The sequence below is a fragment of the Oryctolagus cuniculus genome, chromosome 7, assembly GCF_964237555.1.
Source record: "Oryctolagus cuniculus chromosome 7, mOryCun1.1, whole genome shotgun sequence".
Taxonomy (NCBI): domain Eukaryota; kingdom Metazoa; phylum Chordata; class Mammalia; order Lagomorpha; family Leporidae; genus Oryctolagus; species Oryctolagus cuniculus.
The window spans coordinates 16842536-17875908 of record NC_091438.1 but is presented as its reverse complement, the minus strand read 5'-3'; the positions used below and the strand labels follow the sequence as shown (position 1 = coordinate 17875908).

Here is a 1033373-nt window from a genome sequence, read left to right as displayed (position 1 = left end):
TTCTCTTAACCAAGTCACAGGACAGCAAACATGGTTTGTAGAGGTGCTTTTCTGCAGTTGAACCTGGCTGGATTCTTCCTAACTGCTCCCTTTGCACATTGCCTCTTCGCTAGTTTTCTCTGAGGAGAACTTCAGCTAACTCTGTAGAAAGCAGATGCACATCTTCCTCTGCTTTTCCAGAAAGCAGAGAACAGGGGTTCCCTTTGTGTGCAGGCAACACCTAAGGCTGTGAGTTCATGATGGATCCTATCAGCAACTAGGACCAGGACAACAGACAACTACTTTAACAGGGGGATTTCCTAGTTGGCAAGAAAGGACTCAACACAATTTGCAGTTGTGTTTCTGCATGTGTCTCAACTCCATGACTGTCTCGGCCCCTTTTCTGTTCTTTAGGAGACCCTGTGCATCCTTCACCCATTTGTTGCCAGCTCCTAATCATTCACTATTACCTTTCAGCAACAGGTCCTTGTGCTGGTGTTTCCTCCTCTTCAATATTTTCTGTAAACAAATTCAGCAATGTCCAATCAGATAATATCACCCCCCCCCACTACAATCAGGGGGCCTCTGTGTGCATATGAATATCTACATATGGGCCAATAGTGGACAAAAACTTCAAATGTTCTGTGTGTAAAGGAACACCTTGCCATTCTCTTGTGGTCCATCAGGCTTTGTGTCTCTGCACTTGGAGATCAGAACCATGGTATATTCTGCCTGAAACTAGGCCAACATCCTTTGCTCTCGTATCACTGGAAGCTTCTCAAGCTTCCCTGGAACTTCTGCCTGTTATCCCTCATCCTGCCACTAGTGGGAGTCCAAGGCATGGGTTCTATGTTCCCATGGGTCTCACAGAGAACCTCCATCTGTCATGAAGAAGCAAAGAACCCGACTTCCATCCCTCCCTCACAGGCCCTCCATGTTTTCTCTGCTGTATCATTAGAGGAAATTCTCTCTGTGTTACGAGTTCCCTTCTCAACAGCTTTCCTCACTTAAGTTCTACTAACTCTAGTGCCTGGTCTGGCACTCCCAGGGAGAGAAGGGCCTTTGTCCTATTGGGAAACATACAAGCAAGTTTCCACCTTTGATGGTTACATCTGCTCTGCCCCAGAGTTTTTGGTCCATCTAGTGAATGAGGAGAGAGAAATCCTGGATGGAGAAAGCAATCACCTGTCTACTATTTGAAAACCCCATTGAGCACAGAGCTGGAGGCTTCCATTCAACTTAGCTCAGTGACTTTGTTCAGCCTAACAGTGGCTGCATTTCACAAGGTCTTTCTGGTCTTGATATGAGGGTGGACCCTGCCTCTTGCCCCAAAGGCCAACCACAATCAGGAAGGGAGGGGAGAGCTTTGGGATACTGCAAACTTGAAAGACTTCTCTGCCCCTATCTGTTTTTCCCAAGCAGAGCTGACCTTGTCATGGCACACATGTTCAGTACCAAGAAGAGCTGAGCAAATGCCCATGGCCAAGAGATGAATGCATCTGAACCCCTGAGGCTTCTCACATGACAGCCTGTGCCCAGCTTACCTGCTCCAAGCAGGTCCTCAAGGCACGCTGACAGCCGGACAGCCTCAGTGAGCAGTCGTCGGAAGCCCTGCCCCGTACAGGTCTCAGGGTCATGCACGGTGAGCACGTCCTTCAGGTACTGCTGCAGGATGTGGGCTAGATTTCTCCCCCTTTGGAACTTTGGACGTAACTGGGAAAGTTCTTGGTCCTGATCTTCAAGGATGCCACGGCAATGCCTAAGGTGCAAGCGTGGAGAAAGTTCTAGATGGGAAGGGATGAGTGTTAGGTTCTCTGTGTTTCAACAGATTTTCATAACAATGCCTTATAGAGCCCTCCACCAGCATCACCACTCAGGTTTGGAGAAATACCTGTGCCAAGAAAAGCAAAGGGCAACACAAGGCCTGGCTCCCACTTTTAGAGAAAGATCTTGTCACAATTCCTGAGATTCCATTCAGGTCATGTTCTATCAACAGTGCAAGGATTCTTCTTCCTCGCCTTCATAAAGGTGCTAATTCAGTTCCTCCTTCCAGCCACAGGCATTTCCATGTAGGAAGACACACAGTGTACAGTGCAGTGACTGGGAATCATGGTGCATGCAGGGGTTACATGGCAAGAAACAAGAATGAAGGTCTGGCAGGGCCAAGCTAAGCATCAGTCTTCTATATCAGGAGGTGATGGTGACTAAGGGTAAATGAGGATTGATTGCAAGGTGACCAAACAGAGGAGCCCAGCATACCCTCCTTCTCCCCTGAGAAGACCCAATGCAGCTCCATCTCGAGGTGAGTGCCCACAGAAAAGTACCTCCACACTAAGGGAACCATGAGAACACGGGAGGAAGAGAGAACAGGCATAGCGCCACCTACAGAGGACCAAAGCTAACTGGTGACTGGATTCCCAGAAACACAGCCATGGGGACCTCCTGTTGCAGAAGAGAGAGTAAACAGGGGGGCCCCATGGGAGCCCATCCACCTGGACACCTTACTTACAGACTCTCCACACTTGCAGCTCTGAATTCAGATTCCTCTGCTCCCTCCTTGTTTCATAACATCTGAGACACGGGGCTTTGCTGTAACCCTCTGCCCTTGTTTGGCACAGGCTGGCTCAGTTTTTGATTTGGGCTGCCCACTAGTGAAACACATCCCCACCTGCCTGCCCTACACAGAGAGCCTTACCTGAGCAGCTCAGTAGACCTGGGCTGCTTTGACAGGGGCCTCCACGTGTAGCTTCTTGGTCAACATGGACTCCATGATGTCTTTTTTTATTATTATTATCTACTCATACCATTTTATTAGGGAAATAAACAGTAATTGAAGAGGAAAAATGTATTTTCATTTTAATTTCTCCTGAAGGGAGAATTTTTTCAAAGTACCTATTCAGTTTTACTTTCAATTTAAAATAAATTTTTACCACTTCTTTTTAAAAATTTATTCATTCATTTATTTTAAGGAATACTCATTTCATAATACAACTTTAGGAATATAGTTATTCTTCTCCACATACCCAGCGTACCACCCACACTCCCAGCCCAGCTCCTCTTCCCTCTCTACTTCTCAATCTCATTCTCCATTAAGATGCATTTTCAATGAACTTTGTACACAGAAGACCAACTCTATATTAAGTAACGATTTCAACAATTGGCACACACACCCACACAAGAAAAAAACTGTTTGAGAAATGGTTCACTGTAACTCTCTTTTAATACAACTCATTGAGGACAGAGGTCCTGCATGGGGAGTCAGTGCACAGTGACTCCTGCTGTTAATTGAACAATTAGCACTCCTCTGTATGTTGTCAGGGACCACACAATGCTCATGACATGAGCTGACTAGGCTATGGAAGCATTTTGAAAACTCTGTCCATATTTAGACAAGGCCATCAGCAAAGTGGAAGTTCTCTCCTCCCTTAGAGAAAAGTGCATCCTCCTTTGATGGCCACTTCTTTTTCTGGGGTCCCACAGTGATCCTACATGGAGAACATTGTTTGCCACAGTGCCTTCATGGCTTTCCATGCCTGAGATGCCTCAGTTCTCCCTTCTGAGCTGCCCCACTGGAGACACCCACACACCTCCCATCTGCCTGCCCCACACAGACACCCTTACCTGAGCAGCTCTGGGACCGTGGGCTTCTCTGCCAGTGGCTCCTCCAAGTGGAGCTTCTTGGTCAGTATGGACTCAATGATGTTTTTAAACTTCTCACAATCTGGGGAAAGACAGACATGCAGAACTCAGGGAGGTGCTTTTGTAGTCAGTGCCTGCTGAAGACCAAAAGAACTCCAGGGCCAGGCTCCAGATTGGGAGTTTCACATCTGTATTTCATCACCTCACCACATAGCATCTGAAATTTCCTATTTTTAAAAGATTTATTTATTTATTTGAAAGGAATAGTTACAGAGAGACATATGCAGAGAGAGAGAGAGAGAGAGAGAGAGAGACTCCATCAGCTGGTTCACTCCCCAAATGGCTGCAAGGTTGGAGCTGTGCCAATCTGAAGCCAGGAGCCAAGAGCTGTTTCTAGGTCTCCCATGTGGATGCAGGGGCCTAAGCACGTTTGTTATCTTCTACTGTTTTTTAGGCCATAGCAGAGAGCTGGTTTGGTAGTGGACCAGCCAGAATTGAACTACTACCCATATGGGATGCCAGCCCTGCAGGCAGTGGCTTTACCTTCTGAACCACAGCACTGACCCTGCTATTTCCCAATAAAATGGGAAAAAAGGACTTCAAAGATACAGAAGGTGACTTGACAAGGTGATTCCACTGGTGTTTACAGAATCAGAGTTCCCAGCCCCTGAGCTCAGACTGAATCATGAGCCACTGGACTCAGCAAGTCTTGCAGCCTCTCAGGTCAAACAGGAACCTGGGGCATGAAGTCATCACCTTTTGTATGTTTGGGAGCTTGATAAGGGTGTAGGACTGTTTCCTTGCATTGGGAAAGATTCCAAGTGTTTGTTATTTCAGACTTAAGGGACCATCTTTCATGGAACTGTGTAGAGTACAATGTATAACAAAGTAAGGCCCTGAGGCAATATGGCCCAAGAAAAAGTATAGTTCCTGCTAAATTAGAAACAGTACAATAAGGGCCTCATGGATTCTGTTGATCTTGAGCGATGAATCATACTTGGAGTTGTATAGGAAAGAAGGAGCACATTTTATTGTGACAATCTACAGATTGTACCTATGAATTGGAGAGAAATCAAAGTTACAGAGAAGGTGGGCAATGGGGGGCACCCAGGTGAGTGGCCCTGATTCCCTCCCTACACCCTGTGCTCCCACTCCCAGGTCTCAGGCACCATCTTCCTCTTCTGGAAGAAGAACTTGTGCTCCAGGAGCAGGACTTTCTCCCAGCGGGGAGGCTGTGTTGTGAGGGTGTTCCCATGGATACCAGAGTTCCAGTGCACAGGAGACTCTATGTCTCTCTGGAAGCTCATCCTGCTCACTCTGAACACATGTCCACTTCTGGACCTAGGACAGTGCTTTGCCAATGGGAACTCAACGGAAGCTTGAATTGAGTGAAATGCGTTAGCCCCAGAAATGAGGCCCACAGTGATGGTATAAGGCTGCAGGAGCTGACACAGACAGGATGATCATAAACATGCACTCAATATGGTGGAGCCTGAGCCTGAGGACAACAGGCAGCTCTATGCCTCATCAGGAATCCATGACAGATTCAGCACTCCTGTCACCCTACACCTCACTGCTACCTTGGAAAACTTGCGAAACCCTGTGTGTCAGCTTGGGAGTGTGGTCAGGAGGAAATTAAGTTCAGCAAAAAGAAGACAACAATCAAGTAGTGAGGTAAACCATTTAGTTCCTTAGGAGAAGACACAGGACCATCATCACTGTGGTGAAATGACCCGAGAGAACTTACTGTATTTTTTCAGCTCCCTGGCCAGGGCAAAGTTTGTAGCCTCAGCTATGAGAAACTTCTCCTGGAGCTCCCAGCAGTCCTGTTGGCTCTTTGCCAGCTGGGATCGCAATTGCTGGCATTCGAGGTCGTTCAGTTCTGCCACGGGATCTGATGCAGGGCTGTGGGATCCTGCCATGCTGATGGTGTGTCACAGCAGGACAACAGAGACTGGGGAGAGGAAACCCAAACACAGGCAAGGTTCAAACAAATGACATCCAAGAGTTTCAGGTAGGCTTGAGGGGTGACAATAACCAGCTTCACTTACTGATGTGAAACTCCTGATCCACGGCCCGACAACACTGGGAAGTTCTTCACTGGACAAACAAGGATAAAACTGCCAAAGCCTAGATTGAAGGCACTGCCTGTAGCTCAGTCTCTGCTAGGACTGGCTGTTATGTGGCAGCTAACGGTCTTCCGTTGCCATCGCAGAATTAGAAGGTGGAGCGTGTCACGGAATCTTTGGAACTCTGCCTTCCAGGGGCCTAAGCTAGGTTGAGGCACAAGACCCCCACTGCTGGGGACAACCTACCCATCTGCCAGTCTCATAGTTATAGATTCTGCCCTGACACCACAGACCGTGTCCCCAAATCACCTAAGCATGTATCGCTTGTATAGTCATGTATGTGTATAAAAATACCAAGACAGAAAATGTGTCCCAACAAGCCTTCCTTTCTCAGGGCTGTTAGGAAGTCACACCACCTGCTGTTTAAAGAGATCTCAAGGCCTTTCTACCTGTTTGAAATGGTGAATTAAGCTTCCCTGATAAATGGGTCATTTTATTTTCTTAGAAAGGAATTTTGAGAGCTCTTTTAGTACTCTGAAAAGAATTGTTATATTAGGTATGCAATTTCTAAATATTTTCTCCCTATGTTGGCCTGTATATTCATTTTCTTATCAATGACTTTGAACAGGAAATTTGAATATTGGGACATTTATGAATTTATTCTTTATTCCATATAGTTTGGGTATCTTACCTAAAAAAAATATAATCTAATTCAAGTTGAAAATACTTTGTACTATTTTTTCTTCTAAGAGGTTGAAATTGTCACAAGCATTTAGCACAGCAGTTAAGATGCCACCTGGGGTGCCCACACCTGGATCAGTTTCCTGGGACCCAGTCCTTGCTTTGCTCTCCCCTCCAGCTTCCTGGTAGTGCACACACGGTGAGGCAGCAGTGATGGCTCCAGTACTTGTGTCACTGCAGTCTATGTGTGAGATCCTGATGGACCCAGTCCAAGTTTCAGCATGGCCAGGCCCAGGTTAGCTCAGGCCTCCTAGGTTCACACCAGTCAATAGGAGATCTCTTTTCTCTGTCCTTTTGCCCTTTGGGTAAAACAAGTAATTTATAAGATGAAACATTTTATGAAAATGAAAATGTTTTTTGTTTAATTATACTTATTTGAGATGTAGAGATCCAGATGTAGAGAGACATACACAACCAAGGCTATGTGTTCCATCACTGTTTCATTCCCCAAATGCATGCAACAGTCAGGCTTGGCTAGGGTGACACTTTTTGTCCAGAACTCCAATTCATTCTGCCAATGTGTGGGAAGAACCTAATCCTTTTTATTTTTTATTTTTTTAACAGGCCGAGTTAGACAGTGAGAGAGAGAGAGAGAGAGACAGAGAGACAGAGAGAAAAGTCTTCCTTTTTCTGTTGGTTCACCCCCCAGGTGGCTGCTATGGCTGGCACATTGCAGCCGGTGTGCTATGCCAATCCGAAGCAAGGAGCCAGGAGCCAGGTGCTTCTTCCTGGTCTCCCATGCGGGTGCAGGGCCCAAGCATTTGAACTATCCTCCACTGCACTCCCAGGCCACAGCAGAGAGCTGGACTGGAAGAGGAGCAACCGGGACAGAAGTGGTGCCCCAACCGACTAGAACCCTGGGTGCCGGTGCCGCAGGCAGAGGATTAGCCTAGTGAGCCATGGCACTGGCCTGCCTTTTTATAATATATTTATATATAATTATTTCAACTATTTATATAATGACATACTTATTTTTAGGAATATGTGTTACATATTTGAAGTAGTTTTTTTTAATTAACTTCTTTATTTAATGCTGTATGTATGTCATAAATGCAATGTTAAGAACATAGTCCTTCTTCCCACCTACCTGCCCTCCCACGTATTCTCCCCCGCTTCCTCCTCCAACTCTCCTGTTTAGTCTGAGAAAGAAAAAGACAGAATGGAATAAGAAAACTAAGAGAACTGTTACTCAACAGCCTAGCAAAGGGCTGCCCAAGGTTACTGCTTCTCAAAGGGGATTTCACTTTGTGTCCCCTTCTGCTATTCCCTTCCTTCTTCCCCCTTCTTTCCTTTTAGAAACATAATTTTCTTCGAAGAACCCACGGATGATACATCTGCTGTGAGCTCTTAGACAGAACTATAACCTATGAGACATAAGAATATCCTCCATTGAATGCACTAAAAGGAAATGATTCTGGAGAACAGTTCTACTATTAGGTCCCTTGATACAGCTTTGAGGACAGAGGGCAGTGCACAGTGACTCTCACTGTGTCTTTAACAAATCACACTCTTATGTCTGACCTCAGTGCTCACCCAGGGCACTTGACATGAGCTGCCTCAGCTACAGAAGCCTTCTGGATCCACCTATCTCGACAAGGCCATAAGCAAAGAGGAAGCTCTCTCCTCCCTTCAGGGAATGTGCATCCTTCATAGTGGCCACTTCTTTCCACTTCAGTCTCACCCACAGGTGTCCTATGTGTAGGGCATTTTTTGCCAAAGGGTCTTAGATTTCCATGCCTGAAATGCTCTCGTGGGCTTTCCAGCCAGACTGGAATGACTTATAGGGATATTCTGAGTTCACAGTGCTACTCATTCTATGAGTCTGCGGTATGGACCACTTTACTTATTAGACTCTTCACTCCTTTGGAATTCTATTATTGTTTCCAAACACTTTGTCCTATTTATATGATCACTTTAACACTTGATCCTATCTCTATATTCACTTTACCACTTAATCCTATCCATGTACTCTATAACACTGAAGCCGCTCTTTTTATCAGGCAGCTTAAGGGGTTTTAAGTTCCTATGGCAAGTTGTTAAACTGTACCCTTAGAACTAAGAGATCTAATACTTGTTCCATCATATGCTGCCTCCTAGGGTGCACATTAGCAGGGATCTGGACAGGAAACCCTTTGGTGACTCAAACCCCGCCACTCAAATATAGGATGTGAGCATTGCAAAAGCCACTTAACTGCTGAATGAAATGCCAGTGCCAAAAGCTGCACATTTTAAGGTTTCCATTTGAGTGGATGATCAGAACTGGGATTTTTTTGAAATTTTAAATTCTGATGTCTAAATAGATGTAGGAGTTGCCACTGTGGCATAGTGGGTTAAGCCACCACTTGAGACACTGGCCCCATCTATGAGTGCTGGTGGAGTCCCAGCGGCTCCACTTTCAGCTGATCCCACTCCCTGTTGATGTGCCAGGGAAAGCAGTGGAAGACGCCTCAAGTTCTTGGGCCCTTGAGCTCCTGTGAAGATGTGTATTCAGTTCCAGATCTGAGAGGAGACACAGAGGAGGGACTAGGTCAGCTCTCAGCCTCAGTTCCCAGGGCACGTGTGGTTCCCCAGGGACTCAGAGGAACCTAAGCAGCAGGACCTCAGAGAGGAACAATACACACTTTACCTCACTGATGAGGAACCTGGGGTCCATAGAGACTAAGAGGTTGTCTCAGCACCACAGCACCTGATGGTAGGAGAGCTTTGACCTCCAGCTTCCCTGTCCCGAGCATGGCTCTTGTCTTCCAAGAACACATTGTTGAATTTGTGGACTTCGAATAAAGCACTGCTATTTCTGCTGCTAAAAACAAACAAAAGTATGAGGATCATTCCTTGGACACAGCTTTTCCCACATTTCTATTGTCCCATTATGTATTCTCTGTCTGTTTTCAACCACTGGGTGATAGAATGGGAGCAGAGAACACACAAGGTGAATGAGTATTTAACACAGCCCTGCCTGTCCTGTGCGGTCCCTTACCTCTGGGATTCTCCCTCAGGCTTTCTTCTCTGCTGCAATGCTGGAGAGTGTCAGACCTCATGGAGGTCATTTCTGTATGGAGATCCATGTTCTTCTTTTTATCTCCTGGAGCCAGGGAGAGTAGAGATTCATTCTGGACATCTGTGGACCAAGCTTTTCTGCTAGGCAATGCTGCTAGTTTCAAAGATAAAAAATTAAAAACCACAATGACCAACAGAAATCAGGTCAATAAAGATTTCCCTGAGGTGCCTGAGATTGTGAGAACAGCCCCTCATAAAGTGGTCAGAGCCAAGCACAGGGCATTGCAGACTGACTCAGGTAAAGTGTATGCGCAAAACAACCAAGAGAAGGCTGCTGACACCAGGAAGAGGACAAACATCAGAGGAGTGTGAGAAGAAAGGATGATTACTGGATCAAATGAAGATGGAAGTATCGCAGGCTGAGACCCAGAGGCAAGGCCCCACGTCACAGAGGATTAGTCCTCAGCCTTGAAACCGATCCCAGGAAGTCCTGTTGGATTTTCCCATCTCAACTTGCAAACTTTTGGATCCATGACTTCCTTGTAGGCTCCATTTTTGCCCTTGCTGATTTAGAGTCACTGTCATTGTCACCCAATGTCCCCTGCACATGGGGCAGATAAGCAGTGTGTTTAATGTCAGAGTAGCACAGATGGAAGGGAATCATACAAAGCATCTACACTTAACAAATGCCTTCAGTGCTCATTTACATCTCACTTTCATGATCCAGGGAAAGTCCAAATTTCCAAATTTGAGGCATCTAACTAACATGTGAAGTTTTTTCCATCCCTTATATGTTCTGGATTATTAATTCTTTATTAGCTACACAGTTTGGAATTCCAACATCAATGGCCTTATTATATACTCACAACCATCTTGATGAGAATTGATAAGTGCTATCCAATTCTATACAGATACAAAAACTTAATTACCTTGTGATAAGTTCAACCAGAATGTGAAAGTCCTCTTCAATGAAAATTCAAACACATTGAATCTAATGAAAGAAAATGAAGCAGACACAAAATAATGGAATTCCCTCATCTGTTCTTGATTTAGAAGAATTGATATTATTAAAATATCAAAACTACCCAAAACAATTCAGAGATTCAATGTAGTCCCCGTCAAAATACTGATGACATCCTCACAGAATTAGAAAAAAATTTTAAAATTCTTATGAAAACACAAAAGGCTCTGAATACTCAAAATAGTCTTAATACAATGAAGCCAAAGCTGAAGGCACCACAGTTCAAAATTAAAGATATGCCACAAGGCTACTGAGACCAAAACAGTATGGTACCAACATAACAATAGACACATAGGACAATGGAACAAAAGGGAACCCCTAGAAATTCATGCAGCTACATCCCACTTACTCTTGACAAAGGTGTGAAAAACACTCCCTGGAGAAATACACATCTATTTTAATGGGACTGGGAAAATTGGATTTTAATTTACAAAAATCGACTGAAAATGGATCCAAGATCTAAATGTAAGATCTGAAACTATGAAACTAACAGAGGAAAACATGGCATAAATGCTCTAAGAAATGGGCAGAGTCAACACAGTTTTGGGGCTAAGACCACAAGAACATGGATAGCAAAATAAATTGGAAAAATTGGATGTTATCAAACCAAGAAGTTTCTGCACAGGTAGAAACATTTTTACTGGTTGGGTAAGTGTACCTGATGCTGTGACGTCAAGGGAACTGAGGAATTCTCATTTGTTATACAGGGACATCATTTGGCCATTTGGAGAATGTGCTTCCCCCATGAGTCACTCTGGTATGAAGATCTATCATTTATATTCAGTCAGTTTGATCCCTGGGTGACACAGCAGGACCGAAGAACACTGAAAGGATGAAGTAGTGATCGCAGTCAGACACAGAATGAGTTTCTGTGACCACCTCTAGACCATCAGGCTCCTATGCCAGAAAAGGGTCTTCCTGAGACAGGAACACTGTCTGCCTTGTGCAGTTCCTGTCCCAGAGCCTCTGCAAGTGACTCGGAGTAAGGAGTCACTGCCACCATCAAGACGCATGACAGAAAACCCACTGGAAAAAGAACATAGGGTACTCACAAGAAAATGATGAAATGTTTAAAAATGAAGCTCTAAGCCATCCCTTATCCATAATAACTGTGAATGTCAACAGACAACATTATCCAGTTACAAGATACAGACAGGATGACTGGATGAAAACCAAGACCCAACCACAAGTTGCCTACAAGAAACACACCAGTAAAGACAGAGACTGAAAGGGAAAGGATGGGAAAATATGCTTCATGCTAATGGATATCAGATGTGAGCAAGAGTACCTATGGTTGGATCAGCTAAAATAGGTTTGATGATAAAAACTGGAACAAGTGATGACGGTTGCTATATGATTATCAAGGGTTTGATCCAACAAGAAGATGTGACAATGGTAAGTGCATACGCACCCATTGCTGCAGCACCCTAATTTTTAAAACAAAATTATTCCATCTGAAGGACACATGAATTCTAATGCAGTAATAGTGGGGGACTTCAACACTCACCTTTTATCAACAGGATGAGATCACCTGTGTCGCTCCCCCTCTCACTGAGGAACGACACTAGACCCTGCACTGTTCTTTTTTGCCTGGCCCTTCCCGGGTTAGCTGCCATTCCCTCACTTGAGGAGGAACGATGCCGTCCCGGGTTAGCTGCCGGCACCCCTGCCGCTTTCCCCACTTCCATGGAGGAGCGCCACACCACCGGCCGGCTCTCTCAGGGATTGCTCAGATGTTCCTCAGATGTTGCTGGTGCATGTTGTTTCTCTCCTCCTTTATAGTCCTTTTCCACCAATCCATGCTCTGCTGCCCACATGCCGAGCATGCTGCTCTCCTCCAATCAGGAGCAGGATCAGTTCCTGCAGTTTATCAGTCGAACCAGTGAGGCAGCTGCATGGAAGTTGTTTACTCCTCCCCAGCACCATATTGTGGGAGATCAGATGCATAGAATTAGTCCTAGCTCCAGTAACTTAGTCTAGTCTCAGTTGCTCCCCACAACCTGGAAGAAAATTAACAAACATCAGAGAGAATCTACTACAGACCAAATGGCCATAACAGATGACTACAGAATATTTCACTCCACAGCTGCAGAATACACATTCTTTTCATCTGCACATGGAACATGGATGCTATAAGACTAGAAATCAACAACACAAGAACCCCCAAAGTTATGCAAATACATAAAGGTTGGATAATAAACCAAGAGGTAAATTTAAAAATTCCCTGAAACCAATTAAAATGGAAGCACAACACACTGAATCTGATGGGAAATTCTAAAAGTAGTATCAGAGGAAAGTTTATGGGATTAAGTTCCTACATCAAATAATTAGAAAGACTTCCAATAACCTAACAAAGTATCTCAAAATCCTAGTAAAACAGGAGCAGACCAATCCAGAGGTCAGTGGGAAGAAAGAATAAGGAAGCAAGCAGAGAGAAAGGAAAGAGCGACAGAGAAATGAGGGCCTCAGACACAAAATCCAGAACACGGCAGGAACCCAACATGCAGTGGCGTGTACCATGCAAGACTCGAGTGCTTGCATTGCTGTAGTCTGATTATCTCAGAGCAGAGCAGTCATCAAATACAAGAGAACACAGACCATCCCATTGATCACAGCCTTTCCAGGCCTATTAAGTGTAATCTGAGTTGATAAAATCTCACAATAAAGAGTTAAATGCTGGTAAAAGTCAACAGAAGGTAACGGGGCTGTCTAGTTTCTTCAAGGGGGTATAGAAAAGAACACACTCATCAGTGGCTGCAAAATATGAATAGGAAAATCTTCTTGCCAGGAAATGGGTCCAGAACAGCACCATCAGGAATGTACCAGAACTTTGATCTTGCAAGTCCCTTTACAGGATACGACCTGGAGAAGTATCTTCACAATTAATAAGGGACATACCAAATATATGTAGATGATGCCCCTTGAGACATTAATAATACTAAACATTTGAATCATTAGAGGAACATATACATATGAGAGTAGAATAGTCCATTACACTATGAGCAGCTATCCATGTTTCTAAGACAAGGAGGCAAGGAGGAAGATTCTGAAAGAGCAGATGGTGATGGACTGGTAAGAACTAATGTGACTGAGTAGTTACTGTGTACTAGACACAGACAGGCCTTGATGCTTTGCCCCCACATCTCATTAAAACATGTGCCAAGCCATGTAGAAAGTACTCCTGCTTGTCCATTTCTTAATGTATTCTCTACCATGACTATTACAAAACACCAATGAAAGACATTGAAGCAGACACAAAAACTAGAAAGACATCCATGTTCATGGATTACATGAATTAACATGATGAAAATTTCCACTCCATCCAAAGCAGATTACAAATTCAAGGCAATCCCCACCAAAATATTAGGCACATTGTTCACTGAATTAGAGAAACCACCTAAGAATTTATGTGGAAAAAGCACAAAGACACAGATTTTGTTTTCACCCTATTGGAGGAAAGATTCTTTCCCACACATCCCTACAATCTCATTAATGTGAGCACGGGGTTCAGACAGGATTTCTCCACATCTGATTTAAAGTAGAAGGAGATGCGGCCTGGCTGTGGCTTCATAGGGGAAGCCTCTGTCAGCCGGGCCAGGATCCCATGTGGGAGTCAGTTCGTGTCCTGGCTGCTCCTCTTCCAATTCAGCTCTCTGCTTATTGTTTAGGAGAGCAGTGGAAGATGGCCCAAGGGCTTGGGCCCCTGCACCCATGTGGGAGGCCTGGATAAACTTCTGGCTTTAGGTCAGCCCAGGTCCAGCCACTGTAGGCATTTGGTGGGTGAATCAACAGACGAAGACCTTTTTCTGTCTCTCCCTCTCTCTGTAGTGCTAACTCTAAAATAAATAAATAAAAAATTACACACACACACACACACACACAAATAAGAAGAGAGGATAAGGATAGAGAGAAAAGTTGCAAAACAAGCTGAATGACTCAAAACCCCAGGGTTCTCAGCTGCCTTGGGCACACCAACCTTTCAGGGAAGAGATGAGTGAACTCATGTGGCCCAAGTGACACAGACACTGCGTTTTTTTTTTTATGATTATTTTATTTTATTTGAGTTACAGAGAGAGGTCGAGCCAGAGAGAGAGAGAGGTCTCCCATTCTGTTAGTTCACTCGCAAAATGGCCAATGGCCAGAGTTGTGCCGATCCAAAGCCAGGAGCCAGGAGCTTCTTCCAAGTCTCCCATGTGGGTGCAGGGGCCCAAGGACTTGGTTCATCCTCTACTGCTTTCCAAGGCCCCAGCAGAGAGCTGCATAGCCAGTGGAGCAGATTCCGTGGAGGCCGGCAATGCGGCTCTAACTTGCTGTGCCACCTTCACCCCGACCCTGCCCTTCTGTGCACGGCCTGTCCCCCTCACACTGCAGCTCCTGGGCTCCTCTCCTTAGTGTGACTGCGCCAGCTCCAGAGTCTCTGAGCCCAAGACAGTGCGGGATGACCTGCAGCCACCTTAACCTCACTTCCTTAACTGCACTTTAACTCTCAGAGACTTCTGCCTGCAACAAAGTTATAAACTACAAGCCCCCACGCAGGAGGCAAGGCCTCCCCTCTCTAAGAGAAAAGACAGCAGGATTCTAGCTCCTGGAGTCTGCTAAGTTTCAAGTCAGTTTCTCTGCACAGCACCGGAAACGCCGTGGGCCCGGCCTGTGCTGTGTCCTGGTGGGCTAAGCCTCCACCTGCAGGGCCGGCTTCCCCCATGGGCGCTGGTTCCTGTCCAGCTGCCCCTCTTCCTTTCTGGCTCTCTCCTAATGGGCTGGGGAAGCCATGCAAGATGGCCCGAGGGCTTGGGGCCTGCTCCTGCCTGGGAGACCCCTTGTAGTGGCCATCTGGAGAGCGAACCAGAGCATGGAAGACCTTTCTCTCTGCCTCTCCCCTCTCTGTAATTCTCTCTCCAATGAATAAACACAACAGTAAGAATGAAAGGCTTGGAGTTACAAACAGCAGGAGGCTGTGGTCCCGGAGAGCGCCCCCTGCCGCCCGGGCTCCGCAGCCCCGCGGCCTCCTCCAGGGGGCCTGGCCCTTCCCGCCCTCCCGGGAGCTGTGGGCGCGGCTCCCGAATCCTCCTCCCGAGGAGCGGCATCCTGAGCCTGGGGCCCGCGCCCGTCCTCCTGGAACCCTGTCCCTCGGCACGGGGTCCGACCCGCGTCCGCGTTTCCCTTTCTTCTCCTCTGACTCCGGTTCCGGAAGGCGGCCCTCAAGTGACCCCGCACCGCTGTCCCCGTTCCGGAGCCCTGGGGCGGGGTCCTCCATTGTCCACAGCTCTGTTTTCTGAAGCGGGGTCCGCATCCGGGTTCCCCAGGGGGCGGCAGCCCCCAGGGCCCTCGGCGGCCTGCAGGCCGGGCTGGGGGTCATCGATGGCGCCCTCGGGGCGCAGGGGCCTGGGCTGTGTGAGGGGCTGAGGGCAACGGGTGGGTGGGCGGGGCTTGCGGAGGGCGGGAAAGCGCCGGGCCGCGCGGCGGTGGGCGGGGCCTGTGGGAGCCCAAGGTCTGGTGCAGGGTTGTCCCGCGTGTCCGTGTCCCCGCCCTTCCCAGCTGTGTGGGAGCTGATGGAGGAGCGGGTGCGTGGCGCTGTGGCCTGTGGGGTTTCCCCTCTGTGGATTTAATGATCGCTCTGCCACCTCGAGCTCCGGCTTCCGTTCTCTCTGGGGGTCCCGACCCTTCCTCCGTTGCCCGTGGACCACTCTTCCCGGGGTCTCTCTGGCCCGGATCCTGAGGGAGCAGCAGAGTCCGGAGGAGAAACCAGCGCTGCCCTGGGGGAGCTCTTTGTGTCCCCCCTGCCCTGGCCCCTCGCTGAGCTGCTGTTGCTGTCAGGCTGTGGTGCCCTGAACTCCTCACAGAAATGTATTCATTAAGAAGTCATTAGTGAAAAAAAAAAGAAAAGAAAAGAAAAGAAAGACTGACGCCATGGCTCACTAGGCTAATCCTCCATCTGCGGCGCCGGCACCCAGGGTTCTAGTCCGGCTTGGGGCGCTGGATTCTGTCCAGGTTGCTCTTCTTCCAGTCCAGCTCTCTGCTGTGGCCCACGAAGGCAGCGGAGGATGGCCCAAGTACTTGGGCCCTGCATCCGCATGGGAGACCAGAAAGAAGCACCTGGCTCCTGGCTTCGTATTGGCACAGTTCCAGCCGTAGCAGCCATTTGGGGGTGAACCAACGGAAGGAAGACCTTTCTCTCTCTCTCTCTAATTCTGCCTGTCCAAAAAAAAAATCATTAGTCCCTGACTCCAATGACCAGTGCCATAAACTGCACCATGTGTCCTGTTACTTCACTGTTATAAGCGTTGATTTGTTGAGCTGGGATCACACCTGGGGACTTAACCCACTGCACCGCACTGCCGGCTCAGTAATAAATGTTGTTAAAGGCCGGCGCTGCGGCTCACTAGGCTAATCCTCCGCCTTGCGGCGCCGGCACACCGGGTTCTAGTCCCGGTTGGGGCGCCGGATTCTGTCCTGGTTGCCCCTCTTCCAGGCCGGCTCTCTGCTGTGGCCAGGGAGTGCAGTGGAGGATGGCCCAGGTGCTTGGGCCCTGCACCCCATGGGAGACCAGGAAAAGCACCTGGCTCCTGGCTCCTGCCATCGGATCAGCGCGGTGCGCCAGCCGCAGCGCGCCGGCCGCGGCGGCCATTGGAGGGTGAACCAACGGCAAAGGAAGACCTTTCTCTCTGTCTCTCTCTCTCACTGTCCACTCTGCCTGTCAAAAAAAAAAATGTTGTTAAAGACGCAGGTGCAGAACACAGTGCAGAGCCAGGGTGGAGCCATTAATGAGGAACTGCTGGAGGCTGTATTTAAAAGCCCACTGCCTGTTTTCAAGGCATTTTCTTGGGACCCGATGTGCAGTGGTGCAGAAGCCCCAGCGCCCCTGCCCCCAGCTGAATAGACGTTCCTGTGAGGTCCACGGTGCAAACTCGCCCTTTGGGAGCTGCCTCTGCCTGGTCATCTCAGCTGGGGTCCCCAGAGCTCTCAGAAGTTGGAGGAGTGAGCCTCCAGCGCCCCACTCAGCTTCCCTGAATGCTTTGGGAATTGCATGGAGGTTGCTAGGGCCGGGTGCTCTGAAAATGCAACATAGTGTGCTTTTCCTGTTGTTTTCCTGTGGCCTCCAGGACTGGGTTAGACCTGGGGCCTGGAGAGGGATGGGGGAGGGGAAACCCAGCTGACAGCAGGCATGGAGTCAGTGTGTCTCTGTGGCTGTCCTGGAGTGCAGAGGGGGAGGAAGGGGATACTCATCAGAATAATGGAGGGGATGCTAATGGAATCTGCATTTGTGGACCTGTGGCTCCCAAGGGCATCATGGGATAAGGCACTGTGTCATGTGGTCTTGTAGGCTAGGAAGTCCCAAGACCTGCTGGCAGATGGCTGGACTTCCAGGAGAGACACTTTCATTCTGGCCTTGGGTCCAAAGGGCAGGAAGGGAAAATATTCAGGGGCCAGTGCTGTGGCACAGCAGGTTAATATACCCTGGCCTACAGCACTGGCATCCCATATAGGTGTCGGTTCTAATCCCGGCTGCTCCTCTTCCAATCCAGCTCTCTGCTATGGCCTGGGAAAGCAGAAGATGGCCCAAGTCCTTGGACCCCTGCACCCATGTGGAAAACATGGAAGAAGCTCCTGGCTCCTGGCTTTGGATCCGTGCAGCTCTGGCCAGTGTGGCAATCTGGGGAGTGCACCAGTGGATGGAAGTCCTTCCTCTGTCTCTACCTCTCTCTGTATCTCTGTCCTTCAAATAAGAACATAAAAATCATAAAAAAATAAAATATTCACGGCAGCCAGGAGGTTTTCCCTGAATTTGCAGGCGTTAGGGGAGTGAGCCAGTAGATGGAAGGTATTTCTCTCTCTCTCTCTACCCCAGCACCACCACCTCCCTCTCCCTTTTCTCCCACTGTTCATCCTCTGCCTCTTCACTGTAATGCTGCTTTTCAATAAACTTTTTTTATTTTTTAAGAAGGCAGGTGCTGACATCCTGGCACCATAGGTAAAGCCATCAGTATGACATCGACATCCATGTCAGAGTGCCTGGTTCAAGACCCAGCTCCTTCTAAGCCATATTTCCTGTAGTAATGGGAGGCAGCAGATGGCTCAAGTTGTTGGATTCCTTACTTCAGCCTGGTTTAGCCGTGTCTGCCCCAGGCATTTAAGAAGTGAATCAGATGGAACATCTCTGTGTGTGTGTTTCATTCTATCCAGCTCTCCCCCTCTCTCCTGTTTGCCTTGCAGATAAATAAATAAATCTCTAAAAATTGGTAAACTTGGTTCTGGCACTGTGGCATAGTGGACTAAGTGCCCACCTACAGTGCCTCCATCTCATTTGGATGCTGGTTCAAGTCCCAGCTGCTCCTCTTCTGATCCACCTCTCTGCTGTAGCTTGGAAAAGGAGTAGAAGATGTCCCAAGTCCTTGGGCCTCTACAGCAGCATGGGAGACACAGGAGAAGCTCTTGGCTCCTGGCTTCAGATTGGCCCAGCTCCAGCTGCTTAATTGCCTTTAATAAGCACATGGAGATCAAGAGGATAAAAATAGCCTCCAGGGTCAGCTGGTGAACCTGTCCCCTTGATGCAGGTTTTGGAGGCCAGTGAGGAGAGAGTGCAAATGCACTCCTAGTGACTGCTTGCAATAATCACTTTAATTCGATAAACTAACCTTAGCCACCGGAGCTGGGCAGACATCTGACACCAGTTGTCCACTGTTTATCCAGGGAGGGCAGAAAGAGAATGCCAATGCATCTTCTGATTTCCAGTTATTTTCCTAAGGGCTGTGTCCTCAAACAAAATGAGAAGTCTATACTCCCCTTCCTCCTCTTCCTCTCCTCCCCGCACCCCCATCTGTTTCTTCTCTCTCTCTCTCTGTGACTTCTCTACCCTTCCATGCATAGTTATTCTTTTTTTTTTTTTTTGTCTTAAAACAGAACCGATTGAGAGTCTTGTGTCTCTATGTGCTGGTGCCTTCTCCTCATTTTGAAGCATTTTCCTTGTTGCAATCCCTGTTCTTTAAAAACTGGCTTGAGATTCACTCCCTGAAGGAAAGTTTCCAGGATTAACACCAGACTTTGGGCTGAGTGTGTTAACATTCTTTTTAGCCCTTATGAAATTGAGCCTGGGCTAAATTATGTTATTTTATACTTCAGAATAAATCACTTTTTAAAAAACATTTAACGGTCAGCACTGTGGCTCACTAGGCTAATCTTCCACCTGCAGTGCGGCACTCTGAGTTCTTGTCCCAGTTGGGACACTGGTCCTGTCCCAGTTGCTCCTCTTCCAGGCCAGCTCTCTGCTGTGGCCAGGGAAGACAGTGGAGGATGGCCCAAGTCCTGGGTGCCTGCACCCACATGGGAGACCAGGAGGAAGCACCTGGCTCCTGGCTTCGGATCAGTGCAGAGTGCCAGCCGAGGCAGCCATTTGGGGGGTGAACCAACAGAAGGAAGACCCTTCTCTCTGTCTGTCTCTCTCTCACTCACTATTTAACTCTGCCTGTCAAAAAATATTTATTTGAAAGTCTGAGTTACAGAGCAGGAGATAGAAATATCTTCCATCTGCTGATTCACTCTCCAAATGATCTCAGTAACTGGGGCTGGGTCAGGCCAAAGCCAGGAGCCTGGAACTCCATCCGGGTCTTCCACATTGGGTTTAAGGGCCTAAGTACCTGGGCCATCTTCAGCTGCATTCCCAGGTGCATTAGTAGGGAACTGGATCAGAAATCGAGTAGCCAGCACTTGAGCCTGCACTCACATGGGGTGCTGGTGCCGCAACGTGGGCCTCATACATTTTTCAAAATTTTGGCAAACCCAACCAGGCACAGGCCCAAAGCTCCTTGATGTGACCTAGAATTGCCACCGTCCTGACTCCCAGGGCAGATGGCTTGACCCCCTCAGACAGCAGACTGGGTGTGAGGCTGACGGACTGCAGGAGGCACTGGAAGCTGAAGACAGCTGGGACAACCTCTAATTAGGTCTCAGGGTGGGTCTTGCTTAAGGCATCCCAGTTTCTCCTTGAGGCGCAGTTTGGTGGTAGCTGAGAGCCCACAGCCTGGCTCGAGCGGTTGCATTTCTCAAAATCGTTTACAACAAAGTTTTGGTGCTGTATATATGCATGTTTCCTCTTTCCAAATAGGTTGTGCATTGTGCAAGGCCTGAGATTATGTCTTCCATTTATTTTCCTTTTTCCCCAAACCAGGCTCAGATGAGGCTCAAACCAGGCTTCCTTGACAAGCAAGGCCCTCCTCTGCTGTGGCCTGGCGTCCACGTAGATTTGAGCACTGTTTGTTGTTGTTGTTGTAAACAGTTCTTCATTTAAAAAAACACGAGAGTCATATACAGAAACAAAATGTAACTGGACCGAGAGAGGAAGGGGCACCATAGGCATTCCAGACGGAGGACAGGGGGAAACTATTTATAAAAGAGTGTAATACCAAGGTATAAATGCAAAATATAGTGGCACATGTTAACAGAAGGCAACGCCAGGACCTCTCGACACGTGGCCTGTTCTGGGTCTGCAAGGCCACTATGCCCCCAGGGAGCTAAGACACAGGTTCAGGTGGTCACTGTGCAAATAGGGGCTGTGCAGGGCCGCCGGCCCCAGGGGCCCCACTCCCTGCACCAGCTGCTCTGGGTCAAGGTCAAGGAGGAGTCAGGGTCTCCACACCTCAGCTCGGGCCTTAAGTAGCCCTGGGAAGACAACAAGGCCGGCTCTTTAAAGCATTCCCTGGGATTTGGTTTGTGGTTTTCCTAAGGCTCCCGGATGACCCCACAGAAACAACAGGCCAAGTGTGGCTCACAGTAATTAAGTAAGAGACACCCGCCCCGTTCAGGGGTGCACCCGCTCTGCTCAGACCCTCCTCCTCCTCCTGGTGCCCAGCGGCAGCTCCTTTCCTGGAGAAGTCAGCACCTGTCACCAAGGACTGGGCCCTACAAGGATCCACTTTGTCTCAGATGAGGAGGGGGAGGGTGTTGGTCAGGAATGCAGATCCTTCCACAGCATGGGGCCAGGCCTGCCCCAGCCAGTCACCCAGCTAACCACTGCCTCAGGACAGCGACCCTGCCACCCTCCAGACTCAAGCTTCCTACCCAGGATTCACAGTGCACGTCACATGAGGACAGGAACTGGGCCTGGGGACGCGGTGTGGACAGATGGCGGGAACACCCCCACCTTCACCCCCCAGCCCCCGCCTGCCCGGGGCCTGCAGGCTGGCTGGCTCCGGCCCTGTGCGCCCCCTGTGCAGAGCAGGCCTGGCAGCAGCACGCAGCCTGCCCGGGCTGGGGGCCCTCCGTCGCGGGCTTCCGGTGGTCATAAGGGAAACCGCAGTGACCTCTCCAGCTGGCTGAGGGCTAGGCGCGGTCTGAAGCCGCCCAGCGTGCCTGCCTCGGTCCACGGAGGCCCTCCCCAAGGGCGGGGATGGCGGGGCTGGCGCAGGACAGCTGGTGCACTACCCGGGCAGCCAGGGCCAGCCGCCGGCACGGGCGTGGGTGCGGGCGAGCCCTCGCGGGCTGCAGGCCTGGCTCCTGCTACCTCTGCACGATGTCGCTGATATCCTTCACGGAGCTGAGCAGCTTGCTGAAGTCCTGCGTGGCCGCAGGGCCGCCTGCGGTCGCCAGGCAGATCTGCAGCTCCCGCAGGTTGTTCTCCAGTTTGTTGATGGCCTCTCAGAGGGCGAACGTGTTCCTCATTTGCTGGATGGAATCCATGTAGCGCACGCAGAACGTGTAGAGGTTTTTGCCGGCCTCCAGCACGGTGCTGTGGCTGGCCATCTGCTCCAAGTTCCTGGAGATGGCCAGGCACAGGGCCTCGGTGCTGTCCAGAACCACGCCCTGGGAGATGGTGCGCTGGCGATGCGCTCTGGGGGCTGGCGGGTTTTCCTAAAAGACACGCGCGTGGATATGAGCAGGATAAAGGCGGTGGAAGAAGGCTGGTCGGCCGCCAACAGCAGCGAGGCGGGGGTGGGGGCCGAGCTGGCAGGGGTCCCTGAGGGCTTGGAGGCCGACTGTGGCTTTGGTACGGGAGCACAGCCTTTTGAGGCTGTCCCCTGGCTGTCCGGGCTCGGCAGCCTCACAGCTCGTTGTGTCCACAGCCAGGCTTGTGGATTTTGTCTTCGTGCCAAGGGCTGCCTCCCCAGCTGCCTCCTGGCTCGAATGGGGGAGGCAGCGGGGCGGGTTTGAGCTTAGACAACTTCCCCTTGTCTCCCCCTAGTGACTCAGAGGCGTGCTTGTGCCTCCTCACTTGGGGCTCCTCGCTGGGGCCCTTGCGGCGGCGGCGGGGGGGGGGGGGGGCGGGGCAGGTGTGCCGGACGCTGCCCTGCTGGGGAGGGGGCCTGGCTCAGCTGCAGCAGCGGTCCCCAGGGCACCACCCTTCCCGGCCTCGTCCTTGTGGGGGGCTGCAGAGGCAGCAGCCACTGAGACCTTCTGCCGCTGGAGCTCGGGGTCAGGCCGGGAGGGCTGGAGCCTGGGCGCCACCGAGAACGGACACCAGGCCGCCCCTGATGGGAGTCGTCGGCCGGGACCAGGGCAGGCAGCAGGGGCCGGAGGCGGCACCGCGGGGCCTGGAGCTGGAATCAGAATGGCGCGGAGGGGGACCAGATAAATGCCAGCAAGAACTAGGAGGACAAGGGGAAAATGTTCATTGGTGGTCTGAGCTGGGATATCAACAACAAGATTTAAAGGACTATTTTACTAAGTTTGGCGAGGTCGTTGACTGCACAATAAAAGTGTATCCCAACACTGGACGGTCAAGAGGATTTGGGTTTATCCTCTTCAAAGACGCAACTAGTGTGGAGAAGGTCCTAGACCAGAAGGTGCACAGGCTGGATGGCCATGTCATTGACCCTAAAAGGCCATAGCTATGAAGAAGGACCCAGTGAAGAAGATGTTTGTGGGGGGTCTGAATCCTGAAGCTACTGAGGAAAAGATCAGGGAGTGCTTTGGCGAGTTTGGGGAGATTGAGGCCATTGAGCTTCCAATGGAGCCAAAAAATGGAGTTTTGCTTTTATCACCTTTAAAGAAGAAGACCCCATGAAGAAGGTTCTGGAGAAAAAGTTCCATACCATCAGTGGAAGCAAGTGTGAAATCAAGGTGGCCCAGCCCAAGGAGGCCTATCAGCAGCAGCAGTATGGCTCTGGGGACCGCAGGAACTGCGGCCGGGGGAGCCGAGGCAGTGGTGGCAGGGGTGGAGGTGGAGGTCAGGGGAGTGGCCACCAGAATAACTGCAAGCCATACTGAGGTGCAGCAGGAGGGTGACGCCTGCACAAGCTGGGTTTGTAAACAGAGTGAATGCTATTATGTACCAAATTTAACTTGGCAAACTCTCTAAGGCCTGTCCCATGTGTATCTTATTTAAAATTTCCCCCCTGGAAATCACTCTCCCGTTGACTATTTCCAGGGTGCTAGTTGTTTTAGGCAGCATGTGGTGTCTCAGGCCAGGGTGGCGTTACAGGCTGATTTTATCACCAGGTTACCCAAAACCAGATTGGAGTGTCTGCTTCCCGCTGCCGCTCTGAAACCTGGACCTCTGGACCCTGGTTGTAAAGAGTAAACTGTATCTTAGGAAAAAAAAAATGCTACCTGTCTGGTAGGCACCTTCTCCAGGGAGACCTTGTGATCAGGTGAGTGGTGTCATAGTCAGAAATCACAATTATCTGCCACTCAGCCTTTACTGTCCCGCCCTCCTGTGAAATGTCTTTCGTAAGCCAACCTGCCCAATCCCACATCAGGGACCTTCGACCTGGACTGCTGCAACACACCCTGAGCACCACACTCGGCTTACCACTGGCCTTGAGAAGCACCTTTCTTTCATTTTTTTTTAAGATTTATTTATTTATTTGAAAGTCAAAGTTACACAGAGAGAGAAGGAGAGGCAGAGAGAGAGAGAGAGAGGTCTTCCAACCACTGGTTCACTCCCCAATTGGCCACAATGGTTGGAGCAGCACTGATCTGAAGCTAGGAGCCAGGAGCTTCTGGGTTTCCCACGTGGGTACAGGGGCCCAAGGACTTGGGCCATCTTCCACTGCTCTCCCAGGCTGTAGCAGAGAGCTGGATTGGAAGTGGAGCTGCCGGGACTTGAACTGGCACCCACATGGGATGCCAGGACTGCAGGCAACAGCTTTACCCGCTATGCCACAGTGCTGGCCCAGAAACGCCTTTCAAATGGATACCTCCCTGGTACAGTGAGTACAGCATCAGGTCCCGAAGAACCTCAGTGGAAAGCTTGCCCACAGCTTTAACAATGAGCGCCTGCAACCTGTTTGCGTTGCTCTGATGGTGCGCTGGGCAGCTTCACACGTCACAGTGGATTTGTGAATCTTGGGACCAGGCCATTCACAACCTGGCCCTGGAGCCGCCCCACAGAAGGTGTTCTGGAGCCTGGTTGCCCTTCCTGGGGGATTTTGAGATTCCAACCCCCTTAAGAGCTCCTGATCACCTTCACTGTGTGAGCAGCAGCATGTGTGCTGATGCCTTGGGGGAAGCAAGCCCCTGGTGCTGTGCACGAGGTGTGAGTGTGGGCTGCAGAAGATCACCTATGCCCCACCCCCAGGGTTACTAGTTGACATTGTACACCCAACACTAAGACATCAGATGTGCTTGGAAGCAGGAAGAATGTACTTTCCAACCCATGTGAGAAATTCTGCCTGCAGGGGCAGTAGGGGCCACATCCCCTATACTCACTCTGCCAGGGTCCTCCTCACCCCTTCACTGCCAGGATTGCTGTCAGCAGCTCAGACTGGGTGTGGCCTCACCTGTGAGACTACCTGTGCCCCCCATCACTCGCAGCCACGGACGGAGAAACTAAGGATCTCTAGGCCTGCTCCTAGGAGAGCCTGCCTATGACGCAGCCCTGTTAACTTATTCTACTTGTTCCCGTGTTTTCAAATGTCAAGAGGGGGAGTTCACACTGTTCTCCAATGCCCCAGTTCAGACGGCCAGGAGCAGATGCACCAGCACGGCTTCAGCACCCCTGGACCTCACCTGCATTGACTCCTTCCTGTCCCAGGAGCCACTCTCCCTACCCACCCTGCTTCCACGCCTCCCCCTGCTGGGTGTGTATATTGGCCAAGGCCTGGAGAGGGGAGGGTACTGAAGTGGCTTGGTGGGATCCTTGTCCTGTGATTGGTGTCAGGGTTGGATTCTAAGGTCTCAGCTGGTGGGAAAGACCAGGCAGATGGCTGTACACTCAGCCCTTGGACAAGTCCGTGGATACTGAGAGACACACCCAAAGCAAAGCCATAGGCCGAGAGCAGGGACAGAGCCACAGCAGCAGGGCTCTGGGGCCATGGGCCTAGGTCTGAGTGGGTTGGGGGTGGCAGGGTGTTGTTTCATTGATCAGCAGAACCTTTGCCACATGATCGGGCATGAATGAAGGAGCCCTGGGTGTAGGGGTGAGCAGGGTGGCCAAAGGCCAGAGCCCAGCACCAGGACATGTGCCTGAGCTTCACTGCTTTGTTTCATCAGCGCCCCTGTCCTTCCGAGTTGTTTGTTGTTTGATGAATACATACGTTGACTTGAATTCCTCATGACTCCCTAAAGCATGGTTTGAAAACACTGGGCTCTGGGCTGGTATGTGTCCACAACAGAGTTTTTCTGGTTTTTGGCCAAGTAAGAGAAAAGAAACTATTTTATTTACCATTTGGCATCGTACAAAAACCTCACACACAGAGAAGTATATTCAGTGTAAATGTGAGGTTAACAAGTAATTAGGGTGCGGACATGCAGGGCATCACAGCCCAGGTGTCTTACTGTGGAACTCAGTCACATCACCAGGCCTCCTGCAGGAGCCAGCTGCCACTGGGCTTCAGGGACCCAGCTTGGTTTCCTCTTGGCCATTCAGCTTGCCTCCTGAGTTCTCCTGATGCCCACAGTAGCTGTCTTGTTTTCCCTGCTTTTTTGGCCTCCTTGACCATGACAGGTCACAGGTCAGCTCTGGCAGACAAACTGTGTAGGCTCCAGAGTTTCAGGCTACCTGCCCAGTGTCCCCTTGTCGCCTGAAGCCAAAACTCTCCTGCAACTGGGCAATCATGATACCTCCACCTTACCAAAAATTCTCCCCAAATCTCAATGCATCTTCATGTTTTCCTGAAACACATTGCTCTTGTTGGAATTGCATGAAATTCCTAACTGGCCAAATTCAGGACAAGTGTTTGGCACAGTATCTTAGGTCACCACTAGGGATGCCCATAGCCTACATCGGAGTGCCTGGTTCGAGTCCTGGCTCCTCCACTTCCAATCCAGTTTCCTGCTAATGTGCTTTCTGGGGGTCAGCAGGTGATGGCTCAAGAACCTGAGGCCCTGTCATCCATGGGTGAGACCCGGATTGAGTTCCAGGCTCCTGACTTTGACCTGGTCCAGCCCTGGCTGCTGCATGTATTTGAGGAGTAATCCAGCAGGTGGAAGATCTCCCTCTCTGTGTCTCCCTGCCTTTCAAGAAAAGAAAAGAAAAGAAAAAATGCCCAAATTGGAGGGTCCTAACCAGGGTGAGTAATTTGTGGGTACCAGTTAAGTGCAAATTCTGGGTGAGCAGAGGAAGAGTCCAGGGCCAGGCCTTCATCCCAGCCACTTCCTATGTGCAGGTGCCTCTGCTTAACCAACAAATCCAGAGAGGAGGCAGGTCTTTCATGCAACAGAAATGAGAGAGGGGAAGGAGGCTGGAAGAAGAAATGGATTAATCAGCAAGGAGATCTTCAGCTTTGCCCATTTCCCCAAGGAGGCGAAGGATGAAAGTGTTTAGCTCTAAGAAAAACCGTCTGATTAAGCGGGGGTTTAAAATGAAGTGAGAATTTCACAGGATCTCTCACATCAAGTGCCTTTAAAGTAAGTCCTGATACCTATTTTCAGCTAATGAAAGGAGGAAGAGATAGTGGCCCCAGGGAAGGGTCAATCTGGGAGGTGCTGAGTGGCCACTCTGTACCTGGCTGTGTCCTGGGGACCAAGTCAGGGACAAGTGGGAGAGGGCCCTGGGCGGACAGTGGCTCCTGTGCCAGCAGATCTGCGTTACAGGGCATGGAACCATGCAGGGGAGAAGCGAACCGCATAGCCAGGTGGACGAGGGCCTGAGGGTGGGGACAGATGTCCACCTGCAGTTGTCCTGCTCCCTGGAGGGCTGGGTGAGGGGTGGCCATGGTCTTGGGAAGCTGGTATAATCCTGCAGAGAGATCAGGAGGCAGAGGAGTTGGCCTCAGTAAGAGCACATTCTACCACTGGCTGAGTTAAGATAAACTCCGAAAGGCACCCTGCGGGTGACCAGAAACCATGAAGACAAAGCACAGTCGCAGGGCCTGAGTTGCCCACTGCATGCACAGGGACTGCAGGGTGCACAGCTCAGCCTCCCTCTCCCTTGGCTGTCCACAATAGCCCAGAAGGAGTTTGGGTCCTGACCTGGGGTGACTCTAACCACTGCTAAGTGGTTAAGCGAGCTGTGGAGATGCCTTGTGAAGACGCGCCCCATCTGAGCTGTGCTGCTCCTGGAGGCGTGTGCACTGAAATGCTTGTGCGGGAGTGTGTTCCAGCGTGCAAGGGAGCAGGGAGGGAGGGAGAGGAGGGGAAGGATGCAGAACACCTGCCAGGTGGAGTGAAGTCGGGGGAGAAGGCACAGTTCCCTCCTGTAGATCGCACGCAGCTCCAGGTGACAAGGCCGAGGGGACTATTGTTCTTTCAACATAGCTTTTGTAGCAGCATTGGAAAGAAAGTTGGCCTGAAGTGTGGGCAGAGCTGAGGAAGGGTGGGAGAGAGTCCTGGGCACTCTCTGATTGGTGGGGCAGAGGTCCTTTTCCTGGGCTCAGGCAACTCGGATCCCCATCTTCCCAGCATCCCCAAGCGCCCCCCACCCCGTGAAGTCTCCCATTGTGACCAGCAGGGCCCACTGTGCAGAAGCAGCTTAGCATCTCTTGTGTCTGTGCCCAGGGCTCTCCCAGCCAGCTGGGAACCAGCGGGCGAGTTCAGATTAGTGGGCAGCCCTGGCTTCCAGGTCCGCCGCGTCTTGGCTGTGAGCAGAGAGATTTCCCTTGAGAACACATGGTTGGAATCCACTAGCGCAGCCCCAGGAGGGGGTGAACAATGCGCCTGGTCCCACGGGGCTTGCAGCTCAAGTTCCCCAGGAGCGCGGCTGGGGCCAGACGTGGAGGACTTTGTGGGACACAGGTGTTCTGTCCCCTGGCAGCCTCCCTCCCCCAAACCCCCCTGCCCTCAAGCACCCCCTGCCTCAGCCCTCCTCGGGCCACAGACTAAGACCCATGGTGGATCTGAAGAAACCCCTGCCCTCCATCTGCTCCTGACATCTGCACAGCTCTCATCACAGCAGGAGGGGAGCGCCCAGCTGAAAACCTAAGGAACCTGGATCTCCCCTCCCCCCACCCCATCCCCACTTCCTGGACAAGATGCGTCATCAAGCAAATGGAACTCTCCACAATCTGCCCAAGTGTTAACGCACTGCGCTTGTGGCAATAAAACACTTGAACCTGGCCCAGGTCTGTTTCCTTGAACTTCAAACTCTTCCAGATTCCTTCTCTCACTGAGTGAAACACTGGGACAGGGACCATCCCGTGAGAGGAGGCGGGGCCTGATGTTAGGACACGCCCCCTCTTCCCTCCCCTGGTGCAGCTGATGCTTTGTAAGGAGACTGAAGTGGCAGACACTGAGTCGTGACTGCAGTATCAGCAACAGTGTCTTTATTAGAGAGTCACAGCGTTTCTCCAGGACAGTGAGGCAGCATCCTGGCAGGTTCCTCCTCCTTTGTCCCTTCCTCTCTCTTCTGCAAGGTTTGGGGTGAAGCACCCCACCTCTAACTCTTGAGATTGAGCTGGGCCGAGGAGAGGCCATGAGTTTTCATTTTAGATGCTTGGTGCTCAGCCAGGGGTTGCAGGCCTGTGGGGCGTGGTGGACAGAAACAGCTAAGTGGATTAAGCTGCTCTCCTGCAGAGACAGGAGAAAGCTGAGCCATCTCTCTGTGTCCCCTAGACACTGGGGGGAGGGGGGCAGATGGACGCTCATGTGATGGGCCTGCCCTTCAGACTGTCTCAGAAATGTCACCCCTAGCCTGCCGTGGCTGTGGCCACCATTCTCCCAGCTTCTCCTTTCCTGGGAACTTTCTCACAGGGAGCACAACTGGCATTTTTTAAAAAAGATTTATTTATTCATTTGAAAGGCAGATATGGGGGAGGGGTTCCATCTGCTGGTTCACTCCCCAGTTGGCCACAATGGCCAGAGCTGCTTCGATCTGAATCCAGGAGCCAAGAGCTGCTTCCAGGTCTCCTACATGGGTGCAGGGGCCCAAGGACCTGGGCCATCTTCCACTGCTTTCCCAGGCCATAGCAGAAAGCTGGATCAGAAGTGGAGCAGCAGGGACTTGAATCGACACCCACATGGGATGCTGGTACTGTAAGTGGTGGCTTTACCCACTATGCCACAGTGCCGGCCCTATTAGCTCATTTAACAATAACAGCATGCGGCTGGCGTTGTGGTACAGTGGATTAAACCACCACCTGCAATGCTGACATCCTTGTATAGGCACTGGTTCCAGTTCTAGCTGCCCCACTGTTGCTCCTGCTCCCTGCTAGTGCACCTGGGAAAGCAGCAGAAGATGGGCCAAGTACTTGGGTCCCTGCATCCACATAAGAGACCCAGATGGAGTTCCAGGCTCCTGGCTTAGGCCTAGCCCAGACCCAGCCTTTGTGGCCATTTGAGGAGTAAACCAGCAAATGAAAGATCTGTGTGTGTGTGTGTGTGTGTGTCTGACTTCAGCCTGACACAGTCCAGACTGTTGTTTGGAAGTAAATCAGCAGATGGAAGATCTCTTTCTCTCTGTCACTGTAACTTTCAAATAAATAAATAAATATTTTATAAAAGATAATGACAACAAACCTCTTATATTTGATCATCAATATTTTATGGTCAACAGTCGTATTTCCCAAAAACAAAACAAAAGAAGAATTGGAAGAGTGGCATTCTTACATAATTTTGCAACTCTCTTCAAGGTCTGATTTTCCTCTGTGCTTCTGCATTGGGCCTCCATATTCCAAAATGCAATGTCCCTTTGGCTGAAGGATGAGCATGAAGAATGCTTTGAGACCCACAGAGGTGTGACTGGCAAAGAGACAACCTTGGGGGTCCTTTGAGAGGGTTGGGGCACCAGGGGTCCAGGGAGCCTCCACTGAGAATCATGGATGTAGAATTCCAAGGCACTCAGCAGAGGCCTGGGGCTGTGGGGGTAGCAGGGAAGCAGGACAAGAGGCCAGGTGCCCCATTTTAAAACATTTCTACGGGGCTTACCTCTCGGCACCTGCATAAACTGTTGCATGTAGAATAAAGGAAGCTGAATACAGTTACTCTGAGCATGAGGCTGTTCTGGAAAGTCAAAGCCTGGTGGAGGGCCCACGAGGGGAACCACAGAGCGGGACACCACTGGGACCCTGAGAGTCAGAGGCAAGGGCCTCAGGTGGGCAAGCCAGGGCACTTGTGGTGCTACTGGCCAATGCACCGGGCAGCTGGAGCACCCGCTGTGCTCACTCAGACCCTGGGAAAGGCCCTGACAGCTGCACCAGGCCATGTGGAGCCAGGGGCACTCCACATGCATGTGTGGTGCACAGCAAGCCCCTTGAGACTGTCCTCTGCTTCTTCATGGCCCTCATGGGTCTGTTTCAAAATGGAAAAAAAAATAACCAGAAGTCTCCTAGAATACAGATGCTAAAAGAGTAAATTTTAATTGTCCAGAAATACATAAGATGCAATGAAGAGAGAGGATCAAAAACAAGGCCTGGGGTTGAAAGAGAAGTTGCATTTACTAAGAACAGGGAATTCTTGAGAGGAAAACACACACTTTGGGATAAAGCCACACATTTCTATTTAGGTAAGAAATATGTAGTGCATCCAGCCCAAAGCTTAATTTACCAGGCAAAGAGCATGGATCAGAACATTACTGGATTAAGAGGGCATTTTGCACAGCCATTGTCAATTGGGATGCCTGAGTTTGAACCCCAGATCCACTTCAAGTACTTTGGTCTCTGCCACGCAAATGGGAGAGTTGGATTGAGTTCCAGGCTCTTGGCTTCCTCCAGACCCACACTGAGCTGTGGCAGGTGCTTGGGGTGTGAATCAGGCAGTGGGGACTCTCTCTTGCTCTACTCCACCAATCTCTCCCCACCCTGTGTCTTTTAAATAAAAACATTTTTAAAGTGAAGAATGGAAGATAATAGAATTATAACATCTTATTTATTCAGCAACAACAAGGGAACAAATGAGAAGACATCAAATAGGTTAAACTAAAACAGGAGATTGCAGGGGAAATTTTGAATGGCTCAAGAACCCGTAATCAGATGAGTCAGTCCCTAATTTGGTTTTTAGTGCAAAAAGGAAAGTCAGAAACAAAGACGCAGAAGAATATGTGTGTGTGTGTGTGTGTGTGTGTGTGTGTTATCCATCCAGAGAAATGTAAATCATTGTGTTTCTTCCAAGCACTGACAAAGCATCTGGATTATTGAAGTAGTGTATCTATGCCTTCTCTGAATAATGTCACACAGCTCTAGTCATTGGACCTGAATAAAAACATGGAGGATTATTCAAAAAGTATAGGCTTTCAAATATAGAAAGAGGAAAATTGCAAAACAAAACAAAACAAAACAAAAAAAAACAGAAAGAACACAAATGGAATCTTATTTGAAAGCCTGAATTCTTGAGAAGGGATCTCTGCCCAGATATATATCTTTATTCTGTATTTGAGTGACTATTGTGCTCTGCTAAAGAGACAACAGTTTTTTGGAGTGAAAATAAATCAGTTAGCTGGAAAGAGGGATTAGATATTGTCTGCACTTAGTGTAGGCAAATTGAATAATTAATCATATCATGAGGATTTTGAAAAAAATTAGTTGAGTTGGAAAGTTTCGATTCTAAGACAATAAATGATTTGGAAATAGAGTATAAGTAAAGAAAGCAGTGACAATAGTAGTAGAACCTAAGAGAAATAGAGAAAAATACTCCACAAGAAACAGAAAAATACTGAAACTTTTATTAGACCTATTCTGCATCCAACATGCATGGGAAGAACATGGGCGATGTTTTTCTTCTACATCCCCAGTCATATACCCCACTACTTGTAAGGCACCAGAAATAGGCTAGTTATCCTTCCATAATTGAATCTTATTACAGATTAAAGGGGCATTAGTAGACAGTTTCAAGTAGATTAGTATCAACTCTAGTTTTCCTGTGTTTTATACAAAAAATGTATATTTGTGGAAAAACAATGAATGTGTAGGTTGGGAAGATAGAGACTGGAAACATTCCTAAATTGTTAGTAATGAACTCAAATCCTTTATAGTTAATTAAATTGTGATCTATAACTCTTTCCATCAGTCTTTACTATGGTGGAAAGGAGTTCAAATGCACCATAACTTAAATCAGAAATTGTATCCAAATAAATTGAAACAAAGAACATGACATTGATGACCTGAGGTGACACCAACAAAGATAGGACAGTAACTTTAAAAATAATTGCTAACTTGAACATAACCGTAACTCATATAGTCAGTGATTTCAACATCACTGGATTCAAGTAAAGTTTAGGAGGGTGAGATGCAATTACATAATTTTAAATTCTAATCATGAATAATATGAGCATTTAATAGGTGAAAATTTGTTCAACTTACACCCAAAATATATAAACAATGATTTAATCATATTTAGGCTTTGGTGGGTCTGTTTTCAAATCAAGTGCTCATCAAATAAAATGAAGGACTAAGTGAGCTTTGAATTTCGAAGAGTTTACTTTCTGATGATAATTCCATGCTTATAGTCCAATCTTGTGAATTAAACTTCAAATATTTTCCAAGTGATCAGAATACACTACTCAACAAACACTTTTGTGTCTTATACTTCTGAACATTTTAACTGGTGGTTTGACATTGTACAGATTTAGATGGGTATTCCACAAAACAGCATCAACTGTTGCTGTGAAGTTTAAGTTTCACAATGGAGAGAAGTGTTAAACCTTTAACAAGTCTTCCAAAACAGGAATCTCTAGAGTAAAAGCTATCAGGCTGTTCCTGTGTACAAAGACAAATAGAAGCCTCAGGAAAGGAAGGAAAAGCATGTTTTGGGCAGTCAAATTATTGAGAAATACAAGGTTGGCCAAAAGTGTATAAAGCTTTATAATATGGAATTATCACTCACACTAAGATCTAATACATTTATTGTGAAAATATCAACCTGCTCATTTGAGTTTGTATTAATTGAAATACTGATAGCAATGCTCAAATCCTGCATCAGGAGTAACTTTCATCTCAAAACTATCTGCTGGATAAGTCTTGAAAATGTCATAGTACTGGAGTGCTGTTTAACACCTTTTCCAAACTGATTAATTCTTCACTAATTTATGTTCTGAATTCAGACAGCTTTTATCACAGTATGTTTAAATTCAAAGACTAGGACCATGAATCAAAATGTCCTCGCACCCATGAATTACTGAGAGATAGTACAATCTGTCAGCATTAAATTGGCGACTCCCAGAGGCAGGAATGATCTATGTGAGGATCAATACTGTTATTAAACCTGATGCAACAAATATTTATCCTTATAGATGTTAATCATTCTTGGATTACTTTTGTTTAGTCCCACAGAAGATCATGGAAATCTGGAAGTATGAACATTTTTTTGTTTGGTTATGATAGTTACCATGATATAAGAAAATGAAGACTGATTATATTATCTAAAATCCTACTTATAGTCAATGAAAAGAGTTCTAATTTTATAAAAGAATGAATTTTTTATTATTCTTGAACATTACAGGTTCATACATTTATATATCTATGCCATATATCAATCTGTATCAAATGGGAAATGAAAAGATCACAATTTATAATTACATTTCTCCTCATGTATGTACTACATTTATGCAGTTTTTATATATTTAGTCATGCAAAATTGCACAAAATAAAGGGATTCAAAAAGGTTGTAGAAAATGGAATTAAGAGATACATTTCTTTGATGGAAAATTTTTGAAATCTATTCATCATTTTTTCATAATATTTAATTTCATGAAATTTGTGAACTATTGTCATATTTATAATAAGGCATAAGTATGTATAATTTTATTGTCATAAATTGTGTAAACACTCCATATATAATTAAAAATTAAAAAAGGAAGTGAAAATACACTTAAAGATTTTAAGCTTATGCTTAACATAATGAGCATGCTGCACATCTGAAACACAATAAACTATTTAGAAAGTAAAATGTAAGATGAAACTATTAATTATATAGATATGTCCAAGGAAACTAACACATTAAAATAACAAACATCTAACTCCAGAAAAAAAGAGTTCTAAAAAGTAACAAATTTGACATATAAAAGGAGTATAAAATACACAGCCAATCTAACAATAAACAGAACCTAATAGATAAATAAATGCATTTACAAATATTGCAGAAACTATCTTCCAAGTGGGACAACCATTACATTCCTTGTGTTGTGAGCTGGGTTAGCCTAAAAGTTAGTATCTTGGGTTCTTGCCTTTTGCTTAAAGAATTCTAAGCACAGGCTCAGACACGGCACACAACATGGTAAGCTTTAAGTTTTACTTAGAAGAATAGATAGGAACATGAGGGCTTTATTAAGGGAGAGTGGGCCAGAAAGAGTACATGGGGGTCTTCATAGCAGTCTTTGCTGGGGTCCACCAGGAGAGAGAGAGGGAGCAAACAGGAGAGCGTGAACACCCCAGCACAAAGATCTTCAGGCCTCTTATTCACTTCCAAAAAAGGGAGTGGTTACGTAGGCTGATTGACAGGTGGGTACATGTAGGTGAGATGACATGGAGACAGGGGAAGTGTGGTCTCCAGCTCATGAACTTAATCTGTCTCCCTGACTTGCCCCATATCACTTGTGCATTTGGAAGAAAGCCATTTAGTGCTCTGGTTATTATACAGGAAGACTCGTGTGGGTCCCAAGTAAGATATCTTAAGAACGCTAATTGTACTCTTTATGTAACTCAAGATGTACATACATATACAAGATGAATTTAAGCACAGGGAGGCTGCAGTTGAAAGGAGAGAGTTGAGAGGGTAGGGAATCTGCTTGTACCAAAAGAGAAACAAAGGAAGGAGAGTTTAGAGATCTTGTATAAGCATAGAACCCAAATATGCATTTTTCTTTTTGACAGGCAGAGTGGACAGTGAGAGAGAGAGACAGAGAGAAAGGTCTTCCTTTTTGCCGTTGGTTCACCCTCCAATGGCCGCCACGGCTGGTGCGCTGCGGCCGGTGCACCACGCTGATCCGGAGGCAGGAGCCAGGTGCTTCTCCTGGTCTCCCATGGCGTGCAGGGCCCAAGCACTTGGGCCATCCTCCACTGCCCTGCCAGGCCACAGCAGAGAGCTGGCCTGGAAGAGGGGCAACTGTGACAGAATCAGGGGCCCTGACCGGGACTAGAACCTGGTGTGCTGGCGCCGCTAGGTGGAGGATTAGCCTAGTGAGCTGCGGCGCCGGCCAAATATGCATTTTTTTTAACAAATCTTGTTTCAGTTGTTTCTCCAACTCATCCAGACATTTGCTATTTCATTTGTTCTATTCTTCTATGGATATTGATATAAGCCCCAGTTCTTAAATTGGACATCAAAGAATGCCATGAAAGTGATACAAGGTCACATCACTTGGACATTCTCTCTGTTTTATAACTGTGTAAAATAATAGTATAATTTTGTATAGAGTTTTAGAAATTTATTTGAGAGAGACAGGGAGCAGGGATGGGGAGAGAGAACCCATCCACTGGTCTATGCAGGTTGGCACTGAACCCTTATAGTATTGGCAGCAGCTCAAACTCGAAAGCCATCACCACTGCCTCCCAGTGTCTTCATTAGCAGGAAGCTGGAGTCAGAAATGGGAGGCAATGGTCTTAGCCACCAGACCAAGTTTTCATCCCAAATATAAGTACTTTTAAAACTTACAGTAAATAGCAGTCAACAGGCTTTTTCTGAGAAGTCAGAGTTTGGGAATCATAATTAGTCCAGTGAAACTACAGATAGAGCCAGAATATTAAATTTGGGATTGGAGGGGGAGGTAGGTGTACCTGGCTATAAAATAGCATAAGCAGACGATTTTCACTACTCGAATGTAAAGCCGGGAAGCTGAAGCTTAGGCTGTCCTGCTGGCTTCCGCTCACTCAGGTCCTAAAGTGTCCACTGCAGTGCTCTTTATCTCTACTTTTTTCCCAGAGAGAACCTGGTCAGGCCAGATCTGCTCTCACTGCCTGTGGATGTCAAGGACCACAGTGATGAAATAGCGAAGGAATATTTCGTCACTGATCTAGTGATAAGACATGGCACCAGAGTCAAGAGACCTGCAGCTCTTCTGTGATTTCTGATGAGCAAGGACATAATATTAGTAAAATGTCAGTCTAATCTGTGACGTCATCTAAGCCCCAGACACCATCGTAGCCTCTGGCTTCTGCTGTTCATCTTGCACAGTAAGTTTCAGTCCTAGCCCAGCCTGGCTCACTGGATGCCAGGTGACTAAACGACCCAACCATGGCTGGCGCCATGGCTCACTTGGTTAATCCTCAGCCTGAGGCGCCTGCATCCCATATGGGTGTCGGGTTCTAGTCCTGGTTGCTCCTCTTCCAGTCCAGCTCTCTGCTATGGCCCAGGAGGGCAGTGGAGGATGGCCCAAGTGCTTGGGCCCCTGCACCCACATGGGAGACCAGGAAGAAGCTCCTGGCTCCTGGTTTTAGATCGGCACAGCGCTGGCCATAGTGGCCATTTGGGGAGTGAACCAATGGAAGGAAGACCTTTCTTTCTGTCTCTCTCTCACTGTCTGTAACTCTACCTGCCAAATAAATTAAAAAAAAAAAAACTTTAAAATAGCCAACCACAAGTGTCAGCTCCACCTCCACCCTAACTGGATTCCCTGCTCCCACTTCCCTACTCCCTGCAAGAGTACAACAGGACCTGCTTCCGTCTCAGGTGTTTTTTCTCTCTTGCCCTCTCCCTCTGGCCGGTCAGGTTTCCCCCACCTGACAATCAACCTTTGGTTTGTTTTGTGGTGGCCTTACACATAAGCCTCAGCCATTTTAGGTTCTTGCCTTAAAGTAAATAAAATGCCATTTTACCCCTTACCCCAGCCTTCCCTCAAGAGACCAGTTCAGTTTCACACAGTGTGTTGTTCCCCACTCCACCCCCTGCATTCCTTTCAGGACTTGAAAGCCCTCAAAAAAACTTAAAAACCTGTATGGAGAGACTCATCTCCATCTAATCCTGCCCCACCCCTTAGCCCACTCTAAGATGTAGAAGGCCCAGCCGCCTGGAAAACCGGGCCCTCCGCCATTTTTGGTCTGTGTGCATGCTGGCAGTCAGTCATCCACCTCTGCAGATAAATTGTTTGGACTGTGAGTTTATTTATATCCGGTCTCCTCTGTTCTGTGCCCTTTTCCTTGCAATCCTTTTCCTTACAATTGCACCATGCCAGCACCCCCTTCCTTATAACACTTTATAAGCCCCAAAACTCATCCTGCAGAATGGTAGTCTTTTTTATGTATGATTCTTTTATATATTTTAATACACTTTATCAATAGTTTACCTAGGACATTAAGTAAGATTCAATAATTGCTTCTCTTAAAATTTCTCTCATTTTTTGATATCAAGGTTATTGGGACATTGGAGTTATAAAAGTTTAGCAAGAATTTTGTTTAAGACTAAATTCCTTTTATTTATTCAGTACCTCAGCAAAGTCATGGCTCCCTATCAGCTCATTGTGGTTTTCTTTTTTTTTTAATAAATATTCATTTTATGAACATACTTCTAAATATTGACTGATTTTTTTTCAAGATTTCTACTTGGGTTTTAAGTTATACTGTTAGAGTCTGAAAAAGCCCACCACCCGAGGAACGACTCCAAGAGACTTTTCTCTCATGCAACCAGCAAAGGGTTAAAGATTTATTGATTATCCAGCATGCTGGGGCTGTCTGATCATACATGAACAGAGCAGCTCCGAATAACCAAAGCTTAGGTTTTATAAAGGCAAAAACTGCAAAACCGAGAAGGGGGGAATACATGGTTGCTATGCACAGTTGCTATACACAGTTGCTAAAATCAAAAGAGAGTACATAAAATCAAAAGAGAGTATATGGTTACTGGGGTCAACATAACCTAAAACCTAAGTGAAATTAATATTTATCATAATCTTGACAATACCAGTTACAATCTTACAATTAGAATTAGGACTTGACATTAATGTAAGACACAGACAAATCACATCTTTATTATTAGCCCAGGTAACCCAGGTGCAACCTTTCTACTTTTAAGCTTGAGCAATCATGCTAGGGGGTTTTTGTGCTCTGCCAAGGGTGATGTAGTGCACTGCTATTGTCCGACTATTTGAGATCATAGTTTCAGACCAGAGTCTCATGGGGGGGGGGGTGCTTTCTCAGAATGGAGTCTCAAGTGCTCCAAAATGGAGTCCCTACTGTCAAGGTGCTACTTCATTCTGTCTTATTTTTACAGCTGTACCAGGAAGGTTTAAACCTGTAAGCTTAAGCTTAACTTTTTACACCCGCACATATACAATTTTAACTCTTCAACACAAGTTTCATGTATTTCATATATACAGATTTAAGAACAGTGATACTTCCCACCCTACTTTCCCTCCCACTCACACTCCCACCCTTCTTCTTCCTCCCTTTCCTATTCCTACTCTTAATTTTCTTTCCTTCTTTCTTTCTTCCTTCCTTCCTCTCTCTCTCTCTCTCTTTCCTTCCTTTCTTTCTTTCTCTTTTTCTTTCTTTCTTTCTTTCTTTCTTTCTTTCTTTCTTTCTTTCTTTTCTTTCTTTCTTTCTTTCTTTCTTTTCTTTCTTTCTTTCTTTCTTTCTTTCTTTCTTTCTTTTCTTTCTTTCTTTTCTTTCTTTCTTTTCTTTCTTTCTTTCTTTCTTTCTTTCTTTCTTTCTTTCTTTCTTTCTTTTGCAGAGTTACAGAGAGGCAGAGGCAGAGGCAGAGAGAGGGAGGTCTTCCATCTTCTGGTACAGCTCCTCAGGTGGCTGCAATGGCTGGAGCTGTGCCAATCTGAAGCCAGGAACAAGGAGCTTCTTCCAGCCCTCCCATGTGGGTGCGGGGGCCCCAGCATTTGGGCCATCTTCTACTGCTTTCCCAGGCCATTGCAGAGATGATTTTAGGTACAAATCTCTCCACTAAAAGACTCCACCCCTGGAGAACAATGATAATGTTAATTTCTTCTCAGAATTTGAATATGTACAATTTTGTTCTTTTGATAGGCTGCTTATTCAGTGCATTGTCATGCTAATTACTTTAAGTGGCTTGTATTTTGCCCCCTGAAGGTTTTAGTCCATAAAATTACAATACCAATTTCTATTTCCAAAAACTTATTTATATTGAAAACAATAATCTGAGAATAATACTAAGCCATTAGAACTCCTCAGTGTAGACAAATAAAATGCAGACATGAGAACTATAGTTAAATTTATTTTAGATGGAAAACCTGTTGGTTAAAAAAACTAACTGAAAACTGAAATTAATATTCTCTTCTTTAACAATAATGAAAGGAAGAGTGCGTTATTGTATATGTCAATGTAGAAGTAATGGATATGACCTCATTTAAATAAAGTTTTCTATACTAATTATGCATTAGAATCACCTAGAGTGATCAAGGCAAGACAATGCATGAACCACACCCAAGACCAAATAAAAATAAATTGGTGAGCCCATAGTCAGCCATTTTAGAAATCTTTCCAGGGGTTATAATGTGCAGAATGATGTTTAATTATTGATATAAATCATTACTCTCCCCCAAACACTAGTTCTTCAATTTGCTTTGTATCATGGGAGCTTTTGAAAATGAGATGATAGTTATTGGTCCTTCTGCAACTGGCAAAATGTGTTCATACACACAGACATTCACCCACACAGAGTCCTAGACATATTCTTATATTCACACACAGGTAGCTTTACATCCAACTTAAAGGCATTGCCCAAATTCTTGAAGCCCATTTTGAGAAAACTTTCTTTCAAACAACAAATACAGTTGTCTCAAGAGGGAGAGAAGCCATTGCCCTTTCAATGCATCAAGTCCAGCATCTGATGGAGGGTGCCAGTGGGAGATCATAGGTGGAGGAACAAAGTGAAGTTCCTAACATAAAGCAAGCACTAGGCTGAAATAACCTTAAATAATCAATTCTCTTGGAAAAAACTACCTTCCAAGGGCTCTTCCCTAGGGATCTATAGACCTCTCCCACTGGTCCCACCCAATAAATGCCCTAATCAGATCAAGTATCCATCCATAATCCATTAATCATTAATATGGATCTAATAATCATTAACATAAGACTTTGGGGACCAAGCCCCCAACACATGAGCCTTTGGAAAATACCCAAACTATAATACAAACTGTAACAATGCCTTATCCAAGATTTTTACTTCTCTGTCTCAACTCCAAGGACTACATGCAACTTTTAAACTAATCTAACACTTCTAACTGCAAAAAACACCTTGAAACTGAAACTGAAAATGTGATCCACATTCCTCTCTTAATTAAGTTCTACAGAGGCAGAGATGCTCATATGTGATATAGATATATAGACATATATATACACACACACACACACACAGAAACACAGCTGGGCTGAAGCCTGATTTTCCTATATGCTGATAGCTCAACTTAAAATTTCACTGAGTTCCAAATCTCAATGGCCTTGATGTTCTGTGAATATGGGAAGGGTTTTCATTACATTCTTGTTAAAGACATTACATTTCCAGGACATGTATTTATTTATTTAATTATAGATCTTATTAATATATGATATCCTTTGAATGGACCAGTAGCTTACTATAGCCCAGTTTTCATGCACAGGAAGCAACCTACTCTGTCAAGTCAACCATTATCTCATTGCCTTTCATCCTCACAATCACCATATAAAACAGGTGTAATTGACCTCACTTCTACAGATGAGCAGCTTTTGTTCCAAAGGGGTTAAGAAGCTGGCGCAGCAGCTCAACAAGCTCAATAGGCTAATCCTCTGCCTGCGGCGCCGGCATACCAGGTTCTAGTCTCGGTCGGGGTGCCAGATTCTGTCCTGGTTGCCCCTCTTCCAGGCCAGCTCTCTGCTGTGGCCCGGAAGTGCAGTGGAGGATGGCTCAAGTGCTTGGGCCCTGCACCCCATTGGGAGACCAGGAGAAGCACCTGGCTCCTGGCTTCGGATCAGCATGGTGTGCTGGCCTCAGTGGCCATTGGGAGTGAACCATGGGAAGGAAGACCTTTCTTTCTGTTTCTCTCTCTCTCTCACTGTCCACTCTGCCTGTCAAGGAAAAAAAAAAAAGCAGGTTAAGTTCCTTACTCAAGATTATGCAATGAGTAAACAGCAGAGGTGAAATTTGATTCCTCTTCTGCTGAAGTTCTTTATGCTAGTATTTAGTTATAACATACTGCCTCTTTTAGTTTAAGAGCATCAACAAGTTCACATTCTTTCCTATATTTAACAAGTTAAAACTGAAAATACCAGTACTTGGATAAATCATGGTACTGCAAAAGAGACTAGAATAAGAAAGATTCAAAATTACATTTGTACTGTAATGTAATTACAAATGTGAACTAGAAATAAAAATGCCAAATGAGAAACTCTGTTATATATAATTCTTATAAATATCTCTATAATTTCTCATGTCTGCTCCCTGCATTTAGATGAAGCTTGAAAACATCACTTATTTCTATATCTCATACATAAAACTCAAATTGTAATGGTGTATTTTAATATATTTAAATGATTATGAAAACATTTTATTATAAAATTCTAAGGCCAAAAAAAGACTCATGGGTAATACAATAAATGAATTGTGACTAAACTTGAATTATAAACAAGACCAAAACAAACGAATAAAAGCAGATAATATATATACATATATATATATATATATACACACACACTTATATATTGGCATGAGTTTTCATTTCAGTTAAAGGTTATATATAAACAATGTAAAGCTCTGGATTATAAATCAATGGAAATAATGAAATCAATGCTGATCATTTTGGTTTAAAGTATCTGATGTGAGTATATACATGAAGTAAATTAATTATATTTACAGGAAATTAGAGACTAGACTTACTACTTTAAGCATGTTCTCATTGAGCATTCAATTGATTGCTTCTATTAAGCAGCAAAGATTTCACTTTGTGACACTAAACTAAAGAATCAAATGAGTGAATATCTCAAAACATGTATTTTACAACCCGTGTAAAAAGGTTTAGACTAATATTTTTCCTTTCTAAAAATTTGAAATTGAATTTATGAAATGAATTCATGGATTTATTAAGTATTTATTGGCTCGTATTTTCCTGGCTCTTTCTCCATTTCTTACAGAACATATTACAGTACTGTTATAGTAGCCTACTAACATTACCTTGGCTGTAGAACATGTACACAACATTAACTGTGATGTGTTCTTTGCGAACTAGATGTGATATGGCATGGGTGTATTAAAAGACTGTGTATAAAGGCATATTCTACATAATTTAAGTATAAACATGCCTTTTAATATATAGATTTTTGTACATTCAATAATCAAGAAAAAAGTTATCTATGACCTAACTAAGCACAAAAATGCAGCCCACTTTGGTTCAGATTTCTTTCTTGCATGACTCATGTCCTGTGGATTTGCAACAGAATCATTATGCCAAGAGAAAGGTATTGGAAAAGTGTCAATTCTCAGTGAAGACTTAGGGGAAAATGATGATAGCAGCAAGCTAGTAAAAAACATTTTTATTTGTCTTAAACTTTGCTTTACAGGGCAGTGGATAAGAGTTCTAGTGTTAGCTTTCTGAATTTGAATATTGACTGCTCATTAGCTGTGAGACCTCAAGAAAGTCAATTACACACTCTGTGATTCAGTTTACTTACTGAGAGAATTGAGATGATAATGACACCTACATCAGAAATTGTTGTGAGAGCTAGGTTATCTAATAGAGGGGGGTTAAACAATGTCTTCCATATGTTAAGTGCATAACAAATGTGTTCATATGTTGGAATTAATTGTGATAAAAATACAGAACAGTGAAATTGTAACTTCACCTTAACAGAAGAAACCATTTGTAGGCTAGCTAGGACCCTATTTCTAGCCTCATGGAATACCACTTTCTCTGAGCTTAGATTATAGCCTGAACCACACAGTGTACGGGCTGTTGATGTCCCTTGAAGGAGTGAATCATTCACTGGTCAATTTCAGTTTCTCTGGCTTGACTCAACTGCACATCAGCATTCAATCTAATTTTTCCTTTTTCCTTTAATCTGCTTCCTCCTGCTTTTAACTCTCAAGGATAACTTCAGATTCTAGAAAAATTCTAAAAATATTTTTTATATCACACTCAATATTTTTAATAGGAAAAACCTTTATAAATCCAAAGAATCTTTTGTGATCAACACTGTCAAAATACCCATCACTAAGTGTGGGGAGCAACTCGGACTAAACTGTTACTGGAATTAAGACTTATTCTATGCATCTGCTCTCCCACAATATGGCGCTGAGAAGGGAGTAACAACTTCTATGCAGCTGCCTCTCGCCAACTTGAGTGATGACCTGCAGGAGCTGATCCTGCTCCTGATTGGAGGAGAGCAGCGTACTCGGCGTGTGGGTAGCAGAGTTGGGATTGGTGGAAGAGGACTATAAAGGAGGAGAGAGACAACATGCACGAGGAACATCTATCTGAAGGAACACCTGTGCAGCCCCCGAGAGAGCCGGCCAGCGGTGTGCCGCTCCCCCGCGGAAGTGGGGAAAGTGGCAGGGGGAACCGCCCTTCCACGGAGGTGGAAGGGTCAGTAGCCAACCCAGGAAGAACCAGCAGCAAACCCGGGGAGGGCCGAGCAGACAAAAGAACAGCGCAGGGTCCTGTGTCATTCCTCCACGAAGAGGGGGAGCGACATAATGGTGCCGTGACTCAGATAGGAAACCTAGGAGGGAAGAAGTGGGAAAATACCGGAGAGAGAGACTAGGGAAGAGCCTAGGGAAAAGCCGGACGGAAGAAGTGCTGGAAGAAGTTAGGATTGAAAGCGAAAGTGAAAGCTGGAGGAAACATAGACTCGGATACAGACTATGGCGGGGAAGCTAGGAGATTAAAAGCGAAAGTGAAAGCTAGAACAAACAGACTCAGATACGGACTGTGGGGAGAAGCCAGGAGAAATGAGAGGGGAATATTGTTGGAAGAAAAGTTAGGAAACATACCGGGTAGAGAAAAATGTTAGGGAAAATGAAGCTGCGGGGGCAGGCTGAGGCGGAGACGTAAGCTAGCTTGGGATTCGTCAAGTCAGCCCGGGGAGCAAAAGGCGAAAAGCTAAAACCAGAGGCGGAGACACGTAAGCTAGGTTGGAATCCATCAGATTAGCCCGGGGAGCAAAAGACAGGAAGCCAAACTGAAGTGGAGACGTGAGCTAGGTTGAATTCGCCAGGTTAGCCCGGGAAACTTAGACTGAATACCAGTGGCGGAAACGTGAGCTAGGCTGTGTGACTCACGGAAGCTGCTGCGCGCAGAGAGAGCGCGCGGGGCACAAATGGGGAGAGCGCACAAGGCGCGAGTAGAGAGAGAACGCCAGGCTGGCGTGAAGGCCGTGGTGTGGGCGCAAAGGGCGCGGAGACCATGGAGCTCACAGAGCCGGGAAGCCACCGCGGGGCAAGGCGCCGAGAAGCAGCCTCGGGGCGGGCACCGGGAAGCCGCGGGGATAAGAGAAACAGAAGTTTAGAAATAAGATGAGAGAAATAGGAATGCTGGTAGATAGAAGTAAAATAGGAGAAATAGGAATGCCCAGAGATAGAGAAATAGAGAAAAATAAGGCCTCCCCACAACATGGCAATGAGAGAGCTTGGATTCGGTCTGCCTGATTAGTAAGACGATAAGCACCTGTGGGCGGCTGCAGGTCACCGAAGACAGGCATGTTATCAACACCAATAAGTCTCCCCACAAGACGGCAATGAGAGGGCTTGGATTCGGTTTGCCTGATTGGTAGGGCTTGTAAGCACCTGCAGGCAGTTCTAGCAGAGCAGAGCATGCGCTGCAGGGCACCGAACACAGGCATGCATCAGCGCCTAAAAACCTCCTCACAACATGGCGAAGAGAGGACCCGGATTTGGTTTGCCTGATTGGTAGGGCTTGTAAGCACCTGTGGGCAACTCCAGCAAGCAGAGCAGAGTGTGTGCCATGGGGCACCAAAGACAGGTGCGTATCAACGCCAAAAATAAAAAGAAAGGGGGATCTGTGGGGAGCAACTGGGAGCAACTCGGACTAGACTAAGTTACTGGAATTGAGACTTATTCTATGCATCTGCTCTCCCACAATATGGCGCTGGGAGAGGAGAAAACAGCTTCTACGCAGCTGCCTCTTGCCAACTTGGGTGATGACCTCCAGGAGCTGATCCTGCTCCTGATTGGAGGAGAGCAGCATACTCGGCGTGTGGGTAGCAGAGTTGGGATTGGTGGAAGAGGACTATAAAGGAGGAGAGAGACAACATGCACCAGGAACATCTATCTGAAGGAACACCTGTGCAGCCCCCGAGAGAGCTGGCCGGCGGTGTGCCACTCCCCCGCGGAAGTGGGGAAAGTGGCAGGGGGAACCGCCCTTCCACAGAGGTGGAAGGGTCGGTAGCCAACCCAGGAAGAACCAGCAGCAAACCCGGGGAGGGCCGAGCAGACAAAAGAACAGCGCAGGGTCCTGTGTTGTTCCTCCATGAAGAGGGGGAGCGACAACTAAGGAATATGAATTGGGTAATATTTATTAGATATTATAGCACTGGAATATCTATTTGGTTTAACCTTCACAATATCTTTCAATGATATAGATTCTAGAAACCTTTTACAGGAGATAAATTTGAGATGAGGCAGGTTAATTCATCAGCAAGAGGCAAAATATAAGGGGCAAAACCCAAGTTTTCACTTGTCTAATAATGCTCCAAAGACTCAATTAACCTTCATCTATGCAGTTAGTGTTCAGTATTAACAGCTATACCAAGATATCATCTAAAGACTACCATGATTAGATATATTTTTACTTTAAAAAAAAATGCTACCTTGAACAAAAATATATTGAACCAAACTGAAGAAGTTAATGGTGAATTTCAAAGTTTATCACATAGAAATAGAGTTGGTAAAGTAGACTGGAAACTTTTCCAGATTTAATAATTTAATATGATTTGAATTTTTACTTTCAAGTTAATCTATATGTAAGCATACCTCAAAAAAATTGTTGAGGGCTGGTGCTGTGGCATACAAGCTAAAGCTGCCACCTGTGATGCTTGGATCCCATTTGGATGCTGATTCAAGTCTTGGCTGCTCCACTTCTGATCCAGCTCCCAGCTAATGTGCCTGGCAAAGCAGCGGAAGATGGTCCAATTATTTGGGCCCCTGCACCCACATGGGAGACCTGGAAGAAGCTCCTGGCTCCTGGCCTTGAATCTTCACAGCTTTGGCAATTGTAGCCATTTGGAGAGTGAATTTGAGGAGTGAACCAGCAGATGGAAAATCAATCTCTCTCTCTGTCTCTGTCTCTCTCTCTCTCAACTCTGGCTTTCAAATACATAAACAAATCTTTAAAAAAAACTGTTGAATGCTGAAATTAAAAGATAAATTTATTTTGGTCCCAAAAATCTGTTTATGAACTGCTTTTTCATAATACCCATACAAAATTTCTAAAGATTTTTGAATACTTTTAGTATACCTAGATTTGAAAATATTTAGCAGTAAAATGTGCACACCCAGGACCCATATTTCAGGTACAAACATCAATGTCCAAAAAAAGGAACCAGGATTCCTGAGAATGACAGCTGATTCTCAGAGTGGGGAAGGAAATATAGGACTCTAGAGACTCTTGATGTGCCAAAATGTAATGAACTGTTGAAATAAAAGCAATAATAGGAATGCATTATTAGGGTTTGTCAAAGAACACATGAGCTATTGGAAACAGTTCCTCATGGACATAGCTGGGGCAAATAGAACAATAAAAGAAAATAGAATTGGATCAGTAATGCAAAGGATAAATTAAGTGCTGATGATTTCATATTGATTAAATACATTTTTTAGTAAATTAATAGATTTGGTGAGAAGAAATGCATTTTCCATACAGAATAATTTTATATAATGTACATTATCTTCCTAAAGGAAGGGAAACATTTCTCCTCACATATCTACTCATGTGTGATGTGTGCATAGTGACATCCTTCCAAAGAAAAAATATGTGGAAATGGTGGTGGGGAGTTACTTTGCAGTAAAGAAACTCACAAACACTGCTTTAGAGAGTGATTAGTTCAACACCAGCATTCATAAATCATGTTGATAGTATGTATTTTTACTTTGATATGATAAAAATGACACTTGCCTCATCAAATGCATCCTCACAATTCATAACCCTAGTCTAATCATGAGAAAAACATCAGACAACATTCTACACTATACCTCACAGACGCTCTTAAAAAATTCTGAGTCATGCTAAACAGAAAGTCTGAGAAGCCGTCACAGCCAAAGGAAGCCTGAGGACTTATGACATGTAAATGAATGGGTTTATAGGGTGACATCCTGGAACTGGAAAGGAACACGAGGCAAAAACTGAAGAGGAACTCTTCTAACATCTGTTTCTTACCGATTCTACTTTCAAATTAGTTTGATATAATTTGGTGGACAATACATTGAGTCTTTTCTGGAAATATTGTCTAATTGTTTCTGAGAAGTTGTGTACTACAGTGAATTGGGGATCAGTTGATTTTTTTTCTTTTCTTTTTTGCTGTGGAACAAAGATTGGGTAAGTCCTAACCTCCCCCCTTACCTCAACACACTTCTAGATCTCAACACCTTGTGTCAACTTGACCTGAGCTTTGCTTACCCTTGATGCACACAAAAGGAGTCCCACTAAAAGATATGAGGATTAAGAGTGGCTAGGATCTATTTACCTGGGGCCTGTGGAGCCTCCCAGAAAGTCATCACCAGGCAAGAGGGGGTCCAGGCACCTGGAAGGCTGAGAAAACAATGTATCAAAGTCTGTCATGAGAGAGAAGAGAAGGAGGCAATTGAACAATGCAGAGTTAATTATCCCATTATTTCTTGCCAAATCTTTACCAATGTGTGCTTAGTTCTGAGGGAAGGGAGGTGCTAGAAATACAGATGTAGTTACTTCACTGAAATTTTTCAAAGTAAAGTGCTGTCTAGGGACTCCTTGAACAGCACAGTTAAAGAAATAGGATCCTTTATATGCATAGAGAGTATAATAAGCTTGTTTTCATTATCACTTCAAAGGTCTCAGTTCTGTTGTATTGGCACATCAGAGTACTTTTCATCCAATAAGGCACAGAGTGGTGCTGACTCACTGTGAGGTTGGCAGCTCCCAGAGGTGGCTTTGCAGGGAATGCACAGACACCAGGGATTCGTGTTTTGAATTCCACTGTGTTAGCCCCACAAAGACAGGTTTAGAGAAGGGTGGTGCCTTTCCCTAACTTTGAAACAAATATGGGATGAAATGGATTCTGATGTACTGTAATTTTAGGCAGAGACAGACTCAGGGGAACAATATTTGTTATTATTATGTTGTATTGTGAAGTTCATAGAGAAATATGCAACATGAAGATATTTCTGAGTAATTAGTTACTAAAATTGATAGTGCATAAAATTTGAAGAACTCTCATATCAGAAACATTGGAGTTACCCCTGTAGAAGAGATATGCTCTCCATCTTAGGCTCTTAATGTTGGTCCTCTCCATTATCCATAATGAGACCCAAGAGTATTCTCAACAACACATAAGAACTCTGAAGAAAAGAGATTGAAAGAGTACCCAACTGAATAACAGCTAAGGATCTACCTACCTGTAAGTATTTATTGGCTCTAATCCACAGAGGAGTCTTATTTTAGGAACATTATTGCTGATTCTTGAGATTGTGAGGAAACAAGAAAAAATAGACACTTTAGGAGCTGTTGAAATGATAACCTGGCTACTTGAATAAAGTCACACAGCTTTTATATCCCCAAACCTATGGAGAAATATTAATATTCTGAACCTTGAGCCCTTTGCCAAGTCTGTATCTCAAGACTCCCAAGTTAACTCTGTGTCAGTCACACACACAAAAATTGCTTGTCTGAAAATCCTTTACTGCATGACCAAGACGAAAAGGAATTAGAAGAGAAATAGGAAATACAGACTGCTTCTACTGCAGGCAGACTACTCCATTTGGGTCACCCATGGATCTCACCCTGGCTAGAAGTGCCAGGAAAAAAAAAGCCATTGATGTAGCTTAGTCTGGCAGTGAGACTTTTAAAAAAGAAAAAGTTTGGGAGAGAAATCATTTTGCAACTGAATTGCTGGCAGTCCAAGGAAGAGATAAGATATCAAGGGCTCTGAGGGCACTTCAAATGTAAACCCCAATAAAGGAAAAATAAATACAGAAATGAGTGCTAAGGTCTGGATTTTTTCTAAGGTAAACTGTGACAGTGGATTACTTGTCAATCAATGAGTGTCATGAGTCGATCAGATAGGAAGTCCACTGAGCTCAAAAAAGTCTGAATTAAATTGGCAGCCTTTTCACTATAAGCAGAGTGAACAAAATTTGCTCAGTTCTCTCACGTAAATATGTTAAGAAGATGCTGAAACCAAATGATTTATCCCTCAGTATTCAGTCAAGGAATTCAGTGGTATTCAGTTTCCTAGTGTCCTTCCAACTTTTTGACTTACATGGTCATTTAGAAGAGGAGTTTGAGGAATCATATTAATAGGTTAGAAAACTGCATGGGGCATCATTAGTTTGAGTTAACTAGTAAAGCACACAGTTGGATCGTTCTGTTGGTGATATGATCCCACACAGACAGGTGGTATGGATAGTTTGTATCATCCACTAGAGTAGAAGACCATTTGCAGAAGTTTATTGGAGAAATGCGTGCTTTGACTTCACCTTTGACACTAAAATGTTTTGCAAATTGGGTAAATATTAAAAAGTAAATATTTAGGCATATGGATATAATACAAATAACTATTTTCTAAATAGCATTTATTTATTTGACAGTATAAGGAGGAGAGAGAGAACGAATAATAGAGCACCCATTCCACTGGTTACTTCCTACATGACCTCACTGCCCAGCACTGGGCTGGGCCCAAGTTTGGAGCCAGGAACCCAATCCTGGTCTTCCACTTGGGTGGTAGACATCTAGTTACTTGAGCTATCCCACTACCTTGCAGGGTCTGCATCAGCAGGAAGCTGGAGTTAGGAGCCAGAAATGGCTTCAAACCTAGGCACTCTGAAGGCAAGCTGAAGTAAGATTTTTTTTTAGATTTACTTATCGATTTGAAAGTCAGTTACAGAGAGGAGAGAGAGAGAGAGAGCAAGAGCCAGCGCAAGAGTGAGAGAGAGATCTTACATCCACTGGTTCACTCTTCACATGGCAGCATAGGCCAGAACTGGGGCAGGCCCAAACCAGGAACCAGGACATTCATCTGGTCTCCTAGGTGGGTGGCAGGAGTCCAAACACTTGGCTCATCCTCTGTTGCCTTTCCCAAGCCATTATAAGGGAGATAGATGGGAAGTGGAGCAGCTGGAATGCAAGCTGTTGCCAATATGGGATGCCAGCATTGCATGTGTAGCTTTACCTGCTGTATCACAACAGCAGCCCTGTATACTGGTGTTTAAAGGAGTGTCACAACAGTGACCTTACACGTGTTATCTTTACAAGTTAGATAATTCACCCTTTTTTTTCACTCTTTTTTTCAGGAATTTTAATTCAGTAGCTAGTGTCTTTGACTTCCAAGAATCAGCTCTTCCACGAGTGTACAAGTGTACTCCTGTCCCCTGTGGGGAGCACTTTTGCATATCTTTGTATAGAATAGAGGATCAATTATTTCTTTGCAGTGGTCATTTGTGTTCTGATTTCCAAAATTTACAAAAATCTTTTATAACACAATGAAAGATATAATTTGAAAAAGTATGTAGTTGAAAATCCAAATTAAGATATTCAGAGTTTGTTTTCACTTGGTGCAGGAAAAAAAAAACTTTCTTCATTTATAAATGTAAAGAATTTGATATCAGAGATGACCCCCTAAAATATATATCAAAATGTGGCCCCTAAATGTGGCACCCATCTGGGGTGCCAGATATCAAAATTTGGGGTGCCATATGATATCCCCATATGCTTATTAATAAATCCCAAATATTAATAAGCCCAAAAGGGTTCTTGCCTAATATTTAGAGAAGAATTCTAAATACCGGCAGAAATAAATGAGGTAGTATGGTATAATTTAAGCTTTTATTTAGTAAGAAAAATGCATAGGAGAGTGAGAGTTTTATCTAAGAGAGAGAGGGGTAAGTCTGGCTTCATATTGAGCACCAGGAACCAGCCACATGGAGGAGTATCTAGGCCAAGAAGCCTAGGGCCGGTGGCCCAAAGTCCCTGTGCCCTGGGGCACAGGGCTACAGCAAGCCCCCTCCTGGCAAGAGGCCAGGGAAAGGAGGGAGAGTGGACACACCGTGTCCCAGGCTTTTAACCCACTTCCAAAGGGGAGTGGCTAATTAACCTGATTGGCTGGTGGGCACCCAGGTGTGGCCAGGTAAGGGCATGAGACCACACAAGGGCGTGACAAAGGTGTGGTCTTTCAGTTCACAAACCTAATCAATTTTAACCTGTATGCCTGCCTACTTCAACTTTAGTAAGATATTTTCCCTAAAGTCAATTAACTAATGAAGATAATTACTTCACTTGACATGTCTAATCCATAATTTTGAGTTGTCCTCTGTTTAAAAAAATGACTCTTTATCCAGCATCATAACAGAATCAGATTATCTTCAGTGTTAAGGGCTTTCAGCTTATAGTACTTGTTTACTCAAAAGATTTCCCAGAAATTATGCAACTTGTATTATTTACTTAAATACAAAATAAAAATAAATTCTATGCCACAAAATCGGTACCTAAATAGATTCAAGTAAGTGATCATATTAAAAAGATACTTAAAGGAAAAGTAATTTTTGCCTTGTAAATTAAGAATTATTTTATTTTATTTTTTAAAGTTTTATTTATTTATTTGAAAGGCAGAGTTAGAGAGGCAGAAGCAGAGAGTGGGAGAGAGGTCTTCTATCTGCTGGTTCACTCCCCAGATGGCTGCAATGGCTGGAGCTGAGTGGATCTGAAACTAGGAGCCAGGAGCTTCTTCCAGGTCTCCCACACAGGTGCAGGGCCCAAGGATTTGGGCAATCCTCCACTGCTGTCTCAGGCCATAGCAGAGAGCTGGATTGGAAATGGAGCAGCCAGGATTCGAGCTGGTGTCCATGTAGGATGCCAGCACTGCAGGTGGTGGCTTTACACTACGCCACAGCACTGGCCAAAGAATCATTTTAGTATCATTAATATGTTAAATATATGAGCATATTCTCAGTTTTTCATTTGAACACTAAGCATAGCCCTTTAACAAATAACTACATTAAAATTAAAGATATGTGATATATAGCATATCTATAAAACATATTAGTTGAATGGAAATTTATATTCTTTTTAAGTACAGGATTATTTTATACAAGGAATAAGCAAATTTCAGGAATATAAACTTAAACATTCTTTTTTCCTATATAAATTACAAACATTGGGAATTTTCTCTGTGTACAAGTTGGAAGTAACAAATTACAAAATGTGACATGTGATGACATTAGAAATGAGAGGATAATTTTTTCTGAGATATCTGGTTCTGCTGTCACATTTTCTGTAGCTCAATCTGATGAACATCTTGGACGGACATCTATATAATACTTCTGGCTTTCTTTCAGATTAATACAGGACGTCTAAACTCCAATTACGGAGAAAAAAATGGCAGGGGGCGGCATGGAGCCAGGCAGATCTATTTTTCTCATAGTAAATGAGGCCCTTTCCTAGGAGTTCTCTGCTTTCTCTGTGGACATGTCTGTCCTCTCTGTAGACAGTTCTATCAGGATCATTCCCAAGTCTAAAGGGACACTATGCAGAGAGTATTCAGGTTCTTAAACTTCCATACTCGAGGAGATTGCAAGTGGGGGATAATTGCTGAACTAGTAGGTATCCATGGTGCTGTGCTTCTTAAAGTGTGGAGAGAAATATTTGGTATTTTTTTGTTTTCTCTACTGGACTGAAAATCTCACGAGGATGGTCTTTCATCATTTTATTAACCTGTTTACAGAGTGAGTGATTTAATATGTGAAAATAAACACTGTTGACTGAATGAATCTTGACATCCTGAGAACATATTTGTGAAGACGCATGTGAGGGGATTGAAATATGTTCAGTTTTTCAGAAGAGAAAGTGAGGAATCAGAGTGAATAAAATATTGGAAGGGGAGCTGTCATTGCAGCACAGTGGGTAAAGCTGCCAACTGTGGTGCCAGCCTCTTATATTAACGCTGGTTCCAGTATTGACTGCTCCATTCCCGATCCAGCTCCCTGCTAATGTGCCTGGGAAAGCAGTGGGAGATGGCCCAAATGCTTGGACCCCTGCACTCACTTGGGAGATCTGGAAGAAGCTCCTGCCTCCTGGCTTTGATTTGGTCCAGCCCCAGACATTGTGGCCATTTGGGGAGTGAACCAACTGATCGAAGATCTCTCTCTCTCTCTCTCTCTCTCTCTCTCTCTCTGGCTGTCTCTTTCTGTCTCTGTGTAACTCTGCCTTTCAAATAAATAAGCAAATATTTAAAAACAAAAACAAAAACAAAACAATAAAACCTTGGGAGATACCTTGGTAAGTTAATAATGACTAAGCAATTGCAAGACATGGGTATGCCTTTTTGTTTCCATAAGAAGAATCTATAAAGGAGAAGAAAATGGAATATCAAAAGACTGCAATGAGAATAAAAACTTGGAGAATTTAATGCAAGTCCCCAAAGGACGAGTAATGAACCACAGTCTATTCTCTGAAGGTGTCTTGGAGATTGTATATGAAAAAAAACACATTAATAATTTTGATAGTCAATTGAGTGGTTTCTAAAGCTCCTGCAGTTTCTTTCAGCTGCAGGTCTGATGTGTTAGGGACATCTGGAAGGATATTGTGTTAGGGGAAGGTTACTTCCCCACAAATTAATATTGTGAGATGTCTAGTTATTTTTTAATTTTTTTATTTTTAAAATCTTTTTAAAGATTTTTTAAACTTTATTTGACAGGTAGAGTTACAGACAGTGAGAGAGAGACAGAAAGGTCTTCCTTCTGTTGGTTCACCCCCCAAATTTTCACTATGGCCAGCACTGTGCTGATCTGAAGCCAGGAGTCAGGCGCTTCCTCCTGGTCTCCCATGAGGGTGCAGGGGCCCAAGCACTTGGGCCATCCTCCACTGCCCTCCCGGGCCATCGCAGAGAGCTGGACTGGAAGAGGAGCATCCGGGACTAGAACCCGGTGCCCATATGCGATGCTGGCACTGCAGGCGGAGGACCAGCCAAGTGAGCCATGGAGCTGGGCCCTAGTTCTTCATTTTTTAGTTATGGTCAACCGAAGTTAATTTAGCTTTGGGAACAGTGTCTAAAATCAATCAAGACTCTGAGATTCATTTTGAGAGATCATAAATGTGGACTTTTTTAAAAAAAAATTTTCATTTCATTTTCTTTTCTTTCCTTTTTGACAGGCAGAGTGGACAGAGAGAGAGAGAGACAGAGAGAAAGGTCTTCCTTTACTGTTGGTTCACCCTCCAATGGCTGCTGTGGCCGGCGCACCATGTCGATCTGAAGCCAGGAGCCAGGTGCTTCTCCTGGTCTTTCATGAGGGTGCAGGGCCCAAGGACTTGGGCCATCCTCCACTGCACTCCTGGTCTGGAAGAGGGGCAACCAGGACAGAATCTGGTGCCCCAACCGGGACTAGAACCTGGTGTGCCAGCGCCGCAGGCAGAGGATTAGCCTGTTGAGCCATGGCCTTCATTTCATTTTCACTTAAGTCTAGGTTTCTATCTGAACCTGTGGTGCAAATTGTGTAATCCAGGTCAACAACATTATAAATTTAATTAGCTAATTCAATACTTATATTGTACTATGTCACATATTTATTAAAATTTCTGAAAGCAGAAAATATTGGATAATAAGATGTAGCTTTCTGCCTATTAAATTAAAAAATAGGTAATAATTGCTGTACAGATGTAAAAATAACTTCATTTTTGTATTATATTAGCATTCTACAAATCATTTCTATCTCTATAGCTGTAAAATAATTAACAACAGGGGCCACTGTTGTGGTGGACTAAGCTACTGCTTGCTATGTATAGTGCCATTAGGGTCTCAGTTGCTCTGCTTCAATCCAGTTTTCTGCTAGTGCACCTGGGAAGGCAGTAGAAGACATTGCAAGTAGTTGTGGCATGGATAGCAGGGATCCCAGTACTTGGGCCATCCTCTGCTGCTTTTCCAGGTGCATAAGCAAGGTACTGGATTGGAAGTGGAGCATCAGGGACTAGAACTAGCACCTATATGGGATACTGGAACATCACAGGCAATGGCTTAAACCATTGTGGTGCAGTGCCAGCCCTCCTTTCTTCTATTTGCTGAGAAAATATATAATGAGTTATTGTGAACTATAATCACCCCACTGTGCTGTGTAACACTAGAACTGATCCTTTCAATCTGGCTGATGTGGGACCGACCTTCATGTAACCTCCCTTTAATCTCCCCTCATTCCTCCCAGCCTCTGGTATTGACTCTTCTCTGTTCAGATTGAGGTTCTTCAGGTTCCACACATGAGAAAAACATGAGCTATTTGCCTTTCTGTGTCCAGCTTATTTTAATTAACATAACACCCTCCAATTAGATCTATTTTCCTGCTAATGGCAGGACTTTATCCTTTTTTATCACTAAACAGTACTCCATGGGACATATACTATGTTTTCTTTATCCACTCATATTAACTTTCAGACATTTTCCAAACAAATAAAAATTTTAAATCAACTATGGAAAGCAACTAAAATGTTATAAAATGATTTATTTTTCTAGGAAAGAATAATAGGTATTATTTTGTAATTTTTCTTTATTGCATCAGAAATGTTTTAAACAGAAATTGCTCTACTTAAATAAAAATTAATTTAAAATTAAATTGATTTTGAGAACTTTGTGACAACCCTGGGAATCACTGACCCCTTGAAAGAGTTTGAAAGCAGATTGAAAACTCCTTGTATTGGAAGATTCTAGGCAACAGCTAAATATTTTAGTGACTTTGCTGACACTACCATATGCTCAAGTGTTCTCAATTCAAACCACATGGGTGAATGGAGTTTGAAAATAAACTAGGTCCGAAGGCACTCTCCTGTTTCTTGGCTTCATGTTTTAAAATTATCATTTTCTGGTCATTAAAAATTTAAAGAGATACCTTGGTGAGGGCACTTTTGTGTCTTCTGACTCGTCTCTCTGGTTAGGACTATAATCTCTGAGCAGATGCCGTGGGCTGCGAGCGGGAGCCGGGCGCCAGCAGAGCGCAGCCGCAGCGAGGCGCAGGGGAGGCAAGCCGGAGTGCTGGCAGCCGCCCCTGTCAGCGGAGAGCACCCGGGTACAGCCGCAGCCGCAGCTGCAGCCGCAATGGCCGTGGCCGTGGGGAGACGGTCTAATGAAGAGCTTCAGAATTTGTCCCTTTCTGGCCATGTTGGATTCGACAGTCTCCCTGATCTGCTGATCAACAAGTCTACATGACATCCTGTGCATCGGGGAGATGGGTATTGGCAAATCCACGTTAATGGACACCTTGTTCAACACCAAATTTGAGTGTGACCCGCTACTCACAATGAACCGGTTTCCGGTTGAAAGCCAGAAGTTATGAGCTTCAGGAAAGCAATATTCGCTGAAGTTAACCATTGTGGACACCGTGGGATTTGGAGATCAGATCAATAAAGATGACAGCTATAAGCCGATCGTGGAGTATATCGATGCCCAGTTCGAGGCCTACCTGCAGGAGGAGTTGAAGATTAAGCGTTCTCTCTTCAACTACCACGACACCCGGATCCACACCTGCCTCTACTTCATCACCCCCACTAGCCATTCGCTGAAGTCCCTGGACCTGGTGACCATGAAAAAGCTGGACAGTAAGGCTAACATCATTCCGATCGTTGCGAAAGCTGACACCGTTGCACAAATTCAAGAGCAAAATCATGAGTGAACTAGTGAGCAACCGGGTCCAGATACACCAGTTCCCCATGGATGAAGAGACGGTGGTGGAGATCAACACGACCATGAGCGTCCATCTGCCGTTCGCTGTGGTCAGCAGCACCGAGGAGGTGAAGATCAGCAACAAGATGGCCAAGGCCCGGCAGTACCCCTGGGGCGTGGTGCAGGTGGAAAACCATTGCGACTTTGTGAACCTGCGGGAGATGCTGATCCGTGTGAACATGGGGGACCTGCACTAGCAGACCCACACCCGCCACTATGAGCTGTACCGGCGCTGTGAGCTCGAGGAGATGGGGTTCAAGGACACGGACCCCGACAGCAAGCCCTTCAGTCTCCAGGAGATGTACGAAGCAAAGAGGAATGAATCCCCGGGAGAACTGCAGAAGAAGGAAGAAGAAATGAGACAGATGTTCATGATGAGCGTGAAGGAGAAAGAAGCGGAGCTTAAAGAGGCAGAGAAGGAGCTGACGAGAAGTTCGACTTCCTAAAGCAGACCCACCAAGAAGAGAAGAAGGTGGAAGACGAGAAGAGGGAGCTGGAGGAGGAGGTGAGCGCCTTCCAGAAGAAGGCGGCCTCTCAGCTCCTGCAGTCCCAGGCCCGGCAGTCGGGGGCCCAGCAGACCAAGAGAGACAAGGATAAGAAAAATGCAGGCCTCACATACAGCCTGGCGAGCCAAGACGTTCCGCCTTCACCTGCTTTGCAGTAGTATCGTATCTCTGCCGTCTGTGTCCTTCAGTTTTATTTTGTTTTTGTTTTTGTTTTTTTTTTACCCTTCCCCAAACACCAGTAACTCTTAACTCATTTTGCTGTTTTGTCGGGTGTTGGGAATGACAGGACAAGGGAATAACAGTGAGAGCCCTGTGCATCTGGACAGTACCTGATTGGCTTTTTGTGTGCCTTCCGAATGGCAGCAGAAAGCATGCCTGTTACTTGTATGTCGCTTTGGATCAGGCAATGCGGGGTCAGATGTTGCCTGCACGACTGACATGGAGACTTCTCACCGCCTCAGCCTCTGAGCCAAAGCCCTGGGTAGCCATGAGAACTTGCATATCCTCCCTTCCCCACCTCCACGACCACACAGACCCTGTACTCAAGGTCTCTCCTCTGCACCCCGCCCCCCCACACCAGCCGAGGCAGACGAGTAGGTAGGCAGAGCCGGACGTCTGATTCCCCTAGGACTTGTCACTTGTGTGAGTTCATCGTCAGGGCTAACGTTCTGCAGCCGGAACTTGGGGGCGTCTGTTCAGACCAAGCGGTGCGACACTGCGTCTGAACACCCTCCCTCCCAGACCCCAGCCCAGCTGGAGCCGACCTGAGCCAGCGCCAGGTGGCGATGTTCACCAGGTGTGCTGGTGGCCTCGCTTAGCACAGGAGCCTTCTGCTATGGGTCATGGATTTTTCCACCACCTTGAGGACTCTTTCCTGAATACACCTGCGGGCTGCAGGGGAGGACTTGGTGCAGGGCTCCGGAAGAGGGGTCGTTCTGGCGCACCTTGTCCTTAATCGTGGCTAGAGAACGCCTGCAGGTCGTGCCGATGGCACACTTGCCGGTGCAGGGCGCAGCGCAGGCGTGCGCTTGCCGGTTGAAGCAGGAGGTGGAGAGGAGCCCAGCCCAGCGCGCGAGCCCAGCAAGCGGTCCCCAGCCTCATGTCCAACTCGCTTAGGCTCCTTTCCGCATTTGGTGGTAAAGGCAGACGGAACAGAGCAGCTGGGGTTTCCAATCCAGTTGTTCCTAAGGTGTTTTCCTCACCTGGGCCCTTCGCACACCTAGCTGCACCTGCTCCTTGTGGCCTCATTGAGGGTTAGGACGGAAGTCACATGCGGGACAAGGACTATATCCCTGGTCTGTATGGGAAAGCACAGGGTTCATCTGGTTTCTGCTAGTCCTCCCTGATGGTTAGCATTTAATTGGCTGCATCCCCCTCCCCCAACCCCTACTCACAAGATGCCCCAGCTTTCTCTCTCACTCTGTGGTCTCCTGTTTCTCACATGGGAGGCACCATTTCTCATGAACCCAATACTTGAGCTCTCCGTTTTCCTGTTGGCCTTCCTTAGCCACTCAGTAAATAGAGTAGAGGATGCTGCACCTCCCCTGCCTTGCACATGTTTTAAAAATTTTGTCTCTAATGAATTCCAACAAAGAAAGGTTGCACTTTCTTTCATGCTGAGCTGCAGGTAAGGGATTGAAGGAACGGTCTCCCATGAACGGATGTAGGCTTAATTAGGCAAAGTAAGGAAATCCGTTTCATCGCAGCCCAAGCTAAGCTAGGACTGAAATGCGAACTCGAAGCAGCAGCTGTTTTTATGGGTTCAGCAGCCACTGGACCAGTGGTTTTGTTTGCGCATCTTCTGTTTTTGCTTTGTTTTACTAGCGGTGGACTGGAGCTAGCGTGGAGCAGCCAAGCACTAGCTGGCATGCTGACTCTAACCGTGGCTGCATCTGCTCATGTGCTGTGCTCCAAACAAAAGCCTGAATGTCTGTGGTTTGCTTGTTTCAACCCCTGCTTGCTTGAGCATTTTTTGTGCCTTGTGACAGAACATCCACCTTTAAAAATTCTGCATCTTGAATCACTAAAATGAACCTAACAATGAAAGGCACACAGTTGACTTTTTGATTCCAAGATTATTGATTGAATTTGGAGAGGCAGGGAATAGGAAGGCAAAGGAAACATAGAAGCTATTTTTTTTAATGTGTTGTTTCTCAACTTTTTCTACCACTGCCCCCAGGCCTGTTTAGTTTGTTATTGCTGCTCTTTTTCCTTTCTGTATCTATGCCTTTTTTCACAGTAGTCCTTGGCTCTGCACGGAATAAATGATACCCTCAAATCTAAGTGGATGTGGTTTCACCTTTGCATGTAAGTACAGTAGAAAGAAACTTTTGAGATCTTTTTAAAATTAGGGACAACAGATTGGGTGGGTGGATTTTTTTTCTTTCTTTTGGCTGGGGTGGGTAATGATGTCAACAGCTTTTGTTTAATTAAAAATCCAATATATTTAAAATGGCCAAATTTATATATATGTATGTATTTTTTTTCCACAAGAACCACCTAAATTCAACTTCTCCTTGATTTCAATGTGGAAGTTAGAAATTGCTAACCTCAGCCTGTGTTCAGCCCAGCATCATGGGCATCGTTGGGTATTACGGAGCCCTTGATTCTGTCAATGAAATAAAGCCAGAGTGAGAAAATGCCACCTTCCATGCTGGACAATCAACAAGGGGGAAGCTTTAAGCCATGCTACCTTTCTGACCACCTACTTTATTTATTTTCCTGTTTTTTAATCTTCAGGGTGTCTCCCTGGTGCTAACTGCCCCAGTGCTTGTATTTTTTACATTTTTTTGGCCAGACTTTCCCACCCCTGGCTCTCCCCATCTTTTTGCTGCTTCTGGACGTTAGCTACACCTAACAGTTGTGCAGGCTGTAGCATATGGTGGGGAATTTCTTGGCAATTCAGACACTGTTTTCCCAGCTTAGGCTATATTTTAATTGGTCAAGGTTTTGTCCAAAACGGGTGTCTCAGGCAGGAAAAGGAGCCACCGGGCACAAGCTTCTCATTTTCTTCCTCTGTTTCATAACTCACCAGCAGTCACACATGGTCTCCATATCCCATGCCCCTCAAGCACAAAGCCATGGTTCTCTCACTTGGCTGACCTCTCCCGCAAGTGTTTCATAAACCAGCTGACTGTCAACGTGGGGTTTTCGGTTGCTCCTGAGTCATGTCCCGATCTCCATGTGGTCCCTACCCAGAGTCTGTTCCCATCCCTTTGCTTTGCTGTTGCGAGTGTCTGGAATTCTATCAGCTTCCAGAAGTCCTGGTTCCGGTGACAGGACATGGATTTGAGGACTCTCTAGTGGGAATTATGACCTCCATGGTCTTGTTTGTTGGTCGGTATGAAGGGAATTTTCAAAAATAAATTGAAAATTAAGCTGTGAACAGCATTAGAACCATGTCTCTTTCTTAATCTTAAAAATATGCTGACATGCCTTAAACTGTAGTTTGTAGATTCTTGTCATTGTTCTGTTTGAAGATAACTGGTGTGTTTTCTAAAACTGTTGTGTAACCCACTTTCAGTGTTAACACAGAATTGTCATGTATGTAAGCCACATGGTAGACACTTGTCTATTTTTTTTCTGTTTTTATTTTTTTATTTTTGACAGGCAGAGTGGACAGTGAGAGAGAGACAGAGAGAAAGGTCTTCCTTTGCCGTTGGTTCACCCTCCAATGGCCGCCGTGGCCAGTGCACTGCGGCCGGCACACCGCGCTGATCCGAAGGCAGGAGCCAGGTGCTTCTCCTGGTCTCCCATGGGGTGCAGGGCCCAAGGACTTGGGCCATCTTCCACTGCACTCCTGGGCCATAGCAGAGAGCTGGCCTGGAAGAGGGGCAACCAGGACAGAATCCGGCGCCCCGACCGGGACTAGAACCTGATGTGCCGTCGCCGCTAGGCAGAGGATTAGCCTGTTGAGCCTAAAATACTTGTATCGATGTGAAGCATATCATTTTTCATGTATGAACATGATCACTTGGCGACATGTTCAGTAATCTGGTGTCTTTTACAGTAGGAGAGTGTGGACTGGCAATCTATGAATATATCACTAGAGCCAAGACATAAAGCAGGGGAAAATATATTTTTACCCAAACGTCAAAAAAAAAAAAAGGACTATAATCTCTTGCTTCCAGCCTCACTCACTTTAGCCAACTTAATTTTAAGCCACATAAAGAGCTAAATAAAAATGAAATTCAGAAGATCCATGTAGTAGCCTGCTTAAGCAGGCACTCGGCAGAAGATTAGGAGTGTGCAGATAGCAGAAGTGAAGGAAATGAGGCTGACCACATCAGATGTCAAGTCTGGGTTCTCGGAGGTGGCCTAGGACCTTCTCATCAGTGTCACTTGGCTATCTTCAGTGCTAAGTCCCATTTAGTCTCCAGCCCCAAGTTTAGTGAACCAGATTCTCCAGAAGTAAAGCCAAGGAATTTATGCAGCCCTTGGTTCCTATGTGCACTAAGATTTAAACGCCAGTAGTTGACACTAGTTGTGAAGCTTGGTCTGTTTATATGATATCCACGTACTGCTAGTCTTTAGCCCCTTCTTTGGTCCATCATCTGAAGCAAGCCTCATGACTGGTCATCAGGAACTCAGCAGGATCGCTTTGGGTGGGTGCGCATCTTTGGAAGCAGGTTGACAACACACAGCCTAGACCTGGAGCAGGTGTGCTGTGTATCAGGTTCCTGGACACAAACTGGGTCAGAGTTTCAGACACTAACTATAGCTATACTAAATCATGGCTTACAGAGGAATCACTTCTAGGATGGAAACTCTGAGGAATGTATCTGTTGGAGGTGTAGTGTCTATTGTTTGTGGTTAAGGGGAAACTAGATAAAGAGGTAGGGAGCTGACTGTGCTAACCAACAAATAGGAATTGTGCCCTGACATACTCCAGGCCTGGGTCATCAATCAACAGAATCCTTGCGCTCAAGGCCCTGGCATTCAGGTGAAGAGACAATGGGTCATCTAGCCCCTAGTACTTTGGAGACACCCCTGGCAACTTGATCCTAGTACAGACTAGAGGTAGGAGAAGCACAAGGTTGGACAGGTGTAGAACAAGCTTAAAGGAATCACCAGGCTATTGGCATTTTCCATCGTGCTTCACCATTTTGTTTCAGTTTCCATCAACATGAAACCACAGGGTGCACTGAACTTGTTTTGAGCATGAAGAACACAGCCAGACCTCAATCACTTGGATTTTATTAGTTGAAATTTGTGATAATTTGAAGAGTGGGCTAGCAGAGCTTTATCTAAGTTCATCTATGGAATAAAACCCCGCAAACATTTCCTAAACAAATGGATTTTATAAACCTGAGTAAACCTGCTCTCAGATGTGTTCATAGTTCTCTGTTGGATACCAGCAAGTGAAAAGCTAATTACAAATCTTTTGGGAGATGTTCCTAAATGTGTTCTGAGTGGCTCTAGTACACAGGAATAGCTGTTTAACCTTATTTGCAACAGTTTGGATATCTGAAAGTAGCAGAATTACAGTTCTTTCCAAAGTGACCTTCAATTCTTTTACTCCTTAAAGGTCTTAGGGTAAGGTCTTTCCTCCCCCTTTCTTCCTCTCTCTTCCCTCTTTTCTCTGACCCCTTCCTCTCTCCCTTTTCCCCTCTTGTATCTCTAGCTTCTCCATCTCCTCCTTTTATTTTTCCCTTGTTCTCTCTCTCTCTTTTGTTCTCACTCTCCATCCCTCTCTCTACTTCTCTTCCTCCCTCTTTCTCCCTGCCTTCATCACTTGTTTTAATCAGAACTTGAAGTAAGTTTAACACTGTTGTGTGTGTTACCAATAAGAAACTGGGAAAGGAAACACAATTCTTCTGTGGTGCTAAACCAGTGCCTGTTGCTTTGAGGTGAGGCTGGCAGAGGTTGAAAATGCCTGTCTTCCAAGCAGCAGCTCAGAGGAGCCACATGGGATGCCTGACAGAAGAATCCGGGGACTCAGAGCCAAAAGGAAAGCTCTGTCTTGGCTTTTTCAACCTATTTGACATCAGCCAAACTGTAATGTGAATGACTTACCTTGATTACTGAGGAAACAACTAGCACACATTTTCTTACAAAAATAAAGAATTTTGGTGGCAATTTATTAATGTTAGATTGCTTTTGTAGGCCAGAAGGAGAAAAAGACTCTAATTTATACAAATTCTTCTTTATGAAAGAATCCTTACCATCCTGAAGCCATTTTAGCTGTCTCATCCCTAAGTGCCACTTGGTATCTCTCCCCCTTGCTGCTTTCTTAGTGTTCTCTTTGTTTTTAATTGATGATTGCAGCCATCTGGACCCACTAGCATATGCAAGCCTGAGAGAAAAATAGAACATAAAAGAAAACAAACTTCACTCATTTCAATCAAGTCCACATCTGAAGGTTCCCATAATCCATAGCATTTCCTAAGTTATAGGAAATATGGTGTCAGAATCAGCCAAGCTGAAAGCCAGTCTGGGGTTGAATACAAAGAAAAATGCTAATCCCACATTAGTGTGAAAGCCTGGGCTCCTACGCAGTCTTGGAAGAGACTGCCTAGCCACAGGGTGGAGGAAAGGACTAAGCACTGGGTTATGGTAAGTCTGGGCTCTGCAATCAGGCTAATCTGCATTTGATCTTTGCCTCAGCTACTGCTAACTCTGTCATTTGGGAAGAACTGTTTTGTACTTCAAATGTGCTTTTTTTATTTTATTGTGCTTCAAATCTCTATCTGAAAGATTGGGAAACAATTATTAAACAAAGTGGTTATTAAGATAATCTAGGAAAATATTCACTAAATGATATTTTAAATACTGGTTGAAAACTTGCAGTATTAATGATGCCTCTTGGGGCTAATGTAGGGGTTCAAAAGAATTATAGCAAGACTTACCTGGAGGCTGTATTTGCATTGTAAGCATTATGCTGCTTTTATCTAGATTATGTATCAGTTGGTGTAAAAGGCAAATGTAAAAGACACTCTGGGGTTCTGGTTCTGCATCTCTAGTGACAGCTATCATAAGCAGTTTAGTCAAAATTTATTCCATTTATTTTTTTCATCTCTACTGTAACTTTTCTTATTTTTTGACAGGCAGAGTGGACAGTGAGAGAGACAGAGTGAAAGGTCTTCCTTTGCCGTTGGTTCACCCTCCAATGACCGGTGTGCTGTGGCCAGTGCACTGCGCTGATCCGATGGCAGGAGCCAGGTGCTTCTCCTGGTCTCCCATGGGGTGCAGGGCCCAAGCACTTGGGCCATCCTCCACTGCACTCCCTGGCCACAGCAGAGAGCTGGCCTGGAAGAGGGACAACCGGGACAGAATCTGGCTCCCTGACTGGGACTAGAACCCGGTGTGCTGGCGCCACAAGGTGGAGGATTAGCCTAGTGAGCCATGGCGCCGGCCTTACTGTAACTTTTCTAACCTGGACTATCACAGACTCTCTTTCAAGACATAGCCATGTCCCTCCAAAGAGTCTCTGTTCTCATGCTTCCTTCCATTTCTCTTAGGTCTGAGTTATCACCCAAAAGTCTTTTAAATACCAAGTAGGTATTTCACTTGTAAAGACTGTGACAGTTTTCACTGCCCTAGAAATAAATTCCAGCATATGTTAATTGACTTGATTTAGCCATTCCACTATGTATGCATGTATCAGAATTTGTTGCATACCTTAAATATATATATATATATAACTATATTTGTCAGTTTTTTAAAAGAAGGAAATAAAGTCTAATAAGCACAAAGGTTTCCCAGGTTTCTGTGGCTACTGTACATCTCTCCACCTGCCCTGAGTGCTGGCCTGCTTGGGCTCTTCTATCTGGCCAGCCTAGCTTAAGCAGGACTGTCATATGCTCTCCCATTTCTGTTTGAAGTGTATGGCTCTGCTCTCTTCACCTATTCTATTTCCTTCTCATCCTCTCTGTAGCTGTTGGAATATCATAATCACATAAGCCTTCCTTAAAGATGTACATACCAATGAAATATTATATTGGTAATTCATTCATTCAATCATTTAAGAAATATGTGGCTAGACACTGGAGAAACACTGATAAGCAATGCCAGATAGAAATCTCTCCTCCTAATGTTCAGTCTGCTGGGGAAGAAAGAATTTAATAAAGTATTCACACACATAAATATAAAATTCCCAATTTTATAAATGCTATAAATTTAGGATGTGAAGTACTCATAGAAGTAACTGACAGGGGATCTGATCTGGCCAATGAATGGAGGGAGGTTTCTCCAAAGAAGTGAAGCTCCAGTTGAGATCCAAGGAGATGAGAAGCTCGGGTGGAGACAGTGTAGATTAGACCTGTGACAGGAGGGCTATGTCTGGTGTGAGGAAGGGAAGAGGCCAGTGTGAAAGGAGGAGGAGGAAGATGGAGATGAAAGCAGACACGGAGCTTTTCTGATAGAGGCTGGGATGTGGTCCTTGTTTCTCAGGTCAGACCAGGAGTCCCTTCCAAGTAATCATCTGTGGAGCCCTCTTTAAAGGCTTCTGAAGTCGTCCTTCTCTGCTGGAGAAACTGGAGCCTCGCCTGTGCACTGAACCAGGAGGCTGGCTAGTGTGGCAGTGCACCCTCATCTTGACTTTTCCTTGATGTAGCAGAAATTACCAAGCTGTTAGTACATGATACATTCCCAGGATACATAATTCCTAATAAATATCGCACATCTTTGTTCAGAAAGATTTAGGGAAAACCCAAGAAACAAAATGTGAACTTCAAAACCAACTCTCACAAATTTGGTGTGTGTGTGTGAGTGTGTGTGTGTGAGTGTGTGAGTGTGTGTTCTACCTTGACTGATTTACCAATCTCATTCTGTGGAAGATCTTAGAAGTACAATCTGGTACAATACAATACCCTTGCTTTACCTTAGAATCCCTTCAGGAAACTTGTAAAAATTGTGAAGCTGGACCCCTCCCAAGACCAGTTAAATCAGAATTTCTGGTGCTAGAAGCCAAGTAAGAGAATTCAAAAATATCTGCTCAGGTGACTGTAATGTGTAGACAGGGTCGGGAACCTTTGACTCTTCTGTAGCTGCAAGGACATTGTTCCAGCTCGTCTTCCCTGTGCGTGGTTGACCTTTGCTGCAGGGCCTTGTTCACACCCCATGTGATCTTCCAGACTACTTGGGTTCATGCTACTCTTCCTCTTGTTGGAAGAAGTGGAGCATTTGTGAGCTTCATGCATTATTCTTTTTTTTTAATGGAGTGGAGGTGGCATTTTAATAACCATATACAACCTGTTCTGATAATTCTGATAATTCACATTTCCCTCTAATTGTCATTACTTTATGATTAGAGTCTTCTGCAGAAGAGAATAGAAAACTCCAAACCAATTCAAGGCAATACAACCAATAAATGCTGACAAAAATGCAAAAGCAAATACATGAAAGATGGACAAGATTTTGACAGAATTGGAGTAGTTGAAGAACAGAAGAAAAATCTTGACCTCTTAGACAAAAATTGACTAAACAGTTCAAAGTCTTAAACATAAAATGCAATGCTATACAAGTTTTAGAGGAAAACATAAAAACCTGGGACTTTGAACTTGGCCAAGTTTTATTAAACATGGTAACAAAGTAAGATCCCTAAAAGATTAGCACACCAGACTTCATGGAAATTACTATGTGCTCTCCAAATCAGAATCCTGTTAACAGAATAAAAAGACAATCTGGAGCCTGGAAGAAAATGTGTTTCTCTTCACCTATCTTCCAGAGACTTATTATCTATAATGCATATCGAACTCCCAATACAATCTAAAAAAAAACCCTGTTGTAAACTATTATAAAACAGGTAATAGACATAAAGAAACAATGCAACAAAGAATATATCAATGTAAACAAACAGATGAAAACAGTTTACGTAGGGCCAGCACTGTGGCTTAACACTCCGGCCTGAAGCGCAGGCATCCCGGCTGCTCCACTTTCTATCCAGCTCTCTGCTATGGCCTGGGAAAGCAGTAGAAGATGGCCCAAGTGCTTGGACCCCTGCACTTGCATGGGAGACCTGGAAGAAGCTCCTGGCTCCTGCCTTCGGATGGGCGCAGTTTTGGCCATTGCGGCTGCATTATTCTCTTAACCACATCCTGGTAGGTATTTTTCTAGACTCTTGTGTCTATTATCCTTGTGTCCTAAATGGAATACAAGGCCTTGAGATCAGGAGTAGAATCTGTTCTCTCTCCATCACCCCTTCTGTGCTCCCCCTCTTACTTCTAAATCATTAGTTCTAAAACCTGTGTTTCATTATTAAATCATAGCTGCCCTGCTCTTGGTGTAGGGTTGAAGTGTTTGTATTTATAGAATGGCTGTGAGTGCAATATGAAATCAATGTGAATATTCTTCAGAAAGCTTCATGAGATAATTGTTGCTACTATAACCAGGAAGAAAAAAATCCATAATTTTGGTTTCTAAAAAATATGCTATAGGAAATTCTAGAAGAAAGAAAAAAATCTTAGTCTCTTTCTATTTAAATTTAAATTAGTCTCAGTGGAAAAATGGGCACTGATATTTATGATTGTGAGGGTATTTATTATTTACGTGTCTCATTTAATCCCTGCTGGAGTTTTCCAAGGTTTACCTATCTTTGACAGCTGAAAAAATAAAATTCTTTAAATACCCATTTATCAATGGCATAATTTGAACTCAGGTTGGTAAGACCAATCCCATTTTATCATATTCATATGTTCCTTTAACACTAAGACTTAGAGCATATAATAGTGAAAATTGTGTGGGTAGGGCTTATTTTAAAGATTTATTTATCTATTTGAAAGGCAGAGTTACAGAGAGGGAGGCAGAGGCAAAAGCAGAGAGAGGGAGGGACACAGAGAGAGAGAGATTGGTCTTCATTCTGCTGGTTCACTCCCCAGATGGCTGCAATGGCCAGAGCTGAGCCAATGTGAAATCAGGAGCTTGGAGCTTCTTCTGGGTCTCCCACGTGGGTGGCAAGGGCCCAAGTGCTTGTGCCATCTTCTGCTGCTTTCCCATGCACATTAACAGGCAGCTGGATTGGAAGTGGAGCAGCCTGGACTCAAACTGGCTCCCTTATGGGATGCTGGCACTGCAGGTGCAGCTTTACCCACTACACTACAGTGCCAGCACCATGGGTAGGACTTTTTAATACAGGTTGTATAAAGTTGATGTGGGAATAGTATGAAAGGAATGTCCTGAGAAGTCCTGAGAATATCCTGCAACTAAAAGACAGAGTAGTTCTTGGTGGAGAATTCTCTTTCCTGGTTGAAGGTTCAGAAGATGTGAACCTTATACCTTTCCTATAAGGATCGGTTTTAGGGGCTTGTATTGTCAACTTTTCCCCTCCTGTTTCTATAGGGCTACTTCTTGCATTAAGTACCAAGTGCAAGATCCTCAGAGTGAACAAACAAGGAACAGAAAGAGATGGATAACTTGTGCCTGTTGCTCTGATGATCTGTGTGCTTTAGTCTACAGAATCTGGCCAGCATTTGAACAAGAATCACAGTACTGACCCAGGTAGAGAGATTGAGGGAAACCAGGGCAACTGCCTTATCCAAAAAGCTTTTCCAAGAGTTATAGAATCCAAAACTAGAGCCATACCTGTAGCTTTGAAAGGTGTTGGAACTTAAAGAGTGACTAATATAAGTAAAATGGTTGTGAAAGTGTTGGTAACAACAAAGCATGATGGGGGCCAGAACAAGGATAGGAAGAACAGAAAACCAAAAGTCATCTTCAGTAAATGGCGGTGGCCAGGACATAAGGCCCACTCTTTCATCCCCATCCCAACTAGTCCTCCACATTCAGTACCTCTAGTGAGGCTTGCTGAGAGCCCCGACAATGCAACTCATTCCAGGCATACCTCGGATAAACCACTCTTGAACAACCAATGCTCCCTCGGAGGCCAGAATTAAATGCTCCTTCCTAGCTCCATGCTCCTCAAAGGACCCTTCCCAGCAGAGTAATGAATGGGGGGCATCTGGCAAGCACCTGAGGGCCCACTCCTGTCTCTCAGGCTTGGGTTTCAGGAAACAGCTCAGGAGGATGCTCTCCAGGCCTGGTAACTCCAGGGACTTGCCTTGGGGATCCATGTGAGAGTGGAGGCTAAGAGGGATTAGCACTGCCCTGAAACCTTGTAGCCCAAGGGGAATGTGGGGGTGAAGAGCAGGGGGCAGATCAACTCAGCTGCTTCACCTTCCCAGATAATCCATCACTGCCCCTGCAGTGGCAGGAAGACAGCCGTGTAAACTGCCTGCCTGGAGGAAGGATAACGTGCCACTGGCTTGTATTCCAGTTGAATTATAACACTTACCTTCTCATATGGCCTTTCATCAAGGAGCTAAGTGTTTTCCTTTCTGTGGGCTGTACTGGCCATGTTTCCCTCATTCATTATCAGCACAGAAGCCTGCCACACTGAACCCATGTGCAGCCACCCCTGCCCCCAGACTCCCCATCCTCCAGGGGCTCCTTAGCAGCAACAGTTTTCTGATTCAGAACAGACCCTCCTCTGAGCAATCGATCTTCCAAGGACATCACAACTGGCTCTAACAGGAGTTACCAAAGGCAGGGATTTCAGAAACAAGATGTGAACCCCCCAAAGATGGGGAGCAATAAATACCTCCAAGATCTCTGATTTACCTTCGGTACCTAACTTTGTGTCTTGGGAATTTTCCGTTACTCTTGGGTGGAGGGGGCAGTATGGACTGGGAGTATGGGATCATTTAGAGACGCTCATGAACATGCTTGCTACCCTTAGAAAAGAATTGTGGATTTGTTTCACATCTAAAGGGCCTGTGTTCTAGTCCTGCCTTGACCTCACATTAATACTTTATTTTATTTTAGTGATTTAGAGTTAACACTTTTATTGATTCTCATTTCTATTTGAATGGCAGAGAGGGAGAGGTCTCTCATTTGCTGGTTCACTCATTCTCTTTCTCTTCCCTCTTTACCTTCTTCTTCTCATCCACCATTCCCTTGCGAATGAACCTCTAGCCACATTCACCTCCTATTTCCGAGTTCACCTAGCTCCTCAGCACACAATCCTCTGAACTGTCAGGCTGAGACCTCAAGATGGTGTTCCCCATCACAGCTTGCTGCTAGGTATGGCCATTAACTGAATCCTGCCAGTGGAAAAGGAGTGAAGGAAAGAAGCACCATGCCTAAGTCTGGCCCATATGGGCACCCCATGCACAGCCCTTTTTTAAAATCTATTAGCTGGTATTCATGTTGTTGAAAACCGTAGACATCTAATCTATTGGCAAATTGCCAGAGTACAATTCCCTATAATTAACTATAGTCTTCATATTGTACATTAGGTCTAGAGTCATTCCTCATACATAACTTCAACTTAAAAAATGTTTTGTGAGCCAGAGAGAGAGAGAAAGGGAGAGGAATTCCATTCCCATGTCCATGGCTATAATGGGGCTGGAGAAAGGAGCTGTGAATGCAATCTGAATTCTTAATTGGATGACAAGAACTAAATGACTGAAGCCATCATGGCTGCCTCCAAGGGTCTGCATTCATAGGAAGCTGGAGTCAGGAGCTGAAGCTGGAGAACTACCCTGGTCACTCCATTGCGGGACATGATGGACTTAATCGCTAGGCTACACGCCTACTCCTCACAACTATAACTTTGTACCTCACTATTATCTGCCCCCACCAAACACACACATTGAAAGGTAATATGTAAGATGATGGGTATATTAATTTATTTAACTGTAGTAGTGATTCACTGTATCACTATATATATATATATAAAGACTATACAAATCATTATATAAGTATATATGTCAAGAAAAGTCTATCAACACATCATGTTCTGTACTTTAAATATGAATCATTTTAAAAAGGAAAGAATCTTCAGCTATCAGTTAGATCTTAAGTCAATGGAAAATAAACAACTACTCTGCTAAATCACTGAGATTTTGGAGTTTAACAATTACCAAAGCTAGTGTGACCTTAACCACTATGCCTCTTTCTCTTTCTCAGCCCTTCAGGTTTTCAGTCACTGCAGTTGTGAGTTCCTCTGCCTGGTGTGTTTATCCCCACTCTTTATATGGATGGGCCATGACTCCTTCACTCAGCTCCAATATTAGCTCTCTGGGCCAATTTTCTGCAATCCCCAGACAAAGATGGCTGTCCCCTCTCTCTTATTACCAGAGCTTTTCTCTCAGGTAATATTTCCCTTTTTATTCATATGTCGCATTCACCAGAATGTAAGAAACAGGTTCCCATCACCTACCTTGTTCAGCACAGAACTCTCAGGGACTGGAATAGTGCCTGGAAATAAATAAATTGAATGAATACATGAAAAATAAAACATTTAATAGTCGTTAAGCTGTACCATGGGACTGAATGGATGGTCAATCTACTTGGTGATAAGATCCTAAGAATGTATGCATTATAAAGGATAGCTTATAAGAAATATGGTATAAAATGAGATGACATACATTAAAAAGAAGGGTTGAAAGGATACAGAAAGGGGCCTGCGCCGTGGCTCACTTGGTTAATCCTCCACGTGTGGTGCCGGCATCCCATATGGGCACCAGGTTCTAGTCCCGGTTGCTCCTCTTCTAATCCAGCTCTCTGCTGTGGCCCGGGAGGGCAGTGGAGGATGACTCAAGTGTTTGCGCCCCTGTACCCGCATGGGAGACTGTCGCTCCCCCTCTTCACGGAGGAACGACACAGGACCCTGCGCTGTTCTTTTGTCTGCTCGGCCCTCCCCGGGTTTGCTGCTGGTTCTTCCCGGGTTGGCTACCGTCCCTTCCACCTCCGTGGAAGGGCGGTTCCCCCTGCCACTTTCCCCACTTCCACGGGGGAGCGGCACACCGCCGGCCGGCTCTCTCGGGGGCTGCACAGGTGTTCCTTCAGATAGATGTTCCTCGTGCATGTTGTCTCTCTCCTCCTTTATAGTCCTCTTCCACCAATCCCAACTCTGCTACCCACACGCCGAGTACGCTGCTCTCCTCCAATCAGGAGCAGGATCAGCTCCTGCAGGTCATCACTCAAGTTGGTGAGAGGCAGCTGCGTAGAAGTTGTTACTCCCTTCTCAGCGCCATATTGTGGGAGAGCAGATGTATAGAATAAGTCTTAATTCCAGTAACAGTCTAGTCCGAGTTGCTCCCCACAGGAGACCAGGAAGAAGCACCTGTATGCTTGCTTCGGAGCGGCACAGCGCCAGCTGTGGTGGCCATTTGGGGAGTGAACCAATGGAAGGAAGACCTTTCTCTCTGGCTCTCTCACTGTCTATAACTCTACCTGTCGAAAGAAAGAAAGAAAGAAAGAAAGAAAGAAAGAAAGAAAGAAAGAAAGAAAGAAAGAAAGAAAGAAGGAAAGAAGGAAAGAAGGAAAGAAGGAAAGAAGGAAAGAAGGAAAGAAGGAAAGAAAGAAAGAGAAAGGAAGGAAGGAAGGAAGGAAGGAAGAAAAGAAAGACCTAGCAAGTATCTGAAAGATAGCTTATAATTATCTCCATTTTATAGATGAGATAGAGGCTCAAAGAATCCTTAATTTTCCCAAAATTATACATCTAGGATAAATTCAGTCCATAAGCCTGTGTTTTGACTTTTAATCCTATGTTTGTGGCACCAAGATATAACTTCATTTTTAAATAAAAATCTGCCAGTTACACAAGACTCGTCTTACTAAAAACTTCTTTGAAATTAAGGATTTTATTTTTTAACTTGAGAGATAGAAAGGCAGGGGAGAGACAGAGGGGGAGAGGGAGAGGGAGAGGGAGAGGGAGAGGGAGAGGGAGAGGGAGAGGGAGAGGGAGAGAGAGAGAGAGAGAGAACTCCCACTTGCTGTTTCACTCTCCTGGTGCTCATGACAACTGAGGTTGGATTAGGCCAAAGATGAGAGCCATGAAATTAACCCAGCTATACCATGTAGGCGGCAAGGGCCTAACTACTTCAGCTATCATGTGCTGCCTCTCAGATGCTAGAATCAGATGGCAAGCCAGGACTTGAACCCAGGCACTCCAATATGGACATGAGCATTCCAGCAATATCTTAACCATTGTGCCAAATCCCTGCCCCTCTAAATGCATTTAAATGTCATTGCATACTCTAAGATTTTCTTTCATATACTAACAGTGAGTGTACTATTACCTGGTGCAGCAGTTGTATCTTTAATTCTACTCTCACTAGCTCTTCACTTGCTTTTAATTCATTTATGATTATTTTATTCATTCCTTTTTTCATTCAACAAATATTGTCTAGAGCCAATATGTGCTAGGTACCATGGCTAAGAGAGCAAAAAAAAAGTGATCCTTCCTCTTGAGCAAATTGCAAGCTAGTAATAATGAAAGATAGGCAAGGTGTTTGGAGCCTATAGACAGAAGTAGAGCCCAGATCTCAAATGAAATCCTGTGTGCTGGATTGGGCTTCCCATTTCTGAACTTGTTTTATGGTACAGAGGAAGTAACTTCACATTATTTAAGCTGCCTTAGATTGTATTAAACAAATACTATTCCCACTTGATATATGGAACTATTGGAGGGTGTTTAAAAAGTAAGAAAACTATACCCATTTAGCAATAGATTTTTGTGTGTATGCATAAAATATATAAATAAAATTGCAATGGAACCAGTGAGGCAAAATAGCTACACATATGTTCCAATTCAACTGAACACTATTCAGCCATAAAAAATAACAAAATCCTGTATTTCCCAACAAAGTGATTCAATTGGAGACCATTATGCTTAGTGAAATAGGCCAGTCTAGGAAAGACAAATATCATATATTGTCTCTGTTTGTGGCAACTAATGTATAGAATACAAAAAAAGTAATGTGTATGAGTAAAGTAGACATTATGAGATTTGATAATTGTTTAAAGCACTTCTCTATACTCTTGAGGAACAGTGTTTTTTCTATTACTATTTACTGGATTCTTTATTCAGTGAAGGATTAAGTTTGTGATTATAAAGAAAATTGAAAATATGAAATTGCAAAAATTAAAAGAAAAATAAGAAAGGAAAGAGGGAGTGTGGGTGAAAGGGTAGGATGGGAAGTATCGTTATGTTCCGAAGACTGCACAAAATACACAAATTTTATGTATTTTATGAAATACATAAAATTTGTTCCCTTTATATAAATAGAAAAGAAAAATAAATGAATTGCATAAGCTGAAGAGCTATTGATCATACCAAGACTATCATGCATGCTTTACTTATGTTTACTCTTTATGTTGTGTCCAGACGATGTGGTGAGTAGCATGGGAGAGCTTAACTTCCAGCTCTGTCATCTATGTGGAACACTTCCAGAGGTGCTCCAGTCTCCAGTGGTGGAATCAATATGATTGGACCCGACTTGTGATATCTTCACATTAATTAGATGCACTTTCTCTTTCTTTTTTGTTTTGACAGGTAGAGTTATAGACAGTGAGAGAGAGAGAGAGACAGAGAAAAAGCTCTTCCTTCTGTTGGTTCACTCCCCAAATGGCCGCCACAGCTAGTGCTGCACCGATCCCCAGCCAGGAGCCAGGTGCTTCTCCTGGTCTCCCATGTGGGTGCAGGGGCCCAAGCACTTGGGCCATCCTCCACTGCCCTCCCGGGCCACAGCAGAGAGCTGGACTGGAAGAGGAGCAACTGGGACTAGAACCTGGTGCCCATATGGGATGCTGGTGCCACAGGTGGAGGATTAACCAAGTGATCCACAGTGCCGACCCCTAGATACACTTTCTAATTCATCCCATTAAACAGCTCTGGGGGTGAAGTAAGTTTCTTGCTAGTTTACTTGTATCTTAATTGGAAACTGGCATCAGCTGGGGAAAAGACAGACTCTTGGATATCACTTGCTACAGAGCAGCCTCCCTACTTTAAAAGGTAAAGACCTACAGAATCTGGTGTATGTTAGAGAGAGAGGGAGAGGGGGAGGGGGAGGGGAGGGGGAGGGGGGGAGTAGGGAGAGAGAGTCATTTTCAACCAGGATGTAGTTGGTGGAACAGAGACAGGTGGTGCAGGAAACCAGTGCATGTCACGGTGCACCAGTCTTTTGTGAATTTTGGATTTGTTCCCTTGAACTGTATTCAGCAACAAGTTCTTCACCCCCTTCCCCATTTCCTAAGCCCTTGTTCCTCTTAAGGTATTTGGGGAACAGAAGAAACTTGAGCACATGTGTTTCAGCTTAATTTATAATCAACTTTCCAATATGTTATCTTGTAAGAACCCTGCAGTCTTATTTTCAGTCTTGTTTTCTTAGAAACAGAGGGTCCCATTTTGTCTGAAATGAACCAAAATCCTGGAACATTCCAGTTGTCTCTAAATGTATGGCCCAGTTGAACAGAATTATTTTGAAATGGAGCACAGTTCACAGAAAGAGAGTGCATTCAGGCTGCTATAGGTAGCAGGTATTTTTTATTTGTTTCAAGGAGAAAAATAGCATCTTGATTCCTCAAGTTCAATGTAGGGAAAACTTTAATAGAGAATAGAGAATGGAATTTAGTCACAAATAAGAAAAGATAGACGTGTGAGCTGGCATGAATTAAAGATGTTGAAATTAAAGCTGTCCTGAAAGTTTGTGTGAACCACAGAGCTTCTCAGACCTTCCTTTTGGAGTAAACACTTCCTTCGCTTGCTAAATCCCAGCAATATGCTTCTTGAGCTGAAATGCTCTTCTGCACGTATGGCTCATAGCTCGGGTACAACCTGAGCAGGCTGCTGTATGGTGGCACTCTTCTTGTGCACGGACATGAGGCTTTCTGATGGAGAGAAAGAGAATGTGGTTGGGGAAGGGCAGGGGGAATGAGGCAGTGCTTTCTCCTTTGATCAGAGTGGTTATTCTAGGATGAGAAAGGAAAGTGAACGCATCATCCCTAGAAAGTGAATGCACCACTTTCTCCTGGGCCCGTCTGATACCTGAAGATGAGGAACGATTTGCAGTGAGATGATACAGTTTAATAGTTTGTTATGTGGACGTTGTAAAATAGTGTCCTGCTAAGATTGACCACAGAGACATTTCTGTGACTCCTGGGGCAGATTGTATTTTTCAGTTCTTGCCCTATTTATCCATCTATCCATCCATCCAGTCATAATGTAGTTTCAATAAGTTCTTAGAGAAATGTAACTAAAAGTAAATGTGAATTTTCTATGAACTTCTTGAAGTCCCCTTTTGTATGTGCATAAAAATGAAGTTAAAATGGTATGGAAAAATTTTTGAAATTCATGTATATGAAGTATCTTTGAAAATTCACAAAGAGGCATTTTATTATTTCCATTTTGCATCAAAATAAACATATTTTCATTCTATTTTTCATTAATTATGCAAAAATATTTATTTCAAAGAGTTACAATCAGAGCAAGAGATAGAGATAGAGATAGAGATAGAGAGAGAGAGAGAGAGATTCTATCTGCTGGTTCACTCCCCAAATGGCTGTAATGACTAGGGCCAGGCCAGGCCAAAGCCAGGAGTAAGAAACTTCATCCAGGTCTCCTACATGGGTGCAGAGGCACAAGTAGTTGGGCCATCCTCTGCTGCTCTCCCAGGCACACTAGTAGGGTGCTGGATCAGAACTAGAGCAACCAGGACATGAACTGTCACTGTTATGGGATGCTGGCATTGCAGGCAGTGTTTTTTCCCACTACACCACAATGCAGGCCCCCACAACATATTTGAAATACACTCACTTATATTCCATTTCATATAGTCTTCCTGTTCTGAGACATTAACACTCTTCAAAGTAATATATAAAGCTCTGTGCTCCCTCCCCCTTAAACCTGGGTTGGTGAACCATGATCAATGGTATATGGCAGAAGTGAGGTTGCATGGCTTCCGATACCAAGGCACAACAAGCATTATTGCTTCTGCCTGTTTTTTTTTTTTTTCTTTGTAGGTTCAACTTTCAAACAAGCCAAGTAGTTATGAGGAATCCCAAAGGAGCTCACACCAATGTGTGAGTGAGTGGGCCTTGGGGTCTTTCTAGCCTCCAGCTCAAGAACCAGCCCAGCTAGCACCACATGGGACAAACAGGATCCATTTCTACTAAGCCCTGTACAAACTGTGGATTTTTGGAGCAAAATGAATGATGCAGTTATTTTAAGCCAACAATTTTTAGGTGTGGTTGCTTATACAACTTTAGATAACAGGGCTAGGGATTGCTAAATATGATTCTACAGAGAACTTTCTCAATATTCCCAACTTCTTACCATAAGTCCTAAATTCAAGCTCAAGGAAACCTAGCATAAATGCATAATACATTTTTAGTGACCTCAAATTGTGTGTGTGCTGCTTGAATGTGATGGTTTCATTTGTTCTTATGTCCATAAAATCCACCAGGTACAGTAAGAGAAAGCAAAGAACCCTTTGGTAATAGTATTTACAATTACAGTAGCTATTTGCAAGCTATTAGAGTAACTGCTCTTATTTTTCAATAATAAGTCAAATTTACCTTTACAGCAAAACAACCTGGCTAATTTTTGCCTAAAGGCAAATCTATAAAATTAAGGAAATGCCCACTAACTCTAAATTTACCAGGTGATTTTAACACAGTGAAAAAAAGCTTTATCCCTAAATTAATAAAATCCACAAGCTACCAACAGAAATCCAATTAATAAAACTAACTCTATACATAAAACCTAAAAAATAAAACTTAGACACAATTAATGTGTGAGGTTTGAGAGAAATGCACAAAATGAGGTGAGGGAAGCCATGGCCAAGTGATCTGGACATGGAATTGTACAGTGTAGGAAGATCTGTGGTGATGGTGAGCTATGACGATGGTGATGGTTATGGCTGGATAATGAATCATGTGCTGTCCTGTCTGTTAAGCCTTACTGTGCACTTAGTACTATGGCTTTTCTAGGTGTTTTCCTTTATGAGATCCTGTCAGGGGACAATCCTTTACTACACTTCTGAGCCTGCTGCTATGTTTCCAATAGACACAGGCTCTTGGTGCTTCATAGATTGTGTAGGACTTAAAGCTATACTTCAATTTGCGATCTGCTTTTTAATCTCTCCCTGATTTAATCAGGATCAGTGATTACATTCTTTATAAGCTCAGACTAAGACTTCAGAATCAAGAATCATTTTTTCTTTGGCTCTGATCTGAGGCTTCTCTACAACTCCATTTTTACTTCATTCATTTGGTGACACTGTTTCCTTTGCCCCCTAGATACAGTCTAGAGTTGTCACTACTCTCCTATTCCTAACCTAGCTCTACACAGCTAGTATTCCTGACTCTGAAAATAGGACATAATCAGGGACCCATTTAAGAAAAATCATCTGGGGCAGCATTGTGGCATAGGAGGTTAAACCACCACCTGCGATGCTGGCATTCCATATGGGTGCCTGTTCATATCCCAACTAGTCCATTTCAGGCCCAGCTCCAGGCTAATGCCAAAGGAAAGCAATAGAAAATTAGCCAAGTGCTTGAGCTCCTGCTACCCACACGGGAGACTCAGCTGAAGCTCCTGGTTCCTGGCTTCAGCTTGATTCAGCACTGGCCATCTGGAGAGTAAACTGGCAGATCTCTTTCTTTGTCTCTTTCTCTCTCTCTCTCTCTCTCTCTCTCTCTCTCTCGCTGTTACTCTGCCTTTCAAATAAATAAATGAATGATAAAGAAAAAATCATCTTGGAGACACTGCACAGATATATGACAATAACCTTACAAATTAGAGAGACTTTTACAGGGTCACATGCCCTGTATTGAAATCATCAAATCTATAACCTTGATCTCTTGAATCTACCCATATTCTATTTTTGACTTTACATATCACTATTTTTTGTTTGGAAGTTGCTGTGTGACTGACTCTTCAAAGCATTCAGAGACAATAATATTTTTTTTCAGATGCAATAAAGTTCTTACCATATTTCTAGACTTCCATTTTTAAATGCTACTTATCATAGACGTTCACATGTTTAGACTTGGTAAGTTGCCTGCATAGCTATAATTCATTCAAGAGTTTGATATTAACAATGCACTCTCCAAAAATTCAAACAGATATTGATTTTTGTTTCTCAGTGTTCCATAGCTAAAAATTGTTAAAGAACAAAATTCCATTGTGTACGGAAGTGAGACAGAAATTGTGAACTGATAGAATGCTTGCACAGACAATAACTTTGAGGTTATATCCATCACAAACTAAGGGCTGTTTGTAATTTTTCTGAGCACTGATCCTCAGTCCAGAGAGACTCAATGGGAGAGATATTTGGTCACCTAGCACTGCAGGTCTCTGTTTAAGTCACACTGACATGGTGTGTTCTCCAGGAACTCTGGGATTCAACAGATGTATTTAGATGCATTTATATTTAAATCCTGCAAGTTGAACATGATGAAGACTAAAACCTTATAACAAATTAATACGCATAAAATATCTTAATACAGGGAAGAAGCTATTCCAACAGAAGCAAGTATCAGGTGATCATCAAGTGGCGTAACAGCCAGGTGAGATGTAAGAAACTTATAATTGGCTACTTTACTGAGCAAGAAATAGAAACCAGACAAACTGAACAGAAAGAATACTTCTTATCAAGTCTGTCAGAGACTGAGCTTATGGGGCAACTTTCTGCTCTGAGCACTGGAGAGGCAGCCAGCCAGATACAGAGAATCAGGACGTCTGTAGGAAGCAGTGCTGGTATAAGATAACCAAAACTCTTACTCACAAACTGCTGGAGGCTCCAGGTAGACAAATCTGAGAGTGTAACACTCCAGGGGAACTCAGGTTAAAGGGTGCCACCCTTTTCTGAGATACACCTATTAGAGTTCTATCAGGGTCTGACAGTGACTGTGGGAGAGACATCCCTTTGCATATCCTCAGGAGGAAAAGGAAAGTTAGCATTCTGAAACAGGACAGAGCAGTCTTCTTAATAAGTCCTGCCCTCAGCAGAAGCTATTATACTGAGCCCAATCTGCTAGTGTTTTCTCAGAGCCTAGCCCCTCTCATCCTGGTTAGCCATTCTATCCCATCGAGGAGTCGGGGTAGGAGTGAATGGAAGCATCACTGAAGTTCATAGTCAGGGACACAGGTTCAATTAAAGACTTTCCAGCCTAATCACAGGACTACAGAAAGCTTCCTTGTGTCACACACCTTCCCACAACACTAAAGGCCTACTTAGCTCAGCTGCTTTCACTTGGTACATCTCATCTGTCTCTCAACACCTTTCCACCTTCCCACCACAACACTAAAGGCCTACTTAGCTCAGCTGCTTTCACTTGGTACATCTCGTCTGTCTCTCAACAGAAATATTATAACGCACACTGAATGGCAAAACAGCAACTGTGAGAGACCAGACAGGTATCCAAATCAGTTTGTACACATAATTAATGTTGGAATTTACAGACTCAGAATTAAAACAGCATCCATGATTAACATGCTAAGGGCTTTGATCATAAAAACAGGCACTAGGGAAGAAGAGGCGAATAATGTAAACAATGTGACTCACTTTGTTAGTCCTCCGCCTGCGGTGCCAGCATCCCATATGGGAGCCAGATTCTAGTCCTGGTTGCTCCTCTTCCAGTCCAGCTCTCTGCTGTGGCCCGGGAAGGCCCTGGAGGATGGCCCAAGTACTTGGGCCCTGCACCCACATGGAAGACCAGGAGGAAACACCTGGTTCCTGGCTTCAGATTGGCGTAGCTCCAACCATTGCAGCCAGTTAGGAGGTGAACCAACTGAAGAAAGACCTTTCTCTCTCTCTCTCTCTCTCTCTCTCTCTCTCTCTCTCTCTCTCCCTCCCTCCATAACTCTACCTGTCAAAAAATTGCTAGGATTTAAAACTTTATAATAAAAATGAAGGCTATTTTTGATGGTATTACTATAAGTAAATTGGACATGGTTGAAGAAAGAATGGAGAAAGAATCTCTGAGCTGCAGGCTATGACAATAGAAACCTCCCAAGCTGACAAACAGTGGGAAGGCCACTCCCGAGCACTGGGAGGCAAATACAAAAGGAGCAACAAATGCATAGTGATGTGTCAGGAAGACTATGAAAGTTCAGAAGCCATGCTTGAAGCAATAGTAACTGATCATTTTCCTAGATTAATGTCAAACACCAAACCACAGATCCAAGAAGCTCATAGACCACTAAGTGAGAATGTGCCCAAAACTTCTCTATACCTAAACATATCTTACTCCAACTGCAAAATCAAAGATGTAGAAACAATATTAATACATGTTAGAGAAAAAAATCTTACTTATAAAGATAACAATTACATTTTCCTTCCCAGAAACCATGCAAGAATATAGTGGAGTAAACTATTTAAAGATCTGAAAGAAAAAAATCCACCTACTTAGAATTTTATACCCTGTGAAATCATCTTTCAAAAATTAAAGAATGAAGATTTTCATGAACAAACAAAAGTTTTGGAAATTTTTGGACAACAGACCTATTTTTCAAGAAATGGAAAAGGAAATTCTAAAGAGGGAAAATGATATAGTTGATAAACTTAAAACCATATAAACAGGGAAAGAAGAATCAGGCAGTTCACAACTGAAAGCAAAATGAAAAGCCCTGTATTTTGTAACTTTTCATTTCATCTAACAGTTAAGAGTTTGTTTAAAATAATAACCATACCAATGTATTTAATTGTGTATGTCTGAAAATCAACAACACCACAAGGGATAGGAGGGAGGAATTAGGAATAGTTTACTGTTATAAGGTGCTTATACTGCAATAAAATTGCATATTATCATTTGACTGTAGATTTGTAGTAGTTTTAAGCATATATTTCAATCTCTAGGACAATCATTAGAAAATTTTAAGTGAATACACAAAGTTTTTTAGAACAATATCAGGATGTTACCTCTCATCACTCCTTTTCAAAATCATATTCAATGACTTAGCTAGCACAGTGAGACAAAAAGAAAAAAAATAAAAGATATACCAATTGGAAAGAAGAAATAAAACTGTCATTAATAGATAAAATGATTGCATATGTAGAAAATATGAAAGTATGGAACTCTTCATAAATAATTACAGCAAAAAATACAAGATTAATCAAGATTAATATATAAATATAAATTGATTTCCTATATATCAGCAATGAACAGCTGACTTTTGAAATTAAGAACACATTACTACTAACATTAGTTTACTCCAAAATGAAATATTCATGCTTTCATATGTACACAAAATCAATATGAGAACATATTGAACAAGGGTGGGGTCATCTGATCATGCAAGGCAGCCACAGGTGAGACTTGAAATTCAATAAAGTTGAAGCTTTTCACATAGCAATAATGTAAATTTTGAGGGACAGGCAAGGAACATCTGTTATAGGATAAACAGGGTACATGTGGGTACATGACAGACAGACACATATTCTTCTTATCTTGGGCCCAAAGACCATCTGCCCCTATTGTGGTAACTCAGAGGACAATCAGTGCCAGGCAGGCTGGGAGTGCATGCACTGTGAAAATGTTAACACACTCTGGCAAAATACAGTGAGCCAAAGATGACGAGACGAGATGTGGTGAGATGATTCTTCCCTCCTATTGATGACCTTCCTTCCTATGATTGACAATGATGTCTTCTTCTACATGTCTGAATGATACTTCCATCCAACATTCATCCACACTCATGACCAAAGTCCTTACAAATACTGAATCCAGATGAAGAGTAAGGAAATTACAGGCACCCAGAGATGACCTTAAGAATGAATGATGTGGGGTCAGGCTGTGGCACAGAGGGTAAAGCCACTAATGCAGTGCCAGCACCCCATTTGGGCACCAGTTCAAGAACTGGCTGCCCCACTTCTCATCCAGCTCTCTGCTATGGCCTGGGAAAGCAGTAGAAGATGGCCCAAGTCCTTGGGCCCCCACACCTGCTTGAGAGACCTGGAAGGAGCTCCTGCCTCCTGGCTTCAGATCAGCTCAGCCACATGGGAAAAATAGATCAATAAGTACATTTTCCCCTTTTCCACAAACCAATGGGATTATCAACTTTTGTTAAATTAACATCACTGTTTCACTACCCAAATGGCTGTGCTAGGAGCTTCTTTTTTAATTTTTTATGTATAAAAAGGGAACAAATTTCATATATTCATATATATAGTTTTAAGAGCATAATGATATTTCTCATCCTACCCTTCCTTCCTCATTCCCATTCTCTCACTTTTCTTATTTTTCTTTTAGTTCTTTTTTATTTCAAATTTCTTTATAATCACAAGATTAACCCTCCACCAAATGAAAAATTCAGGAACTAGTAAGTAGAAACTCCTCTGCACATTCATCATGGCAGAGATACCAAGTTTTGTTGCACTGTTAAATTCACTGCTATCATATGTGTTTATCTATGTTCATACACTTTCTTCTACCTTCATCATTATTTATGGTATTATTGCAATTTTATTTTAAAAAATATAATTAGTATACATTTTTTGTTTTATAGATGGTATTCCTTTGATAAATCTGTTTTGCATATGAGTGACATAAAAACTGTGAATATTTAATGAGCAAGTTGAATTTGAAGATCAGTATGACACGTGGAATTATCATCGCAATCAATACCATAAACCTATCACCTCCAAAATTTTCCCCCACTTTCTATTTTATGCCTTTATTTTTGAGTATGTGATGAGAACATTTAATGTTAGATTTACCCTCTTAGTAATTGTTTTAAGGTTTATGGCACACTGTTATATATAGGCACAACACTATACAACAGGTCTATATGATGCATCTTGTCCAAGAAAAAGAAGCTTTTGTTCTATTTAAGTTATACAAACATCATGAATTAAATACATACAGATTTAGGAACTTTGTGACACTTTAACTCCTGACTAATAACTTTCCATTTCTCTACCCCAGCCCTTGGACACACCACTATCCTGTTCTGTTTCTATGAATTTGGCTACCTTAGGCTTACCACATAAATGGCATCATGTGCTATTTGTCTTTGTGTGTATAGTTTATTTCACTTAGCATAATATCCTCCAGGTTTATTCAATTTGTAGCACATGGCATATTTCCTCCCATGGCTGAATAAAACTCAATTGTGCACTTGTCCACACACACACACACACACACACACACACACTATATTTTCTTTATCTGCTCATCTGCTGGTTAACATTTAGGCTCCTTGAGGTGATTATTTTTAATTCCTTGCCAAGCAGTTCATAGATTCCCCATTACTTACGGTTGGTCTTTGGAGTTTTATTTAGTCTCTTCTGTCTTGTATGTATCAGATTTTTCATAGTCCTTGTGGTGCTACATGGGTATCTGCTCATTTAAAGAAATCATCACAGGGTGGCCAGTGTTGTGGTACAGTGGATTAAGCTGTTTGGAGTCCTGGTTGCTCCACTTCCAATCTAGCTCCCTGTTAAGAGGCCCAGGAAAGCAGAAGACAATCCCAGTGCTTGGACCCCTGCCACTCACCTGGGGGACCTGGGAGGAGTTCCAAGCCCCTGGCTTTGGCTTGGTCCAGTCCTGGCTGTTGTAGGACTTTGGAGAATGAACCAACACATAAAATCTCTCTCTCTCTCTCTCTCTCTCTCTCTCTCTCTCTCCCTCTCTCTCTCTCTCCCTCCCTCCCTCCCTCCCTTTCAAATAGGTAAACAACAAAGAATTTTAATTTACACAAAGTATTAATGAGTGTAGCAAATGTTTCTTGAGAGCTTGGAAAAAGGAAGGTGTCTCTGGAAAGTTCCTATCACACAAAATAAAGAAAATAATTCAGAATACATCTGAACCATTCCATTCTTTATTGCACTTGTTTTATTTTTCCCTCCAACCCTCGCCCATACACAAGAGTGTACTTTCTTGGTATTTCTTCCATTACGCACCTGTTTTCTCCTTCCTCCTTTGCTTATCTTCACTTTCCACCTCCCTCTCATTCAATGCGGCATAATTGTATAATTTTCAATGAAATTTTGGCTCTAAAGATGCATAGTCCCTCAACAGCTTGCCTTCAATTCCAAAGAGGAAGATATTTTTCCAAGTAGAAATAGCCCCCTCTATACATAATTCTGATGCTAGGTGATACTTTTGTTACATAAATAATCACATGGGAGACATGATGTGGCATGTTTGTGTTTGAGAAAATGTCTGTTAGCACCCCCTCTTTGGGTTGGCAGTCCCCTGCACCATGCCAGTAAAATGTCTATAGAAGGAAAGTGTGCCTGTCTTGCTCTCCAAACTGACCATATCCCTTGATTGCACCTGGAAAAATGCTGTGGAATTCTTGGCTTCGTGCTGAACCCAGGCAAAAATTCTGCTGAACACATTTTCCTACTGGCTCTAAAGATTGTTTTGATAGTTACTAGAGAAAATGAGCTGGGATTCACATTCTCAAATCTCTTCTTCCCACATGTGTCCCACTCTTTATCTGTGCTTTATGCTTGAGGTGGGGAATAGTAGGGAGCAGTAGTTTGTGGAGTAGCCCAGGCTGTACTACGCAGGATTTCTTTGCAGTGAGATCTGGGCTCGAACAGTCTTGTGCTTGCAGCCAGATCTTGGGCACAATGTTTATTTCCTCCAAGCTTCAGTTTTATCTTTTGTAAAAAAGGTGTGAGCAACTTCTACCTTAAACAATGGTAACATGGAAAACATATCAAAAGCATCTTTTACAATATGTGACATATATAAAACTCCCAATTTTTGATTTCTCTTTTCTTTCTTGAATCTTGCTACTATGCTCTTTAATAATTCCATTCTCTTAGCATTTGTTGAACATCTATTATGTAGTGGACATTGCTTTAGGTTCTGCTCTCAGATGATCTAGTGAAACCAAAAGCTGCTCCCAAGTGCAGTGAAGTCCCCTTGGACAAGCAATGGAGGCAGCTTGGAGGGAGCACATTTGTTCCCAATTCTCTTTGTCCTTTTTCTCTTCCTGTCTAACAAGTCTCTTCCTCTAGCCCTTCCCTTCCTTGCAAACCCAAATGACAGATGGGCAGGGCTGTGGGGAGTTGGAAAATCTTTTACTTCCTTTTTCTCTTTGCCTAAAGCCCAGCATTTGGGAACATTACACAGGGAGCCATAAAAAAGCCCCCTTGTAGCACATTTCAGGGTTTTATTCCAGTGACATCACACTCCATCTGGATCTGTAGACAGCTGCCTCATCCAGAACACACAGCAATGCTCTTCCCAACGGCACCTTGCAGGACTGCCCTGTAGGAGCAGGGGCACTGTCAATGTCCTGTAAAGCTGTCTTTTAACAGCCTTCTCAGATGTAGTCTAAGTAAGTTCTTCCTGCAGTTCATGTAAGGTAGTTAAGGTAGGTTCTAGTGGATTCTCAGCAAAGAGGCCTCAAAGAAGAAGGTTAGAAGTGATTTTTCAAGGCCTTTGAAGAATTGTCACACTGGGAAGAAGGAAACTGAATTTAACCCTCACAGCATGAAGGATTCAGGTAATACATTTGTACACATATTCATCACTGGAATGTTTCTGAAGTTGCTTCTGGAATTGTCTCAGAAATCTTGTAAGAGCTAGAAAACAAATCTACCCAACAATCTAAAGCTAGAGTTTTAACCTCACATTTTCTCAAATAAAGGAGAGAATTCCGAAGTTCTTGCGGGGAGAGAAGTGGCTAGTGTCTACAGTGCCTAAATAAAGTCTAATCCTATACACTACTGGGAAGATCTATTCATTGAACTGACTCTGTTCTGTGAACCAGAAAATGTAAACCCCTCTTCTCATAAGGCTTCTACCCAAATTAATGGAATCAGTCCCTAAGATACAGTTTGACTCAACCATTACTTCATCTTCTGGGTCAACCTACATATTGGGGTGCACGCTCTCAGCTCCCACTTGAGTGATGGCAATATCTTCCTAGTTGGCCACCAAGTCTCCACTCTTGATGCCTTCAGCCTATTGTCTGCACAGCCTTCACAAGGATTTTATGTTTAAGACTAAATTGGGGCCGGCTCCGCGGCTCACTAGGCTAATCCTCCACCTTGCGGCACAGGCACACCAGGTTCTAGTCCTGGTCGGGGTGCTGGATTCTGTCCCGGTTGCCCCTCTTCCAGTCCAGCTCTCTGCTCTGGCCCAGGAGTGCAGTAGAGGATGGCCCAAGTGCTTGGGCCCTGCACCCTCGTGGGAGACCAAAAGAAGCACCTGGCTCCTGGATTCAGATCAGTGCAATGCACCAGCTGCAGTGGCCATTGGAGTGTGAACCAACGGCAAAGGAAGACCTTTCTGTCTGTCTCTCTCTCTCACTGTCCACTCTGCCTGTCAAAAAAAATACAGAGTAAATTTGATTACAGTCATTCTTCTGTGTGCACAGGGTTAACCCAGGAACCCTGTAGTTACTAGGATCCCCTGACAGTCAAGCCCCTCATATGAAATGGTGCTGTAGTATTTGCATAAAACCTATGTGTTTTCTCCCATATGCTTTAAGTCTGCTCTTGATTATTTGTAATACTTAATGCTCAGCAAATTCAATGTAAATGTTTGTTATACAGCGCTGTTTAGAAAATAATACTGAGAAAAAAGGGGTCTGAATATATTCAGTGCAGATGCAATTTTCTTTAAATGCCTTATTTGATCTATGGCTGGCTGAATCTGCAGATACTGAACTTACGGATGCATACAGAGAGCCAATTGTATGTTAGTGTCATGCTTAAAGCCCTACAATGGCTTCCACTGAACTTGACATAAAATGCAGAAATAACCTGCAAAATCTTAATGATCCCCTCTTTTATCCCCACCCCCTGCAGCTTCAGCTCTTCCCACCTGCACCTAACTCCTTATTGACACTTCCCTCCTGCTATTTTTGTTACTTTAATCCCATGCCTTATGCTATCACATCTACCTGCAGGGGTTTTCCTTCCTGCTCTTACTTGCATCTCTCTGTTTAAATAGCATTCCACCTAAGCTCTCTGCTGACTACCTTTCTTTATTAAGCGGGTTCACACTTTCCCCATAACTCTCACAGTAACTAGTATTTTGTATTATAGCATATAGCACTTACAACTATGTAGTTAGAGTTGTTTTCATTTTTTGACTCGCTACATTTTTCATTAAGCTCCATAAAGACAAAAATCATGTCTATATTATTGGCTGCTATATACTCAGTGCCTTCTATAGTGGAACTGTCCTGTTAATTTTGGAAGAATGATGCAATGAGGTAGAAAAAGAGCTAAAGAAAGCATTGGATCTGAACCTTGAATCATGCTCTGGATGGCTCTTACCCATAGCACACACTTTTGTCTCTAGAGGGACAGTGTGATGCCATGAGAAATATGTGATGGTATATCATTGTGCTTTTAGTTTTATTTTCCCTGATGATTAGTGAGTTTGAAAAGTTTTTAAAAAGTTTTTATTTAATGAATACAATTTTCAGAGGTACAATTTTAGGAATATAGTGTTTTTTCCTTCATACCCACCTTCCTTCCCACACTCCCGTCCAACCTCCTACTCCCTCTTCCATCCCATTCTTATTTAAGATTCATTTTTAATAAATTTTATATACAGAAGACCAGCTCTGTACTAAGTAAGGATTTCAACAGTTTGCACATATACACACACACAATGTAAAAAGTACTGTAGTACTGTTTGAGAACAAGTTTTTCAGTTAATTCTCATAGTATAAATCATTAAGGATGGTGGTTCTACATGGGGAGTAAGTACACAGTGACTCCTATTGCTAATTTAACAATCAACACTCTTATTTATTACCTCAGTGATCACACAAGGCTTTTGTCATGAACTGCCAAGGCTATGGAAGACTTTTATGACCACAAACTCCTTCAGTATTTAGACAGGCCATAAGCAAAGTGGAAATTCTCTCCTCCCGTAAGAGAAAAGTACATCTTTTTTTGATGGCCCCTTCTTTACACTGGGATCTCACGAGTTGAGAACTTGTTAGCATGCTCATTGGTGTTTGCAACTTTTCCTTTGTAAGATGTCTGTTCAGGTGTTTTGCACATTTTTTAGTTGTCTGCTTGTTTTTAAAATATTTTTAGTTTATTTATTTGAGAGATATAATTACAGATAGAGAGAGAGAGAGACAAAGAAAAAGATCTTCCATATACTGGTTCACTCTCCAAATGGCCACAATAGTCAGAGATGGGTCTATCCGAAGCCAGGCTGTTAAGTGAGGAGCCAGGAGATTCTTCAGGGTCTCCCACATGAGTGCAGGGACCTAAGCACTTAGGCCATCTTCTACTGCTTTCCTAGGCCATTAGCAGGAGCTAGATAGGAAGAGGAGCAGCTGGGACCCAAACCTGTGCCCATATGGAATGCTGGCACTGTAGGTGGAGGCTTAGCCCTCTATGTCATGGTGTCAGCCACAGTTGTCTCCTTCTTATTAAAATATTTTCTCCTATACTGTTTGTAGGCTATCTTTCACCCTATTAATAATGTATGGATGAGTAGAAGTTCTTATTCTTATTATTTTTCTTTTTTGGCTAGTACATTTTGTAACATATTTAAGAATTCTTTGCTTACTCCCAACTATGAAGAAGTTTAGTTATGAAGTTGTCTAAGAGCCTTATTGCTTTGTGTTTCACGTTTATATCTGCTATCTCTTTGTAATTGATTTGCGAGAACTGTGTGTGATAGGGGTTGAGATTTCTTCCCCCCTCTCTCCTATGCATATACAGTTGAGCAGACCATTGACTAAGGAGACAAACACTCCCGTAGCATTTCAGTGCTGCTCGGTCAGCAGGTCCATGTGTACTCACATTCCATTTCATCCTGCCTTCTTCTCATTTTCACCTCCTTCCCTCCGCAACTTTCAGTTCCACTCTGAATCAAAGTCTATTGTATCCCTGCTGTGTATGGAAGGCATTAGGCACTTTCTGACATATGACAGATAATAAAAACATATTTATGCATGAATGTGTCATGCAAACAAGAGTGCACAGCATATGCACTTAGTGTGCTGGTGAAGGGTCTATTATGGAGATCTCACAGAACAGGAGCAGGAACAGTGTGCAGGGATATAGCAGGAACAGAGACACACTGTGGGGCTGGACTTGTATGAATTTCCTGTGGCTGCTGTGACAGATTAGCACAAATGTGGTGGCTTGAAATAACCATCCTGGGGCCATAAGTCTAAAGTCAGCCCCATCTAGGGGAAAATACGTTCCCTGCTCTTCCAGCCTCTGGTGACTGCCAGCATTCTCTGACTTGTGGCTGCATCACTCCAATCTCTGTCTCCCTAGTCACATTGTCTTTTCTCCATGTTTTATCTTCTCTTCTGTCTCTCAAATCTCCATCGATCTAGAGAAAGCAAATTAATCTTGGAGAGGAAGTTGGATTTTATAAGGTGGTGTGCTAGTCTGTTTTAATCAGCTAATGAGAGTTGATTGTTGTGATTATTTTGTTAGTTGTAAGGTATTTGGTAGCTTGGAATTAGTAATCATGAGAGTATTTATCCTATGGAAACATGAAAATGCTACAAATCAGATCTCTCTCTCTCTCTCTCTCTCTCTCCCCTGCCTTTCTTTCATCTCTCTCTTTCTCTAGTTACTAGATTTGTGTGTCACCAGTCATTAAACTAGTGTGGACTGATTGTACAGTTGACTGGTTTCACTTTCCACTATTTGAGTATTGCTTGTAAGTGCCATGCTCAGCCTGGGGCTACTCCCTAGCTTGACAGTGTGCAGGTGACTGGAACCATGGGAACTACAGGAAAGAGGAGCTCCTGATGTTTTGGGTCCCCAGGATCATGTGAAGCTGATGTTCCTTGAAAGTAACAGAAATTTGGCAGCATTAGCACCTTAGGGCTATGGGTGGGAATTGTAGAGTCCTGTCAGTGGTCAGAACCAGGAAGAATAGTCAGAGAGAGAAAGAGGAAAGGAAGCAGAGAAAGTATGAGGGTAGAAAAGTGGGGAGGGAGAGCTGAGAGGGAGAGGGAGAGGGAGAGGGAGAGGGAGAGGGAGAGGGAGAGAGAGAGAGAGAGAAGAAAACAGCAATAGCAACAACAATAGTAGAATGAATAGAGTTAGTCTGGAGCAAAATACAAGTTGGTCTTAAAGTAAAAAGTAGGCTTAAACTTCAATCCCACCTTTTTCTGAAAATAGAGTAGTGTATTTTGATCAGTCTGTAATAGGAGTTCCTGTGGTACAGTTCTAGGCAGAAATCATGTGTATAGCTCCAATCCTAGATGGAAAGCTTTGGTTTTTATTATTTATATGAGAAACTGTAATTAAAATAGTAGAAATTAAACATTGCTCTCATTTGTCTGTGAGATTTAAAACTAAAGTCCTTAGGATTTCATATCTGAGACTTCTATGTGGATATGCTGATGGCATATTTCTTTTAGATAAATGTGTATCATAATATCCCATGAGCTACTGTGAAAACTAAATGGAACAAACTGCTTCACAAAGTCTCCTAATGATGATAGTCATGTGAACTGTTATATTTTGGGAAAAAATTGGGGAAGTCACCTGGAACACTTACTAATCGCACAGTAAGAATGCCCATGACTGGAGTCAGTAGTTGTTTGATAACAGTCCTAGGTGATTCTTATCATGCTTATCATGGAGCAAATTTGGGAGAACAGTGAGTTGTTGTAAAGTACCTTAGAATGCAGTGAACATACCCTGATGGAAGAGAGGTGAGCTGAGTGAGGAGATCATGTGCTGACCATTAGATCGGGGAGGGGGGGTAACGTTTTGCTGCTCAGGGCCATTTGGATGTTTATAATATCAATTTGCAGATCATAGAAAATTATCAACTTGAAAACTAGCCTGCTATAGATTTTTTTTTTTTTTTAGTTTCTAATCCCACCTGCCAGTTTCTGGGCAGGGCCAGACCATGTGATTTCCTGGGATGTTTATGGCCTGTGTGCCAGACACTCCCTACCCCTGCTTTAAATGCATGATTTTAGCAAACCATCCCAAGTCCCTTGGCTCCATCTTCTTCTTAAGGTGTTAAGAGGAACAGCACTAGTATCAGTTACCGTGAAGACATCAGGGGAAGATTGGAGTCTGTCACTGGAAATTGTTCTGAGCTCTCTAGAAGGTAAGCACTGTATAAACACCAGCTGTTAGACTTTATTGGTTCTTTGGAAAAGTTGAGAAATACCTGTTTCAGAGAACAACTTTCTCAGGATTGTGTGCAGAGGTTGTAGGGAACATGCACAGTAGGGAAGAGAAGAGACCACATTAGGGCTCAGCTTACCTTGGGCATCTGCTCTTCTTCACAGAGACCTCTCCATGACTGCCTTCCTTAGAGCACAGTGTCTGGGTTCGAAGAGCAAGCACCCCAAGATGCAGGAGGTCGAAGCATTATTTCTACACCACCATATCCTGTGAGTAGTTACAAAGCCAAGATCCAATGTGAGGAGAGTAAATACCACCTTTTCTTGGCATCAGAGCAAAAGAAATTTAACATCATTTTTTAAAAAAATGTTAATTAAATAATTTATTTGAAAGGCAGAGTTACAGAGAGGGAGAGGCAGAGTGAGGATCTTCCATTAGCTGGTTCACTCCCCAAATGGCTGCAACAGCTGGAGCTGGGCCAGCCCCAAGCCAGGAGCGGGCAGCTCTTTCCAGGTCTTCCACGTGAGTGCAGGGGCCCAAGCACTTGAGCCATCTGCCACTGCCTTCTGAATTGGAAGTGGAGCAGCCAGGACTTAAACCGATGTCCATATGGGATGCTGGAATTACAGGTGGTAGCTTTATCCACTACACTGCTCTGCTGGCCCCAAGTTCATTTTTGGAAAAAACCACCATACAAGACATTGTTTTAGGTCTGTTACACCAACAGGGAATTTATAATACTGTGATTTATTTTATTACAGAGGTTTTCTTTTTCTTTCTTTCTTTCTTTCTTTCTTTCTTTCTTTCTTTCTTTCTTTCTTTCTTTCTTTTTGACAGGTAGTGAGAGAGAGAGAGAGAGAGAGAGAGAGAGAGAGAAAGGTCTTCCTTTTTCCGTTGGTTCAACCCCCAAGTGTCCGCTGTGGCCGGCGCACTGCACTGATCCAAAGCCAGGAACCAGTTGCTTCCTCCTGGTCTCCCATGCAGGTGCAGGGCCCAAGGACCTGGGCCATGCTTCACTGCACTCCTGGGCCACAGCAGAGAGCTGGACTGGAAGAGGAGCAACTGGGACAGAATCCGGCACCCCAACCAGAACTAGAACCCGGGAGGATTAGCCTGGTGAGCCGCAGCACTGGCCTATTGCAGAGGGTTTCAAAAATCACGTGAACCAAGCCGCTTAACATTTAACTCACAATTTAATAATCACTAATAATACTAATATTAAGTCTGATTATATATGAGGTACTTATTGAATTTTTTTTATATTCTCTCTCTGGCTCTCTATTTCTCTCTCAACTTAAAAGCCATTTATACAGCATGTACTGTATAACAGACACTGTTCTACCTACTAGTGTTTATCTTCCATTTCAGGAAATTAAAATTGGCTCATAACCTCATACAGATATTTTAAGAATGGGGTGGTACAATAGCCAATAATTGCAAAGCAATAAACCATTTTGCAAATTTTAGATTATTACATGTTAAATCATTTAATGGTTTTGGTTCCTTTTTAAAAGTATCTTATAAAATCTAGGGAGAGAAGAACACGTTTTGGTGTGTTTCCTAAGTCTCTGACAGTTTTCAGCTGGGTTAAACACTCACGGAAGATGATTGAACACCTATCAGGTATGTTTCATTCCAACAACAACAAAAAATCAATTTTCTGTATTAGGTTATGATTTTACCATTTTGTTTGTCTATGTTTCTGAATGAGTGATGAATTACATGCTCAGTGCCTCATTAATCTATTTTATCTGTAGTGAGACTCATGGTCCCTGGTACAGAGTAACTTCCAGGATTTTAAAAATGCTATGCTGGATGAATGAATTTCTTAGGACTCTCAATGCAAAATCCTGAAAGAAGCAGTGGGTAGTGAGTTGCACAAAAGATCTGTCTCCACCTATCTAAAAAAACAAGCTTTTTCTGTCAAAGTCACCAATAATTGCCATTATCAGCATTTATTATTCCAGCTGCTCCTACTCTTACAATATTTCCACTCTTGCTTCCACTACCCCATTCCCATGCTATAGTCTTTGCACAATAGTCAGGAGTTTTCTTCTAAAACACAAATCAGATTATGTCCATCTTCTCCCCCAAACCTTCCAAAGTTCTTCTATTGCATGCAGGATTCAATCCATAGTGTTTTTTTTTTTTTTTTTTTTTTTTTTTTTTTTTTTTGACAGTGAGAGAGAGAGAGACAGAGAAAGGTCTTCCTTTTGCCATTGGTTCACCCTCCAATGGCCGCCACGGCTGGTGCACTGTGGCCGGCGCACTGCGCTGATCCAATGGCAGGAGCCAGGTATTTACCCTGGTTTCCCATGGGGTGCAGGGCCCAAGGATTTGGGCCATCCTCCACTGCACTCCCTGGCCACAGCAGAGAGCTGGCCTGGAAGAGGGGCAACCGGGACAGAATCCGGCACCCCGACCGGGACTAGAACCCAGTCTGCCGGCACCGCAAGGCAGAGGATTAGCCTAGTGAGCCGCGGCACTGGCCCAATCCATAGCTCTTACAATGACCTTTCAGTCTCTACATTTTGTACCTCTCAACATATTTCCAAATTCATCTGCCAATTTCCCCTTTCTCACTCTACTCCAGATACACTGGTCTCCTTGCTGTTCTGCATGTAGAGATCCAATTTTTCCAACGCCATTTGTTGACACGACTGTCTTTTCCAGGGAAAGATTTTTAGCTCATTTTTCAAAGATTAGTTGATTGCAGGTGTGTGGATAAATTTCTGGGGTCTCTATTCTGTTCCATTGGTCAGCATGCCTATTTTTATGCTAGTACCAGGATGCTTTGTTTAAACAGCACTGTACTATGTCTTGAAATACACTATTGTGACACCTCTGGCTTTGTTTTCCTAGTTATTTGGCATCTCTCATGTTTCTACATAAATTTTAGGATCTCTGTTCTAGATCTGAGAAGAATGTCCTGGATATTTTGATTGGAATTGCATTGAATCTGTAAATTGCTTTGGGTAGTATCCACATTTTGATGACATTAATTATTTCAATCCAGAAGCATCAAAGATTTTTCCATTGTTTTATGTCTTCTTCTGTTTCTTTCCTTAATCTTTTGTAATTTTTAATCATAGGAATTTTTCACATATTTGCTTAAATTTATCCCAAAGTATTTAAAATTTTAGTAGCTATTGTGAATGGGACTGATCTTACAAGTTCTTTCTCAACCATAGCATTGTTAGTGTACAAAAATGCTGCTGATTTTTGTGTGTTGGCTTTATATCCTGCAACTTTACCAAATTCTCTTATGAGTTCCAATAGTTTCTTAGTGGAGTCTTTTGGGTTCCCTCTATTTAGAAACATGTCATCTGCAAGTAGGGATAATTTGACTTCCTTCTTCCCAATTTGTATCCATTTAATTTCTTTTTCTTGACTAATGGCTCTGGCTGAAACTTCCAGGACTGTACTTATAATAATGGTGAGAGTGGGCATCCTTGTATGGTTCTGGATCTTAAATGGAAATGCTTCTAGTTTTCTCCATTCAGTATGATGCTGGCTGTTGGTTTGTCATGTATTACCTTGATTGTATTGAGGTATGTTCCTTTTATATCCAATTTGTTTAAGGTTTTTATCATGAAAGCATGTGGTATTTTATAAAATGCTTTCTCTTCATCTATTGAGATAACCATGTAGTTTTTATTGTTCAGTTGGTTAATATTATACATCATTTTTATTGATTTATAAACGTTGAGCTATCCTTGCCTCCCTAGGTTAAATCCCATTTGGTCTAGATGGGTGATCTTTTGTATGTGTTGTTGTATTAAATTAATTAGTATTTTGTTGAGGACTTTTGCATCTATGTTCATCAGGGATATTGGTCTACAGTTTTCCTTTTTGTTGTATCTTTTTCTGGCTTTGGAATTAAGATAATGCTGGCCTCATAGAAAGAGTTTAGGAGAATTCCATCCTTCTCAATTGTTTTGAGTAGTTTAGAAAAAATAGAGATTAGTTTGTTAAAAGTTTGATAGAATTCAGCAGTGGAGCCATCCAGCCCTGGGCTTTATTTTTTAGGAGGACCTTTGTTATTGATTCAATCTCTGTCTTGGTTATTGATCTATATAGATTTCCCATGTCTTCATGTCTCAATTTTGGTAAGTTGTATGTATCCAGAAATCTGTCCATTTCTTCTATATTTTCCAATTTGTTTCCATACAGCTGTTTAACTATTTCTGATGAACCCTCTCCTTTTTCATCATCACTGATAATATTAATTTTGAGCTCCCCTTCCTTTTTTCGGTTAGTTGGGCTAATGGTTTATCAATTTTATTTATTTTTTTCAAAAAACAGCTATTCATTTCTCTGATATTTTGTATTTTTGTTTCAATTTTGCTTTTTTCTTCTCTAGTTGTTATCATTTATTTCCTCCTACTAATTTTGCATTTTGTTTGAAGTGTGGGCATTGTGGTGCAGTAGGTTAAGCCACTGCTTATGAAGTCCACAATGCACTATAGAGTGCTGGTTCAAGTCTCAGCTACTCTGCTTCTGAACCAGCCTCTTGCTAATGCATCCTGAGAGGCAGCAGATGATGTCTCCAGGACTTGGACACCTGGCACCTACTTGGCAGACCCAGCTGGAGTTCTGAGATCCTGGCTTCAGTTTGACCCATCCCTGACTATTGTGGGCATTTGGGCAGTAAACCAGCAGATGGAAGATTCTCTCTCTCTCTCTCTCTCTCTCTCTCTCTCTCTTTTTCTCTGACTTTAAAATCAAAGAAAATAAATAAACATTTTTAAATGTAGCTTTGCTTTAAATAGAAGTAAAATAATTTATTTTAGTATCTATTTTCTTTTTTATGGTCCCCATTCTTCCAGGACAGGAAGAATTAGCAGTATACAAGAACAAGTTTCTGATAATTTAGCTGGTCTTCCCCCATTATGATATAAAAACCAGATTTGGGGGTTCATAGAAGATTTAAGAAGTAATAAAAAGTGTGCATTTTATGTCACTTCTCAATCTTTCACATGGAATTTCAATCCTTAATTATACTCAACCACTTCTATTGACTACAAAACAGTCTATTATGCCATTAACAAGATGTGTATAGCATCTCTTTTAATGCAATCTTACACCTATGGTAATAGAAGCTTTGTATATTGTTAGCAATACATCTTGCAACCTTGATTTCCTAATTTCATGGGTGTGAAGAAAAATGTGTTTTTATGTAGTTCTTAATGTGGGGACCACTTCAAAATGGCCCATTAGGACTGGGAATCTCAGCTGGCTAGGGTCTGACTATTCTGAATAAAAAAAAAAAAAAACATAGAAACAGCATGACCACATCTGTATATTGCAGCAAAATCATCCATTGAATATTTGATACAAACCTCAGATCTTCTTGCTAATAGTTTTAAGAGTCAGCTGGTGGTACATAGCAATACATGTGACCCTCCAGACCTCCACAATGACCAGGTTGTCTAAAACGGTAGTCTTTCACTAGCAGGTCGCCCGCCTGTCTCTGCCTGCGCCCCGGCTGTATGTGGGGGGACACTATGAGGCTGCCCGCCTGTCTGCCTGCGCCCCGGGTGTGTGTGTGGGGGGACACTCGGAGGCAGCCCGCTTGTTGCTTAGTCAGGCCAGACAGTTTACTCCTGCATTTCACTCAACCCATTCCGGTCTCACCTCCGCTGAAAACCAGCCCTTGTACCCTGCGCTCCATAGCAGTCTCTGCTCCACTCAGCGCTGGGGTTGGCTCCTCCGTTCTTCCTGACCCTGTACCTGGAGCCCGAGCCGCCAAACTGCTTCTTCCAGCCCTGCCCCAGCACCAGGGCTGCCCCGCGCGCCCCATCCTCCCTCAGCCCCTCGGAATTTCCGAAAGGTCACCCCTTCCTCTTGGACAATTCACCCCTCCCCCACCCCATCCCTCACAGGGCCACCTACCTTTCTTCACCTTCCTCTGAGTTTGCTCCGTTTACACCCTGATCGGAGCCTCCCACGGCCTTCCTGGGAGCCCAGTACCCACGGCATCAGGCCAGGGGACTGGGTACTCCTAAGAAATTCTCGCCCACGGGCCCTGGAACCCTCACCTGCACGGATCCTCACCTGGCGGCATCCCCACTGCCCCTGGGTTCAGCCCTCCCGGCCCGAGACGTTTCCGCCAGTGGCGCCCTCTGCTGGCCAGCCTTGATCCTCGCACGATGTGGAGCCTGGCTCACTGCCTCCGCCTCCTCTTCCTCGCAGGCTTGCTTCCTCTCTCTGCCCCGACAGCCTGCTCCTGCACCTCCCGCTACACCTACCTTCCTGCCGCCTGCTAGGACACCAGAAAGCCCCCAAAGCGCTGCTCCTTCCCGGGCCAGCGGGCCATCGAGGTCCTCGCCACATACAGGTCCCCGCAGGGGTGCGTGGCGCTCAGCGCGGCGCGGTGGCTTGCCTGACGCCCACCACTCACTGTGGCTACTCTGACGGCGGAGGGCACTAGGACGCCAGCAGACAGCGAGAGCTTCGCAAGGTGAAGCAGATCTTGAAGAGTGCGGGCCGAGACGTGACACGGCAGAACCCGCGGGCCGCCTCCCGCAGGCCTGCCACCCGCCAGGCCACAGCCAGAGCCAGCCCCTGACAGCGGGTCTAGACAGCCGACAAAGGTGCATGAGGCATCTCTTCCCCCCCAGGGGAACATGTACAAGGGGAGTTGGAATATGGCCCAACAGCTTAGGGAATGAGTGGCTCAGAGGCGGAGGCAGAGGCAGGATGGGCTCGCGGCTCCTTCTGAGCATGGGACCTGTGATACCCACCCGTGTAACTCTTCTTGTTCCCTGCCAGACCCGCTGCCCTCAGGACCTCTCTGGGACCATCAGAGGATTCCCCGCCACTGCTGATGACTGCTCCGGCCCACCCCTCCTGTGGGCGCCCTGCCCCACTAGCCCGCCCCTCCCGTCAGCACCCCCACCCCCACCACACCAGCCCACCCCTCCCGTTGAGCTCCCCAGCAGGAAGTAGCTGGAGCAGAAACTCTGCACCCCTTATTAAACAAAAGGCTGGAATAACAGGGCTTATAAGGATGCCTGCCTTCAAGGAAGCATGCTTGTGGCCTTTCCCAGGAACCTCCAGCCCCAGACCCTGTCCCCTGGCGGAAGCCAGCACTGCTCTGAGACAGCCCCGCAGCTGTGCCTCTAATAAAGTCTCTCACTCTGGGAAAAAAATAAAATAAAATAAAATGGTAGTCTTTGTTATTGTTACCTAGTTGTAATCTAGTAGAATTAAACTAAGAAGGCTGATGCCACAGCTCAATAGGCTAATCCTCCGCCTGTGGCGCCAGCACCCTGGGTTCTAGTCCTGGTCGGGGCATCGGATTCTGTCCCTGTGGCCCCTCTTCCAGGCCAGCTCTCTGCTATGGCCCGGGAGTGCAGTGGAGGATGGCCCAAGTGCTTGGGCCCTGCACCCCATGGGAGACCAGGAGAAGCACCTGGCTCCTGCCATCGGATCAGCGCGGTCCGTAGGCCGCAGCGCACTAGCTAGAGTGGCCATTGGAGGGTGAACCAACGGCAAAGGAAGACCTTTCTCTCTCTCTCTCTCTCTCTCTCTCTCTCTCTCTCACTGTCCACTCTGCATGTCAAAAATAAAAAGATAAATTAATTGATTAAACTAAGAAATACTCTACAGTAAGTAATAACGTAATAAAATGAATAAATGCAGATGTAGGCATTTGTACAAACTAAAGCAAGAGGAGAAGAATAGTCTTATAAAACCGCATTTGCTCATATGTATTCCAAAAGAGAGATACTGGGTAGTAGGATAAGATAATTGAGTAAGCAGTAAAAGAAGGAGAGAAAGGAAAAGGCATCCAGTGTGCTCCAGAAAGCGCCTCATTGCTTAAAAGCCATAATCACAAGCACTTAATCAATTACATTTTTGCAGTAGTATTCCAATTTTTGTCCCATTTTCCCCCATCATCTTAAATCTACCCCCATTTCTACTTTAATGTTCTCTTTATCATATCTACCTTCTCTTAATAATTATTAGTGAGTAATCACCTCCTTTAATTCCCTTTTTGAAATCCCAGAAAAATGAATTGTGACTTAACTAATCAGCACTAATAACCAGTGACAGCCACAATCAGTAAACCTTTAGCTGTGTCCTAAATGAAAAATTAGGAAGAAATCTATTCTGATGATTTTCTTCAAGAAAGCAAACTAATCAATGGAGTAAATGAAGAGAGATTATGGAAACCATACTTAGAGTTAAACAATACATTTTACTATTTCTGAGAATGTACTCAAATTTAAATCCAGGATTGCATCCTGTAGGGGACTGAATCTGGCCTTTGTCCAATAGCCTTTTGTATAGTGGGTGAGGCAGACCATAAATCATTAAGAGGTTAGAGTAGAATGGCACATTCGCCATTTCACCAACTGTGCAAGTGTACATTGACTGGAAAAAATAGAAAAAACTTTTTAAAATAAACTAGCGCTGGCACCATGGCTCAATAGGCTAATCCTCTGCCTTGCGGCGCTGGCACACCGGGTTCTAGTCCCAGTCGGGGTGCCGGATTCTGTCCCGGTTGCCCCTCTTCTAGGCCAGCTCTCTGCTGTGGCCAGGGAGTGCAGTGGAGGATGGCCCAAGTGCTTGGGCCCTGCACCCCATGGGAGACCAGGATAAGTACCTGGCTCCTGGCTTCGGATCAGTGCGGTGCACCAGCCGCGGCGGCCATTGGAGGGCGAACCAACGGTAAAAGGAAAACCTTTCTCTCTGTCTCTCTCTCTCACTGTCCACTCTGCCTGTCAAAAATAAAAAATAAAAAAAAATAAAATAAACTAGCTTGACTGACTTGACCCATAAGGCAAAAAATCAAAGAAAGAAATTTAGCAAGTAAACATCTATAGATCTATACCTGAAAGTATCATTCATTAGTACTATGTTACATTTGTAACTTTATCAATTAAACACATCAAGTCAGAGTCAGTCAGCACATATTATTTAGTAGGTACTTAATAAACATGGGCTGAGTAAATGAAATAATCTAATCCATTTCCTCTCAAATTTTAATGCAGATAGAAATCATACTCTAGTCAGAGGGAAATTCTGTTTCTGATTTAGTGTGGACTGGAACTTGAGATTCTGCATTTCTCACAAGCCACAAGGTTATGCCTATGCTACTGATTAATGAATCTTACTTTAGTGACAAACATCACAACAACGATGTATCGAAACCTACTCAAAATAATGGCTCCAGCAATACAATCTCATTTCAGTCATTTATTAATGAAGCAATCTTGAGAAAGTTATTTATTCTCTCTGAATTCAACTCTCCTCATCTTTTAAATACTTTCACTGATTATGTGAATTGACAGAATGAGTGCAAAAGTATTCTAAATTTTTATTACATGCATAATCCCCTTTAATTTTTGTTAGAATTATCATTACTAGTTCCTACGGGGAGGCAATATGTTAGCTTTATCCACAAACCAGTGCAACTGAATATTCTGAGATGGAAAGCCTCAGTGAAGTGCACATGAGGACATATAAGCATGTTCCTTAACTACAACAGCAGCTAAACATGTGCTCCAATTGTGCACGGCTTATAATAGGACACTCTTTCATTGCACTGTATTAATTATTATGCACCAGGGCATTGGAAAAAATGAGATGGTCTTTTATAACAAAGACCTATAGCCAATATGTTATGGAAAGCACACGAAAGTTTGGAAATTGATGATTTATAGGTCAGAAAAAGCTTGTGCTTTACCAAAAGAATTCACCTTGGGGCTTTTTCAAGTAACCAACTCTCCAAGGAGATTTAATATTTGATTCAACTAATCAAAATTAGATTTATTCCCATTTGGAAAACATATCCGCAGTTCTGCCTCACTTTATGGAACTGTTGTGTTCCTGAAGTATTTGGAGATCAGATCCTTGTGAGCTGAATGACAGTTCAAATGTATTTATTTGCTAAGAAAGTAAAAATACTTTTAAGGGTAAGTAATAAACATCTAATGCCTGCGTTGTGTGAGTTTTGATTTAATGCATTAGATGTACTTGTTTTGAGGCACTCTTGCATACTCGTGTACAAGACAAGGAGGGAAAGAGATTAATGCCTGTGAAGGGACTACCAGGTGTCAGGCACCCAGCCAGGAACTGGGGGTTCTGCTTACAAGAGCACATAGGTTTGGTTTTGCAAGAAAGAACATAGGCCAGAAAATCAGTACTTATTGCACAGATCCAAGTCCAAGTGCTTTTGACTTCCTTTGAGTTTGCTGTTTCCTTACTGCCATGACCCAGGAAGTTCACATCAGACAGATTTCTGCATGTGTTCTCTACTTCTTTCCACTCAGTCCTTCTCATCCCTTTCGCCTTTTCTCAGATAACACAAAGGGACAAATCCCATAGCCAAGCTTATTTCCTAATAGGCGAATTACTGGTATAGAAAAACTATAAACATGCACAATTTAGGACATAGTGCATGTGTGTGTTTGTGTGTGTGCACACACGCTCCTGCTAATGTTACAATTCAAATGAGAAACTTGAGGACTTCTGGGAACTGACTCCTTCTGTGTCAGGCAACCTCTCAATTCCACTGTCACTGAGAAGGGGTGGCCTGGGAGCCAGGGCTTCCACTGTTTGACAAAAGCTTCTTAACTGGAGTCCAATGAAGCACGAAGGACTCTGGAGAGTACGTGGTGGCATTATGTCTTAGAGAAGATCTCACAGCCGCCCTCCATTCCTGGTCCCCTCCCAACTCCTCCCTGCCCAGGCCTCCACCCCACACTCACGTGGGCCCACAGACCAGACCATCCACACTTGTGTTAACAACTTGGTGGCAGCAGGGAGTCAGACCCTAGGAAGCAACAGATCTTTCCCTCAGGGAAGCCCTGGCTGGGAGCCTCCCTTCCTGTCCTATGTCAACAAAGCCTTCGTTTCCTAACTCACAAGCCACAGAATAAGCCAAACTCTTGTTTTTTTGCCTTCACTTCTGGATGGAAAGGACCCTACCAGACAGAATTTATATACCTAGGTTGTGTTGATTTTACTCTCATTAATGACTCCAACTCATAACAGAAAAGCACTTGGGATTTTTAAAAAATGTATCTGAAAAATAAACAAATACATGAAATCTACCTCTTATTCCAGAATATAGCACAAACAAAATACCCTGAGTGGGAGTGTCTAGGTATGTTTCACATGGTATAAGGGTCCTGATAAGTCACACACCAGCTATGAAAATATGTCTAAATCCTACATGGAGGATAGTTAATAAACCAACGGCTAATGTAAATGCATGTTTTCTTATCAAATAACAAGAATTCTGAAATAATACAAAATGGGCTGACCAAAATTTCAGGAATGTAAAAGTAAAGCCCTCATCATGTTTTTTCTTCAGTGGAGAACAGAGTAGAATGATGAATTCATAAGAAAGTGCCAGATACATCGCATTTCACTAAATGTGCAAAATCCCAGCTGAGCACAGGCATAAATGACATGTGTATGCTCTATCCCTGAACCCCTCCCATCCCAGTTCTGCCATTCAAAACACAGGAAATCATTTGCCTCATATGGAGCCTCCACTTGACAGCATGGCCTTGTTTGCCACTGTAGCTGAACACAAATCCATCACTCCCATCATATATCTCCCAAACACCTTGCTGTTTTCATATTTGCCACTGAATCATATCACTGTTCTCAGCTTTCTCCCACTTATATGCATTTCCCTACCAAAACTGATTTTCTCCATGAGGCCTTATCTTCCAATGTCCAGGGCTTTTTTTATTATTATTATTTGCTTTGAATCCCTAAAATCTCTTTCCTTTGACATGCCATTTTCTGTTTCCTACTGTCATTTCTCTATATGTTTAAAGATTTTACCCCCTCAAAATAGATTCCTTTTTAAAGGTTTATTTATTTATTTGTTTTTTTTTTTTAATTTTGACAGGCAGAGTGGACAGTGAGAGAGAGAGAGAGAGAGAAAGGTCTTCCTTTTGCCATTGGTTCACCATCCAATGGCCACCACAGCCGGCACATCGCACTGATCTGATGGCAGGAGCCAGGTGCTTCTCCTGGTCTCCCATGGGGTGCAGGGCCCAAGCACTTGGGCCATCCTCCACTGCACTCCCGGGCCATAGCAGAGAGCTGGCCTGGAAGAGGAGCAACCGGGACAGAATCCGGTGCCCAGACCGGGACTAGAACCCGGTGTGCTGGCACCGCAAGGTGGAGGATTAGCCTATTGAGCCGCGGCGCTGGCCGGTTTATTTATTTATTTGAAAGTCGGAGTTTTAGAGAGAGAAGGAGAGATGGAGGGAGAAGTTTTCCATCTGCTGGTTCACTCTTCAAATAGCCACAACAGCCAGGGTTGGGCCAGGTCGAAATCAGGAGCCTGGAGCTTCTTCTAGGTATCACACATGAGTGCAGAAGACCAAGTACTTGTGCCAACTTCCACTGCTTTCCAGGCACATTAGCAGGGAGATGGATTTGAAGTGGAGCAGCTGGTCCTCGAAGCAGCAGCCATATGGGATGCTGGTGCTGCAAGCAGTGGCTTAACCCACTACACTACAATGCTGCCCCCTCAAAATGGGTTCTAAACTCTGGAAGATGTGATGAATATCTTGCTTTTTTCAGAATGATGTCATCATTTGGCACACAGCTGTATAGAATTGGTGGTGAGTCAGTTGATGGACAAGGGAGGGTCATCACCAGAAAGAGTTGTGTATTGAAGGTCTTTTAAGCTAGACCATTGGACCAGAAAATCTAATGAAAAAAGTACCCATTTTCATAATTTTTGTTACTGAAGATGGTAAATTAATCTTAAGTGGATGGATTTCTGTTTGTCAGGTAAAAGAATTATAGTCAGAATCTTAGGCTTCACTGCTCTACACAAGGGGAACATAGATTAAAAGAAGTGGAGAGAGTGTAAGCTCAGGGAAGAGTTAGGGAGAAAACTGCAGGGGAAAGTCCACAGAAGGAAGAGTGATGCTGTGGCTCTACATGGAGGGTGTGGATGTGCAGCATGAACACAGAGTCAACACATGACTCCAGCAGCCACGAGCCTCAGCACCAGCTTTGAAGAATGGGATGAACTAGACTGCAGCAGCCAAGGCCACTGGTCTTATAGCTGTGGGGAGAGCCTGGAGTGAAAACGACTTGGAACCTGTAGGGGACAGAGTACCTGGAGACCTAGAGGCAAAAAAGGGCACATTTCTCTTTCTCCATCCCCCAGACAACAGTGATGTGCAACTGGCTGAGAGAAGGGGGCACCGTTTTCAACATATGTAACACCTGCACCTCCTTGTCTGTGTGCCCAGCAACCAGCCAGAAAAAGACACCTGAGTCTGGCTGGGAGGATTGACAGGGGGCTGGGCATCCATGTAGGACTGTGAGGTTCCCCCAGCCCAGACTGGCAGGAGGCAGTGGATCCTATCACCCTGGGACTGTAGAAGCCTTGTGTGCTAGAACTGTGGAAGTACTGTGGCTAGAGGAGAGGGTGTGGTGTGGCTGTGTCCCTGGGTAGCAGCTGTTGAGGCTCCACATGCTCAGGGCTCCGCGATTGCCTGGGGAGAATCATTGCAGCAGGATCTGTGCTCAGGCTGAGGACTGTATGGATCATTAGTGTGTTCTTCTGGCAGTGCTGATGAATATCGCACCAACCAGAGCTAACACCCAGGCATTGATCACCTTGAAAGAGAGGAGGTGAGGGTGAGACTATGCCAGCAGAGTTGATCAAACCACCCCCTTTATAAAAAATGAGATCTATGCCCAACTTGGGTGGCACCTGGATACTCTCCCTACCCTGGAGCACTGAACAGAGCTCTCTGGCCACAACTACCACACATCTCTGGGTATTCACTGAAAGAGTGAATACTCCACTAAGCCACAGAGGCATAGTTCAAAGATAGAAGCCCTCAGAGGAGGAAAAAACCAACAAGTATCTTCACAAATGCCTACAAGTAAATGCAGAAATTCAAGAAACAACAATAAGGAAGACAACATGATGCCCTCAAAGGAGCACAACAAACTTCAATAATAGAATGTGAAGATGAAGATATTGATAAAATGCCTGAAATGGAATGCAAAAGAATGATCAGATGATAGCTCAGAAGCAATCAGAAGTAAATCCACTAATTAAAGAAATCCATGCATGACATGAATGAAAATTTTTCCCACAAAATTGAAATTATAGAGAGAAATCAAAATAAAATATTCAAAATGAAGAATTCAATAAAGAAAGTAAAAATGCAGTAGAAAGCTTTAACAACAGACTTGGTGAGGCAGAAGAAAGAATATCACAGTAGGAAGAAAATCTCTGGTAATTTTATAGTAAGACCAAAAAAAAAAAAGGAAAATATTAGGAAAATTAAAAACAGTGTTGGAGATCTATGGGAAACTATGAAATAACCTAACATATGGATCTTAAGAGTTCCTGAAGGTGTGGAAAGAGAGAATGGATTAGAAGGCCTATTTAGTGAGATAATTACAGAAAAATTCTCCAATTTGGAGAAAGATATGTCCAAGCACAAGAAGTGCATAGAACTCCTAAAAGCATGACCAGAAAAGAGCTTCACCACAACACATTGTAGGCAAACTTTCCATAGTAAAACATAAAGAAAAGATTCTAAAAGATCCATAAGAGAAAGGCCAGATTATTTTCAGAGGATCTCTAATTAGACTCAGAGCTGACTTCTTGTCAGAAATCCTACAGGCTAGGAAGAAACGGTGAGATTATATTTTAAGTCTTAAGAGAAAAACCTGCATCCTGCAAAGTTCTCATTTGTGAATTAAGTGAGATAAAGGCATTCGATAACAAACAAATTGAAAGAATTATTATCAGTTGTCTAGCCTTCCAAAAGATGCTTAAGACAGATAATCATTAATGAGAAAATGTGAAGGCAGAAAATTTCCCTGTAAAAATACATGAGGAATGAAAGTATACAATAGAAATATTTATGGGAAAATGGCACTGTCAGGTCATTACTTATCAATAGAAACCTTGAACGTAAATGACCTCAATTCTTCAGTTAAAAAATAGAGACTGGTTGAATGGATCAAAAACAAAATCCATCTATTTGCTGCCTATAAGAAACATATCTCAGCAACAAACATACCTGCAGACTGAAAGAAATATAAGAAGACAAAAAAAAAAAAAAAGGAAAAATCTGGCTGGCACCATGGCTCACTTCACTAATCCTCCACCTACAGCTCTGGCAACCCAGATTCTAGTCCCAGTCGGGGTGCCGGATTCTGTCCCGGTTGCTCCTCTTCCAGTCCAGCTCTCTGCTGTGGCCCAGCAGTGCACTGGAGGATGGCCCAAGTGCCTGGGCCCTGCACCCACAAAGGGAGACCAGGAGGAAGCTTCTGGCTCCTGGCTTTGGATTGGTGCAGTGTGCCAGCCATAGCGGCCACTTGGAGGGTGAACCAACAGAAAAAGGAAGACCTTTCTCTCTGTCTCTCTATTTCTCTAACACTTTCTAACTCTGCCTGTCCAAAAAAAAAAAAATCAGTGGAGTTCACATGCGTTCAAATAAAGATTCTAAAGAAAAGGGGGGGGGGAATCTTCCATGTCCATGGATTGGAAGAATCAATATCATGAAAATGTCCATACTATAAAAAGCAATTTATAGATTCAATGTGGCTCCAATCAAAATCAAAATACCAAGAACATTCTTTTCAGGTCTAGTAAAAATGATGCTTAAATTCATATGGAAACACAGGAGACCCCTAAATATCTAAAGAAGTCAAAAACAAAGTGGGATGCATCCAATACCAGATTTCAAGACATATCACAGTGCAGTTATAATCAAAAACAGCCTGGTACTGGCAAGAGGGAGGTGAGTATAGAATGGAACAGAATGGAAACTCCAGAAATCAATCCACACAACTACAACCAACTTATCTTTGAAAAAGGAGCTAAAACCAATCCCTGCAGCACAGACAGTCTCTTCAACATATGGTGCTAGGAAAATCGGGTCTCTGCATGCAGAAGCATGAAATATGACTTCTAACTTACATTTTATTCAAAAATTAACACAAAATAGATCCAGGATCTGAATCCATGACCTGATGTCATCAAATTACTAGAGGAGAACATTGAGGAAAACTCTGCAAGATATTGGCATAGGCCAAGACTTCTTGCAAAATACATCCATGTTTATTGCAGCTCATTTCACAAAAGTTGAGATATGGAATCAACTCAGATGTCCATCAACCAAAGGTTGAATAAAGAAATTATGATATATGTACACTATGGAATACTTCATAGCATGAAAAAAAAATGAAACCCTGTTTTTGCAATAAAATGGATGCAACTGGAAACCATTATCCTTAGTGAAATAAGTCAGTCTCAAAATACAAATGCTACGTATTCTCCCTGATCTGTGGTAACTAATAGAATACCTAAAAGACAATCTATAGAAGTGAAATTATTACTTGAGGTGTGATGATTTTAACAGACCTTGTCTCAACTGTTGAGGAGTATTTTTTATACTATTTTTGAACCCTTTACTTTAGGGTTAATGTTATGTGTATAATGTTAATTGAAAGCATATGTTTGTAAAAAATAAGAAATAGAATAGGAAAGTGGGGAGAAGGAAGGGAGGGAGTGAGAGCATGAGGGAAGGTAGGATGGGGAGAGCCACTGCGTTCATAAATTTGTATATAAAATGCATGAAAGGTGTAGACCTTAAATAAAATGTTTTCTTAGGTTGAAAAAAACTTAGTTAAATAATTTTACTGACAGCACTCTCCTGATCAGCCACTACAGATCTCACTGCACTTATTCCTCTTTACACCTGCCTCATATGCCCCAAATCATAAACACTGCATATAATTTTATTAAAAGCAGCCTACTACTTAACACATTCATGTATTGTTCATGTGTCCCTCGCATGCAGTCTGCTCCCTTGCCTTTCCTGTACCATCACTACACCTATTGAACTTTTCTTGACCCCTTTTCCCATCACAAAGAAATGATCAATGTTATCTGTATTTTTGCTATACTTTATAATGCCTCAGTCAAAAAACAGTATCTTTGTGTGTATTTATTCATATAAACCTATTGGAGCAAAAGCATTTAGAAAGGAGCTATTGTCTGATGCATCATTGCAAATTGGTGCTTTTTGTGTAGTAGATGTGTATTTAATTGTTAAGACAACTATTGTTTAGTATTGAGCCAAAACTTTGTCTCTGCAGGATTAAAATATTTCTAAGTCATGTCTCCAGAACTGAGAGGGGCAGGTATTCCAAGAGGCTATTCTAATGAGGATGAAAATGATTACTGGCCTGCTATTTATGGAGAGGCATGAAAACAAGGTTTGTTGTCATTCCCCGTCTTCGTGGAGGAACGACACAGGACCCTGCGCTGTTCTTTTGTCTGCTCGGCCCTTCCCGGGTTTGCTGCTGGTTCTTCCCGGGTTGGCTACTGTCCCTTCCACCTCCGTGGAAGGGCGGTTCCCCCTGGCCACTTTCCCCACTTCCGCAGGGGAGCGGCACACCGCCAGCCAGCTCTCTCGGGGGCTGCACAGGTGTTCCTTCAGATAGATGTTCCCCCTTAGATGTTCCTGGTGCATGTTGTCTCTCTCCTCCTTTATAGTCCTCTTCCACCAATCCCAACTCTGCTACCCACATGCCGAGTACACTGCTCTCCTCCAATCAGGAGCAAGATCAGCTCCTGCAGCTCAGTCAATCAAATTGGCGAGAGGCAGCTGTGTAGAAGCTGCTACTCCCTTCTCAGCGCCATATTGTGGGAGAGCAGATGCATAGAATAAGTCTTAATTCCAGTAACTTAGTCTAGTCCGAGTTGCTCCCCACAGTTTGTCTAAAAACTTAGCTCCATTCATTAGAGTATGTGTTTAATTAGTACAGAATAGTGCAGTCACTCTGATGGTTGTTTGACTGGACTCCAGGTTCTTTTTTGGCCCAATAAAAGGAACTATGAGCATATATTAAATTGCCTAAATAGAGTACAGGGCTCAGAGTGCAACTTCTTGGACAACACAAAGGTAGAAGACATGAATTTCTTTCAGTCGATAAGCAGAATGCTATATAATGCTTATGTTAGCAGTTTAGCCCAGTGAAACATGGATAGAAATTGAGAGGATCTGGTACCTGGTCTTATGCTATTATCTATAAGAACAACAAAGCAAATTTGCAAGAGGTCTTGGTATCCATGTGTAACTTCAATAAACATCACTGTAGGAACCCAGAGCAGAAATAGGAGAAACATGGAAAAGAAAATCATATTGTGGTAAACTGAGCTATATGTAAAAGCTACATTAAAAAGCTGTATTAATGAATGCACATCTAGCATTTACAATTTACTTATTTATTTTGATTTATGCTTATGTGTTATATTTATATATCTTTTCTGCCAACTGGCTCAATACTAGGCAACCTAGAGTTTCAGCAATAGCTTATATCTACTTGTAGTTCTTTTTCATTGAAATCGAGTTTATCTATCTATCTATCTATCTATCTATCTATCTATCTATTTATCTGAAGGACAGAATTAGAGAGAGAGAGACAGAAATCTTTCATCTGCTGTTACATTCTCAAAATGCCTACAATAGCCAGGGCTGGGCTAGACCTAAGCAAGGAAACTGGAACTCCATCTGGGTCTACCACGTGTATGTCAGGGACTCTCAGTTGCATTAGCAGAAAACTAAATTTGAAGTAGAGATGGAAGTAGAGATGGGACTCAATTCCAGGCACTCTGATGTGGGATGTGGGAACACACAGGCAGTTTAACCTGTGCACACAATGCCTGCCCCTGCCAAAATTTTTAATTATTGGTTGTAAACTGACTTACATTATCCTTCTCTGGTTCCAGCTATAATTACTTTAATCATGTTTACTTAACTAAACTACATTTGCAGATTTTTAAAAAAAAACTTTTATGCATCAACACATACAGAATTAGAAAGAGCAGAATAATGATATATCCTTCATCTGTCTTGTTCAAGGATGAACTAATGGCCAAACTTGCTTCCCAAATTCTCTTACTCAGTCCCATCCCACTTCCATATTACTTTTTTCTTAAAGATTTATTTGTTTATTTGAAAGGCAAAGTTACAGAGAGAGGATATATATATATATATATATATATATATATATAAAGATATATACCTATATCTATAGGTAGGTAGGTAGGTAGATAGATAGATAATCCATCCACAGGTTCACTCCCCAAATGGCCAAAATGACTGGTGATGGTCCAAGCCAAAGCCAATAGCCAGGAACCTCATCTAGGTTTTCCCTGTAGGTTCAGCTGCCCAAGGACCTAGGCCATCTTCTGCTGCTTTCCCAGGTGTATTAACAGGGAGCTTGATCAGAATTAGAGCAGCCAGGACTAGAATCAGCACTTTAGAGACGGCTTTACTCACAGGGCCACAGCACCACCCCTCCCTCCCACCATATTACTTTGAAAGTCAAGTTTATGTAAGTACTGTCTTCATTCAATAAAATCCTTAATTTTAAGTATATAGTTGTATGAATTTTGACAAGGTATACAGTTACATAAGCACTGCTCCCATCAAGATATCTATTCAAAACTTTTCCCATCATATTCATATTTTCTTTCATATTCAAATTCCTGCCTTCACCCCTGTTCTGTTAATACTATTCTTTGCCCTTACAGTTTTGCCTTTGTAAGAATGTAATATAAATGTAAATATAAAATATATAGTCTGGCAATTAATTTGGCTTTTTTCACTCAGCCCAATGCTTTTGAGAACCATCTATGTTGCATTAAATATATGTAATTTATTACTTTTATTGCCAAAGAGTATTCATGTATGACAGAACCCTCACATTTTATCCATTCATTACCTGATGGATATTTATATTTTCCAGATTTTGCTAAGTGTCAATTGAGCTACTCTGACCTTTCACATACAGATTTTTGTGGTGATGTAAATGTACCATTTTTATTGAGTAAGTACTTGAGAGATTGATGGGTTATGTTTTATATAGAGATATAGATACAGATATAGATATAGATGATACAGATATCTTTAAAAGAAATCGCCAGTGTTTTCCAAAGTGGCTGAACCTCTTTGCGTTACCACCAGAAGCATGTTAAATGTTCAGACATGCTGTATTCACAGCAGCAATCAAAAAGGAAGGCACGGGGATCTCATTATTGTTTTAATATGAATTTTCCTAATAAATGATGATGTTGATAATCTTTTATTGTGCTTGTTTGCCAACTGTATCTCTTTTTTATTGAAGTGTTAAAATATTTTGGTTATTTTAAATGATCTGTTTTATTAATATTGAGCTTTGAAAGTTTTATATAACATTACCAGATATGTATTTTGCAAATATTTCTCCCTTTCTGTGAATTATCTTCCTCTTCTGAATGTCATTCAAAGAGAAGATTTTTTTAAAAAACAACTGGTTAAGTCTATTTTGTCCATTTTTAATTTTCATTCATGATTTTTGTGTCTATTGAACCTAATTCTCTTCTATGTGTTTTACAGTTATTTCATAGTTGTAAGTTTCATATTGAGATCCACTTAATTTTGTCTATAGTGTGAGATATGATCCCAGACTCTTTTTTTGCATATAGGTAAACAACTCTCCCATACTGCAAGTACAAAAAAGCTATAAATTTTTCATTAAATTTCCTTGGTACTTTTTTAAAAAAACTCAATTGATCATAGACGTATGGGTATACTTCTAGAATCTTTATTTTCCACTTATCTATACATGTTTAACCTTTCACCCATGTCTCCTGTTTGACTAATCAAGATTTATAATGTATTGACAGCTTATTGTGTGAGTCCTCAAACTTTGGTCACCCTTTTCAAACTTTATTTATTATAAGTCCTTACTGTTCCTATATAAATTTTGGATTCAGCTTGTCATCTTCTACATTAAAACCTTCTACTGTTTGTATGAGAATTACATTGAAATAATCAATTCAATTTAAGGAAAGTTGGAAAGCTACTATCTTGACAATATTGTGTCTTCCAAATCATAAATGTGAAATATTTCTCTGTCTAATCTTTAATTATTTCAACAGTTGTAAGTTTTTTGTACATCTTGCACATTTGTTAAAATTATTCCTAAGTATTTTATTTTTTGTTGCTGTTTTAAGAAATTCCCTTGAGCAGCAGCCTTTAACCCCTACCTGATCTATTTGTCCACTGTTTTCTTGCATCTATGTGTTCAATAAATCTAGCTCTGTTCACTAAAGAAAAACATTGTCTTAAATTCATTTTTGATTATTCTTTGGTGATATGGAAAATGATTTATTTTTGTGTATATGTCTTGTATCTTGCAACTTGATAAATGTCACTTAATTCTATTAGATTTTTTGTGAATATTCCACCAGATTTGCTACTGTAGACTGTCATGTAACCTAGAAAAAAGAAAATTCTGCTTCTTATATTCCATATGATATCCTTTACTTCTTGCCTTATTACATTGACCAGAAACACCAGCATGATACTGATCAGAAATGATGATGATGGATCTTTCTCTTGTAGATTGAGTTTGGAGTATTTCCTCCTCCTCTGCTGCACAAAATATTTGTGAATGATTGGAATATTTTCCTCAAATATTGGAAATAAATTGCAATAAAGCTAAGTAAGCCTAAGTCCCACATTGTGGTAAGAATTTAAACTACTAATTCTTTTTTTTTTTACTTATTTGATAAGTAGAGTTAGACAGTGAGAGAGAGAGAGAGAGACAGAGAGAAAGGTCTTCCTTCCATTGGTTCACTCCCCAAATGGCCACTATGGCAGGCACTGTGAAGATCTGAAGCCAGGAGCCAGGTGCTTCCTCCTGGTCTCCCATGCAGGTGCAGGCGCCCAATCACCTGGGCCATCCTCCACTGCCATCCTGGGCCACAGCAGAGAGCTGGTCTGGGAGAGAAGCAGCCAGGACTAGAACCAGGTGCCCATATGGAATGCTGTCACCACAGGTGGAAGATTAGCCAACTGAGCCATGGTGTCAGCCACTTTTTTTTTCCTTTTAATAGATCTACTCAGATTTTCTCTTTATTTTTCATGTCATTTTTATAATTTGCATATGTCTTGGAACTTGTCTGTTTCATTTAAATTGTCTAATTTATTGGCATGAAGTTGCTTATATTGTCTTACACTCCTTTTAATATTGATGGCTATAATAGCAATGCCCTTTCTTTCATGCATGAATTTGGAAAATTTTTGTCTTTTCTACGATTTTTTTTTCTCTTGGTCAGTCTAGTTAAAGATTTATCAATTGAAATTTTTTTTTAATCTAAATACACTTTGGAGCCATTTTTTCTCTATAGTTTTAAAAATTCAACTGATAATCTCTGCCCTTGATTGGCAGTAGTCTACACTCACTTAATGTAATAACTAAATTACTAATGATTTATTCCTAAATCCAACAACTAGACACACCCAGAGATATTTTCATTTAGTACTTCAAAGTCACACTTTATTTCTTTTTTTTTAAAGAATTATTTATTTGAAAGTCAGAGTTACACAGAGAGAGAATGAGAGGCAGAGAGAGAGAGAAAGAGAAAGAAAGAGAAAGAAAGAGAGAGAAAGAGAGAGAGAGAGAGAGAGAGGTCTTCCATCTGCTGCTTCACTTCCCAATTGGCCGCAATGGCTGGAGCTGCGCCAATCCAAAGCCAGGAGCCAGGACATTCCTCCAGGTCTCTCACATGGGTGCAGGGGCCCAAGGATTTGGGCCATCTTCTACTGCTTTTCCATGCCATAGAATGAAGCTGGATCGGAACTGGAGCAACCAGTCATGAACCGGTGGCCAAATGGGATTCTGGCACTGTAGGCAGCGGCTGCACCCACTACACCACAGCGCTGACCCCATCACACTTCATTTCTTTGTATGTCTCATAATTCCTGTAAAATCGAAATGTTCAGTGACTCTGAATTCATATGTTTTCCTGTGTTTTTATCATCGCAACTTCTTTCCCCTTGTGAGTCTGATTCTGTTGCCCAATAGGTAGCATCTGTCACCACCATCATGTGTGGTTGCTGGTGCTTCTGCCGAGTGTATTTTAGATTCTTATTTTTAAATTTAGCCCTACTTCCTGGAAAGCACCCTGTTTCTAGAGTTTAGTGACCAGTCAGTGATTAACCAGTGACTGTGCTCAAACACCTCTGCCACAGGCTTCTGCTCTCCCTCAATGGTTGTGACTACAGTGTGGGGAGAACAAGGCTCAGGCAGTTTTCAAGTCTGCCACTGTTGCTATTTTCTTTTAGAAAATCTCAGGTCTCCTTTGTATGTGACCAGAACACCAATTGGCCAGGGTGCACAGAAGCAAGATCTTTCATTGCTTTCTCAGGTCAAGGATTTCCCCGTTCAATTTCTGACTTAGTCCTCTGGCCTGCCACTCACCGAACAGGTCGGATCTGTGACCTAAGGCTAGCAGGGCTGTAGGTTGAATTCTGCTCTTGCTGAGTTTACTACTTTTACAAACAATACTTCCAAAGTAAAGTAGCTCCCTCTGATAGAAAGCTGTCGGTTTTAGAGCAAGCTGAAGTCTGGCAGAAGCCACTGCAGGTGAGTCAGTTACATAATGTCACTGTTCTTACCCAAAGCTCAGCAGTTCTTCATTAACAAACCCTTCTTGGTTTGTTGATTGCTTTTGGTTAGTTTCAAGAGCCCATGGTAGATGTGTCTGGCAATTTTGTCCAGTTTTTATGTTCTTTGTTTGAGGCAGGATTTATGGAACTCCTTGCTATAACAAAGATAGAAATCCTGCCTACATTTATCAATTAATTAATTATGCTGTATAACGTTGGGTTTTTAACATTTTGTCATGAAAAATAATGTTTTCTTTTAGGTATTTTTGTTTTTGTTGATATGTACTATTAAAAATAACTCCTATTCTTAGCTGATTTTTGTCATGATTGGATGCTGTTTTGTCAAATATTTCTTCAACAACTTTTATGTTCATATTGTTTTTAAATTTTTATTTTATTAACATTTGTAATTGTAGTGATTGTTCTCCAAATATTAAGCCAATCTTGTATTCCTAGAATAAACTCAGTTTGGTCAAAACATATCATACTGTGGTGTATGTAACTGGGTTCCTATGTTAAATATCTAGTTTAAGATTTTTTATATCTATATTCATGAATGTGATTAGTTTGAAATTTTAGTATTTTGTGATGCCCATGACAGGTTTTTGTTTCAAAGTTAGTCTGGCTTCAAAAATATGTTGGGTATTGTTTCTAATTTTTCCATTTTTGAAAGGTTTCATAAAAGATGTACTTCATATTTTATCATATTCCTATTAAATATTTTTAAAGATTTACTCATTTATTTGAAAGGCAGAGTTAGAGAGAGAGGGAAAGAAAGAGACCAAGAGATCTTCTGTCTGCTGGTTCACTCCCTAGATGGCTACAACAGCCAGAGCTGGGCCAGGCCAAAGCCAGGAAACTCCTGAGCCACTCATTCATTCATTCATTCACTCACTCACTTGCCCGCCCAGGAGCCCAGCCCAGCCCCACTCAGCACAGTGTCTGGGGCGGGGGCCGAGGAGTGGCCCATGGCCCTGTAGCCCCGCCTGAACCGACCCACGCCCGCCGACATTCCCGCCCGGCTCTGGGACACATTCCATGGTTTGCAGCCGACTGGCCAGCTCCTCAGAGCCTCAGTTGTGGGCACAGTGGGCGGCGGCCAAGGGCGGGGAGACAGAGCACCCCGACCCCCACCCCAGCGCCGGCACACAGCAGGGGAGGCGGCGGGGAGCACTCAGACGGGCACGCCCGCCTAAACTCTGACATGGCTCCCTAGGGCCCCGCCCACCCCCCCACAGCTCCATCCTACCCCAGGGCCTTTGCACAGCCGCGCCCTCGGCCCCCAGACCTCAGACCCTCCGCCAGCACCCCCTCCTCAGCGCTGGCCCCGTGCCCACGAGCCCCCGGCCTGGCTGCAGATTCACGGCAGAGCCTCCTGGGGGTCCGACCACAGCTGCCCCCGCGTGCCCGTCCTGCAGATCCAGCCTGGGCAGCGGCCTCACAGCCGGCAGGGGAGACCGAGGCTGGCGGCGGCCGGTGCCTGTCCTTAGCCCCACGCGCCCGTGCTCTCGCTTCCTCCGTGGGCCCCCCCACCCCGGGAAAGGACAAAGCCACGGAAGTGGCTCTCCCGGCTACGCTGGCTATGGGTCCTGTTTTCCCGTCCTGGATCCCGGCTAGCCCAGTGTAGACGCTGCTCCTGTAGACGCCGCGGCCCCACTGGGCTGGAATGCTTCCCATGAGGGGGACATACATAGAGGCTGGCTTGGCCCTGGCGGGCATGTGGCCCCCTCCCCGGCCCCAGGGCAGCCACGCTGTGCTGGGGGCCTGGTGGGGGATGACGGGGCTCAGGGCTCCTGCTGAGGGCTGAGAAAGGGCGAGTGCCCAGGTACTCCCAGGCCGCACCTCTGCAGAAACCCCCGCTGACGTGGGCCCCTGGCTCGCTAGAGGGGGGGCATAACCCCCTGAACGCGAGCCTGGGCTTCTGCTTTGGGACCGCCCCGACCCCCTCCCCGCTCTGCTCCAGCCAAGCCAGCCTCCTGGTTCCATACTGTCCCGGGGCCTTTACACCGGCCCTATCCTCAGCCCCCTTTTCTCTTTGTCCGTTTTGCCAGCTGCCGGGACTCCGCTCTGTGGCCACACAGGCCCACGCGGGCCCCTGCCCTCTACCGCCCCCACCTGCCCTTCTCTTGAGCACCCAAGAGGGTGCGGGGACACAGTAGGCACATGATAAATGGTGGCCAAGGGGAGACCAAGAGCTGCAGCTGACCCCGGAACTCGGCACCCGTGATTGGGGACCTCCCACCCCACCCGGCGGCTGCAGGGGACAGGGCCCCGGAGCCACGGCCGTGAGACCCAGGCCGCTTCCCAGAGAGGGACGAGACCTGGCCCCCGGCCGCAGGCTCTGAGTCCCTGGGTGGACGGCCTGGGCCTCTCCCAGCCCCCAGCCTAGCCCCACGGCCCCCAGCCCGACCTGGAATCACTCCCTCCCCCACGTCACGGTCCCAGCCCTGAGGGCCATGGCCTGGCCTCCTAGAAGCTTCTGGAAGGGCACCCAAGCTTAGCGGAGCTGTCCCAGCCCTGCTCCACTCGGCCGCCCCCGGCCCTGCCTGGAGGCCCCGGGGGCTCAGGGGCCCAGCCGAGCCGGCCACACGGCCCCGGGGCCACAACACCGGCCCACGTGGGCCCGGCGCCCACTCACCATCCACCACTTCTTGGCCGTCAGGTGGTAGCACAGCTGCCACTTCACCGCGGCCTCGCCAGCTTTGCTGGGCACCGGGGCGCCCAGCACCTCCATGCTGGCGCAGAGCGCGCGGCCAACCCTACCTCCGCCTGGCCGCAGGCTCAGCACGCGCGGCCTGCACGGCCTGGGACCCACGGAGCTGGAGGGGGGGGAGAAGGAGAGAGAGATGGAGGGGGCGGCTGCGACGGGAGCTCCAGCTGGTCGGTGAGTGGCCTTCCATGGCACCGGGCTACAGGGGCAGCCACAGCTCTGATTGGGAACAGCCTCTGCCCCCGCCCCCTGGGAGGAGCGGCTGCTCCCAGCCCCGCCGCCCGCTCGCCAGCTCCTGTGCCCGGCCAGGCTCCCAGAGCCCGTGGAGCCGCCGGACCCCTCCCACCACCTTCCACGGCCCCTTCCTGGAGGCCAAGGGCCCGGCGCCAGGGGAGGGGGCGCCCTCCTGAGGCAGCTATGCACGCATGGGGCGCCAAGGGTGTGCCGGGCCTGCAGGGGAAGGACCTCGGGGGACCCCAGGGCTCTGGAGCGGCCTTGGCTGCCTCTGCGGGGGGGGGGGGGCAGCGGGGCGGCCACGGGGCGGGGGGGGGGGCGGTTGGCAGCTGGAGGGCGCCCCCTCCTCCAGTGCACATCCTGCGTCGCGACTCCCCCAGGAGGGCGCCTCCTCCCTCGGGCCCGGGGACTCCCACGCGAGCTCCAGAGCCGGCCGGGGGCCCAGGAGGCAGCGTCCGGCCCGCACCCAGCCCCCACACCTGGACCGCACCCGGCCCTGGCGAGGAAAAGCCGGGCGAGGCGCTCATGCCCGGGACAGCGCGGACGCGGCGCGTGCGGGACTTGTTGCGGAGGCCCCGCCCCGCGGCGTCATTTGCCTCTGAGCCTCCTGGTCGCCGCGGACGAGGACTCCAGGGCTGTGCGGGTCCCGGGGAGGAAGGACCGAGGCGGGAAGGGGACGCGGTGGGTGGGAGAGGAGGGGAGAAGGGCGGAGGCCGCGGCCGCCCCCTCTCACCCGAAGCCCCCCTCCCCGGGCGCATTTCCACCCACGGAGGCCGAGGCCCAGCGGCCGGGCCGGGCAGAGTGAGGACCCAGGCCCCGGGCGTCGCCCTCTCCAATCCGCGCGTTCCCTGGCGTCTGGGCTCCCGCACGCTGCCCAGGGAGACCGCGAGCAGTGCTTGGTAGGGAGGTGGGCTGGCGGACCACACTCCACTGCCTGAAGCCCTGGAGGGGTAAGGGGTGGAATCCACGAACCGGGGCGGTTCTAACGGCGCCCGGACAGAACACGGGCCCAGAGCAGAGCAGAGGGCGGGTGGAGGTCCCATTAAAGAGACACCGGGTGCATCCCACATGGGCGCAGGTTCGAGTCCCGGCAGCTCCTTTTCAGGTCCAGCTCCCTGCTGTGGCCTGGGAAAGCAGTGGAAGATAGCCCAGGTGCTTGGGCCCGTGCACCCGCGTGGGAGACCTGGAAGAAACTCCTGGACCCTGGCTCCTGATCTGCGCAACTGCGGACAGCTGGGGAGTGAACCAGCGGATGGAAGACCTTTCTCTCTGTCTCTGTCTCTCTCTCAACTCCCACTTCCAAATCAATCTCTTTAAAAAAGATCACGGCCAACAATTCCCAGCCACAGACCCCAGAAGCCGCAGACACGTGGACAGCAGGCGCTGGAGAGAAACTTCTGGGAGGCGGGGGGGGGCGTGGCGGGCACTTAGGGGGGGAGGGGGCTCCGCCGGGGCCCCATCCCCCTCCCAACCAGGGCCCCACCCGGACCGGGAGCCCGCAGGGAGGTCGGGGGTGACCACGGCTGGACAGGACGGGGCTGGGGCAGGTGTGCAGTGGGGGCAGAGAAGAGGCAGGTGCGCAGCTGGGGCCAGGGGCTCCTCTCCACCCGGTGGCCGGCCGAGGGCCTCTCGGGGGAGGGCAGCGCAGGTGGTGATGTGTGGGGTTGGCTCCCTTGGAACTCAGGCCTCGTGGGGCTGGAGCCAGTGTGGCCAGGTCCTGGCTGCCGGCCTCTCTCTCCCTGGCTCAGGATGCGCTGGACGGCGGCCCCCGGTGACCACAGGCCCGCAGCTGGCTCTGCTCAGCCTCAGCCGGGGAACGGACGCCTGGGCCCTTTAAGGAAATGGTGGTGGGGCCGCGGGGATGGCCCAGGCCCCCTCCTCAGGGTGTGAGCCTCTAACCCAGCCCCGGAGCCCACACAGCCAGGGCACACGGATCCCCCAGGCAGGCCGGCAAGGATGCTTCCAGAATGTTCCACGCAGCAGGACGCACGTCCCTGTCAAATCAGCATAGCCCTGGGCTGAGCAGCCCCCAGCCGGCCCACCCTCCCCCTCCTCCAGCCTCAGCTTCCCAGTCTCTACCATGGCCCTAATGGAACCTCCGCCCAGCGGGCTGGGCAGTGATCATGCACTCGTTCTCCCACTCAGACTCGCGCGGCCGTGGCGGCCCCGTTCCTGCACTGAGCTCCGCGTCCCAGCAGGACCAGCGTGGACCCTGCGTCCTTGCTTGAGGACGTGGACATTGGCCGAATTCCATGCAGCCCTGTTTACATGGCCGTGCACCCTGCCGGGAGGGCCCCCTCCGGGCCCAGCCACTCCACACAGAAGCCAGCACGGCTCCCTCGCCTTCGCGTCCCCTGCGGGGAGACGTTTTTGGTTAAAGTCAAGTTTGTCCACGCTCTCCAGCGGACAGGGCCCGACTCGAACGCTCGCGCGCCCTCTGCCGGCCACAGCGGGGAGCACAGGCGGGGCCGGGCAGGTGCGGGCACAGGGGAGGGGAGAAGGGGCGCTCTCGGGACCGAGTGTGGCCGCAGAGCGACAGAACCTGGCGGTGGACTGGACCTGGAGCTGATCAGGAACCAGAGGCGCCCCGGAAAGCAGCCCCGATGCTGTGACGGGCAGAGATCAGCGCTTGTCCCTGGGGGGGGGGGGGCTGACGGCCTGGGCTCCGTCCTGAACCGGTTCCCAGGCTCCTTGGAGCAGTCTGCGACCCCCGGAACTGAACACTTTGGCAGGCAGGGTGCGCCCACCACTCCTGCCAGGACTTCACTCAGGGCGGCAACGCCATCTCGGGGTCAGGGAGGGTACTGCGCCCTTAAGGATAACTTCAGACGTAACTCCTGACGTCACAATCGCCTAGGCTCTGAAGAGGAAGGCAAGTTCTGGCTGTGGGTCAGCTGGCGGCCTCATGAATATGTAGATCATCCCCACCTCCTCTGCGCTCTGATAGGCTCTGGAAACAGAGGGGGCGGAGAGGAAGCAGGGCTGGGTGGAGGGATGGGGGGGGAGGATCCGGCGCCTCAGCTCCTGATACCAGCTTCCAGCCTATGCAGAGCCTGGGAAGCTCAAGTAGGTGGATTCCTGCTACTCCTGTGGGAGATCTAGAGTGATTTCCCGGCTCCCAGCTTCAGCTGTTGTAGGCATTTGGGGAGTAGACCGACAGATGGGAGGTTTCTCTCTCTCCCTCTCCTGCTCTCTCTAATAAAATAAAAATCTAAAGAGAAATAAATCCTGAAAAATTCCCAAATTTGGTCAAAGCTTCAAGAGGCTGGATACAATTTCAAACAGAATAAACCAAAGACAACCATGTCAAGAAACAGCATAATTAATCTGAAAACTGAAGCCAAAGAAAAAATTTTGAAAGCAACCAGAGTAAAGATCACATATTTATAAAGGAACACCCAAATGAATACTGTGGATTTCTCTTCTAAAACCATGGAGGACTAGAAGAAGTTGCAAAACATGTTCTAGTGTGGAATGGAAAGAACTATCAACAGTGAACTGAAAATATCTTTCAGTAATCATGGGAAAATAAAGAAAACAGGGGCCCGGCACCACGGCTCACTTGGCTAATCATCCGCCTGCAGCGCCGGCACCCCGGGTTCTAGTCCCGGTCTGGGTGTCAGATTCTGTCCTAGTCGCTCCTCTTCCTGTCCACCTCTCTGCTGTGGCCTGGGCAGGCAGTGGAGGATGGTCCAGTTCCTTGGGCCCTGCAGCCACATGGGAGACCAGGAGAAAACACCTGGCTCCTGGTTTTGGATTGGCTGCAACGTGATACAGGTAGATTGAAAATAAAAGGTTAAGGAAAGATAGGCCATGCAAACTATTCATCAAAAAAGCAGGAATGGCTGTGTTTATAGCAGATAAAAAATGCTTCAGAGCCAAGAAAATTATCAGATTCAGAGGGAGATACTACATAATGACAAAAGGATCAAGTTATCAGAAAGACATAATGATGCTGAAAATAAATATGTCAAACACAGAACCTCAAAAAAAAATGAAACAAAAAACTTATAGAGTTGCAAGGGGACAAAGTGAACTTCAGAATTATAGTTGAGGCTTCCAAAAACCCACTGTTAGTGACTGACAGGACTATTGGTCCCCAAATCAGCAAGGATACAGGGTGAACTGTGAACAGGATTTAACTGAAATATATAAAGAACACTCAACCTGACAGTAGCAGAATATACTTTTGATTTTCAAGCATCCATGGAACATTCCCCATAATCTGGATAATAAAACAAACCTCAAAAATGTAAAAGGGGCCGGCGCCGCGGCTCACTAGGCTAATCCTCCGCCTTGCGGCGCCGGCACACCGGGTTCTAGTCCCGGTTGGGGCGCCGGATTCTGTCCCGGTTGCCCCTCTTCCAGGCCAGCTCTCTGCTGTGACCAGGGAGTGCAGTGGAGGATGGCCCAGGTGCTTGGGCCCTGCACCCCATGGGAGACCAGGAAAAGCACCTGGCTCCTGGCTCCTGCCATTGGATCAGCGCGGTGCGCCGGCCGCAGCACGCCGGCTGCGGCGGCCATTGGAGGGTGAACCAACGGCAAAGGAAGACCTTTCTCTCTGTCTCTCTCTCTCACTGTCCACTCTGCCTGTCAAAAAAAAATGTAAAAGGATTGAGTGATGGAGTATATTTTATGAGCATAATATGATCAAATGGGGGATCAGTGACCAACAGACAACAGAAGTATCTGGATATTTTGAAACCTGACAGTAAACTTCAGAATAATCCAGAGAGAAGATCCCAGAGGAAATATGAAAACAGAACCAAATAAGAATGGACACATAACATACTCAATTATGTGGGATGCAGTTAAATCAATATGAATATGATGCCAGTTCTCAAATTAACCTATAGATTCAATGCCATTCCGTTCAAAATACCTGTAGGGTTTTTTTTTTTTTTTTGTGGGGGGGTAGAAATGAATAAGTGTTTCCAAGAGTTTGATGGTGAAGCAAAAGATCTGGAATAACCAGCATGATTTTTAAAAGAGCCAAATAGAGTCCAGAACTGGAGCCACACGTGAATGGTCAATTGGTTTTGACAAAGGTGCCGAGATGGGAAAAGGCCAAGTTCCCACAAATGGTGCTGCATCACCTGATGTCCACAGGACAAACACGGCCATGAGCCCTTACCTCACGGCCTCACACATGGTAACTCCTTGCTTTTCGCAGGCCATTAACAGGGAGCTGGTTGGGAAGTGGAGCAGCCAGGACACAAATTGGCACCCATTTGGGATGCCAGTGTCACAGCTGGTGGGTTTACCTGCTACACCACAATTCTGACCCCAGGGGAAAATATCTTACAAACAATGATGTGTGGAGAAAGCAAGTTCCAAAAGGATATGTACAGCAGGGTATATTAAAACCACATACTACCAGATTTTGCTTAGGAATAATAAGGGAGTGGAAAAGGCAGAGATGAGAAAGATGCCCCCCAAAGTAGATTGGCAGCTACCTCCACGCTTGGAAAGAAGGAAAGGAGAGTGTGTGCATGGGGGAACACTTAATGTATTTCTTTGAAAAAAAGAAAGTTATGTAAAGCAGATATAGGTTATGTAAATAATGTTTAAATGGTAAATACACACGTGCCTGTTTTACTATTTTCTGTGTATAAATATACAGATATAAATGAACCATTTCATAATTTAAAAATTGCTCTAAAAAAGAAATTTTCTTACACTTCCAACTATCAAATTTGTACTGCATTCTTCTCTTGAAATGGCGAACAGAGAAAATGAAAATACTTACTTGGCTTAGAATATGACTTCAGATGTTCAAATTTGGGTTCATCATCGATATTTTGCAATGAGCCATGGTTAATTTGCTGAGGCACATCTTTTTCAAGAGACCAGATAGATGCTGATTCATGAATTGTCTTCTGCTCGTTTTTTCACGTTGTGGTGGAAATATCTGAGCTTCCACTATCCCAAATGTAAAGAACTCATATAATAAACATTGAATGATAGGTTTTCTCATTGTAGACCTAGTATTTTTGAAGATCAACTTTTCAGCTTTCTAAGTCAGGAACAATTTAAGAGATACAGTATTAGATAATTCAATATATGTAATTCAGTTACATAGCTTAAATTCAGTTGTCAGTATTTCAAAAGCTATCATTTTATATCAGTCCTCACCATATACAAGTATACAAAGTATATTTTTTCTACTAGAAAAAAACTCTTAAAAACTGATATTTATAAGATTATCTAACATAAAAATATAACATGCTTATAAAATATACAATATGGTTTCAAGTCATTGGCCCATACTCCTGAGCATACAGTTCAAGGCACTATGAAAGAAGGTAACCCATCTTGGAGTAACACTACAGTCTCTAAAAATTCTGATTGAATACGAGTCAGATTGTTAAAAATTTAAACACAGGGGCCAGCATTCTGGCATAGTAGGTTGGACCACAGCCTGCAGCACTGACATCCCATATGGACACTGGTTCATGTCCTGGCTGCTCCTCTTCTGATCCACCTCTGTGATTGGGGCCTGAGAAGGCAGCATAGGATGGCCCAAGTCTTTGGGCCCCTGCACCTGCATGGAGACCTAGAGAAGGCTCCTGGCCCCTGGCTTCATATAGGCCCAGCTCTGGCCATCACAGCCATTTTGGGAGTGAATGAGCAGATGGAAGAGCTTTCTCTCTTTCTCTCCCTCTGTAACTCTACCTCTCAAATAAATAGAATGCTTCCAGCAGAGTCCCTATCTGCTTGTATGCAACCATTTCAGGTTCTGCTTGTTAGAACAGAACAATGAGGCTAAACTTTGCCAGAGAGCTTACAGCCCAGTATGTGTGTAGGAAAAAAAATCTTCAGTAACTACGTTCTCATGCTGCTACATAACATTAGATTATCCAATCAAATGTATGCAGGTAACCATGTAGGGGAGACAAAGAGGCTAAAACCATACATAAGGAAAAACTCTTCTTTGTTCTGAGGTCAGGATTTTGGGTAAGAAATTCCACCTGATGAAAGGCTACTTCCTGTTAAGTGGCCTTGGTGTCTTGTTTCAGTACGTAAATCCTGCTATAGTGGTTAACTTGCTGAGCTACACGGCCCATACCACTAAGCATTTCTCTTTTTTTCTTTTTAAAGATTTTATTTATTTATTCGAAAGTCAGAGTTACACAGAGAGAGAAGGAGAGGCCGAGAGAGAGAGAGAGAGAGAGAGAGAGAGAGAGAGAGAGAGAAGTCTTCCATCTGCTGGTTCACTCCCCAGTTGGACGTAATGGCTGGAGCTGAGCCAATCTGAAGCCAGGAGCCAGGAGCTTCTTCTGGGTCTCCCATGTGGGTGCAGGGGCCCAAGGACTTGGGCCATCTTCTACTGCTTTCCCATGGCATAGCAGAGAGCTGGTTAGGAAGAGGAGCAGCCGGGACTTGAACTGGCACCCATACGGAATGCTGGCACTGCAGGTGGTAGCTTTACCCACTATGGCACAGTGCTGGCCCACCACTACTTCAGTTCTAATGAAGACTGTGATTGACCACTTGGGCACTCTTGTGGGCTCTTTTTTTGCCTTGCTCATGCTGAAGGAAACCAGCTCCCCCATCTTAAGGAAACCCAGTGGAGGGGGCTACATGAATAAGGCTGGAAGTGGATCTTTTGAGGCTTTGCAAAACACCATGTGAATGAGCTTGGAAGAAGTTTCTTCCCCCTCTAATGCTGAAATGACTACAGTTTCTGCCAGCCTCAGTTTCATAAATGACCCCAAGCAGAACCACCTTGGCTGAGAGACTCCTGGATTCCTGACTTGCAAACATTGTGAGACAGCACATGTTCTGTTTTCAGTCTTTTGAGTTGGTGTTGCATAGCAGTTGATAATGAATGCACTGAGCTTTGCCATTTGCCTGCCCAGGCCATGTACATTCTGAGTCTCTGTCTTCTTACATGTATCATGAGGATAACACCATTTACACCTGGGAGTTTTTACCCAGATGGGAGATAACACATGGGGAGCACCCAGTCCAATGTCTTATACAAAAAGGTCTGGTTAAACCCCAGCTGAGCTATCATAATTTTCATAAGAATATGATTGTCACTTTGCAGATGTGAAAATCTGTTTAAAGATGAACTGTATGTAGAACCATGTCATCTACAAATAGGGATAGTTTGACTTCCTTCTTCCCCATTTGTATCTCTTTGATTTCTTTGTCTTGCCTCATGGTTGCAGTTAAAACTTCCAGGGCTATACTGAATAGCAATAGTGAGGTGGGCATCCTTGTCTGGTTCCAGATCTCAATGGGAATGCATACAACTTTTCCCCAGTCAATAGGATGCTGGCCATGGGTTTGTCATAAATTGCCTTGATTGTGTTGAGGAATATTCTCTCTATACCCAATCTACTTAGAGTTTTCATCATGAAAGGGTGTTGTATTTTATCAAATGCTTTCTATGCCTCTACTGAGATAATCATATGTTTTTTTTCTTCAATTTGTTAAGGTGATGTATCACATTGATTGATTTGTGAATGTTGAACCATCCCTGGATACCTGGGATAAATCCCACTTGGTCCAGATGAACGATCTTTCTGATGTGTTGTTGGCTAGGATTGTATTGAGGATTTGGGCATCTATACTCAGCAGGGAAATTGGTCTGTGGTTCTCTTTCTTTGTTGTATCTTTTTCAGGTTTAGGAATTAAGGTGATGCTGGCTTCACAGAAGGAGTTTTGGAGGATTCCCTTCCTTCAGTTGTTTTGAATAGCTTGAGAATTGGAGTGAGTTCTTTAAATGTCTGGTAGAATTCAGCAGTGAGGACATCCAGTCCTGGGCTTTTCTTTGCTAGGAGGGTCTTTATTCCTCATTCAATTTCCATCTTGGTTATTGGTCTGTTTAGGTTTTCTGTGTCTTCATGGTTCAATTTAGGTAGGCTGTATGTGTCCAGAAATCTATCCATTTCTTCCAAGCTTCCCAATTTATTGGTACACAGCTCTTTGTAGTGAGTTCTGATTATTTTCTATACAGGGGATTCCAAAGACTCCACTAAGAAACTATTGGCCCTCAGAAGAGTTTGGTAAAGTAGAAGGATATAAAATCAACACACAAAAATCAAAACTATGTTCCTAAAGTTGTATTTATGAAATGCATGAAGTCTGTATCCCATACATAAAAGGTTTCTGGGGAAAACTTGCATATTAATATTGGTACATTAGTTTTAACAAAGGTACAACATTTATGTAAATTGTCATTAATGGAGGACATTCTGCAAGGTGAGGCTGAAATGGGATCAATCTTATTAGTGCCTCAATTTTCTATAAATATAGTATTTTTTGTTGTTTGGTTGTCATTCATATTTTTTAAAATATTTATTAAGGAATACAAACTTCTATTTTTAAGAATAATTCATTAATTTTTAAATGGTTCAATAATTTGCATGCTGAAAAAATCTAATAGCGGGACTGGCACTGTGATGCAGGGGTTAATGCCCTGGCCTGAGGTGCCAGCATCCTATATGGACCCTGGTTCGAGACCTGGCTGCTCCACTTCCAGTGCAGCTCTGTGCTATGGCCTGGGGAAGCAGTAGAAGATGGCCCAAGTCCTTGGGTACCTGTATCCCCATGGGAGACACAGAGGGAGCTCCTGGCTCCTGGCTTTGGATCAGTGCAGCTCCGGCCATTGTGGCCAACTGGGGAGTGAACCAGCTGATGGACAGAACTCTCTCTCTCTCTCTGCCTCTCCTCTCTCTTTGTAACTCTGACTTTCAAATAAATAAATCTTTAAAAAAATCTAATAGGAATGTGCTCCTTTTCACAATTAAGTCTATTTCCTTGCATAGTCAAATTAAAATGTACATATAGGAATTTTCGATCCTATGCAGTTATACACTTGTAGCCTAAAGTCATCATAAGACTACACTCCTGGTACTGATTTGGGATCCTTACATTGTGTATAGTCAGCAACTGAACTGCAGGTACATTAATGTTTACTGTTAAAATTGTTTTTCATACACTCTAACATTATGAGATTTAATTCTTTTTAAGATTTTTTTTCCTTCAAGAAGCTGAGAATATTTCTGAAAGAAAACTGAAAACAAAAATAAAGATCACTGGGGCTGGTGCTGTGGCTCACTTGATTATTCTTCTGCCTGTGGTGCCAGCATAACATATGGGGGCCGGATTCTGTCCCAGTTGCTCCTCTTCCAGCCCAGCTTTCTGCTGTGGCCCGGGAGGGCAGTGGAGGATGGCCCAAGTACATGGGCCCCTGCACCCGCATGGGAGACCAGAAGGAAGCACCTGGCTCCTGACTTCAGATTGGCATAGCTCTGACCATAGCGGCCATTTGGGGGGTGAACCAACAGAAGGAAGACTGTTTTCTCTGTCTCTGTCTGTCTATAACTCTAGCTGTCAAATAAACAATGAAAAGAAAAAAAAAGAAAAGAAAGATCATTCACTTTGCTGATTAAAAAAAGATGAACTGTTAATTACATTGTGGAGTTGTCACATTTTTGGAATTGTGCTGATTAATATAAGCAACTGGGGCTTCAAGACCCATCAATGAAGGAGGTGCTAGACCAGCGATACAATTGATGACTTCTCTGCATCTGACACTGAGAGGAGCTGCCAGTCTGCTCCTACCTAGGCTCACAGCCACTGACTGGCAGAGTCGGAAGGGCACAGGTGGGGACTCCTTGCATTCTGGCATCCTGTTTATGGCTGTGTGACCTCAGGAACCTTGGCTGACCTCTCTGAGCCTTGGTTTCCTCCTATGCAAAATGAGGACAATCTAGCTCACAGATTGTGAGGCGGAAACCAAGGGAGACATGTATGATACTGTCTTTGTAGCAGTTCCACAAAGAACTGTTACAAAGAAGCACCCCTCTTCCTGCTTCCCGCAGAGCCTGCCTGGGTAGAATTTCTCTGCTCTCAGGATCAGGCAAACAGGAAGGGCAACACATAAACAGAAATAGGGCACACCATAGGACTGAGTGCTGGTCACTCTTGTGCAGATTGTCAGTTACGCCAAAAGCCTGGAAGAAGGCACATTGCTGCCAGTGGTGCGGCTCACTAGGCTAATCTCAGGGGTATGTGCATTCATAGAAACAGGCGTGCTGCAGAGTGGGAGCAGTAGGAGAAGGCCGGGATGAGCTACCCCAGGATATCTGTACTTTTGTCCCTGGGAAAGTAAGAGCCCTGAGGGTAGGGGGGCTTGTATCCTTAGCCACAGCAGGACAACAGGGACTCTGTAAATGGTCCAAAGACATCAGGGAGACCTTAGAGACCTTAGTCCCCTCTGTGGTGGCTTGGCTGATAATGCAGAATGGTTCGAGTCTGTTCCACTTTATTATACCCAAGGGTCTGTTAGCAGGACCTGGCAGGGTCTGGTATTACTATCTGCATGCAGATATCATGTGATTAAGCTGCCACAAATAGTGTGTTCCCATAAGAGCTCTTTCAATATTACTCCTAGTCTGTCAAATAGAATAATCTTGAAGGCCACTATCTATCAATTGTACCATTCTTAACATATGTGCAAAATTAGTTCAATTTGGGGAGAAAGAAAGCCCAGAACTGGATGGCTGAATTCTACCAAACTTTTAAAGAACTAATCTCAATAATTCTCAAACTATTTGAAACAATTGAAAAGGAGAGAATTGTCCCAAACTCCTTCTATGAAGCCAGCATCACATTAATTACAAAACCAGAAAAAGATACAAGAAAGAAAGAGATCAATACAATAATGTCCCTGATGAACATAGATGCAAAAAAAATGCTCAATAAAGTACTAGCAAATAAAATCCAACAACACATCAAAAATATCATTCACCTGGACAAAGTGGGACCCATCCCTGGTATGCAGGGATGGTTCAACATATGCAAATCAATAAATGTGATGTTTTACACTAACAAACTGAAGAATTAAAATGATATGATTATCTCAATAGATGCAGAGAAAGCATTCAATAAACCACATTATCTTTTCATGATAAAAACATTAAGCAAATTGGGTATAGAAGAAACATCCCTCAACACAATCAAGGTAATTTACGACAAACCCACAGCCAGCATCATATTGAATGGGGAAAGTTTGAAGTATTTCCACCCAAGATCCAGAACCAGACAAAGATGCTCACTCTCACCACTACTATTCAAATGCAAGTTTTAGCCAGAGCCATCAGGCAAGAAAAAGAAATTGAAGGTATACAAATGGGAAAAGAGGAAGTCAAATTATCCCTGTTTGCAGATGACATGATCCTATATGTAAGGGAACTAAAAAAACTACTAAGAGATTATTGGAACTCTTAAGAGAGTTTGGTAAAGTTGCAGGATATAAAATTAATACAAAATCAGTTGCATTTGTATACACAAACAATATCATGGCATTGAATTGACCTTGTAAGATCAGTATCATTCACAATAGCTACAAAAAATTTAAATGCCTTGGGATAAATTGAACCAAGGATGTGAAAAATCTCTACAGTGAAAATTACAAAATATTAAGGAAAGACACTGAAAAATAGGAAAATCTTCCGCATTTTTGGATTGGAAGAATTAACATCATCAAAATGTCACCGGGTTCTAGTCCTGGTTGGGGCACCAGATTCTGTCCCAGTTGCTCCTCTTCAGTTCAGCTCTCTGCTGTGCCCAGGAAGGCAGTGGAGGTTGGCTCAGGTGCTTGGGCACTGCACCCACATGGGAGACCAGGAGGAAGCACCTGGCTCCTGGCTTTGGATCAACACAGCATACTGGTGTGGCGGCCATTTGGGGAGTGACCCAATGGAAGGAAGACCTTTCTCTTTGTCTCTCTCTCTCTCTCTCTCACTAACTCTGCCTATCAAAAAAAAAAAAAGAAAGAAAGAAAGAAAAGGAACAGAAAATACATTTGAATAAATAGTAGCTAAACTATTTCTAAATTTCATGAGAAACATGAATACAAACATCCGAGAAGCCCAGTGAATTTCATGTGAAATAAATGCGAGAAGCTATTATTGGCATATCATAGTCAAGATCTCTAAACGGAATTTCTAAACAAAATCTTGAAATCAATAAAGGAAAATGTGATTCATGTATAAGGCAGCCTGAATAAGGTTAACAGCAGACTTCTCATCAGAAACCATGGAAACCAGAGGGCAATAAGACATAATCAAATGTACGATGATATAAATACCACTGCATATGTACCCAGATGCCTATAATTGAAAAGAGACAATAAAAAGTTTTGGGAAAAAATTCAAGTAAACTTAGAAACAACATATTGTTGGTGGGAATGTAAAAATGTACCTTTTATAGAAACCACCTGGGCAGATTATCAAAATTTGAACATCAAGTTACCATAAGGTCCAGAAATTGTACTCCTAGGTTCATACCCAAAAGAACTGAAAACACATATACATAACAATCTCTGCATATATATTCTTAATTGTATTAATCAAAATATAAAACAAGCAACCTACTGATGAATGGATAAACAAATTGTGGCATATCCATAAATAGAATATGATTAGCCATAATGAAGATAGAAGCACTGATGCATGATACAACATGAAAGAACCTTGAAAAGATGCTAAGTGAATGAAGAAACAAAAATCCACATATTGTGTGAATCTTCTTATGTGAAATATCCAAAATTGGCAAACACACAGAAATAGAAAGTAGTCTCCAAGCAGCAATAATAAGTGCTATATGGCAGGGGGGCTTTCTTCAGGAGGCTAAGGAAAATGTTCTGAAATTATATATTGTATTTCCACAAATATATATGTGTATAACTTTATTGTATACTTCAAAGGTGAAAGTTTTATGCTTCAATTTTGTAAATGAGGCAAAACATCTTCCTAAATAAATATGAACTGAGAAAATACATTGCTAGCAGATCCACCTTATAGTAAGCACTAAAACAAAATCTTCAGGCTGAAAATAAAAGACACCAGACAACGATTTTAAACACACAAAACTACACACACACACACACACACACACATGCGAGTCAAGAAAGTTAATTCTGTAAGTAATTGGAAAATACAGTATAGTTGCGCATTTCTTTTTTCCCTATAATAACTTTAAAAGAAGTTCCAAGATGGCTGAATAGGATATAACCACAATTACTTAAGCTGCTCTAAGGCATGAAAAGAACAAAGGAAGGACTCCATTACAAGTGGTCTAATGGAACTTTTCAGCAAAGAAGTGAAAAATAAATAGATATATAAACCCAAGACTCTGTGAAACAAGACAAGACAAAGACATTCATGCAGCCAGCCATGTGGCACAGCCAGACTCAGGCTATGAGCCAGCATCTTACCATGCCAAGGTAGGAAGCTATCACTGCACACCTTGCAGCTTGCAGTTTTAGCTGAGAGGGAATTCCACAGTCATCCACTGACTTTTACTTCAGCCTGAAGAGCTGACTGGGGTCTGAGCAATTGCTGGGCTTGGAGCAGGGAAGCCAACTTGCTCCCTTCCCCTCCCCCACTCCCCCAGAACACTATACTTGGCATCAGAAAGTCACACAGTGTGTCTGTTCTACTGGCTGCATCACAGAGTCAGGGCATTGTGTAGGGCAGAGGACAAATCCCCTGAATCCTGCAACAGTGGGAGTTTTGGGCAATTGATGTCACAAGTCCCAGCATCACTCAGGCTTGCCAGCAGGATGAAGGGACAGTCACCCCTGTCTGCACCAGCACCAGGAACAAGACCTGGATTGTCACAGTCACCAGGGAAATTGTCAATGAATTCTCTGTGGACTAAAGACACACACACCAAAGGAAACTCTTATTCATATCTCTGAACTGCAGCAGTCTACTGTGTCACTTATAAACACAGCAGTCCCTGATCAAGACAAAAGAAGTCACTGAGAATACACTCCTGGGCTCGCCTAGAACCAAAGCCAAATCATCAAGCCAAGGGATGCCTTATATATTAGCTAAACCATAAACTCTTACAACAAAATTTACTCCATAGAGAAGAAGGCACAAAAACACCAGACAGACGTCAATGTAGGGACACGGGAGATGTGAACAAACAAAGTAGTATGACGCCTCCAAAAGAACACAATACTCTTGCAGAACTAGATCTTTAGCTGAAGGAAATCTATGAAATTACAGCTATAGAATTTAAGATAATGATTGTAAGCAAACAATGAAATGTAAGAGAATACAGATACACTAAAGAAATGAGGAAAGGTGCCATAGCTCACTTGGTTAATCCTCCACCTGCAGTGCCAGCATCCCATATGGGTGCCGGGTTCTAGTTCTGGTTGCTCCTCTTCCAGTCCAGCTTTCTGCTGTGGCCTGGGAGGGCAATGGAGGATGGCCCAGGTGCTTGGGCCCCTGCATCTGCATGGGAGACCAGGAAGAAGCACCTGGCTCCTGGCTTCAGATTGGCACAGCGCAGGCTGTTGTGGCCATTTGGGGAGTGAACCAATGGAAGGAAAACCTTTCTCTACATCTCTCCCTCTCACTGTCTAAAACTCTACCTGTCAAATTAAAAAATTAAAAAAAAGAAATAAGGAAATTCATAATTGACATGAATGAAAATATTACTAAGGAGATAGAACCCATTTAGAAGAACCAAATAGAAATTTTGGAGGTGAAATCTTCACTCAGTGAAGTATAAAAATATGATTAAGAGCTTTAATAGCAGAAAAGACAAAATAGAGGAAAGAATTTGGACCTTAAGGACAAGAATTTTGAAATAACTCAAACCAAAATAAAGAGAAAAGAATTTAAAATGAAGAAAACCTACATGAAATATGAGACAGCATTAAATGAAGAAATATTCACATTAGAGGTAATACTGAATTACAAGAAAAGGAAAAAGGCATTGAGGACCTGCTAAATGAAGTAGTTGAAAACTTTCCAATCTTTAAAGATATGTGGGCATCTAGATATAAGAAACTCAAAGAACCCCAAGCAAACTCAACCAAAAAAGGTCTTCTCCAAGGCATATTGTCAACCTTAATGTGTTGTACTATGTGAATTAATGGTATAATTAATACACCAACAGTACTTTGTACTTTGTGTTCCTGTGTAGGTGCAAACTGTTAAAATCTTTACTTAGTATATACTAAATTGATCTTCTGTATATAAAGATAATTGAAAATGAATCTTGATGAAGAATGGGATGGGAGAAGGAGTGGAAGATGAGATGGTTGTGGGTGGGAGGGTGGTTATGGGGGGAAAAAGCCACTATAATCCACGAGTTGTACTTTGTAAATTTATATTTATTAAATAAAAGTTAAAAAGTTAAAGACAATGAGAGAATACAAATCACAAAGACTAAGAGAAAAGCATCAAGTTACATAGAAGGAAGACCAATTAGATTAACATCAGACTTCTCAGCAGATGCCCTAAAGGCCAGAAGAGTAAGATCATATTCAAGGTCTTAACAAGAAAAAAAAAAAGAAAACTTCCAACCAAAAATATTGTATCCAACCAAGCTTTCCTTTAAAAGTGAGGGAGAAATACAGTATTTTCTAGATAGGCAAAAATAGAATGTACCACAAGAGCAGCCTTACTAGGAAGTCTAAAGGATGTCCTGCATTGGAAGTAATCATCATTCCAAGATAGCTGAAAAGGGAAAATATTGCTTTTGAGGAGGGGAAAATAGAAAAAAGGCAGAGGAAGTGCATTCCCAGGGGAGAGTTTGGGAGAAATTTGCAGTAGAAGTTCTACAGAAGGAAGAGGGATACCATGGAGCAGCATGTGAAGTGCAGACATGTAGAAATGAGTGAGGACACCACAGCCCCCACATGACCCCACAGCCAAGAGCTGGAGCATACACCAGCTTCGGAGAGTGAGGTGAGAACATACTGTGGCAGCCCATTTCACTAGCCCTATTGCAAGACAGAGAGCCTGGCAGATTACTCTGTCTTCAAGTCAAACCCTAAAGTGAGCAGGGTACCCACCTGATCCAGTGAAAGAAAAGCACATTTCTTTATCCCCATTCTCCTACAAAGGCTCCAAGTGCTGGAGTGAGAAGATGCCATTTTGAAAACTGTAGCAGCTCGTGGGCACATTGGTGATCACGGGATTTTACAAGAAGAAAAATTCAATTTGCCCCATTAGTTTGAGCATAGCTAGGAAGTTGACAGGGGCTGAGCACCCAGAGAAGACTGTGAGGCACCCCCATCTTCTAAACATATCACTGGCTCTGGAGTTAGAACTGCCTAGGTGGAGCAACACAGGCAGTTGACTCTGGGTACATGGCTACTCTCTCCAAGGATGGGACAGGTCTGCAAGGCAGAGTCAGCACCCCATGACTGTGGGAGCCTTGCATGCTGTGACTGTAGGAATTCTGACTGCATGTTAGGGTTCAGGGTGTAGCTGAATCTCTGAGCAATCACTGTGTCCAGTGACACAGGCTCAGAGCTCCCTGAATACCTGGGGTAGGACATGGCAGAGGGATCCATGCTCACACTGAAGATTGCACAGATCCTTTGTGCGGTTCTAGCTGCAGGCCAGGTGAGTGCTTTACCTACTGTGGGCTAAACTTAGGCTTTGATCACCTTAGAAGAGAGGAGGTGAGGGAGTGATGATGTCAACAGAGGTGATCATACCCTTCCCCCTCTGAAAATAGAGGAGATCTACCATGCACATCTTAGGAGGCACACTGGATACTCACCCCAAACTAGAATGCTGACCACAGCTCCCTGGCCAGACCCAGCATGCCTCTGGATATTCAGTGAAGAATATTCTGCACAAAATCGCAGAAACAGAGTTCAAATAAAAATCTATCATAGGATAAAACCAACAAGTATTTCCACAAATGCCTAAATATGTGGAAATTGAAGAAATAAGATTAAGGAAGACAACATGATACCCCAAAAGTGAAAAAAAAAAAAAACCCTTAATTATTAGAATGTGAAGATGAAGAGTTTGACAGGCCGGCGCCGTGGCTCAATAGGCTAATCCTCCACCTAGCGGCGCCGGCACACCAGTTCTAGTCTCGGTTGGGGCGCTGGATTCTTTCCTGGTTGCCCCTCTTCCAGGCCAGCTCTCTGCTGTGGCCCAGGAAGGCAGTGGAGGATGGCCCAAGTGCTTGGGCCCTGCACCCCATGGGAGACCAGGAGAAGCACCTGGTTCCTGCCTTCGGATCGGCGCGGTGCGCCGGCCGCAGCACACCAGCCGTGGTGGCCATTGGAGGGTGAATCAAAGGCAAAAGGAAGACCTTTCTCTCTGTTGCACTCTCTCACTATCCACTCTGCCTGTCAAAAAAAAAAAAAGTTTGACAAAATGCCTGAAAAGGAATTCAAAAGAACACTCATAGGATTACTCAGAAGCAAAGAGAAGTAAATTCACGAGTTAAAAATTTGCATGCATGGCATGGAAAAAAGTTTCCCATGAGATTGAGATTGAGATTTTGAAGAGAAATCAAACTGAAATGATTGAAATGAAGGATTCAGGAGATAGTGCTGTGGTATAGTGAGTAAAACTATGTCCTGCAGTGCTGACATCCCACATGGGCACCAGTGTGAGTCCCAGCTGCTCCACTTTGGAGCCATCTCCTTGCTAATGTGCCTGGGAAATCAGAAGATGGCCCAAGTCCTTGGGCCCCTGCACTCCACATGGGGAGCTTCTGGTACCTGGTTTTAGATAGGTTCAGCTCAAGGCAATTTATTACAAACCCACTGCCAGCATCCTATTGAATGGGAAAAAGTTGGAGGTATTCCCACTAAGATCTGGAACAAGACAAGGATGCCCACTCTCACTAGGCTAACCCTACGCCTGCGGCGCCGGTACTCCGGGTTCAAGTCCCGGTTGGGGTGCTGGTTCTGTCCCGGTTGCTCCTCTTCCAGTCCAGCTCTCTGCTGTGGCCCAAGAAGGCAGTGGAGAATGGCCCAAGTGCTTGGGCCCTGCACCCACATGGGACACCTAAGAGGAAGCACCTGGCTCCTGGCTTCGGATCGGTGCAGCACGCCAGCCATGGGGGCCATTTGGGGAGTGAACCAATGGAAGGGAGACCTTTCTTTCTCACTGTCTAACTCTGCCTGTAAAAAATACAGCCTGGTGTTGGCACAAAAATACACATATAAGCCGATGGAACAGAATATAAACTCCAAAAATTAACCTACACATCTACAACCAACTTATCTTTAACAAAGGAGCTAAAAATCAGTCACTGGAGTAAGGACAGTCTCTTCAACAAATGGCGCTGGAAAAACTGGATCTAAACATGCAGAATTATGAAACAAGATATCTATCTTACACCTTACACAAAAATCCACTCAAAATTGATCAAAGACCTGAATCTTTGATACCATCAAATATTAGAAAACATTGATGATATTGGCATAGACTTCTTGGAAAAGACCCCAGAAGCACAGGAAATAAAAGCCAAAATTGACAAATGGGATTACATCAAACTGGTAAGCTTCTATACTGCAAAACAAACAGTAAGGTGAAGAGGCACCGACAGAATGGGAGGAATTATTTGCAAACTCTGCAACTGATAAAGGATTAATACCCAGAACCTATAAAGAGTTCAAAAAATTCAACAACAAACAATACAGTTAAGAAATGGGCAAAGGATTTGAACACGACTTTTTCAAAAAAGGAAATTCAAATGGTAACAGACACATGAAAATGCTCAGGATCACTAGCCATCAAGGAAATGCACAACAAAAACACAATTAGATATCAACTCACCCCAGCTAGAATGATTCTTATACAGAAATCAACAAACAACAAATGCTGGAAAGGATGTGGGGGAAAGGTACCCTAGTCCACTGTTGGTGAGAATGTAACCTGGTGCAGTTACTAGGGAAGAAAGTATGGAGATACCTCACATATATGATCCAGCCATCCCACTCCTGGGAATTTACCCAATAGAAAAGAAATCAGCACATGAAAGAGTGATCTCTACCCACACGTTTATTGCAGCTCCATTCACAATAGCTAAAAATTGGAAATCAACCCAGCTGTCCATCAGTGAAGGCTGGATAAAGAAATTATGGTGTGTATACACACACACACACATACACACACACTATGGAATACTATACAATGGTAAAAAATGAAATCCTGTCTTTTGCAACAAAATGGATTCAATTGGAAACCATTATATTTAATGAAACAAGCCAGGCCCAAACAAATAGCATATGTTCTCCTTAATAGAGTACCTAAAAGCTAATCTATTTGAATGAAATTGACACTATGAAATGTGATAATTTTGAACAGCTCATCTTGACTGTAAAGGAACAATGTTTTTTTTCTTCACATTATTTGTTGAACTTAGTGTAGGGTTAATCTTTTGAGTATGAACTTAACTGAAGACAGATCTTTGTGAAAAATAAGAATGAGAGAGGAGGGAGAAGAAAGAAGGGTGAGAGCATGAGTAGGAGTGAGGGTAAGGTGGAAAGCCTCACTATGTTACTGATTCTGTATATATATATAAAATGTGTATACTTTAAACAAAATTTTAAAAATATTTTGAATCCATGCATAGTTTTTCCATAATATACATTTTATGTGAATATCTTGAAAACCTCTTATAGGCATTACAAGATCTGATGATTTTTTAAACAGTGCACTACTTACCACTGTTACAAAATTTCACATTGTACTTGCAATAATTTTTACTTTCTTACCTTATAATGTGAAGAGAAAGCTGATATGACAATTTATACCATTCATTGCATAGTAAACAATGAACATACAAATGCTCTAGATTTCTAAAAGTGAGAAAAAGTAACACATTTTCACCTAAAAATTTCTTACCTGTTAGACCAAATATCATTACTGATCAAGATAATGTAAAACATATTTGTGTATCCTTATGTTTTGTATAAATCTAAGGTATAAGTATTCTGACTAATGCTGCAATAAATAACATTTAAAAATCGACCTGCGCGAGACCGGTCTGCGGGGCCGTGCGCCGAGCCAGGGTTGAGGAGGGGCCGCAGGTTGGCCCCCAAAGGGATGCTCTTGTCCGAGCGGCGAGACCAGCCCCGCTCGCCCCTGGCTGCCGCCGCGCCGCACCCGCCCGCCGACATGGCCCTCTACTGCGGGGACAACTGCGGCATATACTCGCAGCCCAGCCTGCCCTCGGCCGCCGCCACCACCGCCCCGGGCGCGCCCGCGGCCGCCAGGACGCCCTACGGGCTGCCCGACTACACCGCCCGCCGGCCGCCGCCGCCAACCCCTACCTGTGGCTCAACGGCCCGGGTGTGGGCGGCTCGCCCTCCGCCACAGCCGCCGCGTACTGGGCGCCCCGCCGCCTCCACCACCGCCACCGCCCCCGGCGCCGCGGCCGGGCCCTTCCTGCAGCCCGCGGCCGCCACCGGCCCCTTCGGCTGCGCGCAACGGCCTTTCGCGCAGCCGGCGCCCGCCGCGCCCGCCTCTCCCGCGGGGCCCGCCGCCCCGGCAGATCTGGGCTGGCTGACCGGAGCCAGCCGCGAGGACTTGATGAAGATGGTGGACCTCCCTACTCGTACTGGCGCTGATCGCCATGGCCATCCAGAGCGCGCCCGAGCGCAAGCTCACACTCAGCCACGTCTACCAGCTCGTAGCCGACAGCTTCCCCTTCTACCAGCGCAGCAAGGCCGGCTGGCAGAACTCCATCCGCCACAACCTGTCGCTCAACGACTGCTTCAAGAAGGTGCCCCGCGACGAGGACGACCCAGGGAAGGAAATTACTGGACTCTGGACCCAACTGTGAGAAAATGTTCGACAACGGCAACTTCCGCCCGAAGCGCCGCTCTGAAGCCAGCAAGGCCTCTACCGTGGCTGCAGGGACAGCAGAATCAGAAGAGGGGCTCTCCTCCGGATCCGGGGCTGGCGTGGGCGGGAAGCCCGAGGGGACAGCCCCTCTCTGTTGAGGCCCTCCCAGTCCCCGGAGCCTCCCGAGGGCACCAAGAGTACTGCCTCGTCTCCCGGGGGGGCATGCTCACCTCCACTCCATGCCTCAACACTTTCTTCAGCAGCCTCAGCACCCTGAGCGTCGGCAGCAGCGGGAGCACGCCACGCGCTGTGCCGGGCGGCCGCACCTGGGCCTGCAGGGCGCCCAGCTGGCTCCCGGCGGCCCCTTCCCCGCCACCTCCATCTCCGAGGCCTCGCCCGATGCTTTGCAGCTGAGCAGCGGCGGCAGCAGCAGCAGCGGCCAGCGGCCCTCCTACTACAGCCCCTTCCCTGGCGGCAGCGGAGGAGGCCAGAGCAGCCCGTTCAGCAGTCCCTTCTACAACTTCAGCATGGTCAACAGCCTCATCGACCCGCGCGAGGGCTCCGAGGTGTAGGGCAGTGCCTCTGAGGCTGCTAGGCGCACCTGAGACTGGAGAGAACGCAGGGGCCAAGCCAAGCTCTGGGCTAGAGCCCAAGTGGGTCCTGCAGCCCTGGCAAGCTCCTGGGGTGGTTGTGCGGCCGGTTGGCTGTGCTGGGAGTGACATGGGGTATGGTCCATAACTTCCTGTAGCCTTCTGAGCTGCTTCTACAGGTCTCTCTGGATACCTCCCTGTGTTCTGTGAGCCCTGTGAGGGCAAGGGACCATGTCTCGTTCATCACTCACTGCATGCCAGGGTTGCATATGTGTGCAGGGGACTTAAAAACGTTAGCCCGTAAAGCTGTGGGGCAGGGGGCCGCGGAATCCATCAGCAGCCGGCAGCTGAGGCAGTCGGGGGTTTGGGGCTGGCGCGCTCTGATTTCTCTAGGAAAGCCAGCTGTCTGGGATTTTAATAGGAAACCCCAGCTTTGTGTCCTTTGTCTCAATTCAGTTTTGCTCCTACTGTCGTAGGACCAGTTCACAGGTCACCTCTGCTCATTCCTGGTGTCTGGTACAAGGTCAATACTAACAGCAGTGCAGCCGGAAGCCACCCTGTCTGCCAAGCAGCGCTGTAGACACTTGACAGGTGTCAACCCACTAAACAGCAGCCTTGGGAGTCCGGGGTGATGGTGCCCCCTCATTTTCCACCCCAGGGAAGTGAAACCCTGAGATGTTAGATAAACTGGCCTGGGGTCACACAGGAAGCTGGCGGCAAGATGGGATGCAGGGAGTCTGGCTTCAGAGGCAGCAGCTTGGAACCTGTGTGTTCTAGTTCCAGGAAAACAAGCCAGCTTCCTCAGGCAGGCACAAGTGTTGAAGGGGTAGGAATGGAGCACAGCTCTCCTTGGACCAAGGATTCTGGTTGAAATCAACATCCCGAGCCATAGGCAGCCCCGCTGTAAGAACTGCTGGGGCTGGGGTGGCCACTGCCTGCTTCCCGTCTCAGCCTGCCATCCTCGCCCTCCCAGCTTGTGTCCTGGATATTTCATCTTCCGACCAAGTATTATCAGAGTTTTATTAACAAACAGCTTTTAAGTGGGATTTTTAGTTTTTAATGCAGTAAACCATCTGATCAAATTTGTAAAGAATGTATATGCTGTTATTTATTTTAGCATTCCCTTTTACTCCTCAGAGCTGTCTTCAAATCATTTTTATAGTCACCTCCCAGTGTCCCAACAGAGTTCCTGGGACCTGGGACCCACTCAGCCACTGGTGGATAACATCTTAGGGTCTGTTAGGATGCAGATGAATTTCTGGGGACATTAAGATTAGTCTTGTGAGTTGCCTTTCCTACCATGTGTCTGAGTCGCTGTGAGCATTGCTAGTTTAGGGTTTAAGTTTTTTAGAAACAGGAACTCAAGTACATTGTAAAAGTTACTTTAACTCTTCCCCGTGAAAGATTGTTGGAGATTCACAGCATTATTTTTTAAAAATGCTTTAAAAAATAATTTCCTGTATATTTCAAAATAAAAAGTTTTTTGAGGTGCAAATGACATCACATTACTGGTATGCAGAAAAATGACCAAAGAAATGACCATACTATGTGTAAAAAAATTGGTTTGTATGGATATTTTTGTATGTGAAAAATCATGTGGACTTTTATAAATATTGGTTCTAGCAATTCTATATTTGTAAATTAATTTATAATGTGAATGGGGCAGTAAAGGTGTTTTTTTTATTTCTGAAGAAAGTGTACTGCATGCTAAGAAGAATCATGTGAAATAAATTTTAAATGGGACAAAAAAAATTTAAAAATCAAGGTATCCATTATCAGATGAATAAATTAAAATGTGTTAAATGTAGACAATGGAATATTAATCAGCCATAAAAAAATAATCCTTTCATTTGCAGAAAAATGGATGAAAGGAAAACATCATGTTAAGTGAAATAAGCTAGTCACATGTTTTCCCTCATATATAGAAACTAAAAAATAAAAACTTAATTTAAACACACAGTTTTATTATTAGAGACTGGGAATGGAGAGCAGCAAGGAGGTGAGGGACTTTAGATATCAGGTACCAAGTTAAAGTTAAAGCAAAGGAATAGGTTCCTAGTGACCAGCATGTTTGTGTGACTATAGTTCACAATAACCTTTTATGTATTTTATCAAAATAAAATGTGGCTCTACTCATTCATTGAAATGTCACACTATTTTCTGTAAATATGTACAATTACATTGACTTTTACAAATTTTAAAACCTGTGTTTGTTAATCCAGAATTTCACACTGTAGCAAATTAGAGGTTACTTATACAAGCTTTCCTAACTAGGATTTACTGGTATGACTTGAAAGGCATCCCCATAGGAGTTATATGACCAGTCAAGATAAAGAGAACATAAGTATTGAGAAAAGCAGTGTAATTTCCATTTTTTAATTGTTGCAGTCTAGAGATGCTCAGTAATCCACACATTAAAACAAGGAGAAAACACTAAACTCTTAGTTTCAAATGTGTGTCAAACTTTTTATGAGGTTTCATCTGGGTTCAGTGCCCTAAAGACAGTAGTTTTAGTGATGTTTTAATGCCTTCAGGTATTTATAAACTATTTCTTACAATAAGTATTTAGGGACTTCTTCAAAGAAAGCATTAAAGTTGCATAGAGTCATATTGCAAAAATCCATCACCTACAGTAGTTGCAGGACCTGTCGTTGGCGAGGTTTTCTAGCATCCAATCTCACCAATTTAATAGAATAATGGAAAATCCTGTTTTTAACAGTAACAGCACCAAAGAAGTAAGAAGGAACAAAGCTCTATGGGGGTGATCATATTACATCAGCTGGCTGACCATCTCTTCTAGAGTGTTCTCTAAATTCATCCAAGACAAGCCATGTATTCCTGTCTTTGAACTAGTACTGTTGGGAATAAATCACCTTGAGTTTTGTAAATGAAATTTTGATCAATTTAACCTCACCTTGAATGGGAAGAATCAAGTTTAGCCATTTGCCCTACTGTTGTTTTTATCATTTGTGTAATTTGAACGTGGAAATGAAGAATCCTTGGGAATCATCTGCCACTTCCTCCAACTTGGGTCCTGATTACAGGCAGTGGAAGAACAATCCTTAATTATGTTAACCTGGCCCTGGGCATTGCAGGATGTTTCACAATACTTAGATTGGTAACCAGGGATTGTCACTAATAAACTAAGTCACTGCCACAAGTAAAAATGTTCTCACTTTTCCCAACACCTCATAATGAAGTGGTATCACCGTATTTCAGAACCCAGTGATTATCTCCCCTGACCCCCAACACACACTCTTTTTGCCAGTGGAAAACTTGATAAGAGGCTAATAAAAGTATTTTGACCAAGGTAAAAAATGATCAAATATCAGAAATAGGACTTGATTCTACTTCTGTCGATTGTTAGTAGAGGTTTCTTCTAATTAGTTCCATGTTGTAATTAATTTTTAAATTCATATATCAAACTGTATATATTTCACTTCACAAATGCATGGGAGGATTTCCAAATGGGAGAGAAAGGGAAAGACAATGGGGCATTGTTTTACTCCATCAAAAGGAACTTAACTAACCTGTTTAATTTTCCATTAAGAGCATTCTGTTCTAAGATTAAGAGACATGTGGACACAAAAAGCCTGGGAACTTTTAGAGTCTCCTTCTCATCAAGAATAATGTCCTGCACAACCTGTGCCCCTTGGGACCAGGCTACTATTGGAGGAAATTCAACCTAGTAGTGCACCACAGCATGCTACAAAAACGTCACTCCTCAGCTACTGTTCAGGCAAGTTTACATAGCATATTGTACTAACATTAAGCAATTGTAGTTCCTGAGGTTACAACCCTTTCATATCTTCTCACATACCACAACACATAAATGTTTATGTTCCTTGGATGCATAATATAAGACTTGTGTTTTCAGGTAATACATCTTAAGGTGTCTACTCTGGGTGGGAGAGCCACAATTGGTGATTGGTGTCAGAGTTTTTAAAAACATCTCCAAACTCCACTGAGTATCTGAATATTATGTGCATGCATTGGCTTAAAATCAGAATACCTGAGAACAGCTGCCTTTCTCCAAATCCCAAAGTCTTGAAGGATATGAGTATTCATGAGTGTCAGTGAACTACAGAATCTATGGAGATTTTCAGAAGACAGAGGTTAGTGTTAACTCCATGAATTCAGAAAAAGATATCAAACTGCTTTCTATTTTCCCCTAAGATTGAAAGAGAGGAGTATTTAAGCAACACAATGCTAACAAAGAAAGATTCCCATAATTTCAGTGATAACACACAGAAGGAAGTTTGTAAGAGCTCCATTTAGAAAGTTCTATCTTTATCACAAGACAGACCCCATCTTCTCAAATAATTCCCAATACCATGATTCTGGGAGACTTTATGGGTCTCTCCATCAATAATGCCATGAAATTTTCTTCAGGACAAAGGCAGACTATGGACTACATTTGTTATCTAAAGTCACCACACCATGGTAACTTCATAGTAACATGACCTTCATAAAACATAGTAATAATATGTTTTAAAACATGTGGGCAAAAGATCTTTCAAATTCCTCATCTGCTTCGAACTTTGACACTGACATGTGTCTCTCATTAGGCTTCCTATCCTACCAACTTCAAAAGCAGAGGATGGGATAGAATCACTCTAACAGTTAAGCGGTTTTCCTCCAAATTTAACTCTTACCAGTACAATGAAATCTGAACAAAGAATGTGAAAGTATAGCTCATATCTTTTTCTAGTGGTACAGTTAAGTGTAAATGTGATTTTCAAAATATATACCTCTCATATTTGTGTTTATATTTTATAGGTTCTTTTAAGTTTAGCCTTAGTCTTTTAAAATGCAGGTATTCAGCCTAGTGGTTATTATGCCCATGTCCCCTATCAGAGTACCTAGGTGACATGCCAAGCTCGTTCCTCACTCCAGATTCCTGCTAATCGGAATCTGAGAAGCAGCAGTGTTGCTTGAGTAATTGGGTTCCTGCCACCCACATGGGAGACCTGGATTGAGTTCCTGTCTGCCTTCTTTGGCCCCAGCCCAGCCCTAGTCATTAGAGACATTTGAGGACTGAACTAGCAGATAGAAATCCATCTCTCTGCCACTCTGCCTTTCAAATAAATAAATCTTAAAAAAAATTGTAGACATCAGCAATGAAGGCCAGCGCTGTGGCTCAATAGGCTAATCCTCCACCTGTGGCACTGGCACACCAGGTTCTAGTCCCAATCAGGGTGCTGGATTCTGTCCCAGTTGCTCCTCTTCCAGTCCAGCTCTCTGCTGTGGCCCGGGAGTACAGTGGAGGATGGCCCAAGTCCTTGGGCCCTGCACCTGCATGGGAGACCAGGAGAAGCACCTGGCTCCTGCCTTCAGATCAGTGTGGTGCGCCGGCCGCAGAGGCCATTGTGGGGTGAACCAATGGAAAAGGAGGACCTTTCTCTCTGTCTCTCTCTCACTGTCCACTCTGCCTGTGAAAAAAAAAAAGAAATCAGCACTGAAGCCATCTGCCCTTGGGTGTTTGTTGGGAGAATCTTTGGTAATGATTCAATCTCCATGTTGAACCTATTTCAGTTGTCTATATCTTCATGATTCAATGATGGTAGATTATGTATTTCCAGAAATCTAGCCATCCCTTGTATATTTTCCAATTTGTTAACATATAGCTATTGGTAGTAATTCCTGATGATTCTTTTTATTTCTGTGCTATACATTGTAACATCTCCTTTTTCATTTATTATTTTATTAATTTGAGTCTTCTCCCCTTTTTGTTTGATTAGTTGGGCCAATGGTGTATCAATTTTGTTTATTTTTTCAAAAAAAAAACAGCCCTTTACTTCATTGATCTTTTGCACAATCTTGGGAGGGTTCAATTTTGTGTGTTTCTTCTCTACTCTTTATATTAGCTCACCTAAATGCATATGCATTCAATATTAATATATAAAGGTAATATTATTTTTATATCAATATATGTACAATAAATAATGAGATATCTTTAATTCAAATATGTTTAAAAAAGCAATAAATTAAGGTTAAAGTAGCCATAAAAGACAGAATAACACTTCATACCCATTACAATGACTATTATAAAAAAAGACAGTAATAAATGTCAATGAAAATTTAGAGACACTGTAACCTTTTTTCCTTGTTAGTATGAATGTAAAATACTAAAGCTTTTGTGGTGGATATCAGCATAGCAATTCCTTCAAAAAATTTAAAACACAGAAATATGTGATCCACCAATTTTGATTTATGCCAGAAAGAACTGAAAGCAAGGACTCAAATAGATGTCTGTACATTTGTGTTCATAGCAGCATGATTGGGAAGAGCAAAAAGTGAAAACAACCTAAGTCTCCATCAATAGATGAGTGGATAATATAATGTGCTATATACATACAGTGAAATATTAATCAGACTTGAAAAGTTAGGAAAGTATGATATATCCTTGAAGATGGATGAACCTTAGGGCATGAGGCTAAGTGAAGTAAGATAGAATTGTGGCTCTTTCTGCAATGCCCACAACTCCAGTCTTTGTACTTGATTCAAGACCTGCCTACCATACTTCTAATACAACTTCCTGTTGATGTACCTAGGAGGCAGCAGATGATGGCCCAGCTATTGGGCTCTTGCTACACACATGGGAGACCCAAATCAAGTTTCTTGTTTCTGACTTTGGCCTGACTCATTCGTGAACATTGCAGACACATTGAGAGTAAACCTTTTTTCTCTCCCTATCTGTCTCTCTGCCTTTCAAATAAATAAATCTTTTTTAGGGCCAGCATTGTGGAACAGCAGATTATGCTGCCACCTGCAGAGCTGGCATCCCATATGGGTACATTTTCAAGTCCCAGTTGCTCTACTTCCAGTCCAGCTCCATGTTAATATGCCTGGTAATCTCAAGTACTTGGGCCCATGCACCCATATGGGAGATGTGGAAGAAGCTCCTGGCTCGTGGCTTTGGCCTGGCCCAGCCACAGTGCTTGTGGACATCTGGGGAGTCAACCAGTGGATAGAAGGTCTCTGGGTCTCTGTCTCTCTGTCTCTCTGGTTCTCTATCTCTCTGGCTCTCTCTGTGTGTGTGTGTGTGTGTGTGTTTGTCTCTCTCTCTCTCTCTCTCTCTCTTTCTCTCTCTCTCTCTGTGCATCTGTGTCTCTCTCTGTGTGCGTGTCTGTGTCTCTCCCTCTGTGTATAAGTGTGTGTGTGTGTGTCTTTCTCTCTCTCTCCCTCTCTCTGTCTCTCCCTCTCCATGTCTCCTTTTTCTTCTGATAAATATTTCCAGGTGAAATGTCAAAACAATGATTATGACATGTCATATAATCATAGTTAAGAAAAGTGCAATACAGTGTGAACAACCAAATGCCATTTCTGTGGTCTACATACAAGGTTAAATACATTTCTGAAGACATGTAATCAAAATTGCAGATACTAATAAAGTACCTAAAATGTAATTTATTGGAGTGAAATTGACATCTTTATATCCCTTGTCTCTATTGAAGAATAGTGTTTTTTTCTTCATACTAAATGTTGAACTCTGAACTTAGTATAATCTTATGAGTATAAAGTAACCTGAAAATAGGTCTTTGTCAAAATTGAGAGTGGGAATGGGAGAAAGAGGAAGAAGGGTGGGATCATGGGCAAGAGGGAGGGTAGGGTGGAAAGTATCATTATACTTCTAAATCTGCACATACAAAATACATGAAATTTTAAAAAAATTATTTAAGGTATACAAAAGAAATCAATAAGAAAAAACTAATGAAGAGAGGAGAAGAAGGGAGGGGGTTTGGGGACGAGATGGGGAAGGAGGGAAATATGGTTGTCTTCTTAGAACTGTAGGTATTTCTGGCGCCGCGGCTCAATTGGCTAATCCTCTGCCTAGCAGTGCCGGCACACTGGGTTCTAGTCCCGGTCGGGGCACCAGATTCTGTCCCGGTTGCCCCCCTTCCAGGCCAGCTCTCTGCTGTGGCCCCGGAGTGCAGTGGAGGATGGCCCAAGTGCTTGGGCCCTGCATCCCATGGGAGACCAGGAGAAGCACCTGGCTCCTGGCTTCGGATCAGCGTGATGTGCTGGCCACAGCGTGGCGGCCATTGGAGGGTGAACCAACGGCAAAAGGAAAACCTTTCTCTCTGTCTCTCTCTCTCACTGTCTACTCTGCCTGTCAAAAAAAAACACAAAAAACTGTAGGTATGGAACACATGAAATCTTCATCTTTTTTATTAATATAGAGAGAACAAAGTGAAAATGTACCTACAAACTGTAATGAATGTTAGATTAAAATTGTTTTAAATCAACTTTAAAAATTGCAGATGCATACTTTGGGGATATTAATTATTAATTAATTACACACTATTAAATTGTCTCAGCAAATAGCAGCCATAACATCAGGTGGTAGCCCAGGGAGTTCCTGCCATCCACCTGGAAGACTTGTAATGAGTTTGGTGCTCCTGGTTTTGGCCTGCTCCAGCCTCCTCCAGCCATTGCAGATGTTTGGGAAGTGAGCCAACATATGGAATATACCCATCTGTCTAACCATCTGTCATGTATCTGTCATTGCTTTATAAAATAAAAACAAATAACTTTTAAAAGGAGCCATGAGAGTCAGTAGCAGATAAAGGAAACCTGAGCTGCATTAACTTCAGGGATGAAAAAAGTACTTTCCAACTAACAGATGTTTTTTCAATACTTGTAGCACATTTGAAAACTATTATACAAGTGCATCTACCATATCCTGTGTCAGGTAAAACTTCATTAGAAGCATCTCTCTTATTTGAATAGTTTACAATCATTAAATCTATACTTTGAAAAGCCCATCTCATCTCAGTTAAAGGTGTAAAGCCCTACAACTTGGCAGGATGCAAAATCTCAAACTCTTTCTACAAAGAGGGGAAAGTGATATCAATTTCTTTATTTGGCATAGTCAGCACATCACACATGAGCAAGCCTAAATTATATTCACAGGGCAATTTTGTATGAACACTGAAGAATCTAGAAGATTTGCCCCAACTTAAACCCAGATGAGACTGTACTTACTTTTGCCCACTTTATTCTCACTCTTCCATTCTTATTTTACCTACATCAAAGTACTTATCTTTGTTTTATATGTGCAGGCTCTAATTTTCCTCCATGGGTCACCCTATACATTTTGTTCTTAATTTTGCACACAGTGGCCAGACAGAAAGAAATGGTTCACCTGGAAGCTTTAGCCCAGTCCTCTCTTCCCACAATAAGATACCTACAACCACAAATAAACATCATAAAAATAGCCAAAACTCATTAAGCATATTTCTTTTAGTCCTGTTTTAAATGATTCACATGTATCTACTCCTTGTATCCCTATATAACATTTACACAAAATAAATGTCACTATCACCTCCACAATAAAAAAAAAAAAAACTGAGGTACAGAGAACTAAGAAACCTGCCTGATGTCCAACCACTAGGATAGTAATACTGGAATTTGAACTGGCATTACAAATTGTATTCGTTTTTTTAAAAAGTTACCAAGAAATGCATGTAAGTATACAGATGGATGAGTTTTTTGTCCTCTGAGTACATTCATAACACACAAATTAAAAATATTACTAGTACCCCCAAGAGTTCTCACTATTCATTATTCTAAATGAAATACCAGATCCAAAAAGATAAATATAATATTTTCTCTTAACTGTGGAAATTAATAGAGTACAAAAATGGTGCTGATGCCATATCATTTGGCATTTAGCTATAATTGCTTTCCTGAGTCATTCCATGAATGCCAATATACCCCTTTTTACCCATGTTAAAAAAATACAGAAACCATATTCTTAGTATCTATTCTATTAACTAAAAAAAGTACTTATTATTCAAGCACACTGTTAAATCATGTGAAATCAATTTAAATGGTGTTAAAACAACATACTTGGTATGCAAAAACAACTCTAAGACAAATTCTTGTCCTTACTTTCCTAGTAGGTTGTTTCCTACTAGGTTTCCTAGTAGGTTGTTCCTAGATACCAAATTGCTATGAAATGTGAAGTTAATGAAATATGCTTTTATCTGTAATAACAACATCAAGAACTCAATAGTACTGAATTAAACCTTTAAAATAAGATCTCAAAATTATTTGAATACATTCATTTTTTTTCTTTTGGTCATTCATTTGTATTGAGGACACTCAAAGAAATATGAGTAAACTTGTGACACTAAAAAAAAAAAGTCTAGTTAATTCTGTCATTTCTCATAGATTTGTGTACTCCATTTACACTAAATTCTGAAGGGTACTGTGGTCATTTGCTATTCATCACAGTGATGAAAGTATGGTTCAGCACAAGTAAATCATAAAACCATGATAAAGTCCATCAACAAAAGCACAAAAATCATGTGATCATCTCAATAGGTGCATAAAAGCTGTTTGAAAAATTCTGTATTCTTTCATAAAAAAACTCTCAATAAATTGTGTGTAGAAGGAACATAACTCAACATAATAAAGGTCATATATAACAAGCCAAACAGCTAACATCATATTAAATGAGGAAAACCTGAAGCATTTTTCCCTAGGATCTGGGACAAGGATGCCCACTTTAATTCAACATAGTACTGAAGTTCTAGCTGGAGTTATTAAGAAAAAAAAATAAAGGGCATCTAAATTGGAAATGAGTAAGTCAAATTGTCAGTTTATAGATGACATATTATACATAGTAAACTCCAATGATTACACCAAAAAGCTGTCATAACTAATAAGTCAATCAAAGATGAGGATACAAAGGCAATGCACAAGAATCAGTAGCGTTGTTTTACACCAAAAGTGAGTCATCTGAAAAAGACATCAAGAAAATAATTCCATATCCAATGACTGCCAAAAAAAATACAATACTTAGGAATGAATTTAACCAAACAGATGAGTGATCTCTATAATGAAAAACTTCAAGTCACTGATTAAAGAAATTGAAGAAGATACAAAGAAATGGAAAACATCTCATGTTAATGAATAGGAAGAATCAATATTGTTGAAATATGTATACAACCCAAAGCAATTTATAAATTCAATACAATTCCTATCAAAATTCCAATGAGACATCACAAAATTAGAGAAAACACTTCTAAAACCTTTATGGACCCACAAAAGATTTTGACAAAGGTGCTATGAACATGCATTGGGAAAATGCAGTCTTTCTGATAAATTATGCTGAGAAAATAGGATATCCACATACAAAAGAAATAAACTAGACCCTCATCTCTCACTATGTACAAGCATCAACTCAAAATGGAATAAAGATCTAAATGTAAGACATGACATGTTGAACTGACTACAAAAAAACATAGAGGAGGCACAGCAAGACATTAAAATCTGTGCCCATTTCATGGGTCAGTTTCCAAAAGGCCAGGAAACAAAAGCAAAAATAGGCAAATCAGATTTTATCAAACTGCAGAGTTTCTGCACAGCAAAGGAAGCAAGCAACAGAGTGAAGATTCAACCTACAGAATGGGAGAAAATATTTCCAAGCTATATGTCTAACAAGGGGTCAATATCCATAATGTGTAAAGAACTCAAAAACTCAATAGCAAAAAAATTAAAAAATCAAAAAATGTAATCTAATTTTTTTTGACAGGCAGAGTGGACAGTGAGAGAGAGAGACAGAGACAGAGAGAAAGGTCTTCCTTTTTGCCATTGGTTCACCCTCCAATGGCCGCCGCAGCTGGCGCACCATGCTGATCTGAAGCCAGTAGTCAGGTGCTTCTGGTCTCCATGGGGTGCAGGGCCCAAGCACTTGGGCCATCCTCCACTGCACTCCCTGGCCACAGCAGAGAGCTGGTCTGGAAGAGGGGCAACCGGGACAGAATCCGGCGCCCCAACTGGGACTAGAACCTGGGGTGCCAGCGCCGCAAGGCAGAGGATTAGCCTACTGTGAGCTGTGGCACTGGCCTTGTAATCTAATTTTTAAAGTGGGCAGTAGAACTGAACAGACATGTCTCAAAGAAAGACATGCAAATGGCCAACATGGAAAAAATGCTCAACACCAAAAATAATCAGGGAAATGCCACAAAACTATAATGAGATATTGCCTCACTTGAGTTTGTTTTGCTATTTTTCAAAAGATAAAAGATAACAAATGCTAGCAAAGAGATAAAGGAAACCCCTGCATGCTATTGGTGGGAATGTAAACTAGCATAGCCATTGTAGAAAGCAGAATGGAGGTTCCTCAAAATACTAAAAATAGAACTACCGTCTGATTCAGAAATCCCACTACGAAGTATATACTCAAGGGAAATAAAATCCATCTGCTGAAGACATATCTGTACTCCCATGTATATTGCAGTATTATTCACAATAGTCAAGAAAAGTAAAAACCCAAGGGTGCAACCAATGATAAGTGGACAAAGAAAATGTCATACATATACATAGGGGATACTACTCAGTCATAAAAAGGATAAATCTGATCATTTGCAACAGCATTGGTAGAACTGGAGGTTTTTGTGTTAAGCAAAATAATCCATTCATCTCTGTAGTCTAAAAAAAGCTGATCTGACAGCAGCTGAAAGTGTAATAGTAGATATCAGATGCTGTGTAAGGGATGCAGGGGTAGTTGACAAAGATTAATAGGCCCCAACAGTTGCAACACCACATTAGACACCCACATCTCATATTAGAATGCCTAAGTTCAAGCCTCATCACTACTTCCAATTCAAGCTTCCTACTAATATGCACTCTGGAAGGTAGTGTGTGACGGCCAGATACTTGGCTCCCTTCCATTAATGTGGCAAACTCAGGTGGAGTTACAGACTCCTGACATCTGCCTGGGCCAGGCCTGGTTGTTGCAGGCATTTGGGAGTGAAGCAGCAGAAAAAAAAAATGTCTCTCCCAGCCTGTCTGCTGCTCTTGCTCTCCCTCTCCCTCTCCTGTTGTCTCATTAATTAATAATTTTTAGAGCATATGTAATTGACAAAATATGAACCAGATGAACTGATGGTTGACTGATTACCCTTGCAGAGTTCTACTATCTCACATTTTTTTATTAATACTAGATGTCTCCTAAAAACAAACAGGAATGGACTGCAATATGTAATTATCAGTTCTATAAGGATAGAATAAATCAAGGATATTTTTCAATGCTTCAGAATGTAGGAGCTCCATGGTGCTAATAACTAGCATCAACTCAAGGAAACATCAAGAGAGAACTCGCCGTTTCAACCTGTGCTAAGAAAACACAGTGATGCTCAATACACTTGGTCACATGCAAAACAGATTGTGAAGAGCTTGTTATTATGGAGAAAACAATGGCCAAGGGGCTGAGAATCAGGTTCTAGTTAGTTACAGGTCACCAAAAAGTTATGTAATCTGAGTGGTCTTTTTCCTGACTGGGCCTGTTTCCTCACTAGTGATAATGAGACGACTCATACTAAATAAACTCTGCAATATTTTCTATTTTTTTAAAAATGGTTATTATAGATTTAAAAATGAGGGCTCAACTTTTTTTAACTGCATACATTGCCCCTCAAATTATTTATGCTGATCACATTTTCAGCTGAGATAAATGTCATTTTCTCAGAGAAGTCCTTGTGACAACTTAACTAATGAATCTTTTTTCCTGTCATCTTTTATCCTGTTACTCCATGTTATTTTCCCTAGCACTTTCCAAGTAGATGCTTGTCTATATTCTATCTTCCTCTTAAAAAGGGCATGAACTCAGATCTCTTTGTTATGAGTTATCTTCACTATGTGGGACAGTGCCTAGTATTGATTAAAGCGGTGAAATTTATCCCATCCTAATTATTACTTTGATTTGAGAAGTCCGATTTTTAATATGACCTCTTCCAAATAACAATCTAATTCATCTGAAAACATTGCAATCTCTTGATTATACATATTTCATTCCCAAAGGTCAAATCAAATATAATTTGATAAAAATGAAAATATACCAACTTCTATATAATGTATAAAAATATTTTCAATGGAATACAGTTGGAGATAGAAAAGATTTGAAGTTAGAAAAATACTGCTTAGCCCTACTCTTCAAGTTTGCCTTCTTCCTTCAAAGTCAACCATGAGGTTGATGCTAGAAGGTCAAAGATGACTAAGATACGATCCATGCTGGAAAAAAATGGCTGAGTATGGTAGGGAAAACAAAGAGGTAACTTACACGACCTCAGGAGCAGACAAGAGGCAAATCTGAAATACATGGAAATTTCTTCCTACAAGTGTCATTCCTGAAACATAACCAGTCCAGCCAGCGCCGTGGCTCAATAGGCTAATCCTCTGCCTAGCGGCGCTGGCACACCAGGTTCTAGTCCCGGTCGGGGCACCAGATTCTGTCCTGGTTGCTCCTCTTCCAGGCCAGCTCTCTGCTGTGACCAGGGAGTGCAGTGGAGGATGGCCCAAGTACTTGGGCCCTGCACCCGCATGGGAGACCAGGAGAAGCACCTGGCTCTTGGCTTTGGATCAGCACAATGCACCAGCCGCAGCAGCCATTGGAGGATGAACCAACAGCAAAAGGAAGACCTTTCTCTCTGTCTCTCTCTCTCACTGTCTACTCTGCCTGTCAAAAAAAGAAAGAAACATAACCAGTCCATTTCACAAAACTGAGGTAAAGGAACTAGTGTTGTAACATAGTGGTTTGCAATGCCAGTCTAATGTCACAGTACCAATTCAAGTCCTGGTTGCACCATTTCTGACAATGTGCCTGGGAAGAAAGCAGATGATGGCCCCTGCCACCCATGTGGGAGACAGGATGGAGTTCTTGGTACACCTGACTGTTGTGGCAATTTAGGTGTAAATCAGCAGACAAAAGATTTCTCTTTCTTTCCCTTTCTCTCTTTCCCTTTTTCTTTCTCTCAGCCTTTTAAATAAATAATTATTTTTAAACAAACTGATGTAAGATTTTCTTCCTCTACTGGATACATGAAACCTCAAGTAGAAAAGTTATTTAAAATTCTCTTTTGTATCTGTATATGGTCTTTATTATGCATTTTAGCATCCAGTTGTTAACGTTAGTTTTACTCCCATTAGTCTTGTAGGGGGCAGTCAATATTGCAGTAACTGCCATGCTGGGAGAACACAAAAAATTGAAGGACAAGTACTCCTGTCGATTCAGATGATTTCTCCCCAACTTTTTGAATTTTGAGGATGTTCCTCAAGACAGCTGCCGGATACTGTTCAAGAGGAAATTTTCTCAAGTACACTCAGTATTTTGCCACTTAGGCATTCAAGTAAAACAGACAATTGAGCTCCTTCTAAGATTATGAATGTGACTATTTGTGAATTTCAATTTTCCTTCTACAATTATCATGAATTGAAAAAAAAAGATCTAGGAATTCTAGTACTAGGTAACTAGTAGAGTCCACTTAGATGGGCCTGTTAATTCCTCTTGGCCTAAGGTTCAATATCTGAAATAAAAACCAAATGAACCGCATAATTTCTACGGTTTCTTCAAGCTCTAAGATGTCTATGCATGTGTCATGAATAATTTAAAGCTTGCTATTATCTCTCCAAATTATTGAAGTACAAACCACCACTTGTAGCCTGTGAATAATCCATTATTTTTCCCTGTGTAAACATCTTCAGCAATAATATTCCATGCAAGCTACTTCATGTAGACACAAAGCTCACAGCATCACAGAATATTTTTTAAAACATGAAAAATTGTTTATCAGTACAACTTAAATATGACCAAAGGATATCAGAAGGCTGGCATAAACCAGCATTATCCAAATCTGAAAAGTCATTTGAATCATCAGGTATTTTTAAAAACATAATAAAAATTTCATAACACATGGAATCTCAGTATCTCAGCATGGGATCCAGGATTTTTTTCTTATTTCCTCCTGTGATTTCAATGTGTTGCCAAGTGTGAAATCCATTATTATAAACAATAAATGTTATGAGTTCTGAACACTGAGGGACCTCTGTGTTCTAAATTAGTTTGGGAAAGCTAATAATAGCATGTATTATTGAAATTGATTCATAATTTTTCCTTGATCAGCCAGTAATTGAACAAAATTGACAGTAGTGATTCCTTAGGGGTATAATAATCAACCAAGCTTTTCATATAACAGGTGAATTTCATTCAAATAGACTCATGCTCTATCTCAAATCTCCAAACAATAATCATTATTATACCTTATATTTGTAAATTGTTTAATGGATCATGCTCCACATGAATTCTCATTTGAACCTCACTTAGTTATATTATCCCCCTCTAAAAAATTAGGAAATTAAAGTTTACAGAGATAGCAATTCAAGGATCACACAAGTACATGATTGAATATAAAAGGTAGAAGTTTTGTTTTTATTCCAAGTCCTTTTTATCTAATCTCATAAACAGAAGTTGCTCTTGACATTCAAGATACTATCTAAAGCCATTTGTAAGTTTGTATAACTTAAACTACTTTCATTTAATTAGGCAGGTTAAAATTTTTGACTAGTGAGAAGATTTGCAAATATTTTTAATTTATATGACTCCTGAGTTAGACTTGCTGTATTCCAACAATTTGTATTAATATTTAGAGTTACCTTACTTCCAAATTGTAAGCTGCATCCAAAACCCAAAGAAAACTTTCACTAGACATGGCAGTTAGGTGGAAACTATTTCTCCTACTAGGAATCAAACAAATCAGAATGCAACAGAAGAAAGAAAAAACAGAAAACTAAAAACTTTAGCTACCATCAAAGGGAAAACTCAACATCCTCAACTAAAAGCAGAGTTCCCGAAACAGAGCAGAATAACCAACTTTGGATCAAATCAACCTGGGTTTAAACAAAAGCTGGGGCTCTCCATGGTCATGGCAACTTCAGCAAGTTATTTCACAAAAGGAGCTACACAGGATAAATCCTGTGTATTAGTTTTTCATTGCTGTTATAATATAGTGTAATGAACTGCCACAAACTAGGGAGCTAAAAACAACACAAATTTATCTTACAGTTCTGGAGATGAGAAGTAGGATGTGAGTCTCATCAGATTAAAATCAGAGTGGTCAGAGTTGCACTCCTTCTAAAGCTCCAAGGAGGAGTTTTCTTGATCTTTCTAGTTTCTAGCAGCTGACTGCATTCCTTGCATGTGGCCCTTTCTGTCTTCGAAGCAGCCATGACAGTCAAGTCCATCTCCTCCCGTGACACTCTGACACTGACTCTCAGCCCTCTCCACTGCCCTTTTAAGGACTGTTCTAATTACATTGGATACATCTGGATAACACAGTGCACTCTCCTTACATCAAGGACAGCTGATAAGCAACCTTTACCTTCTTCCTTAATTCCTCTTTCTCATATAACGTTGCAAATTCATTCCCAGGTTCCAGGCGATTAAAATGATTAAGACGCCCAAGCAGAGCAAGGAGACGTTAAAAGAATTTTCTGGTTCACTGGGTTCTTCCTTGCTGTTTTGGACATGTGCTCTCTGGTCCAGAAAAACAGATGAAATCTCTAAAATCATTCTGCATACTAGAGATCATTTAAATTATGAAATGCCTGCATTTTATACCACATTTATCAGAAAACCATGCCACAGAAATCCATATTTGTTGGTTTACCACAAGCAATCCCAAACCAGGGATAACCCACTCAAGGCACCCTTAGATTATGAATATCTTCCTACAACATACCATTAATCTATTTACCTGGAGGTCCATTTTGTTACATAAGAGTATACTGGGCCACTTCCCTTCGCTTTCTCTTCAGGAGGCTTTGTCAAGTAATTTGGGAAGACTGGGTTACAGGCCAGATACTTCAACTGCTTTCTCCCAAGCAGGATATTATGGAATGAAAAATAATTCACATAAAGTGCCTAATATGTCATATGTATAAAAAATGCTCAACATGGTATTATTATTATTACCACTTCTTCTTATTACCATTACACATAATGGATTATTATTATATGCATCTATTATTATTATTACCAATATTATTACCAATGATCACACTTGATGAGAATCTACTACTTACTTAAATTATTCATTGAATAAACTTTTTATGCAGTCATGTATAAAAAAAGGTATTTAAGATAGACTCCTTTCTTCCATAGATATAAACTCTAGTGGTACAGTATATATATATATATGTATATATATACAGTATATATGTATTATATGTAATATATATAACATGTGAGAATATTAGTATACGTATGTAATATATATTACAATTGGCAATAATATGTTGAGACATGTAAGAAATGTAAACTTGGAAAACAACAGAATTTAAAATAATGAAGCACATGAGGAATGTTTCACCAAGATGGTGGTGAAGCTTGTGGTGATGGCTAGTGGAGGGAAGAGGAAAGAGAAAAGCAGAGTGACAGGTCAGGACACAGTGGCTTCCTAGTGGAGAGGGAAGGGGAGGGGAGGGGAGGAGAGGAGAAGAGGGGAGGAGAGGAGAAGAGGGGAGGAAAGGAGAGGGGAGGGGAGAGAAGGGGTGGAGAGGAGAGGGGAGGGAAGGGGTGGAGAGGAGAGGGGAGGAGAGGAGAAGAGGGGAGAGAAGGGGAGGAGAAGGAAGCAGAAGGGAGGGGAGAGGAGGAGAGGGGAGGAGAGGGGGAGGGAGGGGAGGAGAGGAGAGGAAGGCAGAGGAGGGAGCACAGCATAGGATAGCGGAGGAGGATAAGATAGGTCCACATTCAGAATCTGAGTTCATTTAGGCTAAGGGCTTCTAAGGCCAATCTAAATAGTGTAGACATCCTCCTAAAGGGGAATCACTGAATATTATTGATGGAAGCATCATGAAATACACTGGGTTTTCATTTCATTTACTAGCAAATAATGAGAAAATCTCTCTAAGCTTTAATTTCCTGGTCTATAAATAGAAATAAGACTACCTATGTTGTAGGATTTTGATAGGGACAGAAATAGTGTTGTTTCCTTACACCATTCTCAGCACATATTGGCAGACAATAAATGATGGCATTACCTTCCCCTATGAAATAGATCATTAGTCCTTTGAGGCTGTCCCACTTGGCTTCAGTTTTATTATCTCCAGTTAATATAACCATACCTAAGTACAGAGCCTCCAGAAATGCCACCCTCACATTCGTTGAGAAATAGAAACCTTCCAAACTCCTTTAGATTTTACCTTCTGCCCTTAAGAACAAGACACCAAATCAATGACTAGATGTTAAATGAAAGTGAGCTTCTTTAAAACTAGTCTGGTATTGCTTTTCCTAAGAACTATTCCTTGCTCTTTCAAAGGGTTCACAGGGCTTTTTGTGTTGCATTGCGTTTCTCTTGAACACAAATAGATGAGGTTAGCAAAATTGCCTTAGAATGCCTTGATAGCCACCATCCCAAATCCAGTTTCATTCTAAGCATATTGAAAAACTAGCTTACCTGAGACCTCTTAGTAATTTTTCTAGGAATGAGCATATGCTTCTTGCATGTAGAAAACTCAAGTCTCTTACCCAAGTGATTTTAGCCTCTTAAACTCACAACTGTTATTAGAGAGAAGAAAAGTCAGTGAGATATTTAGACAGGGAAAAATATGTTAAATTATCAAATATTGGAAAATATGAGGAAATATTTATTGTTGCTTTTTGTTCCCCACTTTCTTGTGCCTAAATTGTTTTTAATAATGTACTAACCATCATACCAGGCCCTTTGGTTCATATAATTATTTTGAGTTAGAATTTGACCAATGTTAAGCCACAGTTCCAACACAGCCACTAGCCTGAATTCTTCATGGCTATATACAGAGCCATTGGTCACTGCCAATTGGCTGGTCTAGAATTCCTAGAAAGAGAATTTGTCCATTATCAATGCATTTAGTGACTTTGGGTCAGGAATCCACTACTGAATTTTAAAAGTGAAACTAGAGGAGACAGACATTACAAAAAAAAGAAAAAGACTTTAGAATCGTAGACTTAAAATTGTCTGAAAAAATAAGATTAAATAAAATAATTTGAATATAAAGAGTAACTCACACAGTAGATAATGATTGAACTGATAATGCTTAAAATGCAAAAATGGTCAACAGTTTTTTGATCCTGGTAGCACAGTGTACTATGAATGCTTAAAAGTAAATAAGCTATTTCCATGTACTAGGATAAATCACAAGTTTTTCCTGAAGGAGTTAGTTTTCCATGTGATAGTTTCAGAAAATCTTTCCCTGTCAAAAGTTATTGGCTACCCATGAGATTTAAATATTACCACCCACTCCCACCATTACACCAGGTGCTCAGTCAGAGGAGCCACCAAACAGATGACATAGCTGTGTAGGAAGCCACCACAGCATCGAGGATAGCCCCCACATCAACCCAGAAGGGAGGGTCTAGCAAAACCCTGGTAACAAAGAAGTGAGCTAAAAGGATCCACAAGAATATTAAACTCCCTACAATTTTTTCTATCAACATAAACCACAATTCTCTAGAGGCCAAAAGCTAAAGTTTCAAAAGAAATAGCTCAAGACATTGTGGAATGTATAGTATAGAGGAAGATCCCAGAGAAGTGAGCCAACAAAACATGTGCTCCATTAAGGAAGACTGGCTACTTGGAGACAGGCCAAATTTCTGTGTAAGGTATGAAAGTTTCACAAGGCAAACAAAGTCATGGTATTATTGGACAGCTTCATAATCCTCCACGAAGTGTGTGAATCAAGTAAGTTTCATACAAACCCTCTTGCTAATAAGCACTGCCTCAAGTATCTTGTTCAGTATTGTGGACATAATATAGCTAAACCTAAGTGGACCTGACCAGCAATATCCTTTCTAGGGTGGTGTGCATGGAAAAACTGAATCATCCTAATTGACTCTACCTCTGCTTCCACCTCCTGGGTTTGTAAAAGTAGAAAAGTCATCCAAGAAGATGTTTTGTCTTTCTTCCTAGTAACTAAAAAACAGGTGCTTATAATTTCTTGCACTAATGTTTTTCAGCTTGGGTTATTTTGGTTAATAGGAATCACTGCTGAGTGCTTTGCACAATGTATTTCTGTGAAATAAAACATCATTTACAACCTTGAATAGCATTTCTTAACTACATTGCAAGTTACATTTCTAAGAAATGTAACAACAAAAACTAGCCCAGGTGGGTGTGATAAAGCTATTGCCTCATGAATATGTCATTTTTCAATCTTGTCTGTTGCCACTAAGAAACTGTTGATTGTTTTTTTTTATCTACAAACTGTGTATGCATGAGGCAGAACACTTACAAGCATTGTTTAAATATTTTCAGATAAATAACTCCCTAACACCTTTATCCTAGCGCATGCCTCCTCTTGCTTGTTTTCATTAACAAGCACACTTTAGAGAATGCTTTCTACAAATGCATGCCTGAAGCTTGAGAGACATGGGGAAGATTGCAGGGAGGATATTGCTAATACAAGTTCAATATATAAATACATTAATCACACAGACCACACTCACTTACTCAGGAGCTGACATTATACTGTGAGATTAGCTCAGCCCCTGGTTTTGTCCCTGTCAGCGGAGCACCCATTTATGAAGCTCTTACCCTACACCTAGCAGTGGTCAGTGGTGACATGCTCAGTGGGGGCAGGGAGAGAGAAAGACCACTACCAAAGGGGAGAAGATCAGATGTGCACAAGAAAACAACTGAATAGCCGGTGCCATGGCTCACTAAGCTAATCCTCTGCCTGCGGCACAGCACTCTGGGTTCTAGTCACGGTCGGGGTGCCGGTTCTGTTCCAGTTGTTCCTCTTCCAGTCCAGCTCTCTGCTGTGGCCCAGGAAGGCAGTGGAGGATGGCCCAAGGTCTTGGGCCCTGCACCCACATGGGAGCCCAGGAAGAAGCACCTGGCTCCTGGCTTTGAATCGGTGCAGTGCTCCTGCCGTAGCGGCCATTTGGGGAGTGAACCAACGGAAGGAAGACCTTTCTCTCTGTCTAACTCTGCCTGCCAAGAAAGAAAGAAAGAAAGAAAGAAAGAAAGAAAGGAAGAAAGGAAGGAAGGAAGGAAGGAAGGAAGGAAGGAAGGAAGGAAGGAGGGAAGGAAGAAAGGAAGAAAGGAAGAAAGGAAGAAAGGAAGAAAGGAAGAAAGGAAGAAAGGAAGAAAGAAAGAGAAAGAAAGAAAGAAAGAAAGAGAGAAAGAAAGAAAGAAAACAACTGAACAACATGGCCCAGTATCACTGTGTGCCTAATTCTGTGCCAGTAACTTTTTAGGGGAGTTCATTTTCTCTCATTACTGCTACCACAGGCATTTAAGAGAACTGGGACTTGCATAAGTTTTTCTCCTAGGTAATAAATCTGGGAAAAGATTTAATGGGAAGGATGGGAAGAGAATAAAACTGTTGGCAAAAAGAAAGTATGAAATGATGTACAAATGTCCCTTCCTACATCATAGCATTGCCACATTAGCACAGAAAATCTATCACTTTATTGAACACTAACATATTAAAACATGATACATGAAATGTGATATATATACATGATCTACATATTCAAAACTCACTTTTTGAAGTTCTAATTCTCTTTAAGAATTACATATTGAGAATATGGAAAAACACATGGTCTTTCCTATGGGGTAAGCCTCAGTGTGAATAATGATTCCTGGCGTTCCATAATTATGACTGTGGGGTCCAGGGGAGATGTATTAACATTCCTTAGCCTCAGTTTTTCTCTTCTGTCAAACAAGGATAACTGCTTGACTCAAGAAAATAATGAAGATTAAAGCAAATGATATGAATAATTTCACCTATAGCAGTGCCAGGCACATAACAATTTACCTGTCCTGCAGGTGTTAAGAACTGTTTTTTATTTGGACATTTACAATATCACTTGTGGGCCATACAAAATTATCAACTTAAAAATTAGCCTGGAGTCAGCACTGTGGTGTAGCAGATAAGGCCACTGCCTGCAACTTCGGCATCCATGTATATGCCTGTTAATGTCCCAGCTGCTCCACTTCTGATCCAGCTCCCTGCTAATGGCTTAGGAAAAAAGGAAAGATGGCCATGTGCTTGGGCCCCTGCCCCTATTTGGGAAACTCAGAAGAAGCACCTGGCTCCTGGTTTTGGTCTGGCCCAGCCCTGGCCTTTGTGGTCATGTGGGGAGTGAACCAGTGGCTGGGAGATCAAATTCTGTCTTTCTATCTTTCTCTCTTCCCCCGCCCCATAACTCTGACTTTCAAATAAATAGTTATTCTTAAAAAAGCTTTAAAAATTAAAAATGAGCCTGATATTGCTTTGTTGAATTTCAAATTCTGTCTGTAGTTGCCTTATGAGAGCCAGACCAGTAATTTCACAGGCCATACACCAGATACTCCCTACCCTTGGAAGAGGTAAGAAATCATGTAATCTACAACTTACAGTTACAGATATTAATGAGAAGTAATAATTCATCCAAAATGAAGTGTTTATGGTATGAAAAATTAAGAAAAGAACACAACCATATTTATTTTAAAATAATCATTCTCCAACAAGCCATTTAGTTTTAGTAAAACTTCATAGGTTGTTCTCTCACTGTATTCATAATGATTAGCCTAGATCTCTGTTAGAATACTTATTATTCTCTTTTTGTTATTAATTATATGCATGTGCATCTCTTTCATCTCATGATGAGAGTGACATCTGATCCTTAAATACAGCCTTGCATTGTGAGCAATAACTCCTGCACCTATAATTGTATATGGATGAGGTGCTAGGAATCCTGAAACCATCCTTATATGAAAAAATGCACTGCCATACAGCAAATAAGTTCCTACAAATTTACTATTTATTCCACAAAAACTAAATAAAATGTAAATTAAACATAAAGTAATTTCAATAATGAATAAAATTCTGTGTTAAAAATATTACATGGCCAGATTTCATTCTTTTTTACTGCTGTATAATATTCTATAGAGTACATATCCCATAATTTCTTTTTTTTTTTAACTTTTATTTAGTGAATATAAATTTCCAAAGTACAGCTTATGGATTACAATGGCTTTCCCCCCCATAACTTCCCTCCCACCCAAAACCCTCCCCTCTCCTGCTCCCTCTCCCCTTCCATTCACATCAATTCATTTTCAATTCTCTTTATATACAGAAGATCACTTTAGTATATATTAAGTAAAGATTTCAAATTTTGCACCCACACATAAACAGAAAGTGAAAAATACTGTTGGAGTACTAGCTATACCATTAAATCACAATGTACAGCACATTAAGGACAGAGATAGTACATGAGGAGTAAGTGCACAGTGACTCCTGTTGTTGACTTAACAAATTGACACTCTTGTTTATGGCATAAGTAATCACCCTAGGCTCTTGTCATGAGTTGCCAAGGCTATGGAAGCCTTTGGAGTTCACCGACTCTGATCATATTTAGACAAGGTCATAGTCAAAGTGGAAGTTCTCTCCTCCCTTCAGAGAAAGGTAACTCCTTCTTTGATGACCTGTTCTTTCCACTGGAATCTCACTTGCAGAGGTCTTTCATTTAGGTCATTTTTTTTGCCAGACTGTCTTGGTTTCCAAGCCTGAAATACTCTCATTGGCTTTTCAGCTGGATCTGAAAGCCATAAGGGCTGATTCTGAGGCCATTTAGGTCTTTAATCCATGTTGAGTGGATTTTTGTGTAAGGTGAAAGATAGGGGTCTTGCTTCATGATTCTGCACGTGGAAATCCAGTTTTCCCAGAAGAATTTATTGAATAGACTGTCCTTACTCCAGGAATTGGTTTTAGATCCTTGATGAAATATAAGTTGGCTGTTTGGATGTTTGGATTGATTTCTGGTGTTTCTGTTCTGTCTATCCATTTGTTTCTGTACCAGTACCATGCTGTTTTGATTACAACTGCCCTGTAGTATGTCCTGAAATGTGGTATTGTGATGCCTCCTGCTTCGTTTTTGTTGTACAAGATTGCTTTAGCTATTCAACATCTCTTGTGTCTCCATATGAATTTCAGCATCATTTTTTCCAGATCTGAGAAGAATGTCTTTGGTGTTTTGATTGGGATTGCATTGAATCTATAAATTTCTTTTGGGAGAATGGACATTTTGATGATATTGATTCTCCCAATCCATGAGCATGGAAGATTTGTCCATTTTTTGGTATCATCTTCTATTTCTTTCTGTAAGATTTTGTAATTCTCATTGTAGAGATCTTTCATGTCCTTAGTTAAGTTTATTCCAAGGTATTTAATTGTTTTTGTGGCTATTGTGAATGGGATTGATCTCAGCAATTCCTTCCCAGCCATGTCATTGCCTGTGTACACAAAGACTGTTGATTTTTTTTGTGCATTGATTTTATATCCTGCTACTTTGCCAAACTCTTCTATGAGTTCCAATAATCTCTTAGTAAAGTTCTTTGGATCCCCTAAATAAAGAATCATATCATCTGCAAAGAGGGATAGTTTAAGTTCTTCCTTCCCAATGTGTATCCCTTTAATTTCTTTTTCTTACCTTACAGCTCTGGCTAAAACTTCCAGAACTATATTGAATAGCAGTAGTGAGAGTGGGCATCCCTGTCTGGTACCAGATCTCAGTGGAAATGCCTCCAACTTTTCCCCATTCAATAGGATGCTGGCCGTGGGTTTTTCATAAATTGCTTTGATTGTATTGAGGAATGCTCCTTGTATACCCAATTTTCTTAGAGTTTTCATCATGAAAGGGTGTTGTATTTTATCGAATGCTTTCTCTGCATCTATTGAGATAATCATATGGTTTTTCTTCCCCAGTTTGTTAAGGTGGTTTTGGATTATTCCTTAATCCATTCAGCCAGTCTGTGTCTTTTAACTGGAGAGTTGAGGCCGTTAACATTCAATGTGACTACTGATAAGTAGTAACTTTGCCCTGCCATTTTCCCAAAGATATTTTCTAATATATGATTTGATCTTCCTGTAATCTTTTACTGTGAGGTTTTCTTCTTTTACCTTCTTTCATATTGATGACCGTGTTTCTGTGTTTCTATGTGTAACACATCTTTAAGCATTTTTTGCAGGGCTGGACGAGTGGCAACAAATTATTTCAATTTCTGTTTGCTATGAAAGGTCTTTATTTCACCTTCATTCACAAATGAGAGCTTTGCAGGATATAATATTCTGGGCTGTCAGTTTTTCTCTCTTAGTACCTGGGCTATGTCTCGCCATAGGGTTTTTGATGAGAAGTCAGCTGTGAGTCTAATTGGAGATCCTCTGAGAGTAATCTGACGTTTCTCTGTTGGGTTTTTTAATAGTATACTGTAGATCCCCAACAATATTTTTTAGATTTCTAATTTCCTCTTCTTTACTTTGGTTTGACTGTATACTTTCCTGTGCTCTGTCTTCTAAGTCCGATATTCTCTCTTCTATCTCATTGATTCTTTTTTTAAGGCCCTTAAATGTGTTTGTCATTTGTTCCATTGAATTCTTCATTTCATTTTGATTTCTTTTCAATATTACAATTTCATGTTCTGCTAAATTCCTCATTTCATTTTGATTCCTCCTTAAGATTTCATTTTCACGAGAGAGATTTTCTTTCCTGTCCAGTAAGGATTTCTGTAGTTCATGAATTTGTTTTTGAGAACTTCTAAATGTTCTTATAAATTTTTTGAAATCCGTATCTTGTATTTCTTCCATCTCATCATCTTCATAATCTTGTATTGGCGTGTCATGTTCATTTGGGGGCATCATAATGTCTTCCTTGTTCTTGTTTTCTCGGTTTCTGCGTTTATTGTTTGGCATTGTGGAGATACATTGTGGAGATATTCTTTTATTTATTTTTTTTCCTCTCTGTGGTGGCTTTTTTTGTTATACTATGACTCTAGATTAAGTGCTTTTGGTGAATCTCTAGAGGCTTGTGGTGGGTGCGGCTAGAGAGCTCTGTTCAATTCTTCAGGTTTAAGGGTGTGTCAAAAGTGACACACCCAGGTTTGGCACGGTAAATAGAGCTCTCTTTCTCTTTCTCTCTGTCTTTTTTTATTCAGAAGGGAAGTTTTCCACAGTGCTGAGCTATTCTCCTTGAAGGCAATCAGTGCCTGAGCGCTAGCCCCAGTGGGTATAATATTCGTCTGCTCTGTCCCAAGGACCACATAAAGCATTTGTGCAGTCCTCAATGTAAGCTCAGATTCCCCTGCCATGTCTCCCACCAGGTTGCCAAGTTTACTGAGTTTGTGGTGTCTCCCACTGAGAGCACTCACATCTCAGGCACTCTGTGAGTTCTCCCACACACCCTTAATTGTTTTTTTTTTTTCATAGTCCCAGTTCATAAGCACCACACATTCACTAGGTCTTAAGCTCCTATTATTTCTCCCCACCAGAGTCAGGTTTTTCTGCTTGGCTGAGGGCAGGCACAGCCCTCAGCTGGTGCAGCTGTTACGTATGTCCAAAATGGTGCCTGCTGTATTGTTTTCCCCACTTTTGTAAGGTGAGTGGAGATGGAGAATTGTATCCACACCAGTCCCTTTTATTGTTTTTTCTCTCCTCTAGTTAGCCTGATGAACTTTCTCCCACAGGGATTCAAGCCTCGTTCCCTCTAGGCTCTTTCTGCTGCTTTTCCACCAGTGTCTCGGGCTACTGCAGTTTTGCCTCACCTCCCTTTCCAGCATTGGTGAGTAGACTCGGTGGCTGGGGTCCTGAGCCATGGGTGCCCGTGCCTCCACATAGTTCCAGCATGTCCTACTAGTTCTGGAAGAGCTTCCTCTGCAGTTTTTTCTCTAACTCTTCCCTGAGACTACAGTATCTCCACTTTTATTAAACTATCTTTTCCTGGACTATCAGTGGGCTCCCTCCCTATTCCGCCATTTTGGAGCACCCGCCATTGCTTTTTAGTATTAACCCACTTATTCTTTCTAGAACAAAACTCACTTGGTCAAGGTTCCTCTTATTTTTTTAAAGATTTATTTTATTTATTTGAAAGAGTTGTCTTCCATCCACTGGTTCACTCCCCAGATGGTCGCAACGGTCAGAGCTGCGCCTGAAGAGTTAAAATTGTATATGTGCGGCTGTAAAAAGTTAAGCTTAAGCTTACAGGTTTAAACCTTCTTGGTACAGCTGTAAAAATAAGACAGAGTGAAGTAGCACCTTGACAGTAGGGACTCCATTTTGGAGCACTTGAGACTCCATTCTGAGAAAGCACCCCCCCCCCACCGTGAGACTCTGGTCTGAAACTATGATCTCAAATAGTCAGACAATAGCAGTGCACTACATCACCCTTGGCAACGCACAAAACCCCCCTAGCATGATTGCTCAAGCTTAAAAGTAGAAAGGTTGCACCTGGGTTACCTGGGCTAATAATAAAGATGTGATTTGTCTGTGTCTTACATTAATGTCAAGTCCTAATTGCTAATTGTAATATTGTAACTGGTATTGTCAAGATTATGATAAATATTAATTTCACTTAGGTTTTAGGTTATGTTGACCCCAGTAACCATATACTCTCTTTTGATTTTATGTACTCTCTTTTGATTTTAGCAACTGTGTATAGCAACCGTGCATAGCAACCATGTATTCCCCCTTTCCCGGTTTTGCGGTTTTTGCCTTTATAAACCCTAACCTTTGGTTATTCGGGGCTGCTCTGTTCATGTATAATCAGACAGCCCCAGCATGCTGGATAATCAATAAATCTTTAACCCTTTGCTGGTTGCATGAGAGAAAAGTCTCTTGGAGTCATTCCTCGGGCGGTGGGCTTTTTCAGACTCTAACACGCCTATCCAAAGCCAGGATCCTGGAGCTTCTTCCAGGTCTCTCATGCAGATGCAAGGGCCCAAGCACTTGGGCCATCTTCTACTACTATCCAAGGCCATGATTGGAAGAGGAGCAGCTGGGAACAGAACTGGTACCCATATGGGATGCTGGAGCTTCAGGCCAGGACATTAACCCGCTGAGCCACAGTGCTGGCCCTAAGGTTCATCTTTTTTATGTATTAGGGGATTTGATTCACTTATATTTTGCTAAATAATTTTTGTTTTAAATTCATGTGTAACTTGTTGAAGTTTTCTTTAATGCACTGGCAAATCTTTAGTATGTTATAATAAGAAAACTTCTAGCTTCTGTAAATTTGGTGCTTTAAAATGTAGCATATGCTACATGCATATGCTAAATAAGCCTTGTTATGGACAACCTAATAATAGGCCTGCATCACCTTGCCTCATGCATCTGCATCCCTTGTCCCTCCTTCTCTTCTCAGGAAGGTTTGCCCCTGGCAGGGGCAAATTTGCCAGATACAAGCTATCCAATATTTCCGACATTTCCTAACAATCCACTGTATCAGCCTTCCACTCTTGGGCACTATCCTACTTCCGTAATCACTCAAGGACAGGTACCAGACAACAATGACAATCTCTATGCCCCCAGTGTCCACTGACATTATTCAAACTAGCTATTCCCAAACCTGCTTTTCCTACCTTACTGGTTCCTTCCTGCAGAAACTGTAACAAAGCTGTTACCCACACCTCCTCCCTCTCCCTCTGCCACCAAACCTCAGCTTCCCCATGTTCCTACCTCCGTGGTGAGGCGAGCCCCCTCCTTTTTGGAATTGTAACAAATTAGCTCTTCATTGGGAAATATCTCTCCATCTACTGATTTTGCTATACTTTACATTTTCTTATTGTATTTTAAAACACAGCATATTGGTAGGGAATTAAAAGTTCTCTATTTTCTAAGAGGGAGCACATCTAATCTCTATCATGGCTAGGAGGAAAGAAAGAAACTACTTTACCACCACTTCAAAATTCAAGAAAGTGATGTTCAGAGAATTTTTGAACTATCAAAGTTATCAAACCACTATGTTTTATATTCAACTATGAGCATATTTTTTTCAGTTTCGTATTTTAAAAATCCATCTATCTACCACAGATTCATTTATACTGCTGTTTTAGCTTCCTGAATATGCTGCAATAAACTTTCTTAAATTTGTCACTTAAATACCACACATTTATTCTCTTACAAGTCTGGATTCCAGGAATCTGAAATTAGTGTTAGTGGATCCAAATAAAGGTGCCGGCAGAACTCACATCCACAGTTGCCTGCAGGCTGTAGGGGAGAATCCTTGCTTACCCCCTTCCACGTGCTGGTGGCTGCAGGCATTTCCTGGCTTGCGGTTACTTCACTCTGTTTTTCCAGGTTAACCTTTCAGTTCTTTCTCTACTGTGCCTTCACAGAGTCTTCTCCTATACCAAATTTCTCTTCGTTTCTTTTTCATAAGTACATTTACACTGTTAGGTATTGCCATGACAATCCAATATAATCTCTCCATTTCAAGTTTGAAAATGCTCTACTTTTTGTCATGTGAGATAAGGTCAGAGGTTCCAAGCAGAATGCCATACATACCTTGTGCAACAGTACTTTTCCAGGGTAGCACAACTGCCTGGTTTTCACGTTTCATTTTTCTTATACTTAACCTTCCCCATTGTCACCATGACCTACAAAATAATTTTTATTGACTGCCTGAATAGGTAAAATACACAGTAGATGTATCTTTGTAGATCTTTCCACCTCCTAAACTGTAAGAGGGAACAGTCAAAAGGAAGAAGTAAATTCTTCAGTTTGAAAACAGGAAAACTGTGTCTCCTTCTCAAATGTATAAGACATTATATGGGGGCCGGTGCTGTGGCATTGCAGGTGAAGCTGCTGCCTGCAGTGCTGGCATCCCATATGGGATCCGGGTTTGAGTCCCTGTTGCTCCACTTCTGATCCAGCTCTCTGCATTGGCCTGAGAAAGCAGTAGAAGATGGCCCAAGTCCTTGTGCCCCTGCCCTCATGTGAGAGACCTGGAAGAAGCTTCTGGCTTCTGGCTTTGGATCAGCACAGTTCCAGCCATTGTGGCCAATTGGGGAGTAAACCAGTGGATGGCAGATCTCTCTCTTTCTCTGCCTCTCCTTCTCTCTCTGTGTACCTCTTTCGAATTAATAAATCGATCTTTTTTAAAAAAGATATTATATGAAAGATAAAAATCCCTAGAACTATATACAAAAATCTTCTCTAAGTTTTCAGCAAAATGAAAGCCTAGTACATAGTAAGCACTTAGCAAATAAATGCTAAATTTAATAAATAATGCATTAATGACTGAATGCATGAATGATTAAAGTGTGGGATATTGCTTTCCGTTAGATAAGAATATCACGTGTACATTCACAAGCACATGTGGCTGACTGTGTAATAATTATTTCCCTAAAGCAGTGATTCTGGTCCCTGATTATAGAATTTCCAGGAAATCAGTAATTTACATGAAAAACTGGCAAGGTATCTTCAGGTAGACATGTGACATACTTTCAAAAAGTAATATTCTTAAACAGAATATGTAAATGCTTCCCAACTAACATTCAGTATTTGTCCAACATTGTTATAGTTATGCATTGTATATGGAATGCTAAGAATTCTGAATAAATTAATGAATTTCACTAAAGTTCTAATGGGCTATATATAATTAACTGTGAGTTTTGATAGTCGTGTTTTCAGGAACCACAAAAAATGAACTCACACCTGAAAGGACTAGTCAGTTCATGCTTTTAAACAGTGTGTGATAGAAACATCTCTCTTGACTTACTGTAGTCTGGAGATAAGACCTTCTGATGGGCACTCTGACCTGGTCAGAAGATCTTGCACAGTCAGTTGAGCTCGTGTCCATGTACCAGTTGTTTAATTGTTTTGTCGGTCTAAATTGTGATGAAAATCTAAGGCTTACAGATGTCATAGAGCTGCTTTTAAAAAGTAGAATCCAACACATTACCTGACTTTGTAGAACTAAAATTTAAGTGCTTCTGTTTCTTTTATCCTAGGAATATTGTACAGTATCTGAAAATATGGTTGGTATATATGTTACACAGAGATGTTTATAAATGATTATATAGATATAAGCTATGATTTTCTGTCACTCCTAAGGATATTTTGGGGGTGGTGGTAGCTCCACATCTCTGAACTTCTTCTACTATAGGTAAGAGAGTGAAGGTTCAGAAGAAAAGAAAAAAAGAAAAAAACACAAAAATACAAGAAAATGGATTTGTGAATCTGGTAGTCCATTTAGTGATAACTAAAAAAATCACATGAAGTCTAAGTCTTTGATAAAGAAACAGAGTAAGAACAATGGAGGAGGAGACACAGACTCCAAATTGAAAAGGCAGAAGCCCACTGTTTAGGAAAAAGACCCACTTCTCCCTCTTCAGCTCAGAATAAAATGTACATTCAATTAAGTGACTTTCTGTTTGTTTTTGTTTAAGGCCTCTTTTACAGGCACTCTTCACATTTCGTTGGTTATTCTCAGAACAACGCTGGTTCACTCTACTGACTCAGATAACTTCATCCTGACTGATCCATGCAATCACAAAATCTGCAGGATACCACTGTTGTATACTCCAGTCCATGCAGCCATAGCTCAGAATATATAAACACCTTCCAAGCCTGCTAGCTGTTGCTGTTTCCTTAGGCGTAATAGTCCTTGACAGCCTTTCCTCTGTGAAGTGAAACTCCCTGTCTTTCCTTTCCCTTCCCTTTTCTTCTCCCCATCCTTCCTTAACAAAGTAATACTTTGCCAATAAATTGGTGACAACCAATCTTGGTTGTCTCACATACCTTAGCACACCAATACATGTCACCCATAATATAAGTGGCATATGGGAGTAAAACCCAGAAAATGGATAGAAGCTGGGTGACCCAGAGGCAGCACAGAACAGTGAAAGACAGGCATTGCAGTGCAGTGTAGGATTTAGAGGCTGGTCATGGCTAACCTGCAAGGACTGAAAGATCTTGTACTACTGAAATACTGCTGGACTGCGTTGAAAAGTTAAGGCATCAGGGTAGCTGATGTTATAGATTAGCAACCACCATGAAACTCTGTTTAGCCAGATTTATCTTTGATAGATTAGAAAGGATGGAATTTTGGAGAGTACTGAAGAATAGTATTCCCTTCAAAGTTCAAGTAGCACAGGATAAAATACTTGATGAGGAAATATAATAAAATAATGTTTCTGTTAAAAGAATTCTGTCCCTCTTTTGTTTCCCTATACAATCTCCTTTACAACTTGAAATAGATAAGCTTTTGTACAGATATTTTGAGTGGCAGGTTTTGTTGTGCTATTACAGATGGGGGTGGGGGAATATCCCCAATGCAGATAATGTTTGTTTAGCACATAATGGCCATGCAAGTGAGCAAAGAATGGGAGATCAATAAGATATCCTGTCATTGCAAAAGCTAGGATACAGGGTAAGTTTATTTTCTTCACCAGATGGATTTCAGGTTCAATTCTCTGTATCATAGGTTTAAAAAAATCCTGGTGCAATAACTTGAATTGTGTGCTCTAAAGGGGAGAAACTAACCAAGAAAATGAACAGTTTCCAAATTTAAAAAATGACTGTGAATGGGCTATAGTTCTAAGATGAAAATGTAAAAAAACAATTTAATACTCAATTACTGAAATAACAGACCAGTTTTCATAATTAAAAAAAGATTATTTCATTCTCAATAAGCATCAAAATTCACAAAAATTTATGTGAGGATATGTATTTATAAGCATATATGTAGTTTTATGCATGTGTATGTATAAAAATATATTTATTTAGTTCTCCGTGGTTAAATGACCTCAGCTGTGGTGAAGCTTATTTATTTACTCTTACAGATTATTAAGTGAAGGATAAATACATGAATGACATGTCAATTAATGTACTTAGGAGAAGAGTTGTTAAACTATATCCTTATATTGAGGTTATTTATAATTTCATTAAGTGAGTTGAAAACCATCAACATTTTGAAAGTCATTTGAAATACTGCAAATGTGATTCCAACATAATTAGAAATTTCCCTAGGCATATCAATCTTGCAGACTGCTAAGGTGTGTATAGGAAGCTGTGTAAAAAAAAGAATACATGCTATAAAACCTCAGAGTTCTCCCAGAGTATGGCCACTTCTAGAATAAACAAAAAGAAGTGCCTTCTAATACAGAGGTCAAGTAGATCTGAATCTTCAAACACTTGAAAATTATCCCTCCCATAATTAAGTTGGAATTATACAACACTAAGTTTTGTAGTTTTTTTTAACATGAAAGTAATCACAAGGAGAAAAATAAAACCAATGAGATCATGAAACATTCTAAGAAAACAAGTCCTCGCTATTAAAAATTGTCAATTCCATGAAGAAAACAAAAAAGTATAGAAAAAAGGATATTTTAGCTAAAAACATACTCAAATAGAACACGTGCTCCTTGATTGGACCCTGGATTGGAGAAAAGATATGAGATCCTGAGATGGCAATTTGTGTGTGGATAATTTATGCTGCAGGTGATCCCAGGAGGAGAAGGAGACTGGAGAGAGTGATAGAAAGCAGATTCCTCCTAGCAATGGTAGCTTCAGTGGAGCTGTTGACCACAGACCCCTGCTTATCTATTCCCCTGCAAGTTCTCTGTGGGAGAGTTGGATCAGAAGTGGAACAGCCAAGACTTGAACCAGCACTCATTTGGGATACCAGCATCACATGCAGCAACTTAACCTTCTGTGCCACAATACTAGCCCCAAAATATGTGATTTTAATAGAGAGATTTAAAATAGAAAATTCTTGATTGTAGAAAGTTTAAGAAGGAAATGAATGAAAATTTGAGAATTTACAAAACAGCAAAATGTAATACTGGGTGGGTATTGTTTGGAATTGTTAGTCCTAAGTTACAAGAGAAGCTTAAATTTATTTCATAATTAATGATCACCATCGGGTATTTTCAGGAAGGTCAGAAATTGTGTATGTGGTATAGAATGGTATGGGATGTTCTTTCTCTCCTTCTCTATAAGTATGCACATGTGTGTGTGGTATGGTCAGAGGCTCACTTGTAACACTGATACTCAGTGAAGGTTATTGGAATATTATAGAAATGAGAATAGAAGTCCTGAATTTGGATCACTAGCTGTCAGGGAATTGCAAATAAAAACCACAATGAGGTTTCTCCTAATCCCAGTTAGAATGGCATTTTTTTGTTCATCAAATCCCCTTCTGGTCATAATTTTGTTTCTTAAAATAAGTTTGTCAATGGAGGGCAATACAGAATTTTCCAGACAATTACATATCACAGTAGGGATAAAAGCATATATATTTATTTCCACATATTTACCTCTTCTGAACATTCCTATGAGTTCAAAACACTAAATCCGTCCATTCTCATATGGCAAATCAGGTCAGGCTCTGTGAGGCAAAGAACTCTGCACTTCCACTTTTGTGAGTTTTCTACTCAGCTACACACCAACTAGATATACTTTTATCAATTAATTACAGAAGGAATTGTCCCATTTTGCTGATGAATTTCATGTCTGACAAGTGTAAATGCACTTGCTTAGTGTCACACAGTCACTCAATCATAAGAAATGCACTTCTATGACACTTCTTTGAACCACAAAATCCCCTTCACATTCATCACAAGAGTACTTTTCAGAAAGGTTTTGGAGAGGGTACTTTGTAGCTTTTACAAACCATAATAGTGGCATTTGGAAAGTGTTTGAAATTTTGTTATAATTAATGAATATTCCTATGAAATCTAAATTCCAATGGTTATGTTATCTCTTGGGCAAACCAACTTTCTGACTTTACCATGCAAAGAGACCACCATGGCCATTCACTATTTACAGGTCAGTTGAGTCTGCACTGATGCTAACTTACACAATTAAATATGTAGCTGATAGCTGAGCTATTATGATGAGATTATGTCTGAGAGTTTTCATGTTGATGCGCTCATCTCCTCATGTTCCTCATCTCAGTCTTGGTAATCTTCATCCCTTCTTTTTTTCTTGACTATTTCATCCTCTGCCTCTCTCATTTACCTAGTTATCACTTGGAACAAAGATGTCTGTTTTCTGATTGTTTGTTTTTAGGTATGCCATGCTTTGGATTGTTCTGTCTGTATTGACATGCTTTGAATGCAAACTGATATTGTAGCAAACTTGTTTATCAACTTCAAACACCTGTTTTATAATTATAAAATCAGAAGGCATCCATGGACTCCAAGATTTTTTATTAACCAAAACTACCTTTAGAAAAAGAACTACTTTCTATGGTTCTTAAACACTGAGTTGTTTTGTCCAGGAATGGATCTATCTTACAGTTGGAATGGAATACACACTGCCTCACTTCTGTTTCTGAGTACTCCCTAGTACATTCATGAGTGTTTTCCTGCTCTACAGTTCTAGTGACAGGTCACTTCTAATCATCCTCAGCTGCTGAGTCCCTCTTGAGTGAAATCACAGCTTCTCTTGGGATATGCTAGAACTTATCTCCTTGTACTTTGTGACTATTGAGGTCAATTTACAATTAGGAAAATCAGAGAAATAAGTCTAATCTTTCTACCAGGTAACATCCTGTATGTTAAAAAAGTTGAAAAACTCTTTCCTTTTTCTATATGATTGTTCTTGAAGTGAACCAAACCATGTGACTTATTAAATCAAGTTGCTTTAATTTTTCTCCTATTCTTCCCTTCACACCGTCTGTCTTTTGTTCTTAGTCCTACATTTCCAATGCTCTTTTATTTCTAATCCCTGAATGGGAAAATATGCTCATTTTAAGATACATGTACATTATAATTTCTCTTGAATATAGTTTCCAGTTAAAAATTGTAGCAACGCTTATTGTTTTTTCTTATGTCAAAAGCACATGATTCAATGTGGTAACATCTGTCTGCATTCTATCTGCTCCTAAGGTCCCTCCTGAGGAAACACCAGTACTGGTGAATTAGCAAAATGTGAGGGATCTTCAAAAAGTTAAAGGAAAATGCAAATTATGAAAAAACTATGCACGGATTATGAAGTCATTTTTCACCAAAATAAGCTTAATTTTAAAAATTACCCACTTATTTTCATTTTATATTACAAAGGGAAAATATGACAGTAAGACAGAGAGAGAGAAAAAGAGAGAAGGTAGAGAGAGAGAGAGAGAGAGAGAAAGGGAGAGAGAGAGAGAGATTCACTATGGTTCACCAACTAAATGTCCACAACAGTGGACTGGAACAGGCTGAAGCCAGGAGCCAGGAATTTAATCTGGAGCCAGGAATTTAATCTGGGTCTTTTATGTGGATGGCAGGCACCCAAGTATTTGAGATATCATCATTGTCTTTTTTTAAAAAATTTTTGACAGGCAGAGTGGACAGTGAGAGAGAGAGACAGAGAGAAAGGTCTTCCTTTGCCGTTGGTTCACCCTCCAATGGCCGCTGCAGCCGGTGCGCTGCTGCCGGCGCACCGAGCTGACCCGATGGCAGGAGCCAGGTACTTATCCTGGTCTCCCATGGGGTGCAGGGCCCAAGCACTTGGGCCATCCTCCACTGCACTCCCTGGCCAGAGCAGAGAGCTGGCCTGGAAGAGGGGCAACCGGGACAGAATCCGGTGCCCCACTGGGACTAGTACCCAGTGTGCCAGCGCCGCAAGGTGGAGGATTAGGCTAGTGAGCTGCGGTGTCGGCCCATCATTGTCTTTTGAAGTATTTATTAGCAGGGAGATAGAATAGGAAGTAGGGCTGGAACTCAAACCCAGGCACTTTGATATGGGATGTGGAAATTCCAAGTGGCATCTTAGCATTGCTATACTAAATACCCACCCCAAAGTAACTTCATTTCTCATCCCATTTTCCATAAACTCTTTGAAGTACCCTAATAATTTGGATTAAGGTCTGAGGTTGGTTAAAGTGAGAGACTTTGTAGAACTTAGTGATTCTTATTAGTATCAACTGGAGGGATTGATAAAACCAAGAAGGTTGAGCCTCATGCCCAGAATTTTTTGGGTCTTGTGGGCGATCCCATGAGGCTGCCTGCCTAGCTAATGCAGTTAGCCTGACCACTGCAGGCAGCGGGACCCACAGGCACATTTCCCCCCACCCCACCTTCTGCCAGTTTGGTAAACTGCTCCCGGGTGTGGCCCAGGCCCAACTGGAAAGCTACCCTAGCTACATGACCTTCAAGCTGATCAGAAAGGCATATTGGCACCAGTGTTGGTCTCTTCTATAGAGTTAGTGTTCCCCTGAGTTAGTTAAGCCCCTTCTGCCTGCCCTTTAAAATTGTACGTAGCTGTGAATAAAGGGGACATGTTCACCAAAGCCTGTTGCTGGTGCTTCTTATGGAACAACACCGTTGCCCGCTCTCCCCGACAGTGCAGTCTCACAGGAAGAGTCCACAGCCTATTACATTATGTATGGGGTGTGGCCATAGAGTTTCCATTTCTAATAAATCCCTCAGGATGGTGACCGATTGATAGAGTCAGAAGTTTACTAGTTGTAAGAAAATAATTACATTCTAGGAGGTGAGTCAAAGGTCTAAAACTAAGGTGAGGGATCAGTTGCCAAATCTGACAAAAAAGTAAAACACTGGAAATAAGAGGTAAGTGTGAGGGGTCAGAGGTGTGGAAAATCCAATAGAACTCAGGTTGAGGAGGAGTGGCAAGTGAGCTGAGTGGGCCAGAGAAATAACACTTCAGAACTTACAGGGGCCAACACTGTGGCGTAAAAGGTAAAGCTGTCACCTGTAATGCCCACATCCCACATGGATGCCAGTTCGAGTCCCAGCTGCTCCACTTCCAATTCAACTCTCTGCTACGGCCTGTGAACCAGCCGATGGAAGACCTCTCTCGCTCTCTTCCTCTCTTTCTCTCTGTGTAACTCTGACTTTCAAATAAATGAATAAATCTTTCTTTTTAAAAAAGAACTTATATTATTAAAGGTTCATCTTACTTTTAATAACTAGGAATAATACACATTATTACAAAAATATTCAAATCAGTTAACAAAAAATACAGCAGAGGCAGGCAAAAGAACTTAAAGTTAACTTACACATTACTAGCAGGTGCAGCAGCAGAATCTCAGGGTGGGGAAGGAACTTCCTGTCACTGAGGTTGACCACGTGGGCCTGGGACAGTCACCTGTGGATATGAGCCCAGCATGCACAACACCTCTCCTGCTGGCCATCGTTCCTGTCAGTCCCTAAGGGTGTGAAGATGCCTGCAATGCCTCCTCTCCATGGAGTCTGGCAGCGGCAGCAGTTGCTGGGAAGTAAGCATTCACGAACTTCTCGCATTTCAGTGGCAGAGGCAAGCAACAGAGCTCACACGAGTGTTAGCCCCACTTCTCTAACTCCTCAGAAAACCTACCACAGTCTGTTCTGGTGTGTGACAGAAACTATTATGTTGTGTCTTTCTCTCAGTGCCTATAGCAGTGAGGTTCTCTGAGCCATCTCTTTCTTAAATTTCTTGGAGGTCCTTAACAGTAAAAGAAAAAAAAAGACTTGACTACTGCTTGTAGGGTAGCTCAAGGAGAATTATCTCCCAATGTGTTTCCTTGGGTATGACTTCCAGAAAGGGTGTCCAACCTCTTGGTGCCCATTTTCAGGAGCTTATTCAGTGTGAGAAGTCATAAAGTATTCTAAATGCTGAGAAAACTGGTGATGCTACTCAGAAAGATCTAAGAATGTGGGTGGCCAGTGATCTTGAAAGTAATACAACATTTACTTTGCTCCAAGTTTATATGAAGCATTTTTAAGTAACCTCAAGATAGTTTACCTTTTCCTTCTCCTGATAGAAAATGAGAAATGGAAGAAAGGCCTAGAGAGGAATTCAGGTAGTGGAGCCAAAAATAAAGCCTACAAAAATCAATGCTGTATATGAATACTTAACATTCCAGTTGTGCTTGGAATTGGAAAAACTTGTGCATGAATATTTTATAGCTATGTATGTCCTCTTGTGACTTTTACTGCTCATGATATGATACTAGACTTTTCTTTACTCAGGAATGACATTTCCCTCCATAGTGTCCATCTCTCATCATATACCAGTGACAGCACCTCTGGCATACAAGCAACATATAAGGAAGCAAATGGGTTTCATCTTTTAATGGTACTATTTTACAGAGAAAGTGATGTACAAAATTTCATGTCATAAAGACTGTCCTTTGTTCTTCCCATCCACTGGTTCACTCTCCAATTGGCCACAATGGCCAGAGCTAAGCCAGTCTGAAGCCAAGAGCCAGGAGCTTCTTCTGGGTCTCCCATGAGAGTGCAGGAGCCCAAGGACTTGGGCCATCTTCCACTGCTTTCCCAAGTTCTAGCAGAGAGGTGGATCAGAGGTGGAGTGCAGCCAGGACTTGAACCGATGCCCATATGGGATGCTGGCACTGGAGGGGATGGCTTTAACCACTACGCCACAGAGTAGGCCCCACTGTAAAGATTTTTTAAAAGGAATCTTGTGGTAGAATGATTATTAAAAAGCTAATTGTGTAGCCAGCGCTGTGGCATAGTAAGCTAAGTGTCTGTCTGTGGCATTTGCACCCCATATGGGCACTGGTTCATGTCCCAGCTGTTCCGCTTATGATCCAGTTCTCTGCTTTTGGAGTGGGAAAGCAGTTGAAGATGGCCCAAGTGCTCAAGACCCTGTACCCATGTGGGAAATCCAGAAGAAGCTCCTGGCTCCTGGCTCCTGGCTCCTGGCTCCTGGCTTCAGATCGGCCAGCTCTGGCTGTTACCACCATGTGGGGAGTGAACCTGTGGATGGAAGGTCTTTCTCTCTGTCTCTCCCCATCTCTGTCTGTAACTCTGCCACTCGAATAAATAGATAAAATCTATTTATAAATAGATAAAATAGATAAAAAGCTAATTGTTGAGTTATGTGATAAAGGTTGTCATCTGAAATCACTAACTACACTGAAATCAACTGTAAGAATCAAATGCATGCAGTTGGTAATAGCTTCAGGATTCAAATTAAGTCTGAATTCAGAAGTTTCTCCTGTAGCTCACTTGTTCAGCATGGTTAGAAATTCAGGAATTCCCACAATCCATTCACTAAATTGACTCAGAACTTATTAAAGTGCTATACTAAGAACTGTCATCTTATCATGTAGGATACAAATGAGTAAGAAGTTGTTGTCTTAGTCATTGTGGGTTGCTTTAACAAAATTTCAGACAAACATCTGCCTGTCACAGTTCTGGAGACTAAGGAATCTTAGGTCCAGGGTATGGTAAATCTCGCTTCCTGCTTTGATGACAATCAACTTTCGTTGTATATCCTGATGTTGCAGAAAAAGAGCAAAAAGAGCAAGCATTTTTACAGCCTATTTATAAAACAGCATTAATCCCATTAATCAAGCTGCCACCTTGATGACAGAATTGCATCCCAAAGTTTCCACCTCCAAATACTCTAAGCTTTCAACATACAAGTTTTGGAATCATAGACAGTTAATATTATTCTGCTCTTGGCCTTCCCCCTTGCAGGCAAAGTCCAATCAGTCCATCTCAATAGCTGCCAATATTTTAATTAATTCCATCATCAATTCTAAAACATCCAATGTCTCATTGAAATGTCATCTAATCAGATACAGTTGATGATCAAGATATGATTTATCCTGAGGCAAATTCTTCTCCAGCTATGAGCTTATGAAACCAAATAAGTATGTGCTTTCAAATACAATTGTGGGATAGCCATAGGATAGACATTTTCATTGCAAAAGAGACATGGGAACAATAAGGGGTATGCATTTCAAACAAGTCACTGGAATATTCCATAAGAACTGAAAGCTTGGCTCAATGCTTTGCTCTTTGGACCTGCTAGGATGGTGATCTCACCTTTCATGCCCCCATGAACAGTGTCCACCTCCAACAGCTCTAACAGGTAGAATTCCTGTGTCTACTGTTCTGCCAGCCAGGGATTAAGCCCCTACAGATTTGTACAGCTCCATTCTCAAGGCTGTGGGAAGTAAGGGACAATATGCTCATACAAATGTCACCTTACCCCACCATCACCATGAGAGATGCCATCATGGTCTCTCTCTCTCTTTCTCTCTTTCTCTAGCCATCTGCAAAATGGCTTGCAAAACTAGATAAGCAAAAGGCCTCCAAGGCTTCTGGAGAGCCCCTGGTGCTAAGTTCCCTTGGCAACCAGACCAGATAAAAGCCCAGCCCTTTATGGGGCCTGCACACAGTGTCTTCAGAGACTGTCACCACCTCTTTACTTCAGTAAAGCAACCTGTTTCTGTTGAGGTTAGCTCTGTCTCCTATTTCTGTCTCTCCTATCTGAGGGCACAAAAAGCAAGAACCTTGAGCTATTCCCAACCTAGAAGGCAGTCTGTTCAAAGTAAGGTAATGCCCCACTCCTTTTGAAACCCAAGAGGCAGCTCTGATGTTTCAGGAGTCAAATTATCTTTAGGGCCATTCTTCCCTTATTTTAAAAATAGAAATGTTCTGTAAAATGCGCTATTTGGTAAAGTTTAGCATGGCTGCAAACCGTCCTGTCTCCCTTCTCTTTAATTAAAATGAGTGGTTTCCTTGCTGGGATAGTGCATTAAGTCCATAGTTTACTTCCACACTAAATTTCTTTTCAGAGTTGCTTGGCTACACATATTTTCTTCCAAGCACATTTTTCTCACTTTTTGTAACATAAATATTCTGAGAAATACCCAAATATTTAAGTTCTAATAACTTTTTGCTTAATAATTTCAACTTTGATTCATTTTTCACTTTATACTTTAAGTAGTTAGGCAGAACAAACCAGCTCTTTCCATAACTGGCCTAAAAATCTCTTCATATAATTATTCAATTTTAACAGCTAGCAATTTGTACTCTCCACAACACTGGAAGATGAACCCAATTCGGACAAGTTCTTTGCCACATTATGAAAAGGACTGCCTTTTCTTCATGTTCCTCCCTTCTGTCTTAAACCCTATTATATTAGCTTTTTACATCCCTATCTATATCAATATGCTATATGTCATTATTTATATATTCTCTTCAATTATTGAAGGCTTCTCTACAGCTCTTCTCTTTCCTTTTCAGGTACTTATCAGAATTGCCTTTGAAATCCCCTTCATGATATTCTCAATTTCTTCTAGCACTCATATAAAAACTTTTCCAGCTTCTCATTTGCTAGTTCTGAAGCTTCTTCTATATTTTTTTAAAAAGATCTACTTTTTGAAAGGTAGTATGAAGAAGGAGGGAAAGAAGGTGGGAGAGAGGGGTAGAGGGGTAGAAGGGCAGAGTGAGAAGGAGAGGGAGAGGGAGGGAGGGAAGGAGTGAGAGAGAGAGAGAGAAATGAAAATGAATATCCCATAAACAGGTTTACTACTCAAATTCCCAAAACATCCAGGGCTGGGCAAGGCTGAAAGCAGGAGCCATGAACTCCATCCAGGTCTCCAAGAGGGGTGACAGGAACCCAAGACTTTTGACCATAATCTTCTTCCTTCCAGACCCATTACATTGGAGCTTGATCAAAACTATATAACAGCCGGGACTCAATCCCAAGCACTCTGATGTAGATGTCCCAAGGAGCAGCTACACCTGCTACACTGTAAAACCAGCCCCTTCCTCCACTTTTAAGACATCTGTTACAGCAGTGGTCAATTTCTCAGTGTCAGTTTCTGTCCTTGGGCTGCTGTAACAGTGCACCATAGACTGGGTATCCTATATAACCATCATCTGACTCTTCCAGTTCTGGAGACTGGAAAGTCCAAGATCAAGGTTCTAGCAGAACTATTGTCTGATAATGGATCTCTTTTTGGTATGAAGGGCATGATCTATTGTCTACTATCAAATGGAAGAAAAAGAGATAGCGAACTCTCTTGTTTCTTCCTAACAGGGTGGTAACCCCATTCTTGAGACCCTCATGATTTTGTTAACCACTCAAAGCCACATCTCCAAATGCTGCCATATTAGAATTATGATTTCAACTCTAGGTCATACTAATATGAACTCTAGGTCATACTAATACTATATTATGCTTTAATCCACAAAAGTCTTGTGACTGCAAAAGTATGGTGGGTTTTTCCTCATACCAACCAATTTTCTTTTACCAGTTAGCATCCTACAATTCAATTCAACTTTGACAGCATCTACTTGGAGTTAGGATCAGACTGCACAAGTTAAGGGTTCAGTCACAAAATACTGCTGTCACTGCAGATGGCAATCACTATTCCTGGGACTACAATGCTTCTGGCCAACAAGTTATAAATTGTAGGACCTCATGATGCCCTCTTCAAGTTAAATAATTTCTTAGAACTCAAGGAAAAAAACATTTCAGCTAAATTATTCAGTGTATTATGAATTATAATACAAATGCGCTAATGAACAATGAGATGAAGTACTGTGGATGAATACTGAGCCTCTGAACCCATGAAATTGAGGTACAGCATTCCTAGTATACCTGGATGCATTCTTTAATTTAGACTCTGCCTGAACCCTTTTATTTAGTATGTTTTTAGAGGTGCCATTATGTAGGCATGTTTGAGTAAATCATAGATTGTGACTAGCTAATACTTCAGACTTTCTACCCTCCCAGAAATGGATATGGGGAGGAGTGGAGCTAAAACAGCTCCTACTTTCTAATCACATAGTCGGTTTCTCTGGCAACCAGTTCCCATCCTGAAGCTATCTAGAGGCTTTCCAAGAGCATAAACTAACTATGGTTGAAAGGGGCATATTATGAATATGAAAAAAAATCCTATCATTCAGAAAATTTAAGGATTTTGGAAACTCTTGTGGTAGGAATCAGTAGCGAACACAGAATGTTATAACAATAGATGCTCCTATAACTCTTATCATTCAAGAAATTATGAGGGTTTTAAGAGCTCTGTAGGGAGTAGAGATGTGTACCAAATATATATTTCTTAGTACATCAAAATATTACTAGAAGGCACAAACATGCACTCGGTCCCTTGTAGATGCATTGTCTAGAATGATCCTGAGTACAAGAGCTTCTAACACTGTAGAGTTAGCACGATTATTTAGGTGCATCATTATTTTCATCAAATAAGTAGGTCCAAGCCCCATCCACAGTTGTTATTAAATGTTTAACCTACACTGGAAAACTTTGTGTTTTTATGTTATCAAAATGGAACATTTGAATCAGTCTCTCAATCTATTCATTGATCTGTCAATCTAACCTTTTTTTAAAAAAAATATTTATTTATTTGAAAGTCAGAGTTACATAGAGAGAGAAGGAGAGGCAGAGAGAGAGAGAGAGAGAGAGAGAGAGAGAGAGATGTCTTCCATCTGCTGATTCACTCCCCAATCAGCCACAATGCCCAGAGCTTAGCTGATCCAAAGCCAGGGGCCAGGATTTTCTTCCAGGTTTCCCACGTGGGTGCAGGAGCCCAAGAACTTGGGTCATCTTCTACTGTTTTTCCAGGCCACAGCAGAGAGCTGGATCAGAAGTGGAGCAGCCGGATCTTGAACCAGCACCCACATGGGATACCAGCACTGCAGGCAGCAGCTTTACCAGCTACACCACAGTGCTGGCCCCCAATCTATCCTTATTGTAAATAAAGTCTTTCCATCTTAAGAATCTTTGACCTCAACTGGCCATAACTATGATAGAATGCCTGCAGCACCAGTATCACACACTGCATACATGGGAGACATGCTGGAGGAAGTACTGGCTTTTCTAAATCTCTACAACTGGAGATAATGTTGAAATTTAGTCTCTGGAACTACACAGCTCATGATCTTCACACTAAGAATGCCAATGCTCAACACAATTAGCACAAAATTTACACACTCAAGGTTTCGGTCTTTGGAAAGCCAACTGAAAGGAGAAGAATAAATGCTATTGTGTATTGGGATGTCTTATTGCATGCTTATGTAGGATGACTTAACCTCAAAAGTAATGCAAAATGCAGCAAATATAAAATAAGAAAAATACAATGTCCGCACATTATGCTTGTGATAGAAATAAAAACAAACACAATGTCATGTCTCCACTGACTAGTTTAAATAACTCTTGAATTATTACATATATTTGAAGTCTTCTATACTTTCTTAGTTAAGTTTTCCTAAGATATTGGTCAAAGGGGAAGAAATATTCAATCTGAAATCCTTCATGATGTAAAACAAACTGAGTTTTTTTTTGACAGGTACAGTTATAGACAGTGAGAGAGAGAGACAGAAAGGTCTTCCTTCCATTGGTTCACTCCCCAAATGGCCACAATGGCCGGCGCACTGCATGATCCGAAGCCAGGAGCCAGGTACTTCTTCCTGGTCTCCTATGCAGGTGTAGGAGCCCAAGCACTTGGGCCATTCTCCACTGCCCTCCTGGGCCACAGAAGAGAGCTAGACTGGGAGAGGAGTAACCAGGACTAGAACGCAGTGCCCATATGGGATGCTGGTGCCGCAGGTAGAGGATTAACCAAGTGAGCCACGGCGCCGGCCCCAAAATGTGATTTTTAAAAACAGATTCATTAATTTGAGAAAATTCTTAATATAATCTAATATTTTGCTGTTAGTTTAAATGTAGACATTTAAAATTTATATTGGCATTCCATTAACCTGCCAATTAATATAATTAACTCATTACTTTAATATTATTATAATTATCTTTATCTGTGTTCTTCCAAAGTGAACATGTATGATCTTACCTATGTTCCTTGTAAGTAATTCTCTCTCCTTTTTTTTTTTTTTTTTTTTGACAGGCAGAGTGGATAGTGAGAGAGAGAGAGACAGAGAGAAAGTCTTCCTTTTGCTGTTGGTTCACCCTCCAAAGGCTGCCATGGCTGGCACGCTGCGGCTGGCGCACCGCGCTGATCTGAAGGCAGGAGCCAGGTGCTTCTCCTGGTCTCCCATGCGGTGCAGGGCCCAAGCACTTGGGCCATCCTCCACTGCCTTCCTGGGACACAGCAGAGAGCTGTCCTGGAACAGGGGCAACCAGGAAAGAATCCAGCGCCCCGACCGGGACTAGAACCTGGTGTGCCGGCACCACTAGGTGGAGGATTAGCCTATTGAGCCACGGAGCCAGCCAAGTAATTCTCTTTCAACATACTTTTTCTCATGCCTATACGTACAGCACAGATAAGCTTTTCAAAAGTTATCCCCCCCACCTTATCTAGGATAGTCAGTTTCCCAGAGCTAGGATACCTCTTATAAGGACAAAATAATGTGAAGCAAGCAGCCTCAAAGAGGATTTCCATATAATTATATCTCTTTTCTGACCTGAGATGGGAGACCACACATTTTGTGGGAGGTTACAGCTTCCCAGATAATACTGTCATGCAGCATAATCAGCAGTGCCACGAAGAAACTGGTGGGTTAACAGCTCAGCTTCCTGGATCCAACTCTCACCTGCTTTCCTGACATCCTAGGCATACTGATTTAACGGGCTTTGTATTCCACAACTGATTTTTGGACAGGAAGGAAGAAAACATAATGCTTAAGTGTGGTTCAACACATAGCACTATAATAGAAGCTTCATGTAGGTATTTAGGGATAAAGCAAAATGGTCAGCAAAGGGTCAACGCTGTTGTCCTTCAAGAAAGAGCGAAGACAGTCCTAAGAATTATTTATTGACCAAGTTTAAATGCTTAGTGTTCAGTGATCTATTTTTTTTAATGCTTGTTGGTTTGTTATTTTCATGTATTGGAAATAATGCCCACAACATCTGGGGCTGAGGCCAGGCCAAAGCCAGGGGCCTGAAGCTCCATCCTGATCTCCCAGGTGGGTGGAGGAGCCCAAGCCCTTGAGCCACCCCCTGCTTCTCCCAGGGCACACGTGAGCAGGATGCCCGCCTTGGCTCTCTGCAGAATGCGGGGTCCCAGACATGCCCCAGCCTCACACTCCTAACCCACTCCCACCCCTGCTGTAGGGCGAACATGGCCCAGTTGAGTGGTGGAAATGGAAGCAGCAGAGTAAGTTAGGGCTGCGGTGGGGACAGAGCCTGCTCGCCTTTCCCCAGACCTCTCCAGCAGTGCCCAGCCGGCCCCTGGGGAAAGAAGCGGCTGTGACCCCAGCCAGGGAGGCTCTGGCTGCTCAACCAAGGGCACCCCAGAGCCCAGGCCGACTCACGGGGCCTCCTCCCTCCGCCGAATCAAGATGTCCTCTCATCCAGAGAAAGAGGAGAAAAAGAAGTGGAAAGATCTGAAGACGATGAAGAAGCTGGAGCAGCAGTGCCCAGGAGGCGGCGGCCCAGTGGCAGGAAGTGGAAGCAGCCATGCAGGCAGAGGACTGGGGTGAGCTGTCAGGTGCACCTGACCTTCACCTGACCCGGTCACTGCCGTGTAACTGCTGGGCCAACTGCCTTCCTGCCTCGCCCAGAGGGGCCTTGCAGGCCACTCTGTCCACTTCTCCATGGGCAGACTGAGGCCCTTGCTGCTCTCCCTAGGCCCTCTGGGGCAGGGTGCAGTGGTGGGATCCTTGGCCCCAGGCTGACCAAGGGCACCATCTCTTGCCCAGGACGGCCCTACACCCTGAGTGTGGCCTTGTTGGGCTCCATCCTGGACAAAGCCCAGGTGCCCGATTGCCAGGGCCAGATTGCCAGGCCCTGCGCCATCTTCTGTGTGGACGAGGTCGTGATATTTGATGAGGAGGGCCAGGATGCCAAGTGAGCGGCCACCCCAAGGGCAGGCAGCCCAGGAAGGAGCGGGGCTCCCAGAGGGGGCAGCAGCTTCCCCCCGCCCCACCATCCTGCCTGGCTCTGCCAGAGTGGCCAGGCAGGGGCCCTGACTGCAGAGGTCAGATGCTGTGGGAGGCACTCTTAAGGGGGCAGCCCTTAGGCTGAGAGAGAGAGGGAGACAGCTCTTCTGTGCCCTGGTTCACTCCCCAGAGGGCGACAGCAGCAAGGGCTGGGCCAGGCCGAAGCCAGGAGCCTGGGACTCCAGCCGGGTCTCCCACATGGATGGCAGGGGCCCAAGCACTTGCACCATCCTCCACTGCCTTCCCAGGGGCTTTAGCAGTGGGGCTCTTCGTGGGGCACAGTGTCATAGTGGCGGCTTCACCCAAAGCCTTGGCCTTCCTTCCCTCCAGGACCATAGTGGGGAGTTCAAGGGAGTGGGCAAGAAGGGGCAGGGTGCGTCCAGCTGGCCCGAATCCTCCAGTACCTGGAGTATCCACAGTAAGACAGTGACTTCCCTGAGCATGGGGAGGGGACTGTGGGGCCCAGGAGGTGACCACCCCCGGAACCTCCTGCCATCTGCCTTCCTTGCCAGGTACCTGAGAGAGGCATTCTTCCCAAAGCACCAGGAGCTGAAGTTTGCAGGTACACTTGACCCCCGTTTCCCATGCCCACTCCCAGCCACTGGCTGGGAAGTCACCCTTGCCCACTGGGAGGCCAGGCCTGAGTGGAGCTGAGACTTGACCCAGGGTCCCCGCCATCTGCCCTGTGCTTTGGCACTGCCCGACTCCTGCCCCCCACCCCGGGCTCCTGAACCCCCTGGACAGCCCCCACCACATGTGGCAGGATGAGGAGGCCAAGTTCCATGAGGGCATCGTGGTGGACCAGCCCACCTTGCCAGGCCATGGCTCCTTCTTCAACTGCGGCATGAAGAAGGTAGGCCAGGGGCGCATGGTGAGACCCGAGAGCTCGGATCCTGCCTGTGAGTTCCCCCAAAGGGGACTCTGGGGAAGAGGCCAGAAAAGGTTGATCTGTTTATTGGGAAGGCACAGAGGCAGCTCTTGCTCCCACTGATCACACCCTGGAGGGCCTGTCAGCATGGCCTGGGCCAGGAACCCCACCCAGTCTCCCACATGGGTGCCGGGGCCCAGGCAGCTGGGCTATCTGCTGCTGCCCCCCCCAGGCACACAGGCGGCTGGACCGGCTGCAAGCAGGTCAGCGAAGGCCAGTCCTCAGGCTCACCACTGATGCTGCCAGAACCAGTTCCCTGTCACCCAGGGGTCCTGGGGCACCAAGCCCCACCTGTTCACACGGTCTGGGGAGGGTGCTCAGAACCGAGGCTGGGCCGGCAGACCGTGGTGGAGGAGGAAGGGAAGGAAGTAGGAACAGCTGCTACCGTCCCTGGCACTCACTTCCCGCCAGGCCATTAGCCTGCGGCTCAGCGAGGAGAGGTGGCCAGCCCAGACACGGGGTACCAAGTGGGGTTCCTCTGCCAGGCCTGTGTGCGCCGCTGACGGATGAGCTGTCTGTGAGCAGGTCCGGCCCGTTTCATCCTGGGAGGGTGCTAGGTTGACCTGGATCCCAGGGTCCGTCGCCAGCCCCAGGGTTTCCTGTTCCCCTAGCAAGCGTCTGGAGAAGTGGCGACCCCTGCTGGTCGCAGGAGGCATATGCACGTCTTCCGGTTTCTCCCCAGGAGGTGAAGATAGGAACCTGGAGCCCGGTCTCTAGGTGACCCTGCAGCTGAGCCAGAAGCAGCTCCCAGGTACCTGGGACTTCCTGGCCCCGGGGGCTCCAAGCCCCCTCCTCCCAGCTTCCGGACCCCCCACCCAGCGCTCACAGCCTCCGTTTCCCCTCCAGAGTGTAAGACCTACCACGGGAAGATGGTGTCAGCGCAGGACCCTCGCACCAAAGCCGGCCTCTACTGGGGTTACAAGGCCTGGCCTCCTGCCTCAGTAAGACGGGGGTCCTGCCAGCCTGTGCGTGCATCCGGACCACCACCCAGGACCTCCAGGGGGAGAGCATCGTGATGGATTTATAGTGTCTGCTGTGGGGTTGGGAATGGGGCCAAAGGGCCAGACACGCATGGCTCTACCCCGTGCTCTCGGGCCTCCTGCCCAGCCAAGCCCAGCCCTGGACTTTTCAGGAGGGCGGAGGCCGGCGTGCGGCTCTGCTCCACCTGAGCGAGTCCCCCTCCGCCCCTTCCGCCAGCATACACACAGCCAAGAGGCTGTGGCTTGCGGGGAGCGGGACCCCCCTCCTGAGCCGGCCTCGCCCCCAGGTGCTGTGTTTGCCGAGGCCCCCTTCCAGGACGGCTACGACCTGACCATTGGGACAGCGGAGCGAGGCTCCGAGGTGGCCTCTGCCCGGCTGCCCAGCTTCCGGTAGGGGCTGCCAGGCTGCGGGGGTGGAGGGGATGAGGGCAGGGAGGCGAGTGCGCCACTGGGTGAACGCCCGCCCCGTGACCTCTGCCTCTGGGTGCCAGGCACGCCCTCGTGGTGTTCGGCGACCTCCAAGGGCTGGAAGCCGCGGTGGCTGCCGACCCCAACCTGGAGGTGGCTGAACCCAGAGTCCTCTTTGACCTGTACGTCAACACTTTCCCCGGCCAGGGCAGCCGCACAATCGGCACCGAGGTGAGCCCGCACGCATGCCGCCTCCAGCCGCGTTGTCTGGCAGGGTTAGGGCCTATGGAGGGGGATCCTGCAGCCCCCTGCCCCAGGCTGCCACTCACCGCCGCAGGCTTGCTCAGAGCCCAGAGTCCGGGGGGCCTGGGCGCTCCTGCTGGCCCACGCTGCCAGGCGGGGGGACCTCGGTGAGCTGCCTGCAGCCCTGTGGGCTCGGGTGCTGACGGAGCAAAGGATCAGCCCCAGTACGGCCCCCCAGGCCACCGCCCCGGCCCAGCTGCCGCCCTCGACCGGGGCCCCTGCCATGGCCACACTTGTCTTCCAGGAAGCCATCCTCAGCTACCTGGACGTCCTGCAGTCGCCCAGGCTGGCGCCCAGCCCACCTGAAGGCCCCGTCGGGTCCCGGACGGTGACAGGGCAGCAGCGGGTCACCTGGCGCACACACAGCTGGGACTGGGCTCCAAAAGCAGCCGCCTTTACTGTGCCCCTCCCCCAGCGCGGTCCCTCGGGGGCCGCCGCCCTCACTGGCCGCCCCAGGCCGCCCCCAGTGATGGCCTTGAGGCAGCCGGTCCCCGCCAGGCTGTTGGGCATGAAGAGCAGCGCTGAGGCCCGCTCGATGCTCTCGATGAGCACCAGGAGGCGCTCCAGCGGGATGGCCTCGTCCACGGGCGCATTGGGCATCCCGTGGGAGCGCAGCTCGACCTGCCCGCCCGCCGCCTCCAGGATGAGCACCTTGAAGAAGTACATGGGCACCACCACGTGGTTCTTGCCGATCACCTGGTAGTTCACATAGGCCTTCCCGTCGGCCTCCGTCCTGGGCAGGAAGAGCGGCCCGGTGCACACGTAGACGTCTGGTCGGTGCTGGTCAAGCTGCGGCTGTACTTCTCCAGGTTGTTCCTAGTTGAGGTGGGGCACCTGGGGCGCCACGTTGCTCAGGTAGAAGGTCCATGGCCTTCTGGCTCCAGCGGTGGTTGGCGGCGGCGAGGTGGCCGCGGTCGGCATTGGTGGCGCGGTGGTATCAGTGCACCGAGTTGTCCTCTCAGAAGTCGCACGAGCGCCGGTCGCCGGCGCCCCGCAGCCGCTCCGGCCACAGCTGCTCCACCACCCAGAGCGCGCCGGGGGTGCGCGCGTCCTAGCACAGCAGGTACGACTCCTGGCTCTTGAGCTGCGCCACCCTAGGCAGCCCGTACTTGGCCAGCTCGCCCGCCGAGCGGCCCCCGCGCCCCAGGGGAGGGCGGGCAGCTCAGCCGCCACGGCCAAGGGCAGCATGGGCAGCCGGCCCAGCAGCCCGGGCGCCGGCCGCGCGTCCGCCCGCCGCCGCCGCCAGCTCTGGCGTCAGGGTGAGAGCAGCCCGCAGCTTCCGCATGGCCGACCTGGAGAGCGGTCAGCGGGCGGAGGCCCTGCCACGGCTTAGCCATGCGGCCTCGGGGCTCTTAGAGGAGCCGCTCCGCGGATCCCGTCACGGGGCCGGGCCATGGAGGGCACGCCGTCCTCCCCTGCCGCTCAGAAGCGCTCTTCTAGGGCTCAGCACCAAGCACCCAGGGAAGCCGGGCCGGCCAGAGGTGCGCCAAGTGATCAAATTTTATAACACTCGTTAGTTACTTATTTGAGAGAGGGGGAGGTGAAGAGGGGGGAAGAGGAAGAAGAAAAAAAGGGGGAGAGAGAGATTCCATCTGCTGATACTTTAATATCTGTGACTGGGCTGGGCCAAAGTATGGAGCTGAGGTCTCAATGCAGGTCTCTCATATGGGCATCATGGACTCATTTACTGGAGTAAATAATCTTCCTCCAAGGCTGTACATTAGGAAGATGCCAGAGTCAGGACCCAGAGCCAGATATCAAATCGAAGTGCTTCAATATGGGACACAAGCATCTTAACTAGTAGATGAAATACCTGCCTCTAAATTATTTGCTTTAAAATGTGTCAGATTTCACAGTAACTCTGTAGGTCAGGTATGTTTATGTAGCATGATAGTACAAATATAGCTGGGAAAAGTGACATAATCTTCCCAGAATAATGCAGCTAGTCGTTGATAGACATCTGGGCAAGAATTAACTATTTTTAGGCTTCTTTATAAATGGCAATGTTGGGGTTCTATCAAGTTCACAGCGAGGAGAAACTAAGTCTATTGAACCTCAAAATCCCATCTTTAAATTATTTTTCATAGTCACTTTCCTCGTGTGTACATTATGGTAAAGTGAGTTGAGCTGCCACTTCGAATTCCTACATCCCCTATCAGAGACCTGATTAAATCCCAGCTTTTCTGCTTCCAATACAGCTTCCTGCTGATGCACCCTGGAAATATCAGAAAATGACTCACATTATTGGGCTCTTGCCTCCCCCATGGGAGACCCAGATAGACTTCCTGGATTCTGGCTTTGACTTGATCTATACCTGCCTATTGCCAGCATTTGGACTGTGAACCAACAGATTGTTTTCTCTATGTTTCTCTCTCTCTGTTGCTTTGCCTTTCAAATACATAAAAATAAATAAACATAAAAAAATCAGATCTTGTCTCCATTTCCTCAAACACAAGTACACACATGCACGTATACATACAAGCATCGTATAATGCATCACTTAAAAAATCAATAATCATAGGATTGGTTATCTTTTCTCCATAGTCCAGATGATGACAATAGTATTAAAACAACAGATTTATTATTTGACAATTAAGTCATAAGTTTATAATTGCCATAGAGGCCATTAAGTCATTAAGTATTTAACTGACTTTTTTATATTTCAGAAACTTAGAGAAAAATTCTACAATCTTAGATCCTCAGTAGTAAATTTACAGATCCTTTAGGTTTGCCTTGATTGATATCTTGGTTGTAAAATAAAAGAGAATTATTAGCTAATTCAGTGAGTTGAACATCAATGACTATATCCTCTTCATATTTGGCTATTACAACAGGATACATTGTTGAAAACATAAGAAGATGAACCTGAAGTTAAGAAAACTGGGGCTGGTACCGTGGCATAGTGGGTAAAGCCACTGTCTGCAGTGCCAGCATCCCATATGGGCACTGATTCAAGTCCCAGCTGCTCCACTTCCAATCTAGCTCCCTGTTATGGCCTGGGAAAATAGTGGAAGAAGGCCCAAGCGCTTCAGCCCCTGCACCCAAGTGGGAAGACCCGGCAGAAGCTCCTGGTCTCTGGCTTCAGATCGGCACAGCTCTGGCACAGCCAACCGAGGAGTGAACCAGTGCATGGAAGACCTCTCTCTCCTCTTCTCCTCCTCTCTCTTGTAATTCTGTCAGATAAATAAATAAATATTTTTTTTAAAAAGAAATAAAACTGATGGGAGCCAGTACTGTGGCATTGCAGGTACAATTACAGCCTGCAATGACAGCATTCCATATGGGCGACAGTTTTTGTCCTAGAAGCACCACTTCTGTGTCAGCTGTCCCTGGTAATGGCATGGGAGAAGCAGTGGAAGATGGCCCAAGTGCTTGGACCCATGCTATCGACATGAGAGACTTGGAAGAAGTTCCTGGCTCCTGGCTTCAGCCTGGTCCAGTCCCAGCCACTGAGGTCATTTGGAAAGTGAACCAGTGGATGGAAGATCTCTACTCTCTGTCTCTCCCTGTAACTCTTTCCAATAAATAAATAAATAAATAAATCCTTATATATAATGAAGAAAATAGATGAAGTATGCTGATAGACATGATATTTACAGGAGAAATCAAGACTGCATTGATTCTTCTGAACCTCAGCCTTTTTCTTGACTAATTTGATTACAGTTGGTGTCTTGGGAGATGTATATACATTTAACTTCTTTGCCTTTTTGCTCATATCTTCTTCCAGATTATCTCTGGTAGAATTCATTTTAAGTTCCTTACAAGTAGGACCTCAAATAAAAAAATTAGCATATATAATCATTCTGAGAGCAAAATCAGTGTTTCTGTTGGACAGAGTCAGTGACTACTTCCAGGGATGGAATGTTGACATTCTTACTCATGTCGGTGCCCATGCACTGAAGCATTAGGAGTTAGGACAGCACTGTTGCATCCCAGATGCAATGGTGCCATCAAACTTCATTGGAGATATAATGTCTATATTTACCATTGATGGTGAAAAAACATGTCATTGCAAATACTCAGAACAGAAATGAGATGCATTAGCCAAAGGGAATAGCCTTGTGTATTGAGACAGAATGTTTAAAGCTGAGGCTTACCTTTATGTCTATCTGACTCTAAATCTCATGTCATACTAACTGGGGACTTCAGAAAAGTTATCAAACTAGTCTGTCTCTCAGGTTTCTCAGCTCCATAGTGTCAATATATAGGGAACTAGAGAGAATTTTAAAATCCCAACCACTGTGCTGTGTGTGTTATATGCTAATACTCTAAAAATAGTATCTTTTCTTAGTATAATTAGGATATATGTCTAATAGCCTCAGGATAAATTAGAGAAAGGCTAGAAGCCCTAGATGGAAGCAGCTTCAGAATACCAACCTATGAAATCATTGAGTTGTTAGTAATTTAGTCAAATATAGAAAAGATCAACTTTTGTATGAGTTGGTCTGTTTCCACTAAAACATGAGTTTAATTCTACAGCCTTTCCCTAGAGGGTACATCTTCAAAGCGTTTATTTTCTGCTTAATCAGGCCTGTGTTCCAAGTTCCCAGGTGAGTGAACATGTTTGGTGACTCAAACAAGATATCTCAGTGTCATTTAGAAACAATTATATTCTAACAGCAGTAAAGTGTAGTTTTTTTTTTAAATAAAGTGAAACTGTTTCTATTGTGCATTAAGTGCCATATGAAATGGCTGTTGGTTAACCTCAAGTTAATGAAGTAGTTCTCCTTTATCAGGCAGGTCATGGGAAAAAAAAAGATGTGAAGTAGTGTAGTGTGCCACTGAAGAGGTAAGCTGAAGGGATGCCTTCCATGAAATGTAGCTTCCCATAAAGCAGGAGGTTATCATGCTCACATGGCCTGACAGTTTCCAAGGATAGATTTTTGATGGGAATGTGTAAAAGAAAGTGCTTTTGGAAGGCGATCTTCTGCATGGTTGATGGGACAGGTAGACCATCTGTTACAAGGTACTTTGGAAGAAAAATTAAGATATCAAGAAGCAGTTAAGGCAACACAAAATAAAATTTCTGCAGTTGACCTTGGATAAAAATATAGACTGTTGTGCCAACTCTTCCAAAAATGTTACATTCAGTATTTATCAGTGACCTCTGGGCACGTCAATGAACTGATAGTGATTCCCTTCAGAATATACTTCACACTTGCAGTCTAAATAATGTCAGAGAAGCAATACAGATACATCATAAAAAGCTATCATTCTATCAGGTGAAATTACCTCTTCAGGACTGAAAAAGTACTCACATGCAACAATTCATCTCTGAGCTCTCTCTTCCACACTAAGCAATATGAGATCAGCATACAATGTGGACTTTTTAGGAGGATGACTGTGTATTAACAATAATTTCAGAATTAAGTGTAAGTTGATGACCAAAATGAATCATTTTCTCTTCCACATAGCTTTATAGAACCTCTCTCTCCTAATTAAAATAGTCAGACACCTTTTCTTCTATGGCGTATCACCTAGCTCTGGGATTTAGAATTATTTTCCAAGTTTCTAGGAGCACTATGTGAAGATCTGTTAGCTGCCAGCACCCATTGAGAGACTGAATTAAAATAAAAACACTTCTTTGCCCCCAAATAGGACTCCTTTAAGAGAAATCCTGCTGTGAATGATCAGCTTGAGGGTACAAACTCATCACAACTCTGAAACTCCCAGCCCCAGAGTCCCTCTGAATTTGTCTACCCTGGGGACACACTGGCTCTCAGTTATTTTGGTCAGATCATGACTCTGATCTTTCTCTCCCACAATGTCAGTCCTCAGATCACTGCCTGATAAATATACTGAAAGCTAGCCTCCAGTTGTCATACTGATTGAGTTTTTAATTCATGAGGTACAGCTTTTATTTATGTTTTATGTTGCTATCTGTTCTGATGGGTTTATATCAGCAAAGATGCCTCTGTGGCAGAATTTGTATTCTACTCCTTCCCTCCTCTCTAAACTATGTTATCACATTAAAAAAAAAAAAAAAAAACCTCAGACGATGAGTGAAAGAAGTGGAAGAATTTGAAATATTCAAAAGAGAACCATTTCTCAACAGTGTCTATTCTCATAAGAATTTTTGCTTTGAATTTTTGGGGCCAACTTTGGGAATTCAGCATGGTTAATTTCTTTTTTTAAAAAAAGATTTATTTTATTTATTTGAAAGTCAGTGTTACCCATAGAGAAAAGGAGAGGCAGAGAGAGAGAGAGAGAGAGGTCTTCCATCTGCTGATTCAATCCCCAGTTGACAGCAACAGCTGGAGCTGTGCCAATGTGAAGCCAGGAGCCAGGAGTATCCTCAGGGTCTTCCCACAAGGGTGCAGGGACCCAAGGACTTGAGCCATTTTCTACTGCTTTCCCAGGCCATAGCAGAGAGCTGTATTGGAAGAAGAGCAACTGGGACTAGAACCAGAGCCCATTTGGGATACCGGCACCCCAGGCCAGGGCATCAAACCACTGCACCACAGCGTCGGTCCCAGGGAACAAAGTTTTGATGCAGAAAAACAATAGGGCATGAATTCAAGAGAGCGTGGCTTTACAACTGCTTTTCATTATAGCAGTTTTAAACATAGCTTGGGCTTCTGACAATTTGTATCAGTCCTTAAAATTAAAAAGCCAGCAATTTGTCAATTTATGAATCCCCAAAGTTAAAAAAAAACACACACACAAAAACAAAAACAAATGACAAAAACCATAGAGAGTATGCCATGGTTTGGGTTTAGTTTGAAACTTTCTCCCAGAATTTCAAGTGCTGGGAGCCTAATCTCCAGTTTGGTGGTGTTGAGATTGCAGAATCTTTAAGAGATGGGGCCTCATGGATGTTTTTAGATCATTAAATATTGCGGCTAAGCATTTCTGTTTGCTGGGTATCACACTAGAAAGTGTATTTGATCAAGACTATGTTACATGGGGCTGGCACTGTGGCACAGTAGGTTAATCCTCTGCCTGTGGCACCGGCATCCCATATGGGCGCCACTTCTAGTCCCAGCTGCTCCTCTTCCAATCCAGCTCTCTGCTTTGGCCCGGGAAAGCAGTAGAAGATGGGCCAAGTGCTTGGGCCCCTGCACCCACATAGGAGACCTGGAAGAAACACATGTATCCTGGCTTCAGATCTGCACAACTCCAGCTGTTGTGGCCCTCTGGGGAGTGAACCAATGGAAAGGAGACCTTTCTCTCTGTCTCTCTCTCTGTCTGTAACTCTATCTGTCAAATAAATAAATAAAATCTTTAAAAAGCAAGACTATGTTACATACATACATAGATACCCAGATAGAACTCATCAATACGCAAGGCTGACAGGTGCACTTTTCTTAATAGTATATGCTACAGCTAAAACAGATGAACCATAGCTATCATTCAAGCTTGGGTCTATGGGCATTTATGTGCTTTTGATTCATGGTTACTTAGAAGACTTACCTCCTGTTTAATGATTCTAAAACTTGTGTGTGCACACACACACATATCAGTAGAAACAATATATGTGAACACACTGAGGCTTATATACCAAGTCTCCAAATTACTCTCCAGCAAATGATTCCTCGTATTGATTGGCTAATTAAATACATGTAATAACGTGGTTTAATTCTTCATTGCATTTATTATTTGCTGTTGCATTTTGAGACATCTCTCTTGGATAATAATATATCTATCTAATTGCTAAAAACTATGGAACAATTTCTTCATAGAACTAAGTATGAAATGATATAATGATGTATAAACCCACTATCCAAGATTATTAGGTCTCAATGTTATACATAGTTTTCAAAGTATCTTTTTCAGGATCTGTTTTACTGTCCTGTGAGCTTTTCTATCAATATGTATTAAATATAGGTTGATTATGAATTCTTATTGTACTGTCATGAAAGGTTTATCTCTGCTAATATGCAGACAAGTTACTAGAACTCATTTGATTTAGGAGGATCCTAAAGTAATCAAATACTGAGAAAGGGACAATTGTTGATCAAAGGTGATGTACACAAGACAAAAGCTGATCTTTCATGAACCCAATTTCCTTTAAAAAATGTTGCCAGTTTTATAATTTTCCACATACATGACTTTGACTCTAAGCAAGAACACTACCATAGAGAAATGAAATTTCAACTCTTTTAGTTGCAATTTATAAGAAAAAAATATATTAGAACTTTGTTTTAAATGGGCCTATAATATTTTTTCCTGTGGTTATGCTCTTCACAATTTTCTGATGTTATCATGTCCTCTGCTTTGAAATGACTGGCACTGTAGATAGTGATGGTTTTAGAAACTTCATGTGCTGTTATAAATATATGCATTTGTACTTTTGCATTGGTCTTTAATTTTGTTTTCATAATCTATGTAACATTCCTTAACATCATTAAAAATCTCTCCAAAACAAGTCAGTTTTACTAGCAAAGAGCCCAACTATAATTGGCACTTTAATAGTCCTATTACTGAGCTATTTAGCCAGTTCAATCTTAGCTTGTTTATTTTTTTAATTTGTTTTGTTTTTATATGTATATTTTTTTCTTTCTCCCCCTTTCAGCCCCACCTGGGCTCCACTGCCCACCGGCTCAGCCCCGCCCCCACTCAGCCCCACCCCAGCACACAGCCCTCCCTACTCTAGCTTTCACAGCCCCTGGCCCCAGGACCCCTCCCAGTTCTCCCTCCCCCTCGCACCCTCCTTCGTCAGCGGCTGGGCCATGCGGGAGGAGAGCGCTGAACTGGAGTCCAGGCGCCTGGCTCACAGGGCTTACAGGGATCTGCTGCCCGCGGGAGCCAGCTGCACCACAGCTGCGGAATTAGCTCCCAGCCCACCTGCACCTGCTCCCAGCCCTCCACACTCTTCCAGCCATCTGGCCTGGTCTCCCTATCAGAGGCCATCTCCGAACCAAAGCTGCACACTGTGGGTTAGCCGTGGGGGTGCCCGCCTCACAGCTGGGGGCCGGAACGGCTGAGGAGAGGAGCCCCCCCCATTTCCTCGCCTCTGCTCCTCTCACAGCGGCCCCACACTCTCGCTGTGCCCCCCCCAAAGAGCCCTCCCTGTCCCTGCAGCCCCAAGGCATTGGCTCAGCCCAGTCCCACCTCTTGCCGCCTGGCTCTGGTCTGTGAGCTTTACATTCAGGCCCAGATTAGAAGAGAGTGTCCTGGGGCTGGCGCTGGGGCACAGCAGGTTAGGCCGCTGCCTGTGGTGCCTGCATCTCATATGGGCGCCGGTTTGAATCCCAGCTACTCCATTTCTGATCCAGCTCTTTGCTGTGGCCGGGGAAAGCAGTGGAAGATGGGCCAAGTCCTTGGGCCCCTGCACCCATGTGGGAGAGCCAGATGGAGTGCCTGGCTCCTGATAGGCACAGCTCCGGCCACTGTGGCCATCCGGGGAATGAACCAGTGGATAGAAGACCTCTCCCTGTCTCTGCCCCTCTGTCACTCTGCCTTTCAGATAAATAAACCAGTCTTTAAGAAAACAGGACGCCTTGGGGTCTCAGGAGGGAGAGGGGCCTACAGTGGGCTCTGGGTCAGGAACGTGTGGTCAGCGGTCAGCGCCTCCGTGTTCCTCTGGGCACCTCCCAGTGCTCCCTTTGGCCTCCAGAATGTGCTGGGGTGGTGACGGGGCGGGGGTGGGCGCTGGGATCTCTCCCTTTGCAGTGAGGCCTCCACCAGCACCCTCCATGCCAGGGCCCCGAGTGTCCCAGGTGAGACCAGAGGAGAAATTTCCCATCTGCTGTTCACTCCCCAAGTGCCCAGAGCATCCAGGGCTGGGCCGGGCTCCATCCAGGACTCCAAGTGGGTTTGTGGCCACCACCTGCATTCCCAGGGAGCCGGGACTTCAACCAGGCCCTCGGAGAGGGAGATGCAGCACGCCAGTCACAAACCTGGGCTGCACCGCGCCTGCCCTTGGCTGCTTCCTGCCCCGGGGCGGGGGGGGCGGTGCTGAGTGAGGGGCCTGTGAGGAGCCAGGGAGACCAGAGGCAGCACTGTGTCCTGAGCGGTGTGGGATCCTTTGAGGTGCCAAGCGCGGTGCGGGGGAACAATCGGATGGATCCTTGCCCAGCCCTGAGGGGGTGCGTTAATATTTTAAGAGAACAAGTTTAATATTTCATATTTTGCCTTCAGTATTCCATGGAAACTTTAATATTTCACAAGGGGGCTAGAGACAGCAGGGCAGGCACAGAAACCAGAAACCGGGGCAGCGCGGCCACAGCGACACTGGATCCCTAGCACCTCTGCTATGAATCCCGGCCAGCCGCTCCGAGCCAGCCCGCCCACCATGCCCGCAGGAGGCCACCCACTGACCCCTGCCCGGGTCCCGCCCTTCCAGCTCCCCGCCCGAGGTCAGCGCAGGCCTGGGCCCCCGAGGCCAGGGGCTTAGGGCGATGGAGCAGGGTCCAGCCCTGCCGCACTTGCCCATGGTCACGGCCCACGGCTTCTGCGTGCTGGCAGAGAGGCCTCAGGTCCTGTCCACAGAGGGCCCGCTCTGGGAGACATCCTAGGAGGCCCCAGCGGGACCTCGGAGCCACGGGAGAACCCCAGGACACCACCCCACAGTGGACCCTGGAGGCGGCCAGGATCCCGACCTTGCTGAGGGGCAGCCCCGCCCCCACCCTGTCCTGGAGTAGCTTTGGTTCCTACGTCCCCTGCCCCCTGGCCCCTCAGGTCCAGAGAGGGTGAGCAGCCAGGGCGCAGCACCCCCACCCACCCCTGCCCCAGTGCTCCAAGGCCACCCCCACCTCGTGGTGGTAGAAACAGGCCCAGAGCCAGGTGGGAGGGGGCGGAGAGAAGGAAGGAGCACCTCTGCCCAGCCCTGGGACATGGCGCTGTCCCCTCAATGGCCACGGGGAGGGGCCCACTCCTGCCTAGACTCAGCCACGCTGTGGATGTGACCAGAGGCCTCGGGGACTGCCTGGAGATGGGGACTGCCCAGGGCGAGACCTGGGGCGCCGAGGCTCCAGACCTCCCTCAGCACGGCCACACCCAGCTCCCGGGTGGCAGGGTCTCCTCCAAGCAGGACCCACGTGTGTCCCTCTGCAGAGGATCCAGGCCCTGCCTCCACCCAGGACCCTGGTCAGCTCTATGGCCTGCTCCTCCCGCCACTGCCTGCCCACCCTGCCTTCGGTGCTGCGCCAATGGAGGCCAGCAGGGGTCAGGATTCGCCCAGGAACGAAGGCCACCAGGTGTCCAGTGCCGGCCCGGGGCTGAATGGTGACAGGTGTGAGGACAGCGGTGCGCAAAGAGCCGGGGCAGTGATCAGATGGTGCAGGCAACGGATGAGGCACGGGTGCCCACAGGTGCCACCCCCGAGTCCCCGTCGCCTGCCCAGCACCAGATGCACCCGCAAGGCCGCCTGGCGCCCCACCAGCTTTCCCCATCCAAATGCTGGTGTCACCTTCAGAGCTCTCCACCCCCAGAACTTATCCGGAAGCTTCCAAGGAGCAAACACCACCAGTCCTGCCAGGAGCCAGGGGAGCCGAAACCTGCCAGGTAGGACAGGAAAAGAAAGCCTGGCCAAGGCAGGGTGGGTCCCAGCCCACCTGGCCCTCGGCACACAGGAGGAAGACCAGCAGCCGACGTCCTACATCATTCACCCCGAAATCCAGCAACTGGGGCCGGCTGAGGGGAGCCACAGCTGTTGTCCCATGGTGGGGGAGGGTTTCCCCACCCCAGGAACCCAGGAACGCCCACCTGCTTCCTGGCCACCCCTTCCCCACGGGGCCCAGCACCACCCACATCCTGTGCGGTCCTTGGACTCTTCTCCCCTGCTCGCTGCTCTGTCCCGGCCACAGGGCCTCGCTGCTGACCCCCGCGAGCGCTGGGCCTGTTCCTGTTTCCCGGCCTTTGCACAAGGTGCTGGTGGTTCCATATGGAAGCCAGGAGCTCCTTACGGCTCCACGTGGCTGGCAGAGACACAGACCCTGGAGCCGTCCCTGCTGTCTCCCGGGTGCGCAGAGCAGGGAGCTGCGGCGGAAGTGGGCCTGGGGAGGGGGGCTTGACCCCAGAACTCCGACTTGGGGTGAGGGCGTCCCGGACGGCAGCTTAGCCGCTGGGCCACACAGGCCCGAGGGGCCCCGGGGGAGTCAGTCGGGGGCGTCGCGTGTGCCTCCTGGCATTGTTGGTGTCTGAAATTTTCCATAATAAGAACTTTGTGCTGGAGACTTCCTGCGTAGTGGCCAAGGAAGTAACCCCATTCAAAACCCAGCCCAGAGCTGTGGGCTTCGGTCTCCAGGTCCTTGCCACACGCATATGCCCGCCCACTCGGCCCTGCCTCCAGCCCTCCGTGGCTCTGGCTGCCAACCTCAGCCCTGGGCTGTCCCCGAGGCTCCCCCGAGCTCCCCTGTCTGTGGAGCCTGCGGTGGCAGTGATGGTGTGGGGGCTCTGGGGGGTCGCTCACTGCCCACAGCACAGGCTTTCACAGCCGCGGGCTCGGCTGTCAATCCTGCATCTCGGATGAGAGAGGGGAGGGCGGGCACACAGTTCATGGCCCGCCAAGACCATCACAGCGACGTTTGTGATTCAGAGGCCAGCAGACAAGGTCATAACCTTGGCAACCAGGTACAACCATCCCACTGCCTGGCAGGCTGTAACCTGTGCTTGCCACCCTCGCCCATGCTCTCTCCACCCCTCTACCCCAGGGCAGCCGTCTAGGAGGGGCTACAGAGGTGGGGAGTGGGGGAGGGGGCCCAGGGACACCTCAAGGTCACTTGCAGCTCCTCCCTCACTCTGCTGGCAGCCACAGAAGTGGCAGGTGCAGGTCTGCCGAGCACCCACTGCGGGGCAGGGAGCAGGGGACACTGGCCCAGGACAGAGGCAGGGCACACAAGGCCACAGCTGCGGGGGTGGGGGCGCTTCCCCGGGAACCAACTGCAGCCCTCAATGTCCCCCAGCCAGCATCTGTTGAGCGCCTACTGTGTGCCTGGTGCAGACACAGCATGGGCAGGGACAAAGGGGAATCTTAGCAGGAAGTCACTGGGGAGCTTGGGACAGGAGGCGGCAGGGGTGGGGGAAGCGAGGAGGCGGGTGGGTGAGGGAACACCCTGTGCAAAGGCCCTGGGGTGACAGCCTTGTTTATTTTTAATTTAAGAAGTCTATTTACTTGAAAGGCAAGAGAGAGGGAGTGGGAGAAGGAGTGGGAATCCCCCCCCCCTCACACACATACACACACACACAAACACAGAGCTTCCATCCACTGGGACACTCCCCAAATGCCCACAGTATCCCTGGTAAGACCAGGTGAAACACAGGAGTCAGGAATTCCATCTGGGTTTCTCACATGGGTGGGAAGGAACCAAGTAATTGGACTACCCTCTTCTGCCTTTCTAGGCACATCAGCAGGAAATTGGATCAGAAGGAGAGTAGCTAGAATTTAATGTCCTTGTTGAGGATTTTCACAACAGCATTCATCAGCTATGATAGTCGTAGTTTTATTGTAGAATCTTTGTCAAGCTTTGCTATCAGGGTAATGCCGATCTCATAAAACAAATCTTAACTGTTTCCTTCTCTGCATTTTGTTGGAAGCATTTTAAGAAGATTCCTGTGAAGTTTTCTTTAAATGTTTTGTAGAACTATCCAATGAAGCCATTTAGTCTTGGGACTTTTCTCTGTTGCAAGGTTTCTGTAACTGATTTAGTCTTCTTATCAATTACAGATAGGTTCCTGCTGTTCATGTTTTAGGATTAAATCTTATAGATTTATGATTCATTTATCTGTTCTTCTAGGTTATACAACTTTACAGCATATACTTGTTCTAGGTGATCTGTCATAACTGTTTTTCTTTTGTGTGGCATCACTTGCAATCCTCTTCCACTTCTGACTTTCATTGAGTGTTCTTTTTTCCTTAATCTACTGAAGTGTCCATTTTGGTGCTCTTAAGCAATGCTATTTGTATTGTTTACTTTTTTCCATTTTCTCTGTTTTTTAAAATGTCTGCGGTAATCATTATCATTTAATTCCTTTGCAAAGTTTGAGTTATAATTTGTTCTTTTTGTAGTTCTTTGAGATGAATTTTCAGCGGTTGATTTGAGATTTTCATTTTTTTACAGATTTTATTTAATGATGTAAATTTCATAGGTACATTTTTAGGAATATAGTGGTTCTTCCCCCCATACCCACCCTCCCACCCTGACTCCTGTCCCAACTCTTACTCCTTCTCCCATTTCATTCTTCACTAAGATTAATTTTTAATTACTTTTATATACAATATATATATTGTATATACAATATATACAATATATGTATATATACATACAATATATGTATATATACAATGTATACAATATATACAATATACAATATATACATATAATAAGTAAAGATTTCAACAGTTTGCACCCCCCCACACACACACAGTGTATAAAGTACTGTTTGAGAACAAGTTTAGTAGTTAATTCTCATAGTACAACTCATTAAGGAGAGGTCCTACAGGGGGAATAAGTGTACAATGATTTCTGTTCTCAATTTCACAATTATTTATGTGAAGTCTTATTTATGACATCAGTGATCACCTGAGGATCTTGCTGTGCCACATCTGAATGCCTTAAGGGCTGGTTCTGAGGTCAGAGTGTTACTTAAAGTAATTGTCATTCTGTGAGTCTATTGTGTGGACTGCTCCCATGTTGGACATTCCCTCATTTTAATTCTATTATTATTACCAGGCACTTGAGATTTCATTTTTAATGTAAATATTTACATATAAGCTTCCCTTTTCCTTTGCTATTGCTACCTTTTATAATTTTTAGTATTTGTTGTATTTGTTTCATATTAAAGCTTTTTTCTTTAAGATTTATTTATTTAATTATTTGAACATCAGAGTCATGCAGAGAGAGAGAGGGAGGGAGAGATCTTCTGTCCACTGGGTCACTTCCCAGATGGCCCCAAATCTGAGGCTGGGCCAGGCCAAAGCCAGGAGTTAGAAGTTTCATTTGGGTATTCTCCCATGTGGGTGGCAGGAGCCCAAATATTTGGGCCATCTTCTGCTGATTTTTCCAGGCCATTAGCAGGGAGCTGAATTGGAAGAAGAGCACACAGGACTGGAACCAGTTCCCAAATGAGACGCTGGCATTGCAAGAAGTGGTTTTACCTGCTATGCTAGAATGCCAGCCTCTCCAAGTATTTCCTAAGTTCCCTTGTGATTTTGTACTTCTGCCTTTTTATTTAAAATCATGCTACTTAATTCTATTTATGATATTTAGAAGTTTTTCTCATGATTAATTTCTAGTTTCATTCTATTGTGGATGGGGAAATGCCTGGTCTGAATTCATTCAACTCAAATTCACAAAGATCTGTTTAGTGATTTTTTTCTATCCTAAAGAATATTCTATATGCACTTGAAGAGGTGTATTCCAATGTTTTTGTGTGAGTGTTCTGTCAAAGTTTGTTAGGTCCAATTGTTCTATACTATTGTTCAAATCCTGTTTCCTTGTTGGTTTTCTGACTGGTGGATCTGTCTGCAAGTATAAATGAATACTGAAGTCTCTTATTAGTATTTTGTTGCTGTCTATTTCCCCCTCAATTTTTTCCACTGTTTGCTGAATGTATTTGGTGGCTAGCAATAATGTGTAAGTGTGCACATTTTTATAATTATTCTATATATTTAGTAAATTGGCTTTTTATGATTATGTAGTATCCTTCCTATACCTTGTGAAAATTTGTCTTAAAGCCTGTTTTTAAAGGTGTATCTATTTATGTGAGTGACAGTGTGACAGAGAGAGAGGAAGTTTCAGAGAGCAGGGAGATCCTCCCTCTGCTGCTTCACTACTGAAATGCCCGATAAGCCATGGCAAAGCCAGAAGCCAGGATCTCTACCCAGGTTTCCCATGTGGGTTGCAGTAACTCAAATATCTAGGCCATCATCTCTGCCTCCCAGCTGTATTGGTAGGACTTTGGATCAGAAGCAGAGAAGCCAGGATTTGAATCAGTCTATGATATGAGATAGGGGTATGCCACGCAGTGCCTTAACACAATGCACCACAACACCTACCCCTTAAAGTATATTTTATATCAGGTAAGTATGGCCACTCTTGCTTTCCTCAGGTTCCTGTTTGCAGGGAGTACTTTTTCCTTCTTTCACTTTTAATCTATGCATTCTTCAATCTAGCATGAATCGATCATACGTAGCATATAGTTGGATCCTGTTATTTTTATCCAGTCTACAATCTATGTCTTTGGATTAGAGGATATAATCCATTTACATTTAAAATAATTACTGAAAATTACGACTTGTGCCATTGTGTTTCCCATATATTTACAGCTACATCTTTACCGGTATATCTTTACTTGCACATCTTCACTGGTCTTGCTGTCTTCTTTTGAGTTTTGTATTGGCATGCTTTGATTTATAATTTATTTTTGTATATCTTTCATAGATATTTTCTTGGTTGTTGTGTGATTTGCGTAAAATATTTTCAACTTGTACCTATTTTAATCTGAGAACAACTTCAATCGTGTACAAAAAGTCAACATTTTTGTGCCTTCCTTTTTTCTCTTGATGTCACAGATTACATCTCTTTATTTGATATATCCATTAACATATTTATCATTTTTATGCTTTTGTCCTTTAAATTCTATACTAGAATTAAAAGTGATGCATTCACTAACATTACAACACTACAGGATTCTATATTGTCTGTATATATATCTTTATTAGAGAGCCTTGATTTTTAAAAAAATATTTATTTATTTATTTGAAAGGCAGAGTTAGAGAGGCAGAGGCAGAGAGAGAGAGATCTTCCATCCACTGGTTCACTCTCCAAATGGCCGCAATAGCTAGAGCTGGGCCGATCCAAAGCCAGGAGCCAGGTGTTTCTTCTGGGTCTCCCACATGGATTCAGGGCCTCAAGTGCTTGGGCCATCTTCTACTGCTTTCTCAGGCCATAGCAGAGAGCTGGATCAAAAGAAGAGCAGCTGTGTCTCAAACCAAATAGGATGGCAGCACTTTAGACAGCAGCTTTACCCACTGTGCCACAGTGCCAGGGCTTCGAGTCTTGTATTTTCACAAGCATTTTTGTTACTATCTCAAATAATTTCATTCTATCTTCATAGTCTCCCTTTAGCATTTCCTATAGGGCAGGTCTAATGGCAATGAATTCCCTAGGATTTACATGAATTTATTTGGAAAAATCTTAACTTGTTCACTATTTTTAAGAATAGTTTTCCCGGATTATAGTATTCTTGGTTGTCAGGTTTCTTATTGTTAAGCAATTTGATACATTCAAAGTGAGAATATTATGAAAGCTCCTTTGTATGTTATGAGTCACTTTTCTCTTGCTGTTTTAAAGATTCGCATTTTGTCTGGGATTTTTCCCAGCTTGATTGAAGTGAGACTTGTTGCAGTCTTCTTTGGGTTTTACCTGGATAGAGTTTATCAAATTTCTTGAATTTTCATCTTCATTTCCTTCTTCAAATCTAGAGATTTTATAGACTTGATTTCTTCAAATGAGCTCTCTATATCTCTTTCTCCTCCTTCTCAAAGTGTCTTATTGCAAATACTGATCCACTTAATGATATCCTGTAAGGTTTTTAGGTTTTCTTTCCATTTCTTGGGAGTTTTTCTCCAAAAATAGCATGCTATGCCTGTTAGATGAAGGGGCTATAATGAGTAAATATAACAAACTTTCTACCCATTTGGATAAAGTACTTCTAGGTGATGTGTTCATCTGGGCTGCTGCAAGCTCTTCTTTGGTTTCTGGAGTTCTCAGAAAAGAAATTTGGCTTGTGTGTGTTCTTGTTAAACCAGTATTTCCAAGGGAGAGAAAGGATTTGGGGTTTGCTTCCTTCATCACGTTGATATTCCTATACCACACTTGATCTTAGCCAAAAGGCTGAGAAGTGATCAGAGGTTCCTGTACCAACATACTGGTGATGTCACTCTTGAATCTCAGACTTCGATACAGCATATATGGGTTGACGTCAGCACCACATGTGGTGTTCATTCAGTAGGCATATGATGATACTTCAAAAAGTTTATGTAAAATGGACCTCAAAGGTTTTCAGTGAATTTTTTTGAAATCCATAGATAATTTTTCATTCTATGCATTTTCCTTAAACTTTTTGAAGCACCCCCACTCTATGTAGAGCACGTATTTGGAAATCTGTTCTATACCATTACATCTCAAATGGCTGACATATTCAGACACTGAAAATGCACTGATGCATAAAGTCTACTACCAAACGTACTGATTTAAAGGGTTTGGAAGACAGTTTCAATGCTCCTTGGCTGACTAGTTTGCAGTTAGTGCTGAGAATCACTGTTTTTATGCTATTTATTGATAAATTCTGGAAGTCTATTTAAGCAACTCATCTCTTCTACTAGTTGATTTTTAAATTAGATACAGTTTAAACATCAGTGGAAACCCCGTTTAGTGTACCATTCTTCTTTAGCTTAAATCTACAATTCTATTTTATTAACTTGGATCAAAATACTTACAGATAATACATGTATAAAAAAAGGGACTATAAATCTAATATCTTTAGGAAAAGCAGCTGTGACCCAAACTCAATAAAAGGTAAAGAAATTCAACCTAAATTGTTTAATGGAAGCAACTGATTTTTTTTTTCTGGACGTATCAAGGGAAATAACATGCCATTTTAAATCTTGGCATGCACAATTATGCATGTTAGATAACACAATTAAGACAAAAGGGTAGAAAGAACACTCCTGCTTTTTAATTTTTCAGAAGATTCCCTAGTGTTATTTAAATGTTACCCCAGTCCTCATACTGTTACTAAATCCAGAGTTCCCAGGAGGTTGGTTTTTTTTGTTTGTTTGTTTCTTTGTTTGTTTTGACAGTCAGAGTGTACAGTGATAGAAAGAGACAGAGAGAAAGGTCTTCCTTTGCCATTGGTTCACCCTCCAGTGGCCACAGTGGCCAGCGCGCTGTGCTGATCTGATGGCAGGAGCCAGGTACTTCTCCTGGTCTCCCATGGGGTGCAGGGCCCAAGTACTTGGGCCATCCTCCACTGCACTCCCGGGCCACAGCAGAGAGCTGGCCTGGAAGAGGGGCAACCAGGACAGAATCTGGCGCCCCAACCGGGACTAGAACCTGGTGTGCCGGCGCCGCAAGGTGGAGGATTAGCCTAGTGAGCCGCGGCGCTGGCCATCCAAGGAGGTTTTTATAACTCCTTCCAACTGAGGCTTCTGCCAAAAATTTCAAGAGCACATAAATTACAATTTGAAAAGCTTACGTTGCACTAATAAAGAAGACAATGCAGATATTAAGTTGGAGAAGTGGATATATGTTTTAACTCAGAAAATTTACATCATTGAAAAGAAAGTAAAGAGAATGTTTCTCATATAAGAGTGACTTTAAACAAACAAAAGTTTTCTTATTTTTTCTTTCTAACTACTCTAGTACGTGTATTCTCCCAACCTGTCTATCTCCCACACTGACAAGGGGATCGTGGTAGAGAGATCAGGAGATAGTCCCAAGAATGTTTGACTGCCTTCCTGAGCTTGAACTCCTTGGACCGCAGATATGATCATTTCTGATGTTACCTTTGAGTTATCCTGTAGGTTACTAAACTCACTGCCTTTGTGTTTATTAAATTTAGGGCAGCATGCAGAACCAAGAAGGTATCTATTTATTTTTAAGAGCTATGTAGTCATGTACAATAATTATGTCACTAAAAGTATTTTAAGAACTTACTCATTTTCCACAATTTTCTCAAATATAATTTACTCTCTGGCATTCCCAAGAGCATATGCTTATTTGTCCTCTTCTTACCTTCACTTTTCCATGCTGAATACTTTATTTTCAGTTAGACTTCTTCAATATACCTTTCCTCAATCATCAGGGAAATATAAGAGATAATTCAGTATAGAACTGATAGTCTACACCTAAATAATTCCTTTAAGAATTTCTCACATAATATGACAATTCAGGTATGAGTATACTTTTTATCAGACTGATTTACACAGGTCTGTGGCTTTCTCACTTCTGGAGTATATTTTTAGGGGTTTTATTTTACATGAAATAGAGTCCTAAAGCTCTAAGTATTTCCTATAATAATGAACTAATAAGAAACTTGCTCAGCAAATTGCCAAGCTACATTGTGTTCTTGCTGAAGGCAGAAGACTCAGCATTAAACATGTTCAACAAATGTCCTTTGTTAAAGAGTTCAGTAATTATAGTGGAGTTAGAATTAAATGATACATTATTTGAAATGTTAAATTGAAGACATATTTTGCACTGTTAACACCCGAATATCACTTCACACAAGCTCTCTTAAGATTTAATGAATTACTAAAACTTTTCCATTGAGCTATACAATTATTTAAGGGAAAAACAAACAACTTAGAAGGCATCAGATTAGATTTTTTTCACAGAATGCCACATCCAATGTTCATTTATATGTAGTTTTAAAAGAGCTGTACATACCTAACACTTTATATAGCCTTATGGCTTATATAGCATTATACTTTTTTTTTCCTTATATATTAGGGTTTCTTACTCTCATCATCACTAACATTACAGGATGGATATTTTGTGTTGTGAAAGGCTGCTTTGGGTGTTGTAAGATGTTTGGTGACATCCCTGTCCTCTGCTCTGTGTCCCCCATCTCTCCAGTTATGGAAAGTGGTCTCCAGACATTGGCAACTCTCTCCTGGAGGCCAGAGTTGCACTGGCCTCAGTTGAGAACTCCATGAATGTAGATACAAAAGTGGCTAAAGGGGTGGCAAAATGATGTTATTAGCCAAATCACTCATTCTTCTTCTGAAGTCAAACTGCTTTAACCCACTGTATTTTCCAGGATGCTCTACTCTTTAAATTTCCAGCTCTTTTTCCATATGAAGCCCCCTGAACCACAACCAAACTTCAGAGCTTCATATCTCAGCCCAGGACTAAACTCTCCCCACTATACTAAGATTACTATATATATATATATATATATATATATACACACACTAAGATTAATATATATATATATGACTGTAAGTGGCATTGCCTTGAATTTAATAAGTAGCTTTTTATTCCATTTAACTCTAAGGCTAAATGACAGCTTTTATAAATTTTTTATCTTAGAATCTTATAAATATTACTCAAGAAGCATTTTTGCACCTTTATTATTACTTTTTTTTAATTCATCTATTTAATTCTCTTGAATAAAAATGTAAAGGGCAGGGAGGGAGCTTATTGGAAATGAAACTTCAGGCACTTTATGGGAGCTGACACCCAATACTGTAAGGGGGGTTGAGGAGTCCCCCCAGGTAAACACAGTAAGACTAAGAGATCAACAACCACCAGCTCTAGTTTCAGCTGCACTCTGGTTTCTTAAAAGCCATCAGTAAACTAACTACTAAGAACAAATATAACAGAATGCTCATGAAGTATCTTATTTGTGTCTCTGTCTAATGAGTATTCTAATCAATCTGGCTTAAAATTGTCAATTGAACCCATTTAACAGGGAAGGTTTTCAATTAGGCTAAATAAAATTAATAAAGCTAAAAGTGATAGAAAAAGGCAATATAAAAATTCTAAAGGTCTCCATTAGCTAGTTTATTTGAGAAAATCTACTAGACAACAAATTCAGATCTCTTAAAATATATTAAATAATCAGAGGTCAAGATAGGTATCTATAAAATGTCACATTATTCAATAGTTATCTACTTTGCCTTCTAACAGTGGGACCAAAGCCACTACTTGACTTATACTTTGATTTTTTTTTGCCCGTTATATTTCATCAAACTTGTTCTCAAAGCCATTCTCAACCAAAACCTAATTGGCATTTACTGTCATGAAGATGTAACAAAAGCAAAGTTTGCCAATTTTTTTTTTTTTTTGGACAGGCAGAGTGGACAGTGAGAGAGAGAGAGACAGAGAGAAAGGTCTTCCTTTTGCCATTGGTTCACCCTCCAATGGCCGGCGAGGCCAGTGCGCTAAGGCTGGCGCACTGTGCTGATCCGATGGCAGGAGCCAGGTGCTTCTCCTGGTCTCCCATGGGGTGCAGGGCCCAAGCACTTGGGCCATCCTCCACTGCACTCCCTGGGCACAGCAGAGAGCTGGCCTGGAAGAGGGGCAACCGGGACAGAATCTGGCGCCCCAACCGGGACTAGAACCCAGTGTGCCGGTGCCACAAGGCAGAGGATTAGTCTAGTGAGCCACGGCGCCAGCAAACTTTGCCAAATTTTAATCAAGATTAGATCAACTAGGATTATAGTACAGCATACCCTGCTCATTTAAAAGAAACCGTGTGAAATATGCAACACTTCATTTTCTCACAGAATATTGTAAATGTCAGTGCAAATGACCCTGACCCAGAGGCATGGTTGTCCTGCCTTGGGTGAAGGTGCAATGTGTTAAGCTACTTAAATTAAGTATCTATGAAAAAGAAAGCCAAGAAAGTTGTTTTGTTTTGGTGGAAAACGACAAGAGTCTGCAAAGATCTCAATTGTTGGAGCATCAAACCGAAGACAGGACTGGGCTGTTGGTTTTCCCACTTATGATCATTCAAGTGGCTTCTGTGTGAAACACTGCACTCCATGTTTTCTTTCTGAAGGCTCTATAAAACTCAGGTTGGATATCACAGCAAAGGGGGTATGCTAGAGAGTTGCTAAAATCTGCAGAAAGGAGACCAGCACCACACAGAAGGTCTGTCCCGTGCCCAGGGTGAGGGCTTCAAAGGGTATCATTTCCTTCCCTGCTGCTTGGTAAACTCCAGCAATTGCTGCACTTGTCAAGATTCCAGCAGTAATTGGTCCCACGGAGCTCATCAACAGGATGCTTAACAGACATGAACCTACCATGTTTGTGATGTCTGAGGGTGAAGAGGGCCAGTAATCCAGCAGGGACATGAAAGAAGAGAGATGACACCAGTGCCCGCAGGAACACCCTGTACCACATCTCTGGGAAAGAGCACAGCGAAGTGGAGTTGGGGCACAGGGTCCAGTTGCCTACCCGCGGCAGGAGCTTCAGGCTGAGGATCTGCTGCAGGAGCCCGGCTCAGCCACCGCTGCCGCCGCCGCTCCCCTCGCGCTCCATCCCTCCACCATTCACCACACACACAGGCAGGGACGGCGCCCTAAGTGCCACGGAGGTTCGCTCTCACACCTCTGTCGCCTTCGGCCGTGGCCTTTTCCTTCCTCCCACACTCAATGGCACGCTACATTTCTTTCGAAGTAACTCATCCAAGACCATCTACCAGCCTTAACTAATTCACTGGTAAATTCTAAAAAAATCAAATCTTGCTCTGTCTCACATTGTAAAACAACATTACACAATTTTTCCAGAATTTCTTCCTGGTTATTACACTGAAAATGCTGTGCTCTGGCTGCATTCATTCAGTGCCTTCTCTGTCTCCCCCTCCCCTTCTGGGGTTCCTTGCAAAAGGGAGTGTGGGATAAGATAAAGACGTTGAGCCTGAAGTTCTCACTAGCTCTTTTCATCACTTCTTTCCTCCAAACTTGGTCTTCTCTTTCTACCTCTGCTTCTTTCTAATGAGGCTCTTTCACAAAAAATCAAGGCCAATCTGGATGTGAAGTCCAGAACCATTCACAGGTAACAAACTTTGATATCTGCAATACAAATAAGCACAGAACCCAAACCCAAGTCAAAGTCAAATTAGAGCCAAAGCCAAAGCCAAAGCCAAAACCAACTAACCAAACACAAACTTCTTTTCTCTCTGACATTGTCAGTTTTCCTGTTTTGGCCCTCAAGTTGTTGTGACAGTTTTTAGGCATATTGACAGTTATTTCTGAAGGGTTAAAAACAGCACAGTTTGCAACAGGTAATACAACTCCTTATCATTGAAGTTTCATTTTCTATCAGGCTGATAGTGAAATGAAGTCATCTTTGACATCAACTTGCAGCACCTCATCTAAAAATGACCTTTTAGAATAATTGATGGAGACTTTTATCTTTATGTCTTTTATTGATGGGGACTTTCTAAGGTGTGCCCACTAGGCTAGAGCCAGACTACTCCAATGGACTCAAGGAAGTCTAGTTTGCAATGATTCCTATCAGTCTTTCTATAATTGATGATGTTTGTTAGAAAAATGTACTAGTTAAAAGAGTAGAATTAATACATATTCTACATGTTTCACTTACTTTCACACCACAACAATTGACTGTTTCCCAATATGTTGTATAACTAAATATGCAAGTGAGCATACACTCTTCAATTTTCTTTTTGTTACAATGGTAGAATATTAATCAAAATAAAGTGATTACAGGTCATTCAGGATGTATATATTCCTTCATATGTGAGATACTGTGCATGTATAGTCTTTCAGTATTAAAATTATTATGAAAATAAGTGCAATTATTAATATATTTTATAACCTGTATTTATCATACTATCTACAAAAATATAGGAAATCACAAATTATGTCACTTTTAGTCATCTAAACTAGCTTAAAAAGTGTGATAACTCTAGGTAGTCATAAGCTATCAACTTATTGTGATAGTTGTATGTTAGATAAAAAGTAGAAATTAAATGGAAGGTAATAAACATCACTGAATATTACATTGTCTTACCTTAATCATAGCCCAAAGAAATTTTCAGTAATTAATTTATATAAATGTAGCAGTGGATAATAATCTATGGCTATGCCACTTAAGAAATACATAAGTTATTAGATATATCTTCACAAAATTGGTATCATAATTTACAGCTTTTTATTACTAAAATTACTTCATGAAATATTTCAAATACACAAGTATCCACTTTTCAAGTACAATGACTATTAACATTGTACTATGTTCACTCCAGCTCAACGGCTTAAAAAATACAAGATAGTTGAGGTAAACTTGGAGCCTTATATAAAAAGCCTCTGAGTTCTATTTTAGTGTATTAGGAAATTACAAACATGAATTTAATGCTTCTAAATCCCTTACATGTATTAATGTTTAATAGACACATATAAATGTATATTCCTACATATAATGTAGTCTTCTAATATTTAAGGGTTTACATGTATTAAATCCCACTTTATATTTCACTGGGAAGCCTGCTACTCTCACCCCATGTTAGGTTTCACAATTTACCTTCTCTGACAGGTGCATCCCAGTTCAGCGGTCCTCACACTGTGGGGCATCAGGAGCACCAAGGACACTGGGGAATCTCAAAGGCCAGAAAGTCCTGCAGTGAGAGATCTGTACCTGTGTGCTCTTCATTCTCTCTTCTGGTGATTCTTACACACCAAGTGTGGAGACCACTTCTCTAGGCAGTGTCACTGGCCTTGTTTGTATTTGGTTTTATGAGTATATTACAGCTTAGCCCTTCTCTTCCTGCAGGACATTTGCTATTTTCTTTTTTTCTTTTATAAGTATTATACTTTGTGTAATACCAATATGGTGACTTTACTTTCAGTGTATACCCTGACTAAAGTGACCGACTGCTATTGGTTTGGCTGGAACTTACCACTGTTCCAGCTTGGTAAACTGTTAAAATTGATCACCCTAGAAAGCTGATAATTTTACATACATGTAACATTAGTATTGTAACATTTCCATAAAGAATTTCATCTTTTGTCATGCAGAGTGGTATATAAGTAATGCTATTTAATTTTTGTTTTAATTTGCACTTCATTGTTGACAACTGTGACTGATTTTTTTTAAATGTGTGTTAGTCTTTTAGGTTTCCTACTCTATGAATTATTTGTTCCCATTTTTCTAATAGATTGTTTATTCTTAAAATCTTATTTCTTAAGATTTTAAGATTCCAACATTAAATAATTGAAATTATCTTATGTTAGTCTATGTCTTGTCTTTTACATGTATTTTGTTTTGCACAATTTAATTTTCAAACAAAATATTCAGTTAAAGTCTTATGCCTTTGATTTTCAGTCTTTTATCTATACTAGAGTAGTAATATTTGTACAAATACTTTCCTGTAATTTGAAGATTTACCTTTGATGTTTCAATCTTTGGTATACCTAGAACTGTGTGCAGTTAGTTTTACTTCTTGTCATATAAATGGCAAATTATTCCAACAGTGTGGTGAGGATCTAAGTGTCCTTGATTTATATCATGGTTATGCACCAAATCTAATTTTTATATATTTCTTACTTCAGTTTATGGATTCTGGCTTCTGTTCATATAGTCTACGTATGATCTCTATGCCTAACACTCCAATAATTTCTCGTAGTTATTATGATTTTTAATTAGTCATAATATATGGTAGAATAAGTGATTTCACTTTGTTCTTTTTTAATACTCTTCTTGGTATTTGAGCAAGACCATATTGAATATATTGGGTTATGTAGAAATAATTTCTATCCTAACAATTCAATGAATTGAGGGTTCACTGTATATATGGGTTCATGAAGACAGTGCATTTCACCGTTTTCTCAAGAGGATTATTCATATTTACAAAATATTCTGTTAAAATACATTTAAAGAAAGACATCCCTCTGGGGATACTGAAAGGACACAGTGGTTTTCTTTGACAGTTTATGAAATGCTCAGAACAGAAGTTTTGGGAAGCCAAATAATTAAATTTTTTTCATTTATATCAAAGAGTTTCTTTCTCAGCAGATATGTAAGAACATGAAATATATTGCCATTTCTCTCTAGATACTTTGGCCATTTCCCAGCGTGTACTCCACATAATTTTGTTCATGCGACTCTTGGATAGAAAAAGGCAAATAAGTAAGTACACAGTATGAATGGACTTGGTAAAGGTCTTATGGTAAAATACAGTACTGCTCCAACTAATTAAAGAACAGAAATAGCCAAAAAAGAAAAAGAAGAAGAGAGAGAAAAAGAAATGAGAGACAGAAAGTGATAAAGAAAAAAAATACTTCCCTCCCTCTATTGGCATCTAGAATGTGGTGGCAAATTCAAAAGGAGCAGCACTCCAATTAGAAAAAAGAGGAGGTCTCCAGGAAACTACTGAGGGACAGAAACGGAAGCTCAAGACAGGGGCCTGTAGTTTCTGTGAGGAAACTGTGTCAGCATCAATTAAATTAGTTGTTGCTTGTTTTCCAAAAGCAGGGAAGGATGCTTACTAGAGCAGAGCAATCAGGGGCCACTTTTCCAGCTTCTCTGCCAAGAAGGCAGCCTTGTCACTGGGCTTACAGCTGCAGAAATGCTCAGTCCTGATGGCCAGCACTTGTCTCCTGGGTTGCTCTTGTCTACAAATTGATAATGTTGCTCTGCTTTAACTGAGCTTGCCCAGAGAAAGCCTTGGGTTCTGAACTCTGGCACTGACTTATAGCCTGTGTACATTTTATGGAATAATTTTTGCTTGCAGACAACTCTATCTATTTTCTTTATGAGTAAAGCTGCATGGACAAGCAAACTTTGTAAAAAGAGCTGAATATTTGGGGGGTGAGCTGAAACTCATCTTGCTGTCTGAGAGGCTGTGAATGAGATTTAAAATAATTCTTCGGAGTGAGCACCATGGTGTAGTAGGTTCATCTTCTGCCTGTGGTGCCAGCATCCCATATGGGTGCCTGTTCTAGTCCCAGCTGCTCCACTTCTGACCCAGCCCTATGTAAGGGCCTGGGAAAGCAGTGGAAGATGACCCAAATCCTTGGGTCTCTGCACTCACATGGGAGACCTGGAAGAAGCTCCTGGCTCCTGGATTCAGACTGGCCCACCTCCAGCTGTTGTGGCCATTTGGGGAGTGAACCAGTGGAAGGAAGACTTTCTCTGTGTCTCTCCTTCTCACTGTCTGTACCTCTACCTCTCAAATAAATAAATAAATAAATAATTTAAAAAATATTCTTCATTTTGACTGGGTCCAACCCAGCCCAGATAACTGAATAGTGTCATTTTCTCAAGGATATTCTAAAAGGACTGGGACTCAAATAAGTTGAATGCTTATTTTTAAGTAAATAGATATGCAGGCAAGAAGAACTGTGTAAAATCCAATAACTTCCCAGATCTATAATTCTAAATTCTAGAGACAATTCAGCACCCACTCTACAGAAGCCAGTGAAAAATCTTGCCTCTTGCCAACGCTAGAGAAACTTCTATTATCTTTGATCAGTTAGTTCCTGATCAGATTAATTTGCAACCTATGAAGAGGTAAATACCTGAAATATGTTAACAAATGGTAATTCCACAGCTCCTGACACAACTTAAGGACATAACTGAGAAACTGATAATGTGCTAAATGTAAGAGGATATAACTTATGAAACTGTGCCAGGGAGACACAACAGATGGACAACTAGGATTTACATGGTTTTTAGAGAATTTATAGATTGAGTACCTACAACAAATGCAAGCATTGCACAGCAGGCTAAGGTACCACGTGTGACATCAGCAACATATACTGGAGTGCCAGTTCAAGTCCTGTATGCTCTGCTTCCAATCCAACTTTCAGATAATGCATCTGGAGACACAGCGGATGATGGCCACTCAAGTAGGTGACCTAGATGGAGTTCAGACTCCTGGCTTCTGCTGGCCCCACCCCAGTGTTTGGAATCATTTTGGGGGTGAACCAGAGGATGAAAGATCAACCCTCCTTCCCCTCTGTTTTACTTATGTCTCTTTTTCTTGCTCTGTGTGTTTCTTCCTCTTTCTGTGTTTCTCTCCCTCTCTGTCATTCACACTTCCTTTCACATAAAAATAAATATTAAAAAAGAAATTTCTAGAAACATTAAAAACCAAAAACAGTAGCAAACAAAATAGGTATGAGTAAATTTTGACCTATGATGCCTAGGTATCCTGGGGAATATAAATTTAGTGAAAATGAACACATGGGAACTGTCTGACAATACATGCTGTTCCCCTATCGATTTGCTTCTTTACCCTACTGCTTTCATTTTTCTATCATAAAGCAGATGCTAAAGTGGAATTGATGTTCTGATGCATACTGCATAGTGGTTAACATTTAAATGGCAAAATTATCAATCTGGAGAACATGGGACATACATTATGATTCTTATAACATTTCAGATATTGATACATGTCTATAAAAAGCCAGGGACATGTGTTTTCCATAATGGTTCAGATGTCAGTTGGGACACCTGTATTCTACACCATGGTTCCTGGGTTTGAGTCCTGGCTCCACTTTGTAATACAGCTTCCTGCTCATACAAATCATGGGAGGCAGTGGTGATGGTTCAAGTGGTTGGGTCCCTACCACCTGCATGGGAGACCTGGATGGCATTCCTGATTCTTGATTTGGCCTTATCCAGTGCCAGCTATGTTGTGAAGAGTTAACCAGTAGATTGGGAGCTCTCCCTCTCTCTTGCTCTTGCTTTGTCTCTCTGCTTCTTGAACAAAAGTTATTAAGTAAAAATTTTAAAATCACATATCTAATATGAGATAGATGCAGTAAAGTTCTGAATTACTGTGTACTTGACTGGCACTGTGTTAGGCAGGAGAGAAAAGGAAAGAAAGCAAGGAAAAGTGCACAAAAACAAAAACACCAAATAAATAATCAAACGTTTTCTTTTTTTTTAAATTTATTTGACAGGTAGAGTTACAGACAGTGAGTGAGAGAGAGAGAGAGGTCTTCCTTCCGTTGTTTCATTCCCCAAGTGGCCACTATGGCCGGCACTGCACCGATTTGAAGCCAGGAGCCATGTGCTTCTTCCTGGTCTCCCATGTGGGTGCAGGGGCCCAAGCACTTGGGCCATCCTCCACTGCCCTCCCGGGCCACAGCAGAGAGCTGGACTGGAAGAGGAGCAACTGGGACTAGAACCTGGTGCCCACATGGGATGCTGGTGTGGCAGGCAGAGGATTAACTAAGTCAGCCATGGCGCCAGCCCCTCAGATGTTTTCTTATCAAAAAGGTGCTCCAAGGACTTTCTATACTGGATGGTTTCATTTTCAGTGGGATAATTCCTGACAGCATTGTTTACATGATATTCGTAATGATATTAGAGTTCATGGTAAAAGGGGTAGGGCTGAAATCCTAAAGTAAGTGATAATTCCAGGATATGAGAATTCGGGATATCTGAATCCTACTTCTGATATAGCTGGATGATGCTTCATAAAACATATCATATGTGAAGACCAAACTAACTTAATACTTTTAAGAAACAAACTTAGATTCCTGCTTTTTACTAATATCATTTTGTCTCTTGTAATTAGGACACATACCTTAAGAGAGGAAGAAGTTCTGTGTGCTTTGCTTAATATAGTTATTCTTCTGTGTTTTTTTAATTACATTTAATTTATTTGTAAGAGAGAGAGAGAGAGAGAGAGAGAGAGAGAGGCCTTTCATCTTCTGGTACACTTCCCAAATGGTTACAACAGCCTACACTGGGCCAAGATGAAACCAAAAGTCAGGAATTCAATCCAGGTTTCTCACATGGGTGGCATGGACACAAGTATGTGAACCGTTATCTGTTTCCTCCCAGGGTACATTAGCAGGAAGTTGGGTCACAAGCAAAGTCAGAATTGAATGCAAGTTTTAATTTTCTTGAGTGAATAATTGAATAAGAAATAACAATTTCTCTAGAGCAAAAATACTGAAAACACCAAGGAAAACTCGCCATATAGCATAGTATCACATTAAGACCACAAAGCCAAGAATAGTCAGATTGATAATAGATAGTGCCTCTCACTCACTTTGCTTTCAGTAAATATCACTTATAACTTTTACTATAAAGAATGATAATAACAATTAAATAGTTCATCTGAATTTTGAAATTATTTTAAGATCAGATGAAATTTTATCTGTAAAATTACTTTTATTACTTTTTCTATTTAAAGTTCTTTAAGTAAAGCTACAATGTTTGATTTGTGTAGAGAATTATTATTATTACAAATTCCAGCCTTGAGTGATAATGTGTTTTGATATTTGCTCTAAATCAAAACTCAACTTCTGATTCATACTGTAACATCTGTTCTCAAAAGTAGTATAAAATTGAAAAACCATCCCAAGTGGTTCAGTTAGTGCTTTAAAGTTACACATTGTTTCTTTTCCAATCTTACATCACTGGAACCAGATATCTTTAGAAAATTCCCAAAAAACTATAGATAATTGCAGTGGTGGTGATGGTATATTATCTTGTGCAAGGGTACTTCAAATCATTTGTGGAAAATTAAATTGAAAAATGAGTTTATTTCGGTGTAAAAACATTTGAAACCTATGCATGCAAGGCAGTCCTTAAAAAGTTCACAGAAAAAATGCACATAATGAGAAAAACTATTCACAAAATTCAAAACATTTTTGTCCCTAAATAAATTTATCTTTTGCTTCTAGTTTCCATGAACTTATTGAACTTTCCAGGTCTGTAACCCCCCCCACACACACACACACATACAAACACATACAAAAATCTCTCACTAATGGAAAAGTCACTGTTCTGTGTTGTCTAATTTTTGGTGATCCAGAAGCTATTAATGCAAAGCTATAAAAACCATAGCAAGTAATTTCCTGAACCTAGACTACATGTGGTATCTCAATTTTAGTTATTCATAAGATGCAAGCTAAAATTATTCATAAGTTTTGTTTCATTTGTTGTTTCCTCTATTTCATATGGAACTCAAATATTTTCAGGTGCAAATTTTATTGTAAAGCTTAATTTCACTTTTCAAAAGTATTATTTTCCATCTACTCGAAAGAAAATGTACAATCTCATGGGTAAAATCTGTCTCAAGCTTTTCAAATTATCTATTCATGGCAGAGAATAAGCAGGAGTGATTAGAGCTTCAAATCAGAAAACTTCAGAGAGCCAGAAACTATCAAAATGTGCAGCCCTAATGAATGATTTCTCACTCATTGCTGTATAGCAATCACCATCAATGCACTCTAGTTTTTTCCAAAGCATATATAATTGGGCAAATCATCTAAACCTCCACAAGCAGGCAATTATTCAACTACATTGATGCAGAATCACTCGGTCTTGTACTTCATTAAAATATAGCATAATCCTCTGTTCTAGTCTTAACCTTCTCTGCGACAAATCTAATTCATCCAAAACTGACACAATGTCCTGTTGGTTATCAAAATAGCGACAATGCAGGAGATGCAGTTTCAAGCCATTCTTCTATCTCCAGTCCCATGTGTAGGGCTCTTATCCAAATATTTAAATAGTGCCTAAGAGTTCTAATAATTATTCAACTAACATATATAATCTCACTTTGTGCTCCTTTTTGAAAATGTGCTTATCATTTTTTGTTACTGAAAAGAGAGACATTGACAGAGATTGAATGACATTACAAATACCAGAAGAGTAACTGGAAAAAGACATGGGAGAGCACTTGGGTAAAAGGGAGATGATAAGAGAAGTATAAAGCTGCTAGGAGGAGAATGTTGCCTCCATCTGTCTCCTCCTTTCCACTTGTTGTAGTCTTGTCTTCCTTCTCTTGACCCTGTCATCACATTGCTCCGGAAAAAGTACAGCTTTGAGTCAGACCCATCTGGACTCAGATGCCATATCTTATGCTAATTAGAAACACAATCTAACTGCATTATTTAATCTCTCCAAGCCTATGGAATGTGTAGACAGTTGTCACTTGAGTCTAGAACAACAGTATAATATTAGGCATGTAGGTGCAACCATATAGACCATATAATCTGATGAAGGATGTGGTGCCACTGAAGTGCACTGAGTATTTTTCAACATTCCATTTCCAAGGGAATATGATTTGAAAGCCATAATATGAAAATATATTCTATGAAAATTTGAATGTTTCATATAATATAGCATAATATTCTGGATAAATATCCTCCTTTGATCCTGAGCCATGATTTCCATTTGATCTTTCCAAGTATACTATCTTTTGATAAAAAGTCAACAAAAGCTTTATAAAACATAAATTAGTTGCAGTTTTACACCTTCACTCAGTGCCCTGTGCCCTCAGAGGCAAGATTAAAGGACCATGGGATAAACTAGCTCCCACTTAGTTAATAGTTAAGTATGACTTAATTTAACTGATATATGTGAAATATTCCATCCTCACAACATACTTTTTGATATTATTATTGCTATTTTTTCCTCATTTTAGAAAAGAGAAGTCTTATAGACACTGAATAACTTGGACAAGGGCATGATGTTAATAACTGGCAGCTTGAATAGTCAAATGCAGGCACTCTAAAACTATCTTAACCAATCTTTTACCCCAGTAATTCTACATGCTTCCTTCTTGTAGATGGTCAACTCTGATTTTTTTGTTTGTTCTACTGAATAAAAATGATGCCATAAAGCAAATCACAGGCTTTCAGAAAGCAGTGAGAGAGCTCTTAACTTACATCTAATAGGTCCAGCCAATTCACTTGGATATTTGTAAAATCATGATCTTCAACCTTAGCTGCACAGCAAAAACACCTAGATTTAATCTTGGTTAGCTTTAGTATATGTCGCAGCCTCACTTGCAGGACTCCCATTTAAGCGGCTGAGAATGGGCATGAGAAGCACTAGTTTCTTCAGGCGATTCTAATAGCAAACGATGTTTGGAAATGCTGCTTTACAGCGCTGGGCTTCACTCACTCTGCTGATTCCACTACAAAGCAGAATCCTGCAGCCCTGATCCTGAAATGGAGGCACATGATGCTTGTGTAAAAATCTGGGTTTGGAAAGGATGAAAAAATGATGGTGACTAACAAGTAACATTTATTGAGTTCTAGTTACTGCTGGTCATTCACATATATTACATTCAGTCATCTCTTTCTTTATCCAGAATCCAAGGCACAGAGAATCTAAGTAATCTGAAACAACCCCAAGCCTGGTATGCCACCTACTACGTGTGACTTCAAAACAGCTGCTTGTGATTGCAAGATTAGGGCCATGAGGTAGGAAAGACTGGATAGGTTTGGAGTCGGAAGGTAACTGTTGCATGACTAAAAGGCAATTTTATGCGGAGTGTTAGTATATGTGTCATCTGATGAGTTACAGGGTGGTAGAGTCAAGTGGAGTGGGAGGAATGCATTTTAGTTTTACTTCCAGTCTGCTTTCTTTTGGAGGAAAGCCAGTTACCAAGAAAGAAATTTTCTCCAGGGTCAAATTATGGCGCAGCTTACAGGAGAATTAAACTCAGGGGAAGAGCCAAGATATAAGCCAAAGGACAGAGATCAAAGTGGGGAGTGAGGAGTGATGGGGGAGCCACTGTGTAATCCAGAGAGTCACCTTTGACAAAATAAAATTTGACAGGGAAATCCATTAGCTATCAAGCAGCAAATAAGCCCAAGCAGTGTTTATGAACATCCTCTAGGTTTTTTCTCTTTGGGACTGGGCTTGCTCTATATTAAAATCAAACAACAACAACAAAACACTGAGAAGAAAAATGAAAAAGAAAGTAGAACTTTGAAATTGAAGGGCTGGGCCGGCGCCGCGACTCACTAGGCTAATCCTCCGCCTTGCGGCGCCAGCACACCAGGTTCTAGTCACGGCGGGGGCACCGGATTCTGTCCCGGTTGCCCCTCTTCCAGGCCAGCTCTCTGCTGTGGCCAGGGAGTGCAGAGGAGGATGGCCCAAGTCCTTGGGCCCTGCACCCCATGGGAGACCAGGATAAGTACCTGGCTCCTGCCATCGGATCAGAGTGGTACATTGGCCACAGCGCACCAGCCGCGGCGGCCATTGGAGGGTGAACCAACAGCAAAAAGGAAGACCTCTCTCTCTCTCTCTCTCTCACTGTCCACTCTGCCTGTCAAAAAAAAAAAAAAAAGAAAGAAATTGAAGGGCTGGCCTGGAAGAGGGGCAACTGGGACAGAATCCGGTGCCCCGACCAGGATTAGAACCCGGTGTGCTGGCGCCGCTAGGCGGAGGATTAGCCTATTGAGCTGTGGCACCGGCTTTCCATATTGTTATTAAGATTCTGGTCTGAGTAAATTTAAAATGCTGTAGTGGGGCAAATCCTATATACTGCCAAGTATATTTTCAATATAAAAGTTATCACTATTTCCACATAAAGAACTATTTAAGAAAGTGTCTATCTCAGGTATAAATGGTTTTAATTTGAGTCTCTTGGTAGAAGTTATGACATATGCAAGACTTCTAAAAGTCCACAGCAATTTATCTCTATTGTTTCATTATTTTTATGATGGCTATTACTATTATCATTTTCCTAATCATTATTAGTTTAATTTCAAATAGTTAAATACACAAAATCATACAAGTAAAAAAAATCCATTTAAAAACCAAGTTTCTCAATCCTTTATGATTGATTCTATTTGCTTCAAAATTTATTTATTTTACACTATTATCTCTACTTACCAAGGTCTCTCTTGTGCCTTTTTCTATATCTGCCAACTGTTTCTTATTTCATTAACTTTGTGTTTGTCATTCCTAGGTATGTTTTCAATTTTTTTTTACTGGTGTAGGCACATGTATTGCATCGCTTTTAATGCGTGAACTTTCTATAAACAATATTATTCTTTAAATATCTTTTTTAAATTTTTCTAGTCAGATTCAGGCTAGCCTTTTTTTTTCTTTTTTAAAAAAGTTATTTACTTGAGAAGCAGAGTTACAGATAGAGGAGGAGACAGAGAGAAAGGTCTTCTATCCGCCGGTTCACTTTCCATTTGGCCATAATGGTCAGTGTTGAGCTGGTCTGAAGTTAGGAGCCGGGATTTTCTTCCATGCCCCCTGCATGGGTGCAGTGGCTCAAATACTAGAGCCGTATTTGACTGCCTTCCCAGGCCATAAGCAGAGAGCTGGATCAGAAGCAGAGCAGCCAGGACTTGAACTGGCACCCATAAGGGCTGCAGGCACCACAGGTGGAGGCTTGCCTATTACACCACAGAGCTGGCTGCAGACTAGTCTTGAAGTCTATGTTTTTTGTGAAGTGATGTTTTACTTATTCACTTGTTATGGCTCTGATCATTTATTTTTCATTTTTCTATTGGTTAATGTTTAAATTACTGCTTTCTACGCATTTTACAAATGATGCTATAGTAAACACTCATAGACATATCTCTGTGCATATGTGTAAATATTTCTCAAGATTATAGATTTGGAAGTGAAATCATCAAGTACAAGGTTTGTATAGCTGTGATTTAAGTTATCCCACATATCTTAGCTGTTGTTTCAGTACTTGGTGAGAGAGAGAGAGAGAAATGTTCCATCCACTGGTTCACTCCCCAAATGACTGCAACAGCCAGGGCTGTGCCACACTAAAGCCAAGAGTTAGGAGCACTGACCTGGGCTCCCACACAGGTGGCAGGTGCCCAGGTATTGGGCCATCATCTACTACCTTCCCAGAAGCATTGGTAAGAAACTAGAATTAAAACCATTACTGATATGGGATGTCGGTGTCACAAGCAGTAACTTAAACTGCTGTGCTACAATGTTAGCACCATAAGTATGCTCTTTTATTGAATGAAAATTTGAAAACATGACATTATTTTGAATTTTTTCTTCTGATTACTATACATAAATTAGTATGATTGAGATAAAAATATATAACTTTGGCTTTTTAACTGTATGATTTTTTTTTTTTTTTGACAGGCAGAGTGGACAGTGAGAGAGAGAGACAGAGAGAAAGGTCTTCCTTTTTGCCGTTGGTTCACCCTCCAATGGCCGCCGCGGCCAGCGCGCTGCGGCCGGCGCACCACGCTGATCCGATGGCAGGAGCCAGGAGCCAGGTGCTTTTCCTGGTCTCCCATGGGGTGCAGGGCCCAAGCACCTGGGCCATCCTCCACTGCACTCCCTGGCCACAGCAGAGGGCTGGCCTGGAAGAGGGGCAACCGGGACAGAATCCGGAGCCCCGACCGGGACTAGAACCCGGTGTGCCGGCGCCGCTAGGCGGAGGATTAGCCTAGTGAGCCGCGGCGCCGGCCTGTATGATTTAACATTTTTTTTTTGCTACTTAAAATACATTCACTGGTCTGAGTAAGAAAATGGGAGATTTGTATTTTTTTTTTTTTTTTTGGACAGGCAGACTTAGACAGTGAGAGAGAGAGAGAGAGAAACAGAGAGAAAGCTTTTCCTTTTTCTGTTGGTTCACCCCCCAAGTGGCCACTAAGGCTGGTGTGTTGCAGCTGGTGTGCTGCACTGATCTGAAGCCAGGAGCCAGGTGCTTCTCCTGGTCTCCCATGCGGGTGCAGGGCCCAAGGACCTGGGCCATCCTCCACTGCACTCCCGGGCCACAGCAGAGAGCTGGACTGGAAGAGGGGCAACCGGGACAGAATCTGGCACCCCGACCGGGACTAGAACCCCGGGTGCTGGTGCTGCAGGTGGAGGATTAGCCTAGTGGGCCACAGCACTGGTGAAGATTTGTATTTACTGCATTTATTGTTTAGAACAAAAGAGTAGACATTACATGATATTTTATTTCCTCAATTTTTCTTCAAAAGTTTAAGAAATATTAATTTGAATTTACTGGAATATTCTGCCATCTTTTATTTTATTTGATCCAGTTTTTTTTTTTTTAGATTTAAACATGTGGCTGTTTACTATTTTTATGTGTAGACTTCCAAAATATTCTAATCAGATCTGAATGCTTGAACAACAATTACCAAAAGCTTTCCTTCTATTTAAGAGGAAATAAAAGTTGAATAATGACCAATGTTAACATGGCTCACAAAAACATCATCCTGGCCACAAAACTGTAATTACTCAACTATTTTATAACTGAGTCTTTCCTTCATATTTAAAATGTCATGTCTCACGGTCAAGTAGTTAAGGAAAAAATTTTCTATATGCAATTTTTGGCACACAAATTTAAGAACATAATTAAAACTAAACTAAATCTCTCTATACAGACATATCTGTATAGATAAATGTACATGTCTCTGAATTCACATCAATACCTGGAATACCTGAGTTTTCAAGTTGTTGGTTTTCCAGATAATGTAAAACATTTCTCATCCACTTGGTTAAGCACACAGCTGATCTAGAAAAAATAAGTTTGGTTGATAGATGCAGTCCCCAAAGATCAAGCGGAAGTCCTCAATAGGGTTAAAGTTTAACTTCAGAGTCTTCTAAGTGGAGGTCAGCCTGTGATGCAAGGAATGACTCCCATGTAGCAAGGCAGTGTTCATAACAGTGGGTGTTCTCCTCAGCCATATCTGTAAGTGCTGGCTGGGTATCATTCTACATATTTTGTTTACATTTTCCCAATCTGCTTTCAGGGCATTATTTGCACATTCCACTTTGTCTTCAGGTTTTCCAGTCTTTTCTGTAAGCTCGTCAACTGGAGAGTTTGATCTTGAAGGGAACACCAATATAATCTGCCCCTGTCTCCCTTGTCCAGATCAGTACCGGCCTTTTTATAGGCCAAGTCCTCGACTTTGGAGTCCAGTTCTGCGTGTGTTTGGTCTCTTCTCTCCATAACACCCATTGATATTTCACTCTAAAGCACGTACTCATGTACCACAGGAAACCAGGCTCTGAGTCCAGACATCTGTTTTCCAGGGGCCTCACAGCATTTGTTGATGCAGCTGGCAACACCTTTTCTAGTGTCTACCAAATCCTCTTCTGACGCTGACCACAGAACATGAATGGGGCCGTAGTCTTTCATCAACATACTCCCTTTCTTCCTTGTAAATTCTTTGAGATATTTTATCTACTAAGTTTATTTTCTGGCTAAACGTTTCAATAAAGTTACTCATTTCCATGAACTCCTCGGGGCAGTTTCTAGCTCCTCTCATGGAGGACGCCACTGCTCTGTCCCCTTGCCCCATCCTGCTGAGCAATCCGGGCCCTTGCTTCCTGTGAGAAGACAGTCCCCATGCTTGTGCAGTAAAAAAAAAAAATTCAAGTCCTCATTAAATGTTAAAGTTGGGTGATCAGCAATTTGGTTAAACAATCTATGTAATGGCTTCCTTCATGTCTCAATGAAGTCATCATTAAAGCACTCCACCATTCCTTTCACTATAAACTTTTCAGGTATTTCTGGAATAATCAGAGTGGGGTGTGCTTTCTCAAGTTTTCCCTTCAACCAAAGAAAATCTTGATAACGTCTCCGAACTTCAGATTCACTGGAGTCAAATTCCCCACGAGACATCTTACTAATGATTCTATAAGTGATGAAAGTTTCAATTGTAGTGTGGCTTTCAGGTTCATTGACAGGAAGAGATCCTTTAAATTTGGCTCAGCTTCAAACCTGATTTGGTTTATCATTGATAAAGGTGATGTTGGCATCATAGGGCTGAAGGAATTCATGTCCATCACTGAGGCATCCTATTCAACACAACATCAATTGTGGATTCAGTGTTGACTACCTGGATGCAGAAGAAGCCAGAAAAAACTCTCCGGTCAGAGCTTCTGAAGAAGTTGACTATATTCTTACTGAACACCTCCAAATTGTACTTGTCCTCGTCTAGATCCTGCACCTCATCCTGCAGTAGGGCAGAGGAGCTGTTGCTGCCCAGGAAGGGGCTCTCCCTATTGATGCCCCAAGGAGCAGCCCTGGTAAGCCCTCCATCCCTGTTTTATATATATTTATATTTCTGAATAAATACTTATGTATAAAGTAATACAAAAGAACTAAGCACCCTGTTTTGGATCAAAAGGACACATGGTATCAAATGATTTTATCAATCACATGGTTTTCCTCCCTGTCATTAAAAACTACACAAAATTTCTTTGCTTCGTGTAGGACTGAGCTGAGTAAGAAAATCAAAGCCTGGTTTTCTCTCTAGTTTAAAATAAAAGCATAGAGTTTATCCTTTTATATTTACCAGAAACCCATATTTTTTAAATTTATCTTAAAGTAGTGTATATTAATCATCACTTCTAAAATCTTTCCTTTCTCTCTCAGAAAGAAATGTGTGGTTCCTCCTTTTCTCCTCCAAGAAGGTAAAGGAAAAATTTCAATAACTATATGACCACAAATAATCAGTTATCATTTGATCCTCCCATTTCCTGGATATCCAATCTACTTATTTTTCATCTATTTATTTAGTGTCAGACTAAAATATGACCAAGTCCCTATGCAAACCACATCTACCTACACAAAGACACACACATAGTTTATTTCTACTTCTTTTCATTTTTTTCTCAACCATAACACTTGAATGAAATTACTACTATGGAAGACACTGATGATCTCTTCATTGCAAAATTAGTAGACTTACAACCAAAATTATATTTGATTTCTCTCTGACACTTAATAATACTTGGGAGGTCAGTACTCCACACTCAACACAAAAATTTTCATCTGGGCTTCCAAGACTCAACTATGGACTGTTCTGCGTTATGGTGAATCTTTTTTGTTTGCTTACATCCTAAAGGTTGGGTACACATATCATTCTGCCATTAAATTTTTTTCTTTTCTGGATCCTACTGTGGATCATTTTATTCTCTAAAATGGCATTAGCTTTTCTCTACATGTTTGTGTATCCAAAACCTGTGTCTCTGGCTTTGACTCTGTTTTTGTAACATGCTCTTATTTTCAAGACACTTTCCTTCCCCTTGGATTTTGGCATGGTGATGGATTTAAAAACACCCCCAAATTCAGTGGTTGACTCAAGAAACACTGTACTTGTTTGTGATTCTGCATTTAGATCTGAGTTCTGTTGTGCAGTGCTTCTGGTGTTGCTATGATCTACTCCTCTTCATTTAACACATTGGTTAGCCAAGGTTTGGGACCAGCTGGGATTCTGAGATGACTGGGCTTTTCTCTTCCTGTGCACATCTGAGAAGCCTTTGCCACACAGGTAACAATAATGGCTGTTCTCAGAGGAAAATGACAGCAACCTGAATACTGTACCTTTCTCTGCATCCAAACTGGTCATCAGTCCAATTGATTTTACTTAAGAAATGTGTCTAGGGCTGGCGCCGCGACTCAATAGGCTAATCCTCCGCCTGCGGCGCCGGCACACAAGGTTCTAGTCCCAGTCGGGGTGCCGGATTCTGTCCTGGTTGCCCCTCTTTCAGTCCAGCTCTCTGCTGTGGCCCGGGAAGGCAGTGGAGGATGGCCCAGGGGCTTGGGCCCTGCACCCACATGGGAGACCAGGAGAAGCACCTGGCTCCTGGCTTCGGATTAGCAAGGTGCACTGGCTGCGGCGGCCATTGGAGGGTGAACCAACGGAAAAGGAAGACCTTTCTTCTTGTCTCTCTCTCTCTTTCACTGTCCACTCTGCTTGTCAAAAAAACAAAAAACTAATCCTGAAAAAATCTCCCATGAATCACTCATTGATACATGTGGAAAATTAGAGGAAAATATTTTAAACATTGGGATTTTGATATGGAGCATAGCAATAAAATACTAGAAATCACAAAAGGAAAAAATAAAACAAAAAATGAAAATCATTGAATAAATACTTCAGTATATCTCATGGAATTGCGAAGTGTGGATTTCCAGTTTGAAAGCATTCAGTGAAGTACCAGGAACAGTTACTAAAATTGAACTATCCCAATGTGTATTATCAACAATTTTCAGAATTTTAAGCTAAAAAACACTAAAGTACCAAATAAGAAAGGCTATTTAAAATGATTAGGGACCAAAAAGTTGTTTAGCTTGTAAAAGGCAGCAATAAAATCAATGAAATAATGGAGCAATGTTTGAAAAAATTAGAAGGTGACTATTAACCTCGTATTCTGTGTTCAGCCGTATTACCATTTAGTTAGGATAGAAAGCATATGGGATCTCACAAGTTTTACTTTAATGAATCCTTTCTCAATAAAGCTCTAACAAAATTAAGGTATAAACAGGAGGTCATAGGAACCAGAGTTTCAAGAGAGATGTCAAAAACTTCTCTGTAATAAAAGTTAAAGAAAATTCTTGGATGACAGTTGTGGAACAAAAATAAATTATATTCCTCTGAAGACAATTTTAGATGATACTAAGTACTCCAAGAACCTGACATTGAGATATACCTTTTATATTTCAATGCATTAAAAGGAGATTTAGATAACTACATGAAGAGAGTATTTGTGATTGAATTTTGATTAAGTATATAAGAGACTAACAAAATGAAAAACAAGTCAATTATTAATTTCAGGGAAAATTGGTTGCTCAAAAAGGATAGATAATTGGATGCTATACATCAGAGCTGGAAAGACATTTATGAATTATTTTTGTAAACAATGAATAATATTTTATATAAAACAACTAAATACAATATAATGCAAAATAATAAATGGAACAATAAAGTACCTATTTAAATCTATAGATTCTATATTCACATACTACATAGATGTTTCTGAATGTGAGTGTGTGTAATGGATTGGTGTTGTACAATATATCACATGGATAAAAGCTTATATTCTGTAGCAGGTGATTAAAATTTTTCTAAAATTGATAGTTTTAAGAATTAAGTCTTATGGACCTATTCCTTAAATATTTGGAAGTAAATTTTTCTTAAAAATATCAAGAACAGATAAAAGAGCAGGAAGTTATTGGTTCACAGACATCAAAACTAGATTGACATGGGGCTTTGGGGGCTGATTTTAAACTATGTGTGGGGGAAATACTACAGGGGGGGATATCTCCTTGCATTCACGGCTTTGAGTGATCTCCCCTGCGTGTGGGCAGGATTTGAGGCAGGCTTACAACCAATAAAGCAAAGGTGATGTAATGTTAATGTTACTTTATATTAAATCTGTCTACATGGGAGCTTGCACTCTCCTTTGCAAAGGGAAAGATAATGATAGGAGAGCCCAGAGACAACAAGATGAGAACATCCCAGCAAGGCTAGTAAGACACGGCCATTAGTCCAAAAGTCCATGAGAAAGTAAATGTGGTCAATAATAAATGAGATCAGAAGAGGGTCATTCCTTGGTGAAGTCGTCAGAGGAGACTAGAACCTGAGAAAAATTTCACACCAGCCTTGTACGACGCTGAAGCAGAACATCCAGGGAAGTTGCAACCTGACTCCTGATCCACAGAAAGCCTGCGGTAATGAAGTGCCTTGTTTTAAGCTGTAACTTTGTGAAAATAGTGTTACAAAGAGACAATAACCCAATTAATAAATGATGTCTTGGTGAATATTTTGAGTTATTGATCATATGCATGTATTGCTTTGATGAGATTAAGAACTGAAATTAAAGAGAACATAGATTCTTAGTGCAAAGAGCAATGTATACAATTTCCTAGATAAATTTCTCTTTAGATATTTCTTACCTTGGATTATATTTTGGTCCAAGGAATCAGGAATCATGCAGAGAAACCCAATTAGAATGGGGATGCATTTCATATATTGAATTATAGACTTACATGCTACTAGTTGGCCATTTCTTACTCTGTCTTTTTAGTGTGGCAAGATGTGTTTCTGTTCCATTAAGAGGTTTATTTTTAAAATAAGCAAAGAAGGGTCTGGTGCTGCTGTGTAGCCTAGCATGAAGCCACTGTTAGTTTTGCCAGCATCCCATGTGGGTTCCAGTTTGAGTACTGGTGCTCCACTTCTGATCCAGCTCTCTGCTATGGCCTGGGAGAGCAGTTGAAGATAGCCGAAGTCCTTGGGCCCCTGTACCTACATAGGAGACCCAGAAGAAGCTCCTGGTTCCTGGCTTCAGATCAGCACAGCTCCTGCCATTGCAGCCATTTGAGGAGTGAAACAGCAGATGGAACACATCTTCTCTCTCTCTCTCTCTCTCTCTCTCTGTCTGTCTCCATTGCTCTGCCTTTCAATTCAGTTAATCAATCTTAACAATGCAGAAAAAGGTGTATATTTTTATTGTTTTATTGTGACTAAATGGAAAATATACTGGATGACTTTCAACCTAGTACTTGGCTAAAATCTCTATTATGTACTGTTATTATTTACACTATTAGAAGCTAAGAGTTGTGAACACTTTTCCTGCACTTAAAACATATATTAGTTTATTTAACTTCATAACAACTCTATAAATAAATAGGACTTTTCTCTCCATTTTACATATGGAAAACAAATGTTTAGACATTAAAGAAAGTTATTCATGGAAGGATAGAAGACAGTGGTAGAGTCAGGATTTGAAATTAACTTTCAAAATCTATCAAGACTCAATTTGTGGCTGAAAATATAATCTGTAATGGAAAATTCTCCCATAGCTACTTAAGAGGACATGTATTTTCACAGCAGATTCATAGAATGGCAGACATCCTAAACAGCTCCCTGGCCTAAGAATCAGTCCTTAAGGCATTTGGCTCTAGCTAAAAAGGCCATGAGAGTAATTCAGGCATGGAAAGCCAAGACACTCTGGCAAAAAAAAAAATGACCTAAATGAAAGATCTCTGTGAGTGAGAACCCAGTGGAAAGAATGGGCCATCAAAGAAGGAGGTACCTTTCTCTGAGGGGGGGAGAGAACTTCCACTTTGACTATGGCCTTGTCAAATTAGGATCAGAGTTGGAGAACTCAAGAGGCTTGCATAGCCTTGGCAGGTCATGACAGGAGCCTTGGGTGATTACTGATGCCATCAACAAGAGTCTCAATTGTTAAATCAACAATAGGAGTCACTGTGCACTTACTCCCCATGTAGGATCTCTGTCCTTAATGTGCTGTACTATGTGAATTAATGCTATAACTAGTACTCAAACAGTACTTTACACTTTGTATTTCTGTGTGGGTGCAAACTGTTGAAATCTTTACTTAGTATATACTAAATTGATCTTCTGTATACAATGATAATTCAAAGTGAATTGATGTGAATGGGAAGGGAGAAGGAGTGGGAGATGGGATGGTTGTGTGGGAGGGAGGTTATGGGGGAAATAGCCACTGTAATCCAAAAGTTGTACTTTGGAAATTTATATTTATTAAATAAAATTTATAAAAAGAAGACATGTATTTTAAAGGCAGAGTCAAACACACACACACACACACACACACACACACAGAGAGAGAGATTGTTCATCCACTGGTTCATTCTTCAAATGCCTACAATAGCCAGAACTGGGCAGGCTGAAATCCAGAACCAGGAACTCCATCAGGGTCTCCTGTGTGAGTTGCAGGGGCTCAGGCACTTGCCCCATCCATCATTCACTGCCTCTGAGGACACATCAGCAGAAATCTGGATCAAAAGCAGGGTAACTGGAACTTGGACTCACAAATAGCAGCTTAATCTTGTGTCGCAACGTCTGCCCAACCTATAGCTTTTCTTAATCTCTCTTTTGTTTCTAGTTGATTTATTTTTGCAGAAAAACACTCAGATACCTTTCTCATTTCCTTCTATGTATATTCTTTTTTTGTTGTTACTATGAAAATTTCAATTAATATTTTAAAGTTATAAAAACTCTAATGTGAGTTTATACCAACTTATTTTTATTACTGCACTAAAGCTCTCCTCATTTATAATTCTACCTACCCTTTTCAAGTTTTGATGTAACAAAATTACATTTTGTATATTTTGTATCCAAAAAATACAGTTAATAAATTTTAGTGCATTAGTTTCTTTATGTAGACAGAAAATTTAGTTATGAGTCTTTATGATAATAAACTAGCTTTTATGACTGCCCATATGTTTTTCTCTGTTGATATATTTATTTATTCTTATGGCATTGAATTTTCAGTATCCCTCTACTTCTATCTGCAGGGTTCCCTTTAGGATTTCACACAATTGGTGGTGACATACTCCCTCAAGTTTTTTTTTTTTTTTTTAAGATTTATTAATTTATTTGAAAGGCCCAGCTACAGAGAAGCAGAGGTAGAGAAAGAGAGCAGGTTCTTCCATCCACTGGTTCACTCCCCAATGGACAAGCTGCACCGATCTGAAGCCAGGAGCCAGGAGCTGCTTCCGGGTCTCCCATGTGGGTGCAGGGGCCCAAGGACTTGGACCATCTTCTACTGCTTTCCCAGGCCATAGCAGAGAGCTGGATTGGAAGTGGAGCTGCTGAGACTGGAACCAGTGCCCATATGAAATGCTGGCACTGCAGGTGGTGGCTTTACCCATTATGCCACAGTGCCACCCTCTCCCTCAGATTTTATTTATCTAATAATGTGCTAATTAGTCCATCATTATTGAATAATAATTTTATACATACAAGATTATAGACTGACAGCTTTCTTTTAGCACTTGTTAACCTTAGTCCACTGAATTCTCATCTTCAAATAAGAAATGTGCTGATAATCTTATTGTGATGTCACTAAACTGTTGCTATTTTCAAGATAATTTCTTTGTCTTTCAACAACTTGATTAAAATGTCTTGATATGGATTTATTTATTTATTGTTATAAAGTTAAGTAAACTAATGTCTGTAAAACTCATAGCAGTTTTGGGTGCAGGGAAAGAGTTCACTACTCTTAGCTTTTAACAATATTAATAATAACAGTGAATCATAGAGATTCTATCCAAGTTGTAAGTTTAGTCTCACCCAGGATATTTTCCATTTAGTCACAATAAAGCAATAAAAATCTATGTTTTTTCTGCCATTTTTTTGATTGACTGATTAATTGATTTGAAAGGCAGAGCAATGGAGCCAGAATGAGAGACAGAGAGAGAGAGAATCATTGACCTGCTCGTTCACCCCCAAAGTGGTCCAAAGAGCCACATTAGAATGTGTTGCGCTTTGACAGTGTTGACACTCATGTCTTTCACTGAGAAACTTCTGTCCATTATTTCTTCAAAAATCTCTCTGCTCCTCTCTCTTGTTCACTCCCTTAATACGTGTGGGTCTGCTTGGCAGAGTCCTCAGATCTCTAACCTTCATTCTCACTCCATCCCTGAAATTAACCATTTCAATCTTTTTGTCTTAAACTTGTATGACGTTTTCTTCAGCCTACTCAAATAACCCTCTAAATCTTTCTAGCCATTTGGTTATATGGTTAGTGTAATTTTGAACTATAGAATTCTTTATGACTTCCTTTGGATTCTACCTTTATTTATATTTCTGTACTATTCATGCATATTCATACATTACTTTCTTGGCATTTTTCTTGTTTTCCTTGAGTTCTTTGAGCATTTTTAGGATCATTGTTTTAAAGTCTTTGTGTACTAAGTCTGCCATTGGTCTTATTCATGGATAGCTTCTTTTTTATTTTTATTGTTGTTTTTCTTCTAGATGGCCCATATTTTTCCACTTCTTTGTATGTCTTGTGATTTTTTGAAATCTGAATCAAATAATGTGGTGACTTCAGAAATATAATAATTCCCTAGAGATTTCTATGTTTTAATTTTAGTTTCTGATATTTGTAGTCTGTCTCTATGCCAAAGATGAACCTAAGGTGTAAATGTAATGCCTTAGGTTTTCTCTGATGCTGCATTTCTATATGCATGCATGGTTAGTTTTTAATATTCCTTGTACAGTCATTCATTTTGCAAGTCATCATCCTTAATGATTGGCTTGAAAAAAAAGAAAATGAGTAAAATCAAGGAAACAAAGGCATTAGCTCTTTAACTCCTCTGCACTTTAGCCACAGAGGAAGAGTTCACCATAGGGAAGGAAGAGAGCTGTATGTGGGCAAAAATTGCTCCGAGTCTCTTCGGACCTCTGTGATCAGGAGCAGAAATGAGAGAACACAAACCCCACTATTTGAAAGACAAGATCTTTGTCACCCTGTAACCTCTCCAAGGAGCACATGCCTGGTTCCGTGCCACCAGATATGAGGGAGGGAATGATAACACTGCTGTGCCAAGTTTGAGCAAAGTTAATTCTAATTTACTGATAATCTTTACCTTGGGAAGTGAAAGCTCTTCACAGTCTTGAGTTCTGAAAGAGTCACAACAGGTTAATTCTGCCTGTACAATTGTTATCAAAGTGAGAAGAAAGATTTCTGGTATTTCTTACTGTGTCATCTTCTTAGAATCATGCTGCTAAAAAGTTATTTTTACAAAGTTATTTGGAGGACCTGGATTACAAAATAAAGAGAAAATATTGCTTCGGATTAGAAAATTAAATTAAAAGCAGAAATGTATCATATCAAAAACAATAAAATAATTTACTCTGAATTTAACCTCAGAATTATGTGTATTTTTCAAGGTTGATTACATCCAGCATAAGGCAGAATCCTATCAATTTAATATTTTCAATAACTAAGATCAGTCATATTTAAGGTATTATAGTCACAATAGCTTTTACAATGTAAAGATATTAACATCATACTTTATATGAATTTTTAATATGAATCATAAGATTTATTTTTATTTGCATCTGTATTTTTGTTATGTTTTGTCTTTGATATGATTTGCTTTTGTTCCTAAATCAGTTAAGTTTAATATTTAGAGGATGAATATTTAATTTAAAAGTCTGGTAGAGTAAATACAGTATAATAAATAAGCGTAATATGTTTGAATCAGTGTTTAAATAATAAATGATTGCAAGCATGATTCTTAAAATGTTTCATGCAGAAACACAAAATATTAGTTCTACCATATTAGTTCTACCAGCCCTTTGAATAGGAGCCCAATTTGGTCTGGGTCGCAGCTTGTCCCTTTAATTTGGAAAGTAACTGCTTGATTTGTCATATACCACAAGTAAGAAACAGGTGCAAGAAAATCAGTTTGGTGTCTCCCCACTCTCATACAGTCATCCCACAGAGGTCAATTAAATAACAGGATAGATGTGACATTTAGGTAAAAATAATCTCAGACTGTTTAAGATTCAGCTGATTCTTCCTTTTTTCTTAAACTCTATTATCATTTTTGTATTGACTTAAGAAAACTATTTGTTAAAAATAAAATTTGTCTTTCTGTCTATGGTATAATGCTAAATTATCAGTGTGTACTTTCTTTGACCTGAACATTAAATATATGCATATATTTCATTTTATTGGTGACTGATATATATTAAAATGGGACTTGTTAATTTATTCTAGCATGCACAATGATGATAAAGGTTACCTTAACAGCTAACAGCTTTCCAGTAATTTTTCCTATTAAAATAGATCTCCTTATTTACTGAGTTGTGAAACTCAGTAGGCGAAAACACCATATGCCTCTGAAAAGATCACTTTCAAAATCTATAGAAAGCAGGCAGGTATTTTCGCTTTTAAAGTATTTGATTTCATTAAACAAAAGTGATAGTTAATTTCACAATTAAATTTTGAAAAGTATGGCCCCAGGCGAGCATCTAGCGTAAAATTTAAGATGCCACTTGGGATGCTCACATTCCACATCAGAGTACCATGGTTTGAGTCACAACTCCACTCCCAATGCCAACTTCCTGTCAATGTGCACCCTTGGAGGTGGCAGCTGATGACCCAAGTACTTGGATCCCTGCCACCTACATGGAAAACTTGGATGGAGTTACAGGCCTAGGATTGAGCCTGTATCCTCCCTGACTGTTGTGGGCACTTAGGATGTGAACAAACAGATGGAAAGTCTCTATCTATCTGCTTTTCAAATAAGACAAATACATAAATATTTAAAAAAATAAGAAAAAGATCATCTTGAGTGACATCTTCTTAATTGGTCTATTTGTGGGATTTTAGTATGCATACATATATTATTACTTTAAACACTGCCAGTGAATTTTATTGTGCTGACATTCTGAATCAAAATTCCTAAAAGATATGAAGGATTATATTTTGCATTTACACTGTCCCAAAGAAGTAACAACCTTTGCATTCTTTTAAATGCACATATTCCACAGATTGCATTTATATGTTTGAGTTACATTGAAAAGTAACACAACTTGGCTGCCTTAAGTAACAGAAAATTTGCTGCTATAGCCAGAACTTTGAAATCAAGGTACTGGCAGTTTTCTTTTTAGGGTAGTAAGAGAAGGATCCAGTTTAGGGCTTTCTTCTTGGCTGATCGAGAGCTATCTTCTCCCCATCTCTCTTTACATGTAAAATCTCTCTGTGTGTATACATGTCCCCAAACTCTTTCCCTTTTCATAAAGGCACTGGTCATGGGATTAAAGTCCATTGAATTGTGTCATTTTAACTTGGGAATCTCTATAAGAACCATCTTTTACAAATAAGGTCATATTATGAATTACTGAGATTTATTGCTTTAAAGAATGTACTTAAACATGGATACATTTAATTCAATGAATAACAGTAGTAAACAAATTAAATTATTATTCAATGAATAACAGTAGTAAACAAATTAAATTATTATTGAGTGCTTTAAAAGAATTGTCTTATTTCATAAAAATAGGCATAGTTATTTTCTTTCTTTAAAAATTTTGTTTTAACTGGTTAACAGTCTTTCTATAGGGCTATAGGCTAAGCAAAATTATATTAAATTGCACTTGTCTATATCTTTAGATCTAGATGATTCTCCCATTTTACTTTTAGGCCATCAATTTCAAGGGTGAAATTATAAATGTAGATGTTAATACACACACACACACACACACACACACATACCCTGTATATATTACATGATTACACTTTTCACTTTACCACAAGAAAATATTTTTGACATATTTTGTTATTGGTTAATAACAAAAGTTAAAAAAATTACCAATTTTGGAAAAATACTAGGAAGCATTTAAAAACAGTAATATATGTGAATCAGGGTAAATTAAGAAATATATTATCTTTTAAGGAAATCATTCTTAGTATTTTAGAAGCATAAAACATTTAAATATTGCTATAGCTATTATTTGTGACAATGCTACAAACTTGCAGATAAAAATGATTTATTGATGAATTTCAAGTATTTCTTTTAAAGATGAGAGTTAGAATGAATATCAACTAAAACTACAATGACAAATATTGGAGGTATAATATCAAAAATATAGATAATTCTGTACTAGACTGCAACTTACCCGGTTTTCATTTTCATACAAGCCATACTTGAAAACTTTTATATTCTCTTACAATTACAGTTGTTTGTTGTCACTGAATTTATAAAGATCTAATTTATTTGCTACTTAAAAATAATATAGTTGAACACAGTTAAAGCAATTTCTGTAATTATTCTATCTACACTTTAAGGTATCACAAATGGCTTACTTTTCTTTATTTTTTACCTATTATTCCCAATGTGTCTTCCCAGATTTAGGGGCCTAAATTTTCTAGAGCAGAAAGCTTTAGTGTGCACTGCAAGATTAAGTCAGCTCCATAAGATTCTGGACCCCCACATTTTCTCTATTTATCAGCTCGCTTGGTTCTTGCTAATCCATATTAGTAAACAGAAAACTGATCAGCCAGTAGCAGGTCTTCCAGACGAATAGACACATGACAACATCTCTATGTGAACTGTAGTACTCAGCACCATTCTTCATCTTGGACAATTCCACATGGTGAGATCCTCAAACAAATTTTCTTCTAAGACCTAAGACTCAAGGGAAGGATTTTAGTAAATGCCATTAGTAGAGTAAAATTCAGGTTTAGAAATACATTTTTTTTAAAACAGACAATTACATTGCTTTTTAATTTGAATAATTTACTTTGGCTTTGCTGGTTGGGTTGTGATATTCTAAAACTGAGCAGATAGTGATAAAATGCCTTTAAAACTTAGTATTTTATAACTTGTGTCTTTTATATGTCTTATAATCAAGATAATATTGGCAAATTTTTTACTTAGACCAGGAAAGTTCACTTTCAGAATAAACATGATTTTTCAAGCTAAGACAGTGAGAACAAAGAACTGAGAAGCCTGTGCGGGAAAGTAGAAACTCAAATTGTTCAGAAAACGTCTCTCAGACTCTATAAACATTTGAGAACCATTTTCCATAAATCAGAGATAGTGACCACTATTTAATGCATCAATAAAACTACTGGGAAAGTAGTCCTTTCCTCTCATTTTCTGAAAGTCTTTGAATTTGACTTTACAATACATTGCTGTTGTATATTTAACATTTTCTTTTATATTTCTGTCTTCCTCAAAACATCTGTAGTTTTACACTGTGAAAATAATATCCTTAGTACCTCTGCTTCAGAGTTTGATGTACATAAAATATTTTCAAATTGAGGAGGCCGTGGTGCATTGTGTTTAGGTGCCACTTGGAATACTGGTATCCTGTGTCCTAGCGGCAGCTTGAGTCCCAGCTGCTCCTCTTCTGATACTGTGTTTGAGAAGGAAGGCCGTGGTAGCCCAAGAGCTTGGCATCTGCCACCCAGGTGTGAGACTAGGATGGAGTTCCTGGCTACTGGTTTTGGCCTGACCCAGACACCTGGCTGTTGTAGCCATTTGGGAATGCACCAGTGAATGGAAGGCCTCTCTCTTTGTCTTGCCGTGTCTCTCTGTATTCTGCCTTTCAAATAAATTAGTAAATAAAGTCCAATAAAATATAGAAGCCAGAGCTGGCATTGTGGTACAGTGATGCCAGCATCTGTTATGGGTGCCGGTTCCTGTCCTGGTGGTTCCACTTCTGATCCAGCTTCTTGCTAATGCATCTGGGAATGCAGTGGAAGATTGCCCAAGTGTTTTGTGGGAGATCAAATGGAGCCCTTGGGGCCTGGCTTCAGCTTGGCCCAAAGCTAGCTGTTACAAGTATCTGAGGGCTTAAGCAGTGGATGGAAGTTCTCTCTCTCTCTCTCTCTCTTTAACTCTGACTTACAAATAAATAAATGAGTCTTAAAAAAAAAACAAATGAATGGGGGAATCCATTTACTTCATCTATTAGATGCCTGGAATGTCCCTAATTTTGGTATCGATATCATGAGAAATAATCCATACATTGTGAGGGAAAGCCAATATTCTTTTTTTTATTAACACTTGATTCTTTGTGAATTCTATATAATTACTTGGAGAAATTCACATTATGCAGAAAAAAGTAACTGCCTACCAAAGAAATGTAAATGTGTACCTTGTATTAAAAAAAAATTTAGACTTCTCTTTTAAAATCTTGATAACAGGAGAAATAAGTAGAAGTCAAAGTTTTAGAATTACCAAGCATCAGTTAATAGGCAACAATTAATATATTAATATATGTAATGTTTGTTATCCAATAAAAACTGAGTTAATGACTAAATTATTTTTCAGACATACATATTTTAATCCTTAATAATACCACGGTTTATTGACCAGGTGCTCAAGCAGAAAGAATTAGTAGAAAATGCTGGAATCAAATTGGCCATTAGCAATTAATAAAAGAAATAAAATTTTTACCATTGTTTAAAGGCACCCCAACTCTACCCACACGTATGAAGACACATAAAATGGGTGATAGAGGCTTAGATATAGGACACCTGTTTTAATAAAAGCAGATTTCTCAGAAATGTGCTATTTAAACAAAGTGTTGATCAGCTTCAAAATGTGAACATTAAAATTCATTCATAAATCCAAAGCAATATGCAATGTCAAGTGTGTGCCAAGCACTGTTTTTGATAGCCTGTAATATACTATGTCCTTAAGACTCAAATTCTGACCACAGGTCTCCCATTGCCAGTAAAGAATGTAGACAAGTAAAGAGATGATTTCAATAAGGAAACTGAAGTGTTAAGATAAATGTGGTTTTAAGGAATCATAAGACCAATCAACAGAGTGAGGAGTAGGAAAACATTCACAGTGGATTCTGAGGTCCAATGGATAACAAGGTGTTCACTAGATGAGGGGAGGTGGATTACGGCAGAAAGAGTTAAAGTCTATGAAAAAGGTACGAAAGTGAAGCAGAAGATAATGCCTTTAGAACACTGTATGATTCCAAGTAGGGATGCCAAGGAGAATATGGGGGCCTAGACTGTGGTAAGTCTGGGAAAAAATATTCCAGATGATAGAGGTTATTGTTGGTTATGTTTAGTAGTTTGCACTGTATTTTTCAGAATATGAGAAGCTATTGAAAGATTTTTGTGATCTCGCTTGTGTTAAAGCCAGCATTCTGCATTCAATGAAAAGAATAGATTAGTCAGGGACAATAGCAAGAAAGCCACCAGTTTAGTTCTTGGTATAATTCAGTCAAGATAGGACACTGGCCAGAGCAAAGGCAGTTGCAGTAAGTAGAAAGCAGACAGACAAGGATGCTATGTTGTTTTCATTACAGAGATTTTTCACTCCCTGGTTAAACTTATTACAAGGCATTTAAAATTGCTGTAGCTATGGTCACTGGGACTGATCTTTCAAGTTATTTACCAGCCATAGTATTCTCCATGTATACAAAGGCTATTGAAGTTCGTGTGTTGATTTTTTAAAATTTACTTATTTATTTGATATGCAGAGTTACACAGAGGCAGAAGCAAAGAGAAGGAGAGAGAGGTCTTCCATCCAGTCATTCACTCCCCAAATGGCCACAAAGGCCAGAGCTGAGCTGACCTGAAGCCAGGAGCCTGGAACTTTTTACAGATCTCTCATGTGGGTACAAGGGCCCAAGGACTTGAACCATTTTCTACTGATTTCCCAGGCCATAGCAGAGAGCTGGGTTGGAAATGGAGCAGCCTGGATTCAAACTGGTACCCATATGGGATGCTGGCACCACAGGTGGTGGCTTTATCCACTATGCTATAGCATCAGTCCCATGTGTTGATTTTATATCTTGCAACTTTACCACACTATTATGAGTTTCAAAAGTCTCTTATTGGAATCTATTGGTCCTCAATATATAGAATCATGTCATCTGCAAATAAGGTTAAATTGACTTCCTCCTTTCCAATTAGTATCACATTGATTTTTTTGCCCTGCCTAATGGCTGTCACTAAAATTACCAGAAACATATTGAACAGCAATGGTGAAAGTGGACGTCCTTGTCTGATCTTAGTGGAAATGCTTCCTATTTTTCTTCATTTAATATGATGCTGGCTGTGGGTTTGTCATATACGGCCTTGATTGTGTTGAGGAATGTTCCTTCTAAACCGAATTTGCTTAAAGTTTTCATCATGAATGGGTGTTGCATTTTATCAAATACTTTCTCTGAATCTGTTGAGATAATAATACTGCTTTTATTCATCAATTGGCTACTGTGATATGACATTTATTGATTTGTGTATGTTGAATCATCCTTGAATACTAAAGATAAATCCCCTTTGGTCATGGTGAATGATCTGTTGTGTTGTTGGGTACAATTAGCTACTATTTTGTTGAGAATTTTTGAAGCTCAAAATATTAGGATATTGGTCTATAGTTCTTTTTCTTTGTTGTATGTTTTTCCTGGTTTTTGAATTAAAATAAAGGTGACCTCATAGAAATTGTTTGGGAGTATTTCTTCCTTTTAAATTGTTTTGAGTATTTTCAGAAGAATTTAATTAGTTCTTCCTTAAAAGTTTGGTAAATTTCAGCAGTGAAGCCATTGATTCCAGGGTGTTTCTTTGTTGGGAGGGTCTTTTTTTATGGATTAAAGGAAGAAATAGAAGAAGACACAAAAAAATGGAAAAATCTTCCGTATTTGTGTATTGGAAGAGTTAATGTTATCAAAATGTCCGTATTAACCAGAGCAATTTAGAGGCTCGAAATTATCCCAACCAAAATACCAACAACATTCTTCTCAGGTCTAGAAAAAACATGCTAAAATTCAAATGGAACCACAAGAGATCTTGGATAGCTAACGCAATCTTAAACAATATAAACATAGCTGGTTACATCACAATATCAGATTTCAAGACATACTAAAGGGTAGTAAATAATCAAAACAATCTGTTACAGGTACAAAAATAGACACGTAGATGAACAGAACAGAATAAAAACTCCAGAAATCAATCTGCACATGTACAACCAACTATCTTTGAAAAAGGAGTTAAAAATCAATCCCTGGACAAAAGATAGTCTCCTCAACAAATGGTGCCAGAAAAATCAGATCTCCATTTGCATAACTATGAAAAAAGTCCCCCACCTTACACCTTTTACAAAAATCAACACAAAATGGATCCAAGATCTAATTCTATGACCTGATACCATCAAATTACTAGAGGAGAACACTGAGGAATCTCTGCAAAACATTCATATAGGCAAAGGCTTCTTGGAAAAGACCCAGAAGGACAGGCATTCAAAGTCAAAATAGACAAATGGGATTATATCAAGCTGAGAAGCTTCTACACTGCAAAGAAAACATTCAGAAAAGTGAAGCAGGAACCAACAGAATGGAAGAACATATTTGCAAATTATGCATAGGACTAATACCCAGGATCTATAAAGAGCTCAAAAAACTCAATAATACCAAAACAAACTATTCAGTTAAGAAATGAGCAAAGAACATGACCAGGCAATTTTCAAAGGGTAAAATACAAATGGCTAACAACAGGAAAATGCAACTAAAAACCACAATGAGGTTTCACCTTACCCCAGTTAGAATGGCTATCATTCAAAAATTTGCAAAAATAAAAAATGCTGGTGAGGATGTGGAGAAAAAGATACCCTAATCCACTGTTGGTGGGAATGTAAATTCAAAAAACCATTATGGAAGACAGTATGGAGATTCCTTAGAGATCTGAAAAATAGATCTACCATATGACCCAGATATTCAACTCCAGGGAATTTACCCCAGTGAAATGGAATCAGCGAACAAAAGAGTTATTTGTACCTTCCTGTTTTTTGCAACTCAATTCACAATAGGCAAGATATGGAATTAACCCAAATGTCCATCAACTGAAGACTTGATAAAGAAAATGTGATGTACATGCTCTACAAAACACTATACAGCCCTAAAAATGAAACTCAATCTTTTGAAACACAATGAATGCGACTGGAAATCATTATGCTTAGTGAAATAAGCCAGTCTCAAAATGACAGATATCATGTGTGGTCTGTGACAATTAACATAGAATGCAAAGCATGTATAGGAATGAAATGGACATCTGGAGATACGACTGCCATTTTTAGCCTTTGTTTATACTCCTCTGGAACTGTGCTCTTCCAGTTTTTTACTTATTGAATATTATCATTATTGGGGATTATTCCTATGAATATAGAGTAGATTAAAATCATATCTTTGCAAAAGCTTTTGAAGAGAGGGAGAGAGGGAGAAGAAAGAGAAGGGCATGGGAGTTAGGGAAGTGTGGTTGTCTTCCTGGAACTCTACCTACTAGAATGCATGATATCTATTTTCTTTCTTTCTTTCTTTCTTTTTTTTTTTTTTTTTTGACAGGCAGAGTGGATAGTGAGAGAGAGAGAGACAGAGAGAAAGGTCTTCATTTCTGCTGTCGGTTCACCCTCCAATGGCCGCCATGGCTGGTGCGCTGTGGCCGGTGCACCATACTGATTCGAAGGCAGGAGCCAGGTGCTTCTCCTGGTCTCCCATGGGGTGCAGGGCCCAAGCACTTGGGCCATCCTCCACTGCCTTCCCGGGCCACAGTAGAGAGCTGGCCTGGAAGAGGGGCAACCGGGAAAGAATCCGGCGCCCCAACCGGGACTAGAACCCAGTGTGCCGGTGCCGCTAGGTGGAGGATTAGCCTAGTGAGCTGCAGCGCCGGCCGGCATGACTACTTTTATAAGCTCTTATCTTCTGTCTTTCATTTCAAGTGTCAAATTAGGTAAAGCTGTCCTTGCTGTTGGCTTTCTGTATTTCCCTCACAGACAGAGGGAGGTAATAAGGAAAGCTTCAATCCAACAAGAATGTAGGCTCCATGTGCATAATGTAGAGTTTTTGATCCTCTTTTTTGTGACCTTCTATATACTTAGGTCCTAAAGCAATGCTCAGTACATATACATTGGAAGTTGAATGAATTTGCTTTTGGACCCAAGAAATGAGGAAATCATACTAGAGAAAACATATAAAATCACATTTGGCCCAGCTTTTTCACAAAGTGTGCACGAGTGCCCAGCACTGATCTGACCTGATTTTTACTTGCTTAATGCCTGATGACATAGTTCCCTTGCAAATTTTCAAGGGGAAGGTGTAACCAGCAGAAACCCTTTGGACAACCTCTAATCCGGTTTTATACCATCACATATAGCTTCATTATGAGATTTTTCAAAAAAATATGAAACCTAGCTGACACACCTAAAGAAGGACTGAATGCATGTAAATAGAAGTCTTCAAAAAGTTCATTAAACATCTTATGAAAAATCTGTACATTAATTTCAGTTTTTGCATCAAACTAAATTTACCTTTTGATTCAATTTTCCTTGTTCCTGGATGAGGATTTTCAATATTATAAAGGTGTCATTTCTCCTCCAAATAAATCTATGAATTCAATAACATTCAATTAGAATCTCAATAGAATGTTGTTGAAGAAGATATAAAAGTAAACTGTAATAAATTTTACAACCTAGATAGTTTACTTAAACAAGTAAATATGAAAAATATTTTTAAAAATTTCAAAGTTCAAAAAAATAAAATAATAAAATCTGAGGCAGATTTTATGACTAAAATATAAATCCCTGAAGAACTGTTTATGATGGAAATGCTGACAAACTGTAACAATAGCAGTGCTAGCAGGTGCTGCTGCAATAGCAAACATCATCAGCCAATTCACCTCTCATTCATGTCCGTTGCTAAGTGTTTAGTTACTGTAAATGCTTTAGATTTTGCATAATTTATGTAAATTATTAAACACTTGTTCTCTTCCCAGAAAACAAAGATATGAAACAGTCTCCTTAGTTATATTGATTCCTGGCTTGAGTTCTGTCATTGTTTCCCCAGCAACTACAGGGAGTTGTAGCTCCCTAATGGTCAGATATTGTTGAAAGAGACAGATGTTAGGAATTGGTCTCTGAGACACATATATCTATGCAGCTTCACATGTGGATGAACAAGCATGTAAATGAATAAACTTAAATATCATTGTTCCTCCTGAATGCATTTAGGACAAAATGTTCACTTTCAATAACACTTATTTGGTAAGTAATTTTGCTGCTTTTTCCATACTGTTTTTTTTTTTTTTCATATTTTCAGCATTAGCCTTAAATTGAAAAAAAAAAGGGGGGGGGGTCATATTTACCTTAAAGAAACCATCCATATTCTCTTCTAAATACCTCAATCAAATCGCATGCTTCAAAAATTTCTAAACAGCTAATTCAAGAGAATGACGCTTATGGTGAATTGAAAACCAAAGATGCTGGCTTGAAGTCTGTTAGATAAACAACACATGATGTGAAAAACCAGTAATTGCTATTATTACTCTCCTCTCTAAATGGCCCGAAAGTTTCCAGACCAAAATAATATTGGAACCATCTACCACCCTAGACAGGGATTTTAATTGGCTCTTTATTACACAAAATCATATATAAAATACAATTTGTAGTTACACCGAACCAGTTGAAATATAATGTATTATTTCTATAAATAAAATCTTTCTATGAAATTAAAAAAAAATTTCAAAGTTCAATACAGAAGGGAGAACTTGTGATGTCAGGTATCAAAATATATGAAAGTATGAAAACTAAAACGGTGTCATACAATAATATAACAAGAAAATAAATTGATTAGATCAATTGAAAAGCTTAGAAACATGTAAAAGCTAAAAAAGAAATAGCATAGAAATATAGGTAAAAATTGAGAAAATATGTATTTAGTATGTATTAAGATAACATTAATTTCTTTTAATATAAATTAGGGGACAGTTTTCCATAAGTGCATTTGAAGAAAAATAATATGGTTGAACACTTTATGCTGTATGCAGAATAATAGTCTAAGTAAAAATTTTAAATATTACAGAGAAGCTAATAGCATTTGTTAATTAGCTCAGTGTCAGGAATATTTCATAAGCTTACATAGTACCGAAATTCCCAAAGGAGAAGTGTATATATCAGATAACAAAATGTTAATAACTTCAGAAAATGCATCATTATAAATAAATCTGATAAAAAAGCTATAAATAACCTGAAAGATAAATGCTAGTTTTGATGAGAATATTTAAAGACAAAATATGCAAAACATTATTAGCAGATAAAGAGATTTTACAAAGCAAGAAAAGGACAAACAACTTCAGTAAACTAGCAAAGGATAGGATTAAGTAATTCACAATCAAATAACACTAGCCAATTTAAGAAAAAAGTATCACAGTAAACAAGTGGATGGGTATTAAAACCATTTAAATAGAATTTAAGATGTAATTTAATCATACATTTTAAAATATTTTGTGGCAGTCAATGTTTATAAGGAGATATGGTAATAGGTATCCTTTTACTCTGATTACGGTATATTTCAGCAAGGCAACTTTGCAAAATCTAGCAAGTATGTGTACCCTTGGACTCTGCAATTCCACTTCTATCTTTTAAGAAATAAGAAATACATCAGGATATGTGTGCATGTGTATTTCCCAAAATTTCTGATGAACATGAAACCATAGGTACAGGAAGCTCACAGAACATCAAATGCAAAAATACCAAGGAGTCTACACCTATGAATACCATATTCAAACTACAGAGAATAAAACAAATGCATGATGAAAGAAAACACATTACCTACAGAGGAATAAGAATATCAGTTACACCAGACAATTCTTCAGAAAACATGCAACCAATAAGAGAGTAGAGTAAAACATTTGAAGAATAGGAGCAACCACAACAACAAAAATCCACCAATGTATAATTTGGTTATTCAGTGAAAGAATACTTTAAACACAAAGAACAAAGACCATCTCAGCAAATAAAAAGTAAGGGAATCAGCAAGACATAGTGTGAGGAATATAAAAAGAAGTTCTACAGAGAGAACAAACTCAACAACATTTTGAAAAAGCAGGAGCTGGCATTGTGGTGTGGTGGACTAAGTTGCCTCTGGCATCACTGGTATGCTATATGGGCCCTGGTCCTGGCTGATGCACTTCCCATCCAGCACCCCGCTAATGCACCTGGGAAAGAATCAGAAGACAGCTCACGTGCTTGGGTCCCTGCCACCCATATGGCAGAACTGGGTGAAAACTGGATGATGTTCCTGGCTCCTGGCTTCTGTCTTCAGCTTGGCCCAGTCCCAGTCATTTGGGGAATGAACCAACAGATTCTCTCTCTCTCTCTCTCTCTCTCTCTCTCTGTCTAACTCTGCCTTTCAAATAAATAAAGCTTTAAAATAAAAAAGGCAAAACTGGAGATACAGTGAAAAGATCAGCAATTGCCAGCCCTATTCAGGCGTGGGAAAGATAGGTGGAGTACAGAGGATACCATAAAGGCAGATACTTGTAGGGATGTGGTTGTCAAAAGATACAGAACTTTGCAACATCACGAGTGTACCCTAATGTAAACTACGGACTTTATTCAGTAGTAGTGTACTAACATTGGTTTATCAATTGAAACAAGTTACCACACAACTATTAATAATACACATAGTGGGAACAACAAGAACAAGAGAGAACATATGGCAACCCTTAACATATGCTCCTCAATTCTTCTTCAAATCTAAAATTCCTCTTAAAAATAAAAACTATTACCTAACTAAATTTAGAAATGTTTAAAACAAATACGTAGCAAAAGGAAATTATATTCTTAAGACATGGTTGGGGTAGGAGTGGAACATTAATTATCTGAGTAATATTTTTTATTTTTAACTGAAATCAAAATATGCATATCTATATGGTACTCTGTGACATTTAGGTACATTTATACATTGTATGATGTCCAATTAGGGTAAGCATATATATTTTCTGAAATAGTGATGATTCTCTATGGTGAAAACATTTAAAATCTTTCCTTCCAGTTTATTTTTAGAAAAATATATAGTACATTTTCATTCTGGACAATTTTTAAATGTACCATTTCAGCTTTAGAAATCAAGAAATCATTAAAAAGAATATTTTTTAAAACTCTTGCTATTTATGTTTCTTACTACATTTAACTTCATCACCTGGGTGAAGTCAGGATATGTTGGAAACACATCCTGTGGCCCACTATGTTCCCACACGAATGATGCAATAGAAAAATAGAACACAGGCAAAGGAAATGATCAGACTTTGTTATTACAAAGAAAATTTTTGGTATACCACTTAATACATTGGAAATTGGAGCCTGTACCCCAGGATCTCACATTTGCCTTTCTGCCATCTAATTTTTCTGTCAGAATGTTAGAGCCACCATAGAATACCTTAAAGACTTTTTCCACACAGCATTCATATTTGAATCCTGCATTTTTAGTCTCTTGCTGTGGTGATGTCATTCAGATGGCAAATGCATAGAAAATGACTGGACTGAAGTGCCTGCATCCAATAAAACCTTGAAATGGGTTACTTGGCTTTTACTGCTCCATTTCCTCACCTTTCCCTTTTCCCTCATGGTATGTGTGTGTGACCATTACATTCAGAGAAATGGGGAGATGGTAAAGTGTTTGAATTAAAGTGACTGGTAGGACAACATATTCACATTTCAATATATAATATTTGTGGAAAAACAGCAGAATGTAGCAAACATGGACATGGGTTGACCTACTAAGAGGCAGATATGGTCTTGTAGGTTTGAGATGATTCTTTCTTCCAAAGGACATCAGCTTTTAGCAGTTGATAATCCCTTCTCTAAAAGGAAGGAGAATTTCAAATAATTTTAACAATTGTATAAGGAATGCATTTTGAATAGTCCCAAAGCCCCTTAAATTCTCTTTCAATATTAATATACTTTTTAAAATTCAGGTAAAAATAATCCAATCAATCTCATTATTTTTAATTTGATTACTCACTCAATGACTTTTGGGCCACAGAATCCACATCTCATACTCTGATTGCTGGGGTAAATTTAGACCCAATTTTTCATCTTATGGATCCATTTTAGGCTCAGTAGAGTTATGTGATTTTCCAAATTTCAAATAATCTTTAAATTTCATTGGCAAAAATGATTAATTTGATTTGATCAGTATGGCTTGTATATATACAATGAAATGTTAATCTATAGTCCATAAATATGTACAATTTAGTTAAAAATAAATATTCTCCATGTTAAAAAATCTTAGGTGATATAATCAACATTTAAAGGAAAATACAGGCTGGCGCCGTGGCTCAATAGGCTAATCCTCCACCTTGCAGCGCCGGTACACCAGGTTCTAGTCCCGGTCGGGGCGCCGGATTCTGTCCCGGTTGCCCCTCTTCCAGGCCAGCTCTCTGCTGTGGCCCAGGAGTGCAGTGGAGGATGGCCCAAGTGCTTGGGCCCTGCACCCCATGGGAGACCAGGAGAAGCACCTGGCTCCTGCCTTCGGATCAGCGTGATGCGCCGGCCGTGGTGGCCATTGGAGGGTGAACCAACGGCAAAAAAAGGGAGACCTTTCTCTGTCTGTCTCTCTCTCTCACTGTCCACTCTGCCTGTCAAAAAAAAAAAAAAAGGAAAATATAGAGGAAGTAAAACATACATAGTATGTTTTCATACCTACATACAGGTACGTATGAAACAGCATACTATCACTGCATAACCTCTGTTTGTATACCTATTCCATAGTGAATTACAATCACATAATATCTGCTTTTACAAAAAATTCTATAAAATTCCAGAAATAGAATTCAAAGTAATGATCCTAAGAAAATTCAACATGACAGTAGGAAATACAGCTAGTTTAAAGAAATGGGGGGGAATGGGTGACATGAATAAAAAAATTTACTATGAAGATAGAAATCATTAAAAAGTCTGAATAGAAATTTTGAAGCTGAAAACTTCAATTAATGAAATAAAAATATAATGATTTTGACAGCAGAATACATAAACAAAGAAAAGAAGGACAAAGCCTTTTCAAATAACCCAGTCACATATAAATAAAATGAAAAAATAATAAGAAAACTTACCTGAAATATGGGGTACCATTAAATCACAAAATATGTGCATTATAGGAATTTCTGAGGGAAAAGAGAAGGAAAAAGGCATTTAGAAACTGCTACATAAAAAAGCTGAAATTTCCCAATGTATGAAATGCATGTGGCTACCCAGATACAGGAAACACAAAGGAGACCATGCAGACTCAACCAAAAATTACTTTCTCCAAGGAATTTTGTAGTCTAATTGTCAAGAGTTAAGGACAAGGAGTGATTCTTAAGTGCAAAAAATATAAAAGCACTGAGTTACATATAAAGGAATACTAATTAGGCTAACACAGACTGCATTTAAGTGGTGTTGCTTGTAATGTCTCTTTTTCAACTCTATTTTTTTCTCTTTAATTTTTTGTTGATTTGAAATATTGTTTCATCTACTCCAAAACAAGCTTTTTTTCTTGATCCTTCCAATTTTATTTATTTTCTGACCTTATTATTTCTCATATCCTGCTAATTTTAAATTAGATTTATTCTTGTTTTACTGTCTTCAAGACACATTGTTGGATAATTTATTTAAGACATTTCTCTTTTTAATATAACCTCTTAATGCTCTAAACATCCCTCTTAATTTCTGCTTTTGTGGTGTCACACAGATTTTGATATGTTTTGTGTTTTCATTTGCATTTATTTCAGGAAAGTTTTAGATTTCCTGTTTAATTTCTATTATGATCTATGGATCACTTAGTACCATGCAACTAATTTCATTATATTTCTAAATGTTCTATTGTTCTTTTTTGTTGCCTTCTAATTTCATTTCTTTGTGATATGAGAAGATACAAGATACAATTTCAATTTTTTTTAGCTTACTGACACTTGAGTTGTGGCTTAATATATTGGTCTATCATAGAAAACATTCCATGTGCTAATGAGAGAAATGTTATTCTGTACCTGTGGGGGGAAATGTCCTGCAAATTTCTGTCAGGTCCATTTGCTCAATAATATGGTTCCAGTCTGATGTATCTTTGTTCATCTTCTGTCTGGAACATCTATTCTTTACTAGCAGAGGGGTGTTGAAGTCAACCACTGTTTTTGTATTGGTGTCAATCTCTCTCTTTAAGTCTGTCGCTCCCCGTCTTCGTGGAGGAACGACACTAAACCCTGCCTAGGCTTCATATCCGAGTCACGGCACCATTATGTCACTCCCCGTCTTCGTGGAGGAACGACACAGGACCCTGCGCTGTTCTTTTATCTGCTCGGCCCTCCCCGGGGTTTGCTGCTGGTTCTTCCCGGGCTGGCTACCGTCCCTTCCACCTCCGTGGAAGGGCGGTTCCCTCTGCCACATTCCCCACTTCCGCGGGGGAGCGGCACACCACCGGCCGGCTCTCTCGGGGTCTGCACAGGTGTTCCTTCAGATAGATGTTCCCCTTAGATGTTCCTGGTGTATGTTGTCTCTCTCCTCCTTTATAGTCCTTCCACCAATCCCAACTCTGCTACCCACACACCGAGTACGCTGCTCTCCTCCAATCAGGAGCAGGTCCTACAGTTTATTGGTTGAACTGGAGGCAGCTGCGTAGAAGCTGTTTCTCCCTTCTCAGCGCCATATTGTGGGAGAGCAGATGCATAGAATAAGTCCTAATTCCAGTAACTTAGTCTAGTCCGGGTTGCTCCCCACAAAGTCTAATAGTATTTGCTGTATGTGTCTGAGTGTTCTTGTGTTGGTATTGCTTATGTTTATTACTGTTACATCTTCTTGGAGAATTGAGCTGTTATCAATATAACTTTATTTTGTATCTTTTTACTTTTGGATTTAAAGTCTGTTTTATGTGATATGAGTATAGCTATTCCTACTCAATTTTGGTTTCCATTTGCCTGTATTTTTTTCCCAGCTGTTCACTTCAAATCTATCTATATCTTTATTAGTGAAGTGAGTTTCTTGTAAGCAGTATATATTCAGGTCTGATTTTTTTTTAATCCATTTGGCCAACCTAAATTTTTTGGTAGGAGAATTTAATCCATTGATATTCAAGGTTAGTATTGATAGATAAGGACTAACATTTATCATTTTGTTGACTGCTCACTGATTTATTCTGGTCTGTTAGTGAATTTGGTAGTGTCATATGTTTCCTTGTCCACTTCTAATGCAGGACTCATTTCAGAATTTCCTGTAAGGCTGCTCTGGAGATGGTGAAATACAATTTCTTGTCAAGTGGTCTGGAAGAAAATACCTAATTTCTCCTTCTCTTCCAAAGGATAACTTCTCTGGAGGTAATATTCCTGGTTGGAAATATTTTTTGATTTATTTATTTATTTAAAAGTCAGAGTTATATAAAAAGAAGGATAGACAGAGAGAGCTCCCATTCACTGCTTCACTCCCCAGAAGGCTGCAATGGCCAGGGATGAGCCAAGCTGAAGCCAGGAGTCAAGAGCCTCGTCCAAATCTCCAAGGTTAGCAGCAGGGGCCCAAATACTTGGATCATTTTCTGCTGCTTTTCCTAGGCTATTAGCAAAGAGCTGAATCAGAAGTGGAGCTTCTGGGAAACAAACCAGCACCCACATGGGAGCTGGTATTGAAGGCAGTGGCTTTGCCTGCTATTCCACAACACCAGCCCTGGAGAATTTTCTTCTTTTAAGAAAATTTATATATCATCCCACTCTCTTGTGACTGTTGTATTTCTGCAGAGACATCTGCTGTTAGTCTAATTGGTTTTCCTTTATATTCAATTTGATATTTTTTTCTGTCGTTAATGTTCTCTTCTTGTTCTTAATTTTGACAATTTGAACATCTTGGAGAAGATTTTTTTAATTGAATCTGCTTGAGGTCCTTTGAGCTACCTGTATCATGATGTCCACGTCTTTTCAAGACCTATGTGATTTTCAAATACTGTTTCATTTAGCAAATCCTCAATGTTTTTTCCTTCTCTTCTACTTCAGGAATCCCTATAATAGAAATAAATGATCATGTAATGGTATCCCATATTTCATGTAGGATTTCTTCATTCCTTTCTCTTTATTTGTGTATGGTTGAGTCACTTCAAAAGATTTGTCCTCCAGACAAGAAATTCATTCCTTCACTTGGTCTATTGTCCCATGAAGCCCTCAATCATATTTTTTGTTTCAGTGATTAAAGTTATCACCTCCAAAATTTCTAATTTGTTCTTCTTAATCATTTATATATCCCATAGTGCAAAAATTCTTGACAAAATTCTGGCAGACTGAATCTAACAGCATAGCAAAATTTATATAACACTACCAATCTGGATTTATTTCTGCAATGAAAGGTTGTTTCAACATACACAAATCAATCATGTGATACACCAGATCAACAGATTGAAAGATAAAATCTACTAGATATTCTCAACAGATGCAGAAAAATATTTAACAAAGTTTAGAATCCATTCATAATAAAACCTCTCAATAAACTAAGCATAGAAGTATCTTAAGTCAGTACAATAGAGGCCATCTATGACAAATATATAACAAACATAAAAATCAATAGGGAAAATTGGAAATTTTTTCTAAAAGATTTGGTAAAATAAAAGGGCAGCTATTCTCCTTGCTTCCATGCAATATATTACTGGGAGACCTCCAGAGCAGTTAGACCATAAAAAGAATTAAAGCCATCAAATCATAAAGCAAGAAATAAAATAGTCCCAGTTTGCAGATATAAAGTCTTACATATAGAAACCTAAAGACCCCAAAATTATTAGAACTTATAAGCAAATTAAGTAAAGTTGAAGAACACAAAAATCAACATGTAAATAAAAGTAACCTTTTGTACACTAATAACAAACCATCTTTAAAATGAAATTAAAACCATACCATTTGTAATAGCATCAAAATAATGAAATACTCAGGAATAAATTTAACAGAGGAAGTGAAAGATCTCTACATTAAAAACTACAAAATGCCAATCAAAGCACAAATAAACAGAAAGTCATCACATATTTATGGATTTGGATAATTAAAGAGTTCATAAACACCCAAAGCAAACTATAGATTAATGCAATCTCTCTCAAAATTCCAATGGCATTTTCCATAGAAATTGAAAAAGTATATCTTAAAATTCATATAGAACTACAAAAGACCCCAGCAGAGTCAAAATAAGGTTGGGAAGAACATAGTTAGAAGTATCACATTTCTTGACAAAGTTGTATTGCAAAGCTATAGTGTATAGTTTATTTATTTGAAGGAACAGAAATACAGGGATATATAGATAGATCTTCTATTTATTGCTTCACTCCTTAAATTTCTACAATAGCCAGATCTGGGACAAGATGAACCAGGAGCCAGGAACTCCCTCCCAACACCCCACATGGGGAGCAGTGGTCCACGTACTTGGCCATCTTTTGCTGTCATCCCAGATACATTAGCAAGATGCTGAATTGGAAGAAGAGTAGCAGGACGTGAACCAGCAGTCCAACATGGGATGCCAACGGTAGCAATTTTCTATTTCTGTTGCCTTCTTTTCAATATAATAATTCATTGCTCACACCAAGACTTTTCCAATAGCCTACTTCTAGGTTATCACTATTCCACATTACCCTTAGTTATTCTCCTCCAAACGTTGTTGTTAATTATCACCTCCCAGCTTAAAATCATGCATACTGACCCTCATTAGCACAACCATTGGCTCACCCATCAAGAGCCACTATGAAATTCTAACTTTCCCATCCATTCAGTGCCTATCTAAGGCAGATAACTTCCCAACACACCTGTTCTCCAGGCTAGTGGATCTTTAATACTTAGTTACTGATTCTGGCCCAAGGTCCTATCATAACCCTGGTGTCTACATTGAACCTGTGCTCCCAATGATGATGTCTTGGCAATGTGGCACAAGCATCTCCCTTCACCTTGTGCCCTCCACTGCCCCACATTTCTGCCCTCTTTACTGTGTCATAGGATTATACTATGCCTTTGTTCAGAGATCCATGCATTTCTCTCTTTGGGTCACCAAACTCTGTAAAGTTGGAATTCTCCTCTCATTAAGTACATGCAAGATACTATATTTGGATGAATACTCAAATGCATTGCATACCAAAAAGAGAGAGAGAGAGACAGAGACTGAGGTGAACAAAGATACAGTCTCTTGCCTTCAAGAAACCTAAATTAATAGGTAGGTTGAATTGTAAATAAATAATCATAGCCAAGGAATAATTAAATGAATAATACAGTAAATGGATAAGCAAAATTCTAGTTTAGCAGACTGAAATGAATTACTAATGGAATGATACTCAAGCTGGATTTTGTAGAAGAAACAAGATTTTGATGGACTGCAAAGGAACTCCAGGGTAAGCAAATAGCACAAGCAAAGGCACCAGGGTGTCATGTGCTTAGAAAATAACTTTAGCTCAATTTGACTGAATTAAGAGTATACCAAGGGATTGCTTCATAGGAAATTAGATTAGGGATAAAAAGGAACTGAGGATTAAATGACATTAAGAAATATTTTATTCTTATGTTACAAAGTTGAATAACTGTCAGTGCAAATAATATTATAATTACAAATTAAGTGTCAATAATAATACCGGCCTGGTTTAAGAAAAGCTCACACTGGACAATGTATGAGTAATTTGTGTTTAGTCTACTAAAAGGACTTTACTGTGGTACATAAGATGTTATGCTTTCATCTGGGTCACTAAAGTGAAGTTAGTAAACTAATTGGACACCTCATGAAACTACACATTTCTAGTGAATTAGCATCAATATTATTCTTGTTAAATTGTCTGTCCTGTAATTACCTGGAATCTCTTGAAGGTAGAGATCATATTAATTCATCATACTGATAGTTAGTACATGGTAAAGATGCCTTAAATATGTATAAAGAAAATGAATGAGTCACAACCATAGTAATCCTATGTACCATGACATCAGAAAATTTTCATTCTAATAACTAGTAACTTCAGAGGGGTTCCAAGATGGCAGCTTAGAGACAGGGAGAAATTAATACTAAAAAAGTAGAGAAAGTACACTCTCAGGGCAAAGCCGCAACAGAAAATGCAGTGGGAGATCTTGTTAAAGCAATAGAAATGGCCCAAACCTGTGCAAAAAGTGCTCATATACAGCAAGGTGCAATGAGACAACAAAAGATCCAGCAGCTTGGATCTGGGGAAGAAGGTACCTGCCCTTGCAAGCCAGGTGATATAGGACTGCAGGAGCCTGCACTGCTGTTGATACATTAGGAGGGAGAGCTTGGTGAACTGTACCTTTTCAAGTTCAGCCTGGATCCCTCAGGACAGTGGGGCAACTGCTCACCCAGAGTGGGGGTAAATGTGGCACATTTCTTCCTCTGCCCTTCTCCCTGCTACAACAGCAACCTGCAGCCAGGGAGGACTGGTGCCATTTTTGGATATGTGCAGGTAGCAGCTGCTCCAGCTCACGTGCATGCACCAAGCAATTATTTGGGTCACTCTCCACTCAGTCAGCAGGGTCAACCACAGTAGTTCAAGAGCAAACTATGGAGGTGGTCTCTTCCATGCCAGCTGCACCCACCCAGCAGTGGGGAGTGGAGTGGGAGCCATCCCTATGGAAGGGAAGTTTTGCCTACAGGACACTCCTACATGCCCAGCACAATTGTGAAGCGAACAGGGCTGTGGCTGTTGGGTATTTGCATGACTGTGATCCAGAGATCTTACCAGAGAAAAAAATCTGTGTTCCCCACTGGCATTGAATCTGGTTGGGAGGACCAGACCTGATCCAACAGGCTGGAACACACATGGTCAGTGACTCTTGAAACATGCCAGTCTCCTTGAGGACAGGACAGGCTAGTGGGGTGGAATGGCCCCATTGGCCCTCCCTGACCCCAAGAGCCCTGGGGGTTGAGACTTAGAAAAGAATGTGACTAAGTGAGAGGAGGCAGAGTGTAGCTGGGTTATGGCCAATCACAGAGTACTGCTGCACACTCTCAATGCTCCTTGGCTGCCCAGAGCAGCTCATAGCAGAGAGAACTATGCTCACAGAAAGGACTGTGCAGATCATGTGTAGTGCATAAGGTGGTACAGATGAGTGTTGAACACAATGAGGGCTAGCACTTGGGCATTCCTCAGCTTGGAGGAGAAGGTGTGGTCACATCAACAAAAGGTGACCAAGGAGTGGTCACATCAACAAAGGTGACCACTCCTCTCTATCCAGTTAACCAGAAGAGAGCTACCACACCCAACCTGGGTGTTACCCTGGATACTCACCCTATCCTGGAGCACTGACCAGAGCTCCTTGGCCATACTCACCACACACTTCTTGGTATTCATTTAATGTGTAGACAAACCACTAAGCCACAGAGGCTTAGCTCAAAGATAAAAGCCATCAGAGGGGACAAAAATTCTACAAATGCCTAAAACTAAATGCAGAACGTCAAGAAACAAGAAAAAGGGAGACACTATGACCCCCCAAAGGTATACACCATTTCAATATTATAATGTGAAGATGAATATTGAGGAAATACCAGAAATGGAATTCAAAAAATTAATCATAGTTTAACTCAAAAGAATTGGAAGCAAATCCATGAACTAAAGAAAATCATATATGATATGAATGAAAATTTTTCCAAGAAATTGAGATTTTTAAAAAGAAATGAAAATGATATACTAGAATGATTAATTCAACTGATCAAATAAAAATGCATTGGAAACCTGTAACAACAGAATTGATAAGACAGAAGAAAGAATATCTGAGTTAGAAGACAAATCTTGGAAGAATGTCCAGCATATGGGTCTCAGGAGTTTCTAAAGGTGTGGAAAAGAGAAAGGACTAGAAGACCTACTCAGTAAAATAATTACAGAAAAATTCCGTAACTTGGAGAAAGAAACAAATGTCCAAGTACAGGAAGCACATAGAACTCCTAACAGATAATGAGAAGAGATCTTCACCTCACCATGACACATTGTACTTGGACTTTTCACAGTTAAGCATAAAGAAAAGATTCTAAAGTGTGCATGATAAAAATGCCAGATTACTATCAGAGGATCTCCAATTAGACTCACAACTGACTTCTCATCAGAAACCCCACAGGCTAGGAGATGATGTCAAAATATAGTCCAAATAGTAAGAGAAAGAAACTGTCAACCTAGAATACTGTACCCTGCAAAGCTCTCATCTATGAATGAAGGTGAAATAAAGACCTTCTGTAACAAACAGAAATTGAAATAATTTGTCACCATGCATTCAACCTTACAAAAGATTCATAAGGATGTGCTACACACAGAAACACATCAAGAAAGTCATCATCAAGAAAGAATACAATCACAGTGAAAACCAGTAAAATTACAAAAGAAATCCAAAGTAAACAATAGGAATATTCACAGAAAAGTGACAGGATCAAGTAGTTACTTATCAGCTCTCCAGTTAAGAGATACACACTGGCCGAATGGATTAAAAAACCAGACCATCTATTTGCTTATTACAAGAAACACCTAACCAACAAAGATACATGTACACTGAAAATGAAAGGGTGGAAAAAGATATTCCATGATAATGGGAGAAAAGGGCTGTGTAGCCATCCTAATATCAGACAAAATAGGCTTTAACACAAAACTGTTAAAAGACACAAAGAAAGACACTATGTAATGATTAAAGGATCAACACAACAGGAAGATGTGACTATAATAAAAGTATATGCACCCCATTAGAGAGAGTAGCTATTTAAAAGAACTGTTAACAGATCTAAAGGGAGACATAGACTTTGATGCATAGTAATGGGGGACTTCAACATCCCACTTTCATCAATGGATAGATCTAACAGATAGAAAATCATCAAGGAAACAACAGAGCTAATTGACACTACAGACCAAATGGACCTAACTGATATCAATAGAACTTTTCACCCCACAGTTGCAGAATACACAGTCTTCTCAGTGGCGCATGGACTCTCTCTAGGATAGACCATACACTAGGCCATAAAGCAAGTCTCAGCAAATCCAAAAAAATTAAAACCATACCATCCACCTTCTTGGATCACAACGGATTAAAGCTCAAAACCAACAACTCAAGAATCTCAAGATGTATGCAAACACCTGGAGACTGAACAACATGCTTCTAAATAAACAGTGTATAGTAAGAGAAATCAAAAAATTCTGGAAATGAATGAAGATGACCTTACCTCATATCAAAACTTAAGGATTTGCATTTAAGTGTTAAAGCCTCGTAAACTTCATACAATATGGCCTGACCAAGCAAATCTTTTGTTCAAGCTAAGCTCCTCTCAGCAGTAGCACATTTGTTATGAAATCTCGGGGAACAGGAGTTTGGAGGAAAGAAATTGCAGGTGTCATGAAGCCTGGAGTGACTGAGGCACCGAGTCAGAGGCGTCACACACGAGAAAAAGGTGTGATAAGTTAGTTTAATTGCTGGTCTACCACAGCATGTTGCTTCCTTCTGACTGTCAAGGCACCGGTTCATCTGAAACTTGTCAGTGCGTCCCGCGTGCCTGGCTGAGCGCCCCGCAGCCCGGCCTGCCTCGCACCCGCGTCGGTGCTGTCCTGCGCTCGCTGACAGGTCCCTGCTCCTGAAGCGTCACCTCCCAGTCCCAGTGAATCTCCGCAGTCCACTCGGACTGCAGCCTGTTCGCCACCTCGTCCTCCCATAGCAGCAGCGGCCGCGTGGACCCCGAGGGAAAGGGCAGAGCCAGCGGGAGCGACCGGCGGGCCGGGCTTCCGAAGCAGCAAGGGGCAGGGAGGCGCGACGGGAGCCCGCACCACAGGTAAACGGGGCGGCGAGGCGCAGGGCAGCGCCCAGGCACCCAGCGACTTCCAGGCAGTCAGCCCCGCCTCCAGGGCGCTCTCCCTCGCGCGCTCCCGCGCCGCTCGCTCGCAGCCCCAGCAGCAGCGGCCGCAGCATCACTTCACACAAAGGACCGTAACCCGCCGAGCAGCTCCGCCACCTCCGCGTCGTCCTCCGGCGACAGCAGCCCCGACAGCGCGGCTCGGGCGCGGCGGCGCGGAACCTATCGCTCCCTGCAGCCGAGGCGGCGGCTGTGGCTTTTTTTCTTAATTTTGCTTTTTTTTTTTCTTCCCCTCACACCTCTTTGCCTTTCTGTGGTTCCACCCACTTCTTCCCCACCTCCTCCTCCCATAAACAACTTTCCTACCTCCACCCCCCCAATAAATAAATAAGAGGAGGCCGGTGGGGTGGAAGGAGGAAGAAAAGGGAGGCAGCGCCAGAGAGCGAGGCAGAGTCCGACCCGACAGCCAGCAGCCCGCACGCACCTCACACCATGAGATGGCGACGCGCACCGCGCAGCTCCAGGAGTCCGGGCCCCCCGCCCGCCCGCCGCAGCCGCCGCCGCCGCCGCTGCTGCTGGTGCTGCTGGGGACCGCGGCCCTGGCGCCGGGGGCGGCGGCCGGCGACGACTCGGCTCCCGCGGGGGCTCGGTGTGCTACTCGTCCCCGCCCAGCGCGGGCTCGGTGCAGGAGCCGGCTCAGCGCGCCGCCGCGGTGATCCAGGGAAAGGTGCGCCCGCCGCGGCGGCAGCAGGGGGCGCTCGACAGGAACGCGGCGGCGGCGGCCGGCGAGGCAGGGGCGTGGGGCGGCGAGCGCAGGTGCAATGTGGCTGCCCGCCGAGGACCCGCTGTCCGCCGCCCACGGGACCCTGCCCTCCCGGCCCACGACCCCGGCGCCCAGCCCCGGCGAGCCTGCGGAGGAGGCGGCGCCCTGTCTGGTGAAGGTGCACCAGGTGTGGGCGGTGAAAGCCGGGGCTTGAAGAAGGACTCTGCTCACGGTGCGCCTGCGGACCTGGGGCCACCCGGCTTCCCCGTCCTGCGGGAGGCTCAAGGAGGACAGCAGGTACATATTCTTCATGGAGCCGGAGACAGACAGCAGCAGCAGCAGCAGCCGCGCGCCGGCAGCCTTCCGAGCCTCTTCCGGAACCTCAAGAAACGGGTCGCCCGGGTGCTGTGCAAGCGGTGCGGTAAGTTGCTGGCGCCCGGGCGCGTGCTCCGCGGTCGAGGGGCGCGCGGGGCTTCCACGGCGGCGGGACGGAGGCGGCCCCCTTGAAAGAGGGGCTTGGCGGCTCCCAGGCTTCCTGGCCGCGTCTTGGGCTCTGCTGCAGGTGAAAAGCCCAAGTTTGCGCCTCGGTTGGGGCGGCCTGAAGCTTTTTTTAATTTAGCTTTTTGGGGGTTGCTTCACTGCGTGGCCCCGGAAAGTGTCCGTGGATTTCTAAATGGCTCTTTCTGAATGGATATTTTGACTAGCTTTATGTAAGTAAATGATAGTGAAATTCAGTGAACAATAGCTTTTTAACTGACTCAAGCAATTTGTTACAAAGAAAAGTAAAATGAAAAAAGTTTTTGTGAGGAATTGAGAACATTGTTAGAATTTTTATTTTTAAATAGCAAAAGTGGACATTACAGACAGTTTTCAATGCATATATGAGTTCTCTAAATTTTGTTACTGTGTGTTCTTAGATGATCAGAAAATTTAAGTTAGTGATGTTACGTAAGAATGGATGGATGACCTGTATTCCCCCAAATATCTATTATTTTATAATATTTGAACAACTGCTAAGTGGCATGCTCTGTTTGAATCTAAATTTGAATAATTTGAGAATTTTACAGAAGGATTGTGCTATCTGCAAGGTTGTGTTTTCAAATTGCCCAAGTATAGTGCTACAGTGTACTGGAAGCAAACCTGTTTCTAAAGACTTGCCTCCTGAATTTCCTGCCCAAATAAACTGCATGGGTTAGAGCAGACAAAAGCAACTTTGGTGAAGTTGAAATCTACATGTGGGTTGGCATGGATCCAATTATTAAGAAACAATTCCCCCCAATGTAGCCATCTTGGAGAGAGATGCTTAAGAGGTAATTTTCATTAGTTTTTGATCTTGTTCAAGAAAACCAGGATTTTTGTCCCAGTGGAACATAGTTTCTTAGGAAACTATTTTTTAACTGAAAAGCTTTTATTTAAATTATACAAACTTCATGCATTTCATAAATACAACTTTAGGAATATAGTGATTTTTCCAACCCTACCCACCATCTCATCTGGATTCCCACCCTTCTTCCTCCTCCCTCTCCTATTCCCATTCCTGTTTTTTAAAAAATAGATTTTTAAAATGTTTTTGTTGTTGTTTATTTGAAAGTCAGAGTTACACAGAGAGGAGAGGCAGAGAGAGAGAGAGAGGTTATCCATATGATGGTTCACTCTCCAACTGGCCACAATGGCCGGAGCTGGGCCTCCGGTTCTCCCATGCGGGTGCAGGGACCCAAGGACTTGTGTCCTCTTCTACTGCTTTCCCAGGCCATAGCAGAGAGCTGGATCAGAAATGGAGCAGCCAGGACTCGAACAAGCACCCATATGCGATGCTGGTGCTTCAGGCCAGGGTGTTAACCTGCTGTGCCACAGCACCAGCCCCATTCCATTCCTATTTTTTTTTTTACTAAGATCTATGTTCTTTAAATATCATTCAGAAACTAACCTTTAAGTAATAAACAGAGATCTTAGCCCCAACACTGCTTTTACTATGTTTGTTTATTTGATCAAAAAAAAATATATTCTCTTGTGAATAGGAATCATATGTTTTAACATACCAAAGATAGTATATTCCAGGTATTACCCATTGGAACTGTAACTACCATTTGTTGATCACTTATGACATTTTAAGTCAATGGGTTTATTCATCTGTTTCCTCAGTCCATCACATGTTAAGCAAGACCCCTACCTTTCACCTTACACAAAAATCCACTCAACATGGATTAAAGACGTAAATCTATAACCCGACACTATCAAATTTTTAGAGAACATTGGAGAAACCCTGAAAGATATAGGTACCGGCAAAGACTTCTTGGAAAAGACCCTGGAAGCACAGGCAGTCAAAGCCAAAATTAACATTTGGGATTGCATCCAATTGAGAAGTTTCTGTACTGCAAAAGAAACAGGAAAGTGAAGAGGCAACCAACAGAATGGGAAAAAAATATTTGCAAACTATGCAACCGATAAAGGGTTAATAACCAGAATCTACAAAGAAATCAAGAAACTCCACAACAACAAAATAAACAACCCACTCAAGAGATGGGCCAAGGACCTAAATAGACATTTTTCAGAAGAGGAAATCCAAATGGCCAACAGTCACATGAAAAAATGTTCAGGATCACTAGTCATCAGGGAAATGCAAATCAAAACCACAATGAGGTTTCACTTCACCCCATTTAGAATGGCTCACATAGAGAAATCTACCAACAACAGATGCTGGTGAGGATGTGGGGAAAAAGGGACACTAACCTACTTTTGGTGAGAATGCAAACTGGTCAAGCCAGAAAGGAAGTCAGTCTGGAGATTCCTCAGAAACCTGCATATAACCCTGCCATACAACCCAGCCATCCCACTTCTTGGAATTTACCCAAAGGAAATTAAATTGGCAAATAAAAGAGCTGTCTGTACTGCAATGTTTATTACAGCTCAGTTCACAATAGCTAAGACTTGGAATCTACCCAAATACCCATCCTCAGTAAACTGGATAAAGAAATATTGGGACATGTACTCTATAGAATACTATACAGCAGTAAAAAACAATGAAATCCTGTCAGTTGCGTAAAATGGAGGAATTTGGAAAACATCATGCTGAGTGAAATAAGCCAGTCCCAAAGGGACAAATATCTTATGTTCTCCCTGATCGGTGACAATTAACTAAGCACGAAAAAAGAAACCCGTTGAAGTAAAGTGGACACTATGAGAAACAGTGAGGTGACCAGCCCTTGTGCTGTTGATGAACAACTTAATACTTTATCCCTTTTAGTATTTTTTGTGTTCTACGTAATACTATTAGTTGAACTCTGTAATTAACACACAATTATTCTTGGGTGCCGCTCCGGGAGTCCGGGCCCTGCAGCCTGCTCGCCACCCCTGCTGGTGCTGCTGCTGGGGACCGCGGCCCTGGCGGCGGCCGGCGACGACTCGGCTCCCGCGGGGGCTCGGTGTGCTACTCGTCCCCGCCCAGCGCGGGCTCGGTGCAGGAGCCGGCTCAGCGCGCCGCCGCGGTGATCCAGGGAAAGGTGCGCCCGCCGCGGCGGCAGCAGGGGGCGCTCGACAGGAACGCGGCGGCGGCGGCCGGCGAGGCAGGGGCGTGGGGCGGCGAGTGCCAGCCGCCAGCCGCCAGCCGCCGGCTGGGGGCGCTGGGGCTGCCCGCCGAGGACCCGCTGTCCGCTGCCCACGGGACCCTGCCCTCCCGGCCCACGACCCCGGCGCCCAGCCCCAGCGATCCTGCGGAGGAGGAGGCGCCCTGTCTGGTGAAGGTGCACCAGGTGTGGGCGGTGAAAGCCGGGGCTTGAAGAAGGACTCTGCTCACGGTGCGCCTGCGGACCTGGGGCCACCCGGCTTCCCCGTCCTGCGGGAGGCTCAAGGAGGACAGCAGGTACATCTTCTTCATGGAGCCGGAGACAGACAGCAGCAGCAGCAGCAGCCGCGCGCCGGCCGCCTTCCGAGCCTCTTCCGGAACCTCAAGAAACGGGTTGGCCGAGTGCTGTGCAAGCGGTGCGGTAAGTTGCTGGCGCCCGGGCGCGTGCTCCGCGGTCGAGGGGCGCGCGGGGCTTCCAGGGCGGCGGGACGGAGGCGGCCCCGTTGCAAGGGGGGCTTCGCGGCTCCCAGGCGTCCTGGCCGCGTCTTGGGCTCTGCTGCAGGTGAAAAGCCCAAGTTTGCGCCTCGGTTGGGGCGGCCTGAAGCTTTTTTTAATTTAGCTTTTTGGGGGTTGCCTCACTGCGTGGCCCCGAAACGTGTCGGTGGCTTTCTCCGCGTGTGGCTGCTTGAAGTTGGCTGTGGCGAGGAGGCGCTGGTGCTGGGCCGCCCCGTGGGGGCTTTTTCCTGGGAAGGAGGACGGGTCGGACAGGACTGGGCCTGGGTGCCCCGAGTGTGGAGATGGTCGCGGCTTGGTGCGTGTGGAGAGCCGGCAGGCGGAGGACGGTCGCCCACAGAGCTGGCGGGAGTTTGTGGGGGACTCCATGTCCCGCAGATGGGTGCATGTGCACCTTGTGAGTCTCACTGGGTGTGAGAACGCTAAAGTTTCGTTGAACAGAATTACGGAGTGGCGTGTGGAAGGCCCTGGAGAAGGCCTTGGGAAGATAAGCGTCGCAGCCGGTTTCCCACACCTTTTCCTGTTAGGCCATTGAAGTGTGCTTGCCCCAGGGGTGCCTGGTAGGATCAGGTTGGCGAAATCGGCTGAAAAATTTCACTACCCTTCTAAGGTAGCATTTCGTTTATGCCATTCGTAAAATAATTCCTGTGATCTAAAACATCTGTATAACTTGCTGGTAACCTGCTATGTGCTAGTGATTACATGATATTCTTCACAAACCACAAATTCACATGATTACACATCACCAATTCTAATACACGTAATAGCGTTCTCCCTCTGTCTTTATGCATCTACTAGATGGTTGGGTTAATTGAATGTTCACAAAAGTCAGCACCAGGGCATGCTCTGTCTGCCTATTATACAAAGTGTGTCAGATCTTCTCAATTTGTATCCGGTGATGGCCAATTAGTTAAGTTTCGGTCCACATTTGGGGAGCTTTTGTCCTGCTGTTAATTAATACCTAATGATTTGGCTTTCATGAGAGGAAAGAGCATTGTTCACTCACGGTTCCCTTATTTTAGCAATGGACTTGGTGTGCCAGAGACCTGTTAAGAATGCACCACTCTGTGGCAGAAGCTGTTCAGAGAGCGGTGCTGAAGCAGCTGAGTGATGCTGGGACTCCCTGAGACTGGCTGACAGATGTCACTGGGGAACATGGCAAGCACTCTGCTGGGAGCTCTCTTACTAGGGAACACAGAAGCTCAGCAGTATTGTGCTGCAGCATATGTTATTCTGTTACAGAATCCAAAACAAAACCTTTTAAGCCACATCCTGTCCAGTTTTCACATGTTTGATATGTAATTGGGGAAGGATGTTTGCCTTTACCCCAAACTGAATGGGTTTTGGTGGGAAGCTAACATCAAGAGGATTAGGTTTACAGGGATGCCTGGAATTGGGGTGCATTGCTAGGGTAGCAATGGGGTGGTTATACCATTTAACTAGAAATACATGTCAGACTTCAAGGTTAAAGTTCCTAACGGCATCAAGAGGATGTTTGGATGTGTAAAATGCATGGTCTGGTAGAAGAATAATGTATTTTTATGTTTCTTTGGGGGTGAGGGGGAAGCTTTACTGTAGGTAGTATGGTTTGACCCTTTTGTTTTCAAAACTTGTTTGCTTCCTAGTTGAAGTGTCAAAGAGGGTTGGTTTATAATGAATTGGAAATTTCCCTACATGTCATTGGATAGATGTAGAAATCAGAGTTCCTGCTCTGGGTTTGTGTGACTAGGTGTGTGCTTGGTGATTTTAGTTTTACGTAACAAAGTAGGATATTGCATGGAATCAATAGATAGAGCTAAGGAGTGAGAGAAGTCGTCCTGAAAGTTTCTCTTGAATTTCCATCAACAGAGTCTTTACCATGGTATCTGAGGATGAAAGTAAATGGTACAAGCTATTTTACATAAAGTAAGGTTAGTAAATCTGTAGTTGGAATACTGGATGTAAAAGTATGAGTGTGTGTATTGGGAAACTTGACCATTCGGCCAGTTGTACGATCTCAGTTAACAACGCCAAAGGAGCACAGACACCTGGTGTGTGTGTGGTGGGGGGGATGCAGAGAATAGGGGCTGAATCACCCTGGTTGAGTTGCTTCTGTGTGTGTGTTCGTCTGGTCAGAAGGTTTCAGGAAGAATGATGGAGCAGAGGGTCCTTATCTAAGGACAAGAAGCTGCCCTGGGGGCCCGATGGCTGTGTACAAGCTTGAGCCATGGTGTTTGGCAGGGGAAGGAATACAGCAGAGTCATTTGTGAGATCCTACCCAGGGGAACAGTTTCCCGCTCTCTAGCTCTCAGCTGCAGAGCTTCCTACAAGCTGCTTCCTGGTGTAGAAACTGCACATGCAGCAGATTAGCCTGAGGCTTGAGCTAATAGAAATCTTCCTGCATTTTGTGTTCTTTGCCCCCTCCTTCTAATATAAACTCCTGGGTAGTGTCTATATAAAAAGAAGCTCTTTGAAAAATGGACCTTTTGAAACGGAAATGGAATTTCATAGCTTGTTTGCTTCCTAGTTGAAGTTAAATAAGTTACACTTCCATCACAGCTATTTAAATTCTTTCCAGTCTTTGGTTTTTCTCTTCCTGAATAACCTAAGAAATGTTCCTGTGTTTTATGTTCATCAGAATGAAAAATGATTTGCTGTTTAATTAAATTTTTATTCAAGTAAGTTACTGTTTGATGTACTATTCTTTGAGTTTCTTAACATTGTGGTTACACCAGGCAGAAACTAATTTCGAAAATGGAGTAAAAATAGTGATGCTGAGTAATATCTGCAAATGGGCCATGACAGATTTGTGTGTCAATTATGTTATAATCCAATGTAAATATTTGTTATAGTGGAATGAAGGCATGTGCATATATTGATAATGTGGACATGTTTATCACATATTTATGATAAATGAGTCACTTTTTCCAATACCTTCAATTACTATTTAATGATGTGCATTGACCTTGCAGTGAAATGAAAATGAAAAAAATGCTGCAGAGATTCTTCCAGTCAGCACTGAAAGAAATTATTCTTAACAAAATCTATGTTAAGGAAGTAGCAATAGTAAGAGATACAGCTTGACTGCTTGTACTTTATACATACGCATGTAAATATAATTTCCCAAGTGTTAGTGACTGCTCTCTTTAAGCCAAAAAAAATGTTGTTGTCAAAAATCTATACTGGGTTTAAAACACTTCCTTCTGTTGAAGAGACTAATGTATGAGTGTATTTATATTAATGCTAAAAAAATGAAACTGAGGTAGATCATTTGGGAAAACAATTCCTTAGAATAAACACATTTAAAAATGGATTTAAATATCTCAGGATATTTTACCAGCACTAGGGGATAGTTCTCATCGGCTGTAGGGGATCTATAAATCCTCAGAATTGAGGGAAAGTTTTACCATATGTCTTTTTTTATTTTATTTTTTTATTTTTGACAGGCAGAGTGGACAGTGAGAGAGGGAGAGACAGAGAAAAAGGTCTTCCTTTTGCCATTAGTTCACCCTGCAATGGCCGCAGCGGCCGGCACGCTGCGGCTGGCACATTGCGCTGATCCAAAGCCAGGAGCCAGGTGCTTTTCCTGGTCTTCCATGCGGGTGCAGGGCCCAAGGACTTGGGCCATCCTCCACTGCACTCCCGGGCCATAGCAGAGAGCTGGCCTGGAAGAGGGGCAACCGGGACAGAATCCGGCACCCTGACCGGGATTAGAACCCGGTGTGCTGGCGCCGCAAGGTGGAGGATTAGCCTATTGAGCCACGGCGCCGGCCACCATATGCCTTAATATGTTAGGCAACACTGGGACGCTTAAACAATAAGGATCAAAACAATGAGCTGTCTCTCCCTGGCCTGTATATTTTTAGCAAGTGAGCAAAAGATGATTGGGAGGGTTATTGCCCTTATCAAATATAACCTCTTCATTGTTGAGGAAATCTCCTTGGCTTCAATACCTGTTTTCTTCCTGTGGTTTTTTTTTTAATTATAAATGAATCGTATTTTAAAACCTATTTTTACATCTGAGTTAAAATTTATGAATTGGCCAGCTGTTCAAAGACCTTCAAGCATTTGTCTTCCTTTAGTACTTAACAACACCTGGATTTTTACTGTTTGTTTTTGATCTCAAATTATATGAAAAAATCTCTAAATAGCTCTTTTTGAATGGATATTTTGACAAGTTTTGTGTAAGTAAATGATAGTGAAATTCGGTAAACAATAGCTTTTTAACTGACTCAAGCAATTTGTTACAAAGAAAAGTAAAATAACAAAATTTTTTGTAAGGAATTGAAAACATTGTTAGAATTTTTATTTTTAAATAGCAAATGGACATTACAGATAGTTTTAAATGCATATATGAGTGCTGTGAATTTGTGCATGCCTTTGTTACTGTGTGTTCTTAGATGATCAGAAAATTTAAGTTAGTGATGTATGTAAGAATGAATGGATGTTGGCCAGCGCCCTGCTCACTAGGCTAATCCGCCGCCTGTGGTGCCGGCACACCAGGTTCTAGTCCTGGTTGGGGCACCAGATTCTGTCCCAGTTGCCCCTCTTCCAGGCCAGCTCTCAGCTATAGCTGGGGAGTGCAGTGGATAATGGCCCAAGTCCTTGGGTCCTGCACCTACATGGAAGACCAGGAGAAACACCTGGCTCCTGCCATCGGATCAGCGCAGCGCACCGACCGTGGCGGCCATTGGAGGGTGAACTAATGGCAAAAGGAAGACCTTTCTCTCTGTCTCTCTCTCTCACTGTCCACTCTGCCTGTCAAAAAAAAAAAAAAAAAGATAATCGAAAATGAATCTTGATGTGAATGGAAGGGGAGAGGGAGTGGGAAAGGGGAGGGTTGTGGGTGGGAGGGATGGTATGGGGGGAAAGCCATTGTAATCCATAAGTCGTACTTTGGAAATTTATATTCATTAAATAAAAGTAAAAAAAAAAAAAGAATGGATGACCCAGCTAATTGGTCCCTGTATTCCCCCATATATCTGTTACTTTGTAATATTTGGACAAATGCTAAGTGACATTCTCTGTTTTAATCTAAAGTTGAATAATTTGAGAATTTACAGAGGGATTGTACTATCTGCAAGGTTGTGTTTTCAAATTGCCCAAGTATAGTGCTACAGTGTACTGGAAGCAAACCTGTTTCTGAAGACTTGCCTCCTGAATTTCCTGCCCAAATAAACTGCATGGGTTAGAGCAGACAAAAGCAACTTTGGTGAAGTTGAAATCTAAACGTGGGTTGACTAGTCCTGGATCCAGTTATTAAGAAACAATTCCCCCCAATGTAGCCATCTTGGAGAGAGATGCTTAAGAGGTAATTTTCATTAGTTTTTGATCTTGTTCAAGAAAACCAGGATTTTTGTCCCAGTGGAAAATAGTTTCTTAGGAGATTATTTTTTTTTTGACAGGCAGAGTGGACAGTGAGAGAGACAGAGAAAGGTCTTCCTTTTGCCGTTGGTTCACCCTCCAATGGCCGCCATGGCCAGCGTGCTGCGGCTGGTGCACCGCGCTGATCCGAAGGCAGGAGCAGGAGACTATTTCTTAACCTTGCTTCACCTCATTAGGATCTAAGAATAAATTTCATATCTTGTTTTTCATAGCAATTGAAAAACAGAATTTTGCCTCCAGCTTGGATGGTAGGGGAGATTACCCTACCACTTCCTACTTCAGGTGATCATATGTACTCTCATCTATATTTCCCTTAGAAAGATAGTGTGAGGGGAGCCATAGGTAAATGATGGGACCTGGGAGTAGATCTGAGGCTGTTCATCATTTCACTGGCATGCCTTCTCTGAACACCCTGGAAACTGCTGGGCGTCTGGGTCCAAGGGTGTCAGAAAGTAAAGGACTTGGGTCACAAGACTGAATGCAGTTGGCTTTCTGTGGCCTATCACCTCTGTGCTTATTCGATAAAGACACAAGTGGTAATCTGCCTTGCATCTCTCTCTAGTTCGGAGCTTCTCCCACTAAGCCCTAGGCTCCATTTTGGCGTGTTTACCCCAGCATGCTGGGAACTGTAAAAAAAAAAAACAAACAAACAAAAAACAAAAACCACTCAGAGTTGTGTGTGGCTTGAGCTGGTAGCCAGGTTTAGGAGGCAATCATGGGCCAAGAGAACCCAGAAGAGATGATTCCTTTTCCTTTTTGCTCTGCTATGCCAGAATATGTGAACTGACCAAAGCCCAGCAAAGGGGATTGTATCTGATGAGGGCACTAGAATTTTTGTAGTGGGTATGCCCAGGAACCAGAGCTTGGGAGAGAGGGGTGGAAGTAAAGAGGTGTGAAGCACTTTCTGGTTGTTAAATTTGAAAAGCCCATTGCAGTGTTATCTCAAATGTTTGCTTCTGCTCTTCCACTTATGCAATGGCAATTAACACTCCTTGAGTTTGTATTGTTTTTCTTCTTTGATATTATAGCTTAATTTTATGTATAGATTAAATACCTATAAATAAGTGAACAAATGAAATACCGCAGCTGGTGGTACAGTGGCAATGACTGCTCTAGGCTACATTTAGAAGGAGAAGACATCCTTCCTTCTGTTTCTTGCTAATTCAATTAGATGAGTGTTTCAGGAAGCAGCATTTGGAGCCATATTCTATTGGGTCCTCATTTTGTCCTCTTACCACCCAGAGCCAGACTTCCTGATTGTCCTTGGGCTTCAGAGAATGGTTATCTGATTTCCCCACATTTCTTTTTCCTCAATTATTTTTGAATGCCATTTGTATAATCTACAACCCAGCAGGGTAAAAAGTAAATACCCTGTGTTGTGAATACTTGGAGATACTAAAGGAAAAAAAAACTTATGGAATGAAGCAAAGCAGTGTTAAGAGGGAAGTTCATAGCAATTAGTGCCCACATCAAGAAACTGGAAAGTCATCCAATAAATGAGCTGTCAATGCATCTCAAGGACCTAGAAAAACAACAAACCAAACCCCAAATTAGTAGGATGAAAGAAATAATTAAAATTAAGGAAGAATAAACAAAATTGAAACCAAAAGCAATACAAAAGATCAATGAAATGAAGAGCTGTTTTTTGAAAAAATAAACAAAATTGACACACCTTTAGCCCAACTAAGCAAAAAAAAAAAAAAAAAAAAAAAAAAAAAGACGACGACCCAAATTGAAGAAATTAGAGAAGAAAAATGAAATGAAACAGATACCACAGAAATAAAAAGAATCATCAGGAATTACTACAAAGAACTGTATGCCAACGAGTTGGGAAATCTAGAAGAAACAGATTCCTGGACACATACTCTTATCTAAATTGAGTCATGGAGACATAGAGTATCTAAACAAACCAATAACCATGACAGAAACTAAATCAGTAATAAAGATCCTCCCAAGAAAAAAATCCCAGGTCCTGTTGGTTTCACTGTTGAATTCTATAAGACATTTGTAGAAGAACTAACTCCAATTCTTCTCAAGTTATTCAAAGATGCCAACTCTGACTATTGATATTTAATATAGTCCTGGAAGTTTTAGCAAGAATCATCAGACAAGAAAAGAAATCAAAAGGATGCAAATGGGGAAAGAATAAATCAAACTATTCCTATTTGCTGAATATATGATTCTGTAAACAGGGAACCCAAAGTACTCTATGAAGAGACTTAGAACATATATTGAAACTTAGATATGACAGTGAGCTCTAAGGAAATTTTTTTAACAAATAATTGTTTTTTAAAAAATCAGGTACTAGGCACTGTGTTGGGCCCTGACAAAGACAGATAATGATAAGACCTGAGCCTGGCTAAGGTTTAATGGAGATGGAGGAGACAAGAGCCAAAGTGTCTGAGGTGAAAATGAAAATGTTACACAAATATAATTTTTAATAATGGCTGAATTTTCTCACCTTCATTCCTGTGTTTTTAATATTAAAGATTATGTTTCTGCTCTAGGCAGATTTGGGGTGAATATAGGATAAAGAAGAAGCACTAGCCCCATCCTGTAGTTGCAAAAGGATTTCACATGAAGTAAAACAGGGCAGGAGACTTTGCATTTCAAAAGAGACTTTTGTGGCACATCCCTACCTTCGTGTTAACTCTCCTGAAGGAATGCCCACCCCAGCTTCATGGTGGTGTCTGGAACATCATCCCTTTAGGAAAGGGAGAGACCAGACTTTGGCTTAGAGCTCACTGTCATATCTAAGTTTCAATATACAGTCTAAGTCTGTTTTTTGCTTTGAAGCAGACTTACTGAGCATTTCTCTTTTTTAAACTTATTTATTTATTCAAAAGGTAGAGTGAAGAAGGAGAGGGAGAGACAGAGAGACACACACACAGAGGGAGAAATTCCATGTGCTGATTCATTTCCCAAATGGTTGTTAACAGCCAGGTCTGGACCAGGTTGAGGCCAAGAGCCAGCATCTCCATCCAAGTCTCCCACATGGGTAGCAGGGACTCAAGTATTGGGCTGTCCTCTGCTGCTTTCCCAGGCCCATCAGCAGGAATCTGGGTCAGAAGTGAGGTAGCTGGGTCTCAGACCAGCACTAGGATATGCAATGTTGGTGTCACAAGAAGCAGCTTAACCTGCTTCTATGCTACATTGCTCTCTGAACATCATTTCTAATAATGTTTTTCCAAGAGAAAAGTACTCTGAGTCTTTCAGCCTTTCTTCAAATAAAGGGTCAGCTCATGTAACTGCCCAACAGGAGCTTGTGGAGTGCCATCTAGTAACCAGGGTGGACAATATATGCATCACACCAAGGATGTTTGTTACTTTAAATACATGCATTTTGAATTCTATCAAAGTAATAATTAAAAGAAAAAGCATTTTTCAAATTCCGTGTGGATATTATTGCAACTGATGTGTATCACTCAAAAAATAAATTTTAAAATGTTGGCAAACATTGACCTACTAAGTCCTAAGCATTATTTTTTGACAGGCAGAGTTATACAGTGAGAGAGAGAGAGAGTTATAGACAGTGAGAGAGAGACAAAGAGAAAGTTATAAACAGTGAGAGAGAGACAGAGAGGAAGGTCTTCCCTCTGTTGGTTCACTCCCCTAATTGCCGCCATGGCCGGTGCTGCACCGATCCGAATCCAGGAGCCGGGTGCTTCCTCCTGGTCCCCCTTGCGTGTGCAGGGACCCAAGCACTTGGACCATCCTCCACTGCCCTCCCTGGCCACAGCAGAGAGCTGGACTGGAAAAGGAGCAACTGGGACTAGTACCCGGCGCCCCAACCAGGACTAGAACCTGGGGTGCCAGCGCTGCAGGTGGAGGATTAGCCATATGAGACACAGTGCTGTCCAAGTCCTAAGTATTTTTATAAAATGTACAAAATACCTAACCCTGTGCTGACCCTTGCTGTCGCCAACAGGTGCTTATCACACACCAACGCTGTGCAAGGTGCTGCAAAGAACACAAAAAGTCGTTGCCTTGGTGCATAAAACATTTTACACAGCACCCAAATTCAAGGCAGCCTATGGCAAGTCACAAATATTTGATGTATACTGCAGTGAACATGTGAAGCCTTCAAGGTTGGAAAAAACAGGGTCCTACAAAGGGAAACACAAAAGCATCATTCATGAAGAATCAAGATGAAAAACATTGATGGTATACAAAGAAATTCAGACTCTAATGTATCCCAAAGGAGGAGTTCCATTTGATTTAAAGTGTTTTTGATTGGGTAGGTAATGTACATAAATGACAAGCATAACTCCTCTCATAAGACTGGAAATAGGATATGATAAAAATTAATTAATCCTAGATCAACACAACCATGTGTACAGTAGAGTATACCTAGCACACAAAGTTATTTCGTCTGGCCCTGCCAAGGCAACTGCAAGTGGGACTTGAAATTCAGTAAATCTGTAGCAGGCTAATTTTTAAGTTAATGATTTTGCATATCTGCAAATTATATTATAAAAATACAAATGACCATTGGGAAAAAAATCCTTTCCCCAATCTAGAGAATGTCTGATATTTAGTATTATATAGATAATCAGGAAATATATTGCATATTTAAAGAGATAAATACAGCAGTAATGCCCTTGTGAAATGATCAGAATAGGAAATGGTTTTGATTTTCATGTAGTTTGTTGTCTAGGGCATGTTTTCTCTATTTTCTTTTATGGGATCTCACATGGATCTTAAAGTTGAGGCTGAAAGCTCCTTCAGGGTGACTGAGTGTGTGGGGGGCACCCTTTATGCTAGCAATGCAACACCGTTGCTAGGTAAACACAGGCCAAGGGATCCTGCTTCAGTGATGATGCTGGAGGTATTTATGATTTTCCTTTCACCAAGTAGGACACATCAAATGACTTCGCATGATGAAGAAAAAGTATTAGTCTCAAATGACAAATAATTACCTGGCATTGGCTGAGATTCCTCTGGAAGGGTTATTAGGGACTGCAAATAGCCAGAATGCCTATAACTTTAACATTTATAGTTTCTCAAGAGAAGTAGAAAAAAATCATTTTCTCATTTGTTAGCATTCAGAAATGAAGGATTCACCATGCCATGATACATGCTGCCATTCTTTAAGCTTGGCCAGGAGCAATGATTTTTACTGGGAACATGTATTAAACTTCCTAATATAAGTTCTCTTACAATGCCTTACTTAACAAGTGAATATTAGTATTTTTTAAAAAAATGCATCTATTTAAACCTAATTAAATCCACCCAAAAGGTAGCGTTAAAGTTGGATAATTCTGAATCCTTAATAAGATATTTTACTTTGTATTTTGTCTGGGTTCATAAAAACATTGCCTTAGATTCATATCTTAAATCCAAATTTGAAGCACTATTTAGGTTCCATTCAAAGAGATCCAAATAGCTCTCTCTTTCTGCCTCCCTCCAAAACAAAAGAAAAAGGCTGGGAGATATTCTTGATGATAGCAAAAATAGTGACATTTCAATCAATCTCCTGAAAGCATCAAAACAATTGTATTTTCATATCAAGTAGGTCAGCTATTCTTGGACATGTCCTCCTGCTACAGGCCTCTGGGCTTCGGCACTCGCTGCACCCCTTGCCAGGACACTTTCCCTTCTAGCTCCAACAGCTTTCTGGATATTCCTGACTCTTGCACACCTTTCAGGGCTCATCTCAGGCATTGTCTTCAGGGTCGCACTCCTAATCACCACTGCCCTTGCCTCACCACTTTAAAGTCACCTGCTTTGCACACTGCCATCATTATGATTCTTCTTGACTATAATGAATAAAATAAATAATTCTGTCAATAGTCATTACTCATCACTCATCACACAAAATGAAAACTCCATAAAAGGTGGATTTCTTCTCAGCTGTATCTTAGGGAGGGAATGGCACATTTCTGTTGCCCTAGAAGAGAGCCCTGCCCACTGAGTGGAGCCTTGCATCTGTCTTGCCTTGTCCACTCTAGATCTCCAGCCCCCAAGGGAGCTACCTTCCCTGACCCACGTTTGGGGCAGGTCCCAGGTTGGCCTTTTGCTGTTGCTGCTCACCTCTCATACTTTTGATCTCCACTCTGCCTAGGACTCTAACAAACGTCATGCATCATCAGAGTGTTGAGAGAAGCTTTGATCATTAACTTTTTGCAAACTTTATACAAGATGTTAAATGGTGTTGCTTCATTGGTTGCTATAGAAACATAACAATTCAATCTAATAAATATTGACACAAAATAACTAAGGATGGTTTACAGGCATTCCAAGACTAGCAAATAAAACACTGGTTTCCTAGAGTTCATTATGACTTTACACATTCTTTGCATATCATATTATGATGATTCTTTGGGATCAGCTAATATAGATTCAGTCTAGAGAAAAAAAATCATTTTTTAAGCAATTGCAGCCTCTCAGGGAGTAGTAAATTTGGTGATGGAGGCTATCTGTGCTTCTCATGAAGCAAAAAATATGCAATGAAATCACATCAAGCTAAAACACAGTAATACAAATAATCAACAGAGAAGGGTCTGTGTTATGGCATAGAAAATTAAGCCATTATCTGTGATGCCGGCACCCCATATGAGCTCTGGTTCATGTCCTGGCTGCTCCACTTCTTATACAGCTCCCTCTGATATGCCTGGAAAAACAATAGAAGATAGTCCTGGTGCTTGGGCTCCTGCTACACCCGTGGCAGACCTAGATGGAGTTCCAGGCTCTTGTCTTCAGCGCTCTCTCTCTCTCTCTGTCCCTCTCTGTAATTTCCAAAATTTATAAGAATTTTTTCTACTCAATAATAAAAGAAGCTAAATAGCCTGAGTAAAACATAGTCAAATGGCTTGAAAAGAAACTTCTCCAAATAAGACATATAAACTGCAATCATGTTTATGTAAGAGTACCCAGTGTCACAAATCATCAGATAAGCAAAAATACCACAATGAGGTTATCATTTCAAAAATTGGGGGATGACAATAAAAATAAAAAGGCATTAGAAATAACATGCAGAAATGGGGGATGTAGAATAGTGCATTTACTATGAAAAATTAAAAGTAGAATTACCTTGTGGTCTAGCAGTCCTACTTTGGGGTATGTATTCAAAAATTAAATCAGTATCTTAAAGAGGTATTTGCACCCCCATGTCCATTACAGCATTATCACAAAAGCCAATAAATGCTAGTTGACGAATGAATAAAGAAAATGTGGAGTATATACAAATAATGGAATATTACTCAACCTAAACAAAGAAGGAAAAGCTACCATTCTGCAACAATATGGATGAATTTGGCAGACCTTACACTAAATGAAAGAGGCTAGCCACAAAAGGATAAATATTGTTTTATTCTATCTGTGTAAAATAGTCAAACTCATGGAAGCAGAGAATAGCATAGTAGTTCCCAGTGGATGGGAGAAAAATAGATGGGAAATTGCTGTTCATTGGATGCTATAGTCTGAATGTGCTTCTTAAAAAGATTATGTCGTGGGGCAGGCGCTGTGGCTTAGCGGGTAAAACTGTCACCTGTGGCACCAGCATCACATGTAGGTTCCAGGTTGAGTCCCAGCTGCTCCACTTCTGATCCAAGTGTACACAGGCTAGAATAATCATTACCAGGCATATGCTCAAGAACAAGGAACACAGACCCTCCGAATTTCTAAATCTGATTTAAGTGTTGGCACCCTAGAAAAGAAGAGCATACATGGCGTGATTGATAAAGATGACTTTGCTTTTAGTATTCTGTAGCTCAGACTTTGGTAATATTCCAGTATTACTAATTTGTGAAAATAACATAACACTGGTTAAGTAGTGATTCCAAAATGCAAATCTATACCAACATTAGAAATATATATAGACCTTTTCATCATCAAACAATTGCATATCCATACTCCTGTTAGGCTAAACATTTAGAGAAGGTTAGCGGAAGCAGTCAAATCTGTTTTCTAAAGAATATAGCCCCTATAGCTGGAGGAAAGAAATTTAAGGTTATTCACATACAAAAAAAGAAAAATTGAAAGGAAGGAATGGCAATACTCTTTCAGTTTTAAAAAAAAAAATTGGTAGAGTTCAACTTTCAGGAACTTAAAGGATAAGATATCCTGAAAACTGCTTAGCACCTCAGAACAGCCAGAAAGGCAAGGTAAAATAAATCAAACATTATTTTAAATTTATAGCTGAATTCATCATATCAAAAGCTATCCAAGGAGCAAAAACAAGATACACTAAGAATTAGACTTGATTAGAATTGGCTTTTTTGACTCTGGAGGCATCTTACAGAGATTTGAATTATAGCAGTCATACAAAGACAGAAAATAAGGCCATAGGACAAAACGAGAAAAAATGTACTAACACACATAAAGCTTGGATCCTAAACAGATGCACACCTTGTGAAAGGATGGCTTGAAGAAAAATCTACCCATGGTAAGGAACATGAAAAGTGAGATTGTATGTTCTGTATTGATCTCTAACTCACCATCATGCAAATCTGAATTCTAATTATTCTATTTCAAGCCATGAAAAATAATATAAAATGAGATGGTTGAAAAACTCCAAATGTATCAACAATCACAATAAATATAAGTGTACTAAATCCAAAGAAATTTTCAGCTTGAATATGAAAATAAAAGCCAACTATAAGTAAAACACCTAGAACATGAGAGAAAAATTGGCATAAAAGGATGGAAGATATGGCAATACAGTATTAAGTAAAATAAAATTGAAGTATGTGTAATAATATTAGGTTAAAGATATTTAAAACAAGGAATATTATTAGAGATAGTCAATACCTAAAGACAGAAAGTACAATTCACCATGGAGCCATAGCAATCCTAAATTTATATGCAAGTTATATCATGGCCTCCCAATATAGTTTTTAAATTGACAATTACAAGGAGAAAATCACAAATCAACACTCATTATTAGTGAAATATATTTTTATAAGAAATTAGGGACTGTGCTGTGTAGTGGGTCCAGCATCTCATATTGGTGAGGATTCAAGTCCTAGATGCACTATTTCCAATCCAGATCCCTGCTAATGGCCCTGGGAAAGCAGCAGAAAATGGCCCAAGTTCTTGGGCCCCTAAACCTGTGTCAGACCCAGAAGAAGCTCCTGGTCCCTGGCTTCAGATCTGCCCAGCTCCAGCCTTTGCCACCATTTAGGAAGTGAACCAGAGATGGAAAATCTTTCTCTCTCTCTCCCCCCACCACACGCACACACACACACATACACTGCCTTTCAAATATATACATAAATCTTTTAAAAAAATCAAGCAAACAGGAAATTATTAGTGATACATAATATTTAAATAATATCATTAGCAAGGATGAATAAATAAATATAGTTAAACTACCAAACTTGGCAAATCAAAGAAGTCATAATGGAAACTGAAATGAATGATAAACAATTACAAAGGGAAATTTTAAAAAGTCAGTTAATAAGGAAAATAAAACACTAAATTGCCTCTGTAGGAGAAAGTGAAAATTAGATACTTAAAGAATTTAAAAGTATAATAAATAAATCCAAGAAAAGTAGACTAGGCAAAAACAAGCATAAGTATATACAAATGTATGCTGGGAATAAGGAGTACCAGAGGTAGCAGCTACATATCCCTTTAGTTTTAAGGGAAAACTCTGGCAAATTAATCATGAAAAACAGAGAAGTTACAAATCATAACTACAAAGAGGAAAAAGAAAATAATAGAATACAGCAGAGGTTTCAGACAGTGTAGCATGAAACTTCATTTTGCTAAATTTGAAAATTTAGACAAAGTGAAGGATTTGCTACAAAAATGAGTGTTAGAAAAATGTTCAAAGGGTAAATAAACCAAGACTCTATAGTACTTGAAGAAATTGTATCAGCAATGTGCAGACTGCATTCTTGACCCAGTGTTTGTGTTGCATCCACTCACCGAGCGCTCTGGCAGGATAAGCTCCTGTCTGACCCTGGCGTGTGAGCAGGACTGACCTATAACACGTCGGAGAAGCACCTCTCTTCATCTTCCCGGGCCTCACTTCTTCTGTTTTTCACTTTGGTTTATTTCATTTCAGTGTATTCAGCGTTCAGAACTGAGTACAATTCTGATTCTCTGCCCAAGTGTCTATAATGAGTTCCTGTTAATCAATGTATCTGAAATCTAAATTATCCTTTTGTTTGAATGCTCTAGTTTTCACCAGAAGCTATGGTCCTGATCACTACAGTCACAATTGAACAAGTTTTTCCATGGTGAAAATTAAAAGTCTGTATCAAAGAAAGCCTGTGGCTCTTAGGTTAACTATCTCTCTCCTTCCCTGCATCTTCTCCTCTGATGTTAACAGCTCAAATTCTCTACTCCTATGCTTCTTCTACTACAATAGCTAATTCCACATCAGTTCACAATGTAGCTTTCTTCTCATCAGTTGGGCAGCTCTGGGCCACACCCTGCCATTAATTTTTATGAGTCGTGGAGGCTGGTTTTATAAACCAGTGTTATAAACTTTATTTTTACAAATGAGTAATACTGGGATATTACCAAAGTCTGAGCTACAGAATACTGAAAGCAAAGTCATCTTTATAAATCACGCCGTGTATGCTCTTCTTTTCTAGGGTGCCAACACTTAAATCAGATGTCCTTGTCATTAGAGTTTTCTGATTTGAACTTTGGCTTTTTAAAAATAGCTATAAGTTATTATAGTGTCCATTTACTGAGTGAACCATGAAATCCTGGGTTTAGTGATAAAAGTTTTAAATGGCACCACATACCTCAAAGATGGGAACACTGCTGCAATAAAATTATCCCCTCTGCCCAGGAAGAAGGGACAAGGCCTGACCTGGAGCAGGTGGGGATTAAGGCGGGGGAAGGCTGGGGCAGCTGCTGGACGTTCTACCTCCACTCTTGGCGTTGGGGTTGAGATTAGCATGTCAGAGGCCTTCCTTCAGACCACAAGCTCCTCTCTCTTCAGCAGCGTAGAGTTCACTGAGAGGCAGAACACTTGCCTGTCTTAGAATACTGCCCTGCTCCCTGATCAACACCTTCTTCACTGCTGCTGGGATGGGAGGAAATGAGCACTCTTACACATCCCTGGGAAAAGGCGTGAATTGCTACAGTCTTTGTGTGCGGCACTCTGACCATTTCCTTGTAGAATTAGATATTCATGTACCCTGTGCCCCAGCAGCCCTACCGCAGCAAATCTAGCCCACAGAAATAAAGGCACAAGTCTGTAGGGAAGCAACAGGGCAGATATTCAGCCTGTACAATGTACCAGCCAGCATCTGCATGATTGGTCTGTACCTGTGCCATACCGGCTGTTAAAGATTTTTAATGCCACCTTGGGATATACAAATAAAATTTTACATAGGTGAGATTTTTATCATGTGCAATTTTTCCACAGCATCTGTGTGTGTGCACATATTCCATGCTTCCTTCCATGCTTCTACAACCCCATCCTTCCAAGAAGTCAGGATTCTGTCACACCTAGTGTCATGCAATTTACAAATAAATATTCACATATATTCACACAAGATTTTTGGAGGTACATTGTTTATGATAAAGCTGATCATATTAGTAAGATTTCTCTGTTCCGTGCTTTTGTCTGTGCTTTTAGAAATCCCTCCAATTAAACTGGAAAACTCAAATTCATTCTGCATAATTTCAATATAACATTTATGCTCTGGACATATATACAATATAGCCAAACACTCTTGATTGACAAGTAAGTGCCCTGTTTGTTCTTCCCTTTTCACAAGAAGTGTTGTTATACACACGCTTATGCTGCCAGCCACACAGGGAGGATCTTTCTACTCCTCCTGAGGCTGAACATGCATTTTTATTGTTATTAGCCTGCTCAATTTTATTTCCCCAAAGTACTTTGCCTATTAGGTTTTTCTCTTTTAAATATTAACAGAAAGAATTTTTTATATATTCAAGCAGTGTTTCTTACACAGTATATGGATCATTCTCACCCTGTTACCTTCGATCTTGCATAAGTGTTATTTACTATACAAACAGCCTTAATGATCAGGTAATCAAAAATATCAGTCTTTCCTTTTACGGTGCCTAGGTTTTCTATCTTGGTTGAAAACATCTCATCCCTGATGTAGATATTGTATATATTGTGCACAATTTCCTTCTTCTTTTTTTTTTTTTTTTTTTTTTTGACAGGCAGTGTTAGACGGAGAGAGAGAGAGACAGAGAAAGGTCTTCCTTTTTCTGTTGGTTCACTCCCCATGTGGCCGCTCAGGCCAGCGCATTGCACTGATCCAAAGCCAGGAGCCAGGTGCTTCTCCTGGTCTCCCTTGTGGGTGCAGGGCCCAAGGACTTGGGCCATCCTCCACTGCACTTCCAAGCCACAGCAGAGAGCTGGACTGGAAGAAGAGCAACCGGGACAGAATCCAGCGCCCTGACCAGGACTCTACCGGGGTGCAGGCGCTGCAGGCAGTGGATTAGCCTAGTGAGCCGCGGTGCCGGCCCACAATTTCCTTCTAAGGGTTTTGAATTAATGTATGAGAATAATTGTTGTATAATGAGTGAAGAAGGATTTAATATTATTTTCTGCTAGATGGGTAAGGAAGGAGAAAGAGGTTTTGGAATGAAGAGAAAGGAAGGAGGGAGGGAGGGAAGGAGGGAGGAAAAATTTCAAGGATTTTTCTTCAGGAGCATTAGTCTTTGTTAACTTGCCTGTGTTATCATATTTTCAGTATATCTTTGTTTTTATTTACTGTTTTGGATAATTTCACATTTCCTTTGTTGTCCTCTTGGCCTTGTTCCAAAGTTTAAGTTGAATACTTATCTCATTTGCTTCCAAACCTTCTTGTTTCCTAAGAAATATTTTAAGGCTAAACATTTTTCTTTTTTTAAGATTTATTTTAGTTTTATTTGAAAGACAGAGTTACAGAGAGGGGTAGAGACAGTGAGAGAGAGAGAGGTCTTCCGTACGCTGGTTCACTCCCCAGATGGCCACAATGGCTGAGCTGTGCCAATCTGAAGCCAGGAGCTTCTTCAGGCCTCCCATGTGGGTGCAGGGGCCCAAGGACTTGGGTCATCTTCTACTGCTCAGGCCATAGCAGAGAGCTGGATTGGAAGAGGAGCAGCTGGGACTAGAACCGGTGCCCATATGGGATGCCAGTGCTTCAGGCCAGGGCATTATACCTGCTGCACCACAGCATAGGCCCCAAGGCTACACATGTTTCTATAAACACTAAAACTAGTTACATCAGAGAAATTTTCACATGTATGCTTTTCATTTTTCTTCAGTTTTACTATATTTCGATCTCATTATGATTTTATTTTTAACTCAAAGATTGTATATTAATAGTGAAAAACATAGTCTGTATGATACATTACAGTTTGTATTACTTCACAATCTACTGGTTTGTTTGTATTTTCTAATTCTTATGGTACCAACTTTAGCATTTTACATTGTTGTCTTAAAGTGTCCTTATTTTATACAGATTTTAAAATTAATTAGCGTAATAAACTTTATATTTTATTCATATTAGTATAATGTAATGGCTAACAGTCATTGTGCTGTCAAATAAACTGGAGAAAATGCTTAGTTCATTTGTGCCTTAATTTCCTCAGTTGCAATATGGAAATAATAATAGACTGTTTCATAGGTTTTTTTGGAGGGTTCATATTATTGAGAACTGTGCCTTGATTTTCCCACACACTTTCCTATTTTTTCTATATTCATTTTATCATTATTACTTATTACTTGAGATGTTTTAAGGCTTCCTTTGCACATGGTCAAGTTTTGTGACTTCTGTGGGTACACAAAAACAACGTGCATTATTGTTGCTGACAGTTCTGTATAAATGAATAGCTGGAGCATATTAATTGCATTGGTCAGAGCTCAGGTACCTCTATTTTCTTTCTGCCTTATTCCAAGAACGTTTTGTCAGAAATCTATAACTATCATAGTTGATTCATATTTGTCTCCCATAATTTTTCAGTTCTTTATTCTGAGGTTATATTGTCCATTGCCATTATTCATAATTTTATATCTTCCTGCTTTATTACCTTTGCCTGGAACATGAGATTTTTCTTCATCTTTTATGGTTTTATCCCCAGAATTCTATTTTATCACATATTAGGATGGCTGGCACCCCATCTTCTTTTGGTTAATATTTCTCTATTATTTCATATTCTACCTTTTTTTCCAGGTCCTGCATCATTTTGTTTTAAGCTCTATCTTTTAGAAAATGAATGGTTTGATTTTTTTGAGATTTTTCTGTCCCAACAAGAGTGTATGTTTCAATTGCTGTGTTTAGCCCATTAAATATGTCATATCTTATTTTGATTATTATTTTATGACTATTATTTCATATATCTCCCAGACTTATTTTCCCCTTCATTGCATCCTCATGAAGTAAATAGAAGTTTTTTGTCTTAATTGTTTCAACTTCATCATGTTTTATTTTAATTGTTTCCGAGGTGGTCTTCAACCTTGAGCTCATACTATATATTTTCAAACTTATCACTCTGTACCTCTTCCCAACTATACCAGAACTCTGGTATGCCCTCACATTTCTGTGGCCTTTTCCACTTTCTCCCATGGTGTAGTTACTGTCTAGAGTTTCAAGTCTGGGTGATGTCACAAACATCCAAGCTTGAGCCTAAGACAAAGGGCATGTGTCCCCTGTGCTTTAATTTCACCCTGATATGAGCCAGAACAGTTATGTTTTTCCTACTGAGATCCAGCAACAACAGCACCCCAGGAGATGGCTAAGCAACATTCCCTGATGAAGTGAGGTTTCTGTATGTGTCTGTTCATAATATATATATATATATACATATATATATATATATTGTGTATAATGTGCACTATATGTAGACTCATCAGTTCTCAAAATGTGGTTTTCAAGTCCTGGTGGAAGTTTTCCAAGATGCTTTAAAGGAAGCCATAGAATCAAAACTATTTTTATAATAATACCAAAGCATTATTTACATTTGTTGTTGTGCTGACATTTTCATTGGCAGGTAAAATCATTTAGCACTGTACTGGTAGTCCTTGTGTTCTTCACTGCCACCCATTGCAGAATATATTTATTCTTACAGATGTCATACATGATAGATAATGATTAAGAAGTCTGCTAGATCTCTGAACACTCAATCTGAAATGAAAATATCCTGTTTATAAAATTGGTCAAGGCCTGGAATTGTGGCATAGCGGGTAAAGCTGCCACCTGCAATGCCAGCATCCTATATATGGGTGCCGATTCAAGTCCCAGCTGCTCAACTTCCAACCCAGCTTTCTGCTGTGGTCTGGGAAAGCAGTAGAAGATGGTCCAAGTCCTTGGGCCCCTGCACCTGCATGGGAGACCCAGAAGAAGCTCCTGGGTACTGGCTTCAAATCAGTGCAGCTCTGGCCATTGCGGCCAATTTGGGAGTGAACCAGCAGATGGAAGACCTCTCTCTCTGTGTCTGTCTCTCTATGTGTAACTCTGACTTTCAAATAAATCTTAAAAAAAGATTGGTCAAGCATTGTTCTAAATGCTATATAGATATTATTTAAATCAATCCTCCAAACAGCATATATATATATATATATATATATATATATATATAGATGTAGATGTAGATGTAGATATAGATAGATAATACATCTGATACTTAATAAAACTAAAACTCCATGAAGCAACATGATCATAGTCATAATATACATGTTCAATTATGGATTGAATTTCTAGTTCTAGGTGTGGGCTTTGGACAAAGTGATTAAGATATCACTTGGGATGCCTGCATCCCGTATCGAGTGCCTGGATTTGAGTCATGGCTCTGCCTCAGATCCCAGCTTCCTATTAATGTACACTGTGGGAGGCCGGCAGGTAGATGGCTAAAGTACTTTAGTTATCTCTCTCGTTCTCTCTCTCTCTTTCATATGTGCTGATCACAGCCCATTGTACCTTACACAGGCTGGTTCTAATACCCTTTCCTAGGCAGAAAGGGAAAAAAACAGACATTAATTGATCTAGAAGAGATGTCACAGAGGCTGCAAAGGCTGACCAGTTTTCTTCTGGCATTCCAGAATTGGCCTTCAAATTAGTTTACAAAGTGCCAGCTCCAAACAGCTGCTCAAGCTTGGTTCTTCCTCAGCCTGGCCCTCCCAATATGGTATGCCCATTCCCTCTTTAGATTGATGAGGAGAGACAAAGTCTTTTGGATGCATTCCCACAATAACAGACAGCAATCTATGCTTTTCCAAAGGATCAGTTTTATTTTTCAGTGTTTTTTTTACAGAGTTATGTAGTCACCTTATAATTTAAACAGTATTTTTAAAAGTTGAAAAGAAAACTCAGAACTATAGAATCTATAATTATACACTGATAGTGGAGGATGGCCCAAGTACTTGGGCCCTGCACCCCATGGAAGACCAGGAGAAGCACCTGGCTCCTGCCGTCGGATCAGCGCGGTGCGCCGGCTGCGGCGTGCCCGTCGCGGCGGCCATTGGAGGGTGAACCAACAGCAAAAGGAAGACCTTTCTCTCTGTCTCTCTCTCTCACTGTCCACTCTGCCTGTCAAAAAAAATTTTTTTTTAAATATACACTGATAATATCTAAAATATGTCCAAATCCTACCATTTGACCTTACAGATGAAATCCTCAGACCCAGAGAGGAGAAACTGAGGAAGATCAATTGGCAATCCACTTGAGGGAATCAGTTTGGCTTGGCAATGCTTGGTGCTTTAGAGCAGTGCCCTTGAGCCTTGAAGTCCTTGCCTTATGCAGAATCTGAGCAGTGCGATTATATAGATTGCCCATCAGCTAACTTCCACCCAGTTCAAGTCAGTCTACAATTGCTTAAGGAAATGCTACAAAATAGAGGAGCTTTGCCTCCTGATTAAACTCGTAGGTGAGATTTAGCTCCTGAAACTCCTATGGGTCAGGCTGGGGCCGAGACTTCTCCTGAAGCTGCATCCTACTTGGCTTTGGCCTTTTTCCCATCCTGCTCCCCAAACTCTTTTCTGACCGCATCCAGGAAGTAGTGCCTGAAAACATGTCACTTGTACCTGAACGCAGGTAGGAGTTTGCTCCTGGGGAACCCATCTGGAACAGTAGTAGATGTGCCTGTGGTTGAATCTCTACACAGACAGAATCAGGGCAAAGGCTATGTTTCCTACCACCTGTGTGAGAACATTTTTCACCTTTTGCAAGGATCCTCTAAAATTCAGCTACAAGAGGTCACCCAGGTAGCACGTCATGTGTATCCCAACTTCCTTACCCAGATTCTCACAGACTTGCTTCTACTGAGGTTGGGTTCTGCCATTGGCTCTTTAAGGGACACAACAAAGAATCCTATAATATTTGCTACTGTGTTTATGGCATCTTAATGACCAAAAACAATCTTTACCACATTATCCAGTATCTCTTGTGAGAACACATGAGTGCACTGGAGAGATTTTTCTGAGAAGTCAGTACTAAGAAACTCTTGGCTTCTGTTAAAGAACTCAGTGGACTGTTATATGACTGGAAAGACTTTTACCATTCATATATTCTTATATAGTGGTCATTAGGAGGCTAATGACCCATGCTGTACCCAACCTCTCTGTTATTAACTGTTTCTATGCCCTCACTTAGTATTCCATACTGTCAGCCTTTACCTTAAAATATTTGTTTCCATCTTATGATGTGTAGTTTTTCAGCGCCATTAAAAACAAGGAGAAGCAAAATGTGACAGCAACTAAGAAGATAACAGTAGTATATTTTGTAACTAGAGAACACAATAGTTTTGCTTCAGGGAAATTGTTCTGAAAAAAACTCATTTTAAAATGTTGCATACTGTTTCTTCCTCAAAATATACAGTTTTCAACGAAGTTTCCACTGGCTATTATAAAATAGTTTATTAGATATTTTTCTTTTTTTTTTTTTGACAGGCAGAGTGGACAGTGAGAGAGAGAGACAGAGAGAAAGATCTTCCTTTCTCCGTTAGTTCACCCTGCAATGGCCACTGCGGCTGGTGCACTGCGGCCAGCGCACTGTGCTGATCTGAAGCCAGGAGCCAGGTGCTTCTCCTGGTCTCCCATGCGGGTGCAGGGCCCAGGGACTTGGGCCATCCTCCACTGCCTTCCCAGGCCACAGCAGAGAGCTGGACTGGAAGAGGAGAAACTGGGACAGAATCCGGCACCCCGACCAGGACTAGAACCCCAGGGTGCCAGCACCACAGGTGGAGGATTAACCTATTGAGCCATGTGCCGGCAGATAATAGCTGTTTTTCCAAAAAGTGTCTCCATGGCATTCATCTGTGATATGATTTAACAAATACATAGTTTCTGTGTTGAAATCACTGAATTTGAATTTTTCTATGGTTTATTTTTTAAGATTATTTGCTGCACCATTAATGTGCTATGTTTTTCAGCTTCTGTTGCATTTACTACTATTTGTACTCATTCAGGGAAATTTTAGAGTAAACATTCCCAAAATTTCTGTAATCCAAGTCATAACAAGTGAAAAAGACTTTCATCTTAAACCATGAAGGAATTGGCATTTTCTCTAGAGAAGCATAGTTGATTGTAATTCAGTTGCCAAGGGCCTCTTTTCAAAGGTAAAAGGACACTTTGACCGTTCGAGTTATTTCCTTGGCTGAAACTTCATAGTAAGACATACTCCAGATAATACTAATAGTACATACCTATTTGATGCATAATACATATATTAACTCATCTAAGCTGTTTTCATAATTAAGTCATCTGATTTTACAACAACCCTATGAGGTGGGTATTATTACCCCTATTTTACACATGCAGAAAATAGGGCTCAATTAGATTCAACAACTTATCCCCTACTTTTATTTACCCTGGGAGAAGGAAGAAAGCAAAAAGTAGAGTCACAGACAGCTGAAGCTTTTCTGAGTCATGGCCACTTAAGAGAACATTGTAATTGCCACCACGTAATTCATAGCTTCTGGTTCACAAATCCGAGTTTAGCACTTCTGTTCTCTTTTTATACCTTTATGAGGTTATAAATGACTCCATATGTCTTCTGTGTATGAAGAGCCTCTTAGAAGACAGTGACCAATGGCAGGATTCAGAATTTCTAAGTTCTCTGGACAAGTGTTATTGAATAAATTCTAGTCATGAAGTGTTCACAGCAGTCAGAAATAAAATATGATAGGCAATCACAACCAATAGTAAATACTTAAAAAATAACAGCCTTTCAGTCAAAAGACATCATCAATAAATGATTTTATCTATCTATCTAAAACTCTGTATTTGGAATAATATAAATAAGCAGTCTCAGTTTTTGTCAATGGTGAACTTACAGAATAAGAAATGCAGAGGGCCGGCGCTGTTGCATAGTGGGTAAGGCTGCCGCCTGAATCATCAGCATCCCATGTGGGCGCCGGTTTGGGTCCTGGATGCTCCACTTCTGATCCAGCTCTCTGCTATGGCCTGGGAAAAACAGTATAAGATGCCCCAAGTTCTTGGGCCCCTGCACCCACACGGGAGATCTGGAGGAAGCTCCTGGCTCCTGGCCTCAGATCGGCACAGCTCTGTCCATTGCATCCAATTGGGGAGTGAACCAGCAGATGGAAGACCTCTCTCTCTGTCTCTATCTGCCTCTCCTTGTCTCTCTTTGTAACTATGACTTTCAAGTGAAAACAAATAAATCTTTAAAAAAAGGAAATGCATGAGCATCAGTACTACACATGAAAATGAAGCAAAATTGAAGCTGGATATCACAGAGCTGTAAGCATGACTATTGTCACAAACACAATTCAGCTAGAACATCAATCCTCAGAAAACAGCCCCTTCTGCTCTTGCAGTCCAAGTATCTTCTGCTGGGCCTCTTCACTGTTGGTATATGCTACAAGCCTAGATCTATTCACTTTTACACATACAGTCATTCCCACCTAATCACCCCTTCAAGCTTCCAATATTTTCCAGCGCATCTTAGTTTTGCTGGTATATCACATGGATACAGCTCTGGATAGTCTCAAGTGAAGAGTACAATATGAAGGTAGGTAAAAGCTCTTCTGCACATAGCATTGCTTAAAGTTGAGGGCAAATAAAATCAAGGCCCTGGGTCTTTTCCTGGCTGCTATTGCTTATGATAAAACCTTGGACTTTAGGAGTGGTCTTTTGATCTAATAGTTAAGATGGGCACTTGGGAAGTGAACAAATGAATGAGATCTCTCTCACTCTCTTTCCTTCCACCTCAAATAATTCTTTAAAAAACTAATTTTAAACAATAAACAACAAAAATAATATCTATCACAGTTGTATTGTTTGGAAGTTTTGATAACCTTGACATCTGTGGATACTTGAGGAAATGGCAGTAAAGCAGATGGCACACTCAATGTCCAGAAGAAGATACTCTACTACTTTGGAGTTACAGATTATAAAAAAATTGAGGGTTGTTCAAATTTTAACTAGATCACTGACTCAGAAGCTTAAAGTATTAAAGAGGCTTATGTGGGAACTCAGGATGGGGCTAAAGAAGAGGAGGAAAATTCAAGCCAAGGGGAAAGATATTGGCTTTCACTACATTCAGAGAATATAGAGAGCTATGAAATATCAGAAGAAATAACTAGCAAATGATAGGATAATCACAAACAGATGTACCTGAACCTGCTGGCAGGATATGGAACTGTGAATTTTATCAGGTGGTAACTTATCCTTAGACAAATGTCAATCAATTAACTATCCCATTCCAAAACCAGGAGTTATTTCCACAGTTTGCCAAATTATCATAGTAACAACTCCAGCAACTAATTGGAATAATTAAGGTGTGAGTCATTCTATTCAAAGTATACTAAGTGGTAAACTGAAAATTATTCATAAAACCCTTGTGATTCTCAACTATATTTTTGAAAATGATTCCCTGCCATTTTTCTACAGTATGGTGAACAAAATGGAGCTTTTCTGCTGTCTGGAAAGATTGTTGTATCACAGAATCTTGATTCTCCCTGCCTAAGACCACAGGTAGAAGATGTGAGAACCAGGTGCAAAAAGCAGAGGAGAAGCATAAGGTGGTGGGTTTGAGGAATCTCATTAGTTGAAAGCAATTGGAAAGTGTGCTCCAGGGTGCATTTGGTAAAGTCTAGAGATAGTTGAGGCAGCAGTAACAAGAGAGTGCTACTAGCATCTAGTGACTAGAGGCTGGGGATGCTGCTAAACATCTTACCTTGCACAAGACAGATCTCTATAACAAATAACTACCTAGCCCCAAATGTCACCAGTGCCAAAGCTGAGAAACCTTGGTTTAAAGTTTCAGAACACAGTTGTGGTTTTTTGTTTCTCGTGAGAGATATTTTAAAGTAAATAATTATCTTGGGAAATGAGAGAAAGCAATGAATGGAAGGGTAGAAAGAGAATTACTTTGTCCCAATAATTGTGTATCTCTGTATGCCAAGAAATGTGTCTGATATCTTGCTTACTAATCACATTCAGATATTCAGAAAGCCTTATGACACAAATGTCTTCCTTCTACTTTATTAATTAGAAGACTCTTCTTAATTAAGCAATTCACATACTTGAGGAGCTTGTAAAAATCACTGGAGAGAAATTTAACTCATGAAAGAAGAACCAAATACTTATTTTGATCACAGATAAAAGTCCACCAAATTAGAACCAAAAACACCTAATACATGAACTTTCATATATAAACTGCGGTCTTGTGGAGTGGGCTCTTTTACCACATGGGGGAAATTTCCTTTAATTGCTCAATCACAAGAACAGTCAGCTTCTCAATGTGCAGTGACTCTAAGTCAGTTGAATGCACATTCCGAGCCCTGTCTGGGTTTCTGACCTGCGGTCTGAGCCTGCAGACTCAAGAAGACTGTTAGAGGGGAATGAAAAACATATTTGTTAATATGTATGACATTTGTCTTAACCGCTCTGCAATGGGACAGATATTGTCAGGGCCAGGCATCTGCAAATCCACAAGCACCAGGATGCAAGGATGTTTTTCTGGTTAAGTTGGAGGTTCTAAATTTTTTTAAAATTTCTGTCTGAAGCCTGCCCACCAGCAATACTGGCTCTACCAGTGTTCTGGGAGAATGTAGCTTATTATTGTTTACTAGTCAGATATGTTGTGCTGCCTTTCACACTGCTATTTCTCTCATTTGTAGATGCCATTTGTGGAAATCTAGGTCCAATATTTTAGTAATGTGTGACCTAGAAAAGGAGAAAACACACAAAAATCTAAATTTCTGTAAAATTATTATGTTTCAAATGATTTTCAAAGATTATATATAGGGTCAGGCAATTGACCTAACAGGATAAAAATTGGGGTACCTATGTTCCATGTCTTGGAGTGCCTGGGTTCAAGTCCCGGATCTACTTTCAATTCCAGCTTCCTGGAATGGATCATGTGATGGCTCAAGCAATGGGTACCCAGCCAACTGTGTGGAAGACCCAGATTGAGTGCTGGGTTCCTTCTTTGGCCTAGTCCGATGCCAGCTATTTCAGACATTTGAGGACTGAATCAGCAGATGCAGATGGGAGTTTCTCTCTTTCTCTCTCTCTCTCTCTCATTCTCCCACCCACTCTCTCTCTCTCTCCTTCTCAAATAAATAGAATAATAAATAAATAAAATTTACAAAGCTTATATGTAAAGGACCATGAAGAAGGAAAACTGAAAAGAATTAAAACCTATTCATGTTCTAAATAAGACCAAGTGCCTGCTAATAATAATAGATAGAATTAAAAAGGAGAGAATGACCCAACATGGGAAGCAGGACACACAGTGGACTCATAGAATGACAAATGCCCTAAACATCACTCTGGCCTCAGAATCATCCCTTAAGGCATTCAGATCTGGCTAAAAAGCCCATGAGAACATTTCAGGTATGGAAGCCAAGACACTTTGGCAAAAATTGACCCAAATGAAAGATCTCTGTGAGTGAGATCCCTCCTTCTTTAATCTTCTTGAATATTTTAATATCATCACTAGAGGCTTGGAAGTTGTGTTTAAGAAGTATTGTCATGTATAGCTGCCTATTAAAATATAAATATATGTGGCAAATCAATATATTAAATCATTTTTAATCATTACTATGCAAACAAGACTAGGGAGAAGACTATAATAATCCACTAAGATGGGATTGAAGGAATAAGACATTTGCTCAGTGCAAGTGGGTGGGGTGAAAGATTCAAGTTCAGTTGAAGGAAATTATGCTGGTACTATGTAGTATGCTCATAAAAATTAAGAGTGAGAAGTACCTGGGTAAATAGGAAAAGATATGAGTAAAAAGGAATCAAAAATGAGAAATAAGTAAAAACAGGGAGATGAAAACACCTAATTAATGATTTTCCAGGATCTGAAAAACAATTACTCTATACAGCTTTCCCCTTCTAACATTAAGCCTCTGAGAGCTTCTAAAAAAAGCACACTTTTCCTCCAACTCCTCTTAATACTCTGCTTAAACCCAGCTTAGCTCAGTGCCTTACACATAGTAAGCACTCAATAGATATTTGATTGATTGATACTCATTCGTCTGCCAGCTTACATGTCCTACAACTAACACCGCACCTCAAGGGGCTCTGAAAACTAAGCAGGAAAATGCTCATGTTAAGTGTGAAAGAGACATATATTTCCATGTGTAGCACAAACAGCCACACAGTGGGTAGACAGAGGGAAACAGCATGCCACAATTGCTTTCTAGGATGGATGAGAAGCAATTACAATCTTACCTCTCCTGGGCATAAATACCAAGACAACTTCCCAGCATAGGTGATTGTAATCAAAAAAGCAGTTTGATAGGCCTATTATACAGGTATAAGATATCAGCTAATAAATAAATAGAATATGCAAATACATTTAAGTGAACCCAGTCAAGTAACACAAAAGCTGGAACTCATATTCTCACTAAACTAGGTCTTTCTGCTCTTTATTTGTTAAATTTCTTATTTGGGAAATATTAAGCCTTTTTACCAAAATAGTTTAAAAGATGTTATCTCAAAAACTATAAAAAGAAAGAAAGAAAAGGAGAGGGATGGTTTGGAGGCGGGGAGTGAGGGATGGAGTGAGGAAGGAAATATCATTGTATTCTTAGAACTGAGTTATATTGAATCTGTTAAAACTTAATTAAAAAATAAAGATTTTTTGAACAGGAAAAAACACAAAATTATGCACATATTCCATAGCTTAGACTCAGTGAAATAAGCTGAGTCATTAAATTCTGGTCGATCACACCTGGATAGCTCTGAAAGAATGCTGCAGTCCTTTTATATGCTGTGGCATTGAGCTGATTGGGAAGTTCCACAAATTTTTCTCTAATGGTACAGATAAAACTGTAAGCTGCTTCCAGTGAATAAAGCAAGATTTCTCTGGGCACAGAGCCACACCAATCCAGACCTAATGTGTCAGCCAGAACTGAGCGTGGTAGGTAACCTCTGCAAAGCAAGAAAGGTAATCTAAAGAGATGAGAGGCTTGCAGCCATTATATGTGACAAATCACTCTACCTACTAGCTGAAAAGAAAAACATAGGAGGTCCACAGCAGAAGCATAGAGACAAGTTAGGGATAGCGTTGCAATAATCCATCCAAGGTACAATGATGGTTTAAGTTAGTGTGGCAGCAGTAGAAGTGACGAAAATTCTATACAGAGCCCAGAGATAGAGCTGAGAGGATCAAATAGAAGAAATAAGGATGACTTCAATACTTGTGTCCTTGCAAATTGGATGAACAAAGTTGCTATTTATTTTGTTGAAATGCAAGGTTCACAAGCAACCCAGGTGAAGTCATATTTGAAATATTTTTTAATATTCAAGAAAATCGTCAAGTAGTCAAATGGATTTGTAACTCTAGGTTTCTAAAGACAGGTTCAGACTGGAAGATACAAATTTGAGAGTCATCAGCATATGAATGAGCTTTAAAATGAAGGGATAGACCGAATCACTTCACAGGTAAATTTTGATAGAAAAGACAAGATGTCTAAATCATGACACTGGGATACTTCTGACACAAATCATCATGATGATATCATTTTCCAGAGGATGGTTACGAGGGACATTCTGGCACAACCAACCACTAAAGGAGCAGTGATTGTTGCAGTACTATTCCCATACATTAAAAAAGTAAAATAAGCTAAGTGCTTGTCTATCCTCTATAAACAAGCCTATTTATTATTAAAATAAGCTAAGTGCTTGCCTATCCTCTAGACAAGCCATTTTATTATTTATAGTGCCTACACAGGAAAAATGAATAAAAATCAAATAATTATGAATTATTACTAGAGTTCACTAATTTGGCTAACTTTGGTTGAGCTACAGTATCCATTACTGAAAATATTTTTTTTAAATCCAACTTTATCTTTAAAGAGAGTTTGGGATAATTTTTCTTGGTATAGAATCTCCATAGCCAAAATCTAAAAGGTTGATCTGTCAGATATAAGGTATTTTTAATGTGATCAGTTCAAAAAAAAAAAAAACTTTTAACTGGGATACTTGATTTTGCCTTCAATCTTTTTTTAAATTATTTAACTTATACAAATTTCATGTATTTCCTATATACAGATTTAGGAACATACTGACACTTCCTTCCCTATCTTCCCTCCTGTTCATGCTCCAGCCCTTCCTCCTCCTCCCGCTCACATTCTCACTCTTAATTTTTACAAAGATCTGTTATTTTCAGTTTACTTAATGATCATATAGTTGCCCTTACACTGAGTAAAAAATTTCAACAAATAGTATGAAGAAAAAAACACTGTTTCTGAAAGGAAGAGACAAGGGCTATAATCATCAAATCTCAAAATGTCTATTTTACTAAAATATATTACACTTCAGGTATTCTGTTAGGTACCTCAGATCAGGGAAAACATATGATATCTATCTTTTTGGAGAGTGGCTTATTTCACTAAGTATAATGGTTTCCAGTTGAGTACATTCATTGCAAAAGACAGGATTTCATTTATTTTACGATTGGGTAGTACTCCATGTTGTGTATATATCATAATTTATTTATCTAGTTAACAGTTGATGGACACCTGAGTTGATTCCATATTTTAGTTATTGTGAATTGAGCTGCAATGAACAATGGGGTTACAGATAACTCTTTCAGATACTGATTTATTTTGGTTTGGGTAAATTCCCAAGAGTGGGATATCTGGATAATATGGTAGATTATATTCAAATTTCTGAAGTATCTCCATACTGTCTCCACAGTGTTTGCACCAGTTTACATTTCCAAAAACAGTAAACCAGGGCACCTTTTTCCCCACATCTTCACCAGCATTTGTCATTTGTTGATATTTCTATGAGAGCCACTCTAACTGGAGTGAGGTGAAACCTCACCATGGTTTTGATTTCCATTTCCCTGATGGCTAATGATCCTGAGTAAGATATTATTCTCTATATGTAAAAATTCCTTGAAATAATGCATCCATTTCTAACTCCACCATTTGGGGCAAGTCCGATTGAGCATGTCCCAAATTGTACATCTCCTCCCTCTCTTATTCCCACTCTTATATTTAACAGGGATCACTTTTCAGTTAAATTTCAACACCTAAGAATAAATGTGTGTTAATTACAGAGTTAAACCAATAGTATTAAGTGTGCCAGGGGATTCCAATACAATCCCATCAAGATTGCATGTACCAATGCCATCTCACTAGTCCAAGTGTTCAATTTCAGTTCATAATTGATTACACTGATAGGTCTAAGAGTCAAAGGGATCACACAAACAAGACTAGTGTCTGCTAATACTACCTGATAGAATTAAAAAGGGAGAGAATGATTCAACATGGGAAGTGGGATACACAGCAGACTCATAGAATGGCAGATGTCCTAAATAGCACTCTGGCTTCAGAATCAGCCCTTAAGGCATTTGGATCTGACTGAAGAGCCCATGAGAGTATTTTAGGCATGGAAAGCCAAGACACTCTGGCAAGAAAAAAAAAAAAAAAAAAACAACACCTAAATGAAAGATCTCTACGAGTGAGATCCCAGTAGAAAGAACGGGCCATCAAAGAAGGAAGTACCTTTCTCTGAAGGGAGGAGTGAACTTCCACTTTGACTATGACCTTGTCTAAATAAGATCAAAGTCAGCGAACTCAAGAGGCTTCCATAGCCTTGACAACTCATGACTAGAGCCTAGGGAGATTTCTGACGCCATAGACAAGAATGTCAAATTGTTAAGTCAACAACAGGAGTCACTGTGTACTTACCTCTCATGTGAGATCTCTGTCCTTAATGTGTTGCCCAATGTGAATTAATGCTATAACTAGTACTCAAACAGTATTTTACACTTTAGATTCTGTGTGGGTGCAAACTGATGAAATCTTTACTTAATATATACTAAATTGATCTTCTGTATATAAAGATAATTAAAAATGAATCTTGATGTGAATGGAATGGGAGAGGGAGCAGGAGATGGTAGGGGTGCGGGTGGGAGGGAAGTTATGGGGGGGGCATTGTAATCCATAAATTGTACTTTGGAAAATTATGTTTACTAAATAACAGTTTAAGAAAAAGAGAAAAAAAAGTAATGCATCCATTTCACATGATTTAGGAATTGGGATAAGCAAAACATGTGTCCTGGGAATATAGAAAATGCTAATTTTTTGAATGATGTTGTTTGGATGAACAAATGGATGGATGGATAGATGGACGGATGGATGAAAGAAGAAAGAATTAAAAATACATGTTGTTGGCTGGCGCCGCAGCTCAATAGGCTAATCCTCCACCTTGCGGCGCCAGCACACCAGGTTCTAGTCCCGGTCAGGGTGCCAGATTCTTTCCCGGTTGCCCCTCTTCCAGGCCAGCTCTCTGCTGTGGCCAGGGAGTGCAGTGGAGGATGGCCCAGGTGCTTGGGCCCTACACCCCTTGGGAGACCAGGAGAAGCACCTGGCTTCTGCCGTCGGATCAGCGCGGTGTGCCGGTCACAGCGCACCAGCCGCGGTGGCCATTGGAGGGTGAACCAATGGCAAAAGGAAGACCTTTCTCTCTGTCTCTCTCACTGTCCACTCTGCCTGTCAAAAAAAAATACATGTTGTAAACCATCCTTAATAATCAGTATACATTATAATCAATAAATTGAGAAGTCCTATGACCGTGTGTTAATGAAAAGAACTGAACTTTCAGGTACATATACCTGGCTGTGGCCCTTCTACATCAATGTTCCTTTTATCCAACCCCATCACATTCACATCAGATAAATACTCAGAAATCTCCTCTTTGATTTTTATCAATATCATAATCGAAAGACTTTTGAGGGTCCAATGTTGTGGCACAGGAGGTTAAGTTGTTGCTTGGAATACCAGCATCCCATACTAGAGTGATGGTTTGAGTCCCAGCTACTTCACTTACAATCCAGCTTCCTTCTAGTGTGTGTGGGAAGGCAGTGGAAAATGGCGCAAGTGCTCGGGTTTCTGCCACCTGTGTCAGAGACTTGCATGGGGTTCCTTACTCCTGGCTTCAGCCTAGTGCCAACCTGACTTTTATAGTCATATAGGGATCTCTCTGTCTCCCTCCCTCCTTCCTTCCTCTCTCATCTCTCTATCAAATAAATAAACAAATCCTTTAAGAATTTTAAATAATGAGCAAAAGCTCACCAGAGAGTGATGTCAGTAAGATGGAGGAATAGGAAGCCCCAGAATTTTCCCTTTCCCACACCTTAGTTAATTCAACATGAAACAGTACCTTTCAGGAGAAATCAAGAAACTTGTTGAGCGATTTCTATACCTTAGAGGAATACAAAACCAACCACATTGAAACTGGTAGGAAAATTGGAGACAACCCCTCATCATAATCACCACCTTTTGGCACAGAAATATATAAACAGAATATGAATTCCAGCTCCTAAATTATTCAAGCAGGAAAGAATGTGAACACATACATAATATACAACTTTTCCAGGTATGTATTGAATAACTGTCTTACCTTTCTTGGAAGATTGTCATGGAGTGGCACATTATAGACACCCAGGGGCCAATGAGAACAAAGAAGGTGGTAGAACTCACCAAAACCTCTCCCCCTAGTCAAATGCACTCATAGTGTGCAAAACATTCCAACTTTTATCTTCTCCTTATGGTTGGAAAGAGTTGGACAATATAAATCCAACATTCCAACTACCCAACATTTGGATAGTACCCAAACAGATTGGCTTCTGTCTTGCCTGTCATGTGCTAGTAGGACAAAAATATAGTAATTTTTAGTAGGATAAAGGACCACAGGAGTTCAGGCCATATTGATTGGTGAAGGTCTTCTGTATGATATCAATCTGTAAAGACTGGAAGAAGTGGAAACTTTTTTCTAATGCATAGTTACCAACACAAAGGGTGAGGGGAAATGAAGAAGCAAAGGAACAAGATGAAACTACACAAACACTAACTCTAATGAAATAGAAATATGAGTAACTTGACAAGGAATTCAATGGAACTATTATAAAAATACTCAGTGAACTCAGGAGTATATTTAATAAACAATGTGAAAATTCCAACAAAAAAGGAAGAAAACTTTTAAAAGAACAAATCATAGGGGCAATGACTAAGTGTAAAGGGTGCCTGAATCCCATGCTGGAGTGCCTAGGTTTGAGTCCTCCTTCGACTCCTGAGTCCAGTTGCCTAATAAATCTATTCCTGGGAGGCAGCAGGTCATAGCTCAAGTAGTTGGATACCTACCACCTATGTGGAAGACCTGGATTGAGTTACTAGATACCAGGCATTTGGTAAGTGAGCCAGCATTGGATAATATTCTCTCTCTGTCTGTCTCTTTTTCTCTACCTCCCCCTCTCTCCCTATCTTCCTTTCTCCATTTCTTCCTCTCCCATTCCCTCTTCCTCTGCCCCTCTCTCCCTCTCTCTCATAAAATAAACAAATAATTGGTTTTGAAAAGAACAAAACATAAATCTTGGAATTGAGGAATACAGAAATAAGCAAAAAAAAAACTCATTAGAAATTATTCAGTCTGAAGTACAAAAAGAAAAAAACTTAAAAATCTTAAGAACTTTTAAGATACCATACAGTATACTAATAGATTTATTATGAAGGTTCGGGAAGGAGAAAAGACAATAAAGTTTACTGAAACTGAAATTGCTGGAAACTATCTAAAATAAAAAGGAAATGGATATACAAATGTGGGAAGCCTAAAACATCTCAAAAAAAGATGAACCTAAAGGTTCACACTGAGACACATTGTAATCTAACTGTCAAAAATCGAAAATAGAGTTTTCAATGAAGCAAGAGAAAGTAATTTGTCATGTAGAAGTAATCCTTTCTTAGACTATCAGCAGATTTTTTAAAAGAACACTTATAGACCAAAAAGGAGTGGGATGATATATTCAAATTGCTGAAAGAAAAAAAAAACCTGCCAATTTATTTTTTTTAATTTTTATTTAGTAAATATAAATTTCCAAAGTACAGTTTATGGATTACAATGGATTTTCCCCCCTCCCATAACTTCCCTCCCATTTGCACCCCTCCCATCTCCCGCTCCCTCTCCCATTGCATTCACATCAAGATTCGTTTTCAATTATCTTTATATACAGAAGATCGATTTAGTATATATTAAGTAAAGATTTCATCAGTTTGCACCCACACAGAAACACAAAGTGTAAAATACTGTTTCAGTACTAGTTATAGCATTACTTCACATTGGACAACACATTAAGGACAGGGATCCCACATGAGGAGTAAGTACACAGCGACTCCTGTTGTTGACTTAACAATTTGACATTCTTGTTTATGGTGTCAGTAATCTCCCTAGGCTCTAGTCATGAGTTGACAAGGCTATGGAAGCCTTTGGAGTTCGCTGACTTCGATCTTATTTATACAAGATCATAGTCTCTGAAGGTATCCTTCAGAGAAATGTACCTCCTTCTTTGATGGTCCCGTTCTTTGTACTGGGATCTCACTCACAGAGATCTTTCATTTAGGGTTTTTTTTTTTTTTTTTTTTTTTTTTTTGCCAGAGTGTCTTGGCTTTCCATGCCTAAAATCTCTCATGGGCTCTTCAGCCAGATCCGAATGCCTTAAGGGCTGATTCTGAGGCCAGAGTGCTGTTTAGGACATCTGCCATTCTATGAGTCTGCAGTGACTTGATGATCAGCCCTTGTCCTGACTCTTGATGTACAATTTAGTACTTTATCCCTTTTAGTATTTTTTTTTGTTCTACTTAATACTATTGGTTGAACTCTGTAATTAACACACAATTATTCTTAGGTGCTTAAATTTAACTGAAAAGTGACTGCTGTTAAATATAAGTGGAATAAGAGAGGGAGGAGATGTACAATTTGGAACATGCTCAAGCTGACTTGCCCCAAATGGTGGAGTTAGAAATGTGCCAGGGGATTCCAATTCAATCGTATCAGGGTGGCATGTACCAATGCCAACTCTCTAGTCCAAGTGATCAATTTCAGTTCACAATTGATCACACTAAGGCCTAAGAGTCAAAGGGATCACACAAACAAGACAAGACTAGTGTCTGCTAATACTAACTGATAGAATAAAAAAGGGAGAGAACAATCCAAGATGGGAAGCGGGTAAACTTGCCAATTTAGAACATCACATATGGAGAAATTTCTTTCAAAAGTGATAAAGTAACAACTGTCCACACAAACAAAAGCTAGGGTAGGAATCAGCCCTGAAGCACTCTGCACTGGCTGATAAGTCTATGAGAGCATTTCAGGCATGGAAAGCCAAGTGGAAAAAGAAAAGAGAGAGCAAGCCTATAAGAAGAATCTCTGTGAGACACCAGTGCAAATAAGGGGCCATCAAAGAAGGATGTAATATTCTCTGAAAGCAGGAGAGAACTTCCACTTTGCTTATGGCCCTGATTAAATACAGATGGAGTTTGTGGACTCAGAAGGCTTCCGTAGCCTTGTCAACTCATGGCAAAAGCCTTTGGTAATCACTGATGTCATAAATAAGAGTGTTAATTGTCAAATCAACAACAGGAATCACTGTGTACTGACTCCCCATGTAGGACCTCTGTCCTTAATGTGCTGTACTATGAGAATTAACTGCAAAATTTGTTCTCAAATAGTATTTTGTGTGTGGGGGTGTGTGCAAATTGTTGAAATCTTTACTTAGTATGCCTTTTGTATATAAAGTTAATTAAAAATGAATCTTAATGAAGAATGGGATGGGAGAGGGAGAAGGAGGTGGGAGAAGAGTGGGGGTGGGAGGACAAGTACAGGGGGAGGAATCTCCACATTCCTAAAGTCCTACCTATGAAATTTGCATTCATTAAAGTTTAAAAGCTGAGGGAGAACATTATAAGAAGATGATAAGTAGAAAGCACTAGGAATCTCTCAACCTACAAAACAATTATATTGTCAGTTGTAAATACTTAAAATTCTATACTCTGTTGAGTGTTTGCAAATATGGTGAAATGGTTGGACGGTACATTGTGCTTAATTTCAGCAAATTTCAGCTTTCAGTGCAGGAACACCACAAATTCCCCATCCCCCACTGTCAGCTCCTTGGCAACAGCTGTGCTCAGGCTCTTGGAGCAGCTTGCAGGAAGCATTCAGGAAATGCCTGGACAAAACCATGCCTTGTCCTTCAAGTATCAGGATCTGTGCTGTGATCACTGAGTGCTACATCTAGCTAGAGAAGTATCTTCAAAAATTGGAAGACATTTTTCTTGCACCTACCCCTATTGTGCTAAGTCCCCCCCCATCTCTACAGCTGAAATATCCAGTAAAGTCAAAAGGACAACATATTTTTTCTCCATTGTTCTCATTTTCCTTTCTGTGAGCCATGCTTTAAAGGAGATTAGAATATTGAAAAACAACTACTTACTTGGGGAAAACGTGAAAGTGACTGCATGATCAAAGAAGAGCTCAGAAAAGACCCAAGCAGGTCTTAAGTTAACATCTCAAGCTGCTAAAAGCACAGTGAAAGCTTATTATAAATAATCAAGAAAAATGAACAAAAATAGCACATCTTGGGGAATAGGGAAAATCTGCTTTCCAGAGTTACTGTATTATTAGAATCAAATCTCCACTTGTCAATAAAAATTCAAAGGTATATAAAGAAATAGAAATGTGTGGTCCATCGAAAAGAAAAAAATCAACTGACACTGTACCTGAATAGGGCTTGATGGCAGATATAGTAGATGAAGACTTTAATAGTGAATAAAATGTGCAAAGAATTAAAAAACGTGGAGAAAGTAAGGAAAACTATGAATAAAATAAGAATATCATTAAAGAGAAAGGAAACAGAAGAAGGAAAAAATTTTAAGAGCTGAAAACAACAAAAACAGGAATGAAAAGTTCTCTAGAGGGATCCAGAAGCAGATATGAACAGATGAAAGAAAGAATCAGCAAAATTGAAGATAGAACGAAGAAAATAAGCAAACCTAAGAAACAGAAAAGATTAAAGAGAACAGAGCCTAAAAATCGTGTGTGACACCGTCAGGTGGGATCGTTGTGCGAGTCAACAAAAGGAGAGGGGAAAGAGGAAGGATCAAAAAAGACATGGAAGGTAATGGCTAAAAATCTCCCAATTTGATGAAATACATGACTATAACAAACATCAAGCTCACCAAAAACTTCAATTAGGAGATCCTCACTGAGACATATTACAATCAATTTTTTTTTGACAGGCAGAGTTAGACAGTGAGACAGTGAGAGAGAGACAGAAAGGTCTTCCTTTTTCCGTTGTTTCACCCCCCAAGTGGCCACTATGGCCGATGTGTTGTGGCCGGCATGCTGCACCGATCCAAAGCCAGGAGCCAGGTGCTTCCTCCTGGTCTCCCATGCAGGTGCAGGGCCCAAGGACCTGGGCCATCCTCCACTGCACTCCTGGGACACGGCAGAGAGCTGGACTGGAAGAAGAGCAACCGGGACAGAATCCGATGCCCTGACCGGGACTAGAATCCGGGGTTCTGGCACCACAGGCAGAGGATTAGCCTAGTGACCCGTGGTGTGGGCCACAGTCAGTTTAAGGGCAATGACCAAAGAATCTTGAAGCAGGGAGACTGCAGCACTTCATTACACACAAATAATTCTCTGGGAGATTATAAGCAAATTTAACATCTGCAGCACTGGAGGGCAGAAGGCAGTGTACCAATTTATTCAAAGTGCCAACATAAAATGATTGTCCAAAGAAAGTCCCAGGACTCTCATGACTTCTCTGTACTCAAGGAAATATAAGCACAAATTCTTCCGAAAATATTTCAGAAAATTGAAGTGGAAGGAATTCTCTCAAACAAAACCAGAATCACCATACCAAAAGCAGCCTGGCTAGTCCCAGCTGCTACAGGCATTTAAGGATAAACCACTGAATGGGAGACATACATCTCTGTTTCTTTCTCTTGTTCTTGCACTTGCTCTTGCTCTCACTCTCAAATCTGTGTGTGTGTGTGTGTGTGTGTGTGTGTTTCTCTGTGTTTGTGTGTCACAGTGCTTTTCTTTTTTTTAGAAACCTCTTATTTAATAAATATTAATTTCATAAGTACAACTTCGGGATTATAGCAGTTCTTCCCCCATAAACGCCCTCCTACCCCCAGATCATCCCACCTCCTAATCCCTCTCCCATCCCAATCTTCATTAAGATTCATTTTTAATTATCTTAATATACAGAAGATCAACTCTGTACTAAGTAAAGATTTCAACAATTTGCACCCACACAGACACACAAAGTATAAAAGACTGTTTGAAGACAAGTTTTATTGTTAATTCTCATGGTACAACACATTAAGAACAGGGGTCCCACATGGGGAATAAGTGCACAGTGACTCCTGTTGTTGATTTAACAATTGAGACTCTTATTTATGATGTCAGTGATCACTTGAAGCTCTTGTCATGAGATGCCAAGGCTATGGAAGCCTCTTGAGTTCACAAAGTCCGACCATATTTAGACAAGACCATAGTCAAAATAGAAGTTCTCTCCTCCCTTCAGAGAAAGGTACCTCCTCGGTACCTCCTCCTTTGATGGCCCCTTGTTTCCACCAGGATCTCACTCACGGAGATCTTTCATTTAGGTCAACTTTTGGCACAGTGTCTTGGCTTCCATGCCTGAAATGCTCTCATGGGCTTTTTTTTTTTTTTTTTTTTGACAGGCAGAGTGGACAGTGAGAGAGAGAGACAGAGAGAAAGGTCTTCCTTTGCCGTTGGTTCACCCTCCAATGGCCAACGCGGCCGGTGCGCTGCGGCCGGTGCACTGTGCTGATCCGATGGCAGGAGCCAGGAGCCAGGTGCTTTTCCTGGTCTCCCATGGGGTGCAGGGCCCAAGCACCTGGGCCATCCTCCACTGCACTCCCAGGCCACAGCAGAGAGCTGGCCTGGAAGAGGGGCAACCGGGACAGAATCTGGCGCCCCAACCGAGACAAGAACCTGGTGTGCCGGCGCCGCTAGGTGGAGAATTAGCCTAGTGAGCCACAGCACCGGCCTCTCATGGGCTTTTTAGCCAGATCTGAATGCCTTAATGGCTGATTCTGAGGCCAGAGTGGTGTTTAGGACATTTGTCTAACTATGAGTCTGCTGTGTGTCCTGCTTCCCATGTTGGGTCATTCTCCCCCTTTTAATTCTATCAATTGTTATTAACAGACACTTGGTCTTATTTATATAATCCTTTGAATCTTAATCCTATCTTTATGATCAGTTATGAACTTAAACTGATCACTTTAAAGAGTAAGATACCATTGGTACCTGCCAACTTAATGAGATTTTGGTGTCCCATAGCAAGTTTTTAGCTTTACCCTTAGGGGTAAGTCTGAGGTAATGTGTCACATTGCTTTTCAAATAAATAAACTTTTTTATAAAATGGGAGAAAATATTCAGCATAGGAAAGGTTTTTAACTTCTTACAACACACACAAAAAAGTATTTAAAGTGATTAATATGCTAATTACATTTATATTGATTTATAATATGTGCATTTATACATGCACATATAATGCAAGCTATATATAATACAATATAAATATATACAACTTTATTTCTCAATTATACTTGATTAAAGCCTGAAAAAATACCTAATAAATAAATTCAATAAAGTTAGAGGACTTCCAGTCAACATTCAAACATCACTATTTAAAAAGGCACTTAAGAAAGTAATTTCCTTTACAATAGCATAAAAACTAATAAAATATTTAAGGATTGAATTTAACTGAGGGGATGAAAAGCTTCTACACTAGAAACTTCAAAATGTAGCTAGAAGAAATTAAAGCTGAAAGTTGGAAAGATATCCCATATTCATAGATTAAAAGTTTTGTTTTTTTTTTAATTTTGGAGATAACATACTTTTAATTTACTCTATAGTCAAAGACTTAATGCTCCTCTAAATAGAGTTCAACCCAGAAGTCTTTCTACTTTTCACTCGTTGAACACTATGGTTAGTGGTGTGTTAAACCTGTGATTATAAAGGAAATTGAGGAGTTTCAAGATGGTGGAATAGCAACAGAAAGGTCTGATTTATGTGGAATGAAGTTAATATTTAAAAAGAGGGAGAAGGTGCACGTTAGGATAAGGCTGTGGGAGAACCACAGAAGAAGACCCTGTGAAAGAAATAGGAATGTTCCAGACCTGCATCAAAAGAGCAAATACACAATAGAAGATAACAAAAGCCTGGATCCAGGGAGGAAGATGTGGACCCTGACGAGCCAGGTGAGAGAGGAATCCATGGGCCCATGGCACTGCTGATGCAGTAGGAGGGAGAGCTTGGTGAACTGCTTTTAGAGTGCCACAGGGACACTCTAAGACAGCAGGCAACCAAGCACCCAGAGGCAGGAAAAAAAAAAAGGCAGTGCATCTCTCTCCCTCCACCTTCCCTGCTATAGCAGAAACCTGCAGTCAAGTCGGGGGAAGGACTCAGGCCATTTTTGGACACAGGCAGGTAGCTGCTGTCCCATCTCCCACAGACCTAACCAGAGAGAAAAACCCACCTTCCCCACCAACATTGAATTTGGCTGGGAGGAACACACAGACAGCAGCCCTGGGAACACCATAGCTTCCTTACAGACAGGGCTGGCTAGTGGGATGGAGTGATATTGTGATGCCTCTGACTTGAGTTTTCTTATTTAAGATTGCTTTGGCTATTTAGAGTTTCTTGTGTTTCCATATGAATTTTAGGATTTCTTTCAGAGCTGAGAAAAATGTCCTTGGTATTTTGATTGGGAGTACATTGAATCTATAAATTGCTTTGGGTATAATGAATATTCTGATTATATTAATCATTCCAATCCACAAGCATGGAAGAATTTTCCGTGTGTGTGTGTGTGTGTGTGTGTGTGTGTGTGGTATCTTCTAGTTCTTTCCTTAGTTATTTGTAATTTTCATTGCAGAGGACTTTCACATCCTTGGTTAAATTTATCCCAAAATATTTACATTTTTTATCTATTGTGAATTGGACTAATCTTAAAAGCTCTTGCTTAGCCACAGCAATGTTAGCATATATGAATGTCATTGATTTCTGGGTGTTGATTTTATATCTTGCAACTCTGTCAGATTCTTTTATGAGTTCCAATAGTCTATTAGTGGAGTCTTTGAGTTCCACTATATTAAGATCATGTCCTCTGCAAACAGGGATAGTTTGACTTCCACCTTTGATTTATTTTTCTTGTCTAATGGCTCTGGTTAAAACTTCCAGAACTATATTGAAAGTAATGGTGACAGTGGGCATCATTATGTAATTCTAGGTCTTAGTGGAAATACTTTCAGCTTTTCCCCTTTCAATATGATGTTGACTATGGGTTTGTGATACATTGCCTTGATTATGTTGAGGTATGTTCCTTCTATACCTAATTTTAACAAGTTTTTATATATATATGAAAGAATGGTGTATTTTATCAAAGCTTTCTCTGCATCTACTGAGATTATTTTTCTTATTTCTGCTTTTTGTTAATATGCATCATGTTTATTGACTTGCATATGTTAACCCGTCCTTAATTCTCTTGGATAAATCCCACTTAATCTGGATGGGTAATCTTTTTGATGTGTTACCAGGTTTGATTAGTGAGTATTGTGTTGAGGATTTTTGCATCTATATTCATTAGGGATATTGGTGTATAGTTTCCACTTTTTGGTTTGGAATTAAGGTAATGCTGTGATCAAAGAGTTTGGGAGGATTCCCTCCCATTTCATTGTTTTCAATAGTTTAAGAAGAATTGTTATTTGTTCTTCTTTAAAAGTTTGTAGAATTCAGCAGTGAAGCCATCCAGTCCTGGGCTTTACTTTATTGGGAGGCACTTTATTACTGATCCAATCTCAGCCTTGGTTATTGGTCTATTCAAATTTTCTATCTATTCTTCCTCCAATTTTGGTCATCTGTGTATGTCCAGAAATATGTACATTTCTTCTAGATTTTCCAATTTGTTGGCATATAATTGTTTTAATGATACCTGATGATTCTCATTATTTCTGTGTTATCAGTATAACATCTCCTTTTTCAACTCTGATTTTGTTGATTTTGATCTTCTCCTTGGTTTAGTTGGGCCAGTGGTTTATTGATTTTTTTAAAAAAGCTCTTCATTTCACTTATCTGTTGTGTAGTTTTCTAGTTCTCTTTCTTTTTTCTTCTCTAATTTTTATTATTTCTTTCCTCCTACTAGTTTTGGGTTTGGTTTATACTTGTTTTTCTAGGTCCCTGAGCTGCACCATTAGATCACTTATTTGATATCTTTACAATTTTTTTGATGCAGGCACTAATTGTCATAAATTTTTCTCTTCACATTGTTTTTGCTATATCACGTAAGTTTTGATATGTTGTGTTGTCATTTTCATTAATTCCAAGGAATTTTTTATTTATATTTTGATTTCTCCTATGAGCCACTTTTCATTTAGGAGCTCATTGTTCTGCCTGTGTGTGTTTGTGTATTTTATATGGTTTCTTTTGTTTTACTTCTTTGTTTTTAAAAAGGGACAAATTTCATGTATTTCATATATATGGTTTAAAATCATAACATTTCCCACCCCACCCCATTTTTCCTCCCTCAATCCTATCTCCCTCCTTTTCTTTCTTTTTTTATTTTTTCTTTCCCTCCTTTTCTTATTTTTAAGTGTTCCAATGACATACTTCCAATTTTCTTCATAATCAAATGCTTACCCCTCCGCTAAACACAGAATTCAACAAGTAGTCGGTAGAAAAACCACTATCCTTCAGGAGTATAGACATAGGCCATAAACAATAATCAAATCTCAAAATGTTTAGGGTTCCTTATGTTGTTAATTTCCAGCTTCATTCCATTGTGATCAGAAAAGATACATGGTATGATTTTATTTTTTTGTTTTGAATTTGTTGAGAATTTTTTTATGGCTTAGTATATGGTCTATCCTAGAGAATGTTCCATACTCTGATGAAAAGAATGTGTATGCTGAAACTGGGATAAAATGTTCTGTAGATATCAATTAGGTCTATTTGGTAGATAATGTAGATTAGATCTGTTGATTTTTGTTCTGTTGATCTGTCCACTGATAAAAATGGAGTGTTGAAGTCCTTCATTATTGTCTTATGTCTCCCATTAGATCAATTAACATGTGTTTTAAATATCTGGGTTCCCTAGCATTTGGTGCATATAGATTTACTATAGTCACATCTTCCTATTGAGTTAATCCCTTAATCATTACATAATTACCTTGTCTTTTTTATAGTTTTGGCCTTAACATCTATTTTGTCTGATATGAATATTCATACTCCTGCTCATTTTTTATTTGTTTGCTTGGAATATCTTTTTCCATCCTTTCACTTTCTGTCTTTGTGTATCTTTAAAGTTGAAGTGTGTTTCATGTCGAAAGTGTATAGATGGATTTTATTTTCTAATCCATTTAGCCTGTCCATATCTTTTAATTGGAAAATTTAATCCATTTACATTCAAGGATATTATGGATAAATAATGACTTGGTCCTGCCATTTTTCCATAAATATTCCTATTGTTTGTCTTCAATTTCCTTTGTTCTTTTGCTAGGATGTTTTCCTGCCTTCACATTCTTTCACGATTCTTTGTTTCTAAGTGTAGTACATCCTTAAGTATCATTTTGAAGGCTGGCCAGGTAACAAATTCATTCAATTTTTACTACTCTTGAAAGTTATTTATTTCATCTTCATTTATAGATGGGAGTCCACTGGGTAAAATATTCTAGGTTGAAAGAGGATTTTTGTTGTTGTTTTGGTGGTTTTGTTTGTTTGTTTATAATTTGGACTGGTTTTCCCTTCTCTGCTAGCCTGTAGGATTTCTGATGAAAACTCTGCTGTCATTCTATTTGGAGATCCTTTAAAGGCAACCTGGAATTTCTTTCTTGAAAATTTTGAGATATTTTCTTTGTTTTGCTTTCAAAAATTGGACTGTAATGTTTTCTGGTAAAGATATTTTCTGATCATCTTTATTTGGGTTTCTCTGTGCTTACTGTATTTGGATGTCCATATCTTTCTCTAAATTGGGAAAATTTTCTCGTATGATATTATTAAATATTTTTACAGCAAAGGAAATAATCAATAGTGTGAAATACAACCTATGAAATGGGAAAAAATATTTTCAAGCCATATGCCTGATAAGGGATTAATTTCTAAAATATGTAAGGAATCCTTACAATTCATTAGTAAAAACAACCTATCCAGTTTAATGTGGGTTTAGGACTTCAATCTACATTTCTCAAAAGCAGATATACATACGGCCAACAGATAGATGAAAAGATGCTCATCACCACTAATGGGTGAAATGTAAATCAAAACCAAAATGAGGTACATTTCCTACCCATCAGGATGGCTATAAAAAAAGAAAGACAATTGGAATTGGCAAGGATTAGGAGACACTGGCGCACTTCTACAGCATTGGTATAGCCACCAATGGATAACAGTATAGTGGTTCCTCAAAATATTAAAAACAAAATGACCATAAGACGCAGAAATTTCACTTCTGAGTGTTTATCAATAAATGAAATCTCAAATATATCAGCACTTCCATGTTCACTCAGGACTAGTCCCAATTGTCAAGAAGTAGAAACATCTTAAATGTCCACAGATAGATAAATGGATTTTAAAAGGTGTGGTGAATACATACCATGGGATATTATCCAGCCCTTAAAAAAGAAAGAAATTCTGTCTTTTGAAACAACATGGATGATCCTAAAGGGCATTGTGCCAAGTGAAACAAGCCAGTCACAAAAAAGATACTACATGATTGTGTTTCTGTGAGACATCTAAAATAGGCAGACTCGTGGAAACAGAGGAGACTGGTGGTTGTCGAGGGCTAGGGATGGGAGAAGTGGACTTTCCAACTGAGGAATATAAAGTGTAAGCTATGTAAGATGAACAAGCTCTAGAGATCCGCTGCACAAGATGTACAGATAGTTAATACTGTACTGTGTACTTAAAAATGTTAAAAAGATAACTCTCACATTAAACACTCAAGACAATAAGATAAAAATGCATTATATACCTTTCCCTGTTTATTTGAGCATAAATCATGCAAGGTCTTTGACAGTCCATTGATATCCTTCTCACTTTATTAATACCATGTGCTAACATCCTTATTTTCCACTCTTCCCCAGGATGACTCCTCTCCTGAAGTCATTGTCTACTCATATGTTGTTTCATGTTGGCCTTTCCTGTATCTTTGCCTATGCTCACATCAGTCTGCATCCCACTATATGAATATGAAATTAATATCCCACTCATACATATTTAGGCTCCTTCAGTGACAAATCAATACCTTCTTGCCCCACAAAAACTTCTTTGAGCACTACAAATCAAGAAAATTTCTTCTATCTGAATGGTGTGAGTGCATCAGTTGTACTCTTTTCAAGGAATTAGGTACTTTTGTTCTTATTCTGTTCTTCTTTCCTTATTAATATGAAGCTTCTTGAACATAAAATTTAACTCTTACTCATTTGTAGCATATAAGGTGGTAAAACTAGTGCTTGAACATTGTGGTTACTCAAAACAACTTTTTAAAAAATGAGTGAAGCCATCCTGAAGGACTAAGCATAAAGAATGCATTGAAGAAAATAATTTCTAATAGAAAATAATTTATTCTTCTCTTTGGTAAGCATACAAGCTATGATTGTGAGTAATACTTCTTTTCCTAAAGAAATTCTTTAACTGTCAGTGATGGTCAATCCAAAAAAACCAACTCCTCTGTGCAGACTTCTATACTTAGCAGTTATGAGGGTGAAAAATAGTCAATAAATTCTACATTTGCCTTCTTGTAGATACAACACTATGTCGCACAAAGAACCAAATGATGAAAAGAAGATCAAGCTCACAGTGCTGCTGCTTCCTTTAGCTACCCACTGCCACCACTTCATCCCTGCCAAGGGCTAACTCTGACACAGGGTGGGGACAAGTTCACTAAAACAATGCACCAAGCAAAAAGTCAGTTCTGAAGCAAGGAAGACTTGACTGTTGTACATTTCTACAATGTATTCATCCATTATACAAAGCCTTGACACAAAATCCGAATAGCCGCTGAGTCCAAGCTCTTCCTCCCAAACCAGCCCTGGAGTGTCATTTATCAAATGCCTTGAATGTTAGTATTTCTTTTAAAATTAGAGTATGCTCAGGTTAGACATGCCACCTTTGTCTATAAAACCATGTTTTCTGCTGTTTCATGTCATGGAAATCCATTGTCTCCCAGCTACCTGAAACTATGCTTTTGTCTTAAGTCAATTATACTTTGCGATATCTTGGATTTGTCTTCCTCTTTTATTTTCCACACTTTCTACCTTGGGCAGTTTGGTTTACCAGGTTTTCTAATACAAGCACCAATTCAGTGTAAGTAAACCAAAAATAATATTCTATGTCCTACACATTTACATTTACAATACTTACAATACTTGTAATCCTTTACCAAACTATATTCTACAATGGCAATGGCCCTGATAAGAATATTTTTAAATAATTATTTATTTTATTTGAAATGCAGAATTACAGAGAGAGGGAAAGACAACACACACACAAACACAGAGAAAGAGAATCTTTGATCTGCTGATTCACTCTCCAACTTGCCACAATGGCCACCAGGGCCAGACTAAAGTCAGGAACCAGTAGTTTCTTCTGGGTCTCCCACATGGGTGGCAGGGGCCCAAGCACTTGGGCCATCCTCTGATGCTTTCCCAGGCACATTAGCAGGTGGCTGGATCAGAAGTGTAGTAGCCTGGACTTGAAGTGGCGTCTAGATTGGATGCCAACTAGGATGCCATTATGCCACAGTGCCAGCCTCCAAAAGGAGCCTTTCTTGAGAGCCACATGTAAAATGCAAAACTATTCCTCCATGTTTTGATTAACAAGAACAGGATGCAAGGAATACAGACGATTTCCTCCTCTAAAAAAATGTATGTATGTGTGTGTGTCTGTTTATGTATTTGAAAGACAGAGTGAAAGTAAGAGAGAGAGGAGGGCAGAGAGAGAGAAAGAGAGAAATTGATTTTCCATCCACTGTATTATTCCCGAAATGGCTCCAACATCCAGCGCTGGGTCAACCAAAGCCAGGATCCAGGAACTCCATCCTAGTCTCCTACATGGTGGCAGGTCACAAGTACCTGGGCCATTGTCTGCTGCATTTCATGACATGTTAGCAGGGAGCTGGATTGGAGGCAGAGACGCTGTGACTTGAATCAGCATTCTGATATGGGATATGGTGATTTAACCCATTGCTCCATGACTCTGAGCCCTGGAGTACAAAGTATTTCTTTCTTCCTTTCTTTTTTTTTTTTTTGACAGGCAGAGTGGACACTGAGAGAGAGACAGAGAAAGGTCTTCCTTTGCCGTTGGTTCACCCTCCAATGGCCAACGCGGCCAGCGTGCTGCGGCCTGCACACCATGCTGATCTGATGGCAGGAGCCAAGTGCTTATCCTGGTCTCCCATGGGGTGCAGGGCCCAAGCACTTGGGCCATCCTCCACTGCACTCCCTGGCCACAGCAGAGAGCTGGCCTGCAAGAGGGGCAACCGGGACAGAATCCGGCACCCCGACCGGGACTAGAACCCGGTGTGCCAGCGCCGCAAGGCAGAGAATTAGCCTACTGAGCCGCAGCGCCGACCAGTACAAAGTATTTATAAGAATTACTGAGAAAGAGTCAGGAAAGAAATTGTTAGAGCTACTGTGGGAGGGTTGAAGAGTATTTAAAGAAACCAGTAACTGCATCTGCTACCTAATTCTTGCAGTGTTTAGGGTGGCAGTTCCTACTAATTGCATCCCAGTGAGAAAGACAACTAGATCTATATCTAAGTTTTATATGATAGTTTCAGGAGTGAACATTAGAAAAATGAAAAAGTGATTTAAAAATATCTTTTAAGTGCTAGACAGTGTAGAGTAATATTGCAAAATCTATGTTGTTACTAAAATGTCTGATTTTCCCTATGAAAGCAGACACAATATCCTTATTAGTAGAAGCAAATGGGAAAGCAAACCAATCCTTTCCCAGTGAGTTAGAGAAATTATTAAAAATAGCTGAAAGGTAATAAATAAAATCAGTACAGTAACAAGGTATCATTTCAGAAACAAATCCCCAGCAGACTGTCCATTATTTTCCCTTGTAACACTGATCTACAGTTCTTGTAGCTACAGTACTTGAGCCATTTACCTCTACCTGTCAATGCTCCACAGCTGAATATGTGGCGACAATGATGTAAAGGTTGATTCTGAGTTTGACTGAGATGATACATGCAAATGTCAATTCTCTCTATTCCTTAATAGTGTTTTACCTCAGATTTCTTTTAATAGATATGGTTTCATATTCTGAATGATATTATTACTGCAAAATAATTTTGTGTGTGTAACATGGTAGCATCAGAAAACATTTGAAAGTGGTTTTAAAGGATTTTGAGGGCTTTATGTATGTGTGTCTAAATGATTTTGAGTAGTCTTTTCAATAACAAGACTAGATACTATTTTGAAAAGGTAGCTCCATGTCATGCAATCACGATCATTTTGTGTTCTTGTTCAAGTGTTGTCATGTCAAGTGTGTATACTTCATAGATAATATTGCATTTGCTGTCAGGTATGCTTGCTCTCTCATTTAAATCTCCCTTTTTCATAGAGTTCTATATAAAGCACATAGCTTCTGCAAGGCATATTTGTTATGCAGGTAGAGTTGCAGCATTAATGCCAATGGCAAATTCAAATGTCTATTTTTTCTTTCTGGTAATAAAGTAGCTCATTTAAAATATTAGTACTCGTTTAATACTTAGCAAATGATCGTAAACAGTACCTTGGGGTATTTCTTGGGGCTTGCAATTCATATTAAAGGTCCAATTAAATGGGGGTTTTTGAGCTTTCAGTTGAAGTATATCTCAGCAAAGCAGTTAGGCATCTGAGTGACTTTAGGGCCAAATGCTTGGCTTACCAAACCAAGTTACTAGTTAGTGACTGCACGACTTTGAATGGAATATTCAAACCCACTGTATCTCTGATTTCCTCATCCTTAAAAAAAGTCCACCCATTTTGTGTGAAGATAAAAGGATTTGGTATACATAAAGGATGTAGATGAGTTAGCACTTAATAAATATTTAATAGAAGTTAATGTTAAAGTTCTATCATATGAGTGGCAAAAAAGCATGTGCAAAGATATTCAATTGACCTAACATTGAAAAATGTAGCTTAAGATCAAGTTGGGACATCATTAGATATCTATTAGAACTTCTAAAATAAAGCAAAGTGGCAAAAACTGTATTACTGTTATTAATAACTCAGATTACCTCTCCTTGTAACATACATAACCAACTCTTCAAAGAGTCAGTTGTATGTAACTCCCCAGCAGTCATCACATTCAAAAAATTGGTTGTTATTGTGTTCACATGACTGTCTCCTTTATGGTTCTTGACTTCCAGGGAATCTGATTCTTACTGATGTGTCTAGTGCCCAGCATATTGCTGCATTCTATATTGGTTGAGTAAATTGAATGACTCATTTTTACATAGCATGTTACTATCTTAGAAGACTTATTTTAAAACACTGTGAATAAAGTACTTCTTAGGACAGAAATTTAAACAATTTTCTTACTTGAAAGAATCTTTGTTTTCACAAAATATGTTTGTTTTTGAAATTTCTGCAAGGTTTGTATTGTTCTAGGACCTGGATAAATGCTAGGGTAACTGAAATTCACTTCTTGATATCATTTATGTATGGAATAAAGTAGAGAAAAATTGCACACACTTTGTAATCTCCATCAAGTCATTAAAACACTGATAAGAATAAATACCAGTTGCCTTTTGAAAACCCATCAGAGTGACTAAATTACACAGAAACTAAATATTCTATTAAAATATTTCATAAAGCTGAGTTTATCTCCTTCTGTAGCAAAGTCCTAGTGTACTATTCTTCAAGGGTTTCTTTTTTTCTGACAAGATGCACGGTTAATTTCATTTTGAAAATTGATTATACTGCCTGATTGATTGCAGTGACTGCTTTTCTTGTCTTGAGCAAGGAGGTAGCATTTGTAATTCTTATTAAAAGTTGATTAGTATTTGATACTGTTAATCTTGTTGAATGTTGCATAATAAAATTTAAAGCCAAAACCTGTGTGGCCAATTACTAAATATAAATACAAAGTAAATCATATTTCCAAGTGATATAAAAAATTCAAAGGGATAATCTTCAATGTTAAAACAAACCTGAAAAAATCCCATTAAAGACTTATATATAAAAACTTAAAAATGTTTTATTGTCTTCTTTGTAGACATGTTTATGATTTTGAATAGAGAATAAAAATAGTCCGCCTGTCACTAATGCATTTAGAATCTGCATGGCAGTTTGAGTGGTAGTCATTGGGATCTGTGGGTTAAGGTGCTGTTTGGGATGCCCATATCACTTACAGGAGAGACTGGCTTTGAATTCCCATTGCCTGTTCCTGATTCCAACTTCATGTAGCCACTGGCAGGCAGCTGGTGGTGGCTCAAGCGGCTGGGGTCCCTGCCACCCACATAGGAAACCCAGATTGAATTCCCAGTCTTGGCTATCACAGTCATTTGGGGGAATGACTTAGCAGATAAGAGATCTCCTTTGGTCTGTCTCTCTGCCTTTCAAATAAGTCTTCCTGTACAATTAACCAACTGGTTTCATGTTCCTAATGATTGAGACTGTGATTAAAGAACACCTTCAATTAATGTGTGCATGCTTCTTATGAACAGATCTAGTCTTCATGCCTATACCCATGTGATGACTTGACAGAAATATTGGGACAGGCATTGTGGCACTGTGGGTTAAGGTCTTCATGATACCCTCCTCCCATACCAGAGTGCCTAGTTGGGAATTCTGGTTACTCTGCTTCACCTCTAGTTTCTTGCTAATGCACTTGGGAGGCAGCACATGGTGGACTAAGTACTTGGATTCCTGCCACTCACATGGGAGAGTTGGATGGAGTTCCTGGTGCCTGGCTTCAGCCTGGCCTACTTCCAGCTCTTATAGGCATTTGAGAAGTGAACCAGTAGTTGGAAAACCATCTCTCTCTCTCTCTCTCTCTCTCTCTCTCTCTGCCCCCTCATTCTCTGTTATTCTTTCAAATAAATAAATAAAATCTTCTTTAAAAAGATGTATTTAAGTATATTTTGAAATGCATCCACTAGTAGAGGGAATGGTTGTTGAAACAAATTATTCAAAAGGTTCTCATCCTAGAAAAAAACAGCTATTTCCTCCACATGCTGTACTGTCTTCATAAATGACTTCACATGCCTGCTAAATGAAAGGGCCTCTAGAGAGTGTGACAGGAAAAAGAGCTTTGGGACTTTAAGGTGGTGGCTGTTTTGTGATACTCTGCACTGTGGTATCATCTGTATTCAGAGAGATCAGGGCATTAATCCTTCTTGCCAACCTTAGAGGCTATTGTCTTACTCAGATTGTATAGCTTTAGATCTGAAATGACTGCAGAGTACAGTGAAATCTGTGTATTCTGTTTGAGTTTTATGCAGTGATGGCCTGAACCACCCACCCTGAATCTCACGGCACATTGTGCATCAAGCATATCAGTCTGTTGACAGGAGACAATTGAGATTAGTGGAAGTGACATGCATATATATGTGGAGGAGTGCCCAGTAGGCAGACAAAATAAGCAAAAAGTAAATGAAGTGACCTCTTAGCAGCCGATGAACATGGCTCAATCAGCAATGGAAATCAATGGGCTGAAAGGAACTGGCAGGGAAAATCAATGAGGGAGTAATGCACTGACCAATGAACTTTGTCCCCTCTGTATTATCCAGCTACAGCAACCTGAATATCCAAGTATATCTCCTCCTGCTACTTCCAGAATTTCCATTCAAATTTACATTCTCATCAGGTCTGGCTCCCTTGCTACTCTGTAGCATACCCTTGGCACAATCTAAAACATTCAAAGATGCTTCAAGTGTGTTCCCTCCATCCTGTAAGAAATCAACCAGCCATAAGAATTCATCTAAGAACTCGACTATCCAGAACAGGGCAGAGTAGAAAGGAACAGAAAAAGCTTAGACTGAGTATCTGGGACCTTAAAGTAAGTTTCAGCTATGCCATTCATTTGTGTTTCTGTGTCAATTAAACTCGGAACCTTCATTATATTAGACTTTGTGTGTAGGCAGTTGAACTACTACAGGGTATCAAACAATGTGCTAGACATTGTCATACATGTTTCTAAGTTACATATTACCAATGTTGAATCAAGAAAATGCTATTTTTGAGGAAAGGTGTCATTTTGTTGCAAGTGTGAGCATTTGGAAGTTAACTGGGTATTTCAGAAAAAGCTGAAGCGTTTAGGATCACAAACCTGCTGCAATAACCAAGAACTCATGGGAAGGAACACCACATATTCACCTAATGAGCAAGAGATTCAATTTGGAACATCTGAATTGTTCTACCTTACATTGTGTGATCCTTCTCAAGGACATCATTTTCTGTACTTCAGACTTGGTGTTGTTTCCCAGGATATTTGTGAGACTACTATAAGAACGTCTTTAAAAAATCTCAAAATCTAAAAAAGTTAAAATACAATATTGTGTATTATGACAGGGAAAATAACAGTAATAATTATACACAGAGTTAATACAGAGAAAAAATAGCACTATTATTTTCTTCTCTAGCCTAAAAATAAATTAAATCAACTTTGTGGGCAGACCCAGTACTCTGTCACATTTTTTGATTTTAGTTGAGTTATTTTCCTCTCATTTATCAGCAGGACTGCTTTTTTTTTCTCCTTCCTTGATGGATGCTGCTATGGTCATTATTAAATATTTCAGTGTGAGAACATTTTCTGTTTGCTTCTGGAGGTCTCCAGTCTGATACTGGTTTCTTTGGGCAAGTAGATCGTATGCACCTGCACAGCTGGGATATGCCTCAGGCGGCTTCTAATCCCCATTGAATCTATCAAAATAGCTTATTTGAGATTAAATGCTTAAAATATCATTTTTTGTTAATATGGGTAATGGATTGCCTACCTTGCAGTAAGTGAAAATCAACAAAATATATATCACTTCTTATGTACAGTAAATATTTTATTTATTTATTTTTAAGATTTTATTTGAGAGGCAGAGTTATACAGAGAGAAGGAGAGGCAGAGAGAGGTCTTCCATCAGCTGGTTCATCCCCAATTGGCTGCAATGGCCAGAGCTGCGCCAATCCAAAGCCAGAAGCCAGGAGCTTCTTCCGGGTCTCCCACATGGGTGCAGGAGCCCAAGGACTTCTTCTACTGCTTCCCCAGGCCATAGCAGAGAGCAGGATCAGAAGTGGAGCAGCCGGGACTTGAACTGGCGCCCATATGGGATGCCGGCACTGCAAGCGATGGCCTTACCCACTACGCCACAACGCCGGCCCCCATTAAACAATTTTATCTTTAGTAGATCATGTGAGCTAGTTTTTCACTTTTATATTTATCAAAAATTAGACAGTGAGGGAACCTAATTGTCCTAGATTGCAAGGCTTCTAATAGAAAGGAACAGAGCCTTTCAGCTTCACTCCGCAGCTGCTCCTTGAGACAACGGAATCTTAAATGTGGAGTTCCCCATGGAATAAGGGCTCCTTTTGGTGAGTCTTTTCTGGGAGTTTTCCTGCAGCCTGAGGAGCCTTCTGTTCAGTGAGTGCCTTTCTTTAGAGAAGGGGACTCCCACACGGTTGAAGAGGATGCTGTTTCTCCCTGATTTCAGCTGTGGATGAGTTCTATTAAGAGGAATGCTCACTGAACTGGAAATCTATTCTCAGTTTTATTGGTGTAATTTATTGGCTTTCAAACTTTTAAAGCTGTGTGGTGTTTGCTTATTTGGTAGTAAAATATGATTCCCCCATCGCCCCACCACCAATAAATTTCCTACTTAAAATCTTTAATTATCAAACAACCTAATTTTCCATTTAAAGTAATGGAGGGCAACTCCAGGAGTCCTGTCTCTCCAGACTGTGGAACTTAAGTCACCTTACCACTGGGCTTCAGCATTCTGTAAAGCACAGACCTGTGGAAAGTGAAAGACGACTTTTTTCACATGTGAGGGAATTCTAAAAGGAGTTTACATTTTAACTGGCTAATCTGAAGTCTAAAGGAGTTACTTTTGAGTTAGCTCAGGTTACTTTGATATACACTTTTAGTAAATGTATTTTTGCTTCCTAGTTAAGGAATGGTATAGAGCATGTACAAAGTATCAATTCTGGTTCCAGATACAGTTAGGTTCACATCTATTATTAATGAAATTTTTGATCTTGGAAGAGTTCTTACATCAGATTTATGTGTTTGTTTTTCTGATATGAGAAGTGGTAAAGCAACACATAGTTGCTGTACACAGTGATTAATAATATTGTTTCTCTTAAAATTGTGCAAGAGGATAGGATGCTATTTAGAACAATATAGATATTACTCTTACAAAAACAACTCTCAGCTGTGTTAGCTCTGCAGTCCATACTCATTTAATTCTAAATTCAATCAACAATCCTGAACCCTGATCAAAGAACATTCAGCACAAAAACAAGTAAGCAAAAACATAAGGAGATTACACTCTCATGAAAATAATAAGTGAGGAGAAAGGGCTATGGATCAAATAATCACCCAAATAAAGACAAAGCTACAATTGGGACAGCATTGTAAGGTCAATAGAGATCATGTGAGGAAATGACAAATGTGAAGTATGAGCAGAAGTTAACCACTAAGGAGAAAAGCAATTGTAGGTAGAATGAGATAAATAAGATATGTTAAAACAGGTGCAGAAGAAATAAGAATATAAAGCGTCAAGGTAAAATGAGCACCTGAACAGGAATTCCAGTCTGGACAATATAATAAGCAGCAAAATAGCTTAGAGTCCAGCAAATGTGAGCAAAGTAATAGAAAACAGTAGGTTATACATAGGTTGTTGCCTTAAGATAACAGGTAGTTAATCACTTGTTAGTGCAAAAGTTTTTCATAGATGCTATTCTGTGGCTTAGTTTTAATAGGGACACATGTGCGAAAGATGGTAAGATACCTGTCAGACTGAACTAGAATGGCTGTTGAAAAAAGAGCTCCTGAGGATAGAATGGTGATGATTACTGATGCCAGGCTATTGATTGGAGTCAGACAAGTAAATTGAAGAAAAGACCATCCATAAGAGCAGCAAATCAGAGCAGTGGGGAGTCAGAAATTCTTGGTAACTGGAACTACACTTTTGGGGAAGAAGGTGTTTTTAGGGCATGGTTGCATGGATTCAGCTTTGAAGAACATACAGTGCAATCCTGCTTATAATATGATTGATCAATGGGTTGGACATGAGAGTGAAAAGAAAACAGCTTTCTTTTCTTTTTTGTGCATAGATTATGAATATTGTCATAGAATGGAAATAATACTAGTTAGGAATAAGCAGACATTGCTCTGATATTTTCTTTTAAAATATTAAATGAAGGACATTTATTTATTTTGTAATGTTAAAAATAAGCAAAATATAAAATTTCATGGGAAATTTGAAATTGCCTCTGCAAAACATACATCAAAAATAAAGAATGAAATATTAAGAATACTTATCCCTCTGGGGGTCAAAGACACGGAAAACAGATATATATATTGTGGGAAGTAAAGACATTTGGTCCATTTTCAAAGTAAGGTGTTCATCTGTGAATAGAGAATTATGAACAGCCAGTTAGCATAATAGCTTGCAGATATGTGGAAAATTGCATGTAGCTGGCTAGCATAACATGTAGGTTACAAATGGCAAGGTACATAACACCTGGAAAGTCCCAGAGCAAACAGTGTTTTCACATAGAATGTCAGAGGTGGTTAACTTAGCAAAACTAAAATAAATGGAGATAATAAAACTTAGATGGTGTCCAGGAAGGTTGTGGCCCAGTAGTACTCAGCCGGTGAGGAACCAGGGGAGAGATCTGCATGCTAGGGAATAAAGAGCTTGCTGTAACCAGGCGCACCTGCCTACCAGACTCCCGATCTTGCAACAAAGTCTCATTTTTGCTATACTTCCTGAGTCTGAGTCCATCCTTTGAGTGGAGAGATGAGAATGTTTCCCCCACACACATGCAGATGTATACAACTTTTAATAAATCATTTTATAATTTTAAGCCTTTTCTGAAATTGAACATGCAACACTTTTAAAACTTGAAATGGATAATAAAAATAAGAAGACATGATTAAGGTTAAATTATAAAACAGTATTTAGGAGAAAGAGACAACACTCAGAAATCTGGAACATTTTTTAAATTGTTCTTCTTATTAAAATTTAGTTAAGAGACAAATTCATCAAAGCTGAATATACATTCATGACAATTTCCAAAGTTCAAAATTACCTCAAAGAAGCAATGATATATGCAGGAATGTTATTGAATTTTTTTTGCTTAGCTCATTAAATGTGAAAATATTGCTAAAATGTTTGAATATTCTGTATTTGACAGAATTTGAAACCTGGGGGCATTTAATTGTTTTCCCTCTTCACTGTATGGCCTGGATGATCCCTGTGTGAACATAGATCAATATATCCTAATTCACCATAGGATACTGACCTTTCCACTTGTACACTAGATATACAAAATATATGGATCACTTTAAGAATAACTGAGAGCTACATTTTTTGCAGGTAAGTTTAGCTTTAACATTTTGCTACCTTTCTGCTCAATGCCTAAAGAAAACAACCTGAAAAAAAAGGTGTTATTTATTTCCTCTTCCATATTGTGCCCAATCTTAGCATAAATTTGATCACAGGATTTGACTTAATTTCCTGCAGGTCTTCAGTTGTTTTACAGTAAGCATAGGTGCTCTGAGTTAGGGTATGATATTTATGTTAGATTTCTGGCCTAAATGAAATTTATCTCTTCATGTCATGTTTATAGATAGATTAATAAACAGAGGAAAATGTACTTTGAAAATGGAATTCATGTTACAGATCTTGGGATAGGGAGATTATCCAGGATTATCTGTGGGAAAAGTACCACTAAAATATTAACATATAAAGATTTCTCTTCCATGATCTTTCTGTCATGATATTTATTTACTATTTATTGCTGTTCAAGGTAAAAAGGAAATTAAATTTTAATTATCAAGTTATCTACAATTCATCTTTATATCCTAAAACTATAGTCTAAAGTAAAATTATCAAAGCATGTAACTGGAATGTGAAATAACCAGTGTTTAACAGTTTATATTTTACTTTATTTTTTTGGCTCAACCATAGAGAGTACCCGAAACTGGCCAGGAGAGACAAACATAAACCAGACTCAGAAACAATGGGAGGGGAAAACAATGAATGTTGAGGCATACAACGTTTTCTTAAGCACATGGGTACACAAGGAAGGCCTCATGTCTGCCCACTCTAACACCCCTATTAACCTACCAGTCAAATGGGTGATGTTTTGATAAGAGCAAAGTATTTTCCCTTCCATAAACTCACAGCCCAATGCCACTATCAATCCATGATGACCAGGCAAACTTCAAGTGTATTGCAACTTCTGTACTTGACTTATGGGTAGTAGACAATTTGCTGATTTTCTCCCACTGAGTTGCCTGCTGAATATGTGACGGGGAAACCTAGTCCTCGGTAAGAGTTGCCATCACATGTCTTGCCATAAAGTGATGTGAGATATGCACTTCAGACTCTGACACTTTCTTTTTTTATTTTATTTTATTTATATATCTGACAAGTAGAGTTATAGACATTGAGAGAGAGAGAGACAGAGAGAAAAGTCTTCCTTCCATTGGTTCACACCCCAAATGGCCACCAGGGCCCATGCTGTACCATTCCAAAGCCAGGAGCCAAGTGCTTCCTCCTGGTCTTCCATGCCAGTGCAGGGCCCAAGCACCTGGGCCATCCTCCACTGCCTTCCCAGGCCACAGCAGAGAACTGGACTGGAAGAGGAGCTACTGGGACAAGAATGGGCACCCATATGAGATGCCAGTGCCACAGGTGGAGGATTAACCGAGTGAGCCACGGTGCCGGCCCCTCTGATACTTTCAGTGCCTGAGCCAGCCACCATCAGTGGTGGGGGGTAAAAACAATAAGTGAGGGCATTGATGGAGAGGTTGGGCAGAATGGGTACCAGGAAGCAAGGGAGTGAGGAGGCAATTAATACTTCACCAGGATGTTGGGATATGGTGGGATGTAGATCAGGTGTGGGTTGAGGCTCTAGGTTCCCAGGACTTGTCTCATTGTCCAGCTGGACTTCACATATGCAAGACTTATAAACTTTAAGTGTGCATTGTTATGAATTGCTAGGTAATGAATTCAGAGCATTTAACTCCAAGTATAAGACCTTCTGAAAGAGGAGCCCTGTATTGCCTTGCCCTGAGGTCTGTAAATCCGACCCTGAAAATAAAGCCTTACTGGTTTTAGAATATGTATTACCTCTGTTTCCATGATTCTGTTAAAATAATAGTAGTGAAATAAATAAAGAATGAAATAACAATTACAAAAATAACAGAAAGGGAGTCCATAGTAGATTACAAATTGTGCATTTGATCATAACTCACATTATTTAGTGCTTTCTATGTGCCAGGTATTTTATATTTGAAATTTCATGCCTCAAAAAATCACTCAATGAGATATTTAGAGTAATAAACACACTGAATGAATGAGAAATGGGTACAGAGAAGTTGTTTAATTCTCGCAAGGACATACAAGTTTGAAGTTGAATCTGATCAATCTAACACACAGCTGCACTCTTAATCACGAATAATAATGGCTCTCAAGGAGAAATAAAGTAGATAACAGAGTAACAAAATTAACATATTTTTCCACAATTAGAAGGAAGGTAAATTGTCACAGAATTCTTAATGGACAATTCGGACTAACTAATTAAGAATAACCTGAACATTCACACACATCTTCACTTTTTAAAATACTTTTAGGAACTGATCATTAAAAAAAATACTAGGATGTCACTCCAGTTTTGCATTGCTGAAAACTGAGCCATCCTCCAATTTATTGGCTATATACAAGTGTTTGGTGTAGCCTTGCACAGTATTCTTCATGTTTTCAGTGTTAGTGGTTTGCTCAGTTTAGGCTTTGTGGATTTATAGTTTTCATTAAATTTGGAAAATTTTACCATTAGTTATTTTTCCCCTAGGATTTATTTATTTTGAAGGTAGAGTAGCAGAGAGGAAGTGATGGAAGGAGAGGGAGAAGGAGAGGGAGATCTTTCATCTGCAGGTTCACTCTGCAAATGCCTACAATAGCCGCTGCTAGACCAGACTGAAGTCAGAAGCCAGAAACTCCATCTGGGCTTCCCACATGGTAGGCAGAAATCTAGTACATGGACTATTATATGCATCTTCCCAGATTCAGGAGCAGAAAGAGGGATGGAAAGTGTGGAGTAACCAAGACTTAAATCAAGCACTCTAATGTCAGATGTAGGCTTCCTACTTGATGGCTTAGGCTACTGTTCTACAAAATCCAACCCACATTTTAATCCTTCCAATTTTGAAAAATCTTTCTCCATCTACCATTTGGAGAATCCAATTACATTTGCATTAACTTTCTGGAATTTATTCCACAACATGACTTGCTGTGTGATGCTGTGTGAATGTATTCTACTTTCTCTTTGCATTGTATTTGGAGTAGTATCTTTAAAAAAAAAATAACATATATATTCAGTGAAATGAAGAAATGAAGAGCTAGTTTTCTGAAAAAAATAAGTAAAATTGAGAATTCATAGTTCAAACTAATCAGAGAGAGAGAGAGAGACCCAAATTAACAAAATCAGAGAGGAAAAAGAAGATGCTACAACTGATATCACAGAAATACAAAGAATAATAATGAATTACTACAAACAGCTATATGCCAACAAATTGGACAATATAGATTTCTGGACATGTATAATTTACAAATTGAGGTACAAAAACAGAAAACCTGAATAGACCAATAACCAAAACTGAAGCTGCATCACTCATAAAGAGCCTCCAAACAAAAGGAAAAGCTCAGGGCTGGATAGCTTCACTACTGAATTCTAACAAACTGTTAATGAAAAACTAACCCAAATTCTTCTTTAATTATTCAAAACAATTGAAATGAATTTCAAACTAATTCTATGAGAACAACATTACCTTATTCTATAAAACAGAGAAAAATGCAACAAGAAAAAGAGAACCGTAAATCAAATCCTCAATCAACATAGATGCAAATATCCTCAAAAAACTAGCAAATTGAATGCAACAACAGATTAAAATGATCATCCACATGATCAAGTGGGATTTATCTAAGGGATGGTTCAATATATATTAATTAAAAATCTTGATACATTACAGCAACAAAATGAAGGATACAAACAATATGATTACCTTAGTAGATATTGAGAAAGATTTTGATAGTATGCAACGTATTTTTATAATGAAAATTTTTAAAAATTGGGTAGAGAAGGAACACACCTCAACATAATCAACGCAATATATGGCAAACCCACAGGCAGCATCATATTGGATTTGGAAAAGCTGGAATCACTCCCACTAAGATTTTGAACCAGAAAAGGATGATCAGTCTCACTAGTCTTATTCAATATAGTTCTGTAAGTTGTAGTGAGATCCATTAGGCTAGAAAAAGATATCAAAAGAATATGAGTTGGGGCCGGCGCCGCGGCTCACTAGGCTAATCCTCCGCCTAGCGGCGCCGGCACACCGGGTTCTAGTCCCGGTCGGGGCGCCGGATTCTGTCCCGGTTGCCCCTCTTCCAGGCCAGCCCTCTGCTGTGGCCCGGGAGTGCAGTGGAGGATGGCCCAGGTGCTTGGGCCCTGCACCCCATGGGAGACCAGGAAAAGCACCTGGCTCCCGGCTCCTGCCATCGGATCAGCGCGGTGCGCCGGCCACATCGCGCTGGCCGCGGCGGCCATTGGAGGGTGAACCAACGGCAAAGGAAGACCTTTCTCTCTGTCTCTCTCTTTCACTGTCCACTCTGCCTGTCAAAAAATAAAAAAAAAAAGAATATGAGTTGGAAAGAAGGAAGTCAAGTTATCCCTGTGTGCACGTGACATGATCCTTTATATAGGGGAACCAAAAGATGCCATAAAGAGTCTATTGGAACGCATAGGAGAATTCACCAATATTACAGGCTATAAAATCAGTGCACAGAAATCAATCACTCATATGCAATCAATGCTATGGATGAGAAAGAACTTTAAGCTTGGTCCCATGAACAAACATTATGACAAATCTTAGGTAACTTTGGTATACAATGTTTAACTGAGGATATGAATGATTTCTGCAAAGCAAATTACAAAGCATTAATGAAAGAAATAGAAGAACACACTGAGACACCAAGAAAAAAATCCTCCATATTCATGGATTGGAAGGATTAATATCAAAATTCATACTACCCAAACCAATTTACAGTTTAAATGTGATCCAAATAAAAAAACTAAAGAGATTCTTCTCAGATCTAGAAAAAGCAATACTAAAATTCATATGGAAACACAAAAGACCTTGAATATACAAAGCAATCTTAAAAATAAACACAAAGCCAGAGGCATAAGAATATCAACCTTCAAGATACACTACAGGGTTTTTATAATAAAATACCCTGATCCTGACACAAAAATAGACATCAGGCCAATGGAACAGAATAGTAGCCCCAGAGATTAACCCATACATCTACCACCAACTAATTTTTGACAGACAAGCTAAAATCACCCCCTGGAGAAAGGAAAAATTGGATTTCCACAAGTGTAAGTTCGGAGTAGTTTTAATTGCAGTGCCTTAAATCTCACTAATCCTTTTTTCTACATTTGTCTAATATGCTCTTATTCCCAAGGTACATTTTCAACACAAATATTGTTATTTTCTTTACAATTTCAGTTTGAGTTTTTAAAAATATCATCTATGCCTCTACTTACTATATTTAACTTTCGTCTATTTTTTTGAACACATAGAATACATTTATAGTAATTGTTTTAATACCCTTTTCTACAAATTTTATCACCTTTGTCATTTTGGGAATTCAATTGACTGATTCCCTTTTTCATTATGGGTCATATTTTCCTGCTTTGTTGTTTTTTTATTAGTTGCCACATTGTATATCCTACCTCATTGGGTGCTAGATTTTCTTCATAATTCTTTAATATCCTTCAGGTATTTTCTAGGACATAGTCTAATTATAGGGGAATGTTTTGATACTTTTAAAACTTTCCTATTAAGAAAAATTAAGATATCAGAATAGCTGTTAAACACCTCATTTTTCTTCAACTTTGAGACAAAAACTTCTCTGAGTACTCTGCCCAATACTTCATGAATTATGGGATTTTTCCATTCAGATATGTGGGGCCTGGAAAAACATGAAGTACTATGTGAACTCTAGATATTATTCCTTCTAATCCTTCAGGTGGTCCTCTCTCTCACTGCAGGTGTTTTCTTGCACGTAGATGTTAATTTTCACTTAGTGGGTTACTCAGAGTAATCTACAGATTCCTTGTTCCTTGAGTATTCTCTTTGTGTAGCTATTTACTGTCTGCATTTTCCCAGCAAACCACAGCTCCTTGTGCCTCCTTGGACGTTCAGTCTTCAGCTCATCAATGCAAGCAGACTCACTCTACATTAATTCTTTCTATGACATATCCTAAAAACTCTTTCAAGGTTCTAAGTTGAGGCAATTGATGACTCTCGTTTTTGGTGTTCCTTCTCCTAACCATAATTTTCTGATGTATAATGTCTTCATAATGCTTAATTCTTTTTTTCCACAAACATGGTTGATCTTGGCCAAAATTATTTCATAGCTTTGTGTATTGGAAATTTTAAAAATGTTTATTGAATGGCAAAATGACAGAGAGAAAGAGCGAGAGCAAGAGAGAGAGAGAGATCTTGTATCCACTGATTCACTCATTTTTAATTTTTTTAACTTTCATTTAATAAATATAAATTTCCAAAGTACAACTTTTTGATTATAACGGCTTTTCCCCCCATAACCTCCCTCCCACCCACAACATACCCTAGCATGTTTCTAACTCTACACTTAGGGGTAAGTCCAAGTGAGTATGTGCCAAAATACATCTCCTCCCTCTCTTATCCCCACTCTTTTATATTAAACAGGGATAAATTTTCAGTTAAATTTAAACGCCTAAGAATAATTTTGTGTTAATTAAAGAGTTCAACCAATGGTATTAAATAGAACAAAAAATACTAAAAGGAATAAAATAATAAGTTGTTCCTCGACAGTCAGGACATGGGCTGATCAAGTCATTGTCAGTGTGTCCATTTCACTTCAACAGTTTTCCTTTTAGGTGTTCAGTTAGTTGTCACCAATCAGGGAGAATATATGTTATTTGCCCCTTTGGGACTAGGTTATTTCACTCAGCATGTTTTCCAGATTTCCTCCATTTTGTTGCAAATGACCAGATTTCATTGTTTTTGACTGCTGTATAGTATTTTATAGAGTACATATCCCATAATTTCTTCATCCACTCTTCTGTTTATGGGCATTTAGGTTGATTCCAGGTCTTAGCTATTGTGAATTGAGCTGCAATAGACATTGAGGTGCAGGCAGCTCTTTTATTTGTCAATTTAATTTCCTTTGGGTAAATTCCAAGGAGTGGGATGGCTGGGTTGTATGGTAGGGTTATATTCAGGTTTCTGAGGAATCTCCAAACTGACTTCCGTAGTGGCTTTACCAGTTTGCATTCCCACCATCAGTGGATTAGTGTGTCTTATTCCCCACATCCTCACCAGCATCTGTTGTTACCTGATTTCTGTATGTAAGCCATTCTAACTGGGGTGAGGTAAACCTCATTGTGGTTTTCATTTGCATTTCCCTGATGACTAGTGATCCTGAACATATTTTCATGTGTCTGTTGGCCATTTGGATTTCCTCTTTTGAAAAAAGTCTGTTGAGGTCCTTGGCCCGCTTCTTAAGTGGGTTTTTTATTTTGTTGTTGTGGAATTTGATTTCTTTATAGATTCTGCTTATTAAAGCTTTATCTGTTGCATAATTTGCAAATATTTTTCCCATTCTGTTGGTGGCCTCTTCACTTTCCTGTTTCTTTTGCATACAGAAACTCTCAGTTTGATGTAATCCCAATTGTTAATTTTGATTTGACTGCCTGTGCCTCTGGAGTCTTTTCCAGGAAGTCTTTTCCTGTGCCTATATTTTGCAGGGTTTCTGTGATGTTCTCTAAAATTTGGTGTGGTTGGGTCATAGATTTAGCTCTTTAATCCGTGTTGAGCTGATTTTTGTGTAAGGTGTGAGGTAGGGATCTTACTTCATGCTTCTGCATGTGGAAATCCATTTTTCCCAGCACTATTTGTTGAATAGACTGTCCTTTCTCCAGGAATTGGTTTTAGATCCTTGATCAGATATAATATAGATATAGATAGATATAATGTAGATATTGGTAGATATAATATAGATGTTTGTATTGATTTCTAGTGTTTATATACTGTTCCATTGGTCTATCTTTCTGTTTCTGTACCAGTACCACGCAGTTTTGATTATAACTGCCCTGTATTATATCCTGAAATCTGGTGTTGTGATGCTTCCGGCTTTGTTTTTGTTGTACAAGATTGCTTTAGCTATTCAAGGTCTCCTGTGTCCCCATAAGAATTTCAGCATAATTTTTCCAGATCTGAGAAGAATATCTTTGGTGTTTAGATTGTCATCACATTGCATCTATAAATTGCTTTTGGGAGAATGGAGATTTTGATGATATTGATTCTTCCAATCCACGAGCATGGAAGATTTTTCCATTTTTTGGTATCCTGTTCTAATTCTTTCTCTAAGATTTTGTAATTCTCATTCTAGAGTTCTTTGACATCATTAGTTAAGTTTATTCCAAGATATTTGATTGTCTTTGTAGCTATTGTGAATGGTATTGATTTTAGAAGTTCTTTCTCAGCTGTGGCATTGCCTGTGTATACAAATGCTGTTCATTTTTGTGCAATGATTTTTTATCCTGCTATTTTGCCAAACTCTTCTATGAGTTCCAGTAGTCTCTTAGTAGAGTTCTTTGGATCCCCTAAATAAAGAATCATATGATCTGCAGAGAGGGATAGTTTGATTTCTTCGTTCCCAATTTTTATCCCTTCAATTTCTTTTTCTTGCCGAATGGCTCTAGCTAAAACTTCTAGTAATATATTGCATAGCAGTGGTGAGAGTGGGCATCCCTGTCTGGTACCAGATCTCAGTGGAAAAGCTTCCAACTTTTCCCCATTCAGTAGAATGCTGGCCGTGGGTTTTTCATAAATTGCTTTGGTTGTATTGAGGAATGTTCCTTCTATACCCAATTTGCTTAGAGTTTTCATTATGAAAGGGTGTTGTATTTAGGCAAGTGCCAAGGCTTAATAGGCTAATCCTGCACCTGAGGTGCCAGCACCCGGTTTCTAGTCCCGGTCAGGGTGCCGGGTTCTGTCCCGGTTGCTCCCCTTCCAGGCCAGCTCTCTGCTGTGGCCCAGGAGTGCAGTGGAGGATGGCCCAAGTCCTTGGGCCCTGCACCTGCATGGGAGACCAGGAGAAGCGCCTGGCTACTGGCTTCAGATCAGTGTGGTGCACCAGCCACGGTGGCCATTGGTGGGTGAACCAACAGAAGGAAGACCTTTCTCTCTGTCTCTCTCTCTCACTGTCTACTCTGCCTGTCAAAAAAAAAAAAAAAGAAGGAAGGGTGTTGTGTTTTATCAAATGCTTTCTCTGCATCTATTTGATAATCATATGGTTTTTCTTCTGCAGTCTGTTAATGTGTATCACATTAATTGTTTTGCGAACACTGAACCATCCCTGCATACCAGTGATAAATCCCACTTGGTCTGGGTGGGTGATCTTTCTGATGTGTTGTTGCATTCTATTGGCTAAAATTTTATTGAGGAATTTTGCGTCTATGTTCATCAGGGAAATTGGTCTGTAATTCTTTCTTTTTCTTTTTTTTTTTTGACAGGCAGAGTGGACAGTGAGAGAGAGAGACAGAGAGAAAGGTCTTCCTTTGCCGTTGGTTCACCCTCCAATGGCTGCCGTGGCCGGCGCACCGCACTGATCCAAAGGCAGGAGCCAGGTGCTTCTCCTGGTCTCCCATGGGGTGCAGAGCCCAAGGACTTGGGCCATCCTCCACTGCACTCCTGGCCACAGCAGAGAGCTGGCCTGGAAGAGGGGCAACCGGGACAGAATCCGGTGCCCCGACCGGGACTAGAACCTGGTGTGCCGGCACTGCAAGGAGGAGGATTAACCTAGTGAGCCGCGGCACCGGCTCTGTAATTCTCTTTCAATGCTGCATCTTTTTCCAGGTTTAGGAATTAAGGTGATGCTGGCTTCATAGAAAGAATTTGGGAGGATTCCCTCTTTTTCGATTGTTCTGAATAGTTTGATAAGAATTGGAGTTAATTTTTAAATGTCTGGTAGAATTCAGCAGTAATTCATCCAGTCCTGGGCTTTTCATTCTTGGGAGGGCCTTTATTACTGATTCAGTTTCTGACTGTTATGAGTCTGTTTAGGTTTTCTATGTCTTCATGGTTCAATTTAGGTAGGATATATGTGTCCAGGAATTTATCCATTTCTCATAGATTTCCCTGTTTGCTGACATACAACTCTTTGTATTAATTTCTGAAGACTCTTTTTATTTCTGTGGTGTCTGTTGTTACATTCCCTTTTGCATCTCTGATTTTATTGATTTTGTTCTTATCTCTTATTTTTTTAGTTAGTTAGGTCAATAGTGTGTCAATTTTGTTTATTTTTTCAAAAAAAAAACAGCTCGTCGTTTTGCTGATTTTGTAATGTTGTTTTTGGATTCAATTCTGTTGATTTCTTCTCTAATTTTAATTATTTCTCTTCTCCTACTAGTTTTTGGTCTGATTTGCTGCAGTTTTTCTAGATCCCTGAGATGCATCGATAGCTCCTTTGTTTGGTGCCTTTGCAATTTCTTGATGTAGGCACGTATTGCTATAAACTTTTCTCAACACTGCTTTTTCTGTATCTCATAAATTTTGATATGTTGTGGGTGGGAGGGAAGTTATGGGGGAGGGGGAACCCACTGTAATCCAAAGGCTGTACTTTGGAAATTTACATTTATTAAATATATGTGAAAATAAAAAGATTAATCTGTTTCCAGCACTCCTCAGATATGAGATGCCTGCACTGCAGGTGGCAACTTAACCCATTGAGCCACACCTGCCTCTATATCAGGCACTTTAGAACAGCTCAGCTAGGCAGTTAGTGTGATTCATATGATGTCAATGGATACTGCTGAGCTGGAGAATCCAGTTTCAATGGGGTGTCTCAACATCTCTAAAGTCTCAGTGATTTTTCTTGATCTCTTTCTTTCTTGTTCTTACCCTCTGCCTCGTTCCTTATCTTGCTGACTTTTCCTTCATGTGGCATCTCGTCTTTAGTGTGTCTTCATAAGGCTTTTTTTTATTGTCAGTGTTCTAGGAGTTGTTAAACTGCTTGCAAAGTTGCTCAAGTCTTCAGAGTGAATGTTTCAGGAAATCAAAATGGAATCCAAAAATATCTTCATACCAGATCTTGGAACTTATATCACAGAACAATTAATTTCTGCCAGATTTTGTTTGTTCCAAGTCACAGAACCTGCCAAAATTCAAGTGGATGGACTGTCACAAGGACACAAATACTGGCAGGTACGGCTCAGTGATCTGTGGGAAGTCAGTGTTAGAGATTAGTCATCAGAGAAGCAATAAGGGATATGTTTCCAAAGGTGTTTACTATGCTGTTCTTTATATTAGAAACAAACAGCAAGGAAAATCTCTACCAAGAGGAAACTGAGTGTCTGAATTTTGAATTATATGCAAAGTATATTCGATTTTGCATGTGTATGTATACAAATATGGTACTTAAATGTGTGGAGGAATGTTAGTATATTTATTTCCACATCAGTGCAGGTAGAAATATCAAGAACATTTTGTTTTTCTTCACATTTTTATTTTTTCAGTTTGAAAACTTTCTGTGATGAGTATGTGGGAAAATAAATAGGTGTTTTATACATAAGGTGTTTTATTCTTATGTTTATTGTTCAAATAGTACTGTTTAAAAAGCTTGTAATTTGCTTTTTTGTAACTTCTGTAGAAATATACTGTGGCTAGAATGTTTTCTTATCAACGCTGCCTAATGCATTGTCCAGAACATCAATTGGTATTTGATAAAGAAATGAACAGTGCAGTAATAACATTCATGTTTTACTTTACACTTGCTTTCCTGGATATTCAGAAATAAATTTGTCTTTGGTTACTTTAGAATTGCTTTTGGTAGTAGGGATATTTTCCCCCATAGTTCTTTTTAAGTTTATTTTTAAAATTTAGCTTAATTATCTAGTTCTATATTAAAGTGAATTGAAATGTGTCAATTATTTATGTTGTTTTGGTAGGGAAGAAAGTAGACTTCCAGTTCGGTTTTTTTTTTTTTTTGACAGGCAGAGTGGATAGTGAGAGAGACAGACAGAGAGAAAGGTCTTCCTTCTGTTGGTTCACTCTCCAAGGTCCGCTGCGGCTGGTGCACCATGCTGATCCGAAGGCAGGAGCCAGGTGCTTCTCCTGGTCTTCCATGGGGTACAGAGCCCAAGGACTTGGGCCATCCTCCATTGCATTCTTGGGCCACAGCAGAGAGCTGGCCTGGAAGAGGAGCAACCGGGACAGAATCTGGCACCCCGACCAGGACTAGAACCCGGTGTGCCGGTGCCGCAGGCGGAGGATTAGCCTATTGAGCCACGGCACTGGCCTCCATTTCGTTTTTAAAAATCAAGAAAATCTGTTCTTAAGTAAGACATTCCATTTCATTGTGAAGATGATTAATTACCTAGAGAATTGAGGCAATATATAAAATAATTTAGATAATTCAAAATTAAATAACTACCTCTTATGAAATGCTACAGTTTTCCTGACACATGCTTCCTAGGCAAATTATTCACTTGCCCTTGAATTTGGATTCATGTTGCTAAAACTGTTTCACTTCAAGTTTAGATCAGGTATACAAAAAGTGCTCAAATTTGTAGACAGCCATTCATTATGTCACTCACTCTGTTTTGTGAAATATAAGGTTTCAGGATCCTTTTAGTACATGTGCATTGATACTACTTGCAGTCAGTATGACTTATAAGGGTTGGATATCATAAGATAGGTAGGGATCTATATTCAGTATGTAAAAAGACTCCTATAATTACTCTAATTCAGCATAACTTCTATATAAAGCTGGCTGATGGTGTTATAATGTTGCAGAAATTTGGCTAGATATAGAGAATAGAATTTATTGATTTGAAATTATAATTATTGAAAGAAAATATAATTGATATACGTATAAAAATATTCATTTGAAAATTGGTTTAAGTAGCAACACACACACACACACACTCTCACCTAAATTTCTGAGGACGGCTGAAGACTGTAATGATTTCTTGTTTAAAGGAATGAATACTGTTATTCCTGCTCTATGGGAAATCATGCGGATGTAGGCAAGTTACAAAAGCCTCTGTCTTGGCTATGTTTTCCAAAAAAAGAGGGGGTTGGTGGAGATGCACTCTAGAATTCCTTTTTTTTTTTTTTTTTTTGACAGGCAGAGTGGACAGTGAGAGAGAGAAAAAGGTCTTCCTTTTTGCCATTGGTTCACCCTCCAATGGCCGCTGTGGCTGGTGCGCTGCAGCTGGCGTACTGCGCTGATCCGAAGGCAGGAGCCAGGTGCTTATCCTGGTCTCCCATGTGGTGCAGGGCCCAAGTGCTTGGGCCATCCTCCACTGCACTCCCGGGCCACAGCAGAGAGCTGGCCTGGAAGAGGGGCAACCAGGACAGAATCTGGCACCCCAACCAGGACTAGAACCCGGTGTGCCGGCGCCACTAGGTGAAGGATTAGCCTATTGAGCCATGGCGTACTCCCCCCCCCCCCTTTTTTTTTTTTTTTGGCATTTGAGCTTGTATGGACTCCTTTTGTGGTACTCCTGAAAGTAACACTGCCCAAATAGATGAAATCTGAGTTGAAGTAAAAATAACAGGCAAAGTATTATAGAAGTGTGAACCTAAAGTTTTTCTGTGATTTCAAAATCCCTTTAGGGAATTTTCATGTTAGTGTTATTTTTTTCCTTGTCTCATAACAACTGGAAGGGCAGTTTCTCTTTCAGCTATTAAAGGACCACATCCTCTAGTCACATCGACAGACAAATAACAAACAGCAACTGCCCCTTCTTTGTGCCTATTTTTTTGACAAAGTTTCTCAATACCACCCAACTGAAAGAAATAGTAGGATTCTCTATTTCTTCATGTTTGCTTCCTCTGAAACTACATAGCAGCATGAGCAAAAGATGCCTTCAAATTTTTACTTTTTCATATTAGGAAATGTGTGAAGTTTTTCTAAAACTAAAAAGTGGGAGGAATCCAAGGAAACATAAAGAGAAGGTAATTTGGATTATTGTAAATATTTCCCATACCCCAAACTTTGTTATCATAATAGCATTATTATTTACTTAATTTGATTTAGCAGTTAACTCAATTGTTCTTTATGAGAAAAATTTCCCCTATTTATACGGTATATTTGGAAAAGTGAATGTGAAATAAGACAAAATGTAAAAAGCCTTACTGCAATACTGTGAAAGTTAGTAATAAAATTCAAACTGTAGACATAGAAAGTACATGAAATTAATTTTAAAAATTGAGAATAACTGGTAGTTAGTGGTACATTAGCTTTTTGTGCATTGAATCCCCATTAAGAATAAACATAAATATTATGAATAAATGAAAAGAAGAAAAACAAATTGAGTCTTTGAGGACTCCAGAGGTACATCAAAACATTTAGGGCTTGAGAAGGGAGAATCACAAAGAGGATAAAATATAGAAGCAAACTCAAATTATTGGATGTATTTCCCCATAAAAAATTTACTATTATAAAGGAGGAAACTAATAATCCAAACAGAAAGTGGTGGCTATATTTTTAAAAATTTCTTATTCATACAAAGAGAACAGATTCCATATATTTCATATATACAACTTTAAGCACAGAATGACACTTTCCACACTCCCTCCCTCTTCCTTCCTTCCTTTTCTTCTTAGTTTTTGTGATAACATCCAGTTTACTTTATAAACACAGGTGTAATACTCCATTATATAAAGAATGCAAGCAGAATGTAGAAAGGGCACTATTCTTTACGAGTATAGACAAGGGTTAGAAACAATAATCAAATTTCAAGATATCAACTTCACGCACAGTAAACAGAGATTAACTTTCCACAACTTTGTGGAACAGGAATATCAAAGCTGAATTTTTTTGGGTTACCCAGTCAGTGAGGACTAACAAACTAGAGTGAAGGAAAAACTTTTAAGCAAGCCCAAATTTTGAAAGCACTTTTAAAAGTCAAGGCATTTATTGGCTTATAAGTGGCAGTGCATTAACAGATTTAACATCAAGAGAAAGTAATTGCTAGTAAGTTAGGATGAAGAGAAGAGATTCCAGGAGTTTCACAGTATCAGGTAGAAAAAGAAAACGTGTTGTAGAGCCCACTATGTATTGATAGATACCACATAACTACACATATATACATACATTCACACCCACTCATATTGGATCTTGCAGTGCTAAAAAATAAGAATAAGAAACATATTTGTCTTTGCAAAATGGAAAACCTTGCTTTGATCAACCTCAACTACCACATGAAATGAAATAAATTAGTATGTACCTGTTCTAGCAGTGTGACATAATATTTTATAGTAGAAGATAACTATATCTGGAATATCAGTTTCTCTTTAATTTATTTTAATTCAAAGAAGCCATAATAAGATCAAAAAACTACCAAACCAGAAGATAGAAGAATAAAAAGGAAAGCAAGCAAAGACAGAGTGTGAAAGAAAGAGACAGAGGCATAGAGACACAGACAGCAGGTGAGCTGTCCTCCATCTGCTCGTTCACTCTCAAATGTTCACAAAACCTGGGGCAAGGCTATGCTGAAGTCAGTAGCAAGGAACTCAGGACTCCCACACGTGTGGCAGGGACCCAGCTGCTTGAGCCATCATCCGTTGCATGTCATGCATTAGCAGGAGGCTGGAATCTGAAGAGGAGGTGTCACTCAAATCCAGATACTCCACTAGTGGTTGTGGCAATTCAGTTGGTGTTTTATATAGTGTGCAAAATGCTCAACTCCAACTTCATCAGCTTTTAAATGCATGTGGGGGGGCCAACGCTGTGGTGCAGTAGGCTAAGCCCCCTCCTGTAGTGCCAGCTTCCCAAATGGGCTCTGGTTCTGGTCCTAGCTTCTCCTCTTCTGATCCAGCTCTCTGTTATGGCCAGGGAAAGCAGCAGAGGATGTCTCAAGTGCTTAGGCCCCTGTACCTGTGTGGGAGACCCGGAAGAAGCTCCTGGCTCATGGCTGCAGATCGACCCAACTCTTGCTGTTTTGGCCATTTGGGGAGTGAACAAGCAGATGGAAGACCTTTATACCTGTCTCTCCCTCTCTTTGCTTATAACTCTACCTCACAAAAAAGAAACAAAAGTCTTTTTAAAAAAATTTTTAAAAAGCATATAGGTAATGGTCATTTTACTTTTTAAATTATATGCAAATCACTAAGAAAACAATAAGAAAATTCCTCATTATTAGGAAATTTACCAGTTATACATAATAATCTATGGTTTGGAGAATCAGCAACAGCTCAAAATAAGACAAAACTTTGAAATAAATGATAGTAAAAAATGTTATATTAAAATTTATACAGTATTTCTTTTCTTTTTATTTTTTAAAGATTTATTTATTTATTTGAAAGTCAGAGTTACACAGAGAGAGAAGGAGAGGCAGAGAGAGAAAGAGATCTTCCATCCACTGGTTCACTCCCCAATTGGCTGCAAAGGCTGGAGCTGAGCCTATCCAAAGCCAGGAGCCAGGAGCCAGGAAATTCTTCCAGGTCTCCCATATGGGTGCAGGGGCCTAAGGACTTGGGCCACCTTCTACTGCTTTCCCGGGCCATAGGATAGAGTTGGATCAGAAGTGGAGCAACTGGGTCTCAAACCAGTGCCCATATGGGATGCTGGTGCTTCAGGCTAGGGCATTAACCCACTGTGCCACAGCACTGTCCCCAATAGAGTATTTCAAATTAAGTGTTGAGCAGCAAGTTTATTATCTCTAAATAAAAGTCACCAAAAAAAGCTGAAAAATAATGCCCCATGTACTGATGCCAGCTACTAGTGGTAGCTAAATATATGAAATTACAAAGAATAAAGCAAAAAAATTATAGAAAAATGTCTAACACACATATCAACAAAGCCAAAAATCGATTCTTTCAAGAGACTCATATAATTTGTAAACCAGTGGCAAATATAATCAAGAACAAAAAGAAAGCCAGTAATTGTTATCATTATTTTATAATTTTTATAAACTAAAAAAATGAAGAATATTATGGGCAGAATAACTAAGCACAAATTCAGACCAGGACAGATATCCAAATGAAAACAAACTCTGAGTGGAACTGGAACATACTGTGCTGAATGCCATATAAACTGCTAAAAGATATTAAGGTAAAACATTTCAACAGAAACTTCTCTTTGAGTATAAAAATACAGATAGTTTTAAAACAAAAGCATATATAAAATGTACCATACAAATACCAACACAAAGAATAGCTATAGTTATCTTGATTGTAGGAAAAAGTAAACTCCAGGAAAAAAATGTTTAAAGTATAAAGAGAGTCATCACAGGCTAATAAAAAGGATAATTTTTTTAAAAAGTCATAACAATTCTAAGTGTGCAGATATCTCACAATGTAATTTCCACACATGTGCCACAAAAATTGATAGATTTAAATGAAAATATTTAAATCTACAATTACACGTGGAAACTTCTACAATTTTTTCTCAGTTACTGATAGAACAGGTGTACAGATGGATGAATATTGGTGATGTGAATACTACTACTTTGAACTCACATTTTTAGAATACTCCTTCCAATAACAGCTGAACACATTCTTATAAATGCTCAAAAAGCACATTTACTGAATTCCGCTAAAACTATGATCTTCTCCCAGAAAAAAAGCCAAATAAAGGAAATTTTAAGAATATAATATATTATGCACAATAATTTTCAACAAACTAATGTTCTCCTAAAGATTTGTCAGATAGTATTTTCAAAATAATTTCCTACTAAGAAGCAATGGGGTTTTAAGAAATGAGTGATAGGCCGGCGCCGCGGCTCACTAGGCTAATCTTCCACCTTGTGGCACCGGCACACCGGGTTCTAGTCCCGGTCAGGGCGCCGGATTCTGTCCCGGTTGCCCCTCTTCCAGGCCAGCTCTCTGCTGTGGCCCGGGAAGGCAGTGGAGGATGGCCCAAGTCCTTGGGCCCTGCACCCCATGGGAGACCAAGATAATTACCTGGCTCCTGCCATCGGATTAGCACGGTGCGCCCACCACAGCACACCAGCCGTGGCGGCCATTGGAGGGTGTACCAATGACAAAGGAAGACCTTTCTCTCTGTCTCTCTCACTGTCCACTCTGCCTGTCAAAAAAAAAAAAAAAAGAAAGAAATGAGTAATGTGCAGTAAGGGCTATTGATAAGTCCTTTTTTACTAAGATAGGACTTTTAAAAAAATGAAACCTTAACTATGATCAGACCAACCAGGGAAATAGATGCATTAAAGATTCAAGAGTTTAGAGATGAAGGAGGTCAAATATTGGGAATCTAGAACAGAGGTTACTCTAATCAACGGAGGATTGGACTTTGATTTTTTGCAGTATATTAGAAACTAAGTAAAATGCTCATACTTTGGGCCTGCCAAAGGTTTTAATAAGAAGGTGTGAGAAATAAAGACTCAGTAGAATCAGATATGGTAGATACGAGTTAAATAAGTGGCAAGATAATGAAGATTTTTAGTGGAGACAGAGGCAGGTAAAGAAAAAATGTGAAAAAGTTCAGGTACTTGTATCAGCAATCCAGACCACATAAGTTAGTAGAATTCTCTGTAAATCTTGTAATAACATTCTTTCACTCACTTCAGGTCTAAATTGAAATCTCAGAATGTATGTACTATCAACAAAAAGGATTCACAAAGAATACAAGAATAAATTCAGATGTAAAAGTTTTATGCAGCTTGAGCATGTCCCAAATTGTACATCTCTTCCCTCTCTTATCCCCACTCTTATGTTTAACAGGGATCACATTTCAGTTAAATTTCAACACTTAAGAATAACTGTGTATTAATTACAGAATTAAACCAGTCATATTAAGTAGAAAAGACAAAAAAAAAAAAAACTACTAAGAGGGATAATGTATTAAGTTGTTCCAAATGGTAGAGTTAGAAACATACCAGGGGACTCCAATTCAATCCCATCAAGGTGGCATGTACCAATGCCATCTCACTAGTCCAAGTGATCAATTTCAGTTCACAATTGATCATAATGAAAGGACTAAGAGTCAAAGGGATCACATAGACAAGTCTAGTACCTGCTAATACTAACCGATAGAATAAATAAAGGGGAGAGTGATCCAACATGGGAAGCGAGATACTCAGCAGACTCATAGAATGGCAGATGTCCTAAACAGCACTCTGGCCTCAGAATCAGCCCTAAAGCCATTCGGATCTGGCTGAAAAGCCCATGAGAGTATTTCAGGCATGGAAACCCAAGACACTCTGGCAAAAACAAAAACAAAAACAAAAAAAACCTAAATGAAAGATCTCTGTGAGTGAGATCCCAGTGGAAAGAACAGGTCTTCAAAGAAGGAGGTACCTTTCTCTGAAGGGAGGAGAGAACCTCCACTTTGACTATGACCTTGTCTAAACAAGATAAGAGTCGGAGAACTCAAGGGGCTTCCATAGCCTTGGAAACTCATGACTGGTGCATAGGGAGATTACTGATGCCATAAACAGGAGTGTCAATTTGTAAAGTCAACAACAGGAGTCACTGTGCACTTACTCCTCATGTAGGATCTCTGTCCTTAATGTGCTGTACATTGAGGCTTAATGCTATAACGAGTACTCAAACAGTATATTTCACTTTGTGTTTCTATGTGAGTGCAAGCTGTTGAAATGTTTACTTAATGTATACTAAACTGATCTTCTGTTAAAAAAAAAAAGAAGAAGAAATTAGCAATTCCCAACTTGACTCTCACTGGGATTAAACATGACAATAGATCTGATCTGATTTCATCATCATTTAAAAAATCATCTATTATTTTTCACTTTATGTTTCTGTGTGGGAGCAAACTGTTGAAATCTTTACTTAATGTATGCTAAGCTGATCTTCTGTATATAGAGAGAATTGAAAATGAATCCTCATGTGAATGGAAGGGGAGAGGGAATGGGAAAGGGGAGGGTTGCGGGTGGGAGGGACGTTATGGGGGGAAAGCCATTGTAATCCATAAACCATACTTTGGAAATTTATATTCATTAAATAAAAGTTAAAAAAAAGAAAAAAAAGTTTTATTCAGGTATGCTCCATTTTCTCTTTGTCAATCCATGTCAATGAATGTGTTTTGATAAAAGAATGATATTTTTCATAGTAGAAAATCTGAAAGTGTAATAGTATTTTATTGCTGCAAATACATATTCCATGAACACTTGTATCATTTTGCCAACAAAATTTATTTCATTACTGAATGTATACTAAATATAGAAATACAAGAAAAATGGTCAATTCTTTTAATCAATAAGATTTATGTTATAATGTTTAGTTTGATCAGTTATATCTTTTCTGTTATATTGCCTGTAACATTTACAAACACGTGACTGTGACGAGAACCTTATTTTTTTCACGAAATATGATTAATACCAACTACTATTTTAGGAAGTCTTATTGTTAATTATTACAGAATTTCAGAGGGTTAGGAAGTATTAACTTTAGGCATTAAAAAGGCTATCAAAATGTTTTCTGTTTGCCAGTATATGTCTCCCTAGAAAACTTGGAACAATCCTGACTCTATCCCTAGAAGGTTTTTGCTTGCCTTCCTTCTGTTCTGCAGTGAGAACTCTAAGCCTAGCAACATCACACATTTCCTCTTTTGCTCAAGTCTATAAAATGTCATAAAAGGTTTCATAATTACTGCATGGATACAACCATAAAAACAAATATACATGACTTCCATTTCCGCTTAAGACACACAAGGATTTAAAGAATGATATTGTCACACCAACAGTGAAACAAAGTCCAATAAATCAACACATCATAACTTTCTTGAAACCACTAGAGAACTAAGTGTACCAAAGGAATTAAGTAGTGAGATCAAAAGAGGGACAAATCTCACAAGAGCAAGATGCATGGATTATGTCATTTGTGGTAAAACACTAGTAGTAGAGGTGTAAGTTAACATAAATATATAAGAAGTCAGGTAAATTTATTGAATGGCCAAAGGTCAACTATGGAATAGTATTGCATGTTGAATAGCCTGGGGCCACAGTGGAGTCCCCCTCATCAGATTTTTCTACACACTTTCTCTGAGTGCTTTATATATATTTTTTTCGTGGTAGAAAATCTGAAAGAGTAGTATTTCACTGGCACAAATGCATATACTGAACAGCAAAATCTAAGGATGGGAGGTGGCAAATGCAAGGAGAGAGACCACCACAGATGGGTCTGTAGATAGAGAGGGAGAAGGAATACTAAAAGTTAATGTTTAAATATTAACATTGTGAAAACAATCTGAGCCCCTCCCCCACAAGACCCCATCTTAAGCATAATGAGCTGGCTGCCCAGAAATGGAGAAAGATGAAGATCATGGTCACTGACGTTAACCATATTCAAAGCGTTAAACAAACCCAAAGAAATGTCATCTTTTGCTTAGATTGCCTCAACTCCTACTTTAATGTTCCAAGAGAACAAGTGGCACGCACATTTCATCTAAATAATACTTATCTCAAAATTTACTGTATTACACAGAATGTCCTGTATTTGATTCCAAGTTAGGACAACATACAATTTTGTGAGAAACACAACAAGAAGAAAAAAACCTTACCCAATGCCAAGAAACAAAGTACTTGGAAGAATATGAATCTGAGATGACCCCCAAGTCACTATCAGATACTATTGTAATATTTATACTTAACATGTTAAAGTATCTATTAAAAATGGTTAATGTATATGAACAGATTTGAGATTTTAGCAAAGAATTTCAAACTGTAAGAGTCAAACAGAAATGCCCAGGGAGAGAGAAAAAAGCCAATCAACAAGAGTCCTTGAAGTATTCAATAGTATGTTTGAATCAATTCTCTGTCCTCTGCATTAAGGTTTACAATTTGTTGGAGTCTTTTCATTCTTGCACAAAAGGGGAATTTTGCGTCCCTAATTCCATCCCAGATCTCAGAAGAGGGGAACTGGACTCCCATTTGCCACACCCATGAGAAGAATAAGAAATAATCTTGGGCTAATTTAATCTATTATATATTTCCCATCCCCTCTTCCATATGCAAACATTCCTGGGTTAAATCCAATCATCGGACTTACCCCTAAGGGTAAAGCTAAAAACTTGCCATGGGACTTCAAACCCCATTAAGCTAGGTAGTACTAATGCCATCTTATGTGATCAAATGATCACATTAAGAAGGAATTGATAATATAGATAGGATTAAGTGTCAAAGGAATCAAATAATTAAAACCAAGTGTCTGGTAATAACAATAGATATAATTAAAAACGAGAGAAAGTTACAACATGGGAAACAGTCCACACAACAGACTCACAGACTGACAAACATCCTAAACACCACTCTGACCTCAGAATCAGCCCTTAATAATTCAGATCTGGCTGAAAAGCCCATGAGAACATTTCAGGCATGGAAAGCCAAGGCACTGTGGAAAAAAAAAAAAAAAACTGTTCTGCCTGAAGGAACTCTATGAGTGAGACCACAGTGGAAGGAAGGGGCCATTAAAGAAGGATGTAGTTTCCTCTGAAAGGAGGAGAGAACTTCCAATTTGCTTATGGCCCTGTCTAAGTACTGGTGGAGTTTGTGTACTTAAAAGGCTTCCATAACCTTGGCAGCTCATCTCAAGAGCCTCAGGTGATCACTGACATTAAAAATAAGAGTTTTAATTGTTAAATCAACAACAGGAGTCACTGTGCACTTAATTCTCATGTAGAACCTCTGTCCTTAATGAGTTCTACTATGAGAACTAACTGTAAAACTTCTCAAACAGTACTTTATACTCTGTGTGTGTGTGTGCGTGTGTGTGTGAAAAAATCTTTACTTAATATAGAATTGGTCTTCTGTATATAAAGTTAATTAAAATGAATCTTAATTAAGAATGGGATGGGAGAGGGAGCAGACGTGGGATGTGAGTTGGGGTAAGAGGGAGGGTATGGAGACAAGAACCACTATATTCCTAAAGCTGCACCTATGAAATTTGTATTCATTAAATAAACATGATCTTAAAAAATAAAATCAATCATTGGATTGCTATTAATTTAAGCATTCAAATGCAAGTAACTGAAGAGGAGAAATATATGTGATCTTTATAAGGCTAAATTGATAAAAAAAAAAGTAAGAGGAAATAATATTTCATTTCTTTTTGTCTCTAACGGAACACAATCTATCTGGGTAAAAGCCTGTTATATATATTGCTCAACTAAATGTTTAGTCATATTTTCTGACATTTAAATTGAAGTTAAATACTTTGAACAGCAATGACTTGATGAATTTATTTTTTTAGAATAATAATTATACAGTTTTAAACATGTTTCATTAGTTTATATACCAAAATTTTCATATTTAAGCTGTCTTAATTAAATTCAAACAACAAATTCTTTTATTTCTTTTTTGTGGTGAATCTTGCTCTAATTGATTATATTCCTCACTGGATTAATCAGTTAACCAAAAATGTTGGTACTGTAGGGTGTGGTGTTGGGATGAAACACCAAGAGATATATTCAAATTTTAAAATGTTGAAACAGATAGAATCTTCCAAAATTGGCCTATCACTGACGCTCCACATTTTTATATTTTAGATTTCTTTTTATTTTCAGTAAAGGCAGAAGTCAGAGTGTGGGCTCATCAGCTAAATGTTGAGAAGAATGTCATTTTTAGTGATTGTGTATTTTTTATTTAAATGGTTTCTTCCTAATGTCATGAAAAAGCATTATGATTCATTCTCATAATTGATTCTGAATCTACATAAACAAAATAACTTTGCTATTTTGTACATTTTTGGAAAAGCAAAAATGTGAATTATTTTTCATGTAAGATGCATCGAACAGTTTATTTCTTTCAGTTGTATTGTAACAACCAAGAAAATAAATTTAAATTAATCATTTTAATAGAATATTTTTCATAATATTTCATTGTCATCTACAACCATTAACTAGCATTATCACTTTATATTAAACTTAGGCATTTGTTTATATTTTAATTTGTGACTTTCAACACTAGTTACACTGAAAACTATAAATATGACTTGAATTATTATTGTCAGAGAGTAGTGGAGACTGATACACTTTTATGCTTTTATTTATAGTGTTTGTTTTGGTTGCTTAGGAAAGAAATCACTTGTCTTTGTTCATTTAGTAAACGTAATCAACTGTCATTTCAGTAAAATTTAGTTGATATTGAATTGCTTGGATGTACTGAATTTGTGGTTAGCAATTTGCTGCAAACTATGCACAGAAATCCCCCAATGACATTTTGTAATACTTAAATACTTTTCAAGAGATGGAAAGAGTTGGTGCCAAATAATTCACATGCTATTACTACTGTCTAAAATGTGTCTAGGCACTTTGATCAGTAAACTATTTTCTAAAGTGTGTACAAGATGCTTCCAGGTCATTACACTGATACACACTCTGACCTGTACACATCTATATATTTTTTGCTTTTATTTGTACTTTTCAACCTTAGTTGACTTTGTTTCAGAGTTTTACACATCAGATTCTTGAACATACTCTGACCGTTATGGTGTCAGGAAAATCTTTTCATCTTTAGAAAATCACAAAGTATGTTCAAAAACTTTAAGGAAAAATCTAGTTTTAACAAATGAATAGGTATATCCTGTGGCTTCAGTTTAAATTACAAACTGCAATCTTCATTAATTCCATTTCATATTTGAATCAAGGCATTTATTTCACATGCAACATTAGAAATGTTAATTACTAACACATTTAAGAGAAATAAAATGTAATCATTTCTTGCCCTATTGTACAAAGATTTGTTAAGTGAAAGACTGTGTTAATTTAAAAGCTATTACAGGTAGGATTAATCTTAATAGTTGCAATACTTATTGAGAATAATTTGCTCAAACCTTTAATTAAAAGTTGAATAATCAGGCCAGCGCCGCTGCTCAATATGCTAGTCCTCCGCCTGTGGTGCTGGCACACCAGGTTCTAGTCCCGGTCGGGGCGCCGGATTCTGTCCTGGTTGCCCCTCTTCCAGGCCAGCTCTCTGCTGTGGCCTGAGAGTGCAGTGGAGGATGGCCCAAGTGCTTGGGCCCTGCACCCCATGGGAATCCAGGAGAAGCACCTGGCTCCTGGCTTCTGATCAGCATGATGCGTCAGCCGCAGTGCACCGGCTGCAGCAGCCATTGGAGGGTGAACCAACGGCAAAAGGAAGACTTTTCTCTCTGTCTCTCTCTCTCTTACTGTCCACTCTGCCTGACAAAAAATAAATAAATAATAAATAAAAACAGTTGAATAATCATTAAAACTATGTAATTGGGAAAAGAAAGGGTCTTGAGTTCAAACACTTTTTAGTATTAAATCAGGTTAAAATTTAAACTATAATATTTTTCAGTGTACTAATTGAATTAAATATTTGACAGATACTTATATGATACACTTTTCTTCAGTTAGTAAGTCACAGCACACCAAAAATCGACTTTGTCTAAATGGTAACATCATTGATATCCATGAACTAAACACTTTTAAAACAGCAATAGACAAATATTAACCTCATTCAAACTAGACACATTTCCTGATTCTTTATGGATTCTAAGGCATCCTTGTCTTTGGAGAGTTAAAGTGAAGTAACAGAGGCTGGTGTTGTGGTATAGCCAGTTGAACTGCTGCCTGCAGGGCTGGCTGCTCCTCCACTTCTAATCCAGTTCCCTGCTACTGTACCTGGCAAAGCAGTAAAAGATGGCCCAAGTCTCTGGGACCCTGCACCCACACGGGAGACCAGGACAGATCTCCTGGCTCCTGGTTTCGGATCAGCTTAGCTGCAGCCATTACAGCCATTAGAGGAGCAAACCAGCAGATGGAAAATCTCACTCTGACTTTCCCTCTCCTTCTTTCTTTCTCTAACTGTGATTTTCAAATAAATTAATAAATCTTAAAAAAAGTGAAGTAACAGCTATTTTAAAAATTAACCTATTGAGGCTGGCGCTGTGGCACAGTGGGTTTATGTCCTGGCCTGAAGCGCCAGCATCCCATACGGGCGCCGATTCGAGACCCGGCTGCTCCATTTCCAATCCAGCTCTCTGCTATGGCCTGGGAATGCAGTAGAAGCTGGCTTCAATCCTTGGGCCCCTGCACCCATATGGGAGACCTGGAAGAAGCTCCTGGCCCCTGGCTTTGGATAGGCTCAACTCCAGCCATTGAGGCCAATTGGGCAGTGAACCATCGGATGGAAGACTTTTCTCTCTTTCTGCCTCTGCCTCTCCTCTCTCTATGTAACTCTGACTTTCAAATAAATAAATAAATCTTTTAAAAATTAATCTTTAATAAATACCAGCAATTATGACACTGACAGATATTAATAATGCTAGTGGTATCAATCACAACTTTGAGGCCAACACACTGAAATAAATTTCTATACTTTTGTTATCAGTTTCTGATTTTTTTTATCATTTTATAAAGAGAGAATGAAAACAAATAACTTTCCTTTGGGATGTGGAGTCTGAATTAAATTCCAAATATACATGTGACAAGAATGGGATATAAGCCATCATGGAGAATTTAAAAAAATACATATTTACTAAGAAGAATGGTTATTGCAAGTAGTGTTATCTTTCAGGACATTTAAAATTAAGTTTGTGAAATGTGAATCACTTTTTACATTACATAATTTTGTGAAAAATCTTTTTAAAATATTTTTATTTACATTAGATGAACAAATATAATGCATTTTATATATATAGATTTAGAGCAGAGTGATACTCCCCACTCCAGCCTAACTACCTCCATGTTCCCACCTTCCCAACACCTTCCTTTCTTAGTCTATCTTTTAACTTTTATAATGACATAGTTTCAGTTTATTTTATAATCATAAGCTTAATACTCCACTAATAAAGAATTCAACAACTAGCAAGAAGAATAAAAACACTGTTCATCAACCATAGAGACAAGGTCTATAAACAATAATCAAAACTCAAAATGTCAATTTCATTCATATACATTACATTTTTAAAGATTTATTTATTTATTAAAGAGTTACGCAGAAAGAATAAGAGAGGCAGAGGGAGAGAAAGATCTTCCATCTGAGGGCTCACTCCCCAGTTGGCTTCAATGGCTGGAGCTGCGCCAATCTGAAGCCAGGAGCCAGGAGCTTCTCCTGGGTCTCCCATGCAGTGCAGGGGCCTAAGGACTTGGGCCACCTTCTACTGCTTTCCCAGGCCATAGCTGCAAGCTGGATCAGAAGTGGAACAACTGGGATTCGAACCAGCGCCCATATGGATGCTGGCACTGCAGGCAGCGACTTTACCTGCTGTGCCACAGTGCCGGCCCCTACAATTTTGTACTCTATTAGTTACCATAGATCAGGGAAAACATGGTATTTGTCTTTTTGGAACTGGCTTATTTCACTAAGTATCATGGTTTCAAGTTGCATCCATTTGTAGCAAAATTTCATTTTTTTTAACCACTGTGTAGTATACCATGGTGTACAAATCCCATAATTTCTCTATCTAGTCTTCAGTTGATGGGCATCCGGGTTGATTCTATATCTTATCTATTGTAAACTGATCTACAGTAAAGATAGGTATACAAATAACTCTTATACACATTGATTTTATTTCATTTTGGTAAATTCCAGGAATTGGATGGCTGGGTCATAAGGTAGACCTATTTTCAGATGGCTGTACTATTTTACATTCCCACCCACAGTGGGTTAGGGTATCCTTTCCTACACTTCCTTGCCTGTATTTATTGTTTGTTGATTTCTCTATGAGAGCCATTCTGACTGGGGTGAGGTGAAACCTCCTTATAGTTTTGATCTACATTCCCCTGCTATCTAATCATCCTGAGCATTCTTTCATGTGTCTGTTGGCCATTTGAATCTTCTCCTTTGAAAAACTACTGTTCAAGTCCTTTTGTCCATTTCAAAACACACTGGATTATTTGTTTTGTTGTTGAGTTTCTTGGCCTCTTTACACATTATGGATATTAATCAGTATCAGTAGTGTAGTTTGCAAATGTTTTTTCTCATTCTTTCAGTTTCCTGTTCATAGTTACTGAGTGTTTTCTTTGCAGTGCAGAAGCTTTTTAGCTGGAAGTAATACCATTTGTCAACTTGGCTTTGATTATGTCTGCTTCTGGAGTCTTTTCCAAGAAATCTTTGCCTATGCCAATGACTTGTCTTGTTTCTCCAATGTTCTTTGATTCATTTTGAGTTGATTTTTGTAAAATATGTAAGGTAGGGGTCTTGTTCCATACTTCTGAACTTGGAGATCTAGTTTCCCCAGCGCCAACTGTTGAAGAGACTCTCCTTTATCTAGGGATTTCTTTTACCTCCTTTGTCAATAAGTTGGTTGTAGAATCAAGTATTGATTTTTGGGATTTCTATTCTGTTCCATTGGTCTACATGTCTATTGATTATGTCGGGTTTATAGTATGTCTTGAGATCTGGTATTGTGATGCTTCTGGCTTTGTTTTGTTGCTTAAGATTACTTTAGCTATTTAGAGTCTCTGTGTTTCCATATGAATTTTTGTATAATTTTTTCTATGCCCAAGAAGGTTGTTATTGGTATTTTGATTGGGATTTTATTGAATTTGTAAACTGTTTTTTTGTAGTATGTCTATTTTGATAATATTAATTCTTCCAATCCATGAACATGGAAGAGTCTGTCCATTGTTTTTTATTTCTTCTTCTATTCCTTTCTTTTATATTTTGAATTTTCATTGTAAAGATCTTTCACCTCATTAAATTAATTCCAGAGATTTAATTTTTCTGTAGCTACTAAGAATGAGACTGATCCTACAAGTTCTTTCTTGGCCATTGCATCGTCTGTGTATACAAATGTTATTGATTTTTTTGTGTGTTGATTTTATAACCTGTAACTTAACCAAACTTCCTTGTGTTTTCCAATAGTCTCTTAGTGGAGACTTTTTGATCCACTAAATAGGGGGATATATACAATCATGATATGTGATAATAAGAACAATTTGAATTCCTCTTTTCCAATTTGGTATCCCTTTGATTTCTTTTTCAAACTTAATGGCTCTGTCTAAAACTTCCAGAACTATATTGAATAGCAAATAAATGGCAATTAATTGGCAGTTTGAATCCCAGAGCCTGTGATAGTTTGAGGGGATGGGAGTACCTCATAGTCTTAAGTGAGTGACTAGTCCATTGCCAATCTTCCCAGCCAGACTCACAATCTGGCAAATATGGATTTTCCTCTGATAAAATCCCCTGGTTGTGCAAGGGCGAGAGCTGCGGCATTCTCCACTGGCATCAAGATGGTTCCTTCTCTCTGCTGGTCACTGGGAACCTTTGTAGGGGGTGAGGAGCAAGAAATGTGCTTTTACTTCCCAGGATTAGGGGGGAACCCTGCCCACTGCTAGGATTCCAGGTCAGACTCAAAGTCAGTGTTGTCCACAAGGCTATCACTCAGGCAGTGTCACCAGTTGCATGAGCTGCCACAGTCTGATCTCACTTCGCTCTCAGAGGCTTGTCTCTCCTCTAGCCTCCAGCTGTAGGAATGATGAGCGGTGTCCCCTCTCACTGCTACATGTCTGCAATTTCCATGCTGCTGCACAGCATCCCTCTTCTTTATGCAGAATTTCCATGGCAAACTTCTCTCCAAGGAATGAACTTCCTCCACCTTTCTTCTGCTATTTTCCCCTGGTCAAAATCAGCATGCATTTTCTGTATTCAGCCACCTTAGAATCTCTGAGAAATTTCATGCTAAGGTAGTAAAACCCTATTCAAATTGTGCATGACCAAAGCCAGGAACCCAGAACTCCATCTAGGACTCCCACAAAAATGAAAAAATCCCAAACACTTCTATCATAATCAACTGCCTTCCCAGATGTATTTGAAGGTGAATTGGGAAACAGAACCTCCAGGTTTCGAACCAGCACTCCTATGGGATACTGGATTTGCAAACACTGGATTATCCTGTTGTGTCCCAACACTGCCCCTGCTGCTATTTTGTTAATTATTTAAATAAAAGATATTAAAAAAGAATGTGTTCTTAGAACCATGCTGGATTAACTTTCTTTCCCCATAGAAGAATTAATACATTAAGGATTCAAGGCAGTTCACTTTCTACATTGAACTTCAAAATGAATTTTATATGCAATATTTTACTGTCCACTTTGTAGTGTCCAATTATTATTATCATATTTTAGTCTCTTTTTATGTGAACATTGGAAAATGGTTTATTGTATGCACTATAAGTCTCCATCAACCAAAATAGTTGATTAAGCAGCACATCATTCCTTAACAATGAAATACAAAAGAAATACTATTGCAAGAGTTGCTTTATGAAAACTACCTTGAATTTATTAACATATAGAAGAGAAAATGAACTTAATTTTATAAGTACTGAAAATAAAATTTATCTTTGCTGTGTTCCTAAGGGCCATTGGACTTTTTCTTTCATATTTTTAAAGCTTGACATTATTATTTCATCCATGATTGTGAAATTTGTGTAAGAGCTCAAGCAGTGGGCTTCCAAGATGGCAGATTAGAGAGGGAGTTTACTGCTCTAGTCTAGGAGAAGATAGTTTAAAAAAATGGAGAGAATGCAGTCTCAAGGAAGAGTTAGGGAGAAAAAGGCAGAGGAACTCCACACAAATTAGAGGGACACAGTAGACGTACATGGAGGGAATGGATACCCACAATTCAGGGAGCTTCCACACTAGTATTGGAGAGTGGGGTGACACCAGACTGCTGAAGGAGGGGCACATTTCTTTCTCTCTTATCACCCTGCAACAGTGTGATGTAATAAGCTGATAGAGCGAGTGCCATTTTGGTCATATGTAACAGTTGTGCCAGCTTGTGTCTGCACCCAGCAACCAGCCGAGTAGAGAGTCTTGACTCTGGTGGGGAGAAATAACTGGGACTGGGTGCTTGTGACTGTGGGAGGCTTGTGTGCCAGGACTGTGAAAACACCGAGGCTGTTTGGGAGGGTGCACAGTGTGGCTGGGACTTTGGGCAGTCACTGTGGTAGACTCCACGTGCTCAGGGATCCCTAGTGACTTGGTGAGGGACATTGCTGAGGAACCTGAGCTTACACTAGGACTGTGCAGATCCTTTGTGTGGTCCTGGTGGCACAGTGAACAAATATTATACCCACTGGGGCTAGCACTCAGGCCCTGGTCTCCTTTGAGGAGAGGAGCTCAGTGGAGTAGAATATACCTCCCCTCTGATTAAATTAAAAACTGGGGGTTGTTGCCATGGTGCACTAGGTTAATCCTCCACCGGTGGCACCAGCATCCCATATGGGCGCTGGGTTCTAGTCCAGATTGCTCCTCTTTCAGTCCAGCTCTCTGCTTTACCTGGGATGGCCCAAGTGCTTGGGCCCCTGCACCTGCATGGGAGACCAAGAAGAAACTCCTGGCTCCTGGCTTCAGATCAGCGCAGCTCCGGCAGTTGCAGCCATTTGGAGAGTGAACCAACGGAAGGAAGACCTTTCTCTCCATCTCTCTCTATGACTGTCTGTTAACTTCTACCTGCCAAATAAATAAATAAATAATGTAAATAAATAAATAGAGGAAATTTACCAGGCCAAACCTGGATGTGTCACCTTAGACACACCCTTCACATTGGAGAACTGAACAGAGCTCTCAGGCCACACCCACCACACAACTCTAGATAGTCACTGAAAGTAGATGCTCCACTAATCTATAGGGGCATAGCTCATGACAAGAGCCTAGGGTGATTACTGACGTCATAAACAAGAGTGTCAGCTTGTTAAGTCAACAACAGGAGTCACTGTGCACTTACTCCTCATGTAGGATCTCTGTCCTTGGTGTGCTGTACATTGTGATTTAATGCTATAACTAGTACTCAAACAGTATTTTTCACTGTATATTTCTGTGTGGGAGCAAACTGTTGAAATCTTTACTTAATGTATGCTAAACTGATCTTCTGTATATAAAGAGAATTGAAAATGAATCTTGATGTGAATGGAAGGGGAGAGGGAGTGGGAAAGGGGAGGGTTGTGGGTGGGAGGGACGTTATGGGGGGGGAAGCCATTGTAATCCATAAGCTGTACTTTGGAAATTTATATTCATTAAATAAAAGTTAAAAAATTAAAAAAAAATATAAAAGCTGCCACAGCAAAAACCAAACAAACAAAAAAGAAATCAACGAGTATTCCCACAAATGCCACATACAAAAGCACTAATTCAAGAAAAAAGAGTAAAGAAGACAACGTGATGCCCCCGAAAGAACACGACACTTCAACCCAAGATTTTGAAGATGATGAGATTGAAGAAATGCCAGAAGTGGAAATGTTCCATCATTGTCTTTCTCCCTCTGCACTCCTCCTCCCAGCTCCATAGTTCATTTCAGCCAATTTTCTTTACATTTACCCTGAATGGTTTTTCCTGCATCTTTCCATTTTCATTTTCTTATTTTATCCTGTTTTTGTTCCTTTCTCTTTCTTTTCTCTGGGGTATTTCTAGCAATATGTTAATGAATGGTCCCCTAAGTATGGATAGGCATCAGCAGATACAGACAACTCTGAAAGGTAATACAAATTATATGTGCTGAAGATGTATATTTCTCTTTATCAAGGATCCTTGACATTCAGAAGAAACAAATGAATGATCATAAAATCATCAAGAAAACTTCTGGAATACCTCCCATGTTTCCCTTCATGTTTCCCTCTCATTCAATCCACTCCCGTTACCAGGCACACTGTTATGGAAGAGCTAAAATGTGTTTCTTCATTTTCACTTTCCAGATTTTCTCTTTCTATTTTTGTTTAAAAGAGATGGAATATTTCCCCTTAAGAACTGCACTGTAGTTGCAGGAAAGGACTAACTTCCTGGCGATGCTTCAATGTGGGAAAAAATAATCCACTTATACAAAGTCCCAGAGTCTGGCCCTTGGTGATTCTCAGGAACAGGAAGTGGAAGGAGGCCTCTCCTTTAATCATCCGCTGCTGCATTCGTGTATCAAGGGTGCAATGTCTTTGTTCTTTTTCAGTTGATTTAGAAGAAAAATCAGATGTCTTGCAATTTTCAGTCTACTACTATACATTAACCACAGAAGTCAAAACATACAAGAGAAGGGCATTTATCCTTCCGCTACATGTTATCTGAAATACTTTACCCAACCTCTCTCTCTGCTTATATTTCCTCTGCTTTTACATTTTTACTCAGCACATTCAGAACCTAATAAACTATTAATTTCTTGAAAGGCAACGGAAATGCAGTCATTGCTATGAAATATTATCTATTTAAATGCAATCCGCTGTCTTCTTTTTTTAGTCAAATCCACAATGCATTTTCATTGTTGTGTGTACCTTTTGGCAGAGATTGTGTCTAATTCATCTTTATGTGTCCCTGTGTCTGCAAGTACAGAGAGTGTGTAGTTACTCAAAGTACACAAAGTGAATGGACAGATGTGCAGATTAATAGCTAAACTTTAAATTCAAAGGAGGATTTATTTAAATTATAAATCTAAAAATTAATTCCAACTCATACCTTTTATAAGATCTATTATTATCTGAATCATCCGACATGAATTACAAATGGATGCATCTGGAAGTGTAATTTCTTAAATCATGTGCTTTCATGGAGATGTTTCTAGAAGAAATACACATACACAAACACTACATTAAAAGCTTCTGATAATACTTCATTAAAGAAACTCATTTAACTTAATTTGGCACCTCCCATAGGCATTCATAGTCAGTACACCAACCATATTTCAACTCTTTTAGAAGAGAAGTAGAGAAACTGTTAAAAAAATTTTGGAAGTCATGGACTAGAAAATACACTTTCTTTTTTTTTTAACTTTTATTTAATGAATATAAATTTCCAAAGTATGGCTTATGGATTACAATGGCTTTCCCCCCATAACGTCCCTCCCACCCGCAACCCCATAGACATTCATAGTCAGTACACCAACCATATGTCAACTCTTTTAGAAGAGAAGTATTGTAGAGAAACTGTTAAAAAAATTTTGGAAGTCATGGACTAGAAAATACACTTTCTTTTTTTTTTAACTTTTATTTAATGAATATAAATTTCCAAAGTACGGCTTATGGATTACAATGGCTTTCCCCCCATAACGTCCCTCCCACCCGCAACCCTCCCCTTTCCCACTCCCTCTCCCCTTCCATTCACATGAGGATTCATTTTCGATTCTCTTTATATACAGAAGATCAGTTTAGCATACATTAAGTAAAGATTTCAACAGTTTGCTCCCACACAGAAACATAAAGTGAAAAATAATAGATGATTTTTTTTTAAATGATGATGAAATCAGATCAGACCTATTGTCATGTTTAATCCCAGTGAGAGTCAAGTTGGGAATTGATAATTTCTTCTTCTTCTTTTTTTTTTTTTTTTTACAGAAGATCAGTTTAGTATACATTAAGTAAAGATTTCAACAGCTTGCACTCACATAGAAACACAAAGTGAAAAATACTGTTTACTACTACAGGCTTAATAAATTAACACCACCCTGTATCATTTGCAGAATAACCCTGCAAAACTTAGTGATTTGCAAGAACAGATTCTTATTTTTTTGTGTTTTTCAAGTGGTTAGAAACCTCTGTAGCTCTGTAGGGCTGTGCTGAGCAATCTTAGCACAGGTTTAGCTTGTTGGGGTACAGCTGGTCTTACACTACATATGTACACGTTTTCTACTTTACTATTAAGTAAAAAGGGACAGCTGCTTGCTAGGACGCGCTGGCCTCAGAGAGGACGACAGCATCATGAGGGAAAGTGGGAGTTCCAGCAGTGGGCATCATGCCACACACGGCTTAAAGCTTCTATTTAAATATAGAAGTCACATCTGCTCATTTCCACTGACCAAAGCAATTTTATTGCCAAGTTCATTGTCAATGTGGTGGGTTAAGTGTGCAGTTACTTGCATGAAGAAATGATAAAAGCAGGCAATGATGAAATCTGTTTGAACTATTAATATATAATCTACCATTTTCCCTGAGAAACAGTACCTCTGCTTTTAATATTGTTATAGTTGAGATTCCTCCCCACGCAGAGTAATATACAAATGATACCATTTAAATAGAAGTCGTATTATATCACTCTTCTACCGAAAATTTCCCAGTGGCCTCTCATCTAACAATGAGTAAAATACAGCATTATTACATGGTCTTATACAATCTAACTGAATGTTATCTCCCACTTCTCTTTTGCTCTCTTTGCAAAAAGTCTGCCTTGTTAGTTTTGGAACACATCAGGCACATTGTGTCTCAACGCCAGTGAAATTTCCCATTTGTTCCCCTTGCTTCTTTTCTCACCTCCTTTATGTCGTCATTTAAATATCTACTTCCCAAATATTTCATATCTACAAAGATTCACTATTTTATTTAAATTTTAATCCTCTCCCAGAAATATCTTAGCTCAACACGTAACTGTTTTTGATTATTTAAAATACTCTTTGGGTAAAAAGTCAAACGTCCTTTGTCTAGAGGAGGATGAGTACCTCTTAATAGTTTCATGAAGAGTAAGTTTGGGGAGGTGGGATTGTTGCCTTTCCCCAAAGCAAAACTGGAAGCTGCTTATCAAAGACACCTAAAAGATGCTGCTCAAAACAGAATCTAGAGGCTGCACTGAGGTCATTTTATGTCCAATTAAATAGTTTCAATTATTTTATACTGCAAGACTATTGTACACAAAATAAATATGTTCTGAAAATTAGAAGCATAAGAAAAATAGAAACATTCAGTAAATGACTTTTAAAGTTTTTTTTTTTTTAAATATACTCCAGATTAAGCAAACTAAGACTGTGGCTTAATTGGCTTTTACGATGTGATGGCTACCAGCACAGTCAACAACAGAAGGCTGGCTCAATCCCTTCATCAGCACACAACTCTCCACTAGTTTATACTTGCACTGAGACTCCACAGTGCCACACTCCCAGAGAGAGTACCCTCTCCTTGAATCTGGGTGCATTTTCCAGAAAGCCGTCAAGTGGCAGGGAGTGGTGAAGTCATCAAGGTTAGAGCTACAAGGGTGAGGGAAGTGAGGATGAAAGTGGTGAGGATGAAAACATCCTTATCTTGACTGTAGGAGCAGCATGTAAAGTGAGCACTCAAGTCAGACACAAGCACGTTGCTGGGAAGAAGAATGTGTTCCAATATATATGAAACTCTGAAATGGCTGAGCGTGTTTTTTAATTCAATCAAAATTGTTTGTGTTAAATGTGAACCATTAGTCACACTTGAGAAGCATTAAAACCGGCTAATTGGCATAGAGTTTTATTACAAAATCAGTCATTGTGTGTGTGTGTGCTGATGGTTACATAGGCCTACCTTTGTGCATCTCTCTGCCTGTCGCTCCTTCCTCTTAAGCTGTGAGAGCGTCCACCTTCCCCTGATTCTCACATCTTGTCTCGCTGTAAGTGTCTCGTGAAACAATGTTTTAGGGTCAAGATTTTCTTTGCATTCTCAGCTAAACTTCAATCGCCATGGATGCAGAAATAAAGTACTTATGTCTTCAACACTGTATTCCCACTGTCTAGTAGAAGGCATTCAATAAAAATGTAGTAAAATACAAATTTAAGAAAAAGGAAACACAGAGATCAAGAAAATCAGCATAGAGTAACAGCTGGTGCCGTAGCTAGACCCAGTGGTCAAGGAGTAGCCTTTCCAGCCACCCCGATGCTCTAATTCAGAGATCTCACTCATAGAGCAGACACTACTGGTCAGTGTTTCCTCGGAGTGTGAATTAAAGAACATTGATTCCTAAAAATGGTGATAGGTATGTCAAAAAATTGCTCCTTGCTTAAAAATATTTAGGAGATATTGAGGTATGCAAAATGTTCCATTGTTTTTTAAAGATTTATTTTATTTATTTGAAAGACAGAGTGACAGAGTGAGAGAGACAGAGAGCAAAACTGAGTGAGAGAGTGAGACAGAGTTCTTCCACCTACTGGTTCACTCTCCTAAATGGCTGCAACCAGGAACCTGGTCCAACTGGGTCTCCCAAGTGAGTGGCAGGGACTAAGTACTTGGGCCATCATCCACTGTCTTTCCAAGCATGTTAGCGGGGAGCTGGATTGGAAGAAGGGCCAGCTCCAGTGTGTTTTCTATCACGTGAGTCTATCACAGATGGTAAGGGTAATCAGCAGGTAAATAGGATGATTAAGTTGACTTTGGAAAAGTAATAAAACTGGTGTCATCAACTCGTGTCCTCCTGCATGAGAAGCTTGCAAGGTTGCTATTTCCATCCCAGGAAACACAGGACACCGTGATCCTAACAGTGCCATTGAGGGGCCCAGATGACAGCAGACATGCTGTTCAGATCAGCTCCCTCCCAGCCACTGCATACTTCTCTGCATCCTAACACCACCACATGCCTTCCTCAGCACTCGCCTGCGATCTTCTCCTTCAGAATCTCTCCCTTGAGAAAGAAATTGTTATAATTACTTAAACATTGGAGGATAAGTCTAAACATGGACATGCAGGGGTTCAAAATATTTTAGGTAAAGTTTAATTGCCACTTTACCACTTCACTCTCGACTAACTTAAATAAAACTTAAATTCAAAAACAAAAAAAATTAAGATATTGAAAAATTTCAATAAAGAGAACAAAATGAACAAATGATGTAATGATTAGTGATCATTAGCTTGCCTTATTTTAATTCTTAGGTACCTGCTACCTAAAATAATTAAAAATAATTTCAGAGAATTGCTACTGCTTTATGTAATTATATTATGTAAAATATATTTTACAAATAATTTATGTAATATATATTTTATATAATGTATTACATAATTATATATACACGCCACCAAACTGTTATCTTTATTCCATTTACCTCTAAGCTTTCCTTATTTCACTTAATTCATGTGCAAAGTGAGATTAAAGTTTATTAAGACCAGTATTGAAGAACATTTTTATTTTATGTTGTGTAAATCCCATTAAATCCATTGGTGGTTGTCAAATTATTATCTGAGAATAGCATCATAAAAAATAACCTAAACACAGACAAATGAAAATTAAAACACACTTTGCTACTGTCCTGAATTATGTTTAATGGCTTTCTCAAGTGAAAGTACAAAAAGAAATTTAAACTTACACATATCATCTTAAAGTGAATCTGTTACGCAAAATTATTGTGATGATGAGGATGATAGAGAGGTGGTTGTGGTGAATGCGTGTGAGCGTGTGTATGTGTGTCCAATATAGCACAGTACTCGGAATCATTGCAGGTTTAAATCAAAAGTATTCATTGGCTTTTATAGCAAACTATGATAAAAAAAGAAGCCCTGTTATTTGAATTCTGGCTATAGTCTCTAGCAGAAGGCCAAGGTCCTAACAAGAATGGATTCAAAAGAATATCTGTAGGTTCTCAAAGATTCATTTGAAATTTATTTTGCATCCTCCAGCCTTGTTCAATAGCTCTGTTTTGTTAACACCGACTGCTGAATGCTGATGACTTCCAGTAACTGGAATATGTTGTTAACTGAGCTGTTGGAAGTACTAGTGCTTGCAGCTAATGCATTCTCAGAGCTGCACAGTATGAATCCAGCGGGTGTAACATAAAAGCAATAATAAAAAATTGAACACACCTTAAGTGCTATGATTATTACTGTAGGACAGTTTTTTCATCCCTTTTGAAAGTCTACTTCTTGAATTTCCTGTGTCTAAAAGTATTGATAACAAAATTAGTCTCACATTTTCTTTTCAAGTGATGGGAATTGTATATAAGATTTTTGAAAAGCAAGTAAGGTTTAAAAGGACTTGCCCTTAGAGAGTGGACTGTTAAATGTATAAATGAAATTATATGAAGATTCTTAGAGGTTTCCCCTCAATCTAATAACTGACTAACGACATTTAATGCATGAATAGCTGTGGGTTTTAACACCAAGTTTCCTCGAGAGAGTTTGCACCCATTGATCACTTTTGCACCCTAATTAGGTAGAGGAAGACACAGGCTTGTTTTAGAGATAGAAACTCTAAGCAGCAGGAATGGTTGCCATTGATGGAAAGAAAAGAATGATGATTATCAAATTCTAATTTCAGTAATGCAAGTTTGCATGTTAAGATTATGTTAGGACAGCACCACGGCTCACTAGGCTAATCCTCCATCTGCGGCGCCAGTACTCTGGGTTCTAGTCCCGGTTGTGGTGACGGTGCCTTCCCAGTTGCTCCTCTTCCAGTCCAGGTCTCTGCTGTGGCCCAGGAAGGCAGTGGAGGATGGCCCAAGTGCTTGGGCCCTGCACCTGCATGGGAGACCAGGAGGAAGTGCCTGGCTCCTGGCTTCAGATCTCCACAGTGTGCCGGCCATAGTGGCCATTTTGGGGGTGAACCAACAGAAAGGAAGACCTTTCTCTCTGTCTCTCTCTCACACTAATTCTGCCTGTTTAAAAAAAAGATTATGTTAAATTTATCTCTGTCACCACTTAGAAGAGAAATTTAGATGACACAGACAGAAATAAAGAAATATCACTCAGAAACAGGGTAGCAATGTTTGTCTAAATCTATCATCAGATTACTTCAAGCAAATACTAGATCTTATTTGGAGAAAAAAATGTTTTTTCAACAGATCATAATTGAAACTTTTTGTCTCCTTAATCATGTATAAGAACTTGAAGTTTCTAAGGATGGCCACATTGAGATAATACATCAGAAATCACTGTATAACCCTTTTCTTTCTCTTAAACTGGCTAGTCCATCAGCATATTCTATCCACAAAACATTAAAATATGTTTAGAACTAAATACCTCACAACCCTTTTAGTATTACTGCTATAGTCCAAGCTACAACACATTTGCTTTCTGTTGTGATACCTTTTGATTGTTGCCACAGCCTCCTAACTGGTCACCACTCATTCATCATTTTGATCTATTTTTACAGAGGACCTATGGTGATGACAGATCATTCAGGTCGTTCTCACTTCCAGTGGTGCCACTCTCATGTAGCACTGGTGAAACTATGGATCGCCCAGCTACTATGCTTTTATTTATTTATTTTTAAAGATTTATTTATTTATTCAAAGGTCAGAGTTACACAGAAGAGAGGTAGAGAGAGAGAGAGAGAGAGAGAGGTCTTCCATCTGTTGGTTCACTCCCCAGATGTCTGTGACAGCTGGAGCTGTGCTGATCTGAAGCCAGGAGCCAGGAGCTTCTTCCAGGTCTCCCACGCAGATTCAGGAGCCCAAGGACTTGGGCTATCTTCTACTGCTATCCCAGGCCACAGCAGAGAGCTGTATCGGAAGAGGAGCAGCCGGAACTAGAACCGGTGCCCATATGGGATGCCAGCATTTCAGGTCAGGGTGTCAACCTGTTGTGCCACAGCACCAGCCGGCCACTGTACTTTCAATATAGCTCTCTTCTGATTTGCTTCAGAAGGCAGAGGAAGTCAGCCCAGGTACTTGGACCCCTGCCATCCATGTAGAAGATAAAAGTTCAATTCCTGGCTTATAGCTTTGACGTGTTACAGACTTTTGTGACCATTGGAGGAGTGAACCAGCAGATAGAAGATCCCTCTTTCTCTCTCTCCCTCCCCCTCTCTCTACCTCTGTCTTCTCTGTTGTTCTTCCTTTCAAATAAATATATCTTATAAATAATAAATATTCCAGTGGTCTGTGTCCAACAAATTAAAAGCTAAGTCTTTACCTGAGCTCACAAGTCATTACATGGTGTTTCCTGTACCACATGACACATCTGGTGTCATTTTTTAACATTTTTTTTTCTTTAAAAGTCTATGGTGAAGGTACACCAGTCTCTTTTCTGTGCAAATAGGCAAGTTGATCTCCTACCTCACAAATTTCTTACTTGTTATTCATTCTGCCTTGAAGTTATAATTCTTAGCAGTTTCACTTGCTTCATTTAGATTGTTCTCCTATCTGATTTTCAATGTTTAGATTCCCCTGCCCATTCCTTTTAAAAATTCACCCCACCATTACTTCATAATTCTGTCATTTATTTTCCCTCAGAAAATTCACGTTTCATGAGGAAAATTATTGTGTATTTTTTTCTGTTTTATCCTAGTGCCTGGTAGACTGGATGGCACACAAAAAGTATATGCTCAATAAATATTCAAAATTTGCCCTATCTATGGAAAGTGATTTTTGCAATTAACAGAAGTTAGGAGATACAAAAATCTTCATTGTCCCTTCTTTGAGAAATCTTATTTTACCAAGAGAAAACTGAAGAACAAAGATTTGGTGTATTCCCCGAAGTCAAGTGGTTCATTCAAGTAAGAACTTGGAGTAGAAGTTAGGATTTAAAAATTGTTCTTCCAGTGATTTTTTCACATGCCACTAATACCAAGATGAATGAAAAATTTTACGAGCAAAATAGATTAAAAAACATATTAAACTAGTATTTCTAGGAAATTATTAAATTCCAGTTAATGATAATTGTAATAATCACTGATTAAGACAGAAGAAGATCTAGAGATCAATGGATATCACAAGTCACTTGTACTTTAGAAACTCCATGTTGTGTATGAAAAATGTACAACATATGGTACAGTTTCTGTGAAATATCATAATTTTAAAAAATCACCTCCTTACCTTATGCTTAACAGTGAACTCAGAAGCAAAATGGAGATGTGGCCCAATTAAGCGCACTAAGTTGAGAGTCAAAAGGTAATACAGGTTTTGAGAAATTTGCCCTCTCAGTACAGGTTAGAGTAACTTGGATTATTGAGACTGAATCAAAGGCGGTTGAGTGGGGATTGGATAATAGTTTCCAGGTGTAAGAATAAACCTATTTTAAAGTAAAGGAGTAAGTGTCTGGCTTCTCCAATGAGATTAATAAGAGGATGAATGATATTTCTCTGTAGGATACTGAAATTAGGTTAAATACAATGAAAATTTTCTTTATAGAAGAGACTTATTAAATAGGAAATGTTACTGTGAAAGATGTTTTCTCTTGGTAACCTAAGATTTTCCATGGGTTCCCAATGTTCAAGGTTGATTAAATCTGCCTTCGATGAGGGTATGCATGTTTTAACAAAGCACATTCTCCTCTGATTGCTGTGTCTACTTTTTATTAATTGTTCTTATTTGTGTTAAAGTTTGCTTATAACTTAATTATAAGTTCATTCTGCACAGGTATCATTGTCACTTCTTGCACTACTCAAATTTAATATCACTGAGTAATGTTTCAGTAAAAATGTTATGAGAGTCTCACAACCACTAATATATAGAGGACATTTATTAATAGCTAGACTCTTTCTTGCAATATCTTCATAAATTTCTTCATCCACCCTCTCCTCACCCAGGTCTCTCTTGCTAAATTGAATTCATATTCTTGCAAAGGAATTAATTCCTTCTAGCATAGCTCTGGTCATGATAATTTTTGCTGAAAAGATCAGGCACACGTTAACAATTTGCATTTCTCTGTGGTCAGGGGAAGAAAGGCTCTACTTACCTCTTGTACTTTAATCCTGGTGTAATGTATCATTTTATGTCAGACACCATTTTCCTTTGTCAAACTGTGCTATTGGCTGTATTGGCCTGTTTCCTTTCTATGAAATCTTATAGGCTGCATTTTAAAATTCATAACTGAACCCACCTGATCATAGTTCATTTTTATTCCATTTATTACCAGTAACTTAGAAATGCTATCTTAGTCTGTGCTGCTACAAAAAATTACCTGAGACTGTGTAGTTTAGAAGGAACAGACATTAATTTTTTACAATGCTAGAGGAAGTCCATGTCAAGGTATCAGAATTTGGTCTAGTGAGGGCCTTTTTGTTTCATTCTTACATTACAGAAGGCTGAAAGGGAATTCCAATTAATGTTGTGCAAAACCTTATTTAAAATGGCCTTCATCTCATCTTCATCTGTGTTAGACACAGTAGTTAAGACAGTGCTTGGTTCACCTACATCTCATATCAAAATGCATTGGTTTAAGTCCCAACAGTGCTCTGTTTCTAGCTTCCAGCAATGCACAACCTGGAAGGTAGCAGATGATGCTCAAGAACTTGGGTCCTACAACCCACATGGGAATCCTTGTGGGTTATGGCTAAGGCTTATGGTTTCATCTTGGCTAGAGGCCTGTAGGCATTTGGAGAGTATACCAACAGACAGGAAACTTCGCTCATTTTGCCTTTCAAATAAATAATAAGATTTTTTTTAATTCTCATTTATATATTTTTAACAAAGGAACATGCAGTATGGCCTAATAACACCTTAACATTATCACATCTTTTTAAAATTAATTTATTTATTTGAAAGAGTTACACCGAGAGAGGAGAGGCAGAGAGAGAGGGGTCTTCCATCCGATGGTTCACTCCCCAATTTGTCACAATGGCCGGAGCTGCGCCGAACCGAAGCCAGGAGCTTCTTCCGGGTCTCCTATGCGGGTGCAGGGGCCCAAGGACTTGGGCCATTTTCTACTGCTTTCCTTGGCTCTAGCAGAGAGCTGGATGGGAAGTGGAGCAGCCGGGTCTCAAACCGGCGCCCATATGGGATGTCGGCGCTTCAGGCCAGGGCCTTAACATGTTGCACCACAGCGCTGGCCCCAACATGATCATATCTTAATACTATTGCCATGGCAACACTTGGCTCATTTTAGAGAACACATTCTGACCACAGCAAATGCGACAGAGAAGAGTATGGCTTCATGGGACAATTCTTCAGGGATATCTACAAAGTTCTTTGAGAGGGTATCATGAACAATATCTCTAACATTCTTATTGTTGGTTCTGCCCTAAAGATGATAGCCACCTACACATTCTGACACATGCCCAACAACCAATGTTCTGAACTGAATTAGTGAATGTCTTTAATATTCAACACATAGTAAATCTATTCTTATCTATGCCTAGGGCTCTATGTCTCTGGTTGTTTTTGGCTCATTATCTATCAAAAAATAAATTTTGAGGCAGATTATTATTTCTTAGACACATGTAGGACAAACTCACAGCAAGCATTATATTGAATTGATAAAAGCTGGAAGCATTTTCATTAAAATCCAAAAGTGGATGAGTATACTATTACCATTACTATTTAATACAGTTCTAGACGTTTTAGCCAGAGCTATTAGGCAAGAAAAATGATCAAAGGGATAGAAATTGGTAAGGAAAAAGTCAAATTATCCCTGTTTTCAAATGATGTGATCTTAAATAGAGGGAAACAAAGAAACTCTACTTTGAGACTCCTGGAACACATAAAAGAATTGGTAAAAGAGTAGGTTATAAAATTAACACAAAAACTAATAGTATTAGTATATACAAACAATGTCATGGCTGGGGAAAAGCTTGTAATATCAATCCCATTCACAATAGCTACAAAATATTTAAATATCTTTGAGTAAATTTAACCAAGAAGATGAAATATTTGTATAATGGAAATAACCAAACATTAAGAAAAAAAACACGAAAAAATGGAAAAATCTTCCACATTTGTAGACAGGAAGAATTAAAATAATCAAAATGTCCATACTACCCAAAATGATTTAAGGCTCAGTGTAATCCTGACCAAAATACCAAGGACATTCTTCTCTATTTAAAAAAAAATCCTAAAATTCATATGGAAACATGTGACCCTGAATACTTAAAGCAACCTTAAACAAAAGCAAATCCAGAGGCATCACAACAAGATTCAAAGACATACTACATGGAAGTAACAATCAAAACAGCTGGATACTGGTACAATGATAGACATATGGACCAATGGAACAGAATAGAAACCCCAGAAATAAATCCACATATCTACAACCAATTAGTCTTTGACAAATGAGCTAAAATCACTCATTGGAAAAAGCAATCTCTTCAACAAATGGTGTTGGTAACATCGGACTGTCTACATGCAATAGAATGGAAAAAGATCCTATCTAGCACTTTATACAAAAAATCAATTCATGGGGTTGGTGCTGTGGTGTAGCAGGTAAGACTGGCGCCTGGAGTGCCGACATCCCATATGGGCACCGGTTTGGATCCTGGCTGCTCCCCTTCTGATCTAACTTTCTGCTGTGGTTTATGAAAGCAGTGGAAGATCACTCTAGTCCTTGGGCCCTGCACCTGTGTGGGAGGCTCAGAGGAGGCTCCTTGCACATGGTTTCAGATCAGCCCAGCTCTGGCCATTGTTTCCATCTGAGGAGTGGGCTACAGTTGGAGGACCTCTCTCTCTCTCTCTTTCTGCCTCTGTAACTCTGCCTTTCAAATAATAAATAAATAAATATTTTTAAAAAATCAATTCACAGTTGATCAAAGATCTAAACCTAAAATCTGAAGCCATAAAATTACCTGGGGTGTCGATAGGCTATTAGGCAATCATGCCTTCAGAGGCTTAGAGTTCCCTGAGTTCTGGAGTCAGTCATTGTGAAGGCTTTGCAATCACACTGAAGTATGTGTAGACTATCGTGCAGTCCATGAGCCTTAGTGAGTGAGGTGCACAGGTACTGTAGGCTTACCATGGGCAGTTAGTTCATATTGGCAGAGGGGCTGAGACTATGAACATGCAGCTGATATAATCATGCCCTCCCCCTGCTAAAGACAGAGGAAATCTACCATGCCCAACCCGAGTGTCACTCTGCACACTTGCTCCCCCTCGAGCAATGGCTGAAATTTCTTGACTCTATTCAGCATACAACTCTGGCTGTTCACTGAAGGATTAGACACTCCACTAAGCCACAGAGACACATTTCAAAAATTAAAACCTTCAGAGGAGAAAACCAACAAGCAGTTATACACAAGCCTCAAAATAACTGTAGAAATACAAGATACATGAAGAAAACAATATAACTCTCCAAAAGGAATTCAACACTTCAATATGATGAAGATGAAGAAATTGATGAAATACCTTAAGAAGAATTCAAAAAATAATCATAATATTACTCAAAAGCACAGAGAACAAAAACATGAGTTAAAGCCATCCAAAATTCTTCCAGGAGATAGATATTGAAGAAAAATCAAACTGAAATATTAGAAATAAAGAATTCAATATGTCAAATAAAAAGTATGGTAGAAAACCTTAAAGACTCAGTGAAGTAGAAGAAAGAATATTGAAGTTAGAAGACAGATCTTTGGAAATATTTAAGTCAGACAAAATAAATCAGGAAAATCAACAAGGGTGTTTGGGAGTTATATGACACCTTAAAACGACCAAACATATGTGTCTTAGTTAACAAAAACCAAAAACCAGCAGGAGAAGCCATCCTAAATCAGATGAAATAGAATTCAAGACCAGAACAGGCACAGGATTCCCAGTCACGGGGAGCAGGGGATCCATTCTCAGCCCTGTGAGCCTCCCCATCCACAGCCTTTCTGGAGCCAACTGCCTTCCTGACAAGTGTTGGTCAGTGCTCTACCTGTTCAAGTTGAGTTTAGCATTTTGATGGAGTGAGGGGAGCAGAGCAACATGCCTTTGTTTCATGAATGTAAGTGGTCACCCACTCCCTTTCAACCCTTCAGGACAAACTCAAAATCAGTGGGGACTGTGGATTTATCCTTCCAATAAAACCTCCCCGTGGCTTGTGGGGCTTCAGCACCCTTCACTTGCCTTATTAAGATGGTGCTTCCTCCCTGCTAGCCTCTGGATGCCGTGGTGTGGGTGTGGGAGGTAACAAATGTGCTCTTGTTTCACAGGATTAGGTGGACACCCTACCTTGGCTAGCACTTCAGGCTGGACTCAAAGTCATTGAAGAGCACAAGGTTCTCCCTCAGGCAATGCCGCCAGTGGCGTGGGCTCTGCAGGTTCCTCTCAGCTGACTCTGGTAAGATGGCATCCCCATCAGCCACCAACTATGGGACCCACATGTGGTGTCCTGCTTGCTGATGAGGGGGTGTACCATCCCTGCTGCTCCATGGAGTATATCTTCTTTCTCGAGTCTTTTCACTGAAAACTTGCTTATGGTCCCCTGGGAAGGTGATTCCTCCCTTGTTCTTCCGGTATCTTTCTGTGGTCAAAATCAGTACATTTTTCCCCATTCATCAATTGTGACACTGCAAATGTCCATGGCATCACTGAGGACTACTGAGGGGCTCCTGCTTATCTTTGTGTTTTATCACCAAGCAAAGTACTTGTCTAGTGTGAATATTGTGAGATAGAACCTTGGATGCTGTGTGCTTAGTTCCTTCTTTATAAGGCTATTGCGTATCTCTGTGTTCCATGGTATCTCTGCAACATCGCCACCACACTCTGATGCTCTGCCTCAAATATTCCAGTTGATATAACTGTTGCTGTTTTCTTTGGTTTGGTCATTTTTATGTGGAGGGGTGTGCACCAGACACCTCATTTAGCCATCTTACTGATGCCACTGCTTAATATTGTCTTCTGAAAAGTGACAGAGATCTATTTTCCTACATATTTACATCTTCTTTAATATCTTTCAAGCATATGTTTTTGTTTTCATTGTACAAATATTGAAATTTATTTAGTTTATTTCTAAAGCATTTTATTTTTTCTTGCTATTTTAAATGGAATTGATTTCCTAATGTCTTTTGGATTGTTAATCACTAGTATGCAGAAATACAATTGATTTTCATATATTATTCTTATATATTATTCTTGTGCCCTAAAAGTGTGCTGAACATGCTTAATAGTTCTAATAGATTTTATTGGATTTTTTAGTATTTTCTACATATAATATCATTTTATCTGTGAATAGAGGTAGTTTTACTTCATCCTTCCCACGATGACTGCCTTTTATTGGTTTTTCTCTCTTAATTGTCCTGGCCAGAACTTTTAGTGCAGTGCTGAATAAAATGTGGTAGTGGCAACACCATCTTATTCCTGAACTTAAGGGGAAATCAGTTTTTTACCATTAAGTAAGACATTAGCTATGGGCTTTTGTAGATGCTCTTAATCAGGTAGAGGAAGTTCCCTTCTATTCCTTATTTTTTGAGTGTTTTTATGATGGAAGAGTGTTGGAGGGTTTCAAAGCATATTTTCCTTTGCATTTACTGATATCATCACCTATTTTTGTCATCCCTACTAGTGTGGTGTCTTACATTGTTTCCTAGCAAGATGTTAATCTTTTTTTTTTTTCTTTCTTGGAGTAAAATATACTTGGGTATTGTGTGTGATACTGTTTACATAATACCTTATATGGCTTGATAGTATTTTGTTGAAGGTATTTATAACCAGATTCTTAAGATAGGCAGTTTTCCTCCCTTGTCATTTTTTATCACATTTTAATATCAAGGCAACACTGGCCTCATAAGATTAGCTGCTAAATGTCATCTCCTCCATTCTTTATTATGGGACAATTTGTAACTGGTTGAGGTTAATTATTTTTTTAAATGTTTGGAGAAATTTACATGTGAAGCTATCTGCACCTGGCTTTGCTTTGTGAGAAGTACTTTGATTAATAACTTAAACTCCTTACTTCTTTTATATGTATATTTATACTTGATTTTTTTTCAAATCAGCTTCAACTGTTTGTGTCTTTCCAGGAATTTGTCCTCTCATTTAAGTTAACTAATTTGCTGGTATACACTTGTTAATAATATTCCCTTATAATATGCAAAGTAATATTAGTGTCCTCTTTTACCCCAGGCTTAACTATGTTGACTCTCTTTTCCTTGTACTTCAATATGTCTCCAGGATTGTAAATTTTGTTAATCCAGAAAACAAAATTTGGGTCTTGTAAATTGTCTCTGTTGTTTCTCTACATTCAATTTCACTTGTGTGTAGCCTGTTTCAAACACTATTTCCTTCCATATCCTTGCTCTCATTGAAGTTGCACATTTTCCTCAATTTTCTAAAGGTAAAAGACCTTTATTTTTTCAATTATATGTTAAGTGCGATAAATCCCTTTCTATGTATTGCTCTATCTGTATCTCATGGTTTTTACATGTTACATGTTGGCATTCATCCATCTCAAAGTATTTTCTAATTTCCATTTTTTGCTGCACTTGTATATAGGAGCATGTTGTTGAATTTTCACTTATTTGTAAAGTTCTCACTTTTCCTTCTCTTATTAATTTCTGACAATTCCATTGTGTTTGGAGAACAAACCTTGTATAATTTCAATCATTTAAAAGGTATTGAGACTATTTTTATGACCTCACATATGGTATTTACTAAAAACATTCCAAATGTACTAGAGAAGGATTTGTACCATCTTGCTTGCAGGTGCAGTGTTCTATAGATATTTCTTAGTGTTGCTAAATCTCCTACAGCTTGTTCATATTCTGTCTGGTTGAGTTATATAATATTGAAAGTGAGAAGGCCGGTGCCGTGGCTCAATAGACTAATCCTCCGCCTAGTGGCGCCGAAACACCGGGTTCTAGTCCCGGTTGGGGCGCTGGATTCTGTCCCGGTTGCCCCTCTTCCAGGCCAGCTCTCTGCTGTGGCCAGGGAGTGCAGTGGAGGATGGCCCAAGTACTTGGGCCCTGCACCCCATGGGAGACCAGGATAAGTACCTGGCTCCTGCCTTCGGATCAGCGTGGTGCGCTGGCCGCAGTGCGTCAGCCATGGCGGCCATTGGATGGTGAACCAACGGCAAAGGAAGACCTTTCTCTCTGTCTCTCTCTCTCTCACTGTCCACTCTGCCTGTCAAAAAAAAAAAAGAAAGAAAGAAAGAAAGAAATTGAGACATAAAAGTATGTATTTCTCTTTTCATTTTCTCAGTTTTGCCTCACATATTTTGGGGGAGCTCTGTTTTTATGTGCATACATGTTTATAATTTTTACACATTTCTAATAGGTTGACCCTTACACTTTTCTAAAATGTACCACTTTGCATACAGTGATCCATTTTTGCTTTCTGGTCTACTTTTGCTATAATAGGAAAGCCTCTCCCATTTGATATGGCTGCTTTTTGTAAGAATATTTCTTCTATCACTTTGCTCTGAATCTGTCTGTGTCTTTAAACCTAAAGTGTATCTCCAGTACACAAAGCATAGTTGGATGTTGGTTTTTCACCCAATCTACAAATGAAATTCCACCTTTGACTAGAACCCTTACCACATTCACATTTGATATCAGCACTGTTCTCTTTGGATTACCTCTGCCATGTTAATTTTTATTTTTTAAATATCTCCTATTTTTATTTCTTCTGACTTTATTGCTTTCTTTTGCATTGAGGAAACATTTTGTTGTGCAGCACTTTAATTCCATTAGTAATTTTCCCCATTATTTTTTGTGTTAGTGACAATTGTTGCCATAGATAACACAATATTTATCTTAACTTTTAAGAATTCACTTTAAATGTACAGGAAACTAATTTCAGTGAGCTATAGAAATGTTACTCCTATAAAACTTTATTCCCTCTTTTGTGCTATATTTATTGCATGGATTTTATTAATATATGTTACCATGCTAAGAGAGAAAATAGCAAATAAATATTATAGATTTGGTTATGCTAACCTTTTTATTTATCATTTCTGGTTCTTTTCAGATTTTCTGTAGATTCAGTTAACCATCTGGTGTCATTTCCTTGTTCTCAGGAAGCTTTATTCCAATCCACCTCTTTGTGCTGTTATATAATCAGGTCACATTGCTTTATGCAATTGTCTTTTAATCAATTGAGGAGAAAGAAGGAGAAAATGTAATTCAAATGTCTTTCTAAATGACTTACTAATTACCTTCACTGAAGTTTCTATTTTTAACATGTGTTTTTGAATTACTTTTTAGTATCACTTGCTTTCAGACTGAAAAATTCTTTTTAATATTTCTCATTGAACTGTTCATTTAGAAGCAAATTCACTCACCCTCTTCAACAATATAGTTGTTTCTTCATTTTGCCTTCATTTTTGTTAGTGAGGCATTTTGCTTAGAGTCTGTTACAGATTTATTGTTGTAGTGGACACTGCCTAAGTGTTCACAGTGAGGCCACAGCCTCCTGAATATTGAATATGGCCACGGTCCTTCTTCTGCCTAAGCAGGCCTTGTGAAAGCACACCTTCCTGAATGGAGTGTGGCTGCAGTCAGCAGAAGGCTATTGGGTCATTATCAGGTACTGCTTGAAGGACAACTCCTATCATACTTCAAGGGTGTTGAAGATGAGCCAGGAACAGCATGATGCCAGAAGCAATTTGAGCTTTTGCTTCCCACCATAAATATGTCACACGATGCCCACCTCACTTGCTTGTGCCTGCTGGTCATTCCTTTGCATTGATTAGTCCAGCTGTACATTCCTGATTGTTATGTTACCAGTTGAACCCTAGACTAAACAATAAAAGGCATCGGCTGGAGCAATCTGGCATTTAGGCTCCAATGTCTCAGTTCATCATTTGGAACTCCACACATAGTTACTTGTAAGAAAAGATATGAAGGAATTTATTTAACCTGGTTTCTTTGAATAATAACAGTTGTCAAAACTATATTACAATATTAAAATTAGATACAGACATGATAGTCACATCAAAATTACATCTCTTGCCATAATATTCTCCAAAATTGCCCTATTATAGCTACTTCTACTCAGCTCTTTAAGCCTTCACAAACACTTATCTTTTATCCAGGTTTATGATTTTATCATTTCAATTATGTTAATATAAATTCACTCACAGGTAAGTAACCTTTTGAAAATCGGTTTGGTTGGTCATTTTCCCTCAGAAAGTTCCCATAGGTTATTTCAGGTTATTGTCTATATCAATAGTCATTCCCTTTACTTTGTACTCTGAATAATATTCCATGGCATGGATATGTCATGGTTTGTTTAACCATTTATAGTTGAAGAATATCTGGGTTGTTTTCAGTGTGAGGTCACTATGAATAAAGCATCTGAAGATGTCAGCATTTCTTTGGAATAAATGCTGAAAAATCCAACTGTTGGGTTCCATATATATTTTACTAAGAAAATTCCAGAATGATTGTTACTATTTTATGTCCTCATCAGCAAAATATGCACAATCTGATTTCTTCCTCATTTTGACCAGCATTAGGTGTCGTCATTATTTTTTTTTTTTGACAGGCAGAGTGGACAGTGAGAGAGAGACAGAGAGAGAAAGGTCTTCCTTTTGCCGTTGGTTCACCCTCCAATGGCCGCCGCTGCAGCCGGCGCACCGTGCTGATCGATGGCAGGAGCCAGGATCCAGGTGCTTTTCCTGGTCTCCCATGGGGTGCAGGGCCCAAGCACCTGGGCCATCCTCCACTGCACTCCCTGGCCATAGCAGAGAGCTGGCCTGGAAGAGGGGCAACCGGGACAGAATCCGGTGCCTCGACCGGGACTAGAACCCGGTGTGCCGGCGCCGCAAGGTGGAGGATTAGCCTATTGAGCCACGGCGCCGGCTGGTGTCGTCATTATTTTTTGTTATAGCAATTCTGATAAGTTGTAGCAATAACTCATTGTGGTTTTAATTTCATTTCTATAACGACTAACGGCATTAAAAATCTTTTCATTTGCTTATTTCATATTTGTACATCCTATTCTCAATTTCTAATTTTATTGTTTGATTTTTGTTTTATTTTGAGGGCTGTTTATACACTTTACTTTTTGCAATGTTCTATTTCATCCTGTAGAAAAAAAAAAACTTCTAACAAAGCAAGAAGTTCCAGTTTGATTAAGTTTAATTTATGAAGCTTTCCTTTTATGGTAAATTGGAAAAAATCTATTATGTTTTTCTAGTTAAATTTACATATGATTTCCATACTCTGTCATTCCCAATTTTTTTCTAAAATTTGCAGTTTTAGGTCTTATATTTAGTGTTTGTCCACTTTTAGCTCATTCTGTATAATGTCTGAGATGTAGGCCAATTTTGCACATGTGTATGTGTTTATTTTTTCACACATGTCACACTACTGTGTCACACTATTCACTAAACAAGCTGTCTCATTCTGAAGAACTGCTCACACTTCTTTTTTCTTTTCTTTACATTTTTTAAAAAGATTTATTTTTTTTATCTGAAAGTCAGTGTTAGAGAGAGGTAGGTGCAGAGAGGGCAGAGAGGGATTGAAGGCTTCCATCCACTGTTTCACTCCCCAAATGGCCACTGTGGCTGGACCTGGGCCGATCCAAAGCCAGGAGCAAGGAACTTCCTCCCAGTCTCCCACATCTGTGCAGGAGCCCAAGGACTTGGCCCATCTTCTACTACTTTCCCAGGCCATAGCAGAGAACTTGATCAGAAGTGGAGCAGCCGGGACTAGAACCAGCGCCCATATGGGATGCTGGCACAGGAGGTGGCAGCTTTTACCTGCTGCACAGCAGCACTGGTCCAATCACATTTCTTTAACGACATTGAGTGTCTTCTGGATTCTCCATTTTCTTCTATTTTTCTAGTACTCATTCTCCTGACAATACCTCCTGGTCTTCATAAAATGCAGGTATATAATAATGCATGCTAGGCTGGCACCGTGGCTCACTAGGCAAATGCTCTGCCTGTGGCACCGGCACCTCGGGTTCTAGTCCCGGTCGGGGCACCGGATTCTGTCCTGGTTGCTCCTCTTCCAGTCCAGCTCTCTGCTGTGGCCCGGGAAGGCAGTGGAGGATACCCAACTCCTTGGGCCCTGTACCTGCATGGGAGACCAGGAAGAAGTACCTGGCTCCTGGCTTCAGACTGGCGCAGCACGCCAGCTATAGCAGCCATTTGGGGTGTGAGTCTATGAGGAAATTTGATATTTCTGGGACTAGATTTTTCATTAATAAATATTAGGCTACATGGAGCTTGAGGAAGGAACTTGCAGTGTGAGAAGAACTAATGGAAAAATAGGATTTTCAAAATAGTGTTACACTAAGTTTGTACTCCTATGGACTTCCTGAGACTAAGAAATTTATGAAGATCAAAGATTTAGTTCTCACAGTTCTGGAAATTAGGAAGTCCAAGATCAAGGCACTGGCATTATATCTGATGAAGAACTTCTGGCTGCATACTCACATGGCAGAAAGAAGATGGTAAACTAACCAAATGCTACTTCAAGTGTCTTTTATAACAGCCTTGATCCAATTAAGAAGGGACAGTCCCTACTGGGCTCATCACCTCTTATCAAAACCAAATTGGCAACATCTGAATTACAGAGCACACATTCAAACTATACAAGTAGTATGAGATTAAAAACATTCTGTGCACAATGTTTCCCTTTTTTTCAGTTTTAATTTTGGAGGAATTTCTTGAGATTGCTTTATTTTCTTTTTAAATAATTTTCTGCAACATACGAAAGTCCATTTATCAATTGCATTACAATTTTTATGTTTATACTCTTCTTTATTGTTTGTTACATTTAGTACAATAATTTCCTCTTAAATCATTGGGACAAATGAGAATATTCAAACATGTTCTCTTTTTACTTATATGTTAAATGATATTTATATGTGTTCATTGTACATGGGTCAGGAAACACAGGTTTAAGGGCAAATATAGTCCATGACTTGCTTTTGTAAATAAAATTTATTGGAACACAACTACTTCTACTCATTTATGCATCAACTATAGATTTCCATATCTTTTTCTCCTTTTTTGCACATGCAAAGTTGAGGAATTGCATCAAAGATAATTGGGCAAAAAGGCTAAAATATTTATTGTCTGATCTCTTACAGAAAAAAAAAATTACAATGCCAATGGGGCTGTTAATATTTCCCGGTTATTTGTCCTGACAAAGGGACCGCTTCCAGTATTGGCATTTGAGATGCCTTCTTTCAGATAATATTAAATTCTTCTCTGAATCTTTGAAACTGAGATTATGCTTAAAATAAAGTAATTTGATTTTAGCTCTGATGTCAATGATAAGTTGGTTACAGATGTGTGGTTTAATTTCTGAAGTTTCTATTCTGTTCCTTTGTTCTATGTTTTTATGTCAGTACCAAGCTGTTTTGATTATAACTACCCTGTAGTCTATCTTGAAATCTGGTATTGTGATGTCTCCAGCTTTGTTTTTGTTGTATAAGATTGCTTGAGCTATTTGGGGGTATCGTATGTTTGCATGTGATTTTCTGCATCTTTTTTTTAAACTGAGGAGAATGCCCTTGATATTTTCATTGGTATTGCATTGAATCTGTAAATTGCTTTTGATAGTATGGACATTTTGATGATATTGACTCTTCAACTCCATGAACATGGACGGTTTTTTCCATTATTTTATATCTTCTTCTATTTCTTTCTTTAGTGTTTTGTAATACTCACTGTAGTGATCTTTGATTTCTTGATTAAATTTTTCCAGGGTATTTAATTTTTTGTAGTTATTGTGAATGGGATTGCTCTTAGAATTTCTTTCTCAGCCGTGACATTATCTATATATACAAAGGCTATTGGTTTTTGTGTGTTGATTTTATATCCTGGCACTTTCCCAAACTCTTTTATGAGTTTCAGTGGTTTCTTATTGGAGTCTTTTGGATCTGCTATATAGAGAATCATGTAATCTAAAAATAGAGATAATTTGACTTCCTTCATCCCTTTTTGTATGCCTTTGAGTTCTATTTCTTGCTTTGTGGCTCTGGCGGAAACTTCCAAGACTATATTGAATACCATTGCTGAAAGTGGGCATCCTTACTGGATCCGGATCTCAGGGGGAATGCTTTCACCCTTTCCTATTCAATAACACGCTGGCCATGGGTTTGTTATACATTCCCTTAATTGTGTTGAGGAATGTTCCTGCTATACCTAATTTGCTTAAAGTTTCCATCAAGAAAGTATGTTGTATTCTATCAAGTGCTTTCTCTGCATCTATTGAAATAAATAATCATATGGTTTTTGCTCTTCAGGTTGTTAATGAGATGTATCACATTGTTCGACTTGCAAATGATGAAGCAGCCCTGCATACCAGGGATAAATCCTACTTGGTCCTGGTGAATGATCTTTCTGTTGTGTTGTTTGATTTGATTGGCTAGCACTTTGTTGGGATTTTTGCACCTGTGTTCTTCAGGGAAATTGATCTATAGTTCTGTTTCTCTGTTGTATCTTATTCAGGTCAAGGAATTAAGGTGATGCTGGATTCATAGAAGGAGTTTGGACAAATTTCCCTCCCTTTCAATCATTTTGAATAGCTTGAGAAGAATTGGAGTTAATTTTTTCAAATGTCTGGTAGAATTCAGCAGTGAAGCCATTTGGTCCCAGGCTTTTCCTTGTAGGAAGGTTCTTTATCACTGAGTCAATTTCCATCTTGGTTATTCATCTGTTTATGTTTTCTTTGTCTTCATGGCTCAATTTAGGTTGGTTGTATGTGTTCAGGAATCTATCCATTTCTTCTAAATTCCTTCATTTGTTGGCATATAGCTCTTTGTAGTACTTTATGAGAATTCTTTTTATTCCTGTGGTTTCTGTTGTTACATTTCTTTTTTATCTATGATTTTATGAATTTGGGTCTTCTCCTTCCTTTTTTGGTTAGTTGGGACAATTGTGTATCAATTTTGTTTATTTTCAAAAAACCAGCTCTTCAGTTTGCTGATATTTTGTATTTTTTGTTTCAAATTTACTTATTCTCTAATTTTAATAATTTTTTTCTTCTACTAATTCTGGGTATGGTTTGCTGATGTTTTTCCAGCTCCTTGAGATGCATTGATATCTCATTTGATTGGTACCTTTGCATTTTCTTGGTGAAAGCATCAATTGCTATAAACTTCCCTCTTAACGCTGCTTTTCTGGATCTCATAAGTTTTCATATGATGAATTCTGTCTTCATTTGTTTCCAGAAATTTTTGATTTCTCTTTTTATTTCTTATATGACCCACTGTTCATTCAAGACTTGTTGTTCAGTCTCCACCTGTTTGCATATATTCTTGAGATTCTTGAGTTGATTTCCAGCTTTATTCTATTGTGGTCAGAGAAGATTCATGGTATGAGTTCTATTTTTTTTTAATTTACTGAGATTGCTTAATGGCCTAGCATGTAGTTGATCCTAGAGAAAGTTCCATGCACTGGTGAGAACAATGTGTATTTTGCAAGTGAAGGATGAAATCCCTGAGCAAGGATAGTCCCTTCAACAAATGGTTCTTGGAAACCTGAATCTCTGCATGCAAAAGTATGAAGCAAGACCCTTACCTTACACCTTACACAAAAAATGCACCCAAAATTGATCTAGACCTAAATATACAATGTGATCCCAGCAAAATGTTGTTTTAATCAAAGAATTCTTGGAAAAGTCCCCAGAGACAGAGACAATCTAAGCCAAAATTAATAAATAGGATTCTACAAAATTCAGAATCTTCTGCACTGCTAAAAGAAACACTCAGCAAAGTGAAGAGATAAATGATAGAATTGGAAAATTACTTGCAAACTGTACAACTGATAAAGGATTAATATCCAGAATATATAAAGAGCTTAAAAAACTCAAAAACTGGAAAACAAATAACCCAGTTGAGAAATGGACAAAAGACTTAAAAACAGATGTTTTCCAAAAGAGGAAATCCAAATGGCCAACAGACATATAAAAAAATGCTAAGGATCACTAGCCATCCAGGAAATGCAAATCAAAACCACAGTGAGGTTTTGCTTCACCCCTTTAGAATGCCTTTCATACAGAAATCAACAAAAAAGCAGGTGAACATGTGAGGAAAAAGGTACCTAAACTACTTTGGTAGGAATGTTAACTGTTCCAGCCACTGTGGAAGACAGAGTGGAGTGACCTCAGAAAGTTGAACATAGACATACTGTATGACCAACCATCCCACTCCCAGAAATGTACCTGAGGCAAATAAAATCAGCATATGAAAGAGTTAATAGTACCCTCCTGTTTTTTGCAACACAAGTCACAATAACTAAGATATTGGATCAGCCCCAATGTCAAGTGAAGACTGTAATTATGGGATATGTATGTCATGGAATACTGGAGAATGGTAAAAAACAGCAACAACAACAAAAAAAAAACAAAATCTTATCATTTGCAACAAAATGGATGCAACTGGAAAACATACTTAGTGAAAAAAGCCAGTTCCAAAAAGACAAATACCATATGTTCTCCCTGGTTTATGGTAACTAATACAACACCTAAAAGGTAATCTGTGGGGGTGAAATTGATGCTGTGAGATGCAATGGATTTGACTAGCTCTTTTCTAGACTGTTGTGGAAGAAGTTTATATTCCATACTATTTGTTGAATTCTTTACTTAGTATAGAATTGATCTTATGTGTTTAAAAATAAATGAAAATAGACCTTAGTAAAAAATTAGAATGGGAATAGGAGATGATGTAGGAAGAAGGGTAGAAGTGTTGGTGGGAGGACAGGTGGGGTGGGAAGAATCACTGTGTTCCTAAAGTTGTATTTATGAAATGCATGAAGTTTGTATAACTTAAATAAAAGTTTACTGGGTTAAAAACAGAAAAATTAAGGTAATTTGAGTATATTTATAATTTTGATAGTAATTAATGAATATGGAACAAAGATGAAATAAGGAAACAGTCATAGCAAGGTTTATTAGCTGTATACCTAGTGATTATTATCCCTATATACATGAGCCCTGTTTTAGGTTGGAAGTATCCTTAATCTTTGCTAGATTATCATTTGGAGCCAGCTGTAGGATACTCTGTTGGATCCTGACATGAGTAAATCCAAGCTGAGGTTGCCTGAAAGTGGTGATTCCCATGGCGAATGTCGAAACTGAAGTGTCCTGATTACAAGGTGTTAAATCCCGTCTTTCTGTTGACACATTTGAATTAAGATTCTTCTTCTATATGCTTCCCCAGGAATAGCTCCTTCTTATTCATGTATCAGGGGATGAACTGACAAATGAATGCTCTGATTTTCTAGTTTCCATGGCTCTGCTATTATTAATTTAAATTCTATTAAAAATAAGTGGGTAGTTTCAATGGCAAAATTGGAGTAAACAGGAGGAGAGCACACTTATCATCTTGTCAGGAGTAAGAAGAATATTTTTGAGAAAGGAAAAGGAATGGAGGGAGAGAAGACAAAGAATTTCTAAGGGAGAGAGAAATTCTACTTTTATAAACAAAAAATAAAAGAAAATATGAATAACAACTCGAAAAGTAAAATTCATATTCAGGGACCCCTGAAGTCATCAAAGCCATATTGCCAAGCAGGGCTCAGTTTGATTGTGCAAAGTGAAAATAAAACACACACAAAAAAAAGTGGCAACATCTCATTGTTCATTTTTGTGTCTCTTGTGCTTCATGTCAGAGCTCATTTGAACTCAAAAGAAAAGGAAACTCTGAAAGAGAAACATTTTACTTACAAGGAACACCAAGAACACAAACAAAAAAATAGTTTAATAAGGAAGTGACAAATCTCTTTTGTCTCCTAAATAGTGTCTTCAATATGCAAATGAAAAAAATCAATCAAAGCCAAGCTTGACCATATTATAACCATTTGGGGAAACTGCTTTGCTTTGCATGTCCCAATTCAATCTCAAATTATCCCAAGGCACATAACAGATATGGAATCAACCCTAAAAAATTCACATCTGAAAGTAATCTCTACAGAACTTAATTTTAGTGATTTGTGGTCAAAAACTCCTTTGAGTATCTATGAAGACTATTCAGCTTTATTCTAGAGAAGAAAATTGCCTGTAATTTCCGGAATTTCAGATATCTGTTTTAGTCTATCTTTGTTCTAAAGAACATTCTTCAAAGAGCAAAGATTAAAGGAATTTAGAGTTCCCTATGTTATCACTGTAATTTCTTTTTTAAAGAATCCAGGTAATGTTTTTCTACAGTGAAAGACAAAGGTTTTTCATTGATATCAGAGATTACTTAACAATCTTCCAAGTTTTCTTTGTTTTCATTGTCATTGCCACTGTCTTTAATTTAGACCATTTTATATATCTTCTTCTCATAGGTGCTTTTGGAAACCACACTACTCATTTAGTCTGTGCCTGCTGTGTTTAAATTCTGACTGACCATAAAGCAAAAATGAAGGGAAAGAGAACATTGAACATTGTATCTAAATGAATCTTCAAACTACATTTCAGCATTCCTCATCCTAACAGCCTGAGGCATTTTAAAGATTTCACACTGAGAGAATTGTTCATCTTTGTTTGGATTTATGCATAAATTAACCTCTGACATGAGTTTGATTCTGATCTGACACTGCTATCTTCCTCTCAATGACTATGATGCTTCAAATTGTAGAGAAAACTAAATGATTCCTATTTAAGGCCACTGCAAGAATTCACAGTCATCAATCAATCATACTACTATTTGTGTTTTCATTTCTATTGAATACTGTATTCATCTTCATTTGTATTACCATATTGCAGGCTATAATTATCTCAAAAACACTTGGTAATTTTCAGATTAGCTTCAAACAGCTTTATAAGACTGTAAGAATTTTATAAAACTTTCTAAACTGTATGATTTCAGAAGCTTACTGTTTCTCTGCTAAAACACTACTAAAGGGATATAAGCTGTGTTAAAAAAATGTCAATGATGTTAACTGTAATTAAAATGACAGCCAATTATTTTTCAACACAAGAGTCTATATATAACACCTACTATATTAGCCTTGCTTTGAAGAAATCAATATTAGCCTTATGTAGACTATAAATGTAGGAGGTAAGAAAAAATTCTCTCACTCTGTACAAAGGTCCTTATACTAATTATAATATAAACTCTTATAGAAAGGCCTAATGTTGAAATCAGTCAGATGAAATTCTACAACTGAACAACAGGTAGCAATATTTAGCTATTATTTCTTATATACTAATTGGTCTGGTTCACAAATTCCCACCTATATTTTTTTTTCTTTTTTAACGCAAACAGTGCCTAATATTTATTTGCAGAAAATACATGTCTGTATTCCCATCAATCCAAAGTTGAAAATTACATAAATAATATTGGCTTCAATGTTGATTAGTCTGAACTCTTTTATATGAAAGTGATAAATTGAAAAAGGCTTCAAAATATAAATAAATAAAAAAATTAAAATGAAGGACATTTTGTTACAAATAGCTTCAATGTTCATTTAAAGAACAATTTTAGACTTACACAGTTTCTTATGGAGCACAAATAGGATCAATAAATCTCATTCTTTCTCTTTCCATCTGGCCATGTGTTTATGTTTGTTTTATTTGCAGGTGAGTTTTCCATTATTGGGGTAACATATCTCTTAGTAGCCTGCGGCTACATTCAGTCTCTTTAGAAATATCCAGTAGGAAAAGCAAAATGATGCAAATAGTTTCACATAATGCAGACACACATACAGATTCATACAAACACTACCAACCAAGAATTGAGCTTCACCAGGCCTCATTGGCAGGAATTACGTCAGGTGCTCTACCTTGAAGTTAAGAGAGAGCAGTAGAGCAAAGTACAAGTTTGTGAACTGAGTTGCCAGTTTTGTATTTACCTAAGAGACATTAAGATCATGTCAATAAAACAACAACAACAAAAAGAAATGCAGACAAGGAAAGCCGTAAATATCCAGAACTGCTGTGCTGCTCCTGGGTGATCAGTGTCTCTACATAGTCCACTCCTTAAACTATAAATTTAATCATCAAAAAATAAGCTAAGTTCATTATACTCTCTTTTATCTCTGGAATATTAAGTATTTTCAATTCTTCACATGAAATGCATTCTCCTTCTCTCTGTCCATGTCTGGCTGTATCTTATTTCTGTATATTAAAATCTTTTGGGTATGAGTCCATATCCAGTGTCTGCCAAAAGCAGTGCTCAATAAATATCTGCTGCACGATGAACACATTTTTATTTCTATGAGATGAATCAAACTTTCTCAAGTATGAACTTAAAAGTGCAAACTTAAATAGAAATAGAGAGGATTCAAGAAGTAAAGAAAAGAAATATCATCTCTGGTCTCCTTGTCTTGATGATAATTTTGTGTGTGAGTGTGTGTTTTTGTGTGCTTTGTCTAGTTTATCATACATTTTATTTTCTTAGAGCAGTTTTAGGTTAATGGAAAATTGAATGAGCTGTACAGAGATTCCTCATATGCCCTCCAGCCCTTCCTGTGTGTAGCCTACCCATGATAATTCCTCTTACTGGAGCTGTGCCTTTGTTACAACTGATGAACCTACACTGAAACATATTTATTAACTCTGTGATTCATATAAGGGTTCACACTTAGTGTCCATTCTAGGAATCCTGCAATGTATTCACTATTATAGAGCATACAGAGAAGCTTCAGTCTGAAGTGTCCCCATGGGCTTTTCCTGTTCATCCTCCTGGACCTTAATCTGGACCCTGACAATCACACTTCCGCCTTTTCCAGAGTTACACAGTTTGCATCATGAAGAATGTAGTCGTGAAATTTCCTTCATGTCATTTTAGGCTTGAGAGTTCATATTTCCAGTGCTTAATAATATTCCTCCAACTGGATTACCACAGCATATTTATCCACTCATCCATTCAAGGACACTTAGGTTGCTTCCAAACTTTAGCAATTATGACTAAAACTGCTATATATATCCATATTCTTGCTTTAGTGCAGGCATACGTTTCCAACATCTATAGCACCAAGAATAACAGAACTGGTTGATATGGTGAGATGTGTGCTGTTTTATAAGAACCAACCAAACTATCTGTCAATGTGGCTACACCATTTTGTATCCCCACCGTAAATGTATTACAGTCACTTTTGTTCCACATACTCATCGGATTTGATGTTGTCCATATTCTGGATTTTGGCCGTGCCAATAGGTATTTAGTGTTACTACATGGTTGTTTTAATTTGCATTTCCCTGATGACATAACGTAGAACACCACTTTGTATGCTTATTTGCAGTCTTAATATCTTTTTCTGATGAGGGTTTGTATGTTTCACACATACAGATTATATTCAAGGAATTTTAATCACCTAAATTGTTTAGCATTTAAATAAATTTATTGCATTGATAATTATATTAATATCTCCTTTGCCACTAGATATTAAGTTGTATACAGGCAGAGGTAACTTTTTCTTGGGCACAGAAGTCAAATGAAAGACAAAACACATCTGTCTCAAAATACCACTGGTAATAAACACTAGTGCATAGTTGTACCTTCCAGAAATGACAATATCTGAAATAAAAATTCTTTTCCTCTTAGACATAATGTATATCATAGGTTGGTCAGCTCCACATATACTAGCTTCCTTTCTGTAATTAAAATATAGATAACATTTTTATAAGAACAGTGTAGTGTTTTTGAACTGACAAAATCTAGTATATCTAAATAGAACTTTTGTGGGACATTTGATGACAGTATATTTACTATGGTAAAATCTTGATAAGATCTTGACATTTATTTCTGAAATTCTTTATTACATGTTAAAATGAGCATTCAAAATAATTTTTACAGATAATTTTATCTTTGTGATATTTTTATTTTATTTGGCTATTATTTCTATAATTTAGTTAAATTTATTTTTATTTATCTGAAAGGAGAAGGCGAGAGAGAGAGAGAGAGAATATCTTCCATTCATGGGCCATTTGGAACTGGGCAGGGACTTGAACCTAGGCACTCTGATATGGGATGATAATGTTTTAACTACTGGGACAAATGAGTGCCTACATATTTCTATAATTAAATAAAAAATTGAATTACCATTGATTATATTATGATAATGTGTTTGAGTATTCTAATTAAGCCTTTGTTATATGTTTTTATTTTCAATTTCATAAAGTTTTTTTAAGATTTATTTATTTATTTGAAAGACAGAGTTACAGAGAGAGGCAGAGACAGAGAGAAAGGTCTTCTATCTGCTGGTTCACTCCCTAGATGGCTGCAATGGCCGGAGCAGTGCCGATCCAAAGTCAGGAGCCAGGAGCTTCTTCTAGGTCTCCCACATGGGTGCAGAGGCCCAAGGACTTGGGCCATCTTCTACTGCTTTTCCAGGCCATAGCAGAGAGCTGGATCAGAAGAGGAGCAGCTGGGTCTCGAACCGGCGTTCATATGGGATGCCGGCATTTCAGACCAGGGCTTTAACCAAACGCTGTGCCACAGTGCCCGCCCTTCATAAAGATATTTTGCAGATGTTAAATGCCTTCTTAGATGCTAACAAATCCTATGACCCATTAAGTGATTTTGAACCCAAAGGCCCTCATATGAAATATGAATTAGGTCCACTGTCATCATGTTAACACAGATTTCAGTAAATGATATTGTACTAACTTGTTGATGTTGTGACAAGTAAGAAGAATCACTGGGTTTTTAAAAAGCATCTAATGCAATTGGCAAAATATCTACCAAATTTGGGGTTTTTAATAGATACTTGATGAATAACATAATAAATTACTTTATTTGCAGAAAAGCTTCATCTTTGCTACTCTTATGTCTCTTTTAGTAAATCTCCTTTGCAAGAGCTACATTCTTTCTTTCTTGGTGTGTTTCTGTATTGTTCCTAATGTGGTGACTATGTGAAGCATTTCTTCAATTTGCTTGTTTGCTGACATATGGCCTGTGAACCCCATGCTATTACAGTGTCTATTTTTTTAATTAATTTAATATTAAATTAAATTATAAAATTTAATTAATTTAATATTAAAACAACATAGCAACAAGACCTGTTTCATTATAGTTATGGATAAACTAGCTCTTTGGTGATCTCAGAGATATTTTCCTCTGAATAAAATATCAATCCTGCTTGCTATATACAGTTGACTTCTAATACCACAAATGTTTCACGGGGCTGATTAAGAAATAAGTGTCTTTCCAAAACAGCATCATTCATGCCACCTCTAAATGGCATTTAGAATCAGTTTCAATGTGTTCCTTGAGTGTTTCCTTCAGCTACTTTACTAAATAAATTTGTTCAGTTGTTAAAATGTCTGTGTTGCACATCTTGGGGACAGCTAGATTGCACAGAATAAACAAGATCCTATGGTGAAAGATCTAAGATGCACATGTTTTGATATGAGCTGATCTAGGAAATCTAACTCCAAGCTGCCCCATTTAGCTTTTAAATAATTTTTTTTCAGAATTATTTTTTGAAAAGCTTATGCTCCTGGGATGAATCTACTCAGCTTTTTCTTATTAAATTTTAAAGGACATATTTTAGATGTACATTTTCATGTTTTCAAAACCTTAAATATCAATAAAACAAAAATGAACAAGTCAGTCTAACTCCAATGGGAAGTTCTCTTACAAAGTAGTTCAATAAGACTCAAGCTAAGCTCCTAAAGAAAAGAAACATCATTCCCTTGCTAAGGGATCTGCATTTCAACAGGCTGTTTATGTGTTTACTCTGTTGAAAAGTAGTCAAATAATGTGGTTTTTACCTCTTAGCTTTTCCAAACAGACTTTTTTTCCCTCTAAAATAAACATGCATTCTAAAAGTATGTAAAATGCTTTGCAACTCATTTACCTTTTCATATTGAAGGAGAATAGTTGTTGCATATAAAATATGGAACAAACACCAAACCCTGAGAATGTCTTAAATTAGAGCAAAAGATGTATTGTATTTAACATTTTACTGCGAAGTTTATGTTGGAATGGAGAAGTATTTTAGGAAGTGGCAAAATAGGTCAGCCAAAGTTTCATGACCACAGAGTCCCAGTGCATATGTGGTAAGAGAAAGATATCAAAACACATTGACAGAAATTCTTCACTCATCTGCTATCATCCAGAGCATGGGAGTCAGTGGTGACCAGTTTCTTGATCTTTGTAGGTTCTGGTTATTAAACTTTTATCTGTTGCATAGTTTACAAATATTTTTCCCATTCTGTTGGTTGCTTCTTCACTTTCCTGACTGTTTCTTTTGCAGTACAGAAACTTTCAGTTTGATGTAATCCCAATTGCTAATTTTGGCTTTGACTGCCTGTGCCTCTGGGTCTTTTCCATGAAGTCTTTGCCTGTGCCTATATCTTGCAGGGTTTCTCCAATGTTCTCTAAAAATTTGATGGTGTCAGGTTGTAGATTTAGATCTTCAATCCATGTTGAGTGGATTTTTGTGTAAGGTGTAAGGTAGGGGTCTTACTTCATGCTTCCACATGTGGGAATCCAGTTTTCCCAGCACCATTTGTTGAATAGACTGTCCTTGCTCCAGGAATTGAAGCAAATATAAGTTGATCAAATATAAGTTGGCTGCAGATGTTTGGATTGATTTCTGGCGTTTCCATTCTGTTCCACTGGTCTATCCATCTGTTTCTGTACCAGTACCATGCTGTTTTGACAACTGCCCTGTAGTAAGTCCTGAAATCTGGTGTTGTGATGCCTCTGACTTTGTTTTTTGTTGTACAAGATTGCTTTAGCTATTCGAGGTCTCCTGTGCCTCCATGTAAATTTCAGCATCATTTTTTCCAGATCTGAGAAGAATGTCTTTAGTATTTTGATTGGTATCACATTGAATCTATAAATTGCTTTTGGGAGAATGGACATTTTGATGATATTGATTCTTCCAATCCATGAGCATAGAATATTTTTCCATTTTTTGGATCCTCTTCTATTTCTTTAAGATTTTGTGATTCTCATCGTAGAGATCTTTAATGTCCTTGCTTAAGTTTATTCCAAGGTATTTGATTGTTTTTGTAGCATTGTGAATGGGATTGATCTTCAAAGTTCTTTCTCAGCCGTGGCATTGCCTGTGTATACAAAGGCTGTTGATTTTTGTGCATTGATTTTATATCACCTCATCCAGGTTTGAATAACTCACATTCAGAAATCTACCAACAACAGATGCTAGTGAGGATGTGGGGAAAAAGGGACACTAATCCACTGATGGTGGGAATGCAAACTGGTAAAGCCACCATGGAAATCAATTTGGAGAGTCCTCAGAAACCTGAATATAACTCTACCATGCAACCCAGCCATCCCATTCCTTAGAATTTACCCAAAGGAAATTAAATTGCCAAATAAAAGAGCTATCTGCACCTCAATGTTTATTGCAGCTCAATTCACAATAGCTAAGACCTGGAATCAACCTAAATGCCCATCAACAGTAGAATTGATGAAGAAATTATGGGATATATACTCTATAGAATACTATACAGCAGTAAAAAATGAAGTCCGGTCATTTACAACAAAATGGAGGAATCTGGAATCATCATGCTGAGTGAAATAAGCCAGGCCAAAAGGGACAAATATCATATGTTCTCCCTAATTGGTGACAACTAACCGAGTACCAAAAAGGAAACTTGTTGAAGTGAAATGCATGCTATGAGAAACAATGACTTGATAAGCCCTTGTCCTGACTGTTGAGGAACAACTTAATACTTTATTCCTTTAGTATTTTTTGTTCTACTTAATATTATTGGTTGAATTATTTAATTAACACACAGTTATTCTTAGGTGTTTAAATTTAACTGAAAAGTGATCCCTGTTAAATATAAGAGTGGGAATAAGAGAGGGAGGAGATGTACAGTTCGGCGCATGCTCAATCGGACTTGCCCCAAATGGTAGAGTAGGAACGGGCCAGTGGATTCCAATTGAATCCCATCAAGGTTGCATGTACCAATGCCATCTCGCTAGTCAAACTGATCAGTTTCAGTTCACAATTGATCACAATTGATACAGATAGAATTAAAAAGGAGAGAACAATCCAACATGGGAAGCGGGATACGCAGCAGACTCATAGAATGGCAGATGTCCTAAAAGAGCACTTAAGGCATTCGGATCTGGCTAAAAAGCCTGTGAAAGTATTTCAGGCATGGAAAGTCAAGACACTCTGGGAAAAAAAAAAAAAAAAAACCTAAATGGAAGATCTCTGTGAGTGAGATCCCAGTGGAAACAATGGGCCATCAAAGAAGGAGTTACCTTTCTCTGAAGGGAGGAGAGAACTTCCACTTTGACTATGGCCTTGTTTAAATAAGATCGGTGTTGCCGAACTCAAAAGGCTTCCATAGCCTTGGCAACTCATGACAAGAGCCTCAGGTGATTACTGAAACCATCAACAAGAGTCTCAATTGTTAAGTCAACAGGAGTCACTGTGCACTTACTCCCCATGTAGGATCTCTGTCCTTAATGTGTTGTACAATGTGAATTAATGGTATAACTAGTACTAAACAGTACTTTATACTTTGTGTTTCTGTGTGGGTGCAAACTGTTGAAATCTTTAGTTAGTATATACTAAATTAATCTTCTGTATATAAAGATAATTGAAAATGAATGTTGATGTGAATGGGATTGGAGAGGGAGCGGGAGATGGGATGGTTGTGGGTGGGAAGGAGGTTATGGTGGGAAAAAGCCACTGTAATCCAAAAGCTGTACTTTGAAAATTTATATTTATTAAATAAAAGTCAAAAAATAATAATTTTTAAATTATTGAATCAAGCATTGTAGCACAATGAGTTGTGCTGTCCAGTCACAGTTCCTTCATTTCTGACTCAGCTTCCTCCTAAGGCACCTTAGGAGACCTGGGTTGAATTCTTGGCTGTTAGCCCAGTCCTGTCTATTGAGAGCATGTAGAGAGTAAGTCAACAGGTCTCTATGTCACTCTGCAGTTCAAATAAATAAATAAATCTTAAAAAAATTATAGCAGCACCAGAGTTGTGGTGTATCAGGTAAGACTGCTGCCTGTGACCCCAGCAGCCTATCTTGCACTGGTTTGAGTCCTGGCTGCTCCACTTCTGATAAAGTTGGTGGTGGCCTGGGAAAAGCTGCAGGAGATGGCCAGGTGTTCAGGCCACTGCCACCCACGTGGGGGACCCAGATGAATTTCCTGGCTCTGCCTTTGGCCTGCCCAGCACTGACTGTTGTGGCCATCTGAGGAGTGGCCAGCAGATGGATGATCTTTCTCTCTGTAACTCGGACTTTCAAATAAATAGGTAAATCTTAAAAAAATCAACAGTAATTGTACTCTTTTATTGGCTACTGAATAGCTTTCCAATACATGTGCATGTGTATTGGAAATGTAGTAGCCTTATTCAGTTAAAAATCTTGCCATCAGAAAAAATGAAGTTAAATTTGAGGAAGATTAAATAACTCCTTCAAACTCCACACTTTGTAATTGATGCAGTAGTTGTTTGAATCAAGATCTACTTACTCCTTGAGGAGAAGAAAGGGATAGTAAAAGTAAAGAAATAAAAAGAAATAAATGGGGAAAGAAATAATGTACTTCCATAAATATATATATATATATGTCTGAAATATTTTAGATCAGTCCTTAAATTTTCATAAAAAAGAGAATCTTAAAACTTTAGTTGATCATAAGCATCCTAAAATCCTTATCACATCAATTCCTTATTTCTCTCCACTCAAAATTCTCTATTCAAAAATCCACCTCTCTGGAGAATATGCTTCTCCCTGGATCTCACAAGATGAGTGTAGTGATCACCGGAATCAAACTTGCAGAGTTCTTACTTCCTCATTAGATACAAGTCATCACTTAATGCTCACTGTCAAGAATTCTCATCAGGTTTTTAGAGGTTTTCTACATTGCCTATAAGGTATTCACAATGTTGAAAATTAGCAATTAGGTACTTTCTTGACTACAGGAGTGGTTACAGCACAATTAAAACTACGCATGGGGACAATTCTAGGTAATGTGATGGTCATTTCACTGCAGAGTTTTCTCAATATGGAACAACCTCTATCATGCCACTCTCCACTCCAAAAGGGATGAGGACCCTGGTGGATTGTAACTCAAATCAGAAGATTCACTTATTGATGAAACCTGGTTAGAGTAATAGAAGTTTGTTGCTTATTAAAAGAAGTTTAGTTTGTATATATTGCCAATCTCTCTGTATATATTACAATCTCCACTGTGTACTCAGCCTATAAAGCATGCCTAACTGCTCAAGATAATGACTAAAATGACAACTGGAGTTTGACTCACACATAAACTGAAAGAGAATGTGTTCCAAAATTTTAACATGAAAATAAAGAAAGGATCTAATTGTCCTCTCTGGGTATTTTCAGCAAACCAAAACTAAGTCTTCCTTAAGGAAATATGTAGGCCTTTATATTTGACTCCTAAAAACCTCAAAGCAAGGTACTTGGGAATACAGACAATTAGAATTTCATAATATTCTTTCAAAAACAATGGTAGTCTACAATACAAACAGAGGTAGACTTTTACACTAGATGCAAAATCAGCAAAAAAAATTCATTGTTGAAGTCATCAAAAAAAAATTCTTTGGTGCTACACTGAGCAAAGACATATACAGTAAACTAATATATATCCTTAATATCAAACTTTTAATATAAAAGGATTCATAATTTATTTTATTAGGCAATAATATATTGTAAATTATCAAAATAACACATAGTCTGTTAAACCCAAAGTATCTACAAATGGTAAAGACAGAAATCCATGCCTTCTAGACACTACTCACATAATCACATAGTAGTCCATTTATTTCTAAATAATGTGAGTGGCTAGCATTACTATATATGAGGCAGACACTACCTTGCTGAATGAGAAAAAGCACTGATGCAGATAGAGTTGGTATTCTGTCTATCTAAATAACATTCAGAGAGAGAGTCTCTAAATAATAATGACATTTACTTGGGAATAGCAGGGAATTGCAGTGAAAATATGCATGTTATAGTAAACTAGGGGGATATTCAAAGAGGTTGAGACAAAAAGAAGCTTTAAAGCTGTAAGTGAAGAGGATTTCATCTGATATTTTTAACCAATAATTTTTGGCTACAATGCTTAATAAATAGGATGTCATTAGTTGGAGATTGAAGAGACAGTTGCAGCAGATAGCTTTATAAAAGCACTTTTTATATAAATTTGAAGTGGCCTCTGTAATGTAGTTTTGCCAGCTTTTTTTCTGATAGTTATTATTAGGCAATCATGCATAAAAATTCTTCTTATACAACCTCCTGGCTTTATTTTTGTTTGTTAAGGTTGACAAAAGCAACTCCATAATTTGAATTTTGATTTTTTATATTTCTTTTACAATTTTAATGAAAGGACAAAAATAAATGAAGACTAAACAGCACCAAGTAAAAATGTCTTATACATAGTGACAGGCTTTCACAGCCGCGGGCTCGGCTGTCAATCCTGCCTCTCGGAAGAGAGAGGGGGAGGCGGGCACACAGTGCATGGCCAGCGGAGACCATCACGGTGACGTTTGTGATTCGGCGGCCAGCAGCTCCCCCCTGGTTCCAGAGGATGTCACCCGCCCCCCCACAGCCTGCCTCCATGGCCCGGACCTGGCCACCCAGCCAGCTGGAGAGAGAGAGCCATGGGATGGGGGCTACTTAAGCAAGGCTCCTGCTGGCCTCCCTGGGGACCCCACTGGGAGCCCCCACCTTCAGCCCCTCCCACAGCCTTGCCTCCCAGGTGGTCTGTCTCCATGGCAACATGGTCATAACCTTGGCAACCAGGTACAACCACCCCACTGCCTGGCAGGCTGTAACCTGTGCCTGCCACCCTCGCCCATGCTCTCTCTGCCCCTCCACCCCAGGGCAGCCTTCTAGGAGGGGCCACGGAGGTGGGGGCTGGGGGAGGGGGCCCAGAGACACCTCAAGGACACTTGCAGCCCCTCCCTCACCCTGCTGGCAGCCACAGAAGTGGCAGGTGCAGATCTGCCGAGCACCTGCTGCGGGGCAGGGAGCAGGGGACGCTGGCCCAGGACAGAGGCAGGGCACACAAGGCCACAGCTGTGGGGGGCCGCTTCCCCAGGAACCAACTGCCACCCTCAGTGTCCCCCAGCCTGCATCAGCTGAGCGCCTACTGTGTGCCTGGTGCAGATGCAGCCTGGGTGGGGACAAAGGGGAATCTTAGCAGGAAGTCACTGGGGAGCTTGGGACAGGAGGCGGCAGGGGTGGGGGAAGCGAGGAGGTGGGTGGGTGAGGGAACACCCTGTGCAAAGGCCCTGGGGTGACAGCCTTGTTTATTTTTAATTTAAGAAGTCTATTTACTTGAAAGGCAAGAGAGAGGGAGTGGGAGAAGGAGTGGGAATCCCTCTCTCTCTCTCTCTCTCACACACACACACACACACACACACACACAAACACACAGCTCCCATCCACTGGGACACTCCCCAAATGCCCACGGTAGCCCTGGCAAGACCAGGTGAAACACAGGAGTCAGGAATTCCATCTGGGTTTCTCACATGGGTGGGAAGGAACCAAGTAATTGTACTACCCTCTTCTGCCTTTCTGGTTACATCAGCAGGAAATTGGATCAGAAGGAGAGTAGCTAGAATTTAATGTCCTTGTTGAGGATTTTCACAACAACATTCATCAGCTATGATAGTCTGTAGTTTTATTGTAGATTCTTTGTTGAGCTTTGATATCAGGGTAATGCTGATCTCATAAAACAAATCTTAAATGTTTCCTTCTCTGCATTTTGTTGGAAGCATTTTAAGAAGATTCCTGTCAAGTGTTCTGTAAACGTTTTGTAGAACTATCCAATGAAGTCATTTAGTCTTGGGATTTTTCTCTGTTGCAAGGTTTCTGTAACTGATTTAGTCTTCTTATCAATTACAGATAAGTTCCTGCTGTTCATGTTTTAGGATTAAATCTTATAGATTTATGATTAATTTATCTATTCTTCTAGGTTATACAACTTTACAGCATATATGTGTTCTAGGTAATCTGTTATAACTGTTTTTCTTTTGCGTGGCATCACTTTCAATCCTCTTCCCCTTTTGACTTTCATTGTGTGTTCTTTTTTCCTTAATCTACTGAAGTGTCCATTTTGGTGCTCTATTAAGCAATGCTATTTGTAGTGTTTACTTTTTTCTATTGTCTCTGTTTTTTAAAATGTCTGCTGTAATCATTATCATTTCATTCCTTTGCTAAGTTTGAGTTATAATTTGTTCTTTTTCTAGTTCCTTGAGATGAATTTTCAGCTGTTGATTTGAGATTTTCATTTTTTTAGAGATTTTATTTAATGATGCAAATTTCATAGGTAAAATTTTAGGAATATAGTGGTTCTTCTCCCCATACCCACCCTCCCACCCTGACTCCTGTCCCACCTCTTACTCCCTCTCCCATCTCATTCTTCACTAAGATTAATTTTTAATTACTTTTATATACAAAGATCAACTGTATAATAATTAAAGATTTCAACAGTTTGCACCCCCCACACACAGTGTATAAAGTACTGTTTGAGAACAAGTTTAGTAGTTAATTCTCATAGTACAACTCATTAAGGAGAGGTCCTACATGAGGAATAAGTGTACAATGATTTCTGTTCTCAATTTCACAATTAAAACTCTTATTTATGACATCAGTGATCACCTGAGGATCTTGCCGTGCCACATCTGAATGCCTTAAGGGCTGGTTCTGAGGTCAGAGTGTTACTTAAAGTAACTGTCATTCTGTGAGTCTGTTGTGTGGACTGCTTCCCATGTTGGACATTCCCTCATTTTAATTCTATTATTATTATCAGGCACTTGAGATTTCATTTTTAATGTGAATATTTACATATAAGCTTTCTTTTTCCTTTGCTATTGCTACCTTTTATACTTTTTAGTATTTGTTGTATTTGTTTCATATTAAAGCTTTTTTCTTTAAGATTTATTTATTTATTTGAACATCAGAGTCATGCAGAGAGAGAGAGGGAGGGAGAGATCTTCTGTCCACTGGGTCACATCCCAGATGGCCCCAAAGTCTGAGGCTAGGCCAGGCCAAAGCCAGGAGTTAGAAGTTTCATTTGGGTATTCTCCCACGTGGGTGGCAGGGGCCCAAGTATTTGGGCCATCTTCTGCTGATTTTTCCAGGCCATTAGCAGGGAGCTGAATTGGAAGAAGAGCATACAGGGCTGGAACCAGTTCCCAAATGGGATGCTGGCATTGCAGGAAGTGGTTTTACCTGCTATGCTAGAATGCCAGCCTCTCCAAGTATTTCCTAAGTTCCCTTGTGATTTTGTACTTCTGCCTTTTTATTTAAAATCATGTGACTTAATTCTATTTATGATATTTATAAGTTTTTCTCATGATTAATTTCTAGTTTCATTCTATTGTGGATGTGGAAATGCCTGGTCTGATTTCATTCAACTCAAATTCGCAAAGATCTGTTTAGTGATTTTTTTTTTCTATCCTAAAGAATATTCTATATGCACTTGAAGAGGTGTATTCCAATGTTTTTGTGTGAGTGTTCTGTCAAAGTTTGTTAGGTCCAATTGTTCTATACTATTGTTCAAATCCTCTTTCCTTGTTGGTTTTCTGACTGGTGGATCTGTCTGCAAGTATAAATGAATACTAAAGTCTCTTATTAGTATTTTGTTGCTGTCTATTTCCCCCTCAATTTTTTCCACTGTTTGCTGAATGTATTTGGTAGCAGTAATGTGCAGTGTGCACATTTTTATAATTATTCTATGTATTTAGTAAATTGGCTTTTCATACTTATGTAGTATCCTTCCTATACCTTGTGTAAATTTGTCTTAAAGCCTGTTTTTAAAGGTGTATCTATTTATGTGAGTGACAGTGTGACAGAGAGAGAGGAAGTTTCAGAGAGCTGGGAGGTCCTCCCTCTGCTGCTTCACTACTGAAATGCCCGATAAGCCATGGCAAAGCCAGAAGCCAGGATCTCTACCCAGGTTTCCCATGTGGGTTGCAGTAGCACACATACCTAGGCCATCATCTCTGCCTCCCAGCTGTATTGGTAGGACTTTGGATCAGAAGCAGAGAAGCCAGGATTTGAATTAGTCTATGATATGGGATATGGGTATCCCACGCAGTGCCTTAACACAATGCACCACAACACCTACCCCTTAAAGTTTATTTTATATCAGGTAAGTATGGCCACTCTTGCTTTCTTCAGGTTCCTGTTTGCAGGGAATACATTTTCCTTCTTTCACTTTTAATCTATGCATCCTTCAATCTAGCATGAATCGATCATACATAGCATATAGTTGGATCCTGTTATTTTTATCCAATCTACAATCTATGTCTTTGGATTAGAGGATATAATCAATTTACATTTAAAATAATTACTGAAAATTACTACTTGTGCCATTTTGTTTCCCATATATTTACAGCTACATCTTTACTGGTATATCTTTACTTGTGCATCTTCACTGGTCTTGCTATCTTCTTTTGAGTTTTGTATTGGCATGCTTTGATTTATAATTTATTTTTGTATATCTTTCATAGATATTTTCTTGGTTACTGTGTGATTTGCATTAAATATTTTCAACTTGTACCTATTTTAAACTGAGAACAACTTCAATCATGTACAAAAAGTCAACATTTTTGTGCCTTCTTTTATTCTCTTGATGTCACAGATTACATCTCTTTATTTGATATATCCATTAATATATTTATCATTTTTATGCTTTTGTCCTTTAAATTCTATACTAGAATTAAAAGTGATGCATTCACTAACATTATAACACTACAAGATTCTATATTTGTCTGTATATATATCTTTATTAGAGAGCCTTGATTTTTAAAAAAAAAATATTTATTTATTTGAAAGGCAGAGTTAGAGAGGCAGAGGCAGAGAGAGAGATCTTCCATCCACTGGTTCACTCTCCAAATGGTTGCAATAGCTAGAGCTGGGCCGATCCAAAGCCAGGAGCCAGGTGTTTCTTCTGGGTCTCCCACATGGATTCAGGGGCTCAAGTGCTTGGGCCATCTTCTACTGCTTTCTCAGGCCATAGCAGAGAGCTGGATCAAAAGAAGAGCAGCTGTGTCTCAACCCAAATAGGATGGCAGCACTGCAGGCGGCAGCTTTACCCACTGTGCAACAGTGCCAGTGCTTCGAGTCTTGTATTTTCACAAGCTTTTTTGTTACTATCTCAGTTTCATTCTAACTTCATAGTCTCCCTTTAGCATTTCCTTTAGGGCAGGTCTAATGGTAATAAATTCCCTAGGATTTACATGAATTTATTGAAAAATCTTAACTTGTTCACTATTTTTAAGAATAGTTTTGCTGGATTATTTTATTCTTGGTTGTCAGGATTTTATTGTTAAGCATTTTGATACATTCAAAGTGAGAATATTATGAAAGCTCCTTTGTATATTATGAGTCACTTTTCTCTTGCTGTTTTAAAGATTCTCATTTTGTCCGGGAATTTTTGCCAGCTTGATTGAAGTGAGACTTGTTGTAGTCTTCTTTGGGTTTTACCTGGATAGAGTTTATGAAATTTCTTGAATTTTTATCTTCATTTCCTTCTTCAAATCTAGAGATTTTATAGACTTGATTTCTTCAAATGAGCTCTCTATATCTCTTTCTCCTCCTTCTCAAAGTGTCTTATTGCAAATACTGATCCACTTAATGATATCCTATAAGGTTGTTAGGTTTTCTTTACATTTCTTGGGAGTTTTTCTCCAAAAATAGCATGCTATGCTTGTTAGATGAAGGGGCTATAATGAGTAAATATAACAAACTTTCTACCCATTTTGATAAAGTACTTCTAGGTGATGTGTTCACCCAGGCTGCCGCAAGCTCTTATTTGGCTTCTGGAGTTTTCAGAAAAGAAATTTGGTTTGTGTGTGTTGTTAAACCAGTATTTCCAAGGGAGAAAAAGGATTTGGGGTTTGCTTCCTTCATCATGTCGATGTTCCTATACCACACTTGATCTTAGCCAAAAGGCCGAGAAGCAATCGGAGGTTCCTGTACCAACATACTGGTGATGTCACTCTTGAACCTCAGACTTTGATACAGCATATATGGGTTGACGTCAACACCCCATGTGGTGTTCATTCAGTAGGCATATGATGATACTTCACAAAGTTTATGTAAAATGGATCTCAAAGGTTTTCAGTGATTTTTTTTGAAATCCATATATAATTTTTCATACTATGCATTTTCCTTAAACTTTTTGAAGCACCCCCACTCTATGTAGAGCACATATTTGGAAATCTGTTCTATACCACTACATCTCAAATGGCTGACATATTCAAACACTAAAAATGCACTGATGCCTAAAGTCTACTACCAAACGTACTGATTTAAAGGGTTTGGAAGACAGTTTAAATGCTCCTTGGCTGACTACAGTTTGCAGCTAGTGCTGAGAATCACTGTTTTTATGCTATTTATTGATTAATTCTGAAAGTCTATTTAAGCAACTCATCTCTTCTACTAGTTGATTTTTTAAATTAGATACAGTTTAAACATCAGTGGAAACCCCGTTTAGTGTACCATTCTTCTTTAGCTTAAATCTCCAATTCTATTTTATTAAGTTGGATCAAAATACATACAGATAATACATATATAAAAAAGGGACTATAAATCTAATATCCTTAGTAAAAGCAGCTGTGACCCAAACTCAATAAAAGGTAAAGAAATTCAATCTAAATTGTTTAATGGAAGCAACTGATTTTTTTTTCTGGATGTATCAAGGGAAATAACATGCCATTTTAACTCTTGGCACGCACAATTATGCATGTTAGATAACACGATTAAGACAGAAAGGGTAGAAAGAAGCACTCCTGCTTTTTAATTTTTCAGAAGATTCCCTAGAGTTATTTAAATGTTACCCCAGTCCTCGTACTGTTACTAAATCCAGAGTTCCCAGGAGGTTTTTATAACTCCTTCCAACTGAGGATTCTGCCACAAATGTCAAGAGCACATAAATTACAATTTGAAAAGCTTATGTTACACTAAAGAAGACAATGCAGATATTAAGTTGGAGAAGTGGATGGATGTTTTATCTGAGAAAATTTACATCATTGAAAAGAAAGTAAAGATAGAATATTTCTCATACAAGAGTGACTTTAAACAAACAAAAGTTTTCTTATTTTTTTCTTTCTAACTACTCCAGTATATGTATTCTCCCAACCTGTCTATCTCCCACACTGACAAGGGGAATGTGGAAGAGAGATCAAGAGATAGTCCCAAGAATGTTTGACTGCTTTCCTGAACTTGAACTGCTTGGACCTGCAGACATGATCATTTCTGATGTTACCTTTGAGTTATCCTGTAGATTACTAAACTCACTGCCTTTGAATTTATTAAATTTAGGGCAGCATGCAGAACCAAGAAGATATCTATTTATTTTTAAGAGCTATGTAGTCATATACAATAATTATGTCACTAAAAGTATTTTAAAACTTACTAATTTTCCACAATTTTTTCAAATATAATTTACTCTCTGGCATTCCCAAGAGCACACACTTATTTGTCCTCTTCTTACCTTCACTTTTCCATGCTGAATACTTTACTTTCAGTTAGACTTCTTCAGTATACCTTTCCTCAATCATCAGGGAAATACAAGAGATAATTCAGTATAGAACTGATAGTCTACACCTAAATAATTCCTTTAAGTATTTCTCACATGATAGGACAATTCAACTATGAGTATACTTTTTATCAGACTGATTTACACAGGTCTGTGGCTTTCTCACTTCTGGAGTATATTTTGAGGGGTTTTATTTTACATGAAATAGAGTCCTAAAGCTCTAAATATTTCCTATAATAATGAGCTAATAAGAGACTTGCTCAGCAAATTGTCAAGCTACATTGTGTTCTTGCTGAAGGTAGAGGACTCAGCATTAAACATGTTCAACAAATGTCCTTTGTTAAAGAGTTCAGTAATTATTTATAGTGGAGTTAGAATTAAATGACACATTCTTCGAAATGTTAAATTGAAGACATATTTTACACTGTTAAAACCTGAATATCACTTCACACAAGCTCTCTTAAGATTTAATGAATTACTAAAACTTTTCCATTGAGCTATACAATTATTTAAGGGAAAAACAAACAACTTAGAAGGCATCAGATTAGATTTTTTTTCACAGAATACCACGTACAATGTTCATTTATATGTAGTTTTAAAAGAGCTGTACATACCTAATACTTTATATAGCCTTATGGCTTATATAACACTATACTTTTTTTCCTTATGTATCAGGGTTTCTTACTCTCATCATCACTAACATTACAGGATGGATATTTTTGTGTTGTGAAAGGCTGCTTTGGGTGTTGTAAGATGTTTGGTAACATCCCTGTCCTCTGCTCTGTGTCCCCCATCTCTCTAGTTATGAAAAGTGGTCTCCAGACATTGGCAACTCTCTCCTGGAGGCCAGAGTTGCACTGGCCTCAGTTGAGAACTCCATGAATGTAGATACAAAAGTGGCTAAAGGGGTGGCAAAATGATGTTATTAGCCAGATCACTCATTCTTCCTCTGAAGTCAAACTGCTTCTAACCCACTGTATTTTCCAGGATCCTCTACTCTTTAAAGTTCCAGCTCTTTTTCCATATGAAGCCCCCTGAACCACAACCAAACTTCAGAGCTTCAGATCTCAGCCCAGGACTAAACACTCCTCACTATACTAAGATTTTAAAAAAAATAAAATTAAAAAAAAAAAAAAAACAAGATAAAACTGTAAGTGGCATTGCCTTGAATTTAATAAGTAGCTTTTTATTCCATTTAACTTTAAGGCTAAATGACAGCTTTTATACATTTTTGATCTTAGAATCTTATAAATATTACTCAAGAAGCATTTTTGCGCCTTTATTACTATATTTCTTTCAAAGTAACTCATCCAAGACCATCTACCAGCCTTAACCAATTCACTGGTAAATTCTAAAAAAATGAAATCTTGCTCTGTCTCACATTGTAAAACAGCATTACACAATTTTTCCAGAATTTCTTCCTGGTTATTACACTGAAAATGCTGTGCTCTGGCTGGATTCATTCAGTGCCTTCTCTGTCTCCCCCTCCCCTTCTGGGGTTCCTTGCAAAAGGGAGTGAAGGATAAGACAAAGACGTTGAGCCCAAAGTTCTTGCTAGCTCTTTTTATCACTTCTTTCCTCCAAACTTGGTCTTCTCTTTCTACCTCTGCTTCTTTCTAATAAGGCTCTTTCACAAAAAATCAAGGCCAATCTGGATGTGAAGTCCAGAACCATTCACAGGTAATAAACTCTGATATCTGCAGCACAAGTAAGCACAGAACCCAAACCCAAGCCAAAGTCAAATTAAAGCCAAAGCCAAAACCAAAGCCAAAACCAACTAACCAAACACAAACTTCTTTTCTCTCTGACATTGTCAGTTTTCCTGTTTGGGCCCTCAAGTTGTTGTGACAGTTTTTAGGCATATTGACAGTTATTTCTGAAGGGTTAAAAACAGCACAATTTAGCCAGCGCCGCGGCTCACTAGGCTAATCCTCTGCCTAGCGGCGCCGGCACACCGGGTTCTAGTCCCGGTTGGGGCGCCGGATTCTGTCCCGGTTGCCCCTCTTCCAGGCCAGCTCTCTGCTGTGGCCAGGGAGTGCAGTGGAGGATGGCCCATGTACTTGGGCCCTGCACCCCATGGGAGACCAGGAAAAGCACCTGGCTCCTGGCTCCTGCCATCGGATCAGCGCGGTGCGCCGGCCGCAGCGCGCCGGCCGCCGTGGCCATTGGAGGGTGAACCAACGGCAAAGGAAGACCTTTCTCTCTGTCTCTCTCTCTCACTGTCCACTCTGCCTGTCAAAAAAATAAAAAAAAATAAAAAAATAAAAAAAAACAGCACAATTTGCCACAGGTAATACAAATCCTTATCACTAAAGTTTCATTTTCTATCAGGCTGATAGTGAAATGAAGTCATCTTTGACATCAACTTGCAACACCTCATCTAAAAATGACCTTTTAGAATAATTGATGGAGAGTTTTATCTTTTATGTCTTTTACTGATGGGAACTTTCTAAGGTGTGCACACTACGTTGTAGCCAGACTACTCCAATGGACTCAAGGAAGTCTAGTATGCAATGATTCCTGTCAGTCTTTCTATAATTGATGATGTTAGAAAAATCTACTAGTTAAAAAAGTAGAATTAGCTGGTGCCGCAGCTCCCTAGGCTAATCCTCCGCCTTGCTGCGCCGGCACACCGGGTTCTAGTCCCAGTCGGGGAGCCGGATTCTGTCCCGGTTGCCCCTCTTCCAGGCCAGCTCTCTGCTGTGGCCTGGGAGTCCAGTGGAGGATGGCCCAAGTGCTTGGGCCCTGCACCCCATGGGAGACCAGAGTAAGTACCTGCTCCTGCCATCGGATCAGCGCGATACGCCTGCCGCAGCGCACTGGCCGCGGCTGCCATTGGAGGGTGAACCAACAGCAAAAGGAAGACCTTTCTCTCTGTCTCTCTCTCTCACTGTCCACTCTGCCTGTCAAAATAAATAAATAAATAAATAAAAGAGTAGAATTAATACATATTCTACACATTTCACTTACTTTCAAACCACAACAATTGGCTATTTTCCAATATGTTGTATAATTATACATGCAAGTGAGCATACACTATTCAATTTTATTTTTGTTACAATGGTAGAATATTAATCAAAATAAAGTGATGATTACAGGTCATTCAGATGTATATATTCCTTCATATTTGAGATACTGTGCATGTATAGTCTTTAGTATTAAAATTATGAAAATAAACACAATTATTAATATATTTTATAACCTGTATTTATCATACTATCTACAAAAAGATTGGAAATCGCAGATTATGTCATTTTTAATCATCTAAACTAGCTTTAAAACTGTGATAACTCTAGTTAGTCATAAGCTATCAACTTATTGTGTTAATTGTAAGTTAGATAAAAAGTAGAAATTAAACAGAAGGTAATAAGCATCACTGAATATTAAATTGTCTTATCTTAATCATAGCCCAAAGTTTTCAGTAATTAATTTATATAAATGTAGCAGTGGATAATAATCTATGGCTATGCCACTTAAGAAATACATAAATTATTAGATATATCTTCACAAAATTGCTTTCATAATTTACAGCTTTTTATTACTAAAATTACTTCATGAAATATTTCAAATACACAAATATCCAGTTTTCAAATACAATGACTGTTAACATTGTACTATGTTCACTCCAGCTCAACGGCTTAAAAAATACAAGATAGTTGAGGTAAGCTTGGAGCCTTATTTAAAAAGCCTCTGAGTTCTATTTTAGTCTATCAGGAAAATTACAAACATGAATTTACTGCTTCTAAATCCCTTACATATATTAATGTTTAATAGACGCATATAAATGTATATTCCTACATATAATGTAGTCTTCTAATATTTAAGGGTTTATATGTATTAAATCCCACTTTATATTTCACTGGGAAGCCTGCTACTCTCACCCCATGTTAGGTTTCACAATTCAACTTCTCTGACAGGTGCATCCCAGTTCAGCAGTCCTCACACTGTGGGGCATCAGGAGCACCAAGGACACTGGGGAATCTCAAAGGCCAGAAAGTCCTGCAGTGAGAGATCTGCACCTGTGTGCTCGTCATTCTCTCTTCTGGTGATTCTTACACACCAAGTGTGGAGACCACTTCTCTAGGCAGTGTCACTGGCCTTGTTTGTACTTGGTTTTATGAGTATATCACAGCTTAACCCTTCTCTTCCTGTTGGACATTTGCTGTTTTCTTTTTTTTTAAATTTCTACGTAATATACTTTTTTTAATTTTACTTTTTATTTATGTATTTCACTCTAGTGCTGTGACAACAAAATGACATCTGTGTACCAGAGCATACATACATCAACAGTAAGATGTAACCTTCCATTACACCACTGCTAGAATATTTAGCTTTCATAGGAGACATATGCATGTAAGATGGCCACACCAAATAATTTTCTGTTTTTTCTTAATTATTTTAGCAATGATACTTTTATCAATGTCAGTGTTAATAGAACTATAAGTTATCTGGGTGATGGGGTACGTGTGTGTGGGAATCATTCAACTGTGTCATGTTGTAATTGTTGCTAGAGTAATCTGACACACACCAATTAGGAACTGTCACCATAATTAAGGGCTAGCTACTGCTGTTAGTTGCACAATGATAAAGTTCTTTTGAAAATATTGGTTAGCCCACTTATATGTGAAAAATGCCCTTTCCAGTTAAACAGAAGAAAAAAAAATTCAGAAAGTTACTTTTGGCCTTGCTATGTCAAAAAGTCAACTGTACAAAGATCTAAGTTAAACTAAAATTATAATTTTAGAAGTCTATTAAAAAGAAAAATGTCATGCATTTTATTATCAATTATGCAGAGGCTTTAAAACTGTTGCAAGACCATATAATTAATATATATATATATATATTAGCTTTTATACTGCTAATGCACAACTAACAGCAAACTTGATTAGAATAACAGAAATCTTTCTTAATTACACATTTATATATTACACTAGAGAGACAAATGCCACAAGATCTGCAGAACCATTCAGTTCTAAGTACTCAAATGGAAGAATAACTTTATGTGTTGTAGTCCTTCACATATAGAATAACAAAAGGAAAAAAATTCTGCAGTCTCACGTTACAAAAAAACGTACTGCTGTAAAATGTAAAGAAGGGGTAACAGGATATCTTCTATAACACAAAATAACACACCTAGTGTCAAAAAGCAAACAAAACTTCTTAATAAAAATAGCAAAATACACAGAGCAACTGAAGCACAAATCCTGCATTAAATACAGTAAAGATTGAGTAAGACATTGCCCTAGTTAATAAAAGACACAAAAATAGAGAGACCTAGGGCAACCAGTAAAACCAAAATAATGGGAAAACAACCTGAACCACTGTTTACCCTAGTTGGAGTACAATATTTATTGGTGTCTTTCCATTCATATAATACCTAACACTGTACATTAAGTTTTTAATGTCACAGAAAAACTTGGTTCTTCCATGAAATTCTTTAATTTCTTGATGAATTTTTCAAAGTAGACATTATTATGAATGAAAAACAGCCAACAAATTGGCACCTCTATTTAACGATGAAGAATTACAGAAACTTTTTAAAAGTTATCAATCTTTTTTATCTTTTTTCCCCTCAGCTTCAAATCCATCAACTCCATCACTACCCCTTCTTCACTTTCTGTTGTGGATGTTAAAACGTTGGCTCATTTCTGGTAATGGATCCATGCCTAACACTTTGTGTATTTGGTGGAATGCAAGGAGTCTCAAAGCAAACTGTGCTCTGGATGTAATGTCTTCACGCTGCTGGTCAGTCATTGTTGCCAAGGTGTCAAATGGATCCTTTCCACAAGGATCCAGAAGTCCAGGGCCACCTTTAAGAATAATCCCGGAAGAAATACACTCAAAAACTCTTCTCAGTGCATCTCCATGGCTTTGGGGACTAGAAGCACTACTGATTGCCTTCTCTACTAATAACTCCATAGCCCAGCTTGGAAAATCAGACCAAGCTGGAACTCATTGACAGAGGTCTCAGAGAATACGTATGATTATCACACAGGACTGCAGACCATTGGCTCTAGCCTGGAACCACTTAGCTTGGTGTAGAGCAGCCAGAGCATCAAGGCATTTTTCCTGTCCAAGACGGCCGGTGGGTCTTTCACCATACCCGAGGTTACATCTCCTTCCCTCATGTTCTCTTCTCAAATAATTGGAGATGTCAGGGTGATAGTGACTTGCATTTTGGGTTCCACACAGGAATTCAAAATTATTGCCACTTCAGATACAGCCCATTTTATATCGTACTTCTCAGGACTTATAACAGCAAGCTGTTTGGGGAGGTTTTCTGCAATTCGGCTTAATAATGTCTTTGAAGGTTTTTCTGAGCAAAGCAAAACAAGGTTGACATTTCTATCTCCTTGAAAAAGTAATCCTTTTGCCAATACTCCCACTTGCAAAACTCCTTTCAAAGCTCTTTCTTTCCCTCCCTCTTTCTTATCATCTCCCTCCTTGTTCTTGCTCTTTTCATGTTCATACAAACTGTCTGAAACAAGTTTTAAAGCACGTTCAGTGATAGGAACAATTTTTTTGAACTGCCTGTGACTCCTCCTCAGTTGGATAAATGGTTGCATGCTTTGTCATCACATAACGGTCATCAGATGAGTCGGGACGACGCAAAGGTGCAGGCCCCTGTGGTTGAGGCGGCATGCCTGGTCACACTCCCAGAGGCCTAAGGGGCCTGGAGGACCATGTGGATAGCCTCCATCAGGCATCCAGTGGTGATCCTCCCAATGACGTTGTTCTTCCTCTTCTTCTCCAGGGCACATCCTCTTCATAATGTCTCATTTCCATCCTCCAGTGCTCCTCCTCTTCTCGTCTTTGCCAATACTCCTCCTTCTGCATTTGCTTTCTCATTTTCTCCTCTTAAATCTTTCTTGCTCAAATACTGGGCTTCACTTCTACTTTCAAATCTGGATTTACTTTTTTTTTTATATTGAAGTCTGTGTCTTCGTCCTTTTAAATGCATCTCCTTAGCATTGGGGTTATTAAAATTGCACTCGCATCATTTATAATGGAACCTAATTACTTTTTTTTTAAATTACTTTTCCTTCATCATTTTGTACCTCCTCCACATGATCGTGGCCCACTGGCTGGACGTCACTCCGTAAAGCTGCAAGAGATGCAGGTGTGACCGGCTCTGACACCGTGTCTGACTTTACTTCTGGAATGTGCTCAGAAGAAGTGACAGGAGCATTTTTAACACATTCTGTTCCTTTTCAGTCTTCTGCTTTGTTTCCTGTTCACTGCAGTTTATTACCACCAACAAAGTTTATTTTGGGTGTAGATGTTTTCTTGGCAGCCGTATTTGTAGGCACCGCTGATACTTTAGTGCTGGATGTGCTGTTAAGAGATGTGTTTCCTGTAGTAGTAAGACCTTTCACTGAAGAAGTTGCCATCGATGAAGCATTCACAGAGCAATTGTTTGCTGCAGTACTTGAAGGAGAGGCAGTCGGTTTTGAAGCAGATACAGCTGTTGAAGAAGCAGCTTGGCTAACAGCGTTTGGCTCTGTTGATGGAATTGGTTTACCCAGTTTTGTATGTGATTTAACCACTTTCTGATGCTTAGCACCACAGATGTGGGCAGCATATGCATCTGCTCCTGTACAGGACACATCGCAGAGCTCACAAGGCAGCTGGTTGAGTCCCACGAGCAGAGTTGTTGCTGCTGCTGGTATTTTGTGAGGCTTTCAATGCGGCTTCTTTTTTAATGTTTCTGTCCTTCTAAATGGTCTTTGTAAGTCTGTGGTCCAGCACAGCTGATCTCACACATCACAGCAGTGAATCTGGGGTGGTTTCGGGGCTGTTTTGGTTTCAGCTGTTTCTTTTGGAATGGTGCTTTTTTAGTAAAGTGGTCCCTGTCCAGGCAGCTGCTGCAGCTTCTGTTGCTGCTGATGCTGTGGGCAGCAGGAAGATGCAGCTGAGCACACTGCTGCTTCATAACCTGAGTGAGATGTGCAGTGAGTAACTGCCCTGCTGCTGTAAGTAGCACTCTGAGTGTAGGGCCGCACCCCAGTGGCTGCAGCTGCCACTGGCTGTACGTGGAGGACACAGGACAAGTGGAGAAAGTAGTGGTAGCTGGACTCGGTGTGGCTGGTTTTATGGCTGTCACTGTCGAGTTTGCTGGGCTTGAGTATACGGAGTTGTGCCTTGGCTATAACCTGCTTCGGGAGCCGTCTGATGGTAGGTTTCAGCAACAGCAGGCTGAGGCCGGGCAGCAGCAACGAGGACAGCGGCAGTTGCTGGTGGTTGTTGGTAGTACTGCTGACTGTCGTAAGCTGCAGCAGGAGCTGTGGGTCTTACCTAGGAGTAGGAGTCCTGGGAATTTTGTGTAGGAGCTGGGGGAGGTGGTGCTGGTGCTTCTCATTGCCTCTGGGTACAACCACAGTCAGCTGCTGTGTGTGCAGCAGGGCAGCCTCCATAGGCGGCAGCTGTTGCTGCAGCGGCCACAGCTACTGGAGCAGGCCTGGCAACCGCAACTGTGCATAGGCAGCAGTAACCGTGCGAGCAGCTACTGGAGCCTGATGGACAGTGCAGCCAGAACTGTAGTTGGACGAGAACAGGCCACACCCGAAGCTGGCTGTTGGCTACACTGGGCCGCCGCCGCCGCCCCGCTGTGGGTGAATCCAAAGTAGTTGCCGTCGCCATTTTGGCATCTTCCCCAGCCGGCCGGCACAGAGGAGAAAGCACTGCAGGGCGTGTGGGAACCCTGGGCCCGGGCTGCTGCTGCTGCACTCCGAGCTCTCACCCGCGGCCTCCCTCCTGTGAGTAATATGCTTTGTGTAATACCAATATGGTGACGTTACTTTCAGTGTGTACCCTGACTAAAGTGACCGACTGCTATTGGTTTGGCTGGAACTTACCACTGTTCCAGCCTGGTAAACTGTTAAAATTGATCACCCTAGAAAGTAGATAATTTTACATACATGTAACGTTAGTATTGTAACATTTCCAAAAAGAATTTCATCTTTTGCCGTGCAGAGTGGTATATAGGTAATGCTATTTAATTTTTGTTTTAATTTGCACTTCATTGTTGACAACTATGACTGATTTTTTTAAATGTGTGTTAGTCTTTTAGGTTTCTTACTCTATGAATTATTTGTTCCCATTTTTCTGATAGATTGTTTATTCTGCCCTGTGATTTCTTAAGATTTTAAGATTCCAACATTAAATAACTGAAATTATCTTATGTTAGTCTATGTCTTGTCTTTTACAAGTATTTTATTTTGCACAATTTAATTTTCACACAAAATATTCAGTTAAAGTCTTATGCCTTTGTTTTTTAGTCATTTGTATATACTAGAGTCATAACATTTGTACAAATATTTTCCTGTTAATTTGAAGATTTACCTTTGATGTTTCAATCTTTGGTATACCTAGAACTGTGTGCAGTTAGTTTTACTTCTTGTCATATAAATGACAAATTATTCCAACAGTGTGGTGAGGATCTAAGTGTCATTGACTTATATCATATTTATGCACCAAATCTAGTTTTTATATATTTCTTACTTCAGTTTATGGATTCTGGCTTCTGTTCATATAGTCTATGTTTGATCTCTATTCCTAACACTCCAATAATTCTCTTAGTTATTATGATTTTAAATTAGGCATAATATATGGTAGAATAAGTGATTTCTCATTGTTTTTTTTTTAATACTCTTCTTGGTATTTGAGCAAAACCATATTGAATACATTGGGTTATGTAGAAATAATTTCTATCCTAACAATTCAATGAATTGAGGGTTCACTGTATATATGGGTTCATAAAGACAGTGCATTTCACCGTTTTCTCAAGAGGATTATTCATATTTACAAAATATTCTGTTAAAATATATTTAAAGAAAGACATCCCTCTGGGGATACTGAAAGGACACAGTGGTTTTCTTTGACAGTTTATGAAATGCTTAGAACAGAAGTTTTGGGAAGCCAACTAATTAAATTTTTTCATTTATATCAAAGAGTTTCTTTTTCAGCAGATATGTAAGAACATGAAATATATTGCTATTTCTCTCTAGATACTTTGGCCATTTCCCAGCGTGTACTCCACATAATTTTGTTCATGCGACTCTGGGATAGAAAAAGGCAAATAAGTAAGTACCCAGTATGAATGGACTTGGTAATGGTTTTGTGGTAAAATACAGTACTGTTCCAACTAATTAAAGAAAAGAAATAGCCAAAAAAGATGAACAAAAGACAGAAAAAGAAATGAGAGACAGAAAGTGATAAAGAAAAACAATACTTCCCTCCCTCTATTGGCATCTAGAATGTGGTGGCAAATTCAAAAGGAGCAGCACTCCAATTAGAAATAGAGGAGGTCTCCAGGAAACTACTGAGGGACAGAAACGGAAGCTTAAGACAGGGGCGTGTAGTTTCTGTGAGGAAACTGTGTCAACGTCGATTAAGTTAGTTGTTGCTTGTTTTCCAATAGCAGGAAAGGATGCTTACTAGGACAGAGCAATCAGGGGCCACTTTTCCAGCTTCTCTGCCAGGAAGGCAGCCTTGTCACTGGGCTTAAAGCTGCAGAAATGCTCAGTCCTGATGGCCAGCATGAATTTAAAAAGTTTTTGGATCAAAGTAAATATATTTTAATACCATTTTCTGTGCACTGTGAAGTGCTCTTTTACACTATCGAATATTAGCAGATGTGTTGTCTTATAATTCTTTTAATATATAAACTTGTGTGTGTTTGGATAGCTGAGTGTAACTTTCTGGTCACATTAATAGAAAAAAAATACTTGCTCAAAAGCCAGAATAGAACGATCTTGGATAAATACAATATAAAATAAAGCATAAAGGAAATATTAATTTTTACACTCAACAATTGTATGTTTTATATATTCAAATCTCTGAAATCATGTTAAAGAGTAAGTGGCAAATTGTACGAAATATCTGTAACATAAAATAGAGCTAATAGTTTAAAAAAACAGATGATAAAGATCACAGAGAAAAATATGAGGCCATATAATAAAAATGGGGATAGCGATTAAGCTGTTGTCATGAAAATGACAACATAAAATGGTTTCAATAAGATAAAATTTTGTTTCGTTTTCATGTGAGAACAAAGAGACTGACCAGTGAGCTCTGAGCCCTTGATCACCGAAGCTTCTTCTGTCCATCACTCAGTTTCCTGGGAGCATTGTCCATAACCACAGGTAAGCCAGGTCGCCACATCTCCAGGTTCTCAAGTACTGGGGAACCAGAGGACACCCTCACCTTGTATACAAGAGAATATTGAATACATCTCTTCCACACTGTTCAGTTGTTGAAAATTTGGCCTCATAGCCATACCCACTGCAAGGGAGAGTGGAGGATGCATTCTATGAATAAGAGGTCAAGTGTCCAGAAGAAAATAGAACTAATGCTCTGCCATAGGTTGGCACAGTACCTGGGGAAAAAATGTTTCACAGAGAAATCTGAACATGTAAATTTAATAGACTAAATGATATAAAAACAGTAGTACAATGTACTAAAACAGAAGTGCATGCTCTTTTTTTGATCTCACAAGATTTTTCACAAATGTTAATAATAGCTATTGAAAATATAACAAAATGAGCATTTTCAAATACTGTTGGTTAAAAAAAAAAAGTATACATAGGTATTACTTTAATGGAAAGCAATTTGGCCTTAAATAGAGAAGTGCCTACAGGTCCAAATTGAGAACCATTATGTGCAAATTACTGGCCAACACTCTTCAAAAGTGCTGCTATCATAAAGAACAAGGAAAATTGGATGTTTGCTCCAGGTTAAAGAAGATATGAAAGAAGATATAGTGCTATTATATGCTTCTTGACCTAGGTAAAAAACATTGTTTTACAAGGCGTGAATATGGTCTATAGACTAGATAGACATTTTATTATTTTTTTTTATTTTGATCATTGTACTGTAGTTATACAAAATCAGATAATGGGCATTTGAGAACTCTGGTATGATTTTGAACCTTTTTTTAATTTTGAAATGACTTCAAAATGAAGTTTCATCATACTTAAAAGTAGACCCTACTTCCGAGCCCTTCTCCTTGTTTATCGTGTGCATTAAATTATCAGAAAGCTAGTTAAACTTTAACCCTTCCAAAGCTACAAGCTGCAAATGCCTCCTTGGGGAATAGTCTATGCATATGATACACCAGAATGCTTGCAACAAACTACATACTAACTAAATGTCAAATTTCATACATGTTCAGCCTCAAAGAAACACTAGTGTTCATATTACATGCAATTGGAATAATTTCCTGAAAAATAATGTACATTGAAGCTTTTTGCCATTTTTTCTCTGTCTTCTCATTTTTCTCTTATTCCTTGCTACTATTGCATTTTCAATTGTTTCTGTTCCACTTATTTTATTTAAGTGAGGATGTGTTTTCAGCGTATTTTTTTAGAATTCCTAACTAAACAAATTAAATACTCACATAAAACACCTATAATTCCATCTCATTTTTATGTTATAATTTTATTTAAATATATAAAAGTAAATCATATGCATTCTAAACTTTGTTAATGTTACAAAGTTAAAATATGATTGTATTAGTCATTATTTTACATTGGTCATGCCTATGGTTGTATCTACCAAAGCCACAGAGAAATGTAATCAGCCAGATGTTTGAGTCTAAAAACAAAGGCAAATATACAGCTATTAGAAACATCTGGAGTTTGCAAAGATTATTCCGATTTACTCAATGTTTATCTTTATCAAAATACCTCCAGTGTGTCTCATCTCTCCAGGCTGGTGAACACAGACACACTGAACTATCTCCAAGGTCCATATGTAATGCTGTAGGCAGTTGACACCTCAGTATGAAAGCATAGCTCACATTAGTGTTGATTAACATCAGTATATTTTGAAATATTCTTGATTGTCCTGACAAATTCTAGGAATACTGGTCAAAAAGAGTCTAACAGAGATTCTGTTTTCACGATAGAAAGTAACCCTGATAGACTGAAATGACGGTGAGTTGATAGAAAGAACACCTTCTCTACCACATGGGAAGCAGAGATCACAGTTATACCAAATACCTGTCCCCAAGACTTCAGTGACAATATGGGTCTTTATTTAACAGGTTTTGGCACTATGTTTTCTCCCTGGGAAGTTTCCCTTAACAGAACATGTCCCAGCCTGATATGTGAAGTCCTAAGTTAAGTTTAATGACCTTGACTAGCACAGGGAAATTATCCTAAGTTTTCATTGTAAAAAGTGCAACATTGAATAGCAGTGCAGGACTTCTGCAATTATCATTTGTTTAGCTCTTGGTTGGATCTAGGGTGCCTCCAGAAACCTCTGTCTTAGCACCACAACCCCATTGTATAAGCAGCTACTGCCAAACACCACTTTGTGAATCTGTTCTTAGAAATTAGGAAGGAATGAGGATGAGGGAGTGAAGATTGTGAGATCCTGTGTGTTTGTGTGTGTGTGTGTTAGTATGTGTGTGTGTGTGTGTAACATGCTATCAGATCTCATATAACTGAACCCATTCACCATATTCTGATTTTTTAGAAAGTATACTGTTGCTAAAACTGCAAGAATTTGTAGAATTCAATAGGCACATTATAGATATATTCAACTCCATGTTAGAAATACTAACAACCTGAAATGCTAAGAACCCCTTAAGGTGACCAAGAACATAAATCAAGTAGTTCTATGGGAAATAACAAATCAAACCTGAACAAAAATGAGAGTATACTGTTTATTTTTATTTTGTTACAGCTTATTTTTAAATACCTTTAGTTATATACAAATCAATGCACATATTTAAAAAACATAGGATTTGAAATATGATGACACCTGCGAAAAAAATCATGCACATAACCCTAAAATTTTCCTTGTGTCCCTTTTTTTTTTCTATTGTGGTAAGACATGCTATAGAATTTACCAAATTAATGATTTAAATGTGTAACACAGAAGCAGCTACATGCACCTTGTGCAATAGGTCTCTAGGACTTTCTCATCTTGCAAAATTACAATTCTATATCTGTTTGACAACAGTTCCGCTCTCTAATAAAACCTTTTTAACCCCTGATCATCATCTTCCTATTCCCCTAATCCCTACCCAGAATCCCATAATTCTCTACTATTCTGCTCTTCGCTTATATGAGTTCGATTTTTTAGATTCTGCATGTTACTAAGACATGCAGTATTTGTCTCCCTGTGCCTGGCATACTTCACTTAATATTATAATCTCCAATTTCAGTCATTTTCTGCAAACGATGGCATTTTGTCATGGCTGTGTGTGTGTGTGTGTGTGTGTGTGTGAGAGAGAGAGAGAGAGAGAGAGAGAGAGAGAGAGAGAGAGAGGATAGTATTCTATTATTTTTAGAAGCCACATTTTCTTTAGCCACTCATATGTTACACAACCACTTAGGTTGATTCCATAACTTGGCTGTAGCAAATAATACTGTGATGAACATAGGAGCACAGATACTCTTTGACATAATGGTTTCATATTTTTTGGGTTAATATCTGGAAGTTAATTGTGGATCACAGTGTAACTCTAATTTTAGTATTTTGAGAAAGCTTCATCCAGTTTTTCATAATAGCTGTGCTAATTTACATTTTCACCAACAGCATACAAGGGCTTTTGTCTCAATCCTCATCAATACTTGATATCTTTCATCCTATTTTTATTGACCTTCTCTCCAGTTATCCATTTTTGAAAATAAAGGACTAAATTATACTTTTACTTCATTACTTTATTTCTCCCTTCAGTTCTGCAAATGTTTTCCTTTTATTTCTTATATTTGTGTCCTTTGCTCTTATCTCTGAATATGTATTTATAATCCCTAATGAAATGGCCCTTTTCTGCTTACATTGTTTATTTCTTTGTCTCTTGTGACCATTTTTAAATTAACTTGTATTTTTTTCAAATATAAATATGGTCACCTCTGTTCCCTTTTGGTTCCCATTTGCATGAGATATCTTTTTTCTAATCCCTTCACTTTCAGCCTATGTATGTCCTCATATAATTTGAATCTCTGTAGCCAGCAGTCTCATATTCATTTTTAATCCTTACTTCCCAATGCCTCCTACTTCTGCCATCCCTTATTTTCCAGAAAATGACTGATTTGTCTTCTTTTACTTTGGATGCATTTGCACTTTCTAGAATTTTATAAAAAACAAAGTCTACAGTATATGGCTATATTTGTCTAGTGTAATTAGCATAATTATTTTGAATATCAGGCAGGAAAAATAATAAAAGCATCCAGATTACAAATGCAGAATTAAAACTCTCCTTATTTTCAGGCTCCATAACTGTCTGTGAGAAAATCAGATGCAGTTTATAAAAAACTACCAGAACTACTAAGCAAACTTCGCCAGGTCACAGAACAATATATTCAATGCCACTTAATTTCCAAGTAGTATCCACTGCACGAATATGATAATTTGCTTATCCATTCTTCTTTTGATGGATATTTTGCGTTTCGTTTTCAGTTTTGTACATGATATAATCCTTATGGAATTGCATGTAAAATTTTTGTGTGGACATCTTTTCATTTATCGAGTTCTAGGAGGTCATAGCTGGGTTCCATAATAGGTAAATATTTAACTTTTATGAAGCTGCCAAGCAGGTTTCTTTAGTAGTTTTACCATTTTATTTTCCCACTAACTATGTATGAGAATGTTAGTTGAGTTGCTGTACATACTCACTGTTACTGGAGTGTTCAGGCTTTTAATTTTAGTTGAATAATAGTATCTTACAGTGTTTTAATTTCCATTTACCTAATGACAAATGATTGAGAATCTTCACAGACTTATTTGTCATCTGCATGTTTTTTGGTGAATTGTTTGTTCAAATAATTTGCTCATCTTTTTAACTGACTTATTTTACTGTGAAGTCAGTTCTTTTTATATTCTCGATATAAGGGCTTCATCAGTTATGTGTTTTTCAAATATTTTTCACAGTCTATGACTTGCTTTTGTTTACTTATTTCTAATTTTCTTGACAGTATCATTTAAATAATAATTTTAATAAAACATTTTAAATAATAACTAATTTTAATAAAATCCAGCTTGTCATTTATAATAATTATTTTAATTTTAGTAAAATTCAATTTATCAAATTTTTTAATTTATGCATCATGCTTTTGGTTGTGTCTAAGAAATCTTTCCCTAACTCCAAGTCACTAGTTGAGTTTTATAGATGTGGGATATTGATTTTAAAATCTTGTTATTATTGATCATGAATATTAAATTGTTCAAGCATTTTCCATTGAGTTGCTTTTACATCTTTGTTGAAAATCATTTGTCTGTGTGTATGAGGTCTGTTTCTAGATTCCCTATTTGTTTCACTGATCTAGTTGTCTGTCATTTTGCTGTGGTTTTATAAAACTTTTGAATTCAGATACGGTTAGTCTTTTAACTTTGTTCTTTCAAAGTTTTATCTGTTTTAGGTCCTCTGCATTTGCATATAAATTTTAGAATCCATCCCATTAACTTTCATTTTTATAAAGCTTTCTGGAATTTTTAGGAATGCTTTGAATCCATAGATCAATGTAGGGGGAATTGACATTTCAATAACATTGAAAATTCCCACCCATGAATTCAGTATATCTCTCCACTGATTTAAGTTTTTATTATTTTTTCTCAGAAATGTTTATAGTTATCAGAGTACAGTTTTGGTATTTCTTTAATAAGATTTATACCTAAATGCTTTTTCTAATGTTACTGAAAATGGTTGTGCTTATTTTTAGTTCAATTTCTGATTTTTTAAATTGTTATTGTACAGTGATCTTGTGTCCTGCAAACTTTCTAAATTTGCTCATTTGTTCCAGTTGCTTTGTAAGGACTACATCCTATTTTCAAGACAATTATAAGGTCTGATAGTGAAGACTATTTTATTTCTCCATTTCAAATATAGATAAGCTTTCACTTATTTTCCCTAATTGCAAAGAACAGAACCTCTTGAACAAGGTTAAAAATAGAGCTCTCAGGCCGCACCCATCTCAAGCCTCCAAGGCTCCTCCAACAGCAGGCAGTCCACTTAACACGGACACAGTATAAATAAAAAAAAAAAAAAAAAAAGAAAAAAAAAACGCACAGTGACGCAAGAAGAATTAACTATGCCGAGTAACAAACACAGAAATAGAGGGAGCAAGATCAACGATGACACTATGATGCCTCCAAATAAGCAAAACACCCCAAGCCAAGAGTATGAAGATGATGAGATAGAAGAAATGCAAGATACGGATTTCAAAAAATTTATGATAAGAACATTTAGAAGTTTTCAAAAGCAAATCCTTGAACTACAGAAATCCTTAATGGACAAGATTGAAAATCTCTCTCGTGAAAACGAAATTTTAAGGAAGAGTCAAAATGAAACTCAGAAACTAGTAGAACAGGAAAGTGTTATAGTGAAGAGAAATCAAAATGAAATGAAGAGCTCAATAGATCAAATGACAAACACATTAGAAAGCCTTAAAAACAGAATGGGTGAAGCAGAAGAGAGAATATCGGACTTAGAAGATAGAGCACAGGAAAACATACAGTCAAACCAAAGAAAAGAAGAGGAAATTAGAAACCTAAAAAATATTGTTGGGAATCTACAGGATACTATCAAAAAAACCAACATTCGAGTTCTAGGAGTTCCTGAAGGCATGGAGAGAGAGAAAGGATTGGAAGGCCTTTTTAGTGAGATACTAGCAGAGAACTTTCCAGGTTTGGAGAAGGACAGAGATATCCTAGTACAGGAAGCTCATAGAACCCCCAATAAACATGACCAAAAGAGATCCTCACCACGACACGTGGTAATTAAACTTACCACAGTGAAACATAAAGAAAAGATCCTAAAATGTGCAAGAGAGAAACGTCAGATTACTCTCAGAGGATCTCCAATCAGACTCACAGCTGACTTCTCATCAGAAACCCTACAAGCTAGGAGGGAATGGCGAGACATAGCACAGGTGCTAAGAGAGAAAAATTGCCAGCCCAGAATATTATATCCTGCCAAGCTCTCATTTGTGAATGAAGGTGAAATAAAGACCTTTCATAGCAAACAGAAATTGAAAGACTTTGTGGCCACTCGTCCGGCCCTGCAAAAGATACTTAAAGATGTGCTACACTCAGAAACACAGAAACACGGCCATCAATATGAAAGAAGGGAAGGGAAGAACACCTACCAGTAAAAGAGCATGGGAAGCTCAAAGCATATACTAGAAAATATTTCCGGGAAAATGGCAGGGCAAAGTCACTACGTATCAATAGTCACATTGAACATTAATGGTCTGAATTCTTCAGTTAAAAGACACCGTTTAGCTGACTGGCTCACAGAACACAACCCAACTATTTGTTGCCTACAAGAAACACATCTCTCTAACAAAGAGGCATGCAGACTGAAAGTGAAAGGTTGGAAAAAGATATTCCATGCCAACAGAAACCAAAAAAAAGCAGGTGTAGCCATATTAATATCAGACAAAATAAACTTTAATACAAAAACTGTTAAGAGAGACAAAGAGGGACACTATATAATGATTAAGGGTTCAATTCAACAGGAAGATGTAACTATTATAAATGTATATGCACCTAATTACAGGGCACCGGTCTATTTAAAAGATATGTTAAGGGACTTAAAGGGAGATTTAGATTCCAATACAATAGTACTGGGGGACTTCAATACTCCACTCTCAGAAATAGACAGATCATCCGGACAGAAGATCAACAAGGAAACAGCAGATTTAAATGACACTATAGCCCAAATGGATCTAACAGATATATACAGAACTTTCAACCCTACATCTACAGACTTCACATTCTTCTCAGCAGCGCATGGAACCTTCTCTAGGATTGACCACATACTAGGCCATAAAGCAAGTCTCAGCAAATTTAAAAGAATTAGAATCATACCATGCAGCTTCTCAGACCACAGCGGGATGAAGCTGGAAATTAGCAACTCAGGAAACCCCAGAAAGTATGCAAACACATGGAGACTGAACAACATGCTCCTGAATGAACACTGGGTCATTCAAGAAATCAAAAGAGAAATCAAAAACTTTCTGGAAGTAAATGAAGACAACAACACAACATATCAAAACTTATGGGATACAGCAAAAGCAGTATTGAGAGGCAAATTTATAGCAATAGGTGCCTATACCAAGAAATTGGAAAGGTACCAAATAAATGAGCTTTCAGCGCACCTCAAGGACCTAGAAAAACTGCAGCAAACCAAACCCAAATCTAGTAGGAGAAGAGAAATAATTAAAACCAGAGAAGAAATTAATAGGATTGAATCCAAAAAAACATTACAAAAAATCAGCCAAGCGAGAAGCTGGTTTTTTGAAAAAATAAACAAAATTGACACCCCATTGGCCCAACTAACTAAAAAAAGAAGAGAAAAGACCCAAATCAATAAAATCAGAGATGAAAAAGGAAACGTAACAACAGACACCACAGAAATAAAAAGAATCATCAGAAATTACTACAAGGACCTGTACGCCAGCAAACAGGAAAACCTATCAGAAATGGATAGATTCCTGGACACATGCAACCTACCTAAATTGAACCATGAAGACATCGAAAACCTAAATAGACCCATAACTGAAACAGAAATTGAAACAGTAATAAAGGCCCTCCCAACAAAGAAAAGCCCAGGACCAGATGGATTCACCGCTGAATTCTACCAGACATTTAAAGAAGAACTAATCCCATTTCTTCTCAAACTATTCAGAACAATCGAAGAAGAGGGAATCCTCCCAAATTCTTTCTATGAAGCCAGCATCACCTTAATCCCTAAGCCAGAGAAAGATGCAGCACTGAAAGAAAATTACAGACCAATATCCCTGATGAACATAGACACAAAAATCCTCAATAAAATTCTGGCCAATAGAATACAACAACACATCAGGAAAATCATCCACCCAGACCAAGTGGGATTCATCCCTGGTATGCAGGGATGGTTCAACATTCGCAAATCAATCAATGTGATTCACCACATTAACAGATTGCAGAAGAAAAACCATATGATTATCTCAATTGATGCAGAGAAAGCATTTGATAAAATTCAACACCCTTTCATGATGAAAACTCTAAGCAAATTGGGTATAGAAGGAACATTCCTCAATATAATCAAAGCAATTTATAAAAAACCCACAGCCAGCATCCTATTGAATGGGGAAAAGTTGGAAGCATTTCCACTGAAATCTGGCACCAGGCAGGGATGCCCACTCTCACCACTGCTATTTAACATAGTTCTGGAAGTTTTAGCCAGAGCCATCAGACAAGAAAAAGAAATCAAAGGAATACAAATCAAGAAGGAAGAAGTCAAACTATCCCTCTTTGCAGACGATATGATTCTGTACTTAGAGGATCCAAAGAACTCTACTAAGAGACTATTGGAACTCATAGAGGAGTTTGGCAAAGTGGCAGGATATAAAATCAATGCACAAAAATCAACAGCCTTTGTATACACAAGCAATGCCATGACTGAGAAAGAGCTGCTAAGGTCAATCCCATTCACAATAGCTACAAAAACAATCAAATACCTTGGAATAAACTTAACCAAGGACGTTAAAGATCTCTACGATGAAAATTACAAAACCTTAAAGAAAGAAATAGAAGAGGATACCAAAAAATGGAAAAATCTTCCATGCTCATGGATTGGAAGAATCAACATCATCAAAATGTCCATTCTCCCAAAAGCAATTTATAGATTCAATGCAATCCCAATCAAGATACCAAAGACATTCTTCGCAGATCTAGAAAAAATAATGCTGAAATTCATATGGAGGCACAAGAGACCTCGAATAGCTAAAGCAATCTTGTACAACAAAAACAAAGCCGGAGGCATCACAATACCAGACTTCAGGACATACTACAGGGCAGTTGTAATCAAAACAGCATGGTACTGGTACAGAAACAGATGGATAGACCAATGGAACAGAATTGAAACACCAGAAATCAACCCAAACATCTACAGCCAACTTATATTTGATCAAGGATCTAAAACTAATTCCTGGAGCAAGGACAGTCTATTCAATAAATGGTGCTGGGAAAACTGGATTTCCACGTGCAGAATCATGAAGCAAGACCCCTACCTTACACCTTACACAAAAATCCACTCAACGTGGATTAAAGACCTAAATCTTCGTCCTGACACCATTAAGTTATTAGAGAACATTGGAGAAACCCTTCAAGATATTGGCACAGGCAAAGAATTTCTGGAAAAGACCCGGGAGGCACAGACAGTCAAAGCCAAAATCAACTATTGGGATTGCATCAAATTGAGAAGTTTCTGTACTGCAAAAGAAACAGTCAGGAGAGTGAAGAGACAACCGACAGAATGGGAAAAAATATTTGCAAACTATGCAACAGATAAAGGGTTAATAACCAGAATCTACAAAGAGATCAAGAAACTCCACAAAAACAAAACCAACAACCCACTTAAGAGATGGGCCAAGGACTTCAATAGACATTTTTCAAAAGAGGAAATCCAAATGGCCAACAGGCACATGAAAAAATGTTCAAGGTCACTAGCAATCAGGGAAATGCAAATCAAAACCACAATGAGGTTTCACCTCACCCCGGTTAGAATGGCTCACATACAGAAATCTACCAACAACAGATGCTGGCGAGGATGTGGGGAAAAAGGGACACTAACCCACTGTTGGTGGGAATGCAAACTGGTCAAGTCACTATGGAAATCAGTCTGGAGATTCCTCAGAAACCTGAATATAACCCTACCATTCGACCCAGCCATCCCACTCCTTGGAATTTACCCAAAGGAGTTTAAATTGATAAACAAAAAAGCGGTCTGCACCCTAATGTTTATTGCAGCACAATTCACAATAGCCAAGACCTGGAACCAACCTAAATGCCCATCAACGGTAGACTGGATAAAGAAATTATGGGATATGTATTCTTTAGAGTACTATACCGCAGTAAGAAACAACGAAATCCAGTCATTTGCAACAAAATGGAGGAATCTGGAACACATCATGCTGAGTGAAGTAAGCCAGTCCCAAAGGGACAAATACCATATGTTCTCCCTGATCGGTGACAACTGACTCAACACCAAAAAGGAAACCTCCTGAAGTGAAATGGACACTATGAGAAATGGTGACTTGATCAGCATAGCTCTGACTGCTAATGGACAACTTAATACATTATCCCTCATAGTATTTTTTTTGTCTGTTCTACTTAATATGACTGGTTTAATTCTGTAATTATCACACAGTTATTCTTAAGTGTTGAAAATTAACCGAAATGTGATCCCTGTGAAACATAAGAGTGGGAATAAGAGAGGGAAGAGATGTATAATTTGGGACATGCTCGGGCTGACTTGCCCCAATTGGTAGAGTTGGAAACATACCAGGGGATTCCAATTCAATCCCATCAAGGTGGCATGTGCCAATGCCATCTCACTACTCCAAGTGATCAATTTCAGTTCACAATTGATCATAATGAAAGGACTAAGAGTCAAAGGGAGCACATAAACAAGTCTAGTATCTGCTAACACCAACCGATAGAATAAATAAAGGGGAGAGTGATCCAACATGGGAAGTGAGATACTCAGCAGACTCATAGAATGGCGGATGTCCTAAATAGCACTCTGGCCTCAGAATCAGCCCTAAAGGCACTCGGATCTGGCTGAAAAGCCCATGAGAGTATTTCAGGCATGGAAAGCCAAGACACTCTGGCAAAAAGATCTCTGTGAGTGAGATCCCAGTGGAAAGAACAGGTCTTCAAAGAGGGAGGTGCCTTTCTCTGAAGGGAGGAGAGAACCTCCACTTTGACTATGACCGTGTCTAAACAAGATAAGAGTCGGAGAACTCAAGGGGCTTCCATAGCCTTGGAAACTCATAACTGGTGCATAGGGAGATTACTGATGCCATAAACAGGAGTGTCAATTGGTAAAGTCAACAACAGGAGTCACTGTGCACTTACTCCTCATGTAGGATCTCGGTCCTTAACGTGCTGTACGCTTTGTGTTTCTATGGGGGTGCAAACGACTGAAATCTTTACTTAATGTACACTAAACTGATCTTCTGTAAAAAAAAAAAAAAAAAAAAAAAAAAAAAAAAAAAAGAAAGAAATTTTCAATTCCCAACTTGACTCTCACTGGGATTAAACATGACAATAGGTCTGATCTGATTTCATCATCATTTTAAAAAAATCATCTATTATTTTTCACTTTATGTTTCTGTGTGGGAGCAAACTGTTGAAATACTTACTTAAGGTATACTAAGCTGATCTTCTGTATATTAAGATAATCGAAAATGAATCTTGATGTGAATGGAAGGGGAGAGGGAGTGGGAAAGGGGAGGGTTGTTGGTGGGAGGGACGGTATGGGGGGGAAGCCATTGTAACCCATGAGTCGTACTTTGGAAATTTATATTCATTAAATAAAAGATAAAAAAAAAAAAGAGAGAAAAAAAAATAAATGCTATGGTAGACATTTTTGCCTTTTTTTTTTTTTATCTTAGGGGGAAAGTCGTGAATCTTTTAAAAAAAACCTTTTAAGTTTTTTAAGGTGGACAAATTTCATGTATTTCACATACAGATTTAGGAGCATAGTGATACTACCCACCTTACATTCCCTCCCACTCATCCTCCCGCCCTCTCTCCTCCTTCCTTTCTCATTCTTTCTTCTTAATTTTTACAATGACACACTATCCATTTATTTTATAATCATAAAATTAACTAAGCATAGCCTTTGCCTCTGCTGTTGAGTCACAGTGTTTTGTTTTGTTTTGTTTTGTTTTTCACTCACACTATTTGCCTAATTTTTACTTACTGTAGGGTTACTCTTATGAGTATAAAGCAAGCTGAAAATAGACCTTTGTAAAAATTGTGAGTGGGAATAGGAGATGGAGGAGGAAGAAGGGTTGGACTATGGGCAGGAGGGAGGGTAAGGGGGAAGCATCACTGTTTCTAAATTTGTGTATATGAAGTGCATAAAGTCTGTTTACCAAATAAAATATATAAAAAAAGAAAAAAATAGTAAGAAGAAAAGAACCACAGTGATTCTTGGATCTGTGTGTTTGTAATTTTAACCGAATATAAATATTTAAGCAGTGGATTCAATCTGTTCCCCACCTTTCATCAGAAACTCAATTAGATACATTAGGATGCACGAGATCACCTTGTAAGTCACTGAGATTGTGTTTATTGCCATTTTATGTTTCATTTAGGACTCTTTCTGCTGCTAACTCTTCAAGTTCTTAATCTTACCTTCTGTGATATCTATTCTGTTGTTATTCTTTTAATTCAACCCAGTGTATTTTTCATTACAGGCAGTGCAGTTTTACCTCTAAGAATTCAATGTGGGAGACAGACGAATGCTGTCTCTGATACCTTCCACATCTCTATTTAACTTAGTCAACGTTTCTTCCAAGTAGAGAACATATGGAATAGAGTTATAATAACTGCTTTAATATCCGCTCGGCTAGTTATAACATCTGTGGCAGTGTTGACTGATTTTCTCCTCATTAAATCTCATAGTTTTTTTCTTTGCATGCTTGGAAATTTTTTTTATTGAATTCCATAGGTGGTGAATTTTACCTTGTTGGATGCTGATTTTTTTTTTATTCCTATGAAACCTAAAACAGGAACTTTGTTCCTAGGCACAGTTAAGTTATGTAAAAAAAAAAAAGTTTAACACCTTTAGAGCTTGTATGTCAAGCCTTTCAGGAAGACGATGTGATTTTTGTCTGGGTGTAACTACACAATATCACTGAGGTAAGACCTTCCTGGGACTCGCCCTGTGATCTATGGACTTAAAGCTCTTTCCTTCTTGCTAGTGGAAGCTGACACTAGTAGTGGCACATTGTAAGTGAGGTACTCTTCAATCTAATTCTATATTCAAAGATTTTTCATGGTCATGGGTGCTGATCAGTACTGTTAGTATCCAAGTGCTTCTGCCAATCTCTGGAGATTTTCCTGTGTGGTTCTCAATTCTCCAATGTTCTGCCCTGTAGACATGAGTTGCCATTGTCTTCCAGAAAAGTCTCCCTCCTGTCACCTCAGTTTAGCTCTGGAGTCTGGAAGCCTGAGAACTGTCACAAAGTACAATTGTGGGTGTATTCTTAAGCTGCTTTATTTACTGTCTCTCGGGGACCATTTTCCTTTGCTGCTTGATGTTCCATGCCTTGAAAACATTCTTTCACATTTTTCCATCTTTAAAATTTTCTTAGGTATAAATTTATATGAAGTCTCTAATGCTCCATCTTTTTCAGAAGTAAAATTGATCCTACAATGTTTGTAACAGATAAGACATTAATAATGACATATCAAATCTCCCAAAATCAATTCATAAGTCAATCAGATTTCAATAAAGAACACAATTCAATAGCAAAACAAAATCCAAATTTAAAATAAAGAATGAATCTAAATAGCCATTTTCAAGAAAAACATACAGCCAATGTACATAAGAAAATTCTCAGCATCAATAATCTTTAGAGAAGTGCTAATAAAGACCACAATGAGATATCACTTCACTCCAGTTCTAATGGCTGTCTCCAAATGACAAGAGATAACAAATGCTGGGGATGATGTAGAGAAAAAAGAATACTTATAAGGATATAAATTAGTGTGGTCTCTGTGAAAAATAGTATGGAGGTGACAGAACAAATTAAAAATAGAACTACCATCTGATCCAGCAATCACAGTACCTGGTATATATCTGAAAGGAATGAAAATTAGTGTGGTAAAGAGACATCTGCACCCCATGTTTATTGCAGCTTTCTTCATAATTGCTAAGGAATCAAAACAGCCTAAGTATCTACCAGCACATGTGATATATTCATACAATAAAATATGACTCAGCCATAAAAATGATGAAATTTAGTCATTTGTGCTGATATGAATGGAACTGGAGATCACTTTGTTAAGCGAAATAAGTATCAGAAATGTTAAACTCATAAAAGTTGAGTGCAGTGGAGCTAGTGTTGAGCATAGTGGGCCAAGCCTCCACCTACCATGCAAGCATCCTGTATGGGTGCTGGTACATGTCCTGGCTGCTCCTCTTCCAATCCAATTCCCTGCTATAACCTGGGAAAGCAGTGGAGGTTGGCCCAAGTTCTTGGGCCCTTGCATCATTCTGGGAAACCCAGAAGAAGCTCCTGGATCCTGGCTTTGGATTGGCCCAGCTCTGGCTGTTGTGGCCATTTGGGGGGTGAACCAGCAGATGGAAGACCTCTCTCTCTGTGTCTCCCTCTCTCTGACTGTAACTTTGTCTCTAATACAAATTTAAAAAAGAATTTGAGAATAGAATAGTAGTCACCATATGCTGAGGATAATCAGTGTTAAGAAGGGATGAGAAGAGTTTAATAACAGATACTAAGTTATGATTAGGTAGGAGCAAAAATTTCTGGTGTTTTATTGCATAACAAAGTGTGACTATAAATAATTACAATGTACTGTATAACTTTTGAAAAAAAGAAACAAATTCTAGTGAGTTCAGCCTAAAGAAATGATAAATGCTTTTGTTTTAGGTTTAGGTTTTTAAAAGATTGATTCCTGTATTTGAAAGTCAGAGTTATGGAGAGAGAAGGAGAGACTGAGAGATGGAGATCTTCAACCCATTGGTTCACTTTCCAGTTGGCTGCAACAGCCAGAGCTGTGCCAGGCTGACCACCCCAGGAGTCAGGAACTCCATACAGGACTCCATGTGGGTGGCACGGGTGACCCAAACACCAGGGCTATCTTCTGCTGCTTTACCCAGGCCATCAACAGAGAGTTGGATTAGAAGCAAAGCAACTGAACAGGAACTGACATTCAGATGGGGTGTAGGCCTTGCAGGTGGCAGATTGACCCACTATGCCACAATTCCAGTCCCAACAAATGGCAAATGTTTGAAGAGATATGCTTATCCTGATTTTAGCACTATACATTGAATACATGCAGCAAAGCATCATATGGAACTCCATAAATATGTACAATTTTTATGTATTCTTTTTAAAAATTACAACAGAATTTTTATGCAATGGGAAAAATTAAAAGGCTATATGGAGGAGTGAATGTCTATTAATTCTTAATTTTTCATGTTATATCTCTTTACACTGCACATTTGCCTTCATAGTTCTTATCATCCCTTGCCAAATTGTCCTTCTTGAATTTTGTTTTTGGTCTTTAATCTCAACTAGAATGTAAAACACATAGAAGTAGGAATTTTACTTTGTCCATTTCTATATCACCTGTGTCTCACACATGCATACTAAAGAATTATTTATTGAACAAAAAAATATATGGTCAAGACAAAAATCTTCTGAAAAAGAAGATTGGAAAATTTGATTAACAAATTTCAAGATACCAGAAACCAGTAACAGGACAATTTCAGTATTATTGCACAAAGAGATCAATGGAACAAAATAGAAAACCAAGATGTACCCCTTAGCATTAATATGAAACTTGGTTAACATACATTAGAAATACCATTGTAAATAGGTTATAAAAGGATGGAATCTAGTTAACAATCTTCAGATAATTGCCTCTTTTTAAAATTTTTATTTATATAAGGTGAAGAAATTTCATGTATACAAATGTAGGAGCATAGTGGCACTTCCCACCATGCCCTCCCTCCCATCCACACTCCCACTTTCCCTCCTTCCTCCTTTCTTATTCTTGAAATTTTTACAATTACATACTTTCAGTTTATTTTATAATCATAAAATTAACTCTCTACTAAGTAAAGAATTCAAATATATGAATTTTTACAAATAGTAAGAAGAAAAAAAAACAAAAAACAAAAATCACTGTCCCTCAATAGTACAGACAAGGGTGACAGACAATAATAAAATCTCAAAATATCAATTTTGCTCATATACAGTATATTTTTTTACTCTTAGTAACCATATTGGGAAAACATGATATTTGCCTTCAGGGAACTGGCTTATTTCACTAAGTAAAATGGTTTCCAGTTACATCAATTTTATTAAACCAGGATTTTATTCATTTTTATGGCTTAGTAGTAATCTGCAGTATATGTAGACCATATTTTCTTTATCAAGTAATTACTTCATGGACATCTGGGTTCATTAGCTTGGCTATTTGACTTGAACTGCAATAAACATGAGGATACAGGTAATTTTTTCATATGCTGATTTCATTTCATTTGGTAAATTCCCAGGAGTGGGAAGGCTTGGTCATATTTTCAGATCTATTTTCAGCTTTCTGAGGAATCTCTCTACTGGCATCCACAATGGGTGTACTAGCTTTCAATCCCACCAACAGTGGATTAGAGTACCTTTTCCCAAACATCCTCACCAGCACTTACTGTTTCTTGATTTCTGTATGAAAGCCATTCTAACTGCAGCAAGGTGAAATCTCATTGTGGTTTTGATTTGCATTTCCCAGATGGCTAGTGATCCTGAGCCCTTTTCCATGTGTCTGTAAGCCATTTGAATTTCATTCTTAGAAAAACGCCTGTTCAAGTCATTTGCCCATTTCTTAACTGGGTTGTTTGTGATGCTGTTGTCAAGTTTCTTGAGCTCTTTATAATTCTGGATATTAATTCCAAACCTGTATAGTACTTTGCAAATATTTTCTCCTATTCTGCCAGTTGTCTTTTCACCTTGTTGAGTGTTTCCTTTGCTGTGCAAAAGATTCTTAGGTTTATGTAATCTCATTTGTCTATTTTTGCTTTGATTGCCTGTGCTTTCAGGTTTTTTTTTTCAATAAGTCTTTGCTTATGACAATGTCCAGAAGAATATCCTCAATGTTCTCCTCTAGTAACTCGATCTATTTTGAGTTGATTTTTGTTTAAGATGTAAGGTAGGGGTGTTTTTTCATATTTCTGCAGGCATAGATCCAATTTCCTCTGGTTGAAGAGACTGTCCTTTCTTTGAGATTGATTTTAGCTTTTTTTTTTTTATCAAAGATTAGTTTACTATAGATATGTGGATTGATTTCTGAGGATTCTATTCTGTTCCATTCATCTACATGGCTTTTCTTTGCTGGGAGGGTCTTTATTAATGATTTAATTTCCATCATGGATATTGGTTTATTTAGATTTTCAATGTCTTCATGCCTCAATTTTGATGTATCTGTCAAGAAATCTATCCATTTCTTCCAGATTTTACAATTTGTTGGCATATTTTTGTGCCCAGTACCAGGCCGTTTTGATAGCAACTGCCCTGTAGTATGTCCTAAAATCTGGTATTATGATGCCTTCAGCTTTGTTTTTCTTAATATTGCTTTAGATATCCTGTTTTTTTTATGATTTCATATGAATTTTAGAATCATTTCTTCTAGCTCTGAGAAGAATATTTTTGGTATTTTGATTGGGACTGCATTGAATCTGTAAATTGCTTTGAGTAGTATCCACATTTTGATGATATTAATTATTCCAATTCATGAACATGGAGTATTCTTCCATTTTTAGTATCTGATTTGTTTAGTGTCTGATTTGTTTAATGTTTTGAAATTTTCATTGTAGAGATCTTTCACTTCCTTGATTAAATTTATTCTAAGGTATTTAGATTTTTTGTAGCTACTATGAATGGGAATGATCTTATAAGTTCTTTATCAACCATGGCTTTGTCTGTGTCTATAAGGTCTATTGATTTTGTGTGTTTATTTGATATCCTGCAGCTTTACTAAACTCTTTAAAGAGTTCCAATAGTCTCTGTGGAGTCTTTTGGGTTCCCCTTATATATAGGATCATGTCATCTGCAAACAAGGATAATCTGACTTCCTCCTTTCCAATTTGTATCCCATTGATTACTTTTTCTTGCCTAATGACTCTGGCTAATGCTTCCAGAACTATATTGAATAGCAGTGTTGAAAGTGGACGTCCTTGTCTGGTTCCAGATCTTAATGCAAATGCTTCCAACTTTTGCCAATTCAGGATGATGCTGACTGTGTATTTGTCATATATTACCTAGTTCTGGTAAGGAATGTTCATGCTATAACCAATTAGCTTAAGGTTTTCATCATGAAAGTTGTATTTATCAAATGCTTTTCCTATGTTCATTGAGATAATCATATGGTTTTAATTCTTCAATTTATATGAAGTATCACATTTATTGATTTGAATATGTTGAACCATCCCTGCATAACAGGGGTAAATCCCAGTTGGTCTGGGTGAATGATCTTTCTGATGTGTTGTTGGATTCAATTGGCAAGTATTTTGTTGAGGATTTTGGCATCTATGTTCCTCAGTGATATTGGTCTGTAGTTCTCTTTCTTTGTGATATCTTCTTCTGGTTTAGGAATTAGAGTGATGCTGGCTTCATAGAAAGAGTTTGGGAGGATTCTCTCCCTTTCAGTTGTTTTGAGTAGCTTGAGAAGAATTGGAGTTAGTTATTTAAATGTCTGGTAAAATTCTTCAGTCAAATCATCTGGTCCAGGGCGTTTTTTGTTGGGAGGGTCTTTATTACTGATTCAATTCCATCTTGGTTATTTGTCTATTTAGGTTTTCTATGTCTTCATGCCTCAATTTTGATAGATTGCATCTGTGCAGAAATCTACACATTTCTTCCAGATTTTGAAATTTGTTGGCATATCATTGTTTGTAGTAATTCCTGATGTTTCTTTTTATTTCTATAGTATCTATTGTAACTTCTCCTTGTTATCTCTGAATTATTGATTTGGGTCTCTTCCCTCTTTTTTATTTAATTGGGAAAACAATGAATCAATTTTTTTTTCAAAAAATCAGCTCTTCATTTCACTGATCTGTATCATATTTGGGGTTTCAATTTTGTATATTCCTCCTCTAATTTTAATTATTTCTCTCTACTACTAATTTATGTCTTGGATTATTTTTGTTTTTCTAGGTCCTTGAAAGTATTTTTAGACCATATATTTGATGTCTTTCCAATTTCTTGGTATAGAAACTGATTGACATAGGCACTGATTGATAGAAATTTCTCTCTTTGGACTTCTCTTGCTGTATTACATAATTTTTTAAATGATTTATTTATTTATTTATTTGAAAGGCAGGGTTATACAGAGGCAGAGGCAGAGGCAGAGAGAGAGAATGTTCCATCTGCTGGTTCACTCCGCAGATGGCCATAAAAGCTGGAGCTGAGCCAATCCGAAGCCAGGAGCCAGGAACTTCTGGGTCTCTCACATGTATGGAGGGTCCCAAGCACTTGGGCCATCTTCTACTGTTTTCCCAGGCCATAGAAGAGAGCTGGATTGGAAGAGGAGCAGCCAGGACTCAAACCAGCACCCATATGGGATGCCAGCATTGTAGGCTGTAGTTTTTCCTAATATTCCATAGTGTCAGTCCCCACATAATTTCTTTCCAGGAATTGTTGACTTCCCTTTTGATTTCTTTTGTTACCCATCATTCATTCAGGAGTGTATTGTTCAGTGTCCATGTGTTTGAATATTTTCTGCATTTTCTTAAGTTACTAATTTTCAGCTTCAGGTAATTCTGATCATAAAAGATACATGGTATGATTTCATTTTTTTATTTATTCAGAGTGTTTTAGGGACTAGTATACTGTTATCCTAGAAAAAGTTCCATGCACTGATGAGAAGAGTGTATATTCTGCAACTGTGTAGTGAAAAGTTCTGTAGATATCAATAAGGTTCATTTGGTTCATAGTATAGATTAGTTCTGCTGCTTGTTGAATTTTTGTCTAATTGCTCTGTTCATTGATGAAAGGGGGTGCATTTTTCCTGTAACATTTGACACAGAAAATCAGTTATAATTAGAATCTTGAGAACAAGTATACTCACTGTTCATTTTTTGTATGTATCCCTTAAAATATAATTTGATTTCACATTGCTAAATTAAGCAGAACAAGCCAGCTAGAAAGATTATAGCAATGTAAGAAATTAGTAACTATTATTTGTTAGTGCACAATGTGTTTTGGTTCTACCAAAAGATCATTTCCAGTCAACTGTTAGTAATAGAATTTTGAAAGCAATTTTCTAACATAGTGGAGGTTCAGTGTTTTATTTTGTTTTTCATTTCAAGTTCAAGAACTTTTCTAACACAGTATGAGAAATAGGAATATATTTACTAATTTGCTTCCATTTATCAGAGCAGACTACATATTTAAGTTGTGGATATTTAATGTTAACCAAAATTGTAAAATAATTTCTATAACACTTAAGTGCACATTTACTCACTTAGATTGCATGATAAATTCATAGATAAAATGAGGTACAATTTAATAAATTTGCAAACAATAAATCTTAAGCCCTAAATTGGATCTCTCCTATGCCTTTAGTCTCTTTTTTAAAAAAATACTTATTTATTTATTTATTTGAAAGGCTTTACAGAGAGGCAGAGGGGGGGAGAGAGAGAGAGAGAGAGAGAGAGGTCTTCCATCTGCTGGTTCACTCCCCAGATGGCTGCAATAGCCGAAGCTGTGCCTATCTGAAGCCAGGAACCAGGAGCTTCTTCCGGGTCTCCCACATGGATATAGGGTGTAAGGACTTGGGCCATCTTCTTCTGCTTTCCCAGGTCTTAGCAGAGAGCCAGGTCATAATTGGAGCAGCCAGGATTCAAACCATCAAACCAGCTCCCATATGGGAGGCCAGCACTGCAAACCAGGGCTTTAACCTGCTGGGCCACAGTGCCGACCCCTGACTTTGTCGCTTAACTAAACTTAAGAATATTTCCAAGATTTAGTCAATTTAAATCCTCGCTTTCCGTTCAGGGACAAATCCTTGCAGTTTATAGTCCAGGATTTGGTGTCTCTTTATCTCAAATATCACATTGTATTCAAAGGCCTGTGGCTGTTTTCATACAGAGACTTACAAGGACCTTTACCAAGGTTTTTGGAAGTTCTCAAAAAAAAAAAAAAAAAAAAAAACCTTGTGTATAAGAAAGCTGAAAGCCTTTATGTACCCATTATGGACATCAGATCTTTTAATAGTCTCTGGCAGTGGTGGTGCATTGGAACTGACCAGCTTTATTGTGAAGATTTGCGCAGCTAAAGAGGGAAGGAGGGAGAAGTCAGCATTAGTTGTCCTACTGATTGAGTTTTTGTTAATTCATGAGGTACAGCTTTTATTTATGTTGCTATGTCTTCTGATGGGTTATATCAGCAAAGATGCCTCTGTGACAGAATTTGTATTCTATTCCTTCCCCCCTCTCTAAACTATGCTATAACATAAAAAAAAAAAAACCCTCAGACAATGAGTGAAAGAAGTGGAAGAATTTGAAATATTCAAAAGAGAACCATTTCTCTAAACAGTGTCTCTCTATTCTCATAAGAATTTTTGCTTTGAATTTTTGGGGCCAACTTTGGGGATTCAGCATGGATAACTTATTTTTTTAAAAAAGATTTATTTTATTTATTTTAAAGTCAGAGTTACACAGAGAGAAAAGGGGAGGCAGAAAGAGAGAGAGAGGTCATCCCTCCACTGATTCAATCCCCAGCTGACAGCAACAGCTGAAGCTGTGCCAGTCTGAAGCCAGGATCCAGGAGCTTCCTCAGGGTCTTCCCACAAGGGTGCAGGGACCCAAGGACTTGGGCCATCTTCTACTGCTTTCCCAGCCCATAGCAGAGAGCTGGATTGGAAGTGGAGCAGCTGGGATTTGAACCAGCGCCTATATGGGACGCTGGCACTGCAGGTGGCAGCTTTAACAGCCTCGCCACAGTGCTGGCCCCAGCATGTTTAATTTCTACCCTGATTTCTTTTTAGTTTTCCTTTGATTATTTTTCCCTAATCTAATTTATACCAAACTCACATTCCGATTTCTTATTCTATATAATATTTACTCTCCTTTTTACCAATTAAATATATAAAATTTATATGATATAATATTAATATGCAATTATATATTTACAATAGATATGAAATTAGTCTTTTCATACTATATAGAGAGCATCAGTACCAATTGCTTTGTTAGAGTATCTTTGTAATGAATTTAAAATGTTACCCTTTCCTAATTACATCTATACATTTTAAAACTCTGAAATTATATTGATATTTAACTTCTTAGGAACTTGTTTATTCTGTAATTTTTTTGAGTCCTTACTATTCCATGAATATCCCAGATAGTAAGACTAAGGTATATTATTCAGCTATAAATAACAGAAAAACTGTTACAAATGAGAGTTTGTTTTTCAGCAAGTGTTCCAGAGAGCTCCAGATTGTTATCAAGGGATCAGGTTTCTTCAGCTCTCCACAGCCAACCTTAGACTATCAGATACAGAAAGCTAGGCTGCACTGCCGTACAACAAACAGTCTGACATCTTAGAAGCTTAACACCAAAAACATGTGGCCAACAGTGCATAGCACAGTCATTCAGAAATCAAGATTGCTTCTCTTGTAGTCGCAACATGTAACTAAGCTCATCATAGAGAGGGAAAAAGGCATGCAGAGACCAAGATTGTATGGCCAAGGGCAGAAGCATAGTACATGTGTATCTATATTCTTTATCCAGAGCACAGTCATTTGACCTTCTTTAGCTTCTAACTGGTTACATTATCATTGCTAACTACAAGAGATACCAGCAAGAGTATGAGAAAAAAAGATGTTTGGTAGGTAGCTGGCAATTATGGCAGGGATATAATGTTGAATAAAGTATAAGTTCAGCCTTTTCTGTGTTCTATTATAGTCTGAGAGAAATGCTACATTGTGAGTGTTGTGGCATAATTTTAGTAAAATATCACAGGATTTCATAACACAGCATCTAAATCTTTTTAGAGAGTTTAGAAAAGGCCTCACACAGAAGATAACATTTAAATTGGGTTTTCCCTTTTCCCAGTGATGAACCTGAAACATAGAAGGGTTAAATAACTTGTCCAAGCTCAGACATCTACTAAGTCTACTAAGTGAAAGAATCAGAATTTAAAGAAAAATAATCTGCCTCCTGAGCCTATGAATTTAGCATTATAATGCCTTATTGACACTCCACTTAAAAAAAAAAGAGAGAGAAATCTAAATTCTTTGAAAATAATTATATTACACTGCTCCCAAAGCCCTCATTCTTCTTTGAACAGTGTAATTTAAACAATGGTGCTTTAAAATGTGTTGCCCAGTTCCAGGTACTATGGATGTCCTGTTTAGCATATTACTGGATCAGCTGTTTTGACAGCCACAATGGGGTCATTCATACTTGGGCAGAAGGACAGGATGAATGAAGAGGCCTATGGGCCTTCAACTTCATACTGTCCTGGGTCTTCTGAGCAAAAGTTAGGAATAGTTTCATGGATGTGTGTGTGCGTGTGTATGTGTGTGTATATCCAACTACAAGACTTTATTATGCAATATCCATTTTTCATGTATAGATTGTGTGTGTGTGTGTGTGTATCCAACTCCAAGACTTTGTTATGCAATAGCCATTTTTCATGTATAGATTTTTTTCTTCCAGAATCTATTCCAGGATCCAAGTAATCATCCCCATGGGAATTTAGAATTCCACAATTAAGAACAACTCTACTCAATACTCTCTCTCCAGAAAATAACTGCACTCGTGGAATCCACAGTACTAAATAAAGAGGGGTGATTAATCCACGCTGGCACCTTTAGCTTGATTTTATTTTATTGGAAGGACTTTAAAAGGGCTATTATCTTCTGGTTTACATAATCCCACACTTCCCTTATGCAATGTGAATTGAGGTTCATAGGTGTTTGAATTTACAATCTTATGCAGCTGGTAGTGCTAAGACTCAAAATCAAGACTGCAGACTACAGAGCACCACACTAGTAGATACATACTTGGAAAGTTGGGGGTTGGTGGGGAGTTTCTGGGATGTGATCCATCAAATTGTCTGAAGTACGATGTTTGGGAATTTGTACTACAAGTGAATCTAAACTTCAACTAATTTGACTTAAAGGTTCCACGACCTCTCTTAAGTGGGAGACTCCCTTGCTTCAGCACTTACCCTCCATCTTTGCCTGTTGCTAATAATTTAGCCAGCGACAAGGTATGCTTAAAGATCTACTTTTTTCCCTGCTACAAACATGACTTCAGTCCAAGTATTTAAGCACCTGAACTCAAGTGAGGATAATAAATGTCAGAGGAATATTTATAGCTTGGTATATGGAGACTTTCCAGGTCCCTGTTCTGCAGTAACACAGATCCACCTGCTAAGGGCATTAGAGTTGTATGTTGTTGCCTTTTTTTTTTTTTCAAATTGATATATTCTGAAAATAGAGAACTGAAGTATGGAAAGACCAACATTGATTTTAACCCTTTACTACGCAAATAATGATTGAATTAGAATTTAATTGCCAACAGCATAGTTCCTCCATAATTCTGGCTACTGGATACAAGCCCAGAAGAAACCTTGGCTTGGTCTTACATAATCTCCTGTCATCATTGTGCTGATAGATCTACCTGAGGATTTACTGTACAGTTGTCAGACCTTGGGGGCCTGAGGTTAGTCCACTCCCAAACCTATTGTTGGGATTATGATTATTTTTACTGCTATACTATAAACATGGCTACCACTGTCACTATCATCAGCTAATATGTTCCTTTCCTAAGGTCATTGGAGGAGAACCTTTAAATACCCACACATAGAGCTTATATGTATCTGTACCAGGTTATTTAACTTTTATTATATGACAAGCTAGGATAAGAATCTCTCTCGCTCCTTTCCATCTGTGTGTCCCAGCCTAGTGAATTTTCTTAGAGCTGACTGAGGGTTCAATTAGCAGCTACATGAGAAATTGTATGCATTATTGAGATTAACACTAGAAAGTGTCTAGACAACACAACAAGGTGGAATAAGAGTGACATTTTTTCTGTGGCTATGAATGCATATTGTCTGTTTTACTAAAGAGAAGACACTATTTCAATATGAAAGGCAAGGAGACAGTGTGCCTTGTGTTACAACATGGAACTTTTTCCAAAATAGTATGTGATTTAAATTTCACCCCATATATTTTTTATACCACATACGTTAAAAAAATTCATTACTAGGTCATCAGCTCACATTGAGTTCTCTCTCTCTCTCTCTCTCTCTCTTTTGACAGGCAGAGTGGACAGTGAGAGAGAGAGAGAGACAGAGAGAAAGTTCTTCCTTTTGCCATTGGTTCACACTCCAATGGCCGCAGCGCGCCGGCCAGCGCACTGCACTGATCCGATGGCAGGAGCCAGGTGCTTCTGATCTCCCATGGGGTGCAGGGCCCAAGCACTTGGGCCATCCTCCACTGCACTCCCGGGCGACAGCAGAGAGCTAGCCTGGAAGAGGAGCAACCGGGACAGAATCTGGCGCCCCGACCTGGACTAGAACCCAGTGTGCCGGCGCCACTAGGTGGAGGATTAGCCTAGTGAGCCACGGCGCCGGATCTTTTTCTTTTTAACTTTACTTTTACAAAGACCTCAGTTATAGAGAATTGAGGTAACCATGCTCCTCAGACAGTACACATTATTACTAGCCGCACAAGGCACTCCTCTTGTTTTACTTCTTAACTTTTAATCTTTTAATTCCCATTTTGTATTCTACTTCATTTTAAAGCTTTGCTTTCTACATATCCTTGGGAAATAAGAGTGATTTTTTTGAGCATAACATTGAATTTACACTATTGGTATTGTGGTATAGATCTCAGGTTTCCTAAGTTTACATTAGAAATACGTCTTGTGGCTGGCGCTGCTGCTCAAGAGGCTAATCCTCTGCCTGCGGCACTGGCACACTGGGTTCCAGTCCTGGTCGGGGCGCCAGATTCTGTCCCGGTTGCCCCTCTTCCAGGCCAGCTCTCTGCTGTGGCCTGGGAGTGCAGTGAAAGATGGCCCAAGTGCTTGGGCCCTGCACCCCATGGGAGACCAGGAGAAGCACCTGGCTCCTGCCATCAGATCAGCAGGGTGCGCCAGCCACAGCACGCCGGCTGTGGCGGCCACTGGAGTGTGAACCAATGGCAAAAGGAAGACCTTTCTCTCTGTCTCTCTCTCTCACTGTCCACTCCGCCTGTAAAAAAAAAATACGTCTTAGAGATATGATCTTATTGTTATACATTTATCGAACATGAAAGCCTTTAAAAAAATTCAAAAGCATTGATAAAATCCTAAGATACCATGTAGAGTCTTGTTGAAAATTAATTCAGACGGTTATTTCTCCTATTGCAAATAATTATCTTTAATATATTTGTGACATATATTTTATGTTCAGACTTATATATTGTAGAAATATATTAAGACAAAACATCGATATGAAACAGATTTGGACATTCTTCCAGCCCTGTGGGCTTAATGCTTTGCTCCTTGTTACTTGAAATGTCTTAAGTAATCAGCTTTCATCTCAGAGATATTATATCCCTAGTCAATATATATGATTGCTTAGAAGTCCTAACATTTGGCTTATATTTTCTCTTTCTTATATTGATCGTAAAAAAAGTGATCTCTTCAGACCAAATCTCTCCCGAATGAAATTAGGCAGTATATAATATTAGCTAAAATGTCAAATTCATAACAAGAATTCTCTAACTACTTGGGTTCTGTCGCTCCCCGTCTTCGTGGAGGAACGACACAGGACCCTGCGCTGTTCTTTTGTCTGCTCGGCCCTCCCCGGGTTTGCTGCTGGTTCTTCCCGGGTTGGCTACCGACCCTTCCACCTTTGTGGAAGGGCGGTTCCCCCTAGCCACTTTCCCCACTTCCGCGGGGGAGCGGCACACCGCCGGCCGGCTCCCTCGGGGGCTGCACAGGTGTTCCTCTTAGATGTTCCTGGTGCATGTTGTCTCTCTCCTCCTTTATAGTCCTCTTCCACCAATCCCAACTCTGCTACCCACACGCCGAGTACGCTGCTCTCCTCCAATCAGGAGCAGGTCCTACAGTTTATTGGTTGAACTGGAGGCAGCTGTGTAGAAGCTGTTTTCCTCCTCTCCCAGCGCCATATTGTGGGAGAGCAGATGCATAGAATAAGTCTTAATTCCAGTAACTTAGTCTAGTCTGAGTTGCTCCCAGTTGCTCCCCACAGGGTTCAAGAATAGGCAACAGTATATGAAGGAAAAATAGATTTGCAAATGTCCCCAGATCTACAAGTTGGGGCTAAAATATTGTGATAGGTTTCAGTAAAAGCTAATCTTAATTTTTTTATTTCTTTTTTGTTTTTGTTTTTGTTTTTGACAGGCAGAGTGGACAGTGAGAGAGAGAGAAAGCGAGAAAGGTCTTCCTTTGCCATTGGTTCACTCTCCAATGGCCACTGTGGCCGGCGCACTGCGCCGATCCGAAGGCAGGAGCCAGGTGCTTCTCCTGGTCTCCCATGGGGTGCAGGGCTCAAGCACTTGGGCCATCCTCCACTGCACTCCTGGGCCACAGCAGAGAGCTAGCCTGGAAGAGGGGCAACCGGGACAGAATCCGGCGCCCCAACCGGGACTAGAACCCAGTGTGCCGGTGCCACAAGGCGGAGGATTAGCCTGTTGAGCCGCGACACCAGCCTACTAATCTTAATTTTATTCATTTATTTTCTAACAATAATATGGTGTCTGAGATGAGATTGATAAAACTGTCATGTATTGGAGAAATGCAATATTTAAATTAGTCCAGTGTTTACTGAGAATTTACTATACAAGTGAAATTCAAGTGTTCTTGAAAAATGGAATTAAAAAACAACTTCATTTTGGAGCAAAAAATTTGAAATTCATTGTTCTGTGGTGTCAGAGTATACAGTTTTCTTAAAAATGCATTTCACACTAACTTATGAACTCTCAGTGTAGGAATTTCAAAAATTTTTGACATCAAAATAAACATCTTTTAATTCCATTTTCAATGAACTTTTGGAAGTACTCTCATATTTGGGAGACTATGATAAATAATGGGATAGAAGAAAGTAGGATGCAAAAATCAAAACATTTATAATTGCAAAATTGTTATATTCTTAGTTTTTTCTGTGAACTATATTGTATCTGTTAAATGCTAAAAAAAAACTTAAAATGTTTTCTCAAAAGTGAACAAAATATTAATTTGGAAGTAATTATTTATTGACTTTTAACTAAGTACCAGCCTCTTTTTCAAGGTTTCATCAATAAACACAGTTGACTTCAATATCAGTTTTTACTTCTTCAAGAAGAAAACTAAAGAAAATAAATGTGATTGAGTATTATAGAATCTAATGGAAGGAATGAAGGAATCCAGATGGAGGGCAAAAATCGATGTTACCTTCAAGAAGAGTAATGTGAGGCCTCAAGTGGAAGAGGGCATGTGAACTGAGGCCTCAAACGTTCATGTGTTAGAAGGAAAGAGTTCCTTGGATTGGAGAGAGTGCAAGGTCCTGTATTGAAAAACAGTCTGACAGTTAGAAAACATAATTATTCAGTAAAGTCATCTGGGTTCAAATTGTGTGTCAGTTTCCTCATCCTTAAAACAGAGCTAATAAAAGTTTCTGGAACTGGCATTTTGGCACAACCGTTAAAGCATAGCTTGCAACACCCATATCCCATATCAGTGCTTCAGTTCAAGTCACTAGCTGTTCCATTTCAGATCCAGTTCCCTTCTAACGCATTTGGCAGGGCATCAGAAGATGACTCAATTGCTTGGGTCCCTGCTACCAACATGGGAGACCCAGCTGGAGTTCCTGACTCCTCCAGAGCTTCCTTTTGTGGCCATGTTTGGACTGAACCAGGGAAAGGAAGAGCTCTCTCCGTGTCTCTCCCCACCCCTCCCTCTCTGTCAATCTGCATTTCAAATAAAAATATACATGTATTCCAAATCTACAAGTGTTCAAATTCCTTAAAAAATGGAATAGCATTTGCATGTAATCTGTGCAATCCTCTTGTATACTATATTTTTAAAATTTTATTTATTTATTTGAAAGAGAGGGAATTCCATCTGCTGGGTCTCTTCCAAAATACCTGCACTAGACTTGTCCAGGCATTAGAGGAGGAGCCAGCAGTGCAATCCAGTATTTCACATGGATGGCTAAAAACAATTGAACCACCAACTGCAGTCTTTCAGGGTTTGCAGTGAGCAGCAACCTATAGTCAGAAGCTGGAGCCAGGGATTGAATCCATAATTTCCACTCCCCAATGCACTTTTTTAAGATATTATTTATTTGTTTATTTGAAAGTCGGAGTTACATAGAAAGAGAAGGAGAGGCAGAGCGAGAGAGAGAGAGAGAGCGAGAGCGAGAAAGAGAGTGAGAAAGAGAGATCTTCCATCTTTTGGTTCACTCCTCAAATGGCCGCAATGGCCAGGGCTGGGCCAGGAGCCTGGAACTCCATCCAGTCTCCCACATGGGTGCAGGGGCCCAGACGCTTGGGTCATCCTCCGAGGCCTTCCCAGGCGCATTAGCAGGGAGCTGGATCTGAAGCGGAGCGGCCGGGGCTTGAACCAGCGCCCACATGGGACGCAGCATCACAGGCAGCGGCTTCACCCGCTGCAGCACAGCGCCGGCCCCTCCCTTTGTCTTTCTGAGACCAGCGGAGTCTGGGGAGGATTTCTGCGGGGAGGGTGTCCACTTGGACTCCACGGAAGATGGGAGCCATGGAGGCTTCTGAGCTGAAGAGGGCCAGATGGGGGTGGGAACAGACTGCAGCCCGGAGGGCCACGGTGGGGCTGGGGAGAGGCGTGGGAGAAACAGCTCAGTGGAGGTGGCGCTGGACATGTCCCTCACAAAACCCCTGCAGGTTAGCACCAGGGCTGCGGGCGCTGCTGTCTGAGCTGGGGACGGTGGTCAGAGCGGCGTGGCGATGACACGCGGCAAGGGGGAGGCGGGCACCTGCCACTTGGCCCCTGCCCTGGTTCCCGGTGGACAGAGGCCGCGGAGGGCGGAGGAGAAGGGAATCCAGCCCGCCGCGGCCACCGGGCGATGCTGACTGCCCCGCGCCTCGCCGGCGGGGTGCGCTGCGGAGGGTCTGGGGGCCTGCGCCGGCGTCCCGGGCGTCACCACGCCGTCTGCTCTTCCCGCAGAGATCATGGAGGAGCACACCAAGGAGAACAGCTTCGCCTGGAGGGGGCGGCGCCGGGCGCGGGCGAGGGGCTGCGGCGCCTGGTGTCCCGCGGGGCGGCCTCGCTGGGCACCGTCACCCTGGGGCTGCCCGCCGGGCCAGCGGATGGCGCCCGACCCGGGCCCCGGCCCGCGGCCGCACCTGGTCATCGCGGAGCAGCCCAAGCAGCGCGGCATGCGCTTCCACCACGAGTGCGAGGGCCGCTCTGCCGGCAGCATCCTGGGCGAGAGCAGCACGAGGCCAGCAAGACGCTGCCCGCCATCGAGGTGAGCGCGCGCCGGGCGTCGGTGCCCCTGCCCCTGCCCCGGCAGCGCAGGGACTGAAGACAGAGGCCTCGGGGTGGTGGGAGAAGGGCGGCCGAAGCGAGGCCTTCGGAACCGAGCCCGCGGGTCACGGTACCCAACGAGACCCGTTATCCTTGTCACATTATAGCGCCATTTATTTCTTTTAAAGGCAGAGTTAGAATGCCCCGGGCCTGGCCGCTGCTGGCAGCGCCTCGTAGTTCCACGTCCCCGCGCTCTCGCGAGCAGAGCTGTGCAGCATGTGGTTGAGCGGCCGCGCCTTCCCTGAGCAACTTCTAGAAGGGGAATCTCTGGGGAAAGGGAACTCGCCCCTGGGGACACCCCGCGGTGGCCCCCGGCTCTTCCTGCATCCGGGTCTCCCACGTGGCGGGCACTTCCGGGTGTTGCTGCGCCTGCGCCGTGTGTGCCGTCTGGGCTCGAGGCCTGGGCCCTGCTGGCTCCTGTGGCCGACACGTGTCCGCTTAGAGCCCACGCGTGTCACCTCTCCTGCCTCCCCACTGCCCTCGGGGAGATCCCTTCCCTCGCAGCCCCTCCTGCCTGGCTGCCTCCAGCGCTGTCGCCCCTGCCTGGAGACCCTGCCCCTCACCAGGGCCCCTCGCCGGGCCCCAGCCCCCTGCCCGCTCGCCCGCTGAGCAGCCCCCTCCCCTTTTGTTTCTGAAGCTCCCTGCCCCAGTGCTAGGAGCTGGGAACTCAGTCCAGGCCCTGACCCCGAGCCCGCAGTAGCCTGGAAGCCGGCCCGGAGCCCGCGCCGGACTTGGCGCCCAGGGCTCTGCCATGGCCGCTGGCCCGCAGCTCTGCGCTCACGTTTATTTGGGGGCTCAGTGGGTCCACGCTGTGCTCCTAGCCCGGGAGCGCCGACATGGTGGGTCGCAGTGTGGCTTTGGGGTGAGGGCAGGGATCGGAGCCCTGGCTCTGTCGCCCGTCACTCCGATGGGCCCGTCTGTGGAGCAGGTGCACACCGCAGCGCCCACCGCGTCCGGTTCCCGCTCCTGCGCCTGCCCGGTTGGCGTCCTCACTGCTCCATTGCTCCAGGCACTGCGGCCTAAGGCAGGCGACCCGCAGACGATCTGGGGAACGGGCTTCCTCCCACGTGCGTTTGCGGCCGTGGACAGAGGGACCGGCGGCTCTGGTGCGCCAAGGGCCGATCACCTGGCCCTTCCAAGCCTGCGCGCCTCCCATCTGTTTCTGCAGGTCGAGAGGGAATCCTTTGGAAGATGTATGTCCCAATTCTGTTGGCAGATTGTAATTGATGGCTAAATTTTCATGTGCTACTTTGTTTATTTGAAAGGCAGAGAGAGACAGAGACAAAGAGAGGAGAATTTTCCACCCCCACCCCTTCCCTGTGTCTGCACAGCTGGGTCCCTGAAGAATCACCAGGAGGTGGACATGAACGTAGTGAGGATCTGCTTCCAGGCCTCGTACCAGGACCAGCAGGGGCAGATGCACCACATGGACCCCGTGCTCTCCGAGCCCGTCTACAACAAGAGTGAGTGGCGGCCGCTGTCCCGGGGCCCATGTGCAGGGACGGACGCACAGGCAGTGGCCGGTTCCTAGAAATACTTACTTAGTTCTTTAAGAAGCAGAAGGATGGAGAGGGAGGGAGAAAGAGAGAGAGAGATCTGTCTGCGGGTTCACTCTGCATACGGCTGCAAGAGCCAGGGCTGGGCCAGGCGGGTCTCCAGTGTGGGTGACAGGGGCCCCATCCAGGTCTCCCATGTGGGTACAGGGGTTCCATCCGGTCTCCCGTGTGAGTACAGGGGTCCGGGCACTGGGGCCGTCATCCACTCCTTCCCAGGCCTTTGGCAAGGAGCAGGATCAGAAGTGGAGCAGCAGGGACTTGAACCTGTGAGGACTTCCCGAGTAGAGGCTCCTCCCTCTGCGACAAAACCCTGCCCTAGCTTCTTCTGTGGAGACAGTAACGTGTTCCTCAGAATCCCCGGCAGGCTCGGCTTTGTCCCACTGGTGGGAACTTGTCTCATGGTGACTCCTAGCTACAGGGAGTCTGGGAAAGTGAGTCCAGGGAGGGGCCCGGGCGTGGACAAGGGCACTGGCTCCCCAGGGAGCACCACAGGCAAACAAGTGCAGGGACTGCATTCAGGGATTTCAAAGTGCAGCTGACAGAGCAGCAGCACAGGTGGGCATAGGGGGCAGGGGGGATCTGTCCTAGGTGGGCTTAGGGGGCAGGGGGCTCTGTCCCAGGTGGGCATAGGGGGCAAGGGGGCTCTGTCCCAGGTGGGCATAGGGGGCAGGGGGCTCTGTCCCAGGTGGGCTTAGGGGGGCAGGGGGTTCTGTATTAAGCTGGCTTAATGGGACAGGAGACTCTGTCCAGGTGGGCTTAGTGGGACAGGAAGCTTTTCCCAAGTGGACTTTGGGGGCCAGCGTGCTCTGTCCTAGGTGTGCTTTGTAGGGCAAGTGGCTCTGTACCAGGTGGGCTTAGCGGAGAAGGAGGCTCTGTCCCAGCTGGGCTTGGCAGGGCAGGAGGCTGTGTCCCAAGTTGTGTTTGGGGGGCAGGGGACTCTGTCGCAGGTGTGATTCGGGGGGCAGGGGCTCTGTCCCAGGTGGCCTAGCGGGGCAGGGTTTCTGTCCAAGGTAAACTTGGTGGGGCAGGGGGCTTTGTCCCAAGTGGGCTTCGGGGTGCAAGAGGCTCTGTACCAGGTGGGCTTAGTGTGGCAGGGGGCTCAATACCAGGTGGGCTTGTGGGGCAGGGGGTTCTGTATTAAGCTGGCATAATGGGACAGGAGTCTCTGTCCAGGTGGGCTTAGTGGGACAGGAAGTTTTCCCCAAGTGGACTTTGGGGGCCAGCGTGCTCTGTCCTAGGTGTGCTTTGTAGGGCAAGTGGCTCTGTACCAGGTGGGCTTAGCGGAAAAGGAGGCTCTGTCCCAGCTGGGCTTGGCGGGGCAGGGGGCTCTGTATTAAGCTGGCTTAATGGGACAGGAGTCTCTGTCCAGGTGGGCTTAGTGGGACAGAAAGCTTTTCCCAAGTGGACTTTGGGGGCCAGCGTGCTCTGTCCTAGGTGTGCTTTGTAGGGCAAGTGGCTCTGTCCCAGGTGGGCTTAGCGAGGCAGGGGGCTCTGTCCTAGGTGGGCTTAGAGTGGCAGGAGTTTTGTCCAAGTGGGCATAGGGGTGCAGGGTACTCTGTCCCAGGTAGGCATTGGAGGGCATGGGTCTGTGTCCTAGGAGGGCTTTTGGGGGCAGGGGTTTCTGCCCCTGTGGGCTTGGAATGGCAGGGGGCTGTGTTCCAGGTGGTCTTGCTGGGTCAGGGGGCTCTGTCCCAGGTGGGCTTAGTGGTGCAGGGGGCTGTGTCCCAGGTGCGCTTAGTGGGGCAGCGGGCTCTGTACCAGGTTGGCTTTGGGCAGAAGGGGCTCTTTTCCATGTGGGCTTTTGGGGGCAGGGGGCTGTGTCCCAGTAGACTTAGCAGGGAAGATCGCTCTGTCCCAGGTGGGCTTCACGGACAGAGGGCTCTGTCCCAGGTGGGGTTAGTGGTGCAGGGGGCTCTGTCCCATGTGGGTTTCCGGGGACAGGGAGCTATGTCCTAGGTGGGCTTCAGGGGCAAGGGGCTCAGTCCCAAGTGGCCTAGTGGGGCAGGGTCTATGTCCCAGGTGGGTTGGTGGGGTAAGGGGCTGTGTCCCAGGTTGGTTTCGGGTGGCAGGGGGCTCATTCCCAGGTGGGCTTCAGGGGGCAACGGGCTCTGTCCCAAATGGGCTTAGTGGGGCAGGGGCCTCTGTCCCAGGTGGGCTTAGCAGGGCAGGAGTCTATCTCAGCTGGGCTTGGCGGCACAGGGGGCTCTGTCCCAGGTGGGCTTAGGGGGCAGTGGACTCTGTCCCAATTGGGCTTGGTGAGTCAGGGGGCTCTGTACCAGGTGGGCTTAGTTGGGCAGGAGCTCTATCCCAAGTAGGCGTAGGGGGTCAGGGGGCTCTGTCCCAGGTGGGCTTAGCGGTGCAGGGGGCGCTTTCCGAGGTGGGTTCAGGGGACTAGGGGCTCTGTCCCCGGTGGGCTTTGGGGCCAGGGGGATCTGTCTCAGGTGTGTTTAAGGGTCAGGGGACTCTGTCCCAGGTGGGCTTCGGGGGGTAGGGGGCTCTGTCCCAGGTGGGCTTCGGGGGGCCGGGTGCTTGGACCCAGGTGGGCTTCGGGGAACAGGGGGCTCTGTCCCCGATAGGCTTCGTGCAGCAGGGGGCTCTGTCCCCGGTGGGCTTCAGAGGACAGGGGGCTCTGTCCCACATGGGCTTAGTGGGGCAGGGGTTTCTGTCCCAGGTTAGCTTAAGGCCGCATGGGTCTCTGTCCCAGTTGGGCTTAGTGGGGCAGGGGGCTCTGTCCCAGGTGAGCTTGTCAGGGTAGGAGGCTCTGTCCCAGGTGGGCTTGGCGAGGCAAGGGGCTGTGTCCAAGGTGGACTTGGTGGGGTAGGTGGTTCTGTCCCAGGTGGGCTTAACGGGGCAGGGGGCTGTGTTCCTGGTGGGCTTCGGGGGTCAGGGTTCTCTGTCCGAGGTGTACTTCAGGAGCCGGGAGTGTCTAACCCAGGTGGGCTTCGGGATCAGGGGCTCTGTCCCAGGTTGGCTTCGAGGGGCAGGGGCTCTGTCCCAGGTGGGCTTCGTATAGCAGGGGGCTCTATCCCAGGTGGGCTTAGTGGTACAGGAGGCTCTGTCCCAATTGGGCTTAGTGGGGCAGGAGGCTCTTTGCCAAGTGGGGTTAGGGGGGTAGGGGGCTATGACCCGGTGGTCTTCGGGTGGCAGGGGGCTCTATCCCACTTGGGCTTAGGGGGGGCAGGGGACTCTGTCCCAGGTGCACTTGCCGGGCCGGGGGCTGTGTCCCAGGTGGACTTGGCTGGGCAGGTTGTTCTGTCCCAGGTGGACTTAGTGGGGCAGAAGGCTCTGTAACAAGTGGGGTTTATGAGGCAGGGGGCTCTGTCATAGGTGGCCTAAGTGGGGCAGAGGTCTCTGTTCCAGTTGGACTTAGCGGTGCAGGGGGCTCCGTCCCAGGTGGATTGGCAGGGCAGGGGGCTCTGTTCCAGGTGGGCTTAGTGGGTCATGAAACTTTGTCCCAAGTTGGCTTTGGGGGGCAGGGGTCTCTTTCCCAGGTGTGCTTCAGGAGCTGGGAGTCTCTAACCCAGGTGGGCTTCGGGATCAGGGCTCTGTCCCAGGTTGGCTTCGAGGGGCAGGGGCCTCTGTCCCAGGTGGGCTTCGTACAGCAGGGGGCTCTATCCCAGGTGGGCTTAGTGGTACAGGAGGCTCTGTCCCAAGTGGGCTTAGTAAGGCAGGAGGCTCTTTCCCAAGTGAGGTTAGGGGGGTAGGGGTCTATTTCCCAGGTGGACTTCGGGCAGCAGGGGGGCTCTGTTCCAGGTGGGCTTCGGGGGCAAGGGTCTCTTTCTCAGGTGGGCTTAGGGGGGCAGGGGACTCTGTCCCAGGTGGACTCTGCGTTGCAGGGTTGCTGTCGCAGTTGGGCTTCGGGGGATAGGTGGCTCTGCCCAGGTGGGCTTTGGGCAGCAGGGGGCTCTGTCCTAGGTGAGCTTGTTGAGGTAGGAGGATCTATCCCAGGTGGGCTTGGTGAGGCAAGGGGCTGTGTCCAAGGTGGCCTTCGCGGAGTATGTGGTTCTGTCCCAGGTGGGCTTAACGGGGCAGGAGGTTGTGTTCCTGGTGGACTTTGGGGTCAGGGTTCTCTGACCGAGGTGTGCCCCGGAGCCAGGAGTCTCTAACCCAGTTGGGCTTCGAGGGGCAGGGGCTCTGTCTCAGGTGGGCCTCGTACAGCCGTGGGCTCTGTCCCAGGTGGGCTTAATGGGACAGGAGGCTCTTTCCCAAGTGGGCTTAGTGGGGCAGGAGGCTCTTTCCCAAGTGGGGTTAAGGGGGTAGAGGGCTCTGTCCCAGGTGGGCTTCGGGCGGCAGGGGGCTCTGTCCCAGGTGGGCTTCGGGCAGCAGGGGGCTCTGTTCCAGGTGGGATTAGGGGGGCAGGGGGCTCTGTCCCAGGTGGGCCTCGAGGGGCATGGGGCTCTGTCCCAGGTTGGCTTCAGGTGGCAGTGTGCTCTATCCCAGGTGGGCTTCGGGCAGTAGGGGGCTCTGTCCCAGGTGCGCTTGCCAGGCAGTGGGCTGTGTCCCAGGTGGACTTGGCTGGGCATTTGTTCTGTCGCAGGTGGGCTTAGTGGGGCAGGAGGTTCTGTAACACGTGGGGTTTGGGGGCAGGGGGCTCTGTCATAGGTGGCCTAAGTAGGGCACAGGGCTCTGTCCCAGTTGGGCTTAGCGGTGCAGGGGGCTCTGTCCCAGGTGGGCTTGGCGGGGCAGGGGGCTCTGTTCCAGGTGGGCTTAGTGGGTCGGGAGGCTCTGTCCCAAGTGGGTGTAGGGGGGCAGGGGGATCCTTTCTAGGTAGGCTTAGAAGGGCAGTGGACTCTGTCCCATGTGCGCTTTGGGGGGCAGGGGGCTCTGTCGCAGGTGGGCTTGGCGTAGCAGGTGGCTCTGTCCCAGGTGGGCTTAGAGGGACAGGAGGCTTTGTCCCAAGTGGGCTTAGGGGACATGGGGTTCTTTCCTAGGTGTGCTTTCGGGGGTAGGGGGCTCTGTCACAGTTGAGCTTGTGGGGGCAGGGGACTATGTCCTAGGTGGGCTTAGGGGGCATAGGGCTCTTTCCCAGGTGTGCTTTGGAGGATAGTGGGCTATGTCCCAGGTAAGCTTATGGGGCCTGGGGACTCTGTCCTAGGTGGGCTTAGGGAGCATAGGGCTCTTTCTGAGGTGTGCTTCGGGTATAGTGGGCTATGTTCCAGGTATGCTTATGGGGGCAGGGGCTATGTCCTAGGTGGGCTTCTGGGGACAAATGGTTCTGTCCCAGGTTAGCTAGGGGGACAGGAGGCTCTGTCCCAAGTGGGCATAGGGGGGCAGGGAACTCTGTCCTAAGTTTGCTTTGGGGGCAAGTGGTTCTGTCCCAGGTGAGCTTAGGGGGACAGGAGGCTCCGTCCAAAGTGGGCTTCGGGCGGCAGGGGGCTCTGTCCCAGGTGGGTTTGGTGGGGCAGGGGGCTCTGTCCAAGTGGGCTTCGGGGAACAGATGGCTCTGTCCTGGTGGGCTTAGGGGGTCAGGGTGCTCTGTCCTAAGTGGGCTTAGTGGGGCAGTTGGCTCTGTTCTAGGTGGGTTTCAGGGGACAGGGTCCTCTGTCACAGGTGGGCTTCGGGGGCAGTGGACTCTGTCCCAGGTTGGCTTCGGGGTTCAGGGGGCTCTGTCCCAGTGGGCTTGGTGGGGCAGGGGCTCTGTCGCATGTGGTCTTTGGGGTGCAGTGGGTTCTGTCCCAGGTGGGCTTAGTGTGGCAGGGGGCTCTGTTCCAGATGGGCTTAGTGGGGCATGAGTTTCTATCCGAGATGGGCTTCAGGAGGCAGAAGGCTCTGTCCCAAGGGGGGTTAGGGAGCAGGAGGGTCTGTCCCAGGTAAGCTTCGGGGGTCAGGGTGCTCTTTCCCAGGTGTGCTTAGCAGGGCAGGGGGCTCTGTCCCAGGTGGGCTTCGGGGGACTAGGGGCTCTTTCCCAGGTGGGCTTTAGGGGTATGGGGCTCTGTCTCTGGTGTGTTTAAAGGGCAGGGAGCTCTGTCCCAAGTGGGGTTTGGAGGGCAGGGGGCTCTGTCCCCAATGGACTTGTCAAGGCAGGGGGCTCTGTCCCAGGTGGGCTTAGTGGGGCAGGAGGCTCTGTCCCAGGTGGGCTTCGGGGAGCAGTTGGCTCTGTACCAGGTATCTTTAACGGGACAGGTGCTTCTGTCCCAGGTGGGCTTAGCAGGGCATAAGCCTATCTCCCTGGTGGGCTTCGGGGTCCAGGGTGCTCTGTCCCAGGTGGGCTTGGTGGGGCAGGGGTCTCTGTCCTAGGTGGGCTTATAGTGGCAGTGGGCCCTGTCCCAGGTATGCTTAGCGGGCCTCTCTCCCAGGTGGGCTTCGGGGGGCAGGGTGCTCTGTCCCAGGTGGGCTTGGCAGGGTAGGGGTTTCTGTCCCAGGTGGGCTTGGCAGGGCAGTAGGCTCTGTCCCAGGTGGGATTCGGGTGGCAGGGGGCTCTGTGCCAAGTGGGCTTAGCGGGCTGTGGCCTCTGTCCCAGGTGTGCTTCAAGGGGCAGGGGGCTCTGTCCCAGGTGGGCTTTCGGGGGCTATGGGGCTCTGTCCCAGGTGGGCTTATAGTGGCAGTGGGTCCTGTCCTAGTTGGGCTTAGTGGTGCAGGAGGCTCTGTCCCAGGTGGGCTTCAGGGGTCCTGGGGTTCTGTTCCAGGTAGGCTTAGGGGAACAGGGGGCTCTGTTCTAATTGGGTTTCATGGGACAAGTAGTTCTGACCCAGGTGGGCTTCATTGGGGCAGGGGGCTCTGTCCCACGTGGGCCTAATGGGGCAGGGGGCTCTGTCCCACGTGGGCCTAATGGGGCAGGGGCCTCTGTCCCACGTGGGCCTAATGGGGCAGGGGGCTCTGTCCCAGGTGGCCTTAGCGCGGCAGGGGGCTCTGTCCCACGTGGGCCTAATGGGGCAGTGGGCTCTGTCCCACGTGGGCCTAATGGGGCAGGGGGCTCTGTCCCACGTGGGCCTAATGGGGCAGGGGGCTCTGTCCCACGTGGGCCTAATGGGGCAGGGGGCTCTGTCCCACGTGGGCTTCAGGGGGGAAGGGGCTCTATACCAGGAGGGCTTAGCAGGGCAGGAGCCTCTCTCCCAGGTGGGCTTAGCGGGGCAGTGGGCTCTGTCCTAGATGGGCTTCTGGGGGCAGGGTCTCTGTCCCAATGGGCTTTGCGGGAGACGGAGGGCTCTGTCCCAGGTGGACGTAGGGGCTCAGTGGACCTTGTCCTAGGTGGTCTTAGTGCAGCAGGGGTCTCTGTCCCAGGTGGGCTTATTGGGACAGGGGGCTTTTCGCAAGTGGGCTTTGGGGGGCAGTGACCTATCCAACGTGGGCTTGACAGGGCAGGTGGCTCTGTCCCAGGTGGGCTTCGGGCGGCAGGGGCTCTGTAACAGGTGAGCTTTCGGGTGGCAATGGGCTCTGTCCTAGTTGGGCTTAGTGGGGCTGGGGACTCTGTCCCAGGTGAGCTTAGTGGGGCAGCGGGTTCTGTCCCAGGTGGGCGTAGTGGGGCAGGGACTCTGTCCCATGTGGGCTTAGAGGGGCAGGAGGCTCTGTACCAGGTAGCCTTAGCGTTTCAGGGGGCTCTGTCCCAGGTGGGCTCGGCGGGGGACTGGGGGCTCTGTCCCAGGTGGGCTCGGCGGGGGACTGGGGGCTCTGTCCCAGGTGGGCTCAGCGTGGGACTGGGGGCTCTGTCCCAGGTGGGCTCGGCGGGGGGCTGGGGGCTGTGTCCCAGGTGGGCTCGGCGGGGGGCTGGGGGCTGTGTCCCAGGTGGGCTCGGCGGGGGGCTGGGGGCTGTGTCCCAGGTGGGCTCGGCGGGGGGCTGGGGGCTGTGTCCCAGGTGGGCTCGGCGGGGGGCTGGGGGCTGTGTCCCAGGTGGGCTCCGGGGGGGGGCTGGGGGCTGTGTCCCAGGTGGGCTCCGGGGGGGGGCTGGGGGCTGTGTCCCAGGTGGGCTCTGGGGTGGGGGCTGGGGGCTGTGTCCCAGGTGGGCTCCCGGGGGGGGACTGGGGGCTCTGTCCCAGGTGGGCTCCGGGGGGGGACTGGGGGCTCTGTCCCAGGTGGGCTCCGGGGGGGGACTGGGGGCTCTGTCCCAGGTGGGCTCCGGGGGGGGACTGGGGGCTCTCTCCCTGGTGGGCTCCGGGGGGGGACTGGGGGCTCTCTCCTTGGTGGGCTCCGGGGGGGGACTGGGGGCTCTCTCCCTGGTGGGCTCCGGGGGGGACAGGGGGCTCTCTCCCTGGTGGGCTTGGCGGGGCAGTGGTGTCTGTCTCAGGTGGTCTTTGGGGGTCAGGGGGCTGTGTTCCAGTTGGGCTTAGGGGGGTAGGAGGCTCTGTCCCAAGTGGTCTTAGAGGGCAGGGGGCTCTGTTCCAATTGGGCTTTTTGGGGCAAGTAGCTCTGTCCCTGTGGGCTTGGCATGGCTGGGAGCTCTGAACCAATTGGGCTTGGTGGGGCAGGAGGTCAGTCCCAGGTTGGCTTAGTTGTAAAAGGGGCTCTGTCCCATGTGGGCTTAGGTGGCAAAAGGCTCTATTCCACATGCACTTGGCGGGGCAGGGGGCTCTGTCCCAGTTGGGCTTAGCAGGGCAGGGGGCTCTCTCCCAGGTGGGCTTCGGGGGGTAAGGGGCTCTGTCCCAGATGGTCTTGGCGGGGCAGGGTTCTCTGTCCCAGGTGGGCTTCGGGGGGTAAGGGGCTCTGTCCCAGATGGTCTTGGCGGGGCAGGGTTCTCTGTCCCAGGTAGGCTTAGGGGGACAGGAGGCTCTGTCTCAGGTGGGCTTTGGGGGGCACATGGCTCTGTCCCAGGTGGCCTTAGCAGGACAGAGGCTTCTGTCTGATGTGTGCTTAGCTGTGAACGGGCCTCTCTCCCAGGTGGGCTTCAGGGGGCAGGAGGCTCTGTCCCAAATGGGCTTAGGGGGGCAGGGGGCTCTGTTCCAATTGGGCTTCGTGGGGCAAGGAGTTCTGTCCCTGGTGGGCTTGGCGGGGCAGGGGGCTGTGTCCCAGCTGTCTTACTGCAAAGGAGGCTCTGTCCCAGTTGGGCTTAGTGGGAGAGGGAGCTCTGTCCCAGGTGTGCTTTGGAGGGCAGGGGACTCTGTCCCAGATGGTCTTTGCGGGGCAGTGGGCTCTGTACCAGATGGCCTTAGCGGGACAGGGGCTTCTGTCCCAGGTGGGCTTAGCTCTACATGGGCCTCTATCCCAGGTGGGCTTCGGGTTGCAGTGGCCTCTGTCCCAGTTGGGCTTCTGGGGGCAGGGTTCTCTATTCCAAGTGGATTTCAGGGGGCAAGGGGCTCTGTCCCAGGTGGCCTTAGTGGGGCACGGGGCTCTGTCCCACGTGAGCTTAGTGAGGTAGTGGGCTCTGTCCCAGGTGGGCTTCTGGGGGCAAGGGCTCTTTCCCAGGTGGGTGTGTGTGGAGACTGATGGCTCCTTCCCAGGTGGGCGTAGGGGCAGATTGGACCTTGTCCTAGATTGTCTTAGTGGGGCAGAGGTTTCTGTCTCAGGTGGCCTTGTTGGGGCAGGGGGCTTTTCCAAGGTGAGCTTAGTGGGGCAGGGGGTTCTGTCCCAGGTAGGCATAGGGGGGGAGGGGCCTCTGTCCCTGGTGGGCTTCTGGGGACATGAGGTTCTGTCCCAGGTGGGCTTTGGGGCTGGATGCTCTGTCTCGTGTGGGCTTAGGAAGGGTAGGCGGCTCTGTCCCAGGTAGCCTTAGCATTTCAGGGGGCTCTGTCCCAGGTGGGCTTAGCCGGGCAGGGAGCTCTGTCTTAGGTGGGCTTCATAGGGCAGGGGGCTCTGTCCCTGATGGACTTGTCATGGCAGGGGGCTCTGTCCCAGGTGGGCTTAGTGGAGCAGGATCCCTGGATGGGCGGGGCTGCTTCCTCCTCTCTTGCCTCTGCTGCCTCCTTGCTCCCCTCTCACCTCTGCCCCTCCTGCCCCACTGTGGCAATGACCATGTGTCCACCAGGCCCACGTGCACACTCGAGGAAGTTCCCGGTCCCAGATGCCCACCCTGAGCCATCAGCAAGGGATCGGGGCATGGGCGTCTCAGGGGCCCTTGCTCTGCACACATCTCAGCCCAGATGGCAAAGCACCTGGCTCTGTATACAGTGGACAGTCAGCGTGGCCATGGTGGGTGGGGTGAGACGATGCCAGCATACAGGCTGAAGGCCTGGCCCTGTCGTGAGTGGCCGAGAGCTCCAGGACAGCAGCAGGTGGGGGCCTCCCATGTGTGTGACCGCAGGGAGCCTCCTGTACCCAAGTAGGGGCCAGCAAGTGGCCCCAGAACCACAGATGCCCAAGGAATGAGCTGTGTCCACTCCCCCATCCCCAAGGCACAGCCACATAGCTAGGAAAGGCCACTGTGCCATGGACACTGTGCTGGCCCCAGGCTTGGATGCTCCTTGTACAGGGGCCAGGGACCCTGAGCTGTCCCTGCGACCCTGGGGCCCACACCCACCTGCCCACCTGCCACCCAAGTGCTCTGCCCCACTGAGCCCACGGGCAGGATGTGAGCAAGGATGGAGAGCCCAGACCTTGTCCCCATCACAGTGGCCCTCACAGGACAACGTCATGCTGCCCTGGCCACAGAGAGGACATGCAGAGCCTGGATGCTCAGGAAGAGCTGCATGGAGGCAGGGGCCTGGGGCCCTGGGCTGGAGGAGAGAGGGCCCTGTCTGGACATCTGAACAGTGCCCTGCACCTCCCTCACTGGGACAGGGACTTGCTCTGCTCCCCGCCCTGGGTGAGCCGGGCTTCTGCCTCAGGGACGTTGGCAGGGGTGGGCGGCAGAGGCCTGGCCAGGCACAGCACAGAGGCAGCCACATCCCGTTGCATCCCCACAAGGCCTCCAGCCCCCTGGAGGTGCCCAGGACTCCCCTGCCCCCAGCACTGGTCCTCCTGCCCAGCCTGAGTGTAGGGGGCGAGGGGTCCCTGGCACCCGGGGGTTCGCTCTGTCTTTGCATCTGGCCACACCTGTGACCCAGCACTGGGGCTCCTGGACTCCGTCTGACCCACAGGGAAGCCTGCAGAGCTGGCCACAGGAAGGGATGGATGGAGCCATCAGGGTACAAACTGGCCGAGGCCAGGAGCTACAGTGTCAGCGCCACCTCTACTTGGCTCAAAGGCGTTTGCTGACCTCCAGCCACTCGAGCCCAGGGAGTCTCTGAGCAGGCAAAGGCCAGTGCCGAGGGACCGTGCCAGGTGGAGTTCATGCACCAGGCCCCGCCCTGAGCCCTCCCAGGAATCCTGGGGGAGACGCATCAGCCATGGCACCCGTGTTCCCTGGACGTCCATATCACCCACAGTCAGGGCCAGCCTCAGGGTCCCGGAATCTGCATCACTCCTGGGCTTCAGGCTGGGGCCACAGCCACTAAGCAAGAGCCAGTGTGGCCAGCGAGGACAGTGAGGGCCATCGTGGACAGTGTAGACAGTGAGGGCCAGCGTGGACAGCATGGGCAGTGAGGGCCAGTGTGGATCACATAAACAGGGCCAGCGTGGACAGCGAGAGCCAGTGTGGACAGTGAGGGCCACCATGGCAGAGTGGGGCTGTGACACCATCCTCTGTCCCCATGTCGCCTCTCCCCGTCTGTCCCTTCCGGGAGTCCCAGGCCGTGCTCTGTTGCTGGACCGGAGCACTTGGGACCCAAGCTGTGTCTACCTCTGGGATCTGGGGGTGAGGAGGCCCCAGAGCTTGGGGCCAGCAACTGAAGCTGCCACAGGGACACTGGGTCCCACATCCCAGCGCCTGGCTCCAGGCCTGCTGGTGCGCACCCTGGCAGTAGGCAGACATGCTCAGACATGGGACTGGGCTGCACCCTGAGCTCCCAGCTTCGGGACACTTGGGGAGGGAACTGGGGAGCTCTGTGGTCTGTCCCTCTGTGTCTCCCAAATGAATAGATAAAAAAAATTTTTAAAACAAAAGCAAGGGGCTGGCGCTGGGGCGTAGCCAGTAAAGCCTCCACCTGCAGCACCAGAATCCTATATGGGCGCCGATTCGAGTCCCGGCTGCTCCACTTTCAATCCAGCTCTCTGCTATGGCCTGGGAAAGCAATGGAGGATGACCCAAGTCCTTGGGCCCCTGCACCTGTGTGGGAGACCTGGAAGAGACTCCTGGCAAGCAAGACCGCAGGGGCACCACTTGCTAAGACAAGGCAGGTGCATCAGCTCAGGTCTCACAGAGCCAGGATGGGGGTCCCGGGTCCTCTGACCTCTGACACCCACCTCCCCCAGCCTCTTGTGCTTCCTCCTGGCTATAGACACTCAGCCTAGCTCCTGCCCCCCACTCACACCACAGCTCACCCAGCACCTGCCCCCCACTCCACAGCTCACCCAGCTCCTGCCCCCCACTCACACCACAGCTCACCCAGCTCCTGCCCCCCACTCACACCACAGCTCACCCAGCTCCTGCCCCCCACTCACACCACAGCTCACCCAGCACCTGCCCCCCACTCACTCCACAGCTCACCCAGCTCCTGCCCCCCACTCACTCCACAGCTCACCCAGCTCCTGCCCCCCACTCACACCACAGCTCACCCAGCTCCTGCCCCCCACTCACACCACAGCTCACCCAGCACCTGCCCCCCACTCACTCCACAGCTCACCCAGCTCCTGCCCCCCACTCACTCCACAGCTCACCCAGCTCCTGCCCCCCACTCACACCACAGCTCACCCAGCTCCTGCCCCCCACACACTCCACAGCTCACCCAGCACCTGCCCCCCACACACTCCACAGCTCACCCAGCACCTGCCCCCCACACACTCCACAGCTCACCCAGCACCTGCCCCCCACTCACACCACAGCTCACCCAGCTCCTGCCCCCCACACACTCCACAGCTCACCCAGCACCTGCCCCCCACACACTCCACAGCTCACCCAGCACCTGCCCCCCACACACTCCACAGCTCACCCAGCACCTGTGCCTAAACTCATAAAACAGCTCCCCCAGCACCTACACCTGTTCTCAACACAGCTCACCCAGCACCTGCCCCCACTCACTCCACAGCTCACCCAGCACCTGCTCCCGACACACCACAGCTCACCAAGCACCTTTGCCCTACTCACACCATAGCTCACCCAGCACCTGTGCTCCCGGTGGGGCCAGGGAGCCTGAGAGGGAGCCGCATGTGTCTGGGCTGCAGGTGCCTCGCCAGCTGCCCTGCTTTGGGAATCGGCTGTCAGGTGCTGAGCAGGCCATTGCCAGCTGTCCGGTTCAAGGCCAGTGACGTGGACAGTGGGGGGGGGGGTGGTGAGACTGATCTCACCAGGGGACAGACACAGTGGCCCCAGGCAGAAGCCCCAAGCAGCCGGCCTGTGTGCCGCAGCCAGGGCTCACTATGCCTGGGCCCCCTCATGCCAAAATGGGACCCCTGGAGGGCCGTTCTGCTGGTAGGGAGGGGACTGCACAGCCCAGTGAGCCCCAGCTCCTGTGAGCAGCAAAGTCCGGGCATTGGCTGGGCTCTGAGGCAGCGGATGTGGGCTTTGTGATGCAGCCCAGCTCAGGCCCTGCCTTGTGCCTGCCTGGTCCAGGGGCAGTGCATAATCCCAGGCCTGGGATCTCTTCCTGTGCGTTTCCCATCCAACGCCCCCCCACACACACACACACTCCTTGGATGAATCCCACTCCCACCGCAGTCATAGCGGAGCCAATCCCTCCCCTGTAAGGTGCTGGGTTCGGGGGGCCTGGGACTCAGGGGGCCGGGTCTCCCCTGCACTGGGCAGCGCAGGTCCCTGAGAGACCTCCTCACTGCTCTCCCACCTTCATCCACTCCCTCGCCCTCTCAGTCACCCACCTACCCACACCTGCCCGGCCCCGCCCTCCTGGGGAAAGCCAGCCCTGAACAGGTGAGCGAAGCAGGCCCTGGGGACAGAGAGGAACTGGGGCTGTTTCAGACAGAGGTGTCAGCCCAGGGCAGTGGCTGAGCCAGGACCACCACAAGGCACAGGAGGTGCAAAGGCCCTGGAATGGAGCAGACTCAGCAGGGGATGAGGAGGGGGGCCTGCATGGCTGGGCTAACCAACGAGGGTGCTGAGAGAGGGACAGGAGAGGGCAGGCGGGAGACCCCAGGATGGGAGCCAGCCTCGGGCAGACCCATGGGCTGCTCAGTGTGCAGCAGCCTCAAAGTCAGTGGGGCTTAGAAGTAACCACGTGTGGGCCATTCCTGGACCCCAGGAGGCTGTGGAGAGGAGCAGATGTGGGGCCCAGCAGCCAAGACCCCCAACCCCCATCGGAGCGCCTGGGCTGTGGTCCTGATTCCAGCTTCCTGCTGATGTGCACCTGGGAGACAGCTGGTGTCGGCTCCAGTCTTGGGTTCCTGCCACCTCGTGGGAGACCCCGGAGAAGTCCCTGGACCCCAAACCCAGCCTGGCCCAAGCAATGCCAAGGCAGAAACCAGGGAGGGAGCCTGTATATATGGAGATCTCTCTGTGTATCTCTCTCTCTCTCTCTCTCTCTCTCTGTCTGTGTGTGTATCACAAATAAATAAAGCAAAATAGAAATGTTGGGCCGGCACCATGGCTCACTTGGCTAATCCTCCACCTGCAGCGCTGGCACACCTGATTCTAGTCCCAGTTGCTCCTCTTCCAGTTCAGCTCTCTGCTGTGGCCCAGAAAGGCAGTGGAGGATGGCCCAAGTGCTTGGGCCCTGCACCAGCATAGGAGACCAGGAGGAAGCACCTGGCTCCTGGCTTAGGATCAGCGCAGTGCGCCAGCTGTGGCGGCCATTTGGGGGTGAACCAACGGAAGGAAGACCTTTCTCTTTGTCTCTCTCACTGTCTAACTCTGTCTGTCAAAAATAAATAATAAAAGAAGAAGAAATGTTTAGGATGCTGCAGAGGTCCCGTCTACCACAGCCAAGTGGCCAGGTCCCCACCGTGCTAGGCGGAGTGCCGCAGGGGCCTGGGTCCCAGCTGCGGGCACCGAGCACTGGCAAAGCTCCCCTACCCAGGGATGGCTGATGGCCACAGCCACCCAGCCCAAATGCTCCCCTGACCTGTCCTCAGGCCACAGCTCAGCCAAGGGTCTGGGGACCCCCAGCAGCCTCTCAGTCCAGCTGGGCAGGACAGAAACCCTGCCAGCCTGCTCTTCCCCACACTGGAGCCTGCCCATGCCTCCCCCCGTGCAGAGGGCCACCCCGGAAAACCGCCCCTGCCACTGAGATCCAACTCCCTGGAAGCAGCAGGTGAGCAGGGGCCACTCCCCCCCTGCATTATTGATCAGGGAGGGGGCAGAGTGGGGAACGAGGCAGCTCTGCACTGGAGGCCCCTGCCCCACCTGCCCACTGGCTGCCAGCCCCCAGGGAGCCTCTGCCATCTGCCTGCAGCCCCAGCTGTCCACGGCCAGAACCAGAGGCAGAAACCTCGTCGACTGATGGTCAAGTCCCCGGTCCCTGGCCCCTGGCCCCCAGGTCTCCTTGGGTCTCCTGGACGTAGCCCCAGGTAAATTCCCCCCAGGCCTGAGAGATTCTCCTAGCTGAGTGCCGAGCCGTGGGGGTGTCCTTGCTCCTGGCAGCCATGGGGGCTCCCATGCAGGTATGGGACACAGTGGCCCTGGGCAGTGTGGGCAAAGGCAAACCTGAGAGGGACCCCTTGTTGGGGTGCAGGGTGCTCCATGGGGTGCTCCACCTTCCTAATCAGCATTGGCTTGGACACCTGAGCCTGCCCACCCCCGGCCCTGATGAACCTGCTAAGGAGGGGGAGGGCAGGAAGCAGCCTGCAGGGAGCAGGGCCACGGCCAAGGGGAGCTCCAGCCTGGAGCTCAGGGCCTGGCTCTGACCACAGCTCGAGGGCTGGGAGCTGCAGTCCCTCCGGCCCTCAGTGCCCTGGCCTGGGTTGGACAATTTCCTACCAAGTCACCTCTCCAGTGGTGGCAGCTCACGGCAGCAGGAGGGGCCCAGGTGGGGGCTGGGGCCTGGGAGCAGGCCAGACGTCCAGGTGGGCTGGGTGGGTGAGGGCAGACTTGGACCACTCCCTGAGGGAGATACGCACTGGTTCTCTGCAGCCCCGGCCCTCTCAGGGCTCCAAGCCTCTGGGCAGGACCCCAGGAGAGGGGCTGCCCTCTCCACATTGGCTCTGGGGAGCAGAGGAGCGGGGGACAGGCCCGGGGGACTCCCTGCTCTGGACACACTGCCTGCACTGCTGCCCAGCCTGTGCACAACACAGCCAGGAGAATGCTCTGGGCCTCAGGCCACCAGCTATGTGGTGACTGAGCTCCTGCCGCGCCCCTGCCCTGCAGGCTCTGAGCTCATCCCAGGGTGGGGGTGAGGAGGGGCCCTGGGCAGAGACCCTGCCCACCACCCGCAGAGGGACCATGGCTGCTGCTCAGCCCTCAGGCGGCAGCCCGGCCCTTGGGCAGCACTTTCGCTGTGGGCTCGGCTGAGCACAGGGTGTCCCTCTGGGGGACAGGCAGCAACTGCGGTCCCTCCCTCTCACCGAGGCCCCCCAGTGCCCCACCCCCACCTGTTCTGCTCCCTCTGTCCCCGCAGCACAGGGCGTGGGTGGAAGCATCTTCAGTGGAGCCTAATGCTCCCCACGGAGGGTGGCCCCTCCCCCAAGGCTTTGCACCAGGTGTGAGCGGCCGTGATGCCTGGCCCCTCGGCTTGGCCAGCCCAGTGCCAGTGTCCCGTCTGGGGGACGTCCCTCTGACCCTAAGGGACCAAAGCAGCACGAGTCTGCTCTCAAAGCAACTGCTCGGGGCCTGGCCCCTGGCTCCTGGGTCTCCCTGCCCAGCTCCAGCTGCAGGTCTCCATCTGTAGCAGAATCAGAAACCAGAGCCCAAGTGAGAGATGGCACAGAGCAGGTGCATGGGACTCTCTTGCCCCAGGTGTGCTGCTCTCAGGCGGGGGCTGTGATTGTGGCCCAGAACCACCACCACCACCCCCCCGCCACACCTATGCATCCTCAGGCACTGGGTACCCGTGTACCTGAGGGCACCATGTGCCAGGGCAGAGCTACAGGGGACCAGCCCAGCAAGGCTGACGTGACAGAAGCTGCCACACAGCCCCTGCCCCTGCCCCGGGACAGTCCCACTCCATTAGGGTGCCCATAACACAGATGATCAACTAGTGGGAAATCCCCAGAAGCTGTCACTGCTGAGTGAGTGTCAGAGTCAGAGACAGAGAGCCGGCTCTGCTGCCCACAGACTACGCACCTTGCTGGCCATGTGCCCTGCCGGCCACACCCCTGCCAGCCACACCTCTGTTGGCCATACCACCCTGCACCCTCAGACCACAGCCCGTTGGCACCTCTGCCCCACTGCCAGTGGGAACAGAGCCCTCCCACTGAGGGGGCAGCTAAGGGGACATCACAGAGCAGCACTCCCTCACAGTGCCTGCACCCCCTCCCCCAGTGATCTTACCACCGAGCTCCACAAGCCCCAGAGGAGCCAGCACCAGGATATTCCCTGGGCACCCGGACATCAGCTTCCCAGGGACGGGCGTATCCCCCCAACCCAGTGCCCCCCAGGGACACACAGATCCCCTCACCCCCTGTGCGCCCCCAGTGACATACAGAATTCCCCACCATCCCCAGTGCCCCCCAGGGCCACACAGCTCCCCCCACTGCCCGTGCCCCCCAGAGACACAGATCCCCCCACCATTCCCCACCCCAGGCCTCAGGACAGCTGTCTGCAGGGCTCAGCTCCTCACACCCCAGCCACCTGCAGCCATCAAACACCACCCTTCCTGCGCCTGGACAGTGGTCAGCTCTGCTTGTTGAGCTCACTGAGTACCTCAAGGTGGGTCAGGCAGGGCTCCTGCCCCCCGGGCTCTGCACAGTGGGCTGGAGGCGGGAGGACCCCAGGGCAGCTGATTGCATAGGAAGCTGGTGCAGGAACAGCCTGTGGGGTGGGGGCCAGCGGGAAGAGGGCCCCGAGCAGCCAGGGCAGGGCTCCGAGGGATAGATGTGGAGCACCGTGCATGGGGCCCAGGGGCTCCCTGAAGCCCCTCCCTCACCTTTGAGTCTGGAAGGCTCCAGTCAGGCAAGCCCTGGCTGTGGGTAGTGCCATCCTGGCATCCAGCAGCCCCCACAGCCTCTGAGCCCCCCATGAACTCAGAGTTCTCTGCCTGGAGGCTGTGGCTGTGTGGCTGGTGCAGCAGCCTGGGCTTGTCTGCCGACAGGGGGCGCCATGGAGCTGTCAGGCAGGTGTTGAGGGTCTCCTGGGAGACTGGGGTCTGCCATGGGGACTGCACAGGTGGCCGTGATGGGTGGGGTGTCTCAGCAGGAGTCCAGCCAGGCCTGGGACCAGTGCAGGTGCAGCTGGGCTGGACACATCCCCTCAGTCCCAGGCTCTCGGGGCACAGCCAGCTCAGCCTCCAAGCTATAGGCGAGTGTGTGTGTGTGTGCATGCGTGCATGTGTGTATGTCCATGTGTGCCTTGTGCTTGTGCAGGGAAGCTCACACAGAAAGGGCCGTGAGTGGTTTTCAGGGCAGAAGGTGGGGTGGGGGCAGGGAGGGGCAGGGCTGGCCCCCAGCCCCCTTTTAGAACTGAGTCTGCCCTGGCCAGCCCCACCCAACCGTGGGCAGTGGGCTGTGAGAGCCTGCATGGTTCCTGCCTGTGTGGGCAGTGTACAGCCAGGTGACCTGGCCCCGGGGTCCTGACCCCTCAGGTCACCAACTGCTCCCCAGGGGCACTCAGGGCTCAGGTGTTCTCAGGGCACAGGAGCGGAGAAGGGAGCTGAGGTCCCAGAGGCAGCTGTGGGCTGGGAGTGAAGTGGGAGACCCCACGGCCGGCCATGGAGTGTGCACTGCAAACAGCCCCCCAGGCTGGGCCCCACTGTCCCCCACCAGGGCCTGCACTGACCCTGGGGTCCCAGTGGGAGGGGCGGGAGGCAGCTCTAAGCTCTACCTCACGATCTAACCACACTGCTCCCCACCAGGTACCATGAGGACTGGACACGAGCCCACTGGGGGCTGTGGCTGTGATGGCCCAGGAGCTCGGGGCCAGACTCTGCCAGGAGGGGGACCAGCACCTGGCCCTGGGGGAGCCCTCGCTGCCATGGCTTTCTACCTGGTAGCCTTCAGCTGCCACGCCCCCTTGGCTGTGCGCAGCTTGAGGAGTGCCCTAGCTGAGGCCTGGGAGCAGGGACAGCCGGATCCCCACTGTGCACTGGGACAGCATGGCTGTGGTCTCCCTGACGGCCACCCTGGCCTCTGCCTTCCTGGGCGCCCTCTTCCCAGACCAGCCAGCCATGGTGCTGCACGGGCTGGCCAGGCTGCTGGCCCGCGGGCACCACGAGGAGGTGGCTCTGCACTGTAGTGAGCTGCTGGACTCCTGCTCCCAGCCCATGCTGGAGCTGGAGCCATGCCCTAGCCTGGGTGCTGTCTGGGCCGCGGGCCACGGACGGTGTGGCCACTACCTGCGCGCCTCTACCTCCAGTGCCAACCACACCCTGGCCTTCGTCCACGTCCACCAGTGGCCCTACCTCCCTGCGCTGCTCCACGCCATGCAGAGCCGCATCTCGGAGCTGCCGGGGGCTGGGGAAAGGGACTGCTGGCAGCTCCTGGCAGCCCTGGAGCCCGAGGACATCCCGAGTAAGACCCTGTTACCCGAGGCACTGCTGCAAAGCAGCAGGTATGCGGACCACCTGGAGATGTACAGCCAAGCCCTTCAGTTGGCCCCTGCTTGCAACAGCAAGGTAGGCAAGCTGGTCAGCTCCTCGGGTGGCGCCGGGGATGCCACCATGACTCAGCAGACCCGCCTCTGCCTTCATGGAACACCCAGGAAAGAAATCACCAAAACTGGGTCTTTGAGAACCAGCAGGGCTGCAGCTCCGGTTGGGGCGGGTTCTTGGAGCGGCCGTCCTGTGAGTCCCCCCAGCTGCAGGAGCAGAACCTGCGGGGGCAGCCGAGGGGGCAGCAGGAGGGACAGGGTGGCCTCAGAGTGGGGGATCGAGGACCCGGATCCTACACGTGGTGCAGGGAGCAGCCGTCGGGGGTCTTAGCCTGTGGAGCGGCTAAGCCTCTCTCCATGGCCTCTGGCTGCTGTGCAGAGAATGTTCCAGAAGAGTGGGAATGCAGAGACCCTGGGCCCCATGAGAGAGGAGGGGTCAGAGCAGGAGGGAGTGGACAGGAGGGTCTGAGGCTTCCCTGGGCTGGCAGCACTGCTGGATTCAGCCCTGGAAGGAGGGGCGTGAGTCGGCCCTGGACGCTGCACTGGGTGGGGCGATGTCAGGGTTCCCGGCCCCCTCAGGCTGAAACGCTGCTGCCCCCCGGGCCTTAGCAGCTCCCCTTCCGGGGGCAGGCACCATGTGCAGGGGACGCAGCCTGCACTACGACTCCATGAGCTCCTGAAGCTGCGTGGCCACTCCACGCTGGCTCCCAGGTGTGCATGGGACAGCGGCTACACCTGTCTCCAATGGTTGTGGTGCAGAGCCAGCGAAAATGCATCCCAGAGCCTTAAATCCATGTCACTGTGAAGTGCCGGAAGACACTGTGAGCCGACTGAGGAACATGCGCTTAGGTGGCTGCCATGGAGCCTGGTGCCATGGGCGGCTTGGTCTGCAGGCCAGGCTTCAGAGACAGGGAAAGGTGGAGGGAGACACAGGGCCAGAGGCCTGGAGGGGCCAGTGGCCAGCTACCTCTCACTGAGGGCTTGGGCCCAGCTTAGGGGTCCCGGGGGTGTCCTCACTGGCCCAGCCACCGGAGGTGTACAGGGCCAACAAGGGCACATGGAGCAATCATGGTAGGCTGGCGTGTGTTCCCTGCAGTGTCCATAAGCAAACCCCCATGGTACTCCCCAAAGGAGGAGCCAGTGAGAGAGACAGGGGAGGGAGGAGGAGGAGCTGGGGTGAGCAGCTGGGTGGAGGAGCAGCTGGGGGAGGAGTACCTGGGGTGGACGAGGATCTGGGGGGAGGAGAAGCTGGGGGGAGGAATACCTGGGGGTAGGATGACCTGTGGGAGGGGTATACCTGGAGGGAGGAGTACCTGGGGGAGGAGGAGCAGCTGGGGGGGGGCAGACAACGGGGAGCCAAGTGTGCCAGGACTCTGCCGGGCTGGGCCATGTCCACCTTAGCTCTGAGGTGGGCAGGGAACCGTGGTCGGCAGGACCTGGGTCACTCGGGGGTGAGCAGCCACCCACAGGAGCCGGCTCACCCTGAGAGGGCAGCAAGCGCGGCTGCCTATGGCACTTGTGTTCCGGGCTCCAGGTCACTGTCAGAAGTGCTGGGAGCACTCAGCAAACCCGACCAGACCAGACCAGACCAGACTGGAACCCGTGCGAGGGTCAGAAGTCCCCTGGTGCACAGTTCTGCAGTCTGGGAGGTCATAGCAGACACCAGGGGCGGCACCAGGAGTGGCACCAGGAGCCCGGCAGCCGTGGCCCCAAGAGGGGCTCTGAAACATCGATCTCACAAAGGGACAAAAGCTGGCTGGATGCACCCCAGATGCGCGGACCCCACCGGACAGGGTAGGGCCTGGGGGCCTCCACGTACCACTGCCATGAGTGGGGTGGACGCTGGCATATGTTGTGGAGGCCACGGCAGAGGCTGTTCCCCTGCCCCTGGTGGCACGCGGCCACACTGGGCACAGGACGAATGGCAGCAGTCACAGGCCAAGGGCAGCTCTGACGCCAGTCTCCCGGTGAACGTGCGGGCAACACGGCTCCGGCACCTGTCTGCCTTCCATTCAGGGATGTTCCCCAGGAAGTGCAGAGAAGGGAGAGGTGGGCCCCGGGCAGGAGCTGCCTGGCCATGTGACCATGTTAGGCGCTCCACCAATCCAGCACAGTGGACGTGACATCGTGTGGTTCTGAAGCCCCCTCCTAGGAGCCAGAGCAACTCCCTATTTGAAAGGCAGAATTCCAGAGAGAGAGAGAGAGAGAGAGAGAGCTTCCACCCACTGGTTCATTCCCCAAATGGCTGCCATGATGCAGCCTGGGCCAGGCTGGAGCCAGGAGCTCCATCCGAGTCTCCCACAAGGTGCAGGGGCCCAAGCGCTTGGGCCATTTTCCACTGTCCAATGTCAAGAGACATTGCACAGAGAGCCACGAAAATTCTAGATCTGAAACACATCGGAGGTGGCAGAAGAGTCAGTGGACATGAGGACGGAGTGAGAATTGAGATGCAGCCCCCGGGCCACACCAGGACACCCCAGGTGTGTGACCTGTGACCCCGGGCCACACCAGGAGCCCCAGGTGTGTGACCTGTGACCCCAGGCCACAACAGGACGCCCCAGGTGTGTGACCTGTGACTCCTGAGCCACAGCAGGAAGCCCCAGGTGTGTGACCAGACTCTCAGAAGGACATGGGTAAGGAACTCCCCACACCCCAGACCCCCGGGGTCGCCTGGGACGCCGCTCCCTGGGATCCGCAAACACTTGTACAGCTCCGGGCCAGCCTTGCTCTGTGCAGCAGAAACCAACAAGAGGGGCTCACGGCTGCCTGGACTAGGCTGAGGCCTCTTGGCGGCGGTGGTGGTCTCAGGGTTGATCTCACACTGGGCTCTGGCCGCTGTGACGCGGGGACAGCAGCAGCCGGTGCACGTATCTGCATGTGTGTGTGCCTGGAGTCCTGCCCACCAAGGGGTCTGGGCACAGAGGATTGCTGCTGCCGCTGCTGCTGGGGTAAAGGAAGCGCTGAGACCCTGCAGGACCTGGGAGGAACGCCGGACACAGGGTCGGACAAGCGGGCTGGGCCGGGAGCTCTCCTGGGCGCTCAGGGCCCCTCCCATGGAGTATGGCTGGGGGACACAGAACCTTGGGCTCCTCCTGGCCCTGGGCCTGCTGCGCTGACTTCCCCTCACACAGCTCCGTGCACGCACGCGTGGCGGGGATGTTCGTGGCGCACCAGGCCCGGCCTGACTCACTGGGTCCTCACAGGCCCATGTGTGCCGACCACTGGCACTTCTGGGTCTTGGCGGAAGAGGCCACAGGTGAGGGGACCCAGGAAAGGGCCCAGGGCTCGGCAGCAGCACCGCTGCCTCCTCCTCCCCCCTGGCCTGACAGGGAGATCCAGTCCAGAGAGGCACAGAAGCCTGGGGTCTCCAGGTAGCCCCCAGCAGGCAGGAAACCCAAGGCCCCTCCGGGCGCAGTCAGAGCCAGGGCAGGTCCCCCCCAGCAGAGACCCCAGTGCTCCAATTCCCTCAGTGACCGCCAGGGGGCGAGGAAGCTCCAGCTCCACTTGGGCTCTGGGGTGAGGGGGACGCAGTGGTGCTGGGGGCAGCACCGCCCACCCCAAGCTGTTTATGGGGTCTGCTTCCCACCCTGCTTTGTCCTGGAGGGGCTTCAAGACCCCCGTGTCCTCGCGGTCCCAAGTCCTGGACTGCTGCGCGCCAGAGTGAAAGTACCGCAAGGGGTCCAAAGCCCCTGGGCAGGGCGGGAGGCCTCGGGCGCCACCTCCCAGGGGGCCCCCAACGCGGGTCTATCCCCTAGGTGAGCGCCTGGCCACCCTGCTGCTCACGCGCGCCACCGCCGCCTTCTTCCTGGAGGGCCGCGCAGAGGACATGCTGGGGGATCTGCACGACGCCTTCCAAGGGAACCCCTCCGCCGCGCGCCCGCTGTTCCAGGCCGTGCTGTCCGTCGGAAACCAGGAGCGGGTCCGGGCCCGGGCCCAGGCGGCCGCGGACCTGGGCTTCACCCACTTCCAGGAGGCCTTACAGAGCCGCCCCGAGCTCCGCGAAGAAGCGGATCGCGAGCTGCTGGCACCAGTGACCTGCGCGCTCTGAATCCTGCTCCGCGTGGCACCGGCCGGGGCCCAGCCTGCGCTGGTCACCCGCCTGGCCGAGTGCCTGCTGCTGACCAGGGACGTGGCGGGCGCCCAGGCTCTGTGTCAGCGCCTGCTGCGGCCCGCTAGCCCTGGGGACGCCGCCGAGGACCGCGCCAGGGAGCGCGCACCACTACTGGCGCTGCGCGGCTTTTGCGCGCTGCATGCCAGGGCCACGAAGGGCGCTGGGAGGACTTCCCCGCGGTGATGAAGCAGGGGGCGCCTAACCTTGGCAGCTGCACGCACGCTCTGTGGCCGCGGGCTGCTGCGGGTGGTGCTGGCCAGCAGCGCCTTCCTGGGCACAATGGACTATGTCACTGCGTTTGGTTTTAAGCCGGAGGAAGCGCTGTTGGCCGCCAAGGCCTTCGTGCCCTGGAACCAGCGCTGGCTGCTGCTGATCCTGCTGCAGGAGGAGGGCCGCTGGATGCTGCAGCGCCCGCCCCCCGCCGGGCTGCCTAAGCCAGGCTGCGGGGCCCAACAGAGGCGTGGCCCCTGAAGGGTGAGTACCACCGCGCGCGCCAGGGCTGCTGTTCCTGTCTGGTCCTGCAAGGCTGCAGCTGTGTTTCTTCCTGTCCTGGGCGAGCTCCCGGGCCACAAGGGACACCTTGGGCTCTGGGTTGAACACACCCCTCCGCCAGACACCCACAGACAACAGCACCCTTCACCCCCGGTTCCATTTCCTTCTGGTCCTTTCTCTGTGCACTTGCCATACCGGTCACAGTGCTGAGCTTGGCTGTGCTAGGTGTGTATCAGGCGTGCACCTGCTCCCACCCGACAGCCCCAGATGTTTTGCTCTTAGTTCCAAGGCCTCTAGGTGGTATCCCCCCTCCCCTCACCATGGAGACGGCCCTGGGGGTGCTGGGTCTGGGAGCAGCTTCCCTGCATGGCCCCTGACTTCGGAAGCCCCTCCCCCATTTGATAGACTTAAGGACCCAACAGGTGAACCTCCAGCTGCTGCCATTCGTCTCCTCAGTTGGTGGGAGGTGTGGGGGAGGTGCTTCAGCGGGCAGGGGGCAGCGGTGACATCAGCACACACACTGGTCCTGCCATCCCCTGCGGGATCCCCTGGGGAGGAGAAACCCTCAGGACCAGGGATTCCCTCCGTTCTCTCTGGGAAGTGTCACCGTCATCTAGTCTGCCCCCGAACTGTGCCCCTGAGCCCACAGGGCCAAATGGCTCATGTCTGCTTTTGCAGAACAGAGAACTGAGGCAGAGTCTGCTCTGAGTCAGCCCTCGTGCTGACCCTCTGCCCACCCACGGGGTGGCGGGTGGCTGGGGCCCAGGGTCGGCCACCAGGAAAGGCAGCCAGGTTCCTGGGGTTGGCATAGCCTGTGAAGGTCCCTCTGGGGAGCCGTGTCTTCGCGGCCCAAACAGAAGGGCTGCACAGGCCAGGTGCACAGGGACGCCTGGGCCCCCCAAAACCTGCGTGGGTGAGAGGTGCGTGGCAGACCCAGCCTGAGCCACCTTCCCGCAGGGATGTGTGCGGTGTGTACCAGCTGGCCTCGCTGCTAATGGAGCTGGACGTGGAGGACGAGGCCGCGCGCCTACTGGCCACCGATGCACTGTACCACCTGGGCCTCCTGGGTGACGCTCATGGGGCCCTGCAGGTGGCGCTGGCGAAGGGACCGCCGGCGGCTGTGGTGCTGGTGCAGCTGGCGCTGCTGCAGCTGTGCAGGGGCTTCACCTACTACGCCCACCAGGTGAGGAGCCCGGGCGGGGGCTCCGCCCCCTGATCCTGTCTTCCATGCTCCGCCTCACAGGCTGTCCAGGACACAGCTGGGGCAGGCGTCCCCCGGCGGTCAAGGGAGGCTCCGGCCCTCGGGGCCCTGCCTGCCTGGCCGGCCCTGTGACCCCTCTGCTCCCTGGCCAGACCCACCCACACCTGCGTGCATGCTCCAGGGGCCTCGCTCTTGGAACGGGGGCAGCAGGTTACGTGTGGGGAGGGACTTCAGGTTGGGGAGGCCCGGCCAAGGATCCTGTCTGCCCCTGTCCGCCCCTCTGTCACTCCTGCTCTCCCTGACATCCCAGGGCTAGGGGGCAATCCTGTCCTGGAACAGGAGCTGCTGGCCAAGGCACTGGAGCGTGCATGAGCGGCCAGCAGGTGGCAGCAGGGGTCTCCTTGGGGATTGCCTCGCGAGGTGGGGTTCTGTCCTCCCAGAGCCTTGCTGCTCTGCTCCTGGCTCTGAACTTGAGGATCTGGGAGCCCTCCCATACACGCCGGCCGGCAAGGCGTTCACCTGTGTGTGGGAGCCTGGCGACCCTGAGACCCCCACCCCCGCCTCGCGAGGGCATAGCGGGGCCACCGCCTGCACTTTCTGGGCTCCAATCCAGGGGTGAGTTGGGAGCACCCCCAGAGTCTCAGGAGCACGAGAAGGACCGGACAGCCATGCCTGAGGGGCGCCAGTGACCGGCTCCCCCTGCAGCTGGTAAAGAGGCTTGTCCAGGCCAGAGACACCGCCTGCCGCCAGCCCACCTTGAACGTCTTCTGCCCCGAGGACCTGCAGCTGCTCTGGGGCCACTGCCACACTTGGGCCCTGGCCATCCTGCAGGCACGGCCAGGCGCAGCCAACAGCAGGGACCTCACCAGGGATGCCTTCACCTGTCTCTGGCCATTTTCGCTGCAGGGTAGGGGCTGGCCCCTGCCCAAGAGGCCCATCCCGTGGCAGGTGCATGAGGGGATGGGGGAGGGGGGGTCTTTGCCGAGCTGCAGGTCAGTGATATGAGGTCTGAGGACAGGGCTGGTCTCAGGTGTGTGCACCCCGGGAGCATCTTGGGTGGGGGCACCTTGCACACAGGCCCTGGCCACGCAGGTGAAATTGCAACGCCCAAGACGCATCTGCAGCAGCCGGGCACCAGCCAGGCGTCCATCCCAGCCCCCTCGGCCCCGCAGGTAGTCAGGCCCCTTTCCCAACTCAATCCCCACCCCACACCCAAGTCCACCTAGCGACAGTGACCGAGTGGTGGGCACCTGGCCTCCCCTCCTGGCTGAGCTCCGGGCACAGGGGCACAGCCCTTGGGTGTGGGACCTGTCCCAGGGCACAGGGGATGGGAAGTGTGGGACAGGGGCCTGCCTGCCAGTTGTCCCTGGTGGGCCTTGATAGCACCCCCTGGCCTGACAGAGACCCCTGCAAGGGTGGGAGGGGGGACTCAGTGAGTCCTTCCCGGCGGCACTGGTGGGGAAGGGACATGGCTGGTCGGCCCCCCCAACCAGGGCGCTTTGCTGGCCATGTCCACCGCTGCACACGTGACAGAGGGCTCCTCCCTGGCTGCCTCCCCCCACCCCACCCCTTCCTATTGGCTGCCTTTCCCTTCTCCCCTGGAGGCAGCTGCAGCGCCCCTCCTCTCAGAGCCCCCCAGGCTGTCCATCACTCCTCTGGGGGCCGTCCTGTGGCCAGCGCCCAGGCCAGCCCTGACTGTCCTTGTGTTTTGGTGCCCAGAGTCAGCACCCTCTGTTCTGCTGGGTCGGGCACGAGGAGGAGCTACAGCCATGTCCTGACTGCTGCCTCCCGCAGGGAGCCAGGCCAGCGAGTCCCTGCTTGCCCAAGCCTGCTGCTATGGGCTTCTGGGCCAGAAGAAAACCGCCATGTTCGACTTCAACTCTGTGCTGCAGGCCAAGCTGGGGAATGTGCAAGCTCTGTGTGAGCAGGCACTCGTGTACCTGGCCCTGGGCCAGCAGCAGGTACTGGACCCCCGTCCCCACCTGGGGCTGGGCAAGCAGGGAGGGAGAAGACCCAGAGCCATGCTGAGGATGGGGAGAGTGCCCAGCCATGCCCAGCAGCGGGGTACCCACCAGAACCCCAGCATTAGTCCCACCTGCAACACCAGGCACGCAGGTCAGGGACACTGCCCTTCCTTGCCTGCAGCCTCAGCCTGCGCTGGTCACCTGTGCAAACTCTCAGGGCACGGGGGTCTTCTCCAGCCAAAAGGGATCCCCCAGGGAGCCACCCCCTACCCCATCCCACCATGGGGTGTGGGCCAGGGGGCTCCTTTTAGCTGTCTGGTGGAGGCTGCCAGGACAGTGTGTTGAGAGGGGCTCAGGGACATGAGCCACGGGAGTAAGTGCTGGCACCGATTAGTCATGTCTGCTGGGGCACAGCCGGGTCAGGACTTGATTTGCCTGCTTTTGCTGTGAGTTTCTGTACCTCTGCAGAAACAGCTGCCATTCAACATAAGGGGCTGTGGTTCAGGCCGTCAGGTGAGAGACCCCCTCACACCAGCTAGGCCTGTGTGCACAGAGGGCTTTCGGGTTCGTTGGTTTCTTTATGAGGTTTCTGTGTCTGCCCCTGTGCCACACACGCCCTGACTCATGGGGATCTATGTTCTCACCCAGGCCCACTCCCCTGGATACCCACCCCGTTGCACAAGTGGGAGGGGGCCGGGTCCAACAAGCGGACTCAGCCGAGTCACTTGTCCTCTCCACGCCGGTTTCCCCTCTGTGAAAGGAGATGGGTACTGGGCGGCCACAGAGCAGAGAGGAGACCCTGGGGACACAGGGAAGACACAGCAATCAGGGGCAGCACCCAGGGAACCACGGCTGTGGACCCTGAGCTTTGGGAGCTGGAACGGAACTCGGAGCCCAGAGGACACTGTCACAGTGACAGCCGGAAAGAAGGCCAGTGCTGAGAGATGAGGGGTGGGTGCCGGGACTGACCTGCAGGAGGAGCGAATCCCACCCCAGCGGCCTGGGAGACTGGATGCAGTGAGCCCCCTCCTCGGAACATGAGACCCGCCAGGAGGAAGCCATAGAGAGATGGACCAGCGATGGACCAGGGCCCCATCTGGGGCGTCAGAGACCCCCGAACAGGAAAGGCTCTGTGCCTGGCAGATTTCCCCGCAAAGCACCAACGTTTAGAGACCTGCAGAGGAGGGAGAGACCCTGACCCCAGAGCTAAGCAGATGCCCCCTTCAGAAAGCCGGTGGGAGATGTCACAAAGACCAAAAAAAGCTCATGTGGCCGACATCCTCTTTGCCCTGAAGCTGGACCCAGCCGCTGTGGTCCCTGAGCTCCGCTCTCTGAGGCGCGACCTCCAGAGCCTCCTTGCACAGGGCCTGCACGCTCACTGCTGGGCCCTGCTGAGGGGCCCCTCCAGGAGGACGTCGCCCAGGGCCTTCTGGCCGCTGGGGAGGCACTGGTCCAGATGGACTGCGCACAGCCCAGTGGGCACCTGCTGCTGGCCGATGCCCTCATGGCGCTGGGTATGCCGGGCCTGCGCCACCCTTTGACCTGATCCGCAGGGAAAGCGACCCTGGACGGCAGTGACTTCTGAAACCCCAGCCATGACCACTGACCCCCCTCTGTGCCCCGCGGAGGCCCGGTTCTGCCCGGGTGGCCTTGCCCCACATCACCGTGGTGCTGTGCCAGCAGCTTCCTGAGAGCGGGGTCCCCACTTCCGGTTCTGCTGAGGCTGGTTGGGGGACGACCCCTTGCGGTGTCCATGGAGGAGAGGCAGGGGCTGTGTCAGCAGGTGAATCCTAGTTCCTCTGCCCGCAGCCCCTCGCCCACGCCCACCCAGCGCCCCCCACCCCTACAGGCAGCTACCAGGCAGCCTGTGCCCGTCTGCAGGGGCCCTGCGCCCTGCTCGGGTGTCCGCGACGGCCGGAGGGGGGCCTGGGCCGGCTGAAGCAGGGAGATGTGCGGGCCGCAGCCCGGGACCTGCAGGGCCTGGCGGAGCCGGACGCCAGGGACCTGTGCTGTGCCAGCAACTTCCTGAGAGCAGGGTCCCCACTTCCGGTTCTGCTGGGGCTGGTGGGGGGACGACCCCTTGCTGTGATCATGGGGGAGAGGCAGGGGCTGTGTCAGCAGGTGAATCTGCGTGCCTCTGCCCCCAGCCCCTCGCCCACGCCCACCCACCTCCTCCCACCCCCACAGGCAGCTAAGAGGCAGCCGGTGTCCATCTGCAGGGGGCCCTGCGCGCCGCTCAGGCATCCGCGGCGGCCTGGGCGGGGCCTATTCCTGCTGAAGCAGGGAGACATGCGGGCCGCGGCCTGGGACCTGCAGGGCCTGGCCGAGCCTGACGCCGCGGACCTGGGCTTCCTGCTGCGGCTGCTGGAGGCCTCCCAGCGGCAAAGCCTCACCCAGGTGCGCCCGCGGGGTGCGCATGGCGTGTGCGGCGGGCGCGAGCAGCATCACCGGCCGGACCCGGGTCTCCGGCTGACGACCGCGACGGCCAAGGGCCTCTGGGCTCGCTCGCAGGGGGCATAAGCCTCCCGGGGGCGGAGGGAGACCCCTCGGAGCCCGCCCTGCACCAAGCCCGCCTCGTGCAGGGCGGCGCCACAGCTTCTCCCGGGCCTGCGTGTGTCGGGGGCTCCCGCGGCCTCAACCAACAGCGCCCGATGGTGGACTGGGTACCGGAGCCCGGATCCGGGGGCACGCCCGGGGGTCAAGGCTCTGATGTGGGGCCGGGCGGGGTCTCTGGCGCTAAAGGCGGGGCTGGGCGGGGCCTCTGGGGCTGGAGACGGGGCTGGAGGGGTACTGAGCTCACGGGGGGGGGGGGCGCTGGGCGGGGCCTCACGACTTAAGGGGCATGCTGGGGGGGGGCTCTGGGCTTGGAGGCGGGGACTCAGAATTTTGATAAGCACCTGGGCAGGGATCCCTTGGCTCTTGGAGGAACTGGGCGGGGCCTCTGGGATCCGAGGCAGGGTTGGGCGGGGCCTCGGAGCTCGGAGGCGGGGCTAAAGCAGCGTCTCTGAGAAGCTGAGGGCTTGCCTCTGGGGAGTCCAAGAGGATGCTGAGCGACGCGAGCAGAACCGGAAGTAGCCGTTCCCCACTTCCGGTGGCTGGCGGCCGGTCACCCCACTCCATCTGCGCGCTCCTCCCGCTGCCCACCCAGCCCAGCTGTGTGGGGCCTGAGCGCGCCTTCCGGGCCGGGACGCAGTCTGGGGCGGGGTCTCTGTACAGCCTCTCCCGGGGGTTCATGAGCCCAGGAGAGTGACCGAGGTGGCTTCAGCTTGGCCCGGGAAAGGAAGGCGCTGGCGGCATGGCCGGAGCTGCGCACTCCCCGCTGGCCCTGCCGTCCGGAGGGTGTGGTGGGGCCGGGACTGGGGGAAGCGCCGAGGCCTGGTCAGTAGCCTGCTTGTCACTCGGTTGGTTCGCTGCCTTCCCTGCTTTGGGTCGCGGAGGCCGGTGGGCCGCTGTCCTGGGGGCGGGGACAGCCTGTGCAGGGCCAGTGGGAGGGGCTGCAGAGCCAGCTGGGACGCAGGGAGCATGGGGAAGGGGCCCCAGAGGTGGGCGGCGCTGGGCGCAGGCTGGACCTACCCAGGCTCTCTCCCTCCCTTCCTCTTCTGTGCAGGCCGCTGCCCGGGAAGCCAATGTCCTCCTGGACACAGGGCGGCCGCGGCAGGCGCTGGGCTTCTGCTCCCTGGCCGTGCTGGCCAGTGGGGGGGGGGGGGGGCGCCTGCCAGCTGCGCCTGCGTGCCACCTGCCTGGCCCAGCTGCGGGAATGCGATCGAGCCCTCAAGGACCTGGACCAACTGCTCCAGGAGGGTGCAGGCGATGGGGACCTCCCGCGGTGGGCGGAGGACCTCTGCTCCCGGGGCCGACTGCTGCTGAGCCTGGGGGACGAGGTGGGGGCTGCAGCGGCCTTCATCCAGGCCCTCACGCTGGCACCTGCCCCTGCCCAGAGCAGCCTGTGGGGGCAGCTGGGCCAGATCCCCACCGTCCGCCTGTTCCTGCGCCAGGGGCAGTGCTGCCTGGAGCAGCAGCGCCACGTGGAGGCCTGGACAGCAGCCCAGAGCGGCCTCCTGGTGGACCCCGGCCACCGCAGCCTGGAGCCCAGAGAGGGGTGGACTCGGGCTGCTGGCTGCACTGACCCAGCAACAGGAGCCCGTCATCTTCACCCTCAGGGTATCACCCGCGGCACCCCAGATCAGGAGGAGCCGGGCGCCAGGGTGGGTCCCAGTGGGATGACCAGCCTCCCTCTTTTAGACCCCGGGAGTAAAGGGCAGCTTCCTGGGAGGGTCGTCCCAAGGCTGGGGACCCTGGCGCACACCTAGAGCTGGGAGGCTGAAGCAGCAGCCCAGGTCTTCCCCTGGCTGCACAGGACGAGGCCACGCCCTCACGCTGTGCCTGGAAGCCCCTCTTTGGGCCCAAAGCTGCCTCCCACCTTGGCCCTGGCCTGAGTCTCAGGGCTGCTGCTGAGTGCTTTCCTGGAAGTCACTCACGGGGCTGCTCCCCATCTCAGGCCGTGGGGGGCCCAGTGAGCCTGCAAATCCTGAGGGGACCCCGCTTGGTACTTCCCTGGATCCGGAGACAACAGGGGACTAACCGTCCAGGCAGGCTCTTGCTTCCTGCCAAGGAGCATGGAGACCCCTCCCAGGCAGGTGGGGGAGCCCAGCAGTGCCCTGTCTCTGCCCATGCTGCAGCATGAAGAGGTGCTGGCAGACCGGACCCCAAACCCCCTCCCGGGCCGCCTGCCCCAGTCTCTTGCCTGCTCCTTCTTTGAGCCACAGCGCCCCCACCCCTCACCTCCTGGTAGGCACCTGTCCCACCCCAAGCAGCAGAAGTGGCCCTGGGGGTCAGCAGCCCCACCCTCATCCCCTGTGGGCCCTCCCAGGGGGAGGGTTCTGACCACAGGGACAGTGCCTCCCACTGTGAGGATGAGGGAACCGTGGGGGGAGGGAGCTCCACTGCCTCTCTCCTCTCTGCCTCCCCACTCAGAAGCTCCCAGGAGGCCTTGGCGAAGTTTCCTGGGGCACCATCTTCACCAAGTTTTTCCTCCAGTGTCCACTGTCCTCCTTCTGTGTCCACCATGTGTTCGTGGGCTCCACAAAGATGGCCTAACTGTGCGAGGAGCCAGGGATGGGGCCAGGTTCTGGTCAGTGCCCAGGCAGTGAGGTGAGGGCAGGTGCCAAGGGGCTGGGCAGCTGTGCCTCTGCCCTTGTCCTCCCCACCCCGGTGCCCTGCCCTGTCCATCCCTGGGAGGCCATCAGAGCTTGGCTGCTGGGCTGCAGACACTGAACCTGCCCGGCCCCTCCCACCCCAGGGGGCAACAGTACCCTTGGCTCATCTGACAGGGGAGGCACTGGTCTACCACGGAGTGTCAGGTTGAGGCCCTCACCCCCCCAGGGGGTGGGACTCACAGGGGAGAGGACATGGCTGCACCTTCCTCAGAGTCCGCTGGAGCCTTGGCCTTGAACCCCAACCTCCAGACTGAAAAAAACTCCTGTGAATTTGCAGATACAAAACTTAGTTTTGCGGCACCACGGTGGAGGACGGCCAGATCCCCGAGGTCATCTTCTACACCTAGCGGGTCCTGCAGAGGGGGGGAGGCAGCCTTGGTCCCCAGAGCCCCCTGGGTCCCGAGGTCGTCTGCACCTAGCACGGGGCCCCCAACCCCCCGGGCCCCAAGGTCATCTTTTACACTTAGCAGTGCCGGCCACAGGGATCCCGCAGGGGGTGGGCAGGTGGGCCTCAGCCCCCCGAGCCCTGAGGTCTTCTACACCTAGCGTGGGGCCCCTCTGGGAGGGCACTCTCAGTCACCCAGAGCCCCCAGGTGGAGGCTGACCATGACTGCTGTAGCCGTGGTCATGGTCGTGGCCATGGCCACCCAGCACGTGCTCAGGGCAGCGCCTTGGACCCGGGGCCGGATGTGGGGCCGAGGCTGTGGCCAGACCCAGGGCAGTGCCCACCTGTACATAGCCAATCCCCCGCCCCCAACTCACCCCACGACTGCCACCACGGGAGGCCACTCACGCGCCCCCAGATGATTTTTTAAAATAAAGGAAGAAATGCAAAAAAAAAAAGAAAAAAGTTTTGTTCATTTAGTTTCTGTTTAAGCACATTCTATAATGTAACAGTGCCACTTAAGAAAGTAAAGCCCTACAGGTGTCCCTCACGTCTTTCAGAACACAACAGAAACACCTAAAGTTAGGCCCTCTTGGTGCTTCATGACCAGATTCCTGCATAATTTTCACACATTCAGATACAAAGCATACTTGAAAGCCAGCTTCAGACACCATCCAACACAAATAGAACATTTTTCCAAGTCCATGATTATACTTGGTCATTTCTCTCCCAGATTTACTTATACCGGAATCCTTGTCATAGCTCTATAATGAGTATACTCTCCATTTCTCATCCTTTTATTTTTTTACAGTCTATTTTAGAATCCGTTCTTTGGATTATTACCCTCCCTCCTCTGCTTGACCTTGAGTGTGTGACTTGTGGTTTTCTCTTGTTTCCAGCATTTCCAACAATCCTATCCACAGTGAAAGCCTGGTGACTACTTCATTCCCACCCTTGCCTTCCTGCAAACACAGTGGAATCAGGTGCTTGTTAATCATGAGATGTAAACAGTGAGTACTGGGGCCCCATTGTGGCATAGTGGGTAAGCCTGCCACCTGCAATGCTGGCGTTCCATGTTAAGTGCCAGTTTGTTTATGGTTGCCTCTCCTTCAGTCCAGCTCCCTGATAATGGGAAGAGCAGCAGAAGATGCCCAAGTGTTTGGCCTCTGTCCCTCAGGTGGGAGACCTGGATGAGCCCCCAGCTTTCCCCTGGCCCAGGCTTTGTGGTTGCAGCCATCTGAGGAGTGAACACATGGATGGAAGATCTCTGTTTCTCCTTCTTTCTCTGTAACTCCAACTTTCAAAATAAATAAAAAACTTTTTAAAGAGTGAGTCATCTGGAAGCTCTTAATGATGGGTACAATTGCCCATGCAATATGTAGGCTGGACTTGGTGAAGGCAATGGATATTTGGGTGCTTTGCTCAGGTTGTCTTTTCTGGAGAGAGCTGGAGATACGTAGAACAAGACTTCACAACAGCCCCTTGTACTACTCACCTCCCTGCTGACCACCTCTCTGCTGTTTGTATTTTTTATCACAAAATAATTGAGGCTACAATTTAGAAGTGATAATATAGGTCATCTCCTGAGACCATACATGGATTCTTTTTTTTTCTTTTTGAGGATATCTAGGGCTTTATTTTGGAATGCAGAGGCCATACAGCAGATGGAAGATCTCTCACTCTCTCCCTCTCATTGTAAGAGTACCTCTCAACTAATTAAAACCTTGAATCAGGGGGAGAGTGAAGGGGAGGGGGAGGAGGAGGGAGAGGGGGAGAAGGAGAAGGAGAAAAGACTAAAACATGCCTTCCCTGTCCCAGAGCCGGCATGGGTTGCCACTTGCACCATGGGCACCAGTTCGAGTCCCGGCTGCTCCACTTCCCTTGCAGATGGCTGGGAAAGCAGTGGAAGACAGCCTGAGTGCTGTGGCCCTGCACCCACCTGGGAGACCCGGAAGAAGCTCCTGGCTTCGGCCTGACCCAGCCCTGTCCAATGGGGCCGCTTGGGGAGTGAACCAGTAGATGGGAGACTCTCTCTCTCTCTCTCTCTCTCTCTCTCTCTGTGTGTGTGTGTGTGTGTGTGTGTGTGTCACTCTGTCTTTCAAACCGATGACCCAAGACAGCTTCAAAAACAAATGAGGTCTGAGCTCTGGATTAGCACAGGGACCAGGATCTGCCCACTCTCCATGAAAAGTCCTCTTCTGCACAGGGAATGCTGGGAGCTCTCTTTCCTTACTCAAAGCTCTGCTCAAATAACACCCATCCCAGCCTTACACTAGCTGTGCCCCCGTTCAGGGGCAGCCAAGATGGGCCCGAGTTGTGGGGGCAGGTCAGCTATGTGTGGGCTGCCTCAGGGCCTTTGCACAAGCCAGTCTCCACCTGACTGCTCTTCCCACTCATCTTCCATCTGGTCGCTACTCAAGTGTCGCCTCCTGTACAGATCTTCCTCAGACACTTTATCCACATCACCGGGAGGTAGGTCCTGTATCTGACCATTGTCTCTGCAGTTACACAGCCTCGCCTTACAGTGGCTGTCTCTGCCCACACACCATGAACACCGAGGAGCTGGCAGACACGTCTGCCCCATCCCCCTGATTTTTTGCTTGGCAATTTTGCAAGATGATTGCATTTTCCTGAGAAACCCCAAAGGAAGATTAGTTCACATAGTCAGTCAGATAAAGCTGAATAGAAATAACACAAGATAGAGAAATGCAAGGAGGGTAGGGTTCGGAAGCTTGCAAAGTCTTTGAGATATCAAGATTTATTTATTTATTTGAAAGGCAGAGTTAGAGAGGGAGAGATCTTCCATCTGCTGGTTCACTCCCCAAGTGGCTGCAATGGCCAGGGCTCAGCCAAACTGAAGCCTGGAGCCTGGAATGCCATCTGGGTCTCCGATGTAGGTGGCAGGGCCAAAGGACTTTGGCCACTCTCTGCTACTTTTTCAGGCACAAGACTCAAACAGGCTCATGTGGATTCTGGCATCAAAGGTGGTGGCTTAACCAGCTCTCTTGGGGTTTGGTTCCTATTTTTTGAGAAATTCTCTAAAATAAGTTAACTTTGATTTTCATTTGTCAGAAATTTCTTAGTAAGTAAAACAAACTGCTGGTAGTTGTCATGAAAAGTGCAAAGAGTTAGCTATTTCTTAAAGGAGAAGAGACTTTCACACAGATAAACCAACAGGTCACTCTGGTTAGTCAACAGTTTGCGTTTGTGCACAGTGCCTTAGGGTCCCCAACCAATGCAACAATCAGTTGAGCTGGAAAACAGGCTGAACTAAGTGGCATGCTTTCACAAAGTGACCAGTCAGGATTTCCCATACAAGAGTTCTGTGTGGTTCTAAAACAAAGTTCCACAAATTGCTTTGACACACATTTGTCACTGGTCTAGTGATCCTCAATTCATTAGCCCTCAGACTTGGCTTGGCTTGGCTTGGATACCCATCTAACCTATGCCTTCTAGAATGACTCCCTTTACAATCATCAGACAAAAACCTATCACGTTAAGACTTTGTATACATAAACAACTGCATCTTAGACTTCTAGTCCCTAGAACCATGAGCTTAATAAATTTCTTCCCTTTATTTTTTTAAGACTTTATTTCTTTACTTGAAAGAGTTACAAAGAGGCAGAGGCAGATAGAGAAAGAGAGAGAGAGAGAGGTCTTCAATCGCTGGTTCACTCCCTAGATGGCCACAATGGTCAGAGCTGTGCTGAACTAAAGCCAGGAGCCAGGAGCTTCTTCCGTGTCTTCCACGTGGGTGCAGGGGCCCAAGGACTTGGGCCATTTCTGCTGCTTTCCTAGGCCACAGTAGAGAGCTGAATCAGAAGTGGAGCAGCTGAGACTAGAACTGGTGCCCATATGAGAAGCTGGCACTGCAGGCGGCTGCCTTACCTGCTCTGCCACAGCACCGGCCCCAACTTCTTCCCTTTATGATTACCTAGTCTCAAGTGTTCTGTCTTGGTGACATAATAAGGACCAAGACAGTCACAAACTCTGAGATAGTAAAATACACTGAGCATCAAGAGCCCAGTGGAACTAGTCAGAAGTCAAATCACCAGTATCTCTACCTGACTGCAGATCCATTGGGCACCTGGAGTTTAGGGCCCAGTCAATGCACCTGTGTTCCAAGCAGTCTATGGTGAGTCAGCGAATGGTCTCAGTAGAATCCCCAGAATGACCACTGTTGAGGATCTGAGATAAAAAGACACAGCTGTGGTTAAGGCTTAGCATTACAAGAGGAAACTCTGCTTGCAGATACAGTCCCTCAGAGCATAGCAGAATGCTGATCGTCCATGACTGCTTGGGGCAGCGTGGCGCTCAGGGACTAAAGGATGTTCAGAGGGGGGGTGAGCTTGCATCACTGTGAAGTGTGGCTCCACGGGTGAGAGTGCTGCTGGCTATTGGTGCTCAGAGGTACAGTTCGGTGGTGAGTCTGCCCTGATGGGCTGACTTTCACAAGTGAGTGCTGACACCAACAATTTAGTTTTGCAAATGTGTATTCATAGAACTGCATTGTCCTTGATCATTTAGAGAGGTTTAAAAAATGAACACGGATCTTTATTGCCACAGCTACAGAACAATCAGACTTTCCTAAGTTTGCCGGAACATTTTTATTCTCACCCTTGCATAGTGGAACCAATGTGTCAGACTATTTCTAGTTTGAATATCCTGGTTACTCCAACAGATTCTTGTGACCCATCATGCATTTTAACATCACATTGCTTTAGCCTGAAAAATCTCCTGAAACCACACTTCCCAAGTACAAGCTGTTTTTTTAAGACTTATTTTATTTGTTTGTAAGGCAGAATTAGAAAGAGAGAGGGAGAGATAGAGATACAGAGCTCTTCCACCCAATGGTTCACTCCCCAGATGGCTGCAGTGGCCAGGGCTGGGCCAGGCTGAAGCCAAAGCTAAGAGTCAGGAACTCATCCAGGTCTCCCACATGGGTAGCAGGGGCCCAAATACTTGGGTCAGTGCTGCTGCTTACCTGGGCCCAGTGGCAGGGAAGTAGAGCAGAAGTGTAGCAGTGAGAACTTGAACCAGGGCTCCAGTATGGGATGCCAGCGTCGAGGATTAACCTGCTGTGCCACAGTGCCAGCGCTGCAGATGTGAGTCTTTGTCTCTTCATTCAAGTAGCTACTATTGATGGAAATCTATTGGTTATCTGAGATAGTAATAGGAGAGTGAAGCAGAATGGCTAGAGAAAATGTAAGAACACACTAGGTTTGTGATTAATCAGTAAATAATTATTCAGTATGTAGACATTTTGAAAGAATGAGCTCTAATGCAACTACCTGTCCCCAAAGAACTCATTTATTGGGGAAAGGTGAGGTTAAATGGCACAACAGCTGGGATGCCACTTGGGACACAGGCATCCAATATAGGAACGCCTGATTCGGGTCCTGGATCCTTTGCTTCCAATCCAGCTTCCCGATAAGGTGCATGCTGGGAGGCATCAGGTGATGGCTATAGTACTCGGGCCCCTGCCACCCATGTGGGGAACTTGGATTGAGTTCTAAACTCCTGGCTTTGGCCTGACCCAGCCCTGGCTGTCATGAGCATTTGGGGAGTGAACTAGCAGCACTCTGCTTCTCTCTGTATATTCATCTCTCTCTCTCAAATAAAATGAAAACAAATATTTTAGAGAATGTTTATATATGAATTTGAAATTGTGAGGTATGTGTTTTAAATGCACTTCAGAAATTATTAGGAAAAATCTAGTTTGATTTGAATATTCACTTTTTTGAAAAAAAAATCACTCTCATTTTTTTGTGAGTCTACCCATGAGCTTGTTGAGTACTTGTAGTAATGAACATGATCAAGTGCTTCATTGCAATCATCAGTTAGTAGAGAGCAAAGAGCTAAGTGGTCCATAAGTCGGAGAGGCACAGAATGAGCAAATACATCAACATCTGAAGACATTAGAGACTCAAAACTAACAATCAAAATGCTCTTGACAGTTGGAGTCTCTATCATCCAGAGGTAGCCCTGTAAATTAACCACATTCTGTCTTCTGCCAAGGAACTTGATGTTGAATGCGGCACCAAAAGACGGCCCAGTAAAATGGTCTGTATTCACATTAGGGTAAAATACATGCATTTCTGAAAAACACAGAATTGGATGACTCAATTACAAAATATTTCTGACTCAAAGCAAACCCCAAGTGTTATCAGTATCACCATCAGTGTGAGCAGTAGCCCCTCGTGACCAGTGTCCCGGAATGATTCTGGATCCCCAGTGTCACCATCCCCGGCATGAGCAGTGAGACCAGTGTCCCAGTATGACCCATGTCACCATGCCCAGTATGAGCCGCCTCTCCGGGGTGACCATCTCTAGCATCCCAGGTCACCAGTGTGTCCAGCATCACGAGGAAGGTGAGTCTGCAGAGGGGAGAAGAATTCAGTCAGAATTATTGTTCTAAGTCATCTTTGGACAACGGGGAAAACTACCCTCCCTGGCGTTCTTTTGAGGCTTTAAGGAAACTGGTGGCTGTCTTCATCTGTTTTCTGTTACTGTAACCCAATACCACAGACTGGATAATTTATTAAGAAAAGAAATCCATTTCTTGGAGACTAGGAAGCCCAAAGTTGGGGTTGCATCTGATGGGAGTTTTCTGGTTGGAAAGGAACTCTCTGCAGAGTCCTGACGTTGTGCAGGGCAGCTCATATTGAGACAGAGAAAGTGTATGAGCTTTGGTCTCTCCTTTTCTTATAAAGGCACTAATGCAAACCCAGGAACCCCACTCCCATACCTCATCTAATCCTAATGACCTCCCAAAGACCCTCACCTCAAATACCATGTAACATTGAGGACTAATTTTCTTTTTTTCTTTTTCTTTATTTGACAGAGTTAGACAGTGAGAGAGAGAGACAGAAAGGTCTTCCTTCCGTTGGTTCACCCCCAAATGGCCGCTATTGCCAGCACACTGCACCAATCCAAAGCCAGGAGCCAGGTGCTTCCTCCTGGTCTCCCATGCGGGTACAGGGCCCAAGCACTGGGGCCATCCACCACTGCCCTCCCGGGCCACAGCAGAGAGCTGGACTGGAAGTAGAGCCACTGGGACAGAACTGGCGCCCCAACCAGCACTAGAACTCGGGGTGCCAGTGCCGCAGGCAAAGGATTAGCCTAGTGAGCTGTGGCGCTGGCCTTTTTTTTTTTTAATTTAAAATTTATTTGAGAAACACAGACACAACACCACCCCTCCCACCTGCTGGTCCATGCCCCCAAATGCCCACAACTGCCTCCCAATCCCCAGAGGGCATGGCGTGGCCGACTGCTCTGGCCACCCAATCCCAGGAGTGTGGGGCTGGGCCGTCTGCTCTGGCCTCCCTATCCCAGAGGGCAGGGTGGAGCCGTCTGTTTCGGCCACACCTGACCCAGCTCCCACTCTCCACCCATCCAGGCAGGTGCTCCAGGACCACAACTGCCTGCAGACGCTGCTGCAGCACCAGACCTTGCAAAGCCTGACCATCATGAGCAACGCATGTGGCACGCTCTGGAACCTGTGGGCCCGCAGCGCACAGGACCAGGAGCTGCTGTGGGACCTGGGCGCCGTGGGCACACTGCGCAACCTGGTGCACTCCAGGCACAACATGATCGCCATGGGCAATGCTGCCGCCCTGTGCAACCTGCTGGCCCACCGGCCTGCCAAGCACCAGGCGCCACCATGGCCATGTCCCCTGGCACCTGCGTGCCCAGCCTCTACGTGCGCAAGCAGGGGTGCTGGAGGCGGAGCTCGAAGCCTGGCACCTGGCGCAGGCGCTGGGCCTCCTGCCCCAGGCCGCTGAGGCCGCCGCCAAGAAGCCGCTGCCGCCCCTGTGGCACCTGGACGGGCTGGCGCGGGACTAAGCCTCCGACTCGGGCTGCTTCGACGACAACCACGACGTGCCGTCCATGGCCGCCGCCACCCCCGAGCCCGCCAGCCCAGCCATACTGTCCTTCTTCCTGGGCAGCCCCTTCCTGCAGGGCCAGGTGCTGGCCCGCGCCCAGCCAGCCCGCCGCGGCCTGGAGCCTGAGAAGGAGGCCGGCAGCGAGGCGGCCGTGGCGGCCAAGGCCAAGGCCAAGCTGGTGCTGGCGTGGATCGACCGTCTGGTGGAGGACATCTCGGCCTTGCACACCTCTTCTGACAACAGCTTCAGCCTCAGCTCCGGGGACCCTGGGCAGAAGGCGCCTAGGGAGGGCCGGGCACAGTCCTGCTCTTCCTGCCGCGGCCCTGAGGGTGGCCGGCCGGAGGTAGGGGGCCGGGCACATGCCCTGCTCCGGCTCAAGGCGGCCCACGCCAGCCTGTCCAACAACAACTTTAACAGCGGCAGCACCAGCTACTGCCCGCGGGAGCACATGCGACCCTGCCCGCTGGCCAAGCACCGCGAGGAGCTCCTGGGCGGGCAGCCGCAGCCAGCTTGGGTCGACCTCGACCTGAGGGGCAGCCAGGCCGAGGGGCCCACCCGGGACACCGCCAGCGCTGACGCCCGCGTGTGTACCATCAAGCTGTCGCCCACCTATCAGCACGTGCTGCTGCTGGAAGCCGCGGGCAGGTTAGGCGCAGGGGCGCCCTGGCGGCCCCAAGACACACACACACACACACACCCCGCGGCCTGGAAGCAGGCCTGGCTGCCAGCGGAGGGCCTGAGCCAGGTGCCCAAGAAGCTGGGGGCTGGCCAGCCGCCCCAGAGGCGCAGGAGGGGCCCCTCTCACTGTCCCGTTGCAGCTTGCTGTCCTCGCTGTCCTTGGCCGGATGCCCGGGCCCCTGAGAGGCCGGAGACCTGGACAGCGACTCCTCCCTCGAGGGCCTAGAGGAGGCTGGCCCTGAAGAGGCAGAGCTGGGCGGGCATGGCGAGGGCCCATGGCCATCCCGGCGCCACTGCGGGGCTGTGGCTGGGGCCTGGGCATGGAGGATGCCATGCCATCCAGCTCTTCCGAGAACTGTGTGCAGGAGATACCGCTGGTCCTGAGCCACTGCAGCTCTGTGAGCTCCCTGGGCAGCTTCCAGAGCCTGTCCATCACCAGCTCCATCCCCAGTGACCCCTGCAGTGGGTTGGGCAGCAGCACGGTAGCCCCAGTGAGCTGCCCTACAGCCCCGGGCAGACCATGCGGCCCAGAGGAGAAGCCAGCCTCCAGCCTCAGCCTCAGCGCACTCGCCCCGCACGAGCACTCCTAGCAGCAGTACATGGAGCTGTGGCTGCTGCCTGCCTGCCCCGACCGCGGCACTGGCAGGGGTGGTGGTGGCGGCGGGCGCTGCTGGGGAGAAGTCACAGGATGCCAGGAGGGGACGGCGCCCACAGGCTCCCGCAACCACATAGCTGCGGACCAGGAGCTGGAGCTGCTGGGTGAGTGCCTAGCGGCCGCAGTGCCCACATGGCTCCACAAAGTGGCCTCGGTGCTGGTGCCCGGCCACCAGGCACTGCCTGTCCCAGTCTACAAGCTGGTGCCCTGGAGGACGACTCGTGAACCGACTCGGCGGAGGGCACGCTGGTCAGCTTCTCCAGCACCGTGTCCCTCAGCGAGGAGACCCTGCAAGGGCCACCCAGGGAGCAGCCCCAAGGCCAGCTGGACAGGCAGGAGGCCCCCAGCCTCGCGGCCCCCTCTAGCCAGATCTCGGGGCACCGGCTCAAGGCCGGGGGCACCAGCTGGCACGGGCAGGAGCCGGGCCGGTCTGGAGCTGCCCCTGGTCCGGCTCCCAAGTGCCCATTTGGACTGGGCTTAGGGTGAAGGGGGGAGCAGTCCCTGTGCCTCAGGACGCCCACTGAGGAGGCCGGGTACTGCTTCTAGGACTCTGATGAGGCGCCCTCCTCGGCCGGGCCGCCCCCATGGCAACCATCTGCCATCCCGCGGGCTCTGAAGTGGGGCGGGAAGGAGGCTCCTGCCCCAGCCAACGCGGCCGCTCAGGTCCAGCTGCACCCCTGGGCCCAGCCCCGGGTGATCTCCGACAAGACCCCACCTTGCTACTCCCTGAGCTTCTCGGCCAGCTCGCTCAGTGAGCCCGAGCCCTATGAGCGGCCGGCCAGCCACCTGGGAGGCCGGGAGTCCATGGTCCCCCAGGCCCAGCGCCGGGGAGGTGGACACGACAGCTCCCCCAGCCTGCGCTCTGAGGAGGCACTCCTGCACCACTGCATAGGCTCAGCCATGCCCAGGCACCGGTTCCCAGCCTCTGGCCCTCACTGCCACAAGGCCCGGGCTGCCAGGCAGAATGAGTGGCCTGCAGCAGCGCCCTGGGACTGCAGCCAGGAGGTGGCCATCTCAGACCGGGCCACTGACCTGGACAGCATGGAGTGGCCTGCCATCCAGGAGGGCACCAACTCCATGGTCACATGGCTGCACCAGGCAGCCGTGGTGGCCCCCCGCGAGGCCTCCTCCCAGTCTGACTCCCTCCTGTCCCTGGGGTCTGCTTTGGAGGACTAATTTTCAACATGAGTTTGGAGGCAACACATACACACAGACAATAGCAATAGCTTTTTTGCCTTATTGTCAAATAACTAAGCCAAATATTGTGGCTTTATTTCTATAAATGAATCCCCTGAAATGTATATTTAGATATGTATTAATAAAATCAGAAAAGTAATGCTGATTCCATTGGGGGTGACAATGAGGTACACAAAGAGAGATTTTTCACTAATTTTTTAAAAATTTTATATTTCCTTTTTTTTTAAAGATTAAGATTTTATTTATTTATTTATTTGAGAGGTAGAGTAACAGTGAGAGGGAGAGAGAGAAAGAAAGGTCTTCCCTCTGTTGGTTCACTCCCCAAATGGCCACATTGTGGGAGCTGCACTGATCTGAAGCCAGGAGCGAGGAACTTCTTCCCAGTCTCCCAAGTGGGTGCAGGGGCCCAAGGACTTGGACCATCTTCTGCTTTCCCAGGCCGCAGCAGAGAGCTGGATTGGAAGAAAAGCAGCCGGGACTCAAACCGGCACACATATGGCATGCCGGCATCACAGGTGGAGGATTAATTTACTGTGCCATGGCCCTGGCTCCAGATTTTTCATTTAATTTGTATGTTTTTAAGGATTGCTGTGTGATAGAGTATTTGTTTCAGTATTTGTGGTATCAATTGTAATGATATGATTTTGATGATTTGATATTTTACTGTTTTTCAAATAATCAACAGTAAGGCTATCATACTTTTTTTTTCAGGGATAATAAATGTATTTTAATAACGTAACGTTTGACAGCGGTTTTTGTCCATGAATGTAAAGATAACTCTCACCCCCCCCACCCACCCCACCTTGGCTCTCTTACAAACTGTGGATTAGGCTACCCTTGCCAGGAAGTGAGAAAGCTGCAACAAGGACAGTCTGTGCCTCCCACTTGGAGAAGGGGACTCACAACGTGTCGGGAAAAAAGAGCTACGCATTCAAATTCCTGGTTGTACACCTACCTGTACACTGGTGTCAATTGAATGGCTCAAATTAAACAAATATAGATTCCATATATACAAATATTCTGTCATGTATAGGTATAGTATATCTATTGTAAAAGGAAAAAATTTTAAACTTTTGACTGTGCATGCACGGCCCAAATCTGGTTCTCACTCCTTAATCGCAAAGTGTGAACGGGTCCCCCTCTAACCCGCTATGCCACCTTCACCCCAACCCTGCCCTTCTGTGCACGGCCTGTCCCCCCACGCTGCAGCTCCTGGGCTCCTCTCCTTAGTGTGACTGTGCCAGCTCCAGAGCCTCTGAGCCCAAGACAGAGCGGGATGACCTGCAGCCACCTTAACCTCACTTCCTTAACTGCACTTTAACCCTCAGAGACTTCTGCCTGCAACAAAGTTATATACTACAAGCCTGCACGCAGGAGGCAAGGCCTCCTCTCTCTAAGAGAAAAGACAGCAGGATTCTAGCTCTTGGGGTTTGGTAAGTTTCAAGTCAGTTTCTCTGCACAGCACCGGAAACGCCGTGGTCTGGGCCTGTGCTGTGTCCTGGTGGGCTAAGCCTCTGGCTGCAGGGCCGGCTTCCCCCATGGGCGCTGGTTCTTGTCCCGGATGCGCCTCTTCCATTCTGGCTCTTTCCTAATGGGCTGGGGAAGCCATGCAAGATGGCCCGAGGGCTTGGGGCCTGCTCCTGCCTGGGAGACCCCTTGTAGTGGCCATCTGGAGAGCGAACCAGAGCATGGAAGACCTTTCTCTCTGCCTCTCCCCTCTCTGTAATTCTCTCTCTCCAATGAATAAACACAACAGTAAGAATGAAAGGCCTGGAGTTACAAACAGCAGGAGGCTGTGGTCCCGGAGAGCGCCCCCTGCCGCCCGGGCTCCGCAGCCCCGCGGCCTCCTCCAGGGGGCCCGGCCCTTCCTGCCCTCCCGGGGAGCTGTGGGCGCGGCTCCCGCATCCTCCTCCCGAGGAGCGGCGTCCTGAGCCTGGGGCCGGCGCCCGTCCTCCTGGAACCCTGTCCCTCGGCGCGGGGTCCGCCCCGCGTCCGCGGTTCCCTGTCTTCTCTGACTCCGGTTCCGGAAGGCGGCCCTCAAGTGACCCCGCACCGCTGTCCCCGTTCCGGAGCCCTGGCGCGGGTCCTCCATGTCCACAGCTCTGTTTTCTGAAGCGGGGTCCGCATCCGGGTTCCCCAGGGGGGCGGCAGCCCTCAGGGCCCTCGGCGACCTGCAGGCCGGGCTGGGGGTTATCAATGGCGCCCTCGGGGCGCAGGGGCCTGGGCTGTGTGAGGGGCTGAGGGCAACGGGCGGGTGGGCGGGGCTTGCGGAGGGCGGGAAAGCGCTGGGCCGCGCGGCGGTGGGCGTGGCCTGTGGGAGCCCAAGGTCTGGTGCGGGCTTGTCCCGCGTGTCCGTGTCCCCGCCCTTCCCAGCTGTGTGGGAGCTGAAGGAGGAGCGGGTGCGTGGCGCTGTGGCCTGTGGGGTTTCCCCTCTGTGGATGTAATGATCGCTCTGCCACCTCGAGCTCCGGCTTCTGTTCTCTCTGGGGGTCCCGACCCTTCCTCCCTTGCCCGTGGACCACTCTTCCCGGGGTCTCTCTGGCCCGGATCCTGAGGGAGCAGCAGAGTCCGGAGGAGAAACCAGCGCTGCCCTGGGGGAGCTCTTTGTGTCCCCTCTGCCCTGGCCCCTCGCTGAGCTGCTGTTGCTGTCAGGCTGTGGTGCCCTGAACTCCAGCGTGTGTGTGTGCGCATGTGCGTCCACGCACTTTCCTCACGGAAATGTATTAAGAAATGATTAGTCCCTGACCCCAGTCACCAGTGTCATAAACCACAGCATGGGTCCCATTATTTCCCTGTTACATGCGTTGACTGGGGAGTTGGGATCACACGTGGGGACTTAACCCACTGCACCGCCCTGTGCGGGTTCCATCATCAATGTTGTTAAAGACGCAGGCACAGAGCACAGTGCAGAGGCAGGGTGGAGCCATGAATGAGGAACCTGCTGGAGGCTGTATTTAAAAGCCTGCTATGGCCGGCGCCGCAGCTCACTAGGCTAATCCTCCACTTTCGGCGCTGGCACCCCGCGTTCTAGGCCGGGTCGGGGTGGGGATTCTGTCCCAGTCGCTCCTCTTCCAGTCCAGCTCTCTGCTGTGGCCCGGGAAGGCAGTGGAGGATGGCCCAAGTGCTTGGGCCCTGCACCCACATGGGAGACCAGGAGGAAGCACCTGGCACCTGGTATCAGATCAGCGCGGTGCACCGGCCGCAGTGGCCATTGCGGGGTGAACCAACGGATAAGGAAGACCTTTCTCTGTCTCTTTCACTCCCTCACTGTCCACTCTGCCTGTCAAAAAAATTATAATAAATAAATTAAAAAAGAATCAAAGTTCTCTAAAAAAAGAGCCTGCTACATGTTCTCAGGGCATTACATGGGGACCTGATGTACAGGGTGCAGACGTCCCTGTGAGGTCCAGGGTGCAAACCCGCCCTTTGGGAGCCACCTCTGCCCACTCATCTCAGCTGCTGCTGTCCGGAGAGCCCTCTCAGAAGTTGGAGGAGTGAGCCCAAGTGCCCCACAGGGAAGCTCAGCTTCCCAGAGTTTCATGGAGGTTGCTAGGGCCGGATGCTTTGAAAATGCAACATAGTGTGCTTTTCCTGTTGTCCTGTGGCTTCCAGGACTGGGTTAGACCTGGGGCCTGGAGAGGGATGGGGAGGGGAAACCCAGCTCACAGCAGGCATGGAGTCCCTGTGTCTCTGTGGCTGTCCTGGAGTGCAGAGGGGGAGGGAGGGGCATGCTCATCAGGAGAATCCTGGAGGCCTGGGAAGAGCCCTCAGCACACAGCTGCCTCAGAGAGAACCGCTGGCCTCTTCCCTCTCTTTCTTGCTAGGCAGGGAACAACAGAATTGGAGTCTGGCTGAGCTTGTCTGAAATCCACTGTGTGAAGGCGACAGTCATTGTCCAGAGGATCTTCAGGGACTCAGTGCACCAGGCACTGGAGACAGGAAGAAGGCACGAGTGCACTCACACAGACCAGCAGGCACTGCAGCCCCCAATTGGAGGACACTTGAGCCCACCCTGAGTGACAGACCCTGGGCTGCACAGGTGCACCACTGGCCCTAGGAACTAGACACTGCCCGTGGACAGGATTCTGCTGACCCTGGACACTGTGAGGATCTTGAGATGGGCTAGAATTATGTTACAGGAGCCAGCATGAATTTTCCAGTGCCTGCTCCTTGGGTCTCTCCTTTCACATCAAAAGCTGGTGTCACTGTTTCAGAATGGCCAGTCCATGGAGGTCTTCCTATGCACTGGCACCAGGGAAACTGAGAAAGCAGGTGTGGGGCCCTCAGTGTTCAGAACGTAGGACATTCATCACACATGGGAAGGGGTTTGGCAACAGCATGTCCTTGGTTGGACAAAACAGCCTGAGGTGGCCAACTCTGCAGGAGGCCTCCTGCAGACAACTAGAAATACAACCCCAAAGGTGCCCACACATGTCTGTGACCACCCCGTCCCCAGGATATCAAGTACTTGGGTTCCTGCCACCCACACAGGGAAACCTGGATTGAATTCCCTGCTCCTGACTTTAGCCCCAGTCCAGCCAGGCAGTTGCACACATTCTAGGACTGAAACAGAGGGTGGCAGTACTCTCTGTGTCTCATCCCTTCTGTGATGGAGCAGTGGTTTACTAGCCTAAGCATTCACCTGGAATAGCAGCATCCTATATGGACACCTGTTTGAGTCCTGGTTGCTCCTCCTCTGATCCAGCTCTCTGCTGTGGCCTGGGAAAACAGTGGAAGATGATCCAGTTCCTTGGGCTCCTGCACTCATGTGGGAGACACAGAAAAACTACTGGTTTATGGCTTCAGATTGGCCCAGCTCTGGCCATGGTTTCCAATTGGGAAGTGAACCAGTGATTGGAAGGCTTTCTCTCTGTCTCTGCCTCTCCATGATAATTCTCTTTGGTTCAAACTCTGCCATCTGGGCCCAGGAGGGTGGCAGCATTATCCCAAACATTTCCAGAGCCTCTACTGCTGGTCAGTGCAGTGTCCCATGGCTTCTGTCTTGCCTGTCAGCCTGGGTAACAGGTGCAGGAGCCCTGATTATCTTGGAATCCCCTTCAGGGTCACCTTCATTCTTCTTGACAAAAACTGCATGTTGTCAACTGACACCCTGCATTACTCCGTCCATTCCATCCAGGAAGGCCGTCAGCCCACTTTCATTTCAACACCATTCCGCTCACCCTTGGTGAAACCTGCAGATTCTGTCCATGTCATACAAGCATCTTTTTCAAGGCACAGTCTAGCCACACCCTGGTGTTCTCTTCCAGAACACATTTCATTTGTTGTAATATGGATAGACTCAACTTTCCAAATCTTCAAATTCTAGTTTCTTTTTGTTCAGAATTCCCAGAAATTAAATTCTCTTTTTGGACGTTACTATAAAGAGTCAGATGGCCATTGGCCAGTGCTGTGACATAGAAGCCTAAGTCCCCACCTGCAGTGTCAGCATCAGGTATGGGCACCAGTTCAAGTCCAAGCTGCTCCACTTCTTATTCAACTCCATGCTAAGGTGCCTGGAAATTAAACGGAAGTTGGACCACTTGCTTGGGCCCCACACACATCTGGAAGGAGCTCCTGGCTCCTGGCTCCTGGCTCCTGTCTTTGGCCTGACCCTGCCCTAGCTATTGGGGATTGACCCAGCAGCTGACAATCTCTCTCCCAGTATGTCTGTATCTCTCCCTTTCAAATAAATTCTTTTGAAACACTGCCAGAAGGCAAGCCCCTGAATCAGCACTTTGCTGAGAATTCACCTCCATTTATTGTCCAGTTTCATTCCTGGCAAGTTATACCTTCTAGAAAAATGCCAGAAACCAAGTTCCCTGCCTCTTACAAAAAAGGTTCACCTTGTTCCTGGTCTTCAATCACATCTATTCCTCATTTCCACTGCTGACCTCACCAGAATCCCCATTCCCATCCATAGCTCAGTGTGCATCTGAAAACGCCTCCAGTGGGGACCTGTTCCCCAGGGGCAAAGCTGCTTCTGTCCTTGCAGGATTCATTAGACCTGCACCTCAAGTCTCAGGATGCTAATCTGTGTCTGGTGAGACCCTGCGAGGACTTATGGAATATGGACAGTTGTCCATGAAGCTCTGTGTCAGATGGGGTCTGGGATCACTTGCAGGCACTAAAGTCACCATTGCTAAAGTCCTGTACATAAATGGGTAGCATTTGCATTGGACCAAATATTCTCCCATATGTTTTCAGTTGTCCCTAGATATCTTATAATACCTAAAGACACTATGACATAAATGGTATACTGTGTGTAGAAGAATTCAAGGGGAAAAAGATGGTATATGGACAGTACAGATGCATTCCTTTTCAATTTTCAAAATCACTGCGAATGGAATCTGCACTTGTGGTCCCCTGGATCCCAAGGGCATCATGGGATAAGGCACTGTGTCATGTGGTCTTGTAGGCTAGGAAGTCCCAAGACCTGCTGGCAGATGGCTGGCCTTCCAGGAGAGACACTTGGATTCTGGCCTGGAGTCAAGTGCAGGAATGGAAACATTCAAGGCAGCCAGGAGGTTTTTCCTGAATTTGCAGGCGTTTGGGGAGTGAACCAGTAGATGGAAGGTATTTCTCTCTCTCTCTCCACCCCAGCACCACCACCTCCCTCTCCCTTTTCTCCCACTGTTCATCCTCTGCCTCTTCACTGTAATGCTGCTTTTCAATAAACTTGTTTTTTTTTTTTTTTCTAAAGAAGGCAGGTGCTGACATCGTGGGACCCTGGGTAAAGCCATCAGTATGACAGCGGCTTCCATGTCAGAGTGCCTGGTTCAAGACCCAGCTGCTTCTAAGCCATATTTCCTGTAGTAATGGGAGGCACAGATGGCTTAAGCTGTTGGATTCCTTACTTCAGCCTGGTTTAGCCGTGGCTGCCGCAGGCATTTGAGACATGAATCAGACGGAACATCTCTGTGTGTTTCATTCTATGTAGCTCTCCCTCTCTCTTATGTTTGCCTTGCAGATAAATAAACCAATCGCTTTAAAAATTGGTAAACTTGGTTCTGGCACTGTGGTACAGTGGGCAATGCCTCCACCTACAGTGCCTGCTTCCCATGTGGACTCTGGTTCAAGACCTGGCTGTTCCTCTTCTGATCCGGCTCTCTACTATAGCTTGTGAAAAGCAGTCTACTTCATATATAAAGAGAGAGAGAGAGAGAGAGAGAGAGAGAGAGAGAGAGATACAAGGGTAAAACATCAGCACACCCAATATGAGATGTAATATATTATAACACTGCAATTAAAAAATCCAAGCGATAGAGAAAAAAATTCAATGGTATGGGCTAACAGGATATTTGCAATAACATTCCATGTTGGGGTGAGAATGCTTTTGAACTACAGAATGCCAAGATCCAGTCTTCAGGAAGAATTCTATTAGAAATCTAGTATTCAACTTGAGTATAATAACTGACACAGGCATGAATGGTTAACGCATGGTAAAACTGTTAAAGGAAGGCCATTTTCAAACAGGATATTTATACATCTTCCAAGCAGCACTCTCCAAAGTTTTTTATTTCAACTCTGAAATTTTATTATCCAAAGTGTATGATTTTTATACAGAACAAAAGTAAAAGCAGGTATCAACATCAGCAAAGAGTTTGTAGAATTTCTGCAGAGATTTTCACCGAAGTTAGGGATGGTGGAAGTGGTATCCAAGGTAAAACCTAGATGACTGCTGATTTGTCTCTTGGCATAAATTACCTGGCAGTTTGTTCTGGAGGTACTGAATAACTTGTCATCATCAGTGGTCAGTTGTTTTAAACCAATTTGAGTTGTCAAACAAAGCAAAAAAACAATGTTTTTTTTTGTTGTTGTTGTTGCATTGTGGCATTTTACTGAAGCGGCATTTATTTTTTTTCTTCTTAGTAATTTCTTCTTGTTTTGAAATTTTTTCATTTCTTTTTAGCATTTTCTTATTTAGAAAAATAACTAACTGAAATGGCATTGTACGTTGTTTCCTTAGTATTGCTTTTTTTGTTTGAAGTTTTAAACTTTTGCAAAGTTGTTAAATTGTAATTATTTGGCATTTTCTCCATTAAATGAAACAGTGAATAGGAATGACATTTTACACTTATTCTGAATAATTGTTTTTCTCTTTTGTCATTTGTAAAGTATAATCAGTTTTAAATTTAAAATTTTTTAGCATTTTTGTATTTACAAAAACACTGAACTGAAATGGAATTTTACTTTTTTTGCTGAGTTTAAATTTTAAAAAAAAATTTAATTTTTATATATATCTTACTTTTTCCTATTTAAAAAGTTACTAAAATGAAGTGGCATTTTAATTTTCCTATTAGTATTTTCCTATTTTTTGTTTTTTTACTGTTTTTAAAGTTTTTAACATTTTTAATTTTAATTTTTCAGTCTTTTACTTTCAAAACCACTTAAATGACATTTTTCTAATTTTTTCTTTTTAAATTTTTAACAGTTTTTAAATTTTTATTTTTTTAAATCTTTTTCCTTTTTAAAAAACAATGCAGTACCATTTTTCTTTTCTATTTTCATTTAAATTTTTTTTTTACTTTTTAATTTTTTTATTTTTTTTTTGGAATTTTTCTTTTTAAAAACACTTAACTAAAACAGGGAATACATATTGGGTTCTGAATCAAAATTTTTGAGATTCCAGTTACACTCCTGGACACTGGAGACACTTCTGGGCCTGGACAGCGATATCTTAATGAGAAGTTGTAGATTTTAGGAGCCCAAGATGTGCTGACAGGATGTCTAAGGCAGCTGTTACACTGAGAGGAGGCACACTCAGGTGGAAACATAATTCCCTCCCTAGGATCCCAATGTTCATGAAAGGAAAACAATTGTGTCATCACAGGTATGACAAACAGTGGAAGTAAGAATGGTAGCTGTGAGAAACAGGTCCACCACAGGGCAGCGGTGCCATTGGCTCGGTTTGTTCATTGACCAGGAACAACTACTAAGCAGTGGGCATCCAGAATCTGCGAGGACTCGGTTTTCCATGTCGGGGTGGGGACAGGCATATGGCCCCTCCTCGTCCAGCAGCTGCCTCAGGCCGGCAGGAACACGGCCTTGCTGTTTGCTGGGGCTCTGGATGCCTTGGCCCACGTCCTGCATCAGGAGCCCCCAGTTCTCCTGCAACACTGTGTGGAGTTGGCAGGACCAGCAGCTGTAGGAGATGAGCGTCCCCATGACGAGGTCCTGCCCGCATCTGTGCTGCCTGACTCTGGACATGGAGAGAGGAGTGTTCAGAGAGGTGTCTGGTTCCTTGATGCAGGCTCAGTCCACCTCGCCCACCTGGCCCCTTCTGGCCACACTGCTGCATTCATCACCATGAACTTGCTGTTATCACGCCCATCGACAGCCACCTCCTGGGTTGATGACTGGACCTCAGCCAGGGCCGCTGCTCACTCCCTTTTTGCTCAGGCTCTGAGGGGTCACCCTCTCCACAGTTGTTAGGATACAGAGGAAGGAGCACATCTTTAGGATGTACAGATCAACAGACAGCTTTCACCAACTGACCGATGCCAGGGTCAGGGGACCTGATGGGCACACAAGATGCTCTCTGCCTCCTGCGGGGATGTGGGAGGGAGCACACAGCACTCCCTGCATTGGGTGCTTGGCCAAAGAGTGAGGCTGAGTGTAAAATTGAGGAAAGCATCAGAGATCCTCAGGATGCAGACCCCGAGCCAGACACCTGGCCTGCGCCTTCACACAGTCAGCATTCCCATCATGGAAGACAGCAGAAGGGGGAGATGGTTGGGGTTCAAAAGGAGGAAAGAGACCCTTCCTGTCCTTTGGAGCCCCAAAGTCTCCTTCCTGCTGTCTTCTATGCGGAATGCTGGCTGTGTGAAGGAGAGGGCCAGCTGTCTGGGTCAGGGTCCACGTCCTGCAGAGTCAGATCCTCTCCTCTGCTCACATGCAGCCTTGTGCACAGGGCGCTGTGTCTCTGACACTGCCCACACTGAGCTCGCCCCATCCAAAGGCAGTGTGTGCCCAGAGTCCTATGCTGTTTGCTTCCAGCTCCTCCTGACCTAAGATCTCGACAGGAGGCAGTTGGAGAGGAGCCAGGTGGTGTTCTCTCCAGAGCAGCTGTGGAGTCAGGCCTGGGTCTCCTTAGGTGTTCACTCGGATTGGAGGTGGAAGACTGTGCCAGCTCTCAGGGAAGCAGCCTAGTGGATAAAAATAGCCGAGGGCAGTTCATGGTGTTGAAATTGCGTTCTTGGTGTTCTGGTTGCTGTTGAAGTGGAGCTCCTGTGGTAGATGTTTGGAAGAGGTGGGGACGTTACAATCAGCAATACTGTTCTGTACTTCCAACTGTACTTGGGATCTGAAAGAGGGAGAGAAGAAAAATCAAAGGAGAGCTGGGTCAGGTCCAGGTGAGAGCTGAGCCTGCATCTGGGCTGCAGTGGGGCAGAGGCCGGGCAAACTCAATTCCAGTGGGGAGACTGGCTGAAGGGGAGCCCTGGGCTGCTGAGAGGGAAGTGGCAGCCAAATGAGCAGAGTCCTGCCCTGAACTCCAGCCCAGCTCTGCAGTGCTGGGGAACCAGGGCCCTTGACCTCTCCTAACCAGGAGTGAGTGATGTCACCCCAATTCCTCCTGCTCTCTGGTGCATTAGAAATGGATTAGTTTTCTGCAGTAAGCAAAGAGAGCTGGGAGTGTAACCACAGCACAACTCATGTCAATAGAACAGACACCAAGTTTCTCTGAAGATGATTCCACATCTAGTTACACCTAGGACCATTCTGCTGTGTGCCTAATAGCTCACTCACTCGACTCTGAAGGGAACATTAACTTTAAAACAGGCACTCTTTAGTCATCCTAGAGTTTCCCCATTTTTTTTCAGTTCCCCTAAGAAATTTTCTTTTTGAGAATATCCTGTTTGTATACCGGTCAGAGGGAAGGACAAACATTGGAGAATGAGACCTAAGAATCCGCATTGGAAATTGGCCTAGGAACAAGATTAGATAAAATGTGATTGTTCAATGTATATTTCTCAACCCAATAGAGGGCTTGCAATCAAGTGAGTGGATGATGAAAAGCATGTTTTAGGGAGAGAAGTTCAACTGTAAACATTTTAACTTGATTATGAGGGGAGGTATTCTATTTTGTGGGTCAGGTTTCTACATGACAAGGATTTCTTACTGTATCTTCTATTTCCAATTATTGATCCAAACAGAGAGGTTACAGTTCTACCCTATCTGAACAAACAGAAATGAGCTATAATATGTTCCCAGTGTAAGAAGGAACAAGTACATCTAAGACACACACACAGGATTACCTCTGTCTAGGTGTGAAGGCCCAGGAATCTGAAGGTCAGTGCCCACATGTTGGTCTGTGGTTTTTCCTTCATCTCCTGGTCAGGGAATCTCCATGCGAGGCGGCACTCCATGGGCTGTGGTTTTCCCTTCATCTCCTGGCCAGGGAATCGGCACGCAATCTTCCTCTCTGTGGGCTGTGGTTTTCCCTTCATCTCCAGGCCAGGGAACCGGCAGGCCAGTTTGCATTTCCTGGGCTTCTGTTTTCCTTTGATAACATTTTCTTTTGGGGTACTTGGGACATCGCTGGGGCTGATGCTATGACTCTCACTCTTGCTGGTGATGGGATCTTTGTGAGGACCTCCCTCCAGCTGGGAACGGGTCTTCCTCTCAGGGGCAGCAACAAAACTCAGTTCTGAAATAGAACCACAGCCATCAGGATTGGTATTCATGCTCTCTCTCTGGCAGTCAGGCCTGCAGCAGAGGGACAAGTAAGGAAAGGGGCCCTGGACAGTCTTGTCTGAAGTGGGAGATGAAATCTGCACAGACACTAAAATGTATTCATTTGGGTTGATTTTATACATACTCACTGATAATTTATCACTAGGCAAAAGTAATAAACATGGCTCAGATGATCACAATATTCAACAAAGTTGAACTAATAAAACACACAGCTCTTAAGCTTTTAAGGCACAGAAACCACACTGGGTATCTGTTGAAGGTTTGGGGGGATGGAGCAGGATCATCTAATCTGGAGGGCATTGTAATGAGAGACAAGGACAGGGGACCACTAACAGCTGGAATGGACACATCTAGCACAAGAACACATGCATTTCATACATGCACATGCTTTGCTGAACAAACACCAAGCACATCGATTCATAGGATATATGCCTTCAGTGTCTGTCATATAGATAATAATATACATGATGTGGCCATCATTTTCTGGTCAGTTGAAGTGGGAACCTAGTTACAGGCACCTGAAGAATGGAGAGACAAGCTAAGGTGAAACACAAAAGTCAGGAAGAAATCCCAGGTGGGAGGTAAGGCATTGCTTTGGCCTAGCACACACATCTCCCTCCTGAGGCAGTGTCTGTACCCTTGCCTGCTTCCTCATGACTGCCCAGCCCTGGCACTGGGTGTTTCTGAGACAAAGCCACACAAGCACTAGTCTGTGGCAAAGACAAGTTCAAGGCCTCACTGGGACACTGAGTGAAAAAAGCCCGAGGTGAGAGACCAGGAACTCTCAGGCCATGGGGCAATGCTGAGCTGGAGTTCTATCTGGAGCACCTCAATGAGGTGTGGACCCTGCTCAGGGACGAAGCACACCGATGCCTTCCTAGTGGGAGATGTTGTGCAGGGCCTTTAGAAGTTCTTGTTTGCAGACCAGAACTTTTCTACTGATATTTGAAATTCTCTCAACACAATTTGTTACAGAAGAAAAGTTTTAAGTATGAATATCCATAGCAGCCACATGGCTGGCATGTCTGCTGAAAACAAGTGGACTGAGCCTACAGACAAGGGCCAGGCAAAGGAGTGGTCTCTGATTGCAATGCACACAAGGTGGGGTGACCTGGGAGAGTGACCTTGTTGAGCCTCAGGATCCTCTCCCCAAGTTGGGGACAGAATCTCCACCAGGAGAGGTCCAGTGAGGGTTGCATGGATCATGATGGCACAGGGTCTAGCACAGCACAGATGCCCATGAGAGTGGCCTTCATAGCTGGGTGTGAATCGCTGTGTCCTGGGATGACTCTGCACATCTCTGTACCTCTGTACAGAGGAAAAGCACATGGTCTCACCAAGGAAAGGTGCCTGCTGATCTATAGCACTGGGGGGACACCTGTCACTGCCAATTCTACTCCAGAACACTGAGAAACAGGGAAGGGCATCAGGATTTCGTGATTTTCCTACTGAATGATTTGATGAGTGAAGGTGCCTCAAACCCTAAAGATTCCTCCTGAGAGAAAGTGTAAAAGTTCATTGAAGCTCAGATTCAAGGAAATTGGACTTTTTCTCTGCCTCCCCCCACATGAAGGCATACTCCAAGGCTCCTACTCAACAAGAGGCACTCTGCCTGTGATGACGTGAGGGACCTCTCAGCCTCACTCAGATACTGAATAGATTCCTGTCATGGTGCAAGGTTATGGAAGCTTTGCATGAGAATAAAATGCTGAGTTTAGACACTGGATTAAAACTACAGACCTCATATGAGCACAAATCAGTGCTGTGAAGCAGAAGATGAAAACTACACCATGGACACCGGTGCGGGACTGGACTGCTGTGGTTAGCACCAAGCTGCTTCAGAGAAAACAGAGAATCTGCCAACCAAGGATACCTAGTATCAGATAACTAAGGAAACATCGTACAGACTGCCAAAGCTTTAAGCCTGAGAAGTTTGGAGGATGCTGTTTACAATTGCAACTGTTGTTAAAATTAAGAACATCACAGTGACTTGTTAAAGAAGCCTCTCCAAGAGAGATGGTGGTGGCTCAGTGTTTGCCATCCTGCCTTCCCATTCCCTCCTTCCCTGTCTTGACGTCAAAAGCTGCACCTTGAAAGTGGGCCTGGTGACAGCCAAGGGATTCCCCCGTTTGATGACTATGAACAAACTCCACCCAAGAGCCACATCCAGACTGAGATAAGTGCCCAGGGCCTGAGTGCACAGTGGTCTGTCTCACCCAACACAGGTGCACCAACCCAAGATTACAGAGGACACCTGGGAGAGCAGTGGAGTGTCCCCATTCACAATGGAGCACTCACTGTCTACAACAAGAGCAGAGCAGACAGGCTGCTTCTCCAGTGAGGACCAGGTGCTCCTAGAATGGGACCAGTCAGAAGCTTCCGGAAGAAGTGCAGGAGACAAACACGTACTGTGAGAGTCTTCTGAGACATCTTGATCTTCAATCTCTGGAATCTCCCTGATGAGACTGGAGGGAGGGAAAGGTGGGTGAGAAACAGAAGGGGAACAGAAAGCCCCTTTACAAGCTGTTCCAAAGAGGAGGCTCCCAGAAGTGGCTGGGCTGAGCAAGGGGCCACCCACAACTTTGTCCCTATCTGGGAAACACTGGCTACCAATTCCGTAGTAGTCCATGCTACACTGTCTGCTCTGCCTCCAAGTTACCTGGAAGTGTATGTGACAGTTTTCTCTGGTACCTCCACTTCGTGATATTGATTTTCTGCAAACAAATTCAGAGAGATTGAACAGGTTAAGCAGGTTTTAGGTCAGATATGGGTTACCGATGGCCACTACTATCAAGGGGACAGATTGTTCTCATGTGAGAACAGGAGACTGTGACAGAAATCCTCCAGGAGGACTAAGTCGACTCAGGAGATGGGCTTGGTGAGCCATCCTGGGCAAGGGGTCAAATCTCCCTGTTCACAGTTGGATCACCATCTCAATAACCTCTGTCCAGAACCCTTAGAAACTGCCTGCAATGGTCCTCAGGGATTCTAAGCTCACAGCCCAAGAACTTCCTAGGAGGCAAACTGCAGTCATCTGGCTGCTCTCATTAAAGGACCCAGGTTGCTGACTGTGGAGAGGAGGTAGAACACTGGGAGAGAGCTATGCATGGAGTCTGATGCCCTGGAATTGAAACCTGTTTGATGCCACACAGAATCTTGGCTATTCTAAGAGTTGCTCATGAATAATCTCCCTCTTGTCTATGGGAACAATACAAGCAATTCAAGAGCATGTATTTCTGGATGATCTCTTCCCTAGTCAATTCATCTTCCAATGGAAACGCCATTGAGAACATGAATGACAGAGATGCCTATATGGATGCTGTGGCCTGGACAAGCATGGATGTCAAAGGGCAGAGCTGAGGATTGGCTTTGAAGAAAAAGTAAGCAAGTCGCGACAGTGATCCTCCAAGGTTCCAACCAGGAGGGAGCAAACACCACCGGGGCACATGCTGCTGAGCTTGCTGTGAAATGGTCACAGCTCTGATCCATAACAAATAAACAATCATGAATTCTAACTCCTGCTTACAGCTCAATTCAGGATTTTGAGTCTACAACCACAAGTCTGTAGGTCTGGCACGTAGCAATGACTTCACTCATCCTCAGTGGGGATAGGAGTACAAGGACAGAGCAGTCACCAGGGGCAGAGATGAAGGTTTACCTACTCTCAAAAGGGATCATTCTGTACATAAACTGCCCACCAATCTGCTCTGGCTTTCTGAGCATAAGCAGCTCCTGTATGCTTGCAGTCAGACATCCCAGGCACAACTGGAGCCTAGAAACGTTCATCCAGGGAACTCTGTTCTGTGAAACAGCAACCACTTTCGACAGAAATGCAGATGGGCATGCCTCATGGGACCCTGAGTGCAAAAAGCCCGAGGGGAGAGACCAGGAACTTTCAGGCCATGGGGCACTCCTGTCTGGAGTTCTATCTGAGAACCTCAATGAGGTGTGGACCCTGCTCAGGGATGAAGCACACCGATGCCTTCCTAGTGGGAGATGTTGTGCAGGGCCTTTAGAAGTTCTTGTTTGCAGACCAGAACTTTTCTACTGATATTTGAAATTCTCTCAACACAATTTGTTACAGAAGTAAAATTTTAAGTGTGAATACCCAAACCAGCCACATGGCTGGCATGTCTGCTGAAAACAAGTGGACTGAGCCTACAGACAAGGGCCAGGCAAAGGAGTGGTCTCTGATTGCAATGCACACAAGGTGGGGTGACCTGGGAGAGTGACCTTGTTGAGCCTCAGGATCCTCTCCCCAAGGTGGGGACAGAATCTCCACCAGGAGAGGTCCAGTGAGGGTTGCATGGATCATGATGGCACAGGGTCTAGCACAGCACAGATGCCCATGAGAGTGGCCTTCATAGCTGGGTGTGAATCGCTGTGTCCTGGGATGACTCTGCACATCTCTGTACCTCTGTACAGAGGAAAAGCACATGGTCTCACCAAGGAAAGGTGCCTGCTGATCTATAGCACTGGGGGGACACCTGTCACTGCCAATTCTACTCCAGAACACTGAGAAACAGGGAAGGGCATCAGGATTTCGTGATTTTCCTACTGAATGATTTGATGAGTGAAGGTGCCTCAAACCCTAAAGATTCCTCCTGAGAGAAAGTGTAAAAGTTCATTGAAGCTCAGATTCAAGGAAATTGGACTTTTTCTCTGCCTCCCCCCACATGAAGGCATACTCCAAGGCTCCTACTCAACAAGAGGCACTCTGCCTGTGATGACGTGAGGGACCTCTCAGCCTCACTCAGATACTGAATAGATTCCTGTCATGGTGCAAGGTTATGGAAGCTTTGCATGAGAATAAAATGCTGAGTTTAGACACTGGATTAAAACTACAGACCTCATATGAGCACAAATCAGTGCTGTGAAGCAGAAGATGAAAACTACACCATGGACACCGGTGCGGGACTGGACTGCTGTGGTTAGCACCAAGCTGCTTCAGAGAAAACAGAGAATCTGCCAACCAAGGATACCTAGTATCAGATAACTAAGGAAACATCGTACAGACTGCCAAAGCTTTAAGCCTGAGAAGTTTGGAGGATGCTGTTTACAATTGCAACTGTTGTTAAAATTAAGAACATCACAGTGACTTGTTAAAGAAGCCTCTCCAAGAGAGATGGTGGTGGCTCAGTGTTTGCCATCCTGCCTTCCCATTCCCTCCTTCCCTGTCTTGACGTCAAAAGCTGCACCTTGAAAGTGGGCCTGGTGACAGCCAAGGGATTCCCCCGTTTGATGACTATGAACAAACTCCACCCAAGAGCCACATCCAGACTGAGATAAGTGCCCAGGGCCTGAGTGCACAGTGGTCTGTCTCACCCAACACAGGTGCACCAACCCAAGATTACAGAGGACACCTGGGAGAGCAGTGGAGTGTCCCCATTCACAATGGAGCACTCACTGTCTACAACAAGAGCAGAGCAGACAGGCTGCTTCTCCAGTGAGGACCAGGTGCTCCTAGAATGGGACCAGTCAGAAGCTTCCGGAAGAAGTGCAGGAGACAAACACGTACTGTGAGAGTCTTCTGAGACATCTTGATCTTCAATCTCTGGAATCTCCCTGATGAGACTGGAGGGAGGGAAAGGTGGGTGAGAAACAGAAGGGGAACAGAAAGCCCCTTTACAAGCTGTTCCAAAGAGGAGGCTCCCAGAAGTGGCTGGGCTGAGCAAGGGGCCACCCACAACTTTGTCCCTATCTGGGAAACACTGGCTACCAATTCCGTAGTAGTCCATGCTACACTGTCTGCTCTGCCTCCAAGTTACCTGGAAGTGTATGTGACAGTTTTCTCTGGTACCTCCACTTCGTGATATTGATTTTCTGCAAACAAATTCAGAGAGATTGAACAGGTTAAGCAGGTTTTAGGTCAGATATGGGTTACCGATGGCCACTACTATCAAGGGGACAGATTGTTCTCATGTGAGAACAGGAGACTGTGACAGAAATCCTCCAGGAGGACTAAGTCGACTCAGGAGATGGGCTTGGTGAGCCATCCTGGGCAAGGGGTCAAATCTCCCTGTTCACAGTTGGATCACCATCTCAATAACCTCTGTCCAGAACCCTTAGAAACTGCCTGCAATGGTCCTCAGGGATTCTAAGCTCACAGCCCAAGAACTTCCTAGGAGGCAAACTGCAGTCATCTGGCTGCTCTCATTAAAGGACCCAGGTTGCTGACTGTGGAGAGGAGGTAGAACACTGGGAGAGAGCTATGCATGGAGTCTGATGCCCTGGAATTGAAACCTGTTTGATGCCACACAGAATCTTGGCTATTCTAAGAGTTGCTCATGAATAATCTCCCTCTTGTCTATGGGAACAATACAAGCAATTCAAGAGCTCTCTCCCCAGGCCCTTTAGGATTTATGTATCTAAAATCTATGAGTGTTGCTATAGTACTGACATCCTATCACACTGATCATGGTGAATAAGGGTAGAGGAGTTTCTATAGAAGGCTGAATGAACTCCATAACACATCACATAAATAAATCTATGCAGTTAGAGAGAAACATTGAGCACTGATTTTGAAGGGACATTCCTGGATTCAGCTATGTTTTTTGAACTGTGCAGGAAGTACAGTATAAAAGACTTGGTTTTGAGATGATTGCATAGCTAAGATAAGCTGTCTTAAAGGAGGCAGAGACTAGAGATGGAATTAGGGAAACTAGGATCACAAATTGGCCCACACATGGGAAGTGTTACCAAAAGCCTGCATGGGACTAGAACTCCAGGGATGCAGTAGTAGAACAGAATGATATCACTGCAGGTGACAGCACACATTATTTCTAAGTTAGAGTGTCTGAAAGGCACTTCCTACACAGGGCCTCTGTATGTTCCCATAGGCTAGGGTGCAGTGAGACAAACAGCATCTGAGGGGAGGGAAGCTCCTTGACTCTCCTGATGTCTACGTTCAGTGCCACAACCTGGACCCTGACTGAAACCAACTTGTGTCTGCAGGGCCTGTGCTCAAAAGCAACCCTCCACCTGAGAGTCATTGTGTACAAAGAATGGAGAGGCTACCTGGGAGAACGGTGACAGGTTCTTCTTTCTTGTGTGAAGAAGCATGTTCCCCATCTACACCTAGCACACCGTGGGTGTCCTCAGCATCACGAGACATTTGCACAGTGCCCTCAGGCAGGCAGGAGTCACTCGGCAGGTGGTCAACAGCACCAGTGATAGATGTTTCCTGCTGTGAACTTTGTGGGGTTTCCATTTCATCCACTTCCAAGAGCTCCCTGAGAAGCCAGGTGGGATAAGGATGACAGAGATGAAACCAAGAAGGAAGAGACACCAGGGAGTTGGCTGGTTTGGATGGGGTGCATAAGGGATCGGTCATAGACAGCATAGAGGCTCTGGACACCATGTGGCTGCCTAGGGGGAGAGGGCCTGGGAAGAGATCAGCCTCTGCTCATCACACTCAATACACAGCAGCTAATGAGGAAGCAGCCTCCACTGTCGCTGCATGGCACAGTCACAGCACAAGCACACATTGACAGCCGTGCAGGCTGACACCCTGTGCTCAGGTTGGGTTGTTGCAGTGTCCTGCAGCCATGTGATCAAGGTTCTAGAGGCTTGGCAGATTCTAGAGATGTGCTACCTTCTGGGCCTTCTCTTAACCAAGTCACAGGACAGCAAACATGGTTTTATAGAGGTGCTTTTCTGCAGTTGAACCTGGCTGGATTCTTCCGAACTGCTGCCTTTGCACATTGCCTCTTTGCTAGTTTTCTCTGATGAGAACTTCAGCTAACTCAGTAGAAAGCAGATGCGCATCTTCCTCTGCTTTTCCAGAAAGCAGACAACAGGGGTTCCCTTTGTGTGCAGGCAACACCTAAGGCTGTGAGTTCATCATGGATCCTATCAGCAACGAGGACCAGGACAACAGACAACTACTTTAACAGGGGGATTTCCTAGTTGGCAAGGAAGGACTCAACACAATCTGCAGTTGTGTTTCTGAGTGCGTCTCAACTCCATGACTGTCTCGGCCCCTTTTCTGTTCTTTAGGAGACCCTGTGCATCCTTCACCCATTTGTTGCCAGCTCCTAATCATTCACTATTACCTGTCAGCAACAGGTCCTTGTGCTGGTGTTTCCTCCTCTTCAATATTTTCTGTAAACAAATTCAGAAATGTCCAATCAGATAATTTCACCCCCCCCCACTACAATCAAGGTGGCCTCTGTGTGCATATGAATATCTACATATGGGCCAATAGTGGACAAAAACTTCAAATGTTCTGTGTTTAAAGAAACGCCTTGCCATTCTCTTGTGGTCCATCAGGCTTTGTGTCTCTGCACTTGGAGATCAGAATCATGGCAGATTCTGCCTGAAACTAGGCCAACATCCTTTGCTCCCATATCACTGGAAGCTTCTCAAGCTTCCCTGGAACTTCTGCCTGTTATCCCTCATCCTGCCACTAGTGGGAGTCCAAGGCATGGGTTCTATGTTCCAATGGGTCTCACAGAGAACCTCCAGCTGTCAGGAAGAAGCAAAGAACCCGACTTCCATCCCTCCCTCACAGGCCCTCCAAGGTTTCTCTGCTGTATCATTACAGGAAATTCTCTCTGTGTTACGAGTTCCCTTCTCACTTAAGTTCTACTAACTCTAGTGCCTGGTCTGGCACTCCCAGGGAGAGGAGGGCCTTTGTCCTATTGGGAAACCTACAAGCAACAGCTTCCACCTTTGATGGTTACATCTGCTCTGCCCCAGAGTTTTTGGTCCATCTAGTGAATGAGGAGAGAGAAATCCTGGGTGGAGAAAGCAATCACCTGTCTACTATTTGAAAACCACACTGAGCACAGAGCTGGGGGCTTCCATTCAGCTTAGCTCAGTGACTTTGTTCAGCCTAACAGCCGCTGCATTTCACAAGGTCTTTCTGCTCTTGATATGAGGATGGACCCTGCCTCTTGCCCCAAAGGCCAACCACAATCAGGAATGGAGGAGAGCTTTGGGATACTGCAAACTTGAAAGACTTCTCTGCCCCTATCTGTTTTTCCCAAGCAGTGCTGACCTTGTCATGGCACACATGTTCAGTACCAAGAAGAGCTGAGGCAAATGCCCATGGCAGAGATGAATGCATCTGAACCCCTGAGGCTTCTCAGATGACAGCCTGTGCCCAGCTTACCTGCTCCAAGCAGGTCCTCAAGGCTCGCTGACAGCCGGACAGCCTCAGTGAGCAGTTGTCGGAAGCCCTGCCCCTTACAGGTCTCAGGGTCATGCACGGTGAGCACGTCCTTCAGGTACTGCTGCAGGATGTGGGCTAGATTTCTCCCCCTTTGGACCTTTGGACGTAACTGGGAGAGTTCTTGGTCCTGATCTTCAAGGATGCCACGGCAATGCCTAAGGTGCAAGCGTGGAGAAAGTTCTAGATGGGAAGGGATGAGTGTTAGGCTCTCTGTGTTTCAACAGATTTTCATAACAATGCCTTATAGAGCCCTCCACCAGCATCACCACTCAGGTTTGGAGAAATACCTGTGCCAAGAACAGCAAAGGGCAACACAAGGCCTTGCTCCCACTTTTAGAGTAAGATCTTGTCACAATTCCTGAGATTCTATTAGGGTTGTTATCTATCAACAGTGCAAGGATTCTTCCTTCCTCGCCTTCATAAAGGTGCTAATTCAGTTCCTCCTTCCAGCCACAGGCATTTCCATGTAGGAAGACACACTGTACAGTGCAGTGACTGGGAATCATGGTGCATGCAGGGGTTACATGGCAAGAAACAAGAATGAAGGTCTGGCAGAGCCAAGCTAAGCATCAGTCTTCTATATCAGGAGGTGATGGTGACTAAGGGTAAATGAGGATTGATTGCAAGGTGACCAAACAGAGGAGCCCAGCATACCCTCCTCCTCCCCTGAGAAGACCCAATGCAGCTCCATCTCGAGGTGAGTGCCCACAGAAAAGCACCTCCACTCTTAAGGAACTATGAGAACACAGGAGGAAGAGAGAACAGGCATAGCGCCACCTACAGAGGACCAAAGCTAACTGGTGACTGGATTCCCAGAAACACAGCCACGGGGATTTCCTGTTGCAGAAGAGAGAGTAAACAGGAGGGCCCCATGGGAGCTCATCCACCTGGACACCTTACTTACAGACTCTCTACACTTGCATCTCTGAATTCAGATTCCTCTGCTCCCTCCTTGTTTCATAACATCTGAGACACGGGGCTTTGCTGTAACTCTCTGCCCTTGTTTGGCACAGGCTGGCTCAGTTTTTGATTTGGGCTGCCCACTAGTGAAACACATCCCCACCTGCCTGCCCTACACAGAGAGCCTTACCTGAGCAGCTCAGCAGACCTGGGCTGCTTTGACAGGGGCTCTCCACGTGTAGCTTCTTGGTCAACATGGACTCCATGATGTCTTTTTTTATTATTATTATCTACTCATACCATTTTATTAGGGAAATAAACAGTAATTGAGGAGGGAAAAATGTATTTTCATTTTAATTTCTCCTGAAGGGAGAATTTTTTCAAAGTACCTATTCACTTTTACTTTCAATTTAAAATAAATTTTTACCACTTCTTTTTAAAAATTTATTCATTCATTTATTTTAAGGAATATACATTTCATGAGACAACTTTAGGAATATAGTTATTCTTCTCCCCATACCCAGCGTACCACCCACACTCCCAGCCCAGCTCCTCTTCCCTCTCTACTTCTCAGTCTCATTCTCCATTGAGATGCATTTTCAATGAACTTTATACACAGAAGACCAACTCTATATTAAGTAACGATTTCAACAATGCGCACACACACCCACACAAGAATAAAAACTGTTTGAGAAATGGTTCACTGTAACTCTCTTTTAATACAACTCATTGAGGACAGAGGTCCTGCATGGGGAGTCAGTGCACAGTGACTCCTGCTGTTAATTGAACAATTAGCACTCCTCTGTATGTTGTCAGGGACCACACAAGGCTCATGACATGAGCTGACTAGGCTATGGAAGCATTTTGAAAACTCTGTATTTAGACAAGGCCATCAGCAAAGTGGAAGTTCTCTCCTCCCTTAGAGAAAAGTGCATCCTCCTTTGATGGCCACTTCTTTGTCTGGGGTCCCACAGTGATCCTACATGGAGAACATTGTTTGCCACAGTGCCTTGGCTTTCCATGCCTGAGATGCCTCAGTTCTCCCTTCTGAGCTGCCCCACTGGAGACACCCACACACCTCCCCCACCTGCCTGCCCCACACAGAGACCCTTACCTGAGCAGCTCTGGGACCGTGGGCTTCTCTGCCAGCGGCTCCTCAAAGTGGAGCTTCTTGGTCAGTATGGACTCAATGATGTTTTTAAACTTCTCACAATCTGGGGAAAGACAGACATGCAGAACTCAGGGAGGTGCTTTTGTAGTCAGTGCCTGCTGAAGACCAAAAGAACTCCAGGGCCAGGCTCCAGATTGGGGGTTTCACATCTGTATTTCATCACCTCACTATATAGCATCTGAAATTTCCTATTTTTAAAAGATTTATTTATTTATTTGAAAAGCAGAGTTACAGAGAGACATAGTCAGAAAGAGAGAGAGAGAGAGACTCCATCAGCTGGTTCACTCCCCAAATGGCTGCAAGGTTGGAGCTGTGCCAATCTGAAGCCAGGAGCCAAGAGCTGTTTCTAGGTCTCCCATGTGGATGCAGGGGCCTAAGCATGTTGGTTATCTTCTACTGTTTTTTAGGCCATAACAGAGAGCTGGTTTGGTAGTGGACCAGCCAGAATTGAACTAGTACCCATATGGGATGCCAGCACTGCAGGCAGTGGCTTTACCTGCTGAACCACAGCACTGACCCTGCTATTTCGCAATAAAATGGGAAAAAAGGACTTCAAAGATACAGAAGGTGACTTGACAATGTGATTCCACTGGTGTTTACAGAATCAGAGTTCCCAGCCCCTGAGCTCAGACTGAATCATGAGCCACTGGACTCAGCAAGTCTTCTAGCCTCTCAGGTCAAACAGGAACCTGGGGCATGAAGTCGTCACCTTCTGTATATTTGGGAGCTTGATAAGGTTGTAGGACTGTTTCCTTGCATTGGGAAAGATTTCAAGTGTTTGTTATTTCAGACTTAAGGGACCATCTTTCATGGAACTGTGTAGAGTACAATGTATAACAAAGTAAGGCCCTGAGGCAATATGGCCCAAGAAAAAGTATAGTTCCTGCTAAATTAGAAACAGTGCAATAAGGGCCTCATGGATTCTGTTGATCCTGAGCAAGGAACCATCCTTGGAGTTGTATAGGAAAGAAGGAGTGCATTTGGTTGTGACAATCTAGAGGCAGGAATTATGATAGCACCTATGAATGGGAGAGAAATCAAAGTTACAGAGAAGGTGGGCAATGGGGGGCACCCAGGTGAGTGGCCCTGATTCCCCCCCACACACACCCTGTGCTCCCACTCCCAGGTCTCAGGCACCGTCTTCCTCTTCTGGAAGAAGAACTTGTGCTCCAGGAGCAGGACTTTCTCCCAGCGGGGAGGCTGTGTTGTGAGGGTGTTCCCATGGATACCAGAGTTCCAGTGCACAGGAGACTCTCTGTCTCTCTGGAAGCCCATCCTGCTCACTCTGAACACATGTCCACTTCTGGACCTAGGACAGTGCTTTGCCAATGGGAACTCAATGGAAGCTTGAATTGAGTGAAATGTGTTAGCCCCAGAAATGAGGCCCACAGTGATGGTATAAGGCTGCAGGAGCTGACACAGACAGGATGATCATAAACATGCACTCAATATGGTGGAGCCTGACCCTGAGGACAACAGGCAGCTCTATGCCTCATCAGGAATCCATGACAGATTCAGCACTCCTGTCACCATACACCTCACTGCTACCTTGGAAAACTTGCGAAACCCTGTGTGTCAGCTTGGGAGTGTGGTCAGGAGGAAATTAAGTTTGGCAAAAAGACAAAAATCACATAGTGAGGTAAACCATTTAGTTCCTCAGGAGAAGATACAGGACAATCATCACTGTGGTGAAATGACCCGAGAGAACTTACTGTATTTTTTCAGCTCCATGGCCAGGGCAAAGTTTGTAGCCTCAGCTATGAGAAACTTCTCCTGGAGCTCCCAGCAGTCCTGTTGGCTCTTTGCCAGCTGGGATCGCAATTGCTGGCATTCGAGGTCATTCAGTTCTGCCACGGGATCTGAGGCAGGGCTGTGGGATCCTGCCATGCTGATGGTGTGTCACAGCAGGACAACAGGGACTGGGGAGAGGAAACCCAAACACAGGCGAGGTTCAAACAAATGACATCCAAGAGTTTCAGGTAGGCTTGAGGGGTGACAATAACTGTCCAGCTTCACTTACTGATGTGAAACTCCTGATCCACAGCCCGACAACACTGGGAAGTTCTTCACTGGACAAACAAGGATAAAACTGCCAGAGCCTAGATTGAAGGCACTGCCTGTAGCTCAGTCTCTGCTAGGACTGGCTGTTGTGTGGCAGCTAACGGTCTGCCGTTGCCATCACAGAATTAGAAGGTGGAGAGTGTCATGGAATCTTTGGAACTCTGCCTTCCAGGGGCCTAAGCTAGGTTGAGACATAAGACCCCCACTGGTGGGGACAACCTACCCATCTTCCAGTCTCATAGTTATAGATCCTGTACTGATACCACAGACCGTGTCCCCAAATCACCTAAGCATGTATCGCTCGTATAGTCATGTATGTGTATGAAAATACCAAGGCAGAAAATGTGTCCCAACAAGCCTTCCTTTCTCAGGCTGTTAGGAAGTCACCCCACCCGCTGTTTAAAGAGATCTCAAGGCTTTTCTACCTGTTTGAAATGGTGAATTTTAAGCTTCCATGATAAATGGGTCATTTTATTTTCTTAGAAAGGAATTTTGAGAGTTCATTTAGTTCTCTGGATAGAATTGTTATATCAGGTATGCAATTTCAAAATGTTTTCTCCCTATGTTGGCCTGTCTATTCATCTTCTTATCAATGACTTTGAACAGGAAATTTGAACATATTGGGACATTTATGAATTTATTCTTTTACGTATAGTTTGGGTATCTTACCTAAAAAATTTAATCTAATTCAAGTTGAAAATACTTTGTACTATTTTTTCTTCTAAGAGGTTGAAATTGGCACAAGCATTTGGTACAGCAGTTAAGATGCCACCTGGGGTGTCCACACCTGGATCAGTTGCCTGGGACCGAGTCCTTGCTTTGCTCTCCCCTCCAGCTTCCTGATAGTGCACACATGGTGAGGCAGCAGTGACGGCTCCAGTACTTGTGTCACTGCAGTCTATGTGTGAGATCCTGATGGACCCAGTCCTAGTTTCAGCCTGGCCAGGCCCAGGTTAGCTCAGGCCTCCTAGTTGCACACCAGTCAATAGGAGATCTCTTTTCTCTGTCCTTTTGCCCTTTGGATAAAACAAGGAACTTATAAGATGAAACATTTTATGAAAATGAAAATGTTTTTTTGTTTAATTATACTTATTTGAGATGTAGATATCCAGATGTAGAGAGACATACACACAGAGAAACACAACCAAGGTTATGTGTTTCATTGCTATTTCAGTCCCCAAATGCATGCAACACTCATGCTTGGCCAGGGTGACACTTGGTGTCCAGAACTCCAATTTGTTCTGTGAATGTGTGGGAAGAATCCAATCCTTTATTTTTTTATTTTTTTGACAGGCAGAGTTAGACTGTACAAAAGAGAGAGAGACAGAGAGAAAAGTCTTCCTTTTTCTGTTGGTTCACCCCCCAAGCGGCCGCTATGTCTGGTGCGTTGTCATCGGCATGCTGTGCCAATTCAAAGCCAGGAGCCAGGTGCTTCTTCCTGGTCTCCCACACGGGTGCAGGGCCCAAGCATTTGAACCATCCTCCAGTGCATTCCCAGGCCACAGCAGAGAGCTGGCCTGGAAGAGGGCATCCGGGACAGAACTGGTGCCCCAAGGAGGACTAGAACCCGGGATGCTGGCACCGCAGGTGGAGGATTAGCCTAGTGAGCCACAGCACCGGCTTGCTTTTTCATAATGGATTTATATATAATTATTTCAACTATTTATATAATGATGACATAATTATTTTTAGGAATATATGTGTTACATATTTGAAGTAGTTTTTTAAATTAACTTCTTTATTTAATGTTGTATCTATGGCATAAGTGAAATGTTAAGAACATAGTTCTTCCCATCTACCTGCTCTCCCACCTATTCTCCCCCTCTTCCTCCTCCAACTCTCCTGTTTAGTCTGAGAAATAAAGAAAGACAGAATGGAACAAGAAAACTAGCCTAGCAAAGGGCTGTCCAAGGTTACTGCTTCTCAAAGGGGATTTCACTTTTTGCCCCCTTCTGCTATTCCCTTCCTTCTTCCCCCTTATTTCCTTTTAGAAACTTAATTGTCTTCAAAGAAGAACCCACGGATGATACATCTGCTGTGAGCTCTTAGACAGAACTATAACCTATGAGACATAAGAATATCCTCCATTTAATGCACTAAAAGGAAGTGATTTGGGAGAACAGTTCTACTATTAGGTCCCTTGATACAGCTTTGAGGACAGAGGGCAGTGCACAGTGGCTCTCACTGTGTCTTTAACAAATAACACTCTTATGTCTGACCTCAGTGCTCACTCAGGGCACTTGTCATGAGCTGCCTCAGCTACAGAAGCCTTCTGGATCCACCTAGCTCGACAAGGCCATAAGCAAAGAGGAAGCTCTCTCCTCCCTTCAGGGAATGTGCATACTTCATAGTGGCCACTTCTTTCCACTTCAGTCTCACCCACAAGTGTCATATATGTAGGGCTTTTTTGCCAAAGGGTCTTAGATTTGCCTGAAATGCTCTCTTGGGCTTTCCAGCCAGACTAGAAGCCTCATGGTGGTATTTTGAGTTCACAGTACTACTCATTCTGTGAGTCTGCTGTATGGACCACTTTTCTTATTAGACTCTTCACTCCTTTGGAATTCTATTATTGTTTCCAAACACTTTGTCCTATTTATATGATCACTTTAACACTTGATCCTATCTATGTGTTCACTTTACCACTTAATCCTATCCATGTACTCTATAACACGGAAGCTGCTCTTTTTATCAGGCAGCTTAAGGGATTTTGGCATCCTATGGCAAGTTCTTGAACTGTACCCTTAGAACTAAGAGATCTAATACTTGATCCAGCATATGCTGCCTCCTAGGGTGCACATTAGCAGGAATCCAGACAGGAAACCCTTTGGTGACTCAAACCCCGCCACTCAAATATAGGATGTGAGCATTGCAAAAGCCACTTAACTGCTGAACAAAATGCCAGTCCCAAAAGCTGCACATTTTAAGGTTTCCATTTGAGGGGATGATCAAAACTGGGATTTTTTTGAAATTTTAAATTCTGATGTCTAAATAGATGTAGGAGTCTCCACTGTGGCATAGTGGGTTAAGCCACCACTTGAGACACTGGTCTCCTCTATGAGTGCTGCTCCCAGTGGCTCCACTTTCCACTGATCCAGCTCCCTGTTGAGGTGCAGGGAAAGCAGTGGAAGATGACCAGAGTCCTTGGCCCTTGAGCTCTTGTGAGATACCCAGATGGCATTTTGGGCTCCTGGCTTTGGCCTGGCTCAGCCCTGGCTGTTGTAGGCACTTGGGGAGTGAAACAGAAGATGCAAGGTCTCTCCCTCTCAGTGTGTGTGTTCCTCTCTGTCTGTGACTCCGCTTTTCATATAGAATAATAAATCTTTTAAAATAATTATTAAAATATTCAAAAATGATATTGTAATGCACATATTCATAGTGTAATGATTCCTCTAGACCAGTAAATAAAATATTCATCATCTCACAGTTAACCTTTATGTGCCTGCACATGGTAAGAACCCACAAAATCTACTGTTAGAAAATTCTCAGACTTTCTCATTCTAATGGAGAATAGAATGCTCCACGAATAACTCAGATTCTCATGCTTAACTTCAGAACCCTAGATTTAGTTCTTCTCTATAACTACTACTTTGTACTCTTGGGTCAACATCTCTCTATTCTTCCCACCAGACTCCACCACCTTGAAGACCTCTCTTATATTCTCTGTTTTGACATATTCACAATTTTCCATTTTTTCTTTCAGACTCTACACATAACAGACTTCATGCAGTGTTATTATTTCTATATCTCATTTATTTCACTCACCATAATGTCCTCCAATTTCTCACAAATGACAGGAGTTCCTTTATCTTTTAGTTGAACAGCATTCCATCATATAAATATATATATTTAAGCATCATCATACATCTATCATGTATAATGTATTGTTATACATTATATGTATATAAATATCTATACACAGCCATGTATAAGAATGATTCAAAAGCTTCAAGTGATTCCAAAGTGTCATGGAAAGTCTGTAGTATCCTTTTATTAAAATATACTTTTCAAGCCATATGTAGAGACAGCAAAATTTCTTAACCAACCTTCTGTTAATGGACATTTAGGCAGTTTGCATCTTGGCCTCTGTGAATAAGGCATCAATCTCTACTAAATGCTGATACCTTTTTTTTTTCTTTCTTTGCACATATACCCACAAGGAGGATGAATGGGTCATTTGACAGTTCTAGTTTAACATTGCAAAAATATTTCAATAATGTTTTCGATAATGGCCATACCACTCAACATTCTCACACATAATGTAAAAGTGTTTCCTTTTTGGTACACCCTTGCCCACATTTATTCTCTCTTGTCTTTGTGAAAGCAGCTGACCATATGGTTCTGAGGTGATATCCCTCTGTGGTTTGGAATGGTGTTTCCCTGATGAGTACTGATAATGGGCAACTTTTCATAAACCTGGTAGCAATGCGTATTCCTTTCATGGAGTAATGTCTACTCAGGCCCTTTGCCAATTTCTCAGAAGAATGATTAATTATTTTGGCTACTGAGTTCTGTGAGTGCTTTCACACTATAGCACAGAGAAAGCAAAAGCCTTGTGAACAATGTACATAGGTCTTGGCCCCATGTGGGGATCATGGTGATCCTTACTTTGGGGCCATGTGACTGCACCACTGCCATTTTATTGGATTGTGCAGTGTGTTGCATGGCAGAATTGAGCATGGGTGGAAAAATGTACCTAGCTGAAGAGGGCAGGAAGGGTGTGCTTTCTCTCTCTCTCTCTCTCTCTCTCTCTTTTTTTTTTTTTTTTTTGGTGGTGACATTGAAGTTACCAGGATCTCTAGTTTGCATGGAAAGCTTTTGTTCAGCATAAACCTGCTCTGATTCCATCCAGGGATCTCCCTGGCCAGGTGCACAGGTTCACTGTGGAGTCAGTTTCTCTCCTGACCTCAGTGCTCATGGAAGGTGGCTCCTTCAGGGGCTGGACAGTGGAGTAGGCCTTTCTGAGTATCCCCTGAGGTTTCTGACACAATGTGTCCGTCATCTCACCCACACTTGGTTTCACCCTAACATTACCTTGTCATTCTCTGGGTCATTCTCACGTCCCAGAGAGCTGCTCATCTTCCTTCATCTGCACCTTCAGTTCTGGGTTCTCAGGATGTGGACTCAGCTCCAGATCTGGGAGGAGACACAGAGGAGGGACTAGGTCAGCTCTCAGCCTCAATTCCCAGGGCACGTGTGGTTCTCCAGGGACTCAGAGGAACCTAAGCAGCAGGACCTCAGAGAGGAACAATACACACTTTACCTCACTGATGAGGAACCTGAGCTCCATAGAGACTAAGAGGTTGTCTTAGCACCACAGCACCTGATGGAAGGAGAGCCACCCCATGAACTTTGACCTCCAACTTCCCTGTGCTGAGCATGGCTCTTGTCTTCCAAGAATGCATTGTTGGATTTGTGGACTTCAGATAAAGCACTGCTATTTCTGCTGCTAAAAACAAACAAAAGTATGAGGGTCATTCCTTGGACACAGCTTTTCCCACATTTCTATTGTCCCATTATTTATTCTCTGTCTGTTTTCAACCACTGGGTGATAGAATGGGAGCAGAGAACACACAAGTTGAACGAGTATTTAACACAGCCCTGCCTGTCCTGTGTGGTCCCTTACCTCTGGAATTCTCCCTCAAGCTTTCTCCTCAGCTGCAATGCTGGAGAGTATCAGACCTCATGGAGGTCATTTCTCTATGGAGATCCATGTTCTTCTTTTTATCTCCTGGAGCCAGGGAGAGTAGAGATTCATTCTGGACCTCTGTGGACCCAGCTTTTTTGCTAGGCAATGCTGCTAGTTGCAAAGATAAAAAATTAAAAACCACAATGACCAACAGAAATCAGGTCAATAAAGATTTTCCTGAGGTGCCTGAGATCATGAGAACAGCCCCTGGTAGAAAGTGGTCAGAGCCAAGCACGGGGCATTGCCAGACTGACTCAGGCAAAGTGTATGCACAAAACAACCAAGAGAAGGCTGCTGACACCAGGAAGAGGACAAACATCAGAGGAGTGTGAGAAGAAAGGACGATTACTGGATCAAATGAAAATGGAAGTATCGCAGGCTGAGATCCAGAGGCAAGGCCCCACGTCACAGAGGATTAGTCCTCGGCCTTAAAACCTATCCCAGGAAGTCCTGTTGGATTTGCCCATCTCAACTTGAAAACTTTTGGATCCATGACTTCCTTGTAGGCTCCATTTTTGCCCTTGCTGATTTAGAGTCACTGTCATTATCACCCTATTTCCCCTGCACACATGGGGCAGATAAGCAGTGTGTTTAATGTCAGAGTAGCACAGATGGAAGGGATCACACACAGCATCCACACATAACACAGCATCCACACATAACAAACACCTCCAGCACCTCATTTACATCTCACTGTCATGATCCAGGGAAAGTCCAAATTTCCAAATTTGAGGCATCTACCTGACATGTGAAGTTTTTTCCATTCCTTATATGTTCTGGATTATTAATTCTTTATTAGCTACACAGTTTGGAATTCCAAAATCAAAGGTCTTATTATATACTCAACCATCTTGATGAGAATTGGTAAGTGCTATCCAATTCTATACAGATACAAAAACTTAATTACCTTGTGATAAGTTCAACCAGGATGTGAAAGTCCTCTTCAATGAAAATTCAAACACATTGAATCTAATGAAAGAAAATGAAGCAGACACAAAATAATGGAATTCCTGCATATGTTCTTGATTTAGAAGAATTAATATTATTAAAATATCAAAACTACCCAAAACAATTTAGAGATTCAATGTAGTCCCCATCAAAATACTGATGACATCCTCACAGAGTTAGGAAAAAACCTTAAAATTCTTATGAAAACACAAAAGGCTCTGAATACTCAAAATAGTCTTAATACAATGAAGCCAAAGCTGAAGGCACCACAGTTCAAAATTAAAGATATGCCACAAGGCTACTGAGACCAAAACAGTATGGTACCAACATAGCAATAGACACATAGGACAATGGAACAAAAGTGAACCCCTAGAAATTCATGCAGCTACATCCCACTTACTTTTGAAAAAGGTGTGAAAAACACCCCCTGGAGAAATACACATTTATTTTAATGGGACTGGGAAAATTGGATTTTAATTTACAAAAATCGACTGAAAATGGATCCAAGATCTAAATGTAAGATCTGAAACTATGAAACTAACAGAGGAAAACATGGTGCAAATGCTCTAAGAAATGGGCAGAGTCAACAGTTTTTGGGCTAAGACCAAAAGAACATGGATCGCAAAATAAATTAGAAAAATCGGATGTTATCAAACCAAGAAGTTTCTGCACAGGTAGAAGCATTTTTACTGGTTGGGTAAGTGTACCTGATGCTGTGACGTCAAAGGAACTGAGGAATTCTCATTTGTTATATAGGGACATCATTTGGCCATTTGGAGAATGTGCTTCCCCCATGAGTCACTCTGGTGCTAAGATCTGTCATTGATATTCAGTCAGTTTGATTCCTGGGTGACACAGCAGGACCAAAGAACACTGAAAGGATCAAGTAGTGATTGCAGTCAGACACAGAATGAGTTTCTGTGACCACCTCTAGACCATCAGGCTCCTATGCCAGAAAAGGGTCTTCCTGAGACAGGAGCACTGTCTGCCTTGTGCAGTTCCTGTCCCAGAGCCTCTGGAAGTGACTCAGAGTAAGGAGTCACTGCCACCATCAAGACGCATGACAGAAAACCCACTGGAAAAAGAACATAGGGTACTCACAACAAAATGATGAAATGTTTAAAAATGAAGCTCTAAGCCATCCCTTATCCATAATAACTGTGAATGTCAACAGACAACATTATCCAGTTACAAGATACAGACAGGATGACTGGATGAAAGCCAAGACCCAACCACAAGTCGCCTACAAGAAACACACCAGTAAAGACAGAGACTGAAAGGGAAAGGATGGGAAAAGATGCTTCATGCTAATGGATATCAGATGTGAGCAAGAGTACCTATGGTTGGATCAGATAAAATAGGTTTGATGATAGAAACTGGAACAAGTGATGACGGTTGCTATATGATTATCAAGGGTTTGATCCAACAAGAAGATGTGACAATGGTAAGTGCATATGCACCCATTGCTGCAGCACCCTAATTTTTAAAACAAAATTATTCCATCTGAAGGACACATGAATTCTAATGCAGTAATAGTGGGGGACTTCAACACTCACCTTTCATCAACAGGAAGAGATCACCTGTGTCGCTCCCCCTCTCGCGGAGGAACGACACTAGACCCTGCGCTGTTCTTTTTTGCCCGGCCCTTCCCGGGTTAGCTGCCGGCACCCCTGCCGCTTTCCCCACTTCCACGGAGGAGCGGCACACCACCGGCCGGCTCTCTCAGGGATTGCTCAGATGTTCCTCAGATGTTGCTGGTGCATGTTGTTTCTCTCCTCCTTTATAGTCCTTTTTTTTTTTTCTTTTTTGACAGGCAGAGTGGACAGTGAGAGAGAGAGACAGAGAGAAAGGTCTTCCTTTGCCGTTGGTTCACCCTCCAATGGCCGCCGCGGCCAGAGCGATGTGGCCGGCGCACCGCGCTGATCCGATGGCAGGAGCCAGGAGCCAGGTGCTTTTCCTGGTCTCCCATGGGGTGCAGGGCCCAAGCACCTGGGCCATCCTCTACTGCACTCCCGGGCCACAGCAGAGGGCTGGCCTGGAAGAGGGGCAACCGGGACAGAATCCGGTGCCCCGACCGGGACTAGAACCCAGTGTGCTGGCGCCGCTAGGCGGAGGATTAGCCTAGTGAGCAGCGGCGCCGGCCCTCCTTTATAGTCCTTTTCCACCAATCCATGCTCTGCTGCCCACATGCTGAGCATGCTGCTCTCCTCCAATCAGGAGCAGGATCAGTTCCTGCAGTTTATCAGTCGAACCAGTGAGGCAGCTGGATGGAAGTTGTTTACTCCTCCCCAGCGCCATATTGCGGGAGATCAGATGCATAGAATTAGTCCTAGCTCCAGTAACTTAGTCTAGTCTCAGTTGCTCCCCACAACCTGGAAGAAAATTAACAAACATCAGAGAGAAGCTACTACAGACCAAATGGCCATAACAGATGACTACAGAATATTTCACTCCACAGCTGCAGAATACACATTCTTTTCATCTGCACATGGAACATAGATGCTATAATACTAGAAATCAACAACACAAGAACCCCCAAAGTTATGCAAATACATAAAGGTTGGATAAGAAACCGGGAGGGAAATTTAAAAATTCCCTGAAACCAATTAAAATGGAAGCACAACACACTGAATCTGATGGGAAATTCTAAAAGTAGTATGCAGAGGAAAGGTTATGGGATTAAGTTCCTACATCAAATAATTAGAAAGACTTCCAATAACCTAATGAAGTATCTCAAAATCCTAGTAAAACAGGAGCAGACCAATCCCGAGGTCAGTGGGAAGAAAGAATAAGGAAGCAAGCAGAGAGAAAGGAAAGAGCAACAGAGAAATGAGGGCCTCAGACACAAAATCCAGAACACTGCAGTAACCCAACATGCAGTGGCGTCCACCATGCAAGACTCGTGTGCTCACATTGCTGTTGTCTGATTATCTCAGAGCAGAGCAGTCATCCAATACAAGAGAACACAGACCATCCCATTGATCACAGCCTTTCCAGGCCTATTGAGTGTAATCTGAGTTGATAAAATCTCACAATAAAGAGTTAAGTGCTGGTAAAAGTTAACAGAAGGTAACAGGGGCTGTCTAGTTTCTTCAAGGGGGTATAGAAAAGAACACTCTGATCAGTGGCTGCGAATGTGAACAGGAAAATCTTCTTGCCAGGCAATGGGGCCAGTACAGCACCATCAGGAATGTACCAGAACTTTGATCTTGCAATTCCCTTTACAGGATACGATCTGGAGAAGTACCTTCACAATTAATAAGGGACATACCAAATATATGTAGATGATGCCCCTTGAGACATTAATAATACTAAACATTTGAATCATTAGAGGAACATATACATATGAGAGTAGAATAGTCCATTACACCATGAACAACTATCCATGTTTCTAAGACAAGGAGGAATATTCTGAAAGAGCAGATGGTGATGGACTGGTAAGAACTAATGTGACTGAGTAGTTACTGTGTACTAGACACAGACAGGCCTTGATGCTTTGCCCCAACATCTCATTAAAACATGTGCCAAGCCATGTAGAAAGCACTCCTGCTTGTCCATTTCTTACTGTTTTCTCTACCATGACTATTACAAAACACCAATGAAAGACATTGAAGCAGACACAAAAACTAGAAAGACATCCATGTTCATGGATTACATGAATTAACATGATGAAAATTTCCACTCCATCCAAAGCAAATTACAAATTCAAGGCAATCCCCACCAAAATATTAGGCACATTGTTCACTGAACTAGAAAAACCACCTAAGAATTTATGTGGAAAAAGCACAAAGACACAGATTTTGTTTTCACCCCTATTGGAGGAAAGCTTCTTTCCCACACATCCCTACAATCTCATTAATGTGAGCATGGGGTTCAGACAGGATTTCTCCACATCTGATTTAAAGTAGAAGAGATGCGGCCTGGCTGTGGCTTCGTAGGGGAAGCCTCTGTCAGCCGGGCCAGGATCCCATGTGGGAGTCAGTTTGTGTCCTGGCTGCTCCTCTTCCAATTCAGCTCTCTGCTTATTGTTTAGGAGAGCAGTGGAAGATAGCCCAAGGGCTTGGGCCCCTGCACCCACATGGGAGGCCTGGATAAACTCCTGGCTTTAGGTCAGCCCAGGTCCAGCCACTGTAGGCATTTGGTGGGTGAATCAACAGATGAAGACCTTTTTCTGTCTCTCCCTCTCTCTGTAGTGCTAACTCTAAAATAAATAAATAAAAAATTACACACACACACACACACACACAATAAGAAGAGAGGATAAGGATAGAGAGAAAAGTTGCAAAACAAGCTGAATGACTCAAAACCCCGGGTTCTCAGCTGCCTTGGGCACACCAACCTTTCAGGGAAGAGATGAGTGAACTCATGTGGCCCAAGTGACACAGACACTGCGTTTTTTTTTTTTATGATTATTTTATTTTATTTGAGTTACAGAGAGAGGTCGAGCCAGAGAGAGAGGTCTCCCATTCTGTTAGTTCACTCGCAAAATGGCCAATGGCCGGAGTTGTGCTGATCCAAAGCCAGGAGCCAGGAGCTTCTTCCAAGTCTCCTATGTGGGTGCAGGGGCCCAAGGACTTGGTTCATCCTCTACTGCTTTGCCAGGCCCCAGCAGAGAGCTGCATAGCCAGTGGAGCAGATTCCGTGGAGGCCGGCACTGCGGCTCTAACTTGCTGTGCCACAGCACTGCCCAACCCTGCCCTTTTGTGCACACCCTGTCCCCTCCATGCTGCAGCTCCTGGGCTCCTCTCCTTGGTCTGACTGTGCCAGCTCCAGGGCCTCTGAGCCCAAGACAGAGTGGGATGACCTGCAGTCACCTTAACCTCACCTCCTTAACTGCACTTTAACCCTCAGAGACTTCTGCCAGCAACAAAGTTATAAACTACAAGCCCGCACGCAGGAGGCAAGGCCTCCCCTCTCTAAAAGAAAAGACAGCAGGATTCTAGCTCTTGGGGTTTGGTAAGTTTCAAGTCAGTTTCTCTGCACAGCACCGGAAATGCCATGGGCCGGCCCTGTGCTGTGTCCTGGTGGGCTAAGCCTCTGGCTGCAGGGCCGGCTTCCCCCATGGGCGCTGGTTCCTGTCCCGGCTGCCCCTCTTCCATTCTGGCTCTCTCCTAATGGGCTGGGGAAGCCATGCAAGATGGCCCGAGGGCTTGGGGCCTGCTCCTGCCTGGGAGACCCCTTGTAGTGGCCATCTGGAGAGCGAACCAGAGCATGAAAGACCTTTCTCTCTGCCTCTCCCCTCTCTGTAATTCTCTCTCTCCAATGAATAAACACAACAGTAAGAATGAAAGGCCTGGAGTTACAAACAGCAGGAGGCTGTGGTCCCGGAGAGCGCCCCCTGCCGCCCGGGCTCGGCAGCCCCGCGGCCTCCTCCAGGGGGGCCCGGCCCTTCCCGCCCTCCCGGGAGCTGTGGGCGCGGCTCCCGCATCCTCCTCCCGAGGAGCGGCATCCTGAGCCTGGGGCCGGCGCCCGTCCTCCTGGAACCCTGTCCCTCGGCGCGGGGTCCGCCCCGCGTCCGCGGTTCCCTGTCTTCTCTGACTCCGGTTCCGGAAGGCGGCCCTCAAGTGACCCCGCACCGCTGTCCCCGTTCCGGAGGCCTGGCGCGGGGTCCTCCATTGTCCACAGCTCTGTTTTCTGAAGCGGGTCCGCATCCGGGGTCCCCAGGGGGGCGGCAGCCCCAGGGCCCTCGCGGCCTGCAGGCCGCGCTGAGGGTCATCGATGGCGCCCTCGGGGCGCAGGGGCCTGGGCTGTGTGAGGGGCTGAGGGCAACGGGCGGGTGGGCGGGGCTTGCGGAGGGCGGGAAAACGCCGGGCCGCGCGGTGGTGGGCGTGGCCTTGAGAGCGCGGCGGCTCCGGAGGCTGAGGGCCGCGGTGAGGCCCTGGGGTGGGGGCTCTGGGCGCTCTGGGGCCCTGGGAGGAGCGTGCGGTGCTGGCTGAATGGAGCACGGAGGAGTGCTTGGCGGAGGGCCTGTGACTCGGGGGAGGGTGCCGGGCGCCCTGGGTGTGGAAGGGGAGGAAGGCGGGGCTGTGCCGGGCACGCGGTGACTTCTGGGCTCATGCGCAAGGACAGACTCTGAGAAGTGCAGGCCGCTGCCCCAGGGTCCCGCTGCGGGGTTGTCCCGCGTGTCCGTGTCCCCGCCCTTCCCAGCTGTGTGGGAGCTGACGGAGGAGCGGGTGCGTGGCGCTGTGGCCTGTGGGGTTTCCCCTCTGTGGATTTAATGATCGCTCTGCCACCTCGAGCTCCGGCTTCCGTTCTCTCTGGGGATCCCGACCCTTCCTCCCTTGCCCGTGGACCACTCTTCCCGGGGTCTCTCTGGCCCGGATCCTGAGGGAGCAGCAGAGTCTGGAGGAGAAACCAGCGCTGCCCTGGGGGAGCTCTTTGTGTCCCCTCTGCCCTGGCCCCTCGCTGAGCTGCTGTTGCTGTCAGGCTGTGGTGCCCTGAACTCCTCACAGAAATGTATTGATTAAGAAGTCATTAGTGGAAAAAAAAAAAAAAAAGAAAAGAAAGACCGACGCCCTGGCTCACTAGGCTAATCCTCCACCTGCGGCGCCAGCACCCAGGGTTCTAGTCTGGCTTGGGGCGCTGGATTCTGTCCAGGTTGCTCTTCTTCCAGTCCAGCTCTCTGCTGTGGCCCACGAAGGCAGTGGAGGATGGCCCAAGTACTTGGGCCCTGCACCCGCATGGGAGACCAGGAAGAAGCACCTGGCTCCTGGCTTCGTATTGACACAGTTCCAGCCATAGCGGTCATTTGGGGGTGAACCAACGGAAGGAAGACCTTTCTGTCTCTCTCTCTAATTCTGCCTGTCCAAAAAAAAAAATCATTAGTCCCTGACTCCAATGACCAGTGCCATAAACCGCACCATGTGTCCTGTTACTTCACTGTTACAAGCGTTGATTTGTTGAGCTGGGATCACACCTGGGGACTTAACCCACTGCACCACACTGCCGGCTCAGTAATAAATGTTGTTAATCACCGCACTGCCGGCACAGTAATAAATGTTGTTAAAGACACAGGTGCAGAACACAGTGCAGAGCCAGGGTGTTGCCATTAATGAGGAACCTGCTGGAGGCTGTATTTAAAAGCCCACTGCCTGTTTTCAAGGCATTTTCGTGGGACCCGATGTGCAGTGGTGCAGAAGCCCCAGTGCTCCTGCCCCCAGCTGAATAGACGTCCCTGTGAGGTCCATGGTGCAAACACGCCCTTTGGGAGCCGCCTCTGCCTGGTCATCTCAGCTGGGGTCCCCAGAGCTCTCAGAAGTTGGAGGAGTGAGCCTCCAGCGCCCCACTCAGCTTGCCTGAATGCTTTGGGAATTGCATGGAGGTTGCTAGGCCGGGTGCTCTGAAAATGCAACATAGTGTGCTTTTCCTGTTGTTTTCCTGTGGCCTCCAGGACTGGGTTAGACCTAATGCTGGAGAGGGATGGGGGAGGGGAAACCCAGCTGACAGCAGGCATGGAGTCCCTGTGTCTCTGTGGCTGTCCTGGAGTGCAGAGGGGGAGGAAGGGGATACTCATCAGAATAATGGAGGGGATGCTAATGGAATCTGCATTTGTGGACCTGTGGCTCCCAAGGGCATCATGGGATAAGGCACTGTGTCATGTGGTCTTGTAGGCTAGGAAGTCCCAAGACCTGCTGGCAGATGGCTGGCCTTCCAGGAGAGACACTTGGATTCTGGCCTGGAGTCCAAAGTACAGGAAGGGAAAATATTCAGGGGCTGGTGCTGTGGCACAGCAGGTTAATGCCCTGGCCTTCAGCACTGGCATCCCATATAGGTGTCGGTTCTATTCCCGGCTGCTCCTCTTCCAATCCAGCTCTCTGCTATGGCCTGGGAAAGCAGAAAATGGCCCAAGTCCTTGGACTCCTGCACTCATGTGGAAAACATGGAAGAAGCTCCTGGCTCCTGGCTTTGGATCCCTGCATCTCTGGCCATTGCAGCCATCTGGGGAGTGCACCAGTGGATGGAAGTCCTTTCTCTGTCTCTACCTCTCTCTGTATCTCTGTCCTTCAAATAAGAACATAAAAATCATAAAAAAAATAAAATATTCAAGGCAGTCAGGAGGTTTTCCCTGAATTTGCAGGCGTTTGGGGAGTGAACCAGTAGATGGAAGGTATTTCTCTCTCTCTCCACCCCAGCACCACCACCTCCCTCTCCCTTTGCTCCCACTGTTCATCCTCTGCCTCTTCACTGTAATGCTGCTTTTCAATAAACTTTTTTTATTTTTTAAGAAAGCAGGTGCAGACATCCTGGCACCATGGGTAAAGCCATCAGTATGACAGCGGCTTCCATGTCAGAGTGCCTGGTTCAAGACCCAGCTGCTTCTAAGCCATATTTCCTGTAGTAATGGGAGGCAGCAGATGGCTCAAGTTGTTGGATTCCTTACTTCAGCCTGGTTTAGCCGTGTCTGCCGCAGGCATTGGAGAAAAATCAGATGGAACATCTCTGTGTGTGTGTTTCATTCTATCTAGCTCTCCCCCTCTCTCCTGTTTGCCTTGCAGATAGATAAATCTCTAAAAATTGGTAAACCTGGTTCTGGCACTGTGGCATAGTGGACTAAGTGCCCACCTACAGTGCCTCCATCTCATTTGGATGCTGGTTCAAGTCCCAGCTGCTCCTCTTCTGATCCACCTCTCTGCTGTAGCTTGGAAAAGGAGTAGAAGATATTCCAAGTCCTTGGGCCTCTGCAGCAGCATAGGAGACCCAGGAGAAGCTCTTGGCTCCTGGCTTCGGATTGGCCCAGCTCCAGCTGCTTAATTGCCTTTAATAAGCACATGGAGATCAAGAGGATAAAAATAGCCTCCAGGGTCAGCTGGTGAGCCTGTCCCCTTGATGCAGGTTTTGGAGGCCAGCGAGGAGAGAGCACAAATGCACTCCTAGTGACTGCCTGCAATAATCACTTTAATTCGATAAACTAACCTTAGCCACCGGAGCTGGGCAGACATCTGACACCAGTTGTCCACTGTTTATCCAGGGAGGGCAGAAAGAGAATGCCAATGCATCCTCTGATTCCCAGTTATTTTCCTAAGGGCTGTGTCCTCAAACAAAATGAGAAGTCTATACTCCCCTTCCTCCTCTTCCTCTCCTCCCCGCACCCCCATCTGTTTCTTCTCTCTCTCTCTCTCTCTCTCTCTCTCTCTCTCTCTCTCTCTCTCTGTGACTTCCCTACCCTTCCATGCATAGTTATTTTTTTTTTTGTCTTAAAACAGAACCTATTGAGAGTCTTGTGTCTCTATGTGCTTATGTGCTGGTGCCTTCTTCTCATTTTGAAGCATGTTCCTTGTTGCAATCCCTGTTCTTTAAAAACTGGCTTGAGATTCACCCCCTGAAGGAAAGTTTCCAGGATTAACACCAGACTTTGGGCTGAGTGTGTTAACATTCTTTTTAGCCCTTATGCAAGTGAGCCTGGGCTAAATTATGTTATTTTATACTTCAGAATAAATCACTTTTTAAAAAACATTTAACAGTCAGCACTGTGGCTCACTAGGCTAATCCTCCACCTGCAGTGCCAGCACTCTGAGTTCTTGTCCCAGTTGGGGCACCGGTCCTGTCCCAGTTGCTCCTCTTCCAGTCCAGCTCTCTGTTGTGGCCAGGGAAGGCAGTGGAGGATGGCCCAAGTCCTGGGTGCCTGCACCCACATGGGAGACCAGGAGGAAGCACCTTGCTCCTGGCTTCGGATCAGTGCAAAGTGCCAGCCGAGGCAGCCATTTGGGGGGTGAACCAACAGAAGGAAGACCTTTCTCTCTGTCTCTCTCTCGCTCACTATTTAACTCTGCCTGTCAAAAAATATTTATTTGAAAGGCTGAGTTACAGAGCAGGAGATAGAAATATCTTCCATCTGCTGATTCACTCTCCAAATGATCTCAGTAACTGGGGCTGGGTCAGGCCAAAGCCAGGAGCCTGGAACTCCATCCGGGTCTTCCACATTGGGTTTAAGGGCCTAAGTACCTGGTCCATCTTCAGCTGCATTCCCAGGTGCGTTAGTAGGGAACTGGATCAGAAGTCGAGTAGCCAGCACTTGAGCCTGCACTCACATGGGGTGCTGGCACCACAACGTGGGCCTCATACATTTTTCAAAATTTTGGCAAACCCAACCAGGCACAGGCCCAAAGCTCCTTGATGTGACCTAGAATTGCCACCGTCCTGACTCCCAGGGCAGATGGCTTGACCCCCTCAGACAGCAGACTGGGTGTGAGGCTGACGGACTGCAGGAGGCACTGGAAGCTGAAGATGGCTGGGACAACCTCTAATTAGGTCTCAGGGTGGGTCTTGCTTAAGGCATCCCAGTTTCTCCTTGAGGCACAGTTTGGTGGTAAAGCTGAGAGCCTGCAGCCCGGCTCGAGGGGTTGCATTTCTCAAAATCATTTATAACTAAGTTTTAGTGCTGTATATATGCATGTTTCCTCTTTCCAAATAGGTTGTGCATTGTGCCAGGCCTGAGATTATGTCTTCCATTTATTTTCATTTTTTTCCCAAACCAGGCTCAAATGAGGCTCAAACCAGGCTTCCTTGACAAGCAAGGCCCTCCTCTGCTGTGGCCTGGCGTCCATGTAGATTTGAGCACTGTTTTTTGTTATTGTTGCTGTTGTTGTAAACAGTTCTTTATTTAAAAAACACAAGAGAGTCATATACAGAAACAAAATGTAACTGGACCGAGAGAGGAAGGGACACCATAGGCATTCCAGACGGAGGACAGGGGGAAACTATTTATAAAAGAGTGTAATACCAAGGTATAAATGCAAAATATAGTGGCACATGTTAACAGAAGGTGACGACAGGACCTCTCACCCCGTGGCCTGTTCTGGGTCTGCAAGGCCGCTGGGCCCCCAGGGAGCTAAGACACAGGTTCACGTGGTCACTGTGCAAATAGGGGCTGTGCAGGGCCGCCGGCCCCAGGGGCCCCACTCCCTGCACCAGCTGCTCTGGGTCAAGGTCAAGGAGGAGTCAGGGTCTCCACACCTTAGCTCGCACCTTAAGTAGCCCTGGGAAGACACCAAGGCCGGCTCTTTAAAGCATTCCCTGGGATTTGGTTTGTGGTTTTCCTAAGGCTCCCGGATGACTCCACAGAAACAACAGGCCAAGTGTGGCTCACAGTAATTAAGTAAGAGACACCCGCCCCATTCAGGGGTGCACCCGCTCTGCTCAGACCCTCCTCCTCCTCCTGGTGCCCAGCTGCAGCTCCTTTCCTGGAGAAGTCAGCACCTGTCACCAAGGACTGTGCCCTACAAGGATCCACTTTGTCTCAGATGAGGAGGGGGAGGGTGTTGGTCAGGAATGCAGATCCTTCCACAGCACGGGGCCAGGCCTGCCCCAGCCAGTCACCCAGCTAGCCACTGCCTCAGGACAGCGACCCTACCACCCTCCAGACTCAAGCTTCCTACCCAGGATACGCAGTGCACGTCACATGAGAACAGGAACTGGGCCTGGGAACGTGGCGTGGACAGATGGCAGGAACACCCCCACCTTCATCCCCCAGCCCCCGCCTGCCCGGGACCTGCAAGCTGGCTGGCTCTGGCCCTGTGCGCCCCCTGTGCAGAGCAGGCCTGGCAGCAGCGCGCAGCCTGCCCGGGCTGGGGGTCCTCCGTCGCAGGCTTCCAGTGGCCATAAGGGAAACCGCAGCAAAGACACGGAGTGGAGCGACCTCTCCAGCTGGCTGAGGGCTAGGCGCGGTCTGAAGCCACCCAGCGTGCCAGCCGCGGTCCACGGAGGCCCTCCCTGAGGGCGGGGGCAGTGGGGCTGGTGCAGGACAGCTGGTGCACAACCCGGGCAGCCAGGGCCAGCAGCCGGCACAGGCGTGGGCACGGGCGTGGGCGCGGGCAAGCCCTCGTGGGCTGCAGGCCTGGCTCCTGCTACCTCTGCACAATGTCGCTGATATCCTTCACGGAGCTGAGCAGCTTGCTGAAGTCCTGCGTGGCCCCCGGGCCGCCTGCTGTCGCCAGGTAGATCTGCAGCTCCCGCAGGTTGTTCTCCAGTTTGTTGATGGCCTCTCAGAGGGCGAACCTGTTCCTCATCTTCTGGATGGAATCCATGTAACTCACGCAGAACATGTAGAGGTTTTTGCCGGCCTCCAGCACGGCGCTGTGGCTGGCCATCTGTTCCGAGTTTCTGGAGATGGCCAGGCACAGGGCCTCGGTGCTGTCCAGAACCACGCCCTGGGGGATGGTGCCGCTGGTGATGCGCTCTGGGGGCTGGCGGGTTTTCCTAGAAGACACGCGCGTGGATATGAGCAGGATAAAGGCGGTGGAAGACCGCTGGTTGGCCGCCAACAGCAGCGAGGCGGGGGTGGGGGCCGAGCTGGCGGGGGGTCCCCGAGGGCTTGGGGACCGACTGTGGCTTTGGTATGGTCGGGAGCACAGGCCTTTTGAGGCTGTCCCCAGGCTGTCCGGGCTCGGCAGCCTCACAGCTCGTTGTGTCCACAGCCAGGCTTGTGGGTTTTGTCTTCGTGCCAATGGCTGTCTCCCCAGCCGCCTCCTGGCTCAGGCTCTGAGAGGGTTTCCCGGCTCTCCCCACGGGGGATTGGGGGAGGCAGCGGGGCGGGTTTGAGCTTAGACAACTTCCCCTTGTCTCTCCCTGGTGACTCGGGGGCGTGCTTGTGCCTCCTCACTCGGGGCTCCTCGCCCGGGCCCTTGCTGGGGGCCCCCAGGTGCGCCTGACGCTGCCCTGCTGGGGAGGGGGCCTGGCTCAGCAGCAGCAGCGGTCCCCAGGGCACCACCCTTCCCGGCCTCGTCCTTGTGGGGGGCTGCAGAGGCAGCAGTCACCGAGACCTTCTGCCGCTGGAGCTCAGGGTCAGGCCGGGAGAGCTGGACACACCAGGAGAGAGAGAACGGACACCAGGCCGACCCCGATGGGAGTCGCCCGGCCGGGACCAGGGCAGGCAGCAGGGGCAGGAGGCGGGACCGCGGAGCCCGGAGCTGGAATCAGAATGGCGCGGAGGGGGACCAGATAAATGCCAGCAAGAACTAGGAGGACAAGGGGAAAATGTTCGTTGGTGGTCTGAGCTGGGATATCAACAACAAGATTTAAAGGACTATTTTACTAAGTTTGGCGAGGTCGTTGACTGCACAATAAAAGTGGATCCCAACACTGGATGGTCAAGAGGATTTGGGTTTATCCTCTTCAAAGACGCAACCAGTGTGGAGAAGGTCCTAGATCAGAAGGTGCACAGGCTGGATGGCCATGTCATTGACCCTAAAAGGCCATGGCTATGAAGAAGGACCCAGTGAAGAAGATGTTTGTGGGGGGTCTGAATCCTGAAGCTACTGAGGAAAAGATCAGGGAGTGCTTTGGCGAGTTTGGGGAGATTGAGGCCATTGAGCTTCCAATGGATCCAAAGTCGAACAAAAGATGGAGTTTTGCTTTTATTACCTTCAAAGAAGAAGACCCCATGAAGAAGGTTCTGGAGAAAAAGTTCCATACCATCAGTGGAAGCAAGTGTGAAATCAAGGTGGCCCAGCCCAAGGAGGTCTATCAGCAGCAGCAGTATGGCTCTGGGGGCCGCGGGAACCGCGGCCGGGGGAGCCGAGGCAGTGGTGGCAGCGGTGGAGGTAGAGGTCAGGGGAGTGGTCACCAGAATAACTGCAAGCCATACTGAGGTGCAGCAGGAGGGCTATGCCTGCACATGCTGGGTTTGGATACAGAGTGAATGCTATTATGTACCAAATTTAACTTGGCAAACTCTTTAAGGCCTGTCCCATGTGTATCTTATTTAAAATTGCCCCCCTGGAATTCACTCTCCCATTGACTATTTCCAGGGCGCTAGTTGTTTTAGGCAGCATGTGGTATCTCAGGCCAGGGCGGCATTACAGGCTGATTTCATCACCAGGTTACCCAAAACCAGATTGGAGTGTCTGCTTCCCGCTGCCACTCTGAAGCCCGGACCTCTGGACCCTGGTTGTAAAGAGTAAACTGTATCTTAGGGAAAAAAAAAATTGCTACCTGTCTGGTAGGCACCTTCTCCAGGGAGACCTTGTGATCAGGTGAGTGGTGTCATAGTCAGAAGACCCAATTATCTGCCACTCAGCCTTCTCTCTGTCCCGCCCTCCTGTGAAACGTCTTTCGTAAGCCAAACTGCCCAATCCCACATCAGGGACCTTCGACCTGGACCGCTGCAACGCACCCCAACACCACACTTGGCTTACCACTGGCCTTGAGAAGCACCTTTCTTTCTTTCCTTTTTATTTTTTAATATTTATTTATTTATTTGAAAGAGTTACACAGAGAGAGAGGAGAGGCAGAGAGAGAGAGAGAGAGGTCTTCCATCCACTGGTTCACTCCCCAATTGGCCACAATGGTTGGAGCGGCACTGATCTGAAGCTAGGAGCCAGGAGCTTCTTCTGGGTCTCCCACATGGGTACAGGGGCCCAGGGACTTGGGCCATCTTCCACTGCTCTCCCAGGCTGTAGCAGAGAGCTGGATTGGAAGTGGAGCTGCCGGGACTTGAACATGTACCCACATGGGATGCCAGGACTGCAGGCAATGGCTTTACCCACTATGCCACAGTGCATGGTTTGAAAACACTGGGCTCCGGGCTGGTATGTGTCCACAACAGAGTTTTTACTGGTCTTTGGCCAACTAAGAGAAAAGAGACTATTTTATTTACCATTTGGCATCGTACAAAAACCTCACACACAGAGAAGTATATTCAGTGTAAATGTGCGGGTAACAAGTAATTAGGATGCGGACATGCAGGGCATCACAGCCCAGGTGTCTTACTGTGGAACTCAGTCACATCACCAGGCCTCCTGCAGGAGCCAGCTGCCACTGGGCTTCTGGGACCCAGCTTGGTTTCCTCTTGGCCATTCAGCTTGCCTCCTGAGTTCTCCTGATGCCCACAGTAGCTGTCTTGTTTTCCCTGCTTTTTTGGCCTCCTCGACCATGACAGGTCACAGGTCAGCTCTGGCAGACAAACTGTGTAGGCTCCAGAGTTTCAGGCTGCCTGCCCAGTGTCCCCTTGTCACCTGAAGCCAAAACTCTCCTGCAAATGGGCAATCATGATACCTCCACCTTACCAAAAATTCTCCCCAAATCTCAATGCATCTTCATGTTTTCCTGAACCACATTGCTGTTGTTGGAATTGCATGAAATTCCTAACTGGCCAAATTCAGGACAAGTGTTTGGCACAGTATCTTAGGTCACCACTAGGGATGCCCATATCCTACATCGGAGTGCCTGGTTCGAGTCCTGGCTCCTCCACTTCCAATCCAGTTTCCTGCTAATGTGCTTTCTGGGGGTCAGCAGGTGATGGCTCAAGAACCTGAGGCCCTGTCATCCATGGGAGAGACCTGGATTGAGTTCCAGGCTCCTGACTTTGACCTGGTCCAGCCCTGGCTGCTGCAAGCATTTGAGGAATAATCCAGCAGGTGGAAGATCTCGCTCTCTGTGTCTCCCTGCCTTTCAAGAAAAGAAAAGAAAAGAAAAAATGCCCAAATTGGAGGGTCCTAACCAGGGTGAGTAATTTGTAGGTACCAGTTAAGTGCAAATTCTGGGAGAGCAGAGGAAGAGTCCAGTGCCAGGCCTTCATCCCAGCCACTTCCTATGTGCAGGTGCCTCTGCTTAACCAACAGATCCAGAGAGGAGGCAGGTCTTTCATGCAACAGCAATGAGAGAGGGGAAGGAGGCTGGAAGAAGAAATGGATTCATCAGCAAGGAGATCTTCAGCTTTGCCCATTTCCCCAAGGAGGCGAAGGATGAAAGTGTTTAGCTCCAAGAAAAACCGTCTGATTAAGCTGGGGTTTAAAATGAAGTGAGAATTTCACAGGATCTCTCACATCAAGTGCCTTTAAAGTAAGTCCTGATACCTATTTTCAGCTAATGAAAGGAGGAAGAGATAGTGGCCCCAGGGAAGGGTCACATCTGGGAGGTGCTGAGTGGCCACTCTGTACCTGGCTGTGTCCTGGGGACCAAGTCAGGGACAAGTGGGAGAGGGCCCTGGGCGGGCAGTGGCTCCTGTGCCAGCAGATCTGCATTACAGGGCATGGAACCATGCAGGGGAGAAGTGAACCGCATAGCCAGGTGGACGAGGGCCTGAGGGTGGGGACAGATGTCCACCTGTAGTTGTCCTGCTCCCTGGAGGGCTGAGTGAGGGGTGGCCATGGCCTTGGGAAGCTGGTATAATCCTGCAGAGAGACCAGGAGGCAGAGGAGTTGGCCTCAGTAAGAGCACATTCTACCACTGGCTGAGTTAAGATAAACTCCGAAAGGCACCCTGTGGGTGACCAGAAACCATGAAGACAAAGCACAGTCGCAGGGCCTGAGTTGCCCACTGCACGCACAGGGACTGCAGGGTGCACAGCTCAGCCTCCCTCTCCCTTGGCTGTCCAAAATAGCCCAGAAGGAGTTTGGGTCCTGACCTGGGGTGACTCTAACCACTGCTAAGTGGTTAAGCGAGCTGCGGAGACGCCTTGTGAAGACGCGCCCCATCTGAGCTGTGCTGCTCCTGGAGGCGTGCGCACTGAGGTGCTTGTGCGGGAGTGTGTTCCAGCGTGCAAGGGAGCAGGAAGGGAGGGAGAGGAGGGGAAGGATGCAGAACACCTGCCAGGTGGAGTGAAGTCAGGGGAGAAGGCACAGTTCCCTCTTGTAGATCCCATGCAGCTCCAGGTGACAAGGCCGAGGGACTATTGTTCTTTCAACATAGCTTTTGTAGCAGCATCAGAAAGAAAGTTGGCCTGAAGCTTGGGCAGAGCTGAGGAAGGGTGGGAGAGAGTCCTGGGCACTCTCTGATTGGTGGGGCAGGGGTCCTTTTCCTGGGCTCAGGCAACTCAGATCCCCATCTTCCCAGCATCCCCAAGTGCCCCCCACCCCGTGAAGTCTCCCATTGTGACCAGCAGGGCCCACTGTGCAGAAGCAGCCCAGCATCTCTTCTGTCTGTGCCCAGGGCTCTCCCAGCCAGCTGGCAACCAGCAGGCGAGTTCAGGTTAGCGGGCAGCCCTGGCTTCCAGGTCTGCCGCGTCTTGGCTGTGAGCAGAGAGATTTCCCTTGAGAACACATGGTTGGAATCCACTAGGGCAGCCCCAGGAGGGGGTGAACAATGCGCCTGGTCCCACGGGGCTTGCAGCTCAAGTTCCCCAGGAGCGCGGCTGGGGCCAGACGTGGAGGACTTTGTGGGACACAGGTGTTCTGTCCCCTGGCAGCCTCCCGCCCCCAAACCCCTCTGCCCTGAAGCACCCCCTGCCTCAGCCCTCCTCGGGCCACAGACTGAGACCCATGGTGGATCTGAAGAAACCCCTGCCCTCCACCTGCTCCTGACATCTGCACAGCTCTCATCACAGCAGGAGGGGAGCGCCCAGCTGAGGAAGACTCTGAAAACCTAAGGAACCTGGATCTCCCCTCCCCCACCCCATCCCCACTTCCTGGACAAGATGCGTCATCAAGCAAATGGAACTCTCCACAATCTGCCCAAGTGTTAACGCACTGCGCTTGTGGCAATAAAACACTTGAACCTGGCCCAGGTCTGTTTCCTTGAACTTCAAACTCTTCCGGATTCCTTCTCTCACTGAGTGAGACACTGGGACAGGGACCATCCTGTGTGAGGAGGCGGGGCCTGACATTAGGACACGCCCCCTCTTCCCTCCCCTGGTGCAGCTGATGCTTTGTAAGGAGACTGAAGTGGCAGACGCTGAGTCGTGACTGCAGTATCAGTAACAGTGTCTTTATTAGAGAGTCACAGCGTTTCCCCGGGACAGTGAGGCAGCATCCTGGCAGGTTCCTCCTCCTTTGTCCCTTCCTCCCTCTTCTGCAAGGTTTGGGGTGAAGCACCCCACCTCTAACTCTTGAGATTGAGCTGGGCCGAGGAGAGGCCATGAGTTTTCATTTTAGATGCTGGTGCTCAGCCAGGGGTTGCAGGCCTGTGGGGCGTGGTGGACAGAAACAGCTAAGTGGATTAAGCTGTTCTCCTGGAGAGGCAGGAGAAAGCTGAGCCATCCCTCTGTGTCCCCTAGACACTGGGGGGAGGGGGGCAGATGGACGCTCGTGTGATGGGCCTGCCCTTCAGACTGTCTCAGAAATGTCACCCCTAGCCTGCCATGGCTGTGGCCACCATGCTCCCAGCTTCTCCTTTCCTGGGAACTTTCTCACAGGGAGTACAACTGGCATTTTTTAAAAAAGATTTATTTATTCATTTGAAAGGCAGATATGGGGGAGGGGTTCCATCTACTGGTTCACTCCCCAGTTGGCCACAATGGCCAGAGCTGCTTCGATCTGAATCCAGGAGCCAAGAGCTGCTTCTGGGTCTCCTACATGGGTGCAGGGGCCCAAGGACCTGGGTCATCTTCCACTGCTTTCCCAGGCCATAGCAGAGAGCTGGATTAGAAGTGGAGCAGCAGGGACTCAAATCGGCTCCCATATGGGATGCCGGCACTGCAGGTAGTGGCTTTACCCACTATGCCACAGTGCCGGCCCCATTATTAGTTCATTTAACAATAACAACATGTGGCTGGCATTGTGGCACAGCGGGTTAAGCCACCACCTGCAATGCTGGCATCCTTGTATAGGCACTGGTTCCAGTCCTGCCTGCCCCACTTTTGCTCCAGCTTCTTGCTAGTGCACCTGGGAAAGCAGTAGAAGACAGCCCAAGGACTTGGCCCCTGTATCCACATAGGAGACCCGGATGGAGTCCAGGCTCTTGGTTTCGGCCTGGCCCAGACCCAGCCTTTGAGGCCATTTGGGGAGTAAACCAGTGAATGGAAGGTCTGTCTTTCTCTCTGTGTCTCTTCCTTTATCTCTGTAACTCTGCCTTTCAAGTAAATAAAATAAATATTTTAAAAAAGAAGTGTAGCACATGCAATTATCTACAGTGGATAATGCTTGATACTGACAGTAAATGGCTATGTAACTGTTTACATCGTTAACCTCGCTATACTTTTTATCTCAGAGTGACTGTAAATATACACACGCCATGTGTGTGCTTATACAAACACACACGTACCGAGAGGGACAGAGAGAGGCTACAAGGGACCGCTCACATTTACAGGGGAGGTGAAGTCCAAAGATCTGCAGTCAGCAAACTGGAGACCCAGGAGAGCTGAGGGTGAGAGTTCCACTCTGAAGGAAGGAGAGGGCCAATGTCCAGGCTGCAGACAAACAGGCAGAGCGGGACAACTCTCCTTTCTCGTGCCTCTCGGTCCACCCAGACCCCCAGCTGATTGGATGACTCCCACCCTCGTTGGGAGGGGTGTGGCTTACTTTAGTGGGAGGGGCACAGATTCCAATTCTGGTCTCTTGTGGAAACGTCCTCGGGTCCCAGGCGGGTGCACATCCCAGAATGAACTACTGCGGCTGGTGACGGTTGTCTGGGTTGTTCCCTTCCTAGAACAGGGCAGAGCGCACGCGGCATCCAACCCAGTTTTATTGTTTGCATAGAGAGCTAAGGGGAGATACAGCCCTGGGAAGGCAGGAGGCCCCAGCTCCCGGCCTCACTTGGGAGTTGACTAGCTGTGCCCTTGCTGTAGGGGAAGCTTTGGGCCGGTCACCCTCACAGCTCTTGTAACACAGTTGTTGACCCCTGAACAGCTCTGCAGAGCATGGCTGGGGTGAACATGGGTGCTGGTCCCCTCTGCAGCTGCTGGCCAGGGCATTGGATCAGAGAGAACTCAGGCTCTGGGCTGGGAGGCCTCGGAGGGGTCTCCAGCAGGCCCTACCACAGGGCCCACAGTCCTCTGACAGGGTCTGGCCTCCTGAGTCCCAGTTTGAAGGCCCTGTCAATGTTTGCATGGTGTCCTGCAGAAATCTGCTTCCAAGCAGGCACTGTTGAAGTCAGTGCAAACACTGTTTTTTAGTCTATCCAAATGGAAAATGATGTTTTCTCTTCCCGACTTGCCACCTGCAAAACTTGGGTGATTCACCTACCTTATCCTTCTAGATATTCAAGGATGGAGGCATCAGATGCCAGCGGTGAAGGGACCTCTGCAGCCACCCAGGACGCCAAGGCACAAGGGGGAGAAACGGAACTACGGCCCATCCTACACCAGGTCGTCTAGGAACCGTTCCCCCCAGCCAAACCCCATTCTCCTCCCCAGGCTGATAGGGTAAAAGCAGGAAGTGAGAAATAAACTCGAAGCAGATATCAGTGCCCTGACATAGACATCAAACTTCATCAACTGAAGAGGTAAATACTGATAGAACTTAAATACCAAATCAATAGTTACCCCGAGGGACAGCACGGCCTGAGTTGGAAGTTGAGATCTGCGTGTTCCAGCGCATCGCCGGTCCCCCATTGTCTTTATTAGGTGTGTCTGGCCCTTTCCACAGTGAACTAAAACTGGAAGATGTGCTCATAGATTTCTACAGGGCGCCAACACTGCGGGCTGGAAAGAGGTTCTTGATCACCAAGGGAGCTCATTCGCGTTAACCGAGGACCCGCCCCCGAAAGCTGGGTAAGGATCCCAGAATAAGCCAGCAGTCCATTTGCTCACACTGTTGGCTGAGAGGTCACCCAAATAGAAACTTCCAGCCGAAAGGCCACCAGGTCCCCGTTTGCTGGGCTTCACCTTGTCCATAGCAACACAGCGCATGCGCTGCACCTTGCGGCAGGCAGGGCACCAGTTCCCTGCTGCCCCACGGGTGGGGTTCCCCAGAGGACTTCTGGGAAACTCCCTTACATTTCAGCCCTGCTGGCCAGTCCCTAGCAGCCTGACCCGGGACAGTGACCTTGGGAGGGGAAGGAGCTGCAGAGGGTGTCTGTGGTGACGTGGAGGGACAGGGGGGACACTGGGCACACCTCTGCCAGCATGCGTTCAGAGAACCGGGACCATGAACCCAACATCCGTCTGAGTACCCTGCCTGTGTAAGGGCTCTCAGTCAGTGTTTCGGGGTTGGTGGCCTTTAGTGTTGTTGCTACTGTTGTTTTGGCTGAGTAAGTGAAGGATTCTTGAATTGGCTCGGGTTCTGATTAGACATAAAGAGCAAGTGTTGAATGGACATTTGGCGCAATGGTCAATCCAGCTTCCTGTAATGCAAACTCTGGGAGGCAGCAGGTGGTGGCTCAAGTACTTGGGTCCCGCCTCTCAGGTGGTTTCAGCCTGACCCAGTTCTAGCCATTGTAGGCATTTGGGGAGCAAACCAGCAGGTGGAAGATTTCTGTCTGTCTCTATGTCTCTGTTTTGCAAATAAAATGAAAATAATTTGTTTAAAAGGATGAATGTCGATGGGGAGGAAGGTTGTCACTTTTTCTAAGAGGAATTGTCGGTGGTGTGAAGAGAAGCTACACTGACAAGTCCTGGGACCCAGACAATGCTCTCAGGGGATGCTCTCACTCACAGGATGAGCTGCTTGGGAGGTGACCAAAAGACACAGAAAGCATGGGTCAAGAGGTGGGGAAATGTCACAGGCTAATTTTCTGGGAGATTGTACCCAGTGGATCAGAGTTCTTCCCAAATTGGACCTTGTGTTCTCCGGCTCCTGTATCCCCAGTTCTGAAGAAGGGAGAAGATGTGGGTCCACCCCTCTGGGATCAGGAGTTGTGTGTGTGTGTGTGTGTGTGTGTGTGGGTTGTGCATGTGCAGACATTCTAGCACAAGGAAGAAGGCACACATCAAGGACACAGAAGCCCGAGGGCGTGCGCCTCAGACATCCATCCACTCAGCACTCATAGACTAAGTAGTACTGGTGTGTATCAGGTGAGGTCTTAGGTGCTGGTTTATAAAAGTGAATGCAGCTGGTCGCAGCCCAGGCAGGAGCAGGAGAGTGCTGATCGTGGTCCAAGCAGTGCTACAAGGATGGTGCCAATTGAGGGGGGTGGATGACTGCTCAGTGTCTCGCAGCTGGGCCCAAGTTGCCCGGATCCTACTGGGCTCCAAGAACTCCTGGGAAGTGTGGTGGGATCCTCAGAGGGTCCTACTGTGCAGTGCAGAGACAAACAGGACGTGTGACTTCCTCTGTTCTGCTGGTGAGGTGGCTAAGGGCACTGGTTCTCAAATCCTGCAAGTGTGGGTTCAAGTTGTGCTCCCTCACGAACCAGTAGTTGGAGCTTGGGCAAGCCCCGGTCTTTTCTCATCCCGTTTTCTCACGTGTACAATGGGCGGTCCTGGAGCTGAGCTGCAATGCACAGCCCCTGTCCTAAAGCAGCTCTTTATATCACCGGAGTCAGCGTTGATGCTTACCATTGATGATGAATAAAACACCGTCCTTGGCTTCCATTTCCCTGTCTGTGAAGTGTTGAGTTGATACCCGATGATCTCAAGATCTCTTCTGTTCTCCTGCACCATAAGGATGGCTGATTGGATCCGTTTCCAGTTGCCATGGTGATGAGGTTGCTATGAGGACACTGCAATTCAAGCCGGCTTGGACCACAATTCTGGCGGTGGGCCTGGCTGGGCCTGGCGTGGTGCTGTACCCTCCCTCACATGCATGCCTGCCTGTGGTGTGTCTGGCACCCTGGCAACCAGAGTGGGGGACCCCTCTGAGGGAGAAGCACAAGAAGGTGGTTTGGGAGGTTCCACTCCTCTCCCAACATCTGCCTGAGCCTGTCTGCCCATCTGAGAGGGAGTTCTGCAGCTTCCTACCTTCAGAAGTCATTAGAGAGTAGCAAGGGCATGAAGACCACGAGGCTGGGTCAGAAAGTGTGTCCCGGGAGCGTGGCTTTTATTGTCACTCCAAATCTCCTGATGCCTGACCATTGCCTCAAACTCCTGCCTTCTCCCTGAGAGACAACCCAGCTGGGCCAGGCATTTAACTTTCACTTCATTCCCCCCCACTCCTTCTATTCTTTTTAAAAAGATTTATTTAAAAGACAGAGTTACAAAGAGAAAGGAAGAGGCAGAGAGAGAGACAGACATACAGACACATGCACACACGTACACACACACACACAGATCCTCTATCCACTGGTTCACTCCCAAAATGGCAGCAGACAGAAAGGGCTGGGCCAGGCTGAAGCCAGGAGCCAGGAGCTTCCTCCAGGTCTGCCATGTGGGTGCAGGGGCCCAAGGACTTTAGCCGTCTTCCACTACTTTCCCAGGTGCATTAGCAGGGAGCAAGATGGGAAGTGGAGCAGCTCAGACTCCAACTGGCACTTATATGGGACACCAGCCCTGCAGGTGGCAGCTGAACCTGCTACATCACAACCTTGGCCCCATTCCATTCTTTTTATTTATTATTTTTTTGACAGGCAGAGTGGACAGTGAGAGACAGAAACAAAGAGAAAGGTCTTCCTTTTGCCGTTGGTTCACCCTCCAATGGCCGCCGCGGCCGGTGCACCACGCTGATCCAAAGGCAGGAGCCAGGTGCTTCTCCTGGTCTCCCATGGGGTGCAGGGCCCAAGCACTTGGGCCATCCTCCACTGCACTCCCGGGCCACAGCAGAGAGCTGGCCTGGAAGAGGGGCAACCGGGACAGAATCCGGCATCCCGACAGGGACTAGAACCTGGTGTGCCGGCGCCGCTAGGTGGAGGATTAGCCTAGTGAGCCGCGGCGCCGGCCCCCCATTCCATCCTTAAAGAAACAAAAAGTTCAGGAGGAAGCACCTGGCTCCTGGCTTCGGATCGGCGCAGCACCGGCAGTAGCAGCCATTTGGGGGGTGAACCAACGGAAGGAAGACCTTTCTCTCTGTCTCTCTCTCACTGTCTAACTCTGCCTGTAAAAAAAAAAAAAAAAAGAAACAAACAAAAAAAAGTTACATAATAAACAAGGGCCACTGTAAAAGCTTCCACCTGTACAGACAAGTGCAGGGCAAAGTAAAAGTCCTTCTCCTCTAGCTGCCATCCGCTCTTCTCTCCTGAAAGCGCCACCATGAGCCATGTGGCTTTTTCTCCTACCTGGTGTTTTGCAGAGACACCATGGATCATTAAACTGAAGCAAAATGCAGTGCCACCTTTTTGATTTTTCACTGATGGTCTCCTCTAACACAGACTGTTTGGTAGCTCGGCTTTTTCATGCAAGAGAAGGACTTGTAGATCTTTGCAAATCAGTTCACTGGATGGACTTACACACCAAGAAAAATCCTGTAAATATTTGTTAAAAGACTTACTTATTTGAAAGCCAGAGTTATGGGGCGGGGGGAGAAAGAGAGAGAGCTTCCACCCACTGGTTCATTCCCCAGATGACCGCAAGAGCCACCGCTTGCCAGATCAAGCCAGGAGCCAAGAGCTTCTTCCAGGTCTCCCATGTGGGTGGCAGGGGCCCAAACACTTGGGCAGTCTTCCACTGCCTTTCTCAGGCCATAGCAAGAAGCTGGATTAGAAGTGAAGCAGCTGGAACACAAATTGGAACCTATGTGGGATGTTGGCTGTCACAGGTTTACCCTCTATGCCACAACTCCAGCCCCCCCCCCCATACATTTTTATGCCAATGATTTTGAAATTTAAAAATATATATATTTAGGGGCTGGCACTGTGTGGCTTAGCAGGTAAAGTTGCCGCCTGCAGTGCTGGCATCCTATATGGGTGCCTGTTCGAGTCCCGGCTGCTCCTCTACCAATTCAGCTCTCTGCTGTAGCCTTGGAAAGCAAAAGAAGATAGCCCAAGTGCTTGGGGCCCTGCACTGCATGGGAGACTGGGAGGAGGCTTCTGGTTCCTGGCCATAGATCATCCCAGCTCCAGCCAATGTGGCCATTTAGGGAGTGAACCAGCAGATGGAAGGCCTTTTCTCTGTCTCTCCCTCTCACTGTCTCTCTCTCTCAAATAAATAAATGAACAACATTTTTTAAAAAGTCACAGAAAGTGTATATTATGAAAAAACTATGCTTGGCTTTCAAATAAAGATTTATCTATTTGAAAGTCAAAGAGAGGAGCTGGTGCTGTGGCATAGTGGGTAAGCCACTGCTGGCAGTGCAGGCATCCCATATGGGTGCTAGTTCGAGTCCTGGATGCTCCACTTCAATTCAGCTCTCTGCTATGGCCTGGGAAAGCAATAGAAGATGGACTAAGTTCTTGGGCCCCTGCACCCATGTGGGAGACCCAGAAGAAGCTCCTGGCTCCTGGCTTCCGATCAGCCCAGCTCTGGCTGTTGCGGCCAATTGGGAAGTGAACCAGTGGATGGAAGACCTCTCTCTCTCTCTCTCTCTCTCTCTCTTTCTCTCTCCCTGCCTCTCCTTCTCTCTCTGTGTAATTTTGACTTCCAAATAAATAAAATAAGTTAAAAAAAAAGTCAAAGAGAGAGATATCTTCCATCTGCTGGTTCATTCCCCAGATGGCCACAATAGCCAGAACTGGGCCAAACCAAAACCAGGAGCCAAAAGCTTCATCTGGGTTTCCCAAGTAGGTGGCAGGGGCTTAAATGCTTGAGCCATCTTCTGCTGCTTTCCCCAGACCATTGTCAGGGAGCTGGATCAGAAGTGGAACAGCCGGGAAAGAGGTGGCTGCTTTACCCACTACACCGCACCACCAGCCAGTTAAAATTTTTTATGCTTAAATAAACTTATTGTCTTTTTTAAAGAAAGGATTCATTTACTTTTTTGAAAGTCAGGATTACAGGGAGAGAGAGAGACAGAGGAATCTTCTATCTGCTGGGTTATTCCCCAAATGGCCACAAAGGTCAGGGCTGGACCATGCTGAGGCAAGGAGCCAGGAGCTTCATCTGGGTCTTGTATGTGGGTGCAGGAAGCCAAGACTTGGGACATCTACCACTCCTTTCCCAGCAGCATTAGCAGGGAGCTAGAACAGAAGTGGAGCAGATAGGATTCGAACCGGAGTCCATATGGGCTGGCAACACTGCAGACAGCGGCTTAACCTGCCATGCCACAGCACTGGCCCAGGTAGACTTATCTTTTAATTCCACTTTTCATGAACTTTTTGAAGTATATGGTTGCACTTAGGGTCTAGCCAGATTGTCCAGGATGAGCAATTCTCCACAAGGTCTTTAACTTAATCACATCTCTTGCCATAGAAGGTAGCACACTCCAGCCCATTGTCACTACTTCCTTTGAGTTCTGAGCTATGACCCTCTGCACCACAGGAAGCTGTCCACCCATTTCCTGAAAGCTGTGTTACAATGTTTAATCTGCGGCCCCGGCTGGAGCTTACCCTCCCGGCACCAGGGGCTGTCTCTCACACAGCTCGTTCTGTGACGACTGCTGGGCACACGGAGACGATTGCTCAAGAAGCCTCCGTCAATGGGTCTCTGGTTCCTGATGTCATTGCAAGGGAGACTTTCTCCTCCGCAGCCATTCCTGCCCACCAGCAAGAGGCGCCCCCTTCTTAGATTTGGGGAAAAGCTTCGCTGCTTCTCTTTGCTGCTTCCTGTGACCTTGTAAGTGTAACTGGTCTCTCACAGTCTTCATCTCTCCAGATAAGGGGGGTCTTCCAGCTTTCTTCCGTCTGCATGTGTGTGCCCCCATCTCCCTGCTCACCCCTTCCACGTGCTGCTGGCCTTCTCATTTTCCCAGAGGTTACCTTCAGACATCTCAATCTTCTTTCCAGACTCCCTCACCTACTGAAGTAAGTCTTACAAGGCCAAGTGCATCCTTAGAATGTTAAAACCAAGCCTCTGGAGGCTGGCGCTGTGGCGTAGTGGGTAGAGGCACCACCTGCATATGGCCATATGGCCGCAGGTTCAAGACCCAGCTGCTCCACTTCTGATCCAGCTCTCTGCTGTGGCCTGGGAAAGCAGTACAAGATGGCCCAAGTCCTTGGGCCCCTGCACCCACATGGGAGACCCGGAAGAAGCTCCTGGCTCCTGGCTTTGGATAGGCACAGCTCTGGCCATTGCGGCCATCTGGGGAGTGAACCAGTGGATGGAAGACCTTTCTCTCTGTCTCCTCTCTCTCTGTCTTCTTCTCTCTCTGTGTAAATCTGACTTTCAAATAAATAAATACATCTTTAAAATAAAAAAGAAAACCAAGCCTCTCATACAAATATGGAATCAATGCACGTCATAGATTTATCAACCGTGGAACTACCAAAATAGTGGCATTTGTTCAAACAGGGGGACTGGGGGACAGATTTTGTTTAATCAGCCGAGGCAGGCGTGGTAAAGGCAGCCTGCTAAGTGAGGGGCAGACATGAACCACACCCTGCAGGGAACAACACTGCAGGCTTTGGGGTTGTCTTCTGTTTCAGACAGAAAGCATTTGTGTCTCTGCTGACTAAGAGTCTGCAAACTGCATGTAACTTCAGAAAGTCCGATTGATAGTCAATAGCAAGTCAAAGTAAGGGATTTTTGATAATTAAGCAAGCTATGGCCTGTGTGCAGGCCAGTTTAGGTTCCAGGGTGAAACTGGGTGCTGGGGCACAGACAACCATTTGTCTTACTGCTGCTGAGTGTTGGGTTTTCCTTATGTAAATGTAGGACACATGGGTCCAGCTTCCTGGGTGTGAACGCCAGGGCCCAGAGCCCAGCCAGCCCCGTTCCTGCCCTGCGCCATGGGTCTCCCCAAGGCTCCCTGAGATTCCTTGCACAGAAACCAGAGTGCTTTCTCCCAGAGGGAGAGGTCGGAGTCAGGAAAAAGAATCCTTGCATCGCATAGCCATGGGACAGTTCAGTGACAGCTGTCAGAATGCTGCAAGAGCAGGCTTGGATGTGCGGGGAATTTGGGGTTTAATGGGAAGCTCCCCAAAATGCCAAGGATGGGAGAGAGGCCGGAGGGAAGCACCTTTTCTGGAAGCTCCACAGGTGTTCCCTGAAAAGCGATGTGAAGCCAGCCAGCGTCTCTCTGGCGTGACAGGTGTCACTGCCTTCTCCCCTCAAACAGCCTCCAGCCTCACCTGCTCCTCTCTGGTCATTCCCAGAGCCCCGTGATGGCAACTGGAGCACGAGGCTCTTCTCCTCGTCACTCCCCATGTGAGCCAAGAGCCCTCCAGCACTCACAACCTTTTGGGTAGGACAAAGGGAAGTAGCCTTCTTGGTCCCAGCCCTGATCTGTAGCATGGAGACAACCGCCCCAGCCCATTCCGCATCTCAGGACTATTCAGAGGATGAAGAGATGCAGGAGATGTCAGAATACTTTGAAAAACCATGTGCTGGGGCTGGCGCTGTGGTGCAGTGGATTAATGCCCTGGCCTGAAGCGCCGGCATCCCATATGGGCGCCGGTTCTAGTCCCGACTGCTACACTTCTGATCCAGCTCTCTGCTGTGGCCTGGGAAAGCAGAAGAAGATGGCCCAAGTCCTTGGTCCCCTGCACCCACATGGGAGACCCGGAAGAAGCTCCTGTCTCCTGGCTTCGGATTGGCACAGCTCTGGCCTCTCCTCTCTGTGTAACTCTGACTTTCGAATAAATAAATAAATCTTAAAAATAGATTTGTTTATTTATTTGAAAATTGGAGTTACAGAGAGAGGGGGAAAGAGAGCTGGGGATGGGCGGTGGGGAGAGCATTTTCCATTTGTGGTTTCACTCCCCCGATGGCTGCAATAGCCAGGAGGGCCAGGCTGAAGCCAGGAGACAGGAGCTCCATCCGGGTCTCCCACATGGGTGCAGGGGCCCAAGCATTTGGGCCACCCTCTAAGGCTTTCCAAGGTGCGTTAGAAGGAGGAGGATTGGGAGTGGAGGAGCCGGTTCTCAAACCGGCACCCATATGTGAGACTGGCATTGCAGACAGTGGCTTTACCAGCTATGTGACAATGCCGACCACCCGACAGCTTTCTGATCACGATTGTGCTGCTTTGTCTGGGGACTTTGAGTGTTCCTTTGGGGACAGGTATTTCCCTCATGAGAGAAGGAAGTTCTCCTATGGCTGCCTTGCATGCTTGGCCATTGTGAGTCATGTGTGAGATGCAGAGCCCCCGCCAGCACTGGCGTTAGGACAGACTGAGCCAGGCTCGTGGGTGTCCCTTGAGGGTCTCGGCCTCTTGTTTTCCTCTAACTCACCCCATCCCCAAGTGCCGTGGCCTCAGCCTCACATCTCCATTCCTGCACATCAGTACCCCTCTCTCCTTTCAGGCCCAGGTTTCTGCTGCCAACAGGTGTACAGATCACCTGGTTCCCAAGCTCTGCTTCCAATCGCCCTGAGTGGCTTTCTTTTTTCTTTTTCTCTTTTTTTTCTTTCTAAGATTTGTGGCACAGCAGGTTAACACCCTGGCCTGATGCGCCAGCATCACATAGGGGATGGTGCCCCTGCACCTGTGTGGGAGACCCAGAAGAAGCTCCTGGCTCCTGGTTTTGGATCAGCTCAACTCTGGCCATTGCAGCTAATTGGGGAGTGAACCATTGGATGGAAGACCTCTCTCTCTCTCTCTTCTTATCCTAACACTGACTTTCAAATAAATAAATAAACCTTTTAAAAAAAACTCGGTTAAAAAAACACATGTACTTTCCAAGAAATATTTTTAAGTTCATTAAGAAATAATTATACCCTGAGTGCAGATCTCGGTTCAATGGTCTCGTAATGCACATCCCAGTGCCTCCAGCTTGCCTGAGCCTCCCTTCCCTCATCTGTCAAGGGGAAGCATCAGCAGGAGCTAATGTTTCTGCTTCTTGGCTTGTGGGGTGGATTAACTGACGTCTTCCTACGACGCTGGAGGTGAACTCTGTTCACATCCTTCCTACAGGGGAAAAGTCTGGGCTCCAGGCACCGTCAGCAGATGACCACGTCCCCGACCAGCTCCCAGGGGCAGGGTTATCTCCAGAGCTCCCAGCCCACCTACAGGCCCACCACCAGGCCAGAGAGCAGTGGGGGCCATCACCAGCCTGTGCTCAGCGAGGGCTGCCTGCTGTGTTGTCACCAGCACGGTTGTGACCACCAGCCCAGGACGTCAGGGTCACCCAAAACTGTACACTTCTCATAACAAACCGTCCAGCCCTGCAATGGCTTAGAGCAACAGCACCTGCTTTTTTGAGATTCTGTGACTCAGGTGGGTGGTTCTGCTCTGAACAGTGTCCCATGGGACCGTGTCCCTTGTTAGACCACAAAATGTTCACCAAACGTGTCTTTGCCAAATCCTTCCTACCTGGGGAGGCTGCTTGGAGCTGATCTCTAAGGAGCAGAAGCCAGAGAGGCAGCGTGGAGTAGGGACCCTACCAGGGCTGGCTTCCAGACTGCACGGTGATAATGAAGACCAGCAGGCTGCACGGAAGGTGCACCCACAGCCCCGTGGCAACTGGGGCCAACTCTGGTTCCTGGATGCTGGGTGTGTGAGGGCTCATTTTATGTGTCAGCGTGGCTAGGCCACTGCACCCAGGGGAGCCGTGAAACACTCGTCTGGTTCTCACCATGCAGAGAGATGAGCTTGACATTTCCATCAGCAGACATGTAGTAGAGCAGATGACTGTTTCTAACATGGCTGGGCCTCAGTCAATCAGACAATGACCTTAAGAGACAGTGTATGTATGTGTGTTTGCATATATATATATATATATATATATATATATATAAAAGCAGCTTGAGAAAGGAATTCAGCCAACAAAGGGGCTTCAGGTGCAAACTGCTACATCCACGCCTCCCCGGGTCTCCAGCATAAGCACACGAGCCAATTCCCCACTCGCTCTTCTCTGCATGCATGCACACACACACATGCACACACACACACGCACACACACACATGCACACATGCACACACACACACATGCACACATGCACACATGCACACATGCACACACCTACGGGTTCTCTTTCCAGGGAGGCCCTGACTCACACAGGTGTTCTGGGGCCTCAGGAAGGGAGGGTATGCAGGCAGCAGGGGACCCTGGGGAATGTGTCCCGTATCAGCAAATGTCAGTCCTGCTCGTTCTAAAGGCCCTCACGGGCTAGCAGGGTAGGGGCAGAGCGAGGTGAAGATAAGCTTGGCTGACACACCCTGGGATGTCTGGGGAGGCCCCACGTCTCCCTGGAGCCTGCTGGGGGCTCCTCCCCACTCCCCCTGTGGGTTCAGTGTCTCCACCCTGCTGGCTGGAAGATCAGCCCACCCCACATTCCCAGAGCTGAGCACGGTGGGGCTCAGGGTGCCGTGCAGGGGGTGCTGAGTCCCTCGCAGAGCTCAAACTCACTGCCATGAAAATGCCTCGGTATCATTTTGTCCTCTCTGTCACACAAGTCCATCCGGTGGAGTTTCCTGAGGCTGAAAGATGCAGGATCTGACAACAGACCAACCTGCTAAACGATAAAGGATTTGCAAAAAAAGGAGAAGCAGCCCCATTCTTTTCTGTTGTGGACAATGTGCATACTTTGCATAAATGTTATGTATGATAAGCAATGGGTGTTATTTAGCAAGGGTTTAGCTGTGGATATTTTTGGTGTCTCAATTTTCCTTTCTGATGCGGCCCATACTGAGAGGTACAATCAAACTCTTCAGGCCCTCTCTTTTCAAAAGCATCCCCAAGTGAGAAAGTTTGAGAACACAACTTGCACATTCTCCCCTCTTTCTGCAAGTAAATCTGAGGCCTGAGCAGGCACAGCAGGTGGCAGGGCCAGGTGCCTCCTGAGCTCTGCCAGCCTGCACTAAGGGGCAGGTGTCCTTGCCCCTAGGGGGGTGGGCCTGGCTCAAAGCCCCCCAACCCCACGAGGAGGGGCCTCCCCAGTGCCCACAGCCCCCATGTACCGCTCCCTGTCCCCCTGAGCTCTGTCAGTCTGTCTCCTGCCCTTCATGTCCCTGCCTCTGCAGCCCACCCAGGGCCTGTGCAGTCACTGCTCCGTAGGTGTTGGTTGAGTTGATAAAGGACCCACCCTATAAACAGAGGCCAAGGATGCAGGTTTCAGAGACTGGCAGGAGGGCCACCCTGAGCCTGGGCCCTCAGTGTTCTCCCTCAGCACCAGGAGGTCTGTGTTGACCCCACCCCCCACCCCGAGGCCCTGGGCAGCCCTGACTTGTGAGCTCCAGGCTGGGCCTGGCTGGCCCTGCACCCTTGCTCAGCAAACCCCAGTCCCCTGGGCTGAGGCCCCAGATCAGCCCCACCCCTTAGGAAGCCTATATCAGCCAATGGTCTGGTTTGCCAAATGAAAAAAGTAAAAAGAAATAGGTGGTACTCACTTCAACCTTGCATCTGATTGCACTGTTGCCAGCACATGACCCTTCCCACAGGTAATTCATGCAAAATGTGCCAGGGACCGGTGCACGTTTGGGGGCACTGATTCTTTAAGATCCAGTGTGTCCCTGCGATGTATAGCCATGGCACCTGCCAGTTCCGAGGCCCCATTATCAAGCACCAACGTGAAACGTAGTCCCAAAGATCAATACAAACGCGTTTAAAGGGAAAATGATTTTCACCGCTTCCGTCTGTCAGTTTAAATTTGCCAGATTTAAAAAATTTGGTTTCCAGCCAAAGCAGTGTACCCTTTCCAGACTCCCAGCGGCGGGTCTGGTGGGAGCAGACTCTGCCTGGTGTGACTGCCACTCAGTGGCCGTGTCTGGTACTGCAGGGTCCCGCTGGGATTTGAGAACATTCCGGCACCTTCATGTGTGCTCTTGCTTGAGTTTTCCAACTTTTTTTTTTTTTTTTTTTTTTTGTGGGGAGCAGGCATGTAAGGAGAGACTACATAGATGAAAACAGTGGGCAGAAGTCTGGAGTTGTGTGTGTTCCATTCTGTAACCAAGACTGGAGGATTGAGCAAACAAGGGACAGGAACAGCTGCAGAGAATCCCAACTCTGGAGCCTGCTTTTCCAAGCGTGCTGCGGGAGAGCTTGTCCTGCAACATTGCACTCACAGGGGTTAGACCACCACCCGCCAGGAGCAGTTAGAGCACCAGGAAGTCCACTGGAGTGATATCTCCGTGACCTAAATTGAACTGTCTTCCTTACAGTACATTATCTGCCCGGGAGGAGACAGCCACCATTTTCTGAACAGACAATGTAGGGAGATGCGTGTGGCTGGTGTGCATGGGCAGGAGGGGTGGCCCCCTGCACTTTTGCTGTATCCCAGACACTCCCCTTACCTGGCATAGCCCTGTCACCTTTACCTGTCCCAGGTACATGGAGCTTTCCTCCTCCAAGCAATGCCCACTTGAGGCTGATTCATCTGCGACACCCCAGCAGATGGAGCCCTGTGTCCGGTAACGTTTCCAGGTCACCAAGTCAGGGCAGGCAATCTTTGCAAGAAAATCTTGTCTTCCTGAGACACGAGCTTAGATAGAAATAATTGGGATCCATCGAACACCTGAAAGGCAAGAGACTCCCAGACAATAACTGGAAGAGAGTTTCCACTAGGGTTGCCACAACCACACATCCCAGGATGGGCACTTTCCACAGCAGGCCTTTATTTCCTCACAGTTCTAGAGGCGGGGTGTCCAGGAGCCAGGGGCCATCAGCACTGGTGTCCCCTGACGCCTGGCTTCCTAGCTTGCACCTGCTTGTGTTGGAAAGAGAAATCACTTCCCCTCTTCCTATGTGGCTGCAGTCGGGCCCCGCCCGTATGACCCCACTTAACTGCTCCTCCTTAGAAGTCTTGTCACCAAGTAAAGTCACATGGGGATTAGGGCTGCAACCTGTGATTTTTGGAGGACACAGTTCTGTCCTTACAGTAGCCATTGGCCCATTTTATAGCTAAGCAACTGAGGCTCCGGGAAACTCTGGCTTGCCGAAGTTCACACAGAGGCAGTGTCAGATCATGGATGCACTGGGGCCTGAGACAGGAGTCTCGTCACCCCACAGATTGCTAAAGGGCTTTGCTCATCTCTCTCCAGCTGCCCCGGCTTCTGCACAGAAGGACGCATGATGGAAAGACTCCCAGGGTGCACGAGGGCTGCAGGAGCCAGGAGCGCTGTCTGGGCAAGCTGTTCTGAAACTTGAACGTGCACCAGACCCTGCCAGGCTCGTTACAACACGCAGGGCTGGGCCTGCCCCGCGGCTCTGACTCGGGCCGTCTGGGGTGGAGTCTGGACTTTCCACTGCTAACCAGCTCTGCTGTAACTGTTCTAGGCATATTCCAGAGGGCACACTGCATCGTCAGGAGACGTAGGCCATGACAACACAAGTCGTTATCACCGTTTGTAGCAACTGTCACTCTCTTTCTTTCTTTTTTTAAAATTTATTTATTTTATTTGAAAGGCAGAGTTACACAAAGAGAGAGAGAGAGAGAGAGAGAGAGAGAGAGAGAGAGGTCTTCCATCCACTGGTTCACTCCCTAAATGGCCTCAATGACCAGAGCCGAGCCGATCTGAAGCCAGGAGTAGGAGCTTCTTCCGGGGTATCTCATAAAGCTACATGGGCTCAAGCACTTGGGCCACCTTCTGCTGCTTTCCCAGGCCACCAGCAGGGAGCCGGGTCATTGGCAGAGCAGCCAGAATTAGAACCGGTGGCCGTATTTGGGATGCTGGCGTCACAGGTGTCGGCTTAACCCGCTACACCACGGCGCCGGCCCCCACTGTCACTTTCTATGTCCTGGGGAATTAGCCTCCAAATGCGAGCAGGGATGGGTGTCCCTGCCCTAAACTGAACAAGAGTGGGCTCCACTTCTAGCTCGACAAAGGCCGACTGCTTCCTTCATGAGATTTTGCTCAGTCCTCATTAAACTTGATGTAGCTCACATAGTTGCATGAGTGAGTGGATGTTTGTAGTAGAACCAACTTTATGCTTGAAGATCAGATTTGCAGGCCTCTCCGAGCGGGGTGTTCCCGATCCCCAACTCTGACAGCCCTTCCTCCTGGGGTCCTGGCCCCACACCTCACAGCTCGCTGCACAGAAGTGCTGTGAACTTGGCCGTGACACACCTGTAATCAACACTGCCGACTTTCCCAAGCGCCTCCACATGTCTAGGAAAGGACCCGGGGAGACCCAGGACTAGGAAAAGGCAGGGAGAGACCTCGACCCATCAGAGGGAGAAGAAACCCGGGCCTGAAAGGAGAGAGGGGTACTGATGTGCAGGAATGGAGATGTGAGGCTGAGGCCACGGCACTTGGGGATGGGGTGAGTTAGAGGAAAACAAGAGGCCGAGACCCTCAAGGGACACCCACGAGCCTGGCTCAGTCTGTCCTAACGCCAGTGCTGGCGGGGGCTCTGCATCTCACACATGACTCACAATGGCCAAGCATGCAAGGCAGCCTTAGGAGAACTTCCTTCTCTCATGAGGGAAATACCTGTCCCCAAAGGAACACTCAAAGTCCCCAGACAAAGCAGCACAATCGTGATCAGAAAGCTGTCGGGTGGTCGGCATTGTCGCATAGCTGGTAAAGCCACTGTCTGCAATGCCAGTCTCACATATGGGTGCCGGTTTGAGAACCGGCTCCTCCACTCCCAATCCAGCTCCTACTAATGCACCTGGGAAAGCCTTGGAGGGTGGCCCAAATGCTTGGGCCCCTGCACCCACGTGGGAGACCCGGATGGAGCTCCTGTCTCCTGGCTTCAGCCTGGCCCAGCCCTGGCCATTTCAGCCATCTGGGGAGTGAAACCACAAATGGAAAATTCTCTCCCCCCACTCCCCTATCCCCAGCTCTCTTTCCCCCTCTCTCTGTAACTCTGATTTTCAAATACATAAATAAACCTTTTTTAAAAAAATATTTATTACTTATGCAAAAGTCAGAGTTACACAGTGAGAGAGGCAGAGAGAGAGAGAGAGAGAGAGAGAGAGATCTTCCATCTGCTGGCTCACTCCCCAGAGAGCCACATCGGCTGGAGCTGCACCAATCCGAAGCCAGGATCCAGGAGCTTCTTCCAGGTCTCCCATGTGGGTGCAGGGGCCCAAGGACTTGGACCATCTTCTACTGCTATCCCAGGCCACAGCAGAGAGCTGGATCAGAAGTGGAGCAGTTGGGACTAGAACCGGCGCCCATATGGGATGCCAGCACTTCAGGCCAGGGCGTTAACCTGCTGTGCCACAAATCTTAAAAAGAAAAACAAAAAGAGAAAAAGAAAAAAGAAAGCCACGCAGGGCGATTGGAAGCAGAACTTGGGAACCAGGTGATCTGTACACCTGGTGGCAGCAGGTCTGTGTCTGCAGTATCAGGGAGAAGCCCGAGGGAAGAGGGTGGGGTTTTGTTTTGTTTTGCTGGGGGGCGGGCTGCTGGTTTTCTGCATGTGTGACCCCCTAATCCTTTGCAGAGACAGGAGTTGCAAAGCCCGGGTCACACTTCTCTTGGTTCTAGAAAAGCGTGTAGGTCACTGATTTTCCATCAAGCAAGGGAACAAAAGGTCATCTGACCACATCCCGTCATTCAGGGCATCCGCAGCATTGCCATAAATGTCTGTTAGGGATTGCAGTGAAGACCCGGACAGCACCCCTGACACAAACCCACCCCTCCAAAGGCTGTGAAGAAGTCGACTGATTGGATGCCTGGCAGAGAATGGCCACAAGATAACAAGAGAAAGTGTGGGGGGTTGGGGGGGAGCAAGACTTGGGGGGCGCAGGACGAGAGAGAGGGAGAGGCTCTTGGGTTCCACCAACGGGGAGCATGCAGGAACCAGGCCCCAGCCAACCTTTTAAAAGCAAAACGAGGTCCTCTGATGGCTGCACACGTGCTGAGTGGTTTTGCACAGAGCAATCTGGGAATATGTTGGGTGCTCCTCCTTTGGGCCCCTCATGCTTTCTCGGTTCCAGAATATTTAGCACCCCAAAGTCAGAGGGGACAGTGGAGGGCCGTGGGACAGTCCTCTATCACCCTCGGGCTCCCTGGCATGTTGGGAAGTCGAAGCCTCTGTCAGCTCAGAGGCCCTGGAACCCTCCCCAGCTGCAGTGCCCTTGCCACGTCTGGCCCAATGTGGTGCAGATGCCTGAGGTCTGGGGCTCTGTGCCAGACCACCTGGATGTGCACTGCTGGTGTTGTCTGACGCAACCTCCCACCCCGTGCTCCAGACCTGAGCAGTACCCTTTCCAGCTGGGCCCTGGGCCAGGGGCCTGCGTGGAAGATGGACTCTCAGGGTGAGCGTGGCCAGGGTGGCTCTCAGCTGCCTGGAGGCACAGCTGAAGACCCCTTCTCCTAAAGGCTGCAGCTGGTGCGCTGGGTACTGTGGCTCACAGGGGAGTTTGAGGAGGGAGGAGGCTTCCCGGGAGGGGTTGGGGTGAATATCCTGGAGACCACTTTAACCATGGCACCTTAAGACATGTGCCTTCATTCCCTGTCCCTGCTGGGCCTGCAACAGACCACCCATGGAGGAGCGTGTGTGGATCGCAGCCGTCAAACATCTAAGCAGAGACAGGAAGTGGCGGGCGGTGGCAGGAGGACATGGACCCCCAGCCCTCTTGCCCTGGCCTCATTTCCCACATTTCTTCTAAGAGCTTTCTTTCCTCTGCATCCAATGTAGGGGGGTGTTCAGGAGGAGGCCTCTCCATTGTTTACGGAGGACAGAGCCCGCTCTGACAGTGCCAAGCGTTTGGAAATGGGCTGCTTCTTGGTGGAAAACCAGAGTGCTTGCCTCACCAGCTGGAAAGGGCTTTGCCGTGAGCTCAGGGGAACCCGGCTGGGCTGGGGCTGCTGTCTGGGAAGCTCCAGCCAGACCCTCCTTCCCAGACACGGAGAGTCTGTCCCTGCCAGCTTGGAGATCTCTGCCTCCACGTCAGGTTTTGTGGAAGGGCTGGACTCACCTCCCACACCCACAGCAGGTGCAGCCTTGCAAGAGGAGACGATGCCAAGGAAAACATGGCTCAGTTTTCAAGGCAGCTGATATCTGTTGAGAACTTGGCACCCGCCCATTCCCAATCTGCCAGGTGCATCAGGGACAAAGAGGAAGTACGTGGCCCCCAGTGGCCTGGGTCTGAAGGTATGGACTCCTAGTGAGCCCAAGCACGAGTCAGGGAGCTGGAGCCTCTGGGGTAATCAGGTGATAACTATGTGCAGCTCATTGTGACAGATTGGCCACTGCTCTGTCTCATCTGACACGGGGCAGGGGACAGGGAGGGACCATCAGGGCTGGTGTCCCACTGTGTTGTGCACTCGAGTGAACCTTCAGGGCTGAGTAGAATTTGCCTAGACCAAGCAGGGACAACAGAGATGAGCAGGATTTGCCTAGACCAAGCAAGGGCAAAGGTTTGGGAGTGACCCCAGGCAGTCAAGAGGCCAGCTGCCAGTCAGTGGCCCTCTTGGTGAGTGTGGGGAGGGGACATGCATCTCCATGACTGGCTCCAGAGACCCACTTCCCCTTGAGACGGCCTCCTTGTACTTCCAGGCCTGGCTGGGGCGCCCACCTCACACTCTTGTTAACAGGAATCAGACAAGTGACAATAATTAAGACAGAGATCTGAAAAGCAGAATGAAAATAGGTGCTGTCATCTGGTCTCCAGTTCTCATATGGGGGGGAATGGAGACCGTGTGGGGCAGAGTTAACCTGACCTAAAGAGAAGTCTGGCTTTGGCCTTGCCTGGGTGGTCCCCCAGCCCCCTGTGGTGTCCTGCTGCAAACGAGTGTCTTTGCCTGGGAACTTTGGACACTGGACCATCTCACTGTAAGTGTGACTTACAGTGGGGCTTTGGGACTTGCCCTCAGCTCTGACCTCTGGAAGGAAGGGAGACTCGAGGTCAGTCACACAGGTAGCACGCAGTCTCACCCCAACAGCAACTCAGCAGCAGAGGCTCAGGGGAGCTGAGGTTGATGATAATCCATCACGTTGTCGTACGTCATTGCTGGGACAGGTAACACCCCAGACTCCCAAGGAGAGGGTGGCCAGGAGCTCCTCATCAGATCCTCCCAGATTCTGCCTCCTGATTCTTTCTAGGCTGGTTCCAATTTGAATCCTCTTTTTTTCCTGTCTTAGTGTCTTAGTTAAGAATATTGCTTGCTTGAGTTCTGTTGGTCATTCTATGAGGTCATCAAACCTGGAGGAGGTAGTGGGACCCTTGAACTCAGGGCTGGTGTCCCAGTAAGGATTCATGTGGGTATCCTGCCTTCCGGATGTGTGCACTCCGCCTACATTTCTTTACAGAAACTGAGCTGCACAGATGCAGTTGGCAGGGCTGAGCCTGAGGCCTGATCCTGAGCTGGGATGTCTCAGGTTTTCCAGCATTCAGTTGGGTGAGCATTTTGTTGGAAAGGGGGAAAGTTAAAGTTATTTTTCTGGAATCATGGAGAATCTTGCCAGGGGTCAGAAGGAATGGGAATATTTGACTTCAGCAACAGAATGTAGATAGATGTTCCTATAACAAGTGAGGATGGAATGGGACCATTTTAACAATTCAATACTTTCTGACTCATTGAATAGACCCTAGTGCCTGTTGCAGGATAGATCCTGCTGCTAATCAGACGTAGTTTATCACTTGCCAAAAGCAAGCCTGGACCGGAGCAGGTTGCCAAGGGCACCTGGAAAGTCCTCACTGTTCCCTTTAGTCTCAAAACAAATATACCCACAAGGTTTTCCAATCTGCTTACCTTCAGGAAAGGTTACAGAGGAGCTAGTGTGTGAGAAGGAAGGAAGTGGTGCTCCGTAGGGGGAGGGCGTTCCTGGCAGCAGGGACAGGTGTGGGGAACACAGTGAGCTTCGTGTTCTGGAAGCTGCTGAAGTGTAGGAGGGAGAAGTTACACCTAACTGACAATGCTGGCTCAACTTTCCATTGACCCTCAAGTCCAGCCCGTGAATCCTTTCTCCTAATTTTCTGAGTCCTAGAACCATCAAAGGACCACTGACTTCTCATCAGCAACCATGGCAGCCAGAGGATGATGGGACAATGTCTTCAAAGAAAAGAAAAAGAAAAACAAAGCTACCAGGAATTTAGTTTCTGTACAAATATTCTTTAATAATAAAAATGAATAAGGAGATTTTCAGGTTAAAAACAATGAGACAGTTAACTTTGAGCAGAAATGTTCAAAGAAGTTTTCCAAACTGCAGTGAAAGATTCCATACAGAAACTCAGAACTTCAGGAAGAAGGAAAGATGGTCAGAAATGCTAAATATATGGATACATTCATGTGTTACCCAAGAAAATTATGTTCAAGGATGGGGACAGGTTGCAAGGTTGTCTAAGCACAGTGTAAAAAATCAGGAGTGTATGTTGCAAATGCTGGCCAAAGAACAGAAAAATTTAGCTTAAAATATATGGGTTCTATGCCTTAATGGGAGAGTGGAGATTTCCTTTCAAAGAATTACTGATTCTTGAGGAAGCATGGGAAGATGGGACTCTGTGGGAAAGATGTGGAACCTTTTCTGACCCTCAGTGCTCCCCTATAACCCAAAACATCAGAGCAGAGTACTGTCTGCAGGCCAGCCATGGACATGGGGCAGCCTCGTCCCAGGCCTGGACCCTGCCAGGCAGTGCCAAGAGCAGGAGAGTGAGTTGTGAGAAGCCTCCCCTCCTTTGCACTGTTGGTCCCTTAGGGAGGCGCCCTCCTGGGAACCCAGGATGGACTTTGCAGAGTGTGGTATGAGGATGCTGGCATCCTGGAGACAGAACAGCCTTATCCAGCAGCGTATGCTGTTCTCAAGCCAACGTTGATCCTTCCTCACTTGTTTAAGGGGAATGCACACGGATATTTCAAAAGGTTCGTGCAAAGTGCATTTTATGAGAAACCTGTGCATGGATTTTCAAAATTTCTTTTTGAAAACAAACTTATCTTTTAATTTCATTTTCCATGAATTTTTAAAGTACTCTCATTTTTGTTGGAGTACAGGGTTCAGGGGCTCAATGACTTGGGCCATCTTTTAATTTTTCTTTTTTTTTTTATTCCTAGATCATAGCAGAGAACTGGATCAGAAGTGGAGCAGCGAAGATTCAAACCGGTGCCCATATGGGATGCCAGCACTGTAGTCGGTGGTTTTACCTGCTACACCACAGTGCCAGCTCCTAGGTATGTTTCTTTTTAGGGGAAGAGTCCAGGCCTGTATATCTTCTCCTCTTCTTCTTTTATAAGGATATCGACCTCTGGCTTTAAGGTCCACCCTCATTCAGGATGATCTCATCTTGAGTTTCTTAACTGTGTACAAAGAGCTTTTCCCAAATATGGTCACCTGCAGATTCTGGGTAGACAAATCTTTTGGGACCTGCCTTCACCCTACCTGAGCTGATCAGCCCAAAAGAGGCTGCATCAAATTCCATCTTACACATAACCCCGGGGATCAGCTAATGCTGCCATAGTCCCATGGGACAGGCCGCCCTTAATGCAGTGCTTGCAATGACAAGCTCTTTATTTTGTGTTTCACCAGTCTGCCATCAGTGGGGGATCTTCCGGGTTTGGCTGGGATGGGGTGGTGCCATGGTCTGAATGTGCCCCACCCCAAACTTCTTGTGTTGGAAACTTAATCCCCAAATTCATGTGCTGACTGTATGTGGAGGTGGGGCCTTTGGGAGGTCACTGGGATTAGACAAGGTTATGAGGGTGGGAGGCCTGTAATGGAAGCAGTGGCTGTGTAAGAGGAGGAGGAGAGAGCTGAGCCGGCATGGTGCTTTGTCTCGTCCTGCACCATGCCATGATGCAACATGGGGCCCTCACCAGACGCTAAGTACATGCTGACACGATGCTCTTGGATTCCAGAACTGCAACCAAATAAACTCTAATTCTTCATAAAGTCCCCAGTCTCAGGTACTCAGTCGTAGCAAACAGTGGAGCACAGACTAAGACAGGTGGGCTTGCTACAGGCTGTGGGTTGGATTCAGGGCTGCTCCACACTTCTCATTTTCCTTGGACCAGGGGACACCCAGGGCATGTGCTTTTCATGATGAATGATTAGAGCACAAGACATGAGGACAAAACACAAGCTTACATAGGACCTCTGCGTTATCCTGTTCTTCAGAGTCCTGTGGCCAAAATTTGTCACCCAGACAACCCAGCCTCAGTGGCATGGGGAAGAATACTCCACCCTCAATGAACAGGAGCAGAAAGGTTACGTGGTAAAGGGTGTGGGTGTACTATCCTCTTACAGGTGGGGAGAGTGGGAGTATCACAGGTGCATACTAAGGGGTGTCACTGCAGGTCGTAAGGTATGCACCAATCTCTTTTCACCAACAACGACTGCCCTGGCCACCCCTCCTCTGGGGCTGCCTGGGATTCTCCAGATCCTGGTCCCCCACACAGGTGCAGGGGCTCAAGCACTTGGGCCATCCTCCACTGCTTTCCCAGCAGGGAGCTGGATTGGAAGTGGAGCCACCAACACACAAACCAATGCTCATATGGGATGCCGGCATCACAGGCAGATTCTTAACCTAATACAAAAAGCCACAGTGCCAACCCCTACAGCTTTTGACCTGTAACACACATACCCCAAAATATAAAACCCCTACATGTATAGCTCAAGAATTTCACAGTGCAATCATGTGACCAGCTCCAGGTCAAAAACACAAAAATTTCTGAAGCCATTTCTACCCCATTCAGCAACGATCCCACTCAAGGGACCCTTGTCCTATCTTTCATTAGCATAAATTTGTGTTGCCTGATCTTGACCTTTATCTAAGTAGACTCATAGAAGGTATACCTTTCTGTATTGGGCTACTTTTGCTAATACATTTGTGGAATTTGTCCATGTTGTGTTGTGTATCAGTATTTCACTCATTTGCTTGCTGTATAGTAGTCCACTGCATGAATATCAATATAAAATATTAATGTAAATATTAATATGTTTAATATTTATTATTAAATATTAATATAAACAGATTTATTTATCTGTCCTCTTACTATACATGTTGGCTTCTCCTGTTTTGGGGTATCATGGATGGTACTGCTGTAAGTTTCATTTTTTAAAAATTTTACTATTTTTTAGAGATTTATTTATTTATTTTAAAGGCAGAGTTATAGAGGGGCATAGGCAGAGAGAGAGAGGTCCTCCATCTGCTGATTCATTCCCCAAATGGCCGCATGGCTGGAGCTGCACCGATCCGAAGCCAGGAGCCAAGAGTGTCTTCCAGGCCTCCCATGCACATGCAGGGGCCCAAGCACTTGGGCCATCTTCCACTGCTCTCCCAGGCCATAGCAGAGAGCTGGATTGGAAGTGGAGCAGCTGGAAACCAAACCAGCACCACTGCAGGCAGCGGCTTTACCCAATACACCACAGTGCCAGCTTCATCCTTTTTTAATTTTAATTTTATTTATTTGAGATGCAGAGAGGCAGATGAGAGAGAAGGAGAGACAGAGTGAAAGAGAAAGCAAGCATTCCCATTCACTGGTCCATTCCTCAACTGCCCACAACAGCTCCCGGCCTTCCTGGGCCAAACCTGGCAGCCAGTACTCAATACGAGTCTTCCGCATGGGTGGCATGAACCCATTTACTTGAATCATCACCTGCTGTCTTCCAGGGTCTGCATAAGCAGAAAGCTGGAGTCAGTAGCCAGAGCCAGCTATTGAACCCTGGCATTCTGATATAGTTCCATGGACGTCTTGAAGACTTCCAGATGCATGTATTTCAAGTTTTTGCACCCAAATAAACTTGTCTCTTAGTTCATTTTCCAGAAGCTTTTTCGAGTATCCTCTTGTACTTGTTTTGTCTATCTTTTTCATTTTATGGTGCTGCAGGGTGTGAAATATCTCATTGTGGTTTTTATTTGCATTTTCTGGTGACTAATGAAGTTAAATTTTTTTCATTTGTATATTAGCCACTTGGATATGTTCTTGTGACATTCCTATTTTCCCACTTTTTATTGGTCTCCTCTCATTTCCTTATTGATTTATAGATTGGGAAAAATATATACCAGCATGCCCTGGAGATATTATGGTTTTAGGACAGTGAGTCATGTGAAATGTTTTGGTCGCCCAGTGCATATAAAAGTTATGTTTATGTTATACTGTGGTCTAGTACATGCAATAGCATTATGTCTTTAAAAAGTATGTACCCTAATTTAAAAGCAGTTTATTGCTAAAAAATGCTAAGGATCACCAGAGCTTTTTGTAGGGTGGAAAGCTAATGCCCTCAGGGCCTAACGTATCCTTCATAGTTGAAAATTTCAATGAATGTTTTAGTGGGAGGTGACGGGGGATGACTTTTCCTATCAATAGCAGTCTTCCTTTTCAACAGCACAAGTATATATCAAGTACTTCCTGTGTAGCCTGGACACTCTTTCTAGATGAGTTCCCAGTGGGAAGATCCATGACTTTGACCTCTCCATAAGCCCCGAAAGGGTCCAACAGATCATGTCAGATTTGCATCATTCAGGGAAAAGTGGTGGGAAGCAGGCCAGGAAGATCGGAGGATCGCAAGGTCAGGGCTTTGGTGGATGGACCAGTAAAGACTCAAAAAAGAGTGTGGTGAGCAGTGCAGGTGGCATTTACATGTGTAAATGCAGGTAAGAGGGCTCTAAAAATGGCTGAATTTTCTGATCTCAGACTTAGGATGGTGCCACTTAACTAATTTTTCAATTTTAGGACAGCAAAAGCCTACCCATACACGCACTCTGTTTTCACCTTCTGTGCAGTAGTCAGTAAATTACATGGAATATTCAAGCTTTTATTATAAAACAGGCTTTTGTGTTAGATGATATTTTTCCAACTACAGACTTTTTTTAAAAAAAAATTATTTATTTATTTAAGAGGTAGAGTAACAGACAGTGAGAGGGAGAGACAGAGAGAAAGGTCTTCCATCTATTGGTTCACTCCTCAAAAGGCCACAAAGCCGGAGCTGCACTGATCTGAAGCCAAGAGCCAGGTGCCTCTTCCTGGTCTCCCACGGGGGTGCAGGGGCCCAAGGACTTGGGCCACCTTCTACTGCTTTCCCAGGCCATAGCAGAGAGATGGATTGAAAGAGGAGCAGCTGGGACTAGAACTGGCGCCCTTATGGGATGCTGGTGCCACAAGCGGAGGATTAACCTACTGCGCCAGGGCGCCGGCCCCATTAACTACAGACTTCTGTCAATGTTCTGAGACTAAGGCAGATTAAGCTAAGCAATGATGTTTGGTAATTTGGGTGTCTTAAATGTACAATGGACTTATTGGGATGTCACCCCATCGTAAGTCAAGGAGCATCTGCATTCACATCACACATAACTTCTGGTGCGTCAATTCCTGTGACCCACGCAGTCCACGCCAAGAGTGGAATCCACTGGGAGCTGCACACCCATGTAGTGATCACAATGCTTGCTCAGCTTTTGTAACAGAAAACAGCCATTGTGCTATCTGCTTCATGTGCATTTTTTTTCTCATTTATTCTCACCCACCTTGTGAAGAAAGGTGCTAATATTGTTCATAGGAAGAGCTGTCTTCAAGGGATAACACAACTTGCTCAAGGTCACCTCGAGAGCGAGAGGTAGATCCAGGATTGGAACCAGGCTGCCTCCAGACCCACTGATTAATAATCTGAAGGTCGGGGCCCCAGGAGGGTCCACGTGCACCCTTGGGCTCCCTGGAGTTGGTTCTATATTTCATTTTTCCATCTGTTGGCTCCAGCAGCTTTGGCCAGATGGTGATGTCAACTCCTGTGCAGGTTCATTTTCTTCTCAGGAAGGGGTGTTAATATGCTGGTTGTGGCAAATTGCAGAAGCAAAGTCGAGGGAGACACCTGGAGCTATGGGGGCTGGCATGGGGAATGGATGATACGAGAGGGAACACTTTGGGCAATTCCCATAGATATGTGTTGTGCCACTGACATACATCAGTGTTCCAAAAGGATGGGCACTGAAGACTGTATCAACCTAGAAGCTTCTCGGGTAAATGGCTAATTGCAAGTGTGACAGAATGAGGACTAGAAACCCAGACTCATGGACTTCTATCTAGCGCTCTCTTCCCGATACATTGATGCTGCCTGGGATCAATAAGACACAGAAAACCTTAAGTCCAGTTCTCATCAGCCTAGGGTGATATTAGCCTTGCCTGCCAGGTAGCAGTGCCACGCCCTTTGTAAGGACACGGCCCTGCCCAGATCCTTCTAGCTCTCCAGTGCCAGCAGTCACAGAGGCTAAGATTGTACGCTATCGTCTGAATGCCCCCTCTAACACTCATGTTTATCTGCCATGTCACAATGCAGGCCCCCACACATCTTTAAAGTACCATCCATGGGGCCCTTGCAAAGACCTATGACTCTCAAAATTGTCCTTTGGTTCATCATGCGCGTTTGTACCCCATCTACTGGAGCCCTAGCAGAGCTACAAGTAAATCAAAGTGAGCTAAAACTATTTCTCCCATTGTTCTGTGATTTTATCAATTTTTCCAAATGTTAATGAACCAAAACAGGGGCTGGTGTTGTGGCACAGCAAGTTAAGTTGCTGTCTGCAAGGCCAGCTTCCCATATTGGATACTGGTTGAGTCCCAACTCTTCTAGTTCAATCCAGCTCCCTGATACTGTGCCTGAGAAGCAGCAGATGATGGCTCAAGTGCTTGGGCCACTGCTATCCGTGTGGGAGATCCGGATGGAGTTCCTGGCTGCTGGCTTTGGCCCGGCCCAAATCCTGCCATTGTGGCCATTTTGGGAGTAAACCAGTGAATGGAAAATATGAAAGATTCTCTCTCTCTCTCTCTCTCTCTCTCTCTCTGTGTGTGTGTGTGTGTGTATGTGTATGTATATGTATCATTCTCTGTGTCTGTTTTTTAAATGAATGAATGCACGCATGAATGAATAAAGAACCAAAATAGAATAGAATTTCAAAAAGCTGTTCCTACAAGTTCTGAGTTGCTGGCTTGTTAGTTTTATTTTATTTTATTAATTTACTTGACAGGTACAGTTGTAGACAGTGAGAGAGAGAGATGAGAGAAAGGTCTCCATTGGTTCACTCCCCAAATGGCTGCTATGGCCAGTGCGCTCTGCCGATTCGAAACCAGGAGCCAGGTACTCCCTCCTGGTCTCCCATGTGGGTGCAGGGCCCAAGCACTTGGGCCATCCTCCACTGCCCTCCGGGTCACAGCAGAGAACTGGACTGGAAGAGGAGCAACCAGGGCTGGAAGCTGCACACATTTGGGATGCCAGTACCACAGGTGGAGGGTTAACCAACTGTGCCACAGCACCGGGCCTGGCTTGTTAGTTTTATGTCAGGACTGGATAGGACCTGGTTCTGTGAGCCATGGAGATTCTAACAGGCTGATTTCCTGACTATACTGAAATTTTACTTATTATGTCTTGGATCCTGTAAAGTGGTCTTCTACCAGGTTTATTTCATTATTTATTTAGCTTTTGCATCTTGATGTTTTTCTTATGAATTCATTGTGTAGGTTTTTCTTCTTTTTATTTATTTTTTTTTTGACAGGCAGAGTGGACAGTGAGAGAAAGATATAGAGAGAAAGGTCTTCCTTTGCCGTTGGTTCACCCTCCAATGGCCGCCGCGGCCGGCGCGCTGCGGCCTGCGCACCGTGCTGATCCGATGGCAGGAGCCAGGAGCCAGGTGCTTTTCCTGGTCTCCCATGGGGTGCAGGGCCCAAGCACCTGGGCCATCCTCCACTGCACTCCCTGGCCACAGCAGAGGGCTGGCCTGGAAGAGGGGCAACCGGGACAGAATCCGGCGCCCTGACCGGGACTAGAACCCGGTGTGCCGGCGCCGCTAGGCGGAGGATTAGCCTAGTGAGCCGCGGCGCCGGCCGGTTTTTCTTCTTTTTAAAGTAGCTGGTATTTCTTGGCCATTGCCCTGTTGTTTTACTATATGGGTGTTTAGGGAAAATCTTATATTTTCTTTTCTTTTTTTAAAATATTTATTCATTTATTTGAAAGTCAGAGTTACACACAGAGAGAAGGAGAGGCAGAGAGAGAGAGAGAGACAGAGAGAGAGAGAGAGATCTTCCATTCGTTGATTCACTCCCCAATTAGCCACAATGGCCAGAGCTGTGCCGATCTGAAGCCAGGAGCTTCTTCTGGGTCTTCCACATAGATGCAGGGGCCCAAGACCTTGGGCCATCTTCCACTGCTATCCCAGGCCATAGTAGAGAGCTGGATCAGAAGAGGAACAGCTGGGACTCGAAAGGGCACCCATATGGGATGCCAGCACTGCAGGTGGCAGCTTTACTCGCTGCACCGCAGTGCCAGTCCCAACCTTATATTTTCTTATGGCTATCAGGGACATCTAAGGTTTGTATCTCCTTGAAAATGACGTTGGCCCTCCTCTGGGACATGTGACTGACTCATCTAGAGCTCCCTGTGGAGCCTTTGCTCACCTGGTTATTTTACCTGACACTGAGTTCTGCTGATCTGTCTTCAGCTTCCTGAAGGGACGCATGATTTCTTGTGTGTATTAATTCCTACTTCAACAGATGGAAGCAAGAGGACGTGCATGCCTTACAAACTGACACACACGAGAATATACAAAATACCCGTATAACAATCAACCCAGATGTCCAATAACAGTTGACTGGATAAAGAAATTATGGTATATATACACTATGGAGTACTACTCAGCTGTTAAAAAATTGAAATCCCGCCTTTGCAACAAAATGGACACAACTGGAAACCATTATTCTTAGGGAAATAAGCTAGTCCCAAAAAGGCAGATACCATATGTTTCCCCTGATCCACAGTTACTAAAAGAGAAGCTAAAATGTAACATATTGGAGTGAAATGGACATTTTGAGATTTGAAGATTGTTTAAGCCCTTGTCTCTTCTGTTGAGGAATAGTGTTTTTTTTTCCTTCATACTATTTGTTGAACTGTTTTACTTAGTGTAGGGTTAACTTTATGATCATTAAGTAAACTGAAAGTAGATCTTTGTAAAAATTAAGAGTGGGAATGGGAGAGGGAGGAGGAAGAAGTGTCGGAGCATGGGTGAGAGAAAGGGTAGTGGGAGAAGTAGGACTATGTTCCTAAATCTGTATATATGAAATACATGAAACCTGTATAACTTAAATAAAATAAACTATTAAAAAACCCATATAAATAAATGTGCTCTGCCATTAAAATCAATATCAAATAAATGTCTCTTATTTCATACATCTAATTCCATTACTCCTCACCACTTTGATGTGCACTGCTGTCTTAAGTCACTGATCGGTGTTTTCTTTGTTATCTTATTTTATTTTTGTTTCCCCAGGACAAGACGGAAGCCCTATAAGGACAGGCACCGCACTGTGCACATCAATATATTCTGAGAGCCAAGAATGGTGACTGGCTTCATGTTTGCATGGATATTTCTTAAATGAACAAAGGAAAGGAAAGTGGGGCCAGCGTGTAGCAGGTAAAACCACCACCTGTGATGCCAGCATCCCATATGCTCATGTCCCAGCATCCCACCAGTTCATGTCCCGGCTGCTCCATTTTCAATTCAGTTTCCTGCTAATAGCCTGAGAAAAGTAGCAGAAGATGACCCAAGTGCCTGGGCCCCTGCCATCATGTGAGAGACCCGGATGAAGTTCCTGGCTCCTGGCTTCTCTCTGGCTCAGCCCTGGCTGTTGGGATAATTTGGGGAATGAAATAGCAGATGGAAGACCTCTCTTTGTCTATGTCTCCCTCTCTTTCTGTAACTCTGAGTTTGGAATAAATAAATAAATCTTTTCAAAAGAAAGGAAAAGGTAGGGTAGAGGTCCAGAGAATTCTACACACATGTTGAGGTGGTTGTGGGTGGTGCAGCGAGAGCACCTGCTCCCTGCAGGTGGTGGAGCTGGGCAGGAAGGAGACGTCAGGGGGCTGTGGGATGGGCCCATGCAGGCCCTCTTGTTGACCTTCAGTCTGATGTCTCATGTGCTTTGGCTCTCAGAGGGGCCCAGGCCCAGGCCCAGGCCAGGACTCACATACATGGCCAGCAGGGTACCACGAGGTCATAGAGGAAGGGTAGGCATGACAAGAGATGCTGAGTATTAGGAGGGAAGCATCAACAAGGCAAAGGGCTGCCCCACCGTGTGAAATTCTCTCTCTCCATGAATCAAATTGTTAAAGGAGCCAATAGCACCTGAAAGCCTGGGAAATATTTCATGGAGGCCCTGCGCCCAAGGGCATAGGAGAAAAGCCTGTAGTGAACCAGCCTGGTCCTTATTCTTGACACTTAACCTCCACACACTTGAGCTGGCCCAAGTCATGGCCGGGCCCAGATCCCCATCACTATCATTTTCATCCTGTCTCCGTGCTGTCTGTTGTATCTGGCCCTGCCCAAGTTTTTGGAGTTGGCAACGAGGACGCAGACTTCTGTCTCCTTGCACACTGCTGGCCTTCATGTCACTATGTCCTCATCCGTGACATTCGTCTAGGTCCTCTAATGGGCACGTCTGGTTATGATCATCTTCCTTCATGATCAAGGGCCTACCCTGGGCCAGCGACTGTGACTGGCATGATGGGCAGCATTGAAGGGGCCAGGAAATAAGAGGACTTACAGGCGGGAGGGTGAGCCCAGGCAAGGCTTGAAGCATCTGTCACCTACTGTACGTCCACCCCAATGGCCTCCCAGAAATTGGTGCAATTATTTTGCATTAGATTATAACCTGCAGGGGTTTATGGGCAGTTCAGAGAGAGGAACTCTAAATGACACCTGATCTAATCAATCATTTTAGTTTATGTTATTTCAGATAGGGCTGTGGTTACAAATCTTACTATGACACAAGGGCAGGAATTACACTTCTCTGCCCCTTCACCATGGCATTGTCCAACGTCAACACATAATTACTCGTCTTTTGCCCATTATTTCCAGTAATAAATTGAAAGCCCATGGCTCTCTAGCCTAGATATTTTTGATGATGTCAAGGGTGCCTGGGAGTTGATGACTTAATTTTCTCAGATACTGCAGCATCATCTGTCACTGCCCAAGAAAATGAAAATCTCAGCTCTCTGCCCAGGAGTGCAGTCACTTCTGATCTGGGGGAGGTGGGCCAGGTGGATGTGTCTGCATCAGTCAAGATCAGGGTGAGGGAAGGAGGAGAAAAGATCAGACAGTGCCTAAGACCACAGGTTAATATCCTGCTTAAAACTTTCCTTGCTAGAATGTGACAGAGACCACAGGAGGGGCCACCTCAGTAGGAGAAAGAGCCCCACAGGGCCATTTGGTACTTTGGAAAGAAAATGGTGATCATTTAATGTCTATTTCATTCACTGGCATCTACATTCAGGGGACACAGAAAGCTTGGAACCAGGAAAACAGAAGAGGGAACATAGTAGCAAGTAGGACAAGAATCCTCCTTAAGATTGTTCCAGCCGCTCCAGTGGGAAAGACAAATCTGTCTGGGCCGTGGTCCCTGGCTGAGGAAGAGCCCACAAGTCTGAGGGGGCTTCAAGGAGCTGACTCCATCCTGGGATGCCGGGGACCCCATCAGGGGGCGGACATTGCTCATGACCCAGGATGCTGAGAAGGGAGGTTCTGGCCTAGGACGGGGTGGGTGAGGATGTGGAAGCAAAGACATCATAAGAGGGGCTGGAGCTGTGGTGCAGCAGGTTAACGCCCTGACCAGAAGCGCCGGCATCCCATATGGGCGCCGGTTCTAGTACCAGCTGCTCCACTTCCAATCCAGCTCTCTGCTATGGCCTGGGAAAGCAGTGGGGGATGGCCCAAGTCCTTGGGCCCCTGCACCCACGTGGGAGACCCAGAAGAAGCTCCTGGCTCCTGGCTTCAGATCGGCACAACTCCAGCTGTTGCAGCCAATTGGGAGTGAACCAGCGGATGGAAGACCTCTGTCTCTGTCTGTCTGTCTCTCTCTCTGCCTCTCCTCTCTCTGTATAACTCTGACTTTCAAATAAATAAATGAATAAATAAATGAATAAATATTTTTTAAAAAAGACATCATAATCTAAAGCCAGAGGTAGACAGCTCTCAGTTGCTGGGTAGGTCATCTCATCTGTACAAACAACAGGTAAATGCGAATAAGCCCCAGCAAGATCAGATTGTGTGGCCTCTTGGAGTAACTTCCCCAGAATTTGTAAATTCAGACTATTTAGGTTTCAGATGGCATAAAACGAACTCCAATGGAAAAGGAGTGTTTGTGCTTGCACTGTTGGAAGGCCCAGGTATGGGGCTGGCTTTGGCAGTTGTGGATCCATGGGCTGAACTCATGTCACAGGTATTTCTCACTCCTGGCCTCTGCTCCCTCTTTGTGTCTACTTAATTCTTGGGTAGACGTGGTCAACAAGGGCAATGGGACTCCTTAGTGGGTGCAGAAGGGAGAAGTGAGATCAGGAGGTAAAGAATGGACCTGGGAAGCAGATGGAGACTGTCGGGAAGACAAGCAGTATTTGTTTACAGCAACGTCAAAGAAAGCATCTACAATGCTATAAACATTCAATCACATTTACTTCTTTATTTGAATTAATAGAAGTACATTATGAATGTACTCGCAGATAACTGTAATAGAAAAAGACTGTTAGGCCTCAGGACTTGCTGCTGAGGGACAGGATTTTCTGCCCAGCAGGGAGCCTGATCCGCCGCACTCTTGGTGGGCGCTTGAGGATGTGGCTCAGGGTGTAAAAGTGTGGTAGGTGCTTCACGACCAAAGATTGCAAAGAGCTTCATTCTCTATTGGGAGAGTCTCTGAGTGATAATGACTGCTGGGATAGGGACCTGCTGGGGGCAGGCGCGGGCTGCCTCAGGTGGACAGCATCACTGCAGTGCTGTCCTGGGACCCGGCGTTCAGCTGCCCTCTGCTGGCAGGTGAGGGCCCTGCCTCATGACACTCAGGCCCGCATGGTGTCAGCAGCCTAGGAAGTCAGCCGGGTTTATTATTGGGAGGAGGTGCTGGGTGATGCCCTTGGCCGTGTGGCTAACCTCTCAGTGTGGTTAAACTACTCTACTTCCCGACAGGTGCTTAGAGTCTCGTATCCCAAAACATACATGAAAAAGAGCTCCATGTCAAACACATGAGGCCTCCAGGTATGGCCTCACCATAAACTCTGAAAGAAAAAATATGCACACAGAGAAACTGAAACTGTCCTGGAGAACTCAGAACACATGACCATTGTAGAGGAAGATATGCAGTGTTCCTTCCAGAATGGTGGCATGTGCGCGCGCGCACACACACACACACACACACCGTGTCTGGCAGAGCACAGTACAGGAGACAGAGGCTGTCAGGGCACATGGTGTAAGGCATTTAACACTTACTATCTGGGATAAACGTAGGAAAGACCTCTTCACCCCTAGACAAGGAAGCTTTCTGTTAGGAGTGACACTCTAAACTAATGTTGTTACCAGGGCAGCATAACACAAGGCAGAGCTATACCGAGTCCACCCACCACAAGTCCTTATACACAGTTAAATGGTCAGGTTTCTCAGATGAGAGCTGGCTTCCACTGCTTGGGTGTTGGCTAGCTAGTCACTCCCTCCAAAAAAGTGAGTGTTTTGAGACAAATCGAAAGAATTGCTTGATAATGTTGTGGTTGTCCAAATAAGAATGAACCAGAACCTTCCCCTCCCCACCCCATTTATAGCATCTTTTTAGATAAACAATCATGAAAAGAACTAAGAGCATCAGGCAGGACAGGAATTAACTCTTTCAAAACTTTTCATAGCTCATTTCCTTACCAGCTGCTCCTCAATGTGCAGTACAGTTCCTCAAACCCCTTGTAGCTTGAAAACATTGTAAGTTCAAAATGCATTCAATACATCTAATCTAGCAAGCATCACTTAGCCTAGCCTGACTTAAATGTGCTCAGAACACTGACATTAACCTACAGTTGGCCAATGTCATCTAACAGAAAGCCTACTTCTAATACATTACTGGATATCTCACATGGTGAATTGAATATCTATATCAGAGAACACTGACAATAGAGTAAACTTAGAGGATTCGTTGTTGCCCTTGTTTTTGCATGGCTAGGAGCTGCAGCCCACCAATGCTGCCCAAGATGGCCGGAAAAGTCTTTAAGTTCAACTATGGTTTTTGCTGAATGTATACCACTTTCACACCATGGTGAAGTCAGGAAAATTGTGAGGCAAACGGATATAAGTTGGGGACCCTGTGCTTACTGAGAAGATTTTGCAAAAAAGGTGAGGAGGAGGCCTCTTGCACTATCAGATCCTATGTTCAGCTAGAGAAATGTAGGCCAATAGAGTTTCCCACACAAGGACTCAGTGGGCAGAATACGGTGTTTTGCCTTTAGTGGAAATCAAAGAGAAATCTAAGCAATGAATAAATTTGCTCACGTAAAGATGTGGACAGCATCGATGCTGCAAAGTGTTCACATTTCTCATTTCTTTCAAGTGAAAGTTAAGAATGTCGGCTCTTCCAGCAATTCAAACATGACTGGACCAATATGCAGTGTTCCTGGTGTTACGTTAGAGTGAAACCAAAGCTGCTCGCCATTCTCAGGGACTCTCCTCTTTTTAAAAACTTTACAGACAAAATTTAACCTCAAAGTCTCCATACTCACATCCCCATGGATCCAGAATTCTCAGTTTCTTTATGAAAAGGTCAATACCTTAGAAAAAAGTGAGTTGATAACTTTGCAGGAGATGTAACCCGTGGAGCTTTCAGCCTGGACTGCGGGGAGGGTGCTTTTCAGGAAGGACTAAGACATCCCCGTCAGAGGAGTGGACGTTTCTGGCTGTGGTGGGGCCACAGTGACCCCGCATGTTGGAATTTGCACCCTGTGTAGTCCACCTCCCTCGAGTGCGGTCAGGCTCGCTGCTTTGCTGCCTCTGCTGCTGCTTTTTCAGTTATTGGAAATGCAGAGCAACAGAACAAAGAGAAAGAGAGAGTGAGGGAGATGTCCTGTGTGCTGGCTCACTCCCCAAATGCTGCAACAACCAGGGCTGGGTGAGGACTATGCCAAGAGCCAGGCACTGCATCTAGGTCTCCCACACGGGTGGCAGGGACCTCGGAACCAGGGCCATCAGGTGCTGCCTCTCAGGGTGTGCATCAGCAGGAAGCTGGTCTGGAAGTGGTGCAGCCGGCACTCTAACACCAGGTGAAGGCCTACGCCCTTCCTTCCTTCCTTCCTTCCTTCCTTCCTTCCTTCCTTCCTTCCTTCCTTCCTTCCTTCCTTCCATTCAAGATTTGTCTATTTTAAAGTCAGAGTTAGACTGAGAGAGAAGGAGAGTCAGAGAGAGTGAGAGAGAGAGAGAGAGAGAGCTCTTCCATCCGCTGGATCACTCCCTAGTTGGATGCAACCGCCAGAGTTGTGCCAATCTGAAGCCAGGAGCTTCTTCTGGGTCCCCGCTTCAGGTGCAAGGGCCCAAGGACTTGGGCCATCTTCTACTGCTTTCCCATGGCATAGCAGAGGGCTGCATAGGAAGTGGAGCATCTGGGACTTGAACCGGCACCCATATGGGATGCTGGCACTGTAGGTGGCAGCTTTACCCACTACACCACAGTGCCGGCCCCCCACTACTTCACTTCTAATGAAGACTGTGGCTGACCACTTGGGCACTCTCGTGGGCTCTTTTTTGCCTTGCTCATGCTGAAGGAAACCAGCTCCCACGTCTTGAGGAAGCCCAGTGGAGGGGCCACATGAGTAAGCCTGGAAGCGGATCTTTTGAGGCTTTGCAAAAAACCATGTGAATGAGCTTGGAAGAAGTTTCTCCCCCATTTAATGCTAAAATGACTACAGTTTCTGTCAGCCTCAGTTTCATAAATGACCCCAAGCAGAACCACCTAGCTGAGAGACTCCTGGATTCCTGACTTGCAAACATTGTGAGATAACACATGTTCTGTTTTCAATCTTTTGAGTTGGTGTAGCATAGCAGTAGATAATTAATGCACTGAGCTTTGCCATTTGCCTGTCCAGGCCATGTACACTCTGAGTCTCTGTCTTCTTACCTTTATCATGAGGATAACATCATTTACACCTGGGAGTTTTACCCAGATGGGAGGTAACACATGGGGAGCGCCCAGTCCAATGTCTTATACCAAAAGCTCTGGTTAAACCCCAGCTGTGCTATCATAATTTTCATAAGAATGCTGCTATGTGATTGTCACTTTGCAGATGTGGAAATCTGTTTAAAGATGAACTGTATGTAGAATCATGTCATCGACAAATAGGGGTAGTTTGACTTCTCCTTCCCAATTAGAATCTCTTTGATTTCTTTGTCTTGCCTAATGGCTCTGGCGAAAACTTCCAGGGCTATACTGAATAGCAATGGTGAGATGGACATCCTTGTCTGGTTCCAGATCTCAATGGGAATGCTTCCAACTTTTCTCCAGTCAATAGGATGCTGGCCATGGGTTTGTCATAAATTGCCTTGATTGTGTTGAGGAATATTCTATCTATACCCAATTTACTTAGTTTTCATTATGAAAGGGTGTTGTATTTTATCAAATGCTTTCTCTGCCTCCACTGAGATAATAATATGGTTTTTGTTCTTCAATTCATCAAGGTGATGTATCACATTGATTGATTTGCAAATGTTGAACCATCCTTGGATACCTGGGATAAATCCCACTTGATCCAGATGAATGATCTTTCTGATGTGTTGTTGACTAGGATTTTATTGAGGATTTGGGCATCTATACTCAGCAGGGAAATTGGCCTGTAGTTCTCTTTCTTTGTTGTATCTTTTTCAGGTTTAGGAATTAAGGTGATGCTGGCTTCATAGAAGGAGTTTGGGAGGATTCCCTCCCTTTCCATTGTTTTGAATAGCTTGAGAAGAATTGGAGTGAGTTTTCCTTTAAAAGTCTGGTAGAATTCAGCAGTGAAGCCATCCGGTCCTGGGCTGTTCTTTGCTGGGAGCGTCTTTATCCCTCATTCAATTTCCACCTTGGTTATTGGTCTGTTTAGGTTTTCTGTGTCTTCATGGTTCAATTTAGGTAGGTTGTATGTGTCCAGAAATCTATCCATTTCTTCTAGGTTTCCCAATTTATTGGCACACAGCTCTATGTAGTAAATTCTGATTATTTTATATGCAAGGGGTTCAAAAGACTCCACTAAGAAACTATTGGCCCTCAGAAGAGTTTGGTAAAGAAGAAGGATATAAAATCAACACACAGAAATCTAAACTACATTCCAAAAGTTGTATTTATGAAATGCATGAAGTCTGTATTCCATAAATAAAAGGTTTCTGGGGAAAATTTGCCTATCAATATTGGTACATTAGTTTTAACAAAGGTACCACATTTATATAAATTGTCATTAATGGAAGTCATTGTGCAAGGTGAGGTTCAAATGGGATCGATCTGATTAGTGCCTCAATTTTCTATAAGTATACTATTTTTTTGCTGTTTGGTTTTCATCCATATTTATTAAATTTTATTAAGGAATGTAAACTTCTATTTTAAAAAATAATTCATTAATTTTAAATGGTTCAATAATTTGTATTTATAATAAAACTATCATTGTCATTTTAATCACATCTCTTTAACTGATATGTGAGAAAATGAGCAAGTATATGCCACAGAATCACAAAGCGAATGCTGAAAAAAATCTAATAGTGGGGCCAGCACTGTGATGCAGCAGGTTAATGCCCTCGCCTGAGGTGCTGGCATCCTATATGGGCTCCAGTTTGAGACCTGGCTGCTCCACTTCCAGTCCAGCTCTCTGCTATGGCCTGGGAAAGCAGTAGAAGATGGCCCAAGCCCTTGGGCCCCTGCACCCATGTGGGAGATGCGGAGGAGGCTCCTGGCTCCTGGCTTCAGATCGGCACAGCTCTGGCTGTTGCAGTCAATTGGGGAGTGAACCAGCTGATGGAAGACCTCTCTCCCTGTCTCTCCTCTATCTGTGTAACTGTGACTTTCAAATAAATAAATAAATCTTTAAAAAAAATCTAATAGCAATGTGCTTTTTTTCTCAATTAAGTCTATTTCCTTGCATAGTCAAATTAAGATACACATATAGGAATTTTAGATCCTATGCAATTATACACTTATAGCTTTAAGTGATCATAAGACTACACTCCTGGTATTTCGGGGGATCCTTACATAGTGTATAGAATCAGCAACTGAACTGCAGGTACATTAATTTTACTTTAAAATTGTTTTTCATACACCCCGATGTTATGTGATATAACTCTTTTGAAAACTTTTTTCCTGCAAGAAGCTGAGAATATTTCTGAAAGAAAACTGAAAACGAAAATAAAGATCATTCACTTTGCTGATAAAAAATAAAGATGAACTGTGAATTACATTTTGGAGTTGTCATATTTTTGGAATTGCGCTGATTAATATGGCAACTGAGGCTTAGAGACCCATCAATGCAGGAGGTGCTAGAGCAGTGATGCAATTGGTGACTTCTCTGCATCTGACACTGAGAGGAGCTGCCGGTCTGCTCCTACCTAGGCTCACAGCCACTGACTGGCAGAGTCGGAAGGGCACAGGTGTGGACTTCTTGCATTCTGGCATCCTGTTTATGGCTGTGTGACCTCAAGCACCTTGGCTGACCTCTCTGAGCCTTGGTTTCCTCCTATGCAAAATGAGGACAATCTAGCTCACAGAGCTGTAGTGAGGAGGAAACCAAGGGAGACGTGCATGATACGTCTTTGTAGCAGTTCCACAAAGAACTGTTACAAAGAAGCACCCCTCTTCCTGCTTCCCACAGAGCCTGCCTGGGTAGAATTTCTCTGCTCTCAGGATCATGCAAGCAGGAAGAGCAACACATAAACAGAAATACAGCTCACCATAGGACTGAGTGCTGGTCACTCTTGTCCCGCTTGTCAGTTATGCCAGAAGCTTTGAAGAGGGGGCACTTCCAAGTATGGAAACAGCCCTCAGTACTGCAGGATTCTCCAGTGGGAAGGACAGGTCTGTCTTTTTTTTTTTTTTTTTTGACAGGCAGAGTGGACAGTGAGAGAGAGAGAGACAGACAGAGAGAAAGGTCTTCCTTTTGCCGTTGGTTCACCCTCCAATGGCTGGCGTGGCCCGCACACCGCGCTGATCCGAAGGCAGGAGCCAGGTGCTTATCCTGGTCTCCCAAGGGATGCAGGGCCCGAGCACTTGGGCCATCCTCCACTGCACTCCCTGGCCACAGCAGAGAGCTGGACTGGAAGAGGGGCAACCAGGACAGAATTCGGCACCCCAACCTAGACTAGAACCCGGTGTGCCGGCGCCACAAGGTGGAGGATTAGCCTAGTGAGCCGCGGCGCCGGCTAGGTTTGTCCTTGAATGCACTAACAGAAGCTCTGCCCTCTGTTAAATGTGGGCATAGCCACTTGCAGAACCAGTCATAGGGCCAAGTTCATTCACCTTGTGTTGGGACAGAATTTTCCACAGCTGTTTGAATTGTTATCAAGCTGCATTTCTGTATATTTTTGAAGACTACTGAATTACACATTTTGTAACTTGAGACTGATTCACTGAAATAAGTCACTGTATAGAAAGAAAAATAAATTTTGGTGTTAGAACCATATGGTTTAGGGAGCCAGCACTGTGACTCAAGGGGCTAAATCTCTGCCTCTGGCACTGGCATCCCATATGGTTGCCTGTTCGTGTCCCAGCTGCCCCCTTCCGATTCAGCTCTCCACTATGCCATGGGAGGACAGTGGAAGATGGCCCAAGTGCTTGGGCCCCTGCATCCCTGTGGGAGACCTGGAGGAAGCTCCTGGTTCCTGGCTTCAGATTGGCTCAGCTCCGACTAAATTCTCAAGTCATTTACAAAGCCTTAAAGATTTATTTATTTCTTAAAAATTTATTTATTTGCTTGAAAAGCAGAGTTACAGAGAGGCAGATGCAGAGGAAGAGAGAGACATCTTCCATTTGCTGGTTCACTCTCCAGATGGCCACAGCAGCTGGAACTGTGCTGATCCAAAGCCAGGAGCCAGAGGCTTCCTCCAGGTCTCCCATGTGGGTCAGGGGCCCAAGGACATGGGCCATCCTCCCCTGCTTTCCCAGGCCATAGCTGAGAGCTGGGTCAGAAGTGAAGCAGCTGGGACTCGAACCCGTGCCTGCATCGGATCTGGCACTGCAGCTGGTGGCTTTACCTACTACACCACAGCACCAGCCCCAAGGGCCCCCCATTCTATCACTTGCTGGCAGGGGTATTGAAACACAGTTTTGTTCCCTTATTGATCCATTTTTTACGTGAGCCCCAAGGTTTTTCATGGAAAATAGCATTTAAAGTAGTTCACAAAATATGTCCCCTAAAAATAATCTTAGCCTTTTAAATAGAATAAATTTTAAATAGAGTGAACCTTTTAAATAGAATGAATCTTATTTTACCTCTGTGAATATGAATGAGTGTACATGAAGGAAACTGCAGCAATGCCATGGCGCTGAGGGGCAAACCTGCAGGCCCTGTGGGTGGAGTGCGGGACTCCAGCCCTGCACGGCGCTCTCCCTGGGTCTCTGTTCACTTGGCAGCCACTCTAGGCAGTCTGTGGACAATGAGTGTAAATGTCCATTCTCCCACATTCAGCCCCAGACAGCACAACTGCATCACCATCCTTGCTACTGGACACTTTAAGTTAAGTGTGCTCATGGAACACTGTATGCCCTTGTCTGTCTCTGTGTGCGCCTGTCCTCCTGCAACAATCAAATCATAATGGAAGTGACAAATGGGTTTGGGCCCTGGGCATAAAATGTAAACTGAACAAAAATAATTGAGGAGCTTCCTCTTGAGGCTGGAGAGGAAGACAAGGAGGTCAGGGTTTCTGGGCTGAAGCTTTCAGTCCAGTTCCCCATCGTCCCATTCCACTGGCTCCTTGCAGGAGCCCACACCCAGGGTCATACTGCTAGCTGAACCAGATCATTGTACAGGGATGGACGCTAACGCATCTACGTCTGTTTCCTTTGTACATTAACTTTCCATTTCTACAGTTATTTCCTGGGATATTATGCCCCAAGCTAAGGCATACGTCTGAGACATTCTACACACCCACTATTCATTCATTATGCTTTCGGTGTGTATATACTAAGCTCTTTATGTGAGTGAACTCTTTCCATGCTAAGCACTGAGTATTAAAGATGAGAAAGACACCGCTTCTACCTCCAAGTGGGACAAAGACAAATAACCAGACATAGGGGTACAGCTCTGCACCTGGGTACAAGGCATCCAGGCAAACTTGAGAGGGGCATGCAGAAGCACATGTGTGTGAAAGATGCGAGCCTGCTGGATGAGGCTACATCTGGACTGAGGTCTCGGGAAGTGAGAACTCCACATAGTGGAAGCCGCATTCAGGCACAGGTGGAAGGGTTGTGAAGACTTGACAAGAAAAAGAAATGACACAGGGGGGTTGGAGGAACCACCAGGAGCTCACACGCCTGGAACTAAATGCTAAGCAGCAGATGTGGGAAGTCACTAGCGAGTTCCTGGTTACTCCTTGTCACCCTAAAGGTGCTGGACTGGCCCTGAGGTACAGGAGCCCCTGAGACTCCTCCACAGGACAGGATGCCACCCACTTAAAAAAGTAAAGGTCATAAGGACAACAGCAGGGGTTGACAGAGAGGGCAAGGACTGGGTCAAGAAGCCATTGCAGTCATCCAGGGAGAGATGAAGAGGGTGGATCTGAAGCCAGCAGTGTGTGTGCAGTCGAGGAAGGAGATGCTGGAGGGAGGAGGTGTGGGTGGTGGTGGAGGTGGTGGTGGTGGTGATGCTGGTGGTGGAGGTGGTAGTGGTGGAGGTGTTGGTGGTGATGGTGATGCTGGTGGTGGTGGTGGTGGTGGTGATGCTGGTGGTGGTGGTGGTGGAGGTGGTGGTGATGGTGGTGGTGGTGGAGGTGGTGGTGGTGGTGGAGGTGGTGGTGATGCTGGTGGAGGTGGTGGTGATGCTGGTGGTGGTGGTGGTGGTGGACGTGGTGGTGGTGGAGGTGGTGGTGGTGGTGGAGGTGGTAGTGATGCTGGTGGTGGTGATGCTGGTGCTGGTGGTGGTGGTGGACGTGGTGGTGGTGGACGTGGTGGTGGTGTTGATGGTGATGGTGGTGGTAGAGGTGGTTGAGGTGGTGGTGGAGGTGGTGGTGATGCTGATGGTGGTGATGGTGGTGGTGGAGGTTGTGGTGATGGTGGTGGTGGTGGTGGAGGTGATGGTGGTGGTGGTGGTGGAGGTGGTGGTGGTGATGCTGGTGGTGGAGGTGGTGGTGATGGTGGTGGTGGTGGAGGTGGTGGTGGTGGTGGAGGTGGTGGTGATGCTGGTGGTGGTGATGCTGGTGGTGGTGGTGGAGGTGGTAGTGATGCTGGTGGAGGTGGTGGTGATGCTGGTGGTGGTGGTGGTGGTGGATGTGGTGGTGGTGGAGGTGGTGGTGGTGTTGATGGTGATGCTGGTGGTAGAGGTGGTTGAGGTGGTGGTGGAGGTGGTGGTAATGCTGGTGGTGATGCTGGTGGTGGTGGTGATGGTGGTGGTGGAGGTTGTGGTGATGGTGGTGGTGGTGGTGGAGGTGATGGTGGTGGTGGTGGTGGAGGTGGTGATGGTGGTGGTGGTGATGGTGGTGGTGGAGGTGGTGGTGATGGTAGAGGTGGTGGTGGTGGTGATGGTGGTGGTGGAGTTGGTGGTGATGCTGGTGGTGGTAGTGGTGGTGCTGGTGCTGGTGGTACTGGCAACTCAGTCCTCTCAGCTTCCAATACAAAACATCACATCACACATTGGGGGGCTTGTAAACAAAGCTTAGTTCTCACAGTTCAGGAGGCCAAGAAGCACAGACCAAGGCAACAGCACTCTTGGAGTCTGGGTAGGGGAAGTCTTCCAGTCCACAGATGGTGCCTTGTCGTTGCATCGTCGCATGGGAGAAGGGACCTGGGAGCTCTCTGGGATCTCTTCTGTGAGGACACTAATCCCATTCATGAGAGCTCTGCATTTAGGATCTAATCACCTCCCAAAGAGCCCAGCTCCCAACATCAGCACACTGAGGTAGGGGCTTTCCTTGAGTTTATTTATTTGTTTTTATTTATTCAAAAGACAAAGTGACACAGAGAGAGGAGAGACCCTCTATTTTGCTGTCCCATTTCCAAAATGCCCACAATTTCTGGGGCTCGGCCAGGTCAAAGGCAAGAGCCTGGAGCTCCTCTGGGTCTCCCATGTGGAGATCAGGGACTCGACTGTGAGCTATTCCCTGCTACTTCCCGTTAGCAGTAGGTGGATCAGAAGTGGAGTAGCCAGGGCTGAAACCAGGCTGTCCCCTACAGGATGCAGGCATCCCAAATGGCAGCTTAATCCTCTGTGTCACAACACCCGCCCCAGTGGTGACAATTTTTCTTAAGATTTTATTTGATAGGGAGAGTTACAGACAGTGAAAGAGAGAGAGAGAGAGAGAGAGAGAGAGAGAGACAGAGAGAGAGAGAGAGAGAGAGAGAGAGAGAGAGAGAGGTCTTCTATCTGCTGGTTCACTCCCCAGATGGCTACAATAGCCGGAGCTGGGCCAATCCCAAGCCAGGAGCCAGGAGCTCCTTCCAGGTCTCCCACACGGGTGCAGGGGCCCAAGGACGTGGGCCATCTTCCACTGCTTTCCCAGGCCACTGCAGAGAGCTAGATCAGAAGAGGAGCAGCCGGGACTTGAACCAGCACCATAGGTGGAGGATTAACCCACAGAGCCACAGCACCGGCACTGATGATGTTTTAACATACGTGTTTTGGGGGACAAACAACCAGACCACAGCAGTCCTCCTTCTCTGGGGGACACTGGACAGTGTGAGAAGGACAAGAGCAGGTGCATGGCTCTGAGGAACAGCAAATGTATGTGACCGAGAGGAGGCTGAGCCTGGAGAGGGGATTGAGAGTGGCTTGAAAGGTGGGAGGAGAAGCAGGGGACCACGGGGTGAGAGCAGCCAGTGAGAGAGGACATGGAGAAGGAGGGCGTGGTCACCAGCTTTGATTCCTGAGTCTGATTCTCCAGCATGGCTTCCGCCTGAGGCTAAGCTGCTGCCCTCCATCCCTGGAATGTGCCAGGCCCCTCCTCCTCGCCTCAGCCTTTGCCTGCAGGAGTATTTCTCTCCATCCACCTTCCCACCTATCTTCTCTTAGGTGCAGCCACGTTTCCTGTCCTTTGCAACTTCCTCCATTACTACCCCAGGTCAGCTGTGCCAAACTCTCTCTCTTTTTTAAAGATTTATTTATTTATTCAAAAGTCAGAGTTACAAAGAGAGGGGAGAGAGAGAGAGAGAGAGAGAGAGAGAGAGAGAGAGAGAGTTCTTCCAACTGATGTTTTACTCCCCAATTGGCCACAACAGCCAGAGCTGTGATGATCCAAAGCCAGGAGCCAGGAGCTTCTTCTGGGTCTCCTACGTGGGTGCGGAGGCCCAAGGACTTGGGCCATCTTCCACTGCTTTCCCAGGCCATAGCAGAGAGCTGGATTGGAAGTGGAGCAGCCAGGACTAGAACCGGTGCCCATATGGGATGCCAGTGCTTCAGGCCGGGGCGTTAACCCACTGTACCACAGTGCCAGCCCCACAAATTCACTTTCAAAAAACTTTATTTATTCATTTGAACTACAGAATGATGGGAGGGATGGGGAGGGGGATAGATATCTTCCATTTGCTGGTTTACTCCCCAGATGGCTGCAACAGCTGGGGCTGGGTCAGGCTGAAGCCAGGAGTCCCACATGGGCAGCAGGAGCCCAAGTGCTTGGGCCAGCTTTGGCTGCCTTCTCAGGCACATTATCTGGATTACAAGTGGAGCAGCCAGGACTTAAATCAGCCCTCTGATATGGCATGCTGGCAATTCAAGAGGTGACTTAACCCACTGTGCCACAGTGCCAGCCACCAGCTGTGTCAAATTCTCATGGTACACACTGTGCAGAGCCTTCTAAGAAAAAAGGCATAGGTTTTGTTTGTTTGTTTGGTGGCAGGGGCTTGAGGGAGGTTGTTTCTTTGTTTTTGCCACTTGGTATGCATTCTGTCTTCTGCTGGTAAAAGAAATGAGATTTTCCTTTAAGGTAAATCTCCTTCACTTGAGTGTGGTCAGGCAGAGAAATAAACTAAGATCCAGTTTCATCAATAGCCAAAGGGCGGGCAAGTGACCCAAGCTAAGCCTCTGCTTCTCCCTACAATTCCTGGCTCATGCAGAGAGACAATATGGTGACTCAAAAATAGTTTGAACTAATTCATCAGGGCCTTGGGGGAAACAGCAATTGTTCTGCTGTGCAGACTCACAGAGATCCCCTGGGGCCTGCCCTCCTACCCACCTGGGTTCTAAATGTGCTCTCCATTCTGCAAACCACTCTCAAGCCTTCTCACAGGGGTCATCATGCTTGGTGCACCCAAGTCAGTTTGCAGCATTTGCCATTGACAACTACAAGTTCATCCTGAAATGAGAAAACTCTCCGGAAGTGGCCTCAAGTGCTCTTCTGGAGCACCTGGAACCCACCCAGCAGGCTCCAGGGGCTTCTGATTCCTTCCAGATAGTGGACTCTTCCTCCTGGCACCATCTTGCAATTCCCAAGGGCCCGACCCCAGGTGCCTAGCAGGTGGCATCCCAGGCATCCCCTCTAAGCCACTGACACCTCAAACCTGGTCCCCTGATGGGGCTGCTTTCTCATGTTCTCCCTACAGAGGTGGGTGATGTCCCCTGCATGACACCCAGACCTAACCTGCCCGGCCAGCAGAGCCCCAGACTCGGCACCCCTTTCTTGGACAAGCCTAGGGAAGTGAGACACCCTTGGCTACTGAGCTTTCATCTCCTCCAGCCCATTGTACACAACATGCAGGAAGTCACTCTGAAACCCTGAGGCTCCAGAGCCCTCATTTTCATGGTGTCTGAGCATCATTCTCCTCCTTCTCATCAGCCTCCTGGTAGGACCATAACTTACACACTCAGCTTAACTGGAAGGTGCACAACACAATCCCACTGCAGAGATGAGGGCAAGTGCACACCCAGGTCAGTGTTCCCTTAGTGGAAATGGGGAAAAGCAAAGAAATTTTCCATTTCCTCACAATTCCAAGGACAAATGTCCACTAAGTCTCATGCATTTTTTTGTCAGTGAATCAAATGCTAGTTTAACCTTTTCTCTAAAAATTTAGCGATAATTGCAGTTCATTGTGTAGACGTGTGAGAATGTCAATTCTAAAAGAAGTGGGGTGTGTCTCAGGGGTATGTGAGTTCACAGAAACAGTCATGTTGCAGAGTGGGGGCAGTAGGAGAAGGCCGGGTGAGCTACCCCTGGAGATACTGTACTTTTGTCCCTGGGAAAGTAAGAGCCCTGAGGGTAGGGGGGGATTGTATCCTCCCCTTAGCCACAGCAGGACAACAGGGACTCTGCAAATGGTCCAAAGACATCAGGGAGACCTTAGAGACCTTAAATCCCCTCTGTGGTGGCTTGGCTGATAATGCAGGATGGTTCAAGTTTGTTCCACTTTCTTAGCAGTAACTGAACAACCCAAGGGTCTGTTAGCAGGACCTGGCAGGGGCTGGTATTAACATCTGCACTCAGATATCACGTGATTAAGCTGCTACACATACTCTGTTCCCATGGGAGGTCCTTCAGTACTGCTCCAGTCTGTCAAATAGAATAATCTTGAAGGCCACTATCTACCAACTGTACCATTCTTAACGTGTGTGCAAAATTAATTCAGTTTTGGGAGAAAGAAAGCCCAGGACTAGGTGGCTTCACTGCTGAATTCTACCAAACTTTTAAAGAAGTAATCCCAATAATTCTCAAACTATTCGAAACAATTGGAAGGGAGAGAATCCTCCCAAACTCCTTCTATGAAGCCAGCATCACACTACTTACAAAACCAGAAAAAGATACAAGAAAGAAAGAGATCAACACAAGAACTGCCCTGATGAACATAGACGAAAAAAAGTGCTCAGTAAAGTACTAGCAAATAAAATCCAACAACACATCAGAAAGAGCATTCACCTGGACAAAGTGGGACCCACCCCTGGTATGCAGGGATGGTTCAACATAGGCAAATCAATAAATGAGATGTTTTACACTAACAAACTGAAGAATTCAAATGATATGATTATCTCAATAGATGCAGAGAAAGCATTTGATAAAGTACAATGTCCATTCATGATAAAAACGTTAAGCACATTGAGTATAGAGGGAACATCCCTCAACACAATCAAGGCAATATACGACAAACCCACAGCCAGCATCATATTGAATGGGGAAAGTTGGAAGTATTTCCACCCAAGATCCAGAACCAGACAAGGATGCCCACTCTCACCACTACTATTCAAAATAGTTCTGGATTTCAGCCAGAGCCATCAGGCAAGAAAAAGAAGTTGAAGGTATACAAATGGGAAAAGAGGAAGTCAAATTATCCCTGCCACCAAAAAACAAACAAACAAACAAAACCTATGCTTTTTTTCTTAGAAGGCTCTGCACAGTGTGTACCATGAGAATTTGACACAGCTGGTGGCTGGCACTGTGGCACAGTGGGTTAAGTCACCTCTTGGATTGCCAGCATGCCATATCAGAGGGCTGATTTAAGTCCTGACTGCTCCATTTGCAATCCAGGTAATGTGCCTGAGAAGGCAGCCAAAGCTGGCCCAAGCACTTTGGCTCCTGCCGCCCATGTGGGACTCCTGGCTTCAGCCTGACCCAGCCCCAGCTGTTGCAGCCATCTGGGGAGTAAACCAGCAAATGGAAGATATCTATCCCCCTCCCCATCCCTCCCATCATTCTGTAGTTCAAATGAATAAATAAAGTTTTTTGAAAGTGAATTTGTGGGGCTGGCACTGTGGTACAGTGGGTTAACGCCCCGGCCTGAAGCACTGGCATCCCATATGGGCACCGGTTCTAGTCCTGGCTGCTCCACTTCCAATCCAGCTCTCTGCTATGGCCTGGGAAAGCAGTGGAAGATGGCCCAAGTCCTTGGGCCTCCGCACCCACGTAGGAGACCCAGAAGAAGCTCCTGGCTCCTGGCTTTGGATCATCACAGCTCTGGCTGTTGTGGCCAATTGGGGAGTAAAACATCAGTTGGAAGACCTCTCTCTCTCTCTCTCTCTCTCCCCCCCCCTTTGTAACTCTGACTTTTGAATAAATAAATAAATCTTTAAAAAAGAGAGAGAGTTTGGCACAGCTGACCTGGGGTAGTTATGGAGGAAGTTGCAAAGGACAGGAAATGTGGTTGTGTTACTGGAGAAATTTTTTGTAGCTATTGTGAATGGCACTGATCTTCTAAGCTCAATTCAATGCCATGGCATTGTTTGTGTATACAAATGCAATTGATTTTGTGTTAATTTTATATCCCACAACTTTACCAAACTCTCTGAAGAGTTCCAATAATCTCTCAGTAGGGGTTTTGGTTCCCCTATATATAGGGATAAATTTAACCAAAGTTGTGAAAAATCTCTACAATGAAAATTACAAAATATTAAGGAAAGAAGTAGAAGAAGACACTGAAAAATGGGAAAATCTTCCGAGTTTGTGGATTGGAAGAATTAACATAATCAAAACGTCCATACAACCAAAAGCAACTTACAGATTCAATGTGATCCCAATCATAATACCAAATATGTTCTTTTTTTAATAAAAGATATATTTATTTTTACTTGAAAGTCAGAGTTACACAGATAGAGCAGGAGAGGCAGAGAGAGAGAGACAAGAAGAGGTCTTCCATCTGCTGGTTCACTCCCAGTTGACTGCAACAGCTGGAGCTGCACCAGGAGCCAGGAGCTTCTTCCAGGTCTCCCACATGAGTGCTGGGGCCCAAGCACCTGGGCCATCTTCTACTGCTTTCCCAGGCCATAGCAGAGAGCTGGATTGGAAGTGGAGAAGCCGGGACTTGAACTGGCACCCATATGGGATGCCAGCACTGCAGGCGGCGGCTTTACCTGCTACAGCACAGCGCCGGCCCCAGATGATGTTCTTCTTCTTTCTCTCTCTCTCTCTTTTTGACAGGCAGAGTGGACAGTAAGAGAGAGAGACAGAGAGAAAGGTCTTCCTTTGCCATCGGTTCACCCTCCAATGGCCACTGTGGCTGGTGCGCTGTGGCCGGCGCACCACGCTGATCTGAAGCCAGGAGCCAGGTGCTTCTCCTGGTCTCCCATGCGGGTGCAGGGCCCAAGGACGTGGGCCATCCTCCACTGCACTCCCGGGCCACAGCAGAGAGCTGGACTGGAAGAGGAGCAACTGGGACAGAATCCAGCACCCCAACCGGGACTAGAACCCGGTGTGCTGGCGCCGCTAGGTGGAGGATTAGCCTATAGAGCTGTGGCGCCGGCCTAGATGTTCTTCTTAGATCAGGAAAAAAATTACCCTAAAAGTCATATGGAATCACAAGAGGCCCCAGATAGCTAAAGCAGTGATAAATAATAAAAGAAAGTTGGAGACAGAAGAATTCATAATTTCAAGACATATTACAGCACAGTTATAATCACCAACTAGTCTCTCTCTCTCTCTCTCTCTCTCTCTCTCTCTCTCTAACCCTGCCTTTCAAATAAATACATAAATCTTTTTTTTTTAATCAACCAAGAGAGGGTGCATGGGGCAGGGTCTGGGGGAGTTCCCAGCATGGGACTGGCAGCTGATTCTCCCTATGGGCTTGTGAGTACAGCACTTACTCACCCACAGTGGCCTGTGATGACCCATGTGGAGTATGGCCAACCAGGGAAGCTCACCTGAAAGTTGGAGGCTGCAGTCTCCGTGGGAGCTCTGTCACACACATGTCATCCTGAGGACCTACCTGGCTGGCTTTCAGTCTCCAGCCTCCCATCCTCATGGAACCCAAGACCCCCACACCAATCACATTGTTAGCTCACATATGCAGCATGGCTCAGGGCCCCTCATAAACAGAGGCATTCTGCCAGGCAGGCCTCAAGGATCACCTCCCAGGAGCCATGGGCAAAACCCAGACTTCTCTCTGGGTGAAGTGATATTCTTTACCGAGCCAGGTGTAGAACGTTCTGCCTCCCACCCAGACCCCAAATCAGGAGGAGGCTGTGGGGCCGCCCTGGGTCCAGAGGCCCCATGGGATAGGCTGAGCCTTTGCTGAGATGCCTTGCAGCTCACCTCCTCCCTCAACCCACCTGCTCCTTCACTCCCCATCAGGGCTGACTGCAAGGGCACAGCCAGGAAATGTCCCACGTGCCCATCTCCATCCCAGACTGTGTTCCCAGAGACCCCCAACCCACGGCACCTGCCACACACGCCTTGTAAACTGTACTGCTGCATCAGAAGGCATCCGGGAGCACTCCTGCCATCTGGGAAGCTTGCTTCACTCGGGAGCAGAGAAAAACTGAGGAACCTGACTGTCAGCAGGGCATGCGCAAATAAATCAGGAGATGGTGCTACACACAGCAGAGCACTTCAGAGCTATTGAAGTGAATGGACCTTTCCTATATCTGCTAATAGGACAAAGCCTTAAACACAATGTTGAGATGAAAACAAACAAATCACATGGAGTTAGTCTCATTGTACCACTTACATAATTTATTAAAGCACAAAACTCTGTGTCAATAGAACATACATATTTATGAAAAACCCTGAAGCAAATATGGAATAGCATTACCATTTGTTAAATCTGGGGAGCTAAAAATCCCTTGGCAGTATGTGGATGCTTGTTTTACCATCTCTATCGTTGTTGTTATTAATTGCTTACTAGTAATTATTTTTGGCTTGAGGTTCAGGCATTTGAGAGGTTTCTCTGCCCTGGTCCATTTTCCTTGCCACTGAGGTGCTCATGTGTTTGCATGGGTGTGCTGTGTGTTCTTGTGGGCTGAAGGAATCTTTAGCAAGCATAGGGGCTTCCCTGGTGTGCTGCCCAGACACTCCCTAGAGATCAGCCACAGGCCGTCTCGTCCCCTGAGGACCCACGGACTCCAGTCTGGGGGGAGTTGCTGGGCGAGCAGGGCTCCACCCTCCAGAGGCAGCAGCAGCTGGGGCACGGGGCACAATGCACAGGGCCATGCAGGGGTGTGGGTGGGCTGAAGGATGGCACACAGAATCTCCAGCTTGCATGTGGGGAGGGCTGAAGAGAGGTTGTTACCAGGTCCAGGCTGTGAGGTCAGAGGAACCATGTTCTGGGCCACTGTGTGCATCTGTTTGCACATGCGTGTATTATGTACTTAGATGTGCTTGTGTGTATATATGTGACCTGGGCACATGTGCAGTGCACCTGTGTGACAAGTGATGTGTGCATGTGCACAGGTGTGTATATGCATGTGTATGGTGCAGTGTGTATACAGTAGTTTACTCCAGGGTCCCGTGTGTATATGCATGTGTATGGTGTGGTGTGTATACAGTAGTTTACTCCAGGGTTACGTGTGTATTTACATGTGTATGGTGCGGTGTGTATACAGTAGTTTACTCCAGGGTTACGTGTGTATATGCATGTGTATGGTGCGGTGTGTATACAGTAGTTTGCTCCAGGGTCCCGTGTGTATATGCATGTTTATGGTGCAGTGTGTATACAGTAGTTTGCTCCAGGGTCCCGTGTGTATATGCATGTGTATGGTGTGGTGTGTATACAGTAGTTTACTCCAGGGTTACGTGTGTATTTACATGTGTATGGTGCGGTGTGTATACAGTAGTTTACTCCAGGGTCCCGTGTGTATTTACATGTGTATGGTGCGGTGTGTATACAGTAGTTTGCTCCAGGGTCCCGTGTGTATATGCATGTGTATGGTGTGGTGTGTGTACAGTAGTTTACTCCAGGGTCACGTGTGTATATGCATGTGTATGGTGTGGTGTGTGTACAGTAGTTTACTCCAGGGTCACGTGTGTATATGCATGTGTATGGTGTGGTGTGTGTACAGTAGTTTACTCCAGGGTCCCGTGTGTATATGCATGTGTATGGTGCGGTGTGTGTACAGTAGTTTACTCCAGGGTCCCGTGTGTATATGCATGTGTATGGTGCGGTGTGTGTACAGTAGTTTACTCCAGGGTCCCGTGTGTATATGCATGTGTATGGTGCGGTGTGTGTACAGTAGTTTACTCCAGGGTCCCGTGTGTATATGCATGTGTATGGTGCGGTGTGTATACAGTAGTTTGCTCCAGGGTCCCGTGTGTATATGCATGTTTATGGTGCAGTGTGTATACAGTAGTTTGCTCCAGGGTCCCGTGTGTATATGCATGTGTATGGTGTGGTGTGTATACAGTAGTTTACTCCAGGGTTACGTGTGTATTTACATGTGTATGGTGCGGTGTGTATACAGTAGTTTACTCCAGGGTCCCGTGTGTATTTACATGTGTATGGTGCGGTGTGTATACAGTAGTTTGCTCCAGGGTCCCGTGTGTATATGCATGTGTATGGTGTGGTGTGTGTACAGTAGTTTACTCCAGGGTCACGTGTGTATATGCATGTGTATGGTGTGGTGTGTGTACAGTAGTTTACTCCAGGGTCACGTGTGTATATGCATGTGTATGGTGTGGTGTGTGTACAGTAGTTTACTCCAGGGTCCCGTGTGTATATGCATGTGTATGGTGCGGTGTGTGTACAGTAGTTTACTCCAGGGTCCCGTGTGTATATGCATGTGTATGGTGCGGTGTGTGTACAGTAGTTTACTCCAGGGTCCCGTGTGTATATGCATGTGTATGGTGCGGTGTGTATACAGTAGTTTGCTCCAGGGTCCCGTGTGTATATGCATGTGTATGGTGCGGTGTGTATACAGTAGTTTGCTCCAGGGTCCCGTGTGTATATGCATGTGTATGGTGCGGTGTGTGTACAGTAGTTTACTCCAGGGTCCCGTGTGTATATGCATGTGTATGGTGCGGTGTGTATACAGTAGTTTACTCCAGGGTCACGTGTGTATATGCATGTGTATGGTGTGGTGTGTATACAGTAGTTTACTCCAGGGTCCCGTGTGTATATGCATGTGTATGGTGCAGTGTGTATACAGTAGTTTGCTCCAGGGTCCCGTGTGTATACGCATGTGTATGGTGCGGTGTGTATACAGTAGTTTACTCCAGGGTCCCGTGTGTATACGCATGTGTATGGTGTGGTGTGTATACAGTAGTTTACTCCAGGGTCCCGTGTGTATATGCATGTATATGGTGTGGTGTGTATACAGTAGTTTACTCCAGGGTCCCGTGTGTATATGCATGTGTATGGTGTGGTGTGTATACAAGTTTGCTGCAGGGTCCCATGTGTGACTCCAGGGGCTGATGCTGAGGGAAGAGGAGGAAGAAAATGACGAGTTGCATTTCCCACCGCCCTAAGGGAGCAAAGCCTTAGAATCGCATCTAAGTTGATGTTCTGAAGATGAAAATGCTTGCTTCTTTAACAACTGCTCACGACTGGAAGCTCCTGCCCGTGGCACGTCTTTCCTTCTCCTTGACAATCATCGAATGCTTTCCACGAGCATCTCTGGGCAGCAGTGGGCATCTCTTTGGAATCCCGCCTTCCCCAAGAGGACACCGAGGGCGGGGTGTGCTGTGCAGACAACGTGCTGAGAGCCGAGTCATCGCCCAGCCCACAGAGCACAGGCGCCCAGGCTGATGCACTTTCATGACAGAGAAGGGAAGTAACAAATGGGACAGAACTTTCCTGCTCCCAACTTCAGAACCGGTACTAGATGTGCAGTAATGTGGAGTCCAAGAATAACGAAATTGAAACTGTTTTCAACCAAATAGGGTATCTCACATTGTTAGCTCCATGTCTCCCCTTCCCTCTGTCCATGGTTTCCTCTGAACCTTTGAGTGACAGCTGTTTTCTCCACCCTCCTCCCAAGCCTGGCCTCATTGATGTCCAGGGCACCCCAGTGGCTCCTGCTTGCTGACCTTCCTGGTGGACTCCTCACATCAGCACTGGGCACTAGGGGTCACCACCCTCGATGTCACCAGCATCCTCATGTGCCTCTTTCCCACTGCCCTTTGTCTCTTGACCTCTGATGACCTTGTCCCCTGCTGCATCATAACCACCTACTCCATGTCCATACCCTTGGCCATACACAGCCGAGCTGACTCTGAAACCTTTATTCTGATCCTGCCTCCCTTAGACCTCCCCACCCCCTGTCCTAACTTAGTCTCTGTCAGCCATTCTTCAACCTGCAGTTCATTCATCTCAGGCCCTCCACTTGTTCTCTTCTGACCCAGGGGTGGGGCCCCAGGCCACCATACAATCACCACTTTGCCTAGTGCCATCTTAAATCAGTTCCAGCCTGCAGCTGGTGGCTACTTTGTGCCAGTCATCCTTTACACATAATACAGTATCTGAAGCCCTGTGAAAGAAGCCTGTGCCTTAAAAGAACTGAAGACATGAAGGGACTAAGTTGCCAATAGAAAGAAAGCAAGATAGGTAATAAAACTGAACCCAGGGAACCGGCGCTGTGGTGTAGCAGGTAAAGCTGCCTCCTGCAGTGCCAGCATCCAATATGGGTACTGGAGTCTCAGCTGCTCTACTTCTGATCCAGCTTTCTGCTATGGCCTGGGAAAGCAGTAGAAGATGGTCCAAGAACTTGGGCTCCTTAACCCACGTGGGAGACCCGAAAGAAGCTCCTGGCTCCTGGCTTTGAATTGGTGCAGCTCCAACCATTGCAGCCAACTGGGGAGTGAACCAGAGGAAGGAAAACATCTCTCTCTCTCTCTCTTTCTCTGTATAACTCTTTCAAATAAATTAATAAGTGTTTAAAAAAAACTGATTCCAAAACAGAAAATGAATTAGAAAAAGAACACAATAACCAAGATCATAAAAGGGAATCCACGGGTAGATTAAAGGTGTGTTCATTGAATATCCTGCCAAAGAGTAAAATGACAGGATGTTTGTGTGATGAGAAAATCTGGTGTTCTATATAATGTTTTCAGATGTGGGAGGAGCCCTGTCTGTTATTCATCACATGTGACCCTGCAACAGTAGTGGAGATTCTTGCAGAGAGATTGGGCATAACTTCCACATATGTTAAGAAGATAAACCAATGGTTGATGAGAACATGAAAAGTGCTCAACATTTTCCATTAGGAAATAATATCAAAGTCACAATGAAAAACCACTTCCCATCCACGGGGATGGCTGTAATGAAAAGACAGCAGCAAGTGTTGGTGATGTTGGTGGGGCAATTGGAACACATGTCCAGTTCTGATGTAAAACATGGGTGGGGAGGGAGCAGGAACGCTCTTGCCTGGACCTGTGCCAGGATAGCTTGGTGCTCTCTGAGCTGACTTCTGCCATGGTATGGCCCACATAGCAATGCTGGGGGCACCCTTCCCATCTTATCCCATCTTATCCATAGCTCCCACAGATTGGGCACATGTTTCTATCCTGGTGGTCCAGACTCTGTTAATGCCTTAGGATCCTGTGTTCTTCCTCCAGCTTCTCCTCAGCTGAGATATGTTCATCTTTCTACACAGTCTACTGGACACCATCCAAGAAGGTCTCCACAGCTCCCTTGCTCGGACACCACCTGAGCACACACTAACCTAGAAGCCAGTGTCCTTTGCTCTGTAGCTACCACATTCTTTTTTGAAAAATAAATTGTGTTTATTTTCTTTTTTTTTTTAAATTTTTTGACAGGCAGAGTGGACAGTGAGAGAGAGACAGAGAGAAAGGTCTTCCTTTTGCCATTGGTTCACCCTCCAATGGCCACCATGGCTGGCGCACCGCGCTGATCCGAAGGCAGGAGCCAGGTACTTCTCCTGGTCACCCATGGGGTGCAGGGCCCAAGCACTTGGGCCATCCTCCACTGCACTCCCTGGCCACAGCAGAGAGCTGGCCTGGAAGAGGGGCAACTGGGACAGAATCCGGTGCCCTGACCGGGACTAGAACCCAGTGTGCTGGCGCCGCAAGGCGGAGGATTAGCCTAGTGAGCCGCGGCGCCGGCCTATTTTCATTTTTTTAAGAGACACAGAGACAAAGGTCTTCCATCCATGGTTCGTCCCCCATAGGCATGCAACAGCCAGGGCTGAGCCAGGCCAAAGTCAGGACCCAGGAACTCAACCCAGGTCTCACGTGGGTCCCAAGAACCCAAGCACTTGAACCCCACCTGCTACCTCCCTTGGTGTGTGTGAACAAGGAGCTGGATTTGGAAGTGGAGCAGGCAGTAAAATCCAGGTGCTCCAATAAGTCATGTGAGAGCTCCAAGTAGTGTCCTAACCCCTTTGCCAAATGCCCACTCCTCTATTTTCTTCTTCTTTTTGAAAATCTTTTTGATTCTCAGGCAAGAAACTAACATCAGTTCACTTCCCATCCACTCCAGTATATTTCTGGTGTTGCTTTGATATCTGAGAACTCACTGAATCCCCTGTATAGAGAATTTCCTGCCAGGCTTCAACCAGTGGCTCTCTCCAAAAATATCTAACACTCTTGCTCAGTGTGGCTCAGTTGCCTCCTTGATTGTCAGATGCCTATTTTGAAATCCGGTTTGGTTGGTCTGGCAAATCATACTGGTATAGAACACCTTTTCCTCAGGCCTCAGTGAAAACTTAGCCGAGAAGGGCCCCATTTTGACTATAGATAAGTTTTCATACTATCAGTGGTACATAGTTTTTTTAAAAGAGTTATTTTATTTATTTGAAAGACAGAGTTACAGAGAGAGGTAGAGACAGAGAGACAGAGAGACAGAGAAAGAGAGAGAGAGAGGTCTTCCATCCACTGGTTCACTCCCAGATGGCTGCAAAGACCAGAGCTGTACCAATCTGAAGCCAGGAGCTTCTTCCAGGTCTCCCATGTGGCTGCAGTCCTTGGGCCATCCTCCACTGCTTTCCCAAGTTACAGCAGATTGCTGGATTGGAATAGGAGCAGCCAGGACTAGAACTGGCACCCATATGGGATGCTGGCACTTCAGGCCAGGGCTTTAACCTGCTGCACCACAGCGCCAGCCCCCACACAGTTTTATACTTTGCATTTTCCACCAAAAATAGTTTCTACGGTTTGGCATAACACTAGTGAGCATTTTCAAATTATGGCTTCTAATTTGTTAAGTGAAAGATGGCATCTGGTTTTCCCACAAAAATAGACAATTGGCTAACAAGCCACAAAGACAAAGTTTCAACAACACTGCTTCTTAAAGAAATGCAAGTAAAAACCAACATGAGGTACCAGGATAACTAAGACCTTCAAAAAATGGAAACATAATGTTAGCAAGGATTAGAGAAATCGAACATCTTGTCCATTGCTGGAGAAAATGTTAGTGGTTCAGCCACTGTAGAAAAGCTTGGCTGGGGCTTGTGTTATCACATAGGGAGCTAAGGGGCTGCCTGCAATGCTGGCATCCCATAGGGGAGCACAGTTTCAAGTCCTGGCTGCTCTACTTCCCATCCAGCTTCCTGCTAATGCAGCTGAGAAAGCAGAGGAAGGTGGCCTAAGTACTTGGGACCCTGCTACCCTTGTGGGAGACCCAAATGGAGTTTCTGGCTCCTGGTTTTGGCCTGACCCAGTGCTGGCTGTTGCTGCCATCTGGGGCGTGGACCAGCACATGGAAGGTTCTCTCTCTATGTCTCTCCCTCTCTCAGGAACTCTGCCTTTCAAGCAAATGAATGAATCTTTTCTAAAAGATGAGAAGACTGGCCAGTGTTGTAGGGTAGTTAGTAAGCTGCTGCCTGCAATGCCAGCTTCCTGTATGGTCACTGGTTTGTGTCCCAGCTGCTCCACGTCTGATCCAGCACCCTGCTAATGCACCTGGGAAAGCAATGGAAGGTGGACGAAGTGTTTGGGCCCATGCCACCCACATGGGAGACCAGGAAGAAGCTCCTGGTTCCTGGCTTCAGCGAGGCTTAGCCCTGGCTGTTGTAGCCATCTGGGGAGTGAACCAGAGGATAGGAGATCTGTAGGTCTCTCTCTGCCTCTCCCTCTCTCTTTCCTTTTCAAATAAATATTATTGTAATTGTAAAAAATGAAAACAACCAATTGAGAAATGAGGAAATTATAACAATTATGAAGTCCATTTATAATACCATACAATGCAGCCATTAAAAATAGGAAACATTGAAAAACTTTAAATAGGAAATAGTTTTAAATAGGAAACATTAAAGATATATAAAAATGATTACCAAGGGAAAAGTTCTTAAACTTTAAAAATAAATTAAAAGAAAAAAACTTCAAGACAATATCAATAGTATGATTCCTGATATTTAAAAACCCTAGCAGCTGGAGTTGTAGTGCAGCAGGTTAAGCCACCGCTAGTGACACTGGCATCCCATACTGGAGTGCTGGCTTGAGTCCTGGCAGTTCCACTTCCAACCCAGCTTCTTGCTAATTCATCTGGGAAAGCAGTGAAGGGCAAATCAAGTACCTCGGTCCCTGACACCTATGTAGGAGACATGGTTCCAGGCTCTTGGCTTTGGCCTAGCCAAGCCCTGGCTGCTGTAGCCATTTAGGGAGTAACTAGCAGATGGAAGACCTCAGTCTCTCTATGATGTTTTCTCTCTCTCTATCTCTCACTCCTGTTTTTCAACTAAATAAATCCTAAAAAAAAACCCAAACCCTTAACATCCTGTGTATGTATACATATGCATTATAAATGCACAAAAAGACTAGGGGTGGACATTGTGGCCACCATGAGTTAAAATGCTGCTTGGGATGCCAGCAGCTCATATTGGAGTGCTAGTTCAAGTCCTGGCTGCCCTGTTTTGAATCCAGCTTCCTACTAATGTGCCTGAGAACATAGCAGATGATTGCACAAGTAGTTGGGTTCCTGTCACCCATGTGGGAGACCTGGATGGAGCTCCTGGCCCCTGGTTTTGACCTGCCCAGCCCCAGCTGTTGTAATCATTTGGAGAGAGTTGATGAAAGATCTCTCTCTTGCTCTTTCTGTTCCCTCTCCTTGGGTCTTCCTGTCTCTCTGCCTTTCAAATAAATAAGTCTTTTTACAAGACCCTGAAAAGATGCCTACCATATTGTGTTAATGGCTTATATTGCATTTGGGACAATATGTATTGTCTTTGTAGTTAAGTAAGAGTATATTTCTATTGATCAGCAGAAAACATGTAAAAATAGAATCAGATTTTGCTTTTATTTGGCATCCCACTCAATAAGGACTGCTCCTTGCTAAGGAGTGGGCTGTCTCACCTGGTTGCAACACAACCTGGTAAAATACCCCTTCAAAACGATCCATCAGCTTTGATTCTGGTTTCATGGCTTGCAGACACCCCTGGGATCATTCAGGTTTGGCAGGCAGCTTGAGAACAGAAGCATGCGCCCTCTAAGGAGCTGCTTGCACGCCTCTTCCCCAGGACTCAGCCCCACAACAGGGCTAAATGCTGAGGACTCACCTAGGAAATGCACTAGACACTGGGCTATCCTGTCTGAGGTTAAGCCCCTCCTGTGGGGTGGGGGTGGGGGTGGGGGTGGGGTGTTCATATTCAGTGCCCGCCCCATGCCTGGTCTCCTTGTCTGGATGTGGGCTCTCCCTGAAAGTCTTTGCTGGCAACACTGGCAGTGTGACGCTCAGACCTCCCTTCAAGAGAGCTTGCTGTGTGGAGCATAACTGAAAGCTGTCTGCTGCCCAAATTTTGGGCTCTATTGTGGCTTGCAAGGCCACACTGCCCTCAAGTTGTGCCCAACCAACGACTGAGCACAGTGCGTGTGTGGGGTGGCACAGTGCATGTGTACGGAGACAGAGATGGACCATTTGGACTCCCCGTGTAGGACTTCTTCAGCACAGTCTTGGCACAGGGCCTCCCCTCTCTGCCAGCCTCTCTGAAAACACCACCATGGTCCAGTTCTTGGTACCAACCCCCTCCCTGCCCCCTTCACATGTGTCAGACTGGAAGCTGACGCACACTGCATCTCTGTCTCCCTTTTATCATTCACACTCATTTCCCCCATCAACTCTTTTCTCTTCATTGTGGCCCCTGCTGCCAGGTTACCCTAAACCAACCCATTTTTGCCTTTGGTGCTCTCCACGGGGAAGCCCTGTATCTCTAGTCCCTCCCCTGCCCCACGAATGCTTGCTCTCCTCACTCCTGCCCTGGTTGGTTACCTCTGGGTCCCCACGCAGAGAACTCCATCTCAGTGTTTGTGTTTGGAGGGACTCAGCTTGGGGCTGGGGCTGACATTAGGGTCCCTGCAAAAAATGAGTATCTTCCATTTGGAATAACAAACCCATATTCTGAAGCAGAACACATTAACAGTGGCAAAAGCAGCTTAAAAAGTAATGGAGTCGGGGCCGGCGCTGTGGCGTAGTGGGTGAGGCTGCCACCTGCAGTGCCAGCATCCCATATGAGTGCCAGTTCGAGTCCTGGCTGCTCCACTTCCTATCCAGCTCTCTGCTATGGCCTGGGAAAGCAGTAGAAGATGGTCCAAGGCCTTGGGCCCCTTGACCCGTGTGAGAAACCCAGAAGAAGCTCCTGGCTTCTATAGCTCTATGCTAATTGTACTGTAATCAACTCTGATTGTGACTTTTCAATAACTCTTAGCCAAGTTATTAAACTCTTCAACGTCTGTTTGCTCATCAGTGGGGAAGGTTATCTATCATGTTCCTTGCAACTCTAGAAAAAAGAAATTCATCACCCAAGTGTTGGGCGGCTTACACGATGGTTAGAAGGAATCTGGGACCAGGTGAGATTATTCCAGGTGCCACAGAGGTCTAAATCCCCATGTTCCAGGAATCTGCATCCAGGTACTGGGGATTCATGGGGGCAAGCACATGACAGTGGTAGCAGACTTCGAGATCTCCTTCCCAGTCTTTAGAAAGAGTGCCAGGGCCCTGTGGAGAGGTAAGACACAGGCCTCAGAACTTCACTTGCGAGGCAGGGCAGCATTTTGGCTCAGATCCTGAAAACACCTCTCCAGCATATAAGATGCAAGGAGGCTCTGTGCGCCAGGCTTTGGGGCTGAACAAGGTGGTTCTGGCAGTGGGTATCATTGACATGAAGTAGAGGGCTGGGGTTTCTCCAAAGATGGTCACTACATTGTCTTGCCATCAAAAGGGGCCAGGACCATGGGAAAAGTGGAGGCAGCAGATCAAGGCCAGGCACTTGTGTAACTCCGGTCCCCAGACCCCTGGGCCCTGTGCACCAGCTTGTAGGAGTTTCATCAGGAGTGCATATGGGTATAAAAGGCAAAAAAAAAAAAATCAGTTTAAAAAAAATCCCATAGCCTATGATGGATTTGTCATGAATCACAGGAAAGACTGTGTCAATTTTAAGCTCCATTAGAACACAGAAAACCCTTTGTTCTGCATTTGAGAATCTGTGTGGGCCCAAGGCTCAGGTCTAGGAGGAGAAGTAGACACATTTGATCTGACAGCACATTCATATCTTGGCCCCCTTAGTTTCTTATGGAGGACTACTACGTAGCATAGCAAATTATGAGCAGCTTACCAGATGTCATGGACTGAATGTCTGTGTCTCTTAAACTTCATATGTCAAAATCTATTACCCTGGGGCCGGTGCTATGGCGCAGTAGGTTAACCCTCCAACTGTGGTACCAGCATCCCATATGGGTGCCGGTTTTAGTCACAGCTGCCCCTTTTTCAATCCAGTTATCTGTTACAGCCTGGGAAAGCAGCAGAAGATGGCCCAAGTTCTTGGGTCCCTGCACCCGCATGGGAGACCTGGAAGAAGCTCCTGGCTTCTGGCTTTGGACTGGCACAGCTTAAGCCATTGTGGCTATTTGGGGAGTGATCAGTGGACAGAAGACCTTTGTCTCTGTCTCTCCTTATCACTGTCTGTAACTCTACCTCTCAAATAAATAAATAAATTTTTTTAAAAAAAATCTAATTCCCAGCTTGATGGCATTTGGAGGTATGGACTTTGGGAGGTATTAGGTCATGAGGTGGAATCCCTCTCCCAACTCTATGCTCACACATAAGCTACATAAAATACATAATTATTCCAAATTCACCATACACCAACAGCTCATAGTGCATTGCCTCCTTCAATACTTACCCCAAATATTCACTGTATAAAGCACCCAAGCACTATCAGGAAGAGTACTGCCTTGAAAGTAGATTAATTTTACCAAATTCGCTCATGTCTTCTACCAAGACAATTTCTTCAAGGAGATGAGATGGAGTGAAATTCATGACACTGGACAATGTCTGAAGCAAGGCATTAAATTCTTCATTGTGGAAGCAAATAATAATGCTGGCAGTAGGGATATGGTGTGGGTACCTTTTTGATGACATTTGTGGTCATGAATAATAAGAAAATCACTCATCTGAAAACCCTGGATAGGAGGTGGGTGTTGGGTGAGGTGGTTAACACAACACTTCAGATACCTGCATCCCATATTAGAGTGCATAGGTTCAAGTCCTAGCTATACCCTCATTTCAAATTCCTGCCAATATGTATCCTAGAAGGCAGAAGGTGATGTCTCACGTGACTGGGTCCCTGCCACCTGCCACCCGTGTGGGAGCCCTGGATTGAATTCCTGGCCTTGCTCTGCCCTAGCCCTGGCTGTTGTGACCATTTGGGGAGTGAACCAGCAGATGGGAGGTCTCTCTTTTTATCTTTGTGTCTGTGTCTCTCTCTTTCAAATAAATAGATTAAAAAAAAATAAAAGCCTTGGATATTTTGGGGTCTCATCAAACTCCTTTCCTTATGTTGTTCTTTTTTTCTCTTTTCTCCTTCAATTTGGGATTATGATAATGAGATAACAGTACACCTAAAAAGACAAAAATTAAGATGCAAAGTTTATTTAACTTCTGTTGTTCTAATATTTTCAAAATCACTTTGTCCCTCTTAGTACCACTAATAATCACTCTGAGATTGATCATCCTACTTCTTTCTTAAACAAATTATAAACACCAATTATATGCATGTTTTACTTTCATTATAAAGCTGAATTACTAAACTGATGCATATTGAAAGGTTCACATGAACTTTACTGTACTATCTTCAAGAAAATTCATTGTATTTTTTCTTATATTTGTGTAGTCTGTTGCAACAAAGAAACAAAGTGAATAGAGAGTAATTGGATTTCTTCCATGTATTTGATAAAATGCTTCATTATTGTTTGGGGTACATAAGGGAATGATAGATTATGAATTATTATATTATTGGGTTTTATTTTGAAATATTAAGGTTGTGAATTGCAGAAACCTATTGACGCTATTGTAAGTAAAAGAAAGGAAGGCCTATTTTCAAGTGACCCGAATCTCTCAGCAGATCTCATTTCAGGAATATGGCTGGGCCCTTGCAGAATCATGAAATGAGAGACTTGCCATCTGGACACGCTCTCCATCTCTGCTTTTGTCTTGATTTGCAGGAAGAACAGCAGTAATGGTGATGGTGACTATTGGTGGCATCAACCCCCCTCGAAGGGTGGTGAGGATTCAATAGATTAACATTGTGAAATGCTCAGAACAGCGCCTGATTGTAGCATTCTGTATAAGGCTCGTTAGGTGACTCTTGCTCTCTCTCTCTCTGCAACCTGGCTGGTTTCCACTTCTTTCCCATGCCGTGGGAAATATTCCTGACGTCAGCCCATCTTAAAATCCAGCACCCACACAGGTTTGGACTTTTTCTTTCCCAGGAACAAAAATTGACAGCCTGGCTCAGGGGCCCACCCTGCGGTGAACTGGGGCCAGACAGTGGGACCAAAACATACAAATCATTCTTCTCACTGCAGTCTTGTGAAAAGGGGACTGCTTCCTGGGCTGGCAGGCCTACAGGTGACAAGCAGGGCACTTTTGGTATACCCATGGATTGGAGTCCCAGACTAGATGAATATCTAGAAGGAGTGACCACTGCATGGAGGCCGACCTCATGCTCAAAGGAACAGAGAACGTGTGAGATCAGGGAACCAAGACAAGGCCCGGGCAGGATGAGAATGGTGTCTTAGTGCAACATCCTGTACTTGAGTCTGAAACATTCCGTGGGAAAATAAGGTTTTGCAGAAATATAGAGGAGGAAAGTGAAAGACTTGAATTCCAATAGGATCCCTAAGTCATGAGTGAGGAAGTAGAGGAGAGGAGAGGGAAGGAGAGGGGAAGAGGAGAGGGGAGGGGAGGGGGGAAGAGAGAAGTGGGGGGGGAGAGGGGAGGAGAGAAGGAGAGGAGAGGAGAGGAGGAGAGGGGAGAGAAGGCGTGATGATGGCAGGGTGATACCGGGAATGAAAGAGATGGCAGTCCAAGGTAAACTGTGCTACTTCAATCACCCCTCTAATACTATATTCCATCCTGGGCATGTATCATTTTAAGAACACTATAGGTAAACTGAGTCCCTTCAGTTTGGTGATGGTAAAGGATCCAGAAAGTATGTCACGTGAGAACACTTTATTTATTTATTTTACAGGCAGACTTAGACAGCGAGAGAGAGAGAGAGACAGAGAGAAAGGTCTTCCTTTTCCATTGGTTCACTCCCCAAATGGCTGCTATGGCCAGAGGGCTGCAGCCAGTGTGGTGCGCAGATCTGAAGCCAGGAGCTAGGTGCTTCCTCCTGGTCTCCCATGCGGGTGCAGGGCCCAAGCACTTGGGCCATCCACCACTGCCTTCCCGGGCCACAGCAGAGAGCTGGACTAGAAGAGGAGCAACCTGGACAGAACTTGGTTCCCCAACCAGGACTAGAACCCGGGGTACAGATGCCACAGGCAGAGGATTAGCCAAGTGAGCCGCAGTGCTGGCCATGAAAACATTTAAGACCCCAAAAGAACCTGGTGAGTAAGGGATTCTCTAAAAGTAACCAATAAATACATCTGTGGTGTTTGTAGATAGAAAAAAAAATTCTGATTCAAACTGCTTTTAATGGTAAAAGTAATTTGAACAAGGTCTGGGCTCGGTCATCCTTGGTGAGCTGGTCAATGCTAACAATAGTATAGTGTAAAGCAGGATTGCTAGGGATTCAATTGTGTCCCCGAAATCCAAATGTTGAAGTCCTAATCTCCAGGGCCTCAGGACATGACCTAGTCAGAAATAGGGTTGTAGGGGCCAGTACTGTGGTGTAGTGGGTACACTAGGCCTGTGGCGCCTGCATTCCATATGGGAACTGGTTCAAGTCCCGGCTGCTCCACTTCTGATCCAGCTCTCTGCTATGGCTTGGGAAAGCCATAGAAGATGGCCCAAGTCCTTGGGCCCCTGCACCCACATGGGAGAACTGGAAGGAGCTCCTGGCTCCTGGCTTCAGATCAGCCCAGCTCCAGTCGTTGTGGCCATTTGGGGAATGAACCAGTGGATGGAAGACTTCTCTCTCTCTCTCTCTCTCTCTCTCTGCCTCTCTGTAACTCTGCCTTTCAAATAAATAATCTTAAAAAAAAAAGAGAGAGAGAGAGAGAGAAAGTAATAGGGTTGTGGCAGGCCTGGGGCAAGCCCTCATCCAGCATGCCTGGTGTCCTCACCAGAGGGGACATTAGGCACACAGATGTGGATAGAGGGAAGATGAGGTAGAGACCAGTGGAGAGACAGCCTTCTACACATGGGAGAGAGAGGCCTGGGCAGACTCTCCCCTCACAGCCCTCAGAGGAAACCAACCCTGGCAACACATTAAATGCAGAGTGTAGCCTGCAAGACTGTGAGAGAATACAGCAAGTTCATGGTATTTTCTTTTTTTTTCTTTTTCTTTTTTGTTATAGGCAGAGTTAGACAGTGAGAGAGAGGAGACAGAGAGAAAGGTAGAAAGGTCTTCCTTTTCCATTGGTTCATCCCCCAAATGGCTGCTACAGCCAGCGCTGTGCTGATCTGAAGCCAGGAGCCAGGTGCTTCTTCCTGGTCTCCCATGTAGGTGTAGGGCCCAAGCCCTTGGGCCATCCTCCACTGCCTGCCCAGGCTACAGAAGAGAGCTGGACTGGAAGAGGAGCAACCAGGACTGAATCCAGTGCCCCAACCGGGACTAGAACTGGAATGCCGGCTCCGCAGGTGGAGGATTAGCCAAGTGAGCCACAGTGCCAGCCTTTATGGTATTTTCTTACAGCAGCCCTGTGAAACCAATACCTGAGTTCTTGCTAGATGCACATTCTGGCTTGGGATTCTGCAGCGCGAACCATCTCCCAGGGCTGCCGATACTGTGGGTTCTCACACCACACTTTGACTTGGAAGAGTCTGGTGGGTCCTTACCAACCACGTGGGAGACTGGATGGAGTTTCTGGCTCCTGGCTTCCATCCTGCCTTGCCCCAAGTGTTGCAAGCATTTGGGGAATGAACCAGTGGATGTAAGGTTGGTTTATCTCTCTCTCTGTCAGTCTTTCCCTCCCTCTGTTACTCCGACTTTCAAGTAAATAAACAAATTTGTTTAAAAAATTAGAAAAATTAGGCTGGAAATGAATAGAGAATTTTTTTTAAATATCTAAAGGATGTGGCTTTTAAAATGTTTTTTATTTTAAGAGCAACAGGCAGAAAGATAGAGAGAGACAGAGATTCATTGGTTCACTCCCCAAATCCCACAACCCCCAAGGCTGGACTGGGCTGAAGCCAGGAGCCAGGAACTCAATCCAGGTCTCCCACACGGGTGTGGCAGGGACTCAAGTACCTGAGCCTCCCAGGGCCTCAACAGAAAGCCAGAATCAGAAGCAGGGCCAGGATTTGAATCCAGATACCCTGATATGGCATGTGGGCACCTCAAGCAATATCTTAACTCCTTGCCAAACATGTGCTTCCAAGTAGACTTCGTGTTGAAGAGAAAATAAGATAACCTCCGGAGTCAATTTAAATGAATGTTTTTTAAATATACATAAGGAAACAAACATAGGAAGAATATCCCTGTGTTCCTAAGTAATTATACAACTCTAAATAAAAGCTTAGAAAGCAAAATACAGCTAGAAAAGTTCAATTCAAATTAAGTTTAATTTTAGATTGTGTTTCATTGAAATTAAAACTTATAACATATGTCTTGCCTGTTACAGGAAAGCTTTTTCTTTAAAAAAAAAAAGTTCACTAGACTATATTGCTTATGTCCTTTGTGACTGCTTGAATCTCCCAGCCCTAGTTTTGAATTTAACATATCATTTAAATATCTATTAGTACACTATACCATAAGTTGGTGTAACATGTATTAGATTCCCCTCCATTTGACATCATTTATCATTTATTTAATCTACCCATGCTTTTTTCATTATTTACTGAAATGGCAATAGTAACAGGTTGTCATCCTGTATAGACATATATTAATTGTTCTTATTTTAATACACTTTTCATATTCTGTGTAATATAATTAACACATAAATTAAATTTTATTTTTATTTAAGAGGCAGAGCTCCCACCCACTGACTCACTGTACAAAGGCCTGCAATGGCCAGGGCTGCTGATCAGAACTAGGTGACCCACGTTGGTGGGAGGACCCCAGCCACCTGAGTCATCACCATTTCCTTCCAGCACGGTCTGCTGGAGTGGTAACCTGGAGTCAGGAGCCAGAGGTGGGCATCAAACCAAGGCAAATCCAGACACCACAATCAGCACCTTCACAAAGAGGACAGATGCCTGCCCCCTAATATTAGAATACTACATAAAAGTAGGAACACAAAATTTTAAAATATTATCATATCAAATAAAGCAGCATATTAAATGAATAGTATACCACAGCTAAGATCAGTTTACTTTAAGAAGGAAAGGATGGCCCAACATTAGATATCTTTTTTTTTTTTTTGACAGGCAGAGTGGACAGTGAGAGAGAGAGAGACAGAGAGAAAGATCTTCCTTTACCGTTGGTTCACCCTCCAATGGCCGCCACGGCTGGCACGCTGTGGCTGGCACACTATGCTTATCCGAAGCCAGGAGCCAGGTGCTTCTCCTGGTCTCCCATGGGGTGCAGGGCCCAAGCACTTGGACCATCCTCCACTGCACTCCCGGGCCACAACAGAGAGCTGGACTGGAAGAGGGGCAACCAGGACAGAATCCTGCACCCTGACCGGGACTAGAACCCTGTGTGCCGGCGCTGCAGGTGGAGGATTAGCCTATTGAGCCGCGGCGCTGGCCTAGATATCTTTTTTTTAAATTAATTTGTTTAGGGGCCAGTGCAGTGGCCTAGTGGGTAAAGTCACCACCTGCAGTGCCGGCATCCAATATGGGTGCCAGTTCAAGACCCGGCTGCTCCACTTCCAATCCAGCTCTCTGCTATGGCCTGGGAAAGCAATAGAAGATGGCTCAAGTCCTTGGGCCCCTGTACCTATGTGGGAAGACCCAGAAGAAGCTCCTGGCTCCTGGCTCCTGACTCCTGGCTTCGGATTGGCCCAGCTCTAGCTGTTGCGGCTAATTGGAGAGTGAACCAGTGGATGGAAGACCTCTTTCTCTCTCTGTCTCTCCTTCTCTCTGTGTGTAACTCTGACTTTCAAATAGATAAATAAATCTAAAAAAAACACACACACACAGCATTCGACCTTTAAAAAAATAATAATTAATTAATTAGTTTCTTTGCCTGGCAGAGACAGGGAGGGAGAGGGCTCTTCCATCCCCCGGCTCACTCCCCCAGATGCCTGCTACAGCCTGGGCTGGGCTGAGGCTGAAGCTGGGAGCCTGGAATTCCATCCAGGTCTCCATGTGGGTGGCAGGAATACAATTACTTGAGCCACCAGCACTGCCTCCCAGGGTCTGCATTAGGGAGCTGTAGTCAGGAGCTGGTACTCTGCTATGGGATGTGGGTGTCTTAACCGCTAGGCTAAGAGCTCACCCCAGGTATAAATAGTTTAACAAAGGAAAACAAAATTATCCTAGCAACTCAGTCCTGAGCAAGCACGTGTTAAAACTTAGCAGACTGCATGCGCCCTGCCTGTTAGGGCGGCGGGGTCTCGGCGGGCTGCGGGTCCTGCCCCACAGCCCTCCTCGGAGGCGGGAGGGGTGCACGGAAGAGGCACGAGCGGGCGGCAGCCAGGTTTGTGGGTCACAGCACCGCGGCGGACCACAAGGATCTCATCCATGATGTCTTTCAACTTCCATGGCCGGCAGATGGCGATTTGCTCCAGCGACCAGGACGTCAAGGTCTGCGATAAAAGTGAAAGTGGGGATTGTACTGCTAGTCGGAAGACACGTAGTGGATCTGAATGGCGTGTGACCTGGGCCCATCCTGAGTTTGGACAGGTTTTGGCTTCCTGTTCTTTTGACCGAAAAGCTGCTGCGTGGGAGTAAATAGTAGGAGAGTCAAAGGATAAACTGCGAGGACAGAGTCCCTGGGTTAAGAGAACAACTCTAGTGCATAGCAGAACATCCGTTACTGATGTGAAAGTTGCTCTGAAGCATATGGGTCTTGTGTCGGCTACTTGCTCAGCAGATGGTATAGTGAGGATATATGAGGCCCCAGATGCTATGAATCTTAGTCAGGGGTCCCTGCAGCATGAGATCTCGTGTCAGCTAAGCTGTAGTTGTATTTCTTGGAACCTTCAAGCTCTCGTGTTCATTCTCCCAGGAGAGCTGTAGGGAGTGATGACAATAGTCCAAATGCAATGGCCAAAGTTCAGATTTTTGAATATAATGAAAACACCAGGAAATATGCAAAAGCTGAAACTCTTATGACAATCACTGATCCTGTTCATGATACTGCATTTGCTCCAAACTTGGGAAGATCTTTCCATATTCTAGCAATAGCAACCAAAGATGTGAGGATTTTTACACTAAAACCTGTGAGGAAAGAACTTACTTCATCTGGTGGACCAACAAAATTTGAAATCCATGTAGCGGCTCAGTTTGATAATCACAATTCTCAGGTCTGGAGAGTGAGCTGGAATATAATAGGAACAGTGCTAGCATCTTCAGGAGATGATGGCAGTGTACGATTGTGGATAGTTAATTATATAGACAATTGGAAGTGCACTGGTATTTTGAAAGGTAATGGGAGCCCAGTCAATGGGAGTTCTCAGCAGGGAAATGTAAATCCTTCCCTAGGTTCAAATATTACAAATCTTCAAAATTCATAAAATGGATTTTCTGCTGCCAGAAAGCACAGCTGAGTACAAGCTACCTGGAGTGACTTTGTTGTTTTGCTGCTTGTTGCATGCACACAGGAATGGAAAGCAAACTCCTTTTCCCCTTCCCCAGTGCCGTTTGACCTCTACCAAGATACACCAGCAGCCTGCTTGCTACTAACCACAGTCCAAAAGGCCTTTAAAGATGCAGTGGATATCAATGTGTTTGTACTAGTCAGTTTATTGACACTACTTAAACTTTTGAGATATAAATGGAGAGGCTTTTTGTTGAGACTTTGTCAGCAAAACAATTTTCTGAAATGTTCTTGAAACTAACTTGGTTTAAAAATTAGAAAAATCCTTACTATCCTTCTGAGCAGTGGCGAGGAAGGAAAATACCATTTTACTCCCTTTGGAGAATGTAGGCATGTTTCTTTTGTTTTCTAAAACAGCAAAAATGATGAATTTTTGTAAGTTTAATTTGAAGATTGAATAAATATCTTTCATAAAGAAAACTTAGCAGTCATTTCTGATTACATCCCAAAACTGATTTTCAAATGATGCAGTTTTTTTTTTTTTTTTTTTTTTTTTTACAGGCAGAGTGGATAGTCAGAGAGACAGAGAGAAAGGTCTTCCTTTTGCTGTTGGTTCACCCTCCAATGGCCACCACGGCTGGCGTGCTGTGGCCGGCACACCGGTGTATAATAACATTTAATTTCCATAGGTCTACGAATATTTGGACATTCTTTTCATTATTGATTTCTAGTTTAATTGCATTATGGTCAGAAAAGATATTTGAATTCAATGATTGTCGATTTGTTCAGATTTGTTGTGTGGGGGTGGCACTGTGGTGCCATGTATTAAGCTATTGCTAGGGATGCCCACTTTCTTGGGGTCAGTGCTATGGCATAGTGGGTAAAGCTGCTGCCTGCAATGTCAGTTTCCCATATGGGTGCTGGTTCGAGTCCTGGCTGCTCCACTTCCAGTCCACCTTTCTGCTACAGCCTGGGAAAGCAGTAGAGGATGGCCCAAGACCTTGGGTCCCTGCACTCGTGTGAGAAACCCAGAAGAAACTCTTGGCTTCTGGCTTCGGATCAGTGCAGCTCCCACTATTGTGGCCATCTGGGGAGTGAACCAGTGGATGGAAGATCTCGCTCTCTCGCTCTCTCTCTCTGCCTCTTCTTTTCTCTCTGTGTAACTCTGACTTTCAAGTAAATAAATAAATCTTAAAGAGAGAGAGAGAGAGAGAGAGAGAGAGAGAGAAAGAAAGAAAGGATGCCCCTTTCCATATTGGAAGGCCTGGTTTGACTGCCAGTTATTCTGTGCTTCCCACTCAACTTCCGAATACTAATGTACCTGGGAGGTGTTGAGTGATGGCCCAAGTACTTGGGTTCCTGCCACCCATGTGGGAGACAGGATGGAGTTTCTGGCTCCTGGGTTCTGCATGGCTTGGTTCTGACCATTGCGGCCATTTGTGGGATTGAACCAGCAGATATAAAAATAAACAAACAAATAAATCATCTTTTTTTAAAAGAAATAGTATTTCTGGGGCCAGCACTGTGGCGTAGTAGGTTAATCCTCTGCCTGCTGCACCAGCATCCCATATGGGTGCCGGTTGTAGACCCGGCTGCTCCTCTTCTGATACAGCTCTCTGCTAATGGCCAGGGGAAGCGGTGGAAGATGCCCAAGCCTTTGGGCCCCTGCACCCATGTGGGAGACCTGGAGGAGGCTCCTGGCTCCTGGCTTTGGATCGGCACAGCTCTGGTTTTTGTAGCCAACTGGGGATTGAACCAACAGAAGGAAGACCTTTCTGTCTCTCCCTCTCTCTGTCTGTAACTCTACCTCTCAAATAAATAAAAATAAATAAATTTTTAAAAATGGTGTTTCTAATTTTTAACAATTACTTGTTGTGTGGCCTAACATATAATCTATCTTGGGAGATTTTCCATGTGTGCTTGAGAAGTGTTATGTATTCTGCACATGCTTCTTTTCAATTACAAATTCAAGGTCAAGAAAAATAAAGTCAGGCAAAGCTGAAAAGGATACTACAGTAATGATTGAGAATTTGTTTGGACTCCAGATAATGATAGCTACTCCTAGCAGATAACATTTATTTTTCTATGGAATTCTTTTTTATGGAATAAAATTCTTTTTACGGAATAGAATTTCCTTAAGTTAATATTTTAATAATATGCAGATCTCTCTAAACGTACTGTTTTCCTTACAAATAATAACTTAATGGAGGATGGGAAGAAAAGGCAGTCACACTATTTTAGAAAGTGCAATTGAGTGGAAAGAAATGATGGGATGGAGAGAAATTCATTACTTATTGGAATTCCAAAACACTGGCTTTTGTGATAGTTAAATATAGAGAGGAAAACAAATCGAAGTGAAATTCATATCACGATCTATGGTCTCTGTAAATTTAAATTGTTTTTCTTTAGTTATAACCCAAATAGACTGTGTCAGTGTGTGCACAAACCCTATCTCCTGTACATACCATGTCATAAACGCTGCTGGTGGCTTCAAATGTCTGTTACACACAATTTGCAATAAGGCAAGTGACCACACTCTGTCCCCTTCCCAAGAACCTGATCATTATCTCTGTATTACAGAAAGATGGCTATTTCTTTCCTTAAGGGCATTTCATGGAGTTTAAGGGGAGCACCAGCCCTCTATCTGGACACCATCAGCACCTAAATGAGATTTAAAAAGCATGGACATCCATGCTACAGTATGGATGAACACTGAGGATGTTATGCTAAGTGAAATAAGCCAGCCACAGAAGGTGAAATGCTGTGTGAGTCCACTTCTCAGAGGCTCCTGGAGGAGTCAAGGTCAGAGACAGATGGAGGGTGCTGGTTGCCAGGAGCGTGAGGGAGGGGACAGGGAGGGCAGCTTAGAGTAGACAGAGTTGCAGTTTGGAAAGATGAAGAAGTCTGGCAGTGGATGGTACTGACGCTGTACAATAATGTGAATGTCCTTAATGCCACAGAAGTGGACATTTTAAAACAAAATTGTCAATTTTATGTCAGGTGTATTTTATAACATTTTTTAAAAGAGGCCTTAACACAAATGACTGAAGGAAGTGTGAAAATAAAGGAGACTTTGGAGAAAAATTACATAGCTGGTAGAAGCATTTTCCACTAGGAATGTATCCCCACCTCCACAAAAATTGTAATTTGATAAAAACATCCGTGGGTGATTCAGTCCATGGAGATCCCTAGAACACACTCTGTGCTGTTGGGGAAGGTATTCTCTGTGCTATAAACTTTAGAATCTTGAAATCAGATCTGGACAGGATCTGACTTCAAGTCTGGAAAATAGTGATCTATATTATAAGACTTCCAATACGTTGAAATTAAAATCTGGTTAGTAACTTTTTAAAAAACTATATAGACTTTACCAACAGGAGTCACTGTGCACTTACTCCTCATGTAGGATCTCTATCCTTAATGTGCTGTACATTGAGATTTAATGCTATAACGAGTACTCAAACAATATATTTCACTTTGTGTTTCTATGGGGGTGCAAACTGTTGAAATCCTTACTTAATGCATACTAAACTGATCCTCTGTAAAAAAAAAAAAAAAAAAAGAAAAAAGAAAAAAAAAAAAAGAAATTATCAATTCCCAACTTGACTCTCACTGGGATTAAACATGACAATAGGTCTGCTCTGATTTCATCATCATTTAAAAAAATCATCTATTATTTTTCACTTTATGTTTCTGTGTGGGAGCAAACTGTTGAAATCCATACTTAATGTATACTAAGCTGATCTTCTGTATATTAAGATAATCGAAAATGAATCATGATGTGAATGGAAGGGGAGAGGGAGTGGGAAAGGGGAGGGTTGTGGGTGGGAGGGACGGTATGGGGGGGGAAGCCATTGTAATCCATAAGTCGTACTTTGGAAAATTATATGCATTAAATAAAAGTTTAAAAAAAAACTATATAGAAGAAACATAGATTTTATCTCTGGTATCTGGCACATCTCTCCTTATGCCCACATGTCTACTGATAAGGATGTTTAATCCATATTTGAAAAATCCACTATAAAATTCCAGATCGGAATGGTTAAAATTGCCAACTGCAAGAAAACATAATTAGAGTCACATAAGTAAAGACTTATCACAACACATGGAGCAGGGCAACAGGGACAACACTGTGCTGGCCTCACTTCTTTTACAAGGAGACACAATCATTTTCTTGGAATCTAAAGAGCCCACCATTGACAAGGTTAAAGATGTCAGCACAGAGCACTGACACAAGTCAAAGTGGATTCTCTAGCAAAGTGTAGTCAGCATTGGGTCTTCCAGTGAAGGAATCCTTAGGATACTTGGTTCACTGGTGATTCTCGACTGTAGTGTGACATGATAGTGACAAAAGGATTTATGGCAGGCAGAGGGATGAGCGTGGAAATCCCTCTCCAAAGTTCCATATCCAGAGAACAAGGTGAGATAATCAGACGGCAGCCCAGATAAATCAGTCACAGTAATAAGTGAAGCTGGGGGCAATTCCCCTTTCAAAGGCAAAAACTCTTTTTTTTTTTTTTTAATTTTTTTAATAGGCAGAGTTAGACAATGAGAGAGAAAGAGACAGAAAGGTCTTCCCTCCGTTGGTTCACCCCCCAAATGGCCACTGCGGCTGGTGCATCTGAAGCCAGGAGCCAGGTGCCTCACCCTGATCTCCCATGCAGGTGCAGGACTCAGCACTTGGGCCATCCTCCACTGCCTTCCTGGGGCACAGCAGAGAGCTGCACTGGAAGAGGAGCAACCAGGACAGAACCAGTGCCCCAACCAGGACTAGAACCTGGGGTGCCAGCGCCGCAGGCCGAGGATTAGCCTCATGAGCCCCAGTGCCAGCCTCAAAGGCAAAAACTCTTAAGTAGAAGTAGAAACCAAAACATAGTCATAAAAGATAAAATTAAGTGAAATGCTTCACAGTGAAAGAATGGTCAAAGAATCCAAGAGGCCAAATATCATCACAAAAAGGTATATAATTTCACTGGCAGAAGCACGCAGAGAGTCATTTTATACTAAGAGTTATGTCACAGATTTCATAGCAGTGTTCTTGCAGGAGTGTTTAATAACACCAGACAATGATACAACAAAACACCTGCAGAAACATGGTTTGAAATACTAACATGCACTTCCAGGAAGAAATAGCAATAGAATTAGAAAAAAAAAAGATTTATTTATTTGAAAGAGTTACAGAGAGAGAGAGAGAGGTCTTCCATCTGCTGGTTTACTCCCCAAATGGCTACAACAGCTGGGGCTGGGCCAGGCCAATGCCAGGAGCCAGAAGCTTCTTCCAGGTGCCGCATGTGAATGCAGGGGCCCAAGCACTTGGGCCATCTTCTGCTGCTTTCCCAGGCACACTAGCAAGGAGCTGGGTGGAAAGTAGAGCAGCCAGTATTCGAACCGGTGCCCATACAGGATGCTGGCATTGCATGCAGCGGCTGAACCCACTATGCTTAAACTATTCCAACAATGGAATATTTGAAGTACAGCTTTGAATCGGAGGAAACAGTCAGAAGGAATAAGCTAAGCAAAACTTAAGCCTCCACTAGGCAGACGCAGGTAGAGCTTGGATATCCTTCTGGGTGGTGTTGGCTGCTGCTGGTGGGGGGTGGAGGGTTGGTCTTTTACAATCGGAACCTGGTGGGAGCAGGTGTATCACTCCTCGGCCTTTTGGCTGAGATCAGGAGTGGAGAGCGGGTGATACTCCAAGTCTCTTGGTGGCATGTTGAACCTGCAGCTTCACCTGGCAGCAACAAGAATTAATGAATGAGGTGGGGCTTATCAGCAGTCTCACACTGAGGTCCCCTGCTTCAGCCCCGCTGGCCGAACAATAACCAAGTGGAAATGATAGGACTAAAACACGCAGTAAGCTTAAAAAACTTGCTGAGTGGGCCAAGTGGTCGAGTGGTGATGATGTAGGAAGGAGCCGGTGATCTCGAGGACCCGACAGTAGAATGTAACCAATCGGAAAAACAGAGAGAAAATAGGCTGAAACAAAATGAAGAAAATCTCATGGCTCTGTAGTTTAATAAGGTAAATTTGTATAAGAATTATAGAAGGAGAGGAGAGAAAGTAGGATTGAAAACCTATCTAGGGGCTGGCGCTGTGGCATAGTAGGTAAAGACGCAGTCTGCAGTGCCAGCATCCCATATGGGTGCCGGTTCGAGTCCTGGATGCTCCACTTCCCATCCAGCTCTCTGCTACAACCTAGGAATAGCAGTGGAAGATGGCCCAAGTCCTTGGGCCCCTGCACCTGCATGGGAGACCCAGAAGAAGCTCTTGGCTCCTGGCTTTGGATAGGCTCAGCTCTGGCGGGGGTCGCAGAGGGGCGGGGCCAGCAGGGGCGGGGGCGGGGGGGCTGCGCCTGGCCCTCACAGAGCTTCCCGGGCAGCCCTGGGTGCTGCACGGTCCGCACCCACCTGTCACCCACCCACCCGTCCGTCCATCACCCATCACCCACCCATCTGTCCACCCCGCCCCTGCCCCGCCGCACGGACCACCTGGGCGCCAGGGCTCAGCCCCCACTCAGGCCAGAACATCTGCGGGGTCCCCTCCTGCTGCTGTGGGACCCCCAGGTGAGTACCCTCGCACCAGCCTCCCTGCCCCCGCTGCCTCCGGGGCCCTCAGCCCTGCCCCGTGGACCCCCGCCGCCCGCGGACCCGCCCCCCGGCCTGGCTCAGCCCTGCCTCCCAGCGCAGCATCTTTGGCCTGGCACGCGAGGCTCCCTCACTTCCTCCCGCCCCGCCTTGGCCACCGCCACAGCCACGGCCACGGCTCCAAGCCCGGTCCACCCCGCACAGGCGGTCAAGCAGGGCCCAGCCAAGCTCAGAGCTCCCCAAGAGCTCCTGGGTGCGACCCCCGGGGGCCGATGCCCCTCTCTGAGCGCCCGGGGAGGGTGGACATCCGGCCGCTGGCCTGGGAGAAGGCGGGGCCGGAGGCGCCAACAGACAGTGTCCTCGCTGGGGCGGGCCACTCATTCATTCATTCACTCATTCATTCATTCATTCACTCACTGGCCCGCCCAGGAGCCCAGCCCAGCCCCCCTCTGCGCAGCGTCCAGGGCGGGGCCGAGGAGGCGCTCCTGGCCCCGCGGCCCCCGCCTGACCCGGCCCCACCCCCGCCGACATTCCCGCCCGGCTCCGGGACACATTCCGTGGTTTGCAGCAGACTGGCCAGCTCCTCAGAGCCTCAGATGTGGGTACAGTGGGCGGCGGCCGAGGGCCAGGCGACAGAGCACCCCGACCCCCACCCCAGCGCCGGCACACAGCAGGGGATGCGGCGGGTGGCACTCAGACAGGCACGGGGGCATCCGCCTGCCTAAACCCAGACATGGCTCCCTAGGGCCTCGCCCAGCCACCCTCAGCTCCATCCCACCCCAGGGCCTTTGCACAGCCGCACCGCACCTTCGGCTCCCAGACCTCAGACCCTCCGCCAGCGTCCCCTCCTCAGCGCCGGCCCCGTGCCCACGAGCCCCCGGCCTGGCTGCAGGTTCACGGCAGAGCCTCCTGGGGGTCCGACCACAGCCGCCCCCGTGTGCCGTCCTGCAGTTCCAGCCTGGGCAGCGGCCTCGCGTGGGCAGAGGAGACCAAGGCTGGAGGTGGCCAGTGCCTGTTCTTAGCCCCGTGGGTCCGTGCTCTCGCTTCCTCTGTGCCACCCCCCGCCCCCACGGAAAGGACAAAGCCACTTAAGCAGCTTTCGCGGCCACACTGGCTACGGGTCCTGTTTTCCTGCCCTGGATCCCGGCTGGCCCCGTGTAGACGCTGCTCCTGTAGACGTCGCGGCTCCACTGGGCTCGAATGCCTCCCATGAAGGGGATGCACAAAAGGCTGGCGTGGTCCTGGTGGGCACGTGGCCCCTCCCCGGTCCCAGGGCGGCCACACTGTGCTGGGGGCCTGGTGAGGGGGTGACGCGGCTCAGGGCTCCTGCTGAGCGCTGAGAAGGGGCGAGCGCCCAGGTGCCCCCAGGCCTCACCTCTGCAGGAGCCCCCACTGAGGTGCGCCCCTGGCTCGCTGCGGGGGGCATAATCCCCCCTGGACGCGAGCCTGGGCCTCTGCTGTGGGGCCTCCCTGACCCCCTCCCCGCTCTGCTCCAGCCTTGCCGGCCTCCTGGCTCCGTACTGCCCCAGGACCTTTGCACCAGCCGTGACCTCAGCCCCCTTTTCTCTTTGTCCGGTTCGCCAGCTGCCTGGACTCGGCTCTGCGGCCACCCAGGCGCACGCGGGCCCCTGCCCCACCACGCCATCCCCACCTGCCCTTCTCTTGAGACTGGGTGGGGATATAGTAGGCACATGATAAATACTGGCCAATGGGAGACCGAGAGCTGAAGCTGACCCCGGAACTCGGCACTGGGGACTGGGGACCCCCACCTCCACCCAGCGGCTGCAGGGGACCGGGCCCTGGAGCCACTGCCATGAGACGCAGGCCGCTTCCCGGAGGGGGACGAGACCTGGCACCCGGCCCCAGGCTCTGAGTCCCTGGGTGGACGGCCCGGGCCTCTCCCGGCCCCCAGCCTAGCGCCACGGCCCCAAGCCTGACCCAGAATCTCTCCCTCCCCCACGTTGTGGTCCCAGCCCCGGGGGGCCATGCCCTGGCCCCCTAGAAGCTTCTAGAAGGGCGCCCAAGCTTAGCGGAGATGCACCAGCCCTGCTCCACGCGGCCACCCCCGGCCCTGCCTGGAGCCCCCGGGGGCCGCCTGCCCATAGACCAACCCCCCCCCCCCGGGGCCTCAGGGGCCCAGCCGAGCCGGCCACATGGCCCCGGGGCCACAACGCTGGCCCACGTCGGCCCGGCGCCCACTCACCATCCACCACATCTTGGCCGTCATGTGGTAGCACAGCTGCCACTTCACCGCGGCCTCGCCAGCTTTGCTGGGCACCGGGGCGCCCAGCACCTTCATGCTGGTGCAGGGCGCGCGGCCAACCCTACCCCTGCCAGGCCGCGGGCTCAGTGCGCACGGCCTGCATGGCCTGGGACTCACGGAGCTGGAGGAGAGGGAGAGATGGAGGGGGCGGCTGCAATAGGTCTCCGGCTGGTCGGTGAGTGGCCACCCATGGCACCGGGCTGCAGGGGCGGCCGCGGCTCTGACTGGGAGCAGGCCCCCTCCCCAGCCCCCCGGGAGGGAGCAGCTGTCCCCAGCCCCGCCTCCCGCTTGCCAGCTCCTGTGCCCTGCCAGGCTCACAGGGCCCGCGGAGCCGCCGGACCCCTCCCACCACCTTCCACAGCCCCTTCCTGGAGGCCGAGGGCCTGGGCTGGGGGAGGGGGCACCCTCCGCACAGGGAAGAGGGGCCAGGACCCTGGGGCTGCGGGCGCTGAGGCGGCCATGCACGCATGGGGCGGCCTTCAGGGCAGGACCTCGGGGGACCCCGGGGGCTCTGGAGCGGCCTTGGCTGCCTCTGCGTTGGGCAGCGGGGCGGCCACGGGGCTGGGGGGACGGTTGGCAGCTGGAGGGCGCCCCCTCCTCCAGGGCCCACCCCGCGTCGCGACTCCCCCAGGAGGGCGCCTCCTCCCTCGGGCCCCGGGGACTCCCACGCGAGCTCCAGAGCCGGCCGGGGGGCCCAGGAGGCAGTGCCCTGTCCGCACCCGGCCCCCGCACCTGGACCGCACCAGGCCCTGGCGAGGAAAAGCCGGGCGAGGCGCTCGTGCCCAGGACAGCGCGGATGCGGCGCGTGCGGGACTTGTTGCGGAGGCCCCGCCCCGTGGCGTCATTTGCCTCTGAGCCTCCTGGTCGCTGCCAACGAGGACTCCAGGGCTGTGCTGGACCCAGGGCTGTGCGGGTCCCGGGGAGGCAGGGCCCAGGCGGGAAGCGGACGCGGTGGGTGGGAGAGGAGGGGAGAAGGGCGGAGGCCGCGGCCCTCTCCTCTTACCCGAAGCCCCCCCTCCCCTGGCGCATTTCCACCCGCGGAGGCCGAGGCCCAGCGGCCGGGCCGTGCAGGGTGAGGACCCAGGCCTGGGGCGTCGCTCACGCCGCTCCGCGCGTTCCCAGGCGTCAGGGCTCCAGCATGCTCCCCGAGAAGACCGCGAGCAGTGCTTGGTAGGGAGGCGGGCGGGCGGACCACACTCCACTGCCTGAAGCTCTCCAGGGGCGAGGGGCGGAATCCACGAACCTGGGCGGTTCTAACGGCGCCCAGACCGAACACGGGCCCAGAGCAGAGCGCAGGGCGGGCGGAGGTCCGATTAAAGAGACGCCGGGTGCATCCCACATCAGCGCGAGTTCGAGTCCTGGCCGCTCCTCTTCAGGTCCAGCTCCCTGCTGTGGCCTGGGAAAGCAGTGGAAGATGGCCCAGGTGCTTGGGCCGGTGCACCCGCGTAGGAGACCCGGAAGAAGCTCCTGGACCCTGGCTCCTGATCAGCGCAGCTGCGGACAGCTGGGGAGTGAACCAGCGGTTGGAAGACCTTTCTCTCTGTCTCTGTCTCTCTCTCAACTCCCACTTCCAAATCAATCTCTTTCAAAAAGATCACGGCCAACAATTTCCAGCCACAGACCCCAGAAGCCGTGGACACGTGGACAGCAGGGGCTGGAGAGAAAGTTCTGGGAGGCGGGGGGGGGCGCGGCGGGCACTTAGGGGGGCAGGGTGCTCCACCGGGACCCCAGCCCCCTCCCAACCAGGGCCCCACCCGGACCGGGAGCCCGCAGGGAGGTTGGGGGTGACCACGGCTGGACAGGATGGGGCGGGGGCAGGTGTGCAGTGGGGGCAGAGAAGGGGCAGGTGCGCAGCTGGGGCCAGGGGCTCCTCCCCACCCCGCGGCCGGCCGAGGGCCTCTCGGGGGAGGGCAGCACAGGTGGCGATGTGTGGGGATGGCTCCCTTGGAACTCAGGCGTCGTGGGGCTGGAGCCGGTGTGGCCAGGGCCCGACCACCGGCCTCTCTCTCCCAGGCTCAGGATGCGCTGGACAGTGGACCCCGGTGACCACAGGCCCGCAGCTGGCTCTGCTCAGCCTCAGCCAGGGAACGGACGTCCGGGCCCTTTAAGGAAATGGTGGTGGGGCCGCGGGGATGGCCCAAGCCCCCTCCTCAGGGTGTGAGCCTCTAACCCAGCCCCTGAGCCCACACAGCCAGGGCGCACGGATCCCCCAGGCAGGCCGGCAGGGATGTTTCCAGAATGTTCCACGCAGAAGGATGCACGTCCCTGTCAAGTCAGCATAGCCGTGGGCGGAGCAGCCCCCAGCGGGGCCCACCCTCTCCCTCCTCCAGCCTCAGCTTCCCGGTCTCTACCATGGCCCTAATGGAACCTCCGCCCAGTGGGCTGGGCCGTGCTCATGCACTCGTTCTCCCACTCAGACTCGCGCGGCCATGGCGGCCCCGTTCCTGCACTGAGCTCCGCGTCCCAACAGGACCAGCGTGGACCCTGCGTCCTTGCTTGAGGACGCGGACATTGGTCGAATTCCATGCAGCCCTGTTTACATGGCAGTGAACCCTGCCGGGAGGGCCTCCTCCGGGCCAGCCACCACGCACGGAAGCCGGCAGGGCTCCCTCGCCTTCGCGTCCCCTGCGGGGAGACGTTTTCGGTTAAAGTTAAGTTTGTCCACGCTCTCCAGCAGACAGGGCCCGACTCCGAGGCTCTCGCGCCCTCTGCCAGCCACCGCGGGTAGCACAGGCGGAGCAGGGCAGGTGCGCGCCCAGGGGAGGGGAGAAGTGGCCCGCTTGGGACCGAGTGCAGCCACAGAAAGACGGAACCTGGCGGTGGACTGGACCTGGAGCTGATCCGGAACCAGAGGCGCCCTGGACAGCAGCCCCGATGCTGTGACGGGCAGAGATCAGCGCTTGTCCCTGGGGGCGGCCTGAAGGCCTGGGCTCCTTCCTGAACCGGTTCCCAGGCTCCCTGGAGCAGTCCGCGACCCCCGGAACTGAACACTTTGGCGGGCAGTGTGGGCCCACCGCGCCTGCCAGGATTTCACACAGGTCAGGGAGGGTACTGCGCCTTGAAGGATAACTTCAGACATCACTCCTGACGTCACAATCGCCTAGCTCTGAAGAGGAAGGTAAGTTCTGGCAGTGGGTCAGCTGGCGGCCTCATGAATATGTAGATCATCCCCACCTCCTCCGCGCTCTGATAGGCTCGGGAAACAGAGGGGGCGGAGAGGAAGCTGGGCGGGGCGGGGCGAGGCGCGGGCTCAGCTCCTGGTACCAGCTTCCAGCCTATGCAGAGCCTGGGGAGCACAAGTAAGTGGATTCCTGCTACTCAAGTGGGAGATCTAGAGTGATTTCCCGGCTCCCAGCTTCAGCTGTTGCGGGCATTTGGGGAGTAGACCGACAGATGGGAGGTTTCTCTCTCTCCCTCTCCTCCTCTCTCCCTCTCCTGCTCTCTCTAATAAAATAAAAATCTAAAGAGAAATAAAACCTGAAAAATTCCCAAATTTGGTCAAAGCTTCAAGAGGCTGGATACAGTTTCAAGCAGGATAAACCAAAGACAACCATGTCAAGAAACAGCATAATGAATCTGAAAACTGAAGCCAAAGAAAAAATTTTGAAAACAACCAGAGTAAAGATCACATATTTATAAAGGAACACCCAAGCGAATACTGTGGATTTCTCTTCTAAAACCATGGAGGGTTAGAAGAAGTTGCAAAACATGTTCTAGTGTGGAACGGAAATAACTATCAACAGTGAACTGAAAATATCTTTCAGGAATCTTGAGAAAATAAAGAAAACAGGGGCCCGGCGCCGCGGCTCACTTGGCTAATCATCCACCTGCGGCAGAGGCACCCTGGGTTCTAGTCCTGGTCTGGGTGTCAGATTCTGTCCCAGTCGCTCCTCTTCCTGTCCAGCTCTCTGCTGTGGCCCGGGCAGGCAGTGGAGGATGGTCCAGTTCCTTGGGCCCTGCAGCCACATGGGAGACCAGGAGGGAGCACCTGGCTCCTGGCTTTGGATTGGCTGCAACGCGCCGGCCATAGTGGCCACTTGGGGTGTGAACCAATGGAAAAAGGAAGACCTTTCTCTCTCTCTCTCTCTCTCTCTCTCTGCCTGCTAAAAAAAAAGAAAAAGAAAAAAATAAAATAAATAAATAAAAAGAAAACGAACCCTTAACAGAAGGAAATGTTTAGAATGATAAAAGAAGAAGGCTTGGAACTTCAGAAAACAACACCAAAATGGGCAAAAACAGGAGTAAATATAATTGTCTATCACTCTCATTTTACAACATTTTCTCTGATGTGGTTCTCTGTGTACATACAAGAAATACTAAGGATAATTGAATTTTAAAATTGGAGAGGTTAAGAACTTCATTTCTTACACTTGAAGTGGCAAAACAGTGGTGCAAGGAGACTGTGATAAATTATATATATATAAATATATATAATAAATATAAATACAATATAATATAATAATAAATATAAATATAATAAATATATATATAAATTATATATATAAATATTATATATATAGCATAACATCTAAAGCAATCACTAAGGAAACTATACAAAGCAGTATGTTAAAAAATACTGTAGGGGGCAGGTGTTGTGGCACAGTAGGCTAAGCCACAGCTTAGATCACCCGCATGCCTTGAACTGTTGAAATGCCAGTTGACTACTCTGCTTCTCATCCAGCTTCCTGCTAATATGCCTAGGAAGGTGGTGGGTAATGGCTGTTGTACATGGATTGACCTAAGCCCCAATATATCAACAATTTTATTAAATGCAGATGATATAAGTTGCCATCTGAATCACAGATTGGCAAGTTGGATTAAAAATGATCCAACATTATGTTGTCTCTGAGAAACTCGCTTCAACGTGATACAGGTAGATTGAAAATAAAAGGTTAAGGAAAGATAGGCCATGCAACTATTCATCAAAAAAGCAGGAGTGGCTGTGTTTATAGCAGATAAAAAATGCTTCAGAGCCAAGAAAATTGTCAGATTCAGAGGGAGATACTACATAATGACAAAAGGATCAAGTTATCAGAAAGACATAATGATGCTGAAAATAAATATGTCAAACACAGAACCTCAAAAAAAATGAAACAAAAAACTGATAGAGTTGCAAGGGGACAAAGTGAACTTCAGAATTATAGTTGAGGCTTTCAAAAACCCACTGTTAGTGACTGACAGGACTATTGGTCCCCAAATCAGCAAGGATACAGGGTGAACTGTGAACAGGATTTAACTGAAATATATAAAGAACACTCAACCTGACAGTAGCAGAATGTAGTTTGATTTTAAAGCATCCATGGAACATTCCCCATAATCTGGATTATAAAACAAACCTCAAAAATGTAAAAGAATTGAGTGATGGAGTATATTTTATGAGCATAATATGATCAAATGGGGGATCAGTGACCAACAGACTACAGAAGTATCTGGATATTTGGAAACCTGACAGTAAACTTCAGAATAATCCAGAGAGAAGATCCCAGAGGAAATATGAAAACAGAACCAAATGAGAATGAACACACAACACACTCAATTATGTGGGATGCAGTTAAAGAAATATGAAGAAGATGCCAGTTCCCAAATTAACCTATAGATTCAATGCCATGCCATTCAAAATTCCTGCAGGTTTTTTTTTTTTTGAGGGGGGTAGAAATGAAAAAGTGTTTCCAAGAGTTTTATGGGTAAGCAAAAGATCTGGAATAACCAGCATGATTTTTAAAAGAGCCAAATAGAGTCCAGACCTGGAGCCACATGTGAATGGTCAATTGGTTTTGACAAAGGTGCCAAGATGGGAAAAGGCCAAGTTCCCACAAATGGTGCTGCATCACCTGATGTCCACAGAGCAAACACAGCCATCAGCCCTTATCTCACGGCCTCACATACGCTAACTCACCATGGATCCTGGCCCTTAGGTAAAACCCCAAACTTGAACATTTCTAAAAGGGAACATACTCATCGGATGTAATCTTTGTATACTTGGGACAGGCAAAGGTTTCTTGGATAAAACATAAAAGACAAGAACCAGCTGTTTCACCCCGAGAAAGGGCACCCTCCACTCAGAGAGCACTGTTCTCCTGGGCCCTCACCCCTGATCACTTCCTCTTGTGCTGTCACCACACGAGCAGTGATACTAAGATCAAACACCAGGGTGTGGCCCAGGGGAACCGGCTGTTGGATGTCAGCCAGCACCTGCCATGCAGAGTAGGGCCAAGCCGAGCTGAGATCCACAGCACAGAGGCCTGGTCATGGCTTTCATTTCTCCTTGTTCTTATTCTTTTCCTGTCTCTCTAGGTTTAGTTTGTTAAGGTAGGTCTTCACGGGAGTAAACATTAGAGGGAAACTACTTTTTTAAAAATTTATTTATTTATTTAAAGTCAGAGTTACAGAGAGAGGGGGAGAGACAGAGGTGGAGAGATCTTCCATCTGCTGGTTCACTCCCCAGATGGCTATAAAGGCCAGTGCCGGGCCAGGCCAAAGCCAGGAAAGGCAGGAGCCTAGAATTTCACCCAGGTATCCCATGTGGGTAGCAGGGATCCAGGTACAACAGCCATTACTCACCATCTTCCTAGGTGTATTAGCAGGAAGCTGGATCAGAAGCAGAGTAGTCAATGGCATTTCAACAATTAAAGGGATGTGGGTGATCTAAGCTGTGGCTTAGCCCACTGTGCCACAACACCTGCCCCCTTCATTACTTTTTAACATACTGCTTTGGGGGCCGGCGCTGCGGCGTAGCAGGTAAAGTCGCCACCTGCAGTGCCGGCATCCCATATGGGCGCTGGTTCGAGTCCCAGATGCTCCACTTCTGATTTAGCTCTCTACTATGGCCTGGGAAAGCAGTGGAGGATGACCCATGTCCTTGGGTTCTGCACCCAAGTGAGAGACCCAGAAGAAGCTCCTGGCTCCTGGCTTCAGATCAGCACAGCTCTGGATGCTGCAGCCATTTGGGGAGTGAACCAGCAGATGCAAGACCTCGCTCACTCTCTCTCTCTCTGCCTCTGCCTGTCTGTAACTCTGCCTTTCAAATAATAAAATAAATAAATCTTTAAAAAAACATACTGCTTTGTATAGTTTCTTTAGTGATTGCTTTAGATGTTATGAGATATATATATATATATATATATATATATAAAATCACAGTCTCCTTGCACCACTGTTTTGCCACTTCAAGTGCAAGAAATGAAGTTCTTAACCTCTCCAATTTTAAAATTCAATTATCCTATTTCTTGTACGTACACAGAGAACCACATCAGAGAATGTGTTGTAAAATGAAAGTGATAGACAATTATATTTACTCCTGTTTCTACCCATTTTGGTATTGTTTTCTGAAGTTCCAAGCCTTCTTCTTTTATCATTCTAAGCATTTCCTTCTGCTCATTAAAGGTTGGTTTTCTTTTTATTTATTTATTTTCTTTTCTTTCTTTCTTTTTTTTTTTTTTTTTTTTGGACAGGCAGAGTTAGACAGTGAGAGAGAGAGAGAGAGAGAGAGAGAGAGAGAAAGGTCTTCCTTTTTCCGTTGGTTCACACCCCAAGTGGCCTTACCCGCTGGCACGTTGCAGCCAATCCAAAGCCAGTGCCAAGTGCTTCCTCCTGGTCTCCCATGCGGCTGCAGGGCCCAAGGAACTGGGCCATCCTCCACTGCCTGTGCAGGCCACAGCAGAGACCTGGATAGGAAGAGGAGCCACCTGGACAGAATCCGACACTGCAACCGGGACTAGAACCCGGGGTTGCCAGCACCGCAGGTGGAGGATTAGCCTAGTGTGCCCCAGTGCAGGCCCCCTGTTTTCTTTATCTTTATTTTCCCATGATTCCTGAAGGATATTTTCAGTTCACTGTTGATGGTTCTTTCCTTTCCACACTAGAACATGTTTTGCAACTTCTTCTGACCCTCCATGGTTTTAGAAGAGAAATCCACAGTATTCACTTGGGTGTTCCTTTATAAATATGCGATCTTTACTCTGGTTGCTTTCAAAATTTTTTCTTTGGCTTCAGTTTTCAGATTCATTATGCTGTTTCTTGACATGGATGTTTTTGGTTTATCCTGTTTGAAACTGTATCCAGCCTCTTGAAGCTTTGACCAAATTTGGGAATTTTTCAGGTTTTATTTCTCTTTAGATTTTTATTTTATTAGAGAGAGGAGGAGAGAGAGAGAGAGGAGAGGGAGAGAGAGAAACCTCCCATCTGTCGGTTTACTCCCCAAATGCCTGCAACAGCTGAAGCTGGGAGCCGGAAAATCACTCTAGATCTCCCACTTGAGTGGCAGGAATCCACTTACTTGAGCTACCCAGGCTCTGCATAGGCTGGAAGCTGGTATCAGGAGCTGAGGCCCCCGCACCTCGCCCCGCCCCATCCCTCCACCCAGCCCCGCTTCCTCTCCGCCCCCTCTGTTTCCCGAGCCTATCAGAGCGCGGAGGAGGTGGGGATGATCTACATATTCATCAGGCTGCCAGCTGACCCACAGCCAGAACTTGCCTTCCTCTTCAGAGCCTAGGCGATTGTGAAGTCAGGAATGACGTCTGAAGTTATCCTTAAAGGCGCAGTACCCTCCCTGACCCGTAGATGGCTTTGCCGCCCTGTGTGAAATCCTGGCAGGCGCGGTGGGCCCACAAGGCCCCCCAAAGTGTTCAGTTCCGGGGGTCGCGGACTGCTCCAGGGAGCCTGGGAACCGGTTCAGGAAGGAGCCCAGGCCTTCAGGCCGCCCCCAGGGACAAGCGCTGATCTCTGCCCGTCACAGCATCGGGGCTGCTGTCCAGGGCGCCTCTGGTTCCGGATCAGCTCCTGGTCCAGTAAACCACCAGGTTCCGTCGCTCTGTGGCCTCACTCGGTCCCGAGCGCGCCACTTCTCCCCTCCCCTGGGCGCGCACCTGCCCGGCCCCGCCTGTGCTACCCGCGGTGGCCAGCAGAGGGCGCGCGAGCCTCGGAGTCGGGCCCTGTCTGCTGGAGAGCGTGGACAAAACCTAAGTTTAACCAAAAACGTCTCCCCGCAGGGGACGCGAAGGCGAGGGAGCCGTGCCGGCTTCCATGCGTGGTGGCCGGGCCCGGAGGGGGCCCTCTAGGCAGGGTTCATGGCCATGTGAACAGGGCTGCATGGAATTCGACCAATGTCCGCGTCCTCAAGCAAGGACTCAGGGTCCACGCTGGTCCTGCTGGGACGCGGAGCTCAGTGCAGGAACGGGGCCGCCACGGCCCCGGGAGTCTGAGTGGGAGAACAAGTACATGATCACTGCCCAGCCCGTCTGGCCGTTGTACAGACAAGCTGAGGCTGGAGGAGGGGGAGGGTGAGCCTGGCTGGGGCGGCTCCAGGCAAGGCCATGCTGACTTGACAGGGACGTGCGTCCTGCTGTGGCTGCGTGGAACATTCTGGAAGCATCCCCACCAGCTGAGCCTGGGGGATCTGCATGCCCTGGCTGTGTGGGCTCCAGGGCTGAGTTAGTGGCTCACACCCTGAGGAGGGGGCTTGGGCCATCCCCGCGGCCCCACCACCATTTCCTTAAAGGGCCCGGGCATCCATTCCCTGGCTGAGGCTGAGCAGAGCCGGCTGCGGGCCTGTGGTCACCGGGGGCCGCCATCCAGCGCATCCTGAGCCTGGGAGAGAGAGGCCGGCGGTCGGGCCCTGGCCACACCGGCTCCAGCCCCACGATGCCTGAGTTGCAAGGAAGCCAACCCCGCACATCGCCACCTGCGCTGCCCTCCCCCAAAGGGCCCTGGGCAGGCCGCGGGGTGGGGAGGAGCCCCTGGTCCCCGCTGCACACCTGCTCCTTCTCTGCCCCCACTGCACACCTGCCCCGCCCCGACCTGTCCAGCCGTGGTCACCCCCGACCTCCCTGCGGGCTCCCGGTCCGGGTGGGGCCCTGGTTGGGAGGGGGCTGGGGTCCCGGCGGAGCCCCCTCCCCCACCAAGTGCCCACCGCAGCCCCCCACCCCGCCTCCCAGAAGTTTCTCTCCTGCCTCCGCCGTCCACGTGTCCACGGCTTCTGGGGTCTGTGGCTGAGAATTTTTGGCCGTGATCTGACTTTTTTAAAAAGAGATTGATTTGGAAGTGGGAGTTGAGAGAGAGACAGAGACAGAGAAAGGTCTTCCATCTGCTGGTTCACTCCCCAGCTGTCCACAGCTTCGCCGATCAGGAGCCAGGGTCCAGGAGCTTCTTCCGGGTCTCCCACGCGGGTGCAGGGGCCCAAGTACCTGCCCATCTTCCACTGCTTTCCCAGACCACAGCAGGGAGCTGGACCTGAAGAGGAGCGGCCAGGACTCGAACTCGCGCTGATGTGGGATGCACTCGGCGCTGTCCTCTCTTTAATCAAACCTCTGCCCACCCTGTGATCTGCTCTGGGCCTGCGTTCAGTCCGGGCGCCATTAGAACCCCGGGCCCTGAGCACGGCCCTGGGGACTCTGCCCCGGTTCCTGGATTCCACCCCTCAAGGGCTTCAGGCAGCAGTGTGGTCCGCCCGCCCACCTCCCTACCAAGCACTGCTCATGGTCTCCCCGAGCAGCGTGCGGGAGCCCGGATGCGGGGGAACGCGCGGCGCGGGCGACGCCCCGGGTCTGGGTCCTCACCCTGCCTGGCCCGGCCGCTGGGCCTCGGCCTCCGCGGGTGGAAATGCGCCAGGGGAGGGGGGGCTTCGGGTGAGAGGGGGCGGCCGCGGCCTCCACCCTTCTCCCCTCCTCCCCTCCTCTCCCACCCACCGCGTCCGCTTCCCGCCTCTGCCCTGCCTCCTGGGACCCGCACAGTCCCGGGACCCGCACAGCCCCGGGACCCGTACAGCCCTGGGTCCCGCACAGCCCAGGAGTCGTCCTCTGCAGCGGCCAGGAGGCTCAGAGGCAAATGACGGCGCTAGGCGGGGCCTCCGCAAGGAGTCCCACAGGCGCCGCGTCTGCGCTGTCCCGGGCACCAGCGGCTCCCCATGCTTTTCCTCGCCAGGGCCGGTTGCGGGCCGGCTCTGGAGCTCGCGTGGGAGTCCCCGGGCCCGAGGGAGGAGGCGCCCTCCTGGGGGAGTCGCGACGCGGGGTGGGCACTGGAAGAGGGGGCGCCCTCCAGCTGCCAGCCGCACCCCTCCCAGCCCCGTGGCCGTCCCGCTGCCCAACGCAGAGGCAGCCAAGGCCACTCCAGAGCCCCCGGGGTCCCCTGAGGTCCTGCCCTGCAGGCCGAGCACACCCTTGGCGCCCCATGCATGCATGGCCGCCTCAGCACCCGCAGCCCGGGGTCCTGCCCCTCCTCCCTGCCCGGAGGGCGCCCCTTCCCGGCCCCAGCCCTTGGCCTCAGGAAGGGGCCATGGGAGGTGGTGGGAGGGGTCCGGCGGCTCCACGGGCCCTGGGAGCCCAGCCAGACACAGGAGCTGTTGAGCGGGCGGCGGGGCTGGGAGCAGCCGCTCCTCCAGGGGGCGGGAGCGGGGGCCTGCCCTCAATGAGAGTCGCGGCCGCCCCTGCAGCCCGGTGCCATGGGTGGCCACTCATCGACCCTAGGGAGCTCCCGTCGCAGCCGCCCCCTCCATCTCTCTCTCCCTCTCCCCCTCCAGCTCCGTGGGTCCCAGACCACGCGGACGGCGCTTGCAGAACCCGCGGCTGGGCGGGGGTAAGGTTGGCCGGGCGCCCTGCACCAGCATGGAGGTGCTGGGTGCCCTGGTGTCCAGCAAAGCTGGAGAGGCCGCGGTGAAGTGAGAGCTGTGCTACCACGTGACGGCCAAGATGTGGTGGATGGTGAGTGGGCGCCGGGCCGACGTGGGCCAGCGTTGTGGCCCCGGGGCCGTGTGGCTGGCTCGGCTGGGCCCCTGAGGCCCGGGAGGGGTCTGTGGGCAGGCGGCCCCCGGGGGCTCCAGGCACGGCCGGGGGTGGGCACGTGGAGCAGGGCTGGGGCAGCTCCGCTAAGCTTGGGTGCCCTTCCAGAAGCTTCTAGGGGGCCAGGTCATAGCCCTCGGGGCTGGGACTGCGACTTGGGGGAGGGAGAGATTCCGGGTCGGGCTGGGGGCCCTGGGGCTAGGCTGGGGGCCGGGAGAGGCCACCCGGGGACTCAGAGCCTGTGGCTGCGGGCCCGGTCTTGTCCCCCTCCGGGAAGCGGCCTGCGTCTCACGGCCGTGGCTCCGGGGCCCTGTCCCCTGCAGCTGCTGGGTGGGGGTGGGTGTCCCCAATCCCCGGTGCGAGTTCCGGGTTCAGCTTCAGCTCTGAGTCTCCCCTTGGCCAGCATTTATCATTTGCCTACTGTATCCCGGCCCCATCTCCGGTGGTCAAGAGAAGGGCAGGTGGGGGTGGTAGGGGGCAGGGGCCCGCGTGGGCCTGGGCGGCCACAGAATGGAGTCCCGGCAGCTGGCAAAGTGGACAAAGAGAAATGGGGGCTAAAACATGGCCAGTGCAAAGGCCCTGGGGCAGCACGGAGCCAGGAGGCCAGCGTGGCTGGAGCAGAGCGGGGAGGGGGTCAGGGCGGCCCCAAAGCAGAAGCCCAGGCTCGTGTTCCAGTTCCAGGGGGATTATGCCCTCTCCCGCCAGCGAGCCAGGGGCGCACGTCAGCAGGGGTCTGCAGAGGTGCGGCCTGGGAGCACCTGGGCGCTCCCCCCTTCTCAGCCCTCAGCAGGAGCCCTGAGCTGCGTCACCCCCCCACCAGGCCCCCAGCACAGCGTGGCTGCCCTGGGGCCGGGGAGGGGCCGCGTGCCCGCCAGGGCCACGCCAGCCTCGCTGTGTGTCCCTGTCACGGGCGGGAGGCATTCAAGCCCAGTGGGGCCGCGACGTCTACAGGAGCAGCGTCTACACTGGGCTAGCCGGGATCCAGGGCGGGAAAACAGGACCCACAGCCAGCGTGGCCTCGAGAGCCGCTTCGTGGCTTTGTCCTTTCCGTGGGGGGGGGGGGGAAGGAAGAAGCGAGAGCCTGGGCGCACGGGGCTAAGGACAGGTACCGGCCACTGCAAGCCTCTGTCTCCCCCTGCCCACCGCGAGGCCGCTGCCCAGGCTGGATCTGCAGGACGGGCACGTGGGGGCGGCTGTGGTCAGACCCCCAGGAGTCTCTGCCGTGAATCTGCAGCCAGGCCGGGGGCTCGTGGGCACGGGGCCGGCATTGAGGAGGGGGCGCTGGTAGAGGGTCTGAGGTCTGGGGGCAGAGGGCACGGCTGTGCAAAGGCCCTGGGGTGGGATGGAGCTGAGGGTGGCTGGGCGAGGTCCTAGGGAGCCATGTCGGGTTTCGGTGGGCTGGCGTCCCCGTGCCCATCTGAGTGCCACCCGCTGCATCCCCTGCTGTGTGCCGGCGCTGGGGTGGGGGTCGGGGTGCTCTGTCGCCTGGCCCTCGGCCGCCGCCCACTGTACCCACATCTGAGGCTCTGAGGAGCTGGCCAGTTGGCTGCAAACCACGGAATGTGTCCTGGAGCCGGGAGGGCATGTCGGCGGGGGTGGGTCGGTTCAGGCGGGGCTACAGGGCCATGGGCCCCTCCTCGGGCCCCCCCCCAACACTGCGCAGAGTGGGGCTGGGCTGGGCTCCTGGGCGGGCGAGTGAGTGAATGAATGAATGGATGGATGAGTGGCTCAGAAGGAGTTTCCTGGCTTTGGCCTGGCCCAGCTCTGGCTGTTGTAGCCATCTAGGGAGTGAACCAGCAGACAGAAGATCTCTTGGTCTCTTTCTTTCCCTCTCTCTCTAACTCTGCCTTTCAAATAAATGAGTAAATCTTTAAAAATATTTAATAGGAAATATGATAAAATATGAATTACATCTTTTATGAAACCTTCCAAAAATGGAAAAATTAGAAACAATACCCAACATATTTTTGAAGCCAGACTAACTTTGAAACAAAAACCTGTCATGAGCATCACAAAATACTAAAATTTCAAACTAATCACATTCATGAATATAGATATAAAAATCTTAAACTACATATTTAACATAGGAACCCAGTTACATACACCACAGTATGATGTGTTTTGACCAAACTGAGTTTATTCTAGGAATACAAGATTGGCTTAATATTTGGAGAACAATCAGTACAATTACAAATGTTAATAAAATAAAAATTTAAAGACAATATGAACATAAAAGTCGTTGAAAAAATATTTGATAAAACAGCATCCAATCATGACAAAAAATCAACTAAGAATAGGAGTTATTTTCAATAGTACATATCAACAAAAACAAAAATACCTCCAGAAAACATTATTTTTCATGACAAAATGTTGAAAACCCAATGTTATACAGCATAAGTAATTAATTGATAAATGTAGGCAGGATTTCTATCTTTGTTATAGCAAGGAGTTCCATAAATCCTGCCACAAACAAAGAACATAAAAACTGGACAAAATTTCCAGACACATCTACTATGGGCTCTTGAAACTAACCAAAAGCAATCAACAAACCAAGAAGGGTTTGTTAATGAAGAACTGCTGAGCTTTGGGTAAGAACAGTGACATTATGTAACTGACTCACCTGCAGTGGCTTCTGCCAGACTCCAGCTTGCTCTAAAACCAACAGCTTTCTATCAGAGGGAGCTACTTTACTTTGGAAGTATTGTTCGTAAAAGTAGTAAACTCAGCAAGAGCAGAACAGAATTCAACCTACAGCCCTGCTAGCCTTAGGTCACAGATCCGACCTGTTCGGTGAGTGGCAGGCCAGAGGACTAAGTCAGAAATTCAACAGGGAAATCCTTGACCTGAGAAAGCAATGAAAGATCTTGCTTCTGTGCACCCTGGCCAATTGGTGTTCTGGTCACATACAAAGGAGACCTGAGATTTTCTAAAAGAAAATAGCAACAGTGGCAGACTTGAAAACTGCCTGAGCCTTGTTCTCCCCACACTGTAGTCACAACCATTGAGGGAGAGCAGAAGCCTGTGGCAGAGATGTTTGAGCACAGTCACTGGTTAATCACTGACGGGTCACTAAACTCTAGAAACAGGGTGCTTTCCAGGAAGTAGGGCTAAATTTAAAAATAAGAATCTAAAATACACTCAGCAGAAGCACCAGCAACCACACATGATGGTGGTGACAGATGCTACCTATTGGGCAACAGAATCACACTCACAAGGGGAAAGAAGTTGCAATGATAAAAACACACAGGAAAACATCAGAATTCAGAGTCACTGAACATTTCGATTTTACAGGAATTATGAGACATACAAAGAAATGAAGTGTGATGGGGCCAGCGCTGTGGTATAGTGGGTGAAGTTGCTGCCTACAGTGCCAGGATCCCATTCGGGTACCAGTTCAAGACCGGTTGCTCCAGTTCCAATCCAGCTCTCTGCTATGGCATGGGAAAGCAGTAGAAGATGGCCCAAGTCCTTGGGCCCCTGTACCCATGTGGGAAACCTGGAGGAATGCCCTGGCTCCTGGCTTTGGATTGGCACAGCTCCAGCCATTGCAGCCAATTGGGAAGTGAAGCAGCAGATGGAAGACCTCTCTCTCTCTCTCTCTCTCTCTCTCTGCCTCTCATTCTCTCTCTGTGTAACTCTGACATTCAAATAAATAATTCTTTTAAAAAAAGAAATAAAGTGTGACTTTAAAGTACTAAATGAAAATATCTCTGGGTGTGTCTAGTTGTTGGATATAGGAACAAATCATTAGTAATTTAGTAATTACATTAAGTGAGTGTAGACTACTGCCAATCAAGGGCAGAGAATATCAGTTTAATTTTAAAAACTATAGAGAAAAAATGGCTCCAAAATTGTATATAGAAAAAAAAATTTTTGATTGATAAAACTTAAGCTAGACTGGCAAAGAGAAAAAAAAATCATAGAAAAGACAAAAATTTTCCAAATTCAGGCATGAAAGAAAGGGCATTGCTATTATACCCATCAATATTAAAAGGAGTGTAAGACAATATAAGCAACTTCATGACTTTAAATGAAACCGACAAATTCCAACTTCCACGTCAGGCCCCGCGGCGTCCGGCCGCTGTGCTGAGGGCCTAGCAGGCCGCAGGTCAGTTGGGGAGGCCGCCGCCCCGCCCAGCCCGTGCTGAGAATCTGGGCACCGGGTGGGCTGCGGGCCCGGGAGGCGGCGGGGAGCCCTAAAGGGCCGGGCCACAGGCTCCGGCTTCGGGCCGATTGGGGTCCACGGGCCTTGGGATACCCAGCGGGGCTTTCCTGGTTCTTTAACTCCTCCCTTTGATGCCTCTTCGGGGGAGGAGTGCCAGCCCCTCAGCAGTTTCTTCTCAAAATGAGGTCGGGGGTGGGCAGATCCCGACCCCTCTTCAGACCTGGTGAAGCGGACTCTAGTGGCCTGGGGGTCTGCATTTTCAACAGGGGTCCCTGATGGCTTTGATGCAGGCGGCCCGCACTCTGGGGACACTTCCCCCACCACAGGGAGCCCCAGAGGGTGCATTGGAGGAGGGGGCCTAGGACGCGCCTGCCTGCTTAGGAGTGGCCTTGAAATGGGGAGAGTCTTCTGCCCTATGGGACACACTGACAGCGCCGAGGGCTGGATGAGCACTTGAGTCCTTGGCCACCAGGTCTTCCACATGGGTGGATGCCATCCAGGAGCGGTGGGGGGAGCCACAGGCAGAACTTGAGAGTGGTCCTGCTCATGGACTAGCAGGCTGCCCTAGTGTGGACATTGCACACATCACTCTGATTTTACCCCAGTGTCTCCTCTGTCTATAGAGACAGCACTCGGTATGCGGTAGGAGGACTTTTGTGTGAATTAGGTGATGTCTGTTAAGTGGCTTTTACAGTGGCTGACACGGGGGAAGTGTTCAATAAAAGGTTCCCAGGAAATTAACCAAAGGGTGGCAGACAGACAGAAAGTTGGGATTAAACAAGTAGGAAGAAAAAAAAAAAGAAAAAAAAAGTAACGGACAAATTCGAACACATATGCAAATTATAAAAATGACATGAAAAATAAAGAGAAAATCTGAGTAGATCTACTGAAAGGAAAAAAAAGTGGCTGACACCATGGCTCACTTGGCTAATCTTCCACCTGTGGTGACGGCATCCCATATGGGCACCTGGTTCTAGTCCTGGCTGCTTCTCTCCCAGGCCAGCTCTCTGCTGTGGCCCGGGAGGGCAGTGGAGGATGGCCCAGGTGATTGGGCACCTGCACCTGTGTGGGAGACCAGGAGGAAGCACCTGGCTCCTGGCTTCAGATCTGTGCAGTGCCTGCCATAGTGGCCACATGGGGAGTGAACCAATGGAAGGAAGACCTTTCTCTCTGTCTCTCTCTCTCTCACTGTGTAACTCTACTTATCAAATAAGTAAAAAAAAAAAAAAAGAATTAATAGTTTAAATTCTTACCACAATGTGGGACTTAGGCTTACTTAGCTTTATTGCAATTTATTTCCAATATTTAAAGAAAATATTCCAATAATTCACAAATATTTTGTGCAGCAGAGGAGGAGGAAATACTCCAAACTCAATCTACAAGAGAAAGATCGCCATCATCATTTCTGATCAGTATCATGCTGGTGTTTCTGGTCAATGTAATAAGGCAAGAAGTAAAGGATATCATATGGAATATAAGAAGTAGAATTTTCTTTTTTCTAGGTTACATGACAGTCTACAGTAACAAATCTGGTGGAATATTCACAAAAAATCTAATAGAATTAAGAAGTGACATTTATCAAGTTGTAAGATACAAGACATATACACAAAAATAGATCGTTTTTCATATCACCAAAGAATAACCAAAAATGAATTTAAGACAATGCTTTTCTTTAGTGAACAGAGCTAGATTTATTGAACATACTGAAGCAAGAAAACAGTGGACAAATAGATAAGGTAGGGGTTAAAGGCTGCTGCTCAAGGGAATTTCTTAATAACAGAAACAAAAAATAAAATACTTAGGAATAATTTTAACAAATGTGCAAGGTGTACAAAAAACTTACAAATAACTGCTGAAATAAATTAAAGATTAGACAGAGAAATATTTCATATTCATGATTTTGAAGACACAATATTGTCAAGATAGTAGCTTTCCAACTTTCCTTAAATTGAGTTGATAATTTCAATGTAATTCTCATACCAACAGTAGAAGGTTTTAATGTAGAAGATGACAAGCTGAAGCCAAAATTTATATAGGAACAGTAAGGACTTATAATAAATAGAAAAAAAGTTTGAAAAGGGTGACCAAAGTTTGAGGACTCATACAATAAGCTGTCAATAACATTATAAATCTTGATTAGTCAAACAGGAGACATGGGTGAAAGGTTAAACATGTATAGATAAGTGGAAAATAGAGATTCTAGAAGTAATACCCATATGTCTATGATCAATTGAGTTTTTTTAAAAAAGTACCAAGGAAATTTCATGAAAAATTTATAGCTTTTTTGTACTTGTAGTATGGAATAGTTGTTTACCTCTATGCAAAAAAAAGAAGAGTCTGGGATCATATCTCACACTTTAGACAAAATTAAGTAGATCTCAATATGAAACTTACAACTATGAAATAACTGTAAAACACATAGAAGAGAATTAGGTTTTATAGACACAAAAATCATGAATGAAAATTAAAAATGGACAAAATATACTTAACCAGTTGTTTTTAAAAAAATCTTCTCTATGAATGACATTCAGAAGAGGAAGATAATTCACAGAACGGGAGAAATATGTGCAAAATACATATCTGGTAATGTTATATAAAAACTTTCAAAGCTCAATATTAATAAAATAGATAATTTAAAATAACAAAAATATTTGAACACTTCAATAAAAAAGAGATACAGTTGGCAAACAAGCACAATAAAAGATTATCAACATCATTATTTATTAGGAAAATTCATATTAAAACAACAATGAGATCCCTGCGCCTTCCTTTTTGATTGCTGCTGTGAATACAGCATGTCTGAACATTTAACATGCTTCTGGTGGAAACGCAAAGAGGTTCAGCCACTTTGGAAAACACTGCTGATTTCTTCTAAAGATATCTATATCATCTATATCTATATCTGTATCTATATCTCTATATAAAACATAACCCATCAATCTCTCAAGTACTTACTCAATAAAAATGGTACATACACATCACCACAAAAATCTGTATGTGAAAGGTCAGAGTAGCTCAATTGACACTTAGCAAAATCTGGAAAATATAAATATCCATCAGGTAATGAATGGATAAACTGTGAGGGTTCTATCATACATGAAATACTCTTTGGCAATAAAAGTAATAAATTATATATATTTAATGCAACATAGATGGATCTGAAAAGCATTGGGCTGAGTGAAAAAAGCCAAATTAATTTCCAGACTATATATTTTATATTTACATTTATATTACATTCTTACCAAGGCAAAACTGTAAGGGCAGAGAATAGTATTAACAAAGAACAGGGGTGAAGGCAGGAAATTGAATATGAAAGAAAATATGAATGTGATGGGAAAAGTTTTGAATCGATGTCTTGATGGTAGCAGTGCTTATGTAACTGTATACCTTGTCAAAATTCATACAACTATATACTTAAAATTAAGGATTTTATTGAATGAAGACAGTACTTACATAAACTTGACTTTCAAAGTAATATGGTGGGAGGGAGGGGTGGTGCTGTGGCCCCGTGAGTAAAGCCGTCTCTGCAGTGCCTGCATCCAATATGGGTGCTGATTCTAGTCCTGGCTGCTCTAATTCTGATCAAGCTCCCTGCTAATACACCTGGGAAAGCAGCAGAAGATGGCCAAGTCCTTGGGCAGCTGAACCTACAGGGAAAACCTAGAGGAGGTTCCTGGCTATTGGCTTTGGCTTGGACCATCACCAGTCATTTTGGCCATTTGGGGAGTGAATCTGTGGATGGATTATCTATCTACCTACCTACCTACCTATAGATATAGGTATATATCTTTCTCTCTATATATGTATATATATGTATGTATGTATCCTCTCTCTCTCTGTAACTTTGCCTTTAAAATAAACAAAAAAATCTTTTTTTTTTTTAAAAGGTAATATGGAAGTGGGATGGGACTGAGTAAGAGAATTTGGGAAGCAAGTTTGGCCATTAGTTCATCCTCAAACAAGACAGATGAAGGATACATCATTATTCTGCTCTTTCTAATTCTATATGTGTTGATGCATAAAAGTTTTTTTTTTTAAATCTGCAAATGTAGTTTAGTTAAGTAAACATGATTAAAGTAATTATAGCTGTAACCAGAGAAGGATAATGTAAGTCAGTTTACGACCAATAATTAAAAATTTTGGCAGGGGCAGGCATTGTAGTGCACAGGTTAAACTGCCTGTGTGTTCCCACATCCCACATCAGAGTGCCTGGAATTGAGTCCCGTCTCTACTTCCATCTCTACTTCAAATTTAGTTTTCTGCTAATGCAACTGAGAGGCCGCCAACGATGACTCAGGTACTTGAGTCCCTGACATACACATGGTAGACCCAGATGGAGTTCCAGTTTCCTTGCTTTGGTCTAGCCCAGCCCTGGCTATTGTAGGCATTTTGAGAACGAAACAGCAGATGAAAGATTTCTGTCTCTCTCTCTCTCTCTAATTCTGTCTTTCAGATAAATAGATAGATAGACAGGTAGATAGAAAGAAAGAAAGAAAGAAAGAAAGAAAGAAAGAAAGAAAGAAAGAAAGAAAGAAAGAAAATAGATAGATAAACTTGATTTCAATGAAAAAGAACTACAGGTAGATATAAGCTATTGCTGAAACTCTAGGTTGCCTAGTATTGAGCCAGTTGGCAGAAAAGATATATAAATATAACACATAAGCATAAATCAAAATAAATAAGTAAATTTTAAATGCTAGATGTGCATTCATTAATACAGCTTTTTAATGTAGCTTTTACATATAGCTCAGTTTACTACAATATGATTTTCTTTTCCATGTTTCTCCTATTTCTTCTCTGGGTTCCTACAGTGATGTTTATTGAAGTTACCCATGGATACCAAGACCTCTTGCAAATTTGCTTTGTTGTTCTTATAGATAATAGCATAAGACCAGGTACCAGATCTCTGCTAACATAAGTATTGTATAACATTTTGCTTATCAACTGAAAGAAATTCATGTCTTCTACCTTTGTGTTGTCCAAGAAGTTGCACTCTGACCCATGTACTCTATTTAGGCAATTTAATATATGCTCATAGTTCCTTTTCCTGGGCCAAAAAAGAACCTGGAGTCCACTCAAATAACCATCAGAGTGACCACATTATTCTCTACTAATTAAACACATGCTCTAATGAATGGAGCTAAGTTTTTAGACAAACCTTGTTTCCATGCCTCTCCATAAATAGCAGACCAGCAATCATTTTCATCCTCATTAGAATAGCCTCTTGGAATACCTGCCCCTCTCAGTTCTGGAGACATGCCTTAGAAATATTTTAATCCTACAGAGACAAAGTTTTGGCTCAATACTAAACAATAGTTGTCTTAACAATTAAATACACATCTACTACACAAAAAGCACCAATTTGCGATGATGCATCAGACAATGGCTCCTTTCTAAATGCTTTTGCTCCAATAGGTTTATATAAATAAATACACACAAAAATACTTTTTTTGACTAAGGCATTATAAAGTATAGCAAAAATACAGGTAACATTGATCATTTCTTTGTGACGGGAAAAGGGATCAAGAAAAGTTCAATAGGTGTAGTGATGGTACAGGGAAGGCAAGGAAAAAGACTGCATGCAAGGAACACATGAACAATACATGAATGTGTTAAGTAGTAGGCTGCTTTTAATAAAATTATATGCAGTGTTTTATGATTTGGGGCATATGAGGCAGGTGTAAAGAGGAATAAATGCAGTGAGATCTGTAGTGGCTGATCAGGAGAGCGCTGTCAGTAAAATTAGTTAAGATTTTGTCAACCTAAGAAAACATTTTATTTAAGGTCTACACATTTCATGCATTTTATATACAAATTTATGAACGCAGTGGCTCTCCCCATCCTACCTTCCCTCATGCTCTCACTCCCACCCTTCTTTTCCCCTCTTTCCTATTCCATTTCTTATTTTTTACAAACATATGTTTTCAATTAACGTTATACACATAACATTAACCTTAAAGTAAGTAAAGAGTTCAAAAATAGTATAAAAAACGCTCCTCAACAGTTGAGACAAGGTCTATTAAAATCATCACACCTCAAGTAATAATTTCACTTCTATAGATTGTCTTTCAGGTACTCTATTAGTTAACACAGATCAGGGAGAACACGTAGCATATGTATTTTGAGACTGATTTATTTCATTAAGGATAATGGGTTCCAGTTGCATCCATTTTATTGCAAAAACAGGGTTTCATTTTTTTCATGCTATGAAGTATTCCATAGTGTACATATATCATAATTTCTTTATTCAAACTTTGGTTGATGTACATCTGAGTTGATTCCATATCTCAACTATTGTGAAATAAGCTGCAATAAACATGGATGTATTTTGCAAGAAGTCTTGGCCTATGCCAATATCTTGCAGAATTTTCCTCAATGTTCTCCTCTAGTAATCTGATGACATCAGGTCATGGATTCAGATCCTGGATCCATTTTGTGTAATTTTTTGTATTTTAAGTTAGAAGTCATATTTCATGCTTCTGCATGCAGAGACCCGATTTTCCTAGCACCATATGTTGAAGAGACTGTCTTTGCTGCAGGGATTCGTTTTAGCTCCTTTTTCAAAGATAAGTTGGTTGTAGTTGTGTGGATTGATTTCTGGAGTTTCTATTCTGTTCCATTCTATACTCACCTCCTTCTTGCCAGTACCAGGCTGTTTTTGATTATAACTGCACTGTAATATGTCTTGAAATCTGGTATTGGATGCATCCCACTTTGTTTTTGACTTCTTTAGATATTTAGGGGTCTCCTGTGTTTCCATATGAATTTCAGCATCATTTTTTCTAGACCTGAAAAGAATGTTCTTGGTATTTTGATTTTGATTGGAGTCACATTAAATCTATAAATTGCTTTTTATAGTATGGACATTTTCATGATATTGATTCTTCCAATCCATGGACATGGAAGATTTTCCCTTTTTTTTTTTTTTTTTTAGAATCTTTATTTGAACACATTCGAACTCCACTGATTTTTTTTTTTGGACAGGCAGAGTTAGACAGTGAAGGAGAGATAGAGAAAAAGGTCTTCGTTTTGCCATTGGTTCACCCTCCAAGTGGCCGCTATGGCCGGTGCACTGTGCCAATCCGAATCCAGGAGCCAGAAGCTTCCTCCTGGTCTCCCTTTGTGGGTGCAAGGCCCAGGCACTTGGGCTATCCTCCAGTGTACTCCTGGGCCACAGCAGAGAGCTGGACTGGAAGAGGAGCAACCAGGACAGAATCCGGCACCCCGACTGGGACTAGAACATGGGTGCTGGAGCCGCAGGTGGAGGATTAGTGAAGTGAGCCACGGCGCCAGCCAGATTTTTCCATTTTTTTGTCTTCTTATATTTCTTTCAGTCTACAGGTATGTTTGTTAGTGAGATATGTTTCTTACAGGCAGCAAGTAGATGGATTTTGTTTTTAATCCATTCAGCCAGTCTCTATTTTTTAACTGAAGAATTGAGGCCATTTACGTTCAAGGTTTCTATTGATAAGTAATGACCTGACAGTGCCATTTTCCCATAAATATTTCTATTGTATACTTTCATTCCCCATGTATTTTTACAGGTAAATTTTCTACCTTCACATTTTCTCATTAATGATTATCTGTCGTAAGCATCTTTTGGAAGGCTGGTCAATTGATAATAAATCTTTCAGTTTCTGTTTGTTATCGAATGCCTTTATCTCACTTAATTCATAAATGAGAACTTTGCAGGATGCAGGTTTTTCTCTTAAGACTTAAAATATATCTCACCATTCCTTCCTAGCCTGTAGGATTTCTGACAAGAAGTCAGCTCTGAGTCTAATTGGAGATCCTCTGAAAATAATCTGGCCTTTCTCTTATGGATCTTTTAGAATCTTTTCTTTATGTTTTACTATGGAAAGTTTGCCTACAATGTGTTGTGGTGAAGCTCTTTTCTGGTCATGCTTTCAGGAGTTCTATGCACTTCTTGTGCTTGGACATATCTTTCTTTCTCCAAATTGGAGAATTTTTCTGTAATTATTTCACTAAATAGGCCTTCTAATCCATTCTCTCTTTCCACACCTTCAGCAACTCTTAAGATCTATATGTTAGGTTATTTGATAGTATCCCATAGATCTCCAACACTGTTTTTAATTTTTCTAATATTTTCTTTTTTTTTTTTTTTGGTCTTACTATAAAATTACCAGAGATTGTCTTCCTACTGGGATATTCTTTCTTCTGCCTCACCAAGTCTGTTGTTAAGGCTTTTTACTGCATTTTTATTTTCTTTATTGAATTCTTCATTTTGAACATTTTATTTTGATTTCTCTCTATAGTTTCAACTTTGTGGGAAAAATTTTCATTCATGTCATGTATGAATTTCTTTAATTAATGGATTTACTTCTGATTGCTTCTGAGTTATCATATGATCATTCTTTAGCATTCCATTTCAGGCATTTTATCAATATCTTCATCTTCACATTCTATTATTGAAGTTTTTTGTGCTCCTTTGAGGGCATCATGTTGTCTTCCTTATTGTTGTTTCTTGAATTTCTGCATTTACTTATAGGCATTTGTCAAGATACTTGTTGGTTTTTTCCTCCTCTGAGGGCTTCTATCTTTGAACTATGCCTCTGTGGCTTAGTGGAGTATTCGCTCTTTCAGTGAATACCCAGAGATATGTGGTAGTTGTGGCCAGAGAGCTCTGTTCAGTGCTCCAGGGTAGGGAGAGTATCCAGGTGCCACCCAAGTTGGGCATAGATCTCGTTTTTTATAAAGGGGGTGGTTTGATCAACTCTGCTGGCATAGTCTCACCCTCACCTCCTCTCTTTCAAGGTGATCAATGCCTGGGTGCTAGCCCTGGTTGGTGCAATATTCATCAGCACTGCCAGAACACACTAATGATCCATACAGTCCTCAGCACGAGGAAAGATCCTGCTGCAATGATTCTCCCCAGGCAATCGCGGAGCCCTGAGCATGTGGAGCCTCAACAGCTGCTACCCAGGGACACAGCCACACCACACCCTCTCCTGTAGCCACAGTACTTCCACAGTTCTAGCACACAAGGCTTCTACAGTCCCAGGGTGATGAGGATCCACTGCCTCCTGCCAGTCTGGGCTGGGGGAACCTCACAGTCCTACATGGATGCCCAGCCCCCTGTCAATCCTCCCAGCCAGACTCAGGTGTCTTTTCTGGCTGGTTGCTGGGCACACAGACAAGGAGGTGCAGGTGTTACATCTGTCGAAAACGGTGCCCCCTTCTCTCAGCCAGTTGCACAGCACTGTTGTCCGGGGGATGGAGAAAGAGAAATGTGCCCTTTTTTGCCTCTAGGTCTGCAGGTACTCTGTCCCCCACAGGTTCCAAGTAATTTTCACTCCAGGCTCTCCCCACGGCTATAAGACCAGTGGCCTTGGCTGCTGCAGTCTAGTTTATCCCATTCTTCAAAGCTGGTGCTGAGGCTCTAGGCTTCTGGAGTCATGTGTTGACTCTGTGCTCATGCTGCACATCCACACCCTCCATGTAGAGCCACAGCATCGCTCTTCCTTCTGTGGACTTTCCCCTGCAGTTTTCTCCCTAACTCTTCCCTGAGCTTACACACTCTCCACTTCTTTTAATCTATGTTCCCCTTGTGTAGAGCAGTAAAGCCTAAGATTCTGACTATAATTCTTTTACCTGACAAACAGAAATCCATCCCCTTAAGATTAATTTACCATCTTCAGTAACAAAAATTAAGAAAATGGGTACTTTTTTCATTAGATTTTCTGGTCCAATGGTCTAGCTTAAAAGACCTTCAATACACAACTCTTTCTGGTGATGACCCTCCCTTGTCCATCAACTGACTCACCACCAATTCTATACAGCTGTGTGCCAAATGATGACATCATTCTGAAAAGAGCAAGATATTCATCACATCTTCCAGAGTTTAGAACCCATTTTGAGGGGCCAGCATTGTAGTGGGTTAAGCCACTGCGAGCAGCATCAGAATCCCATATGGCTGCTGCTTCGAGGCCCAGCTGCTCCACTTCCAATCCATCTCCCTGCTAATGTGCCTGGAAAGCAGTGGAAGTTGGCACAAGTACTTGGTCTTCTGCACTCATGTGTGATACCTAGAAGAAGCTCCAGGCTCCTGATTTCGACCTGGCACAACCCTGGCTGTTGTGGCTATTTGAAGAGTGAACCAGCAGATGGAAAACTTCTCCCTCTGTCTCTCCTTCTCTCTCTGAAACTCCGACTTTCAAATAAATAAATAAACCGGCCGGCGCCGCGGCTCAATAGGCTAATCCTCCACCTTGCAGCGCTGGCACACCGGGTTCTAGTCCCGGTCTGGACACGGGATTCTGTCCCGGTTGCTCCTCTTCCAGGCCAGCTCTCTGCTATGGCCCGGGAGTGCAGTGGAGGATGGCCCAAGTGCTTGGGCCCTGCACCCCATGGGAGACCAGGAGAAGCACCTGTCTCCTGCCATCAGATCAGCGTGATGTGCCGGCTGTGGTGGCCATTGGAGGGGGAACCAATGGGAAAAGGAAGACCTTTCTCTCTGTCTCTCTCTCTCACTGTCCACTCTGCCTGTCAAAATAAAAATAAATAAATAAATAAATAAATAAACCTTTAAAAAGGAATCTATTTTGAGGGGGTAAAATCTTTAAACATATAGAGAAATGACAGTAGGAAACAGAAAATGGCATGTCAAAGGAAAGAGATTTTAGGGATTCAAAGCAAATAATAATAATAAAAAAAGCCCTGGACATTGGAAGATAAGGCCTCATGGAGAAAATCAGTTTTGGTAGGGAAATGCATATAAGTGGGAGAAAGCTGAGAACAGTGATATGATTAAGTGGCAAATATGAAAACAGCAAGGTGTTTGGGAGATATATGATGGGAGTGATGGATTTGGGTTCAACTACAGGGCAAACAAGGCCATGGTGTCAAGTGGAGGCTCTATATGAGGCAAATGATTTCCTGTGTTTTGAATGGCAGAACTGGGATTGGAGGGGTTCAGGGATGGACCATACACCAGTCTCTTTATGCCTGTGCTCAGCTGGGATTTTGCACATTTAATGAAATGCGATGTATCTGGCACTTTCTTATGAATTCATCATTCTACTCTGTTCTCCACTAAAGAAAAAACATGATGAGGGCTTTACTTTTACATTCCTGAAAATTTTGGTCAGCCCATTTTGTATTATTTCAGAATTCTTGTTATTTGATAAGTAAACATGCATTTACATTAGCCGTTGGTTTATTAACTATCTTCCATGTAGGATTTAGACATTTTCATAGCTGGTGGGTGACGTATCAGGACTCCTTATACTATGTGAAACATACCTAGACACTCCCACTCAGGGTATTTTGTTTGTGCTATATTCTGGAATAAGAGGTAGATTTCATGTATTTGTTTATTTTTCAGATACATGTTTTAAAAATCCCAAGTGCTTTTCTGTTATGAGTTGGAGTCATTAATTAGAGTAAAATCAACACAACCTAGGTATATAAATTCTGTCTGGTAGGGTCCTTTCCATCCAGGAGTGAAGGCGAAAAACCAAGAATTTGGCTTATTCTGTGGCTTGTGAGTTAGGAAACTAAGGCTTTGTTGACATAGGACAGGAAGGGAAGCTCCCAGCCAGGGCTTCCCTGAGGGAAAGATCTGTTGCTTCCTAGGGTCTGACTCCCTGCTGCCACCAACTTGTTAACACAAGTGTGGACGGTCTTGTCTGCGGGCCCATGTGAGTGTGGGGTGGGGGACAGGGAGGAGTTGGGAGGGGACCAGGAATGGAGGGCGGCTGTGAGATCTTCCCTAAGACGTAATGCATCCACGTACTCTCCAGAGTCCTTCGTGCTTCATTAAGCTCCAGTTAAGAAGCTTTTGTCAAACAGTGGAAGCCCTGGCTCCCAGGCCACCCCTTCTCAGTGACAGTGGAATTGAGAGGTTGCCTGACACAGAAGGAGTCAGTTCCCAGAAGTCCTCAAGTTTCTCATTTGAATTGTAACATTAGCAGGAGTGTGTGTGCACACACACAAACACACATATACACTATGTCCTAAATTATGCATGTTTATAGCTATTTCTGTACCAATAATTCACCTATTAGGAAATAAGCTTGGCTATGGGATTTGTCCCTTTGTGTTATCTTAGAAAAGGCGAAAGGGATGGGAAGGACTGAGTGGAAAGAAGTAGAGAACACATGCAGAAATCTGTCTGATGTGAACTTCCTGGGTCGTGGCAGTAAGGAAATAGCAAACTCAAAGGAAGTCAAAAGCACTTGGACTTGGATCTGTGCAATCAGTACTGATTTTCTGGCCTATGTTCTTTCTTGCAAAACCAAACCTATGTGCTCTTGTAAGCGGAGCCCCCAGTTCCTGGCTGGGTGCCTGACACCTGGTAGTCGCTTCACAAGCATTAATCTCTCTCCCTTCTTGTCTTGTACACGAGTATGCAAGAGTGCCTCAAAGCAAGTACATCTAATGCATTAAATCAAAATTCACACAATGCAGGCATTAGATGTTTATTACTTACCCCCAAAAATATTGTTTTACTTTCTTAGCAAATAAATAGATTTGAACTGTCATTCAGCTCACAAGAATCTGATCTCCAAATACTTCAGGAACACAACAGTTACATAAAGTGAGGCAGAACTGCAGATATGTTTTCCAAACGGGAATAAATCTAATATTGATTAGTTGAATCAGATATTGAATCTCCTTGGAGAGTTGATTACTTGAAAAAGCCCCAAGGTGAATTCTTTTGGTAAAACACAAGCTCTTTCTGAATGGTGAAAAATGTGTGAGAAACTTGATGACAACTTCTTCTGGCCAGAAAGAAGTGTGTGTCAAGTTCCCTGAGGTAGCGTGTAGGCAAAGTTCACAGAACAGCTCGGGGAGGGTAAAGGAAAGAGAAGGATATGAGAGGGAATGGGCAGGTCTTCAAACGATTGTGTATGGATTTCTAACCTTGGCTGGTAGACAGAGGCATGAGTCTTTGGATGTTGACACTGAGTTTTCCTTTTGTGTGTACCAGCTGCATTTTAGATTTTGAAAAGGTGCTGTTGAATAAATCTGGAGATGGCATTACGTACAAGGTCAGGATAAATGAAACTTAAAACATGGAGAGGAGATGAGGGTACCCAATGGAACATATATATTGGGAACGAAAGAGGGAAGGAAGACAAATCCCTGGGCATGACTGAGGAAAAAGGGCGGAGAAGGTGTGGTCTGAGAAGAGGGAAAAATCTGGAAGTTTGTGCCATTAGAGGAAGACAGTAAAGAGAGACTGTCAAAAAGGAGCAAATTGTCAGCTAGGCTAATTGCTGCAAACAAGTCAAGTTAGATAAAGTTCCAGAGGTGTTCTATAGACAAAGCAGTGTTAGTGGCATTGACATGGAACTCTCTCAAACACAAGATGTCAGAGAAGCTGTTAATATTATAGATTTAAATGTATGTAATACAATGAATACAAGCAAATTTATAGCAAAAATAAAATTTGTTTGATGGAAAGTACAGTTGTTTCAAGTAAGACTATTGTTAAGATGCCCTTCATTTGCTCTTCTCATTCATTATTTTTGTGTTTCATTTTTCAAATCTTTTTATATTTACAGCTGTTTTTCTTAAAAAAAAATTCACAAACTATTCAAAATCCAGAAAATCCAGTACTAGACCATCTGTAAATGCAAATTTACTATGTAAGTATTTCTCAAATGTATGGGAATGGTGAGGTTCTCATTCCTATGACAGTGAATGCCATGGACTGCGGCTGAGGTCAAGGACATGGGATGCTTCTGATGGATGGGCAGCAAGGGTTTGCCTCTGGCCTGCTAGTCATGCTGGGAGAGTTTCCAGACAGCATCTCTAAGGGTGTGCAAAGCCTGTTTCAGCCCACAAAGGTATCGCCATTAATGCAAACAGAGCTGACAGCCAGAGGTGATGCAAAACTTCCCAACATGGCTTGAGGAACCAGGAAAGTTAATTAACTACCATTTCCTGACCTATAAATCATCAATTTCCAAACTTTCGTGTGCTTTCCATAACATATTGGCTATAGGTCTTTGTCATAAAAGACCATCTCATTTTTTCCAATGTCCTGGTGCATAATAATTAATACAGTGCAATGAAAGAGTGTCCTATTATAAGCCATGCACAATTGGAGCACATATTAGCTGCTGTTGTAGTTAAGGAACATGCTTATATGTCCTCATGTGCACTTCACTGAGGCTTTCCATCTCAGAATATTCAGTTGCACTGGTTTGTGGATAAAGCTAACATATTGCCTCCCCGTAGGAACTAGTAATGATAATTCTAACAAAAATTAAAGGGGATTATGCATGTAATAAAAATTTAGAATACTTTTGCACTCATTCTGTCAATTCACATAATCAGTGAAAGTATTTAAAGATGAGGAGAGTTGAATTCAGAGAGAATAAATAACTTTCTCAAGATTGCTTCATTAATAAATGACTGAAATGAGATTGTATTGCTGGAGCCATTATTTTGAGTAGGTTTCGATACATCATTGTTGTGATGTTTGTCACTAAAGTAAGATTGATTAATCAGTAGCATAGGCATATCCTTGTTGCTTGTTAGAAATGCAGAATCTCAGGTCCTAGTCCACACTAAATCAGAAGCAAAATTTCCCTGTGACTAGAGTATGATTTCTATCTGCATTAAAATTTGAGAGGAAATTGATTAGATTATTTCATTTACTCAGCCCATGTTTATTAAGTACCTACTAAATAATATACGCTGACTGACTCTGACTTGATGTGTTTAATTGATAAAGTTATAAATGTAACATAGTACTAATGAATGATACTTTCAGGTATAGATCTATAGATGCTTACTTGCTAAATTTCTTTCTTTGATTTTTTGCCTTATGGGTCCAGTCAGTCAAGCTAGTTTATTTTAAAAAATTTTTCTATTTTTTCCAGTGAATGTACACTTGCACAGTTGGTTAAATGGTGCATGTGCCATTCTACTCTAACCTCTTAATGATTTATGGTCTGCCTCACCCACTATACAAAAGGCCATTGGACAAAGACCAGAGTCAGTCCCTACAGAATGCAATCCTAGATTTACATTTGAGTACATGCTCAGAAATAGTAGAATGGATTCATGAGTGATTGAATAGTTTGGGGAAGAAGGCTCAAGATTAACTCTGAGTATAGTTTCCATAATCTCTCTTCATTTATTCCATTGATTAGTTTCCTTTTTGAAGAAAATCATCAGAATAGATTTCTTCTTAAATTTTCGTTTAGGACACAATTAAAGGTTTACTGATTGTGGCTGTCACTGGTTATTACTGCTGATTAGTTAAGTCACAATTCATTTTTCTGGGATTTCAAAAAGGGAATTAAAGGAGGTGATTACTCAATAATAATCATTAAGAGAAGGTAGAAATCATAAAGGGAACATTAAACTAGAAATGGGGGTAGATTTCAGATGATGGGGGAAAATGGGGCCAAAATTGGAATACTACTGCAAAAATGTAATTGCTTAAGTGCTTGTGCTTATGGCTTTTAAGCAATGAGGCACTTTCTGGAGCACACTGGATGCCTTTTTCTTTCTCTCCTTCTTTTACTGCTTACTCAATTATCTTATCTTCCAATCCAGTATCTCTCCTTTGGAATCCTTATGAGCAAGTGCGGTTTTATAAGACTATCCTTCTCCTCTTGCTTCAGTTTGTACAATTGCCTATATCTGCATTTATTCATTTTATTACGTTATTACTTACTGCAGAGTATTTCTTCTTTCTTTCTTTCTTTCTTTCTTTCTTTCTTTCTTTCTTTCTTTCTTTCTTTCTTTCTTTCTTTCTTTCGACAGGCAGAGTGGACAGTGAGAGAGAGAGAGACGAGAGAAAGGTCTTCCTTTGCCGTTGGTTAACCCTCCAATGGCCACCGCGGGCTGGTGCGCTGCGGCCGGCGCAACGCGCTGATCTGAAGACAGGAGCCAGGTTCTTATCCTGCTCTCCCATGAGGGTGCAGGACCCAAGCACTTGGGCCATCCTGCACTGCACTCCCGGGCCACAGCAGAGAGCTGGCCTGGAAGAGGGGCAACCGGGACAAAATCCGGCGCCCCGACTGGGACTAGAACCCGGTGTGCCGGTGCCGCAGGCGGAGGATTAGCCTATTGAACCACGACGCCGGCTTGCAGAGTATTTCTTAGTTTAATTCTACTAGATTACAACTAGATAACAATAACAAAGACTACCATTTTATTTTATTTTATATTTTTTCCGAGAGTGAGAGACTTCATTAGTGGCACAGCTGCGGGACTGTCTCAGAGCAGTGCTGGCTTCAGCCAGGGGACAGGGTCTGGGGCTGGAGGTTCCTGGGAAAGGCCACAAGCACGCTTCCTTGAAGGCAGGCATCCTTATAAGCCCTGTTATTCCAGCCTTTTGTTTAATAAGGGGTGCAGTGTTTCTGCTCCAGCTACTTCCTGCTGGGGGGACTCAACGGGAGGGGTGGGCTTGTGTGGTGGGGGTGGGGTGCTGACGGGCGGGGGTGGCCGTGCCAACGGGAGGGGTGGGCTGGTGGGACAGGGCGCAGACAGGAGGGGTGGGCCGGAGCAGTCATCAGCAGCGGCTACGGATCCTCTGATGGTCCCAGAGAGGTCCTGCGGGCTGCCGGTCTGGCAGGGAACAAGAAGAGTTACAGGGTGGGTATCACCGGTCCCATGCTCAGAAGGAGCCACGAGCCCATCCTGCCTCTGCCTCCGCCTCTGAGCCACTCATTCCCTAAGCTGTTGGGCCATATTCCAACTCCCCTTGTACATGTTCCCCTGGTTGGGGGGGAGGGGGGAGACGCCTCATGGCACCTTTGCGGGCCGTCTAGACCCGCGGTCAGGGGCTGGCTCTGGCCGTGGCCTGGCGGGTGGCAGGCCTGGGGGAGGCGGCCCGCGGGTGCTGCTGTGTCACGTCTCGGCCCGCACTCTTCAAGATCTGCTTCACCTTGCGAAGCTCTCACTGTCTGCTGGCGTCCTGGTGCCCTCCGCCGTCAGAGTAGCCACAGTGAGTGGTGGGCGTCAGGCAAGCCACCGTGCCGAGCCGAGCGCCACGCACCCCTGCGGGGACCTGTGTGTGGCCAGGATCTTGACCTCGATGGCCCGCTGGCCCGAGAAGGAGCAGCGCTTTGGGGGCTTTCTGGTGTCGCAGCAGGCGGCAGGAAGGTAGGTGTAGTGGGAGGTGCAGGAGCAGGCTGTCGGGGCAGAGAGAGGAAGCAAGCCTGCGAGGAAGAGAAGGAGGCAGCAGTGAGCCAGGCTCCACATCGTGCGAGGATCACGGCTGGCCAGCAGATGGCGCCACAGGCGGAGACCTCTCGGGCCGGGAGAGCTGAACACAGGGGCAGTGGGGATGCTGCCAGGTGAGGATCCGTGCAGGTGAGGGTTCCAGGGCCTGTGGGCGAGAATTTCTTAGGAGTACCCAGTCCCCTGGCCTGATGCCGTGGGTACCGGGCCCCGAGGAAGGCCGTGGGAGGCTCAGATCAGGATGTAAACGGAGCAAACTCAGAGGAAGGTGAAGAAAGGTAGGTGGCCCTGTGATGGATGGGGTGGGGGAGGGGTGAATTGTCCAAGAGGAAGGGGTGACCTTTCGGAAATTCCAAGGGGCTGAGGGAGGATGGGGCGCACGGGGCAGCCCTGGTGCCGGGGGCAGGGCTGGAGGAAGCAGCTGGGGCCAGGTGGGTGAAGCTCTGAACCCAGTTTTGAGAGGTGCATCTTAATAAACCACTGTCGCGCTCAACCCTGCCCGAGGAGTGGGGAGGACAGGGGCTGGGAGGTGCCGGGGGACTCCCAGGGACTGAAGGCAGCTGAGGACTCGGCCCGGTGTCCGAGTGCATGGAGGGTGGGAGCGATCTGGGCACGGTACCACTGAGGCTGCGTGGATGCGGGATGACTGGTTTCACCAGCCTGGGGAGGCGTCTGCTGCAGTAAGGAGGTATTGGATCCTTTTGTGCGGATGCTGTCCCGGGACCCTCGAAACTGAGGAGGGTGGAGGGGTGGAGGGGACGCAAGGCTGAGGGAGGGGGAGAGGGCCCCACCAAGAGTCTCCACAAGACAGTCAGGGACGGTGAGTCAGGGGGAGTGGAACCCATGGAGGGCTCGGGCTCCAGGTACAGGGTCAGGAAGAACGGAGGAGCCAACCCCAGCGCTGAGTGGAGCAGAGACTTCTATGGAGCACAGGGTACAAGGGCTGGTTTTCGGCGGAGCTGAGACCGGAACGGGTTGAGTGAAATGCAGGAGTAAGCTGTCTGGCCTAAGCAGACAAGCGGGCTGCCTCCTAGTGTCCCCCCCAACACACACACACCCGGGCACGGGCAGGAACAGGCGGGCGGCCTCCTAGTGTCCCCCCGACACACACACCCGGGGTGCAGGCAGAGACAGGCGGGCGACCTCCTAGTGAAAGACTACCGTTTTAGACAACCTGGTCATTGTGGAGGTCTGGAGGGTCACATGTATTGCTATGTACCACCAGCTGACTCTTAAAACTATTAGCAAGAAGATCTGAGGTTTGTATCAAATATTCAATGGATGATTTTGCTGCAATATACAGATGTGGTCATGCTGTTTCTATGTTTGTTTTTTTTTTTTTATTCAGAATAGTCAGACCCTAGCCAGCTGAGATTCCCAGTCCTAATGGGCCATTTTGAAATGGTCCCCACATTAAGAACTACATAAAAACACATTTTTCTTCACACCCATGAAATTAGGAAATCAAGGTTGCAAGATTTATTGCTAACAATATACAAAGCTTCTATTACCATAGGTGTAAGATTGCATTAAAAGAGATGCTATACACATCTAAATAGCCTTTTGTTAATGGCATAATAGACTGTTTTGCAGTCAATAGAAGTGGTCAAGTATAATTAAGGATTGAAATTCCATGTGAAAGATTGAGAAATGACATAAAATGCACTTTTTATTACTTCTTAAATCTTCTATGAACCCCCAAATCTGATTTTTATATCTGCCATTGACTTCTTGTTTGGCTTAAATAAAAATCATAAAATCATAATGGGGGAAGACCTGCTAAATTATCAGAAACTTGTTCTTGTATACTGCTAATTTCCAAAAGGATATAATTTACCAATAGATTAAAACGCTGGAAGAATGGGGACAATAAAAAAGAAAATAGATACTAAAATAAATTTTTTACTTCTATTTAAAGCAAGGCTACATTTAAAAATGTTTATTTTCTTTGACTTTAAAGTCAGATAAAAAGAGAGAGACAGAGAATCTTCCATCTGCTGGTTTACTGCCCGAATGCCCACAATAGTCAGGGATGGACCAAGCTGAAGCCAGGATCGCAGCACTCCAGCTGGGTCTGCCAAGTAGGTGCCTTGTGTCCAAGTCCTGGAGACATCATCTGCTGCCTCTCAGGATGCATTAGCAAGAGGCTGGTTCAGAAGCAGAGTAGCTGAGACTTGAACCAGCACTCTATAGTGCATTGTGGACTTCATAAGCAGTGGCTTACCTACTGCACCACAATGCCCACACTTTAAATAAATTTTGAAAGAACAAACACAGTGCAAAGTTAGTGGGATGAAACCAGAATACGGAAGGTCGAGTCTTTCTCTCTCCCTGCCTCTGCCTCTCTGTAACACTGCCTTTCAAATAAATAATCTTAAAAAAACTAAAAAAAGATATCTTATACTGCTCTCTTATGCAAGGGATCCTCCTTCTCTGTGGATCCAGCTTCTCTATGGAACCAGCTCCCTCACTTCTGATCCCTGCTGCCATGTTCCCTCAGTAGACAGTGTTCCCTGACTCCCTGCCATCCTATTGGAAATAGTAACACCTGTCCCCAACACACACACACACACACACACACACACACCCCATTATCATTATCTCTCCTTCCTTACATAACCCACATCAATTCCAGATATATTTATTCTATTTTTTTTTTTTTGCATTTCTGCCTTTCTTCTTCCCCAGATGAGGAACTATGCAGCCAAGACATCTGTGTTATTCATTGATGTACACCTTGGTGCTTAGAAAAATACCTGTACGAAATATTCAGCAAATGTTTGACGAATGACAGAATAGTTAAGTGGAAGTTAGATGACTGAAGTAATAAGGTAGAGGAGATATAAACGTCATATGGGAAACCAAGCTCTCTATTGTTGCATAACAAACCTTCCCAAGGTTATTGGCTGAAAACAAAATATTTGCTCACAGATCTACTTGGGTAGAGCTCAAAAGGATCAACCAATCTCTGAGCTTGCATGCAGGTTCAGAGCAGGTGGCTCAACTGGGGGAAGAATGCACTTTCAGGATGGGTCATTCATGTGTCACCTCAGAGCTCAGCTTACCTTGGCGTCTGCTCTTCACAGAGACCTCTCCATGACTGCCTTCCTTAGAGCACAGTATCTGGGTTCCAAGGGCAAGCACCTCAAGATGTAGTAGGTCGAAGCATTATTTCCACACCACCATATCCTGTGAGTAGTTACAGAGCCAAGATCCAATGTGAGGAGAGTAAATACCACCTTTTCTTGGGATCAGAGCAAAAGAAATTTAATGTCATCTAAAAAAAAGTTAATTAATTTATTTGAAAGGCAGAGTTACAGTGAGGGAGAGGCAGAGTGAGATCTTCCATTAGCTGGTTCACTCCCAGATAGCTGCAACAGCTGGAGCTGGGCCAGCCCTAAGCCAGGAGCAGGCAGTTCCTTCTAGGTCTTCCGTGTGAGTGCAGGGGCCCAAGCACTTGAGCCATCTGCCACTGCCTTCTGAATTGGAAGTGGAGCAGCCAGGACTTAAACCAATGCCCATATGGGATGCTGGGATTACACGTGGCAGCTTTATCCACTACACTGCTCTGCTGGCCCCAAGTTCATTTTTGGAAAAAACCACCATACAAGACATTGTTTTAGGTCTGTTACACCAACAGGGAATTTATAATACTGTGATTTATTTTATTGCAGAGGTTTTCAAAAATCATGTGAACCAAGCCACTTAACATTTAACTCACAATTTAATAATCACTAATAATACTAATATTAAAAGTCTGATTATATACCAGGTACTTATTGAAGTTTTTTTTTTTTATGTTCTCTCTCTGGCTCTCTATTTCTCTCTCAACTTAAAAGCCATTTATACAGCATGTATTGTATACCAGACACTGTTTTACCTACCAGCGTCTGCCTACTGATATTTTCCCAACACTGCACCAGTATTTTGTACATTGTTCTTTTTTGGGGGGGTGCAGAAGACTTTTTTGATGGTGACATGACAGGGTAGGGCTCCCTAAGCCCCTCCCCTCCTCCAGGGGCTCTGGGATGGAAACTGTGAAGAGGGGCAGATTCTCAGCATGTTGGGGACTGAGTGGGGGCAGGGACTCCCCAGCGGCTGAGCGCCTCTCTGTCATCCTCCGGTTCTCTTGGAGTAAGAGCTTGAGGGCTCTTACTCCTTGGAAGCCATGTGGACCATGAGGTCCACCACCCTGTTGCTGTAGCCAAATTCATTGTCATACCAGGAAATGAGCTTGACAAAGTGGTGATTGAGGGCAATGCCAGCCCCAGCATCAAAGGTGGAGGAGTGTCACTGTTGAAGTCGCAGGAGACGACCTGGTCCTTGGTGTAGCCCAGGATGCCCTTCAGGGAGCCCTCGGACGCCTGCTTCACCACCTTCTTGATGTCGTCATACTTAGCAGCTTTCTCCAGGCTGCAGGTCAGGTCCACGACTGACACGTTGGGGGTGGGCACACGGAAGGCCATGCCAGTGTTTCCTATTCAGCTCCACGGCCTTGGCAGCGCCAGTGGAGGTGGGAATGATGTTCTGGGGGGCTCCACGGCCCTCAAGCCACAGCTTCCCGGAGGGCCTGCCCATGGTCTTCTGGGTGGCGATGACGGCATGCACTGTGATCATGAGCCCCTCCACGATGCCAAAGTGGTCGTGGATGTCCTTGGCCAGGGGGGCTAAGCAATTGGTGGTGCAGGACGCGTTGCTGACGATCTTGAGGGAGTTGTCATACTTCTCGTGCTTCACACCCATCACAAATATGGGGGCATCGGCGGAGGGAGCAGAGATGATGACCCTTTTGGCTCCGCCCTTCTAATGAGCCCTGGCCTTCTCCATGGTGGTGAAGACGCCAGTGGACTCCGCAACATACTCGGCACCAGCATGACTCCAATTGATGGTGGCGGGATCTCGCTCGGGGAAGATGGTGATGGCCTTCCCGTTGATGACCAGCTTACCGTTCTCAGCCTTGCCTGTGCCGTGGAACTTGCCATGGGTGGAATCATACTGGAACATGTAGGCCATGTAGTGGAGGTCAATGAATGGATCGCTATGGTGACAACATCCACTTTGCCACAGTTAAAAGCAGCCCTGGTGCCCAGGCGCCCAATGCGGCCAAATCCATTCACTCTGACCTTCACCATCGTGTCTCAGGGATGCACTGGCACTGCACGAGAAGAAGTGGCTGTCTGTCGAATGGGGCAGAGAGGAGAGTTGTACATTGTTCTTAATCCCCACAGCAAAGTTACAAGGTGGAAACTGAAAACCAAATGTTAAATAACTGGTTAAAATCACAGAAGCAGCAGGCATGGGAGCTGGGATTAACACTGAGATGGGTTTGGTGGATAAACTAGGTTTCACTACCCTGTGTTGCCTTCATTATCGGGGCAGGAAGAGAAGGGGTGGAAGGTAATGATGAGACAAAAGGAGAAAGGAACCCTCTTCACTCTGGGACTCCTGGTAAACCTCTGAGAGCACTGGAGCAGAGATCCCCCAAGCTGACCTGAAACCTGTAGACTGTTAGGAAAGGCTTCTGGATCTGTTGTTAGATGACAAATGCCAGCTCCACGGTTTTCTCTCTTCCTTGGAGAAACAGTTTTCCTTCCCTCTCTAGGGCATGACCTGTTCTTCATTGCAGCCACCCTCTTTGGCCCAGCTGATAGAGGAGGAAGGTGAAGTGATGAAAGTCAACATCTACCCAGGGACCTCTTGTGGTTTAGTGAATTAATTCTTGGCCCTGTCGGGAAAAGGTGAGTGGAAGAAGAGTAAGGAGCAAAGGAAGAGATGAGAAAAAGAAATCAACTAGCTTGGAATTTTTTTTTCTTTTTTAAATTACAGATTCTGCATCCTACACTGAAGTCATCATGGGCTTTTTCCAACTCCTGATGAAAAAGAAGGAACTTATTCCTTTAGTGGCCATCATGACCTTTGCAGCGAGTAGAGCCTCAACGTTCGCCCTGTATTCCTTCCAGAAAATCAACGTGATTGTTGATCGCCAAAGAAATCTGGAACCCTGGGATACTGTGAATCCAAATGTACCTCAGAAGCTTGTGACAATCAACCAACAATGGAAACCCATTGAAGTGTTGCAGAAGGTCCGAAAGGCGACCAGATGACCACTCTTGACCTCTTTCTTCCTAAGACTACTCTATGAATCTGGTGGAAACATTTCTGCACAGACTAGATTATGGATAGCAGTGTGTGGAAATGCTTCTGCTACATTTTTAGGGCTTGTCTCATTTTCTGGACTCTGATAAAGCATTCAAGGTAGTGCAGTAATAACCAACTAGTACAAAAATAAGTTTCTGTGTTTATTATTGTAATTTTGAATTCTGCATATTGAAATGTGTATGTTTATGATGCCAGAATGTTTTTCCTGAAATGTACAAAATTTTTAAAGTGATGCCTTTAATAAAATGCCATTTGTGAAAAAATAAAAAGGCCCAGGGCTAGGGTGGCACAGCCTTCTCCATGCCCCGCCTGCTCTCGCTCTCCCCCCAACCCCCTCCCTCAGTCCCAGCCCCGCCACAGGTCCCAGGTAGATGGAGATGGAAGTTGGGTGGGGTCATGGCACAAGTTCTGAAACTAAATAAAAACTTCTTTTGGGTACAGTGCCCCCCTTCCCATCCTAGTGCGGCCTGTCTGCTTCCCCGAGCCTCTGCCACTCCCACAGTGGGACACAGAATGGGGGGAGTCAGAGGGCTTTATGGCTTTGTTCACCACCCCCATCCCCACCCCCTCCCTGGGTGAATGCCCTGCCCCATACTCCTTCCTCCTGGGGCAGGGCCTTTCCTGCCCCACTCCAAACCCAGCTCCAGGAAACAAGCAGGAAAAGACTCCATTCTGGCCTGCACAACAGCTGTGGGCTATGTAGGAGCAGGGGCAAGGGAGAAATCTGCCATGACTCCTTCAGCAAGCAAGGCAGCCCCCCACCCCTGATGGTCCTGACTCATCCCTTCATGCCTCAGTTTATTCTGAAAGCTTGGGAAGAAGAATCCGGACCTAAACACCAGGAATCTACCGCTGAGAATTCAGAACAGAGGGCAGAGGCAGTGGGGATGTCCTTGGCAGGGTCCACCCCTTCCCACTAGGTCCCTGGCCCTATAATAAATAGTTATGCACATATATATATTTATACACATGCGCTTTTATTAGTATTGATATCAGCAGACAATAAATAATTAAGAGTTCCATGTCATTACATCAATGGTTTGTTTCTGACAGAGGCAAAACTGGGCACCACAGTAGACAAATGGACCATGCTGGAGGACACCACTTCACTGAGGGGCACGACGCACGTGACAAGTTCTCAGGCCTGGTCCTCGCCCTCCTCCTCCTCGACCTCGCCCTGCTCCTCAGCTGTGGCGTCCTGGTACTGCTGATACTCGGAAACCAGGTCGTTCATGTTGCTCTCGGCCCCAGTTATCTCCATCTCGTCCATGCCCTCGCCCGTGTACCAGTGCAGGAAGGCCTTGCGCTGGAACATGGCCATGAGCTGCTCTGAGATGCACTTGAACAGCTCCTGGATGGCCATGCTGTTGCCGATGAAGGTGGCCGACATCTTGAGGCCGCGCAGCGGGATGTCGCACATGCCGTCTTGACGTTGTTGGGGATCCACTCGAGGGAGTAGCTGCTGTTTTTGTTCTGCACATTCAGCATCTGCTCGTCCACCTCCTTCATGGACAGGCAGCCGCTGAAGATGGCCCCACCGTCATGTAGCGGCCATGGCGCGGGGCGCAGGCGGCCATCGTGGAGTCGAACATCTGCTGGGTGAGCTCAGGCATGGTGAGAGCGCGGTACTGCTGGCTGCCGGGGCTGGTGAGAGGTGCAAAGCAGGGCATGAAGTGCAGGCGGAGGAAGGGCACCATGTTCACGGCCAACTTGCGCAGGTTGGCGTTGAGCTGGCCAGGGAAGCACAGGCAGGTGGTGACCCTGCTCATGGTGGCCGACACCAGGTGGTTGAGGTCGCCATAAGTGGGTGTGGTGAGCTTGAGCGTGCAGAAGCAGTTATCATACAGGGCCTCATTGTCGATGGAATAGGTCTCATCCGTGTTCTCCACCAGCTGGTGCACGGACAGCGTAGCGTTCCACCCAGGGACCTCTTGTGGTTTAGTCAATTAATTCTTGGCCCTGTGGGGAAAAGATGAGTGGAAGAAGAGTAAGGAGCAAAGGAAGAGATGAGAAAAAGAAATCAACTAATCTCCTGAACCTGTCATGGCCCCTCTCAACTTGTCCTATAAAGATGTCCCATGTGGCCCATTGAGAGCCATTTACCAAACCTTTTTCAGATTTCTTTGATTGTCACATCTGCTCTCCTCTTTCTTCCCTGCACAGTCCTGTGCTTCCTGGATGCATGGCAGTCAGCCTTTGATCTTGGTGCCTCTGGTTCACTGCGTGCTGTAAGTTATCCCCCTCCTCAAGCTAATTCTGGGCAATGATGAAATCTACATGCCTTCCTTCTGCACCCTCTCTATCACAAGCCTCCCATCACGTTTGACATGATTCAGACCAGCTCTCTCCACTGGGACTCACACAGCATACTAATCCCTTAATAGGAACAGGGGCTCCAGGCCAGACAACGTCTCAGGGTTATTACATTAATCCTATAAACCAAGCACCCTAACATGTCATAGAGGCCCTAAAGAAATTAGATTATCAGAGAATAATAAGTTTAATATAAATTTCACACACCTCTTGGTATTCACTTAATGTATAGACAATCCGCTAAGCCACAGAGGCATAGCTCAAAGATAAAAGCCATCTGAGGGGACAAAAATTCTACAAATGCCTAAAACTAAATGTAGAACTTCAAGAAACAAGACAAAAGGAGACACTATGACCCCCCCCCCCAAGGTACACAACATTTTAATATTAGAATGTGAATGTGAAGATGTTGAGGAAATACCAGAAATGGAATTCAAAATATTAATCTTAGTTTTACTCAAAAGAATTAGAAGCAAATCCATGAACTAAAGAAAACCATATATGATATGAATGAAAATTCTTCCATGAAATTGAAATTTTTAAAGAGAAATCAAAATGATATACTAGAATGATGAATTCAATTGATGAAATAAAAAATGCAGTGCAAACCTATAACAACAGAATTGATGAGACAGAAGAAAGAATATCTGAGTTAGAAGACAAATCTTGGAAGAATGTCCAGCATATGGGTCTTAGGAGTTTCTAAAGGTGTGGAAAAGAGAAAGGACTAGAAGACCTACTCAGTAAAATAATTACAGAAAAATGCCATAAATTGGAGAAAGAAACAAATATCCAAGTACAGGAAGCACATAGAACTCCTAACAGATAATGAGAAGAGATCTTCACCTCACCATGACACATTGTACTTAGACTTTTCACAGTTAAGCATAAAGAAAATATTCTAAAGTGTGCATGATAAAAATGCCAGATTACTATCAGAGGATCTCCAATTAGACTCACAACTGACTTCTCATCAGAAACCCCACAGGCTAGAAGATGATGTCAAAATATAGTCCAAATAGTAAAAGAAACTGCCAACCTAGAATACTGTACCCTGCAAAGCTCTCATCTATGAATGAAGGTGAAATAAAGACCTTCTATAAGAAACAGAATTTGAAATAATTTGTCACCATGCATTCAACCTTACAAAAGGTTCATAAGGCTGTGCTACGCACAGAAACACATCAAGAAAGTCATCATCAAGAAAGAATACAAATGCAGTGAAAACCAGTAAAACTGCAAAAGAAATCCAAAGTAAACAATAGGAATCTTAGGATCAAGTAGTTACTTATCAATAGTTACCTGAATGTAAATGGCCTCAACTCTCCAGTTAAGAGATACAGACTGGCCGAATGGATTAAAAAACCAGACCATCTATGTGCTTATTACAAGAAACACCTAACCAACAAAGATACATGTACACTGAAATGAAAGGGTGGAAAAAGATATTCCATGATAATGGGAAAAAAGGGCTGTGTAGCCATGCTAATATTAGACAAAATAGGCTTTAACACAAAACAGTTAAAAGAGACAAAGACAGACACTATGTAATGATTAAAGGATCAATACAACAGGAAGATGTAACTATAATAAATGTATATGCACCCCATTAGAGAGAGTAGCTATTTAAAAGAACTGTTAACAGATCTAAAGGGAGACATAGACTTTGATGCATAGTAATGGGGGACTTCAACATTCCACTTTCATCAATGGATAGATCTAACAGATAGAAAATCATCAAGGAAACAACAGAGCTAATTGACACTACAGACCAAATGGACCTAACTGATATCAATAGAACTTTTCACCCCACAGTTGCAGAATACACATTCTTCTCAGTGGTGCAGGGACTCTCTCTAGGATAGACCTCACACTAGGCCATAAAGCAAGTCTCAGCAAATTCAAAAAAATCAAAACCATACCATCCACCTTCTCGGATCACAACGGATTAAAGCTCAAAACCAACAACTCAAGAATCTCAAGAATGTATGCAAACACCTGGAGACTGAACAACATGCTTCTAAATAAACAGTGTGTTGTAAGAGAAATCAAAAAATTCTGGAAATGAATGAAGATGACCTTACCTCATATCAAAACTTACAGATTTACATTTAAGTGTTAAAGTGTCATAAACTTCATACAACATGGCCTGACCTAGCAAATCTTTTGTTCAAGCTAAGGTCCTCTCAGCAGTAGCACATTTGTTAAGAAATCTCGGGGAACAGGAGTTTGGAGAAAAGAAATCGCAGGTGTCACGAAGCCTGGAGTGACTGAGGCACGGAGTCAGAGGCGTCACACGTGAGAAAAAGGTGTGATAAGTTAGTTTAATTGCTGGTCTACCACAGCATGTTGCTTCCTTCTGACTGTCAAGACACCGGTTCACCTGAAACTTGTCAGCGCGTCCCGCGTGCCTGGCTGAGCCCCCGCAGCCCGGCCTGCCTCGCACCCGCGTCGGTGCTGTCCTGCGCTCGCTCACAGGTCCCTGCTCCTGAAGCGTCACCTCCCAGCCCCAGTGAATCTCCGCAGCCCACTCGGACTGCAGCCTGTTCGCCACCTCGTCCTCCCATTGCAGCAGCAGCAGCAGCAGCAGCAGCAGCAGCAGCAGCGGCCGCGCCGACCGCGAGGGAAAGGGCAGACCCAGCGGGAGCGACCGGCGGGCCGGGCTTCCGAAGCAGCAAGGGGCAGGGAGGCGCGACGGGAGCCCGCACCACAGGTAAACGGGGCGGCGAGGCGTAGGGCAGCACCCAGGCCACCCATCGACTTCCAGGCAGGCAACCCCGCCTCCAGGGCGCTCTCCTTCGCGCGCTCCCGCGCCGCTCGCTCGCAGCCCCAGCAGCAGCCGCCGCAGCATCACTTCACACAAAGGACTGTAACCCGCCGAGCAGCTCCGCCACCTCCGCGTCGTCCTCCGGGGACAGCAGCCCCGACAGCGCGGCTCGGGCGCGGCGGCGCGGAACCTATCGCTCCCTGCAGCCGAGGCGAAGGCAGCGGCTTTTTTTCTTTATTTTTTTTATTTTATTTTTATTTTTTTTCCCTCCCCTTATACCTCTTTGCCTTTCTGTGGTTCCACCCACTTCTTCCCCACCTCCTCCCATAAACAACTTTCCTACCCCCCCCCCCCAATAAATAAATAAGAGGAGGAGGGTGAAGGAAAAGGGAGGCAGCGCCAGAGAGCGAGGTAGAGTCCGACCCGACAGCCAGCAGCCTGCAGGAACCTCACACCAAGAGAAGGCGACGCACCCCGCGCCGCTCAGGGAGTCCGGGCCCCGCCGCCGCTGCTGCTGGTGCTGCTGGGGACCGCGGCCCTGGCGCCGGGGGCGGAGGCCAGCGAGGACTCGGCTCCCGCGGGGGCTCGGTGTGCTACTCGTCCCCGCCCAGCGCGGGCTCCGTGCAGGAGGCGGCTCAGCGCGCCGCCGCAGTGATCCAGGGAAAGGTGCGCCCGCCGCGGCGGCAGCAGGGGGCGCTCGACAGGAACGCGGCGGCGGCGGCCGGCGAGGCAGGGGCGTGGGGTGGCGAGCGCCAGCCGCCAGCCGCCGGCCTGGGGGCGCTGGGGGGTGCCCGTCGAGGACCCGCTGTCCGCCGCCCACGGGACCCTGCCCTCCCAGCCCACGTCCCCGGCGCCCAGCCCCGGCGAGCCTGCGGAGGAGGAGGCGCCCTGTCTGGTGAAGGTGCACCAGGTGTGGGCGGTGAAAGCCGGGACTTGAAGAAGGACTCTGCTCACGGTGGGCCTGCGGACCTGGGGCCACCCGGCTTCCCCGTCCTGCGGGAGGCTCAAGGAGGACAGCAGCTACATCTTCTTCATGGAGCCGGAGACCGACAGCAGCAGCAGCAGGCGCGCGCCGGCCGCCTTCTGAGCCTCTTCCGGAACCTCGAGAAAGGGGTCGGCAGAGTGCTGTGCAAGCGGTGTGGTGAGTTGCTGGCGCCCGGGCGCGTGCTCCGCGGGCGAGGGGCGCGCGGGGCTTCCACGGCGGCGGGACGGAGGCGGCCCCATTGCAAGGGGGGCTTCGCGGCTCCAACGCTTCCTGGCCGCGTCTTGGGCTCTGCTGCAGGTGAAAAGCCCAAGTTTGCGCCTCGGTTGGGGCGGCCTGAAGCTTTTTTTAATTTAGCTTTTTGGGGGCTGCTTCACTGCGTGTGTGAAACGTGTCGGTGGCTTTCTCTGCGTGTGGCTGCTTGAAGTTGGCTGTGGCGAGGAGGCGCTGGTGCTGGGCCGCCCTGTGGGGGCTTTTTCCTGGGAAGGAGGACTGGTCAGACAGGACTGGGCCTGGGCGCCCCGAGTGTGGAGATGGTCGCGGCTTGGTGCCTGTGGAGAGCGCGGTAGGAGTAGGACGGTCGCCCACAGAGCTGGCGGGAGTTTGTGGGGGACTCCATGTCCCGCAGATGGGTGCATTCTGTACCTTGTGAGTCTCTCTGGGTGTGAGAACGCTAAAGTTTCGTTGAACAGAATTATGGAGTGGCGCGTGGAAGGCCCTGGAGAAGGCCTTGGGAAGATAAGCATTGCAGCCGGTTTCCCACACCTTTTCCCCTTAGGCCATTAAAGTGTGCTTGCCCCAGGGGTGCCTGGTAGGATCAAGTTGGCGAAATCGGCTGAAAAATTTCACTACCCTTCTAAGGTAGCATTTCGTTTATGCAAATGTAAAATAATTCCTGTGATCTAAAACATCTGTGTAACTTGCTGATAACCTGCTATGTGTTAGTGATTACATGGTATTCTTCACAAACCACAAATTCACATGATTACACATCACCGATTCTAAACACCTAATAGCTTTCTCCCTCTGTCTTTATGCATCTACTAGATGGTTGGGTTAATTGAATTTTCACAAAAGTCAGCACCAGGCCATGCTCCTTCTGCCTGTAATACAGAGTGTGTCAGATCTTCTCAATTTGTATCCGGTGATGGCCAACTATTTAAGTTTCGGTCGACATTTGGGGGGCTTTTGTCCTACTGTTAATTAATACCTAATGATTTGGCTTTCATGAGAAGAAAGAGCATTGTTCACTCGTGGTTCCCTTATTTTAGCAATGGACTTGGTGTGCCAGAGACCTGTTAAGACTGCACCACTCTGTGGCAGAAGCTGTTCAGAGAGCGGTGCTGAAGCAGCTGAGTGACGCTGGGACTCCCTGAGACTGGCTGACAGGTGTCACTGGGGAACATGGCAAGCACTCTGCTGGGAGCTCTCTTACTAGGGAACACAGAAGCTCAGCAGTATTGTACTGCAGCATATGCTATTCTGTTACAGAATCCAAAACAAAACCTTTTAAGCCACATCCTGTCCAGTTTTCACATGTTTGATATGTAACTGGGGAAGGATGTTTCCCTTTACCCCAAACTGAATGAGTTTTGGTGGGAACCTAACATCAAGAGGATTAGGTTTGCAGGGATGCCTGGAATTGGGGTGCATTGCTAGGGTAGCAATGGGGTGGTTATACCTTTTAACTAGAAATACATGTCAGACTTCAAGGGTAAAGTTCCTAACAGCATCACGAGGATGTTTGGACGTGTAAAATGCATGGTCTGGAAGAAGAATAATGTATTTTTATGTTTCTTTGGGGGTGAGGGGGAAGCTTTACTGTAGGTAGTATGGTTTGGCCCTTTTGTTTTCTAATCAAAAGAAATCCATAGCTGTAACTTGTGGCATGTCAAAGAGGGTTGGTCAATAATGAATTGGAAATCTCCCTACAAGTCATTGGGTAGATGTATAACTCAGAGTTCCTGCTCTGGGTTTGTGTGACTAAGTGTGTGCTTGGTGATTTTAGTGTTACATAACAAAGTAGGATATTGCATGGAATCAATAGATAGAGCTAAGGAGTGAGAGAAGTCGTCCTGAAAGTTTCTCTTGAATTTCCATCAACAGAGTCCTTACCATGGTATCTGAGGATGGAAGTAAATGGTACAAACTATTTTACATAAAGTAAAGTTAGTAAATCTGTAGTTGGAATACTGGATGTAAAAGTGTGAGTGTGTGTATTGGGAAACTTGACAATTCGTCCAGTTGTATGGTCTTGGTTAACAATGCCAAAGGAGCACAGACAACTGGTGTGTGTGTGTGTGGGGGGGTGATGCAGAGAATAGGGGTGAATCACCCTGGTTGAGCTGCTTCTGTGTGTGTGTTCGTCTGGTCAGAAGGTTTCAGGAAGAATGATGGAGCAGAGGGTCCTTATCTAAGGACAAGAAGCTGCCCTGAGGGCCCGATGGCTGTGTACAAGCTTGAGCCATGGTCTTTGGTAGGAGAAGGAATACAGTAGAGTCATTTGTGAGATCCTACCCAGGGGTACAGTTTCCAGCTCTCTAGCTCTCAGGTGCAGAGCTTCCTACAAGTTGCTTCCTAGTGTAGAAACTGTGCATGCAGCAGATTAGCCTTAGGCTTGAGCTAATAGAAATCTTCCTGCATGTTGTGTTCTTTGCCCCCTCCATCTAATATAAACTGCTGGGTAGTGTCTATATAAAAAGAAGCTCTTTGAAACATGGACCTTTTAAAACAGAAACTGTCAGTGTGTTTTTACATGACAACATGGAATTTCATAGCTTGTTTGCTTCCTAGTTGAAGTGAAATAAGTTACACTTCCATCACAGCTATTTAAATTCTTTCCAGTCCTAGGTTTTTCTCTTACCGAATAACCTAAGAAATGTTCCTGTGTTTTATGTTCATCAGAATGAAAAATGATTTGCTGTTCAATTAAATTTTTATTCAAATAAGTTACTGTTTGATGTGCTACACTTTGAGTTTCTTAACATTGTGGTTACACCAGGAAGAAACTAATTTCAAAAATGGAGTAAAAATAGTGATGCTGAATAACATCTGCAAATGGGCCATGATAGATTTGTGTGTCAATTATGTTATAATCCAATGTAAATATTTGTCATATGATAGTGGAGTGAAGGCATGTGCATATATTGATAATGTGAACATGTTTATCATGTTTATCAGATATTTAAGATAAATGACAGTCACTTTTTCAAATATCTTCGATCACTATTTAATGATGCGCATTGACCTTACAGTGAAAAAAATGCTGTAGAGATTTTTCCAGTCAGCACTGAAGAAAATTATTCTTAACAAAATCTGTATTAAGGAAGTAGCAATAGTAAGAGATACAGCTTGACTGCTTGTACTTCATACATTCACATGTAAATATAATTTCCCAAGTGTTTATGACTGCTCTCTTTAAGCCAAAAAAAAAATGTTGCTGTCAAAAATCTATACTGGGTTTAAAACACTTCCTTCTGTTGAGAAGAGACTAATGTATGAATGTATTTATATTACTGCTAAAAAATGAAACTCAGGTAGATCATTTGGGAAAACAATTCCTTAGAATAAACACATTTAAAAATGGATTTAAATATCTCAGGATATTTTACCAGCACGAGGGGATAGTTCTCATCGACTGTGGGGGATCTTTAAATCCTCGGAATTTAGGGAAAGCTTTACCATATGTCTTAATGTGTTAGGCAACACTGGGAAGCTTAAGCAACCCTAAGGATTAAAACAAGAAGCTGTCTTTCCCTGGTCTGTATATTTTTAGCAAATGAAAGCGAAAGACGTGATTGAGAGGATTATTGCCCTTGTCAAATATAATCTCTTCATTGTTCATGAAATCTCCTTGGCTTCAATACCCGTTTTCTTCCTGTGTTTTTTTTTTAATTATAAACACATCATATTTTAAAACGTATTTTTACATCTCAGTTAAAATTTATGAATTGGCCAACGGTTAAAAGACCTTCAAGCACTTGTCTTCCTTTAGTACTTAATACACCTAGATTTTTACTGTTTGTTTTTAATCTCAAATTATATGAAAAGAATCTCTAAATGGCTCTTTTTGAATGCATATTTTGACTAGCTTTATATAAGTAAATGAAAGTGAAATTCAGTAAACAATAGCTTTTTAACTGACTCAAGCAATTTGTTACAAAGAAAAGTAAAATGACAAAAGTTTTTGTGAGGAATTGAAAACATTGTTAGAATTTTTATTTTTAAATGACAAAAATGGACATTACAGACAGTTTTCAATGCATATATGAGTTCTCTAAATTTGTGCATGCCTTTGTTACTGTGTGTTCTTAGATGATCAGAAAATTTAAGTTAGTGATGTTATGTAAGAATGGATGGATGACCTGTATTCCCCCAAATATGTATTACTTTATAATATTTGAACAACTGCTAAGTGGCATGCTCTGTTTGAATCTAAAGTTGAATAATTTGAGCATTTACAGAAGGATTGTGCTATCTGCAAGGTTGTGTTTTCAAATTTCCCAAGTATAGTGCTACAGAGTACTCAAAGCAAACCTGTTTCTGAAGACTTGCCTCCTGAATTTCATGCCCAAATAAACTGCATGGGTTAGAGTAGACAAAAGCAACTTTGGTGAAGTTGAAATCTAAACGTAGGTTGGCATGGATCCAATTATTAAGAAACAGTTCCCCCCAGTGTAGCCATCTTGGAGAGAGATGCTTAAGAGGTAATTTTCATTAGTTTTTGATCTTGTTCAAGAAAAACAGGATTTTTGTCCCAGTGGAACATAGTTTCCTAGGAAACTATTTTTCAACAAAAACACTTTTATTTAAATTATACAAACTTCATGCATTTCATAATTACAACTCTAGGAATATAGTGATTCTTCAAACCCTACCCACCATCTCACCTGAACTCCCACCCTTCTTCGTCCTCCCTCTCCTATTCCCATTCCTTTTTTAAAAAAATATATTTTTAAAATTTTTTGTTGTTGTTTATTTGAAAGTCAGAGTTACACAGAGAGAGGAGAGGCAGAGAGAGAGAGAGGTCATCCATCTGATGGTTCACTCCCCAATGGGCCACAACGACTGGAGCTGGCCTCCGTGTCTCCCATGCGGGTTCAGGGACCCAAGGACTTGGGTCATCTTCTACTGCTTTCCCAGGCCATAGCAGAGAGCTGGATCAGAAATAGAGCAGCCAGGACTCGAACCAGCACCCATATGGGATGCTGGTGCTTCAGGCCATGGTGTTAACCTGCTTTGCCACAGTGCCGGCCCCATTCCATTCCTTTTTTGTTGTTGTTGTTGTTTTTACTAAGATCTATGTTCTTTAAATATCATTCAGAAACTAACCTTTAAGTAATAAACAGAGATCTTAGCCCCAACACTGTTTTTACTATGTTTGTTTATTGGGTCAACAAAAATATTCTCTTGAGAATAGGAATCATATGTTTTAACACACCAAAGAGAGTATATTCCAGGTATTACCCATTGGAACTGTAACTACCACTTGTTGATCACCTATGAAGTTTTAAGTCAATGGGTTTATTCATCTGTTTCCTCAGTCCATCACATGTTAAACAAGCAAGACCCCTACCTTTCACCTTACACAAAAATCCACTCAACATGGATTAAAGACCTAAATCTATGACCTGACACTATCAAATTATTAGAGAACATTGGAGAAACCCTGAAAGATATAGGTACCGGCAAAGACTTCTTGGAAAAGACCCTGGGAGCACAGGCAGTCAAAGCCAAAATTAACATTTGGGATTGCATCAAATTGATAAGTTTCTGTACTGCAAAAGAAACAGGAAAGTGAAGAAGCAACCAACATAATGGGAAAAAAGTATTTGCAAACTATGCAACAGATAAAGGGTTAATAACCAGAATCTACAGAGATCAAGAAACTCCACAACAACAAAACAAACCACCCACTCAAGAGATGGGCCAAGGACCTAAACAGACATTTTTCAAAAGAGGAAATCCAAATGGCCAACAGACACATGAAAAAATGTCCAGGATCACTAGCAATCAAGGAAAAGGAAATCCAAACCACAGTGAGGTTTCACCTCACCCCAGTTTTAATGGCTCACATAGAGAAATCTACCAACAACAGATGCTGGCAAGGATGAGGGGAAAAAGGGACACTAACACACTGTTGGTGAGAATGCAAACTGGTAAAGCCAGTATGGAAGTCAGTCTGGAGATTCCTCGGAAACCTGAATATAACCCTACCATACAACTCAGCCATCCCACTTCTTGGAATTTACCCAAAGGAAATTAAGTTGGAAAATAAAAGAGCTGTCTGTACTGCAATGTTTATTGTAGCTCAATTCAGAATAGCTAAGACTTGGAATCAACCCAAATGCCCATGCACAGTAGACTGGATAAAGAAATTATGGGACATGTACTCTATAGAATAACTATACAGCAGCAAAAAACAATGAAATCCTGTCATTTGCAGTAAAATGGAGGAATCTGGAACATATGCTGAGTGAAATAAGCCAGTCCCAAAGGGACAAATATCTTATGTTCTCCCTGATCGGTGAGAACTAACTGAGCACCAAAAAGGAAACCTGTTGAAGTGAAGTGGACACTATGAGAAACAGTGACTTGACAGGCCCTTGTCCTGACTGTTGATGTACAACTTAATACTTTATCTCTTTTAGTATTTTTTGTGTTCTACGTAATACTGTTGGTTGAACTCTGTAATTAACACACAATTATTCTTAGGTGCCGCCCAGGGAGTCCAGGCCCTGCCACAGCAGTCGCAGCCGCTGCTGCTGCTGGTGCTGCTGGGGACCGCGGCCCTGGCGCCGGGGGCGGAGGCCAGCGAGGACTCGGCTCCCGCGGGGGCTCGGTGTGCTACTCGTCCCGCCCAGCGCGGGCTCCTGCACGGCTCAGCGCGCCACCGCGGTGATCCAGGGAAAGGTGCGCCCGCCGCGGCGGCAGCAGGGGGCGCTCGACAGGAACGCGGCGGAGGCGGCCGGCGAGGCAGGGGCGTGGGGCGGCGAGCGCCAGCCGCCAGCCGCCGGCCGGGGGTGCTGGGGCGGCCGGCAGAGGACCCGCTGTCCGCCGCCCACGGGACCCTGCCCTCCCGGCCCATGACCCCGGCGCCCAGCCCCGGCGAGCCTGCGGAGGAGGAGGCGCCCTGTCTGGTGAAGGTGCACCAGGTGTGGGAGGTGAAAGCCGGGCTTGAAGAAGGACTCTGCTCACGGTGGGCCTGGGGACCTGGGGCCACCCGGCTTCCCCGTCCTGCGGGAGGCTCAAGGAGGACAGCAGCTACATCTTCTTCATGGAGCCAGAGACCGACTGCAGCAGCAGCAGCCGCGCGCCGGCCGCCTTCCCAGCCTCTTCCGGAACCTCAAGAAAGGGGTTGGCCAGGTGCTGTGCAAGCGGTGTGGTGAGTTGCTGGCGCCCGGGCGCGTGCTCCGCGGGCGAGGGGCGCGCAGGGCTTCCACGGCGGCGGGACGGAGGCGGCCCCCTTGAAAGGGAGGCTTCGCGGCTCCCAGGCGTCCTGGCCGCGTCTTGGGCTCTGCTGCCGGTGGAAAGCCCAAGTTTGCGCCTCGGTTGGGGCGGCCTGAAGCTTTTTTTAATTTAGCTTTTTGGGGGTTGCTTCACTGCGTGGCCCGAAACATGTCGGTGGCTTTCTCTGCGTGTGGCTGCTTGAAGTTGGCTGTGGCGAGGAGGCGCTGGTGCTGGGCCGCCCCGTGGGGGCTTTTTCCTGGGAAGGAGGACTGGTCGGACAGGACTGGGCCTGGGCGCCCAGAGTGTGGAGATGGTCGCGGCTTTGTGCGTGTGGAGAGCGGGCAGGCGGAGGACGGTCACCCACAGAGTTGGCGGGAGTCTGTGGGGGACTCCATGTCCCGCAGATAGGTGCAGTGTGCACCTTGTGAGTCTCTCTGGGTGTGAGAACGCTAAAGTTTCTGAAAGGAGCGGCCGAGAGCCGCCATAAAATGGCCTTAATAAAACAGTCCTGGGAAATGGGGAGTAAACTAAGTTCACAGAGAAAGCAGATAGCTACTAGCCAGAGATAAGGGCTACTAGCCAGAGATAAGGGCGACAGAACATCCTGGTATGCACATAAGCCCCCTCCCCTGTGCTTGTTCAAGCTTAACAAAGAAACCGCGAGACACGTAGGGCACGTAGCCACCCCTTTCTGCTCTTCAAGGACCCCCTCCCCTTGTCCAAGCTTAGACACGTAGGGCACATAGCCCCGGTTTCTGTTCTCTCCTCCTCCTCGACGACCTCCTCCCCTTGTAGTTACCCAATAAACTTACGCCACCCTATGGTATGTTAATTTTGTGGTTTTGCCCCTTAAAAGCTGTGTGAGATAGCTGCTCGGGGCTCCTCTCGCTTGCTTGCTGCTTGCAGCAGCAGGGGGCCCATTTGCGCAAATGAAATAAAAATTACCTCCTGCTCTATTGCATCGTCTGGTCTGGAGTCTGTGTTTCTGGGGTCGTCACAAGAGGACACCGCTTTTGGGGTCCTACATTTGGGGGCTCGTCCGGGATTTGGGGGACCCCAGACTCCCACACTCCATCGGCCTGACGGAGGTAAGTTTGCTTACTTGTGTATTATTGTAATTGTGGTTTGTACTGTTTGTCTTTGTCTGCCAGGGCGACGTGGAATCCGTCCTGGGGCGGTTTGTACTGTTTGTCTTTGTCTGCCAGGGCGACGTGGAATCCGTCCTGGGGCGCCTGTACAGGCTCAGTATTGACTGGACCAGTGGGGGAGACAGACGTGTCCTGAGACCCCTGGTTCAACCCTGGAGGACGCTCCAGTGGTGGTCTGGGAAGGAGGGAAAGAGGGAATTTCCCTTCTTCCAGGGGAGAGCCTGGCCAGATGGCCGCTCCCTTCTGATAGTTTCGGTTTTGTCTCGGTCTGTTGCCGTGTGGCTTGTGATTTGTGTTCTGTGTGTCGCTGTTTTTGTTGTCCTTTATCTCTTACTGTCTCCCCCATCTGTTTTTATTGTTGTGTTTGATTGCTAGATGTATACTTGTATGAAAAATGTGTATTGTATTCTTATGATGTGTTAATTATGTCTACTTCTCAATGCAACTCTAGGGCCAAATGTAAGGACAAATTTTTGGAATGGAGAGGCTTGTACCTAGATTTGGCTCTGGTAACCAAGAAACTTTGCTGCCGAATGACCTTCTCCTGCTCCTTGGGAGCCTGGCCAGTTCCCGGGGAGGAGGATAAAGGAATGTTTTCTGATAAACAGGTGGGCATGCTTCATGTCTCGGCTCTCTGGCCAAGACCCGAGATGGGACGCACTGCTTGCCTAACATCTTGGCAATGAGCCACCCTTGTCCTTGGGGGCTTTAAGGGGGAGCCGGAGCAAGCCTCTGTTGCTGCTGTTTCATCCTGGGGGAACACGTAGTCAAGCTGAACATTAAATGTGCCCGTAATGATTACATGATCAATTGGCTACTGTGATTGAGGTGTTCTGTGACAGTCCCTTTAATGAGAAATTAACAAAATGGATTAATAACAGGACATTCAGGACCTGACGCTCTGCTTGGTATGTCATTACAAAAATCATCAAGGAGGGCTATGCCTGATAAATGAGGGTGCTATAAATGTGGGCAGTAGGGACATGTACAAAAATTGTCCAAAAGTCAAAAATCAAAATAAGGCTCTTCCTGGGATTTGCTTCCAGTGCTAAAGGGGAAGGCATTGGGACAATAAATGTCACTCCAAAACTGATAAAGAAGGTAATTCATTAAAAAACAGAGTTCAGGAAACTGGAAGCGGGGCCAGCCTCAGGCCCTCCCTACAGGGATCAGTGGACCATCTTGCTATAGTATCATTAAAGCAATGGAGCCATGTTTATTGCAACATTCTGTTAATCTATGCTCCTTTACCATCTTTCCTGTAAATAATTTTAGTGTGCACTACAAGGCTTGCAGTGTATTTCTTGTGGATTAAACTAAAAGTAACTAAGTCTGTGCACAGCAGACAGCTGAAAAGTAATTTACTGTCACAAATTGGCATAGTTGGCAGGATCCGCAAGTATGCAAAGAAATGCCTTTCTTTAAAAGAAAAACTGAAGTTGCATGTGTAACCTGTGATGTTCCTGGCTGGAAAGACCTTCAGTTCGCCTCTTTGGTGAAGGAATGGGCTCTCTGCTCAGAATCGAGTGAGAATTGGGATGGCAAGTTACAGAGTGCACAGCCTCCACAAGTTATTGAGGTTTTGCTATCAGTGCCGGTGGAAAAGGGGGATGAACTATAGGCTTTGGGGAGGTGAAAATGGATTTTGTTATCTGCATACTGATGCATGTGTAAGCAATTAAAAAAAATAAGTACAGGATAAATGTAAATTGGGAAAAAGAAAATGCTGCCCTTTGGAGTCAAACTGCTAGATAGTGGTAGAAAAAAATTATATCAAGCTCCTGTACTGCTGCCAGGGCCAACTAAGGTTATTCAGTGTAAACAATACAAAATTCCAGGTGGACATAAAAAAAATCTAAAACAGTAAAAAATTATCTTAGTGCTGGAGTGATGATTCCCATAATCACTAAAAGAAATTATCTAATTTGGCATGTTAAGAAATCAGATGAAACCTGAAAAATGACTGTGGATTACAGGGAATTAAACAAAGTTACTCTCCCATTGACTGCTACAGTCCCAGATACCATCATTTTGATGTAAAAGGTCACAAACATAAAAGCGTGTTCTTGATAAGGAAAGTTAAAAGAAAGAGATATTTTTAAATAAAAAAGGGATATGATTTGTAAAAATTGTTTATAAAAGGGGGGGGAGAAGAGAAAGGTTTGAGCAAGTTACAGAAGGTGTGAGAAAGTCGCAAAATGTTATGGGAAGAAGAAATCTTTGGTTATTTTCTTTGACATAAAATCAAAATCTGATCCTCTGTTAAAGCAATGAGTTAAAGTAATCTATTATGTTCTCTTGATGTCTCTGTTAAATTCTAACTGCTTAAAAACAGCTGTAAAAAGAGCAGTGGTGAAATGAAGGGATCCTATCACCAATCAATGGAATGGACCTGATCCAGTACTGGTATGGGACAAGGGCTCCTAAGGGATGGGTTTTTCCGTGTAACCAACATGCCTTTACATCATTAGCCTCTGATAACTTCTGCAATTGCTCCCTGGGCCGTGTGGCCCTGATGCTAACATCTGTATTTACAGCAGCGGATAGAGCAGTGGTGTGCTTTACCTGAAGACTACAATAACAATCATCCTAATAGGAGAGGACACTGCCCTTGCCATGGCTGCATCAGTAGTAAGTGTTCCTGGACTGGCTTTTGGAAATAATCGTGGACTATGAAGGCTTACATGTTTGGTGACCAAAGCAATCAATCTTACTGCTACTGTGCTATCCAATATAGCCAAAGAATTGGATCAAGTTCACTCAGGAGTGCTTTTAAGCCATGCAGCTAACAATTACTTGCTGTTAAAAAAATCATATAAGTTGTAAATCTGTACCTGGGGGATGTTATTTTAACATTACTAACAATGTGCCATATATAGAGTCTGTTATTGATAAACTTAAGAGTAAAATGCAACATATGTTTATTACTAACCCACTATTCATTTGAAGGGTTTCAATGGATTCATTGGTTATTAATGTTGGCTGGACTGCTACTGCTTTTCCTACTTTGTATGGGATGTATTCTGTGTGTTCTGCATTTTATGCTGACTTCGCTACAGTATGAATGGACTGAGATTCATCATTTAAAACTTCATACCAAGCCTCCTTTGTAATCAAAATAATTGATATTTGGCTGTATGTTTCATCTCTCACCTAATGTTGGGCTGGAATGGTACTCAAAGACGGGTAAGACGCTCAGCATCCTGTACCAACCTAAGACAGGGCTCTAGGCCAAGCTGCCAGAGTTACCGATGACGGGTAAGGACAGAGATGACTGAGGGCAACCTAAGACAGAGGCCATTCTCAATTTAATAAAAAAAAGGAGGAGATGTGGGGACCCATGGCTGGCCATGGGCCCACATGCTAAGGCCTGGCTTGCTGATCATTGGCATTAGTCCTCGCGCAACAGTATCAAGCCCTGGCCACCAGTGACCGTATTGAAACCCCTCATTAATGGCACACAATTTTAGGATTAAAATTAGTTCAAAGAGAAAATGGGGGAATGAAAGGAGCGGCCGAGAGCCGCCATAAAATGGCCTTAATAAAACAGTCCTGGGAAATGGGGAGTAAACTAAGTTCACAGAGAAAGCAGATAGCTACTAGCCAGAGATAAGGGCTACTAGCCAGAGATAAGGGCGACAGAACATCCTGGTATGCACATAAGCCCCCTCCCCTGTGCTTGTTCAAGCTTAACAAAGAAACCGCGAGACACGTAGGGCACGTAGCCACCCCTTTCTGCTCTTCAAGGACCCCCTCCCCTTGTCCAAGCTTAGACACGTAGGGCACATAGCCCCGGTTTCTGTTCTCTCCTCCTCCTCGACGACCTCCTCCCCTTGTAGTTACCCAATAAACTTACGCCACCCTATGGTATGTTAATTTTGTGGTTTTGCCCCTTAAAAGCTGTGTGAGATAGCTGCTCGGGGCTCCTCTCGCTTGCTTGCTGCTTGCAGCAGCAGGGGGCCCATTTGCGCAAATGAAATAAAAATTACCTCCTGCTCTATTGCATCGTCTGGTCTGGAGTCTGTGTTTCTGGGGTCGTCACAAGAGGACACCGCTTTTGGGGTCCTACAGTTTCGTTGAACAGAATTACGGAGTGGCGTGTGGAAGGCCCTGGAGAAGGCCTTGGGAAGATAAGAGTCACAGCCGGTTTCCCACACCTTGTCCTGTTAGGCCATTGAAGTGTGCTTGCCCCAGGGGTGCCTGGTAGGATCAGGTTGGCGAAATCGGCTGAAAAATTTCACTACCCTTCTAAGGTAGCATTTCGTTTATGCCATTCGTAAAATAATGTCTGTGACCTAAAACATCTGTGTAACTTACTGATAACCTGCTGTATGTTGATGATTATATGGTATTCTTCGCAAACCACAAATTAACATGATTACACATCACCGATTCTAATACACCTAATAGCATTCTCCCTCTGTCTTTATGCATCTACTAGATGGTTGGGTTAATTGAATTTTCACAAAAGTCAGCACCAGGCCATGCTCTGTCTGCCTATAATACAGAGTGTGTCAGATCTTCTCAATTTGTATCCGGTGATGGCCAACTATTTAAGTTTCGGTCGACATTTGGGGGGCTTTTGTCCTACTGTTAATTAATACCTAATGATTTGGCTTCCATGAGAGGAAAGAGCATTGTTCACTCGCGGTTCCCTTATTTTAGCAATGGACTTGGTGTGCCAGAGACCTGTTAAGACTGCACCACTCTGTGGCAGAAGCTGTTCAGAGAGCGGTGCTGAAGCAGCTGAGTGACGCTGGGACTCCCTGAGACTGGCTGACAGGTGTCACTGGGGAACATGGCAAGCACTCTGCTGGGAGCTCTCTTACTAGGGAACACAGAAGCTCAGCAGTATTGTACTGCAGCATATGCTATTCTGTTACAGAATCCAAAACAAAACCTTTTAAGCCACATCCTGTCCAGTTTTCACATGTTTGATATGTAACTGGGGAAGGATGTTTCCCTTTACCCCAAACTGAATGAGTTTTGGTGGGAACCTAACATCAAGAGGATTAGGTTTGCAGGGATGCCTGGAATTGGGGTGCATTGCTAGGGTAGCAATGGGGTAGTTATACCTTTTAACTAGAAATACATGTCAGACTTCAAGGGTAAAGTTCCTAACAGCATCAAGAGGATGTTTGGACGTGTAAAATGCATGGTCTGGAAGAAGAATAATGTATTTTTATGTTTCTTTGGGGGTGAGGGGGAAGCTTTACTGTAGGTAGTATGGTTTGGCCCTTTTGTTTTCTAATCAAAAGAAATCCATAGCTGTAACTTGTGGCATGTCAAAGAGGGTTGGTCTATAATGAACTGGAAATCTCCCTACATGACATTGGGTAGATGTAGAAATCAGAGTTCCTGCTCTGGGTTTGTGTGACTAAGTGTGTGCTTGGTGATTTTAGTGTTACATAACAAAGTAGTATATTGCATGGAATCAATAGATAGAGCTAAGGAGTGAGAGAAGTCGTCCTGAAAGTTTCTCTTGAATTTCCATCAACAGAGTCCTTACCATGGTATCTGAGGATGGAAGTAAATGGTACAAACTATTTTACATAAAGTAAAGTTAGTAAATCTGTAGTTGGAATACTGGATGTAAAAGTGTGAGTGTGTGTATTGGGAAACTTGACAATTCGTCCAGTTGTATGGTCTTGGTTAACAATGCCAAAGGAGCACAGACAACTGGTGTGTGTGTGTGTGGGGGGTGATGCAGAGAATAGGGGCTGAATCACCCTGGTTGAGCTGCTTCTGTGTGTGTGTTCGTCTGGTCAGAAGGTTTCAGGAAGAATGATGGAGCAGAGGGTCCTTATCTAAGGACAGGAAGCTGCCCTGAGGGCCCGATGGCTGTGTACAAGCTTGAGCCATGGTCTTTGGTAGGAGAAGGAATACAGCAGAGTCATTTGTGAGATCCTACCCAGGGGAACACTTTCTAGCTCTCTAGCTCTCAGGTGCAGTGCTTCCTACAAGTTGCTTCCTAGTGTAGAAACTGTGCATGCAGCAGATTAGCCTTAGGCTTGAGCTAATAGAAATCTTCCTGCATGTTGTGTTCTTTGCCCCCTCCATCTAATATAAACTCCTGGGTAGTGTCTATATAAAAAGAAGCTCTTTGAAACATGGACCTTTTAAAACAGAAACTGTCAGTGTGTTTTTACATGACAACATGGAATTTCATAGCTTGTTTGCTTCCTAGTTGAAGTGAAATAAGTTACACTTCCATCACAGCTATTTAAATTCTTTCCAGTCCTAGGTTTTTCTCTTACCGAATAACCTAAGAAATGTTCCTGTGTTTATGTTCATCAGAATGAAAAATGATTTGCTGTTCAATTAAATTTTTATTCAAATAAGTTACTGTTTGATGTGCTACACTTTGAGTTTCTTAACATTGTGGTTACACCAGGAAGAAACTAATTTCAAAAATGGAGTAAAAATAGTGATGCTGAATAACATCTGCAAATGGGCCATGATAGATTTGTGTGTCAATTATGTTATAATCCAATGTAAATATTTGTCATATGATAGTGGAGTGAAGGCATGTGCATATATTGATAATGTGAACATGTTTATCAGATATTTAAGATAAATGACAGTCACTTTTTCAAATATCTTCGATCACTATTTAATGATGCGCATTGACCTTACAGTGAAAAAAATGCTGCAGAGATTTTTCCAGTCAGCACTGAAGAAAATTATTCCTAACAAAATCTGTATTAAGGAAGTAGCAATAGTAAGAGATACAGCTTGACTGCTTGTACTTCATACATTCACATGTAAATATAATTTCCCAAGTGCTTGTGACTGCTCTCTTTAAGCCAAAAAGGGTTGCTGTCAAAAATCTATACTGGGTTTAAAACACTTCCTTCTGTTGAGAAGAGACTAATGTATGAATGTATTTATATTAATGCTTAAAAATGAAACTGAGATGGATCATTTGGGAAAACAATTCCTTAGAATAAACACATTTAAAAATGGATTTAAATATCTCGGGACATTTTACCAGTACTAGGGGATAGTTCTCATCAACTGTGGGGGATCTTTAAATCCTAAGAATTTAGGGAAAGTTTTACCATATGTCTTAATGTGTTATGCAACACTGGGAAGCTTAAACAACCCTAAGGATCAAAACAGGGAGCTGTCTTTCCCTGGCCTGTATATTTTTAGCAAATGAAAGTGAAAGACGTCATTGGGAGGGTTATTGACCTTGTTAAATATAATCTCTTTTTTGTTCATGAAATCTCCTTGGCTTCAATACCCGTTTTCTTCCTGTTTTTTTTTTTTTTTAATTATAAACACATCATATTTTAAAGCCTATTTTTACATCTGAGTTAAAATGTATGAATTGGCCAGCTGTTCAAAGACCTTCAAGAACTTGTCTTCCTTTAGTACTTCACAACACCTGGATTTTTACTGTTTGTTTTTAATCTCAAATTATATTAAAAAAAAATCTCTAAATGGCTCTTTTTGAATGGATATTATCACTAGCTTTATGTAAGTAAATAATAGTGAAAATCGGTAAACAATAGCTTTATAACTGACTCAAAGAACAATTTGTTACAAAGAAAAGTAAAATGACAAAAGTTTTTGTGAGGAAATGAAAACATTGTTAGAATTTTTATTTTTAAATGACAAAAATGGACATTACAGACAGTTTTCAATGCGTATATGAGTTCTCTAAATTTGTGCATGCCTTTGTTACTGTGTGTTCTTAGATGATCAGAAAATTTAAGTTAGTGATGTTATGTAAGAATGGGTGGATGACCTGTATTCCCCCAAATATCTATTTCTTTATAATATTTGAACAACTGCTAAGTGGCATGCTCTGTTTGAATCTAAAGTTGAATAATTTGAGCATTTACAGAAGGATTGTGCTATCTGCAAGGTTGTGTTTTCAAATTTCCCAAGTATAGTGCTACATGGAAGCACTGGAAGCAAACCTGTTTCTGAAGACTTGCCTCCTGAATTTCCTGTCCAGATGAACTGCATGGGTTAGAGTAGACAAAAGCCACTTTGGTGAAGTTGAAATCTAAATGTGGGTTGGCATGGATCCAATTATTAAGAAACAATTTCCCCCAATGTAGCCATCTTGGAGAGAGATGCTTAACAGGTAATTTTCATTAGGTTTTGATCTTGTTCAAGAAAACAAGGATTTTTATCCCAGTGGAACATAGTTTCCTAGGAAATTTTTTAACAAAAAACCTTTTATTTAATTATACAAACTTCATGCATTTCATAAATACAACTTTAGGAATTTAGTGATTCTTCAAACCCTATCCACAATCTCACCTGGACTCCCACCCTTCTTCCTCTTCCCTCTCCTATTCCCATTCCTTTTTAAAAAATATATATTTTAAAAATTTTTGTTGTTGTTTATTTGAAAGTCAGAGTTACACAGAGAGAGGAGAGGCAGAGAGAGAGAGAGGTCATCCATCTGATGGTTCACTCCCCAATTGGCCACAACGGCTGGAGCTGAGCCTCCAGGTCTCCCATGTGGGTGCAGGGACCCAAGGACTTGGGTCATCTTCTACTGCTTTCCCAGGCCATAGCAGAGAGCTGGATCAGAAATGGAGCAGCCAGGACTCGAACAAGCGCCCATATGGGATGCTGGTGCTTCAGACCATGGTGTTAACCTGCTTTGCCACAGTGCCGGCCCCATTCCATTCCTTTTTTGTTGTTGTTGTTGTTTTTACTAAGATCTATGTTCTTTAAATATCATTCAGAAACTAACCTTTAAGTAATAAACAGAGATCTTAGCCCCAACACTGTTTTTACTATGTTTGTTTATTGGATCAACAAAAAATATTCTCTTGAGAATAGGAATCATATGTTTTAACACACCAAAGAGAGTATATTCCAGGTATTACTTTAACACACCAAAGAGAGTATATTCCAGGTATTACCCATTGGAACTGTAACTACCACTTGTTGATCACCTATGAAGTTTTAAGTCAATGGGTTTATTCATCTGTTTCCTCAGTCCATCACATGTTAAACAAGCAAGACCCCTACCTTTCACCTTGCACAAAAATCCACTCAACATGGATTAAAGACCTAAATCTATGACCCGACACTATCAAATTATTAGAGAACATTGGAGAAACCCTGAAAGATATAGGTACCGGCAAAGACTTCTTGGAAAAGACCCTGGAAGCACAGGCAGTCAAAGCCAAAATTAACATTTGGGATTGCATGTGGGGAGCAACTGGGAGCAACTCGGACTAGACTAAGTTACTGGAATTAAGACTTATTCTATGCATCTGCTCTCCCACAATATGGCGCTGAGAAGGGAGAAACAGCTTCTACACAGCTGCCTCCAGTTCAACCAATAAACTGTAGGACCTGCTCCTGATTGGAGGAGAGCAGCATACTCAGCATGTGGGTAGCAGAGTTGGGATTGGAGGAAGAGGACTATAAAGGAGGAGCGAGAGAACATGCACCAGGAACATCTAAGGGGAACACCTATCTGAAGGAACACCTGTGCAGCCCCCAAGAGAGCCGGCCGGCGGTATGCCGCTCCCCCGCGGAAGTGGGGAAAGTGGCTAGGGGGAACCGCCCTTCCACGGAGGTGGAAGGGTCGGTAGCCAACCCGGGGAGAACCAGCAGCAAACCCGGGAAGGGCCGAGCAGACAAAAGAACAGCGCAGGGTCCTGTGTCGTTCCTCCACGAAGACGGGGAGCGACAATTGCATCAAACTGAGAAGTTTCTGTACTGCAAAAGAAACAGGAAAGTGAAGAGGCAACTAACAGAGTGGGAAAAAAGGATTTGCAAACTATGGAACACATAAAGGGTTAATAACCAGAATCTACAAAGAGATCAAGAAACTCCACAAAAACAAAACAAATCACCCACTCAAGAGATGGGCCAAGGACCTAAATAGACATTTTTCAAAAGAGGAAATCCAAATGGCCAACAGACACATGAAAAAATGTTCAGGATCACTAGCAATCAGGGAAAAGGAAATCAAACCACAACGAGGTTTCACCTCACCCCAGTTACAATGGCTCACATACAGAAATCTACCAACAACAGATGCTGGCGAGGATGAGGGGGAAAAGGGACACTAACCTACTGTTGGTGGGAATGCAGACTGGTAAAGCCAGTATGGAAGTCAGTCTAGAGATCACTCAGAAACCTGAATATAACCCTACCATACAACCCAGCCATCCCACTCTTGGAATTTACCCAAAGGAAATTAAATTGGTAAATAAAAGAGCTGTCTGTACTGCTATGTTCATTGCAGCTCAATTCACAATAGCTAAGACTTGGAATCAACCCAAATGCCCATCAACAGTAGACTGGATAAAGAAATTTTGGGACACGTACTCTATAGAATAACTATACAGCAGCAAAAAACAATGAAATCCTGTCATTTGCAGTAAAATGGAGGAATCTGGAACACATCATGCTGAGTGAAATAAGCCAGTCCCAAAGGGACAAATATCTCATGTTCTCCCTGATCGGTGAGAACTAACTGAGCACCAAAAAGGAAACCTGTTGAAGTGAAGTGGACACTATGAGAAACAGTGACTTGTTCAGCCCTTGTCCTGACTGTTGGCACACAACTTAATACTTTATCTCTTTTAGTATTTTTTGTGTTCTACGTAATACTGTTGGTTGAACTCTGTAATTAACACACAATTATTCTTAGGTGCCGCCCAGGGAGTCCAGGCCCCGCTACAGCCGCCGCCGCCGCTGCTGCTGCTGGTGCTGCTGGGGACCGCGGCCCTGGCGCCGGGGGCGGCGGCGGCGACGACTCGGCTCCCGCGGGGGCTCGGTGTGCTACTCGTCCCGCCCAGCGCGGGCTCCTGCACGGCTCAGCGCGCCGCCGCAGTGATCCAGGGAAAGGTGCGCCCGCCGCGTTGGCAGCAGGGGGCGCTCGACAGGAACGCGGCGGAGGCGGCCGGCGAGGCAGGGGCGTGGGGTGGCGAGCGCCAGCCGCCAGCCGCCGGCCTGGGGGAGCTGGTGCTGCCCGCCGAGGACCCGCTGTCCGCCGCCCACGGGACCCTGCCCTCCCGGCCCACGACCCCGGCGCCCAGCCCCGGCGAGCCTGCGGAGGAGGAGGCGCCCTGTCTGGTGAAGGTGCACCAGGTGTGGACGGTGACAGCCAGGGCTTGAAGAAGGACTCTGCTCACGGTGGGCCTGGGGACCTGGGGCCACCCGGCTTCACCGTCCTGCGGGAGGCTCCAGGAGGACAACAGCTACATCTTCTTCATGGATCCGGAGACCGACTGCAGCAGCCGCGGCGCGCCGGCCGCCCTCCGAGCCTCTTCCGGAACCTCAAGAAAGGGGTCGGCAGAGTGCTGTGCAAGCGGTGTGGTAAGTTGCTGGCGCCCGGGCGCGTGCTCCGCGGGTGAGGGGCGTGCGGGCTTCCACGGCGGCGGGACGGAGGCGGCCCCCTTGAAAGGGAGGCTTCGCGGCTCCCAGGCGTCCTGGCCGCGTCTTGGGCTCTGCTGCCGGTGGAAAGCCCAAGTTTGCGCCTCGGTTGGGGCGGCCTGAAGCTTTTTTTAATTTAGCTTTTTGGGAGTTTCTTCACTGTGTGGCCCCGAAACGTGTCGGTGGCTTTCTCCGCGTGTGGTTGCCTGAAGTTGGCTGTGGCGAGGAGGCGCTGGTGCTGGGCCGCCCCGTGGGGGCTTTTTCCTGGGAAGGAGGACTGGTCAGACAGGACTGGGCCTGGGCGCCCTGAGTGTGGAGGTGGTCGTGGCTTGGTGCGTGTGGAGAGCGGTCAGGTGGGGGACGGTCGCCCACAGAGCTGGTGGGAGTCTGTGGGGGACTCCATGTCCCGCAGATAGGTGCAGTGTGCACCTTGTGAGTCTCTCTGGGTGTGAGAATGCTAAAGTTTCGTTGAACAGAATTACGGAGTGCCGCGTGGAAGGCCTTGGAGAAGGACTTGGGAAGATAAGAGTCACAGCCGGTTTCCCACACATTTTCCCTTTAGGCCATTGAATTGTGCTTGCCCCAGGGGTGCCTGGTAGGATCAGGTTGGCGAAATCGGCTGAAAAATTTGACTACCCTTCTAAAGTAGCATTTCGTTTATGCCATTCGTAAAATAATGTCTGTGACCTAAAACATCTGTGTAACTTGCTGATAACCTGGTATGTGTTAGTGATTACATGGTATTCTTCACAAACCACAAATTCACATGATTACACATCACCGATTCTAATACACCTAATAGCGTTCTTCGTCTGTCTTTATGCCTCTAATAGATGGTTGGGTTAATTGAATTTTCACAAAAGTCAGCACCAGGCCATGCTCTGTCTGCCTATAATACAGAGTGTGTCAGATCTTCTCAATTTGTATCCGGTGATGGCCAACTATTTAAGTTTCGGTCGACATTTGGGGGGCTTTTGTCCTACTGTTAATTAATACCTAATGATTTGGCTTCCATGAGAGGAAAGAGCATTGTTCACTCGCGGTTCCCTTATTTTAGCAATGGACTTGGTGTGCCAGAGACCTGTTAAGACTGCACCACTCTGTGGCAGAAGCTGTTCAGAGAGCGGTGCTGAAGCAGCTGAGTGACGCTGGGACTCCCTGAGACTGGCTGACAGGTGTCACTGGGGAACATGGCAAGCACTCTGCTGGGAGCTCTCTTACTAGGGAACACAGAAGCTCAGCAGTATTGTACTGCAGCATATGCTATTCTGTTACAGAATCCAAAACAAAACCTTTTAAGCCACATCCTGTCCGGTTTTCACATGTTTGATATGTAATTGGGGAAGGATGTTTCCCTTTACCCCAAACTGAATGGGTTTTGGTGGGAAGCTAACATCAAGAGGATTAGGTTTGCAGGGATGCCTGGAATTGGGGTGCATTGCTAGCGTAGCAGATGGGGTGGTGACTTTTAACTGTAAATACTGATAGACTTCAAGGGTAAGTTCCTAGTCACGAGATGTTTTGGACTGTAAAATGCATGTCTGGTAGAGATATTGATTTTATGTTTCTTTGGTTGAGAGGGGAAGCTTTACTGGTAGTAGTATGGGTTTTGGCCCTTTTGTTTTCTAATCAAAAGAAATCCATAGCTGTAACTTGTGGCATGTCAAAGAGGTCAATAATGAATTGGAAAATCTCCCTACAAGTCATTGGGTAGATGTATAACTCAGAGTTCCTGCTCTGGGTTTGTGTGACTAAGGTGTTTGTTGTGATTTTATGTTACCTATCAAAGTTGGATATGGCATGAATCAATAGATAGAGCTAGAGGAAGTCGCTGAAGTTTCTCTTGAATTTCCATCAACAGCTTAATTGTGTCTGCTTTGATAAATGGTACAAGCTATTTTACAGAATTACATTAGTGAATCTGTGATTGTATTGGAATACTGATGTAAAGGTTGAGTGTGTGTATTGGGAAACTTGACAATTCGTCCAGCATTTCAGGCATGGAAAGCCAAGTGGAAAAAGAAGAGAGAGAGAGAGCCTATATGAAGAATCTCTGTGAGACACCAGTGCTAATAAGGGGTCATTAAAGAAGGATGTAATATTCTCTGAAAGCAGGAGAGAACTTCCACTTTGCTCATGGTCCTGATTAAATACAGATGGAGTTTGTGGACTCAGAAGGCTTCCATAGCCTTGGCAACTCATGTCAAAAGCCTTTGGTAATCACTGATGTCATAAATAAGAGTGTTAATTGTTAAATCAACAACAGGAATCACTGTGTACTGACTCCCCATGTAGGACTTCTGTTCTTAATGAGCTGTACTATTTAATTACCTGCAAAATTTGTTCTCAAACAGTATTTTGTGTGTGGGTGTGTGTGCTAATTGTTGAAATCTTTACTTAGTATGCCTTTTGTATATAAAGTTAATTAAAAATTAATCTTAATGAAGAATGGGATGGGAGTGGGAGAAGGAGGTAGGAGAAGAGTGGGGGTGGGAGGGCAAGTACAGGGGGAGGAATCTCCACATTCCTAAAGTCCTACCTATGAAATTTGCATTCATTAAAGTTTTCTTTAAAAGCTGAGGGAGAACATTATAAGAAGATGATGAGTAGAAAGCTCTAGGAATCTCTCAACCTAGAAAACAATTATATTGTCAGTTGTAAATACTTCAAATACTTAAAATTCTATACTCTGTTAAGTGTTTGCAAATATGGTGAAATGGTTGGACAGTACATTGTGCTTAATTTCAGCTTTCAGTGCAGGAACACCACAAATTTCCCATCCCCCACTGTCAGCTCCTTGGCAGCAGCTGTGCTCCTGCTCTTGGAGCAGTTTGCAGGAAGCATTCGGGAAATGCCTGGACAAAACCATGCCTTGTCCTTCAACTATCAGGATCTGTGCTGTGATCACTGAGTGCTACTTCTGGCCAAGAAGTATCTTCAAAAATTGGAAGGCATTTTTCTTGCACCTACCCCCATTGTGCTAAGTCCCCCCTTCTCTCTCTACAGCAGAAATATCCAGTAAAGTCAAAAGGACAACATATTTTTTCTCCATTGTTCTCATTTTCCTTTCTGTGAGCCATGCTTTAAAGGAGATTAGAATATTGAAAAACAACTGCTTACATGGGGAAAATGTGAAAGTGACTGCATGCTCAAAGAAGAGCTCAGAAAAGACCCAGTCTGGTCTTAAGTTAACATCTCAATCTGCTAAAAGCACAGTGAAAGCTTATTATAAATAATCAAGAAAAATGAACAAAAATAGCAAATCTTGGGGAATAGGGAAAATCTGATTTCCAGAGTTACTATATTAGTAGAATCAAATCTCCACTTGTCAATAAAAATTCAAAGGTATATAAAGAAATAGAAATGTGTGGTCCATCGAAAAGAAAAAAATCAACTGACACTGTACCTGAATAGGGCTTGATGGCAGATATAGTAGATGAAGACTTTAATAGTGAATAAAATGTGCAAAGAATTAAAAAACGTGGAGAAAGTAAGGAAAACTATGAACAAAATAAGAATATCATTAAAGAGAAAGGAAACAGAAGAAGGAAAAAATTTTAAGAGCTGAAAACAACAAAAACAGGAATGAAAAGTTCTCTAGAGGGATCCAGAAGCAGATCTGAACAGATGAAAGAAAGAATCAGCAAAATTGAAGATAGAACGAAGAAAATAAGCAAACCTAAGAAACAGAAAATATTCAAGAGAACAGAGCCTAAAAATCATGTGTGACACCGTCAGGTGGGATCATTGTGTGAGTCAACAAAAGGAGAGAGGAAAGAGGAAGGATCAAAAAAGACATGGAAGGTAATGGCTAAAAATCTCCCAATTTGATGAAATGCATGACTATAACAAACATCAAGCTCACCAAAAACTTCAATTAGGTGAATTCAAAGAGATCCTCACTGAGACATATTACAATCAATTTTTTTTTTGACAGGCAGAGTTAGACAGTGAGACAGTGAGAGAGAGACAGAAAGGTCTTCCTTTTTCCGTTGTTTCACCCCCTAAGTGGCCACTATGGCTGGTGTGTTGCGGCCGGCATGCTGCACCGATCCAAAGCCAGGAGCCAGGTGCTTCCTCCTTGTCTCCCATGCAGGTGCAGGGCCCAAGGACCTGGGCCATCCTCCACTGCACTCCTGGGGCACAGCAGAGAGCTGGACTGGAAGAAGAGCAACTGGGACAGAATCCGGTGCCCTGACCGGGACTAGTTCTACCGGGGTTCTGGCGCACAGGCAGAGGATTAGCCTCGTGAGCCATGGTGCTGGCCACAATCAGTTTTTTTTTTTAAGGGCAATGACCGAAGAATCTTGAAGCAGGGAGGCTGCAGCACTTCATTACACACAAATAATTCTCTGGGAGATTATAAGCAAATTTAACATCAGCAGCACTGGAGGGCAGAAGGCAGTGTACCAATTTATTCAAAGTGCCAACATAAAATGATTGTCCAAAGAAAGTCCCAGGACTCTCATGACTTCCCTGTACTCAAGGAAATATAAGCACAAATTCTTTTGAAACTATTTCAGAAAATTGAAGTGGAAGGAATTCTCTCAAACAAAACCAGAATCACCATACCAAAAGCAGCCTGGCTAGTCCAGCTGCTACAGGCATTTAAGGATAAACCACTGAATGGGAGACATACATCTTTGTTTCTTTCTCTTGTTCTTGCACTTGCTCTTGCTTTCACTCTCAAATCTGTGTGTGTGTGTGTGTTTCTCTGTGTTTGTGTGTCACAGTGCTTTTTCTTTTTTTTTCAGAAACCTCTTATTTAATAAATATTAATTTCATAAGTACAACTTCGGGATTATAGCAGTTCTTCCCCCATAAACGCTCCCCACCCCCAGACCATCCCACCTCCTAATCCCTCTCCTATCCCAATCTTCATTAAGATTCATTTTTAATTATCTTAGTATAGAGTTGATCTTCTGTATATTAAGATTTCAACAATTTGCACCCACACAGACACACAAAGCATAAAATACTGTTTGAAGACAAGTTTTATTGTTAATTCTTATGGTACAACACATTAAGAACAGAGGTCCCACATGGGGAGTAAGTGCACAGTGTCTCCTGTTGTTGATTTAACAATGGACACTCTTATTTATGATGTCAGTGATCACTTGAGGCTCTTGTCATGAGATGCCAAGGCTATGGAAGCCTTTTGAGTTCACAAAGTCTGACCATATTTAGACAAGACCATAGTCAAAGTGGAAGTTCTCTCCTCCCTTCAGAGAAAGGTACCTCCTCCTTTGATGGCCTCTTGTTTCCACCAGGATCTCACTCTCAGAGATCTTTCATTTAGGTCAATTTTTGGCACAGTGTCTTGGCTTCCATGCCTGAAATGCTCTCATGGGCTTTTTAGCCAGATCTGAATGCCTTAAGGGCCGATTCTGAGGCCAGGGTTCTGTTTAGGACATTTGTCATCCTATGAGTCTGCTGTGTGTCCTGCTTCCCATGTTGGGTCATTCTCCCCCTTTTAATTCTATCAATTGTTATTAGCAGACACTTGGTCTTATTTATGTAATCCTTTGATACTTAATCCTATCTTTATGATCAGTTATGAACTTCAACTGATCACTTTAAATAGTAAGATAGCATTGGTACCTGCCAACTTAATGAGATTTTGGTGTCCCATAGCAAGTTTTTAGCTTTACCCTTAGGGGTAAGTCTGAGGTAATGTGTCACATTGCTTTTCAAATAAATAAACTTTTTTATAAAATGGGAGAAAATATTCAGCATAGGAAAGGTTTTTTAACTTCTTACAACATTAAAAAAGTATTTAAGTGATTAATACGCTAATTACATTTATATTGATTTATAATATGTGCATTTATACATGCACACATAATGCAAGCTATATCTAATACAATATAAATATATACAATTTTATTTCTCAATTATACTTGATTAAAGCCTGAAAAAATACCTAATAAATAAATTCAATAGTTAGAGGACTTCCAGTCAACATTCAAACATCACTATTTAAAAAGGCACTTAAGAAAGTAATTTCCTTTACAATAGCATAAAAACTAATAAAATATTTAAGGATTGAATTTAACTGAGGGGATGAAAAGCTTCTACACCAGAAACTTCAAAATGTAGCTAGAACAAATTAAAGCTGAAAGTTGGAAAGATATCCCATGTTCATAGATTAAAAGTTTTGTTTTTTTAATTTTGGAGAGAACATATTTTTAATTTACTCTATAGTCAAAGACTTAATGCTCCTCTAAATAGAGTTCAACCCAGAAGTCTTTCTACTTTTCACTCGTTGAACACTATGGTTAGTGGTGCGTTAAACCTGTGATTATAAAGGAAATTGAGGAGTTTCAAGATGGTGGAATAGCAACAGAAAGGTCTGATTTATGTGGAATGAAGTTAATATTTAAAAAGAGGGAGAAGGTACACGTTAGGATAAAGCTGTGGGAGAACCACAGAAGAAGACCCTGTGAAAGAAATAGGAATGTTCCAGACCTGCATCACAAGAGCAAATACACAATAGAAGATAACAAAAGTGTGGATCCAGGGAGGAAGATGTGGACCCTGATGAGCCAGGTGAGAGAGGAATCCATGGGCCCATGGCACTGCTGATGCAGTAGGAGGGAGAGCTTGGTGAACTGCTTTTAAAGTGCCACAGGGACACTCTAAGACAGCAGGCAACCAAGCACCCAGAGGCATGAAAAAAAAGGTAGTGTATCTCTCTCCCTCCCCCCTTCCCTGCTACAGCAGAGACCTGCAGTGGGGGGAAGGACTCGGGCCATTTTTGGACACAGGCAGGTAGCTGCTGTCCTATCTCCCACAGACCTAACCAGAGAGAAAAACCCACCTTCCCCACCAACATTGAATTTGGCTGGGAGGAACACACAGACAGCAGCCCTGGGAACACCATAGCTTCCTTATGGACAGGGCTGCCTAGTGGGATGGAGTGATATTGTGATGCCTCTGACTTGAGTTTTCTTATTTAAGATTGCTTTGGCTATTTAGAGTTTCTTGTGGTTCCATATGAATTTTAGGATTTCTTTCAGAGCTGAGAAAAATGTCCTTGGTATTTTGATTGGGAGTACATTGAATCTCTAAATTGCTTTGGGTATAATGGATATTCTGATTATATTAATCATTCCAATCCACAAGCATGGAAGCATTTTCCGTGTGTGTGTGTGTGTGGTATCTTCTAGTTCTTTCCTTGGTTATTTGTAATTTTCATTGCAGAGAACTTTCACATCCTTGGTTAAATTTATCCCAGAATATTTACATTTTTTTATCTATTGTGAATTGGACTAATCTTACAAGCTCTTGCTTAGCCATAGCAATGTTAGCATATATGAATGCCGTTTATTTTTTTTAACTTTTATTTAATGAATATAAATTTCCAAAGTACGGCTTATGGATTACAGTGGCTTCCCCCCCATATCGTCTCTCCCACCCGCATCCCTTCCCTTTCCCACTCCCTCTCCCCTTCCATTCACATCAAGATTCATTTTCGATTCTCTTTATATACGGAAGATCAGTTTAGCATACATTAAGTAAAGATTTCAACAATTTGCTCCCACACAAACATAAAGTGAAAAATAATAGATGATTTTTTAAATGATGATGAAATCAGATCAGACCTATTGTCATGTTTAATCCCAGTGAGAGTCAAGTTGGGAATTGATAATTTCTTTTTTTTTTTTTTTTTACAGAAGATCAGTTTAGTATACATTAAGTAAAGATTTCAACAGTTCGCACCCCCATAGAAACACAAAGCGAAATATACTGTTTGAGTACTACTTATAGCATTAAGTCTCAATGTACAGCACATTAAGGACAGAGATCCTACATGAGGAGTAAGTGCACAGTGACTCCTGTTGTTGACTTTACAAATTGACACTCCTGTTCATGGCATCAGTAATCTCCCTATGCACCAGTCATGAGTTTCCAAGGCTATGGAAGCCTTTTGAGTTCACCGACTCTTATCTTGTTTAGACAAGGTCATAGTCAAAGTGGAGGATCTCTCCTCCCTTCAGAGAAAGGTACCTCCTTCTTTGAAGACCTGTTCTTTCCACTGGGATCTCACTCACAGAGATCTTTCATTTAGTTGTTGTTGTGTTTTTTTTTTTTTTTTTTTTTTTTTTTTTTTTTGGCAGAGTGTCTTGGCATTCCATGCCTGAAATACTCTCATGGGCTTTTCAGCCAGGTCGGAATGCCTTTAGGGCTGATTCTGAGGCCAGAGTGCTGTTTAGGACATCCGCCATTCTATGAGTCTGCTGAGTATCTCGCTTCCCATGTTGGATCACTCTCCCCTTTATTTATTCTATCGGTTAGTATTAGCAGGTACTAGACTTGTTTATGTGCTTCCTTTGACTCTTAGTCCTTTCATTATGATCAGTTGTGAACTGAAATTGATCACTTGGAATAGTGAGATGGCATTGGTACATGCCACCTTGATGGGATTAAATTGGAGTCCCCTGGTATGTTTCTAACTCTACCATTTGGGGCAAGTCAGCTTGAGCATGTCCCAAATTGTACATCTCTTCCCTCTCTTATTCCTACTCTTATGTTTAACAGGGATCACATTTCAGTTAAATTTCAACACTTAAGAATAACTGTGTATTAATTACAGAATTAAACCAGTCATATTAAGTAGAACAAACAAAAAAACTACTAAGAGGGATAATGTATTAAGTTGTTCATTAACAGTCAGGGCTATGCTGATCAAGTCACCGTTTCTCATAGTGTCCATTTCACTTCAACAGGTTTCCTTTTTGGTGTTCAGTCAGTTGTCACCGATCAGGGAGAACATATGGTATTTGTCCCTTTGGGCCTGGCTTATTTCACTCAGCATGATGTGTTCCAGATTCCTCCATTTTGTTGCAAATGACTGGATTTCATTGTTTCTTACTGTGGTATAGTATTCTAAATGGTACATATCCCATAATTTCTTTATCCAGTCTACTGTTGATGGGCATTTAGGTTGGTTCCAGGTCTTAGCTATTGTGAATTTAGCTGCAATAAACATTAAGCTGCAGACCGCTTTTTTGTTTGCCAATTTAAATTCCTTTGGGTAAATTCCAAGGAGTGGGATGGCTGGGTCGAACGGTAGGGTTATATTCAGGTTTCTGAGGAATCTCCAGACTGACTTCCATAGTGGCTTGACCAGTTTGCATTCTCACCAACAGTGGGTTAGTGTCCCTTTTTCCCCACATCCTCGCCAGCATCTGTTGTTGGTAGATTTCTGTATGTGAGCCATTCTAACCGGGGTGAGGTGAAACCTCATTGTGGTTTTGATTTGCATTTCCCTGATTGCTAGTGACCTTGAACATTTTTTCATGTGCCTGTTGGCCATTTGGATTTCCTCTTTTGAAAAATGTCTATTGAGGTCCTTGGCCCATCTCTTAAGTGGGTTGTTTGTTTTGTTTTTGTGGAGTTTCTTGATCTCTTTGTAGATTCTGGTTATTAACCCTTTATCTGTTGCATAGTTTGCAAATATTTTTCCCATTCTGTCGGTTGTCTCTTCACTCTCCTGACTGTTTCTTTTGCAGTACAGAAACTTCTCAATTTGATGCAGTCCCAATAGTTGATTTTGGCTTTGACTGCCTGTGCTTCCCGGGTCTTTTCCAGAAATTCTTTGCCTGTGCCAATATGTTGAAGGGTTTCTCCAATGTTCTCTAATAACTTGATGGTGTCAGGTCATAGATTTAGGTCTTTAATCCATGTTGAGTGGATTTTCGTATTAGGTGTAAGGTAGGGGTCTTGCTTCATGATTCTGCTCGTGGAAATCCAATTTTCCCTGCACCATTTATTGAATAGACTGTCCTTGCTCCAGGAATTAGTTTTAGATCCTTGATCAAATATAAGTTGGCTGTAGATGTTTGGGTTGATTTCTGGTGTTTCAATTCTGTTCCATTGGTCTATCCATCTGTTTCTGTACCAGTACCATGCTGTTGTGATTACAACTGCCCTGTAGTATGTCCTGAAATCTGGTATTGTGATGCCTCCGGCTTTGTTTTTGTTGTACAAGATTGCTTTAGCTATTCGAGGTCTCTTGTGTCTCCATATGAATTTCAGCATCATTTTTTCCAGATCTGAGAAGAAGGTCTTCGGTATCTTGATTGGTATTGCATTGAATCTATAAATTGCTTTTGGGAGAATGGACATTTTGATGATATTGATTCTTCCAATCCATGAGCATGGAAAATTTTTCCATTTCTTGGTATCCTCTTCTATTTCTTTCTTTAAGGTTTTGTAATTTTCATCATAGAGATCTTTAACATCCTTGGTTAAGTTTATTCCAAGGTATTTGATTGTTTTTGTAGCTATTGTGAATGGGATTGATCTTCGCAGTTCTTTCTCAGCCATGGCATTGCTTGTGTATACAAAGGCTGTTGATTTTTGTGCATTGATTTTATACCCTGCTACTTTGCCAAAATCTTCTATGAGTTCCAATAATCTCTTAGTAGAGTTCTTTGGGTCCCCTAAATAAAGAATCATGTCATCTGCAAAGAGGGATAGTTTGAGTTCTTCCTTCCCAATTTGTATCCCTTTAATTTCTTTTTCTTGCCTAATAGCTCTGGCTAGAACCTCCAGAACTATATTGAATAGCAGTGGTGAGAGTGGGCATCCCTGTCTGGTACCAGGTCTCAGTGGAAATGCTTCCAACTTTTCCCCATTCAATAGGATGTTGGCTGTGGGTTTTTCATAGATTGCTTTGATTGTATTGAGGAATGTTCCTTCCAAACCCAGTTAGCTTAGAGTTTTCATCATGAACGGGTTTTGTATTTTATCAAATGCTTTCTCGGCATCTATTGAGATAATCATATTGTTTTTCTTCTTCAGTCTGTTAATGTGGTGTATCACATTGATTGTCTTGCGCACATTAAACCATCCCTGCATACCAGGGATAAATCCCACTTGGTCTGGGTGGATGCTCTTTCTGATGTGTTGTTGCATTCTATTGGCGAGAATTTTATTGAGGATTTTTGCATCTATGTTCATCAGGGATATTGGTCTGTAATTCTCTTTCAGTGCTGCATCTTTTTCCGGCTTAGGAATTAAGGTGATGCTGGCTTCATAGAAAGAATTTGGGAGGATTCCCTTTTGTTCGATTGTTCTGAATAGTTTGAGAAGAATTGAAGTTAATTCTTCTTTAAATGTCTGGTAGAATTCAGCAGTGAATCCATCTGGTCCTGGGCTTTTCTTTGTTGGGAGGGCCTTTATTACTGTTTCAATTTCTGTCTCAGTTATGGGTCTGTTTAGGTTTTCGATGTCTTCCTGGTTCAATTTAGGTAGGTTGCATGTGTCCAGGAATCTATCCATTTTTGATAGGTTTCCCTGTTTGCTGGCATACAAGTCCTTGTAGTAATTTCTGATGATTCTTTTTATTTCTGTGGTGTCTGTTGTTACATTTCCTTTTTCATCTCTGATTTTATTGATTTGGGTCTTTTCTCTTCTTTTTTTTAGTTAGTTGGGCCAATGGACTGTCAATTTTGTTTATTTTTTCAAAAAACCAGCTCCTCATTTGGCTGATTTTTTGTAATGTTTTTCTTGATTCAATCCTGTTGATTTCTTCTCTGATTTTAATTATTTCTCTTCTCCTACTTGATTTGGGTCTGGTTTGCTGTAGGTTTTCTAGATCCTTGAGGTGAATTGAAAGCTCATCTATTTGGTGCCTTTCCGATTTCTTGATGTAGGCACCTATTGATGTAAACTTTCCTCTTAACACTGCTTTTGCTGCGTCCCATGTTTTGGTATGTTGTGCTGTTATCCTCATTTACTTCCAGAAAATTTTTGATTTCTCTTTTGATTTCTTCTATGACCCATTGTTCATTCAGGAGCATGTTGTTCAATCTCCATGTGTTTGCATATGCTCTAGGGATTCCTGAGTTGCTAATTTCCAACTTCATTCCTTTATGGTCTGAGAAGCTGCATGGTATGATTCTACTTCTTTTGAATTTGCTGAGACTTGCTTTATGGCCTAGTATGTGGTCAATCCTAGAGAAGGTTCCATGTACTGCTGAGAAGAATGTAAAGTCTTTAGCTGTAGGATTGAAAGTTCTGTATATATCTGTTAGATCCATTTGAGCTATAGTGTCATTTAAATCTACTGTATCCTTGTTGATCTTCTGTCCTATTGATCTATTTCTGAGAGTGGAGTATTGAAGTCCCCCAGTACTATTGTATTGGGGTCTAAGTCTCCCTTTAAGTCCGTTAACAAATCTTTTAGATAAACTGGTACCCTGTAGTTAGGTGCATATACATTGATAATTGTTATATCTTCTTGTTGTATTGATCCCTTAATCATTATATAGTGCCCCTCTTTGTCTCTCTTAACAGTTTTTGTGGTAAAGTTTATGTTGTCCGATATTAAGATGGCTACGCCTGCTCTTTTTTCATTTCTGTTGGCATGGTATATCTTTTTCCAGCCTTTCACTTTCAGTCTGTATGGATCTTTGTTGGAAAGATGTGTTTCTTGTAAGCAGCAAATAGATGGGTTTTGTTCCTTAACCCAATCAGCCAATTGTCTTTTAACTGGACAGTTCAGGCCATTAACGTTCAATGTGACTAATGATAAGTGGTAACTTTGCCCTGCCATTTGCCAAAGGTAAGTTCTAATATATGCTTTGAATTCCCTGTGATCTTTTGCTGTGAGGTTTCCTTCCTTTATCTTCTTTCATATTGATGACCGTGTTTCTGTGTTTCTGTGTGTAACACATCTTTAAGCATCTGTTGCAGGGCTGGACGAGTGGCAACAAATTCTTTCAATTTCTGTTTGCTATGAAAGGTCTTTATTTCACCTTCATTCACAAATGAGAGCTTTGCAGGATATAATATTCTAGGCTGGCAGTTTTTCTCTCTTAGTACCTGGGCTATATCTCGCCATTCCCTCCTATCTTGTAGAGTTTCTGATGAGAAGTCAGCTGTGAGTCTGATTGGAGGTCCTCTGAGAGTAATCTGACGTTTCTCTCTTGCACATTTTAGGATCTTTTCTTTATGTTTCACTGTGGAGAGTTTAATTACAACGTGTCGTGGTGAGGATCTCTTTTGGTCGTGTTTATTAGGGGTTCTGTGAGCTTCCTGTACTAGGATTTCTCTGTCCTTCTCCAAACCTGGGAAATTTTCTGCTAATATCTCACTAAAAAGGCCTTCTAATCCTTTCTCCCTCTCCATGCCTTCAGGAACTCCTAGAACCCGAATGTTGGGTTTTTTAATAGTATCCTGAAGATTCCCGACAATATGTTTTAGAATCCTAATTTCCTCGTCTTTTCTTTGGTCTGACTGTATCCTTTCCTGTTCTCTGTCTTCTAAGTCCGATATTCTCCCTTCTGTTTCACCCATTCTGTTTGTAAGGCTCTCTATTGTGTTTTTCATTTGATCTATTGAATTCTTCACTTCAGTCACTATCACAGTTTCCTGTTGTACTAGTTGTTTCGTTTCATTTTGATTCCTCCTTAATATTTCATTTTCACGAGAGAGATTTTCTATCTTGTCCATTAAGGATTTCTGTAGTTCAAGAATTTGTTTTTGAGAATTTCTTAATGTTCCTATCAATTTTTTGAGATCTGCTCCTTGCATTTCTTCTATGTCATCATCTTCATAATCTTGAATTTGGATGTCTTTTTCATTTGAGGGCATCATGGTGACTTCCTTGTTTTTATTACCTTGGTTTTTGCATTTGTTATTTGGCATATTGGAGATATTTGGTTTCTTCACTGTGGTGCTTTTTCTTGTTATACTATGACTCTAGATTAAGTGGACTATCTGTTTTTGATGGAGCCTTAGGGCTTGAGATGGGTGTGGCCTGAGAGCTCTGTTTGGTGTGCCAAAGGTGACACTCCCAGGTTAGGCGTGGTAAACCTCTCTCTCTCTCTCTTTCTTCTTTTGATTCAAAAGGGAATTAATTCCGCACAGCTGGACAAAGTTGGAGGTAGTTAGCAGGCAAATGATATACCCACAGGAGCCAGAGATCAGAAGCTCTTTCCCAAGGACCACACAGGGAATCTGTTCGGCCCTCAGAGTGGGCTCAAATTCTCCTTCAGTCTCCCACTGGGTTGCCAAAGTTATGGAACTGTAGCATCTCTGGAGAGTACTCACATGAATTCCGTGAGTTCTCTCCCCCACCGTCTCTTTTTTCACAGTCTCAGTTCAGTAGCACCACAAATTTACTAGGTCCTAATCTCCTGCTAATTCGCCCCGCCCAGAGTCAGGTTTTTCTGCTAGGCTCAGGGCCGGTGCAGACCTGAGGTCGCTCTGCTCATGACATATGTCCAAGATGGCACCTGCTCTTTGTCTTGCTCGCCCTTGAGAGGTGAGTGGAGAGAGAGAAACCCGTGTCCGTACCAGTCACCTTTTTCTTTTTTTCTCTCTCTCTCTTCCAGTTAGCCTGGTGAACTTTTACCCCCAGGGTCGTTCCCTCTAGTCTCCTCTCTCCGCTTGCCTGCCGGTGTCTCAGGCTATTGAAGTTTGGCTCACTTTGCGTTCCAGCGCTGGTGTGTTGAGTCTGCCGCTGGTGTCCCGAACTGTGGGCTTCCATGCTCTCCACACAGGTCTGCTGTGAATCACGCGTTCCTTAAGAGTTTCTTCTGCTGTTTCCTCCCCTACTCTTCCTTGAACCTGCAGTATCTCCACTTTTATTAAACTGTCTCTCCCCGAACTATCAGTGTGCTCCCTTCCTATTCCGCCATCTTGCCTCCTCCCTAAAATGCCATTTATTTTTGTGTGTTGATTTTATATCTTGCAACTCTGTCAGATTCTTTTATGAGTTCCAATAGTCTGTTAGTGGAGTCTTTGGGTTCCCCTATATTAAGATCATGTCCTCTGCAAACAGGGATAGTTTGACTTCCACCTTTGATTCTTGTCTAATGGCTCTGGTTAAAACTTCCAGAACTATATTGAAAGTAATGGTGAGAGTGGGCATCCTTATGTAATTCTAGGTCTTAGTAGAAATACTTTCAGCTTTTAGCCTTTCAATATGATATTGACTATGGGTTTGTGATACATTGCCTTGATTATGTTGAGGTATGTTCCTTCTATACCTAATTTTAACAAGTTTTTTTATATATATGAAAGAATGGTCTATTTTATCAAAGCTTTCTCTGCATCTAATGAGATTTTTTTTATTTCTGCTTTTTGTTAATATGATGCATCATGTTTATTGACTTGCATATGTTAACCCGTCCCTAATTCTCTTGGATAAATCCTGCTTAATCTGGATGGGTAATCTTTTTGATATGTTGCCAGGTTTGATTAGTTAGTATTGTGTTGAAGATTTTTGCATCTATATTCATTAGGGATATTGGTCTATAGTTTCCACTTTTTGGTTTGGAATTAAGATAATGCTGTGATCAAAGAGTTTGGGAGGATTCCCTCCCATTTCATTGTTTTCAATAGTTTAAGAAGAATTGTTATTGGTCTATTCAAATTTTCTATCTATTCTTCCTCCAATTTTGGTGATCTGTGTATGTCCAGAAATATACACATTTCTTCTAGATTTTCCAATTTGTTGGCATATAGTTGTTTTAATGATACCTGATAATTCTCATTATTTCTGTGTTATCAATGTAACATCTCCTTTTTCAACTCTGATTTTGTTAATTTTGATCTTCTTGGTTTAGTTGGGCCAGTGGTTTATTGATTTTTTTAAAAAAGCTCTTCATTTCACTTATCTGTTGTATAGTTTTCTAGTTCTCTTTCTTATTTCTTCTCTAATTTTTATTATTTCTTTCCTCCTACTAGTTTTGGGTTTGGTTTATACTTGTTTTTCAAGGTCCCTGAGCTGAACCATTAGATCACTTATTTGATATCTTTACAATTTTTTGATGCAGGCACTAATTGTCATAAATTTTTCTCTTCACATTGTTTTTGCTATATCACATAAGTTTTGATATGTTGTGTTGTCATTTTCATTAATTCCAAGGAATTTTTTATTTGTATATTGATTTCTCCTATAAGCCACTTTTCATTTAGGTGCTCATTGTTCTGCCTGTGTGTGTTTGTGTATTTTATATGGTTTCTTTTATTTTACTTCTTTGTTTTTAAAAAGGGACAAATTTCATATATTTCATATATATGGTTTAAAAGCATAACATTTCCCACCCCACCCCACTTTTTCCTCCCTCAATCCTATCTCCTTCCTTTTCTTTTTTTAATTTGTTTCTTTCCCTCCTTTTCTTATTTTTCTTTTAAATTTTACAATGACATACTTCCAATTTTCTTCATAATCAAATGCTTACCCCTCCACTAAACACAGAATTCAACAAGTAGTAGGTAGAAAAACCACTATCCTTCAGGAGTATAGACATGGGCCATAAACAATAATCAAATCTCAAAATGTTTAGGGTTCCTTATGTTGTTAATTTCCAGCTTCATTCCATTGTGATCAGAAAAGATACATGGTATGATTTTATTTTTTGTTTTGAATTTGTTGAGAATTTTTTATGGCTTAGTATACGGTCTATCCTAGAGAATGTTCCATGCTCTGATGAAAAGAATGTGTATGCTGTAACTGTGGGGTAAAGTGTTCTGTAGATATCAATTAGATCTATTTGGTAGATAATGTAGATTAAATCTGTTGTTTCTTCGTTGATTTTTGTTCTGTTGATCTGTCCTCTGATAAAAATGCAGTGTTGAAGTCCTTCATTATTGTCTTATGTCTCCCATTAGATCAATTAACATGTGTTTTAAATATCTGGGTTCCTTAGCATTTGGTGCATATAGATTTACTATAGTCACATCTTCCTGTTGAGTTAATCCCTTAATCATTACATAATTACCTTGTCTTTCTTTTTTATAGTTTTGGCCTTAACATCTATTTTGTCTGATATGAGTATTCATACTCCTGCTCATTTTTGATTTCAGTTTGCTTGGAATATCTTTTTCCATCCTTTCACTTTCAGTCTTTGTGTATCTTTAAAGTTGAAGTGTGTTTCATGTCGAAAGTACATAGATGGATTTTATTTTCTAATCCATTTAGCCTGTCCATATCTTTTAATTAGAAAATTTAATCCATTTACATTCAAGGATATTATGGATAAATAATGACTTGGTCCTGCCATTTTTCTATAAATATTCCTATTGTTTGCCTTCAATTTCCTTTGTTCTTTTGCTAGGATGTTTTCCTGCCTTCACATTCTTTCATGATTCTTTGTTTCTAAGTGTAGTACATCCTAAGTATCATTTTAAAGGCTGGCCAGGTAACAAATTCATTCAATTTTTACTACTCTTGAAAGTTATTTATTTTATCTTCATTTATAGATGGGAGTCCACTGGGTAAAATATTCTAGGTTGAAAGAGGTTTTTTGTTGTTGTTTTGGTGGTTATTTTTGTTTGTTTGTTTACAATGTGGACTATTGTTTTCCTTTCTCTTCTAGCCTGTAGGATTTCTGATGAAAACTCTGCTGTCATTCTATTTGGAGATCCTTTAAAGGCAACCTGGCATTTCTTTCTTGAAAACTTTAAGATGTTTTCTTTATGTTTCACTTTTGAAAATTTGACTAATGTTTTGTGGTAAAGATATTTTCTGATCATCTTTGCTTGGGTTTCTATGTGCTTACTGTATTTGGATGTCCATATCTTTCTCTAAATTGGGAAAATGTTCTCATATGATATTACTAAGTATTTTTACAGCAAATGAAACAATCAATAGTGTGAAAGACAATCTATGAAATAGGAAAAAAAAATTTGCAAGCCATGTGCCTGATAAGGGATTAATTTCTAAATATGTAAGGAATCCTTACAATTCATTAGTAAAAACAACCTATCCAGTTTAAAAATGGGTTTAGGACTTCAATCTACATTTCTCAAAAGCAGATATACATACGGCCAACAGATAGATGAAATGATGCTCATCATCACTAATGGGTGAAATGTAAATCAAAACCAAAATGAGGTACATTTCCTACCCATCAGGATGGCTATAAAAAAAGGAAGACAATGAGAGTTGGCAAGGATTTGGAGACACTGGAGCACTTCTACAGCATTGGTATAGCCACCAATGGATAACAGTATAGTGGTTCCTCAAAATATTAAAAATATAATGACCAGAAGACCCAGCAATTTCACTTCTGAGTATTTATCAATAAACAAAATCTCAAATATATCAGCACTTCTATGTTCCCAATTGTCAAGAAGTGGGAACATCTTAAACGTCCACTGATAGATAAATGGATTTTAAAAAGCATGGTACATACCATGGGATATTATCCAGCCCTTAAAAAAGAAAGAAATTCTGTCTTTTGAAACAACATGGATGATCCTAAAGGGCATTGTGCCAAGTGAAACAAGCCAGTCACAAAAAAGATACTGCATGATTGTGTTTCTGTGAGACATCTAAAATAGGCAGACTCGTGGAAACAGAGGAGAGTGGTGGTTGTCGAGGGCTAGGGATGGGAGAAGTGGACTTTCCAACTGAGGAATATAAAGTGTAAGCTATGTAAGATGAACAAGCTCTAGAGATCTGCTGCACAAGATGTACAGATAGTTAATACTGTGCTGTACACTTAAAAATGTTAAAAAGATAACTCTCACATTAAATGCTCAAGACAATAAGATAAAAATGCATTATACACCTTTTGCTGTTTATTTGAGCATAAATCATGCAAGGTCTTTGACAGTCCATTGATATCCTTCTCACTTTATTAATACCATGAGCTAACATCCTTATTTTTCACTCTTCCCCAGGATGACTCCTCTCCTGAAGTCATTGTCTACTCATATGTTGTTTCACGTTGGCCTTTCCTGTGTCTTTGCCTTTGCTCACTTCAGTCTGCATCCCACTATATGAATATGAAATTAATATCCCACTCATACACATTTAGGCTCCTTCAATGACAAATCAATACCTTCTTCCCCCACAAAAACTTCTTTGAGCACTGCAAATGAAGAAAATTTCTTCTATCTGAATGGTGTGAGTTTATCAGTTGTACTCTTTTCAAGGAATTAGGTATTTTCATTCTTATTCTGTTCTTCTTTCGTTATTAATATGAAGCTTCTTGAACATAAAATTTAACTCTTACTCATTTGTAGCATATAAGGTGGTAAAACTAGTGCTTTAACATTGTGGTTACTCAAAACAACTTTTAAAAAAAATGAGTGAAGCCATCCTGAAGGACTAAGCATAAAGAATGCATTGAAGAAAATAATTTCTAATAGAAAATAATTTATTCTTCTCTTCGGTAAGCATACAAGCTATGATTGTGAGTAATACTTCTTTTCCTAAAGAACTTCTTTAACTGTCAATGATGGTCAATCCAAAAAAAACCAACTCCTCTGTGCAGACTTCCATACTTAGCAGTTATGAGGGCCAAAAATAGTCAATAAATTCTACATTTGCCTTCTTGTAGATACAACACTATGTCTCACAAAGAACCAAATGGTGAAAAATTGTTAGAGCTGCTGTGGGAGGGTCGAAGAGTATGTAAAGAAACCAGTAACTGCATCTGCTACCTAATTCTTGCAGCGTTTAGGGTGGCAGTTCCTACTAATTACATCCCAGTGAGAAAGACAACTAGATCTATATCTAAGTTTTATATGATAGTTTGAGGAGTGAACATTAGAAAAATGAAAAAGTGATTTAAAAATATCTTTAAGTGCTACATAGTGTAGAGCATTATTGCAAAATCTATGTTGTTACTAAAATGTCTGATTTTCCCTATGAAAGCAGACACAATATCCTTATTAGTAGAAGCAAATGGGAAAGCAAAACAATCCTTTCCCAGTGGTTAGAGAAATTATTAAAAATAGCTGAAAGGTAATAAATAAAATTGCTACAACGAAGAGGAGTCATTGCAGAAACAAATCCCTAGCAGACTGTCCATTATTTTCCCTTGTAACACTGATCTACAGTTCTTGCAGCTACAGTGCTTGAGCCATTTACCCTCTACAGTTGTTCTAATTATATCTATCAATGTGATGCATGTTTAACTGGATTTTAATAGGACTGTAGCTCCTCGTTTAGCAGCAAGTTTAACAGGAGAGTAACTTATTGTTGATGAAGTATGGGGTCATCCTTGCTTCTACTAAATAAGAATTGAAATGTGTTTGAAAACCACTGTCTTGGGTTAAGTTCCTGCTCAGAAAGCAAATTCCTATAAATCAAAGTGGTGATTATTTTGCCCATGTTCTGAATGAGTAGAGAACAGATATTAACATGTTTAATAACCCTGCCTGTGAGAAATTCCTCTTAAAAAAGCCCTGTCCAAATTTTTCTTCAAGTTAATTAGGTACTGGGTGCACAATTGTCATGATAATATTATATAACAGGTACATTTCCTGCTTGAGGGAAGTATAAACCAGTAACAAATTAATTCTGTGAAATCATGAATAAGCCAACTGACCAAAAGTTGTAGTATTCAACAAAAGAAATAACATTGAGATGTCAAAAAGATGTAAGATTTTTAGAGTGGTAGCAAGGTAATTGAATCCATTACCATATGAAGAACTCTTTTTCTATTATGTTCTAGAGGGTTCCCAGATACTATTTTTGATAAGATTATATTAAAGGTTTTAACTATATCAGTGCAGCATGATGTTTTATGTGACTGAATCTTAATCCTAATCCTTGCTGACATACTTATCTATTCAAACGAGTAGGGATCCATTTTGATAGTGATGATAGAAAAATGAGTCAGTGCTAATCATTATATTGTCAGAACAATTCCCTGAATATTCAAATGATGATTTGAGGCATATTTGAAAAAGCAGAGACACTACAAGAAATAAAGGAAAAAAAAGAAATAAAGGATAACTTGGCATCAGTAATAATGTGCCTTTGTTGTTAAAATCTGTGCATGCCTTCCTTATCATAAGAAATAATCTGGAATCACCATTTATCCTTTCAATTTGCAGGAAAATCAATGGTGACCAACATGAACGCTTACTAAGGCTCATGATGAAATGAATTTTGAAAATTTCTGTTGGATCACAGGAACACTATTTATGTGTATTTGTTATGAACATCTTGTTTTTCAAACTATTCTACAAAATATATAGAGCTACTTTTACTTAAAAACTTTCTGTGCTTAGTTGTGTGAAGGAGGGAAACAATGGAAAAATAATTCAGTGTGAGAACATTTTCTGTTTGCTTCTGGAGGTCTCCAGTCTGATACTGGTTTCTTTGGGCAAGTAGATTGTATGCACCTGCACAGCTGGGATATGCCTCAGGCTTCTTCTAATCCCCACTGAATCTATCAAAATAGCTTATTTGAGATTAAATGCTTAAAATATCATTTTTTTGTTAATATTGGTAATGAATTGCCTACCTTGTGGTAAGTGAAAATCAACAAAATATATATCACTTTGTATGTACAGTAAACATTTTATTTATTTATTTATTTATTTTTAAAGATTTTATTTATTTGAGAGGCAGAGTTATACAGAGAGAGAAGAAGAAAGAGAGAGGTCTTCCATCAGCTGGCTCACCCCCAATTGGCTGCAATGGCTGGAGTCACGCTGATCCAAAGCCAGAAGCCAGGAGCTTCTTCCAGGTCTCCCACATGGGTGTAGGAGCCCAAGGGCTTGGGCCTACTTCTACTGCTTCCCCAGGCCATAGCAGAGAGCTGGATTAGAATTGGAGCAGCCAGGACTTGAACTGGCGCCCATATGGGATGCCGGCACTGCAAGCGGTGTCCTTACCCACTACGCCACAACACCGGCCCCCATTAAACAATTTTATCTTTACTAGATCGTGTGAGCTGGTTTTTCACTTTTATATTTATCAAAAATTAGTGAGGACACCAAGTTATCCGAGATTACAAGGCTTCTAATAGAAAGGAACAGAGCCTTTCAGCTTCACTCCGCAGCTGCTCCTTGAGACGACAGAATCTTAAATGTGGAGTTCCCCGTGGTATAAGGGCTCCTTTTGGTGAGTCTTTTCTGGGAGTCTTCCTGCAGCCTGAGGAGCCTTCTGTTCAGTGAGTGCCTTTCTTTAGAGAAGGGGACTCCCACACGGTTGATGAGGATACTGCTTTTCCCTGATTTCAGCTGTAGATGAGTTCTATTAAGAGGAATGCTCACTGAACTGGAAATCTATTCTCAGTTTTATTGGTGTAATTTATTGGCTTTCAAACTTTTAAAGCTGTGTGGGGTTTGCTTATTTGGTAGTAAAATATGATTCCCCCATCGCCCCACCACCAATAAATTGCCTACTTAAAATCTTTAATTATCAAACAACCTAATTTTCCATTTAAAGTAATGGAGGGCAACTCCAGGAGTCCTGTCTCTCCAGACTGTGGAACTTAAGTCACCTTACCACTGGGCTTCAGCATTCTGTAAAGCACAGACCTGTGGAAAGTGGAAGACGACTGTTTTCACGTGTGAGGGAATTCTAAAAGGAGTTTACATGTTAACTGGCTAATCTGAAGTCTAAATGAGTTATTTTTGAGTTAGCTCAGGTTGCTTTGATATACACTTTTAGTAAATGTATTTTTGCTTCCTAGTTAAGGAATGATATAGAGCATGTACAAAGTATCAATTCTGGTTCCAGATACAGTTAAGTTCACATCTATTATTAATGAAATTTTTGATCATGGAAGAGTTCTTACATCAGATTTATGTTTGTTTTTCTGATATGAGAAGTGGTAAAGCAATACATAGTTGCTGTACACAGTGATTAATACTATTGTTTCTCTTAAAATTGTGCAAGAGGATAGGATGCTATTTAGAACAATATAGATATTACTCTTACAAAAACAACTCTCAGCTGTATTAGCTCTGCAGTCCATACTCATTTAATTCTAAATTCAATCAACAATCCTGAATGCTGATCAAAGAACATTCAGCACAGAAACAAGTAAGCAAAAACATAAGGAAATTACACTCTCATGAAAATAATAAGTGAGGAGAAAGGGCTATGGATCAAATAATCACCCAAATGAAGACAAAGCTACAATTAAGACAGCATTGTAAGGTCAATAGAGATCATGTGAGGAAATGACAGATCTGAAGTATGAGCAGAAGTTAACCACTGAGGAGAAAAACAATTGTAGGTAGAATGAGATAAATAAGATATGTTAAAATAGGTGCAGAAGAAATAAGAATATAAAGCATCAAGGTAAAATGAGCACCTGAACAGGAATTCCAGTCCGGACAAAATAATAAGCAGCAAAATAGCTTAGAGTCCAGCAAATGTGAGCAAAGTAATAGAAAACAGTAGGTTATACCCAGGTCGTTGCCTTACGATAACAGGTAGTTAATCACTTGTCAGTGCAAAAGTATTTCATAGATGCTATTCTGTGGCTTAGTTTTAATAGGGACACATGTGCGAAAGATGATAAGATACCTGTCAGACTGAACTAGAACGGCTGTTGAAGAAAGAGCTCCTGAGGATAGAATGGTGATGATTACTGATGCCAGGCTATTGATTGGAGTCAGACAAGGGAATTGAAGAAAAGACCATCCATAAGAGCAGCAAATCAGAGCAGTGGGGAATCAGAAATTCTTGGTAACTGGAACTACACTTTTGGGGAAGAAGGTGCTTTTAGGGCATGGTTGCATGGATTCAGCTTTGAAAAACATACAGTGCAATCCTGCTTATAATATGATTTATCAATGGGTTGGACATGAGAGTGAAAAGAAAACAACTTTCTTTCCTTTTTTGTGCATAGATTATGAATATTGTCATAGAATGGAAATAATACTAGTTAGGAATAAGCAGACATTGCTCTGATACTTTCTTTTAAAATACTAAGGAAATGAAGGACATTTATTTTGTAATGTTAAAAATAAGCAAAATATAAAATTTCATGGGAAATTTGAAATTGCCTCTGCAAAACATACATAGAAAATAAAGAAGGAAATATTAAGAATACTTATCCCTCTGGGGTTCAAAGACACAGAAAACAGATATATACACTGTGAGAAGTAAAGACATTTGGTTCATTTTCAAAGTAAGGTGTTCATCTGTGAATAGAAAATTATGAACAGCCAGTTAGCATAATAGCTTGCAGATATGTGGAAAATTGCATGTAGCTGGCTAGCATAACATGTAGGTTACAAACGGCAAGGTACATAACACCTGGAAAGTCCCAGAGCAAACAGAGTGTTTTCACATAGAATGTCAGAGGTGGTTAACTTAGCAAAACTAAAATAAATGGAGATAATAAAACTTAGGTGGTGTCCAGGAAGGTTGTGGCCCTGTAGTACTCAGCCAGTGAGGAACCAGGGGAGAGATCTGCATGCTAGGGAATAAAGAGGTTGCTGTAACCAGGTGCACCTGCCTACCTGACTCCCGATCTTGCAACAAAGTCTCATTTTTGCTGCACTTCCTGAGTCTGAGTCCATCCTTTGAGTGGAGAGATGAGAATGTTTCCCCCACACATATGCAGATGTATACAACTTTTAATAAATCATTTTATAATTTTAAACCTTTTTTGAAATTGAACATGCAACACTTTTAAAACTTGAAATGGATAATAAAAATAAGACATGATTAAGGTTAAATTATAAAACAGTATTCAGGAGAAAGAGACAACACTCAGAAATCTGGAACATTTTTAAAATTGTTCTTCTTATTAAAATGTAGTTAAGAGACAAGTTCATCAAAGCTGAATATACATTCATGACAATTTCCAAAGTTCGAAATTACCTCAAAGAAGCAATGATATATGCAGGAATGTTATTGAATTTTTTTTGATTAGCTCATTATATGTGAAAATATTTTTAAAATATTGCTAAAATGTTTGAATATTATGTATTTGACAGAATTTGAAACCTGGGGGCATTTAATTGTTTTCCCACTTCACTGTATGGCCTGGATGATCCCTGTGTGAACATAGATCAATATTTCCTAATTCACCATAGGATACTGACCTTTCCACTGTACACTAGATATACAAAATATATGGATCACTTGAAGAATAACTGAGACCTACATTTTTTGCAGGTAAGTTTAGCTTTAACATTTTGCTACCTCTGTGCTCAATGCCTAAATAAAACAACCTGAAAAAAATGGTGTTGTTTATTTCCTCTTCCATATTGTGCCCAATCTTAGCATACATTTGATCACAGGATTTGACTTAATTTCCTGTAGGTGTTCAGTTGTTTTACTGTAAGCATAGGTGCTCTGAGTTAGGGTATGATATTTATGTTAGATTTCTGGCCTAAATGAAATTTATCTCTTCATGTCATGTTTATCGATAGATTAATAAACAGAGGAAAATGTACTTTGAAAATGGAATTCATGTTACAGATCTTGGGATAGGGAGATTATCCAGGATTATCTGTGGGAAAAGAACGACTAAAATATTAACAAAGATTTCTCTTCCATGATCTTTCTGTCATGATATTTATTTACTGTTTATTGCTGTTCAAGGTAAAAAGGACATTAAATTTTAATTATCAAGTTATCTACAATTCATCTTTATATCCTAATACTATAGTCTAAAGTAAAATTATCAAAGCATGTAACTGGAATGTGAAATAACCAGTGTTTAACAGTTTATATTTTATTTTATTTTATTTTTTTGGCTCAACCATAGAGAATACCCGAAACTGGCCAGGAGAAACAAACATAAACCAGACTCAGAAACAATGGGAGGGGAAAACAGTGAATGTTGAGGCATACAATGTTTTCTTAAGCACATGGGTACGCAAGGAAGACCTCATATCTGCCCACTCTAACACCCCTATTAGCCTACCAGTCAAATGGGTGATGTTTTGATAAGGGAAATGAATTGAGCAAAGTATTTTCCCTTCCATAAACTCACAGCCCAGTGCCACTATCAATCCATGACGACCAGGCAAACTTCAAGTGTATTGCAACTTCTGTACTTGACTTATGGATAGTAGACAATTTGCTGATTTTCTCCCACTGAGTTGCCTGCTGAATATGTCACGGGGAAGCCTAGTCCTTGGTAAGAGTTGCCATCACATGTCTTGCCATAAAGTGATGTGAGATATGCACTTCAGACTCTGACACTTTCTTTTTTTATTTTATTTTATTTTTTATTTATATATCTGACAGGTAGAGTTATAGACATTGAGAGAGAGAGAGACAGAGAGAAAGGTCTTCCTTCCATTGGTTCACTCCCCAAATGGCTGCCAGGGCCCATGCTGCACCATTCCAAAGCCAGGAGCCAAGTGCTTCCTCCTGGTCTCCCATGTGGGTTCAGGGGCCCAAGCACCTGGGCCATCCTCCACTGCCTTCCCAGGCCACAGCAGAAAGCTGGACTGGAAAAGGAGCTACTGGGACAAGAATGGGCACCCATATGAGATGCCAGCGCCACAGGTGGAGGATTAACCGAGTGAGCCACGTTGCCGGCCCCTCTGATACTTTCAGTTCCTGAGCCAGCCACCATCAGTGGTGGGGGGTAAAAACAATAAGTGAGGGCGTTGATGGAGAAGTTGGGCAGAATGGGTACCAGGAAGCAAGGGAGTGAGGAGGCAATTAATACTTCACCAGGATGTTGGGATATGGATCAGGTGTGGGTTGAGGCTCTAGGTTCCCAGGACTTGTCTCATTGTCCAGCTGGACTTCACATATGCAAGACTTATAAACTTCAAGTGTGCATTGTTATGAATTGCTAGGTAATGAATTCAGAGCTTTTAACTCCAAGTATAAGACCTTCTGAAAGAGAAGCCCTGTATTGCTTTGCCCTGAGGTCTGTAAATCCGACCCTGAAAATAAAGCCTTACTGGTTTTAGAATATGTATTACCTCTGTTTCCATGATTCTGTTAAAATAATAGTAGTGAAATAAAGAATGAAATAACAATAACAAAAATAACAGAAAGGGAATCCATAGTAGATTACAAATTGTACATTTGGGCCGGCGCCGCGGCTCACTAGGCTAATCCTCCGCCTAGCGGTGACGGCACACCGGGTTCTAGTCCCGGTCGGGGCGCCGGATTCTGTCCTGGTTGCCCCTCTTCCAGGCCAGCTCTCTGCTGTGGCCAGGGAGTGCAGTGGAGGATGGCCCAAGTGCTTGGGCCCTGCACCCCATGGGAGACCAGGAAAAGCACCTAGCTCCTGGCTCCTGCCATCGGATCAGCGTGGCGCGCCGGCCGCAGCGCGCCGGCCGCGGTAGCCATTGGAGGGTGAACCAACAGCAAAAGGAAGACCTTTCTGTCTGTCTCTCTCTCACTGTCCACTCTGCCTGTCAAAAAAAAAAAAAAGCAAATTGTACATTTGATCATAACTCACATTATTTAGTGCTTTCTATGTTCCAGGTGTTTTATATTTGAAATTTCATGCCTCAAAAACCACTCAATGAGATATTTAGAGTAATAAACACACTGAATGAATGAGAAATGGGTACAGAGAAGTTGTTTAATTCTCGCAAGGACATACAAGTTTTAAGTTGAATCTGATCAATCTAACACACAGCTGCACTCTTAATCACGAATAATAATGGCTCTCAAGAAGAAATTAAGTAGATAACAGAGTAACAAAATTAGCATATTTTTCCACAATTAGAAGGAAGGTAAATTGTCACAGAATTCTTAATGGACAATTCGGACTAACTAATTAAGAATAACCTGAACATTCACACACATCTTCACTTTTTAAAATACTTTTAGGAACTGATCATTAAAAAAAATACCAGGATGTCACTCCAGTTTTGCATTGCTGAAAACTGAGCCATCCTCCAATTTATTGGCTGTATACAAGTGTTTGTTTGGTGTAGCCTTGCACAGTATTCTTCATGTTTTCAGTGTTTGTGGTTTGCTCAGTTTAGGCTTTGTGGATTTATAGTTTTCGTTAAATTTGGAAAATTTGACCATTAGTTATTTTTCCCCTAGGATTTATTTATTTTGACGGTAGAGTAGCAGAGAGGAAGTGATGGAAGGAGAGGGAGTAGGAGAGGGAGATCTTTCATCTGCAGGTTCACTCTGCAAATGCCTACAGTAGCCACGGCTAGACCAGACTGAACTCAGAAGCCAGAAACTCCATCTGGGCGTCCCACATGGTAGGCAGAAATCTAGTACATGGACTATTACATGCATCTTCCCAGATTCAGGAGCAGAAAGAGGGATGGAAAGTGTAGAGTAACCAAGACTTAAATCAAGCACTCTAATGTGAGATGTAGGCTTCCTACTTGATGGCTTAGGCTACTGTTCTACAAAATCCAACCCACATTTTAGTCCTTCCAATTTTGCAAAATCTTCCTCCATCTACCATTTGGAGAATCCAATTACATTTGCATTAACTTTCTGGAATTTATCCCACAACATGATTTGCTGTGTGATGCTGTGTGAATATATTCTACTTTCTCTTTGCATTGTATTTGGAGTAGTTTCTTTTTAAAGAAATAAAATATATGTGTGTGTGTGTGTATATATATATATATATGCAAAAGATCAGTGAAATGAAGAAGAGCTAGTTTTCTGAAAAAATAAGTAAAATTGAGAATTCATAGTTCAAACTAATCAGAGAGAGAGAGAGAGAGAGAGAGAGACCCAAATTAACAAAATCAGAGAGGAAAAAGAAGATGCTACAACTGATATCACAGAAACACAAAGAATAATAATGAATTACTGCAAACAGCTATATGCCAACAAATTGGACAATATAGATTTCTGGACATGTATAATTTACAAATTGAGGTACAAAAACAGAAAACCTGAATAGACCAATAACCAAAACTGAAACTGCATCACTCATAAAGAGCCTCCAAACAAAAGGAAAAGTCCCGGGCTGGATAGCTTCACTACTGATTTCTAACAAACTGTTAATGCAAAACTAACCCAAATTCTTCTTTAATTATTCAAAACAATTGAAATCAATGGAACCCTTCCAAACTCATTCTATGAGAACAACATTACCTTATTCTATAAACCAGAGAAAAATGCAACAAGAAAAGAGAACCGCAAATCAAATCCTAAATCAACATAGATGCAAATATCCTCAATAAACTTCTAGCAAATTGAATGGAGCAACAGATTAAAATGATCATCCACATGATCAAGTGGGATTTATCTCAGGGATGGTTCAATATATATTAATTAAAAATCTTGATACATTACAGCAACAAAATGAAGGATACAAATAATATGATTACGTTAGTAGATATTGAGAAAGCTTTTGATAGAATGCAGCATATTTTTATAATGAAAACTTTTAAAAATTGGGTAGAAAAGGAACATACCTCAACATAATCAATGCAATATATGGCAAACCCACAGGCAGCATCATATTGGATTGGGAAAAGCTGGAAGCACTCCCACTAAGATTTGCAACCAGAAAAGGATGATCAGTCTCACTAGTCCTATTCACTGTAGTTCTGTAAGTTGTAGTCAGATCCATTAGGCAAGAAAAAGATATCAAAAGAATATGAGTTGGAAAGAAGGAAGTCAAGTTATCCCTATGTGCACATGACATGATCCTTTATATAGGGGAACCAAAAGATACCATAAAGGGTCTATTGGAACTCATAGGAGAATTCACCAATATTACAGGATATAAAATCAGCGCACAAAAATCAATCATTCGTATGCAGTCAATGCTATGGATGAGAAAGAACTCTAAGCTTGGTCCCATGAACAAGAGTTATGACAAATCTTATGTAACTTTGGTATACAATGTTTAACTGAGGATATGAATGATTTCTGCAAAGCAAATTACAAAGCATTAATGAAAGAAATAGAAGAACACACTGAGACACCGAGAAAAAAATCCTCCATATTCATGGATTGGAAGGATTAATGTCATCAAAATTCATACTACCCAAACCAATTTACAGTTTAAATGCGATCCAAATACAAAAACTAAAGAGATTCTTCTCAGATCTAGAAAAAGCAATACTAAAATTCATATGGAAACACAAAAGACCTTGAATATACAAAGCATTATTAAAAATAAACACAGAGCCAGAGGCATAAGAATATCAACCTTCAAGATATACTACAGGGTTTTTATAATAAAATACCCTGATCCTGGCACAAAAATAGACATCAGGCCAATGGAACAGAATAGTAGCCCCAGGGATTAACCCATGCATCTACCACCAACTACTTTTTGACAGACAAGCTAAAATCACCCCCTGGAGAAAGGCAAAGTTGGATTTGCACAAGTGTAAGTTTGGAGTAGTTTTAATTGCAGTGCCTTAAATCTCACCAATCCTTTTTTTCTACATTGTCTAATATGCTCTTATTCCCAAGTTGTATTTTCAACACAAGTATTGTTATTTTCTTTACAATTTCAGTTTGAATTTTTAAAAATATCATCTATGCCTCTACTTATTATATTTAACTTTCATCTATTTTCTTGAACACATAGAATACATTTATAGTAATTGTTTTAATACCCTTTTCTACAAATTTTATCACCTTTGCCATTTTGGGAACTCAATTGACTGATTCCCTTTTTCATTATGGGTCATATTTTCCTACTTTGTTTTTTTTTATTAGATGCCACATTGTATATCCTACCTCATTGGGTGCTAGATTTTCTTCATAATTCTTTAATATCCTTCAGGTATTTTCTAGGACATAGTCTCATTATAGGGGAATGTTTTGATACTTTTAAAACTTTCCTATTAAGAAAAATTAAGATATCAGAATAGCTGTATTAAACACCTCATTTTTCTTCAACTTTGGGACAAAAAGCTCTCTGAGTACTCTGCCCAATACTTCATGAATTATGGGATTTTTCCATTCAGATATGTGGGGCCTGGAAGAACACGCAGTACTATGTGAATTCTAGATATTATTCCTTCTAATCCTTCAGGTGGTCCTCTCTCTCACCATATGTGTTTTCTTGCACACAGATGTTAATTTTCACTTAGTGGGATACTCAGAGTAATCTACAGATTCCTTGTTCCTTGAGTATTCTCTTTGTGTAGCTATTTACTGTCTGCATTTTCCCAGAAAACCACAGCTCCTTGTGCCTCCTTGGATGCTCAGTCTTCAGCTCATCAATGCAAGCAGACTCACTCTACATTAATTCTTTCTATGACATATCCTAAAAACTCTTTCAAGGTTCTAAGTTGAGGCAATTGATGACTCTCGTTTTTGGTGTTCCTTCTCCTAACCATAATTTTCTGATGTATAATGTCTTCATAATGCTTAATTCATTTTTTCCACAAACATGGTTGATCTTGGCCAAAATTATTTCATAGCTTTGTGTATTGGAAATTTTAAAAATGTATATTGAATGGCAAAATGACAGAGAGAGAGAGCGAGAGAGAGAGATCTTGTATCCACTGGTTCACTCATTTTTAATTTTTTTAACTTTTATTTAATAAATATAAATTTCCAAAGTACAACATTTGCATTATAATGGCTTTCCCCCCCATAACCTCCCTCCCACCCACAACATCCCATCTCCTGCTCTCTCTCCCATCCCATTCTTCATCAAGATTCATTTTCAATTATCTTTATATACAGAAGATTTACTTAGTATTTACTAAGATTTTAACAATTTGTACACACACACAGACACACAAAGTATAGAGTACTGTTTTAGTAGTAGTTTTACCATTAATTCACATAGTGCAACAGAGAATCTCCATGGGGAGTAAGTGCACAGTGACTCCTGTTGTTGATTTAACAATTGACAGTCTTTTTTACGATATCAGTAATCATCCAAGACTCTTGTCATGAGCTGCCAAGGCTATGGAAGCCTCCTGAGTTCACCAACTCTGACCTTATTTAAACAAGGCCGTAGTCAAAGTAGAGGTTCTCTCCTCCCTTCAGAGAAAGGTACCTCCTTCTTTGATGTCCCATACTTTCTGCTGGGATCTCAATCACAGAGATCTTTTATTTAGGTCATTTTTTTTTTTTTTGCCAGGGTGTCGACTTTCCATGCCTGAAATACTCTCATGGGCTTTTTAGCCGGATCCAAATGCCTTAAGGGCTGATTCTGTGGCCAGAGTGTTGTTTAGCTCATTTGCCAATCTATGAGTCTGCTGTGTATCCCATTTCACATGTTGGATCATTCTCTCCTTTTAAATTCTATCAGTTAGTATTAGCAGACAATAGTCTTGTTTATATGATCCCTTTGACACTTAATTCTATCATTATGATCAATTATGAACTGAAACGATCACTTTGACTAGTGAGATGGCATTGGTACATGCCACCTTGATGGGATTGAATTGTAATACCCTGGCAAGTTTCTAACTCTGCACTTAGGGGTAAGTCCAAGTGAGTATGTGCCAAAATGTACATCTCCTCCCTCTCTTATTCCCACTCTTTTATGTTAAACAGAGATAACTTTTCAGTTAAATTTGAATGCCTAAGAATAATTTTGTGTTAATTAAAGAATTTAACCAATGGTATTAAATAGAACAAAAAATACTAAAAGGAATAAAATAATAAGTTGTTACTCGACAGTCAGGACATGGGCTTATCAAGTCATTGTCAGTGTGTCCATTTCACTTCAACAGTTTTCCTTTTAGGTGTTCAGTTAGTTGTCACCAATCAGGGAGAATATATGTTATTTGCCCCTTTGGGACTGGCTTATTTCACTCAACATGTTTTCCAGATTCCTCCATCTTGTTGCAAGTGACAGGGTTTCATTGTTTTTGACTGCTGCATAGTATTTTATAGAGTACATATCCCATAATTTCTTCATCCACTCTTCTGTTTATGGGCATTTACGTTGATTCCAGGTCTTAGCTATTGTGAATTGAGCTGCAATAAGCATTGAGGTGCAGACAGCTCTTTTATTTGTCAATTTAATTTCCTTTGGGTAAATTCCAAAGAGTGGGATGGCTGGGTTGTATGGTAGGCTTATATTCAGGTTTCTGAGGAATCTCCAAACTGACTTCCGTAGTGGCTTTACCAGTTTGCATTCCCACCATCAGTGGATTAGTGTCCCTCATTCCCCACATCCTCACCAGCATCTGTTGTTACCTGATTTCTGTATGTAAGCCATTCTAACTGGGGTGAGGTAAACCTCATTGTGGTTTTGATTTGCTTTTCCCTGATGACTAGTGATCCTGAACATATTTTCATGTGTCTGTTGGCCATTTGGATTTCCTCTTTTGAAAAATGTCTGTTGAGGTCCTTGGCCCATTTCTTAAGTGTGTTTTTTGTTTTGTTGTTGTGGAGTTTCTTGATTTCTTTGTAGATTCTGCTTATTAAAGCTTTATCTGTTGCATAATTTGCAAATCTTTTTCCCATTCTGTTGGTTGCCTCTTCACTTTCCTATTTCTTTTGCATACAGAAACTCTCAATTTGATGTAATCCCAATTGTTAATTTTGACTTTGTCTGCCTGTGCCTCTGGAGTCTTTTCCAGGAAGTCTTTTCCTGTGCCTATATCTTGCAGAGTTTCTCTGATGTTCTCTATTAACTTGATGGTGTCAGGTTGTAGATTTATGTTTTTAATCCATGTTGAGTGGATTTTTGTGTAAGGTATAAGGTAGGGATCTTCATGCTTCTGCATGTGGAAATCCATTTTTCCCAGCACTATTTGTTGAATAGACTGTACTTTCTCCAGGAGTTTGTTTTAGATCCTTGATCAGATATAACATAGATATAGATAGATATAATGTAGATATTGATAGATATAATATAGATGTTTGGATTGATTTCTAGTGTTTATATACTGTTCCATTGGTGTATCCTTCTGTTTCTGTACCAGTACCACGCAGTTTTGATTATAACTGCCCTGTATTATGTCCTGAAATCTGGTGTTGTGATGCCTCCGGCTTTGTTTTTGTTGTACAAGATTGCTTTAGCTATTCAAGGTCTCCTGTGTCCCCATATGAATTTCAGCATAATTTTTCCAGATCTGAGAAGAATATCTTTGGTGTTTTCCTTGTTATCACATTGAATGTATAATTTGCTTTTGGGAGAATAGACATTTTGATGATATTGATTCTTCCAATCCATGAGCATGGAAGATTTTTCCATTTTTTTGGTATCCTCTTCTAATTCTTTCTCTAAGATGTTGTAATTCTCATTCTAGAGTTCTTTGACATCATTAGTTAAGTTTATTCCAAGGCATTTGATTGTCTTTGTAGCTATTTTGAATGGTATTGATTTTAGAAGTTCTTTCTCAGCTGTGGCATTGCCTGTGTATACAAATGCTGTTCATTTTTGGGCAATGATTTTTTATCCTGCTATTTTGCCAAACTCTTCTATGAGTTCCAGTAGTCTCTTAGTAGAGTTCCTTGGATCCCCTAAATAAAGAATCATATGATCTGCAGAGAGGGATAGTTTGAGTTCTTCTTTCCCAATTTTTATCCCTTCAATTTCTTTTTCTTGCCCAATGGCTCCAGCTAAAACTTCCAGTAATATATTGCATAGCAGTGGTGAGAGTGGGCATCCCTGTCTGGTACCAGATCTCAGTGGAAATGCTTCCAACTTTTCTCCATTCAATAGAATGCTGGCCATGTGTTTTTCATAAACTGCTTTGATTGTATTGAGGAATGTTCCTTCTATACCCACTTTTCTTAGAGGTTTCATTATGAAAGGGTGTTGTATTTAGGCAAGCGCCATGGCTTAATAGGCTAATCCTCCACCTGATGCTATGGCACCCCAGTTTCTAGTCCCGGTCAGGGTGCCAGATTCTGTCTCGGTTGCTCCCCTTCCAGGCCAGCTCTCTGCTGTGGCCCAGGAGTGCAGTGGAGGATGGCCCAAGTCCTTGGGCCCTGCACCTGCATGGGAGACCAGGAGAAGCGCCTGGCTCCTGGCTTCGGATCAGTGTGGTGCGCCGGCCACAGTGGCCATTGGTGGGTGAATCAATAGAAGGAAGACCTTTCTCTCTGTCTCTCTCTCTCACTGTCTACTCTGCCTGTCAAAAAAATAAAAAAAGAATAAGGAAGGGTGTTGTGTTTTATCAAATGCTTTCTCGGCATCTATCAAGATAATCATATGGTTTTTCTTCTGCAGTCTGTTAATGTGTATCACACTGATTGTTTTGGGAACACTGAACCATCCCTGCATACCAGTGATAAATCCCACTTGGTCTGGGTGGATGATCTTTCTGATGTGTTATTGCATTCTATTGGCTAAAATTTTATTGAGGAATTTTGCATCTGTGTTCATCAGGGAAATTTGTCTGTAATTCTCTTTCAATGCTGCATCTTTTTCCAGGTTTAGGAATTAAGGTAATGCTGGCTTCATAGAAAGAATTTGGGAGGATTCCCTCTTTTTCGATTGTTCTGAATAGTTTGATAAGAATTGGAGTTAATTCTTCTTTAAATGTCTGGTAGAATTCAGCAGTAATCCATCCAGTCCTGGGCTTTTCTTTGTTGGGAGGGCCTTTATTACTGATTCAGTTTCTGACTGTTATGGGTCTGTTTAGTTTTCCGTTTCTTCATGGTTCAATTTAGGTAGGATATATCCATTTCTCATAGATTTCCCTGTTTGCTGACATAAAACTCTTTGTATTAATTTCTGAAGACTCTTTTTACTTCTGTGGTGTCTGTTGTTACATTCCCTTTTGCATCTCTGATTTTATTGATTTTGTTCTTATCTCTTCTTTTTTTAGTCAGATGGGTCAATAGTGTGTCAATTTTGTTTATTTTTTCAAAAAAACAGCTCATAGTTTTGCTGATTTTGTAATGTTGTTTTTGGATTCAATTCTGTTGATTCCTTCTCTAATTTTAATTATTTCTCTTCTCCTACTAGTTTTTGGTCTGATTTGCTGCAGTTTTTCTAGATCCCTGAGATGCATTGATAGCTCCTTTGTTTGGTGCCTTTGCAATTTCTTGATGTAGGCACATATTGCTATAAACTTTTCTCAACACTGCTTTTTCTGTATCTCATAAATTTTGATATGTTGTGGGTGGGAGGGAAGTTATGGGGGAGGGGAAATCCACTGTAATCCAAAAGCTGTACTTTGGGAATTTATATTTATGAAATATATGTGAAAATGAAAAGATAAATCTGCTGTTTCCAGCACTCAGATATGAGATGCCTGCACTGCAGGTGGCAGCTTAACCCATTGAGCCACTCCTGCCTCTATGTCAGGCACTTTGGAACAGCTCAGCTGGGCAGTTAGTGTGATTGATATGATGTCAATAGATACTGCTGAGCTGGAGAATCCAGTTTCAGTGGGGTGTCTCAATATCTCTAAAGTCTCAGTGATTTTTCTTGATCTCATTCTTTCTTGTTCTTACCCTCTGCCTCTTTCCTTATCTTGCTGACTTTTCCTTCATGTGGCATCTCGTCTTTAGTGTATCTTCATATGGCTTTATTTTTTTTATTTTTTTGATCAGTGTTCTAGGAGTTGTTAAACTGCTTGCTAAGTTGCTCAAGTCTTAAGAGTGAATGTTTCAGGAAATCAAAATGGAATCCAAAAATCTTCAGACCAGATCTCGGAACTTATATCATAGAACAGTTAATTTCTCCCAGATTTTGTTTGTTCCAAGTCACAGAACCTGCCAAAATTCAAGTGGATGGACTGTCACAAGGGCACAATACTGGCATGTATGGCTCAGTGATCTGTGGGAAGTCAGTGTTAGAGATTAGTCATCAGAGAAGCCATAAGGGATATGTTTCCAAAGGTGTATACTATGCTGTTGTTTATATTAGAAACAAACACCAGGGAAAAAATGTCTACCAAGAGGAAACTGAGTGTCTGAATTTTGAATTATATGCAAAGTATATACAATTTTGCATGTGCATGTATATAAATATGGTACTTAAATGTGTGGAGGAATGTTAGTATATTTATTTCCACATCAGTGCAGGTAGAAATATCAAGAACATTTTGATTTTCTTCACATTTTTATTTTTTCAGTTTGAAAACTTTCTGTGATGAGTATGTGGGAAAATAAAAAGGTGTATTATACATAAGGTCTTTTATTCTTATGTTTATTGTTCAAACAGTACTGTTTAGAAAGCCTGTAATTTGCTTTTTTGTAACTTTTGTAGAAATATACTGAGGCTAGAATGTTTTCTTATCAACGCTGCCTAATGCATTGTCCAGAACATCAATTGGTATTTGATAAAGAAATGAATAGTGCAATAATAACATTCATGTTTTACTTTCCACTTGCTTTCCTGGATATTCAGAAATAAATTTGTCTTTGGTTACCTTAGAATTGCTTTTGGTAGTAGGAATATTTTCCCCCATAGGTTTATTTTTAAAATTTAGTTTAATTATCTAGTTCTATATTAAAGTGAATTGAAATGCCTCAATTATTTATGTTGTTTTGGAAGGGAAGAACGTAGACTTCCAGTTCATTTTTTTTTGACAGGCAGAGTGGACAGCGAGAGAGAGAGAGAGACAGAGAAAGGTCTTCCTTTTCCATGGTTCAGCCTCCAATGGCCGCTGCAGCCAGCATGCTGTGGCTGGCACACCGCGCTGATCCGAAGGCAGGAGCAAGGGTCTTATCCTGGTCTCCCATAGGGTGCAAGGCCCAAGGACTTGGGCCATCCTCCACTGCATTCCCGGGCCATAGCAGAGAGCTTGCCTGGAAGAGGAGCAACTGGAACAGAGTCCGGCACCCCGACCAGGACTAGATCCCGGTGTGCTGGTGCCGCAGGCAGAGGATTAGCCTGTTGAGCCGCAGCACTGGCCTCCATTTCATTTTTAAAAATCAAGAAAATCTATCCCTAAGTAAGACATTCCATTTCATTGTGAAGATGATTAATTACCTAGAGAATCGAGGCAATACATAAAATAATTTAGATAATTCAAATCTAAATAACTAACTCTTATAAAATGCTACAGTTTTCCTGACACATGCCTCCTAGGCAAATTATTCACTTGCTCTTGAATTTGGATTCATGTTGCTAAAATTGTTTCACTTCAAGTTTAGATCAGGTATACAAAAAGTGCTCAAATTTGTAGACAGCCATTCATTATGACATTGACTCTGTTTTGTGAAATATAAGGTTTCAGGATCCTTTTAGAACATGTGCGTTGATAATACCTGCACAGTCAGTATGACTTATAAGGGTTGAATATCATAAGATAGGTAGGGATCTATATTCAGTATGTAAAAAGACTCCTATATTTACTCTAATTCAGCATAACTTCTATATAAATCTGGCTGATGGTATTACAATGTTGCTGAAATTTGGCTAGATATAGAGAATAGAATTTATTGATTTGAAATTATAATTATTGAAAGAAAATATAATTGATATACGTATAAAAATCTTCATTTGAAAATTGGTTTATGTAGCAACACACACACAAGCACACACACACACACACTCTCACATAAATTTCTGAGGATAGCTAAAGACTGTAATGATTTCTAGTCTAAATGAATGAACATTGTTATTCCTGCTCTATGGGAAGTCATGCGGATGCAGGCAAGTTACAAAAGCCTCTATCTTGGCTATGTTTTCCAAAAAAAGAGGGGGTTGGAGGAGATGAACTCTAGAATTCTTTCTGAATCTAAAACTTCTTCATTTTCTAGAACTCATTGTTTCAATCATTCTTGCCATTCTGCATTTTTAATATAATTCATTTTAATTGAACCCTAAGTAAAAACAATATCAATACAATTTCTCACATCTCTCAAATAAAATTTAAAGAGGATTTCTGAAGAATCAATGTAGGGTTCAGGGAATAAAGAAGAAAAAAATAGACACAGAAATAAATGTTTTTACACTTTCAGTACTGTTTGCTCTTGGGAAAATCTAGTAAATGAGAAACTTGTTCTAACGTGCACTTGTATGTGTGTTCTCATATGCATGCCTGTGTGTGTATGAAATATGTGAGAAAAAAAGACTAGTTGGGGGATACATGAAACAAAATCACAGAGTGTGATCTTTTATTGAGTTCACGAGTGGCTTTTTAAACTCTTCTAAGGTTTTAAATTGGTATTAACAATATTTAAATAACAGTTCACTCCGTTAAAAATGGGAATAAAATTATATGCATTACATATTACACACACCTTATGCCCCTTTGCTTTTTGTAGAGTAAAATTACTTGGAATTATTCTATAAATTTTAATATACACATCTATTTTTCCTACTGCTACCTTTATTTAATGTTTTATTTAGTAACAAATTGCCTATATATGCATTTGATGATCTGACTTGTTCAAGTAACTGTTATATATCCAGCAGAGCATATTATTACAGTTTTTTGTCTCTTAATTGGACAATGTTGTAACATCTGTAATTTTTTGGGAATCAAATTTTAGTTTCAAAAGCAGCATGAACAGTCTGGTACAGTCACATCACTATGATTTCAGTTTAATCTACTTGGCCCTCCTCCCTCTCTCACTCATCACCTTCCCGCCCTTTAAGCTCCCTTTCTTCTCATAGTTCCTTTTCACTTCATCGGACTCAATACCAACTCCTTTCTGGCTATCCATTCTGCAGAATGTGTTGGCTTACTCCGCAAGGTTGTTCATAGTTATACATAGAATTCTTGTACTTTTGTTGGCGTGATTTTTCCTGCCCATAAAAAGTAGAATGCTCTTCTCAAGTAGTGACATTGGAACACAGGGAACTAGAATTTAACCACTAGTAAATGGATTCCTAAAAAGGAGGTAATTGCAGAAACCAGTGAGAATATTTCTGGCAGTGTTCTCCTTTTTTTTCTTTTGCATTTCAGCTTGTATGGACTCCTTTTGTGATACTCCTGAAGGTAACACTGCCCAAATAGATGAAATCTAGTTGAAGTAAAAATAACAGGTAAAATATTATAGAAGTGTGAACCTAAAGTTTTTCTGTGATTTCAAAATCCCTTTAGGGAATTTTCATGTTAGTGTTATTTTTCTCCTTTTCTCATATCAACTGGAAGGGCAGTTTCACTACAGCTCTTAAAGGACCACATCCTCTAGTCACATCGACAGACAAATAACAAACAGCAACTGCCCCTTCTTTGTGCCTATTTTTTGACAGAGTTTCTCAATACCACCCAACTGAAAGAAATAGTAGTATTCTCTATTTCTTCATGTTTGCTTCCTCTGAGACTACATAGCAGCATGAGCAAAAGATGCCTTCAAATTTTTACTTTTTCATATTAGGAAATGTGTGAAGTTTTTCTAAAACTAAAAAGTGGGAGGAATCCAAGGAAACATAAAGAGAAGGTAATTTGTATTACTGTAAATATTTCCCACACCCCAAACTTTGTTATCATAATAGCATCATCATTTACTTAATTTGATTTAGCAATTAAGTCAATTGTTTTTTCTGAGACAAATTTCCCCTATTTATACTAGTATATTTGGAAAAGTGAATGTGAAAATAAGACAAAATGTAAAAAGCCTTACTACAATGCTATGAAATTTAGTAATAAAATTCGAACTGTAGACATATAAAGAAGTACATGAAATAATTTTAAAAATTGAGAATAACTGGTAGTTAGTGGTACATTAGCTTTTTGTGCACTGAATCTCTATTAAGAATAAACATAAATATTATGAATAAATGAAAAGAAGAAAAACAAATTGAGTCTTTGAAGACTCCAGAGGTACATCAAAACATTTAGGGCTTGAGAAGGGAAAATAACAAAGAGGCTAAAATATAGAAGCAAACTCAAATTATTGGATGTATTTCCTCATAAAAAACTTACTATTATAAGGATGAAACTAATAATCCAAACAGAAAGTAGTGGCTATATTTTTAAAAATTTCTTATTCATACAAAGAGAACAGATTCCATATAGTTCATATACACAACTTCAAGCACATAATGACACTTCCCATACTCCCTCCCTCTTCCTTCCTTCCTTCCTTCCTTCCTTCCTTCCTTTTCTTCTTAATTTTTGTGATAACATCCAATTTACCTTATAAGCACAGGTGTAATACTCCATTATATAAAAAATGCAAGCAGAATGTAGAAAGAGCACTATTCTTTACGAGTATAGACAAGGGTCAGAAACAATAATCAAATTTCAAGATAGCAACTTCACGCACAGTAAACAGAGATTAACTTTCCACAACTTAGTGGAATAGGAATATCAAAGCTGAATTTTTTGGGTTACCCAGTCAGTGAGGACTAACAAACTAGAGTGAAGGAAAAACTTTTAAGCAAGCCCAAATTTTGAAAGCACTTTTAAAAGTCAAGGCATTTATTGGCTTATAAGTGGCAGTGCATTAACAGATTTAACATCAAGAGAAAGTAATTGCTAGTAAATTAGGATGAAGAGAAGAGATTCCAGGAGTTTCACAGTATCAGGTAGAAAAAGAAAACGTGTTGTAGAGCCCACTATGCATTGATAGATACCACATAATTACACACATATACATACATTCACACCCACTCACATTGGATCTTGCAGTGCTAAAAAATAAGAATAAAAAATATATTTGTCTTTGCAAAATGGAAAACCTTGGTTTGATCAAACTCAACTACCACATGAAATGAAATAAATTAGAATGTACCTGTTCTAGCAGTGTAACATAATATTTTCTAATAGAAGATACCTATATCTGTAATATAAATTTCTCTTTAATTTATTTTAATTTAAAGAAGCCATAATAAGTTCAAAAAACTACCAAACCAGAAGATATTCAGAAGAATAAAAAGGAAAGCAAGCGAGGAAGCAAACTGTAGAATCCTACTTAGAGGTGATCCAAAAGTTGCAGTTCTCAGAGATGTGACAGATATTTTCACCCAAAAAGAAAAAAAACAAGTAGAAAATACACATAAATATGTGTGTGTATATATATGTATATAAATTATAAGCAGCTAGTAGAAATTATAAAATGGAAGCCTACAACAACTAGTATCAAAACACTAGAGATGTAACATCAGATAAGATCCCCCAAAAGAAGGATCATTGAATCAGTAGAAGCTATCCAGATGGTAAGGGTTGAGATGCAAAGGTTGAAATGTATTTTCAAGACCATAATAAATATAGGAAAAATGATGAAAGGTCTGACATAGTGTAATTGGAGTCACGGAGGAGAAAAGAAAAAACAAGGCAGAAACTCTCTTGGGAGATAAAATGGCCAAGAATTTTCTAAAACTGATGAAAGACAAAAAATAGGACTCAAGTTCAAGGGACTGTACAAACTCTAGGTGGGATAAATCCAAAGAAATCCACTTGTAGAACTGTCAAAGTAAAACTGTAAAATCCGACAAAGAAAAATACAAGAAGGCAGCAGGATATTAACAAAAAGATATATTACCTTCAAAGGAACAAAAGTAATTCTGACAAGTCAATTCAAACAAAAAATGTTGGCAGCCTGAAGATGATAGCAAAATATTATTTAAGATCTGAAAGAAAATAACTATCAGGTTAGAATTCTAAACTAAATGATACAGCCTTGAAAATGACAGTGGATTAGAAAATCAATAGGTGGTATCTGAATAGGAGGATCTGAAGTGTGAACCTCATCAAATGTTTTTCAGCTTTCTATTTATTTATTTATTATTTGTATTTGAGTGAGACAGAGAGTGAAACAAAGAGACTGAGGCATAGAGATGCAGGTGAGCTATCCTCCATCTGCTGGTTCACTCTCAAATGTTCACTAAACCTGGGGCAAGGCTATGCCGAAGTCAGTAGCAAGGAACTCAGGGCTCCCACACGTGTGGCAGGGACCCAGTTGCTTGAGCCATCATCTGTTGTATGCAATGCATTAACAGAGGCTGGAATCTGAAGAGGGGGTGTCACTCAAATCCAGATACTCCACTAGGGGTTGTGGCAATTCAGTTGGTGTCTTATATACTGTGCCAAATGCTCAACTCCAACCTCATCAGCTTTTAAATGCATGTAGGGGGGCCAATGCTGTGGTGCAGTAGGCTAAGCCCCTGCCTGTAGTGCCAGCTTCCCATGTGGGCTCTGGTTCTAGTCCTAGCTTCTCCTCTTCTGATCCAGCTCTCTGTTATGGCCAGGGAAAGCAGCAGAGGATGTCTCAAGTGCTTGGGCCCCTGTACCCACGTGGGAGACCCGCAAGAAGCTCCTGGCTCATGGCTGCAGATTGACCCAACTCTTCCTGTTTTGGCCATTTGGGGAGTGACCAAACAGATGGAAGACCTTTCTACCTGTCTCTCCTCTCTGCTTGTAGCTCTACCTCTCAAATAAATAAAAAATCTTTTTAAAAAAAATTTAAAAAGCATATAGGTAATGGTCATTTTACTTTTTAAATTATATGCAAATCACTAAGAAAATAATCAGAAAATTCCTCATTATTAGGAAATTTACCAGTTATACATAAGTAATCTGTGGTTTGGAGAATCAGCCACAACTCAAAATAAGACAATACTTTGAAATCAATGATAGTAAAAAATGTTATATTAAAATTTATACAGTATTTCTTTTCTTTTTATTTTTTAAAGATTTATTTATTTATTTGAAAGTCAGAGTTACACAGAGAGAGAAGGAGAGGCAGAGAGAGAAAGAGGTCTTCCATTCACTGGTTCATTCCCCAATTGGCCGCAACGGCTGGAGCTAAGCCAGTCCAAAGTCAGGAGCCAGGAAATTCTTCCAGATCTCCCTTGAGCAGCAAGTTTATTATCTCTAAATAAAAGTCACCAAAAAAAACTGAAAAATAATACCCCGTGTACAGATGCCAGCTACTAGTGGTAGCTAAATATATGAAATAACAAAGAATAAAGCAAAAAAATTATAGAAAAAAAGTATAACACACATAGTCAACAAAGCCAAAAATCGATTCTTTGAAGAGACTTATATAATTTGTAAGCCAGTGGCAAATATAATCAAGAACAAAAGAAAGCTAGTAATTGTTATCATTATTTTATAATTCTTATAAACTAAAAAATGTAGAATATTATGGGCAGAATAACTAAGCACAAATTCAGACCAGGACAGATATCCAAATGAAAACAAACTCTGAGTGGAATTGGGACATACTCTGCTGAATGCCATGCAAACTGCTAAAAGATATTAAGGTAAAACATTTTTATACTCTTTGAGTATAAAAATACAGATAGTTTTAAAACAAAAGGATATATAAAATGTACCATACAAATACCGACTCAAAGAATAGATGTAGTTATATTGATTGTAGAAAAAAGTAAACTCCAGGAAAAAAATGTTATAAAGTACAAAGGTAGTCATCACAGGCTAATAAAAAGGATCAATTTTTTTAAAAAGTCATAACAATTCTAAGTGTGCAGATAATCTCACAATGTAATTTCCACACATGTGCCACAAAAATTGATAGATTTAAAAGAAAATATTTAAATCTACAATTGCACGCGGAAACTTCTACAATTTTTTCTCAGTTACTGATAGAACAGGTGTACAGATGGATGAATACTGGTGATGTGAATACTACTACTTTGAACTCACATTTTTAGAATACTCCTTCCAATAACAGCTGAACACATTCTTATAAATGCTCAAAAATACATTTACTGAATTCCACTAAAACTATGATCTTCTCCCAGAAAATATAATATATATGCCAACAAAATTTATTTCATTAGTGAATGTATACTAAATATAAAAATATAAGAAAAATGGTCAATTCTTTTAATAAGATTTATGTTATAATGTTTAGTTTGATCAGTTATATAATTTCTGTTACATTGCCTGTAACATTTACAAACACCTGACTGTGAAGAGAACCTTATTTTTTCATGAAATATGATTATTAATACCAACTACTATTTTAGGAAGTCTTATTGTTAATTATTACAGAATTTCAGAGGGTTAGGAAGTATTAACTTTAGGCATTAAAAAGGCTACCAAAATGTTTTCTGTTTGCCAGTATATGTCTCCCTAGAAAACTTGGAGCAATCCTGACTCTATCCCTAGAAGGTTTCTGCTTGCCTTCCTTCTGTTCTGCAGTGAGAACTCTAAGCCTAGCAACATCACACATTTCCTCTTTTGCTCAAGTCTATAAAATGTCATAAAAGGATTCATAATTACTGCATGGATACAACCCCAGAAACAAATATACATGACTTCCATTTCCGCTTAAGACACACAAGGATTTAAAGAATGATATTGTCACACCAACAGTGAAACAAAGTCCAATAAATCAACACATCATAACTTTCTTGAAACCACTAGAGAACTAAGTGTACCAAAGGAATTAAGTAGTGAGATCAAAAGAGGGACAAATCTCACAAGAGCAAGATGCATGGATTATGTCATTTGTGGTAAAACACTAGTAGTAGAGGTGTAAGTTACCATATAAATATATAAGAAGTCAGGTAAATTTACTGAATGGCCAAAGGTCAACTATGGAATAGTATTGCATGTTGAATAGCCTGGGGCCACAGTGGAGTCCCCTTCATCAGATTTTTCTACACACTTTCTCTGAGTGCTTCATATATATTTTTTTCATGGTAGAAAATCTGAAAGAGTAGTGTTTCACTGGCACAAATGCATATACTGAACAGCAAAATCTAAGGATGGGAGGTGGCAAATGCAAGGAGAGAGACCACCACAGATGGGTCTGTAGATAGAGAGGGAGAAGGAATACTAAAAGTTAATGTTTAAATATTAACATTGTGAAAAAATCTGAGCCCCCCCCCCCACAAGACCCCATCTTAAGCATAATGAGCTGGCTGTCCAGAAGTGGAGAAAGTTGAAGATCATGGTCACTGATGTTAACCATATTCAAAGCATAAACAAACCCAAAGAAATCTCATCCTTTGCTTAGATTGCCTCAACTCCTACTTTAATGTTCCAAGAGAACAAGTGGCATGCACATTTCATCTAAATAATACTTTATCTCAAAATTTACTGTATTACACAGAATGTCCTGTATTTGATACCAAGTTAGGACAACATACAATTTTGTGAGAAACACAACAAGAAGAAAAAAACCTTACCCAATGCCAAGAAACAAAGTACTTGGAAGAATATGAATCTGAGATGACCCCCAAGTCACTATCAGATACTATTGTAATATTTATACTTAATATGTTAAAGTATCTATTAAAAATGGTTAATGTATATGAACAGATTTGAGATTTTAGCAAAGAAATTCGAACTGTAAGAGTCAAACAGAAATGCCCAGGGAGAGAGAAAAAAGCCAATCAACAAGAGTTCTTGAAGTATTCAATAGTATGTTTGAATCAATTCTCTGTCCTCTGCATTAAGGTTTACAAGTTGTTGGAGTCTTTTCATTCTTGCACAAAAGGGGAATTTTGCATGAGCCTTGAGTTGATGCTATAGGATTTCTTTTTCTTTTTTTTTCTTTCTTTTTTTTTTTTTTTTTGACAGGCAGGGTGGACAGTGAGAGACAGAGAGACTGAGAGAAAGGTCTTCCTTTTTGCCATTGGTTCACCCTCCAATGGCCGCCGTGGCCGGCGCACTGCGCTGATCCAAAGCCAGGAGCCAGGTGCTTCTCCTGGTCTCCCATGGGGTGCAGGGCCCAAGCACTTGGGCCATCCTCCACTGCACTCCCTGGCCACAGCAGAGAGTTGGCCTGGAAGAGGGGCGGGCAACTGGGACAGAATCCGGTGCCCCGACCGGGACTAGAACCCGGTGTGCCAGTGCCGCAAGGTGGAGGATTAGCCTATTGAGCCACGGCACCGGCCATGCAATAGGATTTCTTTTAACTCAGTTTCCACCACATTCTAACATTCTAACAAGTCCCTAATTCCATCCCAGATCTCAGAAGAGGGGAACTGGACTCCCATTTGTCTCACCAATGATAAGAGTAACAAATAATCTTGGGCTAATTTAATCTCCTATTATATATTTCCCATCCCCTCTTCCATATGCAAACATTCCTGGGTTAAAACCAATCATCGGACTTAGCCCTAAGGGTAAAGCTAAAAACTTGCCATGGGACTTCAAACCCCATTAAGCTAGGTAGTACCAATGCCATCTTAGGTGATCAAATGATCACATTAAGAAGGAATTGATAATATAGATAGGATTAAGTGTCAAAGGAATCAAATAATTAAAACCAAGTGTCTGGTAATAACAATAGATATAATTAAAAAGGAGAGAAAGTTCCAACATGGGAAACAGTCCACACAACAGACTCACAGGTTGACAAACATCCTAAACACCACTCTGACCTCAGAATCAGCCCTTAATAATTCAGATCTGGCTGAAAAGCCCATGAGAGCATTTCAGGCATGGAAAGCCAAGGCACTGTGGCAAAAAAAAAAAAAAAAAAAAAAAAAAAAAAAAAAAAAACAAACAAACAAACAAACTGTTCTGCCTGAAGGAACTCTGAGTGAGACCACAGTGGAAAGAAGGTGCCATTGAAGAAGGATGTAGTTTCCTCTGAAAGGAGGAGAGAACTTCCAATTTGCTTATGGCCCTGTCTAAGTATTGGTGGAGTTTGTGTACTTAAAAGGCTTCCATAACCTTGGCAGCTCTTCTCAAGAGCCTCAGGTGATCACTGACATTAAAAATAAGAGTTTTAATTATTAAATCAACAACAGGAGTCACTGTGCACTTAATTCTCATGTAGAATCTCTGTCCTTAATGAGTTCTGCTATGAGAACTAACTGTAAAACTTCTCAAACAGTACTTTATACTGTGTGTGTGTGTGTGTGTGTGTATGAAAAAATCTTTACTTAATATAGAATTGGTCTTCTGTATATAAAGTTAATTAAAAATGAATCTTAATTAAGAATGGGATGGGAGAGGGAGCAGACGTGGGATGGGAGATGGGGTAAGAGGGAGGGTATGGAGACAAGAACCACTATATTCCTAAAGCTGCACCTATGAAATTTGTATTCATTAAATAAACATGATCTTAAAAAATAAAATCAATCATTGGATTGCTATTAATTTAAGCATTCAAATGCAAGTAACCCAAGAGGCGAAATATGTGTGATCTTTATAAGGCTAAATTGATAAAAAGTAAGAGGAAATAATATTTCATTTCTTTTTGTCTCTAGCTGAACACAATCTATCTGGGTAAAAGCCTGTTTTATATATTACTCAACTAAATGTTTAGTCATATTTTCTGACATTTAAATTGAAGTTATATACTTTGTACAGCAATGAATTGATGAATTTATTCTTTTTAGAATAATAATTATACAGTTTTAAACATGTTTCATTAGTTTATATTCCAAAATTTTCACATTTAATCTGTCTTAATTAAATTCAAACAACAAATTCTTTTATTTCTTTATTGTGGTGAATCTTGCTCTGATTATATTCCTCACTGGATTTAATCAGTTAACCAAAAATGTTGGTACTGTAGGGTGTGGTGTTGGGATGAAACACCAAGAGATATATTCAAATTTTAAAATGTTGAAACAGATAGAATCTTCCAAAATTGGCCTATCACTGACACTCCACATTTTTATATTTTAGATTTCTTTTTATTTTCAATAAAGGCAGAAGTCAGAGTGTGGGCTCATCAGCTAAATATTGAGAAGAATGTCATTTTTGGTGATTGTGTATTTTTTATTTAAATGGTTTCTCCCTAATGTCATGAAAAAGCATTATGATTCATTCTCATGATTGATTCTGAATCTACATAAACAAAATAACTTTGCTATTTTGTACATTTCTGGAAAAGCAAAAATGTGAATTATTTTTCATGTAAGATGCATCGAACAGTTTATTTCTTTCAATTGTATTGTAACAACCAAGAAAATAAACTTAAATTAATTTAATCATTTTAATAGAATATTTTTCATAATATTTCATTGTCATCTACAACCATTAACTAGCATTATCACTTTATATTAAACTTAGGCATTTGTTTATATTTTAATTTGTGACTTTCAACACTAGTTACGCTGAAAACTATAAATATGACTTGAATTATTATTGTCAGAGAGTAGTGGAGACTGATACACTTTTATGCTTTTATTTATAGTGTTTGTTTTGGTTGCTTAGGAAAGAAATTACTTGTCTTTGTTCATTTAGTAAATGTAATCAACTGTCATTTCAGTAAAATTTAGTTGATATTGAATTGCTTGGATGTACTGAATTTGTGGTTAGCAATTTGCTGCAAACTATGCACAGAAATCCCCCAATGAAATTTTGTAATACTTCAATACTTTTCAAGAGAAGGGAAATGTTGGTGCCAAATAATTCACATGGTATTTCCACTGTCTAAAATGTGTCTAGGCACTTTGATCAATAAACTATTTTCTAAAGTGTATACAAGATGCTTCCAGGCATTACACTGATACACACTCTGACCTGTCCACATCTATATGTTTTTTGCTTTTATTTGTACTTTTCAACCTTAGTTGACTGTTTCAGAGTTTTACACATCAGATTCTTGAACATACTCTGACCATTATGGTGTCAGGAAAATCTTTTCATCTTTAGAAAATCACAAGAAAGTATGTTCAAAAACTTTAAGGAAAAATCTAGTTTTAACAAATGAATAGGTATATCCTCTGGCTTCAGTTTAAATTACAAACTGCAATCTTCATTAATTCCCTTTTATATTTGAATCAAGGCATTTATTTCACATACAAAATTAGAAATGTTAATTACTAACACATTTAAGAGAAATAAAATGTAATCATTTCTTGCCCTATTGTACAAAGATTTGTTAAGCGAAAGAGTGTGTTAATTTAAAAGCTATTACAGTTAGGATTAATCTTAATAGTTGCAATACTTATTGAGAATAATTTGCTCAAACCTTTAATTAAAAGTTGAATAATCAGGCCAGCGCCGCTGCTCAAAATGCTAGTCCTCCACCTGTGGCGCTGGCACACCAGGTTCTAGTCCCGGTCGGGGCGCCAGATTCTGTCCTGGTTGCCCCTCTTCCAGGCCAGCTCTCTGCTGTGGCCCGGGAGTGCAGTGGAGGATGGCCCAAGTGCTTGGGCCCTGCACCCCATGGGAGTCCAGGAGAAGCACCTGGCTCCTGGCTTCTGATCAGCATGATGCGCCAGCCGCAGTGCACTGGCTGCAGCAGCCATTGGAGGGTGAACCAAAGCCAAAAGGAAGACTTTTCTCTCTGTCTCTCTCTCTTACTGTCCACTCTGCCTGTCAAAAAATAAATAAATAATAAATAAAAACAGTTGAATAATCATTAAAACTATGTAATTGGGAAAAGAAAGTGTCTTGAGTTCAAACACTTTTAATTTAGTATTAAATCAGGTTAAAATTTAAACTATAATATTTTTCAGTGTACTAATTGAATTAAATATTTGACAGATACTTATATGATACACTTTTCTTCAGTTAGTAAGTCACAGCACACCAAAAATCGACTTTGTCTAAATGGTAACATCATTGATATTCATGAACTAAACACTTTTAAAACAGCAATAGACAAATATTAACCTCATTCAAACTAGGCACATTTCCTGATTCTTTATGGATTCTAAGGCATCCTTGTCTTTGGAGAGTTAAAGTGAAGTAACAGAGGCTGGTGTTGTGGTATAGCCAGTTGAACTGCTGCCTGCAGGGCTGGCTGCTCCACCACTTCTAATCCAGTTCCCTGCTACTGTACCTGGCAAAGCAATAGAAGATGGCCCAAGTCTCTGGGACCCTGCACCCACACGGGAGACCACGATGAATCTCCTGGCTCCTGGTTTCAGATCAGCTCAACTCCAGCCATTACAGCCATTTGAGGAGCAAACCAGCAGATGGAAAATCTCATTCTGACTTTCCCTCTCCTTCTTTCTTTCTCTAACTGTGATTTTCAAATAAATTAATAAATCTTTAAAAAGTGAAGTAACAGTTATTTTATAAATTAACCTATTGAGGCTGGCACTGTGGCACAGTGGGTTTATGTCCTGGCGCCAGCATCCCATACGGGCGCCGATTCGAGACCCGGCTGCTCCATTTCCAATCCAGCTCTCTGCTATGGCCTGGGAAAGCAGTAGAAGCTGGCTTCAATCCTTGGGCCCCTGCACCCATATGGGAGACCTGGAAGAAGCTCCTGGCCCCTGGCTTTGGATAGGCTCAACTCTGGCCATTGAGGCCAATTGGGCAGTGAACCATCGGATGGAAGACTTTTCTCTCTCTGTGCCTCTGCCTCTCCTCTCTCTATGTAACTCTGACTTTCAAATAAATAAATAAATCTTTTAAAAATTAATCTGTAATAAATAACAGCAATTATGACACTGACAGATATTAATAATGCTAGTGGTATCAATCACAACTTTGAGGCCAACACACTGAACTAAATTTCTCTACTTTTGTTATCAGTTTCTGATTTTTTGATCCTTTTATAAAGAGAGAATGAAAACAAATAACTTTCCTTTGGGATGTGGAGTCTGAATTAAATTCCAAATATACATGTGACAAGAATGGGATATAAGCCATCATGGAGAATTTAAAAAAATACATATTTACTAAGAAGAATGGTTATTGCAAGTAGTGTTATCTTTCAGGACATTTAAAATTAAGTTTGTGAAATGTGAATCACTTTTTTCATTACATAAATTTGTGAAAAATTTACTTTTTAAAATATTTTTATTTACATTAGATTAACAAATACCATTTGCCAATTTGGCTTTGATTATGTCTGCTTCTGGAGTCTTTTCCAAGAAATCTTTGCCTATTCCAATGACTTGTCATGTTTCCCCAATGTTCTTTGATCCATTTAGAGTTGATTTTTGTAAAATATGTAAGGTAGGGGTCTTGTTCCATACTTCTGAACTTGGAAATCCAGTTTCCCCAGCGCCTACTGTTGAAGAGACTCTCCTTTATCTAGGGATTTCTTTTACCTCCTTTGTCAATGATAAGTTGGTTGTAGAATCAAGTATTGATTTTGGGGGTTTCTATTCTGCTCCATTGGTCTACATGTCTACTGATTATGTCGGGTTTGTAGTATGTCTTGAGATCTGGTATTGTGATGCTTCTGGCTTTGTTTTGTTGCTTAAGATTACTTAAGCTATTTAGAGTCTCTGTGTTTCCATATGAATTTTTGTATAATTTTTTCTATGTCCAAGAAGGTTTTATTGGTATTTTGATTGGCATTGTATTGAATTTGTAAACTGTTTTTTGTAGTATGTCTATTTTGATAATATTAATCCTTCCAATCCATGAACATGGAAGAGTTTGTCCATTGTTTTTTATTTCTTCTTCTATTCCTTTCTTTTATATTTTGAATTTTCATTGTAAAGATCTTTCACCTCATTAAATTAATTCCAGAGATTTAATTTTTCTGTAGCTACTAAGAATGAGACTGATCATACAAGTTCTTTCTTGGCCATTGCATTGCCTGTGTATACAAATGTTATTGATTTTTGTGTGTGTTGATTTTATAACCTGTAACTTAACCAAACTCTCTTGTGTTTTTCAGTAGTCTCTTAGTGGAGACTTTTTGATCTACTAAATAGGGGGATATATACAATCATGTTATGTGATAATAAGGACAATTTGAATTCCTCTTTTCCAATTTGGTATCCCTTTGATTTCTTTTTCAAACTTAATGGCTCTGTCTAAAACTTCCAGAACTATATTGAATAGCAAATAAATGGCAATTAATTGGCAGTTTGAATCCCAGAGCCTGTGATAGTTTGAGGGTATGGAAGTACCTCATAGTCTTAAGTGAGTGACTAGTCCATTGCCAACCTTCCCAGCCAGACTCAAAGAATCTGGCAAATATGGATTTTCCTTTGATAAAATCCCCTGGTTGTGCAAGGGCGAGAGCTGCGGCATTCTCCACTGGCATCAAGATGGTTCCTTCTCTCTGCTGGTCACTGGGTACCTTTGTAGGGGGTGAGGAGAAAGAAATGTGCTTTTACTTCACAGGATTAGGGGGGAACCCTGCCCACTGCTAGGATTCCAGGTCAGACTCAAAGTCAGTGTTGTCCGCAAGGCTATCACTCAGGCGGTATCACCAGTAGCATGAGCTGCCACAGTCTGCTCTCACTTCGCTCTCAGAGGCTTGTCTCTCCTCTAGCCTCCAGCTGTGGGAATGATGAGCGGTGTCCCCTCTCACTGCTGCGTGTCTGCAATTTCTATGCTGCTGCACAGCCTCCCTCTTCTTTCTGTAGAATTTCCATGGCAAACTCCTCTCCGAGGAATGAACTTTCTTCTGCTATTTTCCCCTGGTCAAAATCAGCATGTGTTTTCTGTATTCAGCCACCTGAGAATCTCTGAGAAATTTCATGCTAAGGTAGTAAAACACTATTCAAATTGTGCATGATCAAAGCCAGGAACCCAGAACTCCATCTAGGACTCCCACAAAAATGAAAAAAAAATCCCAAGCACTTTTATCATAATCAACTGCCTTCCCAGGTGTATTTGCAGGTGAATTGGGAAACAGAACCTCCAGGTTTCGAACCAGCACTCCTATGGGATACTGGATTTGCAAACACTGGATTATCCTGTTGTGTCCCAACACTGCCCCTGCTGCTATTTTGTTAATTATTTAAATAAAAGATATTAAAAGAATGTGTTCTTAGAACCATGTTGGATTAAATTTCTTTCCCCATAGAAGAATTAATACATTAAGGATTCAAGGCAATTCACTTTCTACATTGAACTTCAAATTGAATTTTATATGCAATATTTTACTGTCCACTTTGTAGTGTCCAATTATTATTATCATATTTTAGTCTATAGTTTATAAAATATACCAGAAAGTAAGAAGGAAAAAAGAAAAAAGCAATTAGTTTGTAACCAGGAACCAAGACACCTTCTCTGAAGGGCAGGCAGTAAGGACACAACTTATTGAGAGCCTTCTATCATCTTTGTTTTTCCCGTGGTTCTACACATCTACTGCTTGAACAACAACAGAAGTATTTCAGAAAAAAATCATATATGTTTGACAATTAAAATGATCCTCTGTGAGTTTAGTAGTGAAGGATATAATGTTTTCAATGTTAGATAGTTTGTACAAAATACTACTCCAACATAATTTTTTAATTTATATAAAGAGAACAGATTTCAGGTGTTTCATATATACAATTTTAAGCATATAATGATCCTTCTCACCCTTCCTTCCTCCTCCTTCTTTCCTTCTTTTCTTTTTTTCTTTCAATTTTCTAATAACATATCTCAAATTTAATTTATAATCACAGGCTTAATAAAATTTTAAAGGTTTATTTATTTATTTATAAGAGTTAACAGAGAGAGGAGAAGTAGAGAGAGAGAGGACTTCCATCCGATAGTTCACTCCCCAGTTGGCCGCAATGACCGGAACTGTGCTGATCTAAAGCCAAGAGCCAGGGGCTTCTTCCAGGTCTCCCACGCAGGTGCCGGGACCCAAGGACTTGGGCCATCTTCTACTCCTTTCCCTGGTCATAGCAGAGAGCTGGATCAGAAGTGGAGCAGCTGGGACTATAACCGGCACCCATAGGGGATGCCGGTGCTTCAGGACGGGGCATCAACCTGCTGTGCCACAGCACCACCCCACAGGCTTAATAAATTAACACCACCTCGTATCATTCTAGTCTGGTGTGACAAAGAATAACCCTGCAATACTTAGTGATTTGCAACAACAAATTCTAATTTTTTTGTGTTTTTCAAGTGGTTAGAAACCTCTGTAGCTCTGTTGGGCTGTGCTGAGCATTCTTAGCACCGGTTTAGCTTGTTGGGGTACAGCTGGCCTTACACTACACATGTACACGTTTTCTACTTTAGTATTAAGTAAAAAGGGAAAGCTGCTTGCTAGGACGCACTGGCCTCAGAGAGGACGACAGCATCAGGAAGGAAAGTGGGAGTTCCAGCAGGGGGCATCATGCCACACATGGTGTACTTAAAGCTTCTATTTAAATAATAGAAGTCATATCTGCTCATGTCCACTGACCAAAGCAATTTCATTGCCAAGTTCATTGTCAATGTGGTGGGTTAAGTGTGCAGTTTACTTGCATGAAGAAATGATAAAAGCAGGCAATGATGAAATCTGTTTGAACTAATAATATATAATCTACCATTTTCCCTGAGAAACAGTACCTCTGCCTTTAATATTGTTATATTTGAGATTCCTCCCCACACAGAGTAGTATACAAATGATACCATTTAAATAGAAGTCGTATTATATCGCTCTTCTACCAAAAATTTCCCGGTGGCCTCTCATCTAACAATGAGTAAAATACAGCATTATTACATGGTCTTATACAATCTAACGGAATGTTATCTCCCACTTCTCTTTTGCTCTCTTTGCAAAAAGTCTGCCTTGTTAGTTTTGGAACACATCAGGCACATTGTGTCTCAACACCAGTAAAATTTCCCATTTGTTCCCCTTGCTTCTTTTCTCACCTCCTTTATGTCATCATTTAAGTATCTACTTCCCAAATATTTCATATCTACAAAGATTCACTATTTTATTTAAATTTTAATCCTCTCCCAGAAATATCTTAGCTCAACACGTAACTGTTTTTGATTATTTAAAATACTCATTGGGTAAAAAGTCAAAAGTCCTTTGTCTAGAGGAGGATGAGTACCTCTTAATAGTTTCACAAAGAGTGAGTTTGGTGAGGTGAGATTGTTGCCTTTCCCCAAAGCAAAACTGGAAGCTGCTTATCAAAGACACCTAAAAGATCTGCTCAAAAACAGAATTTAGAGGCTGCACTAAGGTCATTTTATGTCCAATTAAATAGTTTCAATTATTTTATACTGCAAGACTATAGTACACAAAATAAATATGTTCTGAAAATTAGAAGTATAAGAAAAATAGAAACATTCAGTAAATGACTTTTAAAGTTTTTTTCTTAATATACTCCAGATTAAGCAAACTAAGACTGTGGCTTAATTGGCTTTTATAATGTGATGGCTACCAATACAGTCAACAACAGAAGGCTGGCTCAACCCCTTCGTCAGCACACAACTCTCCACTACCTTATACTTGCACTGAGGCTCCACAGTGCCACACTCCCAGAGAGAGTACCCTCTCCTTGAATCTGGGTGCATTTTCCAGAAAGCTGTCAAGTGGCAGGGAGTGGTGAAGTCATCAAGGTTAGAGGTACAAGGGTGAGGGAAGTGAGGATGAAAGTGGTGAGGATGAAAACATTCTTATCTTGGCTGTAGGAGCAGCAAGTAAAGTGAGCACTCAAGTCAGACACAAGCACTTTGCTGGGGAGAAGAATGTGTTCAATATATATGAAACTGAAATGGCTGAGCGTGTTTTTTAATTCAATCAAGATTGTTTATGTTAAATGTTAACCATTTGTCACAGTTGAGAAGCATTAAAACCGGCTAATTGGCAAAGAGTTTTATTCCAAAATCAGTCATTGCGTGTGTCTGTCTGATGGGTTACATAGGCCTACCTTTGTGCATCTCTCTGCCTGTCGCTCCTTCCTCTTAAGCTGTGAGAGCGTCCACCTTCCCCTGATTCTCACATCTTGTCTCGCTGTAAGTGTCTCGTGAAACAATGTTTTAGGGTCAAGATTTTCTTTGCATTCTCAGCTAAACTTCAATCACCATGGATGCAGAAATAAAGTATTTATGTCTTCAACATTGTATTCCCACTGTCTAGTAGAAGGCATTCAATAAAAATGTAGTAAAATACAAATTTAAGAAAAAGGAAACACAGAGATCAAGAAAATCAGCATAGAGTAACAGCTGGTGCCGTGGCTAGACCCAGTGGTCAAGGAATAGCTTTTCCAGCAACCCTGATGCTCCAATTCAGAGATCTCACTCATAGAGCAGACACTACTGGTCAGTGTTTCCTCAGAGTGTGAATTAAAGAACATTAATTCCTTAAAATGGTGATAGGTTTGTCAAAAAGTTGCTCCTTGCTTAAAAATATTTAGGAGATATTGAGGTATGCAAAATGTTCCATTGTTTTTTAAAGATTTATTTTACTTATTTGAAAGAGTGACAGAGTGAGAGAGAGCAAAACTGAGTGAGAGTGAGTGAGAGAGTGAGACAGAGTTTTTCCACCTACTGGTTCACTCTCCTAAATGCCTGCAACCAGGAACCTGGTCCAACTGGGTCTCCCAAGTGAGTGGCAGGGGCTAAGTACTTGGGCCATCATCCACTGTCTTTCCAAGCATGTTAGCGGGGAGCTGGATTGGAAGAAGAGCCAGCTCCAATGTGTTTTCTTTTTTTTTTTTTTTATCTTTTACTTAATGAATATAAATTTCCAAAGTACGACTCATGGGTTACAATGGCTTCCCCCCCATACCGTCCCTCCCACCAACAACCCTCCCCTTTCCCACTCCCTCTCCCCTTCCATTCACATCAAGATTCATTTTCGATTATCTTAATATACAGAAGATCAGCTTAGTATACCTTAAGTAAGTATTTCAACAGTTTGCTCCCACACAGAAACATAAAGTGAAAAATAATAGATGATTTTTTTAAAATGATGATGAAATCAGATCAGACCTATTGTCATGTTTAATCCCAGTGAGAGTCAAGTTGGGAATTGAAAATTTCTTTTTTTTTTTTTTTTTTTTTTTTTTTTTACAGAAGATCAGTTTAGTGTACATTAAGTAAAGATTTCAGTCGTTTGCACCCCCATAGAAACACAAAGTGAAATATACTGTTTGAGTACTCGTTATAGCATTAAGCCTCAGTGTACAGCACGTTAAGGACCGAGATCCTACATGAGGAGTAAGTGCACAGTGACTCCTGTTGTTGACTTTACCAATAGTGCACAGTGACTCCTGTTGTTGACTTTACCAATTGACACTCCTGTTTATGGCATCAGTAATCTCCCTATGCACCAGTTATGAGTTTCCAAGGCTATGGAAGCCCCTTGAGTTCTCCGACTCTTATCTTGTTTAGACACGGTCATAGTCAAAGTGGAGGTTCTCTCCTCCCTTCAGAGAAAGGCACCTCCCTCTTTGAAGACCTGTTCTTTCCACTGGGATCTCACTCACAGAGGTCTTTTTGCCAGAGTGTCTTGGCTTTCCATGCCTGAAATATTCTCATGGGCTTTTCAGCCAGATCCGAGTGCCTTTAGGGCTGATTCTGAGGCCAGAGTGCTATTTAGGACATCCGCCATTCTATGAGTCTGCTGAGTATCTCACTTCCCATGTTGGATCACTCTCCCCTTTATTTATTCTATCGGTTGGTGTTAGCAGATACTAGACTTGTTTATGTGCTCCCTTTGACTCTTAGTCCTTTCATTATGATCAATTGTGAACTGAAATTGATCACTTGGAGTAGTGAGATGGCATTGGCACATGCCACCTTGATGGGATTGAATTGGAATCCCCTGGTATGTTTCCAACTCTACCAGTTGGGGCAAGTCAGCCCAGGCATGTCCCAAATTATACATCTCTTCCCTCTCTTATTCCCACTCTTATGTTTAACAGGGATCACATTTCGGTTAATTTTCAACACTTAAGAATAACTGTGTGATAATTACAGAATTAAACCAGTCATATTAAGTAGAACAGACAAAAAAAAATACTATGAGGGATAATGTATTAAGTTGTCCATTAGCAGTCAGAGCTATGCTGATCAAGTCACCATTTCTCATAGTGTCCATTTCACTTCAGGAGGTTTCCTTTTTGGTGTTGAGTCAGTTGTCACCGATCAGGGAGAACATATGGTATTTGTCCCTTTGGGACTGGCTTACTTCACTCAGCATGATGTGTTCCAGATTCCTCCATTTTGTTGCAAATGACTGGATTTCGTTGTTTCTTACTGCGGTATAGTACTCTAAAGAATACATATCCCATAATTTCTTTATCCAGTCTACCGTTGATGGGCATTTAGGTTGGTTCCAGGTCTTGGCTATTGTGAATTGTGCTGCAATAAACATTAGGGTGCAGACCGCTTTTTTGTTTATCAATTTAAACTCCTTTGGGTAAATTCCAAGGAGTGGGATGGTTGGGTCGAATGGTAGGGTTATATTCAGGTTTCTGAGGAATCTCCAGACTGACTTCCATAGTGGCTTGACCAGTTTGCATTCCCACCAACAGTGGGTTAGTGTCCCTTTTTCCCCACATCCTCGCCAGCATCTGTTGTTGGTAGATTTCTGTATGTGAGCCATTCTAACCGGGGTGAGGTGAAACCTCATTGTGGTTTTGATTTGCATTTCCCTGATTGCTAGTGACCTTGAACATTTTTTCATGTGCCTGTTGGCCATTTGGATTTCCTCTTTTGAAAAATGTCTATTGAAGTCCTAAATCTTCGTCCTGACACCATTAAGTTATTAGAGAACATTGGAGAAACCCTTCAAGATATTGGCACAGGCAAAGAATTTCTGGAAAAGACCCGGGAGGCACAGGCAGTCAAAGCCAAAATCAACTATTGGGATTGCATCAAATTGAGAAGTTTCTGTACTGCAAAAGAAACAGTCAGGAGAGTGAAGAGACAACCGACAGAATGGGAAAAAATATTTGCAAACTATGCAACAGATAAAGGGTTAATAACCAGAATCTACAAAGAGATCAAGAAACTCCACAAAAACAAAACCAACAACCCACTTAAGAGATGGGCCAAGGACTTCAATAGACATTTTTCAAAAGAGGAAATCCAAATGGCCAACAGGCACATGAAAAAATGTTCAAGGTCACTAGCAATCAGGGAAATGCAAATCCAATGTGTTTTCTATCACGTGAGTCTATAACAGATGGTAAGGGTAATCAGCAGGTAAATAGGATGATTAAGTTGACTTTGGAAAAGTAATAAAACTGGTGTCATCAACAAATCCTCTTGCATGAGAAGCTTGCAAGGTTGCCATTTCCATCCCAGGAAACACAGGACACCGTGATCCTAACAATGCCATCGAGGGGCCCGGATGACAGCAGACATGCTGTTCAGATCAGCTCCCTCCCAGCCACTGCATACTTCTCTGCATCCTAACACCACCACATGCCTTCCTCAGCATGTTAACTCACCTGTGATCTTCTCCTTCAGAATCTCTTCCTTGAGAAAGAAATTGTTATAATTACTTAAACATTGGAGGATAAGTCTAAACATGGACATGCAGGGGTTCAAAATATTTTAGGTAAAGTTTAATTGCCACTTTACCACTTCACTCTCGACTAACTTAAATAAAACTTAAATTCAAAAACAAAAAAAATTAAGAGATTGAAAAATTTCAATAAAGAGAACAAAATGAACAAATGATGTAATGATTAATGATCAATAGCTTGCCCTATTTTAATTCTTAGGTACCTGCTACCTAAAATAATTGAAAATAATTTCAAGGCCGGCGCTGCAGCTCACTAGGCTAATCCTCCACCTTACGGCGCCAGCACACCAGGTTCTAGTCCCGGTCAGGGCCCCGGATTCTGTCCCGGTTGCCCCTCTTCCAGGCCAGCTCTCTGCTGTGGGCAGGAAGTGCAATGGAGGATGGCCCAAGTGCTTGGGCCCTGCACCCCATGGGAGACCAGGATAAGTACCTGGCTCCTGCCATCGGGTCAGCATGGTGTGCCGGCCGCAGTGCACCAGCCACGGCGGCCATTGGAGGGTGAACCAACGGCAAAGGAAGACCTTTCTCTCTGTCTTGCTCTCACTGTCCACTCTGCCTGTCAAAAAAAATAAATAATTTCAGAGAATTGCTGCTGCCTTATGTATTTATATTATGTAAATATATTGTGTGTAATATATATTATATAATACATTACATAATTATATAATACACACCATCTAAGTGTTCTCTTTATTCCATTTACCTCTAAGCTTTACTTATTTCACTTAATTCATGGCAAAGTGATATTAAAGTTTATTAAGACCAGTTTTGAAGAACATTTTTATTTTATGTTGTGTAAATCCCATTAAATCCATTGGTGGTTGTCAAATTATTATCTAAGAATAGCATCTTAAAAAATAACCTAAACACAGACAAGTGAAAATTAAAACACACTTTGCTACTGTCCTGAATTATGTTTAATGGCTTTCACAAGTGAAAGTACAAAAAGAAATTTAAACTTACACATATCATGTTAAAGTGAATTTTATGGAAAATTATTGAGATGATGAGGATGATAGATGGTTGTGGTGAATGCGTGTGAGCGTGTGTATGTGTGTCCAATATAGCACAGTACTCGGAATCATTGCAGGTTTAAATCAAAAATATTCATTGGCTTTTATAGCAAACTATGATAAAAAAAATAAACCCTGTTTTTTGAATTCTGGCTATAGTCTCTAGCAGGAGGCCAAGGTCCTAACAAGAATGGATTTAAAAGAATATCTGTAGATTCTCAAAGATTCACTTGAAATTTATTTTGCATCCTCCAGCCTTGTTCAATAGCTCTGTTTTGTTACCACTGTCTGCTGAATGCTGATGACTTCCAGTAACTGGAACATGTTGTTAACTGAACTGTTGGAAGTACTAGTGCTTGCAGCTAATGCATTCTCAGAGCTGCACAGTATGAACCCAGCAGGTGTAACGTAAAAGCAATAATAAAAAATTGAACACACCTTAAGTGCTATGATTATTACTGTAGGACAGTTTTTTCATCCCTTTTGAAAGTCTACTTCTTGAATTTCCTGTGTCTAAAAGTATTGATAACAAAATTAGTCTCACATTTTCTTTTCAAGTGATGGGAAGTGTATATAAGGTTTTTGAAAATCAAGTAAGGTTTAAAAGGACTTGCCCTTAGAGGGTGGACTGTTAAATGTATAAATGAAATTATATGAAGATTCTTAGAGGTTTCCCCTCAATCTGATAACTAACTAACGACATTTAACTCATGAATACCTGTGGGTTTTAACACCAAGTTTCCTCGAGAGAGTTTGCACCCATTGATCACTTTTGCACCCTAATTAGGTAGAGGAAGACACAGGCTTGTTTTAGAGATAGAAACTCTAAGCAGCAGGAATGGTTGCCATTGATGGTTAAAAAAAAGAATGATGATTATCAAATTCTAATTTCAGTAATGCAAGTTTGCATGTTAAGATTATGTTAGGACAGCACCACGGCTCACTAGGCTAATCCTCCATCTGTGGCACCGGTACTCTGGGTTCTAGTCCTGGTTGTGGTGACGGTGCCTTCCCAGTTACTCCTCTTCCAATCCAGGTCTCTGCTGTGGCCCAGGAAGGCAGTGGAGGATGGCCCAAGTGCTTGGGCCCTGCACCTGCATGGGAGACCAGGAGGAAGTGCCTGGCTCCTGGCTTCAGATCTCCACAGTGTGCCGGCCATAGTGGCCATTTTGGGGGTGAACCAACAGAAAGGAAGACCTTTCTCTCTGTCTCTCTCTCACACTAATTCTGCCTGTTTAAAAAAAAAGATTATTTTAAATGTATCTCTGTCACCACTTAGAAGAGAAATTTAGATGACACAGACAGAAATAAAGAAATATCACTCAGAAACAGGGTAGCAATGTTTGTCTAAATCTATCATCAGATTACTTCAAGCAAATACTAGATCTTATTTAGAGAAAAAAATGTTTTTTCAACAGGTCATAATTGAAACTTTTTGTCTCCTTAATCATGTATAAGAACTTGAAGTTTCTAAGAAGGATGGCCACATTGAGATAATACATCAGAAATCACTGTATAACCCTTTTCTTTCTCTTAAACTGGCTAGTCCATCAGCATATTCTATCCACAAAACATTAAAATATGTTTAGAACTAAATACCTCACAATCCTTTAAGAATTACTGCTATGGTCCAAGCTACAACACATTTGCTTTTTGTTGTGATACCTTTTGATTGTTGCCACAGCCTCCTAACTGGTCACCACTCATTCATCATTTTGATCTATTTTTACAGAGGACCTATAGTGATGACAGTTAGATCATTCAGGTCATTCTCACTTCCACTGGTGCCACTCTCATGTAGCACTGGTGAAGCTATGGATCGTGACACTCCAGTTGGAGGCCCAGCTACTATGCTTTTATTTATTTATTTTTAAAGATTTATTTATTTATTCAAAGGTCAGAGTTACACAGAAGAGAGGTAGAGAGAGAGAGAGAGAGAGAGAGAGAGAGGTCTTCCATCTGTTGGTTCACTCCCCATATGTCTGCAACAGCTGGAGCTGCGCTGTTCTGAAGCCAGGAGACAGGAGCTTCTTCCAGGTCTCCCATGCAGATGCAGGAGCCCAAGGACTTGGGCTATCTTCTACTGCTATCCCAGGCCACAGCAGAAAGCTGTATCGGAAGAGGAGCAGCCGGAACTAGAACCGGTGCCCATATGGGATGCCAGCATTTCAGGTCAGGGTGTTAACCTGTTGTGCCACAGCACCAGCCTGCCACTGTACTTTCAATATAGCTCTCTTCTGGTTTGCTTCAGAAGGCAGAGGAAGTCAGCCCAGGTACTTGGACCCCTACCACCCATGTAGAAGATAAAAGTTCAATTCCTGGCTTATAGCTTTGACGTGTTACAGACTTTTATGACCATTGGAGGAGTGAACCAGCAGATAGAAGATCCCTCTTTCTCTCTCTCCCTCCCCCTCTCTCTACCTCTCTGTCTTCTCTGTTGTTCTTCCTTTCAAATAAATATATCTTATAAATAATAAATATTCCAGTGGTCTGTGTCCAACAAATTAAAAGCTAAGTCTTTACCTGAGCTCACAAGTCATTACATGGTGTTTCCTGTACCACATGACACATCTGGTGTCATTTTTTTAACATTTTTTTTCTTTAAAAGTCTATGGTGAAGGTACACCAGTCTCTTTTCTGTGCAAATAGGCAAGTTGATCTCCTACCTCACAAATTTCTTACTTGTTATTCATTCTGCCTTGAAGTTATAATTCTTAGCAGTTTCACTTGCTTCATTTAGATTGTTCTCCTATCTGATTTTCAATGTTTAGATTCCCCTGCCCATTCCTTTTAAAAATTCACCCCACCATTACTTCATAATTCTGTCATTTATTTTCCCTCAGAAAATTCAAGTTTCATGAGGAGAATTATTGTGTACTTTTTTCTGTTTTATCCTAGTGCCTGGTAGACTGGATGGCACACAAAAAGTACCTGCTCAATAAATATTCAAAATTTGCCCTATCTATGGAAAGTGATTTTTGCAATTAACAGAAGTTAGGAGATACAGAAATCTTCATTGTCCCTTCTTTGAGAAATCTTATTTTACCAAGAGAAAACTGAAGAACAAAGATTTGGTGTCTTCCCCGAAGTCAAGTGGTTCATTCAAGTAAGAACTTGGAGTAGAAGTTAGGATTTAAAAATTGTTCTTCCAGTGATTTTGTTTTTCACATGCCACTAATACCAAGATGAATGAAAAATTTTACGAGCAAAATAGATTAAAAAACATATTAAACTAGTATTTCTAGGAAATTATTAAATTCCAATTAATGATAATTGAAATAATTACTGATTAAGACAGAAGAAGATCTAGAGATCAATGGATATCACAAGTCACTTGTACTTTAGAAACTCCATGTTGTGTATGAAAAATGTACAATATATGGTACAGTTTCTGTGAAATATCATAATTTAAAAAAATCACCTCCTTACCTTATGCTTAACAGTGAACTCAGAAGCAAAATGGAGATGTGGCCCAATTCAGTGCACTAAGTTGAGAGTCAAAAGATAATACAGGTTTTGAGAAATTTGCCCTCTCAGTACAGGTTAGAGTAACTTGGATTATTGAGACTGAATCAAAGGCGGTTGAGTGGGGATTGGATAAAAGTTTCCAGGTGTAAGAATAGAACTATTTTAAAGTAAGGGAGCAGGTGTCTGGATTCTCCAATGAGATTAATAAGAGGATCAATGATATTTCTCTGTAGAATACTGAAATTAGGTTAAATACAATGAAAATTTTCTTTATAGAAGAGACTTATTAAATAGGAAATGTTACTGTGAAAGATGTTTTCTCTTGGTAGCCTAAGATTTTCCATGGGTTCCCAATGTTCAAGGTTGATTAAATCTGCCTTTGATGAGGGTATGCATGTTTTAACAAAGCACATTCTCCTCTGATTGCTGTGTCTACTTTTTATTAATTGTTCTTATTTGTGTTAAAGTTTGCTTATAAATTAATTATAAGTTCATTCTGCACAGGTATCATTGTCACTTCTTGCACTACTCAAATTTAATATCACTGAGTAATGTTTCAGTAAAAATGTTATGAGAGTCTCACAACCACTAATATATAGAGGGCATTTATTAATAGCTAGACTCTTTCTTGCAATATCTTCATAAATTTCTTCATCCACCCTCTCCTCACCCAGGTCTCTCTTGCTAAATTGAATTCATATTCTTGCAAAGGAATTAATTCCTTCTAGCATAGCTCTGGTCATGATAATTTTTGCTGAAAAGATCAGGCACACGTTAACAATTTGCATTTCTCTGTGGTCAGGGGACGAAAGGCTCTACTTACCTCTTGTACTTTAATCCTGGTGTAATGTATCATTTTATGTCAGACACCATTTTCCTTTGTCAAACTGTGCTATTGGCTGTATTGGCCTGTTTCCTTTCTATGAAATCTTATAGGCTGCATTTTAAAATTCATAACTGAACCCACCTGATCATAGTTCATTTTTATTCCATTTATTATCAGTAACTTAGAAATGCTATCTTAGTCTGTGCTGCTACAAAAAATTACCTGAGACTGTGTAGTTTAGAAGGAACAGACATTATTTTTTTACAATGCTAGAGGAAGTCCATGTCAAGGTATCAGAATTTGGTCTAGTGAGGGCCTTTTTGTTTCATTCTTACATTACAGAAGGCCGAAAGGGAATTCCAATGAATGTTGTGCAAAACCTTATTTAAAAGGGCCTTCATCTCATCTTCATCTGTGTTAGACACAGTAGTTAAGACAGTGCTTGGTTCACCTACATCTCATATCAAAATGCATTGGTTTAAGTCCCAACAGTGCTCTGTTTCTAGCTTCCAGCAATGCACAACCTGGAAAGTAGCAGATGATGCTCAAGAATTTGGGTCCTACAACCCACATGGGAATCCTTGTGGGTTATGGCTTAGGGCTTATGGTTTCATCTTGGCTAGGCCTGTAGGCATTTGGAGAGTCTACCAACAGACGGGAGACTTCACTCTGTCTTTTTGCCTTTCAAATAAATAAAAATATATAAATGAGAATTAAAAAAAAAATCTTATTAACAAAGGAACATGCAGTATGGCCTAATAACACCTTAACATTATCACATCTTTTTAAAATTAATTTATTTATTTGAAAGTCAGAGTTACACCGAGAGAGGAGAGGCAGAGAGAGAGAGGTCTTCCATCCGATGGTTCACTCCCCAATTTGTCACAATGGCCGGAGCTGCGCCGAACCGAAGCCAGGAGCTTCTTCTGGGTCTCCCATGTGGGTGCAGGGGCCCAAGGACTTGGGCCATTTTCTACTGCTTTCCCTGGCTCTAGCAGAGAGCTGGATGGGAAGTGGAGCAGCCGGGTCTCAAACCGGCGCCCATATGGGATGTCGGCGCTTCAGGCCAGGGCCTTAACATGTTGCACCACAGCGCTGGCCCCAACATGATCATATCTTAATACTATTGCCATGGCAACACTTGGCTCATTTTAGAGAACACATTCTGACCACAGCAAATGCGACAGAGAAGAGTATGGCTTCATGGGACAATTCTGCAGGGATATCTACAAAGCTCTTTGAGAGGGTATCATGAACAATATCTCTAACATTCTTATTGTTGGTTCTGCCCTAAAGATGATAGCCACCTACACATTCTGACACATGCCCAACAACCAGTGTTCTGAACTGAATTAGTGAATGTCTTTAATATTCACCACATAGTAAATCTATTCTTATCTATGCCTAGGGCTCTATGTCTATGGTTGTTTTTGGCTCATTATCTATCAAAAAATAAATTTTGAGGCAGATTATTATTTCTTAGACACATGTAGGACAAGCTCACAGCAAGCATTATATTGAATTGGTAAAAGCTGGAAGCATTTTCATTAAAATCCAAAAGTGGACGAGTATACTATTACCATTACTATTTAATACAGTTCTAGAAGTTTTAGCCAGAACTATTAGGCAAGAAAAATGATCAAAGGGATAGAAATTGGTAAGGAAAAAGTCAAATTATCTCTGTTTACAAATGATGTGATCTTAAATAGAGGGAAACAAAGAAACTCTACTTTGAGACTCCTGGAACACATAAAAGAATTGGTAAAAGAGTAGGTTATAAAATTAACACAAAAACTAATAGTATTAGTATATACAAACAATGTCATGGCTGGGGAAAAGCTTGTAATATCAATCCCATTCACAATAGCTACAAAATATTTAAATATCTTTGAGTAAATTTAACCAAGAAGATGAAATATTTCTATAATGGAAATAACCAAACATTAAGAAAAAAAAAACACGAAAAAATGGAAAAATCTTCCACATTTGTAGACAGGAAGAATTAAAATAATCAAAATGTCCATACTACCCAAAACGATTTAAGGCTCAGTGTAATCCTGACCAAAATACCAAGGACATTCTTCTCTATTTAAAAAAAAGATCCTAAAATTCACATGGAAACATGTGACCCTGAATACTTAAAGCAACCTTTAACAAAAGCAAATCCAGAGGCATCACAACAAGATTCAAAGACATACTACATGGAAGTAACAATCAAAACAGCTGGATACTGGTACAATGATAGACATATGGACCAATGGAACAGAATAGAAACCCCAGAAATAAATCCACATATCTACAACCAATTAGTCTTTGACAAATGAGCTAAAATCACTCATTGGAAAAAGCAGTCTCTTCAACAAATGGTGTTGGTAACATCGGACTGTCTACATGCAATAGAATGGAAAAAGATCCTATCTAACACTTTATACAAAAAATCAATTCATGGGGCTGGTGCTGTGGTGTAGCAGGTAAGACTGCCGCCTGGAGTGCCGACATCCCATATGGGCACCGGTTTGGATCCTGGCTGCTCCACTTCTGATCTTTCTGCTGTGGTTTATGAAAGCAGTGGAAGATCACTCTAGTCCTTGGGCCCTGCACCTGTGTGGGAGGCTCAGAGGAGGCTCCTTGCACGTGGTTTCAGATCAGTCCAGCTCTGGCCACTGTTGCCATCTGAGGAGTGGGCTACAGTTGGAGGACCTCTCTCTCTCTCTCTTTCTGCCTCTGTAACTCTGCCTTTCAAATAATAAATAAATAAATATTTTTTAAAAATCAATTCACAGTTGATCAAAGATCTAAACCTAAAATCTGAAGCCATAAAATTACCTGGGGTGTCGATAGGCTATTAGGCAATCACTAGGTATGCCTTCAGAGGCTTAGAGTTCCCTGAGTTCTGGAGTCAGTCATTGTGAAGGCTTTGCAATCACACTGACGTATGTGTAGATTCTCGTGCAGTCCATGAGCCTTAGTGAGTGAGGTGCACAGGTACTGTAGGCTTACCCTGGGCAGTTGGTTCATATTGGCAGAGGGACTGAGACTATGAACATGCAGCTGATATAATCATGCCCTCCCCCTGCTAAAGACAGAGGAAATCTACCATGCCCAACCCGAGTGTCACTCTGCACACTTGCTCCCCCTCGAGCAATGGCTGGAATTTCTTGACCCTATTCAGCATACAACTCTGGCTGTTCACTGAAGGATTAGACACTCCACTAAGCCACAGAGACACATTTCAAAAATTAAAACCTTCAGAGGAGAAAACCAACAAGCAGTTACACACAAGCCTCAAAATAACTGTAGAAATACAAGATACATGAAGAAAACAATATAACTCTCCAAAAGGAATTCAACACTTCAATATGATGAAGATGAAGAAATTGATGAAATACCTTAAGAAGAATTCAAAAAATAATCATAATATTACTCAAAAACACAGAGAACAAAAAACATGAGTTAAAGCCATCCAAAATTCTTCCAGGAGATAGATATTGAAGAAAAATCAAACTGAAATATTAGAAATAAAGAATTCAATATGTCAAATAAAAAGTATGGTAGAAAACCTTAAAGACTCAGTGAAGTAGAAGAAAGAATATTTAAGTTAGAAGACAGATCTTTGGAAATATTTAAGTCAGACAAAATAAATCAGGAAAATCAACAAGAGTGTTTGGGAGTTATATGACACCTTAAAACGACCAAACATATGTGTCTTAGTTAACAAAAACCAAAAACCAGCAGGAGAAGCCATCCTAAATCAGATGAAATAGAATTCAAGACCAGAACAGGCACAGGATTCCCAGTCATGGGGAGCAGGGGATCCATTCTCAGCCCTGTGAGCCTCCCCATCCACAGCCTTTCTGGAGCCAACTGCCTTCCTGACAAGTGTTGGTCAGTGCTCTATCTGTACAAGTTGAGTTTAGCGTTTTGATGGAGTGAGGGTAGCAGAGGAACATGCCTTTGTTTCATGAATGTAAGTCACCCACTCCCTTTTAACCCTTCAGGAAAAACTCAAAATCAGTGGGGACTGTGGATGTATCCTTCCAATAAAACCTCCCCGTGGCTTGTGGGGCTTCAGCACCCTTCACTTGCCTTATTAAGATGGTGCTTCCTCCCTGCTAGTCTCTGGATGCCTTGGTGTGGGTGTGGGAGGTAACAAATGTGCTCTTGGTTCACAGGATTAGGTGGACACCCTACATTGGCTAGCACTTCAGGCTGGACTCAAAGTCATTGAAGACCACAAGGTTCTCCCTCAGGCAATGCCGCCAGTGGTGTGGGCTCTGCAGGTTCCTCTCAGCTGACTCTGGTAAGATGGCATCCCCATCAGCCACCAACTATGGGACTCACATGTGGTGTCCTGCTTGCTGATGAGGGGGTGTACTATCTCTGCTGCTCCATGGAGTACATCTTCTTTCTCGAGTCTTTTCACTGAAAACTCTATTATGGTCCCCTGGGAAGGTGATTCCTCCCTTCTTCTTCCGGTATCTTTCTGTGGTCAAAATCAGTACATTTTTCCCCATTCAGCAATTGTGACACTGCAAATGTCCATGGTATTACTGAGGACTACTGAGGGGCTCCTGCTTATCTTTTTGTTTTATCACCAAGCAAAGTACTTGTCTAGTGTGAATATTGTGAGATAGAACCTTGGATGCTGTGTGCTTAGTTCCTTCTTTATAAGGCTATTGCGTATCTCTGTATTCCATGGAATCTCTGCAACATCGCCACCACACTCTGATGCTCTGCCTCAAATGTTCCAGTGATATAATGGCTGTTGTTTTCTTTGGTTTGGTCATTTTTATGTGGAGGGGTGTGCACCAGACACCTCATTTAACCATCTTGCTGATGACACTGCTTAATATTGTCTTCTGAAAAGTGACAGAGATCTATTTTCCTACATATTTACATCTTCTTTAATATCTTTCAACAATATGTTGTTGTTTTCATTGTACAAATATTGAAATTTATTTAGTTTATTTCTAAAGCATTTTATTTTTTCTTGCTATTTTAAATGGAATTGATTTCCTAATGTCTTTTGGATTGTTAATCACTAGTATGCAGAAATACAATTGATTTTCATATATTATTCTTGTGCCCTAAAAGTGTGCTAAACATGCTTAATAGTTCTAATAGATTTTATTGGATTTTTTAGTATTTTCTACATATAATATTTTATCTGTGAATAGAAGTAGTTTTACTTCATCCTTCCCACGAAGAATGCCTTTTATTGGTTTTTCTCTCTTAATTGTCCTGGCCAGAACTTTTAGTGCAGTGCTGAATAAAATGTGGTAGTGGCAACACCATCTTATTCCTGAACTTAAGGGGAAATCAATTTTTTACCATTAAGTAAGACATTAGCTGTGGGCTTTTGTAGATGCTCTTAATCAGGTAGAGGAAGTTCCCTTCTATTCCTTGTTTTTTGAGTGTTTTTATGATGGGTGAGTGTTGGAGGGTTTCAAAGCATATTTTTCCTTTGCATTTACTGATATCATCACCTATTTTTGTCATCCCTACTAGTGTGGTGTCTTACATTGTTTCCTAGCAAGATGTTAATCTTTTTTTTTTTTTCTTTCTTGGAGTAAAATATACTTGGGTATTGTGTGTGATACTGTTTACATAATACCTTATATGGCTTGATAGTATTTTGTTGAAGGTATTTATAACCAGATTCTTAAGATAGGCAGTTTTCCTCCCTTGTCATTTTTTATCACATTTTAATATCAAGGCAACACTGGCCTCATAAAATTAGCTGCTAAATGTCATCTCCTCTATTCTTTATTATGGAACAATTTGTAACTGGTTCAGGTTAATTATTTTTTTAAATGTTTGGAGAAATTTACATGTGAAGCTATCTGCACCTGGCTTTGCTTTGTGAGAAGTACCTTGATTAATAACTTAAACTCCTTACTTCTTTTATATGTATATTTATATTTGATTTTTTTTCAAATCAGCTTCAACTGTTTGTGTCTTTCCAGGAATTTGTCCTGTCATTTAAGTTAACTAATTTGCTGGTATACACTTGTTAATAATATTCCCTTATAATGCTTCTTATATATGCAAAGTAATATTAGTGTCCTCTTTCACCCCGGGCTTAACTACGTTGACTCTCTTTTCCTTGTACTTCAATATGTCTCCAGGATTGTAAATTTTGTTAATCCAGAAAACAAAATTTGGGTCTTTTACATTGTCTCTGTTGTTTCTCTACATTCAATTTCACTTGTGTGTAGCCTGTTTCAAACACTATTTCCTTCCATATCCTTGCTCTCATTGAAGTTGCACATTTTCCTCAATTTTCTAAAGGTAAAAGACCTTTATTTTTTCCAATTATATGTTAAGTGCGATAAATTCCTTTCTATGTATTGCTCTGTCTGTGTCTCATGGTTTTTACATGTTACATGTTGACATTCATCCATCTCAAAGTATTTTCTAATTTCCCTTTTTTGCTCCACTTGTTATATAGGAGCATGTTGTTGAATTTTCACTTATTTGTATAGTTCTCACTTTTCCTTCTCTTATTAATTTCTGACAATTCCATTGTGTTTGGAGAACAAACCTTGTATAATTTCAGTCATTTAAAAGGTATTGAGGCTATTTTTATGACCTCACATATGGTATTTAATAAAAACATTCCAAATGTACTTGAGAAGGATTTGTACCATCTTGCTTCCAGGTGCGATGTTCTATAGATATTTTTTAGTGTTGCTAAATCTCCTATAGCTTGTTCATATTCTGTCTGGTTGAGTTACATAATATTGAAACTGAGAAGGCTGGTGCCGTGGCTCAATAGACTAATCCTCCGCCTAGCGGTGCCGGCACACCGGGTTCTAGTCCCGGTCGGGGCGCTAGATTCTGTCCCGGTTGCCCCTCTTCCACGCCAGCTCTCTGCTGTGGGCAGGGAGTGCAGTGGAGGATGGCCCAAGTACTTGGGCCCTGCACCCCATGGGAGACCAGGATAAGTACCTGGCTCCTGCCTTTGGATCAGCGTGGTGCGCTGGCCGCAGCGCGCTGGCCATGGCGGCCATTGGATGGTGAACCAATGGCAAAGGAAGACCTTTCTCTCTGTCTCTCTCTCACTGTCCACTCTGCCTGTCAAAAAAAAAAAAAAAAAAAAAAAGAAATTGAGACATAAAAGTGTGTATTTCTCTTTTCATTTTCTCAGTTTTGCCTCACATATTTTGGGGGAGTTCTGTTTTTAGGTGCATACATGTTTATAATTTTTACACATTTCTAATAGGTTGACCCTTACACTTTTCTAAAATGTACCACTTTGCATACAGTGACCCATTTTTGCTTTCTGGTCTACTTTTGCTATAATAGGAAAGCCTCTGCAATTTGATATGGCTGCTTTTTGTAAGAATATTTCTTCTATCACTTTGCTCTGAATCTGTCTGTGTCTTTAAACCTAAAGTGTATCTCCAGTACACAAAACATAGTTGGATGTTGGTTTTTCACCCAATCTACAAATGAAATTCCACCTTTGACTAGAACCCTTACCACATTCACATTTGATATCAGCACTGTTCTCTTTGGATTACCTCTGCCATGTTAATTTTTATTTTTTAAATATCTCCAATTTTTATTTCTTCTGACTTTATTGCTTACTTTTGCATTGAGGAAACATTTTGTTGTGCAACACTTTAATTCCATTAGTAATTTTCCCCATTATTTTTTGTGTCAGTGACAATTGTTGCCATAGATAACACAATATTTATCTTAACTTTTAAGAATTCACTTTAAATGTGTCGTAAACTAATTTTAGTGAGCTATAGAAATGTTACTCCTATAAAACTTTATTCCCTCTTTTGTGCTATATTTATTGCATGGATTTTATTAATATATGTTACCATGCTGAGAGAGAAAATAGCAAATAAATATTGCAGAGTTGGTTATGCTAACCTTTTTATTTATCATTTCTGGTTCTTTTCAGATTTTCTGTAGATTCAGTTAACCATCTGGTGTCATTTCCTTGTTCTCAGGAAGCTTTATTCCAATCTACCTCTTTGTGCTATTATATAATCAGGTCACATTGCTTTATGCAATTGTCTTTCAGTCAATTGAGGAGAAAGAAGAAGAAAATGTAGTTCACATGTCTTTCTAAATGACTAATTACCTTCACCGATGTTTCTTTTTTTAACATGTGGATTTGAATTACTTTTTAGTATCACTTGCTTTCAGACTGACAAATTCTTTTTAATATTTCTTATTAAATGTTCATTTAGAAGCAAATTCACTCACCCTCTTCAACAATATAGTTGTTTCTTCATTTTGCCTTCATTTTTGTTAGTGAGGCATTTTGCTTAGAGTCTGTTATAGATTTATTGTTGTAGTGGACACTGCCTAAGTGTTCACAGTGAGGCCACAGCCTCCTGAATATTGAATATGGCCACGGTCCTTCTTCTGCCTAAGCAGGCCTTGCGAAAGCACACCTTCCTGAATGGAGTGTGGCTGCAGTCAGCAGAAGGCTATTGGGTCATTATCAGGTACTGCTTGAAGGACAACTCCTATCATACTTCAAGGGTGTTGAAGATGAGCCAGGAACTACATGTCGCCAGAAGCAATTTGAGCTTTTGCTTCCCACCATAAATATGTCACATGATGCCCACCTCACTTGCTTGTGCCTGCTTGTCATTCCTTTGCATTGAATAGTCCAGCTGTACATTCCTGATTATTATGTTACTAGTTGAACCCTAAATAATAAAAGGCGCCGGCTGGAGCAAGCTGGCATTTAGGCTCCAATGTCTCAGTTCATCATTTGAAACTCCACACATAGTTACTTGTAAGAAAAGATATGAAGGAATTTATTTAACCTGGTTTCTTTGAAAAATAACAGTTGTCAAAACTATATTACAATATTAAAATTAGATACGGACATGATACAGTCACATCAAAATTATATCTCTTGCCATAATATTCTCCAAAATTGCCCTATTATAGCTGCTTCTAGCCACCTCTGTAAGCCTCATAAACACTAATCTTTTATCCAGGTTTATGATTTTATCATTTCAATTATGTTAATATAAATTAAATCACAGCTAAGTAAACTTTTGAAAATAGGTTTGGTTGGTCATTTTCCCTCAGAAAGTTCTCCATGGGTTATTTCAGGTTATTGTCTGTACCAATAGTCATTCCCTTTAATTTGTACTCTGAATAATATTCCATGGCATGGATATGTCATGGTTTGTTTACCCATTTATAGTTAAAGAATATCTGTGCTGTTTTCAGTGTGAGGTCATTATGAATAAAGCATCTGAAGATGTCAGCATTTCTTTGGGATAAATGCTGAAAAATCCAACTGTTGGGTTCAATATATATTTTACTAAGAAAATTCCAGAATGGTTGTTACTATTTTATATTCTCATCAGCAAAATGTGCACAATCTGATTTCTTCCTCATTTTGAGCAGCATTAGGTGTTGTCATTATTTTTTTTAACTTTTATTTAATGAATATAAATTTCCAAAGTACGGCTTATGGATTACAATGGCTTCCCGCCCATAACGTCCCTCCCACCTGCAACCCTCCCCTTTCCCATTCCCTCTCCCCTTCCACTCACATGAGGATTCATTTTCAATTCTCTTTATATACAGAAGATCAGTTTAGCATACCTTAAGTAAAGATTTCAACAGTTTGCTCCCACACAGAAACATAAAGTGAAAAATAATAGATGATTTTTTAAATGATGATGAAATCAGATCAGACCTATTGTCATGTTTAATCCCAGTGAGAGTCAAGTTGGGAATTGCTAATTTCTTCTCTTTTTTTTTAACAGAAGATCAGTTGAGTATATATTAAGTAAAGATTTCAACAGTTTGCACCCCCATAGAAACACAAAGTGAAATATACTGTTTGAGTACTCGTTATAGCATTAAGCCTCAGTGTACAGCACATTAAGGACAGAGATCCTACATGAGGAGTAAGTGCACAGTGACTCCTGTTGTTGACTTTACCAATTGACACTCCTGTTTATGGCATCAGTAATCTCCCTGTGCAGCAGTCATGAGTTTCCAAGGCTATGGAAGCCCCTTGAGTTCTCCGACTCTTATCTTGTTTAGACAAGGTCATAGTCAAAGCGGAGCTTCTCTCCTCCCTTCAGAGAAAGGTACCTCCTTCTTTGAAGACCTGTTCTTTCCACTGGGATCTCACAGAGATCTTTCATTTAGGTTTGTTTTTTGTTTGTTTGTTTGTTTTTGTTTTTTGTTTTTTGTTTTTTTGTCATTATTTTTTGTTATAGTAATTGTGATAAGTTGTAGCAATAACTCATTGTGGTTTTAAATTCATTTCCATAATGACTAATGGCATTAAAAATCTTTTCATGTGCTTATTTCATATCTGCACATCCTAGTCTCAATTTCTAAATTGATTGTTTGATTTTTATTGTATTATTTTGAGGACTGTTTATACACTTTACTTTTGTGAGCTAGGGAGTTTACAATGTTCTGTTTCATTCTGTAGAAAAAAAACTTCTCCTAACAAAGCAAGAAGCTCCAATTTGATTAAGTTTAATTTATGAAGCTTCCCTTTTATGGTAAATTGGAAAAAATCTATTATGTTTTTCTAGTTAAATTTGCATATGATTTCCATACTCTGTCATTCTCAAATATTTTTCTAAAATTTGCAGTTTCAGGTCTTATATTTAAGTATTTGTCCACTTTTAGCTCATTCTGTATAATGTCTGAGATACAGGCCATGGGTATGTGTATTTTTTCACACGTGTCACACTACTGCATCCCACTATTCAGTAAACAAGTTGTCTCATTCTGAAGAACTGCTCACACTTCTTTTTTCTTTTCTTTACATTTTTTAAAAGATTTATTTATTTTTTTTTATCTGAAAGGCAGTGTTAGAGAGAGGCAGGGGCAGAGAGGGAGAGAAGTCTTCCATCCACTGTTTCACTCCCCAAATGGCCACCGTGGCTAGACCTGGGCCGATCCAAAGCCAGGAGCCAGGAACGTCCTCCTGGTCTCCCACATGGGTGCAGGAGCCCAAGGACTTGGGTCATCTTCTACTACTTTCCCAGGCCATAGCAGAGAACTTGATCAGAAGTGGAGCAGCTGGGACTAGAACCAGCACCCATATGGGATGCTGGCACAGGAGGTGGCCGCTTTTAGCTGCTGCACCACAGCACTGATCCAATCACAGTTCTTTAAAGACATTGAGTGTCTTCTTCTGGATTCTCAATTATCTTCTATTTTTCTAATACACATTCTTCTGAAAATACCTCCTGGTCTTCATAAAATGCAGGTATATAATAATGCATGCTAGGCCAGTGCTGTGGCTCACTAGGCTAATCCTCTGCCTGTGGTGCTGGCACCTCAGGTTTTAGTCCTGGTCGGGGCACTGGATTCTGTCCCGGTTGCCCCTCTTCCAGTCCAGCTCTCTGCTGTGGCCCGGGAAGGCAGTGGAGGATGGACCAAGTCCTTGGGCCCTGCACCTGCATTGGAGAGCAGGAAGAAGTACCTGGCTCCTGGCTTCAGACTGGCGCAGTGCACTGGCTATAGCAGCCATTTAGGGTGTGAGCCAATGGAAGGAAGACCTTTCTCTCTGTCTCTCTCTCTCACTGTCCACTTTGCCTGTCCAAAAAAAAAAAATAATGCATGTTGAAACTGTATCAACTGATAACTCCTATTGATTTTCTTTCACAAAACAGTTAAAATTATTCTATACATTTGTCTTTCTGTATTCATTTTATAATAATCCTATTTCTATGTTAAATATTGATGCAAATTCTGTTTAAACCTATATTTCAGTTTGTAGAGAACTGCATTCTTTACATTTTGATCTTGCATTTTCCTCTGTGTGGCAGTACAAATTCCTTTCCGGACTCTTCAAGTTTTTCGCTCCTTAGCATCTAGGACTAACCTCAACATATAGCCAAAAGAAAATTTTATTTTCAAGTTTTTCTTTCTAGTGCAAACTTCTATATCCTTATGGGATTTACAATTAGAGATTCCATATAATAATTATTAACAGGATTGTCAAAACTTGCTGGCATTATACCAAATGTTTCAATAGAGAAATCAAATTACAGTTCAAGATCACATAGTTACCCATTATCTTATAGTTAATCCTAGATTGTACCATGGATAGGAAATGAACAGTTAAATCTAGAATGGATTATTTTGTCAATTTAAATTTGTAAATTCAGGGGCCAGCATTTTGGTGGAGAGGTAAAGTTACTGCCTGTGATATACGTATGGTTACCAGTTCATGTCCTGGCTTCTAAACTTCTGCTCCAACTCCCTGATAATAGCCTAGGAAAATCAGCAGAAGTTCCAAGTGTTTGGGTCCCTGCCACCCCCCTGAGAGACCTAGATGAAGCTCCTGGCTCTTGGCTTTGTCCTGGCCCATTCCGGGCCTTTGTACCTATCTGAAGAGTGAAATAGCAGATGGAATATCTCTCTCTCTCCCTCTGTCTCTGTCTCTGTCTCTCTCTCTCTCTGTCTTTGTCTCTGTCTCTGTCTCTCTCATTTTTCTGTCCCTCCTTCTGTCTCTGTAACTCTTTCAAATAAATAACTCTTTTAAAATAAAATAAAAGTAGTTGAATATTCAATTGCAGATATTAGATGCAAATGATTTTTTGTTAAATCTTTTTCTCAATTTTAATCATTTTTGTGATATATTAACTCTTGTGAATTGTGTTTTTTTTTTTTTTTTTTTTTTTTTTTTTGACAGGCAGAGTGGACAGTGAGAGAGAGAGACAGAGAGAGAAAGGTCTTCCTTTTGCCGTTGGTTCACCCTCCAATGGCCGCCGCTGCAGCCGGCGCACCGCGCTGATCCTGGCAGGAGCCAGGAGCCAGGTGCTTTTCCTGGTCTCCCATGGGGTGCAGGGCCCAAGCACCTGGGCCATCCTCCACTGCACTCCCTGGCCATAGCAGAGAGCTGGCCTGGAAGAGGGGCGACCGGGACAGAATCCGGCGCCCCAACCGGGACTAGAACCCGGTGTGCCGGCGCCGCAAGGTGGAGGATTAGCCTATTGAGCCACGGCGCCGGCTCGTGAATTGTGTTTTTTTTTTGGAATTCAATTTTGTTCAGTGTTCACATTGTGGCATCACACATTCTTTTTTGTTTAGATTTACATGGATATTTCTTATTCTCTTACATATAATTTTAATATGCTGTTATTATAGAAATATCTCTTATAGAAGAAAACTTATTTTGATTTTCTTTTTGACCCTTAGTATAGCCACCTCTTATTAGATAGGTTACATTCCTTTTCAGATTCTGCCTAAGCATTTATAGTCTTATTTTATTCTTTTTGTCTTACTGTCTTACTTTTTTATATGTATACATAGATGATAGATGTAGATAGATAGATATAGATGTGCTTATGGATCTGAGAGATTTACAGAGAAAGATGGACACACACACAGACACAGTTCTTGCATCCACTGATTCACTCCCCAAATGCCATCATTTCCTTGTTTGAAGAACTGTGGGCCGGCACCATGGCTCACTAGGCTAATCCTCCGCCTGCGGCTCCAGCACTCTGGGTTCTAATCCTGGTCAGGGCGCTGGTTATGTCCTGGTTGCACTTCTTCCATTCCAGCTCTCTGCTGTGGCCCAGGAAAGCAGTGGAGGATGGCCCAAGTGCTTGGGCCCTGCACTCACATGGGAGACCAGAAGGAAGCATCTGGCTCTTGACTTTGGATTGGCAAAGCACGCCGGCCTTAGTGGCCATTTGGGGTGAACCAATAGAAAGAAGAAGACCTTTCTCTCTGTCTCTCTCTCTCATAGTCTAACTCTGCCTGTCCAAAAAAAAAAAAAAAGAGTACTGTGCTAGCCTTCAGACTATATACTTTCTTCATAACCAAATAGATATAAGTTTTCTATTTGGAGTCTATGAGGAAATTTTGTTATTTCTGGGACTAGATTTTTCATTAATAAATATTAGACTACATGGAGCATGAGGAAGGAACTTGCAGTGTGAGAAGAACTAATGGAAAAATAGGATTTTCTTTTTTTTAATTTTTTTTTATTTTTTGACAGGCCGAGTGGACAGTGAGAGAGACAGAGAGAAAGGTCTTCCTTTGCCATTGGTTCACCCTCCAATGGCCGCCGTGGCCAGCGTGCTGCGGCCAGTGCACAGCGCTGATCCGATGGCAGGAGCCAGGTACTTATCCTGGTCTCCCATGGGGTGCAGGGCCCAAGCACTTGGGCCATCCTCCACTGCACTCCCTGGCCACAGCAGATAGCTGGCCTGGAAGAAGGGCAACCGGGACAGAGTCCGGTGCCCTGACCGGGACTAGAACCCCATGTGCTGGCACCGCAAGGTGGAGGATTAGCCTAGTGAGCCGTGGTGCTGGCAAAAAAAATAGGATTTTCAAAATACTGTTACACTAAGTTTGTACTCCTATGGACTTCCTGAGACTAAGAAATTTATGAAGATCAAAGATTTAGTTTTCACGGTCCTGGAGATTAGGAAGTCCAAGATCAAGGCACTGGCATTATATCTGGTGAAGAACTTCTTGCTGCATACTCACATGGCAGAAGGAAGATGGTAAGCTAACCAAATGCTACTTCAAGTGTCTTTTATAACAGCCTTGATCCAATTAAGAAGGGACAGTCCCTAATCACCTCATCACCTCTTATTAAAACCAAATTGGCAACATCTGAATTACAGGGCACACATTCAAACTATACAAGTAGTATGAGATTAAAAACATTCTGTGCACAATATTTCCCTTTTTTCAGTTTTAATTTTGGAGGAATTTCTTGAGATTGCTTTATTTTCTTTTTAAATAATTTTCAGCAACATACAAAAGTTCATTTATCAATTCCATTACAATTTTTATATTTATACTCTTCTTTATTGTTTGTTACATTTAGTACAATAATTTCCTCTTAAATCATTGGGACAAATGAGAATATTTTTTTAACTTTTATTTAATGTATATAAATTTCCAAAGTATGACTTATGGATTACAATGGCTTCCCCCCAATACCGTCTCTCCCACCCACAACCCTCCCCTTTTCCACTCACTCTCCCCTTCCATTCACATCAAGATTCATTTTCGATTATCTTAATATACAGAAGATCAGCTTAGTATACATTAACTAAGGATTTCAACAGTTTGCTCCCACACAGAAACATAAAGTGAAAAATAATAGATGATTTTTTAAATGATGATGAAATCAGATCAGACCTATTGTCATGTTTAATCCCAGTGAGAGTCAAGTTGGGAATTGCTAATTTCTTCTCCTTTTTTTTACAGAAGATCAGTTTAGTATGCATTAAGTAAAGATTTCAACAGTTTGCACCCCCATAGAAACACAAAGTGAAATATATCGTTTGAGTACTCGTTATAGCATTAAATCTCAATGCACAGCACATTAAGGACAGAGATCCTACATGAGGAGTAAGTGCACAGTGACTCCTGTTGTTGACTTTACAAATTGACACTCTTGTCTATGGCATCAGTAATCTCCCTATGCTCCAGTCATTAGTTTCCAAGGCTATGGAAGCCCTCTGAGTTCTCCGACTCTTATCTTGTTTAGACAAGGTCATAGTCAAAGCGGAGCTTCTCTCCTCCCTTCAGAGAAAGGTACCTCCTTCTTTGATGACCTGTTCTTTCCACTGGGATCTCACTCACAGAGATCTTTTGCCAGAGTGTCTTGGCTTTCCATGCCTGAAATACTCTCATGGGCTTTTCAGCCAGATCCGAATGCCTTTAGGGCTGATTCTGAGGCCAGAGAAACCTTAAAGAAAGAAATAGAAGAGGATACCAAGAAATGGAAAAATCCATGCTCATGGATTGGAAGAATCAACATCATCAAAATGTCCATTCTCCCAAAAGCAATTTATAGATTCAATGCAATACCAATCAAGATACCGAAGACCTTCTTCTCAGATCTGGAAAAAATGGTGCCGAAATTCATATGGAGGCACAGGAGACCTCAAATAGCTAAAGCAATCTTGTACAACAAAAACAAAGCCAGAGGCATCACAATACCAGATTTCAGGACATACTACAGGGCAGTTGTAATCAAAACTGCGTGGTACTGGTACAGAAACAGATGGATACACCAATGGAACAGAATTGAAACACCAGAAATTAACCCAAACATCTACAGCCAACTTATATTTGATCAAGGATCTAAAACCAATTCCTGGAGCAAGGACAGTCTATTCAATAAATGGTGCTGGGAAAATTGGATTTCCATGTGCAGAATCATGAAGCAAGACCCCTACCTTACACCTTACACAAAAATCCACTCAACATGGATTAAAGACCTAAATCTATGACCTGACACCATCAAGTTACTAGAGAACATTGGAGAAACCCTTCAAGATATTGGCACAGGCAAAGAGTTTCTGGAAAAGACCCGGGAGGCACAGGCAGTCAAAGCCAAAATCAACTATTGGGATTGCATCAAATTGAGAAGTTTCTGTACTGTAAAAGAAACAGTCAGGAGAGTGAAGAGACAACCGACAGAATGGGAAAAAAAATTTGCAAACTATGCAACAGATAAAGGGTTAATAACCAGAATCTACAAAGAGATCAAGAAACTCCACAAAAACAAAACCAACAACCCACTTAAGAGATGGGCCAAGGACCTCAATAGACATTTTTCAAAAGAGGAAATCCAAATGGCCAACAGGCACATGAAAAAATGTTCAAGGTCATTAGCAATCAGGGAAATGCAAATCAAAACCACAATGAGGTTTCACCTCACCCCGGTTAGAATGGCTCACATGCAGAAATCTACCAACAACAGATGCTGGCGAGGATGTGGGGAAAAAGGGACACTAACCCACTGTTGGTGGGAATGCAAACTGGTCAAGCCACTATGGAAGTCAGTCTGGAGATTTCTCAGAAACCTGAAGATAACCCTACCATTCGACCCAGCCATCCCACTACTTGGAATTTACCCAAAGGAATTTAAATTGACAAACAAAAAAGCGGTCTGCACCCTAATGTTTATTGCAGCTCAATTCACAATAGCTAAGACCTGGAACCAACCTAAATGCCCATCAACGGTAGACTGGATAAAGAAATTATGGGATATGTACTCTTTAGAATACTATACCGCAGTAAGAAACAACGAAATCCAGTCATTTGCAACAAAATGGAGGAATCTGGAACACATCATGCTGAGTGAAATAAGCCAGTCCCAAAGGGACAAATACCATATATTCTCCCTGATCGGTGACAACTGACTGAACACCAAAAAGGAAACCTCCTGAAGTGAAATGGACACTATGAGAAACGGTGACTTGATCAGCATAGACCTGACTGTTAATGAACAACTTAATACATTATCCCTCTTAGTAGTTTTTTTGTCTGTTCTACTTAATACGACAAATGAGAATATTAAAAAATGTTCTCTCGTTACTTATATGTTAAATGATATTTATATGTGTTCATTGTACAGGGGTCAGGAAACCCAGGTTTAAGGGCAAATATAGTCCCTGACTTGCTTTTGTAAATAAAATTTTATTGGAACACGACTACTTCTACTCATTTATGCATCAACTATAGATTTCCATATTTTTTTCCTTTTTGCAAAGGCAAAGTTGAGGAACTGCATCAAAGATTATTGGGCAAAAACCTAAAATATTTATTGTCTGATCTCTTGCAGAAAATAAAATTACAATGCCAATAGGGCTGATAATATTTCCCTGTTATTTGTCCTGACAAAGGTACCGCTTCCAGTATTGGTATTTGAGATGGCTTCTTCCTGATAATATTAAATTCTTCTCTGAATCTTTGAAACTGAGATTATGCTTAAAATAAAGTAATTTGATTTTAGCTCTAATGTCAATGATAAGTTGGTTATAGATGTGTGGTTTAATTTCTGAAGTTTGTATTCTGTTACTTTGGTCTATCTATCTATTTTTATGCCAGTACCAAGCTGTTTTGATTATAACTGCCCTGTAGAATATCTTGAAATCTGGTATTGTGATGCCTCCAGCTTTGTTTTTTTGTATACGATTTCTTGAGTTATTTGGGGTATCATATGTTTGCATGTGATTTTCTGCATCGTTTTTTTATAACTGAGGAGAATGCCCTTGATATTTTCATTGGTATTGCATTGAATCTGTAAATTGCTTTTGATAGCATGGACATTTTGATGATATTGACTCTTCAACTCCATGAACGTGTAACGTGGAAAAATTTTTCCATTATTTTATATCTTCTACTTCTTTCTTTAGTGTTTTGTAATCCTCACTGTAGCGATCTTTGATTTCTTGATAAATTTGTTCCAAGGTATTTAATTTTTTGTAGCTATTGTGAATGGGATTGATCTTAGAATTTCTTTCTCAGCCATGACATTGCCTGTATATACAAAGGCTATTGGTTTTTGTGTGTTAATGTTATACCTGGCACTTTCCCAAACTCTTTTATGAGCTTCAATGGTTTCTTAGTGGAGTCCTTTGGATCCCCTATATAGAGAATCATATCATCTAAAAATGGAGATAATTTGACTTCCTTCATCCCTTTTTGTATGCCTTTGATTTCTATTTCTTGCTTTATGGCTCTGGCTGAAACTTCCAGGACTATATTGAATACCAATGCTGAAAGTGGGCATCTTTACTGGATCTGGATCTCAGGGGGAATGCTTTCCCCCTTTCCTATTCAATAACACGCTGGCCATGGGTTTGTTATAAATTGCCTTAATTGTGTTGAGGAATATTCCTGCTATACCTAATTTGCTTAAAGTTTTCATCAAGGAAGTATGCTGTATTCTATCAACTGCTTTCTCTGCATCTATTGAAATAATCATATGGTTTTTATTCTTCAGATTGTTAATGAGATGTATCACATTGTTTGATTTGCGAATGATGAAGCAGCCCTGCATACCAGGGATAAATCCTACTTGGTCCTGGTGAATGATCTTTCTTGGCTAGCACTTTGTTGGGATTTTTGCACCTACGTTCTTCAGGGAAATTGATCTATAGTTCTGTTTTTCTGTTGTATCTTATTCAGGTCAAGGAATTAAGGTGATGCTGGATTCATAGAAGGAGTTTGGACAAATTTCCCTCACTTTCAATCATTTTGAATAGCTTGAGAAGAATTGGAGTTAATTTTTTCAAATGTCTGGTAGAATTCAGCAGTGAAGCCATTTGGTCCCAGGCTTTTCCTTGTAGGAAGGTTCTTTATCACTGATTCCGTTTCCATCTTGGTTGTTCATCTGTTTAGGTTTCCTATGTCTTCATGGCTCAATTTAAGTTGGTTGTGTGTGTTCAGGAATCTATCCATTTCTTCTAAATTCCCTCATTTGTTGGCACTTTCTGAGGATTCTTTTTATTGCTGTGGTTTCTGTTGTTACATTTCTTTTTTATCTATGATTTTATGAATTTGGGTCTTCTTCCCTTTTTTTGGTTAGTTGGGGCAATCATGTATCAATTTTGTTTATATTTTCAAAAAACCAGCTCTTCATTTTGCTGATATTTTGTATTTTTTGTTTCAAATTTGCTTATTTCTCCTCTAATTTTAATAATTTCTTTTCTTCTACTAATTTTGGGCTTGTTTACTGATGTTTTTCCAGCTCCTTGAGATGCATTGATCTCTCATTTGTTTGGTACCTTTGCAATTTCTTGATGTAGGCACCAATTGCTATAAATTTCCCTCTTAACGCTGCTTTTCTGGATATCATACGTTTTCATATGATGAATTGTGTCTTCATTTGCTTCCAGAAATTTTTGATTTCTCTTTTTATTTCTTCTATGACCCACTATTCATTCAAGATTTGCTGTTCAGTCTCCACTTGTTTGCATATATTTTCGAGATTCTTGAGTTGATTTCCAGCTTCATTCTATTGTGGTCAGAGAAGATTCATGGTATGATGTCTGTTTTTTTTTTTTTAATTTACTGAGATTGCTTAAAGGCCTAGGATGTAGTTGATCCTAGAGAAATTTCCATGCACTGGTGAGAACAGTGTGTATTCTGCAAGTGAAGGATGAAATCCCTGAGCAAGGACAGTCCCTTCAACAAATGTTTCTTGGAAACCTGAATCTCTGCATGCAAAAGTATGAAGCAAGACCCTTACCTTATACCTTACACAAAAAATGCACCCAAAATTGATCTAGACCTAAATATACAACGTGATCCCAGCAAAATGTTGTTACAATCAAAGAGTTCTTGGAAAAGACCCCAGAGACAGAGGCACTCTACGCCAAAATTAATAAATTGGATTCTACAAAATTCAGAATCTTCTGCACTGCTTAAAATAATAATCAGCAAAGTGAAGAGACAAATGATAGAATGGGAAAATTACTTGCAAACTATGCAACTGATAAAGGGTTAATATCTAGAACATAAAAAGAGCTTAAGAAACTCAAAAACTATAAAACAAATAACCCAGTTAAGAAATGGACAAAAGACTTAAAAACAGGTATTTTTCAAAAGAGGAAATCCAAATGGCCAATAGACATATAAAAAGTGCTAAGGATCACTAGCCATCAAAGAAATGCAAATCAAAACCACAATGAGGTTTCACTTCACCCCTATAGAATGCCTTTCATACAGAAATCAACAAACAAAAATGCAGGTGAATATGTGAGGAAAAAGGTACCTAATTCACTGTTGGTAGGAATGTTAACTGGTCCAGCCACTGTGGAATACAGAATGGAGTGACCTCAGAAAGTTGAACATAGACAATATGACCAGCATCCCACTCCTGGAAATTTACCTGAGGCAAATAAAATAAGCATATGAAAGAGTTAATAGTATCTCTAAGTTTATTGAAGCACAAGTCACAGTAACTAAGATATTGTATCAGCCCAAATGTCAAGTGAAGACTATAATTATGGGGTATGTACATCATGGAATACTGGAGAATGGTAAAATACAACAACAAAACAAAATCCTATCATTTGCAACAAAATGGATGCGACTGGAAAACATACTTAGTGAAATATGCCAATGCCAAAAGGACAAATACCATATGTTCTCCCTGATTTATGGTAACTAATACAACACCTAAAAGGTAATCTGTGTGGGTGAAATTGATGCTGTGAGATGCAATGACTTTGACTAGCTCTTTTCTAGACTGTATGGAAGAGGTTTATATTCCATACTATTTGTTGAACTCTTTACTTAGTATAGAATTGATCTTATGTGTTTAAAGTTAAATGAAAATAGATCAGTAAAAAATTAGAATGAGAATAGATGATGTAGGAAGAAGGGTGGAAGTGTTGGTGGGAGGGCAGGTGAGGTGGGAAGAATCACTATGTCCCTAAAGTTGTATTTATGAAATGCATGAAATTTATATAACAAAATAAAAGTTTTCTGGGTTAAAAAAAAACAGAAAAATTAAGGTAATTTGAGTATATTTATAATTTTGATAGTAATTTATGAATATGGACCAAGGATGAAATAAGGAAACAGTCATAGCAAGGTTTATTAGCTGTATACCTAGTGATTATTTTCCCTATATACATGAGCCCTGTTTTAGGTTGGAAGTATCCTTTTTTTTAACTTTTATTTAATGAATATAAATTTCCAAAGTACAGCTTATGGATTACAATGGCTCCCCCCCATAACTTCCCTCCCACCCGCAACCCTCCCCTTTCTTCTCCCTCCCCCTTCCATTCACATCAATATTCATTTTCAATTCTCTTTATATACAGAAGATCAGTTTAGCATATATTAAGTAAAGATTTCAACAGTTTGCACCCACATAGAAACAGAAAGTGAAAATACTGTTTGAGTACTAGTTATAGCATTAAATCACAATGTACAGAACATTAAGGACAGAGATCCTACATGAGGACTAAGTGCACAGTGACTCCTGTTGTTGACTTAACAAATTGACACTCTTGTTTATGGCATCAGTAATCACCCTAGGCTCTTGTCATGAGTTGCCAAGGCTATGGAAGCCTTTTGAGTTCACCAACTCTGATCATATTTAGACAAGGTCATAGTCAAAGTAGAAGTTCTTTCCTCCCTTCAGAGAAAGGTACCTCTTTCTTTGATGACCTGTTCATTTCACTGGGACCTCACTTGCGGAGATCTTTCATTTAGTTTTGTTGTTTTTTTTTTTTTTTTTGCCACAGTGTTTTGGCTTTCCATGCCTGTAATACTCTCATGGGCTTTTCAGCCAGATCCGCATGCCTTAAGGGCTGATTCTGAGGCCAGAGTGCTGTTTAGGACATCTGCCATTCTATGGGTCTGCTGTGTATCTCGCTTCCCATGTTGGATCGTTCTCTCCCTTTTTTATTCTATCAGCTAGTATTTGTAGACACTAGTCTTGTTTATGTGCTCCCTTTGGCTCTTAGTCCTATCATTATGATCAATTGTGAACAGAAATTGATCACCGGGAGTAGTGAGATGGCATTGGTACATGCCACCTTGATGGGATTGAATTGGAATCCCCTGGTATGTTTCTGACTCTACCGTTTGAGGTAAGTCAGCTTGACCATGTCCTGAATTGCACATCTCTTCCCTCTCTTATTCCCACTCTTACATTTAACAATGATCACTTTTCAGTTAAGTTTCAACACTTGAGAATAACTGTGTATTGATTACAGTATTCAACCAAAAGTATTAAGCAGAACAAACAAACAAAAAAATACTGAGAGGGATAACGTATTAAGTTGTTCATCAACAGTCAGGACAAGGGCTGATCAAGTCACCATTTCTCATAGTGTTCATTTCACTTTAACAGGTTTCCTTTTTGGTGCTCAGTTAGTTGTCACCGATCAGGGAGAACATATGGTATTTGTCCCTTTGGGACTGGCTTATTTCACTCAGCATAATGCTGGTTGGAAGTATCCTTAATCTTTGCTAGATTATCATTTGGAGCCAGCCGTAGGATACTCTGTTGGATCCTGACATGAGTAAATCCAAGCTGAGGTTGCCTGAAAGTGGTGGTCCCCATGGCGAATGTCAAAACTGAAGTGTCCTGATTATAAGGTGTTAAATCCCATCTTTCCCTTGACACATTTGAATTAAGATTCTTCTTCTATATGCTTCCCCAGGAATAGCTCCTTCATATTCATGTATTAGGGGATGAATTGGCAAATGAATGTTCTCATTTTCTTTTCTGTGGCTGCTATTATTATTTTTTAATTCTATTAAAAATAAGTGGGAAGTTTCAATGGCAAAATTGGAGTAAACAGGAGGAGAGCATACTTATCATCTTGTCAGGAGTAAGAAGGATATTTTTGAGAAAGGAAAAGGAATGGAGGGAGAGAAGACAGAATTTCTAAGAGAAAGAGAAATTCTACTTTTATAAACAAAAAATAAATAAAAATATGAATAGCAACTTGAAAAGTAAAATTCATATTCTTGTACCCCTGACGTCATCAAAGCCATATTGCCAGGTAGGGCTCAGTTTGATTGTGCAAAGTGAAAATAAAACACAAAAGAAGTGGCAACATCTCATTGTTCATTTTTGTGTCTCTTGTGCTTCATGTCAGAGCTCATTTGATCTCAAAAGAAAAGGAAACTCTGAAAGAGAAACATTTTACTTACAAGGAACACCAAGAACACAAACAAAAAAATACAGTTTAATAAGGAAGTGACAAATCTCTTTTGTCTCCTAAATAGTGTCTTCAATATGCAAATGAAAAAAAATCAAACAAAACCAAGCTTGACCATATTATAACTATTTGGGGGAAATGCTTTGCTTTGCATAACCCAATTCAATCTCAAATTATCCCAAGGCACATAACAGATATGGAATCAACCCTAAAAAATCCACATCTGAAAAGTAATCTCTACAGAACTTAATTTTAGTGATTTTGTGGTCAAAAACTCCTCTGAGTATCTATGAAGACTATGCAGCTTTATTCTAAAGAAGAAAATTGCCTGTAATTTCAGGAATTTCATATAACTGTTTTAGTCTATCTTTGTTCTAAAGAACATTTTTCAAAGAGCAAAGATTAAGGGAATTTAGAGTTCCCTATGTTATCACTGTAATTTCTTTTTTTAAGAATCCAGGTAATGTTTTTCTACAGTGAAACACAAAGGTTTTTCATTGATATCAGAGATTACTTAACAATCTCCCAAGTTTTCTTTGTTTTCATTGTTATTGCCACTGTCTTTCATTTAGACCATTTTATATATCTTCTTCTCATAGGTGCTTTTGGAAACCACACTACTCATTTAGTCTATGCCTGCTGTGTTTAAATTCTGACTGATCATAAAGCAAAAATGAAGGGAAAGAGAACATTGAACATTGTATCTAAATGCATCTTCAAACTACATTTCAGCATTCCTCATCCTAACAACCTGAGGCATTTTAAAGATTTCACACTGAGAGAATTGTTCATCTTTGTTTGGATTTATGCATAAATTAACCTCTGACATGAGTTTGATTCTGATCTGACACTGCCGTCTTCCTCTCAATGACTATGATGCTTCAAATTGTAGAGAAAATTAAGTGATTCCTATTAAAGGCCATTGCAAGAATTCACAGTCGTCAATCAATCATACTACTATTTGTGTTTTCATTTCTATTGAATACTGTATTCACCTTCATTTGTATTACCATATTGCAGGCTATAATTATCTCAAAAACACTTGGTAATTTTCAGATTAGCTTCAAACAGCTTTATAAGACTGTAAGAATTTTATAAAACTTTCTAAACTGTATGATTTCAGAAGCTTACTGTTTCTCTGCTAAAACACTAGTAATGGGATATAAGCTGTGTTAAAAAAATGTCAATGATGTTAACTGTAATTAAAATGACAGCCAATTATTTTTCAACACAAGAGTCTATATATAGCACCTACTATATTAGCCTTGCCTTGAAGAAATCAATATTAGCCTTATGTAGACTATAAATGTAGGAGGTAAGAAAAAATTCTCTCACTCTGTACAAAGGTCCTTATACTAATTATAATATAAACTCTTATAGAAAGGCCTAATGTTGAAATCAGTCAGATGAAATTCTACAACTGAACAACAGGTAGCAATATTTAGCTATTATTTCTTATATACTAATTGGTCTGGTTCACAAATTCCCACCTATATTTTTTTTCTTTTTTAACGCAAACAGTGCCTAATATTTATTTGCAGAAAAATACATGTCTGTATTCCCATCAATCCAAAGTTGAAAATTACATAAATAATATTGGCTTCAACGTTGATTAGTCTGAACTCTTTTATATGAAAGTGATAAATTGAAAAAGGCTTCAAAATATAAATAAATAAAAAATTTAAAATGAAAGACATTTTGTTACAAATAGCTTCAATGTTCATTTAAAGAACAATTTTAGACTTACACAGTTTCTTATGGAGCACAAATAGGATCAATAAATCTCATTCTTTCTCTTTCCATCTGGCCATGTGTTTATGTTTGTTTTATTTGCAGGTGAGTTTTCCATTATTAGGGTAACATATCTCTTAGTAACCTGCGGCTACATTTAGTCTCTTTAGAAAGAGCCAGTAGGAAAAGCAAAATGATGCAAATAGTTTCACGTAATGCAGACATACATACAGATTCATACAAACACTACCAACCAAGAATTGAGCTTCACCAGGCCTCATTGGCAGGAATTACGTCAGGTGCTCTACCTTGAAGTTAAGAGAGAGCAGTAGAGCAAAGTGCAAGTTTGTGAACTGAGTTGCCAGTTTTGTATTTACCTAAGAGACATTAAGATCATGTCAATAAAACAACAACAACAACAACAACAAAAAGAAATGCAGACAAGGAAAGCAGTAAATATCCAGAACTGCTGTGCTGCTCCTGGGTGATCAGTGTCTCTACATAGTCCACTTCTTAAACTATAAATTTAATCATCAAAAAATAATCTAAGTTCATTATACTCTCTTTTATCTCTGGAATATTAAATATTTTCAATTCTTCACATGAAATGCATTCTCCTTCTCTCTGTCCATGTCTGGCTGTATCTTATTTCTGTATATTAAAATCTTTTGGGTATGAGTCCATATCCAGCGTCTGCCAAAAGCAGTGCTCAATAAATATCTGCTGCACGATGAACACATTTTTATTTCTATGAGATGAATCAAACTTTCTCAAGTATGAACTTAAAAGTGCAAACTTAAATAGAAATAGAGAGGATTCAAGAAGTAAAGAAAAGAAATATCATCTCTGGTCTCCTTGTCTTGATGATAATTTTGTGTGTGAGTGTGTGTTTTTGTGTGCTTTGTCTAGTTTATCATACATTTTATTTTCTTAGAGCAGTTTTAGGTTAATGGAAAATTGAATGAGCTGTACAGAGATTCCTCATATGCCCTCCAGCCCTTCCTGTGTGTAGCCTACCCATGATAATTCCTCTTACTGGAGCTGTGCCTTTGTTACAACTGATGAACCTACACTGACACATATTTATTAACTCTATGGTTCATATAAGGTTCACACTTAGTGTCCATTCTAGGAATCCTGCAATGTATTCACTATTATAGAGCATATAGAGAAGCTTCAGTTTGAAGTGTCCCCATGTGCTTTTCCTGTTCATCCTCCTGGACCTTAATCTGGACCCTGACAATTACACTTCCGCCTTTTCCAGAGTTACACAGTTTGCATCATGAAGAATGTAGTCGTGAAATTTCCTTCATGTCATTTTAGGCTTGAGAGTTCATATTTCCAGTGCTTAATAATATTCCTCCAACTGGATTACCACAGTATATTTATCCACTCATCCATTCAAGGACACTTAGGTTGCTTCCAAACTTTAGCAATTATGAATAAAACTGCTATATATATCCATATTCTTGCTTTAGTGCAGGCACACGTTTCCAACATCTATAGCACCAAGAATAATAGAACTGGTTGATATGGTGAGATGTGTGCTGTTTTATAAGAACCAACCAAACTATCTGTCAATGTGGCTACACCATTTTGTATCCCCACCGTAAATGTATTACAGTCACTTTTATTCCACATACTCATCGAATTTGATGTTGTCCATATTCTGGATTTTGGCCGTGCCAATAGGTATTTAGTGTTACTACATGGTTGTTTTAATTTGCATTTCCCTGATGACATAACGTAGAACACCACTTTGTATGCTTATTTGCAGTCTGAATATCTTTTTCTGATGAGGGTTTGTATGTTTCACACATACAGATTATATTCAAGGAATTTTAATCACCTAAATTGTTTAGCATTTAAATAAATTTATTGCATTGATAATTATATTAATATCTCCTTTGCCACTAGATATTAAGTTGTATACAGGCAGAGGTAACTTTTTTTTGGGCACAGAAGTCAAATGAAAGACAAAACACATCTGTCTCAAAATACCACTAGTAATAAACACTAGTGAATAGTTGTACCTTCCAGAAATGACAATATCTGCAATAAAAATTCTTTTCCTCTTAGACATAATGTATATCATAGGTTGGTCAGCTCCACATATACTAGCTTCCTTTCTGTAATTAAAATATAGATAACATTTTTATAAGAACAGTGTAGTGTTTTTGAACTGACAAAATCTAGTATATCTAAATAGAACTTTTGTGGGACATTTGATGACAGTATATTTACTATGGTAAAATCTTGATAAGATCTTGACATTTATTTCTGAAATTCTTTATTACATGTTAAAATGAGCATTCAAAATAATTTTTACAGATAATTTTATCTTTGTGATATTTTATTTGGCTATTTCTATAATTTAGTTAAATTTATTTTTATTTATCTGAAAGGAGAAGGCAAGAGAGAGAGGGAGAGAGAGAGAGAGAGAGAGAGAGAATATCTTCCATTCACGGGCCATTTGGAACTGGGCAGGGTCTTGAACCTAGGCACTCTGATATGGGATGATAATGTTTTAACTACTGGGACAAATGAGTGCCTACATATTTCTATAATTAAATAAAAAAATTGAATTACCATTGATTATATTATGATAATGTGTTTGAGTATTCTAATTAAGCCTTTGTTATATATTTTTATTTTCAATTTCATAAAGTTTTTTTAAGATTTATTTATTTATTTGAAAGACAGAGTTACAGAGAGAGGCAGAGACAGAGAGAAAGGTCTTCTATCTGCTGGTTCACTCCCTAGATGGCCGCAATGGCCGGAGCAGTGTCGATCCAAAGTCAGGAGCCAGGAGCTTCTTCTGGGTCTCCCACATGGGTGCAGAGGCCCAAGGACTTGGGCCATCTTCTACTGCTTTCCCAGGCCATAGCAGAGAGCTGGATCAGAAGAGGAGCAGCTGGGTCTGGAACGGGTGTCCATATGGGATGCCGGCATTTCAGACCAGGGCTTTAACCTGCTGTGCCACAGCGCCTGCCCTTCATAAAGATATTTTGCAGATGTTAAATGCCTTCTTAGATGCTAACAAATCCTATGACCCAATAAGTGATTTTGAACCCTAAAAGTATATAAAGGCCCTCATATGAAATATGAATTAGGTCCACTGTCATCATGTTAACATAGATTTCAGTAAATGATATTGTACTAACTTGTTGATGTTGTGACAAGTAAGAAGAATCACTGGGTTTTTAAAAAGCATCTAATGCAATTGGCAAAATATCTACCAAATTTGGGGTTTTTAATAGATACTTGATGAATAACATAATGAATTACTTTATTTGCAGAAAAGCTTCATCTTTGCTACTCTTATGTCTCTTTTAGTAAATCTCCTTTGCAAGAGCTACATTCTTTCTTTCTTGGTGTGTTTCTGTATTGTTCCTAATGTGGTGACTATGTGAAGCATTTCTTCAATTTGCTTGTTTGCTGACATATGGCCTGTGAACCCCATGCTATTACAGTGTCTATTTAATTTAATATTAAAACAACATAGCAACAAGACCTGTTTCATTATAGTTATGGATAAACTAGCTCTTTGGTGATCTCAGAGATACTTTCCTCTGAATAAAATATCAATCATGCTTGCTATATACAGTTGACTTCTAATACCACAAATGTTTCACGGGGCTGATTAAGAAATAAGTGTCTTTCCAAAGCAGCATCATTCATGCCACCTCTAAATGGCATTTAGAATCGGTTTCAATGTGTTCCTTGAGTGTTTCCTTCAGCTACTTTACCAAATAAATTTGTTCAGTTGTTAAAATGTCTATGTTGCACATCTTGGGGACAGCTAGATTGCACAGAATAAGCAAGATCCTTTGGTGAAAGATCTAAGGTGCACATGTTTTGATATGAGTTGATCTAGGAAATCTAACTCCAAGCTGCCCCATTTAGCTTTTAAATAATTTCTTTTCAGAATTATTTTTTGAAAAGCTTATGCTCCTGGGATGAATCTACTCAGCTTTTTCTTATTAAATTTTAAAGGACATATTTTAGATGTACATTTTCATGTTTTCAAAACCTTAAATATCAATAAAACAAAAATGAACAAGTCAGTCTAACTCCAATGGGAACTTCTCTTACAAAGTAGTTCAATAAGACTCAAGCTAAGCTCCTAAAGAAAAGAAACATCATTCCCTTGCTAAGGGATCTGCATTTCAACAGGCTGTTTATGTGTTTACTCTGTTGAAAAGTAGTCAAATAATGTGGTTTTTACCTCTTAGCTTTTCCAAACAGACTTTTTTTCCCTCTAAAATAAACATGCATTCTAAAAGTATGTAAAATGCTTTGCAACTCATTTACCTTTTCATATTGAAGGAGAATAGTTGTTGCATATAAAATATGGAACAAACACCAAACCCTGAGAATGTCTTAAATTAGAGCAAAAGATGTATTGTATTTAACATTTTACTGCGAAGTTTATGTTGGAATGGAGAAGTATTTTAGGAAGTGGCAAAATAGGTCAGCCAAAGTTTCGTGACCACAGAGTCCCAGTGCATATGTGGTAAGAGAAAGATATCAAAACACATTGACAGAAATTCTTCACTCATCTGCTATCATCCAGAGCATGGGGGTCAGTGCTGACCAGTTTCTTGATCTTTGTAGGTTCTGGTTATTAAACTTTTATCTGTTGCATAGTTTACAAATATTTTTTCCCATTCTGTTGGTTGCTTCTTCACTTTCCTGTTTCTTTTGCAGTACAGAAACTTTCAGTTTGATGTAATCCCAATTGCTAATTTTGGCTTTGACTGCCTGTGCCTCTGGGTCTTTTCATGAAGTCTTTGCCTGTGCCTATATCTTGCAGGGTTTCTCTGATGTTCTCTAAAAATTTGATGGTGTCGGGTTGTAGATTTAGATCTTCAATCCATGTTGAGTGGATTTTTGTGTAAGGTGTAAGGTAGGGGTCTTACTTCATGCTTCCGCATGTGGGAATCCAGTTTTCCCAGCACCATTTGTTGAATAGACTGTCCTTGCTCCAGGAATTGAAGCAAATATAAGTTGATCAAATATAAGTTGGCTGCAGATGTTTGGATTGATTTCTGGCGTTTCCATTCTGTTCCACTGGTCTATCCATCTGTTTCTGTACCAGTACCATGCTGTTTTGACAACTGCCCTGTAGTAAGTCCTGAAATCTGGTGTTGTGATGCCTCTGACTTTGTTTTTTGTTGTACAAGATTGCCTTAGCTATTCGAGGTCTCCTGTGCCTCCATGTAAATTTCAGCATCATTTTTTCCAGATCTGAGAAGAATGTCTTTAGTATTTTGATTGGTATCACATTGAATCTATAAATTGCTTTTGGGAGAATGGACATTTTGATGATATTGATTCTTCCAATCCATGAGCATAGAATATTATTCCATTTTTTGGATCCTCTTCTATTTCTTTAAGATTTTGTGATTCTCATCATAGAGATCTTTAATGTCCTTGCTTAAGTTTATTCCAAGGTATTTGATTTTTTTTGTAGCATTGTGAATGGGATTGATCTTCAAAGTTCTTTCTCAGCCATGGCATTGCCTTTGTATACAAAGGCTGTTGATTTTTGTGCATTGATTTTATATCACCTCATCCAGGTTTGAATAGCTCACATTCAGAAATCTACCAACAACAGATGCTAGTGAGGATGTGGGGAAAAAGGGACACTAATCCACTGATGGTGGGAATGCAAACTGGTAAAGCCACCATGGAAATCAATTTGGAGAGTCCTCAGAAACCTGAATATAACTCTACCATGCAACCCAGCCATCCCATTCCTTAGAATTTACCCAACGGAAATTAAATTGGCAAATAAAAGAGCTGTCTGCACCTCAATGTTTATTGCAGCTCAATTCACAATAGCTAAGACCTGGAATCAACCTAAATGCCCATCAACAGTAGAATTGATGAAGAAATTATGGGATATATACTCTATAGAATACTATACAGCAGTAAAAAATGAAGTCCGGTCATTTACAACAAAATGGAGGAATCTGGAAAACATCATGTTGAGTGAAATAAGCCAGGCCAAAAGGGACAAATATCATATGTTCTCCCTAATTGGTGACAACTAACCGAGTACCAAAAAGGAAACTTGTTGAAGTGAAATGCATGCTATGAGAAACAATGACTTGATCAGCCCTTGTCCTGACTGTCGAGGAACAACTTAATACTTTATTCCTTTAGTATTTTTTGTTCTACTTAATATTATTGGTTGAATTATTTAATTAACGCACAGTTATTCTTAGGTGTTTAAATTTAACTGAAAAGTGATCCCTGTTAAATATAAGAGTGGGAATAAGAGAGGGAGGAGATGTACAGTTCGGCACATGCTCAATCGGACTTGCCCCAAATGGTAGAGTAGGAACGGGCCAGTGGATTCCAATTGAATCCCATCAAGGTTGCGTGTACCAATGCCATCTCACTAGTCAAATTGATCAGTTTCAGTTCACAATTGATCATAATGATAGGATTAAGAGTCAAAGGGATCACATAAACAAGACTAGTGTCTGCTAATACTGATAGAATTATAAAGGAGAGAACAATCCAACATGGGAAGCGGGATATGCAGCAGACTCATAGAATGGCAGATGTCCTAAATGAGCACTTAAGGCATTCAGATCTGGCTAAAAAGCCCGTGAAAGTATTTCAGGCATGGAAAGTCAAGACACTCTGGGGAAAAAAAAAAAAAAAAAACCTAAATGGAAGATCTCTGTGAGTGAGATCCCAGTGGAAACAATGGGCCATCAAAGGAGTTACCTTTCTCTGAAGGGAGGAGAGAACTTCCACTTTGACTATGGCCTTGTCTAAATAAGATCGGTGTTGCTGAACTCAAAAGGCTTCCATAGCCTTGGCAACTCATGACAAGAGCCTCAGGTGATTACTGAAACCATCAACAAGAGTCTCAATTGTTAAGTCAACAGGAGTCACTGTGCAGTAACTCCCCATGTAGGATCTCTGTCCTTAATGTGTTGTACTATGTGAATTAATGGTATAACTAGTACTAAACAGTACTTTATACTTTGTGTTTCTGTGTGGGTGCAAACTGTTGAAATCTTTAGTTAGTATATACTAAATTAATCTTCTGTATATAAAGATAATTGAAAATGAATGTTGATGTGAATGGGATTGGAGAGGGAGCGGGAGACGGGATGGTTGTGGGTGGGAAGGAGGTTATGGTGGGAAAAAGCCACTGTAATCCAAAAGCTGTACTTTGAAAATTTATATTTATTAAATAAAAGTCAAAAAATAATAATAATTTTTAAATTATTGAATCAAGCATTGTAGCACAATGAGTTGTGCTGTCCAGTCACAGTTCCTTCATTTCTGACTCAGCTTCCTCCTAAGGCACCTTAGGAGACCTGGGTTGAATTCTTGGCTGTTAGCCTGGTCCTGTCTATTGAGAGCATGTAGAGAGTAAGACAATAGGTCTCTATGTCACTCTGCAGTTCAAATAAATAAATAAATCTTAAAAAAATTATAGCAGCACCACAGTTGTGGTGTATCAGGTAAGAATGCTGCCTGTGACCCCAGCAGCCTATCTTGCACTGGTTTGAGTCCTGGCTGCTTCCCTTCTGATAAAGTTGGTGGTGGCCTGGGAAAAGCTGCAGGAGATGGCCAGGTGTTCAGGCCACTGCCACCCACGTGGGGGACCCAGATGAATTTCCTGGCTCTGCCTTTGGCCTGCCCAGCACTGGCTGTTGTGGCCATCTGAGGAGTGGCCAGCAGATGGATGATCTTTCTCTCTTTAACTCGGACTTTCAAATAAATAGGTAAATCTTAAAAAAATCAACAGTAATTGTACTCTTTTATTGGCTACTGAATAGCTTTCCAATACATGTGCATGTGTATTGGAAAGGTAGTAGCCTTATTCAGTTAAAAATCTTGCCATTAGAAAAAATGAAGTTAAATTTGAGGAAGATTAAATAACTCCTTCAAACTCCACACTTTGTAATTGATGCAGTAGTTGTTTGAATCAAGATCTACTTACTCCTTGAGGAGAAGAAAGGGATAGTAAAAGTAAAGAAATAAAAAGAAATAAATGGGGAAAGAAATAATGTACTTCCATAAATATATATATATGTCTGAAATATTTTAAATCAGTCCTTAAATTTTCATAAAAAAGAGAATCTTAAAACTTTAAGCATAAGCATCCTAAAATCCTTATCACATCAATTCCTTATTTCTCTCCACTCAAAATTCTCTATTCAAAAATCCACCTCTCTGGAGAATATGCTTCTCCCTGGATCTCACAAGATGAGTGTAGTGATCACCGGAATCAAACTTGCAGAGTTCTTACTTCCTCATTAGATACAAGTCATCACTTAATGCTCACTGTCAAGAATTCTCATCAGGTTTTTAGAGATTTTCTACATTGCCTATAAGGTATTCACAATGTTGAAAATTAGCAATTAGGTACTTTCTTGACTACAGGAGTGGTTACAGCACAATTAAAACTACGCATGGGGACAATTCTAGGTAATGCGATGGTCATTTCACTGCAGAGTTTTCTCAATATGGAACAACCTCTATCATGCCACTCTCCACTCCAAGGGGGATGGGGACCCTGGTAGATTGTAACTCAAATCAGAAGATTCACTTATTGATGAAACCTGGTTAGAGTAATAGAAGTTTGTTGCTTGTTAAAAGAAGTTTAGTTTGTATACATTGCCAATCTCTCTGTATATATTACAATCTCCACTGTGTACTCAGCCTATAAAGCATGCCTAACTGCTCAAGATAATGACTAAAATGACAACTGGAGTTTGACTCACACATAAACTGAAAGAGAATGTGTTCCAAAATTTTAACATGAAAATAAAGAAAGGATCTAATTGTCCTCTCTGGGTATTTTCAGCAAACCAAAACTAAGTCTTCCTTAAGGAAATATGTAGGTCTTTATATTTGACTCCTAAAAACCTCAAAGCAAGGTACTTGGGAATACAGACAATTAGAAATTCATAATATTCTTTCAAAAACAATGGTAGTCTACAATACAAACAGAGGTAGACTTTTACACTAGATGCAAAATCAGCAAAAAAAATTCATTGTTGAAGTCATCAAAAAAAAATTCTTTGGTGCTACACTGAGCAAAGACATATACAGTAAACTAATATATATCCTTAATATCAAACTTTTAATATAAAAGGATTCATAATTTATTTTATTAGGCAATAATTTATTGTAAATTATCAAAATAACACATAGTCTGTTAAACTCAAAGGATCTACAAATGATAAGACAGAAATCCATGCCTTCTAGACACTACTCACATAATCACATATTAGTCCATTTATTTCTAAATAATGCGAGTGGCTAGCATTACTATGTGAGGCAGACACTACCTTGCTGAATGAGAAAAAGCACTGATGCAGATAGAGTTGGTATTCTGTCTATCTAAATAACATTCAGAGAGAGAGTCTCTAAATAATAATGACATTTACTTGGGAATAGCAGGGAATTGCAGTGAAAATATGCATGTTATAGTAAACTAGGGGGATATTCAAAGAGGTTGAGACAAAAAGAAGCTTTAAAGCTGTAAGTGAAGAGGATTTCATCTGATATTTTTAACCAATAATTTTTGGCTACAATGCTTAATAAATAGGATGTCATTAGTTGGAGATTGAAGAGACAGTTGCAGCAGATAGCTTTATAAAAGCACTTTTTATATAAATTTGAAGTGGCCTCTGTAATGTAGTTTTGCCAGCTTTTTTTCTGATAGTTATTATTAGGCATTCATGCATAAAAATTCTTCTTATACAACCTCCTGGCTTTATTTTTGTTTGTTAAGGTTGACAAAAGCAACTCCATAATTTGAATTTTGATTTTTATATTTCTTTTACAATTTTAATGAAAGGACAAAAATAAATGAAGACTAAACAGCACCAAGTAAAAATGTCTTATACATAGTGACATTTAGTTTTTATAATAATATAATCATTAATATTGACTAATTATAAAAATAGCTACATAATGTGATAACTATCATGAATTGCTTTTATAAATGTTGTGATGGGGGAACACAGGTCTCTGGAAGTACTGAAAGTGAACCAAAGAGATAGTAATACTTAATCTGAGTCTTTGAGCACGACTTTTCAAAAAAACGGGAAATCATTGCAGGGAGAAAAGGCACACTTTAAAGATACAAAGTGTAGAACAAATGGAGTGTTTGTATAAGGGCAAGTGGTTCAGTAAGATCATCATTGTACTTTCTCCTTTTCCTCTGTGTCTCTGGTGAATGTGACACCTAGAATAAACTTCATGACTGCGCTAAGCAGGTGTGCTTTGCTGTGGAAAAACACAAGGTTATGATAAATAACATTTGTTTTTTATTATAAATGCAGAATATCATATTTCTCATAAGTCAACTATACATTCCTATTATTTTGTCATCCCACTCTCCTTAATTACTTCTTCACACCTTCTCATCTCTCAGCAAATCTCCTATACCAGTCTTCTTATCCTCAGTCTCATCTAACTATTCAAGTCATAATCTGCTGAGAAAATAGAAACTAACAGAAGTGTCATTCCTATTTTCACCACATAAAAAAACCAACATGCTTTCTCCCTGCCTTCTATTTCTTTGAACAGAAGATCTCTGTATATAAATGTATCTACATGTGGGTGTGTCTCTGTGTTTGTGCTGGTGTATTCTATAAATATTTTTCTAAATCTCCTGAATATTATATTATGACATCTTGTAATACCTTTTTGACTGAAGGGAAAGACTGCCCTTCCTGGATAGATAAGCAGAGGATCCAGGTAGGATCATGTCTTCAGTATGTAAAATCAGCAATCCAGAGCCAAATAGCCTCTGTCTTGTACACATCAAAAGCCATCATTTCTCTGCCTTAATGACCAAGGATGAAGTTCCAGGCAACTGAGAACCACCCTTTAAGTCCTAAATCATAGAAATTATTAAAAAGTAACCAATCCTAAAGTATCCATCATGTCCTGCCTTGCCTCTCCAATGGAAATCTCAATTAGGACAGTGACCTAATGCTCCCTTTCACCTCCATCTTCTGCCCTGTAGCCCTTGGAGGCATCCCATGCTCAAGTCTCACGACCTGTAATTATAAGAAATTTTCCTTTTCTGAGCCTGTTCTCTTGGGATTGTACCTAACTTACCATGAAATGAAATTCAAAACAATGTATGTAAAGAGATACTAACCAAAAGTAGAGACAACATTTTCTGAAATAATCATGTTCTTTTCATTTGCACCTCTTTGTATGAGTCATTGTTAAATAACTTTACTTGCAAAGGTAAAACTTAAACTTTCTCTCACTTGCATAAGCCTAAGAAATTATGATAGATCCTAACTTACGTAGTATACTCATGACCAATTTTGTATTCACAGCCTTTCATTGTTGTCCTTATTTAAAATATTTGTTTGGGAGGCAGAGAAATAGGGACAGAAAGAGAAAGCTACCACCTGTTTTGTTCACTCTCCAAATGTCTACTTTGGGGCTGTGCTGGAGCTGAAGCTAGAAGCCAAGAACTCAATCCAGGTCTCCCCCATGGGTGGCAGGATACCAACTACTTGAAATGTCGCTGCTGCTACAGGAGTATGCATTAGGAGGAAACTTGAATTGGAAGCAAAACCAGGACTGAAATCCAGACAATCAAATATGGAATGTGAAAATCCCAAGCAGTGTCTTTAATCACTGTACCAAATGCCTGCCCGACTTGTTTGGTGTTTAGGTTAATCTGGGCCTTATGGAATGGGATAGGAAGTTATCTCTCTGCTTTTTTTTTTTTTTTTGAAAAGATCATGAGGAATTAACATCTTCATTTCTTAAATATTTAACAATATTTGTTAGTGTTTGTATGACCATCTGGGAATAGTACTTTTTGAGGAGATTATTAATCATTGATGGGAAATGTCAGCAACATACGTTGGGGAATGTCAGCAACCAAAACCAAAACAACCTGCATCCAAATCCTTAATTTGCCAGTGTTAGTCAATATGTTGGTCTTTTTCATTTTTCTGTGAAAATCAGAATACATAACTTCACATGGATTTTTATGAATAATATATATATATATGTATGTATACACATATGTATGTATCTGGATGTGACACTGAAATACACCATAAATACAAATATTCCATGATATGTACTAATTATCTGATCATCTCTATTGAAATAATGTTTACAATACTCAGTGCAAAGGAGATTCATAGAGCTTTTTAAAAAATTTATTTATTTATTTGAAAGACAGAGTTATTACAAAAGAGAGGAAGAAAGAAACAGAGGAGAGGTATCTTTCATCCACTTGTTCACTCAAAGAAGGATGTACTTTTCTCTAAAGAGAGGAGAGAACTTCCACTTTGCTTATGATGTTGTCCAAATACTGACGGAGTTTGTGGGCTCAAAAGGCTTCCAAAGCCTAGGCAGCTCATGTCAAAAGCCCGGGTGGTCACTGACATCATACATAAGAGTGTTAATTGATAAATTAACAACAGGAGTCACTGTGCATGGACTCCCATGCAGGACCTCTGTCCTCAAGAAGTTGTATTATCAAAGTTAACTATATAACTAGTTCTCAGTTTTGATTGTGTGTGTGTGTGTGTGTATGTTTGCAAATTGTTGAAATCTTAGTACAGAGTTGGTCTGCTGTGTACAAAGTTAATTGAAAATGAATCTTAATGGAGAATGGGACTGGGAAGGGGAGAGTGAAGAGGAGGAGGGGTGGGAGTGTGGGTGAGAGGGCAGGTATGGTGAGAATAATAATTATATTCTGAAAGTTGTACTGGCAAAATTTGTATTCATTAAAAATACATTTAAAAAGATGTAATCAGAAAGGGAAAAAAATAAAATATCACATGTATTGAGTTGCTTAGTAGAATTTTTGGACCAAGTATGACCAAGACTTATATCTGGGAAGTAGCCTGAATGAGAGCATTTGAAAGTTGACTATATCATTTAGGAAATGGGCACTGGACAAGGATTTTCAGACTTTGCTTATAATGGTTGTGCTTCCATTTGTGAATTTTAGATCCAGGGAAAATCATAGGAAGAAAGGGAATGTTAGAGATTATTCACCATGAACCTTCTCTACTTAATGACTGAACTGATGTCACTTAAATGTTCATGTTCTTTTCAGTCTCAGACATTTTGAGATGAAGTAGTTGCATTAAAAATGACCACATTGGGCTATTACTATTTTCCCAGGGTCTTTTAGGAGCTAGGGCAAACTCAGTGATGCTCATTTCATTAGCATTTCAGTTTGGAGTGCTTTGATGTGCCCTGAGTGCACTTCTATCCTAGACTACAGCAGAAAAAGAGGCAATGTGTATAGAAGTGACTCAACTTACTCTTTGTTCTGAAGAGACTTGTCAGATGATTTGACATTTTCCCTTTCCATTTAAAATGTCTTGATTGTTTTAATCTTGTGCAGGGAAAATTTACAAAAGAAAATGTTATATAATCAGATTTATACAGAAGCAAAAGTGACTTATTTTGAGAATTCAGCACATTTGAATGTATGATTACTACTTTGATTCTAAGATCTTCATTTCCAGCTACTTAGCCATGGTTGATATAACATTATCACCTCCTTAAAGACTTTCCTGAACATTCTGAATGAGACCGACACTGAAAATATGCCTCACGATTGCTACTCTACTCCTTCACCACGACCATTCACTCTTGTTTCCTCTGATTTTTCTCCATAGAACTTAAAATATTAGTGTCTCTGTTTCTTTTACTTGGCTTTGTTTATTGCCTAAATCCCCCCTAATATGAGCCTTAGGTGATCAGAATTTTTGCTTAGTAATCTAGCTCCCATGTCTTGAATAATTTTTGCTATAAGCCAGCTTCAAAAAATTATTGAAGGAATAAATAAATAAATGGATCCCTTTTACTAATTTATCCAGTTTATAAGCATTTATTAATTGACTACACTGGGTATAAAGACAGATTAAAATAATAGATTAAAGAAATAATAGCTAAGGTCATTTAGCATCTACTAAGCAGCAAGTACTATGTAAGAGGAATTATTCATTAATTTTTCATAATATTTCTACATATTATAGCACTATAATGCTGATTTTCTTTTCTTTCTTTTAATTTATTTGACAGATAGAGTTAGACAGTGAGAGAGAGAGACAGAGAGAAAGGTCTTCCTTCCATTGGTTCACCTTTCAAATGGCCGCTATGGCCGGAGCTATGCCATTCCAAAGCCAGGAGCCAGGTGATTTCTCCTGGTCTCCCATTCAGGTGCAGGGGCCCAAGCACTTTGGCCATCCTCCACTGCCTTCCCGGGCCACAGCAGAGAGCTAGACTGGAATAGGAGCAACTGGACTAGAACCAGTGCCCATATGGGATGGCGACGCTGCAGGCAGAGGATTAACCAAGTGAGCCATGACGCCGAGCCCATAATGCTGATTTTCATATGAAGTTTCCAAGGAAAATAAGGATTAATCAATTAACTCAAATTCATACACTTTCATATATGAGAGTACATTTCAGGCCTAAACTCTGGCCTGTGATCTTATTCTTTACATTCTCATTGAAGGGATTTTTGACTCAACAAGTTAGGTATAGAATGATGGTTCCTCTGTAAAATACAGGCCATGCATGATAAGCAAATACATAAGATCATATTCACTGATGGAAAAATGACAGCCATTCCTTTAAGGTCAGGAAGAAAACAAAACAAGGATAACCACTTTCACCACTCTTAGCTAATACAGACACTGACAGAGAAAGTAAAAGAAAAAATAAAAGGTATTCATATTGGAAAGAAAGAAGTGAAATTTTCTGACTTTGCAGATTATATGTTCTCCTACCTAGAAAAACCTAAGGACTAAACCAGAAACGTGTTCAAACTAATAAATTGCAGGATACCAAATCAGCATACAAAAATCAGTAGCATCTCTATGAACTAAGAACCATCTGACAAGAAAATAAAGAAAAATTAACATATTTACAATAGCATAAAAAACCCTTTTTGGGAATAAGTTTAATCAAAGATGTGAAATATCTGTACATTGAAAACTATAAATAATGATGAAAGAAATTGGAAACAAAAATAAATGGAAATGTTTTTCCATGTCTTAGATTGGAAGACTATACCATACTATCAAAACAATCTACAAATTCATTGTAATCCCTAACAAAAAGCAAATCATATGTTTTACAGAAATAGATAAAGCAATCACCCATAAATCAACATTTTTCAAAAAGAAGACATACAAATGTCCAAGAAATAAATAAAAATTTATCAATAATCATCATGGAATGCAAATCAAAACCAAAATATGGTATCATTTTACATTTATTTGAATGACTAAACATAAAAAGTTGACAAAGCTGTGTAACTATATTGTATTATTTTGTAATGCTGGTGGGAATGTAAATATTATGTACATTCTCCCAAAACTAAAGGGAATAAGTATTATATAATCAAGCTGTCCCACATCTGGGTTTATGTAAAGAGAATAAAATAATTAACTTGTAGAGATATGTGTCCTTCCATATTTATTATAGCATAAACACAATAGCCAAGATATGGAAAAGCTCAAGTTTTCTGGATTGAGTAATGAACAAATTAAAGTGCGCTCTTTCTCTCTCTCTCTCACAGACACACACACATACACATATACAAACACACACACAAATACTATTTATTCTTAAAGAAGGAAATAGTGCCCTTTATAACAGTGTGGAAGTACCTGGAAGATATATTAGGTGAAATGAGGCAGACACAGAAAGACAAACTACCATATCACTTATATATAGATTTTAACCAAGTTGAACTCACAGAGACAGACGTTAGTTGTCAGGAACTCAAGGTGGAATGGGGAATGCAGGTGGCAAGATGTTGAATAGATACAAAATTCCTGTTAAATAGAACAAAAAAAATCTAAAAAAAAACTTCAAAAAGAGCTAAGACTAATAAATACCACACTGAAATATGGTATATGAATAAAAGCAATCTAGTACAAAGATTTTTTGGTATGAGAAATAATTAATTGTGGGTATTTATTTTTGGAAGTTGGTATGTTTGTGATCTTTCTGAAGATATAGATTTGGCACATTTGAAAGAAAATTTCTGGAGCTACACAATCTCACATATTTCAGGAAAACTTGCTATGTAGTAGGCACTCCAAAAATAGTGTCCAGAGAAGCCTAGACTTGCCATGTCATCAGCAGAGTGTTTAGAAAATTGACATTAAAAAAGAACCAATCTCTCCTTTTATGCATCTAAGGACAGTTAATAATAACAAATTGCCAATTAGAAGGGAATGCATTTGAGAGTCTACATTTAATTGCATTAATTTAAGTCACTTGAAATAAATAGAAATAACAAGTGGTTTAGTCACCACTTTTTCACTAAACAAATCTCAACACTCATAACTACTAAAAGATTAATTATAACTGAGAACTACATGAACCATATTTATTTTAGTAATATATCTTTATTTTAGGCTTACTAAATTCTATCTAGCTCACTTATTCATTTGCATAAATTTCAGATTATTATCTCAGAAATATATTCAGCGTGACAAGAAACTGAAAAAGTATGAAAAGAAATCTTATTCTCAGTCTGTTCTGCTAAGTTGAGGTGAAGTAAAATTCAACATTTTTGGAAATACTTAGATGTTGCTACAGTTATGAATATCTAAATAAAAATTTGAATATGATTAATTTACAGATGAAATGTTCAAATACACTGCTTCTCAAAATTTATTTTTTCAATGACAATTTATCTTTATTTGATTACTAGATCTTATTATATTGATAATTTAAATATATATTACATATAAATTTAGAAGTACCATTGTTCTAAAAGTAACAACTTTTGCCTAAGGAATATAGCAATATGTGGTGCTATCCAAATGGCACAAATGGTTACTTGCAGCTATCCATCACTGATGTTTCCATTTTAACTAGAGTTGCAGGTTTTTAAAAAATTTCTCATTCTGTCAATTTTACCTTTTGATAGTTCCCTGAGCCCACCCTATACATAACTGGGACTTACAGCACAAAATGAATTTCTTTTGTTATCAAAAGTACTATATGCATAAATTAATAAGTTAGTTCCACAAAGTATTTCAGGAAATATATAGCTGAAGAGACCAGACTGACTAAGAAAATTTTCGTTGCTTTCAAGACAATGTATCATGAAAAAGTTCAACTATTTCCACTAAGTAGGATTATCTTTCCTTTCTTGAGTATCAGTTTGTGGCTAAGCATTTCTGTTTGCTGGGTATCATACTAGAGAGAAAGTGTATTTGATCAAGACAATGTTACATGGGGCTGGCACTGTGGCACAGTAGGTTAATCCTCTGCCTGCAGCACAGGCATCCCATATAGGCGCCAGTTCTAGTCCCAGCGGCGGTGCCCGCCTTACAGCTGGGGGCCAGAACAGCAGAGGAGGGGAGCCCCCCCCCATTTCCTTGCCTCCGCTCCTCTCACCATGGCCCCACACTCTCGCCACGCCCCCGCAAAAGAGCCCTCCTGCCCCTACAGCCCCAAGGCATTGGCTCAGCCCAGCCCCGCCTCTTGCCTTGTAGCTCTGGTCTTTGAGCTTTGTGTTCAGGCCCAGATTAGAAGCCAGTGTGGCCGGTGCCATGGTTCAATAGGCTAATCTTCTGCCTTGCGGCGCTGGCATCCGGGTTCTAGGCTGGGTCGGGGCGCCGGATTCTGTCCCGGTTGCCCCTCTTCCAGGCCAGCTCTCTGCTGTGGCCTGGGAAGGCAGTGGAGGATGGCCCAAGTGTTTGGGCCCTGCACCTGCATGGGAGACCAGGAAAAGCACCTGGCTCCTGGCTTCAGATCAGTGTGGTGCGCCAGCCAAGAGGGCCATTGGAGGGTGAACCAAGGGCAAAAAAAGGAAGACCTTTCTCTGTCTCTCTCGCACTGTCCTCTGCCTGTCAAAAAAAAAAAAAAAAAAAAGAAAGTGTGCTGGGGCTGGCACTGGTGAAGCCGCTGCCTGTGGTACCTGCATCTCATATGGGCGCCGGTTCAAGTCCCAGCTGCTCCACTTCCAATCCAGCTCTCTGCTGTGGCCAGGGAAAGCAGTGGAAGATGGCCCAAGTCCTTGGGCCCCTATACCCACGTGGGAGACCCAAATGGAGCTCCTGGCTCCTGATAGGCACAGCTCCGGCCACTGTGGCCATCCAGGGAATGAACCAGTGGATAGAAGACCTCTCCCTGTCTCTGCCCCTCTGTGAGTCTGCATTTCTGATAAATAAACCAGTCTTTAAGAAAACAGGATACCTTGGGGGCTCAGGAGGGAGAGGGGCCTACAGTGGGCTCCAGGTCAGGAACGTGTGGTCAGCGGTCAGCGCCTCCATGTCCCACCGGGTTCCTCCAGGCACCTCCCAGTGCTCCCTTTGACCTCCAGAATGTGCTGGGGTGGCGACGGGGGGTGGGGGGGTGGGGCTGGGGTCTCTCCCTTTGCAGTGAGGCCTTCACCAGCGCCCTCCATGCCAGGGCCCCGAGTGTCCCAGGTGAGACCAGAGGAGAAATTTCCCATCTGCTGTTCACTCCCCAAGTGCCCACAGCAGCCAGGGCTGGGCCAGGCTCCATCCAGGACTCCACGTGGGTTTGTGGCCACCACCTGTGTTCCCAGGGAGCCGGGACTTGAACCAAGCCCTCAGAGAGGCAGCGCGCCAGTCAGAAGCCTGGGCTGCACCGCGCCTGCCTTCAGTATTCCATGGAAACTTTAATATTTCACAAGGGGGCTAGAGACAGCAGGGCAGGCACAGAAACCAGGGCAGCACAGCCATGGCGACACTGGATCCCCAGCGCCGCTGCTATAAATCCCCGGCCAGCTGCGCCGCGAGAGCCCGCCCACCATGTCCACCGGAGGCCACCCACTGACCCCTTACAGGGTCCTGCCCTTCCAGCTCCCTGCCCGAGGTCAGTGCAGGCCTCTCCCCCTGGACCAGGGGCTTCGGGCGATGGAGCAGGGTCCAGCCCTGCCGCACGTGCCCATGGTCATGGCCCACGGCTTTGCGTGCTGGCAGAGAGGCCTCAGGTCCTGTCCACAGAGGGCCGGCTCTGGGAGACATCCTCGGAGGCCCCAGCGGGAACCCGGAGCCACGGGAGAACCCCAGGCCACCACCCCACAGTGGGCCCTGGAGGCCGCTAGGATCCCGACCTTGCTGAGGGGCAGCCTGCCCCCACCCTGTCCGGGAGTAGCTTTGGTTCCGGCGCCCCCTGCCCCCAGGCCCCTCAGGTCCAGAGAGAGTGAGCAGCCAGGGCGCAGCACCCCCACCCGCCCCTGCCCTGGGGCTCCAAGGCCATACGCAACTCGTGGGCACAGAAACAGAGGCCAAGAGGCAGGTGGGAGGGGGCAGAGAGAAGGAAAGAGCGCCTCTGCCCAGCCCTGGGGCATGGCACTGTCCCCTCAATGGCCACGGGAAGGGGCCTGCTCCTGCCTAGACTCAGCCACGCTGTGGATGTGACCAGAGGCCTCGGGGATTGCCTGGAGATGGGGACTGCCCAGTGCGAGACCTGGGGAACCGGGGTCTCCAGACCTCACTCGGCACAGCCACACCCAGCTCCCTGGCCACAGGGTCTCATTCAAGCAGGACCCACGTGTGTCCCTCTGCAGAGGATCCAGGCCCTGCCTCTACCCAGGACCCTGGTCAGCTCCATGGCATGCTCCTCCCGCCACTGCCTGCCCACCCTGCCTTTGGCTGTGCCAATGGAGGCCAGCAGGGGTCAGGATTCGCCCAGGAACGAAGGCCACCAGGTGTCCAGTGTCGGCCCGGGGCTGGATAGTGACAGGTGTGAGGACAGCGGTGCACAGAGAACTGGGGCAGTGATCAGATGGCGCAGGCAACGGCTGAGGCACGGGTGCCCACAGGTGCCACCCCCGAGTCCCTGTTGCCTGCCCAGCACCAGACGCACCCGCAAGGCTGCCTGGCGCCCCACCAGCTTTCCCCATCCAAATGCTGGTGTTACCTTCAGAGCTCTCCACCCCCAGAACTGATCCGGAAGCTTCCAAGGAGCAAACAACACCAGTCCTGCCAGGAGCCAGGGGAGCCGAAACCTGCCAGGTAGGACAGGAAGAGAAAGCATGGCCGAGGCAGGGCGGGTCCCAGCCCACTTGGCCCTCAGCACACAGGAGGAAGACCGGCAGCCGACATCCTACACCATTCACCGCGAAATCCAGCAACTGGGGCTGAGGGGAGCCCAGGAACGCCCAACTGCTTCCTGGCCGCCCCTCCCACACGGGGCCCAGCACCACCCACGTCCTGCGCAGTCCTTGGACTCTTCTCCCCTGCTCGCTGCTCTGTCCGGCCACAGGGCCTCTCTGCTGACCCCCGCGAGCTCTGGGCCTGTTCCTGTCTCCGGGCTTTTGCACAGGTGCTGGCGGTCCCATACAGAAGCCAGGAGCTCCTTCCGGCTCCCACGTGGCTGGCAGAGACCCAGGCCCCGGAGCCTTCCCTGCTGCCTCCCGGGGTGCGCAGAGCAGGGAGCTGCGGAGGAAGTGGACCCTGGTGGGGGGCTTGACCCCAGACCTCCGACGTGGGATGTGGGTGTCCCGGAAAGCAGCTTAGCCGCTGGGCCACACAGGCCCGAGGGGCCCCAGGGGAGTCGGGCATCGTGTGTGCCTCTCGGCATTGTTGGTGTCTGAAATTTTCCATATTAAGAACTTTGTGTTGGAGACTTCCTGAGTGGTGGCCAAGGAAGGAACCCCATTCAAAACCCAGCCCAGGGCTATGGGCTTCTGTCTCCAGGCCCTCACCACATGCACGCCCACTTAGCCCTGCCTCCAGCCCTCCGTGGCTCTGGCTGCCAACCTCAGCCCTGGGCTGTCCCCAAGGCTCCCCCGGGGCCCCCCCGTCTGCCGAGCCTGCAGTGGCAATGATGGAGTGGAGGCTCTGCGGGGTCACTCGCTGCTCATAGTACAGGCTTTCACAGCCACTGGCTGGGCTGTCATTCCGGCCTCTTGGATGAGAGAGGGGAGTGCGGGCACATAGTGCATGGCCAGCTGAGACCATCCGCAGCGACATTTGTGATTCAGCGGCCAGCAGCTCCCCCTTGGTTCCAGGGGATGTCACCTGCCTCCCCACAGCCTCCCTCCATGGACCAGACCCTCGCACCTGGCCCCCAGGCCAGCTGGAGACAGAGAGCCACGGAATGGGGGCTACTTAAGCAAGGCTCCTGCTGACCTTCCTGGGGACCCCACTGGGAGCCCCCACTGTCAGCCCCTCCCACAGCCTTGCCTCCCAGGTGGTCTGTCTCCATGGCAACACGGTCGTAACCTTGGCAACCAGGTACAACCGCCCCACTGCCTGGCAGGCTGTAACCTGTGCCTGCCACCCTTGCCCATACTCTCTCCGCCCCTCCACCCCAGGGCAGCCTTCTAGGTGGGGCCACGGAGGTGGGAAGTGGGAGAAAGGGTCCAGGGACACCTCAAGGTCACTTGCAGCTCCTCCCTCACCCTGCTGGCAGCCACAGAATTGGCAGGTGCAGGTCTGCAGTGCACCTGCTGCGGGGCAGGGAGCAGGAGACACCGGCCCAGGACAGAGGCAGGGCACACAAGGCCACAGCTGTGGGGGCCACTTCCCCAGGAACCAACTGCCATCCTCAATGTCCCCCAGCCAGCATCTGCTGATCACCTACTGTGTGCCCAGTGCAGACACAGCATGGGCGGGGACAAGGGGAATCTTAGCAAGAAGTCACTGGGGAGCTTGGGACAGAAGGCAGCAGGGATGAGGGAAGTGAGGAGGTGGGTGGGTGAGGGAACACCCTGTGCAAAGGCCCTGGGGTGACAGCTTTGTTTATTTTTAATTTAAGAAGTCTATTTACTTGAAAGGCAAGAGAGAGATAGTGGGAGAAGGTCTGGGAATCTCTCTCTCTCTCTCTCTCTGACACACACACACAAACACACAGCTCCCATCCACTAGGACACTCCCCAAATGCCCACAGTAGCCCTGGCAAGACCAGTTAAAACACAGGAGTCAGGAATTCCATCTGGGTTTCTCACATGGGTGGGAAGGAACCAAGTAATTGGACTACCCTCTTCTGCCTTTCTAGGCACATCAGCAGGAAACTGGATCAGAAGGAGAGTAGCTAGAATTTAATGTCCTTGTTGAGAATTTTCACAACAACATTCATCAGCTATGATAGTCTGTAGTTTTATTGTAGAATCTTTGTCGAGCTTTGCTATCAGGGTAATGCTGATCTCATAAAACAAATCTTAAATCTTTCCTTCTCTGCATTTTGTTGGAAGCATTTTAAGAAGATTCCTGTGAAGTTTTCTTTAAATGTTTTGTAGAACTATCCAATGAAGCCATTTAGTCTTGGGACTTTTCTCTGTTGCAAGGTTTCTGTAACTGATTTAGTCTTCTTGTTGATTACAGATAGGTTCCTGCTGTTCATGTTTTAGGATTAAATCTTATAGATTTATGATTCATGTATCTATTCCTCTAGGTTATACAACTTTACAGCATATACTTGTTCTAGGTAATCTGTCATAACTGTTTTTCTTTTGTGTGACATCACTTGCAATCCTCTTCCACTTCTGACTTTCATTGAGTGTTCTTTTTTCCTTAATCTACTGAACTGTCCATGTTGGTACTCTATTAAGCAATGCTATTTGTATTGTTTACTTTTTCCATTTTCTCTGTTTTTTAAAATATCTGCAGTAATCATTATCATTTCATTCTTTTGCTAAGTTTGAGTTATAATTTGTTCTTTTTCTAGTTCCTTGAGATGAATTTTCAGCTGTTGATTTGAGATTTTCATTTTTTTAGAGATTTTATTTAATGATGCAAATTTCATAGGTACAATTTTAGGAATATAGTGGTTCTTCCCCCCATACCCACCCTCCCACCCTTACTCCTGTCCCACCTCTTACTCCCTCTCCCATCCCATTCTTCATTAACATTCATTTTTAATTACCTTGATATACAAAGACCAACTGTATAATAATTAAAGATTTCAACAGTTTGCACCCACCCACACACACAGTGTATAAAGTACTGTTTGAGAACAAGTTTAGTAGTTAATTCTCATAGTACAACTCATTAAGGACAGAGGTCCTACATGGGGAATAAGTGTACAGTGATTTATGTAGTTAATTTAACAACACTCTTATTTATGACGTTGGTGATCCCCTGAGGATCTTGCCATGCCAAAACTACAGAAGCCTTTTGTAGCCCCAAGCTCTGTCCGTATTTAGATGAAGCCATAAGCAAAATGGAAGTTCTTTCCTCCTTTCAGAGAAAAGTACATCTTTCTTTGATGGCCCCTTCTTCCCAATGGGGTCTCACTCACAGAGATCCTTCAAGTAGAATATTTTTTGCCACAGTGTCTCAGCTTTCCATGCCTGAACTGCTCTCATGGGCTTTTCAGCCACATCTGAATGCCTTAAGCGCTGGTTCTGAGGTCAGAGTGTTACTTAAAGTAATTGTCATTCTGTGAGTCTACTGTGTAGACTGCTTCCCATGTTGGACATTCCCTCATTTTAATTCTATTATTATTACCAGGCACTTGAGATCTTCATTTTAATGTAAATATTTACATATAAACTTTCTTTTTCCTCTTCTATTGCTACCTTTTATAATTCTTAGTATTTGTTGTTTTCTTTCATATTAAAACTTTTTTCTCTAAGATTTATTTATTTATTTGAACATCAGAGTCATGCAGAGAGAGAGAGGGAGGGAGAGATCTTCTGTCCACTGGGTCACTTCCCAGATGGCCCCAAAGTCTGAGGCTAGGCCAGGCCAAAGACAGGAGTTAGAAGTTTCATTTGGGTATTCTCCCATGTGGGTGGCAGGGGCCCAAGTATTTGGACCATCTTCTGCTGATTTTCCCAGGCCATTAGCAGGGAGCTGAACTGGAAGAAGAGCATACAGGACTGGAACCAGTTGCCAAATGAGACGCTGGCACTGCAGGAAGTGGCTTTACCTGCTATGCTACAATGCCAACCTCTCCAAGTATTTCCTAAGTTCCCTTGTGATTTTGTACTTCTGCCTTTTTATCTAAAATCATGCTATTTAATTCTATTTATGATATTTAGAAGTGTTTCTCATTATTAATTTCTAGTTTCATTCTATTGTGGATGGGGAAATGCCTGGTCTGTTTTCACTCAACTCAAATTCACAAAGATCTGTTTAGTGATTTTTTTTCTATCCTAAAGAATATTGTGTATGCACTTGAAGAGGTGTATTCCAATGTTTTTGTGTGAGTGTTCTGTCAAAGTTTGTTAGGTCCAATTGTTCTATACTATTGTTCAAATCCTCTTTCCTTGTTGGTTTTCTGGCTGGTTGATCTGCCTGCAAGTATAAATGAATACTGAAGTCTCTTAGTAGTATTTTGTTGCTGTCTATTTCTCCCTCAATTTTTCCACTGTTTGCTTAATGTATTTGGTAGCAATACTGTGTGGTGTGCACATTTTTATAGTTATTCTATGTACTTACTAAATTGGCTTTTTATAATTATGTAGTATCCTTCCTATATCTTGTGTAAATTTGTCTTAAAGCCTGTTTTTAAAGGTGTATCTATTTATGTGAGTGACAGTGTGACAGAGAGAGAGGAAGTTTCAGAGAGCAGGGAGATCTCCCTTTGCTGCTTCACTACTGAAATGCCCAATAAGCCATGGCAAAGCCAGAAGCCAGGATCTCTACCCAGGTTTCCCATATGGGTTTCAGTAACTCACATACCTAGGCCATCATCTCTGCCTCCCAGCTGTATTGGTAGGACTTTGGATCAGAACTCGAAAGCAGGATTTGAATCAGTCTATGATATGGGATATGGGTATCCCACGTGGTGTCTTAACACAATGCACCACAACACCTACCCCTTAAAGTTTATTTTATATCAGGTAAGTATGGCCACTCTTGCTTTCCTCACATTCCTGTTTGCAGGGAATACTTTTTCCTTCTTTCACTTTTAATCTATGCATCCTTCAATCTGGCATGAATCGATCATATGTAGCATATAGTTGGATCCTGTTATTTTTATCCAGTCTACAATCTATGTCTTTGGATTAGAGGATATAATCCATTTACATTTAAAATAATTACTGAAAATTACCACTTGTGCCATTTTGTTTCCCATATATTTACAGCTACATCTTTACTGGTATATCTTTACTTGCGCATCTTTACTGGTCTTGCTGTCTTCTTTTGAGTTTTGTATTGGCATGCTTTGATTTATAATTTATTTTTGTATATCATTCATAGGTATTTTCTTGGTTGTGTGATTTGCATAAAATATTTTCAACTTTTACCTATTTTAAAATGAGAACAACTTCAATCATGTACAAAAAGTCTACATTTCTGTGCCTTTTTTTCTCTTGATGTCACAGATTACATCTCTTTATTTGATATATCCATTAACATATTTATCATTTTTATGCTTTTGTCCTTTAAATTCTATACTAGAATTAAAAGTGATGCATTCACTAACATTATAAAACTACAGGATTCTATATTTGTGTATATATCTTTATTAGAGAGCCTTGATTTTTTAAAAAATATATATTTATTTATTATTTATTTATTTAGAGTTAGAGTTAGAGAGGCAGAGGCAGAGAGAAAGATCTTCCATCCACTGGTTCACTCTCCAAATGGCCGCAATGGCCAGAGCTGGGCCGATCCAAAGCCAGGAGCCAGGTGTTTTCTCTGGGTCTCCCACATGGATTCAGGGGCCCAAGTGCTTGGGCCATCTTCTACTGCTTTCTTAGGCCATAGCAGAGAGCTGGATCAGAAGAGGAGCAGCTGTGTCTTAAACCAGCACCCAAATAGGATGCCAGCACTGCAGGCGGCAGCTTTACCCACTATGCCACAGTGTCAGGGCTCCAAGTCTTGTATTTTCACAAGCATTTTGTTACTATCTCAAATAATTTCATTCTAACTTCATAGTCTCTCTTTAGCATTTCCTATAGGACAGGTCTAATGGCGATGAATTCCCTAGGGTTTACATGAATTTATCTGGAAAAATCTTAACTTGTTCACTATTTTTAAGAACAGTTTTGCCAGATTATAGTATTCTTGGTTGTCAGATTTTTTATTGTTAAGCATTTTGATACATTCAAAGTGAGAATATTATGATGGCTCCAAATATAAATCTAATATCATTAGGAAAAGCAGCTGTGACCCAAACTCAATAAAAGGTAAAGAAATTCAACCTAAATTGTTTAATGGAAGCAACTGATTTTTTCTGTATGTATCAAGGGAAATAACATGCCATTTTAACTCTTGGCATGCACAATTATGCATGTTAGATAACACGATTAAGACAGAAAGGGTAGAAAGAAGCACGCCCGCTTTTTTAATTTTTCAGAAGATTCCCTAATGTTATTTAAATGTTACCCCAGTCCTAGTACTGTTACTAAATCCAGAGTTCCCAGGAGGTTTTTATAACTCCTTCCAACTGAGGATTCTGCCAAAAATTTCAAGAGCACATAAATTACAATTTGAAAAGCTCATGTTACACTAATAAAGAAGACAATGCAGATATTAAGTAGGAGAAGTGGATGTATGTTTTAACTGAGAAAATTTACATCATTGAAAAGAAAGTAAAGACAATATTTCTCTAAAAGAGTGACTTTAAACAAACAAAAGTTTTCTTATTTTTTCTTTCTAACTACTCTAGTACATGTATTCTCCCAACCTGTCTATCTCCCACACTGACAAGGGGATTGTGGAAGAGAGATCAGGAGATAGTCCCAAGAATGTTTGACTGCTTTCCTGAGCTTGAACTCCTTGGACCTGCAGACATGATCATTTCTGATGTTACCTTTGAGTTATCCTGTAGGTTACTAAACTCACTGCCTTTGTATTTATTAAACTTAGGGCAGCCTGCAGAACCAGGAAGATATCTATTTATTTTTAAGAGCTATGTAGTCATGTACAATAATTATGTCACTAAAAGTATTTTAAGAACTTACTAATTTTCCACAATTTTCTCAAATATAATTTACTTTCTAGCATTCCCAAGAGCGCACGCTTATTTGTCCTCTTCTTACCTTCACTTTTCCATGCTGAATACTTTACTTTCAGGTAGACTTCTTCAGTATACCTTTCCTCAATCATCAGGGAAATACAAGAGATAATTCAGTATAGAACTGATAGTCTACGCCTAAATAATTCATTTAAGTATTTCTCATATGATATGACAATTCAGCTATGAGTATACTTTTTATCAGACTGATTTACACAGGTCTGTGGCTTTCTCACTTCTGGAGTATATTTTGAGGGGTTTTATTTTACATGTAATAGAGTCCTAAAGCTCTAAATATTTCCTATACTAATGAACTAATAAGAGACTTGCTCAGCAAATTGCCAAGCTACATTGTGTTCTTGCTGAAGGCAGAAGACTCAGCATTAAACATGTTCAACAAATGTCCTTTTTTTAAAGAGTTCAATAATTAGGCCGGTGACATGGCTCAATAGGCTAATGCTTCACCTGCGGCATCAGCACATCGGGTTCTAGTCCTGGTCGGGGTGCCGGATTCTGTCCCGTTTGCTCCTCTTCCAGTCCAACTCTCTGCTGTGGCCCAGGAGTGCACTCACATGGGAGACCAGGAGGAAGCACCTGCATCCTGGCTTTGGATCAGCGCGATGGAGGGTGAATCAACAGTAAAGGAAGACCTTTCTCTGTGTCTCTCTCTCTCTCACTGTCCACTCTGCCTGTCAAAAAAAAAAAAAAAGAGTTCAATAATTATTTATAGTGGAGTTAGAATTAAATGGTACATTCTTCGAAATGTTAAATTGAAGACATAATTTACACTGTTAAAACCTGAATATCACTTCACACAAGCTCTCTTAAGATTTAATGAATTACTAAAACGTTTCCATTGAGCTATACAGTCATTTAAGGGAGAAATAAACAACTTAGAAGGTATCAGATTAGATTTTTCTCACAGAATGCCGCATACAACGTTCATTTACATGTAGTTTTAAAAGAGCTGTACATACCTAATACCTTATATAGCCTTATGGCTTATATAACATTATACTTTTTTCCTTATATGTCAGGGTTTCTTATTCTCATCATCACTAACATTACAGGATGGATATTTTTGTGTTGTGAAAGGCTGCTTTGGGTGTTGTAAGATGTTTGGTAACATCCCTGTCCTCTGCTCTGTGTCCCCCATCTCTCCAGTTATGACAAGTGGTCTCCAGACATTGGCAACTCTCTCCTGGAGGCCAGAGTTGCACTGGCCTCAGTTGAGAACTCCATGAATGTAGATACAAAATGGCTAAAGGGGTGTACAAATGATGTTATTAGCCAGATCACTCATTCTTCCTCTGAAGTCAAACTGCTTCTAACTCACTGTATTTTCCAGGATACTCTACTCTTTAAAGTTCCAGCTCTTTTTCCATATGCAGCCCCCTGAACCACAACCAAACTTCAGAGCTTCAGATCTCAGCCCAGGACTAAACTCTCCCCACTATATAAGATTAAAAAAAAAGATAGGACTAAGAGCCAAAGGGAGCACATAAACAAGACTAGTGTCTACAAATACTAGCTGATAGAATAAAAAAGGGAGAGAACGATCCAACATGGGAAGCGAGATACACAGCAGACCCATAGAATGGCAGATGTCCTAAACAGCACTCTGGCCTCAGAATCAACCCTTAAGGCATTCGGATCTGGCTGAAAAGGCCATGAGAGTATTACAGGCATGGAAAGCCAAAACACTCTGGCAAAAAAAAAAAAAAAAAAAAAAAAAAAAACCTAAATGAAAGATCTCCATGAGTGAGATCCCAGTGGAAAGAACGGGTCATCAAAGAAGGAGGTACCTTTCTCTGAAGGGAGGAGAGAACTTCCACTTTGACTATGACCTTGTCTAAATATGATCAGAGTTGGTGAACTCAAAAGGCTTCCATAGCCTTGGCAGCTCATGACAAGAGCCTAGGTTGATTACTGATGCCATAAACAAGAGTGTCAATTTGTTAAGTCAACAACAGGAGTCACTGTGCACTTATTCCTCATGTGGGATCTCTGTCCTTAATGTGCTGTACATTGTGATTTAATGCTATAACTAGTACTCAAACAGTATTTTTCACTTTGTGTTTTTCTGTGGGAGCAAACTGTTGAAATCTTACCTTAATATATGCTAAACTGATCTTTTGTATGTAAAGAGAATTGAAAATGAATCTTGATGTGAATGAAAGGGGGGAAGGAGAGGGGAAGGGGAGGGTTGCGGGTGGGAGGGAAGTTATGGGGGGGAAAGCCATTGTAATCCATAAGCTGTACTTTGGAAATTTATATTCATTAAATAAAGATAAAAAAAGAAAATGATTATATTAAAAAAACTGTAAGTGGCATTGCCTTGAATTTAATAAGTAGCTTTTTATTTACTTAAGGCTAAATGACAACTTTTAACAATTTTTGATCTTAGAATCTTATAAATATTACTCAAAAAACATTTTTGCACCTTTATTATTACATTTCTTTCCAAGTAACTCATCCAAGACCAGCCTTAACCAATTCATTGGTAAATTCTAAAAAAATCAAATCTTGCTCTGTCTCACATTGTAAAACAACATTACACAATTTTTCCAGAATTTCTTCCTGGTTATTACACTGAAAATGCTGTGCTCTGGCTGGATTCATTCAGTGCCTTCTCTGTCTCCCCCTCCCCTTCTGGGGTTCCTTGCAAAAGGGAGTGAGGGATAAGACAAAGACGTTGAGCCCGAAGTTCTCGCTAGCTCCTTTCGTCACTTCTTTCCTCCAAACTTGGTCTTCTCTTTCTAACTCTGCTTCTTTCTAATAAGGTTCTGTCACAAAAAATCAAGGCCAACCTGGATGTGAAGTCCAGAGCCATTCACAGGTAATAAATTTTGATATCTGAAGTACAAATAAGCACAGAACCCAAATCCAAGCCAAAGTCAAATGAGAGCCAAAGCCAAAGCCAAAACCAACTAACCAAACACAAACTTCTTTTCTCTCTGACATTGTCAGTTTTCCTGTTTTGGCCCTCAAGTTGTTGTGACAGTTTTTAGGCATATTGACAGTTACTTCTGAAGCGTCAAAAACAGCACAGTTTGCAACAGGTAATACAACTCCTTATCATTGAAGTTTCATTTTCTATCAAGCTGATAGTGAAATGAAGTCATCTTTGACATCAACTTGCAACACCTCATCTAAAATTAGAATAATTGATGGAGAGTTTTATCTTTATGTCTTTTATTGATGGGGACTTTCTAAGGTGTGCACACTAGGCTGTAGCCAGACTACTCCAATTGACTCAAGGAAGTCTAGTTTGAAATGATTCCTGTCAGTCTTTCTATAATTGATGATGTTTGTTAGAGAAATCTACTAGTTAAAAGAGTAGAATTAGCCGGCTCCGCAGCTCACTAGGCTAATCCTCCGCCTTGCGGCACCGGCACACCAGGTTCTAGTCCTGGTCGGGGCGCCGGATTCTGTCCCAGTTGCCCCTCTTCCAGGCCAGCTCTCTGCTGTGGCCAGGGAGTGCAGTGGAGGATGGCCCAAGTGCTTGGGCCATGCACCCCATGGGAGACCAGGATAAGTACCTGGCTCCTGCCATTGGATCAGCGCGGTGCGCCTGCCACAGCACGCCGGCCACGGCGGCCATTGGAGGGTGAACCAACGGCAAAAGGAAGACCTTTCTCTCTGTCTCTCTCTCTCACTGTCCACTCTGCCTGTCAAAATAAATAAATAAATAAATAAAAGAGTAGAATTAATACATATTCTACACGTTTCACTTACTTTCAAACCACAACAATTGGCTATTTTCCAATATGTTGTATAACTATACATGCAAGTGAGCATACACTCTTCAATTTTCTTTTTGTTACAATGGTAGAATATTAATCAAAATAAAGTGATGATTACAGGTCATTCAGGATGTATATATTCTTTCATATTTGAGATACTGTGCATGTATAGCCTTTCAGTATTACAATTATTATGAAAATAAACACAATTATTAATATATTTTATAACCTGTATTTATCATACTATCTACAAAAATATAGGAAATCTCAAATTATGTTATTTTTAGTCATTTAAACTAGCTTTAAAACTGTGACTGATAACTCTATTTAGTCATAAGCTATCAACTTACTGTGTTAATTGTAAGTTAGATAAAAAGTAGAAATTAAACAGAAGGTAATAAACATCACTGAATATTATATTGTGTTACCTTAATCATAGCCCAAAGAAATTTTCAGTAATTAATTTCTCTAAATGTAGCAGTGGATAATAATTTATGGCTATGCCACTTAAGAAATACATAAATTATTGGATATATCTTCACAAAATTGGTATCATAATTTACAGCTTTTTATTACTAAAATTACTTCATGAAATATTTCAAATACACAAGTATCCAGTTTTCAAATACAATGACTATTAACATTGTACTATGTTCACTTCAGCTCAATGGCTTAAAAAATACAAGATAGTTGAGAAAAACTTGGAGCCTTATTTTAAAAGCCTCTGAGTTCTATTTTAGTCTATTAGGAAAATTACAAACATGAATTTAATGCTTCCAAATCCCTTACAAATATTAATATTTAATAGACACGTATAAATGTATATTCCTACATATAATGTAGTCTTCTAATATTTAAGGGTTTACATGTATTAAATCCCACTTTATATTTCACTGGGAAGCCTGCTACTCTCACCCCATGTTAGGTTTCACAATTCACCTTCTCTGACAGGTGCATCCCAGTTCAGTGGTCCTCACACTGTGGGGCATCAGGAGCACCAAGGACACTGGGGAATCTCAAAGGCCAGAAAGTCCTGCAGTGAGGAATCTGCACCTGTGTGCTCGTCATTCTCTCTTCTGGTGATTCTTACACACCAAGTGTGGAGACCACTTCTCTAGGCAGTGTCACTGGCCTTGTTTGTACTTGGTTTTATGAGTATATCACAGCTTAACCCTTCTCTTCCTGCTGGACATTTGCTGTTTTCTTTTTTTTTATTTTCTACGTAATACACTTTTTTTAATTTAACTTTTTATTTATGTATTTCACTCTAGTGCTGTGACAACAAAGTGACATCTGTGTACCAGAGCATATATACATCAACAGTAAGATGTAACCTTCCATTACACCACTGCTAGAATATTTAGCTTTCCTTAGGAGACATAAGCATGTAAGATGGCCACATCAAATAATTTTCTGTTTTTTTCTTAATCTTAATTATTTTAGCAATGATACTTTTATCAATGTCAATGTTAATAGAACTATAAGTTATCTGGGTGATGGAGTACGTGTGTGTGGGAATCATTCAACTGCGTCATGTTATAATTGTTGCTAGAGTAATCTGACACACACCAATTAGGAACTGTCACCATAATTAAGGGCTAGCTACTGTTGTTAGTTGCACAATGATAAAGTTCTTTTGAAAATATTGGTTAGCCCACTTATATGCAAAAAATGCCCTTTCCACTTACACAGAAGAAAAAAAATTCAGAAAGTTATTTTTGGCCTTGCTATGTCAAAAAGTCAACTGTATAAAGATCTAAGTTAAACTAAAATTATAATTTTAAAAGTCATGCATTTTATTATCAATTATGCAGAGGCTTTAAAACTGTTGCAAGACCATATAATATATATATTAGCTTTTATACTGCTAATGCACAACTAACAGCAAACTTGATTAGAATAACAGAAATCTTTCTTAATTACACATTTATATACCACACTAGAGAGACAAATGCCACAAGATCTGCAGAACCATTCAGTTCTGAGCACTCAAATGGAAGAATAACTTTATGTGTTGTAGTCCTTCACATATAGAATAACAAAAGGAAAAAAATTCTGCAGTCTCACGTTATGAAAAAACGTACTGCTGTAAAATGTAAAGAAGGGGTAACAGGATATCTTCTATAACACAAAATAACACACCAAGTGTCAAAAAACAAACAAAACTTCTAAATAAAAATATCAAAATACACAGAGCAACTGAAGCACAAATCCTGCATTAAATACAGTAAAGATTGAGTAAGACATTGCACTAGTTAATAAAAGACACAAAAATAGGGAGACCTAGGGTGACCAGTAAATAAAACCAAAATAATGGGAAAACAACCTGAACCACTGTTTACCCCTAGTTGGAGTACAATATTTATTGGTGTCTTTCCATTCATATAATACCTAACACTGTACATTAAGTTTTTAATGTCACAGAAAAACTTGGTTCTTCCATGAAATTCTTTAATTTCTTGATGAATTTTTCAAAGTAGACATTATTATGAATGAAAAACAGCCAACAAATGGGCACCTGTTTTTAACACTGAAGAATTACAGAAACTTTTTAAAAGTTATCATAATCTTTTTTATCTTTTTCCCCTCAGCTACAAATCCATCAACTCCATCACTACCCCTTCTTCGCTTTCTGTTGTTGAGGATGTTAAAACGTTGGCTCATTTCTGGTAATGGATCCATGCCTAACACTTTGTGTATTTGGTGGAATGCAAGGAGTCTCAAAGCAAACTGTGCTCTGGATGTAATGTCTTCACGCTGCTGGTCAGTCATTGTTGCCAAGGTGTCAAATCGATCCTTTCCACAAGGATCCAGAAGTCCAGGGCTACCTTTAAGAATAATCACGGAAGAAATACACTCAAAAACTCTTCTCAGTGCATCTCCAGGGCTCTGGGGACTAGAAGCACTACTGATTGCCTTCTCTGCTAATAACTCCATAGCCCACCTTGGAAAATCAGACCAAGTTGAAACTCGTTGACAGAGGTCTCGGAGAATACGTATGATTATCACACAGGACTGCAGACCATTAGCTCTAGCCTGGAACCACTTAGCTTGGCGTAGAGCAGCCAGAGCATCAAGGCATTTTTTCCTGTCCAAGACGTCCGGTGGGTCTTTCACCATACCCGAGGTTACATCTCCTTCCCTCATGTTCTCTTCTCGAATAATTGGAGATGTCAGGGTGATAGTGACTTGCATTTTGGGTTCCACACAGGAATTCAAAATTATTGCCACTTCAGATACAGCCCATTTTATATCGTACTTCTCAGGACTTATAACAGCAAGCTGTTTGGGGAGGTTTTCTGCAATTCGGCTTAATAATGTCTTTGAAGGATTTTCTGAGCAAAGCAAAACAAGGTTGACATTTCTATCTCCTCAGAGAAGTAATCCTTTTGCCAATACTCCCACTTGCAAAACTCCTTTCAAAGCTCTGTCTTTCCCTCCCTCTTTCTTATCATCTCCCTCCTTGTTCTTGCTCTTTTCATGTTCAAACTGTCTAAAACAAGTTTTAAAGCACGTTCAGTGATAGTAACAATTTTTTGAACTGCCTGTGACTCCTCCTCAGTTGGATAAATGGTTGCATGCTTTGTCATCACATAATGGTCATCAGATGAGTCAGGACGACGCAAAGGTACAGGCCCCTGTGGTTGAGGCAGCATGCCTGGTCGCACTCCCAGAGGCATAAGGGGCCTGGAGGACCATGTGGATAGCCTCCATCAGGCATCCAGTGGTGATCCTCCCAGTGGTGTTGTCTTCCTCCATTCTTCTCCAGGGCACGTCCTCTTCATAATGTCTCATTTCCATCCTCCAGTGCTCCTCCTCTTCTCATCTTCGCCAATACTCCTCCTTCTGCATTTGCTTTCTAATTTTCTCTTTTTGAATGTTCTCGAATACTGGGCTTCACTTCTACTTGCAAATCTGGATTTACTTTTTTTTTTTATTTTGAAGTCTGTGTCTTCATCCTTTTAAATGCATCTCCTTAGCATTGGGGTCGTTAAATTGCACTCGCTTCATTTACAATGGAACCTAATTACTTTCCCTTCATCATTTCGTACCTCCTCCACATGATCGTGGCCCACTGGCTGGACGTCACTCTGTAAAGCTGCAAGAGATGCAGGTGTGACCGGCTCTGACACCGTGTCTGACTTTACTTCTGGAATGTGCTCAGAAGAAGTGACAGGAGCATTTTTAACACATTCCGTTCCTTTTAAGTCTTCTGCTTTGTTTCCTGTTGACTGCAGTGTATTACCACCAACAAAGTTTATTTTGGGTGTAGATGTTTTCTTGGCAGCCGTACTTGTAGGCACTGCTGATACTTTAGTGCTGGATGTGCTGTTAAGAGATGTGTTTCCTGCAGTAGTAAGACCTTTCACTGAAGAAGTTGCCATCGGTGAATCATTCACAGAGCAATTGTTTGCTGCAGTACTTGAAGGAGAGGCAGTCGGTTTTGAAGCAGATACAGCTGTTGAAGAAGCAGCTTGGCTAACAGCGTTTGGCTCTGTGGATGGAATTGGTTTGCCCAGTTTTGTATGTGATTTGACCACTTTCTGATGCTTAGCACCACGGATGTGGGCAGCATATGCATCTGCTCCTGTGCAGGACACATCGCAGAGCTCACAACGCAGCTGGTTGAGTCCCACGAGCAGAGTTGTTGCTGCTGCTGGTATTTTGTGAGGCTTTCAATGCGGCTTCTTTTTTAATGTTTCTGTCCTTCTAAATGGTCTTTGTAAGTCTGTGGTCCAGCACAGCTGATCTCACACATCACAGCAGTGAATCTGGGGTGGTTTCGGGGCTGTTTTGGTTTCAGCTGTTCATTTTGGAATGGTGCTTTTTTAGTAAAGTGGTCCCTGTCCAGGCAGCTGCTGCAGCTTCTGTTGCTGCTGCTGCTGTGGGCAGCAGGAAGATGCAGCTGAGCACACTGCTGCTTCATAACCTGAGTGAGATGTGCAGAGTGAGTAACTGCCCTGCTGCTGTAAGTAGCACTCTGAGTGTAGGGCCGCACCACGGTAGCTGCAGCTGCTACTGGCTGTACGTGGAGGACACAGGACAAGTGGAGAAAGTAGTGGTAGCTGGACTCGGTGTGGCTGGTTTTATGGCTGTCACTGTCGAGTTTGCTGGGCTTGAGTATACGGAGTTGCACCTTGGCTATAACCTGCTTTGGGAGCCGTCTGATGGTAGGTTTCAGCAACAGCAGGCTGAGGCCGGGCAGCAGCAGCGAGGACAGCGGCAGTTGCTGGTGGTTGTTGTACTGCTGACTGTGGTAAGCTGCAGCAGGAGCTGTGGGTCTTACCTAGGAGTAGGAGTCCTGGGAATTTTGTGTAGTATCTGGGGGAGGTGGTGCTGGTGCTTCTCGTTGCCTCTGGGTATAACCACAGTCAGTTGTTGTGTGTGCAGCAGGGCAGCCTCCATAGGCGGCAGCTGTTGCTGCAGTGGCCACAGCTACTGGAGCAGGCCTGGCAACCACAACTGTGCATAGGCAGCAGTAACAGTGTGAGCAGCTGCTGGAGCCTGATGGACAGTGCAGCTAGAACTGCAGTTAGATGAGAATAGGCTACACCCGAAGCTGGCTGTTGGCTACACTGGGCCGCAGCCGCCGCCGCCGCCCCGCTGTGGTGAATCCAAAGTAGTTGCCGGTCGCCATTTTGGCATCTTCCCCGGCCGGCTGGCACAGAGGAGAAAGCACTACAGGGCGTGTGGGAACCCTGGGCCCGGGCTGCTGCTGCTGCACTCCGAGCTCTCACCCGCGGCCTCCCTCCTGTGAGTAATATGCTTTGTGTAATACCAATATGGTGACATCACTTTCAGTGTGTACCCTGACTAAAGTGACCGACTGCTATTGGTTTGGCTGGAACTTACCACTGTTCCAGCCTGGTAAACTGTTAAAATTGATCACCCTAGAAAGTAGATAATTTTACATACATGTAACGTTAGTATTGTAACATTTCCAAAAAGAATTTCATCTTTTGCCGTGCAGAGTGGTATATAGGTAATGCTATTTAATTTTTGTTTTAATTTGCACTTCATTGTTGACAACTGTGACTGATTTTTGTTGAATGTGTGTTAGTCTTTTAGGTTTCTTACTCTATGAATTATTTGTTCCCATTTTTCTGATAGATTGTTTATTCTGCCCTGTGATTTCTTAAGATTTTAAGATTCCAACATTAAATAACTGAAATTATCTTATGTTAGTCTATGTCTTGTCTTTTACAAGTATTTTATTTTGCACAATTTAATTTTCACACAAAATATTCAGTTAAAGTCTTATGCCTTTGTTTTTTAGTCATTTGTATATACTAGAGTCATAACATTTGTACAAATATTTTCCTGTTAATTTGAAGATTTACCTTTGATGTTTCAATCTTTGGTATACCTAGAACTGTGTGCAGTTAGTTTTACTTCTTGTCATATAAATGGCAAATTATTCCAACAGTGTGGTGAGGATCTAAGTGTCATTGACTTATATCATATTTATGCACCAAATCTAGTTTTTATATATTTCTTACTTCAGTTTATGGATTCTGGCTTCTGTTCATATAGTCTGTTTGATCTCTATTCCTAACACTCCAATAATTCTCTTAGTTATTATGATTTTAAATTAGGCATAACATATGGTAGAGTAAGTGATTTCTCATTGTTTTTTTTAATACTCTTCTTGGTATTTGAGCAAAACCATATTGAATACATTGGGTTATGTAGAAATAATTTCGATCCTAACAATTCAATGAATTGAGGGTTCACTGTATATATGGGTTCATAAAGACAGTGCATTTCACCGTTTTCTCAAGAGGATTATTCATATTTACAAAATATTCTGTTAAAATATATTTAAAGAAAGACATCCCTCTGGGGATACTGAAAGGACACAGTGGTTTTCTTTGACAGTTTATGAAATGCTTAGAACAGAAGTTTTGGGAAACCAACTAATTAAATTTTTTCATTTATATCAAAGAGTTTCTTTTTCAGCAGATATGTAAGAATATGAAATATATTGCTATTTCTCTCTAGATACTTTGGCCATTTCCCAGCATGTACTCCACATAATTTTGTTCATGCGACTCTGGGATAGAAAAAGGCAAATAAGTAAGTACCCAGTATGAATGGACTTGGTAACGGTTTTGTGGTAAAATACAGTACTGTTCCAACTAATTAAAGAAAAGAAATAGCCAAAAAAGATGAACAAAAGACAGAAAAAGAAATGAGAGACAGAAAGTGATAAAGAAAAACAATACTTCCCTCCCTCTATTGTCATCTAGAATGTGGTGGCAAATTCAAAAGGAGCAGCACTCCAATTAGAAATAGAGGAGGTCTCCAGGAAACTACTGAGGGACAGAAACCGAAGCTTAAGACAGGGACGTGTAGTTTCTGTGAGGAAACTGTGTCAGCGTCGATTAAGTTAGTTGTTGCTTGTTTTCCAGAAGCAGGAAAGGATGCTTACTAGAACAGAGCAACCAGTGGCCACTTTTCCAGCTTCTCTGCCAGGAAGGCAGCCTTGTCACTGGGCTTAAAGCTGCAGAAATGCTCAGTCCTGATGGCAGCATGAATTTAAAAAGTTTTTGGATCAAAGTAAATATATTTTAATACCATTTTCTGTGCACTGTGAAGTGCTCTTTTACACTATTGAATATTAGCAGATGTGTTGTCTCATAATTCTTTTAAAACATAAACTTGTGTGTGTTTGGATAGCTGAGTGTGACTTTCTGGTCACATTAATAGAAAAAAAATATTTGCTCAAAAGCCAGAATAGAACGATCTTGGATAAATACAATATAAAATAAAGCATAAAGGAAATATTAATTTTTACACTCAACAATTGTATGTTTTATATATTCAAATCTCTGAAACCATGTTAAAGAGTAAGTGGCAAATTGTACGAAATATCTGTAACATAAAATAGAGCTAATAGTTTAAAAAACAGATGATAAAGATCACAGAGAAAAATATGAGGCCATATAATAAAAATGGGGATAGCGATTAAGCTGTTGTCATGAAAATGACAACATAAAATGGTTTCAATAAGATAAAATTTTATTTCGTTTTCATGTGAGTACAAAGAGACTGACCAGTGAGCTCTGAGCCCTTGATCACCGAAGCTTCTTCTGTCCATCACTCAGTTTCCTGGGAGCATTGTCCATAACCACAGGTAAGCCAGGTCGCCACATCTCCAGGTTCTCAAGTACTGGGGAACCAGAGGACACCCTCACCTTGTATACAAGAGAATATTGAATACATCTCTTCCACACTGTTCAGTTGTTGAAAATTTGGCCTCATAGCCATACCCACTGCAAGGGAGAGTGGAGGATGCATTCTATGAATAAGAGGTCAAGTGTCCAGAAGAAAATAGAACTAATGCTCTGCCATAGGTTGGCACAGTACCTGGGGAAAAAATGTTTCACAAAGAAATCTGAACATGTAAATTTAATAGACTAAATGATATAAAAACAGTAGTACAATGTACTAAAACAGAAGTACATGCTCTTTTTTTGATCTCACAAGATTTTTCACAAATGTTAATAATAGCTATTGAAAATATAACAAAATGAGCATTTTCAAATACTGTTGGTTAAAAAAAAAGTATACATAGGTATTACTTTAATGGAAAGCAATTTGGCCTTAAATAGAGAAGTGCCTACAGGTCCAAATTGAGAACCATTATGTGCAAATTACTGGCCAACACTCTTCAAAAGTGCTGCTTTCATAAAGAACAAGGAAAATTGGATGTTTGCTCCAGGTTAAAGAAGATATGAAAGAAGATATAGTGCTATTATATGCTTCTTGACCTAGGTAAAAAACATTGTTTTACAAGGCGTGAATATGGTCTATAGACTAGATAGACATTTTATTATTTTTTTTTATTTTGATCATTGTACTGTAGTTATACAAAATCAGATAATGGGCATTTGAGAACTCTGGTATGATTTTGAACCTTTTTTTAATTTTGAAATGACTTCAAAATGAAGTTCCATCATACTTAAAAGTAGACCCTACTTCCGAGCCCTTCTCCTTGTTTATCGTGTGCATTAAATTATCAGAAAGCTAGTTAAACTTTAACCCTTCCAAAGCTACAAGCTGCAAATGCCTCCTTGGGGAATAGTCTATGCATATGATACACCAGAATGCTTGCAACAAACTACATACTAACTAAATGTCAAATTTCATACATGTTCAGCCTCAAAGAAACACTAGTATTCATATCACATGCAATTGGAATGATTTCCTGAAAAATAATGTACATTGAAGCTTTTTGCCATTTTTTCTCTGTCTTCTCATTTTTCTCTTATTCCTTGCTACTATTGCATTTTCAATTGTTTCTGTTCCACTTATTTTATTTAAGTGAGGATGTGTTTTCAGCGTATTTTTTTAGAATTCCTAACTAAACAAATTACTCACATAAAACACCTATAATTCCATCTCATTTTTATGTTATAATTTTATTTAAATATATAAAAGTAAATCATATGCATTCTAAACTTTGTTAATGTTACAAAGTTAAAATATGATTGTATTAGTCATTATTTTACATTGGTCATGCCTATGGTTGTATCTACCAAAGCCACAGAGAAATGTAATCAGCCAGATGTTTGAGTCTAAAAACAAAGGCAAATATACAGCTATTAGAAACATCTGGAGTTTGCAAAGATTATTCCAATTTACTCAATGTTTATCTTTATCCAAATACCTCCAGTGTGTCTCATCTCTCCAGGCTGGTGAACACAGACACACTGAACTATCTCCAAGGTCCATATGTAATGCTGTAGGCAGTTGACACCTCAGTATGAAAGCATAGCTCACATTAGTGTTGATTAACATCAGTATATTTTGAAATATTCTTGATTGTCCTGACAAATTCTAGGAATACTGGTCAAAAAGAGTCTAACAGAGATTCTGTTTTCACGATAGAAAGTAACCCTGATAGACTGAAATGACGGTGAGTTGATAGAAAGAACACCTTCTCTGCCACATGGGAAGCAGAGATCACAGTTATACCAAATACCTGTCCCCAAGACTTCAGTGACAATATGGGTCTTTATTTAACAGGTTTTGGCACTATGTTTTCTCCCTGGGAAGTTTCCCTTAACAGAACATGTCCCAGCCTGATATGTGAAGTCCTAAGTTAAGTTTAATGACCTTGACTAGCACAGGGAAATTATCCTAAGTTTTCATTGTAAAAAGTGCAACATTGAATAGCAGTGCAGGACTTCTGCAATTATCATTTGTTTAGCGCTTGGTTGGATCTAGGGTGCCTCCAGAAACCTCTATCTTAGCACCACAACCCCATTGTATAAGGAGCTACTGCCAAACACCACTTTGTGAATCTGTTCTTAGAAATTAGGAAGGAATGAGGATGAGGGAGTGAAGATTGTGAGATCCTGTGTGTTTGTGTGTGTGTGTTAGTATGTGTGTGTGTGTGTGTAACATGCTATCAGATCTCATATAACTGAACCCATTCACCATATTCTGATTTTTTAGAAAGTATACTGTTGCTAAAACTGCAAGAATTTGTAGAATTCAATAGGCACATGATAGATATATTCAACTCCATGTTAGAAATACTAACAACCTGAAATGCTAAGAACCCCTTAAGGTGACCAAGAACATAAATCAAGTAGTTCTATGGGAAATAACAAATCAAACCTGAACAAAAATGAGAGTATACTGTTTATTTTTATTTTGTTACAGCTTATTTTTAAATACCTTTAGTTATATACAAATCAATGCACATATTTAAAAAACATAGGATTTGATATATGATGACACCTACGAAAAAAATCATACACATAACCCTAAAATTTTCCTTGTGTCCCTTTTTTTTTCTATTGTGGTAAGACATGCTATAAAATTTACCAAATTAATGATTTAAATGTGTAACACAGAAGCAGCTACATGCACCTTGTGCAATAGGTCTCTAGGACTTTCTCATCTTGCAAAATTACAATTCTATATCTGTTTGACAACAGTTCCACTCTCTAATAAAACCTTTTTAACCCCTGATCATCATCTTCCTATTCCCCTAATCCCTACCCAGAATCCCATAATTCTCTACTATTCTGCTCTTCGCTTATATGAGTTCGATTTTTTAGATTCTGCATGTTACTAAGACATGCAGTATTTGTCTCCCTGTGCCTGGCATACTTCACTTAATATTATAATCTCCAATTTCAGTCATTTTCTGCAAATGATGGCATTTTGTCATGGCTGTGTGTGTGTGTGTGTGTGTGAGAGAGAGAGAGAGAGAGAGAGAGAGAGGGAGAGGATAGTATTCTATTATTTTTAGAAGCCACATTTTCTTTAGCCACTCATATGTTACACAACCACTTAGGTTGATTCCATAACTTGGCTGTAGCAAATAATACTGTGATGAACATAGGAGCACAGATACTCTTGGACATAATGGTTTCATATTTTTTGGGTTAATATCTGGAAGTTAATTGTGGATCACAGTGCAACTCTAATTTTAGTATTTTGAGAAAGCTTCATCCAGTTTTTCATAATAGCTGTGCTAATTTACATTTTCACCAACAGCGTACAAGGGCTTTTGTCTCAATCCTCATCAATACTTGATATCTTTCATCCTATTTTTATTGACCTTCTCTCCAGTTATCCATTTTTGAAAATAAAGGACTAAATTATACTTTTACTTCATTACTTTATTTCTCCCTTCAGTTCTGCAAATGTTTTCCTTTTATTTCTTATATTTGTGTCCTTTGCTCTTATCTCTGAATATGTATTTATAATCCCTAATGAAATGGCCCTTTTCTGCTTACATTGTTTATTTCTTTGTCTCTTGTGACCATTTTTAAATTAACTTGTATTTTTTTCAAATATAAATATGGTCACCTCTGTTCCCTTTTGGTTCCCATTTGCATGAGATATCTTTTTTCTAATCCCTTCACTTTCAGCCTATGTATGTCCTCATATAATTTGAATCTCTGTAGCCAGCAGTCTCATATTCATTTTTAATCCTTACTTCCCAATGCCTCCTACTTCTGCCATCCCTTATTTTCCAGAAAATGACTGATTTGTCTTCTTTTACTTTGGATGCATTTGCACTTTCTAGAATTTTATAAAAAACAAAGTCTACAGTATATGGCTATATTTGTCTAGTGTAATTAGCATAATTATTTTGAATATCAGGCAGGAAAAGTAATAAAACCATCAGATTACAAGTGCAGAATTAAAACTCTCCTTACTTTCAGGCTCCATAACTGTCTGTGAGAAAATCAGATGCAGTTTATAAAAAGCTACCAGAACTACTAAGCAAACTTCGCCAGGTCACAGAACAATATATTCAATGCCACTTAATTTCCAAGTAGTATCCACTGCACGAATATGATAATTTGCTTATCCATTCTTCTTTTGATGGATATTTTGCGTTTCGTTTTCAGTTTTGTACATGATATAATCCTTATGGAATTGCATGTAAAATTTTTGTATGGACATCTTTTCATTTCTCGAGTTCTAGGAGGTCATAGCTGGGTTCCATAATAGGTAAATATTTAACTTTTATGAAGCTGCCAAGCAGGTTTCTGTAGTAGTTTTACCATTTTATTTTCCCACTAACTATGTATGAGAATGTTAGTTGAGTTGCTGTACATACTCACTGTTACTGGAGTGTTCAGGCTTTTAATTTTAGATGAATAATAGTATCTTACAGTGTTTTAATTTCCATTTACCTAATGACAAATGATTGAGAATCTTCACAGACTTATTTGTCATCTGCATGTTTTTTGGTGAATTGTTTGTTCAAATAATTTGCTCATCTTTTTAACTGACTTATTTTACTGTGAAGTCAGTTCTTTTTATATTCTCGATATAAGGGCTTCATCAGTTATGTGTTTTTCAAATATTTTTCACAGTCTATGACTTGCTTTTGTTTACTTATTTCTAATTTTCTTGACAGTATCATTTAAATAATCATTTTAATAAAACATTTTAAATAATAACTAATTTTAATAAAATCCAGCTTGTCGTTTATAATAATTATTTTAATTTTAGTAAAATTCAATTTATCAAATTTTTTAATTTATGCATCATGCTTTTGGTTGTGTCTAAGAAATCTTTCCCTAACTCCAAGTCACTAGTTGAGTTTTATAGATGTGGGATATTGATTTTAAAATCTTGTTATTATTGATCATGAATATTAAATTGTTCAAGCATTTTCCATTGAGTTGCTTTTACATCTTTGTTGAAAATCATTTGTCTGTGTGTATGAGGTCTGTTTCTAGATTCCCTATTTGTTTCACTGATCTAGTTGTCTGTCATTTTGCTGTGGTTTTATAAAACTTTTGAATTCAGATACGGTTAGTCTTTTAACTTTGTTCTTTCAAAGTTTTATCTGTTTCAGGTCCTCTGCATTTGCATATAAATTTTAGAATCCATCCCATTAACTTTCATTTTGATAAAGCTTTCTGGAATTTTTAGGAATGCTTTGAATCCATAGATCAATGTAGGGGGAATTGACATTTCAATAATATTGAAAATTCCCACCCATGAATTCAGTATATCTCTCCACTGATTTAAGTTTTTATTATTTTTTCTCAGAAATGTTTATAGTTATCAGAGTACAGTTTTGGTATTTCTTTAATAAGATTTATACCTAAATGCTTTTTTCTAATGTTACTGAAAATGGTTGTGCTTATTTTTAGTTCAATTTCTGATTTTTTAAATTGTTATTGTACAGTGATCTTGTGTCCTGCAAACTTTCTAAATTTGCTCATTTGTTCCAGTTGCTTTGTAAGGACTACATCCTATTTTCAAGACAATTATAAGGTCTGATAGTGAAGACTATTTTATTTCTCCATTTCAAATATAGATAAGCTTTCACTTATTTTCCCTAATTGCAAAGAACAGAACCTCTTGAACAAGGTTAAAAATAAATGCTATGGTAGACATTTTTGCCTTTTTTTTTTTTTATCTTAGGGGGAAAGTCGTGAATCTTTTAAAAAAAACCTTTTAAGTTTTTTAAGGTGGACAAATTTCATGTATTTCACATATACAGATTTAGGAGCATAGTGATACTACCCACCTTACATTCCCTCCCACTCATCCTCCCGCCCTCTCTCCTCCTTCCTTTCTCATTCTTTCTTCTTAATTTTTACAATGACACACTATCCATTTATTTTATAATCATAAAATTAACTAAGCATAGCCTTTGCCTCTGCTGTTGAGTCACAGTGTTTTGTTTTGTTTTGTTTTGTTTTTCACTCACACTATTTGCCTAATTTTTACTTACTGTAGGGTTACTCTTATGAGTATAAAGCAAGCTGAAAATAGACCTTTGTAAAAATTGTGAGTGGGAATAGGAGATGGAGGAGGAAGAAGGGTTGGACTATGGGCAGGAGGGAGGGTAAGGGGGAAGCATCACTGTTTCTAAATTTGTGTATATGAAGTGCATAAAGTCTGTTTACCAAATAAAATATATAAAAAAAGAAAAAAATAGTAAGAAGAAAAGAACCACAGTGATTCTTGGATCTGTGTGTTTGTAATTTTAACCGAATATAAATATTTAAGCAGTGGATTCAATCTGTTCCCCACCTTTCATCAGAAACTCAATTAGATACATTAGGATGCACGAGATCACCTTGTAAGTCACTGAGATTGTGTTTATTGCCATTTTATGTTTCATTTAGGACTCTTTCTGCTGCTAACTCTTCAAGTTCTTAATCTTACCTTCTGTGATATCTATTCTGTTGTTATTCTTTTAATTCAACCCAGTGTATTTTTCATTACAGGCAGTGCAGTTTTACCTCTAAGAATTCAATGTGGGAGACAGATGAATGCTGTCTCTCCACATCTCTATTTAACTTAGTCAACATTTCTTCCAAGTAGAGAACATATGGAATAGAGTTATAATAACTGCTTTAATATCCGCTCGGCTAGTTATAACATCTGTGGCAGTGTTGACTGATTTTCTCCTCATTAAATCTCATAGTTTTTTTCTTTGCATGCTTGGAAATTTTTTTTATTGAATTCCATAGGTGGTGAATTTTACCTTGTTGGATGCTGATTTTTTTTTATTCCTATGAAACCTAAAACAGGAACTTTGTTCCTAGGCACAGTTAAGTTATGTAAAAAAAAAAAAAAGGTTAACACCTTTAGAGCTTGTATGTCAAGCCTTTCAGGAAGACGATGTGATTTTTGTCTGGGTGTAACTACACAATATCACTGAGGTAAGACCTTCCTGGGACTGGCCCTGTGATCTGTGGACTTAAAGCTCTTTCCTTCTTGCTAGTGGAAGCTGACACTAGTAGTGGCCCATTGTAAGTGAGGTACTCTTCAATCTAATTCTATATTCAAAGATTTTTCATGGTCATGGGTGCTGATCAGTACTGTTAGTATCCAAGTGCTTCTGCCAATCTCTGGAGATTTTCCTGTGTGGTTCTCAATTCTCCAATGTTCTGCCCTGTAGACATGAGTTGCCATTGTCTTCCAGAAAAGTCTCCCTCTGTCACCTCAGTTTAGCTCTGGCGTCTGGAAGCCTGAGAACTGTCACAAAGTACAATTGTGGGTGTATTCTTAAGCTGCTTTATTTACTGTCTCTCGGGGACCATTTTCCTTTGCTGCTTGATGTTCCATGCCTTGAAAACATTCTTTCACATTTTTCCATCTTTAAAATTTTCTTAGGTATAAATTTATATGAAGTCTCTAATGCTCCATCTTTTTCAGAAGTAAAATTGATCCTACAATGTTTGTAACAGATAAGACATTAATAATGACATATCAAATCTCCCAAAATCAATTCATAAATCAATCAGATTTCAATAAAGAACACAATTCAATAGCAAAACAAAATCCAAATTTAAAATAAGGAATGAATCTAAATAGCCATTTTCAAGAAAAACATACAAACAGCCAATGTACATAAGAAAATTCTCAGCATCACTAATCTTTAGAGAAATGCTAATAAAGACCACAATGAGTTATCACTTCACTCCAGTTCTAATGGCTGTCTCCAAATGACAAGAGATAACAAATGCTGGGGATGATGTAGAGAAAAAAGAATACTTATAAGGATATAAATTAGTGTGGTCTCTGTGAAAAATAGTATGGAGGTGACAGAACAAATTAAAAATAGAACTACCATCTGATCCAGCAATCACAGTACCTGGTATATATCTGAAAGGAATGAAAATTAGTGTGGTAAAGAGACATCTGCACCCCATGTTTATTGCAGCTTTCTTCATAATTGCTAAGGAATCAAAACAGCCTAAGTATCTACCAGCACATGTGATATATTCATACAATAAAATATGACTCAGCCATAAAAATGATGAAATTTAGTCATTTGTGCTGATATGAATGGAACTGGAGATCACTTTGTTAAGCGAAATAAGTATCAGAAATGTTAAACTCATAAAAGTTGAGTGCAGTGGAGCTAGTGTTGAGCATAGTGGGCCAAGCCTCCACCTACCATGCAAGCATCCTATATGGGTGCTGGTACATGTCCTGGCTGCTCCTCTTCCAATCCAATTCCCTGCTATAACCTGGGAAAGCAGTGGAGGTTGGCCCAAGTTCTTGGGCCCTTGCATCATTCTGGGAAACCCAGAAGAAGCTCCTGGATCCTGGCTTTGGATTGGCCCAGCTCTGGCTGTTGTGGCCATTTGGGGGGTGAACCAGCAGATGGAAGACCTCTCTCTCTGTGTCTCCCTCTCTCTGACTGTAACTTTGTCTCTAATACAAATTTAAAAAAGAATTTGAGAATAGAATAGTAGTCACCATATGCTGAGGATAATCAGTGTTAAGAAGGGATGAGAAGAGTTTAATAACAGATACTAAGTTATGATTAGGTAGGAGCAAAAATTTCTGGTGTTTTATTGCATAACAAAGTGTGACTATAAATAATTACAATGTACTGTATAACTTTTGAAAAAAAGAAACAAATTCTAGTGAGTTCAGCCTAAAGAAATGATAAATGCTTTTGTTTTAGGTTTAGGTTTTTAAAAGATTGATTCCTGTATTTGAAAGTCAGAGTTATGGAGAGAGAAGGAGAGACTGAGAGATGGAGATCTTCAACCCATTGGTTCACTTTCCAGTTGGCTGCAACAGCCAGAGCTGTGCCAGGACGACCACCCCAGGAGTCAGGAACTCCATACAGGACTCCATGTGGGTGGCATGGGTGACCCAAACACCAGAGCTATCTTCTGCTGCTTTACCCAGGCCATCAACAGAGAGTTGGATTAGAAGCAAAGCAACTGAACAGGAACTGACATTCAGATGGGGTGTAGGCCTTGCAGGTGGCAGATTGACCCACTATGCCACAATTCCAGTCCCAACAAATGGCAAATGTTTGAAGAGATATGCTTATCCTGATTTTAGCACTATACATTGAATACATGCAGCAAAGCATCATATGGAACTCCATAAATATGTACAATTTTTATGTATCCTTTTTAAAAATTACAACAGAATTTTTATGCCATGGGAAAAATTAAAAGGCTATATGGAGGAGTGAATGTCTATTAATTCTTAATTTTTCATGTTATATCTCTTTACACTGCACATTTGCCTTCATAGTTCTTATCATCCCTTGCCAAATTGTCCTTCTTGAATTTTGTTTTTGGTCTTTAATCTCAACTAGAATGTAAAACACATAGAAGTAGGAATTTTACTTTGTCCATTTCTATATCACCTGTGTCTCACACATGCATACTAAAGAATTATTTATTGAACAAAAAAATATATGGTCAAGACAAAAATCTTCTGAAAAAGAAGATTGGAAAATTTGATTAACAAATTTCAAGATACCAGAAACCAGTAACAGGACAATTTCAGTATTATTGCACAAAGAGATCAATGGAACAAAATAGAAAACCAAGATGTACCCCTTATCATTAATATGAAACGTGGTTAACATACATTAGAAATACCATTGTAAATAGGTTATAAAAGGATGGAATCTAGTTAACAATCTTCAGATAATTGCCTCTTTTTAAAATTTTTATTTATATAAGGTGAAGAAATTTCATGTATACAAATGTAGGAGCATAGTGGCACTTCCCACCATGCCCTCCCTCCCATCCACACTCCCACTTTCCCTCCTTCCTCCTTTCTTATTCTTGAAATTTTTACAGTTACATACTTTCAGTTTATTTTATAATCATAAAATTAACTCTCTACTAAGTAAAGAATTCAAATATATGAATTTTTACAAATAGTAAGAAGAAAAAAAAACAAAAAACAAAAATCACTGCCCCTCAATAGTACAGACAAGGGTGACAGACAATAATAAAATCTCAAAATATCAATTTTGCTCATATACAGTATATTTTTTACTCTTAGTAACCATATGGGGAAAACATGATATTTGCCTTCAGAGAACTGGCTTATTTCACTAAGTAAAATGGTTTCCAGTTGCATCCATTTTATTAAACCAGGATTTTATTCATTTTTATGGCTTAGTAGTAATCTGCAGTATATGTAGACCATATTTTCTTTATCAAGTAATTACTTCATGGACATCTGGGTTCATTAGCTTGGCTATTTGACTTGAACTGCAATAAACATGAGGATACAGGTAATTTTTTCATATGCTGATCATTTCATTTGGTAAATTCCCAGGAGTGGGAAGGCTTGGTCATATTTTCAGATCTATTTTCAGCTTTCTGAGGAATCTCTCTACTGGCATCCACAATGGGTGTACTAGCTTTCAATCCCACCAACAGTGGATTAGAGTACCTTTTCCCAAACATCCTCACCAACACTTACTGTTTCTTGATTTCTGTATGAAAGCCATTCTAACTGCAGCAAGGTGAAATCTCATTGTGGTTTTGATTTGCATTTCCCAGATGGCTAGTGATCCTGAGCCCTTTTCCATGTGTCTGTAAGCCATTTGAATTTCATTCTTAGAAAAACGCCTGTTCAAGTCACTTGCCCATTTCTTAACTGGGTTGTTTGTGATGCTCTTGTCAAGTTTCTTGAGCTCTTTATAATTCTGGATATTAATTCCAAACCTGTATAGTACTTTGCAGATATTTTCTCCTATTCTTCCAGTTGTCTTTTCACCTTGTTGAGTGTTTCCTTTGCTGTGCAAAAGATTCTTAGGTTTATGTAATCTCATTTGTCTATTTTTGCTTTGATTGCCTGTGCTTTCAGGTTTTTTTTTCAATAAGTCTTTGCTTATGACAATGTCCAGAAGAATATCCTCAATGTTCTCCTCTAGTAACTCGATCTATTTTGAGTTGATTTTCGTTTAAGATGTAAGGTAGGGATTTTTTTTTCATATTTCTGCAGGCATAGATCCAATTTCCTCTGGTTGAAGAGACTGTCCTTTCTTTGAGATTGATTTTAGCTTTTTTTTTTATCAAAGATTAGTTTACTATAGATATGTGGATTGATTTCTGAGGATTCTATTCTGTTCCATTCATCTACATGGCTTTTCTTTGCTGGGAGGGTCTTTATTAATGATTTAATTTCCATCATGGATATTGGTTTATTTAGATTTTTCATGTCTTCATGCCTCAATTTTGATGTATCTGTCAAGAAATCTATCCATTTCTTCCAGATTTTACAATTTGTTGGCATATTTTTGTGCCCAGTACCAGGCTGTTTTGATAGCAACTGCCCTGTAGTATGTCCTAAAATCTGGTATTATGATGCCTTCAGCTTTGTTTTTCTTAATATTGCTTTAGATATCCTGTTTTTTTTATGATTTCATATGAATTTTAGAATCATTTCTTCTAGCTCTGAGAAGAATATTTTTGGTATTTTGATTGGGACTGCATTGAATCTGTAAATTGCTTTGAGTAGTATCCACATTTTGATGATATTAATTATTCCAATTCATGAACATGGAGTATTCTTCCATTTTTAGTATCTGATTTGTTTAGTGTCTGATTTGTTTAATGTTTTGAAATTTTCATTGTAGAGATGTTTCACTTCCTTGATTAAATTTATTCTAAGGTATTTAGATTTTTTGTAGCTACTATGAATGGGAATGATCTTATAAGTTCTTTATCAACCATGGCTTTGTCTGTGTCTATAAGGTCTATTGATTTTGTGTGTTTATTTGATATCCTGCAGCTTTACTAAACTCTTTAAAGAGTTCCAATAGTCTCTGTGGAGTCTTTTGGGTTCCCCTTATATATAGGATCATGTCATCTGCAAACAAGGATAATCTGACTTCCTCCTTTCCAATTTGTATCCCATTGATTACTTTTTCTTGCCTAATGACTCTGGCTAATGCTTCCAGAACTATATTGAATAGCAGTGTTGAAAGTGGACGTCCTTGTCTGGTTCCAGATCTTAATGCAAATGCTTCCAACTTTTGCCCATTCAGGATGATGCTGACTGTGTATTTGTCATATATTACCTAGTTCTGGTAAGGAATGTTCATGCTATAACCAATTAGCTTAAGGTTTTCATCATGAAAGTTGTATTTATCAAATGCTTTTCCTATGTTCATTGAGATAATCATATGGTTTTAATTCTTCAATTTATATGAAGTATCACATTTATTGATTTGAATATGTTGAACCATCCCTGCATACCAGGGGTAAATCCCAGTTGGTCTGGGTGAATGATCTTTCTGATGTGTTGTTGGATTCAATTGGCAAGTATTTTGTTGAGGATTTTGGCATCTATGTTCCTCAGTGATATTGGTCTGTAGTTCTCTTTCTTTGTGATATCTTCTTCTGGTTTAGGAATTAGAGTGATGCTGGCTTCATAGAAAGAGTTTGGGAGGATTCTCTCCCTTTCAGTTGTTTTGAGTAGCTTGAGAAGAATTGGAGTTAGTTATTTAAATGTCTGGTAAAATTCTTCAGTCAAGTCATCTGGTCCAGGGCGTTTTTTGTTGGGAGGGTCTTTATTACTGATTCAATTCCATCTTGGTTATTTGTCTATTTAGGTTTTCTATGTCTTCATGCCTCAATTTTGATAGATTGCATCTGTGCAGAAATCTACACATTTCTTCCAGATTTTGAAATTTGTTGGCATATCATTGTTTGTAGTAATTCCTGATGTTTCTTTTTATTTCTATAGTATCTATTGTAACTTCTCCTTGTTATCTCTGAATTATTGATTTGGGTCTCTTCCCTCTTTTTTATTTAATTGGGAAAACAATGAATCAATTTTTTTTTCAAAAAATCAGCTCTTCATTTCACTGATCTGTATCATATTTGGGGTTTCAATTTTGTATATTCCTCCTCTAATTTTAATTATTTCTCTCTACTACTAATTTATGTCTTGGATTATTTTTGTTTTTCTAGGTCCTTGAAAGTATTTTTAGACCATATATTTGATGTCTTTCCAATTTCTTGGTATAGAAACTGATTGACATAGGCACTGATTGATAGAAATTTCTCTCTTTGGACTTCTCTTGCTGTATTACATAATTTTTTAAATGATTTATTTATTTATTTATTTGAAAGGCAGGGTTATACAGAGGCAGAGGCAGAGGCAGAGAGAGAGAGAGAATGTTCCATCTGCTGGTTCACTCCCCAGATGGCCATAAAAGCTGGAGCTGAGCCAATCCGAAGCCAGGAGCCAGGAACTTCTGGGTCTCTCACATGTATGGAGGGTCCCAAGCACTTGGGCCATCTTCTACTGTTTTCCCAGGCCATAGAAGAGAGCTGGATTGGAAGAGGAGCAGCCAGGACTCAAACCAGCACCCATATGGGATGCCAGCATTGTAGGCTGTAGTTTTTCCTAATATTCCATAGTGTCAGTCCCCACATAATTTCTTTCCAGGAATTGTTGACTTCCCTTTTGATTTCTTTTGTTACCCATCATTCATTCAGGAGTGTATTGTTCAGTGTCCATGTGTTTGAATATTTTCTGCATTTTCTTAAGTTACTAATTTTCAGCTTCAGGCAATTCTGATCATAAAAGATACATGGTATGATTTCATTTTTTATTTATTCAGAGTGTTTTATGGACTAGTATACTGTTTATCCTAGAAAAAGTTCCATGCACTGATGAGAAGAGTGTATATTCTGCAACTGTGTAGTGAAAAGTTCTGTAGATATCAATAAGGTTCATTTGGTTCATAGTATAGATTAGTTCTGCTGCTTGTTGAATTTTTGTCTAATTGCTCTGTTCATTGATGAAAGGGGGTGCATTTTTCCTGTAACATTTGACACAGAAAATCAGTTATAATTAGAATCTTGAGAACAAGTATACTCACTGTTCATTTTTTGTATGTATCCCTTAAAATATAATTTGATTTCACATTGCTAAATTAAGCAGAACAAGCCAGCTAGAAAGATTATAGCAATGTAAGAAATTAGTAACTATTATTTGTTAGTGCACAATGTGTTTTGGTTCTACCAAAAGATCATTTCCAGTCAACTGTTAGTAATAGAATTTTGAAAGCAATTTTCTAACATAGTGGAGGTTCAGTGTTTTATTTTGTTTTTCATTTCAAGTTCAAGAACTTTTCTAACACAGTATGAGAAATAGGAATATATTTACTAATTTGCTTCCATTTATCAGAGCAGACTACATATTTATGTATGTTGTGGATATTTAATGTTAACCAAAATTGTAAAATAACTTCTATAACACTTAAGTGCACATTTACTCACTTAGATTGCATGATAAATTCATAGATAAAATGAGGTACAATTTAATAAATTTGCAAACAATAAACCTTAAGCCCTAAATTGGATCTCTCCTATGCCTTTAGTCTCTTTTTTAAAAAAATACTTATTTATTTATTTATTTGAAAGGCTTTACAGAGAGGCAGAGGGGGAGAGAGAGAGAGAGAGAGAGAGAGAGGTCTTCCATCTGCTGGTTCACTCCCCAGATGGCTGCAATAGCCAAAGCTGTGCCTATCTGAAGCCAGGAGCCAGGAGCTTCTTCAGGGTCTCCCACATGGATATAGGGTGTAAGGACTTGGGCCATCTTCTTCTGCTTTCCCAGGTCTTAGCAGAGAGCCAGGTCATAATTGGAGCAGCCAGGATTCAAACCATCAAACCAGCTCCCACATGGGAGGCCAGCACTGCAAACCAGGGCTTTAACCTGCTGGGCCACAGTGCCAACCCCTGACTTTGTCGCTTAACTAAACTTAAGAATATTTCCAAGATTTAGTCAATTTAAATCCTCGCTTTCCGTTCAGGGACAAATCCTTGCAGTTTATAGTCCAGGATTTGGTGTCTCTTTATCTCAAATATCACATTGTATTCAAAGGCCTGTGGCTGTTTTCATACAGAGACTTACAAGGACCTTTACCAAGGTTTTTGGAAGTTCTCAAAAAAAAAAAAAAAAAAAAACCTTGTGTATAAGAAAGCTGAAAGCCTTTATGTACCCATTATGGACATCAGATCTTTTAATAGTCTCTGGCAGTGGTGGTGCATTGGAACTGACCAGCTTTATTGTGAAGATTTGCGCAGCTAAAGCGGGAAGGAGGGAGAAGTCAGCATTAGTTGTCCTACTGATTGAGTTTTTGTTAATTCATGAGGTACAGCTTTTATTTATGTTGCTATGTCTTCTGATGGGTTATATCAGCAAAGATGCCTCTGTGACAGAATTTGTATTCTTTTCCTTCCCCCCTCTCTAAACTATGCTATAACATAAAAAAAAAAAAACCCTCAGACAATGAGTGAAAGAAGTGGAAGAATTTGAAATATTCAAAAGAGAACCATTTCTCTAAACAGTGTCTCTCTATTCTCATAAAAATTTTTGCTTTGAATTTTTGGGGCCAACTTTGGGGATTCAGCATGGATAACTTATTTTTTTAAAAAAGATTTATTTTATTTATTTTAAAGTCAGAGTTACACAGAGAGAAAAGGGGAGGCAGAGAGAGAGAGAGAGAGGTCATCCCTCCACTGATTCAATCCCCAGCTGACAGCAACAGCTGAAGCTGTGCCAGTCTGAAGCCAGGATCCAGGAGCTTCCTCAGGGTCTTCCCACAAGGGTGCAGGGACCCAAGGTCTTGGGCCATCTTCTACTGCTTTCCCAGGCCATAGCAGAGAGCTGGATTGGAAGTGGAGCAGCTGGGATTTGAACCAGCGCCTATATGGGACGCTGGCACTGCAGGTGGCAGCTTTAACAGCCTCGCCACAGTGCTGGCCCCAGCATGTTTAATTTCTACCCTGATTTCTTTTTAGTTTTCCTTTGATTATTTTTCCCTAATCTAATTTATACCAAACTCACATTCCGATTTCTTATTCTATATAATATTTACTCTCCTTTTTACCAATTAAATATATAAAATTTATATGATATAATATTAATATGCAATCATATATTTACAATAGATATGAAATTAGTCTTTTCATACTATATACAGAGCATCAGTACCAATTGCTTTGTTAGAGTATCTTTGTAATGAATTTAAAATGTTACCCTTTCCTAATTACATCTATACATTTTAAAACTCCAAAATTATATTGATATTTAACTTCTTAGGAACTTGTTTATTCTGTAATTTTTTTGAGTCCTTACTATTCCATGAATATCCCAGATAGTAAGACTAAGGTATATTATTCAGCTATAAATAACAGAAAAACTGTTACAAATGAGAGTTTGTTTTTCAGCAAGTGTTCCAGAGAGCTCCAGATTGTTATCAAGGGATCAGGTTTCTTCAGCTCTCCACAGCCAACCTTAGACTATCAGATACAGAAAGCTAGGCTGCACTGCCGTACAACAAACAGTCTGACATCTTAGAAGCTTAACACCAAAAACATGTGGCCAACAGTGCATAGCATAGTCATTCAGAAATCAAGATTGCTTCTCTTGTAGTCGCAACATGTAACTAAGCTCATCATAGAGAAGGAAAAAGGCATGCAGAGACCAAGATTGTATGGCCAAGGGCAGAAGCATAGTACATGTGTATCTATATTCTTTATCCAGAGCACAGTCATTTGACCTTCTTTAGCTTCTAACTGGTTACATTATCATTGCTAACTACAAGAGATACCAGCAAGAGTATGAGAAAAAAAGATGTTTGGTAGGTAGCTGGCAATTATGGCAGGGATATAATGTTGAATAAAGTATAAGTTCAGCCTTTTCTGTGTTCTATTATAGTCTGAGAGAAATGCTACATTGTGAGTGTTGTGGCATAATTTTAGTAAAATATCACAGGATTTCATAACACAGCATCTAAATCTTTTTAGAGAGTTTAGAAAAGGCCTCACACAGAAGATAACATTTAAATTGGGTTTTCCCTTTTCCCAGTGATGAACCTGAAACTTAGAAGGGTTAAATAACTTGTCCAAGCTCAGACATCTACTAAGTCTACTAAGTGAAAGAATCAGAATTTAAAGAAAAATAATCTGCCTCCTGAGCCTATGAATTTAGCATTATAATGCCTTATTGACACTCCACTTAAAAAAAAAAAAGAGAGAGAGAAATCTAAATTCTTTGAAAATAATTATGTTACACTGCTCCCAAAGCCCTCATTCTTCTTTGAACAGTGTAATTTAAACAATGGTGCTTTAAAATGTGTTGCCCAGTTCCAGGTACTATGGATGTCCTGTTTAGCATATTACTGGATAAGCTGTTTTGACAGCCACAATGGGGTCATTCATACTTGGGCAGAAGGACAGGATGAATGAAGAGGCCTATGGGCCTTCAACTTCATACTGTCCTGGGTCTTCTGAGCAAAAGTTAGGAATAGTTTCATGGATGTGTGTGTGTGTGTGTATGTGTGTGTATATCCAACTACAAGACTTTATTATGCAATATCCATTTTTCATGTATAGATTGTGTGTGTGTGTGTGTGTGTATCCAACTCCAAGACTTTGTTATGCAATAGCCATTTTTCATGTATAGATTTTTTTCTTCCAGAATCTATTCCAGGATCCAAGTAATCATCCCCATGGGAATTTAGAATTCCACAATAAAGAACAACTCTGCTCAATACTCGCTCTCCAGAAAATAACTGCACTCGTGGAATCCACAGTACTAAATAAAGAGGGGTGATTAATCCATGCTGACACCTTTAGCTTGATTTTATTTTATTGGAAGGACTTTAAAAGGGCTATTATCTCCTGGTTTACATAATCCCACACTTCCCTTATGCAGTGTGAATTGAGGTTCATAGGAGTTTGAATTGACAATCTTACGCAGCTGGTAGTGCTAAGATTCAAAATCAAGACTACAGACTACAGAGCACCACACTAGTAGATACATACTTGGAAAGTTGGTGGTGGGGAGTTTCTGGGATGTGATCCATCAAATTGTCTGAAGTAAGGTGTTTGGGGATTTGTACTACAAGTGAATCTAAACTTCAACTAGTTTGACTTAAAGGTTCCACGACCTCTCTTAAGTGGGAGACTCCCTTGCTTCAGCACTTACCCTCCATCTTTGTCTGTTGCTAATAATTTAGGCAGCAACAAGGTATGCTTAAAGATCTACTTTTTTCCCTGCTACAAACATGACTTCAGTCCAAGTATTTAAGCACCTGAACTCAAGGGAGGATAATAAATGTCAGAGGAATATTTATAGCTTGGTATATGGAGACTTTCCAGGTCCCTGTTCTGCAGTAACACAGATCCACCTGCTAAGGGCATTAGAGTTGTATGTTGTTGCCTTTTTTTTTTTTTCAAATTGATATATTCTGAAAATAGAGAACTGAAGTATGGAAAGACCAACATTGATTTTAACCCTTTACTACGCAAATAATGATTGAATTAGAATTTAATTGCCAACAGCATAGTTCCTCCATAATTCTGGCTACTGGATACAAGCCCAGAAGAAACCTTGGCTTGGTCTTACATAAGCTCCTGTCATCATTGTGCTGATAGATCTACCTGAGGATTTACTGTACAGTTGTCAGACCTTGGGGGCCTGAGGTTAGTCCAGTCCCAAACCTATTGTTGGGATTATGATTGTTTTTACTGCTATACTATAAACATGGCTACCACTGTCACTATCATCAGCTAATATGTTCCTGTCCTAAGGTCATTGGAGGAGAACCTTTAAATACCCACACATAGAGCTTATATGTATCTGTACCAGGTTATTTAACTTTTATTATATGACAAGCTAGGGTAAGAATCTCTCTTGCTCCTTTCCATCTGTGTGTCCCAGCCTAGTGAATTTTCTTAGAGCTGACTGAGGGTTCAATTAGCAGCTACATGAGAAATTGTATGCATTATTGAGATTAACACTAGAAAGTGTCTAGACAACACAACAAGGTGGAATAAGAGTGACATTTTTTCTGTGGCTATGAATGCATATTGTCTGTTTTACTAAAGAGAAGACACTATTTCAATATGAAAGGCAAGGAGACAGTGTGCCTTGTGTTACAACATGGAACTTTTTCCAAAATAGTATGTAATTTAAATTTCACCCCATATATTTTTTATACCACATACTTTAAAAAAATTCATTACTAGGTCATCAGCTCACATTGAGTTCTCTCTCTCTCTCTCTCTTTTGACAGGCAGAGTGGACAGTGAGAGAGAGAGAGACAGAGAGAAAGTTCTTCCTTTTGCCATTGGTTCACACTCCAATGGCCGCAGCGCGCTGGCCAGTGCACTGCACTGATCCGATGGCAGGAGCCAGGTGCTTCTGGTCTCCCATGGGGTGCAGGGCCCAAGCACTTGGGCCATCCTCCACTGCACTCCCGGGCGACAGCAGAGAGCTAGCCTGGAAGAGGAGCAACCGGGACAGAATCTGGCGCCCCGACCTGGACTAGAACCCAGTGTGCCGGTGCCACTAGGTGGAGGATTAGCCTAGTGAGCCACGGCGCCGGATCTTTTTCTTTTTAACTTTACTTTTACAAAGACCTCAGTTATAGAGAATTGAGGTAACCATGCTCCTCAGACAGTACACATTATTACTAGCCGCACAAGGCACTCCTCTTGTTTTACTTCTTAACTTTTAATCTTTTAATTCCCATTTTGTATTCTACTTCATTTTAAAGCTTTGCTTTCTACATATCCTTGGGAAATAAGAGTGATTTTTTTGAGCATAACATTGAATTTACACTATTGGTATTGTGGTATAGATCTCAGGTTTCCTAAGTTTACATTAGAAATACGTCTTGTGGCTGGCGCTGCTGCTCAAGAGGCTAATCCTCTGCCTGTGGCACTGGCACACTGGGTTCTAGTCCTGGTCGGGGCGCCAGATTCTGTCCTGGTTGCCCCTCTTCCAGGCCAGCTCTCTGCTGTGGCCTGGGAGTGCAGTGGAGGATGGCCCAAGTGCTTGGGCCCTGCACCCCATGGGAGACCAGGAGAAGCACCTGGCTCCTGCCATCAGATCAGCAGGGTGCGCCAGCCACAGCACGCCAGCTGTGGCGGCCACTGGAGTGTGAACCAATGGCAAAAGGAAGACCTTTCTCTCTGTCTCTCTCTCTCACTGTCCACTCCGCCTGTAAAAAAAAAAAAAAATACGTCTTAGAGATATGATCTTATTGTTATACATTTATCGAACATGAAAGCCTTTAAAAAAATTCAAAAGCATTGATAAAATCCTAAGATACCATGTAGAGTCTTGTTGAAAATTAATTCAGACGGTTATTTCTCCTATTGCAAATAATTATCTTTAATATATTTGTGACATATATATTTATGTTCAGACTTATATATTGTAGAAATATATTAAGACAAAACATCGATATGAAACAGATTTGGACATTCTTCCAGCCCTGTGGGCTTAATGCTTTGCTCCTTGTTACTTGAAATGTCTTAAGTAATCAGCTTTCATCTCAGAGATATTATATCCCTAGTCAATATATATGATTGCTTAGAAGTCCTAACATTTGGCTTATATTTTCTCTTTCTGATATTGATCGTAAAAAAAGTGATCTCTTCAGACCAAATCTCTCCCTAATGAAATTAGGCAGTATATAATATTAGCTAAAATGTCAAATTCATAACAAGAATTCTCTAACTACTTGGGTTCTGTCGCTCCCCGTCTTCGTGGAGGAACGACACAGGACCCTGCGCTGTTCTTTTGTCTGCTCGGCCCTCCCCGGGTTTGCTGCTGGTTCTTCCCGGGTTGGCTACCGACCCTTCCACCTTTGTGGAAGGGCGGTTCCCCCTAGCCACTTTCCCCACTTCCGCGGGGGAGCGGCACACCGCTGGCCGGCTCTCTCGGGGGCTGCACAGGTGTTCCTCTTAGATGTTCCTGGTGCATGTTGTCCCTCTCCTCCTTTATAGTCCTCTTCCACCAATCCCAACTCTGCTACCCACACGCCGAGTACGCTGCTCTCCTCCAATCAGGAGCAGGTCCTACAGTTTATTGGTTGAACTGGAGGCAGCTGTGTAGAAGCTGTTTCCTCCTCTCCCAGCACCATATTGTGGGAGAGCAGATGCATAGAATAAGTCTTAATTCCAGTAACTTAGTCTAGTCTGAGTTGCTCCCAGTTACTCCCCACAGGGTTCAAGAATAGGCAACAGTATATGAAGGAAAAATAGATTTGCAAATGTCCCCAGATCTACAAGTTGGGGCTAAAATATTGTGATAGGTTTCAGTAAAAGCTAATCTTAATTTTTTTTATTTCTTTTTTGTTTTTGTTTTTGTTTTTGTTTTTGTTTTTGACAGGCAGAGTGGACAGTGAGAGAGAGAGAAAGCGAGAAAGGTCTTCCTTTGCCATTGGTTCACTCTCCAATGGCCACTGTGGCCGGCGCACTGCGCCGATCCGAAGGCAGGAGCCAGGTGCTTCTCCTGGTCTCCCATGGGGTGCAGGGCTCAAGCACTTGGGCCATCCTCCACTGCACTCCTGGGCCACAGCAGAGAGCTGGCCTGGAAGAGGGGCAACCGGGACAGAATCCGGCGCCCCGACCGGGACTAGAACCCAGTGTGCCGGTGCCACAAGGCGGAGGATTAGCCTGTTGAGCCGCGACACCAGCCTACTAATCTTAATTTTATTCATTTATTTTCTAACAATAATATGGTGTCTGAGATGAGATTGATAAAACTGTCATGTATTGGAGAAATGCAATATTTAAATTAGTCCAGTGTTTACTGAAAACTTACTATACAAGTGAAATCCAAGTGTTCTTGAAAAATGGAATTAAAAATCAAGTTCATTTTGGAGCAAAAAATTTGAAATTCATTGTTCTGTGGTGTCAGAGTATACAGTTTTCTTAAAAATGCATTTCACACTAACTTATGAACTCTCAGTGTAGGAATTTCAAAAATTTTTGACATCAAAATAAACATCTTTTAATTCCATTTTCAATGAACTTTTGGAAGTACTCTCATATTTGGGAGACTATGATAAATAATGGGATAGAAGAAAGTAGGATGCAAAAATCAAAACATTTATAATTGCAAAATTGTTATATTCTTAGTTTTTTCTGTGAACTATATTGTATCTGTTAAAAGCTAAAAAAAAACTTAAAATGTTTTCTCAAAAGTGAACAAAATATTAATTTGGAAGTAATTATTTATTGACTTTTAACTAAGTACCAGCCTCTTTTTCAAGGTTTCATCAATAAACACAGTTGACTTCAATATGTTTTTACTTCTTCAAGAAGAAAACTAAAGAAAATAAATGTGATTGAGTATTATAGAATCTAATGGAAGGAACGAAGGAATCCAGATGGAGGGCAAAAATCGATGTTACCTTTGAGAAGAGTAATGTGAGGCCTCAAGTGGAAGAGGGCATGTGAACTGAGGCCTCAAACGTTCATATGTTAGAAGGAAAGAGTTCCTTGGATTGGAGAGAGTGCAAGGTCCTGTATTGAAAACAGTCTGACAGTTAGAAAACATAATTATTCAGTAAAGTCATCTGGGTTCAAATTGTGTGTCAGTTTTCTCATCCTTAAAACAGAGCTAATAAAAGTTTCTGGAACTGGCATTTTGGCACAACCGTTAAAGCATAGCTTGCAACACCCATATCCCATATCAGTGCTTCAGTTCAAGTCACTAGCTGTTCCATTTCAGATCCAGTTCCCTTCTAACGCATTTGGCAGGGCATCAGAAAATGACTCAAGTGCTTGGGTCCCTGCTACCAACATGGGAGACTCAGCTGGAGTTCCTGACTCCTCCAGAGCTTCCTTTTGTGGCCATGTTTGGACTGAACCAGGGAAAGGAAGAGCTCTCTCCATGTCTCTCCCCACCCCTCCCTCTCTGTCAATCTGCATTTCAAATAAAAATATACATGTATTCCAAATCTACAAGTGTTCAAATTCCTTAAAAAATGGAATAGCATTTGCATGTAATCTGTGCAATCCTCTTGTATACTATATTTTTAAAATTTTATTTATTTATTTGAAAGAGAGGGAATTCCATCTGCTGGGTCACTTCCAAAATACCTGCACTAGACTTGTCCAGGCATTAGAGGAGGAGCCAGCAGTGCAATCCAGTATTTCACATGGATGGCTAAAAACAATTGAACCACCAACTGCAGTCTTTCAGGGTTTGCAGTGAGCAGCAACCTATAGTCAGAAGCTGGAGCCAGGGATTGAATCCATAATTTCCACTCCCCAATGCACTTTTTTAAGATATTATTTATTTGTTTATTTGAAAGTCAGAGTTACATAGAAAGAGAAGGAGAGGCAGAGCGAGAGAGAGAGAGAGAGCGAGAAAGAGAGTGAGAAAGAGAGATCTTCCATCTTTTGGTTCACTCCTCAAATGGCTGCAATGGCCAGGGCTGGGCCAGGAGCCTGGAACTCCATCCAGTCTCCCACATGGGTGCAGGGGCCCAGGCACTTGGGCCATCTTCTGAGGCTTTCCCAGGTGCATTAGCAGGGAGCTGGATCAGAAGCGGAGCGGCCGGGGCTTGAACCAGCGCCCACATGGGACGCAGCATCACAGGCAGCGGCTTCACCCGCTGCAGCTCAGCGCCGGCCCCTCCCTTTGTCTTTCTGAGACCAGCGGAGTCTGGGGAGGATTTCTGCGGGGAGGGTGTCGACTTGGACTCCACGGAAGATGGGAGCCATGGAGGCTTCTGAGCTGGAGAGGGCCAGAGGGGGGTGGGAACAGACTGCAGCCCGGGGGGCCACGGTGGGGCTGGGGAGAGGCGTGGGAGAGAAACAGCTCAGTGGAGGTGGCGCTGGACATGTCCCTCACAAAACCCCTGCAGGTTCAGCACCAGGGCTGCGGGCGCTGCTGTCTGAGCTGGGGACGGTGGTCAGAGCGGCGTGGCGATGACACGGGGCAAGGGGGAGGCGGGCCCCTGCCACTTGGCCCTGCCCTGGTTCCCGGTGGACAGAGGCCGCGGAGGGCGGAGGAGAAGGGAATCCAGCCCGCCGCGGCCACCGGGCGATGCTGACTGCCGAGGGTCTGGGGGCCTGCGCCAGCGCCCTGGGCATCACCACGCCGCGTCTGCTCTTCCCGCAGAGATCAGGAGGAGCACATCCTGGAGAACAGCTTCGGCCTGGAGGGGGCGGCGCCGGGCGCGGGCGAGGGGCAGCCGCGCCTGGTGTCCCGGGGCGGCCTCGCTGGGCACCGTCACCCTGGGGCTGCCCGCTGGGCCGGCGGATGGCGCCCGCCCCGGGCCCCGGCCTGCGGCCGCACCTGGTCATCGCCGAGCAGCCCAAGCAGCGCGGCATGCGCTTCCGCCACGAGTGCGAGGGCCGCTCTGCAGGCAACATCCTGGGCGAGAGCAGCACGAGGCCAGCAAGACGCTGCCCGCCATCGAGGTGAGCGCGCGCCGGGCGTCGGCGTCCCTGCCCCTGCCCCGGCAGCGCCGGGACTGAAGACAAAGGCCTCAGGGTGGTGGGAGAAGGGCGGCAGAAGCGAGGCCTTCGGAACCGAGCCCGCGGGTCACGGTACCCAACGAGACCCGTTATCCTTGCAACATTATAGAGCCATCTCCTTTGAAAGGCAGAGTTAGAGACGGAGCGCCCCTCCTGGGAACCGGTTCCGTCCACGCAGGATGCCCGGCGCCCGGCCGCGTAGTTCTGAGTCCCCGCGCTCTCGCGAGCAGCAATGTGCAGCACGTGGTTGAGCGGCCGCGCCTTCCCTGATCAACTTGTAGAAGGGGAATCTCTGGGGAAAGGGAACTCGCCCCTGGGGACACCCCGCGGTGGCCCCCTGCTCTTCCTGCATCCGGGTCTCCCACGTGGCGGGCGCTTCCGGGTGTTGCTGCGCCTGCGCCGTGTGCCGTCCGCGCTGGAGGCCTGGGCCCCGCTGGCTCCTGGGGCCGCCACGTGTCCACTTAGAGCCCACGCGTGTCCCCTCTCCTGCCTCCCCACTGCCCTCGGGGAGACCCCTTCCCTCGCAGCCCCTCCTCCCTGGCCACCTCCAGCGCTGTCGCCCCTGACTGGAGAGGCTGCCCCTCACCAGGGCCCCTCGCCGGGCCCCAGCCCCCTGCCCTCTCGCCAGCTGAGCAGCCCCCTCCCCTTTTGTTTCTGCAAGCTCCCTGCCCCAGTGCTGGGAGCTGGGAACTCAGTCCAGACCCGGACCCCGAGCCCGCAGTAGCCTGGGAGCCGGCCCGGAGCACGTGCAGGACTTGGCGCCCAGGGCTCCGCCGTGGCCGCTGGCCCGCAGCTCTGCGCTCACGTTTATTTGGGGGCTCAGTGGGTCCACGCTGTGCTTCCAGCCCGGGAGCGCCGACACGGTGGGTAGCAGTGTGGGTTTGGGGTGAGGGCAGGGATCGGAGCCCTGGCTCTGTCGCCCGTTACTCCGATGGGCCCGTCTGTGGAGCAGGTGCACACCGCAGCGCCCTCCGCGTCCGGCTCCCGCTCCTGTGCCTGCCCGGTTGGCGTCCTCACTGCTGCTCAATTGCTCCAGGCACTGCAGCCTAAGGCAGGCGGCGCCGCAGAGGAGCTGGGGAACGGGCTTCCTCCCACGTGCATTTGCGGCCGTGGACAGAGGGACCGGTGGCTCTGGTGCACCGAAGGCCGATCACCTGGCCCTTCCAAGCCTGCGCGCCTCCCATCTGTTTCTGCAGGTCGAGAGGGAATCCTTTGGAAGATGTATGTCCCAATTCTCTTGGCAGATTGTAATTGATGGCTAAATTTTCATGTGCTATTTTGTTAATTTGAAAGGCAGAGAGAGACAGAGACAAAGAGGAGAATTTTCCACCCCCACCGCTTCCCTGTGTCTCTGCACAGCTGGGTCCCTGAAGAATCACCAGGAGGTGGACATGAACATGGTGAGGATCTGCTTCCAGGCCTCTTACCAGGACCAGCAGGGGAAGATACGCGACATGGACCCTGTGCTCTCCGAGCCCGTCTACGGCAAGAGTGAGTGGCAGCCGCTGTCCCGGGGCCCATGTGCAGGGACGGACACACAGGCAGTGGCCGGTTCCTAGAAATACTTACTTAGTTCTTTAAGAAGCAGAATGAGGGAGAGGGAGGGAGAAAGAGAGAGAGATCTGTCTGCGGGTTCACTCTGCAAATGGCTGCAAGAGCCAGGGCTGGGCCAGGCGGGTCTCCAGTGTGGGTGACAGGGGCCCCATACAGGTCTCCTATGTGGGTGCAGGGACCCCATCTAGGTCTCCATCCAGGTCTCCCATGTGGGTACAGGGGTTCCATCTGGTTTCCCTTGTGAGTGCAGGGTCCTGGGCACTGGGGCCATCATCCACTCCTTCCCAGGCCTTTGGCAAGGAGGATCAGAAGTGGAGCAGCAGGGACTTGAACCTGTGAGGACTTCCCAAGCAGAGACTCCACCCTCTGCGACAAAACCCTGCCCTAGCTTCTTCTGTGGAGACAGTAACGTGTTCCTCAGAACCCCCGGAAGGCTCGGCCTTGTCCCACTGGCGGGAACTTGTCTCATGGTGACTCCTAGCTACAGGGAGTCTGGGAAAGTGAGTCCAGGGAGGGGCCCGGGTGTGGACAAGGGCACCGTCTCCCCAGGAAATGCCACAGGCAAGCAAGTGCAGGGGCTGCATTCAGGGATTTCAAAGTGCAGCTGACAGAGCAGCAGCCCAGGTGGACATAGGGGGCAGAGGGGCTCTGTTCCAGGTGGGCATAGGGGGCAGGAGGTTCTGTCCCAGGTGGGCTTAGTGGAGCAGGGGGCTCTGTCCCAGGTGGGCATAGGGGGCAGAGGGCTCTGTCCCAGGTGGGCTTAGGGAGGCAGGGGCTCTGTCCCACGTGGACTTAGAGGGGCAGGGGACTGTGTCTCAGGTGGGCTTGGTGGGGCAGGGGATCTGTCCCAGGTGGGCTTAGTGGGGCAGGAGGCTGTGTCCCAAGTTGTGTTTGGGGGACAGGGGACTCCGTCCCAGGTGTGATTCGGGGGGCAGGGGCTCTGTCCCAGGTGGGCTTAATGTGGCAGGGGGCTCAATCCCAGGTGGGCTTAGTGGGGCAGGGGGCTCTGTATTAAGCTGGCTTAGTGGGACAGGAGTCTCTGTCCAGGTGGTCTTAGTGGAACAGGAAGCTTTTCCCAAGTGGACTCTGGGGGGCAGCGGGCTCTGTCCTAGGTGTGCTTTGTAGGGTAAGTGGCTCTGTCCCAGGTGGGCTTGGCGGGGCAGGGGACTCTGTCCCAGGTGGGCTTAGTGGGGCAGGAAGCTCTGTCCCAAGTGGGCTTCGGGGGGCAGGGGGCTCTGTCCCAGGTGGATTTCGAGAGGAAGAGGGCTCTGTCCCAGGTGGGCTTCAGCGGGCAGTAGGCTCTGTCCCAGGTGGGCTTGGCGGGGCAGGCGGCTGTGTCCCAAGTAGGCTTGATGTGGCAAGGGGCTCTTTCCTAGGTGGGCTTCGGGTGTAAGGGGGCTCTGTCCCAGGTGGGCTTTGTGGGGCAGGGGGCTCTGTCCCAGGTGGGCTTGGCGGGGCAGGAGGCCCTGTCCCAGGTGGGCTTGGTGGGCAGGAGGCTCTGTCCTGGGTGGGCTTAGCGGGGCAGGGACCTCTATCACAGGTGGGCTTAATGAGGCAGGGGGCACTGTCCCAGGAGGGCTTAGTGTGGCAGGGGGCTCTGTCCCAGATGGGCTTAGGGGGAAAGAGGGCTCTGTCCCAGGCGGGTTTCAGGGGGCAGGGGGCTCTGTCCCAGGTGGGCTCCAGGTGGCAGGGGCCTCTGTCCCAGGTGGGCTACGGTGGGAATGGGGCTCTATCCCAGATGGCCTTAGTGGGGCAGGGGGCTCTGTCTCAGGTGGTCTTAGAGGGACAGGGGGCTCTGTCCCAGGTGGACTTAGGGGGGCAGGGGACTCTGTCCCAGGTGTGCTTAGAGGGGCAGGGGACTCTGTCCCAGGTGGGCTTGGTTGAGCAGGGGTCTGTGTACCAGATGGGCTTAGTGGGGCAGGGGGCTCTGTCCCAGGTGGTTTTAGTAACACAGGGGTCTCTATATCAGGTGGGCTTGGTGGGTCAGAGGGCTCTGTCCCATGTGGGCTTAGCGGGGCAGGGACTCTGTCCTAGGTGGACTTATTGGGGCAGGTTCCTCTGTCCTAGGTAGGCTTAGTGGTGCAGGAGTCTCTGTCCCAAGTTGTGTTTGGGGGGCAGGGGGCTCTTCCCCTTTGGGCTTCAGGGGGAAGGGGCCTCTGTCCCAGGTGGGCTAGCAGGGCATGGGTCTCTGTTGCTGGAGGGCATCGGGGGACAGGGGGCTCTGTCCCAGGTGGGCTTAGTGGAGCAGGGGTCTCGGCCCCAGGTGGACTTCGGTGGGCAAGTGGCTCAGTCCCAGGTGGGCTTTGGAGTAAAGGGGGCTCTGTCCCAGGTGGGCTTCGGGGTGCGGGGGCTCTATCCCAGGATGGCTTCGGGGGCAGGGAGCTCTGTCCCTGGTGGGCTTGGCGGAGCAGGGGGCTGAGTCCCAGGTGGGCTTAGGAGGGTAGATGGCTCTGTTCCAGTTGGGCTTCAGGGGCAAAGGGCTCTGTCCCAGTTGGGCTTATGGGGACAGGACGCTCTGTCCCAGGTAGGTTTAGCGGGGCAGGGGACTCTGTCCCAGGTGGGCTTAGGGGGCAGGGGTCTCTGTCCTATGTGGGCTTAGTGGGGCAGGGGGCTCTGTCCCAGGTGGGCTTAGAGGTACAGAGGTCTCTGTCCTATGTGGGCTTAGTGGAGCAGGGGGCTCTGTCCTAGGTTGGCTTCGTGGGGCAAGGGGGTCTGTCCCAGGTGGGTTTGGCAGAGCATAGGGCTCGTTCCCAGGTGGGCTTTGGGGGGCAGAGGGCTCTGTCCCAGTTGGGCTTCGAGGGGTATGGAGCTCTTTCCCAAGTGGGCTTATAGGGGCAGGGGACTGTGTCCCGAGTGGGCATAGGAGGCAGGCTCCATCCCAGGTGGGCTTAGCGGGGCAGGGGCCTCTGTCCCCGGTGGGTTTGGCGGAGCATAGGGCTTAGTCCCAGGTGAGCTTAGGGGGGCAGAGGGCTTTGTCCCAGTTGGGCTTATGGGGGCAGGGGGCTCTGTCCCAGGTGGACTTAGTGGGGCAGGGGGCTCTGTCTGAGGTGGACATAGTGGGGCAGGGGGCTCTATCCCAATGGGATTCGGGGGATAGGAGGGTTTGTACCAGTTGGGCTGGGTGGGACAAGAGGCTCTGTCCCAGGTGAGCTTGGCGGGGCAGGGGCCTCTGTCCCAGGTGGGCTTTGGAGGGCAGGGGGTCTGTCCCAGGTGGGCTTAGCGGGGCAGGGGGCTCTGTCCCAGGTGACTTGGCAGGGCAGGTGGCTCTGTCCCAGGTGGGCTTTGGAGGGCAGGAGGCTCTGTCCTAAGTGGGGTTAAGGGGGCAGGGGGCTCTGTCCCATGGGGCTTCTGGGGGCAGGGGGCTCTGTCTTAGGTGGACTTAGTGGGGCAGGAGCTCTGTCCCAAGTGGGCATAGGGGAGCACGGGGCTCTGTCCCAGGTGGCCTTAGTGGTACAGGAACTCTGTCTCAAGTGGGCATAGAGGGGCAGGGGGCTCTGTACTAGGTGGGCTTATTGGGGCAGGGAGCTCTGTGCCAGGTGGGCTTCAGGTGGCAGGGGGCTCTGTCCCAGGAGGGCTTAGAGTTGCAGGAGTTCTGTCCCACATAGTCATAGAGGGACTGGGGGCTCTGTACTAGGTGGGCTTAGTGGGGAAGGAACTCTGTTCAAAGTGGGCATAGGGGGGCTGGAGGCTCTGTACTAGGTGGGCTTCGGGGTGCAAGGGGGTCTGTCCCAGGTAGGCTTGGGGGACTGGGGCCTTGTCCCAGGTGGGCTTAACGGGGAAGGGTACTTTGTCCAAGGTGGGCTAACTGGGGCAGGGGGCTCTGTCCCAGGTGGACTTAGTGGGGCAGGAGGCTCTGTCCTAGGTGGGGTTACGGTGGCAGGGGGCTCTGTCTCAGGTGAGATTCTGGGACAGGGGACTCTGTCCCAGGTGGGCTTAGGGGGCAGGGGTCTCTGTCCTATGTGGGCTTAGTGGGGCAGGGAGCTCTGTGCCAAGTAGGCCTAGTGGTGCAGGGGGCTCTGTCCCAGGTGGGCTTAGAGGTGCAGAGGTCTCTGTCCTATGTGGACTTAGTGGAGCAGGGGGCTCTGTCCTAGGTTGGCTTCAGGGTGCAAGGGGGTCTGTCCCAGGTAGGCTTGGGGGACTGGGGCCTTGTCCCAGGTGGGCTTAATGGGGCAGGGTACTTTGTCCAAGGTGGACTTAGTAGGGCAGGAGGCTCTGTCCTAGGTGGGGTTACGGTGGCAGGGGGCTCTGTCTCAGGTGAGATTCTGGGACAGGGGACTCTGTCCAAGGTGGGCTTGGCAGCGCAGTAGGCTCTGTCCCAGGTGTGCATAGTGAGGCAGGGGTCTCTGTCCCAGGGGGCTTAGTGGGGTAGGGAGCTCTGTCCCAGTTGGACATAGGGGGGCAGGGGGCTCTGTCCCAGTTAGGATTCGGGGGATAGGGGGTTTGTCCCAGGTGGGCTTAGGGGGACGGGGGCTCTGTCCCAGGTGGGCTTGATGGGCAGGAGGCTCTGCCCCATGTGGGCATAGGGAGGCAGGGGGCTCTGTACCAGGTGGGCTTAGTGTGGCAGGGGGCTCTGTCCCAGGTGGGCTTTAGGGGGCAGGGGGCTCTGTCCCAGGTAGGCTTAGTGGGGCAGGGGCCTCTGTCCCAGGTGGGCCAAAGGGGACAGAGGGCTCTGTTGCAGGTGGGCTTGGCAGGTCAGGGGGCTGTGTCCCAGGTTGGCTTGCTGGGGCAGGGAGTTCTCTCCCAGGTGGTCTAGCGGGGTAGGAACTCTGTCCCAGGTGGGCATAGGAGGGCAGGGGGCTCTGTCCCTGTTGGGCTTCAGGGGGCAGGGGACTCTGTCCCAGGTGGGTTTAGTGTGGCAGGGGGCTCTGTCCCAGATGGGCTTAGTGGGGCAGGTGCTCTTTCCTAGTTGGCTTAGCGGGAAAGGGACCTCTATCCCTGGTGGGCTTAGGGGGACAGAGAGCTCTTTCCCAGGTAGGCTTAGCGGTGCCAGGGGTCTCTGTCCCAGTGGGCGTAGCGAGGAAGGGAGCTTTATTCCAGGTGTTCTTAGGGGGACAGAGGGCTCTGTCCCAGGTGCGCTTCATGCAACAAGGGTCTCTGTCCCAGGTGGGATTAGTGTGGCAGGGGTCTCTATCTCAGGTGGGTTTGGCGAGGCAGGGGCTCTGTCCCAGGTGGGATTCGGTCATCAGCGGACTCTGTTCAGGTGGGCTTAGCGGGGCAGGGGGATCTGTCCCAGGTGGGCTTACTAGAGCATTTGGCTCTGTCTAAAGTTGGCTTCGGGGTGTATGGGCTCTGTCCCAGGTGGGTTTCAGGGGCAGGGGGCTCTGTATGATGTGGGCTTATTGTGGAAGGAGTTCTGTCCCTGGTGGGCATTGGGGGTGAGGGGCTCTGTCCTAAGTGAGCTTAGGGGGGCAGGGTGCTCTGTTCAGGTGGGCTTGGAGGTACAAGGTGCTCATTCCTGTGTGGGCTTAGTGGAACAGGGGGCTCTGTCCTATGTGGGCTTCAGGGGGCAAGGGGGTCTGTCCCAGGTGAGCTTCCGGGGGCAGAGGGCTCTGTCCCAGGTTTGCTTAACGGGGCAGGGGGCTCTGTTCAAGGTGGGCTTGGCAGGACAGGAGGATCTCTCCCAACTGGGTATAGGGAGGCAGGGGGCTCTGTCCCAGGTGTGCTTAACGGAGCAGAGGGCTCTGTCCCAGGTGAGCTTGGCGGGGCAGGAGGCTCCGTCCCAGGTGGGCTTTGGGGGGCAGGGGGCTGTGTCATAGGTGGGCTTAGTGGGGCAGGGGGCTCTGTCCCAGGTGGACTTAGATGGGCAGGGGTTCTGTCCCAGTTGGGCTTAGCGGGGCAGGGGTCTCTATCTCAGGTGGGCTTGGCGAGGCAGGGGGTTTGTCCCAGGTGGGCTTCGGGTGGCAGTGGGCTCTGTGCCAGGTAGGCTTAGTGGAGCAGGGGTCTTTGTCCCAGGTTGGCTTCGAGAAGCAGCGCGCTCTGTACCCGATGGGCTTCGGGGGGCAGGGGGCTCTGTGTGAGGTGTGCTTTAGGGGGCAGTGTGCTCTGTCCTAGGTGGGCTTAGTAGGCTAGGGAGCTCTGTGCTAGGTTGGCTTCTTGGGGCATGGGGATCTGTCCCAGGTATGCTTAACGGAGCAGGTTGCTCTGTCCCAGGTGAGCTTGATGGGGCAGGGGGCTGTGTCATAGGTGGGTTTAGCAGGTCAGGGGGCTCTGTCCCAGGTGGACTTAGATGGGCAGGGGATCTGTCCCAGTTGGTCTTAGCGGGGCAGGGGTCTCTATCTCAGGTGGGCTTGGTGAGGCAGGGAGCTCTGTCCCAGGTGGGCTTCGGGGGTCAGGGTCTCTGTCCCAGGTGGGCTTAGTGGGGCAAGGGGCTCTGTCCCAGGTGGGCTTAGTGTGGCAGAGAGCTCTGTCCCAGGTGGGCTTAGTGGGGCAGGGGTCTCTGTCCCAGGTGGGCTTAGTGGGGCAGTGAGCTCTGTCCCAGGTGGGCTTCGGGGAGCAGCGGGCATTGTACCCGATGAACTTCTGGTGGCTGGGGGCTCTATCTGAGTTGTGCTTTAGGGAGGCAGGGTGCTCTGTCTCAGGTCGCCTTAGTAGGCCTGGGGGCTCTGCCCCAGGTGGGCTTATCAGGGCATGGGGCTCTGTCCCAGGTCGGCTTAGTGGGGTGGGGGCTCTGTCTCATGTGGGCTTTGAGGGGCAGGGGGCTCTGTTCTAGGTGGGCTTCAGGAGGCAAGGGGCTCGTCCCAGCTGTGCTTCTGGGGTCAGGGGGCTCTGTCCCAGTTAGGCTTAGTGAGGCAGGGGGCTCTGTCCCAGGTGGGCTTCAAGGGTCAGGGGGTTCTGTCCCAGGTGGGTTTCAGGGGGCTGGTGGATCTGTCCCAGGTGGGCTTGGCTGGGCAGGGGCCTCTGACCCAGGTGGGCTTAGTGGGACAGAGGGCTCTGTCCTACGTGGGCACCGGGGGTAGGGGGCTCTGTACTAGGTGCGCTTCGGGGGCAAGGGGCTCTGTCCCAGGTGGGCTTCGGTGGGCAGTGGGCTCTGTCCCAGGTAGGCTTAGTTGGGCAGGAGACTCTGTCCGAAGTGGGCTTCGCGGGGCAGGGGGTCTGTCCCAGGTGGGCTTAAGGGAACATGGGGCTCTGTTCCAGGTGACTTGGCCGGGCAGGGGGCTGTATCCCAGGTGGTCTTGACAGGGCAGGGGGCTCTGTCCCAGGTGGGCTTCGTGGGGCAGGGGGCTCTGTCCTAGTGGGCTTGGTGGGGCTGGGGGCTCTATCCCATATAGGCTTCAGGGTACAGGGGGCTCTGTCCCAGGAAGGCTTAGTGGGGCAGGAGACTCTGACCCAAGTGGGTTTAGTGGGGCAGGGGGTTCTGTCCCAGGTGGATTTGGTGGAGCAGGGCGCTCTGTCCTAGGTGGGTTTCAGGAGGCAGGGGTCTCTGTCCCAGGTGTGCTCAGTGGAGCAGGAGGCTTTGTCCCAGTTGGGTATAGGCAGGCAGGGGGCTCTGTCGGAGGTGGGTTTCAGGGATCAGGGGCTCTGTACCCCGTGCGATTCGGAGGACAGTGGGCCATGCCCCAGGTGAGCTTAGGTGTCAAGGGACTCTGTCCCAGGTAGGCTTAGTGGGACAGGGATCTCTGTCCCTGGTGGGCTTCAGTGGACTGGGGGATCTGTCCCAGATGGGCTGGCGGGGCACGAAGCTTTGTCCCAGGTGATCTTAGTAGGACAGAGGGCTCTATCCCAGGTGGCCATCAGGGGCAGGGTGCTCTGTACTAGGTGCCCTTCAGGGGGCAAGGCACTCTGTCCCAGGTAGGCTTTGGGGGGCAGTGGGCTCTGTCCCAGGTGGGCTTGATGGGGCAGAGGGCTCTGTCCCAGGTGTGCTTAGTGGGCCAGGAGGCTCTGTCTCATGTGGGCTTCGGGGCTGGGGGCGCTTTCATAGGTGGGCTTCAGGGTGGAGGGGGCTCTGTTCTCATGGGCTTGGTGGGGCAGGAGGCTCTGTCCCATGTAGGCTTTGGAGTGCATGGGGCTCTGTCCCAGGTGGCCTTAGTGGGGCAGGAGTCTCTGTCCCAAGTTGGCTTAGCGGGACAGGGGGTTCTGTCCCAGGTGGTCTTGGCGGGGCAGGGGGCTCTGTCCCAGGTGGGCTTAGGGGTGCAGGGGGTTCTGTCCCAGGTGGGCTTCAGGGGGAAGGGGGATCTTTCCTATGTGGGCTTCGGGGTGCAGGGGGCTCTGTCCCAGATGGGCTTAGTGGACCAGGGATCTCTGTCCCAGGTAGGCATAGGGGGGCAGGGGCTCTGTCCCAGGTGGGCTTCGGGGAGCAAGGGGTTCTGTACTTGGTAGGCTTTGGGGGAAGGAGGCTCTGTCCCAGGGGCGATTAGAAGGGCAAGGGACTCTGTGCCAGGTGGGCTTCGAGGTGCAGAGGGTTCTGCCCCAGGTGGGCTTCAGGGGCAGTGGGCTCTGTCCCAGTGTGCTTTGGGGGGCAGGGGGCTCTGTCCCAGGTGGGCTCGGGGGGCAAGGGGCTCTGTCCCAGGTGGACTTCGGGTTGCAGTGGGCTCTTTCCCAGGTGGGCTTGGGAGGGTAGGGGCCTCTGTACCAGGTGGGCATCAGGGGCAGGGGGCTCTGTACTAGGTATGCCTCAGGGGGCAAGGGGCTCTGTCTCAGATGGGCTTCGGGGGTCAGGGGGCTCTGTCCCAGGTGGGCATCAGGGGAAGGGGACTCTGTCCCACGTAGGCTTCGAGGAGCAGGGGCCTCTGTCTAAGGTGGGCTTCAAGGGTCAGGGGGCTCTGTCCCAGGTGGGCTTATCGGGGCAGTGAGTTCTGTTCCAGGTGGGCTTAATGGGACAGAGGGCTCTGTCCCAGGTGGGCATCAGTGGCAGGGGACTCTGTACTAGGTGTGCTTCAGGGGGCAAGGGGCTCTGTCTCAGCTGGACTTTGGGGGTCAGGGGGCTCTGTCCCAGCTCGGCTTCGGGGGGAAGGGGACCTTGTCCCAGGTGGGCTCAGTGGAGCAGGGGTTCTGTCCCAGGTGGGTATAGGCGGGCAAGGGGCTCTGTCCCAGGTAGGCACCGGGGGCAGGGGTTCTGTTCTAGGTGTGTTTCATGGGGGAAGGTGCTCTGTCCCAGCTGGTCTTCTGGGGGCAGGGGGCTCTGCCCAGTGGGCTTTGGGGGGCAGGGGGCTCTGTACCCTGTGAGCTTCGGCGGGCAGGGGGCTCTGTCTCAGGTGGCCTTAGCGTGGCAGGGAGCTCTGTGCTAGGTGGGCTTAGTGGGGCAGGGGGCTTTGTCCCACGTGGGCGTTGGGGGACAGAGGGCTGTGTCCCAGGTGGACTTCGGGGTGCAGGGTTTTTTGTCCCATTGGGTTTAGTCGGGCATGGGGCTCTGTCCCAGATGGGCTTAATGGGGCAGGGGTCTCTGTACCAGATTGGCTTCGGGGAGCAAGGGGCTCTGTCCCAGCTGGGCTTCGGGGTGCAGGGTTTTCTGTCCCATTGGGCTTAGTGGGGCATGGGGCTTTGTCCCAAATGAGCTAGATGGAGCAGGGGCTCTGTCCCAGGTGGGCTTTGGGGAGCAAGGGGCTCTGTCCCAGGTGGGCTTCGGAGGGCAGTGGGCTCTGTCCCAGGTGTGCTTTGGGGAGCAAGGGGCTCTGTCCCAGGTGGTCTCAGCGGGGCAGGGGGCTCTGACCCAGGTGGGCTTCGGGGGGTAGGAGGCTCTGTATCAGGTCGGCTTCGGGGGCAGGGGGCTCTTTCCCAGGTGGGTATAGGCAGGCACAGGCTCTGTCCCATGGGGATTTTGGGGAGTAGTGGTTCTCTTCCCCATGTGATTAGTTGGGCTTGGGACTTTGTCCCAGGTGGGCTTAGGGGGGAAGGGGGCTCTTTCCCATGTGGGCTTCGGGGTGCAGGGGGGCTCTGTCCCAGGTGGGCATAGTGGGGCAGTGGGCTCTGTCCCACATAGGCTTCGAGGGGCAGGGGCCTGCGTCTAAGGTGGGCTTCAGGGGTCTGGTGGCTCTGTCCCAGGTGGGCTTAGGGTGGCAGGAGACTCTGTCCAAAGCAGACTTAGCGAGGCAGTGGGCTGTGTCCCAGGTGGGCTTGGCGGGCCAGGGGGCTCTGTCCCAGGTTGGCTTTCGGGGGCAGAGGGCTGTGTCCCAGGTGGGTTTGGGGGCAGCATGCTCTGTCCCAGTGGGCTTAGTGGGGCATGGGGCTCTGTCCCAGATGGGCTTGATAGGGCAGGGGGCTCTGTCCCAGGTGGGCTTTCGGGAGCGAGGGGCTCTGTCCCAGGTGAGCTTTGGAGGGCAGAGGGCTCTGTCCCAGGTGTGTTTTGGGAGGGCTCTGTCCCAGGTGGTCTCAACGAGGCAGGTGGCTATGTCCCAGGTGTGTCGGGTATCAGGGGGCTCTGACCCATGTGGGCCTAGTGGGGCAGGGTGTTCTGTCCCAGGTGGCCTCAGGGGCACAGGGGGCTCTTTCCCAGGTGGGTATAGTCAGGCACGGGGCTCTGTCCCAGGTGGGTTTTGGGGAGCAGTGGCTCTGTACCCCGTCTGATTAGTCAGACTTGGGGCTTTTTCCCAGCTGGCTTAGCGGGGGAGGGGGCTCTTTCCCATGTGGGCTTCGGGGTACAGGGGTTTCGGTCCCAGGTGGGCTTAGTGGGGCAGGGGGCTCTGTCCCAGGTGGGCTTCCGGGCGTAGGGGACTCTGTACTCGGAGGGTTCGGTGGCAGGCGGCTCTGTCCCAGGTGGGCTTGTTGGGGCAGGAAGCTCTGTCCCAGGTGGGCTTCGGGGAGCAGGGGATCTTTTCCAGGTGGGCTTAGCAGGGCAGGGAGTTCTGTCCTAGGTGGGCTTAGGGGGACCGAGGGCTCTTTCCCAGGTGGTTTTCGGGTTACAGGGGATCTTTCCTCTGTGGGATTCAGGGGGCAAGGGGCTCTGTCCCAATTGTACTAAGGGGGGCAGTGTGCTCTGTCCCATGTGGGCTTAGTGGGGTAAGTGTTTCTGTCCCAAGGTGGCTTCAGGAGGCTGCATAGTAGGGCAGGAGGCTCTGTCCCAAGTGGGGTTAGGGGGGCAGGGGGCTCTGTCCCAGGTGGGCTTTGGGGGGCTGGCGTGTCTTCTCAGGTTGGCTTGGCAGGGCAGGGGTCTCTGTCCCAGGTGGGCTTTGGGGCTCAGGGTGCTCAGTCCCAGGTGAGCTTCAGGGCACAGGTGTCTCTGTCCCAAATGGTTTTAGCAGGTCAGTGGCCTTTGTCCCCGTTGGGCTTCAGAGGACAGGGGGATAAGATACAGGTGGGCTCAGTATGACAGGGGCTCTGTCCCAGGTTGGCTTAGAGGTGCAGGGGGCTCTGTCTTTAGTGGGCTTAGTGGAGCAGGGGGCTCTGTCCCAGGAGAGTTTGGCAGGGCCGGGGGCTCTTTCCTAGGTGGGCTTTGGGGGACAGGGGGCTCTGTGCCAGGTGCACTTTGGGAGGCAGGTTGCTCTGTCCCAGGTGGGCTTCTGGGGACAGGGTTCTGTCCCAGGTGGGCTTAGTGGGGCAGGGGGTTCTGTCCCAGGTGGACTTCGGGGGCAGGGGTTCTATACCAAGTAGGCTAGTGTGCAGGGGGCTCTGTCCTTTGTGTTTAGGGGGCAGTGGCCTCTGTCCCAGGCGGGCTTCGGGGAGCAGAGGGCTCTGTACCCCGTGGGATTCGGGAGGCAGGGTGTTCTGACCCAGGTGGTCTTAGGGGGGCAGGGGGCTCTGTCCCAGGTTGGCTTAGGGGGGTAGTGGCCTCTGTCCCAGGTGGGCTTAGTGTAGCAGGGAGCTCTATCCCAGGTGGGATTTAGTGGGCAGGGGGCTCTGTACTAGTTGGGCTTCAGGGGGCATGGGGCTCTGTCCCAGCTGGGCTTTGGGGGGCAGGGGCCTCTCTCTGTCCCAGGTGACTTGGCGGACAGTGGCTCTGTCCCAGTTCAGTTTTGGGGGGCAGGGGTCTCTGTCCCAGGTGGGCTTAGTGTGCCAGGGGCCTCTGTCCCATTGGGTGTAGTGGGACTGGAGGCTCTGTCTGAAGTGGGCTTAGTGTGGCAGGGGTCTCTGTCCCAGGTAGGCTTCGGGGGCAGGGGGCTCTGTCCCAGGTGGGCTTCGGGGGCAGGGGGCTCTGTCCCAGGTGGGCTTAGTGGGGCATGAGGCTCTGTCCCAACTGGGGTTGGGGGGAAGGAGGCTCTCTCCCAGGTGTGCTTTGGGGGGCAGGTTTCTCTGCCTCAGGTGGGCTTCAGGGGCAGGGTGCTCTGTCCCAGTTGGGCTTCGTGGGGCACGGGACTCTGTCCCAGATGGGCTTAGGGGGGCAGGTGACTCTGTCCCAGGTGGGCTTCGGGGGCAGGGGGCTTTTTCCCAGGTAGACTTAGTTTAGCAGGGGGCTCTGTCCCAGGTGTGCTTTAGGGAGCAGATGGCTCTGTGCCCGGTGGGCTTAATGGGGCACGAGGCTCTATCCCAGGGCGATTAGGGGGCTGGAGACTCAGTCCCAGGTGTGCTTCAGGGTGTAGGGGCCTCTGTCCCAGGTCGCTTAGTGGGGCAGGGGGTTCTGTCCCAGGTGGGTTCCAGTTGCAGGGGGCTCTGTACTAGTTGGGCTTCAGGGGGCAAGGGCCTCTGTCCCATCTGGGCTTCAGAGGCAGGGGCTCTGTCCCCGGTGGGCTTAGCAGGGCAGCAGGCTCTGTCCCAGGTGGGCTTCGGGGGTCAGGGGCTCTGTCCACTGTGATTGACGGGGTATGTGGCTCTGTCCAAGTTTTGCTTTGGGGTCATGGGGCTCTGTCCCAGGCGGGCTAATTGGAGCAGGGGGCTCTTTCCCAGGTTGGAATAGGTGGGCAGGGGCACTGTCCCAGGTGGGTTTTGGGGAGCAGGGGGCTCTGGCCCTTGTGGGATTAGGGGGGCAGGGCGTCTGTCCCAGGTGTGCTTGGCTGGGCAGGGGGCTCTGTCCCAGGTGGGCCTCTGGTGGCAAGGGGCTCTGTCCCAGGTGGGCTTATGGGGGCAGGAGGCTCTGTCCGAGATGACGTGGCAGGGCAGAGGGCTGTGTCCCAGGTGGGCTTGACAGGGAAGGGGGCTCTGTCCTAGGTGGGCTTCAGGGGGGAGGGTGCTGTGTCCTAGTGGGCTTGGTGGGGCAGGCGGCTCTGTCCAATGTGGGCTTTAGGGTGCAGGGGACTCTGTCCCAGGTGGACTTAATGAAGCAGGAGACTGTCCAAAGTGGACTTAGCGAGGCAGTGGGCTCTGTCCCAGGTGACTTGGCGGGGCAGGGAGCTCTGTTCCCAGTGTCCTTCGGGGGGCAGGGAGTTCTGTTCCCTGTGGGCTTCAGGGGGCAAATGGTTCAGTCCCAGGTAGGCTTGGCAGGGCAGGGGGCTCTGTCCCTGGTGTGCTTAGTAGGGCAGGAGGCTCTGTCCCAAGTGGGTTAGGGGAGCAGAGGGATCTGTCCAAGGTGGGCTTCCAGGGTCAGGTGTCTCTGTCCCATTTTGGCTTGGCGGGGCAGGGAGCTCAGTCCCAGGTAGGCTTGACAGGGGGCTGTGTCTCTCTCCCAAATGGGCATAGCGGAGCAGGGGCTCTGTCCTTTGTTGGCTTTAGTGAGCAGGAGGTCTGTACCAGTTGGGATTTGGGGGGCAGGCTGCTCTGTCCCAGGTGGGTTTTGGTGGGAAGGCTGCTCTGTCCCAGGTGGTCTTCAGGGGACAGGGGCTTTGTCCCAAGTGGGCTTTGGGGGGCAAGGGGCTCTTTCCCAGGTGGGCTTAGCAGGGCAGGGGGCTCAGTCGCAGGTGGGCTTCAGGGGGCAGGGCTAACTGTCCCAGGTGGGCTTAGAGGTGCAGGGGGCACTGTCTTACGTGGGCTTAGTGAAGCAGGGGGTTCTGTGACAGGTGGACTTCGAGGGACAGAGGGCTCTGTCCTAGTTGGGCTTCGGGTGGCAGGTGGCTCAGTCTCAGGTGGGCTTAGCGGGGCAAGGGGCTCTATGCCAAGTGGGCTTGGCAGTGCCTGGGGCTATTTCCCAGGTAGGCTTCGGGGGCAGGGGCTCTGCCTAGGTGTGCATAGTAGGGCAGGAGGCTCTGTCCCAAGTGGGGTTAGAGGGGCAGAGGGCTCTGTCCCAGGTGGGCTTTTGGGGGCAGGCATCTCTTTCTTAGGTTGGCTTGCAGGGCAGGGGGCTGTGTCCCATGTGGGCTTCGGGGGACAGAGGGCTCTGTCCAAGTGCGCATCGGGGGCAGGGGGCTCGGCCCAAAGTTGGCTTGTCGTGTAGGGGGCTCAGTCCCATGTGGGCTTCGGGGCGCAGGGGGCTCAATCCCAGGTCGTCTTCAGGGCACGGATGTCTCTGTCCCAAATGGGCTTAGTTAGGCAGGGGCCTTTGTCCCTGTTGGGATTCGGGGAACAGGGGGCTAAGTTACAGTTGGAATCAGTGTGGCAGGGGCTCTTTTTCCCAGGTGGGCTTGGTGGGGCAGGGGGCTCTTTCCTAGGTGGGCTTCGGGGGGCAGGGGGCTCTAAGCCAGGTGTGCTTTGGCGGGCAGGTTTCTGTGTCCCAGGTGGGTTTCTGGGGACATGGGGTTCTGTTCCAGGTGGGCTTAGTGGGGCAGGGGGTTCTGTCCCAGGTGGGCTTTGGGGGGCAGGGGTTCTGTACCAAGTAGCCTAGGGCAGTAGGGGGCTCTGTCCCTGGTGTGCTTAGTAGGGCAGGAGGCTCTGTCCCCAGTGGGGTAGGGAGGAAAGGGTACCTGTTCAAGGTGGGCTTGGGGAGTCAGGTGTCTGTCCCAGTTTGGCTTGGTGGGGCAGGGAGATCTGACCCAGCTGAGCTTGGTGGGACAGTGGGCTCAGTCCCAGGTGGGCTTCAGGGGGCAGGTGTCTCTCTCCCAAAAGGACATAGCGGGGCAGGGGGCTTAGTCCTTTGTGGGCTTCAGAGGGCATTAGATCTATCCCAGGTGGGCTTCGGGGAACATGGGGCTCTGTACCAGGTGGGCATAGAGGGGCAAGGGATCTGGACCAGGTGGGCTTGGCTGGGCAGGGGGCTCTGTCCCAGGTGGGCTTATGGTGGCAGAAGGCTCTGTCCCAGGTGGGCTTTATGGGCCAGGAGGCTCTATCACACGTGGCCTTCTGTGGGCTTGGGGCTCCATCCCAGGTGGGCTTCAGGGAAAAGGGGCTCTGTCCCAATGGGTTTAGTGGGGCAGGAGACTCTGTCGCAAGTGGGCTTGGCGAGTAAGGGGCTCTGTCCCAGACTGGCTTGGCGGGACAGATTGCGCAGTCCCGGGTGGGCTTCGGGGGGCAGGTGTCTCTCTTCCAAAAGGGCACATCGGGACATGGGGCTCAGACCTTTGTGGACTTCAGGGAGCAGGAGGTCTGTACCATTTGGGCTTTGGGGGGCAGGCTGCTCTGTCCCATGTGGGTTTTGGGGGCAGGCTGCTCTGTCCCATGTGGGCTTTAGGGGACAGGGGCTCATTCCCAGGTGGGCTTTGGGGGGCAGGGGGCTCAGTACCAGGAGGGCTTCAGGGGGCAGGGGTCTCTGTCCCTGGTAGGCATAGGGGGGCAGGGTCTCTGTCCCAGGTGGTCTTAGTTGGGCAGGGTGCTCTGTCCCAAGTGGGCATAGTGGGGTAAGGGGCTCAGTCCTAGTTGGGCTTCGGAGGGGAAGGGGCTCTGTCCTAAGGGTGCTTGGCAGGGCAGGGGCTCTGTCCCAGGTGGGCTTCACGGGGCAGGGGCTCTATCCTGGGGGTGTTTGGTGTGGCAGGGGCTCTGTCCTAGGTGGCCTTAGCAGGGCAGGGGGCTCTCTCCCAGGTGGACATAGGAGAGCAGAGGGCTCTGTCCCAAGTGGGTTTAGTGATGGAGGGAACTCTGTTCCCAGTTGGCTTTGGGGGGCAGGTGTCTCTGTCCCAGTTTGGCTTGGCGGGGCAGGGAGTTCTGTCCCAGGTGGGCTTGGTGGGACAGGGGGCTCAGTCCCACGTGGGCTTTGGAGGGCAGGTGTCTCTCTCCCAAATGGGCATAGCGGGACAGGGACTCAGTCCTTTGTGGGCTTCAGGGGGCAGGAGGTCTGTCCCAATTGGGCTTCAGGGGATAGGTGCTGTGTCCCTGGAGGGATTTGGGGGGCAGGGTGCTCTTTCTCAGGTGGGCTTAGCAGGGCAGGGGGCTCAGTCCCAGGTGGGCTTCGGGGGGCAGGGGTCTCTGTCCCAGGTGGGTTTCGGGGGGTAGGGAGCTCTGTCCCTGGTGGGTTTTGGGGGACAGGGAGCTCTGTCCCAGGTGGACTTAGAGGAGCAAGGGGTCTGTCCCAGGTGGGCTTGGCTGGGCAGGGGGCTATGTCCCAGGTGGGCTTCTGGGGGAAAGGGGCTCAGTCCCAGGTTGGCTTCAGGGGGCAGGTGTCTCTCTCCCAAATGGGCATAGCGGGACATGGGGCTCAGACCTTTGTGGGCTTCAGGGGGCAGGAGGTCTGTACGAGTTGGGCTTTGGGGGCAGGCTGCTCTGTCCCATGTGGGTTTTGGGGGCAGGCTGCTCTGTCCCAAGTGAGCTTTAGGGGACAGGGGCTCATTCCCAGGTGGGCTTTGGGGGGCAGGGGGCTCAGAACAAGGAGGGCTTCAGGGGACAGGGGTCTCTGTCCCGGTGGGCTTCAGGGTGCAGGGTGCTCTGTCCCAAGTGGGCATAGGGCAGCAGGGGCTCTATCCCAGGTGGGCTTCAGGGGCCAGGGGCCACTGTCCTAGTTGGGCTTTGGAGGGCAGGGGGCACTGTCCCAGGGGTACTTGGCGAGGCAGGGGCTCTGTCCCAGATGGGCTTCATGGGGCAAGGGGATCTGTCCTGGGGGTGTTTGGTGTGGCAGGGGCTCTGTCCCAGGTGGCCTTAGCAGGGCAGGGGTCTCTCCCAGGTAGACAAGGAGAGCAGAGGGCTCTGTCCCAAGTGGGCTTAGTGGGGCAGGGAGCTCTGTTCCCAGTGGGCTTCGGGGGCAAGTGGCTCAGTCCCAGGTGGGCTTGGCAGGGCAGGCTGCTCTGTCCCTGGTGTGCTTAGTAGGGCAGGAGGCTCTGTCCCAAGTGGGGTTAGGGGGCCAGGAGGATCTGTTCAAGGTGGGCTTTGGGGCATAGGAGTCTCTGTCCCAGTTTGGCTTGGCAGGGCAGGGGGCTCAGTCCCAGGTGGGCTTCAGGGGGCAAGTGTCTCTCTCCCAAATAGGCATAGCGGGGCAGGGGGCTCAGTCCTTTGTAGGCTTCAGGGGTCAGGAGGTCTGTCCCAAGTGGGCTTCAGGGGATAGGGTCTCTGTCCCAGGTGGTCTTCGGGGGGCAGGGGGCTCTGTCTCAGGTGACTTGCCAGGCAGGGGCCTGTGTTCCAGGTGGTCTTGAAAAGGTAGTGGGATCTCTCCCAGAAGGGCTTAGTGGGTCAGGTGGCTCTGTCCCAGGTGGGTTTCGGGGGCAGGGAGTTCTGTCCCATTTGGGTTTCAGGGGACAGGGGCCTCTGTCCCAGTTGGGCATAGAGGAGCAAGGGGTCTGTCCCAGGTGGGCTTGGCTGGGCAAGGGCTATGTCCCAGTTGGGCTTCTGGTGGCAATGGGCTCTGTCCCAGCTTGGCTTATGGTGGCATGAGGCTCTGTCCCAAGTGACTTGGCGGGGCAGGGGGCTGTGTCCCAGGTGGACTTTATGGGCAAGGAGGTTCTGTCACAGGTGGCCTTCTGTGGGCTTGGGGCTCTTTCCCAGGTGGGCTTCGGGGGGCAGGGGGCTCAGTCCCAGGTTGGCTTGGCGGGGCAGGTTGCTCAGTCCAAGTTGGGCTTCAGGGGGCAGGTGTCTCCCAAATGGGCTTAGCGGGACAGGGAGCTCAGTCTTTTGTGGTCGTCAGGGGGCAGGAGATCTGTACCATTTGTGCTTTGGGGGGCAGGCTGCTCTGTCCCATGTGGGTTTTGAGGGGCAGGCTGCTCTGTCCCTAGTGGGCTTCAGGAGACAGGGGCTCATTCCCAGGGGGGCTTTGGAGGGCAGGGGGCTCTACCAGGAGGGCTTTGTGTGGCAGGGGTCTCTGTCCCCGGTGGGCTAAGGGGGGCAGGGAACTCTGTCCCAGGTGGGCTTAGTTGGGCAGGGTGCTCTGTCCCAAGTGGGCATAAGGCAGCAGGGGGCTCTATCCCAGATGGCCTTCGGGGGCCAGGGGCCTCTGTCATAGCTAGGCTTCGGAGGGCAGGGGGCTGTGTCTTCGGGGTGCTTGGCAGGGGAGGGGCTCTGACCCAGGTAGCCTTAGCAGGGCAGCGGGCTCTCTCCCAGGTGGACATAGAAGAGCAGAGGGCTCTGTCCCAAGTGGGCTTAGTGAGGCAGGGAACTCTGTTCCCAGTGGGCTTCGGGGGGCAAGTGGCTCAGTCCCAGGTGGGCTTGGCAGGTCAGGGGGCTCTGTCCCTGGTGTGCTTAGTAGGGCAGGAGGCTCTGTCCCAAGTGGGGTTAGGGGGCCAGGAGGATCTGTTCAAGGTGGGCTTTGGGGCGCAGGTGTCTCTGTCCCAGTTTGGCTTGGCGGGGCAGGGAGGTCTGTCCCAGGTGAGCTTGGCGGGACAGGGGGCTCAGTCCCAGGTGGGCTTCAGGGGGCAGGTGTCTCTCTCCCAAATGGGCATAGCAGGGCAGGGGGCTCAGTCCTTTGTGGGCTTCAGGGGTCAGGAGGTCTGTCCCAAGTGGGCTTCGGGGGACGGGGTCTCTGTCCCAGGTGGGCTTCGAGGGGCAGGGGGCTCTGTCCCAGGTGACTTTCCGGACAGGGGCCTGTGTTCCAGGTGGTCTTGACAGGGCAGGGGGCTCTGTCCCAGGAGGGCTTAGTGGGTCAGGTGGCTCTCTCCCAGGTGGGTTTCATGGGGCAGGTGGCTCTGTTCCAGGTTGGTTTCGGGGGACAGGTGGCTCTGCCCAGGTGGGCATAGAGGAGCAAGGGGTCTGTCCCAGGTGGGCTTGGCTGGGCAGGGGGCTCTGTCCCAGGTTGGCTTCGGGGGACAGGGGCGCTGTCCCATTTGGGCTTAAGGGGCAGGGGGCTCTGTCCCAGTTGACTTGCCGGGAAGTGGCCTATGTCCCAGCTGGTCTTGATGTGGCATGGGGCTCTGTCCCAGGTGGGCTTCTGGTGGCAAGGGGCTCTGTCCCAGATGACTTGGCAGGGCAGGGGCTCAGTCCCAGGTGGGCTTTATGGGCCAGGAGGCTCTATCACACGTGGCCTTCTGTGGGCTTGGCGCACTGTCCCAGGTGGGCTTTGGGGTACAGGGGCTCTGTCCCAAGTGGGCTTAGTGGGGTAGGGGGCTCTGTCCTATGTGGGCTTCGGAGGGCTGGGGCTCTGTCCCAGGGGTGCTTGGCAGGGCAGGGGCTCTTCCAGATGGGCTTTGCGGGGCAGGGGTCTCTGTCATGGGGGCGCTTAGTGGGGCAGGGTCTCTGTCCCAAGTGGACAAGGAGAGCAGAGGGCTCTGTCCAAGTGGGCTTAGTGAGGCAGGGAACTCTGTTCCCATTGGGCTTCGGGGGCAAGTGGCTCAGTCCCAGGTGGGCTTGGCAGGGCAGGCTGCTCTGTCCCTGGTGTCCTGAGTAGGGCCAGGGCTCTGTCCCAAGTGGGGTTAGGGGGCAGGGGGATCTGTTCAAGGTGTGCTTTGGGGGGCAGGTGTCTCTGTCCCAGTTTGGCTTGGCGGGGCAGGGAGGTCTGTCCCAGGTGAGTTTGGCGGGACAGGGTCTCTGTCCCAGGTGGTCTTCGGGGGACAGGGGGCTCTGTCCCAGGTGACTTGCCGGGGAGGGGCCTGTGTCCCAGCTAGTCTTGATGGGGCATGGGGCTCTGTCCTAGGTGTTCTTCTGGTGGAAAAGGCTCTGTCCCAGATGACTTGGCGGGGCAGGGGCTCAGTCCCAGGTGGGCTTTATGGGCCAGGAGGCTCTATCACACGTGGCCATCTGTGGTCTTGGTGCTCCATCCCAGGTAGGCTTTGGGGTGCAGGGGCTCTGTCACAATGGGCTCAGTGGGTCAGGAGACTCTGTCCCCAAGTGGGCTTGGCAGGGCAGGGGGCTCTGTCCCAAGTGGGCTTCAGGGGTTTGGTGTTCTGTCCTAGGTGGGCTTAGTGGGGTAGGGGACTCTGTCCCAGGTCGGCTTGGTGGGGCAGTGGGCTCAGTCCCAGTTGGGCTTCGGGGGGCAGGTGTCTCCCAAATGGGCATAGCGGGACAGGGGACTCAGTCCTTTGTGGACTTCAGGGAGCAGGAGGTCTGTACCAGTTGGGCTTTGGGGGGCAGGCTGCTCTGTCCCATGTGGGTTTTGGGGGGGCGGGCTGCTCTGTCCCCAGTGGGCTTCAGCAGACAGGGGCTCTGTCCCAGGTGGGCTTTGGGGAACAGGGGGCTCAGTACCAGGAGGGCTTCGGGGAGCAGAGGTCTCTGTCCCCAGTGGGCCTAGGGGGCCAGGGTCTCTTTCCCAGGTGGTCTTACTTGAGCAGGGTGCTCTGTCCCATGTGGGCTTAGTGGGGTAGGGGGCTCTGTCCTATGTGGGCTTTGGAAGGCGGTGGCTCTGTCCCAGGGGTGCTTGGCAGGACAGGGGCTCTGTCCAGATGGGCTTTGCGGGGCAGGGGTCTCTGTCATGGGGGTGCTTGGTGGGGCAGGGTCTCTGTCCCAAGTGGACAAGGAGAGCAGAGGGCTCTGTCCAAGTGGGCTTAGTGAGGCAGGGAACTCTGTTCCCAGTGGGCTTCGGGGCCAAGTGGCTTAGTCCCAGGTGGGCTTGGCAGGGCAGGCTGCTCTGTCCCTGGTGTCCTGAGTAGGGCCAGGGCTCTGTCCCAAGTGGGGTTAGGGGGCAGGGGGATCTGTTCAAGGTGTGCTTTGGGGGGCAGGTGTCTCTGTCCCAGTTTGGCTTGGCGGGGCAGGGAGGTCTGTCCCAGGTGAGCTTGGCGGGACAGGGGGCTCAGTCCCAGGTGGGCTTCAGGGGGCAGGTGTCTCTCTCCCAAATGGGCATAGCGGGGCAGGGGGCTCAGTCCTTTGTGGGCTTCAGGGGGCATGAAGTGTGTCCCAAGTGGGCTTCAGGGGACAGGGTCTCTGTCCCAGGTGGTCTTCGGGGGGCAGGGGGCTCTGTCCCAGGTGACTTACCAGGCAGGGGCCTGTGTCCCAGGAGGTCTTGACAGGGAAGAGGGCTGTGTCCCAGGAGGGCTTTGTGGGCCAGGAGGCTCTGTCTGAGGTGGGTTCGGGGGGTCAGGGAGCTCTGTCCCAGGTGGGTTTCATGGGGCAGGGGGCTCTGTCCCAGCTTGGCTTATGGTGGCAGGGTACTCTGTCCCAGGTGACTTGCCGGGCAGCGGCCTGTGCTCCTGGTGGTTTTGATGGGGCAGGGGGCTCTGTCCCAGGAGGGCTTATTGGACCAGGAGGCTCTGTCCCACGTGGGTATAGGCGGGCAGGGGGCTCTGTCCCAGGTGGGTTTTGGGGGCCGGGGACTCTGTCCCAGCTGGGCTTAGAGGAGCAATGTGTTTGTCCCAGGTGGGCTTGGCTGAGCCGGGGACTGTCACAGATGGGCTTATGGTGGTAGGAGGCTCAGTCCCAGGTGACCTGGCAGGGCAGGGGCTCATTCCCAGGTGGGTTTGACAGGACAGGGGGCTCTGTCCCAGGTGGGCTTTATGCGCAAGGAGGCTCTATCCTAGGTGGGCTTCGGGGTGCAGGGGGCTCTGTCCCAGGTGGACATAGTAAGGCTGGAGACTCTGTCCCAAGTGAGCTTGGCAGGGCAGGGGGGCTCTGTCCCAGGTGGGTTTCAGGGGGCAGTAGGCTCTGTCCCATGTGGGCTTAGTGGGGCAGGGGGCTGTTTCCCAGGTTGGCTTTGGGGGGCATGGGACTCTGTCTCAGGCTTGCTCATTGAAGCAGAGGGCTCTGTCCCAGGTGGGTATAGGCGGGTAGGAGGCTCTGTCCCAGGTGGGTTTTGGGGAGCAGGGACTGTACCCGGTGGGATTCAGGGGCAGGGGGCTGTGTCCCTGGTGGGCTTAGGGGGGCAGGTGGCTATTTCGTATGTGGGCCTCGGGGTGCAGGTGGCTCTGTCCAGGTGCTCTTAGGGTGGCAGGGGGCTCGATCACAGGTTGGATTTGGGAGGTAGGGTACTCTTTCCCAGATGTGCTTAGGCGGGTAGTAGACTCTGTCCCAAATGGGCTTTGGGGAGTTGGGGGCTCTGTACCCGGTGGGCTTTGGGGGGCAGGGTCTCTGTCCCAGGTGGGCTTAGTGGTGCATGAGGCTCTGTCCCAGGTGGGCTTGTTGGGACAAGGGTCTCTGTCCCAAATGGGCTTCGGGATGCAGAGGCCTCTGTCCCAGGTGGGCTTTTGGGGGCAGGCTGCTCTGTCCCAGGTTGGCTTTGGGGGGCAGGGGCTCTGTCCCAAGTGGACTAAGGGGACAGGGGGCTCTGTCCTAAGTGGGCTTCTTGGGCAGGGGCTCTGTCCCAGGTCGGCTTCAGGGGCCGGGGGCTCTTTCCCAGGTGGGCTTAGCATGGCAGGGTACTCTGTCCTAGATGGGCTTGGGGGACTGAGGACTCTTTCCCAGGTGTGTTTTGGGGTGCAGGGGATCTTTCCGCATTGGGCTTGAGGGCGCAGGGGCTCTGTTCCAGTTGGGCTAAAGGGGGCAGTGAGCTCTGTCCCTGGTGGTCGTAGTGGGGTAAGTGTTTCTGTCCCAAGTTGGCTTCAGGGGGCAGGGGACTGTGTCCCAGGTTGATTCAGGAGGCAGGGTGTTCTGTCCCAGGTGGGTTTCGGGCAGCAAGGGACTGTGTCCCAGGTGGGATTATGGCGGCAGGGGACTCTGTTCCTGGTGGGCTTGGCTGGGCAGGGGGCTGTGTCCCAGGTGGGCGTAGGGGGGCAGGAGGCTCTGTCCCAAGTGGGCATAGTGGGGCAGCGTGTTCTATCCCAGGTGGAGTTAGTGGGACAGGGTGCTCTGTCCCAAATGGGCATAGGGGGGCAGGGCGCTCTATCCCAGGTGAGCCTCGAGGGCCAGGGGGCTCTGTCCTATGTGGGCTTTGGAGGGCAGGGTGCTCTGACCCAGGGGTGCTTGGCGGGGCAGGGGCTCTGTCCTGGGCGTGCTTGGTGGGGCAGGGGCTCTTTTCCATGTAGCCTTAGCAGGTTAGCAGGCTCTACCAGGTGGACATAGGAGAGCAGAGGGCTCTGTCCCACGTGGGCTTAGTGAGGCAGGGAACTCTGTTCCCAGTGGGCTTCGGGGGGCAAGTGGCTCAGTCCCAGGTGGGCTTGGCAGGGCAGGCTGCTCTGTCCCTGGTGTCCTGAGTAGGGCCAGGGCTCTGTCTCAAGTGGGGTTAGGGGGCAGGGGATCTGTCCAAGGTGTGCTTCGGGGGGCAGGAGTCTCTGTCCTTGTTTGGCTTGGTGGGGCAGGGAGGTCTGTCCCAGGTGAGCTTGGCGGGACAGGGGGCTCAGTCCCAGGTGGGCTTCAGGGGGCAGGTGTCCCTCTCCCAAATGGGCATAGTGGGGCAGGGGGCTCAGTCCTTTGTAGGCTTTAGGGGGCATGAAGTGTGTCCCAAGTGGGCTTCAGGGGACAGGGTCTCTGTCCCAGGTCGTCTTTGGGTGGCAGGGGGCTCTGTCCCAGGTGACTTGCCTGGCAGTATCCTGTGTTCCAGGTGGTCTTGATGGGGCAGAGGTCTCTGTCCCAGAGGGCTTAGTGGGCCAGGAGGCTCTGTCCCACGTGGGTATAGGCGGGCAGGTGGCTCTGTCCCAGGTGGGTTTCAGGGGCCAGGGGCTCTGTCCCAGCTGGGCTTAGAGGAGCAATGGGTCTGTGCCAGGTGGGCTTGGCTGGGCCGGGGGCTCTGTCACAGATGGGCTTATGGTGGTAGGAGGCTCTGTCCCAGGTGACTTGGCAGGGCAGGGGCTCATTCCCAGGTGGGCTTGATGGGGCAGGAGGCTCTGTCCCAGGTAGGCTTTATGGGCAAGGAGGTTCTGTCACAGGTGGCCTTCTGTGGGCTTGGGGCTCTTTCCCAGGTGGGGTTTGGGGTGCAGGGGGCTCTGTCCCATGTGGGCTTAGTAGGGCAGGAGGCTCTGTCCCAAGTGGGCTTGGTGGGGCAGGGGGGCTCTGTCCCAGGTGGGCTTATTGGGGCAAGGGGCTGTTTCCCAGGTTGGCTTCGGGGGGCATGGGACTCTGTCCCAGGCTTGCTCATTGAAGCAGAGGGCTCTGTCCCAGGTGGGTATAGGTGGGTAGGAGGCTCTGTCCCAGGTGGGTTTAGTGGGGCAGGGACTGTACCCGGTGGGATTCAGGGGCAGGGGGCTGTGTCCCTGGTGGGCTTAGGGGGGCAGGTGGCTATTTCGTATGTGGGCCTCGGGGTGCAGGTGGCTCTGTCCAGGTGTTCTTAGGGTGGCAGGGGGCTCGATCACAGGTTGGATTTGGGAGGTAGGGTACTCTTTCCCAGATGCGCTTAGGGGAGTTGGGGGCTCTGTACCCGGTGGGCTTTGGGGGGCAGGGTCTCTGTCCCAAGTGGGCTTTGGGGAGTTGGGGGTTCTGTACTCGGTGGGCTTAGGAGGGCAGGGTCTCTGTCCCAGGTGGGCTTAGTGGTGCATGAGGCTCTGTCCCAGGTGGGCTTGGCAGGGCAAGGGTCCCTGTCCCAAATGGGCTTCGGGATGCAGAGGCCTCTGTCCCAGGTGGGCTTTTGGGGGCAGGCTGCTCTGTCCCAGGTTGGCTTTGGGGGGCAGGGGGCTCTGTCCCAAGTGGACTAAGGGGACAGGGGGCTCTGTCCTAGGTGGGCTTCTTGGGCAGGGGCTCTGTCCTAGGTCGGCTTCGGGGGACAGGGGGCTCTGTACCCAGTGGGCTTCTTGGGGCAGGGGGCACTGTCCCAGGTCGGCTTCAGGGGGCAGGGGGCTCTGTACCCGGTGGGCTTCCGGGGCAGGGGGCTCTGTCCCAGGTCGGCTTCAGAGGGCAGTGGTCTCTGTACCCGGTGTGCTTCAGGGGGCTCTTTCCCAGGTGGGCTTAGCATGGCAGGGAACTCTGTCCTAGATGGGCTTAAGGGGACCGAGGGCTCTCTCCCAGGTGGTTTTTGGGGTGCAGGGGATCTTTCTGCGGTGGGCTTGAGAGCGCAGGGGCTCTGTTCCAGTTGGGCTAAAGGGGGCTTTGGGCTCTGTTCCTGGTGGTCTTAGTGGGGTGTTTCTGTCCCAAGGTAGCTTCAGGGGGCAGGGGACTGTGTCCCAGGTTGATTCAGGCGGCAGGGTGTTCTGTCCCAGGTGGTTTCGGGCGGCAAGGGGCTGTGTCCCAGGTGGGCTTCAGGGGGCACAGGGCTCCATCCTAGGTGGTCTTAGTGGGGCAAGGGTCTCTGTCCCAGGTGGGCTTAGGGGGGCAGGAGGCTCTGTCCCAAGTGGGCTTGGCGGGGCAGGGGTCTCTGTCCCAGGTGGGCTTCAGGGGGCACGGGGCTCCATCCTAGGTGGTTTTAGTGGGGCAAGGGTCTCTGTCCCAGGTGGGCTTCGTGGGCAGGGTGCTCTGTCCCAGTCAGGCTCATTGGAGCAGATGGCTCTGTCCCAGGTGGTAGGGGGCTCTGTCCCAGGTGGGTTCGTGTAGCAGGGACTTTACCCGGTGGTATTCGGGGTACGGGGATCTGTCCAAGGTTGACTTAGGGAGGCAGGGGGCTCTTTCACAAGTGGGTGAGGCGACAGGGGCTCTGTCCTAGGTGAACTTCTTGGGGCAGAGGGCTCTGTTCCAGGTGGGCTTCGAGGAGCAGGAGGCTCTGTCCTAGGTGGGCTTCGGGGGGCAGGGGTCTCTTTCCCAGGTCGGCTAGCGGGGCAGGGAGCTCTGTCCTAGGTGGGCTTATGGGGACCGAGGGCTCTTTCCCAGGTGGTTTTCAGGGTGCAGAGGATCTTTCCGTGGTGGGCTTCGGGCAGCAAGGGGCTCTGTCCTAGTTGGGCTAGGGGGGGGCAGTGGGATCTGTCCATGGTGGGCTTAGTGGGGTAAGTGTTTGTGTCCAAGTTGGCTTCAGGCGGCAGGGGACTATTTCCCAGGTTGATTCAGGTGGCAGGGTGTTTTGTCCCAGGTGGGCTTCGGGAGGCAAGGGGCTCAGTCCCAGGTGGGCTTATGATGGCAGGGGACTATGTCCCTGGTGGGCTTGGCTGGGCAGGGAGGCTGTATCCCAGGTGGGCATAGGGGGGCAGGAGGCTCTGTCCCAAGTGGGCATAGTGGGGCAGGGGGCTCTATTCCAGCTTGGCTTTGGGGGTCATGGGGCTGTGTCCTAGTGGGCTTCAGAGAACAGGGGATTCTGTACCAGGTGGGTTTCGGGGGACATTGCTCTGTCCTAGGTGGGCTTCAAGTGGCAGGTGGCTCAGTCTCAGGTGGACTTCTGGGTTCAGAGGTCTCTGTCCCAGGTGGGCTTAGAGGTGCAGGGGGCTCTGTCTTACATGGGCTTAGTGGAGCAGGGGGTTCTGTCCAAGGTGGGCTTCGGGGGACAGAGGGCTCTGTCCTAGGTGGGCTTCGGGTGGCAGGTGGCTCAGTCTCAGGTAGGCTTAGCGGGGAAAGGGACTCTATCCCAGGTGAGCTTGGCAGTGCCCTAGGCTCTTTCCCAGGTGGGCTTTGGGGGCAGGCGTCTCTTTCTCAGGTTAACTTGGCAGGGCAAGGGGAACAGTTCCAGGTGGGCTTCAGGCCACAGGTGTCTCTGTCCCAAATGGACTTAGTGGGGCGGGGGGCTGTGTCCCTGGTGGGCTTCGGGGGGCAGGATGCTCTTTCCCAGGTGGGTTTTTGGGGGCAGGCTGCTCTGTCCCAGGTGGGCTTCAGGGAGCAGGAGGCTCTGTCCTAAGTGGGCTTCGGGAGCAGGGGTCTCTTTCCCAGGTCGGCTTAGCGGGGCAGGGGGCTCTGTCCCAGGTTGGCTTGGCGGGGCAGAGGGTTCATTCCCAGGTGGGCTTAGCGGGGCAGGAGTCTCTGTCCCAGGTGGCTTCAGGTTGCTGGGGGCTCTCCCATGTGGCCTTAGTGGGGCAGGAGACTCTGTCCCAACTGGGCTTGGCGGGGCAGGGGATTCTCTCCCAGGTGGGCATAGAGGATCAGAGGTTCTTTCCCACGTGGACTTAGCAGGGCAGGGGGCTCAGTCCCAGGTAGGCTTTGGGGATCTGGGGACTCTGTACCAGGTGGTCTTAGAGGTTCTGCTGGTTCTGTCTTACGTGGTCTTAGTGGAACAGGGGGTTCTGTCCTAGGTGGGCCTCAAGTGGCAGGTGGCTCAGTCTCTGGTGGGCTTAGCGGGGCAAGGAGTTTTATCCCAGTTGGGCTTGGCAGTGCCCCGGGCTCTTTTACAATTAGGCTTCGGGGGCAGGGGGCTCTGCCCAGGTGTGCTTAATTGGGCAGGAGGCTCTGTCCGAAATGGGCTTAGTGGGGCAGGGGGCTCTGTCCCAGGTGGGCTTTGAGGACAGGGGGCTCTGCCCAGGTGTGCTTAGTTGGGCTGGAGGCCCTGTCCCAAATGGGCTTAGTGGGGCAGGGGGCTGTATTCCTGGTGGGCTTTGGGACACAGGATGCTCTTTCCCAGGTGGGTTTTTTGGGGCAGGCTTCTCTGTCCCAAGTGAGCTTTGGTGCAGGGGCTCTGTCCCAGGTGAGCTTAGCAGAGCAGAGGGCTCTGTCCCATGTGGGCTTGGCAGGGCAGAGGGCTCACTCCCAGGTAGGCTTAGCGGGGCAGGGGTCTCTGTCCCAGGTTGGCTTAGTGTTTCAGGGGGCTCTGTCTTAAGTGGGCTTAGTGGAGCAGGGGGCTCTGTCCCTGGTGGACTTAGAGGGGCAGGTGACTCTGTCCCAGATCAGCTTCGGGGCAAGGGCTCTGTCCCAGGTGGGCTTAGTTTAGCAGGGGGCTCTGTCCTAGGTGGGCTTCAGAGAGTAGGGGGCTCTGTACACTGTGGGCTTAACGGGGCAGGGGCCTCTGTCCCAGGTGACTTGCCGAGCAGGGGCCTGTGTCCCAGATGGTCTTGACAGGGCAGGGGCTCTGTCCCAGGAGGGCTCAGTGGGCCAGAAGGCTCTGTCCCAGGTGGGTATAGGCAGGCAGGGGGTTCTGTCCCAGGTGGACTTAAGGGGAGAGGAGGCTCTGTTCCAAGTGGGCATAGGGGGCCAGCGTGTTCTCTCCCAGGTATGCTTAGTGGGGCAGTGTGCTCTGTCCCATGTTGGCTTTGGGGGCCAGGGGGCTCTGTCCTAGGTGTGCTTCGGAGGGCAGGGGCTCTGTCCCAGGGGTGCTTGGCAGGGCAGGGACTCTGGCCCAGGTGGCCTAAGCTGGGCAGGTGGCTCTCTCACAGGTGGACATAGAGGAGCAGAGGGCTCTGTCTTAAGTGAGCTTAATGGGGCAGGGAGCTCTGTCCTAGGTGGGCTTCGGAGGACAGGGGCCCTGTCCCAGGGGTGCTTGGCAGGGCAGGGGCTCTGTCCCAGATGGGCTTCATGGGTCAGGGGACTCTGTCCTGGGGGTGCTTGGTGGGGCAGGGATTCTGGCCCAGGTGGCCTTGGCGGGGCCGGTGGCTTTCTCCCAGGTGGACATAGGGGAGCAGAAGGCTCTGTCCCAAGTGGGGCAGTGAGCTTGTCGCAGGTGGGCTTGGCAGGGCAGGGGGCTCTGTCCCTGGTGTACCTATTAGGGCAGGAGGTTCTGTCCCACGTTGTCTCGGGGGGTAGGTGTCTCTGTCCCAGGTGACTCAGTTGAGCAGGGGGCTGTGTCACAGGTGGGCTTTATGGACCAGGAGGCTCTGTCACAGGTGGCCTTCTGTGGGCTTTGGGTTCTGTCCCAGGTGGGCTTCTTGGTGCAGGGGGCTCTGTGCCATGTGGGCTTAGTGGGGCAGGAAACTCTGTCCCAAGTGGGCTTGGCAGGGCAATGGGACTCTGTCCCAGGTGGGCTTCTGGGGGAATGGGTTCTGTCCTAGTTGGGCTTAGGGGGGCAGGGGACTCTGTCCCAGGTGACTTGCTGGGCAGCCGACTGTGTCCCAGGTGGTCTTGACAGGGCATGGGGCTCTGTCCCAGGAGAGCTTAGTGGGCCAGGAGGCTCTGTCACTGGTGGGTTTCAGTGGGCAGGGGGCTCTGTCCCATATGGGCATAGAGGGGCAAGGGGTCTGTCCCAGGTGGGCTTGATGGGGCAGGGAGCTATGTCCCAGGTGGGCTTCTGGTGGCAAGGCAATCTGTCCCAGGTGTGCTTATGGTGGCAGGAGGCTCTGTCCCAGGTGACTTGGCAGGGCAGGGGGCTCAGTCCCAGGTGGACTTCATGGGCCAGGAGGCTCTATCATAGGTGGCCTTCTGTGGGCTTGGGGCTCTGTCCTAGGTTCGCTTCAGGGAGCAGGGGGCTCTGTCCCAATGGGCTTAGTGGGGCAGGAGACTCTGTCCCAGGTGGGCTTCAGGGGCAAGGGGCTGTGTCCTAAGTGGGCTTAGTGGGGCAGGGGGCTCTGTCCCAGGCGGGCTCATTGGAAATGAGGGTTCTGTCCCAGGTGGTTATAGGCGGGTATGGAGCTCTGTCCCTGGAGGGTTCAGGGACCAGGGGGCGCTGTATTCAGTGGGCTTAAGGGAGCAGGGGCTCTGTCCCAGGTGGGCTTTATGGGCCAGGAGGCTCTGTCACAGGTGGCTTTCTGTGGGCTTGGGGCTCTGTCCCAGGTGGGCTTCAGGTTGCTGGGGGCTGTCCCATGTGGCCTTAGTGGGGCAGGAGACTCTGTCCCAAGTGGGCTTGGCTGGGCAGGGGATTCTGTCCCAGGTGGGCTTGTGGGGTCAGGGGGCTCTGTCCCAGGTGGGCTTAGTGAGGCAGGGGACTCTGTCTTAGGTCCACTCGGGGGGCAGGGGGCTCTTTGGAGATGAGGGCTCTGGTCCAGGTGGGTATAGGCAGGTAGGGGGCTGTGTCCCAAGTGGGTTTCGGAGAACATGGGGCTCTCTAACCGGTGGGCTTAGGGGGGCAGGAGGCTCTGTACCCAGTGGGCTTCGGGGTTCAGGGGGCTTTGTCCCAGGTTGGTTTTGGGGGGCAGGGGAGTCTGTCCAAGGTGTGCTTATAGGGGCAAGGGTCTGGCCCTGGTAGGCTTCGATGGGCAGGGGGCTCTGTCCCAGGTAGGCTTATGGTGTCAAGAGGCTCGTCCCAAGTGACTCAGTGGGTCAGGGGGCTCTGTCCCAAGTGGGCTTGATGGGCCAGGAGGCTCTGTCACAGGTGTCCTTCTGTGGGCTTGGGTCTCTGTCCCAGGTGGGCTTCAGGGTGATGGGGGTTCTGTCCCAATGTTCTTAGTGGGGAAGGACACTCTGCCCCAAGTGGGCTTGGCGGGGCAGGGGGCTCTGTCCCAGGTGGGCTATGGGGGGCAGCCATCTCTTTCTCAGGTGGGCTTGTGGGGTCAGGGGGCTCTGTTCCAGGTGGGTATAGGCAGGTAGGGGGCTCTGTCCCAGCTGGGCTTCGCAGGGCAGAGGGCTCATTCCCAGGTGGGCTTAGCGGGGCAGGAGTCTCTGTCCCAGGTGGCTTCAGGTTGCTGGGGGCTCTCCCATGTGGCCTTAGTGGGACAGGAGACTCTGTCCCAACTGGGCTTGGCGGGGCAGGGGATTCTCTCCCAGGTGGGCATAGAGGATCAGGGGTTCTTTCCCACGTGGACTTAGCAGGGCAGAGGGCTCAGTCCCAGGTGGACTTTGGGGATCTGGGGACCCTGTACCAGGTGGGCTTAGAGGTTCTGCTGGTTTTGTCTTACGTGGTCTTAGTGGAACAGGGGGTTCTGTCCTAGGTGGGCCTCAAGTGGCTGGTGGCTCAGTCTCTGGTAGGCTTAGCGGGGCAAGGAGCTCTATCCCAGTTGGGCTTGGCAGTGCCTCAGGCTCTTTCCCAGGTGGGCTTTGAGGACAGGGGGCTCTGCCCAGGTGTTCTTAGTTGTGCAGGAGGCCCTGTCCAAAATGGGCTTAGTGGGGTAGGGGGCTATGTTCCTGGTGGGCTTTGGGACACAGGATGCTCTTTCCCAGGTGGGTTTTTTGGGGCAGGCTTCTCTGTCCCAGGTAAGCTTTGGGATCAGGGGGCTCTGTCCCAGGTGGGCTTAGCAGGGCGGAGGGCTCTGTCCCATGTGGCCTTGGCAGGGTAGAGGGCTCATTCCCAGGTAGGCTTAGCGGGGCAGGGGTCTCTGTCCCAGGTTGGCTTAGTGTTTCAGGGGGCTCTGTCTTAAGTGGGCTTAGTGGAGCAGGGGGCTCTGTCCCTGGTGGGCTTAGAGGGGCAGGTGACTCTGTCCCAGATCAGCTTCGGGGCAAGGGCTCTGTCCCAGGTGGGCTTAGTTTAGCAGGGGGCTCTGTCCTAGGTGGGCTTCAGAGAGTAGGGGGCTCTGTACACTGTGGGCTTAACGGGGCAGGGGCCTCTGTCCCAGGTGACTTGCCGAGCAGGGGCCTGTGTCCCAGATGGTCTTGACAGGGCAGGGACTCTGTCCCAGGAGGGCTCAGTGGGCCAGGAGGCTCTATCCCAGGTGGGTATAGGCAGGCCGGGGCTTCTGTCCCAGGTGGACTTAGGGGGACAGGAGGCTCTGTTCCAAGTGGGCATAGGGGGCCAGCGTGTTCTCTCCCAGGTATGCTTAGTGGGGCAGTGTGCTCTGTCCCAAGTGGGCATAGAGGGCCAGGGTGCTGTATCCCATGTTGGCTTCGGGTGCCAGCAGGCACTGTCCTAGGTGTGCTTCGGAGGGCAGGGGCTCTGTCCCAGGGGTGCTTGGTGGGGCAGGGACTCTGTCCTAGATGGGCTTCGCAGGTCAGGAGGGGCTCTCCTGGGGGTGCTAGGCGGGGCAGGGACTCTGGCCCAGGTGGCCTTAGCTGGGCAGGTTGCTCTCTCACAGGTGGACATAGGGGAGCAGAGGGCTCTGTCCCAAGTGGGCTTAATGGGGCAAGGAGCTCTGTCCTAGGTGGGCTTCGGAGGACAGGGGCTCTGTCCCAAGTGTGCTTGGCAGGGCAGGGGCTATGTCCCAGATGGGCTTCACAGGTCAGGGGACTCTGTCCTGGGGGTGCTTGGTGGGGCAGACTCTGGCCCAGGTGGCCTTGGCGGGGCCGGTGGATTTCTCCAGGTGGATATAGGGGAGCAGAAGGATCTGTCCCAAATGGGCTTAGTATGGAAGGGGGCTGTGTTCCTGGTGGGCTTCGGGGACAGGGGGCTCTGCCCAGGTGTGCTTGGTTGGGCAGGAGGCTCTGTCCCAGGTGAGTATATCAGGCAGGGTGCTCTGTCCCAGGTTGGTTTTGGGGCAGGGTGCCCTGTCCCAGGTGGGCTTAGAGGGGCATGTGGTCTGGCCCAGGTGGACTTTGTTGGGTAGGGCCTCTGTCCCAGGTGGGCTTCGGAGGGTAGGGGCTCTGTCCCAAGGGTGCTTGGCAGAGCAGTGGCTCTGTCTTAGATGGGCTTCACGGGTCAGGGGTCTCTGTCCCAGGGGTATTTGGCGGGGCAGGGACTCTGGCCTAGAAGGCCTTGGCGGAGCCGGTGGCTTTCTCCAGGTGGACATAGGGGAGCAGAAGGCTCTGTCCCATGTGGGCTTAGTGGTACAGGAAACTCTGTCCCAAGTGGGCTTGGCAGGGCAGGGGGCTCTGTCCCAGGTGGGCTTCTGGAGGTAATGGTTCTCTCCTAGATGGGCTTCGGGGGGCAGGGGGCTCTGTCCCATGTGGGCTTCGTGGAGCAGTAGACTCTGTCCCAAGTGGGCTTGGCAGGGCAGTGGGCTCATTCCCAGGTGGGCTTCAGGCCACAGGTGTCTCTGTCCCAAATGGGCTTAGCTGGGCAGGGAGCTGTGTCCCTGGTGGGCTTCAGGGGGCAGCATGCTCTTTCCCAGGTGGGTTTTTGGGAGCTTGCTGTTCTGTCCCAGGTCGGCTTCAGGGGGCAGGGGGCTCTGTCCCAGGTGGGCTTGTGGGGTCAGGGGGCTCTGTCCCAGGTGGACTTAGCAGGGCAGGGGGCTCTGTCACAGCTGGGCTTCACGGGGCAGAGGGCTCATTCCCAAATGTGCTTCAGGTGGCAGGGGTCTCTGTCACTGGTGGGCATAGAGGGTCAGGGGTTCTTTCCCACGTGACTTAGCAGGGCAGGGGGCTCAGTCCCAGGTGGACTTCGGGGATCAGGGGACTCTGCCCAGGTGTGCTTAGTTGGGCAGGAGGCTCTGTCCCAAATGGGCTTAGTGGGGCAGGGGGCTCTGTTCCTGGTGGGCTTTGGGTACAGGGGGCTCTGCCCAGGTGTTCTTAGTTGTGCAGGAGGCTCTGTCCCAAATGGGCTTAGTGGGGCAGGGGGCTGTGTTCCTGGTGGGCTTCTGGGTGCAGGATGCTCTTTCCCAGGTGGGTTTTTTGGGGCAGGCTTCTCTGTCCCAGTAAGCTTCGGGGGCTGGGGGCTCTGTCCCAGGTGGGCATAGAGGGGCAAGGGGTCTGTCCCAGGTGGGCTTAACGGGGCAGAGAGCTATGTCCCAGGTGGGCTTCTGGTGGCAAGGCAATCTGTCCCAGGTGGACTTATGGTGGCAGGGGGCTCTGTCCCAGGTGACTTGGCGGGGCAGGGGGCTCAGTCCTAGGTGGGCTTTATGGGCCAGGAGGCTCTATCATAGGTGGCCTTCTGTGGGCTTGGGGCTCTGTCCCAGGTTTGCTTCGGGGTGCAGGGGGCTCTGTCCCAATGGGCTTAGCGGGGCAGTGAGCTCTGTCCCAGGTGGGCTGTAGGGGACAGAAGGCTCTGTCCCAGGTGGGCTTAGTTTAGCAGGGGGCTCTGTACTATGTGGACTTGTGGGGGCAGGGGGCTCTTTCCCTGGTAGGCTTCACGGGACAGGGGGCTCTGTCCCAGGTGACTTGCCAGGCAGTGGCCTGTGTCCTAGGTGGTCTTCACAGGGCAGGGGCTCTGTCCCAGGAGGGCTTAGTGGGCCAGGAGGCTCTGTACCAGGTGGCTATAGGCAGGCATGGGGCACTGTCCCAGGTTGGTCTTGGGGGGCAGGGGGCTCTGTCCCAGGTGGGCTTAGAGGGGCAAGGGATCTGGCCCAGGTGGGCTTTGCTGGGTAGGGGCTCTGTCCCAGGTGGGCTTATGTTGGCAGGAGGCTTTGTCCCAGGTGATTCAGTGGGGCAGGGTCTCTGTCCCAAGGAGGCTTTATGGGCCAGGAGGCTCTGTCACAGGTGGCCTTCTGTGGGATTGGGGCTCTGTCCCAGGAGGGCTTAGTGGGCCAGGAGGCTCTGTCCCAGGTGGGTATAGGCGGGCAGGGGGCTTTGTCCCACGTTGGTTTCGTGGCGTAGGGGGCTCTGTCCCAGGTGGGCTTCCGGGGGTTGGGGGATCTGGCCTAGGTGGGCTTCGCTGGGCAGGGGATGCTGTCCCAGGTGGGCTTATGGTGGCAGGAGGCTCAGTCCCAGGTGACTTAGTGGGGCAGGGGACTCTGTCCCAAGTGGGCTTTATGGGCCAGGAGGCTCTGTCACAGGTGGCCTTCTGTTGGCTTGGGTCTCTGTGCCAGGTGGGCTTCAGGGTGCTGGGGCTCTGTCCCAATGGGCTTAGTGGGGAAGCAGACTCTGTCCCAAGTGGTCTTGGCAGGGCTGGGGGCTCTGTCCCAGGTGGTCTTGATGGGGCAGGGGGCTGTGTCCCAGGTGGGCTATGGGGGGCAGTCATCTGTCTCAGGTTGTTGTGTCAGGGCAGGGGGCTCAGTCCCAGGTGGGCTTCAGGCCACAGGAGTCTCTGTCGCAAATGGGCTTAGTGGGGCAGGGTCTGTGTCTCTGGTGGGCTTCAGGGGGCAGCATGCTCTTTCCCAGGTGGGTTTTTGGGGGCTTGCTGCTCTGTCCCAGGTGGGCTTCAGGGGACAGGAGGCTCTGTCCCAGGTGGGCTTGTGGGGTTAGGGGGTTCTGTCCCAGGTGGACTTAGCAGGGCAGGGGGCTCTGTCACAGCTGGGCTTCATGGAGCAGGGGACTCTGTCCCAGGTGGTCTTGACGGTGCAGGGGGTTCTGTCCCAGGTGGGTATATGTGGGCAGGTGGCTCTGTCCCAGGTGGGTTTCCGGGGTAGAGGGCACTGTCCCAGGTGTGCTTAGAGGGGCAAGGGGTCCGTCCCAGGTTGGCTTGGCTGGGCAGGGAGCTGTGTCCCAGCTGGGCTTATGGTGGCAGGAGGCTCTGTCCCAGATGACTTGGTGGGGCAGGGGACTCTGTCCCAGGTGGGCTTTGTGGGCCAGGAGGCTCTGTCCCAGGTGGCCTTCTGTGGGCTTGGGGCTCTGTCCCAGGTGGCTTCAGGGTACTGGGGGCTCTGTCCCAGTGGTCTTAGTGGGGCAGGAGATTCTGTCCCAAATGGACTTGGCAGGGCATGGGGCTCTGTCCCAAGTGAGCTTCAGGGGGCAGGAGGCTCTGTCCCAGGTCATCTTAGCAAGGCAGGGGGCTCTGTCCCATGTGGACTTAGTAAGACTGGAGGCTCTGTCCCACGTGGGCTTAGGGGGGCATGGAACTCTGTCCCATGTGCGATTCTTGGGGCATAGGGCTCTGTCCCAGGTGGGCATAGTGGGGAGGGGACTCTGTCCCAGATGGGCTTCGGGGGGCAGGGGTTCTGTCAAGTGGGCTAGTGATGCATGGGGATCTTTCCCAGGTGTGCTTATGGGGGCAAGGGGCTTTGTTCCACGTGGGCTTCGATATGCAGGTGCCTCTGTCCCAGGTGGGCTTAGTGGGTCAGTAGGCTCTGTTCCAGTTGGGCTTAGGGGGGCATGGGTCTCTGTCCCAGGTGGTTTTCGGTTGGCAGGGGGGCTCTGTCCCAGGTGTGCTTCGGGGGGCATGGGTCTCTGTCCCAGTTGGGCTTGGCGGGGCAGGGGCCTCTATCCCAGGTGTGCTTCGGGGGGCAGGGGGCTGTATCCCAGGTGTGCTTCGGGGGGCAGGGGGCTCTGTCACAATTTGGTTTGTCAAGGCAGGGGTCTATCCCAGATGGCTTGGCGGGGCAGGGGCCTCTGTCCCAGGTGGTCTTCAGGGGCAGAGGGCTCTGTCTCAGGTGGGCTTAAGGGGGCAGGGATCTCTATCTCAGGTGTGCTTGCCGTCCCGGGTGCTCTGTCCCAGGCGGCCTTGGCGGGCAGGTTCTGTGTCCCAAGTGGGTTTAGGGGGGCAGAGGGCTCTGTCCCTGGTGGGCTTCGGGGGGCACAGTTGTGCTTTGGTGGGCACAGAGCTCTGTCCCATGAACCAAAGAAGCCACGATGGGGCACCGCGCTCCAGCTGCAGGTGACACCAATGTCTCAGCAGCTCTTCCCTCGCGTGGTCACTTCTGGTAGGACCCTCGGGCTTTTCTCCTAGGCGGGCGGCACCGGCCCAGGCCTGCCAGCAACCCTCCCCACCCAGCGCCTTTTCTGGCCTCTCCTCCCGTGTTCTGGCCCAGAATCTCAGGGTTGCCTCTCATTGGCCTGCTTGGGGTCAGCTGCTCCTCTCTGGCCAGTCAGCTACGGGTACAGGGAGGCAGTGCTCTAATTGGCCAGGCCCGGGCACATGATCACTGCTGAGCCAGGGCCTGGCGTCAGGTCTACCCAACCCTCGTGACCTCCTGCAGGTCTGGACTTTTACACCGAGGGAGGCTGTACAAGGTCCGTGAACCCTGACCTCGATCCCTGACCGCACCTACTCTCCCTGAGATCTGGGGGTCTCTATTTATATTTATTTGAGATGCAGAGTTAAGAGAGGGAGAGACACACATACACACACACACCTGCTGGTTCACTTCCTCAATGGCCACAACAGCCAGGCCTGGGCCAGGCCAATGCCAGGAGTCCAGAACTCCATCCGGATCTCCGGCGTGGGTGCAGGGGCCCAGGCACTTGGGCCAGCTTCCGCTGCCTTCCTAGCACAGGTGGGCTGCCTTGCCTGCTCCCCATCCCGCCACTCCCAGCCCTGGGCAGGCACCAGCTGGGAGCCTGGGAAGGATTTCAAGGTGGGATTCTCTGCCCCTCACCCCCTGCCAGAGTCCACAAACATCGGAGCTGCAGATCTGCTGGATCAACAAGGAGAGCGGGCAGTGCACGGGCGGCGAGCAGCTCTGCCTGCTGTGCGACCAGGTGCAGAAAGGTGAGGGCCAGTGGCCAGCGGCGCAGGGGAGGAGGCTCTGTCCCACAGCTAAAGACCTGGGGGCCTGTGGTCAGCAGGTCGATGTGGAGCTCGCAGAGTCACACGCTGGTGGATGCATGGGGAGGGCCGTGTGTGGGCCCGCAGGGTGGGGGCCGTTTGTGCCAGATGCCTGGGCCGGTGGTAGAACCACACAAATAGCTTCTGATGATGAGGGCTGGGGAGGGAGCACCCGGAGGGCGTGGGACAGCTCCCCTGGCCTCTCTGGCTCCACTCCTTCCCAAGGGCTCAGACAGAAGTCTCCCCAAGGTAGGTGAGCAGAGGGCGTGGGGAGCCTGCTCTCACTGTTCAGTATGCCCTTTCTCCGTATCTGCGGATTGAAAATGTTTTTGGGGAAAAAAATGACATCTTACTGAGCAGGTGCACTTTTTTCCGTGCCAGTGTTCCCTAAACAAAACCGTGGACCGACATCACCCAGCAGGTCCGTAGCATTAGGTGCTTAGGGTCGCTCAGAGGTGGTGTGAAGTGTATGGGTAGGCTTGTGCCAACCCTGCACCATCTGTGTGAGGGACTTTAGCAGCAAAGGCTTTTTTGTTTGTTTGTTTTGTTTTTTTGACAGATAGAGTTAGAGAGACAGAGAGAAAGGACTTCCTTCCGTTGGTTCACCCACAACCTGGCCGCTATGGCCGGTGTGCTGTGCCAATCCAAAGCTAGGAGCCAGGTGCTTCCTTCCGGTCTCCCATGCCAGTGCAGGGCCCAAGCACTTGGGCCGTCCTCCACTGCCTCCCCGGGCCACAGCAGAGAGCTAGACTAGAAGAGGAGCAACCGGGACTAGAACCCGGTGCCCCAACTGGGACTAGAACCCAGTGCCCTTATGGGTGCTGCACCACAGGCGAAGGATTAACCAAGTGAGCCATGGCGCTGGACCCAAGCAGAGGTTTTTTAATTTTTTTTAAGTTACTTAAAAAAAAAGCTGGCTCTGTGGCATGGTGGGTTAGAGCCACCACCTGCAGTGCCAGCATCCCATATGGGTGCCAGTTCTAGTCCCAACTGCTCCACTTCCGACCCAGTTCTCTGCTATGGCCTGGGAAAGCAGTGAGAGTTGGCCCAAGTTCTTGGGCCCCTGTACCCCTGTGGGAGACCCAGAAGAAGCCCCTGGCTCCTGCCTTCGACTTGGCTCAGCTCCAGCCATTGTGGCCATTTGGGGAGTGAAACAGTGGATAGAAGACCTCTCTCTCTCTCTCTGCCTCTCAGTCACTCTGCCTTTCTAATCTGGAGGGCAGAGTGACAGAGAGAGGGGAAGAGTGAGATCTTTTGTCTGCTGGTTCATCCCCCAAATGGTTACAACAGCCACATCTGGGCCAGGACAAAGCCAGGTGCCAGACACCAGGAACTTCATCCTGGTCTTCCACGTGGGTGGCAGGGGCCCAAGGACATGGGCCATCTTCCACTGCCTTCCCAGGTGTATCAGCAGGGAGCTGGATCAGATGTGGAGCAGCTGGGACTCAACCCAGCATTCCCATAGGGGATGCAGTGGCACAGAGGCAGCTTAAGCTGCATGAATTTGAAAGGCAGAAAGACAGAGAGCTCCCCTCTGCCAGTCCATTCCACAAAGGCCTGCAGCAGGCTGGGCAGGAGCAGAGATCTCCACCGAGTGTCCAGTGTGGGGCCGGGAGCCATCATCTGCTGACTTCCAGGGTGCACAGGAGGAGGAAGCTGGAACTTTACTAGGAGGTGCAGGCATCCCAGTGTCTTAACTGCTAGGCCAGACACCCAGCCAAATTTGTCTTTAATTCTATTTAAAATTTTTTAAATTTATTTAAAAGAGACAAAACAGAGCTCTTCTATCTGCTGGTTCACATCCGAAATACCCCAACAGCCAGGGCTGCCCAGGCCAAAGCCAGGAGCCTGGAACCCAGTCTGGGTCACCCATGTGGGCGGCAGGGGCCCAAGGGCTTGAGGCCTCGCCTGCTGATTCCCAGGAGGCACAGTGGTGGGAAGCTGGATTTGGAAGTGGAGCCGGGACTCGAGCCAAGTGCTCTGCTAAGGGACGGGATGGATGCAGCTGTCCTAAGAGGCATCTCAACCACGGGGCCAGGTGCCCACCCCTGACTCTGCTCTTTCCATGCCCTGCCCGGGGTACAGGCACCTGCCCCTGACTCTGCTCTTTCTGTGCCCTGCCCCGGGTACAGGCGCCCACCCCTGACTCTACTCTTCCCGTGCCCTGCCCGGGGTACAAGCCACAGCCGCACACGTGACTGTGCTGAGTCCTGGCAGTCCTCTGGGTGCTCTGAATCCCAGCGTGGTCTCAGGGACCCCTGATGTTGACACTGACTACGACCTACCTCTTAGAGTGCGACGGAGCTTAGCTGAGATGCTCTGTGAAACTATGTCAACCACTAGGGGGGCCGGTGACGAGGCAAAGCAGGTTAAGCTGCCACTCGCAGTGCCCGCATTCCCTGTCCAGTGCCCGTTCCAGTCCCGGCTGCTCCACTTCCCATCCAGCTCCCTGCTAATGCTCCTGGGAAGGCAGTAGATGATGACCCAAATACTCTCCATGTGGAAGACCCAGATGGAGCTCCTGGCTCCTGGCTTTGGCCTGGATCAGCCCTGGCCATTGGGGCCAGCTGGGGAGTGAAGCAGCAGATGGAAGATCTCTCTTCCTCCCTCTCTATCAGTCTGCTTTTCAAATAAACAAATCCTTTTTATCGAAAGCCACATAATGATCAGCACATAGTAGGTGCTAGCTGCCGTGTGCTCAGCTTTATTCTTAGGTATTGACCCTGGGGGTGGCCAAGTGAGCCGGGGCTCATCGGGCCGGGTGGCCTGGCTCAGCTGCCGCCCCTGTGTGTTCCTGCCAGAGGACATATCAGTGGTGTTCAGTACAGCCTCCCTTCACGTCCACACCCCCCACCTTCCTCCATGTCCACACCCCATGCATTCCTCCACGTCCACACCCTGCACCTCCCTCCATGTCCACACCCCCCACCTTCCTCCACGTCCACACCCCCCACCTCCCTCCATGTCCACACCCCATGCCTTCCTCCATGTCCACGCCCCATGTCTTCCTCCACGTCCACACCCGCGCCTCCCTCTGCATCCACACTCATGCCTCCCTCCACCCAGAGGCAGGCTCACACTCCACGCAGAGGCGGGCTCCCACCCCACGTCTCCCTTCGCAGAGTGCCCCAGCCATGCTCCTGCGCCAGCTGCCATCGGAGGCTTTGGGCTGCTGGTGGTGGGATTTCGTGAGCTGAGGAGGTGGTTCTGTCACTGCTGTGGTTCAGATGCTGTCCATTGTTTCCGTGTCCCCTCTTTCTGTCATGTTATCTGGAGAGTGGGTCCTTCTGACGCTCGCCAGACGCAGACCTTGAGCACTTTGGAGGACTCTGTCTGAAACTTCTGTGTCCATGTCTCGTTCTGCCTCTGGACCCTGGTACCTGCGGCGTCTCGTCCATGGCATCTTGTTTCCTTGTGTGGCTGGCCTGCACCTGCCTGCATGTTGGTTCTTAGGCGGGGGAAGTTACTGAAACCTGGAATGCGCAGACTCGCTCTGCCTCTGCTGGCTGCTTGAGGGCATTACCCGCCCCCAGGGTCTCCTTCCTCCAGGGTGTAGGCAGGAGCTGACTATGTGACTCCTCATGCAGGCCTGCTGTGCGGCTCCTCGGTGCAGGGTTCAGGGTGGCCTGGTGTCCCACCTCCCCTGGGCGTGGAGCCCTGGAGTTACCAGCGTCCAAAGTGTGGGTCCCTAGTGCCCTCCCATGGGCATGAGGCAGGTGCGCCTCACAGCGCTCCTTTTCCTCCTCAGTTCTCCCCATCTCCCCTTCAGTGTTGGCCTGATAATCTGCATTCCTGAGCACTGTCACTGCTTTTGCTCACATACATGTACATTGTATCAGAATTATTTGCCAGAGGAGGCAGCGCAACAGGTCAAGCCGCGGCCAGTGATGCTGGCGTCCCGTGTGGATGTCAATTCAGGTCCCGGCTACTCTGCTTTCCATCCAGCTCCCTGCCGATACGCCCGAGAAAGCAGCCGAAGTTGGCCCAAGTGCTGGAGTCCCTGCCACGACCTGGGAGACCCGGATGGGTTTTGAGGTTCCTGGCTTCATCCTGGCCCAGCCCCAGTAGTTGGAGCCATTTGGGGAGTGAACCAGCAGATGGAAGATCAATTGCTCTCTCTCTCTCTCTCTCTCACTCTCACTCTCACTCTCTCTGCCTCTCTCCGTAACCCTGGCTATCAAATAAATAAATCTTTAAAAATAATTATCTACAAGAACATCTATGAGAACAGTCTTACTGTATCATATAATAATCATAAATATGAGATTTATTGACATATTCATAGTATAACTTTCCTTTTTTAAAAGATGTATTTATTTATTGGAAAGATGGAGTTATAAAGAGGCAGAGGCACAGAGAGCTGTCTCCCATCAGCTGATTCACTCCCCAATTGGCTGCAAGGGGCAGAGCTCAGCCTATCTGAAGCCAGGAGCTAGGAGCTTCTTCCAGGTCTCCCATGTGGGTGCAGGGTCCCAAGGACTTGGGCCGTCTTCTACTGCTTTCCCAGGCCATAGCAGAGAGCTGGATGGGAAGTGGAGCAGCCAGGTCTTGAACTGGCACCTACATGGGATGTTGGCACTGCAGGCGGCGGCTTTACCCGCTATGCCACAGGCCAGCCTCTGTTTCTTAATATAGGCAGAAATCTCCCATCCAGTGTTTTCCAGTAGCTGAGGCTGGGCCAGGCTGAAGCCAGGAACAGGGAACTCAACCTGGTCTCCCACATGAGTAGCAGGGACCCAACTGCTGGGGTGAGGGACAGAGCAGGGTCTTGAGTTAAGGCACTCTGATGTGGAATGTGGGCATCCTAAGCAGGGTCTTAATCACTGTGTTGGCACCTACCCTGTGTCTTCTTCACAAATATATACATATATATATATATTCAAACTTTTATTGATTTTTTTTAAAGATTTTATTTATTTTTTTGAGAGGTAGAGTTACAGACAGTGAGAGGGAGAGACAGAGAGAAAGGTCTTCTGTTGCAGATAGCTGCAATGGCCAGAGCTACGCCAATCCAAACCCAGGAGCCAGGAGCTTCTTCGCGGTCTCCCTTGTGGGTGCAGAGGCCCAAATACTTGGGCCACCTTCCACTGCTTTTCTAGGCCACAGCAGAGCTGGATTGGAAGAGGAGCAGCCGGGACGAGAACTGGTGCCCATATGGGATGCCAGCGCCGCAGGCGGAGGATTAACCTACTGTGCCACAGTGCTGGCCCCTGACTTATTTTCATTTTTGTTTGAAGCCCACAGAAAGACAGATGGAAAGAGCCCTCCCATCTGCTGGCTCACTCCCCAGATGCCCACAACAGCCAGGGCTGGGCTAGGCCAAAGCCAAGAGCCTAGAACTCAGTCTGGATCTCCCACGTGGGTGGCAGGGGCCCAAGTACCTGAGCTGTCGTCTGCTGCCTCCCACAGTGCACAGAGCAGAGGGCTGGATGGGAAGTAGAACAGCAGGACTTGGGTCAGGCACTCTGCTGTGGGAATCCAAGTGGCAACTTAACCCTTGGCCAGACACTGCCCCAGCGTTCTTTTCCTCCCTCCCTCCCTCCTTCCCTCCTTCCCTCCTTCCCTCCTTCCCTCCTTGCCCCCTTCCCTCCCTCCCTCCCTTCCTCCCTTGCTCTCTTTTGTAACATTTTACAGAAGGAGAAGGAAAGACAGACATCTTCCATCACTGGTTCACTTCCCAAATGGCCAGGCTGAAGCCAGGAGCCTGGAATTGCATCCGGGTCTCCCATATGGGTAGCAGGTGTCCAAGCACTTGGGCTATCTTCTGCTGCCTTCCCAGGTGCATTAGCAGGGAACAGTGTGGAAAACAGAGCAGTCAGAACTCTAACTGGTGGTCACATGGGGATGCTCGTTTCGCAGGTGGCAGCTTAACCCACTGCGCTACAATGCCAACCCCACTGTATTCTTAATATGTTAATAATATTTATCAGACTTTTCCAGTTCCTTCCAAAGGGAGAGTTGGTTTGAATAACCCAGGCCATTGACCCTGAGGCTAGCCCATTAGTACTCTCTGCTTGTCTGGTTTCCAGGCGATCGGAAGCTCCCTGGTGGTGTCTCCCGAGGTTCTGTGCCGCTGACTGCTAGGATTCCAGATTCTCGGGAGCCTCTCACCGGGGACCCCAGGGCACTGACACCTTCAGTTGCCCATGTCAGAGGGTTTGGTGGCCGAAGCCATTATGGCCTGGTTGTCACCAGCAGGACTCGGCTGGGGGCTCTGCCTGGAGACCAGGGTGGTGCCAGGCGCCCCACCCCAGTCTCTCCCTGCGGGATTCGGGGCCTCTTGTCAGCTCCGCACCTGTGCGCTTCCCTCCGCAGTGGTGGGGCAGGAGGAAGGAGAAGGCCTGGACTCACTGCCCCAGTGCTTCCCTCCTAGGATCTTCATCATCTGGGCCATCAGCAGCTGGTTCTGCCCAGGGCCGGCCCCTCAGGACCAGGCAGGCCCTGGAGGAGCCCCGTGCATCGCCAGCCACAACCTATTCCCCAAAGACACTTTAATGGTAACTGCTGGATGCAGGGGCGGAAGGTGACAGGTGGGCGGAGTGTGGGGCAGGTGGACGGGATGGAGGGGTTCCTGGTCACCATGGGCTCTGAACAGTTGGGGCATGGGGTCATCAGGCAGCATCCATTGGGTGGAGCTGATGCTTTTGGGAAGTTGACAGCGAAGGCCTTTAGCACTTGCTCTCAGGGCTGTGGGAAGGGAGCTGGGGAGACGTGGTGGGCACGGGCAGAGCCGGAGCTTCCCTGACCAGCGCTGGCCCCAGGGTGGGCTTCTGCCAGATGTGCGGCTTTGGGTTCTGTCAGCAGGGTGACCACTGCCCCGCTTCCCTGCTCCGTGGGCCGTGGGGGCAGGAGGGGCTGGGCTCCCACTCCCTGTGTCCTGAATGGGCAGCTGGTGCCTGCTTTGCCCTGAGGCGTGCAGCCCAGAAGGGGGCCAGCATTCCGGGGCTCCTGCTGCTGTCCACGCTCAGCTCGGAGGGCAGGCTGCTGGGTCCTCAGCTGCTGCGCACTGCAGGCTGCCAGGCTCGGCCAGGGCAGACACAGGGGTGGGGAGGAGAAGTTACTCTTTTCTCCACGACTCCCTGTCCCCACACATGCTGGTTCATGAGGGACCAACGCTGCCCGGCTCTTCCTCCGCTCTTTATCCGTGCATGTGCTGAGGCTCTGAAGAACGGCCCTGAGCTCTGCCCCCCGCTCCCACCCCCAGAACCTGCACGTGTACATCTCAGAGCATGAGCACTTTACAGACTTCAACACCACCTCGGCTTTCTTCTAGGAGCAGCATGACCTCGTGTACAGCAACTGGATAAGCGGCGAGAACTCTGACGGCTGCTATGAGCACTTCACAGAGCTGGACATCCTGCAGGTAGGGCAGCCCGGGGCTGGGCGCACACCACAGGGCCTGCTCCCGGTGCTCTCGCGGCCCTGTCCACAGCCCTGCTGCTGCGCTGTGTCCCGGGGTCTCTGTGCTTTGCCCTCCCCGTCAGAAGGAAGGCCGTGGGGATGAGGCCTGCCCCGGGATTCTTCCAGCTGCCCCAAGGTGTGCAGTCCTGGGCTTTAAACCAGCGAGGGATTAGTGATTGTCCTCGGGTTTATCTGAGTGTCACCAGTTTGTCCGGCAGCCCAGTTTCAAAATAATTTTAGCTAATGTGCATTGAGTACCTACTAAGTGCACGACGCTGGCTAGGAGGACTCATGGAAACCTCCCGGCAACCCCATCTGACAGACCAGGAAGGTGAGGTGCAGAGAGGTAGAGCGACTGCCTCAGGTAACACAGCTCAGGCTCTGACTCTGGCCTCTGGCAGCCCCAGGTACAAATGCTGCCTCCTCCAGGAAGCCCTCTTTTGGTTCTCAGACCCTGCTGGGCTTCCCCATCCCAGCCCTGCCCCTTCTCGGTCCTTACTGTGTGGGTCAGGTCTTTCCCCCCATGGGGCTGAGTCCTGTGAGGGTAAGGCTGGGACTGTCTTGGTCACTTCTGTATCCCCAGCACTGCCCAGTAGGGGACTGGGTGCAGGATCAGTAAGTGTTGCACCTGTGCTGTGCCCTCCTCTCTGTCCAGCAGGCCTCCTGGGATGGGAGGGGTTCTTGCTCGGGCTCTGCGGGCTGAAGCAGGGGTGCACACGGCCTCTCTCGAAGCCTCAAGCCAAGCCCCCAGGGCCCAGGGCTGTCACCCTGGCCATGAGAGCTGCTCCTGGGTGCCAGGGCCTCATCTGCTTGCAAGCTTCAGGCCGGGGTCAGGGTGGAGATGGAAGGTGGGGCCGTGAGGGGACACCAGGCCCCGTGGTGAGAGGCCGAGCAGCTCCGCAGGGACTTGAACCAGCGCCCACATGGGATACCAGTATCACGGGTGGTGGCTTGACTCTCTGTGCCACAGCACTGGCCCCAACATGTATTCTTACGGTCTCTCGTGCGTATGTGGTTTCACGTGAAGCTGCTGTGTCAGACAGCGGAGCCCTGTCTCCCGTCCACCCCACCCCTTCACACTCCCCTTGGCGGCTGTCCTCAGCTGCATTTAGCTGTTTCTCCCACTGCGTCCTGTCCACACTCCCCTCCACAAGTCGGAGCTGTGATTTCTTAGTTTTTCAGTTTCAAACGTTCTCACTGACTTTCTGCTGTGGAAGGATAGTTCTCCATACAGGAATGCAATTTTTATTAGAATAGCACTCAGCATTTGAATGCTTTGGAGTGTGCCTACCATTCACATCTAAGATACACAGTAAACACAAGTTGTTGTTTCTAATTGTTTATAGATCTGTTTTGTTTATTTGAAAGAGTGAGAGAGAGAGAATCTTCCATCCTCTGGTTCACTCACCATGTGGCCACAGTGGCTGGGGCTGGGCTAGACCAAAACTAGGATCCTGGAACTCCATTTGGGTCTCCCACATGGGTGCCAGGGCCCAGAATTTGGGGACATCTTCCGCTGCTTTCCCAGGCACATTAACAGGGAGCAGGAATAGAAGTGGAGCAGCCGGGATTAGAACTGGTGCTCTGATAAGGGATATTGGCATTACCCATGGCAACCGAACCGGCTACACCACAATGCAAGCCCTTATGAAGTATTCTTTTTTGCCCAACTCCATACTTTCTGGGTGGTTAGTAATTGTTGTTTGGGGCTGGCATTGTGACATAGCAAGTAAAGCCACCCTATGGGCACGGGTCCATGTCCCGGCTGCTCCATTTTCAATCCAGCTCCCTGCTAATGTGCCTGGGAAAAAGCAGCAGAAGATGGCCCCAGTGTTGGGGCCTGTGCCACCCATGTGGGAGACCTGGATGAAGCTCCTGACTTGTTGGGCACCTTTTATGTGTTGAGATTGTCCCAAACGTTCCCTGTGCACTGGCCAAGGTCCCTGGCTTTTTGTGTGTGATGCAGAGGCAGGCGTCATTCTGTCTGCTCTATGCTGCCCAGAGCACCAGGTCACCCTGGAACTTCCTGAGTGATGAGCTCTAGGAGCCCTGAGAGGAGCAGCAGGACTCGGTGAAGGTGGGCGCTGTGAACGGAGCTGGGCGGCGAGCATGGGACCCGCCACCCTGCGCACCCTGCCCAGGCTCCCAACCTCCGGGCTCCCCCCCAGCTGGGTCCTGTCCCTGGGTTCTGATGGCCTCTTCAGAGCTTTTCTGCTTGCATGGCCAAGACCTCTGCAGCTGGCCTGGCCCAGCCCTGTGCCCCCGACTTCGGGCTCTGACCCCTGACTCTGCTCTCTTAGAAATCCCTCCTCCCGGTGCCTGTGACGTCTGTGCTGCCCACAGCTGTGGTTGCTGTGGGTCCCCGTTCCTCACGGCAGCTGCCCCCCTCCCCACCAGCCTGTCTCCCCTAGTCGTGGCCTCCTGCCCCTTGCCATCTCCCCATCTGTGTGTCTCTAGCTCCCAGCCCTGGAGGGTGGTCAGCAGGTCCTACAGGGGGTCTTGGGGCATGAGAGAAGTCTTCTGGCTGGGGGCAGGACTGCACTCATGAGTACCCCCCCACAGGTGGCCCTCCTGGAAACCAATGCCTACCTGCTGGCGCTCACCATCATCGTCTCCATCATCCACAGTGTCTTTGAGTTCCTGGCATTCAAGAACAGCAGGGTGAGGCCCTGGGGCCTGTGGGAGACCACAGTGGGGGGTCTGCCCCCTCGTCCTCCCTCCCCCATCCTCCCCCTGCCTGGGTTCTGGGCCCCACTCTCCAAGGGGCCTTGTGAGCCTGGAAGGGGAAGGGCGCCCAAACTCCCAGCCCAGAATCTCCCACCAACCAGGAGAGCAGTGGAGGGAGGGGCTGGGCCTGCTGCCGGGGCAGGGGCCAGGGTGCGCCTCCAGGAAGCAGGCCCGGGAACTGTGAGGCCAGGAGCAGGGAAGCCCCTGTGCTGCTCCCCTTGGCGGGCCCAGCCCACTGCCTCACCAGGAGGCCCCTGTGCCAGCAGTGCCTGGTTGTATGGCCACTGTGCTGGTGGCCAGGCACTGGCCTGCGTACCCCTACCAGGTGGAGGCCGGGGCAGAGGCTCAGGAGGGAAGGTCACTTGTCCAGCCACCCAGCTGCCAAGTGGCCGCCCGTCTGCCCCGACTGTGATCCTCCAGGCCCCAGGGGCCCCGAATCAGTAGAGTCAGCATCAAGCTGCTGATGGTGTGCCCGTCCAGGTGCTGCAGTGCCAGAGCTGGGCAGGGACCGGTGTCTCTAGCCGTCCTGGGCAGGACCAGCTCACTAAACTCTGACCCCAGAGCTGGGGGTGGGTGCGGGGGCTCTGTCCAGATGAGAAGTGGGGCACGAGGAGGCGTAGCCACTGAAAGGTCCTGTGGCCCCTTGGGTCCACCACCCTCACCGGAGCCTGTCTCCAAGCCGCTGCCTCCACGGGGCCCAGGGAGTGGGTGGACAGGCACCCCTGCGGCCTGGTGAGCCCTCGCACACTGAGTGCAGAGCTGGCCCTGCTGACCGCCGGAGCAGTGCCCGTGGGAGACCAGGGCTTCCAGGGTGTGGCTGGGGGCTCCCCCAGGCGGCATTCAGGTGGGGCGCTGGAGGGACCCCAGGTCGGGAAGCAGAACCCAGGCCTTGCTGGTGCCTGAGGGTGCCTGCCAGCCCCATGTGGGGTCGAGGAACCGGAGGAGGTGGTATCGGCGCGGCACAGAACAGACCTGGCTGTGACCTTTGGTGAGGGCCGGGTGGGGCAGGTGGGCTCATCCAGTGTGGGAGACAGGGCCAGCCCTGAGGGGGCTCATGATCCACTCACAGTCCAGTGTAGAAGACAGGGCCAGCCCTGAGCGGGCTCACAGTCCCTCACCGTCCAGTGTGGAAGACAGGGCCAGCCCTGAGTGGGCTCAAGGTCTACTCACGTCCAGTGTGGGAGGCAGTGCTGGCCCCGAGCAGGAGGACGAGACGGTCCGTTTCTGTCCTCGTCCTTGGCAACACTTTGTCTTGTGGGAAACCAGAGCAGCAGCAAGCAGACAGGGGAGTGCCATGGCAGGGGTGGGGTGGGGTGGGGTGGGGTGGAGTGAGGGCTGCACAGCAGGGGCAGCTGGGAGCCTCTCAGAGGAGAGGCTGAGCCCAAGATGCCAGGGAGGGAGCCAGGCCCAGGTCTGTTGATGGGCAGTGAGTGCACAGGCCCTGAGGTAGGTCAGCGGGCCCTGGTGTTGGCAGTGGCAAAGAGGCGGGTGTGAGTGTGGTGGAGGGCGTGGGAGGGGCTGGGTGAGACGGCCCCACCCCCTGCTCACAGGTGTCTTCTCCACAGGCTTCATCACCATGACGCCCCAGCTCTTCATCAACTACAAGCTCAGGTCCATGACCCACCTGCCCTGGTGCATGCTCACCCACAAGGCCCTCAACACCTTCATCGACGACCTGTTTGCCTTCGTCATCAAGATGCCCGCCCGTCATGTGCTGGATCGGCTGCCTGAGGGACGGTGAGGACCAGTGGATGGCGGGGGCTCCTGGCTTTCTGCCTGCACTCACGCCACCTCCCCCGTCTCCCCGCAGACATGGTCTGCTTCATCTACCTCTACCAGCAGTGGATCTAGCACGTCGATCCCACCAGGGTGAAGGAGCTGGACATAAGTGGGCAGGATGACACAGCCACCCCCGCCCCCGCCCCCTCCGGCAAGGAGCCCCAGGAAGCCCCTGCGAAGGCAGCTGAGGACAAGAAGGATTAGGTGCCATGGTCCCTGCCATCCCAGGCTCCTGGTGAAAGCACCTGCCTCCCTGGCCTCCGCCCCCCCCCCCCGCCACCTCCCTGGATAGATGGGGTCAGGGCCCAGGGTGCGCCAGCAGTGGGGGCTGTCGGTCCTCTATGTTCGCAGCCATCTTGCCCTGCCACAACCATGGGGAAGCCAACAGGGCGGTGCCGGGGTGGGCTGGGTGGGGGCAGTGCTGGGGCCCCTCCAGGTGCCCTCAGCCGTCCATCATCTTGTCCCTCGTCCCCGAGCACCCCTAACCCCACACCTCCGCCCTTTAACAGTGTGGATTTAATAAATTCATATGGTGTTTAATTTAATTTCAGCCTCTCCCCTCCTGGGCTGCACACTGGACGGGAGCCCTTGCAGGGGGCGGGGCCCCTGTGCCAAGCCAGGCCCTTCACTACTTCTGCCGCCTCCAGCCCTCGAGGGCCCTTTCGTCCCAGTCCCCAGTTCCCAGAAGCCCCCGAACTGCTTGCCTTGAGCTTCTTGCTCGGGCACAGCCGGGGCCCAGTTCAGAGCAGCACACGCCCACCGCAAGGTCCAGTCCCGCACTCCAGCAGGGCTGGGAGCGTGGTGGGCAGCCAGGTCTGCCGCACGTGTGAACTGTGGGCACCCCTGGGCTGGGACCCGACCCCTGGGGCACAAGTGCCTGGCCAGGCCCCCCCTTCAAGGGTGAGCGCCCTGGCCTGCACTCCGAGGGCGGGGCCCTGCAGCCAAGGAAGGAGGCTTTTGTGCTGAGGCCCCCCAGGCTCCCCGTGGAGCCTGGCAGGGAGCCCACAGGCCAGGGGAGGGGGCCAGTGCGGCCGCCTCCTTCCTGCTGGCTTCCTCGCCACTGCCGGGCCGGCCTGGGGAGTGCTGTGCCCAGGGTCCAGGGCAGGCGACGGCTCACACGGGGCTCGGTCAGCCTAGGCTGGGTCACTCTGTCTGCTAGGACAACGCAGTGAAGAGCTGGAACACCCAAATGCCCCACGCGGGATGCGGGCGCTTGCCCTATGTGCGGGCCCCCCGGGAGCCCCTGTGCTCAGAGGCTGGGCGCACGGTTCCCAGATGTCACTGATGTCCCTGTGCTCCCGGGGGCCCGCCCATGGCCATGCACAGCTGTGGTCCTGGCACTGGAGACCACCAGGGGCGGGCGCAAGTCCCAGAGCTCGTGCCCAGCCTACGCTTTTACCACCATGGACAGCGGCTGTGAAGCCCCGGGCCGGAGAAGCGCCAGGCTCATGGCCTCAAGTGTCTCTGCCGGCAATGGGCAGCGGGCGAAGCCCCCTCGGTCCCTCTGCAGCGCCCCGCCTCCCCTTCCCGACCAGCCCGCCCCTGGGTCACGTGTCGCGCGGGGGTTTCCCGTTCCCCTGCCTTGATGATGTCACCTTGATGACCCCCAGTAGGCCCGGGCACCGCGCATCCTGCCCCGCCTGCGGCCCCAGACCCTGCGACGCTTGTCCGGGCCGCGATCCTCCGCGGGACAGCTCGCATGCGCGCTTGGGTCTGGGCCAGCCTCCGAGCTGCGCGTCCCTGCTGGCCAGGCCATGCCGAGTCGCCGTGTCGCCAGACAACCCGCTGCGCCAGAGCTGGCGGCCCTGGGTAAGCGGAGCCCGGGTTGGGAGAGGGCTGGGGGGGGCTCCCGCAGAACGCTGGGGGCGGTGCGGAGACGCTGCGCTTGGGGGAGAAAGCCACAGAGTAGGAGAAGGGTATGGCCCTAGGTGCGGGCGAGGCTTCCCCTCGAGGAGTGAGAAGTGGGTGGGGCCTGACCCTGAGGCGGACAAGGGGCGGGGCTCCGAGAGGCGAGGGGGAGGGGCCTGGCCCGCGGAGGCGGGGCCTGCGCGCGAGGATGGGACAGGGTCTGGGCCCAGCTTAAAGAAGGAAGCACAGCGCAATGGGAGGGCCGAGGGGGCGGGGCATGCCCTCAGGCCCTCAGGAACGCGCGCGGTGAAGGCGGGGCCTGTGGCCTAGAACGCCCCGCGGGTGGGGGCGGGGCCTGACCCTGAAGCAGAGAAGGGGGCGGGGCTCCGCTCTGCAAGCCCAAGGTGGTGCCTGGCCCGCGGGGGCGGGGCCTACGCTCGAGGACGGGACGGGGGCGGGGCCCAGCGCAAAGAAGGAAGCGCGGAGCAGTCGGAGGGCCGAGGGGGCGGGGCCTCCAGCCGGAAACGCCCCGCAATGAGGCCCGCCTCCCTGACCTTGCAGCCAGGCCGGGTGTGCCCCTGGGAGTAGAAAGGGGCGGGGGCCGGCGCCGCGGCTCACTAGGCTAATCCTCCGCCTAGCGGCGCCGGCACACCGGGTTCTATCCCGGTCAGGGTGCCGGATTCTGTCCCAGTTGCCCCTCTTCCAGGCCAGCTCTCTGCTGTGGCCAGGGAGTGCAGTGAGGATGGCCCAAGTGCTTGGGCCCTGCACCCCATGGGAGACCAGGAGAAGCACCTGGCTCCTGCCATCGGATCAGCGCGGTGCGGCGGCCGCGGCGGCCATTGGAGGGTGAACCAAAGGCAAAGGAAGACCTTTCTCTCTCTCTCTCTCTCTCTCACTGTCCACTCTGCCAGTCAAAAAAAAAAAAAAAGAAAAAGAAAGGGGCTGGGGGTAGGGGGCTTCCAGGCTCGACCTTAGCTGGGAGGATGGGGCCTGAGCACCAGGAAGGCTGGGGTGCCGTGACAGGAGCTGAGGAGCATCCGGCCCGCCAGTCAGGGAGGACAGCGGCCAGGGGTGGGGCTTGCGCCCGAGGGGCGGGGCTTGGAACCGAGGGGCGGGGCGTGGGATGCTCTGGTCCTGGGGCGGCCCCATATCCTCCCCTGAGTCCAGCCTCTCTCTGCAGGGTCTGCTGACCTCTCCTCACTTGCTCTCACTTTCTCCAGGACCACAGGTAAGCATCGCTCAATGGTCCCTGCCTGCCGGGGATCTCGTGCAAGTGGGGCTGGGGAAGGCCGGGTGGGCTCCGTTTAGGGGGGATTCTCGCCTGACAGGCGGTTGAGGTGGGCCCCGAGGGGTCCCCCCGAGACAGGAAAACCAGTCACCTGCTCTGAGAGCTGCACCGTGGGACTGCAGGGGTGGGGGTTGTATTTCGGGTCTACAGGCTGTGTGAGCTTCTGCAAACCGCCTCCCCGCCCAGGCCTCAGTGTTCCTCATCTGTAGGATGGGCATGATTGAGAACACAGGGACCCCGGGTCGGTGCACCGGATTCTGTCCCGGTTGCCCCTCTTCCAGGCCAGCTCTCTGCTGTGGCCAGGGAGTGCAGTGGAGGTTGGCCCAAGTGCTTGGGCCCTGCACCCCATGGTAGACCAGGGTAAGTTCCTGGCTCCAGCGCAGTGCGCCGGCCACAACGGCCACTGGAGGGTGAACCAACAGCAAAGGAAGACCTTTCTGTCTCCTGTCCCATCTGCCTGTTTAAAAAAAAAAATAGCAGAAAAGAAACTATGCTTATATTGAATGAAAATATAGACAGACTTTAGCAGGGGAATAGAAATTATAAAAATATTCAAATAGAAACTTTAAATTTAAAAAGCACAATAATGGCCAGCACCGTGGCTCACTTGGTTAGTCCTCCGCCTGCAACTCCAGCATCCCATGTGCTTGGGTCCCTGCACCCGCATGGGTGACCAGGAGGAAGCATCTGGCTCCTGAATATGGATCGGCGCAGCAGCCATTTGGGGAGTGAACCAGTGGATGGAAGACCTTTCTCTCTATCTCTCCCTCTCACTGTCTATAACTCTACCTGTCAAATAAATAAAAATTTAAAAAAAGTTCATGGAGCTGGCACTGTGGCTCACTTGGTTAATCCTCCTCCTGCAGCTTTGGCATCCCATATGGGCACTGGGTTCTAGTCCCAGTTGCTCCTCTTCCAGTCCAGCTCTCTGCTGTGGCCTGGGAGGGCAGTGGAGGATGACCCAAGCACTTGGGCCTCTGCACCTGCATGGAAGACCAGGAGGAGGCACCTGGCTCCTGGCTTCACACTGGTGCAGCGCCAGCCGTAGCGGCCGTTTGGGGGGTGAACCAATGGAAGGAAGACCTTTCTCTCTGTCTCACTGTCTATAACTCTACCTGTCAAATTAAAAAAAAAAATGCAATATCTGCAAATCAAAATCTTCATGGGATAGGCTTAAATTCAAGATGTCTCTGGCTAAGGAGTCGGTAAATTGAATATCCATCAGAAGCAATTAGAAATTTGGAAATGTAGATCAAAATGAAGTGCAGAAAGGTGAACAGTTTCCTTGTAGTACGTGGGACAACATACATGGAAGCCAAGTCCAAGAATCATAGAAAAAGGGAGAATGGGGTAAAAGATACAGAAATGGTAAAGACTGAAAATGTCTCCAACTTGATGGAAGATGTAAGTTGACAGATGCAGAACGCTCAGCTTCCCCAGGTAGTGTAAATGTGAGGATGTCAGACTGATGGAACCAAAGCTAAAGAGAAAACCTGGAAAGCAGCTCAGGACAATGACTAGGGGCAAGTGATACGTGTGATAGCTCATTTGTCAACCACAGCTATGGATGGTAGATGGTAGAACAACATCTTTAAAATGCTGAGGGAAAATAATTGAGCCAGGCCGGCGCCATGGCTTACTAGGCTAATCCTCCACCTTGCGGCGCTGGCACACTGGATTCTAGTCCCAGTTGGGGCACCGGATTCTGTCCTGGTTGCCCCTCTTCCAGGCCAGCTCTCTGCTGTGGCCAGGGAGTGCAGTGGAGGATGGCCCAAGTGCTTGGGCCCTGCACCCCATGGGAGACCAGGAGAAGCACCTGGCTCCTGGCTTGGGATTACCTTGGTGCACTGGCCGCAGCACGCCAGCCGCGGCGGCCATTGGAGGGTGAACCAACAACAAAGGAAGACCTTTCTGTCTCTCTCTCACTGTCCACTCTGCCTGTCAAAATAAATAAATAAATAAATAAATAAATCTTAAAAAAAAAAAAAAGAATGCAACTCGCTACATTAACAGTGGCTCCTGGCTTCAGCCTGGCCCAGCCTAAAGGACTGCCTAAAGGACGAATGCTCAATGCCCTCCTTAGACAGATCTGCATTAGAATACAGGGCAAGGGGCAGTAAGGATGGAAGTGGGGGAGCCTTCTACCAGTGGCTAACAGACGTGGGGCTACGACCTCGGGCTTGGACAGAAAAGCAAGAAAGCAGGCCAGAGATGCAGAAATGGGCCCACAGTACCACACTGATGTTGGCCTGCCGACCCCCAGCTGCGCTCCCCGCCAACGACCTTCCAGGTGGATTCTAGAACAGCTCCATGGCACCACATCTCACTTTTGCAGCATTTTATTCGAAAAGCAGAGAGGCAGAAACTGACAGGGAGAGATCTTCCACCTGCTGGTTCCCTCCCAACACACGATGCCCGGGCTGGGCCAGGCTGGAGCCAGGAGCCAGGAACTCCCTCGGGGTCTCCCACGTGGGTACCAGGAACCCAGCCATCACCTGCTGCCCCCCAGGGCCCCTGTGCTGGAAGCTGGGAGGGAAGCGGAGTGGGTAGGATTCAAGCCAGGCCCTCAGTGCACACTGGGTGGCCCCAGCACCAGCTTCACCTCTGTGCCGAACACCCACCCTACCTCGCAGTTCCTGAAAGAAAATTCCAGAACCCCATCGAGACCTCTGGGTCCAGAAGAGCTTTACAAAAGTGCAAAGAACAAAGGCAAACTGGGTATTTTATGAATTAAAAGTCTTAAACTTCTTTTTTTCTATAAGTGTAAAAACAAAGGGCAAAGGATCTAAAAACACAGAACAATGTTTGCCAAATACACGCCAGGCAAAGAGGAGCCCGGCGGGCATCTGCAGAACCCTGCGCCCCAGTAAGGAGACGTCCAGGGTGAGCGCTGGCGAGAGCACTTCCCGAGAGAGCGCACAGATGGTGAGCAGCACCCGGGAAAGCAGCCAGCTCCGAGCCACAAGGCGCACACACATTAAAGTAATGAGAACCCACTTTCTCTCTCCTCATCAGATTGGAGAAGAAATAATTTTAACAGATGAGACCCACTGGTAATCAGGAAAATGAAAATTAAAACAATAATGGGGCAGCATTTACAGACCCTCTGATTATCAGCGTTTTTAATCTAACAAGAGAAGGACTGACGTCCGTGAATGGGGGAACCGCTCGGCCCAGCCACGCGTCCCACAGATGACGCGTGTGGGGCCTGGACAGAGCGATGGCAGCACCCTGGATGGCAGTGACCGCGAGAACTAGACGGTGGGCACAGGCACTGGAGGGTGGGCACAGGTGCTGGACGGGGAGCGTGGGTGCTGGACGGGGAGCATGGGTACTGGATGGTGGGCACGGGCGCTGGACGGTGGGCGCATGCAGGCAGGAACAAAGTTTGCCCTTGGCAGCCAGGGCCATGGGAGGTGAAGCTGGTGTCCCAGCAGTGCTCTGCCCCAGGGACCTGTTGATCTATGGGCGTGGCACGATGGAAAGCTGTCACTTCAGTGGCTCAAGATGTCACAGGACAGAGGTCAAGGCCATGAAGTCAAAAGGAAGATACTGAAGAGGAGGCGGCTGAGGGTTCGAGACCCAGAATCTGGGCGTCACGGCTGACCACGCAACAGCTCATATGGCTGACCGTGCAATGGCACACACGGCTGACCACACAATGGCACACTCCGGGCGGCTCAGGGCCTGGAGATGCAGCGCTGAGAAGAGCAGCTTGGAGCAGGGAGGAAGGGGCGTGTGTTGGACGTGGGCCCAACTCAACTCCTCACTGGAACCCAGGCAGCCGCTCGGAGGAACACAGCTGAACACGGAGTCTACAAAGCAGGAACAGAAAAAAGAAATCACCAGGGTGCACGGAAATGGGCACTGAACGCTGAGCCCCAGCCAGGAGGAAACGAGGAGATGGACGCTGAAGTTATCCAGATGCTGAAGCTCTGCCAGCAAATGACTCAGAGGGCGCATTCCAGCACATTCCAGCACATTCCAGTACATTCCACTACATTCTAATACATTCCAGTATATTCAGGACCTCAGTCACCATGACCGAGCTGATGCGCTCTCAGCAGACATTGCACAGAGAGCCACGGAAATTCTAGATCTGAAACACATCAGAAGCAGCAGAAGAGTCAGTGGACGTGAGGACGGAGTGAGAATCGAGGTGCAGTCCCTGGGCCACACCAGGACACCCCAGGTATGTGACCTGTGACCTGGGACCCGGGCCATACCAGGAGGCGCCAGGTGTGTGACCTGTGACCCCGGGCCACACCAGGACGCCCCAGGTGTGTGACCTGTGACTCCTGAGCCACAGCAGGAAGCCCCAGGTATGTGACCAGACTCTCAGAAGGACAGGGGTAAGAAACTCTACACCCCAGACCACTGGGGTCTTCTGGGACGCCACTCCCAGGGATCCATGAACACTTGTAAAGCTCCGGGCCGGCCTTGCTCTGTGCAGCAGCGAACAACAAGAGGGGCTCGTGGCTGCTGGCATGAGGACGGGGCCTCTTGGCGGCGGTGGTGGTCTCAGGGTTGATTTCACACTGGGCTCTGGCCGCCGTGACGCAGGGACAGTGGCAGCTGGGTGCACGCGTGTGTGCCTCCCGGGCCTCCTGCCCGCCAAGGGGTCTGGGCGTAGAGGATTGCCGCTGCTGCTGGGGTGAAGGAAGCGCTGAGAGCCTGCAGGACCTGGGAGGAATGCCGGGCACAGGGTTGGACAACCGGGCTGGGCCGGGAGCTCTCCTGAGCGCTCAGGGCCCCCCATGGAGTACGGCTGGGGGAGACAGAACCTTGGGCTCCTCCTGGCCCTGGGCCTGCTGCGCTGCCTTCCCCCTCACACAGCTCTGTGCACGCACATGTCGGGGATGTTCGTGGTGCACCAAGCCTGGCCTGACCCACTGGGTCCTCACAGGCCCATGTGTGCCGACCACTGGCATTTCTGGGCCTCAGTGGAAGAGGCCACAGGCGAGGGGACCCAGGAAAGGTCCCAGGGCCCGGCAGCGGCACTGCTGCCTCCTCCTCCCCCCTGGCCTAACAGGGAGATCCAGTGCAGAGAGGCACGGACACCTGGAGTCTCCAGGTAGCCCCCAGCAGGCAGGAAACCCAAGGCCCCTCCCATCGCAGTCAGGGCCAGGGCCGGTCCCCCAGCAGAGACCCCAGTGCTCCAATTCCCTCAGTGACCGCCAGGGGGCGAGGAAGCTCCAGCTCCAGCTCCACTTGGGCTCTGGGGTGAGGCAGACACAGCGGTGCTGCGGGCAGCGCCGCCCACCCCAAGCTGTTTATGGGGTCTGCTTCCCACCCTGCTCTGTCCCTGAGGGGCTTCAAGACCCCCGTGTCCTCGCGGCCCCAAGTCCTGGACTGTTGGGCGCCAGAGTGAAAGTACCGCAAGGGGCCCAAAGCACCCGGGCAGGGCGGGAGGCCTCAGGCGCCACCTCCCAGGCGGTCCCCAACGCCGGTCTATTCCCTAGGTGAGCGCCTGGCCACCCTGCTGGTCACGCTCGCCGCCTTCTTCCTGGACGGCCTCGCGGCGGACATGCTGCGGGATCTGCACGACGCCTGCCGCGAGAGCCCCTCCGCCGCACGCTGGCAGTTCCAGGCCATGCTGTCCGTCCGGGACCAGGAGCGCGTCCGGGCCCAGGCCCAGGAGGCCGCGGACCTGGGCTTCGCCAGCTTCCAGGAGGCCGTGCGGAGCTGCCCCGAGCTCCGCGAAGACGCGGATCGCGAGCTGCTGGCACAGGTGACTTGGGCGCTCTGAATCCTGCTCCGCGTGGCACTAACCGGGGCCCAGCCTGCGCTGGGAACCCTCCTGGCCGAGTGCCTGCTGCTGGCCGGGGACGTGGCGGGCGTCCGAGCTCTGTGCGAGGGCCTGCTGCGGCCCGCTGGCCCTGGGGATGCCACCAAGGTCCGCGCCGGGGAGCGCGCACCGCTGCTGGCGCTGCGAGGCTTTTGCGCGCTGCATGGCAGGGACGCGCGGGGCGCCCGGGAAGACTTCCAGGCTGTGGTGGAGCAGGGCGCGCCGCACCTTGGCGGCTGCGTGCACGCTGTGTGGCCGCGGGCTGCTGCAGGTGCTGGCCAGCAGCGCCTTCCTGGGCACATTGGACTATGTCACCGCGTGCAGGCTTTGGCCAGAGGAAGCGCTGTTGGCTGCCAAGGCCTTCGTGCCCTGGAACCAGCGCAGGCTGCTGCTGATCATGCTGCTGGAGGAGGGCCGCCAGATGCTGCAGCGCCCGCCCCTGCTGGGCTGCCAAAGCCAGGCTGACGGGCCAGGCGGCGCGGCCCGGAGGGGTGAGTACCACCGCGCGCGCGCCAGAGCTGCTGTTCCTGTCTGGTCCTGCAAGGCTGCAGCTGTGTTTTTTCCTGTTCTGGGCGAGCTCCCGGGCCCAGGGGTCACCTTGGGCTCTGGGTTGGACACACCCCTCCGCGCCAGACACTGAGAGACAACAGCACCCGTCACCCCCCCCCCCCCCGTTCCATTTCCTTCTGGTCCTTTCTCTGTGCACCTGCCATACCGGTCACAGCGCTGAGCTTGGCTGCGCCAGGTGTGTATCAGGCGTGCACCTGCTCCCACCCCACAGCCCCAGATGTTTTGCTCTTAGTTCCAAGGCCTCTAGGGGGCATCCCCCCTCCCCTCACCATGGAGACGGCCCTGGGGGTGCTGGGTCAGGGAGCAGCTCCCCTGCATGGCCCCTGACTTCAGAAGCCCCTCCCCCCATTTGATAGACTTAAGGACAGGTGAACCTCCAGCTGCTGCCATTTGTTCTCCTCAGTTGGGGGGAGTGTGGGGGAGGTGCTTCAGCAGGCAGGGGGCAGCGGTGACATCAGCACACACACAGATCCTGCCATCCCCTGCTGGATCCTCTGGGGAGGAGAAACCCTCCGTTCTCTCTGGGAAGTGTCACCATCATCCAGTCTGCCCCCGACTGGCACCCCTGAGCCCACAGGGCCAAAAGGCTCGCGCCTGCTTCTGCAGAATGGAGAACTGAGGCAGAGTCTGCTCAGGGTCAGCCCTCCTGCTGACCCTCTGCCCGCCCCCAGGCCTGCTGTCTGAAGAATGTCCACCCACAGGGTGGTGGGAGGCTGGAGCCAGAGGCTGGGGCCCAGGGTCAGACACCAGGAAAGGCAGTCAGGGTCCTGGGGTTGGCGCAGCCCATGAGGGTCCCTCTGGGAGCCCAGCATCTTCGAGGCCCGACCAGAAGGGCTGCACAGGCCAGGTGCACAGGGAGGCTTGAGGCCCCCTCCACCTGCGTGGGTGAGAGGTGCGTGGCAAGCCCAGCCTGAGCCACCTTCCTGCAGGGATGCCCGTGGTGTGTACCAGCTGGCCTCACTGCTAATGGAGCTGGACGTGGAGGATGAGGCCATGCGCCTGCTGGCCGCCGATGCCCTGTACCACTTGGGCTGCCTGGATGATGCTCACGGGGCCCTGCAGGCAGTGCTGGTGCAGGGACCGCAGGCGGCCATGGTGCTGGTGCAGCTGGTGCTGGTGCAGCTGCGCAGGGGCTTCAGTTTCGAGGACCACCAGGTGAGGAGCCTGGGCGGGGGCTCCGACTTCCGACCCCATCTTCCGTGCTCCGCCTCGCAGGCTGTCCAGGACACAGCCTGGGCAGGTGTCCCCAAGCAGTTAAGGGAGGCTCCTGACCCACGGGGCCTTGCCTGCCTGGCCCAGTGACCCCTCTGCTCCCCAGGGAGACCCACCCACACCTGTGTGCACGCTCCAGGGGCCTCACTCTTGGAACGGGGGCAGCAGGTTACGTGCAGAGGGGGGGACTTCAGGCTGGGGAGGACCAGCCAAGGGTCCTGTCCACCCCTCTGTCACCCCTGCCCTCCCCAGCATCCCCCTAGCCCTGGGGACAACCGCCTCCTGGAACAGGAGCTGCTGGCCAAGGCACTTGAGCATGCATGAGCGGCCAGCAGGTGGCGGCAGGGGGTCTCCTTGGGGACCGCCTTGCGAGCTGGGGTTCTGTCCTCCCTGAGCCTTCCTGCTCTGCTCCTGGCTCTGAACTTGAGGATCTGGAAGCCCCTCCCTACACTCTGGCCAGCAAGGCGTTCACCTGTGTGTGTGGGAGTCTGGTGACCCTAAGACCCCCACCCCAGCCTCATGAGGGCATAGCAGGGCCACCCCTTGCACTTTCTGCTCCAATCCAGGGGCAAGTTGGGAGCACCCCCAGAGTCTTGGGAGCACGAGGAGGACCGAGCAGCTGTGTCTGAGGGGCACCAATGACCGGCTCCCCCTGCAGCTGGTGAAGAGGCTTGTCCAGGCCAGGGACACTGCCTGCCTCCAGCCCACCTTGGATGTCTTCTGCCCCGAGGACCTGCAGCTGCTCCAGGGCCACTGCCACACTCGGGCCCTGGCCATCCTGCAGGCACGGCCAGGCGCAGCCAACAGCAGGGCCCACACCAGGGACACCATCAGCGATCTCTCTCTGCAAGTAGGGGCCGGCTGCAAGTAGGGGCCGGCCCCCTGCCCAAGAAGCCCATCCCGTGGCAAGTGCATGAGGGGATGGGGGGGTCTTTGCCGAGCTGCAGGTCAGGGATGTGAGGTCCGAGGACAGGGCTGGTCTCAGGTGTGTGCGCCCTGGGAGCACCTTGGGTGGGGGCACCTTGCACACAGGCCCTGGCCACGCAGGTGAACTTGCAACGCCTGAGACGCGTCTGCACCAGCCGGGCACCAGCCAGGCTTCCATCCCAGCCCCCACGGCTCTGTGGGCAGTCAGGCCCCTTTCCAAACTCAATCCCCACCCCCAACCAAGTCCACCTAGGGACAGTGACCGAGTGGTGGGCACCTGGCCTCCCCTCCTGGCTGAGCTCCGGGTGCAGGGGCACAGTCCTGGGGGGTGGGACCTGTCCCGGGACACGGGGGGTGGGAAGTGTGGGCCAGGGGCCTGCCTGCCAGTGGTCCCTGGTGGGCCTTGCTAGCACCCCCTGGCCTGACAGAGACCCCTGCAGGGTGGGGGGGCTGAGTGAGTCCTTCCCAGCAGCACTGGTGGGGAAGAGACATGGCTGGTCGGCCCCCCGAGCTGGGTGCTTTGCCGGCCATGTCCACCGCTGCACATGTGCCAGAGGGCTCCTCCCTGGCTGCCTCTCCCACCCCACCCCTTCCTATTGGCTGCCTTTCCCTTCTCCCCCAGAAGCAGCTGCAGCACCCCTCTTCTCAGAGCCCCCCAGGCTGTCCATCACTCCTCTGGGGGCCGTCCTGTGGCCAGTGTCCTGGCCAGCCCTGACTGTCCCTGTGTTTTGGTGCCCAGAGTCAGCACCCTCTGCTCTGCCGGGTCAGGCGCCAGGAGGAGCTACAGCCATGTCCTGACTGCTGCCTCCTGCAGGGAGCCAGGCCAGTGAGTCCCTGCTTGCCCGAGCCCTATGCTACAGTCTCCTGGGCCAGATGAAGACTGCCATGTTTGACTTCAACTCCGTGCTGCGGGCCGAGCTGGGGAACATGCAGGCTCTGTGTGGGTGGGCGCTCATGAACCTGGCCCTGGGCCAGCAGCAGATACTGAACCCCCGTCCCCTCCTGGGGCTGAGCGAGCAGGGAGGGAGGAGACCCAGAGCCATGCTGAGGATGGGGAGGGGGCCCAGCCATGCCCAGCAGCGGGGTACCCACCAGAACCCCAACATCAGTCCCACCTGCACCACCAGGCACCCAGGTCAGGGACACTGCCCTTCTGTGCCTGCAGCCTCAACCTGTGCTGGTCACCTGTGCAAGCTCTCAGGGCACTGGCATCCTCTCCAGCCAAAAGGAATCCACCAGAGAGCCGCCCCCTATCCTGTCCCACCACGGGGTGTGGGCCAGGAGGCTCCTTTCAGCTGTCTTGGTGGAGGCTGCCAGGACAGTGTGTTGAGAGGGGCTCAGGGATGTGAGCCACGGGAGTAAGTGCTGCCATCGATTAGTCATGTCTGCTGGGGCACAGGCAGGTCAGGACTTGATTTGCCTGCTTTTGCAGTGAGTTTCTGTACCTCTGCAGAAACAGCTGCCATTCAACATAAGGGGCTGTGGCTCAGGCCGTCAGTTGAGAGACCCCCTCATACCAGCTAGGCCTGTGTGCTCAGAGGGCGTTCGGGTTCGTTGGTTTCTTTATGAGGTTTTTGTGTCTGTCCCTGTGCCATGCATGACATGCCCTGACCCGCTCCCCTGGACACCCACGCTGGTGCACAAGTGGGAGGGGGCCCAGTCCAATGAGGGGACTCGGCTGAGTCGCTTGTCCTCTCCACGCCAGTTTCCCCTCTGTGAAAGGAGATGGGTACTGGGCGGCCAAGGAGCAGAGAGGAGACCCTGGGGACACGGGGAAGACATGGCAGCCAGGGGCAGCACCCAGGGAACCACGGCTGTGGATCCTGAGCTTCAGGAGCCAGAATGGAACTCGGAGCCCAGAGGACACTGTCACAGTGACAGCTGGAAAGAAGGCCAGCACTGAGAGATGAGGGGTGGGCGCCAGGACTGACCTGCAGGGGGAGGGAATCCCACCCCAGCAGCCTGGGAGACTGGATGCAGTGAGCCCCCTCCTCGGAACGTGAGACCTGCCAGGAGGAAGCCACGGAGAGATGGACCAGCGATGGACCAGGGCCCCATCTGGGGCGTCAGAGCCCCCTGAGCAGGAAAGGCTCTGTGCCTGGTGGATTTCCCCGCGAAGCACCAACGTTTAGACAGACCCACAGAGGGAGAGACCCTGACCCTAGAGCCAGGTAGGCGCACCCTTCAGAAAGCCGGTGGGAAATGGCGCAAAGACCAAAAAAAAGCCAAGCTCATGTAGACTCCGCATAACACGCGTTTTCACGGACTGCTGAAGCCCTCGTGCAAGACCCCTACACCTAGCATGGAGCCCCCTGGGCCCCAAGGTCATCTTCTACACCTAGCAGTGCCGACCCCAGGGACCCCGCCCGGAGTGGGCAGGTGGGCCTCGGCCCCCCAAGCCCTGAGGTCTTCTACACCTAGCGTGGGGCCCCGCCGGGGGGCAGCGCCCTCGGTCACCCAGAGCCCCCAGGCGGAGGCCGGCTGTGGCCATGGCTGTGGTCATGGCCATGGCCATGGCCACCCAGCCTGTGCCCAGGGCAGCGCCTTCGACCAGGTGATGGAAGGGTGTGCTCTGGAGGCCGTGTCCAGCCTTGTTCAAGGGCTCTGGGCAGCTCACTTTAGGACAGAGGCCAGCAAGAGATCCCCTCTGGTGCCCAGCAGAAACGGCGTGGGGGGTAATGGGGTTCATTGTCGTGGCCAGGGTGGGGCAGGCAGGGCAGCCCCTCCAGACGGAGCCCCACCCCTGCCCGCCTCCCTTCCAGGAAGCCGTGGCCAACATCATCTCTGCCCTGAAGCTGGACCTGGCCTCTGTGGTCCCTGAGCTCCACTCTCTGAGGCGCAACGCCCAGGGCCTCCTCAAGCAGGACCTGCATGCTCACTGCTGGGCGCTGCTGAGCCGGCCCCTCCGGTAGGACGACGCCCAGGGCCTTCTGGCCGCTGGGGAGGCACTGGTCCAGATGGACAGCGCACAGCCCAGTGGGCACCTGCTGCTGGCTGACGCCCTCATGGCGCTGGGTATGCCCGGCCTGCGCCACCCTTTGACCTGATACGCAGGGAAAGCGCCCCTGGATGGCAGTGACTTCTGAGGCCTCAGCCATGACCGCTGACCCCCCTCTGTACCCCGCGGAGGCCCGGCTCTGCCCGGGTGGCCTTGCCCCACATCGTCCTTGTGCTGTGCCACCAACGTCCTGAGAGCGTGGTCCCCACTTCTGGTTCTGCTCGGGCTGGTGGGGGGACGACCCCTTGCGGTGACCATGGGGGAGAGGCAGGGGCTGTGCAGCAGGTGAATCCGCGTGCCTCTGCCCGCAGTCCCTCGCCCACGCCCACACACACCCCCTCCCACCCCTACAGGCAACTACGAGGCAGGCGGTGCGTATCTGCAGGGGCCCTGCGAGCCGCTCAGGAGTCCGCGGCGGCCCCGGCTGAAGCAGGGAGACTTGCGGGCTGCGGCCCGGGACCTGCAGGGCCTGGCGGAGCCGGAGGCCACGGACCTGGGCTTTCTGCTGCGGCTGGTGGAGGCCTCCCAGCGGCAAAGCTTCGCCCAGGTGCGCCCGCGGGGTGCGCGTCGCATGTGCGGTGGGAGCGAGCAGCATCACTGGCCGGACCCTGGTCTCTGGCCGCCGGCCGCGATGGCCACGGGCCTCTGGGCTTGCTCGCAGAGGGCGTAAGCCTCCCGGGGGTGGAGGGAGACCCCTTGGAGCCCACCCTGCACCAAGCCCGCCTCATGCAGGGCGGCGCAACAGCTTCTCCCAGGCCTGCGCGTGGCGGGGGCTCCCGCGGCCTCAACCAACAGCGCTGGATGGTGGGCTGGGTACCGGAGCCCGGATCCGGGAGCACACGCGGGGTGGGGCCGGGCGGGGCCTCTGGGGCTGGACACGGGGCTGGGCGGGGTACTGAGCTCACGGGGTGGGGGGGCGCTGGGCGGGGCCTCTCGACTTAAGGGACATGCTGGGCGGGGCCTCTGGGTCGGAGGCGGGGCTAAGGCAGCATCTCTGAGAAGCTGCGGCCTTGCCTTTCCAAGTCTAAGAGGCTGCTGAGCAACGCGAGCAGAACCGGAAGTAGCCGTTCCCCACTTCCGGTGGCTGGCGGCCGGTCACCACACTCGGTCTGCGCGCTCCTCCCGCTGCCCACCCAGCCCAGCTGTGTGGGGCCTGAGCGCGCCCTCCGGGCCGGGCCGCAGTCTGGGGCGGGGTCTCTGTACAGCCTCTCCCAGGAGTTCATGAGCCCAGGAGGGTGACCGAGGGGGCTTCAGCTCGGCCTGGAAAGGAAGGCGCCGGCGGCATGGCCGGAGCTGCGCACTCCCCGCCGGCCCTGCCGTCCGGAGGGTGCGGTGGGGCCTGGACTGGCGCGTGTGCAGAGGCCTGGTCAGCAGCCTGCTTGTCCCTCGGTTGGTTCGCTGCCTTCCCTGCTTTGGGTCGCGAAGGTCGGTGGGCCGCTGTCCTGGGGGCGGGGACAGCCTGCGGAGGGCCAGTGGGAGGGGCTGCAAAGCCAGCTGGGATGGCAGAGAGCGCGGGGAGGGGGCCCCAGAGGTGGGAAGCGCTGGGCGCTGGCTAGGCTGACCCAGGCTCTCTCCCTCTTCCAATCTTCCTCCTCTGTACAGGCCTCTGCCCGGGAAGCCAATGCCCTCCTGGACACGGGGCGGCCGCGGCAGGCGCTGGGCTTCTGCTCCCTGGCCATGCTGGCTGGTGGTGGGGGCGCCTGCCACTTGCGCCTGCGTGCCACCTGCCTGGCCCAGCTGCGGGAATGCGACCTAGCCCTCAGGGACCTGGACCAACTGCTCCAGGAGGGTGCAGGCGATGGGGACCTCCCGCGGTGGGCGGAGGACCTCTGCTCCCAGGGCCGCCTGCTGCTGAGCCTGGGGGACGAGGTGGGGGCCGCCGCGGCCTTCAGCCAGGCCCTCACGCTGGCACCTGCCCCTGCCCAGAGCAGCCTGTGGGGGCAGCCGTGCCGGACCCCCACCGTCCGCCCATTCTTGCACCAAAGGCAGCGCTGCCTGGAGCAGCAACGCCACGTGGAAGCCTGGACAGCAGCCCAGAGAGGTCTCCTGGTGGACCCCGGCCACCGCGGCCTGAAGCAGCTGAAGGCCAGAGCCCAGAGAGGGGTGGACTCGGGCTGCTGGCTGCACTGACCCAGCCATGGCAGCCGGTCATCTTCAGCCTCGGGGTATGGCCCGCGCAGCGCCCCAGATCGGGAGGTGCCCGGCGCCAGGGTGGGACCCAGTGGGATGACCAGTCTCCGTCTTTTTGACCCTGGGAGTAAAGGGACAGCTTCCTGGGAGGGTCGTCCTGAGGCTGGGGACTCTGGCGCATACCTAGACCTGGGATGCTGAAGAAGCAGCCCAGGTCTCCCCCTGGCTGCACAGGACAAGGCCACGCCCTCACGCTGTGCCTGGAAGCCCCTCTTTGGGCCCAAAGCTGCCTCCCACCTTGGCCCTGGCCTGAGTCTCAGGGCTGCTGCTGAGTGCTTTCCTGGAAGTCACTCACGGGGCTGCTCCCCGTCTCGGGCCGTGGGGGGCCCAGTGAGCCTGCAAATCCTGAGGGGACCCCGCTTGGTACTTCCCTGGAGCTGGAGACAGCAGGGGACTAACCGTCCAGGGAGGCTCTTGCTCCCTGCCGAGGAGCATGGAGACCCCTCCCAGGCAGGCCAGGGAGCCCAGCCGTGCCCTGTCTCTGCCCATGCTGCAGCATGCATGAGAGGTGCTGGCAGACCAGACCCCAAACCCCCTCCCGGGCCGCCTGCCCCAGTCTCTGCCTGCTCCTCCCTTGGGCGTGAGCCACAGCGCCCCCACCCCTCACCTCCTGGTAGGCACCTGTCCCACCCCAAGCAGCAGAAGTGGCCCCAGGGTCAGCAGCCCCACCCCCATCCCCTATGGGCCCTCCCAGCACCCCGGCACCTGCTGGGCTCTGACCACAAGGACAGGGGCTGTAGGGACAGTGCCTCCCACCATAAGGATGAGGGGACTGGGAGTCCACGGTGGTGGGGGAGCTCCATTGCCTCTCTCCTCTCTGCCTCCCCACTCAGAAGCTCCCAGGAGGCCTTGGCGAAGTTTCCTGGGGCACCGTTTTCACCAAGTTTTTCCTCCAGTGTCCACGGTCATCCTTCTGTGTCCACCGTGTGCTCGTGGGCTCCACAAAGATGGCCTAACAGTGCGAGGAGCCAGGGATGGGGCCAGGTTCTGGTCAGTGCCCAGGCAGTGAGGTGAGGGCAGGTGCCGAGGGGCCGGGCAGCCGTGCCTCTGTCCTTGTCCTCCCCACCCCGGTGCCCTGCCCTGTCCATCACTGGGAGGCCATCAGAGCTTGGCTGCTGGGGTGCAGACACCCGACCTGCCTGGCCCCTCCCACCCCAGGGGGCAAGTACCCTTGGCTCATCTGGCAGGGGAGGCACTGGGCTACCACCGAGTGTCAGGTTGAAGCCCTCACCCCCCAGGGGGTGGGACTCACGGGGGAGAGGACATGGCTGTACCCTCCTCAGAGTCCGCTGGAGCCTTGGCCTTGAACCCCAGCCTCCAGACTGAAAAAAACTCCTGTGCATTTGCAGATATAAAACTTAGTTTTGCGGCACCTCGGTGGAGGATGGCCAGATCCCCGAGTTCATCTTCTACACCTAGCAGGGCCCGCGAAGTGGGGAGGCAGCCTCGGTCCCCAGAGCCCCCTGGGCCCCAAGGTCATCTGCACCTAGCACAGTGCCTCCAAGCTCCCTGGGCCCCAAGGTTATCTACATCTAGCGGTGCCGGCTGCGGGGACCCCGCCCGGGGTGGGCAGGTGGGCCTCGGCCCCCCGAGCCCTGAGGTCTTCTACACCTAGCGTGGGGCCCCTCCAGGAGGGCACCCTTGGTCACCCAGAGCCCCCAGGCGGAGGCTGGCCATGGCCGCCGTGGCCGTGGTCATGGCCATGGCCACGTAGCCCATGCCCAGGGTGGCACCTTCGACCCCAGGGCCAGGTGCAGGCCGAGGCTGCGGCCAGACCAAGAGCGGTGCCCACCTGTACATAGCCGAGCCCCCGCCCCCACCTCGCCCCATGACCCCTGCCACGGGAGGCTGCTCACGTGCCCCTGGATGATTTTTTTTTAATAAAGGAAGAAACGCAAAAAAAAAAAAAAAAAACACCTTAGTTTTGTTCATTTAGTTTCTGTTTAAGCACCTTCTATAATGTAACAGTGCCACTTAAGAAAGTAAAACCCTACAGGTGTCCCTCACGTCTTTCAGAACACAACAGAAACACCTTAAGTTAGGCCCTCTTGGTACTTCATGACCAGATTCCTGCATAATTTTCACACATTCAGATACAAAGCATACTTGAAAGCCAGCTTCAGACACCATCCGCCACAACTAGAACATTTTTCCAAGTCCATGATTATACTTGCTCATTTCTCTCCCAGATTGACTTATACCAGAATTCTTGTCATGGCTCTATAATGAGTATACTCTTCATTTCTCATCCTTTTATTATTTTTTTACAGTCTATTTTAGAATCCGTTCTTTGGATTATTACCCTCCCTCCTCTGCTTGACCTTGAGTGTGTGACTTGTGGTTTTCTCTTGTTTCCAGCATTTCCAACAATCCTATCCACAGTGAAAGCCTGGTGACTACTTCATTCCCACCCTTGCCTTCCTGCAAACACAGTGGAATCAGGTGCTTGTTAATCATGAGATGTAAACAGTGAGTACTGGGGCCCCACGGTGGCATAGTGGGTAAGCCTGCCACCTGCAATGCTGGCATTCCATGTTAAGTGCCAGTTTGTTTATGGCTGCCTCTCTTTCAGTCCAGCTCCTGATAATGGGAAGAGCAGCAGAAGATGCCCAAGTGTTTGGGCCCTGTCCCTCAGGTGGGAGACCTGGATGAGCCCCCAGCTTTCCCCTGGCCCAGCCTTCATGGTTGCAGCCATCTGAGGAGTGAACACATGGATGGAAGATCTCTGTTTCTCCTTCTTTCTCTGTAACTCTGACTTTCAAAATGAATAAAACTTTTTAAAAAGTGAGTTATCTGGAATCTCTTAATGATGGGTACAATCGCCCCATGCAATATGTAGGCTGGACTTGGTGAAGGCAATGGATATTTGGGTGCTTTGCCCAGGTTGCCTTTTCTGGAGAGAGCTGGAGATACGTAGAACAAGACTTCACAACAGCCCCTTGTACTACTCACCTTCCTGCTGACCACCTCTCTGCTGTTTGTATTTTTTATCACAAAATAATTGAGGCTACAATTTAGAAATGATAATATAGATCATCTCCTGAGACCATACATGGATTCTTTTTTTTTCTTTTTGAGGATATCTAGGGCTTTATTTTGGAATGCAGAGGCCATACAGCAGATGGAAGATCTCTCTCTCTCTCTCCCTCTCATTGTAAGTGTACCTCTCAAATAAATAAAATCTTGAATCAGGGGGAGAGGGAAGGAGAGGAAGAGGAGGAGGGAGAGGGGGAGGAGGAGAAGAAGAAGGAAGAAAAGACTAAAACATGCCTTCCCTGTCCCGGAGCTGGCATGGGTTGCCACTTGCACCATGGGCACCAGTTTGAGTCCCGGCTGCTCCACTTCCCATGCAGATGGCTGGGAAAGCAGTGGAAGATGGCCTGAGTGTTGGGGCCCTGCACACACATGGGAGACCCGGAAGAAGCTCCTGGCTTTGGCCTGGCTCAGCCCTGTCCAATGGGGCCACTTGGGGAGTGAACCAGTGGATGGAAGACCTGTGTGTGTGTCACTCTGTCTTTCAAACAAATGACCCAAGACAGCTTCAAAAGCAAATGAGGTCTCAGCTCTGGGTTAACACAGGGACCAGGATCTGCCCACTCTCCAGGAAAAGTCCTCTTCTGCACAGGGAATGCTGGGAGCTCTCTTTCCTTACTCAAAGCTCTGCTCAAATAACACCCATCCCAGCCTTACACTAGCTGTGCCCCCCTTCAGGGGCAGCCAAGATGGGCCCGAGTTGTGGGGGCAGGTCAGCTACGTGTGGGCTGCCTCAGGGCCTTTGCACAAGCCACTCTCCACCTGACTGCTCTTCCCACTCATCTTCCATCTTGTCGCTACTCAAGTGTCGCCTCCTGCACAGATCTTCCTCAGACACTTTATCCACATCACCGGGAGGTAGGTCCTGTGTCTGACCATTGTCTAGGCAGTTACACAGCCTCGCCTTACAGTGGCTGTCTCTGCCCACATACCATGAGCACCGAGGAGCTGGCAGACACGTCTGCCCCATCCCCCTGATTTTTTGCTTGGCAATTTTGCAAGATGATTGCATTTTTCCTGAGAAACCCCAAAGGAAGATTAGTTCACATAGTCAGATAAAGCTGAATAGAAATAACACAAGACAGAGAAATGCAAGGAGGGTAGGGTTCGGAAGCTTGCAAAGTCTTTGAGATATCAAGATTTATTTATTTATTTGAAAGGCAGAGTTAGAGAGGGGGAGATCTTCCATCTGCTGGTTCACTCCTCAAATGGCTGCAATGGCCAGGGCTCAGGCAAGCTGAAGCCTGGAGCCTAGAATGCCATCTGGGTCTCCCATGTAGGTGGCAGGGCCAAAGGACATTGGCCACTCTCTGCTACTTTTCCAGGCACAAGACTCAAACAGGCTCATGTGGATTCTGGCATCAGAGGTGGTGGCTTAACCAGCTCTCTTGGGGTTTGTTTCCTATTTTTTGAGAGATTCTCTAAAATAAGTTAACTTTGATTTTCATTTGTCAGAAATTTCTCAGTAAGTAAAACAAACTGCTGGTAGTTGTCATGAAAAGTGCAAAGAGTTAGCTATTTCTTAAAGGAGAAGAGACTTTCACACAGATAAACCAACAGGTCACTCTGGTTAGTCAACAGTTTGTGTTTGTGCACGGTGCCTTAGGGTCTCCAACTAGAGGCGAAGTAGAGACTTTACAAACACCAGTGCAACAATCGGTTGAGCTGGAAAACAGGCTGAACTAAGTGTCATGCTTTCAGAAAGTGACCAGCCAGGATTTCCCACACAAAAGTTCTGTATGGTTCTAAAACAAAGTTCCACCAATTGGTTTGACACACATTTGTCACTGGTCTAGTGATGCTCAATTCATTAGCCCTCAGACTTGGCTTCGCATGGCTTGGATGCCCATCTAACCTATGCCTTCTAGAATGACTCCCTTTACAATCATCAGACAAAAACCTATCACGTAAAGACTTTGTATACATAGACAAACAACTGCATCTTAGACTTCTAGTCCCTAGAACCATGAGCTTAATAAACTTCTTTCCTTTATTTTTTCAGACTTTATTTCTTTACTTGAAAGTTAGTTACAGAGAGGCAGAGGCAGAGAGAGAGAGAGAGAGAGAGAGAGAGAGAGAGAGAGGTCTTCAATCCGCTGGTTCACTCCCTAGATGGCCCCAATAGCCAGAGCTGTGCTGAACCGAAGCCAGGAGCCAGGAGCTTCTTCCGGGTCTTCCATGTGGGTGCAGGGGCCCAAGGACTTGGGCCATCTTCTGCTGCTTTCCTAGGCCATAGTAGAGACCTGAATCAGAAGTGGAGCAGCTGAGACTTGAACTGGTGCCCATATGAGAAGCCGGCACTGCAAGCGGCTGCCTTACCTGCTCTGCCACAGCACCGGCCCCAACTTCTTCCCTTTATGATTATCTAGTCTCAAGTGTTCTGTCTTGGTGACATAATAAGGACCAAGACAGTCACAAACTCTGAGATAGTAAAATACACTGAGCATCAAGAGCCCAGTGGAATTAGTCAAAGTCAAATTACCAGTATCTCTACCTGACTGCAGATCCATTGGGCACCTGGAGTTTAGGGCCCAGTCAATGCACCTGTGTTCCAAGCAGTCTATGGTGAGTCATTGAATGGTCTCAGTAGAATCTCCAGAATGACCACTGTTGAGGATCTGAGATAAAAAGACACAGCTGTGGTTAAGCCTTAGCGTTACAAGAGGAAACTCTGCTTGCAGATACAGTCCCTCAGAGCATAGCAGAATGCTGATCGTCCATGACTGCTTGGGGCAGCGTGGCGCTCAGGGACTAAAGGATGTTCAGAGGGGGAGTGAGCTTGCATCACCGTGAAGTGTGGCTCCACGGGTGAGAGTGCTGCTGGCTATTGGTGCTCAGAGGTACAGTTCAGTGGTGAGTCTGCCCTGATGGGCTGACTTTCACAAGTGAGTGCTGACACCAACAATTTAGTTTGGCAAATGTGTATTCATAGAACTGCATTGTCCTCGATCATTTAGAGAGGTTTAAACAATGAACACGGATCTTTATTGCCACAGCTACAGAACAACCAGACTTTCCTAAGTTTGCAGGAACGTTTTTATTCTCACCCTTGCATAGTGGAACCAATGTGTCTAGTTTGAATATCCTGATTATTCCATCAGATTCTTGTGACCCATCATGCATTTTAACAACACATTGCTTTAGCCTGAAAAATCTCCTGAAACCACACTTCCCAAGTACAAGCTGTTTTTTTAAGACTTTTTTATTTGTTTGTAAGGCAGAATTAGAAAGAGAGAGGGAGAGATAGAGATACAGAGCTCTTCCACCCAATGGTTCACTCCCCAGATGGCTGCAGTGGCCAGGGCTGGGCCAGGCTGAAGCCAAAGCTAAGAGTCAGGAACTCATCCAGGTCTCCCACATGGGTAGCAGGGGCCCAAATACTTGGGTCAGTGCTGCTGCTTACCTGGGCCCAGTGGCAGGGAAGTAGAGCAGAAGTGTAGCAGTGAGAACTTGAACCAGGGCTCCAATATGGGATGCCAGTATTGAGGATTAACCTGCTGTGCCACAGTGCCAGCCCTGCAGATGTGAGTCTTTGTCCCTTCATTCAAATAGCTACTATTGATGGAAATCCATTGGTTATCTGAGATAGTAATAGGAGAGTGAAGCAGAATGGTTAGAGAGAATGTAAGAACACACTAGGTCTGTGATTAATCAGTAAATAATTATTCAGTATGCAGACGTTTTGAAAGAATGAGCTCTAATGCAACTACCTGTCCCCAAAGAACTCATTTATTGGGGAAAGGTGAGGTTAAATGGCACAACAGCTGGGATGCCACTTGGGACACAGGCATCCAATATAGGAATGCCTGATTCATTCGGGTCCTGGATCGTTTGTTTCCAATCCAGCTTCCTGATAAGGTGCATGCTGGGAGGCATCAGGTGATGGCTGTAGTACTCGGGCCCCTGCCACCCATGTGGGGAACTTGGATTGAGTTCTAAACTCCTGGCTTCGGCCTGACCCAGCCCTGGCTGTCATGAGCATATGGGGAGTGAACCAGCAGCACTCTGCTTCTCTCTGTATATTCATCTCTCTCTCTCAAATAAAATGAAAATAAACAAATATTTTAGAAAATGTTTATATATGAATCTGAAATTGTGAGGTATGTGTTTTAAATGCACTTCAGAAATTATTAGGAAAAATCTAGTTTGATTTGAATATTCACTTTTTTGAAAAAAATCACTCTCCTTTTTTTGTGAGTCTACCAATGAGCTTGTTGAGTACTTGTAGTAATGAACATGATCAAGTGCTTCATTGCAATCATCAGTTAGTAGAGAGCAAAGAGCTAAGTGGTCCATAAGTCGGAGAGGCACAGAATGAGCAAATACATCAACATCTGAAGACATTAGAGACTCAAAACTAACAATCAAAATGCTCTTGACAGTTGGAGTCTCTATCATCCAGAGGTAGCCCTGTAAATTAGCCACATTCTGTCTTCTGCCAAGGAACTTGATGTTGAATGCAGCATCAAAAGACGGCCCAGTAAAATGGTCTGTATTCATATTAGGGTAAAATACATGCATTTCTGAAAAACACAGAATTGGATGATTAAACTACAAAAATTTCTGACTCAAAGCAAACCCCAAGTGTTATCAGTATCATCATCAGTGTGAGCAGTAGCCCCTCGTGACCAGTGTCCCCGGAATGATTCTGGGTCCCCAGTGTCACCATCCCCGGCATGAGCAGTGAGACCAGTGTCCCAGGATGACCCATGTCACCATGCCCAGTATGAGCAGCCTCTCCGGGGTGACCATCTCTAGCATCCCAGGTCACCAGTGTGTCCAGCATCACGAGGAAGGTGAGTCTGCAGAGGGGAGAAGAATTCAGTCAGAATTATTGTTCTAAGTCATCTTTGGACAACGGGGAAAACTGCCCTCCCTGGTGTTCTTTTGAGGCTTTAAGGAAACTGGTGGCTGTCTTCATCTGTTTTCTGTTACTGTAACCCAATACCAGAGACTGGATAATTTATTAAGAAAAGAAATCCATTTCTTGGAGACTAGGAAGCCCAAAGTTGGGGGCTGCATCTGATGGGAGCTTTCTGGTTGGAAAGGAACTCTCTGCAGAGTCCTGAAGTTGTGCAGGGCAGCTCATGTTGAGACAGAGAAAGTGTATGAGCTTTGGTCTCTCCTTCTTTTCTTATAAAGGCACTAATGCAAACCCAGGAACCCCACTCCCATACCTCATCTAATCCTAATGACCTTCCAAAGACCCTCACCTCAAATACCATATAACATTGAGGACCACAGCACTGGCAGGGGTGGCGGTGGCGGCGGGCACTGCCTGCGAGAAGAAGCCACCAGATGCCAGGAGGGGCCGGTGCCCACAGGCTCCCCCACCCATGCAGCGCGGACAAGGAGCTGGAGATGCTGTGCTAGTGCCTGGGGGCGGCTGTGCCCGCGCAGCTCCGCAAGGTGGCCTCGGCACTGGTGCTCGGCCTCCGGGCGCTGGCCGTCCATGTCTATATGCTGGTGTCCACCCCGGCCCGGGAGGACGACTCGTGCACCGACACGCCAGTCAACTTCTGCTGTGCAGCGTCCCTCAGTGAGGAGACCCTGCAAAGGCCCCCCAGGGAGCAGTCTGAGGCCAGCTGGACAGGCAGGAACCCCCCGGCCTCGCGGCCCCCTCCAGCCAGGTCTCAGGGTACCGGCTCAAGGCTGGGTGTACCAGCTGGAGCCCGGAGCAGGCCCGGGGCACAGGCAGGAGCCGAGCTGGGCTGGAGCTGCCCCTGGGCAGGCCCCCAAGGGCCCAAAGGACTGGGCTGGAGGGGAAGGAGGGAGGCAGTCCCTGTGCCTCAGGACACCCACTGAGGAGGGCGAGGAGGGCGTGTACTGCTTCTAGGACTCTGAAGAGGCACCCTGCTTGGCCTGGCCGCTCCCACGGTGTGGCCATCCATCATCCCACAGGCCCTGAAGCAGGGCGGGAAGGAGGCCCCGGCCCCAGCCAAGGAGCCCCCTGGGCCCAGCCCCGGCTGATCCCCGAGGATATCCCACCTTGCTACTCCCTGAGCTCCTCTGCCAGCTCGCTTAGTGTGCCTGAGCCCTATCAGGAGCCAGCCAGAAACCTGAGAGGCCCGGAGCCCACAGTCCCCCAGGCCCCGTGCCGGGGAAGTGGACATGACAGCTCCCCCAGCCCGCGGTCCAAGGAGGAGCTCCTGCACCACTGCATAGGCTCAGCCACAACTAGGCGCCACCCCAGGCCTCTGGCCCCCTGTGCCCTCTGCCTGCAGAATGGGCAGCCGGCAGAGGCACCCGGGGACTGCAGAAGGAGGCTGCCGGCTCAGACAGGGCCTTTGACCTAGAAAGCATCCAGTGGTGGGCCATCCAGGAGGGCACCAACTCCATGGTCACATGGCTGCACCAGGTGGCTGCAGTGGCCCCCCGCGAGGCCTCTTCCCACTCCGACTCCCTCCTGTCCCTGGGGTCTGCACTGGAGGATTAATTTTCAACATGAGTTTGGAGGCAACACACACACAGAGACAAGTACAATAGCTATAAACAACAGTAAAACTATCATACTTTTTTTTTCAGGGATAATAAATCTATTTTAATAACGTTACTTTTTTTTTTTTTTGACAGGCAGAGTGGACAGTGAGAGAGACAGAGAGAAAGGTCTTCCTTTGCTGTTGGTTCACAATCCAATGGCCGCTGCGGCCGGCGCACCGCGCAATCTGATGGCAGGAGCCAGGTACTTATCCTGGTCTCCCATGGGGTGCAGGGCCCAAGGACTTGGGCCATCCTCCACTGCACTCCCTGCCCACAGCAGAGAGCTGGCCTGGAAGAGGGGCAACCCGGACAGAATCCGGAGCCCCGACTGGACTAGAAACTGGTGTGCCAGCACCGCAAGGTGGAGGATTAGCCTAGTGAGCCACGGTGCTGGCCAATAACATTACATTTTACAGTGGTTTTTGTCCATGAATTTAAAGATAACTCTCAACCCCCGGCTCTCTTACAAACGGGATTGCCCTGCTCTCACCAGGGAGTGAGAAAGCTGTGCCTCCCACTTGGAGAAGGGGACTCCACACCGTGTCGGGGGAAAAGACCTACGCATTCAAACTCCTGGTTGCACACCTGTACATTGGTTTCAGTTGAATGGCTCAAATTATACAAATATAGATTTCATATATACAAATATTCTATCATGTATAGGTATAGTATATCTATTGTAAAAGGATAAAGTGTTTAAACTTTTGACTGTGCATGCACGACCCAAATCTGGTTCTCACTCCTTAATCCCAAAGTGTGAACGGGTCCCCCTCTAACCCGCTGTGCCACCTTCACCCCAACCCTGCCCTTCTGTGCATGCTCTGTCGCCCCCATGCTGCAGCTCCTGGGCTCCTCTCCTTAGTGTGACGGCACCAGCTCCAGAGCCTCTGAGCCCAAGACAGTGCGGGATGACCTGCAGCCACCTTAACCTCACTTCCTTAACTGCACTTTAACCCTCAGAGACTTCTGCCTGCAACAAAGTTATACACTACAAGCCCGCACGCAGGAGGCAAGGCCTCCTCTCTCTAAGAGAAAAGACAGCATGATTCTAGCTCCTGGAGTCTGGTAAGTTTCAAGTCAGTTTCTCTGCACAGCACCGGAAACGCCGTGGTCCAGGCCTGTGCTGTGTCCTGGTGGGCTAACCCTCTGGCTGCAGGGCCGGCTTCCCCCATGGGCGCTGGTTCCTGTCCGGCTGCCCCTCTTCCCTTCTGGCTCTCTCCTAATGGGCTGGGGAAGCCATGCAAGATGGCCCGAGGGCTTGGGCCCTGCTCCTGCCTGGGAGACCCCTTGTAGTGGCCATCTGGAGAGCAAACCAGAGCATGGAAGACCTTTCTCTCTGCCTCTCCCCTCTCTGTAATTCTCTCTCTCCCATGAATAAACACAACAGTAAGAGTGAAAGGCCTGGAGTTACAAACAGCAGGAGGCTGTGGTCCCGGAGAGCGCCCCTGCCGCCCGGGCTCCGCAGCCCCGCCGCCTCCTCCAGGGGGCCCGGCCCTTCCTGCCCTCCCGGGAGCTGTGGGCACGGCTCCCGCATCCTCCTCCCGAGGAGCGGCGTCCTGAGTCTGGGGCCGGCGCCCGTCCTCCTGGAACCCTGTCCCTCGGCGCGGGGTCCGCCCCGCGTCCGCGTTTCCCTTTCTTCTCCTCTGACTCCGATTCCGGAAGGCGGCCCTCAAGTGACCCCGCACCGCTGTCCCCGTTCCGGAGCCCTGGCGCGGGGTCCTCCATTGTCCACAGCTCTGTTTTCTGAAGCGGGTGCGCATCCGGGTTCCCCAGGGGGGCGGCAGCCCCCAGGGCCCTCGGCGGCCTGCAGGCCGGGCTGGGGGTCATCGATGGCGCCCTCGGGGCGCAGGGGCCTGGGCTGTGTGAGGGGCTGAGGGCAAAGGGCGGGTGGGCGGGGCTTGCAGAGGGCGGGAAAGCGCCGGGCAGCGCGGCGGTGGGCGTGGCCTGTGGGAGCCCAAGGTCTGGTGCGGGGTTGTCCCGCGTGTCCGTGTCCACGCCCTTCCCAGCTGTGTGGGAGCTGACGGAGGAGCGGGTGCGTGGTGCTGTGGCCTGTGGGGTTTCCCCTCTGTGGATTTAATGATCGCTCTGCCACCTCGAGCTCCGGCTTCCATTCTCTCTGGGGATCCCGACCCTTCCTCCCTTGCCAGTGGACCACTCTTCCCGGGGTCTCTCTGGCCCGGATCCTGAGGGAGCAGCAGAGTCCGGAGGAGAACCCAGCGTTGCCCTGGAGGAGCTCTTTGTGTCCCCTCTGCCCTGGCCCCTCGCTGAGCTGCTGTTGCTGTCAGGCTGTGGTGCCCTGAACTCCAGCGTGTGTGTGTGTGTGTGCGCGCATGTGTGTCCATGCACGTTCCTCACGGAAATGTATTGATAAAGAAGTGATTAGTCCCTGACCCCAGTCACCAGTACCATAAACCACAGCATGGGTCCCGTTATTTCCCTGTTACATGCGTTGACTGGGGAGTTGGGATCACACGTGGGGACTTAACCCACTGCACCGCCCTGCCTGCTGGCTCGGTAATCAATGTTGTTAAAGACGCAGGTACAGAACACAGTGCAGAGGCAGGGTGGAGCCATGAATGAGGAACCTGCTGGAGGCTGTATTTAAAAGCCTGCTATGGCCGGTGCCGCAGCTCACTAGGCTAATCCTCCACTTGCGGTGCCAGCATCCCGGGTTCTAGGCCGGGTCGGGGGGCCGGATTCTGTCCCGGTTGCTCCTCTTCCAGTCCAGCTCTCTGCTGTGCCCGGGAGGGCAGTGGAGGGTGGCCCAAGTGCTTGGGCCCTGCACCCCATAGGAGACCAGGAGGAAGCACCTGGCTCCTGGTATCAGGTCAGCACGGTGCACCGGCCACAGCGGCCATTACGGGGTGATCCAACGGAAAAGGAAGACCTATCTCTGTCTCACTCACTCCCTCACTGTCCACTCTGCCTGTCAAAAAAATTATAATAAATAAATAAAGAATCAAAGTTCTCTAAAAAAAGAGCCTGCTACATGTTCTCAGGGCATTTCCTGGGGACCCGATGTGCAGGGTGCAGACGTCCCTGTGAGGTCCAGGGTGCAAACCCGCCCTTTGGGAGCCACCTCTGCCAGCTCATCTCATCTGCTGCTGTACGGGAGCCCTCTCAGAAGTTGGAGGAGTGACCCCAAGTGCCCCACGGGGAAGCTCAGCTTCCCTGAGTTTCATGGAGGTTGCTAGGGCTGGGTGCTTTGAAAATGCAACATAGTGTGCTTTTCCTGTTGTTTTCCTGTGGCCTCCAGGACTGGGTTAGACCTGGGGCCTGGAGAGGGATGGGGAGGGGAAACCCAGCTGACAGCAGGCATGGAGTCCCTGTGTCTCTGTGGCTGTCCTGGAGTGCAGAGGGGGAGGAGGGGCATGCTCATCAGGAGAATCCTGGAGGCCCGGGAAGAGTCCTCAGCACACAGCTGCCTCAGAGAGAACCACTGGCCTCTTCCCTCTCTTTCTTGCTAGGCAGGGAGCAGAATTGGAGTCTGGCTGAGCTTGTCTGAAATCCACTGTGTGAAGGCGACAGTCATTGTCCAGAGGATCTTCAGGGACTCAGTGCACCAGGCACTGGAGACAGGAGGAAGGCACGAGTGCACTCACACAGACCAGCAGGCACTGCAGCCCCCAATTGGAGGACACTTGAGCCCACCCTGAGTGACAGACCCTGAGCTGCACAGGTGACACCACTGGTCCTAGGAACTAGACACTGCCCGTGGACAGGATTCTGCTGTCCCTGGACACTGTGAGGCTCTTGAGATGGGCTGTAATTATGTTACAGGAGCCAGCATGAATTTTCCCAGTGCCTGCTCCTTGGGTCTCTCCTTTCACATCAAGAGCTGGTGTCACTGTTTCAGAATGGCCAGTCCATGGAGATCTTCCTACATGGTGGAGCCAGGGAAAGTGAGAAAGCAGGTGTGGGGCCCTCAGTGTTCAGAACGTAGGACATTCATCACACATGGGAAGGGGTTTGGCAACAGCATGTCCTTGGTTGGACAAAACAGCCTGAGGTGGCCAACTCTGCAGGAGGCCTCCTGCAGACAAGTAGAAATACAACCCCAAAGGTGCCCACCCATGTCTGTGAACAACCCGTCCCCAGAATATCAAGTACTTGGGTTCCTGCCACCCACACAGAGAGACCTGGATTGAATTCCCTGCTCCTGACTTTGGCCCCAGTCCAGCCAGGCAGTTGCACACATTCGAGGACTGAAACAGAGGGTGGCAGTACTCTCTGTGTCTCTCCCTCTCAAACAACTAGTTTCTGTGATGGAGCAGTGGTTTACTAGCCCAAGCATTCGCCTGGAATGGCAGCATCCTATATGGACACCTGTTCGAGTCCTGGTTGCTCCTCCTTTGATCCAGCTCTCTGCTATGGCCTGGGAAGGCAGTAGAAGATGGTCCAGTTCCTTGGGCTCCTGCACTCATGTGGGAGACACAGGAAAAACTACTGGTTTATGGCTTCAGATTGGCCCAGCTCTGGCCATGGTTTCCAATTGGGAAGTGAACCAGTGAATGGAAGGTCTTCTCTCTGTCTGCCTCTCCATGATAATTCTCTTTGGTTCAAACTCTGCCACCTGGGCCCAGGAGGGTGGCAGCATTATCCCAAACATTTCCGGAGCCTCTACTGCTGGTCAGTGCAGTGTCCCATGGCTTCTGTCTTGCCTGTCAGCCTGGGTAACAGGTGCAGGAGCCCTGATTATCTTGGAATCCCCTTCAGGGTCACCTTCATTCTTCTTGACAAAAACTGCATGTTGTCAACTGACGCACTGCATTACCCCATCCTCTCCATCCAGGAAGGCCGTCAGCCCACTTTCATTTCAACACCATCCGCTCACCCTTGGTGAAACCTGCAGATTCTGTCCATGTCATACAAGCATCTTTTTCAAGGCACAGTCTAGCCACACCCTGGTGTTCTCTTCCTGAACACATTTCATTTGTTGTAATATGGATAGACTCAACTTTCCAAATCTTCAAATTCTAGTTTCTTTTTGTTCAGAATTCCCAGAAATTAAATTCTCTTTTTGGACGTTACTATAAAGAGTCAGATGGCCATTGGCCATTGCTGTGACATAGAAGCCTAAGTCCCCACCTGCAGTGTCAGCATCACGTATGGGCACCATTTCAAGTCCAAGCTGCTCCACTTCTTATCCAACTCCATGCTAAGGTGCCTGGAAATTAAACGGAAGTTGGACCACTTGCTTGGACCCCACACACATCTGGAAGGAGCTCCTGGCTCCTGGCTCCTGGCTTTGGCCTGACCCTGCCCTAGCTATTGGGGATTGACCCAGCAGCTGACAATCTCTCTCCCAGTATGTCTGTATCTCTCCCTTTCAAATAAATTCTTTTGAAACACTGCCAGAAGGCAAGTCCCTGAATCAGCGCTTTGCTGAGAATTCACCTCCATTTATTGTCCAGTTTCATTCCTGGCAAGTTATACCTTCTAGAAAAATGCCAGAAACCAAGTTCCCTGCCTCTTACAAACAAGGTTCACCTTGTTCCTGGTCTTCAATCACATCTATTCCTCATTTCCACTGCTGACCTCACCAGAATCCCCATTCCCATCCATAGCTCAGTGTGCATCTGAAAACGCCTCCAGTGGGGACCTGTTCCCCAGGGGCAAAGCTGCTTCCGTCCTTGCAGGATTCATTAGACCTGCACCTCAAGTCTCAGGACGCTAATCTGTGTCTGGTGAGACCCTGCAAGGACTTATGGAATATGGACAGTTGTCCATGAAGCTCTGTGTCAGATGGGGTCTGGGATCACTTGCAGGCACTAAAGTCACCATTGCTAAAGTGCTGTACATAAATGTGGTAGCATTTGCATTGGACCAAATATTCTCCCATATGTTTTCAGTTGTCCCTAGATATCTTATAATACCTAAAGACACTATGACATAAATGGTATACTGTGTGTAGAAGAATTCAAGGGGAAAAAGATGGTATATGGACAGTACAGATGCATTCTTTTTCAATTTTCAAAATCACTGCGAATGGAATCTGCACTTGTGGTCCCCTGGATCCCAAGGGCATCATGGGATAAGGCACTCTGTCATGTGGTCATGTAGGTAGGAAGTCCCAAGACCTGCTGGCAGATGGCTGGCCTTCCAGGAGAGACACTTTGATTCTGGCCTGGAGTCCCAAGTGCAGGAATGGAAACATTCAAGGCAGCCAGGAGGTTTTTCCTGAATTTGCAGGCATTAGGGGAGTGAACCAGTAGATGGAAGGTATTTCTCTCTCTCTCTCCACCCCAGCACCACCACCTCCCTCTCCCTTTGCTCCCACTGTTCATCCTCTGCCTCTTCACTGTAATGCTGCTTTTCAATAAACTTGTTTTTTTTTTTTTTTTCTAAAGAAGGCAGGTGCTGACATCGTGGGACCCTGGGTAAAGCCATCAGTATGACAGCGGCATCCATGTCAGAGTGCCTGGTTCAAGACCCAGCTGCTTCTAAGCCATATTTCCTGTAGTAATGGGAGGCACAGATGGCTTAAGCTGTTGGATTCCTTACTTCAGCCTGGTTTAGCCATGGCTACCACAGGCATTTGAGACATGAATCAGACGGAACATCTCTGTGTGTTTGTGTTTCATTCTATGTAGCTCTCCCTCTCTCTTATGTTTGCCTTGCAGATAAATAAACCAATCGCTTTAAAAATTGGTAAACTTGGTTCTGGCACTGTGGTACAGTGGGCAACGCCTCCACCTACAGTGCCTGCTTCCCATGTGGACTCTGGTTCAAGACCTGGCTGTTCCTCTTCTGATCCGGCTCTCTACTATAGCTTGTGAAAAGCAGTCTACTTCATATATAAATAAAGAGAGAGAGAGAGAGAGAGAGAGAGAGAGAGAGATACAAGGGTAAAACATCAGCACACCCAATATGAGATGTAATATATTATAACACTGCAATTAAAAAATCCAAGTGATAGAGAAAAAAATTCAATGGTATGGGCTAACAGGATATTTGCAATAACATTCCATGTTGGGGTGAAAATGCTTTTGAACTACAGAATGCCAAGATCCAGTCTTCAGGAAGAATTCTATTAGAAATCTAGTATTAAACTTGAGTATAATAACTGACACAGGCATGAATGGTTAACGCATGGTAAAACTGTTAAAGGAAGGCCATTTTCAAACAGGATATTTATACATCTTCCAAGCAGCACTCTCCAAAGTTTTTTATTTCAACTCTGAAATTTTATTATCCAAAGTGTATGATTTTTATACAGAACAAAAGTAAAAGCAGGTCTCAAAATCAGCAAAGAGTTTGTAGAATTTCTGCAGAGATTTTCACCGAAGTTAGGGATGGTGGAAGTGGTATCCAAGGTAAAACCTAGATGACTGCTGATTTGTCTCTTGGCATAAATTACCTGGCAGTTTGTTCTGGAGGTACTGAATAACTTGTCATCATCAGTGGTCAGTTGTTTTAAACCAATTTGAGTTGTCAAACAAAGCAAAAAAACAATGTTTATTTTTTTGTTGTTGTTGCATTGTGGCATTTTACTGAAGCGGCATTTATTTTTTTTCTTCTTAGTAATTTCTTCTTGTTTTGAAATTTTTTCATTTCTTTTAAGCATTTTCTTATTTAGAAAAATAACTAACTGAAATGGCATTGTATGTTGTTTCCTTAGTATTGCTTTTTTTGTTTGAAGTTTTAAACTTTTGCAAAGTTGTTAAATTGTAATTATTTGGCATTTTCTCCGTTAAATGAAACAGTGAATAGGAATGACATTTTACACTTATTCTGAATAATTGTTTTTCTCTTTTGTCATTTGTAAAGTATAATCAGTTTTAAATTTAAAATTTTTTAGCATTTTTGTATTTACAAAAACACTGAACTGAAATGGAATTTTACTTTTTTTGCTGAGTTTAAATTTTTAAAAAAAATTAATTTTTATATATATCTTACTTTTTCCTATTTAAAAAGTTACTAAAATGAAGTGGCATTTTAATTTTCCTATTAGTATTTTCCTATTTTTTGTTTTTTACTGTTTTTAAAGTTTTTAACATTTTTAATTTTAATTTTTCAGTATTTTACTTTCAAAAACACTTAAATGACATTTTTCTAATTTTTTCTTTTTAAATTTTTAACAGTTTTTAAATTTTTATTTTTTTAAATCTTTTTCCTTTTTAAAAAACAATGCAGTACCATTTTTCTTTTCTATTTTCATTTAATTTTTTTTTCTTTTTAATTTTTTTATTTTTTTTGGAATTTTTCTTTTTAAAAACACTTAACTAAAACAGGGAATACATATTGGGTTCTGAATCAAAATTTTTGAGATTCCAGTTACACTCCTGGACACTGGAGACACTTCTGGGCCTGGACAGCGATATCTTAATGAGAAGTTGTAGATTTTAGGAGCCCAAGATGTGCTGACAGGATGTCTAAGGCAGCTGTTACACTGAGAGGAGGCACACTCAGGTGGAAACATAATTCCCTCCCTAGGATCCCAATTTTCATGAAAGGAAAACAATTGTGTCATCACAGGTATGACAGACAGTGGAAGTAAGAATGGTAGCTGTGAGAAACAGGTCCACCACAGGGCAGCGGTGCCATTGGCTCGGTTTGTTCATTGACCAGGAACAACTACTAAGCAGTGGGCATCCAGAATCTGCGAGGACTTGGTTTTCCATGTCGGGGTGGGGACAGGCATATGGCCGCTCCTTGTCCTGCAGCTGCCTCAGGCCGGCAGGAACACGGCCTTGCTGTTTGCTGGGGCTCTGGATGCCTTGGCCCACATCCTGCATCAGGAGCCCCCAGTTCTCCTGCAACACTGAGTGGAGTTGGCAGGACCAGCAGCTGTAGGAGATGAGCGTCCCCATGACAAGGTCCTGCCCGCATCTGTGCTGCCTGACTCTGGACGTGGAGAGAGGAGTGTTCAGAGAGGTGTCTGGTTCCTTGATGCAGGCTCAGTCCACCTCACCCACCTGGCCCCTTCTGGCCACACTGCTGCATTCATCACCATGAACTTGCTGTTATCACGCCCATCGACAGCCACCTCCTGGGTTGATGACTGGACCTCCGCCAGGGCTGCTGCTCACTCCCTTTTTGCTCAGGCTCTGAGGGGTCACCTTCTCCACAGTTGTTAGGATACAGAGGAAGGAGCGCATCTTTAGGATGTACAGCTCAACAGACAGCTTTCACCAACTGACCGATGCCAGGGTCAGGGGACCTGATGGGCACACAAGATGTTCTCTGCCTCCTGCGGGGGTGTGGGAGGGAGCACACGGCACTCCCTGCATCAGGTGCTTGGCCAAAGAGTGAGGCTGAGTGTAAAATTGAGGAAAGCATCAGAGATCCTCAGGATGCAGACCCCGAGCCAGACACCTGGCCTGCGCCTTCACACAGTCAGCGTTCCCATCATGGAAGACAGCAGAAGGGGGAGATGGTTGGGGTTCAAAAGGAGGAAAGAGACCCTTCCTGTCCTTTTGAGCCCCAAAGTCTCCTCCTCCTGCTGTCCTCTATGCGGATGCTGGCTGTGTGAAGGAGAGGGCCAGCTGTCTGGGTCAGGGTCCACGTCCTGCAGAGTCCTATCCTCTCCTCTGCTCACATGCAGCCTTGTGTGCAGGGTGCTGTGTCTCTGACACTGCCCACACTGAGCTCGCCCCATCCAAAGGCAGTGTGTGCCCAGAGTCCTATGCTGTTTGCTTCCAGCTCCTCCTGACCTCAGATCTCTACAGGAGGCAGTTGGAGAGGAGCCAGGTTGTGTTCTCTCCAGAGCAGCTGTGCAGTCAGGCCTGGGTCTCCTTAGGTGTTTACTCGGATTGGAGTTGAAGACTGTGCCAGCTCTCAGGGAAGCAGGCTAGTGGATAAAAATAGCCGAGGACAGTTCATGGTGTTGAAATTGCGTTCTTGGTGTTCTGGTTGCTGTTGAAGTGGAGCTCCTGTGGTAGATGTTTGGAAGAGGTGGGGATGTTACAATCAGCAATACTGTTCTGTACTTCCAACTGTACTTGGGATCTGAAAGAGGGAGAGAAGAAAAATCAAAGGAGAGCTGGGTCAGGTCCAGGTGAGAGCTGAGCCTGTATCTGGGCCGCAGTGGGGCAGAGGCCAGGCAAACTCAGCTCCAGTGGGGAGACTGGCTGAAGGGGAGCCCTGGGCTGCTGAGAGGGAAGTGGCAGCCAAATGAGCAGAGTCCTGCCCTGAACTCCAGCCAAGCTCTGCAGTGCTGGGGAACCAGGGCCCTTGGCCTCTCCTAACCAGGAGTGGGTGATGTCACCCCAATTCCTCCTGCTCTCTGGTGCATTAGAAATGGATTAGTTTTCTGCAGTAAGCAAAGAGAGCCGGGAGTGTAACCACAGCACAACTCATGTCAATAGAACAGACACCAAGTTTCTCTGAAGATGATTCCACATCTAGTTACACCTAGGACCATTCTGCTGTGTGCCTAATAGCTCACTCACTCGACTCTGAAGGGAACATTAACTTTAAAACAGGCACTCTTTAGTCATCCTAGAGTTTCCCCATTTTTTTCAGTTCCCCTAAGAAATTTTCTTTTTGAGAATATCCTGTTTGTATACCGGTCAGAGGGAAGAACAAACATTGGAGAATGAGACCTAAGAATCCGCATTGGAAATTGGCCTAGGAACAAGATTAGATAAAATGTGATTGTTCAATGTATATTTCTCAACCCAATAGAGGGCTTGCAATCAAGTGAGTGGATGGTGAACAGCATGTTTTAGGGAGAGAAGTTCAACTGTAAACATTTTAACTTGATTATGAGGGGAGGTATTCTATTTTGTGGGTCAGGTTTCTACATGACAAGGATTTCTTACTGTATCTTCTATTTCCAATTATTGATCCAAACAGAGAGGTTACAGTTCTACCCTATCTGAACAAACAGAAATGAGCTATAATCTGTTCCCAGTGTAAGAAGGAACAAGTACATCTAAGACACACACACAGGATTACCTCTGTCTAGGCGTGAAGGCCCAGGAATCTGAAGGTCAGTGCCCACATGTTGGTCTGTGGTTTTTCCTTCATCTCCTGGTCAGGGAATCTCCATGCGAGGTGGCACTCCATGGGCTGTGGTTTTCCCTTCATCTCCTGGCCAGGGAATCGGCACGCAATCTTCCTCTCTGTGGGCTGTGGTTTTCCCTTCATCTCCAGGCCAGGGAACCGGCAGGCCAGTTTGCATTTCCTGGGCTTCTGTTTTCCTTTGATAACATTTTCTTTTGGGGTACTTGGGACATCACTGGGGCTGATGCTATGACTCTCACTCTTGCTGGTGATGGGATCTTTGTGAGGACCTCCCTCCAGCTGGGAACGGGTCTTCCTCTCAGGGGCATCAACAAAACTCAGTTCTGAAATAGAACCACAGCCATCAGGATTGGTATTCATGCTCTCTCTCTGGCAGTCAGGCCTGCAGCAGAGGGACAACAAGTAAGGAAAGGGGCCCTGGACAGTCTTGTCTGAAGTGGGAGATGAAATCTGCACAGACACTAAAATGTTTTCATTTGGGTTGATTTTATACATACTCACTGATAATTTATCACTAGGCAAAAGTAATAAACATGGCTCAGATGATCACAATATTCAACAAAGTTGAACTAATAAAACACACAGCTCTTAAGCTTTTAAGGCACAGAAACCACACTGGATATCTGTTGAAGGTTTGGGGGGATGGAGCAGGATCATCTAACCTGGAGGGCATTGTAATGAGAGACAAGGACAGGGGACCACTAACAGCTGGAATGGACACATCTAGCACAAGAACACATGCATTTCATACATGCACATGCTTTGCTGAACAAACACCAAGCACATCGATTCATAGGATATATGCCTTCAGTGTCTGTCATATAGATAATAATATACATGATGTGGCCATCATTTTCTGGTCAGTTGAAGTGGGAACCTAGTTACAGGCACCTGAAGAATGGAGAGACAAGCTAAGGTGAAACACAAAAGTCAGGAAGAAATCCCAGGTGGGAGGTAAGGCATTGCTTTGGCCTAGCACACACATCTCCCTCCTGAGGCAGTGTTGTGCACTTGCCTGCTTCCTCATGACTTCCCAGCCCTGGCACTGGGTGTTTCTGAGACAAAGCCACACAAGCAATAGTCTGTGGCAAAGACAAGTTCAAGGCCTCACTGGGACACTGAGTGAAAAAAGCCCGAGGGGAGAGACCAGGAACTCTCAGGCCATGGGGCACTCCTGAGCTGGAGTTCTATCTGGAGCACCTCAATGAGGTGTGGACCCTGCTCAGGGACGAAGCACACCGATGCCTTCCTAGTGGGAGATGTTGTGCAGGGCCTTTAGAAGTTCTTGTTTGCAGACCAGAACTTTTCTACTGATATTTGAAATTCTCTCAACACAATTTGTTACAGAAGAAAAGTTTTAAGTATGAGTACCCATAGCAGCCACATTGCTGGCATGTCTGCTGAAAACAAGTGGACTGAGCCTACAGACAAGGGGAAGGCCAAGGAGTGGTCTCTGATTGCAATGCACACAAGGTGGGGTGACCTGGGAGAGTGACCTTGTTGAGCCTCAGGATCCTCTCCCCAAGGTGGGGACAGAATCTCCACCAGGAGAGGTCCAGTGAGGGTTGCATGGATCAGGATGGCACAGGGTCTAGCACAGCACAGATGCCCATGAGAGTGGCCTTCATAGCTGGGTGTGAATCGCTGTGTCCTGGGATGACTCTGCACATCTCTGTACATCTGTACAGAGGAAAAGCGCATGGTCTCACCAAGAAAAGGTGCCTGCTGATCTATAGCACTGGGGGGACAACTGTCATTGCCAATTCTACTCCAGAACACTGAGAAACAGGGAAGGGCATCAGGATTTCGTGATTTTCCTACAGAATGATTTGATGAGTGAAGGTGCCTCAAACCCTAAAGATTCCTCCTGAGAGAAAGTGTAAAAGTTCATTGAAGCTCAGATTCAAGGAAATTGGACTTTTTCTCTGCCTCCCCCCATGAAGGCATACTCCAAGGCTCCTACTCAACAAGAGGCACTCTGCCTGTGATGACGTGAGGGACCCCTCAGCCTCACTCAGATACTGAATAGATTCCTGTCGTGGTGCAAGGTTATGGAAGCTTTGCATGAGAATAAAATGCTGAGTTTAGACACTGGATTAAAACTACAGACCTCATATGAGCACAAATCAGTGCTGTAAAGCAGAAGATGAAAACCACACCATGGACACAGGTGCGGGACTGGACTGCTGTGGTTAGCACCAAGCTGCTTCAGAGAAAACAGAGAATCTGCCAACCAAGGATACCTAGTATCAGATAACTAAGGAAACATCATACAGACTGCCAAAGCTTTAAGCCTGAGAAGTTTGGAGGATGCTGTTTACAATTGCAACTGTTGTTAAAATTAAGAACATCACAGTGACTTGTTAAAGAAGCCTCTCCAAGAGAGATGGTGGTGGCTCAGTGTTTGCCATCATGCCTTCCCATTCCCTCCTTCCCTATCTTGACGTCAAAAGCTGCACCTTGAAAGTGGGCCTGGTGACAGCCAAGGGATTCCCCCGTTGGATGACTATGAACAAACTCCACCCAAAAGCCACATCCAGACTGAGATAAGTGCCCAGGGCCTGAGTGCACAGTGGTCTGTCTCACTCAACACAGGTGTAGCAACCCAAGACTACAGAGGCCACCTGGGAGACCAGTGGAGTGTTCCCGTTCACAATGGAGCACTCACTGTCTACAACAAGAGCAGAGCAGACAGGCTGTTTCTCCAGTGAGGACCAGGTGCTCCTAGAATGGGACCAGTCAGAAGCTTCCGGAAGAAGTGTAGGAGTCAAACGCGTACCGTGAGAGTCTTGTGAGACATCTTGATCTTCAATCTCTGGAATCTCCCTGATGAGACTGGAGGGAGGGAAAGGTGGGTGAGAAACAGAAAGGGAACAGAAAGCCCCTTTACAAGCTGTTCCAAAGAGGAGGCTTCCAGAAGTGGCTGGGCTGAGCAAGGGGCCACCCACAACTTTGTCCCTATCTGGGGAAGACTGGCTACCAATTCCGTAGTAGTCCATGCTACACTGTTTGCTCTGCCTCCAAGTTACCTGGAAGTGTATGTGACAGTTTTCTCTGGTACCTCCACTTCGTGATATTGATTTTCTGCAAACAAATTCAGAGAGATTGAACAGGTTAAGCAGGTTTTAGGTCAGATATGGGTTACCGATGGCCACTACTATCAAGGGGACAGATTGTTCTCATGTGAGAACAGGAGACTGTGACAGAAGTCCTCCAGGAGGACTAAGTCGACTCAGGAGATGGGCTTGGTGAGCCATCCTGGGCAAGGGGTCAAATCTCCCTGCTCACAGTTGGATCACCATCTCAATAACCTCTGTCCAGAACCCTTAGAAACAGCCTGCAATGGTCCTCAGGGATTCTAAGCTCACAGCCCAAGAACTTCCTAGGAGGCAAACTGCAGTCATCTGGCTGCTCTCATTAAAGGACCCAGGTTGCTGACTGTGGAGAGGAGGTAGAACACTGGGAGAGAGCTATGCATGGAGTCTGATGCCCTGGAATTGAAACCTGTTTGATGCCACACAGAATCTTGGCTCTTCTAAGAGTTGCTCATGAATAATCTCCCTCTTGTCTATGGGAACAATACAAGCAATTCAAGAGCATGTATTTCTGGATGAACTCTTCCCTAGTCAATTCATCTTCCAATGGAAACGCCATTGAGAACATGAACGACAGAGATGCCTATATGGATGCTGTGGCCTGGATAAGCATGGATGTCAAAGGGCAGAGCTGAGGATTGGCATTGAAGAAAAAGTAAGCAAGTGGCGACAGTGATCCTCCAAGGTTCCCACCAGGAGGGAGCAAACACCACCGGGGCACATGCTGCTGAGCTTGCTGTGAAATGGTCACAGCTCTGTTCCATAACAAATAAACAATCATGAATTCTAACTCCTGCTTACAGCTCAATTCAGGATTTTGAGTCTATAGCCACAAGTCTGTAGGTCTGGCACGTAGCAATGACTTCACTCATCCTAGTGGGGATAGGAGTACAAGGACAGAGCAGTCACCAGGGACAGAGATAAAGGTTTACCAACTCTCAAAAGGGATCATTCTGTACATAAACTGCCCACCAATCTGCTCTGGCTTTCTGAGCATAAGCAGCTCCTGTATGCTTGCAGTCAGACATCCCAGGCACAACTGGAGCCTAGAAACGTTCATCCAGGGAACTCTGTTCTGTGAAACAGCAACCATTTTGGACAGAAATGGAGATGGGCATGCCTCACTGGGACACTGAGTGCAAAAAGTCCGAGGGGAGAGACCAGGAACTCTCAGGCCATGGGGCACTCCTGAGCTGGAGTTCTATCTGAGAACCTCAATGAGGTGCTGACCCTGCTCAGGGACGAAGCACACCGATGCCTTCCTAGTGGGAGATGTTGTGCAGGGCCTTTAGAAGTTCTTGTTTGCAGACCAGAACTTTTCTACTGATATTTGAAATTCTCTCAACACAATTTGTTACAGAAGAAAAGTTTTAAGTGTGAGTACCCATAGCAGCCACCTCGCTGGCATGTCTGCTGAAAACAAGTGGACTGAGCCTACAGACAAGGGGTAGGCCAAGGAGTGGTCTCTGATTGCAATGCACACAAGGTGGGGTGACCTGGGAGAGTGACCTTGTTGAGCCTCAGGATCCTCTCCCCAAGGTGGGGACAGAATCTCCACCAGGAGAGGTCCAGTGAGGGTTGCATGGATCAGGATGGCACAGGGTCTAGCACAGCACAGATGCCCATGAGAGTGGCCTTCATAGCTGGGTGTGAATCGCTGTGTCCTGGGATGACTCTGCACATCTCTGTACATCTGTACAGAGGAAAAGCGCATGGTCTCACCAAGAAAAGGTGCCTGCTGATCTATAGCACTGGGGGGACAACTGTCATTGCCAATTCTACTCCAGAACACTGAGAAACAGGGAAGGGCATCAGGATTTCGTGATTTTCCTACTGAATGATTTGATGAGTGATTCTTGCTGAGAGAAAGTGTAAAACCTCATTGAAGATCAGATTCAAGGAAATTGGACTTTTTCTCTGCCTCCCCCCCCATGAAGCAATACTTCAAGGCTCCTACTCAACAAGAGGCACTCTGCCTGTGATGACGTGAGGGACCCCTCAGCCTCACTCAGATACTGAATAGATTCCTGTCCTGGTGCAAGATTATGGAGGCTTTACAGGAGAAAAAAATGCCGAGTTTAGACACTGGATTAAAACTACAGACCTCATATGAGCACAAATCAGTGCTGTAAAGCAGAAGATGAAAACCACACCATGGAGACAGGTGCGGGACTGGACTGCTGTGGTTAGCACCAAGCTGCTTCAGAGAAAACAGAGTCTGCCAACCAAGGATACCTAGTGTCAGATAACTAAGGAAACATCATACAGACTGCCAAAGCTTTAAGCCTGAGAAGTTTGGAGGATGCTGTTTACAATTGCAACTGTTGTTAAAATTAAGAACATCACAGTGACTTCTTCAAGAAACCTCTCCAAGAGAAATGGTGGTGGCTCAGTGTTTGCCATCCTGCATTCCCATCCCCTCCTTCCCTGTCTTGACGTCAAAAGCTGCGCCTTGAAAGTGGGCCTGGTGACAGCCAAGGGATTCCCCTGTTGGATGACTATGAGCAAACTCCACCCAAGAGCCACATCCAGACTGAGATAAGTGCCCAGGGCCTGAGTGCACAGTGGTCTGTCTCACCCAACACAGGTGCAGCAACCCAAGACTACAGAGGCCACCTGGGAGACCAGTGGAGTGTTCCCGTTCACAATGGAGCACTCACTGTCTACAACAAGAGCAGAGCAGACAGGCTGTTTCTCCAGTGAGGACCAGGTGCTCCTAGAATGGGGCCAGTCAGAAGCTTCCAGAAGAAGTGTAGGAGTTAAACACGTACCGTGAGAGTCTTGTGAGACATCTTGATCTTCAATCTCTGGAATCTCCCTGATGAGATTGGAGGGAGGGAAAGGTGGGTGAGAAACATAGAAGGAACAGAAAGCCCCTTTCCAAGCTGTTCCAAGAGGAGGCTTCCAGAAGTGGCTGGGCTGAGCAAGGGGCCACCCACAACTTTGTCCCTATCTGGGGAAGACTGGCTACTAACGGTGCAGACAGGATGCAATGTCTTCCATTTGAGGAGGCTCCTTGCTGACCACCTGGAGTAGATGAACTGAACGTTATCACAGGGCAGCTTTCATGTGAGGAAAAATGAAGTGCTCATAGGAAGCACGTGGCAAACAGAAAGCCAGGTAAAACAGAAACACAACTGCCTTCACTTAGAATGGTAAGTATGTGTAGATATATAATATTTACACATGAATCAACTACAGCCAAATATTAAATCTATGTGTGCTTGTAGACTTCTTTATGCTTATTTGTACTGCTTGAAGTCATTTTAAAGTAAACAGGCAAACAGAACTCTCATCTTCTTGGAGAAAGAGTATTAGGTTTGAGGTGATAAGTGAGTAGCGGAGATATTGACAGGGCATGGAGACAGAAGCAGAGAGAAACAGAGGATTTCCTCTGTTTTGAGGTCATTAGGGACTCAGCCTGGAGAAATGACTCTCAGTTGGTCCACTAGTACCCATGAGTATTTGGGAAATGAAAACTGGCTTCAACAGATTTATGTAAACTACATGCAGAGTCAATGAATTCCCCTTGTGGGATACTGGAGACTACCACGGATTTAGCCGTCAGTCTTATTCTCAGTGCTGAGGCACTAGTTTCTGTCAGGTTGTTTTACATGATTAATGGGGGGCAGAGAAGCTCATGAGAAGAGGAGACCTGTGAGCAGCACCCTGCCCTTCACTGCACACGAGAGAGGCAATGATGGCAAGGAATCCCTGGAGAGGCTCCTTCATGGAGTCAGCCTGCTGCAGGTCACTACGTGGAAAAGGTAGGGAGAAGTGGAAACCCAGACTAGTACCCTAATGATGGCAGACAGCAGTGCTGACGGGGTGCCGCAGGGTTGGCTCAATGGATGGGAGATGCACAGTGGCACTGCTCTTCTTCTCTGGACCTGGAGTCTGCCCGGGTCAGCACTAAGCTCGCTGCCCAGGGTTCCTAAGACTCACCTGGTGTGTGACAGGGCTTGTGCTTCCTCTTGCATTTCATCATTGTCATGTTCCTTTTCTGCAAATGAATTCAAATAGGCACAGTCATCTAGGATGATCCCCTCAAAGCCTGTGCAATGCGCTGTCCAGCACTAGCACAGCACACCAGTATCCTCAGTGTCACTGCCGACTCCTCAGATAGGAATTGTCTAGAGGGTGGAGGTCATTTCTGAGGGAACTAGCTTGTTCATTTTTCTTGACACATGAGGTAAACCTCCCTATTCCTCCAGTCATCACACCAATAATCACTGACCTGATTACCTACAGAAATGAAACAAATTTTCCCAAGTGTGGTTGCTGTGGCAAGCAGGTAAAGCTGCTGCCTTTAACCCCAGGATCCCATGTCAATGCCGGATCAAGTCCTGGCTGTTCTACTTCTGATCCAAATCCCTCTAATGCACCTGGGAATGCAGTAGAAGATGGTCCAGTACTTGGGCCCTGCACCCACATAGGAGACCTGGAGGAAACTCCTAGTTCCTCCCTGGGCCTGGTCCAGTCGATGCCATTGTGGCCATGTGGGGAGCAGACCAGAGTATGCAAGAGTTGCCTCTCTCTCTCTCTCCCTGTTTCTCTCTCTCTCTCCCTGTTTCTCTAATTCTGCCTTTCATAAGGTAAAATCAAATCTAAAATAATATTCTCTGGAGATGCTTGGTTCCTAGTGTGATTCCTTTCCATGAGAGGAAGTGCAGTGCCCATGGTTCTCAAACAAGCTCTCTTGGTAGTTTGTGGTTTACCATATTTTGTACATTGAGGATAAGATAAAAGGTGGAACAGGTGAATTTTCAGTTCTGGGTATCAGAGTGAATGTGTGCAGCACAAGAGAAAACTTGGCTACTCATGGAATCTCTAAGCACAGGTCTCAGACCTGCAGCCTGGGGACACACTACTAAAGGAATGACAGAACATTTTGTATGTGTGGTAGGTGAAATGATGCCAACGTTGAAGGGACAGACAACGTGGTTGGGTTCAATGAAACAGGGGGAGTATCTTGACTGCAATGGAGACGAGCATGCTGCTGGCTCTGACAGGAAGCAATGTCACATGACAGGGATGGGGAATGACTCGTGTGATCAACACTGCAGGGGGCAGAGGGGTCTGCTTCATTAGGAATGGATGGCAGAGACAAGCATGAGATGTGCTGCTTAGGTGGGTGTGCATCTGTGACATTCTTCTGGCAATGACTGAGCACTGGAATCTGAGTGACAAAGCCACACAAGGAATGGGAGGACAGCAAGGCTGGATGGGCCAACCACACCTGTGCAACAGACTGGTTGAAAAAGAACAGATGCTGAGAACGTCTCAGACCATCCCATGTCCAGGAGCCCTCTCAGTCAGGCGGGAGTGATGAGTGCAAGGATAGTGCGGGCTCCTTGGCAAGCAGAGGGGGTTGTATCACCTCACAGTGGAGGACTCACCATTTGCATCTGGAGCAGAGAGCATGTCCTGCTGCTCCAGGGAGCACCAGCTGCTCCACGTGGAATGGTCAAGCTCAGAAACGACCGGAAAAATCGAGGGAGTGAGGTAGCACTCGTCCAGTGAGTCCTCTGGGTCTTCCCGCTCTTGCTCCTCTGGGAGCTCCCTGCTGGGATGGGAGGGCAGAGACACTGAAGACATGCATCACAGGTACAGAAGTGACTTTGTCATCAGACTACAGGTTAAAATATGTGAGGGATGTTCAAAGGGGGAATATAGAGGGAAACAATGCAAAAGGGAACGTTATGAAAAGAGCCATTTCATCATTGGCTGAATGTTCCAACTGGCTCTAGTGACCAGTTTCTCCAGCATTTTGATTCCCTAGTAGTCCATGCTACAGTGTCTGCTCTGCCTCCGAGTTACCTGGAAGTGTATGTGACAACTTGCTCTTGTACCTCCACTTCGTGATATTGATTTTCTGCAAACAAATTCAGAGAGATTGAACAGGTTAAGCAGGTTTTGGTCAGATATGCGTGTCCGATGGCCACTACTACCAAGGGGACAGATTGTTCTTGTGTGACAACAGGAGACTGTGACAGAAATCCTCCAGGAGGACTAAGTTGACATCAGGAGATGGGCTTGGTGAGCCATCCTGGGCAAGGGGTCAAATCTCCCTGTTCACAGTTGGATCAGCATCTCAATAACCTCTGTCCAGAACCCTTAGAAACAGCCTGCAATGGTCCTCAGGGATTCTAAGCTCACAGCCCAAGAACTTCCTAGGAGGCAAACTGCAGTTGTCAGGCTGCTCTCATTAAAGGACCCAGGTTGCTGACTGTGGAGAGGAGGTAGAACACTGGGAGAGAGCTATGCATGGAGTCTGCATGCCCTGGAATTGAAACCTGTTTGATGCCACACAGAATCTTGGCTCTTCTAAGCGTTCCTCATGAGTAATCTCCCTCTTGTCTATGGGAACAATACAAGCAATTCAAGAGCTCTCTCCCCAGGCCCTTTAGGATTTATGTATCTAAAATCTAGGAGTGTTGCTATGTTACTGACTCATCCTATCAGACTGATCATGGTGAATAAGGGTAGAGGAGTTTCTAAAGAAGGCTGAATGAACTCCATAATACCTCGCACAAATAAATCTATGCAGTTATAGAGAAACATTGAACATTGATTTTGTAGGGACGTTCCTGGATTCAGCTATGTTTTTTGAACTGTACAGGAAGTACAGTATAAAAGACTTTATATCCTGGTTTTGGGATGATTGCATAGCTAAGATAAGCCGTCTTAAAGGAGATAGAGACTAGGGATGGAAGTAGGGAAACTAGGATCACAACTTGGCCCACACATGGGAAGTGTTACTAAAAGCCTGCATGGGGCTAGAACTCCAGGGATGCAGTAGTAGAACAGAATGATATCACTGCGGGTGACAGCAGGCATTATTTCTAAGTTAGAGTGTCTGAAAGGCACTTCCTACACAGGGCCTCTGTATGTTCCCTTAGGCTAGGGTGCAGTGAGACAAACTGCATCTGAGGGGAGGGAAGCTCCTTGACTCTCCTGATGTCTATGTTCAGTGCCACAACCTGGACCCTGACTGAAACCAACTTGTGTCTGCAGGGCCTGTGCTCAAAAGTGACCCTCAACCTGAGAGCCATTGTGTACAAAGAATGGAGAGGCTACCTGGGAGAACGGTGACAGGTTCTTCTTTCTTTTGTGAACAAGCGTGTTCCCCATCTACACCTAGCACACTGTGGGTGTCCTCAGCATCAGGAGACATTTGCACAGTGCCCTCAGGCAGGCAGGAGTCACTCAGCAGGTGGTCAACAGCACCAGTGATAGATGTTTCCTGCTGTGAATTTTGTGGGGTTTCCATTTCATCCACTTCCAAGAGCTCCCTGAGAAGCCAGGTGGGATAAGGATGACAGAGATTAAACCAAGAAGGAAGAGACACCAAGGAGGTGGCTGGTTTGGATGGGGTGCATAAGGGATCAGTCATAGACAGCATAGAGGTTGTTCCCTCCACTCTGGACACCGTGTGGCTGCCTAGGGGGAGAGGGCCTGGGAAGAGATCAGCCTCTGCTCATCACACTCAATACACAGCAGCTAATGAGGAAGCAGCCTCCACTGTCGCTGCATGGCACAGTCACAGCACAAGCACACATTGACAGCCACGCGGGCTGACACCCTGTGCTCAGGTTGGGTTGTTGCAGTGTCCTGCAGCCATGTGATCAAGGTTCTAGGGGCTTGGCAGATTCTAGAGATGTGCTACCTTCTGGGCCTTCTCTTAACCAAGTCACAGGACAGCAAACATGGTTTTGTAGAGGTGCTTTTCTGCAGTTGAACCTGGCTGGATTCTTCCTAACTGCCCCCTTTGCCCATTGCCTCTTTGTTAGTTTTCTCTGGTGAGAACTTCAGCTAACTCTGTAGAAAGCAGATGCACATCTTCCTCCCTTTTCCAGAAAGCAGAGAACAGAGGTTCCCTTTGTGTGCAGGCAACACCTAAGGCTGTGAGTTCATGATGGATCCTATCAGCAACTCGGACCAGGACAACAGACACCTACTTTAACAGGGGGATTTCCTAGTTGTCAAGGAAGGACTCAACACAATCTGCAGTTGTGTTTCTGTGTGTGCCTCAACTCCATGACTGCCTCGGCCCCTTTTCTGTTCTTTACGAGACCCTGTGCATCCTTCACCCATTTGTTGCCAGCTCCTAATCATTCACTATTACCTGTCAGCAACAGGTCCTTGTGCTGGTGTTTCCTCCTCTTCAATATTTTCTGTAAACAGATTCAGAAATGTCCAATCAGATAATATCACTGCCCCCATTACAATCAAGGTGGCCTCTGTGTGCATATGAATATCTACATATGGGCCAATAGTGGACAAAAACTTCAAATGTTCTGTGTTTAAAGAAATGCCTTACCATTCTCTTGTGGTCCATTAGGCTTTGTGTCTCTGCACTTGGAGATCAGAATCATGGCAGAATCTGCCTGAAACTAGGCCAACATCCTTTGCTCCCATATCACTGGAAGCTTCTCAAGCTTCCCTGGGACTTCTGCCTGTTATCCCTCATCCTGCCACTAGTGGGAGTCCAAGGCATGGGTTCTATGTTCCCATGGGTCTCACAGAGAAACTCCAGCTGTCATGAAGAAGCAAAGAACCCGACTTCCATCCCTCCTTCACAGGCCCTCCACGTTTTCTCTGCTGTATCATTAGAGGAAATTCTCTCTGTGTTATGAGTCCCTTCTCAACAGCTTTCCTCACTGAAGTTCTACTAACTCTAGTGCCTGGTCTGACACTCCCAGGGAGAGGAGGGCCTTTGTCCTATTGGGAAACCTACAAGCAACAGCTTCCACCTTTGATGGTTACATCTGCTCTGCCCCAGAGTTTTTGGTCCATCTAGTGAATGAGGCAAGAGAAATCCTGGATGGAGAAAGCAATCAGCTGTCTACCATTTGAAAACCACACTGAGCACAGAGCTGGAGGCTTCCATTCAAGTTAGCTCAGTGACTTTGTTCAGCCTAACAGTGGCCTCACTTCACAAGGTCTTTCTGGTCTTGATATGAGGATGGACCCTGCCTCTTCCCCCAATGGCCAACCACAATCAGGAAGGGAGGAGACCTTTGGGATACTGCAAACTTGAAAGACTTCTCTGCCCCTATCTGTTTTTCCCAAGCAGTGCTGACCTTGTCCTGGTACACATGTTCAGTACCAAGAAGAGCTGAGGCAAATGCCCATGGCAGAGATGAATGCATCTGAACCCCTGAGGCTTCTCACATGACAGCCTGTGCCCAGCTTACCTGCTCCTAGCAGGTCCTCAAGGCACGCTGACAGCCGGACAGCCTCAGTGAGCAGTCGTCGGAAGCCCTGCCCCGTACAGGTCTCAGGGTCATGCACGGTGAGCACGTCCTTCAGGTACTGCTGCAGGATGTGGGCTAGATTTCTCCCCCTTTGGACCTTTGGGCGTAACTGGGAAAGTTCTTGGTCCTGATCTTCAAGGATGCCACGGCAATGCCTAAGGTGCAAGCATGGAGAAAGTTCTAGATGGGAAGGGATGAGTGTTAGGCTCTCTGTATTTCCACAGATTTTCATAACAATGCCTTATAGAGCCCTCCACCAGCATCACCACTCAGGTTTGGAGAAATACCTGTGCCAAGAAAAGCAAAGGGCAACACAAGGCCTTGCTCCCACTTTTAGAGAAAGATCTTGTCACAATTCCTGAGATTCCATTCAGGTCATGTTCTATCAACAGTGCAAGGATTCTTCCTTTCTCGCCTTCATAAAGGTGCTAATTCAGTTCCTCCTTCCAGCCACAGGCATTTCCACGTAGGAAGACACACAGTGTACAGTGTAGTGACTGGGATTCATGGTGCACACAGGGGTTACATGGCAAGAAACAAGAATGAAGGTCTGGCAGGGCCAAGCTGAGCATCAGTCTTCTATATCAGGAGGTGATGGTGACTAAGGGGAAATGAGGATTGATTGCAAGATGACCAATCAGAGGAGCCCAGCATCCCCTCTACCTCCCCTGAGAAGACCCAATGCAGCTCCATCTTGAGGTGAGTGACCACAGAAAAGCACCTCCACACTAAGGGAACCATGAGAACATGGGAGGAAGAGAGAACAGGCATAGCACCACCTACAGAGGACCAAAGCTAACTGGTGACTGGATTCCCAGAAACACAGCCATGGGGATTTCCTGTTGCAGAAGAGAGAGTAAACAGGAGGGCCCCATGGGAGCCCATCCACCTGGACACCTTACTTACAGACTCTCCGCACTTGCAGCTCTGAATTCAGATTCCTCTGCTCCCTCCTTGTTTCATAACGTCTGAGACATGGGGCTTTGCTGAAACTCTCTGCCCTTGTCTGGCACAGGCTGGCTCAGTTTTTGATTTGGGCTGCCCACTAGTGTCACACATCCCCACCTGCCTGCCCTACACAGAGAGCCTTACCTGAGCAGCTCAGCAGACCTGGACTGCTTTGGCAGGGGCCTCCCCATGTAGCTTCTTGGTCAACATGGACTCCATGATGTCTTTTTTTTTATTATCTATTCATACCATTTTATTACAGAAATAAACAGTAATTGCGGAGGGAATAGTATTTTCATTTTAAATTCTCCTGTAGGGAGAATTTTTTCAAAGTACCTATTCACTTTTACTTTCATTGTAAAATTAATTTTTACCATTTCTTTCTAAAAATTTATTCATTCATTTATTGTAAGTAATATACATTTCATAAGACAACTTTAGGAATATAGTTATTCTTCTCCCCATACCCAGGGTACCACCCACACTCCCAGCCCAGCTCCTCTTCCCTCTCTACTTCTCAATCTCATTCTCCTTTAAGATGCATTTTCAATGAACTTTGTACACAGAAGACCAACTCTATATTAAGTAACGATTTCAACAATGTGCACACACACCCACCCAAGAATAAAAACTGTTTGAGAAATGTTTCACTGTAACTCTCTCTTAATACAACTCATTGAGGACAGAGGTCCTGCATGGGGAGTCAGTGCACAGTGACTCCTGCTGTTAATTGAACAATTAGCACTCCTCTGTATGTTGTCAGGGACCACACAAGGCTCATGACATGAGCTGACTAGGCTATGGAAGCATTTTGAAAACTCTGTCTGTATTTAGACAAGGCCATCAGCAAAGTGGAAGTTCTCTCCTCCCTTAGAGAAAAGTGCATCCTCCTTTGATGGCCACTTCTTTGTCTGGGGTCCCACAGTGATCCTACATGGAGAACATTGTTTGCCACAGTGCCTTGGCTTTCCATGCCTGAGATGCCTCAGTTCTCCCTTCTGAGCTGCCCCACCGGAGACACCCACACACCTCCCCACCTGCCTGTCCCACACAGAGACCCTTACCTGAGCAGCTCTGGGACCGTGGGCTTCTCTGCCAGCGGCTCCTCCAAGTGGAGCTTCTTGGTCAGTATGGACTCAATGATGTTTTTAAACTTCTCACAATCTGGGGAAAGACAGACACGCAGAACTCAGGGAGGTGCTTTTGTAGTCAGTGCCTGCTGAAGACCAAAAGAACTCCAGGGCCAGGCTCCAGATTGGGAGTTTCACATCTGTATTTCATCACCTCACTACATAGCATCTGAAATTTCCTATTTTTAAAAGATTTATTTATTTGAAAGGCAGAGTTACAGAGAGACATAGGCAGAGAGAGAGAGAGAGAGAGAGAGAGAGAGAGAGAGAGAGACTCCATCAGCTGATTCACTCCCCAAATGGCTGTAAGGTTGGAGCTGTGCCAATCTGAAGCCAGACGCCAAGAGCTGTTTCTAGGTCTCCCATGTGGATGCAGGGGCCTAAGCACGTTGGTTATCTTCTACTGCTTTTTAGGCCATAGCAGAGAGCTGGATTGGTAGTGGACCAGCCAGAATTGAACTAGTACCCATATGGGATGCCAGCACTGCAGGCAGCGGCTTTACCTGCTGAACCACAGCACTGACCCTGCTATTTCCCAGTAAAATGAGAAAAAAGGACTTCAAAGATACAGAAGGTGACTTGACAAGGTGATTCCACTGGTGTTTACAGAATCAGAGTTCCCAGCCCCTGAGCTCAGACTGAATCATGAGCCACTGGACTCAGCAAGCCTTGCAGCCTCTCAGGTCAAACAGGAACTTGGGGCATGAAGTCGTCACCTTCTGTATATTTGGGAGCTTGATAAGGGTGTAGGACTGTTTCCTTGCATTGGGAAAGATTTCAAGTGTTTGTTATTTCAGACTTAAGGGACCATCTTTCATGGAACTGTGTAGAATACAATGTATAACAAAGTAAGGCCCTGAGGCAATATGGCCCAAGAAAAAGTATAGTTCCTGCTAAATTAGAAACAGTGCAATAAGGGCCTCATGGATTCTGTTGATCTTGAGCAAGGAACCATCCTTGGAGTTGTATAGGAAAGAAGGAGCACATATTGTTGTGACAATCTACAGAGGCAGGAATTATGATAGCACCTATGAATGGGAGAGAAATCGAAGCTACAGAGAAGGTGGGCAGTGGGGAGCACCCAGGTGAGTGGGCCTGATTCCCCCCCTACACCCTGTGCTCCCACTCCCAGGTCTCAGGCAGCGTCTTCCTCTTCTGGAAGAAGAACTTGTGCTCCAGGAGCAGGACTTTCTCCCAGTGGGGAGGCTGTGTTGTGAGGGTGTTCCCATGGATACCAGAGTTCCAGTGCACAGGAGACTCTCTGTCTCTCTGGAAGCACATCCTGCTCACTCTGAACACATGTCCACTCCTGACCTAGGACAGTGCTTTGCCAATGGGAACTCAACGGAAGCTTGAATTGAGTGAAATGCGTTAGCCCCAGAAATGAGGCCCACAGTGATGGTATAAGGCTGCAGGAGCTGACACAGACAGGATGATCATAAACATGCACTCAATATGGTGGAGCCTGACCCTGAGGACAACAGGCAGCTCGATGCCTCAACAGGAATCCATGAAAGATTCAGCACTCCTGTCACCCTACACCTCACTGCTACCTTGGAAAACTTGCGAAACCCTGTGTGTCAGCTTGGGAGTGTGGTCAGGAGGAAATTAAGTTCAGCAAAAAGAAGACAACAATGAAGTAGTGAGGCCATTTAGTTCCTCAGGAGAAGATACAGGACAATCTTCACTGTGGTGAAATGACCCGAGAGAACTTACTGTATTTTTTCAGCTCCATGGCCAGGGCAAAGTTTGTAGCCTCAGCTATGAGAAACTTCTCCTGGAGCTCCCAGCAGTCCTGTTGGCTCTTTGCCAGCTGGGATCTCAATTGCTGGCATTCGAGGTCATTCAGTTCTGCCACGGGATCTGAGGCAGGGCTGTGGGATCCTGCCATGCTGATGGTGTGTCACAGCAGGACAACAGGGACTAGGGAGAGGAAACCCAAACACAGGTGAGGGTCAAACAAATGACATCCAAGAGTTTCAGGTAGGCTTGAGGGGTGACAATAACAGTCAAGCTTCACTTACTGATGTGAAACACCTGATCCACTGCCCGACAACACTGGGAAGTTCTTCACTGGACAAACAAGGATAAAACTGCCAAAGCCTAGATTCAAGGCACTGCCTGTAGCTCAGTCTCTGCTAGGACTGGCTGTTGTGTGGCAGCTAACGGTCTGCCGTTGCCATCACAGAATTAGAAGGTGGAGCGTGTCATGGAATCTTTGGAACTCTGCCTTCCAGGGGCCTAAGCTAGGTTGAGGCACAAGACCCCCACTGGTGGGGACAACCTACCCATCTGCCAGTCTCATAGTTATAGATCCTGCACTGATACTACAGACCGTGTCCCCAAATCACCTAAGCATGTATCGCTCATATAGTCATGTATGTGTATGAAAATACCAAGGCAGAAAATGTGTCCCAACAAGCCTTCCTTTCTCAGGGCTGTTAGGAAGTCACCCCACCTGCTGTTTAAAGAGATCTCAAGGCTTTTCTACCTGTTTGAAATGCTGAATTTTAAGCTTCCCTGATAAATGGGTCATTTTATTATCTTAGAAAGGAATTTTGAGAGTTCTTTTAGTTTTCTGGATAGAACTGTTATATTAGGTATGCAATTTCAAAAAGTTTCTCCCTATGTTGGCCTGTATATTCATCTTCTTATCAATGACTTTGAACAGAAAATTTGAACATATTAATTTGAACATATTTGAACATATGGAAATGAAAATGTTCTTTGTTTAATTATACTTATTTGAGATGTAAAGATGAAGATGTAGAGACATACACACAGAGAAACACAACCAAAACTCTGTGTTACATTACTATTTCACTCCCCAAAAGCATGCAACAGTCAGGCTTGGCCAGGGTGACACTTGGTGTGCAGAACTCCAATTTGTTCTGCAAATGTATGGGAAGAACCTAATGCTTTTAATAATATATTTATATATAATTACTGCAACTAATTTTATAATGATGGCAAACTTATTTTGAGGAATATGGGTGTTACATATTTGAAGTGGTTTTTTAAATTAACTTCTTATTTAATGTTGTATCTATGGCATAAATGCAATGTTAAGAACATAGTCCTTCTTCCCACCTACCTGCCCTCCCACCTATTCTCCCCCTCTTCCTCCTCCAACTCTCCTGTTTAGTCTGAGAAAGAAAAAAAGACAGAATGGAACAAGAAAACTAAGAGAACTGTTACTCAGCAGCCTAGCAAAGGGCTGTCCAAGGTTACTGCTTCTCAAAGGGGATTTCACTTTTTGCCCCCTTCTGCTATTCCCTTCCTCTTCTCCCTTCTTTCCTTTTAGAAACTTAATTGTCTTCAAAGAAGAACCCACGGATGATACATCTGCTGTGAGCTCTTAGACAGAACTATAACCTATGAGACATAAGAATATCCTCCATTTAATGCACTAAAAGGAAGTGATTCTGGAGAACAGTTCTACTATGAAGTCCCTTGATATAGCTTTGAGGACAGAGGGCAGTGCACAGTGGCTCTCACTGTGTCTTTAACAAATCACACTCTTATGTCTGACCTCAGTGCTCACCCAGGGCGCTTGACATGAGCTGCCTCAGCTACAGAAGCCTTCTGGATCCACCTAGCTCGACAAGGCCATAAGCAAAGAGGAAGCTCTCTCCGCCCTTCAGGGAATGTGCATCCTCCTTTAGTAACCACTTCTTTCCACTTTCAGTTTCACCCACAGGCATCCTATATGTAGGGCCTATATGTGAGCATTGCAAAAGCCACTTAACTGCTGAATGAAATGCCAGTCCCAAAAGCTGCACATTTTAAGGTTTCCATTTGAGTGGATGATCAAAACTGTTTTTTTTTTTTTTTTTGAAATTTTAAATTCTGATGTCTAAATAGATGTAGGAGTCTCCACTGTGGCATAGTGGGGTAAGCCACCACTTGAGACACTGGTCTCCTCTATGAGTGCTGGTGGAGTCCCAGCGGCTCCACTTTCAGCTGATCCAGCTCCCTGTTGAGGTGCCAGGGAAAGCAGTGGAACATGGCTTATGTCCTTGGCCCTTGAGCTCTTGTGAGATACCCAGATGGCATTTTGGGCTCCTGGCTTTGGCCTGGCTCAGCCCTGGTTGTTGTAGGCACTTGGGGAGTGAAACAGAAGATGCAAGGTCTCTCCCTCTCAGTGTGTGTGTGTTCCTCTCTGTCTGTAACTCTGCTTTTCAAATAGAATAATACATCTTTTAAAATAATTATTAAAATATTCAAAAATGATATTGTAATGTACATATCCATAGTGTAATGATTCCTCTAGACTAGTAAATAAAATATTCATCATCTCACAGTTAACCTTTATGTGCCTGCACATGGTAAGAACCCACAAAATCTACTGTTAGAAAATTCTCAGACTTTCTCATTCTAATGGAGAATAGCATGCTCCACTAATAACTCAGATTCTCATGCTTAACTTCAGAACCCTAGATTTAGTTCTTCTCTATAACTACCACTTTGTACTCTTGGGTCAACATTTCTCTATTCTTCCCACCAGACTGCACCACCTTGAAGACTTCTCTTATATTCTCTGTTTTGACATATTCAACAATTTTCCATTTTTTCTTTCAGACTCCACACATAACAGACTTCATGCAGTGTTATTATTTCTATATCTCATTTATTTCACTCACCATAATGTCCTCCAATTTCATCCAGTTTCTCACAAATGACAGGAGTTCCTTTATCTTTGAGTTGAACAGCATTCCATCATATAAATATATATTTAAGCATCATCATACATCTATCATGTATAATGTATTGTTACACATTATATGTATATAAATATCTATACACAGACATGTTAAGAATGATTCAAAATCTTCAAGTGATTCCAAAGTGTCATGGAAATTCTGTAGTATCCTTTTATTAAAATATACTTTTCAAGCCATATATATGGACAGCAAGATTGCTTAACCAACCTTCTGTTGATGGACATTTAGGCAGTTTGCATCTTGGCCTCTGTGAATAAGGCATCGACTAGGGATTGCAGGTATATATCTGATATGGTTTTTTGTTTCTTCTTTTTTTGCACATATACCAATAAGGAGGATGAATGGGTCATTTGACAGTTCTAGTTTAACATTTCAAAAATACTTCAATAATGTTTTCTATAATGGCCATACCACTCAACATTCTCACACAAATGTAAAAGTGTTTCCTTTTTGGTACACCCTTGCCCACATTTATTCTCTCTTGTCTTTGTGAAAGCAGCTGACCCTATGGTTCTGAGGGGATATCCCTCTGTGGTTTGGAATGGTGTTTCCCTGATGAGTACTGATAATGGGCAACTTGTCATAAACCTGGTAGCAATGCATATTCCTTTCATGGAGTAATGTCTACTCAGGTCCTTTGCCAATTTCTCAGATGAATGATTAATTATTTTGGCTACTGAGTTCTGTGAGTGCTTTCACACTATAGCACAGAGAAAGCAAAAGCCTTGTGAACAATGTACATAGGTCTTGGCCCCATGTGGGGATCATGGGGATCCTTACTTTGGGGCTGTGGAACTGCACCACTGCCATTTTATTGGATTGTGCAGTGTGTTGCATGGCGGAATTGAGCATGGGTGGAAAAATGTACCTAGCTGAAGAGGGCAGGAAGGCTGTGCTTTCTCTCTCTCTCCCTCTTTTTTTTTTTTTTTTTTGGTGGTGACACTGAAGTTACCAGGATCTCTAGCTTGCATGGAAAGCTTGTGTTCAGCATAAACCTGCTCTGATTCCATCCAGGGATCTCCCTGGCCAGGTGCACAGGTTCACTGTGGAGTCAGTTTCTCTCCTGACCTCAGTACTCATGGAAGGTGGCTCCTTCAGGGGCTGGACAGTGGAGTAGGCCTTTCTGAGTATCCCCTGAGGTTTCTGACACAATGTGTCCTTCATCTCACCCACACTTGGTTTCACCCTAACATTACCTTGTCATTCTCTGGGTCATTCTCACGTCCCAGAGAGCTGCTCATCTTCCTTCATCTGCACCTTCAGTTCTGGGTTCTCAGGATGTGGACTCAGTTCCGGATCTGGGAGGAGACACAGGAGGGACTAGGTCAGCTCTCAGCCTCAGTTCCCAGGGCACGTGTGGTTCCCCAGGGACTCAGAGGAACCTAAGCAGCAGGACCTCAGAGAGGAACAATACACACTTTACCTCACTGATGAGGAACCTGGGGTCCATAGAGACTAAGAGGTTTTCTCAGCACCACAGCTGATGGAAGGAGGGCCACCCCATGAGCTTTGACCTCCAGCTTCCCTGTGCCGAGCATGGCTCTTGTCTTCCAAGAATGCATTGTTGGGTTTTGTAGACTTCAGATAAAGCACTGCTATTACTGCTCCTAAAAACAAACAAACAAAGTATGAGGGTCATTCCTTGGACACAGCTTTTCCCACATTTCTATTGTCCCATTATGTATTCTCTGTCTGTTTTCAATCACTGGGTGATAGAATGGGAGCAGAGAATACATAAGGTGAATGAGTATTTAACACAGCCCTGCCTGTCCTGTGTGGTCCCTTACCTCTGGAATTCTCCCTCAGGTTTTCTCCTCTGCTGCAATGGTGGAGACTGTCAGACCTCATGGAGGTCATTTCTGTATGGAGATCCATGTTCTTCTTTTTGTCTCCTGGAGTCAGGGAGAGTAGAGATTCATTCTGGACCTCTGTGGACCCAGCTTTTCTGCGAGGCAATGCTGCTAGTTTCAAAGATAAAAAATTAAAAACAACAATGACCAACAGAAATCAGGTCAATAAAGATTTTCCTGATGTGCCTGAGATCGTGAGAACAGCCCCTGGTAGAATGTGGTCAGAGCCAAGCACGGGGCATTGGCAGACTGACTCAGGTAAGGTGTATGTGCAAAACAACCAAGAGAAGGCTGCTAACACCAGGAAGAAGACACACATCAGAGGAGTGTGAGAAGAAAAGACAAGTACTGGTTCAAATGAAGAAGGAAGTATCACAGGCTGAGACCCAGAGGCAAGGCCCCACATCACAGAGGATTAGTCCTCAGCCTTGAAACCTATCCCAGGAAGTCCTGTTGGATTTGCCCATCTCAACTTGAAAACTTTTGGATTCATGACTTCCTTGTAGGCTCCATTTTTGCCCTTGCTGAATTAGAGTCACTGTCATTGTCACCCTATGTCCCCTGCACATGGGGCAGATAAGCAGTGTGTTTAATGTCAGAATAGCACAGATGGAATGGATCACACACAGCATCCACACATAACAAACACCTCCAACTCATTCACATCCCCCTTCATGACCCAGGGAAATCCCACATTCCTGCTGTGAGGCCTCCACCTGACAGGGGAAGTGTTTCCATTCCTTATGTGTTCTGGATTAGTAATTCTTTATTAGCTACACAGTGTGGAATTCCAAAATCAATGGCCTTATTATATACTCAACCATCATGATGAGAATTGGTAAGTGCTATCTAATTCTATACAGATACAAAAAATTAAATACCTTGTGATAAGTTCAACCAGCATGTGAAAGTCCTCTTCAATGAAATTCAAACACATTGAATCTAATGAAAGAAAATGAAGCAGACACAAAATAATGGAATTCCCTCATATATTCTTGATTTGGAAGAATTAATATTATTAAAATATCAAAACTACCCAAAACAATTTAGAGATTCAATGTAGTCTCCATCAAAATACTGATGGCATCCTCACAGAATAAGAAAAAAATCTTAAAATTCTTATGAAAACACAAAAGGCTCTGAATACTCAAAATATTCTTAACACAATGAAGCCAAAGATGGAGGCACCACAGTTCAAAATTAAAGATATGCCACAAGGCTATTGAGACCAAAACAGTATGGTAGCAACATAGCAATAGACACATAGGACAATGGAAAAAAAGAGAACCCCTAGAAATTCACACACCTACATCCCTACACTTACTTTTGACAAAGATGTGGAAAACATTCCCTGGAGATATGCACATCTATTTTAATGGGACTGGGAAAATAGATTTTAATTTACAAAAATCAACTCAAAATGGATCATGATCTAAATGTAAGATCTGAAACTATGAAACTAACAGAAGAAAACAAGGAGCAAATGCTCTAAGAAATGGGCAGAGTCAACACAGTTTTTGGGCTAAGACCACAAGAACATGGACAATAAAAACCAATTGGAAAAATCTGATGTTATCAATCCAACAAATTTCTGCACAGGTAGAAATATTTTACCAGTTGGGTAAGTGCACCTGATGTTGTGACATCCAAAGAACTGAGGAATTTTCCTCCTTTGTTATACAGGGACATCATTTGGCCATTTGGAGAATGTGCTTCCCCTGTGAGTCACTCTGGTGCTAAGATCTGTCATTGATATTCAGTTTGATTCCTGGGTGACACAGCAGGACCAAAGAACACTGAAAGGATCAAGTAGTGATTGCAGTCAGACACAGAATGAGTTTCTGTGACCACCTCTAGACCATCAGGCACCTATGCCAGAAAAGGGTCTTCCTGAGACAGGAGCACTGTCTGCCTTGTGCAGTTCCTATCCCCAGAGCCTCTGCAAGTGACTTGGAATAAGGAGTCACTGCCACTATCAAGACACATGACAGAAAACCCACTGGAAAAAGAACATAGGGTACTCACAACAAAATGATGAAATTTCTAAAAATCAAGTTCTTACCCATCCCTTATCCATAATAACTGTGAATGTCCACAGACAACATTACCCAGTTACGAGATACAGACAGGATGACTGGATGAAAACCAAGACCCAACCACAAGTTGCCTACAAGAAACACACTAGTAAAGACAGAGACTGAAAGGGAAAGGATGGGAAAAGATGCTTCATGCTAATGGATATCAGATGTGAACAAGAGTACCTATGGTTGGATCAGATAAAATAGGTTTGATGATAAAAACTGAAACAGAGATGACGGTTGCTATATGATTATCAAGGGTTTGATCCAACAAGAAGATGTGACAATGGTAAGTGCATACGAATCCATTGCTGCAGCACACTAATTTATAAAACAAAATTATTACATCTAAAGGACACATGAATTCTAATGTAGTAATAGTGGGGGACTTCAACACTCACCTTTCTTCGACAGGAAGAGATCACCTGGAAAAAAATTAACAAGCATCAGAGAGAAACTACTACAGACCAAATGGCCATAACAGATGACTACAGATATTTCACTCCACAGCTGCAGAATACACATTCTTTTCATCTGCACATGGAACATGGATGCTATAATACTAGAAATCAACAACACAAGAACCCCCAAAGGTATGCAAATACATAAAGGCTGGATAAGAAACCAAGAGGGAAATTTTAAAATTCCATGAAACTAATTAAAATGGAAGCACAACACACTGAATCTACAGGAAATTCTAAAAGTAGTATGCAGAGGAAAGGTTATGGGATTAAGTTCCTACATCAAATAATTAGAAAGACTTCCAATAACCTAACAAAGTATCTCAAAAATCCTAGTAAAACAGGAGCAGACCAATCCCAAGTCAGTGGAAAGAAAGAATAAGGAAGCAGGCAGAAAGAAAGGAAAGAGCGACAAAGAAATGAGGGCCTCACACACAAAATCCAGAACACTGCAGGAACCCAACACGCAGTGTCGTCCACCGTGCAAGACTCGTGTGCTCACACTGCTGTTGTCTGATTATCTCAGAACAGAGCAGTCATCCAATACAAGAGAACACAGACCATCCCATTGATCGCAGCCTTTCCAGGCCTATTGAGTGTAATCTGAGTTGATAAAATCTCACAATAAAGAGTTAAGTGCTGGTAAAAGTTAACAGAAGGTAACAGGGGCTGTCTAGTTTCTGCAAGGGGGTATAGAAAAGAACATTCTCATCAGTGGCTGCGAATGTGAATGGGAAAATCTTCTTGCCAGGCAATGGGGCCAGAACAGCACCATCAGGAATGTACCAGAACTTTGATCTTACAATTCCCTTTACAGGATACAACCTGGAGAAGCATCTTCACAATTAATAAGGGACATACCAAATATATGTAGATGATGCTCCTTGAGACATTATTAATAATACTAAACATTTAAATCATTTGAGGAACATTAACTTATGTGAGTAGAATGGTCCATCACACCATGAACAGTTATCCCTGTGTCTAAGACAAGGAAGAAGAGTCTGAAAGAGCAGAGGGTGATGAACTCGTAAGAACTAATGTGACTGAGCAGTTACTGTGTGCTAGACACAGACAGGCCTCAATGCTTTGCCCCCACATCTCATTAAAATGTTTGCCAAGCCATGTAGAAAGTACTCCTACTTGTCCATTTCTTAGTGTCTTCTCTACCATGACTATTATGAAACACCAGTGAAAGAACCTGAAGCAGACACAAACACTAGAAAGACATCCATGTCCACGGATTACAAGAATTAACATGATGAAAATGTCTACTCTATCCAATGCAATTTACAAATTCAAGGCAACCCACACCAAAATATGAAGCACATTATTCATATGACCAGAAGAAGCACCTAAGAATTTATGTGGAAAAAGCACAAAAGACACAGGTGTTGTTTTCACCCTATTGGAGGAGGGATCCTTCCCACACATCCCTGCAATCTCATTAATGTGAGCATGGGGTTCAGGCAGGATTTTTCCACATCTGATTTAAAGTAGAAGGAGATGGGGCCCGGCTGTGGCTTTGTAGGGGAAGCCTCTGTCAGTCAGGCCAGGATCCCGTGTGGGAGCCGGTTCATGTCCCAGCTGCTGCTCTTGCAATTCAGCTCTCTGCTTATCGCTTAGGAGAGCAGTGGAAGATGGCCCAAGGGCTTGGGCCCCTGCACCCATGTGGGAGGCCCGGATAAATCCTGGCTTCAGATCAGCCCAGAGGAAGGCATTGAGGCCATTTCGGTGGTGAACCAGCAGATGGAAGCCCTTTTTTCTGTCTCTCCCTCTCTCTGTAGTGCTAACCCTCAAATAAATAAATAAATCACACACACACACACAAAACAAGTAGAGAGGATAAGGATGGAGAGAACAGGTGCAGAACAAACTGAATGACTCAAACCCTGGGGAGGAGCTGGCTTGGGCCCAGCAACCTTTCAGGGAAGAGATGAGTGAACTAGTATGGCCCACGGGAAAAGACACTGCCCTGGTTCTTCTTCTTTTAATAATTATTATATTTTATTTGAAATACAGAGTTACAGAGAGAGGTCGAGCCTGAGAGAGAGAGAGAGAGGTCTTTGGTTCACTCCCCAAATGACAACAATGGCCAGAGCTGAGCTGATCCAAAGTCAGGAGCCAGGAGCTTCTGCCAAGTCTCCCACACCAGGGCAGAGGCCCAAGGACTAGGGCCGTCTTTGGCTGCTTCCCAGGGACACAGCAGAGAGCTGCAGAGCCAGTGGAGCAGCCCCCATGGAGGTCGGGGCTACAGGCTGGGGCTCTAACCTGCTGTGCCACCTGGCTGCTGGACCCTGCCCTTCTGTGCACGCCCTGTCCCCCCCACGCTGCAGCTCCTGGGCTCCTCTCCTTAGTGTGACTGCGCCAGCTCCAGAGCCTCTGAGCCCAAGACAGTGCGGGATGACCCGCAGCCACCTTAACCTCACTTCCTTAACTGCACTTTAACCCTCAGAGACTTCTGCCTGCAACAAAGTTATACACTACAAGCCCCCATGCAGGAGGCAAGGCCTCCTCTCTCTAAGAGAAAAGACAGCAGGATTCTAGCTCCTGGAGTCTGCTAAGTTTCAAGTCAGTTTCTCTGCACAGCACCGGAAACGCCGTGGGCCCGGCCTGTGCTGTGTCCTGGTGGGCTAAGCCTCCACCTGCAGGGCCGGCTTCCCCCATGGGCGCTGGTTCCTGTCCCAGCTGCTCCTCTTCCCTTCTGGCTCTCTCCTAATGGGCTGGGGAAGCCATGCAAGATGGCCCGAGGGCTTGGGGCCTGCTCCTGCCTGGGAGACCCCTTGTAGTGGCCATCTGGAGAGCGAACCAGAGCATGAAAGACCTTTCTCTCTGCCTCTCCCCTCTCTGTAATTCTCTCTCTCCAGTGAATAAACACAACAGTAAGAATGAAAGGCCTGGAGTTACAAACAGCAGGAGGCTGTGGTCCCGGAGAGCGCCCCCTGCCGCCCGGGCTCCGCAGCCCCGCGGCCTCCTCCAGGGGGGCCGGCCCTTCCCGCCCTCCCGGGAGCTGTGGGCGCGGCTCCCGCATCCTCCTCCCGAGGAGCGGCATCCTGAGCCTGGGGCTGGTGCCCGTCCTCCTGGAACCCTGTCCCTCGGCGCGGGGTCCGCCCCGCGTCCGCGTTTCCCTGTCTTCTCCTCTGACTCCGGTTCCGGAAGGCGGCCCTCAAGTGACCCCGCACCGCTGTCCCCGCTCCGGAGCCCTGGCGCGGGGTCCTCCATTGTCCACAGCTCTGTTTTCTGAAGCGGGGTCCGCATCCGGGTTCCCCAGGGGGGCGGCAGCCCCCAGGGCCCTCGGCGGCCTGCAGGCTGGGCTGGGGGTCATCGATGGCGTCCTCGGGGAGCAGGGGCCTGGGCTGTGTGAGGGGCTGAGGGCAACGGGTGGGTGGGCGGGGCTTGCGGAGGGCGGGAAAGCGCCGGGCCGCGCGGCGGTGGGCGTGGCCTTGGGAGCGCGGGGCTCCGGAGGCTGAGGGCCGCGGTGAGGCCCTGGGGTGGGGCTCTGGGCGCTCTGGGGCCCTGGGAGGAGCGCGAGGTGCTGGCTGAATGGAGCACGGAGGGGTTTTGTGTGTTTGCGTGCTTGCTTGTTTTTTGAAAAAGTCTGTCTTTTGGAAACAGTCACTATTATGGCCCTGAGTGAGGGACAGGCACTGGTTTCTGCTTTTGAAACAACTTCCCTACACTAGATGGTTTCCTGTGTGCACGCCTGGGTCACACTGTGCTGTGTGCTCAGAAGGCGCCTTCTGTGACACCCCCCCCCCGGGCGCCCCCTACAGACTCAATGATACTTTGTCTTTCTTGGCCTCTCAGCTCGGTGTCCTCCTTCCAAAGGGCCCACTGGGCCCATCTTCACCTTCCTCTCCCTCTGTTTATCTTGGAAACTCTCTGAGGACAGTGAGTTGGAGCAATGACAGGGCTCCCCCGCTGCGTTCCTGTCACTTCTTTTTTGCTAGCTGTCAAGGATCTTGAAAATACTCTATTTTGTCTGTCGCTGTGGTTGCTGTTATTTTTAGTTCTTTCGGGCAGGAGAGCTAATTCTTGTTGGTGCAGCACCCCTACTTCAAGAATTCAAAGTTGGGGCCATCATGGTATAGGGGATAAAGCTGCTGCCTGTGACACCAGCATTCTGTTCGGGCACTGGTTCCTGTCCCAGCTGCTCCACTTCTGATATAGCCCTGGTAATGGCCTGGGAAGAGCAGCAGATGATGGCTTAAGTGCTTGGTCCTGCCACCCATGTGGGAGGCCTGGACAAAGCTCCTGGCTCCTGGTTTTGGCCTGGCCCAGCCTTGGCTGTTGCAGCCAATTGGGGAATGAACCAGTGAGTTCAAGATTTTTTTTTCTCTCTCTCTTTCTGAAACTCAGATGTTCAAATAAATAAGTAAATCTTAAAAAAAATTCAAAGTTGGAGAATGCCTATCTGGATTCTGAAAGGGGCTTTCACGGAATGCAGAAAACAACCACAGCCTGTGCGAAAGCTGTAACTAGGAAGACTTTAAAAAGCACCTTGCTTGTTCTAAGGACATTTTCTGCTTGACCCTATATGGGGGGGGGGAGGTGCAGAAGCCCCATCAGCCCTGCCCCAGGAGCTGAGTAGACATCCCTATGAGATCCATGGTGAGAGCCTGTCCTTTGGGAGCCACCCCCTATGAACCTTCAGCCTTGTTCACTGCTGCTGTCCTAAGGGAAGGAGGAACAATGACTACAGCAGGCCACATGGACATCTCAACCTTCTCTGAACTTTTTGGGAGATTTTCATGCATAACAACCCATGCTAAGCTGACCTGTGTTCCCTGGAGAGCCAGAGAAGCCATGCCCTTGGCCTTAGGCTTCATCCAGGACCCTCACTGGGTACTCAGAGTCCCCTGGAAGAGAAGGTTCCTCTCTGAAGGTCTTTCTCTCCATATTGCAGGAACAATCAAGTGTGTTATTGGCTAAGCTGCAGGCCCAGCACTGGGTATTGTCTGCAAGTTGGTGAGATTCTGTGCCCATGACAGAGGGTCAGAATGGAAGCAGGAGGGAGACGTGGCCAGGTGAGATATCTGAAACATCTGGCCCAGGTGGGTGAAGACTTGGAGGTGTTTTGCCCCCTTCTGCATAGTGGGGAAGGCTGGGTGAGTGTGAGGAGAGGTGACCAGTGATGGGTGTGGTTACAGAACTCTCAAGGAACTGCAGGCCCTGACAATTGAAATCACAATTAGAGGAGGAAGAAGGGTAGGAGTGCGGGTGGGAGGGAGGGTAGGATGGGAAGAATCACTATGTTCCTAAATTTGTATATATGAAATTCATTAAGTTTGTATACCTTAAATAAAAGGTTCAGGGGGGCTATCAATTAAATAAGAAATGCCAGACAAGGGGAAACTCAGCTCCTCTACTACTACAAATTTTGCTGGCTCAGACTGCACACTATGTCCCCTCACAGGTAAGGTCTCTCCTCCACAGGCAGGAAATTGGAGGATTCTGACTCTCCCAGAGGACACACACACTCCCCTTCCCCCTTATCAACTGTCTTGTTCATAGCCCTGAGCTCACTCCACACAGCTCTACCAAGTCAAGTTCTAACAGCATCTCTGGCCTACTTCTACAGCTCTGGGATCATTGGTCATTAAGTGGCTGCCTAACCAGTAGCCCTGTGCTGCCTGATCAACATCAGACACTCCCCACTGATGACATCAAGACCTCTCATTTTCCCCAAGATACACCCCACCCTCTACCCACCTCTCCCCTCCACTCTGCACAGCTGCCCCTGGGAAGCACACACCCAAGGGTGCAGTGACATCAACATCTCCACCCACTTCAGGTGCCCAGGCATCCATGGCAAGTTAAAGAGGTTTCTTTCTCTCTTCTTTGGGTGCTTGATCTTTCTCCCAAGTTACACACCAAGGAGAGGCATTCTAAGATCATCTATTGTGTCCATACAAACCTTTTAAGTATAGGAAAACAGGATGTGAAAAAATGTATAAAAATTATAACATTTCTATGAACAGAATAAAAGTTTATGTGGGGGCTGACGCTGTAGCATAGCATGTAAAGCCACTTCCTGCAGTGCCGGCATCCCAGTGTGGGCAAGAATTCAAGTCCTGGCTGCTCCACTTCCAATCCAGCTCTCTGTTTTGGCCTGGAAAAGCAGTGGAAGATGGCCCAAGTCCTTGGGCACCTGCACCCATGTGGGAGACTTGAAGGAACCTCCTGGCTCCTAGCTTTGGATCCGCTTAGCCCTAGCTGTTGGGACCATTTAGGAAGTGAATCAGCAAGTGGAAGACTGTTGCGTCTCTCTCCTCTCTCTCTGTCCCTCTCCCTCCCTCCCTCCCTCTCTTTGATGCATGAAAGGACCCTGTATGGGTCCAGGGTTATTGCTCAGAGTACCTATGGGTGCATTTTCTGTGTGTGTCCTTCTTCCTTCTCTCAGTACCCAAGGAAGCATTTCTCACTGTACAGAACACAAAACATGAAGATTCAGAGAAAGGAGCTGCTGGCTGAAGAAAGGGATAGAGGATGAGTGTTTGCAGAGTGAAGTTAGAGTAGAAAGCTCAATTCTGCCTGTGCCCAAATACTTGGACCCCTGCCACCCACATGGGAGACCTAGATGTAGCTCCTGGCCTTGACCTGGCCCAGTGCTGGCCACTGGGGCCATCTGGGGAGTGAACCAGTGGGTGGAAAATTCTCTTTCTCTCTCTCTCACGCTGACGTTCAAATAAATAATTTTTTAAAAACAATAAAAGAGTAGTGATGTGTACAGTGCAATTTAACTTATCATCAAGACTGGATATCATCATGATAATTCTGGAAAAGATGAACTTACAAGCCATACTAAGTTTTCCCTTTATTTCTCCACCTGTACAAGTCTTAGCTGCAGTCCCCAGTGCACACTGAACACACATCTCAGTCACCCAGGGACTCAGAGAAAACTGAGCAGGAAAGGCCCCCAGACAGGCCCATTGCCTTATCATACTGATGAGGAATATGACTCCCAGAAAGAAAAAAAGATTTTCCCAAGCCCCTACCACAAAAAGTAGGGATTCTTATCTGCTTTAGTTACTCCATATCCCAGAGCCTCCACAGGAGACTGTGGGTAAATCAATTAATAATTGTCATATTCATAGCTAACAATCAGCAAGGATAACACACTTTTTTGTTTCAATAATAAGCATCCCTTTATTTGCTAATGCCATTACAAAAACTGGTTATACTAGTAACAAAAAAGTATCCTCTTGAATTGAAGTCAGAGGCAGTTACTCCCCAAAATGTTAAGTAAAACAGTGTACAACATCAGTATTAAAATGTGAAATTTTACATTGTCTTTACCACAGCTAAAGCTGCTGCGTGCAGTGCCGGCATCCATTATAGCCACCAGTTTGAGTCCTGACTGCTCCAGTTCCAATCTAGCTCTCTGCTATGGCCTGGGAAAGCAGTAGAAGATGGCCCAAGCCCTTGGACCCCTGCACCCACATGGGAGACCTGGAAGAAGCTCCTGGCTCCTGGCTTTAGATGGGCCCAGCTCCAGCTGTTGCAGTCATCTGGGTAGTGAACCAGTGGATGGAAGACCTCTCTCTCTCTCCACCTCTGCAGGACATGAATGTGGGTGAAGCAAGGTTAAATTCATTAAGTGTTTGTTTAATAAAAGGCAGAAGTGAAAACCAATCACTTAGCAAAAGAGACATAAATCATAGGCAACAAAACTGCCAAAGGACTGTTTTAAAATTTACTGTAAATGAAAGAAGTTGAAAATATTTCCATTTGATTATTCTTTATGGGGCTAGCCTATTGTCCAGCCTGTACTTTTTATTAGTTAACTCTTTCTTTAGTGGAGCACTAAGTCTTTGATTATAATGTAAATTGAAAATATATTATCTCAAAAATACAAAACAATAAGTTGAAAATAAAACTGCAGAGAGGGCTACACATCTTGCTCATGGTCACGGATTAGTGACTGAGTTGGAATTGGAGTCAGGTCAGGCCATGAGCAAAGCCCATGCTATCAGCTTCTGTGCTGTCGAGCCATGCTCTGTTTAAGGGTGGCTCCAGGAAAGCACAGGTTACATTTCCAGGGCAGAGCACACCAGGGACGTGGAGACAGTGAGGGTGGCTTTTACTGCCAGAAAAATATGGAGAGCCCGTGAGGGTGCAGACAGGGCAGTTGGGCTTCCTGAGTTTCCTCCCTGTGACCCCACTCTTGTGGCTGTCATCGCCTGTCCTCCTGCCTTCATTACAAGTGCTTGGAGAACAGAAAACTGTTAGGACTTTATCATGCCTCTGAGGGAGGCCACAGCGCAGGCATCAGTTCAGTCCTTCAATATCCACAAGGGTCCCCGGATGGACAGGGTTACTGATGAAAGGTGAAAAAAATCCCTAGGACCCCATTCTTGTCTGTGGTTAGAGTTCTATTTTCAACAAACAATGCTGAGATTTGATGATTTAAAAAATCATTAATAGGGGCTGACACTGTGGTGTAGCGGGTTAACACCCTGGCTTGAACTGCTGGCATCCCATATGGGTGCCAATTCTAGTCCTGGCTGCTCTTCTTACAATCCAGCTCTCTGTTATGGCCTGGGAAAGCAGTGGAGGATGGCCGAGGTCCTTGGGCCTCTGCACCCACGTGGGAGACCTGGAGGAAGCTCCTGGCTCCTGGCTTAAGATCGGCCCTGCTCCAGCCATTGATCTCATCTTCACATGATTACATCTGCAAGAACCTTATTTCCGCATAAGGTCACAATCACAGATAGAGGTGTTAAGATTGTCTTGGAACGGGGAGGGACAACTCAACTCACACGAAGTGGTTATCAGGGAGCTGGATCAGAAGTAGGGCAGCTAGGAATCAAACTGATGCCCATATGGGATGGTAGTGTCACAGGGGGAGGCTTAACCCATAATGCCACAATGTCAGCCCTATGCACACTTCTTTCAATTACATCTTTCAAGGGGCCATCAAAGAAGGCTGCACTCTTCTCTGAAGGGAGGAGAGAACTTCCACTTTGCTTATGGCCCTAAATACTGACAGAGTTTGTGGTCACAAAAGGCTTCTGTAGCCTTGGCAGCTCATGGCAAGAGCCTTGGGTGATCACTGAGGTCATAAGTAAAAGTGTTAATAGTTAAATTAACAACAGGAGTCACTGTGCACTTACTCCACATGTAGGACATCTGTCCTTAAGGAGTTGTACTATGAGAATTAACTGCAAAACTTGTTCCCAAACAGTAATTTTTACATTGTATGTGGGTATGTGTGCAAACTGTTGAAATCTTTACTTACTATAGAGTTGGTCTGCTGTACATAAAGTTAATTAAAAATGAATCTTAAAGAAAAATGAGATGGGAGAGGGAGTAGGAGGTGGGGTGGGAGTGGGGGTGGGAGGGTGGGTATGGGGGGGAAAACCACTATATTCCCAAAGTTGTGCTTATGAAAATTATATTCACTCAATACAAGATTTTTTTAAAAATTACATCTTCCATGATTTTTTGAAGTACCTTTGTATTTTTAACCAAAGATTTCAATACATTTGCAACTTTTCTTCTCATCTGTCCAGTTCTACTAAAATTCAACATCAACACAGTGGACTAATGTGCAGTTATGATGAATGCGTAGAACAGGAATTCTCAAACATTTTGGTCTCTGGATCCTTTTATATTCTTTAAAATTTATTGAGCACCCCCACAGAGCTTTCTTTGCATGAGTTACACCTATTTATATTTACTAGGATGTAAATTTAAATGGAGAACACCTAAACATATTTGTGTAGTATTAATTCAAAATAAAACAATAAACCCACTGCAAGTTTATATAAATAATACTAATTTATGAAAAACAACTATATTTTCCAAAACCAAAAAAATGTAAGTGGCATTATTTAACAGTTTTTTCACATCTCTTCAACACAACTAGAATCCCATATCTGTTTCTACATTCCATCTGTTGTGATATGTTATTTTGGTTTAAGTTTGTGAGGAAAATCCATCCTCACACCGAGCTAGCTAGAAAGTTAAGGAGTATTTTAATAGTCTTTTCAGATAGTTAGGGATATTTTTCTGTGATGCCGTGTTAAAATTCAGTTAGTGGCAGTTTCTTAAAGCTTTGTTATAATGTGAAATCTGAAATCATACCATGAACTTTCTGTGCCTGCTAGGCTGTAATTCATTGGTCTTAGGCCTTTTCCCACTTACGATTTTGTGGCAATATGGCCTGGCCATTTGAATAACATTAGATCCCTGAATTATCCAGATCACCCAGCTGTTGAGGAATCTCACATACTGCAATATAAAACATCACAGTTTTGAATATCGCATCCATCTTGTTGGAAAGGTAAATGCTAGGGTGATGTCAACTTCACAATGGTGGATAGGAGTTTTTCCAAATGCTGATTTTCTACCTACTGGTTCCCTCCCCAAATGACTGCCTTGGTGGAAGCCAGGAGCTCCTTCTGGGTCTCCCACACAGGTGACAAGGATGGAAGCACTTTAACTACCAGCTGCTGTTTCCCATGTGCATTTGCAGGGAGCTAGTTCAGAAGCAGAGTATATGGGATCCAAACCAGCACTCCAATATTGGATGTGGGTATCCCGAGTGGTGGCTTAACCTGCTGTGCCACAATGCCAGTCCCTGAGAGCTCCAGTTTTGTCAATTGTTTTCCTTGAAGTGAAGGCTCACTTCATTCATTTTTTTAGAAATGGATTATTTAGAAAATGTTTGCCAAATACCTAAGACCAGATGCTGATAGTTATCTGTTGATAACCCTTTCAAATAAAAATGATTTTATTTTCCTACTTTTAAAAAGATTTACTTATTTATAGATTTGAAAGGCAGAGTTACAGAGAAAGAAGGAAAGACATAGAGATCTTCCATCTGGTAGTCCACTCTCCAAATGGCCAGGCAGAAGCCATGAGCCAGGAATTTTATTCTGGTCTCCCATGTGGGTGGCAGGAGCCCAAGTACTTGGATAATTCTCCATTGCTTTCCCAGGTGCATCAGCAGAGCACTGGATTGAAAATGGAGCAGCCAGGACCCAAACTAGCACCATAACATGCCGGCATCACAGGTGGTAGCTTAAACCTGCTATCCACAATGCCAGCCCCTCATTTCCTTTTTTAAGGTTTATTTTATTTTCAGTTGAATGGTGGATTTACAGAAAGGATGGACATGCACACAGGTGAGAGTGAGTGTGAGAAGAGAGAGAGAGAATCTTCACCTGCTGGATAACTTCCCAGATGGCCACAATGTTCTGGATCCCGGCCAAAGCCTGGAGCCTGGAACTCTATCCAGGTTTCTTTTTCTTTAGAGATTTATTTATTTATTTGTAAGTCAGAGTTACATAGAAAGAGGAGAGGCAGAGGGAGGGGTCCTCCATCTGCTGGTTCACTCCCCAATTGGTCACAACAGCCGGAGCTGCACCAATCCAAAGCCAGGAGGCAGGGGTTTCCTCCAGGTCTCCCACACGGGTGCAGGGGCCCAAGGATTGGGCCTTCATCTACTGCTTTCCCAGGCGTAACAGAGAGCAGGATTGCAAGTGGAGCAGCCAGGTCTTGAACCAGCACACATATGGGATGCCAGCACTGCAGGCAGTGGCTTAACCTCCATCCAGGTTTCTAACATGGGTGGCAGGGCCAAAATACTTCAGCCGTCTTCTGCTGATTTCGCAGGTGTATTAGCAGGGAGCTGGATCAGAAGTGGGGCAGCTGGGACTCAAATCAGTGCTCATATAGGATGGAGGGGTCACAGGCAGTGGCTAAACCTGCTGTCCCACTACACTGACTCCTAAAATGATTTTAATTTCTGCCTCTGCTATTTCACAAGCACTTTTCCTTAAAATAGGCACCTTCTCTCCATGAGTACTCTATGCATACTTTCTAATTTGTTACACGGAATATTAAAAATGTACATGCAAATGTTAAGATAACTTTATTGTTTTATTAAAGACATTCTTTTAAATTTTTTGTTTATTTATTTATTTTATTTGATTTGAATGGCAGAGAGACAGAGAAAGGGATACAGAGTTAGAGACAGACAGATATCTCTTCTCTGTTAATTCACTCTCCAAATACCTGCAACAGTCTGGGCTGTGCCAGGGCAAAGTCAGGATCCTGAAACTTAATCCAGGTCTCCCACAGGGGTGGCAGGGATCCAAGTACTTGAGCTCTTAACTGCTGCCTCCCAAGGTGTGCATTAACACAAAGCTGGAATTGGGAGCAGAACTGGTACTCAAACCTAGGCACCCAATAAGGGATTCTGGTATCTTAACCACAAGACCAGGCAGTGCCACATTAAGGACATGAATAAGTGAAGCTGGCAGTTTTCTCTCTTCTTCCCCTGTGTTTACACAGAAGTGAATAATGGCAATGAGTGCTGTCACAATTTCCTATCACTGCATCATTGCAATGATCTGTGCTAGGCATTCACAGGTTTATTCATCATCACCAATGAGTGTCAGCACAATGAGGCAAGCAAACCATATCTCAATATCACTGTGAAGATTGCTTTGACCTTGAAGTCCCACAGAAAGGGCCTGGGAGATTCCTAGGGACTCATGGACCACAATGAAAACCATTGCTCTTTGATCTTACATGATACAGGGTTCTTCAGACTATATTATAACAGAGAGAGGGAAAGTTTACACAGTTGTAGAGCAAGAACATCAATGCTTGCCACTGTCTGTCCTAAGTTAGTTCAAACTGCTTTGATTCTCCTTTGTGACAGGTGTGGAAGAGGAGTCGGTAGCCATATCTGCAATGGCATACTTGGTACTGAATGCTGTGCTCATTCCATATTACAATAACAATATCCAATGTGGGGTTTGTAATCATCCCAATTGCATCCTTGAGCACTGGAGAAGTATACCCTGTGGGACCACTGACCCAATGCATTCACCATGAGCTGGATTTAGCCCAGGCCTCCATTCATCAGCTGGCCCCTAATAGCTATTTCTCCTTTAGTGAGACCACATTGGCACTTCGGGTTCCTGAACATCAATGTCAGTCCACTCCTGATCCAGCTCTCTGCTATGGCCTGAGAAAGCAGTAGAAGATGGCCCAAATCCTTGGGCTCCTGTACCCGCATGGGAGACCTGGGAGAATCTCCTGCTTCAGATTGGCATAGCTCTGACCATTGCAACCAACTGGGAAGTGAACCAGTGAATGGAAGACCTCTCTCTTTCTGCCTCTCCTTCTCTCCCCATGTAACTCCATCTTTCAAAGAAAAAATCTTTAAAAAAATAAATTCAGTCATTCAAATAAATAGAAAACATATAGCATCACTTTGAGATTATCAGAAATAACCTTAATTTATATATTACAATGCTTCTGTTCAGATATCTTTAATTATGTAAGTTGCCTAAATTAAGTACTAAATTACTAGTAGACTCAGAAGACAATTTTCTGTGATTTTGTTCTTTCTTATGTTTATGCCTGTACATGTAAAGTTCTCAGTGCATTCTCTGTTAGAAACCGAATCTTTTAACAATGGATGTTTTTGGGCCAGTGCTGTGGTGCAGCAGGTTAAAGCTCTGGCCGCAAGCGCCGGCATCCCATATGGGTGCCGGTTCTAGTCTCTGGCTGCTCCTCTTCTGATCCAGCTCTCTGCTATGGCCTGGGATAGCAGTAGAAGATGGCCCATATCCTTGAGGCCCTGCACCTACATGGGAGACCCGGAGGAAGCTCTGGGCTCCTGGCTTCGAATCACCAGAGCTTGGGCCATTGTGGCCATCTGGGGAGTGACCAGCAGATGGAAGACCTCTCTCTCTCTATCTCTACCTCTCTAACTCTTTTAAATATATAAAATAAAGCTTTAAAAAATGAATGTTTCTTATTTTCTGTGGCTATATAACTTCTGCCCAGATTCACTTGTAAATATGTGGGATTTCATGACACTCATTGTGTGTGCACTTTAACAAAAATGCTTCTTGCCATCTTACTTGCCCTCTTGTGATATCTTTTTCTTTGTCCCAAGTTCCTCTATCTTGCTTTCTCTCCATGAAGTACTTTGAATCCCAACATCTGGGTAGGAGCTTTAGATACTTAATCACTGCTGTGGATAGTGTGTGTGTAAGTATGCACATGTGGGGGAGTGGCTGATGCTCCCTCCTGTTCTCACTGAGGTGGAGCCTTTCTAACGACTTACATGCGAGTTTCCCTGCATGAGAAGCAAATTTAGTACAGCCTGCTGAAGAGACTTCTCGCCTTCTTTATAATTCCGAGGAAATAGATTAATGTTCTGCCGCAATATTCAGCCTTCTCTGGGAGCAGCCGTAACTGCTGTCTTGCCTTTTCTCTTTTAAGGAAAACATCCCTTAAGAGAAGCAGCTCAGTGTTGTGTAAGAAGGAAGCAATCATACAAAAACCTCTGGAGAAGAAGTCCACAAGAAGACAAGCACCTACCGGGACTGAGAAACCGCTCAAGCGCTCCCGACCACCCCTAGAGGGACGGATGTGGGAGGTGGCTAAAAGGATATTTCAAAAGTTCATTGGTCAACTTGTTCCCCGCAGGGGGCCATTTCAGGAAAACCGTGGCAGAACCACGGACAGCACTAAACGGTGCCCTCAGGAGGGGAGAAGCCTAGGGACGGTGCGCTGCGGGCCCAGAGGTGAGAGGCAAGAGCAGCACCCCAGACAGCGCCAAAACGCGCGCTCCCGGAACCGGGAGGCGGGGAGAGGCGACCTCATCAGCTGACCGCGTTCCATAGTGCTGGATAAAGCAGTCTGGGTGGGCGCGCCAGCGTTTGCTCTGATCCGCAGCCCCAGACGGAGTGGGGAGGTTGGACTGCGCAAAGCGAAAGGCAGGTACCAGAACGCTTGGCTTCCCAGCACTGCGCTGAGGCTGCAGGCGGCCGCCTGGGTAGGGGCAGGTAGGGAAGCAACGCTGCGGGAGCTACCGCTCTGACGCACCAGCCCTTCTGGCGCTCACACGCTGCAGGGCTGCTCTGCCCTGCTTGGGCGGACATGGGAGCGATCAGACCGCCGTCTCCTCCAGGTGAGGAGTCCTGAGACAGGTGACAGCCTGGGCTGGCCGCGAGTCCAGCTCCTCGTCTCTGCTTTCCTAGCCTCCGAGGGCTCCAACGTTAACACGGCTTATAGCCCAGGGAGCGCCCTCCTCTCCACCACACCGTCTCCCGGGTTCGCTCACCAGCGGGAGGCTGAAGACAAATTCACAGGCGCTTCCCAGAAACCCCGCCGCTGGCCGGGGGTGCAAACATCTGGATTGGCTCTGGGCGCTGCTTTCATCTTAAGTCCTCCTGAATGTCCCTTCTGCACACACCCCGAGCCGGCTCCTAATCCAGAGATGGATTTACCGGTGAACTTACCTTCCTTTTCCCACTTGACTTCCTCTCCTCTGGAAGAGGAGCGGCAGCCTTGGCACGGAAGACCTGCTGCGCCCCAGCCCGCACCTGCTCTCTGTCTTCGGTGTGCTTGTTCTGACCTTGCTGGGCTTTCTGGTGGCAGCTATATTCGCGTGGAACCTGCTGGTGCTGGCGACCATCCTGCGTGTCCGCACCTTCCACCGCGTGCCACACAACCTGGTGGCGTCCATGGCCGTCTCGGATGTGCTGGTGGCCGCGCTGGTCATGCCTCTCAGCCTGGTGCATGAGCTTTCTGGGCGTCGCTGGCAGCTGGGCCGGCGGCTGTGCCAGCTGTGGATCACGTGCGACGTGCTGTGCTGCACCGCCAGCATCTGGAACGTGACAGCCATCGCCCTGGACTACTGGTCCATCACCCGCCACCTGGAGTACACGCTCCGCGCTCGCCAGTGCATCTCCAACGTGATGATCACGCTCACCTGGGCGCTGTCCGCTGTCATTTCGCTGGCCCCGCTGCTTTTCGGCTGGGGGGAGACATACTCTGAGGGCAGGGAGGAGTGTCAGGTCAGCCGCGAGCCCTCCTACATCGTGTTCTCCACGGTGGGTGCCTTCTACCTGCCGCTCTGCGTGGTGCTGTTCGTCTACTGGAAGATCTACAAGGCTGCCAAATTCCGCGTGGGCTCCAGGAAGGCCAACAGCGTCTTGCCTGTATCTGAAGCTGTGGAGGTGGGTGCTATAGCGATCCTTAAAATACTCTACTTGCATCTGTACAGGCTGTATCCCTGGCACTCACACACACACACCGCATTTGTAGAAAGTGGAACTTTTTGGTTGGCAGGGAGGAGAGACTTTGACAGTTGTGTATCACAGAGATAATCATGTCAGTCATCTCCAATGGGTTATTTCCTTATGCATAAAATGCATTCATCTCCAGTGGATTATTTCCTTATCCATAAAATGAGGCATTTGGGCCACATACCTCTACAAGGTCCGATCTGGCTCCAGAATTCCATGGGTCTGTAACACCCTTGGAACATCTGGGGAAGTGGGTGGCTGGGGGTACACTGGGGTTAGCACACTGAAAAATATGAAGCTTCCTGCACTTAAAGTAGGAATGTCCACGGGGAAAGGGAGTGATGGGAGCCTGGCTGACAGGAAGATTGCCACACATCAAGCACAGCAGATTAGTGTTTATTCCAGTCCATATTCTTCTTTGCAAGTTCTACCAACTGATTTTGCAAAAATATGCCACCTCCTAGGTTACTGTCATTTTGCAGCATCCTGATCTAAGAGTAAAGATGTTGATTATAGTAGTGTCAGAGCTTGCCTTTGTTACCTGCTTCCATTGTTTGTGGAACTACTTTCTGGGTTTTATTTCAATCCCCCACCTCACTGCACTTAGGCTGTCTGTGTGACTGAAAACCACCCCAGAAAAAGCTACAGGAGGAAATTAAAAATCCAGGATAGATGATTCCCACTCTCTTCCTTTCTCCCTGTCTTCGTTTCTCCCTCTCTCCCTCTTTCTTTCCCTCTCCATACACACATACTACTTCTAGACATTTGTGGAAAATGGAATTATAAAATGTTTATTTGGGTGCAGTATATATACTGATTTCTTTTTTCTCTGAAAGATCACTGTCTTGTGTTTTACAAATGTTTTATTTACTTATTTATTTGGAGGGATGAGGGTGGGAGGGAGGGAGGGAGAGAGAAAGAGTGTGAGAGAGAGGAGCGACCTTCTAGCCTCAGGTTCACTCCCAGTGTCTGCAACAGCTAGGGCTGGGAAATGCCGAAGCCAGGAGCCAGGAGCTCCATCTAGGACTTCCACATGGGTGGCAGGGATCCGGGTACCAGGGACATCACCTACTGTTTTCCACAATCACCAGCAGGAAGGCTCAGATGCACGACTCAGTCTCTGGCCCTCCAGCCTCTGGTATGGGATGCAGGGGTCCCATGTGGCAGCTTAACCTGCTGTGCCACAATGCCTGTTCCTGTCAGATCACTCTCAAAATGAATCCTATGGGTTTGCGAGGCTGCCACATGATCTAGGGTTCTGCATATAACACCAGGGTTGCCTCTGCCCTATGTTTTGCTGAAGAATTAATTACAAACCAGGCGTCTTGATTTCTCCATGGTAGTGGGTGTCAAAGTTTCTAAATACAGTTCTACTACTAGCTGTGTTGCCTAGGGAAACCATACTATTTCCTTCCTGTTTCTTTGATGAATTTTATTCAAATACATTCTGAAACCCTAACTTATGTCAGACATTGAGATGGGAACTGGTCTCATAAGATTAATCCAGATTCATCACTCAACAAACATCCGGATTAATCTGGATCCTCCAGGGGGATATTGTGCAACAGATTTCCTCATTTCTGTTTGAACTGCACCATGAAAACTGCTGCTGTCATTGTCTTTTCACCTCATTTTTGTTGAAGTCACATGGTTAGTGTTTTTGATGTGTTCTCTAAAGGAATTTACCCAAATATTCTTTGAAATTACTTGAAATGATAGCCCCCCAGGTCAAAGATGAACAATAAGCAAGTTAACTACTTGTATCTCCTGTGTAACTCAGGAGACGGTAAAAGTTAATGGCTGCTACTAACATCTTTTTTTAGCTATAGACTGAAATTAAGTTTATTACCAAAGAAAGGTAATTGAACATGCTAGAGAACAGTTAATAGTAACGTTTTACTACATAATAGTATAGTTAGTTGACATGAACATACACATTATTATACAGACACAAGAAGAGATTTCCCTCACAAAATAATTTTTTCATTAAAATAACAATTTTTCATTAAAAATTATGTTTGACTTTGTTCTAATGACATATCTTGTGTTTGTATTCCATAAAATTAGCTTAAGTGTCATGAGCAAACAATAAGCTGCTTGTACCTATAAAAAGGCCTTTATACATCTGGAATTGGGGCAAACATTTAAGGTACTTTGTTTTAAATTTGTTTTTAGTTTCAGGGTTTAGGTTCTTTGAAAAGGCAAAATTCTGGGGGGCCAACATATCATATAATAGACTCAAATTCTTATACCTTATACTTTATTCAAAAGAAAAGAACTGTGATACTTAAATGGGGAAAATAATGTCAAATAGAAAGGCTGAGGTTAGTGAAGAAAGAGGAGAACTAGAAAGGTAATTTTGTCTATTTATACTAGTTTGAGTTGGGCTGTCTGGAATTTCAAATACATCATGGTCTACAAAAATCAGCATCACAGATAAAAAGATATGATTAGCCCTAAAATGAGCAGGTGATCAGGACGATCTATCCTGTAACCAAATCAAAATTAATGAAAACTGTGATGATGACTCATCAATTTTTATATAAATTATATTTTGACAAGTAAAGTTTCTTATGAATTACAAATTCAATGTGAATTCATTGAGGGTTTATTTTATTCTTGAACAAAAATCAGCATCAGGTAAACTGAATATCTCACAAATCCTAAATACTTCTCAATTTTACTTTTACATGATAAAACTTTCAGATTATAAATGTTGGCATAGGAATTACTTTGAAATAAAGGGACAATCTTAACTACACCACCACCACTGTTTTTCAAATCTTACTTAATTTCTGAAAACTCCACAGCAGAAAGTAAAAACTATTATTTATTTATTTTGACAGGCAGAGTGGACAGTGAGAGAGAGAGAGACAGAGAGAAAGGTCTTCCTTTACTGTTGGTTCACCCCTCAGTGGCTGCTACAGCTGGCGGGCTGATCCGAAGCCAGGAGCCAGGTGCTTCTCCTGGTCTCCCATGCGGGTGCAGAGCCCAAGGACTTGGGCCATCCTCCTCTGCACTCCTGGGCCACAGCAGAAAGCTGGACTGGAAGAGGAGCAACCTGGACAGAATCCAGCACCCCGACCGGGACTAGAACCTGGTGTGCCAGCGCCACAGGCGGAGGATTAGCCTAGTGAACTGCAGCGCCAGCCACGTTTCCTCTCCTTCTATTTTAATTGAAACTTGCATTTCCTTCAGAGTTCAAATCTGTTTCTAACATTTCTCATTCAGCCACATTATACTTTAGTCTTCAAGATGTTGCCTTGGTAGGTATATTTTTTCTAATAAAACCCATTTTCCCAATGAGATTACAAAATACCATAGAAAATGATGACTGCTTTTATAGTTCCTTAAATAACTATGCCTAAAAGAATTCATCAGTTGAGGAAGTATTAATTTTTGTTGTTGCTAATGTTAAATTAGAAAGGAACTCTGATTAAAATTAAGTAAGTGTATTTATTTAGTAGGAATCATGCTCATCATGAAATTATGAGACATGTATTGTGTGTGAATTTGGGTGTTGGATACTGGTAAAGAGATGGAGAGAGATTGAGAGAGACAACAAGAAAGGGAGTCCGTTTTCCATGAGACATAGAAGATAGATCATGTACCAATGAATGATCATTATTGCTATAAAAACACAATTCTTTTTTCCTGAAACCAATTTTTAAATAATTCACAGTGAAAATGTTAATGTTTTATAAATATAATATAATCCTATTTAGTAATGCAATATTAAAAACATAAACCTTTTAAGAAACAGTTGTTAAAATTTTCCATTGTTACTTCTCTCCCTCTCTGTCTCTCAATGCATAAGAGTACAAATATGCATTAAATATGTGTTTTCTCATATAGGTGTATATGTACAGTGAAATAGACATGGGAGCTTGCTATGTACCATTTCTTTTCATTGAGCAATGTGTGTACTTCAGATATACTGTGAGCAGTATATGATAATGCTTTTTGAAGATTTAATTTTTTGAAGGTCAGAGTTACAACAGAGGAGAGACAGAACTTCCCGCTGGTTTGCTTTCCAAGTGGCCACAATGGCCAATGTGGAGACAGACCAAAGCCAGGAACTGGGAGTTTCATCCTGGACTCCCACATGGGTGCAGGAGACCAAGGACTGGAGCCACCTTCTGCTGCTTTCCCAGGTGCATTAGCAGAGAAATGGAGTAGAAGTCCAGCAGCTGAGACTTGAACTGGGACCCATATGGGATGCTGGTGTTGCAGTCTGCAGCCTCTTGATATTTGAAATACAGCAAAAGTCGGTTTCAGTGAAGCACAGAATATTATTTATTTCTTTCATGGATCATGCCTCTGCTGTTGCTTCTTAAATGTGTTGGGTCAGCACTTTTGTGTAGTGGGTAAAGCCACCGCCTGCAGTGCTGGTATCCCATATGCCAGTTCCAATTCCAGATGTGCCACTTTCTATCCATCTCCCTGCTAATGCACTGAGAAAGCAGTGACAGGTGGTCAAAGTTCTTGCCCCGTGCACCCACTCGGGAGACCCAGAAGAAGCTCCTGGCTCCTGGCTTCTGATAGACTCAGTTGCAGCTATTGTAACCATTGATTGCTAATCAATGGATGGATGATCTCTCTCTCCTTTCTCTTACTTTCTCTCTCTCTCTCTTTCTCTTTCTCTACCACCCCATGTGTGTGTATGTCTCCCTCTATCTCTGTAACTCTGCCTCTTAAAAAAATAAATAAATAATTTTTAAAAATTTTCTGTTTGTGGGTATAGATGTGTGTGTTTTACAAATCTTTTAAATATTTAAGCAGTAAATTGTTGAGTGTTTTTTATTTTGTTATTGTAGTTGTTTTACTGAATTTTTTCCTAAAAATTATAAATTTTAAGGAGGTATCATGCGATGTTTAAACAAATGTAATGTTCAGTCAGGATAAATAAATCTATCTCTCCAAACATTTGTCATCTTTTGTGGTGAAATCATTTAAAATCCTTCTTTAAGATTTTGAAATAATACAGGATACCTTATCATTATATATTGTAACTGTGTTTGCAAGAAAACAGTATACCTTCTTTTTTGTGTGCAGTGGAAGTTAAACTGTGTGTAAAGAATGTGCTGTGTAGCCGGCGCCGCGGCTCACTAGGCTAATCCTCCGCCTAGCGGCGCTGGCACACCGGGTTCTAGTCCCGGTTGGGGCACCGGATTCTGTCCCGGTTGCCCCTCTTCCAGGCCAGCTCTCTGCTGTGGCCAGGGAGTGCAGTGGAGGATGGCCCAGGTGCTTGGGCCCTGCACCCCATGGGAGACCAGGAAAAGCACCTGGCTCCTGGCTCCTGCCATTGGATCAGCGCGGTGCGCCGGCTGCAGCGCGCCAGCCGCGGGGGCCATTGGAGGGTGAACCAACAGCAAAGGAAGACCTTTCTATCTCTCTCACTGTCCACTCTGCCTGTCAAAAAAAAAAAAAAAAAAAAAAAAAAGAATGTGCTGTGTGCACTTGTATACAATATGTGTTTTACTGATGTTAATGAAATGTTTTGTAGATGGCTGTTAGGTCCATTTGGTCTAAATTTTAGTTTAAATCTGGTATTCCTTCCTTATTGTTCTGTCTGGATGGTCTGTTCATCATTGAAAAGAGAGCATTGAAGTCTTCCATTTTTATTGTATTTCTGTCTGTCTTCTTTAGTTTTGATATTAACTTTATCTATTTGCTGCTTTGATGATGAATGTACATTTATACAATGTTATGTTCTGATGAATCGCCCTCCAGATTCATTACGTAACACTTCAGCTTTCTTTTGCTGGCCATTGGAATGGAATATCTTTTTACATCATGTTACTTTCATCTTGCGTTAGTATAGCTAAAATGGATCGCTTTTAGGCAACATACAATTAAACTTTAAAACTTTATCCAGTCAACTTCATGTCTTTTACCAGTTGACTCGCAATATAACTTTTTTTCCGCCGAGGCCGACCCTCCGCCGCTGCCGCCCGCCTCTGTCGGCGCTGGGCGCGCGTCTCCCTGCTGCAGCGCCGCTCGCCGTCCACCAGGCGGCGCTGCCCGCGCCCAGGACTCCCCGGCCCGCCCCGGTTCCAGGACTCGTTGTGCGGGAGGGGCGGGGCGGGGAGAGGCCGGAGCGCGGAGACCGGCACGGGGGGCAGGTGTCCGACGGGACCCCGGGAGCAGGAGCAGGGGGTGGGGCAGTGAGGCGCAGGCCGGCGTTCTCGATATAAAAATTGATAGATAAGGACGTTTTTCTTATTATTAATTAATCCCTGTTTTTTGTAGCTACTTTACTGTTTCCTCCTTTCTTGCCAGATATTTTCCTTGTGATTTAGTGAGTTTGTGTGTGTGTGTGTGTGTGTGTGCGCACGCGTATATACTCTGATTCCTTTCTCTTTATCTACTTCAGGTTTGTTTTATTCCTGATTACAATGAAACATAAAACATTTAATGGTTATAATGGTCTACTTTTAATTCTTAACAACTTAAATGCCAACTGCCTGCAAAAACTCACATTTTGACTTCTCTTCCGACCATATTTTGTAATTTTATAACTATTTATATTTAATTATTGCAAATATAGCTTTTTAATATTTTATCTTGTAAATTTTCTAATGTTGTTAAAAATAATTTTGGCCCCAACATTGCAGTTTTGGAATATTCTGAACTGACTCACAGTCTTACCTTTATCATGGACTTAATATTTTCATATAGTAACTTCTGTCCTTTTGTTTCAATGTCAAGAACCCCATCATATTTTCCCAAAAATTAAAAAAAGAGGATAGAAGGAGAGAGGTTCAGGGAGGAAGGCAGGGAGGGAAAGAAGTATGGTTATCTTCTTATAATCACACCTCTGAAATACATGAAATCTGATTCATATTAATAAAATTAAATAAATATATATCACAAAACAAAAGCAAAACAAAAATGAAGTTTGAATAATGACAACATCTCTCTGCTTTGATTTCATGAACAAGGTTTATCTTTCGTATCTAGTGTACAGTATTGGGAATAATCTAGGCTGCATCTTTTGTTATTTTTCTTTCAGCACCTTGATTATATTCTTCCACAGTCTAATATCCTGCAAGGTTTCTCCTGAGAAACCCACCTATTTCTCAGCAAAAATAAGAAGTTGTACATAGGATGGGGTATTAAATTCCTGTAAAGACCTCTAAAGAGAAAAGATGCATGACTTTTTTCTTGATATTTTCAAAATTCCCTCTTTAAAAAAAAACTTAGACTTTTGAAAATCTATCATTAAAATGTCTTGATAAACACCATACATAATCTATTAAGGATTCCTTAAACTTAGTGGAATGAGCAATTATTTATCACTCCAATTTGGCAATTTTTCTGTAATTCTTTTTAAAGATTTATTTATTATTTGAAAGGCAGAGTTACAGAGAGGCAGAAGCAGAGAGAGAGAGAGAGAGATCTTCCATCTGCTGGTTCACTCCCAAAATGGCCACAATGGACAGAGCTGGGCCAATCTGAAGCCAGGGGCCAGGAGCTGCTTCTAGGTCTTCTGCATGGATCAGGGGCCCAAGGACTTAGGACATCTTCCACTGCTTTCCCAGGCCGTAGCAGAGAGCTGGATCAGAAGTGGAGCAGCTGGGACTGGAACTGCATCTCATCCGAGATGCCACCACAGCAGGCAGCAGCTTTACCTGCTATGCCACAATGCCAGCCATTAATTCTTTAAATAAGCCTCTGTTCTTGTCTCTTTATGTGCTCCTTCTAGGATTATAATAACACATAGATTAGTCTTATTGACAGTGTCCTTTATGCCTTCACTCGTGTGTGTGTTTTCTTTTTGTTCTTCTGACTGCATAATTTCAAGTAAGCAGCCTTTGAGATCACTGATTCTTTCTTCTGCATTGTTTGCTGTTGAAGCTCTCTATGGAATTTTCAATTCAGTCATAATATCCCTCTGCTCCAAAACTTCTGTTTTGTTGATGTTACGGTTTGTATGCTTATTAAACTTCTTATTTGTTTTCACATATTGCTTCCCTGATTTCTCTTATTTTTTGTTTGTTATCCTTAGAATTCCCTGAGCTTCTTTTTCTAAATACTTATTTTTATTTATCTAATGAGCAGAGATTCAGAAAGGCCCCTCATCTGCTGGTTTGCTCCCCATATGGCTACAAAAACTGGGGCTGGACCAAGCCTAACCAAGGAAACTGGAGACTGATCCAAGTCTTCCATGCAATGGCAGAAGCCAAAGTGCATCAGTCACTTTGTTGGACTTAGTGTTGGAAACTTAATCTTCAGTACATTAAAGACAGAGAGATAGAACCCCAGCCAGGTAGATGGGATCATAGGAGACCCTTCCCACCACCTGGAGATGGGTCTTAGAGGGCTGCAGAAAAGTCACCCACTGGCTCCTGTGAAGGGCGTTTAAATCAAGGTTTATCTGGATGGTCGCACCTGATCTAGGTAATGAGAGTTTTACACGTCTTGGGTGGAAGGCTTCATGTGCTTTCTGTGGTTTTATTGACTCTCAATTGGAGACTTAGTCACCCAATTAACCAGTCAAAAAATCACTTCTCAATGCCTCTTCCAGACCAATCATGGGAATTTATAGTCTATACAAACCCCAAGACAATCAGCCCTCAATGGTTCCCTCCATTAGAGAACCATTTTACTGCTTGCAGGAGCTCTTTTACATTTGCTTTCCCCTTTCACTTAATAAACTACTTCTACTTTACACATTCTTTCTTGTACCTGTTCTTATTGCTTCATGGTCAAAAGACAGGATCCCCAGTGATTAGAACTGCAGACTTCTGCAGCATTTCTTGAGGGCTCACCTGGAATTGTCATAAGGGTAATTGAAATGATCAACTTTCAACTTTTTTTTCCAGAGACTTTCTGAACTCCACCATAGTCTTTTATCAATCAAAAATGCCAAAACTCAGTTAAAAAGCATCTAGTGTGGCTGCCAGTATTAAAAGCTAGGAGGGGAGGCTTGTTGGGGGGTATATCTGATTAACCTCTCTCTCCTTTTGGTGCTGGGAAAGCTGGTCTTCCTTTTTTTGTAAATTCATCCAGTGGGTGATACTGGAGTGTGGTCTTGGAGTAACTGAAATTTCCTAGGGAGGCTCCCTAATAGGAGCTGACTCCAACAGCCCCTTAAGGTATTGGACCAAAATCTACACTCCTCATTCCCTCTCTCTCCTTCCTACCCCTACTCATTCAATGTCAAATGTCAGGAGGAGAGAGGGGAGGCCTCTAGCTACAGCTGGACAGACTGGTTTCTTCACCAAATTTGGCAACAGAGAAAACTCAATCCTTTGATCCTTTTCTAACCTGATGTTTTCATATCTTTTCTCTGCAGTTTGCGTTTTGTAGTGACTTTCTTCTTCATCTCTTGACAATAGGAGCATATGATTCTCTATTGCTTGGTAAAACTGAGTCTTAAAGGGGTTGGCATTATCTGCCCATTTTTAACTGTTTGATTACCATAACTCTGATTAGATCAGGCTGACAATTTTGTTATTCTTTCTATTCCTGCTGCAGCAAGTGTCCCAATTAGAATCCTGGATCACCGTTCTCAAATGAAATCCTGAGTTTCTGAACCAACTTCGATCTTGGAAGATGACCTCAACATGTCAAAGGAAAATGAATATTCCTGCGAAGTTACCAAAGGACTTGAACTCCTGTATAAAAAAGAGTAATTAAAATGTTACACACACTCTTCCCCAGCTTTTACCCCTCAATTTTGTCATCCTTTAATTCTATCATCAAGATGGGGGATACCGTTGCTACTCAGATTGCTAATTTTTTTTCATCTTATTCTTCACCTGCTTATTTCCACTAATGGTTTGATGCCATGTTTTTAATGCTGTTGACAATGGAATACACTGAAGGATGACAGAATTGCCCTGCATTTCAAGCACAATGCCCTTGACAATCCACTCTTAGAAAGCCCTGGAGTGAGATACTGTACATACAGAAGCCTCCTTTGGTTTGTCAGTATTCCCTCCTTGTAGAGATCTGTCTTAAATCTCACTCTTTTAGTTCAAAAGGGATGGGGGCCACAATTATACCCATCAAGGCTGAACAAACTTCTTTAACTTATTAAGTTCTATGGTCTTGTAGTAAAATAGTAGGCGTTAGACATCCTCATGTCCCAACAAAGTGGGGCATGTAGATTATTAAATGAGACATACTGACTTTGGATTAATACCTCTCATCTGTTATAAGGAAGTACATAAGTTCTAAATGGCAATATCAGGCTCATAAGACAATTAGACAGGTTTAAGTCCAAACTAGCTGAGTCCTTCTTGTCCTATTTAGGACTCTAACATACGGACATGGATTTTTCCTTTTGTAGCTCCTCTTTGCAGTTTTGTAATACCGCTTTTGTTTGGCCCTGTATGCTCAACTTTCTTATAAAGCTTGTCTCTTCCTGTCTAGAGGTTACCAAATGCTTGTAGATGGAACAACAGATACAGACCTTTGATCTGAGAACCCTAGACAGACCTTTGGAGGAGGAACACTTATTGTCTCCAACATCACCCATCTCCAGCTTGAAGTAGCCAGAGCAGTCATCATCCCTTCTCTCTAACAGCAGTTAGGGTACCTCTTAAGAGGGGGATTGATAGACTTCTGACTAGGTAGACAGGGACTGGGGGAGTGGGGGACTCTCCCCATCATTTGGAGATGAGTCTCAGAGGACATGAGAAAAGTCAAGCAACAGACTTCTGCAAATGATGTTGATGTCATGTGCCAATCATCTTATTCAAGGTTTTCCAATGTAGTTGTTACTGATCTAGGTAATAAGAGTTTTATACAATTTGGGGGAAAGTTTCATTTGTGTCTCAACTGTAGAATTAACTTTCACCCAATTTAACAACCAAAACTATCATTTCATAATTTGTTTCTTAGACCAATCATGAGAACCTCCTGTCTTACAGCCTGAAAAATCTAGACAATCAGTCCTCAATGGTTCTCTCCTTCAGAAACCCCTCTCAGTGTGGCTGGGAGCTTTCTATTTTGTTTACATTTTATCTTTTTACTTAACAACTACTTCAGTTTTGCACACTCTTCCTTGTACATGATTCTAAATCTGTGGTCACGTAACACAAACTGGGCATTTGGAATCGCAGACTCCCGCAGCAATATTAGAAAGGTGGACCTAATGGAAGTTCCTTAAATCATAAGGGCTCTGCCTTCATGAGTGGATTAATGGCATTATAGAAAAATTTGTCAAGCAAGAATTTACTGCTTACCATCTTCCACCACCTGAGAATGTAATGACAAACTTTCACCTGATGCCAGTGTCTTAAACTCGGACTTCATCGCCTTCAGAACTGTGAGAGACAAATATTTGTTTTTAAATAAATTACTCAGTCTCAGAGTTATTCTGTTGTAGAAAAGTGAAAAAGACTGAGGTACTTACTAATGCATATATTAAAATGTCAAGGCTTTAAGTAGTCATACATATGTAATAAATTTTAATGTCCTCAGACGAACAAAGGGAAAATAGAATTTAACAAAAGTAAAGTGGTCATATTTAAGATTATAATTTAAGAGATGCTTATGAAACTAAAGGTTTCAATTACTAAATGAATCCTAAACATTTATGGGAAAAATATAACCCTAATTTCTCTAGCATTGTTAGGTCTTTTTTCCTCTCTACATGCATTTTAGATATGATTTGTCCACTCAGAAGTCATGCTAGAATGCATTCTACATTGTGAGATATTACAGAGTGAAAACCTATTCCAACTATGGTGTTTAAAGTTTGTTCCTAGGGCAAGCATTGTGGCACAGCAGTTTTAGCCACTGTCTGGGATGCCAGCATCCCATATGGGTGTTGGTTCATGTCTTGAGTGAGTGTCCCACTTCCAATCCAGCTCCCTGATAATGCTCCTAGGAAAGCAGCAGAAGGCAGTTCAAGTGCTTGGGTCCCTACATCCACATTCGAGATCTGGATGAAGCCCCTGCATTCTCATGTTGGCCTGGCCCAGCCCTGACCATGGTAGCCATCTGGGTACTGAACCAATGGCTGATTTTGTAGGTGTATAGAATGCAAAAATTATGGAATCTTTGCTGAGATTTCTGTGGAATGCCTTGGAGACCAGCAAGAAATTTGGTGAAGAACTAGAATTTTTGCAAAGAACACCCAGTGGATTAAATGTCTGGTAGAGCTATGGGAGGAAAGCCACAGTGGTGATGCCATAAATGGAGAACAACCACCAACATCCCATGCCTTTCTGTGAATGCTGCTGATAAGAGTGTGCAGCCACCAGCGGCAGTCACTTGACCCACGTCTTGGGACAGTGCTGCCTAAAGCCTTGAGGAGTCCATATCTTGCTATAGTACACACAAAACGCCAGACTTGCTACTTTAAGATTTAATACTTTTTTTTTGCTGAGTTTCCAACAGTTTTTGGACCTATTATTCCTTTCTACTTGACTATTCTTCCTTTTTGGAATAGAAATGTGCAGAGGAGATGGACTTGGAAAGTGAGGATATCAAATCCCCATGCCTTTATTGATTGATTGATTGATTGATTGATTGATTTTGGTGTTCACATCTCTCTTTCTCTCTATGGTAACTGATATCCTAATAACTAACAGGTCCACTTTCTCGGCTAGCTGTCCACAGTCTGTTAGATAACATCTTGCCTTTGATCTAATTTTGTCTGTAAATGTATATAAGCAACTGCAGGGGGCATGGCACACATGATTGCCTATGGATGGGTATGGACAGGTTTGTGATTGCTTGTGAGTGGTACTAATGATTGATGTGGCTATGTTTGGCTGTCTGTGGGCTGTATGTAGAAGTCTCTCTCTCTCTTTCTCTCTCTCTCTGTGTGTGTGTGTGTGTGTGTGTGTGTGTCTTACTGCAACTGTGAACACAACACCAGATAGCTCCTACGGTCCCACCACCATAGGGGCATGTGGCTGTCCTCACTGCCACTGTAAATAAAGGGCATATAAACTCACAAATGACTCCAAGTTGCTCCATGATCTGTTGAAATCTGGATCTGCTTGTCCTGGGCCTTAAGCCCTAGGCAAACAAGATGTGTACCTTCTGCCTGTTTCATTATTGGATGTAAATAATTTCTTCTTACATTATAGGACTACAGAGCAAAGGATTTTGCTTTATGACTCAGAAGAGACTTTGCATTTTAACCTTTTGGATTAGTGCTGGCCTCTGGATATTTGGCCTATCAGTTAAGCCACCAGATGGGAATGCTTGGATTTGATTCCATATCAAATTGATTTGATTTGATTCCATATCAGAGTGCTTGGATTTGAGTCCTGGATCTTCTCCTATTTAAATTTCCTGTTAATGCCCTCCCTGGGAGAAGCAGGTCATGATTGAAGTAGTTGTACTTTTGCCACCCATGTGGGAGACCTAGATGGAATTCTCAGCTTCTGGCTGAAGCCTGGCCCAGCTGTGGGCATTCCAGTCATTTGGAAACTGAACAGTGAGTATACATGCCCCCCTCCTTCTCTCTGTCTCCTTCTCCCACTCTATCTTTTGAATATCAAATTATTTTTTAAAAAATAAAATAATACATTAATGCTGGAATGAGGACTTTGGAATTATTGGAGAAGGAATTATTGTAGTTTTCATACTGAGAAAGACATGGGTTTGGGCAGCCAGGCATGAAATGTTATGACTTGACTATAGCTTGATGTCTGAGTTCAATATTCATTGTGAGTATTAATAGGATGCAAACACCACTCAATTGTAATATTGAAAGGTGACATCTTTGGGAAACAAGGTTTAGATTAGGTCCATTGGGAAGAGTCCCCAAGATAAAACTCAAATGGATTTACAAAAATTCACTAACACAAAGACATGGATATCTGTGCTCTCAGTCTCTTGTCATATGATGGCTCTACACTGTTTTGGGACCCTGTCATCAAGAAGGCCATCACAGGATAACTCCCATAAGCCTTACCCTTCCAGAACCATGAGCCACATTAATTCCAGTTTATAAAGAAAGAATTAAAGAAAGGGAAAATATAAGTATCCTACTTCAGCTATTTGGCTATAATAATGTGCATCGAATATTATGAAATGGGGCCATAGTTCCATGTAACTGACATTTTTCTGTATTGTTTAAATAATAAGTTTACAATTTAAATAAAAAGGAAACACTATTTCATTGAGATAGAGCTCAGAAATCTGCAAATTACATACAACCGGGAAGGTAATTATGATAACTTAGCCATATTTTTTTTCTAGTAAATGCAAAATGATTCAGACAACAGTGACTTCCAAAAGTTTAAGTGTCAAAATGTCTGTATCATGCATGCATGCATGAGTGCAAGTGTGTGTGTGTGTGTGTGTGTGTGTGTGTTTAAATTTATCTGGGAGAACTCAGTGAGTTGGGAATGGAAATGACTTTTTCTTGCAAAGCAATCAGTGTTTGATTGATTATGCCTGTGTATACACACATTGGGTGCAAAAGTGATAGTATCTTTAATTGCAGATTCAACACCTAATTAATGTTGTTCTGAAGTTTGGTAACCTTTTAAAAGAGAAAAGTATTTCACATCAATCCTGTGTTGTTACTCACCTGAATTCCCATTTTCATTCATTTGAATACAAGTTGCAATTGGACTACATATCATTAGTCCTTAACAGCTAGGGGTAAACTGCTAAATTGCTTTCATAAAGACAAAAAAAAAAAAAAAAAAAGAACTAGAGGTAAACTGTCTGGACTCTCCAGATTCACAGTATTCATTAGAAGCAGAATATTATTTTGGTTGAAAGAAATTTGAGTAGGGCAGTCTATAATAGCATTGAGTTCATGTTTAACTACTATCTGCTAAAGACCTTAGCAACACATCTAGATAAGATAAACTTCACATTTACATTAGTGACAGGCACACAGTATGAATTCATTAACAATTGTGCATAGACATCTATAATACTGATGTTTTATGCAACTATACAACTTTATGCAGTAGTGTCAGAATAACAGAGCTAAATTATACAGGTAAACACTTAACTACAATGATTAGTATACAATTTCAGGCATTTAGGTTATTTTTAAGTAAATGTTATATAAATATGTTTCAGTCAAGAATTAACAGCAAAGCAAACATGCCAAAATTTAAACAACTGCTAACATAAATGCTAAGCTGACACACAACTTTTTTGTTATTTGCTTTGCTTGTCAGAAACTCTGTGATGTATGCTAGGTAGATGTCACTAATATACTTGTATATTACAAGGAAAAAGAAGCAATACATTTTAGTTAACATTTTTAAATAATTACACTTAAATATTTTAAACAATAAGTCACATACTGAAATTTTTTTTTTCTAAAATTTTACTTGTATAGCTCTGAGTCATAGTTGACATACAGTAAATAGCATCATATAAAATATGGAATCTGTGATTTTGCACATTTTTACACCTTAGACATCCATTAATTCATCAAGATAATATTAAACACACCAAAATTCATGTCTTTTCTTCTTTTTTTTTAAAGGTTTATTTATTTACTTGAGAGTCAGAGTTACACAGAGAAAGAGAGGCAGAGAGAGTGATGCCCATATGGGCATCAGCTCGAATCTTGACTGCTCAACTTCCCATTCAACTCCCTGCTAATGCACCTGGGAAAGCAGCAGTAGATAGTCCAAGTGCTTGGACCCCTGCACCCATGTGGGAGACCTGGAAGAAGCTTCTGGCTCCTGGCTGCTGGCTTTGGGCTGGCCCAACCCAGCTGTTGTGGCCATTATGTGAGTGGACCAGTGGATGGAATCTCTCTCTCTCTCTGCAACTCTGCCTTTCAAATAAATAAAAGTAAAATCTTAAAAAAAGAATTAGTCAAAATAAAATGTATCTAATACTTTTACAAAGGATAGCTTATAAGATTGATAAAGTATTCTATATAGTTACTGATCTTCCACCTGTTTCTTCTATCCGTTATTGAAGGTTATTGAAATCTCTTTTATAATTAAAGATTTTTAATTTATATATACTATACTTTTGCTTCATATATTTTAGGCTTTTATTAGATACATTTTCAATCACTAGAACTCTTTGTTAATAGGCCTATTTATTAGTGTGTATTGTCTAAATTTATCTTTGTTAATATTCTTGCCCTGAATTTTTTGTTATCTTATATTGATCTATCATTGCTCATCAATTTTAATAAAAACTGTTGTAATGATATGTTTTTTTCACTGCATTTATGCTTTGTATCTTTATATTTAATGTGAATGTATTCATTGGCAGGCTACAGTTGTGTGTTACTTTCTTTTTTAATACAACCTCAGTTTTTTTATTTCACATAGACATTTAGGTCATTTATATTTGGAATGTTTATTGAATAATTTACATTAAATTTTTTAATTTGTTCTTTTTTCTATTTATCTGTTCTTATACATTTCACTTTACCTCTTTTTCATCTTGTTTAAATTAGCTAAGCATGCTCTAGGATTCTAATTTATTTTATTTATTGGCTTATTAGACAATCTTTTGCTTTGTGTTAGTAGTTGCTTTAGGAAATATAATATGTAAAATAATTTACAGGAGAGAAAATGGCGGCAGAACTGAGCAAGACGGAAATCCAGACTCTATAAGAGGCTTTGAGCAATTCCCACCAACAAGGCCTGTTTCCACTGCGGCGCCAGGAATCCGAGCTGCGCCAGCATCACGTATGGTGTTTTCTTGTACATTGACTGCTGCGGGGTCCAGCGCTCCCTGGGCGTCCATCTCAGCTTCATCAGGTCCACAGAGCTGGATTCCAACTGGAGCTGGTTCCAGCTGAGTGTATGCAGACGGCCTTTTTCCACCAGCCCGGCTGCACAGCCAGTGATGCCAACAGCAAGTGCAACAGCCGAGCAGCCCAGATGTACCGGGAGAAGATCCGGCAGCTGGGGAGCGCCGCCCTGGCCCTGCGTGGCACTGACCTCTGGATGGACAGCATGAGCAGTGCTCCTAGCCACTCCACAGAGAAGAAGGACTCGGATTTCTTCACGGAGCACACTCAGCCCCTGCCTGGGATGTGCCAGCCGCTGAGCCTGCAGGGATCCAGCAGCCAGCCCCGTCCGCAGAGAGCAGTGGCCTGGCCCAGCCGGAGCACGGCCCCAACACCGACCTGCTTGGCACCTCGCCCAAGGCACCTCTGGAACTGAAAAGCTCCATCATTGGCAAGAAGAAGCCGGCAGCAGCTAAGAAAGGCCTGGGCGCCCAGAAGGTGAGCGGCCGGAGCTTCAGCGAGATGGAGCGGCAGGCCCAGGTGGCAGAGAAGCTCCGTGAGCAGCAGGCGGCGCATGCTAAGAAGCAGGCCGAGGAGTCCATGGTCGCCTCCATGCGTCTGGCCTACCAGGAGCTCCAGCTTGATCGGAAGGAGGAGGAGAAGCAGCTCCAGAATCTGGAGGGGAAGAAGCGAGAGCAGGCGGAGCGGCTGGGCATGGGCTTGGTGAGCCGGAGCTCCGTGTCCCGCTCGGTGCTGTCCGGGATGCAGGTGATGGAGCAGGAGATCCCAGTGACCGCCAAGTCCTCCCGCTCGCAACTGGACCTGTTTGAGGACGTTTGGATGTTCACCTCTGAACCCCCGAAGTACAAGGACACCCCCTTTTCCTTGTTGGAAAGTTTTGGTTCCCGCTGGGATACGGATACCACCTGGGGCATGGACAGGGTAGAGAAGGAGGCAGAAGTGACCATCTCGAGCATCCAGCCCATTTCAGAAAGAGCCACAAGCCGGAGGGACGTGGAGAGCTGGAGCTCGGGCCTCGAGTCCAGCGAAGCAGGCCAGAAGTTTGCAGGTGCAAAAGCCATCTCATCTGACATGTTCTTTGGGCGGGAGGTGGACGTTGAGTATGAAGCCAGGTCTCGGCTGGAGCAGCTCACGGGCAGCAGTGCCATCAGCTCTTCAGACCTCTTTGGGGACGTTCATGGAGCCCATGGAGCAGGAAGCGTGTCTCTGGGCAATGTGCTACCCTCAGCGGACATCGCCCAGTTTAAGCAGGGTGTCACGTCTGTGGCAGACAAGTTGGCTGTGCTGGCCAATGGTGTGATGAATTCTTTGTAGGACCGCTACAGTTCCTACTGATAGCCCCATGGCTCAGGCATCGCTGGGGACAGCAGCAAGAAACCCATGGTTCTCAGGGCATGGGTGCCTCCTGTGGAAGCTGGGTGGCTTGGTTACCTAAGTGTGTGCTGTGCAGGGGGGTGGCCCTAGAGGACCCTGGGGGGGGACTCCTGTGGATTGAGCCCCTCCCCTGTGTGCCCTCAGCCTCTCCTCTGTGCAGTGTCCTTCCACTCCTGCCCCCAGAGCTGCTGCTCACTTGTCCTGCACACTGGAGGGATTTCTCTCAGGGTGGGAGGCCCAGCCCTTCCCCATGCAAGGAAAGGGAAAAGTGTACACCTTCTGCTGGCTCCAGGATCCTTCTAGGTGGTCTGAGGGCTCGGGCCTCTGCCCTCTGGCACCAGGGAGAGACCCAGCAAGAGGGGAGCTGCCGAAAGCCCCCCAGGGAGGGGTTCTGGGCTTGCTGCTGCCTCTGCTGCTGCTGCCAGTGCCTCTTCTGGGTATCAGGAGAGGGTAGAGGAGAGGAAGGACCTTGGTCTGGGCCTTACTAAGGGCTAGAACCTTCACCTGGTACCTAAAGGCTTCATTTGGGACCAGGCCTGAGTGATCCCATGTCCCCTTCCTCCTCCCCCCCTGTGACTGTAATTGCTTGGAGAACTTTCTGGGCCTCTCTGAAGCCTGGCACACCATCTACTGTGGGCCATCGGCCCTCCATTTTCTGAGATGTTTGGCCCTTCCCCTGGCCCGTGGCCGCAGTGGGTCCCATCTGGCCTGTGTCCTGACTCTGGTTGCTGTGAGCCTCACACTGGCCAAGAAAGCAGAAGACATGAGGGAGAGAAGCAGGCTCAGAGGGACCTGGCCTGGCCTGCCCCTGAGAGCTCGAGGGGCTGTGTGCGGGCCTCTCTCTGGCAGCCGGGCCATGCACTGTGTCATCTTTGGTGCCATCCTCCCCTGCCATGCTGGCAGTCTGGGCCCCTCGGCCACCTCCGGGTTGTAGGTTGAGCTCCAAGAAACACAGACCACTCCCTCGACGCTCGCCCAGAGCGACGGGACTCTTTCTGGACTGTTTGTATTGAAACAAAGTGGTGTCAAAATAAAGCCCCCATGGGGCTGGGGTCCTGCCAAAAAAAAAAAGAGAGAGAGAGATAATTTACAATGTTTTAACATGATGCTATATTAAACTTCATGTACTGCAATATTATATTTTTGTTTCTCTTTTCCTGGCTTTCATAATAGTGGTTAGTTTTGAAAATTCTATATATTTTTATCTTCTATAAAATATTTCTATTTTTGCTTAAACAACTTATCTTTAAAATAGATTTAATTCCCTAAAAATGTCCATCTACATTCAGTATTTTTAGTGGTTTTTGTACATTTTTTTGGATGCCCAGATTTCTATGTGGTATTATTTTCCTTCTAATTAAAGAGTTTCATTTACCATTGAGTTCCTAGGGGCCAACACTGTGGCATGGAGGGCTAAGCCTCCATCTGCAGCGTCAGGATCCCATATGGGCATTGGTTCTGGTCCCAGCTGCTCCTCCTCTGATCCAGCTCTCTGCTATGGCCTGGGAAAACAGATAATGACCCCCAGTGCTTGGGCCCCTCCACCTGCATGGGAGCCTGGAAGAAGCTCTCCTGGCTTAAGATCACTCAGCTCCAGCCGTTTTGGCCATTTGTGCAGTGAAAGAGTGAGTGGGAGACCTATTTTTCTCTCCCTCTCTCTGTCTGTAATTCCACCTCTCATATAAGTAACATCTTAAAAAAGGAAAAGGTTGAGTTCCTAATTCATTAACCTGGTGCATTTCTGGCAGTTGTTGGCATTTGAGGAGTGAACCAGTGAATGGGGGAGCTCATTTTCTTTCCTATTAAAATAAACATTTTTTAAAAAACCTAAAAGCAATAAATTATTTAATTGTATGGTTTAGAGTCAAGAGCAAATTGATTCTAGCTGAAAAATCTTTAATAATTTTATTTTATTTTATTTGAAAGGGGGAGCGGGGAGGGAGATCTCCCATCTACTAGTTCAGTTTCCAAATGCCTGCAATTAGCATCTGGGAAATCAATTCACATCTCTCAAAGGGATGGCAGGGCTCCAACTGCTCGAGGCAGTATTTGCTGCCTTCCTGGGTGCACATTAGCAGGGAGCTGGAATCAGCAGCAGAACTGGGTTTCAAACACAGACACTGATATAGAATGTGGGCATCACAACTGGCTGCATAGCTGCTCCACCAAAGCCTGCCCAGGTTCCATTGTAGCAAAAGCACATCGGTATTTAACAATGTCAACTATTTTAAAAAACTCATAGTTTAATGATGCAAAAATAGTTTTAGAACTGGAAAGAACTGCACATTAGTGGGGCTGGCACTGTGGAGTAGAGGGTGAAGCTTCTGCCTGTAGTGCCAGCATCCCACATGGGCACCAGTTCAAGTCCCGGCTGCTCCACTTCCAATCCAGCTCTCTGCTGTGGCCTGAGAAAGCAGCAGAAGATGGCTCAAGTGCTTGAGACCCTGCATCCCCAGGGAGATCTGGAAGAAGCTCCTGGCTCCTGGCTTCAGAATGGCTTAGCTCTGGCCATTGCAGCTATCTAGGGAATAAACCGGTGGATTGAAGACCTCTCTCTCTGCCTCTTCTTCTCTTTCTGTGTAACTCTTTCAAATAAATAAATAAATCTTTAAAAACAGAATTGTTAAGTATTCATACATTATTTACTCTTTAAAAAAGCTCAGAAGGATGACTAGATAAAACACTACCCCAAATATCCATTTCTTTTAAAAAGACAGAAATTTAAATCATACAAATATTTTTGTAAGACTAATCGTATAGTTTGCATAAATACAAAACATGACTTTTAGGAGTATTGAAAAGATTCTAAAACAGTCATAGCTTTGTTTTTTTTTTTAAGATTTATTTGTTTATTTATTTGAAAGTCAGAGTTACACAGAGAGAGGAGAGTCAGAGAAAGAGAGGTCTTCCATTCAATGGTTCACTCCCCAAGTGGCTGCAACAGCCAGAGCTACGCCGATCCAAAGCCAGGAATCAGGAGCTTCTTCCTGATCTCCCATGTGGGTGCAGGGGCCCAAGGACTTGGGCCATCTTCTACTGCTTTCCCAGGCCATGGCAGAGAGTTGGGCCGGAAGAGGAGCAGCTGGGACTAGAACTGGTGCCCATATGGGATGCCAGTGCTTCAGGGCAGGGCGTTAACCCACTGTGCCACAGTGCCAGCCCCTAAAACAGTCATAACTTTGGATATTAACATTCTTTGGAGAAAAGAATTGCAGATAAATGAGAACAGCAGGTTTTTTTTTTTTTCTCTTGAGGCATTCTTAAAACCATCATGCCAAGAAATTGAGTAGAAGGTGATTGTCAAACAACATTTTTATTCAGAAATCTCACTAAATATAAAAAAAAAAAACTACAAAATTTGCTGTCAAAATCCACTAAAGAGATAGCACAGAAAAACATGAGCTTTTCAGAATTAAGAATTGTTGCAGGGCTATACTTAGAAATAGGAGGAAAAGTACCTAGCACACAATGTTCTCGATCATGTCTAGGGGATCTTCCTGGAACTTAGCTTCCTGCGAGGAAGCACATCTTACTGTTTCTCATAGTGGAATGAGTCTGATGATTTTTTGTGCTTTATTATCACTATAAGACTACTGACAGTTATGACAGAGCTGTCCTTTCCTGCCTTATAAGACTTTCATCTGAACTATTCATACTGTAATTACCTCAATTGAATCATATGCATTGTCAGAATTATACATATCAAGTTTGATTACTAGTCAAGATGTCTTTTATAATGTTCTGGTATGTTTCAGCTTTAGAACACAAAATGTTATTGTGTGTGCAGAGGTACAGAAGTAGAATCCAGGGCATAAATAGAGCATTTGTGCATCAAATATTCATTGAAGAAGGAATGGCTGCAATTGCAAAAAATTTTTTTGAAAGTAAGAAACAATGGCTTAATGGGATGTAAGAAGCCACTGCAAAGTAGGGGAGATATGCTATTTTATTATCCTGCAATAGTCAGAAGGATGTTGGAACACTGGAAATGGGAAAGAATTAAGCAGAGGAAATTGTCAGATTTCTTTTTTTTTTTGACAGGCAGAGTGGACAGTGAGAGAGAGAGACAGAGAGAAAGGTCTTCCGTTGCCGTTGGTTCACCCTCCAATGGCCGCTGCGGCCGGCGCGCTGCGGCCGGCGCATCGCGCTGATCCGATGGCAGGAGCCAGGAGCCAGGTGCTTTTCCTGGTCTCCCATGGGGTGCAGGGCCCAAGCACCTGGGCCATCCTCCACTGCACTCCCTGGCCACAGCAGAGAGCTGGCCTGGAAGAGGGGTAACCGGGACAGAATCCAGCGCCCCAACCGGGACTAGAACCCGGTGTGCCGGCGCCGCTAGGTGGAGGATTAGCCTAGTGAGCCGCGGCGCCGGCCTAGATTTCTAATAATATAAGAGGAACAAAGAGGGGAGGGAAGCATAGGGGAGAAAGAGAGAGAGACAGAACCCAAGGCAATTTGCATATTGCTTAGGTTGTCAGTTTCTTGGAATCTCCCAGGTACTTTTTACGGAAGTAGTTTAAATTCTAGGAATCGGGGCTGACATTGTGACATGGCAGGTAAAGCCACCACTTGCAGTGCCCGGATCCTATATTGGCACCGGTTTGAGTCACAGCTGTTCCTTTCCAATCCAGCTCTGTGCTATGTCCTGGGAAAGCAATAGAAGATGGCCCAAGTCCTTGGGCCCCTGCAATCACGTGGGAGACCCAGAAGAAGCTCCTAGTTCCTGGCTTTGGATCAGCCCAGCTCTGGCCATGGTGGCCATTTGGGGAATAAACCAGCAGATGGAAGACCTCTCTCTCTCTCCCTCTCTCTCTCTCTCTCTCTCTCTCCCACTCCCTCTCCCTCTCACTTCTGCCTCTCTGCTGCAACTCTGCCTTTAAATAAATAAATAAATCTAAAAAAAAAAAAAACCTCTAAGAACAACTAACTACCTTGAGGGAAATAAATCACAATAAGAATCCAGTGAAATAAGATCTACTGATGTAACATCAACATCAAAACTTGAAAAATGGATTGCATTGGCTTGGAAGAAAGTTCTGGACATAATAATTAAGAACTTGTCTATAACAGTGCTGTATAACAAATATTCTATTGTGTGCTCATATAAGAAACTGCCTACGATGAAAGAAAAATATTATCAAATGTTTAGGCTATGAATGAATTTTTGAGATTCCTCATTTATTTTTCATACTGTCCAACATCGATATAAAATAAAAATCCAAGAAATCCAGAATAGCTATTTCAAAAAATGTAAAAATTCAATTCATATACAGAAGTTTAGAAAATAGAAATACTCATCTGGCTTGATAATCATTTACATCTGAAAAGTCACAGAATTTACAGGAATCTGGAATCCTATGACCTTACTGCATTTTAAGGATTATGTAGTCATTTAGGCAAATCAGAGAGCTGAATCTTCCTAAAATAGCATCCTGTGGCCACTGTGGAAAGATAAACATTGTATTGCTGTGAGAGTGAGAAATAAGAGAATATCAGGTTTAGGGTGTGACTAAGGAATACACAACAAATCAGCCATTAAAGTTTGCAGAAAAAAAATCTAGGTAATAACAGTGATTTCAGATGGTTATTTCATCAGTTCATAAGATAATGTTAGACATGGTACAGGCTACAACGAGAATGTTTTTAGATATTGATGACAGTTGAAATAACCATGTGAAAACAATCAAATATGCAATTCATATTTTTATTTCTAGATAGCACTAGTGGCATGCTTGATCACTGAATTAGCCACATAATTTTAGAGCAAACTAAATTTCCCATTAAAGATTAAAAGCATAAGAATGATGTTTTCAAAATATGATTATTAAATGAAGATTTTTGAGAAAGTCAAAGTAAAGAAATGAATATTATTCCTTTACAATGAGAAAGCTATCTTCTGTATAAATGATTAACTGTGCTGTCACAGAAAGCTCTAATTTAGAAATAAAAACTAATAACTAATAGGAATAACTAATAACTAATAACTCTAGGAGCAGACATTCTGCAACTTGAGACACACACGGCCCAAGTGTGAGAGTAGTTGTGTCTCAGCCACTCTGCTTCCTGTTGAGCTCCTTGTTAACACATCTGCAAGGCTAGCATGACAGCACCAGTGCTTGGGACCCTGACACTTATATGGGAGGCTTGGATGGATCCTAGCTTCAGCCTTGCCCAGCCCTGGGTGTTATGGCCATTTGGGGTATTAATCAGCAGATGAATGACCAGCCTCTCCCCTCCTCTCTGCCCCTCCCCTCCTCCCCCTCCACTCTCCTCCCCTCCCCTCTCCTCTCCTCTATTTTTTCTCTCTGTCTTTAAAGTAAGAAAATCTTTTAAAAAATTAATAACTTTAGATTAAATTGCAGATTTTCTTTTTTTTTTAAAGACATTTATTTGAAAGGCAGAGTTACAGAGAAGCAGAGGCATAGAAAGAGAGACATACGTTGTCCATCTGCTGGTTCTCTCCCTGGATGGCCACAATGGCAGGAGCTGCACGCCTCCAAAGCCAGGAGTCAGGAGCTTCTTCTGGGTCTCCCATACGGGTGCAGAGGCCAAAGCACTGGGGCCTACTTCTACTGCTTTCCCAAGCCACAGCAGAGAACTGGATCTGAAGTGGAGCAGCCAGGATTTGAACCAGCACCCATATGGGATGCCGACACTGCAGGTGACAGCTTTACTTCTATGCCACAGTGCTGGCCCGAAATTAAAAATTTTCAAAGAAACACTGTCAACTGTTAATGTAATCATTAGTTATTAGAAATACCAGTGATCGGCCAGCAGCATGGCTCAATAGGCTAACCCTCTGCCTGCGGCACCGGCACACCAGGTTCTAGTCCCGGTTGAGGCACAGGATTCTGTCCCAGTTGCTCCTCTTCCTGTCCAGCTCTCTGCTGTGGCCGGGGAGTGCAGTGGAGGATGGCCCAGGTCCTTGGGTCCTGCACCCATATGGGAGACCAGGAGAAGCACCTGGCTCCTGCCTTCGGATTAGCGCTGTGCGCCTGCTGCAATAACTGGCTGCAGCGGCCACTGGGGGATGAACCAACGGAAAAAAGGGAGACCTTTCTCTCTATCTCTGTCTCTCTCTCTCACTGTCCACTCTGCCTGTCAAAAAATAAATAAATAAAAAATAAAAAAATAAAAAAGAAATACCAGTGATCAACAGATAATGGCAATTATCTGAAGAGTAATTGAGTATCTGTGTAATGATAAGGTATGTTTTTGCAACTAGAAGAAAAATAATACATTAAAAGGAAGCAAATTTTCACAATTTTAACCTGCTGGCCAGTCTCAACATCACTCATATCAGGAGACAGGTGACTAAGTTCTATGCAACATTTTATGCAAACTTAACCATTAAATACCATGTATAATGCAATTTTTGCTGGGAAAGTTTAATTTGAGTCTAATAGTTCTTTACTTTTGAGTTCTCCATTTAAAAGAATTAGAGGGAATTGAAATGATTGAATCATCACCAAAATAGGGAATAGGGATATATGTCTACTCATCAATAAATCAGAATATTATTAACAAAAGGACTGCTGAAAATTAAAAAGTCTGGGTGCATAACAACCACCTACAACTGGTTCTGAATAGATCCTGTTGTGCAAAATGAGCTGTCATAATGATTTTGAGGAAAAATACTAAACAGGAATAGTTGATGAGCAATTTTAAATTTGTGATATGTCATCTTTACAATGTAAGATAATTTTATCTGAAATATGCAAGAATTAAAAATTGAATTATTTATATTTTTGAAATGTTAATATTAACTGTACTTATTTAGAGATGCAAATTAATTTTATGTATACCATAAATAGCTCAGATTTGAAGGAGCTTTACAGATTTGTGTGTGTGTGTGCATGTGTATATGTAGATACATGAAGCTTCTTCAAATCTCAGCACGCACACACACATACACACACAGTAACCTAATACTCAAATAGTTGAGCTAGGGGCTCACTTTTCTCTCTGATCATCGGTATAAAGATTTCTTCTTTAGCACAGCAGAGAATTGTTTTTCCTGCTTAAGTATTATTCAAAGTATTTTGTTTGAGGTAAATGCTGTTCAAGCATCCTTAGTGTCCATGAATAGTATTTATATAAAAATCAGTAGCTGACCCTTCAGATTCACAGGTTAGACAGTGACAGAGAGAGAGAGAGAAAGGTTTTCCTTCCGTTGGTTCATCCCCCAGATGGCTGCTAAAGCCAGAGCTGTGCCAATCCAAAGCCAGGAGCCAGGCACTTCCTCCTGGTCTCCCATGCAGGTGCAAGGCCATCCTCCACTGCCTGCCCAGGCCACAGCAAACTGAGAGATTTTCTTCTGGAGCATAGGAAAGATTATATTAATGCTTACAGCCACGTTCTGTCTGACTGGCAGGATGACAGACACAGAGGAGACCAGATAGACCAGGACGCACAGATCTTCATGAGGACCTGCTCGGAAGCAATTCAGCAGCTCAGGACAGATGCGCACAGGGAGGTCCCCTCCCAGCAGGTGAAGGAGCACAGCACTGCCACTCTGGATTTCATCGAGGATTACTTAAAAAGAGTGTGTGAACTTCACTCAGAACAGAGAGTCATCCGAGTTAAACGAGTGGTGGATAAGAAGAGATTATCTAAGCTGGAACCAGAACCAAATGCAAAAACAAGAGAATCCATCGCTTCTGAGAAAGCGTCACAGAATCCTTCAAAAGACTCTGAAGAGAAACCTGCCTCTGAAGAGTTCCCAGAAAAGACTGTGTCTGAAGCGCAGCCTGACTGGAGTGCCTGGGGAGATGGCAAAGGAGAAGAGGAGTTATCCCCAGAAGAAATGCAAATGTTTGAACAAGAAAATCAGCAGCCCATTGGGGAGATGAACAGCTTGTTTGACGAAGTGAGGCAAATCGAAGGGAAAGTGGTTGAAATTTCCAGACTCCAAGAGATATTCACGGAAAAGTTGTTGCAACAGGAAGTGGAGGTTGACAACATCACCAGTTGGTGGTTGGAGCGACTGGAAACATCAAGGAGGGCAACGAAGACATAAGAGAGGCCATCAAGAACAACGCCGGCTTCCGCGTGTGGATCCTCTTCTTCCTCGTGATGTGCTCCTTCTCCCTGCTCGGGCGGCGGCGCCGGCAGTCTGCACTGGCAGCTTGGCAGGCGTGCGCCTCTGCATGTCTCTGGCACTGTGGCGTGACTGTCACCAGGGTGTCACAGAGCTGCTTCAGGGGAGAGGGGCCTGAGCCACACCTGCGGATTCCCATACGAAGCGACACCCAGACTTGAGTCCTTAGCTGAGCACACGGAAGTGGTCTGTGCAGCAGTCACTGGGCAGGGTGGGCTCGGGGAGGGGCGTTAACCACCTGACCGCGAGGCTGCCGGCCAGCGGCGGCTCCTCACTCAGCAGAGTCTGACCCTGCCTGTCCCCGGAGCTCCAGGGAAGAACGCGTCTAATGACGGCTCTCACGAATGCTCGCTCCCTTGTCTCTGCACGGCTTCCTGTCTGCCCGAGTCAGCGGATGCGCGGTCCGAGAAAATTCCCACCTGCCTTGTTCATCCAATAAATCTGATGACGGCCCTCTGTTGTGTTGTCGGTGAGTTAACAGCCCGGGCCCTCGGCCACAGTCTGCCTGGCCCGACTAAGCCCAGAACCACTCACAGCAGGTGCAGGCCAGGGCACCTGCGGCCTGCTTTCCCATCACTGGGTCTATGGAAGGGGCCACGGAAGCGCGGGCCTACTGCCCCGACCCCCGGAAATGTCAGCAGGGCAGCAGCCGGTTGCAGCCGGAAACAAGGCCCGAGTCGGCTGTGTGTGCAGGGTGTGTGTACAGGGTCAGCGGCAGCAGCACCGGCGGCCGAGCGTCCCTGCACAGAGTGGGCGTGGCGAGTGTGCGGCCTCTGCTCCTGATCTCGCTGTGCCTGCGCCCAGGGCAGCACTCGCCCACCTGCTGAGGGCATGGGTGTCAGTCATCCCTGATGTCGCCAAGCGCATTCCGGGGAGCAGCAGTGGGGCTGACCGTGGCCACCGTGCCGGTCTCATTATTTGTGATTTATTTCTGACCTCAGCTGTGTGACTTTTGGCGCACCTGCCAGAGACAGCACAAACAACACGGAGAAAACGGCTGCGAATATCTTTTTTTCTATTTAATTGACTTACACATTTAGTTTATCTAACTGGTGGTTTTTGTAAACATTTTAATGTCGAGATTCAAATTGAAACGTGGTTTTCTTACAAAAAAACAGTCCTCTGGAAGAGGAGCAACCGGGACAGAACTGGCACCCCAACCCCCAACCAGGACTAGAACCTGGGGTGTCGGGGCCTTAGGCAGAGCATTAGCCTAGTGAGCCTCAGTGCCAGCAGCAATGTGACTTCTTCAAGGCTTTTGGCATAACTGACAATCTGCACAAGAGCGACCAGCACTCAGTCCTCTGGTGAGCCCTATTTCTGTTTATGTGTTGCTCTTCCTGTTTGCGTGATCCTGAGAGCAGAGAAATTCTACCCAGGCAGGCTCTGTGGGAAGCAGGAAGAGGGGTGCTTCTTTGTAACAGTTCTTTGTGGAACTGCTACAAAGACGGTATCATGCATGTCTCCCTTGGTTTCCTCCTCACAATCTGTGAGCTAGATTGTCCTCATTTCATGTAGAAGGAAACCAAGGCTCAGAGAGGTCAGCCAAGGTGCCCGAGGTCACACAGCAAATGAATAGGATGCCAGAATGCAAGGAGTCCCCACCTGCGCCCTTCTGACTCTGCCAGTCAGCGGCTGTGAGCCTAGGTAGGTGCAGACCAGCAGCTCCTCTCAGTGTCAGATGCAGAGAAGTCACCAATTGCATCGCTGGTCTAGCGCCTCCTTCATCGATGGGTCTCCAAGCTCCAGTTGCCTTATATTAATCAGCGCAATTCCAAAAATGTGACAACTCCAAAATGTAATTAACAGTTCATCTTTTTTTTTTTTTAATCAGCAAAGTGAATGATCTTTCTTTTCTTTTTTTTTCATTTTTGTTATTTATTTGACAAGCAGAGTTAGTGAGAGAGAGACAGAGAGAAAGGTCTTCCTTCTGTTGGTTCACTCCCCAGATGGCCTCTAAGGGCAGCATACTGTGCGTATCCTAAGCCAGGAGCCAGGTGCTTCCTCCTGGTCTCCCATGCAGGTGCAGGGACCAAGCACTTGGGCCATCTTCTACTGCCTTCCGAGGCCACAGCAGAGAGCTGGACTGGAAGAGGAGCAACTGGGACAGAACCCAGAGTACTGGCGGCACAGGCGGAGCATTAGCCTAGTGAGCTGTGGCGCCAGCCTAGCCCAACTTTTAATCAATAAGATTATGTCACTTGCCCAGAAAAATAATACAAACAGCAGTGTTACTCTAGGATAATGTCACAATACTCTCTAATAAACCTTCCATTCAAGGTTCTTGCACAGGATGAAGTCACACAACTGAGTGTTTTCAAAATATAAGCTACTTGAGTTTATGCCTATTTGCTAATGTGTGCTTGTGTGTTAAAGTCTAATCCTAGAATTGCTCTCACTTGACAACAGGTTTGGGTAGAGGGGAAAAGGAAAGAACTTTAATCCTAAATTGTTTCAAATTTTACTTACATCTAATGAAAGAAAGTAATGTATGCGATTACCAAAACTGGTTTAACTGTTTACAGTATGCTTAGGCCACAAACATCATTTATTCCCTTTGTTATTATCTCTTTCACATTAAAAAGCTCCATTTTTTCCAACTTTCTGTGTTAGGCAAACTTGATCCACTATTATGATAACAACAGTTATCATAGTTATGATAACAACAGTTATAATTTTGATATGATATGATAACAACAGTTATAATTTTAGCTAAAGAAAATTTCTGTAAATGATCCAATGACAGCTTATCATTTTATTTATCATGACAAATATTGCTTCCCTAAATATTTCAGACCATATATAATATAGAGTACACAACATAGTGAAAATGTTGTTTCCATGTTACCCATGAAACAAACATATTTCAATTTACTGCTTAGAAGCTATCAGTACCCAAAAAACCCATGCAACACAAGGTAGGAACATAGTATTAAATTTAATGGAAATCATGGAATGTGGACTTTCTAATTACCATAGTTATCATTTTGATTCCTATGTATTAGCTAGAAAATCTACAGATGCAAAAACAACACAAAGGATATTAATGAAATAGATATTTATATAATCTTGCCCATTTCCTTTAAAGGAAAAAGATTCAAACATAAGCAAGAGTCAGTTACATTTAAATCAGTATTCTTAGAAAATTTTATTCCATCTGTTAATATAAATATGGACACGTGAGTAAATCAATTTCAAAGTCAGTTCATCCTTTATGCTTTAGATAACTACAGCACCTGCAAATGAATGTCATGAGGACATTTAAAATGTCTTGCCAATGAGGTGAAGTCAGCTCAGTTAGTGGAAGGCTAATCCTGATAGTAATTCTATCATCACCAGGAAAACGAATCCTACTTCTGGGAATCACATCTCACTCTCAGCCAATGGTGAGGGGATAATAAGGTTGTGTATCATTTTTTTCAGACTGAAAAAAATTTTCTTAATAATCATCTAAATGAATGCCCAGGTTTCTTCACCTTCAATTATAAGCGTGAGTCATTTTTAAATTTTTTTTTTGACAGGCAGAGTTAGACAGTGAGAGAGAGAGAGAGAGACAGAGACAGAGACAGAGACAGAGAGAAAGGTCTTCCTTTTTCCGTTGGTTCATCCCCCAAGTGGCCTTACCTGCTGGCCTGCAGTGGCCAACGCACTGTGCCAATCCAAAGCCAGGAGCCAGGTGCTTCCTCCTGGTCTCCCATGTGGGTGCAGGGCCCAAGTACTTGGGCCATCCTCCACTGCCTTCCCGGGCCACAGCAGAGAGCTGGACTGGAAGAGGAGCAACTGAGACAAAATCCGGTGCTCCAACCGGGACTAGAACCTGGGGTGCCAGAGCCACAGGCGGAGGATTAGCCTAGTGAGCTGCAGCACCGGCCACGCATGAATCATTTTCAAGCAGAACCTTAATGAGAAAGAGAACAAGTGAAATTTCACCTTGGAAAGAAGTGATGTACAAAAGGTCAAAGTACTCCATCAGTGTTGTCCTTAGTAGAGCCATTTGAATAAATGAGGACCAAAAACTTTAAAAGAGCAGTAAAATTGTGTTATTCCATCCATTAGCCTATGTGGTTAATGAATTCTAATTACTAATAGTTCATTTATTCATGTGCAGAGACAGTTATTAGTATGTCTCCTAGGCTTATTTCTGATCTGTGTCATTCAATCATAGGGATTCTTGTATTTGAGTACAATAAATGACCTAGTTTCTACTTATGTATTTTTGGAAACAACAAAATTAATAATCTTTCTTCATTAATCAAACTCATGAATCCCAGTATTTGATCAAAAGACACGTCTAATCATAGTACTCATTGCCATTCCAAAATTGATTTACAGAATAATTACCATGGGAAAGGGTTAAAGATCCAAGTAATTTTACCTTAATATTGGTTTTCAATTCATATCTTCTATTAATATTTTATAATCTGTTCCACCCTCTTGGAGGTAAGTGTGTGATTGCTATTTTGAAAATTTTTGATGAGGGAGATGAGAATTAGACTGGTTATAGCTTATGCATATGATCACTTGACTCATTAATGACAATGCAAAGACCTCAACTCCATTTATAATGCTTTGTCTGTCTGATTCACTGTTAGTTCCAAATAATGTCTTAAGCAATGCGTTTCTCTTTGAGAATCACCTTTAAACCATACCTAAAGAATTCTAGTGAAAACTGTCAATATTGAGCATTACTAAGGCCACATATTCAATAGTCATGTTTCATCTTAACAACTATCATTCAAATCTGTCGCTCGCCCTCTTCGTGGAGGAACGACACAGGACCCTGCGCTGTTCTTTCGTCTGCTCGGCCCTCCCCGGGTTTGCTGCTGGTTCTTCCCGGGTTGGCTACTGTCCCTTCCACCTCCGTGGAAGGGCGGTTCCCCCTGGCCACATTCCCCACTTCCGCAGGGGAGCGGCACACCGCCGGCCGGCTCTCTCAGGGGCTGCACAGGTGTTCCTTCAGATGTTCCCCTTAGATGTTCCTGGTGCATGCCGTCTCTCTCCTCCTTTATAGTCCTCTTCCACCAATCCCAACTCTGCTACCCACATGCTGAGTACGCTGCTCTCCTCCAATCAGGAGCAGGTCCCACAGTTTATTGGTTGAACTGGAGGCAGCTGTGCGGAAGCTGTTTACTTCTCTCCCAGCGCCATATTGTGGGAGAGCAGATGCATAGAATAAGTCTTAATTCCAGTAACTCAGTCTAGTCCGGGTTGCTCCCCACAAAATCGCTAATATAATAAAAATTTATAGCCACTCTATATATTCATCTCTCAAAATAATCAACCAATTATTCTTACTTAAATGATACAACAACACTATGATCAACAACAATTTGAAAATGGGCAAGCTAAGATTTACAAAAGCTGTGACTACACATTATAGACCTGCAACCTTAACTGGGCTTTTGATTTGGAACTTATGCTTACAAAAGTGATGTTGATGCATGTATGATAATTCAATGAATGTAACAACTGTGAGAAAATTATGTGAATGCTATTGAAATAATAATAATGATTGTTATTAGGAGAATTTAAACTTTTATCAGGAAGGTGATATTTGTGAGAATACTACTTTTAAAGTATATTTTGATTGTGAAAGACACATTTACATTTTGTCATGGGATTACAGACTTGCTTCCTCTCTGATTCTGAAGGAATTATTTGAACTCCAATAACCTTATTTGCAATATGGACACATTGATGTTCAGTGCTGCATAAGGAGGTTGTTATCAGAATTCTCACAGGTTATCTCATGTAATCCTCACCACCTTCCAATGAGGTGATTTTTCAGATGGTTGAAGAACTAAATCTGGGGAGATTTAGTTAATAAATCTCTTCATTCTTACATAGGAATGAATTCTGATTCATATCCAGATTTCCCTGACACAAAAGTTCATGCTTTTTTCACTATGCCATGTAGTTTACCCAACAGCATAGTTAATAAGACACAATATCACTGATGATGTATTTGTAGAATCTTTGAATTGAATTTGAATGTTGATCATTTTTAGCCAACTATAGAAATACAGAAATTACTCTGCCAGAAAGTAATGTGTAACCAATTCAAGTGATACCAATGAGTTTTTAGAAATTGTGCACAATAACCTTTTTACAAAATGGTTAATTTTTCCCAGTACACACATATGGCTATCTCATAGCCCTTTTAAATAGAGAAATATAATTTTCACAAATATGGGTTTACAAAGCATGGTGGTCATGAACTCTTTTCTATATTTCCAAATTGGACAGCCAGACATAGAGTTCCTCTAAGTGGTTGGCCCAGTGAATCATGTCACAAAGATAGTACTGGTTGAAAGAACTGAGTACCAAACTCAACTCTAAATGTTCTATTTCAATCCAGTAGATTCTATTGGGGCTGCTCTTGGAAAAATGGCAGGCTGGCTTACTTCCGTATTTCTCATTCATCCCTGAATTGGAGGGAAAGAGCCAAAAATTGAGAGAAATAGATGGGTTTTTAAAAAAATTTCTTTCACCTATATAATTTAAAATCATTTTAATTGAGCACCACTGATAGCTAATAAATAATTCAAAAAGGGGTCTTCCTAACTCTTACATTTAGACAGGATGAAAATTGATTCACATTTGAAATAATTGCTTTATGACTAGTGAATTAATCATGTGTGTGGAATATAATAGGTGGTGATTGATTCCATAAGAAGTTTGCAACATAGCTAAATGCAATAGTATTGAATTGGTTTCAAAGTATTCTATAACATGACCAGAAACACTGAGAATTAGAAGTATTAAATAGATTACTTGCTTACAGTCTTCAGGTCTAAGTAGGTATGCAGTCTAAACTGAAGGAGATATTTCAAGTAGTCCACAGCATAATCAAATAGAAGAGAAACTTAACGAGAAAACACAAATACCTGTGTTGTCAGCACAGGCATAATAATTTGTTTTAAACCAGTAGAATTGTCATTCTAATACACAATTTTTAGATTAAATTTCTCAGTAGCTAGCTTCCTACTGACTCCAGTTTTAGAAATAGCAATACATCAAAAGAAAGTGTAGAAGCAGTGTACTTCCAAAATTTTAAGAGTTCCCATGTCTTCATTTCAATACCACTCAACTTATATCAAAATCTACATAAGTATAGAATAGATAATACTTTTATATAATTATCATATTTAATTATAAATGGAATGATGTCATAGACATAATGTCTAACATTTTTTCTGGTGTTCACAACTCTATTTGAAAAATTAGATTATTTCAAAGTTGATTTCAAAACTGATGCAGAAATGATAGAGAAAATAGAATATACTATAGTATATAGGTCTTATCATATTTATTTAGCCAAAGTATCTCTTTTTTTATTTATTTGAAAGGCAGAGTTACTGAGAGGCAGAAGCAGAGAGACAGAGGTCTTCCATCCGCCAGTTCACTTACAAGATGTCTGCAATGGCCAGAACTGCACCACTCCAAAGCCAGGAGCTAGGAGCTTCTTCTGGATCTTCCACCTGGGTGCAGTGGCCCAAAGACTTAGGCCATCTTCTATTGCATTCCCAGGCCATAGCAGAGAGTTGGATTGGAAGTGGAGCAGCCAGGACTTGAACCAGTGACCATATGAGATGCCGGCACTGCATGCAGTAGCTTTACCCACTATGCCACAGCGCTGGCCCCCAAAGTGTCTTCTCCATAAGTATGTTCTTGTGTAACTGTAATTACTTCTTTTTTTCTTTTCAGGGTTTACTCTGGTTATTTACTGTTAAGCAAGAATTGGAATCCAGATTGTTCTGTTTTCAGATAGTTATTTTGTTTAACATAACCTATCAAACTCTTTACAAAATTATTTATCATATTCTGTTTGTTCATATGGGTAGTTTTCAAACTTCAGTCATACAAATAAAATTCAGGTAATCAGTGATTCATTTTGTCTTAAAAATTCTATGTATTACTTTAAAAGAAAATCTGTCCAGCTGAACATCATGACACAAATGGACCATTTTTACACACATATTCTTATAATTGTATCCAAGGTTGATAGCTAACAAGAAAAAAAGAAATCAAAGTGCTTCACAATCTTAAGTGTGCTTGGTATTGATTTGCAGATGTTGACTGGATTGTTTTTAGTTGAATGATGAAATTATTCCAATGATGATTTTTAGAACATGAAGTAAAGGATATTGAAGGTTATTTTTTTCTTCTTTCAGTTTAGCCCATTTGAAAGGGGATAAGAAAATTGTATTTGGGAAAACAGAACCTTTAAAGGAGTATTAATTATATTTTTAAAATACTAGTTTATCTTCATCTAATTGAAAGAGAGAGAGAGAGAGAGAGGGAGAGAGAGAGAGAGATGTCTTCGCTCTGTTAATTCATGCCCCAAATGTCCACAACTGTGAGGACTGGTCCAGGCCAACATCAGGAGCTCAGAAGTCCATTTGCGTCTCACACATAGGTGGCATGGGCCCAAGTATTTGAGCCATCATCTGTGACTCCCAAGATTCACAGTTGGAAGCTGGATAGGAAGTGGAGGAACCAGAACTTGAACCAGCACTCAATATGGGATGCGAGAATCCCATGGGGTAGGTTAACACACTGCTATATGATGCTCATCCAAGAAAATTCAATTTTGAATATAATGTCATCTGAAATATGCTGATATGTAATTGATATTAACAACTGGAAGATGATTAATAAAAAAGTTTACTTTATAGGATAACTTATTAACAGACAGTAGTCAAAGAAACCTTTGAAGGAGATAAATGAGTCGGTAGAAATAACTATATCAGGGAAGCATTAAGTTAATAGAGGGATCTAAGTTAATAAAACCTAAGTCAAGGAGAGTTAACAAATGTGCACTTTATGAATAAGAGGTTTCAAGGCTTTGGATCTGTAATTTTAAGTTGAAGATAAATACTAGCAACTGATAATGAACAATATTAAATTGCCAGAGATATTGTTTCTATTTAACAAACTTTTTATACTACATGTGATCATGATGTTGTCATATTGTGTTACATCAGAAGAAAAAGAATCAAACAAGTAGATCCTTTCATTTATGAGCCTTCAAATAATATTAATGAACTAAAATTTCATAAATTCTCTCTCAAGCTTGAAATTACATAATTGATTTTAATATGAATAAATAAGATTTCCTATTAGAAAATGATGTACTTTATACAATTTTAAGAGTTAATAAAAGTATTATGTAAATCTTTTTAAACTCTCTATTGTATATACCAATGGCCAGTATCCTGAACAAACTGATAAAGGCAAGAGTGAAAATAATAATCCTTAATTTATTTTTTTATTTTGTTATCCCTTAGGACTTAATTTCTTTTTTTTTAAGATTGATTTGTTTATTTGAAAGTCAGAGTTATACAGAGAGAAGAGAGGCAGAGAGAGAAAGGTCTTCCATCTGCTGGTTCACTCCCCAATTGGCTGCAACAGCAGAGCTGCACCAATCTGAAGCCAGGAGCCAGGAGCTTCTTCTGGGTCTCCCACACAGGTGCAGGGGCCCAAGGGCTTGGGCCATCTTCTACTGCTTTCCTAGGCCACAGCAGAGAGCTGGATTGGAAGTGGACCAGCTAGGACTCCAACCAGTGCCCACACGGGATGCCGGCACTGCAGGAGGCAGCTTTACCGGCTATGCAAGAGTGCTGGCCCCAGTACTTAATTTCAATAACTAAATGCTAACAGAAATATTAGAATATAGATATGATATAATAAATCTCTCACTCTAAAAGAAAGAACTCACAGATCTGCTTTATAATGCCACTATACTCTGCAACACCAGGACTGTAACAATCATTTCTCATTTCTCAATGCATTGTAATCTGCCTGGTAGATCTAAGGGAGAACCTGCCTTCATTCCATTACTCTGGACTAACACCTTCCAGAACAGTCTCCTATGTACCTTATAGCGACCCTGTAGGACTGCAGTGAGGTGGCTCACATCTGCTAGTCCTAGGACTCATGCTGTTGTTATAAGACACAGCACCGGGCCTGGCACTGTGGCACAGTTGGTTAATCCTCTGCTTGTGGTGTCGGCATCTCATATGGGTGCCAGTTCTAGTCCTGGCTGCTCCTCTTCCAGTCCAGCTCTCTGTTGTGGCCCGGGAGAGCAGTGGAGGATGACCCAAGTGCTTGGGCCCCTGCACCTGCGTGGGATACCCGGAAGAAGCACCTGGCTCCTGGCTTCAGATTGGCACAGCTCTGGCCGTTGCAGCCATCTGGTGAGTGCATCAGTGGATGGAAGACCTTTCTCTTTGTCTCTCCCTCTCACTGTAGCTCTACCTATCAAATAAATAAATAAAATCTTTAAAAAGAAACAAGCCACAGCACCAACTGCACTCTCCTGGCAGGACCCGAGGAAGGGTTCATCCACATCACACAATCCTAGAGCCACAGAAATCGGTGCCACAAGCCCTGATAGCACTCAGGCTTGACAGCAGGACAAGCGGAGAACCATTCTTGTCTCTCTCAGCACCAAGAACAAGTCCTTGGACATCACAATCACCAGGGAGTCTGACACCAAAGTATCTATGGGCTAAAGATACATACTCTAGGAAACCCATATTCATCCCTGTGTTATAATTCTACCCCTATGAACTGCAACAGGGTAGTCTATTCTATCACTTATAGACACAGCTGGCAATGATTAAGACAAAAGACATTATCAACTATACTCCAGGGCTCACCTAGAACCAAAGCCAAACAAACAAGCCAAGTGATACCCTATATTCCAGCTAAATCATAAACTCTTTTCTAACAAAACTTACTCCATGAAGGAGGATGAGTAAACCAGATATGCAGATGTCAACACAGGGCTCAGGACACATGAAGAAGCAAAGTAGGATGATGCCTCCCCCCCCCCACAAAAAATCATAATAATCCTCCAGAATTAGATCTGCACTTAAGGAAATCTATGAAATGTCTGTTATAGAATCCAAAGATAATGATTGTAATGAAACTCAATGAGATGCAAGAAAATGCAGATAGATTAAAGAAATGAGAAAATCAGTGGCATGAATGAAAATATACTAAGGAGCTAGAACTCATTAAGAAGGATCAAATAGAAATTTTGGAGATGAAATTTTCCATCAGTAAAATAAAAAATAATATTGACAGTTTAAATAGCAGAAAAGGCCAAGTGGAGGAAAGAATTTCTAAAGTATAGGACAAGACTCCTGAAATAACCCAGAGAAAAATAAACAGAATAGAATTAAAAGAATGAAGAAAATCTACAAAATAAGGGATGCCATTAAATGTCCAAATACAAGCTTCATAGGTATTCCTGAAGAAGAAGGGGAAAGATGTGTTGAGAACCTACTGAATGAAATACTAGTTGATAATTTACCCTGTCTTGAAAGAGACATGAACATCCAGAAACTAGGAACTCAAAACTTAAGAATAAGGAGTGAATCCTAAAGACAGCAAGAGAAAAGCTTCAAGTTAAGAATAAAGAAAAATCAATTAGATTAACATCAAACTTCTCAGCAGAAACCCTACAGATCAGAAGAAAGCAAGATGATATATCCAGGGTATTAAAATAAAAGAAGTAGTTCTACACTTGATCTTAGCCAAAAGGCTGAGAATCAATAAATGAAGTAATTCTAATACTTGTTAAAACTATCAGAAAATATTGGCCGGCGCCGTGGCTCAATAGGCTAATCCTCCACCTAGCGGCGCCGGCACACCGGGTTCTAGTCCCGGTCGGGGCGCCGGATTCTGTCCCGGTTGCCCCTCTTCCAGGCCAGCTCTCTGCTATGGCCAGGGAGTGCAGTGGAGGATGGCCCAGGTGCTTGGGCCCTGCACCCCATGGGAGACCAGGAAAAAGCACCTGGATCCTGGCTCCTGCCATCGGATCAGCGCGGTGCGCCGGCTGCAGCGGCGGCCATTGGAGGGTGAACCGACGGCAAAGGAAGACCTTTCTCTCTGTCTCTCTCACTGTCCACTCTGCCTGTCAAAAAAAAAAAAAACTATCAGAAAATATTGAATAGGATGGAATTCTGCTAAACTTATTTTAAGTCCATCATCACTTTGATAATAAAACAAGACCTGACAGGAAAAGAAAACTATAGACCTATAGTCTTAATGAGCATAGATACAAAGATTTTCAACAAAATACTAGCAAATTGAATTCAAAATCAAATCAGAAAGATCCTATATCACGATCAAGTGAGATTTACCCCAGAAGTATAAGGATGGTTTAACATTTGCAAATCAATAAAGGTCATACATCACATTAATGGAATGAGAACAAAAACCACATGGTCACCTCAATAGATGCTCAGAAAGCCTTTGATAAGATTCAACACCCCTTCATGATAAAAACCCTCCACAAATTAGGTATTGAAGGAGCATTCCTCAAAATTATAAAGGCTGTTCACAACAAGGAACAGCCAATATCATACTGAATGGGGAAAAGCTGAAGACATTTCCCCTCAGATCTGGAACAAGACATGGGCTTCCATTTCTGCTGCTCTAATTCAATATACTATTGAAAGTTTTAATGAGAACAAGTAAGGAGGAGAAAGAAATACAAACAAAATTGGAAAAAAGGAAATAAAACTATCCATGTTTGCAGATGACGCAATGCTATACATGGAAAAATTAAACACTCCACTAAAAGCCTTTAGAATTGATAAACCAACCCAGTAAACTTGTAGGTTACAAAATAAACATTCCTAGAAAGTAGCTTTTTTATATGCTAAAGGTGAACTCAGTGAAGGAGAAATGAAAAAAGAAATCCCATTCACAATAACCACAAAATGATCTAGTATTTAGAAATAAATTTAACCAAAGTGGAAAAATTTTACAATTAAATTTATCAAACATTTATAAAAGAAGCCATCAAGGACACAAAAATGGAAAGATATTCCTTGCTCATGGATTGGAAGAATCAAGACCATTAAAATGTCTACACTATCTGAAGCAATCTACAGATTCAGTGTAAATGCTTTCAAAACACCAATGACATTCTTCACAGAATTAGAAAAAAGCAATCTTAAAATTCATATGGAATCACAAAAGACACTGACTAGCCAAAGCGATCCTGAACAAGAAAAATCCAACAGGAGGCATCAAAATATCTGACTTCAAGGCAATAGTAATTAAAACATGATAATATTAGCACAAAAATTGATACATAGGTCAATGGGACAGAATAGAGTCCAGAAATTAAATCTGTACATACATTTATATCTTTATCTATATCTATTGCTATCTATGAATGAAATCAGATCTATGGCTCTCACTATATACAAAAATCAACTCAAGATGGAGCAAAGACCTAAATTTAAAATCAGAGACTATGGGCCGGCGCCGCGGCTCACTAGGCTAATCCTCCGCCTAGCGGCGCCGGCACACCGGGTTCTAGTCCCGGTCGGGGCGCCGGATTCTGTCCCGGTTGCCCCTCTTCCAGGCCAGCCCTCTGCTGTGGCCAGGGAGTGCAGTGGAGGATGGCCCAGGTGCTTGGGCCCTGCACCCCATGGGAGACCAGGAAAAGCACCTGGCTCCTGGCTCCTGCCATCGGATCAGCGCGGTGCGCGGGCCGCAGCGCGCCGGCCGCGGCGGCCATTGGAGGGTGAACCAACGGCAAAGGAAGACCTTTCTCTCTGTCTCTCTCTCTCACTGTCCACTCTGCCTGTCAAAAAAAAAAAAAAAACAAATCAGAGACTATGAAGTTGTTGGAAGAAAAAATAGGAGAAACACTCAAAGACATTGGTGTAGGAGACAACTTCTTGGACAAGACCCCCAAAGCACATATGACAAAGGCAAAACTAAACAAATGGAATTATATCAAACTCAGCTTTTGCACAGCAAAGGACACAATCAATAGAGTGAAAAGACGTCCAATAGAATGGGGAAATGTATTTGCAAGCTACCTATCTGAAAAAGGATTAATGTCCTGAATGTATCAGCTTAAAAAACTCAGCAACATCTAAAAAAAAAAAAAAAAAAAAAAAAAGACTGCAAAGTGCAAAGGACCTTAACAGACAAATTTTAAAAGAAGAAATACAAAGGGCAAACAAATATATGAAAAAAATGTTCAACATCACTAGCCATCAGTGAAATGCAAATCAAAACCACAATGAGGTATCACCTCACCCCTGTCAGAATGACTAAAATCCAAAACACAGAGAGTAACAGATGCTGGTGAGGATACAGGGAAAGAGGAACACTTATACACTACTAGTGAGAATGTAAATCAGTGCAGCTTCTGTGGAAAACAGTATAGCAATGTCATAAAAAATAGACTTGTCATAGAATCCAGCAATCTCACTACTGGGTATAAACCCAAAAGACATGAACAGGTTGTATCAAAGAGGAACCTAAACTACCATGTTCATAGCAGCACTGTTCACAATAGTCAAAATTCAGAATCAACCAAGGTGTCCATCATCAAATGAATGGATAAAGAAAATGTTGTGTGTGTGTATATATATATATATATATATATATATATACACACATGATGAAATATTATTCATTATAAAAAGAATGAAATTCTACCATCTGCAGCAAAATGGATGCAGTTGGAGGACATAATGTTGAATGAAATGAACCATACTCAGAAAGACAAATACTGCATGTTCTCCCTTATATGAGGGAGCTAAAATTAAAAAAAAAAGGAAGGAGGGAGGGAGGGAGAGAGGAAGGGAGGAAGGAAGGATGGGAGAGAGGGATGAAGGGAGGAAGGAAGGAAGGAGAAAAAGAAGGGAGGGAGAGAGAGAGGAAGGGAGGAGGGAAGAAAGAGGGAAGGAGGGAGGGAGGGAGGAAGGAAGAAGGAAGGAAAGATGAAAAATCTGTGCAAATCAGTATAGCTGCAGATATAGTTTTGTGAAATTTTGTTTTACACCTTTGTCAAACCAATGGTTAGAAATATACTATTATAGTTTTAATGATCTGTGATTACTTTAAATTTTACTGTATACAAATGAAATGATCATTTGCCATTCAATTATTGTTTATAGCCATTGTCTATATTACCACTAAACTAGGTTTAGTTTACAGAGAAGCACAAACACAATATAATGACTCCACTTTCTATAAATGGTAAAAAAAAAGAGAGATTTGATATGACATGAAATAATATACATTTTAACAAGAGTTGAAGCCAAAATGAACTGATACTTTTGCATATCCTTTTCCCACAATACTTGATAGCAGAGAAATAGTCTAACTTGGTTCTAAGAAGCAGTCCTTAATTTCAAGAAAAGAGTAGTAAATAGGATATTATAATATAAAATGAGCATATTCTCTCTCTCTCTCTCTGCCTCTCCTTCCTCTCTCTGTGTAACTCTTTCAAATAAATAAATAAATCTTTAAAAAATCTAATAGCAATGTGTTATTTTTCACAATTTTTTTGCTTTCTTTTTTTTTTAATTTGTAGGTAGATTTATAGACAGTAAGAGAGAGACAGAGAGAAAGGTCTTCCTTCCATTGGTTCACTCCCCAAATGGCCACTATGGCAGCACTGCGCCAATCTGGAGCCAGGAGCCAGGTGCTTCCTCCTGGTCTCCCATGCGTGTACAGGGACCCAAACACTTGGGCCATCCTCCACTGCCCTCTGGGGCCACAGCAGAGAGCTGGACTGTAAGAGGAGCAGCCAGGACTAGAACCGGCACCCACATGGGATGCCGGCACCACAGGCGTAGGATTAACTAAGTAAGCCACGGTGCCAGCCCTTTTTTTCACAATTAAGTCTATTTCCTGCATAGTCAAATTGAGACATACATATAGGAATTTTAGATCCTATGCAATTATACACTTGTAGCTTAAAGTGATCTTAAGACTACATTCTGGTGTTGATTTGGGATCCTTACATAGTGTATAGTCAGCAACTGAACTGCAGACACATTAATGTTTAACTTTAAAATTGTTTTTCAATCCCTCCAATGTTATGTGATTTAATTCTTTTTTTTTAGAGAGAATAAAATTTTAATGGTATCAAAAACAGAACTTTTTTGGGCCAATTTAGTACTTGCTGGAATAGAGTTGCAAAATGTTACTCAGTAACTGACTTAGCTTCTAAATCAAGCCAGAATTACACATATTCTGTATAATATTTCAGTATACAAGTACATCTCATGATAACATGCAGAGACATGGAAACAAGAATACCACAAAACCCCAAATCGTCATCTCCACTGATGAAATACTGAATGGAAAAGAGACTACCTCTCCAGGAGTCTGGGACATCTATTTTGAAAAGAGGGTGTTGGATGTTGTTCTTTCCAAAAATTCAAATAAACTCCATGTGTTTACATTTGATTTTTTTCGGTATGAACAAAGGAAGAAGACATTCCGATGGGTATAGGAACACATAAAAAAAAGATACCAAACTCAAAGCTCTGACAGTTTTCACTCTTCTCAGGTGGAAAGGGTTCTTTACACTCCAGTGGAAAAGAACGAATCCCGTGAGGCTTAAGCGTCTGTGTCTGACACCACAGCCAGCAACCAACACTCAGTACCTTTAAAAGAGTCGTGACAGGAGTTTAATTTTTATGAAAACCAAACTAGATCTACAAAACAACAGGTTACGAAAATGACCTGAGTTCATAGGAATCTCAAAGTCTGAGAAAGATTGCTTCAGCTGTGCTCACCAAAGGCCTTTTATAGCAAACGTCTCCAGTGAGTCATGCACATGCTCATGGAGCCTTGGGATTATTATTTTTTCTTTTTGACAGGCAGAGTGGACAGTGAGAGGGAGAGAGAGAGAGAAAGGTCTTCCTTTGCCATTGGTTCACCCTCCAATGGCCGCTGTGGCCGGCGCACAGGTGCTTCTCCTGGTTTCCCATGGGGTGCAGGGCCCAAGCACTTGGGCCATCCTCCACTGCACTCCCTGGCCACAGCAGAGAGCTGGCCTGGAAGAGGGGCAACTGGGACAGAATCTGGCGCCCCGACCGGGACTAGAACCCGGTGTGCCAGAGCTGCAAGGTGGAGGATTAGCCTAGTGAGCCGCCATGGTGCCGGCCTTTTTTTTTTTTTTTTTTTTTTTAACACTAAGAAGAACTGCTTTCTGTGGTGCAAATGCAATGGAAGGCCAAAAGAGCTGACAGTACTGATGGGGCTGGGGAAAGGCTATGCACGCCAGGGCCACAGCTTATCTTACAGAGGAAGGAGTGGGTGAGGCCACAGCTGACAACGTGGCCCCTGCTCTGACAGGGGTCACCTGGGAGCCAACACGTTCCCTGCAAAGTAGGTAAGGACAGCAGCTTTCGGGGAACCCAGAGGGCGTCACAGAAGCAATCCTCTCCAGAGGGTGAGAGCCTCAGAGAACACAGACAGGGGAACACATCGGCTTGTTGGCTGCTTCTTCCAAACAGAAACTGCGATGTGCTATTACTATCTGCCAATCACTAAGGGGTCACACACGAACTGTTAGTCACCGCATAGCGTGTCAAAGAAGACAACCTGGCCTCAGCCCGAGCACACGTGGACTTGCCCTGTGATCGAATGCAAGGCACTTGGAGGGTTTTGGTGCCTTGGTGTATCAGCATGGACTACAAGAATCAGCTCACTCACCTCGAGGAGCCACCACACAGGGAACTGAGTGCACACCTCTCAAAGGCTTTGAGCTCCTCAGATGAAAAGCACTGTGCAAACCCTTGAGGAAAACCCTGCCAGTGCCCAGTCCTGAGGTGCTGTGCCTTGTGCCTGTTTTCTTAAACACATCAAAAATAAAATGTCACTGACACTCCATTCTTTCCTACCTGTTGAATGTTTGGCACACGGATGTTTAGAATTTGAAATAGTGTCACAGTCTCTATTCTAAAAGTATTTATTAATTTTCTAACAAAGTTAATGAGATGTACCCAACATTCTGAGGTACATGTGAAAAACTAATATTTAAAGGAAAGATAATTGAACTAGTATTATTTATGTGAAACTACAACTTTTTAATGAAAAAAAAATCCTGAAAGTACGCCACAGTGCCTAAATATTCATCTGAAGAGTACAAAGATGGAGTTCTGAGAAAAAAGGATCTTAAACATTATAGAAATAAATGTGGTTCTTAAACTACTCTCAAAGGAAACATTAAAAATGTAATGTTTCATACAGTTAGAGGTAATACATTATAAATACAGTAGTTCAAATATTGTTTCTTTTTAAGTATTAGTCTTCTTTAAACAAGTTAAATTGAAAACATTTTAAATCTGTTATATTCTTTTTTTAAGGAATTGTGGAAATGCAAGCTTTCATAGAAATCTAAACAATGATACCATTTGTAATCTTTACGTAGAATACACTAGGCCTTGGCCACTTTAGATTTCTAACAGATCAATATGCCTTCATGTTTGGGCAAAGTCAGATTGTGATTTATGATGTTCACATGCAGTTGACCCAAACTTTCTTCTTTTCCAGGTTTTGTGTGATCACTCTGCAGGAGGTTCTGTCAGATTCATAATCAAAATGATGCAAACTATAAATAAGTTCTTTAGGATGGGAAACCTTTTTTAAAAAAAATAAAATAAAGTGCTTTTAAATTTAAATATTTCTTGCCCCTAAATAAAACTGAAACAACTCAGCCCTGAAATCTCCTTATCTTGACAAACACCATTTGAACAGGAAAAAAAAAATCAGTTTTGGGCCATGAATGTCCTTTAAGAGTTCAGATTGGATCTAAACTTGGTTTTGCATCATTGTCGTGCTCACTGGTATTTTATCAGCCTGGTTCCAACACACGGGGTAGCACTCTCCTTGAACCACGTCCACCTAGTAGAGGCAGCCCCGCACGCACACCTGCTCCATGGGCACCAGCTCCTGCATCGCGGGCTCCTGCCTCGCAGCGCGCGGGCAGAAGCCGCTCCAGGCGCGGTACTCATCGTCTTCCTATCCGGAACTGGAGGCTGGGTCACACATGGTCGCCATCCGGGGCCTTGGCCCGGGGCCCGCCCCGGTGGCCTGCAGCAGGGTCTGGAGGCGAGCTCGATGCGGAGCAAGTCGTAGCCGATGAAAGGCTTCCAGGTCCTCTTGTCCTCCCTGTAGAACCAGCGCACCTCCTCTGGGCCCAGCTCCGTCACCACCTTGTAGGGCTGCCGGGCGGCAGGGCTGCCGGGCCGCGCGCGCTTCCTCTACCTGCACCCGCCGCCCCCCGAGTTCGCCGGGCCCGGCGGAGGCGACGGGTGCAGCGATGAGGCACCGCCGCTCTCGCCCTCCCTGAAGTAGCGCAGCGACGAGCCCGACTCGGCCGAGCTGAAGCCATAGTTCTCGTCACTGAGGCAGGGGTCCAGCGCCAGGTGGGGGTCGCGGTCGTCGGCGCTCGGCGGCAAGTGCAGCCCGGGCTCCCCGCGCAGCAGGGTCAGGGGCGCGCTGCCACCGCCCGGTCCCCGCTGGGCAGGTGCTCCAGCAGCAGACGCTGCCCCGAACGCCGGCCCCGTGTCGGAGCCCAGCTCCCAGGCGCTGCCGCCCCGGCCCTTAGGCTCGGGGCTCCGCGGGGAGACGCGGCCCGCGTAGTTCATGCTGTGGAGACGCCGCTGGCTGCCCAGCCGTGGCCCCCAGTGCTTCGCCACACATCCAACGCCGCCGCCCTCTACACCGGGATTTGTTAATCTTTCAAATCCCGAACAGGGCTGCAGCGGGCGGCGGGCGGCGGCTCCACCTCCTAGGAGGCGCGCGGCCGCCACAGCCCCGTTCGGCGGCCCGCCCCTTTGTCGTGATTTAATTCTTTAGAAGATTTTTTTCCTTCAAAAAATTGAGAATATTTCTCAAAAGAAAACTGAGAACGAAAATAATGATAATTGGGGCCGGAACTGTGCTCACTTGGTTACTCCTCCGCCGGCATCCCATATGGGCTCTGGGTTCTAGTCCCAGTTGATCCTCTGCCAGCCCAGATCTCTTCTGTGGTCAGGGAGGGCAGTGGAGGATGCCCCAAGTACTTCGGCCCCTGCACACTCTTGGGAGACCAGGAGGAAGCACCTGGCTCCTGGCTTCGGATCTGCGCAGCTCCGGCCTTAGCGGCCATTTGGGGGGTAAACCAATGGAAGGAAGACCTTTCTCTCTGTCTCTCTCTCACTGTCTATAACTCTACCTGTCAAGTAAATAATGAAAATGAAAAAAAAAAAGAAAGAAAGATCATTCACATTGCTGAATAAAAAAAAAGATGAACTGTTAATTACATTTTGGAGTTGTCACATTTTTGGAATTGCGCTGATTAACATAAGGCAACTGGGGCTTTGAGACCCATCAATGAAGGAGGCGCTAGACCAGCGATGCAATTGGTGACTTCTCTGCATCTGACACTGAGAGGAGCTGCTGGTCTGCACCTACCTAGGCTCACAGCCGCTGACTGGCAGAGTCAGAAGGGCGCAGGTGGGGACTCCTTGTATTCTGGTGTCCTGTTTATTGGCTCTGTGACCTCAGGCACCTTGGTTGACCTCTCTGAGCCTTGGTTTCTTTCAAAGCAAAATAAGGACAATCTAGCTCACAGATTGTGAGGAGAAAACCAAGGGAGACCTGCACTATACCATCTTTGTAGCAGTTCCACAAAGAACTGTTACAAAGAAGCACCCCTCTTCCTGCTTCCCACAGAGCCTGCCTGGGTGGAATTTCTCTGCTCTCAGGATCACGCAAACAGGAAGAGCAACACAGAAACAGAAATATGGCTCACCAGAGGACTGAGTGCTGGTCGATCTTGTGCAGATTGTCAGTTATGCCAAAAGCCTTGAAGAATGCGCACTGCCAAGTAGGAAAACAGCCCTCAGTACTGCAGGATTCTCTAGTGGGAAGGACATGTCTGTCCTTGGGTGCACTAACAGAAGCTCTGCCCTCTGTTAAACGTGGGCATAACCACTTGCAGAACCAGTCATAGGGTTCATTCACCTTGTGTCGGGACAGAATCTTTGACAGCTGTTTGAATTGTTATCAAGCTGCATTTCTGTATATTTTTTGAAGACTATTAAATTACACATTTTGTAACGAGACTGATTCACTGAAATAAGTCACTGTATAGAAAGAAAAATAAATTTTGGTGTTACAACCATATGGTTTATGGGGCCAGTGCTGTGATGCAGTGGGCTAAGTCTCCTCCTGTGGCACTGGCATCTCATATGCACACCAGTTCATGTCCCAGCTGCCTCTCTTCCAATTCAGCTTTCTGCTATGGCCTGGGAGGACAGTAGAAGATGGCCTAAGACCTTGGGCCCCTGCACCCCCATGGGAGAGCCGGAGGAAGCTCCTGGATCCTGGCTTCATATTGATTCAGCTCTGACTGAGCTCTCATTTGGGGAGTGAACCAGGGGAAGGAAGACCTCTCTCTGTGTCTGTAACTTTGCCTCTCAAATAAATAAATAAAATATTTTCATTTTAAGAAAAAAAAGGACAGTGACAGCCAACTGCAGACTCATCCACGGGCCCTTCCAATGCAGCATGGGTGGGAATTTGGTCACTATCTGTTATCTCTCCCAGACTATTCACAGAAAGGAAATAAATGCGAAATTCCAGGTCATTGCTTTGGAAAAGAGAATACTTTATGCAATCAATTCACAAAATAAACTTACATTTGCATATTCAATTCTGTTATAAAAACACTGTTATCCATGTAAATTATTAATATATTTGCAAAATCACCATCTTAGTCTGAGGAAAGCAAGCTAATCAATTCTCAAGTCATTTCCAAAGCCTTAAAGTCCAGGTCATTTGAGTAACCAGGAAGAACAGGGTCAGATAGGGACCATTTTAAATGTGTGCCCAGAGAATTGTTGGATATTTACATTGTGCATATCTCATTTATATCTTACATTATACCCTGTAATTATGAGAGGCCTTAGCTAGAGGTCTTCACTATTTTTTAAAATCATTTACATTAGTCAGTAGTAATTCAAGTAGATATAATCTCCAATAAACTGAGTTTGATTTCCTGAGCAAAGATGTACATGTGTGCATCTGTGTGTCTGTGTGTGTATCTTGTATCTCTGTGCGTCTTTGTGTCTGATACTGTTAAGAAGTCAATAATAGGCAAAGATACTGAGAATCTTGTTCTCACTGAGTATCTACACATTCTTTCTGATCTGCCTCCACTGAAGCCAGGAATCTCTCCTTTGAGCATTTGACACTCAAAAACCATTACTATGCCAATCAGGAAAACTGATATGAAGAACAGGCCACTCAATGAAACAGGGCACAAACTCCAAAGAGATTGCTACCTTCTGAGATGCTCAATATCAGTCTTTTCTCTCCACATGTTCAAAGACTCACAGCCTCTAAGTCAGGTGTTTTGTAGTTCAGGGATATGGCTCAGGTGTCATCACATGCCATAAAAGTGAGACTAGGAGGTGAGTTGTGTAGGAAGCTAGGAAGAAAGCCTGCAACTCATGGATGCTCTCTTAACCAGGTCTGCTCCTCCTGAGTGCCTGTCTCTCTCGACACCTGTGATGTATCTCACTGTGGAGAAGGAAGGCAGTGTCCCCTCATCTCCATCCGCATTGACCCATAGACTCCTGATGTGTTGTGGAGCTGTCCATCTCAACTGTATCCTGTAGACCTGTATGTGACTATGTCAGTGCCTTACAGGATAGGAGTAATTTTTCCCATGCGAAAGAGGCATTATCATAAATTCTAGAGCAACAGGCATAAGAACACATTAATCTGAGGGTCACTAAGCAATCAGTTCACACTTTTAAGGATGTTTTCATAGAGGCAGGGACTTGGCGCAAGCATGTGCCATAGTTGTATTTCTTGGAACCCTTTAAGCTCTTGTGCTCACTCTCCCAGGAGAGCTGTAGGGAGTGATGACAATAGTCCAAATGCAATGGCCACAGTTCAGATTTTTGAATATAATGAAAATACCAGGAAATATGCAAAAGCTGAAACTCTTATGACAGTCACTGATCCTGTTCATGATATTGCATTTACTCCAAACTTGGGAAGATCTTTCCATATTCTAGCAATAGCAACCAAAGATGTGAGGATTTTTACACTAAAACCTGTGAGGAAAGAACTTACTTCATCTGGTGGACCAACAAAATTTGAAATCCATATAGCAGCTCAGTTTAATAATCACAATTCTCAGGTCTGGAGAGTGAGCTGGAATATAATAGGAACAGTGCTAGCATCTTCAGGAGATGATGGCTGTGTACGATTGTGGATAGCTAATTATATAGACAATTGGAAGTGCACTGGTATTTTGAAAGGTAATGGGAGCCTAGTCAATGGGAGTTCTCAGCAGGGAAATGTGAATCCTTCCCTAGGTTCAAATATTCCAAATCTTCAAAATGCACTAAATGGATCTTCTGCTGGCAGAAAGCACAGCTGAGTACAAGCTAACTGGAGTGACTTTGTTGTTTTGCTGCTTGTTGCATGCACACAGGAATGGAACGCAAACTCCTTTTCCCCTTCCCCAGTGCCGTTTGACCTCTCCCAAGATACACCAGCAGCCTGCTTGCTACTAACCACAGTCCAAAAGGCCTTTAAAAACACAGTGGATATCAATTTGTTTGTACTAGTCAGTTTATTGACACTACTTGAAACTTTTGAGATATAAATGGAGAGGCTTTTTGTTCAGACATTGTCAGCAAAACAATTTTTTGAAATGTTCTTGAAACTAACTTGGCTTAAAAATTAGAAAAATCCTTACTATCCTTCTGAGTGTGGGGAGGAAGGAAAATACCATTTTACTCCCTTTGGAGAATGTAGGCATGTTTCTTTTGTTTTCAAAAATGCAAAAATGATGAATTTTTATAAGTTTAATTTGAAGATTGAATAAATATCTTTCATAAAGAAAACTTAGCAGTCATTTCTGATTACATCCCAAAACTGATTTTCAAATGATGCAGTTTTTTTTTTTTTGACAGGCAGAGTGGACAGTGAGAGAGAGAGAGACAGAGAGAAAGGTCTTCCTTTTGCCGTTGGTTTACCCTCCAATGGCCGCCACGGCTGGCGCGCTGCGGCCGGCGCACCACGCTGATCTGAAAGCAGGAGCCAGGTGCTTCTCCTGGTCTCCCATGGGGTGCAGGGCCCAAGCACTTGGGCCATCCTCCACTGCACTCCAGGGCCACAGCAGAGAGCTAGCCTGGAAGAGGGGCAAGCGGGAAAGAATCGGGCGCCCCGACCAGGACTAGAACCCGGTGTGCCCGCGCCACTAGGTGGAGGATTAGCCTATTGAGCCACGGTGCCGGCCTCAAGTGATGTAGTTTTGGCTGATCAGGGTTCATGCTAAAGGTAGGCTTTGCTACCAACACAGCAATTCAAACTTCCTGCTATTTTTGCGTCATATCTATGAGAAGAATTGCATTTAAAAAAGGAAAAGAAAATGAATATTTTTTTTTTTTTTTTTTTGACAGGCAGAGTGGACAGTGAGAGAGAGAGACAGAGAGAAAGGTCTTCCTTTGCCGTTGGTTCACCCTCCAATGGCCGCCGCTGCAGCCGGCGCACCGCGCTGATCCTGGCAGGAGCCAGGAGCCAGGTGCTTTTCCTGGTCTCCCATGGGGTGCAGGGCCCAAGCACCTGGGCCATCCTCCACTGCACTCCCTGGCCATAGCAGAGAGCTGGCCTGGAAGAGGGGCAACCGGGACAGAATCCGGCGCCCCAACCGGGACTAGAACCCGGTGTGCCGGCGCCGCAAGGTGGAGGATTAGCCTATTGAGCCACGGCGCCGGCTCGAAAATGAATATTAATAGAATAAATGGGGGGTACTTTAAGTGAAAGAGAAAAATGTTCTTGATGTCCTTAAACAAGGTTTGTCAGAAGTCAACCACAAACATTAGAAAGTTAAATACTAAAAGAATAATTTCCAACTTATTCTATGAGGTCAACATTTGATTAAACAACAACAAAAATGAACAGGGGCTGGCAATGTGGTATTGTAGCTAAAGCCTCTGCCTGTAGAGCCAGCATCCCATATGGAAACTGGTTTGAGTCTTGGCTGTTCCACTTCTGTTCCAGCTCCCTGCTAATGCACCTGGGAAAGCAGTGGAAGATGGCCCAAGTCCCTGGACCCCTGCACCCACGTGGGAGACCTGGAAGAAGCTCCTGGCTTCAGATCAGTGCAGCTCTGGTCATAGCAGTCATTTGAGGAGTGAACCAGCAGATGAAAGACCTCTCTCTCTTTCTCTCCCTCTCTCTCTAGCTCTACTTCTCTCTGTAATTCTTTCTTTCAAATAAATAGAATAATTCTTAAAAAAAGATTCTTAGGAAACAAGGAATAAAAAGATTTTCCTCAGTTTGAAAAAGGACAGGCTGAAAACCCTCTTGTCAATGTTGCATTTAATGGGGAAAGCTTGAGTGTTAAGATCAAGAACAAAAGAAGGCCACCTACTCTCACTATTCCTATTCAAGACTGTATTGAAGGTTGTAGCCTGCTTAGGAAGTCAAGAAACAAAGTGTCCAAACTGGAAAAGAAGAAGGAAAAAGCATCTTTATTTTCGGATGATATGCCCACATATGTAGACAATCCAATGAGATCTCAAACAAACAAAAACCTCACAAACTGTTGAAACTAATCAGGGAATTTTGCAAGATTACAGGAGGTAAGACCGATATACAACATTCAAGCATATTTCTACATATCAGCAACAAACAATTGGAGGGTGGAAATTTGAAAATATTATTTACAATGCCATCAAAATGTGAAATAATTAATCTGGTAAAAAATAGTTGAGGTCTTTTTTTAAAAAAATAAAGATTTGGTTGTTTATTTGAAAGAACTACAAACAAGGAGAAGGAGAGGGAGATGAAAAGAGAGAGAGAAAGAGAGAGAGAGAGAGAGAGAGAATCTCCCATCCATTGATTCATTCCACAAGCAGCCACAATGGCCAGTGCCAGGCCAGGCTGAAGCCAGGAACCAGGAGCTTTTTCCAGGTCTCCTACATGAGTGCAGAGGCCCAAGCACTGGGGCCATCCTCTACTGCTTTCCTAGGCATATTAGCCGGGAGCTGGATTGGAAGTAGATCAGCTGGGACTTGAACTGGCACCCACATGGGATGCTGACGTTGCAGGAGGCAGCTTTTACCTACTAAGCAACAACATCAGCCCCCCAAAATTTAAGACTTGTACAACGAAATAAAAAAAAATCCTTGAGAGCTATTTAAGGAGACCTATGTAAAAGAGAGATATCTTGTTCAGGGCTGAGAAGACTCAAAATTGTTAATATGTCAATTCTCAAATTGGGTTCAGTGTCAACCCTAAGAAAACCTACAGCAGGCTTGTGTGTGAAAATTGATAGATGATTCTTAAATTATATGGAAATGGATGGAATCTTAATATTGAGAGAAAAATGTGTAGACAAACACTTTATGATTTCTAAGCTTGTTATAAGTTTGCAGTAATCAAGATAATGTTGCATTGGCCTCAGAATAAATGAATAGAGGGGCTGGCATTGTTGTGCAGTGGATTAAGCCATCTGTGACACCAGCATGCCATGTGAGCATGGGTTTGAGTCCTAGCTGCTCCACTTCCGATCAGCTCCCTGCTATGGCCTGGGAAAGCAGTAGAAGATGGCCCATGTGCGTGGGTCCCTGCACCTGTGTGGGAGACCTGGCAGAAGCTCCTGGCTCCTGGCTTCAGATTGGTCCATTTCTGGTCATTGTGGCCATTTGGGGAATGAACCAGTGGATGGAAGACCTCTTTCTCTCTCTGCCTTTCAAATAAATAAATATTTTTCTTAAAAAAAAGCTTTATTTTATTTGAAAGAGTTACACAGATAGAGGAGAAAGAGAAAGAGAAAGAGAAAGAGAAAGAGAAAGAGAAAGAGAAAAAGAGAGAGAGAGAGAGAGAGAGAGAGAGAGGTCTTCCATCTACTGGTTCACTCCCCAATTGGCTGCCAAGGCCAGAGCTGCAACAATCTGAAGCCAGGAGCCAGGAGCTTCTTGCAGGTCTTCCACGTGGGTGCCAGGGTTCAAGGACTTGGGCCATCTTCTATTGCTTTCCCAGGCCATAACAGAGAGTGGGAATTGAAGTAGAGCAGCTGGGTCTTGAACCAGCATCCATATGGGATGCCAGCGCTTCAGGCCAGGGCATTAACCTGCTGGGCCACAGCACTGGCCCCAATAAACAAATCTTAACACACACACACACACACACACCCCACACAAGATGCATTTGGGACAGGAGTTTTACCTGGCAGTTAAGATGCCCATGCCCACACTAGAATACCTTGGTTCAACATCTGGCTCTGGCTCCTGACTCCAGCTTCTTGCTAATGCAGATCCTGGGAGGCAACAGGGATGGCTCAACAAACTGGGCTCCTGCAACCCCCAAGGGAGACCTGACTGAGTTCTAACTCATTGGCCCAGCCCAGCCCTGGCCATTGTGGGAGGCACAGGGGAGATAACTAGGAAACGGAAGTGCTTTCTATTCGTCTTTCTCTGCCTTCAAATATAAATCATTTCAAAAGATTAATTTTGATCCTTAATTAATATCATATACAAGAATTAACTCAAAATAGACTATACACCTAAAGGAAAGATGGAAACCACAGTACTTCTACAAGGAAATACATGAGAAGTATTTGTGATTTTGGATCAGGTAAAACTAAAATTAAAATTACAAATAATTTTAATTAAAAACAAATAAAATTATAAATAATCAAATTAATATGCTGGATGTCATCAAAATTAAAAACTTCTGCTTTTCAAAAGTCATTGTTTATAACATGTAAAAACGTAGCTACAGACTCGGAGAGACTATTTCCAATCATGTATCTGGGTCTTTTTCTGACTACATGAAGAATTCTCAAAACCCAGTAACAAGAATGCAGTCTAACCGAAAAAAAATGGGCAAAATGTTTGAACTCAACAAAGAAGACATACAGGTGGAAAATAGATACAGAAAAAGATGGCCACGCCATCAGCCATTGGTTGGCAAAGATGTGAAGGAGCAGGGAATCCCACTGCCAAAGAGGGTGAGATGGAGCGATCACTTTTTCCATGTATGGTGGTTTTCTTCTCGGCCATCCCATTTGCTGGCACACAACTGTTCCTAGTAGTCTCTTAGGATCCTGTATGTCTGTGGTACCAAGTTTCAGTCCTTCATTTCTGACTTCATTTGCGTTTTCAATCTTTTTTTCTTATTCTACTTAAAATTGCCCAAATTTGCTTATCTTTTCAAAGTCAACTCTTACTTCTTGTTCTCTATTGCTTTCTGTTTCCCAGTTTCTATTTCATTTACTTTGTCCCAATCTGTTATAAAGTCTAATTAATTAATTTAGTTGAAAGGGGGAGAGAGAGAGAGAAAGAGAGAGAGAGAGAGAGAAACCTTTGACTCACTGGTTCACTCCTCAAATACCTGCAACAGCCAAGTCTGGGCCAGGCTGAAGCCAGGGACCTGGAACTGCATCTGGATCTCCCATGTGGGTGCAGGGACCCAAGAACTTGGGCCATCTCCCACTGCTTTCCCAGGCCATAGCAGAGAGCTGGATCGGAAGTGGAGCACCCTGGATTTGATCCGGCGCCCATATGGATGCTGGTGCTTTAGGCCAGGGCTTTAACCCACTGTGCCTCAGTGCCAGCCTCCCATTTAGTTCTGATCTTAATTTTTTCCTTCCTTTTGGCATCTTGGGCTTAATTTGTTCTTTTCCTAGTTGTCTAAGTTGTTAACATTAGGTTGCTTAATTGGGGTCTTTTTTGCTGTATGTGTTTTGTCCTGTGAACTTCCTTTTTTGAACTGTTTCTGCTATATCCCATAATCTCAGTATGTTGAGTTTCCATTTTCAATTTTATCAAGATATTTTTAGTTTCAATTTTAATTCCTTCATTGACCATTGGGTGTATAATAACATATTTAATTTCCACAGGTCTATGAATATTTGGACATTCTTTTTATTATTTATTTCTAGTTTCATACCATTATGGTCAGAAAAGATAATTGAATTCAATGATTGTCGATTTGTTCAGATTTGTGGTGTGGAGGTGGCACTGTGGTGCCATGTATTAAGCTGTTGCTAAGGATGCCCACTTTCTTGGGGTCAGTGCTATGGCATAGTGGGTAAAGCTGCTGCCTGCAATGCCAGTATCCCATATGGGTGCTGGTTCGAGTCCTGGCTGCTCCACTTCCAGTCCACCTCTCTGCTACAGCTTGGGAAAGCAGTAGAGGATGGCCCAAGTCCTTGGGTCCCTGCACTCATTTGAGAAACCCATAAGAAACTCCTGGCTCCTGGCTTCGGATCAGTGCAGATCCCACCATTGTGGCCATCTGGGGAGTGAACCAGCGGATGGAAGACCTCTCTCTCTCTCTCTATCTGCCTCTTCTTTTCTCTCTGTGTAGCTCTGACTTTCAAGTAAATAAATAAATCTTAGAGAGAGAGAGAGAGAGAGAGAGAGAGAGAGAGAGAGAGAGAAAGGATGCCCACTTTCCATATTGGAAGGCCTGGTTTGACTGTCAGTTATTCTGTGCTTCCCACCTAACTTCAGAATACTAATGTACCTGGGAGGTGTCAAGTGATGGCGCAAGTACTTGGGTTCATGCCACCCATGTGGGAGACAGGATGGAGTTTCTGGATCCTGGGTGCTGCATGGCTCGGCTCTGACCATTGAGGCCATTTGTGGGATTGAAGCAGCAGATAGAAAAATAAACAAACAAACAAATAAATTATCTTTTTTTTTTTTTTAAGAAATAGTATTTCTGGGGCCAGCACTGTGGCACAGTAGGTTAATCTGCAGAAACATGGTTTGAAATAATAACATGTACTGCCAGGAAGAAATAGCAATAGAATTAGAAAAAAAAAAAGCATTTATTTATTTGAAAGAGTTACAGAGAAAGAGAGAGAGAGAGAGAGAGAGAGAGAGAGAGAGAGAGAGAGAGAGAGAGGTCTTCCATCTTCTGGTTTACTCTTCAAATGGCTACAACATCTGGGACTGGGCCAGGCCAATGCCAGGAGCCAGAAGCTTCTTCCAGGTGCCTCATGTGAGTGCAGGGGCCCAAACACTTGGGCCATCTTCTGCTGTTTCCCAGGCACACTAGCAAGGAGCTGGGTGGAAAGTAGAGCAGCCAGTATTCGAACCAGTGCCCATATAAGATGCTGGCATTGCATGAAGCGGCTTAACCCACTATGCTTAAACTATTCCAACAATGGAATATTTGAAGTACAACTTTGAATCGGAGGAAACAGTCAGAAGGAATAACCTAAGCAAAACTTAAGCCTCTACTAGGTAGATGCAGGCAGAGCCTGGATATCCTTCTGGGTGGTGTTGGCTGCTGGTGTTGGGGGGTGGAGGGTCGGTCTTTTACAATCGGAACCTGGTGGGAGCAGGCGTATTGTTTCTTGGCCTTTTGGCTGAGATCAAGAGTGGAGAGTCGGTGATACTCCAAGTCTCTTGGTGGCATGTTGAACCTGCAGCTTCACCTGGCAGCAACAAGAATTAATGAAATGAGGTGGGGCTTATCAGCAGGTCTCACACTGAGGTCCCCTGCTTCGGCCCTGCTGGCCGAACAATAACCAAGTGGAAATGATAGGACTAAACACGCAGTAAGCTTAAAAAACTTGCTGAGTGGGCCAAGTGGTCGAGTGGTGATGATGTAGGAAGGAGCAGGTGATCTCGAGGAGCCGACAGTAGAATGTAACCAATCGGAAAAATAGAGAGAAAATAGGCTGAAACAAAATGAAGAAAATCTCATGGCTCTGTAGGTTAATAAGGTAAATTTGTATAAGAATTATTGAAGGAGAGGAGAGAAAGTAGGATTGAAAACCTATCTAGGGGCAGGCGCTATGGCATAGCAGGTAAAGACGCAGTCTGCAGTGCCAGCATCCCATATGGGTACCAGTTCGAGCCTAGGAATAGCAGTGGAAGATGGTCCAAGTCCTTGGGCCCCTGCACCTGCATGGGAGAGCTAGAAGAAGCTCTTGGCTCCTGGCTTCGGATAGGCTCAACTCTGGCGGGGGGTCGCAGAGGGGCGGGGCCAGCAGGGGCGGGGGCGGGGAGGCTGTGCCTGGCCCTCACAGAGCTTCCCGGGCAGCCCTGGGTGCTGCACGGTCCGCACCCACCTGTCACCCACTCACCCATCCGTCCATCACCCATCACCCACCCATCTGTCCACCCTGCCCCTGCCCCGCAGCGCGGACCACCCAGGCGCCCGGGCTCAGCCCCCACCCCGGCCAGGACATCCGCGGGGTCCCCTCCTGCTGCTGGTGTACCCCCAGGTAGGACCCTCCCGCCAGCCTCCCTGCCCCCGCTGCCTCCGGGGCCCTCAGCCCTGCCCCGTGGACCCCCGCTGCCCGCGGACCCCCCGACCTTGCCTGGCTCAGCCCCGCCCCCCAGCGCGGCGTGTTCGGCCTCCAACGCGAGGCTCCCTCACTTCCTCCCGCCCCGCCTTGGCCATGGCCACGGCCACGGCCACGGCTCCAAGCCCCGTCCACCCCGCACAGGCGGCCAAGCCAGGTCGAGCCAAGCTCAGTGCTCCCTGAGAGCTCCTGGGTGCAACCCCCAGGGGTAGCTGCCCCTCTCTGAGCGCCTGGGGAGGGGTAGACACCTGGCCGCTGGCCTGGGAGAAGGCGGGGCCGGAGGCGCCAACAGAACGTGTCCTCACTGGAGCGGGCCACTCATTCATTCACTCACTCACTGGCCCGCCCAGGAGCCCAGCCGAGCCCCCCTCTGCGCAGCGTCCGGGGCGGGGCCGAGGAGGCGCCCAAGGCCCCGCGGCCCCCGCTTGACCCGACCCGGCCCCACCCCCCCCAACATTCCCTCCAAGCTCCGGGACACATTCCGTGGTTTGCAGCAGACTGGCTAGCTCCTCGGAGCCTCAGATGTGGGTACAGTGGGCGGCGGCCGAGGGCCAGGAGACAGAGCACCCCGACCCCCACCCCAGCGCCGGCACACAGCAGGGGAGGCGGCGGGTGGCACTCAGATGGACACGCCCGCCTAAACCCCAACATGGCTCCCTAGGGCCCCGCCCACTCACCCACAGCTCCATCCCGCCCCAGGGCCTTTGCATGGCCATGCCCTCGGCCCCCAGACCTCAGACCCTCTGCCAGCATCCCCTCCTCAGCGCCGACCCCATGCCCACGAGCCCCTGGCCTGGCTGCAGATTCACAGGAGAGCCTCCTGGGGGTCCGACCACAGCCGCCCCCGCATGCCCATCCTGCAGATCCAGCCTGGGCAGCTACCTCGCAGCAGGCAGGAGAGACTGAGGCTGGAGGCGGCCGGTGCCTGTCCTTAGCCCCGCACGCCCCTGCTCTCGCTTCCTCCGTGCCCCCACCCCCCACGGAAAGGACAAAGCCACGAAGCGGCTCTCGCAGCCACGCTGGCTATGTGTCCTGTTTTCCCGCCCTGGATCCCGGCCGGCCAGGTGTAGACGCTGCTCCTGTAGACACTGCGGACCCACTGGGCTCAGATGTCTCCCGTGATGGGGACGCACAGCGAGGCCGGCGTGGCCCTGGTGGGCACGTGGCCCCCTCCCCGGCCCCAGGGCAGCCGAGCTGTGCTGGGGGCCTGGTGGGGGAGTGACGCAGCTCATGGCTCCTGCTGAGGGCTGGGAAGGGGCGAGCGCCCAGGTGCCCCAGGCTGCACCTCTGCAGGAACCCCCGCTGATGTGGGCCCCTGGCTCGCTGGAGGGGGCATAACCCCCCCGAACGGGAGCCTGGGCCTCTGCTGTGGGGCCGCCCCCCCTCCCCGCTTTACTCCAGCCACGCTGGCCTCCTGGCTCCATGCTGCCCCAGGGCCTTTGCACCGGCCCTATCCTCAGCCCCCTTTTCTCTTTGTCCATTTTGCCAGCTGCCGGGACTCTGCTCTGTGGCCACCCAGGCCCACGCGGGCCCCTGCCCCCCGCCGCCCAGACCTGCCCTTCTCTTGAGCACCCGAGACGGGGTGGGGTACAGTAGGCACATGATAAATGCTGGCCAAGGGGAGACCAAGAGCTGAAGCTGACCCCGGAACTCGGCACCGGGGACTGGGGACCCCCACCCCCTCCCGGCAGCTGCAGGGGACAGGGCCCCGGAGCCACGGCCGTGAGACCCAGGCCGCTTCCCAAAGTGGGACGAGACCTGGCCCCTGGCCCCAGGCTCCAAGTCCCTGGGTGGAGGGCCTGGGCCTCTCCCGGCCCCCAGCCTAGCCCCACAGCCCCCGCCTGACCCGGAATCTCTCCCTCTCCCATCTGGGGGTCCCAGCCCCGAGGGCCGTGGCTTGGTCCCCTAGAAGCTTCCAGAAGGGCGCCCAAGCTTAGCAGAGCTGCCCCAGCCCTGCTCCATGCAGCCGCCCCTGGCCCTGCCTGGAGCCCCCGGGGGCCGCCTGCCCACAGACATCCCCCCCCGGGGGCCTCAGACGCCCAGCTGAGCCGGCCACACGGCCCCAGGGCCACAACGCTGGCCCACATGGGCCCGGTGCCCACTCACCATCCACCACATCTTGGCCGTCATGTGGTAGCACAGCTGCTACTTCACCGCGGCCTCTCCAGCTTTGCTGGGCCCCGGGGAGCCCAGCACCTCCATGCTGGTGCAGAGCGCCTGGCCAACCCTACCCCCGCCCGGCCGCGGGTTTGGGCACGCGCCGCCCGCATGGCCTGGGACCCACGGAGCGGAGGGGGAGAGGGAGAGGGAGATGGAGGGGGCAGCTGCGACTGGAGCTCCAGCTGGTAGGTGAGTGGCCATCCAAGGCACCCGGCCGCAGGGGCCGCCTCAGCTCTGATTGGGAACAGCCCCCCGCCCCCGCCCCCCGGGAGAAGAGGCTACTCCTAGTCCCGCCGCCTGTTCACCAGCTCCTGTGTCAGGCCAGGCTCCCAAGGCCCGCGGAGCCACCGGACCCCTCCCACCACCTCCCACGGCCGGCCCCTTCCTGTAGACCAAGGGCCGGGGCCTGGGGAGGGGGCGCCCTCCGCGCAGGGAGGAGGGGCCAGGACCGCGGGCTGCGGGCGCTGAGGAGGCCTGGCACGCATGGGGCGCCAAGGGTGTGTATGGCCTGCAGGGCAGGACCTCAGGGGACCCTGGGGGGTCTGGAGCGGCCTTGGCTGCCTCTGCGTTGGGCAGCGGGGCGGCCACGGGGCTGGGAGGGGTGGGGCTGGCAGCTGGAGGGCGCCCCCTCCTCCAGTGCCCACCCTGCGTCGCGTCTTCCCCAGGAGGGCACCACCTCCCTCGGGCCCGGGGACCCCTACGCGAGCTCCAGAGCTGGCCCGGGGGCCCAGGAGGCAGCGCGCGGCCCGTACTCGGCCCCCGCACCTGGACTGCACCCGGCCCTGGCGAGGAAAAGCCGGGCGAGCCGCTGGTGCCCGGGACAGCTCGGACGCGGCGCCTGTGGGACTCCTTGCGGAGGCCCCGCCCCGCGCCATCATTTGCCTCTGAGCCTCGTGGCCGCTGCGGAGGACGACTCCAGGGCTGTGCAGGATCCAGGGCTGTGCGGGTCCCAGGGCTGTGCGGGTTCCCGAGGAGGCAGGGCCAAGGCGGGAAGCGGACGCGGTGGGTGGGAGAGGAGGGGAGAAGGGCGGAGGCCGCGGCTGCCCCCTCTCACCCGAAGTCGCCCCTCCCCGGGCGCATTTCCACCCGCGGAGGCCGAGGCCCAGCGGCCGGGCCGGGCAGGGTGAGGACCCAGGCCCGGGGCGTCGTCCGCGCCGCGCGTTCCCTGGCGTCCGGGCTCCCGCACGCTCCCCTGGGAGACCGCGAGCGGTGTTCGGTAGGGAGGTGGGTGGGCGGACCACACTCTGCTGCCTGAAGCCCTCAAGGGGCGGAATCCACGAACCAGGGCGGAGCCCCCAGGCCACGCTCAGGGCCCGGGTTTCTAACAGCGCCCAGACCGAACGCGGGCACAAAGCAGAGCACAGGGCGGGAGAAGGTTTGATTAAAGAAACAGCTTCAGCTGTTGCGGGCATTTGGGGAGTAGACTGACAGATGGGAGGTTTCTCTCTCTCCCTCCCCCGCTCCTCCTCTCTTCCTCTCCTTCTCCCTCTAATAAAATAAAAACTTAAAAGAGGCCGGCACCGCGGCTCACTAGGCTAATCCTCCGCCTTGCGGCGCCGGCACACCAGGTTCTAGTCCCAGTCGGGGCGCCGGATTCTGTCCCATTTGCCCCTCTTCCAGGCCAGCTCTCTGCTGTGGCCAGGGAGTGCAGTGGAGGATGGCCCAAGTGCTTGGGCCCTGCACCCCGTGGGAGACCAGGATAAGTACCTGGTCCCTGCTTGGGTCCCTGCACCCACATTGATGATCCAGATGGAGTTCCAGGTCCCTGGCTTCAGCCTGGCCCAGACTTGGCTGTTGCAGGTATTTGAGGAGTGAACCAGTGAGTCAAAAGTTTCTCTTTCTCTCTCTCTCTCTCTCCATGTCAACTGAATTAACTGAATTAATTAATTAAACTTTATAACAGATCGGGGCAAAGTAAATGAAATAGAAACTGGGAAACAGAAAGCAATAGAGAACAAGAAGTAAGAGTCGACTTTGAAAAGATAAGCAAATTTGGGCAATTTTAAGTAGAATAAGAAAAAAAGATTGAAAACGCAAATGAAGTCAGAAATGAAGGACTGAAACTTGGTACCACAGATGTACAGGATCCTAAGAGACTACTAGGAACAGTTGTGTGCCAGCAAATGGGATGGCCGAGAAGAAAACCACCATACATGGAAAAAGTGATCGCTCCATCTCACCCTCTCTTTGGCAGTGGGATTCCCGGCGCCTCCACATCTTTGCCAACCAATGGCTGATGGCGTGGCCATCTTTTTCTGTATCTATTTTCCACCTGTATGTCCTCTTTGTTGAGTTCAAACATTTTGCCCATTTTTTTCAGTTAGACTGCGTTCTTGTTACTGGGTTTTGAGAATTCTTCATGTAGTCAGAAAAAGACCCAGATACATGATTGGAAATAGTCTCTCTGAGTCTGTAGCTACATTTTTACATGTTATAAATGATGACTTTTGAAAAGCAGTTTTTAATTTTGATGACATCCAGCATATTAATTTGATTATTCATAATTTTATTTGTATTTAATTAAAATTATTTGTAATTTTAATTTTAGTTTTGCCTGATCCAAAATCACAAATACTTCTCATGTATATTCTTGTAGAAGTACTGTGGTTTCCATCTTTCCTTTAGGTTTACAGTCTATTTTGAGTTAATTCTTGTATATGATATTAATTAAGGATCAAAATTAATCTTTTGAAATGATTTATACTTGAAGGCAGAGAAAGACGAATAGAAAGCACTTCTGTTTCCTAGTTATCTCCCCTGTGCCTCCCACAATGGCCAGGGCTGGGCTGGGCCAATGAGTTAGAACTCAGTCAGGTCTCCCTTGGGGGTTGCAGGAGCCCAGTTTGTTGAGCCATCCCTGCTGCCTCCCAGGGTCTGCATTGGCAAGAAGCTGGAGTCAGGTGCCAGAGCCAGACATTGAACCAAGGTATTCTAGTGTGGGCATGGGCATCTTAACTGCTAGGTAAAACTCCTGTCCCAAATGCATCTTGTGTGTGTGTGTGTGTGTGTGTGTGTGTTAAGATTTGTTTATTGGGGCCAGTGCTGTGACCCAGCAGGTTAATGCCCTGGCCTGAAGCACCAGCATCCCATATGGGTGCTGGTTCAAGACCCGGCTGCTCTACTTCCAATCCCGTTCTCTGCTATGGCCTGGGAAAGCAGTAGAAGATGACCCAAGTCCTTCCTTGGGCCCTTGCACCCATGTGGGAGACCCAGAAGAAGCTCCTGGATCCTGGCTTCAGATGGGCGCAGCTTTTGCCTTTGTGGCCAATTGCCTCTCTTCTCTCTGTGTAACTCTTTCAAATAAAATAAAGCTTTTTTTTAAAAAAAATATTTATTTTTTTGAACGGCAGAGGCAGAGAGAGAAAGAGGTCTTCCATCCACTGTTTCACTCCCCAAATGGCCACAATGGCCAGAACTGGGCAGATCTGGAGCCAGGAGCCAGGAGTTTCTTCCAGGTCTCCCATGTGGGTGCAGGGGCCCAAGGGTTTGGGCCATCTTCTACTGCTTTCCCAGGCCGTAGCAGAGAGCTGGATCAAAGGGGAGCAGCTGAGAATCAAACCCATGCTCACATGACATGCTGGTGTCACAGATGGCTTAATCCACTGCACAACAATGCCAGCCCCTCTATTCATTTATTCTGAGGCCAATGCCACACTATCTTGATTACTACAAACTTATAACAAGCAGAAAAGTCATAAAGTGTCTATACATTTTTCAGTCAATATTAAGGTTCCATCCATTTCCATATAATTTTAGAAACATCTATCAGTTTTCACACACGACTGCTCTATGTTTTCATAAGGTTTATGCTGTCTAGATTGAGATTTGACATATTAACAATTTTGAGTCTTCTCACCCCTGAACAAGATATCTCTCTTTTACATAGGTCTCCTTAAATAGCTCTCAAGGATTTTTTTATTGTTGTTGTTGTACAAGTCTTAAATTTTGAGGGCCGATGTTGTTGCTTAGTAGGTAAAAGCTGCCTCCTGCAGTGTCAGCATCCCATGTGGGTGCCAGTTCGAGTCCCAGCTGATCTACTTCCAATCCAGCTCCCTGAAAATGTGCCTGGGAAAGCAGTAGAGGATGGCCCAAGTGCTTGGGCCTCTGCATTCATGTAGGAGACCTGGAAAAAGCTCCTGGCTTCAGCTTGGCCCAGCACTGGCCATTGTGGCCGCTTGTGGAATGAATCAACGGATGGGAGATTCTCTCTCTCTCTCTCTCTTTCTCTCTCTCCCTCTCCTTCTCCCTGTTTGTAGCTCTTTCAAATAAACAACCAAATCTTTATTTAAAAAAAAAAAACCTGAAATGTCTTTTACCAGATTTATCCTTAAGTATTTCACATTTTGAAGGCATTGTAAATATTTTCAAATTTCATCCTCCAATTGTTTGTTGCTGATATGTAGAAATATGATTGAATGTTGTATATTGATCTTACATCCTATAACCTTGCAAAATTCCCTGATTAATTTCAGTAGTTTGTGAGGTTTTTGTGTGTTTTAGATCCCATTGGATTGTCTACATATGTGGGCATATCATCTGAAAATAAAGATGCTTTTTCCTTCTTCTTTTCCAGTTTGGGTGCTTTGTTTCTTGACTTCTTAAGCAGGCTACAACCTTCAATACAGTCTTGAATAGGAATAGTGAGAGTAGGCGGCCTTCTTTTGTTCTTGATCTTAACACTCAAGCTTTCCCCATTAAATGCAACATTGACAAGAGGGTTTTCAACCTGTCCTTTTTCAAACTGGGGAAAATCTTTTTATTCCTTGTTTCCTGATAATTTTTTAAGAATTATTTTATTTATTTGAAAGACAGAGTTACAGAGAGAAGTAAAGCTAGAGAGAGAGAGAGAGAGGTCTTTCATCTGCGTGTTCACTCCCCAAATGACTGTAATGACCAAAGCTGTGCCAATCCAAAGCCAGGAGCCAGGAGCTTCTTCCAGGTCTCCCACGTGGGTGCAGGGGCCCAAGCACTTGGACCATCTTCCACTGCTTTCCCAGGTGCATTAGGAGGGAGCTGGATCAGAAGTGGATCAGCCAAGACTTAAACCAGTGTCCATATGGGATGCTGGCTCTGCAGGCAGAGGCTTAAGCTACTACACCACAGCACCAGCCCCTGTTCATTTTTGTTGTTGTTGTTGTTGTTTAATCAAATGTTGACCTCATAGAATAAGTTGGAAATTATTCTTTTAGTATTTAACTTTCTAATGTTTGTGGTTGACTTCTGACCAACCATGTTTAACCACATCAATAACGTTTTTCTCTTTCACTTAAAGCACCCCCATTTATTCTATTAATATTCATTTTCTTTTCCTTTCTTTAAATGCAATTCTTCTCATAGATATGACGCAAAAATAGCAGGAGGTTTGAATTGCTGTGTTGGTAGCCAAGCCTACCTTTAGCGTGAACCCTGATCAGTCAAAACTGCATCATTTGAAAATCAGTTTTGGGATTTAATCAGAAATGATTGCTAAGTTTTAATGCGTGCTTGCTCAGGACTGAGTTGCTAGGATAATTTTGTTTTCCTTCCTTAAACTATTTATACCTGGGGTGAGCGCTTTGCCTAGAGGTTAAGACACCCACATCCCATAGCAGAGTACCAGCTCCTGACTACAGCTCCCTAATGCAGACCCTGGGAGGCAGTGCTGGTGGCTCAAGTAATTGTATTCCTGCCACGCACGTGGAGACCTGGATGGAATTCCAGGCTCCCAGCTTCAGCCTCAGCCCAGCCCAGGCTGTAGCAGGCATCTGGGGGAGTGAGCCAGGGGATGGAAGAGCTCTCTCCCTCTCTGTCTCTGCCAGGCAAAGAAACTAATTAATTAATTAATTTTTTATTTTTGTAAAGGTTGAATGCTGTGTGGAGTTCTTTTGTTTTTTAGATTTATTTATTTATTTGAAAGTCAGAGTTACACAGAGAGAAAAGGAGAGACAGAGAAAGAGGTCTTCCATCCACTGGCTCACTCTCCAATTAGCTGCAACAGCCAGAGCTGTGCTGATCCGAAGCCAGGTGTCAGGAGCCAGGAGCCAGGAGCTTCCTCTGGGTCTTCCCACATGGGTACAGGGGCCCAAGGACTTGGGCCATCTTCTATTGCTTTCCCAAGCCATAGCAGAGAGCTGGATTGGAAGTGGAGCAGCTGGGTCTTGAACTGGTGCCCATATAGGGTG

General features: G+C 44.8%; 5 protein-coding genes, 3 long non-coding RNA genes and 18 pseudogenes across 19 annotated transcripts; 15 read left to right on the top strand and 11 right to left on the bottom strand.

Annotated features, from left to right (window-relative positions):
* Positions 1-3527: 3527 nt before the first annotated feature.
* Positions 3528-5791, bottom strand: LOC127486189 (uncharacterized). Its single transcript, XR_011390022.1, has 3 exons — positions 5670-5791; positions 5366-5572; positions 3528-3700 (listed from the first exon to the last, which is right to left on the bottom strand). It is a non-coding gene; the product is annotated as an uncharacterized lncRNA (long non-coding RNA).
* Positions 5792-23040: 17249 nt separating this feature from the next.
* On the top strand, positions 23041-23643 carry LOC138850344 (heterogeneous nuclear ribonucleoprotein A/B pseudogene; annotated as a pseudogene).
* A 33248-nt stretch (positions 23644-56891) lies between these two features.
* LOC138850291 (septin-11-like) lies at positions 56892-60431 on the top strand (annotated as a pseudogene).
* A 79707-nt stretch (positions 60432-140138) lies between these two features.
* LOC138850290 (forkhead box protein I3-like) lies at positions 140139-141400 on the top strand (annotated as a pseudogene).
* A 51011-nt stretch (positions 141401-192411) lies between these two features.
* Positions 192412-202531, bottom strand: LOC138850343 (endonuclease G, mitochondrial pseudogene; annotated as a pseudogene).
* A 12032-nt stretch (positions 202532-214563) lies between these two features.
* On the bottom strand, positions 214564-215090 carry LOC138850289 (transmembrane protein 170A pseudogene; annotated as a pseudogene).
* Positions 215091-229711: 14621 nt separating this feature from the next.
* On the bottom strand, positions 229712-231077 carry LOC138850288 (sorting nexin-7-like; annotated as a pseudogene).
* A 179551-nt stretch (positions 231078-410628) lies between these two features.
* Positions 410629-414756, bottom strand: LOC100355924 (zinc finger RNA-binding protein pseudogene; annotated as a pseudogene).
* A 103-nt stretch (positions 414757-414859) lies between these two features.
* Positions 414860-816447, top strand: LOC127485670 (uncharacterized). The gene is made up of 4 exons (XR_011390298.1): positions 414860-415163; positions 416131-416225; positions 814134-814208; positions 815174-816447. It is a non-coding gene; the product is annotated as an uncharacterized lncRNA (long non-coding RNA).
* Positions 447078-482464, top strand: LOC100343528 (uncharacterized; annotated as a pseudogene).
* LOC138850381 (adenomatous polyposis coli protein 2 pseudogene) lies at positions 488283-492691 on the top strand (annotated as a pseudogene).
* On the bottom strand, positions 499407-529374 carry LOC138850380 (putative neuroblastoma breakpoint family member 5). 4 transcript variants are annotated; one of them, XR_011390081.1, is made up of 12 exons: positions 522612-529374; positions 522249-522434; positions 522020-522121; positions 516640-516846; positions 514871-514970; positions 512797-513011; positions 511736-511784; positions 510699-510913; positions 506341-509504; positions 506091-506146; positions 503243-503634; positions 499407-502290 (listed from the first exon to the last, which is right to left on the bottom strand). XR_011390081.1 is itself a non-coding variant. In XM_070076844.1 (8 exons), the coding sequence occupies exons 3-8, from the start codon at positions 516812-516814 to the stop codon at positions 509446-509448; spliced, it is 813 nt and encodes a 270-aa protein (XP_069932945.1). In that variant the 5' UTR covers positions 516815-516846; positions 522020-522434; positions 522612-529374; the 3' UTR covers positions 506153-509445. The 4 variants fall into 4 exon arrangements, 1 of the variants encoding a protein (XP_069932945.1); XR_011390079.1 differs by having other exon boundaries at positions 522020-522434; XR_011390080.1 differs by lacking the exons at positions 522020-522121; positions 522249-522434; positions 522612-529374 and adding an exon at positions 516948-517577.
* On the top strand, positions 536580-537222 carry LOC100343774 (heterogeneous nuclear ribonucleoprotein A/B pseudogene; annotated as a pseudogene).
* On the bottom strand, positions 541183-546129 carry LOC103346095 (uncharacterized). Of its 2 annotated transcripts, none has more exons than XR_007916662.2 (5): positions 545710-546129; positions 543757-543915; positions 542795-542917; positions 542575-542653; positions 541183-541458 (listed from the first exon to the last, which is right to left on the bottom strand). It is a non-coding gene; the product is annotated as an uncharacterized lncRNA (long non-coding RNA). The 2 variants fall into 2 exon arrangements; XR_007916661.2 differs by having other exon boundaries at positions 542575-542682; positions 545710-546128.
* LOC100342594 (nucleoporin SEH1-like) lies at positions 584527-612659 on the top strand (annotated as a pseudogene).
* On the bottom strand, positions 658583-659566 carry LOC100343016 (glyceraldehyde-3-phosphate dehydrogenase pseudogene; annotated as a pseudogene).
* LOC100343269 (normal mucosa of esophagus-specific gene 1 protein pseudogene) lies at positions 660242-660618 on the top strand (annotated as a pseudogene).
* On the bottom strand, positions 661572-662638 carry LOC100344282 (tubulin beta chain-like; annotated as a pseudogene).
* Positions 808927-813152, bottom strand: LOC100344535 (zinc finger RNA-binding protein pseudogene; annotated as a pseudogene).
* A 19244-nt stretch (positions 816448-835691) lies between the features above and the next one.
* LOC103347373 (uncharacterized) lies at positions 835692-891478 on the top strand. Of its 2 annotated transcripts, XR_011390297.1 has the most exons (7): positions 835692-839602; positions 841019-841150; positions 877811-877913; positions 885244-885333; positions 887934-888032; positions 889664-889835; positions 889909-891478. XR_011390297.1 is itself a non-coding variant. In XM_070077265.1 (6 exons), exons 1-6 carry the CDS (start codon positions 839226-839228, stop codon positions 889676-889678), a joined length of 816 nt encoding a protein of 271 aa, XP_069933366.1. In that variant the 5' UTR covers positions 835692-839225; the 3' UTR covers positions 889679-891478. The 2 variants fall into 2 exon arrangements, 1 of the variants encoding a protein (XP_069933366.1); XM_070077265.1 differs by having other exon boundaries at positions 889664-891478.
* Positions 889714-909486, top strand: LOC127488788 (tetratricopeptide repeat protein 34-like). The gene is given in 12 exon segments (XM_070076764.1): positions 889714-889835; positions 891530-891686; positions 898388-899043; positions 899045-899269; positions 900301-900526; positions 901242-901450; positions 902329-902486; positions 904268-904525; positions 904862-905055; positions 906111-906673; positions 909057-909140; positions 909271-909486. Coding segments are annotated over 10 exon segments (2733 nt in total). The 3' UTR covers positions 906639-906673; positions 909057-909140; positions 909271-909486.
* A 14890-nt stretch (positions 909487-924376) lies between these two features.
* On the bottom strand, positions 924377-954075 carry LOC103346094 (putative neuroblastoma breakpoint family member 5). 7 transcript variants are annotated; one of them, XM_070076838.1, is made up of 17 exons: positions 953911-954075; positions 950669-950692; positions 949071-949131; positions 948127-948300; positions 947763-947946; positions 947536-947637; positions 943332-943538; positions 941550-941649; positions 939478-939692; positions 938406-938454; positions 937358-937572; positions 936098-936152; positions 935677-935843; positions 934223-934280; positions 929962-930008; positions 927114-927505; positions 924377-926162 (listed from the first exon to the last, which is right to left on the bottom strand). In XM_070076838.1, the coding sequence occupies exons 7-16, from the start codon at positions 943504-943506 to the stop codon at positions 927120-927122; spliced, it is 1467 nt and encodes a 488-aa protein (XP_069932939.1). In that variant the 5' UTR covers positions 943507-943538; positions 947536-947637; positions 947763-947946; positions 948127-948300; positions 949071-949131; positions 950669-950692; positions 953911-954075; the 3' UTR covers positions 924377-926162; positions 927114-927119. The 7 variants fall into 7 exon arrangements, with proteins under 7 accessions (XP_069932939.1, XP_069932938.1, XP_069932943.1 ...); XM_070076837.1 differs by having other exon boundaries at positions 948127-948297; XM_070076842.1 differs by lacking the exon at positions 953911-954075 and having other exon boundaries at positions 935677-935840; positions 948127-948297; positions 950669-953782.
* Positions 954076-965014: 10939 nt separating this feature from the next.
* On the top strand, positions 965015-979607 carry LOC138850379 (5-hydroxytryptamine receptor 5A-like; annotated as a pseudogene).
* Positions 979608-983276: 3669 nt separating this feature from the next.
* Positions 983277-985887, top strand: LOC127488627 (ADP-ribosylation factor GTPase-activating protein 2 pseudogene; annotated as a pseudogene).
* Positions 985888-992940: 7053 nt separating this feature from the next.
* LOC127488719 (syntaxin-18 pseudogene) lies at positions 992941-994553 on the top strand (annotated as a pseudogene).
* A 22003-nt stretch (positions 994554-1016556) lies between these two features.
* On the top strand, positions 1016557-1017306 carry LOC127488630 (nucleoporin SEH1-like). The gene has a single exon (XM_051838723.2). The coding sequence runs from the start codon at positions 1016557-1016559 to the stop codon at positions 1017151-1017153; it is 597 nt and encodes a 198-aa protein (XP_051694683.2). The 3' UTR covers positions 1017154-1017306.
* The last annotated feature ends 16067 nt before the right edge of the window (positions 1017307-1033373 follow it).

What these genes read in the sequence shown, in the direction of transcription:
- LOC138850380 (XM_070076844.1), bottom strand. Translation starts at nt 516,814, where the DNA reads ATGGCAGGATCCCACAGCCCTGCCTCAGATCCCGTGGCAGAACTGAAT. An exon ending in CATGGAGCTGAAAAAATACA is followed by an intron (nt 514,971 to 516,639) that starts GTAAGTTCTCTC and finishes GTCTTTCCCCAG; the next exon opens with ATTGTGAGAAGTTTAAAAAC. An exon ending in CAAGGACCTGTTGCTGACAG is followed by an intron (nt 510,914 to 511,735) that starts GTAATAGTGAAT and finishes CTGGCTTCTCAG; the next exon opens with GGAGCTCTTGGAAGTGGATG.
- LOC127488630 (XM_051838723.2), top strand. Translation starts at nt 1,016,557, where the DNA reads ATGTGCCATAGTTGTATTTCTTGGAACCCTTTAAGCTCTTGTGCTCAC.
- LOC103346094 (XM_070076838.1), bottom strand. Translation starts at nt 943,506, where the DNA reads ATGGCAGGATCCCACAGCCCTGCCTCAGATCCCGTGGCAGAACTGAAT. An exon ending in CATGGAGCTGAAAAAATACA is followed by an intron (nt 941,650 to 943,331) that starts GTAAGTTCTCTC and finishes GTCTTTCCCCAG; the next exon opens with ATTGTGAGAAGTTTAAAAAC. An exon ending in CAAGCCCTGTCACACACCAG is followed by an intron (nt 930,009 to 934,222) that starts GTGAGTCTTAGG and finishes CAGTCTCATCAG; the next exon opens with GGAGATTCCAGAGATTGAAG.
- LOC103347373 (XM_070077265.1), top strand. Translation starts at nt 839,226, where the DNA reads ATGCTGACTGCCGAGGGTCTGGGGGCCTGCGCCAGCGCCCTGGGCATC. An exon ending in CGAGCCCGTCTACGGCAAGA is followed by an intron (nt 841,151 to 877,810) that starts GTGAGTGGCAGC and finishes ACCCCCTGCCAG; the next exon opens with AGTCCACAAACATCGGAGCT. An exon ending in CAGAGCTGGACATCCTGCAG is followed by an intron (nt 885,334 to 887,933) that starts GTAGGGCAGCCC and finishes ACCCCCCCACAG; the next exon opens with GTGGCCCTCCTGGAAACCAA.